At 41.7% G+C, this 1,133,068-nt stretch overlaps 1 protein-coding gene across 2 annotated transcripts; it reads left to right on the forward strand.

Moving 5' to 3' along the window:
- The first annotated feature begins 24,064 nt into the window (after positions 1 to 24,064).
- Positions 24,065 to 871,483, forward strand: DACH2 (dachshund family transcription factor 2). 2 transcript variants are annotated; one of them, XM_030209554.1, is made up of 13 exons: positions 24,065 to 24,646; positions 396,789 to 396,904; positions 497,561 to 497,692; positions 634,136 to 634,291; positions 654,820 to 654,882; positions 663,630 to 663,802; positions 717,557 to 717,692; positions 719,231 to 719,311; positions 795,217 to 795,359; positions 800,964 to 801,111; positions 809,941 to 810,084; positions 816,504 to 816,569; positions 870,615 to 871,483. In XM_030209554.1, exons 1-13 carry the CDS (start codon positions 24,177 to 24,179, stop codon positions 870,650 to 870,652), a joined length of 1,866 nt encoding a protein of 621 aa, XP_030065414.1. In that variant the 5' UTR covers positions 24,065 to 24,176; the 3' UTR covers positions 870,653 to 871,483. The 2 variants fall into 2 exon arrangements, with proteins under 2 accessions (XP_030065414.1, XP_030065415.1); XM_030209555.1 differs by lacking the exon at positions 654,820 to 654,882 and having other exon boundaries at positions 24,066 to 24,646.
- The last annotated feature ends 261,585 nt before the right edge of the window (positions 871,484 to 1,133,068 follow it).

Raw genomic sequence — 1,133,068 nt, forward strand, 5'->3', positions numbered from 1 at the left:
GGGCTTTTTTTTTGAGGAGGTACTGAGCACCTTTTCCATTGTCTGCTACAATCGACCCATGGACCCCAAGTTTTAATGAAAGAGCTCAGGGAATACACACCAATTCTGCCTTGTCATAGATTCTGTGACTGTTTGCAGGGAGCCTGGCTATTGTAGGGTGGATCCCTCAGTGATTACCTCACACTGAAGGGTGGCCTAGCAGTTGAGTACCTGCACCTTTTTTGGTAGAAAAAATGCACTGGATAAAAGTATATCATATAGGTTAGCATGGTGAGATGAAAGTGAGTACTATTATAGGATAATCAATATCAAAACCAAATTGAAAAACACTGCAGATGATTTTCCAAACCTGTCACCAAAAAACAAGGATTTTGGCACAATAAAAGAGCATAAGAGCCAAAGTCTCTTGTTCCATTTTACAAGAAAGGGGAGATTAATTCAGTTTGACTTATAATTTCCATTGGGTCCGGAAAGCCTGATGGTTTATGAAAAATAAAGTTTAAAAGGTTGCTGCAGAAGCTAAGGCTATTAGAGGTTGACCAGAAGGTTCTCTACAGTGTCGGTGACCAAGAGACCAACATATTGTGACCCTGAGTTCAAGTGTCCTGCATAGGCAGCTGCCTAATGATTGTTCCATGGAGTGGGAACCAGGTACCCAAACAAATTTATTAATCTAGTGGAACCAAGGCTGGGGCTGGCTTATGCCAGAAGGCCAAATAACTAACAAGTCAGACTTTTTAAAACTCCACACACAATAACTCAGTTAACTCCAAGATAGTGTTCTGAATCGGGATTTACTTAGGGGCTCATTTTCAAAGCCCTTAGGCCCTGATGATCAAATCCCCTGTGCTGTTCCAAACAGCACTAGAAAATTAGCACTGGAACAGTGTGGGGAATTAAAGCCCTCATGATCAAAATTAATGGCATGCAGATTTATGCATGCTTTTAGTTTTGATCATTGGGGGACTTCTGCAGGAGGATTGTGCCTGCGTATGCACCCAAGGCACAATCCTGCAGAAGTTGTTTGACAGGTCCGGGCTGTCAAAAAAAAAACCTCAGACCTGTCAAACAGGAGGTTTGCCCCTCCCCCCTCACACAAGGAAGGGGCTGGAGGTCCAATGGACCTCCAGCCCCCCTAACCCTCCCAAACAAGTTTCCCTTGTGGCCCGGTGGCCTTCTCCCCTGACCCTCCCCCCCACACAAGGGCACTTGGGGACTGGAGGTCCAGTGGATCTCTAGCCCCCTCTAACCCCCAATACCAAAAGATTGACCGTAGTGGCCCAGGGGACAACCCTACTGCCACCTCCCACCCACCCTGGTGGTCTAGTGCCCCCTAAACCCCCTGTGCTTTGAGGAGGGAGTACCACTCCTTCCTCCTGGGGCGCCTCCTTCAAAATGATGGTATCCTGCCCTGCCCAGTGCATCCTAGGATGCACTGGGTAGGGCTTCAATATCATATAAGGGAGTTTTCTCCTTATTTGGAGGGGAGCTCCTGAAGTCAGGAGCTTAGGGGTAGAGAGGAGACAGATAGACGCTGGCTGGTCCTGGGAGGGAGAGGTCAGGGAAGGCCCCCGAAGGTGGGGATGGAAAGGTGAGACAGCTCCCAATGCAGAAGCCAGAATGTGTGTGAGTAAGGTACTCAGTGAGTTAGCTAACTTTCTAGAAACAGGTTACAGGATCCAAGGCAACATGGCTTTACCAAAGGAAAATCCTGTCAAATGAATCTGATTGACTTCTTTGATTGGGTGACAAAAGAATTAGATAAAGAACAGGCACTAGATGTAATCTATTTGGATATCAGAAAAGTCTTTGATATGGTCACTCACAGAAGACTCATGAATAATTTGAGAGGGCTGAATTTAGGGCCTGAAGTGGTGAACTGGATTGGAAATTAGCTGACTGACAAGTGACAGAGGGTGATGGTAAATGGAATCCACTCCGAGGAAAGGAAGGTGATCAGTGGAGTGCCTCAAGGGTCAGTACTGGAGCAGATTCTGTTTAATATATTTGTGAGAGACATTGCTGAAGGGTTAAAAAGAAAAGTTTGCCTTTTTGCGGATGACACAAAGATAACCAATAGAGTGGATAACCCAGAGGGAATAGAAACCATGAAAAGGGATCTACAAAACTTAGAAGAGTGGTCAAGGGTTTGGAAGTTAAAATTCAATGTAAAGAAGTGCAGAGTGATGCACTTGGGGTGCAGAAATCCAACAGAGATGTTCCAGTCAAGAGGACAGAGATTGATAAGCTCAGCTCAGGAGAGGGACCTTGGAGTGATGGTGTTTGAGGATCTCAAGGTGACAAAACAGTGGAGCAAGGCAGTGGCCACGGCCAGAAAGATACTAGGCTGCACAGAGAGAGGTACAATCAGCAGAAGAAAGGAAGTGTTGATGCCCCTGTACAAGTCATTGGTCAGGCTCCAATTGGAGTGTTGTGTTCAGTTTTGGAACCGTATCTTCCTAATGATGTAAAAAGACTTGAAGCAGTTCAGAGAAAAGCAACAAAAATGGTATGGGGTTTGCATAGTAAGATGTCTGACAAGAGACTTGAGGACCTGAACATGTATACCCTGGAGGAAAAGAGAAACGGGTGATATAATACAGGTGTTCAAGTATTTGAAAGGTATTAATCTACCAAAAAACCTTTTCCAGAAATGGGAAGGTGGTAGAACTAGAGGACATGAATTGAGGTTGAAGGGGAGCGAACTCAGGAATAACATCTGAAGTACTTTTTCACCAAGAGGGTGGTAGATAACTGGAATGCCCTCCCATGGGAGGTGGTGGATGAAAATGGTAACAGAATTAAAAAATGTGTGGGATAAACACAAAGGAATCCTGTTTAGAAGGAATGGATTCAAAGAAGCTTAGCGGTGATTAGGTGGCATCACCAGTAATTGGGAAGCAAAGCCAGTGCTGGGCAGATTTCTATGGTCTGTGTCCTGATCATGGCTTATTTACAATCAGACTACCACGCCATTTTTTGAAGAATTAACCTTATCATTCTATAGCAACTCTCCGTATAAGAGGTTAGTGCTCCTCAATACATCATATACTATTTTTCCTCTTTTTTTCAATGAGTAAGCTTTTTATTTGGTTTTCTACATATCATTTGACAGACTGCTGTAAGATTTCCAGAGCATTTTCACCGTCATTACTCTACAGCACTCTGCACAGCAGGTTAGTCTTATCAATAAATACAATATCATTTTTTGAGTAAGTACTTCTCTAATTTATATTTTTGTGATCTTTCCCACTCATTCAAATTTGCTATTTTTTTCCCATATATTCTTTTTCTATAAGTAATGCGGTTATGTATTATTAAAATTAACAAGGTTCTCTATGATTTCCTCACAGTTCTTTCTCCACAATTTCTTTAATTCATTTAGTTGATTTTAAACTTTTGATTAATATTATTATATTCTCTAAATGTATGTTATCTTAATACAGCACATGTAAGCATACATAATTTTCTTATTTATTTTTTACATGTATGTGTAACTTTTATCATTTCATATTTATTGTTTAAATTTATGCGTATATATACATTTTGAATTATTTATATATGACATGTTTTTGTATTGCATTATTATTTCATAAATTCATATACAGTATTTTTATAATCAGTTTTATTATATGTATTATATGTGTTTTATTTCATTTATTATTAATATTTTTTGTTGTCCTTTTATCACACGTATCATATATAAATGTACTTTTTATAGACTCCTGATGCAGGCTTGACGGCCGAAACACGACGTGTCGAGTCTTCAAATCTCTAATAAAGTTTTTTTAAGAACGTCTTCCAGTGTCTGGTTTCCTTGGTCGTACTCCCACTTTTTGCACATTACTGATCATGGCTGAACATATTTTGATAGGCTGGAGTGGTGCTTTTCAGGGGCTTCGACGACAACTTCAGAAGTTTTAGAACAAGGACAGTGCCGGGCAGACTTCTGTGGTCTATGTCCTGAAGATGGCAAGGACAAATCAAGATCAGGTATACATATGAAGTATCACATCATACCTTGTGCTATGAGTTTATCTTGTTGGGCAGACTGGATGGACCGTACAGGTATTTATCTGTTGTCATCTACTATATGTACGTTATTATATATGTATGTGTGTCTCTTGGCATACAATTATTCTGGCTCTCTTCCCTTCCCCCCATGCAGTAAAATCCTCAATATTGCACCTTCATGCACTCACCTCCCCATATATTCTCACCTCCAGTCCCCATATTCTCTCTCTTTCTCCTCCAGCCCCCACCCCACTACTTTCACGCTGTTCCCTCCTAAAGTTCATCCCCTTCCAGTATGTATTCTCTCCTCTTTTCCTTTCATCCCCCTACCAGCTTCTAACCTGAGCAACTTACTTCAAAAGCAAAACCATGGCTGCAGTGAATATCAACTGAGCTTTGCTTCTTTCCTCTGCCAGCAAGGTTGGGGTCTCTGCAGGCATCTACTGCTCATTTTCACTGCCTCCACTGCAGCCTTGTTCAGTTATTCTGCTGGCGGGGAATGGGATCCCGCTTGCAGCTCCTCCTTCTCTTCACCATGGCGGCAGCCTTGCACCTTTCCTCTGCTGGTGGGGCTGATCCTCTTTGCTGCTGCAGCCTTTTTCTGGATAGTGCCAGGATGATCAGAGAGGCCCTTAGATAACTAGAGGAAACATAGGAACTCACTGGCAGACTATGCATGGAACCCAGGAGATCAAATGTTTATGCAATGACCATAGTTGTACTCTGGCTATTTTGATTATTACAAAGCTTTATGGTTAGATATGAGAAAGGTAGGGTGTGGAAGGGATTAGGAGAGGATCTTATATTCTTATCTACCCAACATGGTAGAATGCCAAGGAAGAAAACAAGAAAGACTCTCTTAGGTAAACAAAGATCTTGCAGGTAGCTAAGATGTATACTCAGGTAGACAGAATACCTGGGCAGATTGGATGGACCTGTTAGTCTTTTACAATTGTCTTCTACTATGTTACTGATTTTCTAATGGAGAGTTTGTTACAGCTCATGTGGCAAACCTATTGATTTTGTACCTATTGCTGGATAAACCAAATTACATTAAAAACAAGGTTGTAAAATATGAAGGATGAGAATGGATGTGTTGTAGTCTAAAAGTAATACTAAATATAAATTCTGTGGAAGTAGATCTAAATACCCAATACTGTTATAAGAAAGATGATTAGAGATAAGTAACCAGAATTTATCTCAGGTTGTTTTAGAGGACAAAAGATACTAATCTAAATACACTAACACATAAAAAGAAATAATGAAATACAGAGGGCCCTATTTACTAAGCTATGCTATAGGCGCGCTAGAGTTTTTAGTGCATGCTAAAAATTAGCACATGCTAATGCTTGAGACACCCATAGGAATATATAGGTGTCTCTAGCGTTTAGCGTGCACTATAAATGCTAGCACACCTTAGGAAACAGGACCCAGAATGTTAATATACATAGAGGGGCATTTTCAATATGATGTCTAAGTCTGACACTGGACGTTTTGCTCAAAACATCCAGAATCCAAGTGGTGAATGTAGTGATTTTCGAAAAAGCAAAATGTCTACTTTTTTTTCAAAAATGGCCAGTTGCTAGATGTTTTTGTGCTCTGTGCATTTATCTTTGTGGTCCATTAAAAAAATACTTGAAAAATGCATAAAATCAAGCCATTGGGATGTAGGAAGAGCCAACATTCTTGGTAGACTGGCCACACAAACATCCTAGCAGAGCAGTGGAGCAACCTAGAGGGCACTACAGTGGATTTCACATGAAAGCTCCCAGGTACACATCTCACCATTACCCCCTTATATTGTATGGTGAGCCTTCCAAAACCCACCAAAAACCTACTGTACCCAACTATACACCACTACAAAAGCCCTTATGTCTGCAGGTGTCACCTATATTTGGGTATAGTAGGTTTTTGGTGGGTTTTGGGGGTGGGGGCTGACACTTTCCTCCACAAGTGTAATAGTTAGAGTGGATTATAGGCCTGGGTCCCCTTCTCTATAATGCACTGAACCAAGAACTAGGCTCCTCCAGGTACCTGCTTGCTGCTCTAATAGGACTGGCCATAATATCTGAAGCCGTCATAGAGGCTGTATGTACTGTTTCTTTCACATCTTTTGGGGGTGGGAAGGGGTCAGTGACCACTGGGGGAGTTTGGGTTGTCATTCCTTTATTTCTCCAGTGGTCATCTGGTCATTTAGGGCAATTTTTTGTGGCTTAGTTGTTATTAAAACAGGTTTAGCTCAAAACATCTTTAGTTTTAGTCCTGGACGTTTTGGTTGATTCATTATGGCAGAAAAACGTCCAAATGTTAGGAATGCCCAAATCCCACCCTAACATGGCCCCTTGTGATTTGGACACACTGCAGACGATCTACATAGACAAACATCTACAAAATAAGTTTAGAAAATAGTGATTTTAATGTTTTGGCAAGCAAAATGTAAAAATGCTACTTTGTGCCACTTTTCAAATGTTTTTCTCTTTTGAAAAAGAGCCTTATAGTCATTGATAAGAAAAATTATAATATACAGGTTGTAAATTGATGAAAATACTCAGGCAAATGTCTTTTCAGATTTTAGTTTAAACAGCCTGAATTAAATAATTTATCATGTTAGTTCATGCAAATAAGCAGAAATAAAGGTCAGGAAACAAGTTCAGGTGATATTTTTTTTATTGGACAAACTCAGGAATGCCAGACTCCATCCATCTATTCAATATGAAATGAACCATGTTCCTGGTGAAGGAAGGTTAACTAATCTTTACTTCCATTTCATTCAAACTTACATATTGTAGTTGTAGAGAGGTTAAAGGATTCTAGGAAGATTAGGGCCTCTTTTACCAAACTGTGCAAGCGATTCCTGTGCAGCAATGCTGAATCGCTAGCATGGTTTAGTAAAAGAGGCCCTTAGTGTGGTGCTTGATCTACAGGAGGGATATCCAAGTTTTCTTCAACAGTGGGTCACATAATCAGAAATCTATAGCTGTTCAGCTACAAACATTTTTATAGTGGGCCGTATGATCAGAAATTCATGTGTGTTAGCCATGTTAACATTTTAGCATTCTAAATCATGAATAATTCTCATCACAATCTGTGATTCTGGAGTGGAGGTGTAGCCTAATGGTTAGTGCAGCAGGATTTGATCCTAGCAACCTCAGTTTGAGTCCCACTGCAGCTCCTTGTGACCTTGGCCAAGTCATTTAACCCTCCATTGCCCCAGGTACAAAAAAAAAACACCTAGGAGTCCTTTTACAAAGGCACACTGAAAAATGCTTGCGGTAGTGTAGGCACAGGTTTGGGCGCGCGCCGGTCCCTATGAAAAGGCCTTTATTTTGCCAAAAATGGACGTGCAGCAAAATCAAAATTGCCGCACATCCATTTTGGGTCTGAGACCTTACAGCAAGCCATTGACCTAGCAATAAAGAATCCGGGCGGTAATGACCTAAGTGCGTCAAATGCCACTTGGTGTGCGTCCTTTACGTGAGCCTGAAAATAAAACATATTTTTCATACACACATATTGGACACATGCCAAAAATGAAATTACCGCAAGAGCCATGCAGTAGTCGGGTGGTAACTCCATTTTGGCGCTCATTGGGCGCTCATAGACGCTTACACTTCTTAGTAAAGGGGCCCCTAAGATTGTGAGCCCCCTAGGGACAGAGAAAGTACCTGTATATAATGTGTACAGTGCTGCATATATCTAGTAGCACTATAGAAATGATTAGTAGTAGTAAATTGTGACTTCATATTGTCCAAATAGCACTGCAGTGCTTCAAAATCATGTGCATCAGTGACTTCGGTATTTTTTTTCTTTTTCCTAAAAAACTCAAGTGGGTCACATCCTGAGGACAGAAGGACTGTATTTGGTGCACAAGCTGGATGCCCCTGATCTGCAATCTGGTAAAAGTCATTTTCTAAACTAATTGACCTGGTTACTGTAAGAGAAATGTAACTAGTTACAGTTATTAGTTGCTCTGAAAGCAAAATAACTACAGTGGATCTAACCAAGGGGACACTCATTAGTGCTGAAATAGAACACTAAAATTATTACCAGCTGTTTAGTTATATCTTATATTCCTTTATGTCTGTAATATATTTTTAGGGTCTTCCATATGGACTGTGGCACACCTTCAGGCACTACTGAGGTCTGACAAATTCTTTGCAATCCCCATGGTTCTTACTGAAAGAGGGGAGCAGATCAAATTTACAGTCACTCTGACACTGCTGTGCACACACAAGATTGTCCTACTCAATTAAAAAGAAGTTTACTAAAGCAAAAATGTAAATGAAAGGAAGTTTCAGAACTCCTACAAATTGCCATCTCACAAAAATATAACAGGGTCCTTTCACTAAGCTGTGCTAAAAAGTTGCTTGCATTATGACTAGCGTGTGGGTTTCCCATGCATTAAGGCCACTCTTTGCATGGCTCTATTTTTCATTTCCTCAATTAATGGCCATGTGCTAATTCTCCAATTAGTGTATAACCCTTAGTGCAGGAGCTCTTATCCACACCTATATTCCAGGCAGTGATGTAGCTGTGCTAACTGATTATGCTGTCTATTAAAATGTTTTATTACGTATTGTGTTGACATTGTAAGTAGTATACTATGCCATACTTTGTATTATTATTTTAATATTTTTACTGCTGTAATTGTCTATTGCTTATGTTTGATTTATTGTTACTGTACACTGCCTTGAGTGAATTCCTTCAAAAAGGCGGTAAATAAATCCTTATAGATAAATACATTTAGTAAAAGGGCCCCATTGTTTCTAATTGTCCTAAATCCATTCTTCTTGAAAGCAATTTTGGAAAAGCATAGTACAAATCATTAGAAGGGAATGTTGCATACTGTTTAGTAACATGTAGGTCTTATGTATTAGAAAACCTGATGTTATGCCTTCATAAGAAGTAGTTTGATTTATTAACCTGTCTGGATATTCAGCTGATCTGCAGTACTTGGCCAAACTATTATTAAAGGTATTATTAAATTACCATTTTTGGTAGAAGTAATTATGTATGGTACATAAATATGAAAGAGCTGCTGCTGAGATCTATATGAAGTTGCAGATACTTACATCATACTTGCAGATATTTGCAGCTAGATAAATAAGTTCATTGTCTTTAAAAAATTAGCATTTTATATTGTGTGCTTTGAATGCTAAAACAAATAAAATATGTAAGAATATTGGTTCCTTCCTTCCTTTTATTTTATCCTTCTTTCTTTCTTTAGTTAAAATTTCAATGAAAATTTTGAACTAAAAATAAAAAATACTTGTTACCAAGGAAATGGTTTATAAATGTTTTTAATAAATAATACAGCTCTCAGCAAAGAATGCTCCAAGTGTCCCTTTGGGCTCCTCTGCCTCCAAGGCCTTCCCAGAATCATAATGGAATCCCCTTACTATTAGAAATGTTTTTGTACCTGCACATGCTGCAGACTCTCTTTTTATGTTTCATTAAAACGAGAGCATGCATGGCGCAACTGGAAACAGGAGAGGAGGCAAGTGCGAGACCAGCGCAGGACAGATAAACGTATCAGCAGGCGGGGGTTGGGGACCCCCACCAGCAAAGATACCTTGCGGTGGCGGCGGCGGCACCAGGGGGGGGGGTCGATGGCAGAGGGGGGCTAAACTGGGGGCCCCAGAGCCAATTTGGGGGGCCCAGGCCCCCATGCCCCCCTCTAGCTATGCCACTGAGCCCATAGCAATTGAATGGGCTTCCTTTCATTTGCCGCACCGGGAATCACTAGCACGGTTTAGTAAAAGAGGCCAAAAAATAATTGCTGTGGGTTGAGCTTTCTTCTCTTTGTGAGCAAAAATGGAAACTTGTCCACTCTAGGTTTCTCAACCCAGTCCTTGGGGAAACTGAAACTCTAGTTTTCAAGATATCAACAATAAGTATGCATGAGATATATTTGCATACAATGGAGGCAGTACATGCAAATTTATTTCATCCATATTCATTGTAGATATCTTGAAAATTAGACTGGCTTGGGGTTCTCCAAGGACTGGGTTTAGAAACCCTAAACTAATAAAGAGACACAGATCACTAGTCTGTATGGAAAGATAAGTGATCTTCCCACTGGAAATACCAGGATTAGAGAACACCTCCAACTAGGTCAGTCCTTGTTGCTGTCACGCTGATGAGGAAAAGTGAGCCCTTGGGCCACTGCCGAGGAGCGGCAGCGGCAGGCAAATCACCCAAACAGGAGGCAAGGCAGACCACAGACAGACGGGCACAGGCCGGAGTGGAGCAGCTGGACTGGAACAGAAGCACTAAGCAGAAGCAGGAGAATAGTCCATGAATCAAGCAGAGTCTTACCGGCAGACAGCAAAGCAGAAGGGAAACCAGGAACCCAACAGAGTCTATAGGCTGGCAGCAATCAGTAGTAAACCAGGAATCAAGCAGGGACTTGGGCAGGCAGCAGACAGTAGAATAAACCAGGAAACAAGCAGAGTCTTGGGCAGGCAGCAGACAGTAGAATAAACCAGGAAACAAGCAGAGTCTTGGACAGGCCGCAGACAGTAGAATAAACCAGGAAACCAGCAGAGTCAAAGGCAGGCGGCAATCAGTAGAATAATCCAGGAAAACAGCAGGGTCAAAGATAGGCAAAGCAAGCTTTCAGGGCAGGAACCGCAACAGACCAACAAGGACAAGAACACAACTGAAGACCTCTGTTGCCAAGGCAAAGTAGAAACTTTCCAGATGGTTAATAAAGGCAACATACAAGGGAGTTCACCAGTTAAGGGTGCTGCTAAGTTCCAAAACTCCCAAGACAGTCTGGAAGGCTGGAAGATCTGGACTGGCATGACTTCTGGAACATGGGAAACAGCAAACAGACAGTCCATCGCAGCCACCAGGTCTGACCATCAGGTGGCGAGATGAATGAGAGCATGAAACATGGGCACAATTGTGACAGTTGCCCCTTTCAAAAATTGTCCAAATTCCAGAATACATGCTTCTAAGAAAACCACTCCTTGACATTCCCTGCTAGAGATGTGTATGACCAGTGGTGTGCTGGAGCCGGCTCGCACCGGCTCGCAAGAGCCAGTTGTTAAATTTTTTACCGACTTGCGAGCCGGTTGTTTCTGAGGGCGAGCTGGCTCTCCTTCCTTCCTCCCTCCCGCCCTCCTACAGGGTCCGGTCTCTCACCTCACCTCACCTCCCTTGTCCAGTGAATTCCCTCCCTTGTCCAGCAGCGGCCTCACGAGACTTCTGCTGAAGTCTTGGAGGCCGCCCTTGTAAGTCTCGGCGGCCATTTTGAAGAGCGATCCGGCCATGCATATCAAATATTTAATATATGTTTTGAACTGAGGGTATAACATCAGCATACAACATCCCATATTTATTTAGAACATTTGTATGTCACCTACCTGGTCTTAAAAAGATAACCCAAGGCGATATACAAGTTTTAAAAGACATAACAATCATATGCAGTATCACATTAAACTTGAAAACAAGATCTAGAGCTATCATCTTAAATATAAGTTGAACTCATGGTACAAGGCATGAGGAATATTAGCTTATCTGGCTCCTTTTGCTCGTTTTGTTCTGATTTACAAAGACGTTTATTTATACATTATTTTAATTGCTCAATCTTACCCTCACCCTCTCTATTACAAATAACTTGTAGTACAGATGACAGTTTGTTAATTTATTAATTGATGAGCTGATTGAAAAAGTCTATACATTTCGTCTTTGCCAGATGTAGCCTAGTGCACAGAAATTGTGTTGAAGTCGGCCTGCTCCTTTCCTTCCTTCTTTTCCAGCCCTGGAGATAGAGAGGCCAATGCTCAAAACTACTGGCTGTGTTAGCACGTGGTTAGCATTGGGTTTGTGTGCACGTTATTGTGTGCCAAATGCTCAAATGGTTTCAGCACGGGCACTGAAACCATTACTACAGACTGCATTTAAATGGATGTTAATGTGGTTATTGATTATCCCACAGCTATGCACAAAAAAGGTTTCTCATGCATGTTTAGCGCGGGAAAAATTTCTGCCAGGTCCGTCCCATGATACACTGAGTAGAGTCTATCTACCACATAAGGGAATTTCTCCCTTTTACGGTAGACAGACCCTGCCTGGTGCAACCCAGGATGCACCTCGTGGAGCAGGGCACTGCCATTTTGAAGATGGTGGCATCAAAGGTAGGAGCAAATGGGCATCTCCCCTGCCTCTTTTGAGGTACAGGGGTCTGGGGGGCCTTGGGTGAGGCTTGAGGAGAGGTCAGGGTGCCACTAGGCACTAGGGATTTTAGAGAGGAGACGGGGAGTGGGAGGGGACCTATAGAAAGAGGGGTCTGGGATCCACTAGACCACTGGGACATTTTTTTAACATTAGGGGAAAGGAGGGTCAGGTATGTGGGACTGGGGTGAGTGCCGTTAGACAGCAGGGATATATTGAGTGGGAAGAGGTATCAAGTCGGGGGATGGTTTTTGGAGCACTTGTTGCTGCAGCATGCAGGTGTGTGTGTGCGTGTGCGTGTGCGTGTTGTGTTTTTTATGTCAACTTTATTTCAGTGCCTGTAATTGGCTCAGTTACTAACAGGAAAGCTGACATTTAGGGTTGTGTGATGGATTTCATAGCAGGTCTTGAACAGGGTGGGTTGCCAGTGCCATCTCCAGCTATCTGAAGGCAATGGAGGGTTAAATGACTTGCAGAAGATCACAATGAGTGGCAAAGGGATTTGAATGTGGTTTCCCCAGTTCTTGTCAGGGAAACAACTCGCACCAGGTGCCCTCCTGTGGCATCCCAAGGATGTTATGAGAAACCAAATGTAACATACTGTCTTGTGTTTATATCAGATTCACAAATTCCATCCATTTGTACACAAAAGTAATTTAGCTATGATCATACACTTTTTGCTTACATTTATTGCAACTTATAAAACTAGGGCCTCCTGTCTTCTTGTTTGAATCATTTCCAGCACCTTTAAAAACATGCAGCTAGGGTTCTAACAAAAGCCTGTTCTAGTGATGTATTATTCCTTGTCTTGAAGAAGCTGAGCTGGTAGCATTCAGCTCCCTTAATACACTGGAACATTCACTGTTCTTTCTAGCAATTCATTTGATGAAAAACAGGTTATCCTGAATCTGGATTCAGAAACTCAGCATCAGAATTATTGCTGAACTTCTCCACTTGTTTTTTCCATGTGAGAGAAATACCCCAAGCATTTTGAGGGGGAAAAATGCTAGCGTTTAAGAGGGACACCTGCCTCAATGCATGCCTGTAAAAATCCTACAAAATCTGTATGTACCTGAGAGCAGCTCTAAATCCTGGATTGGGAAAGATGTGTAGATTCTGATGCTGCCTTAGTCCTGTCCAAAACACACCAAAACTGTGCCCCCTTTACATATGCACATACATTATAAAAGTTGCCAAAAGTTGTGTGCACAATTTAATTGAATAATGAGTTAATTAGCGCCATTAATTGACTTTTTAGCAAGCAAGTATGGACATTAATTAGATGTAATGATCATTTATGTATGTAAATTTAGGCACGGGATCCACACCTAAAATTTAGCATGATCTGAAAAAGGGGGTGTGGAAATGGGAGGGTCATGGGCATAATGGGGCATTCCTAAAATTAACAAGCATTAAAGTGCATGTTTCAGTTGGTGCAAATGGCTGTGCTTAAAGTTAAGTGCAATTCCCGGGCATAAGTGCTATTCTATAAACCATGCCTACCTTTAAGTGCGATTTATAGAATAGTGGTTTTTTAAGCGCTGATTTTTTTGGCACCATATATAGAATCTAGCCCATAGTGCAGATTTACATGTGTAAATCCCAGCTTTCTAAAATTGGATTTTCTACGTTTATTCCAGGCTGTAAGTTTAAATTCCAATATAGGACTTCAAAACTAAGACCCGTAGTGTTAGTGAAGAACACTGTTTTAGAGCCCTTATCTATTTCTGTGGCATGTTTATTCAGATTACTACTACTACTACTATTTAGCATTTCTATAGTGCTACAAAGCGTACACAGCGCTGCACAAACATAGAAGAAAGACAGTCCCTGCTCAAAGAGCTTACAATCTAATAGACAAAAATAAAGCAAGCAAATCAATTAATGTGTAGAGGAAAGAGGAGAGGAGGGTAGGTGGGAGCGAGTTGTTACAAGTCAAAAGCAACGTTAACAAGGTGGGCTTTTTATCTAGATTTAAAGATGGTCAAGGATGGGGCAAAACGTAGGGGCTCAGGAAGTCTATTCCAGGCGTAGGGTGCAGCGAGACAGAAGGAGCGAAGTCTAGATTAGCTCACACCTTTCTTGGTAATAGCACAAAGTGAATTACATTCCAGTACATGAGATATTTCCCTGTCCACAGAGGGTTTATAATCAAAGGGGTCCTTTTACTAAGGTGTGCTGAAAAATGGGCTGCACTAGTACAGACGCATGTTTTGGGCACGCACAGATCCATTATTCAGCATGCCTGTAAAAAAGGCCTTTTTAAAATTTTTGCCAAAAATGGAGATATGGCAAAATAAAAATTGGCGCTCGTCCATTTTGGGTCTGAGACCTTACTGTCACCCATTAACTTAGTGGTAAAGTCTCATGCGGTAATCGTGTGGTAATCATCTACGGGCATAGAATGACGATTACCGCCCGGTTTCCACTGCTTGCCAGAAAATAAAAATGATTTTCTGGCGTTCAGAGCAGATGCACGTAAAAAACAAAATTACCACCTGGGCCACACGGTAGCCAGGCGGTAACTCCAAATTGACTTGCATTAGGCGTGTGTAGGTGCCTATGCGGCTTAGTAAAAGGGCCCCTAAGTTTATATCTGAGGCAATGGAGGATTAAGTGACTTGCCCAAGATCTCAAGGAGCAACAGTGGGATTTGAAACCAGGCTTCCCTGGTTGTCAGCCTGGTGCTCTAACCACTAGGTTACTCCTCTACCACCAAATCCTGTCTTGGAGATTCTGCTGATATGCTGCAGTTGACTTATGATTTTCTACCTCATTCATAATCATATCATATAGCTGGTTAGTGACAATTGACATATGGTCATTATATAAAGGTATTCTATCAAAAAATGCACCTAGAGGTAATTCAGTACAGGTCATCTAAGGTTAGGTGCTGGGATGCTGCATGCTAAGCCATTATAGAATACTAGCTGATCGGTATTTGTATGCCATTTAGGTGTGGCCGCTTATACCATGTCAATGGCTGTGTAAATGTCCATGACTAAATGTTGCAGTTGTGTGCATAAATACCAGTATTCTATAACCTTAGTGTATAAGTGCTGGGAACATCCCTGTCCCGCCCATGCCCCTCCCACACCCACATCCCCCTAGCAGTTATGCGCTAAAGGATTTCTGTGCTAATGTTATAGAATTATGACTAAGTGCAGTTACATGTGTAAATACAAATTAGGGCTAATTAGCACCAATTAACTCCAATTACACCGATTATTGGTAGGTAGTGCTGTAGTTATGATCATCACAATTTATAATACTGTTCCTACATTTCCTTATTTTTACTGTATTCTTTACCATGTAAGATGCTTTCTTTTACTATGTAAGCCGCACTGGACCTGCTATATGTGGGAAAGAGCGGGGTACAAATGTAATAAATAAATAAATAAATAATTAGCACCTAATTTATCCATTACGTTATGTGCATAACTGGCACTATTCTACAACCTGCGCATGCAAGTTTGCACTCTAACCCCGGGATTCTATATGGCTTGACTTAAATTGCATGTGCAAATCCAGTCATATTCTGGATTTGCATGCACAACTTAATAAGTTAACAAGTCAATCAGCGCCAATAATTGTCACTTACCAAGCAATTAATGACACTATTGGGCATTAATTAGAATTTATGCACAGACCTGTATCTAAGCATATTCTGTAACATGATGCGCATAACTTCTAAGTTGCATAGATGAAAAGGGGGCGTGGCTATGGACAGGACATAGGCATTTATAGAAATCTAAGCAAGTGGTTATAGAATACATGTGGTCTGCTTGTAATTTAAGCATTGGCATTTACACCAAATTTTACTTGGCGTAACTTCTCGTGACAAAATTTAGTTGTGCGGACAAATGCTCAGCACATTCTATAAACCGCATGGAAATTTAGGCTTATTCTAGAGTAAAGTAGTGTGTAAGCTGTGTTAGTCCACTTTTAAGGTAATATATAGAAATACTAGTAAAAAAGGCCCGTTTCTTAACACAATGAAACGGGCGCTAGCAAGGTTTTCCCCCAGGTCGCCTTCGCTCCCCCTCCACCACCCCGAGGTCACCACCGTTCCCCCCTCCACCCCTCTACCCCCCCTGAAGTCATCACCGCTCCCCCTCCACCCCCCTGAGGTGATCCAACAGCCCCCCCCCAAACTGCCTTGTGCATATTTCACACACCTTCCCAGTATCTCCTTCCCTCCCTCCCTCCCTCCAAGTGTCAGGGTCTCCCTCCCTCCCTCCCTCCCACTTCCAGGATCCTCCCTCCTTCCCTCCCTCCCAGTTCCAGGATCCCCCCTCGCTCACAGTTCCAGGGTCATCGTGCCTCCCTTCCTACCTCCCTCCCGTCCACTGCCAGCCCCCCTCCTTACAAATTTTTGAAGTCTCACTTACCCTGTCGGGGGTTACGGTGTACGGCGGCAGCAGCAGCAGCATCGGTAAACGGCGTACAGGCTCGGGCCATCTCTGTTCTCAGCTCTGGTCCCGCCCTCATTTCCTGTTTCAGCAAGGGCGGGACCAGAGCTGAGAAACAGAGACGGCCCGTACCTGTACGCTGTTTACCGATGCTGCTGCCGCTGTCTGCAGTAACCCCGACTGGGTAAGTGAGACTTCAAAAATTCGTAAGGAGGGGGGCTGGCATTGGACGGGAGGGAGGGAGGAAGGGAGGCTACAACGATCCTGGAACTGTGAGCGAGGGGGGATCCTTGAACTGGGAGGGAGGGAGGGATGGAGGGAGGATCCTGGTAGTGGGAGGGAGACCCTGAAACTCGGGGATCTGGGAGGGAGGGAGACCCTGACACTCGGAGTGTGAAATATGGGCGAGGCTCTTGGATCACCTCGGGGGGTGGAGGGGGGGAGTGGTGGCGATCTCGGGGGTGGTGGAGGCGTGAGTGGCAGCGGCAGTGACCTGAGGAGGCGTGGTGTTGCGGTGAGGGCAGCAGGGGCGGGGCCTCTTACGGGTGATGTACCCCTACTGCTCCTGCTCCTTATCGCCGAGCCAATCTGGTGTCTCCTTTCCGGTGATGTCAGCGATCTACGGAGCCTAGCAGACCAACTCTGAAGGAGCCACGGTCTGAGGCAGCAAGATTAGAACGTTGGAGGTGAGAATTATTATATAGGAAATCAAAACATAGACAAGAAAATAAGATGATACCTTTTTTATTGGACTAACAATACATTTTTTGATCAGCTTTCGAAGGTAACCATTCTTCTTGAAGAAGAGTTACCTTCGAAAGCTAATAAAAAATGTATTATGTTATTGACAGTAAGATGTGAATTTGTCTACTATTGAACCACATATAGAGCAACTGTGTGTAGCACATCAGTCCTATATTTCTCAACAATGAAAAAAGTGATTAAAATGTTTGTGAAAAAAATATTATAACTAATTTAAATAAGTTTATAAAAAGTAAATTCTGCTAAGAATAGTTCACATTTCTCTTGCATCACATTTAACTACAATAAGGTGATATTTGGGCTAGGTTTTGGTTCAGCCACATGCTATAGTGTTCAGTGTGTCACACACATGAACACAGTCTGTCAGGTGTGTCACAACAGAAGGAAGGTTGAGAACCATTGGGTTAATATGAACTAAGTCCTTCAATTGATACAGTGAAATCAGGGATTTCAGTTAAAGATAAAGCTCAGCCCCAGTGGTGGAATAATGATTGTTTCAGCCCCAGTATTGGCCACCCTTCAATGATAAAAGTTCTGGCAGTGTGTTTGCGCCCCCTCTCTGGTGATAACTTCCAAGGAAGAGAGGCGCCTGAGTACTCAATCACTTTGAGTCTGCACAATTCCAGTATCTTACTGTACACGGCCTTGAGTGAATTCCTTCAAAATCAAGGGTAAATAAATTCAAATAAATAAATAAATAAATTGTGTGGATGCTGCATGTGGATTGATTGGGCTGTGGAAGCACAGTCCTATTCTGTATGCCTCCTCCATTGCTTTGGCTCTGGTGTAGTTGTAGCTGCTGCCCCATATTCCAGGGGTTCCCAAAGTTTTTCAGTTCATGGCACTCCTCAGCCACATGGGTCTCCCTGGCACCCCCCTGGTCACATGGGTCTCCACATTCCCCGGGCCACATGGGTCTCCGTGTCACCCCCCCCCCCCTCCGGTCACATGGGTCTCTGCACCCCCCCCCCCCCCCCCCCGGCCACATGGGTCTTTGCACCCCCCAAATGGGGTCTCCCTTTCTCTGCAGCCCCTCCTCTCACACCAGCACACCTCTGCCTTCCCTAAATCCAGCATCACTCGCTACCTTCCATCCTGCAGGTCCAGGATTGCTGCTTCTTCCTTCTCCTTCCCCCGCCGCCACTGCAGTGCTTGCAGCTTATATTTTTGGCCTGTCCGCGATTCACACAGGCACTCCGGGGCCTTCCCAGTCTGCTGCGTCAGGCCCTCTCTGATGCAACTTCCATGCTCATGGCCACACCCCCCTTTCAACTGTGTGACTTAGAATTTACATTCAACACTTCGCAGAATATGCTTAGACATACATTCAAATTAATTGCAATTAGTGTCAATGATTAGCTTGTTAACTAAATTGAACGTGCAAATCCAGGATTTGACTGGATTTGCATGCGCAACTTAAGTCACGCTATATAGAATCCGGGCGTTAGCATCTAATTAATCTATGAAAATGGGTGCAACTGAGCTTATGCTACATGTTGTACATGCAAATTTGTGCGCTAATCAGAAATTTGGGCACAACTTTGTAGAATTAGGGGGTTTATGCACACCACACGTGACAGGAAATGAAAAAAGTGTCTCTGACACTGTTTTGCTCCTCCCACTCTCCAATGCTATTGAAAAATGCAAGCAGACTGCTCCTCCCAGAAATCTACCTCACACAACATCAGCTCCAGCCCTGCTGGGAAATTTTGCACTTAAAGGTAGGTGCTCCTTTCTGTGTATCACATGTGGAAATGTCCGTGCATCACATGGAATGCTCATTTTAATACTAATGAGCTTGTAATACATTTGCATTGGATTATCAGTAGCTGCTACGGCGAACGGTCAAAGCCACTCAGAACCCCTTTGTGTGTTAGATGCTAAATAATGTTTGGTTTGCACCGACTACACCCAGTTTAAAGCAAGCATGGTAAGCTTTGTGCATCAGGCTCTTAGTGTCTACAGGACTGTCACAAACACAATAAAGAACTCTTTTATAGGTGGAGTCGCCATGTAGCTTCATGTAAAAAGGTAAGGCTATTTCTGATTGTATCTCCCTCCCTCTCCTCCCAAGCTTCCATTGCATGCAGGGAGTTAGAGTTCTATTCTCAGGGGAATCAGAAATACATGGAATGGGGTAAAAATCAGGGCAGGCTAGGTCTTCTTACCCCACATATACTGTGAAAAAACATGCTATTTCAATCACTGCTGTACTACAACAGGCCAAACCCCATCCTTTTATGTGAAAAATATAAAAGGTTACAGAAGTTCTAATGTGTAACTTTTTCAGACTGTTTATGGACTCATGACATGAAAAATTATCCTTCTCAACATTATGAATCCTGAACTTATCACCTTTTCCAGAAGACGGTCAGCTATATTAACTGAGACTTTCCACTGTACAATGTTTCAGTTTCAAATTATTTTCCTCTCTACCTATTTCTCTGCATTTATGGAATCAGGTTTTGTTGTTGTTGTAGCTGTGATACAAATGCTGTATATTGGGGTAATCTTGAGGTCATTTGTCAGCTTACCTAGGGAAAGGGGAATGCAAAACAAAGAAGTCATATTGGACTGGGTCTAATTCAACAATAGCATGCAATACTTGGGGGGGGGGGGGGTGGTACCACTTCTCCAAGCCCACATCAAACTAGGTCTATGATGCTGTGTAACACATGAATATCTGAGAACATAGAAGCAACAAAGAACACATATTTTTAGGTGCTTATTTATTTATTTGGATTTTGTTCACGCCTTTTATGTGTGCTGTGTCCAGTTTCTGATATACTAATAGGTTTTTTCCTACTGTATCGATGCAAGAAAAATGTTTAGCGGCCTGAATCAGCAAAGGTCCGTGAGCAATAATACCCTAGACACAGCTGGGGCCCTTGTTTAACATCATTGATCTAGTTACACTTTTACAGTAGATCAGGCATAAAGTAGAAGCTTGGGCTGCTCAGAGTAGTTCTCGTCCTCAGCTGTTGGACAGGGTAATTGCAAAGACTGAATATATTACATATTCCCACTGTCGTCAGAGCACATACAGGTCGATCCATTAATTTCCCCTATAGTTAACTTACATTAAACGTAAATTGGAAGTCATAGAACTTTGACGGCAGATAGCGAAATATGGGACCCATCCAGTCCTGCGGGAAGAGAATCTGTGTCTGCGCCAGAGACTGAAAGCAGAACGTGAAATACCTTCTAACCCCACTAGATGGTGGTGCCTCCAGGTCAAGGCTGACAGACGGATCTGAATAACTGCAAAGTTTTGTTTCATTTGGGCGTCTTGCAAAGAAGGTAAAGGGATGTTGCGCCACTATACTTCCCCATTCACACACATAAAATCTTTTTAAAACCCTACAGCAAAGCTAAGGCACGGACTTCCTTCCAGGACGGGACTTCTCGTCGATTGGACTTCCTCAAATTTGTGCAAATGAGTAATAGTGTACTGTGTTAACGTGGCTAAATTTAAGGATGAAGCGTAAAGGTGATGAACTCTTCACAGAAAACAGTCTTGCATTATATGAATAATAGCGGCTGTTAGTGAAAGCTCGAGGCACATTTCCAGTTTGTAAGGTTCAGGTAAATAAAGTAAATATCATCCAGACTCATGTGAACACTTTTTTAAAAATTGCGTCTTTATAATTGCGCGTTTTAGTCGGAATATTGTTAGAGCTCATTACCAAGACGGTTTTGCAACCACCCAGAAATGCTCACGGACACTGCCTCCCATTGGGGATAATGCTTTTTAAGTATTAAGTATTATTCCTAAGGGACAGATCGCTTTAATTATAAGCACAGAAAATGCAGATTTTTTTTTTTTTACGAGGGAACTGGGATCGTTTGGATACTTAAAATAGATCTGAAACATTTTAGAAGATTTCCTTGGTGAAAGCAGAGGAAATGTGGGGAATTCTGCTTTTTGTCCTCAGATGGAAGCAGTGACCGCTGAAACTGAGGCCACAGTCTTTGTTAATTACTAGAGGGACGGATCAGGAACCGTCAGGCTCTAATTCAACCACGCAGCGTACTGCCCCTCCTGGATCCGATACAGGACACCAATACTGAAATCGCTGATCACCGGATACATCTCTCTAATATCTTTCTTTTGCTTAATAACACATTCCGCATCTTTAAAACATTAGGAACAGATGTCAATGCATTACTTCACTGCTGATGTATGTAATATAAATGACACACTAATTAATTTAATGCAGTATAAATGTACTGATTATTTATCATGGCTGACAATAAAATTATGAAAATATTCAATTACGATCAGGTGTAATTCATTATTTATTGATTCTGCATTATGCACACATTAATACAATACACTTAATTACACAGGAGAAGGGAATCATTTTTAAAAATTGTACTTAGTTGCTTGAAGTCATCAGTTTTATTTAAATTTTAAAAGGAAACTGACGGGCTGGAAATTGAATTCCCTGCTTTCGGTGTAAAACATTTATTTTAAACTACAACAGCACGCTAAACGATGGATTCCAATAGCAGTGCCCCAAAGTGGGTACTTCCACACGCACAGATGCAGTTATAAACAGAATAGTGCAAACCAGGTTTTATCTTCTGCATTCGTAACTAAGTTTTTCTTCAGACTTTTATTCTCAAGTTGATCGAGAGGCCAGCCCTCATCCTATTCTACTTCAGTCGTGGGGGAGACTGTCTTTGAGTTCAAATCCGTACATCAAACTAGGTTTATGGACAATTAACGACCCAACATATGCCACTGCTGAACTTTCAGGTCAACTGGAATTAAAGCCTTCTTTATTTATAAAACTCCCCCTATTGCTCATCCATTGTTTTCTAAAGAAGACTGGTAAATCCCCCTTTTTTTTCTGTTTGTTCCTTGGTCTCTTCCATCATTGATTTTCCAATGTCCCCACAGGCTACAGCGACACCTGCCGCTTGTAAAATAGCATTGCAGTGGCGAGTTTCCTCTCGCTAGGGACCAACTGAAGCCAAGATACCCCTCCCCCCTCCTTTCTGACCCGGGGTGTTTCCTTCCCTGAGAACTACTGCCAATCACATTATTTTTCTTAGATTTATTTTCTCAAGTCTACACGTTTACTGGTAACTTAGTTAATTACAATTACACCAGTCCTGAAATCAACGAATGAACTGGAGTTTAACATCCTGGATGAAAATGGGAAAACAAACTTCCTAAAAAATTAAAACATTTTCATGCTCATACAACTTTTTAGCACTGAATATTTGCATGCTCAAACTTTGTTTTTGTTTTTAATGGAAGTGCAACTGCTATTAAGTGTAGTCAGACTTTTCTAGCATGCTAAAAGAAGGGGGGTCTTACACTTACTAAAATAAAATTATAATTGCATTCTCATCCGGAGGGTGTGCGAATGTATGTGTGGCACTAGAAGAAGTAAATGATGCCTTTATTTAGCTGGCATGCAATCTGGACAGGACTGCCCAAAATTTAAATCTATAAACTGAATGTTCCTATGGAAGAGCAGATTATTTTCGTCATGTGTAGTCCTCTCAAGGGTGCTGTTTTTCACTACAGCTTTTAGGATTTTATATTGCCTCATGCCACTGCAGCTTACGGACTGACAGGCTTCAGCTGTTCTTGCACAAAACAGACTGTAAGACCTATCAGATACATGTTGCGGACAATATTATTTGATTTAAAATATAATGATCTCAGAGAGGTTTAATTCTTTCACCATTAACCAAAATGCAATGTTTCGTGTAAAACGTGCCAAACTAAAATACTCCATTAGTTGATGACCTTCAGAGAACCTTTTCACCCTCGCATCCTAACTTGCAACCACAAAGACCTGTCTTTCAGCATTCAGGGCTGCTGTCCAAAATAGGTTTATTTCTTATGCGCACATTTCATTACGCAGATATTAATTACCGTCCCGCAAGAGAGTCAACTACAGTGTGTGTATCCTTTCATCCACAATCGTGAGGAAGGCTTATTGTTTTCAGAGGTAAAATCGAATTATCTTCCCTTGAGAATTTCATCTCTTCTTTTGCTGCTCAAATTAGGGAAATTCTCAGATTACCTCAACTGTATATATACCATCTGGTTAAAAGGGAGAGAAGATGCTGTTACAGTATTATTAAAATAGGTCTGCCCTTGCCTTAGGCTTTTTTTTTTTCTGTTTGCACCTGTCGTGTGGACTCATTCTGTTGCTTTTGTTTCCACTACAGTTGCATATAGTCATTATTATTGTAACAGTCTACGGTAGTGGGAATATCTTACAATGAGCCAATCGATGCTGAGAAGTACATTAATTTATTTAGCCGATGCGAGCATCAGCTCTTTTGCTCTTTGAAATTTGAGAGCATGCTTTTGGTCCAAAACAGTATCGATCTGACGATTAGCAAAGAGTGTGCGTGGGATGGGGTCGAGGGTCACTGGCTTTGCATTTGGTGCCGAAAGGGATGATTCCTGCCGCTTGTTTGAGGAAGTTTAGATTATTTGCGTCGCCCCACACTTTGCCGGTCATCACCCGCATCGGAGATGCCAAACGCATGTGCGCGAAGACGAGCTCGTAAACTCAGGTACTCAGCCAAGGATAACTCCGCCTCCTCTGGGGAAGGAGAGCGAATGGAGAGGTCCCTGTGAGTTCCGGGAAAGGCGGATTGGCTGACGTGGCTGTCCGTTTGGCCGTCGGAGGCGGGGCCTCGGCAGCTGGGAGTGCAGCTCTCGGCGTCGCTCTTCGGGAGTACAGCGCTCTGCCAACTGTTCCGAGAGCGAGAGCGAGCGAGCGACAGAGAGAGAGACCCGGAGCCCGAGAGCCAGGCGCGGAGCGTGTCAGCATGGCTGTGTCATCACCCCCAGCCATCTCTGCAACTTCCAACCCGGGGTCCGGCGGCTTGTTCCGGCCCGATCCCATTTACACCAGCCCCGCCGAGTCTCCCAGGCTGACCAACAGCATGATCAACAGTTTCATCTCCAGCAACAGTAGCAGCAGCGGTGGCGGTTGCAGCGGCAGCAACGAGTGTAAGACGGTCGATCTGCACGGGGTGAAGGTGGCCTCGTTCCTGGTGGACGGGCAGGAGCTCATCTGCCTGCCTCAAGTTTTTGATCTGTTCCTCAAGCACCTGGTGGGAGGGCTGCACACTGTCTATACGAAACTGAAGAGACTGGATATATCGCCCGTGGTATGTACAGTGGAGCAGGTCCGGATCCTCAGGGGGCTGGGGGCTATCCAGCCGGGGGTGAACCGCTGCAAACTCATCACCAGGAAAGACTTCGAAACTTTGTACAACGACTGCACCAACGCAAGGTTAGACAACTTTTCTTTTTCTCCCTTACCAACTCCCAGCCTTCTGTTTATTCGCTCCAGGGCGAACTATTATTATTCATCAACATGTAGAACAATAGAATCTATTTGTTACAGTCTGCTCAACGCACAGCCTTCTCATGCATTACACTTGTCCATAAAAGTGCAACATGTCAGCTGCATAAAACTTTGGTGCCTAGAGATTTTACAACTGTTATTCTATTTTCCTTCTGTTAAGTTTAAATCCCTTTCCTATGTTGTAAGCTCATTAAGATGCACTGAAGGACCTGCCCCCCTCCATTCTATGGGAGAAATTGCTTTATTCATCTGGCCCACTTTGTAAGGATCTGTTTTCCACCTGTAAGAAACAGCATTGTGTTTTAGTCCAACTAGGTCTACCTGTAAATGAACTGCCCAATAGAGGCAAAGAGTGCGTCATGCCGGAGCTGTTTTAACACAGGCAATATGCCACACATAAAATCTATTTAAACCTTACAGTAAAGCTAACAGTTTTCACAACACTGTGTTTTGTACTTTAAAGCTATTATAAGCTATTGTGCTTTTTTTTTTTTTCAATGAAGCTAGATGTAGGGATGAAGCAGGTAGTTCAAAAGAAGTTCTTGTTTGCATAAAGTAAAGACTATCCCTCTGGGAAGGGGGAGCTTCTAATACTAATAAATTCATTTTAGCAAAGTGTTTACAGTGTTCCCTTAGAGCAAGTTTGGTAGGGAAAAAGGTCTGCTGCACACCTTATAATGTTTGGAACCTTCTCTAATAATATAATATCAACAACAACAAAGTACATGAGCTGATAAAATATTATTGACGCCCCTTTACTTATTCTGATTAGCCTGTATCAAAAAATATGATGGAAATATTTGTCCTAAACACTGAATTATCAGATGTAAGGAGATATGAATAACCTTGCAGTATTAATAGGAAACTGCATGGACCCACAAGAGTTCCATAGGTACCAATATCCTTATTATAAGGCTTTTCAGCGGTAGGAAATCGTGTGGTATGGTTGAATCCAAAAGAAATAAAAAAGAACACAGGCTGAATAGCATGTTTAAAAAAAAACACCCCAAAACTGTATCTCTTACTTTGTGAGAAGACCAGGCAATAAATGACACACCCATTCCTGCAAAATACAACAGAACAAACTTTTGATATTTAAAGTATGCTAAATAGGAATCAGTCTAGTTTTTGGCCAGCCATAAGATGAGGAACTGGTGGAGATGGGTCACTAGGCCCTTCAGAACACAAGCCGCTTGGTGTCGATTTACATCCTGTTGATAAAGAGAGAAATCGTTCTCAAAGGTACATTATGGAATCTGCTGTTCTTAGCATCTAATCACAAGTGCGGTGGTGCAGTAATTAGAATGGTTAAAATGTTGGATGCCTTTTAAGAAAGTTCTGCTGCACTTTTTTTGTAGTTGCTGTCTTTGTAGCTGCTGTTCGCCACAGTTTGCTGACACTATAGATCTTAATAATTAGTGGTGATTCTGTAATCCATAAACATTGCTTCTGCCATCCTCTCTCTTTCTGCCCGATGTTATCATGTCATTAACCCCACATAGGGGAGGGAAAAAGGAAAGAAAATTCCAGTTTTTAACTCTTCATATTAATAATTAACCTACCCGTTTCAGGAAGCTCTCATGGGAACAGCAATTAGGAAAATGTTGCCTAAATAAAAGGAAGCCTGTAATAACTGCTGCTTTTTAATTTTGTGAGGGAGTGTTTCTTTCATCTCCTGGGCTTTGATATTTTCAATGACTCACTGCGGGTGAGTGATGGATCACCTCCTGACCATGTTAGAAGACAGGTGTGTCTGTTGGTCATTTGGTGAACTCCAGTGAAAGAATCTAGGAGAAAATGCTCTGTCCAGCACCATCCAACATGTCTTATTCCCTAATTCTTTCCTGTGCACTTTTCCAATAATAGAAGAATGTTTTACACTTTGAGTTACAGCTTAAAAAGATAAGGGACGTTTGAGGGGGGCTCGACATGCTAGTCTCTGTCACTGTCTGCATCAGCCGAGGTCTCTCTGTCATCCACTTGTTTTCTCTTCCACACACACATGAGCTCAGACCCTGCTGCTGGTGCCCTCATCAGCATAAAAACTCGAGTTATCTTTCATAAATATAGTCTTCCAAATTATACCTTCAGGGGCTTGGGAGGTAAGGAAGTCATAGTGGCTATGAGGGAAGGAAGACCAATTCAACATTAGCACCCATAACATTTAGGGGGTAGGCACTGCTGCACATGCATACCCAACTATGCCTATTATCTTCTCAGGGAGATTAAGTCAAGTAAGAGGATGGAATGCTAATAAATGTGTTTCTGTTGTCAAGAGGATTGTGGCATTATTTCAGTCAAGTTCAGTCACATGCCCCAAACTAGTTCTTTATTATTAATAACAGTCATCCGTGTGTACCATAAATGTTTGTGTGTGTGCTTTGCAGTGTGTAGTTTTCTTGCTTGGAAATTGTATCAAGAGATACATGGTGTTTTGCTTTGACATCAGCTTACTGATCGTTCAGAATATGTTATCAACCCATTTGTAACATTAAACCTCCCTTTACACCATGTTTTGATCTTGAAATGGGATGGGGCAGTGGTGCCATATTAAATAGGTAGTATCATGTTCATGTGGATTGTTCAGAAAGAAACTCAAGATGCAGCTTAAACCTGTTTCTCATCACTGGCCCCAAATCATTTACTGACCCTAGTAACATCTGATAGAAATAAAAATAAAAGACAGGTCATGTGCAGGGGAGTCCATCTGTCTCTTTTAAACTTGCGGTGTTGCCTCCAGTGTCACAGACAGCTAGCATTATTATTACTTAATGTGAACTAATTCTGTTTAATCTTCAGAGAGAGTTGAGAGAGAAGAACTAAATATAGTGTCCTCTGTAAATGCATTGTTCTTTCCCGTGACCCTGAGCTGCCATCATGTTATTCTGAAGGGCAGTGGATACCTTCACTGCCCCTAAGTTTTGCAACACATTATTATACTTTAATTAATTATTTTATTGGAATTTATTAACCACCTTTATGAAGAGATTTGCCCAAGGCAGTGCTACACCTAAAACCTAGATAAGGTGATTTGGAATAAAAAATAACTTGATTCCAAAATTTTGCCTTTGCTTTTTCCACAGTTCCTAAAATTGGGTTTTTCATTGCTCGCTTGTTTCCAGACCTGTAATCTCAGGGGCGTTATTTTAGGCATAGGCAAGGAGAAAAAGAAAAACTTTCACTAGGTAGAAGAAAAATTCAACTTTTAGGAGTGACATTTTTCTGTTTTCTTTTTGGTGAGGGTGTCATCAGGCTTAGACATACCCAGCATGTGTACAGCGATAAACATGCATACAAACACACACACACACAGGATTTGCTCCCAGGTAGGTACACAGAGACACAAGTGCCCCGACCCTATATGTCATGCTTGCTTGATGGAAATTTACTTCAGAACTGTAGGAACTTCAAAGAATTTCAATAGAAATGGGAGACTAACCAAGTAAAAGTATTGCATATTTTAAGTGACATAAATCAAACATTTTTTTTATTTTTCATCTACACCGCATTCCTGAACTTCACCACCATTAACCATAAATATATCTAAAGTTTGTATTTTTAATAATTATAAAACCAGTGTCTCCAATTCAACATTTCTATTGCAGCATGATATTTTAATTGTTTGTCATAAATATTCTCCTTTTAAAAAGGTATTTATTTAAAGATACATACAACATTTCTTTTGCAGTGATTCATATACCGGTTACTTTTATGTGGTACATTTATTATATTGGTATACGTGGACTGAGACCTACATAAAAGCCAAATGCACTGTTAATATATTTTATATATTTTTAAGAACTGCAGAATTTAAGAAACAGATTTACATCAGGTTGTAAAAGTAATACCGTATACAAGTTTTATAAACGTATGGTTTGATATTTGTATTTTACACTTATGGGAAGGGAAAAGGCTCGTGTGCAGTTCAGAAAAACGGACATGCAGCTTCAGGCTGAAAAAGTTTTCCTCAATATCCATGTGACAGAACAGGTAACATAGATACCTGGCGTAAAGGACTCTTGTGTAACATACTGTAAAGTTTTTCAAGAATGTCATACTTCCTTTTAATGTGATTCTAGTGGGAGAAGCCTCCTATTTTTATGTACAGTGAACTTTTAGCTTGTATACTGCCACTTCCTCTTTCTGTCTCAGCCATCTGAATTAGGTTGTACTATACAGCAACAATTAATACCTGTCTTTGGCCTATTCACAAGTAATAAAATAATTTAGCTGTAAATTTATGCAGGCGATGTTTTATTTCATGGGCCCAGGGTCTTGCCACTCTGTCCAAGCATAGCAGCCCCATAGCCAACAGTGCCCGGCCTTTTATTATCAGAATGATGTCAACATTGTAATTAAAGCAAAGCAGTCATGTGCCATTTCCCACTGTTTCCATCTGTGTATTGATTTTCAGCATACACTCATGGCTTTTGTACCTCTAATATATTCTCTGTTTCTCCAAATACGAATTTGCTGTGTGTTTTTCAGTGTTCCAAAACCCAGATTTATCAAGTTAAATTTTCCAGGGTTTTTTTTTTTTTGAAATGTTTTCTTTTCCTTCCAAAGGCTGTTATTCCCGTGAGGTTTTCTGGATTGTCTTAGGAGTAGCTTCAGAGACAAGGGATGACATTTTGCCACTTTAAGAAGAAATGTCTAACACCTGTGGAAAAGAGTTTAAGACTTTATAGCCATTTATTTCCGGCCTTCTCGTGTCTAAACGCTAACCCAAAGCACTCTAATTCAAATGGTAGTTTTGTCCTCCTGCAGCGCCTTCTGCAACTTAATGTGTCGTTTATATGCAAGCCACACAGGTTCCATTGTCTGTCATTTTCAATTTCATAGTATCATTTCTGTGTAGTTAATATCACACTGAGCCTACTATATGTTACTGGAACAAAGACAATGAACCTTTACAAAAATATGGATTAATGATATTCTTGTTGCATATTCAAAAGGTCTTTGTAGGCAGTTTTGCTCCCGCTTCCCTTTCAGCATCTCAACCTGCAGAACTCCTCACTGTCACTTCACATCACACAGCTCTGAAAAGATAAAGCAACATTTAAACACATTTGCTTTGGGAGGGAAATTGAGCATTTGCACCCAATAAGCCTGATTGTGGAACTGCATGCAAATTGTGTTTTGATTTATCTCTTTTGCACTTTTTTCCATTTGAATTGATCTTGCATTAATTTCGCCAAGCGGCTCTGTGAGGCTGCAGATGTTGCCCTGTGTTTAATAAATCAATGAGACAGATCTGAATGAATCACTTCAGATGGATTCTCTGCTCGGTTTGATGTCTAGATGTTATTCTTAGCTTGTTATCATGACAGATGCATTAATGTTCCCATACACTGCCAGCAATGTCAAAGAGACTGGAGCTCTTAAAGTGGCGGTGTCCTCTTTTCTTTCTCAGGTTGGAAGGACCACATTTTATTTTTATGTCACAGTAAGGGTAGTTAGTAGCTTTAATCAGAAAAGAATTTAGAAACTAACAAAAGATTTTTGAGAAAACTGTAATGTGCAGTTAGAATACATTGTATGATTTCACATTTGAGCAGCTAATTTATACCACATAGAAGAGATCATTAGGATATCTACATTCAGTGAAGTTCTCTATAGTGTGGCTGTTTATTAGTTTTCTAATTTCATCAGAACAAGAAAGATCTGAGTATGTAATATATGTTGCTGACGTTGTGGATTTCACTGAGAGTAGATCCCCAGAATATCCGAATGATTAGAAGACCATTCAACTTTTAAAATTGCTTTTAATAACTTTCTTCTTTTTGGTTTTACACAACCGTACTGCGTTTTGCCATGAGTTCTGGATCTTAACCTTAAAGCAAAGCAAAACTCTGCGCCTTTCCTCTCTGGCCCTGAAAAGGTTGGCAGAAAACAGTCTGCTTCCCCAGCATTCCAGGTTAGAACTTTAGGACAAAAAGTCTGTGAAAGGTTCTGTGGCCTTTTCTGCTCCCTGGGACTTCACTAGAATTTCAGAGCTCTCCCCCCCCCTTTTTTTTTTACAAAGTCGCATGGTAATGCCGACACAGCCCATTCACTTTGAATGGGCTGTGTCGGTGTTACCGCACAGGCAGCCACTAACACAGCTTTGTAAAAGGGAGTGTGTGTTTGTATTGTAACAGATCTGACTCCAAATACCTGTAGAGGGTCAGAACGCATCATGTTTTGATATACCGTCTTTCTGTGATATGACCAAAGTGGTATATTGTATGCAGATATTTTTTCTGTCCCTAGTGGGCTCATAATTTAAGTTTTATACCTGGGGTAATGCTGGGTTAAGTGACCCGCTCAGGGTCACAAGGAACAGCAGCAGGGAGTTATTCATTTATATAATACTTCTATATATATCATATTTTTGTGTACACGTTCAACACGCATTACAATTAAAAACAAATAATATAATACCAAAGTAAAACATAGAATAATGAAGAATTAATTCAGTAGAAATAAAGCCAAAGATGCAATACACTATCCAGCTTATTTTCGAAAGAGAAAGACGCCCATATTTCGACCCAAATCGGCGCCCAAAATCGGTATAATTGAAAGCCGATTTTGGGCGCCTCCAACTGCAGTCTGTTGCGGGAACGAACAAAGTTGACAGGGGCGTGTCGGAGGCATGGTGAAGGCGGGACTGGGGCGTGTTTATCGGCCGAGGAGAGCTGGGCGCCCTCGGCCGATAATGGAAAAAAAAGGGCAGCAGTAGCAAGAATTTGGGCCGCTTTTTAAACCCTTTTTTTCATGAACAAGTCCCCAAAAAGTGCCCCAACTGCCCAGATGACCACTGGAGGGAATCGGGGATGACCTCCCCTGACTCCCCCAGTGTCACTAACCACCTCCCACCAAAAAAAAAAATAACTTTAAAAACATTTTTTTGCCAGCCTGTATGCCAGCCTCAAATGTCATACCCAGCTCCATCACAGCAGTATGCAGGTCCCTGGAGCAGTTGTTAGTGGGTGCAGTGGACTTCAGGCAGGTGGACCCAGGCCCATCCCCCCCACCTGTTACACTTGTGCTGGTAAATGGGAGCCCCCCAAGCCACCCCCAAAACCCACTGCCCACAACTCTACACCATTACCATAGCACTTATGGCTGAAGGGGGGCACCTAGATGTGGGTACAGTGGGTTTTGGGGGTGATTTGGGGGGCTCAGCATCCAAGGTAAGGGAGCTATGGACTTGGCCGGTTGGTGTCCTGACATGTGAGGGGGACCAGTGCACTACGAATCCTGGCCCCTCCCATGACCAGATGCCTTGGAGTTGTTCGTTTTTGAGCTGGGCGGCTTCGGTTTCCATTATCGCTGAAAACCAATACCGCCCAGCTCAAATCCGCCCAAATCCGATGCATTTGCCCGGCACCAACCGTATTATCGAAACAAAAGATGGACACCCATCTTTTTCGAAAATATGGTCTGTCCCGCCCCTTTGTGGACCCGTCCTCGGAGATAGTCGCCCATGGAAATGGGCTTCCGCATTCGATTATGCCCCTCTATGTTATTTATTCTCATTTAACAAGTCTGGAAAATAGACTGCAGACACAGTTTTATTAATCCAAATGTCACCACGAACTTGTTACAATAATTGCTTTCCCCCTTGGAATTAAGAAAGACATTAGAACCAGGATGTGAAAATAGGTAAAGGATGGCAGACTGTTTTGGTTTCACTTTTCCAGAGATGAACTAAAGACACTTGTTTCTGTGCTGCATTGAAACATGACTAGTAAAAGTCTGACAAGCGATCTGCCAGATAATAATTCTTCATAGTTTGGGTTTATCCTGTGCGATGTATTTAATGGAAAGCGGTACCTGAAGTCAATAAGCTAAAACATACAACACGAAGAGAGGAAGTTATCAATGTGGGCTACTGTTCAAATGGGTTATTTTACCAGTAATGTGCTATTTTAGCACAGGCCTCATTTTATTCAATGAGGCCTGAGACCCGAGTTAATAGTGAAATAGCCTGTCTTAATGGTGGCCCACATTGATAACTTCCCTCCTAAGCACAGTATGGCTGGCCTTGAGGAGCGCTGCTTGTTGGAATTTCTGATTTGGGCTTTTCCAGAGGTAGATCCTGATTTTTTTCCAAAGTGACCAAATAGGATTGTTTTTCTCTCAGCACAACTACTTGTGCAGTGGAACCAGATTAGAAACGTTAACATAGTCACTAGAGCAGGAGTTTTTAACCAGTGGTGATGAACCCCCAGGGAGTGCATGAAGAGGTCAAATGGGGTGCAGAGAGGGATCTTGCAGGCTGAGGCAATTTATTGAAACTTTCTAGACAGAACGAAGGTAGTTATTAGGACAGTTATTGGTAGCATAACTGGGCACTACAGTAATTTTAGTAAAATGTTAGCAGTTAATCAAAAGGGTATGGGAACTACGAAAGGTTAAGAACCCCAGCACTAGGAGGTGTCTCGTCCTCCCCCCTGAAATAATAGAGTCAGAGTGATTGGGATAAAACATAGCTGTGTCTTTGTTTCAGAATGTGTACGCTTGAGCTAGTACAGAGGCACTGCCCAATCCAAGCAGCCCCCCCCCCCAATTTTCTGGTCTTTTCCACTTGAACTGAGGGTTGAAACTGGTCACTAACCCAGTTTAGTTTTTGTTAACACATGTTTTGAAGGGTTTTTCACATACGATGATATAGATTTTGCTGTCATTGCTTAGTGACAGTAAATGCATGAGTGCATGTTTTCCATCTCCACATATTTCTATATCATTGTGAGATGTATTTATAAAAAACAAATGGCAGGTTATGGACAATTGATTAGTCTTTTTTTACTTTATACATTATACTGTTTGACTAGTTTTTGTTGAATTACACTTTTTTCCTTTTATGGAGTAATCCCTAACTCAGTCAGGACCCCAGCACTTTTCATAAGTTCCCCACCAACCCCCCTCCCCCTCTCTGGACCCCATCCTGTATCCCAGAGAAGCCCAAGGGGTGAATTGATCACCAGTTTGGTGTCTATTGACCAACACTGTACCCCCTGCAGCACTACTGGACAAACTTCCATCCTGAACTCTCTAATTTTTTTTTTCTTACCTACCGGCTTCAGTTTTCCACTCCCCTCGCTGTGACAAGTGACATCTTTCCATCAACTCACAAAAGAACAACTTTTGAAAAACCCGAAACTGTCCAGCAGTTCACTCTTCACATATACCCTTGGCTGAAGGGAGGGGGAGAGGAGGGAGAGAACACACTGGGCAGATGGGACATGAATGTGGTATGAACCACCGCTGTTTTGCATCAGTACCCAATCCTCCCCCTTCATGCACTCTTGCCACTGTTGCTGCTCAGTCAACAAGCACGGGATTCAAATTTGTGCCCATACTCATTGCCATTTGCTTCCACGCCTTTCCTCCCCCCCCCCCACCCATGCCCCTTTTCTTGGTCTTTAGGCACAACCAGAAAAAGAGAGGATAATGACCCCTCAGCTGTGTTAATTTCAGACAAGATGCTAAGTTGTTTTGCTTTCTACAGTTAAAATGCTGCTGAAAAACTACCACTGGTCTTGCATTTCCTGCTCATGCCTAAGAAGAAATAAACTGGTATGCCTGTTCTCCTTTCACCTTTTATCTTTCCTTGGTTAAACACTTGAGTGTATTTTTGTTTTGATAGATAGATGCTTTACTTGCTGAGCCCAGAATAGGAAGAGAAAAAAAAAAAAGCTTGTGCATTAGGACCATGCCAGAGAAGAGCAGGGAGGAGGGATGCGAGAGCAGCAGTCAGATACCTCTAGGTATAAGTAATACACAAGAAGCAAACATTTTTCAGAGGACAGAAAGTTGAAGACTAGAGAAGAAAGTCCTGAGATGAGTCTCAAAGGAAATATATTTAGGAATAGTAGAAAGGAAATGCTTCATAACAGAGAGGGCAGGGAATGAATGGAACAGCCTTGTGTGGGTCCTCATTTATAAAAGTCAGTAGGGACTGAAAAGCGGGGCCATGTGTGACCAACACAGTCACACAATGGTAAGTAGGGCAGGCTCTGCCACCTTGCAGAGGAGGTGGAGATAACAGAACTGCTAAAAAAAAGTCCCAAAATTTGTGGTAGCACAGATAATTCTTAGTTTCAGCAAGTGAGGGCAGGTTCTGTAGTGTTGCTTTAGGAATGAGATGGACCCTGTGGTCCTTATCTGACTTTGAGATTTCTATATGTATTATTACTATTTTTTTGTTATCATGGCCATGTTACTTATGAGAAGTTTTCTTCCTGGATTTTGTCTCTCCACTCCGGAAATGAAGATTAGTGGTGTCGGTCTATCTAATCTATAGATACAGACATTTTACTTCTGCTCACTGGCTGTAAACAAGCAGCTCAGTTGTATTGTGTAGTGCGGAGGTTAAGATCTCAAATATTTACAAGCAGTTCAGTCTGGTGTCTTATCAAGTTTGTGCTGAGGTCTAGTATCAGTGTTTAAACTCCATTTAAGCTATCTGCTATTTGTGTGATGGGTTAAAAAGAAAAAAAAAACGTAATATTGATCCGTCTCCGGATTAAAGTTTTGAATCGGCAACTGCCTGAACTCAAAAGGCTCCTTTTCTGATTTCTCAGCTGCCCATTGATCGCCCAGTTTTATTGCATTCATTATTTATTAAAAGAATTTGCAAGCTAAACATAACGTTAAGCTAGTGTGCACACAGGGACCACACTTAGGAAATTGAATGGAAATTGCATTAGGGGATGAACATCTGTGCTATTTTTCCACTGGTGTGTTTATGGGTTTGGATAAAAGGTGTATTGGATTAACAGTTATAACTATTATAGCTTCCAGCAATATGTTAGATCCTGGGCATTTAGTTCTGATTCAGAAGGATAAGTTTCTCTTGCCTCTAATCCAGAATGTACAGTGATACAAATACTGCGTGATGCACTCTGCTAAATCTGGTTATTAATGAGTTTGTTTTGCTTGATCAATCAATCTATCTCAGGGATTCTCAACCCAGTTCTCAGGTCACACTCAGCCAGTTGAGTTTTCAGGATGTCCACAATGAATGTGCACGAGAGAGGTTTTCATACAATGAATTGGAATACCTAACGGCTCATGCATATTCATTGTGGATATTCTGAGAACCATACTGGCTCGGTGTGTCCCAAAAACTGTTTTGAAACCCCCCTGCTTTATCTGTTTATTTGAATGACCAAATCATGCTTTTTTCTGAGATGCCTATTTGTATTTCTTAGCTATGTCAGAGGCCAAAGTGAGGTTGCATGTCAAAAATCTGACATTTCCATAGCTGGCTTATTGCTGGCCAGTAGGAGCAGAGATTTCCCAGTAGCTGATAGTCTGAATGGGACAGCATTCCATTTGTAGATGGATGCAACAAACTGCAACAGCTGAATTCTTCTTTTCCATGGCAAACAGTTTTGCTGCCAAAATGACGCTGGCTAAAGAGGACATGCAGTGGAAATCTGAAAGGAAGGCCACTGTGTCAGATATCAGCCGGAGAAGCCGAGTTTTAGTTTTCACTTTCAGCTCTGGCCTTCGTAATCCTGCTCATTGCAAGGCCACATGTGAGGTCAGAAAGACCATGCTGGGTCTGCAGCAGCTTGCTAAATCCCCTAATTTAAATCCAGCAGTGACGTGGGGGTTATTGACATTTTCATTTGTTAGGTTGCCCAGTATTCTGTGATGTGATGGTCTGAAACTGAACTAACTGTAAAAGTCACAGCTCTCTCTGCAACTGATTGTGGGGCTAGTGTGAGCTGTGGTGCAGTAGCAGAAGATGTCATTAGCTGCTGTAGTCTGGGAGGTCAGTTTTTAAAAGGCACATTTGTGTGGCATGGTGTCGCACTTCCAAAGTCCTTTTATATTTTTCAAAATTTGCTGACATTATACTAGAATGCCAGATGTATAGGCCCTCATTTTACAAGCCCTGAGATGCGCATAAACGGGCACTTTAATGTTTATCTTGCATAAATGCCTTAGTCCCCATTTTACGAAGCCAGGATATGTAAGTCTCAAACCTAAGCGCGTGCAAATGGCAAGGAGAGAATGCTCTGGGCCGGTTTTGGGCGTCACAAGTTACCGTATTTTTCGGAATATAAGACGCACTTTTTCCCCCAAAATTTGGGAGGAAAATGGGGGGTGCGTCTTATAGTCCGAAGGTAGATTTGGCTGGCTGGCCGCCCGGCCGCCCGCCCTCCGAGTTCGGGATCGCCCTCCCCCCGGCCCTGTCACCACTTCTCCCTACTCACGTCACGTGATCTTCCCTGGTGGTCTAGTGACGTCGGGGCAGGAAAGAGCCCCCTCTTTCCTGCCCAGCGCGCTGCTCTCCATCCTCCTGTATGCAGCCTGACGGTCTTGGCGAGATTCAAAATGGCCGCCGAGAATTGAAGTCTCGGTGGCCATTTTGAATCTCGCCGAGACTGTCAGGCTGCATACAGGAGGATGGAGAGCAGCGCGCTGGGCAGGAAAGAGGGGGCTCTTTCCTGCCCCGACGTCACTAGACCACCAGGGAAGATCGCTTGACGTGAGTAGGGAGGAGGGCGATCCCGAACTTGGAGGGAGGGATTCGGACAAGATGCACCGGAGCACCTAGGTTTTAGAGGAGGGAAAAAGGAAAGTTTTTTTTTCCTATTTCCCTCCTCTAAAACCTAGGTGCGTCTTATGGTCCGGTGCGTCTTATAGTCCTAAAAATACGGTAATAGATTTTTATTTCCCATTTCAGAAGGGGACTAAATGTCTGTGTCCTAAAAGATTGATGTTGGGAGTTGCATCTGCTACTCAGCACATTTAGGATTTGGGAAACAGCTGCTATTGAGCAGCATTCCCACTTCTGACACCATGTAATGTACTCAGACACTCTCAGTCCAAATAAACAGTCTCAACTACTTGCTTTATTAGAACTCACAGCAACACAAGGAAGTGATGTATTCTACCCAGTTGCATCATCCACTTCCCAGAGTGTGTCAGAGGGGGTCTCCGGTAAGTACACAACCGGACAGTTCCCACCCACCAATTCCCCCCCCCCCCCCCCCCCCCCCGGGACAGTTCCCTGCTAGGATGATTCCCCCCCCCCCCCCCCCAGACAGTTCCCACCTGACAGTGACCTTGTGGATGCTCTGGTGCTCTGAAGTCCCGATGTTGTGGCGTGTGGTGCTGCTATAATGCTAAAGATTTTCTACAATGCGGCTTACTATGTAGCTGAGGGACCAAGAGCAGATATATGATGGGAACAAGATGCAGCAGATACAGTGCAAGAAAAAGAAACCCTTTCTGTACATAGGTGACTGTGCAAAATGTAACCTGCATAATTATCGTCACTGTGAGATGTGCATTTTAGATGAGAAGTGATGACTTTTAGGCCTAATTGTTTGGGGAAATTGCTGCTTTTGCATTTTTAAGTTTTTCAGAGGAAATAGTGTGTTTTTCTCACTGCACATACCTATTTCCTGTAGCTATTGTTCATCTTGTCAGACAATTTGGACTCCAGGCAGCACAGGGTTAAATGAGTATATAGGATCAATGTACACTGTTTGGATAGGTGGAGAGGGAGCTGTGCATTCCCGTCCCGTGCTAGTTATTGCATATCCAACAAGTCAGTCGGCTTTAAAAACTGGTCCTAGTTTCAAACTGCAGGAGATCCAAATTCCAACTGTCATATGGACTGATGCAGCAAGACAAATTAGGCCTGAGCAAGGTGTGCTGAGCACATTTAGGGGCAGTTCTATAAAGCCCCAGTGCCTCATGGTGGGAGCTCATTCTGTAATGGCACTTGGGTGCCCAGATTCCATGAGAGGGGTTCTCAACCCAGTCCTCAGGACACAACCAGCCAGTCAGGTTTTCAGGATATCCACAATGAATATGCATGAGGTTAACTTGCATGCACTTCCTCAGTTGTATGCACATCTACCTCATCCATAGTCATTGCAGGTATCCTGAAATCCTGACTGTCTAGGCATGTCCCGAGGTCTGGGTTGAGAACCACCGCATGAGAGAATAGTGGTGTAACCTGGCATTGGTGCCTTACATTTAAGCATTGACAGTTACTGTAGCCATAGTCTTGAGTGTAATTATGAGCACCCAGGGGATGGGACGACTTCCCTATCAGGATAGGCTGAAGAGGCTGGGGCTCTTCAGCCTGGAGAAAAGGTGGCTGAGGGGAGATATGATAGAGGTCCATAAGATATTTCTCCCTTAGATTTCCTAAATCTTGGATCTCTCTTTATGGACTTGAGTGTCTTTGAATTTTGAAAGTGTAATGATTTAATTGCTCTTTCCTTTTTTTTTTATTTTCCTGTGTAATTTTCTATTTTGAACGACACTTTCCTAAACAAGATGTTTCTTGTAAATTTTGATTAAAATGAATAAATAATAATAAAAAAAAAAAGATAGAGGTCCATAAGATAATGAGTGGAATGGAACGGGTCGATGTGGAGCGTCTGTTTACGCTTTCCAAAAATACTAGGACAAGGGGGCATGCGATGAAGCTGCAGTGTGGTAAATTTAAAACGAATCGGAGGAACTTTTTCTTCACTCAATGAGTAGTTAAACTCTGGAATTCGCTGCCCGTAAAGGTGGTTAAGGTGGTTAACTTAGCGGACTTCAAAAAAGGGTTGGATGGCTTCCTGGAGGAAAAAGCCATAGAATGTTATTGAATGGATGAGGGAATAATACAGTATTTCTAGGATGGGCGGGACAAATTGCTTGTTCTTTTGGCCGCTATCAGTGACAGGGTGCTGGGCTCGATGGACCCTTGGTCTGTCCTAGCATGGCACTACTTATGTACTTAACTAACTAAATAAATTGGGGTTTATTAATCGTCTTTATGAAGAGATTCACCCAAACAGTAGCACAGGGACACACGTAACTTAAAATACTCTAAAGTTACATTTGTAAGTGGAAACCATGCCCATATCCTTCCCATGTGTATGTTCCCCTTGCATTTACATGCTTTGCCAGTTATGTGCTCCGTTACAGAATAGCGTTTAAGCGCCCTGCTGGCCTTTCGCGGGTAAGTGTATAGTTACCTAAGTTCTAGTATTTTGCATCTTAATGTTTGCAAGGGGTGTGTAAGTGTGGTTGCCCAGTTATAGAATTGCCCTTGATGTGACACAGTTGACCAAACTGGATTAGGTACAGGGCTGGTCCAACCATTAGGCAAGACTAGGTGGTCGCCTGAAGTAGCAGCTTCTTGGGGGGAGCAAAAAAGCAACTGTAGTGAGGCAAAGCAAAGCAGTAGATCCCAGCAGCCACACAGATTCCAAGAACCATCAGCACATAGTTTATCCTGCGTTTAAAAAGAGTTTTATGTGATGATTGTGATTTTTGAGTTTTATTGTCAAAATCTTGGGGGGAGGGGGGGAGGCAGGCTAGGTGCCTGAAGGTTAATAGAGATTGGCTGTATGGCTGAAGGTTTGCCTAGAGTAACCACCTTTCTGGCACTGGCTGTGATTTGGTATTGCCTAAAATACCCTGTGCGGCCATTACCTGCCTCTAAACCGAGGTGACGTAGCTCTGGCAATTAGTGATAAACAATATAATCTGATTCCCAGCCTAGTTTTAGAAAAAGAACATAGGCCAAGCTGAACTTCCAGATCTTCCTGCGCTTCCTGAAAACCACTGCTGCGTGAAGCGGGTTCTTGTGATGAGTTCGCCTCATCTCTAGGAACTACTGTGTAGTGGCTTTCTAGGCTAAAGTGGAAGAACTTTTATTTCTTGATCTGTTTTTGTGGAAAATTCTGCCTTGTTTATCATTTAGACTTTGTGACACATGTACCCTCCCAGGGCCTAATGACTTGTCTGCAGATGGGCTGTTATTTATTACAGTCATGTAGAATAAAATTGATTGTCTTCTAAAATTAATTTTTCATTTGCCTCTAGCTCTGTTTTAATAGAGGACACACATTTGCCTGTTCGCAGAAATACTGTTTAATCACATTAATATCTCAACCCCCCCTCCCCACCCCAAGGCCAGAGAAGATAATTGTACAAACGAACAGCAAAATCTGTATCTTTAACTTCTTTTTATGATTAAATTATGCAAATGACTTATCTCCTGCCCTTCCAAGCACTAATCATCTAATTAGGAATGATGTGTTAAAGGGGTGGCTGTGAATGAAGAGAGGGGGAAATGCAGGAAGCAGAAGAAGGGAGCTGACAATGAGATTGCTGAATGCAGCCTGTCTGAGATGAAGCTGTGTGCTTGTTTGGAAAGGGAAGGATCTGTGTTAATGCTCTTTTCTGGATTTGATGTGTGCTACTTGCAGTCTTCATGTGCTACTTTTGCTGTACTTATCCAAAGCACTGAGTCATCCATGCCTGAACAAATAGGCTTGTGCACCTCAGGCTTGTTTGCTGTGTTTACACTGGCTTTATGATAGGAGTAATCATGACCACTTCGACAGTTCTGTGTCTCTCCAGTACACAGAAGTAAACTTTCCAGAATGGTTGGTTGGAACTGAGGTACACCACACATAACTCAAATTATTTCTCCCTGGCACAGAGATGAGTGATCAATATTGGGGGTACTCTGCACCCAGAAAGCTGGCACCTATACTTGAATATGCATTTTCATCTCCTGGGGGTTTGCTTTTCTATTGTATAATGCAGATTCCTGGTTAGGCAGATTGTAGAACTGGATGGCCCTAAATAAATATCACCATTAATCCTACTCATTGACTGTGAGTTATGACTGTTCATTATTCTTGATATCCCAAGAGCCTGCATTCTGTAGAACTGTAGGAGTTGCCACAGTGGCTCATTGGTGGTACTGTATGGTGCCATCAATAGTGTAGCCAGACTTATTGTTTTGGGTGGGTCCACAGTTAGGGTGGGTGGGCCTTTCACCCCCCCCCCCCCTTGGTTCTGTATCTGTTTCCCTCTTCTCTGACCCTGGAGGCACAAGAACAGCAAAGGTGGTCCAGGAAGGAGGAACAACTGATATGAATAAAAAACTTTTCTTGAAGAAGGACCCAACTTGGCCAAGTTTCGACAATAAAGCCTTTGTCAGGGGTCATCAGATTCTTCAATAATAGGTACAGTGGTCATGCGATAAGATACAAAGCATCTTTCCTGGATCACCTTTGCTGTTCTTGTGCCTCTTACTGATTGTTCAAAGGTCGTATTCCTCTTTGTTTTGGCCTAAAATAAGGTGCCAGTTTATAGAATTGCCATCTAATACTTTAGGAACTGCACAAAATATCATTGTCCAATATTTGAAGGACAGCAAAAAGAAGGCTTATCTGGAAGAAGGCACTGTGATAGTTTGGTTCCAACTCATCTGTGGTAGAAGTTCCTTACTGTATTCAACTTGTCACTTCTCCTATCTGATGTCTTATGCTTTAGGTAATACATACACCTGTGGTCTTATCAGAGCACTATTTAAGGAATGGCATTCTTCATAGAATATCATCAGGAGCCTCTAAATATCTATCGCACTTCTAGCATCGACTGCAAACATGAAACCAGTGGAGGAAGCATGGGCTTTGCTTACATGTGCAAACATGAAAGATGTTGCTTTGTTGAACTGGAGTGAGTGCGGGAGGGCATCATTACTATCAGTTGTATCCATGGAAATTACAATCTAATTATAGGCTGTTGGAAGAAGAATAATGTGGAAGGGGGAGGGGGAAAAGACAGAAACTGCATTTAACCTAATAAACTACATTAGTAGACAGGTGCCATTTATTTTATTTCTTGTTTTGTTGGAACGGTGTACAGTTTCCAAGTACACACACACACACACACATATATACTTATATATACAACTGAAATGTACTTTGCTGTGTTTGAGAATTGGTTCTTTGCTGTGCTTTGCTTTAATGAAAGACAGGAGGAGGAGATGGCCCACAGTCCTCTTAAATGTAGTTTACTTGCAGACCAATTTTATAAAAATGAATGCAAAGTTACATTTTGGAATTCAGCCACCTTAAAACTATCATGTCATTCCTACTCGCTTTTCCTCAAAACAGGTAATTGCCCTAATCCAATATATTTTTGACAGCCTTTGAGAGCAACGCTTTCTAAATCAGAACAGTGCAAAATGTATAGAAGAAGCCGTGTGTGCTAGGAATAAACGAGAACATCCTGCTATAAAGTCGTCATCTTTTTGTACTACTGTGAGCTGCCATGAGATGTCGTGTCAACCATTTTAGACCGGCGCCATAAGGGGCAGGAGTGAGGGGGCTGCGCTCCTGAGCCCAACAACCCTGCTCAACCACCAGGGATACAGGCAGGCCCGGTTCAGCAATATCTGGAATAATCTAAATTTTATGTCCACAGAAGAAAAGATTTTAAACCTTGAAATAAGTTTTAGAGTAAGTATCAACATTTTATCTTGCTCTTTAAGAAAGGAATCACACTTTCTTCTGTTCATACAGTTCTCCTCTTATTTTCTGTTCCTTGGTGTTAGGCTTGAAACCATCATATTTCTGCTTCGGGACTGGTCCAGAAGAAGCCCAGCCCTCACCAGTGTGTACCAGTCAGATGTGTACAGCAGACTACTATGTTGTCACCAATTAGTACCTGGAAGGAGAAGTGGTGACATTTCATCCCTCAGCTCCTGACTGCTGTGTACAGTTTGTGCTGGAACGGCAAGCATTTTCAGAGCTCATAGGCCAGAATGTCTTGGCTGCTGACTAATATGCCCTTGAGAGACATATCCTAAAAGTCCTGAACAGGATTTATTTGCGCTTCCTACTGGTTCAGTTCTGCTTATGCTGCACCCTAGATTATGAGGAAAACACCAGTAACCAGGAGTTAGTGATTCAAATTTCACACACAGGCTAGCTGAGAAAGGATGACAGCAAGAAGTACCTTAAATGTAAGCGACACAGCACGTGTTTAGTTCATTGTCAAGCTTTGGTCCTATTTTCTGAAACAAACTGAGACAGTACACTTATCTTGTGAAGCAGAAGATCAGTGCCTGGAAATTGCCAGCCTGTGAATTTTGAAAGCTCGTGCCATATTGGCGCAGTCTGTATATGGAAGCTGTGGGATGGGCTTCTGCCTTTCCATTAGGTTGACTGAGAGGCAAAAGGCAGATGGGAAAGGGTGAATTGTTGAAGAATACATGTGGTAGGAGGGTAAGGGACAGGGGGCAGATGCATAATGTGGAGGGAAGAGGCAGGGGGCGGATGCAAGTGAAGAAAGAAGCAAAAAGTTGGTGAACACGACGGGTAAGAACGAGGAGGTTAGATTGAGAACAGGAGACTGTACGAGGCTATCTATTCCATTATATGGGTTGAAGCCAGTAGGTAGAGTCACAAGTACACCTAAAACAATAACAAACACAATTGAAAGCAGTAGTAAAAGATTATTAGAAATAATGGACTGCCTATGTGTGGTCCATCTGCAAAAAGTCAAAAGCTGTTGCAGTTGGATAGACAGTGCCTTAACAGGTGGAGGAAAAAAGTTTTTTTTTTAATACTTATTTGGCAGCTTTTTAATCTATTTGAAAGTGTCCCATATGTAGATATAAATATCATGAAATCAAAACTGAATTATCACTACAACAGCTTCAAAAATTATTGTACCTGGTGGAAACAGCACTAGTAAAGGCTGCATTTTGTGCTCATTTTTCTACACTGTTCTATACATTACAGTAATACATGGCCGAATTTCAGTGAGGGTATCTTGTTTACTGATGGGTTCATCTTAACTGTTGTTGTAAGCTGCTTAAATGACCCTATTCTATAACTACGCCCCCAATTGCTTACCTGCCTTTGGGAGGCATTTATAGAATCAGGGTTGGAGTTTGTTACTTTCTTACTTTCTTACTGTCTCAATGCGCTTCAGAAATAAAAATGTGTTTAAGAAGCCTAAAAATGATTTGCTAATCTTTTAGGGGCCCTTTTACTAAAGGGTGTAAAGCCCTAACGTGGGGGTTAGCGTGGGGAAAACAGGCTAAAATGTTTTTACGGTATTTTGCCTGTTTGCGTGCGGAAAGTGCATGTTAACTATTTTTGAAAAAATGTTCTTTTTAAAGGGGACATGTCATGTTGGAGAGTGGGCGTTCTCATTTTATCCAGGTACCGCATTCGCATTACTGCACACTAAGGGGCAAATTCTAAAAAACTGGCATAAAAAAACCCGCTTAAGTGCTAGTTAATATGCCGCACCTAAATTTAGGTACGCTTAAGCACAAAGGTTGTGCATAAATTTAGGCGTGTCCGTTTGCACCTTTGAAAATGTGGTGCAAATGCCCCACCTAAATTTATTTGCAGAGCTCCTTTATTCTATAATTGTGTGCATAACTCTGATCCATGGCTATGCTCTGCCCCGAAATGCCAGAAAAACACCTTCCCACTTCTGCGCCCCCTTTTCCAGGATGTGTGTTAAATTTAGGCATGAATCATGTTCCTAAATTTACATGCTTGCATATTAATTGATTTAAATTAGTGCCAATAATTGCTTGTTAAATAGCCAATTAGTGGCACTAATTGGCTTGTTCAGTTAATTTGCATGCGCAAATTGGACACATGGCCAAATTTGCACAAGCAATTTTTGGCAACTTTTATAGAATTAGGAGGTAATCTTATATTCTGCAAAAGATTGATGCAGGGCCACTTAGGGCCCCTTTTACTAAACCATGCTAGCGATTCCCAGTGTGGCAATGCTGTCAAAGCCCATTCACTTTGAATAGGCTTTGCCAGCGTTGCTGGCCATGAATCGCTAGTGCAGTTTGGTAAAAGATGCCCTTAGTGCCTTCTAAATAGGAGGCAGTATTTTTTATTTGTTACATTTATACCCAGGTAACAAAAACCTTTGGGAACAACACTGCTAAATTATATGAAATAACAACCTACAGAAATAGCGGGTGATAATTATAGATTGTGAGATGAATTGTTCAATAATGGAGGGGAAGAAGACCTCAGACCCGTGACAATTTTTTGATCAATAAGATCACACCAATACGGTCACTTTTATGTAATCACTGGTCTTTCTACCAACCTCCTCCCTAGATGTAGAATTTGTGCGCTTTAACATGTATAAATATTCTGTATCAAAATCAAAAAATAAACCACTGCTACTTAGCTTCTAATTTGCTTGCTTAAGGGCCTCCCCAACGGTCCCGTTTCGCCACCTGGGGCTTCATCAAGGAAGAGAGAACCCCTCATCAAACTGTGGGAAAACCCAGCGAACTGTTAACGCTGCTGAAAAAACGCGCCACATTTATACCCCACATTTTCCCCCCTATTTGCAGGATCAATGTGGCTTACATAGTACCGTAATGGCGTTCGCCAAATCAGTTTATAACAAATACAGGTTATATTGTGGTCTAATGAGGTAGGTGTGTATCAGTCACCATGAGGGTCGAAGGGAATGTAGATTGTATATTGTCCAGAATGATCATTAGTTATGTTGTGTTGCTGGGTGTGGGGATTTACGGTGGATCGGTGGGGTAAGCCTTTTAGAAGAGGGTGGTTTTTAGTGATTTCCGGAAGTTTAGATGGTCATGGATTGTTTTCACAGCTTTTGGGAGTCCATTCCATACTTGTGCGCTTATGTAGGAGAAGCAGGATGAGTAAGTTGTTTTGTATTTAAGTATGTGCTCCTGAGCCATTTTGTTTGCAGGTGCTGTGCACTATGGGAACATTAGCGCACGACCTGCAAAAAAAAAAAAAAAAAGAGAGAAAATGCTTGAGTTTAATGCTGTGGTGAATCTGGGATTAGTATATGGGAAAGTCCATGTTAGAATGCACTTAGTCCAGATTTCATTGCACCTTGGTAGAAGTGCCCCTTAATCTGTTCATTTCTACGTGTCTACACTTGTCTTTTGACTGTACACTTGTGTTTAGATTGTACACCTTTTTAGATTGTATGCTCCTTGAGCAGGGACTGTCCTTCCATGTTAAATTGTACAGCGCTGCGTAACCCTAGTAGCGCTTTAGAAATGTTAAGTAGTAGTAGTAGTATGTGTCTTTCAAATACTAGACTCTTTCCTAACAATAAACCTTTATTTATACAGTAAAGTTTAGTCCATTCTCACAATGAAGAGAGCATTATATTTTTTGTATGTGTATTGCATTTGTGGTTGTGGAATACATAGGCCCATGGCACAAGGTCATGTGAGATGTTTCTAATCTAGAACTTCCCAGACCCATCCTGAGGACCCCACATTCAGTTGGTTTTCAGGATACTCAAATTGAATATGCATGAGGTCAGTTTGCATACACTGGGAAAATAGTACGTACAGATCGATCACATGTTTATTCATTGGGGTATCCTGGAGACCTCATTGGCTGTGGGTTTCCTAGGGAAGGTTTGGGAAACATTGAACCAAAGATGGTCACAGTTCCTTTCTGGAAATGGAAAGCAAGTCATGTATGTTCACTGTTGGGAGCCCTAATTGAGAGTCTGGGGACTAATTGTGTCTCTCCATTTCCTGTTCAAGACAAGGGGGCAGCAGCAGAAACTGGCGTTACTTTGTGATGGAAAAGGAGATGGCAGGCAAATATGCATTTTGGGGTGGAGAGAAGGCGGTTGGTTTTTGGTTTATTTAGGCTTTCCTCCTAATTTTCAGATGTGTTTTGGTTTGTTTCACATATTTTTTTAAAAATAAAAAAACATAAAGAGGCTCATTTTCAAAGCATATAGACTTACAAAGTTCGATAGTAACCTATGGAACTTTGTAAGTCTAAGTCCTTTGAAAATGAGCACCTTAACGTTCATTAAAACTTTTCTAAATATGCTCATCCACATAGTACATGATACTTAATAGGTTAAACCAGAGCTTTTTTTGAGGAGGTACTTGGGGGTACTAAGTACCCGCACTTTTTCCATTGTCTGCTAAAATTGACGCATGGAACCCAAGTTTTAATGAAAGAGATCAGGCTTTACACACCAATTCTGTCTACTTGTCATAGATTCTATGACTGGTTGCAGGTGGCCTGGCTATTATGGGGTGGGTCCCTGCGTGATTTCCCCACTCCTGAAAGGTGGCCTAGCATTTGAGTACCGGCACCTTTTTTGCTAGAAAAACAACACTGGGTTAAACACATATTACATCCATTTAATGCATGCTAAAAATTTTAAGGTACACTAAGGAATCAAATGTGTGCTACTGGATGCACATCCCTATAATCTGGACCAAGGTGAAACTCTGGTGCTGCATCCAATTTAAGTAATATATTAGAAAACAAAAACTGTAGAATCCGCTTTTTCACTGCAAGTGAACGTAGTGGCCCCGTGATAGTCTCTTACTCTTCAGTGTCTATTTGTGGGGTTAATTCTGTGTTGGACTGTGTGGGAGTGCCTTGGATTCCAGCACTCTGTCCCTGCATGCCTGCTATAAAACCTGGGACAAATTCACTGTCAAAACAAAATGAAGCCATAGAATGCCTTGCTATAAATAAATGTGCTGCCTTGTGATAGTTCATTGCAGTTATGGCTCCAGTTGTTTTGTGGTACTGTACTTCTGTGAAGTGCATAAGCCTTTTTTTTGTCTGGTCTCCTAGTATATTTTGCTTGTCATATCCAGTTTAACTGCTTGAAATAATCTGGAGAAAGCCAAGGTCTTCTGTCTGTAAGCAGATAATGTGGAGTAGATGTGCCTGAACCTTGGTTATGTACTATACAAGACATACTGCCCACAAATCTTCAGTCTGAAAGGCTAAAATGCCCTTTACACTCTTTTTCGGTGATTAGTTCTCTTTCAGGTGAACTATGGCTTGAAATAATGACAGTTGGATCTCCCCAAGAAATGGATGAATGCCGCAGCTAAACTACTTATAGGTCATAGAAGAAGGGCCAGGTCTATGCTTTTGAGGCTTTGTTTTGCTGGCTTTTCTGTGAATCAGTTCATACTTTTTTGAATTCTGTGAAGTAAGGCCCCATTACTTGTCTACCCAAAATCTTTGTTTCAGCCATGATTTGCTCCTTGCCGTTTCATATCCTGAGGAGTTTAAATTATATTTGACACATAAAAGGTCATTCTCAGGGAAGACTCCATTTCTATGGAACTCATTATCATCATTTATGAAGGCAGAAATTAATTACTTTAGGGCCCTTTTACTAAAATCTATTAAGGGCTAGATTCTATAAATGGCGCCAAAAAAATTTGAACCTGAAAAAAGTACTATTCTATAAGCTGCGCTTAAAGTTAGGCATGATTTATAGAATAGCGCTTAGGCCCGGGAATCGCGCCTAACATTGCATCAACTGAAACATTATTCTGTGACAACATGTGTTCATTTTAGGAATGTCTCCATTATGCCCACGACCCTCCCATTTCCTCGCACCTTCTTCAGATCATGTGTAAATTTATGCAAAAAAATGCCAATTAAATCTAATTGGAACCAATAACTGCTAATTAAAAAGCCAATTAGTGGTGCTAATTAGCTCAATATTCAATTAATTTGTGTGCACAAATTGGGCGTGTGTCCAAATTTGTGAGTGCAATTTTTGGTGACATAGAAATAGGGGGCAAATATAGCAGTTGCTATGCCTTAACACAAAAAATTAAGGTGTGGTAAGTGCAAATTTAGTATGACATTAGAGGGCGGGCTTAGCATATCCTGTGTAGGTAGCATGTTAATATGTCCATTAGTACGTGGTATTTTGGTTGCAATTAGTATGGATGCACTTACCCCGCATTCTATATAGTGCTCCTAGAGTTATACACAATTCTGCATGTAAATGTAGGCGTATTTTATAACTATACACATAGATTAATTGTTTTAACAAGCTCTTAACAAGCAATAACTAGCACTAATTGGCAAAATTAGAAAGTACGTGCATACATTGCTAAGTGTATTCTATAATGTACTGCACCTAAATTCTAACATGTGCAGGCAAAAGGGGCGTGTTTAGGGGTATGGAAATGTGCATTTCGTGGCGTGCATTTGGGCCAGCGCATGTAGATCTATGTGCAGGGATTTGCACGGGTTTTTCATTGGCTTAAATGGACACGTGTGGACAGTCACATTAACTACGCTTAAGCATATTCTAAATACTACACATAGAGTTATGAGCGGTATTTAGAATACGCTTAGGCGTAATTACCTAGCGAGTGTTAAATTTAGGTGCTATATATAGAATTGGGCCGTTAGTGCCTTCTGTTTAAGATGTGCTAAGAGGACCTGTGCTAACTGCACAATTGTCAGTTAGTGCACAGTAAGTGCTGTGCATTAACTGAACTATACACACCGCCCATGCTCCCCTAGTTACTGCCCCCTAATTCAAAATGCCCTTAATGTGCAAATTGACGCATGCTAATTATAAAATGAACACAAAAGCTGTTACCCTGTTTATGCAGTACCAGTTAAAACACAGCAATTCGCTCATGAAGAGCCAAATTCTATAAATGGCGCCTTAAAAATCAGCGCTGAAAAACCACACGGTTAGCGTGATTCTATAAACTATGCCTAAAGTTATGCGTAATTTATAGAATATGCGTATGAGCAGTTTTTGCGACTAAAAGTTAGGTGCACCCATTTAGGCCACCTAAAACCAGGCCTAAATACCTGCACCTAAGTTAGGCGCAGATCGGGTGTATTCCATAACAGTGCACATCATGCTGAATGGCTTGTTAATTAAGTTGTGTGAGCACAATTTGGCCATGCAGCCAAATTAGTGTGCACAACTTAAGGCGCCATATATAGAATTTGGGGGGAAGTGTCTGATGCAGAAGAGTTCCAAGAGAAATGAGACTTGGCTATTCAGACAATATTTTGGAACCTCAGGATTATGCAACCCATGCAACCCATTGTTTTCTGTTTGTTATTTTTACATTAATTTTGTATTATTTGTGTTGCATTATTGTTACGTTTTTTTTAAAGTCTGTGGTTTTATTGTGTTTTACTATCTTTACATATATATATATATATATATATATATATATATATATATAATTTGCTTTGAATTTGGGCTGGTGCCTTGTAAAAGCAGAATATAAATTCCTAATTAAATTAAAATGCTCACTATTCTTTACAGACATGCATAGCCATGCCAAGAATGGGGCTATATTAGATGATCAGCAGAAATCATGCAGATATACTACACTAGGGAAGGGAATTCTTTTTCCAAAGAGCTTACAAACTGAGTTGTTGCATCGTATTTAGTTTGGTTTTGTTTATTTGATTGGGTGATGTCACAGAGCTAGGTGATCACTGGCAAGTTGAGGAACCTGTTGTTCGTAGGAATGGCCCCATTAAAAAACTTCAGCAGCAGAACCAACAACAGACCATTGAATTTAAGGTGAAGGTATTTCCTGTTTGGAATTTGAATGTATCATTGCTTTGGTGTATGCAACAAATAACTTAGAAATTCCAGGATGGGGATGAGGAGGATTATGGGAAGGGAAGTAATTGAAGGCATTTTAATTATTTGCAGTCCTTCTATGATCTGTAGTATGATCCTGTTGCCCTAGCAGTGACCTCAAACAAAGCAGATCATTTTTAGCTCTTTCCCAAACAGAAAACTGCAGGTTATGGCAAGCCATTCAGGTATCACATATAACGGTAATATAACGTGAGCTAGAATCCGAAGATGAAGAGATTAATATATAGCAGCACTGTACATCCTTGGCTTTGTGGAAGGCCGTCATTTAGACCTGAATAGTTCTCACTGAAGTGGAAAACTGCTCACATTTTTTTAAAGCAGCAGCACTGTCTAGTAGAACTGTAGAAAGATAAGTAATAGTAGATGACTGAAAATATCAACTTCCTAATTTCTTGACTCCATTGTTTCTGCTTTATCTTGGCATTGTTTCTACGTCTTTCCTTTTTTTTTTTTGACATATTTAATGTCTATCATTTTTTGTCCTTGTGCTGTGGAAAGTTGGGTTCTGTTTATAATGGCAACATTCCCTGTTCTTAAATATATCACAGTGTCTTTAATAGCTTGTCAAAATGATGCTTTTACAACTTTTCATGTGATCTACACAAGGGAGGTTGTCAAGGGCTGGTATTGGAGAGATGCAAACCTTTTTCAAATGGGGTCATCCCTGATTCGATTTACCTGCAAAGCATTTGAGAGGTTATACCAGTTTCAGCAATATATACACACAGGGGCAGATTCAATAAATAGTGCCCCAAGATAGGTGCCGTTAAGATCTGTGCTAAGCAACCTTTATAGATGGTGCTTAGGTTAAAAATAGGCACCTATATGGCCTTCTCACATAGGTGACCTGTCATAAAGGGCTAGATTCTATATATGGCGCCTGAAAAATCCATGTGGAAAATAATTACGTCTAGGCATATTCTCTAAAATACGTCTAGATTTTATAGAATAGGCTTAAATTTCCACTCTGTATATAGAATATGGCATATGGCTCACCACGCAACTAAATTTGGTCATGTACATCTAGGCCACGTTTTACTCTGTGTAAATCCCGATGCCTAAATTACGCTCAGATCAGGTGTATTCTATATTAATGGGCATAGATTTTAGAAACGCCCGTGCCCTGCCCATGGTCACACCCCCTTTTCAACTATTCGGCTTAGAATTTAGGCACGTCGTGTTATAGAATACACTTAGGACCTGTTTTACTAAAGCACGCTAGCGTTTTTAGTGCGTGCTAATATTTACAGTGCGCTAAACTTTGGAGATGCCCTATGGCATCTCTAACGATTATCATGCCCTAAATATTAGTGCGCGCTAAAAACGCTAGATCGCCTTAGTACAAGACTCCCCCTTAGCGAGTTGTGCATGTAAAACTGAATGCCAATTAGTGCTCATTGCGTGTTAACATCCAATTAACAGCACTGATTAACCAATTAAGTTATGCACATTGTTATAGAATATGCTTCAGTTCTAATTAGATTGTAAGCTCTGTCGAGCAAGGACTGTCTCTTCATGCTCAAGTGTACAGCGCTGCGTACGTCTAGTAGCGCTATAGAAATGATAAGTAGTAGTAGTTTCTGTACATATTTTCAGGTGCTGTATATAGAATCTAGGGGAAAATGACCTCCAACATCTTTCCACTAGGTGATGCAGCTGCACACTGCTTCCACAAGGGGCATCTAAGACGAAGAAGGCCTGGGCTGGGAAAAAAAAAATCCTAGCCCCTCTGTATGGCATATGCACAACCACCAAGCCACCGTGCTGGCCCTGTCTTCCTTCTGCTTTTAAATTTACTGGGCACTAAGTCATCACTGTTTGAAAAAAAAAAAAAAAAAAAAGCACAAATAAATTCTCATTCTCAGGCTATTTTAGCAAATCTACATTCAGACTGCAGCAGTATTCAGAGAACAACAGGAAACAAGCTATCCAGCTACCAATAACTATTGTGAAAATGATTAATTAAGAAGGGTAATTTAAATTGCCTCATGATTTAAGTAAGCAGTAAATCGAAGTCAAGGAAAACCTGGAGCATTAGCTGCTGTGGGTCTGCATAGTTACAATGCAGAGCTTCGCTGAAAATAAATAAATTCTGTTTGGTATTCAGAATGACAAGAGAAGTTCATTTAACAGTACCAGCAATAATATAAAGACTCATAAAACACAGGGTCTATGGAAAGTGAAGGGATGGATGCATCTTGCTTTTTTTTTTTTTTTCCAACTTTAAATAGGAGTGGTTGGGAGTGGCCCAGTGAGTCAGGGGGGAAGCACTGTGTGAACAACCGTATTTGAGCTGGGGGTAGAAGGGGAGTCTTAGCCCTCACTAAAGAACACCATTTCCTGCGATTGTCCTGCATTAAGTGGCCTAGACAGCAGGGGGAGTAAGATTGAGGGAAGAATCCTGGGGAGTCCGATATCTTAGCCTTGGATCTGCCCCAGTTATAGAAGGCAGTAGATGGTTCCGATCAGGGACGGCCAAACCATTAGGCCACCTGAGGAGGGGGCCTCAGGCGACACTCTTCAGGAGTGGCATCTCACCCTTTGCAGCATTTTACCTCGTCACATTCCAAACCCCTCTTTCCTTTACTGCAGCTTCCTCTCTGATGTAACTTCCTGGTTCATCAGAGGCTCAGGCAGCCACAGTAAAGGGAAGAGGCAGGTGCTGGCGGCAGGGCAGCATATGGGAATCCCTGCCAGGTTTGGAACATGACGAGGTAAATGCCACGAATGGGCTGGAGGTAGGAAGGGGGGCAGCATCTCGACCTGGGAGGAGGAGGCATCTTGGCATGGGATGAGGAAGCATCTTGGCATGGGGTGGGGGACAGTAGCTCAGCCCGGGGGGGTGGGGGGGCGGCGGCGGCATCTTGCCTTGGGCCAGCCCTAGTTCCGATACAGCTTTCAAACTGCCAGAAAAGTTGAGGTAAAAGGAAAATATCTGACCTGAAATCAATCAATAAAAGGATGGTTTACACGGTCTAATTAATAGCAGATGACGTTCATGTGTAACAAAAACATAATTGTAACATAGCAGAGTCTATGTACTTTTTACTAGGCTGTGTTCTTGATGGCTCTATGTTCATGTGAATTCTTTGTGCTATTAACCTATGAGGAAAAATAGGATCTTCCTAATTTGCATCTCACTGTGCAAGAACAGCTCCTTGACATAGGTTTTCACCTATTTTTCCATCCTGACAGGCTGGTCTTTTCACTTTGGTCTAACATTGTTTCTGCAGACAGATGGCCACGGTGGGTGAAGTGAAGCCAAATGATTCACTGTATCTGTTTTGTAACTGGGGCTTCTCAAGTATGCATTCTCAATGCATACTAACAAGCTATTAGTAATCCTACTGGGTTTACACAGTTTCTGGTTAAAATAGAAATACGCACTCAGACCTTTTCTTTTCAGTCTTCTAGAGTTTCAGCATGTGAGGAAATGTGCTATCTCTGTGCAGGACTAAAGGATTGGTTCAGTGTTACATGTGCTGGTTTCATGGCATTGCATTGGTGCCTTTGGTCATTGCTCAAGAATGAGTAGGTGAAAGACCACAGTCCGACTTCACTCAAGTACAGTTTTATCATCAGTCTCATGTAACAAAGCTTATGTGCTCTGCAAATTACTTTGTTCTTGGTCACTGCCAAGTTACTCATTTCACTTGCTGTTGTCATCAATGATCCATGAAACTAAAAATAAAAGCTACAAATGTTAAAAAAATATTAAAATCTATGAATTAAAGACTGGTTGCAATTGTGGTATTGCATGGTCCTCTTTGTAAAATGTTTTCATGTCTTGTAAATGCATGTCAAATCCTATTTTAAACATCTCTCAACCTAAATTGATATAGTTCTGTACTGTGATGCTTTTGATACATTTTAAAAACTGAAACGGAGGTCAGAATGTAAACTAATTCGAGACTAGGCCTATTTCCATTTCTCCTGTTACTTATCTAGTAGATAAGAGCAGGAAGCGAGTTTTTGCACAGGCAGTAGACAGTTTCACTGTTTTTATTCAGAAGGCAGTGGACAGATTTACAGTATCTTGCTCCATAATATCCCAATTTGTTTGTGCCATTTGACATCCTAGGAAGAATCATACGTATGTAACCCTTGGTTTGGGTAGAGCATCAGAGGGCTAAACAAATGTATTTTTGTTTGAACTAGTTGAGGGCAGAGCCAGAGCTAGCTGAGTTAGAAGGCTGGCTGACACTAAATCCACTCCACGTTCTTTCTTTCAAGCAATAAAGTAGTCCACACAATGGGCTAGATTCTATATATGGTGTCGAAAAGAGTGCTATTCTGTAAGCCACGCTTAAAGTTGGGCGCGGTTTATAGAATAGTGCTTATGTCTTGGAATCATGTCTAACTTTAGGCGTGTGGAAAACAAAACAGCAGATCACTAATATATATTCGAAAACTTTATTAATAGTACCATATACCAAAGTATTGCCCAACACAGGCTATGTTTCGCCCAGAAGGGCTACGTCAGGGGCTATTGTGCAGACTGTAATATGGAATGCTTGTACAGCAGTTGATGCTATTTATTCGCATCAGTCTTGGAAAACATATAGATCTTGAAAAAAAACAGCAAAAAAAGGGGACTGAACGTTGTCCACTGGCACGCATATAACGATATTTCAAGATCTTTATGTTTTCCAAGATTGGTACTACTAATAAAGTTTTCAAGTATTATCCATTACTGATCTGCTGTTTTGTTTTCCACGTTGGAGTTTGTGGATTGCTGTCCCTGTTAATGCCCACGACCCTCCCATTTCTGCACCTCCCCCTTTAAGCACGTAAGTGCCAGTTAAAACTAATTAGTGCCAATAATTGTTAAAAGACAATTATTAGTGCTATTTAGTTCATTATTCAATTAAATTTGCGCGCACAAATTGTGGTGACTTTTATAGAATTAGGGGGAATAAGGGTTGTATCAATTTGTGAAGGGTTTACTGCAGCTTGGATTGTCAATCAACTGGGTCAGCTCTTCAGCAACTATTTACACCACTTGTATGTAATAGCAAAGTAAAGCCTTTCTCCAGTGCTGTACTCTGCACATTGCCTACCCTGCTTCCTCTCACTTGGTTTTAGTGAAACTGAGCATGCATGCAACGTGAGGGGAAGCAGGGCAGGGAATGCACAGAGAACATCGCTGGAGAAAGGCTTTAGCTGGCGGGGGTTGGCGACCCCTGTCAGCCAAGGTATGTGGGGTTGCGGCAGGGAGGCAGGCCAAACTATGCCCCCCCTCCACTTTGGGCACCAGATCCCCCAAATGTTGAGGTCTGGCTACACCCCTGGTGTAACCTGAAAGCTATTGGAATACTGCCAATATTCAGTGCTCTATCTGCACAGCTAACCAAGGCAATGGCGTAACTAGGGTATTTGACACCCGGGGCCGGTTATTTTTTAACACCCCCCTCCAAAATCCTGTACTAGGCATATCGAGAATACAAAACACTCGGGACCTATGGAGCAATTCTACCATACCATAAGCAGTAATTTCTATGAGTCACACAAGGGAAAGGAAAACACCTTAAACACAACTTCAGGTCTTCAGGGTCAAGCTGCTCCAGTCCTAGTTTTATTTCTACTGCATTCAGTGGGGCTAAAACCAGGACTGACTCTCTCTGTCCCTGATAACTTGGGGTCATCTGGTAACTCCTAAATAAAGTCTTGTGTTATAAAACCTGGGTTTAAAAAGAGCAGTTCAACTTAACTGAACTTAACCCTTGCATAGTTCTTAAAACGATAATTGCTCGTCATACTCTAGGAGCCTTGCTGCTCTCCACTGGGGGGTCTTTTAAGGGAGTTGTAGATAAATCCTGGTGGATTTCTTTTAGGCTCAGTCAAAGAAGTGTGGAGCTAAAGCAATACTGTAGGAGGGAACAGAATGTTCACTGATGTGCAATAGCTCATGAATGGCTGAAAACATAGTTTTAATTTCATGTTATGTGTAGAGCACTTGAAAACAGATGGAACATAATGGAGAGATGTTTTGTCTAAAAACCGTGGGCCAGATTCCTATTTGTGCAGCTGATGTGTGCCCACATAGACTGGTTGTATTCACTGGAAATAACCAATTTAGCCCATTAGCTCAGCTAATTTACTCTTTTAGACAAATAAAAGCCAAGGTGCACGGTTGCAGATTGACCAGACAACAGGAATCAACCTTTGCACACCTTCCTCTCTGGAAGGACGGGTAGGTCTGCACTCTGCTTCTTTAGAGAGACATTTTAATGGAGTGGAGGAGTAGCCTAATAGTGCAGTGGGCTGAGATCCTGGAGAACTGGGTTTGATTTCCACTTCAGCTCCTTCTGACTCTGGGCAAGTCACTCAACCCTCCATTGACCCAGGTACAAAATAAAAACACCTTGGATGGTGAGCCCACTAGGGACAGAGAAAGTACCCGCATAAAGGACTCAATTCTGTAAATAGCGCCCAAATTTGAACGCCAAGAAAAATGTGTGCTGAGTGGTGTTCTATAAATGACGCTCAAAGTTATAGAATAGCGCTTAGTGCCGGGATCTGCATCCAATTGTAGGTGTGAGGATTTACACCAATTGTACCCTTAATTAGAAGAGGATCTTACAAATTCTATAACACTGCGCACAATTCTAGAAATGCCCCTCCCATGGCTACAAACAAAAAAAACAGCACCACGGGCCTTTAAAAATGGAACACAGTTCTTTAATGAATGAGCCTTGACAAAAAGACCCGACACGGGCCGTGTTTCGGTGACTAGCACCTGCGTCAGGGGTCACAGTGATGACGTGGAAAACTTGGGGAATAACTCGAATATATTCCTCTACAATATATTATTCCTTACCCCACGTCTCATGTAGTAAAAGCTACAAAGCACCAAGGCACTTTCACTTTCGGATCCATGCAGAAAATTTTTTGTTCACCTCTTTAAAGAATGGCGACTATAAAGATGTGCGTAAATTTCAATCATTGCCAAGTAGTGCCAGCAATTGATCGTTAGCACCCAGTTATCGGCACTAATTGGCTCATTAAGAGATCAAATTTTGTGCACAATTTGGGTGAGTGCCCAAATTTACACACGCAATTTGGAGGATATAGAATTAGGAAGATGATGTGTACAGCACTGTGTATGTCTAGTAGCACTGTAGAAATAAGTAGTAATCAGGTGCAGCCCAAGGCAATCTGCTGCCTGAGGCAGAAATCAGATGCCGCCCCCGCCCGGTCTGGCATCTCCCCCCTTTTTCCTTATTTTATTCTTTTCCAAAAGGTAGCAGCGGCAACGATTCCCATAGGCTGCCCTGCCTCTGGCACCGGCCTCTTCGCTGTACTGTGTCCCATCTCCTGAGGAAACAGAAAGTTACATTAAGAGATGGGCCAGTGCCGGCAGGATGGCAGACTATGGGAATTGCTGCCTCCTTTTGGAAGTGAAAAAAATAAGGTAAACATGGGTAAGTGGGTTGAGGAGGGAAGGGGAGAGTGCTGCTCCTGAAGAGTGCTGCCTGAGGCCCCCCCTCAGTTGGCCTAATGGTAGGGCCGCCATTGGTAGTTGTAGTTAATGTGGTGACCATTCACATTAGTTATGGTGATGTTTTCTGTTCTTTCTCTCTTTCAATACAAATAACTAATTAAGGGGTCCGTTTACTAAGCTAAGGTAAAAAGTGGCCTTAACGTGCCCTTACATGGGTCCTTCCTGTGTGCTAAGGCCATTTTTACCACAGCTGCAAAAACATGAATTTTTGTTTTATTTTCTTTAACAGCTGTGCACTGATGTTGCCATTAGAGTGTGCAGCAACCAAGGGTGGAAGCAAGACCAAGTCCAAATGACCAACCCAAACAAGAAAGTAGGTGCATCAAAACAAGTTTATTGGGACCCAACATGGTTCGTGTTTCGGCAACAAGCCTTCCTCAGAGCTGCGCTGAGACCGTTTACTTTGCGGATGCAGATAATCCTGTCTCTGCTTTCTTAGCACTGCTATGCTCCCTACGTCGCTGTTGTAGTTTCAAGCTATTCGTGTTGGGTCCCAATAAACATGTTTTGATGCTCTTACTTTCTTGTTTGGGCTGGTCATTTGGACTTGGTCTTGCTTCCACCCTTGGTTGCTGTGCTTGTGTTTCTGTGGAAGGTGTGGACCTCCCCTTTTGGTGCCATTAGTGCGCGGCCATTTTAAAAATTACCGTGGGATCGCTTACTACCACCTATTTTGTATGCAGTAAGGGTTCCCACATTATCTGTGCGCTAACCACTTAGCACATGGTAATGTAGTTGCACTAACTGGTTAGCACAGGAATGCCCACTCTCTGCCCCTGAGTGCCCCCTTAAAAAATGTTTAGTGTGCGCACATGGCAAAACCAACACAGAATGCTTTAGCTTGTCCTTTGTTAGGCCAGTTTTTGCTGCGTTAGGCGCATGTTAGCACCTAACACAGCTTAGTAAAACGGCCCCAAAATAAGTGTACTTTAAATATAATATTAATTAAAGCAGTTTTCATTTAAGCAAGCAATACCTGGCCTAGATAAATATTTATTATGGTTAGAAATCGGTAGACAAAATGAATGCTGTTTTGGGTGGTATTTTTTCCCCAACCTTATCACCCTCTTTAACACCCCCTTTCCTACATGACTTCCCTATAGAACTTTGTTCCCTTGTTGCCCAAGAATGCCTCGCATAGGCTAAACTCAGCCCCACTCTTCCAGCAAGAAGGCTCAATGCAGTAGGAGCCTTCGCCTTTCCTCCCTCCTCAGAGCTTGAGTGCACTGCCTCTGGTGTACATATGAACCTCTCACATCCTGACACTCAGAGCTGGGCTGCAGAGCTACGGACCAGCCACGAAGTTGGTCAAAATTAATAGCATTTTAGTGAGAACACAAATCATGTACATTGAGACTCTGACTTTTCAGCTAATCTCAGAAATACATTAAAATCTGTGAAAAATGGGAAAACAGAAGGAATACTAATTAGATTAAAGTGCCTTTCTTTAAAAAAAAAAAATGCCATTCTCTAATGGTCAGGCCTTCTCTGTCTCCACTGTTTCCTAATCAATTTCTCTGATACACTGTTTAAAGCAACAGTGTCAACTACATTTTTATTGCCTTTTGGATATATTAGTGTTTGGATTTTATTCCTCTTTATTCTCTTTTTCTTTTTTTTTCACTCTGGATTTTATTATGGCGTAGATATTCAGCCAGCGGCAGTGAGCATTTTTTTTAGCTGCTGGAGGTGTAATTCCTGGATACTCAGTGCTGGGCCATATCCAGGCACTGGCACTGGGTTTATGCGGCCGGCTATCTCTTATACAGTCAAATCCGATAGGCAGCACATAACCGCCAAAGTAACACTGCATAAAGATAGGACTGGCTTTTTCATGGTTCGATTTGGCTGCGTAACTTAGCTGGTTAAATGCTAAGTTAAATGGTATTTAACTGCATAAGTGCGGCGAGGGCTCTTCAGCTTGGAGAAGAGATGGCTGAGCGGGAGATATGATAGAGGTATACAAAATACTGAGTGGAGTGGAACAGGTAGATGTGAATCGCTTGTTTACTCTTTCACGCAAAGAAGCTACTAAGTAGTAAATTTAAAACAAATCAGAGAAAATATTTCTTCGCTCAACTAATTAAAGTCTGGAATTCGTTGCCAGAGAATGCAGCAAAAGCAGTTAGCTTAGCAGGGTTTGAAAAAGGTTTGGATCATTTCCTACAAGAAATGTCTCTAAGCCATTATTAAGATGAACTTGGGAAAATCCACTGCATATTCTAGGATAAGCAGCATAAAATCTTTTTACTGTTCTGGGATCTTGCCAGGTACTTGTGAACTGGATTGGCCACTGTTGGAAACAGGATACTGGGCTTGATGGACCTTCAGTCTGTCCCAGTGTGGCAGTGCTTATGTTCTTAAGCCCGGAATGTCCACAAAATAGCCAGCTTTCACTTTAGTGGGCTGTGGTGCTTACCGCAGGTTAAAATGCACTACTGTGGGGTGCGCTCAAGCTTCCCACAGTAGTTTTTACATGTGCACATGCCACCCACATACTACAAAATAAAACGTATTTTTTAGTGTTTGAGGTCTGAGAGTGGGCACGACTATGCTGATTTGTTTGCGTGTGGGCATTGCCACACACTAACTGATTAGCATAGGATTACTGTGTGAACTCTTACCACCTACAAAGTAGATGCTGGTAAGAGCTACGTGGTAATGAGAAAATTAGTGCGTGGCCATTATTGCAGAAATAGGAAATTTGACCATTTACCGGCAACGCTAAAAGCGTGCGAGAAAGACCCGCGCTGGGGATAGTACAGGCCACATTTTAGCGCTGCTTAGTAAAAGGGCCCTATAGTAACTTAGTAGATGACGGCAAAGACCTGTATGGTCCAACGAGTCTGCCCAATAAGATAAACTCATAGCACTGTCAAATATCAATGGGTAGTTCTGCATGAGTGATTTATTTATTTAACACATTTGTACCCCACATTTTCCCACCAATTTGCAGGCTCAGTGTGGCTAACATCAAACCGTAAAGGCAGTCACCAATCCGGTAACTATACAAATAACATAGTGTAGAGGACAGGGGGATAAAAAAAAAACCAGGGTATAAAGGGTAAAAGTAGTCAGTACAGTCCATTCATTTAATCGACCAGGAGCCATTTCTGTCTAGTTAAATCGCTTTAAATATCGACCCCATATGTTTTTATACTTTTATTGTAAAAATATACCACCTTTCCTCTTTGATTTATAAAGCGCTTCTCCCTAAAGTCACTCTTCAGCTACACTTAATGCCCTAATATTCAAAAGCATTTATTTAAAAGCAGTTAGCTTAGCAGGGTTTAAAAAGGGTTGGATCATTTCCTAAAAAAGAAGTCCGTAAGCCATTATTAAGATGGGCTTGGGAAAATCCACTGCTTATTTCTAGGAGAAGCAGCATAAAATCTGTTTTACTGTTCTGGGATCTTGCCAGGTACTTGTGACCTAGATTGACCACTGTTTGAAGCAGGATACTGGGCTTCTTGGACCTTCGGCCTGTCCCAGTATGGCAACACTTATGTTCTTATGATTGTGTCAACTGCTGACTGAATAAATGCCGTATCCGGGCCTTTTCTGTGAATTTTCTCAGCATTATTCAGGTAGTGCTGCTGAAAATTCTCACAGACTTTCTCGGCACTTTCTGCTTAATGCTGAGGTAGAACGTGGGCAGTCCACCTAACTCTGTGGATAGTTGGAGATATTCAGCTGCTATCCAGACAGCTATGCTGTTTAAGCCTTTTTACCCTGCTAACTTAAACTGCTTAGCTATCCAGATAGCTAACACCAGTCACTGCTGAGTATTTTCAATTTTTCTACTTCTGTGGATAGTGACATTGAATATATGTGGACAGTTTAAATTTGACGTTTAGTGGTTAAAATAACCACTGACTGCGATGCTTGAATACTGAGCCTGTACTTTCATGGGGTTCTGTGAAGGATCAGTACAGTATTCTTAATTACGGAGGACAAAGAGGAGGAGCTTTTAGAAACTTTAAACAGAGTTCAGTCCCACCTTCCAATGCCCTGTTGGACAAGCAAGTATATTTGGGAGTTCTTTGGTCATCATGTAAGTCATAGGTTACCATGCTGTTCATTTGGCTGCAGAGCCTTTATGCTAGGGATACAGTCATGTAGTCTTGAAATATGGCAGCTCCACACCAGAGAATGTTGTTCTAAAATAGATGTAGTTTACTGATATATAGTGATCAGGTGATAAGAAGTCATTTGATAAAGTAAAGACAGCCTTTCAGCCTGCTCTAAGGATCTGTCCTTGTTCCCCTTGGATCTCATTTTGACTCTCCTCTTTGTTCTATAAGAATGAACAGGATATGATACCCTGGACAAGGCTGATCGCTCTTTCACTCCTTTAGGCTCTCATGCTGTTCTCTTCCTTTCCTAACAGAGCTTCAACGTCTGCAGGCACACTAGATGCTTGCTGGACCCTTATATCCTTTTCTCCAAACGTGACAATACACTGACAAGGATAATTCCCAGTAGAGCAAGGCGTCTCCTTTATTCCCTTTCCTTAGGAATCCTTTTCCGATTCCTCCCCGGAGCCCTCATGGGCTGCTCTCTCTCTCTCTCTCTCTGAGAACCCGGCAGCTCTCTTCTTTACCTCTGGATCCACTTCAACAAGATCCCAGAATGTTTGGAACTCTGTTCTTATTACTCCGCCAAAGCCTCTGACATTACTCTATGCGGTGTGTCTGTCATATGCTGCACTCATTCTCTAACATCTGAGATTAGGACAATACCATCATATTTGGTCTTTAGGAAGGCACTGAAAACTTATTTGTTTCCCAGATTTAAATTTTGATTGTGTGTGTTTTATTTATATGCTGTTATTATTTTGTTGTATTGTTCACCATCTTGAATGGCAATTTGTTTGCCAAGAAGAGGGTATATAAAGTTTTATAATAAATAAATAATAATAATAATAATAATAAACATAGTAGATGACGGCAGAAAAAGACCTGCACGGTCCATCCAGTCTGCCCAAGAAGATAAATTCATATGTGCTACTTTTTTATTTGTACTGTCCTCTTCAGTGCACAGACCGTATAAGTCTGGCCAGCCCTATCCCCGCCTCCCAACCACCAACCCCGCCTCCCAACCACCAGCTCTGGCACAGACCCTATAAGTCTGCCGAGCACTATCCCCGCCTCCCACCACCAGCTCTGGCACAGACCATATAAGTCTGCCCAGCACTATCCCCGCCGCCCAACCACCAGCCCCGGCACAGACCGTATAAGTCTGCCCAGCACTAGTCCCGCCTCCTAACCACCAGCCCCAGCACAGACCTTATATGTCTGCCCAGCACTAGCCCTGCCTCCCAACCACCAGCTCTGCCACCCATTCTAGGCTAATCTTTGTTATATATGCCTTCTTAAGGAGCCATATTTTCAGTAAAGGGTCTGTAGGAATTCTCACAGAAATTGGATTTGGATATGAAAGCAGCTCATTAGTAATGACATATGAAGCAGAACTAAGACATAGAAATCCTAATGATTTTGCCTGTGTTAACTAGGGACCGGGAAGATGCCATTCCTTCATTTATAAAACTATCCACAGGTTATTAAGAAATTGAAATGCATATGTTTTAGGTGAGGAAATGGTTAATTGCCTACAGAGGCCTTTCCTGTTTGTTTCTCAGTGCCATAGAGCCACTCTTGACTTTTCTGAAGAATTAAAGTGAAAATAAGAATGGAAAAAAAAAAGAAAAAGAAAGACCAGGACAAAAATATTCTCACAGATTTTGACAAACTCCTAATCCAGCTTGTGGTCTTCTTCTTTCAATGAAAAGTAATGAAACCTGCTGTTCTCTGTAGAAACCAAATCCTGAGGAAGAAGAAGTTAGAAGCTCACCCTTATGCCGCAAAACCTTGTTTATTGTGTCCATCAGTCTTCGAAGCAATGTCCCACAATGGGATTTGGTAAAGCCATTACAAGGTGCTGTATGACTTCCATTTGCCTACAGTAAATAGAATGTCAGATGTGTCAGGGAGAAATAAATAGCAGGCTGGTTAAAAGGGAGCAGAGATAGCTCAAAGCATCATTGAGGGGATTGATTTATCTGGCGTGCTGTAATGACTGCAGATGTGGATCTGTTATTCTAGATGAGCAATGAATTTGATGAGCTGATAACACAGGGCCAGAGAGGACTGTTTTTAATTACTAATGAGGAATTTATTTGTGAAGCAGGGTGATTTACTGGGGTTTGTTCTGTTATTGACAGGTGACCTTGGGGCTTTTTCTCTTTTGAGGAATCTAAAACACAACTAATATGTTAAAAAAGGTTACTTAAAGAAAATGCTTTGGGTTATCTCTGCCAAGAGTACCAGGAGGTCATTTTAAATAAAACACACTTTATCTGGGTCCATGTGAAAGATGTTTTGGCAGTTGTCAGTTCATACTGATCGCCGTGTCATATTCTGTTCTCTCAATATTTTTCTTTGGAAATGTACTAAAGTATTGCACTTGGAGGCGTATTATGGAACTTTTAAGTTTAAGTGCTTTGAAAATGAGCCCTATAGTCTCTTAAGTGTTCTTTATCTTTTTCATCAAATAGTTACTTGAATTTGAGGTTCTGAATTAAGATGAGTTAGTGGTTTCTAAGCATTCATCTGTATTAATTTATGCTTGTTTCACATTTGTAATCCTCTAGTATTTTCTAGTTTTATATTTATAGTCAACAGGAAAAGATTGTTCTCTTATTCTGCCCAGCAGTCATGACACCCATAGGTTACTCCTTCTATAATGACCCTTTTCACCCCAGACTTCTGCTTGCCTGGGGAGGTGGAGACCACAGTAGCCGTAACTCCTGTGGGATTTGAATTTGAAAACAGAAAATGCTACTATGATATCCTTAAAGGTTGTAGCTTTAAGAATTAATCAAACTCTAAGTTAGAACTTAAATAATTCCTAAAAGATTTTATTAAAGATTGTAAATCGTAAACGTGTTGGACTCAAACAACCTTCAAGCACTAGAAATGCTAGAATCAATTAGTTACAGTCATTTTTCTGAGCTATGTTAACTCTGTTTATGCCCTTATAAAAATTATATATGTGAAGAACTTGTATTAAAGCCAGTGCATTTAAAATTGTTATCATTGCAAAACTGGTGCTGAGCCTTAATCTATACTCGTCTCAAAGTTTAAATCAAGTTGGATATAAAAACCTCTGTTAAAGTACATCTGATATAGCACCATGTTTTGAACTAGGTTCTACCTCAGGGAAAATTGATTTATCTGAATGGCTCTAAGTATTCATTCCACCTGGAAACTTTCCAGTTTCACTTCTTGGATTTAAACTTCAACAGTTCACATTCTTAATGAAGCCATTGGCTCACAATGGTATTCATAACATTATTCTCTCTGGGATGAGTTTATCCATTCTATCCACTGAGGAACCACCCAGACTTCAATTTGTGATTCAGCATTTTCCATCCAAACAATCATATGTTGCTAATGATAACCATTCTAGTTCATTATTCATCTCATGAGAAGTTAATGTATTTAACAGCTTCCATCCAACCAAACCAGTTCATTTCATCCATCTTGATGTGACTTTTTTTCAGGGTGATTGCCAGGCTTTGTTTATGTCAAGACCTTATGTTGAGACACTCCCACAACCTCAGTGGAGACAAAGGTCTCAACATAAAGCTTGGCAACCACTCATACAAGGTAAATTTAGCTCCCAAAAAATCATCACTGAGAACGGACTTTCCCCGCCTTTTAGAGTTTAAATTGATTGGACAGAAACGAATGACTTTTCCTGCCTTCAAGAGTTTAAATGTGACTGGACAGACATCAATCAATTTACCAGCATAACAATACAGAGAGGGTCCAAAGTACAGAACAAAGTCCAAAATACAACAAAAAGCACCAAGAGCCTTCAGAGATGGGACACAGTTCTTTATTGGTAAAAATCAATATTTCAGTATTCCAATAAGGACCAGACATGGGCTGTGTTTTGGCGCCCAGCACCTGCGTCAGGGGTCAAGTGTCTGCTAATATGAAAAGAATGCTATATTCAGCAACCAAACTTTCTTCCTTAGGAAATAGGAAGATAATCCGTCCGTTTTATAGAGTAGTTACTTAATGAATCGAGATCATAAAGTCATCATAAAGATATTAAGGAACGAAGGGACTTTATGTTTTCGATTGCACAAGTGTTTGAGGCTTCGATACAGCATCCAAGAGGCAAACTACTCATAGATTTCCCCTGAGATTCGAATTCTTATTGCAATAAGATGTAGCCATTATCAAACCATGGATAGAGATTTTAGATGAGGATACGGGGCTGCTCTGAAGAGAAAAAGAGCTTCAGCAGCTCAGAAAGAAATGGAGAAGCCCTTCAGCTACACTTATCGGCAGCGGGCAGCTCTTCCTCCTCCTTCCCCTCTGGCGTTCTGGGCATGTGCTCAAGAGCTGTGTTTAATGCACAACTCTTGAGTGCATGCCCCAGGCACAAGCCTCCTGCGGGAGTCCCTAATGTTGAACGCTTTGAGTATGCCTAAATTTGCATCTCATTAGCATTAGGGAGTTCCTTTGCCACTTTGATCTAGCAGTATTTTACCAGTGCTATTTATAATAGCACTGGAGTTATGAGCATGGGGCCCCTTGTACCTTTGCAATTCACTGTTCCCTTTAAGCTGAGTGGGAGTCCTCCAGCTGCATTGTTGCCAGTAGGTGGTAGTGCTTCAATATTATGTTTTCAATTGCTGTGGACAGGCCAGTTCCCTGGAGTCCCTCAGAGCTTGCCTGTCCTTCACTATTGAAAATGTGATAGTGAAACAGCACCTCCCACTGGCAGAACTGTAGGTGGAGGACTCCCTCTCAGCTTAGAGAGAACAGTGCTTTGCATTGGCCCTAGTTCAGTGCCAGTATCATGCAAGAACCATATGTTGCCCAGGAATTTTTTGTTTTGACATGTAAAACACATGTTTTAGATTATAAGACTTCTAATATGTCTGGTCCTTTTGGAAGGAGAAAATGTAGGTATTCAAATAATTGAATAATGCATCGATAATTCAAGTAGTACTAGTCTTCATGTGCCTGGAGAATCTTTTCCCATTAAAATAGCATTTTTTGGCTGCCACGTACTCAGCCAGGAGAATACAAGTGTTTGTCGTGTCAGCCTTTCTATAACTTTTTTTTTTTTTTTACAAAGTTTTGTTACTAAGGTTCACTACTTTACGTTAAGAAGGAAATAGTTTTGTGCAATTTAAGTTCATATGCTAAGAAGTGAAATTTCACTCTGTGGATCTCAATGGCAAATGGATTTTCAGAAATGAGAACAATGATTAATCTTATACAGAGCTTCTGTTATCTTACACCACATAAGGGGAGAAACTCTAGGAAGTGATAGGTAGAGAAACAACAGAGGAATTCAGTCATACCTTCACAAAATATAGGATGTCCAAATGGACTGAGGTCTCTAAACGGCTGTAAATCCAGCCTATGAAGGTCGGCTGTGCTGTAGTTCAGATTCCTGTTGGGGAATGTGGTAAGATGGGAATTTTGCTGTTTTAAATTGTTGAATGATTTGGACTTGTGTGCTAGACTATACTGTTTATCTCATAGTGCATTTCAGGTTATGAATTGCCTGAGTAGCGCCCGGACCTGGATGAGAAGCATCATGGCAGAGTGAGAAGGAGGTGGTACATGAATGTACTACTACTACTTAACATTTCTAAAGCGCTACTAGGAAGTACTTTGATGACTTTTGGTGTTACATCACTTATTTTAGGAACAGTAATAACTCCCAGGACCTGATGGTTATAAAAGTGAACACAACAGGAGATGATGACGGGAAAAATGCCCATTTGGTGGGATAGGAGGATGCTGTTGCTTTTTAACCTGTTGAAATTGTTTTACTGCTTGCGGTTTTCCTGTAGGTGTTATTTATCTCATTTTGCAAATGAGATAAATTTATATGGAGAAACAGCCTGGGAAGATATGTTTTGAGCTTGTTTTATTGAAGAGTTATATTATTCATTGTAAGAGGAGCTTATATTGCAGTCCTATGAATGAACTGCAAACAGCATAGATCTGGCTTGATTAGTGGATACAGTTTACTGGTTACAAACTGTGCATTATTAGTTATCATTTGTTTTCAAACTGGTTTGTTAGTGAGATACTCCTTCCTATTGACTGGAGTCTCAGAATAGGAAGGCATTTGGTTTTACGTTATGTATATAAGTATATCAGACTCAGTTTCACGTGATATCCACAATTGCTTTACTTAAAGATTAGACAACAAGGGCATGAGTCAGATTAAGTGAAACTCACTTCACTTTCTCTTGTGCATTTAGTATCAATGTGCTCTGATAATATATTTATCTTGGGAAACAGTGCCATCATTTTGTAATATTACACTTGCAATAACACTGTGATATGGGAACCAGTCCATTTTTAAACTCTGTTACAGTTCATAAATGTAGATTCCTATTCACTCATTGAAACTGAACACCAGTGTATGTTGAGTAGCATATGCAATATAAATAAAGTACAAAATGCTCAAGTCCTGAGGCAGTGTTAAAATTAGACAGCTGTTTATTTCTTTGGCATTTTGGTTTCAATTGTGATATGTAGAAATAAAGCTCAACAGAGAAATTGTAGGTGGTTTTATACTTTTATTTTTGTTGTTTAAAATTTTTCAAGTTATATTCTATGAGGTCTTGTAGATCACAAATATGTTAAGATAGTCAAACAAAGAGGATTTAATGGACTTTCTGTTATATAGCTTCCTACTATTCCAGAACCTGTGGAATAGTTGTGTCCATCAACCAGCAGGTGGCGACAGAGAACTGAAAATTGAGCTTAGACTTATCTCTCTTGGCATCCAGTCCAGCTCATCCAGTTCAGTCCATCTACCTGTCTTCAGCAGGTAGATGAATCACTTTTCAGCCTCTGGTTCTGAGTGCTTTGCTTCTGGTCCAGTTGGTTAACTGGTCCCCAGTTGAGCTTTGCGGGTGGCTTGAGTCTGCAGAGTTGTATCTAGAGGTCTTCAGATTCTTGTCTCTGGTGCTCCATGAATTTACTTCTTCCTGTGGAGCCCTCCTTTTCCAGCACAACAAGGTTTGCTAGAGAGTGTGGGACAGAGTATCAGTCCTGAGCCTTTCTTATCTGTGGACTTTTGGAGACTGTGAGCTGGGGGGCAGCAGCCGGCAGTGGTAAGTCCAGCTAAAATTTGACTCAGAACTGCTTGGAGGGCTGCAAGTTTTACTTGGTGCAGGGGATGCCTCCTGATTGATAGCTTGGGTCAGTGCTGCACTTGTAAATGCAGTGGCGTTCCTTGGTCAGCTGCCATCCGGGGTGGATTGCCACTGTGCAACCCCCCTGGGTGCAGCATGACACCCCCCCAGGTGCAACAACACCCCCGGCACATCACCTCCAAGCACCCACCTCCTGCTGGGGTGTTGGGAGCAGCTGCACGGCTGTCAGCTCCGCTGGTTCCCTGCTCCTTCTGCCCCGGAACAGGAAGTAACAGCAGAGGGAGCAGGGAACCAGTGGAGGTAACAGCTGCGTGGCTGCTCCCTGCAAACCTTCTGCAGCGTGCACCCGGGGCGGACCGCCCCCACCGCCCCGCCCTCAGTACGCCACTGGGTAAATGGCGATTCGTATGGAGGCAGTTAAGCAGTGTTCCCGCTGTTGGACCCGCTGGCCAGCATCAGGACATTGCAGTGCATGCAAGCCAGGAATCCCAAAGGATGTGGAGGATGTGGTGCAGCATCCGAATATGCTGGGCTCTTCAGGCTCTCCAGCAGGGCTGGTGCACAGTTTGATGCAGGAGAGCATGGGCCGACTGTGCACAGTTTGATGCAGTTTGTTGGTGCTGACTGTCAGTGAGGAGCAGCTTCTGTCTGATCATGCACGGAGCACAGCTGCTATTTTACAGCCTAAGGTCCCAACAGAGCATTCAACTGCATTTGGATCTTTGTTTTCTCCGGGGAGCATATTATTCTTACACCAGGGACAGTCAGAGTTGCTGCAAAGTTCTTAAGTTTGTCGCCTTGCTTTCCCTCCGGCTCCTAAAAGATTTCGTTTAGACCTGTAGGAGTGGGCAGATGAGGCTGTCTCTGCTTCTCCCTCCTTATCTGATGTGACCCCAGTTTATTCAGATGAGCCAACATTGAAGGAGCTGTTAGAGGAGGGAGACCTCAAGAGGGGGATGATCTGAAAGTACTGAGGTTGTTTCATAAAAAGGAACTTAGTACTCTTATTTCTGAGGCACTGGCAGTGCTTTCCGTTGAGGAACCTTCTGCTTCGTTCATCATGAGGGGGCTTAGAGGTCCTTCTAAGGCCTTCCTGATGAATCCAGACATTCAGGACCTGGTTGCAGCAGAATGGATCTCACCGGATGTGGGGCTGAGAGTGGGAAGAGCCATGGCTCACTTCTACCTTTTTGGTCCAGAGGAGAAAGATAAATTGCATCTTCCCAGGATGGACTCCCTGGTTTCGGCAGTGACTAAGAAGACCATCTTGCCGGGGAAAGGGGTATTACCCTAAAAGACCTACAGGATTGGAAGCTAGAAGACTCGTTGAAACAAACCTTTGAAGTGGCCTCTTTGGGCCTTCTAGCAACAGTGTTCAGCTCATTCTTGGCAAGAGCATGCCTGAAGTGGCATCAGCAGTTGGCAACACAGTACAGGTGCCATAACGCCCAGCTGATGTGGGTTGGCGTACTTGACAGATGCTATTTATGAATTTTATGGGTTACGGCCCTCAGAATGTCTTTGGCTGTCATAGCATGTTGTTAACTCTGGTTGTGGCATTGGGTAGTGGATGCAGTGTCAAAGTCACGTCTAATTAAACTGCCTGTTCAGGGCAAGTGGCTAATTGGAGAAGATTTCAGTAACTTGGTGAAAGAATGGGGAAACTAAGTCATAGTTGTTGCTGGAGGATAAGCTGAAAGCCTGTGGTGGTCTGTCTTCAAGGGGGGCTCTCGATTTTGAGGCAGCAGACTTCGTCAGCAATATGGTGAGAAGTTCTGCTTTCAGGCATATCAATCTTAACCTTCCTTTCGTGAAGCCTGGTGTAAAACCTGGTGCGCAAGTTGGCTCGGATCTCCAGAATTCTATAACACAACTCATATCTTTTGAGAATGCTCCCTTTCGGGTTGCACACTATGAGATTTGGGCACCCAGGCTTATAAAATAGCACATAGCCAGACGCCAACTCCTAATTGGTGCCAATTAATGTCAAGAATTGGTTCATTAATCAATTAGATTGCGCACGCTTCTCTGAATCATGCCCGTATTTGGGCATGGATATTTGGGTGACCTGGGGGCAAATGCACAGTGTTATTGTAAAGTGTGAGGAAAGCTGATTCAGAAGGAAAGAAAATACTGTATTTCTTTAGGAAGTTTGTGATTTTAAATGCATAGTTGAGTGCATAGTAAAGTCTGAATGAATGTTTTGATAATGTCCCAATACCTGTTGTGCTCTGCATATTTCAGTGTCTTTTATATAATAGGTTTGTTCTGCCTCCATCCCTCAGAAGTCCCAGGCCTTAACTGCATGAACAAATATTTGGAAAAATGACCAAGCATATCTTTGACATGTAGGTATCGGATTAGCAACTTTACTGTAGGTATTTACTGAAAATGTGGTCCTTAAAGCAGTAAAGGCCATATTCTGCATACGGGAATAAAAGATCGATCCCAGAAATGATTTGTGCTAAGCGCCATTCTGTAAAGGTCACATGACCTGTATAAAATTTGAGCATAGTTGTGTAGTTGTAACTCCTGCATTCCAAAGTTAGACGTGGATAGGCCTAATTCTGTAAAACCAATCCTGTTAGAAATGCCTCTGACCCGTCCATGGCCACGTCCTCTTTTGAGATCTGCGTAAGACCAGTTAGGCGCAGTTGGTGCAGAAACACGTGGATGAGAGATCCACATGCAACCCCCAATTGGTGCCAATTAAGTGCTTGTTAATACTAATAATTGCACCAATTAGCCAATTCAGTTGCACACAGATCTCTGATCTGTGCTCAAATTCCAGCCCCAGTCTTTTGGCAGCTTATATAGAATTTGGGGGTAAATGCTTCTTCCGCAACTTTACTACCCCTATATTATAAAATCAGTGCATCAGTTTTGCGTTCACCTTAAGCTTTTTAATTATAGACATCACATACTGGGCTTTTTAAAAATGTATTTAATTTCTTATATACCCCCTTGCAAGCTATCAAAGCAGTGTACATTCAGGTGCAGTATTTTCTTGTCTCTGGAGAGCTCACAATCTAAGGGGCACTTTTACTGAGCTGCGTTAGATGTTAACATGTGCCTAACGCAGAATGCGCTAAAGCACATGTGTGTGTGTGCTAACTGTGGTGGTAATTTTTTAAATATTTCTTTAAAAGGGTGTGAGACCCCGGGCGGGGTTATGGGGTAGCCCTGTGAATAACTCAGCCACACAAGAGATATAAAGGTGAAAGCAAATGTTTTTATTCACCTGAGCCCTGGGACCTGTTACATCACAGGCCAGGAATCTCAGATGCAACAGTTTCTCTGGGTTAGTAACAGTCTTGAGTAGGCCTCTGGCCATCAGGCCAAGAAGTCTGTGGCTTGTGGGGGGGCTGCCCTGCCCCAAACACAGCCTGTGAACTCTCATGTCTTCCAAAAGTCAGATCTGGCTCCAGCCAGACATCAGCAAGGCTTACAAGTCTTAACAAAACAAAGTTGGCTTACCTCAGCCTGGTCACAGCAGCTAAATGCTTTCAGTAAAAGCATAAACTTGGCTTCAGTTCTTCCTTCTCTCTTTACCCTCAGCCTGGCCCTGTCTTTTAAACTTCACAGGTATTGACTCCGCCCCTTCCAGCGTACTTCCTCCTGGGCTGGGATCAATGCTCTTAAGGTGGCCCAGGTTAGTTAGAGAGGGACTTTTCTTATGGGTAAGGGGCAGTGTTCTATAAACCCCATCACAGAGTCGATGTGTTGGTGTGGAGAGTGGGCATTCCTGCACTAACCTGTTGGTGTGTGGTAATATATATGTACTAACTCGTTAGTGTACACATAATGCAGGAGTAGGGTTACCATATTTTGTCCTCTGAAAAAGAGGACACATGTCGTGTCTCTGCCCCGCCCACACCCGCCCCTTTTGCATCCTCACCCCGCCCTTTCTCGCTCTCACCCCACCCCCTGTCACATATTCCCCTCCCCCGGGTCACATATTCTTCTCCCCTCCCCCATCACTTCCCTTCCCCCCGGGTCACATATTCCCCTCCTCTCCCCCCTGTCACCTCCCCTCCTCTTACTTACTATCTACTGCCCTGGTGGTCTAGTGACCTCTTCGGTGCAGGAAAGAGCCCCCTCTTTCCTGCCCGGAGCGCTGCCCTTGCCCTGCATCTTGTTGCTGTGACAGTCTCGGGATTCAAAATGGCTGCCGAGAGTTGAAGTCTAGCGAGGCCACTTCAATTCTCGGTGGCCATTTTGAATCCTGAGACCGTCACACAGCAACAGGATGCAAGGTAAGGGCAGCGCTCCGGGCAGGAAAGAGGGGGCTCTTTCCTGTCCCAAAGAGGTCACTAGACCACCAGGGCAGTAGGTAGTAAGTAAGGGGAGGGTTGGCTAGGATAGGTCTGCCGCTCACCCACCCATTTGTCCAGAAATCCGGACAAACGGGCGGACTGGCAAAACCCGCCCGGACGCCCAGACATGTCCTCAAAAAGAGGGCATGTCTGGGTAAATCCGGACGTATGGTAACCCTATGCAGGAGCCCTTACTACCTAGAAAATAGGAGGAGGTAAGTTTTCCTGTGGTAATTTTTAAAAATGGCTGCATGCTAATGGTCCCACAGATTCAAAACATTCAATTACCAGGGGAAAAAGGACCTCAGATGTCGCAAGACATTAACACCCAACTGGGTTATTTATCACAAGTCCTGTCTTTAGTGAGAATTCAATCACTGGCCCAAAAAACCCCTTTATCATTTTTTATGTGATATCAAAAAATCCATTAATGTGAAAATTTAGTGCGTTAGTTCCTTTTCCTCCTCTTAATAATATGTTTAAGTTCAGTAATACGCACTAAAATTTGAATCTGTGGAATCCCCTATTTTGTTTTGAGTTGATACTGTTTTTGCCATTTTTTGTATTAAGTGCATGCTAATGGAAAAATTAGTGTATGGCATGGAAAAGAGACGGATGAGGGGGGATATGATTGAGGTCTACAAAATCCTGAGTGGTGTAGAACGGGTAAAAATGAATTGATTTTTCACTCTTTCAAAAAGTACAAAGACCAGAGGACACTCAATGAAATTACATGAAATATTTAATACAAATAGGAGGAAATATTTTTCAATCAGTTAAGTTCTGGAACTCACTGCTGGAGGATGTGGTAACAGCGGTTAGCGTATTTGGGTTTAAAAAAGGTTTGGACAAGTTCCTGCAAGAAAAGTCCATAGTCTGCTATTGAGATAGACATGGGGAAGCCACTTCTTGCCCTGGGATTGGTAGCATGGATTGTTGCTACTATTTCGGTTTCTTCCAGGTACTTGTGACCTGGATTGACCACAATTCAAGCAGGATGCTGGGCTGACCAAGTATGGTTAATCTTATGTTCTAATGGAAATAATAGAAAATTGGGGATTTTATGGCTGCGGTAAAAATGGTGTTAGCCTATGGGTCAGACCTGCTTAAGTGTAATCTAAGGCTAATTTTTACCACAGCTTAATAAAAGGACCCCTAAGTTTGTGCCTGAGGTGATGGAGGGTTAAGTGTCTTGCCCTAGATTTACAAGTGTAAAGAGTCATAAATTTGATGTACAGCCTTTCTGTGGATACAACCAAAGTGATTTACGTATACTATGGGGCTCATTTTCAAAGCACTTAGACTTACAAAGATCCATAGGTTGCTATGTAACTTTATAAGTCTAAGTGCTTTGAAAATATGCCTCTATATGTCGGTACTTTTTCTGTCCCTAGTGGGCTCACAATCTAAGCTTGTACCTGGGGCAGTGGGAGGGTTAAGTGACTTGCCCAGGGTCACAAGGGTGCTGCAGTGGGAATTGAACCCAGTTCCCCCAGTCCTGTGCACTAACTATTAGGCTACTCCTCCACTCAGCTGCTGTGGGATTTGAACTGGGTTCCTTGGTTCTCAGTCTGCTGTTCTGACCACTAGGCTACCCCTCTTCTCCTTTCATGGCTCTTGTGCAGGACCCAGGCTCTCTTGTGCTAGGGTGTGGGCGCTGGTACCAGCTAAGTAGCCGAATATGCTGACAATCAGGTTTCAGAAACTTATTCTGATGAAGCCAAGAATTGGATTCAATACACATGACTTATACATGTACTGTTAAGTTTTTCAGTACTGTTGAAGAAAATGATGGAGAATATTAGTTTCTATTCACTGGCTAACTGTTCTTTTGTCTAATCTGAACCCTGTCTGTGGTGAAGCCATGTCACTGCCTGAGTTTCTTAGAGTTTCTGAGCCATGCAGATAGCCACTTATCTTGAAATATTAGGCTAGCCACACATTTCCTCAGGTTGCATGAAAGATGTTTGGACTGGTTTAGAGGGACAATTGATTCAGTTCCATGTAGATTTACTCGTAAGAATGGTTTACATATCTCTAAATTTCAGACACGTGAAGCCAAGGTGAGTAAGCGGAATCTTTGTCAATGCTCTTATTTCAACTTTTTCTATGCATCATACAGGGAAGGGAAAATAGTGACTGGTTTATTGGTATGGATGGGTAGACTGGATAGACCATCATTTTCTCTGTTTCTACATGTTCTGTTGGTATTTAGTTTGACTTTCTGAATCTTTAACTATACATGTTACATCCTCCATAAAACAGCACAACACAGGAGATGAGTCATATGTACAATTTCTTGGTGTATATATTTGCTTAGAAATTTGCTGTAATGCAGTGGTTCTCAGGCTAGTCCTTAAGGCAGAATCAGCCATCTGGAATTCAGGATATCTATTATGAATATGCATGAGACAGATATACATGCATTGCCTCCGATATTTGTAAATCTATCTCATATATATTCATTGTGTCAATCCTGAAAACCTGATTGGCTAGGTGTTCCCTGAGGAGTGGGTTTAGAGCCACAGCTTTAATGTCAAAGAGTAAGCAAAGCCATAATAAAGGGGTTTGAATCTCTGTCTGAACTCAGAGATATTTTCTGGTTTGTTTTGTTATTCGGCAAGGCAGAGACCTTTTGAAATTTATTTTTGTAACAGTGTGTTAACCTGATATCTTAACTTGCTGAATAGTTAGGTGTCTTCAGTTGCTGAAAGAGCTGTCATTTTATTTGACAGCAAGTTTTGTGCAGTCTATTTGTCAATATCAATGCTGTTTAGTTAGCGAAGACAGCCCAAGTGCTGGAATTCAGCTAATCCTCAGGACCTTCTTCTGGCAATGTACCTGTTAAAGAAGCTTTCCAAGCCACTTTCCATAATTTCCCATGAGAGTGAAAAGTGGATTTGAATCATAAATGCTTATAACTTTTGAAGCCATTTTCCTTAATCCTTTTGTATCACTCTAATTCCCAAATGTCTTTCCAAATATTTGCTGTTTGTAGTATGATAAAAACTCTTCATTACTCATTCAGTACGACCAAAGTTCTGAAGGGTGTGCTGAGTAAGAGAGAATACAGAAAACTTCATCATAGAACAGGGGTGAGCAACCCTGGTCCTCGAGGGCCACAACCTAGTCAAGCTTTCAAGATTTCTACAATGAATATCTTGAGATCTTCTGCATACAATAGAAGCAGTCCAAGAAAACAAAGGGGCAGACGATCTGCAAACTCCAAAGTGGAAACTGTACAAAGCAGATCGTAGATAAACCAAAGAGATATTTTATTAATATGATAAAAGTAAAATATGCATACAATAGTCCGTATACATAGAATAGCTAGAAGCAGTACATGCAGATCAATCTCATGCGTATTCATTGTGGAAATTTTGAAAACCCAACTGGATTTGTGGTCTTCAAGAGCCATGGTTGCCCACCCCTGTCATAGAAGCTGCTATTTCAGTGGCTTGGTCCTCTGCCCAGGAACAGGAAGTTGATGTCTGAGGGGGCAAGGGACCGGCAGAACTGACAGCTCGTGCCTGCTCTGTGCACCCCTTTGCTTGGAGGAGGGGGTGTGCACTGCCCGTGTGTGTGTGCATGCTCCTTCTGGGGGGGGGGGGGCTGTGCTCCTCCCTGGGTGCCATATAAGGTAGATGCGCCGCTCCTTGGCCCTGTAAGCCATTTATGTTCTTTTGGTATGCTTCCTTGGTTTATATTCATACATGTTTATAGATTTTTAATTTGTTTTTTGTTTAGACCTATTTTGGACTCCTGATGCAAGCCGTATAGCAGAAACATGACCTGTGTCGAGTCCCTTGAATAGAAATGTGCTCTTCAGTGAATGTTATTTGAGCAGTTTCAATAAAGGACTCTTTTGAAGGGCTTTTTTGGCTTCAAGTTGGGGAGAAGAACCGAGAAAGGGAGAGAAGGTCTAAGAGAGGTGCTGGGAGAAAGGGTTTGGTTCAGAGGGAGAGTGTTGTGAAAAAAGGTGACCAGCTGGGGGATAAGCTGGCAGAGGGCACGCTGGCTGTAAGAGAAGGGACAGGATAAATTCTGAGAGATGAATGAAAAGGAAGGGCTATTTGCTAGATGAGGGTGAGAGGATCTGTAAGGGGAAGGGGAATGGGTGATGGTGAGAGAGCCAGATATGGAATTGGAGGAAGGATAGAGAGGCTGGGATAGTGAACAAAGGCCATGAGGGTAAAAGGAGTTGGGAGAAGCTGACATGACTGAGTGAGAGGATCTAGACTCTAAGGACCTGATGATCAATTCCCCACGCTATTCTGAAACAGCGCCTTAAAAATAGCACCAGAACAGCATGGGGAATTATTCCCCCAATGATCAGTGCTAATCACTGTTCAGGCACAATCTTCCCGCACTTGTTTGACAGGATCGGGCTGTCAAAAAAACAAAACAAACAAAAAAGCTTGGACCTGTCAAACCTCAAGCTCCCAAACACAGAGAAGCTGGAGATCTGGTGGACCCGCAGACCCTTCACCCTCACATGTAACCCCACCCTGTCAATCCCAAGGTCTGGTGGACATCCAGGCCCCTCACCGCCCCCCCCCCCCCAAACACAAAGTGCCCCTCCAAAAAAACCTAAAATACCCTGGTGGTCCAGTAGGACCTCAACCCCCCCCCCTTATACTTGTGGTGTAGCAGTGTGAACCCCCTCCCTCCCCAAACCCGACCCCTTCCCCTCATAACTCGGAATAGAGGAGGGAGGGACTAGTGTCCATCTCGAAATGGTATGAACCCCATTTCGGTGGAGGCACCAGGAGGTGGTTTATCTTCTGCACGAGGGGGAATCATCAGAGCACCTGAGGAGATCAAGGGTGCCGCAGGGTATCGTCTGGGTTTAGCGAGTTTGTGGTGGTTGCCATGCTGCGATCAACTGGGAGCACTGGGAGCTTGTCTTTCCCTCCTTCTTCCTCAACTATGATACAGACATTGTGGATTATCATGATGTTCAGCCCCAGTGGGCAGGAGTAGAAGCAGGTGAGCTGGGGTGCGGGAGGGCATGATAGAGTTGTGATAATTAGCATGTCTATTACTACTGCCACTGGCACCTGGTAGAGTGGGATAGGATGCGGTACCAATGAGTAAATAGGCAGCAGTGTCACACAGTTTGCCTCTCTGTCACAAAGCTGGAGTCTGCCACCATTGCCACCAAGATACTTCCAGTTTTACATACAGAGAACATTTAAACTAAAAGAAACCCCCCGTTTTTAATGACTCCTTAGCTTTACTCATAGCCAAGTATAATTGTGTGCTTGACATGGAATATGTAGAGTGTCAGTGCTCCCCTGTGATGCTGCATTTGTGCTTTGCAAGAAAAAAACAAGGCTCATATAAGAGGATATTTAGAACAAGAGGATTTTCTAAAAAAAAAAAAAGTCAAAAAACTTCTCCTTAAGATAAGAATTCAAGAGTTTTATTGTATATTCAACTTATAAAAAAGAGCTAATGAAATCTCCAATGAACAAAAAACCTTTGCTGCATTTCCAACAGGTAAAGGTAGGATTCGACACAGTGCTGTGTTTCGGCAAAAGCACCTGCATCAGGAGTCTCACAATCTGATAGTATGAAGTATAAGTAGCAGGGCTTTTTTTGAGGGGGTACTGAGTACCAGCAGCTTTTCCATTGTCTGCTAAAATTCACCCATGGTCCCCAAGTTTTAATGAAAGAGCTCAGTCTCTACACACCAATTCTGCCTCGTCATAGATTCTGTGACTGGTTGCAGGGGGCCTGGCTGTTATGGGGTGAGTCTCTCAGTGATCACCCCACCCCTGAGGGGTGGCCTGTCATTTGAGTACCGGCACCTTTTTTGCTAGAAAAAATGCACTGATAAGTAGCATCAGCAAAAGAAGGTCAATGCACACATGAAAGCGGGGCTGGCAATGGTCCTGTCTCAGCCAACCACACAGGGCAAAGTTCTTGCACCAGGTCCTTTCTTTCATGTGCCTTTTTTTGGTTTATCCTAACTTTTCTTTTAATCTTTTGCTTTGATTTTCCTGTAGGGAAATAGTTCTTTTTTTCGTTTGCTTCTGCGCTTTGTGCATTTCACTGCTCTTATGTGAGCTGGGTATAAATTTCAGACGCTGACTTGCATATAGAAATTCTGCCCCTCTACTGTCTCTCGGTCCTGTGCGTAAATGTTTTATGAAACAAGGCCATGAGTATTGTCAGGTTTCAGTGTTGCTGATTCCGAATAAGCCCTAAGTGCTCCAGCAAAATCCCAGATATTTGTCAAACAGAGGTTTTCCTTGAAAATGAATGATGTATCAATGTTTTGCTTTAGCGTGATGACAAACTGTGTGGAGAATATATCAAAAGATTAGAATCTCCAAGTATATCCAGGTTATATATTTTCTGTGTCTCGCTTGTGTAATGGACAGTAGGTGCTGTGAGCATGATGGTCTCAGAGTTTAAATGACAGACTGAGGCAGTCTTGGCATTGCTCCAGTACCTGTAAGCTGTAAACATTTAGCCCTGCTTTACTAGGGAAATTTGAACCACAAGTTCATACAGTTAGCACTACAAAACCAGCTCTCTTAGATATATAATTTGGTCCAGGAGAAATTTAGAGGGGTGAAGTTTGTATTGACTTTCATTTTGTTTTGTTTTTTTATTGTGTTTCGTTTTATTTAGCATGCAGTAAAGGGAAAAATGTATATTAGAACATCAGAAAAAAATGTGCATTAGTAGTGCATGCTGAGTGAAATGCATGTTCCTAAATATTTGCCTATAACAGGGGTAGGCAACTCCGGTACTCGAGAGCCGCAGGCAGGTCATGTTTTCAGGATATCCACTACCATGGAGGTAGTGCTTGCAAATCTATCTCCTGCATATTCATTGTGGATATCCTGAAAACCTGACCTGCCTGCGGCTCTCGAGGACCGGAGTTGCCTAACCCTGGCCTATAAAAACTAAAACACAGGCTGTCCTTAATTTAAGGCAACTTAAGTTACAAGAGATGTACACAAGTTCAGTCCTTGAAGTCTTCAAATAGGTCAGGTTTTCAGGATTTCCCTAATGACTATGCATGAGAAAGATTTGCATATAGTGGAGGTGGTATGCATGCAGCTCTCACTCATGCATATTTATTAAGAATATCCTGAAAACCTGACCCTTCTGCAGTTCTCAAGGACTGAACTTGTGCACTGCTGAGTTACAGTCATATATGACCAAAGCATTTTAAAATTGACCCTCAGTATTCAACTTTATAATATTTTGATTGTTGTGGTTGATTAAGTGGATCTTATGTTTCAGCCATCGTGCTGTGGCTTTCTTCAGGGTGTTCACTTACTCCAACTCCGCAAGACCCGGACAACCACAAAAATCATGATGCCAGTCTCGGAAACCTAAGAGAACACATTTATAATGTTTGATTTAGCTTTATAATATGTGAGTGTATCCCAGCAAGTATGCGTTGGCATGCTGATGACTATAGTGTTTTAGTGATCTGACTTCAGCAGAAACTGCACTGGGGCCTTTCTCTCCTTAGACTAAGGCCTATAGGTATGCTTTTGCATGACCTTCTTCAGACATAGCATTTTAAAATATGTCTGTGCTCTTTATAGTACTATATATTACAAATATCCAGTGTAATTTTGGCAAAAATAAGACACCCAGTTTTGGTGCTGAAATCAATCCCCTATTTATAACAATATTCATTTGGCACAACTGAGTTTGACTGCAACATTTCAACTTAAGATGTGATTTACAGGAAAAAATTATGCCTTAATTTTGAGGACTTCCTAAATGAAATGGATTGTAGTGGTGGTGCTGACCACAATGTGTGTATAGTGGCGCTGATTATATGTAATAATTTAAACAATATGGTTGTTGTTTAAATGACTATGATGATCACTGCTGCTGAAAATTACACTCCACTGTGTCTTCAGTATTCCTAGCATGGGCCAGCTCAAAACTTGAACCCAGGTGTCTTGCATGGCAGTATGCCACTGGCCTCACCCATCTGACCCTATCATTTGTGTATATACAAATATACCCTTCTTATAAGAACAAATGAATATCATAAGCATCGCCATGCTGGGACAGACCAAGGGTCCATCGAGCCCAGCACCCTGTCTCCAACAGCGGCCAAAAGAACAAGCATTTCGTCCCGCCCATCCCAGAAATAGTGGATTATTCCTACGTCCATTCAATAACATTCTATGTCCTTTTCCTCCAGGATGCCGTCTAACCTTTTTTTAAACTCCGCTAAGCCAACCGCCCCAACTTCCTTATCCGGCAACAAATTCCAGAGTCTAACCACGCGTTGAGTGAAGAAAAACTTCCCCCGATTTGTTTTAAATTTACTACACTGCAGCTTCATCGCATTCCCCCTTGTCCTAGAACTTTTGGAAAGCGTAAACAGACGCTCCACATCAACCCGTTCCATTCCACTCATTATCTTATAGACCTCTATCATATCTCCCCTCAGCTGCCTCTTCTCCAAGTTGAAGAGACCCAGCCTCTTCAGCCTTTCCTCATAGGGAAGTTGTCCCATCCCCTGAATCATCTTTGTCACCCTTCTCTGCACCTTTTCCAATTCCACTATATCTTTTTTGAGGTGCGGCGACCAGAATTGAACACAATACTCGAGGTGCGGTCGCACCATGGAGCGATACAATGGCATATTCTCTGAGCATATTCTTCCTAGACTGTCACAGAAGCAAGGAGAAGCACTCTTGTTGTGGTAGTGCATTGTTCCTTTTTTATAATCGTGTAAGCTTTGACCAAGATGCCTTACGTGACAGTACTTTGTTAAGTTGTACGTCTTGCCTTTCGCTTGGCTTTGTGGTACGGGCCCTACTCTTTAATGTTTGCTTTTATTATTTATAGCCTACCTTTATCCATGGTGGGTAACAAATCAACATATACAGTTAAAAATACATTCAACAAACAACTGAATAAACACCAACATGCAGCAAGCAGGAACGTCAACAAATTGCAGGTGAATCATGGCAGTTCATAGGCTTGGCTTAGCAAATAACATTTTAGCATCGATTTAAGGGATGCGACAGTCTTCTGCGATTTCAGTGCTAGAGGCAGCTTATTCCACTCAATAGGGCCAGCAACGGAAAATGTGCCAGTCTTTGTAATGCTGAGGCGCAGGTGTCTTAAATTTGGAATATTTTCCAGAAGCTCTGTGAGACACCCAGAGGGCAATTCTATTAGTGCACCCATGTTTAGGTGCTTAGAAGGTGCTTGTGTGGTGCCTGTTCTATGAAGCAGGGGTGGGCAACCTGTGGTCCACAGGCCAAATGCGGCACCCGAGACCATGGTTATTATACAGAGTTTTGACAATTTTACATATTGTATTTCCATTGTTTATAGTTTTCTTATTAATTTATTTATTACAAAAGATCTATGGTGCTCTGTGCATGTCTGGTTCTGACATTATGTAAAGTTGTGGCTCACTAGGGGTACTACTGACATTCATGTGGCCTTCTGTGTATTAAGGTCCCAAGGTCCCTCCCCCACTATAAAGGACAGTAGATGACTACTTTCCTTTATAGTGAGTTAACATAATAGACACGAGCAATTATTCCAGATCTCGAAATGTAACTTTTTTCTTATTCTTTTGCTCTATCTCATACTTTGCTTATTAGTTTATTCTTAGTTATGATTATTTGAATACTGTAAACCCCTATGCTGGTTTTTTATCCAGTAGTGATATTTATCAAATGCTGGAATAAATTGTGTGCACAGAAGCAGTGACCGAATGTCCTATGCTAATGAGCTTGCTAGTATTAAAATAAGCTCATTAGCGATTCCCTCCAATGCTCAAAAAAAAAACCTCACAAAAAAAACCCTTCCCTAACGAGTGAAACCTCTATTGCCGATCATAATATCAGTCCTTCTGATCCGTGTCTTCTCCCTATGGGACAGTGGCATCTGCCAGCTGCTACCTTCCTCCAGGGCCAGTTCTTGTCCTCTGATGGCTTTGCTCCTGTCTCTGCTTAGGAACCTAGCAAAGAAACAAGCCAACCAAACCTGTAGGTGTAGTGGCAAAAGGCTGAGAACTGGGAAGTCAGGTTCAAATTCCACTGATGCAGCCTTCACGCCAGGTCCAAACCTCCCATTCACTGGACGTGTGCCTACTGCACAGCTCTTGTGGGCATGCACCAGCAACGTTCCTCCCCCTTTACAGACCATTGCTCAACATTGACAGTGTGCATATAATTTGTATTCTGTTAGTGTTGAGCAATGATCGCTAAATCAAAATCAGTGTTCCAGCCAATTTTTTCCACTGTTGTTCTCTACAGCACCGGAGTTCTGTGCATCTCCCCCTAAGCACAATGCAAAAAAGAGCAGACCACATAAAAAGTAAAATATTTATTTCCAAGTCATCAAAACAGCAAACAATTTCCTGTAATTGCCCAACATGGCCATGTTTCGCCCTACAACTGCTGCATCAGGGGCTAAACAAATAACCAGCAGGAGCAGTGCAATGTTTTCCCTGTCTGGTTACTACAATATAGCACTAGAAACTAGCAGGAGATTTGCTTTCACAAGCAGCAGTTACAGCAGCCACAGCAACCTGACATACAGGCTGCCTTCAAATGCAAACCATATTCGGCGATTAAAGGAAATTGTTTGCTTTTTTGATGACTTGGAAATAAATATCATTTTACTTTTTACGTGGTCTGCTCTTTTTTTTCTGTTGTTCTGGATTTTGCAGATTGTTTACCTGTTTGTTTTTTGGGACCATCACCCCCAAAGTGCAATATGCTCTCCACACCCTTTCTCCACCCATGCTCCGCCTAGTTAAACCCCTAACACAAAAATTCTATAACATGCAAATTAGCTTGTGATACTTGTTAGCACCTTATTTACAGAATTACCCCTAGTGCTGACTGTACACCATTCTGCCCCCTCTCCCCCTCATCTGAACACTTTTCTTTGGTGCTGTGTTGCTTCCTGCCATCATTGGGTCTGCCTTTGCAAAATTAGATCTGCAACTGCTCCGAGTGGCGATCTGAAAGCTTCTTTTTTTCAGTCTTCTTCTGAAATAGTTTAAATTTTGCTTTTAAACACATTCACTGAAAATCAGAACCCCCCCCGCTCTTCCCCAAGAAATGAACAGGTTAGAATTCTGAAGTATGCCATTTTGCCTAAAACTTAGTGAAAGACCTGGGCGGGGGGGAGGGTGGAGAGGATGGTGCGGAATGTTAGGACTCATCTTTGGAACAATCAGCCTTTGTGCTACTTCATTCCAGACTAATGGTTGGTGAAATTGTTCTGGATAGTTAAAATGAAATGAAATGAATTAAAGAACATGAAGGAAAGCAAGCAGAATAGTTTATTGCTTCCTTTGAAGGCACAACAGGCCTACTCTTCCCCTTTCTGCTTCTCACAGCCTTGTGGTGCATATTGAGTGTCTGGATTTTTAAATAGCTTGGTGACAGAACAAGGGCTATCAATTCTCAAATGTTTGCAAATGCTATAAACTAAGAAAACAGAGAAAGAAAGCAGCCAATGTTTCTCAAAATGAATATGCAGGAATTTGGTACGTTTTATTATTTAGAGAAGATATAGAAAATGAATGCACTCATCCACCTCCCACCACACAGGCATGGATTTTTGTTTTTCATTGTGGTGAAAATCATAAGAACTGTGCCTTTGTATTATTTTGAAGATTAAGGTTTGACACTACACTGTTCTTCCTACAGAGTGCATCTAAATTTATACATATATAAATCATGTGGTAGAGTATTCTAGTGTTTTGAGCACCAGGCTTGCAATCCAGGGGTGCCTGGTTCAAATCCCACTGTTGCTTCTCATGGTCTTGGGCAAGTCTCTTAACCCTCCACAAATAACCTGTAACTTGTAAATTAGCATGCACTACTTCTAAAATTCTGCAAAAGCAGTTACCATGTTTGTGTGGTAACAGTTAACATGTTGCAGTTTACATGTTAAGAGCCTAACACGCTTCATATTTATTTATTTTTTTAAATTTCTGCATTTGTACCCCACATTTTCTAACCTAATGGTGAGTTCAATATGGTTTACAATTAAATTAGGTAGACGAGTATCGAGGTCATTAAGGGTCAGTGGGAGCCTGGTTCAATTCTGTCTGTGATCATGTGCAGTGGCGTGGTGGCTGGGATCTTCTTGGCTATGTGATTTTTGTCAGAAAGGAATTTCCTGAAGAGATGAGCTTTCATGTGTTTTCGGAATGTTAAGTAGTCATTCTTGCTTTTTAGGTCTTTCGGTAGAGAGTTACAGGTTTTGGTGCAGATGTATGTGAAACTGGTTGTAAATGTAGATTTGTATCTTAGGCCTTGACATTTGGGATAACGTAGCATTAGATGGGATCTTGCGTTCTTGTTTATGTTGCATATTGGTAAGTTGATCAGGCCTGCCATGAATTCTGGAGCGAGGCTGAAGATTATTCTGTGGGTCAGGGTGAATAGCTTGAAGGATATGCGTACTTTGATGGGTAGCCAATGTAAGTTTTGGAGTAAAGGTCTCACTCTTTCAAATCAATTTTTTCTGATTATGTCTTGCTGTTGTATTTTGTGCTGTTTGCAGTCTCTTTAGTGTTTGTTCCTTGCATCCTGCGTAGATTCTGTTGCAATAGTCTGCATGGGTGAGGAGAGGACCATGGTTTTGATGAGAGAACGGAATATGTCTTTGGTTTCCTTATGTTTTCTGGCTTCATTGGAACCTACATGTCTTGGGCAATGATATCATAAACCTTTGTGTGCAACCACCAAGTTTTTCCCTCAACTTTTATTCCACTCAGTCTAGCCATTACCATGAGCCTTCAGGTGTCACTGTTGAGCAGTGGCTGAGTCCCCCTCCCTCTAGAGTTTATGAACACTGTTTCTGCAGTATCCCCAGCTTTGTCTGACCCTGGGAGTAGAAGCATGTCTTAGGAACCGAGCCCAGGGATTTCATATGTCATTGTGTAGCACTTGATGCTGAACTGCCAGGCTGCCCTTCTTCCAGTGAATTTTAATGCTTAAGAAATGTGTTTTCATTGCAGAATAGGTGCAGGCCACAGATTAAAGTATCCACACAGGTCCATGACAATGGCACCTGGATATAATCCTTAGCCTTTTCTGTTAAAGCTGCCAGCGCTAGTACTATATAGCACCAGGGTGCTGGAAAATGTTGGGTTGTATGGTTAAATAACTTCTGGTTATGCTGCTGAGCTCACCAAGTTAATTTTTGATAGATCGCCTGTGAAGTTGCAATTTCTTGGTCACTTCATTCTGCGCCCAGTTTGAATTGTCTCCTGCTTACCTACCAGCCACCTTCTACCAGATCCCTGTAATTTGTTTATTCTTGAATAAAACATAGATATATGAAGAGGTTCAGTTTCTTATGACCTAAAGACCTGTTTAGTCTTGTTTGAAGTCTAATGTATGCTTGCCTCCAGAATAGAAATAGAAGCGCCTATGCCATGAAACAACACAGTGCAGCTCACCAAGCACCTGGGCTTTTAGTGTTGCTATACAGCTGGAAAAATAAGTGACATATCAGGTTGGGGTCACATTTGTCCAAGAAAAACTAACAGGAGGATTTCTTTTGTCAACACAAGAGATGAGCAGTGTGATAAGGGCAAATTATACTCTCTGATCTACCCTTCTGTTATAGAAGTGAGTGGAGATTAAAGCGTTGATCTGGAATTTCATTACTGTTATACATTTTTCATGCAAGGCAGTGTTTGCAAAAAAAAAAAAAGGCTGGTTAAAAAGGGGTCAGGAATGGTTTTCATAAACTACTTTCGTTTTAAAAATGAGGATCTATTTTCATTGGTTTTTTTTTTTTTAGAACTTCAAAAACAGAATGTATATAAACATGCATTTTAACAAATACATGTGTGTATGGGCTGTGACACTGTGCCATCTGTGCACATGGATGAATAAAATGCCTGGGAAACTGGAATGCATCTGATTTAAGTAACAGTTTTCAGTGACTGCTATTTAGATATCATATGTAGTAATGCTTTTCTTCAAAAGGGGGGGGGGGGGGTCATTTTGGTTCTTATGTGGTCACTTATGCTCATACATGGCCTTCCCTACTTTGCCAACCAGCATAGAAGTATGCGTGATAACATGAGGGTACATATATTATAAATACACCTGGGTGCCTATAACAGGTTGGCTAAATTTAAGTGCCATTTGGGTGCTTAAATTTATAGAATACTGCCATTTACATAAATTGAAGCAGTGCACCTAACTGCCATTCTGTATTTACATGCTCAAATGGCTTAGGTGGCAATTGTAAAACAGAGCGCCAAAATTAGGTGCCTAGATGCAGTGTTCTGAGCACGAATTGTACAATGGCATCCGGGTGCCCAGATTCTGTTATAGAATACTGGCATTAAATTGGTATCTACACGCCCACATTTAGGCATGCCCACGTATGCCATGTTAATAGCAGACATGAATGCGTGCACCTAGAAGTATTTTAGCCCATAAGAATAACCATACTGGGTCAGACCAATGGTCCATCTAGCTCAGTATCCTGTTTCCCACAGTGGCCAATCCAGGTTACGCAAGTAAGTGGGAGTCCTGCCTATGCCCTGCCCCGCCCATGCTTTGCCCTTGCGTTTACATACTAAGGGCAAGATTCTATATAAGATGCCTAAAAAATCCGCATGGTAAACATTTCCGCCTGAGTGCATTCTATAAGCGGCGTCTAGATTTAGGCACGGTATATAGAATACGTTTCATTGATATCTCAGCGCTTAAGACTATGCACCTCCATTTACACCAACGAAAACGTGCCGTAAATCCCTGTGTGTAGATTTACGCGCACAGGGCCGTATTCTAGGACTACTCATGTAAATTTGGGAACACCTGCAGAACGTCCATTTCCCTGCCCATAGCCATGCCTCTTTTGAACTGCATGCATTAGAATTTAGGTGCAGTTCATTACAGAATATGCTCCGCGAGTTGTGTGCATAAACTAATTATTGCCAATTAGTGTTCAGTATTGCTTGTGAAGTGCTGTTATCAATACTGATTAGCTTGTTAAGCCAATTAAGTTATGCACATTGTTATAAATACACCTTTATTTTGATGTGGATCTCTAGGCGTGCTATATCGAATCTGGTAGAATTCTGTATATGGTACCAAAATACTTTGGTGCTGATAAAAGCAGTATTCTATAAATCATGCTGAAAGTTATGTGAGGTTTATAGAATAGCGCTTACGCCCTGGAATTGTGGCTAACTTTAGGTGCACAATATCTAAAACATTGGGTAAAGCTATTCCAATATATCTGTAGAATTTATCTGAAATATAGTCATTATACACAGCTATGTACCATTGTAAAAATATTTATTAATCCTGTTCTCATGACAAATATATGAATGTATCCTACTACTCGAAATCACTCATCAAACCACACTTACTCATTTTCACCGTTCACACATTATTATACAAATTCCTATAAATCTATCAGCAAAAAACTGAATATTGTATCATTTAGGTTACATCACATCATTACCGACATTACTGGTCAAAAAACTAATGTTGTCACCACTGTACCAAACATTGTGTTCATAGAAAGTTGATAGTATTCTATTTTCACAGCGTTACCGCTTCCTATTGTTCATCAGTGTCCTTATGCACTGCAAACGCCCCCCAAAAATGGCATAGATATGATGACTCTATTGCAAGGTTACAATAGTTCACTCTCACTTTATTCCTGTAGAAACTTCTGTAGTCACCAGTATCGTCTTACGTGAATTGTAAACCCATTCAATGACGTGTATGGTCCTTCTGGTAATTTTGGTATACCATATCACTTGTTATGATGTTATGTCCCTACACGGTGCTGTGTTTTGCTCGAAAAGAGCGTCATCAGGGGTCTGTGTAATTTGAAATACAATTATTACAGTAATCACCTTATACCACATACATAGATATCTATAATTCAAATTTCAAAACTAACAATCTTTTTAAAAATTGTTACTGACCTCTATGGGTGTCCAGGGTGCCAAACCTGAGTGCGGTGCCAGGCAGAGCACTCAAAACGCCCACACTGGCGGGAAAATCTCTTTAAATACCCTCCTTATCACATGACTACCCAATCTATTTATTTGTTTAACCATAGGGGGCCACAGTGTTCCACTGAAAAATCATATGTTCTTTTCTCATTACCATCAGTGAGACATTGCCTCCCCTGGGAGCAGACACCGTTTGCAACACCACAAACTGTGATTCTTGTATTCAATGCCCTAAATGTTGCCAGTGAGAGACGAGAGGAGCCTCCATACGTTGCAGCCAAATATTGCTTAAATGCTCCGTAATCCAGATCTTAACTTTACATATAGTCTGACCAATAAACCACAACCCGTAGGGACAGGTGATCCCATAAACATATTTGGCCGAATTGCAATCTGTCCGGCCTCTCAACTGGAACACCCGTCCCTGCGTGTGAGGAATAATCACGTCCATGGTCCATGTAAAACATGTGTACAATACATCCACCGTCCACATCTATAATGGCCCCTCACCCTTTGACTGTCTTCTCCATGTGGATTAGAATCTCTAATATGGGGCATGAGACCTTCTCCCAAGGCGGTGATTCTGAATTTGGTGCACGCCGAAAACACGTGGTAGAAAATATTTTCTATTTTCTACCGCATGGTGCTTACCTGGTGGTAAATGGCAGTGGATGCACGCTGCATGCCTACTGCCCGGGTAGTGCGTGAGACCTTACCGCTAAGTCAGTGGGTGGCGGTAAGGTCTCAGGCCGAAAATGGATACGCGCTGGTTTTTATTTCGCTGCATGTCCATTTTCTGGCCCCTTTAAAAAAATGCCCTTTTTCTAGGATGCGGCAAAAACTGGCCTGGCTCGCATCCAAAAGATGCGCTTGCACTGCCGCAGGCAACGTTCTGCTACGACTTAGTAAAAGGGCCCTTTATATTGTTCCAGACAGCCAGAAGGTGCTCATAAGGCATTCTATTAGCCTTGGAACTGGTACTCAGCAATAAATGTATTCTGCTTTTAATAAGAGGATCAAGGTCGGCATATGCATAACTTGGGCATGCATTTTTTATTTTCGGATGCTTGGCAGTAAACATAGCAACAGATTAACACGGCAATACTGCAGGAAAGTGAAATTAAGGGGATGATTGGAAAAAAGTGGGCTCTGTTTAATTTATTATAGACCTTTTCAAGGTAATTTTTGAAATGAAGTTAATTTGGATTTGCCATCACAAACTGTGTGAAGCCTCGTGTAATCATGGAGGGGTCCTTTTACTAAGCTGCAGCAAAAAGTGACCTGTGGTAGTGTGGGCGTGTGTTTTTGCTGTGTGTAGAGCCAGTTTTTACCACGTCTGGGGGAAAAAGGGCTTTTTTGAATGGGCTGGGAAAAGGACCTGTGGTAAAATTGAAATCAGCGCGTGCCTATTTACAGCATGAGCCTTTAACAATACCCATTGATCTAGTGGTAAGGGCTCACACGCTACACATGCAGTGACTGGTCTGCTCATGCCAACTGCCGATTAACGCCGGAATCGCCACATGCGGTAGGAAATAAAAAAAAATTTGTCCCAGTGGTAGATGTCCAAAATGATCACCAGGAGGGTGTGCTTGCCTGGCAGTAGCCTCGTTTTGGTGTGCACTGCACGTGAGTAGAGCCTAGCACGCCTTTGTAAAAGGGGCCCGAAGTTTGGTTTCTTACTTTTAGTTACTTTCTGAATATTTTCTATTGTTCTTTTACTACTTTAATGTAATTTCTAATTTTATTTATTAATGTATATGGTGACCAGAAAAAACGGGAACCTCCAACGTTTTTCCAGATAGTACATTTGTTTTTGGGATATTATTAAAAAATAATTACTGTTGTTGACAGGTGTTACTGCAAGATGCTGTAAAAACTGGATGATCCCTTTTTTCAAAATGACATCATTCAGGAAGTGACCATTAAGAGCCGTTTTAGGAAAATGGCATTTAGTGAAGAAGATAAAGTTGCGATTAAAGTTTTGCGTTTGCTAAGGGAGTTTCCTAATAATGGCTGGACTAATGTATTTTCAAAGGTCATACTAAGGATTCCAATTAGCAGTGCAATGAATACGAAGAAGCTCATGGGAATAGAATGGGCTTCTTCGCATTCAGTGTGACACTAATCGGTAGCGCAGCTTTGTAAAAGGAACCCTAAGGGGCCCTGCACTAGTGGTGGCGGCCATTTTTGTTGTACACCAGGTCCCCTTTTACCGCAGCGGGTAAAAAGGCCGAAAAAAAGAAATGGCCTTGCAGTAAGTTCGCACTTACTGCACGGCCATTTCAGGGGGGAGCCACACATTGAGGTAGCAGTAAGGGTTCCCGCGCTAACCTGCCAGTAACCGGGCAGCAAGTGTGTGGTCATTAGCACATGAGTCCCGACTGCCACCTATTTTGTAGGTGGTACTGTCTCACACTCCAAACCTGCCCTAATCGTTTAGCGTATGGCAGTGTAACTCCACTACCTGATTAGTGCAGAACACACCCACTCTCCTCCTCCAGCATCCCAGTGCCAAAAACAATTTCAGAGAAATAAAACACAGTTGAAGGGTTGGCCAGTGAACCTCAGAGGTAACGCACCGTGTTTGGTCTCCTTTTATGCCTATACAATATATCTCAATGATGAGTATATAAAGAATATGTTAACATAGTGTAATGAATCATTGAATTTTTTTTTACATTTATTAAGATTGTGCAAAATTAAATTAACCTGGGAAGGTGGTGGTGGTGGTGGATAAGAACCGGTGAGGATTGGAATATGTAAGTCACTGTGTATAAGGAGACCAAACATAGTGCGTTATCGCTGAGGTTCATTGGCCACCCCTTCAACAGTGTTTTATTTCTCTGGAGTATAAGGAGGTCTGTGAAGTAGTAGACATCCTATATTGTTGTTGTACGTATCCAGCATTTAAAGTCAAGGAGCCTTAGTTGTCCTCGGTCCTTTGGAAAAAAAGAATTAGTGCATGGGTAGTTTGCACACATGTACACCATTTTTTGTGGCAGTAATCACGGATTAGTGCTTACCGCAGTTTTATAAAAGAGCTCCTATGTAGGAGAGTAGAGGACTAGTATATTAAGTGGTCCGTTATTACCTCATCATTTATGTTTCTGTGTTCATTTACAGGAATCATGAAGCAGGAAAAACAATACAAGGAAATTAGAGAAAGGTTTTCAAAGGAGAATCCTGACTTGCTCAATTCATGCTGATTTGATAGTATATTTGTTTTTTTTAGTTTCATTCTTACTTTTCTGAAGTGAAATTAGGATGACCTTGAGCTAACAAAAATTCTTTTTGGATATAATTTACACTTTTTAATTCTGAAGCATGGCGTACAGCTTTACAGATATTTATAGTGTGCTTGCTGAAAACCTTACGTAATTGTAAACATAGTTGCAACTGTACGTAAAAGAAACTGCATGAGATTCTTCTTCTGTTAATACAAGTTGCTCTGATTGGATAAAAGAGCAGTCCAGTAATAATAGTCTGTAGGCTATAATGAAAGAGTGTAACAGGAACATGTGAAATTAAAATGTAAAATGTTTTCTTTATGTAATATCAAATTTCTTGAGTTGAGTTTACTTGTTTCCCATTATAATTTACTGAACAGATGTTTTTCCTTCATAGTTTTGGGATATTTTTATTAACCCAGTACTTTAAAAAAACCCAAGCAAAATGTAGGTCAGATTACAATGCCATAGTGGGAAATCTGCAGTTGGGTGTATGTTTTGGAAGATTACCAGTGCCTTTTGAAGGCAGTGAGACATAACTAGATAATGAGAGAACGTGAAAACTCTTTCCTGGACTGCAATAAATGTTTTGGTGACATGGTTGGTCTGATGGTTCCTAATCAATGACGTACAAAGAGTGATCCTAGGAAAGAAGCAGCTCTGCTAGTATATTTATTTATTTATTTATTTATTAAGATTTATGTACCACCTTTTTGAAGGAATTCACTCAAGGCGGTGTACAGTAAGACTAGATCAAACATAAACAATAGGCAATTACAGCAGTAAAAATAATTCAAATAACAATACAAAGTATGGCATGGTACATTACTTACAATGTCAACACAATACATAATAGAATATTTTAATTGATAGTGAAGGATAGAAGCAAAGATGGAACATATAGATAGGTAAGAGTGTTAGAAGAGTTAGAAAGTAAGGCGACTAATTTAAAGAAAGTTGCACATGAAGTTAGAGAGATGGTTAAATATTATCTCAGCTAGGGTAGGAGCGAATATGTGCATACATAAATCTTTGCCCCTAAACTCAAGTGTTGTTAAAACTGGAAGTCATTCATTAGGCATCAACTGATTTTATGAGAGTAATTTACAGTTGTAAGAGGATCTCCCCCCCCCCCCTCCTTCTGGGTCAGTAAGAGCAGATAAGCAAAAACTAGTCATATTTTCAGATTTTCCTATTGTTCTCCCACTTATTCCATTTAAATGTTCATGTATCTTTGTGAGATCCTCAGACTGTAAGACTGGTGTCACTCCAGTGTTGAACCTGCTCAATTCGCTTTGACATTTTCAAATCATAGTTTGCTTGAGGCCATTCTTCTAAGTAGAGGATCCGGCAGACTCTCATTAATAGATACAATCAGTATTTTGTGCTAAATTTGCTCTGAATGCTTTGTGATAGCAAGAGTAATAACCTCTAGATTATTTTTCTCTTTCCTACCTTCTCTCCTGTTCTTTTCCTGAAATATAGGAGCAACCCAAGTTGCAACCCATGACTTGATGCTGAGTATTTTATGGGCCTCTGGTTATAAAACCCCAGAGCAGTAGTAAATTGTTTTGCAACTACACTTGTTCCTTTTTCTTCTTGTGTATCCTTTGTGACTTCAGTTACTACAACATTCTTTACATGGCAAGAGGGAGGCTGGCATACTGATATACCTTACCCTACAGTGGACTTCTGCCAAAACTAGTTATACTGCTTAAGATAGTTCAGTGATGCCTGGACAGTCATCTGACCTATTTATCTCTTAAATATGAAGCCGTCACATGATGGCTATGTGAAGTAGTTGTATGGTTTGAATGACTGCAAAGAGAAAAGCTAACCCAGTGTATTTCCTTGAACTGCTAATCTTAGTCTTTCTGATTTTGAGGAACCAAGGGGAGGCATAAATCTTTTCTGGCAAAAAAAAATGGGGGGGGGGGGGGGGGTTCTATATATGGTGCCGAAAAAAACATGCTTACTGCTATTCTATAAACCTCACCTAACATTAAGCGTGGTTTATATAATATGTGTAGCAGCTGTTCCCACAGCTAAAATTTACGCACAGCCATTTACGCCAACTAAAACCTGGTGTAAATGCCCATGTCTTATTTAGGCGCAAATCGGGCATATTCTGTAACAGTGCGTGTAATTTTCAGGAACGCCCATAATCCATTAATGTCCCTCCCATGACCATGCCCCCTTTCATGATGCACACATTAAAATTTACATGCACCACTTTACAGAATACGATTAGAAAGTTGCACGTTTAAATTCTAATTCGTACCAATTAGTGTCGATAATAGCTTGTTAGAGGCCACTTATCAACTCTGATTCGCTTGTTAAACAAGTTGCACTTGCAGATTGGCTATGTGTGCTGATTTGCGCACGCAGCTGTAGAAGCCACATATAGAACCTGGTGGATAGTGTAATGTTTTGGCATTCCCCCACCTCCCTTCATTAGAGGTACTTGAATTGGAGCAGATAGTAGTTTTCCTTATGCATATCTTGAATTTGGTGATTGGGAGGGAGGATATGAGTAGTAAATGTTGGGGTGGAGAGGAATGTTTGCTGTCGATTTGCCCTTGACAGATCATCTTGTATGTTCTCCATTAAGATTTCAAAGGGGTTTGTGGAGAGTTTCATAATGAGCAAAGGGTTATAGATAAGGGGAAGTTGCAAAATTGGTGGCTGTCACAACTAAATGCATCTATGCAAAATGATATGAGCTTGGAGGCTATGGTGGATACCTGGGAGCAAAGATCATAAGTTAGCTGGATAAGTGGCACCTAGTAGGGAGTTTTTGGGTAAGGGGACTTTGTGTTGTCTGAAATATCTCTGGATTTAAAGAGATATAAAAGATATCTTGTAATTTAAAATAGAAGAAATTAATAGACATTGGCATGGATAGCAGCTTTTTATTTTTTGGTGCCTTACCTATGGAATAACTTGCCGGCAGACCTTAGATCTGAACTAAAACCCCATTGAAAACCCATTTCTTCCATTTAGGTTTTAATGATCCTTTGGGTTGAACAATTTTGCTGTTTCCTGTGAAACAGTGTAAGTGCAGTTTGTTATCAAAAATGATAACTATTATATTGTTTTATAAAATGTGACTGAAACTCTTGAGTGTGTCTTTCCTGTCATAAAATGGAGTTCTTAAGGGCTATTCTGTATATACGCACATATCTTACATAGTATATATTTGACAAGTTGGTGGACACATGGGTGGAATCTGGAGGGAGTATGGGCAGGACTCACAGTTATGCACATAACTATAAGATATTTGTTTATCTCTGGCATTTAGGCTATGGCTGGTATAAGAGCTTGTGCCTAAATTATAGGTATGTATTTTCACTGTTTAACACTATTCTGTTAAGGACAGTAGGCACATTACTTTCCTTTAGCGAATAAGCACCACACAAGCGCCCTTTAGGTACCCAAATATAATTGCAGTGTTATAGAATTACTCTTCCAGAGACCAGATTTAGGGTCCGTGATTATCTGCCTTATCTGGAGGACTCGTACTGTGATGACTGGTATAAAGTATGATTGGAAAGGACATAAAGTAGTGGAAAAAATTTTCTTTGATGTTGTGAAAGAAGGCTCTGGGCATCTCATCCCAGCCCTAACTCTACTTGAGCTGAAAGCTCTAAAGGTGTAGGAGGAAACTGATGGGCAAAGAAAATCAAACTGAAAGGAAAGAATTAATGCTGCTTTTTACATTGATTTTTATTTAGGAATTCTGCACCCCATTTCATGGGCTTTGAGTAAGTGTGCCACTTCTCTTCCTCCCCGCCTTTTATTGCACCCTGCTTGACAAGATGCTCAACCAGAGAGAAGTTTTGTTTGTGTGTGTGTATGTAGGGATGGGGGGGGGGGGGGGGGGGAGAGGGATGGCTTCTTTTAATTAAAATATACAGGGAAGTCCTTTTGTAGTAGACCAAAATTATCATTCTGTGACTCTCTGGGTCTGTAGAAAATGATGTCCCTATTAATATGTATCACAAACATGGACAAAGCCAACAAACACCTGCCACACGGTAGAGATATCATCCTCAGATACTCGGGTTAATTCTATATAGAAGGTGCTAATATTTATGTGGCAAATATGTGCATAGATGACTAGAATGGTGGAAGATACAAGTGTATGTGTGAGCACGTATGCAGAAATGCTAGAAATCCAGCCACACACTATTCTGTAGTTTGCAAATGGGCAGAGTCTGGGCAGAGCTTGGGCGGGGAGAACACTTACACATGCAACTCATGGAATAGGCATGTGCATTTACACCAGCTCTTTGGCTGGCGTAAGTGATGGCACCTAAATGCAAACCTACATATGTGTTCAGTTACACTAGGATTCTATAAAGGAAAGTATGCACCTACTTTCCCTTATAGCATTGGTTCTCAAGTGTGTTGCGAGCATCCAAGAGGTGTGTAGCGGGGCTGGCACACAGCAGTGGGGATTTATTTCAACTCTCTCTCTTCTTCCCTGCCCCCATGGAACTAGCACCACTCCCTCTACTTTCTCAACCCCCCCCCCCCCCCACCAAGTCCAGCACCGCTCTCTCTTCTCCCTCCCCTCCCCTTGGTCTGTCAAGTGTGCTTTCCATTATGTAGCTCTCCATTATCCCAGAACCTGTGGTATAGTTGTGTCTATCAACTAGCAGGTTGATGATCCGAAAACTGAGCTGAGCCATATCTCTCTTGTCATCCAATTCAGTTCCTCAATATTTTTTTTTTATCTCTAGCAGGTGGACAGACACACTTTTCAGCCTCTAGTTCTGAGTGATTTGCTTATGGTGTAGTTGGTCAACTGGTCCCTAGTTGAGCTTTGGGGGTGGCTTGAGTCTGCAGAGTCATATCTGGAGGTCTTCAGATCCTTGTCTCTGGTGCACTGCAAATTTACTTCTTCCCTGCCTTCACCTCTCCCCTGTTCCCTGTGGAGCTCTCCTTTTCCAGCACAACAACCTTAAAAAAAATATAAAGAGAGAGAAGGAAAGAGTTTTACTGGAGAGAGTGGAACCAGTGTATCAGTCCTGATTCATTCTCATGTCTGTGGTAAGACTTGTGGAGGCTGTGAGCTTGGGGGGGGAGCAACCAGCAGAGGTAAATCCGACTAAAATTTGATTCAGAACTGCTTGGAAGCCTGCAAGTTGTACTTGGTGCAGGGGAGGGATTCTGACTCCCCGCGCGAGACATGTTATGCTGCGTTTGTCACAGTTGGGGTGAATGGCAACTCCCATGGAGGCAGTTAAGTGGTGTTCCTGCTGTGGGACCCATTGACTGGTGTCAGGATGGTCAGCAGCAGCACGTCTTCGTATTTGGGGTCAACGTCTTTGAGTCTGCTTTTCAGTGGCTGTATGCATGTTCCATATATTATGAGAGCAGTGCCCGCATGCAGTTCTCATGAGAGCTTGCACAGCAACTGTCCCAGTTTACTTACATTCCACTTGTGGGATAGGCCAAGTTGTATTGTGGGTTGTCAAAGAGTCAGCTTCAGCATCTGCAGCTGATTCAAAATACTACAATGCGGTTGATACTGGGTAAGAGAAGTTACAATCATGCGACACCATTGATGAGGGAGCTGCATTGATTGCTCTTTTGTCACAGTTGCATTGCATTGCTTTCAGGGCCCTTCCTGGCATTAGCCATGGAATATTTGAGGGAGAAACTGGTGCCCTTTGTTCTGGGGAGGCAACATCATTCATCTCAGTAGGCTGTCTTGTTGCTATCCAGTAGGTTGGGGCTTCAGTGTACCTGCCAGGATGCTTTTGAGTTTTACCCCTGGGTTTATTCTGCGCAACATTTATGAAAATTCTGCACTGTTTATTTGTAGTGGGTTTTTTTTTTTGCACAGAATTGCTCCATCCTATGGCCAAATATTTCTTTCTATTTCCCTCTTCAAGCTCCAGCCTCCCCAATGGTACACTCATCTTTGTCTGCTCCCCCTCCCACCCTCCCCAGTGGGCACACTCACCTTTCTCTGCCCCTCTCCCTCCTCTCCATTGGCACATTCACATTTCTCTGCCCCCCCCCCCCCCCCCGCAGTTGACATAGTCTGGTCTAAACTGGCAGAGGAAGAGGAAGTTACCTGGTGTGTAGTGGTTCACTTCCTCCTGCTCCTCCTGCCGCATGATCTCTGTGGGGGATAGGGGGAGAGAGACCTGATGCTGGCACTGAGCAAAATTCTGCACAATAATTCTGCACTGCATATTTGGTCAGAATTCCTCTAAGAGTATAGTTTGCAGGTCTCTCTGGCTGTGGAACTACTGACTTTTTGGGTTGTTGAGGACCACTTGACTTTTTGAGGGAGGGGGAGGGGACTGAACATGGGGAGGAGGAAGAGGGAGTTAATCAGTTACTTGGAATAGGATTGTCTATGTTGGGATTATGTATTGTACCTTTTTTCACACTTGGTGGCGAGGTGAGTAATCCAAGAATAGCCATACTGGGTCAGTAATAGTTAGTGCAGTGGGCTTTGATCCTGGTGACCTGGGTTCAATTCCCACTGCAGCTCCTTGTGAACTTGGGCAAGTCACTTAACTCCCCCCCCCCCCCCCCCCCCATTGCCCCAGGCACAGAAACTTAGATTTCAGCTCTTCAGGAACAGAACAATTACCTGCATACAATGTGTACAGCGCTGCGTACATCTAGTAGTGCTATAGAAATGATTATTATTAGTAGTAGTATATTAAACCAATGGTCCATCTAGCCCAGCTTCCTGTTTCCAACAGTGACCAATGCAGGTCACAAGTACCTGGCAGAAACCCAATTAGTAGCAACATTTTCTTATTTAAGCACCAATTAATTATCTAAAATAGACGTGTTATTGACACTGCTGTTGCTGCTTTAAAATAAAGTTTTGTAACCCTAATGACCAATTTTTCACTGTAATTGGAGTTTTGCACCACTAAACTACATTGGAAAGAAAATATAAGTGCAAGAAAAGCTTCCTAGCCAGAAAATTCAGTAAGGTAGACTCAGAGAGATAGAGATGCCCATGAAAAGCAAAGTTTCAAGCCTTTTGTTAAACAGGGTCAGTCGAGACTTTGGGTCTGATTCACCTTTTCTCTGGCTGTTCTTCAGAAAAAGTAAAAGGAAGTTTTACATGAATGCATAGGACTCCCATATGATTCTGCTGCATGATCCCAGCATGATTTTTCCAACATTGTTTGCATTTGTTTGATAATTTTGATTGTATTTTATTGTAAGCGAATGTAAATGTTCGTGTCCATATCCCAGTTATCCCCAGGATTGCCAACTTGCTCTAGATTTGTATATATATTATGTGAACTTGATATACTGCCATTAGCTTTTGCATATAGCATAGCAGTTTACAATACACAATATAAGAAAGAGAGAAAAAAAAGAAAGAAGGGAAGGGGGAGAAGATCATGGCTGCAGAAGGGAGGGGAGGCGAGGCAAGAAGAAGGGAAGGGGGAGAAGATCATGGCTGCAGAAGGGAGGGGAGGCGAGGCAAGAAGAAGGGAAGGGGGGAGAAGATCATAGCTGCAGAAGGGAGGGGAGGAGAGGCAAGAAATGGGGCAGGGAGAAAAGAAAGGCTGTAAGAAGGGAAGGGAGAAGTAGGGAGGAAAAGAAATGAAGAGGAGGGGGTGTTAATGTTGCCCTGGAATAATCAGGTTTTCACTACTGTCTTGAATTTAGTGGCAGAAGATGCAAATGAGGGGGAGAGATGGGGTCCCTGGAATTGTGGAGAGGAAAGTGAGTAGAGGGAGAGAGAAGATTAGCCTGGGAGGACCAAAGTCAGCGACTAAGCATGTAAGGGACAGGTTGATCCAGTCCTGGTTTTATATCATTAAATGCAGGGACTTGCAGCTTTCATTCCCCTGTTCCATTTGCTGAGAAAAGCAAGACTACAAGTTCATGCATGCAGTAGGGTAAAACCAGAAATGGATTAGTTTGTCATGAAACTTTGGAGCCAGTTGAAAGCATTGAGTATCAGCTCTTAAATAATCTGTTAGAATTTCTAGAAATATGTTAGTCAGTGTCCTGTCCTGCTAGATATTTTTAAAAAGGAGGTTTAATTGTCCTGCTTTGACCGTGGTTGTAATATGCTCCTATCCCTAGTGGAGTTTGGTGGCAGGTATTGCTTCTCATTTGTATAGGCTGTCAGACAGCCAAAAAGCCGGAAAAGGTCTATTCTGAGAAAGCAGTTCAAACGTTACACAGGAGAGCCAACAAAATTGGCACAGAGGATATATAAGGATCACAGATAAGCCATGTAGAGATTTGGTACATGTACATTGTCCAGTACCAGTTAAGACTAAGGGGGTAAATCTATGCCTCCCATTTGGAGGTGTCAGGGCAGTGGCGTACCAAGGTGGGGGCGGTCCGCCCCGGGTGCACGCCGCTGGGGGGTGCCACGGCGCACGCCTGTCGGCTGAGTCCGAGTTCGCTAACTTTGTTCGTTCGCTGCAGCTCCCTCTGACCTGGAGGGGGGGGGGGTGTCATTTCGCCGGGGGGAGGTGTCATTTCATAGGTGGGGGCTGCGCTGCACCCGGGGGGGGGGGGGGGGGGGGGGGGGGGGGGCGCATCGGCGATCCGCCCCGGGTGTCATGCAGGCTAGGAACGCCACTATGTCAGGGTGCCCTGATTCCATTATAGAATACTTGTGCGACCCCAAATTAGCATGCCAGAAAGAAGGCGTGCCTGCTTACGCCAAGTCAATGGCAGTTGTACATTGGTGAACCTAGATAGGCCACTCTATGAGCTGCACATATTTATGGTTGACACACCTGTGTCCCATCCATGCTCCTCCATGTGTATACTCACTTCACAGTTGTGTGCTGTACCACTTTTGCATGAGCTTACAGAATAATGCTTTGGGCAGAAGCGCATGTAAGTGACACTTATTCTGCAGTTAGGCCTGCCAGATGCATGTAACTGCAGGTGTGCCTTATACAGAATTGCCCTTCACATTTCTACTTCCATGGTTTTGAGATATTGAAAAAGAAATCTGCTAAATAGGGATATCTAGTGTATTTACTGCTGTTAAATCAATCTAAACAATTGTACATTTTAAATGCCCTCAGGTGAAATTTTGCTTTCTATGCTTCCTTGCTCAGAAGTTTAAATCTGTGGCAGAGTGTATTGTATTTGTGAAGGATATATTAGAAAACAAAACTGAAGGGATAGCGATGTAGATGGTTTCCTAAAGGTGGAAGCCAAATGCTAAAAATGCATTGATGACATCATCAATGATAAGAGGAAGACCAAAAAGGGAATATTAAGAATTATAGAGACGTGTAGCTTAAATGATTATTACGATCTGAAGAAAGCAGATATTTGTTTTTTTTGGCCTGGTAGTTCCTCTTTTCTCCTCCTACTCAGTTGAATCCAGTGTTAGAATTCTGGCAACATGAACTGGGATTCATAAGCAGCCAGCCTATATCATGGACTCTAAATCTGGCTGCTAGGGGTAGCCCTAGGGGCTGGAAGAGCTTCTCCTGAAGCATTAGCCTAAGCTGACCTGTGCGCAGATGACCTGACCTGGATATTGAAGATCCTCTGCATGGCAGGATGTACCACTAAACTGAGCCACTGGGCCAGCTCTAAAGTAGCTGTTTAAAACACATACTTTTTCCTTGTACTCATATTAGAAGGAGAGTATAATGGACCAAAAGCAAATGTAATAATAACATAAGGGTGTGTGGAGTGAACACATTGGCATTTACAGAGGAATTAGTAGTCGGTGTACAGGCAAACTTGAATGTGAACAAGGCTATGGAACCTAAATTATTTATTTATAAACTTGATAACCTGCACCATCTACTGTTCGGAAGATGCTGAGGATGGAATTGCCTGTACTCCTAACAGGTCTCTTCATCTTTTCACTTGACATTGGAGCAGCTGCAGGACACTGGGAAAGAATTGATGATGTACCACTCCACAAGGGTGGGAATAAGGAAGAAACAGTAAACTACAGATCTGATAGCTCAGTGCTCGCCAATCTTTCTGCAGCTGCGACACCAATTCATGTGACTTCAAAAAGCATGTGATCCCCTAGACAGTGCAGGGCAATGACATCCAATGGAGCACCTGCCCAAATAGCGATCCCAAAGGCAGGTGCTGCAATCTCATTTTAGGTCATGACCCAAAGTTTGGGAAGCCCAGTGTTAGCCTAACATCAGGAGTGAGTATGACAATAGACGCAACACTGAAGGGTAGATTAGTGAAAAACCTGGAAGTGAGTTGGTTGCTGGATCGTAGGAAACATACCAGAGTGAAAACATACTAACTTTCATAATTTAGGAGCTTATTTTAGAAGTGTTAGACACCTTTTGCATATGTAAAAAAAAGCTGATTTATATATGTAAATGACCATACATACATAGGTGGCTTACACATTGACACATTAAAAATATTAGGGGTCACTGTCAACCAATTCTTAACTTTTGATGATCAGGTCAATTCTGTTATCACTTCAAGATCCTCTGGAGACTAAAAAGGATTAGATCTTTTTTCCAATAATCATATTCCGATTACTTGAGTAATCTCTTGTTCTCTCTAAATTAGACTATTGTAATGCTGTGTATTTGGGTACAAAGGAAGGTTTAATTAAGAAATTACAAACAACTCTAAATATAGCTGCTAAGTTGATATTTAGAGTCTCTAAATTCAAGAGAGCTTCTCCACTCGTAAGATTACACTTGGCTCCCTGTTAAAGCGAGGATCATGTTTAAGACCTGTACTTTTATCTACAAAATCGTTTATGGTTATGGCCCCAGACTACGTCTGACATGGTAGAGACCTGCTTATTTGTAAATAGATTTATAACTTTAAAAATTTCCCTGTTGGCATTTACACCTGCTCTCATGTTAGTTAACAACTCGCTTGAATCTGGGCCTTGGAGGACTGATAGAGGGGCAATTGTGGTTACTTTCTAGCATTTAAGCAACCTCCAAAATCCCCCGAAAGTTGAGTTTTGGAGTTTGTCTTTCTTAATTGGCACTCCAGGGATGTGCAGTTTTGTAATATGCACAGTTGCACATTTGAGGGGGCGATTCTATAACTGGGTGCTTCCTTTTGGGTACTCCAGTGCTACACAGCGAGAGCCTATTCTGTAATTGCATCTGGGCACCCAGATTCTGTTATAATACTAGTGTAATCCAGCATTGGCACACCTAAGATGTAGGTGCCCGAAGTTACACTAGCCATTGACCTAGCCTAACTGCAGGTACCTAAGTGGAACTGCCTGTAAAATATATCAGCCCATATTCAGCCAACGTAAGATAGTACCATTTATTGGAGGCAACTGCAAGGGGCAAGAGCGAGTGGATCTTTTGCCCCCAATTAGAGCACCTGGGATATCTGGAGGGGGGGCGGGAGTGACTTGCAGCCTGAGAGGGAAATGGGAAGGAGCGGAGCTGGATTGGGGGAGGGGCTTGAAAAACAACAACAATGACAAAACTTAAGCGGGTTCCAGCTAATATTCAGTTGGTCTTATGCAGGCCCCGGCTGAATATCCACCAGGACCCTTTCAGTTAGCCCTGGACATTCAGCGCCAGTGCCCAGACATGGCCTGGCACTGAACATCGGGGCTAATCTAGCTGGCAATTAAAAATAAAAAATGCTGATTGCTACTGGCTGAGTATTGGCTTGTAAATTTTCAGAGGCCAATTTATGAGCATAACTCTCAAAGTTATGAGCATAAATCCATTGACTATTAGGCCTTAAGATGTTATCAGTGTTGGGACCTTGTTTTGCTCACATTTCCTTCTTCTGCAAAGCAAGAAATCTTAGCATAAAATAGAAAGAAGATAACACTGGCAAAAGATGCACCACTGGGTGTTCGTAACTTCATACAAACCTAGCAAAGAGAAAAAAAAATGATGGGAACTGGATTTTAACAGTTTGCTGAAGAGAAGCTGTAAAGCTTAGTGTGATGGAGATGAAAAATGCCTTCATGAGAAGGCCCCGTTGTTAGCCTCCCTGTTGTGGCCGACAGATCAGCCAGGAAGGGGCATCAGGGCAGGGAAGCAATGGCCTCGGTAATGGAGAGACGTCTGCTGGAGAGATTGCTCTATCACTGTGATGGGTTCCTAGCATGTTATAAATCTGAGATTGTTTTTTTCCCTGCCAGAGAGATGAGCTGCTTTTTCTACTTTTTAGAATGAAATGTTGGACAGAGACAAGGAACAGAAATGAAACAAGAAAAAAGCAGGGGAAGTTATCTTTTTAATATAAATCTTCTGGAGGATCATATCAGGTCCATTAGTGATATGAAATACTGTGTGCCTCTGCGATTCTGTTGTATCTCCTTGCCAAAAAGAAGCACATCCTTCTAAAACATATTTTGCTCCTTCACTGCAGTAGGGGAAAAGCAATTGGTTCTGTTGGAGCTAATCAAATTTTCCCAGTGCTAAGCACCTCACATTCTATGATATATGCAACATGGAAACAGTTCTTTTAAAATAAACGTCTGTATTCTGGCCATTGTGCAGATAATAATAGGGTTAGTATATTCCAGTGCATTTTTATATTTGCACTATGCTGAAGAAAATTGAAGAGACATGCATGCAGAAATGCAGCTTCTGTGTGGAAATAGACTGTATAAAGCAATACATAATAAACATATTAGTACAGAAGTGTTGCAGCCTTTAGGTTGCTATCTTGAAATTGTACTGAGCTACCTTTAAATGCATTGAAGTTTGTGGAGGGTTCTTGTTACTCTAGGCCACTTATTTTCAAAGTATATGGACGTCTCAAAATACCCAAATGGACATTCATGTGCTTGAAATTTGCAAATCCCGATTTTTCACAGGCAGAAAAGGGATGTCCAACGCCGCAGTATGTCCAGATGGCAAGGGGGCATGTTCTGGGTGTGTGTGTTGGGTGGGACTAGGGAGGGCCCAAAATTTATGATGCGATTACGGAATGGGAAGAAACATCCAAGACTAAAAAGAAGGATGTGGGGATTTTAAAAAAAATGTTTTTGGTGATACAGTCCATGTGAAGTCATGTAGAGGGATAGTACCGAGGAGGAGTAAGGGGACTAAATTTATCTGGACTGAAAATCATATATTGGAGATACTCACTGTCCTCTACATATATTCAGTGTACCGTACTCACAATGCATTTCCATACATCATTAAACAGTCAGTTAAACCAAGGCAACATCAAAAGGAAGACTGTCTTTCGTAATTCTCAACTGTTTGTTTCAGATAATTGAAACAGATAACTTAGTGCATGCAGATAGTTGAAAAACAAGAGTCCTTGAAGATCAGTTGTATGAGTGATTCCAGAATGAAAGAGTAGATGTGGAGTGATTGGACAAATGGATTCTGAATTATTGCAGAAGTGGAAGTTAAACTTTAGTGGGAAAAGGGAGGTCTGTCTGTTGACCGGATAGATGCAAGGTTTAATGTTGGAAGGATATTGGGACTTGCACAAGGTAAAAGGATATTGAACTCTTTGCAGAGGATGTTGTAAAGAGGATACTTTCTCAGGGGGAGAGAGAGGGCAGAGAGCTGAAGATGGCATGTTGTTGAGCTTGAGATGGAGAATTCTGCTCTGTTGGGAAGGGTGTAAAGAATACCCATAAGACTGTGAGGCTGAGGAAATGACCAATAGTGCAAGAGCATGTACTTGGGGGATGAAGCCAGAACCTGGCAGGTTTCTCAGTGAATGGAGGGAAAAGGTCACATGCAGGGGTTGACCTATGATAACAGAAATTGCAAGTCCTCCCAGGAAGTTGAGGCTAGCTTGAATTATGTAATACAAATGCAACAAATGTAAATATGCACACATAACTGGGGGACAGTGGCGTAGCCAGACAGACAATTTTGGTTGGGACTGAGCCCAAAGTGGGTGGGAAACAAAATTTTCTCTGTCCCACCATATCCCACCTTAAAATATAAATACTTTAGCTGATGAGGATCCCCCCACGCTGTCAGCTAAAGACTTTCTCTAAAGGTGGCCAGGCAGCAGCAAGGTCCCTAAGCCACTAATGCCGGCACCCCATGCATGCTTAATTGTCAGTGACTCAAGAATGCTGTCGCCGACTGCAGAGCTTGGTAGAAGAGAGTTCTGGCCATCTTTGGAGGAGGTCCTCAGCTGGGGATCCCCACAAGCTATATAGCAAGGGTCAGGACCATTGTTAGATATGCTAGAGCCCAGGTCAGAAAATAAAGAAGGGCCCCCACTCCCGATCCCCTCTCCTCCCTGCCTCCCCTCCAATTTCCCTACCTGCCATTACCCTCTCCAAATATAGGTCAAGGGTCATAAATTAGAAATAAAAATATTTAAACAAAAATGCATTTCCTTTTCTACAAAACACAATGCAAAGACATTTGCTATGCCCATTTCCCACAGCTAACATATTCCATTTAAGATATTCAAAATATAATGATTTTGTCTGGACATTTTATTTTTCCATCATGTTGGTTCCAGTTTTTCTTTTATGCTTTCCTGTCTGTCATCTGCTAATTCTCTTTCAAGCGGCTGCTGTCCATTTCTTTTCCCCTTTCTCCTGTCTATTCTCTTACTATACCTGCCTCTGACATATTGTTCGTCCCTTTTTATCTCTTTCCTTTTATTTTATTTTCTGCCTGTCAATTCAAATTTCACTCTCTTTCTCACTCTTCTTCTCTTTACTTTTCAGCTACCTATCAAATCTCCATGTTCTCTCATCTACTAGCTGTCCCATTCCCCATCTCACTCTTTCCTCAGCCCTCCATTCCCATTCCCATATTTCTACCCTCTGTAGACTCTATCCTCTCATTCATTCCCTTTCCACCCCTTCCTCCCCTTTCTGGCTTCTCCCACGTGGCTCCACCATTCCCAGCGTCTTTCTCCCTCCACCCTTCTGTCCTCCCCCCCCCCCCCCCCCATGGTCCAGCATTTCTCTCTCTCTTCCCTCACTTCCATTGTCCGGCATCTTTCCATCACTCTCTTCTGCTCCTGGATCCAACACCCCCCCTTTCTCCCCTCTCCACCTCCTATCTCTCCCTCTCTCCCTTGTGCCACGGGTCCAACATCTTGCCTTTCCTCCCCTTCACCATCATGCCCAATATTTTTTCCTCTCTTGCATCCCCTCTCCATGCATTATCTCTCTCTCTCTCCCTCCTTTCTCCCTTTGCAGCATATCTCTCCCCCATGCAGCATCTCTCCCTCCCTCCATGCAGCATCTCTCTTGTCCTCTCTCAATCCCTGTGCAGCATCTCTCCTTCCCTTTCTCACGCATTCTCAGTTTCACTAAAATGAGTGTGCACGGCGTGACTGAAAAGAGCAGAGCAGGCAATGCAAGACCAGCGCGAGACAAATGTTTCAGGTGGCGGGGGTTGGGGACCCCCACCAGCCAAACCAGCGGTCCCAGAGCCAGTGGGGGGCCTCGGGCCCCCATGGCCCCACTTAGCTATGCCACTGGACTGGACACCATTCGGGCTTGAAGTTTTTAGTGTGACAGCCCCTACCCTGTGGAGCTCATTATCACTTCACTTAAGGTTAGAACAGTCACACTCCACCTTCAAATCAGGATTAAAAACTTTTTATTTCAAGAAGCCTTTCCCCACAGATTAATTCAGTCTTTTAGAAGTATCTCCCAGTCTGGTGTTCCCTCTTCTTGCCCTCCTGATGGTGGGGCATCAACCACCAGCTGTCTGTTTTGTTAAATGTATCCTTCTCCTGCATTTTCCTCTATTCTCTATTGTCCCATTCTTGATATTAATTGTAGTTCCACAGTTATAGCTTGCTGTGAACTGCTCAGATAGTGCACTCAGATCAGTATATCAAAAGTAAATAAAACTTGAACTAGAGAGCGGTGTTGAATATATGCGAATAAGTTAAATGCTTCGGCTGGTGTTGAAAAAGAAAATACACTGACCAAAATGCTGACTGTCATGTTTAAATATCAGGCCAATGGCCTGTATAATTTATTGCATTTGTATCTCACCTTTTCCCACCTATTTGCAGGCTCAAAGTGGCTTACATGATGTTGTTAACAATGTCATTACAAGATATCAGATACAGTTAGTATTGTGCATAGATTAAGTAGGGAAGATAGAGGAAGGGAGAGAGTGATCGGGAGTCATGTAGTTACAACTTGGCCAGTTTTGAGGGAAATTTGCCATTTTGTACGATATTCCATGCATAGATTCTCTAGCTCATTAAAAAATGTTGCATATGCTTTGCAAATGCAAATTATGTTTAAAAATACACAGACCTGATTGCATGCACATTTTGTATTTTTTTTCCACAAGTAATCATGTCTATGAAGCCATTAGCACTTTGATACATTGGCCTTTAAGAAGGCTGTGAGTGATGATGAAATAAAATGTGGAACTTGGAAAAGCAATTGCAGACTCTGATTTGTCCTTATTTGTTCAGGTGTGGGTACCTTAGCTTCACTGTTGGATTTTCGTATAGGTTTTGAATAATGGATTCTGTAACTGTATGCCTGATATCGAATTAAGCACATTTCCAGAACTAAATGCTTACAGGTAGAATCTGGTTTGTAATCTGTGTGTACATCACATCAAGATTCCAATCTATTTTGTTTCCCGTTTAAACAGAAACATGATGTAAAAGTACTTTGCAGTGCAAAATTGTCTATGGAACCATAGGGATTAATGTCAGCAGTTTTGATAAATCCCATAGTCCTTCAGTCATTACTGATGCAAATTACTGTGTCTCTGCATGTTTGTTTTTAAATACACTGGACACATTCTGCAGATCTCTTCTTGAAACCTAAAGCTATCTCACATTATAGTGAAGGGAATTCCATGTACTTCGCATTACTTTATGTTAATATAGAACATGCACAAATGTAAATGATCAAAGAGCAACATTCCCTATAATTTTGATCGGCTGTATGTGCAAAATTATTCTTTTGTACAAGTGTGCACTATGACTGAAATGAACCTTGGCAAGTTTGATGCAACTAATATGGGGTTTCCGAAAGTATTATTTAAATAATTGTTTTAATGCAAGTAATTTAAGTTATGCTAGCATATTATGTTTTAAAGAATTAGAAAAGGCAAGCAAACACAGAGAAGGAGACAACAAAGATGATGAAAAAACATCCAACGGACTCAAAGAGTTCACACCAGACGTTTATTTCACAAAAAATACTGGACTCGACATGAATCGTGTTTCGGCTGCTTCAGGAGTCCCTGTGGTTTGCAAATGTTGCATTTTCTGAACGTTCTAAAACATCTGTGAATGGTGAACCAATAAAACATATGAGGCAGAAACGTTCACAGCCTGAGTCGTGCTTTTGTTCTTATATGTTCTTAAGTTACTTGCATACCTGCCACAGTTAAGTGACCACAGTTATGCCACAACTCTGGCTGGTGTAATTATGGGTGCATAAATGAAAGGCGGGCTAATACAGGTGTATTCTAGTATTCTGTAATGGAATCTGGGCTCTGACATGCCATTATAGGACAGGCTCTCACTGTGCAACTTAAATAGAGGTACCCACTTATAGAATTGCACTCTAAGAGGGTAATTCTATAACTTGGGGTGTACAGTGCCAAGAAAATGGGCACTTATGTTATTCTGTAATGGAGTGTGTAAGTGCAATAGCATGTAATTGCAAGGGGAGTGTACATGTGGGTGGCACTTGGGAGGTGCTTGAGCAGGTCTCCTACTTACATGCGTAACTTATAGAATACTATAAGTTACACATGTAGCTTTCAGCATATAGGTGAGCCCATTTTGTCTGCTGTTGATATGGCGTAGATGGGCACGCTCAAGGAGGTTCTGTTACAGGAGACGGCATGACGTCAAAAAGTTGAATCCGTCTCCCCCGCACAGCCGCCATATTGTGTGACCCCAAACATTTGTAGACACTTGAAATAAATAGGAAACCTGTGAGGTTTATGAGTGCCTATGTGTGGGTTTAAAAAAAATATTTGACAGCTTTTCTATTTATTTGAAAGTTTCCCATATATAACCTGAGGATTTCTTTTTTTTAAATCTCTGGTCCCGCTGTGGGTACAGGTGCTCCGTAGTGACCGACTTGTTTTTGGAGTTGCGGGAAGTTCAAATTTTGTAGGGGGCAACTTTAAGAAAGGCCTCGGCTCTGCTTGAGCCTTGGGGCTGAGATGTGGATACTCCTGTGGCTCCAAAAACAAGTCTGCTGCTCCAGAGCGCTTGAACCCACAGCAGGACCACAGCTGATACCCCAGGACTCCCCTCCCCAAGAGACAAACAAAACCTTGGGTTACCTATGGGAAGCTTTCAAATAAACAAGCTGTCAAAACACCCCCCACAAGTTTGCTATTGTTTTCGATAGCGTCTTTGAATGCTTGGGGTCACACATTATGGCAGCAAGATTTGCCTACCGGCTTCAGCCCACAGAATGGGCCAGATAGGCTCATTCCGTCTCCTGTCATAAAACCTCCTTGGATGTATCAGTGCTGACTTATGCTAAATACTCTATAATGGCCTCTTGGCAACCAGATGATGTTATAGAATTTGTGCATATTGCATGGTATTGAGTGGCCTGCACTGTGGCACCCTGTTATAGAATTGCCCCTTCAGTGGCTTGCCCATGATCACAAGGAGCATTAGTGGGATCTGAACAGGGCTTCCCCGGTTCTCAGCGCACTGCTGTTCAAAAGCCGGAAGAAAACATTGTCAGAACTCTAGATGTGGTAGCACTGAAGCTTTGAAGGAACTCTAGAAGAAGCCCTTTTCTGACCTCCTCATGGGTTAATGTTACTTTTCCAAAGATAGTCTTTTTGCTTTTGAACTGAATAACAATAATATGCTAGGCTCAAGCTAGACATGATATGCAGCTCAGAACCCGAGAGTTTAATGGAATTATGAATAAATGGAAACAGATTTGTCTGTCAAAAAATTAAATAGCGGTGTTCTTTGATTAATATCAAAATCTAATCTAAAATAGTTTTAGCCATTTCATACAGGTGACATCTGTGCTTAAATATAATTTTCTCTCCCTGTTCTGGCATGACTGTTAATTACTTACTGAATGTAGTTCAACATTTAGTTAATAAATATGTCAAGCTTTTACCATGGTGTTCTTTTTGCAGAGTTGTGAATTTGCAATTAGTTTTAGATTTACTACATGGTGACAGACAGTGCTGTATAAATAGAGGTTAAACACACAATTTACATATTAATTTCATGATCCATTTATTCAATGATTTATGTGGATATAGATTGTATTTAATCTCAGTGCTGTAGTTGTTTCAGGCATGACGAACAGAATCACTATACAGGCAGAGAGAAGTAATGATGTCTGTATTGAACTACAGGAAACTGAGAAGATAAATAGGAAAGCTTTGGAAGCATAATAATTCATTAGCCTTAATACTTTGTGAACACTAGTGAAAGGCAATAATGGATTTTTAAAGGGGCCACATAGGCAGAATTGAAGGAAATTCATATCCCTTCCTGGTTCCCTAATTGTTCAATTGCTGCTGGTTGCATGTTCGTGGGAATACAACAACATTGGGTCAAATCATTCATTTAACATCTGGAATGGCATTTACTTCTCAGCAGATATGAACCAGCATTCAATAGTTTGAAATGCATGTTTCCTGTTCTTTTTTTCTGTTTTTCCTGATGAAATATTTTAATGAGTTTGGCGTGCTAGTAGTTAGCATTGTTGAACAGCCTTGCTTCTGCTTTCATTTCTTGGGTTTCTATCACTAAACTTAAAGTATGGATAAAAGCAGTAAAATCTCGGGGGACCAAGTAAAGGTGACAATGAGAGCATTTGTTGGGTAGAAGATTAAAATGCAAACTAATTGTACAATTGAAAAATGCAATCATTTCTGTAAATGCATTTAACTAGCGCAAAACAATCAAAACAGTCTAAACTCCCTGCTACCCAGAAGAAGCCTTACCAAACAACAAAGTCTTCAATTGCTTCCTAAACAAAGGCAAAGAAGAAATTTGATGAAAGACAATGGAAGAGCATTCCACAATGTGGGGCCAACAGCAGAAAAAAATGTGAGAATGAATCATTTGCAAAGAAACATCATGAAGGCAAGGAACTTGCAACAACACTTGATCTTGAGACAAAAAAAAAATGAACAGGACAATACTTCTGCAACCTCTGAGTCACGGCCAATGGAACATCATCATGTAAAGCTCTAAAAACCAACACCAGCAGCTTAAACTGAACCCGCCAAACTATAGGCAACCAATGTAGTTTCTTGTAAGTGTGGAGTGATATGCTCCAATTTACTAGCCCGTGTAATTAGCCATGCTGCAGAGTTTTGTGCCAATTGTAATGCCAATTTGTGTCAATAATTGCTTGTTAAGTAGCAATTATTGGTGCTGATTGGCTTGCTAAATAAATTGCGTGTACAATTCCAGATTATGGCTGGATTTCTGCATGCATTTTCATCATACTATATAGAATTTAGGGGAAAGCTGCTAGGCAGAAGTGCAACAAAGCACCAACAAACCAGGGACCTTAGACGATGCAAAGGCCAACACAGAAGTTTCCAGGTGACTAATAAAGTCCATCAGCTGCTGAAGTTCACTGCAGGAATCACAAGGCAGCTACAGGTGCTGTTCAGGCACAAACAAGAGAAGCAAGTCTGGCAGCCCGGAAGATCCGGACTGGACTAGGCTGAAGTCTGGAACGGGTGACAGTTCATAGCAGCCACCGGTTCTGGCCACCAGGGGGCGAGGTGAGCACAGACAAGGAAACTGTCACGAACGTGACACTGAAAGGACGAAATTATTTTAAAACTTTTTAAATGTGATATGAAAATTAGCAGTATTGCACCCAGATATTGTTCAGGTTCCATTGGTTGCAAGTAGAATGTCAGGGGGTCATAAAAAAAACAATTCCCCTTTCATTCCTTTTAAGGTATTGTGGTCATTTAAATAAGGCTCCTGAGTGTTAACTGTAAGGAGGAAGTTGAGCGACGAGTGCTCTTTTACTGGGGTGGAGTTGGCTCTCACATTTTCTAGCAGTGCCAATGTGGATAGGTTCCATGCTTATTATTACTATTATTATTTAAATGTGTGCCGCCTCCTGAGTTGTCTACCTTCTCTTATCATCTCTGTCTGCCAGCTGCTTTGTACACCGGGAGAGCAGTTTCCAGTGTGCAGGCAGAAGAGGAAGAATGAGGCCTTTCAAACCAGACACTGGTGGGTGACATCATCAGTGACTTAATAACTAATTCAGAGACTGTATATGGTTCTATATTTCACAAATGGTCAAAGGTTAGCCCTGCTCAATCAAAATGGGCTTGTTAAACAAATTCGTTTTTAGGCTACCTTATATTACCCTTTTTATTTGGCTAATTAATAACCAAATTAATGCACTAGAAGACTTTTAAAACATTCCAGTGATACATACACCTAGACAGTTCTCAAAATGGTTTACAATTAGAGGGAAGACTAGCTCAATAACAACAAAAACTGGTCACCCAGCTAGCTCTGGATCGAATTTCCCTCCACTATCTAATCATTCTAATAAACCAAGATTAGGTCATTTCAACGTAGCAGTCAGTTAATCACAATCACTCTGTTGAAAGATGCCTTTGTTTCATATCTACACACTGACAAAAATTACTAAAAGAAGGCAAATGTAAAATTAAAAGAAACCCAAAACTAACTATTAAGCTAAATATGTAGGTGGGTTCACGTTAAATATCAGAAAGCTCTATGCTTTGGTTAATAATCTACTTAACATGTACTCCCTGACTGTAGCAAATCACTTTGAGGAGAAAATTAATAAAATTAGACAAGAAATGAAAGGCTCCATCACCAATATCGACAAATATATTCTTCCATCTGTCAATTTTGCTGTATGCCACCCAGCAGACAAAACATGGGTCTGACTTCTCCCCTCCCACATTGGATCAGGTAAAAGTTTTTCTATCCAAGTACACAACATCATAATGTGTTTTAGACACATGTCCTATCTGTCTTCTAAGGTCAGTTCCTGACCTATTCATCAATTGCTTACAATCATACTTATCCTTCATGTTATCAAATGGACTATTCCCTGAAAATGATGTCAAAATAATTCTAATACCTATCCCAAAAAAATCCCAAGACCAGTAGAAGTGAAGCATCTAATTGTAGACCAGTAGCCTCTATTCATTTATTGGTAAAAGTGATGGAAGATTTAGTAGCTAGTCAGCTCTTGGAGTTTCTGCAGGCCGTTTCCATCCTTCATAGTTCACAATCAGGATTCTGGCCATCCTTTAGCACTGAGACAGTGCTCACCACCCTTATTGCAAATTTCAGTAAAGAGTTGAGCACTGACAGAAAAATCATAATTATGCAATTTGATATGTCCAGTGCCTTTGACACGGTTGACCATAATATTTTGTTATACTTATTAAATCACTTTGGTATTAGTAGAACTGTCTTAAAGTGGTTTCACGGTTTCCTAATAAAAAAAAGTAAAGTAAAAACTCAGGTCATATCTCTTCAACCTGGGACTCTATACATGGGGTTCCACAAGGCTCTCCATATTCAATATCATGATGGTACCACTGTGTTATGTACTGGAGGCTCACAGATTTAATTCCTTCAACTATGCTGATAATGTCACCATTTATATCTCCTTCGAAAGGGAATTACTAGAAATTATACATGAGATTAAAACCAGTTTAGATCTGATGGAATCTTGGGCATTCAGTTTCAGACTCAAATTAAATCAGGAAAAGATTAAATTCCTTATACTTACCAACCCCTATCAACCCATTTCATTAAAAAAAACTTCTTTACTGACAAAACATCATATGCCTTAGATCAGTCGATCATCAAAAATTACAAATTCAGGAATCTAGTAAACAATACTTCCTCACAATTTCAGACCAGATGTAAGGAAAGTTTCTACAATCTACTATAATAATTTGCACCTCCAACGTTCTGAAGCCACTGAAGTGAAGGGTTCGTAACATTCGTAAGTTCGTTAGGTTCGTAAGTCTGTCACTATCTGTCTCTGTCCCGCCCTCGCGTCAAAACGTGATGACGTCGAGGGCGAAGCAGTGAGAGGGAAGGGCACGTTGCAGAGTTGCCAGGCAAAGGAACGCATCGTCACACGCAGGGAGGGGGCCTGGAACTGGAGGGAGGGAGGAAGGGAGAGACAACCCTGGAACTGGGAGGGAGGGGGGCCCCTGGAACATGGAGGGAGGGAGGGACCCTGGAACTCGGAGGGAGGGGGGACCCTGAAACTCAGTGGGAGGGAGGGGGGACTGTGAAACTCAGAGGGAGGGGGACCCTGAAACTCAAAGGGAGGGAAGGAGGGGGACCCTGGAACTGGGAGGGAGGGGGGACCCCGAAACTCGGAGGGAGGGAGGGGACGACAACCCTGGAACTTAGAGGGAGGGAGGGGGGAAAACGACCCTGGAACACGAAGGGAGGGGGGACACTGGAACTGGGTAAAAGGGAGGGAGGGAGGGGGGCCCCTGACACACACTCTGTCTCTCACACACACACACTCTCTTTCACAGACACACTCGCACCCAGTCTCACTCTCTCTGTCTCACACACACACACTCGCATATTCATTCTCGTTCTTTCACACAGTCACTCTCACACACACTCTCTCAAACATACACACTCCAAGGAAACCCTTGCTAGTGCCCGTTTCATTTCTTTGAGAAACGGGCCTTTTTTACTAGTATGCTTATAATATCATTGCCAGTGCTCAGCATTTGGCTGACTGCTGCCAGTGTTATACCGGGAAATTCAGTGCCCAGCCATGTCCAGGCTCCAGCATTGAATTTCTGGGTTTATGGAGCTGGCGAAACTGTATCTGGTTAAGGGCCTCTTTTACCAACCACGCTGGGGATTCCCACGTGGAAATGCCGATGAAGCCCATTCAGAGTGATTGAGCTTTGTCAGCATTGCTGCGCTGGATCGCTACCATGGTTGGTAAAAGAGGCCCAAGTGCAATATTCAGCACTTAACCGGCTATGTCGAACTGCATAAAGATAGGACTGACTGATATGTGATCCTGTTTATGCGGTTACCCTGGCCGGTTTACTGGCCAAGTGCTGATTCAGTCCCCAGAACGCATCCAGAATAGCTGGTTTTGAGATGGGTGCATTTTCAGCAATGCTAACCGGTTAAGTGCTGCTGAATGTGACCAGCTGAGCAAGCGATTTAACCAGCCAGGAGCTGTTGCTAACCAATTAAATCACTTTGAATGCCAACCCCTTTATTTGAACTTTAGCTTCATTTAACAAATTCAACAAAACTGTCATCATGCTGGGCATTTATGGGAATTTGTTTAAAGTGTATTATTATTAGAGGCTCTGTGGAAAGCTGAATGCCATTGTAGAGTGAATAAGATATGTTAGGGACCCTAGACTGAGGAACCAATTTATAGAATTGCCCCGAATATTTAAAAGCAAGAAGCATCATAACCATCTTGTTGCATACATTTTTAGCCCATAATGTGCTGAATTAGTGGCCTATAGAGAGTTGATGTCAAACAGTATTTAAATGACATTCCCTACAAAATAAATATTGAACTTCCTCATCACTTCAGTGCTTATAAAAAGAAGAAATTCTCATTCATGGTAAAGCCCTGCTGACACATGTTCTTCAGGAATTATTTGCAGTTTATCTTTTGACTTCTAGCCTCTTTTTCAGTGCAGCAGTTGAACTGCAGCATTAAATAAAAAAAAAAAAAAAGAAGGTAATTGAGTATTTTATCAAACACTTCCAAGAAAACGGACTTTGCGAGTCAGAAATGAAGATTAAAACCCGCTGTTGGCGGGGACGAACAAATTGGAAGTGATTTATTATCTTAAATATCAGCGTGTTGCTGTCCAGATGAGCTATTCGAAATGGAGAAACCCACGGGCGAGCATCACAAGCAGCTCCTGGTCACAGCCAAGCAGCGAGAAAGGTAAATTCACCTTTTAATGTCTCGTTTTGGAGAAGCAGCAAGGACAGTAAAAGAAGACAGGAGAGAAAAGATCATGATGATGATGGCACAGCTGCTGTGCGATGTTCTGCGAGAAGTGGTAACATTTATAAAAGAACTGTATTGGAAGAGAGAAACTGTGACTGGGCACTTCAGCATTTCTGATTACAGTATTAAATGTAATAAATGGGGCAATTTGGAAGGTATGAAGGGGGAATTACTTCTTGTGCTTAACACCTGAGTAACCAGAGCATTTCAAATTGACTTCCCTCCCTTATTTGCCGCAGCCTGTTGAAAGGGGATGTTAGAATAACGTGTCTTGACATTGCTTTTCATTTACATGTGTCTTCTCATCGCTGTCACAAGTGTCTGATTCTTCGGAATCTTCATTAATTCGACACGAGCCCCTCTTTCCCCAGAGTGTCCTCCTGAGTTTTGAATTTGGAATCATGTCAACTCATTTGCATGGCTGGATGTCAGATTGGCATTTTTGCAAATTAGAAACTAACTTTGCTTGCTTTTAGGGCTTCAGCTGTATTCAGAGGCATGTTTCCTTTCTGTGGGCGCTGCTGATCAGCAGCTAATAGGATTATATGCAGCAGGGTGTAAAACTGATTTTGCTGCTGGGCCGCAGCAGGCTGACTGAAGGGAGAAGAGTTGATGATTACATCATTTTCCATATATTTGCATACTAAAATATGTGAACTTCTATTTTACTTTACGAAGTCATTTTCTTGCATTTTCATTTCAAAGGTAGATCCTTGTTCCTCTTTGAGTAAAACTCTTGCCAAGAGAGAGAAACTACCCACAACACAAAATTCCAGAACTTCATAACTGCGATCCATGGTCTTAACACACACAACCACTGGGACCTCAGCTACACTTCCACACCCTAGAACGCATTGTATTGGTGCTGAGATTTTTTCACCTAGTAAAGAGCCACCAAAACAGACATCATGTTCTGAGAATAAGGTGCTCAATATTCGCTGTTTTTATTGTTAATTACAAAGGTTGTTTTAAACCTTAATTAGGTTGAAACCTGGGAGTATTTAAAATCTTCTTTTCCTGTGCCTAGATCAAAAGGGAAATATGGTATGTGGGAACATGCTCCTTTTGTTTTGTGGAATGCAGTGGTATATTATAAAAAATGCACTTGATATTATTTATTTAATTTATTTATTTTTCACATTTGTATCCCACCTTCAACCAAGGCGGGTTACAAGGCAAAGGTCATAATCAAATAACATTACAAATAAACACAATGAATGAAGTTATCCAACATCAAACTACTAGCATCAAAAAAGTATCTCTTGGCGTTACACAAAACTGAACAATTAGAACACAGAAACCCCCTTACAAGATTTATTTGTCATCATTCTAAAAAAGCTTTTAGAAACATGAGTTTTCAATACATTTTTAAATTGTTGCACATTAGAACATAATCTTGTCAAGAAGATTATCCCACAAACCAGGTATTGAATAATGAAGGAAGTGCTACCTTCATGTAGAAGTGAAGAAGTTCAGAGTCAGTCTAAATATGCCTCTCTCATTTCTCCACTGGTCTTTCTGGCTCTCTCATTTTTCTACCCCTTTTTTTTTTTTTGGTTGCGTTTGGTTGTTTCTGGGATGAATTTGATGCTCTTTCCTATTGGTTATTGTAGTTCCTTTTCTTACAGAATTTGGTTTTAGATTGTAAACCACTTAGATCTGTGAGATAGTTTAGGCGGTATAGTAAGTATTAATAAACCATAAACCATTTCTCTCCTCCACCCTTCCTCCCTGCAATGACCACCATTTTTCTCCTTCACCCTATCCCCCCACAATAACAGGCATTGCTCTTTTCCACTGTCCACACCCCCCTCCAGCGATTACCAAATCTCTTTTATTACCTCTCCTCATGGTTATGGTGCTAGACTGGTGCTGGGCCTTGAGCATCTGCACATGCTCAAATCCTTGAGTATCTGTGCAAGCTCAAGGCCCAGCACCACAACCATGAGAAAAGGTAGGAAAAGAGCTCTGATCATCATTGGGGGTGGGGTGGGGTTAGAGGGTACAGGAAAGGAATGCCAGTTATTGCAAATTGGTTGGGAGGGGGGTATTTATTTATTTATTTATTGCATTTGTATCCCACCTTATCCCACCTCTTTGCAGGCTCAAAGTGGCTTACAATATTATTGGAGGAGTCTAAATTTGGCTTTTAAGATTAAATTTACAGGGTTTTTTTTATGCTGAAACGGGGTAGACCATTGTTTGAGGTGGGCTATTATTAGAAACAATACAGTATATAACTCAGAATTTACCCGTTACACTAGTATTCTATAAAGGAAAAGTAGACACCTACTTTCTTTCTTTTTTTTTTTTTTTAATGTTCAATTTCTTTATTAAGTTTTCAAATTTACAAGATAAACACTTATAAATCAGTAACCCAGCAATGTAATTACAGAGGTTGCATTATTCCTTATATACAAAAGAAAATATTCCCAACTTCACTTAATTTTGCATTCTCTACAATAAGTATAAATGTAATAAACAATAAGGAAATATAATTTGCTTTCTTAGACCACAATCCTAGGTGGGGGTAAGGAGAAAACTATTTGAAGGAGAAATAAGGCATTTGTTACAGAAGTAAATGGCCTGGCTCATAAAACCCCTATTATTTATACTATTACTTAATACTCCACAAACTCTATCTGGCCAGTTTCTTACTATCTATGAATGCTTTAAGCTGATCTGGCTCAAAAAAGATGTATTTATTTCCCAAATATTTAATACAGCATTTGCATGGATATGCTAACACAAATGTGGCACCCATTGTTTTAATCTCTTCTCTATAAGCTAGAAAAGCTTTCCTACGATCTTGTGTGGACCTAATCACATCTGGAAAAATCCAGATTTTTTGTCCGCAAAAAGTTCTATTTGAATTCTTAAAATAGAGTCTAAGTAACGCCTTCGCGTCTTGCTCGAAGACAAACGATACCAAAAGCGTCCTTCGAGTAGGTACTTCTGACAAAGACTCTTCCAAAAAAGCCGATATATCTTGCAAATTCAATTCAGGAGTCTGATTATTTACTGTTGGATTCACCTTGGATTGTTTGGAATCAGGCAAGTAGTAAATATTATTAATCGGTGGAATGGCAGATTGAGGATAAGCAAGAACTTCCAAAAGGTATTTTTTTAGGAAATCAATCGGAGCAATTCCACTTGAAACAGGAAAATTCAATATCCGTAAGTTTAAACGTCTATTGTAATTCTCAAGGTGTTCCAACTTTAAAGAGACCTTCAACTTATCTTTTACCAAGGTATCTGTTACTGCGTTAAGAGAGGAGATTGCAGCTTTCTGAGTAGATAGTTCAACTTTTACATCATCAAGGGTTAACGATAAAGAATCAAATTTATTTACCAGCAAAGCCGTATCCTGGGATGTTTTTGTCACCGCAGCCGTTAGTTGTTGTATAGCTGACCAGATAGATTGTAGAGTTACCGCCTGGGGAGCTACTGACTCCATGTTCATAACATCTGCTTCCCGCGGCAAAGCGCCACTGTCTGAAGGCCTCTGGTCACCGACTTCCGGTTCCATCGTACCTTCCACGCCTGGCTGAAGGATAGCAGGACAAGGCGGTGGATTAAGCTCCGGTGGGGACAGTGATGTCTCGATCCCTAGTGGAGACGTCGCTCCTTCGACTGGTCCAAACGCAGGATCCCTCTCACTGGTATTCACTGGAGTACTAGAGACATATCGCAGAAGCGTTTGCTGACTGGGGGTAGGTGTTCGGGCCGGCAGTGGTAGACCCTTTACTACCCCCTTTCTCTTTGTATGTGGCATATGTTAAAGTTCCTAAGTCTAAAGGTAAGCAAGAGAACTTCAGCTTATGCGACCGCGAAGTCTTAGAGCCGAGCCGCCATCTTGACTCCTCCCCTAGACACCTACTTTCTTTTATAGGATATGCTCCACATAGGCGCTGTCTAAGTCCACTGTTACAGAACTGCCCTCCACATGTATAAGTGTTGACACTTCTGCATGGAAGTTACTAGTTTGATACTGCTTTTTATGCATATGTAAATTTGTGTAATGACTGCCCCCCCCCCCCCAAAAAAAAAATGCACTCCTTCAAATCCGTATATGTATTTTACAGAGTGCTCTGCATTTGTCAGAGCCTTTTGTGAAATAGAGGGGGATTGAGCATATCCCAGCCAGAACTGAACAACCTGTGTAAAACAGGCTATTTTATGTTACAGCATTGTGATGGTACTAAGCCATCTGCTCTTACTGTCCACAAAAGTCTTTTGTCCAATTTTCTAAGCATATTAGATTTACTTACCATGGAAAAGAAAGGAAGAAGTAAACCAACAAAATAGAGCCATTTTACAGAACACCACGATGATTTCTGGACATCGGGAGTAGAGATGACCTAACTTCATGCTTTAAAAGTAGTTGGAGTCAATGTGGGCAGCTGAAATTATGTTTTGATAGTGAGGAAACTAAAATAGACAGAGCATTTCTTTCTCCCCCCCCCCCCACCCCACCATTCTTAGCAGCTATTAATTCAGGTTATTTTGCTGTTCCTAGGAGTTAACATTTAAAATATTTTTATCTAGTGTACGCTTTATCAGCCGCTGTTAACAAAAGCAGTATAACAGGATGTGATGGGTCAGTTAAATATATTGCTCATATCTTGTTAAGAAAATATGGTATGCTAGACATTGGATTTTTCTCTTCTAAACTACAGTTTGTTAATATGAGTACAATTATTAATATAAATGGAAGGTAATGCATATTAATGGAAGTAACTGCATATTAATAATAATAAAAATGCAATAGTAATATTAATGAAAGTAACTGCACTCATAACAGCAAACTCTAATTTATAAGAAAATTCAGTGTCTAACATACCATGGGGTCCTTTTACTAAGTGGCGGTAACAATAACGCATGCTTTTCGTGCCCCCAAATGCACTATTGCAGGGTGCACTCTGGTGCCCTGTGGTAGTTCAGGCATCTGTGCATGCTTCCCTGATGCTAAAAAATGCTTTGTATTTTATAGCACTGGGGGCATGTTTGGAGGTGGAGATTAGGCGTACCCAGTGCTTATAGGTTAGTGCAGCTATATTGCTGCATGCCAACTGATTAGCACATGGTTAGCGCATGACCCCCTTTCACCTACTAAATAGGTATCTTTAAAAGCTCATGGACTAATGGCCACACATTAATTTGGAAATTATCATCTGGCCATTAATAGGAAAAATGGAAATGCGGCCATTTTACAGCCACGCTAAAAGTGGCTTTGGCGCACATGGAAACCCGTGTACTAATCAAAGCACAGGCCACCTTTTAGCACAGCTTAGTAAAAGGGCCCCATATTTGTTAACAGCAGTTCACTTTTAACTATCTATGTAGTGGCAGTGAAAATTTACAGGCAAGACACTTACATGTGTAGTGCTTGCTGCTAAATGTATAAACGCTTTAAATATCTGGACCGTCATCTCATCATTTAAAGATAATTGAGTCAGTATTCAGCCACCATAATCAATATTGTTTTAAAATGTTAGCCACAGTGGCGGAAAAAAACACCAGTATCTTGATTGTAATTGACGATGAATATCCTTGCACGCAGTCAGTGCCAGTGCCATCCAGATAACAGTGATATAGAGCCTATTGTCTGACAATGTTCTGCTCCACCTATGCCCTGCCGATCTATGTATCTATTTAATTATAAAAGATATACCCTCTCTTAGATATTCTATTTGAGATGGGTTACAAACAATTTAAAACAGGATAGAAAATATATCTACCTATACCACTCCAGACCATCTCACTTTTCTACTTTGCAAACTGATAACATTTAAAACCCTTCCTAACCATAAACAATGTGATATCACCTCTAAGTTCATCTGGGAGCTTATTCAGTGAAGAGCAGCTGCAACGCTAAAGTCCTTTTTTTGACACTTTTCTTGTTTTACATTGCGAGTTGGAATTACTAATACATTTCTTTGTGATGAGTGTATAGACCTCGGGATATATACTCTAATAATCTCTGCTGCAGCTATTCGGGTCTCATGGCCTTCAAAGATATTCAATGGTACCATCCAGAAAGTGCGGCAAAATATCCACGGACAGTGGCGGCTAAGCCATTGGTCTTGAGAACAGAAACATAGAAAATGATGGCAGATAAAGGCTACCCCCCCCCCCCCTAATATTCAAAGCTATTTAACTGGCCAGACATGGTTGCCGACTGGTTAAATAGCATATTGACACCTAACCATTAATATTCAGTGGGAGATAGCTGGTTATGTCCTGACGAATATTGCCGGTTAGTACCTAGTGCATAACTGCCTGTATCACACGACTTATCTGGTTAGGCGTCGATATTCAGCACCTAACTGAATAAGTTTAGTAGTCAAATAGGACCTCATAAATAGCTGTCTTATCTTTAACTGCTAAAAGGTTAACTGGTTGGCACTGAATTTCGTCCCTTGGATATTCAGTGCTGGTTGCCGGAAATGGCCTGGCATTGAATATTCAGGTTTTACGCTGGTGGCGAACAGCAAAAGTGTTGCCCGCTGTCGGTTGAATATCTGGGTCCATGTAACCTATCCAGTCTGGCCATCCGTACCATCTACTATCCCTTCCTCTCCCTTAGAGGTCCTAGATGCTTCTCCTTTGGCGATAGTTATCCACAACTATCTATTCTGGCTTTACTTGCTCCTCTGAGAATATCACTATATAAAACTAGCAAGTAACAATCAATTTGTTATGGAATATAATGAAAGGAGGAAAAGGACTTCAGTGGCTTAGGTCACGTCTAAAGTAAAACTTGGACTAATGACCCGCCCTACTTCTTCACTAGTCCTAAAAAACCGCTGATGTTTAATAAAATAATTTTTTCAGTTTTTTCAAAATTTTTAACCACTTTTCCTCTTTGTATAATATTCACTCATTTTCAGACTCTCCCAGGTACTTATCTGAAGTGGTACTTGGCTTTGAATATCACTTTGAATGTAGATTGTGATATTATCCATGCAATGAAAACAGTGATCCTCAAATCATTATTTTTGTTCTTGGTGGATGGTTCTTGGTAGATTAATTAATGTGTGTGTGTGTGTGTGTGTGTGTGTAATTTTTAGGATAGGTAAAAACATAACCACCCTATTTGTTATGCAGGAAGATATATATTTAACAGTGTTCTGGTGTAAGGTCTTATAGCACATCTGCCAGCAGAGGGTAGGTGCTTTGATACCACCCTTGAATGAGTTCCTAGGTTGGTTATGACTAGCCAGTTAAAGGACTGATTTTCTGGAGAAGTTGCTTGTTATTTAAAGGAAGATGGAAGGATCCAGAGAAAGGTCAGATCAATGACCTGATATCATGTGTCATTAGTCTGGAAGATTTTGCTTTGAAGTCATATCAGTTTTTAGCCTGAGGTTAGATATGAAAGATGTATAAAAGAGAAATGAGGCTGAGATTAGCAAACCACCAGCCTTAAGGTATAAAACTGTGTTAAAAATCAGTGTTAAATTTTTAATGCTGTATTTTTTTTTTTTTACTTTACTTCCAAATATAGCTAATTATATGCAAAGAGCAGCAAAATTGCATGATGTTAAAGCGGAAATAAAATAAAACGCAATTCTGTCAGGTGCACTTAAATTTAGGTGCCAGTTCTGTGCCAAAATTGATAGAATAGTGGCACTTATGTGTGTGATTGGTGCCATTAATCGGCTCATACTTACATAAGTGCTTGATGCTATTCTATAAAATTGGCGCACAGCTTGCCATAGCACATAAACTGAATGTGGGACCTTCCTGTGGGTGAAGCATGGGCATTTCGCTACGCAATGTACGCAATTTATAGAATATCTTTAGTTGTGCTTACTGCATGGCACACTTAAGTACGGCACAAATAGAGAGGGTACAACAGCATATACAACAAGCATACAGAAAAAAGCAACACTGGGCCTTTAAGACTGGGACACCTGAAATTCTTTATTGATGACCCCTGAGGCAGGCGTTGTCTAACGCCGAAACACGGCCCGTGTCGGGTCATCAATAAAGAATTTCAAGTGTCCCAGTCTTAAAGGCCCAGTGTTGCTTCTTTCTGTACACTTAAGTACGGCAACTTACGCTAGCCATCGCGTCTAACTTTCAATGCGTCAAAGCTGATTTTGTGCTTGTATTCTTTAACAGGTTAGGGTTAGGTACATTTCAATGTCCTTACACAATTGGTGCTAAGGGTGCCCCATTGTGGTGCTTAAAATTCCTCCTGTAATGTTCAAGGGGTAGTGAATGTACTAAACTAAAACAAACTTTAAGTTGTAAATATTTTCCTTGCCCCTGGACACCCTGTGGCAAGGACCCCCTCCCAGGAATCCCCTTCTCTGTGCTCACCCCAAGCCTGGATACCCCAGGCCCTGGCATAGGACACCCCTGACCCTAACCCTCAGCACAGAGAGGCCCTTGACTAGAGAACCACCAAAACTCTGTAACCCTTTGTGAACCATTAACACTGGCCCGGGAAGCATCCTCCCTTGTGAAAAATTGCATCAGTTTGACTGATGTCAATGATGTCAGCTTAATTACTACTGATCCTTTGAGATGGCATCTGAGGTTTAGTGGCTGTATGGTCAAGGGTCTCCCTGTGCTGGGGGTTTAGGCGGGGAGGTGCCTGGGGTGGGGATCTTATGTGAGGCCTGGGTCAAAGGTCCATGGAATCGAGACCCTTTGGCTATGGGGTTCCTGGGTCAGGGGTTCTTGGGACCGGTTAGTCCTTACCTGGGTGGTCCCATCTTTGGGGGTCCCCATCTTGGGTATCCCTTGCTGATGTTTAAATTTTCCATTAACTTTAAGTGAAGCAGTGGTGGACTGACAGTGATCTGGGCCCCTGAGCAGATAAGGGTCATGGGCCCCTAATCACCTATTAAAAATGATTAAACTAGATGGAAGCTAGGGGAGAGTGGGCTCTTGTGCGGCGGACTTTGATCCTGTGGAACTGGGTTCGATTCCCACTGCAGCTTCTTGTGACTCTAGGCAAGTCACTTAACCCTCCATTGCTCCAGGTACAAATAAGTACCTGTAAATACTATGTAAACCGCTTTGAATGTAGTTGCAAAAACCACAGGAAGGCGGTATATCAAATCCCGTTCCCTTTCCCCTTTCCCTTGTTGTCCCAATGGTCAGTCAGCCCCTGTAGTAAAGTCAATAGGAACTAAAAACTTTACTTCATGTGTGTAGGTTTTACTTTACTTCTAGAGGTGAAGAAAAGCTTCAGCAAAAATTGCAAAGAACTGTGCTAATAATCAATTCTTTGCTACATTGAAAATAATTCTGTATACGACTCATTTACATACATTTATATACTAATTGCACTAAGATTAGTAATTTCCCATTTAGTGCTAATATTTTTGTGTGCCACAGTCCTTGCTGCTTTGGAAGGAATCATAGCACACCCCGGAAGTAAACTGCTGCGCTGAGATGAGTGCAGCTCATGCCTTCAAAGCCAACAAGTAAAATTACAGGCAATCCTAGCCAAAAATCACTTTTCCAATTTTGAATAACTTTCAAACCTCAACGCTTAATACTTGTAGGGATGGACACGCCAATTCAAATTAAGTAAAGCTTGGGTGGGGGGGGGGGGGGGGGGGGGGCTCATTTGGGATAATTAGCATTGACTGGATGAAGCCATGGATCTGTTCAGGGGAATCCATGCCAGTCAAGGGATCCCTAGATGAATTCTAATTCTGTTTGGCTGCATCCTATCTCCACCTTTGCAGCAGTGCTTTTCAAAAGTAGTCTTTTCAACCTATGAGTTTCTTTATAGAGAATTAAGGGGCTTGGGTATTAAGATGCAGTAAAAGTTGGGCTTTTAATGCACTTTAATTCACTATGGGAGTCACCAACTGCAGTAGCTCAGTACCACAGGTTAGTGATTCCTGTGGTATATGAATAATGCTGTTTACGATCAACCTGCTGGTACAAGGTTCAGAATGGCAACTGACGATTGCTTCTGCCCCATACCTATTTGCTCCAGGGTTTATAAAGGTAGGTCCAGGGAAGCCTATGGGAAGGGAGGAGGGTTATAGAAGAGATAGGGGGTCTTCAGGGGAAGGGTGAATTATTGCCAACCCATTTAAGAAGTAGCCCAGGAACAGGCCTGGGCCCAGGAGCCTGATGCTCTCGGCCAGAAAAATAATGCCTGCTTTTAGCTGGTGTTATGTGATTTACATGATAATGAGGTGTTTTGCATATATTTGCATGCTTTGCATATCATTATTCTGTCTCTCTCAGGCTAACTTAAATTAACAAATGTTATAGTAGTATAGTACACATTATTGCTGTTTAATACACATTAAAGAGTAAATAACGTGCATTATGGTTGTAGCACATCTGGATAACCTACTCCCCTATGTGCCAGTTGTAAATTGTAACTTTATTTCTCTTCTTCCATTCTATCTGTATTTAATTTGATATACTATGTAAACTGCTATACTGGCTTTACGTAATAGCAGTGTAGAAAATCTTAAACTGTAAAGCTTTATTATAAGAATAAAGACACAAACTTTTTAGGTGGGAAAGTTCAATTGTTTCCAGATGTCTGGAAACAGACTCAGTTAAGGAAACGGAAATTTGTGGAGATGATAAAGGCTACGGTTTCTCCAGGAGCTACCTTCTAATTAAGGTTTCCTTGTAAATGTATTGTTTCCTTACAGCATAGGTGTTATTTCTTTTTTAATCCATCACAATTAAGATTTTTCCTGGACGGGATGGGCACTACTATTATTTGTTTAAATCCCATCTATGTTACATCTTTCAGGATGTAATATTATTTTCCAGAAATGAATTGCTGCTCCTTTGTCTTCTTTAATTTTCTTTGATATACCATCCTTCTATGGTTTTATGTAAATTTGATTCTCCTCCCCCCCATGTGGACTATGAATAGTTTTATGTTTCCTTAAAATTGAAATGTTTGTAATTTTGTGTTTTCCTATGTATTGTTTAATTTAAAGATGATTCTTTAAATTGTACATAAATGTAAATAAAAACCCCCAAAGTGTACTGAGTGTGATAACTCCAGTCATTGATATCTAAAAGAATGCCTTTCAATATATATTTAATGCAAGTAGGAGTCTCTCTTTATCGGAGGAAAGACTTCAGATTCTCTGCCTTTCACTCTGGGCTGAATCATTCGGATAGCAGATTGCTTCCTATCCTGTGCAGAATATTATCCGCTAACTGGGATAAGGTACAGAATCGTCATCGGTCTGAAAACCTCCGTGTTTAATTGCTTTATCAATGTTTTTATATGTTATTTATATCAATATACTTATCTGGGCTGTAGTCTACTCGATTGGGACCGCTCAACAGAGAGCCTCCATTTCTCAAATGCTTCCTCAGGAGTCGTGCCCTCGGTTACTACGCTTGCCCTTGTGTGGGTCCTGCTCATTCCTTCCGTGGGACTCCCCGTTGATAAAGCAATTAAAGTAAACAGGAAGGATTTCAGACTGATGACGATTCTGCACCTTATCCCAATTAGCAGATAATAATCTGCACAGGATAGGAAGCAGTCTGCTATCCGAATGATTCAGCCCAGAGTGAGCGGCAGAGAATCTGAAGTCTTTCCTCCGATAGATAAAGAGAGAATCCTACTTGCATTAAATATATATTGAAAGGCTATCTAAAAGAATGGCAACGTCCACAATATGCTTACTTAAGGGGTCCATTTACAAAGGCACAGTAAAAAGTGGTCTGCGGTAGTGTGGGTGCATGTTTTGGACGTGCACTGGGCCATTTCTTTACTGCGTCTGGAAAAAAGTTTTTTTTTTAATGGGCTGGAAAATGGACGTGCGGCAAAATAAAAACTAGCGCGTGCCTATTTATGACCTGAGCCCTTAACGCCAACATTGACTTAGTGGCAAGGGCTCATGCTCTACCTGCGCGGTAACCGTGCAGCGCATGCCAACCGCCGATTACCACCGGGAACACCCCCACGGTAGAAAATAGAAAATAATTTTCTACCGTGGGATTCGGCACGTGCCAAAGTTGGAATTACGACCAGGCACACAAACTAGCCTGGCCGTAGTGCCGATTTGGTGCCCGCAACCCGCACGCTAGCCCTCCCGCATTTGTAAAAGGGCACCTAAGTGTCTTCTGGAAGAGACTTTTCAGTTGGTGTACATGTGATCTGTGACCAAAGACTGCTCTTTAAAACTATTGATGCAGGAGTGACATGATAGAGATGCTTAATATCATATTACAGTGAGCCCCCTTGGGAAATAAAGTACTGAAATTAATGCACATATAAGTTAAATAGTGCACTTAGCGAAAAAAATTTGTTATTGGAAATTTAGGGATTGTTGGATTTTGTCTATGTACCTGTACCTGTAAATAGTAAATGGAAGCTAATACACTAGATTATTATTATGATAGTTTGGCTTTTATGTTCATTTCTACTCTAGATAGCTAAATTACATGTTTTTATTTGCTTCCTGCAGTGATCATTACTTTTGTACATCTTGCACTCTGAATTGTCAAGGTCAGCATTACTGGGAGAGTTGTAATAGCCCCAACAGAAAGATAAATATATATTGACTGAGGCTGGTGCTTCAGTTCTTTTGGTTGCTGAAGGTTAACAGCCCCTCTGGGGTGCTCTTCAGCTTTCAAATGTTTGTAGGTTAAATCACTGATGAATACAGTGGTTTTCTAAATAGAGGAAACTTACAGTAAAGAAAGAACCAGTACCTAGTTTTGTGCCCGTTGACTGACTGAACAATTGATAGCCCCCCCCCCCCCCCAATGATTTTCATATAGGCTTAGTTCCAAACCTTGATCCTATAAGAATATGACTTAATTTAGTAGAGGTGGCTTCTTGCTTGGAATGAGTTTTTCTATTTGTTTGCATAGTCTATGATGTGGTGCACAGGAGATGCAGCACTATGGTACCTCGTTGAGGCACAGATTTAAAATAATGATATTGATTGTTTTGTCTACCAATAGAGTTTACTTGTGAATAGTTAAGATTTGTACTCATTATTAAGTTTAATGCCTTCCCTGCAGGTTTCATTGCTTTGCTCAGGGCACGTTTAGACATTTGTTTAAAAAAGAATGGGCGGAAGGCTATCAGACCATGACAGCCAAAATCTGTTCTGCCGATTCAATTCCCTTTAGAAGCTAAACGTTTGACTTTTTTAGATTTCAAGTTCATTTGGATCCTGAGGAAAATCTGCCTGTTCTAAGTTCGTACATTTTTTTTTTGGATGCAGCCATATAGAATTGTAGTAACATAGTCAATTACAGCAGATAAAGACTTATATGTTCCACCCAGTCTGCCCAACAGGTCAGCCACTCCATGCAACTTATACCTTTTTGTGCCCGGTTTCAAGTGTGAAGTTCGTTTAAGTTTTGCTTTGATGCCATCCCCTTTCAATAAAGAGATCCTCTGTGTTTATCTCAAATGTTTTTGAATTCCGTCTGTTTTGTCCCCACCATCTCCCCCAGGAAGGCTTTTCTGGCATATATCACCCTTTCCATGAAAAGGTATTTCCTTGATATGTACCGCTATGCCTGATTTTCAAAGGAAACGTCCTAGTACAGCAACTCTTAACACCAAATTTCAACAGACTAGAGCTTCCCTCAAAGTTGACTTTGTCGAAATGCTTCCGTGGGTGTTTAGAGCATTAAGGAGATCATTCTATAAGGAACTGCTTAAAGTTAGGTGGCATGTGTGTGTGTGTAAGTGTTGGTATTCTAGTCAGTTATGTGCATATGTAACACAATAATCTGGCTATGTGCTATTGTACATAAATGCATATCTTCAGTAGTGCATGGGTGCAATGTGGGAGAAGTGTGTGTGTGCTCCGATCCGGGTGGCATCAAACTTAGGTATACCACTGATGTGTGGCATGAACATCCAGTTTAGAAAACTAACAGTCTCATTTTCGAAAGAGAAGGATGCCCATCTTTCAACACAAATCGGAAGATGGGCGTCCTTCTCACAGGGTCGCCCAAACGGTATAATTGAAAGCCGATTTTGGATATGCCCAACTGCTTTCCGTTGCAGGGATGACCAAAGTTCATGGGGGTGTGTTGGAGGCGTAGCGAAGGCGGGACTTGGGCGTGCCTAACACATGGGCGTCCTCGACCCATAATTGAAAAAAGAAGGGTGTCCCTGACGAGCACTTGGACGACTTTACCTGGTCCTGTTTTTCTTACAACCAAGCCACAAAAAAAGTGCCCAAACTGACCAGATGACTACCGGAGAGAATCGGGGATGACCCCCCCCCCTTACTCCCCCAGTGGTCACTAACCCCCTCCCACCCTCAAAAAATATCTTTCAAAATATTTTTTGCCAGCTTCTTTGCAAGCCTCAGATGTCATACTAAGATCCGTGACAGCAGTATGCAGGTCCCTGGAGCAGTTTTAATGGGTGCAGTGCACTTCAGACAGGGGGACCCAGGCCCATACCCCCCTACCTGTTATATTTGTGGAGGAAACAGCGTGTCCCCCTTCACCTGTAAGGGCTATGGTAGTGGTGTACAGTTGTAGGGAGTGGGTTATGAGGGGCTCAGCACACAAAGTAAGGGAGCTATGTACCTGGGAGCAATTTCTGAAGTCCACTGCAGTGCCCCCTAGGGTGTCCGGTTGGTGTTCTGGCATGTGAGGGGGACCAGTGCACTACGAATGCTGGCTCCTCCCATGACCAAAGGGCTTGCATTTGGTCGTTTCTGAGATGGGCGTCCTTGGTTTCCATTATTGCCGAAAATCAGAAACAACTACCGTATTTTTCGGACTATAAGACGCACTTTTTTCCCCCAAAATTTGGGAGGAAAATGGGGGGTGCGTCTTATAGTCCGAAGGTAGCGTTTTTGGACCTCCGTTCCGTACTTACAGGATTCCATGTTCCCTGGTGGTCTAGTGACGTCGGGGCAGGAAAGAGCCCCCTCTTTCCTGCCCATCGCGCTGCTCTCCGTGCTTCTCAATGCTTTCTGATGGTCTCGGCGATATTCAAAATGGCCGCCGAGATTCTCGGCGGCCATTTTGAATCTCGCCGAGACCGTCAGAAAGCATTGAGAAGCACGGAGAGCAGCGCGATGGGCAGGAAAGAGGGGGCTCTTTCCTGCCCCGACTTCACTAGACCACCAGGGAACATGGAATCCTGTAAGTACGGGACGGAGGTCCAAAACCCGGACAAGACGCACCGGAGCACCTAGGTTTTAGAGGAGGGAAAGAGGAAAATTTTTTTTTCCTCTTTCCCTCCTCTAAAACCTAGGTGCGTCTTATGGTCCGGTGCGTCTTATAGTCCGAAAAATACGGTAAGTCTAGGGACGACCATCTGTAAGGACGACCTAAATGTCAAGATTTGGGCGTCCTCGACTTTATTATCGAAACGAAAGATGGACGTCCATCTTGTTTCGATAATATGGGTTTCCCTGCCCCGCCATCGGGACATTTTGCGAGGGCGTCCTTTTCGATTATGCCCCTCCATGGGAACCTTTTACTAAAGTTCAAATTAGTGCACCTTAAGTGTTGCCATACAAATGAGGTACTAATTCATGCGCACTAATTCACATTTTAAGGGCATTTTGTGTTAGAGGGTGTAACTAGGCGGGGCATGGGTGGAGAATGGGCATGGAGAGTATATTACAGTTAGTATGCGGCAACTACCATGCGCTGTCAGTGTTATGTGGGCCCATGTAGTGCCTTCTGAATAAGTACCTTTAACTATTTGTGTGCAGCCCCAACCTGGAATGCCCTCAATCTGCCCTTTCACTCTATATATAGTTCTCTAAATAGCAGATATTTAAAAAACAAAAAAAGGCAGCTGTATGTAGGCAGCCCTATTTTACATAGAATGTAGGAATCAGATTGAGACGTTTAGTTCAGTGTGTCCAGTTCTGGGAGCAGCTGTAAATCCTGATCCAACTGTTATGATAAACATATAAAAGAAGATCGAAGATAAACGTTTGGGATTATTTGTTCTTTGCAGTTTGGATTCTGCTGGTGGTGGCAAGTGGCAGCTTTCATTAAAGTGAAATGAGAGAAGTACGTTTTCAACTTGCAAAACACTTTTCTGAGTGCATATATTTAATTGTGAGAGAAAATGTATAAATAAGTTAAAAAAAAATTCTGTTTTCTGTGTAGTAATTAAAATAGCTTGAATCTTACAGTTTTTAAGGTGCACCATTTGGATGGATTCTGGGTATAAATAAACATATGGAAATAAATGTTCTCCCAATTGTAGTTATATACTACTTGCTACTGTATATTGCCAGTGGGGATTTGGGATTGACTCTTGAATAAAGCTTCTCATTTTTGGTCTGGAGAAACACTTGTAGACACGAAAGATGAAGGGAAGGACAAATAAACCCCAAGCACGCCAAGCTTTATAGAATCATTTCAGATGTGATTATAGAGCAGTCTTTCAAATTGTTATTAGAAGCTACTTCATGTCTTGAATACAGGAAGTTGCAGGATTGTTAGGAGTAGGGCTGGCCTAACCATTAGGCAAGACTAGCCGGTCGCCTTGGGTGGCAGCTTTTTTGGGGCCTGCAAAGAGCAGCTGCAGTCAAAGCAAAACATCAACACATATTTTAACCTGGATTTTTATAGGATTTTTCTGTGATGATCATTATTGTTTAGTTTAATTTTCAAAATCTTGGCAGGCTGCAGTCTAGGGGCCTGAAAGTTAATTGATAGTGGTGCAACTTTGCCTATGCTGCTCGCTACTGATGTACCTGCTCAGGCTAGAAGATTTGTGTGAATACCTGTTCATTTAGGTGCTAGTTGGGAAAAACCACACTATGAGAACTTGAAACAAATTGTACTAAGTTTCAGTGCTTAGAGGTAACAGAAGATGAATGTTCCTGTCGTATCAGAAGAGTCCCTACATGAGTTTGCCTTGCTTTAATCTGCAGATGCTACGGTGCTGTCTTGTATAATTGGCAAGCCACATTTCTCAACTTTGTGAAAAATACAAAATAAGGCATTTCAGCATTATGCTGAGCATAAAAATGGACCGTTTATTGATAGGATCAGTGCTGTTTCAATGACCTGTGTAGGAGAGACAATCTTTCAGTCTACAGAGCGTTCATGTTGGTTAATGTTTCTCTATTACATTATTTCCCTGCTTGTGTCATTTGACTCAGAGATAAAATATATTTCTGAAGTTCCTCTTTTGGATTTCTGGTTTATTATTTTACTTTCTGTACTGTCTTTCATCCATGAGTGTCAAAGTGGTTTACAATTAAAATAAAGTCAAACAAAAACTACTATATAAAACACAATAAAAAAAATAACATTGGATATACACTTAGGGAAGAATTCTATATATGATGACCAATAAATCAGCGATGAAAAATGTGCTATTCTGGAAACTGTGCTTAAAGTTAGGTGTGGTTTACAAAATAATGCTTATACCCAGGAATAATACCAAATTTTAGGTACAGCCAAATTCTCACAACTAAATTATGCGCATGTCCCCGTTATTCTATAATTACTCATGTAAATTTTAGGAACGCCCCATTCTGCCCATGACCCTCCCATTTCCACACCCCCTTTTTGAACTTGCACATATATTTTACTTAAATCTAATTAGTGCCAATTATTTATTTATTTGGCTTTTGCTCACAACTTTTTCAGTTGTAGCTCAAGGTGAGTTACATTTAGCTGCATTGGGTATTTCAATTGCTTATTAATTAGCTCATTTAATTAAATTGTGCATGGTCATATGTGCAATTTCTGTAGAATTTGAGGGTTAATATTTAAGCACACTACAACATGGTATTGGATATACATTTTGGGCCAGATTCCCTAAATGGCACTCAAAAATGGGTGCCAGAAAAGATCAATGCTAAGTGCCGATTCCTGTGCCCTAACTTTGGGCGCTAGACTTATGCCCAATGAAACGTGATGTAAATGCTGATGCCCAAGTTGGGTGCACTGACCCATTATTCTGTAAAAACAGGAAAAAACCTTTCAGAATGCCCCTGACATACCCATGCCCCTCTCATGGCCATGCCCCCTTTTGAGTTGCATGCTGTGGGATTTGGGTGCCAAACTTTATCGAATAGCGTGCAGCTGAATTGGTGCCAGTTAGTGTGAATAATTGGTTGTTAGCGGCCAATTATTGCTTGTTAACAGCCTGTTAACCAATTAAGTTGTGTACACATCTCGGGATTGCGCCATATTTAGAATCCAGGGGTTTATGCACAATACCTGTTGGATAAGTCAACTGTGATGCAATGTATAGGGAACTGCCTGTCTCTCTTAAGCACACTCTCCAAAGGGCAACATTAACAGGCCTAGCTCTAAAGCAGTTCTTGCCAATCTTTCTTGGTTGCAGCTGCATCTCTTCTGCCCTAACTACACTACTAGACCACCAAGAATTGTAAGGTAGTCCTGGGGGGTGGGTGTTATTCTGTGTATTCTTTTTTCATATACTGTGATTGTAAGTAATGCAGTTATGATCTTGCACAATAGCACATATGCTAAATAGTGTTCCAAATAAATGCCATTTGATACAAAATTTTAGCAGGAATTTACATCTATAAATTTGGGGTGATAAGGTCCTTAGGAATTAGCTTCCCTTTGGCGTTACGATGTCAGCTGTCACTTCAAGTGTGGCGCAGAGTCAGCCACTGTAAAGCCACCATGGCTTTTAGTTTGTTTTCATTAGCTGCATTCCATGTATGTGGAGGCTATTTTGCTTTGTGGTAAAATACGGTCTTTCTTTATTTATATTGTTATATTCTGGCTTGGATACTTTGGGTTTAGCAGATCCCCAGTGGCCCTCATTGATTTATAGTCACACAGCCAAACTTTAAGTTTTTGGTTTTGACTTCGGTTTTAGCTGAACCAGGTGATGAGATTTGGCTGTAGTTTCAATTTCGGCTGAAAGCTTTTAGGCAGTTTCTGTTTTGGCCCAAACTGAGAAAAGCAGTTTTGGTCGACCTCTACTCTGAAATGTTGCTTAGCTGTATGTTAAAGGCTTAGGCCCCCAGCACTTGTACATGTTATCACATCAACTAAGCCAAAATCCCAATTAGGCTAACAATAAAGTCAACATAAGAAAAGCAGCAAATATTTGACTCTTGCTGCAGCAACAGAAGCAAGTAGAAAGTTTTGAGTCCCTGCTTAAACTTCTTGTAAGATGTTTTGCCGCAAAGAAAAAGGGAGCGAGAATGATAGAGATAAAAAAAAAAAGGTTGAGCATCTTGTGGAATCAAGTCAAGACTGAAATACTGGTGAAATAACCAGAAGATGAGAATTCAGCAAGTTAGAAATACGTGAAGATGTGAGAGTTAAGCATGAAAGACAGATACTAGACAAACCAGTATAAAAGTCTTTGAATCCTATACTAAATGCAAAGCCAATGTTTGTTCATAGGTAAATTTGTAAGGTAATCATATTTCTGAGCATGACAGAGAAATCTAACAGTGCTATTTTGGGCATTTTGAAGATATTTGATCCCTAAGACCGCTGGAATGCTGAATTACAGTAATCTAATGAGAAAACACCAAAGAATGGATGAACGTGTATAAGGTTGTGGAGTCAAAAAAATTTTTTTTGACTGAACAAATGCATCTGAATGCAATTAAAAGCTGATTTAACAGTAGACATCATCTAGGAGCCAGAAGAAAGTTGGTAATCTACAATAGAGCCCAAGAGCTTAATGGATTCTATGAGTGCGACTGGATTGCCTATTAGAAGATGATCAGTTTCTAGCTTAGAAGAGTGACCGGTGACCCATATTCTATTAGAATGAATTTTTTTTTTTTTGGCAGGAAAATAGCAATTTCAGCTGCTTGCACTTTTAGTTTATATCACAGTGAAAGAAACTGCGAAAAAATGCTGGGCTTGAAACCCCTGCTTTTTCATTTCTATAGCTGGTAAACTCTTCTTCTGATTCATAGTTGTACAACTAGAGGAAAAACCCCAAGGACATCAGCCGCCCTGTAAGGACACACTCTGCCTGTCCTCTCACCATCATATTTAAAACCTAAAATATGGCTGTGCCCTAATAACTGACAGGTTAAAATTATTTACAGGATTAACTTATAACCCTCCTGTCAGCAGCAAGAAATTCTGCAGGATCACGGGCAGTGCAAAGTAATTGTGATTCAGGCAATGTCATCCTTTGCTCTGACCTGTTCATTCTGCTTTGACCTGAGGAAGAGACTGTTAATTTCTGAAAGCCAGTCAATATAGATGTCAAGTTAGTTCAGTAGAAAGGTATACTACTTATATAGGGGTCCTTTTACTAAGCTATGGGAAAAAGGGCCCTGCTGTAGCAGCGGGGACCGTTTTTCCCATGCACCAGGGTCTTTTTTACAGTTCCAAAAAGAAAGGGCCATGCAGTAACACTTATCATGTGACCATGCGGCGGGGAGCTCGTACTGCCATCCACTGAGGTGGCGGTAAGGGTTCCTGTGGTAACCTGGCGGTAACCAGGCAGTGCACAGTGATGCCCAATTAGGCTGGGTTAGCGCTGTGCTATAAAACTTTTTTTTTTTTTTTACAGCGTTCTGGAAATGGCACACACCAGAGCTGGAACTACTGCCGGTGGCCACGTTGGGCTGGCAGTGGTTCCGGGATAGTATGTGGTAAGCCTACGTTGGGTTTACCGCCAATTTGTAAAAGGGCCCCATAATTTTTTTTATTCTTCTTTCTTTGGTTGTATGGCCAAAATTTTGAAATGCAAAATGTATTTTCTTGAGCAAGATTCCACCTTAATTTGTATGCTTGCAGTTTATTTCTGCGCAGCATAGTTATGAATTACCTTTGGATGTAACTTATTTGCATTTTTCAGGACTACAGTCTTATACATTTTTGAATTATTTTTCTGCAAGTTAGGCTTCTTAATTTTGGGCATGGTTTTCAAAAGGGACCAAAACAACTGCTGAGTGCATGGCTGTGTTAATGCTTGTGCCTGTCTGAATTAAGACCATTAGCGGAAAGGATTGCAGCATTTTCCCCTGAAACATCTCCAGTGCAACAGGAGGAACCTCTGTCAGGAACGGCTGAATTTATGATTTGGAGACTGGCATTTTGTACCACTTGAATAGATAAGTGCCTATGTTCATTATTATTATATTGTGAAAGTGTGACTTTTTTGACGACAAACGTTTATTAAAATTTACATTATGAAAATATTGACTTTTTAGTTTTGGATACGGATAATGCTTATTTTGTATAGAAATGGGAGTTTTTTTAATGACTTGTGATTGACATAAGCTCTAACGTGTATGTGGTGGTTGTGAGTATTTTTGATTTAGGGTTTTTTTTTTTCTCCCTTTCTGTTTTTTTTTTTTAATAATTAAACATAGTTTTTGCACTATAAGTACAGCTGAACTATTTCCAAAGCTCCTAGGAGGTCTTTTACTAAGCCGTAGTAGCATTTTTTAGCTCGTGGTAGAAATCAGTCAGCGCAGGACAAGTGGAACACTTCTTTTACTATTAAACATAATGAAATGCATACTGTACTGTAAATGTTATGAAAAGCAAACTTTCTTGAGCATAAACACGAATGTCGCAGTAACCCAACGTATGTTTAACATGTGTAGACAGTAGCCGATTTTAGAATTTAGCCAACAGATAAAAGGCCTCATCAACCACAGAAAACAGTGATTCCATAGATGTATTGGTAACTTAACAAACATGTTGGGAAGAAGAGAAAGTTAAGAACAATTATCTGTTTTAAGTTAATAGCATACTTCATAAAACTCTCTTAATCAATCAAAAGTGTCATTGACTGCGAGAAGAAATTGCAGCTTGGCACCATTTTCATTTCTAGAAGAAATGTAGTTGAAACCAATTTTATTTTTAAGCTGTCTTGTCTTTCTTTTTCAGCACTGGGAAATTATTCTTGAAAAATAAAGGAACTGCCCCTCTGGTCAATGATGGTCTTAACTACCTGTCAGTCAAAAGCTGAAGTTTGTTGCAACATTTAATTACAATTTAATGCAGTCATCAGAATGTCGTAGTGGTAACTGACAGCTCATTTTGGACTGAAAGCAGACTGCTGCCTCTCTCGAGGTCAGAGATGTTTGGAGGTTAACTTCGTAATGACAAGTCCTTTATTATCACATTATAACATTGAAAAAAAAATTGCAATTATACTAATAAATTAATAACAGTAATAAAATGACAGTCATAATTGCATAATGCACATGTTGTCAACTGTACTTTTGTTACACGATTGGAATTTTTATTCTGTCAGCCCATCTTGCACAGGACTAATTTGTCCTAAAATAACAGAGACAAGCAAGAACTAAGAATTTCGAGTGTCTTGGACACTCGGAAGGTTTCCACTGAATATGGGAAAGGATCACTCGAGTCAGATTTCTGATGACTGCAAAGATAATGGGAGCACATTCCATCGCGTTTAGACAGTCACGGCTGCCCCTGGATTACGGGATGCACACTGTCTTTGATTTATAGGTGCACAATGTATGTATCGGAGAGAATACTCACTACACTTGGTTTTTAGTGTACTCACATCATCTGGCTTATAAAATGCTAATTTCACTGGCTTATATAGTGCCTAGTTTTAGACGCTATGAACATACCTCTTTGGATCCGATTCTATCAAGGAAATTAGGCGCCTACTTTTCTTTATAGAACACCAGTGTAATAGGTCTATTACACGCGAGAGAGCTGGCGTAAATACCAGCATCTAGATTATTAAAAGAACACACACATAGAGGGATGTTTTCGAAAGGACATCCAAGTTAGAATAGGGACATCCATCTCGCACATATTTTCTACAGGATACGGCCTGTTTGAAAATATCTGGGATGGATGTCCATGCGCTGCAAATATCCAGCGTGAACATCCATTTTACGAACTGAAACGTCCAAATTTTAAATGGAGGAAGACAAGGGACGTGGATGTCTGTATAGCAGCATTCTTAGAAAATGGCCACACAGACATCCATGTAGAGCAGAGGGGCAGCCTAGAAGTAAGTGCAGTGGACTGTAAACCAAGTGACCCAGGTTCAAATCCCACTTTAACTCCGGTAGGTGTTTTTCTGTTTCTAGAGGGCCCACAAAAAAAAAAGAGCTAAGGTGGGATTTGAACCTTTTTCCCTTAGTTTACAGTTCACTGCACTAACCACTAGACTACTCCTCAGACCTGCTTTCTGCTCTCTTAAAAATACGTATAATACCAGAAGCTGTTATAGAGATTCTTCCAGTTTCACTTTCAGGGGAGAGGGAGGGGGACAGCAACCACTAGGGGTTAAGGAAGTGTTATGCGTTAATCCTTCCAAGGAACAACTGCTCTATCAAAACACCTTTCTGTAATCTGGAGGTTCCTAAACAGGTCTAAAAAAGGATATCCTTTTTTGTAGACATGGATTTTTCTTCCCCTTCAGTAATCATCGTTAGATGTCCAGCTTGCAGGCCCTCCTTAGTCTCACCTAAAACACACCCCCTTGCTATTTGGACGTACTGTAGTGTTGGACATCTCTATTCTGCCTTTGCAAAATCAGGATTTGGACATTTCAAACACATCCATTTCGGCCTTTTGAGATGTCCATATGCTTTGAAAATGAACGTCATAGTATGTTTTAATCTACTCCCATAAATATATGCTCTGCCCACCTGCAAAGTATGCATCAATGAAGATTGAAATATATGTACACAATAATGGTTCGCCAGAAACTGCTCATTTGAGCCTCTTTAATCTAGGACAGCTTTGTTGAGTTCCCTAGTTCCTAATTTTTTATGGGCCTCAGTAGCCCACCCCATTGCGCTGCCTGTGCGGTGAACTCTCTTATTGGTACGGACTATTGAAAGGGTTCATTTGTGACTTCAAGCTTCAGATTGCTGGCTACACTGCATATGTGACTGCAGTCCATTCTGAGCTTGAACTGGTGGACAAGAAAAGAAATTGAAATAAATAACCCTTAGCTGATGGCAAAATATTTGCTTTTCACTGTTGGTTTTATTCCATAAAATTATTAACTATACTGTTAAAATCATGCATCTTGCATGTTTTTTCTTCCAAATTAAGAACTGGTGTCACACCCTTGGCTGTAGGGGTGAGTAGACAAATATATGCACAGAAGTGGTTGAAGTAGACACACCAAAAATACAGGCAGCTTGTTGGGTAGAGAACAGAGCTGCAGAATGGCAGATTATACCCTGTTTTATCAGCATTATTTAAACACTAGTAAAAAAGGCCCGTTTCTGACACAAATGAAACGGGCGCTAGCAAGGTTTTCCTCGGAGTGTGTATGTTTGGGAGAGTGTATGTGAGAGTGAGTGTTTGAGAGTCAAAGTGAAAGTGTGAGTCCAATCCATGCTCCTCTGTCACCTGGCCCCTCCATTCATCCCTATCCAGCAATTCCGCTGTCTCCCTGAGGCCTGCCCTGCAATCCATATGCATCCATGGCCATCTGTCCCCTCCATTCATCCCTATCCAGCAATTCCCCTCTCCCTGAGTCCTGCCCTTCCAATCCATGCCCATCCATGCTCCTTTGTCACCTGGCCCCTCCATTTTTCCCTATCCAGCATTTCCCCTCTCTGCCTGAGGCCTGCCCTGCAATCCATATCCATCCATGGCCATCTGTGCCCTCCATTCATCCCTATCCAGCAATTCCCCTCTCCCTGAGTCCTGCCCTTCCAATCCATGCTCCTCTTTCACCTGGCCCCTCCATTCATCCGTATCCAGCAATTCCCCTCTCTGCCTGAGGCCTGCCCTGCAATCCATATGCATCCATGCCCATCTGTGCCCTCCATTCATCCCTATCCAGCAATTCCCCTCTCCCTGAGTCCTGCCCTTCCAATCCATGGCCATCCATGCTCATCTGTCACCTGGCCCCTCCATTTTTCCCTATCCAGCATTTCCCCTCTCTGGCTGAGGCCTGCCCTGCAATCCATATCCATCCATGCCCATCTGTCCCCTCCATTCATCCCTATTCAGCAATTCCCGTCTCCCTGAGTCCTGCCCTTCCAATCCATGCCCATCCATGCTCATCTGTCACCTGGCCCCTCCATTTTTCCCTATCCAGCAATTGCCCTGTCTCCCTGAGGCCTGTCCTGCAATCCATATCCATCCATGGCCATCTGTCCCCTCTATTCATCCCTATCCAGCAATTTCCCTCTCTCCCTGAGTCCTGCCCTTCCAATCCATGCCCATCCATGCTCATCTGTCACCTGGCCCCTCCATTTTTCCCTATCCAGCATTTCCCCTCTCTGGCTGAGGCCTGCCCTGCAATCCATATCCATCCATGCCCATCTGTCCCCTCCATTCATCCCTATTCAGCAATTCCCGTCTCCCTGAGTCCTGCCCTTCCAATCCATGCCCATCCATGCTCATCTGTCACCTGGCCCCTCCATTTTTCCCTATCCAGCATTTCCCCTCTCTGCCTGAGGCCTGCCCTGCAATCCATATGCATCCATGCCCATCTGTGCCCTCCATTCATCCCTATCCAGCAATTCCCCTCTCCCTGAGTCCTGCCCTTCCAATCCATGCCCATCCATGCTCCTCTGTCCCCTGCCCCCTCCATTCATCCCTTTCCAGCAATTGCCCTCTCTCCCTGAGCCCTGCCCTCCCAATCCATGCCCATCCATGCTCCTCTGTCCCCTGCCGCCTCCATTCATCCTTTTCCAGCAAGTCCCCTGTCTCCCTTCCATGACCCCCCCCTTGCATCCATGCTCCTCTCTCTCCCATGTCCCAGCCTGGGCCGCCCTCTTCTTCCCCCCCTCGCATCCATGCTGTCATTTCTCCCCTTGCCCTTCCGGTCCCATTGTTTTTCTTTTGTGGCCACCCTCTTCGCTCCCCCCAACATGTTTTTTTTTTTTTTTCTTGTTTTTAAATTTACCTCCGTGGCGGTTCCGGCAGCGAAGCGTCAGGGAAGGAGGCGGTGCTCCCGACGTCTAGGTTTCCCTTCGCTGTGTTCCGCCTTCTTTTGACGTCATCCTTGACGTCAGAAGAAGGCGGAACACAGCGAAGGGAAGGCTAGACGTTGAGAGCGCCGCCTCCTTCCCTGACGCTTCGCTGCCGAGCATTGCAATTGGTTGAGTGTCATTGCTCCGCCCTCGACGTCATCACGTTTGACGCGTGGGCGGGGCAGACACAATGCGATCTCACCCCCTTCACTTTTGGCTAACAGAGGCTTCATTCGAACGTTGGAGGTGCGTTTTATATAGAGAGATATAATTTAGTTGATTTGTTGACTCCTGAGGCAGGCGCCCCCGTTCCAAAACACAGATCTGCATCAAGTCCAACTAACAAAATTGCTTGTAATCCTTGAGTTGGAATTGTATTGGTACTCCCCTGCTTTCTTTTTTCCTCTTTTTTTTTCTTCCATTCCCCTATCAACCCTTCACTGTGCGCCACTAAGGGGCTTCTTTTTCAAAAGAGAAAAACATCCAAAAAGTGGCATAAATCTGCATTTGGATGTTTTTCTCACAAAAACTGCCAAATTGGTATTTTCAAAACCAATTTTTAGACGTTTTTCCATGAAGTCTGTCAGAAATGCGTTCAAATCACAATGGGGTGTGTCAGGGGCATGTTAAGGGCGGGATCTAGGTGTTCCTAACACTTGGATGTTTTTCTACCATAATGGAACAAAACTAAAACATCCAGGGCTATAAGTTAGATGTTTTGGGCTAGACTTGTTTTATTAACGAATAAGCCACAAAAAAGTGCCCTAAATGACCAGATGACCACTGCAGGAATAAAGGAATGATACCCCTTTACTCCTTCAGTGGTCACTGATTCCCTCCCACCCCGCAAAGATGGAAATGAAACTGTATTTATCAGCCTCTATGACAGCTTTAAATGTTATGGCCAGTCTTATTAGAGCAGCAAGCAGGTTCCCGGAATAGCCTAGTGGTCGATGTTGTGCACTGTAGAGAAGGTGACCCAGGCTCATGATCCACTCTGTTACACTTGTGGTGGTGTCAGCCCCCCCCAAAATGTACTGTACCCACATATAGGTGACACTTGCAGCCTTAAGGGCTATTGTAGTGGTGTATTGTTGGGTACAATAGATTTTTTGTGGGTTTTGAAGGGCTCACCGTACAATATAAGGGGGTAATGGTGCGATGTGTACCTAGGACCTTTTTATGTGAAGTCCACTGCAGTTCCTACTGGGTTGCCCCACTGCTCTTCTGGGATGCCTGTGTGGCCAGTCTACTAGGAAAACTGGCTCCTTCTATGCTTGATTTTGTGTATTTTTAACGTAAACTTTTTTTTTTTTGGAGAATGGTACAAAAAGATAGATGTACTAAGCACAACAGCAACATCTAGGAAATGGTCTTTTTCAAAGAAAAAAAGATAAGACAGTTTCCTGGTTTGAAAATGGTCATTTTCAGTACTTGATTTTTAGACGTTTTTCAGCAAAACGTCCAAAGTCAGATTTAGATGTCATATTGAAAATGCCCCTCCGTGTGACTCAATGCAAGGCAAAGGTCTTTCAGCCAGGTCTCATGTACCTATGTGGTGGTGTTTGTATAACGCTAAATGCAATTATTGAACTATGAAAATATTAAATTATGTAGAAACTAGTAAAAAAGGCCTGTTTCGTAAACAAATGAAACGGGTGCTAGCAAGGCTATAGAGAGAGTGAGAGTGTGTATATGTATGTGTGTCTGTGTGTGTGTGACACAGAGAAAGTGTGTGTGTGTGTCTCTGTGTGAAAGAGAGTGTGTACAGGTAGGGTGAAAATGAAGAGACAGCAGTGAAATTTTACATAGGACAACTGAACCATTTGAGGCGTGTTTGTGTGTCTGTGTGAGAGAGTGTGTATATGTGTGTGGGTGCGTGTGTGTGTGTGTGAGATACAGACAGTGTAAGTGTGTGTGAAAGTGAGTGTGAAAGGGTAGGGTCAAAATGAAGAGACAGCATTATAATTGTACATAGCACAGCACAAACATTTGAGGCAGTTCTTGCCTTAACTCCCCTGCCGCCCCCTCCATACCCAACGATTCGTTCCTTGTCTTCCATCCCCTCTGTGTCCCGTGTGTGTGTAAGAGAGAGAGAGAGAGAGAGGTGCTAGCAGTCCCTGTGATAGTGGCAGGTCAGTTGCTCATTATAGCCAGTTAAGAGTAAGAGTGTGTGTGTATTTTGCTGTTTTTTTTCCTTCCCTCATATGCCCTCCGTGTCCGTTGTTTGTGTGGAGAGCAGAGATCTATATGGTCCTTTTAGCGTTGCTGTTGACGTCGCATAGCAACTGTTGCTGCTGGTTTTCATTGTTCCGCGATGTCACGTTCCGTCGCTTAGTAACGGGTTCGCTATGCGATTGGTTGAGTGTCATTGGTCCGCCCTCGACGTCATGACGTTTTATGTGGGGGGCAGGGCCAACACTCATGGGCGAATTCCTGGTTTCACCACCATGCATTTAGAGCGTTGGGACTTGGGAAGGCTTCAGAACGTTGGAGGTGTGTTTTATATAGAGAGATGATGAGTGATTTAAAAAGAGCTGCAAAACCAGTGACAAGTAAATAATTTACACAGTGCAGCAGCACTTGTATCTAACTCCAGTACAAAACATCATTTCCAGATCAGCGGCACAAACACCTCTCTTGCTACTGTGGGCTGCTTTGCAGCCAGCTCTCATCATACAGCGTTTTCTCATCTGGGAATATAATGGTTTTTGGCTGTGTGCCTGTTGAGGAACAGTTTGCCTAGAAAGTCCATGCTCCTTTCCTGATAAGTTTTAAGAAATGTGTTGCAAGTATTAACAGTTTTAGGACGGAAAATGTAAACATTTTCAAAGCAGCAAACATTCACACTGAACTTCAGGGCTTTTAGCCAGAAGATAGAGGGTGAAAACATCTGTAAACCTAGGCTCTGTGAAACCAAATCCTGTGTGAATCCTGAGATACCACAGACTTTGGAGGAGTGTGGGGAAGACCCAGGTCCATACTGTTCCCTTGGACGAGGTCTTTCTGTTTCCCATCCTCCTTTTTTTATAACATGCAATCAGCGGAATCTGCTTATGTATCTGATTCCTTATTTTTCTGAGGTGTGGCCAAGGGTTAACACAGATGGCTGCACCGAAAGACATTGTTCTGCTGCTATATATAGTGGGAATGTGCAGTGTGCTGTGTATCCATTGGGGAAATTTACATACATAGTACACCAGTATTGATGGGGATAAGGCAGTGCATAGCTGATTATAGACACGACTAAGGGGTAGATTACATAATTGGCTCCCATAGGGACCCTTTTACTAAGGCGCACCTAAAAGTGGCCTGCGCTGGTGTAGGTACATGTTTTGGATGCACACAGGTCCATTTGCTTAGCGCCTGGAAAAAAGGGATTTTTTTTGTGCCGGAAAATGGACATGCGGCAAAATTAAAACCAGCATGTGTCCATTTTTGGGCTGAGACCTTACTGCCACCCATTGACTTAGCGGTAAAGTTTCACGCGCTAATTGGGCAGTAAGCGGCCAGCGTGCATAAACCTGATTACTGCCGGGTAAGCGCCACATAGTAGAAAATATTTTCTACCACGTGTTTTTTTTTTTGGGGGGGGGGGGTCAAAAATGGAATTACCGCCCGGGGGAAACACGGTAGCTGGGTGGTAGCACCAATTTGATGTGCACTGGACGTGCATAGGAGCCTACATGCCTTTGTAAAAGGGCCCCAACGTTAGGCACTGGGATGATCTGCGCTAAGCTAGTATTCTGTAAAGGGCACTCTGTGCGGAGCGTCCTTTAGAGAATACTAGCACAGCATGCGTTTCACACCAAACTTTGGATGCAAGAATTTACAGCTGCCAATGGCTGGTGTAAATACTTGCGCCCAACTAATGGCAGTCAAGCGCAGGAATGCAGGTATTCTATAACAGCGCGCCTAAATTCTGGGAACGCACCTGACCTACCCATGCCCCTCCCATGGCCATGTCCCCTTTGGAGGTGCATGCTATAAAACTTTGGTACGCATGTTATAGAATAGGGCATAGGGCAGATCCGTGTGTAACTGTTAATTACTGCCAATTAAGTGCTTTTAACCCCAATTATTGATTGGTAGTGCCAGTTTAGCCAGTTGGTTAACACACAGGTCTGTGATCCATGCCCAAAACTGAGCACTTAACTTTGGGCAACTTGTACAGAATCTGGGGGTAAGTGTGTTCCAGTAAGAATTATAGCAGACATCTGATGCATGTTCCAATCTGAAATATTCGTATGTCTGCAAGGTGACATAAGAGAGCTTTATACTGGAGCAGAGTGCTTCCCAAACTTCTTTCCAATGTGACTGTGTCACATGACCCTACCTCATGCTTCAATCCTTGCTCTAGCTTTTAAGTTCAAGGAACGCCCTTGACCCTCTGTGTACCTCCCTTGGCCACTCCCCATTTCAGATCCGCGGCTTAGAATTTACGTGCATCACTTTATAGAATACACTAAGGGCCCTGTTTACTAAGCAGTGCTAAGATCGTGTTAAACTTTTTTTGCACGTGCTAATGATTTAGCATGCACCAAATGCTAAGTTGCCCATAGGAACATATAGACGACTCTAGTGTTTAGCATGTTCTAAAAACACTAGCGCTGCTTAGTAAACAGGCCCCTTAGACTATGCGTGTAAATTCTAATTAATGCCAGTTAGTGTCAATAATTACTTGTAAAGTGCAATTATCGGTGCTGATTTTCTTGTTAAGCTAATTAAGTTGCGCCTGCAAATCCAGAATACGACCAGGTTTGCGCACACAACTTAAGTCTCCCTATATAGGATCCTTTTGCTAATGTTCACACTTTACTGAACATTTATTTTACTTCCAAGTTAGTCTCTTTTCTCCATTGTCTTTACAATTTAAAAATATATTCCCTTTGAGGCACTTGAGTTACTACTGAAAAAGGTGTGAGCAAAATCCAAATAAAAAATACCCAGGAAAGCTGTCCTCAACTTGTAGAAGAAAGATAGACCACAATGAGTAGAGGCAAATAGAGTTCACTCATCAGTGGCATTCCTCAGGGATCAACCCTGGGAATAGTTCTGTTCAGTGTTTTCAGGAGCGATAGTACAGTAGGAAAGGGCTGCCTGTTTGCAGATGACACCAAGATCTGCAACAGAGTGGATAATCCTGGGGGGGGGGGGGGGGGGGGGGGGGGTAGCAGAGAAAGTGAAAGTGATCTAAGGAGGCTCAGAGGGGGACCATGTGATTGGCAGCTAAGATTTAATCCAAAAGAAAGTACATCATCAGGCAGTCAGGGTACAGAAAGCCAAAAGAGCACTCTGTGGTGGATGTCGGCTACTGTTATCCATCATTCTGGGGAGAGATCCCAAGAAGATAATCTCAGATGATCTTAAGGTAGCAGAACAGCAACAAGGTGGTGCTCTGGTGACTAAAGCCAGTAGAGTACTAGGCAGCATAGGGAGAGGCATGACCAGCACAGGAAGGGGGTGGTGGGTGGTGGTGATGGTGATAGTGAGACCTCATTTGGAATATTCTATCCAGTTCTGAAGGATATACAGTACAGAGCATGTAGAAGGTCTTCAGATAAGGATACTGATTGATCTGTGATATATTTTATGGTTCATGATATGTTTTAGCTGCAGTGTTCTCGTTGTTACCTATACTATGTAATTTCATCCAACTGGGATGTTAGTCTTATTGTAAGTCTCACTGAATCCATATGGAGATAACTGCGATATATAAGCTGTATATCGTATAATCTAAGCAGAATGTTATTAAACAGTGCAGGGTCTGCACCAAAAGTCCTGGGATGTAAGAATTAAAGGCCTGGCTATGTGTAAATTAGAATAGTGCTTCACAATCCTCTCCTGGCGAATGTATTGAATGTATTGGAGACCCACTGTAGGCAAATCCATCTCATTCATATTCATCATGGTTATCCTGAAAACTTGACCAGCTAGGTGTGCATCCAGGAGAGGGTTGAGAAGCACTTCTTAAGAGCGGCGAGGGGGGGGGGGGGACAGAGGATGTGATGCAAACATTCAAATGCCTTAAGGCAGGGCTCGACAAACCCCAGGCGCCATGGTGACTGAAAAATTGGACCTAGTGCCTAGGTTTTGCCAGCACAAGGCAGTGTGCAGCTCAGTCAGTGCTACAGAAAAAAAACAGCTGTCCTCCTAGAATGGAACCTCTGATCAGGCACACGCACATGCATAATTCTCCCTGTCCTCCCCCTTTCCCGCCAAGGCTCAGTTTGCCCTGGAGGAAGTGGAAGAGAAGAAGAGCAGCAGCCTCCTCTTCTGCAACTCGGTGCTGAAAGTAAAATTTGAACCGCGCAGCTATTCTTTTTTCTTCCACTGTCTTTGTGGTGGGCTGGACAAGGAGAGGGGAGGGGGGGGGGGAGAGAGAGTAGTAGGTGTTGTCTTCCCGGGGGGGGGGGGGGGGGGGGAGGTTGCCAGGCATCCCAAATTTAAAATAAAATCCCTAGCTAAAGCACCTGTTGTAACTATCTATCTCTGATTCCAGCAGGGACAGAGGCGCAGATAGGAGCAGAGTTCAGGGTCCAGCAGGAAGCGAATGCATGCGCTGAAGGTAGTGCCTCCTCCCTACCCCCTCCTTATACACAAGCTTAGAGCCAATATTCAGCAGTACTGTCCATTTAAGTGTCATTGCGGTCCTTTTACTAGGCTGTGGTAAGCACTAATGCGTTCTTACCACAGGTTAAAATGCATTACTGCAGGGTGCGCTCAGGTATCCCATGCTAGTTTTGGCATGTGCACGCACTACCTATACACTAACAAAACAGTTGTTTTTTATTCAGTGCTGGGGGAGGGTCTAGGGATGGAGAGTAGGCATGTTCTGCGCTAATTGGTTAGTGCAGCTACACTGTGCCGCAGTAACCGATGAGCACGTGGTTAACATGTGTGCTCTTACCACCGACAAAATAGGTGTTGGTAATTATTCATGTGGTGATGGCCACACACTAAGGGGAAAATTAGAGCATGACCGTTATTGCAGAAATAGAAAAAAATGGCCATTTCCCTGCAGCGCTAAAAGTGGCCTTAGCGTGTGGGAAAGACCCATACTGGCGATACCGCAGGTCACGTGTTAGCGCTGCTTGGTAAAAGGGTCCCACTGATATTCTGCTCGGCTGCCCAGTGCAAATAAACCCCTAAGAGCCTCTCCTGCCTGGTTAAAGCACTTTGAATATCAACCCCTATATCTCTAAAGCATTAACGTATTCATTATTTCTCAAGCAATTACGTTAATAATCTATTAATGACAATATATCACATTATATAGATAGACTTATTTAAACCTGCTATTGTTACTCCATTTTACATAACAAAAAAAGATCAAGCTTTCTTAGCCTACACTGGTTTATCCAGTTTATAAAGAGTTAATGTTTTTATGAAAGATAAAGGTGAAATACTTTAATTTGTTTTGCAAGAGAAAATCTGCTAAAGGCAGATAAAAAGATAAGTAAACCCACAACTGCATCAGACTGAGCACTGGGGACTATGGAGAAATCATCTAAAGTTTCAAATACCCAGACCTGGGTATTTGTGTTGACTTCACATACGTTGCAAGAATTATTTTATCTACAGCATACAGGTGCTTGTGATTGATTGCAGAAGAATAGAATGATGACTTTTTCAAAGCTAGGCATTAGAAGATTAATGTTCTGCTTTTCTGTTTGGATTTCAAACTTTTATTTTTTAAATAATATTCTTTTAGCACTTAATAACAGTGGGAAAATGAAAGTCATTTTTTTAATTACCTTGCATGGTTTTGATTTCAGTAGGTGAAGTAGGTCCAGTTTTGGAGCAATTTTCAAAACTACATAGGTAGGTAGGTGTGAAGTCTGTGCGTATTTCGAAAAAATTCTGAGCTCTTGAAGTTACAATTCCTACAACTCAAATTCACCTAGGTATTTTCCACATTTGCCTCTCTTCTTTCCACATCTTTTTTCCCACTTCACCTCTCTGCAGCTGTCCCAGTGGCATTTTGTGTTATCAGAGCTGTGCAAAGTCAGCATACCTCAAGAAGAAAAACAGATTGCTCAATCCGGCATTTGGGCATTGCTTTGGAATTCTGCTTCACGCGTTTACACTAAAATAGACCCTCTTTTCCCCAGCTGCATTGTGTATGCTGCAGCTCAAAGCCTATGAGAAGTGCAGATATTAGAACACTTAAAATAAAATTGGAGAAAGAGGGAATTTATAGTACCACTGAACACTACCAGAACAATATCAAGTGACAATGTTGGTGCTGTTATATAGGGTAAACTTTCATCCGTCATGTTTCTGAACTTACTTTTCAATGTAGGGAGGATATGCACAAGGGAACAAAGTTTGACTCGTTTTTCAGTTTATTTGGGCTTTCTTCCCAGTATTTGGACTCTTTTCAGTTTATTTTCACATATTTATTTTAATACAGATTTTTAAAGATGTGTTAGAACTTTTTAGGGAAAGGGAAATGGGACTTGATATACCGCCTTTCTGTGGTATTTTGCAACTGCATTCAAAGCGGTTTACATATATACAGGTTAATTGGTTAACATATGTTAAATTAATTTAGGGCCCCCTTTTACCAAGCTGTGGTAAAAGGGGGGGGGGGGGCTGTTTTTGGCATGCACCGAGGTTCCCTTTTACCGCAGCAGTTAAAATGCTGTTTTTTTTCTTTTAATGGAAATGGCCCTGGGCTAATCACAGGGATTGCTGTGTGGCCATTTCTATGGGGAGCCCTTACCGCTACCTATTTAGGTGATGGTAAGGGCTCCTGTGCTAACCTGGCGATAACTGGGCAGTGTGTAGCACTGCTGATTACCTCTGGGTGAGCCCCAACACTACAAAAATACAAAATATTTCTGTAGCGCTGGAAATTACTTGCACTGGGGTAATTCCAAATTGGCGCGTGTCAAGCCCTTTGTAAAAGGGCCCATTAGTGTGCACTAACATTTTTAAGGCATGCAAACTGAGTGCGCATTTCTGATGTACACACTTTTCACAATTCCTTGTGGTGTCAGGAAGCTGGGACTGGTCTACTATCTCATTCCAGAAATTGGATCGCTTGGCAGCTCTGCAATCTGACTGCTTTTCTGAGAAACATAACAGGTGTTCATGTGGTCTGTGATGTCCACATGGCATCTCAATGTACCAGAAATATAGTCCAGTCAAAAGAAAGAGGGTATGTGAATGTGTTATAATGATTTAATGAGCACAAACTCTGTTCGTGTTCAAGCTGTGGCCTTTGTTTATAAAATAGAACCATTTTGTCTTGTATCACTTATAAATACTGCTTAGCAAAAAAAAAACCTAAAAAATAAAAAAAAAGAAACTAAACAAAAAACAAACAAACAAAAAAACCTTGAAAACTTCACATAAGACTTTATAAATGATTTAAATCTTTTACATTTTGCATTCTCTAGAATGATTAAGGAATTCTGATTATATGTATCCTTCAGCAGAAAAAGCAAAAACCAATCAAAATGAAAAATGGCCATTGTTGTTAAAGACCTGAGGCTCTAGCTTGCAAGCATTCTATTAGCTTTCTAATTGTTCAGCTGTCTATGGTCTGTTTCCATTTGGGATGGAGATGGGAGGATTATGCTTACACTTAGCTTTCAAAAGCTTTCAAGTTATTCACTTTTAATTTCTGAAACTGCTATTAGTTCTGTGCTTTATTTTGTCCCTTGTCCCTGCTTTTCTTGTTCGTTCTTTAAGGATAACAATTTGGAAGGGCTGGGTGAATAGGTTACCATTTTATCCATCTCTATTACTCTGACGGATGGAGCTATTAAATAAAGGTAAACTGTAATTTTTTATTGCACGCCTGCCTCATTTCTGCTCTTTGCCCTGGAGAAGAGCTGCATAAAAGATCAGAGTGTTATTGAAAACTCCTGAGTAAATATTGAGTAACTTTCCTTGTCATTTAAGTAACGATGAAATGCTATGGGGGGAAAAAAACAACCCAAAGCAGGTTTATGTTTCAAGGAAGAGGCTGAGGGAACAGGATTTGCCATTGCAGTGGAAAGTATTCATATTGTATGCTGTACTTTTGTTAAATGGGCTTAGGAAAAAGAGTCTGTGGACATTTTGTATATGATAAATAAGTTTATAATTAGTGAGATCATTAGCATGGACATTGTGTTCTTTAGTATCCACAAAGAAGTCTTTAAGCCAAGCAGTAAGCTTGCCTGTGGAATAGAAACTAATGAGTTATATACAGCTGAATAAGCCTTTCAGACTCTCCAAGGAGGTGACTTGTCTGGTGATGACCAGTGGGGGTCGAAGAGTGAAATAATTACTTAACAACGTGTAAACAATGTAAGATGTGAAGTGCATTTTTTTTATTCCCTTTTCTTCCCTCTTTTTTTTTTCATTCAGGGTTTCTTGTTGCGATGGCTCCACTGGGACAGGCAGCAGAGAAATTTGATTAAATGGATGCCTGGGGTCGTGACCCTGTCTAAACATGCTGCAGCTCTCAGCATTAATCAAAGAATGTTAAAAATTTCTGACCTTGCAGTGTAGGAGAGTTGGTGAGCTTTGAATTGAGTTGTGGATGGGTAGTGGAGTGTGTGTGTGTGTGTGCGCGCATGCAGTTGTGTGTGTGTGCGGGCGCGTTCGCAGGTTGTTTTCACACGGATCTAAAGAAGAGCCTGTCTAGAAGATCTATAGAAATCAGTTAGTGTTGTTTTCAATCTGACTGTGGACCAGTGATGTGATAATAGCCTATCAGCAAGTAATTCAAAATTTCCAGACACCACTAGAAGATAACGTACATTGTGATTTTGCTATTTAATATAAAGTAGTGTGGTTACTATATTTGTTCGACTGGCAGAATTAGAAAAGGTACAGAGAAGAGCAACAAAAATGATAAATGGGATGGGACGACTTCTGTATGAGGAAAGGCTAAAGTGGCTAGGGCTCTTCAGCTTGAAGAAGAGACAGCTGAGGGGAGATATGATAGAGGTCTATAAAATACTCAGTACAGTGGATTGGGTAGATATGAATTACTTGTTTACTCTTTTCAAAAATACTAGGACTAGGGAGCACGCATTGAAGCTACTAAGTGGTAAATTTAAAACAAACTGGAGAAAATATTTCTTAATGTGTAAATAAACTCTGGAATTATTTGCCAGAGAATGTGGTAAAAGAAGTTAGCTTAGCAGGGTTTAAAAAAGGTTTGGATAATTTCCTAAAAGAAAAGTCCATAAGCCTTTATTAAGATGGATTGGGAAAATTCACTGCATACTTCTAGGATAAGTAGCATAAAAAATGTTTTACTCTATTAGGATTTTGCCAGGTACTTGTGACTTGGATTGGCCACAGTTGGAAACAGGATACTGGGCTTGATGAACCTTCAATCTGTCCCAGCATGACAATGCTTATGTTCTTATGGATTCAGTGCAATAAAGGTCAACAAACAAGGTGCAAGTGATAATTATTGGACCAACTTCATACATTTGTGACTGGCTTGTAAGAGGTGTTCATATTGGAAAGACTTACAGAAGGAGTCGAGCATGTCTTTCTGGGGGCAAAATACCTGCTGAAAATTCAATGGAATGGGACCAAATTTGGCATGGGGGGGGGGGGGGGGGGAAATGGCAAAAAGCAGTTTGAAAATAGGCAAGATCAGACTGGGGGTTCCTGAGAAGTTCCCTAAAAAAATACACAATGCATTTGCGTGGGAGGAAAGGTTTCAGCTTCTGCAGCATGGAAACTTTGATACACTGAAACATAGCAGTTACGGAATTGCTCCTTTCATGGTGCCTCTCCCCTTTTCTCTACTAGGCATGCTCTGCATGCTTTCCCCGCCATGAATCTCCCCCCCAACTGCTGTGAAACCTGTCTCTTAGTGATTCAGATGTGAATTTCATTTTCCTTGGTTGCTGTGTGTATTGCCAGCTAATACCTGTTGTATGGGACAGTAGCACCCTGTGGTTAAGCTGTAAAATCCATCCTTTGAACTCTGTCCACAGTGATGTCTAATGATTTGATATATTATCACACTTGGCTTCTTTCTATTATTCTTTCCAAAACAACAAAATGTTTGAGTACCATTCCATTCAAACCACTCCTCCCCTTTCTCCTTCAAGTTAAAGAACAGATACATGGGCAACACATATATACATGTACATAGTAACATGGTAAATGATGGCAGATGAAGACCTGCATGGTCCATCCAGTCTGGCCCAGAGTCACATTTCATTATCAAATCATTATTGAACCAATAACCCAGTAATATTATTATAACATTTTACTCGCTAGATTCCACACATGCATGTAAGTTCATGCGCGCACTCACACATACATGCACACACACAAGAATTGGAGTGAATTCCATGGCCTTGCTCTTCATTTCTAGGATATCCTTAATGAATATGCACAATAAAGATTTGCATGTCTAGTAATTCCATTGTATGCAGATCTCTCCCATGCATATTCATTACACAAATTATCATGGGCTACAAACTCTTCAAATGTCAACAAATGTTCATAAATTTCTACCTATATTTTGATGACTCTCAAACTCTCAAAATTTAATTGTAAACATTTTGTCATGTCCCCTACCTCAACGCAAGCAGCGTCCTCGGGCTACGCAGGGTCCCGTCGACACGCACACTTGACTGGCACAGCCCTGAGCCTTGTGTGTGTAGTTCTTCTCTGGCTGCAGGCTCCTTGATTGCTTTGCTTCCACGCACCTGGCTCTGCCTTCTCTCTGTGTGGCTTCCAGACTCCTTGATTGCTTTGCTTCCACGCACCTGGCTCTGCCTTCTCTCTGTGTGGCTTCCAGACTCCTTGATTGCTTTGCTTCCATCCACCTGGGTCTGCTCTTCCTCTGCCTGGCTTCCCTTGCTTCTCTCCTATTGGTCTTCTGGTTCCTCCTTCCCCTGCTCTTATCGTATGGCTGTGCCCCTTCTCCCTGCTGATGTCAGATGCCAGCACTTTATCAGCTGAGCTCTCCCTAGACTCCTTGCTTCGGCTTCTACTTTGGTAGGTGCTACTTGCTCAGTAGTGTGCTTCTCCTCTACTTTGTTCTTCGTTACTGACTCAGCCTGTACCTGGATTACTCTTGTGTCTGCTGCCTGTGTACTGACTTTGCCTGTACCTGGATTACTCTTGTATCTGCTGCTTGCCTACTGACTCTGCCTATACCTGGATTACTCTTGTGTCTGCTGCCTGCCTACTGACTCTGCCTATACCTGGATTACTCTTGTGTCTGCTGCCTGTGTACTGACTTTGCCTGTACCTGGATTACTCTTGTATCTGCTGCTTGCCTACTGACTCTGCCTGTACCTGGATTACTCTTGTGTCTGCTGCCTGCCTACTGATTCTGCCTGTACCTGGATTACTCTTGTGTCTGCTGCCTGCCTCCTGTATTGCATTTCTTTGAAGGGAGAGTAGGGTTAAATGGTCAATATTCTCAATGGAGAAGGGTAGATAGTGGGGTTCCCTAGGGGTTTGTGCAGGGACTGCTGCTTTTTAACATGTTTGTAATTGTTCTGGAGATGGGAGTAACTAGTGAGGTAATTAAATTTGCAGATGACAGAAAGTTATTCAAAGCTGTTAAATCGCAAGAGGATTGTGAAGAATTACAAGAGGACCTTACGAAACTGGGAGACTGGGCTTCCAAATGGCAGATGATGTTTAATGTGAGCAAATGCAAAGTGATGCATGTGGAAAAGAGGAACCCGAACTATAGTTGCATGATGCAAGGTTCCACATTAGGAGTCACCGACCAGGGATCTAGGTGTCATCGTTGATGATACGTTAAAACTCTATGCTCAGTGTGCGACGGTGGCTAAGAAAGCAAATAGAATGTTAGGTGTTATTAGGAAAGGAATGGAAAACAAAATGAGGATGTTATAATGCCTTTATATCGCTCCATGGTGTGCCGCACCTTAAATACTTTGTGCAATTCTGGTCACCTTATCTTAAAAAACATATAGTGGAATTAGAAAAGGTACAGAGAAGGGCGACAAAAATGATAAAAGGGACAGGATGACTTCACTATGAGGAAAGGCTAAAGTGGCTAGGGCTCTTCAGCTTGGAGGAAAGAAGTCTGAGGGGAGATGATAGAGGTCTATAAAATAATGAGTGGAGTGGAACGGGTAGACATGAATCGCTTGTTTAGTCTTTACAAAAATACTAGGACTAAGGGGCACGCAGTGAAGCTACAAAGTAATACATTTAAAACAATTCAGAGAAAATATTTCTTCACTCAATGTGTAATTAAACTCTGGAATTCATTGCCAGAGAATGTGGTAAAAGCAATTAGCTTAGTGGGGTTTAAAAAATTTGGCTAGCTTCCTAAAAGAAAAGTCCATAAGCCATGATTAAGATGGACTTGGGGAAAATCTACTGCTTATTTGTAGGATAAGCAACATAAAATGTATTGTACTGTTTTGGGATCGTGCCAGGTACTCGTAACCTGGATTGGCCACTGTTGTAAACAGGATACTTGGCTTGATGGACCTTCGGTGTGTCCCAGTATGGCAACACTTATGTACTTATATGTACTTATGTACTTTTGGCATCTGCTTTAAGTGGATTCCATCAGAGTATTGTGATGAGATTAGCAGACATTTTAATAATATTGCATTGTGGGGTGAATATTGTGTATTTTAGTAGTGACTTGTTAATGATTATATGTAAATTATGTAGGTCGGAATAAATGTTTGTAATTAAATTTTGAGAGTTTGAGCGTCATTAAAATATAGGTAGAAATTTGTGCATATTCATTAGGGATATTCTGAAAATGTGGCCCGTTGACAGCCGTGGGGGACTGGGAGTGAATATCACTGTTCTGTGAGCGTTGCTCTGCATGCTTTCTCTACTTGTTTAAGAATAGGATTTTATGAGTGATATTGGCATATGGCATTGGCAACTGTTTAGGTCAGATCTCAGTGAAGTACATAGAGTGATCTACTCTCCATATAGCTGAGTATTAAAACCATTTTTTCCTTTCTCAGGTGTCTCAGAATTAGTAGAAAAATATTGAAACAATTTTGGTTAATCTTTTAACCATGACTTCCAGTGCACGTATCAGTTTTGTTTGAATTTACTCTGCCACACTTTCCTATAATATAGTATGAGTTCCAATTGCTTAATCAGCAAGAGATGTCTGGGCATTTGGCAGGAGCAGAGAAGCATAATAGCTTCAAATTTGAGTGTAAAAGACTACAGGGTCCTTTTATTAAGCTGTGGTAAAAATAGCACGTGCTTAAGTGTATCTTTCCCATGCGCTGAGGCCATAGGAGCCAACTTTTCAAAATTATTGGGGTTGCTAAGCTCAGTGGAAATAACCCTTCCTTGGACACATACAAGGAATTTTCTAAATATTGGAGGTGCTCAAGCACCCACAGAATTGGCTCCTATGGCTGAGGCCATTTTTACTACTACTACTACTACTATTTAACATTTCTAGAGCGCTACAAAGTGTACGCAGCGCTGTACAAACACAGAAGAAAGACAGTCCCTGCTCAAAGAGCTTACAATCTAATAGACAAAAAGTAAAGCAGCCATAAAAATACGTTTTTTGTATTTTTTTGCATTAATGGCCATGCACTAATGTTAACTAAACATATAAACACAGGGGTACTGGTTCCAAATCTTCGCAATAAATCTTATAAATATAGAACTCAGCTCTCCAAAAAGTCAAAGTTTATCTAGTAAGAGGATGAAATCGCCTCAAGAAAAAGCCCCTCCCAACAATTTTTTATATGTGGGACAAAGGCTATACTTCATCATCATGGGCGTTTTCAATCAAACCAACTCCTCTTATCATTATTATTATGAAAAAATTTTTTGAAAATAATTTTTCTAAATGTTCAAAAAAAGCCACTGTGCCAAATATGCTGTATATAACAGTTCAACTTAACTTTGGCGAATTACAGGCTTTCTCCTTTCTGACCGTGGTGTAACTGTGGTCAACGGTCCCGTTTCACATTTCGCTGCTTCAGGACCACAGCCATATATTATTCACCCGGTTCTTTACTGGCATTTCTCTCCGTTCATTCTTGCCGACGGTAGCATCATAATAATAATGATAAGAGGAGTTGGTTTGATTGAAAACGCCCATGATGATGAAGTATAGCCTTTGTCCCACATATAAAAAATTGTTGGGAGGGGCTTTTTCTTGAGGCGATTTCATCCTCTTACTAGATAAACTTTGACTTTTTGGAGAGCTGCATGCACTAATGTTGTCATTGGTGTGCGACCATGTTTAAAAATTACCGCTTGAGGAGGGTGGGGTGGGGTGTGTTGGGGTGTCAGGGTTCACTGAACCACCAGAGAATTTTTAAGAGATCTTGGGGAGGGGGGAGAGGTTGGGTGGTGGTCTACTGGAACACCAGGGATTTTGTTCAAGTGATTCATGCACGAAAAAGGGGCTCCATGCATCTCATTTGAATGCGATCCCCTTTGTACATTGGTCGCTGTTTACAAACCGGATGCTGCTGTGCATTAGCCCCTGAGCATGTGTGGGGGGCCATCAAGATCAGCAGCTGAAAGTGCACCCTCGACTGCCCCAGATTTGAGATAGTTTAGTGTGTGTGTGTGTGGGGGGGGGGGGGGCTCTGGAGAGGACTCTTCAGCTGGCGAGGCTTTGGGCTCCCTGCCAACCAAGGTATTTTTGTTTTTATCATATGGGGGTTGGGGGACAACGACGGTGTAGTGTGCATAGATAAAATGCGAGGGCTATACCCACCCAGTCCACCTCCAGGCCCACCCAGAAATTGAGCCCTGGCTACGTTACTGCTACTGTGATAGCATGTGGTAAATATCATTAGTGTGTGGTATTAGCTAATAGGCCCTATTGCATAAAATGGGACCCGCAGCAAATAACACACGTTAATGTGTGTTACAGTGTGCTGATGAAATCGTGTACTTTAGTAAATCTAGTCCCTAGTCCTCAATATATTGTGCTTCTCACATACTATTTATTTATTGGAAGAGACTTCACCCAAGGCGGTATTTGCTCATGCTCTGTATTTTGTTGATAGGCTCTTTAGCTTGTTTCTTCTCTGTGTGGATTTATTCTTGCTGCTGTAAGAAATGCTTTGTGTCGAGTCCATTTGAAATTCCATACACAATTCAGCGAGGGATAAAGTGTCTCAAAAATAGGTTCTATAAGGAAATGCAATCAGCGCTGAATTTTTTCTCATGGCACTACGGCATACAATAATTGCATCTTCTGTAGTAACTTAAAACAATAAAACAGTGATATGGCATTTCAGCTTGTAAACCTATTTTCCAAACTTTCCAGTTAAGTGTGAGTTCACAAATGTCAGTGCTCACAGTTCTGGCTGTCACATACAGTTGATAAAAGGTTGGCTAAGCCATTGTAATCTCATGCTTTAGTGGGTGTTTCCATAGCTCTATGTACACGGGCCATAATAAACTGACAAAAATGCTGAATTTTACTGCTGTGGGCTTTGGAAATGATACCAGAGGCAAAGGCTTACATTATGCTTCAGGAAAGCCAGCCTTTCTGTGCTTTCCTCCACCTTTTGCTTGACATAACCTCTGGCTTCTGAGCATTAAATACCGGGAATTGCAGCATAAACCCCTGAAGAGAAGACAATGAACCCTGTTGGCAGTCTGTCAGTGACTTGCCCCTTTTCTCCAAACTGAGCAAGCAATGGGTGATGGTGTAGATTCAGTAAATGACGTCCAAAGTTTGGTGCCAGGATCAGTGACGTAGCTATGGGGGGCTACAGGGGCTTGGGCCCCCCCAAATTGGCTCTGGGGTCTCCGGTTTGGCTGGTGGAGGTCCCCAACCCACGCCAGCTGAAGCATTTGTCCCCCGCTGGTCTCACTGTTTTTCCTACCTTGCTCTTCTCAGTCATGCACACTCTTTTCAGTGAAACTGAGCATGTGCAACACGGTGCAACTGAGAACAAGAAAGGCAATGCGAGACCAGTGCGGACAAACGCTTCAGCTGGTGGGGGTTGGGGACCCCCGCAAGCCAAGGTACCCTCATCGGTGGCGGGGGGGGGGGGGGGCAAAATATGCCACTCCACTTTCGGCTCTGGCCCCCCCTTTCATCGAGGTCTGGCTATGCCCCTGGCCAAGATGATCCGCGCTGAGCTAGTATTCTGGAAAGAGCACTCTGTGCAGAGTGTCCTTTATAGACTACTAGCTTAGCACACATCTTCCCCCGGATTCTATATAGCACAACTTAGTTGCACGCGCAAATCCGGTCATATTCAGGATTTGCATGCACAATTTAATTAGTTAATAAGCCAGTCAGTGCTGATAATTGCCAATTAACAAGCAATTATTGACATTAATTGGCATTAATTAGAACTTACGCGCACAACTGTCTAAGCGTATTCTATAATGCGATGCACGTAAATTCTAAGTCACATATTTAAAAAGGGGGTGTGGCCGGGGGGCATGGAATGGGCTTGTTGTGGGCGTTTCTAACATCTATGTGCATTGTTATAGCATACACCCGATCCACGCCTAATTTAGGTGTCTGCATTTACACCAAGTTTTACTTGTTGTAACTGCTTGCAACTAAATGTGGTCGTGTGCATGAGCATTTGGCATATTCTATAAACCACATGGAAATTTAGTCGTACTTTATAGAATACGCCTATGCGTATTTTTTTGGCAACGATACTAGGTATGATATCACTTACGCCTGGCAAGGGCTGATGTAAATGATTGTGCCCAGCTGATGGTAGTTAGGCACTCAAAACAGGTATTTTATAACATTTCACCTAATTTTTAGGAACGCCTCTGACCTGACCATGCCCATTCCATTGCCACACCCCCTTTGGAGCTGCATATTATGAAATTTAAGCGTGCATGTTATGGAATAAGGCATAAGACAGATCTGCGTGTAACTCCTTTTTGCTGCCAGTTAAGTGCTTGTTAAGTCCAATAATGCCTAATTGACAAATTAGTTTACACACAGATCTGGGATCTGCGTCCAAATTTGGGTGACCTATACAGAAGCAGGAGGAAGTGACTTGTTTAAGGTAATAAGGATCATCAATGGGATTTGAACACTGGTTTCATGGGTTCCCAGCCTCCTGCACTAACCTCTAGACTGCTCCTCTACTCTGATGGAAAAAACACAGGATCGTTTACTGACAGTGCACATTAATACTGTTAATATGCGTTGTTTGCTTCAGGGCCTGTTGCTTGAAATAAGCCCTGCAGCAAAGAACATGCAGAGATTCAACCTAGTTGTAAATTGCTGCGCCTTAGGGTCTTCAAAAGGATGCCTGATAGCTCATAGCATTGAAAGGAGACATTCCCAAGGGTATGTTTAGTTTTAGAAAGGAAACTGGTATCTCTTCTACCCTCTGTTCATCCTCCCACAGGATTAGCAGGTGCAAGTGTATGTTATTACGTGATGTTCTTATAACTAAGTTGCTAAAGGAAAAACATGCAAACTGTAAGTACAACAGTGCAGGCTGCTTAAAATCTGGCTGCTTAAAATCCAGTCAGGCATATTTAATTGATTTTAACGTATTCCTGTTTTCTTCGCCTTGCTGTTTCATGGCACAGAAGCTTTGGAGCAAACCATTGTGAGGCACTTTGTATTAGTACAGTGTGCTGGTCCTATTAACACCGCCACTCATTTTTTTCAGGCAGTTTGGTTTGAGGGTGAAAAGGTTACAGTCACTATCCCCCGGATTCTATATATGGCGCTTAATGTTAGCTGCTACTTCTACGTCAAGGTTTCAGTGCGGAAAAGCGTTTTAATGGATGCAAGGCACCGAAATGGGACAGAAATGGCGGATCTGCACAAAAACACACTTATACACCCATTTATGGAATCGTGCCTAAGTGTTTCCTTGCAGATCTTCAAAAGGGCTGTAACAATGGGAGGGACATGGGCGGGATAGAAGCGTTCCCTTAAGATGTGTGTAATGTATAGAATAGTGCAGATCCGCAGTTTCAGTTGATGTAAATCCTTGCGTCCAGAGTTGAGCGCGGATCCCAGCGCTACGCTGTATTCTTTGAAAGGCACCAATCCCCAGATCGACCTTTATAGAATACTGTTCAGTGCTGATTTTTGAGCACCATTTACTGAATCCAACCCTATGATTCCATTTCTTCAGTTGTGGCTTTCATTAGTTTACCAAGACATATTAATATTTGAAGGTTTTGAAAGCTCCTTCTACACATTCACTCTCACCATTAGGGGTCCGATTCATTAAAAACCACTAACGGTAATTTTACTCATATTCTCAGATATGCTGTTTCAGAAACACAAGACTTGCTTTCTTCCTTTGTTTCTCTGTGTTGGATATATTTGGCCTTCTGCCTTTGTCTGGAGCCATGACTGTGCTCTGGATACTAGCAACATTTATTAAAGCAGGAAGAAAAACTGGTAAATACAGGTGTTATAGCAAATGTAGGCCTCATTTGACTGACACTTGTCATGCCACTTCTGTGGGAATCAATTCGCTCTTAACTGTCTTCCTCCAGAGGAATAAAACTAACTTATCTTCCATCAAGCACAATGAACATACAGTGCTAACCACATTATTTTGAGATGCTATTCCACCCCTGTCCCCTACCTTGGGATAGACAACCACTGATCTGCTGCCTTGTTGTGCAGTGCAGTCCAGCACCTGTGTTATGTGGAAGATGAGCTGGAGAAAGGCAAAGTTTTGACACCTGCTTGAAAATGTGGGGCAAGAGCTTCCAGCTCTCAGGTCATGGCATAGCAATTCCAAAGTGATGGGAGCCAGGTAATAAAAAGCCAAGTGAGGGGTGATCTCAAGTTGCACTCTTAATGGAGAAGAGATTGCAAGCCTGGGAAGATGTCAGTGAGTGCGGGATCCCAGACAGAAGGGGAGTCCAGTATAGTAAGAATGATGAGGACGTATCAAAAATTTTATTTTGATTCTAGCTGAAATAAAGAACAATGTTATTCTACTAGAAGATGAGTGGCTTGATCACATCTTTTGGCATTATAAGGCAATGTAACAGCTGTGTTCTGTAAAAGCTGGAGTGAGTTCCTCTTGGTGTGAGTCATGTTTGCGAGGAGAGAATTGCAGTAATCTAAGCAATTAATGTATCTGAAGGTCCTAACTGCAGAATTCTGTTGCAAAGTATCAGAACTGCAAAAACAGTAGCAATCAGGGATTTCTGTGCCGAAGCTTTAGCAAACAGTATGAACTTTAGAGAATTGGACCATGTGAATCTAAGGCAGCTGGCAATGCTGTTAGGTCCTGATCCTTCAGAATTCAATGCAATCATCAAATTGCTGTATGTAAATATATTCTAACTAACTGAAGAGCAGATTCAGGAAATAGATATTTAATGATAGGGGAGAAGCTATAGTTAAAGATGCACAAAAATATAAAGGTAAAAGAAAAAAGTATTAGGAATCAAAGAAAGATGTAAGAATCAGACTGAAAGGAGACAGTAAACAGAGCCAAAAATCAAAGTTGTGTTTGGAAGCCTGTAGCTATACTAGTGAATAAATATTTTCCTAGAAAAAAAAATTCCAAAAGTGGACAGGAAACCGTGTTTAATCATTAGTGAGTAGCTGCAAAACTTGACAGAGGCCACAAGACTAGCCTTAGCTGAGTCATTTATTAGCTTCTAGAGTGATTTACCTATGAAATCTATGTATTCCATATAATATTAAGGAGTATTTGTAAATATGTCCTTGGAAGGTAGGTATACAGCAGCGGGTTTCAATTTAATCAGCGGCTGTTAAGCGTGCTGCACTCATGGTTAAGTGATGAGTCACCTACTGTAATTCATCACAAAGATCCATAACCCCCAAATGTGAACAGTAAGGATTCTCTCCTTTTAATATAAGTGCTTTCTGGAGAGTGAGATATAGAACTCTTTCAGCTGAAAATATTCTCAATTGAAGATAACACTATTACTGTTAACACCCATTGATCCAGTGTCAATACTTCTCTGCCAATAAATGGCACACTTCGGCCTACCTCTGTAACATGATGATCACCGTGTGGAACAAGTAGCAATAAAGCAGTGATGTCATATTTAATATTTATCGGTATAGCATTTTGCCTACTGATTGATTTTTTTTTTTTTAATCCAGTAAACATACTCCTTCACCCTGACTGACAGAACTAAAGTTCTACTGAGAAAAAGCCTTCTAATATAATTTGATATTTCCAACGCATTACGTATTAATATCATTTTCACTGCGTGAGTAATTTATTTAGAATGTCTTAGCAGAGCATTCAGACTATTTAGGGGGCTATAGTTATCCCCTTGAGATGTAATGTTTTCTGAGCAGCCGTGGCTCTTGTTACATTTGAATGTTTGTTGCTTTTCATCAGTCTGCCTTACACAAAAGAGATTGAAATAGAAATCTGCACTAGCTCCAACCTTCAAAGGAACAGATCGGTTTGGATAAACAGAATAAAGTATTTATGATGCAGAAGAATCAAAATAGAACTGTATGATTTGTTTCTTTAGCAATTTTGAGGTTTTGGATGAATACCAAAGGTTCATTAAATGCAACTGAGCTCAAGAACTGCATGTGAAACTATAACTTTGCTGGTGCTCTGTTAGCTTGTTTTCTAATGGAAACGTATTAGAATCTTTTTAGGAATAAGTAAGATGAAAATAATAGATGATGGTTCTTGTTTGGTTGACTAGAAACTCCATTGAGCTTGGATGTCCAGTTATCCTAATCAGAATGGTGATCTCTATGCCTGAATGCCATGATGGAGGTAGGTAATTTTATAAAAGGACGCCTATGTATAAAGTCCAAGAAGGCTCCTGTATATTTTATTTTATAAAGGCCACGTAGATGTCCATTTCAAGGCCAATTCTATAACCGAGGTTCTCACATTTACACGTGCATTACACGCGTAAATATTTTGAACACTAGCATTTATACACGTATGTGTGCACTTAGATGTGTAAATGCTAGTACAGTGCCTAACCGCTCTTCTGCAAATACCCGTTTAACCTACATAGAGGGGCATAATCGAAAGGGGTGCCCAAGTTTTCCTGAGGACGTCCTCGCAGGGCGGCCATCTTTCGTTTCGATAATACGGTCGGGGGCGCCCAAATCGCGAAATTTAGGTCGACCTTAGAGATGGTTGTCCCCGATTTTCGGCGATAATGGAAACCGAGGACGCCCATCTCAGAAACGACCAAATCCAAGTCATTTGGTCATGGGAAGAGCCAGCATTCATAGTGCACTGGTCCCCCTGACATGCCAGGACACCAACCGGGCACCCTAGGGGGCACTGCAGTGGACTTCAGAAATTGCTCCCAGGTGCATAGCTCCCTTACTTTGGGTGCTGAGCCCCCCAAACCCCACTACCCACAACTGTAAACACTATCGTAACACTACCATAGCCCTAAGGGGTGAAGGGGGGCACCTACATGTGGGTACAGTGGGTTTCTGTTGGGTTTTGAAGGGCTCCCATTTACCACCACAAGTGTAACAGGTGGGGGGGGGGGGGGGGGGCCTGGGTCTGCCTGCCTGAAGTACACTGCACCCACTAAAACTGCTCCAGGGACCTGCATACTGCTGTCATGGAGCTGGGTATGACATTTGAGGCTGGTATAGAGGCTGGGAAAAAATATTTTAAAGGTGTTTTTTTAGGGTCGGAGGGGGTTAGTGACCACTGGGGGAGTAAGGGGAGGTCATCCCTGATTCCCTCCGGTGGTCATCTGCTCAGTTCGGGCACCTTTTTGAGGCTTGGTTGTAAGAAAAAATGAACCAAGTAAAGTCGCCCAAGGGCTCGTCAGGGACGCCTTTCTTTTTTCCATTATCGGTCGAGGACGCCCATGTGTTAGGCACACCCCAGTCCCGCCTTTGCTATGCTTCTGACATGCCCCTGTGAACTTTGGTCGTCCCCGCGACGGAAAGCAGTTGAGGATGCCCAAAATTGGCTTTCAGTTATGCCGATTTGGGCAACCCTGGGAGAAGGACGCCCATCTCCCGATTTGTGTCGAAAGGTGGGCGCCCTTCTCTTTCGAAAATAAGCCTGATAGTGTGTATTTGCAAGAAGGGACCTACGTAGGGGTGCAGTTAGGTGGGACATAGATGGGGCTTGTACTTAAACACGTAACTCAGAATACTGGAAGTTACATTCATTCCTGCTGCACTTTGGTACGTATACCTACACCAGATCTATGGTTAGCATAAGTGCAAGGGCTTATATTTTAGGCAAGCTGATAGCCATTTATGCTAGTTTTTATAACAGAAATCTGGACGCCTGTGCTCCCTTGTAGAATAGGTTTCTACCGCATGGCCTTGGGGTGTCTAAAGACAACCGTCCAGTTCTACAATTGCCCTCCACCTGCCTTTATGTACTAGGCTCTGAGAATCTGCCCTTACAGTGTTCAAACTGAAACACACGCATTTCCACCTGCTCTGAAGTTGGTGGAAAAGTGTACATGTACTCCTATTGCGTGAACCGGTGTATTATAACAAATATATGCAGCACTTCACATGGCTGCCTCTGCTTCACCCAAACTACACCTCTAGCAACATTTGCGACAATCTTGTAGGCATACATACATAGAGACATGTAAACAGCCATGTAAAACCAACTTTAAACTGGGGGAAAACCTTTATACAATTACCTTAATATGCGGCACGCACAGTAGTTCTCAGAATCCATTTTCATCCAACATGATTTATATATGCTTATTTTGCTGTTTGTGTGGGGAATGACAGTTCTTTTGTAACTTTTTTCAACATCTTGTAATTTAATTTAAACACAAAGACATTAAGTGGCTTCCTGTGGTTACGCAGAGTAGATGATTAGAACCAGTGGTGTAGCTGTGGAGACCTGGGCCCTCCCACTTTGGGCTTCTCCTCCCCCCCAAGATTGCAGCACCCTGAATGGCTGGCAGAGATGCCCAAGCCCCACCATCTGAAGAACTCTATGACCCAAACCTCCCCTGGTGCAAAGAAGTTGGCGATGTGCTTGGCACTTCTCACACATGTTCAGTTTGCACGCACGAACTGAGTATACGTGAGGAGTGCCAGGGTCGGCGGCTGGAAAGCACACAGCCTACTTCTTGACACTGGGGGAGGTTTGAGCTGTGGAGCTCTTCAGCGGCTTGAGTATCCCCGCCAGCAAAGGTGAACATTTGGGTTCTTTTTTTTTTAATAAGTTTCGGGCCAGATTCACTCATGGGTTTAAAATGTGGAAGTGATCATAGAAAAGTGGTCTGACTGTGGTGCCCCAGGTTCACTCAGTTTGGAAGGCATGTTTTGCACAATTTGGCTAATCTACCAAATGCTTGTCATAGATAGAAAAATGGGATTAAGACAATCAGCTGTTTGGATTACCTGGGAAATATATGTACAGTGGGGGAAATAAGTATTTGATCCCTTGCTGATTTTGTAAGTTTGCCCACTGACAAAGACATGAGCAGCCCATAATTGAAGGGTAGGTTATTGGTAACAGTGAGAGATAGCACATCACAAATTAAATCCGGAAAATCACATTGTGGAAAGTATATGAATTTATTTGCATTCTGCAGAGGGAAATAAGTATTTAATCCCTCTGGCAAACAAGACCTAATACTTGGTGGCAAAACCCTTGTTGGCAAGCACAGCGGTCAGACGTCTTCTGTAGTTGATGATGAGGTTTGCACACATGTCAGGAGGAATTTTGGTCCACTCCTCTTTGCAGATCATCTCTAAATCATTAAGAGTTCTGGGCTGTCGCTTGGCAACTCGCAGCTTCAGCTCCCTCCATAAGTTTTCAATGGATTAAGGTCTGGTGACTGGCTAGGCCACTCCATGACCCTAATGTGCTTCTTCCTGAGCCACTCCTTTGTTGCCTTGGCTGTATGTTTTGGGTCATTGTCGTGCTGGAAGACCCAGCCACGACCCATTTTTAAGGCCCTGGCGGAGGGAAGGAGGTTGTCACTCAGAATTGTACGGTACATGGCCCCATCCATTCTCCCATTGATGCGGTGAAGTAGTCCTGTGCCCTTAGCAGAGAAACACCCCCAAAACATAACATTTCCACCTCCATGCTTGACAGTGGGGACGGTGTTCTTTGGGTCATAGGCAGCATTTCTCTTCCTCCAAAAACGGCGAGTTGAGTTCATGCCAAAGAGCTCAATTTTTGTCTCATCTGACCACAGCACCTTCTCCCAATCACTCTCGGCATCATCCAGGTGTTCACTGGCAAACTTCAGACGGGCCGTCACATGTGCCTTCCGGAGCAGGGGGACCTTGCGGGCACTGCAGGATTGCAATCCGTTATGTCGTAATGTGTTACCAATGGTTTTCGTGGTGACAGTGGTCCCAGCTGCCTTGAGATCATTGACAAGTTCCCCCCTTGTAGTTGTAGGCTGATTTCTAACCTTCCTCATGATCAAGGATACCCCACGAGGTGAGATTTTGCGTGGAGCCCCAGATCTTTGTCGATTGACAGTCATTTTGTACTTCTTCCATTTTCTTACTATGGCACCAACAGTTGTCTCCTTCTCGCCCAGCGTCTTACTGATGGTTTTGTAGCCCATTCCAGCCTTGTGCAGGTGTATGATCTTGTCCCTGACATCCTTAGACAGCTCCTTGCTCTTGGCCATTTTGTAGAGGTTAGAGTCTGACTGATTCACTGAGTCTGTGGACAGGTGTCTTTCATACAGGTGACCATTGCCGACAGCTGTCTGTCATGCAGGTAACGAGTTGATTTGGAGCATCTACCTGGTCTGTAGGGGCCAGATCTCTTACTGGTTGGTGGGGGATCAAATACTTATTTCCCTCTGCAGAATGCAAATAAATTCATATACTTTCCACAATGTGATTTTCCGGATTTAATTTGTGATGTGCTATCTCTCACTGTTACCAATAACCTACCCTTCAATTATGGGCTGCTCATGTCTTTGTCAGTGGGCAAACTTACAAAATCAGCAAGGGATCAAATACTTATTTCCCCCACTGTATACAGGCTGATAATCAAAAGATCTAGGGACCAATTTTCAAAGAGGTTTAACCATTCAGGAGAGACTCCTTCCTTGTTAAATCCCACTGAGCTGGCTGACCACAAGTATTCAACAGCACTTAACTAGGTAGTGCCGCTGAATATCGCTGCTAACCAGCCATTGAGAAACCAGCTAAGTTAGGGGCTGTCTGGGGGTGAAGTTTGGGCAGAGTCACTGCTTAACTGATTAGTAGGGATACTCAGTTCCCCAAATGGCTAAGTAAGTGGATAAAAGGACAGCTGAAAGGTTGTCCTAACTTTATCTGTCTAGTTAACCGGACACCATTCTGAGTATTAGCCGATGCCCGGTTAACTTCTGGGTTGCCACGCTAACCTGGATAAAGAATGCTGGAGGTTGGACATACCCCAGCATTGAATATTCAGGGTTAATTCTGCCCACTTACTGTTGTGGGTTGACTATCTGGCCACTAGTGACTTAAGGAGTTAGGCACGTAGATCTGGTAACGTGTATGTATGTATTTATTTTGTACGAATAATATTTTTTTATAAGAATTTACTAATGCTTAGCACATAATGGAATTGTGCATTAACCCCCTTATTCTATATATGACACCCAGATTTGGACATGCTTCCAAGATGTGCACACAACTTACTTGGTTAATGAGTTGTTAACCATCATTAATTGGATACTAACAAGCAATTATTGACATTAATTGGCACCAGTTAGGATTTTTGTGTGCATCTGACTGCATGCTATTCTATAACAATGAGCATCTAAGTCCCATAGTGCACAGTCCAAAAGGAAGAATGGCCATGGAAGGGGCATAGGCTAGTCATGGGTGTTCCAAAGTTGTGTGCAGTGTTCTAGAATAAGGGGTCTCCGTACCTAAATTGGGTGTTGGGATTTACACCAGGTTTTAGCAGTCTTAAGTCTTGCACCCAGAGTAGGGAGTGGGAATTGGCGCTAAATGCTATTCTATAAAAAGCATGCACTTTTCTGGCGCCCATTTTTGAATGAGAAAATAAGAAGGCAACCAACTCACTAGATCCAACGTGGAACAGAAGTAAAAAAAAAAAAAAAAAAGAACGCAGACCTTGTGACGAAAAACAATCTTTTATTGGTTGTTAAAAGCTGGGCAGTTCTTTGTGAGTCCTGGGAGCTTTGAACAACCAGTAAAAGACTGTTTTTCTTCACAAGGTCTGCTCTCTTCTTTTCTGCCCCATTTCTGAATGCCATTAATAGAATTCCTCTCTAAATGCTAAGGCTTTTTAGCATTTAGTGCACACTAATTCTATTAGCATGCTAAGCCTTTGTAAAAGGGCCCCTAAAATTGTGGGACAGTGTTTGGAATATGGGAAGCGGAAAGAGCTATTTTTGCCTATTAAAAAATTGTGTGGTGTCTGTTCTCTGATGACGGTCTTATCTGTAATGCTTCTTGTGTGACAGATTTTTTTTTCAAATGGATTCGCAGTATCACTGTTTTTTAATGTTGATCAAGGAGGTTTGATAACAGGAGGCGGGAGCTCGTTGCCCTATCAATTTCATTGTTTTTGGTGTACCAAGATGGTAGCAGCTGCATTGGGGGAGAATTAAAACATCCTTGGGTGGAGTGGGTGGAGACTGGTTTCTTCCTTATGACATCATGCCATCTCCTGTTATCAAACCTCCTTGGTGTTGATTAAATTATTTTTTGAATGAGTTAGAGGCTTGTGCATGTGTTAGATTTGGTTATTTTTACATCATCACATGTTTGGGGGATTTGGTTTGCCAGTATTTTATAAAGGTGACATATGTACCTTTATAAAATGACCCCACCTGAAAGTAGGTGCAGGCATACACATACTCCAAGGTAGGAGCAAATGATCCACCTAGGTTTGAGCAAATACTTGCACATTTGATGATGTACGTCCATATCTCACCATTCCCCTACAGTGTCACCGAGCCTCTGCCTCTGGAATTCTGATGGGGGCAATTCTGTAACATGACGCTTAAATGTAGGTGTGACAAGTGTGCTTCACATCATTCTACAACAGCATTAATGTGTGCCTCACTCTTCATAGAATAGTAGCACAAAGCTGCTTAGGTGTGACAGCTTATGCCAGGTCAATGGCAGACGTGAGCTGGCAGGCCTAAGTTTGCCTTGTAAAGAAAGGTTGCCAGCCAGAACAACTGGTACCTGTTTTGAAAAGGCAAAATTACACACATTGTTGTTTCCGCAGCATAAACATCCCCTGAACATACGTCTACAAAAACGGGGGTAAAAGTATATAAATCATGGAACAATGGGGGTACTTATGTAAGGAGCCGTCCAGATTCAGGCAATAGCAACTAGCATAAATGGCCTTTGATAGAAACCTGACCACTGGAGAAGTCCATGCCATCATATGATGGCACGTACTGGACACGTGCAAGTGTGGACTTCAGCAGAGCTGAGTAGTGTATGCAAATATGATAGTATTCTATACTTTATATGCATTCTGGCTGACATCTATGGGCCTGATATCAAGGTTCAGGTATTTACACCAGCCATAGGCACTGTTTCCTCTAAGCTGAGCAGGAGTCCTCCAACTGCATTGCTACCAGTAGGGGGTGGTGCTTCAATATTGTGTTTTCAGTCTCTAGGAACAGGTAGGGTCTCTGGAGAACTACAGAATTTGCCTGTCCCTCATTATTAAAAAATGTGATAGTGAAACAGCACCCCCCCCCCACTGCCAGGACTGTAGATGGAGGGCTCCTGCTCGGCTTAGAGGGAACAGTGACCATAGAGATGATATAAGTGATTTTGTCTTAAATGTAAATGCGTTTTCAGCCACTTGTGTTAGTATGCTGTAAAGAAAAGTAGGTACCTGCTTTTCCTTATAGAACAGACATGAAAAAAACATCTGTTTACCATTGTATTTTAGGAGTTTCATTAGAGGATTATTATTTATGTAAGTTTCCTGGGACTTCACTTTATGAACAAATTATTTTGTAGCTGGGCAGGGTAGATGGATCATATGGTCCGGATCTGTAGTCAGAGTCTATGACAACATTGATGAACTACAGTGTGATGCTGTAGAGGTATTATACACCTGAACGTGAGAATGTCCACGAATCACCTTTTGTTAAGTTGAAGAGCAGTTTTAGTTTTTGAAAGCATGCAGTTTTATATACTTTGATGAGGATGTTTTAGTAGGAGGGGATTTCAACAGTGTTAAACACTAATATCTCCTCTGAACTAAGGTGAGATAGAAACAAAGGATGATTTAAATGATTTGGGGAGGTGAGGGGTGTTTATTGCTTACTAAATCATCTGAAGTTCTTTGTCTTAGCACTTTAACTTTAAAGCATCAGTGGGTTTGCACTGAAATGGGAAGATAGGGAGATGAGGGGGAGTTAAGTCTGCTAGGTATACTGTTCCTGGGAAAAAGATTTTACTGCAAATAGTTAAACTTAGCTCTAACCGTGAGAGAAACAGTGCTATAGTAAATATTTTAATTATGCGTCTTGGATTGCACAATGGGTCATCTAGACTCAAGTCCCACTGACAGCACTAAATGTAGGGCTAGATTTATGAGAATGCTTTGTTTACTCAAGAAAGTAGAAATTTCCCTTTCTAAATGGACACTCTTATCTGTATTATTCCAGACCTTTGTAGTGTACAATTCTTGGTAAGCTGTATTTCAGAAACCTTTCTTCCTCCAGATAAATGAAGCAGCAGAATGCATTCCCAGTGCTGGTAACCTACATTTTATATACTTCGGACCCTATGTACCGAAGAGCAGTGAGGATTTGCAGTTACAACACAGTAATTGGCAGAATTACAGCACAGTAACTGCAGAGCTCGTGCATTAAGAAGGTCATTTTATAATTTCTTCCACATATAAAACACTAATATACTCATGTAAGAGGGCTGTGGTGACAGCTAGAAGTGCACAGAGTGCTAGTAGCTGTGTACTTGTGAGTAGGTGTGTTCAGGGAGGAGTTTAGGTAGAGTGTGGGCGGAGATACAATTTATTTGCATATTTTATAAAATACAGCCATTCACATTTACTTTAGATGCTATTTCTGCTAGATTTGTGCTTGTATTTTATAAAGACACATGGGTTTTTTCCTGCCCTGTTATCTTAGTCGCCCTGTTATAAAATTAATTATCTCCTGAACTGTGTTTGAGGGGGGGGGGGGGGGGGGGCTACTCAGCATCTTCCCATACAGTTAGCATAGACAATCTGTCCTTACTGTGGGTTAACTGCATGGCAGATAATGTGAGGCAGGTGGATACACTTATTTAAGGTCACTTTACGTGTTCCTCATCATCTGCTGTGTTAACAGTTAATACACAGTAGCTATCTTGACATGAACTGTAAGGTGTAGTCCCCTGCCGTTCTCTGTTCTATTCCACATTTGCTGTTAACACAGAACTAACTGCAAAGGCACCACATTGGATATTAGCTCATGTTAACTGCTGTGTTAACAGCTACACAGCTTAGCACATAAGTCCCTCTGGGGTAAATTCTATAAAGTGGGTACTAGCATTTATGCACATATATGTGTGGAAATGATTAGAATAATGGCATATTTGTGCATATATGCGAACATGGGTGCATAAATGCCAAATTCTGACTAAGCACTATTCTGTAAATACATGCATATCTCACATAGAGCATATTTTGCATATTGGCATACCAGGGGCGTAGCCAGACTTTGGCGGGAGGGGGGTCCAGAGCCCGAGGTGAGGGGGCACATTTTAGCCCCACCCGGCGCCGCTGACCCCCCCCCACCATTGCCGACCCCCCCACCACTGCCACCACCACCACCACTAACAACAACTTTGACCCCCCATGCCGACGACCCTCTCGACCCCCCTCCCGCCGCCAACCCGCCGTCGCCTACCTTTGCTGGCGGGGGACCCCAACCCCCACCAGCCGAGGTCCTCTTCTTCCGGCGCAAGGCTTCATTCTGCTTCTGTGAGTCTGACGTCCTGCATATATTTACCTGCATAGGCATTAATATTACACACTCAAATAACTCGTACAACATAACATAAGAACATCCATACTGGGTCAGACCAATGGCCCATCTAGCCGAGTATCCTGCTTCCTACAGTGGCCATCCAGGTCACAAGTACCTGGCAGAAACACAGTTAGTACCAGCATTCCATTCTACCAATCCCAGGGCAAGCAGTGGCTTCCCCCATGTCCATCTCAATAACAGACTGTGGACTTTTCCTCCAGGAACATGTTCAAACCCTGTTTAAACCTAAATATGCTAACCGCTGTTACCACATCCTCTGGCAACGAGTTCCAGAGCTTAAATATTCATTGAGTGACCCAGTGGCGTACCAAGGGGGGGGGCGGTGGGGGCGGTCCACCCCGGGTGCACGCTGCTGGGGGGGTGCTGCGCGCGCCTGTCGGCTCTTCGTTTTCATGCTCCCTTTGCCCCGGAACAGGTTACTTCCTGTTCCGGGGCAGAAGGAGCATGAAAATGAAGAGCCGGCAGGCGCGCGGCCCCCCCCCCCCCCAGCGGCGTGCACCCGGGGGGGGGGGGGTGTCACGCTGTTCCGGGAGCGCTGCACCCGGGGGGCGGGGTGCATCGGCGATCCACCCCGGGTGTCAGCCCCCCTAGGAACGCCACTGGAATGACCTCCTATTTGTTTTAAAACTATTACCATTTAAGTTCATGGAGTGTCCCCTGGCATAAATATGGACAGCCTTATAGAATTATCCTCCACATGACTGAATCATTATCTTGCTGAACATGTAATGGGAGTAAGAGAAAGCAAACTGATCTGTTGAAAATAAGATTCATTGACCAGTATCCTTTCTACAATCATGGGTCAGCTTGGGATTATGAAAGTCATATGCAAAAGCACCACACTTACAGGGACGTTTCCTTTGGTAGATCAGAAGAGAACTAAAGGGCTCCAGAGAAATACAGATTGTTTTCATTGAAACTTAGGATAACATTTTTTTAGGTTAGGGAGAGGAGAAAATATATTTCTTTCTTTGACAAAACTAAATAGAAGTATTGCTAATAGAAAAACCCCAAGAATGGAATTCAAGGGCTAAATAATTTTCTAAAGAAGTTTTCTCTTTCTTAGTGGGCTGAAAGCCAAAGATTGTAATGTGAAACATTCTACTCTATAAACAAGATAATTTGATTTTGATTGCATTGTCCAAGCTCTGATGTTCACAGGAAGCACCACTTCCATGTCTTCTTACAAACGCAGGGCCTTGATGTTCACAGAGAATTGTGGATTTTCTTTTCTCACTAATAATAGGTTAGTGTTGGCAAGAAAGACTTTATTTTAGTATTGAGATGTGAAAATCAAAAGTAGTGTTGTCCATACTAGAATTTGATTAGCCCTGTACATATACTGTGACTGGTGGGGAGGTGGGGGGGGGGGGGGGGGGGGGGGAGATATGCAGTGGCGTACCAAGGGGGGGGGGGGGTGGTCCGCCCCGGGTGCACGCCACTGGGAGGGGGGGGGGAGGGTGCCGCGCGCCTGTCGGCTCTTTGTTTTCATGCTCCCTTTGCCCCGGAACAGGTTACTTCCTGTTCCGGGGCAGAGGGAGCATGAAAACGAAGAGCCGACAGGCGCGCGGCACCCCCCCCAGCGGCATGCACCTGGGGGGGGGGGTTCTTTTGCCGGGGGATCGGGGGTTCTTTCGCTGGGGGGGGGGAGTCGCGCTGTTGCGGGGGGGGGGGGGGCGCATCGGCGATCCGCCCAGGGTGTCAGCCCCCCTAGGAACACCACTGGAGATATGTACAACCCTGTGACAGTGTTCGTAGGATACAGCAACTTGAACCCCCTAACGGTACTTTTGCTAGACTGCTTCTAGGGGTCAATGGTGCCATTTTGTTCAGGTCAACCAGCTGAGTAGGAGCAGGTGGAGATTGTTCCTGACCCCATTGCCTCCCACTGCGGCTCCTTGTGACCATGGGCAAGTCACTTAACTCTCCATTGTCCTAGGTACAAAACTTAAAATTGTGAGCACATTTAGGACATAGAAAGTGCCTGAATGCAATGTATGAACTGCCTTTATTGTAACACTGAAAGCCAGTATATAAAGAATCTAATAATAAATAATCTCCTCCTGCTATGCTGGTTGTCCTGAACAAATCCATTGACCCCTAGAGGCAGTCTTGCAGAACTGCTGCTAGGGGGTTCAGTCTGCTATGTAAGGATTTTTCCTTATATGGCGGCTTGAATCACCTAATGATAGCATTAAGAGACTTCTGCTAGTGGCCAGTGGCACCATTTTGTACAGGAGTGAGTGGAGATTACTTCTGTCCTATAGATCCTTTGGGGGTAAGTTGAAGTACCGAGAGGTGTTGGAACAGCAAGTAGGGAGCATGGGGTACCTCCAATTAGGCTGCCTTCATGAAGGCTGACAATTTTTTGGGCAACTTAGGAAAATAACTACAGCTTATTTTTGCATGTTTTTGCATTATTGGACTATGCATGATTGTGCTTCATAGAGCTCATTAATGCATTATTTAATAAACCCGTTGCAAAAGAGGGCAATTCTATATTTACATACTACTCGAGTGAGTAAGTGTTCACTTATGCACATAAGTGGTAATAGGGCTACTAGTGCTATTTGTAAGGGTATGTGTAAGTGGCATAGCACTTAAATGCAAGGGGGATTCACATGGGAGGAGCATGGGTGGGGCTCAGTTATGTAAATTCGATCATATCACTACTCAGCTTCAAGAATTGCGTTGGTTACCTATCATGTGGCACATTGAGTTTAAAATATTAGTGTTGGTATTCAAGGTTTGGATGATGAGGCCCCGTTGATGTTGGTTCAGAAATTGCAGTCGTATTATCCTGTATGGCCCCTTCAGTCTCAGACCCAGGGGCTGTTGGATGTTTCCTTATTCAATTGTGTTCGTTTGCAGATGGTTCGTTTTCATTTTTTTCAGTTTGTCCAAGTCTGTAGAATGCCCTTCCTTCTACTTTGCATCAAATTTCATTTTCATTATTCAGAAAGCAGTTGAAAGCTTTGCTGTTATCTAGAGCATTTCCTGGTTCTTAGGTAGGAGGGTGGGGTTTTTGTGTTTTTTGTAGGTGTTTATGATACCGCTGTATGTATGGTATTGATAATTTGATGTGTCTGTTTTATTGTAACCCACTCAGATGGTTGGATGGGCGGGCTATAAGTTCTGTTAAATAAATAAATAAAATAAAAATGTGGGTCATTTACAGAATACTGTTTGTTGCACGCACCCCTTCTTCGTTTATATGACCCCAATTATGCCAGCTTTGTAGCTGGTATAACTGCAGTCCAATACATTGGGTGCGCTGAAGCCAGGTTATGATAGAATTGTATTTCTTTCATCTCAAGCTATTCTTGATCCACTTCAATCTTCATTCAGCTGAAACAACGTTTGCTAAAGTCTCCAATGATCTGTTCCTAGCCAGATCCAAAGGTCTCTATTTTATCCTCATCCTTCTCAATCTATCTGCTGCTTTTGACACTGTTGATCACAGCCTGCTCCTTGATACGCTGTCCACACTTGGATTTCAGGGCTCTGGTCTTTCCTGGTTTTCTTCTTATCTCTCCCAGCGTACCTTTAGTGTATACTCTAGTGGATCCTCTTCTACTTCTATCCCACTATCAGTTGGTGTACCTCAGGGATCTGTCCTGGGACCTCGTCTCTTCTCCATCTATACTTCTTCCGTTGGTACTCTGATCTCATCCCATGGTTTTCAGTATCATCTTTATGCTGAAGACTCCCAGATCTACCTCTCCACACCAGAAACCTCAGCTGAAACCCAGGCCAAAGTATCAGCCTGCCTGTCTGACATTGTTGCCTGGATGTCTCAGCGCCATCTGAAACTAAACATGACCAAGACTGAGCTTCTTATCTTTCCCCCTAAACCAACCTCTCCTCCATCTCCATTCTCTATTTCTGTGGATAACACTCTCATCCTTCCAGTCTCATCAGCTCGTAACCTTGGGGTAATCTTCGACTCCTCCCGCTCCTTCTCTGCACATATTCAACAGACTGCTAAAACCTGTTGTTTCTTTCTCTATAATATCAGCAAAATTAGCCCTTTCCTTTCTGAGCACACTACCAGAACCCTCATCCACGCTGTTATCACCTCTCGCTTAGACTATTGCAACTTGCTTCTCACACTCCCACTTAGCCATCTCTCTCCTCTTCAATCTGTTCAAAATTCTGCTGCAAGACTAATATTCCGTCAGGGTCATTATGCTCATATTAGCCCTCTCCTCAAGTCACTTCACTGGCTTCCTATCCGTTTCCGCATACAGTTCAAACTCCTCTTATTGACCTATAAGTGCATTCACTCTGCAGCTCCTCAGTACCTCTCCACTCTCATCTCTCCCTACATTCCTCCCCGGGAACTCCGTTCACTGAGTAAATCTCTCTTACCTGCACCCTTCTCCTCTATCGCTAACTCCAGACTCCGTTCCTTTTATCTTGCTGCACCATGTGCCTGGAATAGACTTCCTGAGCTGGTACGTCAAGCTCCATCTCTGGCCGTTTTCAAATCTAAGCTAAAAGCCCACCTTTTTGATGCTGCTTTTAACTCCTAACCCTTATTCACTTATTCAGAACCCTTATTTTATCATCCTCACCTTAATATTCCCTTATCTCTTGTTTGTCCTGTTTGTCTGTCCTAATTAGATTGTAAGCTCTGTCGAGCAGGGACTGTCTCTTCATGTTCAAGTGTACAGCGCTGCGTACGTCTAGTAGCACTATAGAAATGATAAGTAGTAGTAGTAGTATTACAGAATCCAGTTGCTGCTATAGAATAGGCTCTCACTGCTTGGCATTGGGGCACCTAAATGGAATTACCCACTTATAGAATTGCACCCAAAGTGTTCTTCACATGAAAGTTCATTACTGCAAAGTTTACTTTTGCAAAGTGACTTTGCAGAAGTGCACTTTGTGCTAAAAATGGCTCAAAATGTCTGCATTTTGATGTTTTTCTGCATTTCCAGGTGTTTTGTGCCATATATTGTGCGAAGGGCAAACTTTTGTACATAGATCCCAGGAGCTGATTAGGAAGAAATAACTGCATTGTTTATTATAGTGTATATTGATATCTGCTATCACTCCCATCACCTGATATCACCAAAAACTGTTCTGTTTGTATTTCATTTACTACCTGTTTAAAACTGAAACTCTGGCATTAAGGAAAATTTAAAATACACCATCACAGATTGCATTCTGCCTACAGCCCTGAATATATGACTTGAAGGGCTAAGGAATGGCATAGAACAGTTTTGTCACAATGACAGCTTAACCATGGGAACACAAGAGAGACAAAGGGTATGTCAGTACAGGAAGAGGAGCGATTATGCTGGATTTATCAAGGGTTTTCCCATTGATAAGGCCACCAATTTATTGCGGCCATGACAATTGCAGCAGAATGAATGAACTGGAACACTGTGAAATTAAAGGTTTACAGATTGTAATATTCTTGGTAATTATAGTCAGATAGCATAATTTCCATTCCCACTGCATTAATGCTCAAAAAAGACATGAAGTTGCACATTATCTATCTATATCTATATCTGGGATGGGGTGTGGGGGAGGCAAACAGTCAGGAAACTCTCTAGGAAGGTAGTCCCTTTAGAAGGAATTGAGAATGTAAGTAACAGATATGGAGAATATGAGGTGGAGCTTGGGGGTTGGGGAAGAAGATCTGAAGGTTTTAACATCACCTCTCCAATCAGGGTAACCTGGAGATCCTTCAGTACCGCAGCAACCGGGTGCAGGATGTGGTTTATTTTCTTTCCTGGGAAACATTTAAAAAAATGTTATAGTCTAGGAGAGAGAGAGAGAGACTGAACCAGGCCTGGGGCAAGGCCGCCCCCCCCCCCCAATCCCTACCACTGTTGCCTCCCTCTCCTGGTCCCAGGCTGCCGGCGCTGCAGTCCCTGGTCTCACCTGCCCGCCTTCGGGCCCTCCCTCACTGTGCCCCGCCCTCGCAAGGGCGGGACACAGTGAGGGAAGGCCTGAAGGGAGGCGATCTGCTGCTTTCACACAGAAGTGAGGTACTACCGATTTGAATGCAGGGGGCCCGGTCATGGTGGCGGACGGAGGGGGATTATCGACAGAGCCGAGGGTGGGCAGTTGAGACTGGGGTCTGCAGCACCGGTGGCCTGGGAGGAGGAAAAGGAGAGAGACCCCGGCGCCGGCCCCCCTTGGAGGCCCGGGCCCGGGTAATTTTGTCCCCCCTGCCCCCCCTCTCGGTGGTCCTGGAGAGAGAGAGATAGGTCCCCTGCTATAGGAGAGAAGGAGGGAGCTAAAGACCCTTAGCCTTTCAACAGGGATCCCAGCCCTAGAGGAAGATTGAAGGGGGCAAGAAAGAACGAGGGTTTCCCTGGGAGGGAGCTATAGAGGCCAGCTTTCAAGTAGGGAGCAGAGGTCCCAGAGAGAAAGACATGCTTTTCTGAGACAGGAGGAAGGAAAGGGTTTCCCTGAGAAGGAGCTACAGAGTCCCAAGCTTTCGCAGACATTTGAGAGGCAAGGACAGATTCTGAGAAGCTGTAGAGATGCTTGGAGGAAGCAGCTGTTAAATGAAATGGAACCTTTTGCACCTGCTGGACTGTCAACCCCATTGACCCCAAACACCAGGTACCAAAGGTCAGAATGAAAATGTTTAGTCCCTTTGTGTTATGCGGAGGTTTGGGAGGAACTTTTCATTGTGAATCAGGGCATTAAGGAAGTTATTTGGCTTAGCCTGAGAGAAACATAAGAGCACTGACCTGCAAGCCTAATTAAGTGGGAATTCAACAGCTGAGGGGGATAGGAGTCAGCTTCAGCTTGCAAATACTTATGTATGAGAGTGAATGAAACTTTGCAAAGGCATTTTAGTGTTCTTTTAGAAGCTCCATTCTTGTTTTTGATGTCTGAAAACTTGTATTTAGACGTCCGTATCCCAATTTTACAAAGGCAGGATATGGACTTCTAACACTGCAGTACATCCGTTATAGCAAGGGGGCATGGTCTGGGTGTGTTTTGGGTGGGACTAGAGAGGGCCCAAAATGTAGATGCCCAACTCCGACCAGATGGGGAAGGGTGTACAAGTCTAAAAAGATGGATGTTAGTATTTAGTCCTGGTCCTTGTCATTTCTAGGCTACAGAAATGTGCTCTGATTGAGCAGCTGTCCACTGGAAGAATTAAGGCATGACACCTCCTTAATGCCCCAGTGGTTGTTGTCCCCCTCCCTCTGCTCTGAATATGAAACCGGAAAGGGATACCAGGCTCTACGATAGCTTCAGATATTATGGACATCCGTAAGAGAGCAACATGCAGATCTGAGGAATAGCCTAATGGTTAGTGTAGTGGACTGTAACCCATGGGACTCAGGTTCAAATCCCCCTTCAGCTCTTAATTGTGAACCTTTCAGGGACAGAAACATACCTACTGCAAAGAAGTAAAAATCATATTGAGCAGATAAGGAAGGAAAATAGGTTCAAATTTCGTGATTACTGTTGATGGCATGGGTTCATGAGGAGTGGTTGTAATATTCAAAGATTTAAGAATGTTCTGAATGTCCGCTGTTGTGTGAACTTTAAAGTTTACTAGTGAAATGCATAGGAGTCAATTGTCTACAGGACTCAGTTGATTAGTCATGGAGAACCTAGGATCAGTTGCTGCCGGGGCGGGGCTCAGTGCTGTGTTTTCAATCGGGAGGGATGGCAGGTTCCGTGGACTCCTGCAAAGCTTGCCTGTCCTTCACTATTGAAAATGTGATAGTGAAACAGTACCCTCCACTGGCAGGACTATAGGTGGAGGACTCCTGCTCAGCTTAGAGGGAACGGTGTTATAGTCCTGCAAGGCTGCAGAATATTGTAGATTATTTTGGGATGAAGATCTGCAACACAGCCTGAAGCATATGGCACAGTGGGAAAAGGACTTAGAGGATCTTAATAGATCACAAAGAGACATCATTAGAATCTTTCGGATACCTGAAGGTATGGAAGGTAATACCCTACTAACATTTCTGGAAGCCTTTCTACTAAAATTATTGGACTTAATAGTTGTGAAAAACTTTGACATTTAGAGGGCTCGTAGAGTCCCTTCACACCATGGGAAGGCAGCCCAAATATCCTTGACCATCTGTTCTTAAGGTGCTGCACTACACACAGGAAGAACGAATAATACAGACAGCTAAATTAAAATTACCAATCTATATGAATTGCTAGAGATTCTTATCTTTCTGGACCTTAATAAGAACACAGTATGACAGTGGAAATAAGTCTTGGACATGTGAGATAAGTTAAAGAAACTGGATGTGCTTTCTGGATTATTTACTCAGCCAGAATATGGGCTACCCTACATAACCAGACTTGAGATTTTGAGGATCCCAAGGAACTACTGAATTTTCTTGAAGATATTTGGTTGATATGGATGGAAACCAATTGACTTTTTTGTGGTCATGAAGGGTATAATGGCAAATATACCAATGCAACAAAGCTAAAACAGAACCAAAACTGCAGTGCTATGTGCTGTGTTTAATGGAAATGACAATGAAAATCACTTCACAAATGGAGCAGGATCTTGGAGACACTGAGATCTGGACAGGCTATTTCAACTGTATCCCTGTTCGGGTGATGAAATTGTTTTTCTGCATTGTCACTTTATATACTATCCTCTGTATCATTTGTGTTAATCTAGGTGCTTAGCACTTAGATAATAAGTACTAATCATGGGAGAGTGAAGTGGATAATAGTGTATACGTGGCAAGTATTGTAGCATTGAAGGCGATGTGTGTCCTCCATATTACTGTTAAAAGAGCTCACATACCTTCCTCAGTTGGGATTGTGCACTATAGATTTGGATATGTCTATAGGGAAATTTCCCTACCTGTTTGCTGAATTGTGTTGAGTTAACACTATGGATAATAGTGGAGTTGAGCCAAACTGAGCCAAACAACCATGGAGTGAAGTGAGCTGGCGTGCCACGGACCCTGATGAAGCTATCGAAACTTTGGCCATTGTCGGTCGTGGACAGCAGGAAGATTCCGTGCATCCACATAAGCTAAGTGGAAAAGTCTGTTTGGATTTTGTATAATTAAAATTTTTGGGGAGGTTTTTCAGCTTATGATGGACAGTTAGTACGCCTATAATTGATCGGCTCATTGAAATTAATTTTGATCTTATTGCTGATATTTCTCATACATTTATGGTTATATGAATGTAGTATTGAAATTATAATTGACCGGCTCTGTTGCCAAGAAGGAGTCTGTTGAGGCTTTTCCTCCTTATTTTTAGAAATATATAAAAATAGGATATTTATTCAGTGTTATTCATTAGAAGGGGATTATTTTGAGTGTTTGAGTCAGCAGCTATCCTCGAAGGCTTCCTTAAATTGTTTAATAGTGGAGTTGTACATATCAAAGTTACAGTATGTACCTTTGTTCATATGAACTGTTAAACCACTATGGTTTACCTAGCCTGATGTCTAATGCGAGTGGGTTGCTAACCTGTGCTTAGTCTCCAGTGCTTCTCTTTGTAGAGCCCACCAATTGTAGTGTACATTACTGATGATTGTAGTTTGTCATTATAGCTTGATATTTGTTTTGAGCACTGTAGACATAGCACAAATGGTACTGTTGTGCTCTGATGATGGGCTGTGTAATTTTATATCCATAAGTGTTCTTACTGTTCCCATAGAAATTGTAAGGAGTTTAGAGAGGGAATATTTATTTATTTATTTGTTTGTTTGTTGCATTTGTATCCCATATTTTCCCACCTATTTGCAGGCTCAATGTGGCTAACAATGCTTTGCCCTGGCTATTGCCATGGCTGAATAGAAATACAATTAATAATAACACAAGAATATGAGTAACATAGTGGAATAAAACATAGGTAAACAAGATCGATAATGAAATGACAATTAAAACAATAATGTACTAAAGTTCAGGTGATGGTCCTTATGATATGTTCTATTGAAGAGATAGGTCTTCAGTGATTTCCGAAAATTTATAAGGTCATTTATTTTTCACATTAAGTGGTAATGCATTCCAAGCTGCATTCTTTTCTGAGGTCTTGTATGACTAGTTCACTGGCATTCTTAACCCTTAATGTGAAAGGAGTCAGTAGTCCCATTAAAATGGAAAATGTATGAACTGATTTGTTACAGATATTGTGTATTTCAAGAGACTCACCTCTCTCACTCAAAGATATTAAAGATTCAGACCAAATGGACTGCTTATACAGCATTTTCCCCTGCAAATGGCAAACATAAGGGAGTGATATCATTGATTTAGAAATAGGAAAGACATTACCTTACTCTCCCAACTGTCAGACACTGTAGACCACTGGCTCAAGATTAAAGACAAAGTTAAGGAAAGAACTTATTGTCTATAGATTTCTATGCACCAAATAATGATACACCTGAATTCTTTTATACTTCAGTAGATTTGGTGGCTAAGGAAGGCGACAACCCTTGTATACTAGGTAAGGACTTTAACCTAGTTATGGACACTTTCTTGACTGAAGCTCTGTAAACATGCTATAGGAAGCCACCATCTTGGCCAGTATTCCATTTGCTGCTTCAAGAATTTAATTTAGTGGATCCATTGCAGACCTGGTATACTTCTCACCTCTTCACTCTATGCATTCTCATATTATTTTTTTCTCTGAAATAGTACACGCCTACATTTGAGAATCTTTATAGAACATGGGAATTTAACGGTATCTGATCAGCAGATGTCCTACTGAAACTGGAGTGCAGCATTCAGTTTCAGCTCTCCCCAGATGGAGATTTAACACCAGCTTGCTAGAAGAGCCTCGATTTGTAAAAGCAATACAGGACATATTCACTTTAAATAATGAAGTAGATACTTCTATATTAGTCAAATGAGATGCCTTTAAGGCCTGTACTTGAGGAGTCATTATTAACTTAACTGATGATATATAGAAAAATCACAAATTCATGAAGAAAGAATGGGAAAATAAAAATGTAGAACTGCCGTATATCATCTCAAAGTACGATACACGGTTACTTTCTCAACTTTAATAGGGGTGAAGTATTTCTGTGCATGAAAGAATAGTGGGACTTGGGGGGTGATCATATTTGGTAATCTTAAGTTAGCCAAACAGGTAGAAAAAGTGATGGCAAAAGCCAGAAAGATGCTAGGGTGCATAAGGAGAGTATTGACCAGCAGGAAAAAAGAGGTGACGGTGCCTCTGTAGAAGACTCTGGTGAGACTCATTAGACTATCGTGTAAATTCTGGAGACGGCATCTTGGTATAAATTTTTCCAACGAGGGTAAATTTTAAATGAAATATTGGCCTTGAGAAAGTATGGGTAAATGATTTGGGGAAAACACTAAATCCCCATTCAGCTGGTGATGGACGCTTTTTTGTCCGCTATGAGCACCAAATTGGAAATCAGTGCCGGGCCCAGTTTGGGCTTCAGAATTTCCATTTGCAGCTAGTGCATGACCGGCTAAGTTAATATTCAGACTTAACCGGTCATGGGTTAGTGGATAAAGATAGGACAGCTGTTTATGTGGTCTCATTTATCCGCTAAACCTTGCCGGTTACGTCTGAATATGGAGGTGATGGTTTTGTGGGATAGTTAAAGGGACTTTATCACATATTTATTTATTTATTAGGATTTAATTACTGCCTTTTTGAAGCAATTCACTCAAGGCAGTGTACAGTAAGAATAGATCAAACATGAGCAATAGACAATTACAACAGTAAAACGTATTCAATAACAATACAAAGTATGGCATAGTATACTACTTAAAATGTCAACACAATACGTAATAGAACATATAATTAGTGAAGAATAAAGCAAAGATGTAACTTATAGATAGGTAAGAGAGTAAGAAGAGTTAGAAAGTAAGGTGACAGATTTCAAGAAAGTTGCACATGAGGTCAGAGAGATGGTTAAATATTATCTCAGCTAGGGTAGAAGTGGATAAACATATGTTATTTTATTGCACATCATTACAGAACTATTGGCGTAGAGTCTGAAATTCTGGATGCTGTGGTCCTCTGACTTATAGCAATATCATATGGAGACCTTTAGCACCGGCAGTTACTAACTCACAACATCAGAGGCGTTTGTTAGATGCACTGGCCGCATTGGTGCTTAAAGTCCTTCTTTCTAGTTGGAAGGATGTAACGCAGATTGACTATAGTATTTGGTGGCAATTAGTATGTCTCACTGCTAAATATATGCAAGTTGCTGCAAAACATTGTAATTGTATTTTAACATATGATAAAGTATAGGATGGGAACTTGATGATTTAAATATGCCCTATTTGGTTGTTGGATGTTGTCTACAGCGTGCTGTTTCTTCACTGTGCTGTTGTTTCTTTTTGTCAGGTTTTCTTAAAATGCAGTAAAGAGATTTGGCAGGCAGATCAGTGGAAAATAGACCTATACCACGTGTCAGTTCCCAGATCCTCTCTGGGCATAAAAACAAGATTTAACTCTCAAATAATGCAGTAACATAAAGTAACAGAGGTTTTATATATTTATTTATTTGCTGCACTTGTATCCCACATTTTCCCACCATTTGTAGGCTCAATGTGGCTTACAAAATGTTATAACAACATGTACACTTTATAGGATAAGAATTTCAGAATATAGATACAGATGGGTACATAGAATATCATAGCAATCATATTAACGGAATGATAATTTTACAATTGTGACAAATAAGAGTGCATAAGTGAATCATATTGGATTGGAGGTGGATTGAAAGATCAACATAACATAACATAATGATATCAGGACAAGATATAATATTCAGTCATGAAGATGTAATTAGGATGAACAGATAGGAGGGTTCCTTAATAGTTGTGATTGGAATAATTAGGAAGTCAGATCGTTATGGGGAATCTTTATTGTACGCTTTTATGAATAAGTAGGTCTTTAATAACTTTTGGAAGGTTGTCAGATCGTGTGTTGTTTTTATGGCAATCCCAGCTAACTTATTTTGAGAACATCAGACCACAATTTTGAGTACAAACTATGAGCTTTTTTTGATCTTTCCAATGAAAATAATAATTTAGTGTAATGTGTTTCATAAAGGTCACTAAGATTATTACAGAAAGTGTCCATATTCAAAAGCACATATGTGGATAGCACAACTGCTATCTGGAACAGTGCCGCTGCTGGAGCCATATGCTAATTTTCAGAAGCACTATCCAGATAGTCGCCATTGAAAATCATTACAGGCCACCTGCTGTTCCCTCTAAGCTGAATGGGAGTCCTCCAACTACAGTCCTGCCAGTGGGAGGTGCTGTTTCACATCACATTTTCAATAGGGAGGCACAGGCAAGCTCTGAAAGACTCCAGAGAACCTGCCTGTCCCTAGGATTGAAAACATAATATTGAAGCACACCCCCCCCCCCCCCCCCCCACTGGCAGCAATGCAGTTGGAGGACTCCTTCCCAGTTTAGAGGAAACAATGAGACCACCCTGGTGCTATCCAAATATGGTCAGGTCAATATATGGGCACAGTGTGAAATTATGCAGTTCTTGGCAATATTCAGCACCACTATCCAGATAGAAATTTGAATGAATTAGGACAGAAAAATTGAAGGGCTTGTTTCCAAAATCCAAGTCCATATTAGTTGCACTGGACTTGGTTTTGGAAATTAGCCCTTCAGTTACTGTCCTAAGTTGTCTGGATATTTCTGTGAAAGGCTGCTCTGAATAACGCTGTTGTCCGGATAGCTCCAGTGGTCGGCGGCCTAGTTAGATATTTAAACCTCTTTCTGGATAGCAACCAGCACTGAATATCCAGGAGTATTTTAAAATGCCATGGCCAGCGTTTAAATGAAACACCAACCACAAAGTTTAAATATTGACCTGTTAAAATAGATGAACAGTGGCTACTGGTGAGCAGGTGGAGCAGACAAATCCAATTCTGTGAAAAGCCAAACTTGAAAATGACAAATAGTAAATATAGCTAAATTCTATAGATGTAGTGGATGCAATTTCTAGCATGTTCTCCCTTCTTTACCCACTATGATATGTATGGTTTCATCTAAAGATCAATATTTAAGACAAGGAGACCCAGAAAGTATTTTTGATAGAATATGTTCAGGAGAAATTGAGTAACATGTCAGTGGAAGCTAGTGGAGCCAAAAACACTATTACAGTTGAGTAAGGGGCCTTTTTACAAAAGCGTGCTGAAAATGGCCTGCAGTAGTGCAGACGCGTGTTTTGGGCGCGCACAGAATCATTTTTTCAGTGCACTATGAAAAAATGCCTTTTTAAAATTTTTGCCAAAAATGGACGTGTGGCAAAATGAAAATTGCCGCACATCCATTTTGGGTCTGAGACCTTACCTTCAGTCATTGACCTAGCGGTAAAGTCTCATGTGGTAACTGGGCTGTAATAGCCTACGTGTGTCAAATGCCACTTGGCGTGCGCCCGATATTTTCAGACACGCATATCGGATGTGTGCCAAAAATGAAATTACTGCAAGAGCCACGCGGCATGCCATTGGGCATGCGTAGATGCTTACACAGCTTAGTGAAAGGGCCCCTTATTCATTAAATAGGCACAGAAGATCTTAGTAGTTGAAAAACAAGGCGAAATCTTCAGAGCTATGTATAGGTCTTCTTTAGAATATCTTGTTTGTTTTCATCAACATTTTATTGAAAAATATGTAACATATTATAAACATAGCGGAATAAACCATACAATACGGTTGCTTATCATCATTAATAATAGAACATCTCTTGTTTGTTTTTGACTCGGTTGTAAGCTCTCTGGAACATGAACTCTCATACATGTGTCTGTACAGTGCTGTGTATGCCTAATAGCACTTTAGCAATGATAAGTAGTTAAAATTATGCATAACCCAGGTACGCTTGACTGTCATTACCTTCTGTAAAGCTTTTATTTTTCTCTCTTTCTGAGATGTTGCTTTCTGTTTCAGTGCCACCAGGTTTGACCGTAGTCCTTTCCTAATTATTTCATAAGAGTTTGGGGCTTCTTATAGATTCTTTGATGGATTGTACCACTCATCTACATCAGTAAAAAGCCCTTTAGGAAAGAGAGGCCTACCTAAGAATCACAAAGGTTCCCTGACTGTAGCACGGGTGGACTTTCTTTTACCATTCCTCTAATTATTTGTGCCCCTTAGTGTTTCCACAAGAATCACCTCCAAGTTTATACTCAACCTTTGCCCCGTCACTTACCACAGATACCACTAAGACATCTTTTAAGAAACTTTACTGGGTTGATAACTGTAGGGTCAGATTTAGTCCAGTATATAGTGAAGTGTTTTTACTCAAGTCCTGATATTATTCTAATGTTAGAGCGACCGAGTGTTGTCCAAGTCGCAGCCTTTTTCTTGTGCCAGTCCCATTAAGGATGCAGTCAGTACTTCAAATAGACAGCATTGCTGTGCTTTTCAGTATTTTCTCCTTTAATAGACTGACAAACCATCTCATCAATCCCAGGAAGAAAAAAAAAACAGTGAAATTAGACAAAGTAGTTTATCTTGCTTTCAAGAGCTAGATAGATTAGACTGGCATACTCAAGGGAAAGAGAGTCCCCATGGTGGAGCCCTACATGCTATCATGGCAGCCTGCACTATATATGAAACACAGAAAAACATGGCTTTGGAAATACCTTTTCGGATCGATATTAAAAGGAGTTATCTAGTTAGCAGTGCCTGCTACCTGGATATTAATTTTTATTTTGAAAGGCTTGATATACCGCCTAATCACATGAAGTGCTGCTAAATTTTGGCAAGATAGAAATTCAACAGCACTATACAGATAGTGCTGCTGAATATCTTTACAGACCATCTAGGCACTATCTGGATACCCGTGGGGTGGTCTGGGGGCAGAGCTGGGACGGAGATCAGAGTTGTATGCCGTCCAGATGGCCTACTGTTGGGCGGGATAGAAAATTTTAATAAACTTGAAACTTATCCAGCTAGCTGTCATTTTTAGTGTTGCTACCCGGAAAATTATACAGATAATTTAGGACAGTAAAATGGCCGTCCTAAATCTATCTGGATAAGCTATCAGGATAGTGGCTGAATATCGCTGCTCTCTGAATAGTGCTGACATCTCATGGCTTGACTTGGATACTCTGTGGCAGCCGCTATCTGGATTCTATTCCTGAATATCTGGATTTTTTTGCCTGCAGTGGCTGATGTTAAAAAAAACAAACAAAAAAGCAATAGGTTCTGACAACCATACAAACTTAAAGAAGCAACAGGAAGTACTTTTACTAGTAGGGAGGATGGGCAGTTTTCAAATAAAGTTATACACAGAAAAGATAGTGTAAACTCAACAAAACAACAGATGAAACTTAAAAGTGCTAATGGAGGAAAAAGACCTCAGAATTGTCTCAGACCGGGAAATTTCCCCCAATACTTTTAGTATGAACAGACAGTCTGTAGACCAAAAGAGCTCCTATGCTCTGTGTCTCACCAGACTTCTCATAATTATTGGTCCAAAAACATCCAAAAAGTGCAAAAATGTGAACAACAAATTCAATGTCCATTCCTGTTCAAATTCAATGTTCATTCAGTTTTAAATTTATATTCAAACCAAGCACACTTAGCCTTATGGTCAAACGGGGTCCAGTTTCACCAAATGGCTTCTTCAAGGGAACATCAAAATTAGGTGTGCTTGAACACGATTGGCAAATAACATAGCACAATCTCATCAGAGTAGCTAACAGTTTTCAAGTAACCCAGTTATTCTGGGAAGGGAGTTGTTGGGTAATCATGACTGTGGGGGCTGAAGGGCCTACATTAGTTTAGGGAGGGTGAAAAGCTGAAGGTTTATCCAGGGCACCTAATACTCTACCTCCAGCTCTGCATCTCTCTGACAAAGCAAGTGGAATGGTTCTGGCAGTTTTTACCACCACCAGCAGTGGCAGCACGTCCTGTGTGTATTTTCAGTCTCTATGGCTGTTTCACAGGCGCCTCTTGTGGGAGGAGGTGGGGCTGCTGCATAGACTGTGGGTGTGCATTGAATTATAGCGATAGAATATGATTATTATTTTTTTGTTAATTAATATTGTGATTGCTTAAACATTTATGTTAATATATAAATGTAAAATAAAAAAAATTTGAATTATAGTAATAGAAGTAGGACCCCAGAGGATGCTGCGCTATTCAGAGAGAAAATACTCAAAAGTGGGGCTTGGGCAGAATGGTCAGTCCAACCGCAGGGTTTGGAGAGAGGTAGTGAAACTGGGGGAAAGGAATTGGATTTGGAGAAATGGAGGTAAGAGTTTGGGGGAGGGGGAAGAAATGGCAGACTTGCTAAAAAGGCAGATAGTCAGCAAATTGCTGATAATTATGCTCCTGGTTAAAGGTTCTGCCAGCAACCAGTCTTTCTAACTAAAAACACTCAAGCAACCAAGCACTGACCCCTTGTCCACTCTGTTAATGTTATTTATTAATGAACTTAAAACAGTGAGTTTAGATGTGCTTTTATGAGATTTTTAAAGGTGAACATCTGTAATTTACTTCCACTCTTCCTCTCTCTACACCAATATTACCTTCAGCTCCATATATTATACACCAAATGATAAAAAAATGAATTAGGAAAACTGGTAAAATTGAGCATTCAATCCGGTACTACAGTAATGGAGGCGGCCATCTTCATTTCTTATGTATTTCTCAGATATATTAGTGACTGGGATCAGAGGAAAATGCTATGAAGACATCTGAACTGACAGATTATTCCTAATAAGGAAAGTAGATACATTACAATTGCATTGATGTAAAATACTTTAATTTATTTAAAACTACTAAAAATAATACATCTAATATGGCAAAAACACCAGTCCTGAAAACTGTTTATGCTTTCTCTGCTTTGCTTATACAATACCATTGTGTGTTTGTGCTGAATAAGTATAATTTGGATTTTCCCAGGCCTGTAAAATAAGCAATGAATCAACTAATGGAGAAAAAGTGAAGTGCATCTTGAACTTATTCGGCTATAGACGCCCACTGCCCCACCACTCTGCCTTTCTCAATGCAGAGAATGCTTTTGACATGGCGGTTCCTTCTGGATGGTATTGCCAAAAGTTATTCATTAGGCAGCAGTACAGAAAAATACAAGGAAAGAAGAGAAGCAAGGACACACGCTTTCTCTGCTCTTCCTGTTTCACGTTTGTCTTTTTCTAATTAGATACACATAATCCATTCAACCAGTTTGTGAAGTTCACAAGTTGATTATCTCCCCTCCTTCCCTTGTCCTCACTGTCTCCAGCCAGACAATGAAAACAAAGATACAGTAGAACTCATTTTCTCATTATTGATTTCACGCACCAGCTGCCGGCTGTTTCTGCTGGTTCGTTTATATAACCCTCTGGGCAACTTTTTAAAAGTACTTTTCTTTGACCATCTGCTAAATGCAATTGGTTTAATAATTAAAGACTTACCATCCCTTTCTACATAAACATAAGTGCTGCCGTTGCAGCTGAGAAAATTGACATTTTTATTTCAATTGCAGATTGAGTTTCCCATGGAGGTGTTGTTCTGAATGTGACAAAATCTTAGTATCCTTTGATTGATTTGAATATCGCTTTGAGTAAGGCAGAGAACTGCTTGCTGTGCTTTGAACAATCTGTGACGAGTTTTGTTCAATTAGTGGAGCTTTTTCTCAAGTTTGGAGTGCTAGAGAGACCAACATTTGTGGTTTCTTACAGTGCCTACATCCTATATAAAGCACCTACCAGTTTTCCTTTGTGCAAGTGTGACCCAGGGTTTACCACCCCTCCCCCTACAATAAAGAGCAGTGTGATATTTGGGATAGACGACATGTAGAAGAACAGGCGTTCCTTGTGAAAACATATACATTTTCTTTAACACTGACATAGGCCTTCTCATTGTTGAGAGCATAAATGGTCTTTATTGGGCTGCGTTACCAGTGTCAGTTACTATTGCAGGACTGTTTACAAACCTGTAGCTTGCCATCTGGCATCTTCTTGGCTGGCGGCATGGAGAGGAGGGTGATAAGGCAATATTGCTTCAAAGATTAACTCTTCCAGCATCTGATACAACAGCAATTAGAGTGGATTCAAACACTTCTGATGCCATATGTTTTGCAGTGTAGGTACACCAGGGCTTAAAGCTGTTTTTCACCAAGTAAAATGGTAAATGATACACTGGGAGCTAGTGTATTGTGTCAGACTGAATAATACACATATTGATTAAAAATAGTGGACCCTGTATTCAGTTGGTGACGATCAGTGTTATGCTGGAAATTCAGTGCTAGTCCATGTCTGGGCTCTGGCATTGGATTTCTGGGTATAGGGAGCTGGCTAAAACATAGCCAGTTAAGGGGGAGTCTTTTACTAAAGCTTACCTTGAGTTATCTGCAGCAGGGCCCATAGGAATAAAATGGGCCCTGCTGCACAACTGGAACTAAACTTTAGTAAAAGACCCCCCCCCCCCCCCCCCCCCCAAAGTGCTATATTTGGCACTTGACTGGCTATGAAGAACCACTAAAGATAGGACTGCATTTTATACGGTCCTGTTTATGTGTTTATCTTAACTGGTTAAGTGCCAAATATTGGCACTTGACTGGCTAAGTGTCAACTCTGCCCCTGGAACGCCCCAGTTAAGTGGTGCTGAAAATGCCTGGTTAGCCCTGGAGAGTCTCCTGGCTGTTTAAATCATTTAAATATCCAGCCCTGTAAATTTAGAAGTCAGAAGTTCTTTAAATAGGTCAGAAGCAAAAAAAACAATCAGGCTGTGTGATAAATGAGATCAGTGAACCCTTCAGTTTGCTGTGTCTTCTGTGCTACAGAGAGGGTTAAAGGGGTTAAGTTGATCCAGTCACAGCTTGAGTTCTGCTTAGGTTCATAAGAATATATGAACAGCCCAGTCTTCTAGCCCAGTATCCTGCATTCAACAGTGACTAATCCAGGTCAGAAGTACCCAGCAAGATCCCAAATAGTAGCAAGAGTCCATTTTACCAATCCTACAGCAAGCAGTGGCTTCCTCCATGTCTATCTCAATAGCAGACTATGGACTTTTTCTCCAGGAACTTGTCCAAACCTTTTTTTAAACCCAGCTATGCTAACTGTTGTAATGACATCCTCTGGCAACGAGTTCCAGAGCTTACTTATTCATTGAGTGAAAATTTCCTCCTGTTCGTTTTAAAAGTATTGCGATGTAACTTCATTGAGTGTCCCCTAGTCTTTTTACTCTTTGAAAGAGTAAAAAATTGGTTCACTTTTACCTGTTCTATACCACTCAGGATTTTGTAGACCTCTATCATATCCACCCTCAGCCAACTCTTTATCATCTTGGTTGCTCTTCTTTGAAACTTTTCTTATTCTGCTATTTTTTTGAGATACAGTGACCAGTATTGCACCCAGTACTCAAGGTGAGGTCACACCATTGAGCGATACGTCCTGTTTGCTTTTGTGGCTGCCACCACACACTGGGCAGAATATTTCAGCGTATTGTCTACGATGACACCTAGATCTTTTTCTTGGGTGCTGATTCCTAAGGTAGACTCTAGCATCAAGTAACTATGATTAGATTTGGAGCCTTTTTATCCCCAAGATTCTCAGTTTCTTGCTCTTAGTTTGGAATCCTCTCTATCTTAACAGCTTGTTTTAGATGTCTAGTAAACTCTCAATTATCCAGCGATTATAAATGGGGTTGACCAGTTGTTGGATAAGTGGAAACTTGGATAATACAGAAACAATGGTAACCACTCAAACAATGCATAAATAAAGGCTGTAAAAGTAGGATCCTGAGTCACAATGGTGCTGTTTTGCAGTAAAAGTAAGGACTCAGGTCTGAAACAAATTGTCTCAAGTGTGAAACTTCCCTCTGTGCTATGCCGGAAAACAGAAAGACAAAAGAAAATATTCTATAAACAATGAAAGAAAAAGGGTAGTGAACAAAATAATATTAACATTAATGTGTGGAAGCAATATTATTTAATGGTCTAGCATTTGGTGCCTAGATACATCTTCGAGTTCACCCATTCCGTGTGTGTTTGATAGTGAGATAAATTGTAACCATCCAAAATATTGCTTAGAGTTCTTGTTGTCCTAGTAAGCTTTGGACGTTGGTAGCGTCAACTCTTAGATAACTGAGAGTCACCCCTTTCACACATTAATATTAATATTATTATTATTATTTTGTTCACTATCCTTTTTCTTTTATTGTTTGTGGAATATTTTCTTTTGTGTTATACTTTATATATTCCCTTATTTTGGAAAAGGGAAAGAGACATGATGATGTCACTAGGGGGTGGGGTCTGTTGGATATGCCAGATGGTCGGATTAGTGAAGGTCAGATAATCGAGACTGTATTGTACCTCAGTGCTTTCCCTGCAAGGTTCTTATGAAGGAGAACGGGATAAAAATATTTTTCTTAATCTCTAGTTTTCTTTCAGCAATGAATATATCTACCTTGCTAATCCATTAAGAAGTTGATGACCTTTATTTGTAGAATTTGTACCGCCAACCACAAATTTGGACAAAACTGGCATACTTTAGAAGCGCTATAAAATCTTGCAAATTGTCAAATGGTTCAGCGGGGTTTGCTGTTTTGGTGGCTACTGCATCATTTCCCCCTTTACCTGCAGGATAAGTGCTATTTTCTAAGAAATAAATCTGAAATAAGATAAAAGCTATCAGTGTTATGTATGTTTGCTTATTCTCTTTTGCGTAACTGAGATTTTGGTGTTTGTTTTGAAAGTCTTCCCATCTTTCATATTTTTGTCCTGCTAAACAAAATCATTGTGCATACAGCTGTGGATTGTGGTCCCTGCTGATTCTCAGCATAGACCAGGACTAAATAAAGATTTAGGGCCTCTTGTGAAATGGTTTTTGTGCTCAACTTGAGCTCAACGTGAACTTGCTTAGACAGTCAGGCCAGAGCTACAGGACAGCCAGAGCCAACTTGAGAAATTAATTAGTTGCTGTGATGCTGCTAGTTTGAAATATTTTTTATCATAGTACCTAGAAATAATAGAAGGCATAAGTACTTCACTTTTTTTGACCAGTCACCAGAGTGCAATATGGTATAAGCTTTGCTAGAGTCCTACTGCAAAGGATTTCTTTAAACTGCTTGCAAATCTCACTACATCTTAATAATCCCCACTAAGCGGTGACTTAGCTCTCTTTTTTTTTCTATGGTATCACTGTTCTCAAGCAGGCATTGCAGCATCAGCCTCAACGGAAAGGTGAAGGTATGAGGTCGAGAGCATAGCTTTGTTGAATGGACTTAGACTGTGTGTGTGCCTCTCTCCATCAATGAAACCTATTATCTGAAATTCTCTGGGCTGTCCAAGAGAGCGCAGCAGACTGCTACTGCTCCGTTTTATGTCACAGAGGAACCTAATAAAATGTTACAATTCACATTTTTCTGCAATTGGGAATCTGGATTTACATAAGTATTGTCATACTGGGACAGACCAAAGGTCCATCAAGCCCAGCATCCTGTTTCCAACAGTGGCCAATCCAGGTCACGAATACCTGGCAAGATCCCCCAAAAAGTACAAAACATTTTATACTGCTTATCCAGAAATAGTGGATTTTCTCCAAGTCCAATTTAATAATGGTCTATGGACTTTTCCTTTAGGAAGCCGTCCAAACCTTTTTTAAAACTCTGCTAAGCTAACCGCCTTTACCACATTCTCTGGCAATGAATTCCAGAGTTTAATTACACGCTGAGTGAAAAAAAGTTTTAGGATTTAGGTAAAGGTTTTCTTTAAACATACACATCTGTTGCTGAAGCATCTTTTACTTATTTCATAAGTAGTAGTAGTACAGACTTCTAAGCCTTATTTTACTTAGGGGCTGGATGTAGGAAATGGGACTTCCAACTTGGGACAGTCACATTTCCCCCAGTATTTTGCACAAGGTTCTGCTGAATGCAGACAGTAAGGATATATGAATGTACTTGTGGATTTGCTGGCACATACAGCCATTTTACAAACCTATGAGTACAGGAAAAGAGTGGCATTATTCAGAATTTGCATATCTACATACACAGGCATTGATTTTGCAAAATACTCATGTACTTGCCAGTACACCTGCATGTGGCAGATTGTACAAACCTCTTTGTACAAGAGTAGCCAGTGAAGGAGAGGAGTAAAGGTGGTGTGTTAACCAGAGAGATTAACACTATTGCCCCCTTGAATCACCGGTGGAGACCCAGGTGCAAATGATCAGGTAGCTGGCATTTCCACGAGCCGTGGAGTACTTTCTTAAAGTAAACAAGAAAAAATAGGGGAAGACCAATTCAATACCAAAACAAGGGTCAACTAAAAAGTATTTTATTTGCCACAATTTAAAGATGACTCGATGCAGATCTACACTTCGGCACTGAAGCGCTTGCCTCAGCAGTCAACAATTAACAGTGCGATGGCTCAAAAAGTGTGGCTTCAAGAAAGCAGAAATTACTAGTGAGCCATGCTGTTTTTTTGTGGTCCCTAAGCAGATGTTTATAGCATCACTGAAACATAAGTACATAAATGTTGCCATATTGGGACAGACTGAAGGTCCATCAAGCCCAGCATCCTGTTTCCAACAGTGGTCAATCCAAGTTACAAGTACCTGGCAAGATCCCAAAACAATACAATACATTTTATGCTGCTTATCCTAGAAATAAGCAGTGGATTTTCCCCAAGTCCATCTTAATAATGGCTTATGGATTTTTCATTTTGGAAGTGATCCAAACCTTTTTAAAACTCTGCTACGCTAACTGCTTTTACCACATTCTCTGGCAACAAATTCCAGAGTTTAATTACACATTGAGTAAAGAAATATTTTCTATGATTTGTTTTAAATGTACTACTTTGCGGGTTCATTGCGTGCCCCATAGTCCTAATATTTTTGGAAAGAGTAAACAAGCGATTCACCTCTACCCGCTCCACTCCACTCATTATTTTATAGACCTTTATCATATCTCCCCTCAGCCGTCCTTTCTCCAAGCTGAAGAGCCCTAGCTCTAGCCCTACGTGACTATTGCAGTATCTACTATAAATGCTGGGTTTTTTGTATGCAGTTGAGTTTAGTGTTCCTTTTGAGCCCTCACACTGATAATTGTTGACTCCTGAGGCAGGCGCCAAAATGCAGATCTGCGTAGAGTTATCTTTAAGTTGTGGCAAATAAAAGACTTTTTCATTGATCCTTGTGTTGAGGTTGAATTGGTCCACCCCTATTTTTTCTTGTTTACTGTATTTCTTTGCATTAAGAGAATATCTTCTTTTTGTGTTCTTATACTTAAGTAAGTGTGTATACCCATTTAAAAATGGGAAGTACTTGCATATATTTTTTTGGCTGGCACAAACTGTGCCCAAACCATTCCCCCTTGAAATCTTTGTGTCTTGGCCATCTACATATGTAATTAATGGCTTTCTAAAATTGCCATTTCTATGTGTATGTACTCAAACAATACACAGAGGAAAAGTAATTCACAAAGTCCAAAGACCAAACAAGCAGTGTTACCAGGCTGGAATGTAAGGCAGCATTTCTTAAAATGATAAAACCCAGTTTGGCCACCTTTTTTTCCCCTCTAGCTGCATCAGGAGTTAATTATAGAACTTTCACGATAGCAAACTAAGATATACAACATCTATGTGCAGATGCTTCTAAAATGATCTTCTTGGTGTACTGTTCTAAGCTGAAGTTGGGTACACTGGATTACTATTTTAGTGAAAGCTAGGGATAAAGTACATTTTTTTCATGCAAACTTTTTTATTGTTTAATTATTTAAAATAAGTTGGAGTACAGGTTTGAGGATTAGCTTTTAGAACAGTACACAGATGGGCTTTGCTAGATTTCTTTTGAATGTCATATAGTTATGACCTTTTGCTCAACATAACTAGGCAATAGAGGTTTGCTTTACCAGCCATAATAATGCATAACCCTGACAAATATTTCAGCAGAATGGCTGGAAATCCTGTAGTGGGGCCATAGGGATGACACATTGCATCTGTTCCTAATATACATGCTCACATAGTCACACATATATGCATGACGGGAACTATAGGGTTTCATTGGCTTAATTGGATATCTATACCTTTAATTAAATCTATACATTCAGATCTCTTTTCAACTAACCCTTTGTCTATGTATATAGCCATTTATATTTCTTTTAGATATACCATGCAGTTTCAGACAGAGCAAAGTGGCGAAAGCAGTAATATCAGTACAGATAAGCAGGAATTAAGGGGAAAATGGCAGAAAAAGAGAGGCTGTGATTTGTTTGAAGGCAGACAAGAAAAGGACCGATTTTCTTTATACACTCCAGGGAACCATGGCATTCTGGTTAATGGGAAGCCTCCTTCTCTTGAAAACAAAATAATTCTTAAGTAATAATGCACCATTTTGCTGGCTGTGCTCCAGAACTTGAGCTTTTTTTTCCAGTAGAAACATTTGGAGTTGTGTGCCTTGACTGTTTTCTGAGGGGCCCTTGAAGAGCGCCATCGTGTAAACAAACATTAATGAGATGAAACAAGGATAAAACCTGCAATAATCTTTCAAAAAATATAATAACAGCTTGGCTTTTTTCCAATCCATCTGGCTGTCAGCTAAGTTTTAGAAAACCTTTTAAACCATACCCACCTTCTAGATTAGAAAAGAGGAAGCAAGCTGCTTTGCATAATTTTGCATAATCACTGTAGTGCTTATCGTGGAATCTTGTGTATTTTCTGAGGTGCCAGTAGAGAGCTAATATAGTAACCTCCTGGATGATGACGGAAAAAGACCATCTGCCCCATCCAGGCTGTCCAATTATTATTGTCATTTATATAGCACTAGTGCTACCAGCAGAATTTTACAGAGACACATAAGGGATTGTCTTTGCTCCTTGGAATTTGCAGACCAGTCAAGGCAGATAAGACCCACAGTCAAATAAGCAGCTTTGAATTAAAAGAGTTGGCCTTCACTTGGAAGAATTAAACCAGGTGGGTTACAGTTGGGATTGATTGGGATAGGGGCAGCCTTAATTGAATAAAGCTGCAAGGAATGAAACTTTTTAAGACTATCTGTATGCTAAGAAAAGCAGCCAGTGTGGTGCTTCAGATGCTTAACTCCTTCTCAAAAGGTTTCAGCAATACTATACTTTGATACCCTAAATTGACAGACTTATCAGCATTTCAAGCTAGCTTGATACAGTTCTAAAAAACATCATCTAGAAGCATGATGAGAATATAATACTGTTAGAATTTGTAAACAAAGTCCACATATTACCTGCTGAAAATGGAATCTAGCAAAGAAGTCAATTTTCAAAGCACTTGTGTGGTCAGTAGGGGCCAACATAAGTATATCTTAAAAATAAAAATCCAGGTTAGTTGAACATGTAATTTTGGATATATAAATCATTATACACTTAATTGTCAAATTTATGGGCCTGATATTCAGCCAGCGGTGATCAGCATTTTACTGACTAGCACTGGCATTACACCCAGGTATTCAATGTCAGGCCATGACCAGGCTCCGACATTGAATTTCCAGGTATACAGAGCCAGCAAAAACATACCCGGTTAATTGCAATATTCAGTTCTATTTGGTTAAGGGCCGCTGAAAATGTCCAGTTAGCCCCAGACAGGCAATTTAAACAGCATTGATAACGCAACTGCAAAATGTGTAAGTTAGATGGTCAAATGGTCTTCACAAATAGCAAGATGTGGATATTCAGTGGTGTTTCTCAAATGGATTATGTCACTGAATGCACATATGATTTGAAAGACCTCATGTGCAACTTTCTTTAAATTACTCACCTTATTTTCTAACTCCTCTTACTCTCTGACCTATCTATATGTTCCGTCTTTGCTTATACCCTGCATTGTCAATTAAAATGTTCTATTACGTATTGTGTTGATATTGTAAGTAGTATACTATCCCTTACTATATCTTCCAGTTGGTACTTGAGTATTTTCCTCCCAGCTGGTACTCAACTTGATAAACTTATCCAATTGGACCTCAGTGCTTCCAAGCTTTGACCGATCTCAAAGAGATCACACTTTGCTCAATATTTATATGAGCGCCAATGCTATCATTGGGGCTAGTCTTATCATTGGTCCTGTTTCTTGTTTATTCCTAAACGGACCTAGTGTTCACAGGTCAATGTAAAAAAAACCCCCCAGAAAATAGGAGGAAAAACCATTGGCCCACGAGCTCTACGCCCTTGGGGGGGGGGCGGTTTACATTGACCTGTGAACACTAGGTCAGTTTAGGAATAAACAAGAAACAGGACCAATGATAAGAGTAGCTCCAACGATAGCGTTGGCGCTCATATAAATATTGAGCAAAGTGTGATCTCTTTGAGATGGGTCAAAGCTTGGAAGCATTGAGGTCCAATTGGATAAGTTTATCAAGTTGAGTACCAGCTGGGAGAAAAATACTCAAGTACCAACTGGAAGATATAGTAAGGGATTGAATTTAAACCAGTGGTTTCCGTAATTTAGATTGTGTTGAATAACAAAAGTAGTATACTATGCCATACTTTGTATTGTTATTTGAATATTTTTACTGTTGTAATTGTCTATTGCTCATGTTTGATTTATTCATACTGTACACCGCCTTGAGTTAATTCCTTCAAAAAGGCGGTAAATAAATCCTAATAAATAAATATTGACCTCAGAGTGCCCTGGATTCTATATGTGGCACCAAGATTAGGGTTCCCAAAGATGGGCACAATTTAATTGGATAACGAGCCAATCAATGTCAATAATTAGATGCCAACAATCAATTATTGACGTTAATTGGCACCAATTAGGATTTGTGTGCACATCAGGCTGTGTGCTGTTCTATAACTCTGGGCACCCAACTGCCATAGCACATATCTCAAACGGAGGTGTGGCCATCAGAGGGGTATGGGTATATCAGGGGCTTTCCTAAAAGTTAGGTGTTGTGTTATAAAATAGTGGGTCAGTGCAGCTAGCATTTACCCCAGGTTTCAGTACCCAAAGTTAGGGTGCAGGAATCAGCATTGAGCGCTATTTAAAGGACATGCACCCGTTGTAGAACAGCACTTAGTGCTGATCTTTTCTGGTGCCCATTTTTGAGCACCATTTATAGAATCCGGTCCAGTATGTATGGAGTGTGGGCAGAATTGCAAAGTATGCCCATTTGAGTATAAAATATGTTAATATATACACTTACTCATAGACTTTACATGTAGATATATATACATCTGTCCTTGTGCAAACATAATGCCTTTGCTGTCAATCTATGTGTGAGGTGCTGCATGATTTGCATTAATATGTTATAAAGTCATACGGGCAACTTCTGCCTTTATGAAATGGTACCAAAATAAGCACCTTCCTGCTTACTTCACTTAGATGCCTAATTTACCCTCCTTAAAGGGGTTCTCAACCTAGTCCTTATGACACACCCAGCCTGTCTGGTTTTCAGGATACCCACAGTGAATATGTATGAGAAAGACTTACATACAAAGAAGGCAATGCGGGCTACTTTATCTCATGCATATTCATGGTGGATATCTTGAAAACCAAATTGGCTTGGTGTGTTCCGAAGGCTGGGTTGAGAAACCCTGCTCTATACAGATAGTGCTGAAGTGTTTAGTGATTTTCTCTGGCCCTATCCATGTGTAGGACAATTCTATAAAGTGCACATTCATAGTTATATGCCAATTACGCACATATTTCATTAGAACAGTGGCATATATGCAGGAGTGCCCCAAGGCAGTGGGCTGAGAACTTGGGGAACGGGGTTCAATTCCCACTGCAGCTTCTTGTGATTCTGGAGAAGTCACTCAACCCTCTATTGCCCCAGGTACAAAAACAAAACTTGTGAACTCACTAGGGACAGAGAAAGTTCCTGTATATAATGTAAACCACTTTGGTTGTATTACAGAAAGGAGGTATATCAAAACTCATGCCCTTTCTATAAAGGAAAGTAGGCACTTGTGTTCCTTTATAGAATAGGCTCTGACCACAAGCCCCATTGTAGAACTGTCCTCACCTAGTGCCTTTGAAAATTGGAGGCTTGAGAGTTATATATTTACTGCTCCGTGGTAAATGTGTAAGTCCTTTAGAATACTAACCTGAATGTATTTATTTGCAAGAGAAAACATTTATACTAGATAAATATGATTTAGCACCTATGCTAAGATAATCAGGTCTCTTTGCCATATTTCCTGTCTTAGAATAGGATGTGACTCATTTTATTCACTGAAGTTGCTGAATATCATTCTCTGGGAAGCTTTTATAGGTTGAAAACCAGAGTGAGCTGAGTCCTCAGTGAATAGGGAAAGCTACTCCAATTTAATATTTCATATTATATTGATTGCACTTTAACATCTTGCTGTCGTAAGCATCCATATTGATTCTCACTTTATTCTAAATTTTAACTTAACAGGCTTATCTGTTATTGCTTTATAGGACACCGTTGGGAAGAACCTTGACAAATCAGATATTGTTTAAGAAAGGTTTTTAATTCCAGAGGGTGTTGCCCAGAAACTATTCAAAAATGAACGTTTCTCTACAGAACTGTTTGTGAAATTGTGCAGTATTAAACTGAACACTCTCTTTGGAATCTCATGTTTCACACTGCAATTGTTCCCTGGTCTTGTGTCTTCAAACCTTTTTTTAAATGAAGCAGATGTTCCTTACATCTTAACCTCTTCTCTGTGCCTTCTTGATATAAGCACTGCATGGATAAATATGCATTGACTGGCCTTACAGTGTTATGCATTTGCTTATCAATTTGTTAGAACTTACAGTCTGCCAGTCTGAGAAACACGCTTGATCTTAGCAGATTTACATGAAATACAAACTTAAGAAGAACAATCACCATTTCTGATCAGTTATTTTCTTAAGGGTCTTTTTACTAAGTTGTGTTAGCTGTTTAATTTGGGAATTGTCCACTTCCACGGGGAAAAATAACAGAGCCCAACGGGTGGGAATGACCAGAAAACCAATGAACCAGGATAAAGTACCAAAACCTTTATTCAAACGGAGAACAGACAAGTCAGCACGGATGCCTCCGTCATTTGGAATTCCACGTGCTGATACTAATTGGATTTAGTTCCCTTCTTGTTTTGGATTGTTTATAGCAGGACCCTTGAGGAAGGCTTTGTCACTGAAACATGGCCTGTGTTGGGTCCAGGGTCCATTGAAGTTGTGAGTCCTCCATTTGAATAAAGGTTTTGGTACTTCATTCTGGTTTATTGGTTTTGAAGTCATTCCCACCTGTTGTAATATGGGAATTACTGCATGTAAAATCTTAGTGCAGACTCATGTTAACAATTAGCACAGCACCTTAATTCTATAGCAGGGTGCCCACAGTTATACACCACTGGAGTATGTAAATGTACAGAATACCTTCACTTATCCATGAAAGTACCAGTAGGGCACTTAAGCGCTATTCTATAAGGTTGTGTAAGTGGCATAGGACTAGATTCTATATATGGCACCTGAAAAATTGGCAAAACACACAGTGGATCCAAAAAAGTCCTCTCACAATGAGTGTCTTCCTGAACAAGGTCTTTATTGACAGTAGCAGAAATGAGACCTGAAAAATTGGCACACAAAAAAAATACACCTAGGAATATTCTATAAAGTATGCCTAAATTTAGGTGTACTTTATAGAATACGCCAAGCACCTGTCTGCGCGACTAAATTTGGTCATGAGCAGTTATGCCAAGTAAAACATGATGTAAATTCTGATGCCTAAATTAGGTGCGGACCAGGTGTATTCTGTGAGAAATGTGCATAGATTTTAGAAACATCCATGACCCATCCATTCCGTGCCCATGGCCAAGCCCCCTTTTTGAACTATGCGACTTAGAGTTTATGAGCATCATGTTACAGAATACACTTAGTTGTGCGTGTAAATTCTAATTAATGCCAGTTAGTGTCAATAATTGTTTATTATGTGACAATTATAAGCACTGATTGTCTTGTTAACTAATTAAGTTCATGCTCAAATCTAGAATACGAATGGATTTGCATGCACAATTTAAATTGTGCTATATAGAATCCAAAGGATAGTGCATAAATGTAAGGGGTGTATTCATGGGCAAGGCTGCCACTTATGCACGAAAATTACAGAGTATTGTCAGTTACATGCATCGCTGCTACTTTTTTGTAATTCCAGGTGTATGACTGGTATAACTACAGTCATGTAAATGTAAGGTGCGTTGATGTTGGGTTATGCTAGTATTCCATAATGGAATCTAGGGGCCCAGATGCTATTATAGAATAATGTGGCATCGGGGAGCCTAAATGGAGGCGCTCACTTATAGAATATCCCCTTTAGTATGGAGTAATTCCAGGTAGAAGGGAGTGGGGCCCATGCTTCGTAGTAAATGTAGAAATGAGCTGTTAAATAAACTAAACTAAATTGAATGTGGCAGTCAACACAGAACAGTTAACTCCACTTCTAGTTGATAGCTAACTGAATCATGTAATATAGGAGTTATTCTTTAAAGAAGACACCTATATTTAGGCACCAAATATGCACATATTCCATTAGAGTAATGGCATATGGAGTGACCTAGTGGTTAGAGAACTGGTCTTGACATCCAGAGGTGACCGGTTCAGTTCCCACTTCCACTCCTTGTGACCTCACCTAACCCTCCCTGTGTGTATAGGTTGTATGTGTGTATCTGACCTGAACATGTATGCCTTGGAGGAAAGGAGAAACAGGGGTGGCATAATACAGACTTTCAAATATTTGAAAGGTATTAATCCGCATACAAACCTTTTCCGGAGACGGGAAGGTGGTAGAACTAGAGGACATGAATTGAGGTTGAAGGGGGGGGGGGGGGCAGACTCAGGAGTAATGTCAGGAAGTATTTTTTTCACGGAGAGGTTGGTGGGTACGTGGAATGCCCTCCTGCGGTAGATGGAGGAGATGAAAACTGTAATGGAATTCAAACATGCGTGGGATATACACAAAGGAATCCTGTTTAGAAGGAATGGATCTGTGGAATCTTAGCGGACATTGGATGGTGACGCCGGTATTCGGAGAATAAAGCTGGTGCAGGGCGGACTTCTATGGTCTGTGCCCTGAGAAAGGCAGGGACAAATCAAACTTGGATATACATATAAAGTATTACATACCATGTAAAATGAGTTTATCTTGTTGGGCAGACTGGATGAACCATTCAGGTCTTTATCTGCCGTCATTTACTATGTTACTATGTTATATATATATATTCTATAATGTCAAGAAATAAATGTAAAAAAATTGTTTAAATTGATTTAACCAGATCTTGTGAATTCCTGTTATAAAATTATATGGCTATCATTCACTATGGGAAGGAGCAGAGGAATAGCCTAGTTGAGCAGGAAACTGAGAACCAGGGAACACTGGGTCAGATCACACTGCTGCTGCTTGTGATCTTGGACAAGTCACTTAATATCCATTGCCTCAGGATCCAACTTTGATTGTAAGCTCTCCAGCGATAGGGAAATAACTGGTGCAGCTGAATGTAATTCACATTGATCTATTGTGATGCTTTTCCTTTCTAATCAATAGTACGTAAAGCGCTGTGTTGACTTTATTGAACAGCGGTATAGCAAGAAACCAATAAACATAACCATAACCAAAAAAAGGCATTAGCCAAATCAAGAATTCCTTCTCCTTGTCTCCAGAGATTCTGCTGTCATTGTAAAGGCAGAAAAACTGTCAGCGCTTCTACAAAATCAAAGGCAGGCAGGGGAAGATATGGAGGGCAGCCGTTGGTTAGGCTGACTGGGCACCTTGCACTCCCCTAGCCTCCCCTTTCATGCACCATGACAGTGAGAGAACTGTGGTACCTTGGGCTGCATCTGTCTCCTCTGGTACTTGGCATTTAACTTATGCTATTTGCTTAGCATCACTATGCAGTCCTTGGTTCAAACTTTGAGTTGGGCCCCAGATTGCAGAAAAAGATGATCAGACTGAGGCATCATTGCTGCTGTCCTTTTTCTTCTGCTGACCTATCAGCATGGAGAAAGCAAGCATGAGGAAGTGAAGGAGGAGCAGAAGTTTGAATTGGTACAAGGAGAAGAGAGTGCAAAGGAAGCTAAAGGAAGACATGAAATAGTAGAGTGAAGTATGATAGTTAGAGAGAAGATAGGGGTAAGTGAAGCATGTGTGTGTATGAGAGAGAAAGAGATGTAGGTGGACATGAGAGAACATAAGAATAGCCATACTGGGTCAGGCCAATGGTCCATCTAGCCCAGTATCCTGTCTCCAACAGTGGCCAATCCAGGTCACAAGTACCTGGCAGAAACCCAAATAGTAGCAACATTCTATGCTACCAATTCCAGGGCAAGCAGTGGCTTCCCCATGTCTATCTCAATAGCAGACTATGGACTTTTCCTCTAGGAACTTGTCCAAACCTTTTTTAAACCCAGATATGCTAACCACTGTTACTACATTCTCTGGCAAAGAGTTTCAGAGCTTAACTATTCTTTGAGTGAAAAAAGATATTCCTCCTATTTGTTTTAAAAGTATTACCATGCAACTTCATTGAGTGTCCCCTAGTCTTTGTACTTTTTGAAAGAGTAAAAAATCGATTCACTTCTATTCATTCTACACCACTCAGTATTTTGTAGACCTGAATTTTATCTCTCCCCAGCCATCTCTTTTCCAAGCTGAAGAGCGCTAACCTCTTTAGCCTTTCCCTAAATGAGAGTAATTCCATTCCCTTTATCATTGTGGTCACTCTTCTTCAAACCTTTTATAATTTTGCTATATCTTTTATTGAGATACAGCAACCAGAACTGAATGCAATACTCAAGGTGAGGTCGCACCATGGCTGAGAAATTGAATTAGCACCTTCAAGGCAATTCTATAACTGGGTGCCTGTAAATAGGCTGATAGGAGCCTATTCTATAAGAGAATGTAGACACCCGCTTTTCTATATAGAATACTGTTCTAACAGATTAGATACACACCTAGACAGGGCTGTGAAGAGGAGGGGTGGGGGGGGGGGGGATTCCCCGGGCCTGGGCCTCTAAGGGGGGCCTGGCACCTGGGTCTTTCTCTCTCTCCTGCTCTTGATGGGACCCGGGTGATCATGTCCCGACAGGAGCAGGAGAGAGAAAACTCCGGCGTTGGGCCTCCCTTGGAGGCTAGGGAGGACCTGGAGGAGCAGACAGTGCAGGTCCTCCTCCAGCACTGCTCTTCACTGCCCGTTGCTTGCCAAGCGGCTGTTTTTCCCCTCAGGCTGCGCATGCTCGGTTTTGAAACCAAGCATGTGCTGAGAGAAAAAGCAGCCTCAGGGGAAGGCAATGGGCAGAGTGAAGAGCAGTGCTGGAGGAAGACCTTTTCTGCTGGTGGGGCCTCGGGATCCCCACCAGCCAAGGTACTTGCATTGCAGTTGCGGCAGCGATTTGGAGGGGTGGCACGGCGGTGATCCTTGGGGGGGGGGGGGGGGGCGGCGGCCCTGCCCCTGCCCCGGGCCCGGCTCAGTCTCTCAGCGGCCCTGCACCTAGAATTTGGGTGCCAGCAATTTCACCAGCCATAGAGCTAGTGTAAGTGTTGATGCCTAAAAGTCAGAGTGCACGTAACTTACAATATTCTGTAAGTTTAGAAGTGGGTGCTGTACCTGGGCTTTGCCTATGTGTACTCCTTGTAAATATGTGTTATGTAAGTTATGGGCATATTTCCAGAATAGCTCTTAGGTAACATTTTTGGTTATTGTTGTTTCTTGTTCTGTATTGGCTGATGTTCCAGATGTTTTTTTTCCATAGACGGTACTGAGATTGCCTTTAGTAAGAAAATTTGCCCTTGTATTTTTACATTGGCTGCCTATTGTGTATTGAGTGTAACATAAAATCTTATTACTAGTATTCAAAGTGAAAACCAGTAAAATGTATCCAGCGATTTCAGCACGTTTGCATTCAACCTCTTCTAGTATACTCTGTGTTCCTTCTTTTAAGGCTGTTTTTTTAATAAGTTTTGGAATTTGATTTTTTATATTGCAGGTCCAAGATTGTGGAATTCTGTACCTACTCAGCTTCAAGCCTTACGAAACATGGACAAATTTTAAAAATCAGTTTGTTCCAGTGAGCGTTTGATAATTCTTCTTAGGGCAAGTCTTGGACTGCTTGATCACTGCTGGATTTTGAGTTTCAGCAGATATTATGTTTTGGTGTATGTCTGCGAAATATGTATTATTATTATGATTGTGAATTGGTCCCTGCTCAGGGTTGTAGATGTGCAGGTTTAAAGTTTTAAAAACAAACAAACATAAACTTTTAGCACTTGTTATATAATTTCCCACCTTATGGGGTAAATCCTATATATGACACCGAACGTTATGTGCTACTTCTGTGCCAAATCTTTGGCTCTAAAAAGCATTCTAATGGATGCAAGGTGCCAAAACAGGGCAGAAACGGCATATCCGTGCAAAAATACACGTGCCCATTACACAGTAGCACCCAAGTGGTTTCCATGCGGATCTAGAAAGGGGGCAATGTAATGGGAGGGGCATGGGTGGGCCACGGACTTTCCATTAAAATGCACCAGTGTTGTAGAATTTGGGGGATCCATGCCCAACTTGCATTCTGGGATTATACCTGGTTTCAGTTAGTGTAACTCCTCGCACCCAAAGTTCACTGCAAATCCCCGTGCTCCACACAGATACCAGTAAACAAAATGTAGGCAGAATATTGAAATAACCACACTGTAGAACATACAAACTACAGACGAAACACATAGGTAGGGGAACTGTGAATAGCACAACATAATTCCCCTGAAGACGATGCTAAAATGAATTATGACAGAATTGGGTGGAAACCATTGAGGGATGGGGGAAGCTAATGCAGGCTTGATAAAAATAGCATTAAAAAACATTGTTCTTGAACGCTGCCTTACTTTTATTTTCTGAAGATTCTAATCGAAGAGTAATTGGGAGCTGGTTCCATAAAGTAGGAGCTAGGCACCAGAAAGTAGAAGTACATAGTAATTCAGACTCAGCTTAGCTAAAGAAGGAGTAATTGGGAGATTAGTATCAGTAGACTTAAATGGACAGAATAGGATTATAAATTATAGGATGGATTGCCCAGAAAATAGGTGCAATGGGTGAGCATCACAATCTTAAACTGAATTCAGCTGAGGATTGGTTGTTAGTGCTGCTCAGCTAATAAAGGGGTTACATGGTCTGATCTTCACAACAGTATTCTGTAATAGCTGAAGCCATTTGGTGGCCACCTTCTTCTCTTCCTTGTGTATTTTCCCCTCAGCTGGTGGAATTATTTCTGTTAGTACTATGTCTTCTTTCAAATTACCAACCATTCTGATATCTGCTGCAAACTCTTCCATGGCTCCTTTTGACTTTCTTCTTGGTTATTTCATGAAGCAGATTAGTCCGTCCTTAATTTTATACATTCAAACCTTGGTTGTCACTAGTCTTCTCTCAGGGTATTTTCCTCTCGAGTGGAAAACAGCTACTGTATCTCCTGTTCTCAAAGATTCTTCTTTGGATCCATCAAACACTTTGCTCTATCACCTAGTCTCACAACTCCCATTTTTCTCTGAAGTAACTTAGGCACTAGTTGACATTATTTCTCGATTGCACTAATGCATTGTATTACTGTCAAACTGGCTTTCAGGCTCATAATACTGAACAGTCACTTGTGGCATTTTTTTTTTTTAGATTTTGTGCATCATTCTCTCAATAGCAGCAAAGAGGTCCTTCTTATCTCTTTGGACCTCAGTGCTGTGTTTGAATTGGTAAATCATGAGATCTTGCTTTGTTGACTTGAGGCTATATTTATTTATGTAGATTTTGCTCACACCTTTTTCAGTAGTAGCTCAAGGTGATTTACATTCAGGTACTCTGGATATTTATCTGTCCCAGGAGGGCTCACAATCTAAGTTTATACCTGAGGCAATAGAGGGTTAAGTGACTTGCCCAAGATCACAAGGAGCAGCAGCGGGATTTGAACCGGCCACCTCTGGATTGAAAGACTGGTGCTCTAACCACTAGGTCACGCCATGGGAATTATCAGTTCTGCACTTTCTTGGTTTAAATCTTATCTGACAGAGTATTTCAGGTTCAGTGGCAAAATTCTTTTTCTTCACCCATTTTATCTTGTGGAGGCCCTCGGGGATCTGTGTTGGGACCAGTCCTCTTTAATGTATTTCTCTCTCCTCTTGTTCTTCTCAGTAGCATACCAATGGTGGGGCAGTGGGGGCAGTCCGCCCCGGGTGCATGGAGCAGTCACGCAGCAGTCAGCTCCGCCGGTTCACTGCTCCCTCTGATGTTACTTCTTGTTCCGGGGCAGGCACCGGCAGAGCCGATAGCCGTTCGACTGCTTCTTGCACCCCCAGGTGATGAGGATAATATACTTCAGGAGTGGGGGAGATTGGTGATGCACTTTGGGGGGAGGGGGTGAAGTGCTTTCGGGGGAGAGGGTGATGCACTGGTGGGGGGGGGGGGGGGGGGCGTAGCGGTGACCTGTCCCGGATGGCAGCCACTGGCTCTTCTTATGCAGTCTTTAGGGGTTTCTTTATTCATCTTGATATCAAATTGTTTCCTCTTAATTCATGTTCACCTTAGATTATCAAAGAAATTCCTAGGAAGATAAATAAGATTGCTAATTGGCTTTGTGCCAATCAATTGAAATTGAATGTCTCACAAACTGTCTCTCTTCTTTTTCCTCTTGTTGGGTCATTGTCTTTATCATCTCCTCTACTTCTTTATAATCTTCCTATTCCTTAAAAAATACTACTAAGATACTTGGGGGCCCTTTTACTAAGCCGCAGTAGGGCAAGTGCATCTTTTGGTCACACACAGCCATTTTTTACCATGTCTAGGAAAAAGGGGCTTTTTTTAAGGGGCTGGAAAATAGACATGTGCTAAAATTGAAACCAGCTTGTGTCCATTTTTGGCCTGAGACCTTACCGTCACCCATTGACCTAGTGGTAAGGGCTCATGCGCTACACACGTGGTGACCAGTCCGCGCGCAGCAGCTGCCGATTAACACTGGAAATGCTGCGTGTGGTAGGAAATAAAAAAAATGATTTGTCCCAGCATTATGGGCGCATGCCAAATCCGAAATTACTTCCAGGGGGCACGCCAGCCTGGCGGTAGTCTCGTTTAGGCTCACTTTTGCTCCTCAGTTTTTCTGTTGTCCAAACGTTGTTTTATATTTTCAGACATATAAGAGCTGCTTGTTCATTTTTCGATTTCCAATCCCTTTGTTTACTGGTTCACTCTTTAATTATCTCTCGTCTTGACTACTGTAACTCTCTCTTTTCTGGTCTTCCTCTTTATCAAATTTGCCTAGCCAATACGAATCTGAGCTGATCTCTTATTACAGAATAAATAAATATTAAAGGGCCTGGCTTCTAAAGTATGGTAAAGCTTTGTACTTACTGCTCATTAAATGTAAAAATTAACACATAAGTGCAAAGCCTGTCTGCTAACTGTTAAGGGGGTTCCCATACAGTAAAATACTTTACTGCATGTTAACTGTGGGGCCCTTTTACTAAAACTTAGCACGCGCTAATGGACATTAGCATGCGCTAAGTGGTACGTGGCCTCTGTGGCATTCTGTGGTTCACTGCCACCCGGGGCGGATCGCTGCTGCGCGCACCCCCCCCCCGACTGCAGGGCAACACGGCACCCCCCCAACCCAGTCCCCACCTGTCTACCAGCTCCGCCCACCGGCGCCTTGCGCGACTCTGCGACCTTTCCCTCACTGTGTCCCGCCCTCTGATGTAACATCCTATTTCCTCGATGGTGGGACAGAGTGAGGGAAGGGCCGACGAAGTGATTTTCTTCTTTTACAGCAGCGCAGACGCGAGGCGCTGCATCACACAGCTGCCGGGTGGATGGAGCTGGTAGGGACTCGCTAGCAGAGCACCCCCCCACCGTTGACACCCGGGGCGGACCGCCCCCACCACCCCGCCCTTGCTACACCACTGCATGGCCTATAGGTATAAAATAGGACATGCTAAGCTTTAGTAAAGGGGCTCCTTTATTTGCAGTACCATGTGTGAACTGCATTGCACAACCCATATCTATTCTCAGTGCGTTTCCCACCCCTTAACACTCTATGCATTAAGCATGTGAATTATCATGCACTGCTATGGTAATTGTTAACCATGCTTCTGCACTAACTGTGCTTGTTTAGTCATGTGCTAATTCAGGGGTGTAGCTAGGTGGGGGCATGGGCCTCTGCAGATTTAGCCCTGGCCCTCCTGCTTTCACCCCCCCCTGCTGCCAATCCTCCCCATCACATTCGACTCCCCCTGCTGCCGCCAACCCTCCCCTGCTGCCGCCATCAGGTACCTTTGCTGCGGGGGTCCCCAACCCCTGCCAGCCAAAGTCCTCTTCAGCGCCGGTCTCCGGCGCATTGCTGATCTGGATTCTGTTTCTGTGAGTCCTGATGTCCTGCACGTAGGAACATTCAGGATGTTAGGACTCACAGAAACAGAATCCAGATCAGCAAACGCGCAAAGGTACCTGGCAGTGGTGGTGACAGGGGAGGGTTGGCGGCGGAGGGATGGGGGGTCGAAAGGGACGGGGGGGGGGGGGTCAAAAGTGACGGTGGGTCGGCGGCGCCAGGGGGGGCTAAAATGTGCCCCCTCACCTCAGGCTCTGGACGCCACTCCTGCCGAAATCTGGCTAGGCCCCTGTAAATTGCTTTGCATTTTAGTAGATAGGCCCCTAAACTGAAATAAAACAAAACAAAGCAAAGTGGTAACAATGTAAACCAAATGAATGGAACTGACTTGAAGGTCTGAAAATATTAGTGAACTTTCTTGCTGCTGACAATGAGTAGACGGAAAAATACTACTACTACTACTACTACTACTACTTAACATTTCTATAGCGCTATAGAAAGAATCTGGGATCCATAATGGGAACAATAGAATAAAGGTGTATGGGCAGAAGTTGTCCTGTTCATCTATTTTGCATAAGTAACAGTTGTCTCTGGAGTGGGGAAGCAGCCTAATGATTAGAGCAGTTGGCTAAGAACCAAGGGCCTCCAGTTCAAAACCCAGTGCAGCTCCTTGTGGTCTCAGACAGGAAAATATACACTATACCTGAATGTAATTTACCTTGAACTGAAAAAGATGTGAACAAAATTATTTCCCTTCATACTCTTTTCAGGGCTCTGATCATTGTAAGCAATAAATAAATTTAAAGAAAAAAAAAAGAATAAACTTTTATTACACAAACTTCAGGTACTGTTACAGTACTGTGCTCAGCTCTGGTTATCACATTTTCTAAAAAAAAAAAAAAAATGTTGCAGCATTTGAAAAGGACAATTAGATTGACCTTAGGGTGAAAAGGTACAAGTTGTTTGCCTGGACAAAAGAATCCACAATCATAATAACATTTAGAGAACAAAGGTTAAAAAGATTTAATTGAAAAATACACGCTATTGAGTACATAGATAATGTCAAACCTATTTTTAGCATTCCACACGTTAGAAGATAGGAAGGCACACAGCAATTGAAAAGGAAGCTATTCAAATGGGCATTTGATCTATTGGTCTTGAAAGGGGTGGGGGTGGGTTCAGTTGACTTTTCTTGTGTTATGCCAGTAGCTTAATAGTACTTCTTGCTTTCAGTGCAAGGGAACAAGAACAAAAATTTTGTACCACAATTTGTCATTTAGCGTGGTGCTGAAAATTCTTATGACTCGTTTAGTAGTCACTGGGCAGTTGGTTGAGGATATGGGACCATTCTATAGTAGCACCACAAAAGTTTCTATTGAAACATTTTTTAGGTAATTTGATGATATAGGAGTCTTATATAAGAGATACTATATTTAACATTTTTTTTCAGTTCATAGCTTTTCCAAATTTTGCAATTTGCTCTAACTGCTCATCAGAAAAGCATCTGGTCTATTAAATGCAAGTTAGTAATTGGATCTGTGAGCACGTTAAAACCTTCACCGGAAGAAATTAGAGAGGGTTTGTACTGCACTGAAGTTATACTGTTCAAATTCACTTATAAAAACACTGTTTAACATGGGTTATGGTGAGAAGCTGCCACTCTGAGATGAATGTTGGCTTGCAAAGGACATTTGACACTGTGAACCACAAGCCTGTATTCAAGGCTCTTTGTTGTTTTAACCCCATCTGAGAAAATTGTTGATGCTATTGAAGTTGCCCTGAATAGATCTATGGGTGTTGTTTGTGTAAAGGATCATCTGTCAGAGGTATTTGACATACACTCTGGCTTTCTCTGTAGAGCATTGCTAGATTTTCCCTGCATCCAATTCCAATGGATTCACTTCCAGTTTAGAGGAGAGTTTCAGTTTGAATCATTCTGTGTTCTTGTTCATGAACATTTGCACGGTTCTTTAATACTCTATTGTCTTGCTAAGACTAGAGCAATGCCCATTTCTGATTCACAGTTTCTCTTCATTTCTAACAAAAAGTCTGTGGTGAAATAAAAACATTGATGCATTTAAGTTTCAGTTTGATACCTCCTTTTGAGGCCTGTAAAAGACATAGGTTGGCAGTATAGAACACTGGGACAGTATTCAACACTGTTCAGTACCACTTTCTGTAGATATAGTGGCTCTTTTTTTTTCTACATTTCACTTTACTGTTGACCAACTTTGCCAATATTTCTTTCCTTGAAATGTTTTTGGATAACACACCAACAACTCCATAGGTGTTCGCAAGTCAAAATACACAAAAGTACCAAATTTCAAAAGCAAATGGCTACAGATGGTCTCCATCATTAAACCTGTACAAGCATTCCTAATGATTACAAGGAATGCGTGAGACTTCTCTAGAATATGTGGGGAAAGAAGCAGAAGAATTTGCAAAACAAGAGGAAAAAAAACTCTTTAAAGAATCAGCTCATATAGAAAAACTAGCTAAAGCAAAAATACAGCAGAGAGTACAGAGAAGTATTTCAACTGTTACCAGTCAATCCAAAGTTGAAATAAAAATGGCTTTAGAAGGGCGAATTTAAAACAAAAGTTGAGAGCTTCATAAGTGCCAGATAGTACAATATGCCTATGGACTAAATGGTTTACAAAAACACAGGAAAAACAGGTGAAATGACAAATGCATGCTCTGTAAAGCAGAACTGGAAATGATCACACTTGCTTTGACTTGGTGCAATGTACTGATGTCAGGTCTGTACATAGAATTGTACAATAAGGTAGCATGACTCATTCACTGGATTATAACCCAGATAAAATTGTAAAGAATGAAGACATTGTGATGATCTGGGGTATTTCCTTTCCAACTGATTAAAAACTCTATGCATGAAAACCATACTTAGCGGTAGAGCATTAAAACACAAGACCAGCATTATTTGCAAATAGAAGAGTCGGTAGCAAATGATTATTCTGCATAGCATATAGAAAGGAAAATATACTCAAGTACCTAAAGATGCAATTAGAAATCAAGACAATATAGCAGAAATGAAAAGGAATGGTTCCAATTGTGTTGGGTGCCACTGGATTGATAAAAAGAGTATCTAAGTACACCTTGGTTTGTTTGTTTTTTTGCATATATATATTACGCCTTATAACCTTCAGAAGAAAGGTCTCTTAGGTATAATGTACTAAAAAGAACAGTAGCAGTAAATATGAGACATTAAGATTGTACTCCACATACCCTGCTTTAAGGGTGAGGTTCATTCCTATCATGATGTGTATAAAAGAAACTCTTTAGGAGACACCTATGAAACAGGATTATAATATTGAGGAATTAAAGATTAACATTTCTTGGTTACTGTATAGTAACTTTTATAAACTTTGTATAAAATAGCCCGACACAGGCCGTGTGTCGCCCAGCAGGGCTGCTTCAGGGGCTACACAATAATCTTTTATTGTTGAAGTATAATGATTATAATGATGAAAATGACTGTAGCAAATGTACAGACGGTCACCTTGATTCTGTCTTGAAAAAGCAGCTCATCCAGAGATGCCAAAATCAGTATATATTGACATGAAGTCAAACGAACAGCCTCTTATCTCTGATAGCCCTGAAAAACTGAAATATTTTTATATGATTTCACCGACAATGCCAATAGGGCTATATTTTCAAGTCACTTTGTCAGCATTTCCGCACCAGGAATTGCTAGCACGGTTTGGTAAAAGAGGCCCTAAGAGCAGTGACCCACAAGTCCTTGCATTTTATCTACCCAATCAACACCCGAGCATTAAGATGTTGACCTGTGACAACGAACTGAATCACACACTCACATTGATAAGAGATTCTACCATTCAGGGATCTCTTTAGCTACTTAGGGGTCTTTTTGCTAAGGCATATAGGGCGTACAGCACATGTCAAAGTAGAACTACTGCCCGGCTACCACGTGCTCCAGGCGGTAATTCTAATTTTTACGCTTGTTTAATATGCATGCCAGAAAATATTTTTTATTTTCTACCACATGGCAAAAACCGGGCGGTAACGGCATTGTACGCATGTTGACAATTACCGCCCACTTAACGCGTGAGACCTTACCGCTAAGTCAGTGGGTGGTGGCAAGGTCTCAGGCCCAAAATGGACGTGCACCAATTTTTATTTTGCTGCATGTCCATTTTCTGCCAACAAAAAAGGCCTTTTTTCCAGGTGCGCTGAAAAATGGATCTGTGTGTGTCCAAAACACGTGCCTACACTAGCGCAGGCCATTTTTCGGCGCGCCTTAGTACATGGACCCCTTAGTGCCTTCAAAGATATGGGGCCCAATATTCAGATCACGGGAGGCAGCCTGCATAAGTGCCGTGATTAGCGCTGCCCCAGATATTCAGTGTCGGGCCATTTCCTGTAACCCGCATTGAATATCCCTTTTTTTTTTATCCTGGCTCAAACTTAACCAGCTAAGTGAATATTCAGTGCTGGCCGATTATGTTTATAGTGGCCAAAGATAGGACTGATATTTTGGCGGTCCGATTTGGCCACTTAATTTAACTGGTCAGCACTGTGTACGTCCGGTTATAGTGTGATATAGCTGGTTATCTTTTCAGGGCTGACCGCGAATATTCAGCAGAGATAACTGGTTATCTCACACTGAATATTAGCAATTAGGTGCCAAAACGCTATTTAACCAGTCAGTGGCTATTTTTGGATGGTTAAATAGAGCTAAATATTGGCCAGAAGGTGATCATTTTCATATTTGATCAGGTACATGAGAAACACAGGAAAAAATCAACACCAAAAGCCAAGACCACTTGATGCATTGCCGGAAATGTTTTTATTTTGTTTGCTACAACACACATCAGGAAATACCCATACTTATCTCCCACAAACAACTTGTCTTTATTTCAAAGTACTACCTAAGAGTTCTGTCCCTATCTGGCTATATTGCATAAAAAAACCCGAAGAATAGATTTTGTAGTCTTATTTTCTAGTGGGTGTTCCTGAACCCTAGTCACTCTGTTGCAAGCTATTTTCTTATGTGTCTAAGTGTTTCCCCCTGGGGCAAATAATAAATCTTAGGGATAGGTTGTATTGATTTCCTTCTGCATTTTCAAAGTGACACTGTGCATGTACTTCCACTTTGAAACTTTACTCCTGGGAAAACTCTGCTTACAATCTTTAACTCCTAAAGTATTGCATAAATGCAAATCCCTTCCTACCCAACCTCCAGGACTGCCTCTTTTGCATGCAAAGGTTATACATTCAGGCCCTGTGAGGGTAATTCTATAACAGGGAAGCATTTTAAGCCTGTTCTACCCCTCCTCCAAAAAAACAAATGCCTGCTTTCTCTATAGAATATTAGAGCAGGTAGTCAAAAACACATTTGCATTTTCTGAAAGCATAATCACACCAGCTCTATAACTGGTGATATCTGCTATGTCTCCTGAAAAGGGGATATAGATTGTGATGACAGCATAGATGTGGGTCTTTAGATTATTTGCCTTACGTTTATGGCTGAGGGAAGTCATCATGATGTTGAATAAAGTTGGGGATAAAGGTGATCCTTGTGGTATACTGCAGCGTGGGGACAACTGTGAAGATATGTGATTGGCTTCCTTGACCTGGTAAGTCCTAGATTTGAAGAACCTGGAGAACCAGCTCAACGCCAGTCCTCCATGGCCTATGTAGTCCAGGAGATGGAGGAGGATGTCATGGTCCATTACGTCAAAGGTGCTAGATATGTCAAACTGCATTACCAGAACTTTGTTTTCTTTGCTGATCTCTAGTTTGATGTCATTTACTAGTGAAATTAGAACCAATTCAGTAATTGTGGTGTGGTCTAAAGCCTGACTGGGAGGAGTGTATGATCGAGTGTGCTGATAGATATTCCATCAGTTGTCAGATAACCAGTCCTTCCATGACTTTGACAGCAGTGGAATGGAGGTGACTGGTCTGAAATTTGTGACGTCGTTTAACTTGGCCAATTTGTTCTTTTGGGATTGGAGCCAGCATTATATTGCCTTTGGTCACTGGGAAGCTTCCAGTTCCTAAAGAGAAGGAGATACAGTGGGGGAAATAAGTATTTGATCCCTTGCTGATTTTGTAAGTTTGCCCACTGACAAAGACATGAGCAGCCCATAATTGAAGGGTAGGTTATTGGTAACAGTGAGAGATAGCACATCACAAATTAAATCCGGAAAATCACATTGTGGAAAGTATATGAATTTATTTGCATTCTGCAGAGGGAAATAAGTATTTAATCCCTCTGGCAAACAAGACCTAATACTTGGTGGCAAAACCCTTGTTGGCAAGCACAGCGGTCAGACGTCTTCTGTAGTTGATGATGAGGTTTGCACACATGTCAGGAGGAATTTTGGTCCACTCCTCTTTGCAGATCATCTCTAAATCATTAAGAGTTCTGGGCTGTCGCTTGGCAACTCGCAGCTTTAGCTCCCTCCATAAGTTTTCAATGGGATTAAGGTCTGGTGACTGGCTAGGCCACTCCATGACCCTAATGTGCTTCTTCCTGAGCCACTCCTTTGTTGCCTTGGCTGTATGTTTTGGGTCATTGTCGTGCTGGAAGACCCAGCCACGACCCATTTTTAAGGCCCTGGTGGAGGGAAGGAGGTTGTCACTCAGAATTGTACGGTACATGGCCCCATCCATTCTCCCATTGATGCGGTGAAGTAGTCCTGTGCCCTTAGCAGAGAAACACCCCCAAAACATAACATTTCCACCTCCATGCTTGACAGTGGGGACGGTGTTCTTTGGGTCATAGGCAGCATTTCTCTTCCTCCAAACACGGCGAGTTGAGTTCATGCCAAAGAGCTCAATTTTTGTCTCATCTGACCACAGCACCTTCTCCCAATCACTCTCGGCATCATCCAGGTGTTCACTGGCAAACTTCAGACGGGCCGTCACATGTGCCTTCCGGAGCAGGGGGACCTTGCGGGCACTGCAGGATTGCAATCCGTTATGTCGTAATGTGTTACCAATGGTTTTCGTGGTGACAGTGGTCCCAGCTGCCTTGAGATCATTGACAAGTTCCCCCCTTGTAGTTGTAGGCTGATTTCTAACCTTCCTCATGATCAAGGATACCCCACGAGGTGAGATTTTGCGTGGAGCCCCAGATCTTTGTCGATTGACAGTCATTTTGTACTTCTTCCATTTTCTTACTATGGCACCAACAGTTGTCTCCTTCTCGCCCAGCGTCTTACTGATGGTTTTGTAGCCCATTCCAGCCTTGTGCAGGTGTATGATCTTGTCCCTGACATCCTTAGACAGCTCCTTGCTCTTGGCCATTTTGTAGAGGTTAGAGTCTGACTGATTCACTGAGTCTGTGGACAGGTGTCTTTCATACAGGTGACCATTGCCGACAGCTGTCTGTCATGCAGGTAACGAGTTGATTTGGAGCATCTACCTGGTCTGTAGGGGCCAGATCTCTTACTGGTTGGTGGGGGATCAAATACTTATTTCCCTCTGTAGAATGCAAATAAATTCATATACTTTCCACAATGTGATTTTCCGGATTTAATTTGTGATGTGCTATCTCTCACTGTTACCAATAACCTACCCTTCAATTATGGGCTGCTCATGTCTTTGTCAGTGGGCAAACTTACAAAATCAGCAAGGGATCAAATACTTATTTCCCCCACTGTATATTTGGTTAGTAGACCGATGAACTAAACTGGGGTGTCTTGCAGTAGAAAGGAGGGGCATTCATCTAATAAGCAGTGGGATTTGGCATATTTCATTAGTGAGGTGTGCAAACCTCTGTGGTTGTGGATATAGTGAATGAGGGTCTAGTAGGATTTGTTGGCATGAGATGGGGCATTATGGGTCTCCATAGAATCCAGGTAGTTTTCATTGGGTACTGGTTGTGTAGGGAGGTTGGCCCTGATGTTGGCCAATTTTTGTTCAAAGTAAGTGGCTAAGTACGATGCGCTCAGTGGGTTTTCGTTTGTGGTTGTCATGTTCTGTGTGTTCAGAAGGTTGTCAACTAGCCTTGCATTTTAATATCGGGTGGGCCCGAACCTATATAGGTACCATAGAATTTCAGTTTTGCCTGTTTGAGGGTCCTTTTATAGGTTCTGGTTGCCCATTTCCAGATGGTCTTGTTATCAGGGGTTGGTTCTTTACTCCATTTTCTTGTGAGTTGCCTGCAGTGTCTCTTAGCACCGAGTGCCTCACTGTTGAGCCGTAGTGAGACCATGTTTGGTCATTTGTTTTTCACTTTTGTGGGTGTTATGTTATTTAAGGTGATTTTGCTTATTTGATCCCATGTTTTGAGGAAGTCCGTCAAGTCAGGTATTTTTCAATAACTAAAACATCAATAGTGGCAACACAGCAACATAGACATTGATGTGGCAAAACTCACACACATGTATGTGGGTATATTGGAACATAGATGTGTAAGTATTGAAACATACATATGTATATCAGCAATTTTAAAAATGTACAGGTCTACGTTCTGCCAATTTGGTAGAGAATCCTTTAATCATTTGTCACAATCTCTGCCACCTTTCCAGATGCACATGGTCATGATCTGTATGTGTAAACCTGACTTTCTAAAATTGGATTTTTTTTACATGTACGTGAGATGCACTTGTAAGTGCTGGTATTTGCGTGCCCAAATCACAAATAGAGCCCATTTGTTTATCTTCTTTCTGTACTTTTCTTTCCTATAGTGATTACTAAAGGGTTAAAAAGAAATCCCTGTTTAGCATCCACATTCTTTTGCTGAGGTCGTCACATTGTACCACCAGTGTCCCCAATACTATAGATGGTATTCAGTAAAGATTTATTACCAGAGGCTGATCATGGAGAATTAAAGCTTTTTGAATGAGACCCAATGGGCCTCTTGATTTTGTGCCTGTGGTAGAACTCTTATGTAACAATGTCCTGAATTGTGACATCACAGACATTCCTTTGATATCTTCCCTATAGTAAACAGTAGAGTAGATTCAGTGGCGTTCAGTGGTAGGTTTATCAGCTCTTGCTCCTTCAATGGTTCATTGAAATTGAGATTGATTTAATTTTGTCTCTGTGAAGTATTTTGGAATCCTTTGCTCAAGAGAACAATTACAGAGCTTTTTCTGGGGACATGTGAAATAGTACTCCAAGCCATTTCACATCTTTAATCCTCCAGATGTTTAGAGAGAATCTTGTAATTTTAGCATAAGTGTTGTGTTAGTGGAAAAGAAACATAAGTAGTTAACCAAACAGAATTGCATTTGAACTGCTGGTGTACATTTGTGCAGACAAAACAAGAATTCGTTATTTGAGATTTTATTTACAAAACTTGGTTCAAATGATCCTAGAAACCCCCCACCCCACCCCCGCCCTCAGCTTGCCTGCTTACCCTGCCCTAGACCTCATCACATAATCACCCTCATGCTGCAGTTATTTTGACTTTCAAGTGTCCTTTTCATCAAACGTAATCCAAAAGCATATTTTTCTAGAAAGGAAACAATTAAATTCTAATCTTGTACTCAAAATAAACTTTCAAAAGAAAACATTTTCAAGCGGTCATAGGATCCTGTGTGAAAAAGCAGACACTAAATCATATGCTGATCAGCTTTTTAAATTCTATAAGAAAGATAGATTTGAAATGTACTGGCTATGAAGTATCTGTTAAATTACAAAAAGTGATGCCCCTCTCTCCCCCCCCCCCCCCCCCCCCATGTCCTGACAGGTAGAATCCACATTTATTTGACATGGTAATGCTGAAAAAAGATCCTACTGGAAATATCTTCCTAATGGAAAAAGTTTTCTGCATATAATATTTAAAATTTGTTTCTATGTTTTTTTTTCATAAGCATTTTAAATATATAAAAGCAACTGAAACTGATTAGTGAAATAATAAATAACTGAAATGGAAACGGGTTAGATTTGGCAGTGAAAAGCAGTGGAGGAATAGCCTTATGTAGTGATTCCCAAACCTGGTTTGGAGGCACCCCAGCCAGTCAGGTTTTCAGTATATCCACAATGAATATTCATGAGATAGATTTGCATGCAGTGGAGGCAGGAGTCTTGATGGGTATACTTGATAATCACATTTATCGTTGATGAGGCAGGCACGCATATCCCGAAACAGCTTAAATAAACATCTATAATTCCATTCTGGCTTCCTGAGCCTGTATTTGAAGAGCCTGATCCAGTTCCCACTCCTTGCTTCTTGATTCTATCCACCCCATGGGATCTTTGTGTTCTTTCCACTTTTTGTGGTTGTTTTTCCATATATAGATTCCAGGGGTATGTTTTCCTACTGCATACCTTTGTGTGTACATACCAGGGTGAGTTTAAATACTGCTCCACAAGTTCAAGCACATTAAGCAATTAAGTAAATGAATTATTGTCCTCTCTTAGCTCACAGCCACTATAACTGTAGCCAGTGAGGGCCTCAGGCAGCACTATTTATTGAGCAGAATTTCCCCCCTTCCTTCCTCAACTTCCCTCCCTGAGCCTACCTTCTTTTTTGTTTTTCAAACGTTGGTGTTGACAGTGATACCTATATGCTGCCCTGCCTCCTCTGTACTACGGTCTGCCTCTCTGATGTAACTTTCTATTTCCTTGGAGGCAGGCTGTGGCAGTAGAGAGGAGAAGCCGGTGCTGGCGGCAGGGCAGCATGTAGGGATGGCTGCTGTCGCCAGCTTTTGAAAACAACAAAAAAAGAAGGTAGGCTCGGGGAGAGGGGTTGAGAAAGGAAGGGGGGAGGGAGAGGGAGTTGGCAGAGAGAGAGAGGGTAGAAAGAAGTTGGACATGGGGGGGTGTGACTCCGGGGGGGGGGGGGGGGTAGGGCCCCATCTCATCCTTGTTTCAGGCATGGGCCGCCCCTGACAATAACCTTACTCTTAAAAGGACAGTTATTTAACAGATCTCATGGTACACAGTTCCTATTCTATAAAGGAACATAGGCACTTGTTTTTCTTTACAAAATATTGGCCTAACTGGGTTCTGTATATATGAGCTTAAAATGTTAGGTGTAATCATAGAGCTGGTGTAAATGTTTGTACATAAATGTTGGAGGTACAAACATAATTTACAGTATTCTGTAAGTTATGCACCTACGTGGAAGACCTGACCATTCTCCTCCCATGTGTTCTCCCCCTCCCTGGCAAATACCAGCTTTGTGAATTAGTTTAGACAAAATTGTGGCGGTTACATGCCATTACTACACTTATATAGTGGGTGTATAAATGTTAGCACATATGTTATAGAATTGCCCCCTCAGTGCATGCTAATCCACATGCAAAGCATGTAACTTGGAAATGCACACACAGCACCTAATTATTATGCAAATTGAATAATGAACGTTGTGTTGAACTCTGTAATCTGTGTTATTTGTGCAAAATAATGGTGGCTCAAAGTTGGCATTCTTTTTCCTACCAGGAGCACTGGACCATTAATATGTGGCCTGATATTCCAAAGCTTATCAAAAAATAGAGACTAGAAGAGAAATCCTAATAATTCCAAACACACTCTTCTAAATGCTAACAATATCAGTCCAGTCCCCTTATAAAAAGCTTACATATATCAGTATATCAGTGGGGGAAAAGCCTCAGAGCCCTACCTGCAAATACATTTAATTATTTTTGCAGGATCTTGCAGTGTGGTTCCTATCATTGGCATAAAATAATAACCCTTTGCTTCTTTAGATCATTAAATCTATCTATCTATCTATATTAATATTTGCTAGTGATACCCTTTCGTAGTGATAAAAAAAATTATTTTGAAAAAAGTAGTACAACAAACTTAGCTTTTTCAGCATGAAGCGTTTTAGTCTTTAACTTGTGCTCAAACCACACCGACTATGGCCATAAGTACATAAGTAATGCCATACTGGGAAAAGACCAAGGGTCCATCGAGCCCAGCATCCTGTCCATGACAGCGGCCAATCCAGGCCAAGGGCACCTGGCAAGCTTCCCAAACGTACAAACATTCTATACATGTTATTCCTGGGATTTTGGATTTTTCCAAGTCCGTTTAGTAGCAGTTTATGGACTTGTCCTTTAGGAAACCGTCCAACCCCTTTTTAAACTTTGCCCTTATCTGTATCAAGGTGTCTTGATTTAAACCAACTATTCAATGCACTGCAATCTCTGTATCATATGCCTGATATGCATTTCATCGAGGTAGCCAGGTCCTCTAGGCCTCACATGTTATGGAAATGACCTGACTTGAGATCATAAGAAAGCTGAGAGCTTCTAGCTGTTCATTACAGCAAACAGTCTTATTCAGATTTAAGGTCAAACTAAGATGGAGGTTACAAAGGGGCCACAGATTCAGATCACGGGAGTTAGCCGGCCTGACTCCTGCGGTTGGTGCTGAGCCCGGATATTTCCGGTGACTGACATAAAATATCCGGGTGTTTTTTTGGCTGGTTTCAACTTAACTGGCAAGCCAATATTCAGCACTAGCTGGTTAAATTGAAACCGGCCAAAGATAGTTCTGCTATTTTGATGGTCAAATTTGGCCACCAACTTAGCTGGCGATGCGCTGACTATTAGTCGTTAGTTGATAGTGAAGTCGTTAGATAGTGGTGATACGATAGAGGTTTACAAAATAATGAGTGGGGTAGAGCGGACAGATGTGAAGTGTTTGTTTACACTTTCTAACAATAATAGAACCAGGGGACACAAGATGAAATTAGAATGTGGTAGGTTTAAAACAAATCAGAGAACGTTTTTCTTTACTGAACGCGTAGTTAGACTCTGGAACTCATTGCCGGAGAAGGTAGTGACGGCAGCTGGCCTTGCTGAGTTCAAAGGGGGTCTGGACAGATTCCTGAAGGAAAAGTCCATTGATTGTTATTAAATTTTGGGGGTTTTGCTAGGTTCTTGGGGTCTGGATTGGCCGCTGTCGGAGACAGAGTGCTGGGCTTGATGGACCTTTGGTCTTTTCCCAGTGTGGCGGTGCTTATGTGCTTATGTTGGCTATATGACGTGATATAACCTGTTACCCACTAAGGGCTAGATTCTATATATGGCGCCTAAAAAATCTGTGCGAAATAAGTTCTATAAAATTCTATAAACACACCAACACTAAACCTTCCAATCTCAGAAACGCTAAAAATCCTTGGAGTCACTATTGACCGCCACCTAACACTCGAAACTCAGGCAAACAACACAACCAAAAAGATGTTCTACTGCATGTGGAAACTGAAAAGAATAAGACAATTCTTCCCAAGATCCGTCTTTCGTAGCCTGGTGCAATCCCTCGTTCTCAGCCATCTGGACTACTGCAACTCACTATACGCAGGTTGCAAAAAGCAAATACTGAGAAAACTCCAAACAGCCCAGAATACAGCAGCCAGACTCATCTTAGGAAAACCAAAATATGAAAGTGCTAAACCCTTACGAGAGAAGCTACACTGGCTCCCACTTAAAGAACGCATTACCTTTAAAGTATGCACATTGGTCCATAAAATCATTCACGGTGAAGCCCCAGCCTACATGTCGGATTTAATAGACTTACCACCAAGAAACGCCAAAAGATCATCCCGAACTTTCCTCAACCTCCACTTCCCTAATTGCAAGGGCTTGAAATACAAAACACTGCACGCGTCAACCTTTTCCTACATGAGCACGCAGTACTGGAATTCATTGCCACGCAACCTGAAAACGATCCACGAGCAAAAAACCTTCCGCAAACTACTGAAGACCCACCTCTTTGAGGAAATTTACGGAAAGAACCAAAACACATAAAACCGCACTCACTGTTCAACAATGCATCACTACAGCCACTCTGAATTCCCTTCCCCTACCTCACCTTCTCATCTCCCTCAAACTTACCTCACTCATACCTTACTCACAGAAAATGTATACCAAATGCTTGCCTGTTATTATATACCGCCCCTCCTGTTTCCCGCGGGTTCCCTCCAATGTATCGCCCCTTTTAGTTTCCCGTTCTTTCCTTCCAATGTCTCAATGATCTTTTCCACTATTATATTCCTTGTTACAAAACTTGTCTCATAACACTTCATAATGTAATCCATAACTGAGCTGTAACAAAATGTACTTCCAGTCTTCATAACGTACTGTAAGCCACACTGAACCCGCAAAAAGGTGGGAAAATGTGGGGTACAAATGCAATAAAAATAAATAAATAATGTGCGGTATACCGAATATGCCTTATCAATACTGCAGCTGTTCCTGGCCAGTTAAGTGAGTTTAAGTATGGGTGGAAAGGTTTTCCCACACTGGTCTACAAGTTCTTTGTACATTCTGAAGCTTTAATACATGTTCACATGCAGTTTTTCACCTTCTTCTTCCTCTTTGTTAATATTTGTATAAATGTAGGCTGTTTTAAGAAAGACTAGCTGAATGTAAACTTTTATGTAGCATTGTATTGAGGTGACATCTTGGGGCAAATATTTATTTATAATTTTGGATTTATCTCATGCCGTTTCAGCTGTAACTGAAGGTGAGTTACATTCAGATATTGTAGGCATGTCCAAGATTACAAGGAGTGGGCAGCAGGATTTAAACTTTGGCTTCCCTGGTTGATAGCCAGCTGCTCTGAGCACTGGGCTACTTCTTTATAAAGGAGGGAGTGACAAATTCATTAACTTAAAATAATGTCAGTTAACTGATACTTGTCATAGTAGCATCACAGTACTGCTCAGAACATTTCAGCTTGAAACCTACAGCCCAATGTATTATGATAAAAAGCGCCACAGTGAATTGTAATAGAAAGGAAAACTATGCAATTGAACAGATTTACTACTGCACTTTCAGGCAACTTATCGCATAGCCCAACATGTTCCACCCTCATTGATTACACATCTACAATTCAAATGCCCATTCTTCATTCGCTCTCAGTTCATGAAAATGTATGTTTAATGCTGAGTTGATTTTATTCTAGATAGGGCCGCTCCGAGGAGTGCACAAGTCATCTTATACAGGTGTTTCATGGTTTCATATTTAAAGAAAACATTTATGTTAGTCCAGGAAAAACTTTTGAATTTTTGCCTTATGCCTTATTCAGGAACTGCAAACATGCGGGTGGCTAATTGTTTCTGTTATAGATTTGCAAGCCTTCTTTTATCACATAGACAGATCTACTTAAAGAAGGCTTTGAAGCACGTGTACTTTTCCCTATTGCCGGGATACACCTAGCCAGGGGCGTAGCTAGACACCCAATTTTGGGTGGGCCTGGGCCCAAGATGGGTGGGCAGAAGAACCCTGCCTCATCCCACAGATGATGTGGTCTCTCCTTCTCTCACCTGCATACATATGGTCTGTCAAACATTCTCCCCCCCCCACCCCCCACATACCTTTTAAATAGCAGATTTTCACCGGCAACAGGCAGCAACTAATACACACTGCTGATGTTGGCTCCATACCCTTCCCTCCGATGCAACTTTCTGTTTCTACCTAGGCAAGAATACATCAGAGCGAAGGCTATGGGGCCGGTGTGAGCAGTATGCATCAGTCACTGCTCACTGCAGGTGAAGATCTGCTATTTACAAGGTATGCAGGAGGGACAGTTGTTGGGAGTTTTCGGCTGGTGGGGCTTGGGAATCCCTGCCAGCCACATTATAGCTATGCTGGTACTGGGTGGGCCTGAGCCCAAAGTCCACCCAAGCCCACCCTTGGCTACGCCAATGCACCTAGCAGGAAAAAGTAGGAATGTACGAATAGCCCTCCAATACAACACCAGAGATGTATAGTAGTGCTGGAGGTATTTTTTATTTTATTGGTGAATATCAGAAATATGCGAGCGGACTCAACATGGATCTGTGTTTCGGCACCCTGAGCCTGCCTCAGGAGTGGTGTATCTGGGGCAAGGCTTGCTCGTCACAGTTTATCATGGGCGATTGGCGTATCGAGCGATTATGAGCTCCATAACAGGATATTTTTGCTGCTAATGCACCCTTGTGGTGCTTGTTTTGATATGCCGTGACCAAGCAAGCCGTGCTCTAGATACACGACTCCTCAGGCAGGTGCAATGTGCTGAAACATGGGTCCATGTCAGTTCTGCTTGCATATTTCTGATATTCACCAATAAAATATTTTCAGCACTACTATACATCTTTGGTGTTGGATTGGAGGGCTGTTCTTACATCCCCACTTTTTTTCTGCTTGCACTTTAAATGTAGAGTTGGTTTTTCATTTCTGCTGTGTGGCCGTGACACAGCTAACCAGTCAGGGTTTTCAAGGTATTCACAATGAATAAGTATGAAGCAGATTAGCATATGGAAGCAGTGCATGCAAATCGATCTCTTCCTTCCAAGAATTTTATTTATATATTTTATTATTTATATGATATGTTTTTACATATTATTATGTCATGATTTATATGTTTATTATTTGTTATTGTAGAGCCCCTGACGCAGCCCTAGTGGGCGAAACACAGCCTGTGTCGAGCGTTTTTTTTTAGAATAAAGTTGTATGCCATACCTTGATTGATCCACATCTGTTTGCTTCCAAATCGATCTCAAGCATACTCATTGCTGAGTGTGTCCCAAGGACTGAGCTGAAACAACTACTATAAAGTGAAGGAAAGCCCACTCAAGAACTTACATGCGTAGTTTGTCGGAGTCAAGTAGTTTGTGCACAGGAAGTAAACTTTACAAGTCTTGTAAGTCAGAGGTGCACACTTTAAGTCCCCGAGGGCTGCAAACCAGTCGTCTTCTCTGAATATCACTACTGAGTATGCATGAGAGAGATTTGCATATCTACTACTTTCCATGTATACATACCTATCTCATGCATATTCATTGTGGCTATCCTGAAAATCTGACAGGTTTATAACCCTCGAGGACTGAACTTGTGTACACCTCCTATAAATTTTCCTAGATGGATGAAACCAAGTGGAAAATACTCTGCAATGTGATAGCCACTTAGGGCTCAGTTCTAGAAAGTGCAGCAAAATTTGGCTGCCAAAATATAGCACGCTGAGTGTGAATTATACAATAGAATCTGTGCACCCAGATTCCATTATAGAATACTCGTGTAAATCGGCATTCCCCCCCTCACTTATGCCATGTTAATTCCGTAAAGCCTTAAAATCCGTTCTATTCAAGAAATATGTCTTGCCAAACTCCTTGTAAATCTGTTTCCTCAACATGACATTTTTAATATGCCTAACGTCAAAATGAAGTCCCTTTCTCTGCATCTATGCATTAGGCTGATTTATCTTCCCATTAATCCGCTCTGTAATCTGCTATGAAACTTGACTTCCCAATGTAATCTTGTTGATTCTTTTTATTCTGTAATCCACTCCAAACCTCTTGAAGTGTGAGCGGAATATAAGCACCTGGTAAAGTAAAGAAAAAGTAAAGGTGCAAATGTGCGTGCCTAAATGTAGCACTTTAGCACATATATACAAATATTCTATAACCTACATGTGCAAATGTTTGACATGCCAATGCCCCTATTCACACTTTTTGAATTTACACATTAACCCCCTAATTCTGTATATGATGCTCAAAATTGTGCACACAAATTTGAGCATGCAGCCAATTTGTGCACGCAATTGCTTAACAAACCAATTAGCACCAGTAGTTGGGTGCTAACAATCAAATATTGGCACTATTTGGCAATAATTGAAATTACATATGCATCTGTATAATTGCTATTCTATAAAAGTTCACATGTAAATTTTTCTGTGTGGGTCCAATAAGGGGCATGACCATGGGAGGGGCATGGGCATGTCAGAGGCATTCCTGGAATTTGTTCGCAATGTTACAGAATAAGACTGACTGCGCCTAATTTAGATGCAGGGATTTACACCAGATTTCACTTGGTGTAAATCCTCATGCCTAAAATTCAGTGCAGATACTGGTGCCAAATGCTATTCTATAAATGGCACCCAACTTGGAATGCTCTTTCTAGAATGGCACTTAGCACTCATTTTTTTCAGCGCCAATTTTACAGCATCATATACAGAATCTAGCCTTATGTGACTTCTGCACATACATTATACAATGCCGCTGAGCATGCACCTAGCACTTATGTGAATGTTACATTCACATGTGTAAGTGCTAGTATACTATAATCGTAGCATGCAAATGGCACTTCGACTAAGGCGCCCCAAGGCTGCATGATAGGAGTCTATTTTATGTAAACAGCACCACTGGGGTGGAGGAACAAAGAAACCACTAAGAAAAACTCCAAGAGAGTAAAGGAAATTAGATTTGTCGATGGGTCTTCTAATAGAAACTCAAGTCAGTTTTAAATAGATGACAAAGAAATATGTTTTGTGAATTCAACACTGAGACTGAAAATGGAGACATGTTTCAGTGTTACCGAACTGTTGTGCTCAACTGCAAAATCTTTATTGACGTGTTATATTAAGCAGTTCTTTTTTGTTGCTCTTACTATACAAAATAAATTGTTCTGATTGTACGTGCTGGCAGACTCCTGAAGCAGGCGGTAATGCCAAAACACAGTTCCATGTTGAATTCATAATAAATACTTGTTTGTCAACTATTCAAGACTGACTGATGTTGTATTGGAAGGCTCTTCAACAACCCTACTCTTCTTTACTCTCTAGGAGTCTATTTTATAATGGAACCAAGGCACCTAGATTCCATTATAGAATACTAGCATATCCTGGTATCGATGTGCCTAATATTTAGGCACTCACACATAGACCAGCCATAGACCTGGTCAGAAACGTGTATAATTGATAATTATTGCCAGAAACATGTATAATTGATAATTATTGCAGTTAATTGGTATTATTAAATATTTACATGCCATCTTTCTGGATGCTGTTCAGTAAGTAACCCTGTGTGCCAAACTCCCTTAGAGCACAACTCAAAAGGGGGCAGAGGTGTTCCAAAAAATTGCATGCGGAGTTATAAAATAGCGCTCAACTTGGAGCATTCTTTATAAAAGAGCACTCTGTGCCTATTTGGCATCATTGCTGAATCCATTCCTATGTATGTAAGTCTATGTCCCACTCCTGCTCTGCCTATGTGTATTCCTGTCCCCCAGCAAACATTCACTATGTAAGTTAAGCAGGTATTTCCAGAATAGCTCTTAGACAGAATTTTGGCATTTGAGTATATTTGTGTGCAAATATGTGCATATATACCATTATTCTAAATAGAATTGCCTTTCATAAGGGTAGTTTTCTGTAGCATGGGAAATAGTACATACTGGGGCTGGAACTACTGCCAGCACCCGCGTTGGGCTGGCAGTACCTCCAAATTGGCGCAGCAAGCCCGCTTAACAAAAGGGCTCCTTATTTTCTTACTTCTGTTACTCTACCTTATCTATCTATATGTTTCATCTTTGCTTACACCCTGTGCAGTCTATTAAAATGTTTTATTGTGTATTGTGTTGACATTGTAATGTAGCATACTATGGGCCCTGTTTACTAAGCCCGCTGTAGACATGCTAGCGTTTTTAGCTTGCGCTAAAAATGCTAGCACACCTTAGTATTTTTTAATTTATTTATTACATTTGTACCCCGCTGTTTCCCACATACAGCAGGTCCAGTGCAGCTTACATAGTAAAAGAAAGCATCTTACATGGTAAAGAATACAGTAAAAACAAGGAAATGTAGGAACAGTATTATAAATTGTGATGATCATAACTACTTACATTATGAAAGGCATTACAAAGGACATGTGAAAAGAACGTAATGAACTAGAATAGGGAAGGTAGACAAGGATATGATAGGTGAAATGGAAAGGAGAATGGGAGGGAAATGGTAAAGGATGGAGGGAAGAAGATGAGGGATTAAGTATAACATTCGGGTCAGAGTAAGCGTCGACGTCTTAGCAGGAGTATCGTAGGTGATCTGGTGGAATTAAGCTGGTCCATTAGGGTAAACTTGCTTAAAATATACTTTGTATTATTATTTGAATACTTTATTATTATTTGAATATTTTTACTGCTGTAATTGTCAATTGCTTATGTTTGACTTACTCTTACTGTATACCACCTTGAGTGAATTCCTTCAAAAAGGCGGTAAATAAATTCTAATAAATAAATACACTTGTGTGGTTTATGCCGTTATTTCTACATTTGCACTAGTATTCTATACAGTCACATAGGTGCTTAGGTAGCGCCAAAATAGGCATCCTCCTGTTCACTTAGGGCCCCTGTTACCAAGCTGCGGCAAAAGGGGGCTGGTGCTGGAGCCGAGGCCCCCTTTTACCGCAGCTGGTAAAAGGGAAGTCTCGCTTTCTTGCAGGAAATGGCCACGCGGCAAGTAAAGAGCTTGCTGCGTGGCCATTTCAGGGGGGAGCCCCGACCACCACCCATTGAGGTGGTGGTAAGGGCTCTCGTGTTAACCCGGCGGTAACTGGGTAGTGCACTGCACTGCCCGATTACTGCCGGGTACACTCCGGCAATACAAAAATAAATAAATTTTTGTAGTGTCGGAAATGACGGCGTAGTAGGGGTGGGAAGTACCACCGGGCTGCTGCAGTAGCCTGGCGGTACTTCCTGTATAGTGAGTGGCCGCGTTGGGCTTACCGCCGCTCAGTGGCATTCTTAGGGGGGGCAGTGGGTGTGGTCCGCCCCGGGTGCACGCCGCTGGGGGGGATGCCGCGCGCCTGTCGGCTCCGCTCGTTCCGTGCTCCCTCTGTCCTGGAACAGGGAGCATGGAACGAGCGAAGCCGACAGGCACGTGGCACCCCCCCCCCCCAGCAGGTAAAAATGCACCCGGGGGGGGGGGGGTCCTTTCGTCGGGGGGGGGGGGGGCGCATCGACGATCCACCCCGGGTGTCAACCACCCTAGGAACGCCACTGCCGCCGCTTAGTAAAAGGAGCCCTTAACTTATGTGCCCTCTTAACGAATTACCCCGTATTGCATACAAGTAGGTTTTGTGTTTTCTGAGTGCCTATTTTTATACATGTAGACACCAGAGAATTTTTAGAAGCGCTTGTTGGAGTATATAAAATGCAGCTCTGCACGATCAAGTGGCTTTCAAAATGACTCCCATTTCCTATTGCAAACCAATAGGATTTCTGGATTGCCAATCATATTCAGTGTGGCATCTATTTGCATTCACTGGCCATCCTGTATATGGAATGTTATCTCATGCGTATTCATTGCAGGGCCCCAAGGACAGATTTGGAAACCAGTTCTCCACAATGTGAATTTATATGTATCTGTTTTATGCCTAATTTATTTTGGTGGCTCATGTAGTGAAAGTCACAGTTTCCCATACAAGTATGCAAGCAAATGTGCTATGTCAGAATTGGTTTAGGTTTACAAGGAAATGTAGTTCAAAATGTCACTTCTCCCCAGCTTTAGTATTATATATTCAAATTAAAATGTAACAAAAGAATTGTTTTGTATATGGAAACAATAACAGAGGTTTGCTTTTATCATGGGCTAGATGTCCTAAGTTCTTTAGCAATGGCGTACTATGCTTAGTAAAACAATAACAGAGAAAGCCCTTTATCTGGCACTCAGCTAACAGGAATGTTCAATTAACCAGTATCTCACAGCATGGCTTTTATTTTTGCATGCCTGCACTTGGGTGGGGACTTCCGCAGGACAGGGAGCGTGCATGCACATGCACCTTTAAGGCCCAGCAGCACCATATTGATCTTGGGGAATGAAGATCGCTGCCTAGAAGGTTTAAACAGAAGGTAAGAGAAGAAAATCACTGGGGAAGGGAGAACATGGAGGGAGCGGTTAGGGGAAGGAAGTGTAGTGGGCACAGAGGAGAGGGTGGAAGAGCGGGACAGGGGCAATTTTGTGAATGGGTGCCACAAGCTAGGTGCTTAGAAGCAGTACTCTGAGCGCTAATTCTTAAATATCACCTTGGCACCAAGATTCCATTATAGAATACTAACGTAAATTGGCATCTATTTGCTCACAATTAGGTGCGCCCACTTACATGTCAAAATAGCGGGCATGGCATTAAGGGGCCCTTTTATGAAGCGGCAGTAAGACCAATGTGGGTTTACCGCTCGCTGAAAGGGAAGTACCGCTGGGCTACAGCACTCTGTCAGTAGTTCTGTCCCCAAGCACACGCCATTTCCAGCGCTGCAAAAATATTTACATTTTTGTAGCGCTGGTGTGTACCCAGTGATAATCACTGTCCAGTTACTGCCGGGTTAGAGTGAAAGCCCTTACCGCCACCTCAATGGGTGGCGGCAAGTGCTTCACTTGCCGCATGGCCATTTCTTGAAAAAAACAAAGAACTGTCTTTTACCCGCTGTGGTAAAAGGGGGCCTTGGTGCACATCAAAAACACACACCGACACCTGCACAAGCCCCCTTTTGCCGCAGCTTCATAAAAGGACCCCTAAATATGGCATTTATTCATATACCTTATTATATTTATGCTTATAAATATTTGTCCTGCCCTTCTACCACCCTTATACTGTAACTCCTCCTTTGCATTTACACGCTAAAAGAGTTGTGCAAGTAAAATATAGAATACACATAGCACATAAGTGCTAGTATTCTATAAATTTGTCTGCACAGTCAATGTATAAATTTGGGCACCAGGTTATAGAAAGAAGGGGGTATGCAGGGTGGGGGTGGGGTTCATATAACTGTGACTGTTGAATTTATTTATTGATTTCAAATAAATATCAATATAGGGTTGTAAAAAAATGTGGATTTAGGGGTGAAATCTATAAATAGCGCTCAAAAATCGGCGCCTTATTGAATAGTGCTTAGAGCCAATTCCTGTACCCAAAGTTGAGCGCCGGTATTTATTCCAACTGGTGTAAATGCCACGCTCATCGCATGGCATTTTGACACATCAATAGTGCTATTCTATAACACTGTGTGCAATTTATTGGCACACCCTGACCCACCCATGCCCCTCCCATGGTCATGCTCCCTTTAGAGTTGCACGTGATCCATTTTAGGTGCGCATCGTTAATGGAATAGCACACGACCAGATCCACAGACTAATCATAATTAGTGCCAATTAAGTGCTTAACTCCAATAATTAAAGCATTGGAACTTGTTAACTAATTATTTTGCATTCAGATCTTGGATCCACACCAAATTTTGGTCACCAAAACTTGGGCAACCTTTATAGAATCTGGGGGTCAGTTTGTTATGAAAAGAACTTGGGTGAAACCCTCCCAGATGACCAGCATATTTGATTAACTAGAACAGCCTGTGCCTCAAGCATACCAGATGCAGTACCAGGGTTTTTTTTAATACTGTAAAATAAGAGATACCTAACGGTTACCAGAAGTATTTGTCCATGATAACAAGCAAAGACCTTTGACCCACACAATATTCAAATCATAAATTTTCTTTTTTCTGATGTCACTTAGAAGAGAGCTTTGTCTCTCTTCCGCCTCACACCAAATACTTGAATACTGGAGTAGCTCGTACACCTTTCGCTACTCTCAAAACCCCAGCCTGAACCTTGAGCTAGTCATTTACACGATGATTCCATGGGATTACCTACATCCCTGTCCATTTTGACCTTGTAATTTTACTCACAGTTGGAAATGTAATGCAGAGTGACTAAGATAATGTTGTTTACACAGGCTGTAAGTGAAGTGACATTATAATCAAGCAAGTGTCACATCACCCTAAGTGAAGGAAAACTTAATTACCATAATCCTGTGAATACTAAAATTCTTTAGTCATGTGTAGCATAATAATGCAGTGTTCTTCTTTTTATATGTAATAATGTTAAGGTTCCATGTGTTAATGACCCAGAAAATGCACATGTTTTAGAGCTTGGTATTGGCAGTAGATGGAGGTCCAGGTTAAAATACGGATGAGCGCTTAAGATGCCTGAAGCATAGACTTTTTACTTTTGCTAATGATGATCTGGTGTTGCAAATGATAAGAGTTAACAGTATTCAATTACTATGTACACTAGCTACTATGTGAGTGAAAATTTTTGATAGAGTGTATGGGCTGAGGAAGAAAGGGTGATAGCTCTATATGATTCTCAAACGAGATGCAGTTTAATGCCACTGATTTATGGAGATGATGGACAGGTATTTCTAAATCTTGACCTATTAGGCAAATGTGGATAATAAGTAATTTTTTGCACTTGCTACTTTGCAGGCTTTGTAAGTGATAAAAGAACCACTTTGTAAATCGAAAACTTTTTGATTGAACATACACAGGGCTAAATTTTGTTAAAAGAAAATCAAATCACTCACTAGCTGAATAAAGGCAATCATCTCTGTCTAATGAATTTATTAGTTGTTGTTTTTTTTACAAAGTCTACTTTTGATAGACTAACATGGTGTATTCCCATTTTAGCACAAACAAGAGGGTATATTTTTGTTTGAAATAAAGCAAGAGATTTGAACAAAAGTTCCTGTTTCATCTCATGTTAGGTTAGGGCACCTGTTGTCATGACACAAGAACAATTCACAGTTGCTCCTTTCCCATTGGTGCCTTTTTCAAAATAGTACCAGCTGACCTGAGATTGCAGCCATTTTGAATTTTTGCATTATAGTAGCGGCCCTGTGAAGTCCCATGGATGTGTTAAGACGTGCAGTAGAAGGAGATTTGGTGGTGGTGGTGGGAGGGCAGTTACAAGCACCAAAGAGAATAATAAAAGATAGTACAATCAGAGATGTGAATCTAGGCATGTTAAATTAAATTGACACACCTAGCCCTTATCTGGCTGGTTAAAAATACATCTGGGCTAACCCTAGGCCTATATTTTGAGTTGAATTTGCAAAGAGATGTTCCTGGGGGTATGTTTAGGTCAGGAAGGGAAAATAGCATGCATATGTGAAATATTCAGAAGAGCATGGGCTATTTATCCTTTGCTGAGCCTCCAACCCAAAAATGGGCATTCTTGTAATTTTCTTTAAAAAATAACATAATGGGCTAACTCTATAAAATAGGGGCTAATATTTACTCTGTGATTAACAAGTAAATCATTAGAATAATGGCATATATATGTATATGAGTACAGATATGCCAAAAATCCACTTAAGCACTATTCTATAAATATGTACTGTACATATCCTACACAGTGTGCATTTTACAGGTAGGCGGGGTCTGAGCAGAGAGTGGGCAGGACTCACACATGCACAACTTATAGATGCTTAAGTTATGAACATATTTATGGCATTTAGACTTGAGCACTTATTCTAGCTCTGTGGCGTAAATTATAGGCACGTGTTTTACTTGTTACACTAGTATTCTATTAAAAAAATGTAGGTGCATACTTCCGTTTATAGAACAGGTACCTAAATATAGGCATACTATAGGATGACCCTCAAAGCAGAGGTGTAGCTAGGTGGGGTGCAAGGGGAGCAGTAGCTCCCTCAAACGGATTTTGAAGGAAATGGTGCCTATGCAGATCGGCCCTTCAGTCCCCTTGACATCAAAATCTGGCTAAGTTTCTGCCTCGAAGTGCATGCTTGAAGCACCTGTGTACTGTTTGAAATTGCCTTCACAATTTTTGGGGTAATTAACTAGGCTGGTGATATTTTTGTAAGTATTTAAGTGTGTATTAACAAAGTTCATGTGCATTACATACAATGAGACAGGGGTTGAGTGAATGTTTTGAGATTAAATTCCAAAACCCATCCACACAAGGGGTGTTTGATTAATCCATTACAAAGCAGGATATGCTATAAATTGGTTCCAAGAAATTTGTTGTCTTGCCTCACTACTTCTCCTGTTGTTGTTGTTGCATATCTGTGAGGCTTGGATCTCCTTCCATTGTTTACTGAGAAATTTGAGACATATGTAGCACAATGTAGGTAAATCAGGACTATTTTGGCTCATCTTGAAGCTCTGATAAGTTATGGCCTGCTTTGAATCTACAAATTCACACATTAACCCCTGGATTCTATATATCATGTCCAAATTTCTGCGCCCAACTGTGCGCACATTGGAGAGGTATGCAGAAATAAATTGGCTAATGAGCTGAGAAACATCAATAATTGGGTGCTAAGAACCAATTATTGGTGTTAATTGATAGTCTTAAACATTTGTGTGTGCATCTCGCTGTGCGCTATCTATAAAGCACAATGCCTAACTTCAATCACATGTATCTGAAAAGGGGGCGTGGCTAGGGGCATTGCAAAAATTTGCATGCAGATTTATAGAATTAGCCCAAAGTGTGCCTAAGTTGAGCACTGGCATTTGCATCTGTTTTTATTAGGAGTAAGTACAGCACCCAAAAGTTAGGCACAGGATCGACGCCGAATGCTATTCTATAAAGCAGTGTTTTCCAGTTCAGTCCTGGAGTACCCCTTGCTGGCCAGATTTTCAGGATATCCACAGTAAATATACATGCAATTGATTTGCACACACTGTCTTCATTGTATGGAGGAGCTTTTCTTTGCATATTCATTGTGAATATCCTGTAAACCTGACTGGCAAGCGGGTACTCCAGGACCGGCTTGGGAAACACTGTTATACAGGATGTGCTCCCTTTATAGATTAGCACTTACCCCTGGATTATATATAGCATGCCTATTGTTCCATGCTGTAATCCAAGCATATTCTGTAACAACTCGTGTATCTTAATTGGCTCAACAGGGTCCTGGTGGTCTAGTGTCTTCTTCGCTATTGTGCCCAGTGCCGCCACGTGTTCAAAATGGCTGCTGAGACCTACCGTGCTAATCTCAAGGGTCTCGGCAATCTCGGCAGCCATTTTTAAAACACGGTGGCACCGCCAGACAGAGTAGCAACAGCGGGCAGGAAAGAGTGCAATTCTTTCCTGCCCCCTCAGAGGCTATTAGACTACCAGGGCCCTTCAAGGTAGGACTGTATGTGTGTGTGTGTGGGCTGTATTGTGCAGTGGCAGGCAACCGGGCAGGTCCCCTAGAGCCTCTGGGCCCTCAGTCACTGCTTGGTTGTCTGAATGGTCAGTTCACCCCTGCATATAAACCCCACCTAAATTTACACATATAATTTCCAATTAAATTTAATTAGTGCCAATAATTGCTTGTTAAAAAGCTAATTGTTGGCACTAAGCTTGTTATTTAATTAAATTGCATTTGCAAATTGGACGCACACAATTTCTGGTGGCTTTTATAGAATTAGGGCGTAAATGTATGTATTGTTTGAAATCATCTAAGTTAGACATTTCAAATTATATGTTGACCATACATCCGAATATTGACCTCATTAGTCAGGTTCAACCCAAACTGAAGCTGATTCTGATTCTTGTACTACATTTCCCAGTTATGTGGGACCCTGGTACTACCCACCTTTTGCGATGCTACCCAGTCAGCACAGTTCATTTGCTTGATTTTTGGGTCCCAATATCCCCGTGAACAATAATGACACACGTTTTTGGTCTTTTGTCATCTACTTGCATTTCCTCTACCTTCCTGCCAATGTATTTTTTGTCTCTTTTTTTTCAGGTGGGTAAAAAGGAGAGAGGCAGGTGCATCACAGAGAAAAATAGTCAAAAAGAAAAGTTTGCACAAAAAAATGGAACAAAACAAAAACAGAAAAAAGGCAGAGCTTTGTCTTTCATTAAAATTAATTGCTATGAAGCAATGACGAAAAGACCCCACATTTTTAGCCGTTAGGCTGCATCAGGAGTTATTGTTTTTTTACATGTAACTGAAACTTATAAAAACATTACAAAGATACATTAAAATCATAAATAAGTTGACAAACCACCTTATAATTGAAAGAGAAAAACGCCTAGATTTCGACCCAAATCGGGAGATAGAGGTTTATCTCACAAAAACGAATAAATCGGTATAATGGAAAGCCGATTTTGGACGTTTTCAACTGCACTCCATTGCGGAAGCGTACAAAGTTGATGGGGGTGTGTCGGAGGCGTGGCGAAGGTGGAACTGGGGCGTGGTTATCGGCCGAGGAGAGATGGGCGCCTTTCGCCGATAATGGAAAAAAAAGTATGCGTTTGTGGCTAGAATTTAGGGCACTTTTCCTGGACCCTGTTTTTTCACGAATAAGGCCCCAAAAAGTGCCCTAAATGACCAGATTACCCCTAGAGGGAATCGGGGATGACCTCCCCTGACTCCCCCAGTGGTTACTAACCCCCTCCCACCACAAAAAATGATGTTTCACAACTTTTTATTTTCTCCCTCAAATGTCATACCCACCTCCCTGGCAGCAGTATGCAGGTCCCTGGAGCAGTTGTTAGGGGGTGCAGTGGACTTCAGGCAGGTGGACCCAGGCCCATCCCCCCCTACCTGTTACAATTGTGCTGCTTAATGCTTAGTCGTCCAACCCCCCCAAACCCACTGTACCCACATGTAGGTGCCCCCCTTCACCCCTTAGGGCTATAGTAATGGTGTAGACTTGTGGGCAGTGGGTTTTGAGGGGGATTGGGGGGGGCTCAACACACAAGGGAAGGGTGCTATGCACCTGGGAGCTCTTTTACCTTTTTTTTTTTGTTTTTGTAAAAGTGCCCCCTAGGGTGCCCGGTTGGTGTCCTGGCATGTGAGGGGGGCCAGTGCACTATGACTCCTGGCCCCTCCCACGAACAAATGCCTTGGATTTATTCGTTTTTGAGCTGGGCGCTTTCATTTTCCATTATCACTGAAAAACAAAAACGCCCAGCTCACAAATTGTCGAATAAAACATGGACGTCTATTTTTTTCGAAAATACGGTTCAGTCCGCCCCTTCACGGACCCGTTCTCGGAGATAAACGCCCATGGAGATAGACGTTTTTGTTCAATTATGCCCCTCAAAGCAACTTAAGATAAAAAGAGGGCAGTCTATAAATGGTGCTCAAAGATCATCACTGGAAAAAAATCGCTGCTAAACCCTTTTCTATAAAGGGCACTCCTGGATGAGCGCCCTTTACAGAATAGCGTTTAGAGCCGATTCCCACACTTAAAGTTGAGCGCCAGTATTTATGCCAGCTGAAACCTGGTGTAAATGCCGGTGCCCAACTCATGGCGTTTCGGCGTATAAATGGCGATATTCTATAACACTGTGCACAAATTTTCGGCATGCCCCTGACCCGTCCAGGCCATGCCCCTTTTTGAGTTGCATGCTATGGGACTTCGGCGCCTGGTGTTCTAGAATATCACGCAAGGCAGATGTGCACAGAAAAACAATTAGTGCTAATTAACTTCAGTAATTGCTTGTTAAGGTCAATTAATTGATAGTGGCTTGTTAACCAATTTGCACGTACATCTTGGATCTGTGCCAAACGTTTGGCACCATATATAGAATCTGGAGGAAAATACATACATAGATAAGCACAAATTGCAATAAACCAAACATTCAAAATAAAAAATCTAATAACTGTCAATATTAAATGTTAAATTATAACAGTTAAGTGCAGGAATGCCCAGTCTCTGCTCCCTGATATACTGCCTCAAAAAAAAAATTCAGAGGGCAGTTAACACGGGCAGGACAGCTGAGTGCGTCCCATGATACCGTATTTTAAGCTGTGAGGCTGCATTAGTGCCCAATGCAGCTTTGTAAAAGGGCCCCTATTACTTATATGTTGTAGTGGAGAAGTGGCCTAGTGAGTAGAGCACTGGTCTTGACATCCAGAGGTAGCCGGTTTAAAATCCCAACTGCTGCTCCTGTGTTCTTGTACAAGTTACTTAATTCTCTATTGCCTCAGGTACAAACTTAGGAACCTGTTTACTAAGCCATGCTATTAACATGTGTTAACCATGTACGTGCCTACAATATCCCTATAGGCACCTACATGGTTACCACGCGCACTAATTGTAGGCACATTAAAAATGCTAACGCACTTTAGTAAACAGGGCTCTTAGATTGTGAGCCCTCCAGTAACAGGGAAATACCCAGTGTACCTGAGTGTAACTGGCCTTGAGCCAGGGGCGTAGCTACGGGGGCCTGGGCCCTCGTAAATTTCATCTGGGCCCCTGGTTTGGCTGGCATGGGTCCCCTGCATCAATGTGCACAGGAGGAGCAAGAAGAATGAAGAGCAGGGGGCAGGCAGTAAACGCAGCTGCGCCGGAGACCGGCGCTGAAGAAGGCTTTGGCTAGCAGGGGTTGGGGACCCCCGCCACCAAAGGTATTTGTGAGGGGAAGTGGCAAGGAGTTGAGGAGAGGTAAGGCGAGGAGGCGAGGTGGTGGGGGGGTGAGGAGGTGGGGGGGTGGCACTCAAATGGTGCCCCCAACCTCGGGCTCTGGCCCCTCCCACCGTGAGGTCTGGCTACGCCCCTGCCTTGAGCTAATACTGAAAAGGGTGTGCGCAAAATCCAAATTGAAAAATACATTCTAAGAATCAACTCTATCTTCTGCAAGTAATGTTAGAAAAAAGTCCACCACTAACCAGCTGTGTTCTCAAGCTGCAACCCTCTTATGGAATGCTTTGTCTTCTGTGTTGTGCCTTGAATGTGATCTGTTATGATTCTGGAAAATACTTGGACCCTTTTTTTTCCAAGAATGTTGGGAACTGAGGGGTCCTTTTACTAAGTCGTTCTAACAGTTTTAGCACACGCTAATGATTAGCATACACTAAATGATGACGCCCATAGGAATGTAATGGGCGTCTTAGCATGTAGCGTGTGCGAATTGTTAGCGCATGCTAAATCCATTAGCACACCTTAGTAAAAGAACCCCTGAATGTTTATTTTAAATTAAATTTATGTATCCTTTTTTTCTATTGTAAATTGCTCCGAACAGTATATAAATAAGCTGTTATTATTATTATTATTATTTCTATTTTTATAATCAGCAATGCAGACTTCTGCTGCAGCTGAAAATGAAACAGAGAACATAGCGACTACGCATGGTCTTTGCAAATTTTGGTTTATATTTAACAAATGGGTTTAAGATGTCTGTAGCTAATTTTATATACCAAGGTGATCTTGTTTCATATTTTATGGGCTATTCTGATCAGATGTATTTTATTTTATTATTATAACTTTTTGCTGATACTGACTCATTCAGTTATTCTAATAATTAAGTACTTAAGCAATATATTTTTTTGATCTTGAGTGTCTACAAAGTCAAAAGTAAATCATAATTTATTGCCGTTAATTGGCAGGGGACAAGGCTATTGGTGATACAACCTGCTGAGCAAGAGATAATCATTTTAAGAAAGTAGGACCATTATTTCTAGAACTAAATGACATTATAGTTTCACTGAGTACAGTTTTGTAGATAAATGACCCAGAGAGTTGGGCTGCTTATGGTCTTTGCAAAATTGAATTTTAGACAAAGGACAGCATTTAGTCAATAACTTTCTCCTGCTCCCACCAGTTCCTGGACCCTGAAGATACAGCGATGCTTCATCATGTCTTCTGAAGTATGAATCAAGATTAATTTCATGTCTGACAGATGACATGAGTGAATGAATCAATGGCAAAGCTGAAAAATTTAGTTACACTTAAGACCCGTTGGAAAGTTGCAATTTGAAAAACCCCTTCAGTAGCACTGAAGGGAAAGAACCAGAGGGTAGCTTTTTACATTTAGAGAATGATAGCATAAGGTATCTATGACTGATTGCCTGTTTATGCACAAATTAGCAAATAAAAAATAGATTGAACCCAGAACTTTAAACAGACACCTCACATATGCTATGTTATGGATCTGCAGTTGCTACTACAGTTTTCTTGCTTTATGGTGCCTGTATTTTGTGACAGGGCTGTGTTTGAGAGATGGGTAAGTCCTAAGTATTGTGTAGGCCCTGTGGATATTGGAGTCAGAGTACCCTTCTCATCAGGTGACTGGGAACACCTGCTTGGTCAGGGAGGGTCAGTATTCTGGCTCTTTGTAATTGCACTCATGTGCATGACAGGAGAGGAACAATGGTGGCAGAGAGGAATTGTAGACTGTGGCATTTTGAAAATTGGTATGGGAAGCTTTCCTAGCTGGGGAAGGACTGTCTTCTGTCTTTTCTATGTGTCTATTCCAGAATTTTTATTAGGAACCAAATTACATAAAGGGTACTGTACTGACCCTGGCTTTTCCTGCCAGTTAGCAGCCTGTGGAAAGTTTGCTGCAAATGCAAATGAACTCCATGTAGCAAACTTTCATGAGGAAGCCGGAAAGGGATTGACAAAAGGCTAACTGCAACTCACCTAGGTGAAAATTTTATCCCCAGAACCTGGTCCGTGAAGAGGCCTCGGTGTGCCATTTTTCTTTGAATTCAGAATCATTGAGCTGCTTTGCATGATCTTGCATTGCAGAAATTCATTCATTTAGAATTTGAGTAAACTTTCATATACAGTGGACTGATATTTTGAACTTTTATGTCTTGAAATGTTAAAACCTGTATTGTATTGCACAAATGGGACTTATATGAATCAATATGCAAATCCATAGCTTTTGTGCTTTGGGGCATTTTCTGTCCTTGTCCCTTTTTTACACCAAGCTCCTTTTGGCTCAAAACAATGCAGGTTAATACCTTGGCATCATAGTAAGTAAAAGATGCCACAAGGAGCAACAAACACCAAATGAGTGGTTTATATTCCATATGGCTAATCACCATCAGCAGTAATTCTGCAAATCACCTCTCTCCCATTCTTGTTATATATGAGACAAAAGTAGCTGAAAATCTCTTAATTTTTTTTTTTATTGAAACAAACTGTACTGATAAAGAACACCAAGTTGGAAGACACCTAAGAACCAACTCACACCGATTTAGAAAATGAAATTAGCAGTTTGTCAAAATACTTAAATACAGAGTGTAAATCCTCCTTATTCAAAAGAAGGGTGACCTGGCGTGACCAGCCATGTGAAAAAAAAATAGACAAACTAGTCACTTATAGTACAAAAGTTCAAGGGTCACAGGTGCCAATTTGATTTTAGGTCACCTACAGAGCAGCACAGCAGGAATGGGGATCATTCTTACTTCCTATTGGACATTAGGAAAATCACTGGTAAGAACCTTCAGTAAGTAAGGGGGAAAGAAGGGGGTGTCAGAGAAGAGGAGGGGTCAGTGTCATGTTGGGTGTGGTCTCAAAGAGTGGAAGAGGTAGGATTCATTGCCATGTCTGGGGGAAGCTGGGGGTGAGAGGTTCTGTTAATTTGAGTCGGCCACTGTAATTTCATTGTTGATGGCACAACTGCGTTTGCATTATTGTCAGTGTGCTTACCATATAGTAGAAATAAGTACTGGGTGGTAACTATATGAGCAGATGCTGGCCATGTCCACAACAGTCACTGCACAGGCTTTGCAGTTACTGTACATTAATTTCGTAACAAAGGCATGGTAACTTTGAAACTTTACTGCTGTTTAATATACATGCCCCATATTCAGCTGTCCCTTCATTCCCTGCATATATACCTTCTGAAACTATTCTTCAAGGATAAGGACTTGATCATGTAAAGGAAACAGTACTTCTCTCTTAGGTGATGACTTTGCCGAATTTTGGCAGACTGAGAAAGAAACCAGTGGCAAAACCTGAAGAAAAGGTTAAAAATGGTTTCCTGTCTGGAACAGATTTTGCTTTGTTTTATTTAATGGAACCCCCCCACCCCCCACCACCACAACCAACAACAAAACAAACAGAAAAAAAGAAGGATTAGCAAAACAAAACAAAAGCAAAAGAACGCCTCCTGTACAATAGACAGCTGGCTTCAGCCACTTGAATGTTGATCCTGATTTCAAGCCCATTATTGAAAGCACCTGTAATCATTAGCTCCAAAGGAGAAACACAATGAAAAGCATATCTGAGGCAGCTTGAGATAAAGAAGAACTCATGACATGCTAACAATTTGTTTATGAGAGTATATGGATCAATACTGAGCCAGAGGTAGTCAGTTATAAACATTGAACGCCACCAGCTAATTTAATTTTGGATATTCAGTGCCAGGCCATATCTAGGCAGCACCAATAAATATCCAGGTCAACGTCTGTAGCCAGAAGTTATGCAGATATGGCTAATTTTCAGTGCCATACTCGCATAGCTAACCAGGAAAGATGGGATTGCTTTTGAAGCTATCCTACTTGCTCATGCCCGCATAACTCCTGGCTCTGCCCAGACACCTCCATAGACCACGTTGCCAACTCCAGACTCGCGCCTTCTGTCTCGCTGCACCCTACGCCTCGAATAAACTTCCTGAGCCCCTACGTCTTGCCCCATCCTTGGCCACCTTTAAATCTAGACTGAAAGCCCACCTCTTTAACATTGCTTTTGACTCGTAACCACTTGTAACCACTCGCCTCCACCTACCCTCCTCTCTTCTTTCCCGTTCACATTAATTGATTTGATTTGCTTACTTTATTTATTTTTTGTCTATTAGATTGTAAGCCATGGTGGTCAGAGAGGATAGAGAATCAAACCGTGGAGATAACCAAAATATAAACAGTGTGCAAATCAAAGTCCTTAAAGAGGTCCTTTATTTAAAAAACAGTGCTTATTTATAGTAACTTAGTGTTTCAGTGCTCTTGCCTGCATCAGGACGCCCAAAACAATCTAAGGGCCTCTTTTACAAAGCCACGCTAGCGACTCCCGTGCGGTAAATGAGAGGAAGCTCATTTCATCTCATTTGCCACACGGGAATTGTTAGTATGGCTTTGTAAAAGAGGCCCTAAAGGAAGTTGAAATCAGAAAATAAAGTAAACACATATAAACATGAGATGTGAACCATGTATAATATTAAATAATATTAAAATCTTATTGATCATCAGAAAGTTTTTAAATATTTTAAAATATTATTTAATATTGTACATGGTGCACATCTGTTTATTTTCTGATTTTGAATTTCCTTTAGATTATTTTTGAACTCCTAATGAAGGCAAGAGCACTGAAACACGTGTCAAGTCCCACTAAGCTACTGTTTTTAAATGAAGAACCTCTTTAAGGACTTTGATTTACACTCTGTTTATATTTTGATTATCTCTACTGTTTGATTCTCTTTTTTTTTTTTTTTTTGTGTGTGGAAACTGGTTCTTCTTTTTCATTTTTCCCATGGTCTTGGGGGGGGGGGGATGTTAAGCAGCACTGGCCAGTTAAATGCCACTGACTACTCCCTCCTGACCTGCTCAGGGTGATTGAACTGGGCAGGTGCCCTGCTTGCCCAGTTGAATCATTTTCAGTTATCAGGGCCCATATTTTACACATCATCTTTGAGCTTTTAAAACTGAAATGAATATAAGGGAAAATACTTGTACCTGCACAATTCATATTTATCTATTGTATTTCTGTTCCTAGGAAAGTGTTATGAATATAAACCTGCAAATATATATATGTAGCACAAGTGAGACTGGGGGAAAATATCTTCCTGGCAGACAGGGAACTGTTGAAGATAATGGGTCCCAGATTAAGACACAGGCCCTTATTCAGAAAAAGACTCTTCTGCATTTTTGCATCTGGAAAAAATATTTTGAATAAGGGCCATAGTGATAAATCTTCTGACAGCTGGTTACAAATGCCCTTGTTGCATATGGCACACAGATATACCCTTGGGGTTTATAGACAAAATCAGGAAGTTTCCTGTTCGAAAGAAATAAAAAATAATTACGTTTCTTTAAAAATCAAAAATCTCTGCATGGCCTTACGTCAATCATATTCTCTTTTAAAAATACTTCATTAATTTACCATTACGGGTTTTAATTTTTCTAAATATCCCTTTTCAATTGCACTTTGGAAGCGCCAGCTGCTCTATGACATGACTGCAGAGTGCAGGGTGTATAAGTAATGGGCTTAGATACGAGACGCTGCGAGATATTAGCACAGTGCGCTGCGTGGCTGTGTTTTGTTCCCTCCTACAAAGCTTTGTGCCCTGTTTTGTTTAGCCTGCACTCCTGATCGGTGTCTGGCTGCGATCAGATTGGTTTCCATTGCTTCAAGCTGACTGCATTTCCCTTTGAAATCGGGGCACTGGAGCCTTAACCTTGACACTGTGGAAACGCAGAGAGCCTGCTGTAGAGTCATTGAGATGGGGCTGGGAAGCGCTGAGCACCTGTGAGCACAGACTGTTGGACTGAATACGGAGCCCCCTGAGTGTTGAGGCTGCAGCTGCTGGGTTTCAGAAGCAGTTGGAAGCGCTTCATCGCTCCCTATCCCCCAGCCCCTGGAGACCCGCTAAAGGGTTTTGACTTTCTTTGGCTGTATAATTTCTGTTGATTAGCAGGAGTTGCGGGAAGGAGCCCTTTTGTAAAATTGATAACAGGGAGAAGCTACCCGGGGTCAGGAACTGTCAAACAATCTCTTTTGTGAGGATAATAAGTGCAAATATTAACCAGGAGAACCCAAATCCCTGAGCTCTCATTCTCTCCCTTGTGGCTATAATCTTCAGGAATGAAACTGTGGATTTAGTTTTTCTCTGTGCACAGTTCTTTAAAGTAATTCTCAGGTCCTGTATTTTGACATTTTATGCCAAACTTGTTTGTGTATACTCGAGTCCTGAAATTTTAAGCAGGCTGTATTTTTCCAGGCTTCTGAAAAACAAATTGAAATATGTTTGTACATATTTACATTTCATACATATATATGGCACCACCCAAATAAATGGTTGAATTAGCAGAAGTTTCATTCTGATGCAACTTGATTTGAAGGTTTGACAAGTTGATACCACATCCGTTTCTAGCTTTCACATATTCAGAGGAAAACTCCATCCCTTTTTAAACTGGAAATTAAATGCTAGCTAGATGTCAGTGAAGCAGGTTGAAAGGCTTACTCTGGAGAGATATGTGTATATCTGCATCACGCCCAGCAGCTGGTGTGGTTTTAGATTGGTTTGTCTGCTCCCACTCTGTAGAATCAGCAACTGTACTGGCATCACAGAATGTTCTGGCTGTTGGACCCAGCAAGGATGCAGCTGGGAAGCTGGTCTTTCAAACCAGTGCATCATTTTTTTTCCCTAATGGTTATATGAGGAACTAATTTCTGTTGGCTGTACAAGAGAGTTATCCTTGTAGAAGTGGTTCTCAACCCAGTCCTTGGGACATACCAGGCCACCTGGAAGTCAGGATATCCACAATGAATATTCATGAGACCAATTTACATGTTCATGCTGCCTTGTGTGCAAACCTGTCTCATGTTTATTTATTGTCGACATCCTGAAACCTGATAGATGGGGTTGTGTCCCAAGGACTGGGTTGAAAACCACTGCTATATAAATGGTGATAGAATTCTTTCAACTTATTCCACACATATTAAAACCTTTGGACCTGCTATAATAAACTTTTTCTCATATACATATATGAAATGAGAAAACAGTTTTTTACATTAGTGCCAAAGTGCAAATCGAAATTGCAGCATTCCATAGGAGAGAAGGCCATTGGTCCAAGTATTCATATTTTCATAACACAGTTACTTGATATACTACTGCACTATACTACTATTTGTATAGACTTGCGACAGCCATTTTTTCTTAGCAGCCACAAGGGGCAGGAGTGAGGGGGCTTTGCTCCTGCTCTCAACGCCCCCTCTGGACCACAAGGAAGGAAAGGTAGGTCCAGGAGGGAGGGGCCTACCTGCACTGCAGGAGGTGGGGAGTTGTTCCCAGGGGATGGGTGGGAGGTGTTTTTGATTTGTGGGCTGAGGAAAGGGGAAGAGAGGAAGGGCCTTTTGAGGGATGGGGGGGGGGGGGGGGGGAATGACAATATTATACAGGTCCCGACCAATATTCAGTGCCAAGGCCCGTATAGCTAAGTGGGTTAATTTAGGACATATTTTGAGCAGTCTTAAATTAACCTTCTTATCTGTGTGGGTCCCAGCATTGAATATTGCCAGCTTCCGCATTACCCCCGGCTCCTCCCTAACACCATACCCAGTACTACCCCTGACCTTCCCACTTTTTTGTTGGGCGGTCTGTGGTGATATTTTGCAACACTATCCTGTTAAGTGCCACTGAATATCACAACTTAGGCAGTGGTAAGTGATTTAAGTGGGTTGAAGAGACTCCTGCTTAAATCACTTTAAATATAGGTTGAACAGTTTATAGAATAGTGCCTAGCACTTGTGCCTCTAATTGCCAATTACTGGCACCAAACACATGCATAAGTGCTTGTCCTATATAATAATTCTCACCTCCAATGTTCTGTCTTGCTGCCAGGGACCGTGGCTCCTTCTGAGTTGGTCTGCTAGGCTCCGTAGATCAGGCTGACATCACCGTAGCCATTATGATGTCAACTTCAGAACCTGGGAAAAAAAATGCCTCACAGCTGATCCATGTCCAGAGGAGGGTCGCTGAACATGGGTGGCAGAAGGGGGGCTGGGGAGAGAGGAGGTTCGCTGGACATGGGTGGCTGCAGTGGGCGCAGAGGGAGAGGAGGGTCACTGAACATGGGTGGCTGCAGGGGGAGAGGAGGGTCGCTGGACATGGGTGTCTGCAGGGGAGCCGAAGAAAACCTTGTTAGCGCCCGTTTCATTTATGTCAGAAACGGGCCTTTTAAAACTAGTATTCTATAAATTTGGCATGCTATTAGCCCATATATTTAGGTGTCGGTTTATAGAACGAGGGTGCGAATCTGTTATTAGTTTTTGATTAGACTACCGTAATTCATTGTATCTGCAACTTGTACAAAACACAGTTGCAAGGTTAAGTACAAGCACATGAAAATTTGATACGTTATGATGGTTATTTTAGTAGTTCTATTCAAGTTATACACAAGCATAAATCAGTATTTAGACATTTACATTGCATAAACTTCTAAATCCTGGTTTTACAAAACCAGGCCATTTACGTCTAAAACTCTTAAAGGTCCAAAACAATCATAAGGTAAGGGAGCATGGTCCGAACATGTTTTGGGAAGGACTATGGTGGGCCTAAAGAAATAGACGGGTATTTGCCATTTTAGAAGGAGACTTCAGATCTATGTCAATGTTGGGATTTCCACCTGCTACCTGGGACATCTAAGTTTCAGAAAGGCTCTCCTATTCAGCAGTGCTCTCCTGGAGGCATTAGCGAAGGTCCTGCCCTGAATGTCCCAATTCCAGTAGTGGATCTTTTCTAAAATCTACCTCTATGCCAGTTTTGGAGAGATTACACTTGCTTCCAGTTTTGGCAAGGGTAACTGTTAACATTTTCCCCCTATATAGCGTGCCTAGCGTTCCACGCTGAAATCTAAGCAAATTCCATAACAATACGCATAACTTAACTAGCTTAACCAGCGTTGAGAATAGCACTTAACAAGCAATAATGAGCATTAATTGGCAATAATTAGAATTTACGCGTACAACTTTCTAAGCATATTCAGTAATGTACTGCACCTAAATTCTAATGCATGCAGTTTAAGAGGGGTGTGGCTATGGGTGAAGAATTGGATGTTTCATGGATGTTCCAAAATTTATGCAGGTAGTTCTAGAATATGGCTCAGTGAACATAAATAATTCTGTAAGAATGTGATATATAAAACAATTCACTCTGCTAATTTCTCCTATCAAGGCACCAAAGTTTGGAATTCTCTTCCTAAATTAATCAAGTTTACAGATGATTACCTAACTTTTAGAGGTCTTCTAAAAACACATTTCTTCAGTCTGGCCTTTCTGAATACAAAGAACTCTATTTGAATTTTATCCACACCCTTTTATTAATCTTGTTTCCCATTCTAGTTTTGCCTAATTATGCTTTCAACTATCCACCCTTAATTATTTGTTTGTCCTTGAGATAGTCTAAATCCCTGGTTACTTACAGTACATGTATTAATTTGCTTCTTGAACTTATTGTAATTTGTGTTATATTCTGTACATTATTATGTTTTATTCACTTCATTGTTTGTAAGCCACAATGAACTTGAGTCTATTTTGGGCTAATGTGGGATATAAATGTCACATCTTTAGGGGTGGGGGAGAGGGGGTCAGTGACCACTGGGGGAGTAAGGGAGTCATGCCTTAATCCCTCCAGTGGTCATCTGGGCACTCTTTTGAGACTTAGTGGTGATTGAACCAGTTCTAAACCAAAACATCTGACTTTTAGCCCTGGATGTTCTTGCTTTGTTCCAGTATTGCAGAAAAGCATTCAAGTTCTGGGAATGCCCAAATCCCGCCCCAACACCCCCCCAACATGTCCCCTTGTGATTTGTATGCACAGCATATGAATTTCATAGAAAAACAACTTAAAAATGGGTTTCGAAAATAACAATTTGGATGTTTTGGTAAAAAAAAAAAATGAAAATGGTATCTGGAAGAAGCGAGTAAAGTTAGGGAGCTGGTAATAAAGAGCAATCTATTCAGCCAGCAAAGCCTAATCAAGATTTACGTGTCTTTAAGTGTTTGTGCATCCACCAAAGCTACTTAAAATAGGTGGCTACAAATAGTTAAATATCTGTCCACAGTATATTTAAATGCTCCTTTTACGAAGCGGCACTACCGATTAGTGTGCTCTGAATGCAAAGAAGTCTGTGGGAATTGAATGGGCTTCTTTGCATTCAGCGTGTCGCTAATCAGTAGCGCTGTTTTGTAAAAGGAGCCCTAAGTGCGTAACCAAAGAAAGCATTTATAAATGTGAAAACTGTGCATTTTTGTGTTCAGTTTGTATGTTGAAGGTTCATCAAATATAGATTTTACTGCACTAGGAATGGCACTAGTGTTGCAGCTAAATTCTTCACAACTGCAAAACTAATTAGTGAAGTTGAGTTGAAAATGCTGTAAACAAGTGAAGTTATTATTCATTCTGTGCTGCACTACAAACGTGGGAGGACATGTTAAATGATAAATTGGGCATGAACTGCCTTAATCTGTAAGCTGAACATGTTAGCAAACGGCCTGCTTTGTAATTAGTATTTACGGCCACAGGAGAAGGCCTCTTTTAAAACAGTGACAGGAAATTGATCAGTTTAAGTTGTCATAGCAACTAGGGGGCCTCCATTTCTTCTGCTGGTTTTCCCTGATTATGCCATACCCATGTTTAGAAATATATTTATGAACTGTGAAGATAAACTGCTCAATAATGCAAAAGAAGCAGAGATGCTGAAAGGCCAAAACTGACAGGGCCCAAATGAATGTCTGAATACTTGATAACAAGCTTAAGTGTACTTTGGTTGTCATGACATTTCTGTTCTGAAAAACAAAATGTATGAACCCCCACACACACTCCCACCTTGCCACCACCACCACCAGCACCACCATTGCAAAATTAGCCTAAAATGCAAATCTTTTTATGACAGTGTGAGGCTGTCACATTTAGAATAATGGACAATAATTGATGATTTATGGAGTTCCGCCATGGCAACAAAGTCTCTCAGCACTCCTTGCTTACTTTGATGAAAGGCACTTAAGGCTTTCCAAGAAAAGTTTCCAGCATAGCCCACAAGGAAAGACATCCTAGGCCCTTATTTTTTTACATCTTATTCAGGCTGGTGAAAGTGTCACAAATGCAACAAAACAAAAACAACCCCCCCCCCCCCCCCCTAAAACCCAAACAAAGCTTTTCAATTTCGTATAGAAATCTTTATTAACCACGAGCTTACTGTGTAAGTAAAAGTACAAATTCTTGTGAAAAGAGGAAATTAAGAATTCTAATCTTGTGAATAGCCTGTTCTGTTACTTAAAAGCAGCCTCTTTTTCCAGGACTACCTTAGCAGTACTGTAATAACAAACCAATAGCTAACCTTTCTATGTATCTTGTTGTGGATCAGCCTTCTGCACTGAGAGGGCAGTATTAAAATGAAGTTAAGATTCACAGCAGGCAAATTTGCATACTTGCTACAGAGCTGGAAAGCCAGCAGATAGATTTTTGACCACTTACTTTGCAGTAATTTTTAAAGTATGCAAATACGTTTCCTATAAAAATTGGAACCCCCCCCCCCCACACCCACACCCACACGCACACCCACACACGCTTGCCTATCCTTTTCGTGTAGATAAATATTTCAACTAAAACAATGCCCTTGTATCTCTTATTGCCTCATTGCTAAAAGAATACTTTCAGGTATCAGCATATATGGTGGGAGATCAGGAATTTTCTCTGTCTCCCCCTGATGGAGGGAAGGTATTCCTACTGGTCTGGCAGCACTCAAGAAACACCGTTATCAGGTATGATATAACTGTACTATTTCAGGGATGGATTACAAGTTTGTGGGCCCCTGGTCTAGCTAGCATATAGGACCCCTCTTCCCAGCCACAAATGCCAAGTACATAGTTTTACTATCCATTACAGGGATCACAATATGTATACTGTGCAAGTGCTTTAAATTTATATGAGTATTTGTATAACATCAAATTTGTATTTTAAAGTTAAATATTTGTAGAATATCAAGTTGTATTTTAAAGGTAAACAAATATTTGTAGAACATCGAGGATCTATCTCATTGGCTGTTCTACGTGTATTTAGTAATTGCTCTCTAACAGATTAGTAGTAGGCCTATTGCTCACATAAGAATGAAAAAAAACAATGCCTTCATCAGGAGTCCAGCTATAATAACACACAAAGCATACCGAAAAGTGAGACAAAATATTAATAATAACCCAAAGGTGAAAAACCAATGAAGATCTCTCCCTCTTTGGAAGTCTTCTCACAGCAACCACCCTGGGACATCAATATACCCTGGAAACCATTACAAAATTAAACAAGTTTGTCCTGACCCAGGACTACTTCATCTTCAGTAATGACATCTACAACTAATGGGCACAGTATGCCAACATTTGTATGACAGAATTGGAAGAGATTTTTAAACAATATAAACCCTTCAAATATTATTAATACACTGGTGACATTTTTATGATTTGGACTGGGGGAAAGAGACTCACAAATAATTTTATAATTGATTTAGCACTCCTTTCATAAAGCTCTGCTACCGATTAGCGTGTGCTGAATGCACACATAGTAGTGCACACATAGGAATGCAAATTGCCAGAGTTTATAAAAAAAAGTTCAGTTTATTCTCCACAAAATTTCTTAAATAAATATTAAGAAGCTTCCCTGGTGGAGCACTGGGTTAATGCATCGCATATTCTAAAGGATTTGTGTTGGGCTTCTTGTTATTTATTTAAGAATTTTTGTGGTGAATATTTTGAACGTTTTAATGCAACCTCTGTGGCGATTTGCATCGTTTCTCATTCTGTGCTGGATTTTGTGAGTTGCCTTCCTACTTGTTTTCTTGGACCTCTATTGCTCACATAGACGTGGGGCCTACAGTACAGTATCTTCACAGAGGCTTTCATCTTCCTTTTGTTGGAAAACAGTTTACTTGCAAAACAAAATACATTGCCAGTAGATGGAGGATAAATGGCCCACTCCCTTGGTACTATTTGCCCATTGCACAAGCTACATTATAGCAGCTCATTATGTTTATGTTTATTACAAAATTTAATATACCGCCTGGCTTATACATTAGTACTTACACATCACTTGCCCCTAAGCCCACAGTTCCTAGGTGAGGCTGGGTAACTGGGACATCAGTTGTGGAATGTTTCTGGCCCTCTAGCTGTTCTGACATGATCATTTATGGCCTCCTACAAAGCAGGATCTGTTGTGGTTGCATACCAGTAAGAGCTGGTTACCTTGTTTAATTCTATCAGAGCCTCACCTTGGACGCAGGATTCAAGGGCCCCATCTCTGTCTCTTGTAGCTGCCTTACACTCATCATCACTCATCCCAGCTGCAATCACTGGTGTTAACTTACTTTCCTTCTCTGAGTCTGACTCTTCTCTTGCTTGATCTGTTGCCAGTTGGGGGCCCTGGCCACAATCCACCGACAAAGACACAAATCCAGAAGACGATATTTGTTTCACATTTTTAAACAATTCCGATTCTTTCTTATCTTTTACTTTTTTATATTTGCATTTAGCAGCACTACTTAAAGTCTTACAAACCATTTAACAGTAACAGTATCGACAACGAACAAAAAAATGTCGATGACAAATGACGTAAGCGAAAGCAGGTCACACAGAGTACAAAACATAGTCTATGTAGATATATTGGTAGATGGAAGAAAAGAAAATATTTTGCTTGGCTAAGTTACTGTTAGTATTATAAGGTATTGATACAAGCATTAATAAATGGTAAATGTCAGGGTTTCAGCAGAGTTTATAAATAGATTTATTACATTGCTGAAAAACACAACCCCCAGATAATAAGAAGGGCCCTCAGAACTTTGGGCCCCTGGGCCTGGGCCCATGCAGGGATCTGTCCCTGTTTCTGACAGTCTATCCTGATGCATTCGTAAATGTTCATAACTGATTTTATTACACAGAATCAGGTATTACAAATACCACCATCCAGTGCAAGTTGAAAACCAAGACCAGCCAAAACATTTTTCTCCTGAAACTGGCATCTGTTTGTATCTTGCAGTACTTTCAATTATTACATAAAAATTTGGGTGCTCTTTTAGTCCACTTTGATGGACAGAAATAAAGGTTAATAAAAATATGGAATAAGGTATAAGGTAATACATTTGTTATTGGTCTAACTTATTATTTGAATAACCTTTGGGAGCTAAAATCCCGTTCTCAGATTAGAAAGAAATAAAAAAAGACAGCAGTACTAGAAAACATAAGTCACTCATGAAAAGCATTCCAGCAATAGTCTGAAGAAGAAAGGCAGAGAAAGAGGTGGGAGATTTAATTTAACTTTGGGGGGGGGGGGGGGGGGAGTGAGTTACAAAGCTGTGTTAAGGCTTTAAGTCGGATTATTTGTGACAACTTGAAGGGCACTAACACAGTTTGACTTGTCTTACCACACTGATATTTAGGACTTCACAGGTTACATAGTAATGAGATGCGAAACATGCAAATACATATAAAGCAGCTCATTGTAAAAACTATAATGCAGCTTGTGCATACTGCAAATTGTGTTATGGTCATAAAATCAGTCAAAACCTGGGCTTATTTTACTGTGGCAGGAACATCGGGTCTCAAAGCTGTGGCCTAATGCTCCTGGGCCTGAACTTAAACGGGCAGTAGGACTGCTTAGAACTGCCCCATCATCATCCTCCTACCCACAAGCTCTCCCCAGATGAAGACCCCCCCCCCTATCATGATCAAGCAACCCCTGGATGAAGACCCCCACCACCAGAGGCCACCTTTTCCATCAGCAGGGGTCTAAGGGCCATGTACTTAGTGGTTCAGTGGTTCACAGGCAAGACAATCCCCATTTCCTCCTGCTCTGTCAGCGCCACCTCCACCTCCAAAATGGCACACCTCACAGAAGATTAATACTTCAATGCTAGAGACGCCATTTTGGAAGTAACACTGGCAGAACAGGAGGAAATGAGGATCACTTCTGCCTATGAACCACTGGAGCACCAGAAATAGGGACCTTAGGCCCACACTGATGAAGGGGAAGTTTTGGGTGGTTGGAGGTTTTTCATCCGGGGGCATTATGATGGGGGAGGGGTGAACAGCTCAATGACCCCTTTAAGATCAGGCCCAGAAGTATCAGGCCATGGATTTGAGGCTTGATGTACCTAGGTACATAGAATAACGCTACTTGCAAGGTGGATGATAAGCAGAGTTATTGTTTTACCATAGGATTCAACAATCCTTGGTATTGAGATACCACAGGTTGCTGACTTCTGTGGCATATCAAGGTACGATAAAACCATGTGCTTTATCACACTTTGATAACTTCACCCTTTAGTGCTTATATCCTGCAACTATACCAAAAATGTTAACTAAGCAGGCTACATAAGATAAAATAACCTACAGGTCAATAATAATATATAAAATAGACAATATAACCATGATTTAAATAAACAATTACAATCAGTGCTACTGAATACATAGAAGCCCATTCAGTTCCCATGGACTTCTTTGCATTCAGCGCACACTAATCAGTAGCACAGATATATAAAAAGAGCTCTAAATGAGTTGTAAAATTATTTGAGAGTCTTTTTTCCCCAGTCCAAATCATAAAAATGTCACCAGTGTATTAATAATATTTGAAGGGTTTATATTGTTTAAAAATCTCTTCCAATTCTGTCATACAAATGTTGGCATACTGTGCCCATTAGTTGTAGATGTCATTACTGAAGATGAAGTAGTCCTGGGTCAGGACGAACTTGTTTAATTTTGTAATGGTTTCCAGGGTATATTGATGTCCCAGGGTGGTTGCTGTGAGAAGACTTCCAAAGAGGGAGAGATCTTCATTGGTTTTTCACCTTTGGGTTATTATTAATATTTTGTCTCACTTTTCGGTATGCTTTGTGTGTTATATAGCTGGACTCCTGACAAAGGCATGTGAGCCAACACACGGCCCGTGTTGGGTTCATCTATACAGCACATGTATTTCAATTTAAGACTGTGATGGCACTCCAATTTGAGACTGTGTATAGGACAAATGTTGGATTTATATTCGTCGTGGAACACATTGAGGGGCCCTTTTTACTAAAGGCTTGCCGTGTGGCAACCTGGAACTACCGTCGGCCCAAAACAGGTGTCGGTGGTAGTTCCACCCCCAGCATGTGCCATTTCTGGCGCTAGCAGAAATATTGAAAAAATATTACCACAGGGAGTTACTGCCGGGTTAGCGCGGGAGTCCTTGCTGCCACCTCAATGGGTGGTGGTAAGTGCTCCCCCTGAGGTGGCCGCACGGCAAGTGCGAACTTACCATATGACCATTTCATTTTTGGTTATTTTCACTCGCTGAAATAAAAGAGGCCCTGGTGCGCAGCAAAAATGGCTGCCACCACTAGCACACGGCCCCTTTTACTGCAGCTTAATAATAGGGCCCCTTACTGTGGTCACTTCCGCTCTTTTGTCTTCTTGCTTTTAGAAATTTGCTACATGTAGTTTGTGTGTCCACTACAGAACCTGCTTTATATGCAGACCTGATGATATTTTAGTTATTTTATAGGATTTTAAAATGGCAGTTCTATGTTTCTTTTAATTTCTTTCAGCAACAGGAAATTCTGAAAAAAGTCTAGGTATGGGCTTCTGTATTGTACGAAGCAAAATAATTTAGATTTTCACAGATCTAAACAAAGTTACAGCACAGAGAAGGAAGATGTTTCTGGTAATGCAAGAGCAAATAAACTTGAAAGCAAAAGGTTTGGATTGTTCTGTCCCATGAGGATGAAAGTCATTGCGAATAATAAGACCAAAATACTTAAGGATCCTGAGGAACCGCAAGGTTATATTGATTCTCTTTCAGAAAACAAATGGAGCCTCAGTGATTTATATGTGCAAAAGAAGGAGACAAATGGAGAATACCAGGATGATAATACGAGTCTGATGTACTGTTATCCTGGATAAGCGGCTATTTTCAGATTAAAAAAAAACTTGATACTGTTATTGTAATTGCACTGAGTACCTGAACAACTTAAGTTACAGTGAGTTGGTTCATGTAAAGCTTTTATAGTTCAAGTTTTAGGACTGCAGGTAGATTTGTTACTGTGTAAAATCCAGGGGTAATCCAGGAAACTGCTAGCTATAGAGCCTGATAGTGATACCAATTACAGTGGTAGAAGCTATTGTTAAGAAGAGAATTACTGGGCATGTCGATAAATATGTCTTAATGGGAAGAACCAAGATGGTTTTAGCAATTGGAAAGTCTAATAAGCATGTGGATAAGGGTAAACCAGTCAACATAATGCCTCTGGATTTTCAACAAATAAAAACGTTTGGAATTAATTGGAAAGGAATAGAGAATAAAACTAATAATACCACAATACATAGTAACATAGCAAATGATGGCAGAAAAAGGCTGGAATGAATGGTTCATCTAGTCTGCTTCCTGAGGTGGCTAGAATTGTGCTTGCTGCTCTGTGCAGGTTACCATACAGTACCATACTATACCATAAAGGATCTTATATCCTGCGTATTTCACAGGATTCTATGCAGATAACAAAAGAATGAACCTCAGTAATAGAGGGAAGTTACAAAATATAGTAATACACCATTAATAAAAAGTAATTAAATAGTTTAAATAAAGATATATTTTGTGAAAAAGTAGGAAGTAGGTAGGTAATTCTCTAAGCTGCCAAGGGAAAACTATTCCATAACCTAGTTCCCTGGAAGGAAAAAGACAGTTCAACCTATTTGATTCCTTTAAGGGAAGGGAAACAGAGTTTCATCTTGTGAATCGTATGTACTACTAACTGATTACCAGGGAAGTGTAAATTCTTGGTAACCACTTCAGAATTCAACCCATAAAATGATTTAAAAATCAAACAGCCTATTTTAAAAGCTATTTACCATTAAATAGAAGCCAATGTAAAGAATCTAACAAGGGTATAGCTCATTCAGATCTACCCAGACTAAAAATGAGCCTAGCAGACGTATTCTGCAAAAGCTGCAGTTTTCTATGCAACTTTGATGACACAGTGCAATAGAAAGAACTGCAATAGTCCAACTGCTGAAGGAGTATAGTTTGTTACCCACTCTCTGCCAGATCCTGTATGGCGCACCTAGTGTTTCATTCTGAAATCTAAGTGTATTCCATAACAACACATGTAACTTAGTTGGCTAAGAAGCTAATCAACATTAATAACAGCACCTAACAAGCAATAATTTGCACTAATTATAATTTACGTGCACAACTCACTAAGCATGTTCTGCAGTGAACTGCACCTAAATTCTAATGCATGTAGTTCAAAGGGCGTGTGATCATAGGTGGGGAAATGGGCATTTCATCGGCATTCCTAAATTTACGCGTGTAGTTACAGAATGTGACCCAATGATTTACGCCACATTTTCATTGGTGTAGATGGAGGCACGTACTGCTGGGTTATCAACTAAGCATATTCTATATACTGTGCCTGAATCTAGGTGCTGCTTATAGAATATGCTTAGCCAGAATTGTTTACCATGCGGATTTTTTTAGGCGCCTTATATGGAATCTGGCCCTCTGTGCCTTTGTTAGAGTTGTACTTGCTGCTTCATATAGATTGCACACCTGTATATGGTTGTTTAGGGTTGTATCTGGCACTTCATGCAGGTTATTCACCTCTATGTGTGAAAGTCATTTAAGTTTTTTTTTCATTTCATCTTCTTTCTGTATGGGTCCTCTGGGAAACAAATCTACAGAGATTGAATGTTTACCCTTTCCAAACAGCAAAATCACAGCAAGACCAAGGATATTCAAATAGTATAAAACAGTATATAATAAATGAAATTGAATAAATCTAAACAGCAAAAAACAAAAATGTTATTAAAACAAAGTATATCCATATATTAGAAGCCTAACATGTCCATGTTTCAGCAAAATCTGCATCAGAAATGTGCATAAAATGATAAAATAGCTCCATTTTACAGCCGGTAACTTGAAATATCTATAAATAATGAAACATAAGAAGTATAAAAAATATTGCAATATGAATAGAAAAAGAGTTAGAATGGTGTTATTTTATATGCACCCCAGATGTAGACTTCACCGAAAAATGGCAACGTTAGGTTTTTAATATATGGATATCTTTTGTTTTAATAACATTTGTCTACTTTATTGGTTTATTACATAGTATTAGATTATTTATTATTGTATTATAGTTTATTATATTATTTGAATATATTTTGTCTTGTGGTTTTGCTGTCTGGTTGATGTTATAAATGAAATACAGATTGATTTTTTTTAACTGTTCGTTTGCCCTATTTGAAAGTTTGACCCCTAGAGGTAGAACTGCAAGACTACTGCAGGGTTCTGCACAGCTGTATTGACACCCAGAGTCGTGCATGGTGGGAGCAGAGGAAACTGCTCCTGCCTGATCCACTGTACCACAATGTAGGACCCATGGGAGGGGGATGTCCTGCTGATGAGTCTAGATCCTGGGGGTGGGGGAGGGTTGGGTTGGCCTACTTGGGAAGGGATTTGTGGCAGAGGGAAGAGTTTGCTGGGGGATACAGGGGGGGGGGAGTTCACAAAGAGGGGAATTGGGAAGCTGTCATTAGGGGAGATGGAGATTTAAGAAGATGTTATTGGGGAGCGGGGGCACAGGAAGTGATGTTGCAGATGTGCAGTGTTCAGCACTGTGATATATGTGGTCTAAAATCCACATAGATGTGACAGTGCTGAACCTGACACGGTAGGGTGGTCAGTGTCTATTTTTTTTGACATCTGCTCTTCCTAAACAGCTGCTTATTCTGGACATCACCACTGCAGGGACATCCATGAGGCATGTATTTTAGAAGGGGATCTAAGTCGGCAGATGCAGATTGGGCATCTGAAGGACATCTAGACATCAGATTTGTGTCTCCTTTCTAAAATGTTGCTCTTTATAAATCCAGTACACATACAGAGAAAAGATGCATACAATAATTTTCTGTGCAATTGATTTGACTCTTGGCTACAGCTGGTAAATTCCAGCTATAAAGAAAGGCCACAGGAAGATATAAAAGTTATGGGGGAATTGCTCGGTATGTAAACAGGTAAACAGCATGTTAGACAAAGAAGCCCCCTAAAGACATTTTTAGTACATGGCCATTATTTTTACCCCTGCCTGAAAATAAATAATGCTGACAGAAATAGGGCTGGGGAGCGATGATATATGAAAGGTGTCAGTACTGTGGGCTGATAACCTATTGTGTGACATCCTTATCTATAAAATTTGAAAGATACGTCGATCTCTCATTGCCACTTTATTAATTTAGAAAGTGTTGCTGACTATTTTTGATAGCAAGATACACAGTCTCTTTCCATGCTGTGAAGCAGGTGATGCTATGCGAGATGAAAGACTGAGAAGCTCTGTCCAATTATTACTAGTATTATTGAGCCAGCTGGCACATAAGACAGACAGACACATCTTCCACACTTGCTCTGTACTAACTAACTAAATAAATAGGTTGCAAACTGATTAAAAATTTTAATCACTCGATTAATCACAATTAAAATTATAAACAAGTTTTATTTTTTGGTGCACTGATATAGTAATCCTGACAACAGGAGAGATTTAAAATTTTAATCGATGAGCAGCCCATATCTATCTATCTATCTATCTATCTATCTATCTATCTATCTATCTATCTATCTATCTATCTATCTATCTATCTATCTATCTATCTATCTATCTATCTATCTATCTAATGTCTCTGTTTCTCTCTCCCCGAAACCAACTTCATCCTTTCCTCTCTCTCTTTCCCCTCTGTCTTTCCCCACCATCCAGTATCGTTTCACATCTTCCCTTCCTGTATTACTTTTTCTCTCCCTCCCTATGCAGCATCACCCCATCTCTCCGCTTCGCCCTTCCACCATCGTCATTCAGCATTGCCCCATCTCTTTCTCTCCCTTGATGCCCAACCATCCTGCATTTCCCTGTTTGTCTTGTTTTCCTCTCCCTCCTGCCCACTCACTTACTAGGTCACTTGCTGCTTCTCAAAGTCTGCAGGGTTGTGGCATCAGCAGCAAGATCAGGAAACAGAAGGTAAGCATGGGGAAATTACCTTGTATGCACCGCCACTGGCTCTGCCAGCCCCCAAAACATTAAGCTCTGGTGTAACTTCCTGTTTCTGGGACAGGCAGAGCCAATGGTGGAAAGCACAAGGCAGTGTCCCTGCACCAGCCTTCAGTTTCCTATTGTTACCACTGCAGCTGCTATGCAGACCAGAAAAGCAGCCAGTGACCTGCGGAGTGAGTGAGCAGGGAGGAAGGGGAGCGGAAGAGCTGACAGATGGAGCAGTGCAGGATGGTGGTGGAGGAGAGATGGGGTGATTACAGAATGGTTAGACAGAGGGGAAGAGAGACAGAGGAAGGATGCACATGCAGGGAAATTAATTGCGTTAAAATCTTAACACATTAATCTCGCTATTAACCTGACAAATGTTTAGCCTTAATATGTATGTATACATACACCTCAAATTCTTTATATGGCACCTTAAGTTGTGCGCACTAATTTGGCCACATGACCAAATTGCGTGCACAACTTAATTGATTACCAAGCCAACCAGTGCCAGTAATATGTACTTAACAACCAATTATTGGCACTAATTGGCTTTAATTAGAATTTACGAGCACAACTTTCTAGGCGCATTCTATAATGTGGCGCGCATAAACTCTCATGCGTGTAGTCAAAAAGGGGGGCATGGCCATGGATGTGGAATGCGCAGGTTGTGGGTATTTCAAAAAAGTATTCGCATTGTTATGGAATACACATGATCTGTGCCTAACTTTGGTGCAGGTATTTAGGCTTGGTTTTAGGTGGCCTAAATGGGTGTGCCTAAATTTTAGTCGCAAGAATGTCACATACTCATATTCTATAAACTACATGTAACTTTAGGCGTAGTTTATTTTTTGGTGCCAATTTTTTAAGGCGCCATTTATAGAATTTGGCTCACAGACAAAAATTGGTTTTCCTATGAGGGAAATCTTGAATGTGCTTTCTTGATGTGTTTTTCACAGCTTGGAAAGTGGCATGAGCATTTTAAAGTGATAAGTCTTTTGTTCTGCTGTTCACGTACTCTCCTAAAAAGTGATAATGCTTTGATAGAAATATAAATTTGGTTGTTAAAGTTAAAATACTGTTCTTTGTGGAAATATGTTGTAGTAAATTAGGTACAAAGTTTGTCTTGTATCTTTGCCTTGATAATACAATAAAGATGATGTAGTATTTTCTTCTTATGCATTTTAACTAGGAGAGAACAGCTGCTCTTAGGTGAAATTGATTCGTTGGTCTTCCATGGATTTACAGTGCTCCAAGTCAGTAGGATTCAAAGATCTTTTTTAGAAAGGAAAATGTATCGCATCTCACACTCCAAAAAGTGTTACTTTGTGGAAAAGAATGCTGCTTGCTTGCATGTTCTTTGAACCAACTTTATTCAGCTTACAGTTTTGTTTGTTTTTCATGTCTAGCCAGGTTTTCCATGGCAAATGGACCCCCACCTATAGACACGTTTCTTTCTTGGAGAGTTCTCTCCAGATTGAAAAAAAAGACTTTTAAAGAATCTACTTATTTTAAATGTTCTACAGAGTTGATATGATCTTCAAAAGGTCTTTTTTTTTTTTTAAGTGTCAAGCTCGCAGGACTGAAGGGCCAAGGTTCTGGAGATGCCACTAAACTATTTATCATTTACTTCAATGAAAGCAAGTCATCGTCATTACACTGCTAACGTTAAGGAGGCCCAATTGTCTTTACTATCAGGATCAAACATATGAAGCCACAAATTGACAACAGAAAGTATTGTCTATCATATCTCATTTTTTCTCTGGTGCTTCTAAGCCCTCCATACCAACCTCATTGGCTGCTGATACTTTTGCTCAATAATTTACATCTAAAATTGATGCTCTTCATACCTTCAACCCTTCTCCTTCTTCCTCACTAGCATTACAGACTACTGCCCCCTTTAGTATAGCAGGCTATTCCTGGCCGTCCTTAAATCTTCTCTCAGAAATAGCTTTTTCTAAACTTCTTTAGTCATCAAGGTATACTACATGCTCAATTGACCCTGTTCCATCTTGCGGGGCCCCAGATCCCTTCCTAAGGCTTTTCCTATATATGCTTTCTATTCAATCTCAACCTCAGCCTTCAGACTGGTGAATTTCCAGTTTTTTCAAATAAGCTCTAGCACATCCTGCCCTGAAGAAACTCTTGCTAGACCCCTTCAATCCTACCAACTATTTCAAACTGTTCTTTTCATATTAAATTGACTGAGAAATCAGCTTTCATACAACTGCTCTGCTATGTGAAACCACATATATTCTCCATCCATGGCAATCTAGATTCCTCTTAAGCCAAAGCACAGAAAACATTATGACTAGTCTACTGAGTGAATTACATATCATCTTGAATAAAGGTTGGATTGTACTTTTCGTCTCTTTGGATCTATTGTCTGCTTTTGATCTTTTGGACTATGAACTGCTTCTCTGCTGTCTCAGTGGTTACGGCCTCTCTGGTACTGTATTGAAGTGGTTCATCTCTTTTCTCAGTAATCTCCACTTTTAAATCTGTGCCCACTCTCTAGTCACCTTTCTCTTTCATGCGGTGTCACCAAGGCACAGTCTTGGCCCCTCTCCTCTTCAGTTTGTTTCTTAGTCCTCTTGTCACTCTTATGAAAGAATCTGTTTTTATTCTATGTTGCTGATATTCTTTTATTTGTCCCCCTGGACTATCTAGCCCCTGATCCTTCTTAGATCCAGCACTGCCTAGACTCGATTCATCTCTGGTTTAAATTTCAACTATCTTGTCCTACATCCTACAAAAACAGTTGTATGTTGGATCATTGGTGCTAAAGAATGTCCATCATTCACTCTGACGCTGGCAGGTGATCCAGTTAACTTAGGGGCCCTTTACTAAGCAGCGTTAGGCAGTAACATGTGCCTAACACATCTTAAAATGGTTTACCTTGGGATGCACGTAGGTGTCCTGTGGTAATTATCAAATGTGGGGGTGCTAAGGCATGCTAAAAAACAAAATGTGTTTTTTTTTGATGGGGCTTATTGGGGGGGGGGGGGGTGGAGAATAGGCATTCCTGTACTAAATTTATTTAATATCCTGGTATATACATTGACCAACAGTTTTCCTTTGAACTACGGATCTGTACTATAGTTTGCATGTGTTTTTGGACATTGCATTAGCTCTGGTCTGTTTGCTACTATCTTGATCAGAACTTCCAGATTAAGTTATTACAGGCTAATATCACTTTTAGGCTAAATTACGGTAAGTGTATGCCAGTCTTCCAAAAATATTTCTCAAACATCTTCAATCTGTCCAAAATACTGCTGTTTGTCTTCATCATGCACACAGATCTGATCCCAATACTCCTTTGCTTTACCAGCATCACTGGCCTCCCATTACGTCTCGCATTCAGTTTAAAATATTGATATTTGTCTACAAGGCCATTTTTAACAGTAACTCTCCTTATCTAGCGTCTCTTATCACGCCTTATTCTCTTTCTTGTCTTTTATCTTTTTCAAATGCACTAAAGTTGAATATACCCCCATCTCTCTGGTGTGTCTGGATACCACCAGACACTCAGCGTTCTTTTTTCTGGCACATATTTTAAGGAATCTCCTTCAACCTATCATCCAATTAGAACCTTCATTCCCTAAATGTAAGAAGGCTTTAAAAGACAAAGGTGATAATATTCAGCTGGCAGTGGTTAGCATTTTGTTTAAACGCTGACCGTTACTGGCTAACTTAGCCCCGGCACTGACTATACAGGGCTAATTCTCCTGCTTCTAGCCACTGAAGCTTATGTGAGTCCCAGCCATTATTTAGCTGGGGCCTGCATAAGACAGCTATGTGGGCCCTGGCTGAATGTCAGCTGGCACCCACATAACTATTTAAAACCTTTCTGGAGCCCTCCAAGCCCCCTCCCCTCCCTCCTTCCTTTCCCCTCTCATTCCCCTCCCACAGCCTGTGACATTAAGAATCCCCCTCCTTCAGAATGTCCCCTCAACCCCCCTTGGTCTGGATAGACCTCCTGGGCCTACCTTAGATCCATGGTGGTCCAGTGGATGCCATGGGGGCAGGAGCAGACTCCATTCCTCAAAATGGCTGTCATAATCTTTTGTAGCAGTCTCATGGTTTTGTGATAGTACCATGAGGCAGCTATGAGAAGTTGAAGCAGCCATTTTGGAGATGCTACCACTAGAGGCAGGAATGAGCTGGGTTCACTCCTGCCCTCATCACTCACACAGGACCACCAGGGTTCTAAGTTAGGCCCGGGGGAATCTATCCAGACTGAGTGGGATAGGGGACGTTCTGGGGGGGGGGGGGGTTCTTAATGTAGTGGGCTGGGAAGGGGAGGAAAGGAAGTAGAGGAGCTGTTTGAGGGGGAGTGGAAGAGGGCTCAAAAAACATTTTAAATAGTTAAGCTAGTGGTGGGTGATATTCAGTGCCAGCACCTGCATAGCTAAGTGGCCGAAATTAGAACACCGCTTCCTGTTCTGCCCCTGACCTGCCCATTTTTTAAATGGACGGTCACGGCCAATATTCAGTTTCACTGCCCGATTAAGTGTTGCTGAATATCGACAGTTGGGCGGCCCTAAACGATTTAAGCAAGCAAGAGCCTCTCCTGCCAACTTAAATCATTTTGAACATTGGCCCGAAATCTTTTTATCAAAGCTGTTGGCTGAACATAGTTTCTAGGGGGGGGACCAGACATGCCTTTCACTTTCTTTTCTTTTCCTCTTCTTTTGTATTTTCTCTTACTTTCTTGTTGGATATTTCATGTTCCTTTCCAATTTCTTTTTGGATTGTAAACCACTTTGTTTTTACTGAAGAAAGGCAGTATATCAAATAATAACCATAAGCATAACCATATGATAACTACATTGCCTTAAGCGAATTTCTTTAAAGAGGTAGTAAATAAATCCTAACATAAATGAATAAATACATAAACTATTACATTTCAAGTGTTTTACATCTATTAGTACCTAGATATTAGATCTCTTTTTTTTTCTAAACATTTTTTTCTTCTGCCATGTTCTTATCGGAAATGTATTCACTGTCAAATTCTTAATCATGTTTGCATGCACTTCAAAACTCAGATAGTGTTAGATAATAATGTAGCCACTAGTTTTATTTTACACATCCTTTGTAAGTTCACTGAGCTACCATAAACAACTTGCACTTCAGCATTTCCTTCCCTTGCGCATCAAATTTGTGAAAAGTCTTAAAGTGTATGCATTCCTGAAGCAGTCTGAATGAGGTTAAATATGTTTTGAGATTTACAAATTATGTACAGAATGCCTTTCTTACATGAAACAGCTGCTGCTGGTAGTGATGACAAGGATTTCTATTACTTTCATGACAGATATTGTGAAACACAAAAGGTAATTTGGTCCTAGCACATGCGGATTATTGCAGCAGAATATACACTAGTTGCAAAGAACAAATCCTTTAAAAAATCTACAAATGGCACAAAACACCGCTGCTAGACTTATCTATGGTAAAATAAGATTCAAGAAAGCAAGTCCATGATTACAGGGCCTACACTGGCTCCCAATCAAGACCTGGATAGTCTTTAAGATGTGCACCCTAACTTAAAGGATCATCTTTGGCCTTGCCCTGAATATATGGCTGACCTAATTAACCTACCGTTACAAAACTGAAGCCCAAATGTCAAGGCCTGAGATACAAATCAGTTTATTGGACAGGATTCTTGTACATTTGCACGACAGTTGGAACATGCTTTCAAATGATATAAGATGGATGAACAACTCTAATTTCTGCAAACACCTAAAAGCCTTCTTTTTAAAGAAGTTCTTCTATGAAGATAAACCACAGTGATGAAAGCTACACCTGCATCATTTCAATTGTTAACCAGCCTATAATGTATAGGTAGAGCATCTGTTAACCCTTCTGATTGCAACACAAGCTGTAACCTCTTCATTTTATTGTAAGTCACATTGAAACAATGTTGTATTGGAAAATGTGAGATATAAATGCTGAAATAAAGTAAAATAAATAAATTGTATCTTAATGAACATCTGTGACTCATCTAAACACCCTCCCAACCACCCCCCAAACAAAACAACAACTAAGAGGTTGATAAATCAATTTAAAGGGCCAGAAATGGATCTTGCCCGTTTAATCACTTGTCCGGGGCTAACTGAGCATATTCTGCTGTACTTAACCAGATAGTGCTGCTGGAAATGCCCAGTTAGCGCCTAAGCGGAAACTGGCTACTTTCTGGGCATTCTAGGGATGGACTTGGCACTTAGCTGGTTAAGTGCTAATATTCAGTCAGAGGCGTTCCTAGCCTCGACGGCACCCGGGGCGGATCGCCGATGCGCCCCCCCCCCGTGAAATGACACCTCCCTGGGTGCACGCCGCTGGGGGGGGGGGGGGGTGCCGCAGCGCGCACCTGTCTGCTCCCCGTTCGCTACGCTCGCTAAAATCTCTCGTTCGCTGCAGCTCCCTCCCTCTGCCCCGGAACAGGAAGTAACCAGGGCAGAAGGAGGGAGCTGCAACGAACGAGAGAATTTAGCGAGCGTAGCGAATGGGGAGCAGACAGGCGTGCGCTGCGGCTTCCCCCCCAGCGGCGTGCACCTGGGGCGGACCGCCCCCCCTTGGTACGCCACTGTATTCAGCTCTAAACCATCTTCAATAACCACATAAATAAGACTGCATAAAATACAGTCCTTTCTTTATGCAGTTCATTGTAGTTGGTTAAGTGCTGAATGCCGGCCACATATGCCTGGATATTCAGTGCCAGAGCCCGGATATGGCCTTACATTGAATATCTGGGAATAAAGTCGTCAGAGAAGAATAGAGTACCAGCTGGGGAGTTGGCATCATCATGGCACAACCAGGGCTGGCATGATGGATGGGCAACTGCCCTGAGCCTCCATGTCACGGAAGTCTCAAGCCCTCCTGATGCTGAAAGAGGGACAGCCTGCAAGCAGACTTTGGGAACCTCTGCTTAGCATCTGCCCTGGTTCCCATCATATCTAACACTAGTTCTGAGCAGAACCCATATTTATCTGTATGCCCACTGATTTGGAAACTGATTTCATTTCACTTTAAAGCTGAATTGAGAAATAACTGAATTGAAAGTGGACAATTGCTCCCCGATATTCAAAACCATTTAACCATCCAGGAATGGCACCTGCGGTTAATTGTTACTTAGCCGACTATCTGGCGATATTCAGCGGGAGATGGGTGGCTGTCTCCCGCTGAATATTGCCAGATAGCGGCTAGTGGATAGCTGGTTATATCGCATGATATAACCGGCCATCTGCTGATTTTTAGCATGGGTTTGGCAGCATATTGGGCTGTGTGTATATCTGGAATATCTTTTGCCAGTTTGAACTTGATTGGCCAACGCTGAATATTGCCTTGGCTGGTTACGTTCAAACCGTCCAAAAATAAGCCGGATATTCAATGAAGGTCACTAGAAACAGCCCGGCATTGAATATCCGGCATCACCATGGACCACAAGAATAAGCTGGGCTAACTCCGGTGGTCTGAATATTGGCTCCCTGTGAATTGCTTCCATGAGAGTAATAGTAAAAGAAACAGTACGGTATTATTCACCCTTAGGAAATGAGCATTTTTTGAAGAAAACCTATTATCTCGAGACACCAACATTTCAAAGTGATTGGAGATGCCAAACACAAAACAAAACCCCTCCCTGAATACAATGATGGAGCTTACTCCATACTGAGGGTGCTCAATACCAAATGGCAGCCACAGAGCTGGCTTCTATGCTGAGGACACTTATCACCCTACAGGGTCTCTCACTAGGTTATGCTATGCTGATGTTATCAATTGAATATTACAGTTAACAGATGTTTCATGTTTATTAGGGAAATCAAAATCACAAGTGTGTATATGCAGTGGCAAAGCCATGACTAACTTAGCCAGTCTCTGATGATCTGGCACCATCAAATGTTACACAAAATAATACAGAAACCTATATATATATATATATATATATATATATATATATATATATATATATATATATATATATAATATTGAATTGTGCTCAGAACTGAGTGCATGTCTTAGATCTGGAAACCAGCTCCATAGATAGCACTACTTCCTGCCATCATAGCACTAAAGTCCACCTTTCTGCCTATCTCTTCATTCATATTAAATACAACTATAACACTAATCAAATGTAATTTTCAAAAATCCAACTTATCTGCAGGTAGATGTTCTTGGTGTCTTATATATAGTGCTTGTCAATGTCCTTCAGTGTTTGGACAATAAATCACTTTCCTTGTCATGCTGTCAGTTCTTTGTTTATAGTGAATTATATTGTGCTTTAAAGTGTAGTCTTTCTTCCCCATTCTTTACGTTCTCTTCTTCCCCTTTCTTTGCGTTCCCATCAGGTGTTACCCAGATAAGATCCAATGGTCTTATCTGTTGCATATAAGAAAACTCGGCTATCCTGAGTAACACTAAAATGCTCATGCAGCCTTTTCTCCCCTAGGAATAACTGTTGGCTTCCACCTCCTTTAGGATCGACTCCTACTGGTACCATAGTTCATAATGGGGTTGTAGCCATAGGAGCCAACTCTGTGGGTGCTTGAGCATCTCCAATAATTTTGAAAATTTCTTGTATGTGTCCAGGGAGGGATTATTTCCACTGGGCTTAGCACCCCCAATAATTTTGAAAAGTTGTCTCCTATGGTTGTAGCTGTATAGATTTTGTCCTGTTTTCAGTTTTGCCCCTGCTGTGTTTAGCCAAGTTATGATAGTGAAAAGTATGAGCCAAGCTCCCTTGGAGCCAGTGGAGTTCCTAGGGGAGCTGACACCCGGGGCGGATCGCCGATGCACCCCACCCCCCCGGGTGCAGTGCGACCACCCCGGCGAAAGGACACCCCCTGGTAAAGAAACCCCCCCAGGTGCACGCTGTTGGGGGGGGGGGGGGTGCCACGCGCCTGTCTGCTTAGTTCGTTTCCATGCTCCCTCTGCCCTGGAACAGGAAGTAATCTGTTCTGGGGCAAAGGGAGCATGGAAACGAATGTAGCGGACAGGCGCGCGGCATCCCCCAGCGGCATGCACCCGGGGCGGACCGCACCCACCGCCTCCCCCTTGGTACGCCACTGCTTGGAGCTCAGTCCTTGTGCATCCTGAATCTGGTCAGTAGGTGCTGTAGTTGTACAGTGGTAGAGACTCCCTTCTTGTCTCTGAGTACCCAATATTCAGCAATCAGCATTTTGCTGACTACCACTGGCGTTATGCCTAGAAATTCAGTGCCGGGTCATGTGCAGTCTCTGGCATTAAATTTCCAGGTTTATTGAGTTGGCTAAACCATAGCTGGTTAGGTGTGATATTCAGTACTTAACCAACTATGAGGCACCTCATAACGATAGGACTGAGTTTTATACGGTCCAGTTTATGCAGTTACTTTGGCCAGCCAAGTTCTGAATATCGGCTCCTAACTGGCTGACTTTGCCCCCAGAACGCCCCCAAAATAGCCGGTTTTGCATTGGAAGCTAGCCAGACATTTTCATTGTTACTAACCGGTTAATTGCCACTGAATATGACCAGTTAGCCCCCCAAAAAGTTATTTAACTGGCCAAATGCTGTTTCTGGCTGTATCACTTTGAATATCAATCCCCAACATTTTTCCCAAGCCATTCGATCCCAAGAAGCAGAAACAGAATTTGAGAATCAAACTAAGCTTCCTTACCTGACTCTGAACTTCACTGTCACAGAGTTATTAACCCCCAATGTTCCCATCAATCTGTTCCCATATGGCTTATTATGGGAACATTGGACACTGAAGGGTTTTAAAGTAGCCAAATAAGTTGATTGACTTGAAATACATCTTTCAAATTTCAAAGTATATTATGTTATCTCTCTTTTCCATTGTATTTATAATGGGTTTGAAACAGGTGCCAATGCACTGGAAAAAGATTTAATGTCAGTTCTTCAGTATTTAGCTTTGCTCACAAGTAAAATGAGCCTTAGCTTCGGGAAATAGTATACGGTAGCTCAAAGTCTTGTGAAATCAACCGAAGAAGATGGGAATTGATTGCTCCTTATTTTTAAAAGACACACCACTCTTTATTTTACATGTGATAGTGTTGCAATTATCCAGTCAATATTCAGCTAGTAGTAGTCAGTGGTTTTATAAATACTGACTGCTGGAGGCTGAATTAGGCCCTGATACTAAGTGCCGGGCTGTGTCTAGGCATCGGCATTGAATTTCAGTGTCTGACCAGATGTGGTCAGGCCACCGTGTAAGTGGAGCATGCATGTCCCCCCTCCCACCCTCTGACACAAGGTGCAATTCCACGCCCAACACTCAAAAATTAATAGGCCCCTCCCAACACTCCTAACACAAGCACAAACCTCCATTTCCTCCCCTTCAATTAGAGGAGGCCTCCAAGGGCCTACCTTAGTCCCTGGTGATCTAAGGAGCATTGGGAGCAGGAGAGAACCCCACTTGCTTCTGTCCTGGGATGACCTCCTCTAACAGAGGGGAGGAGGATAGGACTTGTGTTTGGGGAGGGGGTGGATGGAAGGGGATCACAGCTTGTATCATGGTGGGAGGGCTTCAGTCCTTGTGTCAGGGGGGTTGGGAGGGGGATAACAGTGTATATTGGGGAGTGGTAAGGGGTTCGGAGCTTGCTGGGGGGGGGGGGTAGGGAGGCAAGACAATACGTTGCAGGCTGGTACCTGGATGTCAAGAATATAAGAATAGCCATGGGTCAGACCAATGGTCCATCTAGCCCAGTATCCTGCTTCTAGTAGTGGCCAATTCAAGTCACAAGTACCTGGCAGAAACCTAAATGTTATATATAAGCCACAGTTGTTGGCCTTTCCATTTAATTTTGTCAAGCTTGCAGGACTGAAGGGCCAAAGTGCTGAAGATGACTGGTAAACCTGATGTCAGTGCCAGGCAAAATAGTGGAAATTATCATAAAGAATAAAATCACTGAACACATAGACAAACATGGTTTAATGGGACAGAGTCAACATGGATTCAGCCAAGGGACATCTTGCCTCACTAGTTTGCTTCATTTCTTTGAATGCATGAATAAACATGTGGATAAAGGTGAGTCAGTTGATGTAGTGTATCTAGATTTTCAGAAAGCATATGACAAAGTCCCTCATTGGAGACTCTTGAGGAAGTTAAAAACCCATGAGATAGGAGACAATGTTCTGTTGTGGATTAGGTATTGGTTGATGGATAGAAAACAAAGTGTACAGTTAACTAGCCAGTTTTCTCAGTGGAGGAGGGTGAATAGTGGAGTGTCCCAGGGATCTGCACATGGACCAGTGCTCTTTAACATATTTATTAACGACCTGGAAATGGGAATGACGAGTTAGGTGATTAAATTTGTAAAGGGGAAATGGAACTTGATATATCGCCTTTCTATGGTATTTTGCAACTATATTCAAAGCGGTTTACATATATACAGGTACTTATTTTGTACCAGGGGCAATGGAAGGTTAAGTGACTTGCCCACAGTCACAAGGAGCTGCAGTGGAAATTGAACCTAGTTTCCCAGGATCAAAGTCAGCTGCACTAACCACTAGGCTACTCCTCCACTTTGACACAAAGCTAGTCAAAGTAGTTAAAATGCATGCAGATTATGAAAAAAATTCAGGAATACCTTAGGAAATTGGAAGACTGGGTATCCAAATGGCAGATGAGATTTAATGTGGACAAATGGAAAGTGATGCATATTGGGAAGAATAATCCAGATCATATTTATTTGATGCTAGGTTCCACCTTGGGGGTCAGCACCCAAGAAAAAGATCTAGGTGTCAAATTGTGGACAAGACACTGAAATCTTCTGCCCAGTGTGTGGCAGTGGCCAAAGAAGCAAACAAAATACTAGGAATTATTAGATTGTTCTCTTGTCTTTTAGATTGTAAGCTCTTTGAGCAGGGACTGTCCTTCTATGTTTGAATTGTACAGCGCTGCGTAACCCTAGTAGCGCTTTAGAAATGTTTGTTAGTGTTGTTAGTGTTATAATGCCTCTGTATTGCTCCATCGTACAACCACACCTGAAATACTGTGTGCAATTCTGGTTGTCCTATCTTAAAAAAGATATAGCAGAATTAGAAAAGGTTCAAAGAAGGGTGACCAAAATGATTAAGGGGCTGGAACTACTGTCATATGAGGAAAGGCTTCAGAGGTTAGGGCTCTTTAGCTTGGAAAAGAGACAGCTGAGGGGGAGGATATGATTGAGGTCTACAAATACTGAGTGGTGTAGAACAGGTAAACGTAAATCAATTTTTTTTTACTCTTTCAAAAAGTACAAAGACTATTTTTCGCACCCCTTTTCAGCCCCCTATTTTTTTAGTTTTCAACCCCTCCTTTTTCTAGTTTTCAATTTTATTTCTTTAGTTTTCCATTTTACTTTTTCATAATTTGCATTTTTTTAATAATTTGCACTTTTCATCTGTATTCACATACACATATCCTTTGCCTAGCAGCCACTTCTTGCGGCAATGTTTATCAAGCATTAATAACATTTAATGCATGGTTTGATAGTATTTCTACATCCCTACTACAGTGGTGGAAATAAGTATTTGATCCCTTGCTGATTTTGTAAGTTTGCCCACTGACAAAGACATGAGCAGCCCATAATTGAAGGGTAGGTTATTGGTAACAGTGAGAGATAGCACATCACAAATTAAATCCGGAAAATCACATTGTGGAAAGTATATGAATTTATTTGCATTCTGCAGAGGGAAATAAGTATTTAATCCCTCTGGCAAACAAGACCTAATACTTGGTGGCAAAACCCTTGTTGGCAAGCACAGCGGTCAGACGTCTTCTGTAGTTGATGATGAGGTTTGCACACATGTCAGGAGGAATTTTGGTCCACTCCTCTTTGCAGATCATCTCTAAATCATTAAGAGTTCTGGGCTGTCGCTTGGCAACTCGCAGCTTCAGCTCCCTCCATAAGTTTTCAATGGGATTAAGGTCTGGTGACTGGCTAGGCCACTCCATGACCCTAATGTGCTTCTTCCTGAGCCACTCCTTTGTTGCCTTGGCTGTATGTTTTGGGTCATTGTCGTGCTGGAAGACCCAGCAACGACCCATTTTTAAGGCCCTGGTGGAGGGAAGGAGGTTGTCACTCAGAATTGTACGGTACATGGCCCCATCCATTCTCCCATTGATGCGGTGAAGTAGTCCTGTGCCCTTAGCAGAGAAACACCCCCAAAACATAACATTTCCACCTCCATGCTTGACAGTGGGGACGGTGTTCTTTGGGTCATAGGCAGCATTTCTCTTCCTCCAAACACGGCGAGTTGAGTTCATGCCAAAGAGCTCAATTTTTGTCTCATCTGACCACAGCACCTTCTCCCAATCACTCTCGGCATCATCCAGGTGTTCACTGGCAAACTTCAGACGGGCCGTCACATGTGCCTTCCGGAGCAGGGGGACCTTGCGGGCACTGCAGGATTGCAATCCGTTATGTCGTAATGTGTTACCAATGGTTTTCGTGGTGACAGTGGTCCCAGCTGCCTTGAGATCATTGACAAGTTCCCCCCTTGTAGTTGTAGGCTGATTTCTAACCTTCCTCATGATCAAGGATACCCCACGAGGTGAGATTTTGCGTGGAGCCCCAGATCTTTGTCGATTGACAGTCATTTTGTACTTCTTCCATTTTCTTACTATGGCACCAACAGTTGTCTCCTTCTCGCCCAGCGTCTTACTGATGGTTTTGTAGCCCATTCCAGCCTTGTGCAGGTGTATGATCTTGTCCCTGACATCCTTAGACAGCTCCTTGCTCTTGGCCATTTTGTAGAGGTTAGAGTCTGACTGATTCACTGAGTCTGTGGACAGGTGTCTTTCATACAGGTGACCATTGCCGACAGCTGTCTGTCATGCAGGTAACGAGTTGATTTGGAGCATCTACCTGGTCTGTAGGGGCCAGATCTCTTACTGGTTGGTGGGGGATCAAATACTTATTTCCCTCTGCAGAATGCAAATAAATTCATATACTTTCCACAATGTGATTTTCCGGATTTAATTTGTGATGTGCTATCTCTCACTGTTACCAATAACCTACCCTTCAATTATGGGCTGCTCATGTCTTTGTCAGTGGGCAAACTTACAAAATCAGCAAGGGATCAAATACTTATTTCCACCACTGTACATATATAGATATAAGTATATTCTGGTCGATATTCAAAGCAACTTAAATGGGTAAGAAGGCCTCCTGCCCGTTTAAGTCACTTGTCCCCACCCAGCTGCTAATATTGAGTCAAACAGCCAGTGTCACTAAATATTGGCTCTGATCGGCTATTTGTAAGGCAGGCTATCAAGGGCGCTCCAAGGGTAGAGTTGGGGAGGAGCTGGCAGCTATGCGGGTGCCACCATTATTCAGTGCCAGTGCCCGCATAACTAGGCAACCTAACGGGACCATATAAATAGCAGTCCTAAATTGAATCACTTAGCTGAATATCAGCCAGCACCCACATTGCTTTTCGGTACCAGCCTGCAATGTACACTGTCCTGTTCTCCCTCCCTCCCAACCTAGTGAGCTCTGGATCTCTCTCTAAATCCCCACCCCCACACCAGCTCCAATCTCCCTCCCAATTGTCCACTTCTGGCAAAAGGACCACCTCTCTTTCCCCTTAGTTAAAGGAGGCCTCCTGGGACTACTTTACTCCCTGGTGGTCCAGTGGTACAATGGTGGAAAGAGTGAACCCAATTGTTCCTTCCCCTAGCAGCTCTATAGTAGAAATGGTCACTGTGACCTCTACAAAGAGTCTCATGGAACTACCACTATTGGCCATTTTTAGTATGGAGCCGCTATGGGCAGGAGTGAGAGGCGTTCACTCCTGCCTCTATCGCCCCACTGTAAAGCAGTAAGGTAGGCCCAAGAGTTTCTTTTCACTGGGGGTGAGGAGAGGAGCTGGTCCTTGAGCTAGGGCTGACTAGGAGGGAGAGTGGGGCTGATGTGGGGGGGGGGGGGGTTAGAGGGGGGACAAGCACACTCCACTAATGCAGGTCCTGGCTAGTATACATTCAGGACCCACATAAGTGTCTTAAGCAAGCCCGGGCTGATTATCAGCTGGGACCCTCATAAGAGCCAGCAGCTTGACCATATCCAGTCAGACGCCAATATTCAATGCTACCTGGCATTGAATATCAGGGCCTAATTTGCCAGCATTTAAATGTTAACTGTCATCAGCTGAATATTGATTGGACATATAAGAATAGTAGATAGCGATAGTTCAGTGGAGTCTGTCTTAAACAGCAGCATGGAGTTTTCTGTTATCAGGTCTAGAATGTGCTTATTTTCTTTGAGAGAAGAAAATATCTGTTGGTGTGGTCATGCATGAGCCTCTATATTATTTTAGCAAACATCTAGCTTTTGTTTCTCTGCCAGCACCTCTGCATTTTCCTTCTTCTCTTCTATGTTCTCTACCTCTTTGATCACGTAGATCCATGCTTTCAGAACTTGCCTAGATATCCCTTGCTTTCTCCTCCTCCCATCCCTTCCTTCTCGTCTGTTCAACATTATTCCACTTAACCCCAAAGTCTATAAATGGTGCCTAAAATTAGGCACACAATTTTGTGCACCCAGTTATAGAATAGGATCAGTTATATGCATAGCATAATTAGCTAATTGGCACTTAATTGGAGATAAGTGCCAATAATCGGCAACTTTGTATGCATAACTGACTTATGCCACTACTCTATAAACTGAGTGCCTAACTTTTCTCATGTGCAATAGCAAAGGGGGCATTAATATGGGAGGGGAATGGGTATATCGGGGGCATGTTGACTAACCTTGCACACATTTTACAGAATACTTGCTTTTGCATACACAATTGCTGCATTTAGGTGCCACTATTTACAGGGAAGTGATCACACCTAAAATTTGGCATGTGACTGCAGACTTATGCTGTTATTCTCTAACACAGCTGGTGTGCAACTCTACCATTACAGAATATTAGCTTAGCATCAAATTTTAGCACTATTGGCCAGATGCACTAAACAATCGTTAGAGCCCTTCCCTTACCGATTCCCTTAGCAAATCGGTAAGGAATGGGCATGCATTAAGGAAAGCTCACTTGCATTCTCTATTTCATCGTTAAACAGTTGGCCAATCGGCTGGTCGAGCATGCGCAGAGCAGCCAAGCGTTATGCTGGCTGCTCTGCGCATGCCAAATACGCCTCCCTGTGCCGCCCGAAGCACTGCCAAAAGAGATGTTTTTATTATTGCAGGGGGTAATGACGGCCAAAATGGACGTTTTTTTTGGATGGGCATCCTCAACTGCACTGTCCTCTGGATCGAGCCATATCGGAGGGGGTGAGCAGCTGAGTGAAGCACTGCCAAAATAGACGTTTTTATTATTGCGGGGGGGGGGGGGGGGGGGGGGGAATGACAGCCAAAATGGACGCCCATCCAAAAAAAAACGTCCATTTTGGCCGTAATTCCCCCAACCCCCCCCCCCGCAATAATAAAAACATCTCTTTTGGCAGTGCTTCACTCAGCTCAGAGACCTGGAAGTCCCTGAGCCAATCACAACGCGTTTAGCCAATCCAGGTCTCTCAGCTGAGTGAAGCACTGCCAAAAAAGACGTTTTTATTATTGCGGGGGGGGGGGGGGGGGGGAATGACGGGTAGGAGTGGATAAACTTCCAGGTGCCGCCTGGTGTGTGGGTAGCACATGCTGAACACAAAATTGGTAGGTCGATCAAGTATCCCGGGGCTTCACCATAGATAATTTTGTGAACCAGGGTGCAGATTTTGAAAGCATAGTACACAGTCTGCTACTGAGATAGCTATGGGGAAGCCACTGCTTCTCACTGGGATCGCAACAAACAAAAAAATGGCAACGTACCACCTCACTCTCTTATAAACAAATACAACAATAATTGTTAGGTGGTGTATGAGAACTTATTGTGAAGTACTACTATTGAATAGGGTATGTATGCCTAAGTTGAAGCTAAATGCAGCCGAAAGATACCTCCGATAGGGCGGAGGGATGTTTAATGCACCATAATCTAATCAAACTGCAGCTCTTAGCAGTGCGAAGATAAATATAATACCTCCCTTTTTGCACTGGTTGAAGCTTATGTGGAGATTTTGATAGAGAGATCATTATTAGATAGTACATTGAGAAAAATTAAGAAATAAAGGGAAAGAGAAATTATGGACACATGAGAAGGTGGCACCATTATCCTATATAATAAAACTCACCCTCAACGTTCTGAGGACACTGACGTCACTGCAGCCAAGCCACTGACGTCACTTCCGTCATGAAGGGTTCATGGTGGTGAAGCCACCAAAAGCACCAAGTCTCTGGGCCCCGCACTCGCGTCAAATGTGATGACGTCGAGGGCGGAGCAGTGGTATCACGCATCGAGGGCGGAGCAATGGCGTCAGTGGCTTCAGAACCAAGAAGCTGATAAAGGTGCATTCACGAGGTGCAGAGCAATGGCGTCAGTGGCTTCACAACGACGAACGGGTGGGTAGATGGGTAGGGAGGGAGGGAGGGGGGTGTTGGGGAGGAAATCCTTGCTAGCGCCCGTTTCATTTGCTCCAGAAACGGGCCTTTTTTACTAGTGTATATATATTATAGACATGAAGGTGCAGCAAGTTGAATGTACTATTGGAGGTGGGGGTAGTCAATGATTATAAAAACCGGCACTATATGAGAAGTTCGCTAATTGCGTGATATTCAGTGCCGAGAGGTATATATATGAGACATCCCCTATTCAATAGTAGTACTTCACAATAAGTTCTCATACACCACCTAACAATTATTGTTGTATTTGTCACTGGGATCAGCAGCTTGAATCTTGCTACTATTTGGGTTTCTGCCAGGTACTTGTGACCTGGATTGGCCACTGTTGGAAGCAGGATACTGGGCGAGATGGACCATTTCTGATTCAGTATGGCTATTCGTATGTTCTTATGACTAACTTTCAGAGGCCAAAACCTCCTTCTTCAAGTCAGGATATAGTCAATAAATGTATTGAATTAGTACAATAAGGAAGTATAACCTTATTTTCAATTATTTAATAATCATTAAATTTTAATATAGTATGTGAAATATATCAGTTTTTGGAATTTACATTTGCCATCTTTGTTTTGCACAGTACAGGGAGACATGCATCACTGTTTATCTTTCTTTGATGTTGCTAAACAGGAAGTATCGCTGGGCAACTGCAGCAGCCCGGTGATATTTCCCATCCCCAGCGCGCTGTCATAATCGGTGCTACAAAAATATTTACTTTTGTTACACCGGGGTTTACCCAGCGGTAATCAGGCAGTGCCACGCGTTGCCCGGTTACCATGGGAACCCTTACCGCCACTTAGGGCTACCCCCCGAAATGGCCATGTGGCAAGTGCTTTACTTGCCACATGGCCATTTCCTGCAGGAAAGAAAGATTACCCTTTTATCAGCTGCGGTAAAAGGGGGCCTTGGAGCACATCAAACGACACGTGGAAACCAACTCAGGCCCCCTTTTGCCACAGCTTGGTAAAAGTGACCCTTAGTTAGGGTCTATCTGTATTCTCTGTGTGTGAAAAAGGTCAGGTATTCTGTTAGCATTGAAATCTGGGTAGGATTAATCTGTAGAAATCTGGTTTGTTTACTTTTCTCAATAAGTGTATGAGCTACTACCCACTGCAATGTTTACAGTATTTTTAAGTGGGCAACTATGATAACAGTTCTGGAACAGGATAAGAATAATGACCCAGGAAATCACCTCAACACACATTCTATTAGACTGCACATTAATGTTACTAGGATGCACTACAGAACCAGAAAAGATCATACTGAATAAATAGGACCTCTCCAATTGTTTACTTTTAGCTGCCTGGATTGTCATAGCAGCTACATAGAAGGAAAATGAGTCTCTGTCCCTAGATAGATGGTGGGAAAAAGTGTGGCATATACTTCAAGTAGAACAAAGAGCAGCAATTTGTCATGAGAGAGAACAGTCCTTTCACAAAGTATGAGACCCACTGGAATGATACAGTAAGGGCACACAAACATCAGTAGACTAACAACTGATACACTAACGAAAATCCTACAAAAGTTGATAGTCCAATGTATATGGAAACATATGCCCATTCCCTCATCCCAATCATTTACTACAGATAAAACAGGAATAACCTTGAAGAAACAGAACAACATAACTCTGATGAGCCTAAACAAAACTCTTCCTTAAGTCACACCCACCACAGAAATGAGGACTATATCCCCTCAAACATAGGAGCCAACTTGTCAAAATGATTGGGGGCACTGAAATTTCTTTTTTTTTTTTTACAGGTAGTGCATTCCCCCTCCCTCCCTCTCCTCCTTAAGTGCTATATTGCGTAACTCCAAGGTGGGTGTAAGCATGGGAGAATCATAAGTGGTATTTTAGAACACTACGCACAGATTTCTGGAACGCCCCTGACCTGTCCATGTCCGTCCCATTGTCATGCCCCTTTTGGTTTGCACTCTATAGGATTTGGTATGTAATTTTATAGAATAGCGGGTAGCAAGATGTGTGTTGAAGTCCAAACTGATGTCAATTAACTTCAATGATTGTTAACGCCTAATTATTGATATTAATTGGCTCATCAACTAATTTAGTTGTGTTTGCATCGTACTCACGTTTGAGCGCCTTTTATAGATTCTGGGGGTAAATTTATACTGCCTAGGGATAGGCAGCATGGAATCTTGCCACTTTTTGGGATTCTGCCAGGTACATATGACCTGGATTGGCCACAGTATACTGGGCTAGATAGGCCTTCAATATGACCCATTATTGGCAGTTCAGCAAAAAGCAGAAGTCAGATAACTGCACTCCATTTTTTAACAATCTGTTTGCTAATGTTAAGGTGCAGTTGTCACCTATTTTCTTCCCCATGTGAAATTAGCACTCAAAGCCAGTAGATTATAATATATTCAGTATATACTGTTCTATTTTCATTGGAAACAAACATTTCAATTTTGCCTTCCTTATAACAGCATTTGTGATAAAAACATAATTTTAATACACTCTATAAAGCAATTTGAGGTTCATAAAATTGCATTTTAGCTTACCTAGGATAAACAGTTTACTTATATTGGAATATGTCTCATCAGGACACCCACAATATCTCCAAAGTGAGCTGAGTTATTAACTAACACAGAACATAAGGATCTGGGAGCAGTGTGAGTGATATACTACTACTACCTATCATTTCTAAAGTGCTACTAGATGTACGCAGCGCTGTACACTTGAATATGAAGAGACAGTCCCTGCTCGACAACGCTTACAATCTATGTAGGACAGACAAACAGGACAAACAAGAGATAAGGGAATATTAAAGTGAGGATGACAAAATATGTGTTCTGAACAAGTGAATAAGGGTTAGGAGTTAAAAACAGCATCAAAAAGGTGGGCTTTTAGCTTAGATTTGAAGACGGCCAGAGATGGAGGTTGACGTACCAGCTCAGGAAGTCTATTCCAGGCATAAAAGGAACGGAGTCTGGAGTTAGCAGTGGAGGAGAAGGGTGCAGGTAAGAGAGATTTACCCAGTGAACGGAGTTCCCGGGGAGGAATGTAGGGAGAGATGAGAGTGGAGAGGTTCTGAGGAGCTGCAGAGTGAATAGGTCAATAAGAGGAGTTTGAACTGTATGCGGAAACGGATAGGAAGCCAGTGAAGTGACTTGAGGAGAGGGCTAATATGAGCATAACGACCCTGGCGGAATATTAGTCGTGCAGCAGAATTTTGAACAGATTGAAGTGGAGAGAGATGGCAAAGTGGGAGACCTGTGAGAAGCAAGTTGCAATAGTCTAAGCGAGAGGTGATAAGAGTGTGGATGAGGGTTCTGGTAGTGTGCTCAGAAAGGAAAGGGGCAAATTTTGGTGATATTATAGAGAAAGAAATGACAGGTTCTAGCAGTCTGCTGAATATGTGCAGAGAAGGAGAGGGAGGAGTCGAAGATGACCCCAAAGTTATGAGCTGATGAGACAGGAAGGATGAGTGTTATTTATTTATTTATTTATTTATCAATGTATTTATACCCCACAAACATGCAGGCTCAATATGGCTTACAAAACCAGAGAGAGAGCTCTCTGGTTGATATCAGAGACAAATTAGAAAGGAAGAGCAAAAGTGCAAGAAAGAAAAGACACTTTACATAGAACGGTACAAAAGAATGGGTCCAACCAGAATCCACGTTTGCATACTTGCAGGGGTTATAGTCCTACATAGGTCTTGTAGAAAATGTTTTTGCAAACAGATGCGTTTTTAGTGCCTTGCGAAAGAGAAGGTAGTCACTCAGACTGGTTATGGCTCTGGGAAGTGCATTCCAGTTTTGCGCACTGATGAATGGAAAGCTTGACGCCTGAATAGAGCCATGCTTACATCCTTTCTAGCTTGGGTAATGCAAGGTGAGATATAATCGCGATGTTGGGTCTGCATTTCTGTTATCCACAGAAATAGAGAATGGGGGAGGAGGAGAGGTTGGTTTAGGGGGAAAGATAAGAAGCTCAATGTTGGTCATGTTTAGTTTCAGCTGGCGCTGAGACATCCAGGCAGCAATGACAGACAAGCAGGTTGAAACTTTGGCCTGGATTTCAGCTGAGATTTCTGGTGTGGAGAGGTAGATCTGGGAGTCATCAGCATAAAGATGATACTGAAAACCATGGGATGAGATCAGAGTACCAAGGGAAGAAGTATAGATGGAGAAAAGAAGAGGTCCCAGGACAGATCCCTGAGGTACACTAACTGACAGTGGGATAGAAGTAGAGGAGGATCCACTATACACTAAAGGTACGTTGGGAGAGATAAGAAGAAAACCAGGAAAGAACAGAGCCCTGAAATCCAAGTGAGGAGAGCGTATCAAGGAGTAGACTGTGATCAACAGTGTCAAAAGCAGCAGATAGATCGAGATGTATGAGGATAGAATGGAGACCTTTGGATCTGGCCAGGAACAGATCATGGGAGACTTTAGCAAGTGCTGTTTCAGTTGAATGAAGGGGGTGAAAGCCAGATTGAAGTGGATCAAGAATAGCTTGAGATGAAAAAAAGTCAAGGCAACGGTGATGAACAGCAGGTTCAAGTATCTGGGATAGGAAAGGGAGGAGGGAGATGGGGCGATAGTTGGAAGGACAGGTAGGGTCCAATGAAGGTTTTTTAAGGAGTGGTGTGACTACGGCATGTTTGAAGGCATCAGGAACAGTCGCAGTGGACAGTGAAAGATTGAGGAAATGAATGATAAAGGGATGACAGTAGGAGAGATAGTGTTAAGTAGATGGGTGGGAATAGGATCAGAGGAACAGGTAGTTAGTTTTGAGGAGGAAATAAGATCTGTAGTTTCCTCTTCAGTGATTTCAGAAAAGGAAGAAAAGACACAATGTTTTCATTTTAATTTTTTTTCAATTGTCTATTTACAGGTACAAAATAAATATGGTGATATATTCCCATGACATTTTGCACCAGTACGATTCCAAACAGATCACAGCATAGAATATGAAGTAAATACCATAGAAAGAATTCATGGTTTTTGGTTTCCTAAATGATGACTGACAGTAATCCTTTCTAACAACAGAGGACTATTGTTGCCATTAGTAAATCCTTTTTGTGTAGTTTTCTCAGTAGCTAGTAACACAAGCTGATAGAAGCTAGAAACTCTGCAAATGCCAGAAAGACAGAGCATTCTGCTTATCTGCATCATATGATTATGGTACACTTATCCCACTATGTCATGGCATAAGATCTTTATCAACAGAAGTTTTATCACTTGGCCCTCGAGTCTAGACAGGAAAAATGGAATGCAACTTGAAACTTACATTCTTGCATTGTTGTGTTACAAAACTACCTTTTATCCAATAGAACAAATGCCCTTTAAAGTTACATACTTTAAGATTGAGAAGGGAAGTTATCAATGTGGGCTGTCATTAAGATGGGTTACTTTACTACAAGTTGTGCTAATTTCGCCAGTGGTGTAGTAAGGACGGGGTGGTGAGGGCAATCGGCCCTGAGTGCACCCTGCAAGGGGATGCAGGGAGCAGCCACGTGGCTGTCAGCTCTGCCAGTTCCCTGCTCCCTCTGACATTACTTCCTGCAGGTGGAGCCGACAACTGCGCAGCTGCATCCTGCACTCCCAGGTGGTAAGAGTGACGCACCTGGGGAGAGGGTGTCATGATTTGCGGTGGGGGGGGGGGGGGGGGGGGGAGAAATGTGCTGGGGACGGGAATCCGCCCTGGGTGGCAGCCGTCCTAGGAACACCACTGAATTTAGCACGGGGTCCCACTGAATAAAATGAGATCCTGTGCTAAAATCGCACTTGTGAAAAAATAATCCAACTTCAAGTTCTGTAAGTGCAGTGGATGCTTGAGCATCCAGAGTATTGAGCAAAACACTTCACTGTGTCTAGAAAAGGGTGATTTGTTTTGATTTTAGCAGCCTCGGTTGTTTTATAGAGCTGGATTCCATGAGAGATAGAACATTGTGGTATATAGAAAGTGCACCACATAGCTGGCTGAAAAGAAATGAACAGGAGTTGTATAGTAAAAAAGTAATCCTTGATACCCTAGTAGTTTTCTGTAAACCACAGTCAAAATAAATATATCAGTTACTGGTATGTAAAAAAAAAAACATTTTTGGATATTCTATGGTATAATCTGAACATAGCAAAAATAAGCATGAGTTTTAATCACCAGTGTGTTCACTGATGTGAATGTAGAATGCAACTGTTTCATGAATATTCTTTGGTACAAAAGTTTTTGGAAGGAGAGCTCTCTAGGTAGTACAAATAAGACTAAATTCTATAAATGGCAACAAACAAAATAGCATTTAGTGTTATTTTATAAATGGCTTTCAAAGTTATGCAATGGATAAGTCCTCACTTTCTTATCTGTTGCTTTTGTTGCACGTGAGGGTTTTCCTCCTCCTTTTTGTTTTCCTTTCAAAGTTATGCGCCATTTATAGAATAGTGCTTAGCAACTGTTTATAGGTGTGAGCAATTACACTATCTGAACCCTGGTGTAAATCATTTTGCTTAAATTAGGTACAGAGCCCCCTAATTCTATAACAGCATGCATAAATTGCAATAATGGCCCTGACCCTCCCATGACTGCTTTCCCTTTTTAGAGCCATGCGTAAAATTTACATGCGGACCCAGGCGCTTAAATTTTTGTGTGTAAATTTCAATTAATTCCACTTAGCACCGATAATTGATTGTTACAACTCAATTGTTGGCGCTAATTGGTTCATTAATTGATTAGCTTGCGTGTGCAATTTGGTTGCACACCCAAATGTGCATATGCAATTTACAGCGCCATTTATAGAATTGGGGGACAGTGAGGGGCATAATCGAAGGGGACGCCCAAGTTTTGCTGAGGACGTCATCGCAAAACTTCCCAGTGGAGGAGCAAGGAAACCCGTATTATCGAAACAAGATAGTTTCGATAATACGGTCAGTGACGCCCAAATCTTGACATTTAGGTCGTCCTTAGAGATGGTCGTCCCTAGACTTGGTCGTTTCTGATTTTTGGCGATAATGGAAACTAAGGACGCCCTTCTCAGAAATGAGCAAATGCAAGCCCTTTGGTCATGGGAAGAGCCTGCATTCATAGTGCACTGGTCCTCCTGACATGCCAGGACACCAACCGGGCACCCTAGGGGGCACTGCAGTGGACTTCACAGATTGTTCCCAGGAACATAGCTCCCTTACCTTGTGTGCTGAGCCCCCCCAAAACCCACTACCCACCACTGTATACCACTACCATAGCCCCTACGGGAGAAGGGGGGCACCTAGAAGTGGGTACAGTGGGTTTGTGGTGGGTTTTGGAGGGCTCACATTTACCACCACAAGTGTTACAGGTAGGGGGGGTGGGCCTGGGTCCACCTGCCCTGAAGTGCACTGCCCCCACTAAAACTGCTCCAGGGACCTGCATACTGCTGTGATGGACCAGAGTATGACATTTGAGTCTGGCACAGAAGCTGGCACAAAAGATTTTTAAAGAGTTTTTTTGAGGGTGGGAGGGGGTTAGTGACCACTGGGGGAGTAAGGGGAGGTCATCCCAAATTCTCTCTGGTGGTCATCTGGTCAGTTCGGGCACCTTTTTGTGGCTTGGTCAAAAGAAAAGCAGGACCAGGTAAAGTCGAACAAATGCTCGTCAGGGACGCCCTTTTTTTTTCCATTATGGGTCGAGGACGCCCATGTGTTAGGCACGCACAAGTCCCGCCTTCGCTACGCCTCTGACACGCCCTCGTGAACTTTGGTTGTTCCCGCGACGGAAAGCAGTTGGGAACGCCCAAAATCGCCTTTCGATTATGCCGATTTGGGCGACCCTGTGAGAAGGACACCCACCTTCCGATTTGTGTCGAAAGATGGGCGTTCTTCTCTTTCGAAAATAAGCCTGAGTGTCTCCTTTCTGCATTGCTAAGGTTCTGATAGAAGTCTTTCTATTTACAGATGTGCTGTGTGTTTACTGTTACCCAGCTTGAATATGGACTCAAATTGATGTCGGAGTCCTATTCATTGAAAAGTAAATAGTGTCATAATTTCTTTTTTTTAACTATTTTAATCAGTTTATGAAACATCAATCTAGAAAGCTTCCATAACCCCACTTTTGTTTTTAACTATTGGATTTGGAGAGCAGAATAACTCAGCAAGCACTGTTTTCAGCTTTTGACAAATTGCAAGACCAAAATAAGTTCTGTTCAGTAAAATCTCTCAGTAGATTCCATAGCTTCAGACAGAGACTTTCAGGGGTGAATGCACATCAGGCCCTGAATATTGAACTAGAACAATTCCACACAGAGCCTGAAATCAGGAAATGCCACAAAAATGACTTTCCCATGCTCTTCTTACGTTCTCAGAGACCAAAAGTCATTCAGTAAACACTATGATGTAATGATATACGATGACTGTTGTTCTAAAGTACATGAAAACAATGATGAAAAGCATTCTTTTCCACTTTATTAAACCCTCATTTTGTAAGACGAATTTGCATTCTTTCCTGATTTAGAATGACTAGCACCTAAATCATTTGTACAGTGCCATAAAATTTAATTTACAGTTCTACAAGTTACAAAATACAGAAAAATAGTTTTAGTGGATGTCAATTATTTGCCTTTTATTTCTAGCACCAGAGTTTGTATCCAGTCTGAATTTTCATTTGTAATGATTTTGAATATCATTGCCCAAGTTTCCAAATTCATTGTAATATGGACCTCATTTGACTTTGCATTAAGGGCCAGATTCAGTAAATGGCACCCAAAGTTAGGCACCATTAAGATCTGCGCTAACCCCTGGATTCTATATAGCACGCCTAGAGATCTGTGCCAAAACCAAGCACATTCCTATAACAATTTGTGTAACTTAATTGGCTTAAACTAATTAGCATTGATATCAGCACTTAACTAGCAATAATGAGCACTAATCAGCAATAACTAGAATTTATGCGCATAACTCACTAAGCGTATTCTGGAACGCACTGCGCCTAACTTCTAACATGTGCAGACAAAAAGGGGCATAGTTAAGGGTGTGGAAATGGGTGTTTTGAAATTTCTGCACGTAGTTATAGAATATAGCCCTCTGTACCTAAATTTACATGCCTGGATTTACACCATGTTTTCATTTGTGTAAATGGACACACTTAGTTTTAGGCGCTAGGATATCAACTAAGTGTATTCTATATACTGCACCCAAATCTAGGTGCTGCTTAAAGAAATGCTTAGGCGAAAATTTTTAAGGCACCATATATAGAATCTAGTCCTACGAGTCAGTTCTCTGAAGGTCAGTTAGCGCTAAGCAACCTTTATATAATAATGCTTAGTGTGGATTCCTGCACCCAACCTGCCAAAACCTGGTATAAATCCTTGCACCCAGATGGTGGCAGTTGGGTGCATAAATGCAAGTATTCTATAACATTGCACCTAATTTCTGGGAATTCCCTTGACCTACCCATGCCCCTTCCATGGCCACACCACCTTTGAGTTGCACGCTATGAAATTTAGACATTCATGTTATAGAGTAGAGCAGATGCACGTATAAGTCTGAATTACTGCCAGTTAAGTGCTAATTTATTCCAATAATTGATTAGCACCTAATTGACTAATTAGATTACATGAGCATCTGGGATCCATGCCAAAATTTGGGCACCCAACTTTGGGCGTCCTATATAGAATCCGGGGGTAAATGTCTTTCACAAGCACTCAGTTTAAGTTTCAAACAATTATATTCATTTGAAACTGACATTGGTCGCCCCAACCTACATGCTAAACCTCGTGGACCTGCCTCCCAGAAATGCCAAAAGATCATCCCAAAAATTTCTTAATCTACACTTCCCCAGCTGTAAAGGACTAAAATACAGGCTTATACATGTGACTTCCTTCTCTTACATGAGTACACAGTTGTGGAACGCACTACCAACTGACCTGAAAACAATCAACGAAATATCTAACTTTCGTAAATCTCTGAAGACGTATCTCTTCAAGAAGGCCTACAAAGAGGACCCATAGCTTAACTATACTACCTCACCAATCTTCTTTCCCATCCTAATCTCTTTGCTTCACCAATTGTATCTGATATCCTGGAATGGCGATGCCATAACAGATTTCTGTAAGCCACATTGAGCCTGCAAATATGTGGGAAAATGTGGGATACGAATGCAATAAATAAATAAATAAATAAATAAATTTAAGGCTCATCTGTGAACTGGTTCAATGCACTATATACGAGGGCTAGGAACAGAGTAGGAAGTTTGGGGCTATGGATGGGAGGAACAGCAGGTGTAGGTGTGGCAGCCTCTAGGATTGTAAGAGGAGGATCTGGAGCTCAGTCAGGGGTAGGACCCAGAAAGAGCAGTGGTGCTGAATCTAGACATCTTAGTGGCAGTTGTTGAAGGAGTAGGGAACAGTTGCCAGGCTCCTGAAGTAAAATGGGAAGGAAGAAAATTTGGAGGAGAGGAAAAATCTAGAGTGCAAAAGATGCACAGCAGAAACAGCAAATGATATGAGGGAGAGCTTTATAGAATTCGTCTAGCGGCCGCGCCTGCACCTAACTCTAGGCATGTCCATTTACGTCAAATATTCTATAACCCTGTGCATGGATTTTCAGAACACCCACGATCTGCCTATGGCCGTGCCCCTTTTTGGTAGCATGCATTAGAATTTACATGCACCACTTTACAGAATATGCTTAGCACATTGTGCGTGTAAATTCTAATCAATGCCAATTAGTGTCAATTGCTTGTTAATTAGCAATTACCGGCACTGATTGGCTTGTTAAGGGGCCTTTTATCAAACTGCAGTAAAAAAAGGCCCTGCAGTAGCGGTGGGGGACGTTTTTCCTGCGTGCCAGGGCCCTTTTTATTGTAGTGGGTAAAAATCCACCCCCCCCCCCAAAAAAAAAATGGCCATGCGGTAAGATTGTTCTTACCGGGTGGCCATGTGGGGGGGAGCACTTACTGCCACCCATTGAGGTGGCGGTAAGGGCTCCCACTATAACCCAGCAGTAACCAAGCAGAACATAACACTGCCTGGTTACCGCCAGGTTTGTGCCACGCTAGGAATATTTTCTGGTGCGAGCTTGAGCTGGAACTTCTGCCGGTAGCCACGTTGGCCTGGCTGTTGTTCCAGGTTGCCCAGCACTACCCCCGCTTCCCAACCACCAGACCCGCCTCCCACCACCGGTTCTGCCACCCAACCCCTAAGTAATTGTGTGCACAAATCCAGAATATGACCTGATTTGTGCACTCAATTTCGGGCACGCTATATAGAATGTGGGAGTTAGTGTCTGGGATCCAGTTTTGGCTGGGAGGTGGGTTAAAGAGTATATGGTTGTAGAGTTTGTCGTCATTGATTTTTGTGAGATATTGTATTGTTGTTCCTGATTTTACTATGATATTATCCTGTGATTTAGTTGGTTGTGAACCACTGTCGTCCTTCTTGTATGTGGTGAATAATAAGTCACAATAAATAAATCCTATTGTTTACACTTGTGGCTTTCTTCATTTTGTTATCTAAAGGGTAAAAGGTCATGAATTTTATATACCACCACTCTGTAGTACAACCAAAGTGGTTTACATTATTATATGCAGGCGGTTTCTCTGTGTTTAGTGCGCTCACAATCTAAGTTTTCTGCCTGGGGCAATGGAGGATTAAGTGACTTGCACCAGATCACAAGGAGCTGAAGTGGGTATCAAAGCCAGTTCCCCAGCTTTTTAGCCAATTGCACTAAACCATTAGACTACCCCTCCACTACAGAACTTAGAGAATTTGCTTGGGAAGAAATGATAGTCTTTATATTCTAAATACAATATATCATACGGAGTGCTGTTTTCTAATAGACAAAAGAAAAACTTGAATACATTTATCCTGAAGAGCATGCTGACTCTGGATAGTTTCCATATTGTTTCAACGAAGAGCTTTAAAAATGAACCCTGTTTCTTTAAATCTAACTAGATTAAGACACCATTAGTAATATTAACGGGTAACACTGAAAATCAAGCTGCCCACACAATGTCAGGGAGTGATGGAATGTGATTAATGAAAGAGATAATGGACTGAAGAAATATAGCAACAGAGGACACTTGGCGTGTGTGAGGTCAGACCTGTGATGCTGACTGCAGAGTACAGTTTTATCATTTTACCATGAAACAGATGTTTCAAGACAGTAATATGGAAGGTCATTACAAGACTACTACTGACAGTAAGAAATACATAATTGCGACTGACATTAAAACTAAGCTTTTCTGTTTTCTGGATAGAGATTGTACCAAGATCATAGACGGGGCAGGACAGGCTGAAAGAAAAAAAAATATATATAAGCATTTGCATTCAAATACTAATGGAAAACGTGTACATATCAGCTTGAAAGGCTATTACACTCATCTCATTTTCTTGCTGAGGAACATAGACTACCTTACTGACAGAAGAACGTGAAACACTGTACTGGTTATAGAATTATTTGAATGTACCTATCTGCATTATTTTAGCCATACTGATTTAATTAAGAGCACTATGAGGAAAACATACACTGCATAAGTATTACACAGCATTGAGATGATAGTTGACACATTGATTGGAAATGTGAACCCAGTAACTCATTTGAATATCTAAAAGATGATTAGATGAATATGTGATCATTTAATGGAAGAAAAAGCATCAGTCTTTTAGCAACGTAAGCACTGATATAGCAAAAAGATTGCACAGAGGCATATAGGCATGCATTTGTTTAAGAAAGGCCTACTTGTGAAACAGAAAAAGAGAGTTAAGGGCCAGATTCAGCAGATTGTGCCCAGCGTTATTCTATAAAGTGTGCTCCTGGTTGAATGCAATTTATAGAATAGTGTGTAATGCCAATTCCCGCATCCAAATTTGGGCACCAAGACTTAAGTCTGCTGAAACTAGGTGTAATTCCTGACACCCAATTCTGTGGCATTCTGGGACACTGCGTGGAAATTTCTGGAATGCCCCCGATGTGCTCATGCCACTCCCCCTTTTAGGTTGTGCATATGGGATTTGGGGCAGTTTTATAGAATAACACCCAATTATTGACGTTAATTGTCCCAGTAACCAATTTAGTTGCACTCGCATCTCAGGATCGCACTCAAATTTGGGCACACAAATTTGAGCGCCCTTTATAGAATCGGGGGTAAATGTATACTGAAGTCCATAATGGCTAAATCTTTATTTTTTCAGTGATATTACTTATGCCACTGAACAACAAACTATCCTACAAAATTTACAGGCTACTGGTTGATGCTCATGATTTGACCCTTATGTATGTGGTAAGCCGTCCTACCAAATGACTACAACAGCTATTAATTTGCAAGATTTTAGTGAACCTCATTGTAGTGCTATATTCAGATAGACTTGAGCAGCTCAGTATTTAGTATCTTTGAATACTTTATGTTAATTTACATAACCACATCTGCAAAGGGCAGTTCAAAGGATGGTTCACAGCCTACACTACAAGCTATCATAGAGAAACTGATACTGAAAAGTGCTCAGCTTGCAATTTTTGTGCTCTCATATAGCTTTGGAGTTATACTGTAGACTGGCCTCTTAAAGATGTTGAAAAAATTGGATGTAAGAACAATAAAATTATTTCTATAGGAACCAGAGTATGTAGTAATTATATAGTCCAAGAGCTGAAGGTGATAGGAGCCTTACAGAAATAGATTATGTATGTAGAGGTACTATGATGGACCTTCAGTCACACTTAGCAGCATTAACAGATCCAACTATGCCAACATGCCAAGCTACAAAAATAAAGAGAGTCAGTTTCATCCTTAAACTTGGATAAATATTCTGACCAACAGAAAGGCCGAGTGGGAGTCAACCAGTACATGGGGGAAAGAAGCAGCAGAATTTGCAACTTGAGAGAAAAAAAAACCCTATAGATTGATACTCACAGCACAGGATGGTGGACTACAGACAAGATGGTTCACAGCCAGAATAGGAAAAAAGAAAAACAAATGCAGATTTTGCAGCATTGAGGGGCCCTTTTACTAAGCCGCATAGGCACCTACATGCACCCAGTGTGCGCCAGTTTGGAGTTACCGTCCGGCTACCGTGTGGCCCTTGCGGTAATTTCATTTTTGAGGCATGTCTGAAAACTAATTTTGATTTTCTGATGCACGTCAGTTATGCGCATCAAGTGGTATTCTACGCACATAGATCATTACCGCCTGGTTAATGCATGAGACCTTACCACTAAGTCAATGGCTGGCGGTAAGGTCTCAGACCCAAAATGGGCGCGCGGCAATTTTAATTTTGCTGCACATCCATTTTCGGCAAAAATTTTAAAAATGCATTTTTTCTACTGCAGGCCATTTTTCAGCTCACCTTAGTAAAAGGACCCCTGAATTGGAAATGGTCACATATCTCATCAATGGGTATAGCGTGATGATGTCAGAATGCATGTGTACGGAAAAGCACAACAAAGTAGCATATCTCATCCACTGGAAAGTAAGGAAACACTATAATGCTTAGACTTAAAGGGTGAGCCACCTAGTTTCAGGCAGTAGAAATGCTTGAAATGGTGGTATTTCAGTCATTTACATGTGTAAGTGGTCTGTAATAGAACACTGACTGGTGGAAAAGTATGCTGCATGATTCGATGGTGCATACTTTACCAGTGGACATGCGTATTGGTGGAGTGCACAAGTACGCACATAAATTATAAAATTCCATAATTTACACATATTGGGGTATTCCAGTCTTATATTACCTTCTTCAAATTTCCGGAAGACAGACCTGTTCAGAAGAGCATACCCCACCGACCCAACATAAAATACCGAACACTTGTGATACAATACAACCAAAGACCGTAATGGACATTACCTGACTCTTCCTCTCCCTCTTTAAGTTCCCCCCAATTAAACTCTGGAATTCGTTGCCGGAGAACGTGGTGAAGGCGGTTAGCTTGGCAGAGTTTAAAAAGGGGTTAGACGGTTTCCTAAAGGACAAGTCCATAAACCGCTACAAAATGGACTTGGGAAAAATCCACAATTCCAGGAATAACGTATAGAATGTTTGTACGTTTGGGAAGCTTGCCAGGTGCCCTTGGCCTGGATTGGCCGCTGTCGTGGATAGGATGCTGGGCTCGATGGACCCTTGGTCTTTTCCCAGTGTGGCATTACTTATGTACTTATGTTATGTATTTATGTACTTATATACCACAATATCACTTTGTATTCATTCATACCATGTATTTGTTCAGACCGGAATCGGCTAACGCTGTTAATGGTAAATTGTAAGCCACATTGAGCCTGGGAAAATGTGGGATACAAATGTAACAAATAAATAAATAAATGTGTTGGAATAACTAATTGAACTAGTTGCATTTGCACTCTAATAATCTGTCTATTTGAAACGAGAAAGCTACTTTGTGACACGATACAAAATGTGTTTCCTTTCGCTTCAGTAACTATAAATGATAATTTAATAATGCAGCAGTGATTTGCAGTGACCATACATTTTATTCTCCATGAAAGTAACAGCCATCATATTTCATACCATTCTTTCCCTTCACGCACAGAGGTATGACTTGAACACTTTGCAGCTCTTCAGTGGCATTGTAACAGTAAAGGTTCAGTAAGGAGTAAATCTGGCATATTTATCTGGATTCCTGTGTACCATCTATCTACTTCCTTATATATTTAGTCAAACCTTCTATTGCCTAATGCTACTGTCTTCTTCATGACAGGAAAGATTAAACAGAAATTAATACTTGTCTTACATATAGATGTCAAAGTTACTGAATGACTTGCTGCTTGTTTTGAATAATTGTAATTCAAAGAGGTTCACTCACCAGTATTCAAATATGATGCCAAAGGGGGTTCACATGTAAAAACAGCAACATTTCAAGGTTATGAGTGGTTTCACATGGGAAAACCCTATTTTTTTTCTCATGCTAGCTGCTTTGCATATTTTGCCACACATACACAATTTTACATAAGGTCAAATGTAATGAGTTGCTGTTATGCAAGATCAAACAAGGCAACTCATAAATTCTGGATTAAATCAGTGCACAAAATCATCTTTGTGGTCTGGTTTTCACCCACAAAATAACTACTCAGTGAAGTGCAGTTATCTATTTTTGCCCATGTACTATATTAAAATTTTGTGCAAAGTTTACGTTCCAGCTCATTTGCACAAGAACAAATCTTTATGCAAATTGGCTGAAAGCATTTTGGCCTCAAAAGTGTTTCCACTCTGATTTTTGCCACATGGCTTTATCTGCTTCAACATATTTTCTGTTACTGCTGTCTAAACTGTGATTCCTCTTAGTTGTAAAATAAGATGTTAATCATCTAAGGCAGAGAAATATCTTTTGAATAATTTCTAGCAGGCATACCAAATGAGTTTTGCTGTTTACAAAAATCTTAAAAGTAAAAGACCCATTTAAATTTGGGCTTCAAGGTCAGTGGAATCTGTTAGTTTAGATAACCATTGTACTATAGCTTCGTGCTCTCTGTCACTGATTTTGTATTTATATCAAGTGAATGAATTTTGAAAGAGCCAAAAGCTGGTCCAGGTTGTCTTTTAGTGGAAGTTGGTCGGATATCACTATTGCTGTTCATGATAAAAGGATCAGAAGGTTCTGTTGCTCCAACCTGGTCTAGCACAATAAAAATTCTCTATTCTCGTTTTATCAGTAAAATATGTCAAGAATAAAGCAGTCTGCCAAGATGTGACATATGGCATGCGCCCATAAACTGATGCCTGCTTCTTTTGCATTTGCATTAAGAAATCAGTGTCAGCATTTCTGTAGTTATGTGGGTGTATAAACTCTAGTTGCTTGTTTTATGTCAGTTGGAGTCCAAATATATGTAAAGCAAAATGGGGATGCATTTATTGGTCTGTTCTAGGCCACTGAGAGGCCTGCTTCTCTCAGCAGATATACGTATAAAACAAGCCAAGAGAAAGAAAAAGAAAGAAAGAAAGAAATGGTGTAGTGAGAATGTGTCGTGTGCAGATTTACAGAAGACAGAATCCACTGAAGACAAGACACTCAGGTGAAAAAGAGGGAACCAAAACTGGGGTTGAAAGAGAAAAGGTCTTATTAGGTGTGAGAAAGTAGGAGATGGGATGAGGAATTGGCTGTCAGTCATCTGGCAGTCTTTCTTTTCCTCCTCAATCCACATTCTTCTAACTAAGAATAGAGGGATAATAAAACAGGTAATCATCACTCTTCCCTTTCTGTAGATGTTTACTTATTTTGCAATATTTCTTTTCTTTAACTAACCCAAAAGTATACTTAGAATCCTGAGCTGTCTAGGGATGGAAGAATACTTATTGTACCTGAATGCACACCAATTCGATAGCTTTGGGGCTCACAGCTGGTATCCAATAATTTTGGTTTATTTTTGTTTCATTTAAGTCAGTAGGTATTAAGATACTTTTCTTGACATAAGAACAGCAGATTTCTCATGAGGACTGGAATCTGTGCAGTAGAGAAGCAATGTAGTTTTGGGGGATACATAATGATCGGAGCAGGAATGGCCTTTTGGTGGGCCCTTGGCAAACAAGCACTTTGGGCTCCCCATTATAATAGAAATATATTTTAAAGCTTCCACAACAGAGCCTTGTGTGGGTCAGAGGAACATGGGCAGAGGAGAAAGAAGCAGGTAAGAAGTGCAGGTCATCAAGTTCTCTTGCTCACTGGAGGACGATACACAGTAGGTGGGGAGAAGAGAGACCACTGCAGGCAGTGTAGTGGCTGTAGAGCTCACCGGCTCCCCTTTCCTTCTTGTTTCTGCCAGTAGCTGACTTACCAGAGCAAAAAATATGACTTGGGAGTCATTGAATTAGCCTTCCGAGAGGGCCCTTCTTAAACTTTTGAGCCCTAGGCATGTGCCTAGTTTGCCTGTGTTTTATGTGTAATGTGCTGCCTGATAGTTTGCATTCTATTTCACTCCTGATTGCTTTCAGGAAGATACTGAATGCGCCCCCCCCCCCCACACCAGAAAATCTATGGATAAGTTGGAGAAAGGAATTAAGATATTTGATTGCAGCTCTGCACATAGGATGAGGGGTTAGGGTTGGGGGAGGTGTGTGAGTTGTGGGTGAGTGTGTAATGTGAGTGAATGTTTTCTGGGGAGTAAAGGGTTAAAATACTTGCAGCAAGATGTCTGGCATTGGCTTCCCTCTCAGATAAGGCCCAACTGTGGGGGAAACCAGACCTTTGTTCATGCTTGTGTGACCTTTTGTTTTATTGTTACCTAGTATAATATTTATGACTTTGATTCTATGTCCTTGTTATGTTGTTGGCTTTCTTGCTGTTGGCATAAATTAAGATAAAAAAAGGAATATGTGATCCAGCAATGTTTTAAATTACTGGTGATTTTATTGTTTGGCTGTTTGTCAAATTTATGTATTATTTTAAGCAATTACATATGTCATGATTGTTCGCTGCCTAGATTTGTAGATAGGTAGGATATAAGAATTCCATACATGAATAAAGGGCCCTTTTAATAGAATATGGCAAGTTTTGTGGTTATCGCATGTTTACTGCAAAATTTAACATGCGATAACTGCAAAGCCTTTGTGGTGAATACAGGGGGGTGTGTGTTCAGCATCTGCCCTATATTTACTGCACAGTCATCACACAGCACTGCATGACATGCAGGTGCAGACAGCACATATGCAACCATGCTACCTACCCCTGCATGTAACACAGTGCAGAGCCCACTTGAAAAAAACGTTAAGAAAATGTCTGACACAGGGCTGTTCTGCACGTTGTGCCCCTGATCCCCTTGCCGCCCCAGAACGCCCTATAACACCTGATCCCTACCTCATACCCCGATCAAACATGAATTCCCCCCACACCTCTGATGAACGCTTCATCTCCTCCCTGCACCCCTGATTTAAGGATAAAGTCCCCCTGCATCCCTGATGAAGTCTTCAAGACCTCCCCATACCCCCTATTGAAGGTTTCAAGTCCTCTCTGCACCTTCAGTCATAGATCTACATCCTTCCTCCCAACAGTACAGACCCCTCAACCAGGGGCGTAGCCAGACAACAGATTTTGGGTGGGCCTAGGCATGAAGTGGGTGGGCACCAAGTGTTCTCCCCCCCCCCCCCCCCACACACCAAAAAAATATCTTAGCTGGCAGAAAAATGCTTCTTTCCAACTTGGCAGTCTGCAGCAGGCATGCACTGAAAACTGAGCATGCACAGGTGCCAGTATTGTGGAGAGTAGAATTTTGTTACTATCAGGGGAAAGTCTTCAGCTGGCGGAACTTAGGATCCCCACCAGCTATCACTAAACGTGTGCTACTGTTGGGTGTGCCTGTGCCCTAAGTGGGTGGGCCCTGACCCACCCAAGCCCACCTGTGGCTATGCCACTGCCCTCAACACAAAATCCCTCCTCCCTTCAGGAAGCTACACCCCGCCCCTTGGGATATATCTGGGAGCAGCATTGGTAGTCCAGTGGACCCAGGTGGCAGTGAACCACCTCTGCTCCTGCCCAGGCCAGTACCAAAAGCCAAATAGTGCCCATGACCCTTAATGGCAGTCTTACGATACTACCACCAGGGGTCATACTTCCATATATGACCAGCAGGGGCGCAGGGGGGACTTGAAGCCTTCATCAGGTTGTATGTAAGATGTGAAACCTTGACCGAGGGTGCAGAGGGACCTTACCTTTGATTGTGGTGTGCGGGAATTCTTGAAGCCTTGACAGGTATGGGGGGGCGGACTTTATCCTTGAATTGGGATCAATGGTTGTTGAGTGTTCTGTAGTGCTATGAGAGATCAGGGGAAGGAGGCTGAAGGGGGGGGGGGAGGGAACAGCACCACCACTACTCTTATGTCTGCTGTCTGCACTACTGGACTGCTGACAGTGCAGCTACAGTTACCGCCCCCTTGGGGTGGTGGTAAGTTCAGCTGTGCTATCAGCATTTGGGACAGCTAGTACACGGTAGCTGTCACAGCTGGCCACACCCTCCTCCTGCTCCTGTCATGCCCAGATCTGGTCCACTCCTGCATTAGGCAGCTAAGCGGTATTTTTATCACAAAGGCCCCTGTTTTAGCACAGTAGACAGTAGCACAGGCTTGCGCTGCTGTTTATTGTGTTGATAACATCGCGTTAGCTGCTTAACACAACTTAGTAAAAGGGACTCCAAATTAGTAAATAATGCTACCCATTACAACCATTTCACCCAGCTTGTACTCTTCTATAAAAGAGAAACCCTCATACAAGAGCACAAGCTTTTTTGATTGCCGGAAGCCAGTGTCTTCTCTTATTTGGATTTTAGGCTAATAAGTTGCGCTTTGCTTTGGGCCACGGTTTCATGCTTATTGAAGATCAAAAACTTGTAAAAATTCTCCAGATCAATATTAAATTCTTTTTAATGTGAAATATTTACATTTTTTTTCAAGTACATAAAGGAATAAATCACAAATGAAAAGGATAGTATAAAGCATACTACCTTTTCTGAAAATGTATATTTTTTCCCCTCCCAGTTGTGGGATACAATTTATTGATTTTTTTTCCACCTGCCACTCAGTAACAGATCAGAACATGCAATGTTGCAGAATAACAGAGCTGGCAGTAGCACAGAGATAGACATATAAAGACGTACCAATGCATTACTGAGAAATTTGCAAAGGGATAGAACAAATCTTTTTTTTTTTTTTTGCAGCTAATTAAATAATTCAATTAGCCAGAGTTTCAAAGTCAATAACCAAGTAACACCAGGGAAACTGTTAAGCTTTATGCAAAATTTGTTTCCATGATAAACTAATATAATAAGTACTCACATAAATGAGATGGTAGCTACCATAGTATATGAGTAATTGCTTAGGGGTCCTTTTACTAAGATGCACTAACGATGAGCATGCGCTAAGTGAGAAGATGCTCGTAGAGGGTCTTTTACAAAGCTGTGCTAGCATTTTTAGTTTGCGGTAAAAATCAGCCATAGCAGCAGACAGTGGCTACGTTTTGGTGGGGCTGATACCCAAATTGGGGGGTCCAGGCATCCAAGGCCCCCCTGTGGCTACCTGGACCAAAGTGGACCAAACTTTGTGTGGGGATAACCGTTAAAAGTTAGTTAGTTAGTGAGTGCAGGAAGGAGGCAAAGTGGACAATTTTCCCATAAGAAATGCATGTGGTTTTACTAGATATTAACCAGACACCAAACCTTTTTCTCCTTTCATGAAGCTATTAAAGTATTGGGTCTTTGTCTAAGTATTTCTATTGCCTGTATTGTTATTCTGAACTAATTTAAGCTTCTGATAATGAAGGGATTAGTTGAGATATAGTATCTTAATACATGGTCAAGTCAAACCTAACTAGTTAGCTTTGGTTATTTTTGATATTTTAAAGTGCTATTTAGATGGAGTTTACACAATGCTGTTTTTTTTTTAATTATTTGTATCTCCCATTAGGGTCCTTTGAGTAATAAGGTGAGAAATCAAGTTTGATGAAATATATAGGTAATAAATACATTCAGCTCATCATAACTCAAGAGTCTAATAAAATTTGATATCTGGGCAAAGGGCGTGCTAATTTCTATGTTAATTGCATAATGTAACGGTAAAGGTCAGGGTATAAGCAGGGAATGCTTCTTACAGTTCACGTGGAGGTAGTTCCAATGAGTTAATTGTTAACGTAGCAGATAATGTGGTACAATAAATGCCACCTGAATAGATGTACCTATCTGCTATTAAGGTGTGTGGAAGAACTTTTCTCTACAGTAGCTGAATGGCAAATTGTTGGGAAAGGCCAATACAGTTAACATAGAATGTTTGCAGTTACCGTGTGTTAAATTTGAAAGTTTACCTACTACTACTACTACTATTTAGCATTTTTATAGCGCTACAAGGCATACACAGCGCTGCACAAACATAGAAGAAAGACAGTCCCTGCTCAAAGAGCTTACAATCTAATAGACAAAAATAAAGTAAGCAAATCAAATCAATTAATGTGTACAGGAAGGAGGAGAGGAGGGTAGGTGGAGGCGAGTGGTTACAAGTGGTTACGAGTCAAAAGCAATGTTAAAGAGGTGGGCTTTCAGTCTAGATTTAAAGGTGGCCAAGGATGGGGCAAGACATAGGGGCCCAGGAAGTTTATTCCAGGTGTAGGATGCAGCGAGACAGAAGGCGCGAAGTCTGGAGTTCGCAGTTCATAAACGGGCCCTTTAATATCATATGCCAGTCCACACTGTTAGATGCTTCATGGGAAGATCTGATCCTATAAATAAGTACCAATGCCAACGTTTGCCAATTCACAACATAAACACAGGGCTACCACCGGCTTGGTACGTGGCGAATTGGCCCTACCGCCAGGCTCACCCAGGAGACCAGCAGTAGTTCGGGGTCTCTCGTGTGCCATTTCTGGCACTAGAAAATACCTTTTTATTTTCTAGCATCGGAGAGCATGCCTGGTGATAATCCTGCCCAATAACCAATGGGTTATCACCAGAATCCTCACTGCCTCCTAAATAGGAGGCAGTAAGGGATCCAGCAGTAAATGGCTGTGTGGTAATTTTTAAATTACCGCACAGCCATCTACTGCCTTCTTAAGAAAAAAGCCATTTTTATCGACGGCAGTCCCATGTGCCGATGCCACTGCGGGCCACCTTTAACTGCCGTTTGGTAAAAGGACCACCTGATGTGGTAGCTACAGAACTGAACTCGGAGCCTAGGGCTGTGTATAATATTTCATGAGAACAATCACCCCTTGTATGATTAGAAGACGTGTAACCTAATGGTTAGAGCAGTGGAATGAGAACCAGGCAACCTCAGTTCAAATTCCACTGTGGCTCCTTGTACACCACTTTGATAGCTATCAACTTGCAAAGAGTGGCCTGTGGCAGTGTCGGCATGTCTTTTGGGCGTGCGTGCCAGGCCAGTTTTTGCTGCATCCTGGAAAAAGGGCCTTTTTTAAGGGGCTGGAAAATGGACGTATGGCAAAATAAAAACCAACGCATGTCCATTTTCAGCCTGAGACCTTACCGCAACCCATTGACTTAGCGGTAAGGTCTCATGTGCTACCCAGGCAGTAGGCTTGCATTACACGCATGCTGCCATTTACTGCTGGGTAAGCACAATGCAATAGAAAGTATTTTTTACCGTGTGTTTTCGACGTTCACCAAATTCAGAATTACCACCTGGGGCACATGGTAGCTGGGCGGTAACGCTGATTTGATGCATGATGGATGCACATAGGGCCTTACGCACCTTTGTAAGAGGGCCCCTAAGATTGCCATTTGTTTTCATGTTTACAATTATTAATGGACTTCATGTCCATCTTGCATGTGAAACAGAAAAGAGGTAGTGAAGGAGGAAAGAGGGGAAAAGCTCAGGTCCTTGGGCTGTTGTTCCTCTTGGAGTGGCCTATAATTTCTGTGGAGAACCCTGGACTCTTAGGTGATCTCAAAACTGTAAGCTCAAAGCTAAGTTAGAATATATATTATTGGTAAGCATTGCAGTAACTCTTTATAGTGATCTGGATTGCAAGTTATGAATGACTTGGTTATGTTGATAGCAATAATGTGGCCAGTGACAAGACAACATCTGCTTCACCCCCGAAGTTGGGGTGGAGCCTCTTTATAGCAATGAATGCACAAGGTAAATCAGTAAGTGTTGGTGAAAGATTGTATTCTATTTCTTGCCTTAGTCACTGTTAAACTGTTCTGGCCCAAGCTTAGACCTGATATTACACCTAAGAAAAGAGGTAATGGATCTCTAAAAGCTAACCTACATCATCTTTATTTTTATCAAATTCTCAATAAATCTTTCATGACAGTTTATTTAACAAAGTGTCATTGAAACACTATGGATGATTGATGTGACCCGTGTAGGATCAACATGAAATGTTTGTAAATGTCAGGAAAATGTAAGGACGGCATCCCTATGAAAGTGAAAATCAAAAAACACAAAAATGTATAGCTTATTCTTCTTTCATCAATGCAGTTGCCAATTAATGAAGCATTTTAGGATTTATGGTTTTTCTTAGTATCCATACTAGCAAGGAATTATGGTTACTTAATGGCATGACACCGTTTCAGATCTTGAGGGGGTGTTGTACAAAGGTGCACTAGCGTTTTTAGCGTGCGCTAAACGCTAGAGATACCCATAGGAATATATGGGTGTCTCTAGCATTTAGGGCACACTTATATTTAGCGTGTGCAAAAAAAGATAGGGCCCCCTGAGTTTTTTTTAAAGCAGAGAAGTAAAATAATATTGGGGTAGATATACAGTGTGGTTTAAATGGATAAGAGAGGCTCCTAGCCGGACCGTAAAACCTTAAGGACCAGAGATCCATATCACTTAATTTTTCCATCATTTTCAGGTGTTCAGTATAAGAAAACTTTACAAGATTCATTTTGTTATCAGGCTGTGCACTTCTGGCTCTCTTTACCTCTAGATCTACGAGCTTTTTCATCTTATTGTTCTTTTTCGTAAAGATCTGAAAACGTATCTATTTAAAATTGTTTGGCCTAATGATATATTGTACCATTTATTTGTAGTCTTTGTTACCTGCTTTGAACCTCTGTTGTCTGGGAGTTAGCAGGATAAAAATGAGGTTGAAGGGGGGCAGACTCAGGAAAAATGTCAGGAAGTATTTTTTCACGGAGAGAGTGGTGGATACTTGGAATGCCCTCCCGCGGGAGGTGGTGGAGATGAAAACAGTAACGGAATTCAAAAATGCGTGGGATAAACAGAAAGGAATTCTGTTCGGAAGGAATTGATCCATAGAAGCTTAACGGAGATTGGGTGGCAACACCGGTAATTGGGAAGCAAAGCTAGTGCTGGGCAGACTTCTACAGTCTGTGCCCTGAAAATGGCAAGGACAAATCAAGGTCAGGTATACATATAAAGTAGCACATATGAGTTTATCTTGTTGGGCAGACTAATCTCTGGTTAAGTATGAGGGTGCAGCACTGTACCCACTTAACTTATTTATTTTATTATTTATTTCGTTATTTATTAGGATTTCTTTACCACCTTTTTGAAGGAATTCACTCAAGGCGGTGTACGGTAAGAATAGGTGAAACATGAGCAATAGGTAATTACAGCAGTAAAAATATTCAAACAATACAAAGTATGGCATGGTATATACTACTTACAATGTCAACATAATATGTAATAGAGCATTTTAATTGATAGTGAAGGGTAGAAGCAAAGATGGAACATATAGATAGGTAAGAAAGTTAAGAGGAGTTAGAAAGTAAGGTGACTAATTTAAGGAAAGTTGCACATCAGATCAGAGAGATGGTTAAATATTATCTCAGCTAGGGTAGGAGTGGATAAACTTCCAGGTGCCGCCTGGTGTGTGGGTAGCACATGCTGAACACAAAACTACTGCGGGATGCCTGGACGCACCCTGCGGCAATGGATTTTAATAGGCGGGTAAGCATGCGTTAGTGGTTACCGCAGCATAATAAAAGGCCCCAGTAGTTTTGGATTTTCCATACTAAGGAGGATAGTTAACCAATGTGGGCTACTGTCAGGTTATTATTTTACCACAAGTAGGGCTATTTTAGTCATTGCATAATATGAGACCCTGTGCTAAAATAACCTGACTTGTGGTAAAACAACCCTACTTAACAGTAACCCATATTGATAATTCCCCCACCTCTTCCATTTGTCTTGTTTGGCCATATAATTTAAGTAATTTAAGAATTATAAGTGCATAGCTTACAGGCACTTTTTCATGGGTAATTCTGAGAGGAAATTATACTTAAACTTTTCCTTTGAAAACTGGTGCAGCCAGGTTCGTGTTAAATTTTGCTGCAGAAAATATTGCATTTTACTGCAGTTTAGTAACTATCCTTGCAAGTTAGGACGTGTAAATGGCAGTGGCTTAGGCACCCACATACAGCTATATGGGATCCTTTTACTAAGGTGCGCTGAAAAATGGCCTGAGCTGGTGTATTTGCGTATATTGGACGTACGCAGGTTCATTTTTCAGTGCATTGACAGTCTCACGCGTTAACCGGGCAGCACGTGTACAATGCCAATTACCGCCAGGTTAGCACCGCACGCCAGAAATTTTCTGGTGCACATAAAAAATGATATTACCGCCTGGGCCCACACGGTAGCCAGGCAGTAGTTCCAAATTGGCGCATGTTGGGTGCACGTAGGCACCTACGTGGCTTAGTAAAAGGGACCCTATGTTTCTGACCTCTTGTATGCATTGTTTTAACTTTTCTGTTGTTTTTGTTTCATTCCTTTTCCTTTAATTTTATGTTTTTATATATTTTGTAAACAGTCTCAACTCTTACGCTGGATTAGGTGGTATATCAAGTCTGTAATCTGGATAAATTTATCTGGTTATATTCAGCTACGGCACTAGAAACCCACTGAATATCTGGCTGAACTTTAAATCCTTATTATCTTGCTGTATATTAGATCCATACAGACTTAGACTATGCTGACATACAGTTTAAAATGAGCAGCATGTGAAAAAAAGATATCTTTTGTTTCATGTAGCTGTAGTTCTTGTTATCTCCACATTTCCATATTTTATCTGAAAAAGAATCTAAATATATGTGCTGTTTCTCCAGAACTTCAACATTTCCACTATTATTCATTGTTATCCTCATCCTTGCAGGATGGTACAAAGCACATCTGACACTCAGCCTTTTTCAGCTGATCATGTATACTTCAAAACTGTTTCCTTTCTAGTGCAGTGATTTTGTTCATATGTATTTTATTAACTGGGTATGTGCACAGGCCAAACTTTTTCAGTTTTTGAGGTCTTTTCTCTGATTTTACAGGTATTTTCTTTGACTCATGTCATGCATTCATTTTGATGGAGACTTTAGAGAGCACACTATAGCTTTTTAATGTGCACTGATTGAGCCTGTGTTAATTCACTGGTTAGTATTCATTAAATCAATTTAGCACATTAATAAACTGAACACGCACTAACAAATACACATTTACCTTTAGCAGCGACTTCTACCTACGGTATCATGTGCGGGTATCTTAAGACTTTTACCATTGATGGTCCTTGTTATTTTGTTTGTGCCAGCTTTCTGAGACAGCATTGTGTATGCCCTTTCAATTTCAAAGACTTTCAGAAATTTAATACCCAATAGCTTTGGTAAAAATGTATCCATACAACATGCTGGTTCATTGCAATCCAGTATTCATTCACAGATTGTCACTGGTTCCTATTAGCAGTGTCCTCTAGTGGAGGAGTAGCATAATGGTTAGTACTGTGGGCTGAAACCTAGGAAACTGGGTTCAATTCCCACTGCAGCTCCTGGGGACTCAAGGCAAGTCACATAAGCCAAGTACAAAAATGTTGATTTGTAGGCCCACTAGAGACAGAGAAAGTACCTGTATATAATATGTAAACTGTTTGTGTTGTTTCACAGAAAGGCAGTATATCAAATCCATTGCCCTTACCATTCTTTTGTCAGCATTGCTATTGCTTTAGTTTTTGGTTTGCAACTGCGCCATCTTGGTTTCTAAATCTCTGGTGCATTCACCTAACTGCTCAATTTGCTTTTGAAAGATTTGCAGCTGAGCCATCTGTGCTGCTGCCTCCTCCTTTATCGCCCTTATTGCCTCATGAATTTCTTTTAGCATAACTTTCATGTCTTTTGTCTCCTCCATCACTGAGTTCAGCATTGCCTCTGACTCTTTCCCTGACATTGCTTTATGGTGGTGCGGTGGATCTGATTTCTGTTACTTCAAACATAGCTTCTACAGTATTTTATTGGCTTTTCCAATTGCTATTATTGTTCTACAAGGATTCCAGGCTTTATTTTTTATAAACCAGGAGAAAAATATATAGTTATTTAGGAGGTAATTTATGTTTGCCCATATCAATGAAAAATATGCATACATTTTGCACCATCCCTCAGATTCTATATATGGCTCCTAAATTTGCCCAAATTGGGGTGCACTGCTGAGATATGCTTGCAAAGTAATTGATTAACGAGCTTGTAACTATCAATAATTGAATCCTAACGACCAATTATAGACGTTAATTGGGCACTCATTAAAATTTGCACGCGCATCTGGCTGTGAGCTCTTCTATAAGGCAGGGTGCCTAACTCTCATAGCACATATCCCAAAAGGGGGCAAAGCCATGGGAGGGACATGGGCATGTCAGGGGCATTCCAAAAAGTTACGCTTGTACTTACAGGATACTGCCTCAGCGGGCCTTACTTGGGCGCCAGCATTTATACTTGATTTCAGCAGGTATAGGTCTAGCGTCCAAAGGGCCCTGTTTACTAAGCTGTGTTGTAGGAATATAATGGGTGTCTCTATCATTAGCTCGCACTAATTGTTAGCACGCGCTAAAATGTTAGCATGCCTACAGCGTGGCTTAGTAAACAGGGCCTGAAGTTAGGCTGGGAATCAGTGCTATGTGTGATTTCTATAAAGAATGCGTGCCCTTTACAGACTAGTGCTTAGAATTTTTTGAGCACATTTTTGAGTGCTGTTTATAGAATTCCCCCCCCCCCCCCCCCATGTGGAGTGTACTTTTACTCTGAAAATCCAGCATAAAAATATTTTTATTATGAAAATTACCACAGGAAAATTATGCACAGACATGTATACCTGTTTGCTGTACATACTTTAATTTTTCTGAGTTAAAATGTTTGCATGCATTTACATTTTCAAAACTGTGGAGCCTGTTTACTAAGGTGCAAATCCTGTTGGTAAAGGCAAGGAGCATACTCAGTATCTGCCTTGCATTTACCACAGACTAGGGTAAACAGTTATTCCTTTCTATGATGTTTGACTAATGGTGCTTTCAAATAACCATTTTTATGCATTTATGTTCTGCTAGTATAATTCAGAATCTCCCTTTTGTCATACCAATGCATCACAAATTACAGAGGCAGACTATCATATATAAAGGGTGAGGCAAAAAAAGGTAACCCCTACAGTTTTTTGCAGTTGTCTCAGTCTATTTAGTCATCATACTTACGTATTACTATTAAGCAACATTTAGGGGCCTGTTTACTAAGGTGCACTAGTGTTTTTTGCGTGTGCTAACCATGTAGACACCCACAGGAATGTTATAGGTATCTATATAGTGAGCGCGCTCTAATGCTTAGCATGCGCTAAAAATGCTAACATGCCTCTAGCGCGGCTTAGTAAACAGGGCCTCTAATTATCTTAAGCTATAATGATGTTACTGACATTTTAGTGTTACTACCTAGTGATTTCTGCATATTAAAAAATGTTTAAGCTAAAACACAGTAAGATAATGTCATTCAAACAATACAATTAAGGAGAATTGAATCAGGGACGTGCTATAGACGCAATCTACGTAGATTTCAGCAAAGCTTTTAACACGGTTCTCCACAGGAGGCTCTTGAATAAACTTGACAGGCTGAGGATAGGACCCGACGTGGTGAACTGGATTAGGAACTGGTTAACAGACAGACACCAGAGGGTGGTGGTTAATGAAATTCGCTCGGATGAGGGAAAGGTGAGTAGTGGAGTGCCTCAGGGATTGGTGCTGGGGCCGATTGTGTTCAATATATTTGTGAGTGACATTGCCGAAGGGTTAGAAGGTAAAGTTTGCCTTTTTGCTGATGATACTAAGATTTGTAACAGAGTGGACACCCAGGAGGGAGTGGAAAACATGAAAAAGGATCTGCGGACGCTAGAAGAATGGTCTAAGGTTTGGCAATTAAAATTCAATGTGAAGAAATGCAAAGTGATGCGCTTAGGGAGTAGAAATCCACAGGAGACGTATGTGTTAGACGGTGAGAGTCTGGTATGTACAGACGGGGAGAGGGATCTTGGGGTGACGGTATCCTCAACTGCTTTCCATCACGGGGATGACCAAAGTTCAAGGGGGCGTGTCGGCAGCGTGGCGAAGGTGGGATGGGGGCGTGGTTAAGAGATGGGTGTCCTCGGCCGATAATGGAAAAAAGAAGGGCGTCCCTGACGAGCATTTGACTGACTTCACTTGGTCCCTTTTTTTTCATGACCAAGCCTCGAAAAGGTGCCCAAACTGACCAGATGACCACCGGAGGGAATCGGGGATGACCTCCCCTTACTCCCCCAGTGGTCACCAACCCCCTCCCACCCCCAAAAAAAATAAAACACATTTTTTTACAGCCTCTTTGCCAGCCTCAAATGTCATACCCAGCTCCATCACATCAGTATGCAGGTCCCTGGAGCAGTTTTTAGTCGGTGCAGTGCACTTCAGACAGGCGGACTCAGGCCCACCCCCCCCCCACCTGTTACACTTGTGGTGGTAAATGGGAGCCCTCTGAAGCCTACTGTACCCACGTGTAGGTGCCCCCCTTCATCCCTAAGGGCTGTAGTAGTGGTATAGAGTTGTGGGTAGTGGGTTTGGGGGGGCTCCGCACACAGGGTATGGGAGCTATGCAGCTGGAAGCAAGTTGTGATGTCCCTAGGGTGCCCGGTTGGTGTCCTGGCATGTGAGGGGGACCAGTGCACTATGAATGCTGGCTCCTCCCATGACCAAATGCCTTGGATTTGGTTGTTTTTCAGATGGGCATCCTTGGTTTCCATTATCGGCGAAAACCTAGGTCGCCCATCTCTAAGGTCGACCTAAATGCCAAGATTTGGGCATCCCCGATCATATTATCGAAATGAAAGATGGACGCCCATCTTGTTTCGATAATACGGGATGCCCCGCCCCTTCATCGGGACATCCTTTGAGATGGGCCCCCTTGAAGATGGGCGCCCAGTTCGATTATGCCCCAATATGTTACTTTCCTGCTTATAATCGAAAGAGAAAAACGCCTATATTGTGAACCAAATCCGGAGATGGGCGTCTTTCTCTCGTGGGCGTCCAAATCGGTATAATCGAAAGCCGATTTTGGGCGTTTCCAACTGCAATCCATCGCGGAAACGGGTAAAGTTGACGGGGCGTGTCGGAGGCGTGGTGAAAGTGGAACTGGGGTGTGGTTATCAGCCGAGGAGAGATGGGGTGTCTTTAGCTGATAATCGAGAAAAAAAGGCGTTTTTACCGTGTTTTTGGGTCACTTTTTTTGGACCCTTTTTTTTCACGAACAAGTCCCAAAAAACTGCCCCAACTGACCAGATGACCACTGGAGGGAATCGGGGATGACCTCCCCGGACTCCCCCAGTGGTCACTAACCCCCTCCCACAAAAAAAACACCCCACTTTAAAAACTTTTGTTCCAGCCTCTATGCCAGCCTCAAATGCCGTACCCACCTCCATGACAGCAGAATGTGTTCTATCCTCTGACAGCCTTTCCCTGGTTCTGATGTGGCTCTCGGGTGAGTGTGACACCTTTTCTGTTATGCGCACTGCAGAGTCATATCAGCAATGAATTGTGGTGGGTGTAGGGTATTGGGCTCCGTGATTCCACTAGCTTGTGGCAAATGCTCACGATGTTGGTAGTTGGTAGGCTCTACTCCCATGGTGCTTTCCCCCCTGCTTACTGGGTCAGAGTGTGCCCTGTTTTGTTTCCGATAGTCCATGAGGTAGTGGCCATTTTTGTAAGCCAGTTTTAGATCCCTTTCACGTGTTAGCCACATTACAGAACTTAGTTCTTCCCTTGAATGTGGCTGAAAGAGGGCATTGTGCAGCATTCTGCCAGCTCTGACCTACTGCTAATCTCAGTACCAGGGAGACTCGTTGCCAGTGGGGCACAACCTCTGATCTGCAGTTAACTGTGAGTAAGCGTGCTTATTCCAGTAAAGGGCGTTTTCGGAGAGATTAGTCTTCAGGTGTCAACTGGTGTGCCAATGTTATATAGCAGCAAAAAGTCCTAGAGGCCTGCATGTATGCAGGTCCCTGGAGCACTTCTAGTGGGTACCGCAGTGCACTTTAGCCAGGTGGACCCAGGCTCATCCCCCCCTACCTGTAACACTTGTGGTGGTTAATGGGAGGCCTCCAAAACCCACTATACCCACATGTAGGTGCCCCTTTCACCCCTAAGAGCTATGGTAGTATTGTACATTTGTGGGTAGTGGGTTTTGGGGGAGGGGGTTGGGTGCTCAGCACCCGTGGTAAGGGAGCTATGCATGTGGGAGCGTTGTCTGAAGTCCACCGCACTGACCTCTAGGGTGCCCAGTTGGTGTCCTGGCATGTCAGGGGGGCGAGTGTACTATGAATCGTGGCCCCTCCCACGACCAAATGGCTCTGATTAGGACGTTTTTGAGCTGGGTGTTTTTGATAGTTTCCATTATCGCTAAAAAAAAAAAGTCCCAGCCCAGCTGAAAAACGTCCATTTTTTGAAAATACGGTCTGTCCTGCCTCTTCACGTACCCATTTTCGGACATAGACGCCCATGGAGATAGGCGTTTGCGTTTGATTATGCCCCTCTATGTAACAGTTGGTGCTCATTTTCAAAGCAATTATACTTACAAAGTTCCATTGGTTACTATATGGCAATTTCACAGTCACTGTGAATGCTCAGAGTTCACCACCAGCTTTAACACTGACCTTCAGTCACTTTGGGAAGTTCTTAACAGCCTTTTCCTTGTAATCAACAGCAGACAATGTAGGTTATGACCTTCTAACAGCATGTAGAGATAGAGAGAAACAAACTGAACTCTGCCATTGTTTCTCCTGATTCCATGGCTCCCTGTTCCAGGTTCCCTGGTTCAGTTGAGCTTGGGGGTGTCTAGGCTGGTTGAGGTGTCTGAATTGGGGTACACCTGGTGGTAGAAGGTCTCTCCCCCTTCCCCCCTCTCCTGCTACTTCCTTTCTCCTCCTCCTCACAGAACATAAAAAAACAAATAATAGGAAGAGAGCAGATTTCTGCTTATGTGACATTCTTGTGGAGAAAGGGCATCTGCCTGGATTCAGCCACCTGAAGAAGGCCCTATGGTTACTGGTAAGACCGGCACAATTGTGAGTATGAACTTTCCTTCTCCCCCTCTATCGGGTTTGTGTAGTTCGTTTCATGTAGGGGCTGCGGTACACTAGTTCTTTTTGAGGAACCTGTGTGGGGATTTGTCTCTGTTTTCAGGACAGTACCATTGGGGCTAGTGCGGGAGCCATTTTGTGTACTTTTTGATATACTCTCTCTTAAATAAACTGGAGGGGCTGAAGATAAGACCCGAAGTGGTGAACTGGATTAGGAACTGGTTGACAGACAGACGCCAGAGGGTGGTGGTGAATGGAGTTCGCTCGGAGGAGGGAAAGGTGAGTAGTGGAGTGCCTCAGGGATCGGTGCTGGGGCCGATTCTGTTCAATATATTTGTGAGTGACATTGCTGAGGGGTTACAAGGTAAGGTTTGCCTTTTTGCCGATGACACCAAGATTTCCAACAGAGTGGACACCCCGGAGGGTGTGGAAAACATGAAAAAAGATCTGAAGAAGCTAGAAGAATGGTCTAACCTTTGGCAATTAAAATTCAATGCGAAGAAATGCAAAGTGATGCACTTGGGGAGTAGAAATCCAAGGGAGACGTATGTGTTAGGCGGGGAGAGTCTGATAGGCACGGACGGGGAGAGGGATCTTGGGGAGAGTCTGATAGGCACGGACGGGGAGAGGGATCTTGGGGACTATCTGAGGACCTGAAGGCGACGAAACAGTGCGACAAGGCGGTGGCAGTAGCTAGAAGATTGCTAGGCTGTATAGAGAGAGGAGTGACCAGCAGAAGAAAGGAGGTTTTAATGCCCCTGTATAAGACGTTGGTGAGGCCCCACCTGGAGTATTGTGTTCAGTTTTGGAGGCCGCATCTTGCGAAGGTTGTTAAAAAAATGGAAGCGGTGCAAAGAAAAGCTACGAGGATGGTATGGGATTTACGTTCCAAGACGTATGAAGAGAGGCTTGCTGACCTGAACATGTACACCCTGGAGGAAAGGAGGAACAGGGGTGATATGATACAGACGTTCAAATATTTGAAAGGTATTAATCCGCAAACGAATCTTTTCCGGAGATGGGAAGGCGGTAGAACGAGAGGACATGAAATGAGATTGAAGGGGGGCAGACTCAGGAAAGATGTCAGGAAGTATTTCTTCATGGACAGGGTGGTGGACGCTTGGAATGCCCTCCCGCGGGAGGTGGTGGAGATGAAAACGGTAACGGAGTTCAAACATGCGTGGGATATGCATAGAGGAATCCTGTGCAGAAGGAATGGATCCTCAGAAGCTTAGCTGAAATTGGGTGGCGGAGCAGTTGGGGGGAAGAGGGGGTGGTGGTTGGGAGGCGAGGATAGGGGAGGGCAGACTTATACAGTCTGTACCAGAGCCGGTGATGGGAGGCGGGACTGGTGGTGGGGAGGCGGGAAATACTGCTGGGCAGACTTATATGGTCTGTGCCCTGAAAAGGACAGGTACAAATTCAAGGTAAGGTATACACTTATAGGTTTTTCGTTGGGCAGACTGGATGGACCATGCAGGTCTTTTTCTGCCGTCATTTACTATGTTACTATGTTACTCTCATCAGTCAGCGACAGCCATTTTACTCACGGTCTGCAAAATTGTATAGATAGCACCGGTTCCTGTGGTTGGATGTTATTGGCGGCCTTCTAGGTTGAAAACTCCCGCTAAGAAGTCTGGATCTTGCTGCTCCCAGGTCACTATTTCTCAGCTGCCCTGTCAGCCTTCTCATTGGCAGCCTGGACCAGGCTACTTCTCCTGGTTGTGTTTTTCACACTTCTCATTCAGAGGCACGGTGCTGGCGGGAGTTGTCCGCCTTTATTGGGGGACAGTGTTACCTTTCACCTTCAGCAATGTCTCCTCTCAGTTACCTGGCCTGCTTCCTGGCTACATATGCAGCCTTTGGCTTGGGCCTGCACTTGCAGGGGTGTTTGCTGCCCTCTTGCTGCGTTTTCTGAAGGTACTGAATTGTGGTGTTACTGGTTTTGGTAGCAGCAGCTCTCTACTGCTTGGACTGTTTTTCCCTTTCCTGAGCAATGGCCTTTTTCTCCTCTCTGGCACGTGGACAGCTAGCGGCCCTTGTCCGCATGAGCATCTTGGGGTGTGCAGCTGCAATGGCCACCTTCCGGACAAGTTGATCATTCCAGCTGGTACTGCATCTTTTTTTTCAAATAATGGTAGTTTTACAGTGCAAACATTTTTAAATGCATGAAAATCACTGGGTGATCACACTAAAAAGTCTAACTTCACTGTGTTTAAAGATAATCTCATTCCACTTGACATATAAATGTGGATAGTAACAGTAAATAGAGCTGTAAAATTTCACATTGAAATTCCAAGCAGTTGCTGAGAAAACAGCAAAACTCTAGGGGGTTGTAACACAGGTTGTGTTGCAATTGGACAAATCCAGTAATTTATTTTTAATTGTAGTGCATGGTGGTAATATATATATATATATATATATATATATATATATATATATATATATACTTTTTTTTCTGAAAGCGCAGGGTGGGGGGAGGTGGGAGAATTGAGGAGACCATCTTTTCTCTTAGATTACAGTATATGGTCTGCGCAACCAGTAATATTGTATCATTAAAAACATTCTGGGTCTTGAATAATGTGTCAATGGGTTTTCAAGATTTATTTAATATCACCTGTTAAGTAGAAGAAATGAAAGGCATATATCGTTTTACCCTTATCGGATATGTTAACTTTCATCAAGAGAAGTCACTTATTCATGTCCTTCGCTCTTTGATATGCCTTATTAATACACTTATCAGGTACCTTTTTTCCTTAACAACAGAACAAAAGTCAAATGTCTACCCAAAAATCAACAGTTGACCCTTATTCTTTAAACCTTTTGCATAAGCCTGTGGCTTATGTTTTCAAATTCTGTTTGTGTGGTACATAACTTTTTAAGTCTTAAAAATTGGCTAACTGGAAGGTTCTCTAACTCCTTACATGGTAGCATGCTCCTATCAGTCAACTTGCAAAAAATAGTAGTCGCAAAACAAAATTATTTCTTCTTAATTAAGGGGCCCTTTTACTAAAGCTTAGTGTGCGCCAAAGCGCGGCAACAGGCTTGCCACACACCAATCTTGAACTATCGCAGGAGCCCAGCGGTAGTTCCCATCCCCGGCGTGTGCCATTTTATATTTTTGTAGCGCCTGTGCTTACCCAGCAGTAATCGGCACTGCCCGGTTACAGCCGGGTTAGCGTGGGAGCCCTTACTGCGACCTCAACGGATGACGATAAGTGCTTCCCCACAAAATGGTCGCACAGCAAGTGGGTTACTTACCATATGGCATTTCATTTTGAGAAAAAACACATCTTTTTACCCACTGCGGTAAAAAGGGGGCCTCAGTGTGCATGAAAAACATATGCTCACACTAGTGCAGGCCCCCTTGTGTGACAGCTTAGTAAAAGGACCTCTAAATGCTGTATGTCCTATTTTATATCTATGGACTATATGGCACTTAGCGCATGCTAATGTCCGTTAGCATGCACTAAATGTTAGTAAAAGGACCCATAAAATGTCTACAAATGGAATTTCTGTTTCACTTCAAGCCATCTGGAACTTTAAATTAGGATCAAATTGATGTAGTGAATTAAAAAAAACAGTCCATGTGTTGTCGGGTCCCATTCCATAACATAAAACATCAGTAAATTGTTTACATAAAACAACTTTGTCTTGAAAAGGATGAATGTTGAAGCATGTTTCTTCAAAATTATATACATAGAGATTTGGAACATCTGGCGTCTGTGCTACCCTCCATGGCTTATCCCTTTTATTTGTTGATAAACTGTCATTAAACAAAATCTTTGGTTAAAGTTATTGTGCCCAGTTCACAAGTAAAATCTGTAGTTGATCCTTGGTTAAATGATTTTGTTAAGCATAGACCCAACTATCTCTAATACTTTTTGTTTGTGGAATATTTGTGTACAATATTTGATTTATTTACAGAAATTTGATATGCCACCAATCACAAATTAATGCAGCTAAGCAGTTTACATATAATTTAATTAACAGAAGGGGGGAAAGAGGAGGGAAGAGGGCTAGGTAGGAGAGAGGGGAAATAGGTCCAGTATCTCCAATCTATATCTAATGTGACTAGAACATAATCTGTCAAATCTGGCTTAAAACCATCCAATGAGTTGTTAGTGTAAGAGGAGTCTCTCTTCCTTAAGTTTATTTTGGCACTGATCTGTTAAATTTCTGCACTGCACAGAGATATACACTTTGGGTTTTGGTAATTTCTGTGGTACTTTTTTCATGGAAGGTTTTAGAGATATGTATTTATTTGAAATGGCACGGGAAATGCAAAGAATATTTTTTCACGTGGTTTCATATTGTTTCTAATCCAGAACAACAGGAACCCTCCACCTGAAATGCTAGTTATCTTTCCAGTGTTATTACATTTCTGGGGTTTTTTCTTGGTATTGTTAATAGCTGCCAGACATGAGACAGTCTTCCAGGAGGAGCTATTCTATCTCTTGAGACTCTGGTTGTTCATTCCTAGCTGTGCCTTGTATTTCTGGTGATCTTAATTTCTGTTTCTTGATTGGCCCAGTAGGGACCAGCTATTTCTGTCCCACCTCTGGGCTTGTTTCCTACTGCTTCAGTCTTGTTTTATTATATAGCTGTGCATTTGGTTCCTGTTGGTACAGTGACATTACAATTTACCCTGAGCAATCTTAGTTTTTATCTTACTTTTGGAAGTCTGTATCTAGTAGCTGCCCTCACCCTTGTCAGAATGAACCAATTAGAGTAAAGGTCCAATAGAATGGCTCAGTTACCTTGGATCTGGCCAGGAACTGGAGACTTTGGCAAGGATTGTGTTTGCTGAATGTAGAGGACAAATACAAGATTATATTAGATCAAGAATAACTTGAGATTAAAGAAAGTCAAGACAGTGGCGATGAACAGCATGATCAAGTAGCTTGGACATGAAAGGGGGGAGTAAGATGGCTTCAGGATAGTTGCAGTGGAAAGTGAAAGACTGTGGACATGACAAATAGAAGGGATGGCTGTAGGGGAGATAGAGCTGAGCAGATAGATGGAGATGAGAATGGGATTATGGGAACAGGTAGTGAGTTTAGAGGAGGAAAAAAGATTGCAGTTTCATCTTCAGTAATTCTAGAAATGGAAGAAAGGATGTCAGAGTTTGAAGGAAGGTGGTGAGAATGAAGTTGGGGAAGAGGAGACGAAGGTGACCTGGTGGAGAACTCAAGATTAATCTTGTGAGTTTTGTCCTAGAAGAACTCGGCCATCATCTATGGAGAAAATGAAGAGGTGGGGGGTTGGAAGTGGAGGTAATTTGAGGAGGGAATTCAGTGTGGCAATAAGACAACAAAGGTTGAATGGCATTAAATGGAATATATAAGGTGGCCACTCTACCTATGCAACACAGATATTCAAAACTACTTTTTTTGTTGCTAAACATCTTATGGAAACAATTGCTTTTCAGTTTTCTCCTGATATTCAACCTCCTTAGAGCAAATTTATTTGGGGTGAATTAATCTTATAGACAATAATAGAGCTGCAAATAGAATACACAGAAATGTCATTCAGTGAACACTATCGTTAAGCTACTCCTCCATTTTAATCACTGATAAACTGTACCTCTGCCACTGAAAGTGCAACCACGTATGTATTCTGAAGATCTGATATATGACAAGTGAACATTTTCTGCATTCTTACTGCTTAGAGTGTTGGCTACCCACTAATGAAATATTTTCACTTGTACCTGTGATAGGAATTGCATGCATCTTTCCCTTCATTTCTCTCTGAAGACCCTGAAGAAAAATTTACAGCATTGATGACTTTTTGTTGGCCATATCAAAAGGTTATTTTTAGCACTTAACACTGTCATTCACCCAGTCCACTTCACCACAGTGATCCAATAAACATTAATATAACAAATTCACACCACATCAAATATTTAAGAATATTTTTACCAATCAAATTCAAATACAGACTGTAAACCCAAATATGTTGTTCTGTTTATATAGAGCTATTCAGTAGTGAAACTAACTTACTATAAATTGGCATTTTAATGTAACACACATTGACATGACCCACGGTGTCGTAGAGTCAAGCCTCAACTTGTGACGGTACCGCCCACGAGTGATCATTATATCTCCAATCATCTTCACCAGGTTCAAGTCTCATTGATATGCATCTGGGCCTAAATAGCTCACTTCCACCAAACTCCTGTAGAAGCTGTGACCTAACACCGTTTTCCCAGACCCACTAATAATTCCTTATGACCAAAACCTCACTCACCACACTCCATAAACAAATACCCATATTGAGTCACAATATGAGTGTGGGGAGGGGAAGGGCAAAATGTTTCTCTCAAAAACCTAAACCCATTGCATACACCTACCCTGCTTCCTCCAACTCTTGAATACTGATAGTCCGCTAAAATTAACATTCTATTTTTACACAACTCACTCTCCCCCCTTATTTTTTTAAACCAATCATATTATTTTTTTTAGCACCACCGTCCAACTGCCCAAAAAAATTAGCCAATCAGAATCACTCCTTGCCCTTACAACATTATCTCAACCCTGCTTACATTACCTTGCCCAATTAACTCTTTAATACCTATTTTTCATGTCCTGCCTCAATGTTAACACTCTCTTAGCTTAATCATAATAGATACACTGATTTGTAGCAATAGAGATGCAAAAAATGTTAATCTTCTAAATACCAGTCCCCTTTGTAGATAATCTTAACACATGTAACAATAATATAAACTGAATAATCCGAAGGAGTTATATTAGTGGTAGAGATTTATATTTTACATACTGTTGGAGCATACGCGTTCCAAGATTTGAGACTAATTCACAGGGAGTTCATAGATCAGATCCTTTGTCAGTAACTTGTACAACTTTATTAAGTGCACTTCTATTTACCAGACACAGACCAGTGAATTCAGAGTTTGTAATGTATGTTAAATTTTAATTAAAATTAACTAATGATTTAATGGCTATTGTGAGACTGAGGCAGTGAAAAAAAAAACCTCTCTAGAGCAATTGCACATTTTCATTAACTTGAAGAAAACCAAAGTGGGATGGTAAAGCTTTTGAAACCATCAGCATATTTTTAATGTAGCTTATAGTTAAATGTGTCTAGTGAAAGCATTGATATGGATAGTGTAATAAATATGAGAAAGGTTTTATTAAATCAATTCTACTATCAATGAACTGTACAGCTTTCTTGTATTCTTTGTTAAAATGCACATTAACTTTAATATATAAAAAGTAATCTGTTCTGAAAACTAGGCTACATACACTTAGGGATTACGACTTCCCTATGAGGAAAGACTGAAGCAGCTAGGGCTCTTTGGCTTGGTGAAAAGACGGCTGAGGGGGAGATATGATAGAGGTCTATAAAATAATGAGTGGAGTGGAGTGGGTAGACGTGAATCACTTGTTTACTCTCTCCAAAAATTCTAGGACTAAGGGGGGCACGCAATGAAGCTACAAAGTAGTAAATTTAAAACAAATCAGAGAAAATATTTCTTCACTCAACGTGTAATTAAACTCTGGAGTTTATGGCCATAGAATGTGGTAAAAGCAGTTAGCTTAGTGGGGTTTAAAAAAGGTTTGAAGTCCATAAGCCATTATTAAGATGGACTTGGGGAAAATCCACCGCTTATTTCTAGGATAAACAGCATAAAAGTATTGTACTGTTTTTGGAATCTTGCCAGGTACTTGTGGCCTCAATTGGCCACTGTTGGAAACAGGATACTGGGCTTCATAGACCTTTGCTCTGTCCCAGTATGGCAACGCTTATGTTCTTGTGTTCTTAATGACACAAATTTTGTATGTTTTTTGTTTTACAGAATTCCTAGATAGGGGACAGAAAATGCTCCTATGTAAATGTTTTGATATACAAGTACCACCTTTGTGTGGTTATAATCAAAGTGGTTTACATATTATATACAGGTACTTATTTTGTACCTGGGTCAATAGAGGGTTAAATGACTTGCCCAGAGTTACAGGGAGCTACAGTGGGAATCAAATCCAGTTCCCCTAGTTCTCAGGCTGCTGCACTAACCATTAGGCTACTTCTCCACTCCAATGACAGTGCACAAACTGCAAAAATCAATCAATTAATAATAATGAAAAAGAAATACTAAGATTTGATCACACTTTATTAAAGGGTCACAATGCCATTGTTTCTTCCTCCTTTTCTTGTGAGTAGTGGAAAGAGGCCTTTTAGTAAAGTGCATTGGAATCTGGGCTTAACGAGTTCTAACGCAAGATTTTCCCGCATGCTATTCCCAAATGTAGGGGTCCTTTTACTAAGCCACGGTAAAAAGGGCCTGTGCCATGATGGGAAACAGTGCCGTAGCGAGGGCGGCTGACACCCGGGCCGGGTCGCCGCTGCGCACCCCTCCCTGGGTGCAGCATGGCGTCCCCCCCTCGGCGCGCACCCCCCCTCCGGCACGCACCCTCCCCCGGAGCGCATTCTTACTTAGTTTAGAAGCGAGGGGCGGGCGGGAGGGCCGATCCGCCCCCGAGTTCACGTCGCTGGGAGCAGCGTCGGCTCCATTGGTTCCTTGCTCTCTCTGCCCCAGAACAGGAAGTAACCTGTTCCGGGGCAGAGGGAGCAAGGAACCAACGGAGACGACACCCCCCCCCCCCCCCAGCAGTGTGCATCTGGGGCGGACCGCCCCACGGCCCCCCCTTCCTACGCCACTGATGGGAAAAAGGCATTTTTTAAAAAATGGAGCAGTAAATGGCTGTGTGCTAATATTAAAATGAGTGTGCAGCTATTTACTGCCTGAGCCCTTATTGCCAACTATTTAGCAGGCAGTAAAGGCTCATGTGCTAACCCCGCATTAATCGGGCAGTGTGTGATAATGTGGCCATACTGCTGATTACCACAAGAAACACCCCTCTGTGGTAGAAAACAGAAAATTATTTTCTGTTGGAGTGAACTGCATGCGTCAACTTTGGGACTGCCGCCAGGCTCCCATGCTACCCTGGTGTTAGGGCCAATTTGGCGCGGCCTTTGTAAACGGGCCCCTTAATGTGACACTTTGTATGGCATTTCTTTTATTTATTTATTTATTTTCAGCTTGTGTTTTAATGTTGTTATTAGAGCTCAGTATGTGCAAAAATTAAGGGTCCCTCTTACTAAGCCGCGGTCGGCTCTATGCACACGCAGCTCACGTCCAAATGAGACTACCGACAGGCCCGTGTGCCTTCCTGGTGGTAATTTCAGATTTGGTGCGTGCCCATAACGTGTGGATGATTTATTTATTTCCTCCTACGTTCACTGGTTTCCGGCAATCGGCACTTGGCCTGCGCTGACCGGTCACCGCACATGTAGCGTATGAGCCTTTACCCCACTAGATCAATGGGTGGCTTTAAGGGCTCAGGCAGGTTTTGGGTGTGTACTGGTTTCATTTTTACTGCAGGCCCTTTTCCTGTCCCATTAAAAAAAAAGCCATTTTTTGTAGATGCGGTAAAAACTGGCTCGGCACACATCCGATACAGGTGCCTATACTACCACATGCCACTTTTTACCGTGGCTTACTAAAAGGACCCCTAATACAGGAACACTTACCGTGTCCTATTTAGGAGTTCTGTAAAACAAACACACAAAAAAACATACAAAATGTGTGGGCCATTGTCAGTGTAATCCCTGAGTGCATGTAGCCTAGTTTCCAGTGTTATCCAGGTAACATGCATTAATTATAATGTGCAAGCTGTGGGAATGCCCACTCTGCAGCCATGATACTCCTCCTCCAAAATAAATATTTTTTAAAAATAGATAATGCGCTGGTTACCAAGTGTACCTTGAGCTACTACTGAAAAAGGTGTGAGCAAAAATCCAAATAAATAAAAATATGTCCTTGGAGAACCTGAGCTCCACAGTCCACGCTCTGTAACATGGTTCAAGGTGACACATTTGAATATTTGCAAGATTCCCTTATAATGTATGCAGTCTGTACTGTGTGGAGGACACTGTTTCTCTTCACGGCTTCAAGATTCACTAAAATGATCATCTTGCTGAAAATAATCCATTGTGCTGAGCCACATTTTATGGTTTTTTGTTTTGTGTGTGTGTGGGTGCATGCTTGAGGCTGTGTGAATGTGCAAAGGAAATGGAGACATATGGAGTGGCTTTCTCCAGGGCACCAGCAGGTACAGTTTGTGTGTCTCGGTATGCCTGTTGGCACTGTTGGCACTTCAGCTCCCTAGGAAAGGCATTGCTTTCAAACATGAGTAATTGATGAATTGTATGTAATATGCAAATGCGAATGCATAAATCTCCTGAATGACAGCTTAATTTATGTGAGCCTTTAAGAATGTGGGATTAGATTTTAATTAAATATCTTCAAAGGCACCCTGAGTTGTTAAAATATTTCTGGCTGCGGTGCATATGTGTGTGTATGTGTATTGGGTAGGGAATCAAATACTATTTACAATTCAAATATTTCTTTAATGAAACTTGTTTAGCGTGTATGAACTAAGGCTTTATCTGCCATAGTAAAGTCTAGGTTTTTTAAGGGGTTTTTTCATATTCACCCTGACGGTCTTTTCTATAAACATCTCAATATGTTTCTGAAAGAACATCTCAATATGTTTCTGAAAGAATGCCCATACAGTGTCATTTATTCTTTTGAGTGGAGTAATTAGCATTTTAGTGGATATATGAAAACCTCTATATGGATCTGTCAGATATCTTAATGTCCAATGGCTTTATTTAGCTTATATTAAGCTTTCAAGTATTTTTATACATCAGTTTATAAAATTAAGATGATGTTTCAGTTTTAGATGATTGTTAAGAGACTTAATCCACCTATGCTTTAAAAAAATGGCAAAAGGGATTTGCAGATTGTATAATCATGAAGGATTGTTGACCATATATAAGGGATCTTTTACAAAGCTGTGCTAGCATTTTTATCTTGCAGTAAAAATGAGCTGGTGGTAAACGCTGAGACGCCCATTATATTCCTAAGGGCATCTCAGCATTTTCTGCCAGGTGATATTTAGTGCAAGCTAAAAAAAAAACACTAGCGTGGCTTAGTAAAAGGCCCCCATAAAGCACTAAGGACCAGATTCACTATATATGGCACCTAAAAAATTGGTGCCGAAAAAAACAGTTTGTAGAATATGCGTAACTCCTGTCCCCATGACTAAAATTTAGGTGCAACAATTTGCGTCAATTAAAACCTGGAGTAAATGCCCGCACCTAATTTAGGCATGGATCAGGCATATTCTATTAACAGTGTATGCAATTTTTGGGAACACCTAAGACCCGCCCATGCCCCTCTCATGGCTATACCCACTTTGGAGATCTGTGTATTAGAATATACGTGCACCACTCTACTGAATATGCTTAGAAAGTTGCACATGTAAATTTTAATTAATGCCAATTAGTGCCAACAATTACTTGTTAGTAGCCTGTCATTGGTGCTGCATGGCTTGTTAGATAATTAAGTTGTGCACGCAAATTGGCAAAAATGAATCCGCGCACATCCAATATACGTGCCTACAACAGCGCAGGCCATTTTTCGGCGCACCTTAGTAAAAGGACCCCCTGTTGCATAACTAGAAAGGGGCATTCAAATGGGAGAGACATGGGCGAATCATGGACATTCCGACTATTACAATACGTACTTTATTGAATACTCTCAAGCAATTAACTGCTGCATTTAGGTGCTCACATTTACATCTGCCATAAAGCAAGCGTAAGCGGTCGTGCCTAATTATAGGTACCTAATTACTAACTTATGGTAGTATTCTATATTGCATTGAGCACATACTAGCTTAACGCCTGGATTTTGGGCTCCCTTGTAGCACCCTTTATAGAATTGTGCCCCATATTTGTGTATGTGGGCGCGGGTATTTATTCAGCTGGGCTCATTCGTTACAACAGCAGTCTTCAGCCTTTGGAGACTAGGGATCAGCGAGAGACTATGATGTTGTGTCAGGAGTAAGTTGGGATAGACTTGGATGAACCAAATGGTCATTATCTGAAATATCTTTCACTGCTTTGAAGAACAGCAGCAAAGGAAGAGGTAATAAGGACAGAAAAGAGGATGAAGCAAAGAAGAATGACTGAGTGGTACTGTAGGGCATGGACTAGCCAAGTTGGTACCAGCGGAAATCAAACCAGGTCAGTAGTGGCATGTTAGCGATGGCTCATGCAAGGGGCCTAGGAGGCTCAACGTTGGCAAATGGCCTGCCTAGATTTGTAGCTTATGTTTTTAGAAAGCTTGAATATAAGACATGAGGGGGATGGTGAATTAAAATAGGATCAAGTAAACTCATCTGTCCAGAAGGATAGAGAGCCAAGGTAGAAAAACATTTACAAACTGAGTTTGAAAAGGAAATCATGCTCTTTCAACTTGCAATGTGGACAGATTTGATTGGGTGGGTTTGTTTGGTCATTTTTTGCTGTCATCTACTCTGTTATCAGGTAGTATACAGTGCTAGATCTGAGATGGAAGAGATGAAGAGAGAAAAAAATGAACAGAGGCAAGCAGAGAGTAATTTTCAAAGCCATTATGATAGGTTAAACAGCATTTGCCTGCAGAAACAAGCACTTTGAAAGTTGCAGCTTCCCTCTCCCCCCCCCCCCCCCCCCCCCATGCAGGTAAAATTACGCTTGTAATTTGGAGACTAAAATGCTTGCAAGTTTGGAGTTATAGAACTACTTGCACTGTTTTGCCTAGAAATACTACCCACAAAAAGTCTGTGGCTACCTTTTCCCATGGCAATTACTGTAACAAAACTATGGACACCATCTTGCTTTGCTTACTGATGTAAATCCTGCAGGTAAAACACCTTCAGAGCTTGCACTAATGTGAGCAGCTTATTTTGACACCTGTATGCCTTAAACTGTAAATACTCTAAGGGAAACACGTGCTTTTCTTGAATAGAACTTGCTTTGAACCACTATTGAAAAGGTCTGAACTAAATCCAAATAAATAAAGCAAAATGACTATAGTTTAGATTTTATTATTTTCTAAGGAAAAGTGCTCACACAAAAGTTATCTTCTATCCTGTTTAGGATCTAGAAAATGTTTATAATAACTTCTATGTGTTGAAGAGTACTTAATTAAAGATGTTTTCTACAAAGACATAGACTGGTGCAATTTTGTTCCATTAGTTGAGCTTACACCATATGAAGACTTTTTTGCTTTCAGACTATTTTTTGTTCATAGATTGTTTTTTGGAAGTATTTTTGAAGTGTTTGCCTGTTGGGATTGTACACAGGTTACTGTTTTGTCTTCTTTCCCAATACAGGGATTTTTCAAAGTGTTTTGCCTCTTTTTTTAAATTTTTGGTTACTTTAGTTCGGCATTATTTTGTATCTGCAGAACTCCATGTGGACTTCTCTCTCTGACCTAACTTCACCCAGGAACACCTTTTAAACCCCACATCAGATATGCATGCCATTCCATGATGGGCATAATGTTTTCTCTATACAGGGCAGGACGGTAATCAAAAAGCCCATTTCCGTGAGTAAAACATAGTAACATAGTAGATGACGGCAGAAAAAGACCTGTGCGGTCCATCCAGTCTGCCCAACAAGATAACTCATATGTGCTACTTTTTGTGTATACCCTACTTTGATTTGTACCTGTGCTCTTCAGGGCACAGACCTTATAAGTCTGCCCAGCACTATCCCCGCCTCCCAACCACCAGCCCCGCCTCCCAACCACTGGCTCTGGCACAGACCGTATAAGTCTGCCCAGCTCTATCCTCGCCTCCCAACCACCAGCCCCGCCTCCCAACCACCGGCTCTGGCACAGACCGTACAAGTCTGCCCAGCACTATCCCCGCCTCCCAACCACCAGTCCGGCTTCCCACCACTGGCTCTGGCACAGGCCGTATAAGTCTTCCCAGCACTATCCCCGCCTCCCTACCACCAGCCCCGCCTCCCGATCTTGACTAAGCTCCTGAGGATCCATTCCTTCGGCACATGATTCCTTTATGCCTTTATGCACATTACTGGTGGAAAGGGCTTTGGTTATTGCCCTTGGTATGGCTGGAAAATTAGCATTTTCTTTCCAAACTAAGAAGAATTGATGGAATGACATATGAGCCCAAAATAATCCTTCATTAAAAGACTGCAGTGGAATCAGAAAACTCTGAAACGTAAGCATGTCCGAGTGGTAGTAGTTTTACTTCCTGTAGAGCTGTAGCTTTCTAAGGTAATTGCCTCTTTTTTTGCGATGTCCTGTTCCTTCTCTCCCTCTAAATATGTAGGTATTGATAAATATAACTATGTGAAACTAATGATGGCTAAGAGCTTGATATGGAGTAATAAATCTACCTCTACTGCTTTACCAGAAAGAGGGTTATGACACATAAGTCCCAAGGGACTTAGTGTTTTTCATCTTCTCCTGTGGGGGAGTCAGACCCTTGGCCCTCATTAATTTTCTATAATACATAGGGACGACAACAGTCAATTTTTATTTTCTTATCCTTAGCTTTTTAGCTTATTTGCAAGTTTGTGGTTAGACGGTGGCAAGCACCAAGCTTGTCAATGAAACATTCTGCTCCTAAGTGAAAGTGAATGGCGTTAGGTGACTTTGCAGGTCAGACTAATAATACAATGGGCAGCTTGTCTCTTTTCCAGGAAAAAGGCAGTTATGTTACACAGCAATTGATTTTTGTTGAAACATAGCCATGCGCTTTGCGTATATATATGCTGATGTTAATAGGAGCATGACGTGGTTCTGGCAGGTACTTTACAAACAAATTAGAGATTTGTAGGAAGGTGAAAATATAGTCAAGGAAAGAAACTAAACGGGGAAAAAATGACCAATGAAAATGCAAAATCAAATAGTCTGCTGCAAGGTTTAAGAAGCTTTTTCTCTATCATCAGGCAACCGTTAGGATTTAATTAGGTTAGTTTGGTTTAGTTTAGCTATTTGCTTCCCTGCCTTTCCTTGCACTTGTCAAAGTGGTTTACAATGCACTAATTATAAACATTCATTACAATGACTTCCAAACCAAAACTCAAGGCGAGCTACAATTCAGGTGCCATAGGTGTTTCCATGCCCTGCAGGGATTATAATCTAAGCCAGGGGTTCCCAAACCTGGTTCTGGAGGCACCCTAACTAGGCATATTTGTGGAGACAAAAAAAGAGGACAGAAAAAAATGGTTGTTACCTTTGCTAAAGAAATATTTAATCATAGCCTTTAGTTAATGAACACACATCAAACAGTGACTGACTTACAGTACAGCAGTAGACAATCTACTTTCTAAGAATTTCCGGATTTGAGTTTGACTGAGTCTGAACCCAAGTATACTTATCAGAAGATAAAAAACACTCAACAACTTTGGCTGGCTTCTGAGATATCATTGCATGACATATGCTTAAAGTTGTGCTGCACAAGCAAAATTCCTTTGACAGATTCAACACGCAGAGAAACAGAGAGGAGATCAGCAATGCCTTTTTCTCTCTTTAGCACCCCCATGTGTCCAGACGGACTAATAGACCAGAGATGGTTTCTCTCATTATGTGGGTAGGTATGTTGGACATAGGCACACAGAAGAAAGGGGATATATTCCTAAAAATTAAAAGTCCTGGAGGACATATCTGAAGACGTCCAAACAGAGGACATGTGGTAATCCTAACCACAGCCAGTCAGGTTTTTAGGATATTCACAATGATTATTTATGAGAGAGATCTGCATTCATTGCCTCCACTGCATGCAAATCTCTCTCATGAACTTCCATTGTGAATATGCTAAAAATCTGACAGGCTGGTGTGCCTCCAGGAACAGGTTTGGGAAACACTGATCTAAGCTCTGAAGAACTTAGCTGTGGTATTTTCTACAGGCTAGGGCTCAGTTTTGCAATAGTTTGCCACAGATGAAACAGATTTAACAAACTTTCACAAGATGTTTTGTGCAGAATAATCAGAGAAAAGGATATCTGTGGAAGTGTACTTGGTTTATAGTTTGATGTTGGAAAATGTCATGTGCTATATGAGTGCACAAATGCAGCTTCTTGTACATAAAGGCCCTTGTTTTAGAAGCTCATACGTGTGGAAATATCAACATTTACATGTTTATATAGCTTGCACATTTAAAACCAGTTTTAGAAAGACTGGTATTTCAACGTGTATGTCCTATCTACATCCGTATTCAGAGGGGACGTGGATTGGGTGGACAGGGGTGGAGTTAGAGCAGGGCAGAATTTTACATGTCTGTTCCCCCTCTCAGAAGGAAAATAAACCTATATGCCACAACACCTTGATAGTGGGATTTTCACCATCTCCAACCCACATACATATTGTGGCAAGGTGCTTGTTTGAGCAGGAGGTAAGGCTGCAATACTTCCTGCTCAAACAAGCACATTTCTACAACTTGTGTGTGAGCTGAATTGATCTCCCTCCCCCCACCCCAGGCTTCAGATCCCCCTGATTCAGAATTCCCTCTCCAGTTTAGATCCCCTCTCTCCCTGTAGGCATCAGACCCTGGTTCCAACCTCCCCACAGGCATCAGACTCCCATTTCAGAACCCCTCCCTCCCTACAACACCACCCAGTCCTATCTGGTTAAGTGCCACTGACAAGGGCCGGTTAGTACAAGTTAACTGGGTAGGAGCTACTTTATCCAGTTAAGTGCTGCTGAATATTGAAAAATATCATGCTCAAGATCACAAGGAACACCAGGGGAAGAAGCAGTATTTGAAACATATAATGAGTGGAGTGGAATGGGTAGATGTGAATCACTTGTTTACTCATTCCAAAAATACTAGGACTAGGGGGCACACAGTGATGCTAGAAAGTAGTACATTTAAAATGAATCTTAGAAAATATTTTTTTCACTCAACATATAATTACTACTAGTCATTTGTATAGCGCTACTAGACATACACATCATATGCAGGTACTTTCTCTGTCCCTAGAGGGCTCACAATCTAAGTTTTTGTACCTGGGGGCAATGGAGGGTTAAGTGACTTACCCAAGATCACAAAGAGTTCCAGTGGGAATTGAACCCAGGTTTCCAGGATCAAAACCCACTGCACTAACCATTAGGCCACTCCTCTACTCCAGTTAAACTCTCAATTTCGTTGCCAGAGAATGTAGTAAAAGCGGTTAGCATAGCGGGGTTTAAAATAGTTTGGATGGCTTCCTAAAGGAAAAGTCCATAGACCATTATTAAAATGGACTTGGGGAAAATCCATTGCTTATTTCTAGAATAAGAAGCATAAAATGTATTGCACTGTTTTGGGATCTTGCCGGGTACTTGTGACCTGGATTGACCACAGTTGGAAACAGGATGCTGGCCTTGATGGACCTTTGGTCTGTCCCAGTATGGCAATACTTATGTACTTATGTAAACATGGATTCCATATTCCAGTGGTTCTTAACCCAGTCTGTGGGGTACACCTACCTAGTTGGTTTTCCTGGCTATCGACAATGAATAGGAACCAACAGTAACTGATCATGAGATAATACTAACAGAATAAGAAGCAGGAAGAGGAAGAAGGCTTGACAGGCAATGGGATAAACAATCAAACTTTATTGGTGCAATACATAAGACTCAACATGGCACCACGTTTCGGCACTGTAGTGCCTGCTTCAGGAGTCTGATGATGTTAAATTCTGCAAGACTAATGATGCAGCCAAGTTCAACAATTTTTGGATGGGTGCTGCACTTTTCAAACATTAAACGATACAACGATAGTGAGTGCTCGCAGGATGTGCTAGGCAGAGAGCAATTTTCTCTTTTGTGAAAGAATAAAACAGTGTGTTGACTTCTTTAAAAATCCATAGTGTGCTTGGGAAAACATTCACATGCTTCTATGGTAAAAGAGGTCCCTGATGGCACATCTGAAGTTTGATGAGTGGCACAACATGGGCTGTTATTGCTAGGGTTACCATATGTCCGGATTTACCCGAACATGTCCTCTTTTTGAGGACATGTCCGGGCAACCGGGAGGGTTTTTGCCAATCTGCCCGTTTGTCCGGATTTCTGGACAAACGGGCAGGCTGGTGGGCAGGCCGTCCTATAGGACAGCCTGTCCGCTTGTCCAGAAATCTGGACAAACGGGCAGATTGCTAGCCTCCCCTCCCCTTACTTACTACTGCCCTGGTGGTCTAGTGACCTCTTCCGCCTTCGGGGCAGGAAAGAGCCCCCTCTTTCCTGCCCGGAGCACTGCCCTGCATGCATCCTTCCTGTTCGTGATCTCGGCGCCTAGTCAAAATGGCTGCCGAGAGTTGAAGTGACCTCGCGAGACTTCAACTCTTGCTGGCCATTTTGAATCGGTGCTGAGATCACAAACAGGAAGGATGCATGCAGGGCAGCGCTCCGAGCAGGAAAGAGGGGGCTCTTTCCTGCCCCAAAGAGGTCACTAGACCACCAGGGCAGTAGTAAGGTAAGGGGAGGGGGGAGTGATGGGGTGTGTGAGAGGGAGGAGGGGAAAATGTGACAGGGGCGGAGTGAGGGTGTGAAAGGGGGTGGGTGGGGCGTGAATGGGGTGGAATGGGGTGTGAAAGGGAGCGGGGCATGTGTCCTCCTTTTTGGGGGACAAAATATGGTAACCCTAGTTATCACTAGGTGGCCGAGTAGGTATAGCATAGTTCTGGCCTTGGTCATCTCTGTGGAGGTGAGGAAGATAATGGTGTCCACTCTCATGGGAGGCAAGAGGGCCATGGCCATGCTGGTACAAATATTCACTCCAATGACCTCCAGAGGTTAGGACAGAGACAGCTGGGATTTCATGTAATTGTGCTATGCACTATCCTGCAAGTACTTGTATATCTTTGACAGTCTATAGCTTGCAATGGAGTCTAGGCAGAGCGTGGGTAGGGCATACAGTGACATACATAACTTCTAGAATGCTACAAGTTACATGTCAGAAAACAGAGGTGGAAAAAAATCAAGAAAATAAAGACGTGTGGTAAAAAGTCTTTAATAATGTATAGTTCATTTGCTGGTACAAATGTCACCTGCCCAACACGGCCACATTTCAGCTTGCACCTGCATGTGATGTTACCTGAACGGGGAATCTTAATTTTAAATGTCAAAATTTCAAACATCCAGCAATGAGCTCTAGTCAGTTTCCTTCTGCAATTCCAAAGCTCTAATGAGCAAATGGGCATTCTCCTTCTATAGAATTGCCCTCTATAGATATAAGTATATGTGACCCGCTGAGTGGAAAGGTACCAAAAGTGGGGTATGTGACTTATTTATACCACAAGATAGAGGATATCTACTGCATAATCCTGCAAAATTTCAGCCTCTGGTATGGACTAATTACGTCTTTAAAAATGATCAACTTTATCAATAAAAAAGTAATTAACCCCAGAAATAGCATACCCCACTTTAGGTACCTGCACCTTTTAGGCTGTAGAGCATGAAAAACATTAAAGTTGTGAAAAAAATTCATATTCCCATTCTACTGACCCTATAGTACACAAAACGTTCAGAAATTAAAGTGCCCCCTCCAAACATTTATAGCCTTTATCTCTTTTCTTTGTAACCCCACTTTTGGTACCTTTTCAATCAGTGGGACACACACACACAGTATATTTATTTATTTTTAGAATATCCAAATATTGGGGATTTGACAAATAAGCAATACACATAAGACCCTGAAAATCGGCGCTGTACTTATATAATAGTTTGGCTCGGACAGCCCACATTATACCTGGTAGTCCAACATCTGAGTCAAACATATAGGGCTAGATTCAGTAAATGGTGTTCAAAAATAGGCACTGAAAGCATCATTGCCCAATGCTGTTCTATAATGGACACTCAAAGATGAGCACCCATTATAGCATAGCAATCAATTCTGATTTTGGCCCCCATATTTGAGTGCCAAGACTTAACATCTGCTGAAACCAGGTATAATTCCCAGTGCCCAATTTGGGCTCACATCCTGGTATTCTATAACACTGTGTTTAAATTTTAGGACTGCCCCTGACCCACCCATGCACCTTACATGGCTATAACCCCTTATCTATTCCTAACTCCCTCTACTGTGGTGGAAACTGTGAGCTCTCAAAAAATCACCAGAAACCCACTATACCCACATAATAGGTGCCCCCTTCACCCATAAGGGCTATTGTAGTGGTGTACAGTTGGGGGTAGTGGATTTGGAGGGCTCAGCAGACAAGATAAGGGAGAAGTGGTGAGATATGTACCTGGGAATATTTATTTGAAGTTCACTTCAGTGTCCCCTAGGGGGCCCCATTGCTCTCCTGGGATGTCTGGGGGACCAGTCTGCTAAAAATGATGGCCCATCTTACATCCCAATGGCTTGATTTTGTGCATTTTTTTACTTATACATTTTTTTTCCAAATTTTACCTGAAAAGATAAATGCACAAAGCACAAAACCTTGTTCAAAATGGTATTTTCGAAAAAACTAGACATTTTTATTTTTCGAAAATGGGTGTATTTTTTATTTGGATTTTGGACGTTTAGAGCAAGGTGTCCAAAGTCCGACTTAGACACACTATCGAAAAGTCTATGTGCTTTGAAAATGAGCATTATAGACACATATAAGGTCTCAGGGAATTTTCTTTAAAAAGCAGTTGTGATGTAGCATGGCAGAAAACATATAACCACCATTTGAATATCGACCTCTTAAATTTTAGAAGTAACCACACTGCCATACTATATATTAACCAGTTTTATCCCAGCTTTGATAACTTTAAAACCGTGCTTGAAACATTATCTCAACTAGCATTTCTTTATTTCTAGATCACATTCCTGAAAATCACATATTTTCGATGAACCAAAGCCAACATCTCACAATTGTTTAGAAAGAAAAAAAAAACCCAACAACTATTTGTCACTGGCAGTAAGAGTCACACCCAGCAGCAAATATCCAAAAATGTACTGGAAAGCAATGAGGAAATTAACTTACAATTTGCTCTGCCATTAAAGATATTTACAGAAAAGCTCTGTAATCAAAGACAGGAAGTCATCTCACGGTGTTTTAATGTGGAAGAAATCTAAAAATATTCTTCCAAAACAAGCATTTGCATTGTGTGTTAAAGTGTATCTTACTGTAGAATGTAAAGTAATACCAACAGAGCTCTTTCAACAACAGAACCTTAATGACACCAAGAACAGAATAAACTTTAAAGGAATACACAAAAATAGAAGCCACTTTGTGGGTTTTAGTGGGGCTCAGGATTTCATCTACCCTGATGCTGTTTAGTATAAGGAGACTGTGGACTTGGTTTAAGGGTGCTCAGTCATACAATGTTCATGCTTAATTAGTGAAAGGGAAGCACCTGTGCTAGTGAAGGAAAGACTTCTGAAGACTGAACAATACAAATTCAATTTGTAACAAAAGGCAGTATGCATGATCATCCTTGGGGACATTGGGTCAATTGATGGGGCTACCTCATGGAAATAAAAAGCCATGAATAACCATTTTGCCTATGGTCTTGTTACGATTTTTTTTTTTGTTACATTTGTACCCCGTGCTTTCCCACTTACGGCAGGCTCAGTGCGGCTTACATATACAGGTACTTATTTGTACCTGGGGCAATGGAGGGTTTTTTATTATTTCTTTTTATTTTTTGTTTGAAAATTTTTACTTGAAAATATTCTAATTGGTGCAACTGTGGAGAGTTTTCTTGTCTTTCAAGTACAACTGGTTAATTGTGTAGAACTTATCCTGTTAAACAGCTCCATAATCCCCCCCCCCCACCCCCACCCCGGTGACATGCTGTGCTGGGTAAATAACCTCACAATTTCTTTTATTTTTCTCTTTCTGAATCAACCTTTTGCCTTGTCAGCCTTCAGGTAACAAAGGGAGGAACAGAGACAGCGGAATGATTGCAGTCCTTTTTAACACCTTTATTTTCCTGCCAATTGAACATATATAATTCTTTTTTTAATTATTAATGAAAGGACTAAGTGATTTTCAAAGATTATTCTTGGCAGCAGGCCTAAGGTGAAAACCTGCTGTACTTAATGTGTAAATTATAATGTGTGCTGTTGTGAAGATTTTTTGAATGTTATTTTCCTGCAATTACAAGAAAAAAAATCAAGGAAGTTGTCAGACAGTTTATACTCTTGAAGGGTTAACACACAATACTGTAAGCTCATAAATATGAAGCACCTGAAGGGTAAATGAATAGTTTAGGTTAAACATAGTCACTAATTTTAGAGACAGCAACATAAAGGATACAACAGCCCCACAGCAAGGGTTTTGAGTAGGAAAGCTAGCCTTTCGTCTCTCAATGAGAAACTATTAAATTGATTCATTTTCCTTGCGACTTCATGTAAATGAAGTGTTAAGTACATGCAGTATTACCATTTGAACTCTTCTCTAGTTTTTAAATGAGGGCTTATGTAATTTAGAACATTTAAGTCAAATCTATCTTGATATCTATACGGAAACCACAAATTGATCTCCTGTGCCCTCTTGGATGTTTCTTCTAAATTTATTGTTAAATACATGAGATTATAATTTTTGTATATAAATGGGTAAATTCTATGGAGACTATCACGGGGCTCATTTTCAAAAGAGAAAAACATCTAAAAAGTGGCATAAAGCAGTATTTGGAGATTTTTTTCTTGCCAAAACATCGAAATTGGTATTTCCAAAACCCATTTTCTTTTTCTATTTATTTATTTATAATTTTCAGATATAATCACAAGTCAGAACCACTTGTTTTCAGTAATACAGACAAACTGAAAGCAGGAAACCTTTCAAAAATGAAAAAAGAAATAGAGTCTTCCTTAGACCACCACTAAAGGTAAATTGAAGAGGAGGGTGTGAAATGTAATGTTAAGGAGAACAATTAGAAGCAATTAATACAAAGCAAAGACTTAACCAAGACTAAACCCCATTATATTAATAAAATAATCATGATGTTTTACTATTTGATATCTTCTTCAGGTCCAGAAAAAATACATATTTCAGACCTACGTAATTCACTACACACTTTCAGGGGTACAGTAACAGAAAGGAGTCTCCCAAACTTTTAGTTTCTTCTCTCATAACTAAAAATTGTTTTCTCCTTTCCTGTGTAGATTTTGTCACGTCAGATTGTATCCATAGACATTATCCGTAGAATAAGGATCCAGCAATTCTATAGTCTCATTACTGAGTTTAAATCCTGTTTGAAAACAAAGGGGCTCTTTTACTAAGCCGCAAAGATGCCTACGCGCGACCAACTGGAGTTACTGCCCGGTTACTGCATGGCCCTTGTGGTAATTTCAATTTTGGCGCACGTCCGCTTTGCGCGTCTGAAAAATATTTTTTATTTTCTAGCGCGCGGCAGCTACGCGCGTCAAGTGGCATTTGACTCGCGTAGACCATTACTGCCCAGTTACCACGTGAGACCTTACCACTAGGTCAATGGCTTGCGCTAAGGTCTCAGACCCAAAATGGCAATTTTCATTTTGCTGCATGTCCATTTAAAACAAAAAAAGGCATTTTTTGTAGGTGCACTAAAAAATAATTCTGCATGTGCCCAAAACACACGTCTACACTACCGCAGGCCATTTTTTCAGTGCACCTTAGTAAAAGGACCCCAAAGTTAACAATTAAGGTAGCACGATCATTCACCTCTGAAAAGGAGGCCTCCCAAACAGCAGAAATATTATTTAAATCGATTCCTCCATCAATTGACTGAACTATAGCTCCAGCTTTTAGTTCATCTTCCATAGGTTGAACTCCCATAACATTTTTTGTTTAAATAGGTAAATACTTTATCCATAGGGGGAATTGAATCTGAGGAAAAATGCAATGTTTCCTGAAGAAACTTTTTAAACATATCTATAAGGGTCACACAAAATATTTGCGGAAAGTTCAGCACTGTCAAATTCAGGGGCCCTTTTACTAAACTGCGTAAGCGCCTATGCACGCCCAACATGTGCCAGTTTCTGCCCGGCTACTGCGTGGCCCTTGTGGTAATTTCATTTTGGCACGCGTCCGAAAAATATTTTTTATTTTCTGTCGTGCATAGTGGACGCTCATCAAGTGGCACATATATTTGACAATGAAAGTTAATAAGTTCCCCCACTGTCCCCCTGTCTCCCTATATTCTCAACCTCCCTCCCTCCCTTTATCTCAGGCTAGACTCTTTCACACCAACGAATTCTACTTTTCCCAAATTTATTAAGTCACACAAGTGTTCGATATCCCACGCCTAGCTTTTAGAGGTGATAATTGTACATAACTTCCTTGTATAGACAAAAAGGATTTCTTCTATCTTGGGTTACAAATCAAAGAAAGTATTTTTTCACTTAACTTACAGTTAAGATGTAGAATTTCTTGTTGGAAGGTGTAGTCAAGCCAATTAGCATAGCTGAGTTTAAAAAAGGGTTCCTGGAGGAAAACTGTATAAACCATTATTAGCTCTTGGTATGAGCTATAAGGAATGGCTCTACTCCTCAAGATTTTCCCAGATACCTATGACCTGGATTGACCACTGTCAGAGCTGAGATGCTGGGCTTGATGGATCTTTGTGCTGACCAAGTATGGCAAATCTTATGATACATTTGAGCGACTGAGATTCAAAATTATGCAAAGCAGCACATTATCTGCAAAAGAAGATTTAGGGCCCTGTTTACTAATACGTGCTGTAGGCATTCTAGCATTTTTAGCATGTGCTAAAAATTAGCATGTGCTAATGCTAGAGACACCCATATATTCCTCTGAGTGTCTCTAGTGTTAGTGTGCTCTAAAAATGCTAGCGTACCTTAGTAAACAGGGCCCTTAATTTATGCATGATGCAATCTTTGTAAAAGTACTATCTCAAAAATGACAATAAAACCTGTAGCTAAAGCATACCCATTATTTACCAACTGAGGTAATCTGCATATAGCTTCTGTTTCTGAAAAACAAGCACTAACATTTTTACTTTATTGTTAGGGGTGAGCTTCAGATGACATAATAAATAAGCAGGACATTCAACGTTTAGAATTCCATGCAAAACACAACAACAGCTAAACAAAATCCTTGCTTCTGTGGGCAACCAGTGAAGTTCTGCATAGCACAAAGAGATTATATCATCCTTCTGCAAAGAATAAATTAATCTTACAGCAGTGTTCTGAATCGTCTGCAATTTTCGAATAGTTTGTTTAGAAACACCCAAATAAATGAGATTGCAATAATCCAGTTTAGATAGAAGCAACAATTTCAACAGTTTACATGGTTTGTACGCATGAAAGATTAGAATTATGGTATATGCATGTGTAAATGTGCACACAAATTCCAAAATTCCACCGAACCACTATTCTGAAAATATGTGCATACCTAAGCCGATTCTGGCGGGACTGTGGACAGGACTTACACACACATACACACACACATAATTTACAGAATACTATAGGTTACACACATATCTCATTTAGGTGAACACACACAAGCTCTATGGCTGATGTAAATGCTTGCACTTAGGTGCTGTCTACTTTTATGCATAGACTAGGCACCAGTATACAGGCACACACTATGGGGCCCTTTGTAATGAGGCCTTCAAATGAATGTGGGGGATGGGGAATTGCAATAAGACCTCAATTTGGAAAAGGAAATTGGTCATTTTGTTTGCTAATGTTGTGGCCAAAGGGGGAAAAGGTGGTAAGGACTGTGCCGCCGCCCTCAGCGGCTTCACCCATGCACCATTCTTCACTTCAGCAGGCTTTTGAACGAGGAGCAGCAAGATTCCAACTCAATACGCCAGTTAGTGGCCCTGCTTTGCGGTCGGCGGAAGGAGACGCCGACGCTTTGGGGCAAGACACTTTGTTGTCTCCTCTGGCAGCTGTTCCATCTCTTTGTCCAGCAGTGGAGAAGGTAGCGTCTGCGACTAAACTTGCTGCCGAAATCGCTGCAATAGACGTCGGTGGTGGTGAGGCTCTCCTTCTAAAGCAAGCTGCTGAGTTGAAGAACTCTGGAGAAGCTGAAGTAAATGCAGCTCCCAAAGAGGTAACGCTGGAGATTCTCTGGACGGTTATCCAGAAATTGGATGTTACCTTGAGAAAGACCGCGGTGGACACTACTACACTTGTGAGTAAAGTTGACAATCTGGCTTTAACAGTGGATAAAGTAAGACAGGAAAGTCTTGATCAACTTCAACAAACACAAAGTGAAGTTAAAAACCTTCAAGCTGTTGTTGCCACTGTGATTACTGGTCAAAAATCTATTTATAGAAAGATTGAGCAACTTGGGAATTACAGTAGAAGACTGTGGGGTCCTTTTACTAAGGTGTAAAAGTGGTTTGTGCTAGCGTAGGCATGGGTTTTGGGCACAAGCAGATTCATTTTTCAGCGCGCCTATAAAAAATGCCTTTTTAAATTTTTGCCGAAAATGAACGTGAGGCAAAATCAAAATTGGCGCGCTTCGATTTTGGATCTGAGACCTTACCGCCAGCCATTGGCTGTACTGAAGGTGTGGTCACACCACTGATCAACACAGAGACATTGTAATGTTTTATTTGCTTTTGTAAAGCCACTGGATTTCAACTTGTTTTGCCACAATGATTTCATTCCTGTTTGTCAAAAAAGTATAATTACTCATTTTTAAATGGCAAATAACATTTATTATTCTGTTTTTGATTTTTATTTTGGCTTATACCTAGTAAACTAGCAGTGATTTTAACAAAGAAACTGACCTTTGTGAGTTTTGGTGCAGCTTACCACATTGGACTGCAAATCTGAAGGATAAACACTGTGTACAGTGATAATTTGTTCATGTCAGTCCTTTACTCTACCCAGAGATCCTTACAAAGGACTAAAAAATAAAATATAATACAGAGTATACCTAGGGGAGAACAAAAATTGAGGAATTAGATGTCAGAGTAAGTAGGTGAGAGAGATTGCACTTTTGACCTGAAAACAGGGACCAAATGAGGGTAGGTGCTAGAAAAGAAAGTGTATGAAAGTGATATTGCTTGTTTTGTGTGAAGGACAAACAACTGTATGAAATTGAGCAAAGGGGATATATTATAATATGGTGGTGGCCCAAGGCAGAACTATTGTGTTTTTTTAAATCAGTCTCTTACTTTCCATGACACCCGTCAAGGGTATCCCATCCCCATTCAGCCAGTGGGGAGAGTGGGGCAATGTTAGCATTAGCATGCGGCCATTTCAAAAAATTATCATGGGAGCACTTACTATTTCGGAGGCACTAAGGGCTCTCCAGTTAGTGTGGCCTAGCTGGTTAGCACATTCATACCCATTCTCTGCCCCTGACTTGCATCTTCAAATAAGTACATAAATAATGCCACACTGGGAAAAGACCAAGGGTCCATCGAGCCCAGCATCCTGTCCACGACAGCGGCCAATCCAGGCCAAGGGCACCTGGCAAGCTTCCCAAACGTACAAACATTCTATACATGTTATTCCTGGAATTGTGGATTTTTCCCGTCCATTTAGTAGTGGTTTATGGACTTGTACTTTAGGAAACCGTCTAACCCCTTTTAAAACTCTGCCAAGCTAACCGCCTTCACCACGTTCTCCGGCAATGAATTCCAGAGTTTAATTATGCGTTGGGTGAAGAAAACGTTTCTCCGATTTGTTTTAAATTTACTACACTGTAGTTTCATCGCATGCCCCCTAGTCCTAGTATTTTTGGAAAGCGTGAACAGACGCTTCACATCCACCTGTTCCACTCCACTCATTATTTTATATACCTCTATCATGTCTCCCCTCAGCCGTCTCTTCTCCAAGCTGAAAAGCCCTAGCCTCCTTAGTCTTTCTTCATTTTCTTCAAATAATTAAAAAAAATAAGATGGCAAAACTAACACAGAATGCTTTGATGCTTCTCATGTTAGGCATCCTAGCACCCAACGCAGCTTAGTAAAAGGGCCCCTCAGTTTGTACTACAAATTATACCTGCAAGAAGTACAGTGTAGCGATACAGTTTAAAATAATCCTCATAACCCCCCCCCCCCCCCATTTACAAAGCCGTGTGGGAATGCTGACACAGCCCATTCAAAGTGAATGGGCAATGTTGGCATTAGTGCACTGGCAGCTGTTAACGCGGATTTGTAAACAGGGGGAAGGAAGATATTTAGGGGCCCTTTTACTAAAAGGCATGCTGAAAAATGGCCTGCACTGGTGTAGGTGCGTGTTTTGGATCCTCACAGGTCCATTTTTCAGCGCGCCTGCAAAAAAAGCTTTTTTTTGTGGCCAAAAATGGACGTGTGGCAAAATTTAAACCAGCGTACGTCCATTTTCGGTGTGAGACCTTACCGCCACCCATTGACTTAGCGTTAAGGCCTCACATGTTAACCAGGCAGTAATAGTCAGTGCACGTACACTGCCGATTACCGCCGGGTAAGCACCACACGTTAGAAAATTTCTACCACGTGTTTTGGACGCTCGTCAAAATTGGAATTACTACTTGGAGCATGTGGTAAGTGGGCGGTAGTTCCAATTTGACACGCGTTGTAAACGCGTAGGCGCCTACACGCCTTAGTAAAAGGGCCCCTTAGTAAGTGTTCTTCCTTCAGCAATCACATTTCCTGAGATCTAATTAAAAGGGACTTAACAATTGTAGTTTATGCAGTACTCTTTCCATTGAATTTCATGTTAATGCTTTGCCTAAAAGTTATTTTTTTTCTTCTGAGAAAACTTAAGATGTATTTGAAAATTTTTTTAAATTTGAACAGTTTAGTTTACTGGTGAATTGTTGCACCTATCTAAACTGGATTATTGCAATCTCATTTATGTGGGTGTTTCTATACAAACTATTTCAAAATTGCAGACGATTCAGAACACTGCTGTAAGTTCCTTGCAGAAGGATGATAAAATCTTTTTGTGTTATGCAGAACTTCCCTGGTCACCCATAGAAGCAAGGATTTTGTTTAACTGTTGTTGTGTGTTGCATAGAATTTTAAACGGTGGATGTCCTGCTTATTTATTATCTCATCTGGAGTTCACCCCTAACAATAAAGTTAGAAAATCATCACATAGTTCCCCTTTTGTTTCTCCTGCACTGGAGGGAGTGAAAAGATTTAAAACATATGCAAAACTCCTTGCTTTTCAAGCCCCAAAAATATGGAAAATTATGCAACCATGTTTTAATACTTTGTTTAATTTCTCTTGATTTAAGAAAAATTTAAAGATTACTTTAAACAGATTTGTTTAATGCAACTTTCCAAGGGATTGTCTTGGTTTTCTTTGTATTGCTTTAAACCATTTAGAACCCATGATGTTAGCAGTATAGAAATATGATGTAATGTAATGTATTTCTGTACAATACAGTTTTACACATTTATTTTGCTAAAATAATAAGCAAGCTCAGGAAGCAGCTTAATAGCTTCTGCAGTGTTCACAAATGCACTCTGTGTATTCAGCAGGATTGTTTACACATTCCAAGGAATTTGCTTATTGTGTTCTGAGCTCTGTTTCCAGGACAGGATTCACAGCAAGAGCTGTTGGGGATGAATCAGGCCTCCACAGATTTACCAAATGGCTCAGTTTTTTTGTTCCTTGATATGCAGATCTAGTCCTGGCTTAACTCCAAGGCAGTAAAATCTTGCTTGTCCTAAAATATGGAGTTAGTTGGTGACACTAACTCTACATCTTAAATACCTTTATGTATAATAAAAGGACTTCTAGGTTGTGTAGGTTACTGTTCAGTTGTTTATTAAAATGTATTGATTTGTAAGTCAAGATAACTGAATGAAACTGAGCTTTAATAGATTGCTATTAAAGGACTACCCAAGGGCCCTGTTTACTAAGCCGTGCTGTAGGCGCACAGATTTTTTAGCGCACAGTAAAAATTAGCACATGCTAATGATAGACACCCATTATATTCCTATGGGTGTCTCTAGTGTTAGTGCGTGCTAATTTTTAGCACATTATAAAATGTTTGCATTCCTACAGCGCAGCTTAGTAATCAGGGCCCCAGAATTGGTGATTATACTGCAGTGGTGTCAACAGAAAAACTTGTTAACCTTTTTTGGTTCATTTTCAATATTGCTTTTTATTTTGTTGTCAATGAAAATCAAATGAATATAAAAATAGAAAAAACTATATTTTAGGGAGCACAGCAGACTCTGTTCACCTAATGTGATAAATTTATAAATATAAGTGAGATTGGGATGTTTGACCATGGAAATTCAAATCCTGGAGACAAGAATCTTAAAAAGCTTGTTTATTGATAAAAAGACTCGACACAACTGTTGTGTTTCGGCCGTCAGGCCTGCATCAGGAGTCTATATATGGTTTATGTTTTTATTTAATTTTCTTTATTTGCATATGTATGTTTTTATAGACTCCTGATGCAGGCCTGATGGTCGAAACACAACAGTTGTGTTGAGTCTTTTCATCAATAAACAAGCTTTTTAAGATTCTTGTCTCCAGGATTTGAATTTCCTTGGTCAAACATCCCACTCTCACTTATACTTGTGTTTTCCCGTGGGGAGTTCGAGTTCTCCGCTTGGCTGCGGATTCTTTTGAACATAAATTTATAAAAACAAGACTATTATAATGCCTTTGTATTGCTCCATGGTGCAACCTCACCTTGTGTATTGCATTCAGTTCTGTTCCCCGTATCTCAACAAAGATAGCAGAATTAGAAAAGTTTCAAAGAATAGTGACCAAAATGATAAAGGGGATGGAACTCCTCTCATATGAGGAAAGGCTAAAAAGGCTAGGGCTCTTCATCTTGGAAAAGAGACAGCTGGGGGGGGGGGGGGGCGGTTATAATTGAGGTCTACAAAACCTTGAGTGGTGTAGAATGGCTAAAAGTGAATCAATTTTTCACACTTTCAAAAAGTACAAAGACCAGGGGACACTCAATGAAATGAAATGGAAATACTTTTAGAACAAATAGGAGGAAATATTTTGTCACTCTGCAACCAGAAGAGAAAAAAAAGGTTTTTTTCTAGAACGCATATTGGGGGCCTTTTAGGCCCCCATGCTTACATTTTTGCTATTATCTGCAAAATTACTTTAGTTAGAATTTTGAAACTCAAGGTATTACTCAAGTATGTCATTGTTGATAATATCCAGTTGTTCATATAATTTTTTTTCATAGGCATTATGGTGTAACAATGCTTGTTTGGTGAAAACTACATCTGTACGAATTGGGGGCCTTTTAGGCCCCCGCTGTTTTTATCATGTTCTCAGAAGTGTTTGTGTCTCAAGTTACTTTATTTGTACTCAGTAATGCTGGTGGAGGGGCCAGGGTGTTGATAATAACATGTGAGGATGTCATGTGATTTTTGGAGGGAGTGATAAGGCCATGACATCACCTCAGGTCCTCTGAACACTGAGGACAGTATACACTGTGAGCTAATTGCTGAAGGACCTGTGATAAGATAAGCTGTTGAGAGGAAATCTGTTTCATTTTCTAACATCTAGTCAGCAATGGCACAGTCTTCCTCCAAGTGTCTGACTGACCAAGAGATTGAAGCGATTATGTTTCAAAGCGATGATGAAAGTGAACTATCTTTGTCTGATGAAGAATATCTGCCACCAGCTAATCAAACATCCTCATCCAGTGATTCTTCTGATGATGAAGAAGTGAATCTAGTGGATCCTCAAGAAGTGATAAGTAGAACATCCAAAACGAATGTTTTTTGGGACAGTAATCCTACATTAGTCGGACGTACTCCAATACACAATATTGTGAGACAGGCTCAAGGAGCTGTGGGAAGTCCCAGTTACTTTACCCCTAAAGATGTATTCTGTACTTATTTTTCTGACAATATTGCAAAAGAGGTCCTATTATGTTCAAACCTAGAAGGAAGACGTATCGCTTCAGCAAAAAATAAGTCCTGGTAAAATATCTCAAAAGAGGAACTTTATGCATATATTGGACTTTTCCTGCTGGCAGGGAGTCAAAAATCGTATGATGTCCCAATACGAGAATTATTTCTGGACCCACTTTCTGATCCACACTATAAGGCGACAATGTCAGTGGGCAGATATGAGGAAATTAGAAGGATCATTCGCTTTGATGATAAGCGAACTCGTGCAGCGAGGTTTGAAACAGACAAATTAGCCCCTATCAGTTATATCTGGAACATATTTATCAAAAATTGCACAAAACTTTACAATCCTAGTACTAATGTTACTGTAGATGAGCAACTTGTACCGTTCAGAGGACGCTGCAAATTCATACAATACATGCCCAGCAAGCCAGCCAAGTACGGTATAAAAATCTTCTGGATGTGTGATTCTGCAAATTATTATGGCATAAATGGCGTAATCTACTGTGGCAAAGAGGTTGGTGCACCAGTACAGAAGGATCTGGGGTCTGAAATAGTCAAAACTCTTGCTGTTCCAATATTCAATTCAGGTAGAAACATCACCATGGACAATTATTTCACCAATGTTGAACTAGGCAATTTTCTGCTTGCAAAAGCTATTACACTTGTTGGTACTATAAAGCAAAACAGACGAGAAATTCCAGCAGCACTCAAACACAATCGTCAGCGAGCACTTTATGAGAGTGTCTTTGGATTCAATAACAAAGCGACTTTGGTATCTTACAAGGCAAAGAAGGAGAAATCTGTAATTTTACTCAGTACCATGCATCACGATTGCAGTGTTGACAGCAATAACCAAAAATTGAAACCAGAAATCATCCTGCATTACAATGCAACAAAAGGAGGTGTAGATAAAATGGATGAGATGGTGGGAGAATATTCGTGTAAGAGGCAAACAAAATGATGGCCTGTAGTACTATTTTCAAATATGCTTGATGTAGCAGCCCTAAATTCATTCATTATTTATACAGAAACTCATCCTGAATTTCATGCACAGAGGAAGGACAGGAGACGCTTATTCTTGAAGGACCTTTGTCATGAACTTGTAATACCTCACATGATAGAGCGAAGCGACTTGAAATGCTTGCCAAAGAAAACTAAAGAAGCAATGAAACGGTGTGGCGTACAGTTTCAGATTACTCCAGAGCCAGGAGAAAGAAAACGAAAGCGTTGTTTCATGTGTCCAAGAAACATAGAGAGGAAAACTGAGCGATATTGTTCCACTTGTAAGGAAACTGTTTGCAAAGAACACTCTTCTGAAAAAATAACATGTCAGAATTGTTTGGAAGACTAATATAATAGAAAAGAAAGTTAGAATAAAAATGTAGCTGCAGCTAGTTTGCTATAGATTTCTATGCATTTTTGTGTGTTTTCATGTCTTTGCGTGAAATTTGGGAAAAAAAAAGATTTTTTGGTGTTTTCTGTGAAAAATTATAATTAAAATGTTGTCCACTATTCATATTTTATTGAGCAATTTTGAAATAAACTTGTGAAAGTTATTTAAGTGTGTTTTTCTACATTATGTGCATGGGGGCCTAAAAGGCCCCCATGACGTTAATATGTATATTTTTAACGTCATGCGTTCTAGGGTTAAAAGAAAAGTTTATCTGATCCCTGAGGCTGGGAGGGGGCTCCAGGTAAGGCGGACCTGATATGGAAGTTGTGGTTCCAACGCGACCTGTAGGGCTCTGGGCCACCCCGAAGGTGGTAGAAGTCGGCAGGGGTAGCCAGGAAAGGCCCAGGCTGCGTTTGGGGCCTGGGCTGGATGGAGGATGCTGCTGTGAGCATGTGTGGTAATGTGTATGTGCAGTGACATCAATGATGACATCACACACATATGTACATTAAAGGTAAGGATCCTGTTGGCTCCAGAGGAGTTCCTGGAGTTTAAATAAGCACTTTGCCACCAATGAATTTAATAAATATTTGGAGCACTTATTTAGACCCACTAAGCGTCTTTAAATATATAAGACTATTTAAATTTAGCGTGTTTGTGCATGTGTAAGAAGTGCAACGGTGGTGTTTTTAAAAGAAATTGTCATGGAGTATGCTGGCAAATGAAGGTGGGCTATTCTAACCCCATAAGTGACCTGTTTTTTGGCACAAAAATTCATGCATGTGCAGTAGATGCTGCAGAGACCTGCACTGACACCTGTTATAAAATACACATTTTTATAATTTAAAAGTGGTGGCAGCATTTTAAAATTAAGAATGGAGGTGTGCATAGGGGGGAAAAGTATGCCATGACTCCTTTTATGCCCTATTTGCATGCAAAACGCTTGAAATTGTGACTCATTTGGGGTAATTGGGGTTTACAAAAATTCAGATTTTTACATAATCCAGATTAGAGTAAGACTGATCTGATTTATAGTATTTAAAAGCAAAAACGAGGGTTTAAAATAGACTAATGGAATGTCTATGGTAGTTTGACTGTATGAAAGCTGAGTTCTGATTGGATGCACTGCTCAATAAGGGAGAAGAAACAGTTAGTGGGAGAGCAAGGGACACCTTTGAAGAGAGCTGCTGCTTGAGGTGTGAGAGAATTTGGTTTCTGAGAGGAATTTTAGAGTGTGAAAGAATTTGTTGATAAATAATCAATATAAGAATGATTTTTCAGAGAATGTGTAGATAAATACTTGACTTGGGAAAAATGATATATATATTTTATAGGGAAAAATAATTCTCAGTGAAGAACTTAGGGTTTCTTTTACCAAGCTGCTGAAAAATGTTTTTGACACTCGCTGAGGCCCCCTTTTACCACAGTGGGTAAAAGACTTGTCTTTTTTTTTTTTTTAAAGAAATGGCACACGGCCATTTCCGGGGGGGGGGGGGGGGGGGGAGCACTTACAACCTCCCATTGAGATGGCAGTAAGGGCTCCAGCACTAATCCGGCAGTAACTGGGTAAACACAGACGCTACAAAAATATATTTTTGTAGTGCCGGAAGTGGCGCACCCTAGGGGTGGGAACTACTGCCGGCGGTAGTTCCATATCAGCAAGTGGTAAGCCCCCATTGAGCTTACCACCACCACTTCGTAAAAGACTCCCTTAAATATTTCAGTAAAATTAGATAATTTCCTAAAAGATAATTGACAATATTTTCTTTAAAAGATTAGAGAGTATTTGTACGATATTGTCTCAACTTAAGAAGAAATTCCTGTCAGAAGTGCTTTTGAATTAAGCTTGCTATTGTGAAGCCAAGGGTTATTCACCCTGAAAATTAAAATTAAAGTAAAAATAATTCATATGCAGAGGAAAATAAAAGCTTGACTAAAAAAAAACTTTTCAAGATTTAGTCAGAAGAATTTAGAAGTATTAAGAAATTGACTTCTCGAGAGTAAGAGGAATATTTATTTAATCAAAATGTTCTCAGTTATCTAAGGGAATGAATGTGACATGAGTTTGTGTGTGTCTTCACTGAAGAACAGCCTGAATCCAGATGTCTGAAGAAACCAAGACTGCTCTCCTTGTATATAAAAAAGGTAAAGTGATTCAAGCAGTGTAGTAAGGACACTTGAACAGATTTTTTTCTGTGAATCAGAATTTTGGAGGCCCTTTAACAAAGGCGCACTGAAAAATGGCCTGCAGTAGTGTAGACACGTTTTGTTTGTGCGCAGAATCATTTTTCAGCGCACCTGTAAAAATGCTTTTTAAAAATTTTTTGCTGAAAATGGATGTACTGCAAAATGAAAATTGCTGGTCATCCATTTTAGGTCTGAGACCTTACTGCCAGCCATTGACCTAGTGGTAAGGTCTCGCGTGATAACCGGGCGGTAATGGTCTATGCACCTCAAATGCTGATTACCGCCCGATTACTGCCCACGTGCCAGAAAATAAAAATATTTTCCGGGGTGCGTAGCGGACACATGTAAAAAATTAAATTACCGCAAGGGCCAAGCGGTAGCTGGGCAGTAACTCAAAATTGACAGACATTGGGTGCACATAGGCACTTACGTGGCTTAGTAAAAGGGCCCCTTATTTTCTTAGTAAGCCAAATCCAATGAATGCATCCTGTAACAGGCGCAGACACATATTGAAGCCACACTCATATGTAGGAAGAAAGCTTCTTTTCCCTTATTTTTATTTGATGGTCAGCTTATAGGGAGATGATAAAGACAAAGAGGAGCATTTTTGATATGACGTCTAAGTCCGACTTTGGATGTTTTGCAAAAAACCTCCAAAATCTGAAAATAAGAGAAGGTCATTTTCAAAAAAGAAAAATGTCTTTTTTTTTTTTCAAAAATACTGTTTTGAACAAGGTTTTGTAATTTGGACATTTTGTTTTTTGGTCCATTAAAAAAAAAAAAAAAAAAGTCCAAGTGCAAAACGCACACAATCAAGCCATTGGGATGTAGGAGGAGCCAGCATTTTTAGTAGACTGATCCCCCAGACATCCCAGGAGATAAGCTGGGCACCCTAGGGGGCACTGCAGTGGACTTCAAAAACATGCTCCCAGATACACATCTCACCGTTGCTCCCTTATTTTGTCTGCCGACCCCCCCCCCAAAACCCACTACCCGCAACTGTACACCACTACAGTAGCCTTTATGGGTGAAGGGGACACCTATATGTAGGTACAGTGGGTTTCTGGTAAGTTTTGGAAGGCTCATAGTTTCCACCACAAATGTGACAGGTAGAGGGAGATAGGGATCTGAGTACCCCAAGCCACGGTTCACTGCACTGACCTCAACACTACTCCAGGGACCTGCATGCTGCTGTAATAGACCTGGCTCTAATCTCTGAGGCTGTCATAGAGGCTGGGAAGTCATATTTTTGTTCAAATCTTTGGTAGGTTGGAGAGGGTCAGTGACCACTGGTGGGATTTTTTTTTTTGGGGGGGGCTCACCATCTCATTCCCTTCAGTGGTCATCTGGTCATTTAGGGCACCCTTTTGTGCCTTATTCGTTATCAAAACAGGTCTAGCTTAAAACATCTTAGTTTTAGTCCTGGACAGTTTTGTTTTGTTCCATTATGGTTGTAAAATGTCCAAGTCTTAGGAACGCCCAAATCCCACCCTTAACACCCCTCAACACGTCCTTTTGTGTTTTGAATGCACTTCTGATAGACTTCATAGAAAAACATCTAAAATTTGGTTTTGTAAATATTGATTTGGATGTTTTTGTGAGAAAAACGTCCAAATGCTGCTTTTTGCCACATTTTAGAGGTTTTTCTCTTTCGAAAATGAGCTCCAGATGTGTACCCATGTGTTTACAAATGCCAAAAAGGAGAAAAAGGCCCCTGTGAAAAAATAGGAAGTAGGGGAGGACCACAAAAAATTGTCAAAGTCAAACAAAGTTTATTATAATAAAAAAAATAAACCACCAGGTCTACGTAAAACTTATCCCCCCCAAAATGGTAGGAGTTCAGAAGAAGGAGCCGACACGGTACTGTGTCAGTGCAACTGCCTGCATCAGGAGTCACAACAATCTGAATGGTTCTAAAGATAAGTGTCTGTTGTTGGGGGTTAAATAATCCTCAAAAGGAAAATATTAGTATAAGTGATTTCTCTGCTGAATGCTCCAAAGAAGTTTAGTGTATAAGAGGGGGAAAAGAAGAAGAAGAAGAAGAAGCCTGGTGCATGAGAAAAGGGGCTTAGATGTTCTTGCCTGCCAGATTCAGAGAAGGTCATAGAGGTACATAGTCATAGAGGTGCATAGAACCAGGTATTGAAGGCAGTAAGTTACCTGGATAAGTGTTCTGTCCAGCTTTAGGTTTTAGTCTGTGAAGCGAGATATATTCTATGGTGAACCATGGCATTAGTGATGCCACTGGGGGAAGGACAGGGCACCAAGCTGTTGAGCTAATTGGGCTAGAATTCAACAGCTGGAAGGCAGATGAAAACTGGGCAAGAGATGAGTCCTGCTTGAGTTGAAGACAGAACTGAATTGGGACTAATGGCCAAAGCTGTTAATTCTAGTCCTACTTGAGGTAAAAGCAGATCTGAAAGGACATTGGATAACATGGCCTGGGCTGCAAAGTCCAAATCTGCCTGAAGGGAGGGCAGAGCTGTAACAACTGTGTAGAAAAGATGGCATAGCTAGTTCTCGCTGTAATCTAAGTTCAGAGTGACTAAAAACTCCTGAAAGTATTCTTGAGGAATTGTTTCAGTGGTGAGGATAAAATAGATACTACTGAAACTGACCTAAGGGAAGACTACTTGTAATAATTAGGGCTCATTTTCAAAACAGAAAAAAGCGGCACAAAGTGGCAGATGGACATTTTGTTTTCCAAAATATCCAAATCACTATTTTTGAAAGCCATTTTTAAGATTGTTTTCTGTGCAATTTGTATGCAGTGCATCTGAATCACAAGGGGGCATGTTGGGGGCAGGATTTGGGCATTCCCAAATCTTGGACATTTTTGGAACACAACAAAAATGTTCAGGGCTAAAAGTTAGATGGTTTGGTCTAGACCTGTTTCAGTCATGATTAAGTCACAAAAAGGTGCCCTAGGTGACCAAATGACAACTGGAGGGATTAAGGCGTGTAGCTCCCCTTACTACCCTACTGGTCACTGACTCTCTCCCACCCCCCAAAGGTGTGAAAAAAACAGTACATACCAGCCTCTATGACAGCTTCAGATGTTATGAGCAGTCCTATTAGAGCAGCAAGCAGGTCCCTGGAGTAGCCTAGTGGTCGGTACAGTGCATTGTAGAGAAGCGGAGCCAGACCCTTATCCCACTCCAACTGTAACACTTGTGGTGAAAAGTGTGAACCCTCTAAAACCCATTAAAACCTACTGTATCCATGTATAGGTGATACCTGTAGACATAAGGGCTATTGTAGTGGTGAACAGTTGGGTACAGTAGGATTTTGGTGGGGTTCGGAGGGTTCACCATTCAATATAAAGGGGTATTGATGAGACCTTTTATGTGAAGTTCACTGCTCGGCTGGGATGTCTGTGTGGCCAGTGTATGACGATGGCTTGTTTTTATGCATTTTCCCCTTGGACATTTTTTTTTTTATGGTTCAAAGAGATAGATGCACTGAGTACAAAAACATCTAGCAAATAGTCATTTTCAAAACAAAGAGTTGGACATTTTTCTGGTTTGAAAACGGCTGTGTTCACTACTGGATTTTTGAATGTTTTCCACAAAACGTCCAAACTTTTATTTAGACATCATATCGAAAATGCCCCTCCACATATACAACATACATTTTGTAGTATATTTCACTAAACTACAGGCTCTGTGCTGGAGGTTTTTTTTTTTTTAATAGTTAAGTCTTCTTGTACAAAGTTTGCTCATTTCAGGCACCTAACAGTGCACCTTCGTAGATATCAAATGGGAACGAATGTAGGAAATAAGTTATAAAATAATGTTAGTTATCCCTTTTAAGTTCTGACCAATGTATAGTCAATTGTTATATCAAACATACCTGTTTATGCAGAAAATTAAAAATCAGCTGTTCTGAAATCTTAGAATTGTTTCTACCCTGGGGAGAACACTTTTCAAAAGAATTTACATGAGTAATTTAGCAGATACCTGGATAAATTATTTGTGCTGAAAGTTACTCTTCCTTCAGTAGCTATGTACAGAAAATAAGGACCCGTTTACCAAGCCGTGCTCTAGTGTTTTTAGCTCACTGCAAAGAACCAATGGATTAGACATTGCTCTCTCAAATACAGCAGAGTATCACCGCCTTGGGTGAATCTCTTCATAAAGGCGGTTAATAAATCCCAATAAATAAATTTAGTGGAAAAAGATCTTCAGAATGCTAACAAAACATTACTATAACATGTTCATTATTATGTGTCAATGTAACAGTTTGACATGGCAGTTTTGGGTTTCTTACATGAGATATTTTAGCTTGTATCCTTCAGTAGGGTGCATCTGTTGCAGCCTGTTTTTATCTGCGGTCTTGAGAGCTATTACAGTTATTATGCAGCCTACATTGCGTTCTCATGGAGCATGGTGCAATGGTTCCAGCTTTAGATAAGCGCCATTTTATGAGAGTTGCCATAGTGACCAGGTCCCAGTTATCAGCTTCAACAACTTCATTGTGTGATTAATGTTAATTGCCCATTTTGCATGGATGACTTTTTCCCACTGCTGAATTGACTGTTGTTGCCTTTGATCTGGTTAGCAATATAATGTGGTGCACTAGTAGTTAGGCAAGTGATCAGTTTGCTAACAGTGGAAGAAGGCAGAGTTGGGTAGCCCCAAGGTCATTTTGTGATATGATTTAAAGCCATGCTGTGCAAAAAGTAAAGAAAACTTACCTCATTTATCAAAATTGCTAAAAGATAATACAAGATGAAAGGGCTAGATTTACCAAATTGTGTTAATGCATTAGCATGCATTCAATAACATATGATTTTTAAAAGGTTTTTCAAGATTGTTGTTTCTTACCTTCAAGTTATATAGTTCTGTTTCTGGGAATAAGAACCAAGACACTATGGGCTAGATTCAGTAAATGCCGCTCAAAAATAGGCACCAAAATAAATTGGGGCGCAATACTATTCAATAATAGGCACGCAAAGATGAATAGAATAGCATTGAGTTCCGCTTTCAGCCCCCAAATTTGGGCGCCAGGACTTATACCTGCTGAAACCAGGTATAATCATGACACCCAATTTGAGCACACATCCCCAGTATTCTATAACAGTGCACTCACATTTTAGGAAAAGTCCATAGAAGGGCATAATCGAACGCAAACACCCATCTCCATGGGCGTCTATCTCCGAGGATGGGTCCGTGAAGGGGTGGGCCAGACCATATTTTTGAAAAAGATGGGCGTCCATCTTTTGTTTCGATAATACGGTTGGTGCCGGGCAAATGCATCGGATTTGGGTGGATTTGAGCTGGGCGGTATCGGTTTTCAGCGATAATGGAAACCGAAGGTGCCCAGCTCAAAAATGAACAAATCCAAGGCATTTGGTTGTGGGAGGGGCCAGGATTCGTAGTGCACTGGTCCCCCTCACATGTCAGGACACCAACCGGGCACCCTAGGGGGCACTTGTAACAATTAAAAAATAATAAAATACCTTCCAAGTCCATAGCTCCCTTACCTTGGGTGCTGAGCCCCCCAAATCCCCCCCCCAAAACCCACTCCCCAGAACTCTACACCATTACCATAGCACTTATGGCTGAAGGGGGGCACCTAGATGTGGATACAGTGGGTTTTGGGGGCAGTTTGGAGGGCTCCCATTTAAAAGCACAAGTGTAACAGGTAGGAAGGGGATGGGCCTGGGTCCACCTGCCTGAAGTCCACTGCACCCACTAACAACTGCTCCAGGGACCTGCATACTGCTGTGATGGAGCTGGGTATAACATTTGAGGCTGGCATACAGGCTGGCAAAAAAAGTTTTTAAAGTTCATTTTTTTGGGTAGGAGGGGGTTAGTGACCCCGGGGGGGGGGGGGGGTCAGGGGAGGTCATTCCCGATTCCCTCTGGTGGTCATCTGGGCAGTTAGGGCACTTTTTGGGGACTTGTTCGTGAAAAAAAAGGGTCCAGAAAAAGTGACCCAAATTCTCGCTTCTGGCGCCCTTCTTTTTTCCATTATCGGCCGAGCGTGCCCATCTCTCCTCGGCCAATAAACATGCCGCAGTCCCGCCTTCACCATGCCTCCGACACGCCCTCGTCAACTTTGTCCGTTCCTGCGACAGACTGCAGTTGGAGGTGCCCAATTTGGGCGCCCATGAGAGAAAGGCGCCCATCTCCCGATTTGAGTCGAAATATGGGCGTCTTTCTCTTTCGAAAATAAGCCTGAGTGTCTGCTATTGAGATAGACATGGGAAATTCACTGCTTGCCTCTGGATTGGTAGAATGGAATGGTGCTACTATTTGGTTTTCTGCCAGGTATTTGTGACCTGGATTGGCCACTGTTGGACACAGGATACTGGGCTAGATGGACCAATGATTCTGATCCAGTATGGCTATTCTTATGTTCTTAAGCCTTTTCTGCATGTAAAACAGGCTTTTCATTTGGAAAAAGCTTTAGAAATTTGCAGAGAATGAGGATAAAAACCATTTCCACAGTTGGTTTTCGGTGTTTGCATGGCTGTCAGGACCTTGTGTTTTGCTTTGACTTCAACTATTATTTCCTGCCACCTCTGAATCTGTCACCACAGATGACCATCTAGTTTCCCTTAATGGTTAAGCCAGCCCTGCACATGAGCCTGCTCTCCAATCGAGGGTTGATGTACTGAAGCTCTTCAGAAGTTAGTAAAATATTCTAATTTTGAAATAGTTTTGAAAATGGAAAGTCCATCCCTCCGGGCCAGCCTTTCCTCAGCAGAAAACCCATTCCTCTGGGCCACTCACCAACTCCACCCTCCTCTCCACTTGTAGGCCCTTCACTGGCCTACCTTTGAAGCCTTGGTGGTCTAGTAGCCTCTTTGAGGCAAAAGTGAGCCGAGTTACTCTTGCTCCTGCCAGCTCCGCAGTCAACATGGTTGCAGTGACTTCCTGGTAAATGTATTAGGGGCCCTTTTACTAAGCTGCGGTAGCTCTACACGCGTGCAGTGTGTGCCCAAATTAGACTAGTGCCAGGCTAGCATGTCCTCCTGGCGATAATTTCAGATTTGGCACACTCCCAAAACGCATGGATGAATTATTTAATTATTTCCTCATATTCCCGCTGGTTCCTGCGGTAATCGGCACTTGGCGCGCACCAACTGATCACCGTGCGTGTAGTGTGTGAGTCTTTACCACTAGATCAACGGGTGGTGTTAAGGGCTCAGGCCGGTTTTGGGTGTGCACTGGTTTCATTTTTACTGCAGGCCCTTTTCCTGTCCCATTAAAAAAAAGCCATTTTTTGTAGATGCGGTAAAAACTGGCCTGGCGTGCATCCAATACACTCACCTACACTTCCACAGGCCACTTTTTACCACAGCTTAAGGACCCCTTAGTTATCTAGCATCTCCATTAGTAGTTTTATTATTTATGTTTTAGATATTTTCCAAATTATTTTAAGCAATTTGTTTACTTACAGGCAATACTTTCATACTTCAACTTTGGGTGTATGGTATATTTGGTGGATGTGGCAAGAGATTCATATGTACACTGATTTTTTTCCCTAGACAAATTTTGGTTGTTTAGTGATGTGGTGTTCTGATTAAGTACCTGGGTACATCAAATTTGGTGAGATATATTTTTTCTAATACTTTTCATTTTATATTTTTTGTCAAGTATTGTTTATTATTGTGGGGTCCTTTTACTAAGTTTTGCAAACTGATTTAATGCACACTAATAATTAGCATGCACTAAATGATAAAAGCCCATAGAAATATAATGGGCATCTTATCATTTAGCGCATCCTAATCATTATCATGCACTAAATCCATTAGTAGACCTTAGTTATAGGACCCGTGGAGAGACATTTTCGATACGATGTCTAATTCTAACGTTGGACGTTGTGCTTAAAACGTCCAAAATTCAAGTGGGGAATATAACCACTTTCAAAAAAGAAAAATGTCTATCATTATTCTTCAAAAATAGATATTTGGTAGATGTTTTTGTGCTCTGTGCATTTATCTTTTAGGTCAGTTTACGTAAAAAAAAATCCAAGTGAAAAAACGCACAAAATCAAGCCATTGGGATATAGGAGGAGCCAGCATTTTTAGTAGACTGGCCACACAGGCATCCCAGGAGAGCAGTGGGTCACCCTAGGGGGCACTGCGGTGGACTTCCAGGTACACATCTCATCATTGCTCCCTTATCTTGTTTGCTGAGCCCCCTAAAACCCACTACCTCCAACTTTGCACATCTACAATAGCCCATATGGATGATGGGGGCATCTATATGTGGGTACAGTGGGTTTCTGGTGAGTTTTGGAGGGCTCACAGTTTCCAACACAAGTGTAACAGGTAAGGGGGAGGTATGGACCTATGTCCATCTGTCTGCAGTGCACTGCACCCACCACTAGACTACACCAGGGACGTGCATGTTGCTCTAATGGACCCCTAGTATAACATCTGAGGTTAGCATGGAGGCTGGTAAGTAATGTTTTTAATCACATTTTTGAGGGGTGGGAGGAGGTCAGTGACCACTGGAGGAGTAAGGGAAGGTCATACTTGATTCCCTCCTGTGGTTAATGTGGTCATTTAGGGCTCCTTGTTTTTTTTTGCCTTATTCGTTATAAAAACAGGTCTAGCTCAAAACGTCTTAGTTTTAGTCCTGGATGATTTTGTTTTATTTCATTATGGCTGAAAAATGTCCAAGTCTTAGGAACGCCCAAATCCCACCCTTAACATATGCCCTTGAGATTTGGATGCACTGCAGATGAACAGCATAGAACAATATCTAAAAAAATAGGTTTTGAAACTATCGATTTGGATGCTTTTGTGAAAAAAAGTCCAAATGCTGCTTTTTGCCACTTTTTAGATGTTTTTCTCTTTCAAAAATGAGCCCCATAGTGTTTTTGATAGTTATGTTCATATATGAATTTTTTTCATTTAAAAAAAATATTCTTTATTTATAATTATATTGAAATAATTACAAGGATCCACTTGCAAAAGAAATACAGTGAGTGATTATAACAAAGGGAAAAAACAAAATACACATAGCTAAAAACTTTTCCTTAGACCGCTATAATAGAGGGGAAGTAGCCAACATGATAAGGAGATCAAAATAAGGCAAAACTAAAGCAATAGCACATTGGGAATAGACTGCACAGTGTCCCTCAACAGTCACTTAACTTGTTGCTACCACAGTCCTACTAGATTTCTTCTCCATATCTTTGAAAGTCTTCAGTTACTCAGGTAGAAAGAATACATATTTTTGACCCAAATATTTAACCATACATTTACATGGGTATGTTAAAAAATATGATGCCCCCAAAGCTTGATTTTCTTCCCTCATGCCCAAAACTGATTTTCATCTCTCTTGTGTAACCTTAGTTACATCAGGATATATCCATATTTTTTGGCCATAACTGTGTTAAGATCCTGTTCAAATACAAAGGACACTAGAAGTGTAGCATAATCAGTTACTTCTGTTAATGAATCTTCTAGTACAGCTGGCAAATTCTGGAGATCTTTACCTCCTTCTTGTATTTGACTTCCAGTTCTTAGGGATACCCCTGTTTCTATATTTAGGGGACATAGATGTAGGGGCATACTTAACATTTCAAGAAGGTATTTTTTTTTTTAAAGAATTCCACAGGGGATGCTCCCAGGCTTTTAGGAAAATTCAAATACTCAAAGAATAGCCATACTGGGTCCATCTAGCCCACTATCCTGCTTCCAACTGTAGCCAATCCACAAGTACCTGGCAGAAACCCAATTTGTAGCAACATTTCATGTCCCACACCATTCATACAGCTGTTCATCGAACTACATGGGACATGAGAGCGGGAAGAGAGTAAAGGACTGTATGCAGAGGGACGATGTATATCTTTGTCAGTGCCCCTCCAACTTTGCACCTCCCGCGGGTCCTCATCTTGGCTCACAGTCTAGTGATAAAACTACACAATTCTTTCATCTTAAGATCTGTAATATCTGAAGGGCTCATGTGGATCCCTGGAGACTTGTATACCTATCAGGAAGTGATTTTACTTTCTACTCTTCTCCTTATCGAACTTTATTCAAGAATTGATTACTTTTTTATTTTTTAATTTCATTTCAAACTCTCTTTGGTAAGGTTACTGTAACAGAAATATATAGTAATTTGGTATCAGATCAGATCATGCAGCAAAAGTAGTTTGTCTTTTGTGGATAATAAGGTTCCTAGAAGCTCAAATTGGTGGTTTAACACGGGGCTTTTAAAAGATCAGGAGTTGAAAGAATTAATGGAACTGGCTGTTAAGAAATATTATGATTGCAATGAAGACACCAGTGTTTCTGTAGCCATTAAGTGAAATGCCCAAAAAGTAACATTATAAAGAGTGGCTATTAGTTCCTCTGCAAAGAAAAACACAATTAGAAAACAAGACAAGTAGATTAAGGAAGGAAACAAGTCAGCAATGATGTATTAATGAGGCTATGTTAATTCAAAATATGAATACAACCATTTATTGAGTCAACAAGCAAGAAAATGTTGCTTATACAAAAATCTAGATGCTTTGCTGAAAATAATAAAAATAGTCATCTAGTACTCTCTCTCTTTCTCTCTTTTGTCCTTGCTGCCCACTCGCTGTGAATGGTTATTGGGGCTTCCACAAGCATGATGATATTAATAGCAGGCTGTAAATGGGGTGAGGTGCTAGTGCCATTCTACTACTACTTAACATTTCTAGAGCGCTACTAGGGTTACGCAGTGCTGTACAAAATAAACAAAGAAGGACGGTCCCTGCTCAAAGGAGCTTATTCTGAAAGAGTAGAGGGTTAAGTGACTTGCCCAAGACCACAATGAGCTGTCATGGGATTTGAACCTGGCCTTCTGGTTTCCAGCCTTTTGCTTTAACCCAGTGGTTCCCAAACCTGGTCCTGGAGGCACCGTAGCCAGTCAGGTTTTCAGGATATCCACAATGAATATTCATGAGAGAGATTTGCATACACTGCCTCCACTGCATGCAAACCTCTGTCATGAATATTCATGTGGATATCCTGAAAACGTGACTGGCTACAGTGCCTCCAGGTTCAGGTTTGGGAACCACTGCTTTAACCATTAGTTTATTCCTCCGCCCCAATCATGTATTGATACCATTTTCAAAATTAATAAAATGAGAATGCATGTACTGAGCAATAAGGAAGAAAATGATTTTGTATACAAATGCAGAGACTACTGTTCACAGCTTTAGAAAATGGAGATAAATTCTGACATATACATCTGTGACAGGTTTCTGCCTGTGAATTGCTCTGAACCACTGACTTGCATCCAGTAGTAAATGCATGACCAAAGAAAATTCAAGAAAAACATATTTTAGTTCTCTTCCTAAGTCTGCTACTTTAAAGGTACAGCACAGTTCCACTCCCTGAGGCACTGTTTCCAAAGCCAGTCCTGGAGGCACATCCAACTGGTTTGTTTTTTCCACATAACCAGAAAGATAAGGTAGATTTGCATATGCTGGGTTTCCAGTGTATGCATGTATGTTGATTAAAAAAATCCTGAATATGAACCCAACTAGATGTGACTAAGAAGTAAAGAGAAACTTTCAGATACTCTCCTTTAATTGATCTTACCTGAGCCCAATGAATTCTGTTACTTGTCTCTGCCTTCAGTTTCTCTCTTTGGCTGGATTTAGGTCATGGACTGTTATTCCCAGCTGACTTTTGTTCTCCATTCTATGTTAAAGTGAAACCATTTCTTACTGTTCCTTCATCATCTCCTCTGGGATTTACATAAGTATCCTCTGGGACTGTCTGCTTTCTCCTCATCTCTGCACATTCCCCTGATCTGGGAAGTGCTAACTCTGTCACAAATTCATGCAAGATTTTACTGAATGTTTTAGACCAGTGCTTCTTAACCCAGTCCTTGGGGTACACCCAACCACTCAGGTTTTCAGGATATCCACAATGCATATGCACTAGATAGATTTGTATACACTGCCTCCTTAGTATGCAAATCTATTTCATGCATGTACATTGTGGATATCCTGAAAACTCTGACTAGTTGAGTGTGCCCTGAGGACTGGGTTGAAAAGCACTGATTTGTACTAAGTCTGTCAACAGAGGAGAGAAATGTACTGGTAAAGGAAGTTTCATTAGCTTGAAAGCTGGAGATCCATCAGGCAATACATTCCTTGTGTTCTCATAAATCCGTGGCATTAGACAGTTAAAAAAAAATCACTTTGCTCCCAAATGAGTCTTTTTACAGAGTAGCGCTAAAAAGTGGCCTTAGTTTATCCCATGCGCTAAGGCCATTTTTAGCACAGCAGTAAAATGGCCATTTGTCAAATTTTTGTATTAATGGCTACTCGCTAATGTTGCCATCAATGTGTGGCTTTAAAAAAGATTAGTGTCTGAGCATTTACCAACAGCTATTTTGTAGGTGGTAAGGGCTCAGAAGCTAATCATGCGCTAATCAGTTAGGGTTCCTTTTACAAAACTGCGCTAGCGATTCCTGCACGGCAAATGTGACAAAGCCCATTCAATTCCTATGGGCTTTGTCGCATTTTCTGCGCCAGAATCATTAACATGGCTTTGTGAAAGAAGCCCTTAGTGTGCAACAGTGTAGCTGCGCTAACTGATTATCGCAAAAACAATCACTCTCTACCCCCAGATATGCCCCCTCCATGGTTAAAAAAAAATGATTTTTTTAGCAAGTGGTGTGCACACACTAAACTGGAACTTACTGCAGGATGCCAGAGCAGGACTGTAGGAAACCCTTTTAAGACGTGGTAAACATGTGCTAGTGCTTATCGAAGCTTTGTAAAAGGAGCCCAAACTGATTCATTAGTTTTTCTTTTTTGGTTTTAGAATTTTTTTGAAACTTTATTAACAAGCTATAATATAGAACATACCGTCATAGAAAAACATGATATTAAATAAATCCGGGCTTACAGTCATAAGGATGTGAGCAGAAAAAAACATGTCTGCTGTATCTTAAAGATCTCAGTTGTATCAGAAACTCTCGAAGGGGTGACTTGAGAGTTTCAGGTACAACTGAGAGCCTATTTTCTTTTTTTTTTTTTTGGGGGGGGGGGGGGGGGGGGGAAACCATCATTATATTTCTGGAAGAAAACACAGAAATATGCTAGACTTTTGTAAAATACATGCACAGTTTGCACTTTAATTTACGCTCCAGCTTATAGAATTGCCTTATATACAAAGGTCTACTACATTTTTGAATAAATGACCTACTTCAGTGCAGTATCATGTAGAGCAGCTCATTAATTTGAAATGAAGCAACAATCAGCATATAAAATATGTTTGCACTGCTGGCTTTAATAAGAAAAAAAAAGGCATGGTTTGCTTTTCCTATTAGGCCTATAGCAAAGTTTTTCACACAAGTTTGATTTAGAGTGCATTTGCATCTGAATCAGATTTACATAAGAGAAAGGCCACTAACTCTTGCAGAATCCCACCTGTTAGTACACATATTCGATTGTTACCTACATACCATGTGGATGATCTGTCTGTTCCCCAAAGTGTATTTACAAAGAAATAGATGTGGTACTTGTAAAGTTTTCTATAAATGTAAAGTCCTAAGAACTTCATTAAAATTGGCTAGAAGAAAAGATGGAGTAAACTTTCCCAACCTTTTTAATGTCCCATTAGGCTTATTTATTAAGACAGAGAAGTTTACGAATACGAGAGACTATGCCGGAGAATTCCCCTAGATGGCTTAGAGCTTTAAAAGAAATAGCCTTTCCTGCCAACCTGTACATCTTGTCTAGTATGTATGCTACCCCTGAGGTGTATTAGAGAACACCCAACCCTTGACTTTATAATAAGAGCCTTTCAGAAAGTTGAGTCACAAGCTGAAGTGAGGTGGAATGACAGAAGATCAATACCATTATGGTTTAATAAACTACTAGAAATTAATAATTCATATATAAATTGGCCCTCATGGCAGAAGCATAGAATATGGTGTATGGATCAAATTTGAGAGGGTGGCATGATAATATCATTTATTATTTGGAGAGCCAGATTTAAATTTTACTCTTCACAATTTAAGTGTCAACAATGGAAGGATTTTGTCAAGGAAAATACTAGACAACTAGAAAACTTAAAAGCTAGTCCAGTTTTGTGGAGGAATACAAATCGGTAATGGTCACTTCAAAAACTTTAGTGGAATATACAAGCTTATAGGTATATGGAAGGGTAAAGGTTTTAGCTTGAAAAGACTTGATTGAATATGTTAAATGATCTGAGACATACTAACATAGACAATCATAAAAAACTGTACTTTGAATTCCAAATACTGTGTGTGTAAAAGTAGAGATTCATTTACTGAGAGATGCATTTGAGGTTATTATCCCATGTGAAGCAAATTACCAATTTTCCACTGAATTGTGGCATCAAGTTTATTTTCACTTATTTTAATAATTGCATGTTTTTCTACATGGTTTGCTGGCTTAGTACAATTGATATGTTAGCATTCTGCTAAGAAAAAAACTGGGATATTCATTAGTTAAAAGGTTTAGACAGTGGCATGAAGTAACCCTGTAGCTAAGTGATGTAGTATCCCCTTGTGCCAAGGATGTGTCGAATGTGGCATGTGCCAAGGAGAGAAAGGATAGGACTGCCATTGTAGTTGGTGATTTGATCATTAGACATTCAGATAGGTGAACGGATGCTCAGTGTGAAGGTCTCTTGGTAATTTGCATACCTTGTGCAAATGTGTTGAACCCCATGCAGCATCTAGATTGGATTTTGGAGAGTTTCAGGTGCTGTGTTACTTGTGGGTTTCAACAATACAGGAAGGAGCAGTAGGGAGATTATCAGGCTTATTTTCGAAAGAGAAGGGCGCCCATCTTCCGACACAAATCGGGAGATGGGCATCCTTCTCTCAGGGTCACCCAAATCGGCATAATCGAAAGTCGATTTTGGGCGTCCTCAACTGCTTTCCATCATGGGGACAACCAAAGTTCACGGGGGCGTGTCGGAAACACAGCGAAGGAGGGACTGGGGCATGCTTAACACATGGGCGTCCTTTGCCGATAATGGAAAAAAGAAGGGCGTCCCTGACGAGCATCTGGCCGACTTTACTTGGTCCATTTTTTCTTGCAACTAAGCTTCAAAAAGGTGCCTGATCTGACCAGATGACCACCGGAGGGAATCGGAGATGACCTCCCTTACTCCCCCAGTGGTCACTAACCCCCTCCCACCCTAAAAAAAAGTTATAAATATTTTTTACCAGCCTCTATGCCAGCCTCAAATGTCATACCCAGCTCCCTGATAGCGGTATGCAGGTCTCTGGAGCAGTTTTAGTGGGTGCAGTGCACTTCAGGTAGGCGGACCCAGGCCCATCCCCCCACCTGTTACACTTGTGGTGGTAAATGTGAACCCTTCAAAACCCACCCGAAACCCACTGTACTACATCTAGGTGCCCCCTTCACCTTTAAGTTAGTGGTGTACAGTGGTAGATAGTGGGTTTTGGGGGGGGGGGGTTGGGTTGCTCAGCACCCAAAGTAAGGGAGCTATGCACCTGGGAGACATTTATGAAGGTATATATGTTAAATGGGTCCTCCTCAAAATTATCACTTTATGAGCAAGTACTTCAGAGAGGTTTGAGGAAAAGGCCTCGAGAAACCCCGTGACGTATAATACAAGTCACTCGGGGTTGGACTTCCTCATCATCGGCCTGAAAAACCTCATGATTCTATTATTATAAAGTTAACTAATTAAGTTGAACAAACTTAGCTTTAGAAGTAAATCTCTGTGTTCTCTTTAAACGTTTACATGTTTCTATCCACTGCAGTGCCCCCTAGGGTGCCCGGTTGGTGTCCTGGCATGTGAGGGGGACCAGTGCACTATGACTGCTGGCTCCTCCCATGACCAAATGGCTTGGATTTGGTCGTTTCTGAGATGGGTGTCCTCGGTTTCCATTATTGCCAAAAATCGGGGACTACCATCTCTAAGGACGACCTAAGGATGACCATCTCTAAGGACGACCTAAGGACGACCATCTGTAAGGTCGACCTAATGTTGAGATTTGGGCGTCCCCGACTGTATTATCGAAACGAAAGATCCATCTTGTTTCGATAATAGCGGTTTCCCCGCCCCTTCGCGGGGCCGTCCTGTGAGGACGTCCTCAGGAAAACTTGGGCGTCCCGTTCGATTATGCCCCCATATGGAAGCCAAATTCAGGGTTTTAGGTACAAAATGTAATAAGTAGAAATAAATCAAAACATAGAAAAGAAAATGCTTTTTTATTGGACTAAATACATCTTTTTATTAGCTTTCAAAAGTAAACCTTCTTTAGATCGGAAATAAGCAAATGTTGACAAATATCAGATATAAAGTGAAACATAGAGGCATTCCAATGACAGTCTCACAGGAAAAGGGAAGGTAGGTTAGGTTAGATGAGAGACAGAGAGAGATGTATGGCAGATAATAGAGTGACAAAACAGCAGAATTTTATCGTTTATAGTGGCATAGAAAGCCCAGATCTTTCTAAATAAAAGATAATAGGGCGAGATTGAAAATAATCCTGCAAAATCTTTCCATAATCTAGCAGCTTGAGAAGCCAACATTTTCTCAAAGGCTAACAGTCTTCTCTTACCCTTAACAGATGGAAATGTAAAATAATTAGCATTATCATAGCGCCGTGGTCTTAAGGAGGTTGCAAAATGAAAATGACCAGGAATAAAAAGGAACCAGATCTTGAAGGGTTTTACAGAGGAAATATGCCAGTTTAAAGATAATTCTAGCTTCAACTGGTAACCAGTGAAATCTGGTATAATAATGGGAAACACTATTGTATTTAGAAAGGCCAAAGATTAGCCATACCGCCATGTTTTGCATGGTCTTAAGTCTTCTCAAAGCCCCTTTTGTGCAACTTATGTATACTAAGTTGCAATAATTCAAGTATGACAACAATAAGGTGTGTACAAGATGCTCAAATTGTTCGATTTCAAAATAGTTACAAATAGTACACAGCTTTCTCATTAACAAAAAACCATATTTTAACTAATATATTAACCTCTAGTACGCGACATCTAGTTCCATAGAGATGGTGCTATCAATTTGGATACCTAATAACTTAACAGCTGGAGAAATCTTATATTCAGAATGGTTGATAGTAATGGATTGAGGAATGTGTTCAGATTTGTTGTTAAATAACAAGAATTTAGTTTTCTTGGTGTGACGTTTTAATTTTAATTGAATTCTGCTTAAATCAATATTAAATACCGATTGTAATGAAATCAATACAGAGATGTCATCTGCATGATATAATGAAGAAAACCATGTCTGTCCCACAAAGAGTCCAATGAACAGAGAAAAACATTAAATAACACCAGGGAAAGGGGGGGGGGGGGGGGGAGCCCTGAGGGACACAACACAAGTTATGTCAACAGGAGGAACGACTGGAATGTAATTTAACCCTGTATGATCTTCTAGACAAAAAAACTTCAAATCATTTCAGAACATTTCCTATAATTCCCATTTTCTCAAGCTTGTAGAGAAAGAGGTCATGATCATCTAAATCAAATGCAAAGGATAAGTCAACTTGGAGTAACAGACTACTGCTTCCCTCACTAAAAAGGATTCTAACATGATCCAACAAGGATCATAACACTGTTTCCATATTGAAAAATGCATGAAATCCAGACTGAGAAGCAGGTAGAATGTCATATTTGTCCAGGTTACGAACCAATTGTAATGTTACTAGACCTTCCATTAACTTAGTGAAAAAAGGAATGGAGGCCACTGGTCTGTAGTTGGACATGAAACATTTGGGTTGTTTCTGGTCTTTTAGTATCGGTGTAAGAACTATTTTGCTCAAGCTCTCAGAAAAGTTACCTAGGTGTAATGGAAAGTTTATCCAGGTTAGTAACTTAGTATGGAATAGTGGAGGAGCCAATTTCATAAGATAAGATGGACAGACATCTAACACACGATAGGAGGAAATGTATTTCTGAATCAAAGTAGAAAAATTAGTCCAGAGAGCATGGTCAAATTCGCACCAAATTCAATCTACTGGAGTCTCATCCTGTAAAGGTAGTAAGGAGAAATAAAAACAAGAGTATGCAAACCTGCTCTTAATTTGCAGATCTTATCCTGAAAATATTCTGCTAATTGATTAGCAGAAAGAGTTTGTTGTATTACTAAATTGTGATTTCCAGATGGCAAAATAAGCGAAATAAGAATTGCGAATAATTGTTTCGTGTTGGAACTGTTCCTGCAAATCAGTTATGAATAATACTTCCGTGCTAATTTCATAGCCTTTTTCATAGTTGTGGACTTCAAGGTGCCATGTAGCCCTAGACTGATCTGATTTATCATTACATCATTTACGTTCAAGCTTTCTGCATAGACGTTTTAGCTGTAGTAATTCTGAAGTATACCATTTATCACTCTGTCTGCATTGTTTTGCACATGTGCGTAGTGGAGCAATTTTATCTAAGATTTTGAAACTGAGAGCTGGCCAATCTTCCACAAAATCCAAGTTGTCATTCTCTGGTATCTAAGACATTACAGTACCCCACAAATTACCAGGTTTGATTTTGTCTCTAGCAGTAATCTATGAGGCTGCGGCTTGGGATAGCCTTTAAACTGATGCCAATTAATTATAAAAGAGCAAGAAACATCAACAAGTTAATAGGAGAGTCCAACAGACCGTTACTACTAAATGAAATTAAATCAAATTGGTGGCCTTTATTACGAGTAGAAAAAGAAGGTATAGTATAGTTTAAGGAAGACAGAAGTGAAAACAGACAATTTCTAATTGTACTTTGTGTATCTTACAGATGAACATTAATATCTTCCAAAATAAGACTGAATGGACTAACAATGGAATTCTTAGGGACAAATTCATAAAATGAAGACTGGGCCTTAGACCTTTTATTAGGAGGGCAATAATAAATTATACAGATCAGAGGATCTGTTAAAGAAGTGTCTTTAATCTGACATGTGCAAATTTCTAATTCTGAAGTTCTAAGGGAATCAATAAGAGTGACATTAACTATGTTCTTAAATACAAGAGCTATGCCACTTCCTTTCTTATCATTTCTGGCTAGGGAAACCACCTTATAGCCTAGGGGGCAAAGATAATTAATTTGAGGATACTCATCAGAAAATAACCAAGTCTCAGTCAACAAAGACATCCTGGCTGATGCTCAGCAAACCAATCCTTAATTAGGAGTAGCTTATTTCAAACTGTTCGGATATTAATATAATAGCAGGGAATGGGTACAGAAGGAGGAGGAGTGCCAATATGTGAGAAACATATACAGGGTTATTTTCGAAAGAGAAGGGTGCCCATCGTTCGACACAAATCGGGAGATGGGCGTTCTCTCAGGGTCACTCAAATCGGCATAATCAAAAGCTGATTTTGGGCATCCCCAACTGCTTCCCGTCGCGGGGATGACCAAAGTTCCTGGGGGCATGTTGGAGGCATAGTGAAGGCAGGACTGGGGTGTGCCTAACAGATGGGTGTCCTTGAGTGATAATGGAAAAAAGAAGGGCGGCCCTGTCAAGCACTTGGGCGACTTTACTTAGTCCATTTTTTCTTATGACCAAGCCTCAAAAAGGTGCACGAACTGACCAGATGACCACTGGAGGGAATCGGGGATGACCTCCCCTGACTCCCCCAGTGGTGACTAACCCCCTCCCACCCTGAAAAAAACAACTTTAAAATCTTTTTTTGCTAGCCTGAAATGTCATACTCAGGTCCATCGCAGTAGCATGCAGGTCCCTGGGTGGGGAGGTATGTGTGTGTCAGCTGAGGCATAGCGAAGGCGTGGATGTCCTTCTTTCAAACATTTGGACGTCCTGAACTGCCCCCCCTTAGGGACGGCCAAATTTCAAGGGAGTGGAGTTGAGTGGAGTGGAGGAGTGGCCTAGTGGTTAGAACACTGGTCTTGCAATCCAGAGGTGGCCAGTTCAAATCCCACTGCTGCTACTTGTGATCCAAAATCCAAATAAATAAAGGGGGTGTCAGAGGCATAGCAGGCATGGACATCCTTCTCACAGAAACATCCAGGCATGGACACTCTTTTCACAGAAACATCCACATTTTGGACGTCCTCAACTGCCATCGCAGGGACGGAGGCATAGCGAAGGACGTCCTTCACCCATACTCTAAAAAAAAAAAAAAAAAGACGTCCCTGACGAGCACTTGGACGTTTTCACCTGGACTTGTGTTTTTCTAAGGTTGTAGATGGCAATTTATTTAAGGTTGTAGACGGCTATTATACACACAGCTTGTCTGCATGTATGAAGCTGTCTTTGGCATGCGCAGAGCAGCCAAGCATAATGCTTGGCTGCTCTGCACTGGCTTCCCCTCCTTAGGAAGGAAATCATGTACAAATGAGCTAACAGTGAGCAGCTCATTTGCATGCAATTTCTTTCATGCTTACTCGTTCCTTTCTGCAACGCTGAGGGATCGGTAAGGGAAGGGCTTGTTCTGTTTAGTTAGTGCATCAGTTAGTCCAGTGCAGTGCCCCCTAGGGTGCTCGGTTGGTGTCCTGGCATGTCAGGGGGACCAGTGCACTATGAATGCTGACTCCTCCCATAACCAAATGAGTTGCATTTGGTCGTTTATGAGATGGTCATCCTCGGTTTCCATTATCGCCGAAAACTGGGGACGACCATCTCTAAAGTCGACTGTCTCAACATTTATGTCGACCATCTCTAAGGTTGACCTAAATGTTGAGATTTGGGCGTCCCCGACCGTATTATCGAAACAAAAGATGAACGCCCATCTTATTTCGATAATACGGGGTTTCCCGCCCCTTTGCAGGGACGTCCTTAGGAAACTTGGGCTTCCTGTTCGATTATGCCCCTCTGAACTGTTTATCATCATAAACATCAACCACCATAACTATTCAAATCTTAGCCTAGTTTTTGGGATGGTTGGACACCCACTTGATTCACAGCTCTTAAATGACTCTTCCATACCATTGATTGATATGTCAGGGCAGTGGTGTGCTGGAGCAGGCTCTCACAGGCTCACAAGTGCCGGTTGTTAAATTTTTAAGAATTCTGGGAGCCGGTTGTTAAAGTAGGGCCCTCCATGGCTACTTTAACAACTGGCTCCCAAAATGTGGGCTTGGGCCCCCTGCTGAATTATCTTTTACTTTGCTGGTGGGGATGCTGAACCCTGCCAGCCAAGTAAATAGACTACTGCTGCTCCCCGCTCCTTGTTTCCAGCTCTGGGCAGCAGGCTGGGACCTCTCGAGCATGTGAGAGAAGTTTCAGCATGCTGCTCAGAGCAAGACGTTGGGAGTGGTGGCAGTCCATTTATTGGCTGCCAGCAAAGGTATGCCTAACGTGCCCGTGCCCGCACGAAGGGAGGGAGGAGAGAGAGGCAAGTGTTGCTGCCCCCCCCAGCCACCCCTGGACCTTCCAACTGAGGAGCTGGCTACGTCCAGAGAAAGAACCTGTTGTTAAAAATTTACCAGCACACCCCTGTGTCAGGGCATCCACCATTAAAGCCATGCTATAAAATTACACTCATGAATACATTTTTCAGCACCCTTGCTTATACGGAATCCATTAATGTGCATGCAATTTATTTGTCCTTTACCAGAAAACAGTAGATGGTCTCCACATTATGTCTATCTGTGGCCATTACAAAAACTGTGTGCCAGAACAAGCAGAATATTTATATTTTCCTATAGTGTCATGTCCTTGCTTCAGACCTGTATAAAGGTTAGCTGGGAAGATGCATGTTTTGTCTATTTAAAGAAGAAGCTGGAGATAAATTCAACTGCGAAAGAGGACAAAGAGCAGAGAGCGCATTAGAGGAAAAGTCATACACCTCTCTCATTTGTATTGTGTCTTACACAGTTGTGTATGATGTTCCTGTCTTCTTTGTTCCAGGAGTGTTGACGAGAAGGTGAGTATGTGTTTCTGTTCTTCAGTTGCCTGTATTAGGAAGTGAGTGGAGAGAAAATGAAACTTGGCAAGGGCTGAAAGATTCTGTATGTGGATAAGCATGAAAGGAGTGAGAGACAACAGTGTGGGTAGATCGAACAGGGACTAGAACAGGAAGGAGGAGGTAATGATGGGATGCGGCAGAGGTAGAACATTCAGAACAGAGATGTGGATGTTGGAGTCTTACAGACCAAGTCAGACCTATTAGACACTAACCCTTGAATTCTATATAGGTCGCCCAAATTTGGGCACCCAGGGGAGATGCTTGTGCAAATTAATTAGATGCGGCTCGATCCAGAGGACAGTGCAGTTGAGGACTCCCATCCAAAAAAAGTGTCCATTTTGGCCGTCATTCCCCCCCCCCCCCCCCCCCCCGCAATAATAAAAACGTCTTTTTTGGCAGTGCTTCACTCAGCTGAGAGACCTGGATTGGCTAAACGCGTTGTGATTGGCTCAGGGACTTCCAGGTCTCTGAGCTGAGTGAAGCACTGCCAAAAGAGATGTTTTTATTATTGCGGGGGGGGGGGGGGTTGGGGGAATTACGGCCAAAATGGACGGTTTTTTTGGATGGGCGTCCATTTTGGCTGTCATTCCCCCCCCCCCCCCCCCCCCCCCCCCGCAATAATAAAAACGTCTATTTTGGCAGTGCTTCACTCAGCTGCTCACCCCCTCCGATATGGCTCGATCCAGAGGACAGTGCAGTTGAGGATGCCCATCCAAAAAAAACGTCCATTTTGGCCGTCATTACCCCCTGCAATAATAAAAACATCTCTTTTGGCAGTGCTTCGGGCGGCACAGGGAGGCGTATTTGGCATGTGCAGAGCAGCCAGCATAACGCTTGGCTGCTCTGCGCATGCTCGACCGGCCGATTGGCCAACTGTTTAACGATGAAATAGAGAATGCAAGTGAGCTTTCCTTAATGCATGCCCATTCCTTACCGATTTGCTAAGGGAATCGGTAAGGGAAGGGCTCTAACGATTGTTTAGTGCATCTGGCCAATAGTGCTAAAATTTGATGCTAAGCTAATATTCTGTAATGGTAGAGTTGCACACCAGCTGTGTTAGAGAATAACAGCATAAGTCTGCAGTCACATGCCAAATTTTATGTGTGATCACTTCCCTGTAAATAGTGGCACCTAAATGCAGCAATTGTGTATGCAAAAGCAAGTATTCTGTAAAATGTGTGCAAGGTTAGTCAACATGCCCCCGATATACCCATTCCCCTCCCATATTAATGCCCCCTTTGCTATTGCACATGAGAAAAGTTAGGCACTCAGTTTATAGAGTAGTGGCATAAGTCAGTTATGCATACAAAGTTGCCGATTATTGGCACTTATCTCCAATTAAGTGCCAATTAGCTAATTATGCTATGCATATAACTGATCCTATTCTATAACTGGGTGCACAAAATTGTGTGCCTAATTTTAGGCACCATTTATAGACTTTGGGGTTAAGTGGAATAATGTTGAACAGACGAGAAGGAAGGGATGGGAGGAGGAGAAAGCAAGGGATATCTAGGCAAGTTCTGAAAGCATGGATCTACGTGATCAAAGAGGTAGAGAACATAGAAGAGAAGAAGGAAAATGCAGAGGTGCTGGCAGAGAAACAAAAGCTAGATGTTTGCTAAAATAATATAGAGGCTCATGCATGACCACACCAACAGATATTTTCTTCTCTCAAAGAAAATAAGCACATTCTAGACCTGATAACAGAAAACTCCATGCTGCTGTTTAAGACAGACTCCACTGAACTATCGCTATCTACTATTCTTATATGTCCAATCAATATTTAGCTGATGACAGTTAACATTTAAATGCTGGCAAATTAGGCCCTGATATTCAATGCCAGGTAGCATTGAATATTGGCGTCTGACTGGATATGGTCAAGCTGCTGGCTCTTATGCGGGTCCCAGCTGATAATCAGCCCGGGCTTGCTTAAGACACTTATGTGGGTCCTGAATGTATACTAGCCAGGACCTGCATTAGTGGAGTGTGCTTGTCCCCCCTCTAACCCCCCCCCCCCCCATCAGCCCCACTCTCCCTCCTAGTCCCCCCTAGCTCAAGGACCAGCTCCTCTCCTCACCCCCAGTGAAAAGAAACTCTTGGGCCTACCTTACTGCTTTACAGTGGGGCGATAGAGGCAGGAGTGAACGCCTCTCACTCCTGCCCATAGCGGCTCCATACTAAAAATGGCCAATAGTGGTAGTTCCATGAGACTCTTTGTAGAGGTCACAGTGACCATTTCTACTATAGAGCTGCTAGGGGAAGGAACAATTGGGTTCACTCTTTCCACCATTGTACCACTGGACCACCAGGGAGTAAAGTAGTCCCAGGAGGCCTCCTTTAACTAAGGGGAAAGAGAGCTGGTCCTTTTGCCAGAAGTGGACAATTGGGAGGGAGATTGGAGCTGGTGTGGGGGTGGGGATTTAGAGAGAGATCCAGAGCTCACTAGGTTGGGAGGGAGGGAGAACAGGACAGTGTACATTGCAGGCTGGTACCGAAAAGCAATGTGGGTGCTGGCTGATATTCAGCTAAGTGATTCAATTTAGGACTGCTATTTATATGGTCCCGTTAGGTTGCCTAGTTATGCGGGCACTGGCACTGAATAATGGTGGCACCCGCATAGCTGCCAGCTCCTCCCCAACTCTACCCTTGGAGCGCCCTTGATAGCCTGCCTTACAAATAGCCGATCAGAGCCAATATTTAGTGACACTGGCTGTTTGACTCAATATTAGCAGCTAGGTGGGGACAAGTGACTTAAACGGGCAGGAGGCCTTCTTACCCATTTAAGTTGCTTTGAATATCGACCAGAATATACTTATATCTATATATGTACAGTGGTGGAAATAAGTATTTGATCCCTTGCTGATTTTGTAAGTTTGCCCACTGACAAAGACATGAGCAGCCCATAATTGAAGGGTAGGTTATTGGTAACAGTGAGAGATAGCACATCACAAATTAAATCCGGAAAATCACATTGTGGAAAGTATATGAATTTATTTGCATTCTGCAGAGGGAAATAAGTATTTGATCCCCCACCAACCAGTAAGAGATCTGGCCCCTACAGACCAGGTAGATGCTCCAAATCAACTCGTTACCTGCATGACAGACAGCTGTCGGCAATGGTCACCTGTATGAAAGACACCTGTCCACAGACTCAGTGAATCAGTCAGACTCTAACCTCTACAAAATGGCCAAGAGCAAGGAGCTGTCTAAGGATGTCAGGGACAAGATCATACACCTGCACAAGGCTGGAATGGGCTACAAAACCATCAGTAAGACGCTGGGCGAGAAGGAGACAACTGTTGGTGCCATAGTAAGAAAATGGAAGAAGTACAAAATGACTGTCAATCGACAAAGATCTGGGGCTCCACGCAAAATCTCACCTCGTGGGGTATCCTTGATCATGAGGAAGGTTAGAAATCGGCCTACAACTACAAGGGGGGAACTTGTCAATGATCTCAAGGCAGCTGGGACCACTGTCACCACGAAAACCATTGGTAACACATTACGACATAACGGATTGCAATCCTGCAGTGCCCGCAAGGTCCCCCTGCTCCGGAAGGCACATGTGACGGCCCGTCTGAAGTTTGCCAGTGAACACCTGGATGATGCCGAGAGTGATTGGGAGAAGGTGCTGTGGTCAGATGAGACAAAAATTGAGCTCTTTGGCATGAACTCAACTCGCCGTGTTTGGAGGAAGAGAAATGCTGCCTATGACCCAAAGAACACCGTCCCCACTGTCAAGCATGGAGGTGGAAATGTTATGTTTTGGGGGTGTTTCTCTGCTAAGGGCACAGGACTACTTCACCACATCAATGGGAGAATGGATGGGGCCATGTACCGTACAATTCTGAGTGACAACCTCCTTCCCTCCGCCAGGGCCTTAAAAATGGGTCGTGGCTGGGTCTTCCAGCACGACAATGACCCAAAACATACAGCCAAGGCAACAAAGGAGTGGCTCAGGAAGAAGCACATTAGGGTCATGGAGTGGCCTAGCCAGTCACCAGACCTTAATCCCATTGAAAACTTATGGAGGGAGCTGAAGCTGCGAGTTGCCAAGCGACAGCCCAGAACTCTTAATGATTTAGAGATGATCTGCAAAGAGGAGTGGACCAAAATTCCTCCTGACATGTGTGCAAACCTCATCATCAACTACAGAAGACGTCTGACCGCTGTGCTTGCCAACAAGGGTTTTGCCACCAAGTATTAGGTCTTGTTTGCCAGAGGGATTAAATACTTATTTCCCTCTGCAGAATGCAAATAAATTCATATACTTTCCACAATGTGATTTTCCGGATTTAATTTGTGATGTGCTATCTCTCACTGTTACCAATAACCTACCCTTCAATTATGGGCTGCTCATGTCTTTGTCAGTGGGCAAACTTACAAAATCAGCAAGGGATCAAATACTTATTTCCACCACTGTATATATCTCTGGTAGCAAGAATGTGAATTTGGAAAAGAATAGCATTGGATGTCAATAGCCTTGAAGTTCCTTCTGAAAAAGAGCAGAATGACCTGAGTGGTGTGGAGCAGGTAGAGGTGAATTGATTTTTCACTAATTCAAAAAGTACAAAGTCCAGCGGACAATTGATGAAATTGCATGGAAATACTTTTAACAAATAGGAGGAAATATTTTTCACTCAAAGAATACTTAAGCTCTGGAACTCATTGCCGGATGATGTTGGAATGGTGGTTAGCATATCTGGGTTTTAAAATGGTTTGAACAAGTTCCTGGAGGAAAAGTCCATAGTCTGTTATTGAGATAGACATCGGAGAAGCCATTGCTTGTCCTGGGATTGGTAGCATGGCATCTTGCTACTAATTGGGTTTCTGCCAGGTACTTGTGACCTGGATTGGCCACTGCTGGAAGCAGGATACTGGGCTAGATGAACCTTTGGTTAGACCCAGTATGGCTATTCTTATGTTCTCTTATAAAATACCGACTAGTGTGAAAGTATGTGTGTGTCATGGTGTGCACTTTCACTGTGGGTGTGCACAGAGGCAGAGTTTGGGCAGAGAATAGGTAGAGTCCACACCTGTGCGTATAGGGCCTGATATTCAGCCGGTGGTGATCACCATGTTGCTGACCGCTGCTGGCACTACACTTGGAAATTCAATATTGAGTCATGTCCAGGCACCAGCATTGAATTTCCTGGTTTGTGGAGCTAGCTAAACTATGGTCTAAGTGCGATATTCAGCACTTAACTGGCTATGGGTTACCACATAAAGATAGGACTGACTTTTATGGGATTAACCTGACTGGTGGCACTTAACCAGCGGAGTACTGACTCCACCCCCAGAATAGCCAGTTTTTACTTTGTCACTAACTGGTTATTTTCAGTAGCAGTTTATTTTAATTTATTTGGATTTTTGCTCACACCTTTTCAGTAGTAGCTTAAGGTGAGTTACACATGTATTTCCTTGTCCCTGGAGAGCTCACAAGCAAAGTTTGTACCTGAGGCAATGGAAGGTTAAGTGACTTGCCCAAGATCACAAGGAGCAGCTGTGGGATTTGAACTGGCCACCTCTAGATGTCAGGAGTGGTGCTCTAACCACTAGCCCACACCTCCATCTCCTTAGCTTGCTAGTTAAATGCCACTGAAAATTAGCGGTTAGCCCCAAACAGGCGATTTAACCAACCAGGAGCCGTTTCTGGCCGTGGACATCATTTTGAATATTGACCCCAGAAAGTGTGAACAAACATTTACACCAGCCCTTGTGATGTTGTATGTTCTACCACATATGAATATATGCGTTCTTTCATGCTGGTGATAATATTTTATAGTGAAGTAGGTGTATACTTGACTTTATAAAAGAGGCATGCTAGTCATGACTTTATAAACAGACCCTCCACGAGTCTCTGAATGGTTCTTTCGTGTAACTAACATCTAATCGGACCAGTTTAGCACACACAGTAGGACCTGTCTTCATTACATAATATTTTGAGCACACATCAAACAGCCTTAGCATGCACACATAGCTTCAGGGGATAGGCTCCATTGTACTAGGTTCCTCATAAATCACATCTGAAAATACATGCATCACAGAATGGATCATATCTCTTTGACACCCCGAGACAAAAAGACATAATGTTTTCCCCTTGTTATCTAGCTACCTGCCAAACCTACAAAGTTTATAGGCTGCTGAGATAATGTGCTGGTGGTAATCCACTTCAGTTTCAGAAGTACTGCTGAAATTTATTTCCATTTGGTTTATTCCATGGTCTCAAAGGGCTAGGATACTATTTCAGTTCCTCTAAAAAAATGAAAGGTAAAACATCAGGATAAATTATGCTAAATGGTGGACTAGACCCCAGAGGAAATTGTGCTTCCCTGGTACAACATTTCTCCATTAATCTTACAAATGCTATGTCTATAGTTGAATCTATAAAACTGAAACTTTCAAGGATTCGCCTGATTATTATTAACTGTCCCTTGTTACAAGTTGTACTGTTCATGGTTTCTCTTCTATAAAATGCCAAAAGTCACTTAGGGACCTGAAATGATAAAAGCAAAACTATCCTGCACATATTTTGCAAAGATCCAAACTCATATTAGACTGAAATCTAAAGTCTAATAATTGTCAACAAACAGTAATCATGCAACAAGTGTAAAATTAGATGGCTGTCTCCAGCAACACAATGTGTTATCAACGATTTCTAGGAACAAGAAGGTAAGGGGCCCTTTTTAAAAAACAAGTGAGAATCTGGGCTTAACGTGGTAACACAGGATTTTACTGTGCTCTAAACCCAGGTTTAGCTCAGCACTTTTGGGGTGTTAAAAAAATATCTTTTATTGTAGGTTGTGTGATATTGTTGTCATTAGCACATTATATCTGTGTAGAGTTAATTCAGAAGTACTTACCACCACCTCCTATATGGGGGACATTAAGTACTCCTGCATTAACTCTATGTTAGCCAGTAAGCACACATTAAGTATAATGTGCTAGCTGGTGAATGCTTCAATGCCCATTCTCAGCCCATAAAAAACATAAGAATAGTCTTACAGGGTCAGACCGATGGTCCATGTAGCACTGTATCCTTCTTCCAACAGTGGCCAATTTCCAGTCACAAGCACTTGGCAGAATCCCAAATAGTAGCAAATGACACCAAAAATATTTTTAAAACTCTGTAGCACGAGGGTTAACACATGCAAACAGTCAATATATTGCAAACTGTTTACCGCTTTTCTGTGGTAGCCTGTTCACATGCACTAATCACATACCAAAGGCTTGGTGTGTTTAATGTCCTTTAGTAAAAGGGCCCCCAGATGCTTGGATCTTTACATTTTTGTTGCTCAAATTATTTTTGATGTAGAGGTGAAGTTTTAGTGTCTGGAGACAAATAGAAATAAAATAGAAATAAAAGAAAAGGAAAAAAGGTGATGCGTATTTGTACTGGACTAACAATTCATTTTTGACACATTTTTAAAGGTAGAACTGTCTTCTTCGGGTCAGGTATTTGCAAAAGATGACAATATCAAAATATATATACATGAGACATGAAAAGCGTTCCAATGACAAGTCGCAAGGGCGAGGTAGATGAGTAATCAAAAGGTGACAAAGAAGTATAATTTTATGGTTTATAATGTGATAGGAAACACAGATCCTTATTGAGTCATTGTCCATGAGTGTAATTTTATAGCATGGCTTTAATGGTGGATGCCCTGACACAGGGGTGTGCTGGTAAATTTTTAACAACAGGCTCTTTCTCTGGACGTAGCCAGCTCTGCAATTGGAAGGTCCAGGGGTGGCTGGGGGGGGGAGCAACACTTGCCTCTCACTCCTCCCTCCCTTCGTGCGGGCACGGGCACGTTGACAGTGAGAGCCATTGAAACGCTGAACTACAGACTTACAGACTTACGAACCCTACACTGCCACAGTGCCACAGAGCTAGCTTCAGAATGTTGGAGGTGCTTTTTATTATATAGGACTAGTAAAAAAGGCCCGTTTCTGACACAAATGAAACGGGCGCTAGCAAGGTTTTCCTCGGAGTGTGTATGTTTGGGAGAGTGTATGTGAGAGTGACTGTTTGAGAGTCAGAGTGAAAGTGTGAGTGTGTGAGAGCGAGAGTGAGTCTGGGTGTGAGTGTGTTTGTGAGAGAGTGTGAGTGTGAGAATGAGAGTGTGTGCAAGTGTGTATGTGAGACACAGTGTGAGAGAGAGTGTGTGTGTGTGGGCGAGAGAGAGAGTGTGTGTGAGACACAGATTCTCTGTGAGAGTGAGTGTATGAGACCAAGCGAGTGTGTGAGTGACTGTGTGGCACATAGAGAGTGAATGTGATACAGTGTGAGACAGAGTGTGTGAGAGTGAGAGTCAGAAAGACATTGTATATGAGAGAGAGAGTGTGAGCCCTGCCCTCCCAATCCATGCCCATCTGTCCCCTGCCCCCTCCATTCATCCTTTTCCAGCAATTCCCCTCTCTCCCTGAGCCCTGCCCTCCCAATCCATGCCCATCCATGCTCCTCTGTCACCTGTCCCCTCCATTCATCCCTATCCAGCAATTCCCCTCTCTCCCTGAGGCCTGTCCTGCAATCCATATCCATCCATGCCCATCTTTCCCCTCCATTCATCCCTATCCAGCAATTCCCCTCTCCCTGAGGCCTGCCCTTCCAATCCATGCCCATCCATGCTCCTCTGTCACCTGGCCCCTCCATTCATCCCTATCCAGCAATTCCCGTCTCTCCCTGAGGCCTGCCCTGCAATCCATATCCATCCATGCCCATCTGTCCCCTCCATTCATCCCTATCCAGCAATTCCCCTCTCTCCCTGAGTCCTGCCCTCCCAATCCATGCCCATCCATGCTCCTCTGTCCCCTGCCCCCTCCATTCATCCCTTTCCAGCAATTCCCCTCTCTCCCTGAGCCCTGCCCTCCCAATCCATGCCCATCCATGCTCCTCTGTCCCCTGCCGCCTCCATTCATCCTTTTCCAGCAAGTCCCCTCTCTCCCTTCCATGCCCCCCCCTCGCATCCATGCTCCTCTCTCTCCCATGTCCCAGCCTGGCCCGCCCTCTTCTCCCCCCCCTTCGCATCCATGCCCCCCCCTTCGCATCCATGCTGTCGTTTCTCCCCTGCCCTCCCGCTCCCATTGTTCTACTTTACTGGCCACCCTCTTCTCTCCCCCCAACATCCCTTTTTGTTTTTTTTCTTCTTTTTAAATTTACCTCCGTGGCGGTTCCGGCAGCGAAGCGTCAGGGAAGGAGGAAGTGCTCCCGACGTCTAGCTTTCCCTTCGCTGTGTTCCGCCTTCTTTTGACGTCATCCTTGACGTCAGAAGAAGGCGGAACACAGCGAAGGGAAGGCTAGACGTCGGGAGCGCCGCCTCCTTCCCTGATGCTTCGCTGCCGGATTTGTTTGGTTTTTTTTTTCCGCCCTCGAAGTCAATAAGTTTGACGCGAGGGCGGGGCAGAGACGGCTGGCTGGCTTGAAGGCTTCACACCACGAATCCACGAACCCTTCAGCCTGGGAGTGACGTCAGATGGCTTCAGAACGTTGTCCTCAGAACGTTGAGGGTGCGTTTTATTATATTAGATACTGCCATGGAGAACTTAACATCTCCCCAATATAGCACCGTTCGTCACATTTTCTGCGCTGAATGATATATAGTGCAGTACATTTAAAGAAAAATGTGAGTAGGATCCTTTATGCTGAATGCTTTTCTTTTGTAACTGTGGGGTCCTGTGATATGTGCTGGCATAATCTGCAGTTTGCTACAGTGACTAGTGCCGTGCTCTTCTTTTTAAGCTTCTGTTTTTCACAAATTTTTGCTTCAGATTTGGTGGTTGTCCAAGCGCCACCACTGGTGGAACTGGGAATATATCTTTTAGTAAATCATCTTCCTGGAGTAGTGACTGTAGGCCTTTTTTTATTTTTCTCTGTTTTTCCAGCTCTGGATTGGATGCCACTGCAAGGGGGACATTCATTGAGGTTTTAGAACATAAGAACATAAGAGTAGCATACTGGGTGAGACCAATGGTCCATCTAGCCCAGTATCCTGTTTTCCAAGCTGGCCAAGCCAGGTCACGAGTACCTGGCAGAAACCCAAATCATGGCAATACTCCATACTACAAATCCCAGGGCAAGCAGTTGCTTCCTATGTCAGTCTCAATAGCAGACTATGGACTTTTCCTTCAGGAATTTGTCCAAACACTTTTTAAACCCAGATACTCTAGCTGCTGTTACCACATTCTCCGGCAAAGAGTTAAAAGTATTTCCATGTAACTTTCTCAAGTGTCCCCTAGTCTTTGTACTTTTGGAATGAGTAAAAAAATTGATTTATTTCTACTCATTCTACACCACTCAGGAGTTTGTAGACCACAATCATATCTCCCCTCATCCGTCTCTTTTCCAAGCTGAAGAGCCCTAACCTCTTTAGCCTTTCCTCATATGAGAGGAGTTCCCTCCCTTCTTTTCATTGTTTTAGTTAGTTTTCTCTGGGTGTTTTAAATGAAGAGGCATCCTTCCTGGAGATTATTTTGTGGTTATAACCCTCTTCTTTGAGGGATTCAGTCAGGATTTTGAGGTGTTTATTTCTGTCTCTTGGGTCAGAGCATATACAATACTTTCATGTGGCTTGGCTGTGTGCGATGGAATTTTGTTGTATATGAAGGGTGAAAGCTAGAACTTTGAAGGTAGCTGCATCTGTCAGTTGGTTTCTTGTGTATAGATGCTAGAATATAGTCATTGTTGATGGAAACTATGATGTCTAGTTTCTGATGGCAGCTTGCAGAATCTTTGGATACTTTTTACCCCGGGCTTGCAAGCCAATTTTTAAGGGGCCCTTTTACTAAGCTGCGTAAGTGTCTACATGCACCTGATACGCGTCCTGTGGTACGCCATTTTAAGCTGCATTAGGCGCGTGTTAGCACCTAATGCAGCTTAGTAAAAGTGCCCCTAGGTTTGCAAACTTGTTTCTTATTAAGCACTTGAGCACATAATTACAGCCATTTATGCGGATAAGTGTGCACATGCTTACATGCCAGCATTCTACAAATTTACACGCGCTATAGGTGGGTAAATTTAAGTGACCTTTTATAGAAATAAAGGGAAGCTGTAGAACATTCTAATGTTACTTATGTTTCCCATCACCTTCTGGTAGAAGCCCCTTCTAATGCATTTTTCAGCCAACTCTCCCAGATTAACTTTGGAACCAAGACTTTCCTATGAGGCCAGTCATCTGGTTAAATAGCCATAAACAGGTGGGTCATTCACTCAGCCACACACATGTTTATATACATCAAGCACAAATCCATCTTTAATAGGTCAAATGAGAAGGAAGTAAAATCATCCCCTAGGCTTCTTAAGTTGACAGCCTATCATTAAAATTCTTTATCCCATCATCAGTATCAGTTGTATGAAACTGAGAAGAGCCTTTAGAATTCCACTGCTGTGACATTATGGTTCCATGTGGAGCTGCCATTCTGAATCTGTCACATGACTTTCTTCACTGAAAGACTGATCTCCAGCATGTCAGCAACTGAGATACCTTTGTAGATCATCCAAGGGCTAAAGTTGTCCTCTACTGTATATCTGCTGCTCTCTGACTATTATTTGCACATTGATGAGATAGTAAAGAGTATTTTCAGATCTTGGTGCCTACGTACTCAGCAAACATCTGCCAGCAGAAAGTGAAAAATGATGCAATGGCCGGGGGTGGGTGGGTCGGGGGGAAGAACATGTGATCTTTGTCCAAGTGTTATCAGTTTGAAAATTGCCTCCAAATTGTGTGTGTGTGTGTGTGGGTGTGAAATGAGAGTGGTGCTAGGGAATTTTTAAATAGTTGATGTGTCCTATCTGTATGTAGCTGTATTGATTGTTTACAATTAAAGCTAAACGTTATATGAAATTGTCTCAGATGTTTTTATTTTTCAGGAAGGTGCAGAACCAGTCAGAAAGCAGCAGGGGCATCCTGTCTGTAGGGTGCGGTCCCTGGTCTTGTCTTGATGATAGGGTGGCCCTGTATCTGTATGAGATTCCAGGAAGATGCTTCACGTTGACTGTGTGCTGCAGGGTGGTAACATAGTAGGTGACAGCAGATAAAGACCTGAATGGTCTATCCAGTCTGGTGAGTACAGTTTATGATTCTGTTTCTGCTGCATGACTGTATCTGGCTGAAGTTATGAACTCATGGCTCATTTATTCATTTTATTCATGTGTGAGTCCAGTTGCTATTGTGCCATCTGTGATGCAAGCTTGTCATATTAAGTTTCAGTGATTTGCATGTTTGCTATATGTTTCTATGTGGGGAGTGCAGGATGTCATTTGAGCAAAATGTTACACTATGAAATGTTGTTAATTATGTTTCCATCTTTTCTATGATTACATTTTTGCTACTTTGAAAAATGTTCTGAAGTCTGTTATCCTTTTGGAAATATTTTCTATTTTTCTTCTTCAGGCCACTCCCTTCATCTCTCTGCTTTTTCCTCTGTTTAGTAGGTGTGTTTAAAATATTTATTTGCAGGAAGTCAGGTGAGATTAAAAAAAAGGGTTATATGGCTATTATTTCTCTTCTGTTGCAGATACAGGAACATCGTAAGAAGGAATAGAAGCCCCCCTGCCTAGCAGTGTCCATAAAGCTGAATTGGGTCCAAGCCATATTACACACGTCCCCTCAGCCTGTAAAAAAAGGCTGTGGACATTGTTCTCTCAATAAAGTGTGTATAGTTGCTATATTTGCAATGAGTGGTGTCCGTTCTTGTATGAAGTGTTTTGTGCAAGAAAAGATATGAGTGGCAAATTAATTGTTGGTGTTATGTGTGCATTATTAATGGAGCTGTGAGTAAAATATGTACAGTAGCCTATATAATAATGAGGAACTAATTATTGTGAGGGAATCATGCTTATTAATCCAACTACTTAGTTGTGTAGTGTCGATTTTCATACCTTTAGTTATTTTGAATAGATATCCATTGGGATGGCCATGTGTATTGAAATAGATGAAAGATAAATATGTGATTGAGTTTTCGTCGATTTTGAATACTGGCACATGTGGCAGAGAATGTGCATACATCTATAATGATGACCATTTACACCATCCTATAGTTTATGTAAACTTCCTGTTCCAAGATGTATGCATGCATAGTATGTTATAACTGATGTGCGAGCTATGCCCATGCTCCATCAGCTATTGCGCACACACATTGGCAAAGTACACATCGTCAAAGGATGGCACATACTTATCCACTAGTTGGACTTCTGTAAGAGTTATTTACTTTTGTATGTACCCACTTAGAATACTGAGAATAACTTTGGACATTCAGTTAATATACAATCCAAGTTAATATACAGGGCTGAAGACTATTTTGGGAAACTCAGGCAACTGTGCAGAATTCTATGCTATTTCATTTATGACCAATTAAAGATTATGGTGTAATTCAGTATTCTAAGCCAAATAGATTACTGTAACATCCTTTATGCAGGCTGCTCATTTAAATTCATACTAGATTGCAGATCCTACAGAATATGGCAGCTAGATTATTGTGTAGGTTTAGTAGATTAGAACATGTAGCCCTTCTACTGCACAAAGTACATTGGCTGCTGACTGAATCATAAACAATCTAAATTGGACAAATGTTTGGCAGTTAAAATTTAATGCAAAGAACTGCAAAGTAATGCACTTGGACTGTAGAAATCCAAAAGAGCAATATGTGGTGGGGGGAGAGAGACTGACATGCACAGAGCAGGAGAGAGACCTTGGAGTGACAGTGTCTGAGGATCTCAAGGCGATGAAACAATGTAACAAGGCAGTGGCTGTTGCCCGAAGAATGCTAGGCTGTATAGAATGAGGCATAAACAGCAGAAGATGCCCCTGTACATGTAATTGGTGAGGCTCCACTTGGAGTATTGTGTCCAGTTTTGGAGGCTGTATCTCTTCAAGAACATAAGACGAGGTGGTTTAGAGGAAGGCGACAAAAATGGTACAGGGTTTGTACCATAAGAAGTATGATAAGAGACTGGAGGACTTGACTAGGTATATGCTAGAGAAAAGGACAGAGAGAGAGGTGATATGATAGACATTTAAGTACTTGAAAGATTTTAATATTAAAACAACCGTCTTCCAGAGACATAGGCATGGCAGAACTAGAGGACATGAAGAGTTTGCAGGGAGTTAGACTTAGGAGTAACATCAGGAAATACTTTTTCACAGAGAGGATAGTGGATGCCTAGGATGTCCTTCTAGGAGAGGTGGTAGAGTCAAAAATGGTGAGCGAATTCAAAAATGTATGGGATAGACACGGGATGCCTAAATAGAAAGAGTATGGAAGCACAACATGGCCATTGAGATGTTAACTTGGGAAAGGGTAGTGGGAACCAAGACTGATGCCAGACAGACTTCTACGGTCTGTGTCTCACTAATGACAAAAGACAGGTGAAGCTTTGGCAACTCCAGTGTTATAGATCACTTTATTGTCATGTAATGTGAGTGAGGGTGCTGTGCAGCTCAGGGGTGAGGGGAAGACATCTTGACTGGTAAGTTGAATACTGTGAGCAATACTTGGGGGGTGTTATGTGGTTATAACCAAGACTCCATCATGTTTGGCTTCCTATATGGTTGGCATGGTGGAGACTTGACAGCCAGCATTTAAGCATGAGTGACTGGGGCCTGCATAGAGTGGCAGGTGTAGCTCTGGCCACCTTGTTGGGCAGACTGGATGGACTGTGTAGGTCTTTATCTGCTGTTATGTACTGTGTGTTAAATCTTGCATGGTCAGGTACCTCCATATATGAGTCTATTAGTACTATTTACTTCTCTAAGATCACGCTGGTCAAGGGGTGCTCAACCCAGTCCTTGGGTCACACCCAGCCAGTCAGGATTTCAGAATATCTACCATTAATATGTGTAAGACAAATTGGCATGCAAATCTAACTCCTACATATTTATGGTGGATATTCTGAAAACCTGACTGGCTAGGTCTGTCCCGAGGACTGGGTTGAGAACCCCTGTTCTGGTCTAAAGGACAATCAGTCCATTTCTTTCCTGATGGTAGGGGAATAAAATAGTTTGAAAAAATCTGAACAAACGTTTACTTATCAGGCTGCTGTTATATGGAATGGCCTACCGACAGAAATACGACTTCAAACTAATTATATAGCTTTCTGCCAGAACTCTAGATGAATCTTTTTGGAAAGGTTTTGAAGATATGAATATGCTTGATAATCTTTAAGCTTTATACTTAATGATCATTCTACTCTGATTGTGACATCCTAGTAATATGCCTAGTTATTTTTTTGTTATTAGCAGAATATATGTTTTATATTGTACTGTATTGTATTGTAGTACTTCCATTTATGTGCCATCTTGTTACTTCAAACTAGTCAGCTCCTTATAGAATTATCCCTATAAAATACCATTGTGAAAAGAAAAAAGTGGTGAATAAATGGATAATTTAGAACTGTGTGTTCTTCAATACAAGGCTCAGGGGCCAGTGGCAGCCCCCATTGTCTTTATGCTTTTTTCTTCTGCTACTCTATACCACTCTACCCAAGCTCAGGACAAAAAGGGGGAAGTGTCACATGCTTGAAGGACAAGACATTTCTCAATAGGCAAAAATGCATTTGGAAATGCCCACCTCCTTGAGGATACCCCCAGTGAAACATTTGAAGGTGGGCTGGTAGGGATGGATGTCATTGACATACACTGGTCAGCAGTGTTGCAGCTCAGCATGGGAAGATATTTGGTGGCTCTCCTTCAGCTCATAAGAATCCAAAGTAGCCCTGACTTAAGTAAAGACCACTGATTTAGAAGGTCATTTTTAAAGTGCACACAAACACATATAGCGCACATACAGTTTTCCCTGTGTGGCTAACAGCAGATTAGCTTGTGCTTATTTCTGTTTTAAACATTTCTCCGTGAAATTTGTGCACGGAAATTTATGTCCAGAAGAGATGCTATGAGGACTTCCAGAACAGGACAGAACTTCATTGGTAAGCTATTTGCTGGGAAATTGCTTTTAAACTTAGGGGCCCTTTTACTAACGTGTGCTGAAAAATGGCCTGTGGTAGTGTAGATGCATGTTTTGGGCGTGCGCAGAATCATTTTTCAGCATGCCTGTAAAAAAAATGCCTTTTTAAAATTTTTGCCAAAAATGGACGTGCAGCAAAATGAAAATTGCCGCATGTCCATTTTGGGTCTGAGACCTTACCACTAGCCATTAACCTAGCAGTAAGGTCTCATGTAGTGACCGGTTGGTAATGATCTATGTTCGTAAAATGCCGATTAGCGCCTGATTACTGCCTGCGTGCCATAAATTAAAAATATTTTCTGGCGCGCTTATCGGACGTGTCAAAAATGAAATTACCGCAAAGCCCACACGGTAGCCAAGCAGTAACTCAAAATTGATACACATTGGGCACATGTAGGCACCTACGCGGTTTAGTAAAAGGGCCCCTTAGAGTTAAATTGGTTATCTCTACTTATTTAGCAAAGGCAGTTTAAGGAATAGGGTTTTCTTTGTTTAGCATTTAAAAGTCTCTATTACAATAAACAGAGAAATAAACAGAGAAATACAGCTTTATGGTTTATAATGGGTTAGAAAACCCAGATCCTTATTAAGTCCTGTTTGTTGGGTGTCAAAATATTCAATCATTCTTATTGTTTTAAAATTACCTTTCAGTATTCTTACTGTGAAATCAGGAACATAAGACCTTTGAAATAAGAATGATTGAATATTTTGACACCCAACAAACAGGACTTAATAAGGATCTGGGTTTTCTAACCCATTATAAACCATAAAGCTGTATTTCTCTGTTTATTACCCTCTTCTCACCTACCAACACCCATCCTGTTAGAATATCAATGAAATGCTTTGATGTCCCCATGCATACCCCCACCCTCCCACTCTGTCAGACTGTCAAAGTAATGCTTTGATGTTTCTCTTATATATACTATCTGCTAACACATTTGCTTATTTCCGATCTGACGAAGAAGGGCAACCTTCGAAAGCTAATCAAGAAATGTATTAAGTTATGTCCAATAAAAAAGGTATCATCTTATTTTCTTTTCCATGTTTTATTTTGTTTGATTTCTATTGATAACCTTTAAGAGTGGACTAACATGGCTACCACACCTCTCTACTTAGGAATTATTAGGAAAGGGATGGTAAATAAGATCAAGAATACTATAATGCCTCTGTATCACTCCATGGTGCGACCCCACTTTGAGTATTGTATGCAATTCTGGTCACCGTATCTCAAAAAAAATATAGCCGAATTAGAAAAGGTTCAAAGAAGAGCAACCCAAATGATAAAGGAGGTGAAACTCCTCTCATATGAGGAGAGGCTAAAGAAGTTAGGGCTCTTCAACTTGGAAATGAGACAGTTGAGGGGAGATACGATTGAGCTGTACAAAATCCTGAGTGGTATAGAATGAGTAGATATGAATCAATCTTTTACTCTTTCAAACAATACAAAGACTAGGGGACACTCAATGAAGTTACATAGAAATACTTTCAAAACAAATAGGAGGAAATATTTTTCCACTCAACGAATAGTTAAGCTCTGGAACTCTTTGCTGGAGGATGTAGTAATATCTGGGTTTAAAAAAGGTTTGGACATGTTCCTGGAAAAGTTTTTAGTCTGCTATTGAGACATGGGGAAGCCACTGATTGCTCTGGGATTGGTAGCATGGAATGTTGCTGCTGTGTGGGTTACTGCCAGATACTTGTGACCTGGATCTATCACTGTTGGAAACAGAATACTGGGTTAGATGGACCATTGGTATGACCCAGTATGGCTATTCTTATTTTGCTTTCGACCATGCACAGATATGTAAGGTTACTTTATGTGTATTTGCATGTGTTTTCCAAAGTCAATGCGGAAATATTAACCCCTACACAATTCCACATTTGGAATGCCTCTACTCAGTCCAGCTAAACGTCTGCACGCACAGACTGCATGCACATAAGTTTACGATATATTGCTGGTAATTTTTAAAATAAAAGTCTGCATAAAGCCCTGTTTTATGCACAAAAATACTTTTGAAAATTACTGTTCCAATGTACAACAGAATACTGTAGATGTTAAGTAAGTTGAAAGCACGACCTGGTCAATATTCAGCCAGTGGCAGTCATCGTGTTTTTAAACACAGACCACTGTTGGCTAAGTTGTACTTGGATATTCAATGGTGGAGCATGTTTGGGCACTGACACTGAATATTTGGACCTGACAGAACTGCTGTTTGTCTGCCTGCACTTATGCGGGTCCTGGATGATATATATCCTAGACTTACATAAGATAAATATGCGGTCCCTTCTGAATGTCATCTGGTACCTACACAAGTGCCTGTTAGGTTTTCTCTTGATTTCTCCCACCACTGGAGTCCCTCCTTGTGACCAGGCCCCGCCGCAATCAAGACCCCTATGGGAAGCCCTTATATGATAGTCTGACCTCTAGTGGTAGTTCCATGAAACTAGCGTTAGAGTTACGGACAGCCATTTTAACTCAGACAACAGCTAAAGATAGGAGCAAGAGGGGATTGCTCCTGCCCAAGATACCCCCTACTGAACCACCAGGAATATAGGCAGGTCCTGTGGGGGGTTTTATGTCTGGGGGCATGCTCAGGAGCAGGTCATGTCTGTGAGGGTTTGCTTAGGGGTATGCTTCGGGAGGGTTTGATCTTTTTTTGGGGGGGTCCTGGTCATGTGGGGGGGGGGGAGGTTGGGAGGGAGGAGAGTGCATCCCACAGTGTCACCTGTAACCCAAAAGCTATGCTGGTGCAGGCCAATATTCAGTGCTTGCACCCACATACCTAAGTCACCAGAGTTAGGACTGCTGTTTATTTTGTTCTACTTGGTTGTTCAGCTATGCGGGTGCCGGCACTGAATACTGCTGGCATCCACATAGTTCCTGACATCATGACATCATGTCTGGAGCGCCCTTCTATTGTCCACTTTTAAAATGGCCAGTTAGAGGTGATTAGGTGCCACTGAATATCAGTCTGCTAAGCCTCTCTTCCCACTTAAATTGCTTTGAATATCAACCAGCTCAATTGTAACTGAGAAAAATGGTAGAAGCTTTTTAAATGCAGGTTTTGCACGGGAAATTTTCAGACTTGTAGTAGCCGTATGAGATCCTATGGGTATGTAGAAATAAATGTAAACAAATACAGGGTAGATATTCATAGGGATTTAAGCATCAGTTAGCATAGATTCATTACCTTCTGCTTTAGTTAACCATTTAGGAACTTTTCTACTCTATGTTAATTTTGGAAATTACCACATGGTAGTTGCAAAATATTAGCACGGTTTACAAATTAGGGCCATTGGTGAATTGGAATTTGTACCCAGGATGTTTGTAGACAATAATATAGTGACACTTCCTCTTCCACGCCCTAAATATCTTTATTTTCATGAATATCTGCTGAAGGTCTTCTTTTATAATACTTACAGTTTGGCTTCTTTTCTTCTGATATCTACCTTTGAGGCTTAACATTTTGGGTCCTTTTACCAATGCTTAGCACATACTAAATGGTGTCAACATGAGCCATCTGCTGCTTGCATAGGGAAAAAAATGGTCTATGGAGTCAGAGAGCATGTGCTGACATCATTACCGCATACTGTGTGTTAGTAAAAGGGAGTCTTTGTTTATGCATTATTTATTTATTTATGACACTTATACCCCACATTTTCCCCGTACAGTTTCGAGCTGAATATGGCTAACAAGCTAAAAAGAAGTCATTACAAGATATGAAACAAAATACATAAACCCACACATATCAATAAGGAAAGAATTGTAAATAGATAAAGAATTCAATAATAATGAATAAAAGAGAAACTGACAGAATCAATTGACAGAAATGTTTTGAAAAGGAAAGATTTCAAAAATGTATGAAAAACCAAATAATAATGTTGGGATGTTATATTTTTTGGCAAGGAATTCCACCATTTAGTACCTTGGTATGAAAAAGTAGCTGAATACATAGATTTATAAACTGCTTTCTTACAGGTAGGAAAATGAAGACCCAGGTAGTCTCTTGTACCAAAGATTGAATTGCAAGAAGGCAAAGTAACAAGGGGCAACATATAGGTGAATTCTACCTTACGTTTATTTCTTTTCACTAATATGTAAATTCTCCTTTTGGTTTTAGTAAAGCTGTTGCATGTTCATGCACAGACCTATTGTACTACTCATCAGCAGAGATCTTTTGCTTATGCATATAAATTAATTGAAATGTAATAACTTATTACTGTTCCAATCTTTAAAAGAGCTGACTGGATCTAATTGATCCTCTCTTCATCACCGGCCAGAAAAAACCTTCCACGTCTTCAAATGTTCCTCTATTGAATATTTTTATTATTGCTTTTTAGGAAATCTTGTGTTCATTATTTTCAGCAAAAAATTATTATAAGCAAAACACAATTATATTCTTGGCAGGTACACTCTATCTGCTATTGAGAGCACTGGTAATGTGCTTAGAACACTTATCTTTTCTGTGTCCAAGTCCCAGGTCGACAGCATTCAACTGCAGTGCCGCTGTCTCTCTAACTTCAGCACTGAACAATTCCTGTGCTGCAAGTTGCCCTCTTCACCCTTCTGCCTCCAAGCCGACGGTGGCCAGCGTTTCGCGTTGCTGTTCAGGGTTCTCGGTGGCGGGGTTAGTGTTGGGGCAGCCAACAGGATTTCACTGCAGGACGCTCCACATTTAAACAGTAATCAAAACACAATAAATAGTACAACAATAAAAATAATAACTATGTCTTTACAGAATTGTTCATATCTGAAATACATTACAGTACAGGAACCTGTTTTTTTTGTTGTTGTTTATACTATGAAATTCTTATTTCAGTGAACCTCCAGTGAACCTCCGCTGGGCTCAGTCTAGTGTTCAAAATCTAGATCACAGCTGGAGAGCAATTGTCATTTACATATGGAAGAATGTAGCTATAATAGTTAAAATTCAATCTAGGGCTTGTTTCCCAGACCCTATAACCAGTAAGAATGCTGCAGATAATGAGTGGTTGCAGAGCTGATTGAATTAAGAATTCAGCGTTCAGCTAGAGGTAATATTACTATTACAAGATTTGTTAAATACAGTATATTAATAAAACTTCATGAAGAAAGCATAACCGTTCCTATACCTTGTGATTTATAAAGGAGGCCTTTCCAATGAGGTGTCTACAGCCCTTTAAATGTGTGCGTAATACCTCATTAATTTCAAATTCGTTTTTCAAGATTAAAATAACATTTATTTTAATCTTAAAAAATAACTTGAAATTAATTGTATTATTATTATTATTATTTGTACTGTGATACCAGGTTTTATGAAGCATTTCACAGAGATGCATATTAAACAGTCCCTTCTCTTTGGAGCTTGCAAACCAGTCATGATAGAGACACAAGAAAAAAAAAAAACCAAATAGACATTGAGTTAAAACAGTAAAGACATTTGTGTGATTCATAAAGTAAAACTGGAGTAGACCATGTCTCTGCAGGGAGGGGGAGGAGAGAAGGATTACAGGAGCTGGGAATGCCAGGACAGCAGAGCATGCTTTTCTTTGCTAGTAAATAAATGGCCATGAGAGATACCAGGTACCTGTAAAAGTTACCTAGCATTTTCTAGGCCAAAATTCTCAACTTTACTCCCCTCCAGCACTCTCCCCTCACCAAATAAAGCATCCCCCAAAATTGATAACTAAAATGGTACCTTGTTCCCTCAGCAATCTAAAACCACATCAAGCTAGGCTGAACTAGGACCAGCCATACAGAAGTTATAAGATGGAAGACAGAAACCACAACATATGTTAAATCTGATTAGCCTCTGTTTACTTGAACCTGGGCTGAAAACAAACAAAACTTTACACAACAATATTACAGCCCCTTTTACACCAAAGCACACATTTAGGAGATAAGACTATAAAGTTGCATGCAGATTATGGTGTCCTATTGGTGCACGCTGAGTGCTAATACTGTAATGGGACTTCGGTGCCAACGTTTCATTATAGAATTCTAGCACATGCCAATGTTGGCCCACCAAAAATGTACCATGCCATCAGTTATGTCTGTCATAGATATGGAAGCCCTTTTACAAAACACCAGTAAAATTTGTAGCTACTGTGGTTACTTAGGAGATGCTTAGTGCTTCCATGTTAACTGTGCCTTAGCCAGTTTGAGGGGGGGGGGGGGGGGAATTCTATCTATGGTGCCTGGAAAATCCACACAGAAAACATTTTTGCCTAAGTGTATTCTATAAGTTCACCTACATTTTGTCACGGTATATAGAATACGTTTAGTTTCCACGTTAATTGTATGCTAACCCTTGGATTCTATATATGGCACCCAAATTTGTATGCAGATTGAAGATGCACATGCAAATTAATTAGCTAACAAGCCATTAACTAGCAATAAATTGATGCTAACAATTGTTGCAGTTAATTGGCATTAATTAGATTTTGTGTATGCATCTTCCTCTGCACTGTTCTATAACCTTGTAAGCTTAAATCCCCTTGCGTGCAACTCAAAAGGGGGTGTGGCTGCAGGGACATTCCAAAAATTTGCATGCAGAGTTGCAGAATACCGTCTTTCCCACTCCCAAATGCGAAGAATTGGGTGCCGGCATTTATACCACATTTCAGCTGGCGTAAATACCGGTGCCCCACATATGGGCATAGGAATGGGGTCTAAGTGCTGTTCTGTAAAGAGCTCTCAACTTGGAGCACCCTTTATAGAATAACACTTCACACTGATTTTTTTCCAGCACACAAATTTTGGGGCCATTTACTGAATCTAGGCCTGAGTGCTTAATGCAACGTAGTAAAAGGGCCCCATGATGTAACTGTTGGCACGTTAGTGTGGCAAGGGCATATGTAACTTACAGGATTTTTTCAGTTACATGCACCATTTGGCACCCCTACCATGCTCCGCCCATTGGCGCTCCCCTTAGTACTTATGCACCCAACCGGTTACACACCTTTATATGCCTAACTGCCAGTTTTCTCAGCAGTAACGGATGTAAGTGGCATGTAACTTGAAGCGCCAGTTTATAGAATTAGCTTCTGAGGCCACATGCCTTAAGATTTCCCTTTTCCCTCATTCAGTGGCCTGCATGATCTGATGGTCTCTAGCAGGTATCTTGATAGTGGAGAAGCTCTGGGAGATCAAGCTGTTGGCATATTCTTCCTTGCCAGGACTTGCTTCACACACTCTCTCTCTGTCTGTCTCTCTCTCTCTCTCACAAACACATACACATTCACTCACTCATACACTCACACTCTCTCTATATATATACACACACACTCTCTATATATACAGACAAAATTAAAAAAGAACCTACACAAAACACTCATCAAACAGATAGGATTTCAGGCCTTTCTGAAACTTTAAGTAATCTGATTCCAAACAGAGAGAAACAGGTAATACCTCTCTGTACAAAGTAGTGTGGAATTAAATAAACTATTATTATTATTGTAGCTTTCATAACTTTGCACTGACTAATTAGAATCCCAAGACCTTATTCTAACTTAAAAATGTTTTAAAACAACTGAAAATAGGTTATGAGAAATTGTTTTATCAGAGTAAAAACTAGTTAATAATAGTGGTGGAAAGAAATTACTTTGCCATTTAAAATACAAAGTGTTAACTATATACTTAACATCTCTACAGCTCAAGACCAGGAAGGCCCCCCAAGCGGTCTCTTGGAGTTGCAATACAAGAAAATGCACGACTTCTGCCTCATGGAGTTCCTGGCCTCTTATCTCCTGGACTTATCACCCCAACAGGTACTAAAATCCATCTCTACCTACCTAGTGCTCAGCAGTTATCATAGGCTAGTGTTGATGTAACTGCCATTCAGTGGTTTTCAAGCTTCAGCAGAGGTTATACCTTTACATTTTTGAGTGACCATAAAAGCTGTGTTTGTAAATGCAATGGCTAAAATCCAACAGATTTTTTTTTTAGTTCTATATTAATTGATAGCTCATTTTAGGGTGTTTTTACTGAGCTGTGGGCAAAAATGGCCATAGTTCACCATTATGTGGGTCTTTCCTGCTAGCTAAGACCATTTTTACCGCAGCAGTAAAATAGCCAATTTTCTATTTTTGGAATTAGCACACGTTAATGCTAAGAAGACCATTTTATACCTATGGGCTTTTTAGCATGTAGCAAGTGTTAATTCTATTAGGGCATGCTAATTCCATTAGCTTGTGCTTAGCTTTAGTAAAATGGCCTCTTAATTACCAGTAAAGTTACTAAAGCTATTTCTGGGAAGGATCATTTTCAAACTTTTTATGCAAGTGTATAGATGTTTACCCATATAAAAAGCCCTGCTGGGTACCTCTCTCCTCCCTCCTCCCCTACTTTTGTTAAAAAGCAAGGAAGAAATCCTGAATGTTGAGGTCTACAAAATCCTGGATGGTGTAGAAAGAGTAGAAGTAAACCGATTTTTTTACTCGTTCCAAAAATGCAAAGACTAGGGGACACTCGAGGAAGTTACAGGGTAATACTTTTAAAAGAAATAGGAGGAAATATTTTTTCACTCAGTGAATAGTTAAGCACTGAAACTCTTTGCTGGAGGATGTGGTAGCAGCAGTTAGCTATGGACATATAGTAGACTATGGACAAATTCCTGGAGGAAAAGTCCATAGTCTACTATTGAGACAGGCATGGGGAAGCAACTGCTTGCCCCAGGATTGGTAGCATGGAATGTTGCTGCTAATTGGGTTTCTGCCAGATACGTGTGACCTGGCCTGGCCACTATTTGGAAAACAGGATACTGGGCTAGATGGACCATTGGTCTGACTCAGTATGGCTACTGTTTAATTTACCCCTCTATAGACCCCCGTGGGATCCTTCCACACGGAGGTGTACAGAGGGTCTGTTCTTCTAATATCTTGCGGATCGCCTCCCTGAACTCCAGTGACACCCCTTCCCATGGGTATCGCTGTTGGGGAGGCATCAGAAGGCGCAGTTCTAGTCTAATTCCCATGACCACAGCTTTCTGTCTTTTTGGGTCTAAATGAATCTTTGGCCATTTATGTTCCCACATATATTCTATTAAAGATCAACCCCAGTTGGTTCAGTGAGTGAATCTTACTTGTGTGTGGATTACTTTGTAGAATAAATGACAGGTAAAGAATGAATAGAAATGAAGACAGAAATAGTTTACCGAAATAAGGTATTTATTCTTACCAAAATCAGAACATCAATCTGGTACATTCATCGGACAGATTCGAGGCTCAATTGGACAGAGCTTTGCCCTCGGAGAGACGTTGGGGAATGTTCCAAAAATCTGTCTAATTCTCATCTCTTTTATAGGAGTTGGTCTCAATACAAGTCTATGGCAAGACACTTTTTTTTCTTAATCTTGCATAACCTCTGAATCATACTTTACTACCGGTCAGGTGCCCACCTCCCCTTTCCGTTTTATTATTGCAACTTATTGTGCAATTTCCCTTTTTGTAAACAACTTCTTACACAACAGTCTCATATCATCTTGTGATCTGGGTGCCATCTTATAAAGACAGACTCCATGTTATGAACCAAACTTTTATCATTTTTGTCTTTAATTTCTACATTTTAGGTGTTACACTCAATTTAGAAGTTGCACCAGGTTTCTTTACGACTCACCAAGCAGTCCTGCTCTTGCAGGCTCTCTGCTATAAGGCCATCAGTTGATTATCAGGCCTAGTCAATGCTTCTCAGCTGTTTAAAGCTATGTAGCTTGGCCCACCACTATTCCAGTAGATAGGTCTCAAGCTAGAACACATATTAACACTACTCTTATGTTCTTAAGAAGGGGAAGGTTTAGATCAAGGGAGGGCTCTCATTTTCTATAGTGCACATGAATATAGGTACTAAATACTCACTATCCCCTGTCACCTGGATGTTCAAAGTGAAGCCTCATGTTGGATTTCCCTTTAAAAATGTTTTTCAGTCCTCAGAGATCTGCAGTTCTCCTGTGTAATTTCATAATTGCCTTCTTAGGTGGTAATTTGATAAAGCCTTTTTGATTCATATGGAGATGCATATGTGCATAAATAGCTTGTTATAAATTCTGACTGGCAGAAAAGTATGCGTATTGACATGATGGTGCGTGCTGTTTGGTAGGTGTGTATGGGGAGAAGTTTGGGTGGAGTATGGCCAGGGCTCACAAGTACGTGAGTAGGTTATAAATTATACAAATTTATGATATACTTAATCTAGGTGCAATGTAGATATGCCCATATGTATGATACTATGATCCGGCAAACCATCCACTAATCAGTTTATGTTGGCTGCCCATTCAATATTGTATTCATACAGCCTACTACATGGGATTACCCTGCTATGGGTCTACCTTAACTGTCCCTTATACCCCTTTACGCTCACTGAGATCTCTTGATGTACATTGCCTGGTTCTTCCTGGGCACATTACAAATCCATCAGGAACTCAGCTTTTTTTCTTCCTTGCATCAAAGCTTTGGAATGGTCTACCTCTACTATTTAACATTTCTACTATTTAACATTTCTAGAGCGCTACAAAGTGTACGCAGCGCTGTACAAACACAGAAGAAAGACAGTCCCTGCTCAAAGAGCTTATAATCTAATAGACAAAAAGTAAAGCATTTAAATTTAAAATATTTAAGCAGTCAAGCACAAGAGAACAGTCACAGAAGGACTGAAGACGTTGAAGGGTGGTCAGTGTGATTAGGTGTAACTCTGGTTGAAGAAATTCAAAACTCTCCTTAAAACACATGATTTCAAATTGGCATTCGGTGATCGGTTCTTGGACACTGAGTAGTGTTGCAGGCATGTAGGAATGCTGTTCTCTGTTGTTTTATAGCTTTCTGCTTTACTAATCTGCTGTGTGTGGAACTCTGTCATGTCGTTATTGGTGGTGTTTTCCTTAATCTGTTTTGGTCTGTGCGACATATCAAATACAAATAAACATAAACATATCTCTGCTGCATACACTAGTAATTTATAAAGACACATGGAGGGGCATAATTGAACTGGTCGCCCATCTTTAAGGGCGCGCATCTCTAAGGACGGCCCGGCGAAGGGGCGGGGCATCCCGTATTATCGAAACAAGATGGGCGGCCATCTTTCGTTTCGATAATACGGTCAGGGACGGCCAAATCTCAACATTTAGGTTGACTTTAGAGATGGCCAACCTCGGTTTTTGCCTATAATGCAAACTGAGGACGGCCATCTCAAAAACAACCAAATTCAAGTCATTTGGCCATGGGAGGAGCCAACATTTCTAGTGCACTGGTCCCCTCTCACATGCCAGGACACCAACTGGGCACCCTAGGGGGCACTGCAGTGGACTTCACAAATTGCTCCCAGGTGTATAGCTCCCTTACCTTGGGTGCTGAGCCCCCCAAAACCCACTACCCACAACTGTGCAACACTACCATAGCCCTTAAAGGGTAACAGAGGCACCTAGATGTGGGTACAGTGGGTTTTGGGTGGGTTTTGGAGGGCTCCCATTTACCACCACAAGTGTAACAGGTAGGGAGGGGATGGGCCTGGGTCTGCCTGCCTGAAGTGCACTGCAATACCCATTAAAAACTGCTCCAGGGACCTGCATACTGCTCTGATGGAGCTGGCTATGACATTTGAGGCTGGCATAGAGGCTGGGAAAAAATGTTTTTTTTTAATTTGTTTTTTTTTGGGTGGGAGGGGGGTTGGTGACCACTGGGGGAGTAAGGGGAGGTGGTCGTGAACAAAAAGGGACCAAGTAAAGTCAGCCAAATGCTCATCAGGGCCGGCCTTCTTTTTTCCATTATCGGCCGAGGACGGCCATCTCTTAACTACGCCTCTGTCCTGCCTGCCGACACGCCCCCTAGAACATTGGTCGTCCCCGCAATGGAAAGCAGTTGGGGATGCTCAAAATCGGCTTTCCTTTATGCCAATTTGGCCGGCCCTGAGAGAAGGACGCCTATCTCCCGATTTGTGTTGGAAGATGGGCGCCCTTCTCTTTCGAAAATGAGCTGGATAGGCATCTATAGGTCTTTATAAAATAGTGCCTAAGAAGCTGCATATTTGCTCTCTTAAACTAGACACCCCCTGATAAAGTATAAATGTTATTCCATTACGTAGCTTCCCACTATTTCAGAACCTGTGGGATACTTGGCATCCAGTCCAGCTCCTCAGTATTTTCTATCTCCACTTTTCAGCCTCTGGTTCTGAGTGATTTGCTCCTGGTCCAGTTGGTCAACTGGTTCCCAGTTGAGCTTTGCAGATGACTTGAGTCTGCAGAGTCATATCTGGAGGTCTTCAGATCCCTGTCTCTGATGCCCCACAAATTTACTTCTTCTGTCCCTTCACCTTTCCCTTGTTTCCTGTGGAGCTCTTCTTTTCCAGCACAACAACCTTAAAAAATGAAAGGAGAAGGAAAGAAGTTTAATGGAGAGCGTGGGACAGCATATGGTATTGGCCTGGTCATCAGCAATATGGTTACAAGTCCTGCTTTCGGGCACACCAATCTTCCCTTTGTGCAGACAGAAAGTCCTGATCCTTTCTCATTTGGGGTAAGATTTGTGGAGACTATGAGCTTGGGGGGAGCAGCTGGCAGTGGTAAATCTGACTAAAGTTTGACTCGGAACCATTTGGACGACTGCAAGTGCAGGGGAGGGATCCTGACTCACCACTTGGGACCGTGTTTTGCTGAGCTTATGACAATCAAGGTAATGGTGACTCTCATCCAGGTAGTTAAGTGATGTTCCCGCTGGCTGGCATTGGGATGTTGCAGTGCGTTCAAGCCAGGGCAGGGCTGGTGTGCAGTTTGATGCAGGAGAGCATGGAAATGGGCTCCATTTTGTCCCGGTTGACTGGCAGTGAGGAACAGCCTCTATCTAATCACAATTAGAGCACAGCTGCCATTTTACAGCCTCAGGGTGTGACAGAGCATTCAGCTGCATTGGGGTCTTTGTTTTCTCCGGAGTTTATATTGCTCTTACATCAGGCCTATTTACTGAAGCAGGGACAGTTAAGTTGCTGCAAGGTTCTTCAGCTTCTCACATCTCTGCCCCTCCAGCTCCAGGAGTGGGCTGATGAGTCTGTCTCTGCTTCACCCTCCTTATTTGATGTTGTATCAGTCTGTTCAGAGGAGCCATTGTTGAAGGTGCTGTTAGAGGAGGAAGAGCTCCCTCCTGAGGAGAAGGATGATCCGAAAGTACTGAGGTTGTTTCAAAAAGAGGAGCTCAGTACTCTTAATATTGAGGCACTGGTAGTGCTTTCCATTGAGGAACCTTCTGTTTCAGCATCAGGAGTTCCATCTTCATTGATCTTGAGGGGGTTTAGAGGTCCTTCTAAGGCCTTCCCAATGCATCCAGACATTCAGGACCTGATTATAGCAGAATGAGACTCTGAGGGTGAGAGTGGGAAGAGACATGACTGACCTCTACCCATTGGTTCCGGAGGAGAAAGATAAATAGCAGCATCCCAGGGTGGACTCCTTTGTTACAGTGGTAACTAAGAAGACTAACTTGCTGGTGGAAGGGCATTGCCTAAAAGACCTATAGGATAGGAAGCTAGAAGGCTTACTGAAATAAGCATTTGAAGTGGCCTCCTTGGGCCTTCAAGCAACAGCGTGCCTTGTATAGAATTAACGGAAGCAGGTATCTGCGGATCAGATGTAGACACTGGAACTCTTTAAAAGGTTTATCTTTTTGGCGTGGTTCAGGTTGTACTTTGTTTAATTTTGCTTTTGTAGAGTATAAACACAACAGTACTGGGAAAGTGCAAAATGCCACACAAATGGGAACCTCTTTTATTGTTAATATACGTACATTTTGGGCCTTACTGATATTTAACTGGAGTTCATTATTATACAAAGGAGTAGAAGATAATGCAAAACAGTTGAAAAAACTGGCTTATTCCAGCAAAGAATTCAGACACATATATATCTTAATATTTTAAAGGAAAAAAGGTTGACAAGAATCTGTCCTTTTTGACTGTACTGCTATTTTAAATATATTCTCTTTTTCAACCACATTGATACAAACAATAAGCAAAGGTGTATTTGTTGTTTGTGTTAACTGAGACATTTTTTCCTTCCTAATATTAGCATATTACTTTGAGATAAGTATGATGTAGCTTTGCCTTTTGGGAATGCTGCTGATTATGGATTCTTCATTCTGACAATTCTACAGTGAATTGTTTTAATATATAAAGCCAATAAATTAATATGATTAAGTTAATGAGTAACAGAAATACTGCCAAACTGGAGTAGTTCAGTTTGAATGTCGCTCCACATGTGCAGTTCCAGCTTCCCTCTGTGTTGAGAGGATCTGTGCTACCTACATTGTGTCACTGTGATAAATGACATATCTCTCAATGCCCTGCACTCCATCTGCTGTGTCCTCAAACCAGCCCAAAATGAGAAAATTTTTGATAAATATCACATATGCACCACTGAAAAGCCAAATCTGAGCTACTGCAAAAAGAAAAAAAAAAGTTTATTTTAGGAAAGAAAGAGAAGCATGCATTCTGACCTGTAGCAATGAAACAAAGAGAAGATGAACTAGCAGGTGATGAACACAAAATTTTTATTCCACAGTCAAATAAGAAGGTCAAATAAAAACAGATAAAAATCAGAAATATGAACATAACAGTCGGATGGGAATGTGATGCACAGAAAACAATCAATCCAGTAAGGGTACATTCTAGTTAATAGCCTAGCATGTTTTGGGTTCTTCTTCTTGCATCAGGGGCCAGTAAAATATTTTGCATCAACTTGCACCACCAATGTAACTGAGAAACAAATGCCTGGGAATTAAATGAAGAGGTAATTATATATAAGAAGGAACTGTTATAGCAGCTGTATAGTGCATGTAAACATGTGAAGGGCAATTCTATACTGCATACCCACATATAAGTGCCCCTTGTATGTATAAATGTATAGAATACTAGCATTTAACATACATGAGTGAACAGTTACCTGTGGAGGTGCAGGGTACCTAGCTGCTGTTCTGTAAGGGGCATATTATATAAATGCAAAGGGGCATACATATGGGCAGAGCATGGGGAGACATGGACAGGGCTCCCACTTACATTCATAACCTACAGAGTACTGGCACTAAGGGAGGATAAGGCCATAGTAGAAAGACTAAGGACCTCTTTTACAAAGCCATGCTACCAATTCCCGGTACAGCAAATGAGAGGAAGCCAATTCAATTCCTATGGGCTTTCTCTCATTTGCCACGCGGGACTTGTTAGTGTGGCTTTGTAAAAGAATCTCTAAATGAGTTCTTTGCATTGGAATTACTGAGGAGGATGTAAGGGAGCTACCTATGTCAGAAGTGGTATTTAAGGGTGATGATACAGTGGAACCGAAACAAATTGTGGAGTACCTGGATAATGTAATAAGCCAAATCAACACGTTAAATAGCAGCAAATTTATTTATTTATTATATTTGTATCCTGCACTTTCCCACTAAAAGCAGGCTCAATGCGGCTTACATAGTAATAGGTAACACAGAATTTTGTTATGTAAAGTAGGAAATTAAGTATAACATAATAGAAGGATGGATGGGTAGGTAGGTAGGTAGAGACAGGTGATAGAGAGAGGAGGGTAAGGTGGGAGATAGATACATCCCAGGGAACTGAAAGCACTCAAAAATGAAATTGCAGATCTACTATTGGTAATCTGTAACCTTTTTAAGAAAAATCTTCCACAGTATCTGAAATTTGGAAGGTAGCCAACATAACATCAGTTTTTAATGTGGTTCTAGGGGCGATCCAGTAAACTACAGACCAGTAAGCCTGACATCAGTGCCAGGCAAAATTGTAGAAACCATTATACAAAACAAAATTGCTGAACACATAGACATACATGGTTTAATGGGACAGATTATCATAGATTCAGCAAAGGGAAGTCCTGTTTCACCAATTTGCTATATATATTTTTGAAGACATAATTCATGCACAGTAAAGGAACAGTCTTTGGAAATTATGAGATGGTTTTATAAAGTTAATTTATGGGCTTGTATCATTTGTGTTTTTGATATTGTCTTTTGTTAGATATATCATGTGAGTAATAGAAGACTTTATATGTTTTAAAATTGTAATCTGCCTAAGCTTGAAAGATTATTATTTAAAAAAATTATATTTCACTCAAACATGTGGATAAAGGTGAGCCAGTTGATGAAGTGTTTCTAGATTTTAAGAAAGCATTTGATAAAGTCCCTCACAAGAGACTCCTGAGAAAGTTAAAAAGCTATGGGATAGGAGGCAATGTTCTATTGTGGATTATAAATACATAAGCATTGCCACACTGGGACAGACCAAAGGTCCACCAAGCCCAACATCCTGTTTCCAACAGTGGCCAATCCAGGTCACAAATACCAGGCAAGATCCCCAAAAAGTACAAAACATTTTATACTGCTTGTCCCAGAAATATTGGATTTTCCCCAAGTCCATTTAATAATGGTCTATGGACTTTTCCTTTAGGAAGTTGTCCAGACCTTTTTTAAACCCCAGCTAAGCTAACCACCTTTACCACATTATCTGGCAACAAATTCCAGAGTTTAATTACACGTTGAGTAAAGAAACATTTTCTCCAATTCATATTAAATTTACTACTTTTTAGCTTCATTGCATGCCCCCTGGTCCTAGTAGTTTTGGAAAGGGTAAACAAACGATTCACGTCTATCCATTCCACTCCACTCATTATTTTATAGACCTCTATCATATCTCCCCTTAGCTGTCTTTTCTCCAAGCTGAAGAGCCCTAGATGCTTCAGCCTTTCTTCATAGGGAAGTCGTCCCATCCCCTTTATCATTTTCGTCGCCCTTCTCTGTACCTTTTCTAATTATACTATATCTTTTTTGAGATGCGGCACCCAGAATTGAACACAATATTCGAGGTGCGGTCGCACCATGGACTGGTTAAACATAGAAAACAGAGAGTAAGGTTAAATGGCCAGTTCTCTAAATACAGGAAGGTGAATAGTGGAGTGCCCCAGGGATCTGTATTGGGACCAGTTCTATTTAGCATATTTATAAATGATCTGGAAGTTGGAAGAATGAGTGATGTGAACAAATTTGCAGATGACACAAGCTATTCAAAGTTGTTAATGGAGGACTGTTGGAGGTTGTAAGACTGGATATCCAAATGGCAGATGAAAGTTAAAGTGAACAAGTGAAAAGTGATGTACATTGGGAAGAATAAGCCAAATTATAGCTACATGATACTAAGTTTCACATAGGGGTCACCACCAAGGAAACTGATTTAGATGTCATCATGGACAATATATTGAAATTTTCTGCTTAGTGTGTGGCAGCAGCCAAAAAACCAAACCAAATATTGGGAATTATTAAGAAGGTACTAGATAATAAAACAAATATCTTTGTATCACTCTATGGTGAGACCACACTTTGAGTATTGTGTGCAATTCTGGTTTCCACTTCTCAAAAAAGAGATAGAGATTCTTTTACTAAGCTGCGCTAAAAAGTGGCTGGCACTGCGTTTAGCATCTGGGTTTGCCACACACTCTGGCCACTTTCTAGCATGGCTGAAAAACGGCTGTGGTTGGCTTTTTAAAAAAATGTTCATGCACTAGTTTCCCCATTAGCACATGGCCATTACTTCAGGGAGCCCTTACCTTCACTTGTTTAGGTGACAGTAAGGGCTCCCGCGCTATTCCTGCGCTAATTGGGAAGCATGTGGTAATGTGCCCACACTACCTAATTAGCATAGGCATGCCTAGTCTATGCCCCCAGACATGCCTCTGCAGCAAAAAATAAAAATATTTTTTACCGTAGGAGTTGCATACCACGGGATGCCTCAGCGTGTACATGGTAATGCCCTTTTACTGCCCAGTAGGCCCGCGTTAGGCCTACCAAGGCTTAGTAAAAGGGTCCCATAGAGGAACTGGAGAACATACACAGAAAGGCAACCAAAATCATTAATGGGATGGAACGATTCTCATATGAGGAAAGGCTAAAGAGGTTAGGATTTTTCAGTTTGGAGAAGAGACGGCTGAGGAAAGATATGATAAAATTCTGAATGAAGTGATATGAGAAAACACAGATGAATTGTTTACATTTCCAAAAAATTACAAAGTCTAGAAGGACATGAAATGAGATTGAAGGGGGGCAGACTCAAGAAAAATGTCAGGAAGTATTTTTTCACGGAGAGAGTGGTGGATGCTTGGAATGCCCTCCCGTGGGAGGTGGTGGAGATGAAAATGGTAACGGAATTCAAAAATACGTGGGACAAACATAAAGGAATCCTGTTCGGAAGGAATGGATCCTCAGAAGCTTAGCCGAGATTGGGTGGCGGGGCTGGTGGTTGGGAGGTGGGCCTTGTGCTGGGCAGACGTCTATGGTCTGTGCCCTGAAAATGGCAGAAACAAATCAAGGTCAGTTATACACATAAAGTAGCACATATGAGTTTAAATTGTTGGGCAGACTAGATGGACCGTGCAGGTCTTTTTCTGCCATCATCTACTATGTTACTACAAGTTACTATGTAGAAGACACTCCATTAAGTTACAAAGTAGCACGTATAAACAAATAGTAGAAAATAATTTTCACTCAATGTATAGTTAAACTCTGGAACTCATTTATTGAGCAGTGACATAGGCAGAACTGACATTTTGTCTGAGCCCACAGTTAATATGGGTGGGCACTGGGCACCCCCCCCCCCATAGCTCAGCATCCCCCCTGCCCTTCCTAACCCCCACCCCCCCACCCCCTTTAGCCTGCAGCTTCATAGATTTGAACAGTAGTCAGAAGATAATTTATTTTTTTCTGGCTTTAAGCTAAATCACCAGATTTCAGTATATAAGGATGATATATTTATCCCTCACTAATAACGAGTCTTCAATTCAGTTTTATTCCCCAGTCTTTTACAACTTCAGAGACTCTATCACTCTAAATTTTGGCAAGTTCACTAAAGCAAATATTCTAGAAAAGTATTTTCACAAATCACACACCCTTATTACCCAAGCAGGGTAAGTGGAGGAGTGGCCTAGTGGTTAGGGTGGTGGACTTTGGTCCTGAGGAACTGAGTTCAATTCCCGGCACAGGCAGCTCCTTGTGACTCTGGGAAAGTCACTTAACCCTCCATTGCCTGCTGCATTGAGCCTGCCATGAGTGGGAAAGCACGGAGTACAAATGTAACAAAAATAAAATAAAAATATTCAGGAATCGTTCCTTTGGTTACAGTTTCATTTGCTTATTTCAGCACCCACACATTCCTGTTTTTCTTTTACTAAATAAAAAGCATTTCACTCACCAACTTTCTTTCCATACTAAACACATCTGAGGCTGAAATGACTTTTCTTACCAACTGTAGCTTTCTTTTGTCCAGCTCTCTGTCCCCCTGACTCTAATCATCTCAGCTAAAATTCCTCTTTGAACCTACTGCTGGAGCCATCAGCCAGTCAAATTCCTTTTAGCTGTCTCCAGGTCTCCTGGTAATTGTCATGCACACTTTGCTGGAACTATTCTCTCCTCTCAATGTACATGCCCAGCACAACTTTCAACAGCAGCTTTTAAACAATCACTGCTATTTATTTTTATTGCTCCCCAGTTTCACTTGTACACTCCCTCCAAACCTCTTCTCTTTAAGTTGGACACTGCAAGCTCACCCCAAATTAAGAGTGTTTCCCTCCAGCAGACACCTGTATAGCACTGGCACTAACTTCAGAAACTGGTTCTGCAAAGCCAGAGTGTGTCTACTGCTACAAAGCCAATAAATAGCAGCAGTGGAGCAAGTGGTAAAAACAGTTAATGTAGCTAGATTTTAAAAAAAGGGAACAAATTCCTTGAGGAAAAGTCCATTGTTAAGGTAGAAATGGGGAAAGACACAACTTTACCTGGGGTTAGGTAGCCTTGAATCTTGCTACTTTTTGTGACTTTGCTTGTGTCCGGGACTGACCACTGTTGAAAACAGGATGTTGTCTAGATGGATCCTTGGTCTGGTACAGTAGGGCAACTCTTATGTTCTTTTGTGAGTCTTTGCTACATTTACATGCCTGAAGTTAGGCCAGGTCCATGGCTGGTGTAATTGTGGGCATCAGGGTGTCTAAATAGAGGTGACCACTTATAGAACTGTCCCCAAAGTGAGCGGCAAGCAATGTTTATCACATGTTCATTAAGTGTCATTGACTATATTTGTAGTATTTCTAAGTATACATATTTTTTAATGTGGCTGGTATTTAAAAAAAAGTATCCTGACCACCATAACTCACTAATATTATTTTGTAGTTGTTACTTTGATTTAATTGTTCCGTTTTGATGGCCCAAACACAATTCCTTATAGGTAACCAATGCATTATCAGGCATTGCTTTAATTGGCTTTGATAAATATCTTGGCTCTTTGTTCCAGCCTATTTTAAATCAGTCTAAAATGAACAAATTGGATTGGCCTTTTGCTATGGAAGAAACCATTCAGGTTACTAACAAAACATGGGAAACTGCTACACTGTAGAATTTTAGTAAGCATGTATTTTGACCAATACTTCCATGTTGTTGCACTGCTGCGAAGAGTTTTAAGAAAATGATTTGTCAGAAAGGTTTATACATTGACACACTGAATTGTCCTTTTGAAAAAGCATGACAGATGAATAATTTTGCACAGAGATTATTTTACCCAAACCGTACACCCAATGATTAAATTCATTTTTTATTGTCAAATCTACATAAATGTGCCAAATAGGGGAAGTGATTCACCCAGATCAAACTTTCTATAAATCAAATCGTATTCTGATAACACCAAATTGTGTAATCATCTTACTCACTCTCAAGCTGTAGCAGCTTTATCTTTAGATGCACAGATGGTCTTTGACAAACTAGAATGACATTGTTTTACTTGTGAAACAAATGTTATTAACATTGTTTTTGTATTATTTAGAGTACATGACTCCAGATTCTTTTTTTTTAAATAGTTATGTATCTGAAAGTATCACTCTTAAGGACTGTTGAGCAGACCTTCACTTTCCATATCATTCACAGTCTCTTTATTTTATTACTCAGCAAGATGTATGAACCTCCTGGACAATATTTAAAATTGATGCTAAAGGGCCTTAAGAAGTGTTAATTTTGTGAGATGTAAATTTGAACTTTTAATAGCATACCGTATTACTGGAATGGAGGATTAACTTAGTGGTTAGAGCAATGGGCTAAGAGCCAGGATTCCTATAAAGCTTCTTCTAGTGTCCTTGGGCAAACTACTGAACTCTCCATTGCATCAAGCTTTAATCTTTATTATTTGTTTTTATATAGATTAAAAGTGGCTACTACTGAACTATCTATATGGTCAAATATTAAAATATTGGGAGTGATACCAGATTCAACTTTTAACTATGGAGAAGTATGTTAATGAACTAATCAGAAAGTCTTTTGGCAAGCTAAGGGGTTCTTTTGCTAAGGTGCGCTGAAAAATGGCTTGTGGTAATGTAGGCATGGGTTTTGGGCGCGTGCCAATCCATTTTTCAGTGTGCCTGTAAAAAAGGCCTTTTTAAAATTTTTGCCGAAAGTGGACTTATGGCAAAATCAAAATTGACGTGCATCCATTTTGGGTCTGCGACCTTACTGCCAGCAGCTGACCTAGCAATAAAGTCTCATGTGGTAACTGGGTGGTCATGACCTACGCTTACCAAATGCCATTTGGAGCACGTCCGATATACGCATCTAAAAATAAAAATTATTTTTTGGCCGCGACTATTGGATGCGCGGCAAAAATGAAATTACCACAAGAGCCATATGGTAACTCCATTTTGGCGCACGTTGGCTGCATGTAGATGTTTATGTGGCTTAGTAAAAGGGCCCATAAATGATTATGTTAAACTATTCCTAGAATTCTTCCAAATGCAGAAGGTGCTTTGGCAACAATCATGAGTCAAAATGACTATTATAATGTTGTCTTGCTAGATTTAGCTGACTCGCAGTTTAGGTGACTACAGATAATCCAGAATGTAGCAGCCAAGTTGATTTTGGGGACTAGTGCTATAGACCGTGCCACTCCATTGTTGATAAGTTTACACTGGCTCCTAGTCAAAGCAAGGGTTCATTTTAAGTTGTTGATTTTCATCTTTAAGATATTATATGGTCTTGCCTCCAAGTACCTTTCAGATTTAATTGTACTGTACTTGGCCACCAAAACACTTCGCTGTACACAAGAAATTAGACTCTTGATACCATCCAATACCATGTGTCGTAAAGTATCTACCAGAAAGAAATCTATTGTGGGTTGTGGTCCTGATTTAAGATTACCTCTTAATATAGGATCTATTACATGTTACCTGGTATTCAGAAAACAGAGGAAAGCTTATCTGACATTTATTTGCTAACTAGTTAGGAAGTTACGTTACTGTATGTTGAATTAATCTACTGGTGATTTTGTAATTTGTGAGATTATGCCCATTGTCTTTTCTATATCTATTGTGATCTGATTTCAGCTATGCCCAGATTTGGCAGAATATAAATGCCTAGCTCAAGAAAGATATAGTGGAATATAAATACCTATCTCAGAAAAGATGTAGCTGAATTAGAAAAGGTTCAAAGAGGAGAGATCAAAACGATAAAAGGGCTGGAACTCCTCTTATATAAGGAAAGGCTAAAGAGGTTAAGGCTCTTCAGCTTGAAAAGGAGATGGCTGAGGGGAGATATGATTGAGGTCTACAGAATCCTGAGTGATGTAGAATGAGTAGAAGTGAATTGATTTTTTACTCTTTCAAAAAGTATAAAGACTAGGGGATACTCAATGAAGTTACATGGAAATACTTTTAAAATAAATAGAAGGAAATATTTTTTCACTCAACAAATTGTTAAGCTCTGGAACTCATTGCCGAAGGATGTGGTAACAACAATTAGTGTATCTGGGTTTAAAAAAAGGTTTGGACGAGTTCCTGGAGGAAAAGTCAATAGTTTGCTATTGAGCTAGACACGGGAAGCCACTGCTTGCCCATGGATTGGTAGCATAGAATCTTGCTAATATTCTGTGTCAAACAAAAATTAGGAAGGCGCTTACTGCGCTGTTTCCACTATGTCTGCATAAGCTAAGTAGTTACTTGTTTGCTTTGTCTTTTGCCTTTTGTTTTTATACATAAAATTTTGTATTTTACAAAGTTCAAGTGATTGTGCTGTAGCAACACTGTCGTGTGAGTTTTAGTTAAAAGATTAAAAAAAATGAAATTGTCCATAGAAATTTGGGGCTAATAATTGATGAAGTTTGAAGGAGCTTGGATTTGAAATAGCTGGGTGCTATAAGAGGTCCGATAGCCCACCTATGTACCCATCTGTTGCCTCTATCAGGCTTATTTTTGAAAGAGAAGGGCGCCCATCTTCCGACACAAATCGGGAGATGGGCGTCCTTCTCTCAGGGTTGCCCAAATCGGCATAATCGAAAGCCGATTTTGGGCACCCTCAACTGCTTTCCGTCGCAGGGACAACCAAAGTTCACGGGGACGTGTCAGCAGCGTAGCGAAGGCGGGACTGGGGTGTGCTTAACAGATGGGCATCCTCGGCCAATAATGGAAAAAAGAAGGGCATCCCTGACGAACACTTGGCTGACTTTACTTGGTCCATTTTTTCTTACGACCGAGCCTCAAAAAGGTGCCCAAACTGACCAGATGACCATAGGAGGGAATCGAGGATGACCTACCCTTACTCCCCCAGTGGTCACCAACCCCCTCCCACCCTAAAAAAAACTTAAATTTTTTTTGCCAGCCTCAAATGTCATACCCAGCTCAATGACAGCAGTATGCAGGTCCCTGGTGCAGTGCACTTTAGGCAGGTGGATCCAGGCCCACCCCCTCTACCTGTTACACTTGTGGTGGTAAATGTGAGCCCTTCAAAATCCATCAGAAACCCACTGTACCCACATGTAGGTGCCCCCCTTCATCCCTAAGGGTGATGGTAGTGGTGTACAATTGTGGGGAGTGGGCTTTTTGGGGGGGGGTTGGGGGGCTCAGCACACAAGGGAGCTATGCACCTGGGAGCAATTTGTGAAGTCCACTGCAGTGCCCCCTAGTTTGCCCGGTTGGTGTCCTGGCATATCAGGGGGACCAGTACACTACAAATGCTGGCTCCTCCCATGACCAAATGGCTTGGATTTGGTTGTTTCTGAGATGGGCGTCCTCGGTTTCCATTATCACTGAAAATCGGGGACGACCATCTCCAGGGACAACAATCTGTAAGGTCGACCTAAATGTAGAGATTTGGGTGTCCCCGACCGTATTATCGAAACAAAAGATGGCCGTCCATTTTGTTTCGATAATACGGGCCCCTTCGCAGGGACGTCCTGCGAGGACGCCCTCATGAAAACTTGGGCACCCCATTCAATTATGCCCCTCCACGTTAACTATTTTACAAAAGGTCTGCTCCCCCTGACATCAAAACCTGGCTACGCTTCTGGTCACGTTCACAAATGTTAGTAAGTTTAGACCTTAGACTATAAGCCTTCCAGGGCAGAAATGCCTACCTACCTGAACTGTAACTTTCTTTGAACTTGGATTTGGAAATTAAATTTGAAATCCAAATTTGCCTGTCTTCTCTTCCTTCCCAAGCCAGAGCACAAGATCCTCTCTGGGATTTTCTGCATTGCAGTGTATTCAAGTCTGTGATATGAACCATGGGCATAGCATCTTGTGTATGGTAGTTTATATATTTGTTTAAATTGGAAATGATATCTTGGTTTACCACTTTTTGTGATGTTGGTCTGTGTTGTCATGTAATTTTGGCAAGCTGTTTTTCCTGCTGTTCTCTTTTTATTTATTCATTCTTTTCAAATGTGGTTAATGACTAACATATTGATTTTATTAATTTAGTTATTTACAATATAGTAAAACAAATTATGCTTATGCTGAGCACAGCTTGAGCATATATAAACTCAGAAAGAAGATTAGATCTTCACCAAGAAATGTTAAAATGATATTGTGCTTTAGTTCAAGACACAAACTGAGCAAGCGGCACCTTGGCACTTTTCTTACTCCAAAATATCAACACATGACAAATCATCTAAGAAGAAGAGTGGATTTATTATGGCCACAACATTGTATTACTTACATATGTTAAACACACTTTACAGTATCATGCAATTACATACATGAATCCTTGTCAGTATTCTATCTAGATATGATCTAGATCATTTCGTGGAAACAGGAAGTTACATCAGACGAGGGCGGGACACAGGGAGGGAAGGCCCGAAGGGAGGCGATCTGCCGCTGCGCTTTCACACGGAGGTGAGGCGCTGCTGATTTGAATGCAGGGTCCTGGTGGTGGACGGAGAGGGGCTGTCAATGGGGCCGGGGGTGGGCAGGTGGAGACTGGGGACTACGGCACCGGCGGCCTGAGTAGTGATTGGGTGGTGGTGGTGGTGGCGGGGTCCCAGGGGTGGCCTTGCCCCAGGCCTGGCTCAGTCTCTTGGCAGCCCTGTATCCCCCTCCTTAACCATTGATTCCTTTTGTTGATGCCTTCAGCACCCCCAATTCTCTCAAAAGTTTGGGGTAGGCACCACCGTCCTTCTGTTTCTCTGGCACAGGCCCCCCTCTGTTCTTTGACATCATCCATATCACTGCTAGCATGTGACAAAACAACTTCACATTTGACCACTGTTAAAGCTTGATTTGGTCTAAACATTCTACTATCCTGCTTATAATCGAAAGAGAAAAACACCTATATTGCGACCCAAATAGGGAGATGGGCGTCTTTCTCCCGTGGGCACCCAAATCGGTATAATCGAAAGCCGATTTTGGGCGTTTCCAACTGCAATCCATCGTGGAAACGGGTAAAGTTGACGGGGGCATGTCGGAGGCGTGGTGAAGGTGGAACTGGGGCGTGGTTATCGGCCAAGGAGAGATGGGCGTCTTTAGCTGATAATCGAAAAAAAGGCGTTTTTACCGCGATTTTGGGTCACTTTTTGTGGACCCTTTTTTTTCACGAACAAGTCCCAAAAAAGTGCCCCAACTGACCAGATGACCACCGGAGGGAATCGGGGATGACCTCCCCGGACTCCCCCAGTGGTCACTAACCCCCTCCCACCAAAAAAAACCCACTTTAAAAACTTTTTTTCCAGCCTCTATGCCAGCCTCAAATGCCGTACCCACCTCCATGACAGCAGAATGTGTTCTATCCTGTGACAGCCTTTCCCTGGTTCTGATGTGGCTCTCGGATGAGTGTGACACCTTTTCTGTTATGCGCACTGCAGAGTCACATCAGCAATTCATTGTGGTGGATGTAGGGTATTGGGCTCCGTGATTCCACTAGCTTGTGGCAAATGCTCACGATGTTGGTAGTTGGTAGGCTCTACTCCCATGGTGCTTTTCCCTCTGCTTACTGAGTCAGAGTGAGCCCTGTTTTGTTTCCGGTAGTCCATGAGGTAGTGGCCATTTTTGTAAGCCAGTTTTAGATCCCTTTCTCGTGTTAGCCACGTTACAGAACTTAGTTCTTACCTTGAATGTGGCTGAAAGAGGGCATTGTACAGCATTCTGCCAGCTCTCACCTACTGCTAATCTCAGTACCAGGGAGACTCTGATCTGCAGTTAACCGTGAGTTAAGCGTGCTTATTCCAATAAAGGACGTTTTCGGATAGATTAGTCTTCAGGTGTCAACTGGTGTGCCAATGTTATATAGCAACAACAAGTCCTAGAGGCCTGCGTGTATGCAGGTCCCTGGAGCACTTTTAGTGGGTACCGCAGTGCACTTCAGCCAGGTGGACCCAGGCCCATCCCCCCCTACCTGTAACACTTGTGCTGGTAAATGGGAGGTCTTCAAAACCCACTGTACCCATATGTAGGTGCCCCCTTCACCCCTAAGAGCTATGGTAGTGTTGTACATTTGTGGGTAGTGGGTTTTGGGGGAGGGGGGTTGGGTGCAGCACCCGTGGTAAGGGAGCTATGCATGTGGGAGCGGTGTCTGAAGTCCACCGCACTGACCTCTAGGGTGCCCAGTTGGTGTCCTGGCATGTCATGGGGGCGAGTGTACTACGAATCGTGACCCCTCCCACAACCAAATGGCTCAAATTAGGACGTTTTTGAGCTGGGCGTTTTTAGTTTTCATTATCGCTAAAAAAAACCCAAACGCCCAGCTGAAAAACGTCCATTTTTTTGAAAATACGGTCTGTCCCGCCTCTTCATGTACCCGTTTTCAGACATAGATGCCCATGGAGATAGGCGTTTGTGTTCGATTATGCCCCTCCATGTGTTCTTGAGTTTGGTGGTGGTCAGGGGCATTGGGGAGTAGGGGGCTTGCTGGCCTGTCCTGCTCACATTGCTGTATGGTGTTTGACCCACTGCTTCTTGGTTCTTTTTTTCTATTTTCTGCTTTATTCTTAAATGATGGAGTTCTGTTTCCTGCATCTTTTATAGCACTTGCTGGTGGTATATCAAACACAATTAAACATAAACATTACCTGAATAGGAAACTGCTGAGAACACACCCAACTGTCAATGGAGAGATTCCCATGTGCTAGTTTTGGCAATTAATATGTGATAACTGAAAAGTCTTACTGTACTTCAGTAAATACAAAGTGTTAAATTATTTTGTTTGATTGATGTACAGTAATTTCACACTGTAAGAGAATGAACTCAAGAATGTCTCGGTTACTCTTTAACTTATTCAAAAATATTTCTGTACTGGCTTGCTCAGCTAAGCAAGGTCACCTTTTCATTTTATTAACAGATTAGGTTTGTCTGAATGTGAACTTTGATTCTAAGAAGTGAATGAATCATACAGTAACATATATCAAGCAGAAAATAAGTTGAGCCTAATGATGGATCAACTTATTTTGAACTAGTTCAGACTTTTTCAGCTCCATATTCAGCTGCCACAGTCAGTGTTTTGTTTTTCCTCTAAAGCTCTTGGTGGTGGTTAAAAAATATATCTGGGTTTTCAGTGCCACTATCTGGATAGTGGCCGATGCTTAATGTCCAGATAATGCAGTTTACCCAGATATGACAATATTCAGTCTGCAGTCTAGAGAACATATACGAATAACATAGGCAGCCATTTTTGCTGTCCTAAGTTATTGGAATAAGTTACGATTATGTTTTGGCTATGGGTTATTTAACTTCATATACTGCCCGTCACGGAAGAAGAACAGGATGATAGTATCTGAGGATCTGAAGGTGACGAAACAGTGTGACAAGGCAGTGGCTGTAGCTAGAAGGTTGCTAGGCTGTATAGAGAGAGGTGTGACCAGCAGAAGAAAGGAGGTGTTGATGCCCCTGTATAAGTCGTTGGTGAGGCCCCACCTGGAGTATTGTGATCAGTTTTGGAGGCTGTATCTTCCTAAGGATGTAAAAAGAATTGAAGCGGTGCAAAGAAAAGCTACAAGAATGGTATGGGATTTGCGTAACAAGACGTATGAGGAGAGACTTGCTGACCTGAACATGTATACCCTGGAGGAAAGGAGAAACAGGGGTGATATGATACAGACGTTCAAATATTTGAAAGGTATTAATCCGCAAACGAACCTTTTCCATAGATGGGAAGGCAGTAGAACTAGAGGACATGAAATGAGATTGAAGGGGGGCAGACTCAGGAAAAATTTCAGGAAGTATTTTTTCACGGAGAGAGTGGTGGATGCTTGGAATGCCCTCCTGTGGGAGGTGGTGGAGATGAAAACGGTAACGGAATTAAAAAAATGCCAAAATATCCAGCCTCTGGCTCCACCTGATCTACAGGTTGACTTTCCACCCCCCCCTCACTGGACTGCGGGGGAGTAAGAGAGGTGAGGGAGCAGTGCCAGACCCAAGAGGAGGGGGGCAGAGGAAGGGGAAACTGAGACTGGACCAGGGAGGGGGTGAGACAGATGCTGGTCAAAGGATGGAGAGAAGCCAAACTCACAGGAGGAGGGAGGGGGTGCTGGAAGCAATGTGATCAGAAGGGGGGGGGGGGGTGCTACCAAAACAAGTTGGCTCAGGGCATCAGTATCCCTTGAGCTAGCCCTGGGTTTGAGCCTCTGAATATCCTGGTCAGTGACAATTATAAGTGGATTAGTGCTTTTGAATATTAAGGTGTTTTGTTTTTTAGTTTTGAATTAACAAAATGCAAAAAGAAACTGCTTAATTAATGGATATTAAGTGATCCTTTATTGGGTGAGAGCTCAAAGGGAAGTTTATAAAATGGTCATTTTTCTCATCTCACTTTGACATACAAGCTAGTTTAGATGTCCATTGTCCTCCTGCCTGGACCCAGTTGGGGAAAAGAAAGGAAGACTCTTGACTAGAACTGTATTTCATTTTGCTGCTAAGATTCATATACTTCAGCTAAGGTTTTGTTTGCCTTTGAGATTGGGGGTGTTATTTTTGCCTCATAAGGTTGAGTTTTTGACACTGAAGGCACTGTGTGGAAAAAAAAACAATTAAAAAAAGCATTTGGTTAACTGGAAAACATGGACTGGCTCATTTTACTTCCATGGAATGAACTCTGGAAAGGGTTCCACTGGTGATTAAAAGGAACAAGCACTCCAGTGCAGTGCTCCTCACCATCCACATGAACATGTGCAGGGCAATTCTATAAAATATGTGAATAAACAGCACATAAATGTGAGCCCTTAAGTCATTAGAATAATGGCATATCCCCCAGATTCTATATATGGCTCCCAGATTTGTGCTCTGAAATTTGGACGTGCACCCGAAATGCACATACAAATTAATTAAATAATGACCTTATTTTTCTACCATTTTAAAGATTTTTAAACCAACAACATCTTTGTGGTCAGAGAGTGCCAAGTACTTGACAATACCAACACCAAAGTATCTAGCCTAGATGCTGTGTGTTTTCAATTGCAGGCCCAAGTGAATGGAATCCGATCTCAATGCATTTTAGATTACTTGCAGATACAGCAGTGTTTAGGAAATGGCTCAAAGCATTTTTATTCTCAAAAAGTTACCAAGCGGTATAACTTAGTAGATGTGAATCACAGTGGATGAGAACATGTTCATTTTGGGAAATATTTAATGTTGTTTTGGTGTTGATATTGTAAGATGGCAACTGAGGATTGATTTGAGAATGAATATATAGTTACGGAGTCGTGAGACCCTATGTGGCGAAGCTAAGTACATATATTTTTTCAACTTGGATGCCATTTGTCTGATTTGGACATATAGACTTTTTGTCTTCTTATCTTTATAGACCAAGTTTAGAGTTTCATTGGTCATGAAGGGAATTTTTTAGGTATTTGAACTACAACTTTATAAGATTATGATTATTTTCCTACTAGTCTAGACATTGCAGACTTCTCTCTCAGTGAAACATTAATATGAGAGTTTTTCTCTGCAGTTTTGGGATGGTGGGTTAGCCTATGATGAGAGCCAGTCAGAGGTGTCCTAATTTAAAGGTACCCTGGGCTTATGAGGCTAATTAACTAATTATAGTTAATGTGGTTCAAATGCTTAATTAAATTTCTATGATTTAGAGCAACTATATATGGTATAAGTTTCTAATTGGATTTGCTGTAAGCAGGTTTTGAATTTTTTGTAATATAAATAAATAAACAATACGTTTCCAAATTTTCAAGTTTTATTCAAAATCTGACATACCACCCATGGGAATAACAACCTGAGTGGTTTACAATTTAAAAGCCATACACACACAAAGTAAAAAAAGAACTTCAAAATAAGATAGAAAAGAATAAAAACAGGAGTTAAACACCACATCATATTATACTGTACCATATCCAGTGCTAATCAATTCAGCCCCAGTCGTGGGACCAGCAAAATGCCTATGGGAAAGGAAAAAAAAAAACAGCTTGGTAAAGAGACAGCTGAGGGGGGATATGATTGAGGTCTATAAAATTCTGAGTGATGTAGAATGGGTGGAAGTGAATCAATTTTTCACTCTTTCAAAAAGTACAAAGACCAGGGAACACTCAAGGAAATTACATGGAAATACTTTTAAAACAAATAGGAGGAAATAATTTTTCACTCAAAGAATAGTTAAGCCCTGGAATTCACAGTCGGAGGATATGATAACTGCGGTTAGCTTATCTGGGTTTAAAAAAAGTTTGGACAAGTTCCTGGAGGAAAAGTCCATAGTCTGTTATTGAGATGAACATGGGAGAAGCCATTGCTTACCCTGGGATCGGTAGCATATAGTGTTGCTACTTAATTGGGTTTCTGCCAGGTGCTTGTAACATAGTAACATAATAAATGACGGCAGATAAAGACCTGTATGGTCCATCCAGTCTGCCCAACAAGATAAACCCATTTTACATGGTATGTGATACTTTATATGTATACCCGAGTTTGATTTGTCCTTGCCATTCTTAGGGCACAGACCGTAGATGTCTGCCTAGCACTCTTCTTGTACTAAACGTTCTGAAGTTAGTCGAAACCCCTTAAAATTTACACTCCAGCCCATCCCTATCTATTCAGTCACAATCAGGGCGTAGACCGTAGAAGTCTGCCCAGCACTGTTCCTCTACTAGAAGTTCTGAAGATTCTGGAATCCTAAAGAGTAGCAGCATTCCATGTAGAACCCCAAAGACCTGGATTGGCCACTGTTGGAGGCAAGATACTGGGCTAGATGAACCATTGGTCTGTCCCAGTATGCCTATTCTTATGTTCTTATATAACCATTCAAAACTGGTGTTCCTCAGGGATCTTTTTTATCAGCTGTGTTATTTAACTTTTTTTTTGTTACCATTATGCCAATTGTTGAAGTGCTTTACTATCCAATTCAGACTCTATGCAGACGATATCCAGGTTTTGCTTCCATTTGCTAGTTCGGTGCAAGATACTTTCGATATGCTGACATTGATAATGCATTCTGTATATTGCTGGATAAAAGCAAATTGTCTTAAATTAAATGTTAACAAAACCAAGATCTTGCTGCTTGCCATACATGTCTCTTTGGATATGCCTATGAATTATAAATTTGGAAATGAGAATATTCCAGTTGTGCACAAACGACATAATCTGGGTTTCCTTGTAGATTCTTTAAAGAGATTTTCTATAAATTGAGACTGGTTTGGCATTTAAAGCCATTACTTTAGCCTTATAATTTTAGGACACGTGTTATATGCATGCTCAGCGGTATTCTATGATGTAAGTGCACAAGTCACATAGCACATAAAAGCAAGTGGCATTTGCTGGAGGAGGCATATGGGTGGGGCATGTGTGTCATAATTTTATATGTGTATATTATAGAAAGTTATTCTAGCATTTTATAATGGAATCTGAGCGCCATTATAGAATTCACGCTCAGTGTGCTGCATTTTGATGCCTAAATTTTGGTGCACTTTATAGATTTGCCCCCGTCAGTGAGTTCAGGCTGGCAGACACTTCATGAAAGCATACATGGTAGGTATTATTGCTAGGAATAGGTGCTCATGTATCATCTGGCAAGAGGATGGGAAGTCCATGATGGGATGTAGGAGAGGGCGAGGCAGTGATATTCTACAGTCGGCTCACACCAGCTCACGTGAGCTGTTTGTTAAGTTTTCAAGAATTTTGGGAGCCAGTTGGGGCAGGGCCAAGATGGCCATGAGTGAAGTGTGCGCAGCTAAACTCTCTGCTCCTGGTGTATGCAGGGTTTACGATGGTGAAGTGCAAAGGGAAACCCCAATATTTCCTGAGTCTGGGTCTTCCCCAGCTTTAGTGCAGTGGAAGATTTCCAGCTTTGCAGTGCCTTTATTTGATCTAGTGGAGCAGGTGGGGGTGCTTCTGGAAGGAGATGCAGAGCACAGCATCCTTGATGTAACCCTAAGACCTGAATGCTCTGAGCTGCCTCCTTGACCCGGAATTGGAATCACACTTCTGATTCAAGGGCAGTTGTCAGATGCTAGAGTGACTGCAGATATAGGCCCTGAAGATAAGGCTTCGGCATTCCCAACTTTGGATGCAGGTGAGTTGGGTCTGGATTTTGCCACTGTTGTAAGCAGGATACTGGGATAGATGGACCATCTGACTGAGTATGGCTGTTCTTATGTTCTTCTTATGTTTGGAGGAAGAGGGGAGCAACGATCCAAGATGGTTTAATCATAACTTGATAATGAGTGTGACTGTTCGGCAGACTTGATGGACTGTTCAGGTCTTTATTTGCCATCATTAATTATGTTGCTGTGTTACTGTTGACCTCTAAATAAACTTACACATATTTCTATTTTTGGGATCCTTCTTTTTTTTGGAAGTCCGTGGTCCTTCCTTACTTTTTTTTTGTGTGCTGTGGAATGAGGTGTTGCCATGGCAGTTAAGATGTGAGAAATTGTACAGCACTGACCTTAATTTTTGGAAGGCTGCAGTAGATGATTGCATTTGGTGCATACACTCCAGTAGACGGTATCCTAGTTTGAATGCAAAGCAGGATAATAGGGTTTGCGCTAGGTGCTGCCATGACAGTAGTGGGGGCGTCTTAGCCTACATAGACCACATAAGCTCGATGGGCATGTTGTTGGTGCAGCCTTGACTGGCATGATGTCATCTGAGATTGGGGGGAGGGAGTGGCAAAGTACGGAGAGTTGAGCACTGGGTGCTGTCCAATCAGTACCATCCATCCTAGGTTGGAGACACAGAAATCCAAGGAGCTACTAGAGCCGGCTTGGTTGTCACCATGGCTGTTAAGGCAAGATCCATGCTTAGGCTGCCTAACAAACACAGCTTTTACTAAGCTATGGTAAGCACTAGCATGCTCTTACCTCAACTTAAGTAGGCTTACCGTAGGATGAGCCCAGGCTTCCTGCAATAAGTTTGGGATCTGCACACGCTACCTACCCGCTAAAAATGATTTTGTAATTTTTCTGGGAAGGGGCATGTCTGCACTAATCATGCTAACTCATAACCACAGGATTAATGTTTGAGCCCTTTCTGCCTAGAATGGGTGGCGGTAAGTGCTCAAGAGGTAATTGTTTTTAATGGCCACGCACTAATGGCGACATTAGCACATGGCCATTAATCCAAAAAATAGAAAATTGGCCATTTTACTGCTGCAGTAAAAATAGCTTTAGCATCTGGGAAAAACCCGCGTAAGGGTGCGCTAAGGCCACTTTCTACTGCAGTTTAGTAAAAGGACCCCCGTGTGATGTTAGGGTCACAGTCAGGTTTATGGCTTGGGTATGTAACAACTGAATGTTTACTAGGTTTTCTTTCACATTTGAACTGGCTCTTGGCTCTGGGGAATTAAATGGATGAGGGGAGACGACACAGGGAGTCACAGTTGCCCATGTTAGTATATAAATACTCCTTCCTTTTTAAACTCACAGACTTGCAGACTGACTGATAAGGGTGGTGTGCGATGTCACCCTGTCTTGCGACTGTGAACAACTCACTGTTTGTATCCACGTCTATATTTAAAGCATAGTTACATACATAATCACTGCGGTTAATCCCAGCCATCCATATAGGTAAGTTGCTGTAAGAATGGGCAAGATAGACCTTACGCCCATAGCAAATATGATCACAAAAATAAACCATTTAATGCATATATAAAAACGAGCCACTTTTTCTTGTAACATTTCATGAATAACTCACTACTTCTGCAGCCATATGCAGAAACTACTCTTGTTGCTACTGACTGCACATACTGGGTGCTCACTGGAGTGCAATTGACTAGGCCCTGCAATCGCTGAGAACTGCTGAGCAGGTGACTTGATTACACTGAAATCAGGCAGAAAATGTCCTCGTCTGGCCACTCGAGTGGATCAGTCAAATTATCAGATGGCAAAACTAATTCCATGCCTTGGGCCATCGGAGCTGCCACTTCCTATAAGTCAAGCCTTCACTTAGAGTGAAATTGTGCTTTATTTTATCCTTTTTCATTTATTATGCTTATTTCAGCTAATCCAGTCAGTGAATGGCAGCAGCCAGGACTGCTGTGAGTACTTTTAGAGCACAGCCCTCCCAGGCTATGCCACTGTAGTTTACTTATGAAACATCCATGTGCTTGCAGTGCAGTTTTCAACCGGTAATATTTCAGATTTGAAACTGAATTATAAGTAATGAAAAGAAACATGCAGGCATTAATAAGTGCTTGCTCACAGATGAATGGTTTATTACAATTTATTATGGGGAGGTTAATATCATTGGACATTCATATTCTTCATGATGAGACATTTACTTATCTGTAGTAACTCACTGATTGCCAGTTACCTTGGGATTCTATATATGGCATGCCGAGTAGCGTGTATACATTTGTGCACATGGGCAATTTACACGTGCTATTAAATTGTTTATCGGGCCACTTAGTTATGATAAGTGGCTGATAATAACCGATTATCATTACTAGTTGGATTTAATTGGAATTTACGTGCACTTGTGTCTAGGTGTATTATATAAAGAGACGTGCTTAATTCCAACGTGCACAGCCAAAATGGGGGCGCTGTCATGAGAGGAATGTGGGCGTGTCAGTGCCATCAATCAAATGCACGCACATTGTTACAGAATTCGGGCCTATGTATGTAGATTTGGGCACAGGAATTTGCACCAGCTTTTCATTGGCATAAATGGCTGCTCCTAAATCTACACACGTCCACCTGGCCTAAGCCTGTTCTATAAACTACATCTGAATTTAGATATGGCTTCTAGAACATGCTTAGGTGCGTCCATCAGACTTCCCTAGATTTAACACGCCATATATAGAATCAAGTCCTTAACACGCAAAGGTTTATAGAGAATAAACTTTGGATTGTAAGTCTTAAATATTCCAATTCCATTAAAAATACATTGTTTCCAATGAATCATGTTTTTAGTTCATACCATCGAGATTAGTCAGAAGTGCTGTCAAATGTGCATGATGAGTAAGACTGTCGGTGGGAAGTGGTAGTGAGCTGTGGTGCTGCCCTATCTAAGCTCCAATAGGAAACATGCAGATTCCTGTGTTGCACCGTGAAAATGTCAAGACAGTACAGACCTGTTCAAGTTTGCCCTTTCTGTATCTCCCATACAGAGCTTCATTTAGCGAAGCATACTGAATAGGCCAAGTTGGCTGAATGTTTCCAGGTTGTCCTGGCATATGAAATTCTCTTTCTAGGAAATATGTTCCAGGAAAGAAGTTAGGAATCTGTGAGAATATTTATACAAAAAAAACCCCCACAAATTTTCCTGCAGTTTATAATACTATTTATTGCAAGTTATAAAAATGTAAGAGTCGATATTCAGCTGGTGGCACTCAGCATTTTGCCCAGGAGGGGGGGGGGGAGGGGCCCTGGAACCTTGCTAGCACCCGTTTCCTTTCTGTTCAAAATGGGCCTCTTTTACTAGTTTTAAATAAAAAGTAATGTTTATTACAGCAAATTGACTCAACACAGCCATGTTTTGGCACCATGGCGCCCTCTTCAGGAGTCTTTTGGCGCCGTGGCACTCTGTTCAGGAGTCTTCCAAATGTTGATCAGGTGCTTAGTTAACACATCAAAAGCCAATGCACTGTAGAATACACAATTTCTTCTCTCCAAAGACAATGGTGGTGCAACATATAACACGGCTGTGTTGAGTCAACTTGCTGTAACAAACATTAATTTTTATTTAAAATCATACGTCTTCTCCATTGTTTGGAAAGAGCCTATCTTCCACACACCCCCTTGGTTTCCAGGAATATCCCCATTCCATGCCCTTTTTTTTTACTTGTTTGAAAAATTTCGCACCTAAATTTTATGCGTGTAAATTCCAATTTAATTAGTACTAATAATTGCCTGCTAAGATGCCAATTATTGGTGCTAATTAGCTTGTCATTCAAATAATTTGCGCACACAATTTTTGGTGTTTTTTTTTTTTTTTTACAAAATTAGGGGGACAGTGTGCATCATCCTGGTGCATAACTTTAGCTGATCTATATACAGAATTACCCCCTTAATGTACTTCTTCAAGTCAAATAACTGGCAGGATTCCAAAGAATAGATAGATTCTGTGTTGCAAATCTCCAGGGATAAGCAGCTGATTTCTAAATCCAGCTATAGTAACTAACTGCTTTTACCACATCTTTTGGCAATGAATTCCAAACTTTAACTATGTATTGAATGAAGAACAAATTTCTCCTATTTTTTTAAAATGTACTACTTCATAATTTAATGAGATGTCCCATAGTCTCTGTTTTTTTGAAGAAGAAAACAATTGATTTGGATTACCGATTGCACTGCATTCAAAACCATGTAAACTTCTATCATTATTCCCCCACAGCTGTCTCTTCTCCACACTGAAGAGGTCCAACTTCTTTAGCTTTTTCTTATAGAAGAGTTTTCTCTTTTTCACCCTTTCTATACCTTGTCTAAATCCACTATTCCTATTTTGAGATGCAGCAACCAGAATTAGATGCAATGGGCTACATTCTATATATGGCACCTGAAAAATCTGTGCAAAAAAAAAAAATGCCTAGGAGTATCCTGTAAAGTTCGCCTAAATTCAATAGAATGGGCTTTAAATTTCCATGCATTATATGCTGATCACCTCTCCCATGACCAAATTTGGTCACGTCCATTTAGGCCATGTTTTACTTGGCGTAAATCCTGACATCTATATTAGGCACAGAGCGAGTGTATTCTATAATAATGCAGAAACATTCATCCCACGCCCATAACCATGCCCCCTTTTCAACTGTGTGTCTTGGAATTTACGCACACCATGTTACAGAATACGCTTAGTCAGCATAAATCGTAATTATTGCCAATTTCGCAGATAATTGCTTGTTAACATTCAATTGACAGTGCTGATTAGCTAGTTAACCAATTAAGTTACGCACATTGTTATAGAATATGCTTCGATTTCCGCGCAGAAATATGTAGAATTTGAGAGAATACTCATGGTGACGTCATACCATGAAACAATACAGAGGCACTCTGATATTCTCTGCTTTATTCTCCATTCATTTCCTATTAAGTTCTAGCATTCTAGTTGCTTCCTTGACTGCTGCAACATACTGAATAGAAAATTTATTTATTTATTTGTTGCATTTGTATCCCACATTTTCCCACCTATTTGCGGGCTCAGTGTGGCTTACAATAAGACTTGAATAATAGAAATACATTTGTTACGACTAGGTTATGGATTACATTGAACAGAGTTGTGCTAGACATTCGAATATCATTGGTAGTATAACAATGGGACAACAACATAGAAACATTAGAAGGAGACAATGGGAAAAAAGGGCATTATTAGGCACCTAGACATATAGTGTACATAGTTCCGTGGATGAATGTATGATTGACTGGATAAAGGGATGATGGATCAGATGTGGATGTGTATTGCATTGTGAACAGTGAGTGGTCTCTATGTGTTTTGGCTCTTTCCGTAGGTTTGTTCAAACAGGTGTGTCTTCAGTAGTTTACGGAAGGAGGCTTGTTCGTTAATCATTCTTAGGTTGCGTGGTAATGTATTATCCCCCATGATGCCTAGATCCTTTTCCCAGGTGACTGTCTCTAATGAGAACCTAGCATCGTGTATCTATAGTTTGTGTTCTTCCTTCTGTTCATCATTTTGCAATTGTCCACATTAAATTCCATCTACCATTTGAATGCCCCGTCTTGCAAGGTCCTTTTGAAATTTCTCACAATGTGCTTGCGATTTAACAATTTTAAATAATAGTGGGGCCCTTTTACTAAGGTGCACTGAAAATGGGCTGCACTAGTGTAGGCGTGTGTTTTGGGCTCTCGCAGATCCTGTAAAAAAAGGCCTTTTTCTTATTTTTGCTGAAAATGGACATGCAGCAAAATAAAAATAGGCACGTTTCCATTTTGGGTCTGAGACCTTACCGCCAGGCATTGACTTAGCAGTAAGGTCTCATGCGTTAACCCTCGGTAATCATCTACGTGCGTAGAATGACGATTACTGCCTGATTTCTGCTGCTTCCCAGAAAATAAAAATTATTTTCTGGTGTGTGTAGCAGATGCGCGTCAAAAATGAAATTACCACAAGGGCCACATGGTAGCTGGGCAGTAATTCCAAACTGACTTGTGTTGGGCGCACTTAGGTGCTTGTGTGGTTTTATAAAAGGGCCCCTGTGTGTCTTCTGCTAATTTGTTCTCATTTTTAGAAGAATATTTTTTGAGTTTAATGGGAAAGTTTGGTTTACCTTCTTCTTGTCAGTACCCTTTTCATAAGTGACTCGTATATTATTATTAGCATTTGTATAGCGCTACCAGACGCATGCAGCACTGAACACCTGACACAGAGAGACAGTCCCTGCTCAATAGAGCTTACAATCTAAAAATACAGACAGACAAGACAATTAAGGGCGAGGGAAGTACTGGGTGAGAAGGAAAAAGGGGAGGGCAATTGAGTAGTGGCTAGGAGCCAAAAGCAGTGGTGAAAAGGTGGGTTTTCAGCATAGATTTGGTATATCCTAACATAAAGTTAATGAAGAACTGTAGCAGTACCTGGGACACTACAAATGATTGCTGACAGTCCTACTGAGAAGTTATAAAGCAAACTTTGGGTTTGCTATATGTTAAATACAGGTGGCTATATTACCCTGCTAAGCAACAACACTGTATTTGCAGTAAATAACATGCACTGTTTTTCTTTAGTGTAGTACGGCTTTTTGCAGATACAGTGATATTGATATCAACCAATTGCCCAATTCAGCCTACAGCGGACAACATTATTTTGTCCACTGCCGGGACTAAAACCAGCAGGCTTTAGCATTGAACTTCCATTTTGTTAAAACCTGGCTAGTGCATGAATAGTTAAGTTAATATTCAGACTTAGCCAGTCTTAGGTTAGCACATAAAGATAGAACAGCTATTTAATGTGCTAAGTCTGGCCAGTTAGGTCTGAATATCAAGAAGTAACTGGACTCCACCCCCAGAACACTACTGACATAGCTGGCTTTAAGTTTGGTGCTAACCCGTCATTTTCAGCAATGATAACCAGTTAAGTGCCACTGAAAATGATCGGATAGCCACGGCCAAGTGAATTAACCTGTTGGTGGCCATTTCCAGCCAATTAAGTTGCTTTGAATGTCAACCGCTAAGTTTCAAGTTTATTAGTATTTTGATTTATTACCTTTCATAAGCTTTTCAGAGCAGTTTACATTAATAAAATTATTAAAACATCTTCAGATGAAGTAAGTCTGTTCTAGGTGCTCTGCCTATCTGTTGGGGAGAGAGGAGGCGGGTGGCAGGTACACTTGATATTGAGAGTACAAGACTTGTGGAGCTGGTTAATGGATATTCCTTTCAAGTGGGATGAGGAGGGATTGGGAATTAGGGGGAGGAAAGGGGAGATAGGTGGCAGGGTAAGATTGATAAAGTTATAATGTAGTATATCAAACACATGATGCTTATTCTGTTACTCTGTTTTATGGTTTGTTTTAATTTCAATAAAAATTGTTTAAACATAAAATATCTTCAGATGTACAGCAGTTAGTGTTTTATGTTCAATAATTTTTATTGATGATTCTGCATACAAAAAACATAGTGTTTTAACTTCAAATTAGGTATTTCTTGGTATAAAGAGTACAAAACTAGCTGTAGCTCTTATTATGGAATTTTATCAGATACTAGTAAAAAAGGCCCATTTCTGAGACAAATGAAACGAGTGCTAGCAAGGTTTTCCTCGGAGTGTGTATGTTTGAGAGAGAGTGTGTGTGAGAGTGACTGTGTGAGAGAGAGAGAGACAGAGTGAATGTGCGAGTGTGTGTGACATAGAGTGAGACTGTCTGTGTGAGAGTGTGTGTGTGTGTGAGAAAGAGTGAGAGTGTGCCGCAGGGGCCCCCCCTCCATCTCCCCCCCTCCTTCCCCCTCCCCCTCCCAGCTTCAGGGTCGTGGCTCTCCCTCCCTCCTTCCCACGTTCAGGGTCCCGCCCTCCCACTCCCAAGTTCAGGCTGGCTCTCTCCCTCCCTCCCACTACATCTTCTGGTTTCAGGCGTCCTTCCGGCTTCATTAGAACGTTGGAGGTGCGTTTTATATAGAGAGATGGTGTTTTTCATTTGGAGGGCAGTATAAGGGCTTTTTGTTGCTTAGGCTTCTGAAATAGTGACTTGGGTACAGTTATAGGCAATGGAGGATGACCATTGGAAGCGGTAACCAATCTAAGCACCACACCTTATCAGTCAGTTAAACTCATACAGGTCGAAGAACAACATGGATTATGTGCATTTGTTTATTTTGTAGGACATATGTATTCTACTACACATGTAAAGGAGGTGAAAATGTGTTCAAAGTATCCTTACAGTGGAAAGAAGTGGAAAGCTACTTCCTCATTAAACAATTTTTGATGTTTCCCAAAAGATTTTCAGCTAAACACTTCTTAATCCCAGCACTGTGACAAGCGAGGCCTATAGAATTAGGCCAACCACTGCTACAAATAGCTAGCACACATGAAACAGTAATCTTTGCTTTCCAGTCTATTATTAGATTAACTTTATAGGGATTTCTTTTTTCTCCTGTGAGTTCATGCATAAATGACATGTTTTACCCTTCAATAAATCTAACAGCAGAGTGGCTATGACATGATGTTCATAGCTCTCAGTCCTATGACAGATTATTTTTGATTGCTGCAGAAGTTTACAGCAGGTTGGAAGAAATAGAATTTAAAGGCATCACTGAAATTTGAAAGCATAAAATGCCTGATTCACAAACTCTAGCTTATACTGGACTGCATTGTGTTTTGATGACAATTGTCTCACAGTTTAAGTCAATGAACTTGACAGTAAATAATATCTGAGGCTGCATTTGCCATTAGAGTCAGCACTTCTTGGATCTTGAAGGATTGATTGTGGTTTTACTAGCGCAAATACCTTGTGAGTATTCCCGTTGGGACCAGGGGCATAGCTAGGTGGGGCCACGGGAGCCTGGGCCCCCGCAAATTTCGTCCAGGCCCTGGTTTTGCTGGCAGGGGTCCCCAACCCCCACCTGCTGAAGCCTTCTTCAGTGCCAATCTCTGGCACGCCACGTTCCCTGCCCTGTGCTCTTTCTTCCTCCTGACGTCCTGCACGTTCCTTTAAGTGAAACGTACCGGTGCTGAAGAAGGCTTTGGCTGGTGGGGGTTGGGGACCCCTGCCAGCAAAGGTATTTGCATTTTCAGGGGGAGCAACAAGGCGGTGAGAGGAAGTGGTGAGGCGGTGGGGGGGTGGGTGGAAGGTGGCAGGGCCATAGACTAAAATGTGCCCCCCCACCTCTGGCCCCCTCCCACGGGGAGGTCTGGCTATGCACCTGGTTGGGACATTCACATTGAGGACTTTTCTCCAAGAAGAAAACTATGGAACTTTATAAGTCTAAGTGCTTTGAAAATGAGCCTATAGTGTCTTTATAAAATACTAGTATAAGTGACGTAGATATTGCCTACATTGTAAGAGCTGGTGTAAATGTCTGTACCACGTGTTTAAATATATGTACAATAAAGTCTCGATTATCTGATGTAAACAGGACTGACCCATTCTCAGATAAGTGAAAAGTTGGATAATATGGAAAACAATGGTAACCCTGGGTCACAACGGTGCTGTTTTGCAGTAAAAGTAGGGCCCTAGGTTTGATTCTAATTGTCTCAGGTGCAAAACTTCCCTCTTTGCTATGCTGTAAAACAGAAAATCCGCGCGCTTCTTAACGGTGACACGGTGACATCACCTGGGTCTACCGAACATGCCTAATGGTTGGATCAGTGAAGGTCAGATAATTGACACTGTACTGTACTTAATTTGTAGTATTTTATAATCTACAATTGTATTTGTGTGCTTTGCCAGTAGGCATGCACAAGGGCAGTGTTTGGGCAAGGCATGGACAAAGTATGTGCCATCATGACCAAGTGTGTACTTTTAGACCTGTCAGTATTTTATAAGTGGCCATTTACACGCAAGTGTTCTTACATCCACTTAGAAATGACTTTATAAAACTACGCCCTTAATGTGAACAAGTGCAAAGTGATGCATCTAGGGAAGAATTTAATCTGGATATTTCTATTCATCTTAGCCTTACAGTTCAAGGTGTACCACAACATAGTAGCATAGTAAATGATGGCATATAAAGACCTGGACGGTCTATCCAGTCTGCCCAAGAGTCACACTCATTATCAACTCATGATTAAATCAACAATGAATGTTATGTTATATACTTTATCACGGGGCTTTCTTTGGCGTTTCTGGAACATAGACCATAGAAGTCCACCCAGCTGTCATTATGTTCCACCTACTGGAGTTGCCGTCAAAGCGCACTCCAACCTATCCAAATCCATCTTGTCATTTGCGGAACCCAGACCATAAAAGTCTGCTCAGCACTTTCCTCCGTTCCAGCTACTGAAGTTGCCATTGAAGCCCTTTCCAGCCTATCCTAAACTGGATTGCCTACAAAGTCTGCCTGGTACCGGCGTTAGTTCTTCACATACATAAAGCTATACATAAATGGCTGTAATTATATCACATTCAATATAAACAACCCATTAAAGCCTCCCATCTTAGTTATAATAATTATTATTTATAATTAAATAAATACCATGTAGATACAATTCAGCATTCATGTTGGTCAAAATACTATGAGGTCCTTTTACTAAACTGTCATAAGCGCTAGAGCAGTGTTTCTCAAGTCCAGTCCTGGAATACCCTTTGCCAGTCAGATTTTCAGGATATCCACAATGAGTATAAATGAAAGAGGCCGTGTGGAAATGGGGGGGAAGGCCGACAGTCGCTCAAAAGCACATGGTTCGGGAGAAGGTATCTTCTGAGGATATCACCCAGATAGGGAAAATAGGGTTACTTGTGAGTAAGGATAACAAAGAAATCATAGAGGATCAGATAGCCTTAAATAAAATTAATAATGACCAGACAGAAGACAACATATTAATAATGCCATGTATTAAACATAATAAAATACAGAACAACACACATACTTTGAAATGTCTATACGCAAATGCCAGGAGCCTGAGGCATAAGATGGGAGAGCTGGAGTACATTGCACACAATGAAAAACTGGATATTATAGGCATCTCTGAGACCTGGTGGAAGGAAGATAACCAATGGGACACAGTCATACAGGGCTACAAATTATATCGTGGCGATAGGGTGGATAGGATTGGAGGAGGGGGTAGCACTGTATGTAAATGAGAACCTTGACTCAGATAGGCTGCAAATATTGCAGGGGACAAAACATCTATTGGAATCCTTGTGGATTGAAATTCCACGTGAAAAGGGGAAAAGGATGGTGATAGGAGTGTACTACTGTCCGCCTGGCCAAGACGAGTAGATGGACGCAGCAATGACAAGGGAAATTAGGGAAGCGAATAAAAAGGGAAATGTAATATTAATGGGTGACTTCAATTATCCGGATATAGACTGGGTGAATGAAACATCGGTACACGCAAGGGAGGTGAAATTTCTTGATGAAATCAAGGACGGCTTCATGGAACAGCTGGTTCAGGAGCCGACAAGAGAAGGAAAAATACTAGACTTAACCATTAGTAGAGCTCATGATCTGGGGCAGGGGGTAACGGTGGTAGGGCCTCTTGATAACAGAGATCATAATATGATCGGTTTTGATATTGGCTGCGAAGTAAGTGAACTCAGGAAATCAAATACACTAGCGTTTAACTTTAGAAAAGGAGATTACGATAAAATGAGAAGAACGGTGAAAAAAAGACTGAAGGGAGCAGCTGAAAGGGTAAAAAACTTGAATCAGGTGTGGATGCTGTTCAAAAACACCATCCTAGAAGTACAGGACAAATATATTCCGTGTATTAGAAAAAAGAGGAAAAAAGACCAACCGTCAGCCGGCGTGGCTAAACGGTAAGGTAAAGGAAGCTATTAGAGCCAAAAAACAATCCTTCAGAAAATGGAGAAGGGAACAGACTGAAGACAATAAGATAAAACATAAGGAATGTCAAACTGAATGCAAAAAGGAGATAAGGAGGGCTAAGAAGGATTTTGAAAAAAAGTTAGCATTAGAAGCAAAAACACACAGCAAAATTTTTTTTAGGTATATTAAAAGCAGGAAGCCGGCTAAAGAATTCGGTAGGGCTGCTGGACGACTGTGGTGTTAAAGGGGCGAACAGGGAAGACAAAGCCGTAGTGGAGAAATTGAATGAATTCTTTGCTTCGGTCTTCACCGAGGAGGATTTGGGAGGGATACCGGTGCTGGAAAAGGTATTTGAAACAGACGAGTCAGAAAGACTTAATGATTTCACTGTAAACTTGGAAGATGTAATAGGGCAGTTCTGCAAACTGAAAAGTAGTAAATCACCGGGACCGGATGGTATTCATCCCAGAGTATTAATAGAGCTGAAAAATTAACTTGTGGAGCTACTGTTAGTAATATGCAATTTATCCCTAAAAACAGGTGTGGTACCGGAAGATTGGAGGGTGGCCAATGCACTGCCGATTTTTGAAAAGGGTTCCAGAGGCAATCTGGGAAATTATAGACCGGTGAGTCTGACGTCGGTGCCGGGAAAAATGGTGGAGGCTATTATTAAGAATAAAATTACAGAGCACATACAAAAGCATGGTCTACTGAGACAAAGTCAGCATGGTTTTAGTGAAGGGAAGTCTTGCCTCACAAATCTATTGCATTTTTTCGAGGGGGTGAACAAACATGTGGACAAATGGGAGCCGGTGGATATTGTGTATCTAGATTTTCAGAAGGTGTTTGACAAAGTGCCGCATGAAAGACTCCAAAGGAAACTGGAGAGTCATGGGATCGGAGGCAGTGTATTATTATGGATTAAGAGCTGGTTAAAGGATAGGAAGCAGAGAGTAGGGTTAAATGGCCATTATTCTCGATGGAGAAGGGTGGTTAGTGGGGTCCCTCAGGGATCTGTGCTGGGACCGCTGCTTTTTAACACATTTATAAATGACCTCGAGATGGGAGTAACTAGTGAGGTAATTAAATTCGCAGATGACACATAATTATCCAGGGTCATCTCGTCGCGGGAGGAGTGTGAAAAATTACAAGAAGACCTCGTGAGACTGGGGGATTGGGCGTCCAAATGGCAGATGAAGTTCAACGTTGACAAGTGCAAAGTGATGCATGTGGGAAGGAAGAACCCGAATTACGGCTATGTTATGCAAGGTTCCGCGTTAGGAGTTACGGACCGAGAAAGGGATCTGGGAGTCATCGTGGATAGGACGTTGAAATCTTCAGCTCAATGTGCTGCGGCGGCTAAGAAGGCGAACAGAATGTTGAGTATTATTAGAAAAGGGATGGAAACCAAGCATGAGGATATTATAATGCCGTTATATCGCTCCGTGGTGCGATCGCACCTGGAGTATTGTGTTCAGTTCTGGTCACCTTATCTAAAAAAAGATATAAAGGAATTGGAGAAGGTGCAGAGAAGGGCGACAAAAATGATAAAAGGGATGGGACGACTACCCTATGAGGAGAGGTTAAGACGGCTAGCCTGGAGAGAAGGCGGCTGAGAGGTGATAAGATAGAGGTTTACAAAATAATGAGCGGGATAGAGCGGACAGATGTGAAGTGTTTGTTTACGCTTTCTAACAATAATAGAACCAGGGGACACAAGATGAAATTAGAATGTGGTAGGTTTAAAACAAATCGGAAAAAGTTTTTCTTTACTCAGCGCGTAGTTAAACTCTGGAACTCATTGCCGGAGAAGGCAGTGACGGCAGCTGGCCTTGCTGAGTTTAAAGGGGGTCTGGACAGATTTCTGAAGGAAAAGTCCATTGATCGTTATTAAATTTTGGGTTTTTTGCTGGGTTCTTGGGGCCTGGATTGGCCGCTGTTGGAGACAGAGTGATGGGCTTGATGGACCTTTGGTCTTTTCCCAGCGTGGCAGTGCTTATGCAAATCAAGTTTATGTATATTCATTGTGGATATCCTGAAAACCTGACTGGCAAGGGATACTCCAGGACCGGATTTGGGAAACACTGCACTACAGCATCCTTACCTTAGGTTAAAATGGCTTACCGCAGGTTGTGCGAAGACCTCCTGTGGTAAATTTTGGATCCATGTGTTTCTGGGGGGAGGTGGAGAGTGAGCATTCCTGTTCTAATCAGTTAGTGTAACTGCATTACCGCACACTAACCAATTAGCACAGGATAGGTGTTGGTAAGTGTTCACACTCTAATTTTTGTAATAGCCATGTGCTAATGGCAAAATTACCATATGGCTATTACTTTTTTAAAAATAGGAATATCGGCCATTGTTTTGGCAGTGATAAAAATGGTCTTAGAAAATGAGAAAAATGCATGTATGGGCGCTAATGCCATGTTTTTTTTACTCCAGCTTAGTAAAAGGACCTCTATATAATGAAAGCATTCCTTGATACACTATATTCTGAAATCAGTTAGAGAAAATCTTAAGAGTAGTCATGTTTCTAAAGTTTTTCTAAAATTGTTGTAGGAAGACAAATGGGGCACCTTCAATGGCAGTGATTTTCAAACTATTGGGTCATGGCCTGAAATTGTTTTTCATCTAGTATCGTTTAACTGATTATCTTTTGCAGCTAGAAGCTGAAGATAAATATTGTCTGAGTGCAATTCTCTTCCTAATCTATAATCTAAGCATTTTTATGGACCATACATGGAATTATCTGTTTAGCATATGGTGGTGGTTAACGTGCCAAACAAAATGTTAAGAATTAATAGGAAAGAAATGGAGAATAAAACTGAATGTGATCATGCTTCTGTAATGCTGCATGGTGCAACTTCATCTTAAGTATTTTGTGCAATTGTAGTCATCACATCTCAAAAAAGATATAATAGAATTAAGAAAGGTGCAAAGAAGGGTGATCAAAATGATAAAGGGGATGGAACAACTTCCCTATGTGGAAAGGCTAAAGAGGTTAGGACTCTTGAGCATGGTGAAGAATGCAATGTGTAAAAGCAAATACAAAGACTAGAGGTTCACGCTATGAAGTTACAAATAGGAGAAAATTGTTTTTCATTTAGTGCATAGTTAAGGTCTGGAATTTGTTGCCAAACAATGTGGTAAAAGCAATTAGCATAGTTGAAGCTAAAAAAAAAAAAGGCTTGGACAAGTTCCTAGAGGACAAGTCTGTAAACCGTTGTTAAAGTAGACTTGGGAAGTCCACTGCATATGTCTCGGTATATGCTGCATGGAGTCTATTTAATTTTTGGAATCCTGCTTGGTACTTGTGATCTGGACTGACAATTGTTGGAAATAAGTTAGTGGGCTTGATGGACTTTTGATCTGACCCAGTATGGCAATTCTTATGTTGTTAATTGAAGTATGACCAGTTAGTCCTGGGTATCAAAAGGAAGGGATTTCAGAAACGAATGTTCAGGTCCCCTGATCACATTTATTTTATTTTTGTTACATTTGTACCCCGTGCTTTCCCACTCATGGCAGGCTCAATGCTGCGGGCAATGGAGGGTTAAGTGACTTGCCCAGAATCACAAGGAGCTGCCTGTGCCGGGAATCGAACTCAGTTCCTCAGTTCCCCAGGACCAAAGTCCACCACCCTAACCACTAGGCCACTCCTCCTTGCATTGGTCATATCATTGCCTGTCATCAGATAGTCCCTAGAAAATGCAGGGCCCTCACAGCAAAAGTTGGGTCAGTGGGTCTAGCACAGAGTGCCTAGCACAGAGAGCCACCCAGTATATTTTTGTTGGAACACACGACTATTGAAACTCACCTTATATCCCACAGCCACTGTTTTTACCCACTCCCCCACAGTCTCATCTCTCTACCTGCTTATTGTCTGCCATTGATCATAGCACTAATTTGCAATGTCATTCTCCTCTTGGTCCTTGCTACCTCCTGTCTTCTGCTTGACCCTTCCAATCACATGCTCAGTTTAGAATACATAGATGAGGTGTATTTGCAAAGCACTTAGACTTAACAAATTTCCATATGGAACTTAATAAGCCTAAGTGCTTTGAAAATGAGCCCCATAGGTGGACGGCTGGCACAGCACCATTTACACCAGGGCTAGAGAATTGGAAGCACCACATACTTGTCTTGAGAGAGCTGTCACTACCTAGCCAATAGTTTAGCTGACAGCAGAAGTAATAGATGAGTATCCCTACCGTAGTGGGAAAGAAGTGTGAGGCTTCATCAACAGATGATCTGCAGGTTGCCCCCAAGCAGGATCTGCTCATACAGGAGTCCTTTTACAAAGACGCACTAAAAGTGGCCTGTGCTACTTTTAGCATGTGATTTTCCCACACGCTCAGGCCACCTCTTAGGTCATCTGCATAAATGCCAAAATTCTATTAACTCAAAACGTTTAGAATTATACGTGTTGGCATGTATGGCGGAGATTAACTAGCAGAGGGCTGACCTTGAAAAAGCCACTTGTTGGCGAAACATGTCAGATGAAAGAACCCTCTGCAGCCGACCCTACTAAATATGAGCTAAGTTACTAAACTTTAACATATTAAAGCTATTGTAGACTTTACTAAAGCAAGGTGAATGAATATAGATCACGGGGTGATTGATAAAAGCAAACAAATTTAAAAAAGTAATATAAAGAAGCAAAACTTTTCTAGGACCGGTGACGATTTATTGGGGAAGCTTTAGCGGCATTGGAAAATAACTGCACGCACCAGCACCCAGGCTGAGGCCTATACATAGAAATACTTAATTAGACAAGCAGATTGTTGGTATTTTGATTTGTATTGTATTCTGCTTCTTAAAACATATAGATTTTCCATTTATTGGTAAGACTCACGTTTGACAAAATTCTATTTACAGCATTAATGGCCGGGCGCTAAGTTCCAAATTAGCACCTGGCCATTTATCGTGTGAGCCCTTACCCCCTCTTAAATACTTGGCGATAAGGGCTCACAGGCTAACCCCATGGTAGGAAATAGAAAATTATTTTCTACTGTGGGAAACTGTGCATGCCAACTGGAACTACCGCCAGGCTCCTGTGCTACCCCAGTGGTAGGGCCTGTGCGGTAGCCTTACCTCACCTTTGTAAAAGGGCCCCAAAATTCCTTGTTAGCCTACAGTAGGAAGCAAATGGCAGGGACTCACAGCTTGCTGGGTCTATGCTCAATATGACCCCTCTCCTCACCTTCACCCGTTTGAGTGGCCTAGCGATGCTAGAAAGAATTCCCATTGACATTGAGGGAAAGATGCATCAACAAAATGTAAAACAACCGAAAACGTAAAAGTCATTACCGTTTTAGAAAAAACGAAGGATGCACTAAAAAAAAGACGCACATGTTTGGCGCGGTATTCAAACGTCGGATGCATGAAAGTATTGTTAATCTGGTGTAATCTCTGCCAGCGGTATAGGAAACACATGCGCACAATCGCCAAACCTATGATATCACCTTGCCCGAAGATGCCGCGCTGCTCACCCCCATTTCAATCAGCTGATATCGGAGAGTGCAGTTGAAAGCGTGCATCACAAAAATAGCCTTCCATTTTGGCCAAAAATAGCCTTCCATTTTGGCCAAATAATAAAAACGTGTTTTTTTGGCTGTGCTTCACAGTCAGCTAAGAGATCTGGAAGTCTCTGAGCCAATCACAGCGCGTTTAGCACGCTTTCAACTGCACTCTCCGATATCAGCTGATTGAAAACTCGGCCAAAATGGAAGGCTATTTTTCTGATGGATGATTTCAACTGCACTCTCCGATATCAGCTGATTGAAAAACGGGGAGGTGAGCAGCATGGAGTCTTTGGGTGGCGTATATGACATATGTTTTTGACAATTTTTTGATCTAGCGCAGCCCCAACGAGAGGTACAACCTCTTGTTAAATTTTCCGGCGATTTCCACCGTTAAGGCAATCGGAAAAGGTTAGTGCATCTCATTACAATAGGGTTTCTGCACAATTTGCTCATCTGCATTCCGTTTTCGTTAGCTGCTACCGCCGTCGGAAACTGGCCTTTAGTGCATATTGCCCTGGGTATCCATATGGCTGCTCTGCATAGTCCATTTTGTTTATCCTACTCTTAACTCCTCCCCCATTTCCTTCCTCCCTATCACTCTGACTCATCCCAAGAATATGGGGACTAGGGGAGGGCAGACAATGGCTGCAGGAATGATATCTGGTGAAGAGAAGCATTGTGCAAAGGTGGTGGCCATCTTCCGGTCTATGGAACGTGGCTCGGCCATGCACCATGGCCCATCTTCCTTCAACTCATTTTCCTAATTATAACCATTCTTTAAATCTTTCAACCTGTTTCTATTTTCTATATCTTTCCAATTCTATGAATTGTCCAAAGTATTTGATAGATTAGTGGCAGATTAGAGGTTTCTATGCCAAATGACCTAAAAGCTTTTGACAGTACATGCAGTTATATCACTTGAGAGCTAAAACATTTTTTCTTCATAACCTCTTGACATATATGTCTATACTCCAAAGGAATTTAGGATTAATCCTTTGTTTATATCCCAGATGTAGTCTTATAACATGTGGGATAAATCTTCTCTGCACCTGTAGTATAACCTTTTCCTTATGCTTTAGAATTATAACTAAATGCCTCAGCAATGTTTTAATGACTTCAAAGAGAAATTGAAATCACATTCAGGCTGAAGCTATTTTATTATTTGTAATTTTTAACTTTGTCGAATTGGAATTTAATAACAAATGAGTTTAGGAGAATAATATATATTGTCATCTGGGAGAAGCACCTCTGATAACACTGGTTACGTTTTCAGAATTGCAGATATTCTTTAAGTAGATATATTTTTGCAATGTGAAGTTACTCCACTATTTGTGCTGTTGTTTTCATTGTTTGCCTTAGCCCATAATTTCATAAAGATATAATACTGTGTTTCTTTCAAAGGAGAAAATAGTAATTGAAATAAGTAATAAAAAATCTAATTTAGCTATTATTTGTATTTTTAACTATTTTAAGTCTATTATTTTTAAAATTACTTTACTATTAAAAAGGCTATAAAACTGTGCTGAAAGTCAGCAAATTGTCTTTAGATCCATTTTAATTCTCATCTTCCTTTGCTTGAATAATAAAATCTTAATATATTAGAAACTACAATTAATTGAATAATCTGCAAATGAATGTTTGCTTGAGTTAAAAAAAAAAAAAAACACATTGCCAGAGATGCCAAAGGTGAACCATCCCAATGAGTGAGATTTACCTTGCCAAGGAGTGAGATTGAAAGCCAAAGAGTGAGATTTTTCAGATGGTACATCCAGGGTATAAATCTAGAATGATAGAATTGTAGTATTGCATTACAAATGAATCAAGGCAGCATTAAACGATATTGGCTTTTTTTTTTTTTTTAGTCTCTAGAAGAATACAGACAAAGTGAAGAGCAATTTGGGTCAAATTGTTTTTGAGCTGAAAATTGTCTTCTGTCCAGTAGTGGAAAGAATGTACATCGGTTTCAGTCAGAGCACATGTACTTGCAGTAATGGGGAAAAAGGACAGGCAAGGGGAAGCAGTAGGCAGGAAGGTGTGCTCAGATTTCTTCTTACTGGTTGGACCACTTGGTTTAATTCTCTTCATTTCATGAAGCTCTGATGAGTGAGAAAAAGGACTCAGAGTATGAGAGTGGGAAAGCTTTGGTATCTCTGAGCCAATCATGCTAGCCTGGTGTAATGATCCATTGTGTCAAAAGCTGCTGAGAAATCTAGCAGTATTAACACTGGGGCAAATCCGCTGTCTCTGCTTCTGTGAAGATCATTTAATAGGGATACAGGGACTGTTTCTGTTCCCTAACCGGATCTCAATCCAGATTGACATGGATCTAGCCAGTTTGTCTCTTTTAGCCAATCACTGAGTTGAAAACAGATCGTTTTTTTTCTATATTTTTTTTACTAGAACTAGGATGTTAGATATGGGCCTGTAAGTTTGTCCTGGTCAAGGTGGTGGTTCTTTAGCAAAGGACACATCACTGCCTTTTTTAATGCTGTTGGTAGCTTCCCATTAGAAAGAGAGGAGTTCACAATTTTAGTGGTGCCTTCTATGAGACCCCTGCTTGCCTGCTGCACTCTCTTTGTTGGGCAGGGGTTGAGGAAGCAGGCAGTTAGTCAAAGGTCTCTTAGGGTTTTGTCAAGGCCCTACTTTGTTATTGGGTTGAGTCCCATATCTCTGTGTCAGGAGAGGGCAAGTTTTTGTGCTGCTGGTTAACTGATTGGGGGATGGATGGGTCTGCCTAAAAATTCTGGCAGAGACCCGCATAACTTTTGCTATAGTTTTTTAAGCTCCCCCGATGCAGTTCTTCCTCCTTGCTTTCCTGCTCTCCCCAGCTGACGAGTCACAACCCCTTTCACCCCTGGAATGGCACCCAGCCCCCTCCTGATCTGGGTAGGCTCCTTGGCCCTATCTGATATCCCTGGTGGTCTAGTGGAGGCGTTGAGGGCAAGAGCAATGTTTTGCTCCTGCCCATTGTGGCTGTCAAAACAAAAGTACCGCAAGCTGCCACAAGAGGTCATGACAGCCATTTTGTTCAGGCAGCTGCAAGGGCAGGGGCAAGTAGGTTCACTCCTGCCCCCAATGCCCCCACTAGACCATCAGGGATATCAGGTAGGCCCGAGAGGACCCATTTAGACTGAGGTAGGGGTTGAGGGCTTTGGAGCTGTTTTGGGAGGGAGAGAGTGGAGTTGACTTGTCGTCTGCAGGGAGAGGGAAGGCAAGTAGGGGGGGCTGCATCGGGAGTGGGAGGGGAATCAAGAGAATTAGAAAAAAAAGTTATGTGGGTCCCAGCCAATATGCAACTGGGACTCGCATAACTGTCTTATACTGGCCCTGGCTGGATATCGGCTGAGACCTGCATAAGATCCGGCAGCCAGCCTCAATAAAATTAGTACTGGAGATTCAGCACTGGTGCCCACACCCGGCACTGAATATCTGGGCCTAATTTAGCCAGAAAAAGCTGACTACCAGTGGCTGAGTATCACGTGGTTTGTGTATATATGTGTGTGACTTACTGGAATGCAAAGTGAGACAAGTAGGATTGTCCATCAGAGCTTGACATGAAAACATCTAACTAAATAGATAGCCATATCTGCAGAAATAAAGAAGCTACATGTGTGTTCTGTAACAATTTGTTGTGGTAGATGGATCACTTATTTTCTGTCATCTTTCTTTTAAGATATATAGAGGATCCCACCAGCTAAGCAATATAGTTAACTTGTTCCTTAACTATCCCCAAGATTCTATATAGTGTGACTAAAATTGTGCATGCAAATCCAGGTATATTCAGGACTTGTGTGCACAATTTAATTAGCTAACCTAAACAGTACAGATAATTGCCACTTAACAGGCAATTATTGACACTAATTGGCTTTAATTAGAATTTATGTGCACAACTTGCTAGGTGTATTCTATAAAGTGATGCACGTAAATTCTAATGCGCAACCGAAAAGGCACCGATTGTGGGCATTACAAGAAATTATGTGCATGGTTATAGAATACCCCTGCACTGCACTGTGATTAGGCTTAGGCATGAGTAAGGGCTGTAGATGTATTTATAAACCACACCTAAAGTTAGGTGAGTTTATAGAATACACCTAGGTGGAAACGTTTTTGGTGCTAATTTTTCAGGTGCCATATATAGAATCTAGCCTTATATATGTAAACTTTTGCCTAAGCGCTAATCTATAAATATATGCATATATGTTGCATAGTACATATTGACAGATCGACCTTTGCATAGGCAGTATACTTAAAGCAAGTAAGTTGGACTATTGCCCTGCACTGGGAATGTAGGTCATTCATTTCTGAGCATGAAAAGAGAGAGCTTTTTCATTCTTTCCAACCCAACAGAATTTAGAAAGAGTAATACTAAAGGGGCTGAGAATAGTTGACTGTCTGCCCATCTGTCTGTCTGGGGCAGGGGCGTAGCTACGGGTGAGATCAGGCCCGCCCACCCAGCTGATCTCTCCAGACTAGCAGCAGCGGCGAACTGGCGGGCGGCGGCACTAAAAGCATAAAGCAGCGAAGTTCTTCGATTCCGTCCTTCGCTTTCCGTTTCCTGCCCTCTCAGCATCCTGCCCGCCCGAAAGGAAATGACATCAAAGGAAGGCGGGACGCTGAAAGGGCAGGAAACGGAAAGCGAAGGACGGAATCGAAGAGCTTCGCTGCTTTATGCTTTTAGTGCCGCTGCCCGCCAGTTCGTTGCTGCGACTACAGAAGGAAGCCATTTAAAATCTGTTTCTACTCCCCTGCGCAGCTGTCGCCATTCACTTAAAGCACAGCAAGCAAACGTAGTGAGCTGCTGTGCTGCCTGCATCCACGTTGTCTTCTTTATTCAGCAGAGGGTGGTGAGCAGAGGGAAGGATGGGACTGGGAGGGGTGGTGAGCAGAAGGAAGGAGCAGGAGATAGATGGGACTGGGAGGGGTGGTAAGTACAGAGTATGGGGAATGGGGGACTAATGAACTGGGTGAAAAATGGGGGAGAAATTTAGGAGACTGGGTAAGGGAGAGACAGAGGGGGGAATGGGAGTGCTGGAGAGGGAATGAGAGGGAGATGGTCAAAGGGGAGAGAGGAGCATTGATGGACATGGATGGGAGGACAAGGACCAGGGAGAGAGGAGAAATTGCTGGACATGGAGGGGAGGGCAGGGGAGAGAGGAGGATTTCTGGATATGGATGGATGAGGGGGGCAGGGGAGAGAGGAGAATTGCTGGATATGGATGGATAGATGGATGGATGGAGGGCAGGGGAGTTGCTGGACATGGGTGGATAGAGGGGAGGGGAGGGGAGAGGAGAGTTGCTGGACATAGGTGGATGGAGGGGAGGGTAGAAGAGAGTTGCTGGACATGGATGGAGGGAAGGGCAGTGGAGAGAGGATAATTGCTGGACATGAGTGGATGGAGGGGAGGGCAGGGAGGGAATTGTTGGACATGGATGGATGGGAAGGAAGGGAAGACAGGAAGGAGATGCACATGGATGGAGGGAAGAAAGAAGAAATTCTGGACATGGATGGAGGGGAGGGAAGACAGGGGAAGGAGATGTACATGGATGGAGGTGAAGGGAGAGAGAAGAAATGCTGACATGAATGGAGGGGAGGGAAGAGAGAGGAAGGATATATGAGGGAAAAGGAAGAGAGGAGAAAAACAGCACATGGATGGAGAAAATAGGCAGAAGCTGGATCCACTGGACAGTCAAGTCTGCAGAGGACCCAGCTTTTACTTACGGATATAGAGCAAGAAATGAAGAAGAAAGGAGGAAAGTAAAGAAATAAATGGAAAGGAAGCCCTGGAAAAGGAGTTAAGAGGACAGATAGCAGCAGAATCAGATACTGGGCCAGCATGATCAGAAAAACAAAGTCACCAGACAACAAAGGTAGAAAAAATCATTTTGTTTTCATTATAGTGTTTGGAATATGTCCACTTTGAGAATCAGGTGCTCAACATTAAAAGTTTATATTTATTTATTTATTTATGGCATATTATCCCACATTAAACATGAATTAGATTGGAACCTGGGATCATTAAATTTTTTTTTTTTCCTGGAGAGAGTAATGCATTGCCTCCCCCCCTCCCCCAGGCTCTCTCCCCGGCTATAGCCAGCTCTGCAATTTTGAGGGGGGGGGGGCACAGAGGTGGACTGGGGAGAGAGCCTGTTGTTAAACATTTACCAGCAAACCACTGTCTAGTGCCCACCCATCCATCCTGTTGGCCCACCCAAAAATTGACTTCTGGCTACGCCACTGGTCTGGGGGCAAAATAACTCGCCAGAATTTTAATAGAATGGGATGAACTTGGCATGTTGGAAAAAAAAAAGACATACCAAGTTAAAAAATGGGCAAAATTGAATAAGTTGTTGCATTTTTGTAGAGCAGGTTTGAGGGCAAAATAAGTCAAAAGTGTAACCAAATGGGATGAAACTTGGCATGTAGGGAAAAACAAGTAAAAAGACACATTGAGCTTGAAAATAGGCCAAAATGGACTAAGGGTTCCAGACAAATCAGCCCTCCCCAGGAATGCTATGTGCATTTCTATGGAAAAAGGAGTTCCAACTTTGTAGCACAGAACCTTACATGCAGTAAAACAGAAGTTAGTGAATTCCTCCTTTCAAATTATCTCTCCACATTCTCTATTCTTCCAACCTTTCAAACTACCCCCCCCCCAAAAAAAAACCCCATCCACAATCTGCTGTACCACTCCATAATTATGCCATGCCCAAAAACTAACAATCTGTAACTTCCCTGCCACCCCACAAACTTCCCTACCCCCCCCCCCCAAAATACTATACCCACAACTGCCCCACCACTCCACAAACTGTTAGAACACCCAAAAACTACCCCTGCAACCTCCTCACAATTGTCCGAACCCCTCACAAACTTCCACACATCCAAGAATCTCCCTCTCAACTACCTCAGCAGCCTGCAAATTACCTCACCCCCAAATACCCTTTATCAAACTCCCTACAACCCCACAAACTTCCCCGTCCCCAAAAACTATACCCCTGCAGTGGCTTCCTCTTTGCAAACTGCCCCCCTAAATAACTACTCCCTGAATCTTGGCAAAAAACCTACAAACTGCTCCATGCAACTTTACAACTATCCTACAAATTGCCCCACCCCAAAAAACTATCCCTTGCAAATTCTCAAATGTCTACTAAATGCCCCATGCAACTGCCCCACCACTCTGCTAACTTCCTCATTCCTTCACTAACTGCCCACAACCTCAAGAATTACCCATGCAACTGCCATACCATCAAGCAAAGCATCCTCACCACCTCACAAATTTCCCCACCCCAAAATCTACCCTGCAACTTCCCCAAATCCCACAAACTGCCCCAATCAACCCCCCCCAACAACTGCTCTACAATCCCAAAACTGCCTTGCCCCAAAACTAAGTCTTTCAACTGTCCCACCATCCTACAAACTGAATGAAGTCTCTATAAACCTGGAGGATGTAATGGGGCAATTTGACAAACTGAAGAGTAGCAAATCTCCTGGACCAGATGGTATCCATCCCAGAGTACTGATAGAATTGAAAAATGAACTTGCAGAACTATTGTTAGTAATATGTAATTTATCTTTAAAATCGAGTGGTGTACCGGAAGATTGGAGGGTGGCCAATGTAACGCTGATTTTTTAAAAAGGTCCCAGAGGAGATCCGGGAAATTATAGACCAGTGAGCCTGACGTCGGTGCCCGGCAAAATGGTAGAGACTATTATAAAGAACAAAATTACAGAGCATATTCAAAAGCATGGATTAATGAGACAAAGCCAACATGGATTTAGTGAAGGGAAATCGTACCTCACCAATCTATTACATTTCTTTGAAGGGGTGAACAAATGTGGATAAAGCCAGTTGATATTGTGTATCTGGATTTACAAAAGGCGTTTGACAAAGTACCTCATGAAAGACTCCAGAGGAAATTGGAGAGGAATGGGAAAGGAGGTAGTGTCCTATTGTGGATTAAAAACTGGTTAAAAGATAGAAAACAGAGAGAGTAGGGTTAAATGGTCAGTATTCTCAATGGAGAAGGGTAGTTAGTGGGGTTCCCCAGGGCTCTGTGCTGGGACTGCGGCTTTGTAACATTTATAAATGACCTAGAGATGGGAGTCACTAGTGAGGTAATTAAATTTGCTGACGACACAAAGTTATTCAAAGTTGTTAAATTGCAAGAGGATTGCAAACATGACCTAAAGGAAATCACCAACGAAATCAACCAAAGCTTCCAAATCATGCACTCCTGGGTGGACACATTTCAACTAAAACTCAATGCAGAAAAAACACAATGCCTTATAATAACCTCACAACACAATACAAATAAATTCACCACCGTAACTACTCCAAACTTTTCCCTCCCTGTTTCAAACAACTTGAAAATTCTGGGAGTCACCATTGATCGAAACCTCACACTTGAAAATCACGTGAAGAACACAACTAAGAAAATGTTCCATTCTATGTGGAAACTCAAAAGAGTAAAACCTTTCTTCCGAAGGGCCACTTTTAGAAACCTGGTACAATCAATGGTACTAAGTCACCTGGACTATTGCAATGCATTTTATGCCGGCTGTAAAGAACAGGCCATCAAAAAACTTCAAACAGCCCAAAATACTGCAGCCAGACTCAAATTTGGGAAAACAAAATATGAAAGTGCAAAAACCCCTAAGAAAGAAATTACACTGGCTCCCACTTAAAGAACGTATCACATTCAAGATCTGCACGATTGTTCATAAAATCATCTACGGAGATGCCCCGTCCTACATGCTAGACCTCGTGGACCTACCACTCAGAAATGCTAAGAGATCTTCCTGCACCTTTCTTAACCTACACTTCCCCAGCTGTAAAGGACTAAATACAAACTAACACACGCGACCAGCTTTTCTTATGTGAGTACGCAGCAATGGAACTCACTTCCAACTCACCTGAGAACGATCAACAAATTAACCAACTTCCGTGAATCCCTGAAGACTTACCTCTTTAACAAAGCCTACCAAGAGAACCCTTAACTAACTATAACACAACACCTATCGAATTCTATTCAGAACGTATCTTTCTACCACTGCTTGAACAAATCCTCTTGTCTTCATTAACTTCTTTATAACACCAATTGTTTTATTTAACCTGGTATGGCGATGCAATAACAGGTCTTTGTAAGCCACGTTGAGCCTGCAAATAGGTGGGAAAATGTAGGATACAAGTGCAATAAATAATAATAATAATAATTGTGAAAAATTACAAGATGACCTTACAAAATTGGGTGTCTAAATGGCAGATGACGTTTAATGTGAGCAAATGATGCATGTGGGAAAGAGGAACCCAAATTATAGCTAAGTAATGCAAGGTTCCACGTTAGGAGTCACGGACCAAGAAAGGGATCTAGGTGTCATTGTTGATGATACTTTGAAACCTTCTGCTCAGTGTGCTGCGGCAGCTAAGAAAGCAAATAGAATGTTAGGTATTATTAGGAAAGGAATGGAAAACAAAAATGAGGACATTATAATGCCTTTGTATAGCTCCATGGTGCGACCGCACCTCTAATATTGTGTTCAATTCTGGTCACTGCATGTCAAAAAAGATATAATGGAATTAGAAAAAATGCTTTTCAGCTTGGAGAAGAGACAGCTGAGGGGAGATATGATAGAGGTCTATAAAATAATGAATGGAGTGGAAATGGTAGACATGAAGCGTCTGTTTACTCTTTCCAAAAATACTAGGACTAGGGGGTATTCAATGAAGCTGCAAAGTAGTAAATTTAAAATGAATTGGAGAAAATGTTTCTTCACTCAACGTGTAATTAAACTCTGGAATTCGTTGCCAGAGAATGTGGTAAAGGCAGTTAGCTTAGTGAGGTTTAAAAAAAAGGTTTGGATGGCTTCCTAAAGGAAAAGTCCATAGACCATTATTAAAATGGACTTGTGGAAAATCCACTGCTTATTTTTGGGATAAGCAGCATAAAATGTTTTGTACTTTTTTGAGACCTTGCCAGGTATTTGTGGCCTGGATTGGCCACTATTAGAAATACGATGCTGGGCTTGATGGACCTTTGGTCTGTTGCAGTATGTCAATACTTATGTATCCCATCCTGAAAAACAATTGCTTCATGCCCTCATCTCACTACCACCATGCAAACTGCACTACCACTAAAAGCTATCCCTACACCTGCCCCACCACTCCACAAATTATCTCACTCCAAACTGCCGAGGCCTAGCTGCTCAAGCACCCTGCTAACGTCCCCACATCCAAAAAATATTCCTTTGTTGTCATCGCCCTCAAAAACTAATCCCACCACTATGCAAACTGCCCTACACTCACACTATGCCCCACTCCCAAAACGTAACCTTCCACAACTGCTATTGTACCATGTAAACTGCCCTGACCCCCCCCCCCCCCCAAAAACAAATACCTTATGCAAACTACACCAACACTCCCAGATACCCTTCACCAACATAGTACATGCAGTGCATACACAGAACACACAGCAGATATATATATATATACACACAAAAACACATAGGCATTGGAAAGAATATCATAAACTGTGCTCTGCATGCTTTCCCCACTTGTTTTCCTTTTGCATACACTACACCACACCAAAGTTAGTATGCCTTTTTTTTTTTTATTCCAACCATTTCACATTCTGTCATGAGCTGCAACCCTTCAGATTGCACAAAGGGCTGTTCAAATGATATCGGAGTCATCTTTCTTCCCCGTTCCAAAGCCTAGTACAGAGAAAGAACAAGTCAATGCAGTATTGACACAACTTTTCGCTTTGCTATCATTTATAAATGCAGGGATTACCTGACTGATTGTTTTCTGTGAAAGCCATAATGTAATCTAAAACCTAATACTCCAACAACCATGCACTAATTAAAACTGCAATTATATTTTTGCTCAAACAAAACGACTTAATAAACATTATCACAAACTGTTTACCCTTCCCAAAAACAATTTATGTGCACTAATACAATTTCCCATTAAAACTGCTGCCAGGTAAATTAAAAACTCTTGAAATAGTAAGTAAGTGGGAAATTAATTCAACAGTTTAATCTAGAACTAATAACAGTTGCAAGCTCAGAAAAAGATTGCTACAGCGGGGAGTTAATTAACAGCTTATTCCCTATTTGATAAAAGTAATCCACTCTAATTCCAGTGTAATTTTACCTCAATGTAATATAAAACCACAAGCTGCTTCTGGTGCTAGTAATTATTAGCTTTGTCCTGTGGCCACATTGACAATAAAAGTCAGCAGTATTTTAATAATAAGAGACTGGCAGCTAAATGCTCGACATGAAAGATGCAATATGAAATCATGAAACGGTGACAGCTAAGCATCTTATGATGCAAGCAGGGGTTGTTGCAATTTAGACTCAACACTACATGTGACTTCTAACTGAGACTGGTTGTCCAAAGCAAATGTGCAGTTTATTAAGTAGTGAGCTTGCTTTCGATCCGGTGAGTCCAAGCATGGAGGAGCCAGACAGAGATGGAGTTGGACATTCATATATTAGGAAGGCAAATTCCAGGCAGCCACTGGAGAATGAAAATCACCTCACTTGCAGATACATTGCTAAGCACAGCCTGTGTTACTCAGGACAAAGATCCATGCAAGTGCACAGACGTCCAGTCCTGGAAAGAGAGCTCATATGCTGGAGCTATTATGAGGTCTGCTTCCTTTCTGTAGGCCTCTGAGAAATCATTCAAATGCAAGTAGTCGCAAACCATGCTTACATGTTTTTGTAAATATGAGATCTAATAAAAACATTTGTTTTTGATCTTGAGAAGACTGTACCTTTCCTGTCCCTTGCCCATCATGAGTTTCTGCTGTCCTCCCCATTTCTGAATGATATTATGGACATTGGAAATAGTGGGCTATAAATCTTCTTTTTAAATAATAATAATAATGCCTTTCAATTACCTTTATGAATAGTTTACCTCCATATTTTTATTTACAAATACTTTGCTTCTTGGGGTGTATCATATTAAAGCTTAATGACTGCACTGTAATAGCATGTTCCAAGAAAGAGTAGAGACTTAATTTAAAAGGCATTTTATTCAGTGAATTACATAGGCAGCGACTCTTCAAATATAGCATTGTCCTTCTCCACTAGATGTCAAAAAGGGTTAAGTGCTCTTTGTATGTCCCTAAATTCTTCAATAAAGTTTGTTTACTTCATGAGTCTATTCAGATGGTCTCCATCTGGATCCATAATCGGATTCTCAGAAATAAAATGTCGGTGGGGAGGTGCTGCATCAGGCAGCAGAGGCTAATTAGGTCATCAGAGTGCTTTTCTATTGAGCTAGCAAGACAGGAATGCAAGCCTTTTGGGGACAGGAAAGGCTTTTACAAGCTAAAGCAGTAGATCCAGATACCTTGATTTGAGAACCATATTTTTCAGGTAAATCAAGGAAAGTCTTGATGTAGCATGCAAGAATATTTGCATGTTAGGGAGTCTTTTACAGTTAACCCTGCAGCAAATAACATGTTAACTATGGTATATTAGTACGTTCTTAGTAAATGACCTCCTTAATGTACCTATCCTTACTAACAGATCTCAGCTTGACTTTTTAAATGTAATTGGAAACTCAGAGTGTATGGTGTATGTCTTGAACTTTATTTTTTTATGCATCTTTTTTTATTTATTTAGAGACAGTTTACAAACAAGTAGTAAGCATAAATTTGCAGTGAACTAGAGTAATTTATTTATTTATTTATTGCATTTGTACCCCACATTTTCCCACCTATTTGCAGGCTCAATGTGGCTTACATAATACCGGCAAAGGCGTTTGCTCAGTCGGTTGATAACAAATACAGGTTGTATAGAGATCGAATGAGGTATATGTGGAGGATCAGAAGGGATGAAGATTGCGTGATGTCCGGTACGATCATTAGTCATGTTATGTTCCTGGGTGAATTAATACTTAAACAAAATACCAATAACAACATTAAGATTGAGCATAACGAAATAATGATTCTTATTAACTTCTATCAAGTCCTCAGTATTGGGGGTTACAAACGTATGACTAGGAGAAGATGTCAACATGGAAATAAAATTAAGAAAGAAAGGGGCCCTTTTACTAAAGGGCTGCCATTTGGCAATCTGGAACTACCTCCGGCCCACTGCAGCTGCTGGCGGTAGTTCTGCCCCCAGTGTGTGGCATTTCTGGCACAGCTGGAAGTTTTCAAAAATCATCACCGCAGGGGGGTTACCGCTAGGTTGGTGTGGGAGAGCTTATCACCACCTCAATGGGTGGTGGTAAGTGCTCCCCTCCCCTCAAAATGGCCATGCGGCAGGTGCGAACTTACCACATGACCATTTTTCCCCACCTTTTTACCTGCTTCGGTAAAAGGGGGCTCTGCGCAGGGCAAAAACTCACGCTGCTGCTAGTGCAGGGCCCCTTTTGCCACAGTTTAGTAAAAGGGGCCCAAAGAAAAGACCAGGTGATTGGACATACCTAATATCTATATGGCAAACCCATCAGAACCATCTTAGTCAAGTTGCCACCACAATGTGCTGTACTGAAAACTTGTCATCAAGAAATTTTCTAAGCTGTTTTGGGTCAAATAATATCACGTATAATTGACATCTTAATTAAACATGTGAAGGGCAATTCCATGATTTGGTGCACACATTTATTATGGACCTTATTATACAGAATACCAGCACTTATGTGCATAAATGTATACTTACCTGTGAAAGTGCAAGCACAGTGCTAAAGCACTATTATGTAACATGGCGCTTAGGTGGCATATCCCCAGACTCTATATAGTGTGCCTAGAGATCTACGCTGAAATCCAGGCACATTCTTTAACAACATACATAACTGAGGGGCCCTTTTACTAAGAAGCATAGGCGCCTACGCGCATATGACATGCGTCAAATTAGAACTACTGTGTGGCTACCACGCGCCCCAGGCATTCTAAGCGTGGCAGAAAATAATTTCTATTTTCTACCACGAGGTACTAACTGGGCAGTAATCGGCAGTGTACACGCACTGACGATTACCACCCGGTCAACGCATGAGACCTTACCGCTGAGCCAATGGGTGGCAGTAAGGTCTTAGGCCCAAAATGGACGTGCACTGATTTTTATTTTGCCGCATGTCCATTTTCAGCAAAAAAGGGCCTTTTTTGCAGGTGCACTGAAAAGTGGACCTGTGCACGTCCAATACACATGCCTACAGCAGCGCAGGCCATCTTTCAGTGCACCTTAGTAAAAGGGCCACTTAAAGGATTAACTAGCTAAGTAGCATTGATAACAGCACTTAACAAGCAATAATGAATACTAATTGGCAATAATTAGAATTTATGTGCACAACTCGCTAAGCGCTTTCTGGAATGAACTGCGCCTGAATTGTAATGCGCACAGTTCAAAAGGGGTACGGCTAAGGGTGAAGAAATGGGCATTCCCAAACGTATGCTTGTAGTTACAGAATATGGCTCAGCGCGTGTAAATATACGTGCAGGGATTTACGCCATGTTTTTGTAGGTGTAAATGGAGGCACATAGTTTTAGGCACTGGGATATCGACTAAGCATATTCTAAATACTATGCTTAAATCTAGGTGCCGCTTATAGAATATGCTTAGTCGGAAATGTTTTCTGCGCGGATTTTTTAGGTGCCATATATAGAATCTCCCCCATAGTGTGTAAATGCAAAGGGACAATCACATGGGCGAAATATGGGTGGGGTTCCATTTGTTATGTAAACTCACAGAATACTGTGAATCACGCATGTCCTTGCCACATTTACATGACCAAGACTATGGATGCTGTACCTGCAAGTATGTAAATGTAAGGCACACCAATAGTAGGTTATGCTAGTATTCTGTAATGGAATCTGCACACCTTCATGGTATTGGGCCTAACTGGAGGCACCCACTTATAGAATTGTCTCCTTCCAGGGGTATCATAAATAAAATGTTCCTCTCAATGTGAGCACTTCTTGATGCATCTGTAGGAAAATTTGGGGGATAATTGTATAAGGGACTGAAGGGTATAGAATAGCATTTTAAATGTTCAAGTAGGCTTTGCAAAATTGCTCAGGGATGTACATGCATGCAGGGTAGGTGCACACATACAGAGCCTACTTTTAAGTGAGATGCATATCGATGATCCCAGGGGTGCAGCAGAGGCAGGTCATGGCCAGGATTGAAACATACATATTTCATAAAATATAAACATATGTGCCTTTTTGTTAAGGTGTATCCATTCACACAATGACCTCTGCCTCAGAGCAGGTGTGAATATTGTGTGTGACAGCTTTCTCTGGTATTATTTTAGAAAGTCATATAGGTGTACATATGCTGCCATTATAAAAGAGGTCTCACATATTGTACCTTGTGGTTTGTTAACTAAGCACCTGCTATAAATTTACCCTCTTTCTCCCAGATTCTATATATGGCACCCAAAATTGGATGCCGATCCAAGATGTGCACTCAACTAAATTGGCTAGTGAGCCAATTAGTGTCAATAACTGAGGTCTAAATGGCACTAATTGGCACCCATTTGAATTTGTGCGCACATCTTGCTACGTGCTATTCTATAACAATGTGCGCCCAAATTCCACAGCGCAACTCAGAAGGGAGCATGGCTATGGGAGGTACATGGGCAGGTCAAGGACATTCCTAAAATTTGTATGCAGTGTTATAGAATACCAGGGATGTGTGCCCAAATTGGGCACAGGAAAGGAATTACATCTGAATTGCATTGAGCGCTGATTTTTTTTCAGCACTGATTTTTGAGCACTATTTACTGAATCTAGCCCTTTATTGCTTACTCTGCATTAAACTACTTTACTAACAATAGGCTGTAACCATAACTCTTGCCCTAAAACAGATTGTTGTTAATCACCTCAAAAAAGAATGCCACCCTAGAATTTTTTCAGATTCAAAATCAATGAGACTAAGAACTCAATTTTGCTTAGAAGTTAGAGATTGGAAGTGATATTCAAAACTATTTGACCAGTCAGGAATGGCTTCTGGCCAGTTAAATAGTGTTTAGGTGCTTAACCACGGATATTCAGTGGGAGATAACTGGTTATCTCCCAGTGAATATCTCAGCAGATAACTGCTAACCGGCTATATCGTGCAACTTCACCAGTTAGACGCAGATATTCAGCACCAAACTGGCTATTTTGAATGATTAAAATAGGCCACTTAAATAGCAAAAAAAGTTAACCGGTTAGTGCTGAATATCGGCATAGCCGGTTAACCTTTTAGCGGCCAAATAAACCCGGATATTCAATGCCGGTGACCAGAAACACCTCGGCACTGAATATCCGTGGTCAGTGCCAATCGTGACATTTATGTGGGCTGCCTTCTGAAGGCTGAATATTGGCTCTGATGTACTCAATTCCAGCAGCATTTTTTAAAAGGCTTTGCTGATGAAGAGGCTGTTTTAAAATACCTGCACTAGTGGATGTGTATTTGCCAGAAAGTGAAATGGGAGCAGCCATTGTAGAAATCTACATGTGGATAAAATGAATGACACCATCTGGGCAGCTTCCCAGGAGGATGTTGCAGTTTTGTAACTTCTGTGTTTAAGTGCTGACACATCCACCTGGAAGCTGCCCTATTGTACACATTGACATCTGTAAGTGCTGAATATTTATTTTGGTTTCAGTTTGGAGGTTGAAGTAAACAGGTGATTATGGAGTATGACTCTCTTAATCCTTCGTGTACAGCCATGGCCAAAATGAACACTTTTAAAAAATCCGTGCGTGCCTCTGACCTGGTATAAAACGTGATGGGAAAACTTTTCACCATACACATGAATTCCCTTTCTAAAATGGAGAATACATATACTGGTTTTGTTCTGTCCAAGCCCTACCCAAGGCATGCGTCTGCCACACCCCCTTGAAATTTCTGCATGGTATGTGTCTCTGTGTGTCTTTTTCCTGATTTACTTTAAATTGGCTGTGTTCAAGCCCCTTCCAAAAAGTAATAGGATAGATTTGATTCTGCCTTCTAGTTACAGACCAATATCTATATTACCTATGGTTGGAAAGGTGACTGAGAAGGTAGTGTTGACTCAGCTAACATAATATGTGAATGATAATCAGATTCTTGATAGGTGCCAATATGGTTTTAGGCAGGATCATACTGTGGAGATGTTACTAGTGTCCACACTAGATGAAATCAGAAAAGGAATGGATAAGGAGTTGACATTGTTTTGTGACGCTGGATACCTCAATGGCGTTTGACACAGTTGATGTAGAGGTTTTGATATCACGGTTGACTCATGCTGGGATTGGAGGAACAAAGATTCAGTGGTTTGAATCATATTTGTTTGGGCAAAGTGTACAAGTACAGATAAAAGGGGAATGTTCCCAGTGTTATTTGATGCATATGGGGGTACCACATGGATCATCCCTCTCTTCATTATTATTTATCGTGTATTTGTCAACAGTGGGGTTGATTTTTTTTCAGGAACTACATGTCAGTTACAGAATATTTGCGGATGACATCCAGTTCTTTTTCCCTATGTTAGACTCTACTAAGGAGATGATGGAGAAATCTGGATAAGGTGACTTGTTGGATGAGGAAGAATAAGTTGACTCAGAATTTATCAAAAATGGAAGTTACATTGATAGGGAGGAATACACATTTAGGGCCTCCTATGGAGTTTTCAGTGGAGGGGAATCAACTTCAACTTCAAAGACAATTGAGGAGTCTGGGTGTGATCCTTGACTCCCAATTGTCAATATAGGGACAGATTATAAAGATCGTGAAGAGTGCTATAATGGGACCTGTATTGTGGAATTAACTTCTGGGACATCTACGATTCTGTGCCACTTTACAGCAATTTAAAAAGGCACATTTGTTTCTACAAGCTTTTTGTTGATGTTCATGATGATTTCTTTATATTTATGGTTCCACAGAATCTTAGTGGAGATTGGGTGGCGACACTGATAATTGGGAAACAAAATGGGAGCTGGGCAGACTTCTATGGTCTATGCCCTGATTGTGACTGAATAGATAGGGGTGGGCTGGAGTGTAAATTTAAGGGGCTTCGACGTTAGCTTCAGAACTTAGTACAAGAACAGTGCTGGGTAGATTTCTACAGTCTGTGCCCTGAGAAAGGCAAGGACAAATCAAACTCAGGTATACATATAAAGTATCACATACCATGTAAAATGAGTTTATCTTGTTGGACAGACTGGATGGACCGTACAGGTCTTTATCTGCCGTCATTTACTATGCTACTATTAGCTTTTATTGTGTTGGTTTTATGTTGGATTTTATGTATGTTTTTTTGTAAGACACATAGAGGAGCATAATCGAACGCGAACGCCCATGTATAAAAGCGTCCATCTCCGGAGACGGCTCCGCGAAGAGGTGGAGTGAACCGTAAAATCGAAACGAGATGGCCATCCATCTTCGGTTTCGATTATACGGTTCGGCCCGCTGAAATCCCATCATTTGTGTCGACTCTAGAGATAGACGACACAAATGGTGAGAGCGCTGGACCTAGAGATGGCCGTCCGCGGTTTTCAGCGATAATCGAAACCGCTGCCGGCCATCTCAAAAACGGACCTAATCCAAGCCATTTGGTCATGGGAGGGGCCAGCATTCGTAGTGCACTGGTCCTCCTGAGATGCCTCTATGCCAGCCTCAAATATCATACCTAGTTCCATGACAGCTGTATGCAGGTCCCCGGAGCAATTTTAGTTTAGTTGGTGCTGCACGGGACCCATGCAGAGAGCAAAAATCGGAAGAAAAAAAAACATGCAAGTGCAGTCAGGGATGTCCAAATTAAAACAATAGTAATAGGGGGATTCGAACCAGAGCAATTTTAGTTTAGTTGGTGCTGCGCCGACCCATGCAGAGAGCAAAAACTGGAAGAAAAAAAAACATGCAAGTGCAGTCAGGGACATAAAAAAAAAAAATGCAAGTGCAGTCAGGGAAGTCCAAATTAAAATAAGAGTAATAGTGGGATTTGAACCAGCCACCTTCTGGTTAGAAAACCTGTACCTGTGCTCTAACCACTGCACCACTTATTCAGCTGCCTAGACCTCCTTCCCTTTCCATTAAGTCACTCCAGGTTTCTGCCAGCCAATCACAGCTCGTTTAGCTGACACAGATGTCAGGTAAATGAGCTGTGATTGGCTGACAGAAACTTGGAGGGACTTAATGGAAAGGGAAGGAATATCTAAGCACCTGAATAAGTGGTGCAGTGGTTAGAGCACAAATCTTGTAATCAGAAGGTGGCTGGTTTGAATCCCCCTATTACTATTGTTTTAATTTGGACGTCCATGACTGCATTTGCATGTTTTTTTTTTTTGACGTCCCTGACTGCACTTGCATGTTTTTTTTTCTTCCGATTTTTGCTCTCTGCATGGGTCCCACGCAGCACCAACTAAACTAAAATTGCTCGGGGGACCTGCATACTGCTGTCATGGAGCTAGGTATAGTATTTGAGGCTGGAAAAAATATTTAAACAGTTTGTTTTTTAGGGTGGGAGGGGGTTAGTGACCACTGGGGGAGACAGGGGAGATCATCCCCAATTCCCTCCGGTGGTCATCTGGTCAGTTTGGGCACTTTTTGGAAGCTTGGTCGTAAAAAAACAGGACCAACTTTGTGTGGACTAAATGCTCATCGGGGACGTCTTGCTTCTTTCCATTATCAGGCGCGGAGGTCCATCTGTTAACCACGCCCCGGAACGCCCCTGTCCCGCTTCGCTACCATTCGGCCACGCCCCTGAGAATTTCGCCCGTCCCCGTGGCGGAAAGCATTTGGGGCCGTCCAAATTCAGCTTCGATTATACCTGTTTTTGAGACGGACGTCCATCTCCCGATTTGTGTCGGAAGATGGGCGCCCGTCTCTTTCAAAAATAAGCTGGTTAGTGGTAAACAGGGTATAAATAAAAGATAAATATGCAATCTGCACATGTAAATATTGTTATTTACACGTGGAGTTCATTTTAAAATAAGGGCAAAAGATGGTGGTATGACTACATCCCTTCTCAGAAGAGCCCTCAAAAATTGTTGGTAAGTCAAAAATGCCCAAAGTAAACTGATTGCTAAGGGTGGAAGGTAATTCTACTCCCTTCTTAAAGGGTAGATAGAGAGTGTTATTCAAATGTGGTAAGGTCTCTTCTGGTGTCTTCACATTATCCCACAAATATATTTTAATCACATCATTTGGTTTAATCATTGGTAGCTGAAGGAAACTTATGGCCCTGCTTAATAAGCCACGCTAGAGGTGCGTTAGCATTATTAGCGTGCGTTAACTATCCTATGGGCGCCTAACTATTAGCAACGCTAAAAATGCTATCACACCTTAGTAAACAGGGCCCATAGAGCTCTAGTGTATGTGAAACTGAAATTTGGTCAGACTCTAGCTGCAATTATCAATCTCTCATCTTTAAGTTTAAATGTGCCTTTCCGTAGCCATTCATTTTAGTCTTTGTTCTGCTTTTGATTTCTAAAGTAACTGTATTTCCCATTGAGTTTGTGCTTGGGACAGCTGTTTTTTCCATATTTGCTGGTCTTTATTTTTTGAGAGTTTTTTTTCCTCTTATTTTGTAAATTCTATTGCTTCTTTTCCTCTGTGTTGTGGTAGAGCATCACTCATTTCTTCTAGTCATCATTTTTTAAGGATGAAAACTGATCCTGGCTGTTTGTCCTTGTACTTCAACCCTTCTGAGTATTTGGGTCTCTTGATGGCCTTAAGTATAATCTAGTTTACATTTTCCTACAGTAAAATATTTAAAACTAATACAGGTTTCAGAAAGCCATTTTCTTTTCCAGTCTGTACCTGCATATATGTCTAGTAGCACTATAGAAATTATTAGTAGTAAGTACAGTACTGTAAAGAGCACATGCCCTTTATAGAATCTCACTTAGTGCTAATTTTTTCCAACTCCCAATTTTGAGCGCCATTTGCCCGAATCTAGTCAAAAGAGAGCGGAAGAAAACAGGCGAAAAGCTACAATCTCTGTAATTTTTGTTCCTAATGCTGTATTTTTCTGTTCCTAAATTGCCTTTGACATCTCTAGTCTCAAGCAGCGATCAGCTTAGTGCAGTGACCCAGCACCTGTTTGCCCAAATGAGTGATGTCGGGTATCTGCAAGAATTCTCGATTAAACACAGTTGTGCTATGAATGGCATGGTGCTGGTACAACCCATATGATAAAATATCATTTAATAAAAAATCATGCTCTTAGAAGGATAATGGATTTTCGTACTTGAATAGTTGTTTATTGGCTTCAGAAAATAGGAACATGAAGACATTAATGATAGAAAATTCTCTCCTGCACCTAAATCTAGGCACCATTTATAGAATATGCTTATGCGGAAATGTTTTCTGCGTGGATTTTCTAGACGCTATATATAGAATCTGGCCTTATATGGTTAATTGATGAATATCAGTATTTAATGACTAAATGTTGATATCGACATTTGATATTAAATGCTTCAGTTCCATTCTTTACAGTTTAAGGAGACAGGCAAAGTCATTTTCTCCATGAAAACTTATTTTATGTTAACCTGACAAAAAGACATGAAGTCATTTGCATGGTATTTATAATCTAATGAAGGTAGCCTTTTAAAACCAGAATTGCTTTAATTGCTAGCTACTGGTCAGGAGCCCCATTTTACATAACTGTTAATTACAAGGTCATTTAACTGCTTACCAATACAGCAAATTGTGCTGAGGCACTATGAAAAGTACTGCTTTATGAAGCATGGGGTTAAATAAGTTTATCTACTGTGCATCCCATAGATATAATTTGGAAAGGGATTGTTTCCTCTTTGAGAGAGTGAGAATAGTTTAAATAAAATATATTTTTAAAACTTTTACATGTCTTACTGTTTGTTAATTACTTGCTTTAATTTTAATAAAAATGTTTTAAAAGTAAAACAGTATGTGAAAATGTCAGTGTTGATGTTATACACATGAAGGGCAATTCTATAACTGGGCACCTGACTTTATATGCCAGTGTGTGCATAAATGCACAGAATACTACACTTTCCCTGATAAGTGCACACTTATACATTTAAGCAACTGTAAAGCAGCAAATCCCTATTCTGCAAAGCTGTGCATAAGTGGCATACCCCCAAATTCTATATATGGCACCTAAAAATCCATGCAGAATCCAACGCGTATTCTATAACAATGTGCATTACTTGGTTAACTAGCTAATCAGCACTGTTAATTGGATGGTATTAAGCAATTATCAGCACTAATTGGCATTAATTGAGATTTATGTACACAACTCGCTAAGGGGGTCTTTTACGTAGGCGCGCTGGCATTTTTAGAACGCGTTAAAAATAGGCATGTGCTAAACGCTAAAGATGCCCAAAGGAATACATGGGCGTCTTTAGCATTTAGCATGCACCTATTTTTAATGAGTTCTAAAAACGCCAGCTCGCCTACATAAAGGACCCCTTGAGTGTGTTCTGTAATGTGATGTGCCTAAATTCTTTTTTTTTTTTAATTATTTTATTTATTCATTTTATATTACATTTATGTCCAATACATAAATGGGAAAGAAAAGAGAAAATATCAATTAAAACAAACATTAAGGAAAAATATCATCTTTGTTAGTCCACATTATTATCCACAATTGGGGGATCCAAGATCAGGAAAACTATCTCAAAGAAAATAAGAAAAACAGAATGGTTAATCTTCATATTTTCTGAGGGAGGAAGGTTAATCGGTAATTGCAGCTGGTACAGTGGTAACTTAAAGGAAGTTGCTGCAGAGGGTTCTTCATCTGTTCTTTTAACTCCACAAACTCTTATAATTTCCTGGGTTCATCAAATAAGTAATCAGGAAATAAAACACTTACAAGGGAATCGCTCTAGGAAGGTCCCACCTAGGGCAATGATTCTTGGCTTAAAAGCCAAGAGTTCACACCTCCTAGTCTGCGATTCCCTTGATATGTCAGGAAATATATTTATCTTTGAACCCAAAAAAACTATCAGCCATATGTCGGAAATACAATTTCAAAACATTGTTCCTATCTAAATCAAAGGCAAAAGTCACTAATAATATAGCTCTATATACAGGGTATTTTAGGAAAATTAATCTTTCTCAAGTTATTTTTCCTTACTTGGTTCTCCAGAAGTTCCAATTTTTTACAAGAAACGTAATTGTCCTTCATTACCAGATTAACTGATTTTCGTAGAGAAACCATTTCCGAAATCAAAGTCTTTATTTTTTTATCTTGGACTTCCACTTTGTTACATAAGTATTGATATAATCACATATTTATTCCTAAAAATTTTTTGACACCTGAAGAAGAGAGTTATTCACACTCTGCAGCACTTCCCATAGTGCGTCCATTGTGACATTGTTTGGCTTCACCAGTCCAATTTCTCCACAGAAACTGCTCCAGATATCTTCGGGGGGAAGAGCTCACTCTCCAATCCCCCAGTTGGTTTATTATCCGGAGTCAATGCTGCGCCAGGACCTCCTCGGATCGCGTGAAAATCCTAACCCACTTTGGGCGTTTCCACTGTCGACCTCCATAGCGAAGCGTTACTGTTTCCGGGTCTTGGAGAGGTCATGCCAACAGGGGGACTCAAAGTCACTCTCTTTCCACTGAGATTCGGCAATAAAGCCTTGCTGTTCCCCGAAGCAGGAACCGATATCCCTGACGTTATGACCCCGAATCTCTCCAAAGTAGACTGAGAAGTGGTGGGAACCCCAGCCGTGTTCGAGGAGGACAACACCACGGCTTTGCCTTTCTTCTTCCCCATTCTCTGGGGAGCGTGCCTACTTCTTCAGGTATTCTTGTGTAAAACGGGAACTCAACTAACGTACATCCTCCCTCAACGCCATCTTGGATCCTCCAGTTTGGGACACACTTTGTCTGGTTTCTCCTCAGAGGCCTGTCTGATATGGGTAACCCTGATGTGCCTAAATTCTACGTCGCATAGGGCTAGATTCTATATATAGTGCCTAAAAAATCAGCGTTGAAATCAGCGCCGATTATAGAATGTGCTCAGTTGACATTTCAGTGTCTAAATCTGTGTGCATCCATTTACATCAAAAAAAACATGGCGTAAATCTCGGCTCCTAGATTTAGACGCACTGGGCCATATTCTGTAACTGGGTGCCTACATTTTGGAACGCCCATGAAACGCCCATTTTCCACCCTTAATCACACCCCTTTTTGCCTGCACACATTAGAAATTTGGCGCAGATCGTTACAGAATACACTTAGTGAGCTGTGTGCCTAAATTCTAATCAGTGCAATTAGTGCTCATAATTGCTTAAGTGCTATAATCAGTGCTCATTAACTTGTTAGGTTGCGTGCATTGTTATAGAATCTGCACTGATTTCAGTGCTGAGCTCTATGCGCATTATGTAGAATCTGAGGACTAGTTCAAAAGGGGTGTGGCCATGGGCAGGGCATGGACATTTCTAAAATCTGTGTGCATTATTATAGAATACAACCAATTTGCGCCTAATTTGGGTGTTGGTCATATTCTATAACTAGGTTTGTAAATTTTGGAACACTCACGAATTGTCCATTTCCCTGCCCATAACCATACCCCTTTTTGTCTGTGCACATTAGAAGTTTGGCGCACTTCATTATAGAATACGCTTAGCGAGTTGTGTGTGTAAATTCTAATCATTACAAATTAGTGCTCATTATTGCTTGTTAAGTGCTGTTATCAGTGCTCATTAGCTTTTTAAGCTTGTTAAACTACGTGCATTGTTATAGAATCTGCGCCAATTTTGGGGCCAATCTTTAGGCATGCTATATAGAATCCGAGAGTCAGCGTATTCTAGTGTGAAAATTTAAGTCTATTTTGTAAAATTCAGTCGTACTTTAGAGAATGTGCCTAGGAGTAATTTTTTTCTGCGCAGAATTTTCAGGCACCATATATAGAATCTAACCCATAGTGTGGAAATGCAAGGGGGCATTCACATAGGTGGATCATGGGAGGGGCAGTGTGCTATTTTCATGTACCACATTCAGAATACTGTAAGTTATACACTCTCGCTGCATTTAGGTGCCCACAGTTATATTGATTGAAGACGTGAAAATAAAAGATTTCCAGCCTTTGTCATCTACTCCACTGCTGGCTGTTGTTTGCTATGTGCAGAGCATGGACTCTTATTTGCTTGTTTTGATATTCAGTACTTAACCACATAAGGTGACCTGGATAAAGATAACTGTATTTTACGTGGTCCTATTTATGTGGTCACATTATTCCCTAGATTCTATATAGCATGCCTAGAGATCCGCGCCAATATCCAAACATATTCTGTGACAAGGCATGTAACTTAATTGGCTTAACAAGCCAATCAGTATTGTTAATAGCTCTTAAGCAATAATGAGCACTAATGAGAATTTACATGTACAACTCCCTAAGCGTATTCTGTAGTGCACTGCACCTAAATTTTAAAGCATGTAGGCAAAAAGAGGCATGGTTATCGGTGGGGTAATGGATGTTTTGTGGGCATTTCAAAATTTATGCACATTGTTATAGAATATGGCCCTCTGCCTAAATCTATGTGCTGAGGTTTACGCTACATTTTCGTTGGTATAAATGGAGGCACGTAGGTTTAGGCGTTAGGATATCAACTAAGCGTATTCTATGTACTGCACCTAAATCTAGGCACCAGTTATAGAATATGCTTAGGTGGAAATGTTTTCTGCATGGATTTTCTAGACGCCATTTATAGAACCTGGCCCTATATGGTTGATTGATGAATATTAGTATTTAATGCATAAGTGCTGGCTTCGCCCCAAGACTGCCCACAGAGTAACTAGTTTTGTGTTTGGTGGTTCGTGCTAAAATTTAGTGGTACAAACCAGTTAAGCGCTGCTGAATGTCCCTTAACAAGCGATTTTACCAGCCAGGAGCCTCTTCTATCTGGTTAAATCACTTTAAATATTGAGCTCATAGTACCTTTTCAGAATATGTAAATATTTATGCAACTCTAAAGAATCATTTTGGGTTTAAGTGGCAATACAGCTATTTCAGGCTAATGACGATGCAGAAATCGATAACAGTTGTTGTCTAAGGGGAAGCGTTTTCATATCACCCATCTACATTCTTAAAACGAGCCATTAACAATCATGCACCCAGTAGTATCTCATTATAAGTGATTTCTATTAGTATAATTTCATATGACTGGTGATATACTAAAGCAAAATTTATTTAAGCAATTGTATGATACCCTAAAGACACATTTTTATTACATATAATCTACTGTATGTTCAGATCAGTAATTCTTAACAGCATTGTTCTGCATAACATCATTTTATAAGTGACCAGATTCGACAGGGTGTCATTGAGATTCAAGTAAGTTCCTATTAGAATGAATTTCATTAAACACTTCATTTGTCATACTTCTAAAATATAACATTTAGCTCATAGTGTTAAGTCATAGTGCCACATATCTATGCATTTTGACTGAATTAAATGATGCTTACAAAGGTTTTCTAATCTCATAGCGAAGTCTGTCTCTTTATCTATATTTTATATATATCATTGTGAACTGTGCAATGAGGATAATGCTAAAGTTAACCTGATAATGTGTATTTAATCCTAGGGATTTTCTTATAATGTTCATATTAGCCACTGGATTTTTTTTGGACTGTACAACATGTTACTATACAGATAACATATATTAAAGAAACAAAAAGGAGTGGAAGGCACCAAGTCAAGGAACCAGGCTGGTCAAAATGCTCAGTTTATTTAAAAAAATAAATAAAAAATCAGGTACAAAACACAGTTTTCCAAAGCAATATGCCAGAAGTGGTAAATCCATAAAATCATAAAGCAAGTACAAAATACATTCTTCCAAAGCAGTATACAGGAAATGCTTGATGACAAGGAAACCCAACACTGCAGTGTTTTGGGAAAATATGCCTTTGCAGTGTTTTGGCAAAATACGCTTTAATCAGGGGTCCTCATTAAAAAAACCCAAATAAAAATAAAAAATCTAAAAATACAAACAGAGGTCCTCATGACCAAAGGCAAACTCTGGCGCTAGAGGCTGTTAACTCCATACTAGCGCCAGAGTTTGCAGCCGACCCATGATCAGAGCCCTCGAGCGCCTGAAACAGCGCACTCGAGGGCTCTCAGTGCAAGTAGCATGCAAATGCATGCTAAACAGGGCTTCTATCGCAATTAGCTTGCAAATGCATGCTAATTGGCGCTTAACGCATTCATCCTCAATGATCAGCGACCAGCGAGCCAAAGATTGGGTCGCTGGCCACAGCAAAATCAACGCCAGCTCCGAGCTGGCGTTAGATTTTGCGGATCATTGGGGAGGAATGGTGAGCCCTGTCCAGCATGCAGTTGCATGCTGGCAGGCCTCCCTTCCCCCCCAAAGCAAACGCGAACGGGGGGCTGGAGGTCCGGTGGACCTCCGGTCCCCCCGATGATCCCCCCCCATGTTCATGGAGGGCTGGAGATCCGGTGGGTCTCCAGCACCCCCACCCCCTGAACCCACAGAAATCCAAGTGGCCACCTCCCGAAAAACGCTGTCCTACCCTCCCACCCAGCGATGGGGGGGGGGGGGGGCTGGAGGATCGGTGGGTCTCCAGCCCCCCAAACCCCCACAAATCGTTGATTGGCCGCCTCCGGCCAAAGGATCGCCCACACGGTGATGTATCGACCTCCAGCCCACCCCAACTCCTCCCCCGCAGCGTTCTACTTAGATTCCCTGGTGGTCCGTGGTGTGGTGAGGTGTCGTGAACCACCCCTGCTCCCGACCCCCCTACCTTTTGTTGGAGGAGGGACGCAGCCTGCTTGCCTCCTTCCTCTTCTAGTCAGTCGACGGCCAAAATGGAGGCGCCCAGCCCCGCCCATTGCATCCTGGGATGCGCTGGGCGGGGCTACAGACCATGTAAGCCTCCCCAGCCAGAAGTGCAGCAAGGGCGGGGCGGACCGGACCGCCCCGGGTGCAGCTCCTGCTGCCTTGAACATCTCCCTCCCGTGGACCGCGCGATCATTACTGCCACCCCCTCCAACTACTGCAGTATCGCTCTCCCCCTCCGCTCCTGTCCTGTCACATTGTCTTTGAACGTCGAGGATTCCTTCCGGTAGCAGCAGAATCGGCAATGATGTAAGCGCTGCTTTCAGCCTGCCCCGGAAGCACTCTCTGTACAGTTTCCCGCGTAGGAGGGACGCTGTACAGAGAAGGCTTCTGGAGCAGGCTGAAAGCAGCGCTTACATCATTGCCGATTCTGCTGCTACCGGAAGGAATCCTCGACGTTCAAAGACATGACAGGAGCGGAGGGGGAGAGCGATACCGAACTAGTCCGGGGGGGGGGGGGAAGCGATGCATCATGCCAGCCAGCTGCCAGACCAAAGGGAAAGGGGGTGGAGAGAGGAGGATGTGAGGTGCCACATCTAAGGGGAAGAGGGAGGAAGGAAAGCAATGGCAGGGAATAGGAAAAGGGGGTGGAGAAAGGAGTGAGAGTGATGGGAGCAAGAAGGGGAGGGAAGAGAAAAGTGGGATGCATGAGGATGCTGGAGGAGAGAGAGAGAGAGAAAGTGGAAAAGTGCAGGGGAGAGCCAGGGACATGCAAAAGAGCAGGAGAGAGTCAGAGAGAGATGGGGAGAGAAAGAGGGGACATGGAAGAGAGCATGGAAGAGCCAGAGAGAGATGGGGAGCGAAAGAGGGGACATGGAAGAGAGCAGGGGAGAGCCAGAGAGAGATGGGGAGCGAAAGAGGGGACATGGAAGAGAGCAGGGGAGAGCCAGAGAGAGATGGGGAGAGAAAGAGGGGACATGGAAGAGAGCATGGGAGAGCCAGAGAGAAGATGCTGGATGGAAGAGGAGAGAGAGAGATTAGTGGAAAGATGGGGAGAGAGAGAGAGAAGCTGCTGGGGAGAAACTGGGGGAGACCCTAGCTGTCAGATGGAGAAATGCTGAATGAAAGGAGGGAGAAAGAGGGAAAATGCTGGAAGGAAGGGGCAGAAAGAGGGAAGACACTGGACGTAAGGGTAGGGAGGGAAAGAGGAAAGACACTGGAAGGATGGGGCTAGAGAGGACATGCTGAATGGAAAAGGGTCGAGAGAGAGAACTGTTTAGAAGGAAGGGGAGATAGAGGGAGACAATTGATGGAAGGAGAGGGAGACAATAGACGGAAGGATTGGGAGAGGGTAATGGGTAGAAGGATGGAGAGAGAAAGAGGGATGACACTGGATGGAAGGGTAGAAGAGAAAGACATGGATGGATGGAGGGGAGGGAAGAAAGGAGAAATGTTGGACAAGGATGGAGGGAAGGAAAGACAAAGGAAGGAGATGCACACGGATGGAGTGGAAGGGAGAGAGGAGAAATGCTGGATATGGATGGAGGGGAGGAAAGACAGAGGAAGTTCATGCACATGGATGGAGGGGAGACATGCAGGATTTGGATGGAGGGGAAATTGCTGAATTTAAGGGCTGGATTGGAACACTTTGAGGGCAGATGCTGAAACTGGAGAAAGGATAGGGACAGGGCCACAGATGGTAGACAGGACGCATAAGGACACAGGAGGATGGTGGACATGTTGAGAGAAAAAATATCAAATGGAAAGAATAGAAAAACTAAATGATCAGACAACAAAGGTAGAAAAAAGTATTTTATTCAGAATTTATTAACTGGAATATGTCAGCTTTTGGAAATGTGCATCTGTGATATTTTGCATGTAAGTTTCAATTTTTCTAGTATTGCTGCATGCTGAGTCTGACTTCTTGAGGTAACTTTCCAGTTTTGCCTTCATATCTGTTGTGTCATGTGTTTTTCATGTGTAATTAAGGTGCAGTATTCTACTAGTGTGTAGTATTTACAGCCCTTTTTTTTTTGTTTCAATAGGTTGTGTACTGGTGTTTTAGAGCCCGGTGTAATTACAGTGCTGCTTTTCCACGCATAAGGTTGTAGCTCATCCTGTCCTTGGAATTAGTGCTGTTATGGTTTGCTAAGGTTATGAGTGTGTTTTTGCACAAGTTTGTGTATAGTGTTTTGCAGTGGAGAGATTGTGTATTGGCATTACTGAGGTGGCACCAAAACATCGGAAAGGGTTTTAGAGCCTAAATCATGACACACTACCTCTTGAAGGATCTACATATAGTTGTTAACAAAAGGAGCTCATTGTGACCGCTATCCACCCTAAAAGGGTGTTTTGTGGCTCTACATGAGAATTGTGATATTATGATCCCTTGTTTCATATTGTTGACGGTCTGCATTTTCTATATGGGTGGTATATTGGTGTATTAGGGTCTGCCTAGTGTTATGGTACAGTAAGGTTCTGAGTGTGTTTTTGCACAAATTTGTGCATAGTGTTTTGCAGTTGAGCGATTGTGGTTAGTATATGCTTTGAGCAACCACTTTATTCTTTGACATATGATACATATCAAGTATCTAAATTTAATAAAAGGTATTGTGACTATTTTATTTTTACTTATTTTTTTTCTGTGTTAATTGTGGCTATAAGCTCTGCCCCTGGCTCCACCCCTAACCCCGCCCCCTTTAGACTCCCCAAACAGTTGGGCCACCGACCGCCTATGGACACCCATATATTCCTATGGGTGTCTTTAACATTAGCTCGTGCTAAAAACATTAGCGACTGAAACAGGTCTAGACCAAAATTTCTAACTTTTAGCCCTGGGCATTTTTGCTTTGTTCCATTATGGCAGAAAAATGTCCAACTTTTGGGAACACTCAAATTTCACCTATAACACACCTTTAACACTCCATGGCCCCTTGTGATTTGGATGCACTGCATATGAACTGTTATAGAAAGCCATCTTAAAAATGGTTTTCAGAAATAGCGATTTGGACGTTTTGGCAAACAAAACATCTATCTGCCGCTTTGTGCTTCTTTTTGGATGTTTTTTTTGAAAATGATCCCCACTGAGGGGCATAATCGACCAGAAACACCTATCTCCATGGGCGTTAATCTCCGAGAACGGGTCCGTGAAGGGGCGGAGTGAACCGTATTTTTTAAAAAAAATAGACGCCCATGCTTTATTCGCCAAGGTGTGAGCTGGGCGTTTTTGCTTTTCACCGATAATGGAAAATGAAATCGCCCAGCTCAAAAACGAATAAATGCAAGGCATTTGTTCGTGGGAGGGGCCAGGATTCATAGTGCACTGGTCCCCCTCACATGCCAGGACACCAACCGGGCACCCTAGGGGGCACTTTTACAAAAACAAAAAAAAAGGTAAAAGAGCTCCCAGGTGCATAGCACCCTTCCCTTGGGTGTTGAGCCCCCCAAATCCCCCTCAAAACCCACTGCCCACAAGTCTACACCAGTACTATAGCCCTAAGCGGTGAAGGGGGGCACCTACATGTGGGTACAGGGGGTTTGGGGGGGGTTGGACGACTAGTAGCATTAAGCAGCACAATTGTAACAGGTAGGGGGGGGATGGGCCTGGGTCCACCTGCCTGACGTCCACTGCACCCCCTAACAACTGTTCCAGGGACCTGCATACTGCTGCTTGGGAGGAGGGTATGACATTTGAGGGTGAAAGTAAAAAGTTGTGAAACATCATTTGTTGTGGTGGGAGGGGGTTAGTGACCACTGGGGGAGTCAGGGGAGGTCATCCCCGACTCCCTTTGGGGGTCATCTGGTCATTTAGGGCACTTTTTGGGGCCTTATTCGTCAAAAAACAGGGTCCAGGAAAAGTGCCCTAAATTCTAGCTACAAACGCATCCATTATCGGCGAAGGGCGCCCATCTCTGTTCGGGTGATAACCACGCCCCAGTTCCGCCTTCACCACGCCTCCGACACTCCCCCGTCAACTTAGTCCGCATCCGCGACGGAGTGCAGTTGAAAGCGTCCAAAGTTCGGCTTTCGATTATGCCGCTTTATTTGTTTTTGTGAGAAGAACGCCCATCTCCCGATTTAGGTCGGAACTTGGGCGTTATTCTCGTTCGATTATAAGCAGGTTTGTGTATTAAAATGCACAAAAATATCAGCAAACATGCGATAAATGTCAGAGCTTTGTATTGTTTTAATGCATAAACTGCTTATGTAAAAAAATGTGATAGAGAAGAGCAGCTATGTAGTAAATTTGTGTGTGTAGTCCACTATATAGAAATTATTGTTTAATCTTGATGTACTGATATGATGCAAAATTATACAAAGTAACTCAATCAACTTGTATTTAGAAAAAAATGGGCATACACAAAAGGCTTTATATATATTGAATCTTACAGGCCAGCAAAGCCACCCCAAGGGTATCTGATGCCCTAAGCAAACCTTTGGTTATGTACCCCTGCGCTGCACCACCCATAGTACAGAATCTTCCCCTTCCAGGTCTCATCATCTTCCCTTCCCTATCCTCCATGGTACTGCCATTTCTCTCATTATCTACCTGCCTCCTCAGTCTTCAGCATCTCTGTCTCCTTCCCTCTTCTCCCCAAGTGTCTAGAATCTCTCTCCTCCCAAATCAGGTTCCAGCATCTTTTTTTTTTTTTTTGTTACATTTGTACCCCGCGCTTTCCCACTCATGGCAGGCTCAATGCGGCAGGCAATGGAGGGTTAAGTGACTTGCCCAGAGTCACAAGGAGCTGCCTGTGCCGGGAATCGAACTCAGTTCCTCAGTTCCCCAGGACCAAAGTCCACCACCCTAACCACTAGGCCACTCCTCCACCCTAGGGTGTCCAGCATCTCTCTCCTTCCTTCTCCCTCAGGTGTGTAGCATATCTTCCTTCCCTTCCTCCTCATCCCCCTAGTATCCAGCATCTCTCTCCTTCCCTCCCTCCCCCAACCAGGTTCCAGCATCTCTCTCCCTTCCTCCCTCTAAGATGTGAAGCATCTATCTGTTTCCCCTCTCTCAAAGTGTCCAGCATCTCCCTCTTTCATGCCCCTGCAACTGATGGAGCTGAGTTGGGAGTTGAGCCTGCAGTAGTAAGCATTTGAGCATCTGTGCATACTTCAAGCCAGCCACATCCTATTCCTTCTGTTATCCTGTTAGAGGAGGGATGTGGTAGGCCTCAAGCATGTGCATTTGTGTGGAAGCTCTTCACTTTCTTTGCTAGTGCTGCCCCCAAAGCCTGCCACCTTAGGCAGGTGCCTAGTCTGTCTAGTGGTAGGATTAACCCTGCAGGCCAGCTTTACAAAAGGTAACTACACCTCATAGAAGTGTAGTTGTCTTTTGTGGCAGCCCCCTGAAGTAGGCAATGCACATAGTGTTAGGTGGGCTGGTGGTGCAGGGACAATTGAAAATCACTTGTCCACTGTTGTGAATACTTCATTAGGAGGTACGACCAGTGGCGTACCAAGGGGGGGGGGGCGGTGGGGGCGGTCCGTCCCGGGTGCACACCGCTGGGGGAGTGCCGTGGCGCGCGCCTGTTGCCCTGTCTCCAAGTTTGCAATTCGCATGTGTTCACTGCTCCCTCGGAGTCTGCCCCGGAACAGGTTACTTCCTGTTCCGGGGCAGACTCAGAGGGAGCAGTGAATACATGCGAATTGTGAACTCGGAGACAGGGCAACAGGCGCGCGCCGCGGCACCCCCCCAGCGGCGTACACCCGGGGGAGGTGTCATTTCGCTGGGGGGGGGGCGCATTGGCGATCCGCCCCGGTGTCAGCTAGGGTCGGAACGCCACTGGATACAACCTCAGGACTGGGGCCAAACCTGGGGCTTTGGACTCTTTTTATGGTTGTTGGGTGGAGGTTCAAAAGGGAGCAGACCTATATTATGGGCTAGATATTTTGTACTGTTAGGAATTCAATCATCATAGTATATATTATTTTAAATAACCATATCTCTCTTGGATGGGAACAGGGATCTGCCTGGTTTTACCCATGAACAATGACAAATCAATAAAGTGAGTAATTATAAGTGTTCAAACAATGAAACAGTTACCATTGAGAGTTACAAAAAGATTTTGTCTGTAAAATTCCTTAGTCTGAAAATAACATCTTGTGGTATTTTATCTAATTTTGAAAAGATATTCAGATTGACTTGTGGTTTAATTGGCTGTGTCCCGCAGAGATTTATTCCTCTGCATCACTGCTGTACATCTTTTAATTTCAAAGAACAGAGGCCAGACATATTCAAAAGTACAAGTTGTACTCCACAGCCTTTATAAATGATGCCTTCTTTTTATTAAGGTTCATACAACTACTTAATCTGATTTGGTCAATTAGTCCTTTTGTGAGAGGATAAACAGCTAATCATCACTTCAGGCTGCAAGAACAAACTGTTTGAGGAAGCAAGCTATTTTTCGCTTCCTGAAAATAGCATAATACAATGGGCATAACATGACCAATAATGAGATTACATGACATGGTAAACCGCAATAGAAGTAGCAAATATATTATGCAGAACTCCCACTGCAGTCTTGGAAACCAAACAAGCTCTTGTCTGCTCTGATTTGATTTAGTCGAGGCAAAAGAATGGAAGGAGAATCTGCAAGCTTGGAGTTCTGTTGGCTTTGCTCGTAACATCCAATTGCATTCACTCACAGGTGACTAATTGCTGTCTTCCGTTCCTGTCTTTCCTATTTGGCCAATGCAAAAAGAAGGCAAAGATGTCTGCCGTCCCTTGGTATATTAGTATTCATTACAGTGAAAAGTAAATGAGGACTATTTCATCTTTGGAGTACTATCCTAAGGCATTAACGTCTAATAACAATATTAAAGTCATATTACAGGTCTTTAATGCGTGGCAGTAATAATGTTGTCTAGTTTAATAAAAGCATGCATTAAAATGAACATTTTGGCTGGCCACTTTCAAGAATTTGGAAAGAATAGTAGCAAGTTAGTAACTTTCACAGATAACAGCAAGCTGTGCTGCCTATGGGGGGTCTTTTACTAAAGCTTAGCTCAAGTTATCTGCAGCAGGTCCCATTTTATTCTTATGGGCCCTGCTGCAGATAACTCGAGCTAAGCTTTAGTAAAAGACCCCCTGTCTTTTTATTTATTGAAATATTCCTTCTACTAGAAACACAAATGCTTTTTGATTAATGTGTCTGCTATTATTCATTTAACATTGAAGCCATAAGACCAGTTGATGATAGTCCTATTCAAAAGCCCTGAAATTCTGAGCAGCCCCCAGACTTACTTCTGCAAGAGAATAAGATGAATTATTTGTTGAGATGGACTAAACTCAACATTAGAAAGACAACATAAAATTGTTGGTATAATATATGAAAGAAAGTAGACATGTAGGAGATGTTTGAAGTGAAAGGTACCATTTGTATATCTACAAAGGTGATAAATATGTTTAATTAGACATATACATGTGGAGCTACATTTTACATAGAACATAGAGATTGGAAGTAAGACATCCAGGACATGCTCAATTCTGATAATATTTTAGAAAAGATTATGCCGACACAGAACTGTATCTAAAATACTTACATGAGTTCACATGCAGCAGGAGTAGCCATTTCTGAAATATGAACATTTAAAAAATGAACAGCATGGACCTATAGTTTCCACATGAAGATGTGAGCACTTATATGTGGAAATGGGAATTTCATAACATCCATATGTAAGTGCTGCAACTTCCAAGTGTAGCTGCTCTATTTTATAGACCTACATGTGTATGATGTACATGTGGCCAATTAGTGAGGCAGCAGTTTTGGTGGTGAACATAAACTATATGGGCCCTGTTTACTAAGGCACATTAGCATTTTTAACGCGCCTACAATTAGCGTGCAAGGCATGCTAACCATGTAGGCACCTATAGGGATATTGTAGGCACTTACACAGTTAATGCACGTACATGGTTAATGCGCGTTAAAATGTTAATGTGCCTATAAATCAGCTTAGTAAACAGGGCCCAAAAAGATTAAGGAGAATGATTCCCTTAATCTCTCATCTTGAAGCCTTGGCCAAACCAAATACTTAAAAAAAAAACCTATAGGTGCCTTTAAGCAGCTGTAAAATTCCACCATGGAAATTTCCCCCCATACATATATGTAAAAGTAAGGGATATATGTGTAGATTTTAGACCTGCCCAAGCCATGACCAAACAACACTACCCCTGAAATCTGTACATGATATGGACATCCACATGTACACAGAGGCTTTCTAAAATTGTGTACGTGACATAACTTGCACAAAAATATCAGCAAACATGCAATAAATGTCAGAGCTTTGGATTGTTTTAATACATAAACTGCTTTTGTAAAGAAATATCATGGACAAGGGCAGGTATGTAGTAAATTTGTGTGCGTATTCCACTATGTACAAATTTTTGTTTAAATTCCACCTTTAACATTTAAATGTTGCTATTTACATATGTTTCTAACAATAATGGCCATAGAGGGTTATATAAACCATTTTCATATATAAAATTAGGGTACATGGTGCAAGTTGGCGAGCACTTGTAGAGTAGGCATGCTCAGGGAAAGAATTTGGGTGGATGTGTGGGTAGAGTCACGATTTGCACACATAATATGTGCACACTTTGTATGCTAACAGTTTGACCTATGTATCTTTATAAGGCAGGCTAGAAATAGATGCCTTCCTGCCCTTTAAACTTAGGGGGTCTTTTACAAAGTGGCTTTAAGCCCAATGCAGACTTACCACACGCTAAATCTGAACTACCGCCGACCTTACGCGGCCACCAGCAGTAGTTCCGGGTCAAGTGCATGTCATTTCCAGTGCTCTGGAAAGTTAACATTTTTTTCTAGCATGGCAGTAACCCAGCAGTAATCAGGCATCATCACGTGCTGCCTGGTTACCGCTGGGTTACCATGGGAGCCCTTTCCATCACCCATTAAGTGCTTCCCGCTGCATGGCCATGCGGTAAGAGCTATCTTTCTGCGTGGACATTTTTGGAGGGCTTTTTACCGACTGCGGTAAAAATGGCCCTGGTGCATGAGAAAAACAGCCCCGCAACTACTTCAGGGCCCTTTTTCCACAGCTTTGGACCCCTTAGTGCCCTGCTATAAAATTATCCTCATAAATGGCAATTCTAGAAAAGATACAATTTTATATGTAAAAGTGGCATCATGCAGAAATTTTAAGGGGGCTTTTTATTGGCAGTCCTATAAAGTAATTGTGCATCCTGTATTTTACAATGAGAATACATTGTTACTGAGGAAAACTTCCACATCACCGCTAGGGATCGCAATAGGAAGAAGCAAGAAGGGGATCAGAAGTGGCGATCGACCTTGATGCAACTTGTGTGAGTCCCAGTTGATATTCAGCCCTGTGTAATCCCCAGCAGCTTCCATATCAACAATAAGCCACCAGATATTCAATGCCGGGGTCCAGACATAGCCTGGCATTGAATATCTGGGGCTAATTTATCTGGAAATGGCCATGAATGCAATATCATTCTGTAACAGAGGGAATGTTTTTGTGAAGAAATTAATTTTTAAGATTGCTTTGAAATTGTTGTGACAATTCCATTACGTAGCTTCCTGCTATTCCAGAACCTGTGGGATAGTTGTGTCCATCAACTATGGTCTCCAGGAAACATCTTTCCTTCTCTTTTCCTTTTTATTTTAAAGGTTGTTGTGCTGGAAAAGGAGAGCTCCACAGGAAGCAGGGAGAGGTGAAGGGAGGGAAGAACTAAATTCATGGGGCACCAGAGACAGGGATCTGAAGACCTCAAGATATGATTCTGCAGACTCGGGCCACCAGTAAAGCTCAACTGAGGACCAGTTGACCAACTGGACCAGCAGTAAAGCACTCAGAACAAGAGGCTGAAAAAAATAGTGAAGAGCTGCACTGGATGCCAAGAGAGATATGTCTCAGTTCAGTTTTCAGTTCTCTATCTCCACCTGTTGGTTGATGGACATAACTATCCCACAGGTTCTGGAATAGTGGGAAGGACTAATGCAAAGAAAATTATCAGGAAATACCTAATTTCGCCTGAATAAAGAAATAGCAGAATCATGTTCCAATGAGAAGGAGCAACTACTAAGAAACTGGTGGTCCTAGCAAGATGTGAACAAATTTGGTGATGTGTAGTACAACCTATAGGTGCTGCTTGGGAAGAATGGGGAAGAAGCTGTATAAGGGGTGGGGGTAGGGAAGGGCAGATGGAATGCTGGGCATCTAATGGGGGCATCAGAGGGAAAGGAGAGATGCTGAAGCCATTGGGGGAGAATTAGACGGGAAGGAAAGAGCAAGTAAATGGGGGAAATAGATGCTGATCAACATTTATTTATTTACAAATTTGCATAGAATCTGAAAGTCTAAGCTGTTCACAAAATATACTTATAATTGTAGACATAAAGACATCAACATATATAAAATACAAGTAAAAGCTTACCAATACATATACTGAAAGCTAATACAGAAATTGATTTTATCAATCAAGCGCAAACATCAAAAGCCTGTTGGGAAACATACGTTTTAAGAATCTTTTGAAAAGTGACCAGTGTTGTGATCAAACTCAAATCATGTGAAAGAGAATTCCACAACTTAGGTCCTGCTGCTAAAACCATCCTTTTTTGAGACTCTTCAAAGGGGAATTGGCAGAATGAGGGGCTATCTAACAACCTCTGATTCATTGATCTCAATTGACATGCTGGTTTATAGTTTCAATCTAGAGGCAGTAACCAAGGGAACATCCTTACTAAGCTCTTTGTGAATCAAAAATATAATTTTATATGTAATACACTATTCAATAGGTAACTGATGCAGAGTTTTCAAATTGTAATATGACCTGATTGAGGGACACCACTTATTATCCAAGCACTAGTATTGTAGGCAATTTAAAGTGCACTTAAGGAACACTGTGCTAATCCTAAATACAGAGTGTTACAGTAATCAAAGCATGGAAAAACCATAGTTTGAATCACCGTATGAAAACTGCAAGCATTCAAAAGCCCCTTAAATTGCATCAACATTCTCAACTTTATAAAAGTACCATTTTAATAACCTTCTTAATCTGAGGATCTCTTGATAATGAAGAATTCAGTTGTACACCTAGATTAATCATTTCTTGTAAAATGGGAATAGTTTTCTGCTGAAATAGATTGAACTGGACAGCTCCTCCTATCATGCAATAGCCATAAAATGTGGGTTTTAGCCAGATTTAATGATGATCAGTTTGCTCATCCAAGCCATATTGTACAAAACTTTCAATGTATTTTCCATTGAATTCTAGAGTGGAATCCAAAACTGTAAATTTTCATCATTGATCTGATAATAGATGTCTAAAGTCATTATCACTTTACAAATTGGCTGCAAATAGAGATGGAATAACATAGCTAAAAGGGGTGACCTTTAGGGTACTCCTGAAGTCATTGGGAACCATCTTGAGGCCACATCTCTACAATGGACTTGAAACTGTCGTTTTGATAAATATGAACAACATAAAACGTTACCAGATATTTCATAAGATCTCAATCGATTTAACAGAATAGTATGAGTAATCATGTTAAATGAAGAAGTGACATCTAATGAAAAATATTCATCCCCTTTGTCAAAGTCACATCTAAACTTCTGAAGAAAAGAATGGGAATGACATGGAAACTGGAGAGATATCAAAAATGAAGATCCATTAGCCACTGTCATCAATACTGGGATGAAAGTTGTAGGCTGTGCAAGGGACTGCACAGAAGTAGGCTGGTCTGCACTGAGCAAGTCTTTCTCAATGTCAGGATGCTCCAGAAAAATGCTAACACTACCCTATTGGTGTTTCACAGAACACAACTCTCTGTGCCTCCTCTTAGCAGTAGGAGTATCTGCACCGGTATGTAAATGCTTTGTCAGCGCTTTGAATGAGGTTGTAAACAGCAATTCTTCCTTCTGGCTTTTCACCACTTCTGGCACGCCAAAAGGGCTGCACTATGAGTTTGGATTGTTTTGATTATTGCCTGATTTTTCCCCTTGAGCAACTAGATTCTTCAAGATCACTGCCCTGAGACACTGATGGCCTTTCCAGGGAAGATTCTTGACTGGTATGTGCAGAGGTAGAAGTCTTCTCTGCAAAGGAGATTTTCTTATAAAGTTTTCCAAGAAGTAAGTTTTCTTAGGTGATTCAGATGATCTCTCCATATTTGTGGCAATATGCAAGCATGTTTGCACTCTTTTTGATATGTTCAATATGTACCAATCAAAGAACACATTGCATTCAAAATCTGCACCATGGTTCATAAAATCATCTACGGTGATGCCCCAGGATACATGACAGACCTCATAGACCTACCAACCAGAAACACATCAAGATCAACACGAACATACCTAAATCTCCATCACCCAAGCTGCAAAGGACTCAAATACAAATCAACCTATTCATCCAGCTTTTCCTATATAAGCACACAACTATGGAACGCATTACCAAGCACCGTGAAAACAAGAACCAAAAATTCCGGAAACTACTAAAAACCAACCTGTTCAAAAAGGCATACCCTAACGACCCAACGTAAATGCCTTAACCCTGCAACACAACAAAACCAAAGCTTATACTGGACATAACTTAACTCTTCCCCTTATGATTCCCTAACGAGTCTGTAACACATGAACTGTACTCTACTACAACATCACTCTGTATTTGCTCATACCGGTATTGGTGATCGCCTGTACGGTACTATGTAAGCCACATTGAGCCTGCAAATATGTGGGAAAATGTGGGATACAAATGCAACAATTAAATAAATAAATTAGCATTTAGTTATGTTCGGAGAATAAATCATGCTAAAATCCAGATTACCCTAGGATGGTCACAAACTTTTTCTCAGCATTGTGTATTATAGTACAAATTCTAATCATATTTTGAAAAAATGAATGCAGAAGATTATTCTCATCACCATCATTGTATTCAAAAGTGTTTTATTAACAAAGTAAAAAGTAAATGAATTGAAGGAGATGAGGAGACATATTTGTGATTATTATGTTACTGTACCATGTTTTTGCACAATATACTAGTTCGATGTCTTTACAGAATGAAGATTATGGGTTGTTTTGATTTTCTATTTCCCTCCCAGTTTTAAATTAACATTTTCAGTCTACATTGGACATATTTTTGTTCATGAAATATATGAGCAGTCAGCTTTTTAATGGCTTTATTGTTCTGGGAAGAATTACTGCATACCTTAAATATGTTGGTTTTCATTCACTGATTACAGTACATATGTTGCCAACTTTAAATTAACTCTGATTAACGCTGGAAGTAGAAACAGAGGCATGGCTTGTAGTGGCATATTCAAAGCTGTTGTGTTTTGTTGCTTCTATCAATAACATTTATTAAAGTGCCAGAAATGTTTGATTGCTTATGACCCAGATGGTTAAAAGTTTCTTGTTTATCATGGTGCTTCCCCCAGCTTTCAATAAAGAGAGTAGTTTTAAGTTAATTGTTACTGTAAGCTAAGTAGAAAGTAAAGCTGGATCCCAAGCAATCCAATTGGCTGGAATGCAGGGTGGTTATCATTTAAAATGCCATCTCACTGCCTTGTGTATTCAGAATGTGTGTCTGTCAATTGCTTACATTAAAATGTTGAATAAAACATATTTTGACTTATAAAGGCAAGAATCCCTTCTGGGCACAGTGTTCCTTTCAGGTAATACTGCACTGTCTAGGATGGGGAGGACAGTTTTCAAAGTCATTTATTCTGGTAAATAGTGGTTTACCCAGATTGAATGACCGCTGAAAATCACCTTATTCTGTGTGGCTAAAAGTAAAAGCAGGCTTACTTTTAACCTTGCTGAAAACAGACAGTCCTAGAGGATGAGTAGGTCAAAGAAAGAAAACAGTACATGCACATGATAGAGGTCTACAAAATCCTAAGTGGAGTAGAGAAGGTAAACATGAATTGGTTGTTTATTCTTTCAAAAAGTACAAAGATAAGGAGCCATTCAATGGAGTTACATGATAATCCAGTGATATTACTCGGGTAAGCGTTGGGGCTTTGGGGAGGGGGGGTCAAAAACATTTTAGCCCCATGGCAGAGCTGGGAAAGGAAAGTGTCGGGCCCACTGGGCTATAAGGGGGGTTGAAATTCCCTAGGGAAAGGGTTGGGGGGTGGGGGTTCGAGTATGGGGTGGTGAAATCCCTAATTTTATTTTGCACCACCAAACAAAAGGCATACTTTTTGTTTGGAGCTCGAGTTGTTGTTTTTTGTTTTTCAGTGAAAATGGGCTCATGAAGCTTTATCCACATGCTCACATTTGCATTTTTATGGATTAATGAGCTGCTTTGCATAATTTTGCATCACAGCAGGTCATTAATGCCACATTTTCAAAAGCTTTTGTGTAATGCGGACTTTGCACAAAATTGACTATTACTAAAACACGTGAATTAATTATAACTGTCTATAATTTATGTGTGTAACTGTGCACCCCACCCAAGCTCTGCTCAGTCTCTGCCCATGTGTACGCTCCCCATCAAATCATGTGCCATTGCATCTAGGCACCTTTTTATAGATCAGTGCATAGCCAGAATATGTGCACACATTATGCATGAAATTGGCTCCTAAATGTTGACATCCACTTCATAGAATTACCCTCATGGGGCCCAATGATCACATTTTTATTTCCAAAGCTGCAATTTTACTGTGGAAAAATCTACCGTAAATTCGTAAATAATATATACATTTTTTATGTATTCAGTTTTCAAATACATATCTCAGAAATATCAGAGATAATCAGAAAGCATAGAAAAAGAAAAAAAAAACATGCAAATATTGTAAGGAAGTAGACATTGATCTTTCATCCACAAGTCAGGAAAATAAAGACCGAAGATATAAGAAATATTTCCAGAAAAAATTATGATTCCTAATACAGGTAGAAGCTCCCCCTGACTACTATCTATAGCCTGCCTCTAATAGAATGTGTTCAGGATTTAGTTAAGACACTCAAATCCTTTTTAATTCTAGAAAATCAATTAGCTGTTTTGGGTCAAAAAATTGAAATCGTTTACCCTCATAAAATACAAAACATAAATAAGGAAATCGTAACACAAAATTGGCTCCTAAAGCTAATATTCTAGGCCGAAGGACCAAGAAAGCCTTACGCCTCAACTGTGTCTCTCAAAAGATCTGGAAATATACAGTATGAACTTTTGATCCCCCAAAAAGTGTCTCCAAATGTCTAACTTCGTAAATAATATTTTGATAACGCATGCTACATATTGCTGCAGCCTGCACCATCTTAAAGAATGGTATATACAGTGCAATCCGCTTAAGTGCAAGAGCTTCCATCTTTCCAACCATCCAACAGTGGCTTTGAATTCAGTTAGTCCAAGACTTTCAGCTAGCTGATTAGCTTTCTCCATAAGCAGTGGACCACTGACAGGAAACTGTCTGCTCCTGACATGAGAAAACCACTGAAGAAGAGCATCTTCTACATCTTCAGCTTTCCCCGCCCGTTTACGTTTCCAGTGTGGATTTGTATTGTTTTGCCAGTCTTCCAGAAGCTGGTCTTTCTGCTTCAAGATACGTGAAATTTGACTTGGATTGACACCATATTCTTTAGCAATAGATGCTTGACTTTGTTTTCTAATTTTTTAAAGAACTTCTAATAATTCAGCCAGTGTTAAAGTCTTACAGTTGTGCGATGACGACGACTCCAGTGTAAACTCTAACAACATTCTTTCGCTTCTTCTGCCTGTGGCAGTTAATCAATGAGATTTCAAATTTACCGCCCCTTTGTAATGCGCCAATCAGCTTTCATATTCTGCGCTTGCGCTTATGCGGAGTCTTTCCTGCAGAGGAGCGGTCTTAAACTATGCATATAAGCAAATCTTGCACTTATCAGTGGTGCGCTAAACCGGTTTGTCCCCATAGAAATTGATGGTGCCAAAAATGGGACCGAAGTACAGCATGCAGTTAAACAGAGCATGTGCTTATCTGACGTGCACTTAAATGGAGTGCACTGTATATATTTTTTACGCCGCCTTCTGGATTTTTAAGTAATCCCAAGCTAGTTAGAATGCTAGCTTGATTTGATTACTTGGCATGTCCCTGTTCTATTCAGGAGAAATCTTTAAATTGCCTTGACACAGGAGTATCTAGTAAGTATAATAAAAGAAAGAAAATTGACAGAAATCGCAAAGTTAGAATTGTTTTCATTCAAAAATCACCACCTCTTATTCCTCTTTCAAAATGCGATTAAGTCACCATCATATTCCCCCAGCAAAAGGCAAAGGGAGTGATAGAATTTTGGCATCCATTATGGAAAGCCGGGGGAGGGGTGAAAAGGATTTGGAGTGTTATAACAACCATTAATTTGAAAGCCAATTTATAAGCCTGTGAATAAGATCCACAGCTGATGGGCTTTAGATGTAATCATGTTCCCCAAATAAGCTCTTTGTAAACTATTTCTGATGTTTTTTTCCAGCACTGTATTTTTTCAAATTGACTAATCACATCCATCTGATTAGGCTTTAGAAAATAATAATCCCATGCTTTGACATTTCAGGTTGATTGGATATATTTATTTCAATTTAGTAATCAATCAGTTTACTGAGAAAATAACATGATTTACTTTCTGAAAGAAAAAAAACCTGACATAGACAGCAAGGCCTTTGATGATTCATTTTGGTTTGATTAGGCATGAGCTAAATGTCTTGAAATAACAAAAGCTGTTTATTAAAATATATTTATGAATAATATTGCAAGTGTATGTTTTTCATAGTACATGATCTTGTTTTCAAAATGCTTTCTTCTATTTCCAATGATCTGCCAATGGGCCTCACTTTTGCCTAGGAAGTCTGTTCCTTTCTTAATTTTATTATATTTCATTCTATCGCGTGCTTAACACAACTTAAAAGGGCTTACCATGGGACGTGCTGAGGAGTCCTGAAGTAAAATTCAAATGTATACACGCAAAACACACACTAAAAACATTTCTGCATTTTTCTTGGAGGGGCGTATCTGGGGAGAGAGAGTGGGCACGACAGTGTGAATCAGATAGCGTAGAAACATTACTGCGTGTTAAGTGCTCCTTTTACAAAACTGCACTAGCGATTCCCACATGGCAAATGCGATGAAGCCCTCTCAGTTCCTGTGGGCTTCGTTGCATTTGCCACATGGGAATCGCTAGTATGGCTTTGTAAAAAGAGACCTAAGTGAGGTTCATTCTATATTTGAACAACGTAAGATGGCCTTATTCATTTTCCTTGATCTAGCCTTAGCTGTAGGCTTAATTGACCATGATGTCCTGTTACTACGCCTGGCAGAGACTGGTATAGGTGGAACAGTACTTTGTTTACCTTTTCCCTCAGTGGTCATTCTTTTTCAGTAAAAAAACACTTTTTCTACCTCTTCATTCCTAACGCTTTCCTGTGGCATATTACAGGGATCTGTTCTCTCTCCTTTACTTTTTAACATTTTTATTAGTCCACTATCCACTTTAATACAGAAATTTTGTATCTCATCCTATTTTTAAGAATAAATTAGTGTTAAATCAAGATAAATCTACAATCTGTTGGTTGACAAGCTGTTCCATTTGTCATTCAATTATTCCTACTCTTTGATAACCCAGCTGCCATAGTAAATTCCTTGTGATATCTCAGTGTAATTCTTGACACATCTCTCTCATTCCATAAACAGATCTCTCAAGGTTTTTAGTTCTTTGCAAACTTCAACCTCTTAGGAAACTACCAGATCAACCATCCCTACATACTCTTATACACACATTCATAATTTCTCACTTTGGTTATTGCAATGCAACCTATGAGGTTATAGCACAATCCCTGCTTAAAAGACTGTAATTGCTCCAAAATACAGCTGCTTGAATGTTGTGCAATGCCCGTAAATGTAATCATTGTACTCAATTGTTAAAAAGTTGCCATTGTTTGCCAGATCGATATTGTTTTCAGTTCAACATCTTATGCCTAACCCTTAAAGCTTTACTTCTAGGAGACCCTTCCTATTTATCTAACTTAGCGATCCCATACACTCTATCTAGACCTCTTCAAACCTTAGATTCAATTGACTTCTACTTTCTTCACTGACATGAGTGTATTATGAGTCAACCAGGCACTCTGCTTTTTAATTTTTGACCCCGAGTATTTGGAATAATCTTCCTCAATATTTGGTAAAAAAAACTCTCTCTTAAAAATTTTAAATAAGCAGTCAAATCTCACTTTTTCACAGAATCCTTTTGCTAACATCATGTACTCATGGGCAAATACATTCCAACTAAAACTCAATACAGAAAAAACACATTGTCTCATCCTCTCATCCCAATACAATATGAACAAACCCACCAGTATAAACACCCCTAACTACACCCTCCCTATCTCAGACAGCCTGAAAATCCTTGGCGTTACTATCGACCGTAACCTTACACTCGAGAGCCAAGTTAACTCTACAACTAAGAAAATGTTCCACGCAATGTGGAAACTCAAACAAATGAAAACATTCTTCCCGTGGGAAACATTCCATAGCTTGATACAATCAATGGTACTAAGCCATGCAGACTACTGCAATGGAATCTACATGGGATGCAAAGAACAACTCATAAAGAAACTTCAGACTGCCCAAATCACAGCAGCCATGCTTATTATATTTGGAAAAACGCAATTCGAAAGCGCCAAACCCCTCTGAGAAAAGCTATACTGGCTACCAATCAAAGAACTTATTGCTTTGAAAATCTGCACCCTGGTCCATAAAAATTATCCATGGTGAAGCCCCAAAATACATGACAGACCTCATAGACCTACCAACAAAAAAACACAATCGGATCATCATGGACATACCTAAATCTCCACTACCCAAGCTGCAAAGGACTCAAATACAAATCAACCTATGCATCTAGTTTCTCCTACATAAGCACACAACTGTGGAACGCTCTACCAAAAGCCGTGAAAACAATGTACGACCACCTAAACTTCTGGAAATCACTAAAAACCAACCTGTTTAAAAAGGCGTACCCCATCAACCCAGCTTAAGTGCCTAAACCCTGCAACACAACGATACCAAAGCTTGTAATAGACTATTCATAACTCAATGATACCAAAGCTTGCAATAAACTATTCATAACTCTTCCTCTCTATGATTCCCAATCTGTCTATAACAAGTGAACCTTATCCAACTACAGTAACTCCTTGTATTTGTTACACTACTGGAGATGGCGAATGCCTCTACGGGACAATGTAAGCCACATTGAGCCTGCAAATAGGTGGGAAAATGTGGGATACAAATGTAACAAATAAATAATAATAATTTTAACATGGCCCCATGGTAATTTGGGAGGTTAGATGCATGCAGAATATGGTTCCTGTATTTTACGCTATTTTGTTTTGTTTTGATTTTACTTTTAAATTGTAGATTTGTTATTGCCTATTTCAAAAATGGTGTTCCTTTCTTACTGTGCCTTAGACTGTAAACAGCCTTGATCTGTCTTTGGAAAGACAGTATAGTAAACAATCTAGTAAACTGTAACTGATTAGTGCAGGATTAGCGCATGAGCCCTTATCTCCTACAAAATGGGTAGTGGGTAAGGGCTGAAGCCCTAATTTTTATTAATGGCCGCATGTTAATGGCAACATTAGTGCATGGACATTAATTGGGAATATGGAAAATTGGTCATTTTCCGGCTGCGGTAAAAATGGCCTTAGTGTGCAGGAAAGACCCGTGTGAGGGTGTGTTAAGGCCATTTTGTACTGCAACTTAGTAAAAGGACCCCATCGGGCTTATTTTTGAAAGAGAAGGGCGCCCATCTTTCGACACAAATCGCAAGATGGGCGTCCTCATAGGGTTGCCCAAATCGGCATAATCAAAATCTGATTTTGGGCGTCCCCAACTGCTTTCCATCGCGGGGATGACGAAAGATCTTGGGGGTGTGTCGGAGGCATAGCAAAGGTGGGGCTGGGGCATGCTTAACACATGGGCGTCCTCGGCTGATAATGGAAAAAAGAGGAGCGTCCCTGCCTCTATGCCAGACTCAAATATCATATCCAGCTCCACGACAGCAGTATTCAGATCCCTGGAGCAGTTTTAGTGGGTACTGCAGTGCACTTCAGGTAGGCGGACCCAGGCCCATCCCCCCCTGCCTGTTACACTTGTGGTGGTAAATGTGAGCCATTCAAAACCCACTACAAACCCACTGTACCCACATCTAGGTGCCCCCCTTCATCCCTAAGGGCTATGGTAGTGGTGTACAGTTGTGGGAAGTGGGTTTGGGGGGGTTGGGGGGCTCAGCACACAAGATAAGGGATCTATGTACCTGGGAGCTTTTTCTGAAGTCCACTGCAGTGCCCTCTAGGGTGCCCAGTTGGTGTCCTGGCATGTGAGGGGGACCAGTGCACTCTGAATAATGGCTTCTCCCACAACCAAATGGCTTGGATTTGGTTGTTTCTGAGATGGGCGTCCTTAGTTTCCATTATCGCCAAAAATCGGGGATGACCATCTCTAAGGTCAACCTAAATGTTGAGATTTGGGCGTCCCCGACCGTATTATCGAAACGAAAGATGGATGCCCATCTTGTTTTGATAATACAGGTTTCCCCGCCCCTTCGCGGGGACGTCCTGTGAGGACATCCTCAGGAAAACTTGGGTGCCCCATTCAATTATGCCCCTCCACGGTTACTAAGCTTCAGTAAAATAATGCATTTTGTATTTCTGCAGCTGAGCCTGCTCTCTTTTAAAGGGGCCAGTGCATGGAAAACCCCACTTCACCCAATCAAATCCCCTCCCATTCCACCTCTATAACATCCCATCCCCCTGATTCCCTCAATATCTCCCTCACCCCCATTCCTCTAACACGAACCCCCGCTATTTCCCTAATCTCCCTAGAACATACCAGGTGGTTTTTCTGGTGGATAGTGATAAGGGCAGGAGTGATCCCAGGTTACTTCTGCCCCATTAGTGCATGACTTCAAAATGTTGCTGAGATCCCCTAGAAGTAGTTTCATAGTTGTACATCTAGGTATCTGGCTGCCAACTTTGGGGGATGGAGAGAAGTTGGATTGGGATTTGAGAGTGGAGATGCAAATTCCTCAGCATTGACTTCTTTATGAAGCTCCTATTGAGTATCAGGCTGCATGTCTAATGTTTCTGGGAGGAAAGATAATGCCAGTTCAAAGCTGGTGTTACCTGTTGATGAATAACACAGTTCAAGTGGTTAAACGCAAGCTGTGTTGTTAATTTTGTATATCATTATGTAACTCATATTACAGTAAATAATATGACACACAATTTTACCATTTAACACATATTTAGCCAAAAATGTGCATTATTCCCTTAACACACATTAGAAACTACCTGTCTAAATTGTTTATCCATGCCCACCAAATTGAGCATTTCGGATTCTGATTTTACTAAAGAAAGTTGAGCCAAAATTTCTGGCATGCAAAAAATTAGTATTAAGCAGGGCTTAATTTGTAGATAAAAAGGAAGTAGAACTTTGGAGCGTGAGGAGGGAAGCAGGGGATCCAGGAACAGGAGCAACAGGAGAAGAGGTGCTGGATTACAGAACAGTGTGACTGTTCTTGGGTCTGCTCTGGGCTCACCCATTCCCCTTCTCTTCCTTAAAGACTTATAAGAAGGGAGAAGATTAGCAGAGCATCTTTGTTGCTGTAGATCAGTGTTTTCAATGCAAGGCCTGTGGGACAGTGGTTGGTAGGGACCCCTGGGGTGGTCCCAGGGCCAGTGTTAGGGGTGGGCAAACAGGGCAATTGCCCTGGGCCTCCATGTCACTGGGGGGCCACCAAACCTTCCTGAAGTTGAAAGAGGGACAATCTGCAGGCTAGCACTGGCCCTAGGTGATCCCCAGTGTAATTCTTTTTATTTTTTTCAGCCCTTTTGGGGAAGCTACTGCTTGCCCTGGGATTAGTAGCATGGAATGTTGCCACTATTCGAGTTTCTGCCAGGTACTTCTGACCTTGCTTGGTCACTGTTGGAAACGGGATACTGGGCTAGATGGACTATTAGTCTGACCCAGTATGGCTATTCTTATGTTCTTATGACCCAGAACAGCCCAATTTAAAAATTAGCAGAGACTACTGCTCTAAAGTCTGAAAAAAAGTGGCAGAACTGTATTCCAGGCTATTCCTCTAGAAATAAGCCTTGGTACCAAGACTGCGTCAATGCACTGTGAGAAATGGAGCCTTTTGAGAGCCCTAGTTCAGTGTTTGTATCTAACTGAACTGAACCTTGTCCTTAGTGAGAACTTTGCCAACAAGTGTAGGCCGACCTTGTACTGGCAGAGCATCAGGCAGTCCTGAGAGAGAATCTGTTGAATTTCTTTGTTGTGGCTGGCCACTCTGACAATGCAGGTGTCCCAGCAGGCATGACTCCCCTCATATAGCTAGCTGATCCCTCTCCATAATGCACAGAAGCTTATGTACATGTGGCTTTGATATCTGCCTGAATGCATTTCAGCCCATCACTTGACTTTGCTACCCTGACTTCACTTTCTCTTCCTTTCCTTAACCTCTGTTCCTTTTGTCCTTTCCATGGGTTTAGGGTGCATGAAGCTGGATTATGCTCAGAGCAGAAAGGTGCAGTGACAACCCAGAGAGGGATACCAAACCACAAGAATTGCTTTATTAATTTTCAAATATGTTATAAACTTGACTTGAAGCACTACAAGATACAATTTGTATGAGAAGCAATATTACAAAAAAAAAAAAAAATCTTTTCCCAAGTGGAACTCAGATTATTCAACAAATCCAAGATGCATTTTCTGTTACATTTCTGGTGTGTTATAAATTGTAGTTGGATTCAGTCTAGTGTGAAAGCTGACAGAAAAAGGCAAGTCACCAGAAAACTAATGCTAAGAAAGTACGAAGGCATCACAGTGAACTTTGATACATATTATAGCATCACAAATCTACTAAAGGCAATTCATTCTAGTCATGATATCACCTAAAACTGAAGTATTATATAAAAGCTAAACAATGCCAAATGGATTTGGCTGAGATCAAAAGCCACATCTATTCCTTCTCTTTCATCTTCAGTGTTCCATTTCCTAGGAGTATGACCTTAGTCAAACATCTATTAAAGTTAGCTTTTGATCTCAACCCTCTATTTTTGAAAAAAAAAAGTCAATCTTTAAAATTTTCTTTCAGAGACAATTGTGCTATTGTGTTTTAATGTTCCAGCAGTGTGTGAGTAAATAGCATTCTCTGATATATGTGATAGAACACCAGTTAAAAGGGACAATCATTTTTGTGTCACAGACAAAAATCAAAAGGAAGCATTCTTCAGAGGCTGTTAACTGGAAAAAAAATCCCCTCAGGTCAGTGAAAACATGTTAACTGGTCAATCTGCTGCCTTCTTCTTTCCCCCCTTTGATGAAAATGCCTTGTAATTTGATAACAGGTAACTGTTCATTTGTAATGCAATTTTCTCTTGGCCAGTCAAAGCTGTGCCATGATTAATCAGCAAAAGGGCCTGTTTTCACCTCCTGTGAAGGAAGGTGGCTTTTAAAAACATACAGGTGAAATTGTACTTGCTTTATCCTATATTATCTAGGCATGACTTCCATGTGACAGCTCAGAAGCCATAGAGAGAATATCCTGAAATGCATCCGTCTCCTTTTCCTTAATCTATCTTGATCTGTTTGTATCCTCCTATGATAGCAATGCACATAAATAGCAAAGGAAACAGCAGATACCAATTATTTCCCCCCCCCCCCCCCGCTTTCTCGCAATGCATTCTGGGCAGTTCATTGCATCATCTTTCCAGCTAGGATGTCATTAGCCTTTCGTGCTCCACAGTATACACAATTGAGGGGAATGGTTAATAAAGTATGGTACAGTTGGACTTTTACTGTATCTTAATTCACTGTTGGAGTCACTAATCTGCAGTAGCTCAATATCATAGGTTAGTGACTTCCACAGTACATGAATAATGCTGCATTAACCTTGCATGCCACATTATTCATATTACCTGGGAGCACTGAGCCATTAACCCACAGCCTAATGCTTTTGGCCACATTTTAAAGGCACCCTCTACCCCTGAGGCCCCTCTATATCACTTCTTCTCTAAATTCTTCCCATGCATGACTTTCTCTCCAAAGAGTCCCCTATCACAAAACCCCTGAACCTCCTATCAGAATCTCCTGAATGTGTCCCTTCTCTTCCAAAGCCCCCTCACCACCCTCCTGTAAACATCTGTAGCAGCTACCTCACCTCTTATCTCAGCTAGTGGCATTGTCTTCTCCATGGTCTTTTGTGCCCTATGACCTTGATCCACAACTGCTGCCCAACCCCTCATTCTCCCAAGTCTGTGGCTGCGATCTGCTGTGATCTGCAAAGCTAAGTGGTTTATCAAATTTTAATAAACATAAATATAAATAAACAGTAAATGTGGAGCCTTGGAGACTCTTGAACACTTCTAAGACACTGCTGATCTTGGCCCTTCAAAGGATACATTACACATTTATGTCAGAGAAGGCAGGACTGGTTAAGCATTGCAAGTGCATCATGGGGGGGTTGGAGAAATGTGAAGGGCAAATGCTGGATCTAAGGGGGAGTTGTTTGAGGAGATGGAAAGGAGGTAGATGTTGCATGTGCTGAGGACATAGGGAAATGGAGAGAAGATGCTGAACATGGAGAAGGAAGAGGAGGCATAGAGGAGATGCTAGACATGGGAGAACACAGGAAAACAGAAGGGAAATGGGGACATGTGGCAGTCATGGGTAGATGGAGGTCAGATGCTGTATTTGGGGGCTTGTATAGAGGGATGTAAGGGAGATATTGGATACAAGTACATAGGAAAATGGAGGGAAGATAGTGGACCTGGGATATACAGAAATGGGGAGATGCTGCACAAGGGGAGAGTTGGGGGAGAGAGTACAGATCCTGGACGTAGGAAGAAATCAGGAGAGAGAGTGCAGATGGTGGACATATGGGAAGTGAGAATTGGGAGATAAAGAGGAGATTCTGGACATGGGAGATTCTGGACGAAGGGGAGACTATGAAGATGGAGTAGAGAATAGGGAGATGGAGAGAAGATGCTGGACATGAGGAGGCTATAGATAGGTGTTGAAGGCAGTAGGTATAGAGAAATGGAGGGAAATGGACTTGGGGAAGCATGGGGAGATGCTGGATACAGGATATGAGAGAGAAGAGGAGGAGGAGAGAGAAAGTGAGATGTTTCACACATTTTTTAAATCTGCAATTTAGTTGCAGCACACAATATTTTACTCTGTTGGTATTTGCATTATCAAGGACACCATTTTTTTTAGTTTTTTTTTCACTTGCCTTGTAAAGTGTTTGCATGAGTTTGTGTACACTGAAATCCACACCAATCTGGATTGATTTGTTGACTCCTGAAGCAAGCTCCTCTACCCTGAAACGCAGATTTGTGTCGAGTCTGACTAATAAAATTGCTTTTTACCCTTGGGTTGGAATTGTTTTGGTTCTCCCCTACTTTCATTTTTGCTCTGTGCCTTGATTCATAGGGGTTTTCTCCTTTTTTATTTTGGACTGTTACTGAGATGATGCCAGAATCAGGCTTTTTTTTGTATGTTGAGTTTTATGGGAAACTCCACCCATCATTGTGGATGCTATGAATTATTATTAGGAAAGGGATGCAATATAAGACCAAGAATATTATAATCCCTCTGTATCGCTCCATTGTGTGACCTCACCTTGAGGATTGCATTCAATTCTGGTCGCCATATCTCAAAAATGATATAGCACAGTTTGAAAAGTTCAAATAAGAGTGACCAAAATAATGAAGTGGATGGAACTTCTCCCATATGGAGAAAGGTTAAAGAGGTTAGGGCTTTTCTGCCTGGAAAAGAGATGGCTGAAGCAGGGATATGATTATGATCTGCAAAATCCTGTGGTGGTGTAGAATGGGTAGAAGTGAAATGATTTTTCACTCTTTCAAAAAGTACACAAAGACCAGGGAATAGTCCATAAAATTACATGGAAATACTTTTAAAACAAATAGGAGGAAATATTTTTCGTTCAAAGAATAGTTAAGCTCTGGAACTTGCTGGCAGAGGATGTGGTAACAGTGGTTATCAAATCTGGGTTTTAAAAAGGTTTGGACAAGTTCCTGGAGGAAAAGTCTATAGTCTGTTCTTGAGATGGACATGGGTAAAGCCACTGCTTGCTCCAGGATTGGTAGCATGGAATGTTGCTACTAATTGGGTTTCTGCTAGGTACTTGTGACCTGGATTGGCCACTGTTGGAAGCAGGATACTGGGGCTAGATGGTCCATTGGTCTGACCCAGTATGGCTATTCTTATGTTCTTATGATTTATTACAACAACAACAAAAACTTTACCTGGAAAACTGATGAACTATTTTTTTTCACTGGTTTTCTATCCTTTTTTGTTCTTGTTCTAACATACATGATGAACTGCAGAATAATATAATAAAAACTGAAACTGAAGATCCTTAACTGACTAACAAAACTACAGCACTCAAGGTGTTTATGGAAAATAGATATTTAAGGGGGTCTTTTACTAAGATACACTAGCGTTTTTAGCTCGTGCTAAAATCAGCTGGTGCTAAATGCTGAGACACCAATTATATTGCTATGGGCATTATAATTGGCATTTGGCACCAGCTGATTTTTTAGCGTGAGCTAAAAATGCTGGCACAACTTAGTACAGGACCTCCTAAATTATTATGCAATGATCACACATGTAACCTTCTCTAGGAAAACATAACTAAAGTCACCAGAATAAAAATTAGATTTAAATGAATTCTATTGGAGCAAAAAAATTGTAATACAACTGTTCAAACTCGATCCTTTTATGTGGAAAAAAAAAGTTACGGAAGGTCAAAAATGTAATTTTGTCAGAATGCTTATGGACCCATGACAGGAAAATCGTCTATTCTTAATATTTTGGATCTGCAACTTTAGTCATGTTTTCTCAGAGACAGTTTTACATAGATGTAGATTGGACAGCCTACTACTACTACTATTTAGCCAACGGCTATTTCAAGGCTATGGTGAGATGTTGATTCTTACAGAGTCATAATCTTGTCTTATAATCTGCTGATATGAAAAGGAAATAAAATAAAATAGTATTTGCATGTAAAACAAAGTCCCCCAAATTCTCTATATGAGATTCTAACTTACACATATAATTTATAGAATTCTCTCTCTCTCTCTCTCTCTCTCTCTCTCTCTCTCTCTCTCTCTCTCTCTCTATATATATATATATATATATATATATATATATACCTGTATCTATTTATCCATTATACTGAAAAATGCATTCAAATTAGAGTAACTTCAATGGTAGCTTTGTTCATTTGCCTGTGCAAATCTGCTTTTTACTTTGTAAACAGTGCCTAGCCCTTTTAGAATTGCTTTCCATATTAGTATTTCTTCATGCCAGATGTTGCATTTTCCCCCCTTTAACAGGACCATGTGAGTTTTGAATACAAATAAAAGACCAGTTAATGTAGAGCAGATGATTGTTGTAATAATGTCACTGGGCAAAGCTTTGTTCCATTTTTTCCCTTGAAATATTATTAATTGCAATGTGTTGACTGTTAATTTAATTGAGTGTTTTGTCTGAAAATGGGCCCATACTGCTATGTACTTACTTGCAATTTAATTTCATTAATTGTAAACCTCAAGGTTTGATTACTCACAGCTCCCCTTTTGTTAATTTACTTGTTCACAGTTTTGACAGATAAGCTTTCAAACTAATATGTAGGGATGGCTACACTGTAAACAATTAGGGAACAAGAGAATACAATTACCAAATGTACAAGCTGACTTTGCTAGATAGATCTTGCATTTTAGAGCTTCCCAGTATTCAGTGGGATAGACATTTAAGGTGCACGTACGCACCTTCTAACAGTTGATTACTATTAATGGTGCCATGCTGCATTTCCCTTTCTTCTCCCTCCTGCCCTCCATACATGGTCCAGTATCTGTCCCTTTCATTCCCTGCCCCACAAAACCCTTGCAGTTCTGGGCCAGGAAGGGAAGAGAGATACGAGACTGTAAATGTGTGTGTGTGGGGGTGGGGGGGGGGGGGGGGGTCGACTCCAGAAGAAATTGGAAAGTCCTAGGATAGAAGGTAATGTTCTACTGTGGATTAAAAACTGGTTAAAAGGTAGAATCATGGGCAAACAATTTCAAACTGAAACTTAACAGAGAGAAAAACAAATTCTTAATACTAACAAACCCACACCACCCAATTACTTGTACTTTTACTATTGGTAACAAAACTTAACCCACTGAAGCATAATTTGAAAATCCTGGGAATAATAATTGATCAACATCTCTCATTTGAACCACAAGTATCCAAATTAATGTCTAATGTATTGAAATCATTATGCAAACTAAAAATATTAAGACCTTATTTTCAAAACACAATATTTAGATCATTAACTCAGTCCTTGGTACTATCAAAATTTGATTACTGCAATACAGTCCATGCAGGACTTCTAATCAGAAAATTAGAAACTGCTCAAAACATAGCAGCTCGTCTTCTACTTAAAGCTACCCGATACTCCAAAGCGACCCTGCTTCTACTCAAACTACACTACTACTACTACTACCATTTGTATAGTGCTACCAGGCGTACACAGCGCTGAACATGAGACACACAGAGACAGTGTCTGCTCAAAGAGCTTACAATCTAGGTAACAACAGACAGACAAGACATTTACGGGCAAGGGAATTACTGGTAAAGAGGAACAGGAGAGAAGGAGGGCAAATGAGTAGGGTTAGGAGCTAAAGGCAGTAGTGAAAAGGTGGGTTTTCAGCATAGATTTAAAAACAGGTAGAGATGGAGCTAGACATATGGGCTCAGGAAGTCGGTTCCAGGCATAAGGTGCCGCAAGACAAAAGGAACGAAGTCTGGAGTTAGTGGTGGCGGAGAAGGGGGACGATAAAAGAGATTTGTTCAGAGAGCGGAGTTCACGGGGAGGAATGTAGGGAGAGATGAGAGGTAGTGAGGGGTCATAGAGTGGATGCATTTAAAGGTCAGTAAGAGGAGTTTGAACTGAATACGGACGCGGGCAGGGAGCCAGTGAAGTGACTTGAGGAGTGCGCTAGTGTGGGCATAACGATTCTGGCAGAAAATAAGTCATGCTGCAGAATTCTGGACAGACTGGAGAGGAGAGAGATGGCTGAGCGGAAGACCAGTGAGAAGTAAATTGCAATAGTCTAAGCGAGAAGTAACAAGGATGTGGATAAGGGCTCTGGTGGCGTGTTCAGAAAGGAAGTGGTGAATTTTGCTAATGTTGTAGATAAAGAAGCGACAGGTTTTGGCGATTTGTTGAATATGGGCTACCTATAAGTTCACGCATTACTTTCAATTTATATGCGTTCACCCACCAAATAATTTATGGTTCATCCCCATCTTACATGCAGAATCTTATAGAGCTATCAACACACAATGCTAAAAAAATCATCCAGAGACTTTCTTGTATTACACTTCCCTCAATGTAATAAAAATCAAATATAAAGCTATCCACAATGCTGGATTTTCATACCAAAGTACAACCAGATGGAACTCTTTGCCCAAACAACTCTGTCAAACTATCTCATATTTCATAAACTATTGAAAATTCACTTGATAAGAGCGATCTCTAACAACAGAAATAACTAACCCTCTAACTAAACTGCAATAACAACAACTCTGTCCATATTCACATTCTATCCTATGTATTACAAACATACAAACGTGTTATATGATCAGGATTTCATGTCATGCTGTTATTATCTATCTATCTATCTATCTATCTATCTATCTATCTATCTATCTATCTATCTATCTATGAAGATACTTAATATCTGCTGGGTCAAGCCCAGGGAAGCAGCTGTCCATGGAGGGCTCACAATCTATGTTTTGTGGGTGAGGCAGTGGAAGGTTAAGCGACTTGTCCAAGATCACAAGGAGCAGCAGTGTGCTTTGAACCGGGCACTTCTGGATGTCTAGACTGGTGTTCTAACCACTAGGCCACTGTGGTAAGGTCTCAACGTGTTAACTGGGCGGTAATCATCAGGTCATGTACAATGCCGATTACCGCCTGGTTAGTGCTATGCGCCGGAAAATAAAATATATTTTCCGGTGCGTATAGTGGACGCACATAAAAATGAAATTACCGCCCGGCCATGCAGTAGTTCTGAATTGGCACACATTGGGTGCACGTAGGCGCCTACGCAGGTTAGTAAAAGGGCCCCTATATTAGTAGAGAGGACAGCATCATTCCTCCTCAACTTTTATCTAACTTTAACAGAGCTTCTGCAGTGGTACTACTCAGTGTTGGCCATCTTGATTCTGTGTTGGTTAAGTAGTCTGTCACTGTGACTATGGATTTCATTGTGATTTGAAATTACAGGGGAAACTAACTTTTAAAGAATTTCATATACTGTATCAACATTTGCAAGGCTTGTTTATGGAGAAAAATCCCCCTTGCAGAAGTTGATTACTATTTTATGAAAGTTGAGAAAATTTTGGAAATACGTTCTCAGAGTGAGGTTAACCAAAAGCCTAATGGAATGAGATCCTGCTGTGTAAATCCTGGAACAAATCAGCTTAAGGACTCTTGTAAAGTACCAGCTGGAAACTGCAGAGGAACTACTGTCAAAATCAGGGAAATGATGTCTAATTTTTTTTCACCATTCATTTCTTATTTTCTAGGTTTGACAGCAGCTGCCATGGCTGAGGCAATGAAGTTGCAGAAAATGAAATTAATGGCAATGAACAGCCTCCATGGAAGTGGGAGCCAAAATGGGACAGAATCAGAAAATGAAGAACTGAATTCAAATGCAGGTACCTGTTTTTTTCTTTATGAATTAAGAGGCTTGGTCAGAAAGGACTTTTTCTCTCTTGCAGGGAGGAAGGCCTAAAGGGGTAGTTATTAATTTGCATTAAACAAATAGCATACAATTTTTGTCCCTTAATGTGTCCTAACAGCAAATTTATGTGTTACTTTACCACAATGCATGTTAGGGTAAGTCACTGCTGGTTGCATGATTATGAGATGCAGAGCATGCAAAGCACCTCATTATTATGCAAATTGGATAACATAGCTTATGTTGAACGCTGCAAGCTGTGTTATTCATGGAAAAAGTAATGCTAGCTCAAAAATGATGCTGATTTTCCTGCCTGAGAGCACTGGATCTCTAACTTGGACCACTAGGGGTTGTAGCCACCATTTTGAACCAGATGCAGCAAGTGACTGGGGATTGTTCCTACCCCATTCCACTGGACCACAACAAGGGTGCCCAGAAGCTATTATAGAATAGCATTAAGTGCCCAGCATTTCACTTGCATTTTACTGCCTATCTTTTAGACTGAATTGTTCCCCTATATGGACTTTGTTGGGCTGGCAATATGTGTAAATGCTGCAACACTATCCATATAGTGGAGAGGTGGGGGAGTGGATCGAAGGCCATATGGATAAGCTGTAAGGCTTATTTAGGCCTGCTGAATACCTAAAACAAGTAGTGAAAGTTAGTAGTACAACTGATTTATCAGGCTATACCCATATCCACAATGCTTTCTATATTCCACATGTATATGAAGAAATGTAGCTATCATCTATGTTATCATTATAAACTCCTTGTGTTTGAAGATGATTGTGTTACAGATTTATGCTATGACTAGGAGTCCAATCTACAATTGACAAACTCTGATTCAACTTAATGTGTTCCTAAGTGGAATAGATAATGCTAAGTGATGATTCAGTCTGTGACATGCTGTTTCTCTGGCTCTCTCACCTTTTCACCTCAAGTTGCCATCTTAGGGACCCTTTTACTAAGCGGCGGTAAGCCCACTGTGGACTTACCGTGCACCAATCTGGAGCTACTGCTGGCCCAATACGGGCACCGGCTGTAGTTTCACCCCAGCATGTGGCATTTCTGGCGCTTTCGGAAATATTCAAAAAATATTTCCACAGGAGGTTACCTGGCAGTAATCGGGCAGCACCGCACACTACCCGGTTACCGCCTGGTTAGTGTGGGAGCCCTTACCGTCACCTCAGTGGGTGGGGATCAGGGCTCCCCCCATATGACCACATGATAAGAGCAATCTTACCGCTTGGCATGTCTTTTTCAGCCTATTTACCTGCTGCAGTAAAAAGGGCCTCAGCAAGCGGCAAAAACGGACCCCACCGCTACAGTGGAGCCCTTTTTATTGTTGCTTTGTAAAAGGACCCCATAGGGTTCTTTAACCCACACATGTAAGTGGTAGACATGTCCCTGACCCTCTCCTGCCCCTCCCAGGTGTATACCTCTTTGCACCTGTGTGCTTTTGTGCACACATTTTATATACCATCTAAGGACAATTACATGCATAACTGCTCATTAGTGCCAATTACTACCACTTAACAGCAATTATAACCAATTATGTCATTATCAATTAACAGCTCATTATTAAATTAACCAAAACCTTTCAACAGAAGGGCCACATGGGGCATTTGAAGTCACGGAGAAGGCATGAGGGTTCTCAGAGTTTGACTAATGATGGGTGGACATATTATGACATTTCAATGGCAAGGGCCAAGGGATGTAGCAGATTTTTTAGAAGTTGGCAACTCTGCCCAATCCTGGAAACCCTGCCCCCTGTCTTTCCCCTTCCCCAGCATTTGTCCCATGGAGGGATGGAAGGATGGGGGTGGTTTAGTTATACAGATGGCTAAAGATTGTTGGCTAGATTCTATATAACATGCCTTGGCGCTGAAAAAAAATACACCTAGGCATATTCTATAAAGTATGCCTAAATTTTCTTGTACTTTTATAGAATATACCTACATTTTAGTGTGGTTTATAGAATATACTGAGCACCCTTCTGCATGACTAAACTTAGTCGCGGGCATTTACACCAAGTAAAACTTACTGTAAATGACGATGCCTAAATCAGGTGCGGACCAGGTGTATTCTGTAGCATTGCATGTAGATTTTAGAAACACCCACAATCCCCCCATTCCATGCCCATGACCATGCCCCCTTTCAGCTACGCACCTTAGCATTTACGCATATCACTTTACAGAATATGCTTAGACAGTTATGCGTGTAATTTCTAATTAATATCAGTTAGTATCAATAATTGCTTGTTAGCTAACAAGCCAATCAGTACTGATAATTCCTAATTAATTAAGTTATATGTGCAAATCTAGAATATGACTGGATTTGTGCGCACAGCTTAAGTTGCGCTATATAGACTTCGGGAATGTTTGTATGTATGTGTGTCTGTGGTGCACACCCATATCTTCCTCTTCAACCCTCTTCTCCATAGTTTCTGCCTCATTTCCTCTCTGCGCCTTTCTCTACCACCTTCCTTCTCCCCCATCTTCTCCAGGCTGACCTTCCCTCTTTTCCTTTTCTACCACTTTCTCATTCTGTCTCTTCATTTACTCCATCCCTTTCCACTCAGCTTTCCTGCATCTCCCGGGCAGGAATGTGGTGGCTCCATCTGTTCCCTCCCCTAGGCTGTCTGATACTTCATAGGCATCAGTGTCCTCTCAGAGATGAACAGTAGTCACCAGCAGTGTTGTGAGCTAGCAGAAGTGCTCCTGAGTGTTTATCTTTGTTTCTGCTCTCTCTCTGGCCACATCTCATAGCTTCAGCAGCACTGTGCACTGCCTTCTCACTTCAGGATTTGCCACAGCCACTGAAACTGCTGTTGTGTCTCTTGTGGAACTTGCTTCAAACTTTGACAATGGTGGGGTCAAAGCTCTTTCTGCCTTTGCAGTGCCACAAAGGTCGTCTTCTTCTGTGACAGGACCTGGCAAATTCCATCATCCTTTCTGTGTTTGTGCCACTGTTGCATTGTAAATCAAACAAGAAAAAAAACCCAAAATGGGTTGGGGCAGGAGAAATGAGTTTTGTGGGCTGAAGTTTTCCCAAAGATCATAGTTTTGGGACCACTGTTTTAAAGGATAACAAATAGAAATTACAGTAATACTAAATGGTCAGTTTTCCTAATTGTGTGTCCCAGAATTCTGTACTGGGGTCAGAGACTGGGAGCTTGGACATCTAAACTGCAGATGAAATTTAATGTGGATAAGTACAAAGTGTTATGCATGAAAGCACACAGGTTCCATATTGGAAGTTGCCACCAAGTCAAAGGACCTGCATGGAAATGTATGTTCTTAATTGGAAGTTATAGCCTTGAGATCATTGTAGCTGAGAACCAGAGGTTTTTCACTTTTCACTCAGAGGGCTTGTTGAATCATTCTTCCCCACCGAGAAGGGGCGCAGGTACTGTTTAAGGAATGAACCAGGAGGGGGAAGTGGCAGACAGAGGCTATAAGAAATGGGGAATTAAAACTGAGAGGATTTTTTGGAGCTATGAAACCTAGCTTGTCTCCTTGCATTGCGGGAATGGATACACTTTCTCTTTATATTTTGATTTGTTTGCTGTATGTACTATTTTCCATGTGGGACTTCTGATCTGTCTTCCTGTTTAGGGGAATAAATTCTGCTTAAAGCTTGAAAGGTTTTGTTTTTGCCATGGATATCTAGAGACCCTGAGGAGCTGCAGGCATCTAGCCATCAGTTTGCCGGCTGTAGGATCTTGTCATTGTAGACAATACATTGAAATCCTCAACTCAGCCTGTAGCAACAGTCAAAAGAGCAAATGAATGGCAAGAATTATTCAGGAAGGGATAGAGAACAAAACAAGAATATCATAATCATCAATAAATCTGTGGTTTTGACCATACCTTTAGTATTATTTGCAGTTCTGATTACCCCGTCTCATAAAGAATATAGCAAAACTAGAAAAGGTACAGATAAAGGCAACAATGAGGATAACAGGAAGGGAACAGCTCCCTTATGAACTGAGGTTACACAGTTTAGTAATTTTAAACTTGGAGAAGGGAAAACTGAAGGATGATGTAGTTGCTTATAAAATCTTGTGTGGTGTAAAATAAATAATAAGACAATGGTTATATGCTCTTTCAAATAGTACCAGGACTTGGTAACACTCCATGAAAGTGAGCTGACTGTTAGAATATTTAAAACAAATTTAAGAAGTTATCTTTGGATTCTATATAGTGTGCCTAAATATCAGTGCCAAAATCAGTGTGGATTCTATAACAATGTGTGCAATTTAACAAGCTTAACAAGCTAATGAGTGCTGATAACAGCACTTAACAAGCAGTAATGAGCACTAATTGGCACTGATTAGAATTTAGGCGCACAACTTACTAAGTGTATTCGGTAACAATGTGCGCCAAACTTCTAACATGTGCAGGCAAAAAGGGGTGTGGTTATGAATAGGGAAATGGGCATTTCATGGGCGTTCCAAAATTTAGGCGCTGTGATAAACACAGGACTATCCTACCCTAAAGAGGCCACCAGAGGGTGCTCCTGTAGTGAAAACCCTGTAAAATGTCAGGAACTGGCCACTACAGGGAGCTCCAAGGGGGACACCAGTAAAAATATGAGGAAAGAGTCACTAGAGGGAGCTCCAGCAAAGGCCAGGCATATAGAGGTCAGGGAGGACCCATAGAAGGAGATTTCTCCTTTAAGAGAAAAGGCACCCTGGAGAAGGTTCTGGACCCTTCCAGAGCCAGGGGAGGGGCCTAAAGAGGTGGGGAGGATTATTAGCCACCCTATAAAGAGCACCTCCAAGAAGAGAATGGAGGAGAGGAAATGGGGACCTGAACTCCTGGAGGAAGAGACCTGCTGGAGGAGACCACCTGGAAGCTGAAAGAGAAGGATCCCTCTAAAAACCCAGAAGTTACTTACCTTGCTTTGGATATTGAAGTAATGGAGCCAATAACTGTTGTAGAAGCCCATGTGGAAGGAACATTGGGCCAGAGGGAACTGCATACTAATTAAACTGGACTAACTGGAGTACAGGACTGTAAAGTTACAGTGAGAGTGGAAAGTCCTGTCCAGGGGAGGAGGCTGTTTTAAACTGAGACCCAGGTGTCCCAAATAAGTGGGCTCAGTTGAGGAAAGCCAGCGGAACTGTTGGTGGAAAGAAGTTGTTCCCCACAAGACTGGATCCGGGATGCTAATAGAGTGGATTTGCATCGGGTGTATCTAATTTGCATATTTGTGAAGGCTGAGAAACAAGTGTTGCATTCCTCAGAGAGGTGACAGGGGCACCTCAGGGGTACCAGAAAGGTGACCTGTTTCCCAATGATGTTTCACAGAAGGATTCTGAGTTGAAGGAGAAGCCAAACAGAAGAGACTGAGGTTACAGGCTGCCATAGGGGAGAACTGTCTCTAAGCCTTTTTCAGAGGCAAAGCTCTAGTGAGCCCCAACTGCAGGCTTGGGATGCTGGACAGGAGCCACTAGGGGGCCCTCAGCACATGAGATTACCCCTGGGGGATTACAGCGCCTAGTTATAGAATATGGCCCAGTGTGCATAAATATACGCACTGAGATTTACACCATGTTTTTGTTGGTGTACTTTTAGGCGCTGATTTTAGAATACGCTTAATCATTGCTGATTTTTTAAGCGTCATATATAGAATCAAATCCTATGGAGGTAATATGCAGCAGACGGTGGTCAGTGTTTCTTTAAAACTCACTACCACCAGCCCAAAAGGTATCCAAATGTGGCCAATAGTCAGTGCTGTACCTACATGATTGGGCAGAGTTAGAACTGCTATTTATATGGTCCAACGTGCCCGGTTAGCTGTGCAGACACCAGAAATGAATATTGCAGATGGCTGTATAACTTCCAGCTCCACCTTGACACCATTCCTGCACTGCCCTAGCACTGACGGAGACTGCTGCAGCAGTCAGGATAGATGTTCAGTGGCACTATCCATGTAACTGCTGCTGAATATCTTCTGAGCAAGCTAGCAGGAGACTCTCCTCTCCAGTTAAATTTCTTTGAGTGTAAACTCCTATATTTTCACTTATTGTACCATTAAGGTAGTAATGTATATGTTACATAGTAGATGACCTCAGATGAAGATCAAAATGACCCATATACTCTACCCAGTAGGATGGTTAGGAATGCAGTTGCCACTTTGTGCAGGTTTTGCCCTGTCTTCTTAGAAATGGAAAAAGTCATTTTACTACTGCTTTAAACTAAAATACTTAATGCTTCATTTTCTTTTTTTTTTTTTGCCTTTAAAAGATCCTTTGTATTTACCCCACATCTTTTTGAATTCTATCACTGTTTTGTTTCTACCATCTCTTTTGTGAGTGCATTCAAAGTTTCCTTTCTGGAAAAGAAGCATTTCCTGATGTTTCTGAATCTCTCTCCTGGTGTCTTATCCTGTTTTCTAGTTTTACAGTTTTAATGCTCTATGTTAAAGAACACATTGAGTCAAATAGAATAAATATTCTGCAGGAAACTGATTGATATGTGATTATTTAAGGATAGAAATTCCACGTGTGAAGGGGGAAAAGAATAGTTTTTGGGATATACTACCATCAACCTGGCCAGAATGAACAGACAGATTATGAGATATTAGCAAAAGTTAGCAAAGCCAACACATTTGTTAATGTAGTAATACTGGACGATTTCAATATTGAGTTGATAAATGTCAGATCAGGAAATGCTAGGGAGGAACAGTACCTAGAAGAAATAAATAACTGCTTCATGGAGATGTGTTATTTTAGATCTAGTCTTTAGTGGAATGTAGGGCTTGATATAAGGGTAACAGTTTTGGGGTCGCTTGGCCATAGTGGACCCAATATTCAGCCCTCAGCGGTAAGGAGCTTGTTAGCCGCTCACAGCCACGGGCTCAGTTAACCTTGGATATTGAATGCTAGGGCATTTCTGGCCTCTGGCATTGAATATCCAGGTTAGTACAGCAACCTCTGGATTATGATAAATGAGGAAAATGGTTTAAAACATTGAAAAGAAGAATCTTAAAGGTTAATCACCATCCAAAATTCAGCTCATGGCAGTCAGCATTTTTGCGAGCATTGAACATTTTGGGCGGAATTAAGCCTGGATATTCAGGTCTAGTCCTAATCTGGGTGTTGCTGCTGAATATCCAGGACTTTGACAGTGTCCAGGAGTTATCTGGGTACCACCGATATTCAGTGCCTTACCCAGATAATCAATTAGAGTTACGGCAGCATTTTATGAATCCTGCTTGCCTGAAGAGTTATCTGAGCACTGGCATTGAATAGCTGTAGTGCCCGGATAACATCTGGGTCTGCCTTCACTCTGTCCTAGTAGTGCCCTGGCAATAACTGGATAGTGCTGCATGGCAAAAGCAGATATTCAGTGGCATTCTTCTGTTACATACCACTGAATATTTGCTCCTGACCTGGTTTAACTAGGCAAGGGCCTCTCTTGCCTGGTTAAACCATGCTGAATATATACTCCTAAGCATTTTAATCAGGCATGGATGTTTAAAAATGCCATCTTGGAAGCCCAGACCAGATGCATTTCACATTTAAAAAGGTGGAAGGTAGCCAAGCGACTACTGGCATGGTTAAAAGGTGAGGTGAAAGAGACTATTCCAGCCAATAAAACATCTGTGAATAAATGGAAAAAGGATGTGAATGAAGAAAAAGGGGTAACAGCATAAATGCTCCGGCAAGTTAGATGCACAGCATCGATAGGAACGACAAAAAGATAATTTGAAAGAAGCTTGCTGTAGAGGGAAAACTCAAGTTTTTCAGCTACATTAGAAGCAGGAAGCCTGAGTAAGTTAATTATACCATTAGATCAACATGGAGTAAAATAGGCATGTGGGATGGGTTGGGGGAGCAAGGCCATAACAAAGAGACTAAATACATTTTTGCTTTGGTCTTTACTAAGGAAGATGTATGAGAGCTGCCTGTCTTTATAGGTGATGATTAAGAGGAACTGAAACAAATCTTGTTAAACCTGAAAGATGAAACAGGCTAAATCTACAAACTGAAGAGTAGCATTTCATCTTGATGGGATGGTATATACCCAAGAGTACCCAAATAATTTAGAAATTAAATTGCAGCTGTACTTTTAGTAATCTATAACCTATCATTAAAATTAACTACAGCACCTGCAGATTGGAGAGTACCTATCGAAACGCCAATTATTAAAGAGACTTCAGGGGTGATCTGAGACACTACAGACCAGTGAACTGATGTCCGTTCCATGCAAACTATTTTAAAGAACAAAATTACTGAACACATACATAAAATGGCTTAATGGAACACAGCTAACATGAATTTAGCCAAGGGAAGTCTTGCTTAACCAGTCTACTACATTTTGTTTGAAGAAGTACCACAGGGATCTGTACTTCTACTGGTGCTTTTTGTAAATGATCTGGAAATGGGAACGACAAGTGAGGTGATCAGATTTGCAGATGACAGAAAAATCATTCAAAGTTGTTAAATAACATTAGACTGTGGGAACTTTCAGGAGGACCTTGGGCAACTGGAAGACTGGGCATCCCAGTGACAGACGAAATTTAATGTGGACAAACCCAAAATGATGCACATAAGAAAGAACAACCCAACAACAATTTATAACTCCACTACGCTAGGTTCCACATTACGAGCCACCATCCAAGGAAAGGAACTAAGCGGCATCATAGACAGCACATTAAAATCTTCTGGTCAGTTTGTGATGATGGCCAAAAATGCAAACAGAAGGTTAGGAATTGTTAGGAAAGAAATAAAGAATGCCTCTGTATTGCTCAATGGTGTGATCACACCTTGAGTGTTGTGTGTAGTCACCACATCTCAAAAAAGATATATTAGAATTGGACAAGGTAGATAGAAGAGTGACCAAAATGATTAAGGTGATGGATTGACTCTCACATGAGGAAAGGCTAGGAAGGTTGTGATTCTGTTTGGAGAAGAGATGGCTGAGGAGAGATGATATAGGACTATATAATTCTGAATGGTGTGGAACAGATAAAAGTGAATCAATTGTTTTCTTTTTCACATAGTACAAAGACTAGGGAACAAACCTTATTAAGTTACTAAGGGCCCTGTTTACTAAGCGCTGTAGGCATGCAAACATTTTAGCGCACACTAAAAATTAGCATGCGCTAACACTACAGACATCCATAGGAATGTAATGGGTGTCTTTATCATTAGCGCACGCTAAAATGTTAGTGCACCTACAGCGCAGCTTAGTAAACAGGGCCCTTACTAGTATATTAAAAAAAGAAATTGGAGAAAATAATTTTTTACTCAATGCATAATTAGGGGAAAGGGATGGAATTTCATATACTGCTTTTCTGTGGTTATTATCAAAGTGGTTTATGTATTATATACAGGCACTTGTTTTTGTACCTGGAGTAATGGAGGGTTAAGTGATTTGCCCAGAGCTCTGAACTAGTTGCCAGAGGATGTGGTAAAAGCAGATAGCATAGCTGGGTTTAAACAAAGGTTTGGACACATTTTTGGAAGAAAATTCCATAAACTGTTATTAAAGTAGACCTAGAGAAAGCCCATGCTTATTCCTGGGGCTAAGTAAGATGGAATTTTTGCTACTTTTTATAATCCTGTACATACTTATGACTTGGATTGGATACTGCAGGAAGCAGGTAACTGGGCTAGAAGGACCTTTTGTCGGATCTGGTGTGGCAATTCATATGTTCTAACAGAAACAGCCTTCCAGTGACCTGCTCAAGGCCAAAATAATGAAACACTTTTCCTCTGCTCCCTTTTTCTATTTCTGTGGATAACATTTTCGTCCCTCCATTTCTCTCAGCTTGTGACTTCAGAGTGACATTGAACTTCACTTTATCCTTTTCTACAGAAGTCGAAAACACTTTTCTCTGGAATATCATCAAAATCAGTACCTTCCTCTCCAAACCTACTATCAAAACTCTTATTGTATTTGTTTGTTCTGTTCTGAAGTTTATAAATAAAGTATACAAAAAAACTTGTTGAATCTCTTATCTCCCACTACCTCACAAATCTCAGTGTAAACCATCTGTCTCCACTACAATCATTTTAAGCTAGCTGTGCATCTTTTATAAATGTTGCTGTCTTCGTTTAACCCCTCTTTTCATTCTCTTATGAGTTAGCTAATAATCTCTTAGCCATCAATAATTGGGTGCTAACAACCAATCATCGCTAATTGGAAGTCATTAGAATTTGCATGTGCATATGGCTGTGCGCTGTTCTATAAGGCAGGGCGCCCAACTCTCATAGTGCATACCCAAAAAGGGGGCATGACCATGGAAGAGGCATGGGCACATCAGGGGCATTCTAAAACTGTATGCATGTAGTTATATAATAGTGAGTAAGTGCACTTAACTTGGGTGCCAGCATTTTCACTAGGTTTCAGCAGGTGTAAATCTAGCCCCCTAAGCTAGGCACAGGAATCGGGGCATCTAAGTTTGCTATGATTTTTTATTCTGTGGAAGAGCTGTCTTGAGTGCAATAATTTAACTAGTATATGTCTACATGAGAATACTTTGCAATAGTGATTCCCAATCTTCCCAAGGAAGTACATCAGCCATAGTGGTTCCCAACCTTCCCAAGGAAGTAGATTAGCCGGTCAGGCTTTCAGGAATTGTCACAATGAATATGCATGAAATAGATTTACATGCCATAGAGGCAGTGGATGCAAATCTATTTCCTATATATTTCTTATGGATATTCTGAAAATTCAATAAGCTAGGAGTCCTTCCAGGAGAGGCCTTGAAAACACTTTTGTACAAAATATGTTCCTGTTATTAAAGTTTAAATCAGCTTCATAAGAATGAATTATAAACTGGATCTTTGAATATTTGAATTTCAACAACTGTAACCTATACACTTCCAAAATTCCATAGAATATTACCTAACCAATAGTTGGTGGCCAGTCTCTGAAGGGTTAAAGGGACACACTCATGTTTGCATAAATGTGAAATTGCAGAAAGAAGATTGTTTTCCTTCCAATAGTGTTTATTATCTGTCTTTAATGTTAGAAGTAAAACATGGATGATGTTAGAGCCTCGCTGTGCCATACTGAGTGACCATTATTTGTTTGTAACACAAAGACAGCAAAAGAATGTTTGTGGAACTACCGTGATCCTGCATGCTTTTCAGACCCTATGCTACCAAGTGGAAAACATAAAGCAGACTGATTCAATGTCTATAAAGTTTTTATTTTGCTAAAAAGTCTCTGCATTTTTCAGTGTTTTTGCCATAAAAGAGTCAGTTTTCAGAGGCATTGCTACATATAAACCAGAAGGTTATGTATCGAAACGCGGGTTTTGAATGTTGTGTACCCTATCTTGAGGTAATGTTATACATATTTTTAAACTAGAATTCAGTACAGAAGTAAAAACATTGTCCACCCGGTGTTTAAAACCATTTAACCGGCTCCTGACCGGTTACATGGCACAAAGGGCTTCTTTTACAAAGGCACACTAGTGTTTTTAGTGCACGCTAAAAATAAGCATGTGCTAAATGTTAGAGATGCTGATATATTTCTGTGAATTATCTCATTATACTCAGCTTCAGTATCACCTTAATAATGTTATATTCAGAATAGCATGGTCTAGTTTGATTTTTTAATAGGATCATCAGATCCGCATAACTACCTCAGTAATGGCTTAAGTGAGCCAAGCACTATTCAGAGGTGTTATTGTAATCCTCATCGATCCTTATTATTTGCTTATATTTTTTTCAAGATTTTTTTCTTTTTTTCATAACTATTCATTAAGCTTAGTATCTATTTAATTTTAGTACTTAGCTTTAAGCTTTTAAACTTCAGCATGCATAATGGAGACCCGGATTCACCGACATAGATTCATGTGTCGCAATACGCTGAAAATCAGATTACAAAAATAAATAAATTTCAAAAATAAATGACTTTCACTCGATCTAGCCACTAAAGCAGAGGTCTAACTAATAGGAACTAGACCTGTTTTCTTCAAGCGGTTTTTCAAAGATGGCCGCTGATCTCCTAGATGGTTACTTTTATACTTCACTCACCCGCCGCGCCAATCAGACTTCCAGTTCAAAACAGCTGATCAGGCCTGCACACTAATTTCACTAATAGACAATGTGTCTTACAGAGGAATGCAGATCTTAAATCAAATAAGAGTCATCCAGTCAATTTCTCGATTAAGACCATAAGGTTCTATAGTATTTAAGGAAAATATCCAGAACTGGACTTCAATAGCTTTTCCACATCGCATATACATTGACGATATATTTCTGTGGGCATCTCTAGTATTTAGCGCATGCTAATCATTAGCGTGCACTAAAAACACTAGCATGCCTTTGTAAAAGGACCCCTTAACTTGCTATCTGGCAATATTCAGCAGGAGATAGCCAGTTATTTCCTGCTGAATATTGCCAGTTAGCGCTTAGGGGGGGATTCTATATATGGTGGCTAAAAAATCTGCATGGAAAACATAGCATCTAAGCATATTCTATCAGTGGCGCCTAGCTTTAGGCGCAGTATATAGAATACACTTAGTTGCTATCCCAGTGCCTAAAACTACACTCCTCCATTTATGCCAACAAAAACATGGCGTAAATCCTGGCATGTAGATTTAGGCGCAGTGGGCCATATTCTATAACTATGCACGTAAGTTTCAGGATGCCCATGAAACACCAATTTCATAACTACACCCCTTTTTGTCTGCACATGTTAGAAGTTAGGCACAGTGCATTACAGAATATGCTTATTGCTTGTTAAGTGCTGTTATCAATGCTAATTAGCTTGTTAAGCCAATTAAGTTGTATGTGTTATAGAAACTGCCTGGATTTCAGCACGGATCTCTAGACACACTATTTATAATCTGGGGATTAGCAGATAACTGGTTATATCACGTGATATAACTGGATATCCACCAATAATCAGCGCATTGCTGGGTAAGTTTGACAGCCAAATTAGGCCACCGAAATAGCAGGCCTATCTTTGGCTGGTTTCAACCAGTTGGCCAGTGCTGAATATTGGCTTGGCAGGTTAAGTTGAAACTGGCCAAAAAGCACCCGGATATTCAGCGCCGGTCAACAGAAATGGTCTGGCATTGAATATCTATGTCACGGTGGTGACTGTTTCCTTGTCTGTGCTCACCTCGCCCTCTGGTGGCCTGAACCGGTGGCTGCTATGAACTGTCACAAGTTCCAGACTTCAGCCCAGTCCGGTCCGGATCTTCGAGGCTGCCAGACTTGCTTTTCTTGTTTGTGCCTGAACAGCCCCCGTAGCTGCCTTGTGATTCCTGCAGCTGAACATCAGCTGCTGATGGGCTTTATTAGCCACCTGGAAACTTCTGTGTTTGCCTTTGCATCGTCTAAGGTCCCTGATATGTGGGTATGCTCTGTGCACTTCTACCTAGTCCAGTTCTAGTCTGAGTTTCTTGCCTGGTTCTAGTTTGTTTGTGTGTAGTTAGGTTTGGTTTTATTGCTTAGTTCCTAGTCTTGTTTCTGGTCTGCATTTCCTTGCCTTGTGTCTGTGTTCCTTTTAGTGGCTGCTTGGCAGCTTTCAGTCCTGACTCTCACCTGTCTGTGTTTCTGTCTTAGTGGCTGCCTGGCAGCTTTTAGTCCTGACTCTGTTGTGTGTTTCCTGTTGGTATCCAGTTCCTGCCCTGTCCTGTAAGTCCTGCCGGCCGTCTGCACCCAGGGGCTTAACTCCTGGGGAACGGCGGTCAAGCGCAGGTGAAGTCTAGCTGTTCCTGCTCTACCTGCTCCTGCTTGTTTGCCTCGGCTGCAGCTCCAGTCCGGGGTTCCAGTTCTGTTCTGCCTTGTCTCTAGTTTGGGGTGGTTTTGCCTGACACTGCCGCTCCACGACAGTGGTCTAAGGGCTCACAAACCCAGTGTTTCTGTGAGCAGCCTGACAACCGGGCTCAGTGTGAACCGTGGGAGTCAGCCCTGCTAACTCCCGTGGTCTGAATATTGGGCCTGGTATATGTGCCTTGAGATGAACAAGCACTGGAATATCTTCCCTAATGCAGCTGAAATGAAACATAGCAATATGTCAAAGGAAGGCCATTCTTTGTGTCATCAAGCAACTACTTTAAGTGTTCAAGATAAATGTAACTATAAAATGAAATTTAAAAAAGAATGTCACATTCAACATATTTCTAAATATTGGACCAATGAATAATTAAGGTGCTGGTATCAGACAAAGGGTCCTGTTTACTAAGCAGCATTATAGGCTGTTGTGTACTGGTGTTTTAGAGCCCGGTGTAATTATAGTCTGCCTTGCCACGCATAAGGTTGTAGCTCGTCCTGCCCTTGGAATTAGTGCTGTTATGGTTTGGTAAGGTTATAAGTGTGTTTATGCACAAGTTTGTTTATAGTGTTTTGCAGTGGAGAGATTGTGTGTTGGCCTTACTGAGGTGGCACCAAAACATCAGAAAGGGTGTAGAGCCTAAATCATGACACACTACCACTTGAAGGATCTACATATGGTCGTTAATAAAAGGAGCTCATTGTGAACACTATCGGCCCTAAAAGGGTGTTTTGTGGCTCTACATGAGAATTGTGATATTATGATCCCTTTTTTCATATTGTTGACGGTCTGCATTTTCTGTATGGGTGGTATATTGGTGTATTAGGTTCTGCCCAGTGTAATATTTATGGTACAGTAAGGTTCTGAGTGTGTTTTTACTCAAAGTTGTGCATAGTGTTTTGCAGTTGAGCGATTGTGGTTAGTATATGCTTTGAGCAACCGCTTTATTCTTTGACATATGATACATATCTAATATCTAAATTTAATAAAAGGTATTGTGACTATTTTATTTTTACTTATTTTTTTTCTGTGTGTTGTCAGACAATTTCTGTGTGTTGTCAGACAGCTCCACCCCTAACCCCACCCCTAACCCTGCCCCCTTTAGCCTCCCCAAACAGTTGGGCCACCGACCGCCTATGGAAAGATGAGCATGAGACCTGCAAAAATATAAAAATGAATGGACCCTAAATACTGATGCGTCGAATCTGTGCATAGCATGTGTGAAAGTCCTGTTTTAAGACATGCTAAGCCCAAATTCTAACACTATTTAGTAAAAGGGCCCCTAAATTACCTAGAGTATTGCGTTCAATTCTGGTCACCATATCTCAAAAAAAGATATAGCGGAATTAGAAAAGGTTCGAAGAAGAACAACCAAAATGATAAAGGGGATGGGACTCTTCAGCTTGGATAAGAGATGGCTGAGGAGAGATATGATTGAGGTCTACAAAATCCTAAGTGGTGTAGAATGGGTAGAAGTGAATCGATTTTTCACTCTTTCACAAAGTACAAGGACCAGAGGACATTCAATGAAATTACATGGAAATAGTTTTTAACACAAATTGGAGGAAATATTTTTTCACTCAGGAATAGTTAAACTCTGGAACTCTTTGCCAGAGGATGTGGAACAGCGGTTAGTTTATCTGGGTTTAAAAAAGGTTTGTAAGAGTTCCTGGAGGAAAAGTCCATAGTTTGCTATTGAGGTGGACATGGGGGAAGCCACTGCTTGCCCTTGGATTGGTAGCATGGAATGTTGCTACTGACTGTGTTTCTGCCAGGTACCTGTGACCTGGATTGGCCACTGTTTGAAGCAGGATACTGGGCTAGATGGACCACTGGTCTGACCCAGTATGGCTATTCTTATGTTTAAATTACTGGAGAGCTGCTTTAAAATTTGAAATTTCATCTGATTAACCAAAGAGGCTTCATTGAACAGAGGTTGTTCACTGTATCCACCCAGAGAGTGAACAGGTGACGAGGTACAAATGCATTGCTGAAGTGATAACTTCTAAGGGAATTTCCATTCATTTTATATTTGCTGCTATATACTGTCATTGTAAGGATCTCAGAGGGACACCACAAACACATGGACATAAATGTGAATGCCTGGCTTATAGAATTGCCTTTTTTATGGATAGCTGGTGTGATTTACTTCAGGATTGCTTTTCAGCAAACCTAAAGTAAATGTATAGCTGCTATCACTACTTAATTGACGATTTCTGTTCCCACCTCGCTCTGCCCTAACTCCACCCAGACACTATAAAGTTAATTCTATTAAAAAAAATGCCTATTTATGGGCACCAAGAAGGTGCCTGTTTGGAGCTTATTTTATAATGGAAATTAGTTGCCTACTTTGCTAGCAGAACAAGTCAAATACATACCTATATTTTAGGTGCAACCATGCTGGAGTACATGCTTGCATATACAGTGATACCTCGGTTTTCGTCGGTAATCTGGCCGAAAACAATCGGCGAAATCCGAAACCAACGAAAACCGAGGCAAGTGTCTTCCCCTTACACTGACTGGCTGTCCAGGTTTCACAGTTCAGGAGACCTTAGAGGCAGTGAACATCCCTTGAACTGAAACTTAATCCCTCAGCTTTGTCTCTCTCCTCTGCTCTTTCATTTTTAATTTTACAGTTACATTCAGTTTACCAGTCCAAAGCTTGAGGGGGGGGGGGGGGAGAACAAAACACTGTAAAAAGCTACAAACCAGCAGAGAAGGAAGCAAGGAGTGCACAGACGAAAGCCTGGAGCGGGCAGATACTCACAATGAAGCCTGTGTGGACTGCAGAAACAGCTGGAGGTGGTAGGAGAATCCAAATGGTTAAAGATTTTAGCCAGCCTCGTTCTGATGGGAGGGGCTCAGAGCCAGCCCTTTGCACGTTTGTGCTTCCGTTATTGCTCTTCTTGGCTGCAGTGAAACTCTGGAAGCTGTACTGTGTGAGCAGTCTCACTTCCCTCTCCCACCGGGAACGATGGGGCTTCATTTTTTTGGAGAAACCCTCCAGCTGCTCCTTCAGACCCTGCCAGCTGAAGACGAAAACCGAGACAAATTTTTTGATGAAAAAACCGACGAAAACCGAAAATTAAATCCAAAGGCGACGAAAACCAAGGTTTTACGGTATATTTTGAAAAATCATAGTAGTCTATTATTTATTTGTATAATTTTTTATTTTTGTTACATTTGTACCCTGCGCTTTCCCACTCATGGCAGGCTCAATGCGGCTTACATGGGGCAATGGAGGGTTAAGTGACTTGCCCAGAGTCACAAGGAGCTGCCTGTGCCTGAAGTGGGAATCAAACTCAGTTCCTCAGTTCCCCAGGACCAAAGTCCACCACCCTAACCACTAGGCCACTCCTCCACCAGCTATTCATAAAAAATTGATTTTCTGCCCACACTGTGCCCAAACTCTGCTCACGTAAACACCCTCCTGTAAGTATGTGCCATCTAAGATTGATGCGTGCTTCCAGAATAGTTTGTGGCCATAATATTGTCATTTACACACACAAGTAACCACTTCTGCAGGAAAATGACCGGAATAACAACATTTATTTGTGTTCTTGTCGCCTAAATCTAATCATCACCTTATACAATTACCTCTGTACCCCCTAATTCTATATAGCACACCAAAACTCAGAACATAATTTCTGTGCTACAATGGCAGTTACACACCAAGATGGAGATGAAATGGGAGGACTGTGCTTATGTGCCCTTAGGTGCTCTTGTATACTCTAGTTTTCTGACTATTCCTATCGGCACTTTAAAGAATACTGTTAGTTGCATTCATAATACCACATTTGACACTAGATTCTATATATGGCTTCAAAAAAATCTGCACCGACAATTGTGCTAATTTATAAACTGTACTTAAAGTTCAGCATGGTTTATAAAATAGCGCTTACATTTGCGAATTTTGCCTAACTTTAGGACTAGGCATTTGCACCAACTGAAATGTGGTACAAATGAACACACCTAAATTAGGCGTGGATTCCTTGTTATTCTATGACATGCGTAGATTTTAGGAATTTCGCCATTATGCCCATGACCTGCCATTTCTGTGCCTCCTGTTTCAGATCGCATATAAATTTTAGGAGCAGATCCCACACCTAAATTTACATGCATTGTAACCAGGTACCTCTAAGTGCAGCCAAGGATAGAACAATCTCCTCCAGCCACATGCTCCTGGTACAGTCAAGAAATAAATGTCCACCCGCAACTTCAATCTTAAAGACTTTATTCCATGGAGGTTTCTAGTAGACCTGATACACAGTTCCAACAGCAGCATTCACCTTCAATCTTAAGCACATGTAAGCCATCTGAAAGTGTGTGGCAAATAGTCCCCTTTAAGCAGTAGGCTATCAGCACATATCAGGATTCAATACAGGCTCACAGTCAGCTCCAGTGTGGGCTTTTTATCCAGTGCACCGTAAGCAGTAGTTCAATTCCAAATAGAAGCAGTTCATTCAATTCATCATCACAGTTAAATAACAAAGCAGCAGCTTCTACCTTCTACTCTCTTTACCATCAGGAGAGTTCAATACTTTAGGGACTCCTCATACCCAAGAGATTTCACCCTGCATCAACTTCAGGAGTCCAGTCCGGGTTCTTCATCTCACCCCCCCCCCCCGGCTCCTTGCCTGCAATGCCTTCTGGGACTTGTATTTCAAATTGACACTGCCTTAACCCAACTATCCTGGATGTGACTTTATCACAGCATTTAACTCAATTAAATCTAATTAGTACCAATAATTGCTTAAGCCAATTATTGGTGCTAATTAGCTCATTCAATTAATTTGCATGTGCAATTTTTGGTGACTTTTATAGAATTAGGGTTAATTGAATATATTTACACCTGCCAAGCAGCAGGTATAAGCATTCAAACCTAAATTTAGGGACTGGAGGAGTGACCTAGTGGTTAGAGCACTAGCCTTGACATCCAGAGGTGACCAGTTCAAATCCCACTGTTGCTTCTTGTGATTTTGGGTCACTTAACCCTCCATTGCCTCAGGTACAAACTTAGATTGTGAGCCCTCCAGGGACAGGGAAATATCCAATGTACCTGAATGTAACTCACCTTGAGCTACACCTGAAAAAGGGGTGAGCAAAATTCAAATAAATTAGGTGCAATATTGCTTCTTATTTTCTTCATTCTTTGAAGGACAATCTTTTGGCTGTAATAGCCTTTTTTACTTCACCTTTTAACCATGCTGGCTGTCATTTTCTCTTCTTTCCACCTTTGCAAATACATGGAATGCATCTGGACTGGGCTTCCAAGATGGTATTTTTGAATAACATCCAAGCCTGATTTAGTGTCCTAACCTTAGCAGCCGATCCTTTTAGTTTCTTTTTAACCATTTTCCTCATTTTATTATAGACACCCTTTCAAAAATTAAATGCAGCTACAATAGATTTCCTTTGTGGGGTCATCTCAGATAGTAGCTCAAACTTGATCATGTTATGATCACTGTTTCCCAGGGGACCCAACACCGCTATCTCTCACACATGCCATCAAGGACCAGATCCAAAATGGCTCCCCCTCTCGTCGGTTCCTGGACCAGTTGCTCCAAGAAGCAGTCATTTATTACATCTAGAAATTTTATCTCTTTGAACTCCCTGATGTAACATTTTTATCCAGTCAGTACTGGGGTAATTGAAATCACCCATTATTATAGTGTTGCCCAGTTTGGCAGCTTTCCTAATCTCTGTAAACATTTCTTCATTCATCTGTTTGTTCTGTCCCTGCAGACAATAGTACAGCCCTACGAGAATACTCCTTCCCTTCACACATGGAATTTCTATCCATAATGATTCCACCCTGCTATCTGTGTCATGTGAAATATTTATTTTATTTGACTCAATTCCCTCTTTAACATATAGCGCACCCCCCTCCAATTTGATCCTCTTTATCATTGTGATACAATTTGTACCCTTTTAACACAGTGTCCCGTTTTTATTGATTAGGCTGTTTTTAGATTGACTGATGGGAGAGGTGTACATTATGACTAAATAGGTGTACATTTTGTTAGTAAAATGTATGTGTTTTTATAGTTATAGTTGCTTTATGATACACTAGGAAAAAATGCCCGTTTCTGAGCGCAATGAAACGGGCGCTAGCAAGGGGCCCCCTCCCTCCGTCCCTCCGAGCTACTTGCCTTGTTGGGGGTTGGCGTTTGCCTCGCGTTTTGGCCCTCCGAGTGTTATAGCTCCGCCCTCGACGTCATGACGTTTTGACGCGAGGGCGGTGTAGACCCTCCCTCCGTCCCTCCGAGCTATTTGCGTTGTTCGGGGTTCGCGTTCGCCTGGCATTTCGGGCCTCCGAGTGTTATAGCTCTGCCCTCGACGTCATGACGTTTTGACGCGAGGGCGGTGCAGACACTCCAGGGCACACCGGATATCCCGGGCGCCTCAACTTCTGTGGAGGCTTCAGAACGTTGGGGTTGCCTTTTATATAGAGAGATTATGTAAGCTACTGCAAGCTTTCCTGTATTGTGCTTGACAAGTGTAACTAAATAAAATGTGTTTACTGTCAAAGTTTTTATACATGGGGATGTTGCACATTTCAGAATACACTGAATTTCATTGTGAAAATCACATATTTCTGAAGTATTTAGAATATGTAACCTTAGGGTACAGTTAGTGCTTGCATTTTATTATTAGTTATACACATTTTATTAGTAGTATACTACATTAATATGTATACTAGATGCCAGCTGGCTAGCCTTGCAGTCATTTAACAGAATGATACCCTGGAGTGATTTCATAAGAAGTAGTGCCTTTTGAGTCACAGCTCCTGATTAATTTGAAAGATGGTGCTTGTAATGACAGTATTTAAAAATATTCTGCATTTGCATTAAGTCAGACGTTTACTTCTTGTTCACATATCGAAGTCTTAATCCGTCAATGTGTATTGATTTCATTCAGTGGCTTTCAGAACTTATTTTCAAAGTTCAAACAGGCATTTCCATAAATTTCATGCAATGTTCTACCAGGAGCTCTCTTTCACTAGTTTAGAGTTGAGAAAGGGAATGCCAGAATGACAGAAGCAAATTATGTTTCCCAGCCATCCTGACCAGCTATTAATCTTTCCTGAAAGTAAGTATCTTGGCTGTAATAACACATTTTAAAATACTAAGCTAGCTGTAAAATAATTATATACTAAAACATCCTATTTTATTTTAATTGTATTTATTTAAAATATTTATTGCTTGCCTTACCCACAGTTCAACGTGCTAAAGCACTAAGGATTCCTTTTAAGAAGCTGTAACAAAAGAAGGTGTACTGTAGGGTATGCTGAGGTGTCTTGTGGTAATTTTTTGCCATGTGGATGTGCCAAAAAAAGGTTTTTTTGGCGCCGAGGGGGAGAGGGGGGTCTCGAGTGGAGAGTGGACGTGTACTGCGCTAATTGGTTAGTGTAGCTACATTGCTGCACGCTAACACATTGGTTCCAAAACCTGGTCCGGGAGGCACCCCAGCCCATCAGGTTTTCAGGATACCCACAATGAATATTCATGAGCTAGATTTGCATGCAGTGGGGGCAGTGCATGCAAATCTCTCTCATGAATATTCATTGTGAGTATCTTGAAAACCTGATGGGCTGGTGTGCCTCCAGGACCAGGTTTGGGAACCACTGTTGTAACCAATTAGCTTAGGATTAGTGGGTGAGTCCTTACTACCTACAAAATAGGTGACGATAGGGGTTCAAGCGCTAATGGTCGTACGCTAATGGGAACATTACCACCTGGCCGTTATTATTCAAAAGTTCTGAAAATTGTCCATTTTACCCCAGCATTAAAAATGGCCTTAGCGCTTGGGAATGACCCATGTAAGAGCGCACTAAGGCTACTTTTTACCACTGTTTGGTGAAAGGGCCTCTAAATATAAACATGCTTTAAAAGCCATTTAGAGGCCTTTTTACTAAACTGTGGTAGGTTTTGCAGTTACTGCATATTTAATGCAAAAATTAATTAAATCAAGATCCCCTGCATTCCCGGTGCAGAGATCAAGTCCTTTCTCCCAAGAACTCAGCCAGCTGACAGAAAAACCCCTTCCCCCTCCATAAAGAAAGGCATTGGGGGCCATGACTCACCCTGAGACTCAGGCTGATTTAATTTTGGTGGAACAGAGTATCTGTAAGCTTTTCTGAGAGTAAGGCTACATAACATAGTAAAAGTCAATGACAGCAGAGAAAGACTAGCATGTCCCATTCAGTCTGCCCAGAAGGGTGGCCAAGATCATACCTGCTGCTCCATTTAGGTTTTTTTTTAAGGGTTTAACTGCCTTTTTTTAAGAGTTTTAACTGCCACTCAATGCAGGTTATACCCCTCTTGATGCCTTTAAAAAGTGTGAAAGTCATTTAAGTTTTGCATTGAGTGGAAAATACTCTATACTTTTATTCCATCCTCTTGCAATATAAAGATCCTCTATGTTTATCCTACACGTTTTTGAATTCTGTCATGGTTTTTGGACCTATTATTAACCACTGAAAGAACTTAGGTACCTATTGATTTATTTTTGTTAAAAGAAACGCCTGAAAACTTGGCTCTTTCAGAAATATCTGAGTTAAGCATTCTTTGTTTTATTTTACTAAGTAGTGTTTTGATGTATTATTCTCTGGGTTGTTATTAGTTCTCTTGTTTTGTGTCATGTTACTGAAGAGTAGTTCAGGTACCCGTTGCCCTTTCCTTGAAAACGTATTTCCTGACGTTGCTATTAAGTTTCCCTCCTTGTAGTTTCTTTCATTTCACATCCTCTAGTTCTATAGCTTCCCCACTTTTGGAAATGATTTGTTTGTTCTTTAATAGCTTTCAAATATTTAAGGGGGAAGTTATCAATATCGGCTAATCTTAAGGTATGTTATTTTACTGTGAACCTCAGTTATTGGTAACTACTGTAGATCTCACCTGTGGTAAAATAGCACAAGTTAATGGTAAAATAACATGTCTTTTGTAATGGTAACCCATGTTGATATGAAAGAGATCTATAAAGTACTGAGTTGAGTGGAACATGTAGATGTGCAGTGCTTGTTTACTCTTTCTAAAAATACAAGGACTAAGGGGTACACAATGACGCTACTAAGTAGTAATTTTAAAACAAATTGGAGAAAATATTTATTCACTCAACATGTAATTAAACTCTGGAATTCATTGCCAGAGAGTGTGGTAAAAACAGTTAGCTTAGTAGGGTTAAAAAAAATGTTTGGATCATTTCCTAAAGTCTATAAGCCATTATTACGATGGACTTAGGAAAATCCACTTCTTATTTCTAGGATAAGCAGTGTAATATCTGTTTTATTCTTTTGGGATCTTGCCAGATACTTATGACCTGGATTGGCCACCTTTGGAAACAGGATCCTGGGCTTGATGATCCTTTGGTCTGTTCCAGTATGACAACGCTTATGTTCTATGATATTACTTCCCAAATTGTCTGTATAATATCACCCTTATCCTTTCTCTTCATTAGGATAAAGCATATTTAAGTCTCTTCTCACACCTCTTCTTGTGCAGAGCTCATAACGTTTTGGTTACTTTCCTCTGAATGGCTTAGAGTCTTTTAGTGTATGTGGCAAGATACAGCCTCCAAAACTGAACACAGTACTCCAAGTGTAGTCTTACCAACAACTTGTATTATCACCTCCTTTTTTTCTGCTGGTTATTGTCATTCTCTTTGCAGCCGAGCATTCTTCAGGCCACTTTGAGTTCCTCAGACACTATCCAGCTCATTTTCGAAAGTGATCGCCGGCCATCTTCCAACATAAATCGGGAGATGGCCGTCGATCTCTCAAAAGTGGCAAAATCGGTATAATCGAAAGCTGCTTTTTTGATAGCATCGCCACTTTCCCGTCGCCTCGCCGGCGAAAGTTCAAAGGGGCGTGTCACCGGCGAAGCGAAGGCGGGACATGGGCGGGCATGGGCATGGCTACCAGATGGCCGGCTTTCGCGGATAATGGAAAAAAAAGCGGCGTTAAGCAGTATTTCACCGGCTTTACTTGATCCTTTTATTTTCATGACCAAGCCTCAAAAAGGTGCCCCAACTGACCAGATGACCACTGGAGGGAATGGGGGATGACCTCCCCATAGTCCCCCAGTGGTCACCAACCCCCTCCCACACGAAAAATATAAAAATAAAGCACTTTTTTGCCAGCCTGTATGCCAGCCTCAAATGTCATACCCAGGTCCCTGACAGCAGTATGGAAGTCCCTGGAGCAGTTTTTAATGGGTGCAGTGCACTTCAGGCAGGCAGACCCAGGTCCTTCCCCCCCCCTCCTGTTACACTTGTGGTGCTAAGTGTTGAGCCCTCCAACCCCCCCCAACACCCACTGTACCCACATGTAAGTGCCCCCCTTCACCCATAAGGGCTATGGTAATGGAGTAGAGGTGTGGGGAGTGGGATTGGGGGGGATTTGGGGGGGCTCAGCACCCAAGGTAAGGGAGCTATGCACCTGGGAGCTTTTTTTTGTATTTTTAAAACATTTTTAGAAGTGCCCCCTAGGGTGCCCTGGCATATGAGGGGGACCAGTGCATTACAAATGCTGGCTCCTCCCACAACCAAATGCCTTGGATTTCGCCGGGTTTGAGATCGCCGGCATTTTTTCCCATTATCGCTGAAAAACAAAACTGGCCATCTCAAACCCGGCGAACTCTGGCATTTGGCCGGGCTAAACCGTATTATTGAAAAAAAAGATGGCCGGCCATCTTTTTCGATAATACGGTTCTGGCCAGCTGTTGCGCCGCGGTGGCCAAAATAGATCGCCCTTCTATGGGCCCGATATTCAGACTGTGGGAGGTAACTGAGCTGCCTCCCACAGTTGTTACTGAGCCCAGATATTCAATGCTGGGCCATTTCCGGTGACTGGCATTGAATATCTGGGTGTATTTTGTCCGGTTTAAATTTAACCGGCCAAGCCAATATTCAGCACTAGCCAGTTAAGTTTAAACTAGTCAAAGATATACCTGCTATTTTGGCAGCCTATTTTGGCCACCAAACTTGGCTGGCGATGAGCTGAATATTGTTGGATAGCCAGTTATATTGCACAGTATAACCGGTTATCTGCTAAGCACTAACGGAAATATTCAGCTGAATATTGCCGGATAGCTGGTTAAGTTCCATTTAATCATCCAGGAGACATTCCTGGCTGGTTAAATGGTTTTAAATATTGGGCGGTATCACTTCATGGTCTCTTTCCTGGTCTGTGTATATCAGCCACAGGTATCTTACTGCGTACAGGTTCTTTGGACTTCTAGACCATAAATGCATCATCCTATATTTCTTCACATTAAAGCTCAACTGCCAAGCATTAGCACAAGCATCTAATGTTTGTAGATCACTTCTCATGCTTTTCTCTACCTCCAGATTATCCACTCTCCCCAGATTCTGTAAAGGTTGCCCAAATTTGCGCACGAATGTTGAGATCCATATGTAAGCAAATTAGTTAATGAGCTGTTAGCAATCAATTATTGGCATTAATTGACGCATCTGCCTGCACGCTATTCTATAACACTGCATTCCCAAAGTGTCTAAAAAGGGGAACATGGCGATAGGTGTGGCATGGGCAGGTCAGGGGTGTCCTAAAACTTTAGGCACACTGTTATAGAATTCCTGGGTTGTGCACCCAACATGTGCATCATGATTTACACCAGATTTCAGCAGGCATAAGTCCTCATGCCTTGGCGCTAAGCATTATCCTATAAAGGCTGCTAGGTGCAGAGCACCCTTTATGGAATATGAGTTCAGCGTGGATCTTTACATCACCTAATTTTGGGTACCATTTACTGAATCTGGCCCTCTGTTGCTAATTTTCATATCATCCACAAAAAAAGCAAAATAAAACGAACATGGTGCAGCCTCACTTTGAATATTGTGTGCATTGCTGGTTGCCATATCTCAAAAAAGGTATAGTGGGATTAGAACATTTTCAAAAAAGGGGGACCAAAATGATGAGTAGGATGGAACTTCTCTCATACAAGGAAAGGCTTAAGAGGTTAGAACACTTCAGCTTGGAGAAGGGGGGGGGGGGTATGATAGGGACCTTCAAAATCCTGAGTGGAGTAGAACAGGTAAATGTGAATTGATTGTTTGTTCTTTCAAAATGTACAAAGACACGCCAAAGCAAAAACCTTGGGTTCTCTGCGAAACAAGTGGCCCTTGTTGGGATTTTTGCTTTATATCTGGCTTTGTTCCCTCTGCCTCTGGATAGTTAAGTGATTGGATGGGTGAATCTTCTGGATTTCCAACAGGTCAGGGCATAGCCAGACACCCAATTTTGGGTGGGCCTGGGCCCAAGATGGGTGGGCAGAAGATTTCTACCCTGTTCCACAAGTTATTTGATATCTCCCTGTCTCACCTGCATGCCATATGGACTCTCTAACAACCCCCTTCCCCACATACCTTTTAAATAGCCGATTTTCACTGGCAGCAAGCAGCAACTAATACACACTGCTCATGTTGGCCCCACAGCCTTCCCTCTGATGCAACTTCCTGTTTCCGCATAGGCTGAAATACATCCGAGGGAAGGCTGTGGGGCCGGTGCGAACAGTATGCATCAGTTGCTGCTTGCTGTAGGTGAAGATCTGCTATTTACAAGGTATGCAGGATAGACAATTGTTGGGAGTTTTTGGCTGGTGGGGCTTGGGGATCCCTGCCAGTCACATCATAGGTGTGCTGCTACTGGGTGGGCCTGAGCCCAAAATGGGTGGGCCTGGGCCCACCCAGGCCCATCCTTAGCTACGCCACTGGGTCATTGAAGAGGAAAGAAGTTACTTGGCGGAGGCTTTTGGAAAATAAGTTTCTTTGCACAGTCCTTTTGTTTGAGCTCTCTTGTTGAAGTTTTTCTCTTTTTTTCAGTTTTGTGGATTTTGAACCATTTGATTTAGTATATATATGAGTGCCTGGAGTTTTGGGGTAGTCACTTTTTCACCAGGTTTGGAGCTTTTTGTAACTTCTTTTTTTTTTTCTAGGAGCACATTGAAACCTATGATAAGACTTTGACTCCCACTGTGGATGAATTTTCTTCATTAGGGTGTTTGCCTTGCCCATGGAGTTTTGAGGTTTCCTTTTTTAAATATATTAAATGTGTTCATTGCACGCAGTTCAAGGACCACTAGACTAACATTTTGTAGTAATATGTTTTTGTGATTGCCACTTCATAAAGTTACATTAATACTTTAAAAATTAATAGGAGGAAACATTTTTTCACTCAACTAATAGTCAAGCTCTGGAACTCATTGCTGGAGGATGTGGTTACAGCAGATAGCATATCTGGGTTTAAAAAAACAGTATGGACAAGTTCCTGGAGGAAAAGTCTATAAACTACTATTAAGGTAGACATGGGGAAAGCCACAACTTATCTTGGTCTACTCTTTGGAATTCTGCCAGGTCTTGTGATCTGGATTGACCACTATTGGAAACAGGATACTGGGCTAGAGGGACCATCAGTCTGACCATAGCTCTTATGCACTTTTCCTTCTAACTCTTCAGAAACATTGCTTTCAAAGATATTGAACAAAATCGGCCCCAGGATGGATCCCTGAGGTTCTCCACTTCTCGCATTTCTTTCTTCTGAGCAAATTCCATTTACCACCACCCTCTGTTGCCTGTCAACCAATTTCTGATCCAGTTTTCCACAGGATCAGTTGGTGACACCAGTCTCTGTAGTATATTCAGGTTATTATATTAGCTTAATTTGCTTATCAATTATAATCAGCAAGCATGTCTTATAATCTGCCTCTTTTAGAAGTATTATATTCAACACAGGATTACAAAAAAACAATGATAGGAAAAAAAAATCCAAAGCTTGAACCAGAGTTGTATTTGTATCAAAGAAAACAAAACCTGTGAAAGAAGAAGAAAGAAAAAAAAAACTTCAGGCAAATCTACAGTATCTTTGATTTGAGTTTGTGTTTAATAGCGCCTGTAATGGCTGCAACATGACTCTGCATCTAGATTCCAGCATGAATAACAACCTGTTCGTGTTTCATTTAGCTCCAAATGAGAAACTGCATGTTTTATTGTTTTAGGAAATTAGTCTTTGTACTATTGCTTTTGGAACTTTATAATTCATCACTAAAGGTTATGGCTGTGGTGAGTATGTGGGAAATAGAAGCCTGAATGATTATAATTGTAGCTGTCAAGCCAGAAATATAGGTATACAGCAGTGGGGATTTTACCACTTAATACGGCATGTTTACTCAGAAGAAACTGCAGGCTCCATTGATTCCATATCCAAATCAGTGATTTGTGTGTCTAATTGTGAGAAAATACATCTACAAGTACACACAAAGAATAATGGGGCCAGCAGAGGAGGAGCTGGATTGTTTTCATCTCTCTTGCTCTCGCTTGCTGGTATTACATGCTGAACGTGATAACTGCTTAAAAGGCATAGCAAATTAATTAGCTGCCTGTTAAGTAATAAGGAAAAACAACAACTAAAACAGCCTTCCATGTGGCTCAAAACTTTTCAGTTCATCATTATTGAAACGTGAATAGAAGGGTGAAGGAATTTTAACTGAAAAGAGCTGGATCAGTGGGGAGTTAAGTTGATCTAAATAACCCTTCTAACACTGGAATAACGGGCCTGGTCATTTGCCCAGAAGACACCTACACACATGGAACCTTGTGACCTGACCCTTAATTTTTAGAGCTGATGAAACCAAAGGTAGAATGATTTTGGTGATATCAGTTAACGTTCTTCCCTTTGTGGTGAACATTAGTTGTGGACTCCTGTCAGAGAGCAAACAACTCTGACTATTGTGACAGTGCTATTCAAAATTCCAATCCAACATTTTGTTTTGTAGTTGCATATGAAGGCGGAGCCTTTTCCAAAACAGTCATTTCTGGCAGCTTGCTCATAATGATATGTCTGAAGGTTTCTGTTGGTGCCTCCCTGGTCTGCTCGCTGCTATGAAATTTCTTGCCTAGAACAAATATTTACCATACTAACTTGGACAAAGAGATTATATCATATTATTCAAAATCTTTTCTCCTCACTCATTTAAATATACTAAAAGACCTATTTGCCAAAGATCAGCTGAGCCCCAAATCACCTGCTTGTTAATTCGAAGGTCCTCCTTAAAGACATCAGTCTGATCCATATGTCCGGATCTCCCTGGATGTGTCCTCCTTTTCAGGGGGTCCGGGCATTTTTTTTCCAGCCAGCCCGTTTGTCTGGGTTTCTGGACTGGTGGGTGGGCTGACTGGCCTTCTTCTCCCCCCCACCCCAAACCTACCGTTGCTCACTCTTGTTGTCTAGTGGCTTCTTTGGGGCTGACCTCCCTGCTGCACTGCTTCTTGAAAATGGCTGCCGAGACTTCAAGTGGTGGCTTCGCAAGACTTTGCGGAAGTCATGCGAGACCAGTCATGCTCTTCACCAACACATCAGTGTTCTTAATTGTATATGAAGTAGCTTGTCATTTGTATAGGAATTCAATATCTTACATCTTCAGGAAGTAAAGAAATGTATGAAAAATAGTGGAAACAAAAGCCTCTGCAAAATGCACTGTAAGCCTGTTGCCGGATCATTCTAAATACAGCAATCAGGCATAAGTCCCACAGACGTTTTGCAGAACAGTTTCATCCACAATGCTGTTTTTATAGATATCCTTTCCAAAAATTAAATCTTGCAGTCAAAGATGTGTTAATGAAAACTAGGCAAGTAAACTTTCAGGTTGTTTTTTTTTTTTTTCATTTAAATCTGACTTAATAGAGCAATTAAGTCTTGATAATTGTCTCTAAATCTGTTTGATGGAATAGGGTACCCTTAGTAGTACATTAAAGAATATTTAAAAACAAAAGAGTCAGAAGACATTTTATAAATGAGAAAAACTATTTCTGGGAGCACTTAGCATATGAGGGCAGTGCTATAACTGGTCACCCCTATTTGTGCACAGTGTTAGGGCATACACTAGCCCTTTTCCAAGTAAATGTATACTAACACGTGAAAGTGGCAAGCAAAGCAACTAAGTGTTGTTCTGTAAGATCATGCATAAATCGCATAGGCTGAATTCTCTATGTGGCGCAAAAAAAAAATCAGTGCTGAAGAAAAGCGCTATTTTAAAAGCTGCACTTGTAGTTAGGTGCGGTTTATAGAATAGCATACCAGGGAATTGTGCCTAGCAATGCACGGAAATGCTAGGACTTCCCATTCTACCCATGACCCTCACATTTCCACGCTGCGTTTTATTTTTTTTAACTTGCACATAAAATTTAGGCATGAATCCTGCTCCTAAATGTACATGCATAAATTCCAATCAAATGTAATTAGTGCCAATAATTGTTAAAAAGCCAGTGATTGGTGCTAATTAGCTCATTACTCAATTAAATTCTGTGCACAAATTAGGCACACGCCCACATTTACATGCACAATGTTTGGGGACTTTTCTAGAATTAAAGGGTAGTGCATAAATGCAAGAGGGCAGAGCATCTGGGCACCAAAAAGGAGGTGTCCATTTATGGAATTGCCCCTATAGTTTTTAAAAAATCACAACTTCCTTCCCTGATGTGCAACTTTGTGAAATCGCTGTTCTTGCTCGCTTTGCCTCATTGCGTAGCGCCTTTCCTAAAATACAGGTAGGACTGAGCATGCTGTGATCTGGATGCCCTTAATTCTGATCTCAGCAACCTATCTGAAATGGACCGGTTTGTTATTGTTTGCTGTTTTTTTGCTGTTATTTTGTCTAGTTTTGTTTTGTTGTTTTCCTATCATTTATGATATTTCTTTTCATTCTTTGATACTATATACTATTGTGAACCACTCAGAAAGCCTACTAATTGGACAGTATATCAAGAATTAAATAACTATAAACATAAACTTGTAATTCTGCTGTAAACTCTCAGGAACATATCACACACTAACCCCCAGATCCTATAGAGTGCACCAAAATTCAGGCATATCCTGTAACATCGTACATAACTTAATTGGCTTAATAAGCTAATCAGCGTTGATAACAGCTCTTAAGCAATAATGAGCACTCATTGGCAATAATTAGAATTTACGCACACAACTTGCTAAGCGTATTCTATAATGCACTGTGCCTAAATTCCAATGTGTGCAGTTCAAAATGGGCATGGCTATGGGTCGGGAAATGGATGTTTCGTGGGCGTTCCAAAATTTACATGCGCAGTTATAGAATATGGGCTAGTGTATGTAAATCTATGCACAGGGATTTATGCCATGTTTTTGTTGGCCTAAATGGACATGTGTAGCTTTAGGTACTAGGATTTCCGCCTGTGCATATATACCGCACCTAAATATAGGCACCACTTATAGAATGTGCTTAACCGGAAATCTTTACCGCGCATATTTTTTAGGTGTCATATATAGAATCTCGCCCTAAAAGCTCAAATGGTAATGTCTCTCTTAGACATCTCATGGTTTTAATCACCATGTAGCTTTCATGATCTATTGTTTGTAGTGGCAATTTTCAAAAGAGAATGTTGGATTTTACTTGTGTAACTTTGAAGAGAGATGATAAACTCAAAATTTAGCCCCATTTATTAGGTAAAAATGAGTGCATTTCACAACATGCATATTTTTTTATACCTTCAAAAAAAGAAGTATTGGAGAAGTCTATGCATATAATTTATTACAATATCAGGTGCAGGTATACTCCAAGGCTTCCCACTTGCATAAACGTCAGGTGTGGTTTCACAACAAACACCCAGTGTACCTGAATGTAACTCACCTTGAGCTACTACTGAAAAAGTGTGAGTAAAATCTAAATAAATAAATAAATAAAAATACTTGTGTAGCTTCTCTAGAAATGTGCCTAGTGTTTTCCAAGCTGTCCAAAAAGATCTGTGTATGTTGCTACAAGGCGGCTTACTAAAAATTGCTCTGTGAGCTAGTTTTTCAATGATGAACACTTTGTAACAGGTTGTCTAGGCTGTGAAGGCATATAGGTAGGGTTACCATATGGCTCCAGAAAAAGGAGGACAGATTGAGCCAGTCTGGGTTTTACTTCAATTGCTTTCAATGGAAGCAAAATCCGGACTGGATCAATGTGTCCTCCTTTTTCTTGAGCTATATTGTAACCCTACATATAGGTACATAAATTGTACATATTTTGCACATCTTATAAAAGCAATATATGCAGCTATGTGCCTTTATCAAATTGCCTCCCCAGAAGCTCTCACCTATTCACACCTGCTCTGAGTCAGGAGTAAGTTTGCATATGTTTTGGTAGGAGTTGGCACCTTTACACATTCTTTGTTCCTGGAATACCAATCCTGTATCACATAACATTAGGTTCTGTCTTTTTCTGCACATGATAGTCCCAGGCACCTTTATACACTGCATATAAAATTGTTTCCAGATTGGACAATAGTGTTAAAGACTTATTGCCTGTATACTAGGTCTGTAATGGGTTGAGGAGAAAGTGATGCATGCAAAGTAGTGTCATAGTTTGAAGACAAAACAGGTTTACTACAGGAGTGCTCAGTGTAGGTCCTTGAGATCAGCAACCCAGGAGTTTCACAATGAATATGCATGAGCTCTATTTGCATACAATGGAGGCAGAGCATGCAAATAGATCTCATACATAGCCATTTGAGGAATCTTGGAAACCTGACTGGGTTGTGGACCTTGGCTGATATTGCACACCCTTGCTTTATGATATTTTGCACACCTACTGTACAATATTCCATAAGAATACCATAGTGACACAATTAGAGGGATGCTAGGTAATGCAGAACCCATACACACACTGCATAAAGATTGAAGCATTTGTTATCCTTTTGTAGGCTTTTGGAGTTAGGATGCCTGAATCTTCTTGCTCAAAAGAATTATCAAGAAGTACTCAGTGTTCTAGTAGCATTTCTTTATGAAGCCCAAATGTTATGTTACATATAGGCTTAAAGGCCTTTTAGTAAAGTGTGGCAAAGTTTTGCAGTTACCATGGGGTAACTGCCAAGCTTCTATGTTAACTGTTGAGAGTGTGCCCAGCATCTGCCCATGCATTTAACAGAAAGAAAAGTCATTTTGCCATGCATATGGGACAAGATTCTATATATCATGCCTAAAAAAAAAATTGGCTCTGAAACTAAATAGGCCTAGGCATATTCTATAAAGTACATCTACATTTATAGAATATGTCTCAATTGCCACGTGGTCTATAGAATACACCGAGCAGCCGTTTCTGCAACTAAATTTAGTCACAGGAAGTTACGCCAAATAAAACTTGGTTTAAATGTCGACATCTAAATTAGGCGCACACCAGGTGTATTCTATAACATGCATAGATTTTAGAAATGCTCATGACCTGCCATTCCACTCCCATGGCCACGCCCTGTTTTCAACTATGAGTCTTAGAATTTACGCCCATCATGTTATAGAATACGCTTGGGCAGTTGTGTGTGTAAATTCTAATTAATGCCAATTATTGTCAATAATTGACAATTTTCAACACAGATTGGCTTGTTAACTAGTTAAGTTGCACACTCAAATCCAGAATATGACTGGATTTGCACATGCAACTTAAGTCGTACTATATAGAATCCAGGGGATGAGGGGTAATTCTATAACTGTGTACCAATATTTAGATGCCTAAGAAAGCATCTTTGTGCCACGCATTCTATAAAATAAAGTAGGATCCTACTTTCCTTTATAGAATATTAGGGTAACAGGTAAAATATTGGCCTATAATGTAGGTACAGACACTATAGAGCTAGTGTAAGTGCTTGCACCTAAATGTTGGAGATACATATGTAACTTCTATAAAGTTGCATAAGTGTGAGTCCTGCCCATGTGCCACCCAAACTCTGCCCATACCAAAAATATGTGCTGTGTAAGATTTGCTAATGCATATATGGGCACACAAACACATGCATATACCAGTATTCTAATAATTTATGTGCATAACTGCCACATGAAAGTTAGCACCCTAATTATAGAATTACTCCCTAGGTAAGATGGTTAAATGAAAAGTAATGCCTCCATCTCTATAATTCATTAGCAGATGGCAGCACTGATGCACTACATGTGCTTATTTGTTCTTTGAAAAATCTTCTTGCCAAATGAAGTGAAGGAAGTGTCTGTGTGAAGAGGCTGTTTTGCTATTGCTTGTGAAATGGAAGCATAGAGTGAGCACTTGGTGCAATTTAAGCAACGTGGCATGATAGAATTTCCGACTGTCGAAGGAGACCTTCCAATTGAAATTCACAACTGCACGCAGATTGTTTATGGCGATGGCTATGTTGATGTGAGTAATGTGCATCACTGGACCACAGAATGTAAAGATTATGGGCCAGGAGGGGATGATTTGTGTGATCAAAAATGAAGTGGATGACCCGTGACAGCAATGGATGAGTCTCGCACGTGAAAAGTTGACAAACTCGTAAGAGGTTCACTGAAAACAATTGCAAAGATGGGTCTCACAGACTTACCCTATCCACTATACAACTGTCACGCGATTTCCATCTTTTATCCAAAATTGAACGAATACCTTTGTGGGCATCTGTTCAACTTGAATGAAGAGGTGGAAAGGACTGTGAGCAATTGGTTGAAGAGTTAAAATGTGCAATTCTTTTGCAACAGCTTTCAAAAACTTGTCCATCATTGGCAGAAATATGTAGTGATTGGTGGCAACTATGTAGAAAAGTAAATACATGTAATAATAAAGCAAGTTTTAAATATTACTTTCAATATTTATTAATTACTATATCTTAATTGAAACAAAAGTTTTATAGAGGTGGAGGCATTACTTAACCCTCATATATAATAGATAACGTGGATGCACTTAGCACCACCTATTGAGGTAATTTTAAAGATGATCTGCATTATTAGCTGTGGTAATAATTAACGTGTGGTAAATTTCTACGCGTTAACTGCAAGGTGCAGTCCACACTTGGGACAAGGGAATCACTGCTGTGCACGCTATCCGGACAATATTCAGCCCACAGGAGGCAGGCCGGTTAAGTCCGCAATCAGTGCCATTTCTGGTGATTGGCATTGAATATCCGGGTGTTTAAATTGGCCAAGTTAATATTCAACGCTGGCCAGTTAAGTTTACAGCGGCCAAAGATAGGACTGCTATTTAGGCGGTCCTGTTTGGCCGCTAATCTTAGCTGGCAATGCGCTGAATATTCGTGGCTAGCCTGTTGTATCATGCAATATAACTAGTTAGCTGCTATGCACTAAATTGTAATATTCAGCAGAGATAACTGGCTATTTCATGCTGAATATTAGCGCTTAGCCAGTTAAGTGCTACTTATGTGTCCAGGAGCCGTTTCTGGCTGGTTAAATAGTTCTGGATATCGCCCAGAATGTGGGCATTAATGCGTGGTTGGTGTCGAGTCACCACATTAGCCCGGCCTCATGCTGACAGTTACCACATGCTAATTCCCTGGTTGTGTTTAATCACTTTACTAGTTTAATTTCCAAATGAGAAGATACTTTAAGGGAAAAAAAGAGAAAGTGAACAAAAAAACCACAGCTTTTTTTTGTGGTTTGAGTCATTGACAGAAATATTTATAGGGAAAGTATTTTTCTCTTCTTCCTTTTTCTTTGTCATATCTGCCATGCAGTTTACTTGTCAATGCAAACATCCTTCACAATCTGTTTAAAAAGCCCACAAATACATCACTCAGAGGAATATTTAAGGAGCCATCAGAAGGGAAAAAACTCATTGGTTTAATGGAACGCTGTCAACGAAAATCAGCATCACAAACGACATAGGGGCAGAATTGATACTTTTGCACTGACATGTTAAAAGAAAATCCCATGCATTATTTAGAAAACCCAGAAATCTGTCAGCTGTTTGATTGCCGAGTTAGCAGAAGCAGGAGGCTGCTGCTCTAGTAAAAAAGAAACGCGTAGGCATAGATCCATATTGTAACCTTTCATGTTCTACACCCACTATGAATACCCAGCTATTACTCGGTCAGCATTTTTTTTTGGTTCTTCTCTTTTAAATTTTCAAGTGCTTCAGATGTCAGAAGAGGTAGGTATTTTATTCTAGTAAGCCTGGATGCCTAAGCTGTTATTTCAATGTAAGAGGAAAGATGACAAGTATAAGAACAGAATATTTTTCATCTCTTTTTTGGCTGCCGTGCAGGTTTTATGAAGTCAATGTGGTTCTCTTTAAAACATTTTTTCTTACAAATACATATGCAGTATTGTGCACAAAACATTTTTTTTTAGCTCAAAGCAGATAATATTGATTCGTTAACAAAAAATTGCATGACTGTATATTTTGTCATGACCAGTCAGGATCAATATTGATATTCTGAAAAACAGCTGTAAATAGATATGTATTTTATTTTCTATCAAACTATCATAAATGTCGGGGGGGGGGGGGGGGAGGAGTATTTAAAGAAAAAGTTTAACCTATCCTTTTTCTATATTTTAGAAATAACCAATAATCCTTAAACATTTCTGATAGAGCACTTTCTTTGGAAAATCACCTCATAGGGTCCGTTCTTTTCCTTACTTTTTAATATCTTTTTGCCCTTTACCCTGGAACATTCTCTAAACTTTCTTGCAGGACTGGGTCAATATTTAACTTTATTAAAGTAGAGCTTGACATCATGTTCACTTATCCAGAGATGTAGAAACTTAGATCACATTTTTTCCACATTCTTGGTCCAGAATACTGAATTAAGGATGTTCATAGGGAAAAATTTTGGTTCAGATATTTAGGAGTCACCACCCAAGAAAGTCGTTCAGTAAGGCGCTCATTTTTGAAGCAGATGGACGTCTCAGAATGACTGAAAATGTCCAAATCATGATTATTGCAAAAGCAGAATTTGGACATTTTCTGTTTATCCAGATAGCAAGGGGGCACGTTGGAGGCATGTTTTGGGCAGGACTAGGGCAGGCCCAAAATTAGGACAGGTTTCAGGGGCCCTTTTTCAAAGGTGCAGTAGGTTCTATGCACGTGTAGCGTGCACCAAAATGAGACTACCACCAGACTAGCGCACCCCCTCGGTGGTAATTTCGGATTTGGCGCATGCTCATAACGCCGGGACAAATTATTTTTTACATTTCCTCCCACATGTGGCATTTCAGGCATTAATTGGCAGTTGGTGCGCACTGACCGGTCACTGTGCGTGTAGCATGTGAGCCCTTACCGCTAGGTCAGTGGGTGGTGGTAAGGTCTCAGGCTGAAAATAGTTTACCATGGCTTGGTAAAAGGACCCCTCGGTAATCCTGGAACAGGAAAAAATATCTAAGGAAAAAAAGAAGAACATTTCATCTAAATCTGTTTCTATCACATTCAGGGTACAAAAAGGTGCTCTGACTGAGCAGCTGACCACTAGAGGGATGAAGATATGACCCCTGCTTAATCTCTCAGTTATTACTGATACCCTCCTACCTAACTAAGAAACCTTATGCATATAGGAACGTCAGATACACATGTGGCTTACAGTATTCTCTAAATAGACCAAGTAAATGTCAGCCACACGTATGACATTCCCATGCCTCCCCCTATTAACACCCCCCTTGCATTTATGTGCTAAGCCATTTTAGCACATAATTACAGAATAGTGGTTAGATACACTAATGCCTTTTACATCTGTAAGTGTACACTTACCTGCGTGAATGGCAGTATTGTATAAATTTAAGCACAAATGGCACTTTGATGTTAGGCAAACTGTTATAGAATTAGGGGGATAGTTTATAAAATACACATGTACAATCGTACTTGACTCCCATACATTTATGCGTTCTCTTGAACTGGTGTAAATGTACATAGGTGAATTTTAGTCATGGTTTGTGAGGCTTTTTTTTATAAAGAGACGTGAAGGGGCAGTTTCAAAAGAATGTGCAAGTCAGAATTGGGATTTTCTGCTTATAACGTCCAAAAAAACCCCCCATCCATTTCACAAGTCATTTTCGAACAGGAAAAAAGTTGGGGTTTGCTGTTTGAAAATACATGAGAACATCCAAAATGAACAACCATTTTCCAAAATAAAACATCCAAATTTATGAATGCCAAAAAGCCAGGAACAAGGATGTCTTGTAGCATTTGTATGAAAATGGCCATACATATGTCCCTGCAGAGCAAAGGGGCAGCCTAGTAGTCAGTGCAGGAGACTTTAATTCAGGGCACCCAGGTTCATATTCCACTGTAACTATGTTTTTTTTTTAAATGGTGAGCCCTTCAGAGACAGGGAAATACCTACTGTATCTGCATGTCCACCACCTCAACAGCCCTCAGGCTTGCTGGTGTCTTTAATATTTAGGTACAGTAGGTCTCTCTCTCTCTCTCTCTCTCTCTCTGGAGGGCTCACAATTTAAGGGTAAAAAAAAAAAGAGAGTTGAAGTGGGATTTGCACCTGGATCCATTGATTTACAGTCCACTGCACTAACCACTAGGCTACCTTCCAGAGCTGATTTCTGCTGTGGTTAGAATTTCAGTAATACCTGATGTCAGGGAGCCTGTTTTCCCTTTTCCAGTGTCAATTTCAGAGGTGAGGGAGGGGGGGACTAGGGGATTAATCCCTCCACTGGTCAGCTACTCAACCAGGGCACCTATTTATACCCTATTCTCCTGATTCTATATAGCATGACTTAAGTTGCATGTGAAAATCCATTCATATTCTGGATTTGCACGTGCAACTTAATTACTTAACAAGCCAATCAGCGCCGATAATTGCCACTTAAGCAATTATTGACACTAATTGAGTTTAATTAGAATTTTCACACAGAACTGTCTAAGCGTATTCTGTAAAGTAATGCACATAAATTCTAAGTTGCATAGTTGAAAAGGGGGCATGGTCATGGACGTGAAATGAGCAGGTTGTGGACATTTCTAAACTCTATGTGCATTGTTATGGAATATACCCAGTCTGTGCATAATTTAGGCGTCGACATTTACACCAAGTTGTACTTGGTGTAACTGCCCGCGACTAAATGTAGTCGCTCAGACTGGTGCTCAGCGTATTCTATAAACTGCATGGAAAGTTAGGCTTATTCTATAAAGGTGTAATTGATAGAATATGCCTAGCCGTATTTCATTTTGGCGCTGATTTTTTAGGTGTGATATATATAGAATCTAGTCCTATATGTGAGAAGCAGGTCTAACTTAGGATGCTTCTTCCATTCAGTAATCGCTGTTGGGCAGCCTAACTTTGGGCCCTCCCCAGTCCTGCCCTGAACATGCCATTCACATGCACCCTTGCTAGTTGGATGAACTGCAGTGTAGGATGTCCAAATTCTGCCTTTTGAAAGTCACGTTTTTGCCTGATGGACATTTTTTGGCTATTTAGAGATGTCCATCTGCTTTGAAAATGAGTGTCATTGGCACCTATGTAGCTTTTATAAAATAGTCCAAAAATAGGTGCTTACTTGTCCTTCTTACTGCGTGGCCATGTGGGAGGGGGAGCACTTACCGCCACTCAGTGAGGTGACAGTATGGGCTCTCGTGGTAACCCAGCAGGAGCCCTTACCGCCAGGTTAGCGCCACACTATAAAAAATGTTAATGGTGCGCCGGAAATAGTACACACTCGAGCCAGAACTACCACCGGCAGCCATGTTGGGCCAGCAGTAGTTCCAGGATAGCGTGCGGTAAGCGTGCATTGGGCTTACTGACTCTTTGTGAAAGGGCCCCGAGGTGACTTCTTATAAAATTACCCTCCTCATAAGGATCATGTAGCATTTATTGTAAGTATATGGAATTGTAAGTCAACATATTTCTCACTGTGCCATATTTACCACTGTTCATCATAGCTGAGACTTGAATGATAACATGAAACACCTCTGGTGCGCAATAAAGATCCTGAATATGGGTTGACACTTATTAGCCTAACACCAGGAGCCATTTTGCAAAAGTTTATGCAGTTCCTGCCCTTCAGCTCCCCCTCATGGTCCCTGCGAAAAATAATGAGTCACATCTCAATTAAAATAATTACAAAAAAAAGAAAAGAAAAAATCACTTATGTAGTACATGAAGGACAATAATAAAATAAGTAGATTTCAGGACAATGACAAAATACAAAATACCATGGTTTAAAGTGTGACAAATGAACAGCCTTCTCGTGCCTGCCACCTTTCTGATCCTTCACAAATTTATGGTGTGTGAGTGCAGAGGTCTGAATCTTCAAAGCAGGAAAAACAGAGGTGCAGCATGAACTGATCTTCATTTTTCCCCCTATCTTCTTACAGCAGCACTAATGGAAATGTATTTTGTTTAATGACTCTGAAATCCTGTTTGTAATTAGATGTGGGAATTGGTCTTACTTTGTAACAGATGATACTGGAATAATAATATGAGAGATGCTATGCTGAGACCACTATCCCCCTAAATCTATATCATTTTTCATTTTATTGACATGAAATGTGTGCATGGAACAAAGAGACTGATTAAAATAAACAGGAAAATAACATCTAATGAAAACACCCATTCTAAATATTTTAGTATTGCTGTAAATGTATTACATTGCAAACCAAAGTGCATTTTTCTGTATTAGGGTAATTTTAATAAATATACTTTTTTCGTTTGCCCTGCCTGTGATAGGATCTATGATTTTCACTGCACACAGGGAGAAAACTTTAATTAAAGACTGCATACAATTACAATGCATAACATATTTCAGAAGGTGAATTCCAAATGAAATACTGTTTTTATACTACTGTTCTACTTAATGAAAAGGTAGACTTATATTCCTCTGTAATTTCAGACTGAAGCAAGTGGCTTCCTTCAAAGTGTTATCCCTGAAGATTTTGATGTAATGAATCTACCTGGTCACTGAAGAATTATAACCGATTTTATTCTGGAGTTTATAGTTTTTATATTCTATTAAGATTAGGACAGTGTATAATGTTTAAAATGCATCATTCATTGTGAATGTTTTCTTATATTCTGTTAAGATTAAAAAAAAACATTTTCTTCCCTTTAATAGGCTACTGTTAAGACGTGTTCTGTTACTCTTAACCTCAGTTATTAGTAACTAGGTCTGATTGCATGAAATGGGATCTGTGCTAAAATAACATGAGTTAATGGTAAAATAATACATTTTGACAGTAGCCCACATTGATAACTATACCCCTTAGTTTCTCTGAATGTTATGGTATTTTCTTAAAAGCAAAGAGGACTCACTAGTTTAATATTCACATAGAAACCCTGGTTCTAACCATTGTTTTGGATGTTTATCTTTCTGTCTGTCTATCAAGATGACTCCCTTCTTTTTTTTTTGCCAATGGTTTTAAATTTTAAAATGGTAACTCTGTAAACTTGAGCACTCTTTACTATGATCAATCTCATCTTTTAAAGATATCCAGCCAATATTCAGCCCATGGGAGGCAGGCCGGCTAAGTCCTGTGGTTGGCACTGGGCCGGACATTCAGTGCTCAGCTGTTTCCAGCTGGCAGGCAGGCTTGCCTCCTTGTCGCTTCCCTTCCCTCTCAGTGTGTCCCGCCTTCCTCTGATGTAATTTCCTTTCCGTGAGGGCAGGACGCGCTGAGAGGGAAGGGAAACGACGAGGAAGTAGGCCTGCCTGCCTGCCAGCTGTTTTTACTGCCGGTTCACCGCGACTTTGGGTAAATTAAAGATTTCAAGGAAAGTCGGGGAGCTGAGGGAGGGCGGGGGGGGGCTGGGGTTTGAATGAATCGCTGGACATGGAGGAGAGGGCAGGGGAGAAAGGAGACTCGCTGGACATGGATTTGAGGGGAAGGCAGAGAAGAGAGAATTGCTGGACATGGATAAGAGGAGAGGGGAGGGGAGGGCAGAGGAGAGAGGTGACATTCTGGACATGGATGGGAGGGGAGGGCAGGGAAGAGAGAATTGCTTGACATGGATGGGAGGTTAGGGCAGGGGAGAGGGGAGAGAGGAGAATCGCTGGACATGAATGGGAGGGGAGGGCAGGGGAGAGGAGAATCACTGGACATGGATGGCAGGGGAGGACAGGAGGCAGAGGAGAATTGCTGGACATGGATGATAAGGGAGGTCAGGGGAGAGAGATTTGCTGGACATGGATGGCAGGGTAGCACAGGGGGCAGAGGAGAATCGCTGGACATAGATGAGAGGGGAGGGCAGGGGAGAGAGGAGAATTGCTGCCTGGACATGGATGGGAGGGGAGGGCAGAGGAGAGGAGAATCGCTGGACATGGATGGCAGGGAAGGACGGGGCAGAGGAGAATAAGTGGACATGGATGAGAGGAGAGGGCAGGGGAGAGAGGAGACATGCTGGACATGGATGGGAGGGGAGGGCAGGGAAGAGAGAATTGCTGGACATGGATGGGAGGGGAGGGCAGGGGAGAGAGGAGAATCACTGGACATTGAGGGGAGGGCAGGGGTGCGAGGAGAATCGCTGGACATGGATGGGAGGGGAGGGCAGGCAAGAGGAGAATCACTGGACATGGATGGCAGGGGAGGACAGGGGAGAATCGCTGCACATGGATGAGAGGCAAGGGCAGGGAAGAGAGGAGACATACTGGACATGGATGGAAGGGGAGGTCAGTGAAGAGAGATTCGCTGTTCATGGATGAAGGGGAGGGAAGGGGAGAGAGGAGAATTGCTGGACATGGATGGCAGGGGAGGACAGGGGATAGAGGAGAATCGCTGGACATGGGAGGGGAAGGCAGTGGAGGGAGGAGACATGCTGGACATGGATGGATGGGAGGGAAGACAGGAAGGAGATGCACATGGATGGGAGGGGAGGGCAGGGGAGAGAGGAGAAATACTGGAAATGGATGGAGTGGAGAGCAGGAGATAGAGGAGAAAGGCTGGACGTGGATGGAGGAGAGGGGAGAGAGAATTATTGCTTTATATGGATACAGGGGAGGGAAGAGAGAGGAGAAATGCTGGACATGGATGGAGGCGAGGAGAGAGGAGAAGTGCTGGACATGGATGGAGGGGAGGAAAGAAAAAAGAAGAAGATGCACATGGATGGAGATGAGGGAAAGGGAAGAGAGGAGAAAAACTGCACATGGATGGAGAAAATAGGCAAAAGCTGGATCCACGTTATACCTTCTCCAGTCAATTCCTCGAAGGAGGACCCAGCTTTTACTTATGGATGTAGGGCAAGAAATGAAGAAGAAAGGAGGAAAGTAAAGAAATATATGGAAAGGAAGCCCTGGAAACAGAGTTAAGAGAACAGATAGAGAACAGAATCGAGACCGGGACCAATATGGATAGAAAAACAAAGTCACCAGACAACAAAGGTAGAAAAAATCATTTTATTTTCATTTTAGTGTTTGGAATATGTCCAATTTGAGAATTTACATCTGCTGTCTTATTTTGCACTGGGTATACTGGAGCTGTAACAGCTTACAGAAATTATTTGTAATGAAAAAAAATCACATTATTTTTTTCTCCTTTACTAGTATAATATTTTTTAAATGATGTCTGTTTATATGCGCCATGGCTGGTATAAGGGGTGTGGCTAATGTGGGTGTGGCTATAATAGGGGTGGGGTCATATGTGGTGACCCTGCCCATAATGAGTACAGGTACCTTTTTTTCTACAAAAATGCACTGCCCAGAGTTATCAGTATAGTCTCTAACAATCACTTAAGTTCAACCTGTGACTGACTGGATCAAAATTATCAATCTGCAAGTTTCCAAGTTGAATTTGGCCTACCTGACTATAGCAGTTACAGTTAATACAGAGATAGTGGAGGCATATTCCATGGGGCATCGCTGCTTCCCTCTGGGTCTCCTTAACCTAGCTGTGCCCTGGTATTTTATACTTCCTGGATCATACCCTCCTGGCTCCACCCCTCCCATGCCACTTCCCCCTTAGGCGGGACTATGAGTTTTTAGGTGGTTCTGACAATGTGAGGGATTATATTTAAGGGAAATTGGCAGTGTCCTACAGAATCCCTCATACTAGGTATAAATTTAAATGCCACAGTCAGGGTTTTAAAGCAGTGCTAACAATGGAGTTTGAATATTGGGGATGGGTAATTGATTAACTGCCATCAAGTCAAAGTCGACTCTTGGCACCCATATAGATTGACTTTCTGCAGAACGTCCTGTTCAAAATCAATTTAACATGCATTAAAAAGTTTGAGTACGCAAACTCAAAGTATAATACTCAAAAGTACACCTGCCATTACTAATGAAACTTTGTTTCACTGTTTTTCTTTCATTGTTTCTTTCATAAATTCCATGTGTATATTCAGATGTGCTATTTGTACTATGTTTCAGTTGTAGTGTTATGGAGTTTTTCAATAAACAAAACACAAAAGGAGAGTTTGAGTACACAATGTTTTAAATTAAAGTTAGTATAAAAAAAACCCAGCAAAAATATCTGAAAGGTGAGAGAACCTCCCCCCCCCAAAAAATAAAATTGAAAACCTACATTTTTTTTTAAACGTGTGAATGGTCTATTACATTGCTATAATAATAATTTCTACCTGAGTCCAGTCACTGTGCACTACAACAAATACAGCACAAAACAGCACAACAGGTTTGTAATTAGTCTGTGCCATGGGTGTATCTGTACCTCCTTTGGCAGCCACGTTTTAAACATAAGAGGAGAGGATGATCTAAATATTATGCAAATTAAATGCTTATGGCTTTTAATAATAAATGCTCTGCATCAGCATCCATCATTACCGACAACCTAATGTAGATGATAAAATACAGTGATTCCTATTGAGGATGATGTGGTTGATTATTTTGTAAGCAAATTAGAAACTAGATTTCTTTCTTTTCCTCAGAGGCAGCCACAGATGGGAGTAAAGACTGATAAGCATTAGAATTGTTTTCACTTACCATTTATTAAGAACCTGCCCACTGACTGAATAATTTGTGACTGAGCTACAAATGCTGTAGAATAGTAAAATATAACGTATTGCACAGTCAGTATTTTATGTGGTTTAAGAAATTTAATTAAGGGGCCCTTAGTTACCATACCAAGATTTTCAGCACCAGCTATACATTGATACCGGTGCTGAATATCCAGATGGAAAGCAGCTTCCAAAAGTTATCTGGGGAACACCAATATTCAGCATTGGTACTAGACTAACTATCCAGACAAGTTAGGACAGCATTTTGCTATCCTAACTTGGAGTGGAGGAGTAGCCTAGCAGTTAGTGCAAAGGACTTTGATTCTGGGTTACTGGGTTTGATTCCCACTACAGCTCTTTGTGACTCTGGGCAAGTCACTTAATCCTCCATTGTCCCAGGTACAAGTAAGTACCTGTATATACTATGTAAGCTACTTTGAATGTAGTTCCAAAACCCACTTTTACTAAAGCTTAGCAGGTGCTAAATCAGGAGTGTCCAACATCAGTCCTCGAGGGCTGCAGTCCAGTCACGTTTTCAGGATTTCCCCAGTGAATATGCGTGAGATCAATTTGCATGCACTTACCTCCATTGTATGCAAATAGATCTCATGAATATTCATTATGGAAATTCTGGAAACCTAACCTGGTGAGGGCCAAGGTTGGACACCCCTGTAAAATGCTGAGGCATATTGGTAGAAAATAGGCTTCTTAGCATTTAGTGTGTGCTACACTTAAGCAAATAGAATTTTAAAATTCCTTGTAACTCTTAAAAAAAAAAAAACCCCGGAGAAATAGAAGCTTGGATGTGGGAGGGGTGCAGAAGGAAGAGCTGGCGTTTAGACTAAATGCAGGCCAGAGCTGTAAGTTACGATAAACTGTTCACTCACTGCATTCAATAAGCACAGAGGTACCCATCCAAAAGAGTGAGATTTACTGCCCTTAACATCTCTATAACCAGCTTAAACTCTCATATGCCATTTATAAATTTGTCATCTCCCAAGAAATACTACCAGGACAGTTTCTTCTTCCACCCTCTCAGCTGTGCCACTTAGAGCTCAAACTTCTCACAGTTTAAAACTTGACACACTTAGTTTGTCATTTGTCCTTTATAATTGTTACCATTTTCATTGTCAATTAATCCTCTCAATCACAATGTTTAGAGATATAACTTAATGCTTTAATGGGTATATGTTAAAAATGTCCAGATTGGCGGGGGAGAGGGGGATCTTTCCAACATGTCACATGTTTCACCACAAGCTTTACCAAGGCCCCCCCCCTTCGATAATGGCAAACTGCCTCAAGACCCCAGCTGGTTGATCAGGAAAGAGCTGAGGTCTCAAGCCAGTTTGGCATTATCAAAGGGGGGGGGGTCCTTGATAAGTATGTTACTAGATTACATTTATATTTATTTTCTTAAAAAATGCAAATGAGGCCTGGCACATGAGAAGTAAGATTGCACATTACAGCTGAAAGATGTGCTTACACAAAACACTACTGTGCATGCTGGAAGTTTGAGGATATCAACATGGCCTGCTGTTCAATTGGGTTATTTTAGAACAGGGTCTCATTGTAAAAAATGGGACTCTGTGCAAATATAACCCGACTTTTGATAAAATAATCTGATTTAACAGTAGCCCACATTGATAACTTCCCCCCTTAATCTAATCTTGCCTGTGTATTACTAATTGAAGTGAGTCCTGAAAATGGGCAGTTTATGAGGAAACTGTGCCTTCATTCAGAAGAGCAGCTAATTATGGTCATTGCAGTGAGCTATGGGATTGTATTGGTAAACTGTAACAAACACAAATCACAAGCTGGTGTGTAATATTTCTTAATGTAATGCAAAATTAACTAGATGGAATTATAGAAGATAAACCATAGCAAGGCTATAATAGTGTCAAAGGATACTTGTGATGTCAGGAATCCAGAAGGAATGAAAAGAAGCATTTTCCCTCCCACTATCAGATTGTAGAGTAAAGGCAAACAGAAAAAAGGGAGCCCAGAGCACAGGAAACCAAGCCAAGCGAACAAAAAAAAATCACAATGGGTCTCCAAGAATGGGTTGGCATCCAAACTTTAATGAAAGACCTGACGTAGGCTGCGTTTTGATGTAATACCTGCATTGGGGGTTTGTCAGTATCAATGATACAATCTAAATGATGTCCACTGTTCTTTCAGATATCAACAGGCAATGCCAACACATATAAAGGTAAAAACAATATAGCCACTTCTCACAAATAGGTTAAAAAAAGCTGTCAGAGCTTTATGGAGATCTGCCCAGAGAGATGAACAATTTATCTGACACAGTAGAGCCCTTGTAGATTTTTTTCCCTATTTGTGAGAACTGACTACATTGTGCTTTTTTTTTTTAAACTCTAGAGTTATACAGCTAGAGTTACTAATAATGAGACCCTTTTACTAAGATGTGCTAAGGAATGGGCTTAATCCACCACCAGCCAGCAAACACTGCACATGTTAAAATGTAACAAAAAATAAAAGATGGACTTGGGAAAATCCACTGCTCTAGGATCTTGCTAGCTAATTGTGGTGTGGATTGGCCACTGTTGGAAACGGGAAACTGGGCTTGAGGGACCTTTGGTCTGTCCCAGTATGGCAACGCTTATGCTCTTATTACCAGGGAAAAGACAATGAAGAATCAATCTAGAAAGCCAAGCACCTGCATGGTTTCCCATGTGACAATCCTGACAATGATATACAAAAAGGAAAAAAAAACAGCTGGTAGGAGCACAGTAGATTGATTTTTAAAAATGCTAGTTTATGAAAGTGCATTTCAATGCTATTTAGCAATGTGGTCAAGATGACACCTGTGGTGGACACATAACAACAATGAAATTAATCATTGGGAACAAACTATGCAGGTTAATCTCAAACTGTATTTTAATTTGCAATAATAAAGCAAAATCCAATATAAAGCACCTGGAGTATTGTGTTCAGTACTGGTCTCCGTATCTCAAAAAAGATATAGTAGAATTGGAAAAGGTACAGCGAAGGGCGACGAAAATGATAGTGGGGATGGGACGACTTTCCTATGAAGAGAGGCTGAGAAGGCTAGGGCTTTTCAGCTTGGAGAAGAGACGGCTGAGGGGAGATATGATAGAAGTGTATAAAATAATGAGTGGAATGGATCGGGTGGATGTGAAGCGACTGTTCACGCTATCCAAAAATACTAGGACTAGAGGGCATGAGTTGAAGCTACAGTGTGGTAAATTTAAAACGAATCGGAGAAAATTTTTCTTCACCCAACGTGTAATTAGACTCTGGAATTCATTGCCGGAGAACGTGGTACGGGCGGTTAGCTTGACGGAGTTTAAAAAGGGGTTAGATAGATTCCTAAAGGACAAGTCCATAGACCGCTATTAAATGGACTAGAAAAATTCCTCATTTTTAGGTATAACTTGTCTGAAATGTTTTTACGTTTGGGGAGCGTGCCAGGTGCCCTTGACCTGGATTGGCCACTGTCGGTGACAGGATGCTGGGCTAGATGGACCTTTGGTCTTTCCCAGTATGGCACTACTTATGTACTTATGTACTTATGTACATTACCTTTTCAGGGACCTCTTTTTATTAGTTTTCTTTACTTTCCTAACGAAGAGGGTCTTTGCCTTTACAGCATCTACTTCTAATTCTTTTAGATGTTCCTAATTAGCTAATATCTCCAAGAGGTACTCTCCCATCCATTGCATAGTATGCAGTTAACTTGGTGTGTTAATGACGAAAGTGTGAAGTTGTGGTGCTTCGTTGTAGCAAATTCCATTCCCGAAGTCTAGAGGCTAGCAGTTCTGACTTTTCTTTAGATAATGACAGATCTCTTACCAGATCATCTAAATCTGATTGGCTCAGCAAATGCGACTGACCCTCCAGTTGTTCCGGATCAGGAAATACATTATGCCAATCAGCATCTTCTTCTTCATCAGGATCAGAAGCGTCAGTTTCAATTGCCGTTCATTCCTGCGAGCAGGCACTGGATTCTCTACATCGTGTGGTACTGGTTTAAGAGCAGACTCACAGTCAGGATACACAATTTGTGACTTGTTTCTCTTTGAATATCCGTCTGAATGGTGATTTTTCTGCTCACACCAAACCATCGGTACTGCAAAAGCCATTCCTTTCCTTTTACCATTCAACCACTGTGTTAGCCCAGAGTAACACACAGTGCAACAAACATGAGGTGCCCAGCTTTTATCTTGATCTCCAATTTGACAGTCAAATTAAAACTTGTAAGCAAGGCGCACTCGCTTTGTCAGATTCTTGCGTTGATCATAAGTAGTGTATTTGCCACATATGTAGCAGAAATTGTCCGGCTCGTTAACACATTTGTGTCTATCCATCTTGCCTTATATATTTACTGCTGACATCAGCCAATAGACCTGTCTGAGCACGTCTGGACAGGTCCAGGCATGTCCGTTGGAATATTTCCAATATATAATGCATTAATATTATAAGTGAATAGGCTTTGCATGTATAACTTAAAATCTAGATGTGTCAGGCAAATTCAGAGTTCATATTTGGAATCGGTGGGTTCAATTTAGTATAAATCACATGTTTTTCTCTCAGTCGCAAAATCATTGTTGCGTTGCGTTTAGTTGTTTGAAACGCCCAAGACCTGCCCCATTCCACTCCTATGGCTGTACCCCCATTTTGACTGCACCCATTAGAATTTACATGCACCATGCTGTAAAATATGCCGAGAAAGTTGTGCATGTAAATTCTAAATACAGCCAATTAATGCTGCTAAATGATTAAGTACCAATTATCAGCACCGATTGGCTTGTTAACCAATTACTTTGTGCGTACAATTTGGCCATGTGGCCAAATTAGCACACAATTTAAGGCATCCTTTTTAGAATTTGGGGGATTATCCATTCATAACCACCAGGATCAGTATCACCTGCTCTCACTTGGCTCCTATTACCAGTTGCCAGAACATTTCTCTCTGTATAGACGTCACAATCTCTTTAAGGAAGACACTGCAGCTAGGATGTCCCAATCAACTTCCAGCACATTGAAATCAGCTAGCAATAGCACTTTTCCTTTCATAGCAATTTTGTGAATGCCTTCAGTGAATCTCAGCTTCTTCTGCCTGCAAAAGAGATCTGTATTTCAGACTAATAGATTATTGTGACTCACTATGTGGGGGTCTTACTAAAAAAACTGTTACAAAACATTCAATTTGTGCAGAATGCAGCAGCAAGATTGATCTACAGCCTGGGAAAGTACAAAAGAGTATCCCCACTGTTGAAGGAGCTACATTGGCTTTCTGTGTCTTCAAGACTGAAGTTTAAGCAAGCATGTATGATGTACAAAATGCTGTACATAGATGGATCTGGTAGACTAATTATTTAGATTTCCCATCATCTTTTTCCTCAGGTAGATTGAAATTCTGTTTGAAATTAAATTATCCATCTTTTAAGGGTGTTCGGAAGAAATCTATGCTACAGTGTTCCTTTTTAAATGAGAGAGTTGAGCTTTGGAATGGACTGTCTTTAGAAATTCAGAGAATAACAGAATACTATTCCTTCGAGAAAGCATTAAAGGCTGTTTTTGTTTGATGAGAAAGATGCTTTTTTTGTTTCACTATATTAAATATGCAACTGTAATTAATGTTTGAGATGTGCAATTGATGAGAAATATGTTTTTATTTAGTTTCAATGTATTAGCTAAGCAATTGTAAATTCTCCTGAAGGACTTATTGTTTGTAATATGCTTAGAATTTTTTTTTAACTCAGCGGAATATAAGAATCATATAGCATAGCATAGATGTCCTTTTCCCTCATTCCAAGTTAACTCACAGTGCCTTCTCCTTATTTCAGAAGTCCTTTAGTTCTGTTGATTTATTATTATTATTATTATTATTTTTATTTTTATATAGAGCACCAATCCTGACCCCTTTATTCCTACACTGTCCTTCCTGAATAGATTATAGCCTTGTCTTTATGGCCACCACTAAATCCAAGTCAGCCTCATTTTCCCCCTATTTCTATACATGTTTGTTATGGTGTACTTGCCTAAGGGCTTTGTACATCCATTGCTCTGTATGAACTGTATGACTGTCTTCTCTAAGTTGGTGTCTTCCAATAAAATTATCATGAAACTGCAGACTTTCAGGCTTATTTTTGAAAGAGAAGGGCACCCGTCTTTCGACACAAACCAGGAGATGGGTGTCTTTCTCCCAGGGTCGCCCAAATTGGCATAATCAAAAGCCAATTATGGGCGTCCTCAACTGCTTTCCATCGCGGGGATGACCAAAGTTCACAGGGGCGTATCGGAAGTGTAGCGAAGGCGGGACTGGGGCTTGCCTAACACATGGGCATCCCTGATGAGCATTTGGGCGACTTCACTTGGTCCATTTTTTGTTATGACCAAGCCTCAAAAAGGTGCCCGAACTGACCAGTGACCACCAAAGGGAATCGGGGATGACCTCCCCGTACTCCCCCAGTGGTCACCAACCCCCTCCCGCCCTAAAAAACACTTTAAAAATATTTTTTCCAGCCTCTATGCCAGCCTCAAATGTCATACCCAGCTCCATGACAGCAGTATGCAGGTCCCTGGAGCAGTTTTAGTGGGTGCAGTGCACTTCAGACAGGCGGACCCAGGCCCATCCCCCCTACCTGTTACACTTGTGGTGGTAAATATGAGCCCTTCAAAACCCACCAGAAACCCACTGTACCCACATCTAGATGCCCCCCTTCACCCCTAAGGGCTATGGTACTGGTGTACAGTTGTGGGTAGTATGGTTTGGGGGGATCAGCACACAAGGTAAGGGAGCTATGCATCTGGGAGCAATTTCTGAAGTCCACTGCAGTGCCCCCTAGGGTGCCCAGTTGGTGTCCTGTGAGGGGGACCAGTGCACTACAAATGCTGGCTCCTCCCATGACCAAATGGCTTGGATTTGGTCGTTTCTGAGATGGGCATCCTCGGTTTCCATTATGGCAGAAAATCGGGGATGACCATCTCTAAGGATGACCATCTCAAAGGTCAACCTAAATTTCGTGATTTGGGCGTCCCCGTCCATATTATCGAAATGAAAGATGGACGCCCATCTTGTTTTGATAATACGGGTTTCCCCGCCCCTTCGTGGGGACGTCCTGCAAGGACGTCCTCAGGAAAACCTGGGTGCCCTTTTCGATTATGCCCCTCCACGTGTTCCACTAATTATTTCCACTATTTTGCCTGGCACTGAAGTCAGGCTTATTGGTCTGTAATTTCCTGGATCACCCCTGGAACCCTTTTTAAAAATCAACGTCACACTGGCCACCTTCCAATCTTCAGGTACTCATTATTTTAATAACAGGTTGCAGATCACTAATAGTTTTTTCAGTACCTTAGTGTGCATGCCATCCAGGCCAGGTGATTTACTACTCTTCAATTTGTCAATTTGGCTCAGTACATCTTTCAGGTTCACTGAGATTTCTTTCAGTTCCTCTGCATCATCACCCTTGAAAACCATTTCTGGTAGGTCGATCTCTTACATCTTCTTCTGTAAAGACCAAAGCAAAGAATTCAGTCTCTCTACTCATATCCTCCCTGAGTGCCCCTTTTGCTCCCTCGTGATCTAATATAGTATATTTTAAAGATACCATAGATTTTGTGGACCCATGACAAATCTTACACTGTCAAGGACAAGATTTCTCTTTCAGCTCATAGGTTTACAGCTCCATTTCCAGGATAGATTATTACCTTCTTTCTAGATCTTTGATGGAATGGGTGGACACTGCATCTATTGCTAATATATTGATATTTGACCATGCTGCAATTGCCATATCCTTTAAGGATTTTCAACCAGATCTACCTCCACCACTTTGGAGATTTAATAATACCTTATTGAAAGAACTGTTCTTTTCCACCAACCTGACATAATTGCTACATTCCATGCTTACTACACTCAGCTGTACAGCTCAAAGTTTAGAGGCTCTGTTAGGATATAGATATATTTCTAGAGTCCATACAAGGCAGAGAAAATTTGATCCTCTAATATCTTCCTCAGAGATAATATAGGCTATTGTCTCTTTTAAGGCAAACAAAATGCCTGGCATAGTTGGTCTTACAGCCAAACTTTATAAGGAATAACAGCAGAATTGATACCACATATTCTCTCCTCCTTTAAATATTTTCTGTCCTTTGGTAGAATAGAAGCTCTGTAATGGAACTCTCACCCAAACCGGGAAGGACTCCCCTAGAGGTTACTAATTACAGACCCATTTCTCTAATAAATTTAGATGCTAATATATATATATATATATATAAGAATTCTTGCTCATCACCTAATGTCACCACTTGGCTAGACCACCATCAGGCAAGACGGAATCCAGAGACAAGCAATGGTCAGGTCAGGCGGCAGGCAAAGCGGAATCCAGATACAAATAATGGTCAGGTCAGGGGGCAGGCAGGGCAGAATCTGGATACAAGCAATGGTCAGGTCAGGCGGCAGGCAAGGCAGAATCTAGATACAAGCAATGGTCAGGTCAGGCGGCAGGCAAGACAGAGAAATCACACCAGTTAGGAAGAAAGAATTCAGAACCTGTTGAGGCAGGGAACCAGAGAATAAACTGAGCTAAAATACCGCTTTGAAAGTGGTGCTGCTTCTTGAGCTTTCCCTGGAAGAGACAGAGACTGCCCCTTTAAAAGGCAGTGTAATGGACATGTGTGATCCTGTTGTTGCTGACAGATGGCCAAAGACGTGGTAGTGAAAACGCCACCGCTGTTTCCTGCGGTGGGCAGGAACACTGCAGCTGCACTGCACCTGCTGCAAGACACTCGAGAAAGCTCTTCTGTCCCATCTTCCTGGAGTCGGCAGGAGTTGTGCCATGCTGGCGGGGGCTGGTGAAGAATGGCTCATTTGCCCCAAGCTGTCCTCCTGGAGTTGGCAGGAGTCGTGCAACGCTGTCAGGGCTGGTAAGGAACGGTGAAAGCTATGACAATCAATTATCCAATCATACTTTACAGCCCATAGATCTCTGGATTTCAGTCCAGTTGTATTGAATGAACTCTGAGAAATCTAGTCTCTGCTGGAACTGTGCGGCAGTGCAAACTATTTGGTAACAGGTATGGCATCAGATTTGTGATATATTCGGTATTCACACTCCTTTGTCTTATGAGTGCATATTCTTATGGCCATTCCAATGTCCACTGATAGTCTCCCATTCTTTTGAAGTTCTATTTCGTGTAACGATTGCTATTGCAATACAGTTTAGTTTGAAATGTTGGAAGAACATGACCATATTTGAATAAGTGAATAGTATTTGCATTCTCATGATTCTCACAGCTTGCATTCTTTACTTGATAGGTCTCTAGTGTGTGTGTGGGGGGGGGGGGGGGGGGGGGGGGGGAGGTTATTTTCTTTCTCACTATCTAGCAATTCTTGTTGATTATGTTTCTAAATTGCAAGTTGTTTTCAAAACTGTTAATAAAAGTGTGAACTTAAAAAAATAAATGTATAAATGCTTTTAATGTTGTAGTTGCTGCTCCTTGCAAGTTATCCCCATGTCTTTTTGGAAGTGCAAAAGTCAATTAACTGTTATTTTTTGCTATTAACACATTGCTTATTGCATGGTAACTGCTAGTGCACAACTAGGGGACTTGTGGTATTTATGCAATTAGCACATTTTAAACCATGCATTAAATGCTTTTTGTGCCAGAGGGTGCCCCATGGGTAAAGAATGGGTGTAGAAGGCATTTGCAGTTAGTGTACTGCATTAAGCATGCACTAATGATTAATGCACAATTAGCATGAGACCACTAAATAGTAAGTGTTAAGTGTCTCCGTTACTCCCAAGCATTTTATAAATTCTGTGAATCAATCCTACTTCGATTCCTTTAGTCCAATAAAACTCCTAGAATTGCCAATCATAAACTGAAAAGGCCACGAGTCTCTACAACATGCCTATCAAATACATAGAGCAAGCCTTATACTGTTGGCATTGCAGCTAGGTGGTTGGTACCCTGGCACTTATGCTATTTGAATGTCCAGAAATCTGTGCTTTTGGGCTGGAAGTTTGGAACACAGTATCAAAATTCCTCCCTGATAATCTGAGTTCTGGGAAATTAGACTAGTAAGGCTTAACATTGTTAATCACCCCTTCTATTTCCAGCACATAATACAACAAATAAACACAGCAACAATATTTATTGGGAATAGATTATTTGGCCACAGCTTTATTGCACCACAATATTTATAACAGTTGTAAACTCAAATTTTATTTATTTTATTTTTGTTAGATTTGTACCCCGCGTTTTCCTACTCATGACAGGCTCAATGCAGCTTACATGGGGCAATGGAGGATTAAGTGACTTGCCCAGAGACACAAGGAGCTGCCTGTGCCTGAAGTGGGAATTGAACTCAGTTCCCCAGGACCAAAGTCCACCACCCTAACCACTAGGCCACTCCTCCACTTAGAGCTAATCAGTATCAATACTCGCTCTCTTTAAGCATAACATTTTCAGAGAACACACACTGGCATGACCCACAGAGTCGTAGAGTCAAGCCTCAACTTGTGATGGTACCGTCAACAAGTGTTAATGATATTTATATCATATTCCCCATGTTCAATCTCTTGTTTTCATTTAGGCTTATATAGCTCACTTCCGTCATCCCATACAAGCTGTGACCTCCTAATAAATCCCAACTACCAACCTCTAAATACACCCACCCATCAACCTAATAAACAAAAATACATATATACACACAATACAAAAAAACACACTAACTTAATAGAGGGAAAGGAGGATAAAATTCTCCTCACATTAAAACGCAGATCTACAGACTAACCCTCCCTGCTCCCTCCCCTCTCTCGAATGCTGAAAAACCCACCAAGCATGACATCATCAATCCATCCGCTCACTCCTTACTTCTCTTGTATGTATGTATATATATATATATATATATATATATATATATATATATATAATTTTATAAATGCTCAAGTTCAACAACTAATGAAGCCTCCCTCACAACCCATAATTAACTCATACAGTCTTACCTTTTATCCTAATAATTAATCCCTTTCTACACATCATATTGTGACTGTCTCAGACAATGTTAACTCCCTCTTAGCTTAGACTGAGAGGGATTCTGACTTCAGTGCCGGGCAAAATAGTGGAAACTACTATAAATAATAAAATTATGGCACACACAGACAAACATGGTTTAATGGGTCAGAGTCAGCATGGATTCAGTCATAAGTCCATAAGTATTGCTATACTGGGAAAGACCAAAGGTCCATCAAGTCCAGCATCCTGTTTCCAACAGTGGCCAATCCAGATCACAAATACCTTGCAAGGGAAGTCTTGCCTTACCAATTTACTTCATTTCTTTGAAGGCATGAATAAACATGTTGATAAAGGTGAGCTGGTGATGTAGTGTATTTAGATTTTCAGAAAGCTTTTGACAGAGTTCCTCATGAGAGACTCCTGAGAAAATGGGATAACAGACAATGTCCTTCTGTGGATTAGGAATTGGTTATTGGACAGAAAACAGAGGATGTGGTTAAACTTCAATTTTTTTCAATGGAGGAGCGTGAATAGTGGAGTGCTTCAGGGATCTATACTGGGACCAGTGCTATTTAACATATTTATAAATTATATGGAAATCGGAACATCAAGTGAGGTGATTAAATTTGCAGATGACACAAAACCATTCAAAGTTGTTAAAACACATGCAGACTGTGAAAAATAGAAGGAATACCTTAGGAAATTGGAAGAATGGGCATCCAAATGGCAGATGAAATTTGATGTGGACAAATGCAAGGTGATGCACATTGGAAACAATATTCCAAATCATAGTTATTTGATGCTAAGTTCCACCTTAGGAATCAGCACCCAAAAAAAGAACCTAGGTGTCATCATAGACAATATACTGATATCTTCTGCCCAGTATGCAGCGGCCAAAAAAGCAAACAGGATGCTAAATCTTTTTCTTGAATGGGGGGCTCCCAAGTTGGACCCTAATATCAGGCAACTATGATTCGGAATATTCTTCCCAGTATGCATAACTTTGTATTTGTACGGTGTGGAAATAACTTTAAAGTTCACAGTTTGTTCCTGTGCTATCTGACATCATTTGACTAAGATTCTAGCAGACCTGTCTTTTTCAAGACAAATTGTTTTATTCCTTTTGGATCAGATACCATCAATAGACCCCTGATGCAGGCATTTATTGCCAAAACATGAACCGTGTCGGGTCTGACTAATAAAGTGAAGTAGAGATGCTCTCAATCTTGATAGCTCCTTGTGCTCTTTTTGGCTTTTTGTTATAGAATAGCACACAGGCAGATGTATGCGTAAATCCCAGTTATTGCCAATTAACTACAATAATTGATTGCTACCATCAGTTAATTGCTAGTTGATGGCTCATTAGTTCATTAGAATGCATTCACATCTTGACTCTGTGCCTAATTTTTGATGCCAAAATCTTGGTAACATATATAGAAGTCAAGGGTTAGTGTGCCTGTACTCTGCTTTAGCCTTTATATCAAACCATACTGTGGGATTATCATTACTGGCCAGTTGAGCATGCACTTGGACCTTAGATGCACTAAGGGTAATTTTATAAAGTCATTTTCTCACATATGTGACCAGAAATGCATGTAAATGGCTTTTTATATAATATCGACCAACATGAAAATACACAATTGTCATGATGGTGTGTAATTTGCCAGTAGGTATGTACAGGGGTGGAGTTTGCTAGTACATGTATAGATTATAAAATATGCTAATTTATATGCACACATAAATAACAGATATGGACATTTATACCTTCTTGAGAAGTGTAACTGACTGTACCTGCAAGGTAGGTGCAATGTTAAAAAGACACATAGGTGCCTATCCCCAGGATTCTACATATCGCGCCTTAATTTCCGTTCAGAAATTGAAGCGTATTCTATAACTATGCGCATAACTTAATTGTTTATCTGGCTGTCAGTTGGATGTTAACAAGCAATTATCAGCACTGATTGGCTGATAATCAGGCGACCCTCAGGGGGAGGAATGCTGGCTTCGGCCTAACCCCTGGTAAGCCTTTCCTCAGCTGAGAGGTACCCACCTCTACCACCAGCTGCCTTTCAGGTGCTGTGGAGGACTTGCAGCTCATCTGCATATCCTTACAGCCTTCTCCGGGGTGACACCCAGGTCCACCCCGATCCACTCAGGGCCTCCGCTCTAGGTGCCCAGCGCTCCCACCAGGTGCTGTGGAGGACTTGCAGCCCTTCTGCATTTCCTCACAGCTGTATCCGGGGTGACTCCAGTTCCACCCCGACCTTCCCAGGGCCTTCTCTCCAAGTGCCCAGAGTTCCCAGGTGCTTTTTGGCTAGGATCAGGCGACCCTCAGGGGGAGGAATGCTGGCTTCGGCCTAACCCCTGGTAAGCCTATCCTCAGCTGAGAGGTACCCACCTCTACCACCAGCTGCCTTTCAGGTGCTGTGGAGGACTTGCAGCTCATCTGCATATCCTTACAGCCTTCTCCGGGGTGACACCCAGGTCCACCCCGATCCACTCAGGGCCTCCGCTCTAGGTGCCCAGCGCTCCCACCAGGTGCTGTGGAGGACTTGCAGCCCTTCTGCATTTCCTCACAGCTGTATCCGGGGTGACTCCAGTTCCACCCCGACCTTCCCAGGGCCTTCTCTCCAAGTGCCCAGAGTTCCCAGGTGCTTTTTGGCTAGGATCAGGCGACCCTCAGGGGGAGGAATGCTGGCTTCGGCCTAACCCCTGGTAAGCCTTTCCTCAGCTGAGAGGTACCCACCTCTACCACCAGCTGCCTTTCAGGTGCTGTGGAGGACTTGCAGCTCATCTGCATATCCTTACAGCCTTCTCCGGGGTGACACCCAGGTCCACCCCGATCCACTCAGGGCCTCCGCTCTAGGTGCCCAGCGCTCCCACCAGGTGCTGTGGAGGACTTGCAGCCCTTCTGCATTTCCTCACAGCTGTATCCGGGGTGACTCCAGTTCCACCCCGACCTTCCCAGGGCCTTCTCTCCAAGTGCCCAGAGTTCCCAGGTGCTTTTTGACTAGGATCAGGCGACCCTCAGGGGGAGGAATGCTGGCTTCGGCCTAACCCCTGGTAAGCCTTTCCTCAGCTGAGAGGTACCCACCTCTACCACCAGCTGCCTTTCAGGTGCTGTGGAGGACTTGCAGCTCATCTGCATATCCTTACAGCCTTCTCCGGGGTGACACCCAGGTCCACCCCGATCCACTCAGGGCCTCCGCTCTAGGTGCCCAGCGCTCCCACCAGGTGCTGTGGAGGACTTGCAGCCCTTCTGCATTTCCTCACAGCTGTATCCGGGGTGACTCCAGTTCCACCCCGACCTTCCCAGGGCCTTCTCTCCAAGTGCCCAGAGTTCCCAGGTGCTTTTTGGCTAGGATCAGGCGACCCTCAGGGGGAGGAATGCTGGCTTCGGCCTAACCCCTGGTAAGCCTTTCCTCAGCTGAGAGGTACCCACCTCTACCACCAGCTGCCTTTCAGGTGCTGTGGAGGACTTGCAGCTCATCTGCATATCCTTACAGCCTTCTCCGGGGTGACACCCAGGTCCACCCCGATCCACTCAGGGCCTCCGCTCTAGGTGCCCAGCGCTCCCACCAGGTGCTGTGGAGGACTTGCAGCCCTTCTGCATTTCCTCACAGCTGTATCCGGGGTGACTCCAGTTCCACCCCGACCTTCCCAGGGCCTTCTCTCCAAGTGCCCAGAGTTCCCAGGTGCTTTTTGACTAGGATCAGGCGACCCTCAGGGGGAGGAATGCTGGCTTCGGCCTAACCCCTGGTAAGCCTTTCCTCAGCTGAGAGGTACCCACCTCTACCACCAGGTGCCTTTCAGGTGCTGTGGAGGACTTGCAGCTCATCTGCATATCCTTACAGCCTTCTCCGGGGTGACACCCAGGTCCACCCCGATCCACTCAGGGCCTCCGCTCTAGGTGCCCAGCGCTCCCACCAGGTGCTGTGGAGGACTTGCAGCCCTTCTGCATTTCCTCACAGCTGTATCCGGGGTGACTCCAGTTCCACCCCGACCTTCCCAGGGCCTTCTCTCCAAGTGCCCAGAGTTCCCAGGTGCTTTTTGGCTAGGATCAGGCGACCCTCAGGGGGAGGAATGCTGGCTTCGGCCTAACCCCTGGTAAGCCTTTCCTCAGCTGAGAGGTACCCACCTCTACCACCAGCTGCCTTTCAGGTGCTGTGGAGGACTTGCAGCTCATCTGCATATCCTTACAGCCTTCTCCGGGGTGACACCCAGGTCCACCCCGATCCACTCAGGGCCTCCGCTCTAGGTGCCGCGCGCCTAACGGCGCGCGGGGCATTTTTCTCTTTGTATCTAATCTTTTTCCAGTTGCTAAAGTACCTTAATCGTTTATGGCCCCTATTCACATTCTCTTCCTAGCTCTGTCCCTTCCTAATCTTTTCCCTCACCCCCTACCTCTCTCCGCTACAGGAACTCACTTCCCATCCATTGACTTCATCACCTCACCTTCTCTCCTACCCTCTTCCTCCTTTTTGGCTTTTAATCTCCGTCTCCTTCTTCCCTCCATTTTGCCTTCCCCATTCCACCTAAATACCTCTCGCCTTCGACGCCTTCGTGGCCACACCTCTCCTACTCTCCTCCGCTCTCTTTTACTCCTTCTCTTACTCTCAGCTGGTGACATCAATCCCAATCCTGGCCCTCCTCACCAACTATTATCCAAACTCTACAGATCTCACCGTGACCTCTCTAACCTCATCTCTATTCCTCTACTCCCCTCCTCTTCTCTGCCCTTCTCTTGCGCCCTATGGAATGCCCGCTCTATCTGTAACAAACTCCCCTATATCCAGGACCTCTTTATCTCGCGTCACCTCCATCTGCTCGCCATAACAGAAACCTGGCTCTGCCCTGATGACTCTGCTTCAGTCGCAGCCCTGTGCCATGGTGGTTATCTATTTTCACATACTCCTCGCCCTGCTGGCCGTGGGGGCGGTGTTGGACTACTTCTCTCTCCCTCCTCCAGATTTCAACCCCTTCTTCCACCTCAATCTCACTGTTTTTCCTCCTTTGAAGTCCACTCTATCCGCCTTTTCTCTCCTCTGCCTCTTCGAATAGCGGTCATTTATCGTCCCCCTGATAAGTCCCTTTCATCCTTTCTCAGTGACTTTGATGCCTGGCTTGCCTTCTTCCATGATCCTTCCTCCCCCTCTCTCATCCTTGGTGACTTTAATATTCCTGCTAATGATCCTTCCAACTCTTATATTTCCAAGTTACTCGCTTTAACGTCGTCCTTTAATCTCCAACTATGCTCCACCTCCCCCACTCATCAAAATGGTCACTGTCTAGATCTCATCTTCTCCTCCAACTGTTCACCCTCTAGTTTCCTTGCCTCCGATCTTCCCCTCTCTGATCACCATCTTATAACTTTCACACTTAAATCTCCTCCCTCCCAGTCCCGTCCTATCCTATCTAATTTATCTAGGAATCTTCACGACATTGACCCTTCATCTCTATCCTCCCATGTTTCAAACCTCCTCTCTACTGTGGCACCATCCACGTCTGTCAACGAGGCTGTTTCTTCTTACAACAATACTCTATCCTCTGCCTTAGACACTCTTGCACCTTTGATGACCCGCCCTGTAAGGCGTACTAAACCCCAACCTTGGCTGACTTCTAATATCCGCTACCTACGTTCCTGTACCCGCTCCGCCGAACGCCTCTGGCGGAAATCTCGGGCCCTTGCTGATTTCTTACACTTTAAGTTCATGCTGACCTCCTTCCAATCTGCTCCTTTACGTGCCAAACAGGATTATTATATCCAACTGACCAACTCTCTTGGCTCTAATCCTCGACTTCTCTTCACCACATTGAACTCTCTCCTCAAGGTGCCCCCTCCCCCAACTCCCCCTTCACTATCTCCTCAGACCCTTGCTGAATTCTTTCACAACAAGGTTCAAAAGATAAACCTTGCTTTCTCTACCTCACCAGCTCTCCCTCCACTAGTCCGTTCCCCTCTCTCTCCTTCCCCTCATTCCCTTTCCTCCTTTCCTGAAGTTACTATTGAGGAAACTACACTTCTCCTTTCTTCCTCAAAATGTACCACCTGTTCCTCTGATCCCATTCCCACCCACCTTCTTAATGCCATCTCTCCTACTCTTATTCCTTTTATCTGTCACATTCTCAACCTCTCACTTTCCACTGCGACTGTCCCTGCTGCCTTTAAACATGCTGTGGTCACACCTCTCCTTAAGAAGCCTTCACTTGACCCTACTTGTCCCTCTAATTACCGACCCATCTCCCTCCTTCCTTTTCTCTCCAAATTACTTGAGCGTGCTGTTCACCGCCGCTGCCTTGATTTTCTCTCCTCACATGCTATTCTTGACCCATTACAATCTGGTTTTCGCCCTCTCCACTCAACCGAAACTGCGCTTACTAAAGTCTCCAATGACCTATTACTGGCTAAATCCAGAGGTCAATATTCCATCCTCATTCTTCTTGATCTTTCCGCTGCTTTTGACACTGTCGATCACAGCATACTTCTCGATACCCTGTCCTCACTTGGATTCCAGGGCTCTGTCCTTTCCTGGTTCTCTTCCTACCTCTCCCTCCGCACCTTTAGTGTTCACTCTGGTGGATCCTCTTCTACTTCTATCCCTCTGCCTGTCGGCGTACCCCAGGGTTCTGTTCTTGGTCCCCTCCTCTTTTCTATCTACACTTCTTCCCTTGGTTCATTAATCTCATCCCATGGCTTTTCCTACCACCTCTATGCTGATGACTCCCAAATCTACCTTTCTACCCCTGATATCTCACCTTGCATCCAAACCAAAGTTTCAGCGTGCTTGTCTGACATTGCTGCCTGGATGTCTCAACGCCACCTGAAATTAAATATGACCAAAACCGAGCTTCTCATTTTCCCCCCCAAACCCACCTCCCCGCTCCCCCCGTTTTCTATTTCTGTTGATGGCTCTCTCATTCTCCCTGTCTCCTCAGCTCGAAACCTTGGGGTCATCTTTGACTCTTCTCTCTCCTTCTCTGCTCATATCCAGCAGACCGCCAAGACCTGTCGTTTCTTTCTTTACAACATCCGTAAAATCCGCCCCTTTATTTCCGAGCACTCTACCAAAACCCTCATCCACACCCTTGTCACCTCTCGTTTAGACTACTGCAATCTGCTTCTTGCTGGCCTCCCACTTAGTCACCTCTCCCCTCTCCAGTTGGTTCAAAACTCTGCTGCCCGTCTCATCTTCCGCCAGGGTCGCTTTACTCATACTACCCCTCTCCTCAAGACCCTTCACTGGCTCCCTATCCGTTTTCGCATCCTGTTCAAACTTCTTCTACTAACCTATAAATGTACTCACTCTGCTGCTCCCCAGTATCTCTCCACACTCGTCCTTCCCTACACCCCTTCCCGTGCACTCCGCTCCATGGATAAATCCTTCTTATCTGTTCCCTTCTCCAGTACTGCCAACTCCAGACTTCGCGCCTTCTGTCTCGCTGCACCCTACGCCTGGAATAAACTTCCTGAGCCCCTACGTCTTGCCCCATCCTTGGCCACCTTTAAATCTAGACTGAAAACCCACCTCTTTAACATTGCTTTTGACTCGTAACCACTTGTAACCACTCGCCTCCACCTACCCTCCTCTCTTCCTTCCCGTTCACATTAATTGATTTGATTTGCTTACTTTATTTATTTTTTGTCTATTAGATTGTAAGCTCTTTGAGCAGGGACTGTCTTTCTTCTATGTTTGTACAGCGCTGCGTATGCCTTGTAGCGCTATAGAAATGCTAAATAGTAGTAGTAGTAACGTGGTGTGCTTACATTCTAAGTCACATATTTGAAAAGGGGTGGGGAGTGGGCGTTTCTAAAATCTATGTGCTTTGTTATAGAATGCTCCCAATTTGGGGGGGATTCTTTATATGGCACCTAAAAAATCCACATGGAAAACATTTTTGCCTAAGCATATTCTGTAAGCAGTGCCTAGATTTAGGCACGGTATATAGAATATGCTTAGTTGACACCCTAACGCCTAAATCTATGCACCTCCATTTACACCAACGAAAACATGGCATAAATCCTGGTGTGCAGAGGGCCATATTCTATAACAGTGCTCGCAAATTTTGGAATGCTATGATACACCCATTTCCTTGCATATAACCATGTCCTTTTTTGCCTGTGCGCATTAAAATTTAAGCACTGTGCATTACAGAATACACTTAGCAATTTGTGGTGTCAATTTTAATTGTCAATTAGTTCTCATTAATCGCTGTTAACAATACTAATTGGCTTGTTAAGCCAATTAAAGTACTTAAGTAGTCATAGAATATGCTTGGATTTTGGCAGGGAACACTAGGCGTGCTATATAGAATACAGGGGTCTGCGCCTAATTTAGGCGTCAGGATTTATGCTAAGTAAACATGGTGTAAATGGCTATAGCTAAATTTGGTCATGTGGAGAGGCACTCGGCATATTCTATATACCGTGTGGAAATTTAAGCCTATTCTATAAAATATAGGAGTGCTTTAGAGTTTACGCCTAGGCATATGTTTTTTTCCGTACGGTTTTTCAGGCACCATATATAGAATCTAGCCCTATGTGTTTCTATAAAATAGCTCTCAAGTAGGTGCCCACTTGCAGTCTTAAACCAGGTGCCCTGTTATAAAATTGCCATCCCTGTCTCTATTTGTGAGCACTGGATTCTGTGCTGCCCCTTTCCTCATTGGTTTCATTGTTCTTTGAGCAGAGCCCCTTGAGTGGTATCCATAATTTCTCTACTTCTTTCTGATTCGACAGATCAAATAGTCCTGTTCATAATAGATAGAATTAAATCTCCCAGCACCAATGCCTCCTCCTTAATTCTCAAGTTTATGCATAACTATGGCCATATCAATATCTATTTTCTTTGAGTTGGAGGTCTGTATACCACACCTTTGTGGATGGACATACATTTCTTCTCTTTCCAAGATGATCAATATCGCTCCCTGCTTTCCTGACATTGTCTGCATTATAGTCACTTAATATTGGGTTTCACATACTGTTCTCCAGTTTAACCATTGGTTTCACCTATTCCTTTCCAGTTTTAACCAGCTTCTTTTCTCTTAAGGAAATGGTAGCCAATACATTCATAACTTATAGAATATTACTGTATAAGACATGGGCCTGATATTTAGAGGATTTATGCTTTTAACTTTGAGAATTATGCTCATAAATTGGCCTCATTGAAAGTTTACTAAGGCTGAGTGCAAACATTTTTATTAAATATTTCACTAAACTCTTAAATTTAGGAGCATAAAAAGTAGGTGGCAACAGGGGCAGATTTAGGGTGGGACAAAGAGGTTAGGAGCATAGCACTGATTTTCAGTACTAGGCTCATAAATCTAGGAATACGAATGTCAGGCCTAAATTGATGAGTATAACTTCTAAATTACTAAATTAAGATGAATTTTCAACTGAACACTTATGCTTATAGGTTTGGCTGAAACTAGGGCACAAACTTATGAGGCTAACACAGGAACATAGGAGCTCAGCTTTTTTTTTTTTGGTTATTGAGTCTTATGTGTTTATATGCATGTATATACTCAATTACGCTAGTATTCTATAAAGGAAAGTAGGTGCCTACCATCTGGGCACCTACATATATATGTACATTTGTTTTGGGTTTTTTTGTAAACCGCTTTGACCATGCTTGAAGTAATGGTGGTACATCAAGTCTGGAAGGATACTGCTTTTTGTCAACTAGATTATAACATCAATTTGAGAATCCTTACATTTTTCTATGATTGCATCTAGTATTTGGTTTGTATTCTTGTTAGCTGAGGTAACTGGGAGGCACTCTATTCTATTTTCTGCATTTGTTTATTTATTTATTTTGGGTTTTGCTCACACCTTTTTCAGTAGTAGCTCAAGGTGAGTTACATTCAGGTACACTGGGTATTTTTCTATCTCTGGAGGACTCAGAATGTAATTTGCACCTGAGGCAATGGAGGGTTAAGTGACTTGCCCAACATCGCTAGGAGCTGCAGTGGGATTTGAACCGGGCACCTCTGGAAGACAAATCTGATGCTCTAACCGCTATGCTACTCCTCTGCTCCGATCCCAATTCCCAATTTTAGGTGTGAAGTGATGTACAAATAATGAGACTGGTTCATACATCAGAAACAGCACTTAATGATCATTAACATAATAGCAAAAAAAATGTTTTCAGAGCATGATGAAAACTAAGATAAAAAGAAATTTGTCTTAAGTATAAAGGAAAAACATTCCACAGCTTGGCTACTTTTAATAAAAAAGAGGAGTTCCTGTTCTAGAGGGAAATTCTAACAATCAACGATGCCAACTTGATGACTGTCTGGAGGCTAGGCTTTTTAGGGAGTATGAAAAATAATCTGGATTGAAGCCTCAGAGTATATTAAAAATTATGATGGGCACTTTAAAACAAACTCAATCCTGGATTGGCAGTCAATATAGTCTTGTCTAAAGTGGAATTATTCTATTGTACTTCCTAGCTCTTTGTGATTCTCCAACTGTGTTACCAAGTTAATGCCTCTGATGATATAAGTTCTTGAGATGTTTTATCAATGTCTTGGATACATTACAGAATACAGCAGCAAGGTTATTGTGTTCTGCAAAACAATTTAATAATGTTACACTTTTATTTGTGAAATTATATTGATTACCAATTGAGGCATGAAGGAGTTTTAACATTATAATGTTTTGTTTTTAATTTTGTATGGAGAAGCTCCATTTTATATGAATGATCTGTTAATTTCTTATCCTGTTTATAGTAATTTACATTTGAAGTATCAACTAAAGCATCATTTCCTGAATAGAAAGGAGGCTGGATACACATGAATGTTTGTACTGATTTTTACCAACCAGACAGCAAAGCTATAGAATAATCTACTTTACAATTTAAGATTGGAGTCAAATTATAAAATATTTCAGAAACAGTTAAAAGCCTTCCTTTTACAAAAATATGTTTTGGTGAAATGTAAGATGTGAAGTTTTTGATTTGTAATTGTGTTGTACTTTCTGGATATTCCTATTTTTCTTTTTATAAACTTCAATTAACTGAAAAAGATATATGTGGTATATAAACAATATATTGATATTGGATATTGGTTGGTGGAGTATCTCTCTTCTCTGGCACCATCTCAGATTCCATTTCAGGAACATCATACATTTCTAGTAATGCATCTGCAATCATATCTTTCCTGATGACCCCCAACTAATATTTTAAACACCCCCATGGCCCCCATAGGAATTCAGTACCCTTCCTAAAGACACCTATTAACATTCAGTATCCCTCTGATTGCCTGTACCCAGACAACACCCCCACCCCGGTTCTTACCAGGGGTCCCTGATAGTCCAGTGGAAGCAGGAGCAGTCCATTATTGCTCGTGCGTCTGCAGCTCTAGGTTCAAAATGGTGCCCATTCTCATTGTTCAAAATATTTATCAATAAAGAGCTGTTTTACTAAGCTACGGGAAGCGCTAGTGCATGCTTATCACAGTTTAATAGGGCTTACCTCAGGAGGCGCTGAGGCATCTTTTAGTAAGATCCTAATCTCTGCATGCAAACTGCATACTAAAAACTATTTTATTTTTTATATGGAGGGGGCTTATCTGGGGTAGAGAGTGGACATTTCTGTGCTATCAGAACAGCTACATTACCGTGCGCTAACTGATTAGTGGAGGATTAGCACATGAGCCCTTACCACCGCCAAAATAGGTGTCAGTAAGTGCTCATGCACTAAATTTTGTTTTCATGGTCATACGTTAATGGCAACATTAGCGCATGGCCATTAGTAGGGAAATGGAATATCAGCCAAATTCCAGATGCTGTAAAATGGCCTTAGCGTGAGGGAAAGACCTGCGTAAGAAAGTGTCAAGGCCACTCTACCACAGCTTAGTAAAAGGAGCACTAACATATGTATATGTTATCTTTGATTAATCTCATTGATATATAAAACTCAAGGAATCACTCTGAGTTTCAAAGGGACTTGTTTCAAAGTGGCTATAAATGGATAAAATATATCCATTATATTCTTGCAGACAGTAGAAACAGTTAAGTGTTGACATAGTTTTGTGTCTATAAAATGCCTGCAGTGAAGTTAGGTGTGAAAACAACTCGGTTACCTGGGAACTAATGAATCAAAGACTCAGTCCATAAAAGTACAAGAAAAATGTTCATCTCCTTTAACACAACATATTAAAAGCATTAAGGGTCCCTTTTACTAAAACTTACTGTGCATTAACAGACATTAGCTTTTGCAAAGTGCCAAGAAGCCCATGTTATACCTATGGACTTCTGAGCGCGCGCTAAGATTTAGTAAAAGGGTCCCTAACTACATCATATAAAGTGATGATTTGCAGGGTTGAACAAAACAAATGGTGGCCAGCATTAGAAATTATATAGTGTACAGTGGGATGTAGAAATTACTTGTATTTGTATCTAAGAGAGCTACATTAAACCACAACTTGAACCTAAAGCAGCGTATAGCATAAATATAAGAAAACAAATACCATACTGATATGTATGAATAGGTGTATCACACATCTTGGCACCTACAGAGTGAAATCATAAAAGAGCGGAGTGTATGGTAAATGAACTTGTCCCCTGCCTGAACTATTTCAGAGAGCGAACCATTTGTATTTGCCATTGCTGCATTGGTTGATTATCTTCACCTACGTTGCATCATTATCATTGGGCCTTCAAGGTATTGAGAGGGTCTTTTACTAAGGTGCGCTCACGTTTTTAGCGCACGCTAAACATTAGAGACGCCAATGCAATTCTATGGGTGTCTCTAACATTTTGCACTCCCACAATTTTAGCACGTGCTAAAAACGTGAGCGTGCTTTAGTAAAAGATGCCCTTAGTGAGGGACTTGATGCCTCTGCAAGTAGCTTCTTGGCCTGCACAGATTACAATCAGGGACATTGGAGAGAAGATCTTGGGGAGTGCACAGAAGCCAGCTCTGCAGCTGAACATCCCCAATGTTGAGCAAGATCCTTCATTGTATCTAGGAAGGGGGTAGTTTGCATTGTGTTTGGCACCTCTAATCATTTTGAAATGTTGGCACCTACAGTGGAGTGGAGATGGAGAAATTTGTGAACCATGTTGATTGAATTGTAGTTTGCATTGTGGTATTCAAGAATTTAGTAAATCAATCAATATGTTAGACCAACGAAATTGTTCATCCACTCTACCTGTCATCATAAGACATTTTTTGAAGTTCTTGGCTAGTGCTTCTCAAAGTGAATGAAAATTTTGGAAACTATTCAAAGGATGATAGCAAAATTGAAAACAGATTTGTCTACTCTAGGCAATATAACCTATAAGAGAAGTTCATGGAGCTGGTGTTATTTAGCCCAGGGAACATTGAAGGAATTTTTATTCAAAAATAGTATACAAAGGGAAACAATGAATAGGATAGCATTGTCCTCAATATGTGTGCCATTCAAAGGTGGTGTGAAGTCAATATAATGGAATATGGATAAAATTACCTTTTTTGATACCAGTGTAATCCTGCACTCTTAATTGCAGATATTGGATACCATCTAATTTAATTAGGACTAACTATATTCCACATTAGCTTGTCTGTTAAAATCTAAGCAGAGTGCCATAAAAAAGTCATTAATTTGGTATTATCCATTTAACTAGTTTTAGTTCATTAACCTTGACACCAACAGTGCTCGAAAAAGAGGTTTTTGATATTTCCATTCACAGAAAAAGCTATGGTGGCCTAGTATAGTCCATGATAATTATATAGATTACTAGTTGCTGTCCTGACTGACCACATCTTATGTTCTTCTTGCATGTTTGGTAGACTTAATTCGATAATCACTTGGAGCTTGTTAAAGAATGCAATTCAACTAGCTAATAAAGCAAGCTAAACTCTCCTTTCTGCAATTCTACAGCGTTGTAGCTACAGAGGAAAAGATTTCAGAGCTCCGCCTTCACTTTCGATTTTATCCACGTGTGAAGGTTTCACTATCCAGAATTCACACCCTGAACATTCGTTTCTATAGTGCAAATTTCTGGGGGGCTTCTTCACAAGTCAAAAAACCTCTGAATTTATTATTATTATTTTTTTATATGATTTACAATAATTTTTCAAGCATAACATCTTGAAAGATAGTGATATAAACATATTATTATCCAATAAGAAAAGTTATAGCAACTAACATATCACAAAAATCACTCAAGTCCTCAACATAGATTCCAAGACTTAGGAATTAGAGGAGAAGTAAAGGGAAGAAAAAAAAAAAGGAAAATAGCTATATGCGAAGGGTTACAGTGATAAAATATTATGTTGCTTCAGTTGGTGTCTTAGAGGCGATTAGTTTGGAAAGCTGAGACAGATCAGTGAAAATATATTTAACATTATCAAACCTTATAACACATTTACAGGGGTACCTCAAAAAAAGGTACCCCCAAATTGAATTACCGCCGACTTCATCATGAGAAATTGTTTCCTCTTCTTTTGCGTCTCTCTTGAGAAATCGGGAAACAAGGAAATTCGCAGACCTAAAAATGGCTTGCATGATCTTCCAGTGTTTTTTAAGCACCGCTATTATTTCGCCCATACCCTGTGTGTATTTCATTACACATGTCTGTATTTGCGAATCTACATTAGAGTGAGATTTTGGGGTGGAGCAGTTGTTTTCTGTGGTTGTACCTTACCCTAGGGTATGCTGTTTTTATAACATGTTCCGGGTATCCTCGATCTTCAAATTTTCGATTTAATTCTCTGGCTTGTTTTTTTAAAGTAGGGAAATGACTACATATCCTATGAAACCGTAATAGTTGTGAAAAAGGCAACTGTTACAGTTTCGTAGGATCATGCAAGCACATCCTGTTTTTCATGACCATCAGTTAAGGATTGCATATGCACGGGGCCAAAATTTAAGAGAATTATTACAATATGCAACACCAAAACAAGAGGAGGCAGGGCCCTTAGGACATGACTAGTGCAGTAATTGCAAATTTTGTCCATTGTTGTATTCCATCAATTGTTTTATTAACCCATTGGACAACAAAAAATACATGTTAAGAAATAACACGGATTGCAATAGCACATCAGTGGTTTATGTTCTGATCTGCCCCTGTAAAAAACTGTATGCAGGAAAAACTAAAAGAACATTAAAGCAAAGACTGAGTGACCATAAACATAATATAAAATATCAAAAATTGGAAGCTCCGTTGATTGTACATAGTATTGAAACAACACATACCTTTTGGGACTATAAATGTTTCAAAACTGATCATGTTCCAGCAGACATACGAGGAGGAAATAGGGATCATAGACTTGTGCAGCATGAACAACGCTGGATTAATAGGCTTGACACATTAATACCTAAGAGTCTAAATAGCCGAATAGAGTGGAAAGCCTTTTTATGAAGAGAGAAGGATTAGGAGCAAGTCCCTTTAAATTTTCTAAAGCGACCTGATTGGAGCATGTTGAGGGCGTCCATTTAAAAATAGGGCGCCATCTTAGCAATAGTATTACGCTGAGAAGTCTGACGGGGTATAATATAAGGTAAGAGTGGAACAACTAATGCTACTCCATTGACTTGCATATCTCGCCTTCCCTTTGAGTAAGATCATTTTGTTGTAAATGTTTTATAGGGTACTTACAAAAAATAAGGGTATAGCTCCTGAAGAAGCAGCGGTGAAACAGGAGCTTGCTGTAGAGCGTGCCCAATAGCCAATGCTACTGAATAAGATAAGTACCCCGGATTAAGTATTTTGAACTTGACAGAAGAGTATTTACAACATAATCGAATAAACAAATATATATATATAACAGAAAATATTAAAAAATAATAAATACTGAGGTTTTTTGACTTGTGAAAAAGCCCCCCAGAAATTTGCACTATAGAAACGAATGTTCAGGGTGTGAATTCTGGATAGTGAAACCTTCACAGCGATAAAATCGAAAGTGAAGGCGGAGCTCTGAAGTCTTTTCCTCTGTAGCTACAACGCTGTAGAATTGCAGAAAGGAGAGTTTAACTTGCTTTATTAGATGTTTGGTAGACTACAAATCATCTTTTCTCAGGTCCATTAATTACTTTCATACAGTAGGCTTCTTCAGTGTCCTTGTCAACACAATAGATTTTACCAGAATAAAATGCCATGTATAGTGTTGATGGAAAGAATAGATTGTGTTTTTGAGCATTGTAAATGTTGTCCCATTTCCAGTTTTATTATGGATTGGTGAAGTGCTTCCTTTATAGAATTGCTTTTTTCTGGAAGCTTTTAAATTGAAAGGTCTTTAGTACTCTAAGTAGACTGCTACTTTGTTCATAACATTTAGGAATGACAAATGATGCTAAAGCAATCGCCTTGCAAGATGCTAATAAGCATGTTGAATTTATACAGGGATGATGATTGTTTTCTATTTTTTTTTAGAATTCAGAATTACTCCATTTTGAATGGTAACATTTTTATGTACGCAGCATCTTTTTTCCCTTCATATATGAAATAATAACCCATGTGAGAAACTTTATAGACAAAGGACAATAATGACAAATATGCTCCAAACCAAATATTGAGTATAAAAGCAAATAAAAACCTATGCATTCAGATTTTAAATATAGGTTTGGGGCTGAGAAGATGATGAATAGTTGAGGCCTCCACATCAGTCCTGGCTTCTACTCAGGCTTATGGTAAATGCAAACTCTGGCCTTACTTTAGTCTGTTAACTATACTAGCTCCTTCATTGAATTAACTAGTCCCTTAATTATTTCTTATATTAATCATCTTGACCAACAATATGCACATAGGCAGGCTTGATGGGTCATGTGGCCTTTATTTGCTCTCATGTTCTATTTTTCATCTGTAGAAGAAGTAGAGGGTTGCCACTGATCATAATCTAAGTACTGATGTCAGAATGCGGGTAAACATTTTATTTTTACCAGCAGCCAGGTCCACACATTTGGCTTCTGTAGACATTTACCCCAGTTTCTGTATAAGTCACCAAAATTGAGCATGAATCCCAAATCCATGGGTAAACTAATTAGTCATTTAGGCACTAACAGTCATTTATTGGAGTTAGCAAGTACTTAATTGGAATAGTTAGGATTTAGGCACAGATTTCCCTATGCCCTATTCTATAACATGCATACCAAAATTTCATAGAGTGCACCTCAAAAGGGGGGCATAGGCATGGGTGAATCAGGGCAGTCTCAGAAATTAGGTACAATGATATAGAATACCGGCATTTCTGTGCCTAACTGCCATCAGTTTGGCGCAAGCATTTAAACCAGCTTTTGGCAGGTTAAAGTGCTCGCACCTTAGGCATGAGAAATGCTCCAAGCCAGTATTCTGTAAAAGGTGATCTACGCAGAGCACTCTTTAAATAATACTAGCTGAGGTGTATTTTTACCAACCTGTGGGGAAAAGGGCCCTGCACTAGCGGCAGGGGCTGTTTTTCCTGCATGCCAGAGTCCTTTTTACCGCAGTGGGTAAAAAAAGCCCCAGCACACGTGGCCATGTGGCAAGGAGCCCTTACCGCCACCCAGTGAGGTGGCGATAAGGGTTCCCGTACTAACTCAGAGGTAACCGGGCAGCCTGTGGCAATGCCCAATTACCGCCAGGTTATCGCCGCACAAGCCATTTCCAAGGGTTTCTTTTTCCCCCAGAAATGGCACATGCTCAGGGCAGGACTATTGCTGGTAGCAGTGTTGGGCCAGCGGTAGTCCTGGAAGAGTGAGCGGTAAGCCCGCGTTGGGCTTACCGCTGCTCTGTATAAGGGCCTCTTAGTGCGGATTTTAATGGTGCCTAATTTGGGGTGCCATTTACTGAATCTAGCCCTTAAGGCATTCAGTAAAACTTGTTTATATTTTTTGTTCTTCATAATCAAGATACATTCTATCCTCTTCTAGCACAATTGTTCTTATATTTTAATTTGTCTTAAGACAGGTATAGTTACTGGATTGGACGGGACTCTTATTGCCCATCCTTACTTTCCAGAATGTGAGCAACAACTTGCACACTGCTCTGTTATGTTGCTAGTGATAGCTTATAAATCACTATTGCTAACATGTATTCATGACAAATAATGAATGATAGGCAAATTCTCATAACAAAACATATATCATTGTGTTTACTACATGCTCTACTGTGACTGAAACTTACTCTAGGCTAGATTATTTTCTGATATCTAAATCTGGTATGTTGGTAACCTCCATCACCAAAATTTACCGCATTCTTATTTCAAATCTTACCACCATTTTTCCAGAGTCTGTTTCCAGAATGCTGTCTTAATCTTGAACTACACCATGTGGTGATAACTGGATTCCAGGTGATCACCTACACTAACATCAAAAACACTCTCCCCATCCTTAAGCATTAAGTCCAGCGTGGTCCCTTTGGAAGTGTAGTGTCTCTATAACAGGGTTTTCAACCCTATCCTCAGGACACACCAAGTCAGTCAGATTTTCAAACACATTCCCCCCAATATTCAAAGCTATTTCACCAGCCAGACATGACTGCTTACAGTTATATAGCATATTGGTGCCTAACTGTGGATATTCAGCAGATAGCATACCTCCCTGGACATCATCCGGGGCATAATCGAAAGAGAAGGGCACCCATCTTTCGACACAAATCGTGAGATGGGTGTCCTTCTCTCAGGGTCGCCCAAATCGGCATAATTGAAAGCCGATTTTGGGCATCCTCAACTGCTTTCCATCGTGGGGATGACCAAAGTTCACGGCGGGGAGGGGGAGTGTCGGCAGCGTAGTGAAGGCGGGATGTGGGCGTGGTTAAGAGATGAGCGTCCTCGGCCGATAATGGGAAAAAAGGGGCGTCCCTGATGAGCATTTGGTCGACTTTACTTGGTCCCTTTTTTTCCACAACCAAGCCTTGAAAAGGTGCCAGAAACTGACCAGATGACCACTGGAGAGAATTGGGGATGACCTCCCCTTACTCCTCCAGTGGTCACCAACCCCTCCCACACAAAAAATAAAATTAAAAAACATTTTTTGCCAGCCTAAAATGTCATACCCAGCTCCACCACAGCAGTATGCAGGTTCCTGGAGCAGTTTTAAGTGGGTGCAGTGCACTTCAGACAGGCGGCCCAAGGCCCATTCCCCCCTCCCCCACCTGTTACACTTGTGGTAAATGTGAGCCCTCCAAAAACCCATCCGAAACCCCTGTACCCACATGTAGGTGCCCCCCTTCATCCCTAAGTGCTTTGGTAGTGGTGTACAGTTGTGGGGAGTGAATTTTGGGGGGGCTCAGCACCAAAGGTAAGGGGAGCTATGCACCTGGGAGCAATTTGTGAAGTCCACAGCAATGCCCCTTAGGGTATCTGGTTGGTGTTCTGGCATGTGAGGGGGACCAGTGCACTATGAATGCTGGCTCCTCCCATGACCAAATGCCTTGGATTTGATTGTTTTTGAGATGGGCGTCCTCGGTTTCCAATATCGGCGAAAACCGAGGTCGCCCATCTCTAAGTACGACCATCTCAACATTTAGGTCGACCATTTCTAAGGTCAATGTTGAGGTTTGGGCGTCTCCGACCGTATTATCGAAATGAATGATGGACACCCATCTTGTTTCGATAATACAGGATGCCCCACCCATTCGCAGGGACGTCCTCAGAGATGGGCGTCCTTAGATATGGTCGTCCCCGTTCGATTATGCCCCTCCATGTATGGTTGGCAGATGGGCACCTCAGTACCCCTCAGAAGAGAATCACCAACTACCATTACCTTTTATTTCTTATTGGCCACTGTTCCTCCTGTTTTCAGATCTTCTACCTTCAGTACAACAGAAGATGGAGTTGGAGGTTTGATTTTGCAAGATCTGGTAACTTGTGTCCAGCTGTACTCCTTCTCCATGAGATCTACTCTACCTTTGTTGGAGATCCCCAGTGTTTTAACATGCATCTCCGGGATGAATTTCTGGTTGTCACCTCCTCTCTTAGTTCTTGTACTTCTTTCATGAGAGATTCAATGTGCATACATTTATCACAGGGAATCAGATCCTTGCCTTAGACTAAGCATTCAGTCTGGACAGAGACAGAAGCTGTAATAAGAGCAGCAGCTTTTAGGGGCTTATATTTCTTTCCCATACTTCAAGTGTAGGAGCTTTTTGTACCTGTGTATAAAAAGAAAAGAAGAAAAAGGCCTACCAAAGTCCCTATATATAAGTAATTCATGGTCCCAAAAGATTATTCTGCTTTATTGTTGCAGTCAAGTTTTTCACACTCTCCTGGTAAAACATTTTTTTTCAAAATGATGCCCAAACTTATCCAACCAACAAAGTAATATCCATCAATCAAACCAACTGAACTTCATTGTGTAGGATAGTCATCCAATCACAGAATTATAAGTCACTCCATTTCATCATTCAGACCTTTCAGTTGCAGTGTCCTCAATATGAACCCAACGATGTTCATGGAAAGCAATGTGATGGTCACGATCACCTCCTAACACTGATGGTAATCAACCACATTCCATCAAAGATATTCAGTCTGAATAGTTCTGTTAGGTTTTTATGTACATTTAGCTGCAGATGAACAGATCTCTTTTTCCTGCCCAAATACACCAGAGGACACGGACAGACTACCACATAGATCACACAGGATGTTTAATAATTGTTATCACTTCTAGCAGTAATTTTCCATGCCATCTCCACTGCTAGTATGGCTGGTTTGGGGGACAATATTTTAACCTATATTTCTGTCCCACTTGAAAACCATTACAGGAAATTCTTTAAAAATCTGTTGACATGACAAAGATGGCCAGAATTTCTTTTATTATCCGAACCACTTGGGAGGTATCAATCATATTGGGCAAAACACAAGACAATATATCAAAAATGTCTCTTTCTCACTTTTGGAATAACCACTCACGATGAGCATATTTTATCTCCTTGTAAGATCTTTTCAATAATGATTAAGAAATGTATATGTGAGTGCTTTAGTTTGACCTTTAAACTCCGCAAAGAAGAACAAATCCTGTGGAGCTGCAAATATCGAATATTAGGCAAACTTGCCTTTAGGCCATATGGGTGATGACTCAAAAATCATGACTAATTATTTCTTTCAACCTTTTTATAATAGAGTAGTAACAACTGAACCATCAAACTTCATAATATAAATGTCTACAAAATCAATTGATGCTTGATTACAAGTCATAGTGAAATGTAAATTTTCCTTTACTGAGTTAATGTGTTCCACAAAAGAATGCAATTCCTTATTCGAAGCTGATCAAAGAAAAAATATGTCATCCAAAAATCTTTATAAAAACAACATAGATGCCTATTGCCTCTACAAGATAGACTTCTACAGTGACCTCCAGAAGCATCTAAATTCTCTTGTACAAATTTACAACTGCTGCAGAGAAGATGTAAGTGCATGTGTGTACTTTATCAGTGTCATTTTATAAAGCTTTTTCCATGTTCTATAAGCCGAAAAGGGCTTTTATTAAATTGTGCAGCCACATATACACATAAAAAGAAGACATCGAAAGACTGCCTACTTTTTCTCTTTCCTAGGGAGTAGTTTGGGCAGAGCAGAGGTAGAGTTGTAGTGTATATGTGTTATTCATAAAATGCTCAGGTATAAATGTGGGACCTGATATTCAATGCAATTTAGCTGGCTGCTGACTGGTTAAATCGCTTGATCAGGGCTAGCTGCTAATATTCAGTGGTCAGTATTGCATAAATGGGACCACATAAAAGTCTGTCCTATTTTCATGTGGTACCCCATGGCCACTTAAATGCTCAATATTGACTTAAGCTGCTAAGTTTTAACCAACTTAAAAATAACCAGATATTCAAAGTTGGAGCCTGCACAAGTCCTGTCTTTGAATATCCGGGAAGAATGCTCACCGCTGAATGGCTGAATATTGACCCCATTGAATACATGCACACAGTTACACTTCTTTGGAGCAGGTGTTTGCATAGGCAATTGTGCATATTTGGTCTGGATCTGGGGCCCTATTTTATAAAGGCATGTAGGTGCTTTTTTTACCTTTATAAAATAGGCTTTAAATACTGTATATACTTGTCTATAAGTCAATCTAATGCATAGGCGCCCCGTATAAGAGGCTTGGGGAGGCTAAGCCTCCCCAGCCCGCCACTGCCCCGCCCCGCCCCCGCCGCCACCCGCCGTACCTTTAAATATTATAGTTTTGCTGGAGTCGCGGGCAGCCGGCATTGAAGACATCGGCAGGCTTACACCGGTTCCAGCAGCCTTCCCTTCCCTCGTTGCAAGTCGGATGATGGCTCCGCCCTCTTCTGACGTATTTCCTGTTTCTACGAGGGCGGAGCCATTATCCGACTTGCAACGAGGGAAGGGAAGGCTGCTGGAACTGGCGTAAGCCTGCCGATGTCTTCAATGCCGGCTGCCCGCAACTCCAGCAAAACTATAATATTTAAAGGTACGGCGGGGGAGGGGGGTGGCAGGAAGGAAACAGGGCAGACGGGAGAGGAGAGGAGGGTTGCTGCACATGGTGGAAGAAGGGGAGAGGAGGGTTGCTGGACATGGTGGAAGAAGGGGAGAGGAGGGTTGCTGGACATGGTGGAAGAAAGGGAGAGGAGGGTTGCTGGATGGAGGGAAGGGGAGAGGAGGGTTGCTGGACATGGTGGAAGAAGGGGAGAGGAGGGTTGCTGGATGGAGGGAAGGGGAGAGGAGGGTTGCTGGACATGGTGGAAGAAGGGGAGAGGAGAGGGCAGGGGAGAGGAGGGTTGCTGGATGGAGGGAAGGGGAGAGGAGGGTTGCTGGACATGGTGGAAGAAGGGGAGAGGAGAGTTGCTGGACATGGGTGGATGGAGGGGAGGGTAGGGGGGAGAGGAGGGTTGCTGGACATGGAGGGGGAGGGAGGAGTGAGGAAGGAGATGAGATAACAGAAAAGGAAGAGAGTAGAAAAACTGCACATGGATGAAGAAAATAGGCAAAAGCTGGATCCACTGGACACTCAAGTTTGCGGAGGATCCAGCTTTTACTTACGGATATAGGACAAGAAATGAAGATGAAAGGCAGAAAGTAAACAAATAAATGGAAAGGAAGCCCTGGAAACGGAGTTAAAAGGACAGATAGCAGCAGAATCGGATACTGGGCCAGCACAATCAGAAAAACAAAGTCACCAGACAAAAAAGGTAGAAAAGATCATTTTATTTTCATTATAGTGTTTGGAATATGTCCACTTTGAGAATTAGGTGTTCAACATTAAAAGTTTATTTACTTATTTATGACATTTTATCCCACATTAAACATGAATTAGGATGTTTTGTGGCTCTACATGAGAATTGTGATATTATGATCCCTTGTTTCAATATTGTTGACGGTCTGCATTTTCCGTATGGGTGGTATATTGGTGTATTAGGTTCTGCCCAGTGTAATATTTATGGTACAGTAAGGTTCAGAGTGTGTTTTTGCACAAAGTTGTGCATAGTGTTTTGCAGTTGAACGATTGTGGTTAGTATATGCTTTGAGCAACCACTTTATTCTTTGACATATGATACATAGCTAATATCTAAATTTAATAAAAGGTATTAATTGTGACATTTATTTTTTTTTTTTTCTGTATGTGATCAGACAATTATGGATTTAAGCTCCACCCCTGGCCCCACCCATAACCCCGCCCCCTTTAGCCTCCCCAAACAGTTGGGCCACCGACCGCCTATGATCTAATGTATAAGTTGAAGACCTGTGTATAAGTCGAGGCTGAGTCCCAGGTTGCTCCCTCTCCCTCCCCTCAACCTCCAGTAGAGCGGACAAATGTAAAGCGTTTGTTTACACTTTCAAACAACAATAGAACCAGGGGACACAAGATGAAGCTAGAATATGGTAGATTTAAAACAAACAGGAAAAGGTTTTTCTTTACATAGCGTGTAGTTGGACTCTGGAACTCGTTGCCGGAGAATGTAGTGACAGCAGCTGGCCTTACAGAGTTTAAAGGGGGTTTGGACAGATTTCTGAGGGAAAAGTCCATTGAACATTATTAAATTTTTCTGCTTATGTTCTTATGTTCTCTCTCTTTCTCCTCTCTAGCATCTCCCCTGCCTTTTCCGAACCCCCTCCTTCCCACAGCCCACAGTTTCACAGGTTTCAAAAATGTCAAAACAGACAAAGCCAGAAGGAAACAGCTAAATTAACAGATTTCTGTATGTGAGGAATATATAGTTATCCTTCATTAAGAGGGTCTTTTACTAAGCTGGGTGTCTCAGCATTTACTGCCAGCTGATTTCTACTGCGCGCTAAAAATGCTACCGTGGCTTAATAAAAGACTCCATAAGTCTCTCACTCTAAACTTTGTTAAGTTCACTAAAGCAAAATGTATTTTCACAATTTATAAACCCTTTCTATCCAAGGAGAATGTTTCATTCAGGAATCGGTATTTCTCAGCACCCACACACATGCCTGTTTTTTTCCTTTTATAAAAAAAAAAGCAATCAGAATTTCTCTCATCAACTCTTTCAGTATCTCTCAGCTAAACTTCCTTTTTGAACCTACTGTTTGAGCTATTTATTATTTATTTATTTATTGCATTTGTATCCCTCATTTTCCCACCTTTTTGTGGGCTCAGTGTGGCTTACAATACATTATGAATGATGGAATTACAATTTGTTAGAATTCGGTTATGGATTACATTGTGAAGAGTTATACGAGACAAATCAAATGTCGTTAAGGAATATAGCAATGGAAAAGAACAGTGAAACATTGGAAGGAAACAAGGGAAACTAAAGGGCAATATATAATAACAAGAAAACATATGGTATACATTCCTCTGTGGGTAAAGGTATGAGTGTGGTGAGATCTCGGGGGATAAGAATTCAGAAGTGGATGTATTGATGCATTACTGAAACAGTGAGTGTGGACTTTATGTGTTTTGGTTCTTTCCGTAGATTTTAGCAAAAAGATGTGTCTTCAATAATTTGCGGAAGGTGGTTTGTTCGTAAATCGTTTTCAGGTTGCGCGGCAGTGTGTTCCAGAACTGCGTGCTCATGTAAGAAAAGGTTGACGCGTGCAGCGCTTTGTATTTCAAGCCCTTGCAGTTAGGGAAGTGGAGGTTGAGGAAAGTTCGGGATGATCCAATGAGCCAATGAGCCAATCAGATGGCTTTTAGCTGTAGCTGTCTCCAGGTCTCCTGCTAATTATGTATACTTCCCTGCAGGCATGCCCTCCTCTCAGTATGCATGGTCAGAACAAACTTTCAACCAGCTAGAATATTTACAGATTTTAAACAATTATTTTTATCACTCCCGAGTGAGTCTCTGTTGCACACCTTGCCTCCAAAGTTTTTCTCTTTCATTTGAACACTGTTCAAACTCACCCTGACTTTAGAGTTTTTCCCACAGACTTATAGACAAGCATATACAGTAGATAGCTTTTTGGACTTCCTACATAAACTTCCTGTTAAATTACCTACTACATGTGTAGCTTCAAAGAACCTTGTGGACACCAATTTAACCTATATAAATTCTCTGTTACACTGTTCAATTCTTTTCACTTCAGTATCATAATTCACCATTTTTAATCCATTTTTAAAATATTTTTTCAAAAGGGAGGAAAAAAGCCTCAGCAGTCATAGGTTCATGCTTTGGAAGGCATTGTCCATTCCAGTCAGTCACTCTGACATGAATACAACTGGTGACTACTGACTTGGACCAATCATCGGCAAAAACCTCCCAATACTCTTTTTAATTTCATTTTCAGTTCTTAATTTCTTCCCAATACTTGCAGCAAATATATGAATTTTATGTGCTTAATAACTAATATCCAATAGCACGGCAAGAAAACAGCACTTAGCTTTAAACATGCTCTATCTCCGACTCGATCCCAACGGGGACCCATTTCACCAACATTGGCTTCTTCAGAGGAAACTGTAGGTCTTATGAGCTGCATAGAAAGAAAAATCAAGTGAATAAGAAAATAGGTTAAATAAATTTATCTCCCAACCCCTTAGTAGCACATACTCATCCTGTTATCAAGACTTCTTGTTTGTTGGCACCAATCCTTCATACAAAATGGTGCTGGTATTTTAAAAAGATGCCTACAATGACATCATCAAATGATGTCAGTTCAAAACCAATGCACTTTATTGACAAGGTCACAAAAACACTATCCTGTGAATCCTGTCATTTAAACCCCAGGGTTCCATAGACTGCATGTGGTAAATCCAGCGTTGTTCACATCTTTGCAATGCATTGTTCCAATCACCACCTCTAACATTGGGAAAGATCAGATCTGTCACATGGCATTCAAAATCCTTAAATTGATGTTGATGTACTCTATTGTGCCCCACCAATGGTGTTCCTGTTCTCATATGTAATAGGCTGTGACAGTACTCATTCAAGTGAACATTTAAACTACACTTAGTTTTCTAATAAACACTTTGTTGCCGGGAGTCGGGACACCGAAGCAAGTAGATGACCCCTTGAGATTTACAATTGGTAAAGTTCTTCAAAGCATAAATCTTACCATCCACTGGGTTTTGAAAGGAATTGCACTCCTTTGTGACTGTACACGTTTGGCACCGGCCACACTTAAAGTGGCCCTTCAATTGATCCACTTGCCGTGTCATCTGCGGTAACACAGCTGGACTTAGTAACTCTTTCAAGTTCTGCTACTGGAAAAAATAATATGTAAGGAATGATCCTCAAAAACTGGATGCAACTTCATAATGTCCCAATTGTTCCTTAAAATTCTGGTTACCTCTTCCCCTCTCTTCGTATATTTAACAACACAAACATCCATTTTTGGATCTTCAGGATCATGATGTTTGTCACATAACAACCATTCTCGATGATTGTGTTTGGCTCTGGTAAAAGTGGATCTCAAAACCTGTTTAGGATAACCCCTTTGTTGTAAAGTAGCAGAAAGTTCGTAAGCCTCCTTATTAAAATCAGATTTCTCAGTGCATAGCTGCTTAAACTGCAAAAATTGTGAATAGGGTAAACTTTTCTTTAAACATCTAGGATGACAACTGTCGAAAGAAAGCATTGTATTGCAATCCGTAGGTTTCTTATACACCCGAGTATTGAACTTAGCTCCAATCTGTGTAATCTCCACATCCAAACAACATATACATTCTACAGAACAAGTGGAAGTAAATTGGAGTGCTGGATTCCGTTGATTTAACCACACCACAAAATTATCCAAGTCGTGATCACCCCTCAATATCATCAATGAATCTTCATCATAAAAAAACATTGTTGCAAAAGGGACAATCTGGTAGCCAATCCTTCTTAAACCTAGCCATAAAAAGATTGGCAATGGTGGGGGCAAATGTTGCACCCATTGCTACTGCAGAAACAATTGGTCCTCAAAAAGAAAAAAATTCTCACAAAGTACTAACCTAGCCAAATCAAACAGAAATTTAGTGGGCACTTCATGTGGATGTGCCCTGGACTCCAAAGCATCCCAAATGACAGCCAAAGCCTGGTCCTGTGGGATTGATGTATATAATGACTTGATGTCTAAAGTCACCATCAGTACTGGATCATAATGATCTTCATCAACCTCTAGGAGGATTCTCAAGAAATGGAAGTATCCGTAATGTAGGCAGGTATTACAGGTAATAAAGGTTTCAAAAACCAATCCACATAAGAGGAAAGCGGTTCCAACAGTGAACCCTTGGAAGACAAAATAAGATGCCCCGGAGGTTTATCCAAACCTTTATGCACCTTTGGTAAAATATGGAGCACAGGGACTCTTGCAAATTGTGGATTCAAAAATCTAAATTCTCTGATAGTCAGAAAACCTTGGTCCAGTGCTGTTTGAGTCAAATCCTTAATAATGTTCTGTAGCCTATCTGTAGAATCAGCCTCTAACTTTAGGTAAGTATTGACCTCACTCAGTTGAGATTGGATTTCATCAGTGTAGTCTGTTCTATTCTGAACTACCACCTTTGTCCGCCTTCTTAATTACCAAGGTAGTATCCACCTAAAATTTCTTTAAGGAACGTCTCTCTTCCTTAGGTTATGGGAAAATAATAGGAACCTCTACCAAATTGTTACTTCACCCCAGTTCCATCCAAACTATACCCCCGGGAATGCCTATATGCAGATCATGTACAAGTAGAAAATCTTGTGGATTGCCTAGTGATTAGTGCAGTGGACTTTAATCCTGGGGAACTGGGTTTGATTCTCACTGCAGTTCCTTGTGACTCTGGGCAAGTCACTTAACCCTCCATTGCCTCTGGTACAAATAAGTACCTCTATATAATATGTAAACTGCTTTGAATATAATTGCAAAAACCACAGAAAGGCAGTATATCATGTTCCTCTTTGAGCAGGGACTGTCTTTCTTCTATGTTTGTGCAGCGCTGCGTACGCCTTGTATCGCTATAGAAATGCTAAATAGTAGTAGTTCCATTCCCTTTCCCTTTATAAAATTATCCCTATGTGTCTAGATTATACAGTAACATTTTTTGCATTGAGCACATAAGTTTTAGAAAATTCCACATTGAGCATTGCCCTCTATAAAAACTGCATGGGATTAAACATATAGAAAGTGATTCTTCAAGTTTTTAAATTGCAAGAGCTTTGGGAAGGGTGAATTTGTCATTATAGTTAATTTGCACGTATCTTACTGAAGAAAAGGCCAGGGGAACTAGGCCGAGAACACAGCTGTACAGGCGGCTCAACTAATTGCCTCTCCATCCTCAACCTCATTTATCTTCATTTCTTTCCAATTATACCAAATTATCAATAGTCTCTGTTGCATCAGAGTCTTAATCCCCTTTATTCAGGCAGCATTAGGTAGTGGCAGATGAATTCTTAGAGGGAGTCAGGGTAAACAGCCATGAAATGCCACCTCTGGCAGATGGCATTGCTCACAAGAAATGTGACAAAACATTTGGAATTTGTTACTGGGCATTGGTATGAGAAAGCAAGCTGTCAATATTTTTTTAAATGATAATCAAGGTGGCAGACACACAGTGCATATAAAACTTTCACTTGAATTAATTAAAAATGCAGAGTAAAGGTCTAGAAAACTAAAAGTGTATGATGTAGACAGGCTGGATAATGCTTGGTATACTCTGAGGAGTATGAGTTATGATATCCTGTGCTCCAGTAAAATCATGCATTACATAAAATGTCTATTGTCAGTTATAATGTTTGCTTCCAAACTAAACTTTACATCTTCTGTCACAAGCAAAGCATTTCCCTTTAGTCTTAAAATATTATTTAGTGATAAAATGTTTGAATTTTAGTGTAAAGAGTATATCAACACAGATCCAACTTTAAGAAGTATTTAACCCCCACAATTCAATATAAGTACATCAACAGTATGAAATAATCAAAAGTTTAAGCATTTGTTATTAGACACTAAATATCTCTTCAGTGAAACTGATTACCATACTTAACATAGTAACATAGTAGATGACGGCAGAAAAAGACCTGCACGGTCCATCCAGTCTGCCCAACAAGATAACTCATATGTGCTACTTTTTGTGTATACCCTACTTTGATTTGTACCTGTGCTCTTCAGAGCACAGACCGTATAAGTCTGCCCAGCACTATCCCCGCCTCCCAACCACCAGCCCTGCCTCCCAACCACTGGCTCTGGCACAGACCGTATAAGTCTGCCCAGCACTATCCTCACCTGCCAACCACCAGCCCCGCCTCCCAACCACCGGCTCTGGCACAGACTGTACAAGTCTGCCCAGCACTATCCCCGCCTCCCAACCACCAGTCCCACTTCCCACCACCGGCTCTGGCACAGACCGTATAAGTCTGCCCAGCACTATCCATGCCTCCCAACCACCAGCCCCGCCTCCCGATCTTGACTAAGCTTCTGAGGATCCATTCCTTCGGCACAGGATTCCTTTATGCTTATCCTACGCATGTTTGAATTCCGTTACCGTTTTCATTTCCACACCTCCTGCGGGAGGGCATTCCAAGCATCCACTACTCTCTCCGTGAAAAAATACTTCCTGACATTTTTCTTGAGTCTGCCCCCCTTCAATCTCATTTCATGTCCTCTCGTTCTACCATCTTCCCATCTCCGTAAAAGGTTCATTTGCAGATTAATACCTTTCAAATATTTGAACGTCTGTATCATATCACCCCTGCTTCTCCTTTCCTCCAGAGTATACATGTTTAGTTCAGCAAGTCTCTCCTCATACGTCTTGTAACGCAAATCCCATTCCATTCTCGTAGCTTTTCTTTGCACCGCTTCAATTCTTTTTACATCTTTAACAAGATACGGCCTCCAAAACTGAACACAATACTCCAGGTGGGGCCTCACCAACGACTTATACAGGGGAATCAACACCCCCTTTCTTCTGCTGGTCACACCTCTCTCTATACAGCCTAACAACCTTCTAGCTACGGCCACCGCCTCGTCACACTGTTTCGTCGCCTTCAAATCCTCAGATACTATCACCCCAAAATCCCTCTCTCCGCCCGTACCTATCAGACTCTCGCCACCTAACACATACGTCTCCCGTGGATTTCTATTCCCTAAGTGCATCACTTTGCATTTCTTCACATTGAATTTTAATTGCCAAGCCTTAGACCATTCTTCTAGCTTCCTCAGATCCTTTTTCATGTTTTCCACTCCCTCCCGGGTGTCCACTCTGTTACAAATTTTAGTATCATTCGCAAATAGGCAAACTTTACCTTCTAACCCTTCGGCAATGTCACTGACAAATATATTGAACAGAATCGGCCCCAGCACCGATCCCTGAGGCACTCCACTACTCACCTTTCCCTCTTCCGAGCGAATTCCATTCACCACCACCCTCTGACGTCTGTCAGTCAACAAGTTCCTAATCCAGTTCACCACTTCAGGTCCTATCTTCAGCTATGCTTGCTTGTAGAAAAATATTCTGTATTATAAGAAAACAGTACGTAAAAAACTAAAAGGTCAATTTACAAATCTGTGGTAGAAAGTTATTGTAGCGTGCCCTTATGCCGGTCTTTCCCACATGCTAAGGCCATTTCTATGACAGCCGGAAAATGGCCATATAACAGTTTTTAAAGAAAGAAACCTCAAAGCTCCAGGATGTAAGTATATTTCACATTTACCATCCTTAGGGCCTGTTTAGTAAGCCACCCTATAGGTGCACTAGTTTTTAGCGTGCGCTAAAAATTAGTGCACGCCAATGATAGACACCCATAGGTATATATGGGTGTCTCTAGAATTTTAGCGCACGCTAAAAATGCTAGCGCATCTTAGTAAACAGGGCCCTTAGTGGAGTCTTAATACGTAGCTCTAAGTAAACATACAAAAGTTTTGATTGGTTTTGTCAGTGTTTACTATCCTGTTGATATATTTCTGAATTGAAAATAGCATGTGCTAATATTGCCATTAGCGTATGGCCATTAACAAAATTTAGTGCATGAGCCCTTAGTGCCACCTATTTTATAGCTGGTAAGAGCTCACACATTAATTCTTTGCTAATCAGTTAGTGCATGGCAATGTTAACACAGAAATGCCCACTCATGGCCCCCAGAAGAGCTCCCTCGGCCAATAAATAAAAGATATTTTTAGCGCATGAGATGCCACTAAGGATAAGAGATGTCAATATTTAAAGACCCACTGAGCAAGTGAGATGATTGACAAATGTAGGTGATTATTAGGGATATATGCATGGCAAAAGTTTTGGTTCATTTTATGATTTTTCAGTTCCTTTTTTCAGTTCATTTTACACATTTGTTTTAATAATTTTTTTTAAAGCACTACAAATTTTTGAAGCATTCTAATTGACTTAATCTGCACTAATTCATAAGTTTTTTGCTTATTAAATTCATTTAGTCCATACTAAGGGCCCTTTTACTAAAGCTTAGCCCAAGGGCCCTTTTAAAAAGGCGCGAGAGAGTTAATGCGCAGGTAGCATGCGCCCAATCAGCACTACACCAGAGCTAAATACAACAACTGTGAACTTTTAATTCAATGTTCTAAAAACAACTTTGAGCAAGATTCTTGTGAAACTTGTGTGTTGAGATTTTCAACAGGAGGAGAAGTGGTGGCAGCAATAATTCAAAAAAATTGGGACTTAACGAAAACTCATCCGGTTTTCAGTGATCATAGATTGAGGGTTGCCTTTTCAAAAGGTCAGAATTTGAAGGAACCTTTGAGTCCAGTTGCCCTACCAACATAAAAGAATAATTTCTTTAGATAGAAGGGGTTACTATAAATGTGGAGAATGCCGCTTCTGCTTTTTTATGCTTGAAGGATCTAATTTTGTCAATCGTAGTGATAATTGTTTACATCAGTTACAAACTTTGAAAAATTGTAGTATATGCTTTGAAATGTCCCTGCAACTGTATGTATGTGGGAAAAACGATGAGAGCTCTGTACATCTGGGTGAACATAAATCACGCATTACTCATAATAAACCTGGAGCTCCTTTGACGGCACATTGTGCAACATTCAAATATTCATTTGACCAGTTAAGATGTGTTTTGATTCACCAAGTATAACACAATATGCGCGGTGGCGATAGAAATTTGAAATTGTTCTGGTTAGAATAATGTTGGATTCACAAATTAAGGACACTGGAACCGGAAGGTCTCAATATCTTGATTGAATGGATGGCCTTTTTTTGATACTTAAATGACGTGGCATCTTCCTATAGGTTAATGAAGAAAGCTTGAACAGTGATTGGTTAATCATTAGTTGGCATTCTTGTTTAAATAAATGCCATGCTTTCATTCATTATATATATTGAGAAGCAGCTTGAGCTACAATATGATTGTAAGTACATAAGTACATAAGCATCGCCATGCCGGGACAGACCAAGGGTCCATCGAGCCCAGCACCCTGTCTCCGACAGCGGCCAAAAGAACAAGCAATTTGTCCCGCCCATCCCAGAAATAGTGGATTATTCCCACGTCCATTCAGTAACATTCTATGGCCTTTTCCTCCAGGAAGCCGTCCAAACCTTTTTTAAAGTCCTCTAAGAGGCATATTTTCAAAGCACTTAGCCTCCCAAAGTTCCATAGAAACCTATGGAACTTAGCCTCCCAAAGTGCTTTGAAAATATGCCTCTAAGTCAACTGCCTTAACCACTTTTTCCGGCAACGAATTCCAAAGTCTAACTGCGCGTTGAGTGAAGAAATATTTCCTCCGATTCATTTTAAATTTACTACACTGCAGCTTCATCGCATGCCCCCTTGTCCTAGTATTTTTGGAAAGCGTAAACAGACGCTCCACATCGACCCAATCCATTCTACTTATTATCTTATGGACCTCTATCATATCTCCCCTCAGCCGCCTTTTCTCCAAGCTAAAGAGTCCCAGCCTCTTCAGCCTTTCCTCATAGGGAAGTCGTCCAATCCCCTGTATCATCTTTGTCACCCTTCTCTGCACCTTTTCTAATTCCACTATATATTTTTTGAGGTGCGGCGACCAGAATTGAACACAATACTCGAGGTGCGGTCGCACCATGGAGTAACGTCAGACTGTTTTTCTAGATTTGTTCATCTGCAAAATGCACATTTCAGTTATGTCTTCTTGCATGTAAACATCTCCAAGTCTTCCCCTTTTCATTTTGTGAACAGGATTAGCACAGCAAGTTTGGAATGTGGAAGATTGGCCATTTCCCCCTGCATTCTATATATGGGCCCAAACTTTTGGCACAGATTACTACTACTACTTATCATTTCTATAGCACTACTTAACGTATGCAATGTGATATACTTGAATCAAAGATGTGCACACAAATAAATTGTTAATGAGCCCAGTAATTAGCAATATTTGGGATTTGCGTGCACATCTGTCTGCGCACTATTCTATATGAACTCTCTCCTCAAGGTGCCCCCTCCTCCAACTCCCCCCTCATTATCTCCTCAGACCCTTGCTGAATTCTTTCACAACAAGGTTCAAAAGATAAACCTTGCTTTCTCTACCTCACCAGCTCTCCCTCCACTAGTCCGTTCCCCTCTCTCTCCTTCCCCTCATTCCCTTTCCTCCTTTTCTGAAGTTACTATTGAGGAAACTACACTTCTCCTTTCTTCCTCAAAATGTACCACCTGTTCCTCTGATCCCATTCCCACCCACCTTCTTAATGCCATCTCTCCTACTCTTATTCCTTTTATCTGTCACATTCTCAACCTCTCACTTTCCACTGCGACTGTCCCTGCTGCCTTTAAACATGCTGTGGTCACACCTCTCCTTAAGAAGCCTTCACTTGACCCTACTTGTCCCTCTAATTACCGACCCATCTCCCTCCTTCCTTTTCTCTCCAAATTACTTGAGCGTGCTGTTCACCGCCGCTGCCTTGATTTTCTCTCCTCACATGCTATTCTTGACCCACTACAATCTGGTTTTCGCCCTCTCCACTCAACTGAAACTGCGCTTAGTAAAGTCTCCAATGATCTATTACTGGCTAAATCCAGAGGTCAATATTCCATCCTCATTCTTCTTGATCTTTCCGCTGCTTTTGACACTGTCGATCACAGCATACTTCTCGATACCCTGTCCTCACTTGGATTCCAGGACTCTGTCCTTTCCTGGTTCTCTTCCTACCTCTCCCTCCGCACCTTTAGTGTTCACTCTGGTGGATCCTCTTCTACCTCTATCCCTCTGCCTGTCGGCGTACCTCAGGGTTCTGTTCTTGGTCCCCTCCTCTTTTCTATCTACACTTCTTCCCTTGGTTCATTAATCTCATCCCATGGCTTTTCCTACCACCTCTATGCTGATGACTCCCAAATCTACCTTTCTACCCCTGATATCTCACCTTGCATCCAAACCAAAGTTTCAGCGTGCTTGTCTGACATTGCTGCCTGGATGTCTCAACGCCACTTGAAATTAAATATGACCAAAACCGAGCTTCTCATTTTCCCCCCCAAACCCACCTCCCCGCTCCCCCCGTTTTCTATTTCTGTTGATGGCTCTCTCATTCTCCCTGTCTCCTCAGCTCGAAACCTTGGGGTCATCTTTGACTCTTCTCTCTCCTTCTCTGCTCATATCCAGCAGACCGCCAAGACCTGTCGTTTCTTTCTTTACAACATCCGTAAAATCCGCCCCTTTCTTTCCGAGCACTCTACCAAAACCCTCATCCACACCCTTGTCACCTCTCGTTTAGACTACTGCAATCTGCTTCTTGCTGGCCTCCCACTTAGTCACCTCTCCCCTCTCCAGTCGGTTCAAAACTCTGCTGCCCGTCTCATCTTCCGCCAGGGTCGCTTTACTCATACTACCCCTCTCCTCAAGACCTTTCACTGGCTCCCTATCCGTTTTCGCATCCTGTTCAAACTTCTTCTACTAACCTATAAATGTATTCACTCTGCTGCTCCCCAGTATCTCTCCACACTCGTCCTTCCCTACACCCCTTCCCGTGCACTCCGCTCCATGGATAAATCCTTCTTATCTGTTCCCTTCTCCACTACTGCCAACTCCAGACTTCGCGCCTTCTGTCTCGCTGCACCCTACGCCTGGAATAAACTTCCTGAGCCCCTACGTCTTGCCCCATCCTTGGCCACCTTTAAATCTAGACTGAAAGCCCACCTCTTTAACATTGCTTTTGACTCGTAACCACTCGCCTCCACCTACCCTCCTCTCTTCCTTCCCGATCACATTAATTGATTTGATGTGCTTACTTTATTTATTTTTTGTCTATTAGATTGTAAGCTCTTTGAGCAGGGACTGTCTTTCTTCTATGTTTGTGCAGCGCTGCGTATGCCTTGTAGCGCTATAGAAATGCTAAATAGTAGTAGTAGTAGTAATCAGCTACCTCAATGGGTGGCAGTAAGCACTCCCTCCTGAAATGGCCGCAAGGCAAGTAAAACACCACATGGCCATGTCTTTTTTTGGCCTTTTTACCCGCTGCGGTAAAAGGGTCCCTGGTGTGCGGCAGAAACAGCTGCCGCCACTAGCACAGGGCCCCTGTTACCACAGCTTAGTAAAAGGGCCCCCTAGTGCACAAATCAAAAGGGTGCATGGTCAGGGAAGGGGTGGAGCATTCTGACAAGTTGCATGCAGTTTTGTAGAATAATGCCAATTCCATGCCAAAATGCGATAAGTTGGGCACCACATTTCAGCTGGTGTAAATGCCAACACTCAAATTTCTTCACTAGGCAAATAAATATAAATGAATGAAGGAGGCCACAGTTTATACACATAGAGTGCCCAGCTTCAAATGCAGCTTACATAGTCATACTTTTTTGATCTAGCAAGTCCAGTATCATACCCTTTTTTTTTGAATCGTCAGATTCGCACATCTGCCCCTGTTATGGCTAGAATGCATATCTTGGGGGCAGTGCCAAGATATGCATTTCTTGGGGGCAGTGCCATAATCCTCATTGATCCACTTTTTTCATTTTTTATATAAACAAATTTCTTCATCAGTTTCTTAAATCTTAATAATCTTAATAATAGTAAATAACTTTCACTTAGCTTTTTAAGGTATAATGCAGTTATTCTTCCATCCCAATATATATTATATATATATCTTTGAGATATTCGACACAAAGTTACAGGAGGCTACCTTGATACAGCGAATTTTGCGAAACATGGAACCATGTCGGTTTAATCGGGTCTCTGTTGTATATATAATATATATTGGGATGCAAGAATAACTGTATTATACATTAAAAAGCTAAGTGAAAGCTATTTACTATTATTAAGATTATTAAGATTTAAGAAACTGATGAAGAAATTTGTTTATATAAAAAATGTAAAAAGTGGATCAATGAGGATTACGTCACTGCCCCCAAGATATGCTTGGCTCATTCTAGTCATAACAGGGGCAGATATGCGAATCGGACGATTAAAAAAAAAAAAAAAAAAAAAGGGTATGATACTGGACTTGCTAGATCAAAAAAGTATGACTATGTAAGCTGCATTTGAAGCTGGGCACTCTATCCTGCTTATAATCGAAAGAGAAAAACGCCTATATTGCGACCCAAATCGGGAGATGGTCGTCTTTCTCCTGTGGGCGCCCAAATCGGTATAATCGAAAGCTGATTTTGGGCGTTTCCAACTGCAATCCATCGCGGAAACGGGTAAAGTTGACGGGGGCATGTTGGAGGCGTGGTGAAGGCGGAACTGGGGCGTGGTTATCGGCCGAGGAGAGATGGGCGTCTTTAGCTGATAATCGAAAAAAAGGCGTTTTTACTGCGATTTTGGGTCACTTTTTTTGGACCCTTTTTTTTTTCATGAACAGGTCCCAAAAAGATGCCCCAACTGACCAGATGGCCACTGGAGGGAATCGGGGATGACCTCCCCGGACTCCCCCAGTGGTCATTAACCCCCTCCCACCAAAAAAAACCCACTTTAAAAACTTTTTTCCAGCCTCTATGCCAGTCTCAAATGCCATACCCACCTACATGACAGCAGAATGTGTTCTATCCTGTGACAGCCTTTCCCTGGTTCTGATGTGGCTCTTGGGTGAGTGTGACACCTTTTCTGTTATGCGCACTGCAGAGTCACATCAGCAATGCATTGTGGTGGGTGTAGGGTATTGGGTTCTGTGATTCCACTAGCTTGTGGCAAATGCTCACGATGTTGGTAGTTGGTAGGCTCTACTGCCATGGTGCTTTTCCCCCTGCTTACTGGGTCAGAGTGTGCCCTGTTTTGATTCTGGTAGTCCATGAGGTAGTGGCCATTTTTGTAAGCCAGTTTTAGATCCCTTTCACGTGTTAGCCACATTACAGAACTTAGTTCTTCCCTTGAATGTTGCTGAAAGAGGGCATTGTACACCATTCTGCCAGCTCTGACCTACTGCTTATCTCAGTACCAGGGAGACTCGTTGCCAGTGGGGAACAACCTCTGATCTGCAGTTAACTGTGAGTAAGCGTGCTTATTCCAATAAAGGACGTTTTCGGAGAGATTAGTCTTCAGGTGTCAACTGGTGTGCCAACGTTATATAGTAGCAACAAGTCCTAGAGGCTTGCGTGTATGCAGGTCCCTGGAGCACTTTTAGTGGGTACCACAGTGCACTTCAGCCAGGTGGACCCAGGCCCATCCCCCCTACCTGTAACACTTGTGCTGGTAAATGGGAGGCCTCCAAAACCCACTGTACCCACATGTAGGTGCCCCCTTCACCCCTAAGAGCTATGGTAGTGTGGTACATTTGTGGGTAGTGGGTTTTGGGGGAGGGGGGTTGGGTGCTATGCATGTGGGAGCGTTGTCTGAAGTCCACCGCACTGACCTCTAGGGTGCCCAGTTGGTGTCCTGGCATGTCAGGGGGCGAGTGTACTACGAATCGTGGCCCCTCCCATGACCAAATGGCTTGGATTAGGACATTTTTGAGCTGAGCGTTTTTAGTTTCCATTATCGCTAAAAAAAACAAATGTCCAGCTGAAAAACGTCCATTTTTTTGAAAATACGGTCTGTCCCGCCTCCTCACGTACCCGTTTTCAGACATAGACGCCCATGGAGATAGGCGTTCGCGTTCGATTATGCCCTCCACATAGAATAGTGCTTGGAACCTATTTCTCATTGCAATTTATAGAATCCCCCCCCCCCCCCCCCCCCCACACACACACTTTGTGAGTAGTTAAGTTAGGTGACCCGGAAAGGACTCTTTTGTTCCATTCTTGAAGGCCCTTTTGTGCTTTTCTTTTGCTTTTCCTGGTCATGTACTTTTGAACCCTCTCTTCTGCTACCTATCAAAATACAATAACATTTGAGCATTAACACTAACTTTAATATGGTATTCACAATTATGTGCATAAACCTGCTGGAATGCACTAATTTAATACATATATGTTTTTAAAATTATTGTAAACTGCTAAGAACCTGAAGGTATCAATCAGTGGTATAGAAATATATTTTAATGTATTGTGCATTATTGTGTATTATTAGGAAAGGTATGGAAAACAGGTGTGAGGATGTTATAATGCCGTTGTATCGCTCCATGGTGCGACCGCACCTTGAGTATTGTGTTCAATTCTGGTCGCCGCATCTCAAGAAAGATATAGTAGAATTGGAAAAGGTGCAGCGAAGGGCAACTAAAATGATAGCGGGGGTTTGGGACGACTTCCCTATGAAGAAAGACTAAGGAGGCTAGGGCTTTTCAGCTTGGAGAAGAGACGGCTGAGGGGAGACATGATAGAGGTATATAAAATAATGAGTGGAACTAGGACTAGGGGGCATGCGATGAAACTACAGTGTAGTAAATTTAAAACAAATAGGAGAAAAGTTTTCTTCACCCAACACATAATTAAACTCTGGAATTCGTTGCCGGAGAACGTGGTGAAGGCGGTTAGCTTGGCAGAGTTTAAAAAGGGGTTAGACAGTTTGCTAAAGGACAAGTCCATAAACCACTACTAAATGGACTTGGGAAAAATCCACAATTCCAGGAATAACATGTATAGAATGTTTGTATGTTTGGGAAGCTTGCCAGGTGCCCTTGACCTGGATTGGCTGCTGTCGTGGACAGGATGCTGGGCTTGATGGACCCTTGGTCTTTTCCCAGTGTGGCATTATTTATGTACTTTATGTGCAGGAATGCCCATTCTCCACTCCTGACATCCCCCTCACCAAAAAAATAAAAATAGTTTTTGCATGTGGTTAGCATGCTGATTTGACAGTTACCACAGGATGCCATTTTAAGTTGGTGTTAGGAGAATGTTAGCACCTAACACAGCTTAATAAAAGGGCTCCTTTATTAGGGCCTTGTTTACTAAGGTGCGCTAGCGTTTTTAGTGCGTGCTAAAAATTAGTGTGCGCTTATGGGTGTCTCTAGCTTTTAGCGCGCACTAACAATGCTAGTGTGGCTTAGTAAACAGGGCCCTTAGGGATTCTCCCAAATTATACTATCCTATCCTGTCTACCCTCTCTTATCCTAATCATACATTATCAAGCTCAACTTATAATATTTTGAAATTTCTGTTATATGACTTTGTATTTCAAATTACTATGTAAGCCGCATTGAGCCTGCATTATGTGGGAAAGCACGGGGTACAAATGTAATAATAAATAAATAAATAAATAAATAAATTAGTTCACACCTTTTCATTGATAGTTCTAGGCAAGCTACATTCATGACTCCTATGTCTGATCTGTTAAAGCAAATGCAATTAAAAACTAGTATTTTTCAAGCCTTTGAGGCCCTTTTACAAAGGCATGACGAAAATGGACATGCAGCAAAATTAAAATTCCCATGCGTCCATTTTGGGTCTGAGACCTTACCACCAGCCATTGACTTAGCAGTAAGGTCTCATGCGGTAACTGGGCGGTAATGGTCTACGAGTATAGAATGATGATTACCGCCCGATTACCGCCTGCGCACCAGAAAATAAAAATATTTTAGGGCGCGCCTAGTGGACGCACATCAAAAATGAAATTACCACAAGGGCCACGCGGTAGCTGTGCGGTAACTCAAAATTGACATGCGTTGGGCGCATGTTAGGCGCCTATGCAGCTTAGTAAAAGGGCCCCTTAGATTCCATATAGTTCTGCCTTTGAAGTTAAGAGCATATCAGCTAGTGAAGAGAAACAAGCTGTGTAGGTAGGATATCATTTAATGTCTCATAAACTAGGGCTCAATTATTTTCCAGAAAGGGACTACATGGATTAAAAAGAGAAATAATAGTAATTTTTAAAAAAGCTTTAGAAAGTTAAAATAACAGTTTTGATGATGTTTATAATTTATTTGGAATGCAACATTTCAAAGCAATCGTTTATAAACAATTTTGGGACCAGACAGCTTTAGGCAGCTGGTATAGAATATTGGCAGCAAGCTAAAATGTTGTCAGATGATTTATATGGAGCTAGGATGGCCTAAAGCCGCTGCAAGAAGATACCTTAAAATGAAAGCTTAAATCAGTGCCCTTCACGCCTTCTCTCACATTGCAAACATCCCAATCCTGCCAAATTATTGAAAAAACACTGAACAGGCTTAATTAAAATGAAAACAGGTGCTGATCTGTTTTATTTGGGGCATTTTGAGTGTTCCAGAGGCTGCTAGATAAAGTTTATTGAGAGAATTTTTACTAGCGTTTTGTGAATGAGTGACAAGGGTACACTAGTATTGCATGGTTGCAGCTTATGAGGGTAGAAGGTTGAGAGGATAATGCTTTTTTTTCCCTTCTGCATAAAGATGCAGAAATAAAACTGCATCTTTTAGAAAACAGCCCTCTGGACAAATGATATAACATGAATTATGGACTTTGGCCTCTCTAATCTATATTAAACATCAGAGTCCAGAACTCCTGGTATATTCTTTGCTTTCAGGTATGAAGACATACATAAGTAATTGATTTTTCTGGTTGCATATCATATTAGTAACTGAGGAATTGTCATTGAATCAAGGTCATATAAATCCACAAATCATTTTTTTCTCACCACATGAATGGAAGACAAACACTCCTTGTTATACCACAGCTATGATGGTCTATTGAGTTCATTCTTATTACACTTCAGAACATTGCATACTTCCAAGTCTGAACTGTGTGTTGGCTCGTTTATTTCTTTTAACATTTTATTCAAGACTCAAAATTTTCCTAGGCATGGAAAACCATTAGCCAGTGATCGATTTAAGCTGCAGTAGACTTCAGGATGAATTTAAGCAAGAGAATATGATGTACCCCATTGTCTTAGGCCGCAATGTGCCAATATGACAAAAAGAAGAAACAATAGGTTACACAAAAATAATCAGGGAAATGCTATAGTTATAAGTTAGGAACTTTTGAGGATCCTGTGGTGGTAGGAATTGAATGGCATAGTCAATTCCCTCTCCCCTCTTAATTTGACTGTACTTCTTGCAAGCATTCATGGATTCCGTGCTATCACATGCCAACAGTGTAACGTAACTGCCATACTGGTGTGCATTTCTCTTTAAACAGATGGGGCCATTTGGATGGTACACTTCACTCCCCATTGACTCTTGTTGATTATTTATATTCTATTGTTCTGATAGAAATATGAGATCTACTGAAAACATATTTTATGTTTCAACAATTTTTATTGAAGACAAACTTAACTTACACTTCACAATAGGATGTACCTGATATTCAGAAATACTGTATCCTGTTACGCTCTGTAATACCTTATTATACATGGCTTCATCTTCAAATTTGTATTTTCCTCTCCTCCTATCTTCCCCCCCTCCCCCCCCCTTTCCCCTTCCCCCCTCCCCTCCCCCGAAGATTACACTGCGTTTATTACAAATTCCTATCATATGACATCATTCTGGCCCATCATAACTTGTTAAGTACAAGACTTCTACCACGATGTGTAAGAGTACTTATAAAGGGTCCCCAAGTCTTTAAAAATCGATTTTTCCTTTTGTAGGAGCTTTTAGCTTCTTTCAGCTCCCACATCAACAGTTGGTGTATTTGATTTCTCCAATGCCAGTACTCAGGAGGATCAGATGTAGTCCATGACTGCAAGATACATTTCCTTGCAAGTAAATACAATTTGCGGCAAAGTAGCTTTTCATCTGCCCTCACTCCCCTAAAAGAGTCCGGGCAATCCAGGACCAATTGTATAACTGTTCCTCGGACCCGCCTTGACACCACAAGGGACACAAAGTTCTCCACTCTTCTCCAGAACTGTTGTATTCTTATACATTCCCAAAATGCATGATAGTAAGTATTTTCATTGCTATTACATTTCAAACATATGGGCGTATGTATACCTCCTGCTCTAAATAGTTGTACTTGCGTGAAGTATGCCCTGTATAAAACCCGGAAAGCGCATTCTCGATAAAGTGCCCCACTTATCAGTTTAGGTATTCCTCTTATATGAGCTACAATATCCCAATTTGCAAGACTTGTCCCCACATCAGCTTCCCATCTTTGTCTAAGCTGGGCTAACTCTGCCCCAGGTCTTAACAACCATATCTTCCCCTGAATGGCAGAAACGGATGGGGCTTCTTCTGAGATCTCTATAAACAGCTCCTGAATCTTTTTACCTAAACCATTTTTTAGTGCTTCAATATCTAAGGTCTTGATATAGTGTTTCAACTGACAGTGAGCATATATATCGCCCCATGCTAATTCCCCCTGTTGGAATATTTGCCCTAATTGTTTGATCTGACCCTCTGAATTAACCACCTGTCCTATATTCCTAATACCTGCCTGTGCCCACCTCACAAAAGCCTGATTCTCTAATCCAGGTTGAAATCCTGGGTTCCCCACAATAGTGAGAAGCCCTGTTGTGTGTACGTCTCCCCCCAAACACTTCCCCAGGAACTTCCATGCAGTCTGCAGTGGTCCTAAAAGCGTTGACTGCCGAATAGCCCTTGGCAATGTTGGTCTATTTGTATGCAATAAGGATATCAATGTATAAGGTTTAAAAAGATCTTCCTCCATATCAATGGGTGTATGATAATCAGTGGAAAGCGCCCAGTCCCTAACGTGACGTGAGAGACATGCTATATTATAATATTGCATATTAGGTAACCCCAGCCCTCCCTGCTGCCACCCTCCCATAGACGCGTTAAGCATATTTTGGCCTTTTTGTGTGCCCAGCAGAATTTCGAAACTAAGCGATAGAAAAGTCTTAAGTCCTTTTTTAACAAAGCTAATGGTAAGATTTGTAACGTATATAACCATCTGGGTAGGATTACCATTCTAATGAGACATATCCTTCCCGATAGGGACAGTGTCAGTGGGCGCCATATTTCCAATTGCTGCTCTGTTTTGTCCAGAAGTCTTTTAACATTTAAACTATAAAGATTCTTTGTCTGTGTGGTAAGTAAGACCCCCAGGTACCTAAACGATTCCACCTCCCACCTCAGCGGGAATTGGTCCGACCATAATCGCTTCGTGTTTTCCGGTATCGCTAATGCCTCTGATTTTTCAAAATTCAATTTGAACCCCGAGAAGGTCCCAAACTCCTGAAAAAGTTCCAAGAGAGCTGCCAGGGACTCCTGCGGTTCCGTAAGTAATACCAGGAGGTCATCAGCGAACGCTGCAACCTTAAACTCTTGAGTCCCAAACGGCACCCCGTGTATCGCCCGACATGAGCACATATCTCGGATCAAGGGGTCCAGATACAGGGCAAATAGCAGGTGAGACAAAGGGCACCCCTGCCTGGTCCCCCTTCGTATCTCAAATTCTCCAGAGTTTACCCCATTCACCATCACTCTAGCCCGTGGGGCAAAGTATAAAGTTTTAATCGCCTGTATAAACCATCCCTGAAATCCATATGTATGTAGGACAGAAAACAAAAAAGGCCACTCCACGCGGTCAAACGCCTTTTCCGCGTCAAAACTTATCATAATTGAGGCCTTACCTGTCCTCTCTATTCTTTCTAAGGAAGCTAAAATACGTCTTAAATTCCTTGTCACCGATCTTCCCTGCACGAACCCCACTTGTGCTTCATGTACTATATCTGGGAGCACCCCACTCAATCTATTGGCAAGTATTTTTGCCAATAATTTTACCTCTTGATTTAGAAGGGATATAGGTCTATATGATGTCACTAGTGTAGGGTCTCGTTGTGGTTTTGGCAATACTATAATTTGAGCTAGGTTAAGATGACTCGGCAAACGGCCCTGTGTTACCCAGGAATTAAATGCTTTAGTCAGCACTGGCACTATAGGGTCTCCCATCATTTTGTAAAATTCTGCCTTAAGTCCATCCGGGCCCGGTGTTTTCCCCATCTTACTCTTAGCAATAGCCCAACTAACCTCATCCGTGGTAACAGGCCCATTCAGTCTTTTGTTGTCTAATTGTGTTATGGTAGGTGTTGTAATATTACCCAAATACAAATCACTTGCTAGGCCTTCCTCATCCTCTGTATCGTATAATTGTTCATAAAAAGTTTTAAATACTTCCCTAATTTCCACATCGGTGTGAAGAAGTTGCCCCCCCTGTCGAAGTGTCAGTATTTGTCTCTTGGTTTTCTTTGGGGATGCCAATCTCGCCAACATTTTTCCACCTTTATTCCCATATTTATAGAGATGATATTTATAATACTGTTGTGATTTGACCGCTCGTTCATGAATTAACGAATTTAAAGTAGTTTGGACCGCCAGGATGTCCCGCTGGACTCCAGACGAGGGGCGTTGGCCAAACAGCTGTCGCAGTTGTCTTAACTGCCTTTCCAACCGTAAGATCTCTCTGTCCCTGGCCTTTTTATAATGGCTGACATAGCTGATTATATCGCCGCGCAGCACCGATTTGGCCGCTTCCCATAGTAGCGCGTCATCTGTTGTGGGCCCCTCGTTATGTCGCAGGTATTCTGTCCACTTCCCTAATAAATATTCTTTAAACTGCCCATCGTTATACAAGTAACTGGGGAATGCCCAGGTCTTTGCCATGATATTTTGCGACCCCGGGTTCCAGACTGACCACACCGCAGCATGATCCGATATTACGCAAGGGCCAATTTCAGCCTCTGAAACCTCCGAGAAAAGCGATCGCGAGAACAACAGATAATCTATTCTAGAATGTGTGTTATGGGCCCTAGATTGATGGGTGTATTCCCTTTCTGTGGGGTGAAGTGTCCTCCAAACATCTATAAGGTTGAGTAATGTACAGAAATTAGGTAATCCCTTAGTCACAGGTCTTCTCTGTCCCAAAGGAGGGTTAGACTTATCCACTATTGGGTCCCACGTCATGTTAAAATCCCCCCCCAACAACAAGGGGGATGCGTCTACTTTAACTAACACTGCCACTAACCTTTTATAAAAATTTAGGTTCAACTGGTTTGGAGCATATATACTGCCCAGCACAACCTGCTGACGGGCCACCATCGCTGAAGCAAAAATAAAGCGTCCCTCTGGGTCTTTCACGATATTCGTGAGTTGAGAGGCCACTCCTTTCCTGATAAGCACAGCCACTCCCCCCTTACGCCCAACAGCTGCAGAGGCAATACAGTCGCCCACCCACCATCTCTCTAATTTAGCATGTTCACTGTCAGTTAAGTGTGTTTCTTGCAGATATACTATATCTGCTCTTATTCGTTGTAAATAATGTAATATTTTGGATCTCTTTATTGGGGAGTTTATACCTCCAACATTCCATGTTACTATTTTAACCATGCTCTCTTAATTGCTCATAGGCAATGTGCCATGTCACATCCGTTTCCGCTTGGAAAAACCAGCCCAGCCTCCGGCCCCTCCTTCTCCTCTTCCCCCAAATCCTTTGTTTTGATGTTGACCTATTTTCCATATACCCATATATAACAACTTTTATTTCCATTATCCACAGTGTAATCCCCCTGTTTGAACCCCTTCCCCTTCTTCCCCTTCTTTCCCTCCCTCCCCTGCTCCTTCCCCTAAAGTTACCCTGCCCTTCCTTTTCCCCGATGTCCCCCGAAGGAGTTAGGTCACCTCTAACGCCCCCTCCACCCCAAACCTTAAATCTTAAAACCCATTCTCCTTTTTTACCCTTTTATGATTCTCTGTAACCACCCAAGATCTTACTCAAGTCTTTCTATCTCTTATCATATCATTGTAAAACATTAGTGTTCTTTCTGCAACCAATCTTACCCTTCTATTTGTCTCATTTCAATGCTGCTTATACATTCCAAGATCTGGTGTCCCTGATTAACTTTAACCAAACCATGATAAAGTTTCCATTAGTTAGTTTTAATGCAGATCAAAGTTTTCCACTTTTCCAGTTTATGGTCTTGTACAGTTTCTCAATGACCTTTTCTTTCTTTCTTTTTTCTTTTTCTTTTTTCTTTCTTTTGGTGAAGTATTAAAATCCAAAACTGAAACTCTTTTAAACGAATCCTCTTAACAGTTAAATTCCGTCTGCGCCACTGCTCCTTCCAATTGCCAAATCGATTATGGTTTTTACTTCCATCTCAGCGCTCACAATCCAGTTGGTGTAAAAACTTTTGCGCCTCCTCCACTGATGAATAAATCTCTGTAATCCGGAGCCTTGCTGGGTACATCAACGCGAAGCGAATCTTACGTTTCACTAATTCTGTGCAGATGGGGGAAAACAGCTTCCGTTGAGCTGAGACCCCTGCTGAATAGTCTTGGAAACATAATATTTTCTGGTCTCCGCTTATCAGCTCCTTGCCGCTTCTAATCGCCTGTAAAATTGCTGTTTTATGAGCGAAATTGAGGACTTTGCAGATTATCACTCTGGGCCTTATCACATTTGCCTGTTTTAATCCCAAGCGGTGTGCCCTTTCAATCCGCAAAGGTCCCAGTGTTGCAGGGAGCTCCAGTTCCTTCACCAACCAAGTTTCCAGATAACTTTTTAAGTCGCGTTCTCCCTGATTTTCAGGGATTCCCACTAGACGCAAATTATTGCGCCTAGATCTATTTTCTAAGTCCTCTATTTTAGCCGCAAAACTTTCAACCTGCTTTGTGAGCTTGGTTTGTGCCTCTTCTAATTTCACCATGCGGTCTTCCACATCACTAGCACGCTGCTGGTATGCTGCCATATCCACTCCTATTTGGGCTACATTATTATTTAAAGTCTCCAACTTCGTAGCCAAAGTGCCCAGTTTTGTCTCCAGGATCACTTCCATGGCGCTAGTGACCTCGCCAACAATTTCGGCTGCCCAGGCGGATCCTACCTGCGAGGCCGCCGGGCTTGCCGGAGCCGCCATCTTGTCCTCCGTTACTTTGCTTTTATCTTTTCTCAAATTCTTCGCTGCCATCTGTGGAATTCTTTTCGGCGTTTGGTTGCGGTTTCCGCTTTATTTATCTTTCAAATTGGGTGAATTTCACGCTGTTTTCAAGGCCGATAATTGCCGATTTGGTGGGTAGAGAGCGGGAGCGAAGCTACCAGCGTCCTCTCCCGAACATAGCGTCACGTGACCTCCCTGAAAACATATTTTAATGTAAGACTGGGCCAAGTCAGAGACAATATTTTTCATTGATCGCAATGTTAATTGTCTTTCAAATTATCAAAAATAACTTAAAACACAAATCTAACATACGCTCTCATATACAGTTAAGAGGAATTCAAAGACAAATGAGAAAAAGGTTTCCAGGAAGAAATATAACAGAACTCCATTCAGAATTTGTAGAGATAACAGGATAACAGAGTTATCTACTGTACATCTACTATATGATTTCTAGAGACATCTGTTGTGCCACACTTGAAAATGCTCCTGGTGTTCTATGGCATTCACCAAATACTTAAGGGCCCTTTTACAAAGCTGCGTTAAAAAGTGGCTTGCGCTGTTTTTAGCGTGTGGGTTTCCCCGCACTAAGGTCACTTTTAGCGTGGCTGTAAAATGGCCGCAATTTCTTTATTTCCATTAATGGACACACGCTAATTTCTCAATTAGCGCATGGCCATTACCGTATAAGCCGTTACCTAGACCTATTTACTAGGTGGTAAGGGCTCCCACGCTAACCCCACACTAATCGGGCAGTGCGCAGTGATTTGTCCATACTGCCTACTCTCTGCTTCCAAACACACCTTCCGCCCTAAAAATGTTAATATTTTTTAGCACAGGATTGGCGCGTGTTTGATCACGGACGCCTGAGTGCGTTCTACAGTAGTGCCTTTTTAGCATGTGATAAGCATGCATTAGTACTTACTGCCACTTTGTAAATGGGCCTCTTAACTTGCAAGTCATATTTGATTACCAATTTATATATCGATACCATAAAATTACAAGTGTAGTTTCACCCTACCTCTTAATGGATATTTCTCTGTATCTCGGAAATCATCATATGTTAACTTAAGGTTAAGTTTGTCCTGAAGAGTTGCTCAGACCTGAGGGACATGTACTGACTGTTACAATTATAACTGGGAAAGTCAGGAAACTAAATGCCTACGGCACTTCTGTTTCTAGCTCCTTTCTACCATCGAAACAGAAATGCAGATAAGCTGCCTCAGCATCCATAACCACAAGTTTTCAGCAGATAAGTGACTGTAAATCCTAGCGAGTTACTAGTCTTACCTCCAAGCCGTGCGCTTATTCCCATTCGTAGGGGATTTTCTCTGTTTTTTTTTGTTTTTTCCCTTTTTTTTACTTATATCCATTGCCCAGCCTATCTGCAGTATTTGTTGTAGGATCCCTGCAGGGAGGCAGCAAGCTTAATTGGGTTTCTCCTTTATTCCCTATTTCTAACTTAACTCCACTCTGTCTTTCTAAACTTTCAGATTGACCAAATCCTCATCTGTGCTCCAATTGGCCTCTTAGAGTCATGTGATCAGGGGGAATGTGTAGTCTAACCTAGTAACATAGTAAATGACGGCAGATAAAGACCTGAACGGTACATCCAGTCTGCCCAACAAGATAAACTCATTTTACATGGTATGTGATACTTTATATGTATACCTGAGTTTGATTTGTCTTGCTATTCTCAGGGCACAGGCCATAGAAGTTTGTCCAGCACTGTTCTTGTACTAAAAGTTCTGAAACTAATTTCGAAGTCCCTTGAAATTTACACTCCAGCCCATCCATATCTATTCAGTTACGATCAGGGCGTAGAACGTTTTCCCAGCACTGGTTTTTCTTCCCAATTACCAGCATTGCTACCCAATCTCTGTTAAGATTCCTTCTAAACAGGATTCCTTTGTGTTAATCTCATGCATGTTTGAATTCCATTACCGTTTTCATCGCCACCACCTCCCGCGGGAGGGCATTCCATGTATCTACCACCCTTTCCGTGAAAAAATACTTCCTGACATTGAGGTTGAAGGGGAGTCTGCCCCCTTCAACCTCAATTCATGTCCTCTAGGTCTACCACCTTTCCGACTCTGGAAAAGGTTTGTTTATGGATTTCTGTGTTTATTATTAAATTAATTTCATGAGTATTGTGCAATTCTGGTCACCGTATCTTAAAAAGGTTATAGCAGAATTAGAAAAGGTTCAAAAAAGGCAACCAAAATGAGTATGGGGATGGAACTCCTCTCATATGAGGAAAGGCTTAAAAGGTTAGAACTTTTCAGCTTGGAAAAGAGGTAGCTGAGGGGGGATATGATAGAAGTCTACAAAATGCTGAGTGGTGTAGAACAGGTAAATGTAAATCAATTTTTTTTTTACTTTTTCAAAAAGTACAAAAACTAGGATACACTAAAGAAAGTTTCATGGCACTGCTTTTAAAATGAACAGGAGGAAATATTTTTTCACTCAACAGATCGTTAAGCTCTGGAACTTGTTGCCAGAGGATGTGGTATCAGCGGTTAGTGTACCTGGGTTTAAAAACAGTTTGGATAAGTTACTGGAGGAGGAGTCCATAGTCTGCTATTGAGATAGACATGGGGAAAGCCACTGCTTGTCCCTGGTATCAGTAGCATGAATCTTGCTAATATTTGGGATTCTGTCAGGTTCTGATTTGACCACTGTTGGAAGCAGGATATTGGGCTAGATGGACCATTGGTCTGACCCAGAATGGCTATTCTTATGTTCTTAAGAGAAGAGCTAGTGATAGCAAAGAAATTGTCCAAGGCCAGACTGCTAGAGAGGCATATGGAGATCAACAGAAAGCATCTTAGTCCAGCACTGCTACTTGGTACCCCCCCCCCCCAAAAAAAAATGTTTTTATTATGATATTTTGCTTCTAAGGCAAGCTTCTTTTCAATTCTGTTTTGAGCTGACATAGTAATACTTTACAACTAACTTGCCAGTGCTTATTTTCTACACTTGTTCTGCTTCCTGTTTTTTGAAAGACATTATTTTAGCTTTAATTGCCTCTTTCACGTCATCCTTTTACCATGCAAGCAATTGTATAATCTTTCATTGACTCAGAGGCGTAGGAAGGGGGGGCGGTGGGGCGGTCCGCCTCGGGTGCACGCCACTAGGGGGAGGTGTCGGCTCCGCTGGTTCCCTGCTCTCTCTGCCCCGGTTACTTCCTGTTCCGGGGCAGAGAGAGCAGGGAACCAGCGGAGCCGACGCAGCTCCTAGCGACGTGCACTCGGGGCGGAGTGGCCCTCCCACCCATCCCCTTTCCTACGCCAGTGGTAAGAATGCGCTTGGGGGGGTGCGCGCGCCGAGGGGGGGTGCGCCGTGCTGCACCCGGGGGGGGGGGTGCGCAGCGGTGACCTGCCCCGGGTGTCAGCCGCCTCGCTACGGCACTGCATTGACTTTTCAAATGCATTACAAAAGATATGTTATAATGTCATTCTCATGCATATGTGGCCTGAATATCAGCACTAATCGGACAGTTTTAGATCTGTCTCCACCTCACTCTTAGCCTAGCCCACAATTTACAGACTGTTTTTGACCATTTACAGCCTGATACTATCCATATTTTTTTTAAAAATATACAGAGAAAAAATTTATGTATTTCCTGGCTGTTAGTGAATACATAATTTTCTTTGAATATCAGCATGTAGTTGACATGGTGACTTCAGAAAGTTCTCAGATTGTTTTCAGCAATAAGTTTCAAAGATGTAGGCTGAAACATGAGAAGACCCTATTTTGAGTGCTTTGATGCTTGACTTCCTTCAGAGGCAGATGCAAATGATGGAATCCATGAGCTAATCATATCAATCAAGTCAGTTTTCATAGCCTTATTAACTTCCTCAGATAATACAGACTTAAACTATATAAATATCTGTGAACCAGTAAAAGTATTCTAAATCTAATACATCCTACAATACAGTGGAAAACCATCCTACAAAAGAAAACCCATAGAACGGATGAGATGTGATCCCTAGCCTGTAGCGCCCTCAACAAAATCGGCAGTATTATTTTGAATAAGCTGTAGCTTTTGCAAGTCTTTTTCTAATAAGCCAGAAAATACACAATAGAGCAAACAGTTCTTGATGTGATTGTTGAATGAACTATAGTAAGCAGGTTACTTTTGGACAGGCATAGATAGAGATACCTCAGAAGTCCAAGATGGAAAATGGTTGATTTCACTACCACTGAGATCTGCTTTACCTATTTTTTGAAAAGAGAATCAACAAGCATTGCCAAGGACCAAGACCTGATCCGAAATAAGAATAAGAACTCTTCATCTCAGTCAGATGCGCATCAAAGCCAGATGATGGAGGAGTGGCCTAGTGGTTAGGGTGGTGGACTCTCGTCCTGGGAAACTGAGGAACTGAGGAACTGAGTTCGATTCCCGGCACAGGCAGCTCCTTGTGACTCTGGGCAAGTCACTTAACCCTCCATTGCCTGCCGCATTGAGCCTGCCATGAGTGGGAAAGCGCGGGGTACAAATGTAACAAAAATAAATAAAAAAAATAAAAATCCATAGGATTAAGATTATCTATATGCATACAGCCAGGAGGATATGTTAAGGGATAAATTTTTGAGGAACAGGAACATACTGACCAACTGGATACACCAAAGAAATATCAACTGCACGTGCTAACAGGATCATACAGTTATTGTGAATTAATGGTTACATGTATATGTTAAAAAAGAATAGGGACAAAATCAACCCATGAAAGACCCCAAAACCGAGTTCCCAGGAGAAGGAGGTTTCTCACCACATCAAAGCAGACTAGTAGTTTTCAACACAGTCCTCTGTTCTAAACCAGTCTGGTTTTCTTGGTATCTACATTGAAGATGTATAAGATAGATTTTCATACAATATAGAGAGTTCATGTAAATGTATGGTGCCTCATACATGCTTGCTTACTTAGGGGTCCTTTTATGAAGCTGTGGTAAAAAGTGGCTTTAGTGCAGCCTTATGTGGGTTTTCCCCACACACTAAGGCCATTGTTAACACAGCCATAAAATGACCGATTTTCTATTTTTTTTTAATTAATGGCCATGTGCTAATGTTGCCATTGGGTTGCAGCCATTAAAAAAAATTACCTTGTGAGCATTTACTGTCACCCATTCTGTTGGCGGTAACAGTTCATACAGTATTCCAACAATACCCAGTTAGCATATGCTAATGTAGATGCACTGTTTAGCACAGGAACATCACTCTCTGCCCCTTGACATACCCCTCCCCCCAAATATAAAAACAAAACTTTTGCCAAAAATGGACATGCGTCAAATTAAAAATCAGTGCGCGCCCATTTTGGGCCTGAGACCTTACCACCACACATTGACTTAGCGGTGAGGTCTCATGCGTTAACCGGGCGGTAATCATCAGTGCACATACGCTGCCGATTACCACCATGTGGTAGAAAATAGAAATTATTTTCTGCCGTGTATTTTGGATGCATATAAAAAGTAGAATTACCGCCGGGGAATGCGGTAGCCGGGCGGTAGTTCTAATTTGACGCACACTGTATATGCGTAGGTGCCTACATGTCTTAGTAAAAGGGTCCCTCAGTTGCATGTACAAATCCAAAATATGACTGGATTTATGCATGCAACCTAAGTCACACTTTATAAAATCTGAGGGTTAGTGCATGGCTATCATATAAGCCCTTACCACCTACAAAATAGGTGTAGGTAAGTTCTCATTAATGGGAAAATTAGTGCATCGCCATTAATGCTGGAAATAGAAATATTGGCCATTTTACCCACGTGGTAAAAATGGCCTTAGCGTGCAATAATGAGATGCATAAGGATGCACCACACTCATTTTTTACAGCAGCTTATTTTCTAGTGTAGACCAACTATAAAAAAAATAACATCATAATTATATCATGATTTGCAAAGAATATTTATCACGCTACATATTTGTTCAGTGATCATTTTATAGTTCTATCAGAGGACTATTTGTGAGCCATGTTTTATTACTTTCCAACAAGCCATTTATTTACTTGAGAGAAAAATAAAAGGGGATTGACTGGTGACTGGACTTGTACTATTCATTCAGTTTAGGCCTGGTACTCATCAGACCTAAAATAAATGGAATATTTGCCCATTCAGTGGCTGAATATCAGTTCTAAATAGATGTTTCTGAAAATGCTTCCAAAAACACTGTTCAAAATTTGTATTGAATTAACTGGTACTAATAGAACCAGGAATATTTCTGAAATATCTCAGCCTTCTGCAGATCAACTTGTTCATTTTTTCAATCTAAGGTTAACAGCATTAGACACTTATTTGAATTAAATAATACTGATGCTGATTTAGCACTGTTTGATTGACAGGTTAACCAAATAGTTTGTATACCAGCAGATAGATTATGGAATGAATTTTCCCGTTTTTTTTTTTTTCTACTATGATAGGGAACATTCTGGAAAGGGTGGCCAGGAAAGGAAGTCCTATGGAAATGTGTCCATCTTTTTATTTAAAGACAATTCCTTCTCAAATCTCAGTATGGCTTACTGCATTTATTAACAATGTGTTGCTGGAGGGTGTTTACCCTAAGGAAATTGCTTGGATTGCTCTTACTCCCATTCCTAAAAATAAAGAAGGAAATCTCACTCAGGATGAAAAGTTTAGACCAGTGGTGAGTATTCCATGGATAGCAAAACTCCTTGAGTTTGTGGTGAACTATCAATTCTCACTTTATTTTTAATAGAAGAGTCTATGTATTTACATTCCTCATTGAGACAATACTTTTAACCTCGGATTCTGTATAGCACGCCTAGCGTTCCATGCTGAAATCCAAGCGTATTCTATAACAACGTGCATAACTTAATTGTCTTAACAACCAATCAGCATTGTTAACAGCACTTAACAGCAATAATGAGCACTAAAAAAGGCCTTTTAAAATTGTTGCCGAAAATGGACGTGCGGCAAAATGAAAATTGCCGCATGTCCATTTTGGGTCTGAGACCTTACCGCCAGCCATTGACCTAGTGGTAAAGACTCGAGGTAACCGGGCAGTAATGACCTACGCACGCCAAATGCCACTTGGCATGCATCCGTTATGTGCACCTGAAAATAAAAAATATTTTTATGATGTGCGTATTGGATGTGCGCCCAAAAAGACATTACCACAAAAGCCACACGGTAGTCGGGCGGTAACTCCATTTTGGCACATGTTGAGCATGCTTAGACGCTTATGCAGCTTAGTAAAAGGACCCCTAAATGACAATGTCTGTTTATTTAGGGGTCCTTTTACTAAGGCGTGCCGAAAAATGGCCTGCGCTAGTGTAGGTGCGTGTTTTGGACATTCCAGTGTGCCTATAAAAAGGCCTTTTATGGGCGGGGGCCCAAAAATGGACGCGCAGCAAAATAAAAATTGGGGTATATTCATTTTGGACCTGAGACCTTACCACCACCCATTGACAGCAGTAAAGTCTCACGCGTTAATCAGGCAGTAATCAGCACGCGTACACTGCTGATTACCGCCCGGTTTGCGCCGGGTGGCAGAAAATAAAAAATATTTCCCAATGCGCGTATCAGATGCACATAAAAAATGAAATTACTGCCCAGGGCACGTGGTAGCTGGGCGGTAGTTCCAAATTGATATGCATTAGATGCGCGTAGGTGCCTATGCTCCTTTGAAAAAGGGCCCCTTAGTGAGTTAAATGGCCCACTAGTTATCTATTTCATTTTCAGTATCTATTTATAAGCAGTCATGCAAGTCATGCATTTGTTGCTGTTCTTTGAATATCATCTCATCTAATGTTAAGAGGTATAACATCATTTAAATGTTATCATGCACTGGATAATTGACCAATAGATGAAGAAATGTGTGTTAAACTTTGATGTTCTTGGGGGACTTTTACTAAAGAATAATGCATGTTATCTGCAGCAGGAATTAAATTGGCAGATAACATGGGGTAATCTTTACTAAAAGACTCCAAAATGCATTTAAATTCACAAGGAGATGATGCTAATTAGTTACTGTATTGTTCCTGTCCATCACCATTTCAATCAACTGAGACTGAATATCCTTCCTATTACCCTGATTATCATTTTGGCCACTCTTCTTTGAATCTTTTTAAATTCTGCTATATCTTTTTTGAGATACAGTGACCAGAATTGAATGCAATACATCAAGATGAGATTGCACCATGAAGCAATACACAGGCATTATAATATTCATTATAATATTTTGCATCCCCTTGCTAATAATTCCTAGCATCCTATTTGCTTTTTTGGCCCCTGCCTCGCACTGGATAGAAGATTTCAGTGTATTGTCTACAGTGACAACTAGATCTTTTTCTTCAGTGCTGGCTCCTAAGGTAGACCCTAGCATCAGGTAACTATGATTCAGATTATTCTTCTCAACTGTGCATCACTTTGCATTTATCCACATAAAATTTAATCTGCCATTTTGATGCCCAGTCTTCCAGTTTTCTAAAGGTCTTCCTCCAATTTTTTACTATCCGCATGTGTTTTAACAACTTTGAATAGTTTTGTGTCATCTACAAATTTAATAACTGATTTCCAAATCAGTTATAAATATGTTAAATAGCACCAGTCCCAATACAGATCTCTGCGGCACTCCACTATTCACCCTCCTCCATTGAAAAAAAATGGCCATTTAACCCTACCCTCTTTTTTTCTATCCAATAATCAATTTCTAATCCACAGAATGACATTACTTCCTATCCCATAACTTTTTAATTTTCTTTGGAGTCTCTCATGATGAACTTTGTCAAAGCTTTCTGAAAATCTAGATACACTACATCAACTGGCTCACCTTTATCCACATGTTTATTTATGCCTTCATAGAAATGAGCAAAATGATGAAGCAGGATTTCCGTTGGCTGAACTCATGCTGACTCTGTCTTATTAACCACATTTGGTGTATGTGGAATTAGCACACACTAAATGATAAGAAGCCCATTTTATACCTGTGCTAATTCCATTAGCTTGTGCTAAGCATTAGTAAAAGGGCCCCTTAGAATATATTCCCTTTGGGTACAGACTGTACCAGAATGTAATTCACCATAAGCTAAATCCAAGTAAATGAATACAAGTTTAAAGCAAAGGGGTTCATTTTCAAACTAAAAAAAAAAAGTCCCAAAACCATCATAAGGTGGCAGAAGGACATTTTTTTCTCAAAAAACATCCAAGTCGCAATTTTCGATACCCTGATTTTAGAAATTTTGCTCCACGGTTTGTCAAATTCAAGGAGTCTTGTTTTGAGTGGAACATGAATGGGCACCAAAATATAGATATTTTTCTGCAATAAGAGAACAAAATGAAAATACCTGGGGCCAAAATTAAGATGTTTTTGGCTAGACCTGTTTCAGTCACAACTGACCAAAAGGAGCCCTAAATCAAATGACCACTGAGGGGATTAAAGCATAACCCCCATTTACTCCCCCAGTGATCACTGACCCCCGCCCAGCCCCCTAAGATGTGACAGTGATAGTACATTCCAGGCTGTATGACAGCTTCAGATATGAAGGCTGTTCCTATTAGAGCAGCAAGCAGGTCCCAGACGTAGCCTAGTGATCAGTGTAGTGGACTGTAGAGAAGGGGACCTAGGCCAATATCTCACACCTACTGGTAAACTTGTGGCGGGATGTGGTGAACCCGTCCCAAAAACAGTAAATACCTAATGTACCTACATATATATGACATCTGCAAGATTGAGAGTTATTGTAGTGGTGTACAGTGAGGTACAGTAGATATCCAGTGGCTGGTTTTTGGGTGTCCTTCTCTTGGACATTTATTGGCCAAAATGGTTCCAAAAGAAAAACGTACTGAGCACAAAACATCTAGAAAAGGCGATTTTGAAACCAAAAAGAGTGACATTTTCAGGTTAAAAAATGGCTATGTCTACCACTCAATTTTTGGACTTTTAGCAGAATGTCCAAAATCGGATATTGATGTTTTATCAAAACTTCCCCTCCGCATATAGCAGAAAAGCCAGAAAAAAAATACTGTCTGTAATCTTTGATTGACAAAGTACTGGTACATGGAAAGATGCATCTAAAGGGACATGCTAAAGGCTACGCCCCTTTGATGACTGGCTTAGGACATGTATGCTTCTTAGTGCAGGTTGACCTTTTCAGTGCTAGTATTAGCCCCCATTAATGATGACATCAGGTCATGGGCTTCATAAGGAGAGGCAATGGCCGTGAGACAAGTGAGGGACAGTGGCTGTGAGGTCAGGGCAATCCAGGATATATCGGTCCATGCTTAAATATTCAACTTCAGCATACATGCGAATTTTAGCACATAGGCTTGTATAAGAGGCTAAAAAAAGTTATATGATCATTTAAAGTATATTAGTGGCACATACTTTTCATGTTACATTTCTTACCAACAAATGACTTGAAAAATGAAAAACAGATAACAGGTGCTAATATGGTTTGAAGCATTATTCCCTGGCATTAGCACTTAGTGGTGATTGGTTCTGACAAAATCTTTTTCAGTACTTTTATGTTACTTGCCAAAAAGTTTTAAAATGTTAGTTGTTCAGATTCGTAAATGGCACTTTATTAGATGATTATTTAGTAGACGCCTTTACCTGAGTTTTTGACAGACATGTTTTTTAAGTATGACTGACTGATGGACAGATGGGAATTGCTGAATTAATGGGCACATCACAATGCTTTGGCAGGGCTAAGCAGTAATTACTTCTGCTTGAACCACTTGATCATTTTTGGAAATTCCCCACAAAATGCTTGCTGTAGTTTTCTGGTTTAATTCTGTAGCCTGCTTTTGGTTTTTACTGTATAGATTAGAATAAAATGCCATCACAAAAGAGGGCCTGATTTACTAAAGCATTTCTCTCATTCTATACCCATAGGGAAAAAAAGCTTAACGACCAGAATTTATGCTGCTAAGTGAACAGGCTGTGTCAGCATTACCGCATGGCAACCGCTAGTGCGGCTTTGTAAAAGGAGGGGTTTGATAGTTATGAATCTAAATTAGTCTCTTTGAAAATTTGCAAGGGCTGAATACCTAAATATATACTCAAAATTTCACTAACTCTTAAAAAAGTACATGGCACAAGGGCAAATTTAGGGCAAGGAAAACAAAATAGGAGTATAGCACTGATTTTCAACACTAGGCCTCTTAACTGGCTTATTCAATATCAGGCCTAAATGTATAAAAGTAATTTTGAGCTCCTAAATTAAGAGGATGTTTCAGCTGAAAATGTAAGCTCCAATGGGGCCCTTTTAATAAGTTGCAGTAAGCACTAATGCGTTCTAACAGCAAGTTAAAATGCAGTACCGTGGGGCATGCTCAGGCACCCTGCAGTAGTTGTTGGCATTGCACATGTTACCCCGTGCCAAAAAATACATTTTTTTAGTGCTGGGAGTGTTTGGGGGGCGGAGAGTGGGTGTGGTTATGCTAATTGCTTAGCACAGGGGCATTGCCGTGTGGTAACTGATTAGTGCAGGATTAGTGTGTGAGCCCTTACTGTCTATAAAATAGCTGTCAGTATTGCTCACACAGTAATGGCCACAAGCTAATTGGAAAATTATTGCAGAAACAGAAAATTTGGCCATTTATTGGCAGCACTAAAAAGTGGCCTAGCACCAGGAAGGACCTTGCGCTGGGGATAGTACAAGCCACTTTTTAGCGCTGCTCAGCAAAAGGGCCTTAAGTTTGAATAAAATAGAGCAGTAATTTAAAAGTTTTAACATGTCTTTTGCTAAAGATTAATGTAAATTCTAATACTATAGGGGGTGGAGCATAATGGCACCTGGTGTTTAAGAGCCTTTGTGGTTCCAACGTTTTGACCTCAATTTCTGTTTACCTTGATGGTGATGCTAGGAAAAGGAAAGGGTTTTTGCAGACTTCTTTGGCCATGTTGACACCCCAACAGATCCATGTAAAGAATCAATTTCCTGGAACAACCCGTGGTGAATCGATAGCAGTTGTACCTGCTGCAGGGCAGGATGGAAGAAGTAACACCTCACAGGGAGCTAAGGGTTCTTTCTCTCCAGCAACACTCGTACTATGTGTGATGGTGTTGCAGTAGTCTCTTTATGGACCCAAGAGGAATTATGGAAGTGCATCAGTGTTTCTACAGTAGTTTTCAAGGCCCTCCACTTCATAACCAGGGGTGAGTCTGTTTCATTGGCCATGGTAGAAGTGGCTTGAGTACATCATGATCTTGTGGCTTCATTCATGTTAGTTTCCCTGTAAATTCTTAATTCAGTATTTGATTATAGAAACATAGATCCATGACGGCAGATAAAGGCCAAATGGCCCATCCAGTCTGCCCATCCTCCGTAACTACTAACTCTTACTTTTCCTAAGGGATCCCATGTGCTTTTCCCACACATTCTTAAATTCTGACACAGTCCTCGTCTTCACGATCTCCTCCAGGAGGCCATTCCACGATTATGAATTATGTATGTTTTGTGCAACAAAGGGCATTTCTTGGTGCTAAGAAGACTCACAATACTATCTAATAGTAATATGGTTCTCTGTGTTATAGATCCTTAAAGTAGGAGACTATAGCAGGATGTACTTGGTATTCTGATGGGAGGTGTTTGACCTTTCTAGTATGATTTGTTTTTCTGTTAAAATGTATTCCTCTTTTTATTTGAACTCCTCCTTCCCCCCCACCACACTTTTGAGGTCTAATAGAATTATAGTCTTCAATTATGTTTTTTTTTCTTTTTCATATGAGATTTTTATTGTATTTTATAGTGTGGTTTAGAAGTCCATATTCATATGTCTTGTCTTGTTGTATGGCACTAATTGTACCCACCATTTAGATTGTAAGCCACCCAGATGTCCTGTCTGTTGGGCAGGATATTACATTTTAATAAAGTTGAAACTTGATTTTGGATACATTTGTGAAAATTAAAATATAAAATAAATCACCAACCCCCCTCCCCCCCCCCAAAAAAACCCCAAACAAACCTATACATATCAATGAGCAGGTGTAAAAGCCAATGTGGAACTTTTCCCCATACACATGTTGCGTTTAGTCCCTCCCAGACCCCACACAAACTCAACCCCCTTCAAATCTCTCTACATGAAAATAGTGGGTTTTCTGAAATCAGTTTATGCATGTGTGTACAATATACATATGCAAATGCCAGAGGTTAGGCCTATTCAGCTTGGAAAATTAACTGCTGAGGAGGGATATGATTGAGGTCTACAAAATCCTGAGTGGAGGCAGAATGGGTAACGTGAATAAAATTTTCACTCTTTGAAAAAGTACAAAGACCAGAGGACACTCAATGAAATTTCATGGGAATACTTGTAAAACAAATAGGAGGAAATATTTTTTTCACTTATAGAATAGTTAAGCTCTGAACTGGTTACCAGAGGATGTGGTAACAGTGGATAGCATATCTCAGTGAAAAAACAAATTGATAAGTTTCTGAGGAAAAGTCCACAGTATGTTATTGAGATGGACATGGGGTAAGCCTTCCACATGCCCTGGGATTGTAGCATGGAATGTGGTTACTAATCGGTTTTCTTTCAGGTACTTCTGATATGGATTGCCACTGTTGGAAGCAGGATACTTGGCTAAATGAAACATTGGCCTGACCCAGTATGGCTATTCTTATGTTCTAAAGAGGTTTCTAAAGTAATCCCTTAAGCATTAGTAAATAGGTGCCTTAATCAGGCTCAAAGACTTTACAACAATAGAAATTTGTACTCGATTACTTAAGTTTTATCATATCTTTGATTTCTATTAGAATAAGTACAGACATGCATGGAAAAATTACGTTATCAGTGATCTCATTCTTTTGGGATTGCTTGACTTATAAGTTGGATGATTATTTTTCATGTGTTATTTCTTAGAACTGCTCCACACTAATGACAACAGGATTTTGAACAAATTTATATTAGCGTAATATATTGTTGAACTCATTAGACACACTTTGTATGAGGGGCAGGATAATTAACTTTTTCCATACACAGAGACAAGAAAATGCACACTTGAATTCAAGAGTAGACATAGAGAGTTGGTGAATGATTAAGTCACTGAACTGACAAGCTTTTAAATGTCAGATCAACCATTGCTTTCCATCTGAAGGGCTTCTTTTGAGCAAACAGAATAACATTTACAAATTAGGTTGCAACACAACTTAAATGTTGGTGGGGTCAATATTCAACAGCAGTGATGATTGGTTTTTCAAAATGCTAGCGGCAGTGTTTTAGAAAAATACTTATATTCAGTACTGCTTATACCGATAGGTGGTAGTGCTGAATATAAATATACAGCAACATTGTAGATACATTGTGGAAATGAGAATATAAAAACATGGAGAGCCTGTGATGTATTTTACAATAACAGGGCAGTCCATGCTAGCCCATGGTAAAATTGACATACCTCCACTCTCCTCCCCCACCAACAAGTATAAAAAGTTTCAAAATGTATAGGACATAAGAGAATCTCACAAAATGATGCCATGGTAAATGTTGAAATCCATAACATTAAGAGTGCCTAGGACACAGAAATGCTCCACAAGGGCAAATATGTACATGCCCTGCTGTTTAGCACTAAACAGACCATGTTCAATAATAAAGTATGGTATAACAAGTTCCAAAGGGGCTGAACTCACCTTCAGGAGAGAGAAATCCATGGAGTTGCTGATTCCATGTTGAAGAAGCCCTTATTTCTTCCTACTTCGTTTCTCAGGGTGGAACTGGCAAATAGACTTCAAATCTTGTTGGAGCACAGTTATTCCAAATCAATATATTGTCGATTAGTCCAAACTAAGCTCAAAGTCCCCCAAGCTTCTTGTATCCTCACTGAACCATTCAAACCATACAGTTTTAAAGCAACTCCTCAAGAAATAGGCAAATGAGGTTCAACCATAGTAGGAGTATTTCTCTACTCTCTGTACTTGCCCTTCCAGTAGACAGGCTCTCCTGGCAATTAGCACAACCATATAAATGTGGGCCAATCACACCCCAACCACATTTAGAAAGGATATAGAAGTCAGAATTGAGATGTCCAGGTCAGGATATCTCCAATTTCAGTGGCATTTTAGAACAGAATTGCTGAAGTATAATCTGTTCTACAATGCAGAGAAATGGATATTTAGCACTGGCACAGGCAACATAACATCCATTTCAGAAAAATGTACAGAGTGACTGATTATGTTTCTAAGATTGCAGAGATAACTGGTTAGTTTCTGGCACATAGTAGGTTGTGTGTCAACCATAACTGAATATATTTGTGATCTTAGAAACATAACTGCTAACAAAACAATTGGTAGGTGTTAATTGGCCTAATTAGGATTTACTCGCATATTATATTCTATAATGATCTGTGCATAAATACAAACACATTTAAATTTCGAGGACAAGGCTGAAAGCATTCCAGGGGCATTCCACAAAATATGTGCATAAATATAGAGTTCAGCTGAATCGTGCCTAAAGTTAGGTAGTACTCCTACTACTATAATTTTTATAGTTGCTATTGGTCATAGCAGCACTGTACACATTATATTCAGGTACTTTCCCTGTCCCTAGTAGGCTCATAATCAGTTTTTGTTTTGTACCTGGAGCAATGGAGGGTTAAGGACTTCCCCAGAGTCACAAAGAACTGCAATAGGAATTGAACCCAGTTCTCCAGGAACTCAGTCCACTGCATTAACCATTAGGCTACTCCTAATTGTTATTTTATAAAAGATAAATACCCTTTATAGAATAGCGCTCAATGCATAAAATGTTTGGTGCTGATTTTAGGTGCCACACATAGAATTTACCCCTACATGAGTAAGTATATACATACCCATGAAAGTGTTAGCATTCTATACATTAAGTGCCTTGTAAATGTGGGCTGTCTGTTATAGAATTGCTCTTACAATATGGCCACCACAAAGTGTTATGCGGGCTAAAATAAACTTAAGAAGCTCTACAGATAGCAGCTAGAGATCACTGCTATTCATACATTTAGGCATTCCCTCTTTGCTGTGCCCTAACTCTGCTCCAGTGCTATCCAAATAGTTTCAGCAGTGGTTAAAGGAATTTTTCACTCACTATCTGGATTGTGCTGCTGAAAATCCATGGATAGTAGACTTGTTTAGCAATGGCTGCTAAGGGGGTAATTTTATAAGGCTTTTTGCATGTATATGCAAGTATACAGGTGCAAAATGCCACTTAAAATATTAACTCCATGTAAAAGTACACATGGTAACAAGGACACACATTTATGCAACTATTACAACAACTACTACTACTTATCATTTCTATAGCACTACTAGACATACACAGTGCTGTACACTGGACATGAGGAGACAGTCCCTGCTTAACAGAGCTTACAATCTAATTAGGACAGACAAACAGGACAAATAAGGGATAAGGGAATGACTAAGGTGGGAATGATCAACATGGGTACTGAACAAGTGAGTAAGGGTTAGGAGTTAAAAGCAGCATCAAAAAGGTGGGCTTTTAGCCTAGATTTGAAGATGGTCAGAGATGGAGCTCGATGTACCGGCTCAGTAAGTCAATTCCAGGCATATGGTGCAGCAAGATAAAAGGAACAGTGTCTGGAGTTAGCAGTGGAGGAGAAGGATACACATAAGAGAGATTTACCCAGGGAACGGAGTTCCCGGGGAAGAGTGTAGGCAAAGAGAAAAGTGGAGAGATATTGAGGAGCTGCAGAGTGAATGCACTTGTAAGTCAGACAGAGCAAGCATTCCACAGAGCACATGAGAAAGGCAGGGAAGAAAGGAGGGAGAGGAGGAACAGAAATTAGATTGGAGACATCACGGTGGGACCTGCATCAATAGGATGATAACTGATGTGGAGGACCAGGATTGGGATTGATATATCCACTGGAGAGCAAGTGAAGGAGCAATAGAGTACGGAGAAGACTAAGACAGGCATGACAATAACGATGAAGGCGAGATGTAGTCAGATAGAATGAAGATGGTTGACTGGAAGGAAGGAAATGTTGAAGATTGAGAGCTGAGAAGAAAGGAGAGATGGTGAGATGATGAAAGCAGAAGGTGGGTAATGGTTCCTATAGTATACAGTGGTTTCAGATGGAGAAAGAGATTATGAAGGACAGTACCAAGAAAAGAAAGTGTATTGGAGCCATAAGAAGTAACTGGGAGAAAATACAAAGTGCATAGAGAAAATGCTTCAGCACCCGGCACCTGGAGTGAAGGCCCTTGGAGGATCGGGGTGGATCTGGGAGTCACCCCAGAGAAGGCTATGAGGATATGTAGATGGGCAGCAAATCCTCCACAGAACCTGGAAGGCAGCTGGTGGGAGCATTGGACACCTCCACCATGCAACTCCAAGCCAAGAAAAGGCTTACTAGGGATTACACCGAAGCAGTGGGGTAGCCACAGGTGGGCCTGGGTGGGCCAGGATGGCCAGGGCCCAGGACTCAGGCCCACCCAAAATTGTGACACTTTTGCTGTGGCTGGTGGGGATCCTCAAACCTTGCCAGCTGAAAACTTTCCCTCCTTGGGCAGCCAGCGCTCTTCCAAATGTCAGCAAGCAGCACTTGCATTGAGCTGGTGCTGAGACCGGCCCTTCTGCACATGCTCAGTTTTCACACATGCAAAAGCACTGAGCATGCACAGCCTGGACAGCAGCATCAGTGTGAGGCAAGTGCTGCTGGCTGCCGTTTGGAAGTGTGCTGGAGGAACTCTTCAGCTGGCAGGGTTTGGGGATCCCTGCCAGCTCAAGTATTTAATATTTGGGGTTTGTGGGCAGGGAAGGGTGGAGAAAGGAGCAAGAGCAAACCAGAGGAGGGGCCGAGGCGGGGCAAATTCCATGCCCACCCACCTTGGGCTCAGGCCCACCCAAAATTAGCCATCTGCCTACGCCCCTGCACCGAAGCCAGCTTTCTTCCCCCTGAGGGTCACCTGATCTTAGCCAAAAGGCACCTGGAAGCCCTAGGCACCTGGAGTGAAGGCCCTGGGTGGATCAGGGTGGACCTGGGAATTACCCCGGAGAAGGCTGTGAGGATATACATATGAGCTGCAAGTCCTCCACGGCACCTGGAAGGGAGCTGGTGGGAGCGCTAGGCACCTGGAGTGAAGGCCCTGAGTGGATCGGAGTGGACCTGGGAGTCACCCCAGAAAAGGCTATGAGGATATGCAGATAGGCTACAAGTCCTCCACAACACCTGGGAGGCTGCTGGTGGGAGCGCTGGACATCTCCATCACGCATCTCCCAGCCAAGAAAAGGCTTACTAGGGGTTAGGCCAAAGCCAGCATTCCTCCCCCTGAGGGTAACCTGAGGTTTGGGTGTGTTCGGAGAGGATTTGGGGGGAGCATGAGAGGGGTCATGATTTATTCACTTGTAAAACACAGTTGTATGTACTTTCCCCTGGATTCTATATAGCATGACTGAAATTGCTTGTACAAATCTGGTTGTATGAGCGCTAATAATTGCCACTTAACAAGCAATTATTAAAACTAATTGGCACTAATTAGAATTTACACACACATGCTAAGTGTATTCTATAAAGTGGTGTGCATAAATTCTAATGAGCGCTGCCAAAAAGGGGGCATGGAATGAGCAGGTCGTGGGTGTTCCAAAAACTTATGCGCAGGTTTATAGAACTGCTACTACTACTATTTAGCATTTCTATAGCGCTACAAGGCATACACAGCACTGCACAAACATAGAAGAAAGACAGTCCCTGCTCAAAGAGCTTACAATCTAATAGAATACATCTGCTCAGCACCTAACTTAGGCGCTGGTATTTACACCAAGTTTTACTAGGCATAAGTAGATGTATCTAGAGTTAGGGCGCAGGTATGGCCACAAGGCATATTCTGTAAACTCACTAGGTGTATTCATTAAACTGTGCCTAAATCTAGGAACAATTTATAGAATATACCTAGATGGAAGTTTTTTCGGTGCCAATTTTTCAGGCTCCGTAAATAGAATCTAGTCCTTTATGTGCAAATATTTACACCTGCTCCTGAGCACATGTAAATGATCATAACTTCATTTTAGCTACATTTTCAGCTGCTTTTGTGGGGCAATTCTATAAAGACACATAGACCCTTGTGTGCCTCTTTAATAAGCCCATAATGGGCATCTGTGTGCCCTCTCAGCCCAGGCGACCTAATATAAAATAACCCTCCAGATATACCAGTCCTTTTGAATATTGACTCATGAATGTTTTTGAAAGATAGTTAAAGTGTAGAGAAGAGTTGATCATGGGACTGAACATGGCTTTTGCACTTGAGGAATTGACTGTGCATTATAGGTGAAATGCTGCACCAAACTTTCAGTGTGAAAAAGAGTTCTAATGGATGCAAGGTGCTGAAATGGGGTAGAAATAGCAGATCTATACAAAAACACACATGCCCATTTATCGAATAGCGCCTAAGTATTTCTATGTAGATCTGTGAAGGGAGCATAGCCACGAGAAAGGCATGAGCCAGGCCAGGGACGTTCCCTTAAAATGCATGCAGTGTTATAGAATTCAGGGGATCAGCACCCAACTTGCGCACAGGGATTTATACCCAGTTACAGTTGGTGTAACTCCTCATGCCCAAAGTGGAGTGTGAATCCTGGCACTACGAGCTATTCTATAGAGGGATCTGATCCCAGAATGCTTGTTGTATAATACTGTTCAGCACCAATTTTTTTTGCCACCAAATATGAGTGCCATTTATAGAATTTTCCGCAAGAGATGTTAGAAAGACAATATGATAAACAAGATATTTTGATGATTATTTCCCAGTGATATACAAAACTCAGGAGATAATAGAAGCACATAGAAACTATGGTTGTCACTACGAGGTTGCTTTAGCATAGTTATCCAGTCTTGTCCAGCTCTCAAGTTAGAGTTGGGAAGGAATCAGTCTAATAGAGATTGTTGTGTTTTCTTGTATATCATTATACTATCAGGTTGGTTGTAACATGTTAGGTATGATCTTTGTTGGTGCATGAATAAACAAATTTTATTAATTGTGTAATGATACAAATTATTCTGTAATTTTAGACAGTTTCCCTTTCTGATCTAAGATAAAATTAAATTGGATTAAGAGATTGGCGGTACCTAATGATAATATCATACATATATAATCAATCTCTCTCTCTCTCTATATATATATATATATATACATGCATACATGTATGCATACATTTGTGATTCATAGCATTTTAATGTGATCTATGAATGACAACAGCGCAGTAGATGTGCTTGAAGTTTCGATCAACTTTAGACATGTTCTTGAATTACATGTGATTTAATTCCCCGTACATCTGAACTAATCTTAGAAACTCAATAACAGTGATGCACAAGCTTTTGCCACCATGCCCTGAAGTGGCACTCGGGGAATACTTACATCTTACAGCATTTTAATTTAGAAGTGAATGTACAGGGATTCAGTGTTTTAGTTTTACATATGCTTAGTTGAACATGTCAGCCTAATTCCTAGATTGATATGTGATTTATGTAGAAGGATGCTTCTGTTAAACTGGTGGTGAACACTGAATTCTAATTGCAAAATATATTTTAATTGAGGATTTCCTAGTAAATCCAGCCAAGCTAGTAGCTTCAATAAACATTCCTAGCACCTGGCCTGATAATATATTTCTATCTTTGTTGTCATACAGCATATGGACCATAAATAGCTTTGTTGCATTGTTTCAGGTCAGACTTTAACAAATCTATGGTAGGAAAAAGTCACCTTGGCATAATTTATGTGGAACAGTAATGTTCTTCAGATTAAACTGTGCTTTCATAAGAATTCTGTTTCCATCTTTACTAGTTATAAATATTCTTGCACTGCATACTTCTAAACATCAATATAATATACTTTAGTGCCATAACCAAACAGGACAGGATTGGGAATATGATTTTTCTTTCTTTTTTTTTTTTAGTTCCAATATTTTTTTATTTGATTTTATCAATGAAACAAAACACAAATGGTAAAATGTTAGCCAGTATACAAATATGAACAATAAACTGAGCATCAAACAATATACACATCTGATACAAGATAAAAATATCAATTATTATGATTACAGATTAGTAACAATGGGTAGGTAGTCATATCGTGAAAACAGACAATTAAGAGTACATATCTACACAAGAGTACTACATATTTGATCTTGAAGGGGAGTCCATATTTTCCTGTATTTAGTTATTGAATTATACTTCTCAGCTGCTTCATATTCATACTTGGCAAGTATGCATACTGAGTTCCACCATGTTAAGTAGGTAGCCTTGGATAATTCTTTCCAGCAGAAGAAAAGTATTCTTAAGGCCGTTTGGAGAAGTATATCTAAAAGTTGTGATTGATATTTATCCAGTGGGCAATGTATAGCTAATGATCCTAATTTGGCTATTTAATATGAAAAGGACTCCGGGATCTTCAGTGTAGATGATGTGGTATTCCATATTGATCTCCAATATTCTTGTATGAAAGTACAGGAGTAGATAATATGTTTAGGAGTCCTTTATCTTTATTACATGACCAGCATCATAGGCGCCCCGGTATCGAAGGCTTGGGAGGCTAAGTCTCCCCAGCCGCAGCAAGCCGGATCCTCCCCCTCCCTTGGATCCGGTCCCGGTCCCTCACGTTACCGACCTGACGCTTCGTTTTCGGAGCTGTCAGCGCTAACTCTCCCCCGCTGCGCTGGCGCTGCCGGCATTCACGCTTTAAAAATGGCCACCGAGACTTCCAGAGGCGGCCTCGCGAGACTTCTGCTGAAGTCTTGGATGCCGCCCTGTAAGTCTCGGCGGCCATTTTGAAGCGCGAACACCGGCAGCGCCAGCGCAGCGGGGTAGAGTTAGCGCTGACAGCTCAGAAGAGTCAGGTCGGTGATGTGAGTGGACCGGATCCGGAGGGAGGGGGAGGAATTCGCCGAACAACTCGGGAGGGGGTGGCAGGGGAGAGAAGGGAGTCGCTGGGCATTTGTGGAAGGAGGGGAGAGAAGGGTCGCTGGGTATAATGGGTGCATGCAGGGCAGGGGAGAGGAGGATCACTGCTGGACATGGGTGGATGGAGGGCAGGGGAGAGGAGGGGAGAGAGAAAAATGCTGGACATGGATGGAGGGGAGGAAGAGTGAGGAAGGAGATGAGATGAGGGAAAAGAAAGAGAGGAGAAAAACTGCACATGGATGAAGAAAATAGGCAGAAGCTGAGGACCAGAAATGAAGTAGAAAGGAGGAAAGGAAAGCAATAAATGGAAAGGAAGCCCTGGAAACGGAGTTAAGAGGACAGATAGCAGCCGAATCGGATTACTGGGCCAGCATGATCAGAAAACAGTCACCAGACAACAAAGGTAGAAAAAAAATAATTTTATTTTCATTATAGTGTTTGGAATATGTCCACTTTGGGAATCAGGTGCTCAACATTAAAGGTTTATATTTATTACTTATTATGGCATTATTTATCCCACATTAACATGAATTAGGGTGTGTTTTTGTGGCTCTACATGAGAATTGTGATATTATGATCCCTTGTTTCATATTATGACGGTCTGCATTTTCCGTATGGGGTGTATATTGGTGTATTAGGTTCTGCCCAGTGTAATATTTATGGTACAGTAAGGTTTCTGAGTGTGTTTTTGCACAAAATTGTGCATAGTGTTGTGCAGTTGAGCGATTGTGGTTAGTATATGCTTTGATCAACCACTTTATTCTTTGACATATGATACATATCTAATATCTATATTTAATAAAAGGTATTGTGACTTTTATTTTTATTTATTTATTTTTTCTGTGTGTTATCAGACAATTATGGATTTAAGCTCCACCCCTAACCCCGCCCCCTTTAGCCTCCCCAAACAGTTGGGCCACCGACCGCCTATGACCAGCATTTTTCTGTGTTGTTTTTGGGAACTGATGCTTTTAGTTTGGCAAGTTTACTTGGAGTCCACAAAGCTCTATGTGCCAGGTAAAACATGGATTGCAATGTAGATGCAGATCTAGTAGTATGTGTAGTTGTAAATAAAAATTTATTCCATAGTTGTTCGTCAAGTTGAAGATTTAAATCATGTTCCCAGGATTCGATAATATTAATAGGTGCTTTGAATTTTGCTTGTTGAATATTTTGTACCATTTGGAGGCAGCACCTTTAGATAACATTAAAGTAATACAAATTTGCCAGCAACTAGGAGGATCAGTAGAAAGTTTAGTAATGTCAGTAGTAACAGTTATGCAGTGCTTAAGTTGTATCCATTATAGTGGTGGGTATTAGGAATACCAAATTTCAAACATAGCTGAGAGAAGGGAACCCAGTTTTTGCCTTTATAATATCATTGTTATGATTCTGCCGGTTTGGGCTGAGGGGGAGGGGGGGACGTCTCTTCTGATTGGCTGCCAGGTGTTGTGGCTGACGTCAGGGGATAGTACTTTAGCCTGCAGCTGAAGAGTTTCTCTGCTTTTGCGTTACTTACTTGGTGGTAACAGGAAAGCCTGATAGTTTTCTCTCAGAATGTGGTCTAGGTTCTGACAGGGATCTGTGTTGTATTAGAGTATTCTTTTCCTTCCCTCTGGGTTAGTTGCTGCTGTGTGTGTGTGTGTAGCTCTGTAATTAGGGTCAGCTGCTCGTTTGTTTAGTGGGGGCTGGGCATTGCTTAGCCTCCAGGGCTCTGGGCTGAGTGAGAGCGTTCTCCTTTGTTTGTTTGTTTTAAGGATTTCTCTTCCCAGTGTCCCTGCCTGCTGGCTCAGTGAGTTTAACCCTTTGTGTACTGTGTGTATTGTATTCCTGCCTCTGCCAGTGTGTTTGTTGGATGGACCCCCGCTCCCTCTGATTGTTTGTTGATTTATGGCACTCTCTTTCTGCTGGCTCTACAAGCTTAACCCTTTGTGTTCTGTGTGCCTCTGTCTACAGTGGGTTTGAGGCAAAGGCTTTCTGCCTTCCTTTTGTGTCTGGTTCCTCTGGCTTCTGGCTGGGGCTCCTACCCTGGTGGGGGGGGGGGGATTGCTGTGTTAGTTCCCCTGTCCTGCGCTAGTCCCCTGGGTGGGCGTGGCCCGCTCTGGTCCTTTGTTTCCCCCTCTGCCCTATTGCTGGTGTTCAGCATGTGTCTGGCATCTTGGGGCCCTCTGGGTTCTTTCACCCCTCCCTGTGTGTGATTGGGTTCCAGTTCAGCCGTGAGGCTTGCACGAGTGGCTCTGTGTGCGTGGGTTCCGGTTCGGCTGCGAGGCCCGCCTGTATGCCTATTTCCCCTTCTTCCTGAGGGACTGTGGGGAGGGGTAGCTTAGGGGGTATTGTGTAGCTGGGGTGTACGGTGGTGGGTCGGTCTCCCCTTGGCCTGGGTCGGCGCCCTGCTGGCCTCGGCCAGGGCCCAAGGGCTCACGACCAACCCAACGGATTACAATCATTTAATGACCATATGCCAGCTTTTTCCCATAAAGGCCAGTTTATATAAGCTTTGTTAATTTTAAAGGTAGGATTGTTCCATATTGGGGTAAATATGGAATGTCTTAGTGGCTTTTTTAACAACAGTATCAAGTTAATTGAATACAGTATTAAGAGTTATAAACATACCATTCTTACTTAACTTAGCATATTGAGACCATGGGCGGTAATGTAAAGGCACATCTTTATGCTTATGAGTTTCTATGTAGAACCAAGAAGGGTAATTAAGTAGTTCCTCTTTAAGCATAAATATTGAATTTTGTTTCAGGAGAAAAGACATGCGATAGTCATAAAAACTAGGAAAGTTTACTCCACCATTTATTGGACTAGCTTTTAATTTCTTTATGGCTATTCTTGGGGTCTTATTTGCCCGTGAAAATTTTATTAATTTTGATTCAATTTTTTTTTATAAATTGTTGATCTTAATAATATTAGTAACATGCAGAGAGTGTAGTTGAGTTTTGGTACAATCATCATTTTTATGGTTTCAAGTCAACCCCACCAATTAAGTCTGAATGGTGACCATTTTTGTGTTAGGTTTTCAGTTATTTTAATTATATTAGTAGAGTTAAAGTTAAGAGTGTCCGCTATATTTGGGCCAAACAAAACTCCTAAATATTTAATTTGATTTTCATTCCACTGAAAATTATATTGCTGAATTTCATGCTTTAAGTGTACACAATTTATAGGTAGTAGTTCCGTTTTTGTAGTATTTAATTTATATCCAGAGATCTCTGAATATTTCGATATTACCTTTAATAAGTGTGGAATTGAGGTAGGTGATGTGAAAATGAGTACATCATCAGGGTATGCAGCTAACTTAAAGTTTTGTTGATCAATCATTACACCTTGGATATGAGGATTTTGACGAATGGCTAATAACAAAGGTTCAAGCGCTATATTAAATAATAAAGGAGATAAATGGCAACCCTATCTAGTACCTCTAGTTGGATTAAAAGGTTTAGATATGACATCATTTATTTGTATATTAAATTGATAACAAAGCTTCTGTAGATCAATCATTGAGTATGACAATAGTGCACAAATTGCTGCTCTAGCTGTCTAATTTCTGTTTCTAAAGATTCTAATTCCTCTATGCTTCCAGGCTATAGCATAACTTTTAATAGCTCCCTGCATGGTAGCTTTGAGAGCTTCCCATCAAGTAACTATAGAAATATCCTCCATTTTATTAAAGTTACAATAATTAGAGATGGTCTATTTCACACATTCTTGAAAATCTGCTTCCTGCAACATAGCTACATTACATCTCTAGCAAGATTGTGGCGGGTCTACTTGAGTATATTCAAAATTTACCCGGATGGCAACATGATCAGAGATTGTGGTGGCAAGAATTTGAGAGCAGACAACTGATAGAATAAGTATATTTGACATAAGAAAATAATCCTTATGGGAGTGGGAACTATGGGGAATAGAATAAAATATATAATCTAATGCTGTGGGCTGTTGTAATGACCAAGAATCACTCAAACCCAAGTCAGCTATCATACTTTCTAATATTGTTCTAGTAGTGCAACTTGAACCTGACCATTTACCCCTGATTCTATAAAATTTATTTGCACAAACTTAGGCATGCACCCAATTTGAGCATGAATAAAAAGAATAAAAAGCCAGTTACTGCCAATAATTGACTTTTTAACAAGCAATTATTGGCACTAATTAGATTTAATTGGAACTTGCCTAAACTTTACATATGGCCTGAGAAAGGGGGCATGTTAATTGGAGGGTCATGGGCATTTTGGGACAGATCAAGGGTATGGTTTTGAATTCACATGTAATTCTAAAATATGGGTGCTCTATGCATAAATTTAGATATGGGCATTTGTACCACATTTTCATTGATGAAAGTGATGACATCTAAATTTATATGTGACCTCTCCGTTTAAGTGTTATTCTATAATCTGTGCCGAACTTTGGGGGCCCTTTTACTAAGCTGCGATAAAGGGGCCCTGAGCTAGTGGTAGTGGTCATTTTTGCTGCTCGCTGAGGCCCTTTTTACCAATGGCAGTGTGTGCGTGCTGCATGCCTACTGCCCAGGTCAATGGCTGGCGGTAAGGTCTCAGACCCAAAATGGACGCGCAGCAATTTTCATTTTGCCGCACATTCATTTTCGGCAAAAATTTTAAAAAGGTGTTTTTTGCAGGTGCATTGAAAAATGATTCTGTGTGCACCCAAAACACGTGTCCACACTACCTCAGGACCCCATAGTGCACAATATATATCGCTTACAAAAATGTTAAAACAATCCGGCTCAAGAACCAAACCTTGCAGCACATTGCTGGTAAAATCCCTTTCTACAGACTGGGCTCCATTTACCACTACTTTCTGTTGCCTTCCACTCAATCAGTTCCTAACCCAGTCACTCCCTTAGGACCCATACTGAGGGCACTCAGTTTATTTTATTTATTAGTCATCAGTTTGGAACCATGTCAAAGGCTTTGCTAAAATCTAAGAACACCACATCTAGCACTCTCCCTCGATCCAATTCTCTGGTCACCCAGTCAAAGAAATGAATCAGATTTGTCTGACAAGACCTACCTCTGGTGAATCCATGCTGCCTCGGTCCTGCAATCCATTCTCTGTTTTAAAAGCGTTTCCATTAATTTACTTACCACAGTAGTCATACTTAAAAGCCTGTAGTTCCCAACCTCTTCCTTCTGCTTTTGTGGAGAAAAACCACATCCACCCTTCTCCAGTCCTCCGGGACCACTCCTGACTCTAGAGAAACATCTAAAAGGTCAGCCAGTGGAGCTACCAGAACTTCTCTAAGTTCCTTCAGTAGCCTTGGATGTATGCCATCCGGCCCCATCACTTTGTCCACCTTTCGTTTAGGTAGTTCCTCACAAATACAGTCCTTTGAAAATCATTCAGGGTGTACCACACCTCCATTCCCATTTGTGTTTGTCTTCTGGGGTCTTGCTTCCTACCCTTGATCTGTGAACACAGAAATATTTGTTAAGCAATTTTGCCTTATATTTATCAGCTTCTACATATTTCTGTCCTTCACCTTTGAGTCTCACCCAAGTTTTGCACTTCTTCCTATCACTTAACATATCTAAAAAATGTCTTGTTCTCCTATTTTACCATATTGACTCTTTTTTCTTCCATTTTGCATCTTTACTTCCTTGACTGCTCTACCAGCTTCTCTTAGCTTTTAAAGATATTATCCCCTGTCTTCCTCTTTCTGTGATCTCTTGTAGTCTATGAAGACTAGTCTTTTTTTTGTTTGTTACCTTTTCAGCTACTACTTTTGAGAACCAAAGCAACCTTTTTTTCCTCTTTTTATTTCTTTTGTTACAAAAAGGCTTGTTTCCCTTACAATAACTCATTTAGTTTTGCCCATTGTTTTCCTTCTTCTTCCAGATGTTCCCTTCTAGCTAACAACTCCTTAAGGTAATCCTCAATCTGAACAAAGTTAGATTTCTTTGAAGTCTAGAGACCTTTGCTTTTGAATGAACCCTCTAAAAGCTGTCTTAACATTAAACCATATTATCTGCTGATCACTGGATGCCAGATGATCACCTACTAGAACATTAGGAACATACTTCCCATTTGTAGGCACTAAGTCCAGTATGGCTCCATCCCGCGTGGATTCCATTATCAACTGCTAGAACAGTTTACCCTGTAGAGAATCCAGGATCTCCCTACTTTTAAAAGACACTGCTATAGGGATAACTGAATCAACAGCTGGCTTATTAAAATCACCCTTCCCCTTTCACAGCTATGTTTTAATGCCTTCAATTATATCTCCAGTCCAGTTCTTCTGTCTGTAAAAGAGGGCCATATATCACACCAACGTGATTGGCCTTGACTAAGAACCAATTGAGCGACTGCAGATATTAAAAGCTAAATTAGTTATCCAACATGCTCAATGACTATTTTTCAAATTTTATATTAAGTAATTTCAACATATTCATTTTTTTTAGAAATACCTGGTGGAACTCATCCACATTAACCACTTAGGAAATGTTATACTGCAGTGGAGATTTGCCAGAGAATAGCTCAAAAATAGTTTAACAAATGTAAACACAGGCTTAGAAACATATCCATCTCTGTCAATGTACTACTCATCATTTTTCAAATTATAAATCTGTAACAATAATTTATAACTAGAACATTCTGTTAAAATGATGAAGTGATTCATTTTTCCTTGGCCACTGATCTCTGAGTCTTGAATTTGTAAGTTTCAATCTTATTAGCTAAACATTATCAGAAAAATTCTGAATATCTCCATGCTGTTACTTAATTTTTTTCTTTAATCAAGATTCATTTTCTATTTAATGCCTCACTTATTTGTACTACAATATATTTCTGACAAGGTGATAAATATTCAGCTGTGCAAACATGTCAGATATATATCTTCTAACAAATCTTTACCCCGATCTACAATAATCAGCTGAAGAGTAGAGGAAGCTGAAAAATTCCCCTTCCATGACTGATTCACTGTGAATTTGTTTCTTGTACACCCAAAATGTAAAATAATCCAGTTAGAAATATCCTGTCTCAGTTTACTATTCCCAGGGCCATAGGGTTGTATACAGGTAAAAATTTCAGTTTGTTTTCAAATTTTTGAACTTTAACCTTTTCCTGATTATCAGACTTTTATCCTATTTATTTTGGACATTTGCTTTAATAAATATTTTTAACCTGCATCTGAACTTTATAGTGTGCAGAACTCAATTGTACATACATTAATTTATAAGTTACTGTGCATTAAATTGATTTTATATGCACTATATTTTTAAGGGGCCCTTTTACTAAGCTATGTTAAATGTGAATGTGCCCCCTCTCTAAAAATGTTTTAAAATTTAAAAAATCCGCAAAATTAATAGGGAACACGTAGCATGGCCTGCATTAGGTCATTTCCTAGTTTATTTTGTGCAGTTAGGGGCATAAAATACATGGTAAATGCAAACCTCATCCCCTGAGAACACCTCCACTCAGGCTGGAGAAACATATGTGTAGACAAGTTGTATATATCTATAGCTATATATAGCTATAGATATATATACCTTAACATTGACATTCGCACATCAGTCAGTCTATTTATCACACAACTCCTTATATATTTAAATAACACAATAACACTTTCTTTGGAATAAAATTTGGCTGCAGCTTTATTCACCAAACATCAATAAATAACTCAACTTCGCCACTTAACATCTTCTTAGTAACATATAAATCTTTTATCACCGGGTTAACTTCCCAGAGCGGTTTAATAGTGCTAAGCCATTCGGTAACGAAACTGGCTCTCACGTTCCCCACATTACCCCCTTCTACCCATGTGACTTACGGTGCCGTCAAGCCACATCTTACTTGTGGTGGTTCCGTCCACGAGTTCTTTGCCATTCCATATATTTCACAATATTCATCTAACTGCCTCTGATGCCTCTTTAACCCCTCATACAACCCCCCCTTAAAAGCTGCTACCGATCTCCCTGAACTAATCTCCACCCTCTCCCACCTCTCCCTTCTAACTACCCCCAACCTCTTCCCACAGCACCAACTCACCAACCACATTGGGTGGGCTGGGAAGGGTCATCAAAAACTCACCCCTATCCACCCTCACCCACCTACCTAATACTTTTTAAGCGCCAAAACTCCTTATCCTGTCTTATCCTTTCCCCATTTCAACCAATCCCCAACATTTTTCCTTAACCAATCCCTTTCCTTCACCTTCTGTTGCTATCCTGCCTAACCTCATACTGCACATGCCCACAACCCTTCCCCCTCCCACCCTTTCTTCCCACACTCCCTTCCCTTTCTATATCTTTACTGCCTTTCTGCCTCAGTCAATGTTATTACCCCCACAGCTTAAACTGTGAGGGTTTCCTAACATGCACATACCCTGTGCAGTTTCAGAAGAAACAATTTATGTACATAAAATGCTTTTTATTATATAGAAATGCATTATAATATTGCTTCTAAAGTACAACAGCATAATGGTTCCAGCTGAGGATTTCTGGCATTAAACCTGAAACCCTTACTCTCCAAATCACTTGGCCAGAGAGTGTTCATCCAACTGAGCCAGTTGGAGATAAGTTAAACCAGTTTGCTTATGTCTTGCCTTTATTGCCTCATGGCATGCTTTACCATGCAAAGGGAAAATCACTTTCCTGAATTTATTGCATTTTCTAGAGCTAGATTCCAGATCTCTCTGTCTGTGGATGTTTCACACTCAGCTGCGATACAGCTGAACACTTTTGGCATGAAATATTTTTTTCTTCAGCTAAGGACTCAAGAATTAGACTTGCAACTAAATCAGTTGCAAACAAAAGATCTAGGTGTTATTGTAAACAATAGGCTGAAATCTTCTGCCCAGTGTGTGGCAACAGCCAAAAAAGCAAACAGGATGATAGGAATTATTAGGAAAGGATGGTAAATAAGACCATGAATTTTATAATGCCTCTGTATCGCTCCATTGTGTATTGTATTGTGTATTGCATATTGTATTCAATTCTGGTTGCCGTATCTCAAAAAAGATATAGCGGAATTAGAAAAGAAGAAGAGCAACCAAAATGATAAAAGGGATGGAGCTCCTCTCATATGAGGAAAGGCTAAAGAAGGTAGGGCTGTTCAGCTTGGAAAAAAGACGGCTGAGGGGGGGGATATGATTGAGGTCTACAAAATCCTGAGTGGTGTAGAACAGGTAAAAGTTAATCAATGTTTCACACTTTCAAAAAGTACAAAGACCAGGGGACACTCAATGAAATTACATGGAAATACTTTTAAAACAAATAGTAGGAAATGTTTTTTCACTCAAAGAATAGTTAAGCTCTGGAACTCGTTGCCGGAGGATGTTGTAACAGTGGTTAGAGTATCTGGGTTTAAAAAAAGGTTTGGACAAATTCCTGAAGGAAAAGTCCATAGTCTGCTATTGAGATAGACATGGGGGAAGCCACTCCTTGCCCCAGGATTGGCAGCATGGAATGTTGCTACTATTTGGGTTTCTGTCAGGTACTTGCGACCTGGATTGGCCACTGTTGGAAGCAGGATACTGGGCAAGATGGACCTTTGGTCTGACCCAATATGGCTTTTCTTATGGTCTTATGCTGATAAGCTGAAACAATGTTAGAATTCATAGCCAGACAAACAGAAAGTTCTAGCGGGTAAATATTTAGAATACTAGTATGTATAGGTGCACACTTATTCATTTATATCTTATCATGCTACTTTAAGGCTATTCTGCAAATATCCATTTAACTGCCATTGCACATATTTGCAAGGGAGTCTATATAGGGGCAAAGCATGAGTGGGACATAGGCAAGACTCCCATCCACATAGTGTAACTTTTAGAATACTATAAGTTATATGTGTGCCAGCTTCACCTAGGACCCCTTTTACCAAGCTGTGGCAAAAGGGAGGCTGTGCTGGTATAAGTGCGTGTTTTGGACATGCATTGAGGCCACCTTTTACTGCAGCGGGAAAAAGGTAATTCTTTCTTTTCTGCAGGAAATGGGCATGCATCTAATAAAGCCCATTGAGGTGGCGGAATGGGCTCCCTCGCTCACCCAGTGATAACCAGGCAGCGTGCAGCACTGCCCGATTACTGCCGGGTACACACTGGCGCTACAAATATATGATGGCATGCTGGGAGTGGGAAGTACCGCCGGACTTCTGCGGTAGCTCGGTCGTATTTCCTTTTTAGCGAGTGGTAAGTCCACACTGGGCTTAATGCTGCTTTGTAAAAGGGGCCCTTTGGTACTTGCACTTGCCTCAACTCTATGGCTGGCCTAAATACATGTGTCTAAATGTTAAGCATTTATATTCTAGGAAAATAATCGCCTACTTGAGCACCTAATTAGAGGTACCCAGTTATAGATTCATCCCCTATGTAATATTTATGTATTTCATGCTAGCTACAGTTAATCTGTATAGTGTTGAAACTCAGCTGTCTGCTTTGTGTTAAGAAATAACTAGGAGCTCCTTTTACTAAGCAGCACTAAGCTCAACGTGGGCTTACTGCTCGCTATGCAGGAAGTACCGCCGGGCTACCGCAGCAGCCCGGCGGTACTTCCCACCCCTAGCGTGCCATTGTTTCCAGCACAACAAATATTGATTTATTTTTGTAGCGCCAGAGTGTACCTGGTGCTAATTGGGCAGTGCCATTCGCTGCCCGGTTAATGCGGGAGCTCTTACCGCCACCTCAATGGGTGGCGGTAAGGGCTGCCCCCCAAAATGGCCACATGGCAAGTGCTTTAGTTGCCACCTGGCCATTTCCTATAGGAAAGCGAGACTTCCCTTTTACCAGTTGCGGTAAAAGGGGGCCTCAGTGTGCTTGTAGAACATGCACCGATGCCAGCGCCAGCCCCCTTTTGCCTCAGCTTGGTAAAAGTGGCCCTGGTTGACTTATCAAATTATAGCAGACATATCCATTTAATTCAGATCACTGAATATGTAGTCCTAAACTCAACCAGATAGGTTATCAGATTAAAGTTACAACAATGCTAAAAGAATGTGCTCTACTGTAATGAGGATGAGAAGAGCAGAGAGAGAGAGAGAGAGAGAGAGCAGCTTTTAAACTAGAACTTTATGGGGAAGCCAACAGTTGCTCTGCACCATATGGTTTGGAGTAACGTATTTCAGCAGATACTGGCAAAATGCAGAAAGTTAGAATATCCTGATTAAAAAAACCCCATTATGATAAAAGCTAAAGTAGACCAGGAGTATTTAAATACAGAACAAAAAGAGATAAATGATTCCAAATTAAATCTATCTACTCTTACTCAGAGTGTAAACAGAAAATACAAACCAGAGTAAATTGTGTAAAGGTAAATGCCAGAAGAGTTTAAATCTATGGTAATAAATGAAGAGTTAGACATAACTGACAAATCAGACATCTAGTGGAAGGAGGATAACCAATAGAAAACCAACACCATGATACCAGGGTAGTTTAGTTTAGTTTATTAAACTCTAGCTAAACCACCTTTCCCAGCCACATTAAAGCAGTGTACAGTCTAAAAAACAGAAAGGAAAATGAACACCAACATATCGGAGACCAGTACAAGATAAAATCTAAAATCAGAGAAAAGAAAAAGCTGGTAGGCTACTGGTCTCCTGGCCCTGTGAAGTCTGGAAACACTAGAACAAATAAATGAGCCCTCAGTACAACATCAAATTTAGAAAAGGAACATATCAACATGATATGGTGCATCAAAATTGTCCTCCTTCTGAACTCCTACTGTTTTGGGGCAGAGATCTTCATTGCTGTTATATGTCTTTCCTACAGTTCTACTGATCAATAAAAAGTCCCATGAAAAATAGCATGCTTATTGTTTGTTTGTTTTTTTCACATGGTTTTGCAGGTGGCAGTGAATCATCCTGGGATAAAGAAAAGCTTCAATCTCCAATCACAACAGGATCACAGCATGGTATGAGTCATGCCGCACTGCCAAGCCAACACAACCTTGGAAGTGCACATCCACTCAGTCCACTCCAACAAAATCACCTGCTAACCAACAGTATGTATGCAAAATAGCAAAGTAGACAAACCATATCAAGATTATTGTTTAAAAATATACTGTTTAAGATTGTTGTTTAAGAATATACTGTTAAGTCTGGATATATTTCTAATGGGGAGGGGGGTGTCCAACTGTGGATTATCCCTGTATATAAACTGTACTTACTGATTGAGACTCAGGCTGGGGCAGAATCCTCTGGGACGTAGTAAGCAGCTTGTGCTTTCCTCACTTTACTCCATTCAATAATCCAGTCCACTGCAATGAACCAACTGTTTATTGAAGTTAAGTCTCTTTATGCATCAAATACAATGTGGCAGAGATAGATTCAATGCAAAGGCCACTAGTAAATAAGGCCCGTTTCTGACAGAAATGAAACGGGTGCTAGCAAGGTCTTCCTCAGAGTGTGTATGTTTCAGAGAGAGTGTGTGTGAGAGTGACTGTGTGACAGAGGGAGAGTGAATGTGCGAGTGTGTGTGTGTGACAGAGAGAGAGTGAGCACACAGACTCTCTGTGACACCGAGAGTATATGACACTGAGTGTGTGAGACCGAGAGTGTGTGAGAGTGACTGTGTGACACATAGAGAGTGAATGTGATACAGTATGAGAGACTGTGTGAGAGTGAGAGAGAGAAAGACACTGACTGTGAGAGAGTGTGTGCGTGACAGAGATACCGCCCCCTCCCTCTGGTATGAGGACCCCCTCCCCCCCTCCGGTCTCAGTATCCCCTCCCCTCTGGTCTCAGGATACCCTCCCCCCCCTCTCAGGACCTCCTCCCCTCCCTTCTGGTCTCAGGACCCCCTGCCTCCCCCCCTCTGTGTGGTTGGCAGCACCGTGCGAGTGTGTGTGTGTGTGTGACAGAGAGAGAGATTCTGGGTGCGAGTGTGTCTGTGAGAGAGAGAGAGTGTGTTTGATTGTCCTCTGTCCCCTGCCCCCCTCCAGCCACCCTGCGATTCTCCTCTCTCTGCCCTGGCCCCCACTTCAGCCACCCAGTGATTGTCCTCTATCCCCTGTCCCCCCCTAGAGCCATCCAGCGATTCTCCTCTCTCCCCTGCCTCCCCTTCCAGCCACCCTGTGATTATTCTGTCTCTCCTGCCCCCCTTCAGCCACCCAGTGATTGTCCTCTGTCCCCTGCCCCCCTCCAGCCACCCAGCGATTCTCGTCCCCTGCCCCCCTCCATCCACCCAGCTATTCTCCTGTCTCCCCTGCCCCCCTCCAGCCACCCAGTGATTGTCCCAGCCATGCAGCGATTCTCCTCTCTCCCCTGCCCCCCCCTTCAGCCACCCAGTGATTGTCTTCTGTCCTCTGCCCCCCCTTCCAGCCACTCTGCGATTCTCTGTCCCCTGCCCCCCTGCAGCCACCTAGCGATTGTCCTCTGTCCCCTGCCCCCTGCAGCCACCTAGCGATTGTCCTCTGTCCCCTGCCCCCTTCCAGCCACCCTGCAATTCTCCTCTGTCCCCTGCCCCCCCTTCGCAGCCACCCAGCGACTCTCATCTCCCCTGCTCCCCCTGCAGCCACCCAGCGATTCTCCTCTGTCCCCTGCCTCCCCCTCCAGCCACGCAGCGACTTACGAATGTGCTTCATAACGTTGGAGGTGAGCTTGTTGCCTCAGTCCTGGCTTCTGATTACCCACCCTCGAGTTATAACGTTTTGACGCGAGGGCGGGGCCCGCCCTCAACGTCATCGCGTTTTGACATGAGGGCGGGTCAGAGACAGATTTGACAGGCTTTACAAACCCTTCAGACTTACGAACCCTTCAGTGAAACCACGGAGTCAGCTTCAGAACGTTGGAGGTGTGTTTTATTATTGTAGAGATGTCTCTGATGCTTGAAACCCTTAGCTCAGAGAAAGTTTCACTCTCCTTCTTTTAACAGATACCTAATACAGTGGGTAGCAGAACAGTGCAATTCAATAGTTGGAATGGAGGAATAGCCTAATGATTAGAGCTGCAGGCTGCAAATACTGTGGTTCCTTATGACTTCGGGCAATACCCTCCATTGCCTAAGGTATAAGCTTAGATTATAAGCCCACTAGGGACAGGGAAAATACCTCTTGTACTTAAACGTAACTCACCTTAGTAAAAGTGTACTTACAGCTCAGAGGCTAGCTACTAAGAGGTTCAGGGACTTAGGCTCCTAACTCCTTAACTCCTAACCCTTATTCACTTGTTCAGAACCCTTATTTTATCGTCCTCACTTTAATATTCCTTTATCTCTTGTTTGTCCTGTTTCTCTGTCCTAGTTAGATTGTAAGCTCTGTCGAGCAGGGACTGTCTCTTCATGTTCAAGTGTACAGCGCTGCGTACGTCTAGTAGCGCTTTAGAAATGATAAGTAGTAGTAGTAGGCTCTGTTGCTGATCTTTAAATGTAGGTTCCATCAGGATGGCATTGTCTTCTCAGGGACACTGTAGTTGTAGATTCCAAAGTTTCTTTTTCAGCTCTGTAGGTATTCCTGGGCCATCAGTGGATGGGATGAAATCCAGGTTACCTTGCTGGAAGAAATACACATATAAGGCCAAATTCTATATATGGTGCTCAAAATTACACATGCAGATATGGGCGCATATCCAAATTGTGCCTGAAATTTAATTGATTAATAAGCCACTTAGCGCACATAATTGGGCGCTAATAATTATCAGTGCTAATTAGCATGAATTGATATTTGTGCACACATCTTTAGGTGCTGGGAATTTACATGTGGATCCCAAAAGAGGACACAGCCATAGGAGGGGCATGGGCAGATATTGGGGGCATTCCTGGAATTTATGCGCAGATTTATAGAATAAGGGAGATCCATTCTTAATTTAGGCACAATAATTTAACAAGAGGTTTTACTTGGTGTAAATTCTCGTGCCCAAAATTGGGCACAGATCTCAGTGTCAAATGTTATTCTATACATGGCACCTGACTCTAATTTTTATTGGTGTCCAAATTTGGGTGCCATGTATAGAATTGACTCCATAGCCCAGTCTCTCCTTTCTCCTCAGTATCTCAAGAGATGCAGAGGTTCCCTGCACCTTCTCACAAGCTGTAGGGTAGTTGCTTAGGTTGCTTTCTGTATATCAGCTAGAGTAACACAGCACCCAGTCTGTATAATTGCAGGGTTATAAAGCTAAGAAGTAAGCTTGAAAGGCTCTTTCCTAATGCATAAGGTCTGTGGCTGGGAAGGTAGAAAACCAAAGACAGAGTCACACATGTATCAGGGGTTTATACTCAAGACATTTTCTTCTAAACACAACTCCCTCCCTTGATTATAACGTGGTAATACTAGCTACTTCCTCCTTCTGGAAGAAGCCAGAAGGTCCAGAGGTCAGATTATGTTCTAGCTGATAACCATTGAGGTAATCTAAGGTAAAATTCTACTGCTTAGAGTAGTGGCAGTGAGAATCTATGCAGGCACCCATACGGCAGGATTCTCAGCTACATATTATATTTAAAATAGAAAGCTTTTTCTATGGAAGTGATGGGAGCCAAGAATGCATTTTATTCTAGGAAGCTGAAAGTAGTAATTCTCACATGTTTTTGTTGCTGTTTGTCAGATCTTTAAGATGGAAGATTTTGCATTCTATTTTGCTGATGAAATTGAGGGGATTAGGGAGGTGGTAGAGACTTACATGGCCAGCCCCATTCTGGAAGCCTTGGTCAGGAATAGATCTTGGAAAATAAGATTTCTGTGATACTGGAACAATTTGATCCACTTTCAGAATGAATTGTGTTTGGTATTGGGGAAGCTTAGGTCTGCTTGATCTGAGCTGCACCATTGTTCAGCATATTTGATAAAAGTAGTTAATGAAGAGACTTTTCCTTGGTTACATTTAAGGGAGATTTTAGAAAGAATGTACAAATCAAAACTGAGATGTCTAAATCAGGATGTGTCAATTTCTGCTAGTACTTTAAAAAAGGATCTGCCAACATAGAGCCTTTTCTAAAATTCATGCAGGTATAGATACGTATGTGTCAGCTACCTGCAGCAGCACTCATTTTGCAATTGTCAAAGTTAAAAATATCAACAAGGTCAACACAGCAACATACGTGTCTATATGCCAGCTCATAATTCCGTACGTTGGCATTTCAGAAACTACACACCAGTATCACTTTAGAGGGGGCAAAAACATTGAGGAATTAAGGAAATGACCTCCCCTAATCCCTCTAGTAGTGTGCTGTACAACACAAGCACCTTTATATGATATAGACATCTCCAGGAGCAAGTGTCAATCTCAGTGTTGATCCCTGAAAACATAATATGCATGCCCCTTCTGAAATGGGGAATTCACACATATATTTTAGTCCTACCCTAGTCCCGCCCAAAACATACCCAGAACACACCCTCTTGCAATATGCATGCATGTATTTGCGTATTGGACATTTATACCCTGGCTTTCAATAATTGGGATTTACATGTGTATCGATTTGCACGTCTAAATGCTGGTTTATCTAATCTAATCTTAATATTTATATTCCACATTTATCTTATAAATCCAGTGCAGATCACAAAAGAGAAAACTGGTAATAACCAGGAGCTCACATTAAATATTCAATAATTAAACTACAGTAAAATATTTTTGAATTAAGTAGGTTTTCAACATACAACAAAATTGCAAATAGGTTGCTATGTTTTTTTTACAACATAAGTTAAAATATTCCTAATAAGAGCCACTTGATATGAAAGCATTGCTTTGAGCTGTGATTAGAAGGGAAAACCTTTAACAATGGGGAAGTGCCACAGTTGTTGATCACATGGATGTAACAAATGAGAGTTTGATTGGGCTAATATCAAATGACACATATACAGTGGTGCTAGGTCATGCAGAATTTTAAAATCATACAACCCATCCTAAATTGCATCCAGGCGACGGTGTTGCACAATCAGATTTTCTACCTGAGCCAGTAATCTGGCTACAGTGTTTGAGGTGTTTGTAACCAAATATATACTGGTCAATATTCAGCCAACAGCTATCAAGTTTGTTTTCTGATGTGCTGACTGCTATGGGCAAAATTAAACTTGGATAGTCAATTCTGGATTATGTCCAGGCAACAGCATTGAATATCCAAGAGGGGTGAATAGTGGAGTGCCGCAAGGATCTGGACTGGGACCAGTGCTGTTTAACATATTTATAAATGATCTGGAAATCGGAACGACAAGTGGTGATTAAATTTGCAAGTGACACAAAACTATTCAAGCAAACAAAAAAATATATAAATTGTGCTGCAGAGTGTGCTGGAGAGAGAGAGGGAGATAGTAAGTGTGCCTTTTACTCCTTACGTTTTCCTGTTTTAAATGCTGATTTTAGATACCCTTTCTTTTTGTTTCTTCACTATATAGTTCTGCTTGATGAGGTATGGTTCTTGATCATTTTGATTTATTATTTGCATGGTAAGCCCACTTTTGATTTAGGTGCTTTATAGAACACAATGGGGAGTTGTTCGTTGTAAGTTTGCATTGTCATCCCTTATGAAATGTAGGAGATTTTCTAATGGTTTGGTAAAGTCACTTTGACCTGTGCTCTAAGTATAAAAAGGCATTATGGGAAAGTGCCTATCTGATTTACCACATCTGCAAGTTGTGCTGCAGAGTGTTCTGGATTGAGAGCTAGTAAATATGCCTTTTACTCCTTATGGGCTCCTGTTTTAAATGCTGATTTTAGATATCTTTGCTAAAAGTTCTTCTCTTCTTTACTTTATACTTCTAATTGATGAAGCATGGCTTCTATTTATTTTTCTGTTTGTTTTGTAAGCTCATTTTTGACTGTTGCTTTAAATATAAAGAACACTATGGGGTGCTTATCAGACTCACTATGGCTGCATAGAGAGCTAGGAACTGTAGGGGATTTCCTAATGGTTTCTGTTTATTTGTTCCCAGCTATTTTATCATATAGGTGATATGTTTTACACCTGGTGGATATGTACTCTTACCTCTATATTTTTAATGAATCATTTATTTTAATTATGTTCATACATATTAATTGATTTATTTGTTTAACTACTCATAATCCATATAGTATCTATGTCCTTTACTAGTGGTTTTACATTTAATATTGCTATTCCTTTATTTGCATGGTCTTATTATAGGTTTGTGGTATTACGTAATCATTTATATATTTATTTACTTGTTTTTTATGATTTGATACTAGCAGTGATTTTATATGTATATTAACATTTCTTTTGCTTCTGATGCTACCCTGCAAAGGGCGAAACAAGGCTTGTATTGGGGATCTGTTTTTCTTAAATTTATTGTAGTAAATAAAATTCTTTTCAATATAAGATTTTCTTCCAATCTGCTCCTTTTGTATAGAATGGGTAAAAGTGAATCGATTTTTTACTGTTTCAAAAAGTACAAAGATTAGGGGACACTCAATGAAGTTATATGGAAATACTTATAAAACAAATAGGAGGATTATTTCATTCAACGAATAGTTAAGTTCTGAACTCATTGCCAGAGAATATGGTATCAGCAGTTAGCATATCTGGGTTTAAAAAAGGTTTGGTGAAGTTCCTGGAGGAAAAGTCCATAGTAGCTTTTGAGATAGATATGGAGAAGCCACTGCTGTCCCTGGGATTGGTAGCATGTAATGTTGCAACTATTTAGGTTCCTGCCAGGTACTTGGGATCTGGATTGGCCACTGTTGGAAACAGGATACTGGGCTGAATGAGCCCTTGGTCTGACCCAGTATGGCTATTCTTATGTTGTTATGACCTGTCAAGACACTTATGTGGATCCCAGCTGAATATTGGCCAGGACCCACATAAGGATAAGCCATCCAATCCCATTCCAGCCTCCCCCGATCCCCAAACTCATCTCCTGTAGATCTGAACCCTCACAATTCTGTACCAAACTGGAAGGCCCACACAGAACCCAAAATCCATCCCTCCCCACACCTACTACTACTTGACATTTCTAAAGCGCTACTAGGGATACGCAGTGCTGTACGCACCTCCTGACTCTTCAACCCAGAGAGTTAACATGGGGAGATTTCTGGTGGCTAATGGGATGGGGTTAGAACAATCCCCTTTCCGCTCCTGCCCGGTTGGCTTCAGCAATGAAAATAGCAGCATCTCTATTGGTAGCCTTGCACTACCTACGTTGAGGGGATATTTCCAGAATAGGACTTAAGTGGAATATTGGTATTTATGCACATATGTGCACACATAGATGAATGTATGTCAATATTCTAAACATTCACATGAGAAACACACTTATAATTGAGAGTGCCTATGTTATAGAATTGCCCTTCACATATCTGATAGATCATGAAGAACCTTCATTGCTTGCATTTCTGAGATGTTTCCAACTGTGATGAGGAGATAATTCAATAAGATTATTCATATATGATGGGGCTTGACCAAACAGAATTTGGTGAATGAAAACACATAATTTGAAAGATATTGTATCTCTTATTGATAACCGGTGTAGCTTATATAAAAGAGACTAATTTATTTAAAATACTTGTAACACACACAAGCCGTGGAGGGGCATAATCGAACGAAAACATCTATCTCCATGGGTGTTTATCTCGGAGAACGGGTCCGTGAAGGGGCGGACTGAAACGTATTTTCAAAAAAAATAGACATCCATGTTTTATTTGACAGTTTGTGAGCTGGGCGTTTTTGTTTTTCAGCGATAATGGAAAATGAAAGCGCCCAGCTCAAAAACGAATAAATCCAAGGCATTTGTTCGTGGGATGGGCCAGGATTCGTAGTGCACTGGTCCCCCTCACATGCCAGGACACCAACCGGGCACCCTAGGGGGCACTTTTACAAAAACAAAAAAAAGGTAAAAGAGCTCCCAGGTGCATAGCACCCTTCCCTTGTGTGTTGAGCCCCCCAAATCCCCCTCAAAACCCACTGCCCACAAGTCTACACCATTACTATAGCCCTAAGGGGTGAAGGGGGGCACCTACATGTGGGTACAGTGGGTTTGGGGGGGTTGGACGACTAAGCATTAAGCAGCACAATTGTAACAGGTGGTGGGGGGATGGGCCTGGGTCCACCTGCCTGAAGTCCACTGCACCCCCTAACAACTGCTCCAGGGACCTGCATACTGCTGCCAGGGAGGTGGGTATGACATTTGAGGGTGAAAATAAAAAGTTGTGAAACATCATTTCTTGTGGTGGGAGGGGGTTAGTGACCACTGGGGGAGTCAGGGGAGGTCATCCCCAATTCCCTCTGGTGGTAATCTGGTCATTTAGGGCACTTTTTGGGGCCTTATTCATGAAAAAACAGGGTCCAGGAAAAGTGCCCTAAATTCTAGCTACAAACGCATACTTTTTTTCCATTATCGGCGAAAGGCGCCCATCTCTGTTCGGGTGATAACCATGCCCCAGTCCCGCCTTCACCACGCCTCCGACACGCCCCCGTCAACTTTGTACGCTTCCGCGATGGAGTGCAGTTGAAAACGTCCAAGTTCAGCTTTCGATTATACCGCGTTATTCGTTTTTGTGAGATAAACGTCCATCTCCCGATTTAGGTCGGAACTTGGGCGTTTTTCTCGTTCAATTATAAGCAGGATAGTGTTCTAGGCGTCCTACCATAGATTCATTCACAATATTAAAAATGATATAATTAAAAGAAAATAAATGAACAATAATCACAACAAAGTCTTCATTTTCATATTAATCAAACTGCATTGGCTGCTGGAGTTTATGCAGATCCTGTCAATATTCAGTCGGGATCCATATAAGGCACTTGTGTGAGCTCTGGCTGGATATCGATCGGGACTCGCCACAACCCCCAAATTCTATTAACGGTGTTTAAAATTGTGCATGCAAATTTAGATGTGCACCCAATTTAATTAATGAGCTAATTAGCGCTCATTGGGTGCTAATAATCAATTATTGGCACTAATTCGCCTTAATTGAAATTTATGCATGCATCTGTAGTTAAGCAGCTCCAAAAAGGGAGTGTAGCCATGGGAGGGTCATAGACGGATCAGAGGCGTTCCTAGAATTTATGCCCACTGTTACAGAATAAGGGGGATCTGTGCCTAATGTAGACAGGAAGATTTATACCAGGGTTTACTTGGTGTAAATCCTCATGTCTAAAGTTATAAATATATGGTGCACAAAAAGTCAGCTCCAAAAGAAAAAACACTCAGTGCTATTCTGTAAGCTGTACTTAAAGTTAGGCATGGTTTATAGAATAACATTTATGCCCGGGAATTATGCCTTAGTTTAGGCATGGCCATTTGCACTAACTGAAACATGGTGCAAATCTTCATGCCTGAGGGGCCCTTTTACTAAGTCATGGTAGGCTCTACGCATGTGCAGCGCATGCCCAAATGGGATGCACCCATAACACCTAGATGAATTATTTATTTATTTCCTCCCACGCATGTTGTTTCTGGTGATGTAGAACGTGGGTCCTTACCGCTAGATCAATGAGTGACGTTAAGCCTCAGGCTGGTTTTAGACACTTGCTGGTTTCAGTTTTACCGCATGCCCTTTTCCCATCACATTAAAAAAAAACCTTTTTTGCAGATGCAGTAAAAACTGGTCCGGTATGTGCCTAATATTTGTGCCTACGCTGCCGCAGGCCACTTTTTACCACGGCTTAGTAAAAGGACCCTTTTTGCTTATTTCCGATCTGACAAAGAAGGGCAACCTTCGAAAGCTAATCAAGAAATGTATTAAGTTATGTCCAATAAAAAAAGGTATCATCTTATTTTCTTTTCCATGTTTTATTTTGTTTGATTTCTAACAAAATAACACGGCTACCACACCTCTCTACTTAAAAGGACCCTTAAATTAGGCACATATCCCCCTTATTCTTTAACTACATGTTTAAATTCTAGGAACTCCACCTGATCTGCCCATGACCCTCCTATTTCTGTGCCCCCTTTTTCAACTCTTATGTAAAAGTTAGGTGTGGATTTGGTGCCTAAATTTACGTGCGCAACTGCTAATTAAATCCAATTAGTGCTAATAATTGTTAGGATGCCAGTTATCAGTGATAATTGGCTCATTATTCAATTAAGTTGCATGTGCAATGGGACACATACCATATATAGAATCTGGTGGTAAGCGTATTCTACAAATTATGCCTAACTTTCAGCGCTTTCATAGAATAGTGCTTATTGTGTTATTTTTTTGCACCAATTTTTCAGTGCTATTTATAGGATTTAGTCCAAAATGGCCATCGTGACTCCTAGCAGTATTCACCGCCAGATGTGTCATTTGACTCACATAACAATGAGGTATTGTGCATGTATTTGCATGTTTTGCATCTCATTGTTATGTGTGGTATCCTAAACTAATATGCGTTACAGTAGGCTAACACAAGTTATTGCTATTTAGTAAGTGTTGAGGGGCAAATAACATGCAGTATTGCCTTAATGTACCCCAGTAACTCCACTCCCCCCCCCCCAAAAAAAAAAAAGACATCTGCTGTTACACAATTCACAAACCTTTAGCCACATTGGGAAAGAGCAGTTTTCAGATAGCCAATTAATGCAGGCAAATCTGCATACTTTGCTTTTAAGCCACATTGAGCCTGCAAATAGGTGGGAAAATGTGGGATACAAATGTAACAAATAATAATATTAATAATAATAATAACAATTGACATCCTCTTGGATAATTAGGTTGCAAAAGTAGTATTGCACTTGCAAATTCTAATTCAGGTCTTTCCAAATGGATCCTGGTAACTCAGGAGCCTAAAGACGTAGCCAGCGGTGGGCAGCGTGGTTAAAGCCCACTGCTGGTGCTGAACCCAGAAATTCAATGCTGCATTGTATCCAGCGATTGTCATTGAATTTTTGGGTTCATTTTTGACCACTGGAACTTTAGCAGTTAAGCCGATATTCATTGCTAACCAGTTGAGTTCCAATTGGTTAAAGACAGGACTGCTATTTATGTGGTCCTATTTAACCTCTAAACCCAGTACTATATATTGGCACTTTATCATCTATATTGTATGATGTAGCCAGTTAGCTGCTTTCCCCGGAATCCTTTATATCGTGCCTAGCGTTCCGTTCCGAAATCCAAGTGTATTCTATAACAACGTGCATAACTTAATGATCCACAGCTCCAGAAAAATAAATTTCTATTGAAAAGATGTGTGGTTACTAGATTTCAGAAACAGAACATATACAAGAAAATGATACCTTTAACAAATGTGGAGAAATATTAATATCATCTATAGAAAGAAAACTCATTCTGTAGAATATTTGTATAGGTCATTTAAATCAGCAAAATAGCTAAAAATGTATTGATGTTGCAGAAAATGAGCAATATTGTGAAATTGACTGGCCAGGATTTAGGGCCTCTTTTATCAAGCCGTACTAGAGGTCCCTGGTGCAGCAATGCTGACAAAGCCCATTCACTTTGAATGGGCTCGGTCTGCATTGCCGCACGGGAACCGCTAGCGCGGCTTGATAAAAGATGCCCTTAGTTTCTGACCATTATTCAGTTGGCTGAATTAAACCTGGATACCAGCACTGAATATTCCGGCTCTGCTCTAAGGGGGTCTTTTACTAAGTCACAGTAGTGTTTTTAGCTCGTGGTAGAAATCAGCTTGTGGTAAACGCCGAGACGCTCATTATATTTCTATGGACGTCTCAGCTGATTTCTACCACAAGCTAAAAATGCTACTATGACTTAGTAAGAGGACGCCTAATTCTGTTCCCTCCCCTCCCCCCCCCCCCCCCCCCCCCAGATCACCCTGATGCTAACTGGAATGTACCAGGGTGGTCAGAGCAGATATTCAGCAGAACTACTGGTTAAATGCCATTGCATTTCTACTCTAAGGCTGGCGAGCACAATTTAACCGGACTGGAGCCTCTCCTGCCTGGATAAATCACTTTAAATGTCAACTTTAAACATTTTGGATGTGCAAACTAGCATGCTGTTCTTGATTAATTGTTTCTTGTCCTCTAGAATGCTCAGAAAAGAAAGAAAACAAATTGAATGCTTCAGATACGTTTCTTGTGATTTTAGAGCTGTGCATATCTCTGTCATTTTATTAGAGATTCTGTGCTATCTTAGAACTTGACCGCAGATTAAGAATTTCATGCAATATGTAATAGCTATAAGACTGTCAGATAAGAGCAAACCAGTGTGGAAAAATAAATCTTTCAAGTTCAAGACAGAGATAAGAAATATTAAAAGTGAAATATTTGTTATGAAGAATTGAATATATTTTTCAGTAGACATGGGCTAACTTTCTCTGAATAAGCATAGAAGAAATCCAGTTGTTGTTCTTGAAATTATACTGGTTAAATTACTTTAGAAAACTGAAGCATAAACATGCAATTATTGCTTTGCAGGCAAGGATCTTCATTAAAAAATTTAAACCAAGATAGAGCTTATGTGCTACAAAAATCTATTTTTAGGGCTGTTATAAGTGAACAAATGTTGCTGAGAAAATGTCTGCTGATAGAGGGCAGAGAAGTTCTTATTACTTCAGAGTGGTTAATGATAGAAAAGCAATTATCTTCAACTGGACTGTCTTACCATTTAGATATGTCACTACCAAACTATATAGGGGTGAATTCTATAAATGGCGCTTAAATAATTGGTGCCAAAAATGCTTTAGTGGTATTCTATAAGCCACGCCTAAAGTTCAGTTTGGTTTATAGAATAATGCTTGTGCAGAGAGGCCACATGTAAATGTAGGCACCACCATTTGCACTAATGAAAACATGGTACAAATGCTCGCGCCTAAATTTACGCATGGAGCACCCATGCTCTATAATTATGTGCATAACTCAAAACCACGCATCTGATCTGACCCGAAATGCCCATGATCCTCCATTTCCATGTCTACTTTTTCAAGCCACATATAAATTTTAGGCCCGGATCCCATGCCTAAATTTATGTATATAAGTCCCAAGTAAATCTAGTTAGTGCCAATAATTTCTTAAGCCAATTATTTCCACTAATTGGCTCGTTATTCTGTTAAATTGCACCACAAATCGGGGACACACCTAAATTTATGCACTCAATTTTTGGCAACTTTTATAGAATCAAGGGGATAGTACCCATGTTCCTTTACTGAGTTACTATACAATTTGCTATTCACATAACCTGCCAGTTATTGGATGGAAATCCCTCTTTCTACATGTACTGTGAGTCGATACTAAATTTTGAACTGCAGTTTAACCTCTTTCTCAGAGATTGTGTGCAGTACCTGAAATTAGAATGAAAGATAAATTTGAATCCGGTTTAGTTAGATGGCATATTGAAAGAGTATATAATTCATTGGTGGAATAAGGCACTCTTTAAGGCAGGGCTTTCCAAGCCATCCTGGTGACTCCATTGTCAAAAAGGTTTTCAGGCCATCAATAACGAATTTTTATTGGATAAATCTGCTTACACTGGAGGCCCAGGATGTCAAAATACATGAATGTGGATATCTTGAAAATCCAACTGACTTTAGGCTCACCAAAACAAATTTAGGGAGTTCTGATAAGACAACATGTGAAAGATCAAATGCTCATTACCACATGCTGCTGTACACAGAGGTCAGTAAGGTTTGTATTGTGTTACTCCAACTAATATGTATTAACACTTCTTATTTAGCACAGAATCTACTTACTACTAATCACATGTATTAACAGCGTTAATACACAAAAAACTTGATATTGTGCTTTAATAAATCTAACTGTAATACCTTTATCTACTGACAAACATAAATGCCAACAGTTTATTTATTTGATTTAATATACCGCCTTTAACCAACAGGCAGAGCAAGGCGGTTGGGGTCAACAGAGTGCGCACGATAAAATTCAGTGGCAGCAAAGCTGGTGAATTGTTGAGGGGGAAAGAATGTGTGATTTTTCTCAAGTCTTGCTGAGTATCTTCATGTGGTAATCTCATTGTATTAAATCTATATTAAATAAAAGGTTTGATATACCACCTCTCTGAGGCACAACCAAAGCTGTTTACATATACAGTGGGGGAAATAAGTATTTGATCCCTTGCTGATTTTGTAAGTTTGCCCACTGACAAAGACATGAGCAGCCCATAATTGAAGGGTAGGTTATTGGTAACAGTGAGAGATAGCACATCACAAATTAAATCCGGAAAATCACATTGTGGAAAGTATATGAATTTATTTGCATTCTGCAGAGGGAAATAAGTATTTAATCCCTCTGGCAAACAAGACCTAATACTTGGTGGCAAAACCCTTGTTGGCAAGCACAGCGGTCAGACGTCTTCTGTAGTTGATGATGAGGTTTGCACACATGTCAGGAGGAATTTTGGTCCACTCCTCTTTGCAGATCATCTCTAAATCATTAAGAGTTCTGGGCTGTCGCTTGGCAACTCACAGCTTCAGCTCCCTCCATAAGTTTTCAATGGGATTAAGGTCTGGTGACTGGCTAGGCCACTCCATGACCCTAATGTGCTTCTTCCTGAGCCACTCCTTTGTTGCCTTGGCTGTATGTTTTGGGTCATTGTCGTGCTGGAAGACCCAGCCACGACCCATTTTTAAGGCCCTGGCGGAGGGAAGGAGGTTGTCACTCAGAATTGTACGGTACATGGCCCCATCCATTCTCCCATTGATGCGGTGAAGTAGTCCTGTGCCCTTAGCAGAGAAACACCCCCAAAACATAACATTTCCACCTCCATGCTTGACAGTGGGGACGGTGTTCTTTGGGTCATAGGCAGCATTTCTCTTCCTCCAAACACGGCGAGTTGAGTTCATGCCAAAGAGCTCAATTTTTGTCTCATCTGACCACAGCACCTTCTCCCAATCACTCTCGGCATCATCCAGGTGTTCACTGGCAAACTTCAGACGGGCCGTCACATGTGCCTTCCGGAGCAGGGGGACCTTGCGGGCACTGCAGGATTGCAATCCGTTATGTCGTAATGTGTTACCAATGGTTTTCGTGGTGACAGTGGTCCCAGCTGCCTTGAGATCATTGACAAGTTCCCCCCTTGTAGTTGTAGGCTGATTTCTAACCTTCCTCATGATCAAGGATACCCCACGAGGTGAGATTTTGCGTGGAGCCCCAGATCTTTGTCGATTGACAGTCATTTTGTACTTCTTCCATTTTCTTACTATGGCACCAACAGTTGTCTCCTTCTCGCCCAGCGTCTTACTGATGGTTTTGTAGCCCATTCCAGCCTTGTGCAGGTGTATGATCTTGTCCCTGACATCCTTAGACAGCTCCTTGCTCTTGGCCATTTTGTAGAGGTTAGAGTCTGACTGATTCACTGAGTCTGTGGACAGGTGTCTTTCATACAGGTGACCATTGCCGACAGCTGTCTGTCATGCAGGTAACGAGTTGATTTGGAGCATCTACCTGGTCTGTAGGGGCCAGATCTCTTACTGGTTGGTGGGGGATCAAATACTTATTTCCCTCTGCAGAATGCAAATAAATTCATATACTTTCCACAATGTGATTTTCCGGATTTAATTTGTGATGTGCTATCTCTCACTGTTACCAATAACCTACCCTTCAATTATGGGCTGCTCATGTCTTTGTCAGTGGGCAAACTTACAAAATCAGCAAGGGATCAAATACTTATTTCCCCCACTGTATATGAAGGTACTTTCTCTGTCTCTAGTGGGCTTACAATCTAAGTTTTGTACCTGAGGCAGTGGAGGGTTAACCCCCGGATTCTATATATGGTGCCTGAAAATCCGTGCAGAAACCGAAGCGTATTCTGTAACAATGTGCAGAACTTAATTGGTTAACTAGCTAATCAGCACTATTAATTGGATGTCAAGCAATTATCAGCACTAGTTGGCATAAATCGAGATTTACGTGCAGAACTCGCTAAGTGTATTCTATAACATGGTGTGCCTAAATACTAAGTCACATAGTTGAAAAGGGCGCATGGCCATGGGTGAGGCGTAGGCATTTCTAAAATCTATGCGCATTATTAGAATATACCCGATCTGTGCCTAATTTAGGTGTCAGGATTTACACCGAGTAAAACATGGCCTAAATGGATGCGACCAAATTTTAGTCACATGGCAAGCTGCTCAGCGTATTCTATATACCACGTGGAAATTTAAGATTATTCTATAAAATTTAGATGTACTTTAGAGAATATGCCTGGATGTAATTTTTTTCTACATGGATTTTTCTGGCGTCATATATATAGAATCTAGCCCTAAGTGACTTGTCCAGAGTCACAAGGAACTGCAGTGGAAATTGAACCCAGCTCCCATTAATCCACTCCTAATAGTAGGCAGAAAAAGGAAACAATACATGCCTCCTCTTTCTTTAACTTGGCGTCTACATTTAAGCTTCAGTTTATAGAATATTAGCACTTACATGGGTCATTGTACACTTGTAAGCGGAAGTACAAGTTGAGCTCTCATCACTATTTAATGAACGACACATGCAACTCATTTAGCACATAAATGCAAGGGGGTGTTCACAGAGGAGAGGCATAGACAGCTCCAACATTTACATGTGTAACCTATAGAATACTGTAAATTATGCGCTAAAGTGCTGCATTTGGGCACGCGCATTTACCACCTGTTATTATGACAGTGGGCATGCAGAAATGTAAGCGATCAATGCTGATGTACACTAGTATTCTATAATGGAATATAGGCATCTAAATTGTGGCACACAGTTAAAGAATTGCTCTCATAGGGGCTAGGTTCTGTATATAGTGCTGAAAAATCGGCACCAAAAAGAATAGCGTTTAGCGCTGGGATCCGCACCCAATTTTGAGCATGAGGATCTACACCAACTGAAACCTGGTGTAATTCCTTGCACCTAAGTTAAGCGCGGATCTGCCGTATTCTGTAACACCATGCAAATTCTTGGAACACTGACTACAAAAATGCGCATGTAAATTCTAATTATTGCCAATTGGCACCAATAATTGTTAGCTCTCAATTATTGGCACTAATTATCTCATTGTTCAATTAAATTGCACTCAAAAATTGGGCACATGCCCACATGTGCGTGTGCAATATTTAGAAACATATAGAGAATTATGAAGATGGTATCTTCACATGTAAATGTTGGAGCTGTCTATGAGGCATATTTTCAAAGCACTTAGCCTCCCAAAGTTCCATAGAAACCTATGGAACTTAGCCTCTCAAAGTGCTATCAAAATATGCCTCTATGTCTCTCCTCTGTGAACACCCCCTTGCATTTATGTGCTAAATGAGTTGCATGTGTCGTTCATTAAATAGTGATGAGAGCTCAACTAGTACTTTCGCATACATGTGTACAATGACCCATGTAAGTGCTAGTATTCTATAAACTGAAGCTTAAATGTAGACGCCAAGTTATAGAAAGAAGAGGCATGTATTGTTTCCTTTTTCTACTATTAGGAGTGGACTAATGGGAGCTGGGTTCAATTCCCACTGCAGTTCCTTGTACAGTCAATGGTACTAAGTCACCTGGACTACTGCAATGCACTTCATGCTGGCTGCAAAGAACAAACTATCAAAAAACTCCAAACAGCCCAGAATACCGCCGCCAGACTCATATTTGGAAAAACTAAATATGAAAGGGCTAAACCCATAAGAGAGAAACTTCACTGGCTGCCAATTAAGGAACACATCGCGTTCAAGATCTACACGATTGTACACAAAATCATCCACACAGATGCCCCAACCTACATGCTAAACCTTGTGAACCTGCCTCCCAGGAATGCCAAAAGATCATCCCGCAAATTTCTCAATCTGCACTTCCCCAGCTGTAAAGGATTAAAATACAAGCTGATACATGCGACGACCTTCTCTTACACGAGCACACAGTTGTGGAATGCACTACCTACTGCCTTGAAAACTACTGACGAAATAATCAACTTTCGTAAATCTCTGAAGAAATATCTCTTCAACAAGGCCTACAAAGAGAACCCATAGCCTTATTAAACCACCTAGCCAACCCACCCCAGTCATGAAAGTTTACCTTCTATACTTATCCGCCTAACTCTTTTCCTTTTCCTTGACTCAACCTTTTATATCATTAATTGTATCTGATATCCTGGAATGACAATGCCATAACAGGACTCTGTAAGCCACATTGAGCCTGCAAATAGGTGGGAAAATGTGGGATACAAATGCAATAAATAAATAAAAAGGTACATACCTGTAGATTATCTGGTAGGGCTCGAGATAGTAGTAGCAGTAATTCACACACTATGGATGAAGATAACATCTCTGTTGCAGATACAGGCCATGTAAAACCTATCATAGACCCACTGCAGCAGGAAAAAGACCACAGGAGTTAATGAAAAAGTTAAGAGAGTTAAACTATAGTTAACTGGATCCCTACAGAAAAAGAGGAGATAATCCACTTCTTCCTTTATGCTACAAACCACAGTATCCAAAGAGAGTCAACCCAAAATTGGAAGAAAGATGAAAATTGCTACATTTCAGAAAGTAAATGATGCAAGTTTAAGATCCCTAAATTGTAAAGATCAAATTTTTAAGTGATTAATTTGTAAAACAATGAGGGCTTCTATAGAAAAAAGAAATGCATAGTGAAAATAAGACCTAGGCAGGAGCACCAGAAGAAAAGTGTATGCAGAGAAAGTAAGAGATGCCTCAAAAAGGAACACCAGAAGAAAGGATGGTACACAAGAAGAAGGGGGGGATACAGAAAGCAGCACAAAAAGTAGTATTGACGCAGAGAGAGAAAGATGGGATATGGAAAAGAACACTAGGAAAAAAGGCTGATGCAGAGAGAGAAAGAGGAGGCTCAGAAAGGATGTGGAGGAGTAGCCTTACAGTTAGTGCAGTGGGCTTTGATCCTGGCAACCATTCCCACTGCAGCTCCTTGTGACCTTGGGTAAGTCACTTAACCCTCCATTGCCCCAGGTACAAAAAACTTAGATTGTGAGCCCCCTAGGGACAGAGAAAGTGCCTGTATATAATGTGTACAGTGCTTTGTACGCTTAGTAGCACTATAGAAATGATTAATAGTAGTAGTAGAGTACTGGAAGGAAGGCTGTGGCAGAGATGGAGAGAGAAGACCTGGAAGTGCAACAGAGTAAGATTAAGATAGCACAGTGCATAAAGTTAAGTGAAAAAGAAGAAGAAATACAGGGGAAAGACTTAGAGGTGTTCAAAATGATGGGTAAGCTCTAACCTATGTGAAAATTGATACATATGATGGATTGTGGTAGAGGGAAAGATTACCCAAGTTGAACAAGGCACCTAAAGGAAACAGCATTATAAGTAAGATGAATAAGGCTGTAGCCTATTTGGAGGGACCATCTATTGATATTGAGGAAACAAATCAGATTCTATGGAGTAATTTATTCCTGAAAGAATTCTTCCATTGAGTTCATAGGACTGGAAGAAATGGAAAAAGATAATATCACTTCCATGGAAAAAGTACATTAAATCACTGCATGTAGAGTTGGCCCTTATAGATGGATATAACTGATAGGATCAAGCACCACCGTTAATGAGAAAAATCCGAAACATTTATACTGAAAAAAATTTGCATTAACAGAAGACCTTAAATTCATATGCTCCAGTAATAACTTGAAAGTTATAGTAGACGTTCCACTATTTTAGAGACATTAAGAAAGCTGAAAGGAGAGATATGGAAAGTATTTAGATGGAACTCAAAACAGTTGTATGGGAAACTGGGGAGGAGCATGAGTACAATGAAAATACTATCAACTAAAGCTGAAACGGAGCTATGTGGGGTCCAGTAGTTTCAGGAGCCCTGGTGATCCTTCACAGTTCTGACTGCGAGCAAGCTGGCAAAGGAGGAAGATACAGCAGCAGATAAGAGCTGCTCATATACATAAACTTTTCTGGAATATTAGAGAGGTGTGTGGAAAGGACGGGGAATTGAAATGAATACTTATTGGGGGGGGTGGAGTTGAGGGAAGAAGGGAAGGAAACTATTCATTCTACCAGGGGGAGATTGGGGGGGAGATGGGGAGGGTATGTCATGAGGAAGTAAACTCAGTGTGAGGTGTGCTATGACAGAAAAAGGTTGGAAACCACCGCTCTTTAATCCACAGGGCTAAGATTTATAAATATAATTCTCCAAAAAGACATATTTTAGATTGTGTAAATCAATGACCGACAGAATATTTCCTTGAACACAGATGAACATGGACCCATACAGTTTGTTTTGTAAGTCTTAATAAATCAGTTTTCTGAATCTGAAAGGTTATACTAAAACAGATGATAATAGGAAAAGATTGTGCAATTGGATTATTGATTTAGGGGGGTCTTTAACTAAAGATTAGCGCATGATATCTGTACAGGACCCATTTTGTTCCTGTGGACCCTGCTGCAGATAATATGAGCTAATATTTAGTAAAAGACCCAAATAGTAACATATTTTTCTTCCAAAATGTATAATCTTATTTTCTTCTGTGTTGCTTGATTTGCATCTGGACTAAATGTTGCACTTTTTAAACTTATGGGGATTTTTTTCTCACATTTAGTTCAAAAACATTATAACCCTGTTTAATAAAGTTTACTAAAGTTCAGTAATTTTTTGCACTTACTGCACCTTAAATGCAAAACTTAAGGATTATAAGTGCAAAGCCTGTGTAGTTAATGCAGGGGGCATGCTTACAATCTGGCCTGCATTTACCACACAGAGAAGACACTTACCACACGAGCTTGTGTTCCATGTTTTGGCAGATATCACAAGTGCACCTGCCTATCTGCTGAGGTATGGCACCCAGGCTCCAGCACTTCTCAAAGGTAAGAAAAAAAAACTTGGGGCAAGGTTCTATCCCCATCTGATCCTATTCCCTGATCAGATCATCCCATTGAACATTTCCCTATCCAACCTGATCCCCTGCCAGCTGCCCCTTTCAATCAGCAGCTCTTCCCTGGACAGCAGCTGCCTCCATAATCACAGCCTGTAAAGAATGGTGTCCCTTCCCTCAAACAAGGTCACTCTGAATCACAATCCCAACAGGAACTCACCAAGAACACCCGCTAGCTATCTCCGATCCCAACCCCCTAGCTTCATATTTTAACCGTAGCCCCACCCTCTGAACTGGGGAAAAAGCAGGATAGTCTAATGGGGGAGGGTTGGGATATGGAATTGAGGGCTTCTGCTTAGGGGGTCCTGAGCAGCCAGACCTTCCGGGAGTTCCTATTTGGAGGTGATATGGCTGGGCTTATTTTGAAGGGGTATGACTTGGGGCACTTTATTGGTGGGTACTGTGCTGTGGATCAGGGGGGTTTCCTGAGAGGGGATCAATCAGGGAGGGAGGAATTAGTTGGGGGGCAGAACCTTGCCCCAAGCTGAGAGATTCCTGACCAAATGTTGTGTGATGAGTGAGACCTGAAAGCTGTTAGAAGTGATAATTGTCAGGGGCTTTTTGGTACAGGGGGATAAGACCAGGAGGTCTAGGTAATCATAGCTCCTGGTGTGCTTTTTCCCAAATGCATTGGGCAGCTGCCATGCTACGGGTCTGCCTTGAGATAGTATTAAGTACAGTGGTGCTATTGGCATGGTTATGTACCATGTGATAGCTATCACTGGTAGCCAATTGTAATCTCCACCCAGAACCCTCCCCAACCAGCATTTGGCACTTAGGAGATAATGAAGAACTCTGCACCTGTAAATACTACTACTACTTAACATTTCTAGAGCGCTACTAGGGTTACGCAGCGCTGTACAAATTAACAAAGAAGGACGGTCCCTGCTCAAAGGAGCTTACAATCTAAAGGACAAAATGTCAAGTTGGGGTAGTCTAGAATTCCTGAGTAGAGGTGTAGTGGTTAGGTACCAAAGGCAACATTGAAGAGGTGGGCTTTGAGCAATGATTTGAAGATGGGTAGGGAGGGGGCCTGGCGTATGGGCTCAGGGAGTTTGTTCCAAGCATGGGGTGAGGCGAGGCAGAAAGGGCGGAGCCTGGAGTTGGCAGTGGTGGAGAAGGGTACTGAAAGGAGGGATTTGTCTTGAGAGCGGAGGTTACTGGTAGGGACATAAGGGGAGATGAGGGTAGAGAGGTAAGGAGGGGCTGCAGATCGAGTGCATTTGTAGGTTAGTAGGAGAAGCTTGAACTGAATGCGGTATCTGATCGGAAGCCAGTGAAGTGACTTGAGGAGAGGGGTGATATGAGTATATTGGTCAAGGCGGAAGATAAGACGTGCAGCAGAGTTCTGAACGGACTGAAGGGGGGGATAGATGGCTAAGTGGGAGGCCGGTGAGGAGTAGGTTGCAGTAGTCAAGGCGAGAGGTAATGAGAGAGTGGATGAGAGTTCGGGTGGTGTGCTCAGAGAGGAAGGGGCGAATTTTGCTAATGTTATAGAGGAAGAAGTGAACAGGTCTTGGCTATCTGCTGGATATGCGCAGAGAAGGAGATGGAGGAGTCGAAGATGACACCGAGGTTGCGGGCAGATGAGACGGGGACGATGAGGGTGTTATCAACTGAAATAGAGAGTGAAGGGAGATGAGAAGTGGGCTTGGGTGGGAAGACAATAAGTTTGGTCTTGGCCATGTTCAGTTTCAGGTGGCGGTTGGACATCCAGGCAGCGATGTCGGATAAGCAGGCCGATACTTTGGCCTGGGTTTCCGCAGTGATGTCTGGTGTGGAGAGATAAAGCTGGGTGTCGTCAGCATAAAGATGATAGTGGAAACCATGAGATGAGATCAGGGAGCCCAGGGAAGAGGTGTAGATTGAGAAAAGAAGGGGTCCAAGGACAGATCCCTGAGGAACTCCAACAGAGAGCGGGATGGGGTGGAGGACGAACCATGAGAGTGTACTCTGAAGGTGCGATGGGAGAGATAAGAGGAGAACCAGGAGAGGACAGAGCCCTGGAACCCAAAAGAGGACAGTGTGTCAAGAAGTAGGTTGTGATTGACAGTGTCAAAAGCGGCGGATAGGTCGAGGAGGATGAGGATGGAGTAGTGACCTTTGGATTTGGTGAGGTACAGGTCATTGCAGACTTTAGATAGTGCCATTTCTGTCGAGTGTAGGCCCCAAGAGGTCACCTGGTAGGAGTCTGTTCTAGAAAGGAACATAGGGGCCTAATTTCCGTTATAAAATACTAGTACAACAAAATACATGGCTATGATTTAGGCATAAACATTTATACAGCCATTGAGCTAGAGTCAGTACGTGTGCCTAAATGCCAGAGCTATGCACATTCTATGTATTATTTAAATATGAGTCCTTCTCATGATCCTCCCAGATTCTGCCTATGTGATTATATTCACAGAATAGCACAAAGGCAGAATTTTGGCATTAGCCCCCAGATTCTATATAACGCGCCTAGAGATCCACACTGAAATCCAAGCGTATTCTATAACAATGTGCATAACTTAATTGGCTTAACAAGCTAATTAGCATTGATAACAGCTCTTAGCAAGCAATAATGAGCACTAATTGGCAAAAATTAGAACTTATGTGCACTACTTGCTAAGCGCTTATGTATTGAAGGGCGCCAAACTTCTAAAGTGCGCAGGCAAAAAGGGATGTGGTTATGGACAGGGAAATGGGTGTTTCATGAGCATTCCGAAATTTACATTTGTAGTTACAGAATATGGCCTCTGCGTCTAAATCTAAATGCCAGGATTTATGCCATGTTTTCGTTGGTGTAAATGAAAGCACATAGTTTTAGACACTGAGATATCAGCTAAGCATATTCTATATACCAATGCCTAAACCTAGATGCCGCTTATACGCTTAGTCAGCACTGATTTGCATGCCAAATGTTAGACACCATATATAGAATCTCCCCCTAGGTGCATATGTGCACATCAGATATATATGTATGTTATTCTAATGATTTACATATGCAATTGAAATGTAAATGTTAGAACATACTTTATAGAATTACCCCCTAATTGTGGAATTTATACCATACAGTTCCTTTTTCTGCATGATAGCTGTTAGTAAGGGCCAGTGATAATGGCTACCAAATGTTAGAATGTGCAGTTAATGCTTAACACACTTTTTAAACATGTCTTTATGAATGTAAAACACTGATAGATGCTTTACATGCTGATGATCATCCAAGAATATTTTTATTTTTAAAATTTTATTTTCACACATGTCACGTTTTCAAGGCAGAAACTAGGTTCGTGAGCCCTTTGGCCACTGCCGTAGAGCAGCAGTGGCAGGCAAAACCACCCCACACCAGAGACAAGGCAGAACTCTGATAGAAACAGCTAGACTTCACCTGCACTTGACCGCCGTTCCTCAGGACTTGAGCCCCTGGGTGCAGGCAGCCGGCAGGACTTACCAGACAGGGCAGGAACTGGATACCCACTAGACTGAACAGGGACTGAGGGTCAGAGGGGAAAGGAATATACATGGGCAGCAAGGCAGGAACTGGGCTAGGACTCACAGACAAACAATACTACACAAAGCAGGAGATGGACAAGCTAAAGGACAGGAACTGAAAGCTGCCACTGAAACAGGGTATAAATACTGACAGACAAGCGACAGGACTGAAAGCTGCAGAGCAGCCACTAAGCAAGAGACACCGACAACCAAGAACTAGACACAGAAATACAAACAAGAACCAAGACTAGGAAACAAGCAATAAACCTAAGCTAAACTACACACAGACTAACTAGAAACAGACAAGGAACTATACAAGAAACCAGACTAGGCAGAAGTGCAACAAAGCACCAACAAACCAGGGACCTTAGACGATGCAAAGGCAAACACAGAAGTTTCCAGGTGATTAATAAAGCTCATCAGTTGCTGAAGTTCAGCTGCAGGAATCACAAGGAGGCATATTTTCAAAGCACTTAGCCTTCCAAAGTTCCATAGCTTTCTATGGAACTTTGGAAGGCTAAGTGCTTTGAAAATATGCCTCAAGGTAGCTATGGGTGCTGTTCAGGCACAAACAAGAGAAGCAAGACTAGCAGCCTGGAAGATCCCGGCCGGACTGGGCTGAAGTCTGGAACGGGTGACAGTTCATAGCAGCCACCGGTTCTGGCCACCAGAGGGTGAGGTGAGCACAGACAAGGAAACGGTCACAAACCTGACAACACATGGGATGTTACTTCACAGACTTGATGCTGAATATCATCATTTAGCCTGCCAAGTGAAGACTCCGTCCTCAGAATGAACCCAAAATAGCCAGATTGCAGTTCCGCACTAACTGGTTATTTTCACTGGCACTAACCGGTTAACTGCCACTAAAAAATTAGCAGTTAGTCCCAAACAGGTGATTTAACTAGCCAGGAGCTCTTTCTGGCCAGTTAACGTGCTTTGAATATTGACCCAGTAAAGGATAACAAAATAAATAATAATCATAAATAACCTACAGCAGTGTTTCCCAAGTCCATTCCTGGAGTACCTCTTGCCAGTCAGGTTTTCAGGATATCCACAATGAATATGCATGAAAGAGATTTGCATATAATGAAGGCAGTATATCCTGAAAACCTGACTGGCATCCTAGACTAGACTTGGGAAACACTGACCTACAATAATATTGATAAAATGCAAGATGCAATATCAAGCAGATCAGTCTTAAACTAAAAGTAAAGGAACCGGTCCCAGCTCCAAACCTATTCCTTCTATGGCTCTATAGGGAAGGTCTGACAGAATAGCCATGTGTTCAAACTGTTCCTAATCATATGTAACTCTCCTATTTTAGTCAGATCACTAGGTAGATGAAGGCCCATTACACATAAACTTCACATCCTTCCCCCTTACACAGGCAAAAAAGCTTTTTTTTGTGAAACCGTTGCTGATATAACAACATATATGCCCTCAACAATACATTTAAGCAATTGGGGCTCAAACAATGAAGTGCCTTATGCATCAAAAATAAAATTTCAAAATGAAGTTTAATATGCTTGCTAGAGCACCTTTAAAATGGTACGTCAAAAATCCAAAATTCAATAAGCAGCCAATGATGTTGTATCTTTGGGCTAATATGATCTCTAATATGAATTTCCTGCACAATTCTGGCCTCAGAATGAATTCTAATCTGGCCTATGGAATGACTTCCCTATGAGGAAAGGCTGAGAAGGTTAGGGCTCTTCAGCTTGGAGAAAAGGCGGCTGAGGGGTAATATGATAGAAGTCTACAAGATAATGAGCGGAGTAGAGCGGACAGATATGAAGCGATTTTTTACACTTTCAAACAAAACCAGGGACACAAGATGAAGCTAGAATATGGTAGATTTAAAACAAATAGGAGAAAGTTTTTCTTTACTCAGCGTGTAGTTAGACTCTGGAACTCGTTACCAGAGAATTAAGTGACAGCAGCTAGCCTTACGGAATTTAAAGGGGGTTTGGACAGATTCCTGAGGGAAAAGTCTATTGAACATTATTAATTTTTTTTTTTTTTTTTTTGGGGGGGGGGGGGGGGGGTTGCCGGGTTTTTGAAGCCTGGATTGGCCGCTGTCAGAGACAGGATGCTGGGCTTGATGGACCCTTGGTCTTTTCCAGTATGGAATTTCTTTCTTTTGGAGACAATGATAAACAACATTACAGTAGTCCATCCTTGATTTTTATTGGATAAATAGGGCATAACTGGCCAATGTTCTATTACTTAACAAAACATGAACACATTAGATAACCAGATTTCTTCTGCAGTGACATAATTGAGTCCCATATTATACCCAATTCATGTATTATCTATTAAAACAATATTTTTACACTTCTCATATCTATCTATAAAGCTAGGTATAGGGAACTTTTCCCTAGCCAAGGCATCTCTAATTTATTTACACATCATCTCTAACAAACCTTACTACACTGGATATCCACCTCACAGACAAGAAGAAACAACTGAATATCATCTACAAAAATACGATATTGGATCCCTAATTGACTCAAGATCCTATACAAATGTGTCATATATACATTGAAAAGAAATGGTAGCATACCAATCCTTGTGGTATGCCACAAGCTATCTGTCATTGCATTGAACTAAAGTTTTCCTAAAGAAATAATCTGGACTGAGTCCTACAGAAAATAAATAAACCATCATGACAATGTCACATCCATGCCTATTACCCTCAACCAATCAACTGCTCTCATGTGGTTGTTTATGTCAACAGTGAATCACAATTGTATTGACATCTCTATCCAAAGTCCTGTAAATACACTGAATATTGGCTGGCACCCACATAACTTCTGGTGCTGGTCTGCACATGGTTCAATGGCCTTCCATCCCTCTAGCAAGGTCTAAATGACCATTCCCTCCAACAAGTAAAGACCCCATCCCAACCCCTGATAAGTAACGATCTACCTCCCACCCATCTCTAGTCAGCTTAGGCTTCCCCAGAGGTACTTGAGCTCCATTGTGGTCCAGCAGGGCAATGGGGGGGGGCAGGAGCAATCTCCATTCTTGCCCCTAGTGGCTCATGGTAAAAATGGCCATCACAACCTCTAGTACTATGAGACTTTCATAGAGGTTGTGGTAGCCAATTTTACCATGGACTCCCTAGGGACAGGAGCGAGTGGGGTTTGAACTTATCCCCATTGCCGTACTAGACCACCATGGAGTTCAGGTAGACCTGGTGGGAAGGCTATTCTATCTGGGAGTGGGTAGAAAGGGAGTCTTTAGTAGTCAGGGGGAGGGGGAACATGGACACAGGACGTATGTGGACTTCTGCCAATATTTAAGTGTCTTATGTGGGTGCTGGTTGAATATCTGCTGAGACTTACATAAGAGACGATATCCTGACATTCTTTGGTCATCTACCAATATTTGATGTTGATGCCCTGACATGGCCCAGCATTGAATATCGGGACCTAATTCTGCCTCCAAAAGTCAAAGTTTTAAAAAAACGCTGACTGCCACTGGCTGAATATTAACCCAATAGGTAATTTCAAAAACAGATCATCCTCAGTGTATTGTGCTTGATACTTCAGGTATATGTCAGCCAATCAGAACCTCAGATTGGAAAATAGCCTTTGTTGTTTTCCTCCCTCTCCTTTGACTTATACATGCTTCAGTATTGTTATAGGGTAAGTGGTACTGCTCTTATTGGCAGTATGGTTTCTACATGTGCAGGCACACTGTGGCACTCATCCAATATACATGGTTCCTTGTTGGCAGAAGGAAGGAGTGAATTGGAAATCCAGAGCCTCCAGGAAGAGGGGCTGGCCTCAGGGAATGGGCATGGACAGAAAGATGTCACAAAACTTGCTGGTGTTGTTACAGGGATGAACTGGGTGGCAGAGGCAGAGGTCCTCCCCAGCAGGGCTAGAAAGCTCGGACACATCCTTTCTACTGGGCCTGTTATCAGTCTCATTTGGGCTTGTGCTGCACATGCGTAGAGCCTACCACGGCTTAGTAAAATGACCCCAATGCTTGTTAACAGTGCTGTGTGCTAATGCAATAGCACAGTCTAATAAATCTAGTTCATACTGTACTAAACAATACATTTGGAAAGTGAACCAGATAGCCAGTTTCAGACTTACAAAGTATCATGTATGACAGGGGTGAGCAAATTACAGCTCACTGGCCAAAACTTGTCCAAGGGTGCCTTTCTTCTGATCTATGGTGAGCACATGTGTTTTGACTTCCAGTGCTATAGTTTCCCCACCCTACCTCCATTTCTTCTCAGTGCTTCCTTCATCCCAGCCATCCAGTCAGCTGATCTTGCAAGATTAGTATCATTACAAATCCCTAAGTTGCTCCCATGGCAAAACAAAAGGCACCCTTGGACAAGTTTTGGCCAGTGCGCTGTAATTTGCTCACCCCTGTCATACATGATACCTTGTAAGTCTGAACCTGGCTATCTGGTTCACTTTCCAAATGTATTGTTTAGTACAGTATGAACTAGATTTATTAGACTGTGCTATTGCATTACTAAGCCGCTGTAGGCTTTACGCATGTGCAGCACACGCCCAAATGAGACTACCGCCAGGTCAGCATGCCCTTCTCTCAGTAATTTCAGATTTGGCGTGCACCCATAACGTGTGGATGGATTATTTATTTATTTCCTCTGCAAGTCGGTTCCATTGGTAATCGGCAATAGGTGCATGCCGACCGGTCACCGTATATGTAGAACATGAGCCTTTACCGCTAGATCAATGGGTGGCGTTAAGGGCTGAGGCTGGTTTTGGGCTCTCGCTGGTTTCATTTTTACCACAGGCCCTTTTCCTGTCCCATTAAAAAAAGTCATTTTTTTGTAGATGTAGTAAAAACTGGCTCAGCTTGCTCCCAATAAACGCACCTACAGTACCGGAGGCCACTTTTTACTATGGCTTAGTAAAAGGGTCCCATTGTTAGTTAATAGGTTTTGTTATATAACATGGGCCCTGCAGTAAGTAGAATACATTAATGTGGTAGAATATTTTAGTAAATCTTGCCTTATATCATTCAGCATCAGTTTACGATTTTATATGCATTTTAACTTTTTAAAATGTGTTTGTGTCATATCTCCTGATTATAACTGTGTAACAGCTTTTTATCCACCCATCTGCATTGTGAAAATAAACTGCTGACTTCATTTAAAAAAAAAGATTTCCAAAAGATTCTATTTCATTTTATGTCCGCCAACATTTCTTTTAGGACTAGATTTGCCATTTATGATGATGCCCCACCCACTTCTTCCAGTCAGCCTACCTCCAGCATCTGTTGCCATGGCAATGAATCAGATGAGTCACCTCAATACTATAGCCAATATGGCTGCTGCTGCCCAGATGCACAGTCCTTTGTCCAGAGTGGGAGCCTCAGTTATAAAGGTAAGAGGAATGCACCTGACTTGAAATATTAAAGAAGAATTTATGACCAGTTAGTATAAAGAAATAATCTATCTTTTAGAAAATACATGTAAGCATTCAGGTTAATTATTTATACATACTGTTCAAAAGTAATGTTAAAAACGAAAGAAAAAATCAACTAAAAATGTGCCTACATTATATGATGTGGAGGGGCATAATCGAAAGGGGCACCCAAGTTTTCCTGAGGACGTCCTTGCAGGACGTCCTGGCAAAGGGGCGGGGAAACCCGTATTATCGAAACAAGATGGGCGTCCATCTTTCGTTTCGATAATACGGTCAGGGATGCCCAAATCGCAAAATTTAGGTCGACCTTAGAGATGGTCGTCTCCAATTTTCGGCGATAATGGAAACCGAGGACGCCCATCTCAGAAACGACCAAATCCAAGCCGTTTGGTCGTTGGAGGAGCCAGCATTCGTAGTGCACTGGTCCGCCTGACATGCCAAGACACGAACTGGGCACCCTAGGGGGCACTGCAGTGGACTTCAAAAATTGCTCCCAGGTGCGTCGCTCCCTTACCTTGTGTGCTGAGCCCCCCCAACCCCCCCACCAAAACCCACTACCCACAACTGTAAACCACTACCATAGCCCTAAGGGGTGAAGGGGCACCTACATGTGGGTACAGTGGGTTTCTGGTGGGTTTTGAAGGGATCACATTTATCACCACAAGTGTAATAGGTGTGGGGGGGGGGGGGGGGGTGGACCTGGGTCCGCCTGCCTGAAGTGCACTGTGCGTCTGGCCCCGTCTTTGGCCGTTTTCAAGTCCAAACTTAAAGCCCACCTCTTTACCACTGCTTTTGACTCCTAACCACTTCTCACTTGCCCTGTCCTTAACCTCACTTATTATTCCCTTACCCTTAATTGTTCTGTCTGTTTACCTGTCTTATCTAGATTGTAAGCTCTTTGAGCAGGGACTGTCTTTTTGTGTTTGGTGTACAGTGCTGCGTATGCCTTGTAGCGCTATAGAAATGATAAATAGTAGTAGTAGTACGCACTAAAACTGCTCCAGGGACCTGCATACTGCTGTCATGGAGCTAGTATGATATTTGAGGCTGGTATAGAGGCTGGAAAAAATATTTTTAAATTTTTTTTGAGGGTGGGAGGGGGGTTAGTGACTACTGAGAGAATAAAGGGTGGTCATCCCCGATTCCCTTTGGTGGTCATCTGGTCATTTAGGGTACATTTTTGTGGCTTGGTTGTAAGAAAAAAAGGACCAGGTAAAGTCGTCCAAGTGTTCGTCAGGGACGCCCTTCTTTTTTCCATTATCGGTCGAGGACGCCCATGTGTTAGTTCGCCCCAGTCCCACCTTCGCTACGCCTCCGACACGCCTCTATGAACTTTGGTCATCCCCACGACGGAAAGCAGTTGAGGACGCCCAAAATTGGCTTTCGATTATGCCGATCTGGGCAACCCTGTGAGAAGGACGCCCATCATGCGTTTTGTGCCAAAAGATGGGCATCTTTTTCTTTCGAAAATAAGCCTGAATGTAACCTATATATATATATATATATATATATATATATATATATATATATATATAAATATATAAAACACAACTATTATTACCTGGTTGGGGTTGTTTGGGGTTTTCTTCAGGCCATCAGAGTCATCGATGGGTCAGAGGGAATAGTTTTGGGTCCAGAGTGAGTTCAGGGCTGCTGAGTTCCAATCGTGGCAGACGTGACTAACTACACTGCCGCGAAGGAGGGAGAGAGGTAAGAAATGACCTGCTTCAGGCCTGGACTGGAGTTCTGTGCATGCTCAATCATGCTCATGAGCTGGGACTTGTCCCAAGCAGAAGCCAGGACTTCAATTTGGGGTCTTTCCCAGCAGAGATCTGCAGCAAATTGTGACTTTTTGCTGCTGCTGCGATGGGTCAATGAGAACCCAGTTCAAGTATTGGGATCATGCCGTGAGTCCATGGGAAGCGAGGTAGCCCAGTAATTCTATTATTTTAATTTTAAATGTCTGTTTTGGGTCCATAGTGTTGCAGGTTTGGGGATTTTAAACATTTAAAAAACAAATCTTTTGGGGGATTTGGGTGGTGAGATTTTTGGAAAAACTAATTTAGGTGATTAATATGGTCATTTTATCTTTTTCCAAAAGGGAAGAGGGATGGGACTTGATATACTGCCTTTCTGTGGTTGCAATCAAAGTGGTTTACATATTATATACAGGTATTTATTTTGTACCTGGGGCAATGGAGGACAAATGACTTACCCAGTTCCCCAGGTTCTTAGGCCACTGCACTCATTGATGGTATGGACTGGTTTTGAAACTTCTGGTAGACTGTTTTTAGACTAACGTTGCTTGGAACATTTCTGAGACGGTGCTTTTTTTAGTTGGAGGGAATGTCCATAGATTTTTAGGTGATTTTAAAGGAAATTTGGGAAAATGTGTAAGCGTATTTAAACATATTTAAAATATGTGAAAATATATGGGTTGAATGGATTAGGGGTTTCTGGTTACTTTGAGTGATTTTAATAACAATTTGTGTGGTAATTTTACTAAATGTTTGACTGTTCCATTAAAGTCTATGGGAAAAATGATTTTCAAAATGGAGATTGCTCAAGTTACAGTTAAGTTCTATGCTTCTGAAGAGTATGTTCTGTGATATGATTGGCTGTGATATGATTGATGGAGTCATCTCCCCTAGCAACAGCTTGCCTGGCTGCTGGAAAAAGGACTGAAGCCACCAAGGTGTGTGGATGTCTGCGAGTGAGCTCCAGTGAGAAAAGCTAGATGTAACATTTAAAAGTGTGAAACTGACAGACATTTGATTGAAAGAAGTCTAGAAAATGATATAATATAGTGGGAAAAGAAGATCACAAAATGTTTTTAAAGTTTGTAAATTTTTAATTATGAATTCTTGTGTAATAGGCTGTCTGCTTGATGAGGCTGCAGATTTGACTAGCCCTGAGTGAAAGAAAGTGTGATTTAGAACCTGATTGATTTTTGAACATACCATTAGTTTCTTCAGTATCAGAACAGGCATAAAGTCCTGTTATCAGGGAAATACATATGAAGTTTTGATTGAAACGGAGAGATTCATGACTAAATGGTTGTTGTGTGATGAGTGAGACCTGAAAGCTGTTAGAAGTGTAACTGTTTCAAGAACCTGGAAGAAGAGGCCCCCTTTTACTAAGGCGCACTCATGTTTTTAGCGCACTCTAAAATTGTGGGCACATTAAACGTTAGAGAAGCCCATAGGAATGCATTGGCGTCTCTAACGTTTTGCGGGCCTACAATTTTAGCACGTGTTAAGAATGTGAGTGCGCCTTAGTAAAATGGGGTCAAAGTGTCCTTTCTTAGAGTAGGGACAGTAATTAACGTTTAGGAAAAATTAAAAAAAGGGATATAAATTATCTTTTAAATTATTAGCTAGACAAGGCCCTGTAATTCCCTATTTCTAGTTAGGGTTGTTCCAGAATCCAGACTGGAAGATAGTCTTCTTTATTGATTTAAATTAAAGTAAAGGCTTGTAGGGACTTCACAACCTTGAATAAACGAAACAGAGCTCCAACATTTCAGGTAAGATAAAGAAACAAGAGAGGCCAAAAACACAGATAAGTCTACATTGATACACAGAATAGGAAAAAGGACAGTGAAAACACATCAAGCTAGAGGAATGCTTACCTGCTTTGGGGGTCTTTTACAAAGGTGCGCTAGTCCTTTTAGCATGCACTAATCACTAGAGACGCCCATAGGACTATATGGACGTCTCTAGCATTTAGCACACACTTATTTTTAGCATGCACTAAAAATGCTAGCATGTCTTTTTTAAAAGGACCCCTGAGAGCCAGATGCACTAAAGTCGTCCTTAGAGCTGTTTCCTACCAAATTCCATAGCGAATCGGTAGGGAACGGCAATGCATCAAAAAAAGGGAATGCAAATGAGTTGCTCATTACAGCTCACTTGCATTCTCCAATCCCTCGTAAAACGGTCGGAGAATCGGCCGGTAGAGCATGCGCAGAGCAGCCAAGTGTTATGCTGGCTGCTCTTCGCATGCCAAGGACGTCAAAAATAAAACAAACAAAATTTAAAAAAACGACGTGCCTATGGAAGTCCTTATGGATGTCCTTTATAGATGGCGTTCGCCCCCCCGCCCGAGGTCGCCACCGCCGCTCCCCCTGCATTGAAAGATCTTTCCGCAGCCCCGCCCCTGAGATCGCCGCCGCCGCTCCCACCTCCACCCGCCCCCTCCGTCTGCCACCGGGCCCTCATAGCGCCTCTCACCCCCGTGTGAAGGCGCTGCACCGGCCGCAGCAGCAACAGTTGATCGCTTTGCTTCGGGACTTACGTAGGTAACTTACGTTAGATGAGGGCGGGCCAAGGAGGAAAGAAGGGAAGTCCCGAAGCCAAGCGATCAGCTGTTGCCTGCTGCGGCCGGTGCAGCGCCTTCACACGGGGGTGAGAGGCGCTGTGAGGGCCTGGTGGCAGACGTAGGGGGGCGGGTGGAGGGGGGAGCGGCAACGGGGATGACCTCAGGGGGGCGGTGGGGGCGGGGCCACGGGGGTGCAGAGGATGGCAGAGAAGCTGTCATTTCAAGAGAGGGGGAGCGGCGGCGGTGGCCTCGGGGGGGCTGTGGAAAGCTCTTTCAATGCAGGGGGGAGGGGGAGGGGGAGCGGTGGCGGTGCCCTTGGGCAGGGGGGTGGCGTCGGAAGAGAAAAAAGAAAGCAGTGCTCGTCAGGGGCGTCTTTGACGGACGTCAATGTTAGGCACAGACGCGCAGCTTGTTTTTTTTTCCTTTCCCACAGCAGCCCCTGCCTAATGAGAGGTGCAGACCTCACGTTAGGGTTTCCACCGTAAGGGGAATCGGTAAACGTTAGTGCATATCATTATAATAATATTGCAATGGTACTGCAGCTCATTATAATGATTTGCATTCCGTTTTCGTTAGCTGCTACCGTGATCGGGAAATGGCGTTTAGTGCATGCCAGGGTTTACTACTTGCTCGTTAAGTTTAGTGCATCTGAGTATTAGTGAGGAGGGTTTTAGGTACCTGGAAAATATAAAATAAGACACAAAGAATCAACTCTTAAAGTGAGTAAAGTAAAAAGTAATTATAAAGAAAGAAAGATGGGAAAAGGTTTTAAATAATACTTATCTGATAGTCCTTCTGTATTTTGCAGGTCATTACTATTAGAGCCTGGTGAACACCTGGTGGTGAAATTTAGATATAAATTTAGGGGGGAAATAGTTTAGTTTATGCTGTTGTAACAAGTAAAAAATATTCTGTTCAGCTTAACGAAAGAAAAAGTTAATTCCTTTTGATATATGCATCTTTAAATCAACTTAGGACCCTGTTTACTGAGATGCATTAGCATTTTTAATGTGTCTACAATAGGGATATTGTAGGCATGTACATAGTAAACATACATACATGGTTGGTTAACGTGCGTTAAGGATGTTAACAGGCCTATAACGCGGCATAGTAAACAGGGCCCTTAATTACTTCAAAATTGAGATTTAAATAAAATTTAATAGTAACATTATAATATCTGTTTGGTTACTGAACTCCAAAATCCTTTAATAATAATTTCCTTTTCATCGTTTGAATGGTGAAAGCAAGGATAATATAATTGTTGTTAAGTCTCAGAGGTGTGCTTTGGGCTTGAGGTACTCGGTCACTGGTAATAGTAGTGCTCTCTGTACAGCTTTGAGACCCCAGTGAGATTTACATTAAACTCATTTAGTGATTACTCTATTTATTAAGTGGTACTAATGACATTAACTGCTATGAATGTAAGCAATAAGTTACTACACTGCCATATTTTACAGTACCTTTAGTATGTCTCATTTTTCAGGTCCATCTAATACAGACTTAAACAGTCTTGTCAAAAACCAGATATATTTACATTCATTTATCACTTAAGTGAAAACGTGGAAGATGTTGTTTAAGCCTCAACACCATGGAAGTTGTAACAGTTTTATTTAGAATTAGGATATGAAGGATCAGCCAAGCAAAAAGAGTGCCTCAATTAACTATGCTGGTACATTGAATATGGATGGGATTGCATGAATTGAAGTTTTAAATACTGTTGTATTTGATTTTGATTAGATGAACAAAGGAAGCCTTATTAATTAACTGCATGGTGTCTCTGATATTGTGCTTGGCATACAGAAGTGAGCTAGTCTAACAACAACATGCATGATCAGCAAACATTTGGTTCTTCCTAGAAATGCTATGACAATGAAATTTGATACCTTAGGCAGTAAGTATAAAACAGACTTTAAAGGCCTTTCTTGATAGACATGTGAATAAATTGATTGGGGTTAATATTCAAACAGCAGTTACACATTCTGCACCATGATAAAAGTGTAACTGGTTTCTTTTCAGTACCTCAGGGCAGTTCTATAACTGAGCACCCTCACTTATACACGTGTAAGTGTACACTTACCCGTGAAAGTGCCAGCAGGACACCTAAGCACTACTCTGTAAGGGCATGCGTAAGTGGCATAGGGGTGAATTCTATATATGGTGCTGAAAAAATCAGTGCCAAAAAAGTGCTGCTCTATAAGCAGCTCTTAAAGGTGCCCTTTTACTAAGGCACATTGGCACCTATGAGCGTCTAACACGCACCAAATTGGAACTACCGCCTGGCTACTGCATGCCCCAGGCAGTAATTCTATTTTTGATGTGTATCCAAAACACACAGTAGAAATATTTTCTATTTTCTACCTCATGGCGCTTACCCATCAGTAATCGGCAGTTTACATGCACTGGCCACTTACCGCCCGGTTAGCGCATGAGACCTTACCACTAAGTCAATAGGTGTCGGTAAGATCTCTGGCCGAAATTGGACATACACTGGTTTTAATTTTGATGCACGTCTATTTTCGGCCACAAATATTATGTGCACTATTATAGAATGTGGCCCTCTGCACCTAAATCTACGTGTTGGGATCTACACCTTGTGTTCATTGGCATAAATAGAGGTGGGTGGATTTAGATGCTAGGATATTTTTTTTTTTTGTTGTTGTTACATTTGTATCAAAAAAAAAAAAAAAAATATCCTAGCATCTAAATCCACCCACCTCTATTTATGCCAATGAACACAAGGCGTAGATCCCAACACGTAGATTTAGGTGCAGAGGGCCACATTCTATAATAGTGCACATATCAACTAAGATTATTCTATATACCGTGCCTAAATCTAGATCCACTTATAGTATATGCTTAGGCGGAAATGTTTTCCATGCGGATTTTTTAGGCGCCATATATATATATATATGTACTGTATGTAGATCCACTATGCCTATAGGTCAATACACAGAGCGAAGAGGGTGGGGCTGCAATATGTATAAATGATGATATGTATAGATGCCAGTATTCAGCCTCTATATGTATAGATTATACGTTTGACTCAGACATAGGAAAACCAGGTATATCATGGGCCATCTGTGCCAAACATATAACTTATCCATATAGCACCAAATTCGATATATGGCACTTTAAAAAACTGGCGACAAAAGAACCCCACACATAACTGTATCCTATAAACCTCGCCTAAAGTTAGGCACAGTTTATAGAATACATGTAGCGCCTGTCCCCTCTACTAAAACTTAGGTGTTACCATTTACAAAACCTGGTGTAAATGCCTGCATCTAATTTATCGCAGATGTGGTATGTTCTGTAACAGTGTGCGTAATTCTTAGGAATGTCCACAATCCACCCATTCCCCTCCTAAGGCCATGCCCCCTTTTATGAATTTATGTTCACCACTTTACAGAATATGCTTAGAAAGTTGCGTGTAAATTCTAATTAGTGCCAATTAATGATGATAATTGCTTATTAATGGCCAATTATTGGTGCTGATTAGCTTGTTAAATAATTAAGCTGTGCATGCAAATCAGCTACGTTTGTTGATTTGTGCATGCAACTTTAGTCACTGTTTATGGAAGCTGGGGGATAGTGGCAATTTTCAGTCATACATATATTTTATACTAGTAAAAAAGGCCCGTTTCTGACAGAAATGAAACGGGCGCTAGCAAGGTTTTCCTCGGAGTGTGTATGTTTGGGAGAGTGTATGTGAGAGTGACTGTTTGAGAGTCAGAGTGAAAGTGTGAGTGTGTGAGAGAGAGAGTGAGTCTGGGTGTGAGTGTGTTTGTGAGAGAGTGTGTGTGTGAGAATGAGAGTGTGTGCAAGTGTGTATGTGAGACACAGTGTGATAGAGAGTGTGTGTGTGTGGCCATCCATGCTCCTCTGTCCCCTGCCCCCTCCATTCATCCCTTTCCAGCATTTCCCCTCTCTGCCTGAGGCCTGCCCTGCAATCCATATCCATCCATGCCCATCTGTCCCCTCCATTCATCCCTATCCAACAATTCCCCTCTGTCCCTGAGCCCTGCCCTCCCAATCCATGGCCATCCATGTTACTCTGTCACCTGCCCCCTCCATTCATCCCTATCCAGCATTTCCCCTCTCTGCCTGAGGCCTGCCCTGCAATCCATGCTCCTCTGTCCCCTGCCCCTCCATTCATCCCTTTGCAGCATTTCCCCTCTCTGCCTGAGGCCTGCCCTGCAATCCATATCCATCCATGCCCATCTGTCCCCTCCATTCATCCCTATCCAACAATTCCCCTCTGTCCCTGAGCCCTGCCCTCCCAATCCATGGCCATCCATGTTACTCTGTCACCTGCCCCCTCCATTCATCCCTATCCAGCATTTCCCCTCTCTGCCTGAGGCCTGCCCTGCAATCCATGCTCCTCTGTCCCCTGCCCCCTCCATTCATCCCTTTGCAGCATTTCCCCTCTCTGCCTGAGGCCTGCCCTGCAATCCATATCCATCCATGCCCATCTGTCCCCTCCATTCATCCCTATCCAACAATTCCCCTCTGTCCCTGAGCCCTGCCCTCCCAATCCATGGCCATCCATGTTACTCTGTCACCTGCCCCCTCCATTCATCCCTATCCAGCATTTCCCCTCTCTGCCTGAGGCCTGCCCTGCAATCCATGCTCCTCTGTCCCCTGCCCCCTCCATTCATCCCTTTGCAGCATTTCCCCTCTCTGCCTGAGGCCTGCCCTGCAATCCATATCCATCCATGCCCATCTGTCCCCTCCATTCATCCCTATCCAGCAATTCCCCTTTCCCTGAGCCCTGCCCTCCCAATCCATGGCCATCCATGTTACTCTGTCACCTGCCCCCCTCCATTCATCCCTATCCAGCATTTCCCCTCTCTGCCTGAGGCCTGTCCTGCAATCCATATCCATCCATGCCCATCTGTCCCTTCCATTCATCCCTATCCAGCAATTCCCCTGTCCCTGAGCCCTGCCCTCCCAATCCATGCCCATCCATGCTCCTCTGTCCCCTGCCGCCTCCATTCATCCTTTTCCAGCAAGTCCCCTCTCTCCCTTCCATGACCCCCCCTCGCATCCATGTTCCTCTCTCTCCCATGTCCCAGCCTGGCCCGCCCTCTTCTCCCCCCCCCCTTCGCATCCATGCCTCCCCCCCTTCGCATCCATGCATCCCTTTTTTTTTTTTTTCTTCTTTTAAAATGTACCTCCGTGGCGGTTCCGGCAGCAAAGCGTCAGGGAAGGAGGCGGCGCTCCCGACGTCTAGGTTTCCCTTCGCTGTGTTCCGCCTTCTTTTGACGTCATCATTGACGTCAGAAGAAGGCGGAACACAGCGAAGGGAAGGCTACACGTCGAGAGCGCCGCCTCCTTCCCTGACGCTTCGCTGCCGAGCGATGCGATAGGGTGAGTGTCATTGCTCCGCCCTCGACGTCATCACGTTTGATGCGTGGGCGGGGCAGACACAATGCGATCTCACCCCCTTCACTTTTGGCTAAGAGAGGCTTCATAGAACGTTGGAGGTGCGTTTTATATAGAGAGATGTAGAGGCCCTGATATTCATAGAAAAAGTAGATTTTGTTGACTTACATAATGTTTTAGATATTTAATAATTTGGTTTTTCTAAGAAATACAGTGTGTTAGCTTTGGGATATGTGCATTGCAGATGTCTTTCTATAATGTTCAGTGTCATAGCCAGACAGCTAGTTTGAAGGGGGACTGGACACAAAATAGGTGGGCACCAAGTTTTCTCCCTGCTCTCCACCCATTACACCCCACCTGAATGAAAAAAATATAAATACCCAAGTTGTCTGGGATCCTCAAGCCCCACCATCTAAAGTCCACCTCCTCCTGCTCTGATCCAGTGTCCAGAAATCTCTAAGCTCTGCAACCAGTGGGTGCAGAGACAGCAGCTTGAGGACACCACCACCAACTGAAGAGCTAAGAGAGTTCTGTCCACCAGACCAGAGGAGAGGAGGAGGTCTTCATCTGGCAAGGCTTGCGGATCCTTGCCAGCCACAGCAAGGAAGATGGCTAATTTTGGGGAGAGCTGAGCCCAAACTGTGTGTGTTGGGGGGGCCTCTGTGGCTATGCCAGTTGGGGGTAATGGGTTTTTGGTGGGTTGGAGGGAGGCTCAGTAGACAAGATAAGGGGGCAATGGTGAGATGTATATCTGGGAGCATTTTGTGAAGTCCACTGCAGTGCCCCCTGTGGTGCCCTATTGTTTTCCTGGGATGTCTGGGGGACCAGTCTACTAAAAATGCTGGCTCCTCCTACATCCCAATGGTATGCTTATATGCGTTTTGGACTTGAATGGGTTTTTTTTTTTTCTGAAAATGGATCAAAAAACAACACGTCCAAATCACAAAACCTTGTTTAAAACAGTATTTAAAAAAAAAAAAAAATAGATACTTTTCTTTTTGGAAAATTACCTTCTTTCCTAATTAGATTTTGGCCTTTTTTTTTTTTGCAAAATGTCCAAAGTCGGACTTAGACATCATATTGAAAATGCCCCTCCACTTCTATCTGAGGCATCATAATATAAATTGGAGGGTTTATTTTGTCCATGCTTTCTATGGCATGTTGCCCACATGTCGTTCATGTTGGGCAATTAATACTACAGACTCGGAGTGGAGAGTCATTTCCTCTTATGAGTAGTGTTCTCATTTTTGTATCATATGAACTACATTTTGTATTTTTATGTATATTTATTTTCTGTAATAAAACTTGTTAATGTTTGTAATTATTTGAAATATATGTTTTCCTGATTGTTCTTTGTATTTGATATGGTTCATTTTTTTTCAATTGGATTTTTCTTCTCTATTATTGTTTTTGAAATTAATTTGTCATTTAGACGCCCAGTCTTGCAAGGCCTTCTTGCAATTTCTCAAAATCCGCATGTGTAAGGATATATTTTACGTTCTCTAGTAGTTTGTTGAATATCTAAAAATAATAAATCTGTACAGAAATAACATTAGCAATTAATAAATCTGTAGATACCGATTTAGAAAAATGCACAACTAAGTAGAGGTGCCTGGGCTGGAAAGACACATATATTGAACCTATCTTATAAAGGCAAAAAATGCACCTGTGTATCTTCATATAATAGTCTCTCTGAAATTCCCGCATAACATTACACCTGCTTCAAAAAAGCCATGACTTTTCTGCATAAATGTTGGTGATTCTGACAGATGCCACTCCTGCCCCAAGACTACTCATTATGAAGACACTGGAAATCTCTATAGACATAGAGGATAATTCTATAAACCATTTTAGCTTATTAAATAGCTTTTATAAAATTAGGTTTTGCCTAAAATTATGCACAGTAGGCATGCACGGGGTGGAGTTTGGAGACAGCATGAAATATGCATAAAATATGCACTAATGCGGGCTTGTCCAAGTTCAGGCTACTAAATTCAATAGGAATATCCAGAAAAGCAGGCCTGTTTGCGGCCTTTGAGGAATTAACTTAGACATGCCTGCATTAACGTTTACACCTGCCCCAAGCAGGCATAATCTTCATGCCTTGAATGTAGGCACTATTGCTAATAGATTTGCACCAAAATAGGCACCTTCCTGTTCATGTAACCTAGAGGCCCTGTTATAAAATTAACTCATGATCCAGCAAATTCTATATATGGTGCTCAAAACTGCATGCACAAATTTAGGCATGCACCCAAGTTGTGTGTATCAATTGGCACTAATTGGTAACAAATTAGAATTTACGTGCACATCTTCTTATTCGGGAGTAAGATGCACTCATAAATTGTCCATGCGGATCTGAATGGGAGAGGCATGGGCATAACATGGGTGTTCCTTGAATTTGCATGTAGCGTTATAGAAAATGGTAGAACTGCACCTAATTTAGGTTCAAGGATTTACACCAGATTTCAAATATCATTTATCATTTATTAATTTGATATACCGCCTCTTTCAAGCATTAGTCAAGGCGCTTTACATACAATTGTACAAGTACTTGCACTGTCCCTAATCGGCTCACAATCTAAGTAGTATATTGTACCTAGGGCAGTGGAGGGATAAGTGACTTGCCCAGGGTAAAGAGCATGGATCCTGGTGCTAAATGTTATTCTATAAATGGTGCCCAACTAGGGGCACCATTTTTAGAATAGCGCTTAGCAGTCATCTTATGCCACCCAAATTTGGGTGCCATTTACAGAATTTAGTCTAATATGTGTCAGTAACACATACTTATATGTATGTATCCTCCTGGACAAAATTATAAGTAATTATTTCCATGTGTAAAATATTGTTTTTACATGTATGGCTGCCTTATAAAATTACTCCACATTGAACAATTTTCAAGAAGCCAGTTTCCATCTATATAACACTTGGAAATTGCCCTTCCTTTCCATACACATGAGGACGACAAATTTCCTAGATAACTGGGCAGTTCCCTAGATAAACCTGGGGCCAGAAAATTACCCCTTCCATCTTTAGAAAATAATAAAAGAATAAAACACATTCTACATGAAACAGCAGAGTGGAATCCTTGTGGATAGAAATTCTGTGTGAAGGGAAGGAGTATACTGGTAGGTATGTACTTTCATCCACCAGGACAGAACGAACAGACACATGAAAAAATGTGTACAGAAATTAGGAAAGTTGAGAAATTTAGCAACATTATAATAATGGATGATTTCAATTACCCCAGTATTGACTGAATAAATGTTACATCAGGGAGTTCTAGGGAGGTAAAATTCCTAGATATAATAAATGACTGCTTCTTGGAGCAACTGGTCCAAGAACCAACAAGAGGGGGAGCTGTTTAAGATCTAGTCCTTAGTGGAATACAGGGCATGGTACAAGAGGTAGCAGTGTTGGATCTACTGGGAACCAGTGATCATAACCATCAAATTTGAACTGATATCTGGAGTGAAGTCACTAAGGAAATCTACTGTAGCAGCATTTTATTTTTGAAAGGGCCACTACAACAAAATGAGGAAAATGGTTAAAAATAAGCTAAAAAGGATCTGCTACAAAGATTAGGACTTTATATCAGGCATGGGCATTGTTTAGAAACCATCATGGAAGCCCAGACCAGATGCATTCCGTATTAACAAAGGTGGAAAGAGCAGCAAGCAACAGCCACAATAGTTAAAAGGTGAAGTGAAAGAGGCTATTAGAGCTAAAAGAATATCCTACAAAAATGGAAGGATCTAAATGAAGAAAATAAGAAGCAACATAAGCACTGTCAAGCTACATGCAAAGCATTGATAAAGAAGGCTAAAAAAGAATATGAAGAAAATTTTGCCATGCAGACAAAATCTCATAGTAATCTCTTTCAAGTATATTAAAAGCAGAAAGCCTGTGAGGGAATCCATGGGACTGTTAGATCATGAAGGAGCAAAAGGGGCACTCAAGGAGGACAAGGCCATAGCAGAGAGGTTGAATGAATTCTTTGCTTCCGCATTTATGGAAGAAGATGCAAGAGATCTACCTGTACTGGAAATGGTTTTCAAGGGTGAAGATGCGGAGGAAGTGAAAGAAATCTCGGTGAGCCCAGAAGATGTACTTAGCCAAATCAACAAGTTAAAAAGTGATAAATGGACCTAGACCAGATGGCACATACCTCAGGATATTTAAAGCACTCAAACATGAAATTACTGATCTGCTGTTAGTGATCTGTAACCTGTTAAAATCATCCATATTACCTGAAGATTGGAGGGTTGCCAATGTAATGCTGATTTATAAAAAGGGTTCCAAGGGTGATCCAGGAAATTACAGACCAGTATGCCTGACTTCAGTGCCATGAAATATAGTGGAAACTATTATAAAGAATAAAATTATGGAACACACAGGCAAACTTCTGGGATAAGCATCATAAAATGTATTGAATGTTTTGGGATCTTGCCAGGTATTTGTGACCTGGATAGGCCACTGTTGGAAACAGGATGCTGGGCTTGATGGACCTTTGGTCTGTCCCAGTGTACTTCTGTGGATTAAGAATGGGTAACTGGACAGAAAACAGAGGGTAGAGTTAAATGGCCATTTTTCTCAATGGAGGAGGGTGAATAATAGAGAGCCGCAGGGATTTGTACTGGGATTGGTGCTATTTAACATATTTATAAATGATCTTAAAATTGGAACAACAAGTGAGGTGATTAAATTTGGAGATGATACAAAACTATTCAAAGTTGTCAAACATTAAGGTTGTGAAAAATTGCAGGAAGACTTTAGGAAACTGGAAGACTGGGCATCCAAATGCCAGATGAAATTTAATGTGGACAAATGCAAAGAGATGTACATTTGAAAGAATAATCAAAATTAGGGGTGGGCACCGATTAAGAAATTTAATTTCAATTAATTGCGCAATTAAAACAAATTTGATTGCGTGATTAATCATGGCATGCATTTTGGACATATGCTTTTCAATTTTTTTTGAATGTTGACCCAGGCATCCTGTTGAACAAATGCTCAGCGTGACTGATTATCCTTTACAAATTACTATTCAATTAAGGGTGGGCAACGATTACAAATTTTAATCAAAATTAATTGTGGTATTAAAAATTTTAATCACATGATTAGTCGAACCTCTGGACTGGATGGCTTGGTACTGGTAAATTCTGCATGGAAATTTTTTAAACCTACTGAATATAATGATGTGTGTGCATTCACACACTTCCTTCCCACAGCATATTGCTCCCCCTCTCCTCCATATAGGTACCTATCTTTATCCTTTCCTGTTGCATCCTTCCCCTTCAGCTCCCCTTCTGCTGCTAACAGGGCCAGTCTTAGCAAGTGCGGGGCCCTATGCAGACCAATTTGATGGGGCCCCACCCTAGCCCCGCCCACCCGAACTCGTCCCACCCTAGCTCCGCCCCCACCCTAGCTCCACCCCCACCCTAGCTCCAGGGCTGGCCACCCCTCCCTCCGAGCTCCAAGGCCCCCAGCTCCAGGGCTTGTCGATCCTGCACAGTCAATACCAACTGAAAACCATGCCTTTTTCACAAACACAGATACACCCTAATCCACTATAGAATAAGTAGTAATATTTAAACTTTCTATTTAGACAAAAATTAAACTGAACCCCCAAGATGCCAGACTCTGCATACAATTCAACACCACAGAAACAGAAAATGTCCCCTAGTACTGTGCAAAACATAAAGACAGCAGATGTAAATTTGAAAAAAAACTAACAAATATCAAGCACCACTTTAAAAATTAGCAAATAGAAATAAAATAAATATAGAAAATAAAATAATACCATTTTATTGGACTACTACATTTAGCTTTCAGAGGCCAAAACATCCTTCCTCAGGTCAATACAGTATAGTACTGTTACAGTATCCTATCCTGACCTGAGGAAAGAGGTTTTGTTCTCCAAAATGTATTAAAATTAGTCCAATAAAAAGATTACCTTGTTTACAAGTTCTATTATAAACATTTATTAACACAGCTACAATACTACTTTATACTAAAGCAAAAAAATAAAATATATATTTTATTTACAGTTTGTTGTCTCTGGTTTCTGCTTTCCTCATCTTCTTTTCACTGTCTTCCTTCCATCCAGCATCTGTCTTCGTTCTCTCTCTACCATCCAGTGTATGCCCTCTCTGCTGTCCCCTCCATTCAAATATCTGCCCTCTCTCCCTGCTCCTTCCATCCACATCTGCCCTCTATCGCTGCCCCTTCCATCCACCATCTGCCCCTGTCTGCCCTCTCCCCCTTCCATTCACTGTCTGCCCTTTCTATCCCTTCCATCCACTGTCTGCCCTTTCTCTCTGCCCCTTCAATCCACCATTTGCCCTCCCTCTCCCATCCATCCAGGTCTGCCCTCCCTCTCGCTCCCCCTTCCATCCAGGATCTGCCCCTCTCTCTGCCCCTTTTTTTCAGCCCCCTGTTCCAGCCCCACTATCCCACCAGTCCCTTGTTTCAGCCCCAGCCCTTTTCTCCCACGTCCCGAACTTCAGCCCCCAGCCACTTCTCCCTATCTCCTTTTCAGCCCCCAGTTTCAACCCCAGTCCCCAGCCCTTTTCTCTCACCAGTCCCAAGCTTCAGCCCCAGCCACTTCTCCCTATCTCCTTTTCAGCCCCCAGTACCCACAGTTTCAGCCTCTGCCCCTTTTCAGCCTCCAGTCCCAGTACTTAGCCCCCTTATCCCATCTACCCTCCTTTTCAGCCCCCAGTTCCAGCCCCCTTCATCCACATGCCTTGTATTAGGGCCCCCCTTTCTCCCATTCTCCCACCTGACCCACGCATGCCCCATTTTCCCACCTGCCCCATGCATGGCCCCCATTTCCCATATGGCCCCTTCTCAAACACCAGTTCCAGTCCCCTTCTCCCATCTGAGAACCCCCATCCCACACCCTTCTCCCATCTGAGTCCCCCTTACCCCCTTCCCCCAACTGAGAACCCCCATCCCACACCCTTCTCCAATCTGAGTCCCCCTTACCCACTCCCCCCATCTGAGAACCCCCACGCCGCAACCTTCTCCCATCTGAGTCCCCCTTACCCCTCCCCCATCTGAGAACCCCTATCCCACACCCTTCTCCCATCTGAGTTCCTCTTACCCCCTCCCCCCATCTGAGAACCCCCATCCCATACCCTTCTCCCATCTGAGTCCCCCCCCGACCCGACCCACCTACCAACTCTGTTCTCCTGCTGCCACCCACTAACTTTAAAAAAAAATTTCAGAAGCGCCGAGCATCAGGCAGTGCCTCGCGTCTGCCCTGCTAGTAAAAATCTCCTGCACGTCATCGGGCCTTCCCACATTGAGTCCCGCCCTCCTCTGAGGTATTAGGCTATTACCTCAGAGGAGGGCGGGACTCAATGCGGGAAGGCCCGACGACGTGCAGGAGATTTTTACTAGCAGGGCAGATGTGAGGCGCTGCCTGCTACTCGGCGCTTCTGAAATTTTATTTTAAAGGTAGGAACAGAACAGCGATCAGTCTTCGGGGGGGTGGGAGTGGCGGGCGGGGCAACCTCAGGCGCGGCGCGCCCCCTTGAGTGCGGGGCCCTATGCGGTCACCTCGGTCGGCTCGCCCTAAGACCGGCCCTGGCTGCTAAACCTGTTATCCCTGTCACACAGACACCCATTTCTCTCCTCTCCTCTTGCTGACCCCCCCCCCAGTACACAAGTCCAGCATTCCCCCACCCCACACATTTATCTTAACATATCTTAACATTTATCTGGCTCTTCATAGGGTCTCCGGCAGTGATTCCCACATGCTACTTGCAACTGACGCCAATGTCTTCCTTCTGTTATGTTTGCCAGCATGAAATAGGATAGGTAGGAGAGAGAAAGCAAAGTTGGGCAACAAACAGGTGTTAAAAATTTAGATCATGATTCAAAAATGTAATCGTAGTTAAAGTTTTAAAAAACTTATCACATTAATAGTGCACTAAATGCCCACCCCTAATCTAAAAGTTATCTGATGCTGGTGTCCAACGTAGGAGTCAGCATTCAAAAAAAGATCTAGGTGTCATTATAGACAATACGCTGAAATCATGTGCTCAGTGTGCAGCGGCAGCCAAAAAAGCAATAAGGATGCTAGGAATTATTAGGAAAGGGATGCAAAATAAGACCAAGAATATTATAATGTCTCTGTATCGCTCCATGGTGCGACCTTACCTTGAGTATTGCATTCAATTCTGGTTGCCGTATCTCAAAAAAGATATAGCAGAATTAGAAAAGATTCAAAGAAGAGCAACAAAAATGATAAAGGGGGATGAAACTCCTCCCAAATGAGGAAAAGCTAAAGTGGTTAAGCCTCTTCAGCTTGGAAAAGAGACGTCCAAGGGGGGATATTATCGAGGTCTACAAAATCCTGAGTGGAGCAGAACGGGTAAAAGTTAATCGATCTTTTACTCTTTTCAAAAGGTACAAAGACCATGGGACAATGAAATTACATGGAAATACTTTAAAACAAATAGGAGAAAATATTTTTTCACTGAAAGAATAGTTAAGCTCTGGAACTCGTTACTGAACAATGTGTTAACAGTGGTTAGCATATCTGTGTTTAAAACAGGTTTGGACAAGTTCCTGGAGGAAAAGTCCATGGTTTATTATTGAGATGGGCATGGGGGAAACCACTGATTGCCCCGGGATTGGTAGCATGGAATGTTGCTACTAATTGGGTTTCTGTCCTGGATTGACCACTGTTGGAATCAAGTTACTGGGCTAGATGACCCAGTATGGCTATTTTTATGTAGGTAAAAATACCTGTCTTGGGAAGGGCTAGAGGCAAGGAAAATACAGTCAGCAAATCACACACAGGAATGTGATTTGAAAATTCTTACACATGAATTGTACACCAACTTTGAACCTCTTGCAAAATAGGTGCAAAGCCCATGGGCAAAGTACTTTCAGTGCCAATAATACCTACATTTTCAAAAGAAATCTGTGGGGTCCTTTTACTAAACTGCAGGGAAAAAGGGCCCTGCGCTAGCAACGAGGGCCATGCCTCTTTTTATCGCAGCGGGTAGAAAGATTCCAGGCACACATGAGTTCTCTTTTCGGATGGCCATGTGAGTGGGAGCCCTTACCGCCACACACTGAGGTGGCAATAAGGGCTTCTGCGCTAACCAGGCGGTAACTAAGCAGCATACAGTGATGCCCGATTACCGCCAGGTTACCGCCATGTAAGCCATTTCCAGGGGGTTTCTTTTTCCCCCAGAAATGTTGCCCTCTTGGGGCGCGACTACCTCCAGTGGCCATGTTGGGCCAGCGGTAGTCCCGGAAGAGCGAGCGGTAAGCCCACATTGGGCTTACTGCCACTCTGTAAAAGGGCCCCTTTGTAGAGAATTCATCTTTGAAAAATGTAGATATTATCCATGGACCTGCAAGTTACACTGTGTGTGTGTGTGTGAGGGGGGGGGGGGGGGGGGGGGGAAGAAGGAGAATGGAGAAAGCTGAATGTAGCGCTAAAGATTAAGGAAGTGCAAATTAGCATGAAGAGAATGGTGAGGTCACAGATGGCCAGTGGCACTAGAGGTTGTCACCCATCCAGGAACAATCAGCCTCCATGAAGGAAATGTTCAGTCATCACACCATTGCAAAAGACACTGTCTGGAAACTGAAAGTAAGATTTGACTTTCATCCTAAAAGAGATAATTTTATCAGAGCAATATATAGCTCTGCCATAATATTAATTTATAACACTCTCACCAAGGCTACACATAATGCTGCAAGCTGCAGGTCACAATGAATTATTATATATGTGTTATTGAGCTAGACATCATAAATGTCATGCTGTACTGACAATGTGTTAGGATATGTTTAGAGCTTTTATCGTCAACTCCAATGTGAATGCAATACAGTTAAGTCCGGTAGGGATGCCTAGGCTGGAAAAACAATATGCTGGCATGTATGCAATTCTGGCATGTACTTACAAGGACACCACTGTCTGGAGGAAATGCAAAACTCAAACCAGTATCCATTTCTTTTCCGCACAATTTTTATTGTGTTTACAAGGAGTAACAAGCCACTCCACTGGAGACCTGGAAGGTAAGCATTCCAGATAGGAAGAGATATACTGTGGACAATACACATGAAGCTGGATGAAAGAACGTGAAATTTCATGTGAATACTGTATTTCTAAAGAGGTACATGATACCTAATATAAAAGTATTTCAATGCTAGTTTAAAAGTGCTAAGTCTTGTCTAACTGGTGTCATTACTTTATTGCTCACACTGATATCTAAGTCAGTCCAGCTGGGGCTGTAATGCAGGCTTACAAGTTCTCTGAAAACATCAGTGTGGTTGATGAAATGATTCTTGTTATTTTCCAGTTTTCTTAATCGGAGCTTATCTATAGAAGTCAAGGCCTGTTTCCCCCTTTTCTTTCAAGAATGAATGAGGGTCTGGCTTGTGGATGATGTTGGGTTTTTGCCCTCCTGCCATTCCTACTTTGAATGCTTGAGATAGATTGTAACCCCCAATCCTTTTGCCATAGTCTCCATTATGTCCTGCCACTGTGTTTTGTGTGCTTCACTGTTTTTGCTATTTAATTTATCATTGCCTTTATGTTACATGTAATCAATGGTCCTACTCAATTTGATTTTTAAAACAGATGGAGGTAGACCAAATAAAATAATTCCAGTGTATTTACTACTATTCAAGCAGTATATCACAGTAGTTTATAACAAAAATAATAATAGTATAACAAATTAATGGCCCTGTTTACTAAGGTGTGCTAGCATTTTTAGCGTGTGCACAAAATTAGGGCACGCTGTTTAGGCGCCCATAGGAAAATTGTGGGCACCTACACAGATAGCGCGCTGTAAAAGCACTAATGCATCTCTAGCGCGGCTTAGTAAATGGGGCCCAAAACATTGTCACTAATACAATTAACTTCCTAACAAATTAAAACAACAATACAACAGCAAAAATAATAAAATACAAAAATGGGCCAGAATATAAAGGTCTGATGCAGGGGATCTGGACTCAGATCCCCAGTGCATTTAAGTTGGTCAGACTTGAATGAATTACAGAAAAATTGTAGAGAAGAAAGGCATTTGGAATTAGAGCTGTTGAGTGATAGTCTGTAAGATATACTATGTTTTAAGGAATTGTTTTAAAAATTGTCTTTTCCCTGTTCTAGATCTGCAGTTTCTTAGTATATATAATGAGAATAATTTGTACCAGTTTATTTTATGTTAATTATCTGTTATTGTACACCATTTGATTGGTTTTTGACCAAGGATGGGGTATATAAAGTTTTATAAATAAATGAATTAATTTAATTTAATACAGAGGAAGGTGGCTGCCAATTGTGGTGGCCCCTCTAAAACAAGTGGCCCTAAAGTATGCCTTGGAGGAAACAGTCCGCTACTTCATGGGCCAGTGAGGTGTTTCATTTGGGAAGAGAGAGGCAGGATTAAATGAGAGAAACTTGAAAAAACATATTAAATATAATTTTATAGAAAACGAATATGACTTGGAAGAATATGAACACAGAAAAAGGAACCTGAACTCCTGTTTTCCACAAAAAACCCCACTGAATTCCTTCCAAAAGGCCATCAAAATGTACAAAAATCCATAAATAGCATCATTAGCAGCTTATTTCACTACTACTACTGTACTTAGAAAGGTCTGCTTAATTGATAGTGTCAAAGTCAGATTTCAACTTTCAGGTTTACTAAAGGCTCTTATCCTGCACATCAAAAAATACCTATGTGACTTATAATCAGTGGTGTGCTGGAGCGGGCTCTCACGGGCTCGCGAGAGCCGTTTGTTAAGTTTTTAAGAATTTTGGGAGCCGGTTGTTAAAGTAGGCCTCCCCATGGCTATTCTAACAACTGACTCCCAAAATGTAGGCTTGGTCCCCCTCCTGAATTCTCTTTTACTTTGCTGGCAGTGATGCTGGCCCCACCAGCCAAGTAAATAGACTGCTGCTGCTCCCTGCTCCTTGTTTCTGACTCTGAGCATCAGGCTGGGACTTTTCATGCAAGTGCAAGAAGGTTCCATCATGCTGCTCAGAGCCAGAAACAAGCAGCAGAGAATGGTGGCAGTCCATTTATTGGCTGGTGGGGCTCGGTAAAGGTATGCCTAGTGTGCCCGCACAAGGGAGGGGAGAGAGAGGCATGTATTCCCCCCTCCCCCCAAATTTCAGGGCCGGCTATGTCCGGAGAGAAAGCCCGTTGTTAAAATTTTACCAGCACACCCCTGCTTATAATTCAAAAATACATAAGAAGTAGAGGAAACAAAACTTAAGAGAAAGAAGAAATAGAACGGGGGAGTGCAGAAAAAGAACTTCATTATTGGATAGAAAGATAGGTTAAAGATGGGTCGGAGGAGAGAGGGGTTAAGTCTAAACTGGCTGACAGAATCAGTCTCAGGACAGTGCCTAGAATAGTATGGAGGCATTCTCAAACAGGTAGGTTTTAAGATCTGCATTGAATTTAGTCAAGGAGGTCTGTGACCTAAGGAAAAGGGGTAATGCATTCCTTAGGGAGGGACGTTGAACAGAGAAAATAGACTCATAGGTAGCATCATATTTGATATGCTGAAATGATGGTACAACCATTATGTGTTATTGGCATGAGTGAAGAGTGTGCATAGGGGTTAGTAGTCTTACCAGAAAGGGAGAAGATCCAGAGTTTTTAACTTTGAAGACCAAGAGAAGTTGTTTATAGATGATCCTGTGTGTAAGTGGTAGCCAATGTGCATTTTTGAGAAGTGGTGTGATGTGATCAAATTTCTGCGAGCCTGTGATTAATTTGATGGACACATCTTTTTGCCTCAAACCTTTATAAGGCGAGTTACAGTAGTCAAGCTGTGTAATTACCAGTGAATGAACCAATATGTTAAGGGTTGATAAACCTAGGAGTGAGCTAATGGAACAAATCAAATGCAGTTTAAAGAAACAGTGGTGTTCCTAGGCTGGCTGACACCTGGGTGCAGCGCGGCCCCCACCTGGTGAAATTACCCCCCGGGTGCAGCACGACCCCCCCCCCCCCCCCCGGGTGCATTTTTACCTGCTGGGGGGGGAGGGTGCCGCGCGCCTGTCGGCTCCGAGTCCGCTCTTTCCCTGCTGCTCCCTCTGCCCCGGAACAGGAAGTAACCTGTTCTGCGCAGAGGGAGCAGCAGGGAGGGAACGAGCGGACTTGGCCAACAGGCACATGGCACCCCCCCCAGCGGCGTGTACCCGGGGCGGACCGCCCCTCCCCCTTGGTACGCCACTCTTAATAAGAGAAAAGAGTTGCAGCTGGAAGTTGAGGGAGTTATCAAGAAAAATTCCCAATAGCTTTAAAAGAGGAGACTAACAGGATCTGGACACCACAGGGCAGGTGCGGCGTAGGAAGCGTTTTATTAGGAGGACCTGAAAACAAAAGTGTTCTACATTTCTCTGGATTGAGTTTGAGCTTATTATCATTTAGCCATGTAGTTACTTGTCAAGATTGGTCTGGTAAAAAAATCGAAATTATTGAAAATAAGGCCGTTTTTTAGGCATTCTTTTTTAAAAAGAATAAAAGGTATATTTTGAGGGTAATTTTACATTAGGGTGACCAGTTAAGCACTATTTTATCGGCACCTGTGTGTCTTTAATTAAATATTAGTGTAAGAACGCAGACATGGACATTTTACACCTGCTTGAGAGTAGATGTAAATGTTTCCACATAAAGGGGCCCTTTTACTAAGCGATGGTAAACACTAACATGTGCTTACTGCATGCGCAAAGGCACTACCGCAGAATGCGCTCAGGCATCTTACAGCAAAAGCACGGCCCGCCACCGGTTGAATATAGGGCCCAAGAAGATGGGGTTTTTTCCCAATAAAGTGGAAGTTTTATTTTTTCATATCTTGCCTTTCCGCCCTGAAAATATATAAATAGAATACAAATGCCTAAAATAGAAATCAAATACAAATAAAATATACATACAATTCAAATTAAAAGCTCAGCCATATATTAATTGCCACTGAAGGAGAGGCCCACAAAGGCAAGCATCAGTCTGTTTGTGAATCTCTTTGTACGTATCCTCCTCCAATGTCTATTGCATGGAGATGTTGTTTTGGGAAATGCTCCAGCTAGAACCTGATGATAATTGTCAGATAGACGTGACAGCACTATTCAGAGAGCAGTTACCTGGAAACAGATTTATATTTATAAATAAGTACATTTCTTTGGCATATCATTCACCTCTGTTCACCTACCAGGCGAGTGAAGAGGTATTGAAGTGCAAATTCAAGGAATAATCCCACTTCCTTCTCCACACTGCCACCGCAGGAAGAGGGGAAGGAAATGTACATCCTTTGTTGAAAGAAATGCTCCTTACTTACCCAGATCAGTCTGGAAAGGATGTAGTAGGCCAACCTGGATCAGTCTGGAAAGGATAGAGTAGGCCAATCCAGATCAGTCAGGGAAGGATGGAATAGGCCAAAAGATACTTGCCTAAGACCAAGCCTTGATGATATTTTGGAGAAATTATTGACTTTGTAGAAAGGCACAAGAGTATTTGCAAACCTGAGCCAACCAGAATTGGAACATTTTCATGTGACAGGTCAACAGCATAAGCAAGTTCAACATGCAACTGAGACGTGTTATAGCAACGAATTGCATGTGGTGTTGCGTCCACGTCATGTGCGGCATGTCATGTGCAGCAGTCATGAGATAAATATGTGGTACATTTTCAAGACATAAGAAAAGTATAGCAGTAACACATGACAAGGGAAAAAAAAAGAAAACTATGCATCCATCTTATAAAGCGTCAACTGAGAATTTATATGCAATCAATGGAGTTGTACTACTCGCTGTTATTCTTTTTACTAGGTGCTCTCTTGAGATTAATTTAGTTTTCATTCTTTGGAAGTAGTTGTGCACTGAAGGATCTAGGAAATCGTGAAACACATGTTCAGTGTTTGAAGCTGAAGTGGCTCTAGTGATCAATAACAGTGAACCTCTCTTGTGTGAACTTTCATATATTTGCACACATTACTTCTTTTTTTTCGAGAGGAATGTTTTCTGAAGAGCACTTTTCAAACACATGGTAGGTACTCAGGCCAAGGATACATTTGTAGTTCAGAGTTGTAAGAATGTGTTGAAAATGTAGGATAGTTGGATATGGCATATCTGTGCCTTGTTTTAGAATATCTTTGAGTGCGATTTTTATAATTGCAGGTTTGGTTGTTTGCCAGTGTTGCAGTTCATGCAGTGAGCAGCTTGCATTTTAAATCTAGTTAATACTCCCACACAAATGTGAGAAATGATTATGAGATGCTGTTATGGAAAGATGTGTGCAACAAATAGCATTACAGATATTACAAAATAGGTGCAAAATCATTTTAAATTTTGTAAAGCAACTACTATTATATATTTATAAGGACAGCCATAGGCGCCGACTACGTGGGTGCTGTAGGTGCTGGAGCACCCCCAATATTTTCCCGGCTGTCAGTCATCCGAAGTTCCGGTTCTAACGTCCCCAGCCCGACCTACCCGCCCTCTTCTCCCTCAACAGCCCTCCTTGCTTTCTTGTCGCTCAGCCAGCACTTAAAACTCATTTTACCTGACTGAAGTTGTGACTGTAAAAGAAGCAGAGTACAGCAGGCTCGCCTTCAGCCTTCCCCTTCTCTCTCAACGTCTCCCCCTTGCGGAAACAGGAAATGAGGGCGGGATGCTGAGTGCACATAAAACTGAAGGCTTTGTATTCCAAAAGAATGATGAAGTGAAAAATAAAGCTCTATGTCTGGTGGATTCGAGAGTAGCCTGTTTTGGACCTGGGAGAACCAGGCGATGGTCATTCAGGGATCGAAGAACACGGGATGGGGAATAAGGGATTGTTAAAGAAGATAAGTATTCAGGTATACCTACCCAAAATGCCTTAAAATTGAGGTGTAGTGTTTTATAAACGATGTGTTGTTCAACCGGAAGCCAGTGATGACTCTGAAGAAGAGGAGAAATATGGTCGGCGCTGCAGGCGTGACATACAAATCTCATAGCAGTGTTCTGGTGCATTTGCAGTTTTTTTAATACGAAAATGGGGACAGCCAAGATACATGTATGTAGTTGGATGAATGGTTTTTGTGGGCATCTCTGCATATAGCATGGATTTTCTTTCCCCCCCTGTTTACTAAGTTGCATGGCAATGAATGGGCTGTGTCGGCATTAGCACTCGGCAGCTGCTAGTGCGGCTTAGTAAACAGGAATTTGTCTTTGTACTTCAAGTAATCTGATAAATATATTTTTTAAATCTGGGCATCAAAACACATTAAGAGTCCTTTTTACCAAGCTGTGGCAAAAGGGGGCCTTCGCTGGTGTTGGCGTATGTTTTTCACATACACCGAACCCCCTTTTACCGCAACAGGTAAAAGGGAAGTCTTTCTTTCCTGCAGGAAATGGCCATGCGGCAAGTAAAGCACTAACCCGGCGGTAACTGGGTAGCATGTGGCACTGCCTGATTACCGCCAGATATATTCCGGTATTTTTGTAGCGCCGGATATGCCGGCACGCTAGGGGTGAGAAGTACCGCCGGACTGCTGCAGTAGCCCGGTGGTACTTCCTGTTTACCACAGCATAAGGGGCAGATAAGTAAAATGGGCCATAAACTTTAAAAAAAAAAACATTTTCTCTGGTGGAAGATGTTCAGCATTGAAGATATTATAGCAGCCACAAGAATATGTCAGAATTTCTTTATGATACAAAGCAGGGATGGACTGACCATTGGAACAATATGGCAGTGCCTGAGGGCCCACAACAGTAGAGGGCCCACTATCCTCCAGCCTCTTAACTGTTAATGCAGCAGATAGCACAGATCTCTGAATACTACCTGAGGAGGTTTTGAGAAGTGCATCCACAATATTTGTGATGTGCTTAACACCTGGGAAATGTATTGCCTCTGCATTGACTGCATAGGCAGATGCTGGGAACACCTCCAACAATTAGTGCAGAGGCTTTTCAGTGACCACATGATTATCTGGGCAATCTCTACGTAATAAGTGAAAAATCTTACCTTACTTTAGTAAAAGAACCCAAAATGTGTTTTGTATTGAAAGAAAGAGTAACTAATGAATACTCGCTTTTTTTTTCTGGAGATGAAATACATTTTATAAGTTGCAAACACAATTGCTTTTCTGCAGAATATAGTCTGGGAATATTGTGAGGCTAAGCACATATTAGCCTTTAGTTCTGGCTCAGATCCCTTTAGTGTTGGCTTAGCTATTAGCATTTGTAGCCAATAACTAATATAGCTACAGTATAACATGAAGGGAAAATAGTATTATGATCATTAATTCTGAGAGAGACTATTTATGGTTTAGCTACAGCAATGGATATAGAAAAATCCAAAGGGTGAACAAATTGTATCTATAATACTTGACCTGAAACAACCACAGTGTCCTAAATATTGGTCAGTGTTGAAGATTAAAATATTGATAATCAATACAATTGTATGAATAAGAGTCAATGAGATTTTCTCCTTGTCTTCTAATTTTAAGAGAACAAAAGTGAAAAACTCTTTGGCTGTTTACCAGTATAATCCAATTAGCCCTGTTCTTTGGTTTGGGTGAGTCACTGCCAACGAATGAATTGATAAGAAATGGTCACAGTATAAGTATATTAGATTGGGAATATCTGGCATTTAACCTTTTATAAGTACAAAAGATTTTATTTAGTGTTTTTTTTTTTTTTCATATTCACTTCATAGTTGATCATTTCTTCAAGGCAGTGGTATTCCCTGACAGTGTATGAGAGGCACAAATCGGTCACATTTTCACAGTATAGATATGTATGCATACTACTTCCACTGTATCTATCTCATGCATATTCATTATTCACCACCATATTAACTATTTTTTAGATTGTTCTTTATTAAAATATAAATATCAAACTTACTAAAATCATGCACTAATGTTGTTTAGCTGGGGGTGGACACATGGAAGTGCTATGAGGTCTGGTTCGCCTGATATCCATGAATTGAATGGAATCACTAATGGAACCCGACCCCTGATGATGCTCAAGTAGCAAAACACAGGCTCTGTAGGGTGCGGGGTACTCTTTGTGATAGAGGGAGCTGTTGTGAAGAACAGCTTTGAGGATCCAGATGCAGCAGTGGAAACTACCAATGACAGTGAGGATCGAGTGGAGGAGAATATTCTGGAAACAATATGAGTTTAATGATTGATTAATGGACAATATGGACAATATGAATAATCAGCACAGCGCTTATTAGGAGTTCTCCTTAAGAAGTTGGTATCAAGTACAGCGTGGTTGATCAGATAAGGATGCTGTCAGGACAATCTATACAATATGGATAATTAACAAAACGCTTAACAGGACAGTTGTTTAAGAAGTTGGTACAGTACGGTGTGGTTGACAATTAAAGGACGCTGTAAATGATTTAAATGAATGTGTTAAAACAACTGTCACTTGTTACTTGTTATTTGTAAAAAGAAGTGCTGGGTGGGGTCACTGTGGTAGTAAGGTATATGATGTATTAATAAGATCTGGCACAAGGCACGGATAAATGTGGGGTGTGAGAGAGAGTGTGTGTATATCTGTGTTATTGTTGACTTCATGATTTTAGTAAGTTTGATATTTGCAATTTAATAAAGAACAATCTAAAAATAGTTAATATGGTGGTAAATATATAATATATAGAGAGTATAGCTATTAGAAAATCTGTTACCCAGTAAAGAATTTTATGCATATTCATTAGAGATATCCTAAAATTCTCACCTGTTTTGTTTGAGGACCATCTTGAATGCCATTATATTAAGGGATCAATATTCAAAGTGCTTCTCTGGATATCCTTTGGAGTTAGCCATGTAAGCATTCAACATTAAATTCTCCCCTTCTGACCAGCTAATTTTTTGTCCAGGCAAATTACTGTTTGATCAACATTTAGCCAGACAAAAAGAGGCCATGATGGGGGGCATTCCTGGGGTGTGGTTAAACTGTGGTGTGGTCGGCCAAAAAGGAGAGCTAAAGTTAACCAGACAACTTTAGCTATAAAATCTAGCCCCATATGTGTTAACTAAATGCAGATCATCTGTAGATACCAAATTGTCTGGGAGCCAAATTGTGAGCTACTTAGAATATAGGATGGATGGGTTATGCATTTTTAAATAAATAATAAATGACGAGGAGGTTAACTGCAAAATCTTACTGCACTTTGTTAAACCAAACCCTTAGTTTGAAAATTCAAAGCAATTTATCGAGCTGCTGACCAGTTAAATTGCTTGTCAGGGCTAGCCGCTAATTTTAGAGGCAGTTAACCAGCTAAATGCCATTGAAATTTGCAGTTAGTGCCTAACTCAAAGCCAGCATTCCATGGGCGGAGTCAGCTCTTGGCTGCTTACCCCCAAATTCTATATAGCGTGTCTAAAGATCTGCGTCAAAATCCAAGTGTATTCTATAACAACGCACGTGACTTAATTGGCTTAACAAGCTAATCAGTGTTGCTAACAGCTCTCAACAAGCAATAATGAGCACTAATTAGCAGTAATTAAAATTTATGCACATAACCCGCTAAGCACATCCTGTAATGCAGTGCATGTAACTTCTAACGTGTGCAGGCAAATGGGGCGTTATGGGTGGGGAAAATGGGTGTTTCGTGGGCATTCCAACATTTACATGCATAGTCATATGATTTTGGCCTAGTGCACCTAGATCTATGTGCCAGGATGTAAGCCACATTTTTTGTGCCTAGTTTTAGGCGCTGAGATATCAACTAAGCGTATTCTATAAACTGCATCTAACTCTAGGTGCCACTTATAGAATATGTTTAATCGGCATTGATTTCCACGATGATTTTTTTAGGCGCCCTATATTTAATCTGATATTCAGCCCTTAAGCAGCCAGGTTTAGCGCATAAATGGGAACACATAAAAGTATGTTCTGTTTTTATGCACTAGCCCATGGCTGCTTAAAAGACTATGGGCCCCGTTTACAAAGCGGCGGTAGGACCAATGTGGGTTTACGACTCGCTAAAAAGGAAGTACCGCCGGGCTACTGCAGCAGCCCGGCAGTACTTCCCACCCCCAGAGCACCATTATATCCAGTACTACAAAAGTATAAAAGTTACCACCCGGTTAGTGCGGGAGCCCTTACCGCCACCTAAATGGGTGGTGGTAAGGGCTTCCTCCCGAAATGGCCGCGCAGCAAGTGCTTCATTTGCCACACGGCCATTTCCTGCAGAAAAGAAAGACTACCCTTTTACCAGCTGCAATTCAAAGCTGAAGCTCGTGCAGGTCCCAGCTTTGAATCTCTGGGAATAACTCCATTGGCAGTGAGCAAAATGCTCACTATCGCCGGCTGAATATGAGACCCTCTAAATTTGCTTCAGTTATTTTGGTTCACATTTATAATATACACAGGATCATGGCATATTAAAGACCTGAAATTATTTTATTAACTATTATAATCTCTAAGGGGGTCTTTTACAAAGCTGCACTAGCGATTTTAGCTTGTGGTAAAAATCAGCTGGTGGTAAACGCTGAGATGCTCATTATATTCCTTTGGCCATCTCAGGCCTCCTAAGATATCTTTATAAAGAATACAAATAGAACGGTATCACAGTTACTAACAGAGGTCATCGTTTCCTAAGGGAGACTTTTACTATTGATTAGCACATGTTATCTGCAGCAAGTCCCATAAGAATAAAATGGGCTCTGTGGTAGATAACATATGCCAATCCTTAGTAAAAGTCCCTAAGTAAGTTACCTCATGATAGTAACATAGTAGATGACGGCAGAAAAAGACCTGCACGGTCCATCCAGTCTGCCCAACAAGATAAACTCATATGTGCTACTTTTTGTGTATACCTTACCTTGATTTGTATCTGCCATTTTCAGGGCACAGACTGTAGAAGTCTGCCCAGCACTAGCCCCGCCTCCCAACCACCAGCCCCGCCTCCCACCACCGGCTCTGCCACCCAATCTCAGTTAATCTTCTGATATTGGCCAAAATGTATGCATGATGATTGCAAAACCTGTCTGTTAACTATTGGTGGTGCCCCAGCAGTTTTCTATACAGTTAATGCAGAGGAATTGTTACTAGCATGAATTTACTGCAACAGTTATATCTATTCAAGTGGTGTTAACTATGCTGTGTTTTCTACTGCATTGACAGTTAATATGTGATAGCAGCCTCCAAGTTAACTACTAGGCGTAGTCCCTATTCATTTTCTGCCCTGTTCCACATTAGCTGTTAATACATAAGATAATGGGAAAGATTCTATATATGGTGCCTAAAAAAATCGGCATGGAAATCAATGCCAACTAAGCGTATTCTATAAGCAGCGCCTAGATATAGGTGCGGTATGTAGAATACAGTTATTTGATATCTCAGCGGCTAAAACTACGTGCCTCCATTTACACCAACGAAAACATGGCATAAATCCTGGAAAGTAGATTTAGGCGTACAGGGCTATATTCTATAACTACGCATGTAAAATTTGGAACACTCATGAAACACCCATTTTCCCGCCCATAACCATGCCCCTTTTGGCCTGTACACATTAGAAGTTAGGTACACTGCATTACAGAATGCACTTAGTGAGTTATGCACGTAAATTCTATTTATTACCAATTATTGCTTGTTAAGGTCTGTTATCAACGCTGATTAGCTTGTTAAGCCAATTAAGTTTCACACGGTGTTATAGAATATGCCTGGATTTTGGCGCAGATCTCTAGGCGCACTATATAGAATCCCGGAGGAATATGCTTTAACTGGTAAGGTTCTGCATTAACTAAGGGCTCCATTTATTAAGCGGCGGTAAGCCCAATGTGGGCTTACCGCTCGCTATACAGGAAGTACCACCGGGCTACCGCAGCAGCTCAGCGGTACTTCCCACCCCTAGTATGCTGTCATTTCAGGCACTACAAAAATTTTATTTATTTTTGTAGCGCCGCAGTGTACCCGGTGGTAATCAGGCAGTGCTGCACACTGCCCGATTACTGCCGAGTTAATGCGGGAGCCCTTACTTCCACCTCAATGAGTGGTGGTAAGGGCTCCTCCCCCTGAAATGGCCGTGCAGCAAGTGCTTGTTGTACGGCCGCCAGCACCGGCCCCCTTTTGCTGCAGCTTGGTAAAAGGGGCTCTTAATGCCCATTTCATTACCATAGTATATAAGTCCTACACTAATTGCAAAACTAGTTCAGATTATTTGTTTTCCTCTGATTAAGAGATCCATATGGTCCTGCACAGCTCACACACGATAAGATAACAAACATATTTTTTGTTGGTTAAATAGAACATATTGCAGCCTCCAACAGAAACATATAAACAAATATGTTTTCAGTTTATGATTTTCCTGGTAAATTCTGAAGTGGAACTGGCATCCACAGTTTTTTTTCTTTGTTAGCAAGGTTTGTTCAGTTCCAAGATATCATCATCCTTGCCACTTTGGAGCCCTAATGACAGTACAGAAGGAGCATATCAATTAAATATGAAATATCAAGACAAATATATGAATAAAATATCTAGCATTCAATCTTCCAGAAATACCCATCAGCAGTGAAATGTCATTAAATCCTCTAGGATCTCATTAAAAGATTAACATTTGCGAGAGTAATTACTGCTACAGTAGGATTGAAATTGAACAAATAAAAAACCAAATCCTATAAACTGTTTTTGAATTTGTAAAAAATTAAGATATTATTGTAAAATATTTGCATGGAAGATAAAAATTAAGGTGTATGTTTACTAAGGTGCGTTAGTGTTTTTAACGCTCTTGTAAATTTAAGGCACGTTAAACACTAATGCACCTATACATTTCTATGGGCACCTTAGCGTTTAACATGTGTTAAAAACATTAACACGCCCATAGCGCTGCTTAGTAAACCTAGCCCTAAGACAGCTACACGTGTCTAAATAACTAGGAGGTTAGCAGGTGTATTCCTTGTACATTTTTGAATCAGTTGTCACTTTGGGCTTTAATATTTAGTGTCAATATCACTTCTCTAGGGATAGAAATAAATCTTGAGGTGAGATCAAGGACGTCCCTGAAAATTGGAAGAATTGATGACTTTGATGCCATTAAACCTACATTGGAACTAAAATTAACAACGTCAATGTTTGGAGGTACCATGTCTGAGCCAAAAACATTGCCCTACAGTAAGGCACAGAGACATGCTACCTTTCAATGTGATATGTCAATATCCCTTTACAGAAGACTTGCCAAATCTGTGTAAAATAGAGCATGCAAAAATGCACATTGATTTTATTTATGTAAATGATTTTGATTATTACTTTTTACAGATCTTGATTGAAGAGAATACAGTATTATATTGTATGGAAATATCATTAGATGATAATACCGTTCTAGTAGACAACCTTAGAAGCTGACAGTTCTGCCCAGTCCTACTGGAAGTGCAAGTATTTTCAGAAGGAGAAAGATAAAATCTATAAACTGTAACACAGCAGTAAAATCATGAATGACAATGAAGGCATCAAGGTGCAAAACAAATGTTGAGGCTCTATATTTGCAATTTTCATATTTAAATGCCTTCCTTGATTTCTCACAAATACTGTTAACCCTGTGTTTGGCAAATGGTGAGGACATTATCACTTGTATTCTCATTTGTAATAAAATAGATTAACTTGCTGTGAAATTTTAACTAGGCTGAGACACAACAGTAGCTACCTAATGAACCAAGGCGCATTACTGTTAAGTAGCTAAATAGATGCATACTGATTACAGGACTGAAAAATGGGTCTGTTTACTTGCAAAGAGGAAACTGTTCAAGGAGCTATTTATTATGTTAGGAGAAACTTTGTGTTACATTTTGGAATAAACATTTAAAAGTGAGCCATTTCTGAATCAATAGCAAGGGTGAGAGAGATGATTCCCCATCTATGCAGACTTGTGTTAAGGAAATATATCAGCCCCAGCGTGTACCAGAAAAACAATGTCCTTGCACTGCATGTAAAGTGCTGTTTAATGCTATTCTTAATGGTCACATAGTGAATTCTTTTGTCAGAGTTAGCAGGTTGTGTTCTGTATGCAGTATTAAAGTTGTAATCCTGGGTACTATGCTTAGAATTTTAGTCTCTTGTTTTATAAGCCTCCATTTTACTGTGCTAACATGTATTAAAGTGCATAATTTACCTCAGGTCCTAGTTTCCACAATGGGACCTATTTACTAATAATGCAGGAGCATAGTTATTAGTATGGGCTTATTAGAATGTGTTATTTTACCACAAACTAGTTACTAATAACTGGGGTTAACAGTAAAATAACATGTCTTAACAGAAATGTGAGACTACTGCCCTTTCCTCTCTGAGCACACCACCTGAACTCTCATCCACTCTCTCATTACATCTTGCCTTGACTACTGCAAGCTACTCCTCACTGGCCTCCCACTTAGCCATCTATCCCCCCTTCAGTAAGTTCAGAACTCTGCTGCACGTCTTATCTTCCGCCTCGACCGATATACTCATATCACCCCTCTCCTTAAGTCACTTCACTGGCTTCCGATCAGGTACCGCATACAGGTCAAGCTTCTCCTATTAACCTACAAATGCACTCGATCTGCAGCCCCTCCTTACCTCTCTACCCTCATCTCCCCTTATGTTCCTACCCGTAACCTCCGTTCCCAAGACAAATCCCTCCTTTCAGTACCCTTCTCCACCACTGCCAACTCCAGGCTCCGCCCTTTCTGCCTCGCCTCACCCCATGCTTGGAACAAACTCCCTGAGCCCATACGCCAGGCCCCCTCCCTGCCCATCTTCAAGTCCTTGCTCAAAGCTTTCGGCACCTAACCACTACACCTCTACTCAGGAAATTTAGACTGCCCCAACTTGACATTTCGTCCTTTAGATTGTAAGCTCCTTTGAGCAGGGACCGTCGTTCTTTGTTAATTTGTACAGCGCTGCGTAACCCTAGTAGCGCTCTAAGAAATGTTAAGTAGTAGTAGTAGTAGAACCATTTTGAGTGATGGTGCCAAAAAGGGTAGGAATGACTGTGGATTGCTCCCGTCCAAGAAACCACTAGACCATCAGGTAAGGGCCTATAGGCCCCGGGGTTGGGAGTGGTCCTTTGGGGAGTGAAGGTCTCTCTTGGGGGGAGGGGAACTTTGGATCAGAAGGGTGCTCATGGGGGAGGGGTACACAATAGTTGCCAGTTGCAACCAGCTCCTGAAAATTATCCTTCCTCTGTATCTTTTAAGACAGGATAGGTGGTAAATAAAAAAAGTTCTTGTTAGTAACAAAAAAAGTTGGTCTGTCCTGTCCAATTACGTTTTCTGTGTTATATGTCTCCTGATAAAAAATCATGATAAATTCAGGGACCCTTTTACTGAAGTGCAGTAAAACTTGGGCTTAGTGCATTTTAATGCCAGAATTCCCATGTGCTAAACCCAGATTTAATGCAGCACATTTTAGGGCTTTTTTGTTTAAAAAAAATTTTAGGTCATGAATTAACATTCCCATTAGCTCATGAGACCTGCAAATAGTACTTTTAAAACAAACAGGAGGAAATATTTTTTCATTCATAGAATAATTAAGCTCTGGAACTCATTGCCAAAGGATATAGTAACAGCGGATAGCATATCTGTGTTTTAAAAAAGTTTGGACAAGTTCCTGGAGGAAAGAAAGGTCTATAGTCTGTTATTGAGATAGAAATGGGGGAAGCCCCTGCTTGCCCTGGGATTGGTAGCATGGAATAGTGTTATTAATTGGGTTTCTGCCAGGTAATTGTGACATGGATTGGTCATTGCTCGAAGCAGGATACTGGGTAGATCATGGACCATCAGTATAGCTATTCTTATGTTTTTAATTAATGTGGGAGCACGTACCCCCAGATTCTATATAGTGCGCTTAGATCTAGACACTGAAATCTATGTGGATTCTATAACAATGCACATAACTTAATTGGCTTAACTAGCTAATGATTGCTGATAACAGCGTTTAACAAGCAATAATGAGCACTAATTGGCACTGATTAGAATTTAGGCACACAACTCGCTAAGTGTATTCTGTAATGATGTGCACTGAACTTCTAACATGTGGAGGCAAAAAGGGACATGTTATGGGTGGGGAAATGGGCGGTTCATGAGTGTTGCAAAATTTAGGCACCTAGTTATAGAATATGGCCCAGTGTGCCTAAATGTATGCACTGAGATTTACTCCAGGTTTTCCTTGGAGTAAATGGATGCATGCAGTTATTGGCGCTGAAATATCAACAAAGCATATTCTATAACCGGCACCTAAATCTAGGTGCATATTATGAAATACGCTTAGTCAGCACTGATTTCAGCACCAATTTTTTAGACACCATATACAGAATCTCCTCAGCGCCTTCTATTTAGAAGGCACTAATACTCCTGTTTACTAAGCTGTACTAGCAGCTGTCCCGGCACTAATGCCGACAGCCCATTCCAAGTGAATGAGCTCTGCCGACATTAGCACTGGGACAGCCGCTAGCGCAGCTTAGTAAGCAGACCCCTAAGTGCTGTTGCATTAACTTTGCATTATCCAGTTAGCACACGTTAATTCTAACTCATTAGCTGGCCAATGCGGGAACGCCTACTCTCTGCACATGACATGCCCCTTTCAAAAAAATATTTAAAAAAATTACATTGTGTGAGTTACCATGTACTAACAGGCAAAATACCACAAAATGATATCACATTTATTTATTTATTGTTTGCATTTGTATCCCACATTTTCCCACCTCTTTGCGGGCTCATGTTTTGTGGCAGCCTGTTCTTGCATACTGACACTGCATTAAAGGCTTAGGGGTCCTTTTACAAAGGCACACTAGTGTTTTTAGCGCATGCATTAAATATGCGTGCGTTAAATGCTAGAGACGCCTATATATTCCTATAGGTGTCTCTAGCTTTTAACACACGCTAATTATTAGTTCACATTAAAAATGCTAGTGTGCCTTTGTAAAAGGGCCCCTCAGTGCTCAGTCTTAAAATTTGACAGAAAGTTGAAGGCAGTTTAGATGAACATTTTATTTCAGGGAAATTCTATGAGTTCTTAGGGGCCCTTTTACTAGGCTGCGGTAGGGCCTACACGTGTGCAGCATGCGCCAAAATGAGACTACAGCCAGGCTAGTATGCCCCCTGGTGGTAATTTTGGATTTGGAAAGCACTCATTCCAGCAGTAGAAGTTATTTTTTTATTTTCTACCGTACACGGCGTTTCCAGTAGTAATCGACAGTTGGCGCATATAGAACATTTACTGCGCATGTACTGCATGAGCCCTTACCGCTAGATCAATGGGTAGCGGTAAGGGCTAAGACCATAAATAGGCGCACGCTAGTTTTAATTTTAGTGCACGCCCATTCCCCAGCCCATTAAAAAATGTCCTTTTCCCCAGATGCCGAAAAATGGCCTGGCACGCACCAAGAACACATGCTCACACTACTGTAGGCCACTTTTTACTGTGGCTTAGTAAAAGGACCCCTTAGTTACTTTGCTTAAATGAGAAAAACAAAATACTGCTGCTTGTAATTCAGTTAGGCAGTTGCAACTAGGGGTGTTCATTCATTAGTGTGTCTTAAAATATTTAGTAGTTACTAAATTGATTTAACATGCACTAATCAAGGTAGCTTGCCTGGATTCAGCAGTGTGCATTATGACAGGTATTTTAGAAAGGACTTACTTTCCTTTATAGAACCCCCACCACATACACACATTCATAAGGTGCTCATTTTCAAAGCACTTGGACTTACAAAGTTCCATAGTAATCTATGGAACTTTCTATAAATGCTTTGAAAATACGCCTTTGACAGGCACCTAAATATAGGCTCACTGTTAAAGAATTACCCCCTAACTGTTGAGGTGACATTAACTGTTCTTTATTATCTGCCACATTAGCAGTTAATACATGGTAATTTCCTCCATGTTAACTCTAAGGCAACTTCCTTGCCCATTCCCTACTCCATTCCATGTTAGCAAATACTAATTTTTGTGTTAACTACTTAGCATAACAAATTAAAGGGTATGTTTACTAAGGTGCGCTATAGGCACGTTAGCATTTTTAACATGCGTTTATGGTGGACGTGCGTTAAACGCTAATGTGCCCATAGGAATGCATAGGCACGTTTAGTGTTTAAAGCACCTTAACTTTAAGGGTGCGTTAAAAACGCTAATGCTTTATAGAGGGAAATTTTCACATCCATTTCTTCAGGTAAAATAATGTTTTGCCCATGCAAATGGACTTTAAAGATTCTCTACCTAATATACAGGTAAAATTATGTATGCAGAGGGGAGGGCGGAATTGGATAGGGGTTTTTAGTTACATGCATATTTTTGAATTTTCATATATATCTATTTATTTTACTCATAAAACATAATTAGGATATGTAAATATGCAATGGTGTTTTCTATGGGATCATTTCAAATAGAAAGAACATGTATACTTTTATTTTGAAAATCTTTGTGCTCGCTTATAAAGTAAACTCTTCACCTGCTTTCCTGGGCTCACCCCACCCTTACACCCAACCCCTCTTATTTGCTCACTGAGGACCCAGGACAATTTTTTAAACAATCTTTTTTTCAGTGGGCTATTCCCTCTTTTCCCTTGGAAATGCTTTTTTTAAAATTAATAATATTACTAATAAATTTTGAACATTTATACTACCTTTTTGGTGGCTTATTTTTAATTTATGTAACCTCTTTTTGGTAGTTTGGCTTTCCATAGAAAGTTTGCTAATATATGATCAATATGTTTATGAAATCCACAGTAACATTGGATCATAGTGACAACAATAATTTAATTTGCTTGAGATTCCCCACCCAGATGTATATAGAAGGAGCATCATTCAAGTGAATGCGCCTTTTATTCATCACTAATTTGGCGCTGTCCTGTCTGACATCATCTGGCCATGACTGTAGCCTGTTGTGGGTGACAGGACATCCACAAAGCGGCATGCCAAAAGAATGTGTTCCTCTATCAGCAATGAGTGAATATAGATGAGGAAGAAAGTAACAGGAGAATGGCTATCCCTTTTGAGTATATTCCAGTGCATCACCAATGTTAACTGTTGGCACAAGGCTTGTTTAGTAATGTTCGAAGGGTGATTTAGCTAGGTTAGTTTTATGTATGGTTATGAATTATTTTGGAAAGGAAAAAAAGGTTGTGGAATGCTGAGCTGTATTAATAATTTTGAAGCTGTTGGGAGAAGGGAAACAAACCAGGAAACTCAAACGAGCATGGAAATAAATAAAAGATGAACAATCACTCAATGCATGGAAACAAACACAAAGAAAATACAAATATGCAATAAAACAGTCCAAAAGATCACCAAAACAAAGGAAGAATTCCTATTTGGGGACACCATCAACAAACTGGAAAGAAAGGCCATAACAAACACACACTAACTAGGGAATGACAATAAACGAATATCCACATATCTCCAACTATAGAAACCTCATATCAAAATGTTCAAGTGGGCTACATTAATGCCAGATCCGTAGTAAAAAAACCCAGCATCAATAACTGATTGGATCACGTCTGAAAACCTTGATCTACTTTTCATCAACGAAACCTGGATCCACGATCAAAAGGATCCTATAATCCTTGACCTTTGCTCCCCAAGATACAAAATTACTCACTGGATCAGGAAGGAAAAGAGAGGTGGAGGCATAGCATTAATTTACCACTCCCATTTCACCACCGAAATTACTGCTGAGTCTATAACAACCCAATTAGAAATTGCCTCAATCAGAATTCACAACAAATCCCTGCTTAATCACCTAAACTGCTTCCTGTTCTAAAGACCACCCGGCAATTGGAACGAATGCCAGTCTAACTTCATGGACTTCATTTCAAACATTTGCGTAACCAACTCTAACATATTAATACTAGGTGACATAAACCTCCACCTTGAAGACCCAAACTTTACTCATGCACAAGTTGCATGGAATTCCTCCATTCATGGGATCTCAAATGGCCATTAATGCAAGCTACCTACACTAAAGGGCACACATTGGACCTCCTCTCCCACAAACTGTCCACAGATCACAACATATTAGTAACAGATACCAAATGGTCAGAGACACCTTGGATCGATCACTACAAACTAAACCTATCCCTAAATTGGCGGAACAAGGAATCATACCATACACAATGTAGCTAGGTCCCCCTTCCAGGACCCAGCTGGGCTCAACCCCGCTTAGCTTCCTTCTTCACCCGACTGTTGCTTCGCTCCACACCACCTTGGCCTGTTCTGGGAGCTCAGCGCCAGACCCCTTGAGAGCTTGCAGGACTTCTTCCTCTCTCTATTGTTTCCACAGAGGCTCAATCAAGCAAAACGTTTATAGAAAAAAGAACTTTATTTTCTTGCTTCCATTCAGCATAGATACAAAAAGGAAAACACCTTACTCCCAGGTTGTTAAGGTTTGCTGCCAAAGTCTCATTCAGGGTTTAAACAGTCCATATAACTTCACTTTAGCCAAAATTACTTCTTTTAGGGAACAGTACATTATCAGAAAGAAAACACAATAGCTTGGTAGGTTGCAGGCCCAGACCTTTCCAGTATGAAACAGTTTACACAGTCTTTCTTACAGCACAGCTACACAGCTTTGGTCCCACCTGGTTCAGACTGGGGTTTCAATTGTACCCAGCCTTCTTTCTCTCCCAGGGGCTGCACCTGTTTCCTCTTTAGTAGAGATCTCCGCCAGCGCCTCAGTCTCTCTCCTCTGGTCTTCCACCAGTCTCTCCAAGGCACAGCTAGCCACCCTCTTACAGCAGCTTTTTGGGTTTGAGCCAGAGCTCCAATCTCCATCTGTTCCTCCTCTAGTCCTTCAGCAACCTCCATTTTATCCTCCTCTTCAACTTCCCCCGCCCCCCCCCCAACCTCTCCAGCTGGCCCTCATCACCTCCCTCAGAGACCATTTCCCAATCTTCTATCTCCTCCCCTAATTCTTGCATAGCCGGGTGGGGAAGAGAGGGATTCTGGGACTGGTAGTTCCTCCTCTTCTTCCTTAACCCGGCCAACCTCTCTGCCTCTGGTAGCGCAGCTTTCTGAATGTGGGTGTTGTGCACATGAAGTCTGCCCCATTGGGGTTCCCCGGCTGCCTACACCCCCCTTCTGCGTGCCTTCCCGGATCCCCTTTTACATACCCTCTCACAACAAGAACACACTACCTACTGCACTAGAGGCCAAATAGACCCAAAAGAATTCTGGCAACAGATATACGACCAGGATTGGAAACCATGAACGGACTCCATACACTGCCTCTCTGATTGGGACGATGCATGTAAAATCATATTAGACAAAATAGTACCCTTAAGAATATGAGTAACAAGAAGACAAAACTTGATCCCATGGTTCAATGATGAACTAAAAAAACTCAAAACGCAAACCAGGAAACTCGAATGAGCATGGAAAAAATAAAAGATGAGCAATCACTCAATGCATGGAAACAAAAACAAAGAAAATACAAATATGCAATAAGACAGTCCAAAAGGTCCTACTACAAAACTAAAATAGGACCAGATTATAAAGACCTTAAGAAACTATTTCAACTCTTAAATAAGCTCCTAGACACCACTCCAATCACCACATCCAACTCAGATATTCCATCTGCAGATAAACTCACAAAATACTTCAATGACAAAATAATAAAATTACGCAATACACTTCCTCAGCACAACACCGACATTGAAAGCTTCATCAATGAACTAGATTCTGACCTTGGAGAATCCCCAGCAAATCACAGCTGGTCAAAAATTTCTGTTCTCACCACTGAATCAGTTACCCAAGCAATTCTTAGATTCTCCAGTACCCACTGCAAATTGGACACCTTCCCTAGCCACCTACTCAAATCTGCCCCCAATTGCTTTATAGAAGACCTTACATCCTACCTAAACTACATGCTCCAACAGGGTCTTTTCCCTGAAGAACATGGCAGCATCCTACTTACTCCTTTACCGAAGGACACAAAGAAAAAAACAAACAATCTCACCATCTACCGCCCAGTCGCATCTATCCCACTAGTAGTCAAACTGATGGAGAGCATGGTGACCAAACAGCTCTTTGACTATATGGATAAGTTCTCATTACTACATGAATCTCAATCAGGATTCCACCCACCTCATAGCACCAAAACTGTACTGGTCACTCTCCTGGCCAAATTCAAGAATGAAATAGCCATGAGTAAAAGCATGCTTCTCCAATTCGACGTGTTGAGTGCATTCGATATGGTAAACCACAATATACTTCGACTTCTAGACCACTTCGGGATTGGTGGAAATACACTTAGATGGATCAAGAGTTTTCTAACCACCAGAACATACCAAGTAATATCTAACACAAACATATCACTAATGTGGAAATCAGACTGCGGAGTACCTCAAGGTTCACCATTGTCACCAATACTCTTCAATATATTGATGATCCCTTTGGCCAAGTTCTATTCCAACCAAGGTCTCCACCCATTTATCTGAGCTGATGATGTCACAATCTACATCCCTTTCAGACACGACCTATCAGAAATCACCAATGACATCAAGCGTGGTTTAAACATCATGGACAAACTCATTTTAATTGAAACTGAACACTGAGAAAACACACTACCTTATCCTCTCATCCCAGCACAATAATTACAAACCCACAACCATAATCACCTCAGATTATACCCTCCCCATTTCAGATAGTCTCAAAATACTAGGCGTTACAATTGACCGCAATCTTACACTTGAGACCCAAGTAAACTCCACTGTAAAGAAAATGTTTCATTCAATGTGAAAACTTAAACATGTAAAACCCTTTTCCCGAGGGATATATTCCGTAACCTAATTCAATCAATGGTACTAAGCCAAGTTGACTACTGCAATGGAATCTATGTGGGATGTAAAGAACAACTCACAAAGAAACTCCAGACAGCCCAAAATACAGCAGCAAGGTTGATATTTGGTAAAACACGATTCCAAAGTGCCATACCCCTCTGTGAAAAACAGCACTGGCTTCCGATCAAAGAACGTATCACCTTCAAAACCTGCACCCTGGTCCACAAGATCATTTACGGTGAAGTATCAGGTTACATGATTGACTTGATTGATCTCCCAACCAGAAATAGAACCAGTTCATCACGAACTTACCTGAATCTCCACTACCCAAATTGCAAAGGACTCAAATACAAAACAACCTATGCGTCCAACTTCTCCTACATAAGCACACGACTATGGAATGCACCTCCAAAAGCTGTGGAAAATAATCTATGACCATCTAAAATTCAGAAAATCACTAAAGACCTACCTGTTGGGTAAGACATACCCTACCAACCAAACATAAATGCCTCAACTCTGCAACACATCTATACCAAAGATCATATTGGACATTATCTAACCCTTCCTATCTTCAACCCCTAATGTGCCTGAATCTTACCTACCCTATTCCACCCTAACATCTAATTGTATTTTTTCCTCTACCGGACTAGGTGATTGCCTTTACGGTACTATGTAAGCCACATTGAGCTTGCAAATAGGTGGGAAAATGTGGGATACAAATGTAACAAATAAATAAATAAAATCATTGGAGCCTGGTTAGATGAGACTGGAATATTGGCCAAAGTATTTTTGGAGAGTTGATAGGGATTATTTGTGTGTTTGGTGTCTGTGAACATCAGGAATAGGATAAAAGATTTATTGGGGAAAAAGTCACTATAATTTTAAAACTTGTTTAAAATTGGTTAAGATTCTATGAACACAGTTACAGAATCAAGATGACATGCACAATTAAATTTGCCTGAAGAGTGATGCCCTGGAAACTACCTGTTGGGAAGGGCACTGACACTGGCTCCTTGGGAACTCCAGTGCTGGGACTTGCAGAAGACCAACAGAAGCTGAGCTGCTAGAAGGAAGTGTTTTGGGAAGGCTGCTCCTGAGAGAGAGTGAGAGAGAGAGAAATCTGATGGTTTTGGGTGGCTAACGAGCTCATTTTCGAAAGAGAAGGACGCCCATCTTTCGACACAAATCGGAAGATGGACGTCCTTCTCACAGAAACGTCCAAATCGGTACAATCGAAAGCCAATTTTGGACGTCCCCAACTGTACTCCGTCGCAGGGATGGCCAAAGTTCAAGGGGGCATATCGGAGGTGTAGTGAAGGTGGGACTTGGGCGTGCCTAACACTTGGATGTCCTTGACCCATAATCAAAAAAAAGAACGTCCCTGACAAGCACTTAGATGTTTTCACCCGGACCTGTTTTCTTACAACTAAGGCACAAATAGGTGCCCAAAATGGCCAGATGACCACCAGAGAGAATCAGAGATGACTTCCCGTTACTCCCCCAGTGGTCACTAACCCCCTCCCACCCTCAAAAAATATCTTTAAAAATATTGATTGCCAGCCTGTATGCCAGCCTCAGATGTCATACTCATGTCCATGATAGCAGTATGCAGGTCCCTGGAGCAGTTTTAGTGGGTGCAGTGCACTTCAGACTGGCGGACCCAGCCCCATCCTCCCCCTAGCTGTTACGTTTGTGGAGGAAACAGCGAGCTCTCCAAAACCCACCACAAACCCACTGTACCCACATCTAGGTGCCCCCCCTTCACCCGTAAGGGCTATGGTAGTGGTGTACAGTTGTGGGTAGTGGGTTTATGAAGTCCACTGCAGTGCCCCCTAGTGTGCCCGGTTGGCATCCTGGCATGTCAGGGGGACCAGTGCACTACAAATGCTGGCTCCTCCCATGACCAAAGGGCTTGCATTTGGTCGTTTCTGAGATGGATATCCTTGGTTTCGAAAATCACCGAAAATCAGAAACGTCCATGTCTAGGGACGACCAAATTTAAGTATTTGGACATCCCTGACGGTATTTGCTAAACGAAAGATGGACGTCCATCTTGTTTCAAAAATATGGGTTTCCCCTCCCCTGGATCGAGATATTTTGCGAGGACATCCAAATCAAAACTTGGACGTCACTTTCAAAAATGCCCCTCCACAGTTTGAGGTTCAGTATGAATGATGTGTAAAAGCAGTTAATGAAGTTTAGGAATAGTTATGCTGAGAAAACTGAATTTCCTGATCAATATGCGCAGGAAAAAGTGGTCAGAAGTGAGAATTTAATTTCTGGTTATTAAAGAGGTTTGTAAGGAAATCTCTTGGAATATAAAAAGAAACAAGAAGAGCTGGAAAGTGTTGCATGCACAAGGGGGTGTACCAGTCAAATGACGTTGCTGAAATGTAATTATTACTATTTAAAGTGAAGAAGGAAACCTCTAAATTGACTTTGCCCAAGAAGTATAAATGGAGTGAAAGAGTGATATAGGGAGTAGTTGCAACCTTATATGGCAGTTTGACCTCTAGCTGTAGTAATACAGTAACACTTCTAGGGGTCACTGGTGCCAATTTGAACCTGACATAAGCAGAGGCAGGAGCAACTGGGACTCATATCTTCAGTCACTGCCCCAGAGAGCCCACAGTTTAATTCTGAATACCCTATGACATGCGTTTGAGAGAAACCTAGTGGCAGGAGGAGTTAATCTCCCTGGCTCGACTGAGTATTCTTAATTTGTGTGTGTGTGTGTGTGTGTGTGTGTGTGTGTGTGTGGAGGGGGGGGGGGGAATAGCTTTGGAAATTTCATTTTTGGAAGGAGTGGTGAAGATGCAAGAGTCAAGATCTCTGCTTCTGGAGCTTAGCAATGAGAGGATGGAAATTAGGTGAGCCTGTGAAAGGGGGGGGGGGGGGTTCAAGTTATAGACATGGACATGGTATATCTTGATTAGCTGTTGGTTATGTAATAGATAATATGATTAGTATTTTGGAAAAGCTTAATAAAAATGTTTATGCATAATTCTTTTCAAGTAAAAAAATATAAATTAAAAAGAGCCAAAATAAAGCAGAAAGGGTACTAAGCTAATCCATTAAAATAAAGTTGCCTCCTTTCTATATGCTGTTTTTTTTTTCTAAAAAAAATAACTTGTTTCTCTAAATCTTTGTTTTCATTTTTCTTGCTTTGAAGCCAATATATTATCTATGAGATTTCCTGCAGTTTAATGGACTCATTCATACACACATCATTTTGCTGCCCATGCAAATGAGATAGTAGCTGAATTCTTTGCAAACTTTTACTATGAAGACTCAAATAAAAAAGCTAACTACATCTCTCTGAGGTATAGTTATCTTTTTATGCATGTATGTAGTTATGTTTTTATGAGACAGGTAGCTTGCAAAGATATGTTTTCACACAAGTTTTTGTTGAATTCAAATTAGGTCCTCGTGTACTAAAATGCAAAGTGACTTCACAAAAGAAACTCTGAGTGAAAAATAGGTACAAAATATCTGTAAACTGCAAAAATGACAAATTTAATGCATTTTGTGATGTTTTCTCAAGAAGTACTCTTTTATGAAGTAACTTTTCAAAAGTAAGCTTCATAGTAGTAATGTTTCATATGGAAATTACTTATAAGGGTGTAATTCTATAACTGAGTACTCATATTTAGGACCCCGGAGAGCACTTATTCTAAAAAAGAATTGAAATTAGATACCTGTATAATGCATATGCACTTAGGTGCTGGCACTAATGCCAGCTACAGAGCTGGTATGTGTGTGTGCCTAAATGCCAGAGAGATACAGGTAACCTATAGAATTATAATGGAACTTATATCCACATGGGTGTTATCTACAGACCTCTGGCACAAATGGAGAAGCTAGACAAGGATCTGATAGAAGATATTCAAAAGCTTGGTATGAAAGGGAAGGAGCTACTTTTAGGAGATTTCAACTTGCCCGATGAGGATTGGAACGTCCTGTTGGCAAAATTGGAAAGTAGGGAGATTTATGGAAAGCTGATCATTAAAGGGAAAAAAATGGCAAATTCAGGGCCCCTTTTACCAAGCTGTAGCAAAAGGGGGGCTGCACTGGTGTCACTGTGTATTTATGAGGCACGCCAAGGCCCCCTTTTACCACAGCGGGTAAACGAAGGTCTTTCTTTTTTGAAGAAATGGCCATGCGACAAGTGAAGCACTTGCTGCATGGCCATTTGGGGGGTATCCCTTACTGCCACCCATTGAAGTGGTGGAAATGGCTCCTGCACTAACCCAGCACTAACAGGGTAGCACATGGCACTGCCCGATTACTGCTGGGTACACACTGGCGCTACAAAACTAAATATATTTTTGTAGTGCCAGATATGATAGCGCTAGGGTTGGGAACTACTGCCAGGCTGCTGAGGTAGCCTAGTGGTACTTCCTTTTTAATGAGCAGTGAGCTCGCTTTGGGCTTACCGCCACTTTATACAAAGGGCCCTCAGCATGTGAAAATTGCTTTGTGAATCTATTTTCTCAAGAAAAAAATCACTATTTTTCTGGATGATTAGGTTTTTTTCCTGCACATCACAGAAGCAACTCTGAGTGAAAAATAGGTACAAAATATCTGTAAACATGCAAAAATGCAAAACCTTCATGTGTTTTAGTCAGCATATCTCAAAAAAAGACGTGGAAGGCCATAATCGAGCGGGGACGCCCATCTCTAAGGATGTCCCGCCGAAAGGGTGGGGAAACTCGTATTATCGAAACAAGATTGGCATCCATCTTTTGTTTCGATAATATGGTCGGGGATGCCCAAATCTCAACATTTAGGTCAACCTTAGAGATGGTCAACCTAAATGTTGAGATGGTCGACCTTAGAGATGGTCGTCCCCGGTTTTTGGCCATAATGGAAACCAAGGACGCCCATCTCAAAAATGACCAAATCCAAGCCCTTTGGTCATGGGAGGAGCCAGCATTCGTAGTGCACTGGTCCCCCTGACATGCCAGAACAACAACGGACACCCTAGGGGGCACTGCAGTGAACTTCAGAAATTGCTCCCAGGTACATAGCTCCCTTACCTTGTGTGCTGAGCCCCCCAACCCCCCCCAAACCCACTCCCCACAAATGTACACCACTACCATAGCCCTAAGGGGTGAAGGGGGGCACCTATATGTGGGTACAGTGGGTTTCGGGTGGGTTTTGAAGGGCTCACATTTACCACTTCAAGTGTAACAGGTAGGGGAGGATGGGCCTGGGTCCGCCTGCCTGAAATGCACTGTACCCACTAAAAACTGCTCCAGGGACCTGCATCCTGCTATGATGGAGCTGGGTATGGCATTTGAGGCTGGCATAGAGGCTGGCAAAAAATGTTTTTAAAATTTATTTTTGGGTGGGAGGGGGTTGGTGAACACTGGGGGAGTAATGGGAAGTGATCCCCGATTCCGTCCGGTGGTCATCGCGTCAGTTCAGGCACCTTTTCGAGGGTTGGTCATGAAAAAAAATGGACCAAGTAAAGTCGGACAAATGCTTGTCAGGGACCCCTTCTTTTTTCCATTATCGGCCGAGGACGGCCATCTCGTAATCACGCCCCAGTCCCACCTTTGGGACGGTGCCAACACGCCCCCGTGAACTTTGGTTGTCCCCGCGACTGAAAGCAGTTGAGGGCACCCAAAATTGGCTTTCGATTATACCGATTTGGGTGACCCTGAGAGAAGGACACCCATCTCCTGATTTGTGTCAGGAAGATGGGCGCCCTTCTCTTTTGAAAATTCCCCTGATAGTAGAATTAGAAAAGTTATAGAGAAGGGCGATGAAAATTATAGTGGGAATAGCACAATTTATCTGTGAGGAAAGGTTAAAGAGGCTAGGGCTCTTCAGCTCGGGGAAGAGATGGCTGAGGGGAGATATGTTAGAGATCTAGAAAATACTGAGTGGAGTAAAATGGGTAGACATAAATCACTTGTAAGTAGTAAATTTAAAACAAATCAGAGAAAAGATTCTTCACTCAACATGTAATTCTCTGGAATGTGTTGCCAGAGAATGTGGTAAAAGTAGTTAGCTTACAGGGCTTAAAAAAGGTTTGGACAAGTTCCTAAAATAAAAGTCCATAAGTCATTAATAAGATGGACTTAGGAAAATCTACTGCTTATTCCTTGGATAGGCAGCATAAAATCTGTTTTACTCTTTTGAGATTTTGTCAGGTACTTGTGAACTGGATTGGCCACTGTTGGAAACAGGATGCTGGGTTTGAATGAATCTTTGGTCTATTCCAGTATGTTGATGCTTATGCTCTTATGTTCTTATTTGAAAAAAATAATATTTTTCTTCCCTGCCATCTTCCTATTATTATGAAGTGATCAATCCACATTCCTTTATTTTTCTCAATTTTCTTATTTCCATGTGATCTAAAGAAAGAGAAAGCGGGAGATCCACCTTTTGTTAAAACTTCTTAACCCAAATTCATATCATCTGCATATTGTGGTAATGGAAAATTCTCCACTTACACAGTTCACTTCCTATCTTGAAACTTAAAATAATCAACTCTTTACCTAGAAAATGTATTTTAATTAGTGTTTTATGTATCTTTTAGATAATCTAACAATCTCAGTATTTCCATGATTCAATACTAGTACACGAAGTAGGGAGTACCAGCACAAAATAATTTTTCGTATAAATTTCAACAGATTTCTCAGAAGAATGCTTTGACTCTGTAACAACATTACTTGATGTAGGAGCACATGCCATTCATTGACATTGCTCACATTCAAATGCATCCTCATTCACTAAGATCCCATTCTCTGTGCCCCCTTTTTTATATGCTTCATTAACAAAACACTTGCTTAGCATATAAACTACCGTTTATTCTCATCTAGCATTAGTGCTAGCATAGTGGGACATTTAAAAGCAAAAACACACACAGTTTAAAATCTGGAGACAACTCAGCCATCTCAAGTCCAGCTGTGACTGCCACCACTTTCTGTCTCTTTCCTTCCTAAGCAAAGAGGTAAGTCATCTCTGGAGTTTTACATCATGGGTTTCTCTCCTTCACATCAGAATTACCAAGCAGCCCTTTAAGTTAATATATTTTCTCATTTATTTTCACAAAACAAAGTCTCCGTACAATTCATAGCAAGGAAGACTTTTTTTTTACCCTTCTGTCCCATTTTCTGCAATGCCCTGGTTTCAAGTAATGCACACCCAATCATATATTGAGGACTGAATCAGTCTTTCTTTTCCTTTGGATTGATACACTAGCAAAGTATTGAGTTTTCTGGGATCTTGCCAGGTATTTGTGACCTGGATTGGCCACTGTTGGAAACAGGATGCTGGGCTTGATGGACCTTTGGTCTGTCCCAGTGTGGCAATACTTATGTACTTAAAGTTCCAACTAGAGTTTCTAATGTTTGCTACTGCATTAACACCATTAAAAGAGGTCTTGGTCTGGTACTGGGAGCTGATAATATTGGCCAAGCCCTACCTGGCGCACTCCAGGGGAGAGTTTGTGAAGGGGGAGGAGAATGTGGGGGGAGTGGTAAGGGTATGAGGTGAGAAGAGGGAAGATGGAGTAGGGTATTGTTAAGATAGATGGAGAATGGATGGGAGGTAGTAACTGGAGAGGTTGGGATTAGCATAAGGAAAGAGGGAAGGGAGTGAACAGGGGGATGATTGATTAGAAACATGGATCAGGGCAGAGTGGGTTGGAGTAGGCAAAAGGTATAAAGAGGGGCGGGAAGGGATTGTTGTGGGAGGGCAGGGCTGAGGAGGTGGTTGGCAGGATGAGTTTGAAATGTTATTGCATTACTTGAATGCTGAGGGCTATACAAAGGCCCAGGGATTGGAGACTCATGTGTGTCGCCGCCATGGGATGAGGCACAACTCTGCGGCACCGCAGAATGCTCAGGGGATGGAGTAAAATGGAGGGTATTAAATGGAGCTTGTGAACAGCTATTTCAGCACTGAATGGCTGTAGGGGAAGGGAACTTTGTATGTTATAAGTTAATCAGTGCATATTTTAAAATTTATTAATAAAGCTGCAGCCATTGTCTTGCCAAACTTATAGTGAAATTACTTGTAGTGTGATATAATTGGATGTGTTTGTGTACAGAATGGTGTGAGTGCCAATGTTATGTCTTATTATTTTACTGCAAGTCCTATTTTATGCAGTGAGACCTAGTTATTAATAATGCATGTTAAAGGTATTAGCACACAGTAGTGTATGCTATTTGTTATTCTCCTTCTGGTTCAAAAGCTGTTTTTCTCCCATAAAATAAGAAGTTTTTTAAAACCTTTCCATGAGCAAAAATGAATTGCATGTCCCCCTCACAGTTGCTCACTAGTGTTGCTCCCATTATGCATTTCTTAACATAGAAATTGTCCAGTATTTGACACAATTCGCTGGATTCTGTATGTGGTGCTCAAAATTGCACGTGCAAATGTGGGTGCATGCCTAATTTGTGCATGCAATTTAATTGAGTAACAAACCAATTAGCGCCAATAATTGGGTGCAAATAATCAATTATTGGCATTAATTGGCAACAATTAGGATTTGCACGTGCATCTTGCTAAGCAGTATTCTATAAAGATGTGTGTGCAAATTTTTTAGCATTCAACTAAAAAAAGGGGGCTATGGGAGGGGCATGAATGGATCGGGCCATTCACTAAAGATGCACATAGTATTATAGAGTTCGAAGGATCCATGCTTATCTTACGTGCAAGGATTTTCACCAGATTTCAGTAGGTGTAAATTCTCACATCTAAAGATGGGTACAGATCCTGGCACTACATGCTATTTCTATAAATGGCACCCAACTCGGAGTGCCGTTTACAGAATACCCTTCAGCACACGTTTATTTCGGCACACAAATTTGGGTGCCATTTACTGAATCTAGTCCAATATCCTTTCCAGAATGATTTTTCTACTGCCCCTAAACAGCAAATTGTATGCATCTAAATAAATAGCAGACACTTAAGAATCCTTGTTCCTTGCTTATCATGATTGAATTCCTGAACTGTTAACATCTAGGAGTCACAAATGCCATGCAAATAAGGCAACCCATTTTTCTGATCAATGAAATAGGACAAATGTATTTAGATATTTCTGCAAGGTGGAAAAGATACACATGCAGAGGTAGAAGGAATACACATACTGGATTCTTTTAGTTATAAAAACTAGATGCAGGATTTTATGTAGTGGTATATACTATGGATAATAACATCAACAGTCCAAGTTTTTTTTCATATCATATATTAACCACACCTAATATATATGCTAAAAATGTATTATCCTATATAATAAAACACACCTCCAACATTCTGAAGCTGACTGCATGGCTGAGGCATTCCTGCTCTCTGTATCCATCTCCTGAATTGACATCACATACTTCAGGGTTCGTCACAAGCAGAAGTGACCAACCACACAAGGTTTCTCTGCTTCAGAATGTTGGAGGTGCATTCTATTAAATAGGATTGGTCAGTTCCTTGAAGCACAGCCAGAGCTCAGCGTCCTGCACAGTAACGATCAGACACCAGAGAGAGAGAGGGAGGGCCTGACGAGAGAGGGAGGGAGGGGGGGGGGGGGCTGACACCAGAGGGGGGAGGTATCTCTGTCACACACACTCTCTCTCTCTCTCTCTCTCACACTCTCTCTCTCTCACAGTCAATGTCTTTCTCTCTCCAACTCTCACACACTGTCTCTCACACACTCTATGTCTCACACTGTATCAAATTCACTCTCTATGTGTCACACAGTCACTCACACACTCTCTTGGTCTTATACACTCAGTCTCACAGAGAGTCTGTGTCTCACACTCACTCTCTCTCTCTCTCGCACACACTGTATCTGTGTGAAACACACTCTCTCTCACACTGTGTCTCACATACGCACTTGCACACACACACACTCTCTCTCACAGACACACTCGCACCCAGACTCACTCTCTCTCTCTCTCACACACACACTCGCACATTCACTCTCTCTCTCACACACATTCACTCTTACATACACTCTCTCAAACATACACACTCCGAGGAAAACCTTGCTAGCGCCCGTTTCATTTGTGTCAGAAACGGGCCTTTTTTACTAGTATATATATACACACAAGACTGGAATTGATATATATATATCAAAAATAAAACCACTTATCTTCATTATAAGATCAATTCCAGCTCTTGTGTGTATACAGCTGCTCATTAAGATCTTCAGATCTCAAAATCTTTGTTTTTCCTTCAAGTGCGATAGTAACAGTACTCATGTTTCCCAACTTGGATCCAGGTTTTGGTATTATGGCTTCATTAGGGGATACCTATAAAATATTGCAAAATCACTATTTCACATCTTTAATTCAAAAAACAAAAATTAAACTATAATCTTCAACACACTGACAGAAGCAGAAAAGCATCTGGCTCTCTAAGGACGACCATCTATAGGGATGACCTAAATTTCAAGATTTGGGCGTCCCCGACTGTATTATCGAAACGAAAGATGGATGCCCATCTTGTTCCGATAATACGGGTTTCCCCGCCCCTTCATCGGGACGTCCTGCGAGGACGTCCTCAGGAAAACTTGGGCGCCCCTTTTGATTATGCCCCTTATGGTCTGTCTCAGTATGCAATGATTATATTCTTATAATTGTAATATGATTTATAGATAATATATAATTGAAATAATCACACATTCTGTGGCATACTTCCGGTTTTAGGCAGCTGTCTTTTCTGAATTCCAGTTATATTCAATTAACTACAAATTTGAAGGAACCCCCCTTCCCCCCACTCATACAAAAAAAGAAATTCAAAGATAGAATATGGTATTTGATGGATAGATTTTGAAGATTTGGATTGTTTGAAAAAAGCAAAATACCCATATCACATGGGCAATGCATATGATGTTTTCAACTAAGGGTGACCTTTTGCCTCATATGTGACATGAAAATCCTTACATCATTGACAGCCGTTCTGTGATGCTTTTGTGTCTATTGGGGCTTGGATAAGGAACCTCTGGCTCATCATGTTACATCCTGATCACTTAATCTGAATCAAATGTATCACTAATAATGTGCTATATGTAGTGTTTCCAGCCACTAGAAAGTGATTGTCATCAAATCTTATTTGCTGCTTCCAAGCAAACACAGACAAACCAGATCTGCTGTTAAAAGAAAACATGTTCATGCCTGAACTGTATGAATGAGAATATGTTTATGTCCAAGGGAAACATTAAGTTAACAGTGTGAAATGTGTTGTTATGAGTATGATAACCTGTGGGACTGAAAATTAAATAATTCCCTCATTACCATACTAATAACAATGATATACTTATGGCTTTTCATTTTAAGGAGAGGATTCAGGACAGCCCATCTCCATCACCATCTCTGGAAGACACTCAGAGGCCAGGGAGCCATGCTTCTTCACATCAAAGCAGTAGTGTATCCAGTTCTCCATCCCAGGTTGAAAACACACCAGACAGAATTGGTTGGTACTGCCATATTTTCTTTCTATCTAGTTGGAAAATTTAAGCCGTTGGTGGTTGAGGGTGGGGGGAATGAAGAATTCACTCCTTCCACAAAACTGAACAAATGAAAATTGGGAAAGGAGGAGACTACTTAAGCAGCTGTATGGTTTGTACCACTAGGTCACTAGCAATGTGAGAACCCCTTGGAAGTGGGAATGTTTGACACAAGCATTTATTATTTATTTCATTATAATAGGGATTTATTTACTACCTTGTTGAAGAAATTCACTCAAGGCATGTATTTCAGGTTTAACCTGGATATAGGCAGTGAAGATCTACATCAGTTAAATATTCAAATAATAGCACATACACATTATAACATAATGTGCTACATACAATGTCCACATAATAACACTAACATATCTTAATAGACATCAAAGGGGAGAAGCAGGGGTGGAACATATAGACAGATAAGACAGTGTATAAGAGTTTAGATAGATGATATGGGTAATTAATTTAAGGAAAAATTGTATGTGCAGTCAGAAAAAAATGCATACATCTCAGCCACTGTGTGTAGTAATATACGATTCATATTAAGAAGGGGCTGTGGGAAACATTTTTGCCTCCTGCCCCTTTAAGATTGTTCCTCAGAGCATCAGCTCCCACATTAGAGAAAGTTAAGATATAGATAAGTTTTCAGGGCCAATATGCAGTAAAAGGGTTAACTAAAGCTCTGTTGAACTTTCATTAACTTATAAGCTACTTGGCATTTTCATGTAATTCAGCTCTTTATTTTGCCACACATCAGAGCTGATTTATTTTCATGAAGAACCAGAATGTGGTTTAGCATTCATTGTTGTCCAATAGTGCAGGTTAATACAGCTTAGCAAGTCAGCTTCATACAGACAACTGCAATTTCTGTTTCTTGGATTTGATTTACTTGGCTGTACTTTGAGAGGCATTGAAATTTATGTAGTATTGGTTTTAAAAAATCACTGTTTTATTGTTCTCTGATTAGAGCATTCCCTTGCTAAGATACACAGTGTAAGACCCTTTTAATATCTTTTTTGAACTTCAGTCTATAAATTGCAAACAAGCAAAAAGGCTCAGTTAGGACAGTTAAATAAGATTAGTGTTCTTAAATGTATGACTGAATACATAATGACAATAAAATCAATGGTTTCTCTAGCACCTGCTCTTTATACTTAAATTTCTCTAGCCAATCAATTGTTAATTCCTTAAATATACGCATATATTTTCTAGAAGTCAGTGCATTTTCAATCATTTTTTATTACTAGATAATTCTTATGAATAGATCACTTTCCCATTTATTGTTGCATGGAGGAAAAATTTGTGGGTTTTGCCAGTTTTTAACTGTTTTTGCTCTAATCGGACATTTATGAGAAAAGTGCCTCTTAAGTAGATAATTGAAAAGGATGCATGAATGTCCAAATTTTGTCCAAGAAGAGATATTTGGAAGGTATTTCCTCTTCATGCTCTGTTTTTAGTACCTTATTTTTGCCAGCTATGACATTTAGTTGCAATCTCTTGTTCATAGCTATGCTGACTAACACCAGAGAAGGAGAGCTCACTGACCAGGATACTGGGACCAGTCTTAAAAAGATCCACAAGGAAAAAGGTGGAGTACGAGTTTTCTTATGTATACTAAGAGCACAGTCATAACCCATCCTCCTGAGCTCAGGTTTGTCCAGCAAAATGTTGTCATTTAGTAATATATTGATTGTGAAACATTTTTAGAAGCTGTGCTGTAGGAATGTTTTATAAATATATAGTTTAAGACTAGACACTTTACAAATTTGAACTACCAGAATATTTTATACTCTGTGATCCTTATACACTGTGTTTTGGCTGAATTGAAGCCTTGCAAGCAAGATGGCAGATTTGTAATCTAGGGTGGAGGTATTGGTTTATTGTTTGGAACAATAATATTATAAGCAAATTCACTTAGGGGCCCTTTTACTAAGCTGTGCTAAAAAGTGACCAGGGCTATCCTCAGCATGCTTCCCATGCACTGAGATCACTTTAGTGCAATGGTAAAATTGCCCCATTTTCCATTATTCCCATTAATGACCATGCGTTACTTTCCCTGTTAGTGTAGAAACACTTACCAACACCTATTGTCTAGGTGGTAAGGGCTCATGCGCTAACCACATGGTAATTGGTTAGCATGCGGTGATATAGCTGCGCTAATCGATTAACACTGAACACGTCTACTCTCCACCCCAGACATGCCCCCAGGGCTAAAAGATAAATTCTGTTTTTTTAACTAGTGGGTAGCACGTGCCAATCCCAAAAGTATTACTGGGTGCCTGACCGCACCCCCCTCCCCACAGTAGAGCTTTTTAACATGCGATATACACGTGTTAGTACTTATTGCAGCTTAGTAAAAGGACCTCTTTGTTTCTCCAGACCTTCCTGCTTTTTTTAATAATTGTCATCATGATCAGGTACCAGCAGTTGATGATCAGATTATTTAGTTTATATGTAGCTGGACTGTAATAGATTCTGAAGTTCATTATAATGCTGGTTGGATAAAAGGTGCAATCTAATTTCAATTTATTGTCAGTAATATAATATATAGGTTACACTCTCATTTGTAAATTAACAGACAAAAGTTCCCAATTGATTATCATTTTGGAGTACATTTTTGATGGAGTGTCTAACTGCAAAAGTAGGCAGGCACTCTTCCCTCTAAGTTGAATGGGAGTCCTCTACCTAGTCCTGCCAGTGGGGGGGGGGGGGGGGGGGGTGCTGTTTCACTATCGCATTTTGAATAATGAGGGACAAGCAAGCTCTGCAGGACTGCAAGGAACCTGCCTGTTTCTCGCCATTGAAAACACAGTATTGAAACACCACCCCCAACTGACAGCAATGCAGCTGGAGGACTCCTATTCAACTTAGAGGAAACAGTTTATGCAGTTACATTTAAGCCCACATAAATTAAGGTGATTTTCAAAGATGTGGTGCCCATGTATATTTTCTTTCAACACTGGGTTCCTATGCAATTAAAGTATAAAAAAATGATGGAGTAAGTAAAAAATATTGGAAATTAAATATATGCATACTGTTTCTAAACACATCTCTGGAATGCTCTCCAGAATGCCTTTTGTCTATATGACCAGAGGTGCATGCATTACTAGGAGACAGCTGACTTCTCTGAAACTGCTGTGGATAATAAGGAACTAAGCCCAGCCTCTGTTACCTCCCCTTTTCTGAATTTCTATTAAGTACGTGTGAGGATGTTAAGCCCTAATGCATAGTTAGTGCACAGGAAAATACTTCTTGCAAAATGCGTTAAAGTTTTGTGTAGTAATTCGCCATGTCCTGCACGCTAAGTACACATTATTTATTTTGCAGAAATATGTTTTTGGAGGGGAATGGGTGGGGAAGCGTGTTACGATTGGCATGCACTACCAGAATAACACAGATATAGCGGAATTAGAAAAGGTTCAAAGAAGAGCGACCAAAATGATAAAGGGGATGGAACTCCTCTCATATGAGGAAAGGCTAAAGAGGTTAGGGCTCTTCAGCTTGGAAAAGAGACGGTTGAGGGGAGATGATTGAGGTCTACAAAATCCTGAGTGATGTAGAATGAGTAGAAATGAATCAGTTTGTTTTACTTGTTCCAAAAGTACAAAGACTAGGAGACACTCAAGGACGATTTGGGATTCTGCTAGATACTTGTGACCTGGCTTGGCCACTGTTGGAAACAGGATACTGGGCTAGATGGACCATTGGTCTGACCCAGTATGGCTACTCTTATGTTCTTATGTAACACAGACTTAACATGGAAACACTTACTCCCGGATTCTATATAGCATGCCTAGATTTACACACGGTTCTGCATGTAAATCTAGGTGTATTTTATAACTACGCACGTAGATTAATTGTTTTAACAAGCTGTTAAGCATTGTTAACAGCTCTTAACAAGAAACAAACATTAATTGGCAAAAAATTAGAATTTACGCATGTACATTGCTAAGCGTTTTCTGCTATGTACTACACATAAATTCTAATGAACAGATACTAAAAGGGGCATGGTTAAGGGCATGGAAATGGGCGTTCTAAAATATATGTGCGTTGTTATAAAATATGGACTAGTGCGTGTAAATCTATGGGCATGGATTTACACCAGCTTTTCATTGGTGTAAATGGATGTGCTTAGATTCAGTGGTATAACCTACACCTAAGTGTATCCTAAAGCATGGTATTTAGAATACACATAAGCATAATTGCCTAGCGTGTGTTAATTTTAGGCGCCATATATAGAATCAGGCCCTTAGCGCCTCCCTAAATAGGAGGCAAAAAGTGTTCCTGCATTAATTATTTACAGCTACTTTGCACCGACAACCTGCAAACAAAAAAGCCTTATTTTACTGACACGGTTTGTTGTGTATTTTAATAAAAGGGCACCTAACATTCTGCTTGCTCAGATATGGCTGTCTTTGGCAGTTTAGATCTACTTTTACCCAAGAAAAAAAGTGTCTAACAGCTAGAGTTACTAATGCATGCTACTGCTTTAGCATGCACTAATACATTTAACACATTTAAAAATTAGTAACTAGGTTCCACTGCATAAAACAGAACCTACAGTAAAAATAACCCATGTTAACAACAGGTCCTTTTACTAAGCGCCAGTAAAAATAGGCCTTAGCGTTCCCTTACACGAGTCTTTCCCATGCGCTAAGGCCATTTTTACCATAGCCATCAAAATCCTGGTTTTCTATGTTTTTCTGTTAATGACCTTGTGTTAAAGCTGCCATTAGTGCAAAGCAATTTTTAATAATTACTGCTGATGCACTTACTGACACCTATTTCATAGGTGGTAAGAGCTCCTGCATTATCTGTGCACTAACTGGTTAGTACAGGAACGTTAATTCTTTGCCCCGGACATGTCACCTCAAAAAATTATTTAGGGGTCCTTTTACTAAGCTATGATAAAACATGGCCTGCGCTAGTGTGAGCGCGTCTTTTGGGTGTGCGCTGGACCAGTTTTTACCGTGTTTGGGAAAAGGAGCTTTTCCTCAATGGGCTGAGAAAAGGGCCTGCAGTAAAATTGAAACCAGCGTGCACTTATTTACGGCCTGAGTCCTTAACACCACCCATTGATCTAGCAGAAAGGGCTTACGTGCTACATGCACGATGACTGATCGTCACGCGCCAACTGCTGATTAATGCAGGAAACGCCATGTGCAATAGGAAATAAACAAATAATTTGTCCAGTTGTTATGAGTGCGCGTCAAACCTGAAATTACCACCAAAGGTGCGCGCTAGTCTGGTGGTAGTCTCGTTTTGGTGCACACTGCATATGCGTAGAGCCTACCGCGCCTTTGTAAAAGGGCCCCTTAGTGCATGGTTACGGCACCTGCATTCATAAACAACCATGTGACGCTGTAGTTTATCCCAGGGTAATTCATTTTTTGCTGCATAAGGCACACGTTAGCGCCTAGAGCAGCTTAGTAAAACGGCCCCAGTGTTAGTACAAGCAAACACGGTAGGGCATAGTAGTAGCTCTATCTGTAAATCTTTAAATATTTGCCCTTGTAAGTTTTCTATATCATTGGAGGCAGTCAAAATTTTTCTTCAAACTTAAGGGTAGGGTTAAGCATGGATAAAACTGCAGCCACAAATATTGTCCATCTTTTCCTTTTCCTCAAGGATGTGTCTTTTTGCAAATTTATGAAGCACCCCTCCCTATCATATTTGCTGGTTAACTTTTCTGCTCACTACAACACTGAATATCAGCCTCCATGGTATTCTGACAATATTTGTCACTTTTATATTGACATCAAGTCAATATCATAAAAAGTTTCATATCATACATTTTTTAATTATGCATATTATTCTACTGCTTGAAAAAAATGCCTACTTTAGTAATTTAGGGCCCTGTTTACAAAAGTGTGCTAGCATTTTTAGTGCGCACTAAAAATTAGCATGTGCTGTGTAGATGCCTATAGGAATATTAAAGACCTTTACGTGGTTAGCGCATGCTAAAAATGCTAGCACACCTTTGTAAACAATCCAAGACCACCTAAACTTCAGAAAATCACTAAAAACTCACCTCTTCAAAAAGGCCTATCCCACCGATCCAACGTAAATCCCCATACCCAGCAACACAGCATAACCAATGATTGTACTGGACAATCTACTATCCTCATTCCCCTCGACCCCATAACGCCTGATTCACATCTGCCTCATTTGACCTTAACATAACTTTGTATTTGTTATCAACCGTATTGGCAACCGCCTCTACGGTACTATGTAAGCCACATTGAGCCTGCAAATAGGTGGGAAAATGTGGGGTACAAATGTAACAAATAAATAAACAGGGCACTAAATTAGTTGACTTCTTTAGAGTTGGATAAGTTTGAGACTACTTTTATTGTCAGTTGACTCATTAAGGCCCTGTGAGGGTAATTCTGTAAGGCGCTCACTAGTTTTAGGCATATACTCGTATAAATGAGCAGTTTCTGGCTAAATTATTCTATAAGTACATGTCTAGATGTGATTTGCAGGTGGGCATTCGCATAGGAGTTGTTTGGATGGAGCATACTTACTCTCTTGGATTATAGAATACTAGAAGTTACACAAATTCTTTTGTAATCTAGGAGCAAACATTTTCACGATCTATAAATGATTGTGCCTTAAATGTAGGTGCATTATCAGCCACTTGCATTATACAATAGTTACTTCTGCCACCAAAATTTAGGTGCTCTTTTGTAGATGTAGCAAAGTACAAAGGTTATTGTTTTATGGTGATATTATAGAACATGTTAGCATGCAAGACCTATTTATATGATATGTTGTTGATTTCTAATCTACCTTGAACTTATGGAAGGGGCAGGAATTCTGGGAAGGGGGGGGGGGGGTTTCTTCTATTCTATCCCCATATCAGGGCTAGGGCTGGGAAGGAAGACAAGCCCATTGGGCTACTAGGGAATGGAGATCCACTCCCCCCCCCAGGGGAGATGGTCCAGGGGGACCTTCAATTCAGACTAGTGGGCTCTTTAATTGATGGTATCATCACACAAATAGCATCTAAAAAATTTTTCTCTTTCATCTCAGTGTCTGGAATGTGCAAAGGTCCTAGCTGTGGCAACCACGGAATTTTCACATGAAGTTTAGCTAAAGGTATAAATGAGCCAAGAGTTCATTTGCAGTTATTAGCTAATCTCTTGGAAATGTGTATTAATACAAAAACATTTTTGCAGGTTAGTATGCAGGGCCTGGAATTAACAAAGTACAGAATTTTACTTTTGTCCAGTTATATCATAGTCTCATTTTTGTTGTATTTTCATCTCAAAAATACTTTCTAGAGAATGTTCTATAAGCTTGAGTCAGTTGCCCTATTGATTGCATGAGAAACCAATTCCTTAATTAACCACAGAAACAGCATGCGACAAACAATAGCAGTTCAGTCAATTTACACATTTCTCAAACAATATAATTTGCCTTGTTCTGGAAACATTTACAGGTTACAGAATGGCTCTGTTTCCATTTCTTTTCCAGCCAAATACTTGATCACTTTGCGGAGACTTTTCAGAATCATAACCTCGCATTAATAACTGATGTGGGTACCTTTTTTGATGGAGATTGGACCTAATCAATAACTCATTTTATTTTGTTACTAAGAGGCCCATTTACTAAAGGGCATTAACCATGTGTTATTACATTTTTAAGAATGTTTCTCTGAGGGGTGTGGCATGGAAAGAGCATGGGTGTGGAAGTGCTAACGAGCTAGCTAAATAGGAGACACAACATGCTTCCCCACATCACATGTTAATGGGCACATTAATGCATAATCTGCAAATAACAGAAAGAAAAAAAACCCCTAAAAACGTGTTGCATTAAATCTGGGCTTAGCAGGTGGGTAAAATCCCATAACACGTTAATTCCAGACTAAAAGGGCCCCTAAATGAGTTGTATGGTGTCAGCATTTGGTCATCATCAACCTAAACCAGGGGTTCTCAACCCAGTCCTTGGGACACACCCAGCTAGTCAGGTTTTCTGGATTCCCACAGTGAATGTGCATGAGACAGATTTGTATAGAATGGAGGTTGTGCATGCTGATTTATCTTATGCATATTTATTGTTGATATCCTGAACACCTGACTGTCTAGGAGGTGAACTTTTGAAAGAGAAGGGCGCCCATCTTCCGACACAAATTGGGAGATGGGCGTACTTCTCGCAAGGTTGCCCAAATCGGAATAATCGAAAGCCAATTTTGGGCGCCCTCAACTGCTTTCCATCGTGGGACGACCAAAGTTAATGGGGCATGTCAGCGAAGATGGGACTGGGGTGTGCTTAGATGATGGGCGTCTTTGGCCGATAATGGAAAAAAGAAGGGTGTCCCTGACGAACACTTGGGTGACTTGGTCCATTTTTTTTCACGACCAAGCCTCAAAAAGGTGCCCGAACTGACCACCAGAGGGAATCGGGGATGACCTCTCCTTACTCCCCCAGTGGTCACTAACCCCCTCCTACCCTCAAAAAAATCTTTAAAAATAGTTTTTTTGCCAGCCTCTATGCCAACCTCAAATGCCATACTCAGGTCCATCGCAGCAGTATGCAGTTACCTGGAGCAGTTGTAGTGGGTGCAGTGTACTTCAGGCAAGTGGACCCAGGCCCATCTCCCCCCTACCTGTTACACTTGTGGTGGTAAATATGAGCCCTCCAAAACCCACCACAAACCTACTGTACCCACATGTAGGTGCCCTCCTTCATCCCTAAGGGCTATGGTAGTGGTGTACATTTCTGGAGAGTGGGTTTGGGGGGGTGGGGGGCTCAGCACCCAAGGTAAGGGAGCTATGCATCTAGGACCTTTTTCTGAAGTCCACTGCAGTGCCCCCTAGGGTGCCCGGTTGGTGTCCTGGCATGTGAGGGGAACCAGTGCACTACAAATGCTGGCTCCTCCTCCTCCTACTATTTAGCATTTCTGTAGCGCTACAAGGCGTACGCAGCGCTGCACAAACATAGAAGAAAGACAGTCCCTGCTCAAAGAGCTTACAATCTAATAGACAAAAAATAAAGTAAGCAAATCAAATCAATTAATGTGTACAGGAAGGAGGAGAGGAGGGTAGATGGAGGTGAGTGGTTACGAGTCAAAAGCAATGTTAAAGAGGTGGGCTTTCGGTCTAGATTTAAAGGTGGCCAAGGATGGGGCAAGACGTAGGGGCTCAGGAAGTTTATTCCAGGCGTAGGGTGCAGTGAGACAGAAGGTGCGAAGTCTGGACTTGGCAGTAGTGGAGAAGGGAACAGATAAGAAGGATTTATCCATGGAGCAGAGTGCACGGGAAGGGGTGTAGGGAAGGACGAGTGTGGAAAGAAACTCGGGAGCAGCAGAGTGAGTACATTTATAGGTTAGTAGAAGAAGTTTGAACAGGATGTGAAAACGGATAGGGAGCCAGTGAAGCGACTTGAGGAGAGGGGTAGTATGAGTAAAGCGACCCTGGCGGAAGATGAGACGGGCAGCAGACCGATTGGAGAGGGGAGAGGTGACTAAGTGGGAGGCCAGCAAGAAGCAGATTGCAGTAGTCTAAACGAGATGTGACAAGGGTGTGGCTGAATGTTTTGGTAGAGTGCTCGGAAAGAAAGGGGCGGATTTTATGGATGTTGTAAAGAAAGAAACGACAGGTCTTGGTGATCTGCTGGATATGAGCAGAGAAGGAGAGAGAAGAGTCAAAGATGACCCCAAGGTTTCGAGCTGAGGAGACAGGGAGAATGAGAGAGCCATCAACAGAAAGAGAAAACAGGGGGAGCGGGGAGATGGGTTTGGGGGGGGGGGGGGGAAATGAGAAGCTCTGTTTTGGTCATATTGAATTTCAGGTGGCGTTGAGACATCCAGACAGCAATGTCAGACAAGCATGCTGAAACTTTGGTTTGGATGCAAGGTGAGATATCAGGGGTAGAAAGGTAGATTTGGGAGTCATCAGCATAGAGATGGTAGGAAAAGCCATGGGATGAGATTAATGAACCAAGGGAAGAAGTGTAGATAGAAAAGAGGAGGGGACCAAGAACAGAACCCTGAGGTACACCGACAGGAAGAGGGATAGAAGTAGAAGAGGATCCACCAGAGTGAACACTGAAGGTGCGGAGGGAGAGGTAGGAAGAGAACCAGGAAAGGACAGAGCCCTGGAATCCAAGTGAGGACAGGGTATCGAGAAGTATGCTCTGATCGACAGTGTCAAAAGCGGCGAAAGATCAAGAAGAATGAGGATGGAATAGAGACCTCTGGATTTAGCCAGTAATAGGTTATTGGAGACTTTAGTAAGCGCAGTTTCAGTTGAGTGGAGAGGGCGAAAACCAGATTGTAGTGGGTTAAGAATAGCATGTGAGGAGAGAAAATCAAGGCAGCGGTGGTGAACAGCACGCTCAAGTAATTTGGAGAGAAAAGGGAGGAAGGAGATGGGTCGGTAATTAGAGGGACAAGTAGGGTCGAGTGAAGGCTTCTTAAGGAGCGGTGTGACCACAGCATGTTTAAATGCAGTAGGGACAGTTGCAGTGGAAAGTGAGAGGTTCAGAATGTGACAGATAAAAGGAATAACAGCAGGTGAGATGGCATTAAGAAGGTGGGTGGGAATGGGATCAGAGGAACAGGTGGTACATTTTGAGGAAGAAAGGAGAAGTGTAGTTTCCTCTATAGTAACTTCAGGAAAGGAGGAAAAGGAATGAGGGGAAGGAGAGAGAGGGGAACGGACTAGTGGAGGGAGAGGTGGCGAGGTAGAGAATAGAGAGCTGCACGGCTTCCGTCCCCGCGGGAATCCCGCGGAACCCGCGGGATTCCCGCAGGGACGGAGGCAGTTCCTGCGGGGTTCCCGCGGGGATGGAAGCTGTTCTGCGGGGTTCCCGCGGGGACGGAGTCAGTTCCTGCGGGGTTCCCGCGGGGATGGAACCAGTTCTGTGGGCTTCCCGTGGAATTGTAAGCTCCACCTGCACCAGCCTCTCATCTACCGAATACCAATTTCTTTGAGTGCTGTCTCCTCCTCCTCCTCCTCCTCTTTTTTTTAACAGCATAAATGTGGAAAGTCTTCCATTAAGGAGGTGGTAGAGTCACAAATGATGACGGAATTCAAAAAGGCATGGGATGAACACAGAGGATCTCTAATTAGAAAATGGAAGTTATATAAAACCTAACCTTAAATGGCTGCATGTGTGTGGATGTGTCAAGTGACGCTTAGATGGGGACTCTGGCTGTGATGAACTAGAGCTGATACCTGGCAGACTTGTATGGTCTGTGTCTCATACATGGCAATCTGGTGTAGGATGGGCTGGAAAGGGCTTAGACAGCAACTTCAGTGGCTGGAACATGAGGACAGTGCTGGACAGACTTTTATGGTCTGTGTCCCACAAATGAGAACATGAATAGGCTGGAGTGGGCTTCGATGGCAACTCCAGCAGTTGGAACATAAGGATGGGGCCAGATAGACTTCTGTAGTCTTTGTTCCAGAAACACGAAAGAAAGACCATAATCAAGTATATAATATCACACTCGTTGATTTAATGATGAATTGATCATGAGTGTGACTATTGGGCAGAGTGGATGGACCGTTCAGGTCTATTTGCTGTCACTTACTATGTTACTATTAATCCTCTTTGCTCCCAGGCTGGTGCACAGACCTCAGCTCTGACACAGGCACGAGAATCAGATGTCACCTGACCTACTGGCGCGTGCATGTGGCGACCTCTCAGCACACACTGCCAGTGAATCAGAGACAAATCTTACATGTGCGCACCAGAGTGTTCCAAGTTCCAACTTCCGTTCCTTCCTTGCCTACAGTGCTGTGGCTCAAATCCAGAGAGAGACTGAGGGAGCTGACTGGAACTTTCTTTTATGTACTATTAAATTCTTACGGGGATGGGTGGGGATGGTTTAAATTCTTGCGGGGACGGGTGGGGACGGGTTGGGATGGTTTAAATTTTTGCGGGGATGGGTGGGGATGGGTAAGATTCCAGTGGGGATGGGTGGGGACGGGTAAGATTCCAGCGGGGACGGGCGGGGATGGGTAAGATTTCTGTCCCCGTGCAACTCTCTAGTAGAGAATTCAAGGTTTATCTTTTGAACCTTGTCGTGAAAGAATTCAGCAAGGGTCTGAGGAGATAATGAAAGGGGAGTTGGGGAAGGGGGCACCTTGAGGAGAGAGTTCGATGTGGTGAAGAGAAGTCGAGGGTTAGAGTCAAGAGAGTTGGTGGCTTTGATTTGGTCATTTTTGAGATGGGCGTCCTCGGTTTCCATTATCGCTGAAAACTGGGGATGACCATCTCTAAGGTCAACCTAAATTCCATGATTTGGGCGTCACCGACCGTATTATCGAAACGAAAGATGGATGCCCATCTTGTTTCGATAATACGGGTTTCCCTGCCCCTTTACGGGCCATCCCGCGAGGACGCCTCATGAAAACTTGGGTGCCCTGTTCGATTATGCCCCTCCAGGTGTTCCAAGGACTGGATTGAGAACCCCTGACCTAAACTAAATTTCAGCTGGTAATGTAAGGGGGAAAAGACAATTGAGTCTTTGGACATTTTCTGAATTATCCTTTCCGCACTCATTTTCTTAAAAAAAGAAAACTGTGAAAGATATGCTGTGGGGTTTCTAGAAGTAAAATAATATACACATATATCAGATGTTATGAACATAGAAGTCGACAATACCAAAATGCAATACGCTGTGCAGGTGTATGATAAGCAGTTTATTATTGTTTATCTTAAATACCAGTATTAGATACTTATAGAGTACATGCAGTATGGCTGCTGATAAAATGGTTTTTAATCCAGTCCTCGAGCATGCAAAACCAGTTAGGTTTTCAGCACATCCACAATGAATATGCTGAAGATAGATTTGCACACAATGCTTCATTGTTATGAAAATCTCTCTTATACATATTCATTATGGATATCCTGAAACCACAGTACTGCAAGATCAATGTGGCAAACCATTGGCCCAAACCAAACAGGACCAGTGTTAGACATTCACCAGTTAATTATCTGGCATTAAATGCCGGTGCCTAACCTTTAAGTATGTATTTAAGTGGTTACACTAGTATTCTGTAAAGAAAATTAGATGCATTCGTTCCTTTATAGAACAGGCTCTCTTCAGGTACCCTCTGGGTACCTGATTATAGGCTTCCAGTTACAGAATTGTCTTCTAAAAGGGCCACATGTAGCCTCTGTATAGAGTAGAAAGTCTTCATTTCCAAGTCTGTCACTTCCTTCATTTTAATTAAGACAAAATGCATTTAGTTAACAAAAAAGTTTCAAAAGGACAAAAATGAAGTAAAAATATCAACATTTATTAAGTATGACAAGTAAGCAGTTTATACAACTGTGGCAAGCATATGTTTTCACATCTGTTTAGAGTAAAATCATCATGGTTTAAAAATGATTTATAGTTCTGAAGACCATTAAATGAGGCTTTACTGTTACTTGGAAAATTTTATCCAATGAAGATATTACTGAAAATGTTTATTCTGTTTGTGTGTACATCTATCTATCTATCTATCTATCTATCTATCTATCTATCTATCTATCTATCTATCTATCTATCTATCTATCTAGAGATAAATAAAAATATGTTTATACATATGTATGTAAATAGATATAAAAAATGGTGGGTGTTATTAAACTATCTGACATCAAAGGATCGCTGACTGTGCAGGAGGAAAAAGCCTCAAGAAGCTCACACGCGTAGAAAACACTTGGAGCAGGACTGCTTCATCATTGGCAAGAAAAATCCTCCTACAGTACAATTAACAGCAGCCAGCATCCAAACACCATAAGACGCCATTTGCAAAAATTGCCTGTACTCTAATAAGTTAAAGAGCATTAAACTTAGCTTAGGCGTGTCTTCTTCAGTTCCCCTCCTCCAGCAAGACCGTGGCCGACGGTGGCCAGACGTTTCGCTGTCTGCTTCAGGGTCCAGCGGTCAGGAGCTATAGAGAGAACCAGTCCGTCTTTTCATGAGAACTAGTCTGTCTTTTCTCTATAGCTGCTGACCGCTGGACCCTGAAGCAGACAGCAAAACATCTGGCCATCGTCGGCCGCGGTCTTGCTGGAGGAGAGGAACCGAGGAAGACACGCCTAAGCTAAGTTTAATGCTCTTTAACTTATTAGAGTACAGGCAATTTTTGCAAATGGCGTCTTATGGTGTTTGGATGCTGGATGCTGTTAATTGTACTGTAGGAGGAATTTTCTTGCCAACGATGAAGCAGTCCTGCTCCAAGTGTTTTCTACGCGTGTGAGCTTCTTGAGTCTTTTTCCTTCTGTACAGTCAGTGATCCTTTGATGTCAGATAGTTGACTAACTCCCACCGCTTTTTGTGTATATTTGAAATAATTTTGTGGGATTCTTATCCCATTTTTGATTTGGTTTATTGTAAATAGATATAAAACATAGTCCAATTTTCGGTTGGCATTTGAGCAGAGAACTGCAATTTAGGGACTTCATTATCTGCAGGGATTGGCTAGGATGAGATTTCATTGCAACCTGCCTACTCCACTGGCTATCCTTACACTCCTATACTAACTCCTTTCTATACTTTTACTTTTTTTGGCCGGTTGTAAACTGTTCTGAAGTTGTTATATAAGGGGCAGTATATGAAATGTTGTTAAACTAAATTAAATTAAACATACTTGTACTTGTATAATACTCTACCCTTCCCCTCCATAGTTTTTTAATCACCAGCTATATGAGCCACACAATTTTGAAAATTTATGTTTAGCCAAAATGGAAACTATGCAGGGTGGAAGACATTTTTGGTCAGATTGATAAGTTGTGGAATCTACCAGGACACCTAACATTTTCAGTAGGAGCTTTCACAAAGGGGCACACTCGTTTGTTGTACTTCTTCCTCTGTGTGTGTGCAGCAGTCACCTGTTCCAGACTACTTTCACCAGGATTTCAAAGGCTTGAGCACTGAAGGCTGATGAAGTCACCATTGTCCCAGGAAATAGAATACAGCAGTTCCTAAGGCAGTGCACAGAATAAGACACCAGGTTTCATTTAGTGAAGGTAATGGCTTGCTCCTGCTAGTGGTTAGTTGCTGGGTAAGTCACACATCACAACGGTCAAAGGAACAGAGGCTTGTGTCAGGTCAAGTGGTAGCGGGTGTGTTGTGCTGTTATCTCTGTGACTTAGAGCAGTAAAACATTTACTTAAGTGTCCTCTCATACTTTTGCATTGTGGGAACATACAAATCTTCAGTGCTTCTAAGTGTGTATGTATCTGACAGAATTATGTAGAGAAGAATGAGAGCTTGGGGCAACTACAGTATCACATGTGATACTTAAGTTATAAATTCCATTTGCACACAGTGGACTTTTTAAATTAATCATTGCCTGAAAGAAAAAAAATATATATGTATACAGACAGGTGCAGGACACCTGAAATAACAACTGGGAAGCATGTGACGTGGGAGTGCACTCATCTGAGACTTTACTTTTCCTAATAATTAAACTGAAAGCAAGGAGATATGGTTCATAAGGAAGAAGCCACAGGCTAAGGGCACAATACCATACTTTTTGCAAGGCGTGCAATCTGCTGAAGGCACAGTAATTAAAAACAAAGATCCACATGTCTAATCCTACTAAGTCCTTTGGCTCATGCAGTGACTGTGCTGTACACAGACAGCATTTCAAGCTAATGTTGTATTCACAAATGAGCAGTACAGTGTTTACATTTTTACCTCATAATATTCATCCTGTGATGTTCTAATGCCCCAAGCTTGGAAAATAAATACAGATCCTCTCATCTGTTTGTACTTTGTGTTCCATGGCTCGCATGGATAGATTAAACCCAAAAATTACAGAATTGTCTCCTGAAAATGAAACGCACCAACCTAAGGGCCTCTTTTACTAAACAGCGCTATCGGTTCCCGGCGCAGCAATGCCAACAAAGCCTATTTACTTTGAATCGGCTTCGTCAGCATTGTTGCGCGGGAATCGCTAGTGCAGTTTGGTAAAAGAGGCCCTAAATTGTTAATGAAAATTCCTCATTTGCTCATTCAGAGTTTTATTTTATTTTGGAAGCAGCCCAATTTCAATTAACTTTCAGGGCCCGAATCCCCTTCCCCCATGATTTTTATAATTAAATTAAACAATCATGATGGCCCCAACACTACCTCTCCCAGATCAAAACACATAATTAGATATCATAAGAAAGACATTCAGTGAGAAAGACAACACATAACTTTAAGTGGAGAAAACATCCATTTATAGCTATGCAGATTTTCAGCCATTGTAAACATTTAGGGGCACTTTTACTAAGCTGTGCTCTAAGGCCATTTTTACTGCCATCGTAAAATGGCCAATTTTTCTAATTCCCCCATTAATGGCCACCAGCAGTGGTGTGCTGGAGCCGGCTCGCAAGAGCCGGTTGTTAAATTTTTTACCGACTTGCGAGCCGGTTGTTTTTGAGGGTGGGCCGGCTCTCCTTCCTCCCTCCCTCCCTCCCTCCCTCCCAGCTACAGGGTCCGGTCCCTCCCCTGTCCAGCGAATTCTTCGGAGCAGGCAGTCTTGCCTATCTGCTGCCGGCACTGACCCTCCCCCGCTGCTGGTTCGCTCTTTAAAAATGGCCACCGAGACTTCCAGCGGCGGCCTCACGAGACTTCTTGTAAGTCTCAGCGGCCATTTTGAAGAGCGATCCGGCAGCGGGGGATAGTCAGCACCGGCAGTGGGCAGGAAAGACAAAGGATCTTTCCTGCCTGCCCCGAAGCATCCGCTGGACAACCTTGGTGGCTGGAGGGGAGGCAAGGGAGAGAAGGGAGTCGCTGGACATGGGTGACTGGAGGGGGGGGCAGGGGAGAGAAGGGAGTGGCTGGACATGGGTGGCTGAAGGAGGGGGCAGGGGAGAGAAGGAGAGTCACTGGGCATGGGTGGCTGGAGGGGGCAGGGGAGAGAGGAGAGTCGCTGGGCATGGGTGAGAGAAGAAATGCTGGACATGGATGGATGGAGGGAAGAGTGAGGAAGGAGATGAGATGAGGGAAAATGAAGAGAGGAGAAAAACTGCACATGGATGAAGAAAATAATTTACCCACAGTACACATACCTACCAGACAACCCAAAAACACTACACCTGCCCAAAAAAATAACAATCAACTAAAAGGAAAACCTACTACACATGAACACAATCAACAGAAAGGAAAGAAAGGACACAACAAACCCAATTACCAAGATGACAGACAACTAATAAAAATAAATACATCTTCGAACCCAACCGAACCCTACCAATTAATCCAACTGGGTTATATAAATGCCAGATCAGTAGTTAACAAAACAATGACAATAACAGACTGGATTACAACAGACAATCTAGATCTGCTACTCATAAGTGAAACCTGGATTCATGACCTCAAAGACCCTATAATTCTAGATCTTTGCCCCCCAGGTTATAGAATTACTCAGTGGACAAGGAATGGGAAAAGAGGAGGAGATATAGCTATAATTTATAGATCCCACTTCATCGTCACTACCATATCCAAATCCATACTTCCCCAACTGGAAATTGCCTCAATTAGAATCAGTCATTTAACCCTGCATGACCACCTAAACGTAATCCTGTTCTATAGGCTGCCGGGTAACTGGCAGAACTGCCAAACACAATTTATGGACTTTATATCGAACACATGTATTTCTATCTCCAACCTTCTTATAATAGGGGACATCAACCTTCACCTTGAAGATGCTAACTCAATAAACGTGAGCAAATGTAAGGATTTCTTCCAAATGTGGGATCTTCATTGGCCAAATATGCAGCCAACCCATATTAAAGGTCACAAGCTAGACATCATCATATACAAATTCTCTTCAGACCAAAATTTTGTGATAACAGATACAAAGTGGACAGCCATATCATGGTCCGACCACTACAAAGCAAACCTTTCCCTCCAATGGCGCATAAAAGATGTACACCATAAACAGGAACGAGTAACCTATATCACGAGAGGCAAAATAGATCCAGTTACATTCTGGCAACAATTCTATAATAACGAATGGACAGCAACAACATACTCATACCAATTTCTTCAAGAATGGGACAACAGATGCAGAAACATATTAGACAACATAGCACCACTTCAAACCAGAACCTCACATAGAAAGAACTCAATACCTTGGTTCAGTGAAGAACTGAAAAAACTAAAAACCCAAGTTAGAAGGTTAAAACGAGCATGGAATAAAAGGAAAGATGACACAGCACTCAATGCTTGGAAGCAGCTACAAAGAAAATACAAATACACCATTAGACAAACCAAAAGATCATACTACAAAACTAAAATTGGACCAGACTACGAGGATACACATAAACTTTTCCAACACTTGAACAAACTACTAAACACTATACCGGTCACTTCCAACAGCATAAACACCCCATCAGCAGACAACCTTGCGAATTACTTCAAAGAGAAAATTGTAAAGCTACGATGCACGATACCTACTAATACCATCGAGTATGAAAAACTCCTTGACTGTCTAGACCCAACCTCAGGTGAACACCCAGCTGACCGAACATGGACTAAAAGATTTGCCAAATCCCACTGCAAACTAGACATATGCCCTAATAACATTATAAAATACGCCCCTCAACAACTCATATCAGACCTTACGATGCACCTGAACCATATGTTACAAAAAGGACTCTTCCCAAAGGACAATGGAAATATTCTACTTACCCCCATACTTAAAGATGCAAAGAAAAATACGAATGACTTAACCAATTATTGCTCAGTAGCATCAATCCCGCTGACAACCAAACTAACGGAAAGTATGGTTACCATGCAACTCATGAACTACTTAAATAAATTTTCAATTCTCCACGACTCCCAATCAGGATTCCGATCTAACCACAGCACTGAGACAGTTCTAGTAACTCTCTTGACCAAATTTAAACAAGCAATTGCAACTGGTAACAACATACTTCTCTTACAATTCGACATGTCCAGTGCTTTCGACATGGTCAACCATGGAATATTACTACACATCCTAGAATACTTTGGAGTTGGAGGTAACGTTCTTAGTTGGTTCAGAGGCTTCCTGAACGCAAGATCATACCAAGTGACATCTAATTCGACTACATCAGCCCCATGGAGACCAGAATGTGGAGTACCTCAAGGCTCTCCCCTCTCGCCAACCCTCTTCAACCTAATGATGACACCCTTGGCCAAGTTACTATCCAATCAAAACCTCAACCCATACATATATGCAGATAATGTCACGATCTTCATCCCGTTCAAACAGGTTCTAAAGGAAATCACCAATAACATCAACCAAAGCTTCCAAATCATGCACTCATGGGCGGATGCATTCCAACTGAAACTAAATGCAGAAAAAACACAATGTCTTATACTTACTTCACAACATAACTCAAGTAAATTCACCAACATAACCACGCCAAACTTCTCCCTTCCTGTTTCAAACACCCTGAAAATTCTGGGAGTTACAATCAATCGAAATCTTACACTTGAAAGTCATGCGAAGATTACAACCAAGAAAATGTTCCACTCAATGTGGAAACTTAAAAGGGTAAAACCTTTCTTCCCAAGGGCCATTTTTCGCAACCTAGTACAATCAATGGTACTGAGTCACCTAGACTACTGCAATGCACTCTATGCGGGCTGTAAAGAGCAAATAATCAAGAAACTTTAAACAGCCCAGAATACCGCAGCCAGACTCATATTTGGAAAAACAAAATACGAAAGTGCAAAACCCCTAAGAGAAAAGCTACACTGGCTTCCATTTAAAGAACGCATCGCATTTAAGATCTGCACTATAGTCCATAAAATCATTCACGGTGACGCCCCGGCCTACATGATAGACCTTGTCGACTTGCCACCCAGGAATGCTAAAAGATCAGCCCGCACATTCCTCAATCTGCATTTCCCCAGCTGTAAAGGTCTAAAGTACAAATTAACACATGCATCCAGCTTTTCCTACATGGGCACGCAATTATGGAATGCATTACCACGTCACTTAAAAACTATCTATGAACTAACTAACTTTCACAAATCTCTGAAGATCTATCTCTTCAGTAAGGCATACCACAACGATTAATAATCGAAACCGTAACACACCACCACTTTACCTTAAACTCTGACTGATTCTTTCAATGCCTTTTTACGTAATTCTACTATACCATCCTACTCTTATGTAACACCAACTGTAACTCTTACTCAGGAATGGCGAATGCCATAACGGAACATTGTAAGCCACATTGAGCGTGCATATAGGTGGGAAAACGTGGGATACAAATGCAACAAATAAATAAATAAATAAAATAGGCAGAAGCTGGATCCACTGGACAGTCAAGTCTGCGGAGGACCAGAAATGAAGAAAGGAGGAAAGGAAAGAAATAAATGGAAAGGAAGCCCTGGAAACAGAGTTAAGAGGGCAGATAGCAGCAGAATCGGATACTGGGCCAGCATGATCAGAAAAACAAAGTCACCAGACAACAAAGGTAGAAAATATCATTTTATTTTCATTATAGTGTTTGGAATATATTCACTTTGAGAATCAGGTACTCAACATTAAAGGTTTATATTTACTTACTTATTTATGGCATTTTATTGCACATTAAACATGAATTAGATTGGAACCTGGGATCATTTAATTTTTTTTCCTGGAATAATGCATTGCCCCCCCCCCCCAGGCTCTCTCCCCAGCTATAGCGAGCTCTGCAATTTGGGGGGGGGGGGGGTGCAGAGGGGGACCGTGGAGAGAGCCTGTTAAACATTTACCAGCACACCACTGTCCAAGAGTCCCCCATCACCCCCCCCAGCAGACTCACCCCTGATGATATTGCCCACGGACCTCTACCCCTCCCCCAAAGACATATTTTCATACCTTCAATCCAAGCACCTGTTATCCCCCATAGGCCTCCCATACGCCCAGTCAATTACCCTCACCACCCCAGTAAGCACCCCTGTGCCTGCCTTACTACTGGTAACTTGACCCCTAATGGTAGTACCATGAAACAGCCACTAGGAGTTGAGAAGAGCTATTTTTTAACCTGGCACTGGCAGAGGCAGGAGTGACTGGGCACCACTTCTGCCCGTACCCCCTACCGCCAGGGATTATCTGAGGTAGGCCTAGGGGCCTACAGGTGAGTGGGGATCTCCTGGGGGATGAGGTTCATTGACTGAGGGGAGAGGGTGGATGGGGCACCATGGGCCATAGTTCTATTTCTACTGCTTCTGGGGAGCAGAATAACACAGCTTGAGAGATTGGTTGCAAGTTGCGTTATTCCTATATCAAGGGAAAATGGGAACACTTAGAAACATAATGAGAAGCAAAACAAAATGAAAACCTCCTAGTGTTAATTTCTTTGTTGTGTATTCTGCATTTTTTACTGTTTTAATATAATTTCTGTTTATATTTCAAACAACTTTGGACAGTCCATTTGGGCTGGGATTGTGGCACAATAAATAAATAGCACAAATAATTGAAATCAGGCTTTTTTTTTTTTCAAACTAGTTTATCTAAATGAATATGACCTGTTTCATTATTTAATAGACTATTGAAGCAATGACAAGGAGCAAATAAAATTAATATATTTTTTAAAATATGGCCTACAGTATGATTTGGTACTTGTAAGGATTATCAAAATTCCCACTTTAATATGCATTGTTAGGCATCACTGCCATTAAATATAAAATATGTTTATTGTAAGTGCTTGTCAGATGTAAGTATTGTTATTAATATTGGCAGCTGAGACATTCCCAGCTCACATCTCATGTACCCCTTCTTCACAACCTTGAACAAATGACAATACACGGAATATGGGACACAAGTGCTGCAGTTTTATTTAAGTGACAACAAATCATGAGCCTTGAGGGTTGCCAACTGGCCAATGTTCAGCTGGCCTGACTGGTTTTTCTCTGGCCAGACCAACTGTTGGCAAGAATTTAAAATAGCAGCTTAAAAGCAAGTGTCTCCGCTCAGCCGCTTTTAGTCTGGGCGGGATGCCAGAGACTGGCAGCTGAGTGCAGTGCAGCAGTGACACAACAATAGCACAACTGCCATCGCTAAGGATGTTATCACAAGACACTAGTCTTCTTCCACTGCAACACTGTGCAGGGTAGACTTCCTTGTTAGACAGGAAGCCAGGTCACTTCTGACTTGCTGTGGTCCATGGAATAGGAGACAAGGAGACAAGGAGATTAGCATTAGTTTGGCCTCCAGCTATGCACATGCATTGTCACACTCAGCATGGGGAAGTTAGGAAGATACTGGAGAGAGATGATGTTTTAACTGCAGGCCTATGGGGACAGCATGAAGAGATGATGTGGCTGTCATGTGGAGAAGGGGGATCGGAAAGGAAATATCATGTGTACCCCTGCAACTGTGAGATGTGTACGGGGATCATGTGTATCATTTGAGACTGAGAGTTTGAGGGGTAAATATGGGGATCATGCTACTACTCATTAATCATGTGCTGTGGGTGGAGGACAAGGATTTGAGGGATGGATCCTGTGTATGGACAGGCTCTAGCTAATGTTTATATAAATAGGAGCTCTCTAGGTTTGTATGGGAAGGAGCAGTAGTTTGTTGTAGATGGGAAGAAAAAGGGAGAGGGAAAATGGTAGGTTTTTCTCTTTTAAAAAAATGTTACCCTTAGACCTGAGCATGTACAAGCAAGTCAGCTAATGCCCTTACTGCTTCCAAGTGCAAAATGGCTGCCAGGACCTCCCACAGCTGGATTTGTTCCTGCTCCTGAAAGTGCCACTAGACCACCAGGGCTTCCAAAGGTAGGCCCAAGAAGGGCCTATAGGTGGTTGGGTGGGATGAGAGAGAAGGATGATCACGGGGGAGGGGAAAGTGAGTTTTGGGTTTCAGTCAAAATGCAAAGGCATTTTTGGCCAAAACCCAAACCCAGATTTCAGTCTGGTTTTGTTGCTGAATCTGAAACAGACACTGAAATTCAGTTGGCTTCTAGAGTACATAAGGGCTCGGTTTGGCACCTTGTTAATCTTGGCAGTCAAGGTGTAGCATAACTAATTCCCACATGCACAGATTTTAGGTTGATACGCAACCCTTACAAATGACATACATCCTTATAGTTATTGTATTCCTTATTTCCCCCATCCCCTGTTATCGAAAGCTATTTAACCGGCCAGATATGGCCAATGACCGGTTAACTAGCATATCGGTGCCTAACTGCAAATATTCACTGGGAGATAACCTGTTATCTCTGCTGACTGTTGTTGGTTAGAGCCTAATGCATAACCGGCTATATCGTGTGACTTATCCAGTTAGGCACCGATATTCAGCTCCTAACCGATAAGTTTAGCGGTCAAATAGGACCACATAAATAGCTGTCCTATCTTTAACCACCAAAAGGCTAACCGGTTAGTGCTGAATATTCTTTTTATTATTTGCGGTATATTACATAAACTGAACTGTGAATATCGGCATAGTCGGTTGACGTTTTAGCAGTTAAAAAAACCCGGGATATTCAATGCCAGTTACTCGAAATAGCTGGGCATTGACTATCCAGATTTAACACTGGTGACGGACAGCAAAAGCACTTCCGGCTGAATATTGGGCCCTAATTTTTTATTAGCTAATAATATATATAGTAGTATTAGTTTTTAATTAATATACTGTCTAATATTGGAACTTGATGAAGTCTCTTATTTCTCCTGTGCATGTTCTCTCTCTAACTGCTGCCTGCTTGTCAAAAGATTCTCCCATAGGCAGGCTACTATAATCACATCCGACAACCTTAATCTGCCTGTATCATGGAGTGATTACACTGATCTGTCTGTGCCAATGTCATGGCTTATAACAACCCTCCAGTGTCTTACCTGTTACTCCCTATCACAGCTTTCTCCACCACAATTCTGTTTTCAGTTCAGTAACTTCTGAAACTTTCCATCAGGGCTTCAGAATTTATACCCTATGCCTTCTCACCTTTTCCATTGCTCTCTGTGTCTGTGTCTTATTTATTTAGGTTGCATAGGTTAAAAATCAAACCAGGATGGCGTTCAGCAACAATAAGCTGAATATAATCAGACAATTACAGCAGTAAACATATTCAAATATGAATACACATTGTGGCATAGTATGCTATTTATAATGTCACCCAATACACATTAAAACATCGTAATAGGCAACACTGGGTGTAAGCAGAGGTGGAACATATAGACAGATAAGAGAGAGAGTAAAATGAGTTCAGTAGAAAATAAGGGGGACTAACTTAAGGGAAAGCTGCACGTAGACTCAGAAATGGTGCATGGAAATGATCACAGCTAGATTACCTGTGGTAAACAAGTCCTGCTATGGTTTGTGCAGCTCCTGTGAGTTCTTGTGTGTGTGACTATCTAGTTAGTTGTTTCTTCCATTACTCGCCGTCATGTGTTTGCAAACCAGCATTAGTATTTATAATTTAGTTTAATATTATGCTGATATGGTACCTTTGTCTAGAACTAAATACAGGTACAACACATTTGCTTTCAGTGTTCTGCTAATGAGAATATTGCATGAGTTTTCATCTCATAGGGCTGGATTTTGAACTGGCATGGCAATCCAATTAATGTAAGTGCTGGAGCACACAGCACATTAATACATATATTTGCTATATGTATAAACAACAGGGTTGAGTACACGTGTGGAGAGCAATTCTATAACATTGCACCTATATTTATGTGCATAGAGGAGCCCCTATGTGGTGCCTGCGCCGGGTTAACGCAGGACCCCCTTACCGCTACCCCAGTGGGTGGCGGTAAGTGCTCCCCGTCACATGGCCACGCGGTAAGAGCGATCTTACTGCATGGCCATGGCTATTTTCAGGCATTTATACTGCTGCAGTAAAAAGGGCCACAGCGCATGGCAAAAGCAGTCCCCACCACTAGCGTAGGGTCCTTTTTACTGCAGCTTAGTGAAAGGACCCTTTATAGCATTATCCCCATTTGTCTTTTATAAAACTGCCCCAGAAAATCAGCATAAATTATGGTTAAATGAAGCCTTACTAATAACATCCAATAGGGAAAATTCTATTTGTAAACACAAAGTACTATTATTAAACCAAATATCACTGTACTCTCTGTTAATTTATTAATACTTTTAATTCAAACTGTATAAACCTTTTGATAAAAAATAGTTTTACACATATAAACACAAAACCCGTGTAACATGCAACACATATCCCCCACCAGTGCTTATAACGTTACTGGAGCTTCTTATTTAATTAAGCATATACATACATCCTCTGCTAAGATATTCTAAATATATCAATATAGCCTTGATGATTATTCGTAGTCCATAATCCATATCATACTTATATTGTCCACTCTATCTTTGAGGTATATAGATGCCAGGTGAAATATATATATACCAAGAGCTTTGTATGGGAAGACCCCTTTCAAAGTACTCTTTAATCTTTTGTCTTTTGTCTTTTCAATCCATCCAGTATAGAAGCTTCCAGTGCTAGAAGCACCTATGGCTCATCTTTATTCCACCTTGTTCTCTCATTCAAATCACATTTCCTTCTTCGGTTCTCAATGCGAGTTCGCATTTCGCTCTCAGCTTCATCAGGAGAACCACAGTCAACACCCTAGACGAACACATATAAACCTATATAACATAACACCACACACTCCTCTACAATCCTTATCAAAAAAAAATATATATAACAACCATCATTCATCTATTAATATCAAAAACAAGTAATTGGCAACTTACCCAGCGGGCTAATTTCCCGGTCTGGGCCAACAGGAAATGACGACATTCAGCTCTTGAGCGGAGTCTGGATGTCGCATATATATACCACATCCAGCCCCGCCTCCTAACTACCGACTAGTTCAAATTCATTCCACCTCTAAATTTAATCCCAGAGGGATAACAGTTTTCCACTGATAAATAAAGCGTTGTTCAATGTTAAATAAGATTTCACTCACATTGCCACCCCGATTCTCCACGGGAACCTGTAGCAATGCTATGCACTTTATATCTTCTATAGTATGTTTGTGTTCCTTCCAATGAACAACCAAAGGGGCATCATCCCTCATATTCCTGATATTGCTGATATGTTCCGCTAATCTGATCTTCAATTTCCTTTTTGTGTGTCCAATATAATATTTTTTACACGGGCAAATTATACAGTAAACTACCCGTTCACTATTGCAATTCGTAACAGATCGAAGATAAAAATATTTATTTTGAAAACCTGGTATATCTAAAACATTCGTGGACATCGCGTATTTACAATTCACACAGTTGTTACATGGGGAATGATGTCCCCCAGATTTGTTCCTGCGAGGACGTTTCACCAACTCACCTAAATTTAATTTACGACTATATGCCATTTTTGGGTGTTCTTTGAACACTGGATGAATACTTAAAATGTGCCAAAACTTATGAATTATTTGTCCGATCATTGGAGCCCTGCGGGAAAACGGAAGAACACAAGCAATTGGTTTAACCTTTGATTTCTGTTTTGGGATAAAAAGCCAATCCCTCTGGGCATATCGGGCCCGTTTGTAAGCCCGTTTAAGTACTGATAGTGGGTACCCTCGTTGGAGAAATCTCTCTGTCATATTATAAGCCTGATTTTTAAATTCTTCTAAAGAAGAACATAACCTACGTAATCTCAAATATTGTCCAACAGGGACCCCTTTTCTTAACGCTGTATGATGGAAACTTGAATAATGTAACAGGGTATTTCTATCAGTACTTTTCCTATAAATGGAAGTCGATAAGTCATCATAATTCGTTTTACTAATTTTAATGTCCAAAAATTCCATGACCTCCCTGGAAATTCGCGCCGTAAATTGAACACATGGATCGGCCCTATTCAGATATTTTATAAATTTACCCAATTCTTCTTCCGAGCCTTTCCAGAACAATATTACATCGTCTATATACCGACGCCATAGCACGATATGTTCGTGCCATGGGGAAGGATAGACGTATTGCTCTTCAAATCTTGTCATATATAGGCAAGCTAATGTGGCAATGTGAGTGAAATCTTATTTAACATTGAACAACGCTTTATTTATCAGTGGAAAACTGTTATCCCTCTGGGATTAAATTTAGAGGTGGAATGGATTTGAACTAGTCGGTAGTTAGGAGGCGGGGCTGGATGTGGTATATATGCGACATCCAGACTCCGCTCAAGAGCTGAATGTCGTCATTTCCTGTTGGCCCAGACCGGGAAATTAGCCCGCTGGGTAAGTTGCCAATTACTTGTTTTTGATATTAATAGATGAATGATGGTTGTTATATATATATATTTTTTTGATAAGGATTGTAGAGGAGTGTGTGGTGTTATGTTATATAGGTTTATATGTGTTCGTCTAGGGTGTTGACTGTGGTTCTCCTGATGAAGCTGAGAGCGAAATGCGAACTCGCATTGAGAACCGAAGAAGGAAATGTGATTTGAATGAGAGAACAAGGTGGAATAAAGATGAGCCATAGGTGCTTCTAGCACTGGAAGCTTCTATACTGGATGGATTGAAAAGACAAAAGACAAAAGATTAAAGAGTACTTTGAAAGGGGTCTTCCCATACAAAGCTCTTGGTATATATATATTTCACCTGGCATCTATATACCTCAAAGATAGAGTGGACAATATAAGTATGATATGGATTATGGACTACGAATAATCATCAAGGCTATATTGATATATTTAGAATATCTTAGCAGAGGATGTATGTATATGCTTAATTAAATAAGAAGCTCCAGTAACGTTATAAGCACTGGTGGGGGATATGTGTTGCATGTTACACGGGTTTTGTGTTTATATGTGTAAAACTATTTTTTATCAAAAGGTTTATACAGTTTGAATTAAAAGTATTAATAAATTAACAGAGAGTACAGTGATATTTGGGTAAATGAAGCCTTAGACATTTACAGCTATTTGAGAGCTGACTAGAATGTCTCATACATAGCACACAAGTAGATCATGACTCTGTCTTCATTCCACTCAAATCCCACCCCTGAACACACTTGCAAGAGCTGCATTCAAGGACATGCATTCTTGTCATCATGTATACTTGTACTTGCAGGATACTTTTGTAAATGGCAGTTTTCTGCGCATCATTTGTGCACAAAAATGCATTTAGAAAATTGCCCTCAATGTGAGCTTCTATTGTAGAGATTTTTTGGTAGATGGTCTCTAACAAGAACATAAGAATTGTAATGCTGGGGTAGTCTAAAGGTCTGTGTATCCCAGAATCCTATTTCCAACAGTGGTCAATCCAGGTCACAAGTGCCTGGTGATCCCCAAAAAAGTAGATAGGTTCTATGCTACTTACCCCTAGGAATAGGGAGTGGTTTTCTTCAGTTTACCTTCATAACTATTAATGGATTTTTCTTACAGGAATTTGTCCTAACCTTTTTTTTTAACCTTGGAATTCTAGCTGCTTTTAACTGTAGCAATGAGTTCCAGAGCTTAGCTGTGTTGAGTGTTTTATGTGACTTTTTATTTGAAAATAGTTGCTTAAGTTTATGTTTGTTTTACCAGTGGCTATATCTAAACAACCAGGCGGCAAGAGCAAACTGTATAAAACAATACTAAAATATCTATAAAAAATAATTTAATTTAATTTTGGCATTTATAATCCACTTACCCATAAAGCTCTTGGCAGAAGACAATCACACATTATAAGCAGGTACTTTCTCTGTCCCTACCTGAGGCAATAGAAGGTTAAGTAACTTGCCCAGGATAACAAGGCGCTGCAGTGGGAATTGAACCCAGGAAGCTAGGATCAAAGCCCACTACACTAATCAGACATGCATTTTAGAAATGAAAGGTTAATGCATAGAGAAGCTAAAGAACCAATTATTTTAACTAGTTTAATCCCTAGCACACAGCTTGGTTCAAATTTGCATATGACATAGGGGTCCTTTCACTAAGGTGCATTAATGGATTTAGCACACGCTAATGATTAGCTCTAAATTATAAAACACCCATTATATTCCTATGTGCGTCTTATCATTTAGCGCACACTAATTTAACACACGCTAAATCTGTTAGCACACCTTAGTAAAAGGACCCTTATAGTGCTTTGAAAACTTTGCCTAATCAAAGAGCAGTCTGTGGCTTGTGAGCCAAATGCAGCCACCATTGAATTTTAGGCAGCCCACGAGACTATGGAAAATATAAACAGAAAACATTATTAACCAGAGTTTTGGTTCTATGCATTTTTGACATTATGTAATGTTGGGGGCCCACTAGGGATACTACTGACAATCATGTGACCCTCTGTGTATAAAGGTTTCCCATCCCTGACCTAATTTCTTTCATACCACCATGGATTCCACACAAGCATTTTCAGTGGGCAGAATGTGTTTTCTCTTTTCAGAGCAGTAGTTGTGTGAACAGGAATGTTTTAAATAAAATACACATGAGAGTGTACTATTAAATGGGAATCCAATAATTGCAATCCTTGTGAACGCTATCCAGTTTATACTCTGGCAAGAAAAAGAGCACAGTCACCCAGAATCTGTGGGAAATCATCCTTGTTGATAAAGTTGTAGTTACCGCCCTCCAACTAGAAGCCTTTTTGTGAAACTTGCATGTTAATAGTGCCAGCTGCAGTTCAGATTTTGATGGCTGCCATAAAGCAGTAGGCAGTACAAATTCAAGAAAGTTGCATGGAGGAAACAGTAGAAAACACCACTGCTGCTTCCCTTGGGATAATGTGGGATACAAACGCAATAAATAAATAAATAAATAAATGACAAGTTTTTGTAACAAACTGAAAGGCTTCTGATTTCGGAATGCAAGAGAAAAGACACATTGAAAAAAATGAAGATAGGAATGATAACCCATGAGGTGTTTTCAAACTGTTCCACGTATTTTTCTCATGAATCTAGCAATGATGGTAATCATTTTACGAGGGTAGAATGAAAATTAATGCCTCCACCTCCATAATTCATCAACTGATGGCAGCACTGACGTGCCACATGTGTTCACTTGTTCTTTGAAATCTTTTCCTTCACCTCAGTTGGCAAGAAGCGCCTGTGTGAACAGGCTGTTTTGCTATTGCTTGTGAAATGGAAGCATGCAATGAGCACTCGTAGGTGTGACTTAAACAATGGTGCCGTATTAGAATTTCTGACTGTTGAAGGAATCTCTCCAATTGAAATTCACCGCCACATGCAGGTTCTTTATGGTGATGACTCTGTTGATATGAGTACTGTGTGTTGCTGGGCGAAAAAATGTAAAGATTGTGGATTGGGAAGGACTTATTTATATCATCAAAATTGAAGAGAATGACCTGTGACAGCAACGGACAAGTCTCACATGAGAAAGGTCGCTAAACTCATAAAGGACAATCAGTGGATCACTTAACATGTTACATTAAAACCCTGAAATCTTTGAAAGAACGACTGAAAAAGAAATTCTGTCACAACGTGGCAATGCTAGGCCTCTTACAGCATGAAACATTACAGAGGCAATTGCAAAGATAAGTCTCACAGTCTTACTCCATTTGCCATACAGCCCAGAGTTAGCGCTATGTGATTTCCATTTCTTTTCAGAATTGAAGGAATACCTTTGGGGCCATCTATTCAACTTGAATGACGATGTGGAAAGGACTATGAGAAACTGGTTGAAGAGATAAGATGTGTAGTTTTCTCATGACAGCTTTCAAAAACTTGTCCATCATTGGCAGAAATATGTGCCAATGATGGCAACTATGTAGAAAAGTAAATGCGTATAATAAAGCACGCTTCAAGCATTATTTCCATTTTTCATTCACTACAATATCTTCATTTAAACAAAAGCTATGGAGGTATTACTTTTCATTTAACCCTCGTAAAAAGACTTCTCTGTGTGTAAACCCTCTTTTACATGTAGAAAAGATAGTTTTTTTAAATTGCATGCCTGTGTATGCACATGTAAGTAAACATTCTGAAAATAATGTATGGACTTGCACGTAAGGGACTAGATTCCATATATCACACCCAAGAAATTGTTGCCAAAACAAAATATGCCTAGGCATATTCTATAAAGCCTAAATTTCTGTATGCTTTATAGAATACACTACAAAGTGAACAATGTGGATGTGGAATCAATAGGAGCAATAATCTCAAAAACAACAAAAATGACCCACTATAGATGCAAACAAGTATCAGTGAAAATGAAGCCCATTACCCCTACAGGAAGGAAAAAGATTCAAGGAGCTCGACTTATAGTCTAAAGAGCTACAAGTGATCAAAATGACTTTAATAGCGATCAACGTCCCAAACTGGGAGAGTGGTAAGATGGTGACCTGAAGTTCGTATGCCCACCGGCCCAGCTGCCCTCTGAAGTTTCATCTTCTTTACGTAAATTGCAGTTACCTTAACTGAGAGGAAGGGGACAACCGGCGGTCAGCTGCCGATGGCCAGCGTTTTATCCCCTGAGCAGCAAGTGCGGGACTGCTGCACGACGAACTGCCCACAGATGAAAGGGTTGGCGAGTCCTTTGATTAGCGCCGGTGAAGGAGCGTCGACGCTCTTGGACCTGAAAAAAACAACTCCATCGCTCCCGAATTATTCAACCACCATGTCCAAAGGAGTGGAGGAGTGAGTTAGAGGTATATGCTGAAACGGAGGACGTTTACAGCAGAACCCGAATCGGTGGAACCACTCCTAAACACCTATGAGAAATCAACTTGGAATTTTTGGCTCTCGTGGAGGTTACATTGAATACCATCTGGAAGGCGCTTCGGGACCTAACGGTGGCAGTAAATAATTTTTTTTCAGATAGAATTTTATTAGAGAGTTACATGGACAATTCAACTGAACCATTTGAGAGTAAAAAATTGATATAACAAATGATTCTACATGAGCAAGAAGTGGTTATGATAATAGACCAGAAATTTTGAATAATAAAATGAATATTATTATAGATGATTAATATCGAGATTATTGTTTTTCCCAGAGTTCCGGGTATGACTCCTAAAGTTTTCCTCAGAAATATTTCCTCAAATTATTACTTTAAAAGGAGTGAAGCCTGTGAAAACTGGGATTACTTTAATCAGTGGGATTTGAATTAGAGACTTAAGTATATGTATTGTTAAATAACTTCTGGTTTTTAAAAGAGAATGTAATCAGATATATTATTTCTAACTAATATTGGACAATAAGTATGTTTTTCAATGAAATGATTTGACTATACACCGTATTGGCCTTGAAGAAGCCAACCAGATTATCAGTGTAGAATAATGAATTAGACGAGTAATATCTGGGGTTAATCAGGTTAATACCACGTTTTTTTTTTTCTGTTTATTGTTTAATTGATCTCCTTATCTTGTTTCACTCTCCCTATTTAGTGGTCTAAGGAAGAGAATAGAATTACCTGACTGAAATAATTTCTACATATTACTTTCTCTGTATTTCCAGCAAGTTGTTTTATTGCTTGTAAAAATTTAAATGGTTATAAATAAAAAATTTAAAAATAAAAATAATAGCGATCAACATGATCTGTTCCTCATCATTGACTAAAAAACCTTACTGGGTTGTTTGGTGTTCTGCTTCAAAAAATCATAAAAAGCCATGCAAAAAACCTCCCAGTAACTTCAGTTGTCACACATCAAAATCTTTCCAAGAACATACTCAGTTCAAAATGTGGGAGAAAAAACTTAGCTTAATGCAGTCATCTGTCATGCAGTCTCGTGTTCCACTAGAGGCGATCCTCAGGACCGACGTAGACCAGCGTTTCGCTTCCACTTTAAATGAGCAATGCTGCTTCAGGGTCCACAATCCGAGGCTGAAAAGGGAAAAAAAACATCTGCATAACTGCTGCATCTTTGCAGTAGTAATCACACAACCAATACTTTGTTCTTACAAGAACGATAGAGTCTCAGCAAACCTTCGCTGTCCAATGACACTGTAATTGCAAAAAATGGCAGATTTTAACGCAATAGACTTAGACATAGCCGATCAAAAGAGGTTTAAACAAAATGACACCATTCAATGCGAGAATTTAACCCTTCGGGTTCCAGAGATCTTAGAAGGAAAATCCGTTTCTGTTCTCTTTGAAGCAATAATTTCCAAACATCTCCCCCTCTCCTCAAGGGCTGCAATTGCTGTAGTACCACACATCACATTTCTTAAAAGGAATATTGATGAGAAATGCAATGTGCTGCCAAAGGTAGATTAGTTTTACCCATGTGGATAGCACTCCGGTGTTCTGCCAAACAGACCCTTAAAGCTCTAGAGGTCTGTCCAACGTAGGTCTTCCTACAGGGACATTGCACACAATACACTACAAATTTAGAATTGCACGAGGTGGAGTCTCTCAGAAGATATTTCTGAGAGACCACCTCATGCAGTTCTACATTTATATTATTAGTTCAGGAGGAAAATATTTTCATTTAAAGTGTTTATATTTCAAGAGATTATTTCTACAGATTCAGTAATGGAAGAAGCCATTTTGAAAGCAAGGCCCAAAGTAATAGAGATGTGGAGGGGCATTTTCAATAAAACATCTAAGTCTGATTTTGGACGTTTTGCTAAATATATCCAAAAATTAAGTGGTGAACACAGTCATTTTTGAACCTGAAAAAAAAAAAACTTCCAAGAGAAAAACGCCCAAAAACCAACCATCATTTTTTGTAGACTGGCCACACAGACATCCCAGCAGAGCAGTGGAGCAGTCTAGGTGGCACTGCAGTGGTCATCCATAAAAGGTGCCAGGTACACATCTCGCCATAACCCAGTTATATTTTATGGTGAGTCCTCCAGGAACAGAGAAAGAATATTGTACCTCACTGTATACAACTACAATAGCCCTCAAGCTTGCAGGTGTCACCTAAATGTAGGTACAGTCAGTGGCATACCAAGGGGGGCCAGTGGAGGCGGTCCGCCCCGGGGGCACGCCGCTGGGGGGGTGCCGTGACGCGCGCCTGTCAGCTGCGAGTTCAAATCGCTACGCTAAAGTCTCTCGTTCGCTGCAGCACCCTCCCTCTGCCCCGGAACAGGAAGTAACCTGTTCCAGGGCAGAGGGAGGGAGCTGCAGCGAACGAGAGACTTTAGCGTAGTGATTCGAACTCGCAGCCGACAGGCGCGTGCCACGGCACCCCTCTAGCGGCGTGCACCCGGGGGGGGTGTCATTTTGCCGGGGGGGAGGAGGGCGCTGCACCGGCGATCCGCCCCGGGTGTCGTCGACGCTAGGAACGCCACTGGGTACAAGTAGGTATCTAGTGGTTTTTGGAGGGCTCACACATTCCACCACAACTGTACCAGTTAGAGTGGGATATGGGCCTGGATCCCCTTTGCTAGTGCACTGAGCACTAGTCTATTCCTGCCTTCTGCTCTGACAAGAATGGCCTTCATATCTGAATCTGTCATTCAGCCTGGTATGCACTGTCATTGTCACATTTTAGGGGGGGGTGGACGGGCATCTGTGACCACTGGGGGAGTAAGGAGGTTATGCCTTAATCCCTCCAGTGGTCATTTGGGGGCCCTTTTACAGTGTGGCGTTAAGCCCAATGCGGGTTTACCGCTCACTCTTTCGGGACTACCGCTGGCACAACGCAACCGCTGGTGGTAGTCCTGCTCCAAGTGCACACACCATTTCCGGGGAAAAAGAAAACCCCTGGAAATGGTTTGCATGGTGATAACCCAGTGGTAATCAGACATTGCTGCACGCTGCCCGGTTACCACCGGGTTAGCGCGGGAGCCCTTATCACCACCTCAGTGGGTAACGGTTAGGACTCCCCGTCGCATGGCCATGCGGTAAGAGTTCTCTTACTGCATAGCCATGTGTGCCTGGGGACTTTTGACCCACTGTAGTAAAAAGGGCCCTTTTCCCACAGGTTGGTAAAAGGTAAAAGGATCCCTTGGTCATTTAGGGCACATTTTGATCACTTATTCGTGATTGAAAAAGGTCTAGCCCAAAACATCTTAATTTTGGCCCTAGATGTTTTCATTTTGTTTCATTATTACAGAAAAACCTCTATCTTGTGGTGCTGCCCATGTCCCACCCAAAACATGCCCCCAACACACACCCTTGAAATTTGGATGAATTGTAGAGAAAAACATCTAAAATCGGAGTGTTGAAAATGCAACTTGACTTTTTTTTTTTTTTTTTAGAAAAACACCTATCTACCACCTTATAATGTTTTTGGACTTTTGTTTTGTTTTGAAAATGAGCCCTATAGTTTGCATTTGCATACTTTTAGCTTTCATGGTTAGCAAATCAGTTAATTTTGGGAGGCAGAAGTAGGAAAGGTTTGTTCCAAGTCTATCATTGAACATATCCCATTACTTTATATAAAAAGTACACAAAGGCAAAACTGGAACAATTTTTACATTGAAGGAAACCTTTGATAGAGGAGCCCCCACAGTACTTCAGCAGTTGAATCCTAGCTTATATGAAAAAGAATCCTAAGCATTAACATGACATGCCAAGTGATCAGCCTTTTAATATATCCATGCCAGTAATTTGAGACCAGATGCTGAGAAACAAGGAGCAAAAGGAAAAGCGAGAGAAACGAGAACAGAGGTACAGTGATAAATACAAGACCAGAAAGGTAAAAGGCAAAAATGGTTATTAAACCTCAATTTTAAATCCCTTGACTCCACTTACAGTGTTATATAAGCAGGCAACAAGGTAATCACATCTGGTAGTAATCCATGTTTTTCTTTTCTGTGTTACTAAATTAGCTCTGGGAAAATGATTAGAAATAGTACATAATTATTTTTAATAGTACTGGGTAACACTGCATGGATGTTGAGATAAAAACTTAACAAATGTGCTAAGTAGATGCAAACCTTTTTTTTTTTTTCCTTTTGCGGGCTTAACACTCTGTGCTGCGTGCCAAGGTTTTGCACAGTTCAGCTCTTAGCATTTGGCTGTTTTTCTAAACTGATAAATAATGATGATTGCTGGGGAAACAGTTAACTTAAAAATCATTTAAAAGGGACTGGATTCCTTTATGTGTTCTTATAAAGACCACATTCAAGTTATTGAAAGTAAATTGCATATGGACAGAAAGAGCTTCCCTTACATCTATAGCAGTTCTTAAATCATCATTAATTATTGATGAACCCAAAGAGCTTTCTTCTTTTATTTTTGTGACAAAGTGCTTTCTAATTTTAACTTTAAACTACAGTGAGATCAGATAAAGCTGATTCAGAAATAACAATAATAAAATAAAAACGGTCTCCTTTAATTATCAGAATTTTTCAAGGGCAAAATACGTGAATGGAAAAAGTTCACTCATGAGCTCCTCACATTTGTTGCTTTACTGTTTAGAAATAGACTGTGTTGTGCCCTATCTGCATCTACTCTAGACCAGTCCTGCCCCTCCCCTTCCTCAACCCTGTCAGATTTTCAGGATATCCCAAATGAATATGCACAAAATACATTTACATATATCGGACATCCAGTGTATATAAATGTATTTTGTTCATTAGGGATATCCAGAAAGCCAGATTGGTAGAGCCCAAGAACTGGTTTGAGCATGACTAGATGCTCATCTGACTGTGCTTCAGTTTAACATTCATCTTTCATGTCCCATGAAGCAATTTACTACTGTATTTTTCCAGAAAGCACCACTAACACGTTTCCAGTTGAAAATGTAGAGAGATTTAATAGAAGAAAGAGCAAGCTATGTGGCTTATGTGCTAAAGCCCTTTTCCCATGTGTGTCTATGGAAAAAAATGTTTAATACACAGGGCCCTAATATTGTTATCTGCTCTGGAGATGAGTGAAGGAGGATGGAGATGAAAACATTGTTTAAAGACTGAGCCAGGAATCTGAGCACGCAGTAGCTTAAATCTGCTTCTTATAGGTACTAGGGAGGGGCACTGTTAGTGCTCATTCAGGGATCCTTGTACTAACCTATGGCAAAAGGGGCCTGCGCTGGCATCAGTACGTGTTTTTGATGCATGCTGAGGCCCTCTTTTACCACAGGGGTAAAAGGCTGTTTTTTATTAAAGAAATGGCCGTGTGGCAAGTGAAGCACTTGCCGTGCGGCCATTTCAGGGGGGGGAGCACTTACTGCCACCCATTGAGGTAGCAGTAGGGGCTCCCTTGCTAACCTGGCGGTAACTGGGCAGCGTGTGGCACTACTGCCAAGTAAACACTGGCGCTACAAAAATAAAATTATTTTTGTAGTGCCGGAAATGGTGCACACTGGCGGCTGGAACTACCATTGGGCTGCTTTGGTAGCCTGGCGGTACTTTCACTTTAGCGAGCAGTAAAATGCACTTGATATGCCAAGTTCATACAAAGTTAGTTACGTTCAATGGAAAATAAATCTGTTGGCTCAGGCTGCTTTCTATGTGAATATTCCATCACTGTTTCATTATTGTTACCAACCAGCTTATAATTGAAAAAGAAAAACGCCTATATTGCAACCCAAATCGGGAGATAGACGTTTATCTCACAAAAACGAATAAAGCGGTATAATCGAAAGCCGAATTTGGACGTTTTCAACTGCACTCCGTCGCGGATGCGGACAAAGTTGATGGGGGCGTGTCAAAGGCGTGGTGAAGGCAGAACTGGGGCGTGGTTATCGGCCGATCAGAGATAGGCGCCTTTCGCCGATAATGGAAAAAAAATATGCGTTTTTAGCGAGAATTTAGGGCACTTTTCCTGGACCCTGTTTTTCCACGAATAGGGCCCCAAAAAGTGCCCTAAATGACCAGATGACCACTGGAGGGAGTTGGGGATGACCTCCCCTGACTCCCCCAGTGGTCACAAACCCCCTCCCACCACAAAAATATGCCGTTTCACAACTTTTTATGTTCACCCTCAAATGTCATACCCACCTCCCTGGCAGCAGTATGCAGGTCACTGGAGCAGTTATTAGGGGGTGCAGTGGACGTCAGGCAGGTAGACCCAGGCCCATCCCCCCCCCACCTGTTACACTTGTGCTGGTAAATGGGAGCCCTCCACACCGCCCCCCAAACCAACTGTACCCACATGTAGGTGCCCCCCTTCACCCCTTAGGGCTATAGTAATGGTGTAGACTTGTGGGTGGTGGGTTTTGAGGGGGATTTGGGGGGCTCAACACACAAGGGAAGGGTGCTATGCACCTGGGAGCTCTTTTACCTTTTTTGTTTTTTGTAAAAGTGCCCCCTAGGGTGCCCGGTTGGTGTCCTGGCATGTGAGGGGGACCAGTGCACTACGACTCCTGGCCCCTCCCACGAACAAATGCCTTGGATTTATTCGTTTTTGAGCTGGGCGCTTTCATTTTCCATTATCGCTGAAAAACAAAAACGCCCAGCTCACAAATTGTCGAATAAAACATGGACGTCTATTTTTTTCGAAAATACGGTTCGATTCGCCCCTTCACGGACCCGTTCTTGGAGATAAACGCCCATGGAGATAGACTTTGTTTTAATTCGTTTATCCAGTCCTTACGTACTCATGGTTTTGCTTTTTAAACCCAAAGGCAAATCCTAAGGGTGGTGGAAGAATTAGGTATAAACTTGGTTGTTTCTGACTTTATTTGTTTTTGGACTGCATTGGGTCCTGTTAATCTGTACATCTGCTGTCTAGAATTTTAGAAGATGGAAATGAGAAAATAAAAATTAAATTTTGGATGTATTATGTGACTCTTTGACTGTAGCTCTGAGGAGGGAGTTGGGGGGGGGAGGGAGCAGGATGCCAAGGATGCCAGCTAATCCCTCACCTCCGGCAGCAGACTGCCTTGGCCGGCCCTGGTCTAGCATCCACACTGAGGGGAAGTTGATTGTGTATGCAGCCTTGTACAGATATACGACTGCCTCCCTCACACTAACTGTTAGTACTGACCATGCCCCATCTCTGCCCATAACTCACTATACTGGTTGCTTTTAGTGTTCAGGAGCCTTTAATGCTGCTCATAGCTAATGACAGCAGCTAGCAGGGATCTTAGTGTGTGGCAAATTATGGTTTAGTAAACATCCTCCTATGTGTATGTAATCCCCTGATAAATATGAGTTGGAAATGTCCTCAAGGGGGGGAAGGGTGGAGAGAGAGCAGTGTCAGTAGGTAGGAGTGGAGTCCAGCCCAGAGGGTGGATTTGCACAGTACAGTGTAACTGAAAGTTGAGAGGGGGTTAATAGGTAATAAAAGTGATAGGTTTAGTAAGCACATGGTCTTTGGTTGCCTTCACCCCCCACAAGGACCCGTGAAGAGAGGGGGTGTCCTGGATAGGCCCAATAACCTAAGGCTAAATAAAGAGGGATGAGTAGAAAGGGTTAACCTAGCCCCGGAGCAGAACACAAAAGAACTTGCTCAATACCAGAGGCAGCAGCTAGAAAAAGTGCACCTTTGGAGTAAGGGCAGGCAGGGAGGTCAGATCCTGAGTCGGTTCAGTAGCTGGATAAAGCCCAGTGGGACAGCTTGCTGCAAAAAGTACTACAAGCACAACCTTGGATTATTCTGCCCAAAAGGATGGGTGTTGGACTGGTGAAGCTGTAAATATATAAATACCCTAGGATTACAAGAAACTACTAATTTAGTGGATAGTAGTTTTAACAATAGTCTTGGACTGGCATAAAAACCTCTTTCAGCAAATAGAACTATTGTTACCAGAAAGTATGAAGTTCGGATATCTGACTGTTGCAACATTCTGGTAAAGTTTGTTTGCATAAAATGCAACTCCTGAGTTTCTTTGTAGTTAGAAAGAAGTTAATTTGCTCCCAGACTGATAAAGAAATAAGAGTAAAAATGTGGCTTTAAAACCCTATGGCCTATAGTGATCAAGCCCAGCCCCTGCCTGCGCCCAGTTCAGTACGAAATAGAACTTTTTGTAGTGACCCTGGTCTGGGTGCTGACCCAAAGGGCTAGCTGGTGCTCGGAACTTTATGGTAAGACCAGGGTTACGTTTATTTTCTCTGTTAACTGCACAGGCAGATGCTGGGAATGCCTCCAACTGTTAATGTAGAGATTTTGCAGTCACCACATGGCAATTGTTGCAGTTGACACATGGTAAGCACAAAACCAGTGGCGTTCCAAGGGGGGGCGTCCGCCCTGGGTGCACTCCGCTGGGGAGGTGCCGCGCGCCTGTTGGCCGAGTCCGCTTGTTCCCTCCCTGCTGCTCCCTCTGCGCAGAACAGGTTACTTCCTGTTTCGGGGCAGAGGGAGCAGCAGGGAATGAGCGGAATCGGAGCTGACAGGCGCGCAGCACCCCCCCCCCCCCAAGCAGGTAAAAATGCACCCGGGGGGGTTGCGCTGCACCCGGGGGGGGGGGGGGGGAGTGTAATTTTGCCAGGGGGGGTGCATCGGCGATCCGCCCCAGGTGTCAGCCAGCCTAGGAACGCCACAGCGCAAAACTTCACCAAACTTCAGTACAAAAAAAATCTGCATGCTAATTTTCTACCTGGGCACCCAAGTTCCAGTAGAAAATATCTGCATAATTTTGCAAACTGTGCACAAAACTTTGATCCTCTTTACATGTCAACTTACAAGTTTTAAATTAACATGAACTAGACTTTCTCTGAGGGAAAAATATCAATACCATTAGTCTCTTGATGGGAGAAAAAATCTTTATAGTCCCTTAATTGTTATATGAATTACTGTTCAAGAAGGGACTTGAACATTTTTTTTTAAATTGTATCACTATTGTTTCTAAATGGAAGAGGCATGGTCCAATTTAAGAAAGAGACATTAGACACAATATGTTTCATTCTCTGTAACAGCTGACATAGGTTTTCATGAAAAAAGTGTCTCCTGACCAGGACTTTTAATACAGTACTCGAAAATTATAAGCTCTTTTTACATCAGTAGTTTGCAGACAGAACTCAGAAGTGCCCATAGGATTGAGGATTGTTATACCTTTCTGTTTTTCGAGAAGTGCAGCGGGAAGTTAATATCGATGCTGCAGTATTAAAGTGATCAAGTAGTTATCTCTGGCGAGGTAATGTGAAGTCAGCAGTACCGTTTTTTTTTTCTGATCTTTGTTTAAAGTCTTACGAAACTAGATTGTAGTTTGATTGACAACCTTGTCAGAGAGCGAATGAAGACTGACAGTGTAATATTGAAAGTGCAGCGTCTACAAAAACCTGGAGTCCAAGTTTTCTCATGACACTGCTTCTTTTGGTTGAAAAGTTCATTTTGCTTTTATTTTCTAATAAATATATATATTGTCTTTTGGAACAAAGATGATTTACTTTAGTCAATTGTTTTGTAAAAAAAACATTCCCCAATAGATGTCAGTTTCAGTCATGTTCACTCTGTCCATGCAGCTTCAATTGTTTGAAGTCTTTTAACTTTTTTGTACAATGATCAATAATTAAGTGTTTTTATTAATTAACTAGGGGGGAAGCTATGATAAAGGTATATGTATTCCACGTATAGATGTTATTACAGCTCCCTTCTCATCCATTTCAACCACCAGGCAGTTCATTGAGACTTGTTTTCCTATTGCCACAGGAAGAGAGAAAAACCATAAACAACAACCCTTTAAACTCTATGAATGTTTTCCTCAACTGTGCAATATATACTTATCACCTGCTGGGTTCTCTGTGACTCTACTATTTCCTGAATGCATACACCCCCTTTGCTAGGATGAAATATGTACATTTTTGGATATTTTGTTTGAAAAACAAGTTAAATTATGGCTTTAATACTCTTCAAAATGCATTTACAAATATTTTACAAGCATTATATTTCCACCTGGCACATTTTACAATTGGATTCAGTGAGTGATTGGTACGTATGGGATGGGTCTTGCTTATTATAAAGAAATGCTTTGATCTGAATGAATTATTGAAAGTAATTTGTTTTGCATGATATATTTAGCGTCATGTAATTTTCTTTTTCAATATGTTGTGTCTTTTAAACAACTCAGGCCATGAAACTGTATTTTCTCATTAAAAAATAGTTTACTGATCTCTGTTTTTCCCTCTGAATGTACCTTCAAGATAATGATTGCTAATGAACTGCATCAAATTAGTTTAAGCTTCCATGATTTCTCAATAAACTGTCAAAGTACTCTGTATTTTTTTTGTGTGTGTGTTGATACATTGCTGTTGTTTCAAATCTATTTTAAGGGATTTTTGTTCTTCTAACAGCCATGGCTACCCCCTCACTCATAATAAAATTCTACAGAGACACCCTTTGGTAGCATAGAGAGTTACTGGTGAAGGTGGGGGTATTTAGAGTTGTTTTCTCAAGATCAAAGCATATGAAAGCATTGTATGTTTTTTTTTGTTTGTTTTAATGTCTGAGGTTGGAAAAAATCTCCGTTATTCTCTTTTGATAAATATCAAAGGAACCATTTATTAAACAACCTATTAAACAACAACCTGATGAATAGATTTTTAGAAAAAAAATTACAAAATAATTCTATTAAAAGTTATCTTAAAAATGGGAGGAACTATGGGGGTCTTTTACAAAGGCGTGGTAGCGTTTTAGTTCACTTTAATGATTAGCATGTGCTAAACACTAGGGACGCCCATACAAATATATGGGCATCTCTAATGTTTAGTGCACGCTAAAAATAGTGGTAAGACCACGTTGGGCTTACCGCCGCTCTATAAAAGGGCCCCTGAGTTAACTGGGCACCAATCTGACTATTGGCTGGTGCCCGGTTAACTTCCGGGTCAGTGCACATACCTGGATGTGGAGCCATGCATGTTGGGGTTAATTCAGCCCATGGCTGGGAGTGATTTACAAACCATGTACTGAAGTTGGCTGAATATTAACCCCCAAGTTACCACTAGAGGTTCAGTTCTTAGGTATTTATAAATTGTAAATTTAGGTATTTATTTTCCTGCTGATTTAAGAGCTCTTTGAGGGTACAAAAATACAGTCTGTACAATATTCAAAAGGGTTTAACTGGGCAGAGCAGGCTCTTGCCCAGTTCAACCTGCTGAATGACTGGCACCTGATTTTGAATAGCACTTAACCAGTTAGTGCCACTGAATATCACTGCTAACCGTCCATCTCCTAACCAGTTAGCTTAAGTGTGGGCCAGGGGCGGAGCATGGGTGGAGTGCCTACTTAGCTAGTTAGTGGCGATTTTCAGTCTACTAACCAGCTTAAGACAGAAAAAAAAGGCTGTTCTAACTTTATGCGCTAAAGTTAACTGGCCACCGGTCTGAATATCGGCCAGTGCCTGGTTAACTTCCGGATGGCCCGTGATTCCAGGATATTCAATGACGGGGGCTGTACATGTCCCAGCATTGAATATCCAGGGTCAGGTCAGCACGGAGCTGTGAGCCACTCAGATGCCACATACCACCGTGGGCTGAGCATCAGGCAGAATGTTGTAGATGTTTTTAGGCCACAGGTTATATTGCTGGGTACATTTTCTGGTAGAATCCAATGTGTATGTTTGTGTCACTTAGAAGTCATCAGCACAAAAAAACCCCACAAAATCTAAGTGGAGATACAAGACAAGACAGGGGAGGGGTGAGAAATTACTGGAGAAAGTAGAGTGATCCTGTGTTTATCCAATAAACACCTATTTTTGTTTTTTTTTGCATCAGGATGATTTATCAGCGTTTATCAGTTAAAATCAGAAACCCTAGTTATAACTCAGCTTTCCATTAGGAAGAACTAAGGCATTGCACACCTATTCTTGCAATACCAAATTCTATAGTTTTCTAATAAATCTTTCTGCAGCATTTGAGTGTTCCTCTATGAAGTCTTTTCTACTTGGTTTCCCACAAACACTGCCTAACATCTGTACAGAACATCATTAGATGGGGCGCTATAATTATTGTCCTTTTGTAGTCATAAGTTGTGGTTGCATTTTCTCATAACTCAAGCCATAAACAAATTATGCGTGTATTAGCATTTAATGAAGAAATGGCAGGATTAAATGTATGGAAAGTGAAGATGAATGAATGGTAGTTATATTATACAGCATTTGATTTACTGTAAGGGTTTCTCTTATTTTATATTTACAATAGATGCCATTCATTGTTTTCTTACTCAAGATATACTGGAGAAACAATTTTTCTGTTAGTTTGATATTTTGAAGGTCAGTGAGATATGTACATTGAAGAAATTTATGCTCACAATTATATTTTCAAACCAGGAGTCCCAAGTTTTACTTTGACAAACATGCTTGTTAGTTCAAACCAGATCTTCATGTAAAAAATAATGCAAAATTCTCAGTAGACCATGAAATTGAACAGCCTTGACATCAGCATAGAGTCATGCTATTCAGAAGCATAAATCCAAGGGATCAGTACCAAATAAAAAAAAAGATCTTGGGGTGATCACATCTGATGACCTCAAGTTTGTAGAGCACTGTAACAGCGTAGTATCCAGAGCCAGAAAAATATTAGGGTATGCAGAAAGAGGTATAATTAGTAGAAAAAGGAGTATAAAATGCTTTAGATCAAGGGTATCCAACTTCAGCCCTCACCAGGTCAGGTTTTCAAGATGTGCACTTTGAATATGCACGAAATCTCTTTGTATACAATTGAGGCAGTGCATGGAAATCTCATGCATATTCATTGAGGAAATCATGAAAACCCGACTGGATTCTGGCCCTTAAGGACTGAGGTTGGAGACCCCTGCTCTTGATAAATTACCATGAAACAACTGTGTCTAGGGGATCAATAGTCACCATAATGAACCTGATGCTAGAAGAGGCAGAAATGACTGCGGATATCTCTCCCCCCCCCCCGACAGCATGGAGACCCCAGTAAGGGGTGGGGATCTTCAGGGGACTGCCTGTGTCAGAGAGCTATGCCAGGGTTTAGAGGTGTTGGGGTGGGTCTTCATGATGTTGGGGTGGGGGTCGGTAGAGGGAAGATGTCTTTTTTTTAAGTTAGGGGTGTGAGGGATGTTAGCAGCTTCAGAGAATGGCTCATCATGGAAATGGGAGAGGTTGAGGGGGGTTTGAATCTTGAAGGGATTGTTGGAAGGGGGAGATTGATGTTGTAGGGAATAGCAATTTTAAGAATTTATAGAAATGGAAAGCTGGCACAACCAGAATGCTATTTCTTTTCCATGTACAGTTTTTTTTTTTAATTGTTGCTCCAGCTAGAAGTGCTGACAGATACACCTATGCTCTTGCATGTCATTGTAGTATTTTTAAAAAGGCTCCACATTTGGCAGATCCTTTTGCAAAATACCAGGGGAGCTGTGAATGTCCAGACTTGGACATCTGAATTCCGATCTCAACGTTCTACATAAAATGGCCCTTTATGTGTTTGTTCTTTGGAAAGAAAGGGAGTGGTGGGGGGGGGGGGGGCATATTAATAGACATTCCAGTTTCCTGAAACATGAGAAATGTGCAAGGAGCAAACATTGTTTCAATGGAAATTCAGCATGAACACCATACCCTGACATGCAAAAGCAGTTTGCATACGCAAGAGCCAGAGGAAAGGTTAGAAGAGACATTGTACAGGCAATTAATGAAGGAACATATGGGAGTCTGCAAAGGTGAGGTAAAGAGACATTTGGAGATCAGAACAGAAAGGAGAAAAATAATTTTTTCCTTTTACTTTTAAGGTGTTTATTTCACCAGTTCATGTTATTGTGAGGAGCTGGGACCAGTCAAGTCTCCTTCCTTGGCATGCCTTGAATACTCACACTTAATATGAGTCTCCAAAGAGGGTAGATTCAAGAATAACATTAGAAAAATTTTCATCACAGCTATAGTGGTGAATACGTGGGTCAACCCCCAGTGGAAATGATGAATACAAAAGCAATAACAGAGTTCAAGCAAACAAGGGATAAATACAAATCCCTAACTGCAAATAGTTAAAGGAAAAGCCAAAGATCAACTAGTGTCTCTAATATATTGCAGTAGAAAGTACATTGGGCAGATTAGATGGGCTTTCTGGTTCTTATCTAGTGTCAGATTTTCTATTTCTTTGTAGTGTTTCTAGGTTTTTGTAGTGTTTCCGGTATTTTGAGTTAGCAAATGTCCATTTTTCTTTAGAAAATATTCATTAATATAATATAATCAAAATATTCATAAACAACGCTAAGGGCATGCTAGCATTTTTAGTGCACGCTAAACACTAAAGACACCCATAGGAATATATGGGTGTCTCTAGCATTTAGCATGCACTAATTTTAGTCATGCGCTAAAAACACTAGCATGTCTTAGTAAACAGGGCCCTAAAAGCGCCTAGGCATACCTAGGAAAGATACAGAATATAAAAATCAAATACAATTCAAACTACTTATTGTAATACAAAGTTTCAAAATAAGCAAGTTCTAAGCCACTTTCGAAACAGTAAATAGTAAGTAGATGTTCTAATAGCAACAGAAAGATCATTCCACATCTTTGTAGCTTGATAAGAAAATGTGGTCATAAATATCCATTTGTATTTAAAAACCTTTTCCTTTTGGAAAATGTAATAAGAACCAGTTCCTTGGTCACAGCATTCCTTTAGAAGGCAGAAAGAGACAAGCACAATTATATATTGCGGAACTTGGTCATATAAGATCTTAAACACTATTGTACAAATACAAGTGTGTTTAATTTTTAGCCAGTGAGCTTTGATCAATGGTGAAACCCTATCAAATTTTCTAGCAGAATATAACAATCTCAGGAGCCATTTTACTAAGGCGTGTAGGCGCTTACGCATGTCTAACTTGCATCAAATTGGCACTACTGCCCGGCTACCGCATGCCCTGGGTGGTAATTCCATTTTTGGCATGCGGCCAAAACACGTGGTAGAAAATATTTTCTATTTTCTACCGTGTGGCGCTTACCAGGTGGTAATCGGCAGTTGATGTGCATTGAACACTTATCGCATGGTTAGCATGCGAGACCTTACCACTAAGTCAATGGGTGGTGGTAAGGTCTCAGGCCGAAACGGACATGTGCTGGTTTTAATTTTGCCACACGTCCATTTTCCGGCACAAAAATAAATGCCTTTTTTCCATGCCCGCTCAGGAAATGCACCAGCGTATGTCCAAAACACACACCTACACCAGTGTAGGCCACTTTTAGGCATGCCTTAGTAAAAGGGCCCCTCATTACTATATTTTGCAGAGTTTCAAAAGAAAATGTTATTAACAAAAAACTTTTGTATCACATTTTTCATCTGAGCCTATTGCACTGACGATCCTAGGTCGGCTGCCCCCCCCCCCCCCGGGTGCAGCACGACACCCCCTCCTGGCGCAATGACACCCCCTCCCGGCACATCAACCCCCCTCTCAGGTTTACAATATAGCATAAACTATTTTACAGCACATGGTCCAATGCAGACTCCTATTGTGCATCCAACAATTCTATCTTCTGACTAGAGAAATGGGACCCTGTGTACTATACCCAATGACCAGAGAGAAATCGGTAGTATAACATGTTGAGTAACTTGGACTGCAGCAAATGAACTTCATTTTACAACCACACAGGGTTTTTTTCCCCTCCAGACTCAGATTTAAGAATAGGTAACTTATTCTGTTGCCAAATTTTGATAGGCATTAGAGGGATGCCTCTGCTGCAGTGCCGCAGCACTGTGGCTGTTGTTCTGTTAAGTAACCAGCAGCAACCTTGATAAACAAAATTTAGCACAAGGCCCTCGAGCTCCCATGAGTTGGCAGGATTGCTGTGTTCCACCCCTCATATGAGTCTCTATAGTAACCTGAAGCATTGTGGGAGGAGGGGGCAAGTCACTGCAGGCCCTATCAGCATGTGAGGGCTCCCAGGCCCCACGCCTGAATTTTCTTATTGGAATTGTTGCTGCTACTTGGGGACCAGGACAGAGGTGTAGGTGATGGAAGAGATTGACTGAGGCCACTTTCTAGGCAGAGGTGATTGGTGTGGGAGAAGCAAAGGACTTCCTTCCTCTTCCATTGCCAATTGAAATCCAACCATGTTTTTTTCTCATTTGTAACTGTCTCTCTCTTCTGTCTAACCCATCCATGCATCAAAAGCCATCAGATGAGGGCCACAGATCTCAGCTCCTTCAAGAAAACATGATGCATGTGCTCCCTGAGTCTCTGCAGTAGGTGTCACTGTTGTGAAATGACCATAGTTACCACTTCCCCACAGTATGTGAATACTGTCTCTGAAGCACCCCCAGGCAACCTGAGGAGCAGAAACCGGGCCCCCATGTCTTCTCTCATGACATTATACAACATTATTACTAAGGATTTGCATTTGTGAGCATGCATTCAGTTCATATGGATGCCTAAAAATGTAAAATGTGTGTAGATACAAATGAATCAATGAGTGTACAATTGATCTGCACATGCATAAAAGTTCTTGCACACAAGAAAAACATAAATGTGTGAGAAAACATTAAAAATAATATAACATCTTCTTTCAAAATGAAGATTAAGCTGATATTTTTAGGCTGCAATTCAGAGACCAATTTACTAAAGTGAGGTACGTTTTTGCACTTACTGCAAATTAACAGCCAAAATTAATGCACAGTACGGTAAGTACAAAAGCTGTTCAGTAACTATTAGGGGCATGTCCAGCATTCCTCCTCTAGTTTCCACACAGACAAGATCCTTACCACTCATTAATGTCAAGGGCCATTAACTCAGATTAACCTAACATCACTTCTTGAGGTAGCATTAAGTACACCTGTGCTAACAGAAAATTTGACACTTGGGATGAAATTCTATAAGTGGGTACCTTATAGGCACTCCTATGATGTGCAGAGGGAGCCTATTCTACAGTGCCATCTAGGATCCCAGGTCACCGTGTAGTCCTCCCCAACCCAAAGGCTGCACAGTTTGAACATACGTGTCATTGTGCTTTCTTTTTCACTGCTCCCTTCCATTGGAACGCTCTCCCTCTCTCTCTCAGGATCGAATCGTCTTTTAAATTGTTTGAAATAGCTTTAAAGACACACCTTTTTAAGCAAGCCTTTTCTCTAGGTTGAAAATGGGTATTGGGTTCATTGTCACCATTCCCCGTCTTGCCCCCCCCCCCCCCCCCCCCCCCCCACTACACTCCTCAGTTCTGATGTGGTTGTCCTGGTTTGATTGCCTTGGCCTCTTTCCTATCACAATGATGTAGTTCCTTTCCTACTCTTTTGTATTTTGTTTTAAATTTATTTGTAAACTGCTCAGTTCTGCAAGTCAGCTTGGGCAGTATACCAAGTTTTAATAAACTATAAAGTATTCCATTATAGAATACTTACATTTATGCACCTGCAATTAAAGCAGCCATAGACGTAACATAACATAACATAACATAATCCAGTATTTCTATACTGCAAATACTTTCAAAAGTGGTTCACTGTGGTTTACAAAATATAAAAAAAAATGGAAACAAACCTCCCATGTAATACAACAGGAATTGCTGCTAAATAATAATATAGAAGGTAAACAGTCATCTGATATAAAAATGATTTAAAGACTTTTCTAAGAGTATAGTAATCTGTAATCTGACGAAGACCACCCGGAAGTAATTTCTAATGTTTTGCGGCCTGAAATGGCCAGGTAGAGTTAAATATTCTTTTGTTTCTTTTTCTTTTCAGACTAGGAAAATCAAAAGACAACTTCATTTGTAACTTCAAAACTTTTAAGAGTGGAGTAATTTGAACCAGAGAACACATATAGGGCTAGATTCTATATATGGTGTCTGAAAACTCCGCGCTGAAACAGTTATGCCTAGGTGTATTCTCTAAAGTAAGCCTAAATTTTATAGAATAGACTTAAATTTCTGTGCAGTATATACAATACACTGGGTGGCTCGCCACATGACAAAATTTGGTCACATCCGTTTAGACCACGTTTTACTTGGTATAAATCCCGATGCCTAAATTAGGAGCAGATTGGCATATTCTATAATAATGCGCATAGATTTTTTAAAATGCCCATGCCCTGCCCATGGTCACGCTCACTTTTCAACTATGCAACTTAGAATTTAGGCGCATCATGTTATAGAATACATTTAGTAAGCTGTGCGTGCAAATCTCGATGCCAATTAGTGCTAATAATTTCTTGTTAACATCCAATTAACAGTGCTGATTAGCTAATTATTCAATTAAGTTATGCACATTGTTATAGAATATGCTTTCATTTCCATGTGGATTTTCAGGCTCAATATATAGAATCTGGGGAATTTGGTGTTACAGTATCATTTAAGATTGTAAAGAAGAGACAATAGAATTTAAACGAAATTCTAGTTTCAACTGGCAACCAGTGAAGACATATTAGATATGGTGTAATTCTGTTGTACTTTGATAAAAAAAAATATCAAACGTACATAACTGTTGGCAGACACTTAAATGTAGCAGAGAGATGTGTAGCTTACAGTGTTTTGTTAATTGTGCATGTAACTTGAGTCCTGTCCATGTCCCATCCATGCTCTGCCCATATATACGCCATCACAGGAGGGTGCTAAGGTGTCCTGCTGAAATTTTAGAGGGTAACTGCATTTATATGTATACGTTCTAGTATTCTAAACGTTTATGCAGGCAGGGGGCACAGAAATACAGGCGCCTAGATTATAGAATTACACACACTACTTACTATTTACTAACTACAATGTGCAGTTCCACATCTGATCTTCACCTATACCTCATTCATTCCCTGCACAATCCCACACTAAGCAGTTAACACAGGAGTTTTATCTCACTGGCTGTTTTTGCACACAATAGCTGTTAGCGTGGGCCTGTGCTGAGAGTTAGGGGCCTTTTTATTAAAGGGTGGTAGGGCCACCTGCTGTTTCCCTTGCTAGAAGATAAAAATTATTTTCTAGTGCAGGGGGTGGGGAGTAAGCATGTCGGATGATGTACTGCCCGATTAGCATTGGATATGCATGTGAGCCCTTACCACCAAGTAAATAGGTGACGGTAAGGTCTCAGGCAGTAATGGCCATACGCTAATTGTGAAATTAGCACATGGCCATTAAGGAAGGCTTTTTATGGCTGTGATAAAAAGTGGCCTCTCTGCACAGCAATCCCATATGCCAACACTACCACAGGCCACGTTTTAACATGGCTCTGTAAAAGGACCCCTTCGTGTACTTTAAAACTTGCACTAATTTCAGTAAAGGGGCCCCTCAGTCTAATAAAGCCTAAAAAAGTTTGTATGAAAAATACTGTAATCAAGAAACAACATTTTGAAATTTAACTTAACATCACTGAGTTAAAGCAAATCATGCAGAAGTAAGTTATAAATAGTAAAAACTTTAATGATTTATTATCTGTTAATAACTCTGGTCCTGAGTGCATAATAATATTGCTGTTATTGGCTCCTAAGCTATCTCATATTAGATGAACATTAGCTCTGCAGAAAAAAAAGGATAAAGTAGTAAACAGTTTTTCATAGAGGAGTAATATCCATGAATAAATTATTGATGCTTTTAAGCAAGATATGAAAAGCAAAGTTCACTGTTTGCATGATGGGTCAGATATCAATCATAGCCTAATAGTTTAAACCATAGTGTTATGTATTGAAACACGGGAGATCCAGGCCAGTTAAGACTGAGCATACTATGAAGATGGTGCAGTGAGACCCAGGAAGATAGCTGCTCTACTGAGATAGCCCTATTGGACAAGAAATAGTACTGTAGGTATGCCTTGGTGAGGTATCTGTCTAGTACTTGTATTGGTGGGAATCCAGTGGAGGTGATGGAGAAAAGGACTGTATCTAAATCCAAGAAAATTTGGGATAAGTACATAGGATCTCTAAGGGCGAAGATGTGGTATGGGCAGACTGGATAGGTCATATGGTTTTCATCTGCCTCCTTCTTCTCTGTTTCTAACTGTCTGAGCATTCTAACTGAAGGGAAGGAGAAATGGCAGAGATTACTAGAGAAAAGGACCAACTTAGCCCTCCACCAATCATTCAGATATGGGATAACAATCATATTTGTGTGCACTGCCTGGATGATTTCAGTCTTATGTATGAAATCTAAAATCTTTGCAGTGCTTAGATGGGGGCATCCAAACCCTCTTGAGGCCCGGTATATGTAGTCTTGTTACTGTCAGAGGGCCCAGTTACTCACATTTCTTCAATTCCCTGGGCAGCCAAGTGGAACCCTTGTAGGTCATCTTCTGCCATTTGTTCTCCAAAAGCCTATAAAACAGAGGTTATTTTTTTCTCAGGTGTTTTTCTAGGTCCTTGATCTTCTTTTCACTTCTAGTTATCATGTCTCTCAGCCTTGCTGCCTCTGCCATTTTTCCATGTCAGATGTTCTGCTCTACTTCAGGCATTCTCTTACTGAATGCTATCATTGCTGTGGAAATTTCTGTCTTTTGCCTTTTGTCCAAATTTGTCTCTCTCAGTTTACTGCCAATAAGCAACTTATTCCCCATCACAGTCACAAACTGAAAATGAGTCAAAGGGAGCCCATTTTCATGAACCAACCAAAACAAACTACCTGGGGACTGCAAATGTGTATATGCCTGAAAAGCCCTGATCAAAGAAGAACATTGAGTACTCCCGGCTGGACCACCAAATAACAAATCATCCATATAATGGACAATAGAATCAAAACCAGACATCTGTTCAACCACCCAGTGCATGAATGTAGAGAAGTTTTCAAAATAAAAACACAGAATAGAGCAGCCATCAGCATGCACTTGTCAAAATAATAAAAGCCATCAAAATGGAAACCTAATAAATGAAAAGAATCTGGGTGAACAGGTAAGTGCTGAAATGAAGACTCAATGTCCACCTTAGCCATAAAGGCACCAGACCAAAACGGCATATCATGTCCACTATCTGATCAAACAAGGCATATTTTACCGAACAGCTTTCCGGATCAGTGAAGGAATTGACGTGTTTGTCTGGAGGATAGGACAAATTATGTATCAGGCAATACCTTTGAGGCTCCCTTCAGTACAGTACTCAAGGGGGACAATATGAGCTCAGGAAAATGAGGAGTACCAAAAGAACCAGCAATCCAACCCAAACTCAACTCCTTCCCTAACTTCGCAGACACCACAGAACACAGCTGACTTACAGAGGGTGCATTTCAACAACCATGAGACAAAGGAAGACCTGAAAAAGGAATGACAAAACCAAAAGAAAAACCATCATGAAGCAACTGAGCAAATGCAATATCAGGATACACCTGCAACAAAGAGTACATGGCAGGCAACTTGATGGGTGAAGGGGCCTTGCCTGAACACTGTATCCACAACTGGTGCTCTGCCCCTGCTCAATTGTCCCAGACCACCACCTCAGGACTGAAAACATCTGAAGGCTGTATGGGAACCCTCACGGTTACTAAATCCATGTCAATATCGACAATCGGGATGAGCACACCACCCGACATTGTATTGGAAACAAAAATTAACCCAGAAACCTCCCACACCAGGTCGATGGAAAGGCAGTCCCCATCTCAGAAAATGATTCAGACATCGAACATCCAAATGAAAACCTAGAAGACACGGACTGGACTCCCCCAGACATTCCTAAGGCAGGCCCTGAACAAAAGGACCCTACCCTGGAAGATGTCATTTCCACCAACCACAAATCAATATCCCAAAAACCCCAATGATCAGCCCAATTCTTGGCCAAACTACAATGAAACTGCTCTTCACAGTTAAGCCAGGACCAGCCACTATGCATCTAGTATGCCCTCAAAATTAAATTTGCATACTTCAACAATTGAAGGTAAAGTGCAGGCTGTGCCTCCCCCAAGACACTGGTGTAAACCTGAAGAGCAAGCAACCAATTAAAAAATTGTCTTAGGAATCTTCCCCTTTTCTGCCTACCCTAAACTTTTGGATGAGTCGCATATTTTATCAGACCCCTCTTGATCCCTTGTCAACAACAAAATATATCCACATATTTAACCCTCAAAATATCCTGATGCAAATTTTGAGACAATTGGCAATATAAAGGCACCATTGCACAAAGAATATGACCATAGCACAATACATGAGACACTGTGGATTTGGTCATGTGACCCTTCAGCAGGAATAACCCCACTGGATGTGCCTGGAACTACATCATTGGAGGATGGCGAATAAGATGACTCTTCTGACGAATTCCAAGACTCCAAAGACTCCCAAACTTGCCAATCCCCTCTTTTGCCATTTCTCAGAATCCAGCTGCTGGACCATATGTCGCAGCTGTCACATGAACTTTTGTCATTCAAGTGCTTCCCCAAAGACCGTTGTGATTGAACTCCCCTGTGTCAGCCCACCCTCACCCCAGAAATACCCCCACCACCCTCAGCAACTACCCCAGAATCAAAATGCAGGCAGATTAAACCCATGGCAATTCACCAGCCACTGTGGTGGGTATGGAAACCCTAGGTGAGCCAGGAACAACATCATCAAGACTCACAGCAGGACCAGGAGCCACAGGAACGGAAGAACACGTGGCTCCCCATCCCACACACCTCTGCCATCACTCTTCTTGCTTTTCTGTGAAACCCCCTGACCTGAAGCCTCTGGTTGTCCTGCCCTTTTTCTAGCAGACTGACTAGCACCTGCCACTGCTGCACTCTGTTTACTCTTCCTTACTCTGTTAGGAGCCATAACAAACTATAGAAATTTCCTTAACTGTCACAAAAAAACTGATAATAATAAAAGAATGTTAATCCTAAAACAAACAAAAAAAACAGCACCACGGGCCTTTAAAAATGGAACACAGTTCTTTAATGAATGAGCCTTGACAAAAAGACCCGACACGGGCCGTGTTTCGGTGACTAGCACCTGCGTCAGGGGTCACAGTGATGACGTGGAAAACTTGGGGAATAACTCGAATATATTCCTCTACAATATATTATTCCTTACCCCACGTCTCATATAGTAAAAGCTACAAAGCACCAAGGCACTTTCACTTTCTGTATCCAAATGGATCCATGGTGCTGTTTTTTTTGTTTGGACTTTAGTTTGTACTTCGTTCCCTCTCTTTTGTTAAATCCTAAAACAAACCTCACTTCTACTAACCTCTCAAAACAAACGTGAAGAGCACCAGGACACCAAGACCTGGGAAACACACCTCCACCCCCTCCCCCCGTTCACTCAACACCTATCCCAGTACTCTCCTTGACACACTGAGAAAGGAAACCAGGGCAGGATGCACAATAATACAAAAAGGAGCCACGGTATTGCACTAGGAATGAAGAAAAAGAAAGTTTCTCACCAAACTGCTATTATTGAACGTGGCACCATGCTGTGAGGCAGATGATACCAACACTGGTCCTCCCACTGCTCGCAGCACTGCCACTGCCATGGAAATGGGGAAAAAAAAAAAACTTCACACCTGAACAAACACACCAGAAAAACAAAGACACTGTACTCGGCAACCCCTTTAAAAAACACCCCATAAATACCCTCTGGAGGTAAGAAAAATTGCACAGTTTTTCTCTTAATGACCACCTCAACTCCCAAATCTGCACCCAATGCTACACCTCCCTCACTAGAACAAAATTTGCCTGCCAAAACCACAAACACAAAACATTCTATATCACCAGCCTTATAACCCTATCAACCAAACAGAGCCCCCAAGTAACCTTACTTCTTACACCCTACCTTCATACCCTTTTATCAACACCTACACACTTAACCTCCCCCCACCCCACCCATTAAACATCAGCACAGCTCATTACAGCTGATGTTATCTACTCACAGCTTATGGCTGTGAGTCCCCTTATACTTTTACTAGCCATTGAGCCCGTGAAAACGGGCTACTTTTGGAATGGGGGGGGGGGTTCCGAGCCCCCCTCCCCCCCCCCCGGAGTCGCTGCCGCCGCCCCTCCACCCGGCCCGAGCAGCACTGTAAACTTACATCAGCACGCAGCAGCAGACATATCAGCAAAGCTGCCGTCGGAGCGGGCTTCCTTCTCTGCCTGTGATCCGCCCTTGTGTGACGTAACGTCGGCGAGGGCGGGACAAAGGCAGAGAAAGAAGCCTGATGGCAGCTTTGCTGATGTGCCTGCTGCTGCGTGCTGATGTAAGTTCACAGTGCTCGGGCCAGATGGAGGGGCGGCGGCGACTCCGAGGGAGGGGGGAGGTGGTGCGGTTCCGACGTCTGCAGCATGCCGGTAGAGACTTCCCTCTCTGTCTCGCCCCCATCATCATGTATTGAAGCGGGGGCGGTGCAGAGAGGGAAGTCTCTACTGCGCATTTGCGAGTGAGTATGGTCACTCACCCTTTATATGTTTGATTTGTTTCTGTCTTCCTTTTGATGGCTTTTTCATCTTTGATAATAATATGTGCAATAAGACCTTTGTTAGTAGGAACTGTAATATTTCTCTCTATTTTTGGTATTTTATGGACTGTCTTCCATCTTGTCTATTGTAGTGATGTTTTTATGGTTGCTTAATTTGTTTCATTATGAAGACCTTTTGATGGTCATTTTAGAACATTTTGGACATTCGTAAACTGGCTTGTAGACAGGAATATTGCATACACATCTCAATTTTAGAAAGCTGTGACTAGGACAAGACAGAAAGATACACATGCATTTCCCATTTCAGAAGGGGAATGCATGTTCATGACTCCCAACATTAACATCAGGATTTATGCCAGCTCCTGGGGACATCTAGGCTAGAGAAAGTTGCTTGTTTTGTGCCACACTCCGCTGGTAGGATTAAGGATAGTCACCCTAAACTCTCCCAGTGCTTTTGTCCCCCAGAGAACGATAAAAGATATTGGGCTCTGTGGCAATTTTGGAAAACATTGATGTGTATGTTTCTAAAATAGCCGACATACACATGAATATTCTGGTACATTTATGTTCTGAAATACCAACATATCTGTTTATATTGCCATGCTGACCTCTGATATTTTAGACTTTGATCTTTGTAAAATGGGTGCTCCTACGACATGTCCATTCCTGGATGTATTTTAGAACAGTCTCTACATCAGCAGGTCCTGTTCTTAAATACTACTGTAACTTGACAGTCCTAACTTGGATGTCTCAGTTCTGATTTGTATGTCTCCTTAAAATCCACCTTTAATATATGTGTGTGTTTAATTTTTGTATACTAGTATGGTGTTTTTATTATGAAAAGTGGTCTACTAAATTTCATAAACCTTATATATAGGATCAAAATATAGTAGTAATCTGATGAGGTAAAATTATTATTTGGCCATTTTATTATCTGGAATTCTATATTGTTAATGCCTCAAAGATGAATGCACATTTGTTGATAACATTAGCTTGTGTTTTTTGAAAGACTAATTCTTAAATTATAACGTCCTTGCTGACTTATTTGGACACTTGATCATATCGAACATTCAAATCTCAAAATTATGCATATGCACCCTCAGTATTATCAGATTTAGAACATCACTGCTAAATGTTTTTATTGGTATAATATTTTACTTCTTGTTGTAACATTGGCTTTTAGTCAGAATGCCTGGCATGGCGACAATACATACATGCATAATATATAAACAAATAAATATATTGTTCATAAAGTATTAGGGGAAAACAGTATTTCCACTGTTGTAAATGAAAATGTTTTTCATGCATCCAGTGAATAAAATACAGCTAATACCTGCTATCATGAAATAATGATCTCTGCACACAAATGTTTTATTGCAACTCAACATATAATTTGGTTCTCTAACATCCCTACTTAGTAGAATTGATTTGTATTCCCATCTATGCTGTAGCAATTGTAGGACTGTAACCATGCCTAAAAGATTGTTTGGATCTATAATTATATTCTGTTTTACTTGGCATTTGTTTATTTGTGTTGTTTTGCTTTTTTTTTGGGGGGGGGGGGGTAGAGGACTGCATTCTGTGCTAATGAAGGTTCCCTGTGCTGCACTATATTGATGACTCAATTCCTATGATTTTGAAATTCTATCAAGTCTTTATTACTGACAACAACAGATAAGAAAAATAGTTTATTTGAAGTCAAGGATTTCAAAACTCATTTGAATCTTTTGATTTGGATTTTTCAGATTTTCCAAATCTAACCATAAGGGGCTAGATTCTATATATGGTGCCTGAAAAATCCGTGTGGAAAACATTTCTACCTCAGCGTATTCTATAAGCAGTGCCTAGATTTAGGTGCGGTATACAGAATACGCTTAGTTGGTATCCTAGCACCTAAAACTACACACTTCCATTTACACCAGTGAAAATGTGGCATAAATCCCGGTGCATAGGTTTAGGCGCAGTGAGCTATATTCTATAACAGTGCTTGTAAATTTCTGAACGCCTATTTCCCCATCTATAGCTATGCCCCTTTTTGCCTGCTTGCATTAAAATTAGGTGCAGTGTGTTATAGAATAGGCTTAGGGAGTTGTGCGCGTAAATTCTAATTATTGCCAATTAGTTCTCATTGCTTGTTAAGTGCTGTTAACAATGCTGATTGGCTGCCAATTAAGTGATATGCGTTGTTGTAGAATATACTTGGATTTTGGTGCAAAATGCTAAGCTTACTATATAGAACCCGATGGAATATGGGGTACATTATGGTACACAAATTATTTCCCTGTCCAAGTGAACTCACAAAGTGATTTGTCCAAGGTCACATAAAGCATCTATGGGGAAAAGCAGAATTTGAACCCCAGTTTTACTTTTTCATAACCTTCCTCTCTAACCACCAAGCACTTGGTTTATAGTATGGAGGTACATTATTTATTTAATTTATCTCACAAATCTTGATATACCACTAATCGCCAAATTACATTGCTGCTAAGCAGTTCACAGAATCTAGTAAAATGGAGCCAGAAAATGCAAGAGGGGAGGGGAAGAGAAAACCAGAAGAGATAAAGGAAGTGGAGAAGAGGCAGGCTAAGTGCCTGGCTCAAAGGTGAGCTGAAACAGCTAGGTTTTAATGAATGTCTTGAACTTGGTGTATGAGGGTTCTTGTCTAATTTGTAATAGAAGGGAGTTCCAAAGTTGTGGACCGGCATATCTGAAGGCCGTGTCCTGATAGGTGGCTAAACATAGGGAGGATGGAGGGTGAAGGAGAAGTGATTGTTGGGAGGAACACAGCAGACAATCAGGATTGTTAGGGATTAATAGGTCACTGATATAATCAGGAAGAGTGGGTAAGTGGCTTTTGAACACCAAAGTGAGTAGTTTGAAACTGACATGAACAGAAACTAGTAGCCAGTGCTTATGTTTGAGGAGAGGTATGACATGTCTGAAGTGGTGTGTATTATGCAGCAGTTTAACAGTGGTGGATTAGACTAATTGCAGACATTTTAGGATATGTAAAAGGAGTCCAGTGTAGATGGCATTGCAATAATCCAAGAACTGGATGACAAGACTAAGGAGAAGTATTATGAACGGCATAACAGCTCGTAACTAGAGGCTGACCTAACCACGAGATTTTTTTTTTCCAGTTTTGGCCAAAACTGAATCTGCGGCCAAAATATGCCACTTGGATTTGGCCACTCCTGTCCCTAAACCATAGCAGCCTCCTGTCTCTCCCTCCTCTTCCTCCCCTGAACAAAGGTAATACCCCCTCTCCTTCTGCCTCTCTGTCCCCCTCCTCTGAACAAAGGTATCACCAGTGCTGCTGCAACCCTTCTCCTCCCCAAACAACAATAACACTGATGCTGTCCCATCCTCTCCCCAAACCTTTGAGTCTCTGTTGGTCTGTTAGCTAGTTGGGGCAGGAGCAATCCCTAATATTCTCATGCCCCTGCCCTCTCTGCCATCTACTGAGGTTCATGGCAGCCATTTTGCTTTTTACTTTCCAAATTTGTACTTTGTTAACTAAGTGCAAAGGTACAGCTTGAATGTAACTCATTACAAGTAAAAAGTATTGAAAAAATTTTTTAACTCGTTACAAATAAAAGTACTGGCAATTGTACTTAAGTACTTGAACAAAGTGCAAGTGCTTTGTTACTACCCATCTCTGGCAGTAAGGTATTGGAGCTTTTTCAAATTGTTGCATTGTAAAGATAAGTGACATTTTCTCCCAGATTGTATATAGCGTGCCTAGAGATCTGTGCCGAAATCCAAGCGGATTCTATAACAATGTGTGTAACTTAATAAGCTTAACAAGCTAATGAGTACTGATAACAGCTCTTAACAAGCAATAACGAGCACTAATAGGCACTAATTAGAATTTATGTGCAAAACTTACTAAGGGCCCCTTTTACTAAGCGGCGGTAAGTCCACGTGGGCTTACCATTCGCTAAACAGGAAGTACCACTGGACTACCACTGGACTACCACAACAGCCTGGAGGTACTTCCTACCTCTAGTACGCCATCATATCCAGTGCTACAAAAATATATTTATTTTTGTAGCACTGGGGTGTAATCGGGCAGTGCCACATGCTACCTGGTTACCGCTGGGTTAGCGCAGAAGCCCCTACTGCCACCTCAATAGCTGGTGGTAAGGGCTCCCCCTGAAACGGCTGCACAGCAAGTGCGTTACTTGCCGCATGGCTATTTCCTGCAGGAAAGAGAGACTTCCTTTTTATCTGCTGCAGTAAAAGGAGGCCTTGGTGCATATGAAAAACATGCACTGTTGCCAGCACAGGCCCCCTTTTGCTGCAGCTTGGTAAAAGGGACCCTAACAGGCTTATTTTCAAAAGAGAAGGGCACCCATCTTTTGACACAAATCGGGAGATGGGCGTCCTTCTCTCAGAGTCGCTCAAATCGGCATAATAGAAAGCCGATTTTGGGCATCCCAAACTGATTCCCGTTGCGGGGACGACCAAAGTTCCCGGGGGTGTGTCAGAGGTGTAGAAAAGGCGGGACTTGGGCGTGCCTAACAGATGGGTGTCCTCGGCCGATAATGAAAAAAAGAAGGGCGTCCCTGCCGAGCACTTGACCGACTTTACTTGGTCCATTTTTTTTACGACCAAGCCACAAAAATGTGTCCTAAATGACCAGATGACCACCGGAGGGAATCGGGGATGACCTCCCCTGACTCCCCCAGTGGTCACTAACCACCTCCTACCCCCCAAAAAATGAACTTTAAAAACTTTTTTTTTTTTTTTAGAGTATGGGTGAAGGACGTCTTTCGCTATGCCTCTGTCCGTTTGATGGCAGTTGAGGACATCCAAAATGTGGATGTTTCTGTGAGAAGGATGTCCATGCCTTTGCTATGCCTCTGACACCCCCTTTATTTATTTGGATTTTGGATCACAAGTAGCAGCAGTGGGATTTGAAATGGCCACCTCTAGATTGCAAGACCAGTGCTCTAACCACTAGGCCACTCCTCCACTCCACTCCACTCCCTTGAAATGTGGCTGTCCCTGTGGCGGTGGCAGTATGCAGGTCCCTGGGGGGGGTCGTAGGTGTGTGTCAGTGGAGGCATAACGAAGGCGTGGACGTCACCACCCCCACAGGGATGGCCAAATTTCAAGGGAGTGGAAGAGTGGCCTAGTGGTTAGAGCACTGGTTAGAGCAATCCAGAGGTGGCCAATTCAAATCCCACTGCTACTACGTGTGATCCAAAATCCAAATAAATAAAGGGGGTGTCAGAGGCATAGCAGGCATGGCTGTCCTTCTCACAGAACCATCCAGGCATGGACGTCCTTCTCACAGAAACATACACATTTTGGACATCTTCAGCTGCCATCGCAAGGACGGAGCACGCCCTTCACCCATACTCTAAAAAAAAAATGGAGCACTTGGATGTTTTCACTTGGACTTGTATTTTTCTAAGGTTGTAGATGGCAATTTGTTTAAGGTTGTAGACGGTTATTATACACGCAGCTTGTCTGCATGTATAAAGCCGTCTTTGGCATGCGCAGAGCAGCCACACATAATGCTTGGCTGCTCTGCACTGGCTTCCCCTCCTTAGGAAGGAAATTGTGTGCAAATGAGCTAACAGTGAGCAGCTCATTTGCATGCGATTTCCTTCATGCATGCCCGTTCCTTTCCAAATCGCTAAGGGATCGGTAAGGGAAGGGCTTTTTCTGTTCAGTTAGTGCATCAGTTAGTTCACTGCAGTGCTCCCTAGGGTGCCCGGTTGGTGTCCTGGTATGTGAGAGGGACCAGTGCACTACGAATGCTGGCTCCTCCCACGACCAAATCAGTTGGATTTGGTCGTTTTTGAGATGGGCATCCTCGCTTTCCATTATCGCTGAAAATCAGAAACGACCAAGTCCTGGGGATGATCTAAGGTCGACCTTAATTTGCTGATTTGGGCACCCCCAACCGTATTATCGAAATGAAAGATGGCCGCCCATCTTGTTTCGATAATATGGGCTTCGCCGCCCCTTGCTGGAGCCGTCCTGCGAGGAAGTCTCCAGGAAAACTTTGGCGTCCCTTTCGATTATGCCCCTCTGAGTGCCCTGTTTACTAAGCCACACTAGAGGCACGTTACCATTTTTAGTGTGCACTAAACATTAGCATGCACTAACCATGTAGATGCCCATAATATTCTTATGGTGTCTACATAATTAGCGTATGCTAATTTTAGCCTGTGCTAAAAACGCTAGTGCCAAACTCCTAATGCATGCAGCCAAAGAGGGGCATGGTTATGGGCAGGGAAATAGGTGTTTCATAGGAATTCCAAAGTTTATGTGAGTAGTTATAGAATATGGCCCACTTTACGTAAATCTACGTACCGGGATTTACGCCATGTTTTTGTGGTGTAAATGGATGCACATCATTTTAGGTGCTGATATATCAATTAAGCGTATTCTACAATTGATGCCTAAATCTAGGCGCCAATTATAGAATATGCTCAAGTTGGCACTGATTTCAGCACTGATTTTGTTATGCGCAATATATAGAATTTCCCCCTTTATGTGTGCAGCAGAAATTGATTTCACATTTTTCTTGCATTCATTTATAAACTCAAAAAAAGGATCAAGCTATCAGTCTTCTGACTAAGAGCACCTCTTGTAGGGTGAGATGAGGTCCTTGTGATATATTTTGGAATACATGTTATCAGTTGGATAGGGTGCACTATTGAAAAATGTGATCTGGACAAAATAAAATTGTAAAAGCCCATAGGCTTTGCATCTGGATGTATATATAAGAATGCAAAAACTGTATACTGTTCCAGAACATTTTTCATTCCCCTATGACCTTATTCCTAAAATGGTTTAGTTGTCTTGATAGATTTTCCATGGTCAGCTGTTAACTCATTTATTACAAGTCTATTTCCCTGTCAGTATAAGGCGTCTTTATAAAGGAAGATTTCTGTGGGTTGTGGAAGATGAGCAAAGACATATTCCATGTCTTAAAATTGTTTAAGCAGGTGCTGTGGGAAGCCATTGCTTTTTAAGGGTCTTCAAATGTTTACGGCAAAGCATATTTTCCCAGTGATTGAATTTTTCAACATACTAAAATACCATGGAGAAATATGTTTCCCAGCAGTTTTATGACTCCCTGGATGCATTATATCCAAACCTTCTTTCTACTTGGACACAAACGCTCAATTGCTAAAAAAAAAAATATTTATTCTTGCTAGTTTAACAGAATACTGCTTTAAAGGATACGCTAGCAGTACCAATGGGAATGCTGAAACATTAAGAGTAATATAGCTTTAAGAGAACTATTTTATTAAAGTGCACCACAGTAATTTTCTGCTGACTGTTATAGGCCCCACTTTTATAAAGGGTATTCTACATCCATGGAGGAGATTACCGCTGCTATTATTTTCTCCACTGCTTGATTTTAATGGATAACAGGGGATATAATATTTATTAGGTCTAAGCAGGGGAGGACATCATCTCAGTGTTGTCCTTTATATCTGGTTGGATACAGGTATAAAATAAACCTCAATAAACATGGAATAATTACTCAGGGGCAAGCAACTTAAATTTCTGTCTGCTAAAATATGTTATCAAGGATTGGCTTTATGAAGCGTAAGCTAGCATGCAGGGTATAGCAATAGTACCTGTTTATAAATATTAAAGCGTAAAGTGTTTGAGAATTATTGTTGCTATATTAGTTTAAAACTGTATAATGCAGAGATTACTGAAAGGACATAAAAATGTCCAACAAAGTATGTTTATAGTCTGCCACCTGTTTTACTACCTGATAGTCCTTTTGATCTTTCTGAGTACAGCAGATAGGGTGCTTATCTTACAGAAATATTAATTGATTAACTGTAGAATGGTCTTGCAGGAAATGCTGTTTATTCCAATGCACATCAGTTATTATTATGCTGTAGGATCTTTAGAGTAGAAATTAAGGGGACCTTTTACTAAGCGGTGGTGAAAAAAATGGCCTTAGCACAACCTGTCATGGGTTTTCCCCACACACTAAGGCTATTTTTACCGCAATGATAAACATGGCTTTCCTGTATTTTTTGTATTAATGGCCATATGCTAATGTTTCCATTAGCACATGGCCATTAAAATGTTACTGCATGAAGCAGTCATGTATTACATCTAGGAATTTTATCTCCCTGGCTCTCTGTGCTGTAACATTTATCCAGTCAATATTGGGGTAATTGAAATCATCCATTATTATAATGTTACCAAATTTGCTAGCTTTCCTAATTTCTGTAAACATTTCTTTATCTGTCCATTCTATTCTGGCGGACAGTAGTACAGCCCTACAAGAATACTCCTTTCCTTCACACATGTTATTTCTATCCATAATGATTCCACACTGCTATCTGTTTCATCTAGAATGTTAATTTTGTTTGACTTAATTCTCTCTTTAACTTATAATGCACCCCCTTCAATTTGATCCCCTCTATCATTATAATCTAATTTGTACCTTGTTAACACAGTGTCCTGTTGATTGTCATCCTTCCACCAAGTCTCTGAAATGACTACTATATCTACCTTATCATTTAGTGCTATATACTATCTTATTTTTTAGGCTTCTAGCATTTGTGTACAGGCACTTCAAATTGTGTTTTTTTCCTTGCATCTACAAGCTGCTTAGAAGTTGACAGGGATAATGTGCATCCTTTACCCTGCTCTCTACTTAAACACACCTGTTTTTCTTTCACCATTGTTAAAACATCTCTACTGGGATTCCCTAAATGTCCTGTTTCAATAGTATCCTTCAAGGATACTCCACACTGAGCCATGCACTCCTGGGTGACCATCAGCTCCCCCCACCCTTTAATTTAAAAGCTGCTCTGTCTCCTTTTTACTTTTTAAATTTTAGCACCAGCAGCCTGGTTCCATCCCAGTTAAGGTGGAGTCCATCTTTTCAGAATAGGCTTCCCCTCTGCCTTCAAGAGGCTATCTGTTAATGTTGTAGGCTCTAGCAGAATGTTTGAGTTTTAAAACTATGGGGAAAGGGCTTTACACTATGGAAACTAAAGTTAAAACTCTAAACTGGGGTTTCCTGTGACTATCAGCTCTGTGCACAACTGATGCCATGGCAAACTCCTTTAACTGCTTGCCTGTGAACTGTAATAGAGACTTTAAATGCTAAACCAAAAAAAAAGAAAATCTTATTCTGTAAACTGCCTTTGCTATATAAGTAGTGTAAGTCGCATTGAGCCTGCCATGAGTGGGAAAGCGCGGGGTACAAATATAATAAAATAAATAACTGAAAAATAAAGACATTGAGATAACCTATTTAACTCTAAATGTACCTTTCTCAAATTTAACAGCAATTTCCCATCAAATAACTTACTAATTGAAGATTTGTCCTGTTCTGGAAGTCCTCACAGCACCTCTTCTGGACTGAGAAGAACTGAAAGTGTGGCTTCTTATGTGCCTGTGTTATTTTGATGATTCACACCGCAAACAGTGTAACAATAGGGCCCTTTTCAATTTCCCTCTTTAATCGGTTAATGTGACTTGATTGACAAATAACTGAGCACTTTCAAACTGTTTCTTACTTCCTAACAGGAAGACCCTCTCTTTGAAGCTAACTGTTCTCCTTGGTGGTAGCTTCTAGTAAAATATTCTGCAGCTTTATTTAGAATTATTTTCCTTGCGTGATCACCTTGAACTTGCCACATTAATTTTCTTCTGCCATTTAGATGTCCAATCCCCTAGTTTCACAATGTTGTGGTAGAACTCCTCATAATCTGTATGTGATTTGACAAATTTGAATACTTTTATGTAAGCTGCCTAATGGTTCGAGCATTTGGGTGCTCATTTTCAAAGAACATAGACTTACAAAATTTAATAGCAACGTATGTAACTTTCAGCGCAGCTGTGTTCGCTGCCTGCCCCCTGCTCTTCTTTCTTGTGCAGGGGGCAGGCAATGAACATGGCTGTGCCAGAGACCGCGCTGAAGAAGGCTTCAGCTGGTGGAGGTTAGGGACCCCCCCCCCCCCCCCAGCAAAGGTATTTGTTTGTGAGGGGGCAGAGGCGAGGCAGTGGAGGGCGAGGCAAGGCAACGAGGGGGGGGGGTGAGGAGGCAAGGCGTGGCGGTGGGGCGGCACTCAAAATGTGACCCCAACCTCGGGCTCTGGCCCCCTCCCACCGTGAGGACTGGCTACGCCCCTGTTTTAACCACGGGAGTTAGTCCGGCTAACTCCTGCAGTGATGCCAGATATTCAGTGCCGGGCCATTTCTGTGACCTGGCATTGAATATCCAGTTTATTTTTGGCTAGTTTGAACTTAACCGGTCAAGCCAATATGTGGAACAGCATAGATTGTGAGGCAGGGAAATAACTTGTGTACCTCAATATGTAACTTACCTTGAGCTCAGACTTGGAAAAAGGCAAATAATAAATCTAAAATCCAAATCCAAAACCAGGTTAGGTGAGCATGCCCTGGGATGTTAACCAGTATAGTGTAGCAGGAAACAATTTTTTTTTTTCCTGCTTGGGCTTTAGCAGGTCACTTCTAGGTCTGTTGGGCAGGTGGTTGAATATGAAACCCTGTACAACAGCACACAGTGCGATGATAAATCCACGGAACTGGCCCTTGCCATTTCATTTAAGCAGTGCGTGTTTTCTAGCAAAAAAGGTGCTGGTACTCAAATGCCAGACCACCCTTCAGGGGTGGGGGTGATCACTGAGGGACCCACCCCACAACCAGGCCCCCTGCAACCAGTCACAGAATCTATGAAAAGGCAGAATTGGTGCGCAGAGCCTGAGCTCTTTTACTATAACATGGGGACCATGAGTCAATTTTAGTAGACAATGAAAAAGGTGCCAGTACTCAGTACCCCCAAGTACCCCCTCAAAAAAGCCCTGCATTTAAGAGTCTTATTTGTTTCATCTGTAGTGTTGTTCCTATCAGCATAGCCTTTACAATATAGACTTTTATTAGTAGAAACTATAAAAAGGACAATGCCTTAAACTCTCTTTATGCTATAAAATGTTGTGCTGTATCTATTTGTTCTACAGTATAGTAAATATGTAGATATTGCATCAATCCCTTTTTTTAAAAATAGCATTGGTAATTTATGTTTGTAGAACCTGCTCTTCTAGAATTCTGAGCAGCAGTTAGCATTTCTCATCTGCTCTGCTGGTGTTTTCCTAAAAGTACACATACAATAATGTGGACAGAATGCAAACACCATTCAAATGTGAAGACCTATTTCAGCATTGAAATGGGTTTCTAATACATTTATCATTCATCTTTTCAGTGTGTGATTTCAATCAGAAAAAGAGTGATGGATGGTTTGACAGTTCCACCCATATACACTAAACTTAATATGCGTATACTAGATTTCAGCTATTACAGACCTTAACATGCAATGTGACCTTGATCTGCAAAGCATGTTTGGTTAGCACAAAAACTTAATCATAGGAAGTCATAAGTAGAATCCTTCTTCTTTACTGCCCTCTTTCTGGGACTGGGAAATTTATTGCTTGTGGGACAGGTAGGATATGAACAATGGGCCAAATAGAGTCCAGGGTTATCTCATCTGTGGGAAAACTGCTGCTGAAAATCGATGTGACCTCTGCTACACTGTCATCCCAATCCCCACCCTCTGTGTCCTATTTGTCTTTTTGCAGAAGCTTAGATCTGTATGCTGTCTCGGTGTGTCTCTCTTGGGCCAGATTATCAAAATGAATCATTGCCTGCATGCCTCTTATATTTCTATTTATTTTCCCGGTGTTGACTAGGTTTGATGAAATATGAGTCTTTTGCATTTGATCTTCACTGCAGCAAGCAGCAACTAATTTAGCTGTGTCTATCTCTTTAAAGAAGAGTAATACTATTTTGTAACTTCAATTTACTGTATGGCAACATTGCCGACCATAGACCATGCTGCCTGTCTTTATAGTCAATAGTAATTTCTTTCAGCCAATTGAGTAAGATTACTTTCTTCTCCAAATTGTGTAGAATTTTAGACATTATAATATGGTTGTAGAGTTTGTTATACGTGTGGAAAAAATACTTTCTTCTTCTAAGGTTAGTAGTAACTCAGAATTATCTCTCGATTCCTTAACCTGAGAACTTTAGATATGGGTAGGAACTATTAGAAAACACGTATATCTTTAAAAATAGAACAAGATACATTACATTCATTAGAAGGGCAGGTACATTTTAGAATCTGGCAGAAAAAAACACAGAAAATCTGTATATAGGTTGATTCAGTGCTGAAGTCTCATCTTTACTATTCTGGGATGTGCATTCATCAGTACACCTTAGGAATGTGCATTCATATGCATGTATTTGGTTCATTAGCACACCCAAAAAATTTTGGTGAACACAAAATTGATTTAACATGCAAAAACCTATGGATTCATGCACTGGTTCTCAAACCTGGTCCTGGAGGCATCCCAGCCGGTCAGGTTTTCAGGATACCCACAATGAATATTCATGAGAGAGATGTGCATGCACTGCCTCCACTGCATGCAAATCTATCTCATGACTATTCATTGTGGATATACTAAAAACCTGACTGGCTAGGGTGCCTCCAGGATCAGGTGTTGGGAACCACTGGATTAATGCATATAGAATTGATTTATCCACATTAAAAAGTTATGTGTTAATTTTTTTTTATTAAAGCAAATGTGTGGAATGAGCTAAGAAAAGCACCTAAAAATCAAGAACATTTCTGAAAGTGCTGAACCCCCCCCCCCACCCCCACCCCACACACACCTTGATTTACCAAGGGAGTCACCAACCTGTGATGTGAGCCACCTCACAAGCAATGTTAGTCCATTGATCTGGGATCATTGAGCTACCAAGCTGTGGACTAATGCCTGTCTAATAAAGAAGCAAGCAACATATAAAATTGTAGGCACCCACGTGCCCCACAATCAGGCATCCCAACCCAAAGCCCCCCCCCCAAGCTACCCTTCCCCCACCTGTACTTTAAAACTTCCCTGGGGTTTATTGGGCAGGCGGAAGCAATCCCCAGTTGCTCCCGCCCTTGCTAGTGCTAGGATTCAAAATGGCATAGGTGACCCCTAGTGGAAATCTCATGGTACCCCATTAAGGGTCATCTTTCCATATAAGGGCTTCTTTGCATCTATTAACATTGTTTATCCAAAATATAAATCTATATGACTGCAGTGTGTGATGAATGAAACTTCTGGGATTGGTTGTGCAATTGTCTGTAGAAATATTGCATTAGTTTCAAGCATTATTGAAAGGTACGCCTTATAGCTTTGCCTTTGACAGATAATTTTAACAGAAGATTAAATATTGGTTTATTTTCTAGTATATTGTTCAGGTGTACTTTCAGGCCTTTTGTAAGACAAAGAAACTTTGGAAGGTTTTTTTTACTAAAGCGTGTTAAGCTGTTAACGTGTGTTTTAGAGCAGAAGCACGCTAGCAACTACCCATAGTGGCATGAGAGTTTGAATGTAGTAATTCATGCGTTAACAGCATATTGTGTTGGGGAGCAGGAACTAGACAGGGCCTGGATTACATATTACGGTGAGTGTATGGTAACACACACACACACACACACACACACACACACACACACACACAATGCGGAATACAAAGTTAATAGAATTTTAATAAAACAATGTAAAGTTGGGCTTAGTAGTGTATGATAAGTTGAGCTAGATAATATATGACTAGGATAAAAGAGGGTGGATAGGATAGTGTAATTTGGGAGAAAGGGTAAGGAGGGATAAAATTAAGGAGAGAAGGATGGGAGGTTGGTATTTAAGTCAGAACAGAATTGGGGGTGGAAGTTGGCGAGATTAGGTTGGGGCATTTGGGTAGGCTTGCTTAAAGAGATGAGCTTTCAGCATTTTTCTAAAGGGCAACAAGTCGTTTATTGATCGGATTGGTCTGGGTATAGCGTTCCAAAGCTGGCTGCCCAAAAAGGAGAAACTGGATGCATAGTAGGTCTTGTATTTAATTCCTCTACAATTGGGAAGGTGTGCTTATTTCTGCTGTTAGGGCATGCTAAGTTTAAAAACATAACAAATTTTAGTAAAAGATCCCCCCCTTTATGTGTTAAAGAGAGAGTTATTTTTGTTTTAAAACTATGGTAGCTGTAGTAAAAAGCAAGATACAAGTAGGTAGCAAAAGTGCTTGCTGAAGATGTCAGGTGGATGATTTCAAATGAGCGGTTGATAAAGTAGGGCCAAAAAATGAACATTCATACAACTATTTTCAGAAGTGGCTCCAGGAAACTGTAACTCATTACTAATTGAAAGGCCTTTTTACTAAAACTTTATTGCCTGCTAATATCCATTAACACATGCTAAGTGCCACATGGCCCATAGGTATACAATGGGATGCGCAGCATTTATGGCCCGTTTTACCAAGCTGCGGCAAAAGGGGGACTGCACTGGTGTTGGCGTGTGTTTTACATGCTCACAGAGGCCCCCTTTTACTGCAGCGGGTACAAGATAAGTCTCTCTTTCCTGCAGGAAACAGCCATGCTGCAAGTAAAGCACTTGCGTGGCCATTTTGTGGGGGGGATCCCTTACCGCCACCCATTGAGGTGGCGGTAAGGGCTCCCATGCTAACCTGGTGGTAAAGAGCCATATCTTCAATGCTTTTCTAAACCTCAGATAATCATTTTCAAACATAATTCAGGGACCCTTTTACTAAAGCTTAGTGTACGCTAATGCATATTAGTGCACTAAGAGTCCCTTTTACTAAGCGGCGGTAAGCCCAACGCGGGCTTACTGCTCGCTAAACAGGAAGTACCATCGGGCTACCGCAGCAGCCTGGTGGTACTTCCCACCCCTAGCACTACAAAAAAATTCATTTTTGCAGCGCTGGAGTGTACCTGGTAGTGCTGTGTGGGAACCACTAGCACAGCTTGATAAGAGGCCCATAGTGTTATTTGGGGTGGTATATCAAGACTTAATAAAACTTGAAACTACATGTAAGAGGTTTTGAAATTCCTCTTAGAGTCTTTACCACCTATAGTATGAGCACAATATTTGTCATTGACAGCTTGTGTGGATTCTACGGGTGTACGGAAAAGGGATGAGACCAGTGGCGTAGCCAGACTGCCAATTTTGGGTGGGCCTGAACCCAAAGTGGGTGGGCACAAAATTTTCTCTCTACCCCCCCCCCCCAGCAAAATTTAGTCACACTCAGATGCATTTGTCACACAGGGTAAAGTGCTGCTTTTCAGTGCATCAGATTTCAGACAATTTATTTAATAGCCTAATCCTTTTCAGCGAGCTTTCAGAGGCCAAAACCTCCTGCCTCAGGTCAGTATAATGCTGTTACGGTATCCTCTCCTGACCTAAGGAAGGAAGTATTGGTCTCTGAAACTTTATTAACACCATATTACTTTATCCTAAATTAAAAATAAAATTATTTTCTTTACCTTTCTTGTATGGCCATTTACTTTTTCTCATTGTGTCGCTCCCAGTCTCTAGATTCTGCTTTCCTTCATTTTCGCTTAACTCTTCTGCCAGGGTTTCCTGGCCATTTGTCATTTTTCTCTCCTTTTTCTTTGCTTTCTTCAATATTTTTCTGCCTCTCTCTGTGTCCAGATTTAATTCATTCTTACTATCCGTTCTTTAATTTCCTTATTCTACTTATGGCTTTTCATCTTTTTCTCACCCTTGTTCTCCCCATGCCCCTTCCTCTTATTCTCCAATCTTTCACTACTCCCCCTTTCCATGCAGCAGCTCTCCTCTTTCTCTCCCCATCCTTCCAGTGTCTCCCCTCTCTCTCCCATCCTTCCAATAGTTTCCCCTCTTTCTTTCTGCATCCTTCCATCCAGTGTCACCTCTTTCTCCCTACCCTTCCATCCAGCGTCTTCCCTCTTTCTCTCCCCATCCTTCCACCCATCTACCCTCTCTCCTGATCCTTCCATCTAATGTCTCTCTCCCTCCTTCTAACCAGTGTCTATCTCTCTACCCTTTTCTGTTTAGTGTCCCTTCTCTCTCCACATCCTTCCAGTCTCTCCCCTTTTTCTCTGCATCCTTTCATCCATCTCCCCTCTTTCTCTGCCATCCTCCCATCTGTTTTCCCTCTTTCTCTCTCCATCCTCCGTTTTCCCTCTTTCTCTGCCATCCTCCCATCTGTTTTCCCTCTTTCTCTCCCCATCCTCCATTTTCCCTCTTTCTCTGCCATCCTCCCATCTGTTTTCCCTCTTTCTCTCCCCATCCTCCGTTTTCCCTCTTTCTCTGCCATCCTCCCATCTGTTTTCCCTCTTTCTCTCCCCATCCTTCCATTTTCCCTCTTTCTCCCCATCCTGCCATCTGTTTTCCCTCTTTCTCTCCCCATCCTTCCGTTTTCCCTCTTTCTCTGCCATCCTCCCATCTGTTTTCCCTCTTTCTCTCCCCATCCTTCCATTTTCCCTCTTTCTCCCCATCCTGCCATCTGTTTTCCCTCTTTCTCTCCCCCATCCTTCCATTTTCCCTCTTTCTCTGCCATCCTCCCATCTGTATTCCCTCTTTCTCTCCCCATCCTTCTGTTTTCCCTCTTTCTCTGCCATCCTCCCATCTGTTTTCGCTCTCTCTCCCCATCCTTCTGTTTTCCCTCTTTCTCTGCCATCCTCCTATCTGTTTTCCCTCTTTCTCTCCCCATCCTTCCATTTTCCCTCTTTCTCCCCATCCTGCCATCTGTTTTCCCTCTTTCTCTCCCCATCCTTCTGTTTTCCCTCTCTCTTTCTCTGCCATCCTTCCATCTGTTTTCCCTCTTTCTCTCCCCATCCTTCCGTTTTCCCTCTTTCTCTGCCATCCTCCCATCTGTTTTCCCTCTTTCTCTCCCCATCCTTCCATTTTCCCTCTTTCTCCCCATCCTGCCATCCATTTTCCCTCTCCCATTCAGGCCCGCCCAGCGCCAGCTCCCATTGCCGGCCACTGCTGCTTTTCCTGATGAGCAGCAGGGCCGGCGCTACAAAAAGAAGAAGCGCTCAGCTGACTGAGCTGAGCGCCAACGCTAACCCGACGAGAAAAAATGTTTTTAAAAAAACGCGGCACTGCACGCAGCCTCGAAGCATTGGCTGCTGGCTCTGCAGGCTCCTTCCGTCTCTTACGTCACTGCCCCTGCTTTGCTACAGGGGCAGTGATGTAAGAGATGGGAGGAGCCTGCAGAGCCAGCAGCCAATGCTTCGAGGCTGCCTGCGGTGCCGCATTTTTAAAAAAACATTTTTTCTCATCCTTAGCGACGCGTTGGCGCTCAGCTCAGTCAGCTGAGCGCTTCTTCTTTTTGTAGCGCTGGCCCTGCTGCTCATCAGGAAAAGCAGCAGTGGCCGGCAATGGGAGCTGGCGCTGGGCGGGCCTGGGCCCACCCAGGCCCACCCGTAGCTACGCCCCTGGATGAGACTAGTTTAAATCTGATTGAATTCCTAGAATATTCCTTGAAAGCCATCACACAGAGGATAACTCTGATTGTAATGTTTGCCTTTGAAATTGACTGGAATATGGTTCTGTAAACTTATTTTTGAGTAATGGATGAGCTGTTCTGAGGAGTAAAAATTAAATATTTATTGATATTTCTAGAGAAACTTGGAAGCGATGCCAAGAGTTCTTAGCATTGTGACTTATGGGGGTTTCTGCAAAATTGTTTCTATTTTCTTGTATCACATACTAAAATTTGTGATTTAATTTTGTAAAGCTTGTAAAAATAAAGTTAAAAAATTTATAATAATTATTATTAGTAGTAGTAGTATAATTATTACAAGGAATCTACATGGAAGATTAGTGGTTAACATAGGTAGCTGAGCACTAGAAAAGTCAGGGTACAAATCCAACTGACTCCTTGTGACCTTGGACCAGGGGCGTAGTCACGGGTGGGCCTGGGTGGGCCCAGGCCCACCCACTTTTGCCCAAGGCCCACCCAGGAATAGCGCTGTCCTCAAGTTGCATCCCTAGCTGGCTCGCTCCCTTCCCTCTGCTCAGACTCGGCGAGTCCTTCAATTGTTTTGTTCTTAATTCTGTAGCGGTGCTTCCAACTTAAGAGCCCCCTCCGCCCGGAAGGTCATCGCTGTGTTTTTCCTCCCTTCTATTGCTCCTTTCCCTGTGCTCCCACCTCGTTCCGCGAGTCCGGCACTTCAGTTTTTTTTTCTCCCTGCTTTTGCTGTGGTGCTTCTAACTGGCGTGCGTGTGCAGCGATTCACACACACTGGCCGGCTTCAGGGTTCGCTCTTCCGCATCCCGCCCTCTCCGATGCAACTTCCTGTTAGGGCACGACGCACGCGGCAGAGGGAACCTCGGAGCCGGCCCGTGTCTGTGAATTGCTGCACACGCACGCCAGTTAGAAGCACCACGGCAAAAGCAGGGAGAAAAAAAAACTGAAGTGCTGGACTCGCGGAACGAGGTGGGGCACAGGGAAAGGAGCAATAGAAGGGAGGAAAAAGACAGAGATGACCTTCCGGGGGGGGGGGGGGGGCGGAGGGAAGGGAGACAAGTGCTGCCCTGTGGGAGTGGCTGTAGGGAGAGTGAGTGGCTGCATGGGTGCTGGACATATGGGGGGGGGCTTTAGGGAGAGAGGGGTTGGAGCTGTTGGGGGAGGGGGCTGGAGGGAAGGGAGAGATGTGCTGCCCTGTGGGAATGGCTGGCTGGGTCCTGGACATATGCGGGGGCTGTAAGGAGAGAGGAGCTGGAGCTGTGGGGGGAGCGGCTGGAAGGAAAGAGATGCTGGAGCTGTTGGGGGAGGGGCTGGAGGGAAGGGAGAGAAGTGCTGGACCCATGGGGGTAGGCTGAAGAGAAGGGAGAGGGGTACTGGACTTGTGGGGGGGGGGGTCTGGAGGGAAGGGAGAAAGGTGTTGGACCCTTTGGGGGGAGGGGGGAAGGGAGAGAAGTGTTGTACTCATGGGAGGCGGCAGCGGTTGACTGGCTGGAAGAAAGAGAGGTGCTGAACCTGGGAGAAGGGAAGAGAAAAGAAAGAGGTACTGAAGCCAAGGGATGAAAGAACAGGGAGTCAAATACTAAACACACAGAACAAGTGAGAAAAGGAGGGAGGGCAGGCAAGCCAAATGCGGGCGGGTGGGGGGAAAGAGGGAGGAGAGAGAAGCTGGATGGGGAAAGATAGTGGCACAAAGATGGATGGTGAGCATGAAGAGAGAAGAAATGTCAAATGAACAGAAGACCCTAGTGAGAGAGTTAAGAGAAGGCAGTGGTTAGCAGAAATCAGAGCCTGGGATGAACATTATTTGGAGAAAAAAAAATGACGAAACAACAAAAGGTAGAAAAAATATTTTTATTTTCTATTTTGTGATTAGAATACATCAGACTTGAAATGTACATCCTGCCAGATGTGGTGTTAGATATGGCTGGGGCGCAGGGCAGAAATCTAGGAGGGACCCCAAAGCACGTTATCAGGCTGCACCTTCTTCAAGTTCTGGCAGGCTTGGGGCTCTCTCTGGCCAGGAGGCCAAGGGCAGTTGCCCTAGCAGCACTCCTCTAACACCATCCCTGGCATGTGTCATCTTTCTTTTTTGCACAGTATAGGAGGAAATGCATCTCTTTCTATTTCTCTGGTATTGTACTACATGAAAAGGCTGGCTTCTTGGGATTTCGGTTTAATTGATGTTTATATTTGTGGTCACCTATTCTGTATTTGGCATTTGTGTTCTGTGTGTGTGACCAAGGTATTCTTTTAGTATGAATTTTCTATGTAGCATTCTGTAGTAATTTGGCTTGTTCAGTTTTCCTAATAGATGTAATATTTAGGGCCCTAAAATATTGTAGGTAGAATCCTTGTTTTGGGAGCTAGTGCTGAAATGATTGATTTGATCTAGGTTCTGAGTAGCTTCAATTACTTTACACATCTGTTATTGAGATTACACAAGAGACAAATATGTATTTGGTGAGTTTTATGGGGAAGTGTCCTAGCCCTGCTCTGCATCCACTGTTGGGGAAGGGCCAGGGGGTTCTGTAGATGCAGAATGTATTTGGCTTCAATACCATATAAGACAGAGCTTCCAAAACTGTGGGGTCACAACTTGAGTGGGCTCTCTATGGTACATTGTTCTGCACCTTCAAGGGGGGGGGGGGGGTCACATAATTTTATTTGGCCACTATTATGGGGTTGTGACCACAAAAGAATTGACAAACCCTGATACAGGAGAAGCATAAATGTGTTGAGGGACCATGGCTCAATGGGAACTGAAGTGTGCAGTCTTTTGGACTTTCCTCTAGCTTCAGTGTGGCCTGCACTGCTACCCTCATTGAAGTTATTGGGAGCAAAGTAGGGGTGGAGCATGGGGTGAGGCAGAGCACGGGTGCATCAGGTGGTGGGTTTTTCTCTTTCAGAAAGTTGGCAACCCTAGTGCCCACCCATCCAACCTGTTGGCCCACCCAAAAATTGCCTTCTGGCTATGCCACTGCCTTGGACAGGTCACTTCACCCTCCATTACCTCAGATACAAATGGAAGGTAGATATGCTAACCTGTGTTAATGCAATAATATATTTGCTTTTAAGATTCATTAATGCAATTAGCATAAGTTATTAGTAGATAGGCCCAGGACCAGAGCAAGGGTATAAGAGACCCAAATTGAACCTTTGACCTTACACTCCATCAATTGACTTTCATGACCCTAGGCTCCCGTGTTAAGATTTTGATAATTGAACCCAACATTGATGATAACCTGAGCACCACCCCTCCCACAAGAAACAAACCCTATAAAATGTATAATTGGATATCACGCTTTAAAATTATTCAACTTTGCTTTAAATATACAATCATAGAGCAATTTCCAAAATTGCTGGTCCTTCCAGAGGGTAAAAATATACTCTGATGGTTCTTTTAGTTTGTGTGGATTGTAGAACCTATTGCTTTATTTACTTTTCACCTCCAAGAAGCTGCCACCATAGGGACCGCGTAGTTTGCCTATTGGCAAAGCCAGCCCTAGATAGGCTCCTTTAATAATGAGGCTTGTATTAAATAAAGTGAATTAAATCTAAACCTTAGATTTTAAGCCCTCTGGGGATAAAGAAAAATGTCCACTGTACTAGAATGTTAACTCATCTTGAGCTACTGATGAAAGGGCAAGAGCTATAAACAGAAAAATAAGAAAGAGGGCACTGAAAAAAAAGATTGGTAAAACTGAAAAAGGCGGGCAAATAGTCAGGGTAACAATAAGCATGGCTGGAAAAAAGATAGCTAAAAAGACTGGAAGGAGAGGAGATGGGATTGTAAGAATGAGAAGCAGAAAGGTGAAGTGTGTGGATTGGAACAAGTTAAAAGCAGAAATACTAAACAGATAATTTGTTTTAATAGTTACTGAAGGGAATACAAGGGGGGGGGGGGGAATGTATTTCAGGGTTGGTATGTTATTATTTTATTTATATATGTGACATGAGGTGACATATAAGCTAGATTTACTAGCGTTTCCTACCATGATTCCACTTTTTTACAGGAAAAATGTTATCTCAGATTATATTCGTGTATTTACGGTAAGTAATGTGAACAGATTCATTGAAATTTAGGACTTTGGAATGTATTAGTGGAAGCAACTAATTGCTCCTCAGTGTTCATTTTATTATCTAACTTTAAACAGCAGAATTGCAGTGCTTCAGAAGCATCTAGCTACAAATATAACAAGCCATAACAACAGAAGATCATTAAATTAATCCATGACTGAGAACACTAGATGAGTGATCTAAAGGAGACAATTGGACTTTACTAATAAAATAATTATACCCTCTTTTTTCCCCTTGTCTTTATAAAAGAGATCCAAATTGCCATTCCAGTAATGAAACCGACCTTAGATAAAGTCCAACTGGCCGGACAGTCGTTGCCACCTGGATTCCCGGCGCCCTTTTTATTTGCTGATGGACTTTCATCAGTAGAAACACTTCTAACCAACATTCAGGTAATTGTTCCTTTTGCACTTCAACATTATGGAGGTCATTCTGGAACGAGGGTGCATGAATTATTAGAATAGTGGCATATACACGAATAAGTGTGCACATATGTATGTAAATGCTGAAAATCTATCTAGGTGCTATTCTATATGTGTGTATTTCTTAAGTAGTGTGTAGAATAGTGTAATTTATGCACATGTTTCAGAGTTGAGGCATGAGCACCAGAAGCATAGCCAGGTTATGATGACAGGGGGAGCGGAGAGTGGACTATCTAGGCGCACACTCATGAGCACACTGCGTATGCATGACGGGCTGCCTGAAAAATAGGCGCCATCAGAAGTCCATTTGGGGGAATGGTTGCTTCCCTGGTGCCATAGGAGCCAACTTTCCAAAATTATTGGTGGTGCTAAGCCTAATGGAAACAACCCCTCCCTGGATACATACAAGGAATTTTCTCAATATTGGGGGTGCTTAAGCACCCACAGCTCCCACAGAGTTGGCTCCTATGCCTGGCGCATACCTAGCTACGCCTCTGACGAGCACTTAGAGCAGCTCTGTAGCTGACGTAAAGTGCTTGCACCTAAATTATAGTTGTATATTTTACCTGTTACACAAGTATTCTATAAAGAAAAGGATGCACATCGGCACACTCTAGGCCAGTGCTGCTTAAACTTTTCCAGCCATTTGCAACAGCATTCAGTAAAGAAAAGTAGGTGTCTGGGCTTCAAACGGATGCAATAACCGGTGCCTGTGATGGATACTCTGGCGCTTGGATAGTATTGGGCCAAAATGCATCTTAATGTCAGTTTAGTATCTGCATAATTAAGGAATGGAGGGAGAGCAGAGAGAGGACAGAACAAAAAAATTATCTGCAAAGCTGCGATTTTCAACCACTATCTGGACATAATGGCAGTGCAGTAATCTTATTATCTATATAAATAAAATCCCCCCTCAAACGTTCTGAAGCTCAAATCCCCCCTCAAACGTTCTGAACCTCACTCCCTGACAGTGAAGCACTGAACTCCTGTACTGTTTGTAGGCTAGGCTATCACCCTCACTCATAGACCCGCCCTCAGCCACGCCCCATCTGAACATAAAAAGCAACCTCAACGTTCTAAGGCTCACTTTGTGGCTTCAGGGTTCGTAAGTTCGAAGCTCTGTAACCACTTTTAGTAACCATCTATCTGTGCCCCGCCCTCACGTCACAACGTTATGATGTCGAGGGCGGGTCATAATGAACACAAGCTCTTTCCACTCCCCAATGCAGCCGTCATTCCCATACAGTACCTACGCGTCGCCCCCCCTCCAAAATCCAACCCCCCCCCTGTCTTACTCTCACACATGCCCCTGCATGTCACCCCCCCTCCAAAAACGACAAACCACTCCCATCGGTCTCTCAGCCATCCCTCCACCCGCGCAACGGCACTCCCCTCCCCGACATAGGCCCCGCCCATCCCCTACGTGCACGGTGGCCCCCCCTCCAAAATCACTAGCCCCCATCTGCTACCCTCCCTTCCTCTTACCGGGGTCCCGGCGCAAGAACTGAGGGGCAAGGTAGCTCGCAAATTCTGCCGCCTTCCGTTGTCTTCGCTATGAGCTCTGTGCCCTGACTCTCTGGTCCCGCCCAACAGGAAATGAGGGCGGGACCAGACAGTCAGGGCACAGAGCTCATAGAGAACACAACGGAAGGCAGCAGAATCTCCGAACTACCTTGCCCTTCAGTTCTGCCGCTGCGGCTGGGACCCCGGTAAGAGGAGGGGAGGGTAGTAGAGGGGGGGTTGCCGATTTTGGAGGGGGGGCCTCCGTGCACGTCCGCGGGATGAGCGGGGCCTATGCCGGCCATCGGAGGACCTTGCTAGCGCCCGTTTCATTCCTGCCAGAAACGGGCCTTTATTACTAGTGTAATATATTCAATGCTATTGACTTATACGTATAGTGACACTAGCATTTAAATTGATACAATCATAGCTGTCACTGAAAAGTGACTCCAATGATTGCACCACTTTTCTGGTAAATTCAGTATGCACACAGTCCGTTATAGCCATTAAGCACAGCTTATGGTTGCTCTACCCATAGGTGGTGGAAATTGAGTGGGCCACTGGGGCTATGGCTAGGACAATATTTTATCCAAAATTAGCATCAGCAGCTAAAGAACTTGGGGTGGGGTCAGAAATCGGTTTATTTGAATCCTTCAACCAGAAAGGTTTTCTGCTGCCCCTGACTCTACCCCCCCTCTCTCTCTCTCTTTCTCTCAATCTCTCTCTCTCTCTGTCTCTCAATCTCTCTCTCTCTCTTATCCCTAAGGGCGGATTTTCTTTAGAGCATAAATATCATGTCAAAGTAACCTCTTTGTGTAGCAACAACAGATTTGTTTTTTGCTACAACCTTTCACATTGAATTCAGGTTTTACTCAGCCCATTTGAATTAAGCAGAATCTGCTAGATTCCTTATTCAAAAGTCAGCCAAGAAGATAATTACTGCATGAAAACTGCACAACAGTCTCTGTTGAACAAACTACACAAGATGTTTCTTTAACCTCCATAAGTACTTCCTTTGTTCACTGGCAGCTGGGTCTCAGTATGTCTTCTGCCTCTAGCTCCATTGACTCCATGCTGTGTGCCTTTTCCATGAGTGATGATTCTACCTCTAGTGGTTTTTCTTCTGATTCCTGAATCTGTATAACATGGAGGGCCATAACTGAACGGGGCACACAAGTTTTCCTGAGGACGTCCTCGCAGGACATCCCGGTGAAGGGGTGGGAAACCTGTATTATCGAAACAAGAAGGGCGTCCATCTTTCATTTTGATAATATGGTCGGGGATGCCCAAATCTCAACATTTAGGCCGACCTTAGAGATGGTCATAAGAACATAAGCATAAGAACATAAGCACTGCCATACTGGGAAAAGACCAATGGTCCATCAAGCCCAGCATCCTGTCTCCGACAGCGGCCAATCCAGGCTTCAAGAACCCGGCAACCCCCCCCCCCCCCCCCCCACCACCAAAAAAATTAATAATGTTCAATGGACTTTTCCCTCAGGAATCTGTCCAAACCCCCTTTAAACTCCTTAAGGCCAGCCGCTGTCACTACATTCTCCGGCAACGAGTTCCAGAGTCCAACTACACGCTGAGTAAAGAAAAACTTTCTCGTGTTTGTTTTAAATCTACCATATTGTAGCTTCATCTTGTGTCCCCTGGTTGTATTGTTGTTTGAAAGTGTAAACAAACACTTGACATCTGTCCGCTCTACTCCACTCATTATCTTGTAGACTTCTATCATATCACCCCTCAGCCACCTTTTCTCCAAGCTGAAGAGCCCTAATCTTCTCAGCCTTTCCTCATAGGGAAGTCATTCCATCCCTTTTATCATTTTCGTCGCCCTTCTCTGCACCTTTTCCAATTCCTTTATATCTTTTTTTAGATGTGGCGAACAGAATTGGACACAATATTCGAGGTGCGGTCGCACCATGGAGCGATACAACAGCATTATAATATCCTTGTGTTTGTTTTCCATCCCTTTCCTAATAATACCTAACATTCTGTGCGCTTTCTTAGCCGCCGCAGCACACTGAGCAGAAGTTTTTAATGTCTTATCCACGATGACTCCCAGATCCCTTTCTAGGTCCGTGACTCCTAACGCAGAACCTTGCATGACATAGCTGTAATTCGGGTTCTTCTTACCCACATCACTTTGCACTTGTCAACATTGAACTTCATCTGCCACTTGGACTACCAATCCCCCAGTCTTGCAAGGTCCTCCTGTAATGCTATCCTACAATTCCGTGGAAATTTTTTGTCTGCATCTAGAGAAGACGGAAAATGTAGTTTCCTCTAATGTTCTCTTTGAAACTGTTGATCTGCAGTTATATCCTTGTACATCTCTTAATACAGCGGTTTTCTCGTTACCTATATATAACACATATGATAACATGGTAGCATGGATTACTGCATTCTAATGAACCAGTCTCTTGTTTAAGTGGTACCTAGAAGGCAGTTTCAGTATCAAAATCAGGTCATAAAATCCCAAAAAAGGGAGGTGTTTAAAAAGCAGAGCTAGATAAATATACCTTTCTGTTCATGGAGACATCTAAGATATGGAAAAATAGCATGTGTGCGGATGGTATATCTGGCACTATTTCACTGTCCTTGTTTCCTTTAACTCATACCTCATCTTGCCTACTCTTGCTCTTGAAATTCAGTACTGGAGACAGAAGCATCACAACACCGCATTGTTACTTAAATGTTAATGTTTGAAATGAATAATATAGAAAATTTATCTTTACATTAAATAATTACACCCCTATTTACTAAGCTGCGCTAGTGGCTGCCATGCACTAATGCCGACACAGCCCGCACAGCTTAGTAAACAGGGGGATTTTTAAAAATGGGGTTGGTATTCAAAGTGATTTAACTGGACAGGAAAGCCTTCTGCTCAGTTAAATCCTTTGTACCTGCCTATCCACTGATATTCAGTGGCACTTAACCAGATAGTGCCACTGAATATCAGCACTAATTGCCCTGTATGCCAGTTAGTACATAGACAGGCTGTGGGCAGAGCTTAAACGGAGCCTGTATTTAGCCAGTTAGCAGTGATGTTCAGTCTGCTAGCTGGTTAAATAATATCAGGAGACTTCACATACCTGAATATTCAATGCTGGAGCCTCAGGTTGGCCCAGCATTGAATATATGGGCTTAGTTCTGCCCACAGTTGAATATTGTCCCCCACATGAGGCTATATTTTAGAATATATATGAATGAAAAAGCAGGAGAGGAAAACCAAAGTACACTTGCAAAGAAGCTGAGAACAAAAGCACAAGGAGCCTTCAGGAATGGGGGGTGTGAACTCAAATTTATTGAACCGACTCGACACAGTCTATATTTTGGCAAAGATGCCTGCATTAGGGGTCTTTCAGTGGTTCACAATGTCCCAAAAAATGCAAAGAGACAATGCAGAATCTGAGTTTCATCAAAAGAGTCTTTAGATGAAACTCTGGGGTTTACGTGGTTTTGTTAAATATTTGGATCAAGTTGCACTTATGGCATTCCCCAGTGTCTTTCAGTGTCGTTAGATTGAGCGTTGTCTCTTTGCATTTCATGGGACATTATGAACTACTGAAAGACCCCTGACGCAGGCATTTTTGCCAAAAAACAGACCGCGTCGGGTCTGTACAATAAATTTGAGTTGACGCCCCCCCAATCCTGAAGGCTCCTTGTGCAGAATATATATGACTGGCATATGTGTTGTTAAACTCAAATTTTTGCAAGGATCTATACTATGGATTTTTAAGTTTATTTTCACAAAACAGTGAAACAAGGTTCTGCTTATCTAAGAAGAATGATCTTTTACTATTATTGGTGAAATAATATAGAAATTATAGAATTGGAATGGACCATTGTTAATCATTGATATTCATCAAGAGCAGTATCTATGGAGTCAGCATGGTCAGTACAGTATCATACAGGTACATTTTAATCTTTTAAAGAAACCTAACCTTGAGATATATTTAGGGTAATTATTGTATATTAGAATGGCATAATGGATATCAATGTTCATAATTTAAATAACGGTAGGTTATACAGTAATTTTAGAAAGTACTATTTGTTATTGTGCAGGGTCTACTAAAGGTGGCAGTGGATAATGCCAGAGTCCAAGAAAAACAGATACAACAGGAAAAGAAAGAGTTAAAGATGGAGCTATGTAGAGAGAGAGAACTGAGAGAAAATTTGGAAAGACAACTCACAGCTGAGTTACAAAGCAGAGGTAAGTCTGAGCAGAAAATGTTCAGGACACTATTGAACCCAAATTCACTACATGTTATGGTGTTCACTGGTAATCAAGCATAGAGAGGTTTTTATGGTCACTTTAAATTATGTTGTTTTTTTTTTGTTTTCTGTGTATTAATTTTCAATTTTGGTTTTCTATAATGCATTTTGGTTGTTTCTTGATCAGGTCATCTGTAGTTACAGTACTGGCATAATTCTCAGGTGACCAAATGTCTACATATACCAAGATATATTTATCTCATCTGGTTTATGAACTCCCATCATAAAACATTTTCACAATCTTCAATACCATGTTTAAGAATAGACTTCTTATAAACTTAAAAATGTATCCCGGGGATCGGCATTTAAGTGGAGGACTGGAAAACAGTGGCCCCATAATTCTTGGATCCCTAAGGGTACCTTTCCATTGTAACTGAGAGTTTGACCATTACCACAAAATAGGGAATCTTTTTAATTGACTTATTTATTAATTTGTGAACTGCCTATGCCAGGAGCTCAGGCCTCGAGTGCTACAAACAGGTCAGGTTTTCAGGATATCCAAAATGACTATGCATGAGATAGATTTGCGTACAATGGAGGTTAAAGCACTGTAACATTTAGTAAATGATCTCCTTTTTTCCTGCAGAATTTATTTCTTACTTAACTCTAAGGAATTCTTAACAAATAGGGGGAAAATCTATAATTTAGGCAGCTGCACTAACACAGCCATATGTGAATGTGTAAAATACTAGCACCAGTGCATGTAAGTGTACACTTGCCTGTGAAAGTGGCAGCAGGTAGCCTAGGTGCCGTTCTGTAACGACCTGCATAACGTAAATGCAAGGGGCACGCACATGGGTGGAGCATGACAGGGCATGGGTGGGCTCCCACTTATACACTTAGCTTACTAAGGGGTCCTTTTACAAAGCTGCCATAGAAAGTGGTCTTATCACGCCTTTACACGAGTTTTTGCTATAAGCTAAGGCCATTTTTACCGCAGCCAGAAAATGGCCGATTTTCCATTTTCCAAATTAATAGCCATGCATTAATGTTGACATTAGCATGTGGCCACTTCCTAAAAATTAACACATGAACCCTTACTGCCACCTATTATAGGCAGTACGGGCTCACATACTAATCACTTGCTAATTAGTATGGGGTCTTTTTTACTAAGCTGTAATTGCCTATTGCTTATGTTTGATCTATTCTTACTGTACACCGCCTTGAGTGAATTCCTTCAAAAAGGTGGTCAATAAATCCTAATAATAAATAAATAATAAAAATAAGCTGGGCCATTTTTTACCATGGTGGGGGAAAAGCCCTTTTTTAAATGGAACAGTAAATAGCCATGTGCTAATATTAAAAGTAGCGTGCGGCTATTTACTGCCTGAGCCCTTACTGCTACCTGCTTACTTGGCAGTGAGGGCTCACGCACTACTAGTGCGGTAATCAGGCAGTGCACAGCAATGTGGTTGCGCTACTGATTACTGCTACAAACACCCCAGTGATAGAAAATTATTTTCTACCACAGGAAACATCGCGCGCCAACTTTGAAATTACCGTTGGGCGCCCGCACTACCCCAGCGGTAGTGTCAATTTGGCATGAGCTACCTGTACACTAGATCTAACTACAAGTGCATAAATGTTAGACATGCCAGTACCATGTTAATGGCCACAAGTTGCAGTAAAAATGGCCTTAGTGCATGGGGAAAACCCACGTAAAGGTGCGCCAGGGCCAGTTTTTACTGCAGCTTAGCAAAAGGACCCCTTATTTAACTTAGCACAGGACTGCACTGTTAGTGTGTAGGAATTCCCACATTAAACAGCTAACGCAGCTTGGTAAATAGGCCCCTTAGTACCATACATTCTCTCTCTTCAGCCTTATCTTTTAGGCATGTTTCATTTGCATATTTATTTATTTTATTTTATTTATTGCATTTGTATCCCACATTTTTCCACCTATTTGCAGGCTCAATGTGGCTTACATAGTACCGTGCTGGCGATCGCCAGTTCCGGTATGACATATTAGTCATATCATGGTAAAGATCATGTGTGACAGACAAATTATGGAATAGGAAAGGAGAAGAGTTATGTTATTGATACTAAGATGGCAATTCTATTTGTGAACGCCTCCTGTTAGGTGCTCCAATAATATGCAACGAGCACCTATTCTATAACAGCATCCCTGTATCCACAGGCCTTATATTTAGGTCCCCACAGTTGTGCCAGCCATAGAGCTTGTTCCATTTGGTTATGGGGGTAGAGCCTGTCCATCAGAATAAGCTCCTCCTTCCTCCAAAGAATCTAAAGCCCTTCTCCATATGAGGTTGAATCATTTGTACACTGACCTCCAATACACAACCCGCGAATATCAGTGTTTTTTTTTTTTTAACACTGATCGTTGCCTGCTAAATTATCCCCTGATATTCAGTGCTGGCCATGTCCAAGAACCAGCACTGAATATCAGGGGATAATTTTGGGCAGCCTGGCCATCCAGAGCTTATGTGGGCCCAGTCAATATTCAGTCAGGTCTGCATAAGGCATTTATGCGGGTCCCAGCTGAATATCTGGCTGGGACCTGCATAACCTTTTTTTTAAGTCCCTAAAGCCTCCTCCTGCCCCCCTGACAGTGCTCCCTCCTTCCCCATCCTCTGGGCCTACCTGTACCCTTGTGATCCAGCAGTGGTCATTGGGGGCAGGAGCATAGCCCCCTTGCAACTTTGAGCTGTCCTAAATTAAGCTGCTTAGCTATGCAGGTGCCGGCATTGAATACTGCCAGCACCCACATAACCTTGGGCTCCTCCCCAGTTCTGTCCCCAGCAATATCCCTGACATGCCCACTTTTTAGTTGGGCGGCCTGTGGGGATATTCAGTGGCACTCTCCGGTTAAGTGTTGCTATAAGTGTTGGCGGGAAACGATTTAGGCGGGCAGATGAGACTCTTGAGAGACTCTGAGAATCCAGAGCTTAACATCTCTCTCTCTCTCTGGTGTCCTGCAAATGGAACTGTAAGGGTTTTCAAGAATAGTACTCTGGAATTTCCTATCTAGAAACCTATGTTTAGCATCTAGAACTTCCCTCCTGTACCTTCCTATGTCATTAATACCCTGATGTAACACAGTAACTATCTGCTCCCTACAACTATCTAGTTGATATATAAGGTCCCCTAAGCTCTCATCAGGCAGACAAGTTGTCACTGATCCTCATGGCTACCAATCATCAGCTTTCTAGCAAATTAATAGCCCATCATACTCGGTGGATTTCAGAAAATTGTAGGTAAAATTTGAAATCCACCTGAGGCTTATCATTATTATTCTGAAGTAAGCTGTGAAAACTGTAAGGTCGTTTATAGCTATTTTGCATGATATTTTACATTCTTTAATTTCTAATATTTCAATTTGTATTTTCTTTTTCTTATCTTTTCATTACTTTTTATTCTTCAATGTTTTTAGGGCTGAATTTCAATTAAAATTTGCAATTAATTGCGTGATTAAGCGTGTGATTAAAGCTATGTTATTTATTTTTTTGCCACTGTGGTTCCTTGTAACTCTGGGCAATGGAGGGTTAAGTGACTTGCCCAGAGTCACAGGAGCTGCAGTGGGAAAAAAATAAATAAGTAACATACCTTTAATCGTGTGATTAATCATGATTAAAATTTTTATTTGCAATGCAGCCTTACTTTGAAGTCTTACTGCCATACATAAAGGTATGAAGACTTAAATGCTATTAAATATCTCAAGAATTTCTAGACTGGCTGATAATAAATTGTCCCTTTATACATTCAGGAGCTATTTGTTTAAATTTGAAAATATTAGGACACAGCATTCAAAATGAATTCCTGTAGTACAGTCTTTGATCATACTGAGGATAATATGCAATGTATCATCAGCAATTTGTTGAACTGCATCAAATGAACATAATTTACATTTTAAACACATAATTGAAATTGGTTGCCAGTTCCATTCATGTTTATCAGCTACACTGGAAAATACATATTATATTTCATTTTAGTTAAGGGAAAGGAGCTAGACTGGGGCCACAGCTGCCTAGAAATATCTACCCCCTCCTTACATAATGATATGGGGAGAAGAAGTAGGGTGGGGAAGTATTATGGCTTATATTGTGCAGTGGGAAAGTCCATGGGTTGCCACAGAGGGTTGCAAAAAGATGAGAAATCTGTATGGGGATAGAAAAAAGGCGGGAAACAAAATATTATCCCTTCCTTTGTCCCTGAGATGAATGGCACCTCACTCAATCACCCTCCTCCAGCTATGTGCATCTAGATGCATTTTATATGTTTTGGCTTTGTATAAGAGTAATGGATTGCCCATACTATGTACTATGTTGTTCGGAGCAATGTTTATCTGATATATCTAGCTGGTAAAATAGACAACAATGGGATAGCATAGGAAACCACGAGCATGCTTAGGTGCACATGCAGAAAGTGACCTCAGAGAAATGTATCAGGACCATATGGGGCTAGAGTCTATATATGGTACCTAAAAAATTGGCGCTGAAAAAAAGCACTATTTTATAAGTCACACTTAAAGTGAGGTGCGGTTTATAGGATATTGCTTATGCCCAGGATTTGTACCTAGAAGCTAAGGTGGCCTTACTAGTAGCCAGCCTAGCTGAGATTTAGCAAGTGGGCTACCTAAGGTTTGGTGGAGGATGTGTTTTATGATTTGATTAGCTTGGATCTGGTACATGTCTTTGTCAATGATAACATAGATATGGTCATTGAGATTTAAGTTTTGTTGTTGAGTAAGTATTATAACAAAACTATTGAAAGTTGAGGTGGGAGGAAGGTGAATCAATTTAAGATGCTCATGTAATGAGAAAAGTATAGCAGTATATTGCACAAATAGTGCAATGCCTTTGTCACGGTTACCTTACCTTATAATATATTATTAGATTACGTAGCTTGATTAATAAAGAGGGCATATTGTAAAGGTATTTCTGTCAGTATACCCAGTACATTACATACTACATACTTGACTAAGATGTGAAAAATGCCATGTGGCATGTGATTTCCAAAATCTATTATTAAAATTAATTAAAGTAAACCAAGATGTCCCCTATAGCAGTGTATTTCAACCCAGTCCTCAGGGACCTATGGCCAATTGGGTTTTCAGGATACCCACAATTAATATGTTTGAGAGATATTTGCATGCAGTGGAGAAAGTACATGCTTATGCATCTCATCCATATTCATTGTGGATATCCTGAAAACCCAACTGGTCAGGTGGTGCCTGAGGACTAGGTTGAACACCACTGCCCAGTAGCTTCATAGGTGTTTCCATGGCAGTCTATTGCAACTCCATTAATTTCAGTGGAGCAGATCGAGGGTTGCCATGGCAATCCCTGGAAAATCAAAGATATGACACCAGTTGATGGGGGATTAAAAAAAAGACAGCCTTGAAAGCATCAAGCATGCACTTTACCTAAATTCATTTGTCTGAGAGTGAATGGTTCTGAAAGAATATACTGAAGAAACTTTGAAGACCTAGGGGCTCATTTTCAAAACAGAAATATGTCCAAAAAACAGCACAAAGTGGCATTTGGATGTTTTATTTGCCAAAACGTCCAAATCGCTCTTTTTTGAAACAATTTTTAAAGATGTTTTCCTATGCAGTTTATCTACAGTGCATCCAATTCACAAGGAGGCGTGTTGGAGGCAGGATTTGGATGTTCCTAAAACTTGGGCATTTTTCTGCCATAATGGAACAAAACAAAAATGTTCAGGGCTACAGTTTAGACTTTTTCGTCTAGACCTATTTTTATCATCAAATATTATAGCCAGCCCTATTAGAGCAACAGGCAGATCCCTGGAGTAGCTATTAGTTGGTGTAGTGCACTGTAGAGAAAGGGACAGAGGCTCTTATCCCACTCTGCTACATATGGTGGAAAGTATGAGCCCTCCAAAACCCACCAAAAACCCATTGGACCCACACTTAGGTGACACCTGAAACCATAACCATAAGGGGATGGGACGACTTCCCTATGAAGAAGACTAAGGAGACTAGGGCTTTTCAGCTTGGAGAAGAGACGGCTGAGGGGAGACATGATAGAGGTATATAAAATAATGAGTGGAGTGGAACAGGTGGATGTGAAGCGTCTGTTCACGCTTTCCAAAAATACTAGGACTAGGGGGCATGCGATGAAACTACAGTGTAGTAAATTTAAAACAAAAAGGAAAAAATATTTCTTCACCCAACGCATAATTAAACTCTGGAATTCGTTGCTGAAGAACGTGGTGAAGGTGGTTAGCTTGACAGAGTTTAAAAAGGGGTTAGACGGTTTCCTAAAGGACAAGTCTATAAACCACTACTAAATGGACTTAGGAAAAATTCACAATTCCAGGAATAACATGTATAGAATGTTTGTACTTTTGGGAAGCTCGCCAGGTGCCCTTGGCCTGGATTGGCCACTGTTGTGGACAGGATGCTGGGCTCGATGGACCTTTGGTCTTTTCCCAGTGTGGTATTACTTATGTACTTATTATAGTGGTGTACAGTTGGGTACAGTAGGTTTTTGGAGGGCTGTAGAGGGCTCTTCATACAATATAAGGGGGTAATAGTGACATGTGTACCTGGGACCTTTTATGTGATGTCAACTTCAGTGCCCCCTAGGGTGCCCCGCTGCTCTTCTGGGATGTTTGTTTGGCCAGTCTGCTAAGATTGCTGGCTCCTCCTACATCCCAATGGCTTGGTTTTGTGCATTTTTCACTTGGACTTTTTTTTAAATGTCCAAAAAGATAGATGCACTAAGCACAACAACATCTAGCAAATGAAGATACTGGATTTTTGGACTTTTTACACAAAACATCCAAAGTCAGATTTAGACATCATATCTAAAATGCCCCTGCACATCCACGATGGGATTTTCACAGAGACACAGATACATTGATATATTGTTCTTAGTCTTGTATGAGCTTGTACTGGCATATTTTGCAGATAAATACTAAAAATAACCCCCTCATTCCAGAGCTTCCTTTTCTTCATCTCAGTTGGCGAGAAGTGTCTGTGAGAAGAGGCTGTATTGTTATTGTTTATGAAAGGGAGGCATATACTGAGTGCTCATCAGTGCAACTTAAGCAACATGCCGTGATAGAATTTATGACTGTTGAAGGAGTCCCTCTAATTGAAATTCACCATCGTACGCGAGTTGTTTATGGTGATAATTGTGCTGATGTGTGTACTGTGCTTTGCTTGACCAAAAATGTAAAGATTATGGCCTAGGAAGGGCTGATTTGTGTGATTAAAATTGAAATGGACAACCCATGACAGCAATGGATCGGTCTCACATGAGAAAGGTTAACAAACTTGTTAAGGACAATCAAATGATCACTCAGGACCCCTTTTACTAAGCGACGGTAAGCCCATTGCAGGCTTACTGCCCGCTAAACAGGAAGTACCGCTGTGCTACCACAGCAGCCCGGTGGTACTTCCCACCCCTAGCGCGCCATCATATATTTATTTTTGTAGCGCTGGGGCAGGCAGTGCCGCGCGCTGCCCAGTTACAGCCGGGTCAGCATGGGAGCCCTTATCGCCACCTCAATGGGTGACTGTAAGGGCTTCCCACAAAATTGCTGTGTGGCAAGTGTTTTACTTGCTGCACAGCCATTTCCTGCAGTAAAGAAAGACTTCTCTTTTACCCGCTGCGGTAAAAGGGGGCCTCGGTGCTAGTGCAGGCCCCCTTTTGCTGCAGCTTGGTAAAAGGGTCCTTCAAAGCATTCTATTACAACCCTGAAATCTTTGAAAGTATGAATGAGAAGAGTTCAGAAACACAAGAAGGAAATTTTGTTGCAATATGGCAATGTTGGGCCTCGCACATCACAAAACACCACAGAGGGAATTGCGAAGATGTTTTACTCCATCCACCATACAACCCAGATTTAGCACCATGCGATTTTCATCTTTTTCCAAAATTGAAGGAATATTTTCTGGGGCATCTGTTCTTTATGGGGTGGGAAGAGGTCAGTGCCCAGTGGGGAGTAAGGGGGAGGGGGTCATGCTTTAATCCCTCCAGTGGTCATCTAATCATTTAGGGCACTTTTTTGTGACTTAGGTGTGATTGAAAGAGGTCTAGACTAAAATGCCTAACTTCTAGCCTGGACATTTTTGCTTTGTTCCATTATGGCAGAAAAATGTTTTGGGAATGCCCAGATCCTGCCCCCAACATGCCCCCTTGTGATTAGGACACACTGCGGAGGAAAACATCTCAAATCTGAGTTTTGAAAATCATGATCTGAACATTTTTCAAAGAAAAACATCCAAATGCAATGTTATGCCATTTTTATACGTTTTTCTCTTTTGAAAATGAGCCCCATAGATACCTATGTGTCTTTATGAAATTGCCCCAAGAAAGCTGAATAAATTGAAGCTAAAAATGAAGCCATGGACATTTATGGCAGCTTGAATGTTCTTATGTATATTAAACATATTTTATAAAGTGCATGAGTAAATCACAGCTCCACCCATGTTCTGCCCTAAATCCATCCCTGAACACTCATGTTAATGTACATATGCTCTTCTAATTGCACCTACTGTTACACATTGGCTCATTTTATAAGACACATGTGCTGTAATGCAAGAATACCTTTATAAAAGTCTTCCCTTAGCCATTTAAAGGGCCAAGATTATCATTATACTAGGCCCAGATTTTTTTTTTTTTTTTTTTTTTACAGAAAGGAATTATGTGGCTAGTACTGCCACCAACCACATAAGTGCTTTTAAATATTGGCCTCTGTTTATGTTGTGAATGTAAAGGCTGGAAACAAGCGTGACTTATTGTACTGATATTGCATGTGTATTTCTGTACCTTAGCAACAATTCAGAAGCGTTTGAAGAAAGAGAAAAAGGCAAAGAGAAAATTGCAAGAAGCTCTGGAATTTGAATCAAAGAGACGAGAGCAAGTGGAACAGGCCCTTAAACAGGCCACATCAGGAGAAGGTCTCAGGATGTTAAATGGTAGTGTTCATCTTGGATTTAAATAACTAAATTATAGCAATATTTATCTTACTTTGCTGAGAAACAAATATTTGTAATGCTATATAAAATCCTAGTTAAACAAATACATGTATGATCCAGTCATAGAATAAAAGAAATTCAAGGTGAAAAGATGCTGTTCAAACCTGGTCCTGGAGGCACCCCAGCCAGTCAAGTTTTCAGGATACCCACAATAAATATTCATGAGAGAGATTTGCATGCACTGCCTTCATTACATGCAAATCTCTCTCTTATGAATGTTCATTGAATACTTCTCTGAGCTTTCTTGATTTCACTCTTACATTTATATAATTACTTTCTCACTGTAATCACTATAATTTTTTTATCCCAAACTTTTATTCATATTTTTATATTTGACAATACATTCATTGACACTATTGCATCAACCTACAACTTTTTTTCATACAATATCCTCATCCTTACTTTCATGCATACCCACACTCACTCTTAACACAAGCTGCGTGTATTGACCATACAGTTTCTCTAATGACGTTATAACACACTGTGAAAACCTTCTTTACATTCAACTCCAAGAAATGTTTTTTTGAGTCAGTAATGTCACTTCTTAATAATGTCCCTTTCTTTTGTCACCCTTGTTGTGACTGATTCGTCTGTGTTTCTGCAAGGGTTACTGTTCTTCTGCTTTCCTGCTGTGGTAACAGCAGAGGACAAGCCGAGCATACCCCCAGCAGTTACCACAAAGGATTCGGTCTTCCAGACAATAATATTTGCTGTTAAGACAGTTTCCCCCCCCCCCCCCCCCCCCCCCGATATTCAAAGCTATTTAACTAGACAGAAACAGCTGCTGACCATTTAAATAGTTTTTTGGTGCCTAACCACAAATATTCAGCATGAGATAAATGGTCATCTCTGCTGAATATTCACAGTCAGTGCCAAAACGTTAACTGGTTATATTGTGCAATAACCGGCAATATTCAGCACTGACCGGCTAAGTTTAGTGGGCAAATCGGACTGCGAAAATAGCAGTCCTATCTTTGCCTGCTATTAACTTAACCAGCCAGCGGTGAATATTCGCTTTGCCAGTTAAGCTACTGCTGGCCATAAAACCCATGGATATTCATTGCCGGTCACCGGAAACAGCCCAGTATTGAATATCCAGTGTCAGCACCAACCTCGGCACTTATGCAGGCTGCCTCCCGCCAGCTGAATATTGGCCCCAGTAAGTGCAAAAACTTTCACTCTTTAGTAAAAGGGCCCATTTGTTCTTTATGGAATGCTACGGTTTCCCATAAATTCAGTGAATGGTATCGTAAGAACATATGAAATGAGGGAGTAAGGATTCAACGAATATCCAAAATTACTTTTCCATTGTATTAACTGCTTATTACTGAAAGCAATGTAATCAACTTGGTTTCTATTAAGACTAGTAAAAAAGGCCCGTTTCTGACAGAAATGAAACGGGCGCTAGCAAGGTTTTCCTCGGAGTATGTTTGGGAGAGTGTATGTGAGAGTGACTGTTTGAGAGTCAGAGTGAAAGTGTGAGTGTGTGAGAGAGAGAGAGTGAGTGTGGGTGTGAGTGTGTTTGTGACAGAGTGTGTGTGTGAGAATGAGAGTGTGTGCAAGTGTGTATGTGAGACACAGTGTGAGAGAGAGTGTGTGTGTGTGGGGGAGAGAGAGAGTGTGTGTGAGACACAGATTCTCTGTGAGAGTGAGTGTATGAGACCAAGCGAGTGTGTGAGTGAGTGTGTGGCACATAGAGAGTGAATGTGATACAGTGTGAGATAGAGTGTGTGAGAGTGAGAGTCAGAAAGACATTGTATATGAGAGAGAGAGTGTGAGCCCTGCCCTCCCAATCCATGGCCATCTGTGCCCTGCCCCCTCCATTCATCCTTTTCCAGCAATTCCCCTCTCTCCCTGAACCCTGCCCTCCCAATCCATGCCCATCCATGTTCCTCTGTCACCTGCCCCCTCCATTCATCCCTATCCAGCAATTCCCATCTGTCCCTGAGGCCTGCCCTGCAATCCATATCCATCCATGCCCATCTGTCCCCTCCATTCATCCCTATCCAGCAATTCCCCTCTCCCTGAGTCCTGCCCTTCCAATCCATGCTCCTCTGTCACCTGGCCCCTCCATTCATCCCTATCCAGCAATTCCCCTATCTGCCTGAGGCCTGCCCTGCAATCCATATGCATCCATGGCCATCTGTGCCCTCAATTCATCCCTATCCAGCAATTCCCCTCTTCCTGAGTTCTGCCCTTCCAATCCATGCTCCTCTGTCACCTGGCCCCTCCATTCATCCCTATCCAGCAATTGCCCTCTCTGCCTGAGGCCTGCCCTGCAATCCATATGCATCCATGCCCATCTGTGCCCTCCATTCATCCCTATCCAGCAATTCCCCTCTTCCTGAGTCCTGCCCTTCCAATCCATGCCCATCCATGCTCCTTTGTCACCTGGCCCCTCCATTCATCCCTATCCAGCAATTCCCCTCTCTCCTTGAGGCTTGCCCTGCAATCCATATCCATCCATGCCCATCTGTCCCCTCCATTTATCCCTTTCCAGCAATTCCCCTCTCTCCCTGAGCCCTGCCCTCCCAATCCATGCTCCTCTGTCCCCTGCCCCCTCCATTCATCCCTTTCCAGCAATTCCCCTCTCTCCCTGAGCCCTCCCCTCCCAATCCATGGCCATCCATGCTCCTCTGTCCCCTGCCTCCTTTTCGAGCAAGTCCCCTCTCTCCCTTCCATGACCCCCCCCTCGCATCCATGCTTCTCTCTCTCCCATGTCCCAGCCTGGCCCGCCCTCTTCTTCCCCCCCCCCCTTCGCATCCATGCTGTCGTTTCTCCCCTGCCCTCCCGCTCCCATTGTTGTAGTTTAGTGGCCACCCTCTTCTCTCCCCCCAACATGGGTGTTTTTTTTTTTTTCTTGTTTTTAAATTTACCTCCGTGGCGGTTCCAGCAGCGAAGTGTCAGGGAAGGAGGCGGTGCTCCCGACTTCTAGGTTTCCCTTCGCTGTGTTCCGCCTCCTTCCCTGACGCTTCGCTGGCGAGCGATGCGATTGGTTGAGTGTCATTGCTCCGCCCTCGACGTCATCACGTTTGACGCGTGGGCGGGGCAGACACAATGCGATCTCACCCCCTTCACTTAGAATGTTGGCTAACAGAGGCTTCATTAGAACGTTGGAGGTGCGTTTTATATAGAGAGATGTTATATATCAATAATTTTTGATGATGTATTGCTGTTCTAAATAGGTGTATGCTGCGGGTTTTAATTTTCAAAACAAAGTTATACATACACAAATGAAATGCCATTTATTTTTATTTTATTTTGCATTGCTGTTTAATTAAACAAACAGACAAGTTTTTTTAAAAAGAGCCCACTTTGGTCTTTTTCCTACTCTTTGTAGACCCTTCAGATCCCCTCTTAAGTTGCTGTCCCTAGAGTACAGTAAAGATCCCCAGCCAATCTCGCTTTACCATTATTATTTTTCAGAATAGCACCAGCTGACCCGAGTCCAGTGCCAATTTGATATACGTTCTGTACTTGAAAATGACACTGGCTTTGGGTTAGTCAGCACCACTTTGAAACAGCATCAGTAGGAGCAGAATTACTGGCCTCTTCCTTCAGAATGGGGATACCATTGTGGATAAGTTAAGGGGAACGCCAGCAAATGGGTAAAAATACACAATGAGCTTTTTTTAAACCAGTTGGTGGTCAATATTCAAAGGAGTTTAACCAGGCAGGAGAGGCTCCTGCCAGGTTAAACCCCAATAGGCTGGTCAGCCACCAATATTCAGTGGCACTTATCTGGGTAGTGTCACTCAAAATCAATGCCAACTGACCGTTCCCTAACCAGCAAGATAAGGGGTGGTCAGGGGGCAGAGTTTGAACAGAACTGTGATTCATCCAGTTAGCAGTGATATTCAATCTGCTAATCAGCTAATTATGGCATTGGTCTTAATATCGGCAAGTGCCCAGTTAACTTCCAGGCTGCCACACAGCTATATGGTAAACAGTATTGCAGAAAATCTTTAGCATCATATCTATGTTAGTTGAATGTTCTAATGCATGCTTATTAGGTATATCATTAGTATTATGCTAACATTGTATTATATCTCTGGTATTTGAATTCCAGTGCTGTTAAATGTGTATATTGTTGATACTGTTTCATGGTAGTTCTATTATTAGGTTTCAGTTTACTGTTTTCAAGTTTACCTCATTTATTGTATTTATGTTTATTCTTGGTTATTTTACTATTATTATGCTATTAACAAAATTATAAGTTTTATGTTAAACTATATCTACTGTACACCACCTTGGGTGAATCTCTTCATAAAGGCGGTTAATAAATTCCAATAAATGAATAAAATAAATGAATAAACATACCTGGATATTGAATTCTGAAAGCCATGGATGCGCTGGCATTGAATATCGAAGGTTAGTTCAGCCTACGGTTGTGAGCAGCTTATAAGCTACTTACCATCATGGGCTGAATATTACTTCTTTGGTCGTAGTGTGTGCTGTTTGTAATATAGCATGATCTTACACCTAAACCAAATGAAAGCAATTTGGAATGAACAATAAAACAAAATGAAACAATACCCATGCACACACTTAGGGTGATTCTAGAACTTGGAGCCTCCAGCTAGATGCACCAATGTCAATTCTATAACAGCATCTGTGTATCTAGATACCATTATAGAATACTAGCTTGAACCTGAATTAGTGCACCTAGATATGTATGACCATCGGGCTCATTTTCGAAAGAGAAGGACGCCCATCTTTCGACATAAATCGGAAGATGGAAGTCCTTCTCACAGAAACATCCAAATTAGTATAATCGAAAGCCAATTTTGGACGTCCCCAACTGCACTCCGTCGCAGGGACGGCCAAAGTTCAAGGGGGTGTGTCAGAGGTGTAGCGAACGCGGGACTTGGGCGTGCCTAACACTTGGATGTCCTTGACCCATAATGGAAAAAAAGAAGGACGTCCCTGATGTGCATTTGGACGTTTTCACCCGGACCTGTTTTTCGTACGACTAAGGCACAAAAAGGTGCCTGAAATGACCAGATGACCCCCGGAGAGAATCGGGGATGACCTCCCGTTACTTCCCCAGTGGTCACTAACCCCCTCCCACCCTAAAAAAAACATCTTTCAAAATATTTTCTGCCAGCCTCTATGCCAGCCTCAGATATCATAGTCCGGTCCCTGGAGCAGTATTAGTGGGTGCAGTGCACTTCAGACAGGCAGACCCAGCCCCACCCACCCTACCTGTTACGTTTGTGGAGGAAACAGCGAGCTCTCCAAAACCCACCAGAAACCCACTGTACCCACATCAAGGTGCTCCCCTTCACCCATAATGGCTATGGTAGTGGTGTACAGTTGGGGGTAGTGGGTTTTGGGGGTTTTTGGGCAGCTCAGCACACAAGGTAAGGGAGCTATGTTCCTGGGAGCAATTTCTGAAGTCCACTGCAGTGCCCTCTAGGGTGCCCGGTTGGTGTCCTGGCATGTCAGGGGGACCAGTGCACTACAAATGCTGGCTCCTCCCATGACCAAATGGGTTGGATTTGGTTGTTTCTGAGATGGACATCCTTGGTTTCGAAAATCACCAAAAATTAGAAACATCCATGTCTAGGGCCGACCAAATTTAAGGATTTGGATGTCCCTGACGGTATTTTCGAAACAAATGATGGACGCCCATCTTGTTTTGAAAATATGAATTTTCCCACAACTGGATCATAACATTTCGAAAATGCCCCTCCACGTGTGCTAGGAGAATAGCAGGCATAAAAGGACGCCTAAGTGCATCATACAAAGCGGGTAACTTGGGCGCCCTTTTACTAAGCAGTGGCAAAAAGTGGCCTGCGGTGGTGTTGGCACGTGGGATTGCATTCACCAAGGCCACCTTTTACCACAGAGTTCTTTTTCCCAGGAAGCACTTAGTTTTTATTTTCTAGCGCTGGTGGCGGGGAGTAGGCTCCAGCAGTAAATGGCCATGCTCCACTTTTCTATTTTCTAGTGCCAAAAACAACACATAGCAGACCCGGAAATATCACTGGGCTCCTGGGCGAGCCCAGTGGTAGGGCCAATTCATTGCACACTACCTCAGTGGTAGACCTACCACCTTTTAGCAAAAGAGCCCCTTGGAGTATTCTATAAGACGAGTGCATGTTAGAGACATGCCCATTTTCCTCCCATGCTTCACTCTCATGCATGCTCCCTTGCAATTATGCACTATAGAACTTGTGTGATACCTTATAAAATAGCCTTTCATGTACTTATATGTCTAAGAGGCACTTTTCTGTGCACTTATGTGTGCAATGCTTGCATAACTGCGCACACTCAGTTATAGAATTGTCCTTCATATTCTAAATTGACGCCAATCAAAATAAGGTATTCATTAATCCTGAGTGTCATATTTTCAGATGCTGGAATCCCAGAGATGGAAACAGAACACAATGGGACCCAACATGACAGTGCAGCAATGCAAGGTACAGTAATGTGGTTGTTAGATACATGTAAACAAAAACCAAGAAACAATTTGTAAATGATGGTTTTTCATTGGACTAAATACATTTGTGACCACTTTTTAAAATGTTTATTTCTTGTCTTCATTTTTGTTACCTCTAAATCCTTACCTGCTTACGGTTTTGATGACAAATACTATTATTGTATATCTAACTGCTGTTAGATTGTCATCTTGATGAAAGGAACATGTCTTTTCAAAGTTAATCATATATGCATGGTTAGTCCAGTAAAAACCTTTCACTTCTTGTTGCTAATTTTTTCTAACATACAATCTAAACTATTATTTATTTATGGGGTATATTATGTTAATTTATTTTCCTTAATGGATCTCCTATTCTAATTTTGTTAGAATAGGAGATCCATTAATCCTCTCAATCTTTGTGGTCTAATGAAGAGATGTTATGTTTCCTATATCTGATTTTCTCTGTTTTGCTGTAACTTGGGAAATCTTCTTCTTCTTTTTTTTTTTTTTAATATTTTTTTAAAAACCTAGTATTTATTTGTATCAAGCTCAAACATTTCAGTAGTATCTCAAGGTGAGTTACATTCAGGTACAGTAGATATTTCCCGATTTGCAGAGGGCTTACCATATAAGTGTGTTCCTGATGCAATGTAGGGTTAAATGACTTACCCAAGTTCACACAAATCATCAACGGAATTTGAACCCGGCTTTCCTAGTTCATAGGCTACTGTTCTAACTTGTAGGTGTTTCCTCCGCTCAGCTATGCTTCACTTTACTTAGATGATTGTTGATGTTTGGAACATCTACCAATAAACATGGTAGTAAGCAAAACTGAGAGTTCAAGAATTCATGGGATTGATACAGAGGGCAATGGTAAGCATAGAAGCCAGCTTTTCAAAATGATTGCTATACCCAACATAAATTACCTCTCTGTAGACACAATGAAGGAGCTTGCTCAATCTTTGGCACCTATGATGGCACAAAGTTGGCACCTGTGATGGTCAGGTTAAATAAAAAATGAAAAAAAGTATTGCTCACACTAACAGAAGCAGCAAGGGGCAACTGGACAGAGTAGGTTATTTTTATAAAGAGAGCTGCAAAAAAAGCACTGTTTATTAAAATAACTAGTAAAAAAGGCCCGTTTCTGACACAAATGAAACGGGCGCTAGCAAGGTTTTCCTCTGAGTGTGTATGTTTGGGAGAGTGTATGTGAGAGTGAGTGTTTGAGAGTCAGAGTGAAAGTGGCCATCTGTCCCCTGCCCCCTCCATTCATCCTTTTCCAGCAATTCCCCTCTGTCCCTGAGCCCTGCCCTCCCAATCCATGCCCATCCATGCTCCTCTGTCACCTGGCCCCTCCATTTTTCCCTATCCAGCATTTCCCCTCTCTGCCTGAGGCCTGCTCTGCAATCCATATCCATCCATGCCCATCTGTCCCCTCCATTCATCCCTATCCAGCAATTCCCCTCTCCCTGAGTCCTGCCCTTCCAATCCATGCCCATCCATGCTCCTCTGTCACCTGGCCCCTCCATTTTTCCCTATCCAGCATTTCCCCTCTCTGCCTGAGGCCTGCTCTGCAATGCATATCCATCCATGCCCATCTGTCCCCTCCATTCATCCCTATCCAGCAATTCCCCTCTCCCTGAGTCCTGCCCTTTCAATCCATGCCCATCCATGCTCCTCTGTCACCTGGCCCCTCCATTTTTCCCTATCCAGCATTTCCCCTCTCTGCCTGAGGCCTGCTCTGCAATCCATATCCATCCATGCCCATCTGTCCCCTCCATTCATCCCTATCCAGCAATTCCCCTCTCCCTGAGTCCTGCCCTTCCAATCCATGCCCATCCATGCTCCTCTGTCACCTGGCCCCTCCATTTTTCCCTATCCAGCATTTCCCCTCTCTGCCTGAGGCCTGCTCTGCAATACATATCCATCCATGCCCATCTGTCCCCTCCATTCATCCCTATCCAGCAATTCCCTTCTCCCTGAGTCCTGCCCTTCCAATCCATACCCATCCATGCTCCTCTGTCCCCTGCCGCCTCCATTCATCCTTTTCCAGCAAGTCCCCTCTCGCCCTTCCATGCCCCCCCCCCCCCGTCGCATCCATGCTACTCTCTCTCCCATGTCCCAGCCTGGCCCGCCCTCTTCTCCCCCCCCCCTTCGCATCCATGCATCGTTTTGTTTTTTTTTTTCTTCTTTTTCAATTTACCTCCGTGGTTCCGGCAACGAAGCGTCAGGGAAGGAGGCGGCGCTCCCGACGTCTAGCTTTCCCTTCGCTGTGTTCCGCCTTCTTTTTAAGGCGGAACACAGCGAAGGGAAGGCTAGACGTCGGGAGCGCCGCCTCCTTCCCTGACGTTTCGCTTCCGGATTTGTTTGTTTTGTCGCGAGGGCGGGGCAGAGACGGCTGGCTGGCTTGAAGGCTTCACACCACGAATCCACGAACCCTTCAGCCTCAGCCTGGGAGTGACGTCAGATGGCTTCAAGGCTTCAAGGCTTCAGGCTTCAGGGCTTCAGGCTTCCGGCTTCAAGCTTCCGGCTTCACAGAACGTTGTCTTCAGAACGTTCACGGTGCGTTTTATTATATTAGATTAGGACCCTGTTTACTAAGCAGCGTTAAGAGCGTGTTAGCGTTTTTAGCATATGCTAAACGCGTGGAGGGGCATAATCGAAAGGGGTGCCCAAGTTTTCCTGTGGACGTCCTCGCAGGACGTCTTGGCGAAGGGGCAGAGAAACCCGTATTATCGAAACAAGATGGGCGTCCATCTTTCAATAATACGGTCGGGGACTCCAAATCGCGAAATTTAGGTCGACCTTAGAGATGGTCGTCCCCAATTTTCGGCAATAATGGAAACCGAGGACGCCCATCTCAGAAACGACCAAATCCAAGCCATTTGGTCAAGAGAGGAGCCAGCATTCGTAGTGCACTGGTCCCCCTGACATGCCAAGACACCAACCGGGCACCCTAGGGGGCACTGCAGTGGACTTCAGAAATTGCTCCCAGGAGCATAGCTCCCTTACCTTGTGTGCTGAGCTGCCCAATCCCCCCTAAAACCCACTACCCCCAACTGTACACCACTACCATAGCCATTATGGGTGAAGGGGAGCACCTCGATGTGGGTACAGTGGGTTTGTGGTGTGTTTTGGAGAGCTCGCTGTTTCCTCCACAAATCTAACAGGTAGGGGGGGAATGGGGCTGGGTCCGCCTGTCTGAAGTGCACTGCACCCACTAAAACTGCTCCAGGGACCTGCATACTGCTGTCATGGAGCTGGGTATGACATTTGAGGCTGGCACAGAGGCTGGCAAAAATATTTAAAAAGTTATTTTTATAGGGTGGGAGGGGGTTAGTGAGCACTGGGGGAGTAAGGGGAGGTCATCCCCAATTCCCTCCGGTGGTCATCTGGTCAGTTCAGGCACCTTTTTGAGGCTTGGTCTTAACAAAAAATGGACCAAGTAGAGTCGCCCAAGTGCTCGTCAGGGACGCCCTTCTTTTTTCCATGATTGGTCGAGGACGCCCATGCCTCTGACACGCCCTGGTGAACTTTGGTCGTCCCCGCGATGGAAAGCAGTTGAGGATGCCCAAAATCGGCTTTCGATTATGCTGATTTGGGTGACCCTGGGAGAAGGACGCCTATCTCCCGATTTGTGTCGAAAGATGGGTGCCCTTCTCTTTCGAAAATAAGCCTGTAAGTCACTCATAGTAATTTATGGGTGACTCTAGTGTCACGGCTCCCGGAGGATAGGTGAGTCCTTGTACCAAACCCTAGTTTGGCAGCCGAACAATCCTGGCTTACCTGCAGAAGGAAATGAAGAACCGAACTCCGGAACCTCTCACAGGCAACAGAGATGAAAGCTGAAGACAGGACCAGGCAAAGTCCCAGGCAGGCGACAGGCAATGCAGAAGTCAAAGTCCAGGCAAGGTATCAAGGCAGGCGGCAGGCAAAGCAGAAGTCAAAATCCAGGCAAGGTATCAAGCCAGGCGGCAGGCAAAGCAGTAGTCAAAGTCCAGGCAGGGTATCAAGGCAGGCGGCGGGCAAAGCAGTAGTCAAAGTCCAGGCAAGGTATCAAGGCAGGCGGCAGGCAAAGCAGAAGTCAAAGTCCAGGCAAGGTATCAAGGCAGGCAAAGCAGTAGTCAAAGTCTAGGCAAGGTATCAAGGCAGGCGGCAGGCAAGGTCAAAACAGGTCAAGCAATAAACGGTAGCAGAGACAGGCTCCACGGAGCACAGGCCACTCTACCAAGAAGAAGCCGAAGCACTGGAGTGAGAAACAGACTCTCCTGAAGTACCTCTCTCATCACAAACAAGAGGAATCAGCTGGCCAGGGAATCTCCTGGTAGGCTCGCAATACGAGGAGGTAGAGTCATCCGTAGGGAACCAATCCAGCATCAGGAGGTGGAGCGAGTGTTCCTGGGCCCCGCGCCCAGAAGAGGAGAGCCAGCCCACCCCTGGAGCGCCGGCCATCTTGACACCACCGGCGCTCCACACTGCGGGAGCGGGAATGAGCCAGAGCGGAGCGTGGCAGCAGCTGCAGATCCGAGAGGAGTCTGAGCGGCGGTGGGAGTTGGAGCGTTGGCGCCACCAGCACGGCCGACGCTCCCCCTCATGACGGCGGATGCAAGGTGCGAGCACGAAGAGAAGCCAGCAAGGCGCGCCACAGGTAAGGGGCGCGACATCTAGCATTTAACCCATGCTAAAAATACTAGTGCGGCTTAGTAAACAGGGCCCTTAATGTTGTTGATTAGTTTCAGCTTTGCTTTTCAACATGTCAAATGATTCTTATAGGTGAATTGTTTACAAAGAAGATTTGTCACATCCAAAACCAACAAATCTAACAAATGTTATGCCAAATATTATTTTAATTAGAATAATTTCCCTAGTATATCAAGAATAAACAAAACGTGTTTTAAAAAACTTTGTGTGAAGGTGTTCAGAAAATGGTATCTTATCATTTAGAGCACACTAATCGTTAGTGCACCTTAGTAAAAGGACCCCTAAGTGAATTATATCTTTTATAAGGTCACTGTTATCTATCATAGCATTTCCTCATTATTTAACAGCGATCTCAGAGTTCAAAATATCACGATAGACATCATAATTGAAAACATACTTATCTTGGCTTCCTTCGTTCTCTGCCTGCTGCTCTAGCCATTAGGCCTGTGATTTTCAACCTTTTTCCATCTCATGGCACACTGTCAAGGCACACCATCAGTTTTTAAGGATATATATTTTATCATTTAACAAATGAGTATTAAGATTGTGTTTAAAGTTCAATAATTACATTTCAAATCATTGTGTTATTTTTACAGTTGAATGTTTTTATTGAAGACACAAGTTGGCAAAAGGGCAATTTCGAAGATAACAAAATTAGCCACAAATAACATGCATTCAATAGCATGGAAGGCACCATCCAAAAAAAATATTCTGATTCTCAAGTCATCTGGTCAACAGCAAATGGCCTGCACTGGTGTAGATGTGTGTATTGGATGCACAGGTCCATTTTTCAGCACATCTGCAAATAAGGCCTTTTTATTTTTTGCTGAAAATGGACTTCCGGCAAAATAAAACTTGGCGTGTGTCCATTTTGGGCCTGAGACGTTACTGCCACCCATTGACTTAGTGGTAAAGTCTTACATGTTAACTGGGCAGTAATGGTCTATGCACTTACAATGCTGATTACCGCCTGGTTAATGTCGAATGCCGGAATTTTTCTGGCACGCCTAGTGGACGCGCATAAAAAAATGAAATTACTGGTTGGGCCTCGCAGCAGCCGGGCAATAGTTCAAAATTGACGCACGTAGGATGCGCATATGTACCTACGCAGCTTAGTGAAAGGACCCCTAAAACTCTCCACTATTAAGCACATTGTAAAATACAAAACCTGAAGAGTATCTTAACATTCCTGTACAAATATGACATATAACTGTGGCACTTATTCCTTAGATTTAAATAGAAAGAACCCTACATATGCATTGGCAGTATTACAAATATTACACTGGACCCAACAACACCAATACACCTCCTCCTACTGGTAAAACAGAAGAAGTTGGACAGCACAAGATCTCTACCCAGAAGCTACATGCCCACAGAATACCATACCTCAGTCACATGCAAAACACAGACCCTTACCAAATACAGAACAGGATCACAAATTAGAAATAGAGATATAAAGACCAAAATTGAATTGGGAACCTCAAGAAGTCAAACTAGGCTTGTACTACAACATGGGAGAAATAAAAACAGAAATACATTTCCTTTTATACTGAACATAATACAAAGACATCCATGATGTACATTTCCTAAACTAACATAGTTAATAAATTCAAAATAAAACACCTTTTTTTTACCTTTGTTGTCTGGACGTTTTTCGCATCATGTTGATCTTCATTTTCTTTTCTGCTTTCTTGTCTGTCGTCTTCTCCTTCCAGGTGCTGCTGAAATATCTCTTCTCACCTTTCCCTTATTATATCTGTCTTTGACATATTGATCTTTCTGTTTTAGCTTTTTCCTTCCTTTCTTTTTCTGCCTCTCTGTCAACTCAGATGTCAACAGCATTCTCACCCTACAGTCCTCCATCTACTTTTTTTTATTGTTCATTTACCTATCAACTTTCCATCTCCTTCTCTAATCCCCTAGCTCTCCTGGTTCCCATCTCATTCCCTCCTCCGCCTCCTAATCCCTTCTATCTTTTCTCTACTCCCCATTACTAAATGTTTACCCTCTGTGTATATTATCTTCCTCTCACTCACCCCCTTGACAACCCCCCCCCCCCCCATGACCTCTCCCTCATAGTTACCCCATTCCCAGTTTCTACCGTCCCTCTTCCTCCAACCACCCCCTTTTGTTGGCCCCCACCCTCCCTTATAGCCTGATAGCTGCATGTTTCTTCCCTCCACTCCCCCCCAGCATCTCCATGCATCATTTCTCTCCTATCCCTCCCTGCCCCTGTAGCCCTGTGGTCCAACATCTTTTCTTCTCTCTTCCCTCCTTCCCTGCCCCTGTAGCCCAATATCTTTCTCCCTGCCTTCCACCTTCAGGTCCATCATTTCTCTCTTTCTTCCCCTCCACCCTTTGGATCCATCATTTCTTCCCACTCCCTTGAGTCCATCACTTCTCTCTTTCTTCCCTCCTTCCCCTTAGGTCCATCACTTCTCCACTCCTCTTTTCAGGTCCATCACTCCACCCCCCTTCCTGTCCATCACTTATCTCTGCCCCTCTAGGCTTTTCTGTCTTTCTTCCTTAACTCCCCTCCACTCCCCAGGTCCACTATTTTTCTTTTTCTGCCCTCCCCCTTCCCACGGGTCTAGCATCTTTCTTTTTCTTCTCTCCCTTCCCCTTCCTCATGGTTCCAGCATTTTTCTCTTTCTTCCTTTCTCCTGCCCTAGATGCAACCTTTCTCCCTCTCTCTTTCTCTCCAACACCCCCCCCCCCCCAGTCTACCTTAAACTGCGTCTTCAATGAGGCTCCCTGGCAGTGGCAGTAAGTTACAGCTGCTGTTTGCAGCCTACTTGGAGGCTGGAGCCTCTGCTCTGTCCCAGTCTGGCCTCTATGTAAATAGGAAATTGCATCAGAAGGGGGTGGGTCGTGGCAGAAGAGAGGCTCTAAGCAGGCTTCAAGCAGTGGCTGTGAATTATTGTCACTGCTGGGGAACCTCCTTGGAAGATGCAGTTTAAGGTAGACCAGGGCTGGGGGGAGAGTGGGAGAAATGCTGGTTTATGAAGGGGAAGGTGATGCTTTGGGTTCTTGGACAGTGCTCAGTTTCCAGTACACCCCTGCTTGTAGCACACCTGCGGAGCAGCCGCATCATACCAATATGTTGCAGCACTCTGGTTGAAATACGTTGCTTTTGGCTACCCCTCCTTAACTGTAAAGTGTTCCGGTTCTAAATCATATGCACTGTTGACCCTGTACAATATATATGGGTATTCATTTTCTTGGAGAAGCAGGATGTGTAAATAATTGTTACCTAGAATTTAATTCCCCCCTCCCCTCCCCCATTGCTAGAGTTGATTTATGGCTACTAATGCAAGTAGATTTTTATGCAAGGTATATTTGCAAGTCCTCCCATTTACCTGCCATTGTCAGCCCAAAGAACCACCCAATATAAAAGCTTTTGCAAGCACTCAATTAATAAATCAATAATTGTTCCAATAGAGATATCCACTTTGCCGTAGGAAGAAAAAGGAAACAGTGATGCATGTGCACTAACACCTGCCCATATCCATAACTCAGTTGTAAGCAAGGAAGACAGTACATTAACCATTTTATCAACCAGTCTCCATTCCACATAAAATAAACATACAGGGTGTCATTAAGTGCACCTTCAGATCAATGAGGTTTGCAAATGACATTCAAGTACCATTCGAGCAGTGGTTTTTTGCTGAGAAAAGCAAATTAAATTAGCACAACTTACAAGTGCGTTGATAAAAACTAAACTGAACAGCAGCACCATTAGCCGACAAAGTAATATTTTCTCTTTACTGCTTTCTGCCATTTAGTTATTATCCTATTGGAAATCTAATTATAATCCTTTTACTCCCTAGTTAAACTTCACAGTTTTTGCAAGCTTAGCACTGACAAGTGATTTCATTATATTTGATTGCCCGCACCCAGATTGACTTAACTTCACTCGGAGACCTAAAAGCCCTCTCAGTTTCTCAGATTCCCTGTTTGCACATTACAGCAACAGCTCCTTTAATTAATTAGCATGAACAGCAGTAACATGAGCTGCTGAACAGAAAATAACATCATTTTATGATCACAGAGAGACTTCTCCTTCTGCGTGTTTATACCTTACTTAACTTTTGTATTTCATTGTTAGGCTCTATTGGTAAAGCCTGTTTAGAAATGTGAGAAACAAATATAATAATTACGCTACATGAACCATTACTAAAGATATGGTGGTCCTCAATTTCAGTAATTGCTTTGGCAGACTTTTTCCTAATAAAAAAAAATAGCTCAGAGCAAAAACACCATACAGTGGCAAGGTGACACAGAGCCATTTTATTCGTTTGTTAGAGAACCATGAGCACATTCAACAGAGAAAGGGCCATGAGCTGTGAATTATGTATCTCTGCATTTGCTACAGATAGAGGGTGATTAACTTTATGCTTGTACTTATGTCTAAACATGTGTGGACCCCTGAATCTTTTTTTTTTCTTTTTAAGACTTGAAAAGAAAGTAAGTCATTTCAGCCTATAAGAAAAAAAAGCTTGTTCTAGGCATCTAAAAATAGACGTGTCATTATAGAATTATCCTCAACGTGTGTATACGTGTATTTTATAAAATAATTGCATACATTGCAAATCCACTCAAACTATGGGACCGTTTTACAAAAATGCGGTAAGCATTAATGCATGTGTACCACAGCGTTAACCCCCGGATTCTATATTGATCACCTAGAGATCCGCGCTGAAATCGACACAGATTTTATAACAATTCGCTTAACTTAACAAGCTTCACAAACTAATGAGCGCTGATAACAGCGCTTAACAAGCAATAATGAGCACTAATTGGCACTGATTAGAATTTAGATGCAGAAGTCACTAAGCGTATTCTGTAATGATGTACACGGAACGTCTTTTTTTGTTTGTTTCATATTTTTATTAAGGTTTTTCAAAACATAAAACAGAAAGGAAAATCAAACGATAACAACAATCCATGGCAAATAAAATAAGCATAAATGAAAAAACAAAACATTCCATGACAATACCCTTAGACAATCAGCAGTTATACAGTGGTCAGTGCACTGAACTTCTAATGCGTGCAGGCAAAAAGGGGTGTAGTTATGTGTGGGGAAATGGGCATTTTGTGGGCATTTCAAAATTTACGTGCCTAGTTATAGAATACAGTGCCTCAATCTACGTGCTGAGATTTACACCACATTTACATTGCTGTAAATGGATATGCATAGATTTAGGCGCTGAAATATCAACTAAGAATATTCTATAATCGGTGCCTAAGTCTAGCTACTGATTATAGAATACACTTAGTCGGCACTCATTTCAGTGCCAATTTTATAGGTGCCATATATAGAATCTCCCCCTAAAAGGCTTACCCTGGGGCACACTGAGGTGCCACGCAGTCATTTTGAAAAATGTATACACAAAATCCACGTGTAAAAAATAATTTTATTTTTTCACTGAGTGGGTGTGTCTGTGGGGGTGGAGAGTGGGCATGGCTATGCTAATAAGTTATCATGGTGGCATTCCCGCGCACTGATATGCACATGAGCCCTTACCGCCTACAAAATGGCTGGTGGGGCTCACGCGCTAATGGCAACATGAACGTATGAACATTAATACCGAAATAGAAAATCAGCCATTTTCCAACTGCAGAAAAAGTGGCCTTAGTGTGGGAAAGACCCACTTAAAGGTGAGCTAAAACCACTTTTTGCTGCAACTTTGAAAAAGAGCCCTTATGTTTGTAAGAACCCATATATGTATATCACGTAAAAGTATTCTGGAGCCTATTCTATATACAAAAGTGGGCATCTACACTTGTTTAGATAATATTAAAGTAATAGGTCAAAAACATACCTATATTTTATGTTTATGTTAATTTAAAACTTGCTGTATCGTCAATCTGGGCACAATCACTTACACCAGCCATAGAGCTGGTGTAAGTGCTCACACCAGATGAATAAAGAATACACGCAGATTAAAATATAATCTGTTCTTATAATTGTATGACCTGCTCAATCCCCACCCAAGCTCCACCCATTTTAATGCCTACCTCCTAAGTGCGCACCATCGCATCTAAGTGCAGTGAAAGCAGCTCTAAGGCAAAGATTCACATGGAGCCCCCCTTACACCTAGGATAGGGATATCTCAGGTGATCATAACCTCTTCATTTTCAACAATTCTCTTAGGGTCATGATCCCAATGATTTTCCAGTACACTGATGTTGTAATGTTTAGAGTTTCCAGTGAATGAGATGTGCCACCTTGTTGCACCTTTCTGTATAAAAACTTTCTGCCATCAGCACATCACAGCCAGCCACGACATGAGTGACTGTTTCTAGCTCTTTCTTACAGAACCTACAATTTTCTGTTGCACCAATATTTCAATGCTTGAAGTAAAGCCATCTTGTTCGTACTGAAAAATGATCATCTCGTGAGGCAATTTATCCAAATGGCAGTGGTGTTCCCTAGATCGGCTGCCACCCATGGAGGATTGCCTCTACGCCCCCCCCCCCCCAGCACATAACCTCCTCCCCCACAAATCACAACACTTCCCCAAGCTCATCGCTGTTACCTCCTGGGAGTGCAGGGAGCAGTCACACATGGGAGAGGAGGAGGCAGTGTTAGCATAGGGAACTTGAGTGCATGGTCAGCAGTGCAGGAGAAGAGCAGGCAAAATTAGCATTGGGGACTGGAACGAATGGTCAGCAGCACCAGAGAGGAGGCAGCAGTGAGATTTGAGCTGAGCAATGAGAGCACCAGCACCGGAGGAGTGTAGGCAGCGAGGTCAGCATGTGGTCTTAGCGCCAGAGGAGAGTAGGTGATTGAAAGAAGCATGTAGCTCGTTCACATCCTTCGACGTAAGGCTATAATCAGTTTGAAAATCCATGTCCCAAATTATTATTGCGCTTAAGTTCACCTCCTTGTACTTTGCCTGCTTAGGTGTGATTTGGAGGGGGGAGAGGACTGGAAGCAAAGTGAAAAGTATGTCCTTTGCTATGCCTCCGTCCCTGCGACGGCAGTTGAGGATGTCCAAAATGTGGATGTTTCTGTGAGAAAGACATCCATGCCTTTGCTATGCCTCTGACACCCTCTTTGTTTATTTATTTGGATTTTGGATCACAAGTAGCAGCAGTGAAATTTGAACTGGCCACCTCTGGATTGCAAGACCAGTGCTCTAACCACAAGGCCACTCTGCCACTCATCCACTCCACTCCATTCTCTTGAAATTTGGCCATCCCTGTGGGGGGGGGGGGGCAGTATGCAGGTCCCTGGGGGGGGGGGGGGAGGTATGTGTGTGTCAGCAGAGGCATAACGAAGGCATGGATGTCCTTTTTTCAAACATTTTGGATGTCCTCAACTGCCCCCCACAGGGATGGCCAAATTTCAAGGGAGTGGCAGAGTGGCCTAGTGGTTAGAGCACTGGTCTTGCAATCTAAAGGTGACAGGTTTAAATCCCACTACTGCTTCTTGTGATCCAAAATCCAAATAAATAAAGAGGGTGTCAGAGGCATAGCAAAGGCATGGATGTCCTTCTCACAGAAACATCCACATTTTGGATATCCTAAACTGCCGTCGCTTCCCCTCCTTAGGAAGGAAATCGTGTGCAAATGAGCTAACAGCGAGCAGCTCATTTGCATGCGATTTCCTTCATGCATGCCTGTACCTTTCCAGATCAGTAAGGGAAGGGCTTTTTCCATTCAGATAGTGGGACCAGTGCACTACAAATGCTGGCTCCTCCCACAACCAAATAGCTTGGATTTGGTCGTTTCTGAGATGGGCGCCCTTGCTTTCCATTAGCGATGAAAACCAGGGACGACCATCTCAAAAGTTGACCTAAATTTCATGATTTAGGCGTCCCCGACAGTATTATCGAAATGAAAGATGGACGTCAATCTTGTTTCGATAATACGGGTTGCCCCGCCCCTTTATGGGGGCCGTCCATAGAGATGGGCGCCCCCGTTCGATTATCCCCCTCCATGTTGCTTTTATAAAAATAAGTATAAGAAGAGGTGTGTTATTGGAAATTCTTATAGACATACTGCTATAAAATTATTCCCTGTATCAGCAGTATAACTGATAATTGTTGTGGAAATCTAGGTAAGGATCCTATTTTCCTTAACCCAGCACCATATGACTTACTTTATAAAATATTTCTCAAGTTTCTTGGCATCAGAGCAGTTTGGAAAGGGAACCTTTGTGCCTTTCTGTTAATGTCCTGTCCTTTACTTCTACCTTTATGGTGTCCTTTCTCTATAATTGCTGTTAAGTTCATCTTGGCAGTTATTGAACTTAATTAAGGCCTCTCTTTCACTAATTCTTTCATGCTTATTACTTGATGACTTCCCTCTGCCCTTCTAATGGGGATTGTCTGAATTTCTTATGAATTTAAAATATGCTGACCAACTACTCTCCTTCTTTGATCATTTTAGCTTAACCTTATAATTGCCATTTGTCGGTTAAGTTGTGTTTACAAATAATATCAGGAGGTCCAGTGTATTGAACCTTATGAATCACAAGTGTAGAGTAAAAGGTCTATAAAGCTCTCAATTGGACATTTTTATTTTAAATTTTATATATACCATCTGCAAGCCATCAAAGTGGTGTAAATTCAGTTACAGTGCATATTTTGTTTATGATTATTGACACTTGATATACTGCTAACCTTTCTGAGAACATAGTGGATTACAATTAAAATAATATTGTAAAATAAAATAAAAGAACTCCATAAAATTAACAGAATAGATCTAACACATCCAGACTAGAATGTACACACATCAAGACTCACCCTCATATGTCTATTCTCACCTACAATAGTCCTCTCAGTGCACTGTCCTCTCCCCATATATAAAAAAAATAATGTTTTTAATAGACTCTTAAAGGATTGTAAGCTCTGTCAAGCAGGGACTGTCTCTTCATGTTCAAGTGTACAGCGCTACGTACGTCTAGTAGCGCTATAGAAATGATAAGTAGTAGTAGTAGTCCTAGGGCATCCTTCCAAATTCAATGCATAAGAACATAAAGAATTGCTGTATTGGGTTGGGCCAAAGGTCTTGCAATCCCAGTATCCTGTTTCCAACAGTGACCAATGATAGTTTCTATCATTTGCCCAGACTGTAGTTTCCTGGGATCATTTCAGTGTCCTGTGACTAATGTGGAACTTTTCCTCAAGCATTGTTTTAGAGCTAGATAATATTTTTAGAAAACAAAGGAGCAACAAAACCTCATGGATAATAAAGCTACAAAGGAAGAGGAGATTCAACAAATGAAGTGAGGTTCAACAAACAAAGAATCCAATATATTAAAGAAATACACTTTATTGAAGGGACCAGACATGGCCATGTTTCGGCAATGATGCCTGCATCAAGAGTCCATCAACCTTAAAATGTGTCTTTCTGTCGCAGGAGGCTATGAGCCGCTGTCAGCCAACCCCAGCAACTTCCCAGCTCATAGCCTCCTGTGACAGAAAGGCATATTTTAGCGTTGATGGACTCTTGATGTTGGCTTCATTGTTGAAACCGGCAGTGTTGAGTCATTTTAATGAAGTGTATTGCTTTAATATTTTGGATTCTTCATTTGTTGTACCTCGCTCCTCTTCCTTTGCTGCCTAAATAATATTTAAAAAATAGTGCGAGGCAATTTATGGGTTGCAATGTAATGGTATTTCCTGATGTATGTTGTGAGACACAGAAATGACAAAAGCAATTTCTTTTGCTCCGTCCTGTGTTCTTCTTTTATTTAAATTTTCCATAAATGTATAATAAGTTTCCAGTCTACTAAATATGTTTTTTTTTGTGTGGTGGTGGTGGGATCCTTCTTACTTAACCACTTTTATTTTTTTTGGCTACCAGAAGAATTTCTGGGATGGAGACTCTAGAGTAATATTAGGGTTAGCTTAATTTAAGCTTATCACAACAGCCTGTATGATTGCCTTATCATATTTTCTTTTTATTTTCCTCTTTTTTTAAAATGAATCCCCCAGTTGTGGACTTTAGCACCATTATAATAATTCCTAGAGCAGTGGACATCACTAATTTTTTTTACATTAGGGCCAATTTGGATCTAAATGAGATGAAGGGCTGCCAAATGTTTTCCCATGTAGGGCCATGACACTACTGACCATTGTGCATCAATGACATCCATCCCCAGCAGCCTGCCTTCAGACTTTTCATTGGGGGTATCATCAAGGAGGTGGGCATATCCAAATGCATTCTCTTCATCTGTAAGATGATAGGTGCTTCCTCAGAGATCTCCAGGGGCTGCCATTAGTCTCCAGGCCTTTCATTAAAGAACACTGCATAGAGATATGTTACTGATGTTCTATTTTTTTCCTTTGCTTTTCTGTACAGGTTATTTTACTTGGTTGCATTTTGAAAATCTATAAATAAAAATAAAAATACATATCATCCTTATACAATAATAAAATACATCCTGGTACACTGGAAAATAGTAAAACAGTCAGGCAGTAGTGTGAGCATGTGTATTGGATGCGCACTGGACCATTTCTCCACCACATCTGAAAAAAAAGGGGAGGGGGTTTGGACTAGGAAATGGACATGCATCAAAATGAAAACCAGTATGCGTCTATTTATGGCCTGAGCCCTTTACGCCACCTATTGACATAGCAGTAAGGCTCATGCGTTACCTGTGCGGTAACTGTCCAGCACACGCCAACTGCCGATTACTGCCGGAAAAGTCCCATGATGGAAAATAGATAATTATTTTCTACTGCGTGTTGTCCTCATGCTCCAAACTTGGAATTACCGCCAGGCATACATGCTAGACAGGTGGTAATGCCGATTTGACGTGTGCTGCACATGTGTAGACCCTTACGTGCCTTTGTAAAAGGTCCCCTAAATGAGAAAATAAGTATGAAATAACCACATCTTAAGAGTGTGCCAAAACTGGCCATATGATATCATTCTATGTATTTCTTCAGATCTCCATAATTCAGGACCCCTTCTCAGAGTAGTCTTATTTTTAGTTTCCTGTATATGAAATCACGTGACCAAAAGAGCTTGTTGAAATTCACCTGCTTGACATAGAGTAATACAAATAATCCAGTGTCAAATCTGTGCAAAATCTTAAATACAAACAGTGAAAGGTTCAACAGAATTTATGCCCATACAGTGAGCCAGTGCCATTTGATCAAATATGGTATCACTGTCCACATGGACCCCCACTCTTTGATATCAGCTTAGTCCCCCACATTTTGCAATACCTGTAACCTGCATAGTTGTTTGTCTGGAAGGCCAAATGAGTTTACATTATTATAGTCCACGTGGATCAAAATGGCAGATTGCACAACCTTCTGTCCGTAAGCCCTTACCTTATCAATATATGCCCTAATTTGGTAGTTTAGTCTTAAATTGTAAAAAAAAAAAAAAAAAACTTTTCACATCATCTCTCTATATAAAACACACCTCCAACGTTCTGAAGCCTCTGTTAGCTAACATTCTAAGTGAAGGGGGTGAGATCGCATTGTGTCTGCCCCGCCCACGCGTCAAACGTGATGACGTCGAGGGCGGAGCAATGACACTCAACCAATCGCAACGCTCGGCAGCGAAGCGTCAGGGAAGGAGGCGGCGCTCTCGACGTCTAGCCTTCCCTTCGCTGTGTTCCGCCTTCTTCTGACGTCAAGGATGACGTCAAAAGAAGGCGGAACACAGCGAAGGGAAACCTAGATGTCGGGAGCACCGCCTCCTTCCCTGACGCTTCGCTGCCGGAACCGCCACGGAGGTAAATTTAAAAACAAGAAAAAAACAAAAAAAACCCATGTTGGGGGGGGAGAAGAGGGTGGCCACTAAAGTACAACAATGGGAGCGGGAGGGCAAGGGAAGAATGACAGCATGGATGCGAAGGGGGGGGGGGGGAAGAAGAGGGCGGCCCAGGCTGGGACATGGGAGAGAGAGGAGCATGGATGCGAGGGGGGGTCATGGAAGGGAGACAGGGGACTTGCTGGAAAAGGATGAATGGAGGCGGCAGGGGACAGAGGAGCATGGATGGGCATGGATTGGGAGGGCAGGGCTCAGGGAGAGAGGGCAATTGCTGGAAAGGGAAAATGGAGGGGGCAGGGGACAGAGGAGCATGGATTGGGAGGGCAGGACTCAGAGAGAGAGGGAAATTGATGGATAGGGATGAATAGAGGGGACAGATGGGCATGGATGGATATGGATTGCAGGGCAGGCCTCAGGGAGAGAGGGCAATTACTGGATAGGGAAAAATGGAGGGGCCAGGTGACAGATGAGCATGGATGGGCATGGATTGGAAGGGCAGGACTCAGGGAGAGGGGAATTGCTGGATAGGGATGAATGGAGGGGACAGATGGGCATGGATGGATATGGATTGCAGGGCAGGCCTCAGGCAGAGAGGGAAAATGCTGGATAGGAAAAAATGGAGGGGCCATGTGACAGATGAGCATGGATTGGAAGGGCAGGACTCAGGGAGAGGGGAATTGCTGGATAGGGATGAATGGAGGGGACAGATGGGCATGGATGGATATGGATTGCAGGGCAGGCCTCAGGCAGAGAGGGAAAATGCTGGATAGGAACAAATGGAGGGGCCAGGTGACAGATGAGCATGGATGGGCATGGATTGGAAGGGCAGGACTCAGGGAGAGGGGAATTGCTGGATAGGGATGAATGGAGGGCACAGATGGGCATGGATGCATATGGATTGCAGGGCAGGCCTCAGGCAGACAGGGGAATTGTGGATAGGGATGAATGGAGGAGCCAGGTGACAGAGGTGCATAGATTGGAAGGGCAGGACTCAGGGAGAGGGGAATTGCTGGATAGGGATGAATGGAGGGGACAGATGGCCATGGATGGATATGGATTGCAGGCCAGGCCTCAGGCAGAGAGGGGAAATGCTGGATAGGGAAAAATGGAGGGGCCAGGTGACAAAGGAGCATGGATGGACATGGATTGGAAGGGCAGGACTCAGGGAGAGGGGAATTGCTGGATAGGGATGAATGGAGGGGACAGATGGCCATGGATGCATATGGATTGCAGGGCAGGCCTCAGGGAGACAGCGGAATTGCTGGATAGGGATGAATGGAGGGGCCAGGTGACAGAGGAGCATGGATTAGACTCACACTTTCACTCTGACTCTCAAACACTCACTCTCACATACACTCTCCCAAACATACACACTCCGAGGAAAACCTTGCTAGCGCCCGTTTCATTTGTGTCAGAAACGGGCCTTTTTTTACTAGTTATTCCATAATGAGACTGGAATCCAGGAATCCATTGCGACTAGATATTATTCCACAATGAGTCTGGAGCTCACACACAAAGTATTTTTTATGATTAACTTAAGGGAATACTAATACCTGCTAGAGTGGGCTCGTCAGGTTTAAATTCTGCATTTCATCTTCCCACCTACAAGATCTTATTTTCTGGGCTAACATTCAAACCACTCCATTGCATCCATGTACCCGCTCACAGGATGCACTCATGTAATCATAGGTTTATGATACTGTGGACACCATGACAAAATAATAACATTATCGACATACAAAAAAAACAAGGTACTCTCAAAGATCTTAAACATCTCAAATAAAAATTTGAACAAAATTGGCGATGGGGAAGCCCTGAGGCACCCCGGTTCCACTGGCCATGAAGCTGAGAGCTTCCCTGGTCAATTGACCTGCAGTGACCCATTGGTTAGGAATCTCACAAACCAGCTCAATACCATACCAGCCACCCCTGCACCACTTAATCAAAAAAGCAAAATATCATGATGTATACTAACTAGGTTGAATGCTACAGATAAGTGTAACTGCATTTCGAAAGCCTGATGTCTACCATCTATAATAGTCCTCACTTTGGCCACTATACAGCCATTACTATATCCCTACTATATAGACTGTTGCATTATATCCAGTAGATCAAAATCAGAAAGATGATGTAACAGCTGGATAACCACAGCTGCCTCCATTATTTTGACAATAACAGGAATATTGGGTCTTTTGAAACTGCTATTAGGAGGGTGCTCAGATGCCTTCCAGTTTCCTTTTTTCTTTATACACTAGTAAAAAAGGCCCATTTCGGTATGAAAGGAAATGGGCGCTAGCAAGGTTTTCCTCCCCCCTCCCTCCCTCCCTCTGTCCCCCCCAAGTCCCACGGCCCCCTTTCCTCCCCTCCATTTTCCATGGCTTCCTCCCTCCGTCACTCTCCTTCACTCTGTTCTCCCTCCGAGTTGCAGGCCCCCTCCCCCTCCCTTCCCCCCTGTGTAATTCTCCTTCGCTCTATCCTCCCCCTGAGTGCCAGTCCCCCCCCTCTAAAATCGCCAACCCCCCTCTCTTACTGGGGTCCCGTCGGCAGCATTGAAGAGCGAACAGACTCAGTGAGTCTACTGCCTTTCCTTCTCTTCGCTCTGAGCTCTGACTCTGGTCCCGCCCTCATTTCCTGTTTGCGCAAGGGCGGGGCCAGAGTCAGAGCAAAGAGAAGGGAAAGCAGCATACTCGAAGGGATGTATGACGTCAGTGTTTATCTACCGCACGTAGCAGACCACATCCGAGGGAGCCACGGTCTCAGGCAGCGTCAGAACATTGGAGGTGAGAATTATTATATAGGATTTCAATGCCCCAGTGCCAGTAAATATAGCTCTGATATCTATAGAAAAGCAGGCCATATGCGTGCATGGAATGAAATAAAATCAGGGTTAGATCAGACTTCTCTGTTGACTTTGCCCTATATGGCCACGCTGAACACACAACCATAGATTCTGCAGTGGTGCTAATTGGAGAGAGAGAGAGAGTATGCACTTAGGGAATAGAAATCCACGGGAGACGTATGTGTTAGGCGGGGAGAGTCTGATAGGTACGGGCGGAGAGAGGGATCTTGGGGTGATAGTATCTGAGGATTTGAAGGCGACGAAACAGTGTGACAAGGCGGTGGCCGTAGCTAGAAGGTTGTTAGGCTGTATAGAGAGAGGTGTGACCAGCAGAAGAAAGGGGGGTGTTGATGCCCCTGTATAAGTCGTTGGTGAGGCCCCACCTGGAGTATTGTGTTCAGTTTTGGAGGCCATATCTTGTTAAGGATGTAAAAAGAATTGAAGCGGTGCAAAGAAAAGCTACGAGAATGGTTTGGGATTTGCGTTACAAGACGTATGAGGAGAGACTTGCTGAACTAAACATGTATACTCTGTAGGAAAGGAGAAACAGGGGTGATATGATACAGACGTTCAAATATTTGAAAGGTATTAATCCGCAAACGAACCTTTTCCGGAGATGGGAAGGTGGTAGAACGAGAGGACATGAAATGAGATTGAAGGGGGGCAGACTCAAGAAAAATGTCAGGAAGTATTTTTTCACGGAGAGAGTAGTGGATGCTTGGAATGCCCTCCCGCGGGAGGTGGTGGAAATGAAAACTGTAACGGAATTCAAACATGCGTGGGATAAGCATAAAGGAATCCTGTGCCGAAGGAATGGATCCTCAGGAGCTTAGTCAAGATCGGGAGGTGGGGCTGGTGGTTGGGAGGCGGGGATAGTGCTGGACAGACTTGTATGGTCTGTGCCAGAGCTGGTGGTGGGCAGCGGGACTGGTGGTTGGGAGGCGGGGATAGTGCTGGACAGACTTGTATGGTCTGTGCCAGAGCCGGTGGTTGGGAGGCAGGGCTGGTGGTTGGGAGGTGGGGATAGTGCTGGGCAGACTTATACGGTCTGTGACCTGAAGAGCACAGGTACAAATCAAAGTAGGCTATACACAAAAAGCAGCAAATATGAGTTATCTTGTTGGGCAGACTGGATGGACCGTGCAGGTCTTTTTCTGCCGTCATCTACTATATGTTTTGTTCTGTGTTTTGCTAGTTAAGTCTTCTACAAAACATAATGCTACCATTAGATAAAGGGAAAGCCACTATTTTAGGAAGGCAAATCAGTCTGAGAGAGTTACAATCATTTAGGGGTCCTTTTACAAAGACGCACTAGCGTCTTTAGCTCACGCTAAAAATAAGCATGCACTAAACTCTAGAGATGCACATATGTTCCTATGGGCATCTTTAGTGTTTGGCACACGCTAAAAATGCTAGCGTGCCTTTGTAAAAGACCCCCTCAATTATCTGTCTCAAGAATTTGTGAGATCTTTCATCTTATTTTACATTGTGGACAAAAAAAATCTTTCCAAGTGCTTATTAAGCTAGTCATGCATTCAGGGTAGGTTGTAAAACAGTATAACACGCACATGGGGCTCATAAGCATATTTTAGTGTTACAGAATAGCATTTTTACAGTTTTATATAGTCAACATTACCCCAGAGGATGAGATTCAGCTGTAAACTAAATCTACAGTTTTGCTCACCTTTGTGTAATTTCTTTTTTTTAATAAAATGAAACCCATATAAATGAATATTTGATTAAGGAATAAACCTAATAAAATAATACATTTATTGCTCACAAATTTACACAAATCTTGAATATATGTTGCAGTAAAATGTTGAAAGGCTGGTATATCATTTGCAATGAACTGCACTGAAGGGACTGGAGACCTTCTGGTGTGAAATCTGAATGTAGACCACGGAATTTAGGTAGTCACCTTCAAGCTACAAAATATATTTGGACAGATTTTATAAGGTACTTGAGCATGTAGAACTGCATTTTATGCACTTAAGGGTCCTTATACAAAGACATGCTAGCATTTTTAGTGTGCACTAAAAATAAGCGTGTGCTGAACACTAGAGACACCCATATATTCCTATGGGTTTCTCTAGCGTTTAGCACGCAGTAATCAGCATGTGCTAAAAACTCTACCACGCTTTTGTAAAAGACCCCCTTAGGGACACTTTTACTAAGCTACATTAGGTGCTGACATGGACCTAACACAGATTAAAATGGCATACTGTGGACACGCTCAAGCGTCATGTAGTAACTGCCAAATTAGCGTGTGCTAACTGCACACTAAAACATACTTTAAAATTAATTTTTGAGGGAGCATGTCATGAGGCAGAGAATGGGCACTCATTACCACACACTAACTGGTTAGCAAAGGGAATAACCACATGAGCCCTTACTGCCTAGAAAATGGGTGTCAGTAAGCGCTCATGCAGTTCATTTGTATGGCTGCAGTAAAAATGGCCTTAGCATGTGGGGAAAACCCACATAAGGACGCTCTAAAAGCATTTTTTGCTGCAGCTTAGTAAAATGACCCCTTAAGTGGATTCTTATAAAATTGGACAAATAGGGACACAGATACATGGGGTTATTTTATCATCAGACACCGTTGTCCAAGTAGAAAAAGGTGTCAATTTTAAGCTTATTTTATAAAGGTAACATAAGTGCCAAGCAGCATTGTTATCAAAGTGGGCTACTGTTAAAATGTATTCTACCACTAACTCCTGCTATTTAGGTTCCATTTTATTCAATGAGACCATGGGGCCGATATTCAGACAGCGGGAGCTAGCCCAGCTAACTCCTGCGGTCACCACTAAACACAAATATTTAATGCCGGGCTGTTTCCGGTGACCGTCATTGTATATCTGGTTTATTTTTGGTCAGTTAGCAGATAACCGGCTATGTTGATATTCAGACTTAGCCAATTATCTTCTAACTGGCCAAAGATATCCCACATATTCACACGACCAAATATAGCTACTAAAGTGGGGCTGAAAATCAGTGGATAGCAGGTTATTCAGCTTATAATCGAAAGACAAAAACGCCTATATTGCGACCTAAATCGGGAGATAGGCATTTATCTCCCAAAAACGAATAACGCGGTATAATCGAAAGCCAAACTTGGACGTTTTCAACTGCACTCCATCGCGGAAACGTACAAAGTTGACGGGGGTGTGTTGGAGGCATGGTGAAGGCGGGACTGGGGCGTGGTTATCACCTGAACAGAGATGGGCGCCTTTCGCCGATAATGGAAAAAAAGTATGCGTTTGTAGCTAGAATTTAGGGCACTTTTCCTGGACCCTGTTTTTTCACGAATAAGGCCCCAAAAAGTGCCCTAAATGACCAGATTACCACCAGAGGGAATCGGGGATGACCTCCCCTGACTCCCCCAGTGGTCACTAACCCCCTCCCACCACAAAAAATGATATTTCACAACTTTTTATTTTCACCCTCAAATGTCATACCCACCTCCCTGGCAGCAGTATGCAGGTCCCTGGAGCAGTTGTTAGGGGGTGCAGTGGACTTCAGGCAGGTGGACCCAGGCCCATCCCCCCCTACCTGTTACAATTGTGCTGCTTAATGCTTAGTCGTCCAACCCCCCCAAACCCACTGTACCCACATGTAGGTGTTCCCCTTCACCCCTTAGGCCTATAGTAATGGTGTAGACTTGTGGGCAGTGGGTTTTGAGGGGGATTTGGGGGGTTCAACACACAAGGGAAGGGTGCTATGCACCTGGGAGCTCTTTTACCTTTTTTTTTTGTTTTTGTAAAAGTGCCCCCTAGGGTGCCCGGTTGGTGTCCTGGCATGTGAGGGGGACCAAGTGCACTACGACTCCTGGCCCCTCCCATGAACAAATGCCTTGCATTTATTCGTTTTTGAGCTGGGCGCTTTCATTTTCCATTATCACTGAAAAACAAAAACGCCCAGCTCACAAATTGTCGAATAAAACATGGACGTCTATTTTTTTCGAAAATACGGTTCGGTCCGCCCCTTCACTGACCCGTTCTCAGAGATAAACGCCCATGGAGATAGACGTTTTCGTTCAATTATGCCCCTCTATGTCAGCCAATATAACCAGCTATCTGCTAGCCGCTAACTGGTGATATTCAGTGGGAGATAGCTAGCTAAATGCTTTTGAATATGATGGGTGGGCTACTTATTAATAACCCAAAGAACAGTAAAGTAGCCTGTCTTAATGGTAGCTCACATTGATTACTTCTTCTCTTAGTTCTTTTATAAAATATGCTTCAAAGTTCTGGGGAGCGGGGGAGTCTTGGAATAAGGTAGGGGAAGGATGAAGACTATGTTTCAGTATACTCAATAGATGGCCTGAGGTCGTAAGAGTCCAGGCTTTAGGCTATTGTATTGACATTTTGTTCACCAGTTTGTAGAGGGGTTGAGACGAATTTGGGAGAGGTAAGATAACTGTAAAACTGAGATCGTAGATCTGCTTGTTTCTTCGTTTGGTTATGGCAATGTGAATATAATTGACTGTTCACTGCATGATTGCATTCGTTGTAATTTTGTGTTGCTATAAAGCTTGATGTTGTACAAAACTGATCCTGAATAAAAACCGTTTGAAATTGAAAATAGGATCCAAGGACCAGCCCCAATAGCACACAAATGCCATTGCACACGTTTACATCTGCTTTAAAGTTAAGTGTAAATGTGTGTTAAGTATTCCATTTGTGTACCCACTGTGATAATCCTAGGCTTGGAGCCAGTTACAGCTTTCCGGACAGCCGTTTCAGGCTTGTCTTTCACCACAGTTCAGGTCAGGGTACTAAAACGAGTCGGTCTGGATTTTTGCTCTTCATTTCCACCACAATTCTAAACTTTCAATCCTTAATAAAGGAAGCCAAAATAATAAGAAAAGGTCCAACTACATAAGAAAACATTCTCAGAGTCATTTTCAGTCATGGATGGCAGACCTCTCAAGGTATATTCAATTTGGGAAAGCTCAACAGTTCAAAACCCTCTACTCCTAGCAGTGAGTCCTTTCCTTCTGGAAGGGATGGCAGCTCACCTGCCCCTACATAGCCTTAATCCTGCTGTGTCCACCGCAGCTGCTCTTGCTTGCTAGGCATCACTCATTTCAGTGGCTTCCCATTCCATCTCACCCTTTCCTCTGTCTAGTTCTAGAGACATTTCCCTGCCCTCCTCTGTGTAGTCCATGAATTCTTCAACCCTTAGGACATCACTGCCCTCTTCCAGTTTGGGCTGGGCTGAGATGAACTCCTCCTTCCTCACCTAGCAGAGGAAGGATCACATCTTTATCCATAGGAACTGAGTTTTGCCCCTGCTGCCTCCTCTAGTGACCACCTGGGGTAATTGCAGTCCTCTCCGGGTCTTCTGTCTCTCCCTTATTTTTAGGATCCCAAGGATTTTCCGGGGGCTTGGTTTCTTAGGGCCTTTCCTTCTAGTGGGGATCCCTAAGCCCACTTCATCACACCATATATTTTATAAAATGTGCACATACCTTGCAACTCTGTCTTCATGCCCCTCAAACAATCACATACAAACATAGCCATGCAATTTTTCATGCTCTTATAAAATGAATGGGGTATATGTGAGTAAGAGTCGGTGGACCTTTTCCCATGCGAGAATTGCAGAAAGGTTCCTATTTAAACATATTTTATAATGTGCCTTGATAAAATACACTCCCAGCACTAGTCCCAGTGGTGCAGAAATGCATGAATTTACACTATCACCAAAAATGCATAAGTAATGTATGCACTCTACTTTTATACCTGTATATTTTATGAAATATGCACATGCATTGTAGTTCCTTCTCTGCTCTGCCCAACCTATGCTCCTGTAGTGCCTATGCATGGATCACATAAAAACAGGAAATCTCAACTGGTCCATTCTCTTTATCGCATATATGCCACACAGTGTTACAAAGCAGGCTTTACATGTGGAGAAACCTTTATAACAGAAAGTTACGCCAAGTAAAACTTGTCGTCAATCCTATGCCTAAATTATGCATGGAGCAGGTGTATTCTATAACAACGCGCATAGATTTAAGAACACCCATGGCCATGCCCACTTTTCAACTATGCAACTTAAAATTACATGCACCATGTTACAGAATACGCTTAGAAAGTTATGTGTGTAAATTCTAATCAGTGCCAATTAGTGCTGATAATTGGTTGTTAACATCCAATTATTAAAGCATTGTTATGGATTACACTTCGATTTCTTTGTGGAAATCTCGGAGTGATATATAGAATCCTGGGGTTAATGCCTTTCACACCCATTCTGTGCCCATTACATGCTAACACAAAAAGCTCATAGGGGGAGATTATATATATGGTGCCTAAAAAATGGGCATGGAAATCAGTGCCAACTAAGCGTATTCTGTAAGTGGTGCCTAGATTTAGGTGAAGTATATAGAATACGCTTAGTTAATATTTCAGTGCTTAAAACTATGAGCATTCATTTACAATGAAAATGTGGTGTAAACCCAGCACATAGATTTACACACACTGGGCCATATTCTATAACTACGTGTGTAAATTTCATTACACCCATGAAACGCCCATTTTCCTACCCATAATCACTCCCCTTTTTGCAATAGAAGTTTGGCGCACTTAGTTACAGAATATGCTTAGCAAGTTATGTGTGTAAATTCTAATTATTTCCAATTAGTGCTCATTATTGCTTGTTAAGTGGAAAGGGAAAGGGGAAATGGGACTTGATATACCGCCTTTCTGAGGTTTTTGCCACTACATTCAAAGCGGTTTACATATATTCAGGTACTTATTTTGTACCAGGGACAATGGAGGGTTAAGTGACTCGCCCAGAGTCACAAGGAGCTGCAGTGGAATCAAACTCAGTTCCCCAGGATCAAAGTTCACTGCACTAACCACTTGGCTACTCCTCCACTGTTATCATCACTCATCACTCACAGAAACATCCAGGCATGGACATCCTTCTCACAAACATCCACATTTTGGACAACTGCCGTCACACGGACGGAGGCATATCAAAGGATGTCCTCAACTGCCGTTGCAGGGACAGAGGCATAGAAATATCCAGTGTACTTGAATGTAACTCACCTTGAGCTACTACTGAAAAAGATGTGAGCAAAATCAAAATAAATAAATAGCGAAAGACGTCCTCAACTGCCTTCACAGGGACAAAGGCATAGCAAAGGAGGTCCTTCACCAATACTCTAAAAAAAAAAGACAAACTTTTTTAAAGTTGTTTTTTTCAGGGTGGGAGGTGGTTAGTGACCACTGGGGGAGTCAGGGGAGGTCATCCCCGATTCCCTCCAGTGGTCATCTGGTCATTTAGGGCACATTTTTGTGGCTTGGTCGTAAAAAAATAAGGACCAAGTAAAGTCGGCCAAGTGTTCATCAGGGACACCCTTCTTTTTTCCATTATTGCTTGAGGACGCCCCTCTGTTAGGCATGCCCCAGTCCCGCCTTCGCTACGCCTCCGGCATGCCCCCGGGAACTTTGGTCATCCTCGCGACGGGAAGCGGTTGGGGACGCCCAAAATCGGCTTTCGATTATGCCGATTTGGGCGACCCTGAGAGAAGGACGCCCATCTCCCGATTTGTGTCGGAAAATGGGCATCCTTTCCTTTCAAAAATAAGCTAGATAATGTGACCTGATTCTGGGTAAAAGATAGAAAGGTTTGCTGAAAACAATTTTGCATACAGTTTTCCAAGTAAGAGTAAACCAGTAGAAGTTAGACCTATGGAGAGAAGTACTTGCGGTAAGGGGTTGGAGCTTGAGGGGTAGACCTTTGTGCTCAGGTCAAACTTTGCCACTTCTGTCATAACCAAACCCACTTTCTTAATAAGGACTTCAAAATAATAAATCAAGGAGCATAGTTAAAACAGTTATCAATAGATGTCTTCAGATTTCTCTTTTCAGTGGAAGACCAAAAAAGGATTTTTGTTTATGTCAAAGTATTTTTTTAACTTTTCAGTATCAATCAGCTTCAGTTAGTTTTGTTTGATCTTAGCCGTCAGATAAAGGCGGATGCTAAACCATTAGTTTCAACTATATAGGTAGTCAAGCTGCTTAACAGTTACTTATGATCCCCAGTATGGAGAAACAGAAATTCAATATGGCAAAGGTGGCGGAGAAAATTGTGTCCTCTCAGTTAATTGATTATCTTGATAAAATCAATGCCTTACATCCTAGGTATACAGGCTTCAGTGCTCATCATTCCTTAGAATACATCCTCTTCAATCTCACAGATTATATTAAGGTAAATTTGGATGGTGGCAAAGATGTTTTCTTAATTTCATTAGATTTATCTTCTGCCTTTGATCTCTTTAACCAAGCTATTCTTCAACAGCTTTGGCAACGTCTATTTCTGGTTTTATTCATATCTAGCAAGTAGATCCTTTCGTGTCCTTTGGTCTCAGATGATTTTCTGTCCTGTACCCTTATCATAGAGTGTCCCCCTCCCCAATCTTGTGCCCTATACTTTAAATGTCTTCCCTGTACCTCTAGCTTTATTTATTCAATCTTTGTTTTTCCCTTTTTTTCATATATACTGCTAATATTCAGTTTCTTTGTACTCTGGATGCATGTTATTCTGATTCTGTGGCTTCTGTTCCTACTAAATTGGTAAAATTTCTGAATGATTTGCTAGAAATAAATTAAAACTGAATACTGATTTTAAAAAGATGCTGTCATCTTTTCTTAGTATTTATTGGTTCAGGTCCCATATCTTCCTTCCATTAATGGGGTGCAGTTTCCTATGAAAATCCTGAAGGCCATATTGGATAAACATCTCTGTTTTAACCTCTAAATCACTAATGTTGTCCATAATGCTTTTTTTGGTCTAAGACAAATACATTCATTCCATTATACAGAATTCCTGATAATTTTTATGTATGTATTCTTATCCTTACCTTAGTTGTTTCTCATTTAAAGCTTCTTTTTACTAAACTGCGCTAGCAGTTCTCATGCAGCAAATTAGAGGAAGCCCATTCAGTTCCAGTGAGCTTCCTCTCATTTGCCGTGCCGTGAATCACTAGCATGGTTTAGTAAAAGAGGCCCATGGAGTATTGGAATTCCTTTTACTAGGGCTGAAATGGGATACAGATAAGGTGACTTCAAACTGTCAAAATACTTCTATTAAGCTGCTTTTTGGTAAGAAGAAATTTGATCATGTCACCCAACTTTTCCATGATTATTACTGGATCCTAATTAATGATCAGATCCCATTAAAGGTGGGAGTTGGTAAGAATTGTAACGCATGAAGCATGTGTGTACACGACTCCAAAAAATGAAGAACAGTCCTCTGCACAACTCCACCCACATTATGTCCAAATTCCTCCCAGAACATATCTACTGTTGGGTCAGGCATTAACACCAGAGGCAGTTTTATAAAAACTCATTTCTGTAGTTTGCCTATGTAAAAGAATTATAAAATTATTCCCAGAAGGCTGTTGTAATATTGTCACAAGAATTCATAAGTGAAGTGATACCTGTGGAGATTATAGGAATTATTTGCATCCTTTATTCAACAAGCAGGTATCATACATCAAAACCCCTTAACAATTGTAGTTCAAAGACCAAGATGATGTAACTCGGGCAAGCAATAAAAAGCATTAATATTGAGCTTTAATACAGGCTGATTAAAATGTACCCAGAAACAGGACAATATTGGAGGGCAGGGAAGAGGAGAATCGCTGGATATGGAGGGGAGGGAAGAATTGCTGGACATGGAGGGGAGGGCAGAGGAGAGAGAAAAAAAAAAGCTTTCATGACAGCCTTCCTAGGGCCCGTTTCATTGTTGAGGAAACGGGCATGGTTCCACTAGTTTCTATATAAAAGCAATAGCAAATGCTTGTGACTGCCTCCTTGATCTTATGGAACCTCCTTGGGAAGAGGGCTGTGTGTGGAGTCACCTGTATGTGAGTTGTTATTCCCCCCACACTGCTTATAAACTCACCTGACTCCCACTAGTGAGTGACCATGCAAGCAGATGCTGCCACCGCTCCTCCCGCCCTAGGGACAAGTGGCAGAAATCCTAATGACACGGTGCATAGCATAACGTACCTTCTAGTAACTCATCGCCACCACCAGCAGCCAATTCTGGGTAATTACACAGATTACCGAAGGTGACTTTCCATGGACGCGGAATGTTGGCTGAAAGATGCAGCTTGCGCTGAGATGGTGCGGCACCTGCCAGGTATTGTGGCTTTGCAGGGTTCCGGGAGCCCAGTGAGCATTGATAACTTCATGATCCTGCCATGAGTGGGAAAGCGCGGGGTACAAATGTAACTAAAATGAATGTTGAGTACCTGATTCTCATAATGTGTCTGTTTTGGTGGCCCTTTACTAGATGAAAACATCTCTACACCAATACAATATATGCTAGGGTGCCCCTGTAACTAGCCCCTCAAATTGAAACTGATTAAGATTTAGAAGCATTTGCTACTCTAATCGATGCAAGGTTATTCTGTTGTGCAGCAGATGTACACAGAGGAAGAATCACAAGTTGGCGTGTTTCTATCTATAACTCTGATAAAAGAATGAAGAAAACAAAAATGTGGATGCAGCAGCTGATTGTTTTGGAAGTACCAAGATGGCGGCTATATGAGAGTGATGGCTTCAGCTTTATGACATCACACTGGCTCCTGTCTTATTAAATTTCCTTGATTTAAAACAATGCAAAAACCTTGAAAGGAAGGAGCCCTGTGGGGGAAGAGGAAGATAACAGTACCAGCAGTTGCTTCCACCTCCTTTTGGGGCTTGGATCTAGTGCTTCATACCTTCTTTCATAACCATCTGGGAATTTATTATTTCTTTTCTTTCCTTCCAGCTTATTTTAGATTAAACATTGCAGTGAAAGTTCTGGGTGAGTGTTGGGATGGATTAATTAATGCCACACTGGGAAAAGACCAAAGGTCCATCGAGCCCAGCATCCTGTCCCCGACAGCGGCCAATCCAGGTCAAAGGCACCTGGCAAGCTACCCAAACGTACAAACATTTTATTCAAGTTATTCCCGAAATTGTAGATTTTTTCCAAGTCCATTTAGTAGCGGTCTATGGAACTTTTTAAACTCTGCCAAGCTAACCTCCTTCACTACGTTCTCCGGCAATGAATTCCAGAGTTTAATTACACATTGGGTGAAGAAACATTTTCTCCTATTTGTTTTAAATTTACTACACTGTAGTTTCATCGCATGCCCCCTAGTCCTAGTATTTTTGGAAAGCGTGAACAGACGCTTCACATCCACCTGTTCCTCTCCACTCATTATTTTATATACCTCTATCAAGTCTCCCCTCAGCCGTCTCTTCTCCAAGCTGAAAAGCCCTAGCCTCCTTATAGTCTCCTTAGCTAGGTTGTACTAATCTGTGGTCTCATGGCTGTTCTTCCCCCATTTATTCTCTTCTTTACATATAAATGCATTATGTGTTTAGAACTGTGTATGTGTATTTTAATGGTGATAATTTCCAATCAAAATTATCCACTCAAAAATAGAGATTTATATCAAAAAAGGACAGAAAAGCCTCAAAGAGCTCCAAATCCAAAGATTTAGTGCCCTGTTTACTAAGGCGTGCAAGCGTTTTTAACACGTGCTAAAACTTAGCACATGCTAATACTAGAAACACCCATATATTCTTATGGGTGTCTCTAGCATTAGTGCATGATTAAAACGATAGCGTGCTTACAGCGCAGCTAAGTAAACAGGGCCCTTATAGAGCTAGGCGTGACCACAAAGATCTACTCTTTATCATCGGTAAAAACCTTCCATATAAACATATATTTTTTAATTTTCAGTGTTCTCAGTATACAGCAATATTTAAGTCACTTCTTTCATCTATTCAGTAAAGCCAATCCACAACTCTTCTATATTCAGTGAGAAAATCTTCAGCTTTACTGATCCAAATATCAAATGCACTTAACTTTAAGCAGCACAAATAGAGCCACCTTCTTCAATCATTCTCTAAACACCCCGGACCAATGATGTTTAGCGTTTCGCTTAGCTGCTTCAGGGTCCAAACTGTCCAGGCTATTCTAAAGAAAGAAGAAAAGTAATTAGATTTAACTCGCTGTGATGTATACAAGTTCAAAAATCTCATACATTCTCTCACATATCAGGACAGCACTTCCACTTCTTACAGCTGCCTCCAGCTCTCACAGTCCTTCAAAATGGCCACCCCTTTTTACAGGTGACATCAGACATTTTTTCTTAATTTCTCCAAACAGCAATTCAGAAAAAATGACTCCACTCTATAAGTAAATTCAAACCCATGGGCTCCAAGGATTTCAATGCAAATATTGCTTCCTGTGGAAGCAATATCCTACGTCTGTCTCCTTCTCTGCATAGTGGGGCCACTTGCTGTAAAACTACATAGTGCAATTCATGAAAAGTATGCTTCATATATAAACAATGTGATGCTAGAGGCAGACTTACTTTACTAGTCTGCAATGAGCACTTGTGTTCCGTTAGAAGAACAGAAAGTCTTCTTGAAGTCTGACCAACGTATATCTTATCACAGGGACAAATCAGGCAATACATAGTCTGTTTTACATGAAGTTCTTGCTTTCAAGAAATCGTATGCTCCACTGGATTAGTGAATACAGTAGTCTCTTGTATGATATTGCATAGTGTACATTCACCACATTTAAATTGGCCACGTAAAACCTTGGTACCAGTAAAATCTTCATCAGGGCTAGGCAACACTGAAGGGCTCAAATGTTCTTTTAAGTTCTTGCTTCTTCTATAAGCATAAACAAAGCAACGACTCCCCCAAAATGGATATCGTTTTCACTAGCTCCCAAGGTTTCTTCACAGCTTTGACAACTCTAGATGAAAAAATATTGTACTTCTTCACATTAGTAATCATATCGTCATCATCATCATCATAAGCACAGGTCTGGGCGCTAAAAGAAGATCATGATTATTAAATTTAGCCCAACAATAAATTTTTTTAAATAACATCAGTAGGATATCCACATACTTGTAACTTAGTTGACAAGTCCTTAGCTTGTCTTTGAAACTCCAGATCATTAGAATAAACTCTGCGATATCATATAAACTGTGAAAATGGCAGACTACTTTTCAAAGAAGTGGGATGACTACTTTCATAATTCAAAAATGTATTTCTGTCTATATCCTTATGAAATACTGTATTTGAAAACCCCACCTCTGTCTTCTTAAGTAATACATCCAGGAAGGCAATTTCAGAGTAATCAAAATGTAGAACAAAATTAATTCTCAGATGACATCCATTTAAATGCAAAACAAATTGTTGTTAGAAGCTCCACTTCCCCTTCCCACAACAAAAATATGTCATCAATATAGCAACTCCCAAAATGAACAAATTTAAACAAATCTGCTGTATATACATATTTTTTGTTCATAGACACTCATAAAAAAGATTTAGCACAGAAGGGGCCAAGGTAGCCCCTATCGCAACTCTTGAAATTTGTTGATACATTATACTCTCATATTGAAAAAAAATTCCTCTTCATTGCCAACTGGGCCAGCCGTATAATGAATTAAGTAGGAACTCTTGTAGATAATCTACTATCCAAATATACCTGCAAAACTTCTATGGCTTCATCTTGCGGTATCATCGTGTAAAGGGATGTAACATGCAAAGTAACCAGTACACAAGTACGTATATCAAGCCGTTGTTCAGACAGACATCTCAAAAAATGAATGGAATCTTTCAAATATGATCTACTTGCTGTAATGGTTCTAGTAAAGTCCCCCTATTTGAAATTATTGGCCTCCTAGGGGATTAGTCAATGTTTTATGAATTTTTGGCAATGTATAGAAAACTGGAGTCTGTGGATGTGAGGTATTCAAAAAATGAAACTCTTTATGCGTAAGAATACCTTTAGCATAAACTTCACTAGTAATCTGAAAATCTCTTTCTGCAATCTAGAGGTAGGTTCACAGGACAATTTCACATAATCAGATTGAACTCAAGAGTTGTCTATAAACCCTCAATGTGTTCAAGGTCAAGACTTAAATGACAGTTTAGTTTATAAGATTATTTTTTATACTGGTAAAATAACATAACTGACATATGATTATTTCTTTGACACATCAGTCTACAGAACCAATGACACTATACTTGTTCTTATGCAAATTGTTCCCTTAATCTTTCCCCATCATCAAGGGCCTGATTCCTTTAATGTGAATTGGCACACTTGTGGAATTAGTAACCACAGTAAAACTCTTGTGTTTTCTGTTTTGCGGTGTGCTGCATCATCTGCTTCTTTAAGCCACAAAAGTGCACATTGTTAGTTGTGCCATTTCAATAGTGTACAAGCTAGAACGTTAACTCGTGGTCCAAGTAAATGTTAAATATTTGCCTTTAGTGAGTGCATGCTATATAGAGAGCATACTGGGGCAATTCTGTAACTTGGTGCCTTCATGTAAGAGCCCTAATGCTTTGCGCTGAGTGCTAATTGTATAACGTCAAGATACCGTTATGTTTCAGAACAGTATGAAACAAAAGAGGCAAACAATAACCTTATGTCAATCTTCACCAAAATCTTTGCACTCCTATAACCCCCACATAAACCCACACAACCCTCCCCTTCCCCCCTTCTACCCCCCCAAGTCTATGAAGTCTAGGATGTCAAATACTTATCAGGTAGCTGTGGGCTCTCGGTGTCAGGGTCCCCCCAAAAGGTTCCCAAATAGCCTGGAATTGCTGACTCATAGTATGTAAATGTTCCTTAACCTGAAAACAGTCCATGAGCATTTTAAGTAATCATCAAAGTTTTCCATTGGTGCTGTGTGGGGCCAAGAGCATCAAACCACACATTAAGGATTGCCCTTAAAGCCATCAAAATTGCATAGCGCAAGAAGCCCTGGAATACCTTGGTTTTATGTTTCATTGGTATAGAAACCCCAGACAGCAGGAGTGGGGTCCTAGAAAGTATACAATGCCATAAGGCACACCTGGCAGTGCCAAAACATATGCCCAAGCATTGCTGAAAAAGTCCCACACTTAGGGCATGCCCTGAAGATGACAAGCCCACATATTCAAGATACTGCTCTAGAATACTAGCATACATCCAACTTGGAGGACCTAAATTTAGGCATGGCCATGCAAAGCACCTAACATATTATTCTGCTATATAAGTTATGCATGTAAGCTGGAAATCTATCCATAACCTACCCATGGTCTACCCACATATATACCTCCTTGGTTTTACATGTTATAGCTCCTAGGTGTTACCATATATAAATGTGCAGGTGTGCATAACTGCCAATTTTGGCACCTCAGATGAACATAAATGAGACTGTGGTCACCAAGTTATAGAATTCTTCTCATCATGCTGTTTTGAGGACACTCTCTGAAGCCTCATTTTCATGTGATACTACTTCATTTACATGTATTGACACTAAGGGCCCTGTATACTAAGCCGCATTATAGGCATGTTAGCATTTTTAATGCATGTTAACCATATATGCGTGTTAGCTGTGTACATGCCTACAATGTCCCTATAAGTGCTTACACAGTCAGCGCATGCACTAATCGTAGGAGCGTTAAGAATGCTAACCCGCCTTAGTAAACAGGAACCTAAGTTAGCAATGCACATGTTCATGACTTTTCAGACCAGCTTAGCATGCTCAGTAATTTTGGTCATGTTAGGCAGCTTTAGCACGCAATCAAAGTATTATTTTATGGGCCTCGGAATCAGGAAAACAGTTCTTAATCACCTGCCAGCACTTAACTTTTGTGACCAAATATAAGTCTACCTCATGTGTAGTAGTCACTCAGTATACAATATTTCACATTAAAAACAGCCTAATTTTGACTCCTTCATACATTTCTCAAAGGATATAATGCAGATATTTTTTTTTAATGATACGAGTGCTGCTGCATTTTCACAAGACCATCACAAGTATCAGTCCCCTAGATGATGGCTAAGTTAAGGCTGCATGACTTCTGAAAGCTAGTCTGATAGACATTCATATATGGAGGCAGAGAGAGATATGTCTTAGTGTTCCTCACCCTCCCACCCCCACCCACTGACATGGAATTCAGTAAACACACATTTTCATGAGAAAATATATTTTGAAGCAGAGCTGAAGATTTAAATAAAGAAGAATAGCTGATAACCTTAAAATGTCTCCTCTTTAACTAAGATTATAAATAGTGCAAGTTTAAGGGCATTGAAATACTGCATGTTAAATGAAGGAGTCTTGACTATTTAGTTCCCTTGGATAAATATTGACCTGTGCTTGTGAGTATGAACACACCAAAGATATCAGTAATCAGACAATTCTCAAAACATTGTTTTTTGGTCACTCCCCTCAAGTTTCTCAGGCCCCCTAACATTCCTCTGGAGATGTTTTGTTCCATGCTCATCGTGATCTTTATTCTTGTTTACACCAAGAATACATATTAGATCATCTTTGTTTGGAGCTGAAATACAAATGCTCTTAAAACATGAACCATTCAGTTCCTAATTAGCTGTTTCCTGTTCCTAATGAAGTAAGCATGCTGGGGTTTGGATTAAAATTCAGCCACAGCTCTCCTCTGTTTATGGTTCCAGATGTTTTTGCTTTATCTAGGAGTTTACTTTGACAGCTACTGCTAAATGATAAATCACTCATATTATAGCTGAAATGCATTTTGAAATTGAAATGTGGCAAATTTTGAGATTGCTCCAAGGATCGGTGTCAGTTAGCAGGTCAATACTGGTTCTTTCCTAGTGAGTATTCAGTATTGGCATATGCAAAGCAGCAATGGGAGAGATGTCAACATTTTATGAAATACTACTCAAGATTATCATTTTGCTCTGATCAACAGTATTTGCAGGCATGGACTTAACCATTTCACTTCATGATGCTGTATGTTTTGGTTAGCAAAGTAGATTTCCATTTCTTTTCTATGTTCATTTTTGGGATTCAAGATGGTTTAATAATATATTACCAACATTGATAAATGTAAATAAGGCTTACATTATTTGGTCATACCCAGCACAGTGGTGCTTGTCCTCAGTTGGAGGTACTGTGTTTGGGTGGAAGGTTAAAATATGCCCACACCTATTAGTTTATTTTCAATATGTAACTACGTGTTTGATGACTATTGTGTGGTGTATTTAGGGGTCCTTTTACTAAGCTGCGGTAGGCTCTACTTGCGTGCAGCACGCGGCCAAATGACACTACTGCCAGGCCACTGCACCCTCCTGGCGGTAATTTCAGATTTGGCATGCGCCCATAGCACATGGATGAATTATTTATTTATTTCCTCCTACACATGCTGGTTCCGGTGGTAATCGGCACTTGGTGTGTGCCAACCGGTCCCCATGTATGTAGCACTTGAGCCTTTACCACTAGATGAATGGGTGGCGTTAAGGGCTTAGGCCGGTTTTTTGGACACGCGCTGGTTTCATTTTTACCGCAGGTCTTTTTCCCATCCCATTAAAAACAGTCATTTTTTTGTAGATGCGGTAAAAACTGGCCTAGCACACCCAATACACGTGCCTATGCTACTGCAGGCCACTTTTTACCACAGCTTAGTTAAAGGACCCCTTAATGTGTTATTAGAATGCTATGTTGTATTTCTGTAAAATATCAGTAGGACCTATAACTTGACAAGTTCATTTAAGATGAATGTGAGTGAATATCAGTTTGCCCCTCCAACATAGAACAACTATGAAAGGAGAGTTCTTACACATTCTCATGGTAAACAAAGATTTCTGAGGAATGACAACTCTATTTTTCGTAGTTGTTTAAAATTTCCCAAAATTGGCTAAAATATCAGTATTTGTTACCCATCTCATGATTTAAGATATAGTTCTGATGTGCTTCTGTTTTCATATCTATAGAAAGAGAGAGACTGAGACTTTGATTGTGCATTAAACATTAGAAATGGGATTCCATAATTCAGTTGAGTCTATAAGTTAATTGTGGGAACTACTCATCTCCATTATATGGTATAAAACAAAACTTGTACCTAAAAGATGTTGTGTTATATTGCTCTATTTCAATCCTAGATCAGAGCTTACCGTTCTAAAATCAAATAATACATTTGCATAATATTTCCTTGAAGTTTATTTAATACTTCATGGATGCTTACTTTACAGATGATTAATTAAAATATGTTTTTCTCTGCATTATTAAAATAAGTCTGCACTGAAGACAGCATGACCCTGATGAGATTGTCCATGATCAAATACAAAATTACTAATAGGCAGAGTAGGCAAGAACCTATGAATAGCCATCCCTATACCTTATTTTACATCATCAGCTGCAGTACCACAGGGTCCTGTAGGAGTAGGGGGAGGCAGCCAGTTCCTTATGGAGGTAATTCTATAACTGGGTGCCTCCATATAGGTGCCCTGAGGTCGCATGGTGAGAGGCTATTCTATGATAACACCTGGGTGCCCAGATTCTATTATAGAATAGTAGCATATCTTGATAGTCATCTATGGCCCGATATTCAGACTGTGGGAGGCAGCCTGCATAAGGGCCACTGTCAGCGCTGACCCTGGATATTCAATGCCGGGCCGGTGCACCGGGCTATATTCTATAACTATGCGCATAAATTTCAGAATACCTATGAAATGCCCATTTCCCCGCCTATAACCACACCCCTTTTTGCTTGCATATGTTAAAAATTAGGCACAGTATATTACAGAATACACTTAGTGAGTTGTGCGTGTAAATTGTAATTATTACCAATTAGTGCTCATTATTGATTGTTAAGAGCTATCAATGCTGATTAGCTTGTTAAGCCAATTAAGTTACACACGGTTTTGAAGAATACTGTTCGATTTCGGCATGGATCTCTAGACGCACTATATAGAATCTTGGGGTATGCACTAATTGCAGATATTCAGCTGAGATAACCGGCTACCGCCCACTGAATATTAGCAGTTAGGTGCCTAAATACTATATACAGATCTCTCATGCATACTCATTGTAGATATCTTGAAAACCTGACTGGCAAGGGATACTCCAGGACCAAATTTGGGAAACACTGGCTTAAAGAATTCTGTGAGTTATGTGCTAAAATGCTGCAGTAGGTGTGTGCATTTACATCTGCTGTTGACATGGCATAAGTGAGCATGCCTAAATGTTGACTTGTAAATGCCTACTTCCTATATAATAATTCTCACCTCCAACGCTCTATTGGTCTTGCTGCCTGTGTTTGTGACTTCTTTGGAGTTGGTCTGCTAGGCTCCGTAACACAGGCTGACGTCACCACGAAAAAAGGTGTCCATTGGTCACGGTGACGATGGACGAGCTGACATCACCGCGAAAAAAGGCACCCATTGGTCATGGTGACGATGGATGAGCAAAGGAAGAAGATGAGCGCTGTCAGCAACAGCGAGTAGGGAGAAGTAGACGCGGATCACGGCGCCGCCAGGGATGGCGATGGGAAAGAGCAGGACGGGCGGCAGCACCCAGGCCGCTGTGATCAGGAGCCTCATCTGCTGCCGGCTCATAAGGGAGGGAGGGATGCGCTGGGCGGGGCTACACACCATATAAGGGAGAAACTTATATGGTGTGTAGCCCCCGCCCAGCGCATCCCAGGATGCACTGGGCGGGGCTGGGCGCCACCATTTTGTGGCATTAAAGGAAGAGGAGGGAGGCAGGCTGCGTCCTTCCTCCAACTAAGGTAGGGGGGCTGGGAGGGGGTTCGGGGTTATTTTTACCAGGGATTCGGCAGCAGACAACTCTGGGAGTTGGGGAGTTGGGGTGGGCTGGAGGTCCGCTCACCCCTGTCGCTCGCTGGGAGGGAGGGGGGTTGACCGGCAGCCACTGGACCACCACGGAGTCTTTTTCTGGGGGTTTGGGGAGGGCTGGAGATCCGTGCCCAAATTTGGGCGACCTACATAGAATCCCTGTGTTTGTCCTGAAAGTAGGCAAAATTACATTCATAAATATTTATAATAAAGGCATTTACACATGTATGTGTGCACAGATGTGCATAACTGCCAAAATTCTGCCTAAGTCCTATTCTGTTTGGAAGTCATCTGCAGCACTGAGGCACTAAAATGACTAAGCACATACAAATATCCTATATAATAATTTGCAGCTCTGCACATCATTCTGGATGCCTGGGTTCATAACACTTGGGTTTGTAACACAGTTCCCATTGGTCTGCCCTGGGGATGACGTCACAGGGTGGACCAATGGGAAGTGAGAGGGAAGAGAACCCAGCAGCAGCCACCAGAAGCTCCAGTCCGTTGGCCCACTCCCGTCCGAGTTCAACGCCCCCCCTCACCTCCAATTTCCTCCACCCAAAAACATTTTACCTCCTGCTCCGCAGTCCGCCAGCCACAGTGAAGCCCTGCACGCACGGACGCCGCTTCATACTGCCTTTGCTTTCACTTCTGTTTCAGCTGTTCCTCTGATCCCGCCCTTCTGCAAACAGGAAATGAGGGCGGGACCACAGGAACAGCTGAAACAGAAGCGAAAGCAAATGCTGTCTGAAGCGGCATCCGTGCGTGCAGGAGGTAAAAACTTTTAAACAACAGCCGGCTCTTATGAAAGGGAGGGGCAGAGAGGGGGTGGGGTTCGGGTCCGGAAATGACAGAGGGGGAGGGGGGTCCTGGAACTCCAGTGGAAGGGGAGGGCCGGAACTGGAAGAGGAGGGGGGTCCTGGAACTCAGACAGGGGGAGGGGGTGAGGGGAAGGGAGTGGAGGAAAGGGGGCGGGGTGAGGGAGAGGGGGAAGGGGGAGGGAGGGGTGTGGAGGAGGGGATATGGAGGTTGAGGGGGAGAGGCACCTGGAGCTCTGAGGATGGAGGGAGAGAGGGAGGGGGCCCTGGAACCTTGCTAGCGCCTGTTTCCTTTCTGTTGGAAATGGGCCTCTTTTACTAGTATATATTTATACCCAGCTATGAAAGAAAGTAGGCTTCATCTTTCTTTTATAGGATATGCATCAATCACACACCCTCTGGCCACCTACAGTGGGGGAAATAAGTATTTGATCCCTTGCTGATTTTGTAAGTTTGCCCACTGACAAAGACATGAGCAGCCCATAATTGAAGGGTAGGTTATTGGTAACAGTGAGAGATAGCACATCACAAATTAAATCCGGAAAATCACATTGTGGAAAGTATATGAATTTATTTGCATTCTGCAGAGGGAAATAAGTATTTAATCCCTCTGGCAAACAAGACCTAATACTTGGTGGCAAAACCCTTGTTGGCAAGCACAGCGGTCAGACGTCTTCTGTAGTTGATGATGAGGTTTGCACACATGTCAGGAGGAATTTTGGTCCACTCCTCTTTGCAGATCATCTCTAAATCATTAAGAGTTCTGGGCTGTCGCTTGGCAACTCGCAGCTTCAGCTCCCTCCATAAGTTTTCAATGGGATTAAGGTCTGGTGACTGGCTAGGCCACTCCATGACCCTAATGTGCTTCTTCCTGAGCCACTCCTTTGTTGCCTTGGCTGTATGTTTTGGGTCATTGTCGTGCTGGAAGACCCAGCCATGACCCATTTTTAAGGCCCTGGCGGAGGGAAGGAGGTTGTCACTCAGAATTGTACGGTACATGGCCCCATCCATTCTCCCATTGATGCGGTGAAGTAGTCCTGTGCCCTTAGCAGAGAAACACCCCCAAAACATAACATTTCCACCTCCATGCTTGACAGTGGGGACGGTGTTCTTTGGGTCATAGGCAGCATTTCTCTTCCTCCAAACACGGCGAGTTGAGTTCATGCCAAAGAGCTCAATTTTTGTCTCATCTGACCACAGCACCTTCTCCCAATCACTCTCGGCATCATCCAGGTGTTCACTGGCAAACTTCAGACGGGCCGTCACATGTGCCTTCCGGAGCAGGGGGACCTTGCGGGCACTGCAGGATTGCAATCCGTTATGTCGTAATGTGTTACCAATGGTTTTCGTGGTGACAGTGGTCCCAGCTGCCTTGAGATCATTGACAAGTTCCCCCCTTGTAGTTGTAGGCTGATTTCTAACCTTCCTCATGATCAAGGATACCCCACGAGGTGAGATTTTGCGTGGAGCCCCAGATCTTTGTCGATTGACAGTCATTTTGTACTTCTTCCATTTTCTTACTATGGCACCAACAGTTGTCTCCTTCTCGCCCAGCGTCTTACTGATGGTTTTGTAGCCCATTCCAGCCTTGTGCAGGTGTATGATCTTGTCCCTGACATCCTTAGACAGCTCCTTGCTCTTGGCCATTTGTAGAGGTTAGAGTCTGACTGATTCACTGAGTCTGTGGACAGGTGTCTTTCATACAGGTGACCATTGCCGACAGCTGTCTGTCATGCAGGTAACGAGTTGATTTGGAGCATCTACCTGGTCTGTAGGGGCCAGATCTCTTACTGGTTGGTGGGGGATCAAATACTTATTTCCCTCTGCAGAATGCAAATAAATTCATATACTTTCCACAATATGATTTTCCGGATTTAATTTGTGATGTGCTATCTCTCACTGTTACCAATAACCTACCCTTCAATTATGGGCTGCTCATGTCTTTGTCAGTGGGCAAACTTACAAAATCAGCAAGGGATCAAATACTTATTTCCCCCACTGTATATATGGGTGCACAATTATAGAATTACCCCCTTGTGTCTCTCATTATTATCCTTAATGTATTAACACTGCCTATACTTGGGGGTAAACAGCAGGACTCTTACTACTTTTTGGGATTCTACCAGTTAATTATTACCTGGATTGGCCACTGATAGAAACAGGGCACTGGGTTAGATGGACCTTTGTTTTGACCCAGTATGGCAATTCTTATATTTCTTATTATCCAGTGTTAATTCCTAATGATTTGAATGGCAGGAACTTCTCAGCTAATTGACTCATTTGTATATACATTATGTAACAGCCTTGTGCCTGCAAACAATATGCCATGGATATAGGCATTAGGTAATGCCTGTATTTATACACATTAAACACTGTCATTAACCTTCAAATCAATTAGTATATAAATATGCAAAACCCTATGATTCCTGCCTAAACCATGCCCACAATATGCCCTCTTCAAAACAGTGAATTCTGTGGATCTACATGTGTAAGCAGAAACTTTCTAACTGCACTATTTTGATACATAGGGTATTTATACATATTAATGCTGCACAAGCCTTCTAAAATGACCTCCTAAATTTAGGTAAATAAATTACAGACCTAAATTTAGGAACCTAATTTTTTCATAGGACAACTTAAAGTTCCTGAATTTGTCTCTACAAAATGTAGAAACAAATTTAGGCATTGAGAATTTTTTGAAATTTGATCACTAAGGGCTCCTGCAGTAGTGATTCCCAGTGCGGCAAATGCAACAAAGCCCATTCAGTTCCTATGGGACTATGTGAAAAGTCCAAAAAGACATCTAATTTATGCCTTTTTGATAAAGACCCAAATAATCACTTCACCAGAATATCAGAAAAAAATGTTAAACTTGAAAAATGCCTTAATTAATATCAAATTGAAAAGAAATATCCTTATTTAAAAAAACACACATGAAAGGAACTACTATGTAGAACAAGGGAGCTATATAGTTTCAATTTTGTATAAGAAAGTAATTTTATAACAGAGCACCTGCTTTAAAAGGTCATGTAGGTGCCTACTTAGGTTCCTATCCAGCTTATTTTCAAAAGAGAAAGACGCCCATATTTCGACCCAAATCGGGAGATGGGTGCCTTTCTCTCATGGGCGCCCAAATCGGTATAATCAAAAGCTGATTTTGGGCACCTCCAGCTGCAATCTGTCATGGGAACGAGCAAAGTGTCAGAAGCGTGGTGAAGGCGGGACTGGGGTGGGTTTTTCGGCCGAGGAGAGATGGGCGCGCTCGGCCGATAATGGAAAAAAGAAGAGCGGCAGTAGCGAGAATTTGGGCTGCATTTTTTAACCCTATTTTTTCATTAACAAGTCCCCCAAAAGTGCCCCAACTTCCCAGATGACCACCAGAGGGAATCGGGGATGACCTCCCCTGACTCCCCCAGTGGTCACTAACCCCCTCCCACCAAAAAAAGAACTTTTTCCAGCCTGTATGCCACCCTCAAATGTCATACCCAGCTCCGTCACAGCAGTATGCAGGTCCCTGGAGCAGTTGTTAGTGGGTGCAGTGGACTTCAGGCAAGTGGACCCAGGCCCATCCCCCCTACCTGTTACACGTGCTGGTAAATAGGAGCCCTCCAAACCACCCCCAAAACCCACTGTACCCACATCTAGGTGCCCCCCTTCACCCATAAGTGCTATGGTAATGGTGTAGAGTTGTGGGGAGTGGGTTTTGGGAGGGATTTGGGGGGCTCAGCACCCAAGGTAAGGGAGCTATGGACTTGGGAGGTATTTTAATTTTTTTTTTTTTTTACTTTTTATAAGTGCCCCCTAGGGTGCCCGGTTGGTATCCTAGCATGTGAGAGGGACCAGTGCACTACGAATCCTGGCCCCTCCCACGACCAAATGCCTTGGAGTTGTTCGTTTTTGAGCTGGGCGGCTTCAGTTTCCATTATCGCTGAAAACCAATACTGCACAGCTCAAATCCGCCCAAATCCGATGCATTTGCCCGGCACCAACCGTATTATTGAAACAAAAGATGGACGCCCATCTTTTTTGAAAATACGGTCTATCCTGCCCCTTCGCGGACCCATCCTCGGAGATAGTCGCCCATGGAGATGGGTGTCCGAGTTCGATTATACCCCTCTATGTATCTTTATAATAAGCTATGTGTTTTTATAAAATTATGTAGTTTATTAACCTTGATAGTCCACCTTACCAATCAAGATTCAGGCAACTTACAATAATAATAATAAAAAAATTAACCAAAAACTCCAATATACACAGATAAATAATACACAACAAAAATAACCCAAACATAAAAAATGTACTTTAGAGATGCATGTTGAGAAGTCCTTTCCCTCCTGGGTGTTTTTTCTTGTTTTGTTTTGTTTTGGGTTTTTTTAATTGCTTCTTTTTCTTTCTTTTCCCTCCCTCAAGCTTTTTGGCATTTGTATGATGTTATAATGCTTTCTAATATTTATTCTGTTATTAAATCAATAAAAATACTAAGACTTAAAAAAGGGGGAAAATGTGCAAAAATCTACTATGTATTTAAATCTCTTCAAAATTCAGGCATATGCAGCAGAAATTCCACCTACCTTGCATGCTCAGACACCTACACCTGCTTGAGCAGGTATAAATATCCACATCTGGACATACAAGTACTCATGTAGGGTAGCATATCTTATCATCTATGTCTTCTTGAAAACTCTGCCCTTGTATATACCTACTGGCAAATAATATGACATTATGTCATGTAACATATTACATTGTGGTCAATATTTTACAAGTGCCCATTTACATGTGTAAATCAGCATTTTACAAGTGACAAAGTTCATACATTACCATGTACAAGGCTTGCTGGGTTCCTTATTTCATTATTTGTCCTTACTATATATATAAAAAAAATCTGGCATAGTGATTATTTTGGTTTATCATTATGAGATCACTTCAAGATCGGCAACTTTGTGCCTTTATAAAAGAGGCACCCAGAACCAGACCTAGTAGTGCAAAAATGCTCAGAAGAAGGTGTAAATATGTGAATATACTCTGTGCTCATATATAGGTATCTTATACAATACACACATACATCACAACTTTCCCCCACTTTACTAAAACTTTGGCCCTGGGAATGAACACATTACATAATAGTGGGCAAGCTTTTTCTGAGCACCTACTCTTTACGTGTGTAAACCCCCTACACAATGGAGTTTCTCTACTCAGTTCTCGGGACCCACTCAGCTAGTCAGGTTTTCAGGATACCTGCAATGACTATGCATGAGATAAATTTGCATACGCTACCTCCATTGTATACAAATCTATTTCATGCATATGGATTGTGAGTACCCGAAAACCTAACAGGCTGGGTGTGCCCAAGGACTCAGTTGAGAACTCCTGTTATATATAATTTGAAGGTAGTTCACAACATAAGACATAAAACCAAAGCACTAACCCCCTAATTCTATAACCTTTTTAGCACCTAAATGTAAGCAGTATTTGTGTGCTAAAATTATAGAATACTAGGACTTGCGCACATTAACGTAACATTTATGTGTGTAAGTGCCTGGCACATGCTCAGTAGCATTCTATAATATGACTGCATGTTGCATACACCTAGATTCTAAATGGTGCCCAAAATTGGGTGCTGATATTTGGGTGCCGATCCAAAATGTGCACCCAACTAAATTGGCTATTGAACCAATTGTGGCCAATAATTGGATGCTCATTGGCACTAATCAGAATTTGCGTGCATATCTTGCTACCCGCTATTCTTATAGCAATGGGGGCCCAAACTCTATAGCATGCAACTCAGAGGGGGAGTGGCCATTGGAGATGCATGGGTGGGTCAGGGACATTCCTAAAATTTGTGTGCAGTGTTATAGAATACCAGGGATGTGTGCCCAAATTGGGCACTGGGAATTACATCTGGTTTCAGCAGACATAAGTCTTGGTGCCAAAATTGGCACTTTGTGCTTTTCTTTAATGGGCGTTCATCTTTGAGCGATTTTTATTTAGCGCCGATTTTTGAGTATCATTTACTGAATCTAGCCCATAATGCATAAATGCAAATGGATGTTAACAGGGGGGGGGGGGGGGGGGGGGGTGCATGGGCAAGGCATGGGTGTGTTAAACATTTACTCGTATAGTTAATAGAATACTTTCATTTATGTCCTAAAGTACTACATTTAGGCACACACATTTATACCTCTATTGACATGGCATAAGTGAATGTGCATAAATGTTAACACGTAAATGTTAACTTATACTAGTATTCTATAATTGAATCTGGGTGCTCAGATATCACTATAGAATTCATGTTCTATGTGCTGCATTTTGGTGCCTTAATTTTGGCACACTTTATAGAATTGACCCCGAAACTACAATCAAAATAAAATAGAATAAGACAAAACAATATAACATAATGATAAAACTGAAAACTTCATAAAGCAACAAGACAACAAACAAAGAGATATCATAAGACAATAAAGCAAAACAAATAACGTATACTAATGCTGCAATGACCATATTCCCCCTCAAGCTGATAACCTATGCTTATAGGCTTCATTGGAAAGAAAGGTCCTTGATCATTTCATAAAAACTGAGGGGCTGATATTGAGACTGTAGGAAGTAGCTGGGCTGCCTCCCGTGGTCAATGCTGAGCCTGGATATTCCATATCGGGCTATTTCCGGTGAACAACATTGAATATCTGGGGTTTTTTGGCCGGTTTAAACATAACCTGCCAAGCCAATATTCAGCACTGGATGGTTATATTAAGTTCACATTAGGTACACAAGTAAAAACATTTAAAAAAACTCATCATATAGAATACACACACACCAAACAGAATCAATAGTGCTACTCATCCATTGTTCCCTCCAACATCAGTGGTGCTAGTAATACATTATCCTTTCCTAGTCTGCTTTCTTCCATTGAAAATACTAATACTCAGAAGCAAATTTAAAAGGCTTTTTCACATCTAAGTGGAGTTGAATTATCATTTGTTAACATGAGGGGTATAAACAGCAGAAAAAAAGAGGTGTTGATGCCCCTGTATAAGTCATTGGTGAAGCCCCACTTGGAGTACTGTCTTAGGTTTTGGAGACTTTATCTTGCTAAGAACGTAAAAAGATTTGAAGCGGTTCAAAGAAAAGTGACCAAAATGGAATGGAGTTTGCATTGCAAGACTTATGAGGAGAGACTTGAGGACCTGAACCTATACACCCTTGAGGAAAGGAGAGACAGGGGTGATATGATACTTTACAAACAAACCTTTTTCCAGAGATAGGAAGATGGTAGAACTAGAAGACATGAATTGGGGGGGGGGGGGGGGGGGGAGCTCAGGAATAATATCAGAAACTACTTTTTTCACAGAGAGGGTAGTAGATACCTGGAATGCCCTCTCGTGGAGGTGGTGGAGATGAAAATGGTAATGGAATTCAAAACTGCATGGGATAAACAAAGAAATCCTGTGTAGAAGGCATGGAACCAAACAAGCTTAGCGGTGATTAGATGGCAATACCAGTAATTGGGAAGCGGAACCACTGCTGTTAAGACTTCTACGGTCTGTGCCCTGATTGTGGAGAACAAGGCCAGTGCTGGGCAGACATCTATGGTCTGTGCCTTAAAAATGGCAAGAACAAATCAGGATCAAGTATACGTATCATACCTTATACTTGAACGTACAGGTCTTTATCTGCCATCATCTGTTATGTTACAAAAAAATAATTCTCCAACAACTTTTTAAATTGGATCTTATTTGCACAAAAGTGGTACTGTCCAGACCATGTATTCCATAGCAATGGTCCAGCCCAGTGGCGTAGCAGGGGTGGCTGCCACCCAGGGCGGTTCGCTGTTGCACCCCCCCCCCCCCCCGGGTGCATCACGATGACCCCCCCCTCTGAGTGCATTTTAACTGTTGGGAGGCTCCACGCCCCTTCTCCCATCTGTTCCCCCTTATCCCATCTGAGTCTCCCCCCCCCGACCCCTGACCCAGTGCCTACCCTCAGCTCCGTCCAAAGTCGTCTTCTTCCTGCCAGCTCCCGCACCCTACCTTTACAAGGAAATCTCAGAAGCTGAGGCGCAGCGCCTCGTGTCTGCATGTAAAAGCAGTGTGGATCGTCTCTTCGGGCCTTCCCTTACTGTCTGTCCCGCTCTTGCGGAAATAGAAAGTTGTGTCAGCGGAGGGTGGGACAGACAGTGAGGGAAGGCCCAAAGACACAATCCACACTGCTTTTACATGCAGATGCGAGGCGCTGCGCCTCGGCTTTCGAGATTTCTTTTGTAAAGGTAATAGGGTGCGGCAGGAAGAAGAGGACTTTGGGAGCACCCCCCTTGAGGTGACACCCGGGGCGGACCACCGCCCCGCCCTTGCTATGCCACTGGTCCAGCCACTGAGAAAGCTGAAGCTCTTGCGCATAATGTACTCTGGTAATTGCCTCTATTTTTAACCACATTGCAGTCTAAGTCCTCTTAGAAAAGATGGCTGAGGGGAGATATAATAGAGGTCTATAAAATAATGATTGGAGTTGAACGGGTACACATGAAGCGTCTGTTTACTCTTTCCAAAAATACTAGGACTAGGGGGCATTCAATGAAGCTGCAAAGTAGTAAATTTAAAACGAATCATAGAAAATTTTTCTTCACTCAACGTGTAATTAAATTCTGGAATGCATTGCCAGAGAATGTGTTAAAGGCGGTTAGCTTAGTGGGGTTTAAAAAAGGTTTGGATGGCTTCCTAAAGGAAAAATCCATAGACCATTATTAAAATGGACTTGGGGAAAATCCACTGCTTATTTCTGAGATAAGCAGCATAAAATGTTTTGTACTTTTTGGGGATCTTGCCAGGTATTTCTGACCTGGATTGGCCACTGTTGGAAACAGGATGCTGGGCTTGATGGATCTTTGGTCTATCCCAGTATGGAAATACTTGTGTACTTATGTAGGATGGTAAACATGCAAAGCATTTATAAAATACCAAGGTACTTTTCTATACAAAGCCTGATGAATGATGGATGGAACCTTATGCTGTATCCTGCTTTTCACTGGTAACCAGCGAAGTTGTTATATGATCAAATTTAAACATTCCAGCAATTAGTCTACCCACAGAATTTTGAATAACTTGCAAAGCTTTCACCTGTGAATTTCCATTTCCTAAATACAAAGCATTACAATAATCTACTTTAGCTGGTACCAAACTCTGTACTACACACTTCAAAAATCCAACATAGTTAACATTGGTTTCAACGTATATAATAAGCAGTGCTTTTTTTGTAGAAAAAAAGGTGCCGGTACTCATTATGGGCGGGGTCACCACATATGGCTCCACCCCTATGATAGCCACACCCACATTAACCACACCCCCTATACCAGCCATGGCGCATATAAACAGACATCATTGAAAATATTATAGTACTATAGGAGAAAAAAATAACGTGATTTTTTTTCATGATAAATAATCTCTGTAAGCTCTTACAGCTCCAGTATACCCAGTGCAAAATAAGACAGCCAATGTAAATTCTCAAATTGGACATATTACAAACACTAAAATGAAAATAAAATGATTTTTTTCTACCTTTGTTGTCTGGTGACTGTTTTTCTTTCCATATTGGTCCCAGTCTGTGATTCTCCTTTCCTTTGTTTTCGCTTAACTCTTCTGTGCCATTTGTCATTTTTGTCTCCTTTTTCTTTGCTTTCTTCAATATTTTTCAGGCTCTCTCTCTCTCTCTGTCCAGATTTAATTCATTCTTACTATCCATTCTTTAATTTCCTTCATCTACCTGTGGCTTTTCATCTTTTCCTCACCCTTGTTCTCCCCATGCCCCTTCCTCTTATTCTCCAGTCTTTCTCTATTCCCCTTTTCCATCCAGCAGCTCTGCTTTCTCTCCCCATCCTTCCAGTGTCTCCCCTATTTCTTTCTGCATTCTTCCATCCAGCGTCTTCCCTCTTTCTCTCCCCATCCTTCCGTTTTCCCTCTCTCTCTCCCCATCCTTCCATCTGTTTTTCCCCCTCTCTCTCCCCATCCTTCCATATGTTTTTCCCCCTCTCTCTCCCCATCCTTCCATCTGTTTTTTCCCCCTCTCTCTCCCCATCCTTCCATCTGTTTTCCCTCTCTCTCCCCATCCTTCCATCTGTTTTTCCCTCTCTCCCCAAACCTTCCATCTGTGTTTTCCCTCTCTCTCCCCATCCTTCCATCTATTTTTCCCCTCTCTCCCCATCCTTCCATCTGTTTTCCCCTCTCCCCAATCCTTCCATCTGTTTTTCCCCTCTCTCTCCCCATCCTTCCCTCTGTTGGTTTCCCTCTCTCTCCCCAATCCTTCCCTCTGTCGGTTTCCCTCTCTCCCCAATCCTTCCCTCTGTTGGTTTCCCTCTCTCTCCCCAATCCTTCCCTCTGTTGGTTTCCCTCTCTTCCCAATCCTTCCCTCTGTTGATTTCCCTCTTTCTCTCTCTCCCCAATCCTTCCCTCTGTTGGTTTCCCTCTTTCCATCTCTCCCAAATCCTTCCCTCTGTTGGTTTCCCTCTCTCCCCAATCCTTCCCTCTGTTGGTTTCCCTCTTTCTCTGTTTCCCCAATCCTTCCCTCTGTTGGTTTCCCTCCTTCCCTCTGTTGGTTTCCCTCTTTCTCTCTCTCCCCAATCCTTCCCTCTATTGGTTTCCCTCTTTCCCTCTCTCCCCAATCCTTCCCTCTGTTGGTTTCCCTCTTTCCCTCTCTCCCCAATCCTTCCCTCTGTTGGTTTCCCTCTTTCTCTCTCTCCCCAATCCTTCCCTCTGTTGGTTTCCCTCTCTCCCCAATCCTTCCCTCTGTTGGTTTCCCTCTTTCCCCAATCCTTCCCTCTGTTGGCTTCCCTCTCTCCCCAATCCTTCCCTCTGTTGGTTTCCCTCTTTCCCTCTCTCCCCAATCCTTCCCTCTATTGGTTTCCCTCTTTCCCTCTCTCCCCAATCCTTCCCTCTGTTGGTTTCCCTCTTTCCCTCTCTCCCCAATCCTTCCCTCTGTTGGTTTCCCTCTTTCTCTCTCTCCCCAATCCTTCCCTCTATTGGTTTCCCTCTCTCCCCAATCCTTCCCTCTGTTGGTTTCCCTCTTTCCCCAATCCTTCCCTCTGTTGGTTTCCCTCTCTCCCCAATCCTTCCCTCTGTTGGTTTCCCTCTTTCCCTCTCTCCCCAATCCTTCCCTCTGTTGGTTTCCCTCTTTCCCTCTCTCCCCAATCCTTCCCTCTGTTGGTTTCCCTCTTTCCCTCTCTCCCCAATCCTTCCCTCTGTTGGTTTCCCTCTTTCCCTCTCTCCCCAATCATTCCCTCTGTTGGTTTCCCTCTTTCTCTCTCTCCCCAATCCTTCCCTCTGTTGGTTTCCCTCTCTCCCCAATCCTTCCCTCTGTTGGTTTCCCTCTCTCCCCAATCCTTCCCTCTATTGGTTTCCCTCTTTCCCTCTCTCCCCAATCCTTCCCTCTGTTGGTTTCCCTCTTTCCCTCTCTCCCCAATCCTTCCCTCTGTTGGTTTCCCTCTTTCCCTCTCTCCCCAATCCTTCCCTCTGTTGGTTTCCCTCTTTCTCTCTCTCCCCAATCCTTCCCTCTGTTGGTTTCCCTCTCTCCCCAATCCTTCCCTCTGTTGGTTTCCCTCTCTCCCCAATCCTTCCCTCTGTTGGTTTCCCTCTCTCCCCAATCCTTCCCTTTGTTGGTTTCCCTCTTTCTCTCTCTCTCCCCAATCCTTCCCTCTGTTGGTTTCCCTATTTCTCTCCCCAATCCTCCCCCCCCCCCCCCCCGCGACACTCCGGGCTAGTCCTGCACTTAGTTTTTTTTTTTTTTTAAGACTCAGAACATGCGAACGATGCAGCCAGCAGCGATTGAAAGAGGCTGTCTGGGCTGGCGTCTGCGTCGGAGCTTCCCTCACCCTCTGCGAGTCCCACGAAACAGGAAGTTGTAACAACGAAGGCGGGACTCGTAGAGGGTGAGGGAAGCTCCGACGCAGACGCCAGCCCAGACAGCCTCTTTCAATCGCTGCCGGCTGCATCGTTCGCACGTTCTGAGTCTTAAAAAAAAAAAACTAAGTGCAGGACTCGCCCGGAGTGTTGCGGGGGGGGGGGGGGGGGGGGGGGAAGGTGCCGGTACGCCGTACCATTGCGTACCGGCACAAAAAAAGCACTGATAATAAGTGAAGTTGGTGAAAAGATCCTGCAAGATCCTAGCAATTTGCACTCTGATAGTCAGCTTCGCATCCAAAACAACACTGAGCAGTTTCACTTCCTTCTTCACTGGCAACAATAAGAGTGAAGCGCTGTCTGTAAACCCCAGTGAATTGGACCCTGAAGCGCTGGCCACCATTGGTCCTAGGGGGGGTCATGAATGAAGCAGCTCTTGACACTGCTTGATGTGATAAGTGCATTCTCCTCTAAGAAAATTTGATTGTTATATTGAAGGATAAGATTTTCAGGAAGGTTTTTGCCAGTGATGAAGATAGGGTCCGTGAGATCGATGTTCAGCTCTTAAAATCTTGCGATTCAGAGCTTTTTGAGGCTTTTCCTTCCATCTAAAGAATCCAGTAACAGGAAGTTTCTTTTGTGGAATAAGTGAATCATAGTACATCAAGCACAAAGAACTGTGATGTTTATTTTGACATGTACATTGAAAAGTTATTTCTGTGAGTCTTTACTTGCGGATATGTACCCTGTATGTGCATAAGACCTGCTCAGAGGAATTTCCAGGGGTTGGTTGGGTTTGGATTTGTATGCATTTTTTAAATAAAATACATGCATAATCATGTAAAATAAAATAGAAAGTTTGACTGTGCCTCACAGCAGGTGTAAATGTGCATTTTCCAACGGGCTAATTTTAAAAAGAGTATGTGCATACTTTCCTCTTTAAAAATGGTATAGCTTATACACATACAGTACCTTCCATAGAAGGCCGGCAGTGTGTGTACAAATTCTAGAATTCTTTTTAGTTGCTCTAGATAGTAACTGACCAAAGACATTGTTCTCATAGCACTTACAAAATATGCATGGAACACTTCCAAGCATTCCCCTTTAAACTTGAAATCAGGTAGGTGTGTAAAAAAAGTGGATTAACCCCCGAGTTCTATAAAATTTGCTAAAAATTGCATGTACAAATTTAGACACGCACCCAGTTTGCACATGCAATTTAATTGATTAACAAGCTAATTAGCATTGATAATTGGCATGTTATCAAGCAATTATTGGCACTAATTAGATTTAATTAAAATATGCGCACAGACATTTAGGTTTGGGATCCACATCTAAATTTTATATGTCAGTTCAAAAAGAGGGTGTGGAAATGGTAGGGTCATGTGTGAAATAGAGGCATTCCTAAAATGTATGTGGGTAATTAAAGAATAATGGGGATACGTGCCTAAAGTGACTCTGGGCAAGTCACTTAACCCTCCATTGCCCCATGTAAGCCGCATTGAGCCTGCCATGAATGGGAAAGCGCGGGGTACAAATGTAACAACAAACAAAAAAAACAAAATTAGGGGGTATGTTTACTAAGGTGCGCTATTGGTGCGTTAGTATTTTCAACATATGATAATGGTTGATGCGTGTTAAATGCTAATGCACCCATAGGAATGTATAGGCGTGTTAGTAAACATACCCCTTGGTGTAAAGATTTGCACCATATTTCAGTTGGTGCAAATGGCCATGCCTAAAGTTAGGCACAAATTATATACCTAACTTTAAGCGTGATTTATAGATTTGCGCTTATTTTGGCATCAGTTTTTTTCAGTGTCATATACAGAATTCACCCCTTATTGTATTATTTTCATCTTCTTCATATCATGAATATTTGGTATACTTGAACTAGAAAGATGAGCATGCATCCATAGGTCTTTACATAAGTAGAGTGATGAAATTTACTTTTTGTATTATTTTCAATTCAAAGTTTGTATAGGGATAGATTTAGGCGTCAGTGTTCAAAGTGATTTAACCAGCCAGAAATGACTCCTGACCAGTTAAATGTCTTGTAAAGCGCTATTCACTGATATTCAGCAGCACTTAACTGGTTAGTGCCGCTGAATATTACTACAGACCGTTAAAGTGAAAGCCGACTATTTTGTTGGCAGTCCGGGAGTGGTGTCGGCACTTATACGTTTAAGTGCTGAATATCGCACTTAACCGCATAAGAAAAAGCCAGCCACATAAACCTGGCTATTTAATGCCAGTGCCTGGACATGGCCTGGCATTAAATATCAAGGAATAGCGCTGCTGTCGGCAAATACATACTCACTGCCACAGCTAAATATCAACCCCTTAGTTTAGATTTACACTTTCAAAAGCCAAAAATTATAAACTATCATATGTAACTGAATTTTGTCTTTCTTCTCCAGAAAACAGAACATACATAAAACCTGCTATTATGTACTGAAGAAGACCAAGATGAGTCATGATACACAAAGTTGGCTATTTGAAGACTCTTGATCAAGAAAGATGTCCCTTCCAACCTTTGATGCCTTCAGTACTGATATGAAGAACAGAATTTGTAGCATGAAACTTGACAGACTATTTCGGGCAATTTAAATGTTATTGCATTGAAAACTGCCGTATTGTCATTACAAGATACTAAATGGTTTCTTACAAGCTTTCCATACCAAACCAGGCCTGTAGCAACAGCCAATTTCTAGGTCCCACAGAATAAGAGTTTTAACATTTTTAAGCACATACAGAAGCTATTTCCCTGAACAACAAACAATTTTATTTGATTTCAAACACCAGAAGGCTATTATTGTATAGCTACGGCACAAAGATTATGTCAGGCCAAGAAAATCCTTGCTGGACTATGTAACACAAGGTCTAGTTATGACTGAAACTGTTCATCAAGGAGCTGTTTCAATTGTGTTTATAAATTTAGCTTTGTTTACTGAAGCTGACACTCAATATATATTATGTTTAAAAAAAAAGAAATGTGTGTACATTTTTTAAAAATAACGATGTATAAATTGTCCTTTCATTAGATGACCAATTCAAGAGCGTGAGCTAAATCCTAATAGCTGAAATATCCTGAGGAATATAAATTGATGCTTTTTTTATGCTCATTTCAGCTTGGCTTTTGGTCTTTTAAGATGAAAAAAGTAATTATGCATTAAAGTGTTAGGTAATGGAAACTTTTAAGTATGGTTTCTCTGTTGTACCATATTAAGTTAAGTACACCTTCTTTGTTAAAATGTTCTTGCTAAGATACAGTATTAAAAACCTTTTGTTTGACTTTGGAAATTTTCTCAGATTCTTTTTCAAATCAAGTTTTCGATGTTCATTTTCTGAAAACAATACATTTAAAACGAACAGAATCTTGCTATACTTCTTAGAACTCCTCCTTAGGGACTAATTTAACAGGAGGCACTCACATTCAGCTGTAAGTCCCCCCTACTTTTGGCCTGCTTTATTAATGTTTTACATCTATCTTGCTAGTGCTTATTCTCATCTCTATTTTCCTTATTAAGGTCTGTATTCCATTTTCTGAAAGATGCCTTTTTGAATTTCACTGCCTCTTCCACCTCATCATTGAATCACGCTGGCCAAGTTTTAGCCTTCTTTCGGCCATTTTTAGTGTGTGGAATATATTTTATCTGTGCCTCCAAAATGGTCTTTTTATTTAATGCCCATGTCTCGTACAATCTTTGAGCTATTTCTTTTATTTTCTTTCTCTTCATCCCTTCCATGTGGATGGTAGTATACTCACACAAGTATGATGCTCCCCATTACACGTTGAATTTCTGTCCATAAAGATCTGCATTGCATTTTGATTCCTGCAGAGTTCAATAATCTTTATTAGGTTATACCAAACAAAAAGATTATACCAAACAAGAAAGAAATCCCACAGTTCTACAATCCAAATGAGAGACATCATGCTTACAGTTCAATATTTCCTCACTGTATAACAGTGGCCCATTAGTTTTCCTCCTTCCACCAGGTCTGTTGTGTCTATCTATTCCTTCTTATTTTTAATCTTCTGGCTTTTGCATGCATACACTAACCCCCCTGTTTACTAAGCTGCATGGCAGTGCCAACACAGCCCATTCACAATGAATGGGCTGTGTTGGAATTAGCGCATGGCAGCCAATAGCACAGCTTAGTAAACAGGGGGGGGGGGTAAGTTAGGGTTTTTTTTGTATGTGTGTTTACATCCTTTGTAGCAGTTGACAGGGTCATTTTGAATCATTTATCTCTGTCTGTTCTTTATTTAAAAAGTAGTGGGCTACTACAGCTTTTATCATAATCTCTCTATCAGGATATTCTGCATTTTTCCAGTATCTCTTGAAGCTACTTCATTCTGAACCATGCACTACAGAGCATCCATCAGCTTTTCCTCAAGTTCTAATTTCAAACTTTTCTATCTCATTTTTAAAGGTTAGTGCCAGTAGCCTGGTTTCACCCTGGTAAAGTTGGAGCCCATCCTTTTGAAATAGGCTCCCACTCTTCTCCAGAATGCTGCCCCATTTCTAACTAATTATCTCCTCCTTACACCATTGTCTTACCCATGTATTGAAACTCTGGAGCTCTGCCATGGAACAGGAAGAATTTCTGAGAATACTACCACAGAGATTCTGGATTTCAACTTTCTACTTAAAAGACTAAATGTGTCTTCCAGAACCTCCTTCCTACGCTTTCCTATATCTTTGGTACCAACTTTTGCAAAAACAACCAGCTTTCTCCAGCAATGTGTAAAATCTGTATAGATGACATGTGAAATCTACAGCCTTTACACCAGACAGGCAAATTGCCAAGCAATGCCTATGACTACCAGCTATCTGCATTCCTAATGACTGAATCACTAACCACAACAGTCATCCTTACCCTTCCTTTCTGGACGCACACCCCTGGAGACAAATTCTTGGTGTGAGATAATATTGTTACAGGATCACTTCTTATCATACCAAGGTAATATTCTTCTTTCAGGTGACCTTTCTCCTCCAAGGCAACACAGAGGCTGCCATACTGAAGAAGGAGCCACATGCAAGATTAAAAAGAATTTTCAAGCACATTTGGGTAGGTTGCCTATATATGTTACATTTTATGAACTGCAAAAGGAAACTGTTTTTGGCATGATGCAAGTATTAAGGTGAGCATTAGTAGTGAGTTTTTACATTATAAACCACTTTGATATATTCTTGATTAAGCAGTGTATCAGATATTGAAATGTGAATTTGAGAGACTGAGACCTTACTTAACATATCCTGGCTTAGGTGTGAGTTCATTACTGTAATGGTATATGCAAATTAAGCCTAACTGGGTAATCCCTGTGGTGAAAAATGTCCCTGCTATCTTCTTAATAGGCTTAAATCCCTATAAATCAAAGATTGACCTGGGGTGGGTAGGAGTCAAATACAGAAAGTCATGGATAGAATGGTGGATGCCTGAAATGCCCTTCTAGTGGAGGTGGTGAAGACAAAAGCAGAGATAGAAATCAAAAAATGTATGGGATATACACAGAGGACCCCTATATAGCAAGAGGATGGGACCAATATAGAGGGGTGTAACTTTCATAGAGTGGCAGCTACAATCCCATTAAAAAAAAAGTACGGAGGAGGTAAACTGTATATTCTGCACCAAATGACAGGTAGACTTCAAGCCACCTTACTGGGCAAACTAAGGGGTCCTTTTACCAAGCTGTGGTAAAAAGTGCCCTGCGCTAGCAGTGGGGGCTATTTTTGCGGTGTGCTGCATCACATTTTACTGCAGCTGGTAAAAAGACCAAAATAATAGCATGGCCATATGGTAAGCTTTCACTTACGATGTAGCCATGTGGGGGAGCACTTAACGCCACTCATTGAATTAATGTTAAGGGCTCCCGCGCTAACCCGTAGCAAGCAGTGCTGCCCGATTACCACTGGGTTAGCACCACTCTGAAAAATATTTTCCCTAGTATGGCAAATGGTGCATGCCAGGGCTTGAACTAGCACCAGTGCCCGTGTTTGGCGGTAGCTCCAGATTAGCATGCGGTAAGCCCGCGTTGGGCTTACCAATGCTCTATAAAAGCATCCCTAAACGGTCCATGCTGGTCTTTAATTGCCATCTGTTACTATGTTATTACGTAAACAATAATGTACCTCTCTCTAATATTTTCACAGTATGACTTTATGGACAGTCAAATACAGGAAGACTTTCAGAATCATTCAATATATTTTAGTCTCCCATCTTCTCATCATCAGTCCATTTTAATCCATTACTTTTTTTCATCCAGATTAATTATCATGTTTAAATCCCCAAGCGTTTCAATCAATAAATGTCACAATTCACTTATCTGCTGTATACTATTAGTCCATCAGTTCTGGCATGAATTCATGTTGTGACTCTGCATCTATCTCAGGGAAACAAATTGGAAATATCCTTATTCAACAAGACGTATCCTTCATAGGATTTATCATTATTATGTTTATTAGATTGTTGAAATACTGCCTTTATGTGGTACAACCAAACTGGTTACATATTAAACGTGGAGAGTCATTTTTGAAAGGACGTCCAAGTCAGAACATCCCAAACAGACATCCATCTCATATGTATTTTACAACAGGATACAGCCTGTTCGAAAATACGTTAGATGGATGTCCAAGCACTGGAAGTGTCCAGCAACATCTATTTTACAAACTGAAAGGTCCAAATTTTGAAGGGACATGGACATCCGTATAGCAGCATTCTTAGAAAATGGCTACACAGACACCCATGCAAAGGTTAGAGTAGGTATTTTTCTGTTTCTGAAGGGCTCACAGTTTAAAAGAAAAAAGAGTCAAAGTGAGTTTGAACATGTGGTTTACAGTCCACATAAACAGCTATTATCTCTCATACATCATGAACATTATGGGGTTGATACTCAAACTTTTTTTTAAATAGTTGTATTTTTGTATTAATATTGTCTTGTAATGCTTCTTCTTAATTTGTTATGTAAGCCGCATTGAACCTGAGCTTTCTTGAGAAAATGTGGGGTAGAAATGTCATAATAAATAAAGTGATTTAAATGGCCAGTACAGGCTCCTGACCATTTAAATCACTTTTCCAGGGCTAACCACAGATATTTAGTGCCACTGAACCAGTTATAACTTCAACCCAGCTGATTCAAACATATCAATCCTGTCTTTTCTTCTTAAAGTGGTAAAATATTCTCCAAGGTAGTCCAACTGACACCATAAATTTGATGAAAAAGTTCAGTTTTATTAATATACAAACTTACCCTTGCTGTTTTTCATTGACCATTTAAGTGGACTTAACCTGTTAGTGGCACTGAATCTCTTTGGTTAACGCCTAATCTGAAACTAATTTGTGGGTGGCCTTGTGATAGAGTCAGTGTTTATGCAGTTAAGTGCCGATACATAACTACATAAGATAACTGAATAAATAGGACCACATAATATACATCTCCATCTTTCTGCAGTTCATCTTATTCAGTTAAGTAGTGAATATTGCATTTAACCACGTAAATTTTAGGCAGCCACATATGCTCAGATTCTCATTGCTGGTGCCGCTGACATGGCCTGGCATTGAAATATCCTGTCAGCTGATTGAATGATCCCTGTTTAGACATCCACTAGTCAATATTCTAAGCAACTTAAGTGGGAAGGAGAGGCTCCTGCCTAATTCAATAGTGTTTTGCTGCCTATCCCCCGATATTCAAGGGTACTAAAGCAGGCAGTGCCACTGAATATTGCCTCTGACTGCTGCCAAAAAAGTGGGGGGGGGGGGGGGGGGCAGATCAGAGGTGGTACAGGAGGCTGCGTTAGGGAGGAACCTGGGGTTATACAAGTGCCAGCATTATTCAACTATGTGGTTGCATTTGGCAGGCGTAAATGCTTGTGCCCAAAGTTAGCCACAAACCCCAGATTCTATATAGTGCGACCTAAGTTGCGCATGGAAATCTGGTCTTATTCTGATTTGTGCACAACTTAATTGGCTTAATAAGCCAACCAGTACTGATAATTGCTTCTTGACAAGCACTTGTTGGCACTAATAGGCTGTAATTAGAAGTTACACACACAACTTTCTAAGCATATTCTATAAAATTATGTGTATAAATTCTAAGATGCAGATCGGAAAATGGGGCATGGCCAAGGGAGGGGCGTGGGTGGGTCATGGGCATTCCTAGCATTTACGTGCAGTGTTGTAGAATATGCCCATTCTGCATGTAACTTAGGCGTTGGCGTTTACACCGGGTTTTAGTTGGTGTAAATGGCCGCAACTAAATATAATCACAGGAAATAGGCACTGCGCATATTCTATAAACAATGCCTAAATTTAGACATACTCTATAAACCTCACCTAACTTTAGGTGTAGCTTATAGAATACACCTAGGTCTATTTTTATCTGCACCGATTTGTAGGTGTCGTGTCATAAGTAGAATCTACTACTACTACTACTACTATTTAGCATTTCTATAGCGCTACAAGGCATACGCAGCGCTGCACAAACATAGAAGAAAGACAGTCCCTGCTCAAAGAGCTTACAATCTAATAGACAAAAAATAAATAAAGTAAGCAAATCAAATCAATTAATGTGGACGGGAAGGAAGAGAGGAGGGTAGGTGGAGGCGAGTGGTTGCAAGTGGTTACGAGTCAAAAGCAATGTTAAAGAGGTGGGCTTTCAGTCTAGATTTAAAGGTGGCCAAGGATGGGGCAAGACGTAGGGGCTCAGGAAGTTTATTCCAGGCGTAGGGTACAGCGAGACAGAAGGCGCGAAGTCTGGAGTTGGCAGTAGTGGAGAAGGGAACAGATAAGAAGGATTTATCCATGGAGCGGAGTGCACGGGAAGGGGTGTAGGGAAGGACGAGTGTGGAGAGATACTGGGGAGCAGCAGAGTGAATACATTTATAGGTTAGTAGAAGAAGTTTGAACAGGATGCGAAAATGGATAGGGAGCCAGTGAAGGGTCTTGAGGAGAGGGGTAGTATGAGTAAAGCGACCCTGGCGGAAGATGAGACGGGCAGCAGAGTTTTGAACCGACTGGAGAGGGGAGAGGTGACTAAGTGGGAGGCCAGCAAGAAGCAGATTGCAGTAGTCTAAACGAGAGGTGACAAGGGTGTGGATGAGGGTTTTGGTAGAGTGCTCGGAAAGAAAGGGGCGGATTTTATGGATGTTGTAAAGAAAGAAACGACAGGTCTTGGCGGTCTGCTGGATATGAGCAGAGAAGGAGAGAGAAGAGTCAAAGATGACCCCAAGGTTTCGAGCTGAGGAGACAGGGAGAATGAGAGAGCCATCAACAGAAATAGAAAGGGGGGGGAGCGGGGAGGTGGGTTTGGGGGGGAAAATGAGAAGCTCGGTTTTGGTCATATTTAATTTCAGGTGGCGTTGAGACATCCAGACAGCGATGCCAGACAAGCACGCTGAAACTTTGGTTTGGATGCAAGGTGAGATATCAGGGGTAGAAAGGTAGATTTGGGAGTCATCAGCATAGAGATGGTAGGAAAAGCCATGGGATGAGATTAATGAACCAAGGGAAGAAGTGTAGATAGAAAAGAGGAGGGGACCAAGAACAGAACCCTGAGGTACGCCGACAGGCAGAGGGATAGAAGTAGAAGAGGATCTACCAGAGTGAACACTAAAGGTGCGGAGGGAGAGGTAGGAAGAGAACCAGGAAAGGACAGAGCCCTGGAATCCAAGTGAGGACAGGGTATCGAGAAGTATGCTGTGATCGACAGTGTCAAACGCAGCGGAAAGATCAAGAAGAATGAGGATGGAATATTGACCTCTGGATTTAGCCAGTAATAGGTCATTGGAGACTTTAGTAAGCGCAGTTTCGGTTGAGTGGAGAGGGCGAAAACCAGATTGTAGTGGGTCAAGAATAGCATCTAGAATCTAGCCCAAAATGTGTACTAGTCTATTATTCTGTAATGGTCATTCTGCACAGAGCACCTTTACAGAATGCTAGCTTAATGTACATCACTTTGGTGCCTATCTTTGGGTGCCATTTATAGACTCTAGCCTTGTGCCACTAACGTGCGCCCTAACAGAATAATCCTTTGCTAGCTCTTACCCACATTAATAGGGGAATTCTAAATATCAAGTCAACACGGGGATGCTGCTTGAAAATTATTTTAATCAAAGGAGAAGGACCCGACATGGACTGTGTTTCAGCGGAAGGAGCCGCCTGCCTCAGGGGTCACAATAATGCTGTAATGATTAAAAAAAATAGTATATATAAATAAACAAATAAACTTAGGGATATTTTAAATACATATTTTTAAAAAATACAAGAAAACTATTGAGAACATATAAATGAGTCATGAATTAAACTTTGGTCTCCAGAGGGTTACAAACTTATTCACTCATAAGAAGAAGTACATGGTAAAAAAACTCCACAAATAATAATATATGCATGTAAAAAATAAAAGACGTCAAAATAAAAGGGACAATCCTCAATGTGGCACAGATAACAAAAAAAAATTTAAAAAATATAAACCTCAAAGAACTTTAATATTTCATAGTACATACAGAGGTGAGGAGATTCAAAGAACATAGGGGTCTTTTAATAAATGTTAACTTGAGTTATCTGCAGCAGGTCCCATTTTATTCCTATGGGCCCTGCTGCACATAACTTGAGATAATCTTTAGTAAAAGACCCCTGGCAAATGTTACTATATCACTGTATGCACTGAATAGAGATATACACAAAGCCTACCTCTATCAGCTAGAGTGACTAGTTGTGTTGACTGGTGAATTAATGCTAGTAGAATTAGTAATATCAGCTGAAAAAAGGCAGATACATTTTAATATGAGGTAAGCAAACTTTATGAGTGACAATACATACTTAAAACCAAACTCTCTATACCTGACTGCTTCAGTCATACTGTCACCAATGAATGTTAACACAGTACCACCTTATTTCTCACGCCGGAAATGAACTGATTACCTAATTTAATCTATAATTTACTCTATCATTTAAAACTTTAATGCAATACCACTTTGTATTTCTCAATCTGGAAATGGCGATCGCCATTACAGCTTAATGTAAGCCACATTGAGCCTGCAAAAAGGTGGGAAAATGTGGGATACAAATGCAACAAATAAATAAAATAAAGGAGTCTTAAAATGTTATAATGGGGAAAGCAAGCCCTGCTCTAACATAAACACTAAAAGATATACATGCTAAATTCCTATACATTATATATCTGCTAAGAAATATATAACAGCTAAAACAAATATATATCACTAAAAAATAACCAGTTATAAGATAAACCAGGTAAGGCACCTGAGCCAGCTGAAAAATGACACCAAGCTGCAATTTAAACAAAAACCATTGTTAACAAACAGAAGGGTCCTTTTACCAAGCTGCAGTAAAAAGGGCCCTGCGCTAGCAGCAGGGGGTGTTTTTACTGCAGTGATTAAAAAAGGCTGAAAATAGCCATGGCCATGCGGGAAGATTGCTCTTACCGCATGGCCATGCATGGGGAGCACTTACCGCCACCCATTGAGGTGGCAGTAAGGGCTCCTGCGCCAGTGGCGTAGCCAGACAGCCAGTTTTGGGTGGGCCTGAGCCCAAAGTGGGTGGGCACAAAATTTTCTCTGCTCCGCCCTACTTCCACCTCAAAATATAAATACTTTAGCTAATGAGGATCCTAAAGCTCAGTCAGCTGAAGACTTTCTCTGAAGGTGGCCAGAACTCTCTTTTACCAAGCTTGGCAGGCAGCAGCAATGACCCTAAGCCACTGATGCCAGCACCCCACACATGCTTAGCTGTCGATGGCTCAAGGATGCAGTTGCCAGAGCTTGGTAGAAGGGAGTTCTGGCCGCCTTTGGAGGAGGTCCTTAGCTGGGGATGCCTGGGAATCCTCACCAGCTATACAGCAAGGGTTAGGACTGTTGTAAGACCTACTTGGCCCAGGTCAGAAAATAAAGGAGGGCTCCCCTCCCCGATTCCCTCTCCTCTTTGCCTCCCTTCCAATTTTCCACCTGCCATTACTATCACACCAACAGAACCTCACCAAACACAGAACAAGGGATCACAAATTAGAAATAAAAATATTTAGACAAAAATTGAAAAGGAATCCCAAGAAGTTAAACATAGCATTACTGCAACACTGGAGACACAAAACATGCATTTCCTTTTCTACAGAACACAATACAAAGACATTTCCTATGCACATTTCCAAAAGCTAACATATTCCATTTAAAACATTTGAAATAAAATGCTTTGTTTCTACCTTTGTTGTCTGGACATTTTATTTTTCCATCTTGCTGGTTCCAATTTCTCTTTTCTGCTTTCCTGTCTGCCGTCTGCTAATTCTTCTTCAAGCGGCTGTAGTCCATTTGTCTTTTCTCCTCTCTCCTGTCTGTTCCCTCAATATTCCTGCCTCTGACATGTTGGTCATTCCTTTGTAGCTCTTTTCTGCCTCTCTCTCACCCTTCTTTGTCTCCTTTTTACTTTTCAACTACCTATCAAATTTCCATCTTCTTCTTTCACCCACTAGCTCTCCCATTCCCCATCTTACTCCTCCCATCCCTACTTTCTCTTTTATCTTTAATCTACTCCCCATTACCATATTTCTACCCTCTGTAATCACTATCTCTCATTCATTTCCTTGCCACCCCCCTCCTCCCCCTCTTGCCCTCTCCCACAGGGTTCCACCATTCCCATCATCTTCTCCTCCACCCTTCTAACCAGCATCTGATCCCCTCCCCACCCCACCCCACCATGGTAGCCTTATATTTTCCTGCCCCTTCTCTTTTCATTCCTGTTAAATAGTAATAGTAGTAGTCCTCTCCCCCATGGCCCAGCATTTCCCCCCTCACCACCTACTGTGTACCTCTCATCCACCTCCATGTCTATCTCCCCCTCTCATTCCCACTGTCCAACGTGTCTCTCCCCTTCCCATATAGCATATCTACCTTCCTCCCCTCTACCAGCATGTCTAACATTTCTCCCTTCCCTCCACCCCTATGCCCACCATTTTGCCCTCCTCTCCACCCCTATGTTTAACATTTCTCCCCCTCTCACCACCTATCCCCTCTCTATGCAGCATGTCTCCCTCTCCTCCACCTCATATGCAGCCAAGACTTCTCCCTTCCTGACCCCTCCACCCCTTTACTGGATCTCTCCCTTCTTCCCCATGCAGCTTCTCCCCCACCCACCATGCCTCATCATTCCATCTTCCCTCCTCCCTGTGCAGCATCTTTCCTTCCATCTTCTTCCCTCCCCCCCCCCCCGTGCAGCATCTTTCCTTCCATCTTCTTCCCTCCCCCCCCCCCCCCGTGCAGCTGCTGTCCCCGTCTTCCCTCCCCCATTCCAACATCTTTTCCCCATCATCCCTTGCCCCATTGCGTGCCACAACTTTCACCCCCATCTTCCCTCACCCTCTCAGGCCCGCCCAGCAGCGATTCCGATCGCAGGCAGCTCCTTCGACTCGCACACGCTGCCTGCCAGCTGCCGCTCAAATCTCCTTGCAGCTACTAGCAGCGCTAACCCGGAAGCTCAGAGGAGAGGCTTCCAGGTTAGCGCTGCTAGTAGCTGCAAGGAGATTTGAGCGGCAGCCGGCAGGCAGCGTGTGCGAACCGAAGGAGCTGCCTGCGATCGAAATCGCTGCTGGGCGGGCCTGCGAGGGTGAGGGAAGATGGGGATGAAAGTTGCGGCATGCCACGGGGGAATGGATGATGATGGGGACCGGAGCCTCCGGTATCGCTGTGCTGCTGGGCGGGCCTGACCCCAAATTGGGTGGGCCCAGGCCCACCAGGGCCCACCCGTGGCTACGCCCCTGTCCTGCGCTAACCTGGTGGTAATCGGGTAGTGTGAAGCGCTAGCTGAATACCGCCTGGTTAGCATCTTGCTAAAAAATATGGGCCGATTTTCCTTAGCATGGGAAATGTCGCATGCTGGGGCTGGAACTACCACTGGTGCCCACGTTGGGCTGCCGGTAGCCACAGATTAACATGCAGTAAGCCCACATTGGGCTTACTGCTGGTTTGTAAAGAATTAATGATGATATAAAGTGCTGATATACTACGGGAAAAACACGGATGGTCAAACAGGTTTATATAAATCAATTAGGAATGATCGTAAAATCGAAAACGAAAATCCCCACTAAAAGCCAATAAAGGAGGTCGATAAAAGTGTCATCTAAAATAGTGCTAAAGACTAGAATTCTAATATTTTTTAAATATGTATTTAATATGTCCATAAGTTAATTTGTTTATATATACATTTTTTTTCATTATTAGAGCATTAGTGTGACCCCTGAGGCAGGCGGCTCCTTTCGCTGAAACACGGCCTGTGTCAGGTCCTTCTCCTGGTGCTTTGATTAAAGGAATTTTCAAGCAACATCTCTGCTTTGCCTCGTCACTGAATCCAGCCCTAACCCCGAGATTGTACATAGTGCGACTAAAGTAGCATGCTCAAATCTAGGTGTATTTTGATTTGTGTGTGCAACTTAATTGGACAAGCCAATCAATGCCGATAATTGGATGCTAACAAGCAATTATTGGTACTAATTGGCACTAATTAGGATTTATGTGCATAGTTCGCTAAATGTATTCTATCAAGCAATGCGCACAAATCATATTAGGCAATTCTCAAAAGGGCAATTCATTTCAGGGCAAAAATTTATGTACAGCATTTCACTCTTTCATATTAATAATCTGAAGTTATCAAAAGAAAGTTTGAATTTATTTATGTAAAGAGACAAGCAGTATTTGTCATGCAGCTAGTACAGTACAGTAAGTCTAGGATCATCCCAACACTGATGCTTACTGAGAAGTTTAACAAACTCCGAGGTCCTTTTACCAAGCTGCAGTAAAATGGACCCTGGCAGGGGCCTTTTTGCCATGCGCTGCAGCCTTTTCTAATGCAGCGGGTAAAACAGCCAAAAAATAGCATGGCCATGTTGTAAGATTTCACTTACTGCGTGGCCATTCAGTGAGTGTTAAGGTCTCCTGCACTAACCCAGCGGTAACCAGGTAGTGCACGGTGCTGGCCAATTACCACCAGGTTAGCACCACACAGGAAAATAGATATCTATTTTCTGTAGTGCTGCAAATGGTGCATACCAGGGCTGGAACTATCACTGGTGCCCACATTCAGCTGGTGGTAGTTCCAGATTAGCATGCAGTAAGTCCTCGTTGGGCTTACTTATTCCGCCAGTGTCGCTGTTCTCATATCAGCCCTCTCCTCAAGTCATTTCACTGGTTCCCTATCTGTTTCCACATACAGTTCAAATTCCTCTAATTGACTTACAAGTGCATTCACTCTGCAGCTCCTCAGTACCTCTCCAATCTTCCCTACACTCTTCCCCGGGAACTCCGTTCACTGTGTAAATCTCTCTTTTCTACACCCTTCTTCTCCACCGCTAACTCCAGACTCTGTTCCTTTTATCTTGCAGCACCATATGCTTGGAATAGACTCCCTGAGCCGGTACGTCAGCTCCATCTCTAGCTGTCTTCAAATCTCAGCTAAAGGCCGACCTTTTTGATGCTGCTTTTAACGCCTAACCCTTACTCACCCGTTCAGTACCCGTATTTTATCATTCCCACCTTAGTTATTCCCTTATCTCTTATTTGTCCTGTTTGTCCTAATTAGATTGTAAGCTCTGTTGACCAGGGACTGTCTCTTTATGTTCAAGTGTACAATGCTGCATACGTCTTGTAGCGCTATAGAAATGATAAGTAGTAGTAGTACTGCCACTCTGTAGAAGGGCCCCTCAAGGGCATAGTTACTAAGATGAACTAATTTAGGGGTCCTTTTACTAAGCCTTGGCAAAAAGTGGCCTGAGGTAGCATGGGCGCATGTTTTTGGCGCACGCTGGGCCAGTTCTTACCACATTTGGGAAAAGGGCTTTTTTCAATGGGACAGGCATTCTGTAAAACTGAAACCAGTGTGCGTCTATTTATGACCGGAGCCCTTAATGCTACCCCTTGATCTAGCAGTAAGGGCTCACGCGTTACACGAGCATTGACCATGCCAACGAGCATTGAGCAGTGCATGCCAACTGCTGATTAATGCCAGAAATGCTGCGTGCAGTAGAAAATTAAAAAATAATTTCTTCTGGTTGTATGGATGTGCACCAAATCCAAAATTACCATCAGGGGGCACGCTAGCCTGGTAGTAGTCTTGTTTGGGTGTGCGCTGCATGTGCACAGAGCCTACCATGCCTTTGTAAAAGGGTCCCTTTACTGCACTTAATACAGGTTAACTGCAAAGGTTAAGATGTGTTAGGTGCAAGACTTATGCAGTTATTGTTGAGAGCATTCCCAGCATTATTGGGAGGCCTGCCATGCATTTAACAAAGAGATAAATTCACTGCATGGCAAATAATGCAGAAAAAATTTACATTTATCTCATGAAGTGTAGCAAACGGCACCATATTATCGGCCATCTTAGCAGTTAACACTCAATAAAGACATCTATATAAATTGCATGGTGCAGTCATGCCCATTCTGTGCCCTGAAATGATGATATCTGTATTATCTGTTGAGCAGTTAACATGCCCTTTATTAACTGATAACACTGTGCCATGTTAATATTAGCATGCATTAATTTTAATATTAAACCATTAGCATAGATTGAATAGGTTCCTCAATGTTGTGGTCATACCATACTATAACATTTCAAGTAGAAAAATTGAGGGCTGCATACTCAGAAGGGTTTATTTATTTAGCATTGGCATCTAAACTTATAAAAATCTCCATATAGATAATGCCACTGCAAATTCTTAGACTGCCCTGGAACTCTACAGATTGCGCTGGGGCAGAGGAAAATCATTCTATTTAAACTCTCTGTATAACAGCAGCGCTTATCACTGAAAACACAAATTTAATGCAGCACTGAATAATTAACTTCATAGCCTATTTTTTTTTTCAAAAGGGCTGACCCCAGAATTTAAATATTAACTTCTTGTTCTCATCAATTATCCATTAATTGAATTCTTTCCATTTTTTTGTGTGAACCCTCTTCTAAATATATTGTTCTCTGCAGCACAGTGGTAGATTTGGTGAGCATTCAACTGATATTCATTTGGGCTTTCAAGGATTGTTGCAGATGTCAAATTACTGGCAGATAGAATGTAAACCATCAATATGGCTCACACAAGCAGTCTGCTGTAACCTTATTAACTGGCTATCTGAAAGAGGGTGGCACACCAAGTCAAGAGCGTTTCTTCAACCCAACCCTACGAGCCAAACTCATGTAATTATCTGCAGAAAGATAATATGGTAGTGTTTAAACTGGGATCATTAACCAACTGATGCTGATTATCAGTGTCTGTGTACAACGTTGTAGAGTCATAAACTCATAAAATTCTGATTAATGCTACATTCTGTAACTAATGATACACGTAATGATACTACACATGGTCAACATTTTTTTCACAGAAAGAGTATGAATAAATAATCTAACTAGAAAATAATTAGGTAAAACAGATTCTGTAATAATAATTTGTTTTGAGAATATCACAGCATTCTACTTGTATGTGGGCTTAGCATCGGGATGCTAATATATGAGGTTTATCTCTTCATTAAAAGTGATGCAGCAAAAGTGTTAACTCTACAGAAATACAATAGTGGAATTTGAAAAGGTTCAAAGAAGAACAACCAAAATGATACAGGGAATGGAACTCCTATCATATGAGGAAAGGCTAAAGAGGTTAGGGCTTTTCAGCTTGGAAAAGAGATGGCTGAGGAGAGATATGATTGAGGTCCACAAAATCCTGAGTGGTATAGAACAAGTAGACGTGAATTGATTTTTTACTCTTTCAAAAAGCACAAAGACTAAGAGACCCTCAATAAAGTTACATGGAAATATTTTAAAAATAAAAAGGAGGAAATAGTTTTTCACTCAATGAATAGCTAAGCTCTTGAACTCGTTGTCAGAGGATGTGGTAACAGCGGTTAGTGTATCTGGGTTTAAAAAAAGGTTTGGACAAGTTCCTAGAGGAAAAGTCCATAGTCTGTTATTGAGATAGACACGGGGAAGCCACTGCTGTCCCTGGGATCATTAGCATGAATCTTGCTACTATTTAGGTTTCTAAAAATACCCTGGGGGTTTTAAAGTATTTTTTGATGTGGTATTTCCTCTGGAGGTGAAAAGTATTTTTATCCTCCCAACTCTATTGTGGTATTGACTATTTGGGTTTCTGGATTAGCCACTCTTGGAAGCAGGATGCTGGGCTAGATGGACAACTGGTCTGATCCAGTATGGCTATTCTTATTTACTTACGAAATACAAGCAAAACTAACTTAGTAGTATGCTTGTTGTATTTCTGCCCTTTGCAGATAATTCACAGGACATACAGCTACCATTTCTCTCTCTTAAAGACAACTTTGGTTCCATGTGCCAAAAGCTCTCTTATAATGGATAGCACAGGGATCAAATTAATTGTATGAATTTGACCTCAAATTAATGTATGTCATGGAATTTCATTTGATTACAACATTACTCAAAAATGAAAAGTACCCATTAGCAAAAGGAGAGTAAAAGTCGATTTAATTGAATACCTACCTGTTAATGATGAAAATAGTTTCTGAGAAGATGATTTCTTTCTGACTATAAGTATGTATTAACAAATCTTTGGGGCCCTTTTATTAAATTGTGGTAAGCAGTTAGCATGTGATTTGGCACACAATAACTGTTAGCAACCAGCCATGGTAACCATTACCTTACTGGCATGTCACCTACTGTGCCCTAATTCATTCGCTATGAGGGTAATTCTGTAAGGGTGTGTGTATTTTAAACAGTAAAGTATGTACTCACTTTAGTGTATTTTAATCATTTACACACAGATGTGGCAACATAGATGCATAAATGGCTCCTTACAGAATACTGATTAATTGAAAAGTGCATGCCCTGACATAGTAACATAGTAAATGATGCCAGATAAAGACCTGAATGGTCCATCCAGTCTGCCCAACAGTCACACTCATTATCGATTTATGATAAACCAACAATGAATTTGATATAAAATACTTGATCATGGTCGTTCTTTGGCATTTCTGGGACATAGACCATAGAAGTCCACCCAGCATTGTCCTTCCAACTACTGGAATTGCCATCAAAGCCCACTCCAGCCTATCCAAATCCATATTGTCATTTGCGGGACACAGACTGTAAAGATCTGCCCAGCTCTATCCTCACTTCCAGCTACTGAAGTTGCTGTGGAAACCCTTTCAAACCCATTCTAAACCACATTGCTATACGTGGGCACAGACCAAACAAGTTTTCCTGGCACCAACCTTAGTTCTTCACAGCCAGAGTCGCCATCCACGTACCACTCAACACATCCACACACACATGCAGCCATTTTTGGGTTTTTTTTTTAATAGCATCCATTTAGCACCTTCTCTCTGGAATAACTTGCCTCTTTACCTCCGAAAGTAAGCTCTCCTTTGTTAAGTTTAAATCGCTTCTTAAAGCTCATTTTTTGAATTGGCATTTGGCCACAAATTACCAGGGCCCAGTTAAATCTGCTTTTCACTATTCTTACAGAGATAAGAACAGACTGTTTGTTTTTGTTTTTAATCCTAATGCTTATGTTAGTTTTAGTTGTAGCTTTAGTAATATTTGTTGTGTTAATGACCACGCTGTCTTATCAGAATCTGGCGTTCCTTTCTGATTTTCTTTTTGATTTTAGAATTGTTAACCGCCTAGACCCATCTTTTGGAATTTTGGCAGGTTATCAAGTTCTTAATAAACCTAAAAATAAGTTAGATATCCCCTCTGTGTTCATTGCACACCATTTTGAATTCTGTTACTGTTTTAATCACTACCACCTCCCTCAGGAGGGCATTCTAGGCTTCAACCACCCTCTCCGTGAAAAAGAACTTCCTGACATTTCTCCTAAGTCTACCACCCCACAACCTCAATTCATGTCCTCTAGTTTTACCATTCTCCCTTCTCTGGAAAAGATTTGTTTCTATATTAATACTTTTCAAGTATTTAAATGTTTGTGTCATACATGCTGACATGTATTTGTTGGTGGGCATGCACAGGGGTGAAGTTTGGGTGGAGTGCATAGGTGTTCAACTCATTAAAAAATACTATAATTTACGTTTGTACATGGGGAGCCTGATATTCAGCCAGCTACATCCGGGCTTCAACAATGAGTTTCCTGGTTTTTTTGAGAGACTGTTCCCAGAATCTAGCTTTCTATGTTTTTGCAATCATACCAGCCTGGTTTATTTTGAAGTTTTATGGGCATTTTATATTGAACACCTGGGAGCTTTTAATCTACAAATAAAGACATCATTTTTGTACAAGGTCTGCCTCATTGTTTTATTGTCCATTTTGGAGGCGGACCAACTGCCTTGTTGCTTTCATACTAGCCAGTTAAGTGCTGCTGAAAATGACCGGTTAGCACCGAACAGGCGATTTAACTGGCCAGGAGCTGTTTCTGGCTGGTTAAATCACTTTAAATAATGATCCAAACATATATTGGTGTGGGCAATTATGCCATTTATGCTAATTATATATATATATATAAAAATTATATATATATATATATATATATATATATATATATATATATATATATATATATATATATATATATAAAAATTAATTATATATATATATAAAAAAAATTATATATACTGTATATATATATATATATATATATATATATATATATATACAGTATATATAATTTTTTTTAATAATAAAAGTAGAACTTACACCAGTGGTTCCCAAACCTGGTCCTGGAGACATCCCTGTCAGTCAGGTTTTCAGGATATCCACAATTAATATTCATGAGAAAGATTAGCATGCACCGCCTCCACTGCATGCAAATCTTTCTCATGCATCCGTTTACACCAATGAAAACATGGTGTAAATCCTTGTGCATAGATTTAGACGCAGGGGGCCATATTCTATAACTATGTGTGTAAATTTTGGAATGCCCACAAAATGCCCATTTCCCCACCCATAACCACAACCCTTTTGTCTGCGCGCATTAAAGGTTAGGCACAGTGTGTTATAGAATACGCTTAGCGAGTTGTGAATGTAAATTCTAATTATTGCCAATCAGTGCTCTCTATTGCTTAAGTGCTGTTATCAATGCTAATTAGCTTGATAAGCTAATTAAGTTACGCGTATTGTTATAGAATCCACCTGGATTTTGGCATGGATCTCTAGGTGCGCTATATAGAATCCTGGGGAAAGTATGGATGGTAAAAGTACATATGCAATTTGAATCTAGGCAGGTTACTGCAACTTGCCTCCTCTATGACTGGAAACCAATGGTTGTACAAGTGTAGTCATTCTATGAAGGGCTGCTGTAAAAAGGGCAGAAAGATTGATAAATAGGTGGCATCTAATTCCTGTGCAATAATAATAATAATAAAAAAATCTGTGACTTGCAATCATTATTCCAAACGGAAAAATTAATTATAAATAACTGGAAGTCAATTAAGGCAGGATTCTGCCGGGTAATGCAAATCTTTCATAGTTTTGTTTCAGTTAACTGCCTCATTAATGATTTATAGATGTGTATACAGCTGTGGGAACCATAGCATTATCTAATGCACTCTGAGAATAATTACATATGAAAAGAGCTACATAACTCAGGGGAAAAACTCTAAAATTACTGACTGCCTTAGCTCCAAGCACATTAATATGCAGCACATTTAGAAATGAATTGTGATGAGTTCTTTTCAGTCATAGTATTGATAATTTAAGATAAATTAGAATTTTTTTTTTAAATAAGGATATTTACTTATAAGTTTGTGGTATGCTTTAGAGTACCAGAAATATGTGGTTTGTATCTAAGGATCCTGTTTACTAAAATGCATTAAGTTCTTGCACTTACTGTGTGTAGGGTGCAAAACTTTTGTGTGGTAAGTACAAAGCCTGTGTAGTAAGTACCAGGGGTGTAACAAGCACCTGCTCTTTATTCACTACACAGAGTAGACAGTTACTGCATGGTAAATAAAATAAATAAATAAATACATCAGCAGATAATGAAGATGCATCTACTGCAGTCCCATATGTAAACATTAACTCACCCAATCCCCCTGAATAGATCTCCCTCTCCATTCCATCTCTCCAGTGCAGAAGAACAGCCCTCTCACTCCCCTGAATGAGAAGATCAGGCCTCAGACCCTTTCCCTTGCATCCCTAGCCCCAAATCAGAAGGTCATGACTGCCCTCTCCCCATTCCCAAAGCAGATAATCAACCTCTCTCCCTCACACCCCCTGAGGCAGATCACGACCTTCTCCTCCAGCCTCGAAAGAAGAAGATCATGCCCATTCTTCCTCCCATACGCATCCCTACCCAACTCTCAAGGAGTTCTTTGGCATCTAGAGTCTAAGAGCAGGAGTTATCCTGCTCGCTCTGGTGCTGGATTCCAAAATGGCAGCTATGACCCATAATGATAGTCTCACAGTCCTACTGCTAGTGTTCAATCTAACAAATATGGAGCAGGTCATAGCTGTCAGTTATGACATATATCCTTTAGACTAAAAGAAAGAAACATCTATAATCTATATAAATATAAATAAAAATGTAAATGTTCGTTTGTTCAAAATCTTAAATCTCCGAAAGTTCTTCACCGATTGCTTTCAAATTTGGACACAACTTTGCATTCGAATATGCGCATGTTTTTATGTACCTACTATTATATAGATGTCACAGCTGTCGTACTCGCGGACCGGAAGCAGTGCGATGAATAATTGCAAATCAAACTGAGGAAGAATGGCCATCACCGAACGAGCGAAACAGACAAAGAACAGACAAAGAATGGCTCAAATATGTGCTGAGGAAGCAGCAGAGCGACGTGCAGCCAGACTTGACAATGCACAGTTGCGAGCACGGCGATCGCGTTCTGCAGCTTCAGATCTGCTTCATTCTCAACAGAATCAACGTGACAGGCTGAGAGTGGCTTAAATCTCCGAAAGTTTTTCACCAATTGCTTTGAAATTACACGCATGTTTTTATATACCTACTATTATGTAGTCGTACTCGCGGAGTGGAAGCAGTGCGACGAGTACTTGCAAATCAAACTGAGGAAGAACGGCCATCAGCGAACGAGCGAAACACACAAAGAATGGCTCAAATACGTGCCGAGGAAACAGCACAGCGAAAAACATCACTCGAGGCTCTTGATCGATCATTGCAAGATTTGCGTGGAAACATCAGACCATTTGGGAACACATTAATATTGCTTGCAGGAGATTTCAGGCAAACATTACCTGTAGTTCCTCAATCGACACCAGCGGACGAAATAAATGCTTGCCTAAAATACTCTACTTTGTGGCAACATGTAAAGACATTAAACTTAACTGCAAATATGCGTGTCCAGCTGCAAAACGATCAATCAGCTCAGATATTCTCACATCAATTGCTGAAAGTTGGGATCGGAAAGGTGCCAGTTGATCTGACTTCAGGACAAATTTCATTGCCTCATAACTTCTGCAATTTAGTGACCTCAAAAGAACAATTAGTTGAAAAAGTATTTCCCAATATTCAAACCAATTATAAGAATCACGATTCGCTCAGTGAACGAGCTATTCTTGCGGCCAAGAACAAAGACGTCTACGACCTGAACAATATTATTCAGTCTAACATTCAAAGCGAGCCACTCACATACAAGTCCATCAACACTGTTCTGGAAGCAGATGAGCTCTTAATTATCCAACAGACTTTTTCAATTCACTCGATCTGCCAGGGATGCCACCGCATGTACTGCAATTGAAAATCGGCGTGCCAATTATCATGCTGCGAAATATCAACCAGCCAAAGCTTCGCAACCGCACGAGGCTTGCAGTAAAAAAATTAATGAGCAATGTCATACAAGCAACAATCTTGACAGGACCTTTCAAAGGTGAACATGTCCTCATTCCTCGCATTCCTATGATTCCAACAGATATGCCATTTCAATTTAACAGATTGCAATTCCCAATTCAATTGGCGTTTGCAATCACCAACAAAGCTCAGGGCCAATCTTTAGAATTCACCCATTTACATCTACACACGGATTGCTTCTCACATGGACAATTATATGTTGCATGTTCTACAGTCGGCAAACCAGATATTCTCTATCTCTGCACACACAATGGAACAACAAAAAATATTGTATACCCACAAGCATTGTGAAATTAAACATATTAGAAACATGCGCTTCCTCTTTTATTTCTTTTCCATTTAACCAGACTGAGCCACAGCAACGCGTGGCTGGGTAGAGCTAGTGGTATATAAAAACAAAGAGACTGGAAAACTACAGAGAGAGCTCTGCTAAGATATCTGTCCATGCCTTCTTTAGATGCTTGAAGATCAGAGGTTCAGATTTCATATTCAGTAAACCCTTCAATCCTATTGAACTAAGGGGTCCTTTTACTAACAGATTTAGCACATGTTAACCATTAGTGTGTTCTAAATGATAAGGCACCTATTATATTCCTATGGCCATCTTATCAGGACAAATCAAACTCGGATATACATACAAAGTATTGCATACCATGTAAAATGAGTTTTTCTTGTTGGGCAGACTGGATGGACCATACAGGTCTTTATCTGCTGTCATTTCCTATGTTACTATCCTGCTTATAATCGAACGAGAAAAACGCCCAAGTTCCGACCTAAATCGGGAGATGGACGTTTATCTCACAAAACCGAATAAAGCGGTATAATCGAAAGCCGATTTTTGGACGTTTTCAACTGCACTCCGTCGTGGATGCGGACAAAGTTGATGGGGGCGTGTCAGAGGTGTGGCGAAGGCGGAACTGGGGCGTGGTTATCTGCCGAACAAAGATGGGCGCATTTCACTGATAATGGGAAAAAAGTATGCGTTTTTAGCTAGAATTTAGGACACTTTTCCTGGACCCTGTTTTTTTCACGAATAAGGCCCCAAAAAGTGCCCTAAATGACCAGATGACCACTGGAGGGAATCGGGGATGACCTCCCATGACTCCCCCAGTGGTCACTAACCCCCTCCCACCACAAAAAAATGATGTTTCACAAATTTTTATTTTCACCCTCAAATGTCATACCCACCTCCCTGGCAGCAGTATGCAGGTCACTGGAGGAGTTGTTAGGGGGTGCAGTGGACTTCAGGCAGGTGGACCCAGGCCCATCCCCCCTACCTGTTAAAATTGTGCTGCTTAATGCTTATTAGTCGTCCAACCCCCCCAAACCCACTGTACCCACATGTAGGTGCCCCCCTCACCCCTTAGGGCTATAGTAATGGTGTAGACTTGTGGGCAGTGGGTTTTGAGGGGGATTTGGGGGGCTCAACACACAAGGGAAGGGTGCTATGCACCTGGGAGCTCTTTTACCTGTTTTGTTGGTTTTGTAAAAGTGCCCCCTAGGGTGCCCGGTTGATGTCCTGGCATGTGAGGGGGACCAGTACACTACGAATCCTGGCCCCTCCCACGAATAAATGTCTTGGATTTATTCGTTTTTGAGCTGGGCGCTTTCATTTTCCATTATCGCTGAAAAACAAAAACGCCCAGCTCACACATTGTTGAATAAAACATGGGCGTCTATTTTTTTCGAAAATATGGTTCGGTCCACCCCTTCAAGGACCCGTTCTCAGAGATAAACGCCCATGGAGATAGGCGTTTTCGTTCAATTATGCCCCTCTATGTTATCATTTAGCATGTGCTAATCAGCACATGCTAAATCTGTTAGCATACCTTAGTAAAAAGCCCCCTAAATGAATAACATGTTTTAAATTACATGATTATAATTGTAATCTCTTTACAAACAGAACAGTATTATAAGAATATGTATATCTGTAATTTGTACTTCAACTTATTCAGGCTCTGTTAGCATATAATCAATTACATAGCTGCATGTGGGAGGCTCCTAAAAACATCCACACTGGACCATCAATACTCATCAGAAATTATTACAAAATTAATCAAATTTATTTTTAACTCACAACTACTTCCAGTTTAACAATGAGATCTATCTACAAATAATGGGCACTGCGATGGGCACCAGGACAGCACCCCAATATGCTAACCTCTTTATGGCTGAGCTGGAAGAGACATTTCTGAATACACACCAGACTAAACCCCTAAAATACTACCGGTACATCGATGACATTTTTATGATTTGGACTGAGGGGGAAGAAACTCTGAAACAATTTTACAATTCCTTCAATACATACCATCCTACAATCAGATTCAAAATTTACTACTCCCCAGAAAAAGTAAAATTTTTGGACACCACGGTTTCATTCAGCAATGGCTATACACAAACATCTATATACAAGAATCCCACAGACAGATGCAGCTACCTCCACAACTCCAGCTTCCACCCTTCACATACAAAAAGATCCATTATTTACAGCCAAGCCACAAGATACCACCGTATCTGCTCTGACCCAGGGGACAGACACAGACACCTTGAAATCCTGACTGCATCCTTCAAACAAAAAGGCTACAACCCCAAAATAATCTCCAAGAATATTGCCTCCTCCCTCAAAACACCCAGCAAAAAATCTGCTGCAGTACAAAGAAAAAAAAGCCACAGACAGAATCCCCCCTTATAGTGACATATAACCCAGATCTGGAAAAATTAAGAAAAATCATAAAAGATCTGCAGCCTCTACTCCAGGAGGATGAATTACTGAAAGAGATATTCCCATCCCCACCAGTGCTGGCTTTCCGACAGCCAACAAACTTAAAACGCAAGCTATTTAGAAGTAAGCTCCCAACACAGACTCAAAAAGAAGAGAATGGCACACATCCTTACAATATATCCAGCTGCAAACTATGCCAAAACATTTCACAGGACCCCACAGTCATTCACAAAGGAAAAATATTCAACATAAAGGAATCCTTTACATACTCATCTTTCAATGTGGTATACATCATTCAGCGTAAAAAATGTGACAAAGGGTGCTATATTGGAGAAACAAGCCAGATGCTAAAGGCAAGATTTAATTTACATAGACATCATATGAAAAATGCCAGTGCCAGCCAGGATGTCACGCCTATGGGGCGGCACGTTTCAAAACCAGAACACTGTACCAGAGATTTCACTATCCTATCTTGAAGGACATATCAGAAAATTGTTTAAAAAATTGGTTCCATTCTATCCTCGTATTTAATCCGTAGGGTTGTACGGTATTTAAGCGATGTATCCATCTTTGTTCCTGTTGAAGTAGTACAAGTTTCCTGTCTCCTCCCTGGATATTCATTGAGTGAAAAAATATTTCCTCCTATTTGTTTTAAAAGTATGTCCAGAAAGCTAGGACCAGTCTAAAATCTTCCTCTTGAAACTGGTTAACTTGGCAGCTCTGCTAATATTTTATGGGTGTTATCAAACTTTTCAAGCAAAGGCTCAGATATTTTCTGAAAATTTACTAAAACACTTCAGGCAAAAGAGTTAATTGTAGCGTCTACTTTCTTAGACATGATTTCCTTCAGAACCTCTAAGGTCCAATTGCTCATGTTTGATCTATTCTTATTGTAAATACATAAATAAAATAATCAGCATTCTTAACAGCTCTTAACAAGCAATAATGACATTAATTGGCAATAATTAGAATTTACATGCACAGCTCGCTAAGCGCATTCTGTAATGCAGTGCGCCTAACTTCTAATGTGTGCAGACAAAGAGGGGCATGGTTATAGGTGGGAAAATGGGTGTTTCATGGGTGTTCTGAAATTTACACATGCAGTTATAGAATATGGCCCAGTACACCTAAATCTATATTCTGGGATTTATGCCACATTTTTATTGATGTAAATGTAAGCGCATAGTTTTAGGTGCTGAGATATGAACTAAGCGTATTCTATATACCGCACCTAAATCTTATAGTATTCGCTTAGTTGGCATTGATTTCCCACTGATTTTTTAGGCACCATATATAGAATCCCCCGCTATGTGTTTAAATGTGGTTGTATAGAATTGCTCTCATTGACTCATTGTGCCTTTATAAAAGTTTCATTTTTTTGTCATTTCCCATGTGAATGCATGCTGTTACCAAACAAAAACTAGCAGGAAAAACATATTTTATATTTTGTTTTTGGCCAATAATAGCGTGAAACGGCGGCCTAATTCTATATATGGCACTCAAAATTGCATGCACAAATTTGGATGCTTGCCCAATTTCCATGCACAATTTAATTGAATAACAAGCCAGTTAGGCGCTAATAATCAATTATCAGCGCTAACGGTCATCAATTAAAATTTACACGCACATTTTTAGGTGCTAAGATCCACTTTTAATTTTTTTTTCATGCGGATCTGAAAAGGGAGTATGGCCATGGGAGGGACATGGGTGGATCGGGGGCGTTCCTGGAATTTACGTGCAGTTTTATAGAATAGGGGAGATCTGTGTGTAATTTACTTGGTGTAAATCATTGCACCTAAAATCGGCAACCCAATGTTGAGTTCCATTTAAGGAATAGCACTTAGCATGAAATTTTCCGATGCCATATACAGAATCTAGCTCCAGATATAGAATCTCAGGGATAATGATTTTCCTTGACTCTAATCACACATCTGCAGAGAAATTGTAGGAAGAAGGAGGCACCAATCTTTAAAACCCTGTCTTTTAATTTCAAAAATTCTTTGTGCCTCAATTTTGTGGCTCGAGCCACATCTTGGAAAATCTGGGCAAGCAAAAAGGCTGACCTAACTTTATCTGCTGAAGTTACCGGGCACCGGTCTAAATATCAGCTATTGCCCGGTTAACAGGTGACTGTACATACCTAGATATTCAAGCTGAAGCCCAGACATGGCCTGTCATTGAATATTTGGGCTAAACATTGCCCATAACAGTCAGTGACTTAAACAACACTGTCAGCCACAGACTAAATATTACCCTGTACAGTCTTATGGCTTAGAATGTATCCTACTAACACACATACACTATGAAGGCTGTTTTTGTAGGTATATGCAAAAATACAGTTCATTGCCTGTTAAGTGATATGTGTTAGCATGCATATTAGGGGGCCCTGTTTACTAAGGTGCACTAGTATTTTTAGTGCACACTAAATACTAAAGACACCCATATATTCCTATGGGCATCTCTAGTGTTAGGGCGTGCTAAAAACGCTAGCATGCCTATAGTGCAGCCTAGTAAGCAGGACCCTACATTTTTTCTGACATATGCTAAAATAATATTTGAATAAGCACAAAAGATGCCTTTAAAGGAATCCTGCAAAACGGTGAGGATTAGTTTTGTTTGCAATATACAAATTTAGCATAGAACATTAATCACATTCTTTCACTAATTTACTAAGCTTTTGTTTCACTGACACAGAGTGGGGGAGGGGGGGGGGAACCCTTTAGCATAACTGGCACTCATACAAACAGAATGTTCCATTAGTTGGATGAAAACTAACCCTGCAATGAATATTAGATTTGTCTAAGCAGCTCTGCTCATTAGCATTTTCTTCAGTGCTGCATTCCTATGGTTATAGAGAAAACAAAGAGAAAGAACTTTATAACATTGATATCATGGTTTCATCATATAACCTGGGGCTATGTTGTAGTTATTGTTAGCATTTCTATCATTTAAATACTATGTTTTCCTTATACAAAGAGAGACACACCTTTGGAATATTCTGTAGCTTTTGGTTGATAGCAGCTCCACCTGGTATTAGGTTAATTAACTCACTGTGGGAGGATTAAAATAGCTTCATATGGGGCTTGTTAATGTAAATATAAGCAGCTAGTAGGTAAGAGAGAGCATCCTCTTTTCTGTGAAGCACTTCAAGCCTTGCTCAGCACTTAAGGGAATACTAAGGTTTATCATACTAATGACTTAACATCCTATTGTTGAAAGAACACTGTGCTAGCCACTTTGACATCACCTTAATTAGCAATTGCAATGCGATCAGTGGCCTTATACGGATTTCACTATGGAAAGTGAAAATTCATTTTCGGGATTTATTAATTTTGTGTTTTGAAGGAATGGCTGAAAACTATTCTGGGAAATTTGCATTCAGAAGCTACTGAAAGCTTGACTTACACATACACAATACTCAAGCAAATACACATTTGCCCACATGTTCTCTCTTAAATGTGCCTTTTGCAGGTTTAGGGGTTCGTTTACTAAGTTGCACTGTTTTTAGCTTGCACTAAATATCAGCTAGTGCTAAACTCTTAGATGCCCATCTTATCGTTTAGCGCCAAATGATAGAAACATAGAAAGATGATGGCAGATAAGGGCCGCATGGCCCATCCAGTTTGCCCATCCTCAGTAACCACTAATGCTTCCTTTTCTAAAAGATCTCACCTCCTTTTCCTAAGAGATCCCACGTGTCTGTCCCATGCCTTCTTAAACTCTGACATAGTCTTCGTCTCCATGACCTCAACCAGGAGGCCATTCCACGCATTCACCACTCTTTATGTGAAAGAATATTTCCTCAGATTCATCCTAAGCCTATTTCCTCTTAACTTCATCTTAAGCCTACTAATTCCAGAGGTTTCCTTCCTATGAAAAAGGCTCACCTTTTTCAAAAACACCAGCACACTTTACTAAAAGACCACCTTAATTTGTAGATTAAAAGGAGATGGGAAAAGTGGATGGAAGAAGCAGGTGTCTATGGGCAGGAGCACAGGAGATGAGGGTTGGTTTAAGAAAGAGTGACTGTTGCTGTGCTCCAGTCTCATCTCCTCCACTCCTCTTCTCTGCAGCCTCCTGGAAGGGAAAGGTTAGAGCAAAACACATCTGCTGCTCTGGAGTCTGAAAAGAATTGACATAACTGTTTTCCAGGCTGTTCCTCCTTGTTGGTGAGATCTCACTTGGAGTACTTTGTACAGTTTTAGAGGCTGTATCTTTCTAAGGACATAAATGGCTGGATTCAGTAAATGTGTAAAAAGTGGGAGTACGACCAAGGAAACCAGAAAGTGGAAGATGTTCTTGAATAAAAGACTTTATTAAAAATTTGAAGTCTTCAAATTTTTAATAAAGTCTTTTATTCAAGAACATCTTCCACTTTCTGGTTTCCTTGGTCGTACTCCCACTTTTTATACATTCTTGTTTTTACCGTGGGGTTCTTGAGTTTTCCACCTCCTGGTGGATCTTTTCTCACTTTGGATTCAGTAAATGGCACTCAAAATTCAGTGCTGAATGGTATTCTGTAAAGGCATTCCAAGAGCGGTGGCCTTTGTAGAACAGTGCGTAGCACTGGGATCCATGCTCAACTTTGGGTGTGAAGAGTTGAGCACTGGGACTAACTGGTGTAAGTTGGGCGCAGATCAAAACTATTCTATAACACTGTCCGCATAATAAGGGAATGTCTCAACCTGCCCATGCCCCTTGCATTGCCACACCCCCTTTACAATTCCACACAGAAACACTTAGTTGCTATTCTATAAATGGGCGCATAAGTGTGTTTTCACCTGGATCTGCCATTTCTGCCCCACTTCAGCGTCTTGCATCCATTAGAATGCTTTTCTGCACCAAAACTTCAGCACAAACATAGCTCCTGACATTCCCCTGATAAAGACTTGAAGCAGTTCAGAGGAAGGCAACAAAAATTGCATGGGGACTGTGGGGCACATTCAGTCAGTCAGTCAGGTTTTCAGGATATCCACAGTAAATATACATTTTGGCCTAAAATAGCATTGGACCTCACTGGCACACATGAGGATGTACAACAAGGTTTTGGAGGGTCCAAGAGCTGGATAATGGGCTATCTGGGTTCAAGGGATAATAGAATTCAAGCTTTGCACGTAGAGTATTTGGGCTCAATGGACGAAGAGGTCCAGGATTTTGAAACCAGCTTTGCATATATAAATGAGCTGAGGGATAAAACAGGGTACGCTAACTGCATAGAATGAAGGGTAGCTTTGTACAGGGCACTGTGCCATGCTATGGATGTAGATATTTAAAAATCACTTGGTAAAAGTTGATGTAAAAAACTATGCAATGCAAGATGTTTCCTCCGCTAGGTAGTGAGATAATAGTGCTATTGTTTGCTCAGTGAAAAAGTTTTTAATGTTATGTTTGGGATCATGAATGCATTCTACTTCCACTTTGAATATATAAATTTAGGGACTGTTTTACAAAAAGTACCACTAGTGCTATGAGACTACCCCTAGAGGTTGTGGCAGCCATTTTTACCATGGAGCCACTAGAAGCAGAAGGTAGTGGAGTTCGCTCCTGCCCCCATCACTCTGCTAGACTACCATGGAGTTCAGGTAGATCTGGGGGGTCCTATTCTGACTAGGGGGGGGGGGGTGAGTGGGAGGGGGCTTTACTTGTTGTGGAGGTGGGAGAGAGGTGTTTTCTTGTCAGGAGGTAGGAGGGAGTGTTCACTTGTTGATAGGTTTCAGTTTTCATACTTATTATAGCTTGATGTACCACCCATAAGAAGAACTTTCAGAGCGATTCACAATTCCATAGAGAGGGAGGGGAAGAAAGAAGAACTACCAAATTGGATAGGTCAGAAGAAGAGACAGGAAGGCAATAAAGCAGGCACATGTGCTATGTTTCTAAGATCACTCCCAAGTTGGGGACCCTTTAAGGGATTACTTGGGAAATGCATCTTTGAACAAGAATGTTTTAAAGCCAGATTTAAATTTCTCCAGGGAGCATTTCAGACATAAATGTAATGGGAGGGCATTCCATAAAATTATTTCTTGAACATGAGAGAATTGCTATTGCTGAATTTTGAACCAGTTGGTGGAGGGGGAGAGGCATGGATACAGGACTTCTGTGGGTCCCAACCGATATTCAGCCAGGACCTCATAAGTGTCTTATGCAGATCCTGGCTGAATATCGGCTGGGACCCGCATAAGGGCCAGTGGCTTGATACACCCCAGTCAGCCACTGATATTCAATGCTGGTACCCGGGCATTGTCTGGCATTGAATTTCAGGGCCTCATTCTGCCCACGGCTGATGGCATTTAAAAATCCACTGACCACAGCTGGCTGAATATTTATTTTTCCTGAAGCTGTCACAGAGCCCGGTATCCCTTGCCATTTTTGCTTTCGGGAAGAGGGGAGGGTTACATCAACCATAGGGAGAGTAAACTGAACAAAGGACCTCTAAATATGCTTTGAGGTTATTACTCTAAAACACTGGTTCTTAGTCCTTGTCCTCAGGACAAATTCAACCAGTTTTTCAAAATATCTTCAATGAATATGCATGAAATAGATTTGCATACACGGGAGATGTTGCATGCAAATTTACCTCATGCATATTCTTTGTCGATACCCTGAAAACCTGACTAGCTTTGTGTGTCCAGACAACTGGGTTGAGAACCCCTGCACTAAAATCAACCTTGGAATTAGGAAACACATTTTTCTATACAATGCCAGAGGCCCCACTTAGGCTATTATAATGTGGCATTTGATGTTTGGTTGGGATTTCAACCAGTCATGCATGGTCTGATTCTATTAACAAACTGGCCTTCTTCCAAGAGTATGCGTTTCTGTCTCACCTGCCATAATGACTAACTCTAGAAAGTGCTTTCCATCACTTAGTCACATCTGAACACTTTAATTGTTCCTTGACTAACAGTAGAGATGGTTAAAGAGAAAATGACTGCATATACATGCCTATTTATAGATTGTGACTATTTCTAAAAATAAATTTAATCCTAACATGAAAATACAACTGAAAACAAATATATCCATATATATAGTCCCTCTTCCTTTTTCCATATATTTTTTTATTATAGACACGATGAAATTACATTTCCCAACAATTCAACATAACATTAACTTCCAGACATGAAATAGTATATGTTTTTTGTTTCATTGTTCATATTTGTTGTGTATGAGTTTCTGAATTGATTTGTTGTCTTGTTGTTTTTATAGGTTTGATTGTTGTGTTTCTTTTCTATTTTAATTGGCATTCTTTTCTTAGCTTTTATTTAGTTTGTACACTGTTAGGATCCACTGGACTGGCACATATAACTTTACAAAAAACACAGTAGTTCAATATTAAAACTTTTCCTACATATTGCTTTTTTCTTTCAATATTCTATACTGCTTTCAGTCTTATTACCATTCATTTCCAGCATCATTCATTCTACCTAGCATCCCCACTCATTCTATCCTCCCCTTGGGGTTGTTCTTGTTGAAATCTGTTACTCATTCCTAAGGTAAGGACTCCCAGCTCCCCTTTCTTTAGGATTTTGCTTTCCATATTAGAATGATGGTTGTTTATACATTATCTATTCGCGTTTGTTATTCTCATTAAAGGTTTGAATCTCAAAGGTGGCCATTTCATGCATCAGTTATTTCCAGCATTTAAATGGTGGTTCTTCCTCTTTTAGTTAAAAAAAAAAGTATTTACTGAATAAAGTTGTTGTGAGTCATTCTAAGGGGCACAACTTGAGCTTAGCCAGACAGTGATGAATTTCACCATGGTCCGGATAAATCTGGTCAGAGGGTGTCCTACAGTTAATCTGATATCTTTATCTAGTTATATACTGTGTCACTTCAGTGACACTGGGCAAGTTTAGGGCCCCCTTTACCAAGCTGCTACCACTTACATGCAAGGTATGACTATGGGGCTCATTTTCAAAAGAGAAGAGAAACATCAAAATCTGCATTTGGATGTTTTTCTCACAAAACATCCAAATTGGTATTTTTAAAGCCAATTTTTAGAAGTTTTTCTATGAAGTCCATCGGAAATGCGTTCAGATTAGAAAGGGGTATGTCAGGGGTGTGTTAAGCATGGGATCTGGGCATTCCTAACACTTGGTCATTTTTCTGCCATAATGAAACAAAACAAAAACATCCAGGGCTATAAGTTGGAAGTTTTGGTCTAGACCTTCTTGATTAATGAATAAGCCAGAAAAAAGTACCCTAAATGACCAGATGACCACTGTAGGAATAAAGGAATGACATCCCCTTACTCTTTCAGTGGTCAGTGACCCCCTCCCACCCCTCACAGATATAAATGAAACAGACATACTAGCCTCTATGACAGCTTCAGATGTTATGGTCAGTCTTATTAGAGCAGCAAACAGATCCCTGGAATAGCCTAGTGGTCAGTGCAGTGCACTGTAGAGAAGGTGACCCAGGCCCATAAGCCACTCTAACTATTACACTTGTGGTGGAAAGTGTCAGTCCTCCCAAAACCTACAGTACCCACATATAGGTGACACTTTCAGCCTTAAGGGCTATTGTAGTAGTGTATAGTTGGGTAAAGTAGGTTTTCCATGGGTTTAAAAGGGCTCACCATACAATATAAGGGGGTAATGGTAAGATGTGTACCTAGGAACTTTTATTTGAAGTCTACTGCAATGCCCTCTAGGGTGCCCCACTTCTCTGCTGGGATGCTTGTGTGGCCAGTCTACTAGAAAAACTGGATCCTCCTACATCCCAATGACTTGATTTTGTGCATTTTTCACTTTTTTTTTTTTTTTTTTTGGAAAATGATCCAAAAAGATAGATGTACTAAGCAGAACAACATATAAGAAATGGTTCTTTTCAAAGAAAAAATATAGACATTTTTCTGTTTTGAAAATGGTCATTTTCATTACTTGATTGATTTTTAGACGTCATATTGAAAATGCCCCTCAACATTTACTGAATAGTGCTATGGCAGACTTTGGGCATTTACACCAATATGTGTGCACATACACACAAATATGCCACTATTATATACATTTATGCACATAATCTATGCATAAATGTTAGCACCCACTTTATAGAATTATTCCTGCTCCATGCCAGTATTGTTAGCAAAACCACTAGTTTATTGTATCTAATACTGTATTGTTTTAATTGAAGTTTATGATATTTTGATCATAACCTTCTCTTTGCAAAAATTAAAGGAGCCCTTTTACTAAGCCGCATAAGCATCTATGAGTGCCAAAATGGAGTTACCGCCCGGCTACCACGTGGCTCTTGCGGTAATTTCATTTTTTGTGCATGTCTGATACGCATGGCCAAAAAATAATTTTTATTTTTGGATGTGCGTATTGGATGCGCCAATTGGTATTTGACGTGCGTAGGTCATTACCGCCCAGTTACCACTTGAGACTTTACCGCTAGGTCAATGGCTGGCGGTGAGGTCGAAGACCCAAAATGGACGCGCAGCAATTTTGATTTTGCCGCATGTCCATTTTCAGCAAAAGTTTTAAAAAGACCTTTTTTACAGGCGCATTGAAAAATGGATTGCCGTGCGCCAAAAACCTATGCCTACACTACTGCAAGCCATTTTTCAGTTCACCTTAGTAAAGGGACCCCAGAATTAGTTATTATAAGAATATATCATTAGCAATTCTTTCACTGAAGTATAGCTATTCTATCCATATCATATTCTTTCACTTGTTTGATTGGGAAGGAGATGTCTGCTGTGAAGCATAATTTTTTTTTTTACTTAATCTCTGTGATGAAACATGATTAATGAGATAAAATTCCCATTTGGAGTTGTCTACTAATCAATAGGCAGATGGGCAGTAGTGGATGCGGAACAACAAGACAGCAGGAGATGTTTAAGCTCTTGCAACCTTCACACTGAAATATATATTTGGAGCATCCATTTAAAGATGCAGTATGCCGTTTTCATCTGACTGTACTAACAGTGTATGTACATTGTCTTCTAAATAAATAATGTCCCATAGTTTCCCTGTAATTTTCATATTGACTTTATCAATATGATCATAAACATATGATGAAGTAAATTTAGCAATAATTCTTAATAGGCAGAGCATTTACTGGTAGTGCCTTGTCTGAAGAAGTAGCTGATATGGGGCAAAAATGATGATGACAAAGGAAATGTAAATCTTCATTTTTAAGCAAGGCTTGCTAGCCTGTGCAAGTAGTTCAGTGGTAGAGCTGTACACTGTAATATCGAGCTACATAAGTTCAGTTTCTAACCCAGGTCTTCTAATCTTTGGGGCAAAAAGCTAGGGGTACTATAGAGGCAGTTTTCACAGTCATAGTTGTAAGAGGAGTAAGTCTTTGTACAACAGCAAAACTAAGGGTGCACTTATGAAAATATGCTCCTACTTTCCTTTTATAGAAGCATAACAACTGAAATGCATGCCTATAGTTTAGGCACAAGCATTACATCAGCCATAGAACTGATGCTAAAATACCAGAGATAAGCACATAGAGCCAAATTCTACAAATGGCGCCGAAAAAACCACACAATTAGCATGATTCTATAAACTATGCCAAAAGTTAGGCGTATTTTATGGAAAATGCTCATGCACCGTTCATGCGGCTAAAATTTAGATGCACCAATTTAGGTCACCTAAAACCAGGCCTAAATACCTGTGCCTGTTAGGCACAGATCAGGTGTATTCCAAAATATATGCACATGGGGATCCTTTTAGTAATCTGTGGGGAAAAGGGTCTTGAGGTAGTGGTGGGGGCTATTTTTCCTGTGCGCCAGGGCTCTTTTTACCACAGGTGGTAAAATACTCCCCTCCCAAAAAATGGCCACGTGGTAAGATACTCATGTGGTGGGAAGAACTTACCGCCACCCACTGAGGTGGTTAGCACCACGCTAGGGAAAAAAACATTCCCAGAGCACTGAAAATGGCATACACTGCAGCTGGAACTACCTCCAGCGACCATGTTGGGCTTGTGGTAGTTCCATTTTAGTGTGCAGTAAGCTGCGTTGGGCTTACCACCACATTATAAAAGATCCCCACAGTTTTATTGAATTGCCCACAACCTGCCCATTCAATGCCCGTGGCTACACCCCTTTTTCAACTGTGTGCATTAGATTTTATGTGCACCACATTGTAGAATACGCCTAGAAAGTTGTGGGTTTACATTATAATTAAAGCCAATTAGTGCAACTAATTGGTTGTTAAGTACCAATTATCAGCACTGATTGACTTGTTAATTAAGTTGGGCGTGCAAGTTGGCCATGCAGTCAAATTAGCATGCATAACTTAAGGCACCAGATATAGAATTTGGAGGATGATTTACAGTATTCTATAAGCTGTTTATTTTACTTTCTTATCTTCTGCCTGCAAGCCCCAAAACTGCAGAATATGTGCAGTACAATCGGCATGGATAGGCATTTTTCTCTGTTTCTATGCTTGTGAAGGCTATGGCCCCTTCCAGATGTGTATATCAAAGGGCTTTTACCATGTCTGAAGCACAGGCCACAGCTGTCGACCTGAACTCAGCCAGGAATGTAGACTGTGCACTTTTGTATAAAGATGTGCACACAAATCTTATAGTGTGTAACTGAAAAGGGGTCATGGCCATAAGAGGAACATAGGCAGGTCTGGGGCATTCATTACAGACGTACACAGTATTATAGAATTCAGGGGATTCACACCTAATTTACCTGAAAGGATTTACACTAGGTTTCAATTGGTGTAAATCCGGGGCACAGATCCCGGTGCTATGCGCTATTCTATACATGGCACCCAACTCAGAGTGCCATTTATAGAATAGTGCTCAATGCACATTTTTTGGTGCCCAAATTTAGATGCCATTTAATGACTCTAGTTATGCATATTAACCCATGAAGTAACATACATCCGATCAATTTTTCTACATTAAAATTTCTATTGTGGTTTAACAATTTTATTATTAATATAAATGTGTGAAACAAACAAAAAAAATTGAATAAAGAGCTAATATTTCTGAAAATGCTGCAACATTTTCTTGCCTACGCAGATCTGAAGAAATGATAAAAATAATTAAAATGGTTAAGCAGCAAGCAAAAAGGAGAACAAGGAATGTGTAAATAGCCCCCCTTAGAAAATCGCATTCTAAACGTTTGCTGTTTATTTTGGAGGATTGTTTTCCCCTTGAGCAGCCACTTGCTTTTTTCTAATTCACTTATTAGATTTAGATATCAACTCAGCTTTTGGATTATAGGACTAGATACCTCTGCTGTTTTCAAAGAAATCAATCTGTTATGTAAATAAGGTGCACCAGATGTATAGGGTTCTTTTTTTCTATTTTATGTTGACTTTATAGGCATAGCATCCACTGCTCTACATTTTAATCACTGTCTGTCTCAATTTCTTGGCCATAATCCCAGACTCTTATTCTATGGATTTGTTAAGAATGGTATTTTTGTCTGTCAACTTCTCAGCTCAGTTTGTAAATTCTTTCCTTAGGTTAGGAAGGAAAGTTATTCAGTTGGTTGAGAAGGAGTCATAACTGTGAAAATCATCTAGGGAAAGGGAAATGGGACTTGATATATGGCCTTTCGGTGGTTTTTGCAACTACATTCAAAGTGGTTTACATAATATATACAGGTACTTATTTGTACCTGGGGCAATGGAGGGTTAAGTGACTTGCCCAGAGTCACAAGGAGCTGCAGTGGGAATCAAACCCAGTTCCCCAGGATTAAAGTCCGCTGCACTAACCACTAAGTTACTCCTCCTCTAGAGGAGGCTCAGTGTTTTCTCTTTTGTTTTATCTCCAATAATAAGTTTAAAATAAAAGAGTAGGTGTGGTAACGTGAATGAGGGTGGGCCCAGAGGCTGGATAAAACGGAGCCCTGTGGGGCAGATGCACTAAGGTCCTCGGAAGAGCCCTTCCCTTACCGATTCCGTAGCGAATCAGTAGGGAACGGCCATGCATCAAGGAAAGGGAATGCAAATGAGCTGCTCATTGTAGCTTACTTGGGCTTATCTCTTGTTTGTCCTGTTTGTCTGTCCTAATTAGATTGTAAGCTTCGTTGAGCAGGGACTGTCTCTTCATGTTCAAGTGTACAGCACTGCGTACGTCTAGTAGCGCTATAGCAATGATAAGTAGTAGTAGTAGCTACTACCGTGATCGGAAAATGGCTCGGAGAAGCATTTAGTGCATGCCACGGTTTACTACTTGCTCGTTATTGGCTCGTTAAGTTTAGTGCATCAGTGGGTTAAGTTGAACAGAAATAATATTTATGAAAGATGTCAGGTAGGGGAGAAAGTAAACACAAGAATGTCCTCTCATGGTCTGCTCCTGCAGGGCCACGGCATGTACTACTGCTCTTAGCAAGGCAGCACTCCTAGCGGTATTCTGGCCTGACTCTCCATAGATATTGTTCTGGTCTCTATTCAAAAACAATTGCCAGTGCCCTTGGGCCAGTTCAAGTACACCATTCTGAAAGGTCCCAAGTCAAACCTGGCCTGACTGGAACTGTTGCAGTTTATACATACACAGTGGACCAGTTCTATAAGCTCTAAAAAGTGACCTTTATAGAACTGGTGCTTAGCATATATCTTAACGGTGCCTAACTTTGACAGTTTGTATTTGACAGAGGGTAGTTAGTGGGGTCCCGCAGGGGTCTGTGCTGGGTCCGTTGCTTTTTAATGTATTTATAAATGACCTAGAGATGGGAATAACTAGTGAGGTAATTAAATTCGCCGATGACACAAAATTATTCAGGGTCGTCAAGTCGCAGGAGGAATGTGAACGATTACAGGAGGACCTTGCGAGACTGGGAGAATGGGCGTGCAAGTGGCAGATGAAGTTCAGATGTTGACAAGTGCAAAGTGATGCATGTGGGTAAGAGGAACCCGAATTATAGCTACGTCTTGCAAGGTTCCGCGTTAGGAGTTACGGATCAAGAAAGGGATCTGGGTGTCGTCGTCGATGATACGCTGAAACCTTCTGCTCAGTGTGCTGCTGCGGCTAGGAAAGCAAATAGAATGTTGGGTGTTATTAGGAAGGGTATGGAGTCCAGGTGTGCGGATGTTATAATGCCGTTGTATCGCTCCATGGTGCGACCGCACCTGGAGTATTGTGTTCAGTACTGGTCTCCGTATCTCAAAAAAGATATAGTAGAATTGGAAAAGGTACAGCGAAGGGCGACGAAAATGATAATGGGGATGGGACGACTTTCCTATGAAGAGAGGCTGAGAAGGCTAGGGCTTTTCAGCTTGGAGAAGAGACGGCTGAGGGGAGATATGATAGAAGTGTATAAAATAATGAGTGGAATGGATCGGGTGGATGTGAAGCGACTGTTCACGCTATCCAAAAATAATAGGACTAGAGGGCATGAGTTGAAGCTACAGTGTGGTAAATTTAAAACGAATCGGAGAAAATTTTTCTTCACCCAACGTGTAATTAGACTCTGGAATTCGTTGCCGGAGAACGTGGTACGGGCGGTTAGCTTGACGGAGTTTAAAAAGGGGTTAGATAGATTCCTAAAGGACAAGTCCATAGACCGCTATTAAATGGACTTGGAAAAATTCCGCATTTTTAGGTATAACTTGTCTGGAATGTTTTTACGTTTGGGGAGCGTGCCAGGTGCCCTTGACCTGGATTGGCCACTGTCGGTGACAGGATGCTGGGCTAGATGGACCTTTGGTCTTTCCCAGTATGGCACTACTTATGTACTTATGTACTTATTGAGTCTGGCCCTGTGCGACTTTTGTGCTCACAATGTATCACTAAGCACGCACATAGCACTTACACACATAAATGTTACATTCACATGTGTAAGTGCTAGTATTCTATAGTTTTAGTGTATAAATGGCTCTTATATTTACCCTTTGATTCTATAAAAATGCTAAAAATGGGCAATTTTTATCATTTTTTATAGAATTAAAGGGTAAATGTGCCCAATTTGCTCACATAATTTAATTGACTAACAAGCCAATTAGTGATAATAGTGGAGGAGTGGCCTAGTGGTTAGGGTGGTGGACTCTGGTCCCGAGGAACTGAGTTCAATTCCCACTTCAGGCACAGGCAGCTCCTTGTGACTCTGGCCAAGTCACTTAACCCTCTATTGCCCCAGGTACAAATAAGTACCTGTATATAATATGTAAGCCGCATTGAACCTGCCATGAGTGGGAAAGTGCGGGGTACAAATGTAACAAAAAAAATAATTGAGACCTTAACAAGCAATTATTGATGCTAATTGGATTTAATAAAAATTTACACAATAAATTTAGATACAGGATCCACAAATAACTTTTATACACGGGTCTAAAAAGCGGGCACTTCCAGGGCTGATAAAGGGCGTTCCTTGAATTTACGCATGTTGTTATAGAATAAAGGGGATCTGTGCCTAATTTAGGCATGGAGATTTACACCAAGGTTTTATTGGTGTAAATGGTGGCACCTAAATGTAGTTGCAGTTCCCAGAGTTAAGTGCTATTCTATAAACAGTGCCTAAATTTAAGCACCATTTATAGAATAGTGCTTACCGCTATTTTTTCAGTGCCGATTTTTTAGAATACAGTCCTTAGGTACAAAAGTTGTAGAATAAGGGGGATAGAGAGCAACTTTAAACATCATTTCTGGAGGCAAAACTCTGGGCTTCCTGAAAATTGCTTACTCTCAATAATGGTAAAATCATGCAGGTTGTACAACAGTGTGGATAAATATATTCACACTGCTTGGAGGTATTCCCTAGCATGGTTAAGTTGGATGAAGCAAGAATGAACAAAATTTAGGATTTTCAGCACTCTGTGGGTTATGCCTGGTAGGCAGGTGCAAATCTCTGCAGGTGCTTTCTCCTGGGGTAGTAATAGAAGCAAAACTAGTTGCATAGTTTTGCTTTAATTATTGATATAGACTCTGCAGGTAAAAACTAACCAGGGAATCAGTGTTCATGTAGACAGTTTGATTATTGCCCTCTTACTAAGTATAACAATAAACACTAGTGTAAATATTAAAAGAGTCCAATGTATTACTCATGGGCTTCAGACATTTATCTTTTGGTCGTATGCCTCACAGTCCAGCTGGGTCTACATCAAAACCTCTTAATGCAGAACCTGTTATATGTTATTGGGTATGTGAATCAGTGTTTGCTTGGCACACTAGATGGGGCCTATAATTTGCCATATAAACATTCAAGTTTGGAATCTTTGCATGGCAGCACTAAACAGTATTTATTAAACTGGATCTTCAGCTAGGCTATTGGCAAATTACATAATAACCTTCAAAACCTATAATGAGCATCTTATTGGTTTTATGCATAATATAAATGAAAGCATCAACAACTGTAGAAAATTAAAAATAACTGTGAAAGATTTGTTTAAGACACAAATGACACTGCACAGCTGTGAAAAGCATCAATTTGCAGACAGAATAGTGCAAGGTTTGGTACATCTATGATTTTCTAATCATTGGAGACTTAGATGGTAATTTCCAAAGCAGATCAAAAGAGTGATTGAGCCAGAAATAGAACTTTATAAAAGTGGTTACTCTGTTTCTGGGTAAAAAGCAGAGCTATGATGTGCGCCCTCTTTTATCCACTGTAGGGGAAGACGTTTCCCGAAAGGAATTTGAAATAGGGTTTATTAGTTATTTCTACAGTACACAGATAAGCATCATTTTTTTATTTGCATAAGAAAACATATTAAAAATTCATTTATGGAAGATTGACCTCTAGTGATAGTGTAGCAAGACAAATACCAATTGTGGGCACCATTTTAGAGCAGCAGCTGCTAGGGGCAGGAGTGAGTGGGGTGTCCTCTCTCCCCCCCAATAACCCACTCAACCACCATGGTGCCAAATGTAGGCTAAGGGGGGGGGCCTCCTTAGACATGGGGGGGATCAGAATCATGGGGGAAGGGCTATATTGGTGTTGGGGTCTGGCTGATCAGAATTGAGGGGAGGGAGTCTTTAGTGCTGGTGGAGTCCTATGTTGGGGGGACCAGAATTGGGAGGAATTTGTAGCGGTGGCTGGATTTGGGGGGGTGTCAATTGGGGAGGGGGGAAGGGGATTGTGAAGGAGTAGAGCAGGTGTGATAGGTGCAGGCCACCACCATCCGCTATGTGGGTATTGGCTGATACTTAGTGCTGGCACCAACATAGCAAAGCAACCGAAGTTAGGACTGCTATTTATACTGTCCTATTTGGTCGCTTAGCTATGTGGGTGCCAGTACTGAATATTGCATAACTTCTGGCTTCTCCCCTGAAATGTCCCTCTCCTGCCCATTTTTAAAATGGCTGGTTAGTGCCAATATGCAACGGCACTGCCCAGTTAAGTGCCACTGAATATGAGTGACCAGCTCGCTGAGCATGATTTAAGCGAGCAGATGCCTCTTCTGTCTGCTTAGATCACTTTGAATACTGAACAATAGGAATTTTGACTGATGGTTACAGGAGTTAATATAAGAAAGAGATATAGATATCTAGACAGAGGGAGAATTTTTTAATGGTGCCCATCTGTATATAGTTAGTAGGACTGGATTTATGATTGCTGTTTTATAAAGGCAACACAGGAACCCACAATAATCTCAAATAGCACATAAATGCTGTTATTCAAAGCCACGTGCATACATTGCAAATGTACTGCTACTGTGCCCAAACTCTCCTGGATTCTACATTTTGTGCCGAGATTTCTGCGCAGAAATCAAAGTGTATTCCATAGCAATGTATATAACCTAGTGGAGGAGTGGCCTAGTGGTTAGCGTGGTGGACTTTGGTCCTGGGGAACTGGGTTCAATTCCCACTGCAGGCACAGGCAGCTCCTTGTGACTCTTGGCAAGTCACTTAGCCCTCCATTGCCCCAGGTACAAATAAGTACCTGTATATAATATATAAGCCACATTGAACCTGCTATGAGTGGGAAAGCGCGGGGTACAAATGTAATAAAATAAACAAGCTAATCAGTGCTGATAATTAGATGTTAACAAGCAATTATCAGCACTAATTGGCATTAATTAGAATTTATGCACGCTTACCTGCTTAGCATATTCTGCAAAGTGGTGCACATAAATTCTAATGCAAGCTGATGAAAAGGGGCATGGCTATAGGCATGGAATGGGCAGCTTCTGGGTGTTCCAGAAAACCCGCAGGATTACATAATACACCTGCTCTGTGCCCAACTTGGTATGAATGGCTGCATCTAGAGTTAGGCACTGTCATGGTCTCTTATCATATTCTATATACCATGTGGAAATTTAGGCTTATTCTATAAAATACACCTAAATTACTGTACTGTATAGAATGTGCTTAGATGAATTTCTTTTCAGCGCCAAATTTTTATGCATGATAAATAGAATCTAGTCCACTAGCAGCCTTATTTTTGAAAGTGATGGGTGCCCATATTTTGACCCAAATCGGGAACTGGGCGCCCATCTCACAAAGGCACCCAAATTGGTATAATTGAAAGCCGATTTTAGGCGCCTGCAACTGCACTCCGTCGCGGGAACAAACAAAGTTGAGGGGGGCGTGTCAGAGGCATGGTGAAGGTGGGACTGGGGCCTGTTTATTGGTCAAGCAGAGATGGGTGCCTTCGGCCGATAATCGAAAAACAAATGGCCATTTTTAGCGCGAATTTAGGTCACTTTTTTTGGACCCTTTTTTTATCATGAACAAGTCCCAAAAAAGTGTCCTAAATGACAGGATAACCACCCCTGACTCCCCCAGTGGTCACTAACCCCCTCCCACAAAAAAAAAACACGTTAACAACTTTTTTTCCAGCCTGTATGCCAGCCTCAAATGCCAAACCCAGCTCCATCACAGCAGTATGCAGGTCCCTGGAGCAGTTGTTAGTGGGTGCAGTGGACTTCAAACAGGTGGACCCAGGCCCATCCCCTTCCTACCTGTATCTATGTTAGACACAGGCATCAAATCCAAACACTATTATTAGATTAGAACCCTAAATTTCTATCCCATCCCTAAGGATATAAATTTAAGTAGCACTATCCTGTTCAATTTCTACCTTATCCCACAAGAAGGAATCCAGTTGAGGTGTATCAACAATAATAAACCAAGTATTTGCAAGGGAACTGAAGAAAGAAAGTAGCACCGGTAGCAAGAACTTTTGATTTTAACTGTAGGAAAGCCTTTCTTCATAATTGAGTTGCTCTAGCCACATCAGGAAACATCATAATATTATGTCCATAGAAAAGCAATTGTTTTTCAGAAAATACATAGTAGTAACATAGTAACATAGTAGATGACAGCAGAAAAAGATCAGCACGGTCCATCTAGTCTACCCACGATAAACTCATATGTGTATACCTTACCTTGATTTGTACCTGTCTTTTTCAGGGCACAGACCGTATAAGTCTGTCCAGCAGTATTTCCCGCCTCCCAACCACCAGTCCCGCCTCCCATCAACGGCTCCGGCACAGACCCTGTATAAGTCTGCCCTCCCCTATCCTAGCCTCTCAACCACCAACCCCTCTTCACCCCGCCACCCAATTTCAGCTAAGCTTCTGTGGATCCATTCCTTCTGCACAGGATTCCTTTATGCCCATCCCACGCATGTTTGAATTCCGTTACCGTTTTCATCTCCACCACCTCCCGCGGGAGGGCATTCCAAGCGTTTACCACCCTCTCTGTGAAGAAATATTTCCTGACATCTTTCCTGAGTCTGCCCCCCTTCAATCTCATTTCATGTCCTCTCGTTCTACCGCCTTCCCATCTCCGGAAAAGATTCGTTTGCGGATTAATACCTTTCAAATATTTGAACGTCTGTATCATATCACCCCTGTTCCTCCTTTCCTCCAGAGTATACATGTTCAGGTCAGCAAGTCTCTCTTCATACGTCTTGGAATGCAACTCCCATACCATCCTCGTAGCTTTTCTTTGCACCGCTTCCATTTTTTTAACATCCTTCGCAAGGTACGGCCTCCAAAACTGAACACAATACTCCAGGTGGGGCCTCACCAACGTCTTATACAGGGGCATTAAAACCTCCTTTCTTCTGCTGGTCACACCTCTCTCTATACAGCCTAGCAACCTTCTTGCTACGGCCACCGCCTTGTCGCACTGTTTCATCGCCTTCAGGTCCTCAGATACTATCACCCCAAGATCCCTCTCCCCGTCCATGTCTATCAGGGTCTCCCCACCTAACACATACGCCTCCCTTGGATTTCTACTCCCTAAGTGCATCACTTTGCATTTCTTCGCATTGAATTTTAATTGCCAAATGTTAGACCATTCTTCCAGCTTCTTCAGATCTTTTTTCATGTTTTCCACTCTCTCCGGGGTGTCCACTCTGTTGCAAATCTTGGTGTCATCCGCAAAAAGGCAAACTTTACCTTCTATCCCTTCGGCAATGTCACTCACAAATATATTGAACAGAATGGGCCCCAGCACCGATCCCTGAGGCACTCCACTACTCACCTTTCCCTCCTCCGAGCGAACTCCATTTACCACCATAAGTCCCAAAGTGTCAGCTAAGTGCTGCTATCAAGGAAATTCTCTAGCTGAATGGACCAAAATGGTAGTGTCTGCTCAAGGACCTTACAATTTATTTAACTTTTAAAACTGCCCTAGATATTAATAACTTTCCTTTTAAATAAATCTAGATATTGCCAATAATTATAGCAGTTTCAGCTATGTAAAAATGCCCCTCCCCTCTATCAGAGCTTGGCAGGAACAGAAAGAAAGAAAGACAGAAAGAGAGGTTTCCTAGTGCTAATTAAATTGATTAAGCAACAAGCCTTAAAAATTTAAGACAATATCAGGTAGTTTCTCACCTAAAGCCAGTCAATTTGAGAAGAGTATGGGATTTAGGGGTCAGAATAAACCTGTCCTTTTTGCAGGAGCTTGATTCAGTCCCAGCACCTGGAATTTAGAAGTAAAAGCTTTCAGAATCTCCATTTTTACAGCCACCAACTGTAAAACAACTATCATTATTGATATTTTATTTGTCTCAAAATAGCATACTGTGGATCACTCAACATACTGCTGCAAATAATTATCACACAAAATTAGAGGAAAAGACCTCAAAAAGCCTGTGGTGCTTACACATTTTCAGAAAAAAAGCATTCACTAGGGCTCAAACTCTTGGGTTTTTGGAAGTCAGTTTGATCTTTATTTATCACATCTTGTGAATATTCTAAAAATTGAGACAAATCCAAGCTATTGAGAGAACTTATTGTGACTAGGTCTCCTTCCTCATTGACTACCCTTAAACCCCTTGGAAGATAAGTGTTAACAACCACTACTGTCTCATATTAAGGAAATTATAAAACATTTTTAAGATACATCCCATATAATAATTCTTACCTCCAACGTTCTGACTTGCTGCCTGGGACCGTGGCTCATTCCTCGTTGGTCCGCTAGGCTCCGTAGATCAGGCTGACATCACCGTAGCCATTATGATGTCAACTTCAGAACCTGGGGGGAAAAACATGCCTCACAGCTGATCCATGTCCAGAGGAGGGTCCCTGGACATGGGTGGCTGGGGGGGGGGGCAGGGGAGAGAGGAGGGTCGCTGGACACGGGTGGCTGCAGGTGGAGAGGAGGGTCGCTGGACATGGGTGGCTGCAGGGGAGCCGAGGAAAACCTTGTTAGTGCCCGTTTCATTTGTGTCAGAAACGGGCCTTTTTTACTAGTTTTAAATAATTCACTTGGAAACAAATAGTGAGTTACAGGACAATTCTATAGTCTCAGGTTGGGAGCTGTAGATGCATTCTCTAACTTTTCAATTTGCAAATGGATGGTCAAATTATCTTTAACAGCTGTTGTAACTGCAGATTGCATCAAAACATTTTGAGATTCAACTTTACTTAAACGTTCAGTCACTGCACAAGTGTTTTTGTCTTGCTCAGCTTTTTTGGCCGATATATCCTCAGAGTACTTAAGAAACTGAGAAAAATGAGCTAGACTGGCCTGCAAAGTATTCTCCATATGAATCACAACAGCCCACAAATCATTCAAAGTAACATTGGATTTAGAAACAAATGAAGCAGATACTGAACTGGATGCAACAGCGGGTTCCACTCTTACAGGAACTGGTACTGGAAGAGTAACCAATATTTGAGAAAAATCACCAGCTGCAAGATTTTCACTGGAAACTAAAATGCTCTTTGATGAAGAAATCTGAGACTTTGCAAACATTAATGCAGGTTGAGAGGATACGATTTAGTCACCCAAAGACAAAGAGGCCTCAACAGGAGATACGGGCTTTGATTCATTTTGAGCAATATTACTTACCACTGTGGTATGTTGATCCTTGGGGTCCTTGATGGAAGCTGAACCTATTCTTTTATCAGTTGCTCCTGATGTTTTACTCTTATGCTTCACCATAGTGAGGGGATCAAAATTCCTGGCTACTAGCTTCTCAATTGGCTCTGAAAGGGCTTCAAAGGGGCGGCACCTGCCCCTTTGGTCATGTACTTTTGCGCACAAGCCCACAGCTGTGGCAACATTCTGCAGAAGGGCAAAGATCTTATACAGCAAGGGTCCTCACTGAACAGTCAGCAAACTCACTCCTGCATGCTTTTGTGCCTAAATAGAACCAGCATCCAGTAGGTGATAATGCTTTCCCCAGCAGCTCCATGGCAGGGCAAAGATCTTATAGAGCAAAGGTCCTCACAAAACAGTCAGTAGACTCAATCCTGCCTGCTTTAGCACCTATGTTAAACTGGCAACTGGTGGGTGGTAAATGGTGTACCCTGGTAAATGATGTCCCCTGACCTATACATTCTGTGGTTTGTGGGAAATTCCTAACATTAGTTTTTGTGCTTGCTGTGTGTCTGTGATCAGGAGAGGAGATGAGTGGGGAAAGCAGTTTGAATGGTGCAATTTCTTAATCACTATGTTACAGTGAATTAGTGTATTTATATTGCAGCTGCTGGAACTGCTTCTCACATAGAACTGTATTGGAACATTTTTTGGAGGGATTCATTTCTCTTCTACCCTTCACCACAGGCAGAAACGTTTGGAGCAGGTGACATTTCACATGAAGTTCCGTTCTGGAAATAACCTATGAGATACTGTTTGCTAAACAAGATTATTGCAAAAGAGTATAAAGACTCCGGAGGCAGGCCAGTTGGCCAAAATCAGGCCGTGTCGAGTCTCTTTGAGGTAATTAGATTGTAAGCTCTGTCAAACAGGGACTGTCTCTTCATGTTCAGGTGTACAGCGCTGCATAAGTCTAGTAGCACTATAAAAATGAGTAGTAGTAGTAGTAGTGATTTGGACTCATCAATAAATTGGACTGTTTACACATTGTCTAAAGACTTTTTCTTTGAATAAAGAAGCCTGCCATTTACAGAGGCATAACAAATGGATTGTGTCCAGATCAATCAAAGAGAGTACTTCTATATTTCCCAAGATTCACTGGACTACATGCTAGACATGATCAAACTATCACCAAGAAATGCATACCCAGGAACCAGAGGTTTCCTACTACTTCACCTGCCCAACTGCAAAAACATACTATACAAGTCCATCGACACGGCAGGATTTAGCTACCTGGGCTCAAAATGGTGGAACTCAATACCATAGTCATAAGAAGCATCACAATCTACCTCCAGTTCAGAAAAGAACTAAAGAACTACCTCTTCAGGAAATCCTATGAGTAAAATATGCACTAATCATTCTGGAACAAGAATACACAACACAACTTCTAAATGTATCGCTTTTCATTTAAGAAATGAACTAAGATATATTTTCTCAAGAAACCCAATGACTATCCCATACACACTAAGGACTATTCCACGGTTATCTTGCCAACCACTGTAAAACACAGCATTACACAACCTTCTAAATGTAATTGAATCAATACAATCTCTAACAACTGTTAAATTTAAGCCACAATGAAGCGAAACTCGTTTTTCGATAATTGTGGGATACAATTATGAATGAATGAATGAATAAATAAACAAACAAACAATACATAACTTATGAGTAAGAAGCCAATCTGCTATTTGGTCAAGCTTATAATTGAGGAAAGCAATTGACCAGGTGTCACCTGGTAACACAGGGGATAAAATCTGAATATCATCAGTACAGGCTAACACCACCAGTCCCAAAGATTCAATGAAAGAAAGCAGTGGGGACAAGAACATATTAAAGAGCAGGAGAACTGAAATGACACTCTGATGTGATGTGGTGTGGCGTAAGGAATATATCGAGATGCACACCAGTAGATCAAATAAGTTCTGTCAAGCAAATAGGACCTAAGCCAATCAAGAGCTTTGCCCTGGTCTCCAACCATGTGAAGATGATGCAGAAGAAAGGTGTGGTCAACCAGGTCAAAGGCCGCAGTGAGATCAAGGGATACTAGGATGACAGATTTGTTATGGTCATGGTATTGAAGAATGAATGTGGTAATGCCTATGAGAACAGTGTCTGTATTGCGAGACTTCTGCAAACCAATTTGTGGAGTGGTGGGGTAGTTGCAGAAGACAAGTTGCATGGTGGTATATTTTTGTGTTTTGGGGCAATTTGTGTGGTATTGTTAAAGGGTAGTTTACAGGGTGATGGGGCAGTTGAGATAGTAGTTTTATGGAGAAGTAATTGTTTTTGGAGTGGGGCAGTTTGCAGGAGGTAGTTTTAGGGGGTGGAGGCAGTTTGGTATAGTTTTTGCAGGGGATATTTATTGGGTGTTGGGCAGTATGCAGGGTGGTGTGGTAGTTGTGGGAGGTAGTTTTTGAGGTACCAGGTCAAAATAGCTCCAACATTATAGCTTTAACAAAAATGACCTGTCAAAAATAGCCCAGATACAAAACCCCTGACAAAAATAAAATGCCCGACAAAATAGACCCCGACAAAAAAGTCTGCTCACAAAACAGCCTGCTCACAATTTGGCTTCTGACAAAATAGCCCCTACAAAAGTGCCTGACAAAGGGGTAGAACAAACTGTGAAGAAAACTTACTGTTCTGATATTCGATGAATACTGATCCCTGGCCAACTCTGTAAGCATAGGCGTCACTGCAGAGGGGGGCATGGGGGAGGGAATGCTTTAGCCCAACATGGTCTTCATCTCTTCTCATTTATTCAGGGACAGCAGCAACATGAAAATCAAATTGGGAGCTTCCCCTCCCTGCTTGCCTGTCTGCCCAAACCTGCTGTCTCCCCGATTCGGTGGTTGTCAATGAAGAGAAATACTGCACAGGACCATAGAGCTCTGCACACCACTGAGAGCTCTGCCATTCCTGCCCGAACATAAAAGTGTATCATAGGGGACAGGAACAGCAGCGCTGCCAATGGCATGCAGAGTTCTATGGCCCCGTGCAGAGTTTCTCTTTATTGAACAACCACCAAATTGGGGAGAAAGCAGGTTTGGGCAGACAGGCAAGCAGGAGGGTAAGCTCCCAGTTTGTTTTTGTTTTCTGGGGCTGGGAGGAAAAGGAGAGAGAGAGAGGGTAATGTTGGAGACAGGAAATGTGAGGAAAGAAAGAGAGAGGAGTGGGGAAGTGACAGAGAGACAAAGCTTGATAGAGGGGTAGGAGGGAGTCAACTGGGCAATATACTGAATGATGGAGGAAGAGAGGCTGAGGGGTGATGGTAGAGGGAGGAGAGAGAGAGAGGGCAATGTTGGATGGTGGGGGGGGGGGGGACAGAAGGGCATCATTGGTGGGGAGACATCTCAAGGGAGATTGCTGCATGTGAAGGGAAGGAATGGAAAAAGGGGAGAAATGTTAATCATAGTAACATATAGTAACATAGTAGATGACAGCAGAAAAAGACCTGCACGGTCCATCCAGTCTGCCTAACAAGACAACTCATATGTGCTACTTTTTGTGTATACCCTACTTTGATTTGTACCTGTGCTCTTCAGGGCACAGACCGTATAAGTCTTCCCAGCACTATCCCTGCCTCCCAACCACCGGCTCTGGCACAGACCGTATAAGTCTGCCCAGCACTATCCCTGCCTCCCACCACCGGCTCTGGCACAGACCGTATAAGTCTGCCCAGCACTATCCCCGCCTCCCAACCACCAGCCCCACCTCCCGATCTCGACTAAGCTCCTGAGGATCCATTCCTTGTTTTAATCTCCCTCTCCTTCTCATTAAGGATTTGCTCCATTTGGATAGTGTATAGTTTTTATTTTTGAGAAGAGCTATTTTGTTACAGGGGCCATTTTGTCAAGGGCTATTTTGTCCAAGCTATTATGTTGGGGTGCTGTTTTTGAGGATAGGACAGTTTGTGGGGTGGTGGGGCAGTTACAGGGGGTAGTTTGGGTAGATAGAGTAGTATAGTGGAATATAGTAGAAGTGGGAGCAGCTTTTTTTGGAATGGGGCAGTTTGCAGGATAGTATGGTAATTCTGGTTCACTTGTTTTTGGGCAGTAAGGACCGTTTGGGAGGTGGGGCAATTGTCATCTCTTTATCCATTATCGTGTGGTCTTCCTCAAGGCTCCATTCTTTTACCTCTTTTGTTTAGTCCTTTGGCAACTCTAATTCAATCTTTTGGTATCACTGCACATTTTTATCTTCTGATCTATTAAGCCAATAATACGACCATTGATCTTCATCCTTTGAAGGCATGCTTGATAGTGTAGCACTTTAGTTAAAAGAAAATCAATTAATCTTTAATGTGGACAAAACTACAGCTTCTCCACTGTCATTTTTTTCTGACTCTTTTTGTTAAATCATTGCGGCCAGTTCACTTGTTTCATTACCTTGGTGTAATTCTTGATTCACACTTATCTTTTTCCCAACAGAGATTTTTAGTTTCACATTCATGCTTCTTCGTATTATGTCAATTACATGCCATCTGTAATTATCTGCATGCCAAAGACTTGCATACTCTCTACCATGCCAGTTCATGGTTAGATTACTGCAATGTAATCTATGCTGGTTTACCTCATACAAATTCGAATGACTACAATCTTTACAGAACTTTGCTGCTTGCTTTATTTGCAGAGCTAATTGATCATGTTACTCCTCTCTTTCTGCAGCTACATTGGCATCCTCTTCAATTTAGGATTTGATTTAAGATATTAGTTCTGGCATTTAAAGCTCTGCGTGAAAGTATCCCAGATTATCTGTTATCTTTAACAATACCGTATGTCCCTTCTTGTGTAGTACATTCACTTAATTATCATAGGTTAATGCACCTGAATCCGGCACATGCCAACTGGGAATCAAGTGCCTGTTTTTTCTTGCCCCCCCCCCCCCCCCCCACACTCTCTCTGAAACAATTTACTATTAGATCTCCACTCAGAATTGTCTTTTAGACAATTCAGAGCTAATTTAAAAATGTATCTGTTTACTATTGCATTTAATACCGCCTAACGCTGTGAGAAAAACAGTGGCAGCAGATATGATAGTTCTAAATGATAATTTTTAATTATTTAAATGTTGTCTTTGATTTGAGTGAATCTATTTTTCTTGTGTGAATATATTATTTCCTATAATGATATGTAGTTTATTTTCTGGCTTTATAACATTGTACTTTTGTAGTTCATCTAGTTTTGGTTTTTCCAAAGTTGGAGATACATCAAATTTTAAAATATAAACATAAATAGATGGACAGAGAGAGAGAGAGAGACAGACAAGCATTCTTGAGTCCATTTATATAATTCTTTCCAACTTCTGTTGTATTGGAAAGAAAAAATATCTTTCCTAGTGCTACAGTATTCTAGCAATTAAAAAATATAGACTTACCTGTGAAATATTTCAAATACCATTCAATATATGTTAATTCATGTCAGTAATCCAAAAATGCATACAAAGGTCTTGGACAGAAGTCCATAATAACTAAAATTTTCAAAGCACTTAGGCTTACAAAGTTGCTTAGTAACCTATGGAACTTTGTAAATCTGAGTGCTTTGAAAATGAGCCTCATGGTGTAAGAAAAAAATGGGACCACCAACATTTTTACAAATAACTCCAAAACATCCTACTGCAGCAGAAACTTCTGCCTGAAATTTGAGACATTTCTTAGTACTTTATTTTTCAATAGGATGGGGCTCCAGTGCAGCAAGCTAACAGTTGAGCTCTTAATTAATGAAACCCCAGAATTCATTGAGTGAACAGTTCAGTGGCTTCGAAGACTTTGTGAATGTGTCAAGGTTGAAGGGCACTTTGAACACAAATTATGAATTAACTAAGAACCCCCCCCCAATAATATACAAATGTATTTTTAAAGGTCACACTAGAGGGGGGGAGGAGTCAAGATGGCGGTTTGGGCTTGAGGATCTGTGGACGCTAACGCTGAGCTCTTTCAATATTACCTTTTTCCAATATGCCACATACAAAGCGAAAAGGTGCAGTGAAGGGTGTCTTACCGTCGGCCTAATCACTCCCTCCGGGCCAGCGAACGCTCCTACAGTTTGCCACGAGCACCCCTGTGGATACTGGCGTGAGAGATCCCGCTGTTGGATTAGCCAAAGGAGCAGCGTTTCCACTTGGGACGGAGACATCACTGTCCCCGCCAGAGGTTAATCCGCCGCTTTGCCCTGCAGCCCTTCGGATGAGCGATGAGGACTCGATAGGACCGGAAGTCGGTAACCTGCGGGCCTCAGACTGCAGAACTCTTCCCAGGACGCAGATGGTTCGATCATAGAGCCTAAGGCTCCCCAAGCAGTGACTCTACACTCTATTTGGGCAGCAATCCAACAATTAACAACTACGGTCATGAAAACTTCTCAGGATACAGCATTGCTGGTAAATAAGTTTGACTCTTTAACATTAACCTTGGAAACTGTTAAGACTGAACAACTTAATCAAAAAACTGAAATAACTTCGTTAAAATCTGTTACAGATACTTTGATAAAAGATAAAATGAAAACTTCCTTAAAACTGGAACATTTAGAAAATTACAACAGAAGGTTAAATTTGAGGTTATTGAACTTTCCTTTTCTAATTGGAGTTACCCCAGTGGATTTCTTTAAAAAATATTTAATGGAAGTTCTGGCTTATCCTCAATCAGCAATACCACCTATTAACAGAGTTTATTATTTGCCAGATAAATTCTCCAAAGCGAATCCGAGTGATAATAATCAAGGTCCAGAGATAAATTTGCAGGACTTATCAGCATTTCTGGAAGAATCTATTTCAGAAATAACCAGTCAAAGGACTTTACTGATATTGTTCGTTTTCGAGCAAGAATTAAATGCGTTATTAAGACTGTATTTCAAGAACGCAACTAAACTTTTTCATGGTCAAAAAATCTGGATTTTCCCAGACGTGATAAAAACTACTCAGGATCGCAGGAGAGCATTTCTAGCTTACAGAGAAGAGGTTAAAACTATGGGTGCTACCTTTTTGCTGGCTTATCCCTGCAAATGCTGTATCAAGTATTTAGGGAATAAATATATATTTTTTGAACCAGACCAGTTAAAAAAGTTTATAGAAGCTAAAAACCTGTCCAAGTAAATGTGTAGAAGATATTAAGGATATGGAAATTTGATGGGGGAATACGAGCCAGGCTATTTACTTTCTGAGTTTCTTGTTTTATCTCCTTAATTGCTTACTCCCCCTCCCCCTTTCTCACTGTTGTGGTCTAAGAAAGTAGACAATGTTTCATAGTCAATATTTGTTAGGTATATTGAAATATTTATTAGTTTGAGATATTATTGATTGTTTCATGGTAATAGTAACCTATAAAAATTTTACTGCTGTATTTCCATTCATAAGTTTATCTTGTAAAATTGAAAAATTCAATAAAGAAATTAAATAATAAAGGTCACACTAGGGGGCCCTGTTTACTAAGCCGTGCTGTAGGCATGCAAACCTTTTAGCGCACACTAAAACTTGGCATGCGCTAACACTAGAGACACCCATTGGAATATAATGGGTGTCTCTACTGTTAGTACGTGTTAAATTTTTGCACATGCTAAAAAGTTAGCGTGCCTACAGCGCGGCTTAGTAAACAGGACCCTTGGTGTTTGGCAAATCGGCCCTACTGCTGGGCTCACCTAGGAGTCCAATAGTAGTTCCAGTTTTCCCCCACGCCATTTCTGAAACAGGCTAGTAAATCAGAAGACAAAAGGCCAAATTTGGTTCCAAACAAGGCAACTTTATTGCTAGCAAGTGAACAGTACCGAGTAGTCTCAGGACACTGTGTGTCGCAAATCACCTGACACTTACATTTATATTTCCCTACTGGGCCTGCGCACTAGGCCCCTTACACGTCACTTTTGGCATGCGCAGTAAACAGTTGTAGTTCATACAGTGCATAATTGTAGTTCTCAGTACGTACACACGTCATAATACTGAAAAGATACTGGCAAGAGAAACGAAACTTAGCAGCTTATTCTACATACACACAATGCTCCTTTCTAGCACAGGAGATAAGACTCGTCAGCTCAGAGATGCAGGGCGGGGGTGTTAGCACCCTCCAAGGCCACCTATTCATGGGGCATCTACGTGCAAGCTGATCTCGTATACGCCTTGCTACTACAGTTACAAGCTATATGTCTAATAGCCCTGCATTCTGTCTTACATTAGTAAACAATAAAACTGAGTAAGGCACAATGGTCCAGTGCAGTGATAAAGTATGGCTAAAAGCCAAAAGCAGAGGTAGAATACATAAGTATAAGTCCATCAATAGGCACAAAACATGAGGTTGTTCTGGTAGGCAGTAGTATTCGGGTAGTATCCGGTGTTCCACTCCTACAATTCCCCCCTTTTGATACTAGACAGTCATTCTGATGGAGAGTATCATTTCCAGAACCCTAAAACAGAAAGGAGAGACAAGAAGTATTAGCAAGGAGGTCACAAGGAGCCCTAAGCCTTTGTGCAGCCGCTGGTTACTTCGCCGGGGTTGAGACGGAGGGCCCCTAGTGGAATCCCCCCCCCCTTTGTAGCCGGTCTTATGCTGGCACAAGGGTATTGGCTCATAAACTGATTCGGGAGGACAGAAGTCCGCGTCAGCCACAAGGTTCTTCTTCGTCAGCCTGGGGAATGGGGGAATACACCTGGAGAGCCATAAGTTGGGCAGCAGCCCGGCGGTCAGCGATACTTTCCATGGTGGAGCGGAGACACCTGAAAACTAAGGGAAGAGACAAAGGAATTAGTAAACAGGACAGCAGAAATAGGCCACCCATGACCAGGAGGCCTTGCAGGCTCCCGGAAGTTGGCAACCAGCTGGTAAGGGAGGAAGTCCAATCCCAAGCGCTGTTCCAGGTTTGGACGGGGACGTGGGCTAATTTGACCATACGGTCAGTTATCTCGCTGATGACTTGGCTTTGGTCATCAATCTGTAAGCAGCAATTACTGAGGTTAAACTTGCCACACACCCCGCCTTCCTGGGCTAAGAGGTAGTCGAGAGCCAAGCGATTTTGGTAAACTGCGGTAATGAGCTTAGTGTTCTGTCGGGCTAAAATGTTGAGGGCAAATGCCGAATCGTTGGTAAGGATCTCGAGCACTGCCTGCAAGCGGATAATGCGATTCAGCATGTAGATAGGAGTACGGTACCCGTATGTGCCATCTTCAGCCCAGGTGGCCGGTCCATAGTAATGAATGATACGTTCTGGCGGCCACTCGTTGTCTTTCCAGTCTCCAATTTGGACTTTAGGTTTGGTGCTTAGAAGAGACCGTTTGCGTCTGGCAATGCTATCAGGTCCCTTTTCCACGTACAGGGGGATGCCTAACGTCTCGCCGACTCGCAGGGGCAGAAGGAAGAAACTAGGTCGGACGGTGCCTAAGAGACAGGTACCGTACCAGCGGGCCGGGAGCTGTTCATAGGCCCTGCGCCCGCAAATATAGTAGTAGCCCTCCGGGGCTACCCATTTAAGGGAGGCATTCCCTCCGTGCGTCCACGTCGCGTTCAAGGTGGGTTCAGTCCAGATGGGCTCCGGGGCGGGCAGGCGGTCCGTCTGCCACCAGGTATGTCGACTGCCGTTAAACTGAAGGACCCCCGTGCAAGCGGAATCTCCCATGGGTACAGAATAACGCTTCGATGGCGCTCGACTAGCGCAGAGGGTACCGATGATATTGGTTCTCAGGGCCCATTCGTATGGCTTCGGGCGCTGGGGAAAGGTAATGTTAGTAGTGTTGAGCGCATCCCATGTTTGCTGTCGGACCTCCTTCGCTTCCCAAGGCCATTGCTCACCCATGTCAGTGCCTCCACAGACGAAACAGTTGGTAATTCCCAGGGAGAAGGCGATGTTTTCGGCCAGGTTGAGGAACATATTCCGCGCTTCTGTGGAGATGGGGAACTTAGTCGCTGCCTCTTCAGCGCGAGCGATTTCATCGAATACCTCTTGGTACCCAACGACAGTAGTCTGGTAGTGCGTGGGAGGCTTTGTTTCAAGGCTTTGATATATGGTAATATACGTCAGCGGATCCATCCCTCCGCCGTCAATGCCAAGGCCCCACGTTCCTCTCCAGGGCATGTCGTGGCCTCGGATGGGCCAGTCCAGTGACACATAGTTACCAGAACCTCGACGAAATTCGCCCAGGCCGGTGCATCCGGCATATCCTCCTCCCGTATAAGCGCATACTCGTTCCCAGCCCGAGGCTCGAGTGTCGCCGGCACAGGGGAGCCAAACCCAAGCGGAGCAGCATCTCATATCTGGACTGAAGGGGCAGACATACTTGTGGTCGTTCACATATGCCTGACGCCAACTTTGGCTTCCACACTTACGGGACCAAGGGTGTTTGTCCATGGCGGCGCAAACGTCGAAGGTGAGTGTAGCCACAGTTGGGATACCGCCAGCAAGGATGCGAGTGGAATTTACGTAATACAGAATGCCATCACCTTCAACTCCCGGGGGCCCGGCCACATACGCAGGGAGTCCTACACTGAGGGTGACATTGTAGTATCTTGGCTTGGTGGGACTATGGCAGACAGTGAGGTTGCCTTGGAGACATCTGTGGAACTGTTGGAGGCCATCCGGGGTGATGATGGCGCACGCCGGAAGGAGCTTGCAATTACCTTCCGGGGGCTGCGTCTGGTGGATGAGGGTGGCAACTAGGTGATATCCTCCCTCTATACGATGGCGCACCAGGCGCAAGCATTCAGTGCAATTCTGGCTCAGGGTGGTAGGATAGCTCGGGACTGAGCAAAGGAGGAGGAGTAGGCTCAGCATTATATATATGGTGGGAGGTATCCGAGCCTTTGCAGCAAGAAGACAATGAGGCCCACGATGAAGGCTGCAATGAACACAGAGCCGAAGACGCAGTGGGTCCAAAAGCTGAGCTCCTGTTGCGAGGCAGGCATGAATCTGTCGGTTCACGTCTTTCTTAGGGTCAGCCGTAGTGGAGCGTCAGGATGTTGATGCGCAGTCCAACGCTTCGGGGCGCTGCTAGTAGGAGCAGCAGGCTTCAATCGGGTCCAATGTATCCACACTGGGTTTCCTGCAATTTTAACAGCGGTTGGGGTCGTTAGGAGAACAAGGGAGGGCCCTTTCCATTTGGGTTTCAGACAGTCAGAGTCATCCCACTCTTTCACCCACACCTCCTCTCCTACCCTGAACCGGTGTATAGGACTGGTAAAAACCAGGGGAGCTACTCTCTCAGTGTATTGCTGGATGTTCTGCACTACCTCATGTAAGGCTTTCATCTGTCTCACTAAGGAATTCTCGCCCTGTATCTGCAGGGAGTCGGGGAAAGAGGGTAGTGGCGGTGGCCTAGCGTACATCATCTCGTAAGGGGTAAGGCCGCTAGCCTTGGGGGTACACCTGAGATGTAGCAAGGCCAGTGGAAGCAGGTCGGGCCATTTGGCTTTGGCTTCTTGACATAGCTTGGCTAGCTGGTTCTTCAAGGATCGGTTAGCTCTCTCCACTATTCCACTGCTCTGGGGTCTCCAGGCACAATGCAACTTCCAATCGAGGCCCAGTCTTGTACTGAGCTGTTGAGTTACTTCACTGGCAAAGGCTGGCCCGTTGTCGGAGTTTATCTGCTTGGGGAGACCGTATCTGGGTAGGATATGATGAATCAGTAGGGAGGTGACTTCTTTAGCCATTTCCGTTCTAGTGGGCTGGGCTTCAATCCATCCGGTGTACGTACACACTGCGACTAGGATGGCTTTGTAGCCCCGGGCCGGGGGCATATGCGTGAAGTCAATCTGGCAAACGTGAAAAGGGCTAGTGCCCCGGAGCACGTGTCCTGGCGCAGGACTGGGTCCTGTTCGGGGGTTATTCCGGGCACAAGTTACACATTGACTGGAAGCGTTTTTGGTCCACAGAGACAGCTTGTTGATGTAGTAGGTCTTCTCAAGTAGGCGCCCCAGAGCGTCCCTGCCCAGGTGGGTGCGATCATGAGCCTCTTTGGTCACTGCCCAGGCCAGGGCTTCGGGTATCCATATGCGCCCGTCCTGTAGTATCCACCATCCATTGCGTGACTCCAGGCCCTCTTGTCGGGCCCACTCCGTTTCTTGGGGGGTGTAGATAGGGGTCTCTGCGGGGAGCTGGACGACGAGTACGGGGTCAGAAGGATGAGATGAGTAAGGGAGCTGACTTGCCCTTTTTGCGGCATCATCCGCCCGTTGGTTACCACGGGCGATAGGGTCCGTCCGGCCGGTGTGGGCCCTACAATGCATCACAGCTACTTTCTTTGGCTTCCAGACTGACTCGAGTAGTTGGCAAATCTCGGTGGCATTTGCGAGTCCTTTTCCCTCAGCTGTCAGAAATCCCCTCTCCTTGTACAGGGCTCCATGCACCTGGAGGGTGAGGAAGGCGTATTTGGAGTCGGTGTAGATATTAACAACTTTTCCTTCAGCCCACAGGAGGGCTTTTGTGAGGGCGATCAGCTCCGCCTTCTGGGCTGACGTTCCGGGCGGCAGGGCCATAGCCTCGATCACGTGATCCTCAGATACAACAGCATAGCCAGCTCTTCGACTTCCCTCTATTACTTGGCTGCTTCCATCGGTGAACAGGGTAATGCCCCCTTGCCAGGGTTGGTCCTTGAGGTCAGGTCTGCTAGAATGCACAGTGACCATTACCTCCTCACAGTCTTGGAATGGTGGTTCAGGGGCCGGAAGGAGAGTGGCGGGATTGAGGTTAGTTGTGTCCAGGATCCGCACCTCCGGATTTTCGCACAGGAGGGCTTGGTATTTAACCAATCGGGAGTTGGTCATCCATCTGGGTCCGTGACTCTCGAGTAGGCCGCGGATGGCGTGGGGTGTGGTCACAAAGAGTGTCTGGCCAAACGTGAGTTTATTGGCCTCGTGTATCAACAGACAGGCCGCCGCAATGCTTCGGAGGCAGCCCGGCCATCCTCGTGCCACGTTGTCCATGCCCTTGGAGAGGTATGCTACAGGGCGTTGCCAGGTGCCGACCAGTTGGGTGAGGACTCCAAGTGCCAATCCCTTCTTTTCGTCGATGAACAAGTGGAACGGCTTAGTCACATCTGGCAGTCCGAGCGCTGGTGGGGCCACAAGGGCCTCCTTGAGGTCCTGAAGGGCTTTCAGTTCGTGTTTCTCCCACTGGAGATTTTGGCCCTCGAGTTCAGGTCCTTTCAGTTTGGCGTACAAGTCTTGGGTCAGGACAGCGAAGTTGATGACCCAGAGCCGGCAGTATCCAGCGGCTCCGAGGAGTGCCCGTAGTTCCTTCTTATTTGCAGGAGTGGGTTGGTTGCGGATAGCTTGGGTTCGGGGGGTACCGAGCCTTCGGGTTCCTTCTCGGAGGCGAAACCCCAGATACTCGACTTCGATCTCGCATATCTGTGCCTTCTTGCAACTGGCCCGGTACCCCTGGGCTTCCAGGGTTTTCAAGAGGTAAAGGGTAGCTTCTGCACAGTCCGTGTACGTTTCACGGGCCACTAATAAGTCATCCACGTATTGGACGACCGGCCCGTATTCGTCCTGGTACGTTTTCAGGTCCTGGGCAAGTTGGTCACCAAAGAGGGTGGGTGAATTCTTGAACCCCTGGGGGAGCCGGGTCCATGTGAGTTGCTGTTTATTTCCAGTCTGTAAGTCTTCCCACGTGAAGGCAAACAACTTCTGGCTGTCGGCAGCAAGGGGGATGGAGAAGAAGGCGTCCTTCAGATCAATGACACTATACCACTTGCTGTGGGCTGGCACTTGGGCTAGAATGGAGTAAGGGTTCGGTACGAGGGCAACTATGTCGGCTACCTGGTTGTTGACTTTCCTCAGGTCCTGGACGGGTCTGTATTCTGATGTGCCTGGCTTCTTAACGGGCAGTAATGGGGTGTTCCATGCGGATCTGATCGGTTTAAGGACCCCCTGTTGAAGAAGTTTGTGTAAGTGAATTTGCATACTATGCCGGGCCGCATAAGGGATATGGTATTGTCTTTGGTTAACGACTTGGGCATTTGGTTTGAGTTCAATCCATATGGGGATAGCATTTACGGCCAGTCCGCCTGAGTTCACTTCTGCCCATACATTAGGCACTTCATCCATTAGGGCCCGCCTCTGCTGGGCAAAAGGGGTGTTCTGGTCATACCGACAGTCGCCGGCCCCTACAGTTGGGAGGGCGTGTAGCCTCCATTCTTCTCTCACTGGGCAGACAAGTGTTACTGGCCGATCTTCAAAGCTAGCTTCCACCTCCCCCGTGGTCTTGAACTTCAAGGTGGCCTGGAGCTTACAGAGTAGGTCTCGACCAATCAAGGGGACTGGGCATCCGGGGATGTGTATGAACTGATGAGACACCATCGTCCCTCCGATCTGAACTTGGCGTTCCTTGAGGAGGGGCGCTGCAAGGGACTTCCCGGAGGCCCCCACAATTGGTATGGTTTCTTTTGTGGCCGGGGCTATGGCAGTGGTGATTACAGATCGTTGGGCCCCCGTGTCTAGTAAAGCTCTCATTAACTGCGTCCCCACCCGAATTTCCACCAGAAGGTCAGTGGGGACTCTGCCCTCCCGGTCTCTTCATGCGGTACTGTCCCGGGTAGCGTCAACAGCCATCTGCCATTCCCTTTGGTCATCCCATCCTCGACCTCCTCGGCCTCGGCCCCGGCCTCGTCTGGGGCCCCCTGTGCAGTCGTTAGTCCCCTCCTCTCTCGGGCGGTCCCATGGTTCCTCCTCTCTCGGGCGGTCCCGTATCTCCTCTGGGCAGTCAGCCCACCAGTGCCCTTCTTGCCGACAATTTGCACACTGGTTACGTCCTATGGGGGACCGTGTTCCTCTTGTCCTTTTGCCCCTCCCCTTTGGTCTAGACCTCAGGCGCTCTTCCAGTACCGTGGCCAACACATCCGCCTTCTCCCGCATCCGTCTGGTCGATTCCTTCCGGGCCTCCGTCTTCTCTTCTTGGTCGCGATATCCGAATACGCGATCAGCTATAGCTTTTAGTTGGCTGATGCTCATCCCTTCAAACCCCTCCGTTCTCTGCAGCTTTCTTCGGATATCTGGTGCTGACTGACTAACAAAACTCATAACCACGGTTGGGAGGTTCTTGGGATCTTCAGGGTTTATTGGACTGTGCCTTCTGAATGCCTCCATAAGTCGTTCAAGGAAGTCCCCCGGGCTCTCGTCCTTCAGTTGGACTACACTATGGATTTTCCCCATATTTGTAACCTTCTGCTTCCCCTTCTTCAAGGCTGCCAGGTACGCCTGCTGATACCGGCGGATAAAGGCCTGGCCTTCAACGGTCCGGTAATCCCACGCAGGGGCAGCGAGGGGCGCCTCCGTTTCTATTAGATTCTGTAAGTTAGCATGAGTCGGGTTTGCATCCCGAACAGCTTGCTCCATATTCTGTTGTAAGAGATGGCGTTCTTCCGTGGTCAGAATATGGGCGCTTAATTGTCTAAGGTCTCCCCACGTAGGATTATAGCTGTATATAATGCCTTCCACTAATTCTACCAACTGCTCGGGCTTCTGGTCGTAAGATGGCCCATGCAATTTCCAATTGTACAAGTCGGCACTGGAGAAGGGAACGTGGCTATAAACTGTTGATTCAATGGGCTGACCCCCTTCTTCTGTCGGGTTTGGGGTAAAAGTGGTAGATAGTCGGACTGGGTATATATTGATGGGCCCCCCTTTACGGCCGGGAGGGATGGCCTTCTGTGGACTTAATTGGGGAAACCGGGTAATATTCTTCACCCCCCGTGTACTCTTCCGGGTAGTCGCGTGGCCCGTTGGTTCAGGTGAGGCTGGTCGGGGAATCTCTTCGGCCTCCGACTCTGACCCGGAGGCTCCGGCGTTATCCGGGCCTTCTGCTAGGCCCGCGAAGCCGGGGTACATAGGGGCATATGGCGGTGGCGCAATATCGTCTTCGTATGCTTCCGTCATAGCAAGTATCGGGGCCTTTGGGGGCTTCTTTTCGGGCAAACCCTGAACTTTCCCTCGGGTTTCCTTCGGGGTTTTCATTCTAGAAAGTGTGTTGGTAGTACTGGGCGTGGTTTCTGCCTTAACAATGGTAGCAGGGGGCGTGGTCTCAGTGGCCTCTACGCTAGGGGCGGTCGGCCATATAGGGGCGGTCCCTGCGGCCTTCTGAACGGCAACGGTTGCCGGGCTTTGGAGAGCGAAGGCATAGGTCGGCAGGGCTTTAAGTTTAGTTTTCCGGCCCTTCCTCTGCTTCACCACCATAAGGGCGGCTTTCTCTACCTTCCGTTGGGCCCAAGCCGGCGGATCCCGGACCACATCCAACCAGGCTTGGATGTATGGAATGTCCTCGGGGCAGCCTGGGTTCCCTTCAACTATGACAATATTCATGACCGCCGCCACCTTTTCATACTCAAATGACCCTCCCGGGGGCCATTCAGCAATCCCTAGCCCTGGCCACATAAATTGACATCGCTGTATCATCCCGGCCCTGCTACATTTATCTTGATCGAACACTTCGCTAAAGTGTTTCGTCATTAAATCTAACGGTGTGGACCCACCCCCGCCCATCCTAACCTGAGTGCCAAAGGACAGGTGACGGACAAAGGGGGAAAGGGGTGGTGGAGGAGTAAGGGGTCTCGTTCCACCAGACACAAAAGGTTCAACACTCGGCCTGACCAGATCGCGGTCGCCCGGCCTGGAACTGCAAGCCCATTCACACACTTTCATACGCCACAAGAAACCCTCCCGTTCGCCGCTCGGTTTCGTCGTCGGAGCCTAGTGAGTTTCGGGACCTAGTCTTATACCAATAGTCCGTATTAGTCACTGGCTAAAAGAGGGTGATCACGCCTCTTCTTCGGTCCTTACTGGGCCGGTCACTACGTAGAGTATACTCGCCTGTCCGCCGGGGTCGCAGGCCGCGCCGTCGTACGCTTCTCTCTGAAATAGAAAAAGGTGCCTTGCCGGAACCACACAGCCCCCTTTACAGTCAGGCGGAGTTGATCGGCCCTCCTCCGGGAGATGGACGCTGAAATCAGCGGTGGCCACTCACCACCTTCTCGGAAGGGGATCAATGACCCGATCCGACCGCAGTGGGGGAGGGGAAGAATATAATCCGATTTCCCTTTTGATAACACTCCTGGCTGGCTCGCCAATGAAACAGGCTAGTAAATCAGAAGACAAAAGGCCAAATTTGGTTCCAAACAAGGCAACTTTATTGCTAGCAAGTGAACAGTACCGAGTAGTCTCAGGACACTGTGTGTCGCAAATCACCTGACACTTACATTTATACTTCCCTACTGGGCCTGCGCACTAGGCCCCTTACACGTCACTTTTGGCATGCGCAGTAAACAGTTGTAGTTCATACAGTGCATAATTGTAGTTCTCAGTACGTACACACGTCATAATACTGAAAAGATACTGGCAAGAGAAACGAAACTTAGCAGCTTATTCTACATACACACAATGCTCCTTTCTAGCACAGGAGATAAGACTCGTCAGCTCAGAGATGCAGGGCGGGGGTGTTAGCACCCTCCAAGGCCACCTATTCATGGGGCATCTACGTGCAAGCTGATCTCGTATACGCCTTGCTACTACAGTTACAAGCTATATGTCTAATAGCCCTGCATTCTGTCTTACATTAGTAAACAATAAAACTGAGTAAGGCACAATGGTCCAGTGCAGTGATAAAGTATGGCTAAAAGCCAAAAGCAGAGGTAGAATACATAAGTATAAGTCCATCAATAGGCACAAAACATGAGGTTGTTCTGGTAGGCAGTAGTATTCGGGTAGTATCCGGTGTTCCACTCCTACATTTCTGGTGCTAGAAAATACCTTTGTATTTTCTAGTGCCGAGGGATGTGTCCGGTAATAATCAGGTAGTGCTATGCGCTGTCCAATTACCGCTTGGTTACTACTGGAGCCCTCACCGCCTCCTAAATAGGAGGCAGTAAGGGATCCAGCAGCAAATGGCCACACAGCAATTTAATTACTGACCCTTAAAAGAAAGCCTATTTACCAGAGGGAGGTGAAAGGGCCCCTAAATGTTTAAACAATTGTAACGTATTTAGAAACTATGTAACTATTTTTTCCAGACACTGTGTATATATCTGCAAGGTGTATATACTGCAGGAGAGGTCTAGAACATATGTTATTGAGTTGGGGAAGGGAAACCAATCGTTTTACCCATGTCCAACCATATTAATCTCAATATTGTGAAAAACAAACATGTCTCTGCATTCTTATCTTTATGGCTTATTTTTTTTGTCTGAGAGAACTCAACAAAGTAAACCAACAAATGTGACACTTTCATACTGTTCTGTAGAAAGCATGTAAAATGACTCCATGTTTTAAAACAGCAGGGAAGCTTCTAGTGCTACAATTAACTGGTAACATATGCCAGCACTGCCAAGAGGATTTTTAATCCCTTTAAACATTAATGTAGCATTTTTGCTTCTGTCGCAATAAGGCAGCCATCTGTGTTTGGACCTGCTGGGAAACTAGAGATACGTTTGCAAAGAGTTGGAGAGAGAGATGAAGCTGACAACCAGGTTTCTAGATCCAGCACATAGAATTACAATTGAAACCTTTCTCAGTATGTTGCTTCTAACTTGTATTTCTGTATGTACACAGCGTCCAATATCCTAGTTAATGAGCAACCTTATTTATTATTTTGGATTTAGCTCATGCCTTTTTCAGTTGTAGCTCAAGGTGAATTATATTCAGTTACAGCAGGCATTTCTTTGTCTCTGAAGGGCTGACAAAGTAAGTTTGTACCTGAGGGAATGGAAGATACAAGGGCCCTTTTACTAAGCCAAGCTCATAAGTGGCCAGTGCTGTTTGTAGCATGTGGGTTTACCACGTGCTGCGATCACTTTTAGCGCTGTGGTAAAATGGCTGCATTTATATACTTTCCTGTGATGGCCATGTGCTAATTTCCAAATTAGTGCATGGCCATTACCATGGGTACCCTTGCCACTGTCTACTTGGCACATGTCCAATACGCACGTCCAAAAATAAAATTATTTTTTGGACACGCGTATCAGATACGCGTTCAAAATGAAATTACCGCAAGAGCCACGCGGTAGCTGGGCGGTAACTCCATTTTGGCACACGTTGGGCACATGTAGACGCTTACACGGCTTAGTATAAGGACCCCCTAGTTACTAATAACCTGGGTTAACAGTAAAAGAACCCCAATTAATTGTAGCCCAAGTTACTAACTTCTTCCCTAAATAGCCACAATTATGCATTTTTAAAAAGGTCCTGTCTATGGGTGTTCTAGGGATATGTGCAAAGTTATCTGTTAAAGCAGCAACATTCAGCTGTTAACTGGATAACTTATCCACTCAAGCAGTGCAGCAACAATAACGGGTATAGTTTTAAACAGATAAATTAATTGTTTAATGTTATATGTGGATTTTCAGCAGCACCATCTTGGTGAATTATACCACTGAAAATTCACATAAACTGTAAACGAGTAACATATTCATTTAAAGTTATGTGCTGGTCATCAGACTAAAAGTTTACCTCATAAAATACGTTTTGGTATCCTTTCTGTATAGGTGGAAGAGGAAGAGTCCTCAAATTTCACAGATGAGCAGTAGTCTAGTATACTAATTCCTTACATCCACTGCAAATGCCTGAAATCCCCCCATAAGAATATGTGTACAAAAACGCTTTAAACACAAATCAGAAACAGATTCTTGTAAATCTAGCCATAATTTGTGGCTAGGGCATCTGTTCAGTTGCTTATCTGTTAGGAATGGTTTCCCCTTATGTGATGTTAATGCACATTTAAAGCTCCGATACAAACAGATAAATAGTATAGATTGTCCTTTGTACATGAAGGTATTTAATCATAGCTTTCTCTTACTGTTCCTTGTAAACTGTAATAGTCAGCTTATGTCTTTGGCCCCCAGCAGTGAAAGTGACATAAGACTACAAATGTATTTCAACTGCCAAATCCCAAGACTTGTATCATTTCCTGAGCAACTGGTTCAGGAAACTATGATCAGTATTTCCTATCAAAAATTCTTATATTTTGCTCCACATGCTAACAAAGCTTGATCAAGTCCAGCAAAAAACGTATCCGTCCAGATACCAACAATGTTGTCAAATGCTGCAGAAGAACACAATGGCTGGCAGCCTTTCAGACTTTCTTATTTTATTTTCTTTTCAATATTTTACAGCCTTGACAAACGTGACCTTCCTCTCGGCAGGAATATCAGTACAAATGTTAAGTAAATCAACACCTCTGCGTCTCAAAGATATAAAAATACTTTCAAACTTGGCAAAACAAAACAAAAAAATACCTCTAAAAATTAAAATATGACAGACTGAATTCTTAATAGCAAATTATAGAATTTTAAGAGTAAGTTTGCATTTTTAAGAAGCTCATTGAAAGATTGTTTACACAGCAGGACACCATAATGGGCCTAATTCTATATATATGTCACCTAAAAATCAGCACAAAATGAAAATACGCTTAGGCGTATTCTGTAAATCATGACTAAAGCTTACCAAACTGCTTCTCCACTTGTACAGTATAAACCATAGTTTGTGTTGAAAAGCATATGATAAAATGAGGCCATTAATTTTAAAATATACCCACATGGAAATAGTAGCATTCACACATGTACAGTATGTAAATACTGATTTCAGAAAGCTGCTATTACATAAGTACATAAGTAGTGCCATACTGGGAAAGACCAAAGGTCCATCTAGCCCAGCATCCTGTCACCGACAGTGGCCAATCCAGGTCAAGGGCACCTGGCACGCTCCCCAAACGTAAAAACATTCCAGACAAGTTATACCTAAAAATGCGGAATTTTTCCAAGTCCATTTAATAGCGGTCTATGGACTTGTCCTTTAGGAATCTATCTAACCCCTTTTTAAACTCCGTCAAGCTAACCGCCCGTACCACGTTCTCCGGCAACGAATTCCAGAGTCTAATTACACGTTGGGTGAAGAAAAATTTTCTCCGATTCGTTTTAAATTTACCACACTGTAGCTTCAACTCATGCCCTCTAGTCCTAGTATTTTTGGATAGCGTGAACAGTCGCTTCACATCCACCCGATCCATTCCACTCATTATTTTATACACTTCTATCATATCTCCCCTCAGCCGTCTCTTCTCCAAGCTGAAAAGCCCTAGCCTTCTCAGCCTCTCTTCATAGGAAAGTCGTCCCATCCCCACTATCATTTTCGTCGCCCTTCGCTGTATTACTTGTGGAGATTCATACTACACAGAGATTTTAAGAGGGTATGGTTTGGGAGGGATTAAAATTTACAAGTGTATTGCCCATTTTACAAAGATAATATACATGTATAGGGAAACATTTTCTAAGCTGGATTTTACAACATAGGAACAAAAACAGAAAAGGGCCTTCAGGAGTGGAATAATCAAGAGTTCTTTAATAATAAGACCCAACATGGGCCATGTTTCGGCACTCATGCGCCTGCGTGAGGGGTCAAACAGAGATCAATTCTCTTAAACAAAACTGTGAATAAAATAGCTTATATACTATCAGTGCATCTCAAACTCACGTGTCTTCAGTAATCAATGTCTAGCCACTAGACATAGATTACTGAAGATATGTCAGTTTGAGACGCGTTTTTTCATTTCTTTTTGATAGTATATAAGCTATTTCATTCACAGTTTTGTTTAAGAGAGTTGATCTCCATTTGACCTCTGACGCAGGTGCATGAGTGCCGAAACACGGCCCGTGTCGGGTCTTATGATTAAAGGACTCTTGATTATTCCATTCCTGAAGGGCCTTTTGTGCTTTTTTTTTCTGTGTTGCATTTGTCTGCATTTTTGGACCCTCTCCTTTTGCTACTTTATGTTGGATTTTACATCCGTTCAAAGGTACACATAGGTTTTTAAAAAGTGCTCATTGTGGCCAGGGTTTTCCATGAGAGATTAAGGGAGTCTTTTACTAAAGCTTAGCTTGAGTTACCTGCAGCAGAGCCCATAGGAATAAAATGGGCCCTGCTGCATATAACTTGAGCTAAGCTTTAGTAAAAGACCCCCTAAGGGAGTTATTTATGTAAAAGCTGAGAATTCCATGTGGAAGTAGCTTGGTCTGTGCTGTTCATCTTTTCAGTGTATATATTTATAAAATGGTTGCTCTCACTGTATGTACCAGCAAATACATGTGCACTCCTACAAGTATTACAGACAAGGCTGTGTGTGAGCATATTATTTTCTAAAATAACATTGGAATTAAACAAATCTCAATTTTGATCTCTACTTTCTATGTAAACCTAGGCTCCACATTTCCTAAAAATGAATGCAAAAGTGACCTATTATTATGAAAAAGAGGTAGGTAGGTGTGTGTGTGTGTGTGTGCGTGTCAGAGAGAGAGAAAGAGGTCTACATATATACATCAATTATATTCAGTGCTTTTTTTGTGCCGGTACGCGGCGGTACGGCGTACCAGCACCTTTTTTTTCAGGTCCCGCTCCCGTCCATTTAATTTTTCCGGTCACGATTCCCCTCTCTCCCCTGCCCTCCCCTCCATGCCAGCAACTCTCTCTCCCCTGCCCTGCATGTCTGACATGTCCCCTCTCTCCCCTGCCCTCCCCTCCCCTCTCCAAGTCGCGACGAACCGGCCGGCGGTGAAGACAGTGGTACTCAATGATGCAGGCATGCAGAAAACGCAGGGCGCGCGCAAGCAGGTTTGTCTTCTCCTCTGATCTCGCGTTGCTTCCCTCTCAGCCTTCGAGGGCGGGATGCACTGAGAGGGAAGCAACGCGAGATCAGAGGAGAAGACGAACCTGCTTGTGCACGCCCTGCGTCTTCTGCATGCCTTCGTCAGTGAGTACCGCTGTCTTCACCGCCAGCCGGTTCGTCGCGATTTGGAGAGGGGAGGGGAGGGCAGGGGAGAGAGGGGACATGTCGGACATGCAGGGCAGGGGAGAGAGAATTGCTGGCATGGAGGGCAGGGGAGGGCAGGGGAGAGAGGGGATATGTCGGACATGCAGGGCAGGGGAGAGAGAATTGCTGGCATGGAGGGCAGGGGAGGGCAGGGGAGAGAGGGGACATGTCGGACATGCAGGGCAGGGGAGAGAGAATTGCTGGCATGGAGGGCAGGGGAGAGAGGGACATGTCGGACATGCAGGGCAGGGGAGAGAGAATTGCTGGCATGGAGGGGAGGGCAGGGGAGAGAGGGGACATGTCGGACATGCAGGGCAGGGGAGAGAGAATTGCTGGCATGGAGGGCAGGGGAGGGCAGGGCAGGGGAGAGAGGGGATATGTCGGACATGCAGGGCAGGGGAGAGAGAATTGCTGGCATGGAGGGCAGGGGAGGGCAGGGGAGAGAGGGGACATGTCGGACATGCAGGGCAGGGGAGAGAGAATTGCTGGCATGGAGGGCAGGGGAGAGAGGGACGTGTCGGACATGCAGGGCAGGGGAGAGAGAATTGCTGGCATGGAGGGCAGGGGAGAGAGGGGACATGTCGGACATGCAGGGCAGGGGAGAGAGAATTGCTGGCATGGAGGGCAGGGTAGAGAGGGGACATGTCGGACATGCAGGGCAGGGGAGAGAGAATTGCTGGCATGGAGGGCAGGGGAGAGAGGGGACATGTCGGACATGCAGGGCAGGGGAGAGAGAATTGCTGGCATGGAGGGGAGGGCAGGGGAGAGAGGAGAATTGCTGGGCATGGATGAGGGGAGGGAGGTGACATGCTGGGCATGGAGGGCAGGGGAGGGGAGAGAGAAATGCTGGACATGGAGGGGAGGGCATGGGGTAGAGGAGACATGCTGGCCATGGGCAGGGGAGGGAGGAGAATTGCTGGGCATGGATGAAGGGAGGGCAGGGGGAGGGCAGAATCGCTGGACATGGAGGGGAGGGCAGGGGGAGAGGAGACATGCTGGACATGGGCAGGGGAGAGAGGAGAATTGCTGGACATGGATGAGAGGAGGGCAGGGGAGGGAGGCGACATGCTGGGCATGGAGGGCAGGGGAGGGGAGAGAGAAGTGCTGGACGTGGAGAGGAGGGCAGGGGGAGAGGATACATGCTGGACATGGGCAGGGGAGGGAGGAGAATCACTGGGCATGGCATGGGTGGCTGAAGGGGGGCAGGGGGAGAGGAGGGTTGCTGGACATGGGTGGATGGAGTGGAGGGCAGGGGGAGAAAAGAAATGCTGGACATGGATGGAGGCGAGGGAAGAGAGTGAGGAAGGAGATGAGATGAGGGAAAAGGAAGAGAGGAGAAAATCTGCACATGGATGTAGAAAATAGGCAGAAGCTGGATCCACTGGACAGTCAAGTCTGCGGAGGACCCAGCTTTTACATACGGATGTAGGGCAAGAAATGAAGAAGAAAGGCGAAAAGTAAAGAACTAAATGGAGAGGAAGCCCTGGAAACGGAGTTAAGAGGACAGATAGCAGCAGAATCAGATACTGAGCCAGCATGATCAGAAAAACAAAGTCACCAGACAACAAAGGTAGAAAAAAATCATTTTATTTTCATTTTAGTGTCTGGAATATGTCCAATTTGAGAATTTACATCTGCTGTCTTATTTTGCACTGGGTATACTGGAACTGTAACAGCTTACCGAAATTATTTATAATGAAAAAAAATCACATTATTTTTTTCTCCTATACTAGTATAATATTTTCAATGATGTCACGGTCTGTGCCCTGAACAGGACAGGTACAAATCAAAGTAGGGTATACACAAAAAGTAGCACATATGAGTTATCTTGTTGGGCAGACTGGATGGACCGTGCAGGTCTTTTTCTGCCGTCATCTACCATGTTACTATGTTTATATGCGCTATGGCTGGTATAAGGGGTGTGGCTAATGTGGGTGTGGTTATAATAGGGTGGGGTCATATGTGGTGACTCCGCCCACAATGAGTACCGGCACCTTTTTTTCTACAAAAAAAGCACTGATTATATTGAATACTCCCCTCTGATGAAGCTTTGTACAAGTGATACACAGATCATGTTGAGGCATGCGCTGCTATTGCTTACTAGTGTTGGATAAAATATCTGTTTGCGAAGGCATTTTTGCAAAAGATTTATATTTTATGTGTAATAATAAAACATTTGTATATTGATTTTCTTGAAATGTCTTGGTTTATCACTAAGGGACCCTTTTACAAAGGCGTGGTAGAGCTACTGCATGGGTAGCATGCGGCAAAACAGCACCTACTACGTGGCACACTTCAGCACTGTGATAGTTCTGTGCTTGCCATGTGGCATTTTCTAGTGCAGGGGTGGGGATTAAGCAGGCCCGGCAGTAATCGACCATTGGCGTGCGCTGTCTGATTACCACCAGATTAGCGACTGAGCCCTTACCGCCTCCTATTTAATACTGCACACCACACGCCAATAGTCGATTACTGCCGGGCCTGCTTAATCCCCATCCCTGCTCTAGAAAATGCCACATGGCAAGCACAGAACTACCATGGCGATAAGGGCTCAGGCAGTAAATCATCGTGCACCAATATTTTCATTAGCACAGCCATTTACAATTTCCATTAAAATAATGGAAATTCTTGCTAAGGTAAAAGTGGCCTCAGCAGTGGCAATTACCAAGGGCCACTTTTTACTGCAGCTTTGTAAAAGGGTCCTTAAATAATTTACTGTGGTTTAATCATTTTAATTAAAATAATCAGCTGTTACCTATTGTAAACCATGACCTATTGTACCTGTTCCACTTAAAAAATAACTTTGATCAAAAGTAGTATTCAGGAAATAGCTTAATAGACCTAGAATGCTTGAATTTGTGTCTGTAAACATTATATAGAAACATCCAATTGCTCCTAATCTGAGAATTTGACCTTGTTGCTATATTACTTTTAATTGCTCAATTTCACTTGATTTTTCTCTATTAATATATGTTGCTTGTATCATTATTATCCTTTCCTCCCTGTTTTCCAGAGCCTCAATAACTATGGAAATTTTCTATTCCTTTCAGTAGGTTCTCACGAGATGCCCCCCAAAAAAGTATTCATAGAAAGCAGTTGTATTTGGTTTTAACATTGTTAGCATTTCCTCTCATGAGAGATATTAAATAATTTCATGCACAACTGCTCAAAATATTTTTTAAACTTCTGTAAACATAAGATTGCCAAAATCTAACATATGTTATGTGGTATTTAATCCTCAAGAGGAACTGGAGGAACAAAACACGTCTGCTTTAGTAATTAATAAGCACCATACAGATACTTAAAATCTGTTCTTTAAAAAAATTGAATCATATCCTTCCGCAAGTCCCACCCGCTATTAAACAATCTGTAATTTCATTGCAAAAATAACCTATTGGTTTAAATGTTGCCTGTACATTTTGATTACAATTCATAAATATGTATTGACCCTTTAGAAACCTTTGTCTTGCAGCATAAACACTGACCTGGTCATTCCTGGAAAATGAGCTAAGCTTTTGGAGGAGAATAGCCCTATTCAATAATCTAGACTGTTACACAATGAATATTTGTAATATTATCTATAATTCATAATTGGCTTATATACATCTGGATAGATAGGCCAGCTGTTACTTTACATTAATTTGTTACATGTGCTTTTTAAAGTTCAGTTGACTAGAAATACAGGGAAAACAAGTTGCAGGTGCTACCTTTTTTATTGGACTGATTTAATACATGTGTGAAAATACCTCTCTAGGATGGCTTAGTTTAGTTCCAGTTGGTCCAGTAAAATGGTAGCACCTGCAGTTTGTTTGTTGATCATACTAGGTCAGTATTTTTTTTTTTTTACAAGTCATTCTGGTTCGATTTAAGAGCAGTTACACTTGATGACAATGAGTGGTTTGAGAGGGATTGAGGAAAATTACAACTGACACAGGCCCCAGTTGGGATGTGGCAGTTTACTTGATTGTAGCAACATTCAAATGGTTGCTGCCTGAAGCTCAAACTAGGCTGAAGATAGCTTAGCTTGCTGGATATGATGAATAGGACACCCAGGTATCTGGTAATGGAGATTTCCCCGTATTGTTGGTTTGTTTGGTTCTTCTGTCACTCAACTTCTTAAACTGATTGACATATACAGGGAATCAATCTGAAACCTCACCTATCTGACCCTCTCTCCTTAGTCAGCCTTGTTGTCTAACCCTCTGTACCACCTTTCTATCTTGTTAGGCTTTCCTATCATTATCTGGAGTTCTCTTCTTCCTTTGACCTATTGTGTTTGTAAAGTGTTTTGATTTATTGTGAAAGGCAGTATGAGGCCCTTTTACTAATGCTTAGCCTGTACTAATGGAATTAATATACGCTAAATGTTAAGAATCCCAGAGATGTACAATGGGCTTCTTAGTATTTAGTGCATGCTAATTCAGTTAGCGCAGGCTAAGCTTTAGTAAAAGGACCCCTATATCAAGAAAACAATAAACATAAATATGTCTGGCTCTACCCCATCTCCCTCTGTTACCTGGGAAAGAGGCATTGATAAAGACCTAGGAAAGTTGATTTTCTAGCACACCTACTGGAAGGGATTTGCCAGAAACCATGTTCCTTTTGTTTATCTGAACCACTTGTACCAAAGCAGCGAATGACTCCCCAATGGTAGCCCTTTTGGAAATCCCCCTTTCCTTCTGAGTCTCAGATACCTGCCACAATGTGATGTAGGCAAAACAACAAAAATTTAATCCTATTATTACAGCTGAATAACTTGCCAAGCTCATGGCAGATTCACCTAGCAAACCAGATAATTCCTAGGCAACTTATCACAGGACTTTGTGTGAGTTATTGTTTTCAGTTATGAGCTATGATTATTTTTTGTTCTGGTTATTTGATTACACTCCAAGATGTTCTTTGTTGATTTATTATTACACTCATATTCGTTGTTTATTTTTTCACTCTTTACTTGGGTTCAGCTATTCACTGTGGGGCCCTTTTACTAAGCTGTGTAGGCGCCTATGTGCGCCCAATATGCACCAAATTGGAGTTGCCGCCCGGTTACCACATGGCCCTTGCGGTAATTTCAATTTTGGCGCACGTCCGCAAAATATTTTTTATTTTCTGGTGCACGGCAGCTATGCGTGTCAAGTAGCATTTGACGCACGTAGACCATTACTGTTTTTGGCGAAAAACCTCCACATTTTTTGTAGATGTGCTAAAAGTAATTCTGCACGCACCCAAAACACGCATCTACACTACCGCAGGCCATTTTTCAGCGCACCTTAGTAAAAGGACACCTATGTTTATTTCTTTTTCAAAGTGTGGATGTTATCTGTCTGGTTGTGAGTTATCAACCCCAAAATTGGTGTTCTCCAGCCTGATATTAATATTTTTCGCTGCAATTATCACTATAGACTCGATATTCAAAAGGGTTTAACCTTACAGGAGAAGCTTCTGTCCAGTTAAACCCCACCAAGCTGGCGATCCACCAACAGTACTTAAGAGAGTAGTGCCACTGAATATTGCGTCTGATTGCCATGGCACTGACCAGTTACTGCTGCAGTGGTCTGTGGCAGGGGCATAGCCAGACAGCAGATTTTGGGTGGGTCCAGGCAAGAAGTGGGTGGGCACTAAATGATCTCTCCCTCACCCCCACATCAAAAAAATATCTCAGCTGGTGGGAAAATGCTTCTCTCCAGTCTGCAGCAGGCATGCGCTGAAAACTGAGCATGTGAAGGTGCCAGTATTGTGGAGAGCAGCATTTTCATTACCATGTGCTACTGTTGGATGAGCCTGAGCCCTAAGTGGGTGGGCCCCGGCCCACCCAGGTCCACCTGTGGCTACGCCACTGGTCTGGGGCAGAGCTTCTACAGAGATGAAAGTTAACTGGTTAGGGGCAATATTCAATCTGTTAACCAGTTAAGTAAGCACATAAAAGGCCTAGTTTACTAAACTGCGCTAGCGATTCCAGTGTGGCAAATGAGAGGAAACCCATTGAAGTCCTATATGCTTCCTCTCATTTGCTATGCAGGAATGTCTAGTGTGGCTTAGTAAAAGAAGCCCTAGGGGGTGCTTTTACTAAAGTGCGCTGAAAAATGGCCTGCACTGTTGTAGGTGCGTGTATCGGACATGCACATGTCCATTTTTCAGTGCGCCTGCAAAAAAGGCCTTTGGGGGGGGGGGCCCAAAAATGGACATGCGGCAAAATAAAAATTAGTGTGTGTCCATTTTGGGTCTGAGACCTTACCGCCACCCATTGATATAACGGTGAGGTCTCACGTGTTATCCGGGCAGTAATCATCAGCATGCCACTGTCGATTAGCACCCGGTTAGCGCAATGCGGTAAAAAAATATATTTTTGGACGCGCATATCGGACGTGTGTAAAAATAGAATAACTGCCCAGGTCTCATGGTAGCCGGGCAGTAGATCTAAATTGACGTGCGTTGGATGCGCATAGGCGCCTATGCGCCTTAGTAAAAGGGACCCTAACTTAGGTCAGCACATGACAGTTCTATCCTAGCTTTAATCAACAATCTATCTGGCACTGGTCTGAATATCATGGCCCAGCATTGAATATCTGGGCTTAAAAATCGCTGACTACTGCAGGCTGAATATTGGGCCCTATATATTTTTCATATTTACTTATCTGCTTTCTTTTGTGTTATTTTTTGTGCCAGTTATTTTAGGTTTTGGCATAACTGGTTTATTACACATTTTTGGTTGATATTGCTGATTTCAACCTATTTGTCCTGGGAGAGAAATCACTGTTTGTATTTATGAGACTGTGATAGTGTGAGCAAGAGCTGGGCGTGGAGCTTCCACAGATACAACCACACAAAGGTTTAAAAGTAAAACAAAAGCTCTTTGTTAACATTCAACAGGGTATGCTGAAGCCTGTTAGGCATGGTAAATTGAAAAATAAAGTCTCTTGAAAGTCAAGAGGGCCTGCAGGTCCCACAGTCATATGCACTTGACTTCATTGGCTCCTGCCAGGCCACAATCAGGACTTTTACATGACTCTGAAATAAAGCTTTTCCTACATTAACCAGTCTTCTGTTATCTTACACACAGAGCCCCATTTACAACACTGCGATAAAAGGGGCCCTGGGGTAGCATCAGCGTGTAGATTTGCCACGTGCCGAGGCCCCCTTTTACCGCAGCAGGTAAAATGCTTTTTTTTTTTCTTCCAAGAAAGGAAATGGCCATGCGGTAAGTGACCCGCTTGCCATGCAGCTATTTCCTGGGGGATCTCTTACTGCCACCTACTTAGGAGCTGGTAAGGGCTCCCGTGCTAACCCGGCGGTAACTGGGCAGCGCGCAGCACTGCCCGATTACCGCTGGGTACACACCGGCACTACAAAAATAAATATATTTATGTAGCATCAGATATGACGGCGTGCTACAGGTGAGAACTACCAGCGGGCTGCTGCAGTAGCCCAGTGTTAGTTCCTTTTTAGCGAGCAGTAAGCCCATGTTGGGCTTATTGCAGCTTTGTAAAAGGGGCCCTAACCCCATTTCTAATGCAACAGTAATTTTCAAATTATTTTGCAGGTCATGCTCTAATATTCACATTAGCGCACACTAGCACATTAGCACACACTAACGCATGGGTCTCCTATTTAGGAGATGCTAAGTGCTCTTGTGTTAACTCTGTGTTATCTGGTCAGTGCATTCTAGTGCAAAAGCACAAGCTGGATAATGCTTCCATACCCATTCCCTGTCCTTGACACACCGACTGCTCCTTCTAGGTTGAGCAGGAGTCCTCCAACTGCATTGCTACCAGTGGGGGTTGGCGCTTCAATATTGTGTTTTCAATCACTAGGGACAGGCAGGTCCTTTAGAATCCTGCACTTTAGAGGCCTGACCCTCACTATTGAAAATGTGATACTGAAACTCCCACCCACTGGCAGGACTGTAGATGAAGGACTCCCACTCAGCTTAGAGGGAACAGTGAGCACACCCCCCCCAGGGGCATAGCCAGACTTCAGCGGGAGGGAGGTCCAGAGCCTGAGGTGAGGGGGCAAATTTTAGCCCCCCCCCCGGTGCTGCCGACCCCCCAGCCATTATCGACCCCCCTGCCACTGCCGCCAACTTTGACGACCCCTGCCGATGACCCTCTCAACCCCCCTCCCACCGCCAACCCTCTCCCACCGTTGACTACCTTTCCTGGCGGGGGACCCCAATCCCTGCCAGCCGAGGTCCTCTTCTTCCCGCAAAGGCTTCGTTCTGTTTCTGACGTCCTGCACGTTGTACTTGCACGACATCAGACTCACAGAAACAGAGTCTGACGTCAGGACATCAGAAACAGAGCGAAGCCTTCACGGGAAGAAGAGGACCTCCTCGGCTGGCAAGAATTGGGTTCCCCTGCCAGTAAAGGTAGGCGACTGTGGGGGAGGGTTGGCGGTGGGAGGGGGGGGTCAAAAGGGTAGTCGGCAGGGGGGTCCAGGGCCAAATCTATGGGGGCCCAGGCCCCCCTGGCCCCACGTAGCTACACCACTGCCCCCTCCTGAAAAAAATTACAAAAAAAAATGATGCACTGACAGGCAAATTATCACAAAATGCTTTAGGGCCCTTCTACTAAAATGTGGTAGGGATACTGCGTAGGTAGCATGCACCCAATCGGGTAGCATGGGAGGGTAGCACGGGAGCTCGACAGTAATTCCGAAGTTGACGTGCACAGTTTCCCATGGTAGAAAATAATTTTATATTTTCTACCGCAGGAGTGTTCCTAGAGGTAATCGGCAGTGAGGCCACATTGCCATGCGCTGCACATTTAGTGCACAAGTAGCACATGAGCCCTTACCACCTGCTAAATAGGTGGCGGTAAGGGCTCAGGCAGTAAATATACATGCTCAGTTTTTAATAGCAGATTTTTTAATATGGCCATTTACTGCCCCGTTTTTTAAAAATCCCTTTTTCCCGCTGCAGTAAAAAGTATCCCAGTGCACGCCAATTTCACATGCCAAAACTATCGCAGGCCACTTTTTACCATGGCTTAGTAAAAGGGCCCCTTAGTGGTAAGCCTTTTTCCTGCATTAAGCACACATTAGTGCTTGAGGTGTTTTAGTAAAGAGGCCCCTACATTATAAATTGTTATTATTTGTTGCATTTGTATCCCACATTTTCCCACTTATTTGCAGGCTCAATGTGGCTTACAATTTTTCCATCATGACTTATGCCATTTCAGAATACAGATACAATTGGTAATACATATAGAACATGGATGATATAATGAACAGTCAGGTAACACATATTTAACATGGATTACATACAATCGGTATCACATATTGAACGTGAATTACATAATGAAATTAGACAATATGATATAGGGAGAAAATAATCCGATTATTAAATAAATGATGGTGAAGTATGGTTCCAATTATGAGTCATTATGGTATGTCATATTAAAGAGATATATCTTCAGTGCCTTACGGAAGTTAATTAGGTTGTGAATTATTTTCAGGTCAAGTGGTAGAGCGTTCCACATTTGCGAACTCAAGTATGAAAAGCTGGATGCATGTATTAATCTATATTTTAGACCTTTACAATTGGGAAAGTGAAGATTTAGGAACAGACCTGAAATGAAACTTGTTTTAATGTTTTTAAGGTGCACTAATAAACCAATGGGGCCCTGTTTACTAAGGTGCACTGGTGTTTTTAGCGCATGCTAAAATTAGCACTCGTGAAATGCTATATTCATATGGGCATCTGTAGCATTAGTGTGTGCTAATTAATAGCACGTGCTAAAAACGCTAGCACTCCTAGCTTAGGGGTCCTTTTACTAAGCCAAGGCACACCAAAATGAAGTTACCGCCCAACTACCATGTGCCTCTTGCGGTAATTTAATTTTTGGTGTGTGGCCGATATGCACGACTAAAAAATATGTTTTATTTTTGGACGCGCATAGCGGACACGAGCAGGTGCTTACCGCCCAAATTCTTTATCACTAGGTCTATGGCTGGTGGTAAGGTCAAAGACCCAAAATGGACTTGCTTCAATTTTGATTTTGCCGCACGTCTATTTTTAGGGGGAAAAAAAGAGGCCTTTTTTACAGGCAGGCTGAAAAATGATTCTGTGCACGCCCAAAACTCGCACCTACACTACCGCAAGCCACTTTTCAGTGTGCCTTTGTAAAAGGATCCCTTAGTAAACAGGGCCCCAAATGTGCACTAATGTATATACCTAATGAAGCCGCCATCATTTTTCTCATCTATTTCAAATTTCTGCTGGCATTTTGATGTTGGCATTTTTTAAAACTATATGTTTACCTGCTATTCCACTCACTTTGAGTTTCATTTTTTGTTAGTGTTATTAGTGGTTTATAATTTATTTCTCAAAATAGGATGCTCACTTGTAAATCTAGCTAACATTACCTAGGCAAAGTTAGTCAGAAGTCGTTACACTCACCTAATTACCTGATTTTTTAAAAACTCAAGGGGGTTCTTTTACAAAGGCGGGCTGAACAATGGCTTGCGGTAGTGTAGGCGCGAGTTTTGGGCATGCGCCGATCCATTTTTTTTAGAGTGCCTGTAAAAAAAGGCCTTTTTTTGCCGAAAATGGACGTGCGGCAAAATCAAAATTGTCACATGTCCATTTTGGGTCTGAGACCTTACCGCCAGCCATTGATCTAGCGGTAAAGAATCTGGGCGGTAATGACCTATGTGTCAAATGCCACTTGGCACACGTCCGTTATGCGCGCCCCGGAAAAAAAAATTTCAGACGCATGTATCAGACGCGTGCCAAAAATGAAATTATCAGAAGAGCCACGTGGTAGTCGGGCGGTAACTCTATTCTGGCGTGTGTTGGGCGTGCGTAGATGCTCACGTGGCTTAGTAAAAGGGCCCCTAGGTCACTCACTCAAATCTCAGGCTTCCTTACCATTTCATCTGCAGTTTTGCCTAAAATGAAGGGAGGGGAGGAGTGCATGCACTGCTCCTCATTTGCATTCATAGCCCCTCCTTCTGAAACACTGTACCACTATATTTATGGTAGAAGCCTTCCTTACTGACATTTAAAAGGGGATGAAAAACATTTATTTTGAGCAGGCCTACTTCTGGACTCATCAGCAGATACAACACTGGGGCATTTGTTAGTTCTGTGCAACCTATTTAAACAAACTACATTTTTATTTTATGTTTTTACTCAAACTGTTACTCAAACTGATTTTTGTATGATTACTGTTAGTCCTGTAAACTGCCTTGATGGATTATTTCCTGAAAGGCGGTCAAGCAAATCTCATAAATAAAATGAATCATTGTTCTGAGTTTTTTCCTCTCTGCTGACTATATTCATAAAATATGAAAAATACAGTAGCACTTACATAGCACTTTTCCTGTGTTTATTTATCCTGGAATTAGATTTCTAATTTTTTCCTCCATTTCTTCATCACAATTATTTACTGCTGCTCCACTTTTATTTCTGCATTTTCTGTTATAGCCCTATCAATTGTGCTGTTCTGTTACCTTGCTCATTATTGTTTAAAAGTTTTAGTTATTATGTTTTTGAGTGGCATGGTGCCTGCAGTTTTTAAGAATGGGGGGCAGGAGAGACTGAGTTGTCCTGCCAGGAGCTGGGCATTATTATTGTAATTATAAAATTTGGCATTGCTGGAACAGAAAGTGTTTTTTTTTCTTCTGTTAGATAAGAACATGTATTGAACACTGTTCTGTGGGGATTTTGCTGTTATTTTGTATCATCTCTTACCAAGATGGTGGCAACAATGATGATCCATTTACGTCTGCAGGGTTAAATTTGTGTTTTTCTGCTTGTCCAAGAGTAGCTGCAGGAAGAGCAGGAGGAAGAGGTTTCCATTTACAAAAGAAGGAAGGAGTCTGGTCAATTTTCATACCAATGCACCATCCCATGAATAGGCATGGAAAAAACAGTCCCCCTGATATTCAGCTGGTGGCGGGCAGTGCTGTTAATGTCTGCCACTAGCTTTGAACTTGAATGTTCAATGCCAGGCCATATATAGTCATCGGCATTGAATATCTGGCTTTTTTTAAAGCTGGCTAACACATGTCCGGTTAACTCAATATTCAAAGCAAACCGGCCATGAGTTAGCACATAAAATGCCACTTTTACTAATTTGTGGTAGGATCTACGCGTGTGCAGCACATGCCCCAAATGAGACTATCATCAGGCCAGTGCTCCCTCCTGGCGGTAATTTCAGATTTGGCATGTGCCCATAACGCCTGGATGGATTATTTATTTATTTCCTCCTACATGCACCGGTTCCGGCAGTAATTGGCACTTGGCACGCACCGACTGGTCACCATGCGCGTAGCGTGTGAGCCTTTACCGCTAAATCAATGGGTGGTGTTAAGGGCGCATGCTCTGGTTTCATTTTTACCACAGATCCTTTTCCTGTCCTATTAAAAAAGCACCATTTTTTTGTAGCTGCGGTAAAAACAGGCCTGGTGCGCACCCAATACACTCGCTACGCTACCACAAGCCACTTTTTACCACAGCTTAGTAAAAGGACCTCAAAGATAGGACAGCTATTTATGTTGTACTATTTATGTGCTAACACTGGTCAGTTAGGTCTGCACTTCAGCACTAACCGTCATTTTCAGCAAAGATAAATGGTTAAGTGTCACTGAAAATGACCGGATAGCTGCTAATAAGCAAATTAACCAGTCAGCAGCTGTTCCAGGTCAGTTAACTTGCTTTGAATATCGTCCGAAGAGAGTATAAACATTTCATTTATTTATTTGAATAGGGGCCCTTTTACTAAGCGGCGGTAAGACGGGAGAGGGGTGTGTTCACTGTTCCCTCTAAGCTGAATAGGAGTCCTCTATCTACAGTCCCGCCAGTGGGTGGCAGTTTCACTATCACATTCTCAATGCTATTCACATTGAGGTTTGCATATTTTATTACACATTAGTGACTTTTAAAAGGGTAAATTCCCTTCATGTGTAAATAGCAATTTTAGAAAGACACTTTTTACATGTTTAAATCTGCAGCATGCACAGATTAGAAAGGGGCATGTTGGGGGCATGGTTAGGTGGACCAACAAGGTATTCCTGTATTTCTGATTTTGCTAAGATAATACACACATACTTTAAGAAATCTAGAAGCCAACATTACAAAATGATTGGGGTGCTAATGTTAACTCAAATTATCCATTTGTGGACACAGTTTAGAAATGTGCTCAGTATTAGGAGTACTCAAGAACCCACTGCCCCATAGAGCTTCCACAGGGGTTTTTCATCTGCTCCAAGGCAGACTGTGGAGGGTGATTTTATAAGGGAACCTAATTTAGGGCAGTTGTAGAAGACAAGTAGGGCACTTCCGTGGGACGAACTGAGGCATCTGCAGTAGTTTGGGCAGCAGTGCGTGCCTACTCCCATGATAAAAAATATTTAACAATTTTTTTCTATGGGAAGTGCATCTGCAGAGTAGTTATGCCTGGAACATTACCACATGCTACTCAATTAGCGCAGGAGTAGCGCAGGAGCCCTAAGTATATGGCGGTAAGGGCTCCCGGTTGTAATGGCCATGTGCTGATGGGGAAATTAGCGTGTAGCTATTAAAAAAAAACCTTAAACTGTGGCCAATTTTTCATCTGCGCTAGAAAGTGGCCAGAGCGCGCAGGAAACTAATTGCAGTGCTGGCCACTTTCTAGCGCACCTTAGTAAAAGGACCCATGTGTGTAAATTGATCCCTTGCATAACATTTAAAGTAAAACATTCTCAATATTTATTTGGGTAGTTTGTATTAGGGCAGCCTGTAAACAACACCCTGCTGGTGATCCTTGTGTTTAGAGCGGCATATCTTTCACTGCTTATATTTTTGATGTCTCATTTGCTGCACTTGCCAACAATAATGATTGTGGTGGCACTGGAGAAAAGAACAAAGATGGTTTCATTATATAGCCAATAGACTACTTACTCCCTGCTGACCGTTTAAACAAAAAAGAAACAATAACAACAAAGACTGATTGCTGTTAGCTCTTCTAACAGCACTACATATAAAAAAAAAAAAAAAAAAAACCTCATAACATGGAGCCCATCTTTCACTTCTATTATTTATCCTCGGAAATGAACCATTTACTAAGTAAAATGGCCATTCTGTACCATCGAGCTTAGAAATTATAAACACACAAAGGAAAAAAGTGGGCATTCTTGGCCATTGGCCCTTAACATATGAACCAGCCAATGGACAATGACTGCCAGTTTCATATTAGTAGTAAAAAGAAAATCAAGCTGCAAGCCCTTTCATTTTCTTTCCGTTGCCAGAGATCAACTATTGGCCGGTGCTATCATTTCTGTACAGACTGGTTGTGCAAATAGTAATTACAAACAGTTCACATATGTGGACTTCTAATTCTTAATAACAAATGAATACTACCCAGCGGGTTAACTGTAGTTTTTCTCATTAAAAGAACATGTTTATTTAGCACATGAGCAACCTTAATTTTTTTTTTTTTTTTACTCAAGAAAAAGTAACAGACATACACAATATCTCTGAGTGGCTGTGACTCCATGGAAAACAATGGCACTAGCTGCTGACACCTAGAAAGGTCTACAGATTGCCACTTGAATTTTGCAAGGCTATAAAATCTTTCCAATTTAAATAAAAGCATATTTTTGATTTCAAGTGGCCCTTAAAATACCAAAAAATTCTATTTTTCTAAGCAAGAGAGAATTCTGAAAAATCGTTGCAACAAAATGTACACTCGTTCAATAGGGCAAAGGAAAATGAATAGACAGGAAAGGGGAGTTCATTTGAAATGCTGCAATACAGCTCAGGGAGAAAGAGAGGGGAATGAATTTATCTTAGAGAGGAAAAGGGATGTCTCTGGAGAATGGCACTGAAAAAGAGAAGGTTAGTGGCCTGCTCCTCCAGAGACCGAAAAGGGTAGCCAGAGGTAGTTATGGAGGCCTGGATATCGAGGGCTCTGCCAGGTTTATGATGGAAGGAGTATTTTGATGCAGCTAAAGGGAGGCCTAAAAAGCAAACTGAGTTTTTGAAAAGATAACAGGAATAATAAGAATGAAACAAGGAAAAGGATGTAGGGAACTGTAGAGTGGGGAGAACAACAAAACTCAAGGGTAGCTGGGTCTGCCAATTGCAGAGGAAACCAGTCAACAGTTAAAGCTCTCAGAGAATTAGGTGTGGTTTTTATTCCTATTGCCTATGGGGCTCAGTTTTGAAAGAGAAAAATGTTGTGGCATAAAGCAGCATTTGGTCTTTTTTCTCACCAAAATGTCCAAATTAGTATTTTAAAAATCCATTTTCCAGAGGTTTTTCTATGCTGTTTGTCAGCAGTGTGTCTAAATGTCAAGGAAGTGTACTTGAGGGGGGGGGGGGGGGGGGTTAAGGGTGGGATTTGGGGTGTTTCTAAGACCTGGACGTTTTTCAGCCATAATGGAAGAAAATGAAAAAGTCCAGGACTAAAACTAAGACTTTGAGCTAGACCTGTTTTAATAACGACTAACCCACAAAAAAGTGCCCTAAATGACCAGATGACCACTGAAGGAATAAAGGAATGACCTCCTCTTACTTTTCCAGTGGTCACTGACCCCCTTCCACCCCCACCCCCCAAAGATATAAAAAGAAACAATACATACCAGTTTCTATGATAGCTTCGGATGTTATAGCCAGTGCTATTAGTGCAGCAAACAGGTCCCTGGAATAGCCTAGTGGTTGGTGCAGTGCACTGTGGAGAAGTTGACCTAGACCAATAATCTATTCGAACTGTTACACTTGTGGTGGAAAGTGTGAGCCCTCCAAATCCCACCAAAAACCTGCTGTTCCCACATATAGGTCACACCTGCAGCCATTGAGTTCATTGCAACTACTTGTGGTTGACATTCCAATTTTGTTAATTTGAGTTGTCAACCTTCACTTTGACAGTCCTACTACTATTACTACTACTACTTATTATTTCTACAGCGCTACTAGACATACGCAGCGCCGTACAATGGACATGAAGAGACAGTCCCTGATCGACAGAGCTTTCAATCTAATTAGGACAAACAGGACAAATAAGGGATAAGGGAATTACTAAGGTGGGAATGATAAAACATGGGTACTGAACAAGTGGAGTAATACCAAACAAATTCTTGACTTTCTTCAATTGTGGCAATTCTCAATCTCTGGTGGCCAATCTTCTAATGCCAAAGGTCATCAATTGGATATACTGTATTAGCAACCAAATTTGGAGACTCAATTCATTTTTCCATGTTTAATCCATAATGGTTACCGATTCCTTGGTCAGATCATAGCTGCCTCACATTTACATTGAATTAGTTGGAAGCTATTTTAATCTTAAAACAAGAAAAGATTCTCATATCTTTCAAACCAGGGGTCAAATGAGCAATTTAGTCAACTATTTTCCAAAAATGGAATGACACCTGTAGCACAGTTCTATACAAGAGAGCACCGATCAAAACCAAATCCAGACCGAATCCAAGGTTATCTGCCTGGTACAATGTAGATCTCTTAGAAATGAATGAAAATGCAGAAGATATAAAGAATTTGGTCCAAAATTAAACTAATGATAATTGGATAAATTGGAAACAGCTCATAAGAGAATACAAACATATGATTTCCCAAAGCTAAAATTACTTATTACTCTAAATCACACAAAATCCTGGAATGTCCTGCCACGACAGCTTAAGGAGCTCGTCGACTATCAGCAGTTCAAGAAGTCCTTAAAGACCTTCTTATTCGCCAAGGCTTATTCCCCTGGCTACTCCTCTGTTTAACCTCTACCATTTGTTGGCTCTTCACCCCTCTCCTTTGCCCATGTCATCCCATGTACCTCCCCCTCCTGTCACATTCTGTTTCTGTGCCATCTCTATATTGAATTGTATACTCTTGACTTAATGTAAGCCACATTGTGCCTGCTTATGTGGAAAAATGTGGGGTACAAATGCACCAAATAAATAAAAAAAATAAATAAAAATTCATAGGTGAACAACAATTAACTCTAGAAACCTTTTATTAATTTTATTATTATTATTTTATTATTTTATTTATTTATTAACCTTTTATTAATTTGTGCCAAAAAATGGCCTGTGCTGGTGTAGACACATGTATTGGATGCGCGCAGGTCCATTTTTCAGCGCACCTGCAAAAAAAGGCCTTTTTGGGGGCCAAAAATGGACATGCGGCATAATGAAAATTGACGCACATCCATTTTGGCCTGACTTACCACCACCCATTGACTTAGTGGTAAGGTCTCATGTATTACCCGGGTGGTAATCATCAGCACACGTACAATGCCGATTACTGCCCGGTTAGCACTGTGCACTGGAAAATAAAATAGTGGACGTGAGTAAAAATTGAAATTACCACCCAGGCCACATGGTAGTCAGGCGGTAGTTTCAAATTGGCATGCGTTGGGCACACATGGAGGGGCATAATCGAACAGAAACGCCTATCTCCATGGGCGTTTATCTCCGAGAACGGGTCCGTGAAGGGGCGGACCGAATCGTATTTTCGAAAAAACATGGACGTTTATCTTTTTTTGAGCTGGGCGTTTTTGTTTTTTCAGCGATAATGGAAACCGAAAACGCCCAGCTCAAAAACGAATAACTCCAAGACATTTATTCGTGGGAGGGGCCAGGATTCGTACTGCACCGGTCCACCTCACATGCCAGGACACCAACCGGGCACCCTAGGGGGCACTTTTACAAAAAAAAAAAAAAGGTAAAAACAGCTCCCAGGTGCATAGCACCCTTCCCTTGGGTGTTGAGCCCCCAAAATCCCCCTCAAAACCCACTGCCCACAAGTCTACACCATTACTATAGCCCTAAGGGGTGAAGGGGGGGCACCTACACGTGGGTACAGTGGGTTTGGGGGGCGGTTTGGAGGGCTCCCATTTACCAGCACAGGTGTAACAGGTGGGGGGGGGGGGGATGAGCCTGGGTCCACCTGCCTGAAGTCCACTGCTGCCAGGGAGGTGGGTATGACATTTGAGGGTGAAAATAAAAAGTTGTGAAACGGCATATGTTGTGGTGGGAGGGGTTCGTGACCACTGGGGGAGTCAGGGCAGGTCATCCCCGATTTCCCTCCAGTGGTCATCTGGTCATTTAGGGCACTTTTTGGGGCCTTATTCGTGGAAAAACAGGGTCCAGGAAAAGTGCCCTAAATTCTCGCTAAAAACGCATATTTTTTTCCATTATCGGCGAAAGGTGCCCATCTCTGATCGGCAGATAACCACGCCCCAGTTCCGCCTTCACCACGCCTTCGACACGCCCCCATCAACGTTGTCCGCATCCCGCGACGGAGTACAGTTGAAAACGTCCAAATTCGGCTTTTGATTATACCGCTTTATTCGTTTTTGGGAGATAAACGTCTATCTCCCGATTTGGGTCACAATATAGGCGTTTTTCTCTTTCGATTATAAGCAGGTTAGGCACCTACGCGGCTAAGTAAAAGGGCCCCTACATGCTTTAGTTAAATCATTGCTGAATGCTCAACGGTAACCTGCATAAATAAATAAATAAACGAATCTGTCTCTTCAGCGGACCAATTGGCCTATTATTTTGAATAGAAAATAACTAAAATAAAACAAGATTTGAAAAACCCTTCCATCTCATTAGAGCAATTCCTTAATTTACAAAATCAATCTATGAACAGCATTTGGTCGACATTTCAACCTATCACATCAAACCAAGTCAATAATTTCCTTCGCAAATATACCAAATCACAATGCTTGCTTGACTCCTGTCCTATTATCTCTGAAACCAGCCCCTAAGGTTTTAATTGATCATCTACATTCAAGTTTAACTTTATTGTTATCCCAGGGTATATTCCCTACTTGCAATGGTAGCATAATCTTAACTCCGATCCCGAAAAATAGTCAAATTAGTATTCTTTCAAACTACAGACATGTGGCCTCAATTCCTCTATTAGTCAAAGTTTGGAGAGGCTAATCACTCATCAGTTAATGGAATATCTTCAGCATCATGCAATTCTACGTAAATAACAATTGGGTTTCAGTCCCTTGTATAATACTGAAACCATTCTACTACATAGTAGTCAATCTAGATGAGAATTAAGCTTAGGCAACAAACTTTAATTCTCCAATTCGACATGTCTAGTACATTTGATACAGTAGATCATGACATCCTTTTAAACATACTTGACTATTATGGAATCTGTGGAACTGTCTTGAAATGGTTCTCTGGATTTTAAAAAATCCAGGTCTCATCAAGTTAAGCAACTGGGTACTATCTCATCATCATGGGTTTCTGTAGTGGAGTGCCACAGGGTTATCCTCAACCTATTTTATGATGATATCATGTAACCCTTTCTCTGAGTAATATTTGACCGTTTTTAACTTTTGAAGGTCAAGCAAAGGCGCAAGCCAAGAAGATGTTCATCATGTTGTGGAAGCTCAAGCGAGTTTGCCACCTCTTCCCGAGACCACTTTTTAGAAATATGGTATAATCATTGGTGCTTTGTTATACGGACTACTGCAATGGTACAATTGGCAGGGTATAAGGGCTTTGTCTTGCGAAAACTGCAGACTGTCCAAAACACGGCAGTGAGGCTTGTCTTCAATAAGCCCGGTTCGATAGCGCAACGCTCTTCTTGTAAAACTTCACTGGCTTCCAATCAAAGAGCGCATTGAATTCAAGGTTTGCACCATGGTTCACAAAAATCCTCCACGGGGTTGTCCCAAGTTACATGCTGAGCCTGGTTGACTTGCCAGCCAGAAATGCTGACCGGTCCTCAAGATGATATCTCACCTTGCACTACCCCAGGTGGGAAAGGCTGTAAGCATGGCTCTGTTCAGGCATCAAGCTTTCTCTTCATCAGGGCACAACTATGGAATGCACTTCCTAGAGACATCACCAGTTTGAGAGACTACCTTACCTTTCGCAAGGCGCTGAAAACGCATCTGTTTACCAAAGCATTTTCACCGGGAACAATGTAGGACTCTGGCCTCTGCCAGCTGGCATATACAGATCCGGTTTAGTCCTATTCTTCTGTACTGTTCTATGTAAAGTATTCTTTCTTTCCTTGCCCTTCTTCCTATTATTCTCATTTGTATCTGATATCTCCCAGATCTCTCTCTCCTCTCTCTCATCCTCCTCTCTCTCTCCTCGTGGTTTATGTAAGCCACTTTGAGCCTGCATGTCTGTGGGAAAAGTGGGGGTATAAATACATAGATAAATAAATGATTCCTTTAGGCCATTTACTAGAATCAAACGGGCTATATGCTGATGATGTTACAATTTATACCCCATTCATCAAAGAATTACATGAGATTGCAAACAAAATCAAAGTAGGTATCAATTTAACGGAATATTGGGCTCTTTAATTTCAAATTGAAACTTAATACTGATAAAATGAAATTTATGATAGTAATTAACCCTTATCATTCAATAACCTTCTCAAATTTTAATATTGATAATGTTACTTATTCTTTGGATTCAACAATGAAAATTGATCGGTTTCTTTCTTTTGATTGCCAAATTTACCACCGCTTAGTAAAAGGAGCCCATACTTTGTTTTATGTGCGATAAACAATTTATAAATCTTGAGTATTTATTATGAAACATATGATTATAACAGCAAACCAAATTACAGTGTGAGTAAATATCAGAGGTTTGATTCAGTTTTTATGATGGTCCTTTACTTTTCAACAGAGTGTTTCTCTTGTATTTAATTAAATACAAATAAGGAGTAAGATTTTTTAAAATGTTCTTTTCAGAGTTTAACTGAACCTTAATAACAAGCTGTAGCATTTTAGTATGTACAACTCTTTTGGGAGTGTAAGTATTTTAGCTTGAAAGTCTTAATGCATGATTTCCCTACACTGTATATATAGATAGATAGATAGATAGATAGATAGATAGATAGATAGATAGATAGATATAAGTACATAAGTAATGCCATACTGGGAAAAGACCAAGGGTCCATCGAGCCCAGCATCTTGTCCACGACAGCGGCCAATCCAGGCCAAGGGCACCTGGCAAGCTTCCCAAATGTACAAACATTCTATACATGTTATTCCTGGGATTTGGATTTTCCAAGTCTGTTTAGTAGCGGTTTATGGACTTGTCCTTTAGGAAACCGTCCAACCCCTTTTTAAACTCTGCTAAGCTAACCACCTTCACCACATTTTCCGGCAATGAATTCCAGAGTTTAATTACACGTTGGGTGAAGAAAAATTTTCTCCGATTTGTTTTAAATTTACTACACTGTAGTTTTATCGCATGCCCCCTAGTCCTAGTATTTTGGAAAGCGTGAACAGACCGCTTCACATCCACCTGTTCCACTCCACTCATTATTTTATATACCTCTATCATGTCTCCCCTCAGCCGTCTCTTCTCCAAGCTGAATAGCCCTAGCCTCCTTAGTCTTTCTTCATAGGGAAGTCGTCCCATCCCCGCTATCAATTTTAGTCGCCCTTCGCTGCACCTTTTCCAATTCTACTATTATCTTTCTTGAGATGCGGCGACCAGAATTGAACACAATACTCAAGGTGCGGGTCCACCATGGAGCGATACAATGGCATTATAACATCCTCACCACCTGTTTTCCATACCTTTCCTAATAATACCCAACATTCTATTCGCTTTCCTAGCCGCAGCAGCACACTGAGCAGAAGGTTTCAGTGTGTTATCGACGACGACACCCAGATCCCTTTCTTGGTCCGTACTCCTAACGTGGAACCTTGCATGAACGTAGCTATAATTCGGGTTCTTTTTTCCCACATGCATCACCTTGCACTTGCTCACATTAACGTCATCTGCCATTTAGCCTCCCAGTCTCGTAAGGTCCTCTTGTAATTTTTCACAATCCTGTCGCGAGTTAACGACTTGAATAACTTTGTGTCATCAGCAAATTAATTACCTCGCTAGTTACTCCCATCTCTAAATCATTTATAAATATATTAAAAAGCAGCGGTCCTAGCACAGACCCCTGAGGAACCCACTAACTACCCTTCTCCATTGTGAATACTGCCCATTTAACCCCACTCTCTGTTTCCTATCCTTCAACCAGTTTTTAATCCACAATAGGACATTTCCTCCTATCCCATGACCCTCCAATTTCCCTGTAGCCTTTCATGAGGTACCTTGTCAAACGCCTTTTGAAAATCCAGATACACAATATCAACCGGCTCCCCTTTGTCCACATGTTTGTTTACCCTCCTTCAAAGAATTGAAGTAAATTGGTCAGGCAAGATTTCCCCACACAAAAGCCGTGCTGACTCGGTCTCAGTAATCCATGTCCTCGGATGTGCTCTGTAATTTTGTTTTTAATAATAGCCTCTACCATTTCCCCGGCACCGACGTCAGACTCACCGGTCTATAATTTCCCGGATCTCCCCTGGAGCCTTTTTTAAAATGGGCGTTACATTGGCCACCCTCCAATCTTCCGGTACCACGCTCGATTTTAAGGATAAGTTGCATATCACTAGCAGTAGCTCCGCAAGCTCATTTTTCAGTTCTATCAGTACTCTAGGATGAATACCATCCGGTCCAGGAGATTTGCTACTCTTCAGTTTGCCGAACTACCCCATTACATCCTCCAGGTTTACCGTGAAGTCAGTAAGTTTCTCCGACTCGTCCGCTTGAAATACCATTTCCGACACCGGTTCCCACCCAAATCTTCCTCGGTGAAGACCGAAGCAAAGAATTCATTCAGTCTCTCCGCTACGTCTTTGTCTTCCTTGATCGCCCCTTTTACTCCTCGGTCATCCAGCGGACCAACCGATTCTTTTGCCGGCTTCCTGCTTTTAATATACTGAAAATTTTTTTTACTATGTTTTTTTTTGTCTCTAATGCTATCTTTTTTTCGTAATCCCTCTTGGCCTTCTTATCTGCGCCTTGCATTTGCTTTGACACTCCTTATGCTGCTTCTTGTTATTTTCAGATAGTTCCTTCTTCCATTTTCTGAAGGCGTTTCTTTTAGCCCTAATAGCTTCCTTCACCTCACTTTTCAACCAGGCCGGCTGTCTTTTGGAGTTCCATCTTTCTTTTCTAATTCACGGAATATGTATGGCCTGGGCCTCCAGGATGGTATTTTTGAACTGCGTCCACGCCTGTTGTACAGTTTTTACTCTCTTTCTCTCTCTCTCTCTCTCTCTCTCTCTCTCTCTCTCTATATATATATATATGTTACTCCCACAGCATGTTAACATACTGTTGAGTGTTTATTCTGAATATTGTGCTGACAGACGTATTGTGTACTCTTAAATCATTACCACAAGTTATGATGAAAATATTGGATTGTTAAATGTGTTTTGTATTTATATATCAAATTCTATGACAGTATTAAAAAAAAGATCTATTTCATTAATTTGTCATTTTAAAGTAACTCAATAAATTCAAATAAATAAAAGTATTTTATTCCTTAAGATATCAATTCTGCCTTGATTAGATTGTTTTGAGAAGAGATGGCATTTAGTTTAGGAAACTGAATCAAGAGAAGGTTATGGCTTAACAGGACAAGAAACTAGTCAATTAGACCATATGTGCAGTGTTTCCATTCATCAAAGAACTGAAATAAAAGAAAACTCCTGATTTCTAAATTGTTTTCTCCACTGGAATTTAGCACTCATGATTATAATTTTTGTTTATAACTTAAAATATGAAGCTTTTTTTTTTTTTTTTTTTTACAGTGGAGCTATCTATACCAGTGCTTCTCACCCAGTCCTTGAGTATTCCTAGTCCATCAGGTTTTCAGATTATGCATGAGGCAGTGCGTGTTTTCTAGCAAAAAAGGTGCCGGTACTCAAATGCCAGACCACCCTTCAGGGGTGGGTGATCACTGAGGGACCCACCCCACAATAACCAGGCCCCCTGCAACCAGTCACAGAATCTATGAAAATGCAGAATTGGTGTGTAGAGCCTGAGCTCTTTTACTATAACATGGGGACCATGAGTCAATTTTAGTAGACAATGAAAAAGGTGCCAGTACTCAGTACCCCCAAGTACCCCCTAAAAAAAAAAGCCATGTGCATGAGATAGATTTGCATGTTCACCCTCCATGGTTTGTAAATCTATCCATGCTATTGCACTGTGGATATCCTGAAAACCTGATGGGACTAGGTGTGTCTCAAAACTGGGTTGAGAAGCACTGGTCTTGACCATGTAGAAAGTAATTTTATAAAGGGTTTTTCATGCGCAAACACTGTTTTATGCATGTAAAAATTTCTTCAAAAATTACCTCACAGGCTACGTGCATAAAGATATGTGAGATGAAAAGAAAGGTATATACTGTTACATGACCTGTGTGTAGAACATGTTTTGGCAGAGTATGAGTGGCGTTCTAAAGTATGCATTCTAAAGTATGCACGTGGTTTATAAAATACACCACCTGCACATTAACACATACACCATTAATGATAGCTGAAGGACAGATGCTTAGAGATCAATTCTATAACTAGATGCCTTCATTAGGTGCCCAGAGGACATGCAGTGGGAGCCTAGTCTATAATGAAACCAGGACACACAAAGTCAATTATTATTCTTTCAAAAAGACCCTATAGAGGTCTAATCACAAAATGGCAGTACACTTACAGTGGCATTTAGAAAGGACATTCAATTTGAAATTGAGATGTAGAGATCAGAATGTCTCAAGTTTTCCTTTTGTGGAGCAAGAGCTGCAAATGTAGAACCTGTTCTAAAATAGATAAATGGATATTATGCATTGGCTATGTACAGTGTGAATATCCTTTTATAAAAATAAATATCTAAAAATATCAACAAGTCAAAAAGGGCACATGGGGGGGGGGGGGGGGTTATCAATGTGCACTGAAAAAGGAGCTCTTAACACACCTTGATTTGCAAGGGAGTCACCAACCTCCAGTATAACAGTCCCACAGGTTGCTGACTACTATAGTAAATGAATAATGTTGCTTGTGAGCCATGGCACATGCAGCATTATTTTAGCCATGTGGAAAAAATAAATAAAATGTAATTGCCTGGCCATATAGGAATAGCTGTAGGGAGCTTAGTGCTGGAGCTACCTGATGTCTTCTGTGAATCTGGAAGTTCTGCGTATATGTGCGTGCCATGGTCATGGCCGCAGCGAGGAAGAGAGGAAAGTTGGACTACAGCAGGCCACTGGAGTGAGGTCCCACTGGACCCTGAAGATCGCATCAGTACACCTAAGCAAGCACAAGAGATTGGTGGCTCACACAGGAGGGAAAAGGAGGCTTGTTTGGAGCCGAATCAGCCTGAAAAGAAACCAGTGGGGAGCAAGATGGGGGAAGAGCCTAGGGAGGTTTCCCAAAGAGTTTAAGGAGCAGCTCATAGCCCTACGAACCTGAGCAAGCACAAGTTGGATGTGTGCATGAGCTTGCCCTGCTGTTGGATTGGAGTCTGCACGTGTGCAGAGCCATGCAAAGGAGAATGTGCTGGCTCAGATAGTTCATGAACTCAGAGCAAAACTTGAAAAGAAAAAAAGGAAATCCTCAGGAGACCAAGACCCTGACAAGGTATGGAGAAGGGAATCATACTTTAATTTAAAATTCTTGTGATTTTATTTTTGGGGGATATTTTTTCTTACCTGTTCATGCTGAAGTGAAGGGTCAAGATTTGGGGTGTTCCTCCCCCCCCCCCCCAGTTGTCATCTTCTGTTCAATGCTAAACTGCAATAATTACCAATGTTGCAGATCCTCCTTCTACAGGTGTAGCTGTAGGTTGAGGCTAGGAAGAGCCCCAACATGGTGAGCGATGTTTCGCTTAGCCCATTGGGACCTGAACCCCCCCCCCCCCCCCGTGTCCATGGGTGTCGAAGCTGGACAGCTTGGGCCAAGGGAAGGAAGCCTGGAAAGCTCCTGGAGTACCAGCAAGTCCAGCACAATCGAGCCCCGAGGTATTCAATCATATTCCAGTGTCTGGTTCAGCAACGGCATCAAATACAGATGGTGGCGCTGGAGTCTCTCAACACGATACTATGATGTTTTCTTCTTCTGGAATTTCTCTGGAGCCTCTACGTTTGTGGTTAGACCTCCAGTGGTAACTTTAGATTCAATTTAGTCAGCTGTAGAAACCTTCATAAGTTATGCTGATCCTTTATAACTGTATCACAGAGAGTGGTGCATACTTGGAATGCCATCCCGCGGGAGGTGGTTGAGATGAAAACGGTAACAGAATTCAAAATTGCGTGGGATAAACATAAAGGAATCCTGTTCAGAAGGAATGGATCTTCAGAAGCTTAGTGGAGATTGGGTGGCAGCACCGGTGGTTGGGAGGTGGGGCTAGTACTGAGCAGACTTCTACGGTCTGTGCCCTGAAAATGGTAGATACAAATCAAGGTCAGGTATACATATAAAGTAGCGCATATGAGTTTAGCTTGTTGGGCAGACTAGATGGACCGTACAGGTCTTTTTCTGCCATCACCTACTATGTTACATAGAGTAGAGGATCTGGAGAGACACACTATCATTGGCAGTAATGTGAGTGTGCCATGTTGCTGCTGGGTGACAGCTGAAGGTTATAAAAGTTGCCATGGATACTGAAAGTGATAGTTGGGAGGGAAACATTGATGGAACAAAGTGTGTGTTATGTGTAATCTGTCTGGAATAGGAACATTCTTAAAATTTCCTAAGAATTCAGTATTCCCTGAAGTATTTAGGGGAATAGAAAAGGGCTTTATTTAGCTATTTTAACTGGTAAGTGTGAGTGTATGCACTGACATCTGTCTTCTTGAATGAAAAGAACAAACATGGTGACAGGATTGTGTGATGGAGGTGAATTAAGGAGAGGAAGCAGGAACAAGATAAAAATTAGGGCCCTGTTTAGTAAGGTGTGCTAGCATTTTTAGCGGGTACTAAAAACTAGCGCGTGGTAATGCTAGAGACCCATGGATGTCTCTAGCGTTAGCACTTGGTAAGCTTTAGCGTGCCTATAGCACGGCTTTAGTAACAGTGCCCTCAATTTATTATTGAAAATTTTAAATTTAAAAAAAAAGAAAATCTGACATGGTTTCACTTACTTGTGTTGCCCTGTGTATCCTGTTTATGTCAGAGGGTTTGGAGAAATTGAGTAAATGGTGTCCATAGTTAGGCAGCAGTAAGATCCATGCTAAGATAGTTATTCTGTAAAGAGCACTCTGCACAGAACGACTTTTGCAGAATACTAACTTAGGGACCCTTTACTAAGCTGCATAAGCGTCTACATGCGCCCAACATGCGCCAAAATGGAACTATCGCCCGGCTATTGCAAGGCTCTTGCGGTAAATTCATTTTTGGTGCACATACGATACACACGGCCAAAAAATAATTTTGTTTTTGGACACAACGCCAAGTGGCATTTGACACGTGTAGGTCATTACCGCCTGGTTACTGTGTGAGAATTTACTGCTAAGTCAATGGCTGGCGGTAAGGTCTCAGAACCAAAATGGATGCGCGGCAATTTTGATTTTTCCCGCATGTCCATTTTTGGCAAAAATTTTTAAAAGGCATTTTTTACAGGTGCGCTGAAAATGATTCTGCACACGCTGAAAACCCACACCTATACTATCGCAAGCCATTTTCAGCGCACCTTAGTTAAAGGACCCTTTAGAGCCTGTTTACTAAGCCACATTATAAGCGCAATAACATTTCTAATGCATGTAACCATGTATGCACATTAACTGTATACGCACCTACAATATCCCTATAGGTGCCTACATGGTTAGAACAATATTAAACATTTATTTGAAAAATTCTATATTTTCTCTCATGTATTTATAAAGTATTCTTTCCCAGAGTAGTAGATGTGTTAAAATTGAACACATATTGGGGCTTTTTTTATGATGTCACAGTAGGGCTAACATGCGGGTAGTGTGGCAAAATAGCACTACTGCCAGGCACATCCAGGTGCAATGCGATAGTTCTGCTTTTGCCGCACATCATTCCCGCGTTAAAATATAATTTTTATTTTCTAGCATGGGGTAGGGAGTAGGCATGCCTGGCAGCAATCAGACAGCATGAAAACATTGCTGCACTGCCCAATTACAACAATAGTAGCATGTGAGCCCTTACCGCCTCCTAAATAGGTGGTGGTAAGGGCTCAACCGGTAATGGCCGAGTGCTAATTTGGAAGTTAACACATGGCCATTTATGGCAGAAATAGAAATTCAGCCATTTTAGAGCTGCGCTAAAAAGTGGCCGGAGTGCATGGGAAACCCAGACGCTAAAACTATCGCCGACCACTTTATAGCATGGCTTATTAAAAGGAACCCCATTATCTTTACCCACCACTTCAGAGGAATCTCGTTCACTTGGCCAGACCATGACCCAAATGGTAATTTGTAGGACCACCAGGGAATTAAGGTATGACCATAGGAGTGGAGAACGCTTTGGGAGGTAAGGGGTTTGAAGTTTTTTTTTTTCACGGGGATCTATTTGGGGGGGGGGGGGCTGATAAGGGGGCTCTACTTTTGTTTGGGGGTTTGTGATCTCGGGTATCTAGATCAGGGAGGGGATGTTGATTGGGAGGAGGGAGGAATCCTAAAGGTCATGTTCAGAAACATGAGATCTCAGCTTGGCAGCCTGAGGCTCCAAGACAGTATAATAACCTCATCTGTTTTTTCTGAAGTTCTCTGTGATGGAGTTTATAGGAAACACAGTCCCTCACAGAGCTACATTAAGAGGCCTAACTCTAGAGTACTCAGCAGAGAAGGTGTGATTCAGCAAAAGGAGATAGAAACCCCGATCAGAGACAAGCCATAGAGGCCTAAAGCAGGAAGTAACAGCCCTGCAGAGTACACCTTCGTGGCTTATATGTGAAGGACCAGAAGGCTGGTTAAGGTAGGAACAGTCCTCACTGCAGCACTGTAATTCATGTGTTTGGTGGTCTAGCAGGAGCCATGCATTTTCTTGTTTAAAACTGATACTTCTGTGCACATTGAGATTTTCTGCAGCCTGCAGGATCTAGCCCCTTTTTGTGTGGAGGAGTATCTTTGTGTATGGAGGAGTAGCCTAGTGGTTAGTGCAGTGGGCTTTGATCCTGGGGAACTGGGTTCAATTTCCACTGCAGCTCCTTGTGCCTCTGGGCAAGTCACTTAACCCTCCATTGCTCCAGGTACAAATAAGCACCTGTATATACTATCCAGCTTATTTTCAAAAGAGAAAAATGCCTATAGTGCGACCTAAATCGGGAGATAGACGTTTGTCTCACAAAGGCGCCCAAATCGGTATAATCGAAAGCCGATTTGGGCGTTTCCAACTGCACTCCGTCGCGGAAACGAATAAAGTTGACGGGGACGTGTCGGAGGCGTGGTGGAGGTGGAACTGGGGCGTGGTTATCAGCCGAGGAGAGATGGGCGTCTTTAGCTGATAATCGAAAAAAAGGCGTTTTGACCGCGATTTTGGGTCACTTTTTTTGGACCCTTTTTTTTCACGAACAAGTCCCAAAAAAGTGCTCCAACTGCCCAGATGACCACTGGAGGGAATCGGGGATGACCTCCCCGGACACCCCCAGTGGTCACTAACCCCCTCCCACCAAAAAAAACCCCACTGTACAAACTTTTTTTCCAGCCTCTATGCCAGCCTCAAATGCCGTACCCACCTCCATGACAACAGAATGTGTTCGATCCTCTCACAGCCTTTCCCTGGGTCAGATATGGCTCTCGGGTGCAGTACAGGGTCACATCAGCATTGCATTGTGGTGGGTGTAGGGTATTGGGCTCCGTGATTTCATTAGCTTGTGTTACAGTCTCACGATGTTGGTAGGCTCTTCTCCCATGGTGCTTTTCCCCCTGCCTATTGGGTCAGAGTGTGCCCTGTTGTGTTTCCTGTTGTAGTCTATGCGGTAGTGGCCATTTTTGTAAGCCAGTTTTAGTTCCCTTTCCTGTGGTAGCCACATTAGACAACTTAGTTCTTACCTTGAATGTGACTGAAAGAGGGCATTGTACAGCATTCTGCCAGCTCTGACCTACTGCTCATCTCACTACCAGGGAGACTCGTTGCCAGTGGGGCACAACCTCTGCTCTGCAGTTAACTGTGAGTAAAGGCGGTTATTCCAATAAAGGACGTTTTCGGAGAGATTAGTCTTCAGGTGTCAACTGGTGTGCCAATGTTATATAGCAGTAACAAGTCCTAGAGGCCTGCGTGTATGCAGGTCCCTGGAGCACTTTTAGTGGGTACCGCAGTGCACTTCAGCCAGGTGGACCCAGGCCCATCCCCCCTACCTGTAACACTTGTGCTGGTAAATGGGAGGCCTCCAAAACCCACTGTACCCACATGTAGGTGCCCCCTTCACCCCTAAGAGCTATGGTAGTGTTGTACATTTGTGGGTAGTGGGTTTTGGGGGAGGGGGGGTTGGGAGCTCAGCACCCGTGGTAAGGGAGGCTATGCATGTGGAGCTTTTTCTGAAGTCCACCGCACTGACCTAGGGTGCCCAGTTGGTGTCCTGGCATATCAGGGGGGCGAGTGTACTACGAATCGTGGCCCCTCCCACGACCAAATGGCTCGGATTAGGACGTTTTTGAGCTGGTCGTTTTTAGTTTCCATTATCGCTCAAAAACGTCCATTTTTTCAAAGATTCGGTTCGGCCCGCCCCTTCACGGACCCATTCTCGGAGATAAATGCCCATGGAGATAGGCGTTTCCATTCGATTATGCCCCTCCACGTAAACCACTTTGAATGTAGTTGTAAAAAATCACATAAAGGCAGTATATCAAGTCTCACTCCCCCTCCCCCTTATTGGAGTTTAACTGTAAAATTATTTATGTTCAATCCCTAGGCCTTTAAAGAGAACAGGATTATGTGTATATTTGTTTGTAAATATCATTAGAGGAATTTTGCTTTATGTTTACACTGTGGCTTGGCTGTGCCTGTGGAAGCTCCATACTTCACTCCTCTCACACTATCACACTGTCATAGAGTCTGATATCCCTTGTCAGTTTAGCTTTGGAAGGGGAGGGAGACATCAATCACTGAGGGATTAAGGGGGTGTCCTCCCCTAAAGCTTGTAGTGGAGCATGCTTAATAGGAGCACTTCTCTGGAAATTGGATGTCCTAGGTAGCAGGTGTGAATCCTGACACAGGCTTTTATTTCCCTTCAGAAATAGGGAATAAGCATTCAATTTTTAGGGCCACTCTAGATGCGACAGGTGGAAGGGTTTTTTCCCCCAAAACGTCTAAATCGCTATTTTCAAAACCTGTTTTAAGATGTTTTTCTATGCAGTGCATCCAAATCACAAGAGAGCATGTTGGGGGTGTGTAGGCGGTGGGATTTGGGCATTCCTAAAACTTGGACATCTTTCTTCCATAATGGAACAAGGCAAAAACGTCCAGGCTAAAAGTTAGACATTTTGGTTTAGACCTGTTTCAATCACGAGTAAGTCACAAAAAGGTGCCCTAATTGACTACCCAGCTTATTTTCGAAAGTGATCGCCGGCCATCTTTCGACATAAATCGGGAGATGGCCGGCAATCTCGGAAAAGTGGCGAAATCAGTATAATCGAAAGCGGCTTTTTTGACAGCATCGCCGCTTTCCGTCTCTTCGCCAGCAAAGGTTCAAAGGAGCGTGTCGCCGGCGAAGCGAAGGCGGGACATGGGCGGGCATGGGCGTGGCTACCAGATGGCCGGCTTGCAGATAATGGAAAAAAAAGCGGCATTAAGCAGTATTTCCCAGGTTTACTTGGTCCTTTTATTTTCACGACCAAACCTAAAAAAGGTGCCCCAACTGACCAGATGACTACTGGAGGGAATGAGGGATGGCCTCCCCATAGTCCCCCAGTGGTCACCAAACCCCTCCCACACAAAAAAAATAAAATAAAATAAAGCACTTTTTTGCCAGCCTCTATCAGTGGCGTAGCCACAGGTGGGCTTGGGAGGGCCAGGGCCCACCCATTTATGGCTCAGGCCCATCCAAAAGTAGCACATGTTTAGTGGTAACTGGTGGGAATCCCAAGCTGCGCCAGCTGAAGATTTCCCCCTGATGGTAATGAAAATGCTACTCTCCACAACACCGACACCTGCGCATGCTCAGTTTTCAGTGCATGCCTGCTGCCAAGGTGGAAAGAAGTGTTTTCCCACCAGCTGAGATAATTTTTTTTTTGGGGGGGGGGGGGGGGGGAAGAACACTTGGTGCCCGCCCAATTCTTGCCTAGGCCCACCCAAAATCTGTTGTCTGGCTACGCCCCTGGCCTCTATGCCAGCCTCAAATGTCATACCCAGCTCCCTGACAGCAGTATGCAAGTCCCTGGAGCAGTTTTTAATGGGTGCAGTGCACTTCAGGCAGGCAGACCAGGTCCATTCCCCCCCCCTGTTACACTTTTGGTGCTAAGTGTTGAGCCCTCCAAACCCCCCCAACACCCACTGTACCCACATGTAGGTGCCCCCCTTCACCCATAAGGGCTATGGTAATGGTGTAGAGTTGTGGGGAGTGGGTTTGGGGGGATTTGGGGGGCTCAGCACCCAAGGTAAGGGAGCTATGCACCTGGGAGCTTTTTTTGTATTTTTTAAACATTTTTAGAACTGCCCCCTAGGGTGCCCTGGCATGTGAGGGGGACCAGTACATTACAAATGCTGGCTCCTCCCACGACCAAATGCCTTGGATTTCACCGGGTTTGAGATGTCTGGCATTTTTTCCATTATTGCTGAAAAACAAACCGGCGATCTCAAATCCGGTGAACTCTGGCATTTGGCCGGGCGAAATCGTATTATCGAAAAAAGAGATGGCCGGCCATCTTTTTCGATAATACGGTTCCGGCCAGCTGTTGCGCCACCGCCAAAATAGATTGCCGGCGATCTATTTCGCCTGCGATGGTCGATTATGCCCCTCCAAATGACCAAATGACCACTGGAATTATTAAAGGCATGACCCCCTTCTTACTTCCCCAGTGGTCGCTGACTCCCTCTCACCCCCAGAATGTGAAAGAAACAGTACATACCAGCCTCTATGACAGCTTCAGATGCTATGGCCAGTCCTATTAGAGCAGCAAGCAGGTCCCTAGTGTAACCTAGTGGTCGGTGAAGTGTAGAGAAGGGGACCCAGGCCCATATCTCACTCTAATTGTTACAATTGTGGTAGAATGTGTGAGCAGTCCCAGGTACACATCTCACCATTACCTCCTTATATTGTATGAGAAGCCCTCCAAAACCCACCAAAAACCTACTGTACCCACACATAGGTGACACCTGCAGATGTAAGGGCTATTGTAGTGGTGTACAGTTGGGTACAGTAGGTTTTTGGTGGGTTTTGGAGGGCTTCTCATACAATATAAGGAGGTAATGGTGAGATGTGTACCTGGGACATTTTATGTGAAGTCCACTGCAGTGCCCCTAGGGTGCTCCACTGTTCTGCTGGGATGTCTGTGTGGGCAGTTTACTAAGAATGTTGCCCCCCCCCCCCCCCCCATACATCTCAATTGCTTGTTTTTGTGAGTTTTCCCCTTAGCCCTTTTTTTTCATAAATGGTGATGCACTGAGCACAGAAACATCTAGCAAATGCCCATTTTTGAAACAAAAAGATAACATCAGAAAATAGGTCTGGAAGTGTTCTGATTTCCCTTGACTTAACCAGGCAACACCGAGTAATACCCAAAGTATGGCGTTTGCAAGGAATATTGTATAATTCTGTGTGTGTTTTTATGGAAAACCACCTAGGTTTTAGGTGGTATACAAATTTTTTAAATAAAGAAATATTGAGTTCTAGTTTTCTAGAACTGTTTCTATGCTACTATTGTGTAATTTATATCCTTGCTTTTTGATTTTCTTCTGATATTGTAGTTTTAATTGTATGGCTTTTAAGGGGGAATTAATCGACCAGCATGACGGCCTTAACGGACCTTAATGTGCTTTAAGGAAGTACCAAAACCCATAAGTATAAAATGGGCTTTTATCATTTAGCGCAATGAGGGGGGGGGGGGGGTCCTTTTACTAAGCTGTGGGAAAAAAGGCCCAGCGGTAGTGGCGGGGGCCATTTTCCCCATGCTCTAGGGCCTTTTTTACCACAGCGGGGTAAAAAGCCCTGCCCCCCCAAAAGCAATGCATTAAGAAAACCCTTACCACATGGCAATGCGGTGGGGAGCACTTACTGCCACCCCCATTGAGGTTGCCTGATTACCACCAGGTTAGTACCGTGCTAGAGAAAATAGTTTCCAGACTGCCAATAATGGCACGTGTTCCAGCCGGAACTACTGCTGGCGGCCACGTTTTAGCATGCGGTAAGCCTGTGTTGGGCTTATTGCTGCTTTGTAAAAGACCCGCTAATTCCTTTAACGTGCATTAAGATCATAATGTCGCTTGATGAATTCCCCCTTGAATCTTGTAACCTATCTAGATTATGTTCACCCAAGTAGAGGGTATATGAACCTTTTAAATAAATATAATAGAAATGTTATCATTCTGTATCTATTTTATATAATTTGGGAATCATGTGATTAGCTGTACTTTTGTGCTGGTAGTGCTGTAATACTTACATTCTTCCTATCAAGTGCATCTGAACTTTGTGCTTAAATTTTCTTTAATAAAATAAAATAGTATTGAACTAAAATAAAAGAGACAACTGAATTGCTCCCCATAATATATGGTCAACACACAAGGCTATTAATAGGACATTTATGCTTCCTCTATAATCAACCAAACCTTACAGTACTTAAACAAGTGCTGCAAAATTAATAACCATATATTTATGTATAATTGCATCTGTTTACCTTCCTGCCCTACTATATTACTAAATATTTGTTTTAGGCATGAGAGAACTAACCTCTCTAATCTCTTTTTCTTTGATACAGTATGCAACAAACTACTAAAACTTTTATGCTGCCTAGATTAAAAAACATATTTTGGCTAGTAAATACATTCTTTGTTATAACATTAAAAGGAGTGAGTAAATCCAGAAGAATGTCAGATTACAGATGTCACTGTCCAGTTTGCAGATCCTGTGAAGTGTCACACTGCTAATGTCTATTCATTGCTGCTTGTGAGTATAATTTCCTGTAAACGATTGACCTATACTGATATAGCTGCCAAGTTTGTTCATGACACTATGTGATAACTTCTGAACAGACCTGTGGCATATGACCAACTGCTAGTTCATGATGTTTTATGTCACCAAATGTCATCAAACAAATTAGCTCTTGAATTTCTTCACCTGAAGGTGAAGAACGAGAAATATTTTGCAACTTATCTATAATTATGCAGTTCTGACTGATCTGTTATATGGAAACTGGATAGAAAATAGGCATACTAAACAGTTTAAAGAAACAAATTAGGCTTCACTACTGTGAATTTTAAATTGAGCAATACGTTCTTAAACAGCAAAGGCAATTGGTAAACTGCAGGAGTCCATAGAGAGGGGCATAATCGAAAGGGACGACCGGGTTTTTCTAAGGACGTCCTCGCAGGACGTCCCCGTAAAGGGGCGGGGAAACCCATATTATCGAAACAAGATGCATGTCCATCTTTCGTTACGATAATATGGTCGGGGACGCCCAAATCAGCAAATTTAGGTCGACCTTAGAGATGGTCATCCTTAGACTTGGTCGTTTCTGATTTTTAGCGATAATGGAAACTAAGGACGCCCGTCTCAGAAATGACCAAATCCAAGCCCTTTGGTCATGGGAGGAGCCAGCATTCGTAGTGCACTGGTCCCCCTCAAATGCCAGGACACCAACCGGGTACCCTAGGGGCACTGTAGTGGACTTCAGAAATTGCTCCCAGGTGCATAGCTCCCTTACCGTGTGTGCTGAGCCCCCCAACCCCCCCAAAACACAGTACCCACAACTGTACACCACTACCGTAGCCCTTATGGGTGAAGGGGGGCACCTAGATGTGGGTACAGTGGGTTTCAGAGGGCTCAAATTTACCACCACAAGTGTAACAGGTGGGGGGATGGGCCTGGGTCCACCTGTCTGAAGTGCACTGCACCCACTAAAACTGCTCCAGGGACTTGCATACTGCTGCGATGGACCTGAGTATGACATCTGAGGCTAGCATATAGGCTGGCATAAAATATTTTTTTTAAATGTTTTGAGGGTGGGAGGCGGTTAGTGACCACTGGGGGAGTAAGGGGAGGTCATCCTCGATTCCCTCTGTTGGTCATCTAGTCAGTTCAGGCACCTTTTCGTGGCTTGGTCGTAACCAAAAAAGGATCAAGTAAAGTCGTCCAAGTGCTCGTCAGGGACGCCCTTCTTTTTTCGATTATGGGTCGAGGACGCCCATGTGTTAGCAACGACCAAGTCCTGCCTTCGTTAATTGGGCAATCCCGGTCAGAGAAACAAAGCCGTTGGAATTCCAAGATGTGTTTTGTGTGCTGCAGTTTTTTTTGTCTATTTGATTCAAGGCCCTCCTTAACGTATAATGCTACCCCTCCACCAATTCGATCTACCCTATCACTGCGATATAATTTATACCCTAGTATGACAGTGTCCCATTGGTTATCTTCCTTCCACCAGGTCTCAGAGATGCCTATTGCATCTATCTTTTCATGTAATGAAAACTCTCCCATCTTATTTCTTAGGCTTCTGGCATTTGGAACATGTCAGTTTTTGAAATGCATTGTGTATCTGCCAAGGCTGGTATTAGACATAGCTATAGTCCAGGGCAGAAGTTTGAGAAGGAACCCAAAGCCCACTAGCAGGCTGTATATTCTGTTGCTTAGGTTTAGATAGGATTGGGATTCTTTTTTGCTTTTAAATATCTCCACTGAGAGGCTGTTCCATGTCACCAGGAATTTTTCTTCTGTGTATAAAGATGTCCTTATATCACTGCTGAGTCTTACATCTATTTAATCTCATATCATGGTTTCTTTTCCTAGGCCTTGCTTTCTACCTATGGTTAGTGCAGCGGGCTTGATCCTGGCAACCTGAGTTTGATTCCCACTGCAGCTCCTTGTGACCTTGGGAAGACACTTAACCTTTCATTGCCCCAGGTACAAAAACTTATGAGCCCTCTAGGGACAAAGAAAAGTACCTTTATATAATGTGTACAGCACTGCGTACATCTAGTAGCATTATAGAAATGATTAGTAGTGGTAGTAGTAGTAGTATTTTTCTCATATTAGGTATGTATATGTAGGTCAAGCTTAACCATTTCTGGACTGCTTCTATTCTGTGTATATCATTTGATTCCATAACAGGATACAATGCATCAGATGAGGTGTAATTAATGTTTCATATTTATTTATTTATTGAAGGACTACCCTCTCCCTCAATATGTCCCCACTCCATCTCCCACCCTTCTGCCAACATCTGCCCCACCCTTTCCTCACATTCTTCTAACATCTGCCCTCCATCATCCTTCAGGTTAATTAAGTTGCTGGAGAAGCAGCTTATTGCCTACTACTTTGCCATCTGTTAAGAAGCAGGTATATAAAGGCTTTTCATATTTGTGAGCAGTACTTCCTGTTGCTGATCTCTCGTAATATCTTTCTTTAATTCTAGCATTCTTCTCATTTTGGCCACTGCCTTGTCACATTGTTTTGCACACTTGAAATAATCAGAATTGATAATTTTGAGAACCGTCTTTTGTTTCTTGAACAACAGTATCTCAGTTTCATCACTGTACTGCTCCTTTGCATACCTTTTCCCCAAAATATATAGCTCTACTCCAGGGCTTTCCAAATATATTCTGGTGATAGTTTATAGTTTTATTGAACTTACTAGACTGTTCTTACTGGTGAGCAGACCAGAGCGGTGTATATCCTAAAATATAAAAGCAAAAAAAGAAAGGAACTACAATATCAATAGGATAGCACACCAGGCACACAGAAATAGAAGGAAAAAGGGGTAAGGGAAGAAGGGTCAAACAGCATAAAACGAGGAGAACTGGACTGCAGTTACAACCTTAGAATTCCATCCTCATAGGCCTGGGTAAAAAGCCAAGCTTTCAATTCACTTTTAAACTTTTTGAAAGAAGGAGTATGTTATTCTGGACGTGAGCCCTTGAGCCCAGGCTGAGGCCTAATTTAGGATTCTGGCCAAGGCCTAGGGTAGACTGAACAGGACTTGTGCACCACCCCAGCCACCAAGCCCCACACACTCACAACAGCCAACAGGCACCACCAGAAAGGGGAAGATAGAGCATTCAGGCGGGCCTCACGACCTATTGGGAACCCACTCACCAAGAAACCAAGCAAGCGAGCCGCACAGCCGAGCAGTAACCAAGTCACACTCTGGGAAGGGAGAAAGAACAATACGGGTTCCACATGGAACTGCAGTGCACACAGTGCAGGGTAAAGCCAAAAAGGAAAGGGGAAGAGGCAGAAGCCTCTACAGGAAAACAAAGCTGTGCCCCAGGCGAACAGAAATACAGGAAGTCCCAGAAAGAAACACTCTAGGCTTAAACAACACAGCACTCATGGAAAAAGGAAACCAACTGTAGGAATACACTCTGGGCTGAAACAACACAGCACTCAAGGAAAAAGGAAACCAACTATATGAATACACTCTAGGCTGAAACAATCAGCACACAAGGGAACAAGGCTGTACTACAGCATACAAAGGGAAGGGGAGAACTACTTAAGGAATTCACAGACTGGCCCCACAACCCCCAAGGGAAAAAAGGAACTGCTAAAGGGAAAGAACAGGGCAGAGCTACTTTGCAGACAATATAAGGGGAGAGTAAACAAACAGAGGAGGCTGCCTTGACACAAACAGACCAGAACAGGAACACTGCTCTCCACACACAGGAGACAGCTACAGCAAACAAAACAGAACTGAAACAAATAAATAAACAGGAGCAAAGTACAAAGACAAGGGAAAGCAGAACCACAGGGAGCAGAGCAGCAGCTCAGCACAACCAAGGGAACACTGAGGGAGAGAAAGCTAAACAAATAAACTGAAATGATTCAAGGCAACAGCTTACCCCAGACAGCACAACATTAGAGCAGGAGAAGCAAACCAGGTGGGGGAAGTGAGGCCATCAGGCTCATGCTGGGAATACCCAGCACACACACACACACACACACACACACACAGAAACAGCAAGCAGGAGGAGAAAGACTAAACTCCCACGTAACACAAGCGCCCAAACACAGGCTGGCTTCAGCAAAGCAATCAACGCCAAAGCAATGATTGCAAGGGAAAGGCAGGCTTAAATGGATCAAGCTTCTGACATCTGCTGACTCAGCCCCTGACAAGCCAATCAGGAGTGAGTCCCAAACCTTCCCCTGCCTATCCAGCAGGATCGTAACAGATTACTGCAAAGTGATAAGGGGAGCCCATTCCAAACAAAAGGTGCAAGAAAAAAGAAAGTAGATTGTCTACTAGATTCAAATTGAGCAGACCTAGGACTGGGGAAAACCAAACGGTAGTCATTCAATGATTCGCAGAAGTCTAACTGGTGAGTATGGAATGGTGAGGCAAGATAAATAATCGGAGTACCTATCTGAAATGTTTGAAGTGTAAGAGTTGCTACTTTATGAGTGATCTGTTGATTAACCGGTAGACAATGATGGGATTTCAAAAGTGGAGTAATATGGTCACTAATACAGCTGTATTCTGTAATGATTGAAGTTTCTTTACTGAAGAACGGGGAAGGCCAGCATAGATGATGTTGCAATAGTTGAGCCATGTCATAAACAGAGAGAGAATCAATGTTTGAATGGTATTGTGATTAAAATAGTGGTGTATAGCCTGTAGCTGGTGGAAGACAAAACAACTAAGTTTAGTCAGGTGTGAAATTTGAGGTAGAAATGTCAAAGTTGAATTCAGAATAATGCCTAAATAACAAAAGTGTGTTATGGGGTGATAGAGGTATCAAAGAGTACTAAAGGGACAGACAATGGAGAATAAGTCCATGAAAACCAACAAGCAACAGTTTTTTCTTTTTTCAGTATTAACTTATGATCAATTAGCCAAGTGGAAACCAACTCGAGACACTGTTGAAGGGGGGGGGGGGGGGGGTAATTGAAAGCGCATGATGAGAAGTAGGATAAATAAGAAGAATGTCATCAGCATAAAAATAAACAGAAATATCAGTGAATTGCATAAGGGCAGCTAAAGAACTCACAACTGGTGCATTCGGCAATACCCACTCATCCACTCTCTTTTTACAACCAAAAAGACACAGAAGCTACTTCTTTCGACTGAATTTGGAATTTATTAAGGCTGCATCCAAGCACTTTAACATTCAATGTCATCAATACTCCTTAATTGTATTGCAAACTGTATAATTTCTAATAACATCACAACTTATTGTAAACCCCTGGGTACACAGCTTTCCTTCCCCTCGCGTCTTAAGACGCTTCGGGTTTATGCCATCTAAGCACATCCCCCCCCCCCTATATGTGCTGTTACTTCTAGCATCTGATGCTTATGGTGCATCCCGTTTAAGGATGCACCCTGTCGAAGCTCTTGGCCTCCCGGCCGTTCAAGCCAGGAGACAATGTAGTCAAGATAAATTAACAGCAACCTGTCCCCATACAGGCGTAACAATTAAACTGCATCTTGAACGTAACATTTCAGCAATTATTCCCCAACAACGAAGCACTATTATGTGCTGACATGCTGTGTACCCTCCATAGTCTTACATAATCACCGTCCGTTACCGCCCAGCTTCGACAAACGTGCTCTAATCCCTGGGTGGGTGGGCCGGGTCAGCTCCACTGCCTCACTGCTGCCTGCTCGAAATGACCCCTCCTTACCTATGGAGCTAGCCTTTATGCCCTCCCCCCTCCCTCCCCCCCGGACCCTCTTCCTTCCCTTAACCCTTTCCTTACCACTGCTCTTTTGCTGGCCTCCAGCCCAGTTGTGTCCGGCCACCCTAATCGGATTGGCCTCTTTCTCATCTGGTGCATTCGGCACCACCCACTCATCCACTCTCTTTTTACAACCAAAAAGACACAGAAGCCACTTCTTTCAACTGAATTTGGAATTTATTAAGGCCGCAGCCAAGCACTTTAACATTCAATGTCATCAATACTTTTTAATTGTATTGCAAACTGTATAATTAGCCAAGTGGAAACCAACTCGAGACACTGTTGAAGGGGGTCATTGAAAGCGCATGATGAGAAGTAAGATAAATAAGAAGAATGTCATCAGCATAAAAATAAACAGAAATATCAGTGAATTGCATAAGGGCAGCTAAAGAACTCAGAAATAGATTAAACAATAAGGGCAAAAGAATCGATCCTTGGGGTGCACCACATCAAAGTCTGAACAGTAGAAGTGGATGTTTGAGTTACAACCTGGAAAGAACGATGGGACAAAAAAGAAGAAAACCAAGAAAGGAAAGATGGGCCAGCAAAAGCGAATGGTCAATAAGGTCAAAATTCACAGGCAGTTGAACTTTCAGGATATTGTTAATGAATATATATAACCAAAAGTTACATAAACTATGTGTCCATTGTATATTCATTATGGATATTCTGAAATCTGTCTGTGGGTCACCAGGACAGGATTGAAAAATCTTGCTCTGTACTTTATAGCAAGGGTCCACAGACATTTTATAAGAAGCACCACATAGGATCCTTCTTGGAAAAGAATTTGCTGAGTAGTGAAGGGGGGGGGGGGAAAGGAGATAATTTCTGGCATCTGTGGTGATTTCAAATGCTGGTGAGGGGAAGAGGCAGAGGACATAGTTAACAAGGATGAGAAAACCTTTCCTCCTCCCTTCCCCAACCCAGAGTGGGTTGTGTGTGGTGAAATTTCATCCTTACCTTCAAATATTCTCATTCTGCTTTTCTACTTTTTCTCTTTTTCCCTCCCTTCTGCCTACTCTAAACTGAAGCTTCCTGTGCCTATTAGCTGTACTTTACACTGATACTATAATAACTGTAAAATAGCCCTCTTAAATGCTAGCCTATGGAACTGTACCAGAGACTCTATATGCTAAGAAAAACTATTCTTTAAACTCCTTTGCTAAGTGAGCTGAGTAATTTAAAATAAATTTCAGTGCTGAGCCCCTTAGACCTGAAGAAACAGCAATTTTTTCAAACTCCTCCTAAAAGTCATCAGTGAAGATTGATCCCTCAGATCTTGAAGAAGATGATTCCAACCTTCTAGTCCAATAACCCTGAAGGACCATTTTCTCCAATGGACAAGCCTCATAATATCCCAAGCAGGGATCTCAAATAAATGTCTGGTTGTAGATCATAAAGTCCTTCTTGGACAATATGGATGGCACAAAGGTTCTTTTAGGTACAATAATCTAGATGCATCAACCAGCTTATATATGATCATCAATAGTTTAATTGGCAATGCTCCCTCACTGGGAATCAATGTAGCCATGCCATATAACTATGAATACTATCCCACCTTGTTGATCCAAGTTCTACATCAATTGCAATTTGTTCAAATATTGTATCATCATCCCATTATAAAGGACATTACAGTAAACCAAAACACACATAACAAGGCTTGTATTACAATACGTATGGAAATGACATCCAGATAGAACTTAAGTGACTGTATCAACCTTAATTTAGCAAATGCACCTTTATTAACAAGACAAATTTGTTCCTGACCAATGCCATTGCACCCCAACATAAAACCAAACACCACAACTCCAATACCCAGGGAATACAAACATCCATGTCGCTTCTTCCTCTTTAACATCAGCAAAATTCGCCCTTTCCTCTCTGAACACACCACCTGAACTCTCGTCCACGCTCTCATTACCTCTCGCCTTGACTACTGCAACTTACACCTCACCGGCCTCCCACTTAGCCACCTATCCCCCCTTCAATCTGTTCAGAACTCTGCTGTACGTCTTATATTCCGCCAGAACCGATATACTCATATCACCCCTCTCCTCAGGTCACTTCACTGGCTTCCAATCAGATACCGCATTCAGTTCAAGCTTCTCCTTCTTACCTACAAATGCACTCAGTCTGCTGCCCCTCACTACCTCTTTACCCTCATCTCCCCTTACATTCCCGCCCGAAACCTCCGTTCACAGGACAAATCCCTCCTCTCATTACCCTTCTTCACCACCGCCAACTCCAGGCTCCGCTCATTCTGCCTCGCCTCACCCTATGCTTGGAACAACCTTCCTGAGCCCTTACGCCAAGCCCCCTCCCTGCCCGTCTTCAGGTCTTTGCTTAAAGCCCACCTCTTCAATGCTGCATTCGGCACCTAACCCTTACCGTTCAGTGAATCCAGACTGCCCCAATTTGACTGCCCCTATCAGACTGACTGTTCATGTGTCCTTTAGATTGTAAGCTCTTTGAGCAGGGACTGTCCTTCTATGTTAAATTGTACAGCGCTGCGTAACCCTAGTAGCACTTTAGAAATGTTAAGTAGTAGTAGTAGTAGTAGTAGTATCCTCAAGTTTTGAAAGAAATATCAAATCAGTAGGAACTACATCTTCCATACCCACACAGGTGGATTTTGCCACATTAAAATCTACTCTCCATCAGCTGTGCTTGCACTTCAACCATGCATGCATTCAAATCATGAATAATAACATCCCAATCCCGAGCAAGGGGCACTAACATCTGAATGTCATCAGCATAAGTAAAAACCAACTAACTATCCATACTCCCTAATAATACTATCCAAGGGGGATAAGTAAGTATTAACAAATGTGACAAGGGGGAGCCCTCTGTGGCACACCACATTTCCAAGACTGTACCTGAAACATAGCATTCTCCATCTTCACAAAAGAGGACCAATCCTGCAAAAAAGAACTCAACCATTGTAGTGCCTTCCCCTGAATATCTAAGGCCGCACAATGACCCAACAAAATGGAAGGTTCAACAAAATCGAAAGCTGAAATCAAATCTACAGACAACAGCAACACAAGAACATTCTTATCCAAAAAATAAGAAAACCAATCCAACATGGCCAAAAGCAAAGTCTTTCTTCCACTACTTGCTATAAAAACACCTTGAGATGTTAGCCAACAAAAACTGATCTTCCAAGTACTCAGATATTTGAAACATCACTTCCTTCTCATTCTATTTTGCCATAGTAGGTAGATTGGAGATAGGTCTAAACTTCTACAAAATAGAACGATCCACTTTCACCTTCTTTTGCATACATGTTAATACCACTCGTTTCAAACTATCAGGGCTATCCCTTGCTGAATCACCATATCCACCACACAACAAAATAATGATTCAGATCTAACATCATAAAAAGCTGAGGGGACAATATCCAAAGAACAATATGAGCTCTTCAATTACCTCAACAGTTCTTACATTCTAGATGACAAAACCACATTAAATGAGTCTAAATGAGGTGAAACATCTTTACTATTCATTCCTTCTGAAAAACACAAATCTTTACGTTGATTAGATGTATCTTCCATCTTCTGCACTCTCTCTTTCAAATATACATATATCATTCTCACTCCACCATTTCTCATTCTGGGCCTAACCTTACTAGCCTCCACCCTCCTTACTGTTTGGATATAACTGCAGCAGTGTAGTGCGATAACAAAATTTCAGACTTTTGTTAAACTTAAGTTATGCCTATCTTTTGTGTTTTTCTTAATCCTTCTTCAATTTCTTAGCTGATTTCTTTATTCAGATTTATTTTAATTTCTTTAGCCTTTCCTTGTTCATTTTTTATTTTACCATATTTCTTATCCCCTCTAATGTTGCTTCCGTATTTTAATCTCTCAACATGTCCACTAGATATTTCCTTTCTGTTGTCATTTTTCTTTTGCCTAAGCTATTCCTAGGTTCTGCTTCTTTTACTTTCCCTTTATTCTACTTAAGTTTTTCTATTCTTTTCCCCTTCTTGATCTCTCAAACGTACCACTTGCTCCTTGTCTACCCACACATTCTTCCTCCACATTCACTCTTCTCCATATATCCGCAATTCCCTCATCTTTCACTTCTTTGCCTTATCTCTTCCTCCACCCATTCTTCCTTGATGCTCTTTGTCCCACACCCTCTCCCTCCCTCTCTCCTTCCTTCCTTTTCTCTCTCTTTACTGCTTTCCACTCATCTTTCCTATTGGACCTGCAGCACACTTCCTCCAGCTGTGAAGCTCTTTGGCCTCTAGTGCCCATTGGCAGAGGCTGAATCCCAGTCATTCATCTTTTTGCACTTACCCCACACTAGCAGCCAACTCCTGCCTGCTCCTCACCTGCTCTCCCACAGTCAGGGGCCAAGGCAGCATGAGCTCATCAAAGCTAGAGATTGTGAGGCAGTGTGAGCTCCATATACTGAGGAAATGAAGCAGCATGTCATGAATTCCTGGTGACAGCTGCAGTGATGAAACCCAACTCAGTCACATTAGCTTTGCTATGCAAGATAGGGTGGGGTGGTATGAGATCCAGTCCCCCAAAGGGTCACTGATGGTGTTTATGGCTTAACTGGACAAAGAAGCATTTAAACATAGCCTGCAGCTTTTTTTTTGGGCGGAGGGTGGAGGAAGGATAAAAATTGCGCATTGTAAAATTGGGAAAGAAGCAGATGACTAACACATTCTGCTTAAATATGATGAAGGCAGTATTGAATGAAATACAGTATAACATCTTGAAAATGATATTCTTTCAGCCATTTTCTTATTTTTGCATAGAAAGGTGTGAAATTTCTAAGGAAGATGAGGCACAACACTATAACCTTGACCAGTAATAGCCTTTAGCCTTCAAAGATAACTACAGTGTGGTTATGAGCAATTACTTCTATAACCATGGTAAGCATTACATAATTATAGTGTTAATTCCAGATTTATCATATGATGGGTCATTGTATAGTCTAGCTTTTTTATACTATATAATGTAGAATTGATTATTTTCTCTGTAGGAATAATTAAGCTAAATTCATTAACTGCTTTTTCCCCAGAAGAAAAATGTCTTTATATTGAATAGGTAAATTGGATTTAATTAAAGTAAATGTGGGACCAAAGAGCAAAAATTAATTCACTGCTATGTTGTATCTGGTTCACTGATAATTTCATATAATTTCCCTTGCAGTTTGGCAACAAACAATTTTAATGTGTTTCTTATACTGATTGTAATTTGCCCTGTGGGAGGGTCACAATAAGTTCACTAGGTACCACTGATACTGCATACAGTCTGTTAAAGGGTAATTCAAAATGTCTTCAGCTATGAATCTACAATTAGAAGACATAAACATGATTTTAAACATTTGAAACTACTTATGCAAATCTTCCTTCTAGGTAGTTAATTCAGTTATGGAGAGGGTTCACCCTAAATATAAATATTGTAGTTTTTTTCTCTGTCACTGATAATAACATAGGTTCTTGTCTAAGGAAGTGAAAGAGGGGTAATCTAACATTTTAAATTTCCCTTTTTTTCCAGAAACTTCTTAATACAACGGAACCCCCCCCCCCCATATTTGAGACCATCTCTGAGAAAAGGTGACAAAAGTCACTAGAAACGAAAAATGAGGGTTTGATGAAATCTGTTAGAGCAAACAATTTGTAATACAACAGTCCAAACCTTATCCTTTTATGTAAAAATAAAATGTTACAGAAGTTCAAACATGTAACTTTTTCAGACTGCTTATGGACCCAGGATATGAAAAATCGGCCATTCTCAACATTATGGATCTGATACTTTAGTCATCTCTTCCCAGAGATGATCATATTTGGGGACGTGGAAAAAGGAATTATTCTTCAGTTGAAATAAATTTCAAGCATGAAAGGGCAGGAGTTGCAAACTCCTACAATATAATGTGAGTCATCAGGCTGGCGATCATACATGTGCTGTGACTCCTAGGAAGTTTCAGACTCGAGGAATCTGCATTGGGTGGGACTTGAAAATTCCTGACATTTAAGTTACTGTCATATCTTACTACACACATAAATAATAATACAATTTAAAGACTGAGAATACTGGTATTTGCTATGCCACCTTTTCTAAGGAGAATGAGATAAGGTTTCAGGAATGCATTCACTATGAATGTAGGTTCTCACCTTAACCAATTATTGTAGAATTGATGATACCCTGGACAGATGGTGTTCAGGTTGGAGAAAAAAAGATGAGTTAGTAGGAAAAGTTTATACATTCTATTTGAATCTGCCTGTCTCATTTTTAGCATTGTTATTGAAATGGGAGGGGTCTCTTCAAGTTGGGAAAACTAAACTGCAAGTCTGAGAGCTGGACCTACTGAACCATGGAACTAGTGAGATTGTAACCCTTAGTGATGGAAACCCCTTCCAACAAGGAAGAACTTTGGGAATTTTGAGATGTTAGTTATTGAATAGTATCAGCTCAGGGTGGGGATGGGCCCAGCAACTAATAGTAGATAGCACTTGAGAGTAATAGCTGTAATCCTGATTGCACCATGTTGAATCTGCAATTTATATATCAGTCAGAATGTTTTCAGCATATTGTCAAGTTTGATCCACTTGCATTTTAACCATTGATTGCCTCAACCTGAATTTTCTAATTCAGGTCTAGGAATCAGGTTATAATCTCCTCCTAATATTAAACTGCCTTCTATTATGCTCAACAATTATTTGGTGAATCAATCATAAAACATCTCTTGATATTCATTGGGGATATAGACATTTGCCAGTGTGTATTTAGTACTGTTGAGCAATATTAATTATATTTTTATGATTATGCTGGAATCTATTTGTATATTATATTTTATTGATTTAACTTTATTTTGAATTATATATGTTTCTTTGTAATTTGCCTAGATACTAGGTGATGTATACATGAATTTAAACTATAAACATTTTAACAAAAATGTACCTCCCCTCAATGTTCCTTGACCTTGTGAACTTGAACTGGAGATTTCTCAGGCAATAGCATCCCCACTGAGTCCTATAAAATGCCTGAGAATGTGCTGTGTCTCAGTAACCTCTCATTTTCATTTAAAAATAAGTTTCTTAAAGAAAGGCCACTTCTGCTTTCAACATCTGTAGTTCTTTAAACATTAACTGACGCATTAATGGTGCTCTGAAGCCCATGACATTGAATGCAGTTACTATAATGGTACATATCTCTAAATCTAAATTCCTCCTTTACATTCCACCTTTCTAACACTCATTATCACTCCTACCCTCCAACCTCCCTATTCACCCTCTCTACCATATTTAGGCTTACTTACATATCCCATCCATCCAGCCTTTCCAGGAAATATCATCTTCATAAAGAACCCAGGTAGTGCCCTGTATTTCAGCATTTTAACCCAGAAAACAGTCTCCATGGTTCCTAGTATGGCAGTTCTAGTCTGAGTGACTGAGCTCATTTAATGACTCTTGATCAGGCCCCTGAACTTCCCAAGGTATGTTGCAATCTCTTTCCGCCTTGCCCATTCCCTGCCAGTTTGGTGCAGTTTCTGTGTTTTTCTGAGGATCTTGCTGTCCATCCTCATCAGTAGAATGCATAAGACACAGCTGTTCAAGTATTTGATGTGCTTCCTGGACAGCCCTTGCCCTGTACATTGTTCCATTAAGGGTAAAAGCAATGCCAATAGGATAAAACCAGTATTACTGAAGATTTTCTACCTTAAGTCGTCTGGATTTCTCAGTGAGATATCTGGAACAATCGTGAGCTGGTTAATCTCCCAAATGAAATGGTTTAGCTTTTGAGCAGTCCTGAGGATCCATTCTCTGACCACATACTTGTGCAGGCACTCTATCACGTCTTTTGGCTTTACATTTAATTTAGGACCAAGTGCAAGGTAGGCCTACTCAGTTTTTATTTTTAGTTTTGGCATTTGCTTCTCCTGACCCACCACTTTCTGAATATCTTCGTACAGAGCACTCTTTCTTTGTTTCGGGTAGATCCCAAACTCAGATTATTCCTTCAAGAGCGGTTCTCTATATCCTTTAGCTTCAATAGCAGTTTTTCATGATTTCTGGCTAGGGTACAATTTTTTTTTTGTATTGCCTTGAGATCCTCATCACAGTCCTCTACTTTATTTTCTATTTCCATTTCTGCTATTTTTGAATGGAGCTCTGAGAACCAGGTGTGCAGATTTTTTTCATACTATTTTCAAATGTCAGCTCCCTGAACCACTCCTCCAGCTCCAATCAGCTCGGCAGTGACTCTAATTCCATCCCCACATCCAGTCTTCACTTACCTCTGTACGCACTGCCAATATGGATCCTGTGTCTGGCTATTGCCATCTTGGAGAACATGTGCTACTCTTCCTCTAGCCCAAAATAGACAAAGGTTTTGAGATGTACTGGTCTTTGTCTTGCAGACATTTAGCTGCGGTGTTTCACACTGCCCGGAAACTGCCCAGTATCTACCAGAATCTTTATTTACTCCCCAAATGAAATAAAATTAAATACATAAAAATAACATAAGAATTAAAACAAAACAAAAAATTTTGAACTGCTTATGTCTAGTTAAGGGTCAGTTTTCAAGGAGTTACTGATTGGAAAAGTTAAACAGCTAATCTTAGCTTGTTATCTTTAATTTTCAGCAGAACTTAACTGGCTCTTGGATGGCCTCTTTTCTGAATTTATAAATTTGGATACCTTATGAATTTAGGAGGCTAAGGGGGTCTTTTACTAAGCCACAGTAGTGTTTTTAGCTCACAGTAGAAATCAGCTAGTGGTAAACACCGAGATGCCCATATGAATATAATGGGCGTCTCGACGCTTAATGCCAGATGATTTCTACCGAGAGCTAAAAATGCTGCCACGACATAGTGAAAGACCCCCTAAATGTTGCCAGAGTTTGAGGGAGAATTTAACCATATAAAAGTGCACCCTTTTCTCTTAGGATAAGTATTTGGAAGAGACAGAAATTTTGTGTTGTTTACTGGTTGTTGAAATGTTCTTCAGAGAGCAAATATCTCATATATACCTATACATCTGGCTGCGCTATCTCGAGCACCCCTCTCCCCTCGACATGAATTTAATTATGTAAGATATTCTTGAAATACAAAGATGTCCTTACATTTTTGACTACAAAGAATACCTGAGAACAAGTTGTTTCTGCATCATAATACAATAGCCACCTGTGCTTTATTTTGTTTAAAACAGCTAAAATATAAAGCATGCTTGGGAACACAAATTCAATTTATTATAACATGTGAGACTAATGTTTTTGGTTTACAAAAGAGCTCAAGAAGATCCCAAAGTCTAAATGACAGGCCTTTTTTTTCCTGAGGAAACTTTCATGTAATAGTCAAGAAAAGAAAAGAGGTCTTTCTGTATTATCTATCGCTTTATTGGTTACATATAAGGAAAAATATTAAGGAGTCTACTAACCAGCAAAACAACATGAGTTGCCTGATGATTAGAATATCAAATGACACATAGAATGTTTGTTTTTGTTACATTTCTACCCCACGCTTTCCCACTCAATGTGGGTTACATGGGGCAATGGAGGGTTAAGTGACTTGCCCAGAGTCACAAGGAGCTGCCTGCGCCTGAAGCAGGAATCAAACTCAGTTCCTCAGTCCCCCAGGACCAAAGTCCACCACCCTAACCACTAGGCCACTCCTCCAATGTGGCAGCATTACCATATATTTAAAAACAGCAATGGAATTCTAACACTGGGAGTGAAAAAGAGCCCAAATGAGCAGCATTGTGCTTCCAAGATGGCATGACCTAACCTGCGTGGATTAGCAGGTACTATCATTAAATGAGGGTAACTTGCATGGAGAGGCATTTACAGCCCTAAATACCTTACTAGGTAGACTAGTTCAATATTTATCTGCCATCTTCTACTATGCTAATGTGCATAGTACAGCTCTACTAAATTGTGCTACCATGTTTCCCACCAATGCTGTTAATACATATTGGGGACACTTCACCAACATGCAGTAAACATGCTAACAATTAGTATGATGATTATAACATACTACAACCAGTTACTGTGGTAACAATTCCATGCTGTTTGTGTAATTTGAAGATGGGCATATAAATGGGTGGAGTCTAGACAGAGCATAGGTGGAGAACACAATTACATATTGTATATTTTGGCAATCTAGGCTAATGTAAGTATTCAATAAAGAAAAGTAAGTGCTTACATTTTTTTTTTATAAAATAGGCTCCAAATAAGAACATTCTTGGATCTGTGTTATAAAATTACCCCCTTAGTGTACAGTAAATAACTGTATACTGTCAAGAATGCTGCTACTGTGATTGCACTCAACACCTCTTTGAGACAACTGTAATGTCAGTAGTTTTGTCAGCACAGTTAGATGAGTGAGACACTTTCTACTCTACAAATTCTACTCTAAGGTTTATGATCATTAAAGAATTGAGATATACTGTATTTCTACTTTCTACTTAATAGCTTGGCATCATAAATGCAGCACAGATATCTATACTATATACCAACTCGATCCCCAAGCATTGTGCTGAAACACAGCTGTATTAGGTCAGTGATTAATAAAGGATTTGTTCTTGGATCTGTGGTTTTGCTCCTGTTTTTGGCCACCTCCACTGTTTGGTTTCTTTAAGAAACATAGAAGGTTCTGCATAAACAAATGGGTCTTAAAAGCTGCCTTAAAATCTTTATGTGATCACAGCGTATGTAGGCAAGGAGGGAGGTTGTTCCATAAAGTAGGGCCTGTAACATTAAACATAGATTCCAAAAAAACATTAAGAAAAATCTTGTTAAAGGGAAGAATCATCAAAAGGTTTTGCTGTGAAGAACGAAGAGCTAACTTATTTGAATAGGAGTCAGGTAATACGAAAATATGGGAGGTTGACCTGAATTATGAATCTTATGGACAACGTTAGGATCTTGTAATCAACATGCACCTCAACAGATAGCCAATGCTCTTACCTTAGGAGAGGGGTGACATGGTCATATTTGTGACTGACAAAAATCAACTTAAGAGCTACATTCTGAATGCTTTTTGACAAAGTCCTTTAATCAGTGCATTGCAGTAGTCTCGATGCAAAATCATTAAAGCACATATAGGTCTGTGGTGTACTTTTGGTTCGAGGAACGGACAAATGGACTGAATCTGGCATAATTTATAAAAGAATTTACTAATCACAGCGGAGATGTGGGAATGAAAGATGAGGTCGGCATCTATATTGACCCCTACAATTTTATTTGAGTCAGAATTCAGGGTTTGAGTATCTACAAAGGTATCACAATCTAAGGACGCTATTTACAAAGGTGCACTAGCATTTTTAGTGTGTGCTTAAAATTAATGCATGCTAACCATGAAAATGCCCATAGGAATATTATGGACATCTACATGGGTAGTGCACACTAATTTTTTAGCACACATTAAAAATGCTAGTGCACCTTTGTAAACAGGGTCCTAATATATTATTAGGTGGATTACAGATAAAGAGCAGTGCCTTCATTTTTCCATGATTGAGTTTCATTTTATTTGTCCTGTAACTACCTAAGGATGGCTTCCAGTTCAAAATTAAGTGCAGAGAGAAATAAAGCACAATTAAGATCAAATGTCAAAGGCATCTGAATATCATCCACATAAATATAAGAAATAAGGTCTAGATCTGTAATAAGTGTCACCAACAGAGCCAGGAAAATATTGAAAAGGTTAGTGGAAGAGACTCAGACAAAGAATTTCTTCAAAGAAAATGGTAGGTACAATGTGACAAATAAGACTGAAACCACAGCCATGCTTTGCCAGTGATTCCAATGTCTTATAATCCTACCTAAAAGCAGCCCATGACCATTAAGATCAAATGCTGTCCAGAGATCAATAGACAATAAAAGAACAGAGAGGTTCTGGGTGAGTTCAGTTTGAAGAGAAGTCAACAAGTGAATGAGGGCTATTTCAGTTTTGTAATGGGCATGGAAACCAGTTTGATTAGAATGGAGAGCATGTGTATTATCTATGTGTTCAGTCAAATCAAATGTGCTAAGATGATAGATTCCACCTCCTTAGAAAGGAGTGGGGGATTGGCGATGGGACAGTAATTTAAGACAACTTCAACCAACAGATTGTTTTCCTTCCTTGGGTATATCACAGCCACCTTTCAAGGAGCTGGAACTTGCCCTGTTGTAAAACTTTTGGAAAGCATGAGAGCTACAGACTGATTTAACAGATTACAAAATCAGACAACCAAGGCAGAAGGACAAGGATTGTGCAGAGCTGTCATGATCCTAACTGATTTCACAGCCTGCAGTACAGTAGATATAGTAGAGGGATCAAAGGTTGATAAAGTAGGCATTGAAAGGATAGACTCAAAAAACTAAATCAGACTCTGAAACAGGAGAGGAAGATACAGATGGCAAAGGAGATGCCAAAGATAATCTGGATAGTTTCTACCTTCAAGGAAAGTAGGCAGCTAGCTCTGTAGCTGACAGAGAGCATCTGTAGAAAGAGGAGTCTGACCACTCAGTGAAATTTCAAAGAATCCCATACTGTCTTCTAAAATTGTGGACCTGTTCAATTTGCTGAGAAAAATAGTGTTTCTTAGCAGCATATAGTTCTTTTTTGATAGAGGTAGGCCAGTCAGTTATATTTACGGCAAATATTTCAGTTCTATGTTTTCAAAAAAAACAAAAAGGCACACAACTGCTTACAAAACAGTAGATAAAAAACAACAAAGCAGTGGAATCAAATGCATTTATTGGAACAATACCCGACGTGGCCACGTTTCACCCTCAGGCTGCATCAGGGGTACAAACTATCAAAAGTGTATGTAAATATATCATACACACTATTAGTTCCAAAAATCTAGTTCCATTTATCTGCTACTTCCAACTGAATGCATATCAGTTCAGTTGGAAGTAGCAGATAAAGGGAACTAGATTTTTGGAACTACTAGTGTGTATGATATATTTACATACACTTTTGATAGTTTGTACCCCTGACGCAGCCTGAGGGCGAAACGTGGCCACGTCAGGTATTGTTCCAATAAATGCATTTGATTCCATTGCTTAGTTCTATGTTTTCTCCATCTTCACTTATGGTGACACAGGTGGCTTTTCATCAAGCGCAGTTTAGCTGTAAACCACTCACCCTTCATTGAAGAATGGGCAGAAGCTACATCCATTGGTGCTAATGTGATAAATTCTTTTGTAAGGATACATCCCATATCTGTCCCTCAGCATGTAGAGGCAGAAACTGAAAACTATTGTTTTCAAGGTCTAATGTTACAGCAAAGTTCTCCAATTTATTGAATGCCTTGTCCCAGAGGCAGCAGAAAAAGTAGAACAAGGGGCATGGGATAGCATTATCCTCAACAGATGGTGATCCAAATAGGGCAAGGGAATCTGGGAGTAGGAAGAAAAGGATACCAGAGACTGGGTTTTAGTAAAAAGCCACCTATGTGTGTTGGTGCGACGATATAGAAGCAGAAATCTAAGTCCTCCAGAAAAGGTAAAACTGTAAAAGGTGCAGTTACATCCTCAATATGTATGTTGAAATCTCCAAGGATCATTAGGTTAGAAGAATCAAATGAGTATTGGGCAATAATATTTTGAATATCTAAAACAGACTTCATAGTAGGTGACAACGGATGATAGAACACAAGAAGATCAATGACCAAGGGGGGGGGGGGGGGGGCAGAAATCTAAGGAACGTATGTTCCATCTCACAGGGAAAACAAAAACTACCTACTTTAATCGAAAAGGAGGGACAACATAGGATTGCTAAGCCCTGCCCTTCTTGCTGTCACTGAGGGAGTCACTAACCTGTAGTACTGAGCTGCTGCAGGTTAGTAACTCCATCACTAAACTAAGCTGTGATAAAATACCATATTTTACCACAGCTTAATACCCCTCCTTAATTGTATGCATAATCCAAAAACAAATTAGCACAATGTACCACTCTTTCATAAATACATCACAGTGTAAACTGTACTTTTCTTTAATGTGTCCTTTAAATCTTCAGCATGAAAGTAAATTAATAGAACACAGTGTACTGTGTGTAAGTGAGTCAACTAGAGATGGAGTGCAAGGTTGTGTATTTGCCTAAAAGCTTGCTCTGACAGCAGAAACAATGTACAAGTGTGTTTCCCCCCTTATCTAATGGAAAGAATAACACACAGAGACTCAATTCTTGTAATGAAAACCCCCACATTAATTTTATTTTTGATGTGTCATTGTAATTCAAGAGATGTTTTTAATCTCTGAATTGCTTGAGCACAATAAACCATTAAAAAAATAATTTGGCAGAAAGCCGTGTGGTTTGCAACAGCTTCTTTCATTTGCAACTGTAGGTTTTTGTTTTTTTTTAAATCCATCCATTCAAGGCTTTGTTTCACTTATTAAAATAAGGTGTCTTACTTCAAACAAGTATTTCAGAGAATGCAATCAAGAGAACAGTAAATGAATACAATGCAGAGGAAACATGAAAGGTAACAGTATGGCAAACCCAGTTATGCATTTTCTTAGTCTTCATTAAGGAAGGCATTAGAATGAGTATACCATAAGTGGGTACTTTTATATAATTCAATCAGGTTATCCAATAATTTCCTTTTGCCATTATATAATTTTTAATTTACCATTCAATTAAGAAAAGGTTCAGCAGCAAAATGCAATTAAAGTACGCAGATGTGATTTTTTTTTCCATATGTTATATAAAGAAAACATTGATATTTAATTCAATTTTCCTTTTTTTCCCTATTCCTTTAGCAATGAAAAACATAAACATAAAAGGAGTCTTTTATGAGACCGACTGATGATTGCCCAAAATGTGGGAGTGTGGGAGCTATCTTGGGACACATGTTTTGGGCCTGCCCAGCAGTCAAGAAACTCTGGACAGAGCTGGGAACACGGATCTCACAGATGTGGAAGGTCAGGTGGCGCCCATCCCTGGGTCAATTGTTTGACAAGTTCAGTGTTCAAGGACAGTCACCCGAGGGTCTGAGGGCCTTTCTGAGGAGGACTGTTCTGATGGGAAAGTGAACAATCCTACAATTATGGTTACAACAAGAGGTGCCTAGTATACCACAGTGGTGAGGAGCCATGATGCAGTGTTGTATTCTAGAAAAGAGAGGAGTTGGGGACTTGGCTTCCCGAAGGGGGGACCGGTTTTGCAAGACCTGGTCCCCATATTGGGACACTTTGATGCCGGTCGCAAGAAGCAGACTTTTGAACTGTTAATAACCCATCCTAGATATATAGGGGAATAAGCATTTTTTTGGAGTTAGAATGTTTTGTTGCAATGCTTTGATGTATACTAGAGTTCGCTATCTCGAAGATCAAAATGGTAACTTACAATAGAGGAGGGGGGATGGGTTTAGGGGAATGGGACAAGGGGGGATTATAATAAAAAAATAAAAGGGAAAAGCAATAGCAAAAGGTTGATGGTTGAACAATTAGTGTGGATTCTGTATTATTGTCTAATGTTGCCATTATGACTGAATGTTTGAAATGTTTTGTTAATAAACAAGATTTAAACAAACAAAAAAAGGAGTCTTTTACTAAGGTACTCTAGTATTTTTAGCTCACATTAAAAATAATCTGGTGCTAAATGCTAAGACGCCCATTATATTCCTATGGGTGCCTCGGCATTTAGTGCCAGCTGATTTTTAGCACGAGCTAAAAATGCTACTATACCTTATTAAAAGACCCCCAAAGTGAATTTTGACCAGAAAAATACATGATCCTATTAACCACTGCTTTCAAATATTTTAAATATACATTCCTTATTTTTACATGCTTAAATTGCACTTATTGTATATATTGTATTTGCAAAAGGTGGTGTATCAAGCTTGAAATAAACTAAATTCCAGTTTCTTTTGTAAACTGTCTTCTAAGGAATAATCCTTGTGATGGTGTTCAAAAATGAGAAAGACATATGAATACTTCAGGATACTTTGAGTCATATGCCAAAGATGAACATATTTGTTGCTAATGTAGGCTGCATGTGTAGTATTACCAGAAATCCTGAAAGGTAGTGATATTTTTGGCATTTGGATCCAAAAAGGTTAAGGGTCCCTTTTACTAAGCTGCGGTAAGCACTAATGAGTGCTTACTGCAGGTTAAAATGCACTACTGCAAAGCACATCCAGGTGTCCTGTGGTAGTTTTTGCTTGTGCTCATGCTACCCAGTGCTGGGGGCAGGGAGTGGACATGGCTAGGCTAATCGGTTAGTGCTTGGGTATTGCCGTGCGCTAACAGGCAGATGATCAAAAGCAAACGCCGGGGCTAGAGGCTGTTAGCGCCATACTAGCGCCGGCGTTTGCTACAGCCCCATGATTAGAGTCCTCGAGCGCGTGAAACAACACGCTCGAGGGCTCTTAGCGCAAGTAGCATGCAAATGCATGCTAATCAACGCTTAACGCATTCATCCCCAATGATCAGTTTGCAGATCATTGGGAAGGAATGGTGAGCCCTGTCCAGCATGCAATTACATATAAGTTGCCAAGTTTCCTCTGTTCCATATTTCAATGTGTATCTTTGTAAAATGGTTTCTCCCACTGCACCTGCAGGGAAATACAGGTAGACTCCTGTATGTGGTTAAGAAAAGATTCTACCTCAACAGATCCTTTTCTAAAATAGTACCAAAATTATATATGTCCTACTTGGGATATGCTAATTCCAATTTCTATGTTCTATCTAAAATGGGACATTGAATTTACAAAAGGTTTTGGCATTGAGCTCCATTTCTTAAAATGTATTAGCAGATCATAGGTTTTAGATGGCTGGTAATGACAAACCTAAATAAAAGCCTCAACACATGTTCTGCATTATACTACAGGAGTATATTCCGTAGTAGCTTTCTTGTATTTATTGGATAAGTGCACAATAATCCCTCCTTAGTGAAAGAAAACTAATAGGGTCAAAATACCCTTGACAGTCTGAGCAATGTGAAGAGAATTCAAATAAGTTAATGTATGAGATACAGTAAATTTAATAAACCAAATTAATAATGGAAGAGATGATTTAATTTTAACCAAGTACAAATGCATACTTTGCCTTAACTATATGCACATGTTTTTCTGATCACAAATTAATAGAAATGAAGGTCAAAAATAAATCGTAAATTATCTCTTTGCATAGGTTTTGAGAGCTACTGTATGTTTCCTTCACCGGGGTAGGGCAAAACGAGTACAACACGATGGCCTAATAACGGAGTGCAAATTAACTCCCCTGTTTACAAAGCTGTGGTAGCGGCTGCCAGTGCGCTAATGCTTGGATAATATCCCACTTTGATTGGGCTGAGTCAGCATTGCTGCACGGCTTTGTAAACAGGGGTTGAGTGTTCACTGGGGGGGGGGGGGGGTCATCAAATCTGTATGCGTTCAAAACTTATACAGTTCTGATTGGGCTGTTTAAATGGCTAAAGATCCAGATTGGAACCATATCAATGTGGGCTGATTTAGGGGTGGCATGGAGACAGCCCTAGAAATTATCCAGATAGGAGTGATATTCAGTCATTATACAGATATTTTTAATTCAGGCCTCTTGAATAGCAGGTCTATATTTAATAGATAATGCAATGCAGGGGCCCTTTTACTAAGCAATGCTAAAAAAATTGCAAGCGCTATTTCCAATGTTAGTCTTTCCCACGTGCTGAGGCCATTTTGATTATCGCAGTAAAATGGCCCCATTTTCCATTTTTTCTATTAGTGGCCATACACTAATTTCCCCATTAGAGCTGCCATTTCGGGGGAGGGGGAGCCCTTACTTCCACCTTTTCAGCAGCACTATCAGTTAAATGCCACTGAATATGTTCACTTAGCCACAGACAAAAAAATTAAACAGCCATGAGCCATTTCCGACTATTTAAATCACTATGAATATTGACCCCCTTATCTATATCTATCTGTGTATAATGTGAATATGTGTATAAAAGGTTTCAGTTAAATAATGTTACGCTCTGGAACTCGTTGCCCGAGGATGTGGTATCTGGGTTTAAAAAAAGGCTTGTAAAAGTTCCTGGAGGAAAAGTCCATAGTCTGTTATTGAGATGGGGGAAGCCACTGCTTGCCCTGGGATTGATAGCATGAAATGTTGCTGCTATTTGTGTTTCTGCCAAGTACTTGTGACCTGGATTGGTTACTGCTGGAAGCAGAATTCTGGGCTAGATGGACCATTGGTCTGACCCGGTATGGCTATTCTTATGTTCTTATGTTAATGTATATAATGCAGTAGTTGCCAATGAAAATATACATCAATTAACTATGATATAGCATGGACAGAGAAGTCAATATACATGGCATCTATATTGATTATTATATTTATGACCATGGTTTACAGGGCTACAGTAGTGCTACAAAAACCGGTACTAAGCGTGAATAAAGCACTGCTTCTAGCACTTTTACCCAGAATTCTACAAAATCCCTACGATTGTAATGTGACAGAAATGATTTTGAAATATGAACTTATTTATGGTAAAATTATTATATTAAATGAATATTAAATATTAAATGGACCGTTTTACTAAAATGTGGTAAGCTGTAATTAGGTGGAGAATTGATGTGGACTGCACATTGCACTTAGCGAGCAGTACCTTACCAGATGCGATCACTATTGCAGTTAACGTGGATGTAATTACTTCTTCCTAGATAAGAGGTAGTAAACACTGTCTGTCAACACATGTATCACATGGTAAAGATTTTTTTCTGTGTGGTAACTACATTGTAACATACTAGGAATGCCCCTAATAATTAGCACACATATTTCCACACAGTTATCTAGGAAGGAGTTAGAACTTCTGGGAGTCTATTAAATTAATGAGCAACCTATGATCTACTGAATTGAATGCTGCACTTATATTTAATATGAGCAGCAGAACATTATTCCCTTCATTAAGATTTGTTTAGAGAAACATAGTCTTCAGGCTTCTGGCTTCCTTGCTCATGACTGTAGTGAGATTCAGCATCAGAGCTTTTGAGTTTGGCTTCTGGTGGCTGCTATGATCTCTGCCCTATTGCATCATAGACAGACCCATTGGGATATTTTTGGCAGCCAAGACATTGTGAACATTTACATGAGCTACATACAGTGTCTTATCAGCTCAAGTAAGGGCTAGAAAAATGGACTCTCACAGCTCTGACCTTAGCAGAAGTATGATAGGATACATAGGGACCCTTTTACTAAGGAGCGTAGGCACCTATGCGCGTCCAACGTGTGTCAATTTGGAACTATCACCCAGCTACCGCGAGCCCCAGGCGGTAATTCAATTTTTTACATGTGTCCGATGCGCGCACCTGAAAATATTTTTTATTTTCTACCGCTTGGCGCTAACCGGGCGGAAATTGGCAGTGCACACGTGCTGGCGATTACCGCCCGGTTAATGCATGAGACCTTACAGTTAAGTCAATGGGTGGTGGTATGGTCTCAGGCCCAAAATGGATGCACGCCAATTTTTATTTTGCCACACATCCATTGTCGGCCAAAAAAAGGCCTTTTTTGTAGGCGCCCTGAAAAACGAACCTGCGTGCATCCAATACACATGCCTACAACAGCATAAGCTATTTTTCGGCACACCTTAGTAAAAGGACCCCATCTACACCTCTGTTTCTCTTATCCTGGAAGATGGAGCATGACAGAAGAAAATGGTTGGCTTATATTTTGTTCTTGAGCAGTGATCTTGCTGTCCATGCATTACCCAAAACAAAAATCATAAAAAATTAAAGATGACCATCACCATTGCTGTGGGAACAGAGCATTTGTGACACTTTTCATTAGATCTGCAGGGCAAATTTTGAGCCTTTTTGGTGGCGGCCTATGATGACAGGCAGATGAGAGGGAAACAACAACACAATGAAACGTGAAGCAGTAGAAATGTATAGGGCGACAGATGGGAGACACAAGGTGTAAGCCACATTGATCCTGCTATGAGTGGGAAAGCACAGGGTACAAATGTAACAAAACTAAAAATGTTAAAGACTGTTTCCTTAATCCTCTTGGCAAGTCACACATTTTGTGTCTCACAGTTGCAAGAATCCAAGTTTAAAGCCTTGTCTGGCATTCACATCTCTAGAAATAAAACTTCACCTTTCTAAGGATCTTCCTGGTACCACACTCTTCTAAATTTCAGCTGCTCCAGTATATTTATGGGATCCTAAACCATACCAATCCCGGCAATAATTTCCTTATCACTATCTTTCAGATAAGCACACTGATCTACATATACATAAAGAAAATGACCACGAAACTCCTCAAACTTTACATATGGGGTAGCAGTCTCAGTGGCATCCACTAATCTGGACCCTCCTATGGTGCAATTATGCAAGTAATCCAGGCCTTGTGCTACCGCACCCTTGTGCTTTTGAACATACCTTACTTTCATGGGCCATTCCTGCAATGTTAATGTCCAAGAGATGATCCAGCTATCAGTAACCCAGCCTGACTTAATCTAATCTCTTCCCAGAAAATTTAAGAGTTGATGACTGGTTTCTCTGACCAGATTTTCTCTGTACCTCTTTATCAGGTAAAAGAGAAAGTTTCTTCAAAGAAAAATAATGCTTAATTGATGGAGAATGATAAGGATTCAAAAATCTATGTAGCCTTTCCTTAAAATATTTTCTTCAAACACCTTAGAGAAATCTAATGCATGAATAGGACATGAAGTAGAATACTTGTTACTGGATGCAAATGTAATCATTGAATCAGTGGAAACAATTTATTAGACTGATGTTTCTCTTGAGAAATCTTAGTAGAAAAATAAGTCTTTTTAGCCTCTTTGATCTTAACATTGTATGCCTTCAAATGAGCCTTATGGGCTAATTTAGAATCCTGAATGTTTAATCTGTGTCAATTATATTCTAATTTCCTTCATGTCCTTTTGCGCTTCAGTGGAACACGACCACATTACCTTTATTTAGTTTTGATCAGGCATTCCTTAATTGTGCAATTTTATCAATGTTTTTGCAACTCATGTGCAAAACAATATTCAAAAAGGGTAGAGAGATCTTCTGCAATGAATTTTTGGTCAAAAACTTTCAAATATTTGGTAGATGTCAGATTCTACTTACAGCGAAATCTCAAATATTTCTGTAACAGAAGGATAGAGTACAAGAGACCTTGCTCAGTGATTAACAGTCAGACAATAGTAATTGAACTGAGACCATTTAAACCCTAGGGGAATTGTATGAATCTGCTCATGTAAAAAATTAGATCTAAAATATGTTCCTTCATAAGTACATAAGCATCGCCATGCCGGGACAGACCAAGGGTCCATCGAGCCCAGCACCCTGTCTCCGACAGCAGCCAAAAGAACAAACTATTTGTCCCGCCCATCCCAGAAATAGTGGATTATTCCCATGTCCATTCAATAACATTCTATGGCCTTTTCCTCCAGGAAGCCGTCCAACCCTTTTTTAAAGTCCGCTAAGTCAACCACCTTAACCACTTTTTCTGGCAATGAATTCCAGCGTCTAACTACGCTTTGAGTGAAGAAAAATTTCCTCTGATTCGTTTTAAATTTACTACACTGCATCTTCATTGCATGCCCCCTTGTCCTAGTATTTTTGGAAAGTGTAAACAGACGCTCCACTTTGACCCGTTCCATTCCACTCATTATCTTATAGACCTCTATCATATCTCCCCTCAGCCGCCTTTTCTCCAAGATGAAGAGCCCCAGCCTCTTCAGCCCTTCCTCATAGGAAAGTCGTCCCATCCCCTGTATCATTGTTTTTGAGGTGCGGCGACCAGAATTGAACACAATATTCGAGGTGCGGTCGCACCATGGAGTGATACAACGGCAGAATAATATCCTCATTTTTGTTTTCCATCCCTTTCCTAATAATACCCAGCATTCTATTTGCTTTCCTAGCCACAGCAGCACATTGAGCATAAGGTTTCAACATATCATCAACTATGACACCTAGATCTCTTTCTCGGTCCGTGACTCCTAACGCTGAACCCTGCATGACGTAGTTATAGTTTGGGTTCCTCTTTCCCACATACATCGCTTTGCACTTGTTCACATTAAACACCATCTGCCATTTAGATGCCCAGTCTCCCAGTCTCGTAAGGTCCTTTTGTAATTTTTCACAATCTTCCCATGATTTGACGACTTTGAATAACTTTGTGTCATCAGCAAATTTGATTACCTCACTAGTTACCCCCATCTCTAGCTCATTTATGAATATGTTAAAAAGCATAGGTCCCAGCACAGATCCCTGAGGGACACCACTAACTACCCTTCTCCATTGCGAATATTGACCTTTTAACCCTACTCTCTGTTTCCTATCTTTCAACCAGTTTTTAATCCACAGTAAGACACTACCTCCGATCCCATGTCCCTCTAATTTCCTCTGTAGTCTTTCATGAGGGACTTTATCAAACACCTTCTGAAAATCTAGATACACAATATCAACTGGCTCACCTTTGTCCACATGTTTGTTTACCCCTTCAAAGAAATGCAGCAGATTGGTGAGGCAAGACTTCCCTTCACTAAATCCATGTTGACTTTGTCCCATTAGTCCATGCTTTTGAATGTGCTCTGTAATTTTGTTCTTGATAATAGTCTCTATCATTTTGCCCGGCACCAACGTCAGACTCACCGGTCTATAATTTCCCGGATCTCCTCTGGAACCTTTTTTAAATATTGGCGTTACATTGGCCACCCTCCAATCTTCCGGTACCACGCTCGATCTTAAGGATAAATTACAAGTCACTAACAGTAGCTCTGACAGTGCTTGAAGGAACATATTTCAGATCTAATTTTGTACATGATCAGGCCCAGCTACTTTTTCAGAAAGACTTTGTAAAGATGACATAAAGAGGGGCATAATTGAAAGGGATGCCCAAGTTTTGCGGAGGACATCCTTGCAAAACGTCCCGGTGGAGGGGCGGGGAAACCCGTATTGTCGAAACAAGATGGATGTTCATCTTTTGTTTTGTTAATACGGTTGGGGATGCCCAAATCAGCAAATTTAGAGATGGTCATCCCTAGACTTGGTCGTTTCTAATTTTCGTCGATAATGGAAACTAAGGACGCCCATCTCAGAAACAACCAAATGCAAGCCCTTTGGTCGTGGGAGGAGCCAGCATTCGTAGTGCACTGGTCCCTCTCACATGCCAGGACACCAACCGGGCACCCTAGGGGGCACTGTAGTGGACTTCAGAAATTGCTCCCAGGAACATAGCTCCCTTACCTTGTGTGCTGAGCCCCCCAAAACCCACCACTGTACACCACTACCATAGCCCTTATGGGTGAAGGGGGGCACCTAGATGTGGGTACATTGGGTTTCTGGTGGGTTTTGGAGGGCTCACATTTACCACCATAAGTGTAACAGGTAGGGGGGATGGGCCTGGGTCCGCCTGTCTGAAGTGCACTACACCCACTAAAACTGCTCTAGGGACCTGCATACTGCTGTGATGGACCTGAGTATGACATTTGAGGCTGGCATATTGGCTGGCACAAAATATTTTTAAAGATGTTTTTTTGAGGGTGGGAGGGGGTTAGTGACCACTGGGGGAGTAAGGGGAGGTGATCCCCGATTTTCTCCGGTGGTCATCTGGTCAGTTCGTGCACCTTTTTGTGGCTTGGTCATAAGAAAAACAGGACCAGGTAAAGTCGTCCAAGTGTTCGTCAGGGACGCCCTTTTTTTCCATTATGGGTCGAGGACTCCCATGTGTTAGGCACGCCGAAGTCCCACCTTTGCTATGCCTCCGACACACCCTCACGAACTTTGGTCGCCCCCGTGACGGAAAGCAGTTGGGGACACCCAAAATCATCTTTCGATTATGCTGATTTGGGTGACCCTGTGAGAAGGACACCCATCTTCCGATTTGTGTCAAAAGATGTGCGTCCTTCTCTTTCGAAAATAAGCCTGCAAGGATCCAATTTTCAAAGGATCTATGCTCTTAACTTTAGGAGTTATGCATTTAATTTGGCCCCTTTGAAAACTTAGTAATCCTGAATGCATACATTTTTACCCGATATTCAAACTGATTTAAGTGGGCAAGAAAGAATCTTGCCCACTTATATAGTGCTCTGTCAGCCGGCTGCCAATATTCAGTGGCACTTTACCAGGCCGTGCTGCTGATGATCAGTACTAACTGACCATTTCTAAAGTGGGCAGGAGAGAGGTGTTCCGAGGGCAGAGTTGAGGAGGCTGTCAGCTATGTGTGTGCTGTCAATATTCAGTGCTGGTGCCCACATAGCTAAATGACCAAATAGGACCATATAACTAGCAGTCCTATCTTCAGTTGCTTAGCTGTGCAGGTGCCAGAAATGAATATTGGCCAGCAGGTGCATAGTTTCCAGGTAGCAGCCAAAGATGTGACTGCTTTCCTCTCTATCCTGCCTCCCTAACAGTGTCTGAGCCTCCTTGAGATCAGAACCCCCCCTCAAACCCTCCCTGAGATCAGACCCCTCCTGAATCCCCCCCCCCCCAATCAAGATTAAAACCCTCCAAGCCTACTTTATATCCTTGGTGGTCCAGGAGTGTCCAACCTCGGCCCTTGCCATGTCGAGTTTTCAGGATTTCCTTAATTAATATTCATGACATCTATTCGCATACAATGGAGGAAGTGCATGCAAATAGATCTCATGCATATTCATTGGGGGGAATCCTGAAAACCTGACTGGATTGCAGCCCTTGAGGACCGAGATTGGACAACCCTGGACAAGACACAGAAGATCCTTCATTGTGATAGTGAGAGAGACATTGAAATACATGGAAAGTCCTCCGAGATGATGGAGGCAAAAACCATAACTGAATTAAAAAACACACATGGGCTAGACTCAGAAGATCCTTCATTGTGATAGTGAGAGGGACAATGAGAAATCAATTAGGGTCTAAAGCACTTCATCAGGAAAGAAACTGTGCAAACTAGGTGGATGGCCCTTATCAGCCATCAAATTCTAAGCTTCTGTCAAGGTTTAAGTCTTGCTAGTGCATTCACTATCACTTTCTTAAGAAATCAAGCTACTTAGGCAGAGAACTGAACAGAATAGTGCAAAACTGCAAGCTAAAAAAAAAGGATAGGGGCTGAAAACAGTTGGAGTTAGAGTGTGTAGCCTGGGTATTTGGAGAAAAAAAGTGGAAAAAAAGACATAAGCATTGCCACACTGGGACAGACCAAAGGTCCATCTAGCCCAGCACCCTGTCTCCGACAGTGGCCAATCCAGATCACAATCACCCGACAAGATCCACGGAGCAAAGCATTTTGTACTGCTTGTCCCAGGACTAGTGGATTTTTCCCTATGTTCCTTTAATAACATTCTATGGCCTTTTCCTTCAGGAAGCCGTCCAAACCTTTCTTAATCTCTGCTAAGCTAACCACCTTAACCACATTCTCCGGCAACAAATTCCAGAGTCGAATTACACGCTGAGTAAAGAAAAATGTTCTCTTATTTGTTTTACACTTACTGCACTCCAGCTTCATTGCATGCCCCCTTGTCCTAGTATTATTGGAAAGCGTAAACAGAAGCTCCATATCTATCTTTTCCACCCCACTCATTATTTTATATACCTCTACCATATCACCCCTCAGTAAAGTATGGAGTTCAAAGAACATGGGTGTAAAACACAGTGAAAGTAATTCAGGTTGTTTAGGTGATGTGGTTACAATGTTCCAGACAATCTTTCCTCAGTGATCACTCAATATGCAGGAATAGGTTTGAAACATAAACAATTTAAATCAGTTTTGATACTCTTTTTATATATATTTTTTATATTTTCTTTGATATCAAACAATCAAATAACATCATCTCATTTCAGACTGTTCATGAAAGTGCTTTTAAAACTAACACTTATTCCTTTTGGAAAGAGATTGATCCACTCCAAAACCAAGCACAGGAAATCTTACTCCTCCACGTTTATATGATCCTTATGGGGAGAACATATTTCCCAGACAGCATACTTAAATTACTCAGTGTTTCTAAATCCAAATATTTTCATCGTGAAGACAAGAAACTGGCATCAATCCTATCTTGGCAACCAGTTTCAACAAAACCTCTATGTCTTCAAAGTGGCTTTCCTGTGTCATCCAGGAAATTTGCTCTTTTATGTTTCTTGAATTGAAGGAAATGGCAGTTTGTATGCAGTGCCTCGTAATGCTGTATACTAATACAAAGCTGGCTGTTCTTCCTTGAATATAGAACTCTGTTAAAATAGTCTTTCCACCAACTTAAATCCTTCTCACTCTGCATAAGGATTTAGAGTTAAGAATGAAGTATCACTAGAAAACTTACAAAATTTTTCTAAGATAGTATTAAACCATTATGGTGGTTTTTCCATTTTATTTAGATAGGAAGATTCTTAGCATATCATCCTCTTCGAGAAATTAATTGGGTGAACAAACGAAGAAACTCTGCAACTAAACCTTAAAAAAGAAAAATTCATGCATTGTAGGGGCAGCAGCATGCCCTTTGGTGTGGGGACCACACACTCCATCCCCAAACCACTCTCCAACTCTAGTACATTCTCTTCCCTTACCTATCATCCCCTAGTTCCCTCTCCAATGGCATCCAGCATGTCTCTCCTTCATCACTTCTGAATTCCCCTCCATGTGGTCAAGCATCTCTCTCCTTCGCTTCCTCTCAACTCTCCCCCCCCCCCCCCATGGTGCCCAGCATTTCTCTCCTTCCCTCCCCTCTCCCATGGTGCTAAGCATTTCTCTCCTTCCCCCTCCCCTGTGGTGTCTTCATCTCTCCTCTCCACTGTGGTGTTCAGAATTTCTTCTCCTCCCCAGTGTTCTCCAGCATTTTTCTCCTTCTTAACCCCCCCCCCCCTCCCTTGGCCTGCAGCATCTTTCTCCTTCCTTCACCTAGACCTCAGTGTGTTTATTAGCTTACATCCCTCCCTCGGGGTGGTGATGCTCCAACCAATCATAACTCTAAAAGTATTGGGTCCAGTTGGTATGGAGCCTTGAGCATCTGCACATTCCGAGGGCCCTGTAACCACCAGTCCTGATGCTTCTGATGTTACAGTGGCTGGATCATCACTGCTCTAGGCAAGGGAGTAAGGAAAGAAACAATGGTCAGATAGCTTTGAGTATTCTTTCTGAGGTGAAAGAATGTACTGGGCCTGCAAAGAGAAAGAAATCAGGATTTACCTTTATGCAGGAGATAAAGGAGAGTGCATGTACAGCAAAAAAGACAGTTCTCTTTGTAGTATGAAGGGGCACTCAGATTCCTTTTAGGCACTTTTCCCATTAAACAAGAGCATCTATTGAGGATGCTCAATGTGTCTTTTTGTCTGTCCATCTGTCTGTATGCATGTTCATGAATATGCTATAAGGGGCCATCTTCATAAACAGATTAGACTGAAATTTGGTTGAATAGGGTGGTACGTATGTGCCAATATACCTGTCAAATTTCAGCCTCATGTCTAATGGATGGCCCTCAGTGTGTCAGGAGAGTGGGACATATAGTATGCTATTTTGAAGGAGCAGGGAAACCAGAGTGTAAAGAGCAGGAAGTAATGAAACATGTCTTCCATTTGATATGTTATAAGCTTACATATTTGCTATTTGTTTATTTTAAAGAGAATACAAAATGTGCTGTATATTCTAACATACACAGTACCCTGACTTTAAAGATGTTCTTCAGTCAAACGCTGGAGATGTTATGGAGGAAAAATGCTTTAATGAAATGACATAAAAACAATTTCAAGGATATTGTGTAACAAATAAAACCATATAACTGGTTATATGAGCTGATACTACATATTATAAAGAGATTAGAGGCCTATGTGCTATGGATTGTTTTATTTAGTAGGGATGGGCTGTCATATGAAATGAGTGATCTCTTGTATTCTATAACACTGCATTCATCTTAAGTGAACTTCCCTGACCCACCCATGCCCCTCCCGTGGCCATGCCCCCTTTTCAGTTGCGTGCTAAAAATTTAACACACACATCTTTATAGAAAAGTGCCTAGAAAGATGCATGTGTAAATTAAAATTGTTGCTGAATATGATTGTTAGTGCCCAATAACTGGTGCTAATTGGTTCATTACACAATTAAATTTTGTGTGCAAATTGGGTGTGCATCCAAATTTGCGTGTGGAATTTTGAGCACCATTTATAGAATTTGGGGGTATGTGGATGATTTTATAAAGGATTTTTTGAGGGTAAGTGGGAGAAAATGCACTTGCACTATGATGTAATCAGTTACACCAGACCTACTGCTTTTATAAATGCCCAGAATACATGTAAATTATAGAATAGTATTTTAACATACGTCTGTTTGCCCCATCCTTGATACAACTATAGGCAAAGTATTCACTATCAAATCATGACCCATACTTTTCTGCTAATCGGGATTCTGTAAAAGACCACCTACATGCATAAATGGCTGGCATACCACAATTTATGCATGTTTCTGCTGCCAAAAGAACTGGGCAGCTCCTTATAGAATGACCCAAGCCTGTCCTGTGGGCTCTCTAACTAGTCAGGTTTTCAGGAAATCCACAATGAATATTCATGAAAGAGATTTGCATGCACCTCCTATACTGCGTTCAAATCTCTCTCATGGATATTCATTGTGGATTTCCTGGAAACCTGACTGGTTGGGATTTCCCTCAGGGCAGATTTGGGTATCACTGATTTATAGCTTGCAGCTCTAACTAGTATTCATTTCTGCAGTTATATCTCTAGTATTTTCTAAAGACACATGGGTGCCTTTAGTCTTTTAAAATAGGCTAAAAATTATTATTAAAAATAGAAGCTTGCTGGCCCTCCAAACCTCAGAAACTGTTATAAAATTACACTTCAAGCTAATATGTTATGGTGACAATAGGGGCACACTAAGGGGGAGATTCTATATTTGGCACTTAAAAAATCAGCATGCAAATCAGTGCCACCATAAGTGTATTCTATAAGTGGCGCCTAGATTTAGGTGTGGTATATAGAATACATTTAGTTGATATTTCAGCACCTAAAACTACATGCATCCATTTACACATATGAAAATGTGGTGTGAATTTCAGAGCATAGATTTATATTCTATAACTACGCCTATAACCATACCCCATTTTGCCTGCGCGCATTAGAAGTTTGGCACACTTTGCTATAGAATATGCTTAGTGAGTTGTGCGTGGAAATTCTAATTTGTGCCAATTAGTGCTCATTATTGCTTGTTAAGTATATAAGTTTTGCCATACTGGGAAAGACCAAAGGTCCATCAAGCCCAGCATCCTGTTTCCAACAGTGGCCAATCCAGATCACAAATACCTGGCAAGATCCCCAAAAAGTACAAAACATTTTATACTGCTTATCCCAGAAATAGTGGATTTTCCCCAAGTCCATTTAATAACGGTCTATGGACCTTTCCTTTAGGAAGCTGAAAAAACCTTTTTTAAACTCCGCTTAGCTAACCACCTTTACCACATTCTGTGGCAACGAATTCCAGAGTTTAATTACACGTTGAGTGAAGAAAGATTTTCTCTGATTCATTTTAAATTTACTACATTGTAGCTTCATCGCATGCCCCCTAGTCCTAGTATTTTTGGAAAGTGTGAACAGTTGCTGTTATCAGCACTCAAGAGCTTGCTAAGTTATGCACGTTGTTATAGAATCTGTTTAGATTTTGGCATGGATCTCTAGGCGTGCTATATATAATCGGGGTAAGGGCTAGATTCCATAAATGGCACTCAAAAATTAGCACTGAAAATAATTAAAAAAAAATGAGCGTCCCTTATAGATTCACATTGAGTGCTGATTTCGGTGCCAAATTTGGGTGCCAGAACTTACACCTGCTGAAACCAGATATAATTCCCGAAGCCCTGGTTGGGTGCACATCCCCGGTATTCTATAACACTGCGTGCAAATTTTAGGAATGCCCCTGACCTGCCTGTGTACATCCCATGTCTATGCTCCCTTTTGAGTTGCACCAATGGGATTTGGGTGCACCTTGTTATAGAATAGTGCATAGCAAGATGTGCACGCCAATTCAAATTGGTGCCAATTAGCACCCAATTATTAGCACTAATTCATTTTCTAGTTGGTCACGCATCAAGGATCAGCGCCCAATTTTGGACCCCATGTATAGAATTGAGAGGTAAACGCAGGCAAGTATTGAGGACACCATATAATATCCCTTTGTTCCTTGCATGTATTATGTTATCACTATTTAAATGTTTGATATAAACAATTGTATTCCATTTTACTTGGATGAAATATTTGTTTGCCTTTGGCATTGCCTTTTCCCTTCACACAAGGGTCCTTTTACTAAGTCATGGCAAAAAGTGGCCTACGGTAGTGTGGGTGTGTGTTTTTAGTGCATGCCAGGCCAGTTTTTACTGCGTGTGGAAAAAGGGGCTTTTTTCTAACGGGACAGGAAAAGGGCCTGCGGTAAAATTGAAACCAGCATGTGCCTATTTACGGCCTGAGCCCTTAACGACACCCATCGATCTAGCGGTAAGGGCTCTCACAATACACATGCGGTGACAGGTTGGTGCACACCTATTGACGATTAATGCCAGAAACACCATGAACGTTAGGAAATAAAACAATAATTTGTCCCGGAGGTATGGGCGTGCACCAATTCCAAAATTACCACCAGGGGGCACGCTAGCCTGGCGGTAGTCTCATTTTGGCATGCACTGCACATGCGTAGAGTCTACCACACCTTTATAAAAGGGTCCCACAGTGTTTTTAGACAGCCAAGAAATCAGATCTCCTTCTACATTGCTATTTCCTTTTATCTCCTACGCTATAGCTACATTTATGTTTTACAAGGAAAGTACACAAATATGTATAACAGTAAACAAAACATTTGTAAGTAAATTATTCACATCAGCAACATACTGTATCTATGTATGTCTGAGTCCAGTCCATTTCCCATATGTGTGCATACCATGTGTTAATGTTCTTCAATTATTTTTATAGAGGAGAAAGTTAAGTTGTTGAAAATAGTGAACAGCTGGCTAAGGATATAATTAATGAAAATACTGCATGCAAGACTAATCTATGGGCTTCATATTTATTATGCAAAATAGCACTGAATTTTCTATTTAAGTTGTCTGGGTATTTGTGCAATTATAAGAAACACTTGCTAGTTAAGACGTGGTCATGCTTCTTGGCTAGTATGCTTCCCCAGAGTTTAGAAGAGATTTAGACAATTGTTCAAAGGGGAATTACTGTTTAGCAAACCAGAACATGTCGGCTTTCTATGAGGTCAAGTATCAGAGTGTTACCTGGGTGAGCAGTGGTTTACTTGGGTAAATTTGTCTGTGAATTGGCCCCCTTAGAGCAGCCAAAAAGTAGACACAGAGTTCATCACATTCATAATTTTTGCCATAGTAAAGGGGGCATTCCTTTGGGATGGTTTGGTAAGGGGCGTAAAATAGTACACATACCGCATTTCCAAGTGTACATGTTCTATTTTTCCACTATTTGCTGCCCACAAAAATACCAGTGGAAGACAGAAACAAAAGGCAGATCTTATAGCTTACAGCATTAATAGTTTAATATTTTAAAGCATTTGATATACTACTCTTCAAAATGGCCAAAGTGGTTTACAAATCCAAGAGAAAAAGAGAAAAACGCCAGTAAAATAAAGGAGAGATACATGCAAACCAAACCTTCAGCCACAGACATCCTACAGAACAGTTCCCCAGTCACATTTTCATCTTACTTTTAAAATTTGGATTCTGATGTTGCCTGCCCGTTCTAGCCACCTGAACCAAAAGCTTGGCAAAAAAATAAAAGATTTTAAGTTTTGTTTTATATTGACTTAAAAAACTTCTTTTCCTAAGTCTTGGGGGAGGTGATTCCAAAGATATGGAGCCTGCCAAAAAAGGCACTGACACACGTGTAAGATGTGCCTATTGTGTATTAGAAAGGACCAATAAGGCCACATTTGCTGATTGTACAACCTGACTTGTACAGTAAGAAACAAACAGTCTTTATTGCTATTCAAAGGCTCTCAGGGATTCAAACATCTGTGCCCGACATTACCCCTGATGCAGCCGTTTTTCAGGCGAAGATAGCCAATAGAGTTAGAGTCAGTGGTGTGCTGGTAAATTTTTAACAACAGGCTCTCTCCCCGGTCCACCTCTGCGCCCCCCCATCCCCCCCATCCACCTCTGCACCCCCCCCCCAAAAAAAAATTGCAGAGCTGGCTATACCCGGGGGGGGGGGGGGGGGGGGGGGCGGCGGCCAACACATGACTCTCTCCAGGAAAAAAAAATTAAATGATCCCAGGTTCCAATCTAATTCATGTTTAATATGGGATAAAATGCCATAAATAAGTAAATAAACATAAACTTTTAACGTTCAGCACCTGATTCTCAAAGTGGACATATTCCAAACACTATAATGAAAATAAAATTATTTTTTTCTACCTTTGTTGTCTGGTGACTTTGTTTCACTGATCATGCTGGTCCAGTATCTGATTCTGCTGCTCTCTATCTGTTCCCTTGACTCCGTTTCCAGGGCTTCCTTTCCATTTATTTCTTTTCTTTCCTCCTTTCTTCTTCATTTCTGGTCCTCTGCATACTTGACTGTACAGTGGATCCAGCTTCTGCCTATTTTCTCCATCCATGTGCAGTTTCTCTCCTCACTTCCTTTTCCCTCATCTAATCTCCTTCCTCTATCTTCCCTCCATGTCCAGCATTTCTTCTCTCTCCCTTCCCTCCCCTCCATCCATGTCCAGAATTTCTCTTGCTCTCCCCGCCATCCATGTCCTGAAACTCTCCTCTCTCCCCTGCCCCTCTCTATCCATCCATACCCAGCAATTCTCTTCTCTCCCCTGCCCCCTCTGCCCATCCATGCCCAGCAATTCTCTCCCCTGCTTCCCTCTGCCCATCCAAGCCCAACAATTCTCTCCCCTGCCCCCCTTTGCCCATCCATGCCCAGCAATTCTCTCCCCTGCCTTCCTCTGCCCATCCATGCCCAGCAGTTCTCTCCCCTGCCTTCCTCTGCCCATCCATGCCCAGCAATTCTCTCCCCTGCCCCCCTCTGCCCATCCATGCCCAGCAATTCTCTCCCCTGCCTCCCTCTGCCCATCCATGCCCAGCAGTTCTCTCCCCTGCCCCCCTCTGCCCATCCATGCCCAGCAATTCTCTCCCCTGCCTCCCTCTGCCCATCCATGCCCAGCAGTTCTCTCCTCTGCCCCCTCTGCCCATCCATGCCCAGCAATTCTCTCCCCTGCCTCCCTCTGCCCATCCATGCCCAGCAATTCTCTCCCCTGCCTCCCTCTGCCCATCCATGCCCAGCAGTTCTCTCCTCTGCCCCCTCTGCCCATCCATGCCCAGCAATTCTCTCCCCTGCCTCCCTCTGCCCATCCATGCCCAGCAGTTCTCTCCCCTGCCCCCCTCTGCCCATCCATGCCCAGCAGTTCTCCTCCCTCCCCTGCCCTCCCGCTCCCATCCAAATCTAGCGATATCCTTCACCCCCCCCCATATTCCCCTGCCGCTCCCATCCGTCAGTTTCAAACACCTGCCTCGAAGCACTGCATTATTTAAGGCCTGCCTGCTGCCCGTCTCCAGCTGCCTTCCCTGCTTGCTTCTCAGGAGTTCGGTTCGCGCTCTTAGTCCCATCGCGGGAAAACGAAATGATGTCAGAATGACGTCAGAAGGCGGGACTAAGGGCACGAACCGAACTCCTGAGAAGCAAGCAGGGAAGGCAGCTGGAGATGGGCAGCAGGGCTTTAAATAAGGCGGCGCTTCGAGGCATGTATTTGAAACTGACGGATGGGAGCTGCAGGGGAGGATGGGGGGGCGAAGGACATGGCTACACATGGATGGGAGCGGGAGGGGAGTTAAGCATGGCGCCCTCCTGCCATGCTTACCTCATGCAATGGAGCCGGCTCGCCCCGTACAACAACCGGCTCGCAAGAGCTGTCAAAATTTAACAAGCGGCTCTTGCGAGCCGGTGCGAGCTGGCTCCAGCACACCACTGGTTAGAGTAGATACCCCAGAGGGAGTAGAAATCATAAGAATAGATCTCCAAAAATTAGTAGAATGATCAAAGGTCTGGCAGTTAAAATTTAATTAGAAAATCAAAAACACAGCTTCACACCTGCTGTGTATAACAGTGGATGTAGGAAAAAAACGTCACCCTACTGACTTTAATCAGTGTTAGTATATGTGGAGAAAAAAGCTTCAGTAACGCCACCCAGCCAGACTGAAATCATCAGACTATAAGGCGTGGGCCCAGCACGACATCATCTAGCTCAAAAAAACTCCACCTGTTTAGCTTAATTGAAATACTGTGGAGTTTTTTTGAGCTAGATGATGTTGCGCTGGGCCCACGCCTTATAGTCTATTTGAGAGCTTGAGTGTAGTTCAGAGATAAAATGTAATGCCAAGAATTGCAGAGTGATGCACTTGGGGTGCAGAAATCCTAAGGAGATGTACCAGAAAGGAGGAGAGAGATTGATAAGCACAGCTCAGGAGAGGGACCTTGAGGTGATGGTGTCTGAGGATTTCAAGGTGATGAAACAATGCGACAAGGCGGTGGCCACAGTCAGTGCTAAGCTACATAGAGAGGGGTTTAACTAGCAGAAAAAAGGAGGTGTTGATGCCCCAATTCGTTGTTGAGGCACCACTTGAAGTATTGTGTTCAGTTTTGGAGGCTGTATCTTGCTAGTGGTAGTCGGGTGGTAACTCCATTTTGGTGCGCGTTGGGCACATGTAGACGCTTACACGGCTTCATAAAATTGCCCCTAAGTATGTGGTATATAGAATACACTTAGTTGACACCACAGCGCCTAAATCTATGTGCGTTCATTTATGCCAATAAAAACCTAGTGTAAATCCCTGCACATAGATTTAGGCGCACTGGCCCGTATTCTGTAATTACGTGCAGAAATTTTGGAACGCCCATAAAATGCCCATAAACATGCACCTTTTCAGCTATGTGAGTTTATTTTGAACTGTGTGCTTTGTAATTTAGGCACAGTTCTTTATAGAATATGCTTAGCGATTTCCGTGCATAAATTTTAATTATTGCCAATTATCACTCGTTATAGCTTGTTAAGTGCTGTTAAAAACACTGATTACCTTGTTCCGCCAATTAAGGTACACACGTATCTCCACGCGGAATCTAGGCGCCATATATTGAATCCAGGGGAAACTGTGGGGCCCTTTTGCTAAGCCATGTAAGCGTCTACACGTGCCCAACATGCGCCAAAATGGAGTTACCACCTGACTACCACGTGGCTCTTGCGGTAATTTCATTTTTGTCATGCATCTGATACGCGTGTCTGAAAAATATTTTTTTCTTTTCGGGAGCGCATAATAGACGCACATCAAGTGACATTTAGTGCGTGTAGGTCATTACCACCCAGTTACCGCGTGAGTCGTTACCACTAGGTCATTTTGCCGCACATCCATTTTTTCAAAAAAGGCCTTTTTTTACAGGCACGCTAAAAAATGGATCATGCGCAGCCAAAACCCACGCCTACACTACCGCAAGCCATTTTTCAGCGCGCCTTTGTAAAAGGACCCCTGTATGATTCGATATGCATAATAATGCGGTGCTTTTGGAGGACATTATCATGTAGTGCATGTTAGTAAACGAGTATATTACACAAATAAAAATTTTAAAAACACTGTGCCTTGACACATGTTAAAAAGCAAATATCAAACATTATTCCCTTAACTCATGTTAGTAACCACACCCCTTAAAGTAGAAAATAAAAACATTTTCTTAAGTGTACAACAACATGCTGCTCATGTGTGCTCAAGATCTCACTGCTATGACCATGTGTTTCTGAGAGCAGTTCAGAGAGACGCTCTTCATCTCAAGCCCCAATGTGTACTTTAGTTCTCTATTTTAAATATTTCAGTATATTTTCTGATAGTACTAATGAGTAATTGCTAGTCAATAATTAGCATTATTCTTTAGTTACTGAAAATGAATTTTTATAAATATCTTAGCAATAAATGTAAATGCTATACCTGGTAATTGAAATAGTGGCATCAAACTTTAAACTGCAATTATCTTCGTATTTACTGTCTCCAAATTATTTTAATGCATTTGAAAATATAATATGCTATTTACTAACTATGATATTTCGTACATGCATGGATATATTGTATTCTTTTCATTCAGTGACGCACACACAGCTAGAAAAGCTTTTGATTCTTAAAGCAATGATTTAAATGTATTGACTAATGTAAAACGTCTGCTGTATTTTTAGCTAGTCACAGTTCTAATGTGTGTTAAATAAATATAACATAAATATGGTTCATTGAGTGCATAAATAACCATGTACAGTACATGTATGCAATTGATTTAGTGGTTTACTGCGGGCCTTGACCACAGTAATTGATTAGGTTGCATAATCAGTAATCAGTCACTGAATATAAAGTAATCACAGTAGCTTTTCATTGATATGCACAAGGTGAAAAGGGTCAAAGGGGGAATGTGGTGTTATTTGGCTTTATGGAACATATCTAACATAAGGAATGATTTTTCAAGTATCTTTTGCTAAGCAGCTTAGGCAAAATTAAACTTTATGCATGCTTGATTTCGAACGCTAAAGGTGCACATTAACTTCCAGAAGAAATGATTCTATCTGTATTATCTTCCACCTGAACCCCTAACAGGTCACTGAAAGTTTATAGCCACATTTACAAATACAATTGATTTAGGTTCTATATTAAAGTGGATGTGTCAAGGCGATTCATCTTTCTACCTTTGTTTTATAGTAAACTGCATAATACGTGGCAGGAAGGGTTTGGGAGAAGTAAGTAGAAATCTGATAATAAAAGTATTATTTTATATTTTAAGCAGAAGTGAGCACACATCTGCATAGAGATCTTTATATTTGTATGAGAGTGATGGTACCCTCAAGTAGTTAAATCTATGTGGTTAACATGGAAAATGAGAAACACACTTAAGATGAGAACTGTGTAAGAAAGCCAGTGCTTTAATTTGCTAAAAGGTTTTCAGGGTCTTATTTGTATTGAACCAACTGAAAATAGCTTGTAATTTGAAGCTAGTTTTATCACTTGTATGTGCGAGTGAAAGTAAGTTACTATGATGACTGTTGTCTGGTTATGGTAGGTGGTTTATCCATCTTGCACCGTTTGGTGTTGAGCAGGGGTGGAATGCTGTCAGACTTGTTACATTTATTTATTTAATATTTTCAGTGGCATTAAACTTTAAGTGTAAGCTACTAGTTCTGTATATTAGATACGTGCATAAAGAAAACATTATCACTTGTTTTCATTTGGACTTTTTCTCAGTTTTCAGACTTTTTCATTTTATTTTCCTCAATCATTTAGGGCCCCTTTTACTAAGCAGCGGCAAAAGACGGCCAGCGCTAGCATTGGCGCGTGTTTTACATGCTCGCTGCGGCCCCCTTTTACCACAGCTGGTAAAAGGGAAGTCTCGCCTTTCTGTAGGAAATGGCCGTGCGGCAAGTAAAGCACTTGCTGCGTGGCCATTTCGGGGGGGGGGGGGGGGGGGAGAAGCCCTTACCACCACCCATTGAGGTGGTGGTAAGGGCTCCCGCGTTAACCCAGCAGTAACCGGGCAGCATGCAGCATTGCCTGATTACCGCCATGTTCACTCCAGTGCTGCAAAAATAAATACATTTTTGTAGCGTGCTAGGGGTGGAAAGTACTTCCTGCAGTGAGCGGGAAGTCTGCATTGGGCTTACCGCTGATTAGTAACAGGAGCCCTGACTGAGTTATAAACCTGAATTTAAAATGTTCTCTATTGAATGCACATCTCTTTCATAGATGTTTAACCATTTCATAAATAATTTGGGGGTCCTTTTAATATGCTGTGGTTAAAAATTGGACTGGGGTAGTGTGGGTATGTGTTTTGGGCACGTGCTGGGAAATGGGCGTGCACTGAAATTAAAAACTAGGGCACACCTATTTACAGCCTTAGCCCTTCCCACCACCCATTGACTTAGCGGTAAGGGATTCCAGCGCGGTAACCATGCAATGTGCGCCAACTGATGATTACCGCCGGGAACAACTCCCCGCGGTAGAAAATAGAAAATTAATTTCTACCGTGGGATTCAGCGCATGCCAAACTCAGAATTACCACCAGGTGTACATGCTAACCCGGTGGTAGTGCTGATTTGGCATGTGCTACCTACGTGTTAGCCCTCCCTTGCCTTAGTAAAAGGGCCCCTTTGCTTTTAAAAATGAAAGTAGCTATGCTATGTACTACTTTTCCCCTACCCAGCTGCCTCAAATACATGCAAACTTTTGTGTACCTAAATGTTACAGTTTTTGTTGGTGTTATACACCTGAAAATATGGTATTGTTTTTCTTTTTATAATGTATATAATAGTTTGCTCAATTCTTTAATAGTTTTTCAATGATTTATTCTATATTGCTACTTTTCCTCCAGGAAAGCATACAGTCCAAATGTAGGTTAATTGTTTCACCATCCTTTTCCTGATTAAATATTTTCTGCTGTTACTCTGGAAATAATGACCCCTTTTTATACAAATTTATTTTTTATATCTTCTGCCTTTGAGATAGAGATATTTAAATATCTCATTACTCCTGTGTCTATCATCTCCTATAGGATATACATAGATGCTGCACCATTTTGATAACAGTCCAGCCGATATTCAGCTCACGGAAGGCAAGCCAGTTAAATGACGTGATTGGTGCTGAGCCTAGATGTTCAATACTATGCCGTTTCTGGTGACCGGCATTGAATATCTGGGGAGGGGGTGGGGTTTGGCTGCATTAAACTTTACCAGCCCACAAAACAAAAACCTAACAAATGGAATGAATCTGGATGAACAGGGAATTACTGGAATGCCAATTCAATATCTGCCTTGGCCATAACTGTACTGGGGTCAAGATGATGTAACATATCCACCGCTCTATCAAAGAAGGCATACTGCACAGCACACAGGCTGGGGTCAATAAATGAGTTGACACTATTTCCCAAAGGGTAGGACAAATTGTGGATCAAGCAGAATTTTCCCCCTCCTCTTCACCCTTTAACCCACTCCCTCAACCAACCAACCCAGGCCTCCTTCTCCTCTTTTCCTGATATCACCGAGGAGGAAACCGCCCACCTTCTTTCCTCCTTGAAATGCACCACCTGTTCCTCTGATCCCATCCCTACCAACTTACTAAACACCATCTCTCCTACTGTCACCCCCCCCCATCTGTCATATCCTCAACCTCTCTCTCTCCACTGCAACTGTCCCTGACACCTTCAAGCATGCTGTAGTCACACCACTTCTCAAAAAACCATCATTAGACCCTACCTGTCCTTCCAACTACCGCCCCATCTCCCTCCAACCCTTCCTCTCCAAGGTACTTGAACGCGCCTTGTTTTTCTCTCCTCTCATGTCATCCTCGATCCGCTTCAATCCAGTTTTCGCCCTCTACACTTGACAGAAACGACACTCACTAAAGTCTGTAATGACCTGTTCCTTGCCAAATCCAAAGGTCACTACTCCATCCTCATCCTCCTCGACCTATCTGCCGCTTATGACACTGTCAATCATAATTTACTTCTTGCTGCACTATCCTCATTTGGGTTCCAGGGCTCTGTCTTCTTCTGGTTCTCCTCTTATCTCTCCCACCGTACCTTCAGAGAACATTCTCATGGATCTTCCTCCACCCCCATCCCGCTTTCTGTTGCAGTTCCTCAGGGATCTGTCCTTGGACCCCTTCTTTTTTCAATCTACACCTCTTCCCTGGGCTCGCTGATCTCATCTCATGGTTTCCAATACCATCTTTATGCTGACGACACCCAGCTTTACCTCTCCACACCAGACATCACTGCGGAAACCCAGGCCAAAGTATCAGCCTGCTTATCCGACATTGCTGCCTGGATGTCCAACCGCCACATGAAACTGAACCATCCAACAGTAGCACATGGTAATGAAAATGCTGCTCTCCACAATACTGGCACCTTCACATGCTCAGTTTTCAGCGCATGCCTGCTGCAGACTACCAAGGTGAAGACTGGAGAGAAGCATTTTCCCACCAGCTAAGATATTTTTTTAATGTGGGGGTGGGGGAGAGAACATTTGGTGCCCACCCACTTCTTGCCTAGGCCCACCCAAAATCTGCTGTCTGGCTACACCCCTGAACTGAACATGGCCAAGACCGAGCTCATTGTCTTTCCACCCAAACCCACTTCTCCTCTCCCTCCACTCTCTATTTCAGTCGACAACACCCTCATTCTCCCCGTCTCATCTGCCCGCAACCTCGGAGTCATCTTCGATTCCTCCCTCTCCTTCTCTGCCCATATCCAGCAGACAGCCAAACCTGTCGCTTCTTTCTCTATAACATCAGCAAAATTCACCCCTTCCTCTCCAAGCACACCACCCAAACTCTCATCCACTCTCTCATCACCTCTCGCCTTGACTACTGCAACCTACTCCTCACTGGCCTCCCACTTAACCATCTAACCCCCCTTCAATCTGTTCAGAACTCTGCTGCCCGTCTTATCTTCCGCCTAGACCGATATGCTCATATCACCCCTCTTCTCAAGTCACTTCGCTGGCTTCCGATCAGTTACCGCATATAGTTCAAGCTTCTCCTACTAACCTACAAATGCACTCAATCTGCAGCGCCTCATTACCTCTCTACCCTCATCTCCCCGTACGCTCCTACCCATAACTTCCGCTCACAGGACAAATCCCTCCTCTCAGTACCCTTCTCAACCACCGCCAACTCCAGGCTCCTCCCTTTCTGCCTCGCCTCACCCTATGCTTGGAATAAACTCCCTGAGCCCATACGCCAAGCCCCCTCCCTGCCCATCTTCAAATCCTTGCTCAAAGTCCACCTCTTCAATGTCGCTTTCGGCTCCTAACCATTGTACCTCTATCCAGGAAATCTAGACTGCCCCCAATTTGATTGACTGCACTTTTTTGTCCTTTAGATTGTAAGCTCCTTTGAGCAGGGACTGTCTTTCTTTGTTAGATTGTACAGCGCTGCATAACTCTGGTAGCGCTTTAGAAATGTTAAATAGTAATAGTAGTAGTAGTGGCTCCTTATTAGGGATAACACCCAAAGGAGACACTATGAAATTCTCCAATTGAGGCTCCACGAATGGCCCTGCATTATGCCCAAACTGCAGTTCATTTTCCAGCTTTTGTCTCATGACAGATCAGTGACAATCTATTGAAGGAGCGTTACCACAACCATTAGCCAAATATGGGGCCTGACACGGAATAATAAACCCCCTCTGAAAAATCATCCCATAACAAGCTTGTCACTTCTGTATCTGGTAACACTGTAACCAAAGATCCAAGACTGTCAAGTTAATAGGGGAAGGTACCTGCACCAAATACCAAGAAGGTCCCGGAAATCCGGCTCGATCACCCTGACCCCCTACCCCCAACTCTGTCACTAGCACACTGGAAAACATGGTGGACTGTATTGCACTTGCTGCATTTATAGGGAAATCAACACAGCATCCTGTTGCACCATCCTACATTAAATTGAAAACAGACTCATCCTCCGGGTTCCACTTGCAGCTAGGCCATCCCAAATTGCCTGACACTGCTGGATTGCACCCAGGGGCCAGCAGCTTACACTTGGGGTGTAACAGCCAAACCACCCTACTCCCCTGATGGTGTGGAGAACCCGGAGGGGGCAGTTCCCTGAAAAAACAATTACCAAGAACGGTGTCATCTCCATCACCCAAAAGTCCACATCACGACATCCCCAAGCATTAGATTTATCCCACAATATCTCTTTGTGAAACTGCTCATCATAATTTAGCCACACCCACCCACCATATGATTTAAATGTTCTTAAAATAACATCAGAATATCAAAGTGGGCCAGGGTAAAAGCGGACTTAGCTTCCCCAAACACATTTGAATACATGTAAAAACCGAACAGCCCATGCTTTCTTACACTTACCCTCTGCCTTAGCCTCATCCTTACTTTTAACAGACCCATCTTGATCCTGGGCCAGCAAAGCAAACAAATCAATATACTTCCCCTGCAGAACACGTTGTCACCATTTTTGTAAAATAATACAATCTAATGGTGCAATTTCATAAAAAGTATGACCTTGAAAAGAAAGGCATGCTGCGCTCACCACACACACAGCCCCATCAGAATAGACACTCCCCCACTACCTAAACCCACCTTAGGCTCATCTGATGAGCTTGAGGAGGCCCATAACTCCAAAGAGTCCCAGGAGTCTGAAGACTCCCATACTTGCATCGGATCCCCCTTTGGTGCTTAAAGTTGCCTCTTTTCTGTATTTAGGCATTTTACTACATGCTTAAGTCAGGACAAAAATTGTGGTCCCACAATTGTTGCATCAAAGACTTCTTCGTCCCTTGTACCAACTGTTGTCCCCATTCAACACGCACCCCATCACCCCTTACCCTAGCTTTCTGCCCATCTAAACAGCCCTTCTCATAGCCCATGTCAGCCTGAACATCAATGAGCTCACCAACAGCTAGAGGCCGAGCTATAGCACCTTTGGTGGCCTAAAGCAGCTCCCCTTGGAAGGACTCATTCCTCACCATATCCTCAGCAGTGAACGCTGCAACTCTGCCAGTACGAGAAGCAGAAGAGGGCCCAGAAACAACAGTTCTAGAGACCGTCTGCTTCCTGCCAGATCCAGAAGCCCCAGATTTTTCCCCCTGCCCTATCACCCTCCCCACACTGACCCTGAGGGTCCCTCTAGAATCATAGTGCCTGAAACCTGAAGTCCAGCAGAAGAATTAGGTGGCCCAGCTTTTTTTGAGCACTCATCCTGTTTTGCACTCTTCCCCCATTTTATTATTTTTGACTTCTCCCACTTTCCTTGGGGCCATAACCCTCCCTCCTAATAGCCACACAATGCTCCAACACTAACCAAATATCTGACCCCAACCCAACTGCCAACACACCATAATTCCCAAAACTGCAGCAAACTCACCCCACGCACAGCACCACAACAAATAAAATCACCACTGTCGGCCTGCACACCACTTACTCATCACACTGACTCAGCTGTGAGTGATACTGCTATGACTGATACTGCCACATCCCAAGGTATGCTGGTATTCTGCTGCTGTCCTATGCACTTATCAACCTTGGCAACCAAGCCTCCCAAACAGGGTCCACAATCAGGAACCCAAAGACCTCCACTGAAATTGCCTCACACCTCACTTAGTTGGAACAGCTCTCCTGCTGCAAACCCCTGACAACCAAGCCATCGGCATGCCTATGATGCAATCCCAACCACCAAAGTTGCACATGGGGAGGCAAGAAGGTACCTCACAAAATTATCTATAACACAAACACACCCTGCCAGCATCCTTCTTACACCCTTGCCCACCCAAAACTACACCGTTCCCACCCAAAAGCTTCTCTTGATAGTCTGTTTCCATAACTCCTTTACTCTGCCTCCCTACCTCTCTCAACCAATCATCTGACCCTATGATCTTTCTGGGGGGAAAAACCCACCTAGGTAGATGGACAACAAAATCCCATGTGATCAACGAAGTGTAAAGGAAAGTGGTAGGTGAACCAATAACTCCAGAGACTGGGACAGCTGGATCAAATACGTGAGATTGTATTACAGACTTGACACAGATCTGTGTTTTGGCCGCAGGCCTGCCTCAGGAGTCTTCAAACTTGTTAAAGTTGCTGGTAGCAAGTAACACACGGCAGCCTCCTTATAGCACATTTAATTCTGTTGTTTCCTCAGGGGTCTCCATAGCTGCAGACCTTAGTTGCACATCAGCAATATTTTTCTCCTCACTGCTCTGCAAAATTGTTCATATCAGAAAAGTATAGCTCCACTAGATTCAAAGGTATGAAAACCTTAACATTTTTGGTACTTAAAATATTTTGGAGTTTAGTCTTTAAATAGTCTTTCTCCACCCTAACAGACAAAATGAAAAATACAAATTTTTATGGTTAGATCCTTTTTTGTGTGTGTCAAAGGCATGAGTTGAGTGGTCCTTTTACCAAGCTGCTGTAGAAATGGCCCTGTGGTAGTAGCGGAAGCCATTTTTGCCCTGTGCAAGGGCCCTTTTTACTGCATCGGGTAAAAAAACTCCCAAAAGACATGACCACGCGGTAAGATTGTTCTTACTGTGTGGCTATGCAGGGGGGAGCACTTACTCCACACATTGAGGTGGCAGTAAGGGCTCCTGTGGTAACCTGGGTTAGCGCTGCAGCTAGAAATTATGGAGGTATTTTTCATAGCATTGGAAATGATGCACACTCAAGGCAGAACTACCGCTGGCAGCCGTGTTGGGCCGGCGGTAGTTCTGGGTTGCCGCATGGCAACCCTTTAGTAAAAAGCCCCCCAAATGCTTTATTGGCTTACAGGGAGAGCAAACTATGCATCCTTAGCAAGCAACTCAAGCAGACTAGTATATGAATTAATTATTTTTGCATTGAAGTGGTTAATGAATGCAAATTGACCAAGCAGGAACTTATTCCACTGAACTACTCATGAAGGAAACAAAACCTAGAAGAAAGACAAATAAAATTTTACCTGAATGATTTTCAAACTGTTGAATTCAGAAAGGGAAAAGAAGAGTATCTATCAAAAATATATATTTTTTTCTGCTCACATAACAGCCAAACACATATTTTCAGATCATATTAGAATTTTGCAAACTATCTTGATACGATTGAATGAAAGATCCATTTAGCTTAATGAGCATTATGATTAAATAATTTACTCACAGATCAAAGGAGATTTTAATTATGTAAACGAGTTGTTCAGAAACATTAAATGTTCCATTAAGCTTTACAACTAATACATACAATATTTATGAGCTTACGCTCTTTTCTTTTTTTTAAGTCCTGTTAACATTTAAAAAGTTTCATGGGATGCACTAAAAAGAAATCATAAAAGTAAAGGGCATACAAATGTTTTTATGGTTTTCTTTTTTTCTTCTCCTTTTTGGTTGTTGGTTGTTGCTGTCGCTCTCAGCACCTTGTTACCAGATGCTCATTATGTCCCTGAAAATATTTAATGTGCCCCTTCCTAGCTTGATCATTCTAAAGAGTATGTTACAGGCTCTGATTGAAAGCAGTTCCAAATGTTATACAAGGCTCTCTTGATTTTCAAAATTCAACACAATCTTTTTAAGGCCTCCAGCTACAGCAAATGTTTGTTGATTTCTATTAATCAATAAAATTATAATGAAGGGATTAAGGCACAAATGTCAAAAATTATGCTTTCTCTAGAAAGGATTTATGTTATAGGCAATTTATTTTTAGTTATTTTTTAAATGAATTCTCAGTCACAAAGTAATCCTACCTAAATATCTATTATACTTCACAACACAGAACATTGCATATGGCTCACGTGTCCATATGCCTGACCTTGGGGTGTGGCCCAGTGGCGTAGGTAGGTGGGGCCATAGGAGCCTGCCCCCCCCCCCCCACACACAAATTTGCTAGTGTGCCAGATGTGAGGGGAAGAGAGAACAGGTCAGGCAATGTGGCGGAGCCAGAGACCAGTGCTGGAAGAAGTTTTCAGCTGGTGGGGGTTGGGGACCCCCATCAGCCAAGGTATTTGTGGCGGCAGTGGGGGGTGGAGGGGGCGGTGAGGCGGCAGAGAGGGGTAGCGAGGCGGTGGAGGGGGCGGTGGCAGAGGGGGGCAGTTGCGGGGTGGCAAGCAAAATGTACCCCCCCCCCCCCCCACACCTTGGGCTCTGGCCCGCTCCCATCTCAAGTTATGGCTATGTCCCTGGTGTGGCCTCCCTCAGAATTCTGACTCTCAGATGATTTGCTGCCTGTTGCTAGGTCCCACAGGGTGTGGATGCACAAAACAGATCTATATGCAACTTACTTTCCATGTGGTGTCAAACAGGCAGAGGTATATATTCACATGCTTTTTGTTAGGTCCTGTGGGCCATGGCTGTGCAAAAAGACCTCCACACAACTTGTTTGCTTCCTCAGATGGAGCAAATCAGCAGACACAGCCAGCCCAGTAGAGAAGATAGTTGTGCCCAGGCAGGCATTGGTAACATAAGAGTCATGTGGTGTGGCTCGTTTCATGTCAGCTGCTGCTGTAGCATCAATATTCCCACAGCAAGGCCATTCGCTGTCAGCACACAGGAGTAGTGCTGTAGCTGCCAGGCCCAGACACCAATTCAAGAAGGCTTGGGATATTCATGTTGCGTGAGTAGTGGGAAAGAAACAAGAGGGATGAGGATTGGGAAGAAGGGAGAGAGGCTTTAGGTAGGAAATAAAAAACTGCCCTGATGTAGGTGTCACTTCTTTTGGCTCTTTCTGCTTTCTGTGGAATGTTTTGTTCTTTTCCCCTTCTCTTCTGAAGTAGCCTAGGCAAGGAGACCACTACTACTACTAATAATTTATATAGTACATATAAGTACATAAGTATTGCCATACTGGGAAAGACGAAAGGTCCATCAAGCCCAGCATCCTGTTTCCAACAGTGGCAAATCCAGGTCACAAATATCTGGCAAGATCCCAAAAAAGTACAAAACATTTTATACTGCTTATCCCAGAAATAGTGGATTTTCCCCAAGTCCATTTAATAATGGTCTATGGACTTTTCCTTTAGGAAGCCGTCCAAACCTTTTTTAAACTCCTATAACCGCCTTTACCACATTCTCTGGCAACGAATTCCAGAATTTAATTACACATTGAGTGAAGAAAAATTTTCTCTAATTCGTTTTAAATTTACTACATTGTAGCTTCATCGCATGCCCCCTAGTCCTTCCCATCTACCCGTTTAACTGCACTCATTATTTTATAGACCTCTATCATATTTCCCCTCAGCTGCCTTTTCTCCAAGCTGAAGAGCCCTAGCTGCTTTAGCCTAGAGCCGGTGGGGGGAGGCGGGGCTGGTGGTTTGGAGGCGGGGCTAGTGCTGGGCAAGACTTTTACGGTCTGTGCCCTAAAAATGGCAGATACAAATCAAGGTAAGGTATACACAAAAAGTAGCATATGTGTTTATCTTGGGCAGACCGGATGGCCGGTGGAGGTCTTTTTCTGCCGTCATCTACTATGTTACTATCCAGCTCATTTTCAAAAGAGAAGGGCACCCATCTTCCGACACAAATCGGGAGATGGGCGTCCTTCTCTCAGGCCCTCAACTGCTTTCCGTCGAGGGGACGACCAAAGTTCAAGGGGGCGTGTCAGCAGTGTACCAAAGGCGGGACGGGGGCGTGGATAAGAGATGGGCATCCTGGGCCAATAATGGGAAAAAGAAGGGTGTCCCAGACAAGCATTTGGCCAACTTTACTTGGTCCCTTCTTTTTCCATGAACAAGCCCTGAAAAGGTGCCCGAACTGACCAGATGACCACTGGAGGGAATCGGGGATCACCTCCCCTTACTCCCCCAGTGGTCACCAACCCCCTCCCACCCAAAAAAATAAATAATTAAAACATATTTTTTTCCAGCCTCTATACCAGCCTCAAATGTCATACCCAGCTCCATGACAGCAGTATGCAGGTCCCTGGAACAGCTTTTAGTAGGTGCAGTGCACTTCAGACAGGCGGACCCAGGCCCCCCTACCTGTTACACTTGTGGTGGTAAATGGGAGCCCTCCAAAACACACCCAAAACCCACTGTACCCACATGTAGGTGCCCCCCTTCATCCCTAAGGGCTATGGTAGTGGTATAGTGGTGTAGGGTTTTGGGGGGCTCAGTACACAAGGTAAGAGAGCTATGCAGCTGGGAGCAATTTGTGATGTCCACTGCAGTGCCCCTAGGGTGCCCGGTTGGTGTCCTGGCATGTGAGGGGGACCAGTGCACTACGAATGCTAGCTCCTCCCACAACCAAATGCCTTGGATTTGGTTGTTTTTGAGATGGGCGTCCTCGGTTTCCATTATCGGAGAAAACCGAGGTCGCCCATCTCTAAGGTCAACCTAAATGTTGAGATTTGGGCGTCTCCAACCGTATTATTGAAACAAAAGGTGGTCACCCATCTTGTTTCGATAATAAGGGGTGTCCTTAAAGATGAGCGCCCTTAAAGATGGGCACCCAGTTTGATTACGCCCCTCTATGTTACTCATAGGGAAGTTGTCCCATCCCCTTTATCATTTTCGTTGCCCTTCTCTGCACCTTTTCTAATTCCACTTTATCTTTTTTGAGATGCGGCAACCAGAATTGAACACATTATTCGAGGTGCGGTCGCACCATGGAGCAATACAAAGGCATTATAACATCCTCATTTTTGTTTTCCATTTCTTTCCTAATAATACCTTACATTCTATTTGCTTTCTTAGCCGCAGCAGCACACTGAGCAGAAGGTTGCAACGTATCATCAACAACGACACCTAGATCCCTTTCTTGGTCCGCGACTCCTAATGTGGAACCTTGCATGACGTAGCTATAATTCGGGTTCTTCTTTCCCACATGCATCACTTTGCACTTGTTCACATTAAGCGTCATCTGCCTTTTAGACGCCCAGTTTCCCAGTCTCGTAAGGTCCTCTTGTAATTTTTCACAATCCTCCCATGATTTAATGACTTTGAATAACTATGTGTCATCAGCAAATTTAATTACCTCACTAGTTACTCCCATCTCTAGGTCATTTATAAATATGTTAAAAAGCAGCGGTCCCAGCACAGACCCCTGGGGAACCCCACTAACTACCCTTCTCCATTTAGAATACTGACCATTTAACCCTACTCACTGTTTTCAATCTTTTAACCAGTTTTTAATCCACAGTAGAACACTACCTCCTATCCCATGACTCTCCAATTTCTTCTGTAGTCTTTCATGAGGTACTTTTTCAAACGCCTTCTGAAAATCCAGATACACAGTATCAACCAGCTCACCTTTATCCACATGTTGTACCCCTTCAAAGAAATGTAGTAGATTGGTGAGGCAAGATTTCCCTTCACTAAATCCATGTTGACTTTGTCTCATTAATCCATGCTTTTGAATATGCTCTGTAATTTTGTTCTTAATAATAATCTCTACCAGTTTGCCCGGCACTGACGTCAGACTCACCGGTCTATAATTTCCCTGATCTCCTCTGTAACCTTTTTAAAAAATCAGCATTACGTTGGCCACCCTCCAATCTTCCGGTACCATGCTCAATTTTAAGAATAAATTACATATTAATTTTAAGGATAACTTACATATTACTAGTGCAACTAGATGTACGCAGCACTGTACACATTATATACAGGTAATTTATCTATCCCTAGGGGGCTTACAATCTAAGTTTTTCTTTGTTGTTGTACCTGGGGCAATGGAGTGTTAAGTGACTTGCTCAAGGTCAAAAGGAGTTGCAGTGGGAATTGAGCCCAGGTTGCTAGGATCAAAGCCTGCTGCACTAACATTAGGCTACTCCTCCACTCCAAGACCGTAAAGAAAAGCCAGTGAAGGTTTTTTTGTGTTTATTTTGTATTACTACTTTAAAAAGTCATATTTTTAAAGAGCTAATTATAATTATAGAAATCACGAAGGGCTGCAATGAATCAAGAACACCGACCAACCTGAACCTGGGGAACCATATTGCTACAACCCTAGTGATGGACTATCTTCAGCACCCTTAGACTTTGGATATGTTCTGGGGGTCTCCTGACAATTGGCTAGGTGTTTCCTGCCCCTTAGAACAGAGTGGGTAACTGAGACAACTGGAAAGTTACAGCCCACCACCCTTATCTTCTTTGTGCTTCTTCCCTGTCCATAGTATTTTTTGACTCATCTCTTCTCCTGCAGCCTAAATTCTGACACATCAATTAACCAGACCGGCTCAGATTTCTTCCATGCTGACATTTTCAAAACATAACTGTTTTCTACAATGCACTGGGTAAGGTGGGGTGAGTGGCAAATTGCTCTGAATTTTCTAAATCTGCACCTGTATCACAACTCCTACACTTCCTCCACTCCCATGTGGCCTGTGCACCAATCTGAGACTTTTCTTGTCTATCGTTCTTAGCATATAACACACAGCACACTAGCCAATAGCATGCCTTTAACACCCTCTCTGAACTGTACAGAACCTGTCTATCTTCTTTGTATGAAGAATCAGAATAAATGGGTGGAAATGCATTGTAATGCTCTGAATTAAACTGCAATTACGTTAAAGAAAAATAAATTGCTAGGGTGTACTTTGAGACTCAAGAATGTTGGTAAAAAAAAGTGTTTTTGTAGACTTCGAATGACTAAATGTTAAGCAGAAGAATAAAATATGCTCCCCATTTTAGTTATAATTTATTTTCACAAGACATTTTACAAGGAAAGCAACTCATGAGAATGGAAGCCTGATGATACTAAATAATGGTGAAAAATTAGAGCACAGTTGTAAGGAAACCAATTACTTAAGAATGATGAATGTAAGTGCTTTCAGTCTCTTGAGGCCATCATTAGGCACCATCTCAACTTTTTGCTGAGGCTACCCTCACATCATAAGGATATGTGAAGGAGAAATAGGAATGATATACTAAATACTACACAGTGGTGATAATTACAATCTTGCACCAAGCACGGGAGTGATCACAGTCATTCATGGGGAACATTTGGCTGCTCCATGTCATTTTAACAGCAAATATGATTGTACCTATGACTTCCTTATTGCAACTGCTATGAGGATCACTTGTTTTTAAAAAGACTTCCAGGAAGCCTATTGGCTACAGATAAGATATAAACTAGATTGAAAACAAAAATTTTAATGGAGAGAATGTCAGAGAAACTGTCAATTGTATTACCACTACCAATATGATAAATATTACATCCACTGGCACCATTCATAATGGAGTTATTTTTCGAATGATCTAAAAGTTTACTGCATATAGGGGCCCTTTTACTAAGCTGCATAAGATGCTTATGTGCACCTAATGCAGCTTAAAATGGCATACTGCAGGAACATAAGAACATAAGTATTGCCATACTGGGACAGACTGAAGGTCCATCAAGCCCAGCATCCTGTTTCCAACAGTGACCAAACCAGGTTACAAGTACCTGGCAAGATCCCAAAACAGTATAATACATTTTATGCTGCTTATCCTAGAAATAAGAAGTGGATTTTCCCCCAAGTCCATTTTTATAATGGCTTATAGACTTTTCTTTTAGGAAGCTAGCCAAATCCTTTTTAAACCCAGCTAAGCTAACTGCTTTTACAACATTCTCTGGCAACAAATTCCAAAGTTTAATTACACATTGAGTGAAGAAACACTTTCTCTGATTTGTATTAAATTTACTAATTTGTAGCGTCTTTGTGTGCCCCCTAGTCCTAGTATTTTTGGAAAGAGTAAACAAGCGATTCACGTCTACCCGTTCCACTCCACTCCTTATTTTATAGACCTCTGTCAAATCTCCCCTCAGCCATCTTTTCTCCAAGCTGAACAGCCCTAGCTGCTTTAGCCTTTCCTCATAGGGAAGTCGTCCCATCCCCTTTATCACTTTCGTTGCCCTTCTCTGTACCTTTTCTAATTCCACTATATTTTTTGAGATGCGGTGACCAGAATTGCACACAATATTCAAGGTGCGGTCGCACCATGGAGTGATACAAAGGTATTATAACGTTCTTATTTTTGTTTCCATTCTTTTCCTAATAATACCTAACATTCTATTTGCTTGCTTTCTTAGCTGCTTCCGCCACACACCGAGCAGAGGGTTTCAATGTATCATCAACGATGACACCTAGATCCCTTTCCTGGTTGGTAACTCCTAATGTGAAACCTTGTAGTTATAGTTCGGGTTTCTCTTTCCCATATGCAACACTTTGCATCACTTTACACTTGCTCACATTAAACGTCAGCTGCTCAGGCACCCAGAAGTCATATTAGCGTGTGCTAATCCATGTGCTAAAATTGTATCTAATATTTTGTAAGGGGGTGTGTCACAAGGTTGGCAGATGGAAAAAACTCCTAGCCCAATCAGTGCCCAAAACGAGCCTAAAAACATCCTAACATCAAAAAATAGCTATGTGAGGAGTGCGTGCATGTGTGTGTGTGGGTTGCTGGCCTCCCTCCCATAGCTACTTTTGGGCATGATTTGGGCTGTCGCCTTACCTTTGTAATGCTCAGCCTGCCTCCTTCCCCCAGTCCTCGCTCCACAATCCATGTGCTGCAGTGCTGCTCTTGCTGAACTCTCCTTCACAAGAAGACATACTGCAGCAGTGCTCTCTGCCTCTCTCCTCCTCCAGAGTGTGATGAGTCATCATCAGCTGATGACCTCATTACTCACCTCATCCTCCTATTGCTCAAGTTTTGAGCAGGAATGGAGCTTGATATGAACCAAGCCTCATTCCAGCTCCAAATTTGTCTAATAGGATGACAGTAGAGGGAACCAACAGTGGCTACCCAAAAAAAACAAAACCTGCCCAAAAAGTCGCAACCTGCAACTGCCAGGAAGTGCCCGCTGCCAGCATTAAAAACCCACCCAATTCCACAGTAAAACTGCGGAGTTGGCAACCCTGTCTGGGGAATTCCTGTGCTAATAAGTTAACACAGCTACATTACTGCATACTAGCTGGTTAGTGCAGCATTAGCAGGTGAGCCCTTGCCGCCTACAAAATGGGTAGCAATAAGTGCTCAAACAGTAATTTTTTATTAATGTCTGTTTGTTAATGGTAATGTTAGCGTATGTAGAGATGAACTAAATACTATTCTCGGGGGGGGGGGGGGGGGGGTGAGATACTCTCACTTGCCAACATGCACAATTTTATGTTTGGGGTTCTCTTATCTTGACCAACGATAGCCAAAATTTCGAATCTCTTCTGCTTCAGGATCACGGACCAAGGGAGTCTAAAACAGAAGGAAAAACAGAAATGAGGTTTATCATATCGGTGAGGCGTTCTGTTTCTTACAAGCTTGTGCTTACTTCTGTTCAGTTATGCCGACGGCAGCTTCAGAGACAGCCTCCTGAGAAAATGGCGGCTCTTTTCAAAGGTTTGCTGTTGTCACATGCTGTCGATGTCTGGACCAATCCTCGTTCATTCAGGGACATGGGGACCGTAAACCTTCTAAGAGGCAGTAACTAATAGTGATTCGGCGAGCAGACAAAGGTGGGATAGTAACTATCCAGAACTGGCAGTCCTATAATGAAGAAATTTTAAGACAGTTGACAAATGAAGATGACTACAAGGAACTAACTGAGATCCTAATCTGGTTCTTAAACAAACCATCTTGGGGCTGGCCGGAAAAACGTTGGCTATCGTTGGTCACGGTTGGGACCCAAGGAAGAACTCAGAGACCGAATCACCAAAGCTAAGTTAACCACTTAAGCTAAACTTCCATAAAACTAAGATCTCTATTAAGATTCTGTTAAGAAAATATTTAAACGGAGGTTTTTGCCAATGATGAAGAAGTCCTGCTCCTTGAAGACAATCTTAATAGTCTAGGAGCTTCTCAAGGCTTTTCCTCCAGTAACTATCATTGTGCCTAATCCTCAATTAGAGAACCCCAAACATTAAATTGTGAATGTTAGCGTATGGCCATTAATAGAATAAACAAAGCATGCATTTTATAGCTGTGGCAAAATTGGCCTTACCTCGCAGGAAAACCCTGTGCAGGGCACACTGGGGCAACATTTTGCCACAGCACAGTAAAAGGCCCCCATAGACTGTACACTCATTATATCTTATCAATATATTTTTTAAAAAATGTCACTACCACAGTTCTCTTTTTAGTTCAGTTACATTTGATCTTATATGTTAGAATTTATTGTAATTTTTATTGAAATGTTCCTAGTTGTTTTGTTTTTATTATTATATTTCTGTCCTGTATTATATTGACTCACCAGCTCATTCACTTGAAGGAAGGAGTGGTCTAGTGGTTAGAGCAATAGGTTGTAAATTGAAGAACCAGCATTCAAATTCTACCTTATTTACTGATATTCTTTGGGACCTTGCACATGTTATTATATCTTATATTGCCTTAGGCACTCATTTAGATTATGACCTTTTCAAGACAAAAACTTATTGTGCTTGAGTAAAACTAACGTTACCTTGAGCATCCTTTAGAAGGTTGTGTTATATATTATTTATTATTCTAAACTAAATTAAATAAAAACAAAGACATGTACAGTACTGTTTTTTTTTTACAATAAAAGAAATTTAAAGAGTACTAAAGATCCCCCACTGGCACCATGATTTGAATGGCCATTGTTATCACACATGCTGCCATATTTTACTCATTCTGATGATAATGCAATAGTCAATGATGAGAAAACATGATGCATATGCATAGTGCTATATTATAACTACCATTCTTTAATGCATGTGTTGGCACTGTTGTCTGACAAAGCACTTCATTATGAATCTAGGATTTAGAGACCTGGGCGAATGCCAAACTAAAAATTGGTATGGCAACTCTTGCAGAAGGTTAAATGCAGTATATTTATGAACCTTGTTTATTGTTCCCTTTTTCATAGGAAAGTGGAAATATTGTTCCCATCAAAGTTAAGCTTCTCTATAATATGATAATAGTTAATGCAGCCTAGCTTTTTCTGGAATGCTCACTTTAAGATAGGTCAATCTTTACATTATTTTCATTCTCTCTCTCTCTCTCTCTCTCTCTCTCTACTATATATATGATTTTAAAATATAGAATATCTATATCCATTATATATTTCCACATGATTAAATCAATAAAATCATGATAATATCATAGAGAATGGGAACAGTATTACAGTATTCCACAGTATACTAATGATTTATTAGTGGAGCAACACAGGGAGCTGTACTGGGACTGGTGCTTTTTAAAATATCTATAAATGATCTGGGAATGGAAATGATGAGTTGAATTTCAGGAGGCCCTTGCAAGACTGGAACCCTGGGCATCCAAATGGAAGATGAAATTTAAGGTGCATAACTGCAAAGCAATGCACATTGGGAAGAGTAATCCACATTCTAGTTACATGATGCTGGGTTTCACATTAAGAGTCACTATCCAGGAAAAGGATCAAGGACAAATATGTTGAAATGTTCTGTTCAGTATGCAGTGGTAGCTAAAAGCAAACAGAATGTTAAAAATTATTTGGACATGAGATGGCGCTGCATGTTTCTGTTTTATGGCAGTGGACATGGTGGCCTACTCAACCCATGTTTATTGACCAACATTACTTGTTCCTGCCCTGCCTCAAAGGGATATTTAGGTTTTGTGTTCTGTGCTCTTTTACTGGGTAAAAAAAATGTATATTGCAACATTGGCTCCTAAGGGACTTGCCTCCTCTCTCACAAAGCATCCTTGGAGAGACAAGAATTTTCTACGAAGAGATTTTGTCAGATGTGGGAACCCTTTTGGTCCTCACTCACGATGTTAGCCTGTAGATGCCTTCTTAATGCTTAAGTTGATTTATTGCAGCCAGGTAGTGTGTGTGTGTGTGTGTGTGTGGGGGGGGGGGGGGGGTGATGTTGATATTTGTTAAAGATTCCTTTCTTTTGCTATTCAATGCTTGTATCATAATTTTTTCTGATTGCTATTTATCTGTTGAATTCATAAAAATGATTGAAACAAAAATTATTAGAAAAGGAATAGAGAATAATGCACATGATATTCATAGAGTGATACAGAGGCAATTCCTGTTGCTACATCTCTGAAAAGATATAGCAAAATTAGAAAAGGTACAGAGAAGGGATTCCAAAATGATCATAGGATGAAACAACTCCCCTTTGAGTATAGGCTAAAGAGTTTAGGGCTCTTCAGCTTAGTGAAGCGGTATTTCTTATAGAGTGGAACAGGTAAAAGTGAATAGATTGTTTATTTCTTCAAAAAGAACAAAGACTAGGGGACATTCCATGAAATTACTGAATTGTACATGTAAAACAAATTGGAGAAACTATTTTTTCTCTTAATGCACAATTAAACTCTGGAATTTGCTGCCAGGGGATATAGTAGAATCAATTAGTGTAGCTGTGTTTAAAAAAGGTTTGGACAGTTTTCTGGAGGTAAAGTCCATAAGTTGTTGTTAAAGTAGACCCAGGGAAATCCACTGCTTATCCCTGGGGTTAAGTAGAATGGAATCTTGCCACTTTTTTAGATACTGCCTGGCACTTGTGACCTGAATTTGCCAACACTGGAAATAGATGACCTTTTGACTGACCCAATATGGCAATTCTTATTTTATTTATTTATTGCCTTTTTGAAGACATCTACAACTAATACTACTACTAATCATTTCTATAGCGCTACTAGATGTACACATTACATGCAGATACTTTCTCTGTCCCTAGAGGGTTTATAATTTATCGCCTGTGTTTACAAAGACGCCCTATAGACGTGATAGCATTTTTAATGCACGTTAAACGCTATTGCGCCTATAGGAATGTATTGGCACGTTAGCACTTAATGCCCCTTAATTTTATAGGCGCATTAAAAATGCTAACATGCCTTAGTAAACATACCTCTCAGTTTTTGTACCTGGGGCAATGGAGGACTAGTGACTTGCCCAGGGACACAAGGAGCTGCAGTGGGAATTGAACCCAGGTTGCCAGGATCAAAGCCTGCTGCACTAACTATTAGGTCACTCCTCCACTCCAAATTCAACCAAGATAGTGTACATCAAAAATAATTCAAACATGGCAATAGACAATTACATCACTAAAAACATTCAAATAACAGTGCATAGTATCAGGCATTTTCGATATGATGTCTAAGTTGGACTTTGGACATTTTGTGCTAAGCATCCCAAATCCGAATAGGAAATATAACCATTTTTGAAACAGCAAAACATCTTTTTTTCTATGGCCACATGCTAGATGGTTTTGTGCTCTGTGTGTTTATCTTTTTGATCCATTTTCAAAAACAAATACGTACAAGTGTAAAATGCACAAATCAAGCCATGGGGATATAGGAGGAGCCAGTATTCTTAGTAGACTGGCCACACAGACATCCCAGGAAAGCAATGGGGAACCCCCTAAGGGGCACTGATGTGTACTTCAAACAAAACCTCCTAGGTACACATCTCACTGTTACACTCTTATCTTGTCTGCTGAGCCCTCCAAAACCCACCCAAAATCCACCACCTCCAACTGTATACCACTACTGTAACCCTTAAGGGTGAAGGGGTCACCTATACATGGGTACAGTAAGTTTTTGGTCAGTTTTGGAGAGCTCACACTTTCCACCACAAGTGTGACAGAGTCAGATATGGGCTTGGGTCCAATTCTCTACAGTCCATTGCACCAACCACTACACTATGCTGGTGACCTGATTGCTGTTCTAATGGAACTGGCTATAACATCTGAAGCTCTCAAAGAGGCTGATAAGCACTATTTTTATTTACATCTTTGGGGGATGGGAAGGGATCAGTGATCACTGGGGGAATAAGGGGGGGGGGGTCATCCCTGGTTCCCTCCAGTGGTCATCTGGTCATTTAGAGCACATTTTTTGTGCCTTATTTGTTCTAAAAACAAGTCTAGATCAAAACGTTGATGTTTTTGCCGTAGATGTTTTTATTTTGTTCCATTATGGATATAAAATTTCCAAGTGTTAGGTACACCCTAATTCCACCCCTGAAATGCCCCCCAATACACCCCCTTGTGATTTGGACACACTGTAGATGAATTTTATAGATAAACATCTGCAAAATAGGTTTTGGAAAAACCAATTTGGATATTTTGAAAAGAAATATATCCAAATGCTGCTTTATGACACTTTTTGGACCCTTTTCTCGTTCGAAAATGAACCGCTTAGTATGCTATTTAAATTGTCAACACAATACACAATAAAACATTTGAATAGACAGCCTGTCTCCCTTATATGAAAAAATAGAATATATTTGTGGAGATGCATTATAATATTCTTAGTTAAACTGTCATTATTTTTAAGCCCAGTGGGACCTATCTCTGTAGTCTCACTCCCAGATTATCATCCTCACATGTCCAGAAAATATAGTGAGTAAAGCAGGGAGCAGTTCTTTATTGTGCTGTGCTGCCATTCTCTAACAAAATGGCTTCTGATGACCTCCCTTACAGGGCGGAACATGAGAGCCAGGTCACCCAGGTCACCATTTACTAGGCAAACTAGGGATCCACCTACGGCAGCACTGATGTGACACACTTGATGTCTATAGAAGATTTATCATGTTTGGCATGGGGTCTTGAGAATCTATGCATGCTCAGGCCTTCTGGGTCCCACCTCCTCCAAAACAGGAAGTTCAGAGGTAGTGGGACCTTGAGCACGTGCAGATACTGAAGTCTCTGCATTGGCCACTGGAATCATCTATAGACACCATGACTGCTGCTCTGGTGCCAGTGCTATCCTGGGGATGGAGATGGTGTGAATGGAGGAAAACAGCTGAATAACTTGTAATGAGAGGGAGGGGAGAAGGAGATGCTGATCAACATAGAAAGGGTGGCAGGGAAGGGAAGAGATGGTGGACATCAAGGAGGGAGAGAAGGTTTGGAAGGAAAGAGATGCTGGATGCCATAATAGGGAGAGCTGGGGGGGGGGGGGGGGGTTCTGGACCACAGAAGGGTGGGAAAGAAAGGGAAAATGATAAAATGATGGGGGCAGGGCCTTGAGTACAATATCTGGCTGAATATTAGCACTAATAGCTAATAATAGGGAAAATATTGAGCCCTGTAGTATTCCACATGATAGTTCACACAATCCAGATTCATTTCACTGTACCAGTAAAGTCTGAATGTCCTATGCAAAAATAGCACACACAAACTCATGGAGTGCCATAATCCTCATTAAATGCTGCTAATAAAGCCAGCAGAATTAACAATGACTGCCACCAAAAGTCAACTTGCCTTTGCACACTACTCACTACACTTCTCAACACTGTTTCTATACTGTTTTCTTTTGTATACCCAATTGGTATGCAAGGAGTATTTGGTTGTCTTCTACATAAAGGACCAGATTCTATATATGGCGCCTAAAAGATCATCGCCTTAAGTTAGGTGTGATTTATTGAATACACATAGTGCCCCTTCCTATGACTGAAATTTAGGCATGACCATTTACACCAAATAAAACCTGGTGTAAATGCCTGTGCCTAATTTAGATGCAGATTGGGCATATTCTATAACGGTGCATGTCATTTTTAGGAATCTCAAGCTTAATTTTAGGAATGAGCAGATATGCCTGCTAAACCTACAGCGTGTTTTCTTAGCAACCGCTTGGAATCTCAGTGTGAAATTTCACAGCTTTATTTGTTACCATCTATGTTTATGTACTGAGTAGAATGAGATTATCTTTAAACAAGGCGAAGTTACAGACTTTTTAGTGCCTCAACCCAGTGATTTTCATATATTCAAAATCATTTGCATTGTAAAACTACCATTATTTAAAAATAAAAAATAGGGTACCAGTTTATTGTTAATGATGTCACAGTGATGTAGACTTGTGTAAAAAATAATCTGAATTTGAATAATTTGTATTTGATAATATGATAATTTACAGATAATGGGTTTTTTTAAGTATTTTGGATTGGAATGGCAATCATGGGAAGGTGTCAGTAGCAGACAAAATGAGAATCCAGATAATGTATCAACAAGATTTCGGAGCAAAGGCAATAGTGGCTGTGGATCATCTCAAGAACTGGAAGCTCAACACTGTGAGGAAAACCTGTCGGTGTGATTGCAAAATTCTGACAAGTTGTTAACTGTATCATTTGAATTATGTTATTTTACTGTGTTTTAGTTTGAATATTTTTAGGGGCCCTTTTACAAAGGAGTGGTAGGCTCTACGTATGTGCAGCGTGCGTCAAAATGACACTACCACCAAACTAGTGCACCCCCAGTGGTAATTTTGGATTTGGCGTGTGCCGATAACGCTGTGACAAATTATTTTTTTATTTCCTACCGTGTGTGGCATTTTCGGCATTAATTGGCAGTTGGCACATGCTGACTGGTCACCATGTGTGTAGCGCATGAGCCCTTACCGCTAGATCAATGGGTGGTGTTAAGGGCTCAGGCCATAAAAAGGCATGTGCTGGTTTCAATTTTATCACAAACCCTTTTTCCCAGATGTGGTAAAAACTAACTGGTCTGGAATGCCCCAAATACACACGCCCACACTACCGCAGGCCACATTTTGCCATGCCTTAGTAAATGGACCTCTTAATGCACAAAAATTGCTAGGTAAGTAAAATGGAATACACTTTGCACCTTGGACAGTCTTAGCTTGCTTTATCAGTATTTTGAATAGGTAATAGTGCTAAAATGTCAGTAACAACAACATAGCTTAAGATAATTAGATGTTGTTTAACAGTAATACATAAGTACGATGACTAAATAAGCTGTGGTAAAAAGGGCCCTGTGCTAGCAGTGGGAACCCTTTTCAGTGCATGCTGTGCCATTTTTACCGCAGTGGGTAAAAAAGTAAAAAAATGGCATGACCATGTGGTAAGATTTCACTTACCGTGCAGCTTTGCGGGGGGGGGGGGGGAGCACTTAATACCACCTATTGAGGTGACATTGAGGGCTCCCATGCTAACCCAGAAGCAAACCAGGTAGTGCGTGATGCTTCTCAATTAACACCAGCTTACTGAGAATGGGGTGTGGCATGGACAGGTCAGGGGCATTCACTAAAGATGCACATAGTACTGTAGAATTTGAAGGATTCATGCCTAATTTACATGCGAGAATTTACACTAGGTTTCCGATGATATAAATTCACATGCCCAAATTAACGCTCAGCGCGCATTTTTTCAGTGCCCTAATTTGGGTGTTATTTACTGAATCTAGTCCTGTATGTGCACGTATACCCTGTATAAGCATGTTTAGCTAACCTGGGCAGAGATATTCCCAGTGACTGGTTCGGTACCTGTAAAGAAATTGTAAACCGCTTAGGCCTAGGTGCTTTATAAATACTGAAATAAATCAATGTACACTTACGCATGCATTTGATAAAATATGTTTATATGCACACACAATAAAACAGGGAATTTGTACCAAGGAGTAGGCATAAATGTACTTTCTGTACGGCAATTTTATGATGGAAAACATGTGATACTTTTCCTTAGGAAACTGGGGTAACGTAGACTTTTATCTAATACACAGGTTAGGTAGGCTGTAATAAAACGGCCCTGCAAATATCCAAGTTCAAAAAAGTTGCCTGAAATACTTTGACTCATTACTAATATACATGTAAATGAACTTTTCAGTTTTATTTTTATGTAGCATTTCCAGCAATGATTGCTACGTAGATGATTGCAGAACTTCAAGATGAAATTGTTTAAGCTATTTTTGTACTGTTCAGGCTGTAAAAATGACAGTTTTGTTGACACCTTGTGAACTGCCTCTGACTTCCTGTAGTTAAGCTACTGAGGTCTTGATTGCATCGCCTTTCCCTTCAGAGTTTCTCCATAAGGATGGTGGATTGTAAGATCTGTTTGCTCTTGAGACTATTTTGGAACACTGTTTTTAAAGTATTACTACAGTCAGGCCAACAGGTAAAAATATATTTCCAAATTTAATTCCCAATTTTGTTTCTTTCGAAAGGACGTTTGGTAAGAAAAATGTATGTGGTACACATTTTAAAAAAATAATACTGTTGATTTCTGTAATGAGTTATTTTTACTGTGTTTTGATGTATGCGTGTAGCATGAATTATCCCATGGGAAACCAGAACAGTGCCAGAATGTGATATACTGTTTTTATGATTATGCATGTTTAAATTATTAAGTTGGAATGATGGCAGTGGTGGGAGTGGTAGTGTGAGCATGTGTGTGTAGGGGGGAGGGCGAATAATTTTATATGACACCTATGTGAAAAATCAAAAAAGCGCACCTATGTTAAGTAGAGAATTGAACGTGGACAGAAATTTTTCCCATCCCTGCCTGTCCCCATTGGAATCTAACCCATACCCTCCCATACCTGCTAAGATCCATCCCCACAATTAATCTCCTACATCCCCACCCCTCCCGGCAGGTACTTCCTTCAACACCCTCCCCACACTTTCCTTCAGATTCTAGAATGTATAAATATTTAAGTGTTGTTTTTTTCTATTGTTTTTTTTTATTTCTTAACTGAAAGTAGTTATTTCTTAACTCCATGCAGAAACACACGGTGTACCTGAATGTAACTCACCTTGAGTTACTAATGAAAAAGGTGTGAGCAAAATCTAAATACATAAATAAAAATAAAATAAATAAATAAATAAAACAGAAGTTCATCCACAGTATGTGGGCCCAGATGCCCCCCTACACATGCCCAACATGTGTCAATTCCAAGTTACCGCCTGGCTATTGCGTGTCCCTGGCGGTAATTTCATTTTTGGCGTGTGTCCACTACTGCTATTTGCCTAGAGTGAGCACTTTTTCCTGATACTGTGTGCATGCACAAACCATCACACCTGCATGAACCATCATGCAGGTGTGTGTATGTGTGCACTATTGAAAGAGAGCATACTATGTCCAAATATTGCACATAAGAAACGTATGCTATATCCCCAAAACTTTATAAATTGTGCTCAAAGTTAGTCACAATCAGGCTTGCAGTATGCAACCACTTATGCGCATAACATAATTTAATAGTTGTTACTAAATTGGCAATAATTGGCATTAACAAGAACTAATTGTATATGTAACAGACTTACACCCCTTTCAATTAACAGTGCACCTAAACTCTAGCATGCAAATGCAAATGGGGGAGGGCATGAGTGTGTCAGGGGCGTTCTGACTATTCTTTTGTGCACGTTATAGAATAGTTACATTTATGTGCCCAACTGCTGCATTAGGCACCACCATTTACAACAGCCATAGACATGGCGTAAGTGGTTGTGTCGAAGGTTTGGTGCATAACTGAAGATTTAGGGTGGTATTCTAGAACAGATCTGGCACGCAACTCTGCCATTACAGAATACTAGCTTAGCATCCAATTTTTTGCCACCTAACTTTTAGAGGTCCTTTTACAAAGCATCGGTAAGCCCAATGCGGGCTTACCGCATGCTAACACGGAACTACCACTGGCATATACCATTTCCAGTGTGCCATAAAAATATTTTATTTTATAGCTGGGTGCTAACCCGGCAGTAATTGGGCATTGCCGCTCACTGCCCGGTTACCGCTGGATTACCACGAGAGCCATTACCGCCAGCTCAATGGGTGGTGATAATTACTCTCCCCGCATGTCCACACGGTATGAGTAATCTTATTGCATGACCAAACATATAAAGAGGAATCCAATAAAATTTATATGGAAATATAATGTTTGATTTTAACAAAATATTTCTAAAAAGCAAGGAAAAGACCTCAAAACGCCCGACCGCTTACTTTCAGCTTTCAGCGGCTTTAACTGGGGGCGTGGTGTTCATCACTGGTCATAAAAACCTTGCTTGGAAAGAATTATTTTAACTTTTAATTTATTTCCAAATAGATTTTAACAATTTTGCTCTTTTTACAAGAAATTTTTTTAAAATATATTGACAATATCAATACTAACTTCAAATTTTCTTTGGTTCATAAAAACCTTCACTGATTCTCATGAAGTGCTCTAAAGCAGCTTTACAAAGATAAAGTAAAGTCGAGCACTTATCTGTTGCCCAATGGTGGCGCGGGCCAGTTTTTACTGCATGTACAAAAAGGGGCCTTTTTTTAAATGGGATGAGAAAAGAGCTTGTGGTAAAAATGAAACCAGTGATGCCAAAACCGGCCTGACCTCTTAGTGCCACCCATTGATCTAGCAGTAAAGGCTCACATGCTACACGCGCGGTGACCAGTTGGCATGTGTCAAGTGCTCATTACCACCAGAACCAGCACATGTAGGAGGAAATAAATATATAATTCATCCACGTGTTGTGGGCGCGTGCCAAATCTGAAATTACCATCAGAAGGGCACACTGGCCTAGCAGTAGTTTCATTTGGGTGCACACTGCACGCGCGTAGAGCCTACCACAGCTTAGTATAAGGGCCCCTTAGACAAGAGAACACAAGAAGTATGGCCACAGACCAACTGGATGAACCACAGGAAACACGTTGAAGACTGAGAAAATATTTATTGTCCCCAACATGGATCATATTTTGACCTCTGCCTCTGTCAAGGTCAGTTATAGTTCTTTCAGTAGTGAAATAAACAGATGTAAGTGTGAAATATAGTAATCAGCAAACTGTATCACAAATTAGATAAACAAGTTGGCAACACCAATAACTGGGAAGCAAAGCCAGTGCTGGGCAGACTTCTCTGATCTGTGCCCTAATCACGGCCTGACAGGTTTAGATGGGCTGGAGTGGGGCTTCAATGAGGAGTGGCTTAGTGGTTAGAGCACCAGCCTTGTAATCCAGAGATGGCCAGTTCAAATCCCACTGCTGCTCCTTGTGATCTTGGGCAAGTCACTTAACCCTCCATTGCCTCAGGTACAAACTTAGATTGTGAGCCCTCCTGGGACAGAGAAATATCCAGTGTACCTGAATGTAACTCACCTTGAGCTACTACTGAAAAAAGGTGTGAGCAAAATCTAAATCTAAAACCTAGAAGTTGGAGAACAAGGCCAATGCATGGCAGACTTCTATGGTCTGTACCCTGAAAATGGCAAGGACAGATCAAGTATACATATGTTATATCACATCATACCTTATGCTGTAAGTTTATCTTGTTGGGCAGACTGGATGGACTGTACAGGTCTTTATCTGCCATTATCTACTACTAGTAAAAAAGCCCCGTTTCTGATGCAAATGAAACGGGGGCTAGCAATGTTTTCTTCTGTGTGCATGTGGGAGTGTGTGTGTCCCTGCCCTCTGGCATCTCTCCCCCTCCCCCCTCTGAGTCCTTCACTGTTACAGAGCCAGCGATTTGATTTCGTGCTCTGCTGTTTTCCTTCACTGACTGTGTTACAGAGAGAGCGGGGCAGACACTCATAGGGAAACCGGATATCTCGCCCCCTTCACACTTCCGGCTGGAGGCTTCATAGAACGTTGGTGTTGCCTTTTATATAGAGAGATTGTACTATGTTAAGCCATAGGTAATTATCTCTAAAAGAGTAGCATCTGGCAGCTTGACCATACTCATTGTATTTTCTTGTCTTGGATTTAATCTGAGTCACATTAATTCATAGTTATACATAACCAGAGACATTAAACTGCCCACTTTGCTCTTAGTTTGGAAAAACATTCAGGATCAGTCTACAAGACCTGTCTTTCCTTACTCACTAGTGCTGAAATTTTAGGAATAAAAATAGTTTCTAATGACATGCAATTTCACATTAAACGAGTGTGCTTCTCTCATATTCTTTCCAAAAAATGCATTGCAATAAGGTCTTAAAGATAGAGCATGTATGCTAAAATTATCAGTTAGTTTAAGAATACAAGCCTGAGAAGGTTCAATCAGCCACATTGCACTCCTTCATATACAGAACTGCAAGAAAGTTTCTGTGATGTTTGCTGCCATCTAGTGGAATGTAGGCATGACTACAAGAAAAATCTAAAATCTATTTACTGGGAATTATTATAGATAGAAACATAGAAACATGACAGCAGATAAAGGCCATATGACCGATGCAGTCTACCCATCCTCTGTAACCCCTAATTCTTCCTGTTCCTAAGCAATCCCACATGCTTATCTCATGCCTTATTAAACTCTGGAACAGTCCTCGACTCCACCACCTCCACCGGGAGGCCATTCCACGCCTCCACCACCCTTTCTGTGAAATATTACTTCCTCAGGTTGCTCCTAAGCCTATTCCCTCTCAACTTTGTTGTATGCCCCCTCATTCCAGAGCTCTCCTTCATTTGAAAAAGGTTCTCTTCCCGTACATAAATGCCCTTGAGATATTTAAACGTTTCTATCATGTCTCTCCTCTCCCTCCTCTCTTCCAGCGTTTATATGTTGAGGTTCATAAGCCTATCCCTATAATTTTTGCATTCAAGACCGCTTACTAATTTCGTAGCCACCCTCTGGACTGACTCCATCCTGTTTATATCTTTCTGTAGGTGCAGTCTCCAGAACTGCACGCAGTACTCCAAATGAGGCCTCACCAGAGACTTATACAACGACACTATCACCTCCTTTTTCCTGCTGGTCATGCCTCTCTTTATGCACCCAAGCATCCTTCTGGCTTTGGCCGTCACTTTTTCTACCTGTTTGAAACCTTTAAGTTCATCACTTTTTCTACCTGTTTGAAACCTTTAAGTTCATCAGACACAATCACCCCCAAGTCCCGCTCTTCCTTCACACACTGAAGCACTACAGCCCCTATACTGTACCGTTTTTTTCGGATTTTTGTGACCCAAGTGCATGACCTTGCATTTTTTGGGCTTAAACCTTAGTTGCCAAATATCGGTCCATTCCTCTAGCCTCGCTAGGTCCTTTCTCATGTCATTGACACCCCCCAGGGTGTCCACCCTGTTGCAGAGTTTAGTATCATCCGCAAAGAGACAAACCTTACCAGACAGCCCTTCCACAATATCGCTCACAAAGACGTTAAAAAGAGCCGGCCCTAGGACCGATCCCTGCGGTACTCCACTGACAGCCTCCTTTTCTTCAGAGCAAGCTCCATTTACCACCACCCTCTGTCTCCTACCATTCAACCAATTTTTTACCCAATCAGTTACTCTAGGTCCCACACTGAGGGCACTCAATTTATTTATCAGTCACCTATGCAGAACCGTGTCAAAGGCTTTGCTGAAATCCAAGTATACCACATCAAGCACCCCTCCCACATCCAACTGTTTGGTCACCCAATCAAAAAAGACAGTCAGATTCATCTGACACGACCTGCCACTAGTGAAGCCATGCTGCCTCGGGTCCCGCATTCCATGTAGTTCAAGAAATCTCACAATCCTCCTCTTTAGAAGTGTTTCTATTAGCTTACTCACCACCGAGGTCAGACTGACAGGTCTGTAATTCCCTACCTCCTCCTTTTAGTGCTCTTGTCCCATTGAGGATATTATACGGATTTTACAGCCAGAACCTTTACAACAATCTTGCTGTTAAGCACTCCTGTCACAACATCAGAGATTCACTAAACCTCTGAGACAGGCTTTTTGTGCCGAAACAAGGTCATGTTGGGTCATCTTTTAGCTGTTTTCCAATAAAGACCTTTTGATATCCTCCTTGGATCTACCTCACTGTTTTGTTACCCAAATTTGGGCACCATACATAGAATCCAAGGGTATACCCCCATGACAATTGCTTCTTATATGGAATGATGAACCCTAGAGATAGGTTCATTTTCAACATTTTGAAACCTGAAGCCAGATGGGGTGGGAGTGGAGGGGGACTGCTCCTACCCTGTTTCACTAGATGACCAGATACACATTCAGGTAAGTCCCTGGGGTGGTAGGTGGTGGTCATGGGAGGTGAAGGGACTTGGAGGGATGATGAATTTGAGGGAGAGGTTTGGAGGAGGTGCCTGGTATTGGGGAGAAGTTCTTTGAGGGGGGTCTTAAATCGGGAATTTTGGAGGAAAATTTGGATCAGGGGATTAAAAAGGGGGTTATTGTGTAGGGAGTTTCTGATCTTGGGAGATTGATCAGAGCTTGATTAGGATGGGAGGTGATCAGGGGAGGACCTTGATCTGGGGCCCAGAGGTTCTGTGTTAAACAGCTAGCCCAATTTTTTTTGTTGTTTTTTTACTCTGCTAGCTTCTTCTACCATGAAGTAGCAATTAGTGTGGGTTCATGCTAACATTTACCTCATGGTAAAATCTGTACTAACCACTTATACAGCTTAATAAACATACCCTTCCATCAATTTCCACAGATATCCACTACCACAAACATTTGATCATTAGTCAAACTAGCAAGTTTTAATCATTTTATGGAATCTCAAATAATCAGACTCCAACCGAATTTCAAAAGGTGACATATTCCATAATTGTGGGCCTATGAGTGCAAATGTTCAAAGCCTGGTATAGTGCAATTGCATGTGGGATGAAGTACTTAATAATTCAGAAACCAGCGCCACAATATTCTGGCACACCTGTATACAATTAAGAGATATCAAGATATAAGTAAAAATTGAACCCATCAAAAAGCACAGTTTTGTTGTAGAAGATCTTAAATAACCACATTCCATTAGAATCCGGAAAAAAAGCTGCTAATAAAGTATGCTCAGATAAAATTTGAAAATCTAAAAATTCTAACTTCTTAGAGATGTCTAATATAGATTTGATTTCTTTATATGCAATCTGCATCCTAGAAGAATAAGGTAACCTCACAAAATGGACAGATATGCTTCCTCGGGAATAGATAAAGATTTCCATATAAAATTCTTGAATAATGCACGTGGTAAAATGTCTCTAAGGTACTTCATTTCATTCTCTAAATTGTTCTTTAAGTAGTCATCCCATTTTGATCAATTTAGCACCAACTTCTTTAACTAAACAGTTAACATTCCATTACATCTCTTGCATTCTGTAATTATTATTATTATTATTAGCATTTGTATAGCGCTACCAGACGCATGCAGCGCTGAACACCTGACACAGAGAGACAGTTCCTTCTCAATAGAGCTTACACCAGTTCTATGTGGGTTCATAAAAAATAAAAAGGCTTGGTCAAAATTAAGAATTACATAAATGCTCAGTAAATGTATTCAGAAGAAAGCAAATATTGCTGGAAAGGAAAGGTCTTTGCTGCCTTTCTAAATATATAATAGGTTTTATTTTGTTTTGAAATCTTATCTGAATTGATGTAGACGAGATGTCTAAGTTGGACTTTGAACATTTTGGACTAAATGTCCCAAATCTGAATAGCAAATATAGCCATTTTCAAAACAGAAAAAGGTCTATCTTTTTCTTTTTTTCAAAAGTATTGTATGTAACATATTTTTGTGCTTTGTGCGTTTATCTTTTTTGGCCCATTTTTGAAAAAAAAAAAAAAAAACCCGTCCAAGTGAAAAACATTGAAAATCAAGCTATAGGGATGTAGAAGGAATCTGCATTCTTAGTAGACTGGCCACACAGACATCCCAGGAAAGCAATGGGGCACCCTAGGGGGCACTGATGAGGACTTCATATAAAAATTCCCAGGTACACATCTCACTGCTTCAATAGCCCTTATGGGTAAAGGGGTCACCTATATGTGGGTACAGTAGGTTTTGAGGGAATGTGGGATGACTCACAGATTGGGATTGGGATATGGGCCTGGGTTCTCCTCTCTATAGTGCACTCCACTGAACAGTACACTACTCCAGGAACCAGCTTGTTGCTCTAATAGACCTGGCTATAACATGTGATGCTGTAAAATTGCATCTTTGAGGGGTGGGAGGGGATTATTTTTTGTTACATTTGTACCCCACACTTTCCCACTCATGGCAGGCTCAATGCGGCTTACATGGGGCATTGGAGGGTTAAGTGACTTGCCCAGAGTCACAAGGAGCTGCCTGTGCCTGAAGTGGGAATTGAACTCAGTTCCCCAGGACCAAAGTCCACCACCCTAACCATTAGGTTACTCCTCCACTCCAATTAAAATGACTACTGGGGAGAAAGGGGTCATCTCTGATTCTATCCAGTGGTCATCTGGTCATTTAGGGCACCTTTGTGTGCCTTATTCATTTTAAAACAGGTATAGACCAAAATGTTGAAGTTGTAACTCTAGATGATTTTGTTCTGTTCCGTTATAGCTGTAAAACATCCAAGCGTTAGAAATGCCCTATGTCTGCCCCCATAATGTCCCCAACATACTCCTTTGTGATTTGGATGCACTACAGACAAATTGCATAGATAAACATCTGCAAAATAGGTTTCAAAAATACTGATTTGGACATTTTGAGAAGAAATTCATCCAAATGCTGTATTATGACACTTTTTAGAATTCCAGGTAGCAGCTCCTTGATATGGAAAAGGCAAAGAAAAAAAAAGACTTTTGGTTTCTTATCTTTTTTGGAGTTGAAAAAGTAAAATCATCAGAATTTTTACTGTGAACCCAGAGTTATCAAGCATCAAAATCATATCTGACATATAGGATGGAGCCTACTGTACGGGATTTTGAATATCATCATACATATTTTAAAAATTATTCTCGCAGTGAAGGTGTAATCCTCAGAATATCTATCTATCTTTTAAAGGTATCAAAATATATTAACCAAACTGTGTTCAGACAGATTGTAACTACATTTTAAATGGTAATATGGCAAATAATAAAGAGCACTTAATGCCGCCCTGATAGATGGGGTTAACTGCTCTGTGATATCTGCAATGAAGTTAATATGTAATGGATAGGATTCTTTATATGTCAAAAAAATAAGTGAAGAAAAAAAACACACTTAGCGCTATTTATAAACCATGCCTAGTGTTAGGCATGGTTTATAGAATATGCATAGCACCTGGATATGCCAACTAAAACCTGCTGTAAATGCCTGCACTAACTTAGACACAAATTGGATGTATTCTATAACAGTGAATGCAATTTCTAGAAAAGCCTATGACCTGCCCATGCCCCTCCCATGGCCATGTCTCCTTTTTGTAATCCACATATTAGAATTTACACACACCACTTTAAAGAATACGCTTAGAAAGTTGCATGCATAGATTCTAATTAGTGCCAATAATTGCTTGCTATTGTCCAGTTATTGGCACTGATTTGCTTGTTAAACAATTAAGTTGCTAGTACAATTTATTTATTACTTTTTAATTGAAAAGTCCATAAACAGAATATACAACTATCAAACATTAGCTCTTGTTGGAAAAAGCACTTTTCAGTAATGCAGACTAAGCATATAATAATCAGGAAATCAATAGTGCAAACAGTTCACAAATGGGGAGCGATCCCAAAAAGAAAATAATCCCTTGAAGGTAGGGCTATAGGAAAAAATTCAGAAAAGAGCACTGAGAGAAGTCATAAAACTTAAGTGCCAGCACGTTAAACAGTTGCCTCACTAGGCATAGCAGGTACAATCTTCATAGCATCCAACTGGTCTAGGTCGTAAAAGGTATGTGGAAAAAGTCAAAAGACATTTACAAGGAAATCTTAACATAAATTTAGCACTGAGTGAAACGACCTGTTGCCTCATTTGAAGAAATTTCTTTCTCTGTTCTTGTGTATTTCTAGTCAAATCTGGGAATATCCATATTTTTGACCTATAAATAGTTGTTGTCTATGGCAGAAATGCAATTTCAAAATAGGAGCTCTGTCTTGTGGAAATAGAAAGGTTACAAGAGAGTTTCATGTCACTATATCCTTATCAGAATTTTCAAGAAACACAGTCAAATCCAAGCTGACTTGTGAGATCTCCTCTAGTTCCAGAAATTGAGCAGCTCTAGGAAGCCTCACCTCAAATGAAGCTTTAGGTTTAGCGATAATATAATATGACTTAACTACTGGTGGACTAGGTACTTTAGGCAACATCAACATGTCCTCAAAATAGCTCCTCAAGAGCTGAGCTGAGGAAAACTTGGGTGCTTAGGAAAATTCAAAAATCAAAGGTTCAAGAACCTCATGGCATTCTCAAAGTTCTCAATATGTCTAGTCAAAAATATTTTATCCTTCACTAAGGCAGAACTGCACCTTTAGAGACTCAGCTCACTGTCTCCTTTTTTGAACCTGAGTTTGCAAAGTTGTTATAGCATTATCATTCTTCACCACCACTGAACTAAAAGTCAACACTTTATTAAAGAGGAAACTGCAACGTGCAAAGTAGACAGACCATCCCATACCAAACTTGAGAGTAACATGATCCGGACTTACCAGTGGAAACGACACTTTCAGATTTTCCAGCAAAGAGTCATGAAGCAAAGATTGAGGCAAAACTCCAATATTAGGATCCAAAGAGACCTCAGACTGATGGTCTGACTCAGCTCCCTCCTGCAAATCAAACCCGGGAGCTACCTCTTGCTGCAGGCTCTACTCTCAGGCAGCAGCGCCATCCTGTGATGCTACCTGCTGCAACCCGATACTGGACCATAGCTCCAATGCTGGAACAAGAGGTGCTTGCTGCTGATTCGGGCTCAAGCTGCACAGTCTCATGAAGCAGCCCCCATCATTGCTGCTTCATGAGATTGTACAGGAGAAATCAGCGGTTTCACTGAAGCAAAGGCTTCAACAATGGAGACCTGCTGGCAAGGGATGCCTGTTGGGACTTGGTGGGAAAGTCTCTTGGTTTCCCCTTACGCTTGATCCTCCTTTCAACAATGGGGTAGTGCAGAGCTGATCTTTCCTGTGGCTTGACTCAAGCAACCTTCTACAGTATATAGAATCTTTCAAATATGCCATGTTTTGCTTAGTACACTAAAGTTTAATTTCAGCCAAAACTGGGAAGATTTTGTTGTAATTCATTTGAAGATAATTTAATTTCTGTAGCTGAACATATTACCAAAATATTTTTAGTTCTATGTAGGAAAAATGCAAACAAAACAAGGCAAGTATAAAAACAGGAGAAAGAGCTGCAATGTTTTGAGTATAATATTCAGCTCCCATTTTACTGCAACTTCAGTAGAGGAAATTCTGGGCCCTTTTAACAAGCTTGGGGTCATCTTTGACTCTTCTCTCTCCTTCTCTGCTCATATCCAGCAGTTCACCAAGACCTGTCGTTTCTTTCTTTACAACATTCGTAAAATCTGCCCCTTTCTTTCCGAGCACTCTACCAAAACCCTCATCCACACCCTTGTCACCTCTCGTTTAGACTACTGCAATCTGCTTCTTGCTGGCCTCCCACTTAGTCACCTCTCCCCTCTCCAATCGGTTCAAAACTCTGCTTCCCATCTCGTCTTCCGCCAGGGTCGCTTTACTCATACTACCCCTCTCCTCAAGTCGCTTCACTGGCTCCCTATCCGTTTTCGCATCCTGTTCAAACTTCTTCTACTAACCTATAAATGTACTCACTGTGCTGCTCCCCAGTATTTCTCCACACTCGTCCTTCCCTACACCCCTTCCCGTGCACTCCGCTCCATGGATAAATCCTTCTTATCTGTTCCCTTCTCCACTACTGCCAACTCCAGACTTCGCGCCTTCTGTCTCGCTGTACCCTACGCCTGGAATAAACTTCCTGAGCCCCTACGTCTTGCCCCATCCTTGGCCACATTTAAATCTAGACTGAAAGCCCACCTCTTTAACATTGCTTTTGACTCGTAACCACTTGTAACCACTCGCCTCCACCTACCCTCCTCTCCTCCTTTCCGTACACATTAATTGATTTGATTTGCTTACTTTATTTTTTTGTCTATTAGATTGTAAGCTCTTTGAGCATGGACTGTCTTTCTTCTATGTTTGTGCAGCACTGCGTATGCCTTGTAGCGCTATAGAAATGCTAAATAGTAGTAGTAGTAGCTGCGGTAAAAGGGGACCTGCGGTAGCATTGACACTTGTTTTTGATGTGTGCTGAGGCCCCCTTTTACCACAGCCAGAAAAAAAGCTGTTTTAAAAAAAAAAAGAAGTGACCCTTTGCTAATTAGAGGGTTTGGTGCACGGCCATTTTCAGGGAGAGCCCTTACCATCACCTATTTATATAATGGTAAGGGCTCCTCTGCTAACTCGGCAGTAATTGAGCAGTGCACAGTGCTGCTGATTACTGCCAGGTAAGCCCCGGCACTACAAAAATGCAAAATATTTTTCTAGTGATGGAAATGGTGCACACTGGGTGTGGGAACTATCAGTGAGATCCTGTGGTAGTTCTGAACTGCCGTGCACCAAGACCTTTGTAAAAAGGGCTTCTCTGTGCAAATTCCGTGGAATTCTAGACCCACAAATGGGTCATATTTACAATATAAAATGAACAGATACATTTGCTTTAACTATCAAAAACATATTGCATATATTAGAGAAATGCTTCTTTTATTAATTAAGGGGTCCTTTTACTAAGCTGCAGCAAAACGTGGCTTATGGTAGTGTGGGCATGTGTTTTCGGCAAGCACCGGGCCAGTTTTTACCATGTCTGGGAAAAAGGTTTTTTTTTTTTCAACGGGCTGGGAAAAGGGCCTTTGGTAAAATTAAAACCAGCGCGCGCCTATTTCAGCCCAAGCCCTTAACGCCACCCATTGATCTAGTGGTAAGAGCTCATGCACTACACACGCGGTGACCGGTTGGTGCGTACCAACTGACAATTAACACTGGAAATGTCATGCACAGTAGGAAATTAAAAAATAATTTGTCCCGGTGGTATGGGCGCACCAAAATCTGAAATTATTGCCAAGGGGGCGTGCTAGCCTGGTGATAGTCTAATTTTGGCATGTGCTGCACACGCATAGAGCCTACTGTGTCTTTGTAAAAGGGCCCCTAAATATGGAAATCCATGCTATCAAGGCTACTTAATTAACTAGATGCAATCAACTTAAACCTCCTTGTTTCTTTTTAATTATTATCCCTGACATGATGGGAAGGAAAAGGCCATAGAATGTTATTAAATGGACGTAGGGAAGAATCCACTATTCCTGGGACAAGCAGTACAAAATGCTTTGCTTCGTTGATCTTGTCGGGTGATTGTGACCTGGATTGGCCACTGTCGGAGACAGGGTGCTGGGCTAGATGGACCTTTGGTCTGTCCCAGTGTGGCGATACTTATTGTCTTATGGTAGTTGGGGAAGTTTGCTTATCATAATATTTAAATACAAAATTCACAATAAGAGCAAACTGCTTTGACAACATTTATTCAATAGTCATGATGAATTCATATCTTAAACAACACTCAGTTTTAAATTCTCTTTGTTCTTTATCTATTTTCTTTTTAGCATACAAAGTACTAATATTCAACGCCAGTTCTTTCATAGAAGACAAAAGGATTCTTGAGTCTTTCTAAACCGATTGTGATTTCTTTTTTTCTGACCAGCTCAATGTGTTTTTATCAATACTAGACCTGCCTGAGGCAGTCTTTGATACTGCTGAGTTTGGGCCTTAAGAAGAAACCTTTTGATTTCAAACCCTTTTCAGTCATTTTCTTTTTTCAGTCAACAATTAACACAAAAATAACAGTCATTATAAAAAATGGATAAAAAGGAGATATTTTGTAGCATGAAGCAGGTTATGACAGTAAGAAGATTCTGTTGCAAAATTCAACAAGTGCAGGATCACTGAAAACTAGGATCCTGATATTCAAAGGACATGTGTTCTTAATGTCAAGAAATTGACATCTTTGAAAATTTTCAAAATTTCACTAAACTCCATAATTTAGGGGTCCTTTTACAAAGGCATGCTAATGTTTTTAGCGTGTGCTAAAAATAAGGACATGCTAAATGCTAGTGACACCTGTAGGAATATATGGGTGTCTCTGGCGTTTAGCACGCCTTAAACCTTAGCACACACTAAAAATGCTAGTGCACCTTTTGTAAAATACCAACCTAGGAAACTAAAATGTGGGTGGCAACAGGGATAGATTTATGATGGAGAAAACCTTAGGGGCTTATCACTGATTTTCAGCACTAGGCTCATAAATCCAAACAAATGAATAGCAGGCCTCAATTTATAAGCATAACTTCAGTGCCTACATTAAAATGAATTTTCAGATAAAATTTAGACTCTTAAGTTTGGCTAAAAAATAGGGCACAAATTTTAAAGCCTAATTTAGGGGCTTAAGGGGCCCTTTTACAAAGGTGTGCTGAAAAATGGCCTGCCTTAGTGTAGATGCGTGTTTTGGGTGCGCACAGAATCATTTTTCAGTGCACCTGTAAAAAATGCCTTTTAAAAAATTTTGCCAAAAATGGACGTGCGGCAAAATGAAAATTGCCACACGTCCTTTTTGGGTCTGAGACCCTACCTCCAGCCATTGACCTAGCGGTACAGTCTCGGGTGGTAATGGTCTAAGCACATAGAATGGCAATTACCACCCGATTACCACCTGCATGCCAGAAAATTAAAATATTTTCCGGCATGTCTAGCAGACACGTCAAAAATGAAATTACCACAAGGGCCACATGGTAGCTGGGCAGTAGCTCAAAATTGACACACGTTAGGCGCACATAGGCGCCTACATGGCTTAGTAAAAGGTGTATTCTGCCTCCACCAGTGTTATTCTTGGATATTCAATGACAAGCAATGTCTGGGTACTGGCATTAAATATCCAGATTTCTATGGCAGTTTTCTCTTATCCGGTTAAGTGCAATATTCAGCATTTACACCCAGATTCTCTAAAGTGCAACTTGAGTTGCGCGTGCAATTCTGGGTGTATTCTGTATTGTGACTGTAACTTAATTATCTTAACAAGCCAATCAGTACCGATAATTGTCAATTAATCAACAATTATTGACACTAATTGGCTTTAATTGGAATTTACGCACAATTAATTGTATATTCTATAAACTGATATGCATAAATTCTAATGCACACTGCCAAAAAGGGGGCATGGCAATGGGCATGGAATGGGTAGATCGTGGGTGCTACTAAAAATTATGTGCACTGTGCCTAACTTAGGGGAGTCTTTTACTAAAGCTTAGCTGGAGTTATCTGCAGCAGGGCCCATTTTATTCCTATGGTCTCTGCTGTAGGTAACTCGAGCTAAGCTTTAGTAAAAGACCCCCTTAGTCACCAACATTTACACCACGTTTTACTTGGTGCAAATTCCTGCAACTAGACATAGTCGTATGGACGGGCCCTAGGTGTATTCTATAAAGTTAGACGCGATTTATAGAATTCAACTAGGCATATTTTTTGTCACCAATTTTTATGGTGCCATATATAGAATCAAGCCCTTATAGGCAACACTGGATAAAGATATGACTGAGTTTTATGCAGTCTGATTTAGCCGCTTAATTTAGGACCTCTTATCAAGCCACGCTGCACTGTGAACCACTAGCGCGGTTTGATAAAAGAGGTCTTAAGCACTTAAGTGCTGAACATTGGCAATTAACTGCATACATATCAACTCAACCACCAGACTGCCTACAACATAGCCAGTTGTGGTGATAATCAGTGGCATTAACTGGTTACGTGCCCTACACAAGAGATTTAACCAGGCAGGAGTCATTTCTGGTTGTTTAAATTGCTTTGAATATTGACCCTCAGCATCTTCTTAAATTTTGGGCTCTAAGAGCCTTGAGCATTATCTAAACCCACAGAAAATCTGCATGACTTTATCTGATAATTATAACACGAAGGATGTTTACTAAAATAAATTATTGAATGTTTGGGATGTAAAAGATATAGATGTTCAGCAGCTTCCTTTAAAGTCTCTAGCCCTGCAGTGTATGCCACATTTACTTGTTAAGCATCTGAACCAGATTTACCAGTATTTTATTTATTTTGTGCATTGCAAGCGTAAGGGCTGCACTTTATCACAATGACGGCTAAATCTATCATGCTCTACCTGGAGCTATAATAGGAGTATGCTCAGATCAACAAGTCTTTCTTCAAGTAACTGAACTGTAAATTGTCCTTGACCAGTCAGACAAACAAAAACAACCTTCCCTGTTAATCTGCTGAAGAAGAACAGTTTACTGTCAGAAGAAGGATGTCTGTGGCAATGGTGTTTTATATGCCATGTCCTTCAAGCAATGCTGTTCTGTATTTTCAGGTTCAAAAGCTTGGCGAGAGAGTCAGAAGTCATTTATAACAGACTTCTAAAGAAATTTATGTTGTGTGCGTTTTTTTTTTTTTTAATAACGTGGGTGTTTTATTAAAATGAATACATTCCGCTCTAGGGTTAAAGGGTAGAATTCCAACCACTTCATGTTTAGTAATAGGAAATAGATAGTATTACCAGATCCAGTAAAATGAATGTAGAGTAGTCACAAATGACAATGGTGTGTCAGGGCACAGGATTTCTAAAACAAACTCAGTTCTGTTATCAGTGATTTCACTTCTCAAGTTGCGTAGGTTTCTTGTTTCTGACTCTTTGTCTAGAAAATAATAATTCTTTTATATGTGTTTAACAATCTAACATACAAGTACTATTTTCAAAATATTAACTTGGAAAATTGGGTCATCCAATGCCCTCATGTATTGACTTTCACACCAGCTCTGTTGCAGGTAGAAGGTGAATAAATGACGGAAACATGGTGAGCTTGGAAATCAAGTGGCACAGCTTCATTAGCATAATCCACCTGAGCCCCAAAGTCTATCCACTAGAATCTCCTCCCACTGATGCTTAGATAGTTTAACTGCCCCTACCCAGTGAAACAGGCTGCCTTCAACTAATCTGGGCTTCAGGCATCAGATGGTAGTGATCTACCCAGTGTGTTTTTTTCTAGCAACAAAGGTGCAGGTACTCAAATGCTAGACCACTCTTCAGGGGTGGGGTAATCACTGAGGGACCCTCCCCACAATATCCAGGCCCCCTGCAACCAGTCACATAATCTATGACAAGGCAGAATTGGTGTGTAAAGCCTGAGCTCTTTCACTAAAACTTGGGGTCCATGGGTCAATTGTAGCAGACAATGGAAAAGGTGCCGGTACGCAGTACCCCCAAGTACCCCCTCAAAAAAAAACCCTGGATCTGCCACTAAATCAGGCCCCAGCAAAAGTACCCCTATCCTGCATGTCCCCAATCACACCCAGCATCCATTAGGCAGTGTGTGTGTGTCTCTCTTTTTTTCTCACAGCTCATCAGGGTCTCCAGTGTAGTTCACTACCAATTAGACAGGCTGGACCCATACAACCCCAGAGAAACAAGCTTAGGTATTCTGCTGCCATGAACTATGATAGTATGGCAGCAACAACAATAAAAAAAAAATGTTAAACACAAAATACAAGGATGGTTAGGAAGACTGTTGCTGATAGCATAGAAAAGAGGAGAAAATGGATCGTATACCAGGGGTGTAGCTATGTGAGGCCACGGGGGCCTGGGCCCCTGTAGATTTGGCCCTGGACCCCCCCTGCTGACAACCTTCTCGACCCCCCTTCCCGCCGGCGCCGTCTGCTACCTTTGCTGGCGGGGGACCCCAACCCCTGCCAGCCAAGGTCCTCTTTTTCCTTCGTTCTGTTTCTGAGTCTGCACATGCAGGACGTCACACTCAGAAACAGAATGAAGGAAGAAGAGGACCTTGGCTGGCAGGGGTTGGAGTCCCCCACCAGCAAAGGTAGGCGATGGCGGGGGAGGGTTGGTGGTGGGAGGGGGGTTGAGAGCGTCGGCGGCGGGGGGGGGGGTCAAAGTTGTTGTTGGTGGTGGTGGTGGCGGCGGCGGCAGGGGGGGGTCGACTGGCAATAGCGGGGGGGGGGGGGGGGTCTAAAATGTGCCCCCTCATCTCGGGCTCTGGACCCCCCTCCCGCCGAAGTCTGGCTACGCCCCTGTCCTGTACACTCCTCCTTTAGTTCATAGTTCAATTGTATTCATAGAATGTTTGACCTGCACCTAATTTATGCACTGGCATTTATACCTGATTTCAGCAAGTGTAAATACAGGCACTTTAAGTTGGGCACAGATTGGGCACTATTCTATAAAGTGCGGATGCCCTTTACAGAATAGCGCTTGACACACAATTTTTTGAGCCGATTTTTCAGACTTATGAAACTAGTCCTATATGGATTGTGCTGTTCAAAATCCATGGAGAGAGCAAAGAATATCATTTTTATGAGACATGTTCCGAGTTTCACTTACTGTTATATTTATACATAGGAAACACTTTTTTTTAATGACAAGATGGTAAAAAAGTAATAATAATAAAAAAACAGCTTTAAGGGGTCCTTTTACTAAGGTGCACTGAAAAATGACTTGGGGTAATGTAGGCACATGTTTTGGCCGCACACAGAATAATGTTTCAGTGCATCTCTAAAAAATGGGGGGGGGGGGGGGGGGGGGTGAAATTGGACGTGTGGCAAACTGAAAATTAGCATGTGTCCATTTTAGGTGTAAGACCTTACCGCCAGCCATTGACTTAGCAGTGAGGTCTCATGAATTAACCAGGCTGTAATGATGAATGCGCGTTCAAATGCCGATTACCACCCATGTGCCAGAAAATAAAAATATTTTCTGGTACGCATAAAAAATGAAATTACTGCCCAGGCCACGTGGTAGCCGGGCGGTAACTCAGAATTGACTTGTGTTGGGAGCACGTTGGCACTTACGCGGCTTAGTAAAAGGGCCCCTAAAACTGAGATAGATGAGTGGAATCAGTGGTGGTAGTCTTGACATAGACATCCAGAGTACTTAGATCAAGGTGCAGTCCCTTGTCAATTGTCACTATATATGTATAATATCACTTTTTGAAAGACAAAAGATTGGAAGTTCAGTGATGCTGTTTTCCAGATTATTATCAACCTTGGGTTTTTTTTTAGGGCTCTTCCAAACAACTTTTGAAAACACACGAAATAGTGACTGAATATCCTCTTCTATTACAGCAGATAATGAGGAAAAACCTAATATTCTGCTGCTGCTCATTTCCTGGAGGCCAAAACCGCCAGCAGGGGTGAATCAACCCCTTTGTGTTTAACTATACTACAGGAGACATAGCCTCCATTGTCTTTAACATTTCATGAGGAACACGAAGAATAAATCATTAAGAATGTCACTGGATGAACATACAGATTACTTTGAAGTTATAATTATGAAGTTTTGCAGTTACCCTTTCATTAAAAGCTTGGTTACAGCTATAAACATTTCAGGTTAATGTCAGGTTGGACTCAACTACCATGAAATGCCCTGCACTAAATCCAGAAGTCTAAATATGGAATCTCTGTTTTATTCTCATTAATGAAACCCCAGTCCTATGTCAGATTGCCTGACTTGCAACAATTTATATTATGAGTGGCAAGAAGAAAAATAATTGAGTCACCCAAGCCACAAGAAAGAGGCAAATAATAAGAGGGAGGGGGAGTTATCAATGTGGGCTATTAAGAGTGTTATTTTACTGTTAACCCCAGTTATTAGGAACTAGGGGCTCTTTTACTAAAGGGCATTAAACACTTAGGGCCAGATTCTGTAAATGGCATCTGAAATCTAGACACGTCCGATTAAAGTGCCTAGCGCTATTCTATATAACTTGCCTAAGATTAGACATGGTGTATAGAATAGTGCATAGGACCGGGGAACCCACCTAGACGTAGGTGTGGCCATTTACACCACTGAAAACCTGGTGTAAATACCCATGCTTAAATGTAGACGCGTTCCCCCGAATTCTATAACAGTGCATGTAAATTTGAGTAATACCCACAACATGCTCATACTCCTCTCATGGCCATGCCCCCTTTTCAGCTATGTGCGTTAAAATTTACATGCACTTTTTTTAGAATACACCTAAAAAGAAGCACACGTAGATTCCAATTATTGCCAATTAGTGATGGTAATTGGTTATTGGCTTGTTACTCATTTGAGTAGCATGCGTGAATCGGCCATGCGCACAATTTAACACATGCTACTCACTGCGCCTTATATAGCATCCGGGGGTTAACACATGATAAACTGCATGGTAATTGATAGTACACAACCATGTGAAGGGGTTTTGCTTTATAGCAGTTACCACATAGTAAATGGCATATTAAGTGCCTTTCATTTTAAGGGGCATGGCATGGGTGGAAAATGGGCATGGAAGCGTTAGTCAGTGAGCATACTACACTGATTGCACTAACCGGCTAATGCATGGGAGTACTTACCACCTCCTAAATACTGCTGCCAGGTACTGAATATTCATTTGCATTTAACATGAGTTCAGAAGAAGAAAATACTGGTTCCACCCCCAGTAGTTGCCATATAAATTTTGCAGGCACAACACAATGCATTACTGCGTTAAGGTATGGTAACTACAAATTTTACCATGGTTTAGTAAAAGGCCCTCTAGGTCTCATTGATTAGTATGGGAACTGTGCTAAAATAGCACAAGTTAGTGGTAAATTAACAAGTCTTAAAGGTGTAACCCGGGTCTGAATTATGTGCTAGCTCCAGCCCCAGACCACAAAAAACCTTACACAATCTTTGCAGTTTTTTCCTCACTTTCAGGCCACTCTTTCCACAAACCTCATTTCCAGTCTGCTTGAGGTTGTGCTGGGGTGGATCAATGGTCCGGAATAGCGATCCTGGGGTATGGGAGACACTTTTCCAGTTCTGGGTTCCACTCCGCTCTTCAGTCCAGGAACCATACTGCACTCTAAAGGATTTACTAACAAACTCAACTTTATTGTAACTTCCATAATTCTTCACAGCAGTCACTTATATAAACTCTTATTTAAATCAATCTCATGCTTACAGGCTGGATTCCCCAATCCACCTGAAGATCTGACACCTTTACCAGTTATTGTGAGTGGGGCAACAACTGCTCCTCATTTCTAGCCCAGTCAGAGTGGCGCTCTAGGATCTCTCTTCTCTGGATCACTTGGCAGGGGCTTGCAAACAACCAAAAACCCCCTAAAGGGCATACTATCATTTTTATCTCCTCTCAATCTCCTTCCCATCCCTGTCACTCTTCAGTACCAGATCACTATTTCTCTACATTGTATTTCAAACTCTTCCCCTTGGGCTGGGCTTCCTCCCACCCAGGGACCTCCTACTCACTCCACCTAGCGACTCTCTATAGGGACTTACTGTCCTCAACCTAACAGGAGATTACACAGGGGAAGTTATCAACATGGATTACTGTTAAGTAGGGTTATATCAGCACAGGACCCCATTTTATGCGATGAGATCTTGTGCTAAAATAACCCAACTTGTGGTAAACTAACCTGACAACAGTAGTCCACATTGATAACTCCCCCCCCCCCCCCCAAGTCATGTTATTTTACTGTTAACTGCAGTCATTAGCATGCAAATCTCTTAGCATTAAAACGGATCTGTGCTAAAACAGCAAGATTTAGTGGTAAAAAAGCACATCTTAACAGTAGCCCACATTGATAAATATGCCCCGCACGGTAGAAAAAGGGCACTTGTAGTTCAGCACACATTCTTTGCTAGCTTGTGCCTGTATCTTTCTAAAAAAATAACATTAAAAAATATTCTGTGAAGCTGCTGAAACTGCTGACAAATCAGCTTATATGGCATTTAAGAGCATCTCGGCATTGATCAGTCACATTGCATTACTTCCACATAACATGGCAGTATCGATGCAACCTCATATGACATGTCACAAAACAATGTCAGCTGCAACATTTGACTAAAATATATTTTCTTAATGCTTGCATTTCTTTAATCTTTCTTTCTTGGTGCTTGTGTTATTTTATGAACTTCAAAGTAAGCCGTTTATGATTAAATGCAATTATATATTATATTACATGAATAAATAATAAGCTGGATCATTCCAAATGAATACTTTGTTTTTAAAGATCTTTAGTTAATATAATAGTGTAAAATGTTTATACTGCTGTAGTATATTTATTCATAAAATTAAAATATTCCTGGGTCAACTGCTTCCTATTTATTCTAATATTTATCGACTAGCTTCAGAAAGCAAAGCTGACAAAATGATTAATTGAACTTTATAGCTCATCGGCAGTCTGCAGTTTAATAGAATTAGCGGAGCTCAAGTTCATCTTTAAATACCATTATGGTATCCATATTAAAAATGTCAAATGATGTTTCCCCCCTCTTACAAAATCTAAGATGACTTATTTGAAAACTTCCAAGAAGCACAATGAAAAGCACAACAGGGTGCCTTGTCTAATAGCTTGTTTTCATGGTGATAGAAATGATTCCAGAAAATTAATTTGGTTATTAGAAGGCCTAGATCTGCATTGTAGATCCAAAAGATATCCTAGATATTTTATGAGAACAAATGTAACAATTGTGATTTTCAGGCTAATACTGTAATTTTTTTCTATATACACAATCCTTTTGTTTGTAAACAATTAACTATGGTTATCAAGAATGCATGTTATTTATATAATAGCAATTCACCAAGATGAAATTTTGTTGAGAAATAATGAGGTGGCTAAACATTTTGGGACTTCATGACAACATGAATCTAAGAACATATGGCATACCATTTTAAATAGAAATGTGAGTGCTTTTGTTGAACAACCAACATAATTAGTTCAACTTTTGGTATCTGAGACATTGTTTCAAAGATCATATAACTGGTTAGTTTGATACTTTCTTGTGCAATGCTTCTGGGATCCATGCTCTTAATTTTGCAAAATTTCTGAGCCATATGGATGACAGAATATATATTGGTATAGATACTGATATTTTTCTTGTGCTTCAAAAGGTATTTTTAGGTTGACATGAGAGATATTTGATTTTATCTCACAGAGACTCCAGTTCATACCCTCCCCCTCCCCCCCCCCCCCCCCCCCCCCGGAAAGCTACAGAATCAAAAGCATTACTTTCTCTGTAAGAATTAATATGGTGGCATGCTGAATGCTCTGTTTTGACATATACTTCATTTTAATGGTATGATATATCTTTCTGATGTGATGTTTTATTAAATGCTAAGATTTTATTGTGAACATATAAAAATATTTCTGTTAATTATTATATGTATTGGTGCTCATTATACAAATCAAATACCAATAATATTCCTTAAAGAAATATGTTGTTTATGTTCCATATTTTAAAATTCTATTAGGTAAACATTTATATAAAGCCATAGTTCTGTTGAAATATAGAGAAAACGTTTAAACTAGCTTTCTAGGAACAGAAACATTTCTTCCAAGAAAGTAAAGATTATAAGAGAAGACAAAACATTCTAAGGGTCTCTTTTAATAAACCGCGTGGCAAATGAGAGGAAGCCCATTCAGGTCCTATGGGCTTCCTCTCATTTGCCGTACCGGGAGTTGCTTCCGTGGTTTAGTAAAAGAGGCCCTAAATACCAATATAGCCATATTGTGTACCAATGACCAAAATAGACCAGTTTATATTAATTTATTGGGATTTATTGACTACATTTATGAAGAGAATCACCCAAGGAGGTATAGCTTGACATAAACAACTGTGTTAACAGCATAAAGGTGATACATTCTCCATTTGTCTTACGTATGGTATCTTCAATAACGTTGTTTTTTGGATATTATATTGATCTGCTGGTTTGTTTTGCAACATAAAATACAATCAATGAGGTCAATTTAGAGATAGGCAAATTAAATCTTAGTAAGAGCACTCACATGATACAGTGTCAGAAATATACATATTAAGACAACACAGTAGAATATGCATATAAAAGAATTATATGATAAAGTTCAGTACAATAAAATTCTACATCATAATAAGTAACATGGAAGAATGTTCATCGTATGTTAAATGGATACATTCACCACTTATGAAGGCTGGATCATGTTTGGGGGAGGGGAATAATTTTATAAAAGTACTTCCACATGAAAAAGGCCTTTTCACATAGCATGTGTAGATATCCCCAGGGATATAGGGTGCTTGGAGCACAGACAGAGTTGTAATGTATAAACCATGCAAGTAAAAGGGGCAATCAGGGGCAATAAGACATGTGCATTTACACCAGGTTTTAGCTGAAGTAAATGCCTGTGCCTAAATTTTAGTTGCGGGATGGCCGTTACTTGTATTCTATAACCTGCACCTAACTTAAGGCGAGATTTATAGAAAACCACCGAGTGTTGTTTTTGTCGGCTCTGATTTTTTGGCACCATAAATAAAATCTATTGTATGCTACTGAAAGAGGAGGAGTCATTCTCTGTGTGTCTTTCCCTGCTTCTAACTGCTGAGCTGTTTTGCTTGCTGCTTTTGTTTGGATCAATTCATTCACTATTAGGTATGTGTGCCCTCCAGGACCTTAGTAGTTGTAAGCCCCTGACGCAGCCTCTAGACAGGCAAAACATGGCCATGTTGGGTTGTGTTTTAAAATGGCATGAATAACAGCTTTTTAACTGTTGAAGAAGTGTACTCTGCTTTGTGGACTGCATTGTGGACTGGGTTCACATCAGGCTCTGCAACTTAGACTAAATAACTACATTTTCTGCTTATTTTCTATTTACAACCCAAACTTTTACTGACTTCTGCTTAGTCTGTGTTGAGGTACCAGTCCTCAATTTTACTCGGAATTTCTTCCATTTATTTTTGGCTGGAGAAAGGAAATTGTATCTCCCCTAAATAACTCTTCTCATGCTCTGAGATTGGAGCTGGATCCTTATTTACATCTATCCTTCCTCTGGAACAATAAAGAAAAAGCCTACAGCAACCTGCATCAATTGGACCATCCAAGGATATCAGAACCAGAAACTCTAAAGTTCATACCTGCAATCCGTGAGTTTAAAAAATTATTTTAACTACATAATCTACTTCTATAACTCTGAATCTTTTAGATTCCTTAAAACTAAAGGAAACCTATGCACTGTCTCCAAGAATATCACATAGAAGTGCTAAGTGCAGCCATTTGTTTCTCTATTTGATGGAATATTTTGATCTCACAGGCCTGGTCTGAATTTACAACTTTAAAAGGTCTGTTCTTTCAGCTATTAAAGCCTTAACCCTGCATTGCCAACTAGGAAGACTGCTGATCTACAAGGTGTACTCCAAAGAGTGGATTGCAGTGCCACCCAGTGAAAATTTGCTTAACTAGCTCCTGACACAAAAATGTGTCATGCAAGCATCCCAGTGGTGTGTGGGAGAGGAAACCATAACCCCCACAAACCAAAGAGAAGGCAAAAGTGCAAGAGGTCAAACACCTACATAACAGTACTTAAAAGATCACTTCTTTGTCACACCAAAGCTACCCACAGCACCCCCAGACCACCCTTGGGAACTATAGGACTGATGAATGCCAGATCAGCCTCAAAGAAATCCTTAGTGATCCATGATGCCATAAATGAACAGCATCTTAACATCCTAGGAATAAGTGAAACCTGGCTAGATGAAAGTGGGGGTTTACCACAGGCTGAACTATGCCCAACAGGTTTCAACATCCAACATCAACCAAGACCAAGAAGACAGGGTGAAGGGGTAGCAGTATTGATTCGGGACACAAACAAAACTGCGCAGAATATTCAACCCCCAGCTTCATGGATCAGAATCTCTTTTAATCCAACTTGAAGAGGAGAAACCAATCTGGCTGCTCATGATTTACAGAACACCTCATAACAACACATAATGTGCAAGAACTCCTAGACCTGATTACTCAAGTGACCCTGAATTACCCTAGGCTGGTGACCATGAGAGACTTCAATCTACACATGAAAACCCCCACAGCTGCCATTCTGGACACAATGACAGCACTAGGATTTACACAGGTGATCAATTCTCCAACCCACGAAAAGGGTCACATACTAGACCTGGTACTCTACAAAGGTGTGGATATCCCAGAATTCTGGGATAACAGTATTGAAATAACACCCCTATCATGGTCAGACCATTTTCTAATTAAATTCTCCCTAAGTGACCACCTGAAACAAATGGCACCTCCCAGAGTTTGGAAGGAGATCAGAGACAAAAAAAGCTGACCGCTGAGAATTTCTTAGAGGCCTTGGACTATCCGCATGTAGATGAAAAGACAACAGTGGCAGAACAAGTTGACATCTGGAATACACACCTAGCTAAGACCTTAGAGAAAACAGCACCACTAAAAAAGGTCTTATGCCCCACTCACAAACGCTCACCTTGGTTTTCTCCAGAACTTCGGATCCTTAAACGTGAAGGACGAAAACTGGAAAGGAGATGGCGCAAATCTCACCTGGATGAAGACAAGCTAAACTGCAGGAAGCACATGGCAAAGTACCGCCAAGCCTTAACAGCAACCAAAAAACAGCATTTCTCTCAATGCATTAAACAGGCTGCCAATTCAACCAAGCAGCTGTTCAGTATAGTAAACAGCCTACTGCAAAACCAACAACAAAACCAGCCTGCCCAGTCTGAACTGTACTGCAATGATTTTGCTGCATACTTTGCCAGCAAAATTAAAAGTCTCCACCAGGATTTACAGGCAATCCCACCCAGTGCCCAACCAGTCAACCAGGGGTGCACAAACTCGCCCCCTCCTAACAGAGACAGATGGAACACTTTTAACCTAATAACAGAGGAGAGCCTTGACAAAATCCTAAGAGACCTTTGACCAACTACCTGCTCCCTCAATCCCTGCCCATCAAAGATAGTGCAGCAGGCAAGTATGGGCCTTATAGAAGGCCAGAGAAACACCACACAAAGTGTGGAGGTGCACTTAATCCCCATGAGACAAATAGGAGGGAACAGAGAAAGGGTGGGGAAGATAGACTCCTGAAGAATTAAATTATACGTCTCCCCCATTGTTTGGATAGAGCCTATCTTCCCCACCCTTTCTCTGTTCCCTTATAGAAGGCATATATATTACTGGGGATAAATATTTAAACTAGAAGAACAGATCCCAAAACTATATCACAAAAAACGTTCTTCCTTTAAAATATTTAATTTCTTTTATTACAATACATATATCACATAAAACCACTTATACTGTGTAAGTTCCGGAACTTGCCCAGTCACACCCTTCACTTCACCACCCATTCACATAAACCTTGTGTGGGCACATTTCTATATATCCACAATCTGTGTACATGCTCCCCAATTGTTGTTTCCTCAATTTCAAATCTTCCACTTGTGTCTTAGATATTGTCCTTAAAGGTTCAAATTATAGTCCTTATAAATCATAAAAATCTTCTAAATCACATCAAGCAGGAGCACAGTGTTCACAACAAAGTCTCTCCAGCACTCTTCTTGGAGTAGTGTTAGTTCAGCAGAGTGAATCAGTGCAGTGGCGTACCAAGGGGGGGGGGGGCGGTGGGGGCGGTCCGCCCCGGGGGGCGGTGGGGGCGGTCCGCCCCGGGTGCCAGTGGGTGGGGGGGGGGTGCTCCGCTCCTGCCGCCACCCGTGGTCGTTCCCGCGGCGCCGCACATTAAAAAAACCGGCGAAGCAGCGTCGCAGGCAGCGCCTCGTGCCCTGCTTGTAAAAAAAAAAAAAAATCAAATCTCCTTCCTTCTCCTCCTCGTCTTGACGTCGACTCGGGCCTTCCAATCAATTTGATTGAAAGGCTCGAGTCGACGTCAAGACGAGGAGAAGGAAGGAGATTTGATTTTTTTTTTACAAGCAGGGCACGAGGCGCTGCCTGCGACGCTGCTTCACCGGTTTTAACGGGACTGAGGTGGGGCAGGAGAGGGGCAAAAGGGACTCGGGTGGGGGTGTTCAGAGGGGAGAAGGGGACTGGGTTGGGGGTCTCAGAGGGGAGAAGGGGAGGGGAGAAGGGGACTGGGGTGGGGTGTTCAGAGGGGAAAAGGGGGAGGGGAGAAGGGGACTGGGTTGGGGGTCCCAGACGGGGGAAGGGGAGGGGAGAAGGGGACTGGGGTGGGGATCTCAGAGGGGAGAAGGGGAGGGGAGAAGGGGACTGGGGTGGGGAGAAGGGGACTGGGGTAGGGGTCTCAGACGGGGGAAGGGGAGGGGAGAAGGGGACTGGGGTGGGGATCTCAGAGGGGAGAAGGGGACTGGGGTGGGGGTGTTCAGAGGGGAAAAGGGGAGGGGAGAAGGGGACTGGGGTGGGGATCTCAGAGGGGAGAAGGGGACTGGGGTGGGGGTGTTCAGAGGGGAAAAGGGGAGGGGAGAAGGGGACTGGGGTGGGGATCTCAGAGGGGAGAAGGGGAGGGGAGAAGGGGAAGGGGAGGGGAGAAGGGAACTGGGGTGGGGTCTCAGACAGGGGAGGGGAGAAGGGGACTGTGGTGGGGGTCTCAGACAGGAGAAGGGGAGGGGAGAAGGGGACTGGGGTGGGAGTGTTCAGAGGGGAGAAGGGGGCTGGAACTGGGGGCTGAAAAAAGGGGCAGAGAGAGAGAGGGGACAGATCGTAGATGGAAGGGGGAGCGAGAGGGAGGGCAGACCCTGGATGGATAGGAGAGGGAGGGCAAATGGTGGATTGAAGGGGCAGAGAGAAAGGGCAGGCAGTGGATGGAAGGGACGGCAGAGAGGGCAGACACTGGATGGCAGAGAGAGAGAGAGAGAGAGTGAAGACAGATGCTGGATGGAAGGAAGACGGTGAAAAGAAGATGAGGAAAGCAGAAACCAGAGACAACAAACAGTAAATAAAATATATTTTTTTATTTTTTTTGCTTTAGGATAAAGTATTGTAGATGTGTTAAATGTTTATAATAGAACATGTAAATAAGGTAATCTTTTTATTGGACTAATTTTAATACATTTTGACTAACTTTCGGAGAACAAACCCCCCTTCCTCAGGTCAGGATAGGATACTGTAACAGCACTATACTGTACTGACCCGAGGACGGAGGTTTTGGCCTCTGAAAGCTAAATGCATTAGTCCAATAAAATGGTATTATTTTACTTTCTATATTTGTTTTATTTCTATTTGTTAATTTGTAAAGTGGTGATTGGTACTTGTTAGTTTTTTTCAAATTTACATCTGCTGTCTTTATATTTTGCACAGTACTAGGGGACAGTTTCTGTTTCTGTGGTGTTGCATTGTATGCAGAGTCTGGCATTGGGGGTTCAGTTTAATTTTTGTCTAAATAGAAAGTTTATGATTACTTATTCTATAGTGGATTAGGGTGTATCTGTGTTTGTGAAAAAGACATGGCTTTCAGTTGGCATTGACTGTGCAGGATCTACAATCTGTACTATTCTGTCTGGTTTCGTTTTACAATAGGTGAATTGATGTTCTAGTGCTCACTGTAGTGTTTAAGATGCTTTCCTTTTCCTTGTGTGACTCATAGAAATGACTGCTTATGGTATGGTAGAATTGCTCTATAGGTCCTGAGTGTTTTGTATTCTCGGCATGCCTAGTACTGGATTTGGGGGGGGGGGGGGGGTGTTAAAAAATGACCGGCCCCGGGTGTCAACTACCCTAGGTACGCCACTGGCAGTGTGTCAAGGGCTTCCTTGAATTTACATACTGTTTCCAGACTTTAAGCACCTTCTAACTCTTCACACCTTCTCTCTTTTGTTCCTCAATGCGAGGAGTGTTCGAAATCGGTCTCGCATCGAGGAACAAAAGAGAGAAGGTGTGAAGAGTTAGAAGGTGCTTAAAGTCTGGAAACAGTATGTAAATTCCAGGAAGCCCTTGACACACTGCACTGATTCACTCTGCTGAACTAACACTACTCCAAGAAGAGTGCTGGAGAGACTTTGTTGTAAACACTATGCTCCTGCTTGATGTGATTTAGAAGATTTTTATGATTTATAAGGACTATAATTTGAACCTTTAAGGACAATATCTAAGACACAAGTGGAAGATTTGAAATTGAGGAAACAACAATTGGGGAGCATGTACACAGTTTGTGGATATATAGAAATGTGCCCACACAAGGTTTATGTGAATGGGTGGTGAAGTGAAGGGTGTGACTGGGCAAGTTCCGGAACTTACACAGTATAAGTGGTTTTATGTGATATATGTATTGTAATAAAAGAAATTAAATATTTTAAAGGAAGAACGTTTTTTGTGATATACCCATATAGAAGGCGCCACAAAAATTGTGAACACCTCTGTTTCTAATAGGCAACTACCAACAGCATTAAAAAGGGCAGTGGTTCGCCCTCTGATGAAGAAAAACAACCTTGACCAGGACAAACTTGAAAGTTACAGGCCAGTATCCTACATCCCATTTCTAGGGAAACTCATAGAACAAACAGTCTGTGTTCAACTTAATGAATGGCTAGAAAAGAGTAACTGGCTAGATCCATGTCAATCTGGATTCAGACCTGGTTATGGAACAGAAACAGTCCTCGAATTCTTCTTCACAGAAACCGAGACAAGGGATTCACATCGATGTTAGTACTGCTAGATTTCTTAGCAGCTTTTGACACTGTGGATCATGATATCTTATTAGCACGACTGACAGAAACAGGTATCAATGGAACAGTACTTGCCTGGTTCAGATCCTATCTGACAGGCAACAATCCATGATTGGCAGCAACTCATCACCACCATAGACACTGACCTGCGGGGTACCACAAGGATCGATACTGTCACCAATATCTACCTTAAGCCACTAGCTGAGCTGATTCGGTCAATGGACACTCAGTTCTACATCTGTGCAGATGATGTGCAGCTACTCATACCCATTGAACCTGACTTACCTACAGCCTTGAATAAACTGATCACTTGTCTAACATCAATTCAAGAATGGGCTAAACACAACAAACTTTGCCTGAACCCAAGTAAAACCGAGCTTCTCTGGATCCCTAACACAAGTGGATACATATCTGGCATCAAAATCCATTTTTGGAAGTATGAACTCCCCAACAAATCACAAGTTAGGAACTTTGGAATACAGTTAGATTCAACACTTACTCTGATTCCCCAAATCCAAGCAACCTTCAAGAGCTGCTTCTACTATTTGCGACAGCTACGCTGCCTCTCTCCTTATATCGAGAAGGTAAATCTTATCACAGTTGTGCATGCCATGGTAACATCATGACTGGATTACTGCAATGCACTATACAATGGTCTGACTACAAAGGGCCTGCACCAGCTCCAGTTGATTCAGAATGCAGCAGCAAGACTCATAGAAGGTTGCAAGCGACGTGACCACATCACACCATTTTTGCAAAAACTTCATTGAATACCAGTACAATATAGGGCTAAATTTAAAACTCTATGTCTGATCTTCAAGGCCCTGAAAGGAAATGGCACCAAATATCTGAAGAATAGGATGATCCTCCACACACCGCCAAGGACACCAAGATCCTCCCAAGGACTTTCACTAACTACACCCTCTCCAAAAGACATTACACGATGTGATACCTGCAAGCGAGTCTTCTCCGGAGTAGCCCCCACACTGGAATGCATTGCCTGAAAGGCTCTGCTTAACACAAGACTACCTCTACTTCAGGAAGCAGGTGAAAGCTTGGCTCTTCAACCAAGCTTTTAATGGAAGAAGTAACTAACTTGCTAGTCTCACTCACACACACAAGGATTGACTCGGGCTGCACATACTGCAGAAGGACATGTTTATCCAATCCTACCCTAGCTGAGATAATATTAAACTATCTCTCTGACCTCACGTGCAACTTTCTTCAAATCAATCACCTTACTTTCTAATTCTTCCTACTTTCTTACTCATCTATATGTTACAACTTTGCCTTACCCTTCACTACCACTTATAAGTTTCTAGTACATATTGTATTGTCATTGCAAGTAGTATACCATGCCATACTTTGTATTGTTGTTCGAATATTTTTTAGTGCTCCAATTGCCTATTGCTCATATTTGATCTATTCTTACTGTACACCGCCTTGAGTGAATTCTTTCAAAAAGACGGTAAATAAATCCTAATAAATAAATAAATTGTATGATCTGCAGAACTTTGGTTTCCTCTTCCGGATTTCCTTCCACCTACAAACTAACCAGTTTGAACACAGGTGATTAGTGGCACTATCTGGTTAAGTGCCACTGAGTATCCCTGGATAGCCCTGCACAAGTGATTTAAATGTCCAGGAGCCTTTTCTGGCCATTTAAATCACTCTGAATATCAACCCCATAATAAATCTATAATAATTTTACTTTGAGAATGTGGAAATATCCACATAGTAAAATGTTCTCATGTGCTTAATTCTGATGTGGGCAGTTTAAACCTTACTCCTTAAGCTGCTAAAGGTTTGTTCAAAATCCACACTAACAATGTATTTATAAACTGCTGTGTTGTCTTTGTGAAATCCCCTCTATAAATGGGTTTTCAGTAGGACATGATTGGTGTGAGAAAAAAACAGACTGGCACTTAAGTTTATGAGAACCCTCTGTGAAGAAGTTTTAATAAGACATATTTGTATGCTGGAGACAGGCTACCAGTTGAAATGTATCTTTCATTATATCCTCACTCTGATAACTAGAGAGGACAAGTGAAGTAGCCCTAGAGAAGCTGTGTGAAGTTCATGGATGGGGTGTGGGAGATGAAAAAAGAAAAGTGGAGTAGGAGTTGGATTGAATAGGGTCAAGGGTTTGCTGAATGGTGGCAGAGTTTAACAATTTAACAGTAGCCCACATTGATAAGTTTTCCCCTTAAGCTCATATGTGTACACATGCACACATAATTGCCAAAATTCTACCTAAGTACCTGCTTAACTTATATAGGGTATTTTTTTCAAGGGGGTGGGGATGCAGATGAGTGAAGTTTGGACAAGGCTCAAACATACAAGGGTATATTCTAGAATACTGAAAATTACACAGACATCTTAGGCGCAAACACGTAAACCAGCACTATGGCTGGCAGAAGTGCTCATGCCTTAATGCTAAATGCATATATTCCTGGTTATGTTAGTATTCTATAAAGAAAAGTAGGCACTTATATTCCTTGAAAGAATAGCCTCCTACCACCCTTTAGGTGCTTAATTTTAGGTGCCCAGTTATAGAATTATAGTCAGGCTTAAGTCTATTTTCCTTTACAAAATATTAGATTAATGAGTATACATGTGCATTTGCACTGAAGTGCGACAAAGTACATCAACCATAGAGCTGGTGTAAATGCTTGTGCCTAAGTTTTGGTAATACATGTGTAACTTATGCTGTAAGTTAATAATTGTGCACCTCATCCACACTCTGCCCTTTTGCCACCCATTTATACAGCCACCTGCAAACTACACACTATTGAAGATACATAATTACAGAACAGTGCTTAGGTGGCATATTTGCATATATATATATGCACATACACTCATATATGTTATATTTTAACCATTTCTATACATGACTGGTTCATAAATGTTAGCCCCTATTTTAGGGGTCCTTTCACCAAGCTGCTGTAAAAAAGGCGTTGCGGTAGCCATTTTTCCTGCAAACAAGGGCCCTTTTTACCACAGCGGGTAAAAAAAACCCTAAAAAAGATATGGCCATGCAGTAAGATTATTCTTACTGCGTGGTCACGTGGGGAGGAACACTTACCACCTCCCATTGAGATGGCACTAAGGGCTCCTGAGATAACCCGGCGGTAACCAGGCAGAGATTACCCCTGGGTTAGTGCCATTACAAAATTATTTTCTGTAGCACCAGAAATGGCACGCGTTCAAGGCGGAACTACCACCAGCGGCTGCGTTGTGCCAGCAGTAGTTCCAGGTTGCAGCGCAGTAAGCCCATAGCCGTGAAACATCCCTTTAGTAAAAGAACCCCTTAGGGAGTCTTTTACAAAGTACGCTAGCATTTTTAGCATCCACCAAACATTAACATGTGCTAAATGCTAGAGACGCCCATAAGAATATATGGGTGTCTCCAGCATTTAGAGCACGCTTATTTTCAGCATATGCTAAAAACGTTTTGTAAAAGGGTCTCTTAGAGAATTACCCCCATAAACTCTGGAAGAAAGGGGAGACAAGAGTGATATGTTAGAGACAAATACCTGAATGTTTAAAAATGTTTACGAAAAACAGAGGATTGTTGACCATGGGAAAACAATGATACAGATTAATCAGAGTCTGCAGTATATCAGTAGATGGTGTGCAGACAATGGTCCTGAGGTCTTCATCTGTCATCAGTTTTATATTTATGTTACCTAGAAATAAAGGTCAAACACGTTTTATGTGATAGCTCAATAAAAATGTAATGTAAAACATTTGTGACTAGCTACTTTTCTGACTGTGCTAACATATGTTAGAACAGATTCATGATATAGGTCTTACAAAGAAAAAAAACAAACACATACAATGTTCTAGCTCCAGCTTTTGTGTTTTTAAATGCAAATATTTCACATATTGATGTCAAAACAACTGTAAAGACTGAAAAAGGTTCTCAAAAGATATTTTTAAATACAAATATTGTATGGTTAGTTGATATCAATATTAGCATACATATATCTTAGAGATGGTGCATTTTTTCCTTCTGTGTTTTACTGCTTACTTAGGATCTTATTTTCAGTTAGCCCATAAATGTCAATAAAAAGGTCTGTTGAGGATTCTGTGGGTAGAGATAATTTCCCAGTTAAATGCATTATTAACTTGCATGGTACTGAACAAATGATGAAGCAATCTATAAGGAATTGAAAGAAAGCTTATTGGGAGAAATTCAAAACTGCCAGTTCAGCTGTTACAGTATTATAGCAAGTCATGAAGTGGAATTGAACAACAGTGTCTCTCTGAGGTTAATTACGACCGGAGATAAGGCATGCAAAACAGTTTAGGTCATTAAAGAAAATCTGAAGGAAAGTTCTAAGCATGATAAAGGGGCTCATTTTCGAAACAGAAAAACATCCAAAAAATGGCAAATGGACTTTTTATTTTGTCAAAATGTCCAAACCGCTACTTTCAAAACCCATTTTATTGCAGTAGAGATATCATATATATATTAAGTGAGACAATCTTAAGCTGTGATATCATAGAGAAGAGGAAACCATAAAATACTCAGGGAATGAATGGCCTAAGATTCTACTTTGCTATCACTCCCAGTCAACAAGGCTGCAAGTTGCAATATCAACCTGTAGCATAACCAAGTTGTCCCACACTGTATATAGGTCACTAGCCATATACAAGTGTATGCCCGCCTTATATTAAACCCCTCCCAAACTGCTAACCAATCAGTAAGTCCAAATCCCTCTTAACTATCCTTCCTCCTTCTATTGTGCCCCAAACACTCCCATGCTTCTACCCAATTCCATCTCTAAAGCACTGACCCTTATAACATTCCTGCTCCGTTTCACCTTCTCCTCCTTCTGTCCTACTCCAACATCCGCATTACACATACATTCCCCCAACCTATCCCATTTCACAACCAACCCACACAGAATCTTTGCAGCAAACTTTGCATAGTACCACCCAAAGAACCCATATATCACCAGCAGTCACACCAAAGAATAATTCTGACTGTGAATGGAGCAGTGATACCCTCAGAAAAAAAAAAACAAGGGGAACATCCTTCCCCCTTTAGATCCTCCTCCATGACAGTCCTCTTCTCATTGACACACATTGTCCCCCTTCCACACATATTCCTCCCTCAAACAAACTAATCATTAGTATATATAAAAGAACCATAAATCAAATAGTTCTAAACAGAGTCAGTGACAGCATGTCTTTCCTCAACTTCACCAGAATCCCTTGGAACTCAAAAGTCCTCAAAGATCATTAGTACACCAGAGCAGGGTCCATTATTCTGGGGAAGGAATATTCAAGGTTAATTCCTCTAGACATCAGCTTCGAAACTCAATGATATGCAATGCAGCAGGGAATCCTTTAATGAAAGGCTTGAGAAGATAATACTTAAAAACAGAATAGGAACTCCTCACAAATTTAGAAAGAATGCATTCGTATCAACCAAACAGTGAGACATATCAAGTATTGAAAAACACCACAACTAGCAATTTTTATGTTTGTTTGTATGTATATATATAAAACTAAAAGAAAATACCTCAAAATGTCTGTGATATATTATGGTTCATTTACCAACAACTGTACACCTCAATGGACCAAAATGTCATCACTGGCCAAAAACCTCCAGAGCAATTTTATTATGTTTCAAAAATTCATTCTAGCAAACTTTATGCTTCATTTGAATCAACATTTTTGTGTCAAAAATTTTGAATAAAAATACTAAACCAGGGTCCCTGTTAGAAATGGGTACTCATGAAGGAGCAGATATAATTAAACAAATGAGTGAATCTAAAACAATAATAATATTTGTGTTGGAGTAATCTCAGAGTCACCCAAGCAAGGAAACGCCAAGCGATTTAAACCTCTAAGGGTGGACAAGCTTCTCAATCATTGATATACTCCGTGATAATAAATTTTAAATAATATCACATAAATCAACCCACTGTGCTTTAAACATGAATTTTTCTCACATAGCTGCTCTCTCATAGTCCCACACTAACATTACTCACACTAGTTCCAAAACTAATAATGCTGAAGAAATCCTATCTTGTAATTTTTCAATTGTTTATCTCCAAAATGCCTCCATAGGCTTTATACAACCATTTTGAATAGACAAAAAGGCACACTTATCTTGAAACTTTTTGTCTATTCAAAATGTTTGACACATATTTTTGATACAAGTAAAGGATAAAGTTTGCTAGAATGAATGTTTGAAACATAATAAAATTACTCTGGAGGTTTTTGTCCACTGATGATGTTTTGGTCCATTTGGGGCATACAGTTCTTGGCAAAAGAACCTTAATATCCACAGATGTTTTGAGATCTTTTCCTCCAGTTATTGTTTTTCAATACATGATGTTACGCTCTGCTACACTTCTCCGGGATGGGTCGGTTTCTGTTTCCTAACCCGGCAGCCGTCATCCGGCTTCGAGCAAGAGCAGCAGCCATCTTGGCTAGCTCAGGAGGGGGCAGCCATCTTGTCTAAACGAGAACAGGAAGGAACTCCATATCTGGTCGTGGGAGGATCTCCTATGGGGGCTGCCATGTTGGATGCAGCTGAGTTTGGTTTGCTCTGATTGCTTCACTATTTAAAGCACTGCCTCCAGGCCTTCTTTGCTTCGGCCTCAATTGTTCTGAGGAGCTGCTGTCGGAGTGCTGTTCGCCGGCTATCTCCTGTTCCTGATTTCCTGTGTACCGGACCTTGGCTACTTCTTGGATTTCGCTTGTTTGCTGCCTGCCTTGACCCTGGACTGATTTTTGACTATTCTTGCCTATTCAGAGTTCTGGTGCTGGACTGTGTCTGTATTCCTGCCATCCTGGTCAGCGGCTGTGCAACCCCGCCAGTTCCAGAAGTCCTGGTGGCCACCTGCAGCTGAGGGCTCAACTCTCGGTGAATGGTGGTCGCTTTCCAGGTGAAGGTAGGGGTTGTCTGGCTGCCTGACCGAGTACGGCATCTCTCCATCTTCGCTGTGCTCAGTCGGGGCACAAGGGCTCACACATCTCCAGTCATAACACATGATACATCTCATGTTTCCTTTGCTGATGGAGGAGGAAGAGGAGGAGGAGGAGGTTGGCCCACCTAAGCCCTGGGGCTCTCTCTCTCTTGTACTCTTATCTGGAAAATGACATTGTATGAAAGCTTGAGCATCCTGTGGGGATGAAAAAATAATAGTCTCTCCCTTCCATGTGACCCATCAATTAGCCGGATAATACATAGTCTTTCTTCTATGTTTGTGCAGTGCTGCGTAAGCCTTGTGGCGCTATAGAAATGCTAAATAGTAGTAGTAGTAGTAGTAGTATATGATGAGAATAAAATTGTTTCTTAAATCTCTGTATTGCATATGTAATATATCAATGTCCGGCTATAATCAGCAAACACTATAACTTTACAGTTGTGATATTTGAGATCCCAATGCAACTGTCCATTTTGTAAGATGAGTTCCCTGTTGGTAGTTCAGAAGTTGACATGCCATGCCAGTACGCCGCATAGGAATGTGGTGTACCCTCTTAACCACCAAGTCTTCAGACAATGGCTGCTCCATAAAAAGGTCACAAAGTACCTGGGTCACAAAATCCTCCATTGGTCCTGACTCATCTCCTTTAGAGATCCCAACCAAATGAATGATGGTGTGCCACAACTGACACTCCAGGCCCTCAATTTTAGCAAGTGTCTTCTTCAAGGCTGCCCTGGCAGAGATTGACTGCCCTACAGCTCTGTCAGATCATTTTCCACCGATGAAATGCACTGTTCGGTATGGTCCATACAGCCCATCAATTTCTGCACCTCTGCCCAAGCCACACACAGTTCATCCTAGAACATAGAATGTGGCATTTACAGAACAAAAGTTTGAAAGCATCATCTTGGTGGAACACGCACTCCACCATCATAAGTTGGCAAAAGCCCTCGCTTGTTTTAGTGGCTGTATTCAAAAGTGCTGCAGCTTTTTTCTATTACCCTCAGAAGGTCAAATACTGCAGGCATTTGCAAAATTATGTGCTGAGATCTGGAAAGAGTTTGTGAGTGAAACTGTGAGGCCCAGGAGCTCTGCAGGCATGTCTTCACTTCAGGTTGCCATCACGTGATCTCATGTAAGCCCTCCATGAGCCTTCTTTCCTTTCCTGCTTTTAACTAGGTTTTTAACCTAAGGGTAAAATACCCACTTATGATTCAGCCACTTGCTAACTAGGTTTTAAAGGTGATCTGATTGGGTTCTTGTTCTGCATATATAGCAGAATTAGAAAAGGTTCAAAGAAGAGTGACCAAAATGATAAAGGAGATGGCACTCCTCTTGTATGAGTAAAGGCTAAAGACGTTAGGGCTCGTCAGCTTGGAAAAAAGAAGGATGAGGGGAGATATGATTGAGGTCTACAAAATCCTGAGTGGTATAGAACAAGTAGAAGTGAATCGATTTTTTTTTACTCGTTCCAAAAGTAAAAAGACTAGGGGACACTTGAGGAAGTTACAAGGAAATATTTTTCCACTCAACAAATAGTTAAGCTATGGAACTCTTTGCCGGAGGATGTGGTAACAGCAGTTAGTGTATTTGGGTTTAAAAAAGGTTTGGTCAAATTCCTGGAGGAAAGGTTCATAGTCTGCTATTGAGACAGACATGGGGAAGCTGCTAGTCTGCTATTGAGACAGACATGGGGAAGCTGCTGCTTGCCCTGGCATTGGTAGCATGGAATTTTGCCACGATTTGGGTTTCTCCCAGGTACTTGTGACCTGGCTTGGCCACTGTTAAAACAGGATACTGGGCTAGATGGACCATTGGTCTGACCCAGTATGGCTACTCTTACGTTCTTATCTTTTAAGGTAGGTTGGCTTCTTGGAAAATAAATTTACATTTGCATTATTTACTACTGCCTGTACTGTAATTGTTCTGTGAATACACTTTGGTTTCCAGTACTGCTAACCTGGTATCTTGCATGAGTACCATATTAACTAGAAAATGTTGTGTCCTCAGAATAGCTTGACACTTTTACAGTACAGTAAAAGAAAGGGGGAAAAAAGTAACTGTAACAGACCCAGAGGAAAAAATGGTTATGATCAAGCTGTTTTCATTGAGTTAATTTTATGTATAGTGATGGTAATTAGTATTAGAAAGCTTGCTTTTATGTTTTTTCTTTTTAAATAGAAGGATCCATTACATATTTAAATTCTTATCAATAATAATCTTAAATCCATGGTGTTGTAAGACAAAGAGGGAATTGATTTATTGCCATCTGTCATTCTTGCTTTTGAAGGATAACATTTTGACTACACATAAAAATGGCTTTCAGGCTAATTAGTCAGTAATAGATCATGTCAAAACATTGTCATTTTATAATGAAAAGCTAGTGTGTTGCATTTTTATACATCAAATAAAAATTGTAATATATAATAGTATCTAAAATGAAATATAGAATGTATATAGGAAAGTGGTTGAATTTAACCCCTGCTTTTAAATACATATCATAAGAAGTGCCATGATGAGGTAGACCAATGGTCTTTCAAGCACAGCAACCTGTCTCTGACATTGACCAGTCTCATGTCACTTAAAAGAACCCAACTGATTCCAATAGAAAAGTTCATTCTGTACTATGATTCCCATGTCTATGTTAAGGATCTCAAGCTCTGGTCCTTGAGGGCTGAAAAATAGGAACTCAACTCAGTGTTTAATACTGAGGGGCTGATATTCAGACTGTGGGAGTTAGATTGGCTAACTCCTGCGGTTGGCACCGAGCCCAGATATTCAATGCCCGGCTGTTTCCATTTTATTTTTGGTTGGTTTAAAGATAACTGGCTAAGTTGATATTCAGACTTAGCTGGTTATCTTTAAACTGGCCAAAGATATCCCACATTTTCACGCTGTCAAATATGGCCTCAAACTGACTTAAAAAATTGACAGATAGCCAGGTATATCAGCCGATATAACTGGCTATCTGCTAGCTGCTAACTGGGGATATTCAGTGAGGGACAGCCAGTTATCCCCCACTGAATATTAGTGGATAGCTGGTTAAGTGCTATTTAACCCGTCAGCTATTCTGGCCAGTTAAATAGCACTGAATATTGGGGGGGGGGGGGGGGTGAGTCTATTCATTGACTTAAACCTGGGGATGCTTGTTACCAAGAACTGACTCCAATCCACTGAATTCCATTCTTTATTTAATACAATTGATAAGATAAACAACTCAATCACTTACAGTTGTATTGAGATGGATTAGGATTCTGCACAAACAGATTGAGTCCAAGTCTGTGATCAGCCCCTTTCCAGTAGGGAGAACTGTTAGTGACTGGTGCTTGACATACTGAAACACAGCACTAACAATACTACAACACAGCACAGGTAACCGTATACAGCAGCCACACAGGTAAAAATTCACTATGAAGTGCTACCCTGAGAGGAAAAAAAACAAGCAGTAGTTTACGGGCTCAGTATGGAGGGTTCATGCCCTCTACACACTGGATCTAAGACCTACATACAGCTACCATTTCTCTAAGCAGTCCTTTTATAGAGTTGCAATAAAAAGTAACCTGTGATAGAGTTGGTGCATGGGATTGCTGCACACCGAGGCCACTTTTTTACTGTGGCTGTAAAAAGCCTTTTTTTCCATTGGCGTCCTTAATGGCCATGCACTAATTTCACAATTAGCCTGCGACCATTACTGCCTGAGCCCTTACTGCCACCTATCTACTTGGTGGTAATGGCTCATGCACTAATCCGGCGATAATCAGGCAGCGTATGTGATGCACATATCACTGGGTACGCCTAATCCTTGCGCCCCCACGCTAGAAAATAATTTTTGTTTTTTTAGCATCTGAAGGGGCATCCATCTGTTGACCTGAGATGTTGTCCTGGTAGGTGTGCTGTCTGCCTGGTGCCAAAATTCAAAAGTTTGCCAAGACGCGTCAATTTTACTGATCGTTATCTAATGCTTCTCATCCACATTGGCACAAATGATACTGCTTGTTGCTCCATCAAGGACATAAAATGTAACTTCAAAGCTGCATTCTTTTCAATCCTCCATGTGAAAGGTAAAGTTAGTCTGACCTCTGTAGTGATTAAAGCTTTTGACACAGTTCTGCATATGCAACATAAACAAACTGAGTGTCATCAGTATAGACCTTAAAGTGACTGAATAGTTTAGAAAATTGCTGAGTGGAAGGCAACAAAGGGTAGTAGCAAATGGAGTTCACTCTGAGAAAGGGGACATTACTAGTGGTGTGCTGGATGGATCAGTTCGTCTGGTTCTTATTAACATTTTTGTAAGTGATATTGTGAAAGGGATGTCTAGTAATGTTTACCCTTTTGCAGATGATTATAAAATCTTCAACAGGGTAGATACCTCTGATGGTATCTCAGCATAAGGAGGGATCTAGAGACCATCATTACCTGGTCTTATAAACACCTTTATGAACAAAAGGTTGTATGATATTCATATTTAAATTTATTTGAGGTCTCTTTCAAAAAATACAGGTTCCACTAAATTTTGTACAGATTATGCATATGTATAGTAATATGTACATTAGAAAGCAAGATTTTTGTACTGTTTACATTACAAAATATATACTTTTACATTATATATTTATGTTCTTTTATTGTATTCTTTATTGTATTTATTTTATATCATATTTTATTTATGTTTTATGTTCAATAGACCCCTGAGGCATGCACTTCATGCCGAAACACGGTGCCGTGTTGGGCTTCACATGAATTCTGCAAGTACCAGAAATAAAATATTTTTGTGATTTGATGATCATCTTGTGTCCCTGGTTATGCAGAAGCCTTCTCCAACTTCCCACTGTCATTTGCTATCTATGCTTTCCATGGGATTCCTTTCATTTTTCTTTTTGTTTCAAGAAAGCATGGGACAGGCATGTGGTATCTTTTAGGGGGAGGAAGATATAGCAGATGATATAGATAGGTAGACTGGATAGGCCATATGATTTTTATCTGCCATCCTGTTCTATATTTCTAATTTGGCAACTTAGATGTATTGCTAAAAAAGTCAAGGTCATGCATTTTGGCTACAAAAACCTGAGGGAGAAGTACATTATAGGAGGTGAAGTACTTCTGTGCGCTAAAGAAGATCAGGACTTGGGGATGATCATATCCGATGATCTAAAGTTGGCCAAACAGATAGAAAGGTGACAGCAAAAGCCAGAAGAATGATTGAGGGGGTCTGTTATAAAGCAGCGGTAAGCCCAACGCGGGCTTACCGCACGCTAAATCAGAACTACTGCTGGCCCAATACAGCCGCCGGTGGTAGTTCCGGGTCAAGAACGTGCCACCCCGGCGCTCCTGAAATTTTTTTTTTTTTCTACATGATAAGTCATATTTATTATACCCCCTGGAATAAGAAATCATACCTTACTTTTTTATACATTGTACCTTAATATGTTTTATAAATTGTCCAATGCAGGATCAAGTGAACTATCCTGGATTTCTGCCATCTCTTTAAATTTGTTGCTCCCAAGGAGCATTATTATCCTGCTATGGATGAGGATGATCAATATATTCTAAGAGTAAATTCTTGGCTCACCCTTTCCCAGATCCTTTCAAGTACATTTTACTAGTATGCTTTAAAGAACTAATGTCAAAGGGTTATATCCACTGAATATATGCTCTTCAGGCTTGCTCTTTCCATAAGTGGATTCATTTTCACATAATTTGATATGTCAGAATCTAAAGATAAACCCCCTTTATTTTCAGCATCTTCTTATAACCTCCAACATGGAAAGGGTAATTTTCAGGTCAGGTATTCAATATGGTAGGCAATTTAAATTATCTATGACTACATTCAGGACACAGATAATTCATTGCCTTAACATCTCTAATAATACAGGAATGAATGACATTTATTGCGGAATTTAAATATTTAGGAGTGCAGATGTATAATATGTTATCTTCAAGACATGATCTTTAATTTTGCAATTGAACAAGACAACTTGAGTGAATAGAATTAGAAATATCACAAGTCCTTGGAAAAGAAGTTAAGTAAACTTAAAAATCTAGACTTCTGGAATTATATAATGTCATGTCTGATATGACTGTGAAAGTGCAAACTACTAAATTTGCCTGTAGGAAACACTTTCTGAAAATGATTCTGAATGCTACAAAAATGTTTTTTATTTTAAAAGAAGTTACTAATACATTCTTAAAGTTGGGAAATCAATAAGGCTGCTATCACAATACTAAGAAAGACAGGGGCCCTTTTACTAGGCCACGTAAGAACCAAACTGGAGTTACCGCCCGGCTACTACGTGGCTCTTGCAGTAATTTCATTTTTGGTGCGCGGCCGAAAATTTTGGGACACGCACCAAGTGGAATTTGGCATGCATAGGTCATAGCCGCCTGGTTACCACGTGAGACTTTACTGCTAGGTCAATGGCTGGCGGTAAGGTCACAGACCCAAAATGGACACACGTCGATTTTCATTTTGTCACACCTCCATTTTCAGCAAAAATAAAAAAAGGGCTTTTTTTACAGGCACACTGAAAAATGGATCGGCACACCCAAAACGTGAGCCTACACTACCGCAAGCCATTTTTCAGCACACCTTAGTAAAAGGTCCCCACAGACTGCTATTATGAGCTTTATATAGTAATACAGATTTAATTCTGAATTTAAAGAGAACATCATTCCAATATGGAATAATAGTTCACTCCAATGTGTTTTAGGAGCCGTTTTATAAAGGTGCGGTAGGGCTACTGCCCGGATAGAGCGCACCAAATTGGCCCTACTGCTGGGGTAGTAGTTCCCATTGGTGCACAGTTCCCCATGGTAGAAAACCTACTGTGGGGTGCATTCCTGGCAGTAATCAGTAGTACAGCCACATTGCCACATGCTGTCCGATTACCACGGGGTTAGTGCGTGAGCCCTTACTGCTTACTAAATAGGTAGTGGTAAGGGTTCAGGTAGTAAAAAGTCATTTAATTTTAATATTAGTGCATGGCTATTTACTACCCCATTTTTAAAAAAAGGCATTTTTCTTACACATTAAAAAGTGGCCCAGCATGTGCCAATTTCATACACCAAAACTAGCTCTGGCCACTTTTTACCGTGGCTTAGTAAAAGGGCCCCTTAAAGTTTAAAATTTCAAAGATGCTGAGGCATGTCATGGATGGAAATAGGGATATATTTATACGTTTACAGATGCACTGATATGATGATTCACAATAGGTAGCGGATAAACGCAGATAGCTAGAGGGGCAGTTACCAAACTGAGGTGCTGATCATGGTGGGGGTGCTGATTTATTTTGCATCTGCCCCTTTGTTTAGACCCCAGGTCTAAACTAGTAGCTGGTACTTGCACATGCCTTAGGTCAGGAGCAAAGTCCAAAAGGGACATTTTTTTAAATAGCTGAGAACTTCCCATTACAAAATAGGAAGTGCATAACTATTTTTGATACAGTGCAAACCACACCTAGATCACGTAGCAGCTTTCTAAAATTGCTGTTTGCATAAATATGAGATTTGAGGGTCCTTTTACTATGGTGCGCTAACAGATTTATCATGTGCTAACGATTAGCACATGTTAAATAATAAGACACCAATAAAAATATAATGGGCAATTTTATCATTTAGTGCATGCTAATCATTGGCACTAAATCCATTAGCACACCATAGTAAAAAGACCCCTTAGACATGTAAATGTTGCTATTTACATGTATAGATGCTTCTAAAATGACTTGTTTTCCACTTAAAATTCATCTTATTTTGTGCCTCACCCACCCACCTCACAACTGGTGTAGACACGTGTATTGGATGCATGTATTGGCTGCGCGCAGGTCCATTTTTCAGCGCACATGCAAAAAGGGCCTTTTTTTGCGAAAAAAGGATGTGCGGCAAAATAAAAATCAGTGTGCGCCCATTTTGGGCCTCAGACCTTACTACCATCTATTGACTTAGCAGTAAGGTCTCGTGTGTTAACCAGGCGGTAATCGTCAGCACGTGTACACTGTCAATTACCTCCCAGTTAGTGCCACATGGTAGAAAATAGAAATTATTTTCTGCTGCACGTATTGGACGCATGTAGAAATTACAATTACCACCAGGGGCACATGGTAGCCGGGTGGTACTTCTAATTTGACATGCATTGGATGCCTGTAGGCGCCTACGTGTCTTGGTAAAAGGGTCCCTTAATAAGCATCAAACAATTTTGCTATTGTTAGTATTTATCATAATATAGTTGTTCTAAATTATATCAAACAAATGAGTTTGGGGTGTTACCAATATTGTCTCAAAAACCAAAGTCATATTGACAGAGGAAAGTACATAAGTACATAACTAATGCCACACTGGGAAAAGACCAAGGGTCCATCGAGCCCAGCATCCTATCCACGACAGTGGCCAATCCAGGCCAAGGGCACCTGGCAAGCTTCCCAAACGTACAAACATTCTATACATGTTATTCCTGGAATTGTGGATTTTTCCCAAGTCCATTTAGTAGCGGTTTATGGACTTGTCCTTTAGGAAACCGTCTAACCCCTTTTTAAACTCTGCCAAGCTAACCGCCTTCACCACGTTCTCCGGCAATGAATTCCAGAGTTTAATTACGCGTTGGGTGAAGAAACATTTTCTCTGATTTGTTTTAAATTTACTACACTGTAGTTTCATCGCATGCCCCCTAGTCCTAGTATTTTTGGAAAGCATGGTGAACAGACGCTTCACATCCACCTGTTCCACTCCACTCATTATTTTATATACCTCTATCATGTCTCCCCTCAGCCGTCTCTTCTCCAAGTAATGCAAAAAATCTTCATTCTTTCAATAGCCACAAAGAAAGAAGGGACCAGATACAAAGATGTATAGAATATTAAAAAGACAACAACAAATTGCAGGAAGAGCGTAAGTACCAATGCTCACTGTCTAAGCAATAAGGTTCAAGACCTTGAAGCCCCAGTGGTGAAAGCAGACTTTGATGTTGTTGCCATTATTTAGATGTGGTTTAATGAGTCTATACCATGCTATAATTGTTTAAAAAGGACAAAGATGGCAGATAATGTGGAAGGGTAGCGTTATATAAAAAACCTAATATTACAGTAACTGATTTGCAGAGGATGTGCAAATTGCTGTCTTCCAAAGAGGAGATAGCCCTTCAATTCACATTGGCCTTTTCTCTTCATTGACCATAGCAAAATGTCTGTTACTAATGGAGGGGCATTTTCAATATTACATCTAAATTTGATTTTGGACATTTTGTGAAAAACGTCCAAAACTCCAGTAGTGAACATGGTCGTTTTTAAAACAGAAAAAATATACAACTTTTTGTTCTGAAAATGGCCATTTGCCAGATGTTTTTCTGTTTAGTGCATCTATCTTTTAGAACCAATTTTGAAAAAAAAAGTCCAAGGGGAAAACACAAAAACAAGCTATTAGGATGTATGGGGGACCATACTTAGGACCCTGTTTACTAAGGCGCGCTACCATTTTTAATGTGCCTAGAATTAGCGCACACATTAATCATGTGGGCACCCATAGGGATATTGTAGGCACATACATAGTTAATGTGCTTGTACATGGTTAATGCACATTAAAGATGGTAACGCACCTATACTGCGGCTTAGAAAACAGGACCCAAAGTAGACTGACTATACAGACATTCCAGCAGAGCAGTGGGACACCCTAGGGAGCACTAAAGAGGACGTCACATAAAAGGTTCTAGGTACACATCTCACTATTATCCCCTTGTTTTGTATGGTGAACCCTCCAAAACCCACCAAAAACCTACTGTACCCAACTATACACCACTACAATAGCCCTTATGGCTACAGGTGTCACCCGTACGTTGGTATATTAGGTTTTTGATGAGTTTTGGTGGGGTCACACATTCCACCACAGGTGTACCAGTTAGAGTAAGATATGAGTCTTGGTCCCTCTTCCCTACAGTGCATCTACCAATAAGCTACTCCAGGGGCCTGCTTGCTGCTCTAATAGGACTGGCCATAACACCTGAAGCTGTCATAGAGCTGGTATGTTCTGTTTCTTTCATATCTTTGTGGAGTGGGAGGGTGTCAGTGACCACTGGGGTAGTAAGGGGATCATGCTTTAATCCCTCTAGCAGTCATCTCTTCATTTATGCAAACCTTTTTGTAACTTAGTAATGATTAAAACAGGTCTATACCAAAAATCTAACTTTTGGCCCTGCACGTTTTTGCGTTGTTCCATTATGGCAGAAAAACATCCAAGTTTTAGGAATACCAAAATCCCACCTCAAACATGCCCATTTTGATTTACATGCAATACAGAGAAAAATATCTCGAATCCGAGTTTTGAAAATTGCGATTTGGACTTGTTTTGGAGAAAAATATCCAAATGCCACTTTATGCCATTTTTGAGATGTTTTTCTCTTTTGAAAATGAGCCCCTTAGCTCTTCAAAACCGGCAAAATAAAAACACTTCCAATTAACATAAAACTCAGTCTTTGTTTTTCATATGGTGAATTTTGCAAGTTATAAAGGGTTAAAAAATGAAAGGCTGAAGAACATTTGGAAAACACACATTTTTTGATGTTCTTTCAGTTTCAAGACAAGGAATCTATAGTGTGCTGAAATGAGAAGTAAGGAATTCAGCAAGGTTGATTGTTTAATGGTTGTGCTGCTAAGTTATTTGAGTCCTTAATAGCACTGAATTAGATTGCTAAATGCAACCTTTACGGTGTCACTTTTTTCAGATCTTTTATGTGCCATTGATATCATCTCAGAAATTTCAATCACCAGAGTGGGTATGGCTTTAGAAATTATTGATGTCTGCAATACAGTAATATGTCAAGGCAATAATGTCAGCTTTGTGTGAATCCCTGCTTGTGCAGGTATTAAAAGAAATGAAATGGGAGATAAAGTAGTCAAAAGACTTTGGAAAATAATTCAGAAGATGGAATTATTTCATGATTTAAAAGAGAAATTAACCTACCTTAAAAAAAAAAAAAAAACCAAGAGACTGAAGCCAATGAGAAAAATGGAAGTAGTGAAGGTTAAAATGATGGGTACTTTAAGCATCGTCACACAAATTGCAGGAATGCAATAATCAATTAGCGCAGCTACATTACAGAATTACTGCGTGAGCCCTAACCATCTACAAAATGGGGGGGGGGGGGCAATAAGTGCTCATGCAGTATTTTTTTTAATGGCTGTGTGACAATGGCAACATTAGCGCATGTGCTTTAATACAAAAATGGGAAATTGGCCATTTTATAACTGCGATAAAGTGCGCGGAAAAACCTGTGCAAGGGTGCGCTAAGGCCACCTTTTACTGCAGGTTTGTAAAGACCCCTAAATGAGAATAGAAGGCAACAGAATGTAACGTTGCATCACTGATCACACAAATTTCATTTAGCTGTGACTTGTGTTTTTAGATAGCATTCATAATACATTTATAATGAAAACCCTGTTATATTAAAACTGCAATGAACACTGATGCCTACTAAGATACTGGATAATAATATTCTCTGCAAAATTAATACCTTATGTAACTCTGATTCAGTTAATTTGAGAGAGACAAAGGGGTTCTTCATTTTAGGGGCATGAAAGAGAAAATTACCTGGTTTGCCTAGTAGGCAGAAAACATTCTTGTTACCAGTACAGGGTGAGGCAAAAAAAAAGTAACTCCCTAGAGTTTTTTTTTTTGCCATTTTCTGAACAACTGCTTTGAATTTCAGCGAAAAATTTACATACTTTTTTAGTCATTGTACTTGCATATTATTATTAAACAACAGTTGGGCTGAAGTCAATTAAAATTTTAAATCTCGATTAAAGTCAGAATATAGCCAGCTGTTCATGGGGGTGGGGGCACAAATTTCCTCTCTTTCTCCCCCACCACATTAGATATTATACCTTTGCGGGTGGGAATGCCAAAGCTAGTCAAATAAACCCACTGTGAAAACATCCCCCTTCCTCCAGGAGGGAAGGGGAGAGAAGCTGCTGGTGGTCTGAGAGGGGAGGAAGAGATGCTGGACAGGACATGTGGGTAGGGGAGGGAGAGAGGGAAGGCGGTTAACATTAATTGTGATTTATTTTTTTTAAATCATGATTAATGGTTAACAAGTTAATCATGGTGTTAATTGCGATTAACATGCAGCCCTAATCTTAAACTATGTTGATGTTACTGACATTTTAGCTTTACTACCTATCAATTTTTGCACGTTAGAAATGTTTGAGCTAACACAGTAAAATAAAGTCATTCAAACGATACAATACTGTGAACTGGGAGTGGCTACTACTACTACTACTTAACATTTCTAGAGCACTACTAGGGTTACGCAGTGCTGTACAGTTTAACAAAGGACAGTCCCTGCTCAAAAGAGCTTACAATCTACTCAGTGTCCACCCCTAGTTTTAACACAGGCCTTCTGTCACTTTGGAAAGTTCTTCACAACCTTGTCGATCAGCCCTGTGGCAAGCTGTCCCAGGTCATCTGCAGCAGTCCTTGAGTCTGGCGATTGTTTGTGGCTTTAGGTGGGGCTTATGATAGGCCTCCAACAATGCTCCCCAGACAAAAGTCTACATCATTGTGACATCATTTGGTTTTTCAAAAAAAAAAAAAAAAAAAGGTAGTTTTACAGTGCAAGCAAGCCAAACCACCACAAGGGTGGAGGTACACAAATTCCTACGAAAAGTAGAATCTGAGGAAAGGGGGAGTAGGAGGAGTAGGCTCTTGAACAACACCAGTAGGCGACGTAGATAGGAACAATGCTCCCCAGACAAAAGTCTACATCATTGTGACATCAATTGGTTTTTCAAAAAAAAAAAAATGGTAGTTTTACAGTGCAAACATTTTTGAATGAGCAAATAACAAATAAAGCAGTATAATTTCACATTGAAATTCCAAGTAGTTGCTGAGAAAACAGCAAACAAGAGTGGAAGAAAAAAGTTCCAAGAACTGCCGGAAGTCCAATATCTTCAAAATAAAAGTTTATTCTCCAATAAAATTCACAAACACTATCCAGACACAACATAGACCATGTTTCGGCAGTGTGCCTTCCTCAGGGGTCATAACTCATCATGAATGTAAAAATATGATATGGAGAATAACCGCAATATCATCAGATAACACGAAAGTACATGTTAGAAGACAGGTTTTCCAAGGAAGGCACAACTTGAATAAGACAGTCCTTCCCTGTACCAACTTCTTCTTATTTCCAGAAGGATATTGCCCATTTTTAGGGATGTGCATTTGAATTGAATTGAAAATAGCATCAAAACAAGGGCTACAAAGAAGAAAGCACTTGATCTAGTAGACTCCCACCTAGCATTAGAGTAATGGGGAATACTATTATCCAGTAGTGAATGCAGTGTATACCATGGGGTATACGGAATGATTAAAGATGGTAGATAATCAGGTCTATTGCTGTAAAGAATTTTATGTGTTAGAATCAGAATTTTAAATTTAATTCTTAAGTCTATTTTTTGTTGTTGTTATGTTTGTACCCTGTGTTTTCCCACTCATGGCAGGCTCAATGCGGCTTACATGGGGCAATGGAGGGTTAAGCGACTTGCCCAGAGTCACAAGGAGCTGCCTGTGCCTGAAATGGGAATCAAACTCAGTTCCTCAGGACCAAAGTCCACCACCCTAACCACTAGGCCACTCCTCACTCACTCCTCACTATTGGCAGCCAGTGTAGTTGTTTTAGTAGTAGTATAATATAATCACGATGTTTAGCTTTACACAAGAACCTAGCCGCAATGTTCTGTACCATTTGCTATCCACTGTCTGCCTTTCAGTCTCATTAAGTGTAGAACAATTGAGCCAAAAACTCATCACAAGACCCCCAGACTATCAGGACTCTGCAAACTATAAAAGCTGATCATAAAGATTGGTAAATTGTTTAGATATGGCCTATTGGTCAAGAAGAAGAAGATTTCCTTGCATATCTCTAACCACAGCAATCTTTTCTGTATTTTTCCTACCTTTTAAATAGCTCCTCTAATCGTTGCCTTCAGGGCCGTGCCTAGGGTCTCTGGTGCCCCCCTGCAGACTATCAGTTGGCGCCCCCCCCCCCCCCGGTCTAGTATAAAATGCCATAAATAAATATAAACTTTTAACGTTGAGAACCTGATTATCAAAGTGCACATATTCCAAACACTATAATGAAAATAAAATGATTTTTTCTACCTTTGTTGTCTGGTGACTTTGTTTTTCTGATCATGCTGGCCCAGTACCTGATTCTGCTGCTATCTGTCCTCTTAATTCCATTTCCAGGTCTTCCTTTCCATTTATTTCTTTACTTTCCTCCTTTCTTGCCTTACATTGGTAAGTAAAAGCTGGGTCCTCTGCAGACTTGATTGTCCAGTGGATCCAGCTTCTGCCTATTTTCTCCATCCATGTGCAGGTTTTCTCCCTTTTCCCTCATCTCATCTGCTTCCTCTCTCTTCCCTCCCCTCCATCCATGTCGATCATTTCTTCTCTCTCCCTTCCCCTCCATCCATCTGCATTGCCTTCCTCTGTCTTCCTTCCCCTCCATCCATGTTCAGAATTTCTCCCCTTCATCCATGTTCATCTCCTTCCTGTCTTCCCTCCCCTCCATCCATGTCCAGCAACCCTCCTCTCCCACCTGCCTTCCCCTCCATCCACCCATGTCCAGCACCTTCCCTCTTTCTCTCCTACCCTTCCAGCCAGTGTCATCCCTCTTTCTCTCTCCATCCTTCCACCCATTACCCTCTCCCAATCCTTCCGTCCATTGTCTCCCTCTATCTCCCCTTCCTTCTAGACAGTTCTCTTTCTCGACCCTTTTCCATTCAGCATTTCCTCTCTCTCCCCATCCTTCCAGTGTCTTTCCTCTTTCCCTCCCTACCAGCGTCTTCCCTCATTCTGACCCCTCCTTCCAGCATTTTTCCTTTCTCCCTCCTTTCATCCAGCCTTTCTCAGTCTGACAGCTAGGGTCTCCCCCAGTTTCTCCCCAGCAGCTTCTCTCTCTCCTACCCATGTCCCCTCTTTCCACTCATCTCTCTCTCTCTCTGTACCCCCTTCCATCCAGCATCTTCTCTCTAGCTCTCCCCTGCTCTTTTCCATGTCCCTGGCTCTCCCCTGCTCTTTTCCATGGCCCCTCTTTCTCTCCCCATCTCTTTCTGGCTCTCCCCTGATTTTTTCCATGTCCCTGGCTCTCCCCTGATTTTTTCCATGTCCCTGGCTCTCCCCTGCTCTTTTCCATGGCCCCTCTTTCTCTCCCCATCTCTTTCTGGCTCTCCCCTGCTTTTTTTCCATGTCCCTGGCTCTCCCCTGCTTTTTTCCATGTCCCTGCCTCTCCCCTGTTCTTTTCCATGGCCCTCTTTCTCTCCCCATCTCTTTCTGGCTCTCCCCTGCTTTTTTCCATGTCCCTGGCTCTCCCCTGCTCTTTTCCATGGCCCCTCTTTCTCTCCCCATCTCTTTCTGGCTCTCCCCTGCTCTTTTCCATGTCCATGGCTCTCTGCTGCTCTTTTCCATGTCCCCTCTTTCTCTCCCTCTCTCGCTCCTCCTACCGTTTCCAGCCACGTTCTCTTCTCTCCCTCCGGGCCTCTTTACAGTTCCAGTTACCCAGTTCCAGGCTGGAAATTTTGGGACAGTCCTGCATTTCTGCCCATTCTATGCTGTTGCATTATGGGACTCGAAGCACTCAATGGGCACTACAAATCCCACACTGTTTTGGGATATAAGTTCAAAACCAGGATTGCCCCAAAATCTCCAGCCTGGAACTGAATAGCTTGGCATCTCTGCAGCTCTGCCCTTCCCTACCCTTCATGCCCCAACATCTGCCCTGCCCTTGCCTACCCCTTTCCCCATCCTTCCTTGTAACTCAACATCAGTCCTGTCCTTCCCTTCCCCCATAGCTCAGCATCAGCTCTCCTACCTACTCATAGTTGGGAACAGTCCTGCCCTTCCCTCCCCCATAGTCTAACATCTCCTCTTCCCTTCTTACAGATGGACCCACACATCGGGGGTCCCTTATTTCTAATCTTTTTGCTATTGTTTTCAATAGCATTTACTATCATTGTGGGTTAAATCTAGATAGCCTCCCCCCCCCAGTCCAGCACCGCTGTTTTCCCTCTCTCCAACCCCCCCCCCGAGCACCGCTGTTTCCCCCCTCTCTCTCCAACGCTTTGTTTTCCCCTTTTTCTCTCCCCCAAGTCCAGCGCCATTTTGTTCCCCCCTCCTATCTCTCCCCATGTCCAGCGCCCCTTTTGTCACTCCTCCCTCCACGGACTGTCAAACCTTACCTTAACAAAGATGAAAGCACACTGCCCACATCCTTCCCTCGCTCCTCCGAGTCCTGCTCTCGCTCACACACTTCCTGTTTGCGCGAGGGTGGGACTCGTGAATGACGAAAGCAGAGGGAAGGATCCGACGCCGGCTGGGCTCAAATCAGCTTCTTATTGCTGCAACAAAGTAAGAGAAAACTTGACAGTCGGGGCCCGGGGGTGGGAGGATGAGAGGGAGAACGGAACGTGGTTGGTGGTAGGCTTGGGAAGGGGCTGGGTCTCGGGAGGCGTGTTGCGGAACGATAGGTGGGAGGAAAGGGAGGGGAGGAAGCACAAATTAAAAAAAATGTGCCTGCCTGCATTTTTTTTAAAATCCGTTTTTAGTTACGCCACTGCCCGGGGGAGGATATGCGAGGGGATGTTGGGTGGGCGGGCTCCAGCGCTGCTGTCGGGGTCCGGGAGCTGAGGTAGGTGGCGGCGGTAAGCATGGCGCGGCGGCGCCCTCCAGAGGTCGGCGCCCTCCTGCCATGCTTACCTCGCTTACCGGGTTGGCACGGCCCTGGTTGCCTTAAAGGTGTTCCAACAATTAACAGGGAAAGTGTCAGTAGGACGATTTAGAAAAAAATATTCAGTAATCACATCAGACATGCTAGAAATAAAGTCCACATTTTGCAGTAGCATATTATTAAATCGCCAAATAGGTTTATCAGTAGGTGCCACAAGACTGTCTAAGGTGAGGGAAAGGCCTGTATGATCAGATATCAAAATGGCATTGTGGCATTGAATACTTGAGAAACCAACCCCTTGGATATTAAAAAAAAAAAGTAATCAATTCTGGAAAAGCAATGATGAACCTGCAAAAAAAAAAAAAAAAGTATAATCCTTCCCTGAGTGTCCTCCAAACGTCCATCAATCCCCCTTCCACTATTAAACTCTATAATGCTGGTAATGTACCATGTGATTTTAAGCATGGTGACCTGCCTAGAACAGGATCCAAAACCTGATTGAAGTCACCAGCCAAGATCACCAGCTAAGACACTTTTACATCTTTAGGCTATTTTTAATACTTCCTAGATCCCCTAAATTACCCAACCTGAGTATGACTGGACTTCTAAATTCCTCTTTTGATACTTCTTGCACCACTGTTTAATACTTCTTACACCACTTCAGCACTTTCAGCATGATACTATGAGCGCTACATTTTTGAAATAACTGTAACAATCCAATCATGTATCCATTTATTGTATGACCCAAATCATGTAACCAGTTGTTTTTATGTGTCTTTCAGTTATCTGTAAACTGACTTTATTGTTGATTCTGTTGATTGCACTCCATCTAGAATTCATGGTTAAGAGGACCATATGCCCATATTAAACTGAATTAAATTAAAATCACTGGAACATCCCCAATTTCCAAAAGCAGAGCCTGTAAAGTCTGAAAAAAAATTCAGAGCACCCTACCTGAGTAGGAACATAAACGTTCACAATAGCAATGGAAGCCATGCCCATTCTAGCTTTTATATATAGCCGTCTACCATGGAGATCCGCCGCTTTGGTCCTTTACCACCAAATTAGCTATGCGGTTTGCCTAAATAGTTACCCCCTTTTTTAGACGTTGCTGCAAAGCAGCATTGCTTGACCCATCCCCCTTGCAATTTACCAGACTCCTGACCATTCAAGTGTGTATCCTGAATCATGCAAATGTTCGCTTTTTGCCATTTAAGATAGGCGAGTACTTTTTTTTTTTTAATAGGGTGATTTAGTCCATTAATATTCAGTGAGTATAACTTCAGGTTAACCATAGGGATTATAAACAAAAAACTCCATCTCCATTCCAACAGTAGATCCCTCAAACCAAGAAATAATATATACCAGATCTGTACTCAGTACCCCAACAAACAAAACCATATGGGCATACCCATCTGACTTTATGTTATAAACTTCAACCAACAACCCCAACCCCAGAACCCCTTCCACATCCCCATCCCCACTCCCATTCACCTCCTGCCAACCACTCTAAACCCCAGTATGCACTGCAGTCTCAGAGTGACTAACCACCAGCCCCCCCCCCCCCCACACACCTGCACAACCATACATTCAATCCTATAAATGTTGCAGTACCTCATAACAAGATACTGGTAATTGACCATTAAACTCTCCTCTCAACAGCACTATCATTCATAATAAGCCTCACACAATCTCACACATTCCCTTATATATCTTCAAACTACAATACAGTAGCCTGTGTTAATAAAAACAGGCACAATAAGAACAATGCAAAAAGAGTCCTCAGCACTCAAGTATTACCAGTCTGACATGCTCTAATAAAAACTTTAAGCTGAGATAGTTCTTCAAAATGTTGGATGCAATTATGTTACGTGACCTTCATCAGAGCAGGATAAAAAAAAAAAAGCCATACTGATCACCCAACTGCTTAAGCTGCAAACACATAGAAAGAAATTGCTTTCTGATTTGTGCCGTATGACGCTCACAGTCCAGCACAATTTTTATGGGTGCACCATTCCACTGCAGATTAGGTATAGCCATGGCCTTTGCAAATATTTCCATGACCTGAGCATGGTGAAGAACTTTCAAAATAAAAGGTCTCACATGTGCAACATGCTCTCAACATTACATCAGGATCTGATGAACCCGCTCTACTTCAAATGGTAATTTAAAAGACAGCTGCAGTAATTTCGGCAGCAACTCCTCTATAAAAGCCACCCGGTGCGCTCCTTCGATGACCTCTGGTAACCCTAACAATATGATGTTAATTTCAGCAGCCACGGTTGTTGGCATCCATCAGCTCCTTCCGCAGCTCTGCTAAAGTTTCATATCTGCGTGTTGTACTCCAACATGGACACCCGTGCTTCCACTTGAGCAGCCTGTTCATTACAGATGGTAAGTTGCACTGCCAAATTAGACATTTCTTGTTGGAGCAGTAATGTTTTGGGAACTGTCCGTGAATCTACTACTACTACTACTATTTAACATTTCTAGAGCGCTACAAAGTGTACGCAGCGCTGTACAAACACAGAAGAAAGACAGTCCCTGCTCAAAGAGCTTACAATCTAATAGACAAAAAGTAAAGCATTTAAATTTAAAATATTTAAGCAGTCAAGCACAAGAGAACAGTCACAGAAGGACAGAAGATGTTGAAGGGTGGTCAGTGTGATTAGGTGTAACTCTGGTTGGAGTAGTGGGAGAAGGTGATAGAAGAATAGAAATGGGTGAGGTAAAGTAATGAGTGGGTTGATAGGGAGGTTATATAAGACATGTCACTCTAGGGGTGGGTGGGTAGAGGGGTAGGGTGGGTGGAAGCAGGAGAAGGTATTCTCTGCAGCCTATCTGTGAGATGGAAAATGCTCTCTGAAGCTGCTGCTATAAGTTGTTAGTTTTCTCTCCCTGAAAGAGATCCAAGCCACACCCACGAAGTTCAAACTGTCAGTGGGGAGGGTGAGGGGAGGAAATGGCAGTGCTTGATGAAAAAGAGAGCTCAGTTTGATAGGAGATATACTATAGGATGTCATTCTGAGGCCAGGCTAAGTCTAAAGCAGGAGAAGGTATTCTCTGCAGCCTATCTGTGAGATGGAAAATGCTCTCTGAAGCTGCTGCTATAAGTTGTTAGTTTTCTCTCCCTGAAAGAGATCCAAGCCACACCCACGAAGTTCAAACTGTCAGTGGGGAGGGTGAGGGGAGGAAATGGCAGTGCTTGATGAAAAAGAGAGCTCAGTTTGATAGGAGATATACTATAGGATGTCATTCTGAGGCCAGGCTAAGTCTAAAGCAGGAGAAGGTATTCTCTGCAGCCTATCTGTGAGATGGAAAATGCTCTCTGAAGCTGCTGCTATAAGTTGTTAGTTTTCTCTCCCTGAAAGAGATCCAAGCCACACCCACGAAGTTCAAACTGTCAGTGGGGAGGGTGAGGGGAGGAAATGGCAGTGCTTGATGAAAAAGAGAGCTCAGTTTGATAGGAGATATACTATAGGATGTCATTCTGAGGCCAGGCTAAGTCTAAAGCAGGAGAAGGTATTCTCTGCAGCCTATCTGTGAGATGGAAAATGCTCTCTGAAGCTGCTGCTATAAGTTGTTAGTTTTCTCTCCCTGAAAGAGATCCAAGCCACACCCACGAAGTTCAAACTGTCAGTGGGGAGGGTGAGGGGAGGAAATGGCAGTGCTTGATGAAAAAGAGAGCTCAGTTTGATAGGAGATATACTATAGGATGTCATTCTGAGGCCAGGCTAAGTCTAAAGCAGGAGAAGGTATTCTCTGCAGCCTATCTGTGAGATGGAAAATGCTCTCTGAAGCTGCTGCTATAAGTTGTTAGTTTTCTCTCCCTGAAAGAGATCCAAGCCACACCCACGAAGTTCAAACTGTCAGTGGGGAGGGTGAGGGGAGGAAATGGCAGTGCTTGATGAAAAAGAGAGCTCAGTTTGATAGGAGATATACTATAGGATGTCATTCTGAGGCCAGGCTAAGTCTAAAGCAGGAGAAGGTATTCTCTGCAGCCTATCTGTGAGATGGAAAATGCTCTCTGAAGCTGCTGCTATAAGTTGTTAGTTTTCTCTCCCTGAAAGAGATCCAAGCCACACCCACGAAGTTCAAACTGTCAGTGGGGAGGGTTCTTTATTGTTCCAAGCTCTGTCATAATTGGTTCTATTATATCCTGCATTTCATGCAGCAACACCATTTTTAAGAGAGTCAGGAGATCTTTGTTTTGGGTGCTTTCCACTCTCTGCACTCCAAAAGCCATTTCAATTTTATTCAGTGTTCCTGCTGACATCGTGCAGTATCACTCATCAGGACTGTACACAAAAATGTAGAAAAGCTAAGTGCAAAGTGATGCAAACATTAGTCAGTTGCGGGTAGGCAGAGCAACAGTTTAAGGCAGCCATTCCACAGCCCTGAAGGCCTCGCCCAATGACGGTTAGTTTTAACTTCCCTATTTCATGAAGGAGTTCTTTTCCAACTGCTTAGATCCCTGCACTGGGAATATGCAGTATAGCAAGTTTTTAATAAACATAAATATAAACTTTCAACACTTTCAAACATCATTTCACAGGTAAAACAACAGCACCAACCACCACCAAAGCTGGCCATGAGTCAACTTCCTGTCTCCCAACTAGCATAATTTCTGCTTTCTTCACATTCAACATCATCCTATTCATATGAATGCAACTACTTATTTCCAAAAAATATCCCGTCAATCTCACTGACAATTCAGTTTTCCAGTCTAATACTGGGAAGAAAAACTGTACAACATCTGCGTAAAAATGGTAACATATCTAAAACTCTAAAACCTTCCTCAAAGAAGAAATATAAATATTAAAAAGCAATGCAGAAAGTGTCGACTCCTGAGGCACACCTCTAGTCACCTAAACAAAATCTGACACCAAATCTCCACTTTTCACCTGCATCAACCACTCATTAAAATAAGATACAAAACAGGCGTACACTTGACCACTAATCCTCATGTATCTCAATCTGTGAAGCAACACATCCACATCCACTATGTCAAACACAGAGGTAATATCTACAGAAACCAAACAATTATTATCAAATCCACAATGCAACTCATCCACACTGTGCCTCGCTCGAAACCCATATTGATATAGGTCCAGTACCTCTGACTGCTCCACAAACTCCATCAACTAATTAAAGACAGCTCTTTTAATAACTTTAGCCATAAACAGCAAGGCAGATATGGGTCTATAGATTCCTAGCACCATTCCATCCAGATTCTCCCTTTTCAACAATGGTTTCACCGTAGCCCTTTCAGGAACACTAGCAAGAACCCAGACTCCAACGAAGCATTCACAATCTTCTGTAATGAAAGGGCCACTTCCACACTCAACTTTCACACAATGCTTGATGAACATGGATTCATCAAGAACATGGATTCATCAACGCCTTGGTAGGACGCATCATCCAACAAATACTCATCACCACAGACTGCCCCAACAACTGAAAGTCAGACCACTCCTGTTGCACAAGCATTCTATCATCATCTACCCCAATAGACCCTGCTTCACACATCCCATCCTCCAAAGCAGACATTTTCTCCTCAGATAGTCAGCAAATACATCAGCACCAGAGCCACCCCGAGATACACTTTCTGCAGACTCCTTTACCAACCACTCCACAGTATGGTACAATTCTTTAGGCCTATTTAAAACTTCCTGTACCTGTGTTCTATAATATTTATTACACTCCTCCTCACTGACCACTACATATGCAGTTAAGTGCGGTCTGTAACTTTCATAATCCTCCATTCCACCTGATTTTCTCCATATTCACTCTGAGCTCTGATCTGATAAGAGATTCACTTACTACAACTTCCAGTTCTTTTAAAGAAAAGTCCTCTCAATAAGTGGTTAGCTTTGCTAATTTAAACTTCCTTCTACCATTATATTTATTATATTTTTAATTCACAGAAAATAAACGGTGGTTTTATCACAATATCTTCAAGTTTAATAGTCTGGTATCTAGAAATCAGCCTTCCCTTAGCCTTTATATTTAGCCATCAAACCTGTCCAGCTTTCAGTCTTTTTATTACTTAGGAAGTGATCCTAGGTCTCTTATTCCTAATATGGAAATAATTATTTCTTACTTTGAATGGAAGTAGAACAATCTGTTTAACATTTATTTATTTATTTGTTACATTTGTATCCCACATTTTCCCACCTATTTGTAGGCTCAATGTGGCTTACATGGTTACAGAAAGATAATTAAGAACTGCAGTGTTAACAATTACAAAGTGATAGTATGATTAAAATGGGAACTATTGTGGTTTGCCCACCCGTGGAACGAGCAAAATGAGCAACTTAAGATTTGTGTTACATTCATGTTGTATTTTAGTGATGATATATTTCAGTGGCCGGGCGTTTATATTGGTTCTGTCGGGTAAGCCTTTCTAAAGTGATGAGTTTATAAGTTTTTCTAGAAGTTTAGGTGGTTGCTCATGGTTTTTCAGATCTTTTGGTAATGTGTTTCATAGTTGTGTGTTTAAGTAGGAAAAATTAACTACTTATCTAGCTACAATTTTAATACAATAATGCTTATGAACCATAGACCAATAAACTCCTGACATGAAATCAGACATTTCATTTTGAGAAGTTATTTAAGTTCCCCACACCTGTTTTCTCAATATGAACATACAGCTGGAGATTACCAAATCATGAGATGATACCACAGAAGTCCCTCTCCTTCTCTGCCTTATCTATATCATTTCTGCTGTCTGCTACAAAATAATCAAGAAACATGGTTGTCTCTCAATGGCATAGTTGCAAATCCTCTAATATTTCCCTGATTTCTGCTAAGATATAGGCCATGATATGGCCATTGTCCATCACCTGGGTGGGCTGCTGGTGCACCTCACTATACCCACAGCCTACCCCTGCCTCATTCAGATGCTACCAGTGTTCTGTCAGGGGGAAGGCACGTGTATTGTTCTGACTAATCCAGATGTCACCTGTGAAATGCATATTACTATACTTGGCCATATTTCTAAAACACAATACAATGCTGCATGTCTGTCTTTCAGAGTCCTAACTTAATCTTTGGATGACATACTTTTTTTTTTTTTACACCTTTTGCACTTCAGGAAAGTAAATTTGTAAAGCATCAATTCACAATCAATTTCTATTTCTAAATGGAGAAGAGAAAAGATGATCTGCTGGTGCTTTGTGTAATGAGATTTGAGAGAAGGGAGGCAGAAATAGGCTACTCTTGCTGCTTGTGATAATGTTTCAACATGATTGGTAATATGCTCTGTGCTTCCACCTTCTCCACCTTTGAATGGATTTGCAGGGCTAACCTGTTAAGTTTGACCACTCAACATAGTGGTTAGGCGCTGAATATCTGCGCCTAACCGGTTATGTTGTGCAATATAGCTATTTAGCGCCTAGCCGCTAACTGGGATATTCATAAGAACATAAGAGTAGCCATACTGGGTCAGACCAGTGGTCCATCTAGTCCAGTATCCTGTGGGCCAAGCCAGGTCACAAGTACCTGGCAGAAACCCAAATTGTGGCAACAGTCCATACTAAAAATCCCAGGGCAAGCAGTTGATTCCTATGTCTGTCTTAACAGCAGACTATAGCCTTTTCCTCCAGGAATTTGTCCAAATCTTTTTAAAACCAGTTATCTACTGCTGAATATCTACAGTTAGGAGCTTAAACTCTAACTGTCCAGAAGCTGTTCCTAGCTGTTAAATAGTTTTGAATATTGGGAGTGGGGGGGGGGGGGGGGCTGTGTTCATGAGAAGCTAGCTAAACTAAAAGTAGACAAAGTGATGGGGCTTGACGGGATACATCCAAAAGTACTGAAGAAATTCGAGAAACTCTTGCCACTCCACTGTCTGACCTGTTCATTGGTTCTTTAGAGTCTGGAGTGGTCCCAGAGGACTGGAGAAGGGCATATGTGGTTCCTGTCCACAAAGCAGAAGTAAGGAGGAGGTTGGAGACTGCAGGCCTGTTAGCTTCTGGAATCAAATGGACTACAGGACCTGAGGCAGCATGATTTCACTACAGGTAGGTCTTGTCAGATGAATCTGATTAATATCTTTGATTAGGTGACCAAACATTTAGATTTAGAGGGAGCACTAGATGTGGTATACTTGGATTTTAGCAGGGCCTCTGATACAGTTCCACATAGGTGACTGATAAACAGAGTGCCCTGGGTATGGGCCCTAAAGTGACTGACTGGGTTAAAAACTGGTTAACTGAAAGGAGACAGAGGATAGTAGTAAATGGAGTCCATTCTGTGTTACAGAGATGAGTCCTTGGGCTATCTCTTTTTAACATCTTTGTGAGTGATATTGCAGAAGGGCTATCTGGTAAGGTTTGCTTTTTGTGGATGATACCAAACTCTGTAATAAGGGTAGATACACGTGATGTTTTAGGTAGCATGAGGGATCTAGTGAAGCATGAAGAATGGTCCAAAAATTGGTAACTAAGATTCAATACTAAAACACGTAGGGTCATGCACTTGGGCTGCTAAAAATCCAATGGAGTGATATAGTCTAGGGTAGGGGTGGTCAACCTTGGTCCTCGAGGGTCACAACCCAGTCAGGTTTTCAGGATTTCCCCAATGAAGATACATGAGATCTGTTTGCATGAACTACCTTAATTGTATGCAAATAGATCTCATACTAATCTAGGGAGTGAAGTATTTATGTGTAAGAAAGACGAGTTTGACTTAGGGGTGATCATATATGATGACCTTAAGGTGGCCATACAGGTAGAAAAGTCAATGGCCAAAGCCAGAAGGATTCTTGGGTGCACAGTGAAAGGAATGGAAAAATGAGTTGATAGTGCCTTTGCATAAGTCTCTGGTAAGGTCCCATTTGGAGCATTGTGTGCAGATCTGGAGACCACACCTTCAAAAAGATATAAACAGAATAAAGTTGGTCCAGACAGTGGCTATGAAATTGGTCAATAAACTCTGTCATAAACCCTTAGTTTCTATATATGGCACCCAGCTTTGTGCACCCAAATTTGGGCATGCGCCCAGAATGCATGTGCAACTTAATTGAGTATTGATCCCTTAACTATCAATAAATGGGTGCTAATAACCAATTGTAGAAGTTGATTAGCACTCATTAAAATTTGTATTTGTATCTGGTTACACACTATTCTATAAGGCATGACTCCTAACTCTACTAGCATGTAACTCAACAGGGGGTGTGGTTATGAGCATGTCAGGAGCATTCGAAAAAGTTGCACATGTGTTTATAGAATACAGCCTCGACGCGTTTAACTTGGCTGCCAGCATTTACACCAGGTTTCAGCAGGTGTAATTGCTGGTGCCTACAATTAAGCAAGGGAATCAGCACTAAACACTTAGTGCTAAGTGTGTACTCTTTGTAGAATTACACTTAGCACTGATTTTTTCTGGGTACAAATTTTGAATGCCATTTATAGATTTCCCCCAAAGCATACAGGGCCAGACTTAAAGATCTCAATGTGTATACTCTGGAAGAGAGAGAAGACATGAAACATTTAAGTATGACAGGGCATAGGATGAAGTTAAAAGGTTTTAGGCTCAGGAATAACTGAAGGAAACACATTTTTATGGAAAGGGTGGATGATGCTTGGAAGGGCCTCCCAGTGGAAATAAAAGGAGTGGAGACCCAAACTGTATTTCAGAAAGTGAAGGATAAGCTTACGGAAAGGAATAGAAAGATGATATGGATGAGCAGACTGGATAGGTTCTCTAGTGTACCAAGAGTGGGGCAGTGGGGGTGGTCCACCCCGGATGCAGGCAGCATGGAACAGTTGTGCAGTTGCCAGTTCCGCCGGTTCCCTGCCCCCTCTGACATTACTTCCTGTTCTGGGGCAAGGATGGTGGATCGAACAGCCATGCAACTAGTACGTGCACCCCAGGTGGTGAGGCTGATGCACTTTGTAGGAGAGGGAGGTGGATTATGCACTGAGAGTGGGAGGGGGTTGATGCACTGGGGGAGCATAGTGGCGTCCTTCCCTGGATAGCAGCCAACCTAGGTATGCCACTAGATAGTAGATAAAGGCCATATAACCTGTCAGGTTTAGGCTAACCAACCTGCCTTGGGTTCTCATTTTTATGCTGCATTTCCACTATTAGGCTTAGGAGGCATACTATACCTGGGACTGGCAGGATATAAAGAATATTAGACCCAAATCTTAGTAATGAAACTAAGGGGCATAGTGAACTTCTTTTAAGGTGTATGATATTACCCATGCTAACCCATGCTATTTTAGCACAGGTCTCATTTTATGCAAAGGGACCTAATTACTAATAACTGGGGTTAACAGTAAAATAACATGTCTCAACAGTTGATAAGTTCCCTCCTATGCCACTTATCTACAGATTGATTTAGTTATGAGCAAAAGTAAGTTTATTTCTTAGAATCCATCTGACTTCTAAGCACAGACTCTGAAATCACATACTAGGTGTGGCAAAGGCAGTTGGCTACCTAGTGTCCAAAGTCCCTGAGGGTGGGAGTAGAAAAATGACTGAAAGGTAAATAGGCCTGACAATGGATGAAAAGTCAAGGCTGCAAGCTGCTGTAATTATTATCATCTAAAATGGAGTGAACAAAAATTCATGTTTTCATTTCATTATATCTCTCCATCAATCCATCTTTTCCTAGGTTTGCCTGGATTTATTTCCATTTTGAACTGGATGTGTAAGTTATTTATTTATGCTAACAGATTTCCAGCCTGAAAAAGAATCTCCTACTTGGAGAGACTTGTAATACACTCTTTCCCCGGATTCTATATAGGTCGCCCAAAGTTGGTTGTGCAAATCAGTGTGCGAAAACCAGATCTGCATATAAATTAATTTGTTAATGAGCTGTTAATCAGTAATTGGTGTTAATTGGCAGTCATTTGGGTTTACACACAGATATGCCCTGTGCCCTATTTTATAAAATGTGCTCCCAAATTTAATGGTACACAACTCAAAAGGGGGCATGACCATGGGAGGGGCATGGGCGGGTCAGGGGAGTTCCCAGAAATCAGGTGCGATGTTATACAATAGGCTCATTTACACATCCAACTACTATTAGTTGTATGTCAGTATTTATACCAGGTTGCAGTGGCCAAAGTTAGGCGCAAGATCTGCACTAAGCTAGTATTCTGTAAAAGTGGCTCCATGTAAAGTGCCCTTTACAGAATACTAGTTTAGTGCGAATCTTCCCAGTGCTTAACTTTGGGTGCCATTTATACAATCCCCCCCATTGTCTATCTTCTTGAGACCTCTTTGCAAAGATGTCCCTACCAGAACTCCATCGATATACTCTTGGGATCATCAGAGTACAAGACACTACCCACCAGGGTTAAGTTAATGATTTGTGTGTGTGTGTGGGGGGGGGGGGGGGGACATAAAATGAGGAGAGGGGACAACAAAAGATTAATATGAGGATATTATAGATTTACTTGCCTGCTCTAGGTGATAAAAGCCTAGCTACTGCTCTAGGCATTAGGGCGGATTGGTGAATATCTCTCTAGTCCCCCCCCCCCCCCTTACAAAAATGAACTAACTTTCTAGTTTGATATCTCATCAGTTACCACCACAGCTTACATTCCTATTGCTGGCTTGGCAAATTCGTTGCTTTATTTAAAAATGCTTTAGTACCCTCTAGTGGATGAATTTGAAATAATTAAATGTGGAGCATTAAAAACACACACATGTACTTATTTTGAAGCATGCTAAAATATTGACTGAAAGGTCATACCAGCTATTCAGTCTCCTTTTTGTATTTTAACTAGTACTCCAATTTGCATGTAACATTTTATTTTCAAGAGAAAAATACGAACAGAAGCAACAACACTCATGCTGTAACGGCTAATAAAAAAAGTAGGGGAATTAAGGGGCATTTTTACTAAACTGTGGTAACTTTTTGAGCTTACCCCACCTTCAGTAGAAACCATAAGGTGTAGTAAATGCTGGGTACATGGCAAGCATCTATCCTGCATTTATTACACAAAGGCAGACAGTTACTGCATGGCAAATACATCAATAGAGAGTGCGGGTGCATCAGTGCAATCTGCTAATGCATGTAGAAAAAGGGACCAGGGCTTTTTGTGGAAATTGCCACCTCCTTCTACCTCTGAAACACGAGATGGAGATTACTTTCCCCTTTTCAAAATACAAGATAGAGTTCTCCCTCGCCCTCACTCTCGAACTACAAGATGGAGTTCCCCCTCTCTTTCCAAGTCCCCACCCCTTGATGGCCCTTGGTACCTACTAAGGGTTTCTGTAGTATGTAGATTCTTAAAGGCAGGAGTGATCACCAGTTGTTCCTGCCATCACCAATGCCATGGTGAGAAAGGTGGTTATGTCACTTGTTGTAGTCTTGTGGTACTACTCAATCAATTTGCCAAATAAGGAACATGTCACCTTATTTGGCATATTGACCCCTAGCAGTAATACCGTGAGACTATAGGGCCCATAGTTGTCACTTTGAACTCAACATCAGTGATTTAGGAGCAACTGGTGACTGTTTCTGTCTTTAAGACTCTAGACACCAGGGAACTCCTCCTACCTCCCATACCTACTTTGTACCATCTTGTACTTCTGGGAGGATGGGGGAGATGGAATCTCCATCTTGTGCTTTGGGGGAGGAAATTGAACATCTCCATCTTATATTTCCGGGGGGGGGGGGGGGGGCTTGCAGGAAAGGAGGTTCTCCACCTTGTGTTTGGGGGTGGGGGAGGGGGATTTTCACATAGGGCATCAGGTGCTTTTTTTCTAACCTATGGTGTCACAGTACTGTCTGGCAACTTTGACATTCAGTATGCGGTACCATCCCATGTGCTACCTGTCAGTGTCAACCATGCTCCATCTTTGCCCTTGACATGTCTTAAGTACAGAAGATTTTACTGTGCTGACTGATTGTACTGTGCAGTAGCTATTAGCATGAATCTGTGCTAACAATTAACACCTGGTCTAACTACTTAGAATGGTTTAGTGAACAGGCTCCTAAATATTATGAAGAATATTTTTCAAAGGCCTGAAGAAAAAAATCAAGTAATGTTTAAAAAGACTTTAATAAAAAAAAACATTTATAATTTCTAGGCACTAGCACATAAGTGCTATAAATTTTGTATTTACATACCTTAGGCCAAAGATGTTTTAAAAGATTTATGAAATAAAAGTTATGTTCAGTAGATAGAGAAAAATGCCTCACCCAAAAATGTACTTGCTCCAGTTGTATTTCAGCACTAGATCACTTCACATTTTGAAAGGTAGAAATATATAGTTAGATTTCATTATCCTGGTGTTTCATTCTCAAACGAATAGGTATTCAGTGTGCCACTTATAAAAATACCATAGCAAACTGCCTTTAAATCTTATAAGTAGATAAAGTATTGCAACCTTCAAAATAGCTATTCATATGGAAAATCAATCTACTTATGAGTCATAAAATTTCTTTATGTATGGGTAAAAAAAAAAACTATTAAAAAACTTAAGTCTAGATTTACTAACCTGTGTTAATACATTACTATACATTATTGCACTTTAACATGTATTACTTCTATTTAATGCACATGCAAAGATCTTTTCAGGACCCTCACTTGCCCAGTGTGCTTCTGCATTCAGGACCATACTAAGTTGGAATAAGGGGAGGATTATACCAATTGGTTACAATATCCCCCTTCTGGAATGACTGCAATGGTACTGCCTGCCCTTATTCAAGTCAGAGACCTCTAGAGAGTATGTAGTGGATTTGTTTAAAAGAAAAACAGTGCCACCTCATTCTATAACAGGTCACCTAAATTTGAGCACCAATTTGTGCATATAAGTTATAGAATACTAGCACTTAAGTGCATGACCCTTACAGTTACAGCTAGTTCAGTGCCAACTGGTAGTTTATAACTTTAGCACAGAATTCACTTAAGCGTCTATATGCAAGAAGATGTTCATAGGAGGAGGAGCATGGACACGCCATTAGTGTGTCTTCCACAAATGCACATAAATTATAGAGTACTGTAAGTTACATTCAAATGTGCTGCATTTAGGTTTATGCATTTACTCCTGCTATTGACAAGGTGTATGTTGGTGAGCAAATGCCCATTTACACCAGTATTCTGTAATGGAATTTGGGCACTCAGATGCCATTATAGAATTAACACTTAGTGCTTTTTTGGCACCATATACAGAATCTAGCCCTATCTATAAGCAATGCTTAAAGTTAGGTGTGATTTATAGAATAGTGCTTACACCCGGGAATTGCATCTAACTTTAATTATGGCCATTTGCACCAACTGAAACATGGTGCAAATGTATGCGCCTACATTGCATGAGGTTTTTATAAAAAGGAGATAGTGCATGCAAATCTCTCCAGCATATTCATTGTGGATATCTTGAAAACTTGACTTGCTATAAGGAGTGAGGACTGGATTGAAAACTGCTGATCTAGGCATAACCAACTTAGTATAGAAATGGATCAAATCTTTTATGAAGAATAAAAAATTAAAAGTGATCATTGGTCCAGATAATCTCACTTACAATGTGGTATCCCTCAGGGCTCCCCACTTTTTCCATTTCTCATCAACTCATATAGGTCTCCTCTTAGCAATCTAGTCAGACAATTTGGTAATCCTTTTTCACATACCTAGATATCATCCAGTGTATTATGCCAATAGATAGTGATTTGAAAACCAATGATAGTCAGAGGTTCACATCCGTGTGTTGCAATACTAACTCATATTTAGTCTGAGGGGGAAAAACAAGTCTCATATACTTCTCACTTCTCAAGTGACTACGTTTTGACGATAGATCAGTACTGTGTCTCATACAAACTGATAGATAGTGATGGCACCCATTAACAGCAGAGCTTGGTGGAGTGCATGGATGATTCAAGGTCTTGGTTTGCTACCAGAAAATTAATATGAAATCTCTAAATCAGCCATCCTCTGCCTTGGGGATATTGACTGGCATGACATGTTTTTCTCCAACTTTCACTTGGATGAACTTCTCCCACCTTCGTCCATAATAATTTAGGCAATTTAGATCTAAGAAAATGAAAATAAACATATAATTATACTTTATGTATAATTAAACACATAATTATACTTTATTCCTTATTATAATTAGGGAATAAATTTCAAAGTTATTGCTGCCCATTTGACTTTCTCGCAGCCTATCATACAGTGTGCTATCTGTTACTTAGAAAATAACATTTACCTCTTCTTTAGATAGCAAAAATTCTTCTAACTGCTTGGGATCAAAAAATTGAAGTTGCTTAGATTGAAATAATACGCGACATATACAGGGAAATTTAAGTACAAAATTAGCACCTAAAGCCAAAGTCCTTGGGTGTAAAACCAAAAAGGCCTTACGCTTTTTCTGCGTTTCTCTAGACAGATCAGGAAAAATTCTTACTTTGGATCCCAAAAACACAGAGTCTAAATGTCTAAAAGAAAGTCTCAAAACAGCATCTCGATCCATCTCCAAGGCAAAGGAAACCCTCCGAGTAATAACTTCTAGTGAGGATTCTAAAAAAGATGTAAGATTCATACCGTCTCCTATTTGGGCATGAAGATTTCCACCAATAGATTTTGTATTACTCTGTAAATACTGTGCCCGAACTATAGAAGGCAGTGAGTCACCTGACATTCCTAAAATTTCAAACAAATATTTCTTTACTATGTCTAGCGGTGTTATTAAAGGTGACCTAGGAAAATTGGTTAGTCTTAAATTAAGTCTCCTAGACTGATTCTCCAAATATTCCAATCGACAAAAGGTAATGTTTGTCTCCCTAATTGAGACTTGTCCCAAAGATTCCAGAGTACGTATCTTTTTATCTAGAAGTTTCACTTCAGTAGATTGTTGAGCAGTTGCCTATGCCTGAATAAGGGCTGTTTCAGCCAATACCTTAATTTCACTAGTATTTTTAGTTATCAATGATTGTAAAGAAGAGTGTAAATTAAATGTCAGATCCCAGAGTGACTCCATTGTCACTACGGCAGGTTTTACCAAAGCCCCCAAAGAAAAAACAGGAGGGGGATCGTTAAGAGTCTGGTTCAAAGTACTCACTATCTGATGAGGCAAAGTTTGTGCTGCAATTTGTTCTTCCTTCAGACTACTCTTAACATTTTCTCTCGGCGTGGGCAGGTTCCCTCCCTGCTCACTTGGCACCTCAGCATTTGGAAACCGAGCTGCAGGACTTGCTTCCACACCGTTCCTTCCTGGCTGTGGGGGAGCCGGATGCAAGATGGGGCTCAAGGAAACCCCATTAACACTGCCGGCCAACACAGAAGCGTCGGCTCCGATAGCAGGGGAGGAAGTCTGCCTGGGTCCAGATGTCAGCTCGAACTGCTCTAAAGTTGGCTGTTGTAGAAGGTGGGTCCCAGTGAGTGCATAAGGTGAGGGATGAACAGAAGGGGAAAAAAAGAAGGTGATAGTGCCCTTGCGTAAGTTCCTGGTGAGGCCCCATTTAAGAGTACCACTTGCAATTCTGGAGACCACACCTACAAAAAGACATAAACAGGATCCAGAGGGTGGCTACAAAACTGGTAAGTGGTCTCTGTCATAAAACATATAAGGAAAGGCTTAGGAACTTTAACATATATACGCTGGAAGAGAGGGGAGAAGATAGAAACATTTAAATACCTCAGGGCTGCCGAGAGACTGGGCCAGGCCCAGGACAAGGCCTCCCCCAGGACCCCCCTCCACCCACCACCGGGCCCTCTCTCCACTGACCTTAAGCGCCTCACCTTCGAAAGCGCAGCAACAAGCAGCGGCAGACCACTCCTTCCTTCCATGTCCCGCCCTCGCGGAAGTTACGTCAGGCGAGGGTGGGACACGGAAGGAAGGAGTGGTCTGCCGCTGCTTGCTGCGCTTTCAAAGGTGAGGCGCTTAAGTTCAATGCCAGGGAGTGACGGAGGGCGGGCGGGACCCCCCCAGAGGCCCGGGCCCAGGGAATTTTGTCCTCTCGTTCCCCCCTCTCGGCGGCCCTGAAATACCTCAGTGGCATTAATGTGCAGGAGGAGAGCCTTTTCCAACTGAAGGAAAACTCTGGAATGAGAGGGCATAGGAAGAAGTGAAGAGGAAATATGCTGAGGAGGAATGTATTGGCGGTTTTTTACCAATAGCGTTTTGCACAACTTTATGGATAGTTACTATGTTCTGAACCCCTGAGGTAGGCATTTGTACGGCGAAACATGGCCCATGTCCGGTCTTTTTCAGAATAAAAAGGACTACATTTATCTCCATCCTGAAGGTCCAGTGTTGCTTTTTTTTTTTTTCTGTGGAGGAATCTAAGAAAATACTCTTTCACGGAAAGGGTGGTGGATGCTTGGAATGGCCTCCTGGTGGAGGTTATGGAGACAAAGACTGTGTCAAAATTCAAAAAAGCGTGAGACAATCACGTGGGATCCCTTGGGTAAAGGAGGAGTTAGTGGTTACTGAGGATGGGCAGACTGGATTGGCCATTTGGCCCTTATCTGCCATCATGTTTCTATGAGTACCAGGCCCATGCTCATTCATGTTACCACAATACTGTTATTTATTTTAGTTGGGGCAATCTTTTGCTTTATATATGTGCACCATTTTATTGCGGTCTTGCTGATCAATTACAGTATGGTAGTATCAGGCCTTCTGTTTGTTTGGGTAGGAATAGTAATGCCCACATTATGTTGTTGGTAAACTAAGAAGTTGGGAGAGACTTTATCCTATTACAGGTCATGTTGAATTAAACTGATTTCTAATGAAGGAGAATGTTAAATTTTAAATATACACTTAATACTAGGGCAGTTTAATGTAAGTTAGCCCTGCTTCGTGACTTATAGAGTAGGAATATGCTTTTTTGAATAACAGAATCATGGTTAATGTAAATGGTTTATTTTCTTTGAATTATATCCTATGAGTTATGCAATTTTTTCCTGTTCTCAACAAAAGGCTAAAGGAGGAGTGTGATGATGATGGTTCATAATGACCTGACAGCTTCTGAGGAAAGTACTTCAAAGTTTAGAGGTGGAATGCCTATTAGTTGAGTTTGGTAATTTGAAAAATATAGTGATTTTAAGATTGTATGGAGCTAGAGACAAGGATTAAATTTTATCTGAACTTTTAGAATTGTGTTTGCAGCCCCCAAATTGTTGTTTTGTTTAGCTTCACAGATCATTTGTGAGAATTGTTCTTTTGTTCAGGGTTTTTTATTTTATTTCAGAAGCAATATTGTTATTCATGTTCACTTTTCCACCACAAGTGACCGGTTAGAGTGGGATACGGGCCTGAGTCCACCTCCTTGGAGTGGAGGAGTAGCCTAGTGGTTAGTGCAGTGGACTTTGATTCTGGGGATCTGAGTTTGATTCCCACTGCAGCTTCTTGTGACTCTGGGCAAGTCACTTAACCCTCCATTGCCCCTGGTACAAAATAAGTACCTGAATATATATAATCCACTTTAAATGTAGTTGCAAAAACCTCAGAAAGGTGGTATATCAAGTCCCATTTCCCTTTCCCTATATGAGATTCTACATGGAATGTTGCTACTAGTGGAGATTCTAGATGGAATGTTGCTACTATTGAGATTCTGTTGCTACTCTTTGAGATTTTACATGGAATGTTAATGTTGCTATTCCATTAGCAACATTCCATGTAGAAGCCTGCCCTTGCAGATCAGCAATGCGGCCGCGCAGGCTTCTGTTTCTGTGAGTCTGACGTCCTCCACATACTCACAGAAACAGAAGCCTGCACGGCCGCATTGCTGATCTGCAAGGGCAGGCTTCTACATGGAATGTTGCTAGTGGAGGAGTAGCCTAGTGGTTAGTGCAGTGGACTTTGATCCTGGGGAACTGAGTTCAATTCCCACTGCAGCTCCTTGTGATTCTGGGCAAGTCACTTAACCCTCCATTGCCCCTGGTACAAAATAAGTACCTGAATATATGTAAACCGCTTTGAATGTAGTTGCAAAATCCTCAGAAAGGCGGTATATCATGTCCCATTTCCCTTTCCCTACAGTCCACTGCACTGACCACTAGGCTACTCCAGGGACTGGTCATAACATCTGACGCTGTCATAGAGGCTGGTATGTATTGTTTCTTCCACATCTTTGGGGAGTAGGAAGGGGTGAGTGACAACAGGATGAATTGGGGGGGGGGGGGGGTCATGCCTTAGTCCCTCCAGTGGTTTTTTGATCATTTAGGGGACCTTGTTGTGACCGTGTGATTTATTTATTTATTTATTGCATTTGTATCCCTCATTATCCCACCTATTTGCAGGCTCAATGTGGCTTACATAGTTTTATTATGACATTGTCATTACATTAAACAGGTCTAGACCAAAACATCTAATGTCAAAGTGAATGGGCTGTGTCAGCATTAGCACACAGCAACTGGTAGTGTGGCTTAGTAAACAGGGTGGTAAATGTATTACTAAATTTATATTACCCAGTTTAGCTTGCTTAAGACATGTTTTACTATAATCCTAACAATTATACATTGTGCCAGCAGAGGGAACCCTTGAGTTATGAACCAGAAACCATTCTATAAAGTATATTTAAAAATCCTTTTCTTTTGGAACATTTTGAGGAAAAGAAAAGCTACATTTCAAGAGCCTACTACAGAAACAATTTCTCCTTGGTTTTGAATGTCAGAATCTTTAGTGAGCTAATTGAAGTGTAGATTTCCAATGCAACCCAAAAAGTATCCATTTTGTTATCTTCTTTGGTTTCTGATAGCTTCTAAAAATTAAGATTTGGCCATGCTATACCAGCGCTTCTATTGGGTGAATCTGGCAAACATGTTGGCATATTGGAAAATGTTGGCATTCCTGAAAAAACCTGTCTGACACATGCATGGAGAAACACATAGGAATAACAACAGGCAGAAAGCACTGATGACAGTCCTAAATGTTATTTTATATTATCTTGGCATAGAATCATATCTTACAATAGCTGCTGACAAGAGACAATGTATGGGTTTTCTCTTATGCTTCAGAAGCAAAATGAGATTTACAATAAGTTTGATTTTATAACAAGAAGTCCAAAAAGGTAAAAGCACAAAAACCTCTAAAGAATTCCAGCCATAATTCCAAAACAACCTATACTATTAAAAAAGTATAATAATGACAAAAAGTTTAAAAAAATATTTTCTCTTAGTGTAGTGGGACCATCATATAAGAGGCAATGAGTCATGCCTAATAAATGCAGCAACTTCAGTTACGCTTGGATTCTATATAGCGCGCCTAGAGATCTGTGCCAAAATCTAGGCGTATTGTATAACAATGCACTTAATTGGCTTAACAACCTAATCAAGGCTGTGCTTTTCACAGTTTATAATATTCGTATTACATGTCCTTTGTAATGCTTTTTACTATGTAAGCCGCATTGAGCCTGCTGCATGTGGGAAAGCGCGGGGTACAAATGTAATAAATAAATAAATAAATAAATAAATAAATAGCATCTATCAAGTAATAATGAGAACTAATTGTCAATTATTAGAATTTATGCGCACAACTTGCTAAGTGTATTCTGTAATGAACTGCGCCTAAATTCTAATGCGTACAGTTCAAAAGGGGCGTGGCTATGGGCATGGCAATGGGTGTTTCATGAGTGTTCCAAAATTTATGCGCGCAGTTATAGAATATGGCCCAGTGTGAAACTCTATGTTCAGGGACTTGGGCCATGTTTTTGTTGACCTTAATAGACATGTAGTTTTATGCACTAGGATTTCCACCTGAGCATATTCTATATACCGTGCTTAAATCTAGGTGCCACTTTTAGAATACGCTTAGGCAGAAAGTTTTACCACATGGATTTTTAGGTGCCATATACAGAATCTGGCTCTTAATGCTAAACATAGCACAGTCATTTACTACTTGAATCTTGTTATAATAATAAGTCCCAATTTTTCTATCAATACATATTTGAAAGTCTTTGATGATTTATCCTCCAACAATATTTTGTGCAAACAAACCTTTAAGAGAATATATAAAGGGTTTATCTGGCAATCACTGTTCCTTCAAAATAGGATACAGCACATACAATACCACAGAAAAGCTGACATGAACACATTTCAAGGCCAAAGCTCTGTGTCAAAACATGTATATGATGGTACAAAATTTCAAAGCATCTAAAAATATATAAAAACAAAATTTAGCTAAATTAATTAGCATCTGCACCCCAAGTGCCCAATGTATAAAAGAAATATATAGGTGTATATATGTATCACTTGCTTACCACAAACATTTATTCTTTTTTTAAGTTTTTTTTTCTTTTAAAGAAAGTACACTTGAATTACTCCAAGGCAGCATAATCAAAAATACAAAAATGGAGCCAATCCAAATAAATATACAAACACTGAAATTAAATGAGCCAGTGGGGAAAAACATGGGACCATGCACAACAATTAGAGTAGCATCAGCCATTCTACTGAGTCATTCAGCCCAGAGGAGAAGCAATAATCAATTTGTGAATCCAGAATTGTTCCTAATAGACCAAGAATGTTCAGCGTTGCTCCTTGAGGGCTGAAATCCAGTCATGTTTTCAGGATTTCCCCCAATTAATATATATCAATGAAGGTAATGCATGCAAATAGATCTCATGCCTAATTAATGGAGAAATCTTGAAAACCCAACTGGGTTGCGGCCCTTGAGGTCCGAGGTTGGCCATTAGAGAATGACACGAGGACAGAGTTTGTCCCTGACCCTGCCCCATCCCCGTGTGCTCTGTCCATATCTGCAGATAGCACAAGCCTCAAACTTAGATTTTATATTTAAATCTTTTTAATGAAGTATTAAAAAAGAACATTCTGTACAACTGTTTATAAATCACAAAAAGAAAATACCACCAAAAATAAGCAACTGAAATAACACTCTCCCACCCTCTACCCTTACAACCCCAACAACATCTGACTTCTAGTACCACAAGAAACCCTAATCTCCTCTTTTAAAATGTCCAGGGAGACAAAATAAAACTCATTCTATATGAAGAAATATGCCCTATGAAGCACATCAATAATCTCAGGATTCAGTCTTGCTCTTCTGTCTTCCGCAGCACTTCCTGCAATAGAAAATGTTCTATCAGAAGATGTGCTGGTTGCAGGAATGCACAGGATCCCCTGTGCAATTTTGCCAGTTTTGGCCAGCACTTTTGCTTGTTTTTCCAAAAAATAAAAACATCATCATGTACAACTCTTGAATATAAATAGCTGCCCAATTCATTAACAAGAGCCTTTAAAGGAGGTATTGTTCTATAAAAATCACTCAGAAAACTACTAACATCTATTTTAATTCTACAGATGCAATGCCTTCTGGGAATGTGGATTGTGGAGGATCCCGAGTCACAGATGTTGATGAACCTGAGCTTTCCATTTTAATCTGGTTTTGGTACAACCTTCTCAAAGATTTGGTTGCCTGTAGTTTTACTTCATCTGGGAAGATAATTGGTTTGTCTTTCAAATGTGGGTGTAGAAGAGAACCAACACCGTAGTAGATGAACAGGAAAATAAGTGTTAATTAAGAACATAAGAAAAGCCATACTGGATCAGACCAATGGTCCATCTAGCCCAGTATCCTGTTTCCAACAGTGGCCAAACCAGGTCACAAGTACCTGGCAGAAACCTAAATAGTGGCGACATTCCATACTACTAATCCCAGGGCAAGCAACAGCTTCCCCATGTCTGTCACAATAGTAGACTATGAACGTTTCCTCCAGGAACTTGTCCAAACCTTTGTTAAACTCAGGATATTTTAACCGCTGTTACTTAACATTGACATTCACACTTCAGGCAGCCCTTAACACATACTTAAAATTTTTTAAATAATTCAAACAACAATTTCTTTTTTGGAATAAAATTTGGCTGCAGCTTTATTTTCAAATATTAATAAATTCATTTACTTAACATCAACTTAGTAACATATCATTTTCCACCAGGTTAACTTCAGAATGCGGTTAATAATGTTAAGCCCTTCGGTAACGAACTGGCTCACTTTCTCCCCACTTCACAGTGTGATTAATAATAATGTTAAGCCCTTCGGTAACGAACTGGCTCACTTTCTTCCCCCCTTACCCCCAGGTGACTTACGGTACCGTCAAGCCACCTCTTACTCATGGCGGTTCCGCCCACGAGTTCATTTCCATTTCATATATTTCATACAATTCCTTTAACCGCTTCTGGTGCCTCTTAAACCCCTCATCCAGGCACCCCTTTCCATTTAAAAGCTGCTACCATTTACCCCCAAATCCTCCACTTTCCTTAACCATCTCAAAATTTTGTCCCCACCACACACCCCCCCCACCAAGGGCGGGCTGGGATGGGTCTTTCACTCCCTCCTATTCACCCTAACCCTCTCCTACCTAACTAAAAACTAATTCTGAGCGCCCAAATCTTCCCTATCCTAGCACTTCCCTTCCAGCCAATCCTATCCCTTAATTCCTACCCAATCCCCTTTCTCCCTTTCCTGTTGCTAACCTAAACACTAACTACTTCCAAACTAACTCCCTCCTGCAACTCCCCCCCCCCCTTTCCTTTCTTCTTCTGGCTGCCTGGCTTCAGTCAATGTTAACACCCTCACAGCTTAACTGCGAGGGCTTCCATATTCTCTGGCAAAGAGTTCCAGAGCTTAACTATTCATTGAGTGAAAAAATATTTCCATGTAACTCCCTTGAGTGTCTCCTAGTCTTTGTACTTTTTGAAGCAGTAAAAAAAAAAAAAATCGATTCACTTCTACTTGTTCTACACCACTCAGAATTTTGTAGACCTCAGTCATATCTCCCTTAATCCATCTCTTTCCATGCTGAAGAGCCCTAACCTCTTTAACCTTTCCTTATATGAGAGAAGTTCCATCCCCTTTATCATTTAGATCGCTCTTCTTTGAACCTTTTCTAATTAAGGGGCCCTTTTACAAAGGTGTGCAAAAAAGTGGCCTGCAGTAATGTGGGCATATGTATTAGACGCGTGCTGGACCATTTCTCCACCGCGTCTGGGAAAAAAGGAAGTTTTTAGGGGGAGATTTTTTTAAAGCCAGGAAATGGACATGTGGCAATAACAGCGCACCTCTATTTATTGCCTGAGCCCTTAATGCCACCGATTGACTTAGTGATAAGGGCTCATTCGTTACCCATGCAGTAACCATCTAGCGCACACCAGCCAGGCCAGTAATGCCTCCATGGTAGAAAATAGAAAATTATTTTCTACCACGAGTTTTCAGTGCGCGCCAAACTCAGAATTACTGCCAGGCTCACAAGCTAGCTGGGCAGTAATGCACACACATAAACACACACACACACAAACGCAAACACACACACACGCAAACACACATACAAACACACACACACACACACAAACAGCCACAAACACACACACACAAACAGCCTCGACGGTGCACCTCTAAGTGCCCCCCCGCCGCAACGCCACAACAATCCATGCAAAGCCCCTACCCCCCTTCCCTCCTCGCCGCATCACCCAACCCCTCCCCCGCCACTTCACCAAGCCCCTCCCCCCCCACATCGACCGCCTCGCCACCCGTGACTGCTAATACAAACTCTGTCCGGCGGCTGCTGCTGCTTCTATTCAGCAGCAGCAGCCCGTACATAAAGAAAACAAACAAACAAAAAAAACAACCTCCTAAAACGCACCTCCATGGAGAACCATCTCACATTAGCTGACGTCTCTGCAGCCGCTCCTCCTCTCCCCTCAACATCAGTGCCCCTGCCGGAAGACCTCGGAGAAACGCCGAGACGTCAGAGGGGAGAGGAAGAGCACATGCTGAGACTTCAGCCAATGTGAGATGCTTCTCAACGGAGGTGCGTTTTAGGAGGATTTTTTTTTTCTTTATGTACGGGCTGCTGCTGCTGAATAGCAGAAGCAGCAGCCGCCGGACACAGTTTGTATTAGCGGTTGCGGGTGGCGAGGGGGCTGATGGGGGGAGGGGCTTGGTGATGTGCCACAGTGGGGGGGTCGGGTGATGCGCGAAGGGGTGAGTCAAGGGGCTTTCTTTGGGTGCTGTGCCGGCTGGGGGGGGAAGGGGGGGTCTCACTGGACATGGGTGGCTGGAAGGAAGCAGGGGGAGGGGAGGGGAGGGTCGCTGCACATGGGTGGCTGCAGGGAGGGCAGGGAACAGGGAGATAGGGATGGGGCTCCACACACCACATGGGTGCCTGCAAGGGGGACAGGGGATACAGGACGGACACTGCAGGGCGGGCAGGGGGACAGAAGGGTTGGTGGTCATCAGGGGGGACAGGTGGGTCGATGGACATGGCTGGCCACAGGGGAGGAACAGGGAAAAAGGAGAGGAGTGTCCTCAGGCATGGGTGGTTGCACAGGAGAGGAGGGTCGCTGGACATGGGTAGCTGCAGGGGGGGCAGGGGGACAGAAGGGTCGCTGGACATGGCTGGCTGCAGGGGGGACAGGGGAGAGAGGAGGGACGCTGCACATGCGTGCCTGCAGGGGGACAGGAGGGATGCTGAGGGGGGGGGGCTGAGACCACATGGGTGGCTGCAGGGGAGACAGGAAGGATGCAACAGGGGGAGAGGAGGGTTGATGGGCATGGGTGGCTGCAGGGGGATGCTGGACATGGGTGGCTACAGGGGGAACACGGGGAGAGGAGGGTCGCTGCACATGCCTGGCTGCAAGGGGGCAGGAGAGAGGGAGGGGGTGAGGGGGTTCCTCACACCACACACGCAGTCACTCATTCTCTGTCTGCCACATACACTCTCACTCACTGTCTTTGTCTCTCTCTCTCACACAGTGTCACACAGAAACACAAACACTGTCTCTCACACACTCTCTCTCTTGCACAAACACATACACTCTGTCTCATTCTCTCTCTGACGCACACGCTCCATCTCTCACACACGCTCTTTCTGAAACATACACTCCAAGGAAAACCTTGCTAGCGCCCGTTTCATTTCTAACAGAAACGGGCCTTTTTTACTAGTGAGTTATAAGGAAATTGTACCTGTGCTCCCAGATTCAGATGAGGAGATGGAAGTCCAGTATATTTAGCAGCACATAAAGATAGTGTCAAGCAACACTTCAGTAAAGGAATTTTGGCAATAAGAATGTGAAGAAATAATTTACCTTTTTTTTTGTCCCTTCTGTTTTCTGGTAGAAATGGGGAGGGTAACACAATGAAGCTTAAGCCTGCTTAATTGTGATTGAAGGTTTTGGGTCTGCCAGTAGTTTGAGCCCTAGGCTTATTAAAAAAAAAAAAAAGGAGAAAGGTGGTGGTGGGCTCAAACTCTTCCATTTGGAAGTATTTTTGTTTTTACATGCTTAAACTTGTGGCATGTCCTTCTCTTAAGACATAAGGTGTGTGGGGGGGGGGGGGGGGGGGGGGGGGGAGGGAGCCAAGCTTATTTAAGCCAAGAGTAGATTAGCCTAAATGCTGAAAGACTGTTAAGACTGCTTAGAATCATGAGATGAGAAACTGGACCGATTTCTGGGTGGACAAAACTGTTGAACATGAACTAGTTTGCATAAAGCTTCTCCCAAATTTTGGTGAAGGCTATTTCTGGGGTTTTTTGACTTCTCGAGAGGAAAAGGGAAGAATGTGAACTGAGAGATTACAAATTTATTTATAACTAGATGAGAGGAGAACTAATTTTGGATCACTCACCATGATATAAAAGGGATTCTCAAGCTTGACTCTGAGGAGTATGAGCAGGAGGAAAGAGGCCACTGCCTAATTGAAAGGAGGAGGATCTTGTAGGATTCTCTGTCTTGGTGCCCTGACTAGAGGAAGGGATTTCCAGAGGAACCCCAAACATCACTTCCTGGTAGAAGGGGAGGATGCTTTTATGTGATCAATCACTCTCCATCTAATATTTTCTATAGAGTGAGATACAGGAATTTGTTGAGACACTAAGGGAGCCGTTTCCTTCTTTGTATGAATGCGGCATTTGTGTTCATCTTCAAATGTGGTATATCATTCAATGCAAAAAGTGTGAAGGGTGCTATGTTGGAGAAACAAGCCAGATGCTAAAGATGAGGTTCAGTTTACATAGATACAATATGAAACATTTCAATGCCATCCAGGATACCACCTCTGTGGGACAGCACTTCACAAAACCAGAACACTGTATCAATGATCTTATGGTGAGAATACTAAAAGGGAATTTTAAGACAATCCAGGCACGTAAGACCTTTGAAGTCAAAATGATCAAATATTTTGACACCTACCAGACAGGACTCAACAAAGATCTGGGTTTCCTAGCCCATTATAAACCATAAATTTATACAGTTTTGTCACCCTCTTATCTACCATCCATCTCTCCCTGACTCATCGGTCCATGTTTCTCACCTAACCTACCCCTCCCTCTTCCTGTGAGACTGTCATTGGAATGCTTTTGTGCTTATTGCCAATCTCAAGAAGGGTTACCTTCCAAAGCTAATCAAAAGCTATATTAAATTAGTCCAATAAAAAAGATCTTATTTTGTTAATTTCTGTTTTGACTTATTTCTCTTGTGTTACCTGTTCATTTAAATGTAAGCGAATTAAACAGCGAGTTATGCCCACTGTCCCACATATACTTTGGAATAGAGGTATACAGTTACATAAATCACACATGCAGGTTCACAAGATGCTACATGCCATGATTTAATATAAAAATTAATAGAAGGAGAACTCCAGCTTGGTTCCTTAATCCTAAATTCACACCCAGCACAATGGAAATATGGCCAACGGCCAAGTTCTAACTCACTTGCAGTGGAGACTTTCTTCTTTATCAGCAATCATTCACCAAAATTCCTCCCCCTAGTGTAAGCCACTACTGGGAACTGGATAAAATGGGGTAGAGAGGACAAAATAGGCCAAAATGTCTTAAGTATTTTCACTATTTGAGAATTACCAATCAAATATGGAAGTTGTAATGTGGAGAGTATGGAGCAATACATTGGACTGCCTTTTCCAGAGTTCATTCCATAGAAGTAAAATGAGCCAGTCCAGGTTTTCTGGTTAACCAAACAAATACACAGCACCTTCAGCATCCGAAACTCAAAGTTTTGAGGCAAAAATAACACCCACAGTCTCATAGCCAAAGAATACCTTAGCTGAAATATATGCTTTTTAGTAGCAAAATTAGCTACAGTTACAGCCAATAGTCTTCCTTTCTTTTCTCCAACTGGGGTTCAAGCTTAACTCCTAAGAAATGCAATACCCTTATGCTTCTTTTGCCCAACACTCCACACTGGGCAAGGTTTCAAAGGGGCTCACACTTAGTGCTGGTTCTTGGCGTCCTGATGCCTCTCCTATTTTTTCTGGCTTTCTTTTCCTTTGGAGACCTTTCACCCGGAAATCTCAGCCTGAGACCTGCTTTGGACATGCAGGGAACATGATTCTCTAGCCCTGGACGTTAGCTGTCCATTCCTCCTGCCACCTTCCTTCTCTAAGGAAGAGCATTTTAAAAGTCAGGTATGGATCCTAGGCTTCTAGAGCTCCACCCTAGCCTTGCTCTGATTGGCATAGACTTTCTGCACCTGCATTGGAGGACAGGCTGTGCACTCCAACTCCCAGGATTCATAGGCACTCTGCTCCCACCCAGGTTCAAGCGATCTGCTTCCTGAGGTTCTACTATAATTGCTCCTCCCCAAGGATCATAGCAGTTCCTCTCCAAATCCTGTCTTTTGTATGGGCTTTGTGGCAGTTGTTTCTTTATCAGGTAAAAGGGGTTTATTTTTCTTTTCTATTGTCTGGTCCTGGTTCCCATAATAAGATATTGTCTTCCCCTTTATTCTTTCCTCTACTCATTATGTGCTATCTGAACCTATCAAGTGTTACAACCCCCCCCCCCCCCTCTCAGAGGCCAGTCCAGATTTCTCCTCTGGCCCTGGAGTACCAAACTTGTCTTACAGCACCTCTGGGGATAACCCTGTAGTGAGAGAGGCAATGGGGAGGTCCATAGATTCCCTATCATTGCGGACACGATAGTCAATGAGACATTCCCTATGTATATCTGTGGCTCTTTTATAGGCTGTTTTTTGTTTTTAAATATTTTTTGCACAACATAATGTTGTAGGATAAATGATCAAAGACTTTTTTAAAAATATGTATTCATAGAAAATTGGGGTTTATGATAAGAAGATTAAAGTAGTTAATGATTGTGCTGGGTTCATCACTAAAGGCCTGTTTTACAAAGTTGTGTGGCAAATAAGAGGAAACCCATTCAATTCTTATGGGCTTCCTCTCATTTGCCATGCCAAGAATCACTAGTGCAGTAAAAGAGGCCCAAAGTGAAGTTGCTGTATTTATTGTGCATGACCAACTGCCCCTTATATGATGGCTCCACCACAATAAATAAAGATAAAAAAAAGCATTTAAATGAAGTATCATTATTTTGATTTTCTTTTAATAGCTTAGGTAATTAAATTCTGGAATTAGTTGCCAGAGAATGTGGTAAAAGAGTTAGCTTAGCAGGGTTTAAGAAAAAAGGTTTGGATAATTTCCTAAAAAGTCCATAAACCATTAACATGAACCTGGGAAAGTCCACTGCTTATTTTTAGGATAAGCAGCAAAAAACAGTTTTACTGTTCTGCGATCTTGGTAAATTTGCCGCTGTTGAAAACAGGATACTGGGTTGATGGACCTTCAGTCTGTCCCACCATGCCAATGCTTATGTTATTATGTTATAGAGGTTTCTGTGATAGTCAAACTTTCACTTCCTTTAAGATGATCTACATCTTGTTCATAGGCACCTATGTTGCTTTTATGAAACCTTTATAAAATAGGCTTCCTGAACCAGCCTCAATTGTGCACAAACGCAAACACACTCTGAAAAAAGGTGTAAAATTGTGCATGTACACTTTTATTATACATGGAACTCACTGGAGGGAGTGGCCTAGTGGTTAGAAAAACAGGCTGTGAACCAGAGAGATCAGAATTCAAATCCCACTGATGCCCCCTGTGGCCTTGAGCAAGTCACTTAGCCCTCTTTCTTTTAAGCTAGTGCATTACACTTACCACACACTAACTGGCTATTGTAGAGTTAACATGGAACCACTTTCTGCCTCCTAAATAGAAGTCACTAAGTCCTTCTGTGTTAACTTGGAGCAGGTACTGCACATTAATCTTAATGTTACAATCTTGACACACAACCTATAATAAAAAAGAAAAAAATAAATACTGGGAACACCCCTTCTTGATGCAGTTTGGGCTTGCCATGTGTTAAAATTCTGTGTTACAGCACATTAAGCCCAAAATGCAACATATTGTAGTAAGGTCCCTTTACATTGTAAGCCCTCTGGGAAAAGGAGATATCTACTTTTCCTGAGCTACCACTGGAAAGGCATGAGTTAAATACTAAGTGGTAAATATACAGCCATTGGTTATCGCAGTTTTTTGGCTGCCACCTGCATTATGGCCAGATATTCAATGCCGGGCCATGTCCAGGTACTGGCATTGAATATCTGGGTTTATGTGGCCAGCTACCTCTTATCTGGTTTAGTGCAATATTTGGCACTTAATTGCCTAAGTGAAACTGAATAAACATAGGTCTGTGTGGGACGGACTGAGGGTGGTCTGGGTCTCCCCGCCTGGCCACTGTCGACACCCCTACTGCCCCTATCCTACCTGAGGGGTCCTAGTAGTCTGGTAGCCTCTGCGGGGGTGGGGGCATGATCTTTCCTGCCCACTACACTGCTGCTATTCCCCCGCTTGCCAGTGCCACCGTGTTTTCAAAATGGTGGCCAAGACGTCCCTCGGTAGTCTTGCGAGTCTTGACAGTCTTGCAAGTCTTCTGCAGGGAGTCTCGGCCACCATTTTTGAAATACGGTGGTGCTGGGGACAGGGAATAGTGGCAGCCCAGTGGGCTGGGCAGGAAAGAACATGTTCCCCCTCCGCTGAGGCCACTAGATCACCAGCAGTGCACCGGGCATCCAGGCAGAGCCTCTGGGCCCTCTAGAGCCTCTTGGGTACTGCCCAGTTGTCTGAATGGTCAGTCTGCCCTGGGACTGCGCTTTATGTAGTCTAATTAATCCATCTAAAATTCTGAGTGGTGAGGTGAATTGATGTTTCATTCATTCAAAAAGTACAAAGACCAGGGGACACTCAATGAAATTACATAGAAACACTTCTAAAACAAATAAGAGGAAATTTTTTTTCACTCAAAGACTAGTTAAGCTCTGGGACTTGCTGCTGGAGGATGTGGTAATTGCAGTTAGCGTATCTGGGTTTAAGAAAAGGTTTAGAGAAGTTCCTGGAGGAAAAGTCCATAATCTGCTTTTGAGATAGACGTGGGGAAGCCACTGCTTGCCTTGGGTTTGGTAGCATGGTACTTGTGATGTTAATTGGCCTCTGCTAGAAGCAGGATACTGGGCTAGATGGACCATTGATCTGACCCAGTATGGCTATTCTTATGTTCTTAAGTGCTAGCTCTATATACGGACTGCCCACAAAATAGCCAGTATTCAATTTAGCGCATTCAGTAACACTAACTGGTTAAGTGCTGCAGAATTTCAGCTGATGGTCCTGCACAAGTGAAGTCTTCTTTCCAAATTGGAGAGTACCATTGGCGTAGCTACGTGGGGCCTGAGGGGGCCTGGGCCCCCGTAGATTCCAGCCTGAACCCCCCCTCCCGGCGAACCCACCCCCGCCGCCGCCTACCTTCACTTTTGCTGGCAGGGGACCCCACTCCCTGCCAGCCGACGTCCTCTCCATCCTGCTCCTGCTGTTGCATGCATTGCTGACGTCCTGCACGTTGTATGTGCGACGTCATACTCAGAGAAGAGAACTCTGTTCTCTGAGTCTGACGTCCTGCACGTCAGCAATGCATGCAACAAGAGCAGGAGCAGGACGTCGAGGACGTCGGCTGGCAGGGAGTGGGGTGCCCTGCCAGCAAACGTGAAGGTAGGCAGCGGCGGGGGAGGGTTCGCAGCGGGAGGGGGGGTCGGAAAAGACATGGGGGGCGGCAATGGTGGCGGGGGGGGGGGGGGGGGCGGCGCCGGGGGGAGGGCTAAAATGTGCCCCCTCCCCTCGGGCTTTGGACTCCCCTCCCACGGAAGTCTGGCTATGCCCCTGGAGAGTACTATGAAAGTAACAGCCCATGTCTTTTTTTTTTTTTTTTTTTTTTACACAGAAAGTTCAGTAAAGCAGAAGACGATGACATGGGCACAGTATAGGCAGGGTGCTGCTTATGACATGATCTACTCCGCCATCTCAACAAGGATAGTAAATGGAAAGGCTCACCCTTTAAGGGGAGCCGATTACAACCGGGCTGAAGGCTCAGGAAGAACCTGGGGTGGGGGGGGGGGGGGAGGGGGAGGGAGGAGTGGGAGTGGATAGGAAGGATAAGAGATTGAAGGGTGATGGGAAAAGGGGCGGGTAGGGAGGAGGGGTGAAGAAGGGCTGTGAAGGGAGACACAGCGCCATTTGGATTTCAGCAAGCAGAGGGAGCAGTGTTGAAGCCATGATAGTTTCGCCAATTGGGATTGTTCCAAAAAAGGAGCCCGGGAAGTTTCGATTAATACATAATCTTTCTTATCCCGTGGGGCAGTCGGTTAATGATTTTATCGATCCTATAACTTGTTCGGTGCACTATGCTTCTGTGGATAAGGCGATAGAAGTAATCAGGGGTCATGGGAGCCAGGCTTCTTTAGCGAAGGCTGACGTGGAGTCGGCTTTTCGCTTGTTACCGGTGCATCCAGATTCTTTTCCGCTGCTGGGGTTCCGTTTCAATGAGCACTTTTACTTTGATAAATGTGTCCCGATGGGCTGCTCTATTTCCTGTGCCTTTTTTGAGCAATTTAGTTCCTTTGTACATTGGGTGGTTGAGCAGGTCACTTCAGTAGGGGCGGTAGTCCATTATTTGGATGATTTCTTGTTAGTGGGTAAGGATGCGGGCAACTGCGCGGTTTTGTTGAGCACTTTCAAGCGAGTGGCGGCTCATTTTGGGATACCGTTGGCTGAGGATAAGACTGTTGGGCCTGTGAATGTGATAACGTTCCTAGGTATAGAGTTGGATGTGCCGGCCCAGTGTTCTCGTCTGCCAGCGGAAAAAATTACACGCTTGCTGGAGGCAGTGCGGGCGATGCAACAAGTTAAAAAAGCTACTCTTAAACAATTTCAGGAGCTCTTAGGTTTGTTATGTTTCGCTACCAGGGTAATGCCAATGGGCCGCATTTTCGCCAGAAAGCTGGCTTTAGCGACAAGGGGGGTACTGAAAGCTCACTATCATATTCGAGTGACACAAAGTATTAGGCAGGATCTAGAGGTCTGGGGTGTATTCTTAGAGCAGTTTAATGGTAGAACTTTTTGGCACGACCTTCCGCAGCCCACAGATGCATTGGAACTGTTTACAGATGCGGCAGGGGGTGAAGGTTTTGGAATATATTTTCAAGGAGCGTGGTGTGCTGAAAAGTGGCCGGAGGCATGGATTCAGGCAGGGATTGCACGGGATATAACCTTTTTGGAGTTATTCCCCATATTGGTGGCTTTACATATTTGGGGGTCGGGTTTGGCAAATAAAGCTATTGTCTTTAATTCAGATAATATGGCAGTTGTAGAGAGTTTGAACAGATTATCTGCCAATACAGTGCCAGTTATTAATTTGATAAGAGCGATAGTGTTGCAGTGTCTGCGTTGGAATATATCCTTAAAGGCGAAGCATATTCCTGGGAAGCAGAATATTATAGCGGATGCTCTTTCTCGCTTTAAGTTTGCAGATTTCAGATCCAAGGCTCCCATGGCAGACAACAGGCCGACAACAGTGCCAGACATCGTTTGGACTTATGGCCCCGTGAAGTGTGGGAGTTAGCTCTTCAGGCATTGTCGCCGGCAACAAGGAAGAAGTATATCTCAGCTTTTCTGTTTTATATGCAGCACATGATGGAGTTTGGTAATGGAGGGTTGTTCACCACGGACGCATTAGTGGGCTTTATATCAGCGGCTCGAAGGGAGGGTCGCAGTAGGGCACAGGTGGCCATTACAATTGCTAGTATTAATTTTTTCTCCAAATTATTTGGCTGGGAGAATCCCACCAAGGCTTTTGTAGTGTCAAGGATGATGAAAGGGTGGCACAGGGTAGTGGGTTCCTCAGTGGATAAGCGTCAGCCTATTTTACATGGTGATCTGGGTGCCTTGTTTGCAGTTATGAATGAGGTGTGTGATTCGCCATTTGAGGTACGGCTATTCCGCTGTGCCTTCGCATTGGCTTTTCATGGGGCCCTTAGGGTGAGTGAGTTGGTGGCCCAGTCTAAGTCTGCGGGGGCTGACAAGGGTTTGTTAATGCGGGATGTGACTATTACACAGACGGGGATTGATTTACTCATACGAAGCTCAAAAACTGACCAGTTGGCTAGAGGTACACACATGTGGATTAGACCACACTCACCGGAAACTACATGTCCTTTATATAATCTGCAGCAGTACCTGCAGATTAGACCAATGGGGGGTGTCTGGCTGCTGCTTCATGCTAATGCGTCCCCATTGACTCGATTTCAATTCATCAAAGTATTGCAGTTGTGTGTTACTCGGGCGGGCTTGGAATCTGCGACATTTAGTTCGCACTCATTCAGGATTGGGGCGGCGACTTCGGCTGCTCTGCATGGGGTTCCATGTGAACAAATTAAACGGTTAGGCCGGTGGGGATCGAATGCGTACAAAAGATACATTCGGCCTCCACGTTAGTACCCCTGTTAGGGTTAGCCCTGTTAGGGTGGGTGGTTCTTTATTGGGGTTGGCTTTCCTGTTGTTGCCATAGTTGATAATATGTTAATTGCATGTGACTTGCCATATTTGATAATATGTTAATTGCATGTGACTTGCAGGTGACGTGGTGGAACAGTACCAGATATGGATCTGTGGTCACTCTTATGTGCATTGGGCACATAAGAGGGCAGCTGTACGGCCTGATGGGGTGAATTTGGGCTTTCCGAGGGGGAAGGTGGCTGTACGATGGTTGGGTAAGAGAGGGATGCTGTGGGCTCAATTGTTGCCAACCATAGAGTGGGAGTTGATGACTTCCAGTGCGCCACAGTTTCTCATCCTGCATTTAGGGGGCAATGATTTAGCGGGGATGAACAGTGTGCTATTAGTGAAAACAATACAGAATGATTTATTAAAATTGGCATGTTTGCTGCCCCGGACCAGACTCGTCTGGTCGGATATTATTCCACGACGAGTTTGGAGGGGCGAGAGGTCGCATACAGCGATCGATGGCACACGCAAAAAAATTAATAGGTGGATGGGTAAATTTATGGGGTCAGTTAAAGGGCAAGTGATTGTGCATGAGTTCCTTAAAGAATCTTGTGCGGGTTTATATAGATCGGATGGGGTCCACCTGTCTGATGTGGGCCTGGATATATTCAACTTTGATTTACATAATTTTATTGAAGCCATTACGCTGGTGGTGGGTCGCAGCCAGGGTTTGGGGGGAGCCCGCGGCGAACGAGGAGTCGTTGCCGTGGGCTGTGGCATAAGCTATGGAACTTAGGTAACATTAGCGACGAGTACACAGCACCTCAGCGGATAATATGGCAAAGTGAGTTACTATGTATATGTTAATGACCTGTTGAAAGTTACAATACTGAGCGAAATGTTATGCCTGCATGCGGGCAGGATTACAGAACAAGATGGACACGGCTAGTCTCCTGGCTTGGACGGCCAGGGGGCCAATAGCTTTGGTGAAAGTGGTAAATGCATCCTTGTACGGGATGCATTTAATTGGACAGCGTGCTATAGCAGACAGCACTGAGGAGGAACAGGGTGCTTGGACGGCACAGCCTGTAGTAATATAAGCAAGAAGGGCTGTGTACTCGGAGGGAGATGTTTATCAATGATGTTTATCAATGATGTTTACCAATGATTGTTTATGTGAAGGTTTACGGTAAATAAAATTTTGGGACCTGGCTGCGGCCTAAATAAATCCACATTCGTTAAAGAAATTGGCTTCTGGTGTGGTGTTTGGATAGAAGGGGGTGACTGAGTGAATGCCGAATGCCCGTGTTGTTAACTCACAAACTGGCTAGGCTTAGACCAGCAGCTTGATAGGAGGGAGAAAGGAGATTTGTGAAGGGAAAAGAGAATTCAGAGCAGTGGAGCTGGTGGTATCAAGGAAGAGAGAGACCTTTCATTTGTTGCGAAAAGAGAGAGAAGTAGCTCCAGGTGTGAGAGGAATCTACTCCCAGGTGCATCCCTGCTGTGTACCTGAGAGGACTCAGAACTGTCTCCCATGTGCATCCCTCACTTCACATTACTAATACATTTTGAAAATTGTTGCTATCTGGATTTGGTATCCAGAGCAGTCTGTGTGTTAGATAATTTTAATTGTTCTTTTTCTCCCCAGTCTTTATTTGTATCTTGCATGTGGAGTATGTAAGTATTGTTTAAACAATATCCCCCTCCCCTTTTTAAAGTCCTCTTTTAAAAAAAATTGGGCCATTTTTTTTTTTAAATTTTAGTCTTTTTTTTTTTTTTTTACTTTGTAGAGCACTTCAATCTTCAGCACTGGCAGGAAAAGACAGCATTTAAGCTCTGCTGCTGTGGTCCCAGCTTTTGATGCAGGTAATAAGTCATTATCTGTCTTCAGGACCTGGGTTATAGGTAACAGTAATGCTGTTAGATCTTGTGAAAGCTAGAATATATAATAGAGGAATTTTTACTTGCACTTTGGCAATAGCTATTTTTAAATCACTAAAAGTTAAAAAGTTAGTCTCAGGTTAAACGTCAGATCTTTAGAGACTGGTACCATGCAACCCTGTCAAGGTATTTTCTTTTTTTCTTTTGTTGCTTTTGATCATGAGCTCTTTGGCAGTAGCAGCTTCTTAAATTACTGAAACGTATAGCTTTGGGTCAGATGTTAGATCCTTTGAGGTTGGTACCATATAGCCTTGTGAAAGAAAAGATTTATTTGTTTCCATTTTTTGCTTTGCTGTGTTTATGGTGGCTTTGAGTTTCTCTTAGATTTTTACACAGCAGGAGCTATAATATTTTAGGTTAGATTAACTTTGCAGCATTTGCTGAGTGTGCTCTACTGAATGTCTTGGTCAAAGCCACAGGTAGCATCACTGGGATTTGAACCCTGAGTTCTCTGGTTCAGAGCTCAGGCTAGTCCTGCACTGCATTTTCTGTAAAATAGGATAAATGCTAATTTAACTATACAGCCTACAAGTTTTGATAGAGAAGGAAGGCTCACAATTGGACTTTAGGATGGTTCCATTTGTGCAAATTAGGCTTTTTTTTTCAATAATGGGGCAATGATTGATGGATTTATTTATCACCTTTTTGAAGGAATTCATTCAAGGTAGTATACATCAAGAATAAGTCAAACATAAGCAATAGACAATTAACATCAGTAAAAATATTCAAATAACGATACAAAGTATGGCATAGTATACCAGTTGAATTATCAAAAATTACAAAATCTGCTTAGAGCAATAAAATTAAAAACTATTATGTATGTTTGCTCTAACAACTTGGTATTGCTTGTGCATATACTCAAGGTCACTTATTATGTGTACCAAAGTAGGCTTCATAAGCCAAGGGTACCAACTCTCTGGACACACCCACAATGGCTATCATTGCAGGCCAACCACCGCTTCCGAAAAACCTGCAGAGTGAAACAACTCTATATCTAGAGAAAAACAATCTGCAGTAAAAGACGGAGGATATACTTGTGACAAATCATTTATCCAAATGCCCAAGCAATGCCTATAATGTGCTGATAAGCATCTTAATTATACTAGTGGAAGAGTAATATATATAACCAGAACTATACTAATGGAAGACTATTTGTCCAAAAAATAACATAGATATTTAGAAAGATTCACCAAAAAAACAGAGAAGTACTTAGCTTCATCAGAAGAACGAACATAACACGCTTTCCACGGGACACTCCTGGAATGGTGAATCATCAAATATATGAAAAAATGTATATCAAAAAATCAATAGCTTCTCCTGACATCAGATCTAAAGACATAACCAGTCTCTCTCGACAGTCAGGAGAGGATATGCATGACACTCATCTTCCTTACTGCATGCATGCATGAGCCACCATTAAAAGAAAAAAGGATGTAGAATAGCATTTTAAATAGGACATTCAAATCCGAACTAAAACTTCCAGATTGATATGTCTCACATTCCACTAGAATTCTCAAACAGAATCTATCAATGTAGAGCCTGTTCTAAAATACAAGGCTAAATGCATAGTTATGTGTAAGCTAAATATGGCATGAGAATT

This window comes from Microcaecilia unicolor, chromosome 7 (genome assembly GCF_901765095.1).
Source record: "Microcaecilia unicolor chromosome 7, aMicUni1.1, whole genome shotgun sequence".
NCBI lineage: Eukaryota > Metazoa > Chordata > Amphibia > Gymnophiona > Siphonopidae > Microcaecilia > Microcaecilia unicolor.

Excerpts from the sequence above, each read along its gene's own strand:
- DACH2 (XM_030209554.1), top strand. The coding sequence starts at position 24,177 with ATGGCTGTGTCATCACCCCCAGCCATCTCTGCAACTTCCAACCCGGGG. Across the intron at positions 795,360-800,963 it reads CACTTCTAACCAACATTCAG|GGTCTACTAAAGGTGGCAGT; the intron begins GTAATTGTTCCT and ends GTTATTGTGCAG. Across the intron at positions 816,570-870,614 it reads TGACAGTGCAGCAATGCAAG|AAAACAGAACATACATAAAA; the intron begins GTACAGTAATGT and ends TTTCTTCTCCAG.